The 1153433-nt window shown below is 39.8% G+C and overlaps 11 protein-coding genes, 1 long non-coding RNA gene, 1 other non-coding gene and 4 pseudogenes across 31 annotated transcripts; 8 read left to right on the top strand and 9 right to left on the bottom strand.

Annotated features, from left to right (window-relative positions):
- Window positions 1–87859: 87859 nt before the first annotated feature.
- Window positions 87860–226290, bottom strand: CD109 (CD109 molecule). The gene is made up of 33 exons (XM_045867091.3): window positions 225813–226290; window positions 224541–224713; window positions 203765–203793; window positions 197175–197405; window positions 190853–190978; window positions 160855–160894; window positions 158020–158104; window positions 154066–154162; window positions 153669–153810; window positions 152591–152700; window positions 149841–150065; window positions 148893–148994; window positions 148738–148800; window positions 147947–148123; window positions 144556–144708; window positions 139905–139979; window positions 139234–139294; window positions 136668–136809; window positions 135424–135541; window positions 132301–132414; window positions 131538–131756; window positions 130641–130785; window positions 127356–127532; window positions 113724–113805; window positions 111083–111311; window positions 107714–107879; window positions 105980–106170; window positions 105362–105517; window positions 104257–104322; window positions 100937–101079; window positions 96923–97070; window positions 94919–95021; window positions 87860–92684 (listed from the first exon to the last, which is right to left on the bottom strand). Exons 1-33 carry the CDS (start codon window positions 225884–225886, stop codon window positions 92509–92511), a joined length of 4338 nt encoding a protein of 1445 aa, XP_045723047.1. The 5' UTR covers window positions 225887–226290; the 3' UTR covers window positions 87860–92508.
- Window positions 226291–257595: 31305 nt separating this feature from the next.
- SLC17A5 (solute carrier family 17 member 5) lies at window positions 257596–305852 on the top strand. 4 transcript variants are annotated; one of them, XM_045867089.3, is made up of 11 exons: window positions 257597–257781; window positions 264987–265183; window positions 266934–267167; window positions 271011–271098; window positions 273790–273876; window positions 275874–275992; window positions 280484–280642; window positions 282790–282922; window positions 284340–284487; window positions 300866–300956; window positions 304440–305852. In XM_045867089.3, exons 1-11 carry the CDS (start codon window positions 257688–257690, stop codon window positions 304575–304577), a joined length of 1488 nt encoding a protein of 495 aa, XP_045723045.1. In that variant the 5' UTR covers window positions 257597–257687; the 3' UTR covers window positions 304578–305852. The 4 variants fall into 4 exon arrangements, with proteins under 4 accessions (XP_045723046.1, XP_045723044.1, XP_045723043.2 ...); XM_045867090.3 differs by lacking the exon at window positions 264987–265183 and having other exon boundaries at window positions 257596–257781; XM_045867088.3 differs by lacking the exons at window positions 300866–300956; window positions 304440–305852 and adding an exon at window positions 293021–294586 and having other exon boundaries at window positions 257596–257781.
- A 2202-nt stretch (window positions 305853–308054) lies between these two features.
- On the bottom strand, window positions 308055–309451 carry LOC135365489 (uncharacterized). Its single transcript, XR_010413426.1, has 2 exons — window positions 309355–309451; window positions 308055–308499 (listed from the first exon to the last, which is right to left on the bottom strand). It is a non-coding gene; the product is annotated as an uncharacterized LOC135365489 (long non-coding RNA).
- A 44347-nt stretch (window positions 309452–353798) lies between these two features.
- On the bottom strand, window positions 353799–359906 carry LOC123836443 (RNA transcription, translation and transport factor protein-like). The gene is given in 3 exon segments (XM_054505428.1): window positions 353799–354651; window positions 354654–354762; window positions 359823–359906. Coding segments are annotated over 3 exon segments (873 nt in total). The 3' UTR covers window positions 353799–353971.
- A 3333-nt stretch (window positions 359907–363239) lies between these two features.
- On the top strand, window positions 363240–366820 carry EEF1A1 (eukaryotic translation elongation factor 1 alpha 1). The gene is made up of 8 exons (XM_045867085.3): window positions 363240–363395; window positions 364402–364579; window positions 364855–365034; window positions 365150–365446; window positions 365548–365698; window positions 365790–366046; window positions 366133–366367; window positions 366458–366820. Exons 2-8 carry the CDS (start codon window positions 364436–364438, stop codon window positions 366580–366582), a joined length of 1389 nt encoding a protein of 462 aa, XP_045723041.1. The 5' UTR covers window positions 363240–363395; window positions 364402–364435; the 3' UTR covers window positions 366583–366820.
- Window positions 366821–381384: 14564 nt separating this feature from the next.
- Window positions 381385–428897, bottom strand: MTO1 (mitochondrial tRNA translation optimization 1). Of its 4 annotated transcripts, none has more exons than XM_064597771.1 (12): window positions 428876–428897; window positions 406914–407113; window positions 406713–406830; window positions 399306–399595; window positions 396863–396975; window positions 396585–396775; window positions 396224–396354; window positions 394836–395040; window positions 394583–394754; window positions 389101–389219; window positions 384911–385071; window positions 381385–383948 (listed from the first exon to the last, which is right to left on the bottom strand). In XM_064597771.1, exons 2-12 carry the CDS (start codon window positions 407106–407108, stop codon window positions 383787–383789), a joined length of 1857 nt encoding a protein of 618 aa, XP_064453841.1. In that variant the 5' UTR covers window positions 407109–407113; window positions 428876–428897; the 3' UTR covers window positions 381385–383786. The 4 variants fall into 4 exon arrangements, with proteins under 4 accessions (XP_064453841.1, XP_064453839.1, XP_064453840.1 ...); XM_064597769.1 differs by lacking the exon at window positions 428876–428897 and adding an exon at window positions 413254–413595; XM_064597770.1 differs by lacking the exon at window positions 428876–428897 and adding an exon at window positions 413206–413342.
- Window positions 395040–445777, top strand: CGAS (cyclic GMP-AMP synthase). Of its 2 annotated transcripts, XM_064597773.1 has the most exons (6): window positions 395040–395203; window positions 418726–419956; window positions 428481–428700; window positions 433991–434233; window positions 443993–444095; window positions 444899–445777. In XM_064597773.1, the coding sequence occupies exons 2-6, from the start codon at window positions 419306–419308 to the stop codon at window positions 445248–445250; spliced, it is 1569 nt and encodes a 522-aa protein (XP_064453843.1). In that variant the 5' UTR covers window positions 395040–395203; window positions 418726–419305; the 3' UTR covers window positions 445251–445777. The 2 variants fall into 2 exon arrangements, with proteins under 2 accessions (XP_064453843.1, XP_064453844.1); XM_064597774.1 differs by lacking the exon at window positions 433991–434233.
- On the bottom strand, window positions 428788–428889 carry LOC123838092 (small nucleolar RNA U13). Its single transcript, XR_006789426.1, has one exon. It is a non-coding gene; the product is annotated as a small nucleolar RNA U13 (small nucleolar RNA).
- A 2341-nt stretch (window positions 445778–448118) lies between the features above and the next one.
- LOC135365465 (sororin-like) lies at window positions 448119–454915 on the top strand (annotated as a pseudogene).
- A 4372-nt stretch (window positions 454916–459287) lies between these two features.
- Window positions 459288–479175, bottom strand: DDX43 (DEAD-box helicase 43). Of its 7 annotated transcripts, none has more exons than XM_064597763.1 (17): window positions 478636–479174; window positions 476557–476612; window positions 474796–474925; window positions 473502–473633; window positions 472307–472388; window positions 471204–471360; window positions 470635–470753; window positions 469891–470001; window positions 469381–469510; window positions 468479–468579; window positions 466717–466804; window positions 464723–464850; window positions 464412–464593; window positions 463781–463919; window positions 463189–463276; window positions 462441–462596; window positions 459289–459790 (listed from the first exon to the last, which is right to left on the bottom strand). In XM_064597763.1, the coding sequence occupies exons 1-16, from the start codon at window positions 478883–478885 to the stop codon at window positions 462480–462482; spliced, it is 2010 nt and encodes a 669-aa protein (XP_064453833.1). In that variant the 5' UTR covers window positions 478886–479174; the 3' UTR covers window positions 459289–459790; window positions 462441–462479. The 7 variants fall into 7 exon arrangements, with proteins under 7 accessions (XP_064453838.1, XP_064453833.1, XP_064453834.1 ...); XM_064597762.1 differs by having other exon boundaries at window positions 459290–459790; window positions 469369–469510; window positions 478636–479170; XM_045866029.2 differs by having other exon boundaries at window positions 459293–459790; window positions 464412–464521; window positions 469369–469510; window positions 478636–479162.
- Window positions 479176–485140: 5965 nt separating this feature from the next.
- OOEP (oocyte expressed protein) lies at window positions 485141–505779 on the top strand. Of its 2 annotated transcripts, none has more exons than XR_010413671.1 (3): window positions 485141–485537; window positions 486244–486294; window positions 504952–505463. XR_010413671.1 is itself a non-coding variant. In XM_045866028.3 (3 exons), exons 1-3 carry the CDS (start codon window positions 504540–504542, stop codon window positions 505566–505568), a joined length of 450 nt encoding a protein of 149 aa, XP_045721984.1. In that variant the 5' UTR covers window positions 503807–504539; the 3' UTR covers window positions 505569–505779. The 2 variants fall into 2 exon arrangements, 1 of the variants encoding a protein (XP_045721984.1); XM_045866028.3 differs by lacking the exons at window positions 485141–485537; window positions 486244–486294 and adding exons at window positions 503807–504729; window positions 505489–505779 and having other exon boundaries at window positions 504952–505131.
- An 11980-nt stretch (window positions 505780–517759) lies between these two features.
- On the bottom strand, window positions 517760–519430 carry KHDC3L (KH domain containing 3 like, subcortical maternal complex member). Its single transcript, XM_064596958.1, has 3 exons — window positions 519262–519430; window positions 518926–519105; window positions 517760–518667 (listed from the first exon to the last, which is right to left on the bottom strand). Exons 1-3 carry the CDS (start codon window positions 519428–519430, stop codon window positions 517760–517762), a joined length of 1257 nt encoding a protein of 418 aa, XP_064453028.1.
- LOC123836439 (myb/SANT-like DNA-binding domain-containing protein 4) lies at window positions 519429–527448 on the top strand (annotated as a pseudogene).
- A 4471-nt stretch (window positions 527449–531919) lies between these two features.
- On the top strand, window positions 531920–533309 carry DPPA5 (developmental pluripotency associated 5). Its single transcript, XM_045866027.2, has 3 exons — window positions 531920–532331; window positions 532423–532602; window positions 533068–533309. Exons 1-3 carry the CDS (start codon window positions 532220–532222, stop codon window positions 533124–533126), a joined length of 351 nt encoding a protein of 116 aa, XP_045721983.1. The 5' UTR covers window positions 531920–532219; the 3' UTR covers window positions 533127–533309.
- Window positions 533310–596627: 63318 nt separating this feature from the next.
- Window positions 596628–1105673, bottom strand: KCNQ5 (potassium voltage-gated channel subfamily Q member 5). 5 transcript variants are annotated; one of them, XM_045867079.3, is made up of 15 exons: window positions 1104875–1105673; window positions 766491–766581; window positions 731334–731460; window positions 701051–701226; window positions 700248–700373; window positions 688405–688515; window positions 682755–682850; window positions 672083–672177; window positions 667299–667325; window positions 662488–662544; window positions 658380–658600; window positions 625019–625127; window positions 605713–605844; window positions 603565–603691; window positions 596628–601893 (listed from the first exon to the last, which is right to left on the bottom strand). In XM_045867079.3, exons 1-15 carry the CDS (start codon window positions 1105276–1105278, stop codon window positions 600982–600984), a joined length of 2811 nt encoding a protein of 936 aa, XP_045723035.1. In that variant the 5' UTR covers window positions 1105279–1105673; the 3' UTR covers window positions 596628–600981. The 5 variants fall into 5 exon arrangements, with proteins under 5 accessions (XP_045723035.1, XP_045723038.1, XP_045723034.1 ...); XM_045867082.3 differs by lacking the exon at window positions 1104875–1105673 and adding an exon at window positions 837165–837566 and having other exon boundaries at window positions 596628–601944; XM_045867078.3 differs by having other exon boundaries at window positions 596629–601944; window positions 1104875–1105669.
- Window positions 891416–891928, top strand: LOC123837107 (large ribosomal subunit protein eL24-like; annotated as a pseudogene).
- Window positions 1017942–1018037, bottom strand: LOC123838066 (U6 spliceosomal RNA; annotated as a pseudogene).
- Window positions 1105674–1153433: the final 47760 nt, after the last annotated feature.

Raw genomic sequence — 1153433 nt, 5'->3', positions numbered from 1 at the left:
GATGTGCAGGAGAAGTAAGAGGGATATATTTTGCTTTGGGGAGCAATGGATATATTCGTTATCTTGACTGTGGTGACAGTCTCACAGGAGTATACATATGTCAAACCTTATCAAATTTTACACTTTAAATGTCCAGTTGTTGTATGTAAATTCTACCTCAGTAAAGCCATTAAAAATAAAAAGAAGAAAAAAATCAATCACCCAGAGTGCTGAGACTTTCTGATGAGCTGAAAAGAAAAGCCAGAAAGTCTTTTGTGAGATCATCACCTACATTGGAACTGATTATCTAAATGTTTTTACCCCTAAATATGAGCAGAAAGTGCAAGAATAAGCCAGGCCAAAAATGGGCTATTAAGTAAGGTGATCATACCTCCCAGTTTGCCAAGGACAGTTCCAAATTATACCTATTATCTGGCATAATTATTAAATAAGTGGCCTCGCATTCTCAAAAGTGTCCTTTTTTGGAAACAACCAATCACAGATATTCCCCCACGTTCTAAAATTCACATTACATCACTTTGCTCTTACGAAAGACCTACATTAGTACCTGTTTTCAGTAACCAAAACAAATCCTCAGAGGATTTTTGCTTTTGGGAAAAGTGAAAATAACATTCAGCGTTTGTTTGCAATGAGCCCTTAAGAGAACTAATGTGCACCACAAGCAGTGAGAGTGGCGCCCCCAAGAGCCTTCCCCGGGAACTACACTCAGAAGCTCAGCATCAAAGGGCCACAGCTCTGAACTGCGTCTGTGAGCCTCTGTGCTTTACCTCAATTTAGTTTATGCATCCATTAGCAAGATGTGTCCTAAGGTATAAGAAAAGCCTAAGGTTTGGGGGTCTGGAGGTGTTTAAAAATGTTTCCATGTAAATTAATGGTAATTGTTTCTTCACGTAACACCAGTTCCACTTATAAAAGTTGTCATAGGAACGTCTACTTCCAGATTAACAGGGAAGCTGTACCCAGTCACTGTACTCTTAGGCAACCTAGGAAGATGTGATCATCTTCTGGTATTTGAGGCAGAAAAGCCAATCTGAAAATCACCAAAGTGGCTATTTTAAAACGAATTTCAAATTAGGCTTCAGCCCATCCCGGAAGATTTAACTAAAATAGAATTTGGTTGCCAAAATACAAATAAAATAACGAAAGCAAGACATAATTGGACTTTAAATGAAAAAGCAGAATATGAACCAAAGGGTCAACAGCCATTCCCAGGATCAATAGCACGTTCATTTGTTTAGCACCCACAAAGTATTAAGACTGTGCTGAATGCCGGGAATACACATTTTGAATGAGTAGCATGAGCAAATAGGATGGTTGTAAAGCAATCTTTCAAAAACATGCACAGACTGGGCCAGCTAGTTCCTAATAGTAAGATTATTTCTAATGGTGTCAAAAAATCTTGAGGACAGGATAGGACTCTGCTGCAAGAATTCTGAGCTCATTACCTTCCATTTCTTTTGAGGAACTATTTTGTTTTGGCAATATTAGGCACTAAGTAAAGAACAAATTAGTTAATTTTCACTCAATGTATTTTCTTAGGCTAAATTAACAGCTTTTGCCAAAGGCAAGCGTTATCTTGCTGCCTGGAGAAAGCCTCCTTATTGGGTCTATGTACAAATATAGTAATAGTTGTAATCATACGTTTGTTTTATTCTCCTGGTTATCACATCATAGGGTTTGTGTGAAAATTAAAATAAATTATACATGGAAAAAATAGATATTAAATGCACAAAATATAACCAACTAGTGTTGGTTAATTTGTCAGAGAGGCAGGAGGAAGCCAAATCAATGATCCTGGGCTTTGATCTCTTCATACCAACCAAAAATCCTTCACAGCTGAGGATGGTAAGAGCAATAAATGGGTAAGGAATGCCTTCAACCCCAGGCACCACCTCTCATTTATTGCTCAACACTTTGCCAGGAAGAAATCTTGGATCACAGAGGTGTATGATGCATATGTTATTTCTGTCCTCATGACATTCAAATTTGTCTGAAGAGATGAGTTTAGTATTATGTCAAATTCTCTTAACTCTAAAATGTCAAAAGGCCTATTTACCCAGCCATTATTAGAGATGCTCATTTTCAGCTAATTAAACCAGGTATGGTTGTGAAAGATGATGACAACAAATATAAACCTTGTGATCAGGCCATATACAATAATATCTGTGCAGTAGCTTTTTAGATACAACATACATAAATGCTAAGGGATAACTCTGAATGTCAGAAATTAATTGGCGAATTAATTTACCTCAAGTCTCATCCACAGTGATGGGGAATTCCATGCCTCTAAAGAAGCTATGGGAGCACAGCTGAATTGGTCTCATTCATTCTGCTTAACTTAGAGGTACAAGTAGAGCTTTTCAGGTCTTCTCTGAATCTTATCAGCATCCCTAGAAGACTGAACACATACAAAAAATATAGAAAAAAAAAAAAAGAAAAAGAAAAATTACACACAAGTAGGGTGCAAGGAGCCTGGCCGGGCCAATCAAGAGGTACAAACACTAGCATACTTTTCTCATGACTTTGAGAGGTGAGCGAGCGCACCCGTGGAATTGCGCGTTTTCCAATGCAGTTCACGATCATCTCAAACATTCACAACAAACACCAGGTGAAAGCGCTGATAAACATGAGACACTGTCCCCCAACTTCTCTCAAAGAGCCCCTAGACACTGTAGATAAAAACTGTATTTCACCCCATTATTTTAAAAACTAATAATTCTTCAACTTTAAATGGCATATTTCAGTTAAGTAAGAATTTGTGCCATTTCTCCATCTCTCTGAATAATGCATTTCTTCTCACCATAATTTATTTTAATCCCCATGGTAGGTGAGGACACCGTTTATGGTTTAAGAACATCGGGGGGAATAAAAGGTCAATCTAGAGTTAGTTGTGGTAGTGAAAAAATATCTGGCCAGTATATTTCATGGAATGTTTTGCAATCGCTTTTAAAATCTCTGGAAAGCTAACACTGAAGAACTTTATAGAAATTAAGGAATTATTGGCAAGCCCTGTTGACTGAGACAGCTCAATGGAAATATACTAATCCCAAAAAATAATCAAATTCTTGTTCCCCTTTTTCTTTCTTTAGGAATCACCTGCCATCTAGTGGATATAATGCAATATAGTCATAAATTGCTTTCTTTAAAAACAAGCAGCAGTACTCACTGAATAATGTAATAATGTTTTTAAAATAAGAACCGGGGAAGAAGCTTCTACTACTACACCCCCCAAAAATAAACTCTATCTGGTAAGGACATAAAAGAGCCATGGTGGAGTCCTTTCTTACCAAAGCTTTCAAAAAACATAATTTTCATGCTTGACTAATCAAAAACCAATTCCCATTAAATCCAAGCAAAATCAAACTAAGTTTAAAAAAAAAAAAAGAAAAGGGGCGCCTGGGTGGCTCAGTCGTTAAGCGTCTGCCTTGGGCTCAGGTCATGATCCCGGGGTCCTGGGATCGAGTCCCAAATCGGGCTCCCTGCTCAGCGGGGGGTCTGCTTCCCCCTCTGCCCTCTTCCCTCTCGTGCTCTCTGTCTCTCATTCTCTCTCTCTCTCAAATAAATAAATAAAATCTTAAAAAAAAAAAAAGAATTGCTACTGGGGTGCCTGGGTAGCTCAGTTAAGCATGGACTCTTGATCTCAGCTCAGGTCTTGATCACAGGATCCTGGGATCAAGCCCCATCACCCCCCTTCCCAGCCCCTTGAAGAAGTCCTCCCTCAGTGGGGAGCCTGCTTTCAGGATTCCCTCTTTCTCTGCCCCTCCCCCACATGCACACACAAGGACTCTTTCTCCCTCTCTCAAATAAATAAATCTTTAAAAAAAAATGGGGGGCCTGGGTGGCTCAGTCATTAAGCGTCTGCCTTCAGCTCAGGTCACAATCCTGGGAACCTGGGATCGAGCCCCGCATCCGGCTCCCTGCTCAGCAGGGAGCCTGCTTCTCCCTCTCCCACTCCCCCTGCTTGTGTTCTCTCTCTCTCTCTCTCTCTCTGTCAAATAAATAAATAAAAATATTTAAAAAATAAAAAATAAAGAATTGCTATTTTCACACTTTTGTGTTATTTTTGTGCTTATTCAATAAATGAATTTACTTCACTTCAGTGTACTATAATTTTAACATTTATGCCAAAAATCATAAAATCAGTAATTATTTATTGAGCACCTCTAATGATGTATGCTATGGGAAATCCAAAAAAGTAAGAGATGTAAACCCAGCTTTTACATTTACAATCTCATCGAGGAGAAAAGAATAACCCAAATGGAGTAATTAGCTACCATGCTAACTTAGTTGGTCCAAAGGAAGGAGAGATCAGTGAGGACTGGAGTATTGGGGCGAGTATGATGGTGACACTTTAGGTGCCTTTTAAATATAAATTGGAGACAAATGATCAAATCCTTGGGCCTAGAGACAGTGACGATAATTTTTTATGGGAATGGGGAATTAATATCTTAATATAAGGGAAAGGAAAATGGATCTGTAATGATATAGACTCATGAGGGTGGCCATATACGAGAACCTGGGCCATACTGTGCACTGATCAGTTATCACCTGAGCAAGAGTTGCAACATCAGGAAGATATGTATGAAAAGAGTTACGTTACATGGCTACTACCATCTGAGTCATTAGACCCTTCCTTATTTGCTCTCAGTTGAGCAACTACTGGCTGATTGTAGATGGAATCAAATTTCTGTAATTAGACTCTAAGAATACTCTTGCAAGCCTTCCCATTCACCAGAGAGTCTCCTCATTGCCAGACTCTGAAAATGTCCGCAAAGGGAAATTGGAGTTCATAGAGCCCGAGCATTAGTGAACTCCCCACCCACCCCTCCAGGTGAGGTGTTCCCTCTGCCGAAGGTGGGGGGAGGGGAGCAGGCTGCCCTTTGGAGACTCAGGCTGCTCCCTGGAGGGCCAGAGCTGGAGCCCCTCACCCTAATCAAGGGCCACCATCCTCATCCCTGCCCCCAACACCACCAGTGGCTTTTGTTACTTTTAACTGCTGTTGATCTTACTTTAACATGAATTTATTGTGCTCTATATTTTAAAGAAATTCTTGATTCTAGAGTTAAATTTTTCTGTTCTTACCTACCTATTCTTTGACTTCGGGGCCCTCTTTATTTATAGGACCTATAAAGTAATAATTAAAATTACCATTTGTTGTCCACTGTACACCTCTCACTTATGTTCTTTTAATATTAACAAAAGTCCTAGAAGATTATTATTGTCTCACTTTTGTAGATAAGAAACTGATGTCCAGAGAGGTTATGTAACTTGCACATCACACAGAAAGAAACAAAATAGAGACTTGATTTTAGATCTTTCTGACTTCAAATCGTGTGTGTGTGTGTGTGTTGTTTATTTTATTGGACTCTACTGCTTTCTGCTAAAGAATATATTTTAAAAAACTATTTGATCTTCTTTTGATCTTTCTCTGCTGGTGGTATAATCTCCAGAAACATTTCCTCACAATCCACAAACCTTGATTTAATCAGATGAATTAGATTTGGAAAAAGACCTTTTAGGTCAGGGAGTACAGCTTCCTGCCAAGAATAGGATTTTCCCCCATAAAGCATTTATTGCTCAAACACATTTATAATAAATATCACATTTTTCTGTTGCATACGCCCAGGAAGCCATCCCGCCAATATCTAAGATTACTGTAAGTACTGTCAAATATTCACCATCTCCCATCTCAAGCCTCTTGCAGCTATAGTTTCCTACCCTCCAATGTCTCTACTTCCCAGATGGAAACATTCTGCCATTTCTACTCAAGAGAATCATTTCTTCAGTAGCTAAATTGTCACTTGACTCCAGTAGGATGAGGTTAACAGAAACAAGGTTTCTGTCACCAGCTAAAGACTTTCACAAAGAACAAAGTAACCTAAACTCACACCTGATGAGCAGCTAAGTATTCTCAGAAGCCCTGTTAGCTGTCACATTTCTGGCAAGCACTTGCTCCTAAAGTTCTTTAGGAAAGAAGGGTGGGGAAAGAGCCCATATGAGTTCACAGGCCCCGTGGAACTACTGGATATCCCATTGAAACAACATGAGCCAGTGAAGCGTTCTTTTTTTTTTTTTTTTAAGATTTTATTTCTTTATTTGAGAGAGAGAGAATGAGAGAGAGCACATGAGAGGGGTTAGGGTCAGAGGGAGAAGCAGACCCCTGCCGAGCAGGGAGCCCGATGCGGGACTCGATCCAGGGACTCCAGGACCATGACCTGAGCCGAAGGCAGTCGCTTAACCAACTGAGCCACCCAGGCGCCCCAGTGAAGGGTTCCTAAGGAGAAGAAAGTCCCGGTTCCCTATGAGCTAAAACCACCCAAATTACACTGTAAACAACTTCTACTGTGTCCCAAGCAACTTCTATCAAGATGAAAGTAGCTCAAGATTTTTCTAGGAAATGAACCCAAAGTCAAAGTAGCAGCTTCTACCACTGAATTCTCCTAATTAAGGAAGACATTGATAAAAAGGTATTGGAGATTTAGAAAACTTTTTTAAAACTTGCAATAATGTCAAATACACACTTTAACTCAATAAACTTGAAAGGGACACTAGGTCACCTTGGTGGGGGTTAATTACTTTGGCAATGCTGGTCTGGAAGGAGATGGCACAGATCATGGAAAGCAAAAGCCACAATTGAAGTACAGAGGGAAAGGCTGCTAGCTCTCCATCAGTGCAGCGGGAATATCCAGGAAAACCAAGTGTCCCCTTTACTGAAAATCTGTATTGCAATTAACAAAAGCTAAAAGATTTTTCTGAAGGATAACTGGGGCAGGGGCAGGAGATAAGATAGAGAGAACCCATACTTTGAAATCTGCCATACTTGAAGCAACTGAGATTCTGTAAAGAAAAAGCTAAAGGGTAACTAACAGCGCAGAGCCAGACAACTGTGGGTTCAAATCCTAACTCGGCTACTTACCACCTAGGAGAAGTAACTTGACCTTCCCCTACCTGAAAACTGGAATGTTGTGAGGATTAAATGACATAATGTCTAGAAGCACTTGGCACATGGCCTGGTATATCTACCTGCTCAATAAATGGAATTTACAGAAATAGAGGGGGCTATTAGTGCTATGGCCATCACTAATTGTCCATTGCCCAAAATGGGAACAATATCTAAAAATTTTAAGCTAGTAAAGAAGTCTTTCCTCATCTTTACCAACAAAATCACCCCCTCCAGATACTCCAGAGGGCTGCTTGACATCTCACTCACCTACCACCTCCAGAATCACATCAAATAGGCCATTTCAACACACTCATCCACAAAGTCAGCGTCAGATCTCTAAAAGGTACTGCAGATCCCAGCAGACGTCTTACTTATAAAAGTCTCTAAATCCTCATCAGGTAACAACCACCCGGGACACGCCTGTGTTCTGACAAAGTCAGAATTATTGACTGGATACAGCAAGGGAGGGTACTCCAGAGCAACCACAGAATGCCACTCAACAAAACGGAGGAGAGTAGTGTTTTATCTAAAGTCTGACTTCTGTGAAGGATTCTGGCCAGTTCTGTTTTGGTTGCTGTTTCTAGGGCAAGATTAGGAAAAATGGAGATTTAACAAGGGACTGGGTGCTGTCATGTGGTAAATACTGGATATTCCCAGTATTAAGTAGGTATAAAAAGCCCACTTGGGAGCATCATTCAGAAAAATGCATTTACTCAAAGAGTGGGTCATTACAGCATTTGGCAGTGGTTGCATGACCTTGGGAGAAATAATGTCTCCTGTTAGTTTGGCAACTAACTTATCTGGGTCCACAGGACGGCTGCTTTTTCCTTTTTCACTCTGAGTTGATTTTCACTCTCTCTGTCCTAGATAGATTTTTCCTCTACGTGGCCCCCTAGAAACTGGGTATAGGGTTGACTAGAACTCTGTGCTATCTCTGAGACTTTTCTGTAAGTCTAAAACCATTCTATTTTTTTTAGGTGGCCTCTACACAATCACTAACAGATGCTTATTCTATCTTCCTACAAGCACCACTTCATAGGAAAGTAACTCCATTTCATGTTTAACATCTAAAATTTTTTTTAAAGATTTTATTTATTTGACAGAGAGATAGGCACAAGTAGGCAGAGTGGCAGGCAGAGGGAGAGGGAGAAGCAGGCTCTCCGCTGAGCTGGGAGCCCGATGCGGGGCTCGATGCCAGGACCCTGGGATCCTGACCTGAGCCAAAGGCAGCTGTTTAACTGACTGAGCCACTCAGATGCCCCACACCTAAAATCTTAATTCTTCTTCATTTTCAGCCAAAATATGCTTTGTCCAAAGCTACCCTTCCAAGGTCCCAGATAGGTTTCTGCAAAGCTACATGGAATAAGTTTACTTCCTTTTCCAAAAAAATTTTTTTTCTCATTATTTTAGCCTTCAGATTCTTCTCCAAAATAAATCTCTGCCTCAACCCCCCACTTGCCCATCTCTGGTTTCACATCCAGATGCCAGTGGACCCTCTTTAAACTAGGCACCCTACTGGACAGAGCACTCTGGTGTGATCTGACCTTGTCAGTTTGGGGCATTACACTGTGGTGGTAAGGTCCATACCCACATCGCCCTTTTCAGCAATAGATTGTGTTGGCTCATGTTGCGCTTGTGGAAGTAAAATCCTCTACATCTTTCGCATATGAACTGGGGTCGAGCCAGCTTTCCTCTCCACATTTCTAACCAAGCTATACTCACACAGTTTATTTTTTTAAGCCAAGCATAGAACTTTACTGGTAGCGTTCATCTTGTGAGTTTCTCCCACCTGTCAGCGCTGAAACAGAATTGAAGAAGACTAGGAATCAGAAAGTCTGGGTGCAAATTCTACTTCTCTAACTACTTGCAAACTTTAAGCAAGTCATTCTACCCCCTGGGTCTCGATTCCTTGCCTTTGGACAATCTCTAAGATCTCTTCATTTCCCCTGCTACCCCTATCATACTAAGAGTCAGTCTATTGAACTATGTTTCATCTTCATTTCACTGATGAAAAAAATGATTCAGAGGGGTCAATTAATTTGCCCAACATTGTATAGTTCCAAGATTCTAGCAAGCACCGTCAGGGGCTAAAGCCTATGCTCTTTACCCCACTCAAAAGAGTTCTTTTACATCACTGATCTCTCCTCTGCTTCTGCACACAAAGCTATCAAGAACCTTCTTAGCCTGGGAAAAACTGTCTGCCCCCAGGTAACCTCCACTAGCTGCTCCATCCTATTCCCCCCTCTACCATACACCTGCTCAAGGGCCATCTGTACCCCCATTCGAATCTCACTGTTCACTTGTTTCTTTGTCCCCTGAAACTCAGGATTGTTTCCCTACACACCACTGAAACTGGTCTCTCAGCCAGTAGACCCAAGGGCCTTATCTCAGTCATTACCACCATTGATTTTTCTGAGCCCACTTTCTTCTCCTCAGAGCTTCCATAAGGTTTTTGTTTGAACTTTTCTCATTTCCAAAAAGCTTCAACTATCATCTCTACACAAACAGCTCCCAAATCTGCATTACCAGCTCTAACCTTCAGACATTTATGACAGGATCACTATTGTGATACTAACTTTGGATGGACTCTCCCAGTATTTTCCTTTTCTGCTATTCCAAACAGGTAGCTTGGCCCTTAGAGAATTTTGCTGTGTGGAAATGTGAAGGCCCTACTAGATAGAAATTCTGTCCAATGGCTGTAGGCAGGCTTGTGGTAGCCTTTGTCCAAAGCACTAATAACTCAAAAGCTATAAAGCAGGTAAAAATCCACAGTGATATTTAGCAGGAGGTCAGAGTGCTAACGGGCATTTTGCCAATCTCTCATAAAAGTACAAAAATATTCTCCTTTCAGCTAGAAGAAGAACAAGTGATAAAGCTTAAGAGGAGGTCTGGTTACCTACATGTGTAAATAAATATGGTTTGTTTTAGGGCCAAGAACATTTTTTAAAATCCTTGTCCATTTGCATGTCATGGAAACAGTCAAAACAATCCATATGACAACCTTTTAGTGCAAACAAGAATGTGCTATACACATTGCTGAAACAAAACAGAAACACACCAGGAAAAAGTGAGAGGCAAGCTCAACTGAGGATTCCCCATGTATAAAAAAAAAAGAGAGAGAAAAAGTCCTCTTCATTCAATGATGTACTTATGAACACTAATTAAATGTCCTTCAGGGGCACCTGGGTGGCTCAGTCGGTTGAGCGACTGCCTTCGGCTCAGGTCATGATCCCGGGTCTGGGATCGAGCCCCACATCGGGTGAGCGGGGAGCCTGCTTCTCCCTCTGACCCTCCCCCCTCTCATGCTGTTTCTCTCTCGCTCGCTCTTTAATAAATAAATAAATAAAATCTTTAAAAAAAAAATGTCCTTCAATGTTTTGTGAAACAGATGGGAATTTTATTTGGTGTGAAAATTTAGAGATAATATGAAATAGAAGAACAAAGCTTAGAAACCCAAAGACCCCACCACAACCACCCATTCCACCCCCAAAGTTGATAGTCAATAAAAAACTAAATTTAGACAGACGTTTTTAAGAGACTACAATTTAATTTTATAGTACAATAAAAACTAAAGATCAAAGATTAGAATATTTCTATAACTAATCTATAAATTCTCATATAAATCTTAGACTATTATATGAAGATTTTCTCATTTATATTTTCCAGAATATTCATGCCAGCATGAAGATAGGTCAGTTTAAAATCCATACAACATGTTGCAATGGAGTAGATTTTTTTCTTTTTTTAGTTAGATTATGTATGGATTATTTAAAGACAGTTTTATTTTTCATTTCTTTTGAATTCATTGTTTTCATTAAGAAAACATATTCATGGTAACAGTACCATATTAGTAAAGAATTTCCAACGTCACCCTGCTGGTTTGGAAATCTTAACTACCTGAGGTGGTAATTTTTCAGTTATGGGAGTACACAGACTTCAGGTTGGCAAATTGAGAGGAGTGTGTTATGTATATGAAAATATTTTTATTTTTTTTAAGATTTTTATTTATTTATTTGAGAGAGAGAGAGCATGAGAGGGGGAGGGTCAGAGGGAGAAGCAGACTCCCCGCTGAGCAGGGAGCCCGATGTGGGACTCGATCCCGGGACTCCAGGATCATGACCTGAGCTGAAGGCAGATGCTTAACCCACTGAGCCACCCAGGCGCCCCAATATGAAAATATTTTTAAACTAACCAAGTAACATCCCATTGTGAAAATTACAAATTATGGTTCTGACCATCCTGGGGAGAGAAAATAGGTTAATAGTGGTAAATTCAGGTTAGGAAAGTAAGAAATAATTTGTAATTGCCTTCAAGCAGAGAAACTAAGAAAGAGGGCAGGTGGGAACATTCAGAGAGTACAAGTTGTCCCTAATATCCATCTTTCCCCTTCTTTCAGAGTACTCTACTTTTTAGCTGTACACATGGCCACCGAGAATCAACACTAATTTTCAAGAAGCTAGAGGTGGCTATGCTGACTTTATGCTCTATCCAATGAGAATGAAGTAGAAGTTCCTGTGACAGCTTTCAGGAATCCTCCTTAAGAAACAATTGGTATTAGTACCATCCTGCTGTTGGAATGCAGATATAATGGTTTGATCTCCATTTCAAACTATGAGGACAAGGAGCACAACCTCCTCTGAAATGACAAAACAAAAGGCTAGAGTTGTGTGGGTCTTGAGGACTTTGTGGAGCAGAATTGCTATACTAGCCATAGACTGCTATATTCATTCCCTAGTGCTGCCCTAACAAACTACTACAAACTGGGTGGCTTAAAACAACAGAAATTTATTCTCTCCCAGTTCTGGAGGCCAGAAGTTGGAAATCAACATGTTAGCAAAGCATGCTCCTCTTGCTAGCTAGCTCTTCCTAGTTTCTGGTAGTCGCTCATATTGAGGAAATGTAATTTAAAACAAAATCTTCTCTCAATCCAGGAAACCTCTCCATAAAGGTAAAAGAGAAAGAAAGAATTGTATTATTGAATAAGCATCAAACCAGAATGTGATGCACATCACAAGCAATCCACTAAGAGATGGCAAAAACAGAAAGAAAGCTCACCCTTTAATATAGCCAAGCAGACACAACCTATTCCATACATGTTCTTGAAATAAACAATGACTAGTTCTCAAGAAGACTTGACAACTCCATTTGTCACACACAGATTCATCCTAGATCCACCTGGTAGCTGAGGTGGCCATCTGTGTTTGCAAACTGGCTTTATCCAAAGGAAAAATAAACTTCTCATATTTTTATGGCAGGAGGTGGTTTTGGAGGGAGGTGTCTACCCACCCAAGGAAATTGGGAAAAAGAGATGCTATCTTAATGATTGCATTTCAAAGAGATTGCACTCAAGTCCTTGAGAAAGACACTGCTGTGGGGCATAAAGCTGGCAAGAGATTTATTTAGCTTTTAAAGAGATTTACATACATTTCAAAGAGATAAAGAACTTACAATTAAAAGTTTTCTCAAGTAAATACTGTAAGAAAAGGGAGGAGGGGGGAGTCTCTTATTTTCAAATGAGGCCTCTTATTTTTAATTTATATCTGCCCTTACGTTGGCAATCTTTGGCATTCCTTCGCTTGTAGACACATCGTTCTAATCTCTGTCTCCAGCCTCACTTGGCATTTCTTTGCGTGTCTCTGTGTCCAAATTTTACTCTTCTTACAAGAACATCAGTCATTGGATTAGGGCACCCCCTAATCCAGTATGACCTCATCTTAACTTGGTCATATCCACAAAGACCCTATATCCAAGTAAGGTTACATTCACAGGTACCAGGGGTTAGGACTTCAATCTATCTTTTGGGGGGACACAACTTAACCCATAATGATGACCTTTTCACAGAATTATATGTTGGAGAAAAATTCTAACATGGTTAAGGCACCATTATTTGTGGTCTTTGTTACAGACAAATAGTTCTGAGTTCTGGAAGAATCTGGTGACAAAATAAGGTCTTGAAGAATCCTCCACTAAACCAGGTCAACTTCTATCCCTTGGGGTGCAGGGAACACTCTTGAAAAGATGCCCTGGGCCATCTCTTGTGTCACTTACCCTTTACCATCCCAACCCCCATCCTAGTTACCCTTAAAGCACCAAATCAGTTGCAATTGAGGTGTTGTCTACATTTTATCTCATCTAGCTGATACCTAAAATTGTTTAAGAAGAAAAATAAAACCTTTTAATTTCTTAATTAGCATGAAAGCCCTAACAGACAGATGCTACTTGTGGCAACATTTTATAGTGAATGAGTTCCAGTCAAAATGCAGTCAAGCTATCAATCAACAGATATCAATTACTGAAGTGAAAATCTTGGCTCTTTTTCTAGGGAGAAGCGAGTGTTGAGAGCAGGAAAGTTCTGTTTTCCAAAGGTCATATTCAGAATAATACAATCAAAGCAAAAGCAATTTTTAAAAGATAAAGTGGAAAATAGATTCAAACTCCTAAAATATTTAAATATTAAAAATTTATTACTAGACGACCTAGTGAAATCCTGAACATGCCATCACAACAAAACAAAAAGTCCCCTTGTTTTGGTCCTGTGGTAATTCCAAACGGCCTGAGGCAAACTTACTCTCCTTTGTTGCTGTAAGATTGTAGATTTTGCCAGGGCAGAAAAGTGAAGGACTTAGAATGAAGCCAGATCTGCAGAGATAAAATGTGTGTGTGCAGATTACCCAACAGGAGGTCGCCTACAACAAGCACCGAGAGATGGAGCATCTGAGCTGGACTCTCTATTGCTTAAAGAAAGTCTTTACAAAGGCCCAAATGTTCAAAGGAAAAGAATGTCAGAATTCTAGATTTACACCAGGTTAAGTATCACCTGTGTAAGGTCCAAAGCAGTACAAGCAATCCTGTAGAAATCATATATCCCAAATGCACAGGACTGTGATGGAGCAAGTAGGCTGGTCAACAAACCCATGAGCAATAACACACAACATGTGGCCGTGGCAGAGATGGCAAAATGAGAGGCACTCCAGGTAATTTTTTTTAAGTTTTTATTTAAATTCCAGTTGGTTAACATACCGTGTAATATTAGTTTCAAGTGTACAATATAGTGATTCCACCCTTCCATACAACACTGGGTGCTCATCCCAAGTGCCCTCATTAATCCCCATCACCTATTTCACCCATCCCCCACCCACCTCCCTTCCAGGTAATTTTAACCTCCCTATAACATTTTCTCTCTGAAGCCTCCTGATGTTTCCAGGGTCCCCACAACACAAAGCCATTTTCTAACCAACAATGTTAATAGGTATCTCCATTAGCATAATAGACATGGTACTGAAAAAAATGGCTTTGAATTCTACATTTTATTAAGCTGAATTCCATTTATTAAATTTGTTTGCTAATAAGAGAATAATATTCTAAGTCATTTTGGAATGCAAACAACACTACTGTAAAATACACGGTTACCTCCTACTTTCTTTTCTGTGTAGACCTGGACTGTCATATTTGCATTTTGCTCAGCAGACAAGAGACACATAAGAGCTTCTCTAAAAGAGGTATTTCACATGAAGAGATCAAAAACTCTTTGTGGCAAAAATAATGAGATTGTTACTAAACAACAGGAATTTTAGGATTCTGCAACCCTTGCATTTTACTTGGATTAAAGTCTCCAGGTGTTTTATTGTAGTGACCCGGTGGGCAGCCATTCTGAAGTACCCCGCTAAAATATCTCTGACTGCAGAAAGGATGGCAGATGGTTGGAATGACAGAAAGCACAAAAGGTCTTGTTTACTTAGGAGTGCAGTTATTCTCAACACATTAGATTAATTCAAGGAACCTGTTGGAAATGAGGGTTGGAAATGCTGGCTCTCACAGTTTCTGATTCACAAGGTGTGGAGTAAGGCCTGAGAATCTGCACTTTAACTAGCACCTCCAAGTCATCTGCTGCAGGTGATCAACAGACTATACTTAGAAAAATGATGCTTTAAACTTTAAAAATTAAAGGTTGTAGTTTATTTGTAACATGTAGGCCTCACTGTGTGTCCCAGCAGCCAGGCTACCTTTCATTTCCCACCACCACACACACCACACACACACACACACACACACACACACACACACACTGTGACTTTGAGTTCATCCAGTAGATTAAACTCCTTGCACTTGGGGCAATCTGCCATCAGGTGGTAGAGATAATCTGATTCTCTTCTCTGATAGACTCGCTGTTTAATAAATGTCCTTGAAATCCCATCCACTTATTGCAGTGGTTTTGCTTCAAAAATTGGTTTTAACCAATCAATTTAACCAATAATTTGGTGAAAGAAGTGTCCATGTATATGGCAGTTCAACCCACAGAAACTCTTTGGTAACAAAGAACATTAGCACTTAAGCTCCAAGAGCTTGAGGCCCACACAACTCTCTTTTAAAACCTTGAGCCTTGAGTTTGAACATTAATTGGAAATTAATAGTGAAATTATGGTAGATTTCTGATCAAAGGATCACCTTAGAAACCTGCAGGAGTTGGAACTGCATTCCCAAACTACCTTTGTAGTACCAAAATGTAAAGTAGAGATATTGGAGGAAATTGGTGAAAAGTTCCCTGGTCAGTTTGTTTTAAGTAAAACTTTTCTTACCTAATCAGTTATATTGAAAGAGGTTGAAAACAAAATCAAAATCAAAAATACTACCAACTAGAATAACTTTTGGCATCAGAATATGAGAAAACCAAAATGTGCTGGAATTCCACAAAGAAATAAGGTATACGCAGATGTTTCAATTCATGAAAAGCAGTCAGTAGCCAAAAAAAAAAAAAAAAACACCTTAACTGAGCTTTCAGGCTCTTAAGCCTATTAGTAGGATGAACAAAATTGGGTCCCTACAAATTTCTGTTGAGCAAACTACATAAGACCATTTTAACCATCTAATATGGAGTAGTAAAGTAATAAAATATCTAGATATTTAGTCTTTAAATCTATGTATATTTAGATTGCATTAATCATTATCAAACACATTACCCAAAATGTAGATTAAAAATCCTGCTCAGGGCGCCTGGGTGGCTCAGATGGTTAAGCGTCTGCCTTCGGCTCAGGTCATGATCCCAGGGTCCTGGGATCGAGTCCCGCATCGGGCTCTCTGCTCCTTGGGAGCCTGCTTCTCCCTCTGCCTCTCTCTCTCTCTCTGTCTCTCATGAATAAATAAATAAAAATCTTTAAAAAAAAAAAAAATCCTGCTCAGGGGCACCTGAGCATCTGACTCTTGATTTCAGCTCAGATCATGATCTCAGGGTCGTGAGATCAAGCCCCCCGAGTCTGGCTCTACACTGAGTGTGGAACCTGCTTAAGATTTTCTCTCCCCCTCCCCTCTGTCTCTCTTAAAAAAAAAAATGAAAAAAGAAAACAGAAGGATTGCTTGACAGTTACAGAACCCATGCTACTGAATGCATTGTGAATATTTTCCAAATATTTGACATTTAAGCAAATACTATAAAAGACAACAAAACAATAATATTTATATATGCCTATTAAAGCCTGGTGTTACTAATTCTTTTTTTTTAACATTTTATTTTTAAGTAATCTCTACACCCAACGTGGGGCTTGAACTCACAACCCCAAGATCAAGAGTCACACACTCTATCAACCGGTGGAGCCCCTAGTGTTACTAACTCTTTATAACTGGAATATCAATGAGATCCTCATAATAAAATAAGTAAAGAATGTCCTAGACCTGTTCAGATTCTCTTCTCACATCATCCATGTTACTACCATCCTTGAAGGATAGGTCACTGGAAACACATTTGCCAAAAAGCAAACTATCAAAAACTGGAAAAGAAGCCCAAGAAACTGCAAGCTAGAGGAACTAAGCCAAGGACAAACAAAATAGCAACAGGAGGTCAAGTGTAGGGGGAGTCAAAAGCTAGAGAAAGTAAGGTCAAGATTAGAGATGAAGACTAGTTGGTGGTAACTGTGTGAATGCCAATCGTGTGATTGGTATCTGTGGGTCAGCATGCAGTACTGGAATAAAGCTTGACTCTTCAAGGAGTTAAATATGCTCAGACACCATCTTTGCCCTCAGGCTTCCTACCACCATCCAAACTGCCATACAGACAACAGAAAGAGGCTGATGCCTTCCCAACTTCATTTTTTGTATAACTTTTTTTATAGTTATATAGTCCAGGGCTCATTTAAGTTCAGCCAGAGGCTCCCAGAGATGCTTCTTCAGTCTGCATCTCTGAGGGCCCACAAGCCCAGCTAGACTGGTTCTCTTCAAACTACTGCTCCCAGCCACTGCATTTCCTCTATCCCTGAGGAACTCCATGGCCAAAAGACCATTGCTGGCAGCTCCGATCCTGGCTTTTCCACCCTGATGACTGGGAGTGAATGGGAGATTGGGCAAGAATCTGCTGTTGGCCTGGCTAAAGGCAGTAGACTCATGAATAAGGAGGCTGAAGATCATAAGCTGTAAGAATGACTCCTTGTTCCATGGAACCAAGTACAAGAATTGTCCTCTCAATCACAAACTACTGGCGCATGGAGGTGTCACAAAGAAAAGACCCTAACCTGGCTCAACTCCCAATTACTGTCCTATGTTTCCAGATCTTGATGGCCAAGGCCGAATGGCAAAAATATTTCATGGAAATACGAATTTTTCATAGGCTAACCTACTTTACAGTCTTTCTTAATTATAAGTTTAGGTATAGCAGTTAATAATAATGACAATCACAATACTTGAACCAGGATCACAAGCCCCTTCTATAAGGAACGTCATGACTTCTGCACATTCTAAGCTTCACTTACTTTTTTACTCCTTTCTTGGGTGGACAAGGAATACCATTTGCTTTATCTCATATGCAAAATAAATGAGTTGGAAGAACATAAATTTTCCTATCACCTCTAGGTCATTTATTCATTCAACAAAGATTTATTGAGCACTAATAATGTTCCAGGCAAAGTGCTTGCACACTGGGGATTCAAGACATGAATAAGTCACAAACTTATGCTTTGCTTGGGCAATATCTGGGGAGCAGCTCGTTATTTTCTGGGCAACAAGCTAGGCTATATGGCATCCTGGTGGTCATTATCCTGAAGGCATTCAGCGCCTAGTGGGCCCTCCCAACCTCTCTTTTCCATCACCCTTCTTTTTTATAACTTTCATTTCCACACTTCCCTCCCCCTTTTGCCTCCCTTGACCACTGCCAGGCACTGCATCCTCACCTAGCCATACCCCAGCCCTGAGCTGTTACATTTCAGTGCTCTTCTCTCTTATCCACCTTGCTGTCACATTGCATTTTTCTGCTGAACCTATTCTTCAGTCTCACTGAGTCCTCCAATATGCTTCATTCCTCCACTTTCCATGTTTCTTCCCTATTTACTATAACCATCCCTTAAAACATTCCTTTACTAAAACCCTAAATCCCAGGATGCCTGGGTGGCTCAGTTGGTTAAGAGTCTGCCTTCGGCTCAGGTCATGATCCCAGGGTCCTGGGATCGAGGCCTGCATCAGGCACAGGGAGCCTGCTTCTCCCTCTGCTCCTCCCCCTGCTTGTGTTCTTTCTCTCTCTCTCTCTCTCTCTTTCAAATAAATAAAATAAAATAAAATAAAATAAACCCTAAGTCCCTTGCCATTTGCTATTCCTTTTTGACTTTCTAGAAATACTCCAACTCTGGACCAATCCACCTATTCATCTTCTTCCTTCCATATACAAGTTGCTAAGTACCATCAGATGAAAAGATTTCATAAATGAGCTGTGAGAGAATTTGGACACCTACATAATTATGACCTAGAACCCAGCTGGATTTTTAACACTAACAGACAATTTTCTGTCCTTGAGAGGCTTTTTCCATATTCTATCTTAAGGATATTCCAAGTCTTTATCAGCCTAAGCAAGTATTCAGTCCTGCTACTTCTCCTTTCCTTTCCCAGTTGATGGTCTTACCTACTGCTCAAAGAAAATAAAAGTCACTAACATTAGCTGCTGTCAGTGGGTTTTCTGATTCTATCCAAGTTGATGCCTATGCACAGGCAAGATAGATTGAAGGAATATGCTAGTCCATAACCTTGCTCTGCATGGCCAGTGTTTGGAGTGAGAAAATCTATCCTCCTACTTTTCCCCTTCATCTTTATACAACAGTTGTCTTTCATTCTGTTTGTAGTGAATCCCTCTGCTTTATTCTATATCCCGCTCTCCTCCTCTTCAAAAGCCCTATCACATCTAAACAATCTCATACTTCTTCCTCACCACTGCCTTTTCTTCTTAGCCTATACCCATGAGCAAGGCCATTCTATGTTTAAGACTCTCCCCTTGACCCCAAACCTCCTGCTAACTACAGTCTGTCTCTTCCTTTCCCTTCTTAGACAGTTTTTAAAAAGAGCAACCAGGAAAAAAAATTTATCATATTTTTATCCTAATAGTAAAAGTAATGTCTTCATTTTAGAAACTCTGAAAAACAAAGGAAATAAAAACCACTCTTAACCAACCATACAGAGAAAACCACATTTAATATTTTGAAGGAGTCATCATCAATCATTTACATCTCTACATTTCCAGCATCTAATCCAATGCCAGGTGACCAATGCATATTTGAAGAACAAATTAATAAATAAATGAATAAACAGATGAATCAATAAACTCCTCTTATTATTAAAAACAAGTAGAGTTTTTTATTGTTCAAAATTCACAACACATTCTCACTGCCAGCTGATTGTCATTCTGCCCAGTTGGAATAAATTTCTCTAACAGTCAGAGCAAAGACCACCCAGGGGCCTGTTGCTCTCAGAAAAAAGAAAAAAAAAATTCTTGTACCTCCCCTTTTCCTCAGACCCCAAAGATAGTGGAAGATGAAGAAATCTGGAGTATGAGAGCAGCTGGGGCCTCTTCAGGGTGATATAAATAGGGCTGTTTGGGGAGTAATACAGCTCATTTCCACAAAACTTCTAGAAGAGAGCCCTTTAGGTCCACTTGGTAGTTATATTCTTGTCCATGATGGCCCTCAAGAAGTAGAGAGTATGGGTCAGAGACTCAAGAGGGAGAATTTCATGAAACAAGACAGTGTCAGGAAACTTGATTGTCACAGAATGGCATTCACTCCAATAAGGAGAGTCACACATCTGAAATTTCTTGCCTTGCACTGCTCAGAGTGATTGAGCAATCACCTTTTGAAGATTAAGCATTACAAAATTCAAATTGAATAGGATACGTGAAGGATTGCTTTTAGCACACTAATCGTGGCACCTGAAATAGCATCTTCTACTTTCCTTCCCAACAATGGCCCTGCATAAGCTGCTGAGGGTAAAGATACTAGAATGTAAAATGTTGGTTTCATAGGACACAATGAGGGGTGTTAGGCAGGATAAGAGGTAGGAGAGGCAGGCAAACCCATCAAATGGGGCTTTCCCCCCTGCTGTTAGAGAAGGAGCTATAAAAACAGATGGGAGAGGAGGCAGGGAACTTTTAGAAGAGTGTCAGAAGTGTGAAGGGCTTGTCTCTGTTATCACTAATCATCTCCACTCCCCACTTCTGAAGCTGAGTGAAAGGTGGGGGATTCAGAGAAGAGATGTTAGGTACAAGTGTGTCTCCTATGAAGTTTGGGGTTCCACGAGACAGGGGGAGCTGTATTCTAAAATATCCCCCAAAAGTTTCTCCCAAAGTCACATTTGGTGTAGGGGGTCTGCATTTCTTGTGGGCCCAAATTTCACTGAGAATGAGCCAACAACACATCAGCAATCGACTCAGCAGAGTGGTAGGCAGCCTAGTTTTTAGGGTAGGGGGGATCAGGAATGCTACATCTATGAGAGTTAACCAAACCCATGTCAGAAAACCATGCAGGGGTCCCAGAGGAAACCCCCACATGGTGGAGGCTTCTGGCCACATGGTGGAGCCTATATGGAACACCACCATCCACTCAAGAGATCCTAGCATATGGTGACAAGCAGTGGACAACAGCAGAAAAGCAAACACAAACACCAAACAGAAATGACAAGTCTGTGAGACCAAAGAGATAAATCAAAACCTACCACGATGAGATTTCAAATCATGAAGTCACAACTCTCAAGTTTATATACTATAAATCTAAGTATATTAAACTGGATTAACAATTAGATTACTAAAGTTTTTTAAGCCAGTCATAAAAAAAGTGATCAAATTATAAGAAGAAAACATAAGGAAACAGAACTAGAAAATCAATTCACCTACTTATCCAGCACATTTATTGTGTTAGTTGACTGTACTGCTCATTGACAGGGATGGACAAGACAAAGCCCCCAAATTCCAGTAGGTTACTCTTTACCTTATACCGCAAGTATGCACGGAAATTGCAAGTAACAACACACTCTGCCAAAGTTAAGAATTATGTAAGAGATGCAGACAAGGGAGACATTAATCAGGTCTAATTAGCAAGACAAAACTTCATGAAGGACACAAGAACCAAGCTGAATCTTGAAAAAGTGGCTTAGGATAGTTCCGACACAGCCAACACACCACAGAAAAGAATTAAAATCAAGGATATCATCTCACTGCTTTTAACTTTATCATGTGTGGCAATTTTTATGTAAATAAGTGAAAAAATAGAACCGTACAGGATATATTTGACATTTTAGCTCCTACCACGGTTCTACAGATGTTGAAAAGAAAAAAACAAAGAAAGAGAGAAAAGCAGGATAGCTGCATGTAAGGCAGAAAAGCTCTAATTCCAAGAGCATTTATAGAAGGGAATTTATTCAATTTAAAGTCCTAGAATAAAATTCTTAAAATAGGAACCAAGTCAAAGTATTACTATGTGTATCTATTTATAAGTTTTTTGTGTAGAGATTAAGTATATCTTGGAAAAGAAGAGAATTTTCCTAAATGAAGTCTCTCACTCTGTATTATACCCCAAGGGACTATTATAAATGCTAGTGCTTGAAACATTGTAAATGAACCAAGATTATCACTGGCAAATGCATTGTGGGGACAGCTCTGGCACTAGGCAGAAGGATGAAACCAGATGATCTAATGGTGGGTCTTTTCCTGTCCAAAAATGATGAGTCTGCAAAGTGGGCAAATCATTTTTAAATAGGGGGAAAAAAAAAGCTGGAGAGAGAAGAATGAAAGTAGCTGTTTTACCATTAGAATGCAGCTGACTTCGAAATGTACACAAGGGATAATTATACTCCAATAAAAGGCAAGGGCCACAAGCGAGTTTTGTTTTTTTTTTTCATTTTGCCTGGGAAAGAAAAAATGGAAATATCCAAAAGCAGTCTGGTTTACATGCTGTCTGCTAACATTTCAGCTGGGATGGAGACAGGAAGGAGGCAGGTTTGGGGGAAGATTAAACCATGAAGAACATAGGAAACAAAAGAAATTCCAGGGATGTTTCTATTGTCAGTAACAGATAAGTGGATTTAACAGAAACGAAGTTGTAAGACTTGTTGTACAGATGAATACAGTACAAGAAATATAAGTTAACCTTTATGTATCTGAACATGGTCCGTATGAGTATTGTATGAGTATTCGTGGTTGAACTATTCTACAGAGAGCATTCTAGCAACAGAAGCAGTCCTAAAACAGAAGGGGACCAAGGCTCAGTGCATACTGCAGCACGATGTTGAAAATGCCCATAAGTTCAGGGATTTTGTTTGGTTTGGTTTTCCACCACTTGCCTCTTTCTTAGAAATAAGGTATGTGGTATGCACAGCAACATATTTAAAACCCAAGCATGTGTGGAGGTAATAAAGGCATAATTATGCTGAGGTGATAATCATAAGAACTGAGGACATCTTTTCATAACACAGTCCCTGAGTGTACAATGCCAACTAGGTCATGAGTTCTTCCTATTCTTCCTATTCCTGGCAGATAACTTTTCCACATTGCGTTTCTAATTGCAGATATATTAAGAAGAGGGAAATGCACATCTTAGGACTGTGGGAATTTGATATCAATATATATATTCTTAACCTAGATACAATCTATTACTGCATTATTCTGCAACTTCCTTTCTCTCTGGACAATAGAGGATAGTCATTTTTATATCAGTATACATAGATCTACACATTCTTTCTAGAAAGTTATTTTGTAAAATGGATACATCGGGGCACCTGGGTGGCTCAGTCAGTTAAGCGTCAGACTCTTGGTTTCGGCTCAGGTCATGATCTTGCGTTTGTGGGATCGAGCCCCATGTCAGGCTTCATGCTCAGGGTGGAGTCTGCTTCAGATTCTCCCTCTCCCTCTCTGCCTCTCCCCCAGTTCATGCTTGCCCTCTCTAAAATAAATAAGATCTTTTAAAAAAAATGGATATACCATATTTACTTAACAATATCCAAATATGAAAAGTTTCATTTATTGTTCTAATTACAGATAATGCCAAAATGAACATCCTTATACTAATATTGATCCTTGAAACCAGTAATTTCTGGTTTCAAGGATCTACATGTTTTTAATATAAATTGGTACTGCCAATTTGCCCTCCAAAGATGCTGTATTAATTTACTTTCCATCCAACAGTCTATGACAGTATATGTTTCTCCATATGCTCATCCTATATTATTAATCTTTCAAATGTTTACCAGTCTTTGAAATGGTTACAGTGAGGGGCACCTGGGTGGCTCAGTCGTTAAGCGTCTGCCTTTGGCTCAGGTCATGATCCCAGGGTTCTGGGATCAAGCCCTGCATCGGGCTCCCTGCTCAGCTGGAAGCCTGCTTCTCCCTCTCCCACTCCCCCTGCTTGTGTTCCCTTTCTCACTGTGTCTCTCTCTGTCAAATAAATAAATGAAATCTTTAAAAAAAAATTAAATAAATAAATAAAATAAAATGGTTACAATGAGGCAAAAGGTATTACCTCATTTTATTTTAATTTACATATTTTTTCAAGTTTTTTAGCCATTTATATTTCATATAAATTGTCTTTCACCATTTTGCTATTATACTGACAGCTTCTTCCTTTAAGTATGACATCTCTGTATTTTCTGCATATTATGTTACAAATATGCAATCTTGAATCTCTGTCAATTGCTTAACATTGATTATGGTGTCATTTGCCATATTAAAGTTTTAAATTTTATATAATTAAATCCATCAATATTTTTCTTTGTGGCTTTCAGTTATCTAGCTTTCATAAGTCTTCCTTATCCAAAAATTATAAAAATATTCATTTCCTACTAAATCCCTTTAAGACTGAAACATTTAATGCTATTTAGGCAATATCTTATAGACTTTTTGTGGTATTAAGTGGTCTAATTTTCATTTACTTCTAAAAGATAATTATTTTAATTTTTATAGAGCTCATTAGTACTCTTTAAAATATATTTAAAATATATTTTTTATTTCCAAATGTATAGGTTGTTTTTTAAAAATCTTTCTATGTTAGTTTTCATTTGCCTTTCCTGTGTTCAGAAAATGTAGTAAGTACTATTTTTACTTTATGGAAATCACTGAAATTTTTGTATGACTAACACACGGTCAAATCAAAATTACGTTCTGCTTGTTCTGAGTCAAGATTTTCAAAATACTTTTTGAATTTGTATTCAAAGATTTGGAAAGGATCACTCTTACAGTCTCCCTATATTCCCAATTTAATAATCAATGGCTGAAAGTCACATCAGCTATTTTGTTATGAGAAATCAGGTGAATCTGAAAAAAAATATTTTATCAAACCCTTTTTATCATTTATATTAATAAATTTTGTCAAATCATTTATAACTCTTCTTTGCCTATGCCTTAGCAGTTTTCCCTGGGACATGGGACAAGGTTAGTACAGTCAGGGGAACAGGGTTTCGTCTCTGGCTCACAAATATTACATGGTCTTCAGCAAATCGTTTCACCCCCTTGAAACTTGGTTTTCTTACCTGGTATGGGGAAAACACCCACATAGAATGTCTGTGGTGATGATCAATGAGAAATTATATTGTATTATTTAATGTACATTACATTCAGTAACAGTTAATCAGTGACTGATTAATACTAAATGGTTAATAATGAAGACCACCCACTAGACCACTAATCAAGATTCTTATTTAAGTGAACCCAGAGATGGCTCCTAGTTGATTTCTTCTGACTTTGTCAAAGTGACATCCTGTCACTCCCTTAATACACTATTTTACCAATTGATGATCAAGACAGATGAGGAATAAATCATGGGTAGCATTTTATATCATTCTGTTAGAGTAATTTTTATGTGGGCAAGGTGTCATCAAAATTACCACTCTACCGAAATATTGCTTTCTATACGGTGTTTGGTTCCTCAATGTGTCACTAACTCTGTGTAATGAGGGATCAACACACTTCAGATGATGAATTTCTTAAAATAGTTCTCCCCCAAAAAATATTCTAACTACAAACAATAAACTAGTTTCTTGCACTGTCTTCTTTTGAAATTTTTTTCAGTAGTCTGCATAAACTCTACTGATTCCAAACAAGCACATTAAATTCAGGAACCATGTCTCACTCATTTTGTATTTCCATCCCAAGGTAGAACACTCGGTACCTTGTACAATTCAGTGGGCTTGAGCAGCATGACAGCATTTCGCTTACACAAGTTTCAAGCATATGGTCTTAAGTAGAAAGAGAAGGATGAGGAGAGAATTAGCAACTAATAGTGGAGGGAGTTCTTTCCACCCATTCTAGCACATATCTATATCAATCTATCCATCAAGAGAAAGACAGTCAGAGAGAGAGATTGAGATTTCTAAGTGAGTATGGAATGGAAGGTGTGAGATTGTTTTTACCCCCATTTTGTTTCTGGCAACCTTTCTAGGTATGAGCATGTCACTGAGCTGGGTGATTTTAGCATTGAAATATTCATATTTTTTATAAAAGATGACTCCAGAGTAAAGCCAAATATGTCACGTATTTCTCAATCCCCCCCCCCCAAAAAAAAAGAACTATCTGTTCCAATACCAGAGGTAAAGCTGGCTGTGCTAAAACTTCATAAAAGATGTGAGCTCATCTCCAAAGTGGCATTTTCCTAAGGGCTTTTGATCTTCACAGCCTAGCTTTTCCTGTTAGTTTTTTTTTTTTTTTAAGATTTTATTTATTTATTTGAGAGAGAGAATGAAAGAGAGAGAGTACAAGAGCGGGGAGGGTCAGAGGGAGAAGCAGACTCCCTGCTGAGCAGGGAGCCAGATGCGGGACTGGATCCTGTGACTCCAGGATCATGACCTGAGCCGAAGGCAGTCGCTTAACCAACTGAGCCACCCAGGCGCCCTCCTGTTAGTTTTAAAATCAATGATAATTGGCTGCTTTTTTGCTCCCCTCTCGTGTCCATCCTACTCCCATCTTCAACTGTATTCTGTATTTTGGACAACTACAGCTCCCAGAGTCTCTTGCCCTCAGGCTTCCGGGTAGGTTTGGCCAATGGGAGGCCCTGGCAGAAGACTGGAATGCTAGAGTAGTGAAGCCAGAGTCTTTCTTTTTCTCTTTGCCTCTCTCTCTCTCTCTCTGTTTTCAATGGTGCCACTGACAATGGCTGTGCCTCCAGTGTGGTTCTAGCTCCCACAAGACCTTCCACCATGGTTCAGAGAACCCCAAATTTTAGGATATGGAAACACCATTTCTCCCCCTGTCCCTCTGGCAAGATGGGGGGAGGCGTGTGCTATTGTTGCTGTTCTCTGGATTGGCTCCCCATGCCCTGTTTGGCTGCTGAGTTCTTTCATCCCCTATGTGGCCAAAGCCTTCATTAAATTCCCTCTGCTGAAAAGTCGAGATTGTTTCCCAGCTGGATTCGGATTGATACAAAACCTAAGTCATGCACCAAAGAAGACTACCCTGCAAATTTTATTTGAAATTTTATTTCAAATTTTATAATTTGAATTGGACTGAAAAAGTACAATAAGCCTAACTTCCACTAAAAATTGCATGATTTTGGGGTGCCTGGGTGGCTCAGTTGGTTAAGCGACTGCCTTCGGCTCAGGTCATGATCCTGGAGTCCCAGGATCGAGTCCCACATCGGGCTCCCTGCTCAGCAGGGAGCCTGCTTCTCCCTCTGACCCTTCCCCCTCTCATGTGCTCTCTGTCTCTCTCATTCTCTCTGTCTCAAATAAATAAATAAAATCTTTAAAAAAAAATAAAAAAATAAAAAATAAAAATTGCATGATTTTACAATTAAAGTCATTCGGCTTCTCAGAGACTCGGTTTCCTCAACTCTGTAGGCTAGGAACATTAGGCTAGATCAGTGGTTCTTAAGTTTTGGGGGTATCAACTCATTTGAGAATCTGATGAAACGTATGAACTCTTTTCCCTGAAAAATGGACTGTCACCATATTTTGCATACCACTTCAGGGATTCTCAGACTCTTTGAATCTTATTTGTGGTTCTTCAAACGGCCCATGGACTGATGTTTTGAGCCTGTGGACTAGATCCTAGACATCTCCAAAGGTCCATTTAATCATTAAGTTTTGTTGAAACAGAAATTTATTGTCTTAATTCTGGATGCTAGAAGTCTGAAAGCAAGATGTTAATAGGGCCACGCACCCCCTGAAATCTGTAGGGGTAACTTCCACATGAATTTCCCTATATCAGGTCAGGAAGAGAAGACTGAAGAAAAAGGACTTGAGAAGACTGCCATGGTTAACTTCGATGTTTCCTAATAGACTGGGCTGACAAAGATTTTCCCAGTCCTAAGACTTTCCCAAGTGCCTGAGATGAGATCAGCTTCTTGGAGTTATCAACTTGCTGGCAGGCACACAGAGCATGAGTGCAGAGATGCAGGCTCACTGGGACTGACAATGGAGCAAGGCTGCTTGCCGTTGCCTCCCTAGTCTGTAAAAGGCAAGGATAAACCCCTAGGGGAAGTGCAGAATGTTAATATTTCCAAGTATCAGGACAGAAATGGAAACCGTAAATGAAGCTGGGGTTTGACTTAACTGTTCCTATAGCGTTCATTTAGAAAACTCTTTCTCTGTTCCCACTCCTCCTCTCAACTTACTCCCATCCATAGATCTCCTGGTCCCCAGCTCTTTCTGAATTGCCTTCTGCATGGACAAAGAATGCCAAAATCTAATGGCAACACTTCCCTTTCCTGAAAAGCAGGCATAGTTCTGATCAAAAAGAAAATGCTAACAATTCTAGAGAGTGTTATTCAGATAACAGAAAGAGCACTGGTTTTATATTTAAACTTGAAAAATTACAGGCTTAATTCCTTTGTTTTGGCACAATAAAAGTACATAACTTTAAAAGCTTTGTTTTTAAATGTAAATTGTACAAAACAGTTGACAGTAACTATGCTGGGCATCAGAAGACCTGAGCTTTAAGTTCAGGTCTGCCATTAATTATTTGTGTGACTTCAGATAACTAGAAGTCTCAAGATTGGGATAAATCATCTCTGAATTATATTCCAGCTCTAAAAAATCCTACCATTCATCTAGCATTTCTCTAAGTATGTTCTGGAGAACACTGGACCTCAGGATGTTTCCTCAAAATAAAAAGTGTGAGTATATAAATAACCTTGGGACACCCTATAAGTCTCTCCCCATCTCCATCCTATCCGTTAGAGATTACCTATACATGGGAATATATAAAGACTATCAGAAGTCCTATAAGGAAGAGAAACATGCTTAGCTTTGTCTATTTCACCATTTCCCAAATGTACTTGGCCTCAGAAGTCTTTCAGTAAATCATATCTTTTGACAGCTCATGGAACACACTTTCAGAAATAATGTTTATCATATAATCAAAATATTGGTGTTTGAAAATTATTCTCAAGAAAGTGGAGTTTTTAAACAGTGGAAGGAGGTAGAGGTTTTAGATAATGTGTAGGTAAATAGGAAAAGATCTAGCACCTTGTGACTCAAAGTCAATGCTAATCAAGATAAAGGGCTTTAAGTAAATCCCTTGATAAAGTATTAAACTTAATCAGGGTCAAACTTTCTTGAAACTGCAAGAACTTCCCAAAACTGGAAAGGGGAAGCACTTCCAAGAAATAACCCTGCTGTCTCCCAAGTTACAGTTAGCAGTTAACCAAATTCTGTTTAACTGACCCCCTGCACATAATCCCTTCAGACCACACAGAGCCCTTTGCAAGTGGGTGAGATTTTCTTACATCAGTAGAGGCCTAGCAGGGATAGTTTCTTAGGGCTAATGTAACAAAATACCACAGACTTGGTGGATTAAAACAACAGAAATTTATTGTGTCACAGTTCTGGATGCTAGAAGTCTGACATCAAGGCGCTAACAGGATCATGCTCCCTCTAAAACCTGTAGGGAAAGCTTCCATGCCACTACCTAGCATCTGGCGGTCTAATGGCAATCTTTGGGGTTTCGTGGCTTGTAAGTTCCATTACTCCAATCTTCTGTCTTCATATGGCATTCTCCTTGTGTCTGTCTTCACATAGCTGTCTTCCTATAAGTACATCAGTCATACTGGATTAGGGGACCCATTCTACTCAAGTATGTGCTCATCTTAACTAATTATATTCACAACAACTCTATTTCCAAATGAGTACACATTCTAAGGTACCAGAGGTTAGGATTTCAACATATCTTTTGCGGGGACATAATTCAATCTATAACGGCAAGATTCTAGGACTTGCTCATAAAGGCCTCAGATCTTCTTACAGAAGGCTTTTCCAAGATTTTTATTTGTGGTATTTATTGTCTTCTCGCCCTATTTGTATATAATTCCATTGTAAGTTATTGACTTTGGACTCTCACCTAGAATATTATATGCCTTAAATTCTACTGATTATGAGAACAACTAAGTTTATCATCTTTTTGTTCACTCAACACCTTAGATTTCTCACACGGACTTCCTCCACCTAGGAATCTTGAAGAGGCATGAGAGGGGCGGTAAGAATGGACATGGAATATTTTTCTTTTGCTATGCACCTAAACAACCATTGTCTCAATTATACTTAATTGGGAATGTTTGTGTGAGGGATGAAGTTTGTGCTGCAAAGCCTCAATAAGGATCCAAAGAGAACAGAAAACCCCAAACAGCTCTCTAAACCTGTGATTTAATGCATAGTTACAGAATGTAGACATCTAACCTATAATAGCCAACATTACTAAATGGAACCCTGTGAGCATAAACCACTAGGATAGGTGTCATTAAAACAGGGCACAGGCAGAACTGTCATTGTCCTTTTGCTCAGAATGCCCTTTTCCCATTTGTAGTAAGCAATGTATGAGCAATTCATCAATGTATGAACAATTTCCTATTGCTCATAACAAATTGCCACTAACTTAGTTGGCTTAAAACAACACAAATGTATTATCTCACAGCTTCTGCAGCTCAGGAATCTAGAAATGTCATAGCTCTATTCTTTGCTCAGGGTCTCACTAGGTTGAAATCAAGGTGTCCTCCAGGGCTACAGTTCTCACCTGGAGTACAGGAGCCTCTTCTAAGCTCATTAGTTATTGGCAGAATTCATTTCCTTATGGTTATACAACCAAGGACCCCAATTTCCTGATTGCTGTCAGCCAGGGTCCATTCCCAGCTCCCAGAGGCCACCTTCCGTTTCTCACCACATGGCCACCACAGGCAGTTCACAACATAGATGTTTATTTTCTTCCAAGCCATCTAGAACACATCTCTCTGACTTCTTCTTCTTTAGCAGTCCAAAAAACAAAACAAAAACAAAATCACTCTGCTCCTAAACGACTCACATGATTAGATCATGCCCACTCAGGATAATCATCCTAACAGCATAAAGTAATCAGGAGAGTGATATCTAGCTGTAGCCACAGCTTCTACTCACACTCAAAGGGGAAGGGATCATACAAGACTGAGGGTCATTAGGGGTCATCTTAGAACTCTGTCTTCCACATCATTCAAGGTTTCTCTTTCGCATATACTAGACACTTTCATGGCCTTGGTGGCAATATATTTTAGAAGTATGAACCATGTGAAAATGGCATCAAAAGCCACATATTCATCAGCAAGGAAGTGTTCAAAATGTTTCTATGAAGTAAGATGTTTCAGGGACACCTGAGTGGCTCAGTCGGTTAAGTGGCTGCCTTCAGCCCGGGTCATGATCCCAGGGTCCTGGGATCAAGTCCCACATCGTGCTCCTTGCTCAGCAGGGAGCCTGCTTCTCCCTCTCTCTCCCTCTGCTTGTGCTCTCTCTGTCAAATAAATAAAATCTAGAAGAAACAAAAAGTGCTCAACATCACTCAACATCAGGGAAATACAAATCAAAACCACAACGGAATACTACCTCACACCAGTCAGAATTACTAAAATTAAGAGTCAGGAAATGACAGATGTTGGCGAGGATGTGGAAAAAGGGGAACCCTCTTACACTGCTGGTGGGAATGCAAGCTGCTGCAGCCACTTGTATGGAGGTTCCTCAAAAAAGCTGAAAAGAGAGCTATCCTATGACCCAGCAATTGCACAACTAGGGATTTACCCCAAAGATACAAGTGTAGTGATCTGAAGGGAGACGGGCACCCCAATGTTTATAGCAGCAATGTCCACAATAGCCAAACTATGGAAAGAGCCAAGATGTCCATTGACAGATGAATGGATAAAGAAGATGTGGCATATATACACAATGGAATACTACTCAGCCATCAAGAAAAAATGAAATCCTGACGTTTGCAATGACATGGATGGAACTAGAGGGTATTATGCTAAGCAAAATAAGTCAATAAGAGAAAGACAATTATATGATCTCACTGATATGTGGAATTTAAGAAACAAAACAGAAGATCATAGGGAAAGAGAGGAAAAAATGAAACAAGACAAAATCAGAAAGGAAGACAAACCATAAGAAATTCTTTTTTTTTTTTAAGATTTTGTTTATTTATTTGACAGAGAGATAGAGCCAAAGAGCACAAGTGGAGGGAATGGCAGAGGGAGAGGGACAAGCAGGCTCCCCACCGAGCAGGGAGCCCGACGCGGGGCTCAATCCCAGGACCCTGGGATCATGACCCGAGCCGAAGGCAGACACCCAACCATTTGAGCCACCCAGGCACCCCAAGAGACTCTTAATCATAGGAAACAAACTGAGGGTTGCTGGAGGAGAGGGGGGGTGAGGGGATGGGTAACTGGGTGATGGACATTAAGGAGGGCAGGTGATGTAATAAGCACTGGGTGTTATAAAAGGCTGATGAATCACTTACCTCTACCTCTGAAATCAATAATACATTATATGTTAATTAACTGAATTTAAATTTATAACAATTTAGGAAAAAAACTTAAAAAAAGAGTCTTAAAAGAAGACAAAATATAAAAATGAAGGAATGAAGAAATACTGGAAAAAATAAATGGAGATAAATGTCTTAATATTAAAGAAAGGCGAAAGATCTCATATTGGAAGTGTCAATTCCGTGCCAAACAGAAGAAACAAGAAAACTACATGCTGATTAGTTAAAGTGAAATCAGAATATTAAAGACAGGCAAAACTTTTAAAGGTTCCAGAAAAAGCAGATCATGTACAAAGGAACAAGAATCATATTGATACTGGCCTCCTCACCAGCAGAATTAGATGAATAAAAAAAATAGTGACATTGTTTCCTAAAGTATTGAAGAAGCAAAGATCTGAACCTAGAATTTTATATCCAGTCAAAATGTCATTCAAAATATTTTAGTATCACTGTTCCTGTTTCAGCATCAGCATCATGATTATATTAGATGTCCTTCCTTTTTGTCCCTCTTTATCAACTAATTTTGTACCCATCCATGAACAACGGTATCCCTGGGGTAGTTGTGGGATTTGGCACCACACTCCTAGGAGTCGTGTCACCCACCTGTGCATGAGGTAATAGGCAGGCAGACCCCCGTTGAGGCTGCAGAACTAGCAGGAGTTTGTGAACTGGCCACAGTCCCTCTTGGCTGCAGTTGGGAAAAAGCAGCAAAGTGATGACTTGGGTAGACACCTACGGATGAGAGAGCCTTTGTAGAAATCCAGCCTTCCTGAGGAGAGATAACAGCATTCCAATGGAGAAAAAAAAAGTATGAGTTTGGATGCACTAGAGAGGGAAAAGGGAACTTTGCCAGCACTGCCCCTCTTCCAAGGCAGCACAGTGCAGGGCTGAACTAGCCAGAGACATCCTATTGACAGGGGAAAGGCAGAGTGGTGAGTGAATGCCCAGCTACCCAGCCCTGTGGGACACTGTTGGATAAACCTGTCTCTCTCCAGCACCCTGAGTATTGATGTGAGAACTCCATGATTGGGGGAAGGAAGATAAGGAAAGAGGAAGACAAGAATCTAAAGGACATTAACGGCACACAGTTCCTGAAAACTTTCAGGACTCCAGCAGGAAGCCTGCCCACAAGCCACTGGGATAACCTCACCTGAAGATCCCCACACTTGACCTGTGTGCACCCACAATGCCCTCAGAGTTAAACCCACACCTCCCCCCACTATTCAGCCAGCCCCTTGTGTGTGCTCCCAAGTAAACAAGAAGTCCCCTTAAAAAACAGGCCAGGGTCTGGGGGCAAGGGAGAATCCACAATCTTGAGCTTTAGTGCCACTTTCTGAAAAAAGAGAGAGAGCGAGCTTCCCACACCAGCCAGATGAGTTGTAAGAACCAGAGAAGATATACAAGCTTAAAAATTGTGCAAGAAGCGGGAGAAGTGTGAGTAGGTGTATCCATACAAGGTTGGAGAAAGTCCCAGATATAAACAGGACCAGTGAAAAATATCTCTCACCCAAAGACAAGTAAAGATTTCAGAAGGTGTCTGCTATTTTAAATGAGAAAACTCCAAAGAACATGAAGAAATAAAGATATCATCAGCAAAAGATAACAATAATCTTCCAGTAACTAAACTCAAAGACACAGAATTCTGCAATTAGCTGATGAGTCAAAATGGCTGTTTTGAGTAAACTCAAATTTTTCCTACGTTCTTTCCAGAAGTTGGTCAATCTTATTAATCTGTTCAAAGAAACAGCTTCTGGTTTTATTACTATTCTCATTCTTTAATATTTGTTCTCCATTTTATTGATTTTTCTCACTGTATTATTTCTTTCGTGGTTGCTCTTTTAAATTTACTCTGTGGCTCTTTCCACAACATCTTGAGTTGAATGATTCACTGATTTATTTTAACCTTTCTTCTTTCTTAATAAATGTACTTAAATTTCCCTTTAAGTACTGCTTTAGCTATACACCACAGATTTTGAAAAACAGGGTTTTCATTATCCATCAGTTCTAAACATTTCTTGACTTCCTATTCAACACAAGGATAATTTGGCAACATAAATTTTCAAACATACTTTTTAAACTGTTATTAATCTTTAACTTTATCATATTATGCTAGAAGATGCAGTATACAAAATATTGATACCACGAAATGTACTAGGGTTCAATTTAATACTTAATTTTTTAAATGTTTATAGTATGCTTATAAAGATTGAATATTCTCTGTTAAGCAAAAAGTTGTCTATGTATCTAATAGTTGAGGTTCATTTTTTATATTGTTTAGATCATAGATATTACTGTATATTTTTTCCCTGCTTGATACATCAGCTTCAAGGAAAGTACATTAAAATATACCATTAAAATTGTTGATTTATCTATTCTCCTTACAGTACACTCATTCATTGACATATTTCTCAGTTATTCTTGGGGTTTTTTTAAGTATCTTCCTCTTTGTCCACTATGATAGTTTTCATAATACATTTTAATTTTTTAGATACTATGCTTGTCATTCCATCTTTCTTATATTATACTTATCTGTATAACATTCTTATCCTTTTCCATTTTTCTGCATCTTATTTTTCATAAACTTTCATAAACTTTTCATATATTTCTTGACAAAACTATAATATTTTAAATATTTTAAATATTTTAAAAATTTTAAATAAAAAATTTTAAATAAAAATTTTAAATAAAAAATATTTAAATATTTTAAAAATTCAACCTAAAGGCCTGCCTTTTATTTGACAAGTTTAACCATTTGCATTTATTGTAATTACTGTTATAGGTCTTTTTTCTATTATCTTATTTCATATTTCCTTTAAAAATATGTTCTACTTCTGTTTCATAGAATTTTTTCTCCTTTTCGGTTGTCAATCAGATCAAGCCTTCTCTCCTAGTTTAAAAATTATGTATTTTATTTTTATTCTGATAGTGATTTTCCTTTAACATAAGATTTATCCATGTTTATTATTTTCTATTGGTTTCTTAAACTTATCACTATGTTTATCTTCCCCTATTACTTTACTTGTTAGTAATCATCCACTTAGGTTCATTTGATTTTCCAACTCTTTTCTTCTCCATCTTTCTCCAGATGTTAATATTTTCTAAAACTTTAGTTCCTTGTTTTACTTAATATATTTTCTTTTTCTTTTCTTGGTTTTAGATTTTTTTTTTTTTTTTTTTTAAAGATTTTATTTATTTATTTGAGACAGAGAGAATGAGAGAGACAGAGAGCACATGAGAGGGGGGAGGGTCAGAGGGAGAAGCAGGCTCCCTGCTGAGCAGGGAGCCCGATGCGGGACTCGATCCCGGGACTCCAGGATCATGACCTGAGCCGAAGGCAGCCACTTAACGACTGAGCCACCCAGGCGCCCCAGTTTTAGATTTTTTTTAAGATGATTCTTACTTCCCATATTTCTTACAGATCTCCCGCATTTTTCTTCTTTCATTTGAAAACTTCTAAAAAAGTTTGCAATAGGGATATTTGGTTAGCAAATTTTTTAGGCCTATATGTCAGAGAATATTTTTAGGATACAAAAATATTTTTTAAAATTGAGATATAATTGATATGCAACATTGTGTAAGTTAAAGATGTAAAATGTGATTTGATGCACTTATATATTGCAATATGATTACCACCATAGCATTAGCTAACACCTCTATCATGTCATGTAATTATCATTTTTTTGTGGTGAAAACAATCAAGATTTAGTCTTTTAGAAACTTTGAAGTTTATAAAACAGTATTGTTGACTATAATCACTGTGCTGTGCATTAGATCTCCAGAACATATTTCTCACTAGTTACAGGTTTGTACCTTTAAACAACATCTCCCCAATTCACCCAACTCCAGCCCCTGGCAACTACCATTCTACCTCAGTTTCCAAGAGCTCAGCCTTATTTACATATAGTGATACCATACGGTATTTGTCTCTCTCTGATGTATTTCACTGAGCATAATGCCCTCAAGATCCATCCATGTTGTCGCAAATGACAGGATTTGCTTCTTCCTTGTGGCTAATATCATTCATCCACTAATGGACACTTAGGTTGGTTTCATGTCTTGGCTATTGTGAATAATGCTGCAGTAAACATGGGAGAGCAGGTAATTTTTTTTAGATCCTGTTTCCATTTCCTTCAGATATATATCCAAAAATGGGATTGCTGGATCATATGGTAGTTTATTTTTAATTTTTTGAGTAAACTCCAACTCCTTTCCACAATAGTGGTACTAACGTACCTTCCCACCAATAGTGCACAAAGATTCTTTCTCCACATCCTTGCCAACACCTGGTATCTCTTGTCTTTTTGATGACAGCCATTCTAACAGGTGTGAGATGATATCTCATTATGATTTTGATTTGCATTTCCCTGATAATTAGTGATGTTAAACACCCTTTCATGGGCTGGTTGGTCATCTGTATATCTTCCTGGAAAAATGTCTATCCAGATTCTCTGCCCATTTATAATAGGTTTCGTTTTTTTTTTCTATTAAGCTATAGTTCTTTATATATTTTGTATATTACCTCTTATCAGACTTATAGTTTGCTAATATTTTCTCCCATTCCAGGTTTGCCTTCATTTTTCTTCTATTATTTCTTTTGCTGTGGAAGCATTTTGGATTGATGTAGTTCTATTTGTTTATTTTTACTTTTTTGCTTGTACTTCTGGTACATATCTAAAAAATCATTGCCAAGATCAAATTCAAGTAGCTTCTTCCCTATTTTTCTTCCAGGAGTTTTACAGTATCAGGTCTTATGTTTAAGTCTTTAATCCATTTTGAGTTAATTTTTGAGAGTGGTATAAGATAAGGGGTCCCATTTCATTTTTCTGTCTGTGGTTATCCATTTTTTCCAACCCCATTTATTGAAGAGACTATCATTTCCCCATTGAATATTCTTGGCTCCCTTGTCCAATACAAGTTGACTGTATATGCATTTGGTTTATTTCTGGGCTCCCTATTCTATTCCATTAGTTTATGTGTCTGTTTTATGCCAGTACCATACTGTTTTAATTACTATAGCTTTTTAGTACAGTTTAAAATCAGCCACAGGCTGTGCTCCATGTTGGAGAGTTGTTGGCAAGGCTCCCTAGTCAGGTGGGGCCTCCACCTACACCCCACAGTTGGATGAGGCTGGAGGCTATGCTACATCGTCTAGTAGGGTCACTTTCCAGACTCCCTGGTCAGGTAGGGCTGCAGGCTACTCTGGAATTAGCTGTTGTCACTGGCTGAGCTTCACTCCTGGGTGAGGCTACAGACTGGGTTCAGCAATTAGAGCAGTACCGTAGGCTTCATTCCAAGGCTGCCCCAGGTCACTGTTTCCCTGGTCAGGCAGGGTAGGAATTTATGTTCCACAGCTGAGCAGGGTTGCTGACTTGTTTTTTGGCCTCAGTGGGGCTGTAGAATGGGCTCTGCAGCTGCCCAGAATCTCTAACCAGCCTTTCTAGTCCACCAAGCTGGAGGGTACGCTCAGCAGTTGGGCAAAGCTGCCAACTTGTTTCCCGGCCCAAGTGGGGTCACAAAATGGGCTCCAAAGCCAGTTTAACCCATTGGCTGGGAACCTAAAACAGACAGAAGTGCTGACCCAGTTCCCTATCCAAATGGGCTCTGCAAATGGGTAAAGCCACCGACTAGGATCTCTGCTCGGGTACCACCACCCATAGCAATGTGGTCCACCAAGATCTATAAACTGCTGTAGCCCCTCCCTGCTTTTCCATCTCTGTCTGATCCCTGATGGGTCCAGCCCCTGGTGATCCCTGTAAGGGAAGATCCAAATGGGCTTTCTAGGAAGCATGCAGGAGAAACTGGATGTCCATCTTGGGCTTTCACCCCTGGAGAAACCACAGGCCCAGTGGGGCTTTATCGATGTGGAGTTCTGTCATCCTGGGGGAGGGAAAATGCAGTCAAAATGAAAACACTCTTATTGCCTTTCTAATACAGTCCTTCTTGGTCTCTGTGGTCCATGGGTGCTTTAGTCTCACCCTTAGGCTCTGAAATTTTCACAAAAGTGTCTTGTCTATAGATAGCTGCTAGCTGGTCTTTCTATAAGGAAGACGGTTGGGGACTGCCTATTCTGTCATTTTGCTAATGTTCTATACCTTGTTAATTTAAGGAGAATGTCAGCAAATTAATAAAAATGCCAACAGCCATTCATATCTGTAGGCAAATCACACAACTATATTGCTCTGATTTGATGGGTATTGAAATGACCTTATATAAGAAATATTTCCCCAGCAACTTTGAAATTCTAGGTAAGTGCAAAAACCAACAAGGTATTTTATTACACAAAAGGATAATATACAGATAACATGTACAAATGAAAAGATTGGTTTATTATATTTATTTCACTTATTCCAATACCATCCACGTTCCATAATATAAGATCCAAAGAAACAAACTATCAAAGGGCAACTGATAGGGGTAAGCTTTGTTCCTAGCAACACTGGATGCTGCAGCCAGGTCAGCAGGCATGTACTAGGTCCCTGGAGTAATAACCCTGCTGACTCTATGTAGACTGACCCTGTTTACATTCCAGAAATGTTAAAACACTAAAATATGTTCATCACCTCTACCAAAATGGCTGCTGGGGGCCAGGGAGTGCTTAAATGCCAGGACTAATTTTGTACTTTTCATCCTGTTCTGAGTAATTCTAATTTTTAAAAAGGAGAGAAAGCAGTTTTCTAAGAAGTTATTCCATAACAAAGAAGCATTGTAAGTCCCTTCTCTGTGTCCAGAAAAAAGTGAAGCATGTACTTAGACTAAATATCAGACCACATCCTGTGTCATGTGGAGTATGGAACAATGCCAGATCGCTGGCACCAAATGGTAACTCTTTGGAAATAAGTCTTATTCATTTGCCCTTTTTCAGGGGTAATTACTTTAAACTTTTAATGAAGCTAATTCTCCAAGAAAGAAGTCCAGACCAATCTATCCTGCCAGGCAGACAAAAATGAATTCTTCAATCTCCTTCTACCCTCCCTCTAAACACACACACACACACACACACACACACACACACACACACACCCCAAACCAGGGGCGCTGTATAATAGCATGCTCCTGGCACAACCCCAAGCCACACAGCACAGAGTACAGAAGGCACCAAGATTTGGGAATGCCAAACCACAAACTCAGGATTTCCTTAGTTTATTCTTGTTTCTTTCTGTATTTCAGGTGGAGGCCAAGGAAGAGCAATCTTTAGTTGAATGCTGTTTCTAACCAGGTGCACTGTTACCAGGGTAAATCAACTCTACCCCTCACCTAACTAGAAAAAATCTTTTTCCCTTCAAGTTTATAGGGAGTTAGTGTTCCCTTGTAAAAAGATGAGGCAAGAATTAGAAAATCCTAACTTAAAAAAAATGGCAATCTTAGGCCATTTAATATCAATTTAATTTTTATTTCCTCAAATTTGTTTTTACAAAGATCAATATAATTTTTACATAAATCTTAAAATCCACAGGATTGTATGACAGGAAAAATTCCAAATCAGGACATTTTATAAATAAGGAACCTGCAGAAAGACTCAAAAAGTTCCCTAGCTTTGAGGACACAGCCAGGACTTGAGCCCATATGTTCTGACCACCAGTCCAGAATTTTTTCCACTCTACAAGTTTCTTTTCTGATAATGATGCATATAAATATTTTTTAAAGATTTTTTATTTATTCATTTGAAAGACAGAGAGAGCGAGACTAGCAGGGAGAAGGGTCAGAGGAAGAGGGAGAAGCAGACTCCCCACTGAGCAGCAGGGTGCCTGATCCGGGATCATGACCTGGGCCAAAGGCAGATGCCTAACTGACTGATCCACCTAGGCACCTCACATATACATATTTTTGAAGATAAGTTTTTAAAGGAAATCTCATTAAAGTCATCATGTTTCAATTCACAAATAATTTTGCTGAACAATTAGAACACATGTGTGTCTCCCTATAAAACCATCAGTGGTATTTACAGCTTTATTCAAATAAACACAGCAGGAATAAATGACAATTAATCAGAATTCTTGCCTGGGATTTGTACTAAACAAACCAATTATTTTTTCATTTATTTGGAGAAAAATCACCTTAATGCTTATTAACATTCTTATTAACATAGAGACTTAAGAAAAATGAAAATTCATTTTCTTAAATGGTGAATGTAATATATTACAGAGAAAGTAGGAAGGATCTAGTATCTAATAAAAGTGAGTTACGGGCGCCTGAGTGGCTCAGTCGTTAAGCGTCTGCCTTCGGCTCAGGTCATGATCCCAGGGTCCTGGGATCGAGTCCCACATCGAGTCCCACATCGGGCTCCCTGCTCAGTGGGAAGCCTGCTTCTCCCTCTCCCACTCCCCCTGCTTGTGTTCCCTCTCTTGCTGTGTCCCTGTCTGTCAAATAAATAAAATCTTAAAAAAAAAAAAAAAAGTGAGTTACACCTGCCCAAAGACCCTCCACGTAAGTTAAACATGATATCACATCTTCATTTATCATGCTGCTGTCACAATCCACAATGATGCTACTGTAAGTGATTTCCCAACTACTCCATTCATTAAGCATTGCCATTATTTTGTTTATTCATTTGTGGTGGATTTATAAAGGCAGAGGGGTAAACTGCCAGCATCTATAAAGGAAGCATTGCCTTCTACTATCTTCTACTTCCAATTCTTCTGTTAACCTGCTTACCAAACCTAGTGTCAGTGCCAAGATTAGAATCAGATAAAACTAAAAGCAATGGCCTATGGCTAAAAAGGAGAGCAACAGCAATACATTCTTTGACTTAGAGGCAAGAGTTCTGATTAAAGCAAATGATTAAAAAAAATCTCCAAGTTTGGCTCCAAGAGGCTCAGTCTGCTTGGACTAGCCAACTTATGTCATCAACTAGGTCCTAAATTAAAGGAAAATTCCTGTATTGACTAGACAGCTATCTGTTCAACAATGAAAGCTGTTGGAAGTTGTTTCCTATCTCAAATTCCCTCTAAGCTCTTCCTATAAATGACTGAGCTATAATCATTTCATCAATTAACATGCCGCACAATGGCTTAAAAGGATGTCCTGTTTTTTTTCTAAAGATGTTTTAACATGTCTATTTATATGCACGCATTAAAGACTCTCTGCTCTTTATTTCCTCTTACATCAAGCTCACAGAATTTCAGAAGCCCCTTGAGACCATCCAAGTTATGCCACCTGACAGATGAGAAAACTGAGATAAAGAGACCCTTACACTGGCCCATTTTTTGTTCCCTGACATTATATTGCTTTTACCCATTCTCATTACTAACCATAAGAATTTCCAGTCATCTAGCAGTAACATAATAGGTACTATAATAAAAATAGCTCGTTTCATTATCCTCCATTAAAGTATACTTAGGTAGTTCCAATTCTTATCCAAATGGTCCAAATTTTTAAAGATTTATTTATTTGGGGTGGGGGGGAGAAGGCGAGCATAAGCAGGGGGAGGGGCAAAGGGAGAGGGAGAGAGAATCCTCAAGCAGACTCCCTGCTGAGTGCAGAGCCCAAGTCAGGGCTCTATCCCAAGGACCCCGAGATCATGACCTGAGCTGAAATCAAGAGATGGTCGCTTAACTGACTGAGCCACATAGGTGCTCCCAAATGGTCCGATTTTAAAGAAATATTTGACCATAAAATTTTAAATCAAAATATATGGATGTCTCCTTATAACTAATTGTGACTGCATGTAATTTATTTATTTATTCAACTACCACTTTTTGAATACCAGGCACTATTCTAGGAGTTACAAACAAAAGTTACTCATTGAGTTTTTTACAAAAGTAAATCACTGAGATGTGAGGTAAATTTATAAAAGAATTTGTATCATTTCAACTAATGACAAGGAATGCAGAGAAATAAATTAGCAATGCAACAGAAAATAATCACTTGAGCAATGTGGAAGATGGGATAACCTTCGATTGAGTGAACAGGGAAACCCTTTCAGAAAAATGACATTTGAGCCCAGACCTGAATGACAAGATGTAGACAGAAGGAGAATTCTAGTAGACACAGCAGGGTAAGGTTTTACCTATGAGATGGTACACATGTCCTTCTCTCAAAGTAGCTCTTCTTCAAACAGCAAGACGTGAAGCAAACTCTATCTCTTGGCCTGCTTCTGGGCATTGGATAAAGGCAAAATTTGTCCTGGGAGTCTGAAATCCTTCTACCCATCTTTTTGTTCCCAAAGCTTATATCATATGGCTCTGCATGTGCCTGATCTGTGCTATATGCTACAAGGCAGATATGGAAACTACAAATTATAGGTCAGGCTCTGGAGAAATGCAGAATCTGATTAGGCAGAATCAGTGCACAAGTAACCAATAGAGAAACATCAAGAGGTGCATTAACCATATGGTAGAGACTAAACACACAGTTAAGTTATATTAATATGAATTCTTAAAAAGGAAACATTGCCATGGATAGATAAAGGATGTATTAACCTAGGTACATTATTTTGACCCTCCATTTTTTTAGCCTTACCTCCCTTCCTCAAAGGTAAGAATCATATCTCATATTTCTGTATAACTCTAAGCCTCTCAGTGTTTTCAACATCCTGGAGGCTCTTATTTCTTATTAACTCAATAATTTTGAGTAATATTCTAACTTGCCATTATAACAAGTTATCCAAAAACTTCACCAGTTTCACATAAGAGCCATACTTGATCTTAAATAATGGGGAAGAAGGAATAACAACATTAGGACATAATATATTCACACTAGCATTTTTTTATAAAGTACTCACATACTATGATCTCATTAATCCTTAAAGAAACTCTTAGGTAGTCCTTAACCCATTTTACAGAGAGGTTAATTGAGGTTTCGAGAAATCCTGTGATTGCCCAAGAAAAAGGCATACTCAGGCCTTCTTGTTCTAAGTTTGTCCTATCCACTGAATTGAACCATGGCTTACTACAACTTATCTAAGTACAATATACATGGAGTTGGTATAACATCATATAACCTTAAAAAGCAGTTGCTAAGGGTGGATAGGAAAAAATGCATCGTAAGACCTAACCAAGAAGAATTAGGATTGAAACCTCAAAGGCACAGAGTCAGAGCCACAGGAACTGGCAACAGCACACACGGCTCAGAACACAGACTGTGAAAAGGCAGATTTTACAATTGTCCAAACTTACTTTAAGGTATCATTGACATTATCAACTGCATGAACTGAAAAGTTACCAAACATAGCTATGAAGAGTAGTGTGACCATGGGCAAGGCCCTCCCTTAACTGCTCCTAAAGAGTTTTATGATCAAATGAGTGAGGTGAGCTCACTGAATTCATTTTTAGCTCCATAATTTTATGATCAATCAATGTAGCACCACAGATTGTGAGAATGTTCCCTTTGAAAAAGGAGAGTGAAAAAAAGGTGGAAACTTTTTTAAATGCACTCAATGTACCAAAAGTCAATAAACCAATAAGTGAGTCATAAATACTTATGGATGCCGGGATTGTACATGATCTACTTTTCCTTCTCTCCTATTCTTTCTCTTCATCATTTTCTTTATATTCTGTACTCCAGTAATGTGCACTTATTACTTTTAAAATACAAAAAACACTATGCTAAGCGAAATAAGTCAATCAGAGAAAGACATGTATCATATGATCTCACTGATATGAGGAATTCTTAAACTCAGGAAACAAACTGAGGGTTGCTGGAATGGTGGGGGGTGGGAGGGATGGGGTGGCTGGGGTAATAGACATTGCGGAGGGTATGTGCTATGGTGAGCGCTGTGAATTGTGCAAGACTGTTGAATCTCAGATCTGTACCTCTGAAACAAATAATGCAATATATGTTAAAAAAAAAAAAAAAAGAAGAAGAAGAAGAAGATAGTAGGAAGGGAAAAATGAAGGGGGGGAAATCGGAGGGGGAGAAGAACCATGAGAGACTGTGGACTCTGAGAAACAAACTGAGGGTTCTAGAGGGGAGGGGGGGTGGGGGGATGCATTAGCCTGGTGATGGGTATTAAAGAGGGCATGTATTTATAATTGTTTGTATTTCTTTGTTGCTGGTTGTGATCTCTCCTCTTTCATTCATGATTTTATTTGAGTCATTTCTCTTTTCTTTTTCATAAGTCTGGCCAGGGGTTTATCAATCTTGTCAGTTCTTTGAAAGAACCAGCTCCTAGTTTCATTGATCTGTTCTACTGTTCTTTTAGTTTCTATTTCATTGATTTCTGCTCTGATCTTTATTATTTCTCTTCTCCTGCTGGGTTTAGACTTTATTTGCTGTTCTTTCTCCAGCTCCTTTAGGTGTAGGGTTGGGTTGTGTACTTGAGACCTTTCTTGTTTCGAGAAAGGCTTGTATTGCTATATACTTTCCTCGTAGGACTACCTTTGCTGCATCCCAAAGATTTTGAACAGTTGGGTTTTTATTTTCATTTGTTTCCATGAATTTTTTTTTTAAGTCTTCTTTAATTTCCTGGTTGACCCATTTATTCTTTAGTAGGATGCTCTTTAGCCTCCATGTATTTGAGTTCTTTCTGACTTTCCTCTGTGATTGAGTTCTAGTTTCAAAGCATTGTGGTCTGAAAATAGGCAGGGAATGATCCCAATCTTTTGGTACCGGTTGAGACCTGATTTGTGACCTAGGGTGTGATCTATTCTGGAGAATGTTCCATGGGCACTAGAGAAGAATGTGTATTCTGTTGCTTTGGGATGGAATGTTCTGAATATATCTGTGAAGCCCATTTCGTCCAGTTTGTCATTTAAAGTCTTTATTTCCTTATTGATCTTTTGCTTACATGATCTGTCCATTTCAGTGAGTGGGGTGTTAAAGTCCCCCACTATTAGTGCAGTGTTGTTGATGTGTTTCTTTGTTTTTGTTATTAATTGGCTTATATAAATGGCTGCTCCCATGTTAGGGGCATAGATATTTACAATTGTTATATCTTCTTGTTGGATAGACCCTTTAAGTAAGTCTGAAACTGTTCCAAAAAACAGAAATGGAAGGAAAACTACCAAACTCATTTTATGAGGCCACCATTACCTTGATCCCCAAACCAGACAAAGACCCCATCAAAAAGGAGAATTACAGACCAATATCCCTGATGAACATGGATGCAAAAATTCTCACCAAAATACTAGCCAATAGGATATAACAGTACATTAAAAGGATTATTCACCACGACCAAGTGGGATTTATTCCTGGGCTGCAAGGTTGATTCAACATCCGCAAATCAATCAATGTGATATAATACATTCATAAAAGAAAGAACAAGAGGGCGCCTGGGTGGCTCAGTAGGTTAAGCGACTGCCTTCGGCTCAGGTCATGATCCTGGAGTCCCTGGATCGAGTCCCGCATCAGACTCCCTGCTCAGCAGGCAGTCTGCTTCTCCCTCTGACCCTCCCCCCTCTCATGCTCTCTCTATCTCATTCTCTCTCTCAAATAAATAAATAAAATCTTTAAAAAAAAAAAAAAGAAAGAAAGAAAGAACAAGAACCATACGATCCTCTCAATAGATGCAGAAAAAGCATTTGACAAAGTACAGCATCCTTTCTTGATCAAAACTCTTCAGAGCATAGGGATAGAGGGTACATACCACAATATCATAAAAGCCATCTATGAAAAACCCACAGCAAATATCATTCTCAATGGGGAAATACTGAGAGCTTTCCCCCTAAAGTCAGGAACATGGCAGGGATGTCCACTATCAGCACTGCCATTCAACACAGTATTAGAAGTCCTAGCCACAGCAATCAGACAACAAAAAGAAATCAAAGGCATCCAAATCGGCAAGGAAAAGTCACTCTCTCACTCTTTGCAGATGATATGATACTTTATGTGGAAAACCCAAAAGACTCCACCCCAAAACTGCTAGAACTCATACAGGAATTCAGTAAAGTGGCAGGATATAAAATCAATGCACAGAAATCAGTGGCATTCCTATACACAAACAACAAGACAGAAGAAAGAGAAATTAAGGAGTTGGTCCCATTTACAATTGCACCCAAAACCATAAGATACCTAGGAATAAATCTAACCAAAGAGGCAAAGAATCTGTACTCAGAAAACTATAAAATACTCATGAAAGAAATTGAGGAAGACACAAAGAAATGGAAAAACGTTCCATGCTCATGGATTGGAAGAACAAATATTGTGAAGATATCAATGCTACCTAGAGCAATCTACACATTCAATGCAATCTCCATCAAAATACCATCCACTTTTTTCAAAGAAATTGAACAAATCATCCTAAAATTTGTATGGAACCAGAAAAGACCCCGCACAGCCAGAGGAATGTTGAAAAAGAAAAGCAAAGCTGGCAGCATCACAATTCCGGACTTCAAGCTCTATTACAAAGCTGTCATCATCAAGACAGCATGGTACTGGCACAAAAACAGACACATAGATCAATGGGACAGAATAGAGAGCCCAGAAATGGACCTTCAACTCTATGGTCAACTAATCTTTGACAAAGCAGAAAAGAATGTCCCATGGAAAAAAGTCTCTTCAACGAATGGTGTTGGGAAAATTGGACAGCCACATGTAGAAGAATGAAACTGGACCATTTCCTTACACCACACACAAAAATAGACTCAAAATGGTTGAAAGACCTCAATGTGAGACAGGAGTCCATCAAAATCCTAAAGGAGAACACAGGCAGCTACCTCTTCGACCTCAGCCACAGCAACTTGTTCTCAGAAACATCGCCAAAGGCAAGGGAAACAAGGGCAAAAATGAACTATTGGGACTTCATCAAGATAAAAAGCTTTTGCACAGCAAAGGAAACAGTCAACAAAACCAAAAGACAACCAACAGAATGGGGTAAGATATTTGCAAATGACATATCAGATAAAGGGCTAGTATCCAAAATCTATAAAGAACTTCTTAAACTCAACACCCAAAGAATAAATGATCCAATCAAGAAATGGGCAGAAGACATGAACAGACATTTTTCCAAAGAAGACATCCAAATGGCCAACAGACACATGAAGAAGTGTTCAACATCACTTGGCATCAGGGAAATCCAAATCAAAACCTGAGTGAGATACCACCTCACACCAGTCAGAATGGCTAAAATTAACAAGTCAGGAAATGACATGTTGGCGGGGATGCGGAGAAAGGGGAACCCTCCTACACTGTTGGTGGGAATGCAAGCTGGTGCAGCCACTCTGGAAAACAGTATGGAGGTTCCTCAAAAAGTCGAAAATAGAACTACCATACGATCCAGCAATTGCAGTACTGGGTATTTACCCTGAAGATACAAATGTAGGGATCCGAAGGGGTACATGCACCCCGATGTTTATAGCAGCAATGGCCACAATAGCCAAACTGTGGAAAGAGCCAAGATGTCCATCGACAGATGAACGGATAAAGAAAATGCAATACACACACACACACACACACACACAATGGAATATTATGCAGCCATCAAAAGGAATGAAATCTTGCCATTTGCAATGACGTGGATGGAACTGGAGGGTATTATGCTGAGCGAAGTAAGTCAGTCAGAGAAAGACATGTATCATATGACCTCACTGATATGAGGAATTCTTAATCTCAGGAAACAAACTGATGTTTGCTGGAGTGGGGGGCAGTGGGAGGGATGGGGTGGCTGGGTGATAGACATTGGGGAGGGTGTGTGCTATGGTGAGCACTGTGAATTGTGTAAGACTGCTGAATCACAGACCCGTACCTCTGAAACAAATAATACATTATATGTTAAAAAAAAAAAAAAAAAAAAAAAGCAGCAGCTAGCAGGAGCGGAAGAATGAAGGGGGGGAAATCAGAGGGGGAGACGAACCATGAGAGACTATGGACTCTGAGAAGTAAACTGAGGGTTCTAGAGGGGAGGGGCGTGGGAGGATGGGTTAACCTGGTGATGGGTATTAAAGAGGACACGTTCTGCATGGAGCACTGGGTGTTACACACAAACAATGAATCATGGAACACTACATCAAAAACTAATGATGTAATGTATGGTGATTAACATAACATAATAATAAAAAAAATAAGTAAATAAAAGAGGGCACGTATTGAATGGAGCACTGGGTGTTATATGCAAACAATGAATCATGGAACACTACATCAGAATAAATAAATAATAAACTAATTAATTAAATTAAATTAAATACAGAACACATTTTTAAAAATGAAGGGTTAAAAAAATAATAATAAAAGTAAAAATAAAAACAAAAATGAAGGGTTAGTTGATGAGTATGTACAGCAATAACGGTAAGACCCTCAAGATTAGCTGTTCTCTGTGCTTCATGAAAGCCCAGAATCACCAAGGTGTCCATTTCCACCAAGGCTGTTTGCCTCAAATTCATCTTCCACTCTCACATTTAAGGCAAGCTTGTTCCTTGGTCTTCACTGCTTTCTGGGAAGGAGAAGGCGAGAACTTCTCTGTCCTCACAAGGGCGGGCCATTCTGGCTCTGCCCCATCAGGACTGAGGCCTATACTCCATGGCTTGCTCTGAAGATCAAGTATCAGAGCCCCCCCCTCCACCTCTTTATTCTACTACAACTACTACTACTATTATCATCATCATTATTAACATTTTTGTAATAAAGTTTGTACTTGGGAGTTCAAAAAAATGCCTGCAGCATTTCTAAGCTATTTGAGGTATTTCTGCTAAAATAAATATATCGAAAAATGCAATAAGTAATAAACATGGTGATAAACTGTTTACACAAAGAGCATTAAGTGGAACCCTCACAAGAGGTTGGCTGAGGGGGCAGTTTAGGAAAAGAGGCTGACTGTGTAGTCTATTCCCCTTAGAAGAAGTCAAGGGCCCTGGATTCCAACTGCCCAAATGCAAACCTGCAAACCACGCACTCCAAGCAGAGCATTTAAACTTGTTTACAAGTGCCTGGTAAGGAACTGAACTTTGAAAGAGCCTTTGATGAAACTTGGCTTGGCTTTCTCAGGTCTATGAGATGGCATCTGGGGCTTGTTTACGCATAGTGGGATAAGGAGCTATTTACATTTCAAATACATATTTGCTTTTAAAAGAATCAACTTCAGATGGTTTGGAGGTTTTATTTGGAGACCCAGCCAAAGGAGGACTACCATCCTCCAGTTCTGATTGTCACAAGGCAGTGAGTGGTGTTTCCACAGGCATCCAGTGTTTGAAAGTCACCCACGGAGCCAAATAACATGCAGTCACACACAACCAAGAATTGTCCCACCCAAAATACCAGTCAAAAAAAGACAGACACTTATGACTCCACTTGTATGAGGTATCTAGAGTTGTTAAATTCATAGAGACAGAAAGAATGGTGATTGCCAGGAGGCGGGAATAGGGAAGAATAAGGAGTTATTATTTAATTATCCTTTAACTGAAACAGTTTCAGTTTTGCAAGATGAAGAGTTCTGAAGATGGACAGTAGTGATGGTCGTACAACAATGTGAATGTATTTAATACCATTGAACTATACCCTTAGAAACGGTTAACATGGTAAACTTATGTGTACTTTACCACAATTAAAAATAATGTTTAAAAATACAATGGCACCTCCAGTTGAGATACACTGACTCCCAGCCCAATCCTGAATCTGCCAAAGTGAACATAAGAGCCAAAGAACAGACTCTGTTCTCTTGATCACTTAGCACTAACCAGGGGAAGAGTTCTAGGAGTTAGCTGTCATACAAGGCCTAAAGGCAAACAGGCTAAAGTCCCGTGAAATATAAACAATAACGAATGAGTACAGTTCAAATCCCTGTGAGATACATGAAGAGACTTCATTCCATTTGGTCTAAGAACTCAGAGAACACCTCACTTGGTACCAGATGTGATTATGTGTATAAAAGGTCCTTTTAAATTGTAAAACAATATATAAATAACCTATCATACTTTTTATTCAATACAGATTCTCTATCCTGTTCCTTCAAATTAAAACATTCTACCACAAGCAGAACTGGAAGGGCTTTATCTGGCCTGAGTTTCTCAGAATGCAAGAGTTGACTCTATTAGGGAGAAAACACACATTAATTTTGCACTGTGGCATGCACTAACAAATTTGGTGTTTACACTCTTACAGATCAGTAAGGAAAATACGATACGCCTACAGGAAAATGGGAAGGAACTTGAACAAGCAATTTTCTAAAGATATACAAAGAAGGAGACAAAGTACGGGAAAGTACTCAGTTTCATTAATAATCCGCAAAGTGCTAATTAAATTGTTAAGATATTTAGACTGGTTGGCAAGATTGGAGATTATGTAACTGGACTGGTGGCCCTCCTCTTGCCTTCCTCCAGATGAAAACCGAGGAGAATAAACTCCTTTTTACTAAGAAAAACCCTCTCTAGAACTGTCATCTCACAGATTGCCTCTGTCTATGCAAAGACACAGAAAAGAGAATTAGATCCTTTCCTATTCCTGCAGCCCCTAAGGCGCATGATCTGAAAACAGGAATACAAAGAATACTATCCTGCACAGAAAGAGAGACACAGATTGCAAATGATAAAACAAAAAACCAACAACTTCTTTAGGAGTTTAGACTATCCAGTGCCTGAGAATGAAGCTCTACCTTGGGACATATTTGAGTACTTGCAGCGTTTCAACACGAGGAATAGTAAAAATAAGCCTGCAGCTCGCTCACCACCCACACAAAGGCCCCACAGGCTAGAGAAAGGGGCCCTCACTTACCCCGGACCCACTGAGAATCTTGTGCTCCACACCCTCTCGGGAAGAAGGGCGTGGCTTCTTTTTTAACTCCTCCTGACCAGACCAGAATAGGGAAGCGCTGGATATTTGCAGGAGGAACAAAAACCGAGGAACTGAGTGTGACACCTGACAGAAAGTCTGTGGCGATTAAACAAACCCGTGACACCTCTGAGGCTTCTCATGACCACGAGCAACCTGTAGCTGGCGCGCAAGTCCATGACACGCATGCGCACAAAGACCTAGTTAGCCTGAACTCAGAGTGCGCCTGCGCATAGTGGCTAACGTAAAGCGTGTGTAATGTTAAGCAGAGTTCCTAGAAATCCCCGCCTATTCCCCAGGGCGCTAGCCTGACTGCTTTACCCCTCAATTATAACCTCCGATGAAAATCAGGGTCTCACATCCACGGGGTGTGACTCAGATCCTCTTCTGGAGTACACCGCCACCCTGTCGCCCCACACTTGGAGAGTGTAGCCTTGCTTTGCAATAAAGTTTCTTCCAGTATGCTTTACTCTGGCCCTTGAATTTTTTCTCCGGGGAAAGTGAAGCACCTGGCACCAGCTGGCGGTTGACGTCACAGGTCCTGAGAATTCCCCCAGTCTCCAGTATCACTTACCTTTTGAGAAAATCTTCCTAAGTACACTATTTTACTTTCTTCTTCCTTTGTTTAAATTCCCTTTTATTTAAAAGATTGCCTGGGCCCTTAAATAAAGAAAATTGAAAACACGTGAACAAGTCTGGTGGTTTGGGGGAGACTGAGGCACAGGATTTACATGAAGAGTCTCCACCGAAGCTTGTGGGGTAAGGAAGGGGGTCAGCGATCTATCAAACAGATCATGTCCTAAAGGTCCAAACAGTAGCCGACAGTGGGAAGGCCTCACCTACACGGCAAATTTTCCACTGGGAGGGACTAATCTCCATTTTTGTATCTTGTTCAGCATTAGACCCAATGCCTTATCCATAAGGAATGCTCAATTCTTCCTAGATCCACTTTGATGGTAACTATCAAGTGGCATTTTCCTTTAAACAACACAAAAACTGACTTACTTTCTTCCAGACATTTCACTTCTAACCGGGGGTTTAATAAATCATTTTATTAATTAAAATATTTCAATGATGGGTTACAAATGGTCCTGAGGACAAGAGTAGGAAAGTCCCCTGAAACAAAAACATCCCATCCCCACTTCTTCTGGGGTGAATTGCATGGGGCCCAGTTTTGGTCAGGACACCTTACATCACTTACGGATTGTAAGGCTGTGTTTCATTAGGAGATGGCTGGGAATTTATGTCAATCTGGATTCTGGTCAGGTTCTGGAAGCCAAGTGCTGACAGTGGGTGAGACACTATATGCCCAGCTCTCCTGAAATGAAAGAAAACAGCTGTGTTTGTAGAAAACAGGTGGACATCATTAACATCTTGGCCAACTATTCATTGGATAAAAAGCGATTTCTCTCCCTTTACAGGAGGCAAAAAGATGAGTGTATCAGGGAATGCTCTTTAAATTGGGGCCTAGAAATTTGGAGAAACTCTCTTCATTACTACTACCTCCCTAGAGCCACAAGACTTTTAATAATGACACATCGAGTGGCTTCAGTGCCATTTAGTTTTGAGAAATAAGTGGAATTCCCTGATGTAATATTTTCCTTTATTTAAAATGTTAGCCATTTGTCAAGAGCATTGTCTTAGCACCAGATGTCTAAAACTATCTTCAGGATGGACGGGGCCTCAGGCGAGGAGGGCATCTTTCAAGTACTTGAGAGGGGAAAACAGACACACATTCCAATGCCGTACATCAGACTAACTCAAGGCATGCTAAGAATCTTCCATGACATCTGTTACAACCACTCCACTAATAAATATCGCCTAATAAATGTTTTCCCTTTGGCCCCTTAGGCGATGCACCCTTCCTTGTCAAGAGCCATAAAGGCAGAGAGAATGGAATGGGGAGTATTTGTGAGCCCACGGTCAGGACTGCTTTGCAGGATTTTGCATCCCACTGACCCTGTCACCTATTCATTTTAATTCTTGGAAATATCTCAAGAAATATGCCCTTTGTCCCTGGCACCTCCCTGGCCTAGATTACTGGAATAACCTCTGCAAAGCCCTACACCCATTCCAAATAGAGCCTTTTATCTACACCAAATCAGCCCACCTACCTCATTTGCCTTTATTTTTAAAGAAAAATTTACAACAGTTCATTTCAACACTCTCCAACTCAGTAACAATTAATTAATTAATTAACAACAATAAAAACATTGTAAAGTCCAAATGCATCACCACAACATCCAGATGAGCTACACTTCCTATCCTAAATGCCTGCCCACAGGATATTAGGGTTGGATCACTAGACGGAGCTCACCTCAATGGTGCTAAACACAAAGTTTGGTCTAACTGCCTCAAGGAAGATTGGATCTCTTTAGACACTGGTGGGCAATTGGGGCCTCAACAGAAGTAAGGTCTCCAAGACCACCCTTCAGTACAATGGAAGGGCAAATGAGGAGCAACATGAGTAGGCTGTGAACAGTCTGTCAAGGACTTGGGGCTTCAGATTTGAATCAAAGGGTAAGTAGTGAAATATAGGGATAAGCTGAGCCAAATGATAGGTGAACTCTCCCGGCAGCCTCGGGACACAGCTGCAGAGCTTCTCTTTGAACTTGTGCATCTGAGGGAAATGGCGGTGGGAAGAGGGGGTGGTGCCATAGGCGTCCCAACAGAAGCCATTGATCTCCTAAGGCAGGATGGGGTAAGGATTCAGTCATTGGTAGAATAGATTCTTGTCTGGTCCTTTAGCCTGTCGTGTTTCTCAGCCAAGTCTGCAAGGCAGCTGAGTCCCACCTGTGCTACTGAACACTCTCAAAGTTTTAGATTTAACTCTTTAGTGCTGGGATTAGGTAAGCAACACTAGACTGGCTGCACAAAATTTCATTTTGCATTTCCAAGGAGCAAGCTGTAGCATGACCAACCTCAGAGTTTGTCAATATGTCTACAGTCACCCACAGGCAAGATCTATCAAATAGGTTCCGAATTTAAGCACACATGAGAGAGGAGGTTTCCCCAAAAGGCAGATTTTACATGCCAAAGCAATTCCACACAAAGAAGTAGTGGAAACAGCTACCGGGTCACAGGAACAAAATGGCTGCACACGAGAGAGAGAGAGTGGTAGGGCTGCATACTGCAAATTTCTATAAACTTTGCAACAAGACAACAACATCTCAAATACCACTTTCTAAGAGTGGGGAAAAGATGGATTTTTCTCCCAAACAAAAGTGGTGAGAAATTTCTCCCAGCTGACTTAAACTCATTGTGATTTCTGAACAACAGGCATTAACTGGCATCCCCGAGAAACTAGAACCAAGTATTGTTAGTGTCATTTGTTTGTTTGTTTAGTTGGTTGGTTGGCTGGTTGGTTGCTATTGCTTTGTTTTGTCTACATTCTTTGCCTCAGATACTATTGGGTTTCTTTCATGACCTTTGGCAACACTACATGTTGGATTCTGGGAATATAATTTTGCATAGGTTATTTGCTAAAGTTGTCGGGTGTAGGATCAGTACTATGAGGCCCTATTGACTCATTGAACCCTTTTTTAAAGGAAGTTTGTCAGACAGTTGACATCAGAGTTTCTGAAACCCTGAACTGACTATACTCATTCATGCAAATGATACATAGATCTAGATGTCTACCCAGGGACCGAGTGCCACTTCCCTCTGTCAAAGCAAGCAAATGCAGTGACTTATGTGATTACCAAATGTGGGGAGTATGCCCAGTGCAGTCTTTTCCTTCTTTTCGGAGTAAGCTGCCTGTGGATATCATCCACTGTGCTATTCCTCCAGAAATCAAACAGCAGGGCTTTAGGCTCTCACACTGAACTAAAATCTCAGAGTTGGCCTTTACCTGAAATCAAGATGTAGATATTATGGTTTCTCATCTGCTACTCCTTTGTTTTATTTGCTTGTTCAACATGAGGGCGAGAAGGGGCGATACTATTTATTGACACTTCCACCCCTCTTCCAACATCACCTGCTAAAGCCATGCCTACTGGGGATTCTAAGCTTTCTATTAAGCAGTTCCACCTTCCTCAAAAGTATTTCCTTCTCACCTTCCAATTCTTCAAGACTCAACTACTCCACAAATCTTCTCAAACATTCCTACACCCAGTACCCAACCTAATTTCCACTCTAGCTTTCATATTAATGGCAGAGCCATTATACATGGTTTTATCTTCTCTTCCCAGAGGTCCAGTTCCTGAGCAATGGATACCTCACTTACATCGACTTGTGATGCCTCTTTCTTTGTGGCACCTAACATAGTATGTGCCTGTTGAAAGTACTCGATAAATGATTTTTTTTACTAAGTGAGTACTTACTCTGCATTTCTCTAACATTTAAAAAATGCCAAAAAATTTCCTTTCTACATAACAGAATAATGATAATTTCAGACATTTGAATGTTTGGGCCACAAAAGGCAAAATATATTGCTTTTGCCACATGTATAAATTGTGTGTGAGAAGTCAAAGGACTTATGTATTTCTACAAACTGAACCTCGGAAAATTTTTGCCATTTATTTCATATTTGTCTACTGAGCACCCACCATACACCTAGCCCCATTCTACTAAAGGGGATGCAAAGAAGGAAGTTAGAGCCTGGCTCCCAGGGAGACCACTCCTGAGATGAGTGAGATTTCAGAGTGTGGCCCAAAGACTATCTCATCAGAATCACCAGCCATTAAACATTCAGACGCTCAGGTCCCAGGACCTACTGAATCAGAATCTCTGGGAAAAGGCACGGTAATCTCTTATTAAATGCGCTCCCTGGGGCGCCTGGGTGGCTCAGTTGGTTAAGCGACTGCCTTCGGCTCAGGTCATGATCCTGGAGTCCCTGGATCGAGTCCCGCATCGGGCTCCTTGCTTGGCAGGGAGTCTGCTTCTCCCTCTGACCCTCCCCCCTCTCATGTGCTCTCTCTCTCTCATTCTCTCTCTCTCAAATAAATAAATAAAATCTTTAAAAAAAAAAAATGCGCTCCCTGGATGTTTTTAAGCATATTTAGAACCACTGCTGCAAAGCAAGATGGAGACCAGTAAAAGCTGTAATTGAGTTATGAACCCGATACTGAAGGAACACAAGGAGGATCTAGACTGCTTTTGTGGGGAAGCAGAGAATCTTCTGGAGGGAAGTGATGCCTGAGCAGAGGCTGGTGATGGATAAAGAGTTAACCAAATGACAAAAAGGAGAAAGTTGTAACAGCAAGCAACAAAGTTTTTATTTTCATTTTTTTACTTTAATCTGCAATGGTTCTTACTCAAAATAAATTCACCCAACAAGATGTTGTTTTGTGGTTGTGGTTAACACGTGCTGTCGGGATAATGCAGCGTTCCATTTAATTCTCACAGCAACCCTCTAAGACAAGCAGAGTTAATATTTTTAAATCTGATTTTATAGATAAAGAAACTAAGGTGAATAGTTTATCTGTCATACACCTGGCAAATGTCAAAGCCAGGACCAGAAGAACTGTGCCTTCTACTTCACCGTGACATGCCACCTCTTCAAGAATTTATACCAACTCTAAAATACATTCTGCCAACCAGTATCCCCTTTCCAATTAAGGATTCAAAAAGGATTTGTGCATGCTAGATTACCTTTGATGTCCACCCAAGCACTAAAATTCCACAGATCGGCGAAAAATTTTAAACCTTGTTAAAATGAGAGTTAAGATCACCACCAATAGACTCATTCATGAGACATTGCCCTCAGTTTCCAAGCACGTGTTTATTTCCAAGCAAAAGCCATGGTCAGATTGGGAAACACCAGCTGGTTTTTCAAAATTTTGAAATATCAAAAATTAATGTTATGATTCAAGTAAGAATGCAAAGATAAAAGTAAAAGGCCACCACGACTGAATATTGTGACATGACATGATGTCATATGAATATTATTCTAATACCAGTAAATTTTTAAGAGGAAAATGTTTAGCTACTTGTCGAGTTGGTTCTGATTTTGAAATCATTTATTGGACTTAAGACACGGCCTTTATTATTTTGACCTATTTCAATCTGATAAATGAATAGTGCAAAAGACATACCCGGGTCCGTCTTTCAAAGAGCATTGGTATTTGCTTCAGGTGTGAATATTTTTAATTTCTAATTTGTGCTAATTCTCAATAATTTAATTTGTTTCAGTAAAGTTATTTTTAAGATTGAAGGGTGGGAGGAAGAAAGCAGGATAAGGCAAATCATTTAATATGCTTTTAACTTAAGTAACTGAAAACTTTGCTTCAATTGATTCAATCAATGAGGAATTTATTATCTCACATAATAAGAAGCCAAAATACAGGACTGATTTATTTAGCAGCTCACTGGCATTATTAAGGATCAGTTTCTTTCCCCTTTTTTGTTTAGCTCTCTTGAGCAAATCACCTCATCCACAAGCAATTGGAAGCCACAGTTTGTAGACATCATATTTTTGTGAGAATGGTCAGACACAGACAATTAACTGTTCCTTCTCATTTTATCAATGTGTTAAAATTTTCCCAGAAGCACTCCAACAGACTTTCTCTTTCGTCCTATTGGCCAGAATTGTGTTAGATCCCCATGTCTACACCATAATCATTGGCAAGAAGAAAGGGCCTTTGTGGTTGCCCTAGATTGATGGTTCTCACATAGGACTACTACTATTCAAACCCTCAGCATGCCTTTTTACTCTTGCCTCCCATCCCTTGCTCACATGGAACATCTAGAAATGTTTTGGAGCATTTTTAGTTGTCACAGTAATGGAAGATGCTTTGGAATTTAAACAATGAAGATCAGGGATGTTAAATGTCCTGCAATGCATGAATTAGTCCAAAAAAAAACAAAGAATTAGCCTACCAAAAATGCCTAAGAATATGTTGCTTCCAACTTCGAAGATCACCAGCATTGGCCCCTGGGGCTGGATATGGAGCCTGCCTTCCCTGAAGAGAGAGAAGACATTTCTCTATGGTGCCAATGGGATAGGATCAGGATAAGTAGGCGATGATTTTCTAGCAGACAGAGTTTTCCAAGGATGGAATGATAAGCCTTCGGTAAGAATGAGGACGTAGGTTTGGTCATCTTTGTAAGAAAGAGTTAAAGAATTTTGGACTAGATGAAATTAAAGGCACCAGGGGCCTTCTATTCTAGCCCAGTGATTAAGTAGCCTAAATGAAAACTTGATTTGGGACACCAATTTCCACTCCCCATTGCCTGGTTCCCTATTCTACGGTGAATTTCATCAAATCTCTTCAATCAAAATCCAAAAGATAGTACTAATTTATATCACTTTAAAGACTAGTACATTGTAATAGAACTGAAAAGTTTAGCTACGTAGACAGAAAGGATGTGTTTAGAATGTTTTGCTCATATTTAACTGGTAAGTTCAAACAACTTTCACTATTACATGGTAAATACATAATCATATATAATATGTTAAGAAAATTTTTCACAAATCAAATCCAAATTTGTTCGAATATTCTGCCTAACACAGACTTTGGGAACCCATCCAAAACTCTAATGAACCACATATAGTTCCAAGGCATCCATCTTTTATGGCCTTCAGTGATTTTTTACTTCTCTGGTCAGTTATTAAAAGCATCACCTCATCATCTGCCTTCAGCTCAGGTCCTGATCCCAGGGTCCTGGGATGGAGCCCCATATCGGGCTCCCTGCTCAGCAGAGAGTCTGTTTCTCCCTTTCTCACTCCCTCTGCCTCTCCCCCTGTTCATGCTCTCTCTCTCTCTCTCTCTCTCTCAGATAAATAAAAATCTTTAAAAAAAAAAACATCAATTCACATATTTGAAACACTCCCTTAGAATGTTAGAGATTTCACATTTCAATATATCTGTCAGACCTACAGATAGATATGTATGACAGATATATTTCTTTAAAAGTGACTGACTTTTCGGTGTTCCAGCTAGAAAAATATAACATAAAATTCAAGCTTATCTGCGATAGTCTTACTACCTACTTATAAATTCATTTAGCCCTTTCCTATTTAATCTTCTTTTATTTATTTTTTTATTATGTTATGTTAGTCACCATACAGTACATCATTAGTTTTTGATGTAGTGTTCCATGATTCATTGTTTGCGTATAACACCCAGTGCTCATTACAACACGTGTCCTCCTTAATACCCATCACAAGGGGTAATATTCTCTTTTCCAAGTAATATTCTTAAGTAATATTCTCTTTTCCAAGTACTCATACAATTCCAGAAGAAAAAAATAATAAGCGTGTTCAGGAGAAGTAGATGCGATTCATACATTACCAAAACCAAGCATTTATTATGTAATGAAACTGACAAATATTTACATACCAAATACTTGGTCAGCACCCTTAACTATAAAAAGTATATCTGTAAGTTTCATTTATTTCTAAAATCGCATTTGTCAAAAAAGTTTTATCAACTTTAATAAATCCATGACATAATGCTTCAAAAATACTCTTACTGAATTCATGATTAAAAAAGAAATCTAGGGGGGCGGAGCAAGATGGCGGAGAAGTAGGAGACCTGGATTTCGTCTCCTCTCAGGAATTCAGCTGGAGAGGGATCAAACCATTCTGAACACCTACAAACCCAATAGGAGATCGAAGAAAGGAATAGCAACAACTCTCTGAACAGAAAAGTGACCGCTTTCTGGAAGGTAGGACGTGCGGAGAAGTGAATCCGAGGCGATATTCGGGAGGATAGATGGCGGGGGAGGGGCCTCCGTCGGCCGCTTCTGGCAAGTGTTAGAACCACGGAGCACAAAATCGGAACTTTTAAAAGTCTGCTCCGCTGAGGGACATCACTCTGGTGGCTAAGCGGGGGGTGGAACCCTCCGGGACAGTGTGGTCTCAGGACCCTCGGGGTCACAGAAAGACCAGGGGTGCCTGAGTCTGGCAGAGCTCCCAGGTAACGGAGCAGGGAAGCCAGCTGCAGAGGCAGAGCCCAGGCACGGGCTCTCAGCTCGGGGTGGCCATAAACTGTGATCCGTGGCACAGTCGGGCCACTGCTCCTCCAGCAGGGACCCAACAAGCAGCAGATCCAGGGAGACTCACCTTTTTCCCCGGGGAGGAGAGGTGCAGGAGTGCACTGCAGGAATCTGCTGGGTTTGGAGACTCCACATGGGGTCAGGTACCAGAGATAGAAAGGCGCGGTCACAGGCTGGGTGAGCACGGAGTGTGGCCGGAAACCGGGGAGACGGGAGTGACTGACAGCTTTTCTCTGGGGGCTCACTGAGGAGCAGGACCCAAGTTCTCGGCTCCTCCCAGGCGGAGATTGGGAGGCCGCCATTTTCACTCTCCGCCTCCAAAGCTGTACGGAAAGCTCGCAGGGAACAAAAGCCCCGGAGAGCAAATCCGAGCAGATCACTTAGCCCGGATTGGGCAAGGGCGGGGCAATTCCGCCTCCCGCAGAGACATTTGGAAACCACGGCAACAGGCCCCTCCCCAGAAGATCAGCGAGAACAGCCAGCCAAGACCAAGTTTACCGATCAATGAGAACGGCAGAACTCCAGTGCTAGGGGAATACTACACATAGAATTCATGGCTTTTTTACCATGATTCTTTAGTCTTTCAAAGTTAATTTTTTTTTAACTGTCTTTTTTTCTTTTTCTTTTTTTTTTAATTTTTCTTTTTCCCTTTTTCAACCAACATCTTATCAATCCCTTTTTTAAAAAACATTTTTATTTTTCATTTTTAGAGTCATATTCTATCCCTTTATAGTAGTTACCCGTATTTTTGGCATATATATATATAAGTTGTTCTCTCTTTAAAAATTTGAGATAGTTTCTTCTAACAGATCAAAATATACCCTAAATCTCTAGTATATGGTTTTTTTCCTACTCCCCTGCCTGATCACATTCTCTCCCTTTCTTTTCTTTTTTCTTTTTTTAAATCCTCTTCTTTCTTTTTTCAAACAACTTATCAATTCCTTTTATAAAATTTTTTATAATTTCCATCTTTACAGTCATATTCCATGCCTTCATCATATCAACCCTTATTTTTGTATATATATAAGTTTTTCTTTCTTTAAAATTTTGGAAGGCACTTTCTTCTAACAGACCAAAATACACCCAAAATCTAGTGTGTGGCACTGATCTATATGCCAGCCTGATCATATTTGATCACATTCTGGTTTTTTTGTTGTTGTTGTTTTCTTTTGTTCTGTTTTTGTTTTTATCTTTATTTTTTTCTTTTTCTTTTTTTTTTTCTTTTTCTTTTTTCTCTCTTTCCCTTTCTTTTCCCATCGCTTCAAGTCTTTTCGGATTTGTTTAGAATATATTTTCTGGGGATGTTGTTACTCTGCTAGCATTTTGTCCTCTCATTAATCTATTCTCCTCTGCACAAAATGACAAGACAGAAAAAATCACCTCAACAAAAAGAACAAGAGGTAGTACCAACTGCCAGGGACCTACTCAATACGGACATTAGTATGATGTCAGATCTAGAGTTCAGAATCATCACTTTAAAGATACTAGCTGGGCTTGAGAAAAGCATGGAAGTTATTAGAGAAACCCTTTCTGGAGAAGTAAAAGAACTAAAATCCAACCAAGTAGAAATCAAAAAAGCTATTAATGAGGTGCAATCAAATATGGGGGCACTAACTGCTAGGATAAATGAAGCAGAAGAGAGAATCAGTGATATAGAAGACCAAATGATGGAAAATAAAGAAGCTGAGAAAAAGAGAGATAAACAACTACTGGATCACGAGGGCAGAATTCGAGAGATAAGCGATACCATAAGACGAAACAACATTAGAATAATTGGGATCCCAGAAGAAGAAGAAAGAGAGAGAGGGGCAGAAGGTATAATGGAGCAAATTATAGCAGAGAACTTCCCTAATTTGGGGAAGGAAACAGGCATCAAAATCCAGGAGGCACAGAGAACCCCCCTCAAAATCAATAAAAATAGGTCAACACCCCGACATCTAATAGTAAAACTTACGAGTCTCATAGACAAAGAGAAAATCCTGAAAGCAGCTCGGGAGAAGAGATATGTAACCTACAAGGGTAGAAACATTAGATTGGCAAAAGACCTATCCACAGAGACCTGGCAGGCCAGAAAGGACTGGCAGGATATATTCAGAGCACTAAATGAGAAAAATATGCAGCCAAGAATACTATATCCAGCTAGGCTGTCATTGAAAATTGAAGGAGAGATAAAAAGCTTCCAGGACAAACAAAAACTAAAGGAATTTGCAAACACGAAAGCAGCCCTACAAGAAATCTTGAAAGGGGTCCTCTAAGCAAAGAGAGACCCTAAAAGCAACATAGACCAGAAAGGAACACAGACAATATACAGTAACAGTCACCTTACAGGCAATACAATGGCACTAAATTCCTATCTTTCAATAGTTACCCTGAATGTAAATGGGCTAAATGCCCCAATCAAAAGACACAGGCTATCAGATTGGATTAAAAACAAGACCCATCGATATGCTGTCTGCAAGAGACTCATTTTAGACCCAAAGACACCCCCAGATTGAAAGTGAGGGGGTGGAAAACCATTTACCATGCTAATGGACACCAAAAGAAAGCTGGGATGGCAATCCTTATATCAGACAAATTAGATTTTAAACCAAAGACTGTAATAAGAGATGAGGAAGGACACTATATCCTACTTAAAGGGTCTACCCAACAAGAAGATCTAACAATTGTAAATATCTATGCCCCTAACATGGGAGCAGCCAATTATATAAGCCAATTAATAACAAAAGCAAAGAAACACATTGACAACAATACAATAATAGTGGGGGACTTTAACACCCCCCTCACTGAAATGGACAGATCATCTAAGCAAAAGATTAACAAGGAAATAAAGACTTTAAATGACACACTGGACCAAATGGACTTCACAGACATATTCAGAACATTGCATCCCAAAGCAACGGAATACACATTCTTCTCTAGTGCCCATGGAACATTCTCCAGAATAGATCACATCCTAGGTCATAAATCAGGTCTCAACCAGTACCAAAAGATTGGGATCATTCCCTGCCTATTTTCAGACCACAATGCTTGGAAACTAGAACTCAATCACAAGAGGAAAGTCAGAAAGAACTCAAATACATGGAGGCTAAAGAGCATCCTACTGAAGAATGAATGGGTCAACCAGGAAATTAAAGAAGAATTTAAAAAATTCATGAAAACCAATGAAAATGAAAACACAACTATTCAAAATCTTTGGGATGCAGCAAAGGCAGTCCTAAGAGGAAAGTATATAGCAATACAAGCCTTTCTCAAGAAACAAGAAAGGTCTCAAGTACACAACCTAACCTTACACCTAAAGGAGCTGAAGAAAAACAGCAAATAAAGCCTAAACCCAGCAGGAGAAGAGAAATAATAAAGATCAGAGCAGAAATCAATGAAATAGAAACTAAAAGAACAGTAGAACAGATCAACGAAACTAGGAGCTGGTTCTTTGAAAGAATTAACAAGATTGATAAACCCCTGGCCAGACTTATCAAAAAGAAAAGAGAAATGACCCAAATCGACAAAATCATAAATGAAAGAGGAGAGATCACAACCAGCACCAAAGAAATACAAACAATTATAAGAACATATTATGAGCAACTTTATGCCAGCAAATTAGATAACCTGGAAGAAATGGATGCATTCCTAGAGATGTATCAACTACCAAAACTGAACCAGGAAGAAATAGAAAACCTGAACAGACCTATAACCACTAAGGAAATGGAAGCAGTCATCAAAAATCTCCCAAAAAACAAAAGCCCAGGGCCAGATGGCTTCCCAGGGGAATTCTACCAAACATTTCAAGAAGAATTAATACCTATTCTTCTGAAACTGTTCCAAAAAACAGAAATGGAAGGAAAACTTCCAACTCATTTTATGAGGCCAGCATTACCTTGATCCCAAAACTAGACAAAGACCCCATCAAAAAGGAGAATTACAGACCAATATCCCTGATGAACATGGATACAAAAATTTTCACCAAAATACTAGCCAATAGGATCCAACAGTACATTAAAAGGATTATTCACCACGACCAAGTGGGATTTACCCCTGGGCTGCAAGGTTGGTTCAACATCCGCAAATCAATCAACGTGATACAATACATTAACAAAAGAAAGAACAAGAATCATATGATCCTCTTAATAGATGCAGAAAAAGCTTTTGACAAAGTACAGCATCCTTTCTTGATCAAAACTCTTCAGAGTATAGGCATAGAGGGTACATACCTCAATATCATAAAAGCCATCTATGGAAAACCTACAGCGAATATCATTCTCAATGGGGAAAAACAGAGCTTTCCCCCTAAGGTCAGGAACGCGGCAGGGATGTCCACTATCCCACTGCTATTCAACATAGTATTGGAAGTCCTAGCCACAGCAATCAGATAACAAAAAGAAATAAAAGGCATCCAAATTGGCAAAGAAGAAGTCAAACTCTCACTCTTTGCAGATGATATGATACTTTATGTGGAAAACCCCAAAGACTCCACCCCAAAACTGCTAGAACTCATACAGGAATTCAGTAAAGTGGCAGGATAGAAAATCAATGCACAGAAATCAGTGGCATTCCTATACACCAACAACAAGACAGAAGAAAGAGAAATTAAGGAGTCGATTCCATTTACGACTGCACCCAAAACCATAAGATACCTAGGAATAAATCTAACCAAAGAGACAAAGGATCTGTACTCAGAAAACTATAGAATACTCATGAAAGAAATTGAGGAAGACACAAGGAAATGGAAAAACGTTCCATGCTCATGGATTGGAAGTACAAATATTGTGAAGATGTCAATGCTACCTAGAGCAATCTACACATTCAGTGCAATCCCCATCAAAATACCATCCACTTTTTTCAAAGAAATGGAACAAATAATCCTAAAATTTGTATGGAACCAGAAAAGACCCCACATAGCCAGAGGAATGTTGAAAAAGGAAAGCAAAGCTGGTGGCATCACAATTTCGGACTTCCAGCTGTATTACAATGCTGTCATCATCAAGACAGTATGGTACTGGCACAAAAACAGACATATAGATCAATGGAACAGAATAGAGAGCCCAGAAATGGACCCTCAACTCTATGGTCAACTAATCTTCGACAAAGCAGGAAAGAATGTCCAATGGAAAAAAGACAGTCTCTTCAACGAATGGTGTTGGGAAAATTGGATAGCCACATGCAGAAGAATGAAACTGGACCATTTCCTTACACCACACACAAAAATAGACTCAAAATGGGTGAAAGACCTCAATGTGAGACAGGAGTCCATCAAAATCCTAAAGGAGAACACATGTAGCAACCTCTTTGACCTCAGCCGAAGCAACTTCTTCCTAGAAACATCACCAAAGGCAAGGGAAATAAGGGCAAAAATGAACTATTGGGACTTCATCAAGATAAAAAGCTTTTGCAAAGCAAAGGAAGCAGTCAACAAAACCAAAAGACAACCGACAGAATGGGAGAAGATATTTGCAAATGACATATCAGATAAAGGGCTAGTATCCAAAATCTATAAAGAACTCATCAAACTCAACACCCAAAGAACAAAGAATCCAATCAAGAAATGGGCAGAAGACATGAACAGGCATTTTCCCAAAGAAGACATCCAAATGGCCAACAGACACATGAAAAAGTGCTCAATATCGCTCAGCATCAGGGAAATCCAAATCAAAACCTCAATGAGATACCACCTCACACCAGTCAGAATGGCTAAAATTAACAAGTCAGGAAATGACAGATGTTGACGAGGATGCGGACAAAGGGGAACCCTCCTACACTGTTGGTGGGAATGCAAGCTGGTGCAGCCACTCTGGAAAACAGTATGGAGGTTCCTCAAAAAGTTGAAAATAGAGCTACCCCATGATCCAGCAATTGCACTACTGGGTATTTACCCCCAAAGATACAAATGTAGGGATCTGAAAGGGTACGTGCACCCCGATGTTTATAGCAGCAATGTCCACAATAGCCAAACTGTGGAAAGAGCCAAGATGTCCATCAACAGATGAATGGATAAAGAAGTTGTGGTATATATATACAATGGTATATTATGCAGCCATCAAAAGGAATGAGATCTTGCCATTTGCAACGACGTGGATGGAACTGGAGGGTATTATGTGGAGCAAAATAAGTCAAACAGAGAAACACATGTATCATATGATCTCACTGATATGAGGAATTCTTAATCGCAGGAAACAAACTGAGGGTTGCTGGAGTGGGGGGTGGGGTGGGAGGGATGGGGTGACTGGGTGATAGACACTGGGGAGGGTATGTGTTCTGGTAAGCGCTGTGAATTGTGCAAGACTGTTGAATCTCAGATCTGTACCTCTGAAACAAATAATGCAATATATGTTAAAAAAAAAAAAAAGAAGAAGAAGAAGAAGAAGGTAGCAGGAGGGGAAGAATGAAGTGGGGGAAATAGGAGGGGTAGACGAACCATGAGAGACGATGGACTCTGAAAAACAAACTGAGGGTTCTAGAGGGGAGGGGGGTGGGAGGATGGGTTAGCCTGGTGATGGGTATTGAGGAGGGCACATTCTGCATGGAGCACTGGGTGTTATGCACAAACAATGAATCATGGAACACTACATCTAAAACTAATGATGTAATGTATGGGGATAATATAAGAATTAAAAAATTAAAAAAAAAAAAAGAAAGAAATCTAACGTGAAATCAGTCAGTCACAAAGAGAGAAACATATGATTTCCTGCCTATGAGGTACCTAGAGCAGTCATATTCATAGAGACAGAAAGCAGAATGGTGGTTGTCCCAGGCTGGGGGAATAGGGCAGTGGGAAATTGTTGTTTAATGGGTGTAGTTTTAGTTTTGCAAGATGAAAAGGGTTCTGGACAAAGTGAATGTACTTAACACTATTCAACTATACACTAAAAAATTACTAAAATCGTAAATTTTATGTGTATTTTACCACAATTAATAATTATTAAACTTTAAAAAAGAAAGAAATTGGGGTGTCTGGGTGGCTCAGCCGGTTAAGTGTCTGCCTTTGGCTCAGGTCATGATCCTGGGATGGATCCCCACATTGGGATCCCTGCTCAGTGGGGAGCCTGCTTCTCCCTCTCTCTGCTCCACACCACCTGCTCATGGTCTTGCTCTCTCTCCTCTCTTAAATAAATAAATTCTTGAGAGAAAGGAAGGAAGGAAGGAAGGAAGGAAGGAAGGAAGGAAGGAAGGAAGGAAGGAAGGGAGGAAAGAAAGAGAGAGAGAGAGAGAGAGAAAGAAGGAAGGAAGGAAAGAAAGAAAGAAAGAAAGAAGAAAGAAAGAAAGAAAGAAAGAAAGAAAGAAAGAAAGAAAGAAAGAAAGAAAGAAAGAAAGAAAGAAAGAAAGAAAGAAAGAAAGAGAAAAGAAACAAACCTATTTCTAATTCTGTCTGTTACAAGGGCCTGGAAGCAAAGACACCAAAGCAGTAGTGGACACATCTGACATCCAGTTCTTATTTCCTAAATCCCATTTCCAACTAAAAGGAGAGTGGCTGATCACCTAGAAAGTACGTGTGGAACCTGAAATATCTTATTGTGCCAGCCAGCAAGGTAGGGCTCAAAAACTGATGGGAACACAGCAAAAGGTCAGGAACCACTCTAATGGAGTTCCCACTGCCCAAACATGCAGCAATTTGAGCATCAAAATGAATCATGAAAGTCATGGATTATAGCACATTGAATAAAAATAACTGTGAGTTCATACTGATACCAAAACAAACAACAAATTAACTAAGGAAAAACATTTTTTTAAGTAAATAGCCAACTATTTAATGTACAGGGAATCATAGAGCTAGAAAATTACTATTTTACAATCATTATATTAACAATTGGTTCAAGTAAGAACCATCACTGGATGCTAAAATCATTGGATGCAAATTTGCGTGGAACAGATTATTTGCACAATCTTAAAATGTCCCCCGCACCAAGAATTTATTAATTACAAAGAGGGGAAATGATGCCTTCATGTGGAGAAATCTGGAAGATAGCACCCTAACCTAGGGATTAAAATTACCATCAATAATGGGACAAACTGCCATTAAGTACATCCTGGTATAATGCAGTGAGAAAGACACAGCACCACTTACATAGCAGTCCCTCTGCTGAAGATGCACATCCTGAGTAAAAATGCAAAACAGTCGGACAAATCCACAGTGAGGGATATTCTACAGAACAACTGCCTGTCTTCTCCCAAAACATCAATCATAAAAGACAAAAAGCACTGAGAAAACATTCCAAATTAAAGGAGAAAAGGTAGATACGGCATGTTATAAATCACAATATTGGCACAATTGGCAAATTTTGAACAAGGACTGTATTTATATAATATTGTATTGATTTTAAATTTCCTTAACTTAATCATTACACTTATTTTGGTAGGAACTATTGTTGACTTCTGAGTTAAGTTGATGTTTTGATTTTTGGATGCATTACAAAATAATTACCACAATCAAGCTAATTAACATATTCATCACCTCACTTAATTACCTTTTTTGTGTATATGATGAGAACACCTGAGGTCTACTCACTTGGTAAATTTCAAGTATACAATTTTGTTCTGAATTTTTTTTTAAATCAGGATATTTAACAGGAAAAAAATAACAAGAAAATAATAGAGAATTAACAAACACCTGGCCCCATGTCTCTCTCTCTCTCTCTCTCTTTCTTTCTTTTTTTGTTTTTGTTGTTGTTGTTTTATTTTTGGTCAATCAGTCCACATCATGTGTATTCCAACGGTGATTATGGTTACATAAGAGAATTCCTTGTTCTTAGGAGGCAAAGAAAGTAAGTAAACATAAAACATGTATACATATACATGTTAAGAACAGAGAGAAAGAAAATGGAGCAATATGTTAACAGTTGGTTAATTTAGTTGAAGGGCATACACTAATTTATCATTCTATCTTGTAAGATTTGAATTTTTTTCAAAATAAAAAGGTTAAAAGTCTTGAATCTGATAACAAAGTCACAGTCTTAATGCAGGATTCAAGATTCTTATTTCTAAAATGTGAATGATTTCAAAATCAAATACATCTTTAGATGGACATTCTAAGAACATCCTAAAAATATGATCACTTCTAATTGCTTTTTAAATTTTTAAAAATTTACCTTGAAAAAAATAACTGTAACATTATTGGCTAAAGCAAATATTATATAAACTTTAGGCTATCCTTCCATATAAAATTCAACCACTTCTAGTTCTAGTTTTGTGGCACCCCAGTAATACCTGTGACATGAGCTATTTAAGTAATGATCATTCACTACATTCATGTGTAAGAGCTGCTATTAATACCAAATGTTCTGAAAACTTAATTTCAAAGCACATTCTATGATGAAAAAAAAAAGCACATTCTATGAAATAACTACACCTGATGTAATGGGTGTCAAGAGAAAATACAAATAATTACCCAAGTCCTTCAAAGAAGACTGAGCACAGGGAAGTCACACACTTAGTTCATGCTCTGCCAAGAGTATGCCCTCAATATGTGCACACCAGGGTTTCTCCAACTCAGCACTACGGACATTTGGGGCCAGATAATTCTTTGTTGTAGATGACTGCTCCATGTATTGCAGGATGTTTAGCAGCATCCTTGGTCACCATCCACATGGCCGGTAACCAGTAGATGAAGTAGCACTTTTCCCAGTCACAAGAGGAGTTGCCAAAGAGAAGGCAAAAGAAACTCCCTTTTTAAGAACCAATTGTCTAGACTGACTGGAAAAAAAAAGAAAAGAAAAAGAAAGCGATTTGCTAATGCTCTACTTTTTTCTTGGTTTCACCCGTTAAATATCCTGATTTTTCTTAAAAATTTCAGAATATAATGTATCATACACTTGAAATTTGCCAAGAGAGTGTATCTCAAGTTGTCACGCCACCAAAAAAAAAGTAAACTATGTGAAGTAATGCATACTTTAGTTAGCTTGACTGAGGCAATCAGTTCACAATGTATATAAAAATATCACCTTAGATATAGACGATTGTACATCTTAAGTATATACACTTGTACACCTTAAATATGTACAACTTGTATGTGTCAATCACAGTTCCATAAAGCCGAGGGAAAATTTTCAGAACAAAAGTCAGATCTCAATAATTATTCAAAGTAGAATTTGTACACTGAAGTAAATGAAAACAATTGAAATCTTTATCAATCTTCCTAAGGCCCAGCCTTCATTTTGTATCTCCTCTACTCAAAAGTCAACAATAGTTCCTGCCAAAATAAGTTCAAATTCCTAGTCCTGCATTTGAGACTCAAGACAATTTCATACCAACCTTCCTTTCTAGGCTTATTCTGAAAAGCTCCTGCTTGGATCAAATCCCACTCAAAGGTACACACGGGTGCCATATTCCAATCCCAAATCCCCAAACAATAACTTTGCAGACTTAAAGGGTAATTCTTCTTCTCTTGGTTGTATCAGTAGCCTTACAACTCCAGCAAAGGACAAAGATAAGTATAGAGATGATGAAGAAATAAATCAATCACATCATAATTATTGGGGGTGGTGGATTAAATAGTGGTGTTCATAAGTTTTGTAATTATTATTTACTTTGTTTATATTTCATTTTTTAAAGAATTTTAAAAACGTTAAACATGAACTAATATACCAAGTGTATGAAGTTTATAAGCCTTATTCATAATATTTATAAGATACTTACAAGCCTACTGTAAGTGTATAAGAGAGATTAGGCATTTTAACTGTATATGTCACACAGAGGAGTGTAAAAGTAGTATGTTATGTAAAAGCACATGTGCTATAATATGCAAATAAAAGGAATTTTTTCATATTAAGCACTCAATAAATTTCTCTAATGATTACACAATACTTAACAGTATTATACTTAACAAGAGTATACTTAACAAGAGATTCATCTTGTTATGTTCACTTTTCCCTATATATCACAGCCCAGATTTTCAGTATTAATAGTTACACTACAAGCATTTAATTGAAAATGTCAGCTTTGAACTAGAAGCACATCTAATCGATCTAAAAAACTAGTGGGCAGGCATCATTTCCTAAAAATGTATCAAACCCATTTCATGAAATGCAGATGATTTGCATGAAGGAATCTGCCAGGTTTAACACTTAATCAGAATTCACAGTTTTTATTTTTGAACTAAGCTTAATTCTTTGATGTTATAGTTTGGCAGCGCTTGACTAAGTCAAGACTTCCTAACTTCTGAATCAGACTCCAAAATGGCCAAATTTAAATAATCAGGAACGAGCCCATCATTCTTGGATCGAATAGCTTGGAAAAAGTAACCTTTGAGCTTTTAAGTGTAAATTAAACCCCTGCCAACTCTAAGATTCTATGTTATGTGAGTGAAAAATATACAGATTCCATTTTTCCTTCAGAAGGAAGAGAATTTGTTTAGAATTAGGTTATATCTCAGCTTTAACATTTGAAAAATTGAACTAATCCTCTAGAATCTGGGTTCATCGTTAAACTGTTGTGGCATATGCTATTTAGAAATGGATATCTCATTTAGGAAGTGATCTAAATGACTCCCTTTCCTATATAAAAGAGATGGAAATATTAGCTCTAAAAGTAGAAGACATTCTCTAATTTTGGCTTATTTTACTACAGTTTCTCATAATTGAAATGTGTGTAGTCATTCTATTCTTTACTTTTTCCACATAAAAAGTAGAAAAACTTTACAAAGTAGATGAGTAATAAAATTAAAATTAATGTACTCCAGGCAAAAATTTTATTTTACTTGCGTGGAGCACTAATTTCATTTCCAAAGTTCCAAGTATTTGGAATAATTCATAATATTTCCCACTCTGATATCATTCACAAGCTCTGGGGACTAAAGAAGTCAAATATAAATTTGACAAAGAATCTTTCCTAGAACTTTGAAAACATATATTCAGTACAATAAAAAGAGACCTCGCTGGAAAAGAATGAGATCAATTTAAGAGATGTAGCATATGAGAGATTTCAGATAACCTTAAGATAATGTGACAACATATAGTTTCATTTAAGAAACATGTATATGATTTCTCCTTTAATTAATCTGATATAACTAATTTTGCTCATTTGAAAAGTACATAATGGCCAGTACCCTAAGCTACATAGAAAGTGACATGTATATTAAAGAAATTGCTCCTTATACAAATTTAAATAATTGAATATAGAATTTGGAACATACACACTTGATTATGTGTGCCTTGATAACAGCCTATATACCTTTATTCTCTCCTTAATATATGGGATTAGGAGGCACATTATTTTTCTCTAGATGAAACCTCCAGAAGCAATATGCTTTAACATAATTACTATGGAATTGTAACCATTTCTGAAGGGAACTTTAAAAGATAAGTATTCTATTTCTAGTACTTTAAAGGCTAATTTTATGATCTTGGTTGAATAGATTTTCTATATTTGATTGTAATATTAAGGAATCTACATGGCTTTAGATAGGGCCATCTCTATGGTATGAACTCACCAACCTCTTCAATCATCTGCCACATCTCACAATTTTATATAAGGCAAAATGAACACTTAAGGTAGATTTGAAGGGAAAAGTAATCACAAGGAAAAGCATAAGAGAAGGGTAGAGTTGGAAAAGGAAAGAAAATGTCCTACCCATTTTCTTGGAAAATGTTTAATGAACTATGTTATACCAACACCTGAAAGAATCCACTGCTTCAGTGAACCTCTGCAGGTGCCAACTATAAAGGAAACAAACCCTCATCCAAGCCTCTCTGTCACATCACCTCTCTTAGGATGTCACTCTTTGGCTGACCAAACACTATTGTTATCTAAGCATTTCTAATTTCACATGGAATACATACCTTTCTTTATTCATATCTGATTCCAACTTCTGGTCATATCCTGAATAAAAGATACAATTATAGACTTCTTATCTCCTCTTTATCATTTCAATTACAACAGCTTTAATGGAAACAAATTTTAAACTGTTCCCCTGTCACATTCACATCACTTTGAAAATCCAGAAATCCACCCAGTCCACTAAGCAGATACCTGTTGATTCATAGTAGATGGAAGGAAGAAAGGACAACAGGGTCAATGGACTACATAGTCCAAATAAAAGCCACAAGCAAGAATATGAAAAGCATTTGAGCCAGGAATTTAAAGGTGGAAACACCAAATGACAATACTAGATTCAAAAACAAAATCTGAGAAATACACATAAGCCTAAAGCGGAGATCTCCAGAGCACCCTAAGATTGATTATGAAGGGCAATGGCAGCTAATTCACATCAGTTCTGCATTCCATGTGTTGTCATTCATGCAGATCATGCAAGTGTCTTTACTTAGCTAGAATTCACCATAAAGGAATTGTTTGGTATTCTGATATTATCCATCCTCCTCACATTTCTTGCTCATGAAAGTCAACTTTCTATGATTGTTATTTCTACTAGCTAATGTTCTTGCCTCACAGATTCATTGTTGGAAACTATAAGGCTAGTCTCTTCTCCTTCAGGAAATAACCCAAAAACAACTAGGAGAATGAGAAACAGAAAGCTAAGCTCCACTTTTAATAAAATTCAGAGACTTTTATAATTTCAAAACATAACATGTGAAGATGGGCTGCCAAAAGCATTAAAGGTCAAACAGAGGCATGGGAAGACACCCAGAGAGGAAGTACATAGCTAACAATCTCAAACAAAACAAAGCTATCAGAACACAGGTCTCCAGGGCCAGGAGGACAACCTGAGAGGGTATATAGTCTGTATCAAGGAGGAACAAGAAAGGTAAGGAACCAGGAATCACTCATGCACTCCATATTTTTAGGAAGTTTAGAAAAGTAAGGGCAGAATGGAGTACATTATGGGCAGTGCTGTGGCTTCCAATCACAGGTGGCTGTCAAGAAATAAAAGCTAAAAGAATTTACCCACACAACCTTGTCTCATAAGGAATTTTACTTGTAATAAAAATTTTTCTGCAAGCTTGAAAAATTCTCTTCTTTCACATAACTCACATGTAATATATAGCACAGAAAGAACTCTACTCATGAAGAAAAATTTAAAAGGAATCATTAAACAAACTTTCCCAGGGGCGCCTGGGTGGCTCAGTCGGTTAAGCGTCTGCCTTCGGCTCAGGTCATGATCCCAGGGTCCTGGGATCGAGCCCCGCATCGGGCTCCCTGCTCCACGGGAAGCCTGCTTCTCCCTCTCCCACTCCCCCTACTTGTGTTCCCTCTCTCGCTGTGTCTCTCTCTGTCAAATAAATAAATAAAATCTTTAAAAAAAACAAACAAACAAACTTCCCCAAATTCCACCAAAAAGTGTGTGAGAGAGACAGAAAGAAAGAGAGAAAGAAAGGGAGGAGGCTGGAGGAAAAATGGCAAAAAATGATCACAAGAAAAATATTTTCATGGAGCAAATAAAAGCAAATTTTAAAAACTTAACATAACTACTCTGTAAAACAGGAACTCAAAGCAAAGATCCAAGAGTTCAAGCAAGACAGTCTTTATCAAAATCCCATGATTTTTTTTTTTTTCTTCGCAGAAATAGAAAAAACCATCCTAAAATTCATATGGACTCTCAAGGGGCCCTGAATAGCCAAAAACAATCTTAAAAAAGAACAAAATTAGAGGTCTCACACTTCCTAATTTCAAAATTTACTCAAAGCTATGGCACTAGAATAAGGACAAAGATATAGATAAATAGAATAGAATAGGGAGCCCAGAAATAAACCTTCACATATATGGTCAAATGATTTTCAATAAATGTGCCAAAATTGTGCAATAAGGAAAGGAGTCTTTGCAGCAAGTGGTGTTAGGGAAACTGGGTATCCACATGCAAAAGAATGAAGTTGGGCTCTTACACCATACACAAAAATTAACTCAAAATGGATCAAAGATTTCAATGTAAGGAGCTAAAACTCTCAGAAGAAAGCATAAGTGAAAAGCTTCACGACATTGTATTTAACAACGATGTCTTAGATATAACAGTAAAAGCACAGGCAACAAAAGCAAAGTAGAGAAGATGGACTACAGCAGCATTTTAAACTTATGTGCCTCAAATGACACTATGGACAGTGTGAAAAGGCAACACATAGAATGGGAGAAAATATTTGTAAACCATATATCTGATAAGGGATCCAGAATATATGAAGAACTCCTACAACTCAACAACACAACAAAAATCCAATTAAAATGTGGTTGCTTGAATAGACATTTCTCCAAAAAAAAAGACTTACAAATGGCCAATAAGTACATGAAAAGAGGCGCAATATCACTAGTCCTTAGGGAAATACAAATCAAAACCACAATGTGAAAAAACTTCACACCCATTTGGATGGCCATTATCAAAACAACAGAAAATAACAAGTGTTGTCAAGGACAGGGAGAAACTGGAAACTTTGGGCACTTTTAGTGGGAATGCAAAATGGTGAAGCCACTGTGGAAAATGATACGGCAATTTCTCAAAAATTTAAATCATTGAATTCTCATATGATCCAGCAATTCCACTTCTGGGTGTATACCAAAAAAATCAAAAGCGAGGACTCAAACAGATATTTGTATACCTATGTTCATGTTCATAGGAGCATTATTCACAATAGCCAAAATGTGGAAGCAATTCAAGTGTCCATTGATGGATGAATGGATAAACAAAATGCAGTATATGCATTTGATGAGATACTATTTAGCCTTAAAAGGGAAGGAAATCCTGACACATGCTACAACATGAATGAACCTTGAAGACATTAAGTGAAATTAGCCAGTCACAAAAGGACAAACATGATTCCACTCACATGAGGTACCTACAGTAGTCAAATTCACAGAGACAGAAAGTATATTTGTGGTTAAGGGAAGAGGAAAATGGGGAGTTACTATTTAACGGGTGCAGAGTTTCTGTTTAAAAAGATGAAAAAAGTCCCAGACATGGGTGGTGGCCATGATTGCCCAAAAGTGTGAATGTACTTAATGCCACTGAACTGCACACTTTAAAAATTACTGAAATGATAAATTTTATGTTTTATATACTTTGCTACAATAAAAATGTGCCTATTTACAAATGATCAGAAGCTCAATAATTGAGCAAAAAGGCAGAGGAGTCCATCAATGCCAAGGGCAGAGTTACAAAAATCCTAGGGAATGGATAAGGAAAGGTGGTGACTAGAACACTGGAGAGAACTAAAAATTTCTCCTTCTCATCTCTGCCACTCTCTAGCATCTGTCTCGTCATTCTCTCTCACTGAAGTCCTGGTTTATACTTCTTTTGTTTGGGAGAACATCCAACTGTCTAGAATCTCTTGGTCTCAGAGATTTGAGAAGGGACGTATCGGCCCACCTTTACGCAGTCAGCTGTGAAGGCAAATACATGTTGTGTGAATTTGGCTTCTCCCAGCATAATTACTTGAATGGGAAAGGAGGGGCAGGAAGCTGGGATAAGGGATGGAAGGTTACCAAAAAAGGGAAAATCACTGTGAGCTGAGAGGGCAATTGCATGAATGTCCATTACATGTCCACATACATATTTAGCCTTTCCCACTTTTTCAAATTCCACCCCCCCAACCCCTACTCCTACCACCACCCACTTTCTTCAAGGCTTTCCCACCCGTCAAGCTCACTGACCTACCCATTCGTACTTAAAGTAGTATGTCTGCACTGGAAATGAATTTACCTATCCCAGAACCCTTTCACCAAGTGTTCTGCCCCACTCTCTGTAACTTGAAGGAACTCATTTGGCTAATACAGCACTCTTAATACATGGTCATCCTGGGATGACCTTATCTGCATTTTCAGAGAACTTTCAGATATAATATTTTCTTTTTCTATGCCATTAACAAACATTTTAAGGCAGATACTTTTCTATGTCCTCAGATCATGCCATGTGGAAAAAGTGACACTGGCAAGTGAGTTTGGATCAGTTTTGTTTGACAAATCATTCACAAGGATAATTGTAGGGCCAAAAATTTATCAATTTAAAATTATATCCATTATATATCATTTTTCCTGAAAATATCCATCATAGTGCTATATAAATTCCATTTTTGTAGTGAAAAAATAAGACTTCAAAGTAGTAAAACATGTATTATTAAATTAACTACAAAAAATGGTTTCCATAGGAAAAGAAACTAAAACAATACAAATCTCATAGAGGAAAGAGTTTGAGCAAATCAGAGCCAGATGATGAAAGTTGAATACTAAAGAAAGAAAGAATGGTACACAGATGGTTCAAGAGCAGAATAGAATCAGCAAAACAAAATTCAGGAACAGAGAGACCAAAACTATGCTGTTCCCAGTTTTTCAGGAAAGCTAACTAATTGGAAAGATGTCTATCCTGAACTACAAAAGAACCAGGACACCAGTATAACTCAGTGGTTAAGAATGTGGGCTCTGGGGTCATAGTGTTGAGTTCAAATCTCACTTCTGCTTCTTTAAGAAGTTGTACAACACTGAGAAATTATTCAATAACCCTAAACTCATCTGTAAATGAGGGACAATAGTATTTACCCCATTTGGTCACTGGGTGGATTAAGAGGTACTAAATAATATTTCAATAAATATTAGTGGTGTCATTTGAAAATAATATTAATGAGTTGAATATAGGGAGTGACTTCCCAGGTCACATTATTCCTGAGTTGGTATTAGAATGATTTTATCATTAAACTCTAGTGTTTACTTTGGATTGCTCTCCCCAAACAACAGTAACTGTCATGTTGTCATGTATGTGATCACACCAGAACCTAAGGGATTGTGGATTAAAATCTCCAACATTTAATCTAGGTCCATAGGGTTTCATGGAAGTCAGGTGAATGCTACCAGGTGACAGGATGATGGTGTAGCAGTTAAGAGCACATGCTCTGGAACCAGAATGCTAGGATTTGAGTGCAGACTTTCTACCTACTATCATGATATATACTTCTCCTCGTTTTGTCAGCATCTCCATCTGGAATACTGCACCTACCTTATAGGGCCTTTGGAAGAATTATTTAACATAAAACATGTGAAGAACTTAGAACAATGCCAGGCACAGAGTAAATAAGCAATCAATCTGTTGTCACAAATGACACATGCTGGCCACAAAGAGCTGTCATAGAAGAGGAGGACAGATGTTATGGAAGAGCAACCGACAATCCCACACAAGGATTTTGTTTTTTCACAGGAACACAGGGGGTCAATAATATGTGTTACTAAGTAATTGTCATCAACATCTTGGTGTTCCTTTCTCACAAGATGAACTGCACTGAGGAGGAGAAAATGGAACACCCGGACGCTCCCGCTCAATGGCCCCTTGCTTGGAATTGAGATGGCTCAGTGCTTTCATGTCTAATTAACAATAGAAAGGACTTTACCCTTCAGTGTACTGGATGAAGAATGATGATTCCATGTCCCCTTGCCCAGTACTTCTTTTCCAAGGAGGCAATAAAAGGAGTCTCTCTCTCTCTCTCTCTCTCTCTCTCACACACACACACACACACACACACCTCTAAAGCATTCACGATGTGGCGACCTAGGAGAAACTTTTGCATCTGTCCCTTCAACCAATGAGCCACACAGCTCAAGATCCCAGAGTCCTTGGAAGCATTCCACTTTCAACACAAAGCTGAAGACCATGCAATTAATATCTAATATCGTTTAGCACTGCCTTGGGTGGAAAATAAAGAATTAGTAGAAACCTTTTTGGACTGGTCTCTGTCTCTTGGTACCCTGAAACTTCTGTCGGATTGCAGAGTAAGCCCTGGCCAAAAATGTGGACACATCCCTCTGTGGGGCAGTGTCAAAACAACTTGGACTCAGGAAACCTGGGTTTTAGCCCCTGCCCTGACTTTAACCCTATGACTTCAGGAATGTCACTTAAACTCTCAGAACCAGTTTTTTGTTCACTTACCTGAAAACGGTTGGGTAAAGGAGTCAATTCTGAGTTGATAATAAATATAGATAAATCACCTACTTGATATTTTCATCCCAGGAACTGATGGATTTGAAAGAACTCTGTCAAGGGAGAAGCTTAAGGGCAGCTCCCTGTAGCATTTTGTGTGGGAAGAAACGCCCGCACATGCCCTATTCTGGGCGTCTGAGAGGACTCCATCACCCTGCACGGTGGCAACGCACAGGGCTGTTGTGGAGGGGGGAGGACTGGGCTTAGTGACCCTGACAGTCAACTTCCTGCTTTCAATGTCTCTATTTATTGAAGCTATCACTTCCACATTGGCCTCACAGGAAGGCATGGTTCTCACCCTACAGTTTAAATTATTTTTTAAAGTCCCTTCAGTGCAACCAAAATAAGGCACTTAGAAATCATTAGCATCTAAAAGTTAACAAGAAGAGAATAAATGGGCAACTGGATAATCCAGTTTACGTTGTATAATTCACTCATCTTTGGCCTACTCCCTGTCTCCTAGTCTTCCTCTGTATAGTAGAGGCCATCTTAACCCCCTCCTATCTGGAAGCATCCTTAAGCATGTCTAAACACCCCCAAGTCCAGACCCAGGACAGCACTACCCAGAGAAAGGCAAGAATTCCCTCTCCCACTCCTATTAGCCATTTTCCTGAGGACCCACAACTTCTCCTGACGATGGCCCCTGGGAACAACTACCTCTTTCAGGGAGATGCAAACCACACCCTAGGATCTTCTCACCAGGAAAGTTGCATGACAAACAAGTATTCACTTTAGGGAAGGGAAGAAGAGAGTAGGTGGGCTCTGTGGAGTGGAGATCCCTTCAGTATAGTATCAAACCCAATAAAGCTCTTTCCTATTAGAAAATTTTTAGACAATTCTCTCAGATGAGAGGGGTTTCCTGGATTCTCATGAAACATTTTTATTCAGATAAGCTAGTTCACGATGAAAAAGAACATGTGGGAGTCTGGGGCTGTAAGTGAAGACAGGCTTTGAGAAGCTCACCAGGCAACCAAACCTCCACTAACAAGCTCATTTTGCTATCTTTTCAGTTGTATTTGTTCTTCTCCAGCTGTGATTATGAAAGAAGAAGCACTGGGAGGAGAGAAAATACTTCAAGCGCACAGCAAAGTCAGTGGAGAAAGATAGTAATAAATATATGCTAGAAGATTAATGGAGATTCTTTGATTGCACTAAGAGATTAAAATTCCACAAACTATGTCAAACTCACTTGCCATAACTTATTCCCTAACCAAAACAGACTAGAAGAATGATAGTAGAATATGGCAATAGCGTTTCTTTCTAAATTCCCAAAAGCTAATGATCTCTTGGGTTTTTTAAAATCAGGATTTGTTTTCATAAAACCAAACAGCAGCTCCCACTCTGGATATATTTTTTACTCTAAAAATAACAAATTATTATGCATAAATTACATGCCAAAGAACAAAATGCATCCCAAGACATATACGGTAGTAAGCAGAATATCTTAATAACTTTATTCTCTGTTTGCACAAAAAAAGAGAAAAAGGTCTCGGATCCCATTTCATTTTTAGTTCACAATAGGAATTTTAAATTAGGCAAGTTGGGGGTTTTCTTTATTCTAATCCTCTTCTGCCCCCTAGTGGCAGCATATTTTATGTAATTTTTTCCAGCTTCATTGAAGCATAATTGACAAAAATTGCATATATTTAAGATGTACGACATGATTTGATATATATATAGATAGATTGTGAAATGTTTACCACAATTAAGTTAATTAGCACATCTGTTCCTTCACACAGTGACCTTTTTTGTTTTTTGTTTTGTTTTGTTCTTTGGTGTGGGGAGAGCACTGAAGATTTACTCTCATAGCGATTTCAAGTATATAGTGCACTATTATTAACTATAGCCACCAGGCTATACGTTAGATCCCCAGAACTTATAACTGAAAAGTTGTCCTTTAACCAATATCTCCCCATTTCCCCCACCACCAGCCCCTGGTAATCACCATTCTGTTCTCTGGTTCTGTGAGGGGTTTTTTTGGTTTTTTTGGTTTTTGTTTTGTTGTTGTTGTTGTTGTTGTTGTTTTGCCATTAGGAATATTTGGTTGTTACATTTCTGCCATTAAAGTAACTTTGTCTTTTGTACCTATTATAAACCTTAAAATCAACTTCATAAACACATTTGACTGTGTGATAAAACTTTATGGTAAAACTTCATGATCATTTCGGAATTTAAGTATTGTGTATTAACTTACAACAGCTTTTCCCAAAATATTTTTCCTGGAAAACTCTCAGAAAGAAATATTCTGAGAAAGGGACATTCATGTGCTTGTCTGACGGTTTCAAAAGCACAGAATATCATATCCTTCTCTTAGAATTCAAAATATACATTACCATATTAAAGATAAATCCTACAACTATGACACTTTTTGTGACTGCCTAAACTTTGCCATTAAACACTTTTTCCACATTAGACGTGTTGTCATTCTGTAAATTACACCTTGGGAGGTGTTGGTATATAGGCATTGTTCCCAACCCCTCTGTTTTCTCCTGAGCATGGCTGAGAATTTCCTTCTTTGTGATTCTCCTGCCTTTGTCACACTTATTATTCCCTATTGTGTCAACTTGAATTCATTTGAATATTTTACATCAGGTTGGCAAGGCCATGCACACTCCATACCTAGAAGTCCCACAGGCTCTCAAAACCAAATCTCATGATACTACTCGGCAGTAAAGGGGAATGAACGTTGATACAAGGCAATGGCTTGGATAATCTTAAGGGCATGATGCTGAACAGGGAGAAAAACTCAAAAGGTTAGATACTATATGATTCCACTTATATAACATTCTCGAAATGAGACTTACAGAGAACAGATAAGTGATTGCCAGGGATTAAGGAAGGAGAGGAACGGTATGACTATAAAGCTGCAAGAGGGAGTTCCTCTGTGGTGATGAAATGGGTCTGTATTTTGGTTGTAATAGTAGTTATTCAAATTTATAAGTCTTAGTCCATCCAAGCTGCTCTAACAGAACACCGTAGATTGGGTAGCTTATAAACAACAAGCATTTATTCTTCACAGTTCTAGAGGCTGGAAAGTCTAAGATCAAGGTGCCAGCAGTTTTGGTGTCTGGGAAAGGCCTGCTTCCTGGTCCATGCATGGCTGTTTTTTCCTCCATAACCTCACATAGCTGACGAGAATAAGGGATCTCTCTGGTCTCTTTGATAAGGGCACTAGTCCCATTCAAAAGGCCTTGGCCCTCATTACCTAATCACTTCCCAAAGGTCCCACCTCCTAATAACATCACCTTGAGAGTTAGGTTTCAACATATGAATTTTAGGGAGACACATTCAGACCACAGCAGTATGAAATGTCCTAGAATCATACATAAAGACATATAAGAAAATAACTGCATGTAAAAAGGTCATGAAAATGGAGTAAGGTCTGTAGTCCAGCCAATTGTATTGTGTTGATCTACGTCCTCGCTTCGAGAGTGCACTATAGTTAAGATGGCACCATTGGGGAAGCTAGGTGAAGGGCATACAGGACCTCTGTGTAGGATTGTGCAACCTGTGAGTCTATAATTATCTCAAAATAAAAAAGTTTTTAAAAGTCAAATCCTATGGTTCATGCCAGCGAGTTTGCTATATGAATTATTTTGGATTTCTCTAAATTCCTCTAGATTACAAAAAAAAAAAAAAAATGGGAGTACGTTACCGTATAGGAATAATTCGGTAATATGGTGCTATTATGTTTAGCATTGGCAATATTAAAAGATAAATTGAGGCATATTTTTAAATTTTAAGAGTTTATTTGCACAAAAAAAGCAATTCAAACTGGGCAGCATCTAATCTGGCAGATAGAAAGAAGCTCAGAAGAGTTGTACAATATGAAAGAATTTTATAGCCAAGAGGGAGCAGGAACAAAGAAATCATAGTAGATTTAAAAAAAAACAAAGGTTGGTTATTGCAAGGTTATTTTTCTTTAGGATATGGAAGGGGTCTATCATGAAGATTACCTAACTAGTACTGACCAGGTAATTCCTGGCTGGTTTAAGAATTCATTTCTTGGAGAGTTGACACTGTAATTAAGGCTCACTTTGGTGACATGAGGCTTAGCACAAGCAACTCCATTTGGGGCCTGTTTTGTTTTTAACAGCAGATCACTAAGGGTCATAACTATATGTTGTTCTTCTTTGCTGGGAATGGAATGAGATATAATGACCCAAAGTGGAATCTTTGATAAACACACACACACACACACACGCGCTTTCCTTTCTCCAGTCTTTTTTTTTCATCTCAGTAAATACCTCCCCCCAGCCCCCATCACCTAGTTGCTAAGGCCAGACTTTTCTGACCCCTCTTTTCCTTACACTCCACATCCAAAGTTTTCCTGATAATACCTCCAAAATATCTCAAGTCTGAATTTTGAAAATATACAGAGGGAAATGAGAATTCAAAGGAGGCTAAGACAATGCATCTGACAGATGGGAGAAAAACCAGGAAAGTGTGCAGACATATAAGACAAAGGACAAAGATCCAGGAAGAAGGGTGGTCAACAGTGTTAGATGCTCCTAAGATGTCAAGAAGAGAAGGAAAGAAAATATTCATTAGATGCAGAGAAGAGAGCAGATCCATTTATTTAGAGTATCTTTTATAGAGTAGGACCAGGTTTCAGTAGTTTGAAGAATGGATACAAAATTACAAAGTGTAGATAATAAATATAGAGAATTATCTCAAGAAGGTTTGGCTGGGACAGAAGAGATAGAGTTGACAGGGACAGAGGTTTTAATATGTGAGAGCCTCAAGATTTTTAAAAATTCTTCTAATAAGGAGGCATGATTACTATTCTTTCATAGATCTTATTTTAATATATTCATTCTCACTTGTTTAGAAGAATCGAAAGCTTCTTCCTCCTGCACGCCTGCATGAGGACAGCCAGAAATTAGATAATGCAATAACACACAGAGCCACAGTTACTCATCACTTTATAAATTAAGGTTAACTTTTTACTCAGCACTTAAAACACATGACTTCAATGTTTACAGTACTTGGGAATCTGCCAAAACTCTCCAAATCCCCAAAACTGAAATTTAGTAAGTCAAATAATGGTTATACCTAGAACTATTCCTCATTTCTCCATCTCCTATATTTCTTTCTTTCTATTCTTTTCCCTCTTTACTTCCTCTATCTCTAGGCCTGTGTCTTTTATTTATTCATGTGGAAAAATCCTTAACTGGAGGTTCTTCAAATTCTATTATTCAGTTAAACATTTCTGAGTATCTACAGTATCAAAGGTAGTGTTAAATGCCGTGAGAGACAAAGCACGGGTGTGAAATAATACTGTTCCTTGTAACTCGTAGCTGGGATACTGTGATTTATAAGAAAAATAGATATTTTATCTTTGTCCACAGTTCCTGGCTCCTGGGCTCCCCAAACGCTTGGAAATTCTTAAGTGGTGAGAGTGAGAGAGGTGTCTTCTGTTATGTTAATAAGTGCCCTTTAGCGCACTGAGCAATGGGGCCTGGTTGGTTGCCCGTGGAATCAAGCACTGATTGGAGAACTTTCTGAAGGGAAAGCACTCATGGGAACTTTCATTCCCACTCCTACCCCCTACCTGCGGGAGGTGAGGAGGGGGCTGGAGATTGAGTTCAATCACACCAATGGTCAATGACTTAATCAATCATGCCTATGTAATAAAACCTCCATAAAAACCCAAAAGGCTGAGGTTCTGAGAGCTGCCAGGTTAGGGAACCCACATAGGTGCTGGGAGAGTGGGCAGGCCCGGGGAAGGCATGGCAGCTCCACGCCGTTTCCCCGTATCTGGCCCTATGCATCCCCTCCATCTGGCTTTCCTGAGTTTTATAATAAACCTTGTCTAATAAACCAGTGCTCTAGTAAGTAAACAGGTTTTCTGAGTTTGGCGAGCCTCTCTAACCAATTAATTGAACCCAAGAAGGGGGTTGTGGGAGCCTCCAATTTGTAGCCTGTCACAAATACAGGAAACAGCCAGGGCTTAGACCAGCCACTGGCATTTGAAGGACAGGGATAGTCTGGTGGGAATGAAGGAATGAAGCGGGAACCCATGCAGTCTGACGCTATTTCTGTCAGAATTGAATTGAGCTCTGGACACCCAGCGACTGTCCCAGAATTGCTTGGTGGTGTGGAGGAACTCCTGACACACATGTTGGAATTGGTGACCAGAACATTTGGTATCTAAGCAAATTCATGGAGGTTCTGGAGGAAATCAGGCAATGAATGGGCCCAAAAAATAAGTAATATTCTCTTCATTCCCCAAAAAAGTTAATTTTTTGTTATCTACCATATTGAGTCTGTACTATTTGCCAAACTGTATAAATGCTGACAATTAAAAACTAAGTAAGGCGTAATCCCTGCCCTTCAAGGAACCTGCTTCTCATTTCTTCTGATACATGGAGTAGAGAAAAGATGAGGGGGACATGAGAAGTGAGCACAGGACTTTCCGGAGGTACTGAGAAAAATGACACAGAACTGGTTTAAATTTCCCAAGAATGGAGGAAAAAATCCAGTATGCTTCTTTAATATAAATGAGAAAAATTAAAACCTTCAAACCATGAGCTTTTACTTGCCCAATTTACCAAATTATCTTCTTCAGTATCTGTTAACTAATTCCTAAGAAAACAAAATCTATAACTTGCAGAGAAAAAAGAAAAACTACTAAACCTGGAAAATCAAAGCCTTTAAGAAACAAATACATTGTCCATTCTCACTTGTTTAGAATGCCAGGACCTTTATTGTGTAACTTTATTATTGTATTTGTTTTTGTTTCTGTTCTATATAAATCTACAGTTCAGACCCTACAGAATGTACCAAGTACATCAGATAGCATTTATCTATAAATATGGCGATAGAGGTAGACGACAGACACATCAGATATACATAGACAGTCTACGGTATGGGGTAGAAAATTCTAAAAATTAAGGTTCAAAATGTAGTAAGTGAATCAAGACCAGTACCAATAAAAGCAATTAGTTCACAGTGCAGGACAATGTAATTAAATGCTACATTGTGCATTACAGTCCCTAAATCAGGAATGGCAAATTCCCAGCTCAAGTGCCACCACCTGGCCCTGCCTCCTCCATGTCGATATTCACAGCTAAATCTAGGTCTTGTTCCCATGGGGTTCAGAAGTGGCCTCAAAATCCCTGTAGAATCCCTGTGGGCAGTCATTTCCCAACCATGTCAGCTGATATTCAGGAGGCAATCTATTGCCCATGACTGCCATAAGGGTTCATAAAGAAGACCGCAAATTCACCTAGAATGGTTGGCAATTCCAGCCCTCCCACCTGTGAGTGAAGGCACGGAGGGAGGAATGCCAAGCGCAGAGGGTAAACGTTGGGGGCTTAGCCATCAGCACTGAACCCATGGGAAGGAAGCAGGAGCTAGGAAAGCCATCACCATAGTAGAATCCAAACTCAAAGCAGTGGGTTAATTCATGCCACAGTATTTATTTAGTGCCTGCTACTCGCTAGGTAGAAGTCCCAGTTTTGCTCTTGAAAAGTTGTGGAGGGGGAAAAAAGCTATAGAACATGGGTAAGGCACTTAACCCCCCTGGGTCTTAGTAATATGGGGGAGCCACATCAGTCTACAACTGCTGTAACAAAGCATCACAAACTGGATGGTTTAAAACAACAGAAATGTATTGTCTCACAGTTCTGGATGCTGGAAGTCTGAAATCCAGGTGTCCGCAGGGCCGTGCTCGCCGGAAATCCTTCCGTGCCCTTCCTAGCTTCTAATGGTTTGCTGGCAACCTTGGGCATTCATTGCCTTGTGGCTGCATAAATCCAATCTCTGCTTTTGTCGTCATATGGCATTCTCCCAGTGTGTCTGTCTTCCCCTGGCCATCTTATCTTGTAAGGACACCAGTCATACTAGTATAAGAGGCCTCCCTCCTCTAGTGTGATCTTATCTTACCTAATTACATCTGCTACAATCCTATTTCCAAATAAGGTCACATTAGGAGGTACTGAGGGTTAGGATTTCAACGTTCTTTTTTGGGGAACATAATTCAATCTATAACGAGAACTAAACTAGAAAACCTCTTGATTCTTAACCATTTTTAACACTCAGTACAAAAAAAGTAATGGATCCTATACCATTTTAGAATGTCCACCATTAGTGATCAGCATCTGCCAAAACCCCCGTAGGGACCATGCAGTCACTGTCTTCTGAAATAAGGAGGTTCTATTTAATTCCTCCCAACGTTGTGCCAGAATCTACCCACTTGCAACAATTCTGCAATGTGAGCTTGCAGGTGACAGCCTTTCAGATATTTAAATAAAGTGTTGAGTCCACATTCTTTCACCAGCTGAGCATCCCCACACCCTATGAGGTTTCATCCCGACACTGTTAGGGCCACTCCGCCCCATATGGACTACAGGTGGTCTTACCTTCTTAGACTGTGACCTCAGTACTGAGTACAACACCCTGAAACGTGCAGGCTACACCAGAACCAATACCTCCCTTATTGAGCAACTGGAGGCATTGGCTCTCTGGTCACGGACTCATACTTTGCTTAACGATCAAGTCGTGTTCGTGTATTCTGCCGTCTAATGTCTCCCTCATCCTGAATTCATGCAGTTGTCTGACCTTTTAGATCACCAGGGTAACACAAAAGAGAGTAAAAGCCAACTACCAATCAGAGTGGAGAATCATCCAAAGGGTTTTCATCACTCCTCCACTCTAGGGACCTGACCCAGCGGCAGAACAGACAGAGGACAGAAAGCTTTGGCTGGCTGCTCACACGACACCAAGAGAAAACTGAAGACAGGAGGGAAGCCTTAGTACTTGCAGACTTCTGAGAGGAGAACTGGAGAAGGTGGGAGCTTCAGGATGAAGAACAGAGATAAAAGTGGGGGGAGGGGAGAGGGCCGAGAGAAAGCTGCGGGAATCCACCCACTACTTCCTTGCTGACAGTGTCCCTAGTGAGGACGCTGCAAAAGTCTGGGGGCGATGTCTCACGTGGCTGTGCAGTGTGACTAGATCAAGGGGCACAATACCCCCATCTCTGAATCTGCTTAATCTGGAGTTATCACTAGTGACTCAAATAAATTGTTACTTGAACCTTCTTTAAGGTCCATTTGTAGATCACCTTAGCAGAAATGATGACCCAAGCTGTAGCAGGAAGAAGAGAATCCAAAAGCCGCCAAGCCAAGCACCACCTCTAGTCCATCGTGAGAATTAGAGATGACCTCAGACTCAAAGGGACCCACCCAGAGACAACAATCCACGCCCCCATTTTCCTGTGTACACGAACTGTGCGTTCTATGTAATTTCTACAAGTTGAGTGAGTGAGTCCTCACCTCCATTTTTTGCTCGTACGTCACTTACCTCTCCACAGACCCCACTCCGACCCAAAAAGCAAAGCATAAGGAGGGAGGTGAAGCAGGTTGGTGGTTGTTCCTTCCACCTCACTCATGTCAAACTCCTGTAACACAATAAACCCACTCTCCAACAATCCCATTTCTCACAATTAAATATGTGTAGGTAAAGGGGATGTGCTATAGATGTCACTGAAACTAAAATAAAAAGAACACGGATAATAATAGACGGGAGTTTTAATTTTTATTGATGAACCAGGATTTCCTACTGAATATATAACAGAATACAATTAACAATAACATAACATTCTAACATTTAAAATTTAAACTTTCAGAATCACTTTGATCAACATATAATGCTTTAATCTGGGGGAAAATAATACTTTATTTCAACAGTATTCTTCTCATATGCAGAAGAGATTCTTAAAATAGGGGATTCATGAATAAAATTTTATAAAGCTTCCTGTGTAGAAAATAAATTGACTCTACCAAATCAGCTGTACCCTACTAAAATCCAAAACGGAAAGCTAGGAAGGACCAAAATAGAGCCACATTCTACTGAAGCTATCAAAGATAAATCGTAAAGATCTACAAATGGAACATGTCACTACCCTCTACCACGAATTCAATGCACTGGGCAGAAGAGTGGTAAATCGTAGCCTCATGACAATGTGAGATAAAATTATTCTTAAATATGAAGCCACACGTCTATCAATCTCATTCATCCTTATTACAGAGATATGCACATACCAATGTGTAAGTGTCCTTTGAAGTGAAAATCTCAGAAATCATCTACAAACTATCTATTTTCCTGGGTGACAATAACTGAAATGAAAATGACATTTTATGGAATGATACAATGTGGCACTGTGTTTTGATGAGGCAGACGAAAATACACTGGCTAGAAATAGTTTTGAAACAAGCCTACTCTCACTAATGCATACTTCATTAAAAATGTATATTTACTGCTTAGTTTCTGGAAGAAAGTAGGATAACAGTCCTCTATTCAAAGCAGTGATAAAAATAATTGCACCTCAGATTACTCCCAATGTAACTTAAGATATTTCCTATTAACATAAATATCATTTGATAGATGATATGAAATTTTTAAGTTCTTAGAAGTGCTATGCTTTATTGGAGTCTGAAAACAAAGGAAAATAAGGAATATACTCTTCTGTCTAACAGAAGCCTCTACCAAGAGTAGAATAGGTTCTGAAGTTAACCCAAGAGCAAGTTCACTTACTATAAGTGTCTCAGACTTCTACTGTGCAAGAAAATGATGCCCCCAAGAATCTATAATGGCATCTGGACCCATGGTTTGCCACTCGGCAAACTCGAATAAGTACTGTCTTCACCTTAAGAAACCTTGTCAAGTAGGTATGTACAACGTATTTCTACAGAAATCAGTACTAAACTTCAATAGAGCAAATGAACAAAGAGTAAGGCTGTTACAAAAAACTCCAGATGATAGGCCAGCAGGTTAATAAACTACCTTGTTCTAAAAATGACAAAGAAAAATGATAGCTCTAATTTTCTTTAAATGTCATCGGACAGCCAGAAATGTTGAATTAAATAATTGAATTATATCAAAGATATTGGTATTATATTGCCAGACTATTTATAACTATATTTTACATAAAGAGAAATTAGGGCTAAATAATAAGTTTTTAAAAAAATAACTATACCCAGGCTCAAAAGGATGGGAGCAGGGAGAACTATGCTATCTACAATTCTGAAAATCCCCATGTGTAGAATATGATATTGCATATTTAAAGTAACAAGTTGTTAAGTAATAGATGTATATCTGGATTTCATATTAGCACAACACTCCTCAGATTATACTATACCCAAAATACTAAACCAAAGATACTACTGTTACAGTGTTTTGAAAAACATAAAGTACAATAGAGTAATACAATTAAAAAAAAAGCATTTCGTTCACCGGGCATGTTTTTTTCTGAACTCATAGATACAGCAAACAAATCGTTAGTTGCCTTCATATCTTTTTTAGAATTCTAACTGAATGTAGTAGGCGGGGAAACCAAATATAAAAGTGTTGTTCTGTCTTTGAATTGTTTGGCTACTAGTGATTCAGTCTCTGGAACCACTGGCCAGTCAAAACTGCAAGTGGTAGACGCTGGTGTCTTAATAAGGTTCCCACTCGGTGAAAGAAAAGGGTAGATTTCAAATTAGTTTATCTCAGGAAATGAAATGGATGGCATTCTAATGGAAGAATCTCAGCATGAGCAAACTTAAAGGTAAAATGAGGTTTTTTAATACTATTATTCATAGCATATGCAGAAAAGAAAATAGTCTCTACTATTATTACTACTACATGTCTTCCTTTTCCCTTCTGCCTGTGGCTTTTTAATCACTTTTAATGCAACCCCACTGCTGGTAACAAAGCCAGTTCTCCAAGAAAGATATGAAGGATATGCAGGAGGATGAAGACAAGGCATCCCCACAGCCCATGCCCCATGAAGCATAGCCGACTGACTTTCTCCTCCTCCTCCACCTCCTTCTTCTCCACTTTTAAGAAATGTATAATAAAAAGAGATGCATTACAAGAAGAGTTACAAGATGACTTGTTAATCTGAAAACCTAAAGTACTTCACAAAAAAGTATTAGAGTTCTAGTTTTTAAATGAGGAAATATGGCCTAAGAAAGATACAAGCTATCTTCCACTGACCTTTCCATTCTAGTGTTTCCCAATATACTCCACTAGCAGTTCAGTATATAAGTTATTTACTGAAGAATATAAGGTACCAATGGTCGGTATAAGGTTCCCTGGGCAAGGCAGGCGAGGAGGACACCCTTTGTCAACACCCTCCCCCAACTTCATCAGAAAATATTTTCCTAGAAAGAAGTCCTAGGATATAAAGGCCGAAAATACCATACCTGAAGGCCCAAACGTAACAAATGCTATTTTTCGATCAGACTGTTTCAAAGGTATAACAGAACTACAAACTTATACCCGCTTAAAAGTAAATAAAAAAGATTATTTATTTGATATTTAACTTCTCCCTCTCCATACCACTCTCTGAGGATCTATTTTCTACATCTAGGTTTCAAGCTTTATAACACCGAATGTTGGTAACTCCTCCCTTGGTATTCAAAATATCCAAAAGCAATATATGAACACCCACTCCACTATAATTTCTTAAAATTCACTAAGATAAGAAAAAAAAAGTTTTAAAATTTAACTTTAAAAGATATTATTTGCATCCCTTATTTTTGATGGATTTATTTTTTTAAACAGTTTAAATACTGTAATGCAGACTTTTTGGAGCTCATGGGAATTATTTTTTCCATGTTCACTTGAGAGAAGTGTAATGGAATTAAGGAGCAAAAATTAAACCATTTCTAGATTTAGTAAGAGATCTTTAGTTTATTTTTGATATATCTAAAATATTTCAATGTATTTAGAAGGAAAAGAAGAAAGGAAGAAGGAAGGGAAGAAAGAAAGAAAGAAAGAAAGAAAGGAAGAAGGAAGGGAAGAAAGAAAGAAAGAAAGAAAGAAAGAAAGAAAGAAAGAAAGAAAGAAAGAAAGAAAGAAAGAAAGAAAGAAAGAAAGAAAGAAAGAAAGAAAGAAAGAAAGAAAGAAAGAAAGAAAGAAAGAAAGAAAGAAAGAAAGAAAGAAAAAAGAAGAGAGAAAGGAGGAAAAGGAGGGAGGTGGAAGGAAAGGAATTTTTCTTTAAAATTTTCTTAAAAATTTCACCCAGATAAATGAATATTACCCTTCAGAATACAGGGTAACCATTTATCCAGGTGCTCAAAGTTCAGATATCTTAAAGATTCACACAAGCATTAGATGTCACCAGACAGCTGGCTCTCTGTACTCAGACACCTGAGTCTAGGAAAGCTTCTACAGGACCCCGGGCAACCCCCTACCATACTTGAGGTCAGCAGTCAGGTTTACCTCTCTCGGTCCCTGTCAAGCCCCAGCTTCTTTGCCAGACCACAGGGAGGTCAGCCTGCCACGTCCGGTCTTCGACAGGATCTTGTTGTGCCCTGGTTAATCGTCCCCCGTTACCAACAAAGCTGCATCTTCTGGCCTAGGATCTTCTAGTCTAAATCACCCAAGGCACATACTGCCATGCCCTCTGACTCGCATCCCTGAACCAGAGCCAATGTGTGGGGCTGAGGAAGTGAGAGGGAGGGCAGTGCACCCAGGACTCCTCCTTAGGGCAGTTTTCTGTACACTCCTCAAGCTCTGAATGACACATTCCCTCTCTCCTTCTCTCCAGAAGAAAAACAGGAAGGGTAAAGGTTGGGGGATGAGATTATAATTGGAGTGAAAAAAAAAAAAACACCACTTCACTTTAAAAAAAAAAAAATCACCCCGACTAAAAAGGAAGAAGTGCTATCCAATTAAGAAGGATATACTGAGACCACTGGGGGTGAGGCGGGGCAGAGGGCAGGGGTGGGTGGATGGGGGAAGGGAACAGAGCAAGCTCCTCCTTCTGGTTGCTTTCTCCCAGTTCCCAAACATCTGTCTTTAATGCTAAAGCCAACACTGGTGTATAGTAATGCTTAAGAACCTAGGTTCATTTCTTCTGGAAAATAAAAAGAATAATCTAAAATAACACATTTATTCTGGGGAAAACAACGCCTTCATGAAACACTCCTGAACGATTTTTAAGAGGGGGAGAATAAAGACGCACGACTGCAGAACTCTGATTTTCTGTTCTACACAGAAGTCAGGTGAAGACATCTGTGCACCTGTACGTCCTAGGACCTGTTTGTGCACCATCCCCCACAACCCCATAAAGAGAAAAAAAATCATTTTTCAAAAACAGAAGTGATACTTGAGCATGAAAACAAGACGTGTGACTTCTGGAAATGTCGATGTTACATGGAGTCCTGAAAAAAGGAATCACAGCCAGCCCTGCAAAGGGAACAGCAGTGTGACACCGAGCCCCAGCGTGACTGGAGCGGGGTAAAGGGAAGCTGTAGCTCCTCTCTCGCAAGGCCCACATCCGCGGACGTCCCCACAGAGGTCGCAAGAGGACAGCTTCACTTCCGAGTTGTAACTCCTCACCGCTTGTCTCCCTGTGCAGAGGCAGACATCAGTTTACACGGATCCCTTGTTGAGAAACATTTACTCCGCCAAACCTTAAGACCGCTTCAGTACATGTCTCAGAGTTTTCCATTCTTCACACAGTTTTATTTTTCTTTACAAGAAACAACTGAAATGCTCAGGAGGGGCCCACGCGGCTAACCAAATCCACGAGAAGAACAACGCCTTCCCCGCACTGTGGCCCCCGCCCGCAGCTGGCCATCGCTGCAACCCCAAGGAGGGGGGAGCAGGAAGCGGGGAGCAGACCGCAGCTGCTCACTGCAACCCCAAGCACACTCGACTCTCTTCCTGGAACAGGAAAGACTTGAAATGGAGGCTTGTTGAAGCTCCTTGATAGTTTATTTTCGAGTATCATTTTCTATGCATTCAAGCAAAGCCCATTAGAACTCCTGAAAAGAGATTTACTGTGGGCTTGATTAAAAACTACAAAAACACAAAGAGAAGCTTGCCTTTGTAATGTGTCTCAATGTTTTAAAATGTTGAGCATATAGCATCTAATTTTACTGTATAAGCTAATATTTGGGGGCAAATTTTATAGCATAAGCTAGTATTTTTTAAAAACTATATAAAGTACCTACAGCACTATAGTAAACCTACCATACAACAGAAAAGATTTTTATTTTTACAATTTTTAAAAACACGTTCTATTTTCAAATTTCTTCATGATTTTTTAACTTCATTTTATTTTTAAATATTGTTTATTATCATATATTCTTTAATCGTAGGATCTTCAAAACCGGGTTGGTAAGGTTTTTATTATTTCTGACCTCTCCCGTATTTTCATTTGAAAATGTCCCCCTCCTGGGGTGCCTGGGTGGCTCAGTTGGTTAAGCGACTGCCTTCGGCTCAGGTCATGATCCTGGAGTCCCGGGATCGAGTCCCACATGGGGCTCCCTGCTCAGCAGGGAGTCTGCTTCTCCCTCTGACCCTCCCCCTTCTCGTACTCGCTCTCTCTCATTCTCTCTCTCAAATAAATAAATAAAATCTTAAAAAAAAAAAAAAAGAAAATGTCCCCCTCCTAAATAAGTTGCTTGCCACAAAAAAATGTACATAGACTTAATCTTTGTTTCTTGAATGTTTAAAATATTCTCCATTTGCTGAAAAAACATCAATTGGAGAATTTCACAACTAGTTTCAATTCCAAAGTTGGATAACTGGGCGCTACCATTGAGTCTCCACCATGTATCCCATCCTTCCACAGAAAAGAAGGGCCACCCTCAGTGTTTCCCCCAAACCTCCCACAAGAACCTCGGCAAATGCTCTTCCCCAATTCCACCAGGAGGCAGATGAGAGGAACTGGCTTGTTGACTCAGGAGAAAGAACTGGTGTTCTTAACCTTCATCTTCAATGATACTCTATTGAACATTACTGACAACATGAACAAGTTCATTTTACTTTAGAGTGTAATTATCTCCAACTCCCAAACACATCAAAACGTTAACGATTCTCATGCATTCTGATGATTCTCAGCCATCAGGAGTATGCACTCAGAATAAGACTTATTACAATTATGGAGATCATACACTCACAGAACGTCACTCTGTGACTGAGTGTAGAGTAGTCCTAACTAACTTGGGTGATCTACAAACCAGATCTCTGCTTTCACATCCTAAATTTTTAATATTTTATCAAGTAAGAAGTGACAAGTAAAATCAAAGAAGCTCAAGTTATTTTCCAAACAGACTATATTTTTCTTGATCTGCTAAACAAAAAAACTGCTATAATGTATAAATTTTAGCAAGATAACAGACTCCGCTAAACCCATCCCAGTCTTTTACACTGCAAATGAGCCTCATGTTCTCTCCTGAAGAAATCCCATTTTAAAACAAAACAGATGGAAGGGATGGTTGGAACAGAAGCAAAACCTTGGATACTACACATAACTAGACTCACAGTTATGTCAGTTTTTCTTTGTAAATTTTGTAATTGTGAATTAAAAACCTAAAACATGAAGAAAAACCTAAAATTATTAGGAAAAACATAACTTTTTTGTATTCATCTGCTCAATGCTATCACGGGACTTTTTAAAATTATTGTCTTCATTTAAGTGGAAAGCTCATCTCCTACACCCCACTTCCTACACTCTCCCCAACAACCCTCCCCACACACAAGACAGGTGGCCACTGCAAATAAATGAATGAATGAATAAAATGAATGAAGGCTTGGCTTAACTTCTAAAGTGTTAAAAACTCTAGAACACACTTACTTGGTTCATAGTAATCCATGATGGACACCAAAGCATCTTGTGTATTGGAAACTTTAAAGTTTCTCACAGCAGGAATATCCACACAAATCTGGGTTTCGTTTACCTTGAAAAATACAAAAAACTCCTAAGGTGGGTGACAGACAATGTGTTCACGATAAAGCAAAAGACATTTCTTTTTCTTATCATTTTAGAAAACAGATAGAAACTAATATTTAGGGAGGATTTCTACATGCCCCATGTTATGGTAAGCACTTTATATAAATTATCTCATTTAACAGGTAAAACAATTCTTACAAGAAAGATACTGTTGTCGCTTCCATTTTACCAAAAGCAATACTGAGAATCAGAGGGGTTAAGTAAGCAGCAAGTCCAAGGATGCATGTTCCTGAGCCCTGGTGCTTCACTCAGTCCCCATTTCACACAAGGTGCCCACCTCGGTTGCTGCTGATAGCTCACGACAGCCCCCTTCTTTGAAGAACTCAAAGCTCACGGGAGCAACCTCACCTGGTAAGTGAGGTAACCCCAGGTGGGGGTTGCACCCCCAACCAAAAACTGATTTGGGGTACAAAAGGCCAGCTCCTTGCCTCCAGGAGGGGCCAATGTGGCAACCAATATTGTTAAAGTAATCTGAAATTGATAAATGCCTTCAAATATTCCATTACTTGCCAATAGTAGTAAATGAAAAGTCAAATTAATCAGTCAGAACATACTGAACACTCGAATTTAGATAACCATTAACAAGTACATCACATAAATAAATAAATAAATGTACATCATAGATACAGGACAAACTCCAAAACCCAATTGCATTATTAAATAAAAACCTTAAACTTGTTTTTCATGTTCCAAATCAAGCCCATGGTATTCAAGCGGTATGTCATAAATGAAAACTCTTGAACTGAAAAAGAAGCTAGAGACTTTGGATGAGTTTTAACAGGGTTTTGGCCAGAGGGTTTTTAAAGTCTTAAAACAAATGAGAACATCCAGGAACTAGTTTTCTTAAAGTATATATATATATTGCTAAGGCAATATATTTCTGATTCATACTTGGCAAAACTAGAATAAGAAACATAGGGAATTCCCTCAACATACTATGAAATCCTAAGAACACTTAGAACTCAATTCGATTCAATCTAAGAGTTTCATATAGATGTTAGAAAAAAAGAATAAATTATATGCCAACAGTTTTGGGACATAACAAGTACAGTCGAATTCTTCACTTACGTTTCTCTCACATATTTTATGCACCTTATTCTTGGATCAGTAATTTTCATAAAACAATGAGAAGATTATATGAAAATTATATAATAATCAAACCTCTGAGAATATTCTTCTATGATTTAAGCACCTAATATATTCATTGGAAAAATATTAACCCCTTTGGGATTTATTAAAAATTCCATGAAAGCATTTTAAAACTTGTAATTAAAGCTTTTATCATCAGCATTTAAAGAGATAATTTTAGGGATGCCTGGGTGGCTCAGTCGGTTAAGCATCTGCCTTCGGCTCAGGTCATGATCTCAGGGTCCTGGAATCGAGCCCCGCGTCGGGCTCCCTGCTCAGTGGGGAACCTGCTTCTCCCTCTGCCTGCAGCTCCCCCTGCCTGTGCTCTCTCTCTCTCAAACAAATAAATTTAAAAAAAAAAAAAAAGATAATTTTAGCAATTCCCTGAGGCAGAGCAGTTCTCAAACTGAGACCTGGACCAAATTTCTGAAATTACAATGTTACAGTTTCTACATAGTTTATACATCTGGCATGAAATACTGATTTAGTTATCAAGACTTTCATCAGGCTCATCATTAACAGTATTCTCTTTAAGTTGATTTTACAGTGATGTCTTTTTAGTGGGGATAAACATAAGGTTGCCCTGTTAGGGTCATTCGGGGACACAAAAAGCTGAAATAAAGACAAAGTAAATAGGCCCAGAGTAAGGCAGACTTTCCAAGACAATAAATGGCATTTTGTCACCAGTCACTTACGTGAAACTTACGTCTTACAACTTACAGAATCTAAATATAAGTTGACTTTTCCATGATCATGTTCTACTTTCCTCACAGTCTCGCTCAGAGGAATTGCATCGGAAGGCAAGGTGAAACCACTGAGGAGGTTCACTTCCATAAGGGCCATGCCGCTTCTAGCCGGGCCCAAAAACCTACAGCAAAGAGGAAAGGATGGAAGGAAGAACACCCTTTAGGAAAAACCTAAAGCTGTAGGCAAACTCTCTTCACAGGAAAATTAAAACTGCCAAGTGTTATTCTAAACACTTACTGCTTAGTTGAAGTAAACAGTCTCATAGGAAATTATTACAAAACGGGTAATCCTCTCCTTACAGGTATGAAATTCTTATAATTTCGACCATATGAGGAATAATGATTTAACAATGCATTCACTTGACATGAAACGCCTACAATGTGTCAGCCTTGTGCCCACAGATTTGTAACAAGTACAACCTGGATGCCCTTTCAGTGGGCAACGCTGTGTACTAGGGGTGGTTCCAAACTGAATCGCATTTTTCATTTTCTCAGAAGTTGACAGCCCTGAGCTTTCCAGCTGAAAGCCAGGAACTGAAAAAGAAACTGAAAACTTGACCACTTAAGCAGGAGACCACCGCCAAGTCTTTAGCAATCTTCTCTTCATCTGGTTTTAGAAAAAGAAGACCAGTAGGGAGAGTCCTTCCCTTTGTTCTCCAAAATGTACTCAGAGCACATTTTGTGTTTTCTGTGGCCACCTGGCGAGAATCCCAAGCCTTGGAAAATTCTGTGACACTACCTTGTTCACGCACCCTGTTGTGCACAACGTGAGCATCAAAGGATCTGCACACCAAGGGCATTTCATCTCCTTTAAAATAAACAGTTTTCTACAATGAAGAGGTGGCAAGAGCTTTTTGTTTGGAGCAGAAAGAGCCCAGTGTGGTTATGGAAAGAAGTCTGCCTACAACGTGAAAGGATCGGAGCACTGTTACGTGAGTTCCTGTTGTCCTTTCAGATGGCAAAAGCAAGAAGGGCTGGTAGAGAATCTCGCTTCTGAGAGCGGCAAACCAAAGGCTGCCAAACACGACTGACTAAAGAGCCACACAGTCCAACTGCCGACGACATCTGGCTCAGCAATCGCAAACAAGTGAAACCATCTGCAGAGTGATACACTCGGCCAAGAGAGATGTTGCTGAAAACTAATAAGTGCATTGCAGCTCGAGGTGTTTGTGTCAGGGCAAACATTAAAGAGGAGAAGAACAGCCAATCTGCTTCAATATGATGACTTTTGGGACACCATCCAAAGTGCCTTGGTTGACCTGGTCTTTCTACCAGCCCAGGGCAGAATTTGTTAAATGCCCACGCCACACACAGAAAACCTCGTCTGAGGTGAGTAAGGGCTTGGACCCTACAGATGGGAATAAAGCGCCTAAAATATCAATTTTTTCTTTTTATTAAGTGCCACTGAAAAATTTCACTGAAAATTTTACTTGTATTCATACCAGATTTTTCTCAGAAGACTAGTAGCAACATCCAAGTCCTTTTTACCAACCGCTACTCTCACATGAAAACACTTCCCTTCTCTAGTTTCTCCCCAAAGAAGGGAAAAAAGATATATATCCTCTATCTATCAAAGTCTATCACCCATCTGATTCCTGATGACAGGTTAAGATTTGGAATCCCGCATCCTTTCATGAGCCCGTGTAAGTAATAATACCCCATCCCGATCTGAATCCTGGTTTCACCTAATTTTCCTCATCTGTTTCTTCAACTGACCTCCCTAAGAGGTAAAATCCCTCTCATAGCTCCAAAGACTTTTCTTCTTTGCCGATTTCAAAACTAGAATTTTAGACTTATTTAGAAGACTTATTTTTATTAATTTCTCTCTGTCTCCCCTCCAAACAGTAAGTTCCATGAAGACAGGACCTGTATCTTTTTTAGATCACCGTTATATTCTAACATCTGACACTGTGGCTTGGCACATAATGGAGACTCAACTGATATTTACTGAATGAATGAATGAGAGCATGACAAAAGCAGGGATAATAATACCACCTACTTTATAGAGTTATTGTAACAATTAAATGAGATGCATGTGAAAGTGCCCAGCATATAAGTTTGTGATAAATGTAGCTTATTAACTTGCAATAATAATAACTTGATGCTGTTATTTTAGAAAAGAACCCAATTATAAGCTTCATAAAGAAGAGTGGGAGTCCTACTTTCTTCTCAGCTAAAAAGGAAGCCACTGAAGGAATCCTGCTATCCCCCTGCTGTGGGTCCAAAATGCCCAGGAAGGGAACAAATGGGACAAACACAGGTGACATTTTATATCAAAATCATGAACATGAAGGCCCAAAGATAGTACAGATGGTAACAGTAATGGAGGAGACTGGATTCAAGCGATGGCTAAAAAGGTTGGCCACCTGGAGAAACACCCAGCGATGACCCTGAGGAGCATCTGGCAGCTCAGGACCATGTCAGTGACTTCCAGCCCAACAAGCCCAGTTCAACCAGAACACTAGGGGGTATTTAAAAAGAACAGACAGCAGCTCCTCAGTATCAGTGTACCTTCACAGTAACTCCCAACTTCACAGCAAATCATGCAGAGGTAAGAGGACAGACTGACAAGGAAGAAACTATAAAGTCTCCTGGTTCAAGAACCTTCTAAAGGATTTGCTCTCAAACCTGTATGTGCATTAGAAAACCAAGAAAGCTGAAGAAGGCAGCTTCACAGACTCTGAATCTGTTAAGTCAGCAGGTCTGAGTTGGAACCCCTTTTCCTTTTGACTTAACAAGATCCTCAGATGCTTTGGATACAGACTAAATTTAAGAATCACCTTATTAAGGGGCGCCTGGGTGGCTCAGTTGGTTAAGCGACTGCCTTCAGCTCAGGTCATGATCCCAGGGTCCTGGGATCGAGTCCTGCATCGGGCTCCCTGCTCTGCAGGAAGCCAGCTTCTCCCTCTCCCACTCCCCCTGCTTGTGTTCCCTCTCTCGCTGTGTCTCTCTCTGTCAAATAAATAAATAAAATCTTAAAAAAAAAAAAAAAAAAAAGAATCACCTTATTAAGTACTCCCAGAAGCTAAAAGTGCCTATTTATCCAAGGTGAAGACCTTCTAAACTGAAATATTCTCACTGTGTCTAAAAACACTATTCTCTTCACTAAACTTGCACATTCTTATGAAGTCTTATGAACTTCTTATGAAGTTCTATGAAGTTAAAAGCATAACACTAAAGGTTAAATATAAACCTGGAATAATTATTTAACAGAAAATTACTAATCAAGGAATAACGAATTTTAGAGTATTAAACATGATTCGTTAATTTAAAGTTTTCATAAATTAAGACCTACATTTTATTAAATTTTTCTATTCAAAGTTACGATAAATACAAGAAAAACCTGTAAATAATTTTGAACACATTGAGAAATACTTTAATTAAGCAGTATTTCTAGTTTGTAATCTAAAGTGTATTAAATAACTGAAATCTTTGTTAAATGTAACTCCTTACATATTTTTTTAAAGATTTTATTTATTTATTTGACAGAGAGAGAGAGCACAAGTAGGGGAAGCAGCAGGGGCAGAGGGAGAGGGAGAAGCAGGCTCCCTGCTGAGCAAGGAGCCCGATGAGGGGCTCAGGACTCTGGGATCATGACCTGAGCCGAAGGCAGATGCTTAACCAACTGAGCCACCCAGGCGCCCCTGTAACTCCTTATATTGATATAAGTTGGATAACTACATATATATAAATTTCCAAATCTGGGGCACCTGGGTGGCTCAGTCGGTTAAGCGTCTGACTCTTGATTTCTGCTCAGGTCATGATCTCAGGGTGATGAGATCAAGCCTCGCCTCAGGCTCCAAGTTGGGCATGGAGCTTGCTTAGGGTTCTCTCTCTCCCTCTCCCACTGCCCCTCCCCCCATCACATGTGCTCTCTCTCTCCCCCCCACCACCTCTCATAAATAAATAAATAAATAAATAAGTAAATAAATAAATCTATCTTCAAATCTATTTTAAAAAGAGAGAAAGGACTTAAAGCAATACCAACCTTGTGCACACATTCAAATTCAAATGATTGGTATCATCTTTATTGTCTTTTACAGCAACATCTAAATCAAAAGCTTCTTGGTCTTGAATAGATCTTCGTCTTCTTGGGGAACCCAAATCTTTCACATTATAAATCACATTAAACTGCAACAAATAATAAATTAGCATAAATAATAAGCTAGTCATCAATTATTAGCAATAAAGTGCCATCATTACATATTCTAAATATTAGGTAAAGATTCTCTTCGGGATAAATGCAACTAGATTTGTAATCTTTGACCAAAAGAAAAAAAACTAGTTTTACTAGCTAACAAAGTATCATTATTTACAAATATTATAAAAGCTTATAAGCAATGATTTTTAAAATTGAGAAAATTGTTAGGTTAATACTCCAGAACAGGTATAGACCTTCATGATATTCATAGGTATTGTTGTTTTTTTTTTTCCAAAGAATGTAACATTCCCTTTAGGGAAAAAGTGCAACTACTGCCTATTTCTTTCTTGAGATCATCCACTAATTTCTAAGCTCTGCTGCCCAACTGGTATCATTTTTCACAAAATGGAACCTTAGAAACTCAGAAACTCAGTTAGCTAAATCAAAACTAAAACATTTAAGAGCCCTGGTTGAACAGAAACCTGTTTAATTGCTCAGCATTCTTTTTGGTTGTACAATACTTTTTTTTTTTTTTTAATATTTTATTTATTTGCGAGAGAGAGAATGAGAGACAGCATGAGAGGGGGGAGGGTCAGAGGGAGAAGCAGACTCCCCGCTGAGCAGGGAGCCTGATGTGGGGCTCGATCCCAGGACCCAGGGATCACGACCTGAGCCGAAGGCAGCCGCTTAACCGACTGAGCCACCCAGGTGCCCCTTCAGTTATTTTTGTATCTCATTTTCCTTATTCATCCTTGCATCAAACAGAGTGCTCAGCTGCAAACAATCTTCCTTTATTATCTTTTTTTTTTAAAGGTTTTATTTATTTATTTATTTGAGAGAGAGAGAATGAGAGAGAGCACACGAGAGGGGTTAGGGTCAGAGGGAGAAGTAGACTCCCTGCCGAGCAGTGAGCCCGATGCGGGACTCGATCCAGGGACTCCAGGATCATGACCTGAGGCGAAGACAGTCGCTTAACCAACTGAGCCACCCAGGCGCCCGGTTGTACAATACTTTTAAAAGATGATAATAAATGACAGATTTCAAGACAACTGGGCCTTTTTCAGCAAATACTCTGTGCCTACCCACCAGTGAAAGGTGCTGTGGGGACACTGGGCAAATGCGAGGATAAGTTGGTTTTTTTCCCAAAGGGTTCCTAAGATCAGAAGCTTGGGAATATACTCAAAATTTTGTACACCTGCCTCAGGCCAAGTTGAATTGGACTCTACTTCTTCCACCTTTTTTGATACCATGGTTCATAAGCTTTACTATTGCTATGTAATGTTGTATTTTCTTATATTTATTTTTTTTTTTAAGATTTTATTTATTTTTATTTGAGAGAGAGAGAATGAGAGAGAGGGAGTACATGAGAGGTGGGAGGGTCAGAGGGAGAAGCAGACTCCCTGCCGAGCAGGGAGCCCAATGCGGGACTGGATCCAGGGACTCCAGGATCATGACCTGAGCCGAAGGCAGTCGCTTAACCAACTGAGCCACCCAGGCACCCTATTTTCTTATATTTAAATCACACACACACACACCCCTCAGAACTAAACATCTAGTGCCCTTTGTAGATTTTCACACTTTAAAAAAAATCTCTTTCTGAGGCGCTTGGGTGGCTCAGTCAGTTAAGGGTCCGACTCTTGATTTTGGCTTAGGTCATGATCTCAGGGATGGGGGCTCAAGCCCCAATTCAGGCTCTGTACTCAGGGTGGAGTCTGCTTGTCCCTCTCCCTTTACCTGCTGCTCCCCCACCCACACACTCTCTATCTCTAAAATGAATAAATAAAATCTTTTTAAAAAATAAATAAAAATAAAAAATAAATCTTCTTTCTAAGCCTTCATCTTTCAAACCTAAGAGTTCCAACTTTTTATTCTGCTATACCTAGCTCGTATAATCCCCACGTCCCCTTGATCATTCTGGTTATCTCACTCTGGATATTCTCCAACTCTTTCTTTTTTTTCTTTTTTTTTTTTTTTAATTTTTATTCATTTCTTTGACAGAGAGAGACACAGTGAGAGAGGGAACACAAGCAGGGGGAATGGGAGAGGGAGAAGCAGGCCTCCCGCTGCTCAGGGAGCCCAATTCGGGGCTCGATCCCAGGACCCTGGGATCATGACCTGAGCCGAAGGCAGACGCTTAACGACTGAGCCACCCAGGCGCCCCTCCAACTCTTTCTTAAATGACAATTAAAATTTTAGAATATTCTTGGAGGAGGTGAAGAACAGTTTCATATAACTGGAGAGATGGTCTCTGTTATTTCCACCATCCCCTTCCCAGTGGCATACAATTGTCCTTTAGAGACCAACGTCATCAGGAAACAAACAAGAACTACTAGATTTGTCCTCTGGGTCATAATTAATACTTATCTATAACTAAGTATTGGGGTTAATGTTTGACCCACAAAAAGCTCAACTGCTCATTCAGCAAACTTTGAGACATCTTGCAATTTATGTTCAAGAGCTTAGCATTTCAGTACTTAAAATGGGGTTAACATTTACTGCAAACCTGAGAGGTTTCTTTCCTTTCTTTATCTAGAGCACTTACAAAAATAGCAACTAAAAGAATCTCAATACATATTCCCAGGTGTCCAACTTGTTAGCAATTTGTTTCTCCATCCTAAGAAGTGCCTATCGGTCCCTCCCTTTTGTTTTCTGCATGTTGATATAGGTTTGGAGTAGTGAGCATTCTGACCAGTACGTACCACATTCACTGCTGTGCCCTTCAAAGTTCAAGTAAAACTCATTTGGCTTCAGTAATTTATCTCCATTGGGTTTTTTTTTTTTTTAAAGATTTTATTTATTTATTTATTTATTTATTTATTTATTTATTTATTTGAGAGAGAGAGAGAGAATGAGAGACAGAGAGCATGAGAGGGAGGGGGGTCAGAGGGAGAAGCAGACTCCCTGCCGAGCAGGGAGCCCGATGCGGGACTCGATCCCGGGACTCCAGGATCATGACCTGAGCCGAAGGCAGTCGCTTAACCAACTGAGCCACCCAGGCGCCCCTCTAATACTTTTTATTAAAGAGAGTGATTTATCTTACCTAAGTCACAGATAGAAATCCTTAAGAATTTTACACATTATCTGTTACAGATTTAGCAGTACCCCAAATGAAAGAATTATTATAACAAGTCATATTGAACTCAACAAAAATGAACGTTGTTACATACCTGACAAATAGCAAATCCAAAACCACTTGCGGAAATATTAACTGCAGTTGGCTGTACCACAGCAAGCTGAATAAAGATGGGGAAAAAGTGAATGAGGCTAATCTTCCATATCCAGGTCCTTCTGGCTAGCACAAGAAATCAATGTTACCCCTCACTAGGAGTGTAAGCCATCTGTGAAAAGCTCTCAGAATGTCACACAGCCTCACATGTGAAAAGCTATAGGCCAACCAGGTAAGAGAGGTGAAGGCAGAGGAAGGGCTCACTCTCCACGCACCCTCATCTCTACCCTTTGAGAGAGGGGTAAGGCTGCCCTTCTAGAGGTGTGAAAGCAAGAGACACAAGAAACAAAAGTCCTCTCACTCCTCCCATCTCCCTTAGCGCCTAATCTGCTGGTACTCTTGTGAACACAGCAGCACATGATCACGGACTATGATTCACACTACTACTTCCTTCTCTTTTGCCACCACCCCTCTTCCTCAGTTTCCAGCCTTGAAGTTATCACTTTCATCCATCACTCTCAGCTTCCCACAAGGTTAACCACAGGAATAAAGTTAGGGTCTACGATAAGCCTTCATTCTATTTTAAAGTAAGAATCCTCCTACAGATTCTATCAATTCTCCTAAGAGGACACGTGGTGCAGCTGGAAAGAACATGGTCTGAAACATAAGTCCAAATCCTAGCTCTACTGTTACTAGCAACATGATCTTGAGCAAGTTACTTAAGCTCTCTCAGCCTCATTTTATCATGTGTATGGTGAGGATGAAAGTACATACTTTCTTAGTGTTGGTTTGAGAAGCAAATGCAATAGCACCTGTAAAGAAATCTGGCACACTGCCTGCAAAGAATAGGAACTCAGCAGGTTCCATTCCTTTCCCCCTATTTTCTCCTTTTCCAAATCTTTCCAAAGTCCCCATCCCCTCCTCTCCTCTCCTCTCTTCCCCAGCTCAGCAAACTCAACCAAAGGAGGGCATTCCTTCCCCCCAGTCTCTTTAGAGGGCTCTAGGAACAAGTCTTTGTTGAAGTCAATAGAATGGAAATAAAACAGCATTCCAGCAATAAGCGATCACCCACACATAATTTTAAATAACCACCCCCTCGTCCACACCTCTGCCATCTGGAGGAGAAAGCGATTCTGTGTGTCAATCCGAAACTTTACAGGACTTGGTGAACTGGTCCCCATCACAGTCACTTGGATGTTTGTCCTGTCTGTGTTCATTAGAGCTGCAAATTCAGATAGGGCCTTCAAGGCTACAATGGTGTCCTGTTGAGGAAAGAAAAACATGTGTGCATGTAAGTATATATCAAGGTCACCAAAGAGTCTTTAAAGTTAGTAATGTTTAGGACACCCACTATGTATTCATCCACCTTCCTTGGGAGTGGAGCTCTCCTTTATTCATTTTTGAATGTCCTTGACCTACAGTACAGGAGAGGCTTGGAAAGTACCTGCTGCCTGAAACTGAGTATCTACTCTACCATGCATGAAAGATGGCCAATATAGATGGGGAACTAATTTATTCCATATACATATCACATATGATGTTTATATCTGTGATGAGAAAAAGATTAAAATCAGTAACTTGGACCTTTGACCTAAGGGACTGAATTTTTAAATTGCCAATTTTATGAAGTCATGAAAAGAGCAGCCACCTACTTCTTTTAAAAAATTACATATATATATTCAAACTATATTTAGCTTAAAAAATGAAAAACTATCATCACTCACCTGGGTAGACGCAAAACCTCCCAAGCTATTTCTTTGCCTGCTGAGCCACCTCATAATCGGGATTCCCTCAGACACCTGATATTGCAGGAAGTGTGAGAGCAGTGCGTAAGCCGCAACTTCAATATCCAGGGAACGTGGCTGCCAGGATTCAGAAAGTTTAGACTCTGATGACACCCAGAATTGCATGCCTCCTGCAAAAGACAAGTAATAATAGTCTGACCAATTGAGCAAAAATTACATTTTACACCATTAAATATTCCTACACTGGTCCAAGTCCTACTTGACTAGCATAAATATATGGAGAGATATATTTCCAAATATGAATATATTTATGCCATACAATAATATGTATGCTCACACAGACATACATGTAAACATGTACTTATAGGTCACTTTCCAAACTACTACAACTTATAAATTTTCATCCTTTTCTTTATATTTGAGGATATTTTGATGAAAATAATTTCCCAAGGGAAATTCCACATTTGGCTTGAGACTAAACAGCTATAAAAAAAGAGAAACGTACTATACTCCAGAAGATAATGTACATAACTTCTCTGACCAGGCCATCCTAAAAATATTTTAGGACACATTAGAAAGAACCCTGTTCTGGGAATCTGCCATGAACCAGCTCTAATGTTCCCGGAAATCTCTCCTTTTTTTTCATTATCTGAAATTTGGTGTTATAAGTTCAAAATCCAAGCCCCCAAGGAAAAAAAATGAAGGACCCTGGCCAACTCAACAATCTTCCGAGAGATATTCCTGCTACCCCCAGAGGACCATCTTAGTTGGCGCCCCCTCCCACATCTAATATTACTCTTTGGATGATGATCACACTCAGGTGGAATGTGAAATAACTACCACTTAGACAAGCAGAGAAGAAATGTCAAGGCCTACAGTCTCCATGCAACAATTCAGTCCCCAGCACTGCAACGGGCAGTAAAGAGAATAAGAACTCGATCTAAACTACCGCTAACAATAATGCAATATTTTTTACAGTCTTAGGAATCTCTAAGCACATTCAACATTTATCCCTTCTTGAATTAACAAGGCTTCGAAATGGTGGACACTAACTAAAATTATTTCTGCCCACTCATCCCATCTCTATGTCTGTATGTCTGTCTGTCTCTCTCTCTCTCTCACACACACACACACACACACACACGCACACACACACATACCTGGATCTCTGACCATAGAGGCCATTTGGGAAGTAGCAACCCTTGTACTTTTTATCCTGTTGTAACCCATTAAAAAAAAAGTCCTCCAACTCACTAACAGCATTTTTTGGCATTTGCATTTCCACTAATCAGCATTTTAGTTCAAATTTTGAACATCTGCTAGGTGTTATTTCCATTTTATAGTTAGGAAAACTGAAGCTCATAAAAGCAAGTAGCAGCAACAAAACCCAAGTCTCTCCATACCCCATGTCCTAATGACCACTCAAGGCCACGAAACCAGAAACAGCATCAAAGAACTCAAAAGGTAACTAACACAGGGCAGAACATATCTAAAAGAAGGAAACACCCAAGCCCTGAAATTCCCTAGAAAACTCAGGGAGAGCAGAAACAGCCATGTCAGACTCATCTGATCTCATCTGCATTTCATTTATCATCCCATTCAGAAGAGGTAAATGTTATCAACTTCGTATCTGGCTTACAAAACTTTCTCACATAATTTGTATATTTCATAATGCATAGCAGTCTAACAATCTCAAATGACCCCATGCATTACCTTCTTGTTCTGCTCTCCAAGTCAGCATATTCAAAGCTTCCTTGGCTTTAGGGCTCCCCACGGATGACAGCGCATAAGTTATAAGAGCTAGAGTATAATTGTCTGAAATTCCTCTATTAAATTCAGACTCCAAAAAGTTGATAGACTCTTGCACATCTATATTAGGCTTGAAAAAAAAACATATTTTACTATTCAAAATAACCCATTACCACGCATTTAAACAAAAAGTATTTCCAAACATTCATTCAAAAAATAATTTCAGTGACTATTTAAGCACCTGATTTTGTCCTAGGCAATGGGAATCAATGATGATCATTGACATTTAAAGATTTGCTATTCATTTTCAAAATAATACTGCTTTTGAAAGAAAAATGAAGGAATCATATCTATTTATAATTGCACCAAAAATAAGATACCTAGGAATAAATCTAACCGAAGAGATGAAAGACCCATACTCTGAAAACTATAAAACACTGATGAAAAAAACAGAAGACAACACAAAGAACTTTCCACAAAGTGGAAAGACATTCCATGCTCACATGGAGTGGAAGAACAAACATTGTTAAAATGTCTATACTTCCCAAAGCAATTTACACATTTAGTGCAATCCTTATCAAAGTACCAACAGCATTTTTCACAGAGCTAACACAAACAATCATGAGATTTGAATGAAACCACAAAAGACCCCAAATAGCCAAAGCAATCTTGAAAAACAAAAGCAAAGCTGGAGGTATACAATTCCAGACTTCAAGTTATATTACAAAGCTATAGTAATCAAAACAGTATGGTACTGGCACAAAAATAGATACACAGATCAACAGAATACAAATCCCAGAAATGAACGAATAACTACATGTCAATTAATTTTCAACAAAGCAGGAAAGAATATCCAGTGGGAAAAAGACAGTCTCTTCAACAAATGCTGTTGGGAAAACTGGACAGCAACATGCAAAAGAATGAAAGTGGACCACTTTCTTACACCATACACAAAAACAAATTCAAAATGGACTAAAGACCTAAATGTGAGGCCTGAAACCATAAAAATCCTAGAAGAGAACACAGGCAGTAACCTCTTTGACATCGGCCATAGCAACTTCTTTCTAGATGTTTCCTGAGGCAAGGGAAACAAAAGCAAAAATAAACTATTGGGACTCCATCAGAATAAAAAGCTTCTGCATGCCAAGGAAACAATCAACAAAACTAAAAGACAACCTACAGAATGGGAGAAGATATTTGCAAATGACATATCTGATAAAGGACTAATATCCAAAATATATAAAGAACTGATTCAACTCAACACCCAAAAACCAAATAATCCCATTAAAAATGGGCAGAAGAGGGGCACCTAGCTGGCTTGGTCATGGAATGTGCACTCCTGATCTCAGGGTTGTGAGTTCAAGCCCCACACTGGGTGTAGAGATTACTTAAAAATAAAAAATTTTTAATTAAAAAAAATGGGAGGGGTGCCTGGAAGGCTCAGTTGGTTGAGCGTCCAGCTCTTGATTTCGGCCCAGATCCTGATCTTGGGGTCCTGGGATTGAGCCCTGCGTAGGGCTCTATGCTCAGCGGGGAGTCTGCTTGAGGATTCTCTCCCTCTCCCTATGTCGTTCCCCCTGCTCGCACGCTCTCTCTCTCAAGTAAATAAATAAATCTTTAAAAAAATGGGCAGAAGACATGAATAGACATTGTTCCAAAGAAGACATGCAGATGGCCAACAAACATATGAAAAGATGCTCAACATCACTGATCATCAAGGAAATACAAATCAAAACTACAATGAGATATTACCTCACACCTATCAGATGGCTAAAATCAACAACACAAGAAACAACTGGTATTGGTGAGGCTGTAGAGAAAGGGGAACTCTCATACACTGTTGGTGGGAAAAGAAACTGATACAACTACTCTGAAAAACAGTACGGAGGTTCCTCAGAATATTAAAAATAGAGCTACCCAATAATCCATCAATTGCACTAGGAATACAAAAATACTAAGTCAAAAGGATACATGCACCCCGATGTTTATAGCAGCATTGTCTACAATAGCCAAGACATGGAAGCAGCCCAAGTGTCCATCGACTGATGAATGGCTAAAGAAGATATGTGTGTGTGTGTGTGCATGTGTGTATACAATGGAATATTACTCATCCATGAAATAGAATGGAATCTTGCCATTTACAACGACATGAATGGAGCCCGAAAGTATTATGCTAAGTCAGTCAGTCAGAGAAAGACAAATACCATATGATTTCACTCATATGTGGAATTTAAGAAATAAAAGAAATGAATACAGGAGAAAAAAAGAGAGAGGCAAACCAAGAAACACACTCATAATTACAGAGAACAAACAGAAGGGAGGTGGGCAGGAGGATGGGTTAAACAGGTGATGTGGATTAAGGAGTACACTTGTGATTAAGCACTAGGTGTTGTATGGAAGTGTTGAATCACTATGTTGTACACCTGAAATTAATATAACACTGTATGTTAACTACCTGGAATTTAAATAAAAATAAAGAAAAGATTAAAAAAAAGAAAAAACCCTGCTTTTCAGTTTCTATGAGTAAATAGGCACCATTCCCTAGAAGGAATAAGAAATAAAAAGCAGAACTTTTGCCAGTGTTTCTACCATTGAATATCATGAACTCAGATGAGAGCACAAAACATAACTTGAGAAAAATATTATTCATATCTAACCTCAGGTGTTGAAGCTCTAAGTTTAGGGGAAACTTTATCTTCCACGTGCCTAGTACTGGACTAGGGAAATAGTAGGAGCTTACTATCAGGAATGGCTGTTTTCGATCATGTGAAATGCAGTTGCCATTAAAGCAGTAAAGGCATCAATCACTGAGACAGCTCTGGAGCAAAATTAAGTTCATTAGCATAACTTTTCACCCCTGCTCATTCTCATCCAGACATCCACGCCCATTTAACAGGATTTTTACAGTGTGGGTATATTTTGTACTAAATTAGCAGACATTATAATTGCTCCATGATACTTTAGAAATTAAAAAGAAAATCCTTCACAACCTAAATGTGCTAGAATGCATTCCCAAATTCTTAAGACTTTTCTGTCCCCTAAGAAATGAACCTTTCCAATGATAAAATACGTATTGATTTATCTTACCAATAGCAAGTACAACATTTATATAAGAAAGCATTCTTAGTTATTCTGAAAGAGTGGGTTCATATTTTAATTCTCAGATTGTAGAATATGGCCACAAACGCAAAGCAAAAAGGTACCCAAATTCAGACTTCAAATGTGATGTAAAATTGCAAAACTCTTTTGGTTTCCAGACACATTCTTGACTCATCAAGACCTACCTTCCTCGTGATTTCCCACCTATCATTTATTAAATTAAAGATTAAATACCTGATACTTTTTATATCTCAGGAGAGAAGTCACAATATAAGCTGTAAGCGTTACTGGACTTTTATTGCCACCTTGAAGCTCACTATGGATCACTCTTCCTGGCTCCCAAAATTCACCATTGGATTTCTGACGTCCTTTGAGCCACGTATATGTTCTGTGTAACACATTCTGATCAATATCTATGTAAGGATCAGCTTCAAGGAAACATCTTAGAACAAAAGCTGACAGCCTAGGTGAAAAAAGGAGAAAAATTACATAAAATACACTTTCTAAGTCTTTTAAATAACATTGAGCAAGAAAACACCAACAATAACAACATTTTTTCCCCACCACAAGATTCACAAAAGGATAATCACTGAAGAAGGAACAAAGGGAAAAAAGGCAACAAAGAGACAGCATGAACATCTCAGCCTAGCTGCTAGACACAGTTTCCACTTGATATGGCCAAGTAATTCCACATCAACTCCCAAAACACCAGATTTGGAAAGGAACTTAGAAATCATCTAATCCGCCCCCGTCCCGCCCCCACTATTTTATAGGTTGAGAATTTGACACTCCAGGAGAATTAAATTGTCCAAGGTTATCATCTTCGGACTGTTCTAGGTATTTACCAAGGAAGATCCCATTACACACTTGGCTCAACCCTAAAGCTATGGATGAAGTATATATAGTTCACAATCAAATGGTAGTACTTTTAACTAGAGAAAATGGATATTTTCTCTGCGATAGGACAGGAGTCAGAAAATTACAGCCTACAAACCAAATCTGTCCAGGCCAAATCTGGTCCTTGTGCCAAATCCAGCCCAGGGTCTGTTTACCTGTGTCTCCTTTCCAGCACACTCCACCTGAGAATGGTTTCTTTTTTTTTTTTTTTTAAAGATTTTATTTATTTATTTGAGAGAGAGAGAGAATGAGAGACAGAGAGCACGAGAGGGAAGAGGGCAGAGGGAGAAGCAGACCCCCCGCCGAGCAGGGAGCCCGATGCGGGACTCGATCCCGGGACTCCAGGATCATGACCTGAGCCGAAGGCAGTCGCTTAACCAACTGAGCCACCCAGGCGCCCCCTGAGAATGGTTTCTAAAGGGAGGAAGGAAGGAAGGGAGAAGGAAAGAGGAAACAACATGCAACAGAGACTCTATGTGGCCTGCGATGCCTAAAATATTTACTACCTGAGCCTTTACAGAAAAAGTTTGCCAATGCTTGCTACAGAACAGTACATATTTAGGTGAATAGATCATCAAGCAATAAAACACCGAAACTTTTCTATTTATGGACCTCTATCCTGACACGGCCAAAAGAAAATTGGAAGCAGTGATGTCTCATCCTATGAAATGTTTAGGTGTGATAAATATTACTAGTATTCAGTAATATCTGATCCTCTTCTACTTTGAGTATGCAGAGAAATTCACTTCTTCGCCCTTTTGAAGTTAAGCACGGCCATGCGACCAGCTGTCATAACGATAACGTGAGAGGAGATGATGCACCAAGGCTGAAGCACCTAATTACCAGTGTTGGATACTCCAGCCTTCTCTTTTCAGACTGAGACAAGTCTGGAGCCTCCTGGGGAGATAGTGGCTGCTGAGCAAAGACTACAGAGCCCCCTGCTGACCAACAGCGGAAATGCAGCACGAGCAAGACCAAAGCTCTTGTTAATAAGCTACTGAGATACTAGAGGGTTGTTACCGCAGCATGCCTTGTCTGACCTGACTGCTACAGTTAGTCAATCTTCTTCTGGGTGAAATGTAGAACTGACAATAGTGCAAGGAGAGAAAATAATCATCCAAAATCAGCCACACAGAGAGTCCATTCTGGAGGAAATCTGGATGCTTATTACTCAATTCCATCACTGTTTTTCACAAAAAAATAACCTTAAAGAAACTATGTTGACTGTTTTAATACAAAATTTGTATTGATCATGTATGATTAAGAAAAGAACTACGTCGGGGTGCCTGGGTGGCTCAGTCAAACGACTGACTCCCAATCTCAGGATCATGAGATCGGGCCCCATCTGAGCACACTGGGCGTAGAGCCTGCTTAAGATTCACTCTCCTCCCTCTCCCTCTGACCGTCCTCCCCTGCTCGAGTGCTCTCTCTAAAACAAACAAACAAACAAACAAAAACTATGTCACAATCACTCAGTATTTCTAACCAGTTTTTCTTGTCAACTGCACCATCATCATAAAGTATTCTTACTACTTTTCCCACAAAAAAGGATTTATAGCTTATCTTTTCTAAATAAAAACATTTTACTTATTAGTGTTTTAAAACCATATTTAAAAAGGAAAATGTCTTTTAAAGCCCGGCTATAGGAAAAGCAACCTACAAGCCTATATACATAGGGACACATCTGTCAGTTTCATGGCCATTTTGACTGAGTAAGAGCCCATTCATGACAGATTTGTTCTGTTAGTAAAAACACTTGCCAAGTGGGAGCCCTTGGGTGGCACAGTCGGATAAACGTCTGACTCTTGGTTTCAGCTCAGGTCATGATCTCAGGGTCTTGAGATCAAGCCCTGAGTCAGGCTCCAAGCTCAGTGAGGAGTCTGCTAAAGTTTCTCTCTCTTTCTCCCTCTGCCCTTCCCTGCACTCACACTCTCAAATAAATAAATCTTAAAAAAAAAAAAAAAAAAAACACACTTACCAAGTGCTCCCAGAAGGGTCATCATTCCCAAAAGCACTGAAAGAGCCATCTTCCCTCTGATAGAGAAGTTCTCTCTGATAACCTGAAGAACAAAAAAGTAGACAGATAATCAATGTAATTACAACTTGAAATGAATTAAAGTTTATAATCATGACTTCATAGTAAGGAAACATGAACAAAGAATGGGAGAGAAGATATCAAATCAGCAACTAATACTGAATACTTTCTATATTAAGTGCTGTGAGAGATTTAAAATATCAAGATTTTTCAAGCAGAACATGTAAAATAAGAACTGTGATAGCCCCAAATTAAATTCAGAAGAATACTATAACAGAGACAGCAGTTCTAGCCAGTTAAAAGGAAGCAAACTAGTATGACTCTTGATTTTGCCTCAGGCCACGATCTCAGGGTTGTGAGATCAAGCCCTGAGTGGGGCTCCACACTCAGTGCAGAGTCTGCTTAAGATTCTCTCTCCCTGCAGCAGCTCTTTCTGCCCATGGGTCCTGTCTCTGTGCTTTAGTAAAATCACCCTTTATGCACCAAAAAAAAAAAGGCAGGGGGAGTGCCTGGGTATCTCAGTCGGTTAAGCATCTGCCCTCAGCTCAGGCCATGATCCCAGAGTGCTGGGATCGAGTCCTGTATCAGGGCTCCCTGCTCAGCGGGGAATCTGCTTCTCCCTCTGACCCTCCCCCCATCCTGCTCGCTCACTCTCTCTCTCAAAAATAAAATCTTAAAAAAAATTCTCTCTCCCTATGCCCCTCCCCCAACTCATGCTCTAAATAATAAATAAATAGATAAATAAAATATTTAAAAGTAAGCAAACTAAAAGCCAAGTTTCATTTAAGTCTGTAATGTTGACTACAATAGTTTCCATGCTTAATCATCTAAAATTGTTTGCTACCTAAGAAAAATACTATCTACAGTATCATAATTAAAGTTTAGGGCTAAAATGAAAAGTAAAAATACTTCCTATTTTCAGGCCAGCAACAGAAGAGGAAAATTGCTAAATAATCTAAGACAACTGCTTTAAAATTTTTTGGTCATGGCCAACTGAGGTAAACCAAAGGAAGAACCAGTCTCTGCCCACCACAACAATTCTAAATTCTCACAAAAAAAAAAAAAAAAAAAAGGACAGCAGTGGTAATGAAGTCTCACTATAGAAGTAAATTGAGAATGGGGTTAAGGCTCATGTAGCTGCTTTACTAAGAGCAGATGTTTCATATTTGCAAATAAATGGCTGCAAATAAGTCAGGTGTTTCATACTTGCAAAGCAATGAATGCAGGTCTCAAAGACCAATGACTGAGAAATCATAGGCCAAATACTAAAAGATTCACCAAACAACCCACCACAAACTAAGCTGCTAAAAATGAAATTAAAATAGCAATAATTTGGGACGCCTGGGTGACTCAGTCAGTTAAGGGGCTGCCTTCGGCTCCAGTCATGATCCCAGGGTCCTGGGTCCTGCTCGGCGGGGAGCCTGCTTCTCCCTCTCCCACTGCCTGCCGCCCCCTGCTTGTGCTCTCTCTCTCTCTGACAAATAAATAAATAAAATCTTAAAAAATTGATAGTCTCTCACTTAAAAAAAAATAGCAACAATTTATCATTAGATAGCAAGCATAAGCAGGAGCCAAAAATGTTTCCAAATGAAGGCATTATCAATGATTCTCTGGGAACCAAGCACTCTTCCTGAAAATTAAAGGATTCTACTACAGACAGGGGACATCACACAGTATGAAATTTGTAGCACGGTTACATGGAGCCTGGAAACCATAAGCATTTATAAAATGTTGAATTCAATCCCTAGGAAACTCTAGTAACAAAAAAAGTTTACTTTATGAATACCACATTTTAGAAGCATCAATAACTATAAGTAATTATTCATATTTAACTAACAAAACATGAGCATTGATGGTTTAAAATTACAGTTAATCTGCTCTTGCCATGTCCCAAACTTTCCTCCTTGAGCCCTTCCCCAGAAGTCCCAGATCTGAGTATCTGATTTAAGCTACAATAAGACAAAGCATGTAAAAAAACAAGACACTGTTTCATGGTGAGCTTTAAGACCTATAGTAAAAGAAATACAAACAACATTTAGGTGATGCCAGAATTTTGCTTTAATTTAAAGAATGGTGTTATAATATTGATATTTAAAACTGAAATACTGGGGCGCCTGGGTGGCTCAGATGGTTAAGCGTCTGCCTTCGGCTCAGGTCATGATCCCAGGGTCCTGGGATCGAGTCCCACATCGGGCTCCCTGCTCCTTGGGAGCCTGCTTCTCCCTCTGCCTCTCTCTCTCTCTCTGTCTCTCATGAATAAATAAATAAAATCTTTAAAAAAAAAAAAAAGAGTTTAAAACTGAAATACTATGGCACAATAATTAAATATCCGATCTTGATCCAACACTGACTATGTGTCAGGAACTGTTCAAAGCCCTTTCAGGTATGAACTCAGGTAATTCTCACAACTCTAGGATGTAGATGCTATTTAGAGACAGCATCTTCAGAGATGAGGACACTGGAACTCAGAACACACCAAGTGCAAGGTCACTTGCAGCACCTTTACCTGGCAAGCCCTCAATAAACAAGAGGCATCACCCCATACCACAGGCATGGGAAAAGGCTTTCTAACACCCAGTTTTTAAGAAAATATGTAATAAATAGGGCCACAAAAAATTCTTTTAAACTTTTCCATGGCAAAACACATATTAGCAAAGTTAAAGGATGATGAATCAGAAGAAATATGTGCCACACACAGATAAATGGCTAATGTCCCTAATATTAACATACAAATTATACATACATTTATATATTATTAGTCATTATTATATATAAGTTTAGATAAAAAGAGTAAAATCCTACAAGAAAAAAAACGGACAAAAGACAAGAAGAATTTCACAAAACAAAGAGAAATGGACTTCAATATATGGAAAAATGTTCACTTCAATAAGTGAAATGAAAATTAAAACTACATTGAGATACCATTTCTCACCCATCCTGTTAGCCAAGATTCAAAAGTCTGACCACCCATTCTGTTGGGAAGGCTGTAAGGACACCAATACCTCGTTCAATGCTAGAAGGAACTCAGAACGATACAACTGCTGTGAAGGGAGTGTCTACACTTTTTTTTTTTTTAAAGATTTTATTTATTTATTTGAGACAGAGAGAATGAGAGAGAGCACATGAGAGGGAGGAGGGTCAGAGGGAGAAGCAGACTCCCTGCCGAGCAGGGAGCCCGATGCGGGACTCGATCCCGGGACTCCAGGATCATGACCTGAGCCGAAGGCAGTCGCTTAACCAACTGAGCCACCCAGGTGCCTGAGTGTCTACACTTTTTGATCCAATAATCCCACTTCTAAGATTCTACCCTGAAGATATACCTCCAACAATACAAAAAACATGTATGCAGAAGATAATAAGATTATTCACTGCAACATTATTTGTAATTGCAAAAATACCGGAACTACCTAAATGCCCCCAAATTGGAAATTGGTTGACGTAAACTGTAGTACGTACACACACTGGAGACCATGCAACTGTGAAAAAAAATGAGGAATATCTTTCTGAACTCAGAGTGATTTCCTGGATGCACTGTTAAGTGAAAAAGGCAGAGTCTAAAATAGTATGTATAGTATTCTACCTTTTGTGTAAGAAAAAGAGGAAATAAGAAAATACATATGCGTATGTTAATTTCTGCAGAGAGAGAGAGAGAGAAACTAGAAACTAATGAAGTTATCCACAAGGGGTTGGGAGAAGGGTTACAAGAGGGAGACATACCCCTTCACATATACCTTTTAGAGTAAGTTGGGCTTTTGGAAGCATATTAATGTTCTACATATTCAAAAAAGAAAACAAGAAGAGAAAAAAATAATAGGCATTATTAACACTAGTTCACTTCAACATGTTTCAGTTTTCATAAATCTTGGGAAAAAACACATACAATCTCTTCCTTTTTCAGAGGCAGTCAGGGTTCACAGAGAAGCAGAAAAACTTTCGAGTGTTTACAAAGGAAATTAGCAAAAGAGTCCAAGACATTCTTCTTCAATTTCCAATTCAGGACTAAATCCACCAGATAGCAGAGTTTAACTGTGAACTCAATCTGACAGGGGAGGGGAGGAGAAGGGAAGGCAGGAGAGAGAGGAGAGGAGGGGACAGGAAGAGAGGGGAGGGGAGGGGAGGAGAAGAGAAGAGTGGAGAGGAGGGGAAAGAAGGGGAGGGGGGAGGGGAGGAGGGAGAGAGAGGAGAGGAAGAGGAGAGGAGAGGAGAGGAGAGGAGAGGAGAGGGGAGGGGAGGGGAGGGGAGGGGAGGGGAGGGGAGGGGAGAGAGAAGAAAAGAAAGCTTTCAGGGAGGCGCCTGGGTGGCTCGGTCATTAAGCGTCTGCCTTCGGCTCAGGTCATGATCCCGGGGTCCTGGGATCGAGCCCCGTGTCAGGCTCCCTGCTCCATGGGAGGCCTGCTTCTCCCTCTCCCACACCCCCTGCTTGTGTTCCCTCTCTCGCTGTGTCTCTGTCACATAAATAAAGTCTTAAAAAAAAAAAAAGGAAAAGAAAGCAAGCAAGCAAGCTTTCAGGACCCACCATCACTACAGGACATGTCTCTGGGAAAAGAAGAACCAGCTTCTAAAGAGAGGACCATGTGCTCCAAGCCCCCAAATCACGTCAACAACTGCAGTTCCAAGTATGTTATTGTAAAACCAGAGATGAGATCATGCAGATGAGATCAGTGCTTATGGAAATTACCCCTCAGGTGGCTGACCTCCAACAGTCCCCATTAATATCAACAACTAGCACCATTCCTCTACCAGGGGCTGCCAGCCCAGAGGAGGGCGAGGACTCACAGACAAACTCCAGTTGTGGAGTACATTTCTTTCTTTTTTTTTTTTTTTAAAGATTTTATTTATTTATTTGAGAGAGAGAGCACGAGCAGGGGGAAGAGACAGAGGGAGAGGGAGAACAAACTCCCTGGTGAGCAGGGAGCCCGATGCAGGACTCGATCCCAAGACCCTGAGATCATGACCTGAGCCGAAGGCAGACGCTTAACCGACTGAGCCACCCAGGCGTCCCTGGAGTACAGTTCTTGAGCTGGCTTAGATGAAACTGAGATTCCACACCTCCAGCTCTGCTCCCATGGCAAAACAAAGGAGAGAATCAGAACCTAGAGAGAGGAACTTATATGATTCTCTCAGTAGGAACATCTTGTGAGGTTGCCTTCCTCACGTAAATCAGCCACGAATCGTTGGAGAACCATCAGTGCTTCTCCTGCAAATCAACTATTCCACAAGCAGTAAAGGACACCGTTGACTCAGCTGTGATGTTTACTATTAATACAACAATTCAACATTCAAGTATAGTCACTTCAGTTGGAGACTTTTCATAATAGGTGAAAAAGGTAAAAATATGATTTTCTCCAAAAGTTTATGAGGAAATAAGAGTATTGCCTGAAGGTCATAGTTTCATGAATAGCTCTGGAGTTAGAAAGCAACAGTACAATAGGAATTAACAGACACTTCTGAAAATTAAAATACAGAAGAAGTCAAGAGGCTGATAGGATAATGACCCATGAACTGTTGCTTATAAAGGGCCAGACAAGCTACACACTTCCTGGGTCATGAATTTTCTTTGGAATAGCCATGAATGTAAAATATTTACAATTTATCAAACTAAAGATGAAAATACTGTTCATAGAAAGACATGGAAAAAAATCCTGAACATAATTTGACTTGGTTTACCTCAAGTGTCAAAATTACATATAAGGAAAAGAAGTAAAATCAGCTCTTTGTGACTCTATCACTCACTTCCTCTGGTAAAAAGCTGATAAAAATAGTTTCTGTACTAAAAGAAAAGTAATCATCATCAACGTCCTTACTCTGTATGATATGGAATATGGAAAGCAAGAACTTACTTCCCCAGGTTTTGTAGTTTTTCAGTAATTTCACTACTGCCTCTAGCCATTCTTGTGATGACCAGAGAAGCATCAGAATTCTGAAACCTGGGGGTGCCTGGGTGGCTCAGTCACTTAAGCATCTGCCTTCAGCTCAGGTCATGATCCCAGGGTCCTGGGATCGAGCCCCAGGTTGGGCTCCCTGCTCAGCAGGGGAGTCTGCTTCTCCCTCTCCCTCTTCCCCTCCCCACCCCCCACTCGTGTACTCTCTCGCCCACTCTCTCAAATAAATAAATAAAATCTTGAAAAAAAAAAAAGAATTCTGAAACTTATTTTTCCTGTTTTTATTTCAACGGAAAAAAAATATAATGTGTTTTCAACTAGGCTTGGTCTGAGTCTCACTTGAAAAATGGAGCCACAGGTTCTATTTTTAAATATTCGAGGAAAACAAGTGGTTTAAACCTCTAATTGACAGGATTTCCAGTCCTTATCAAAAACAGTTTTTGTTTTATAGTTCTATTTTTCTTTCTGACAGCAAGAGACTTCATTCAATGATGTAGCTGTTGTTTTGACCAAAAAAACAATGGGTTAGGTTACAAGACTCCTGGGCCAAGCATGATTTAAGTAAAACAATGCGCTGTTCATAAACGACATTTAAATAATATAATCATGACTCATGCCAAAGCCACTTTAATTTCTTAAAAAATAAAAACAACTATAGTATATTTAGAGTTTGGGGCGCCTGGGTGGCTCAGTTGGTTGGGCGACTGCCTTCGGCTCAGGTCATGATGCTGGAGTCCCGGGATGGAGTCCCGCATCGGGCTCCCTGCTCGGCAGGGAGTCTGCTTCTCCCTCTGACCCTCCCCCCTCTCATGTGCTCTCTCTCATTCTCTCTCTCTCAAATAAATAAATAAAATCTTTAAAAAAAAAAAAATAGAGTTTGGCAAATGTGATGGCAAAAGAAAAAACAGAGTCTCTGAAAGGAGACACTGGGGCGCCTGGGTGGCTCAGTTGGTTAAGCGACTGCCTTCGGTTCAGGTCATGATCCTGGAGTCCCGGGATCGAGTACCGCATCGGGCTCCCTGCTCAGCGGGGAGTCTGCTTCTCCCTCTGACCCTCCCCCTCTCATGTGCTCTCTCTCATTCTCTCTCTCAAATAAATAAATAAAATCTTTAAAAAAAAACAAAAAAAAACAAAAAAAAAAAAAGGAGACACTGATTCATAATGAAAAGCATTATACCAAGAAGCTTTTTTTTTTTTTAAGATTTTATTTATTTGACAGAGAGAGAGAGAATGAGCACAAGCAGGGGGAGTGGCAGGCAGAGGCAGAGAGAGAAGCAGGCTCCCCACAGAGAAGGGGGAGCCCGATGTGGGGCTCGATCCCAGGACTCTGGGATCATGACCCGAGCCAAAGGCAGTCGCTTAACCAACTGAGCCACCCAGGCGCCCACCAAGAAGCTTTTGTCCACGACTTTGAAATACAGTTGAGTTGAACCAGTGAAATGATGTATTTGGGGGCTGCCACTGTGTCGACTTCCATCAGCCACTTTGCCCGCTCCGCTCAGAAGGTCAGCTGAAACCACTGGCCCCATTCCCCAGGTCCTAAGAAAATGCCAAGGCCAGGTAGAACCTTTAGTGTTTATAAACAATCCAGGAAGTGCTTGAGAGATGTTCTGGGCCCAACCCCCGCATTAGGATGATGACGCAGAGGCCCAAAGAAATGAGTATTGACAGTAATTCATTCATCCAGTCTTTGTTCATGGAGATGCTTATATTGCAATGCGATGGTGAAAAGATTAAACACAGCCCCGACTGCCACGGAGCTTACCTTCTAGTGCAGGAGACATACACAATAATAGGCAAACGAGGTAATTTTAAAGAATGTTAAGCGTGGTAGGGCGCCTGGGTGGCTCAGTCGGTTGAGCGACTGCCTTTGGCTCAGGTCATGATCCTGGAGTCCCAGGATCGAGTCCCGCATCGGGCTCCCTGCTCGGCGGGGAGGCTGCTTCTCCCTCTGACCCTCCCCCTTCTCATGTGCTCTCTCTCTCTCATTCTCTCTCTGTCAAATAATAAATAAAATCTTTAAAAAAAAAAAAATGTTAAGCGTGGTAAAGAAGATGAAATGAGGGGCGCCTGGGTGGCTCAGTCAGTTAAGTGTCTGCCTTCGGCTCAGGTCATGATCTCAGGGTCCTGGGATCGAGCCCCGCATTGGGCTCCCTGCTCGGCGGGAAGCCTGCTTCTCCCTCTGCCTGCCACTTCCCCTGCTTGTGCTCGCTCTCTCTGTGTCAAATAAATAAATAAAATATTTTTTTTAAAGATTTTATTTATTTATTCATGAGCGAGAGAGAGAGAGAGAGGCAGAGGGAGAAGCAGACCTCCCGCAGAGCAGAGAGCCCGATGCAGGACTCGATCCCAGGACTCCGGGATCATGACCTGAGCCGAAGGCAGACGCTTAACCATCTGAGCCACCCAGGCGCCCAATAAATAAAATTTTTTTTTTAAAAAATGAAAGAAAAAGAAAATGAAATGAGAGCTCCTTGGGGCACCTGGGTGGCTCGGTCACTAAGCGTCTGCCTTCGGCTCAGGTCATGATGCCAGAGTCCTGGGATCGAGCCCCGCATCGGGCTCCCTGCCTGGCAGGAAGCCTGCTTCTCCCTCTCCCACTCCCCCTGCTTGTGTACCCTCTCTCGCTGTGTCTCTGTCAAATAAATAAATAAAATCTTTAAAAAAAAAAAAAAGAAAATGAAATGAGAGCTCCTAAATGGGAAGGGAAGGCCACTCTGAGGGAAACACCACTTAAACGATGAGAAGGAGCCAGCCATGGGAGGATTCCAGGAGAAGGAAGTGCAGGTTTAAGTCCTGAAGCACCACGGAGCCGGGAGGGCTCCAGATGGAGCCAAGGGGGAGCCAAGACAGGGCAGCCTCAGTGAGGTGAGAGATGGAGGCCAAGGCCAGGTCACCCACTGCAGAACCCATTAGAGAATTTTAAGCAAGTAAGTGACCTGATTTTAACATTTTCAAAAGATCCCTTTTATTGGAATGCCTGGGTGGCTCAGTCAGTTAAGCGTCTGCCTTCGGCTCAGGTCATGATCTCAGGGTCCTGGGATCGAGCCCCGCATCGGGCTCCCTGCTCAGCGGGGAGCCTGCTTCTCCCTCTGCCTCTGCCTGCCGCTCCCCTTGCTTGTGCTCGAGCTCTCTCTCTGACAAATAAATAAAATCTTAAAAAACAAATGTCCCTTTTATTACATGTGGAGCCTGTATTGAAGGGGAGTGGACCGAGAAGCAGAGAGCTTTCTAAAAGGAAGCACTGGAGTTGTGCAGCTGAGCAGTGACGGTGTCCAAGTGGGATGGAAAGAGGGAAGAACCTCACATTTGTTTCTGAGGCAGATGGACAGGGTTTCCTTGCTAACTGTGAACCCTAAGTCCCCGGCCAGATGCAACTAACTGCATACACTACAGCTAACAGTTATTGGGCATTTACTGTGTTAAAGTACTAAAATATCTTATTTCATCTTCAAAACAGCCCCCACGAAGTGGGTACTTTATTACCCCTATCTTACAGGTGGGAAAACAGGCCCAGAGCAGGAGGTAGGACTCAGAGCCCGGGTGTGACCCCCTCCATAGCTGGTGCTGTAACCAGGGGGTTCTGTCCCCCAAGGTGGGGCTGGCCTACCTCACAGAAGTAGTGCTCTTCATGCCTATGGCAGCTTGCAAGACTATGTGGCCTTTAGAGAACCATGTTTTTTCTGCCCTCTGGCCCTCTGCACCTTCTAACAACCAGCACGTGTGAGGAAGGCTCCCAAGCATCAAGGAGATGCAGCCCCCCTCACCCCTCACCTCTCCACCCCCCTGCCGAGACCGGCTTTGAAATACTGCAGATTGGTGCTCAGCCTGGCTAAAAATACTGCAGATGGGCGCTCAGCCTGGCTAAGGGCTGGCCTGAGGGACCAGCACTCCTTTTGCGGGGAAAAAAAAAAAAAAAGATACCAAGGATTTGGAGCGTTCATTTTTTAGGAACCTCTGCTAACCCAGAGCAAAGTATCTAGAACACAACTCTACTTATCTTTAAGGGATGATTTTATCATTTTATCAGTCCTTAAATGGTTCAAACTAGAAAATTCATTCTGTCTTTTTTTTTATAGCACTGATATTTGACTAGCCAACATTACAATTCATGAAGCATATAAAATATGGAATTATGGGGGGTGCCTGGGTGGCTCAGTCGTTAAGCGTCTGCCTTCGGCTCAGGTCATGATCCCAGGGTCCTGGGATCAAGCCCCACATCGGGCTCCCTGCTCAGCGGGAAGCCTGCTTCTCCCTCTCCCACTCCCCCTGCTGTGTTCCCTCTCTCACTGTTTCTCTCTGTCAAATAAATTAAAAAAAAAAATCTTTTAATAATATAATAATATTGAGGCGCCTGGGTGGCTCAGTCGCGAAGCGTCTGCCTTCGGCTCAGGTCATGATCCCAGGGTCCTGGGATCAAGCCCCACATCGGGCTCCCTGCTCAGCGGGAAGCCTGCTTCTCCCTCTCCCACTCCCCCTGCTGTGTTCCCTCTCTCACTGTCTCTCTCTGTCAAATAAATTTAAAAAAAAAATCTTTTAATAATATAATAATATTGGGGCGCCTGGGTGGCTCAGTCGCGAAGCGTCTGCCTTCGGCTCAGGTCATGATCCCAGGCTCCTGGGATCGAGCCCAGCGTCGGGCTCCCTGCTCAGCGGGAAGCCTGCTTCTCCCTCTCCCACTCCCCCTGCTTGTGTTCCCTCTCTCACTGTGTCTCTCTGTCAAATAAATAAATAAAATCTTTAAAAAAAAAAAAATATGGAATTATGGGGCACTTTCTAAAATTTTTTACCTTATTTTATTAAATTAGCCCAAAGAATGTGTATCCAATTATAAAGCAACAGTATAGTTCCTACCTACTTTCTGCTTGAAGCCAGTCACACTGAATTTTGAATACAAGTCAGAACCTTGTTTTTAAAAGGTGCAGTTAAATTAAGACAATTCCAAATATTTTTCATCTCCTTAAGTATAACCATTATGGCAATGTGTAAAATCTCATTTTTCTTTTTAGCATGGCATACACTGTACCACCAAGAGCACTCGATACCACTTCTTAAACCTAATTACAAAAGAACTTGAAAAAAGCAGCTTTCGTATTTATATGTTTAAATATGACTGATCCACAAATATATGTATGAAGGAGGATAATCTTAAATAGCTCTGTATGGAAAGTACCAATTGGTAGATCTCTGAGAATTTCCTGAAGACCTAACCACATCCCAGTCATGCAGGGCCTGGCTCTAATCTGAGGGAAAATATACCACTCTCTCCCTCCCCACAGCAACACTCAGTTCACACTCAGCTCTGACTCCAATCCCTGGTCTCCCTCAGTTTGTCCTCTCCTGCAGCACATGGTTCCTGACTCACAACCCCCTTCCTCCCTCCCAGCTCTTATCTCTGCCAGCCTACCCTAGGGAGAGCTTTGGACCCCCACCAGCTCATCCTCTTGGATCCCACATCTTACAGCTCACCGTGGTCTAACCTGACACCAGATTCTAACCTTTGCTGTCTCCTTCCCTATAAGAGCCCATGCTCCCCCTTACTATTTTATCAGAAGCCCCACTGAGACCTCTTGCACACTGACCATGTTCAATCATCTTGGCCAATTACTGGACCTTTTCCATCCTAAGCTTATGGCTTTTAACAACCTAAAAACGTTGCAAAGTAAACATCCCATATCGATCTGAGGAAGAACATGAATTCCAGAACCAGATCACCTGGGGAGTAATCATGGGTAAGTTATATAACCTCCCTGTGCCTCAGTTTCCTCATCTGTAAAATGGAAATAATATCAGTACACCCATCTCCTAGGATTTTCGTAAGAATTAAGTGAAAACATAGGGCGCCTGGGTGGCACAGTCAGTTAAGCATCTGACTCTTGGTTTCAGCTCAGGTCATGACTCAGGGTCGTGAAATCCAGCCCTGCGTTGGGCTCCGTGCTAAGCACAGAGTCTGCTTAAGATTCTACCTCCCTCTCTCTCTGCCCCTCCACCCATCGAGCACACACTCATGCACACTCGCTCGTGTGCACTCTCTCTCTCTCTCAAATAAATAAATAAATAGGTAATCTTAAGAAAGGAAGAAAAGAACTAAATGAAAACATTTTCAAAGCCTTTAAACAGGGTTAGTTATTACCACTGTAACATAAAATTTAGTTTAGGATAAACAAGTCCTTACATAATGAGGGAACCTGGAAGAAAAGCTCACATCAAAATAGTGTCTTTAAGCTTTCTAATTCTTAACTGTGGAGAAGTTAGCAAAAACCACTAACAGCTTGCCTCGATTTGCATTCAACCCATTCCTTCCAAAAAAATACCAATAAATAAAACACTTAGGAGTTGGGAAGTGTTGACTTGATTTTTAGATTATACTGAACAAGGGGTAGTTTTTTTTTTAGCATTTTGCATAAACCATTCTAATCCTCATGAGTTTGAGGGGCAGCAGGTCTCCCAAACTGTGTAGACAGATAAACTCAGCCACAAAGAGATGTTGCTAGATGGGCACCTGGGTGGCTCAGTTGGTTAAGCGACTGCCTTCGGCTCAGGTCATGATCCTGGAGTCCCGGGATCGAGTCCCGCATCGGGCTCCCTGCTCAGCAGGGAGTCTGCTTCTCCCTCTGACCCTCCCCCCTCTCATGTGCTTGCTCTCTCTCATTCTCTCTCTCTCTCAAATAAATAAATAAATAAATAAATAAATCTTAAAAAAAAAAAAAAAAAAAAAAGAGATGTTGCTAGAAGTCCCCTAACATGGAAGCGCAAAACCGAGCCTGTAACTTTGGGTGGCTGGCTTCTGGAGTATTTGAGGAAATCAAACTTACACGTTATTATTATTAAAAATGTTGTTGTTTTTGTCTAAGTATGGACATTAAGCACATGAGCTCTGGGGTCAGGCAGTGAGTTCAAATCTCAGCTCTGCCACTCACTTGCTATGTGACCCCGGGCAAGTTAATTAACTTTTCTGTGTCTCGGTTTCCTCATCTGTAAAAACAGGAGGGCAATACTAACACTGCGAGCATTAAATGAGACATTAGGTATAAAGTGCTTAGAACACTGCCTGGCACATATAAGCGCTCAGCTAATGACAGCTGTTGTTATTTGCAAGGTGCAGACACAAAGCATCTGGTGTCTGTGAAGAGTATCAGCCTCTCTAGGAGTCAGGGGACAGTAACCACCAGTGTGGCATCTTCTGATGCCCTCCCACCTACCTGACACTTTAAATGCACTGAGAAGGTACCCACCCCATGACGCCCCAAGTGTGTCTGTACAAACTGTCTTCCCTGAACAGGGAATTCCTTGAGAAGGAACGCCCTGAGCTCCTCTGTTTCCTCAGCCGCAGAGCTGACACCAGCACCAACAGATACTCCATAAATGTGTGATGAATAAATGAACACTCAGTCCTCTAGATTTTTCGGGAGCTTTAAATGTCACGTCCCTTATTAAAATACAAACCCCTCTAGACGCTAACTCCTTAACATGTTGGCAACAATTAGTGACAATTAGCTGCAGGAAGAAGGGTGACAGCTTCCGGCGGCTTGTACTTGTAACGCATTTCAACACCATCTAGTCCTACAATCGCACAGCAAAGACAAATCGGTCTATACTGAAATACGGTCTAGAGTGGACTCTCCCTAAAAAAAAAAAAAAAAAGAAGAAGAAAAGAAATTTACAAATGAAAGTATATTTCTAAAATGCTTACCTTGCCTCATAAATGAAAGGGCTTTTTCTTTTAAGTTTTCTGTCAGTTGTCTCTTTTTAGTCAGGTAATCCAAAACATAAATATTGGGAGCAAAATTTATCATGTTCTGTTCACCACAGCCATAAGGCATCCGAATCAATGAGGCTAAGCCATTGATGGAAGAACCAAGGATATCTCCTGAAAACACAAGATATTCGATACAATCAGCAAATAGTCCTGGTGGCCAGGAGACTTCCGCGGAGTACAGAAGGTGGCTGACATTGAAGCGATGATTACTCCACTGCTTGGAACAGACGACAGACTTTTCGTCAAGCTTTTAGGAAGACTGGTCAAATAAATAGCTGACAGCACAGTGGCACCAAACTCATAGATGATGGGACAAATCAGACTTCTAGCTCAGGTAAAGATGCGGCATACGCTAGGCAAAAAAAATAAGCTTAAAAAACCATTCTTCAACAAAAATGGCAGGAATCGACCATTAGGAAACCATCATTTTTATATAGGAAAGAAATGTTTTATTAGTAGTGTTCTTCACATAACTAGAACTTCACTCTGATTTCTTACTAATACACTATAAACACTTGAGAAACGATTTTTTTTTAAGGGCAAGGATTGTAGTATTTTTTAATGTGTTCTCTTTAGCAAAAACACAGTAGAATTAACACATAGAAGTATTTCAATGAATCTCGGGATCAAAAAGGATTAGGAATATTCTTCAAAGTTAGTAATATACAATTAAACAAAATTCCTAAAAGACACTTCGGGGCGCCTGGGTGGCTCAGTAGTTAAGTGTCTGCCTTCGGCTCAGGTCATGGTCCCAGGGTCCTGGGATCGAGTTCCACACCGGGCTCCCTGCTCCGCGGGAAGCCTGCTTCTCCCTCTCCTACTCCCCCTGCTTGTGTTCCCTCTCTCACTGTGTCTCTCTCTGTCAAATAAATAAATAAAATCTTTTAAAAAATAAAAAATAATAAAAGACACCTCTAGGGGCACCTGGGTGGCTCAGGCGTTAAGCATCTGCCTTTGGCTCGGGTCATGATCCCAGGGTCCTGGGATCGAGCCCCACATCGGGCTCCCTGCTCTGCGGGAAGCCTGCTTCTCCCTCTCCCACTCCCCCTGCTTGTGTTCCCTCTCTTGCTGTGTCTCTGCAAAATAAATTAATAAAATCTTTAAAAAATAAATAAATAAATAAATAAAAAGAAGACACCTCTACCCACATTCTAACACTATGACTCAGGGAAATAAGTAAAACTTCAGAAATACAGAGGCTGAGTTCTAATTCTGACCCCACTGTGAGGGGTGCCTGGGTGGCTCAGTCAGTTAAGCGTCTGCCTCCAGCTCAGGTCATGATCCCGGGGTCCTGGGATCAAGTCCCACATCAGGCTCCCTGCTCAGCCAGGCATCTGCTTCTCCCTCTGCTGCTCCCCCTGCTTGTGCTCTCTCTCACACACACACAAATAAATAAAATCTTTAAAAAAAAAATCAACCCTCAAGAGTATTTCAATAACCAAAGATAGATTCATTCCAATGTAAGGAGTGGTGGAATACATTTGAAATTCAAGGCTTCTTCCGTGTGTGTGTGTGTGTGTGTGTACTGCATTCCCCCCCATGTGTATGCTGCACCTTCCAGCATCCCAACACTATGGGAGAATTCATTCCCCTGAGTAGAGAGCTTATTTAATTCTTGTTAAGAATTATAACTAAGGCTCCCAAAAAGTCCTCTATAGAGGGACTGGTTGGTTGAGTTATAATGGAGAGCATTACACCTATGAGTGTAATGAGGAGATTTAAAAGAATCTCTAAAAAAGTGCCTTAGGTCCTGACATCTTGAAAACCTAACAAACTATTTAGATTCATTAATCTTCATTAATCTAAATATTTCCTTCAGTTATTTGTGAAGCGCAGCTATATAAGCAAATCATTTGTGTGGAAGCTATGTTTAACAACTGACAAAAAAATAATTTTGGGGCGCCTGGGTGGCTCAGTCGTTAAGCGTCTGCCTTCGGCTCAGGTCATGATCCCGGGGTCCTGGGATCGAGTCCCACATCGGGTTCCCTCCTCAGCGGGAAGCCTGCTCTCCCTCTCCCACTCCCGCTTGCTTGTGTTCCTGCTCTCGCTATCTCTGTCTCTGTCAAATAAATAAATAAAATCTTTAAAAAAAAATAAAAAATAAAAAATAATTTTGGGTTGCCAGAAGGTGACTAGGAGAGGATGAACTCATTGGGTTTCTTCCTGCTGTAAAGGTTATCTGCCTCCCTCATAGAGAACTGCTCTAGGCAACAGTACTCAACCTTTGGTCATCAAAAGCACTTGTGAAACCTTTTCAAAATATACACACCCTAGCCATAGCTTAAGAAATTCTGATTGCGGGGCGCCTGGGTGGCTCAGTCGTTAACCGTCTGCTTTCGGCTCAGGTCATGATCTCAGGGTCCTGGGATCGAGTCCCACATCGGGCTCCCTGCTCAGCGGGAAGCCTGCTTCTCCCTCTCCCACTCCCCCTGCTTGTGTTCCCTCTCTTGCTGTGTCTCTCTCTGTCAAATAAATAAATAAATAATCTTTAAAAAAAAAAAAAGAAAAAGAAATTCTCATTGTGGGGGCGCGTGGGTGGCTCAGTCATTAGGCGTCTGCCTTCAGCCCAGGTCGTGATCCCAGAGTCCTGGGATCTGGCCCCAAGTTGGGCTCTTTGCTCAGCAGGAGGCCTGCTTCTCCCTCTCCCACTCCCCCTGCTTGTGTTCCCTCTCTTGCTGTGTCTCTCTCTGTGTCAAATAAATAAATAATCTAAAAAAAAAAAAAGAAAAGAAACTCGGATTATGTAGGTTGAAAGTGGAGCCTGTGTTTTTACAAAGCTCCACAGAAGATTCTGATTATGTACCCGAGGTCGAGAGCCACAGAGGACAGAAGCTCTGCTCTTAGAAATAACCCCTCCCTCCAGCCACATTATAGTGGGTCCTGCTACCCAAAGAGTGGTCTATCCACCGGAAGCATCAGCATCAACTGGGAGCTTGTTAGAAATACACAACCCAAGGCCCCACCCCAGGCCTACTACACCAGCATCTTCCTTTAAACAAGAACCCCACATGATTCAATGCACACTGCGATTAAGAACTGGTCTAGGACACATATCTGCTAGTCTTTCTATTGTGATCATCAGTTGGTACCAACTAAAAATTTTTGCAACCTCTTCTCATTAGGACTAAATAAGAAAATACATCCATAAATAGATTAAAAAATACATGTACAGTCATATACTAATAAACCAGTAGTGATGGTGATATACTGTATTCTTACCAATTGCAGTGATCTGAACTCGTTCACTACCACTCACTGTGTTGGGAGGAAATGAGAAACTCAAAGTTTTCAGGGGAGTTTGTAACTTGTTGTCAGTCAAGTCTAGCAAGATGGATTGTGAATACGATTTTTCTATTCCTTCAGCCTGTTGGAAAAAAAGGAACACGATTAACATCATCTCTACTCATCTGTTTACAGAGAACTTTATGCAAATAATAAGATAAACATCTTGCCTGTCGTGTCCGCAGTATGTGTACAATTAGATAAATACCTGTTTTTGATTCCTGCTTCAAATCTGTTAATAAATGTTTACTTTCTAGTTAAAGTAAACAAGACATTTCATGAAATGGCAATTGAAATGACAAAGGAGAAGATGCAAAGGTGATGAAAAAACCCTCTGAGGTAAATCATATTATTATCCAAAGAGAGATTAAATACCTTGTCCAAAGTCACACTTGACAGAGCTGGGATTTGAACCTAGGGCTGTCTCCCCCAGAAAAGTGTTTATCCACTAGACTGAGCTGTCTTTTTCCGCATAATACCTTCTCTAAAAAAAAAAATCTACAAAATCTCTTCTAACCGTATTGAGGAATTCCAAAATTCAAAATCTACATATCAACTTGGCATGATTTAACAGGACCCCAATGTAACAGTTGCTAAATGTAATTGACGGCAAAAGAGATTTGCTATATAGGCATACCATAAACTTAAAGAGGAAATTGGCAATTACTTCTAAAACATATATCTCTACATACAGATGAGAAAACAATTAGACAATACCAGGAGGATGGAGGAGATGACCTACTAGATCTTGCCAACAAATTTAACCAAGAGAAAAACCATCTTCTGTTTCAATTATGTATTTCTCTTCACTTATTCAAGACTTCAAATATTTACCTTTACTAAAATCCTCTGGGTGACAGCATCAGAAGCAGCAGGTGAAATGGCTGTGACTGGGATAGGAATTTCCCCCAGATGTGTGGGCTTGACCGGGAAAAGAACAGTTGCCCCATCCTCACTGGGGACCAGAATGGTCTGCTGGTGTCCTGTGGCATTTATTTCATTTGAAGCCATTAGAATATCAAATTTGTCACTTTTCTCAATGATTACTTTAACCTGGAAGGAAAATTATCAAAAGTTTTATATGATAAATGCTCCTCAGGAAAGTGTTGCTTTATTACCATGTTAAGTACTGTTAAATCTGTGAGGTGCAAGACTAGAGAAAGAGGAGAGAGATGCAGCCAAGGACAGGATGAGAGCGTTATCAGGGAAAACTTCATTTCTCTATGCTCTCCTCCTCCATTCCATGCCAACCGCAAGAAGCACAGAATGCCAATGAGAAGAAGCAACACCTTCTAGATGCAAGGAGGACTAGGAAAAAGTACAGGCAGGCAGGAAAGAGAAAGACCTGCCTCAGAGACAGCAAGGAAGTCATGCGCCTAAAGCAGAAAACCTGTGCTGGAAATGAAGAGAATATATAGACGCTAATACTATCCTTAGACATTAATAAGTAGAAGAAATCTATGTTTATTTTCAGTCTCTCAGAAATGTATAAAATGTTTAGATTCCCAGATACCCAAACATTAACAACCCAATCCCTGTGCATTTTCTCCATTCTTTCCTGAAGTGTGAATGATTAACAAAACCTTTAATATATTACCTCAGTGGCATCTTTCAAATAATTGAATATGGTTACTTCCAAAGCAAATTCTTCACCTCTGATAACAGAGTAGGGAAGATTCAAAAAAATGAAAAATGGTTGGAAGGCTTGTAGCTGGAAAGAACACAATGAATACATATTTTATTCAAGTCATAATGCTTCACATTTCATGTTAATTAAAAGCACATCTCACAAAACCTGTGAAGCTTCTAATTCCACATAGAAATGTCCACTTGCCTATCAAAGGAAAACAAACAGCCAACTTAGCCCAAGTCAATGATGATAAATTGATGTGTTTTATGTTATTTAACTACATTTCATTAAGTGCCTACTAGGATCCAGGGACTTGTTTTTTTATCATTTTATTTTATTTTCATCATGATACGTGTACTCTTTAATCCCCATCCCCTATTTACCCCATCCCCCCACCCATCTCCCCTTTGGTAACCATCTGTTTGTTCTATAGTTAAGAGACTGTTTCTGGGGCACCTGGGTGGCTCAGTCGTTAAGCGTCTGCCTTCGGCCCAGGTCATAATCCCAGGGTCCTGGGATCGAGCCCCACACCGGGTTCCCTGGTCTGTGGGAAGCCTGCTTCTCCCTCTCCCACTCCCCCTGCTTGTGTTCCTGCTCTCACTATCTCTCTCTCTGTCAAATAAATAAAGAAAGAAATCTGAAAAAAAAAAGAGAGAGACTGTTTCTTGGTTGTCTTTTTTTCCTTTGTTCATTTGTTTTGTCTCTTACATTCCACATATGAGTGAGATCATATGGTATTTGTCTTTTCTCTGACCAATTTATTTTGCTTTAGCATTATACTCTCTAGCTCTATCCATGTTTTTGCAATGGCAAGATATCATTCTTTTTATGGCTGAATAATATTCCACATTATTATTACGTATATACCACATCTCCTTTATCCATTCATCTATTGGTGGACACTTGGGCTGCTTCCATAGTTTGGCTATTGTTGATAATGCTACATGAGGGTGCATGTATCCCTTCGATTTAGTGTTTTTGTATTTTGGGGTAAATATCCAGTAATGTGATTCCTAGATCATAGGGTAGCTCTATTTTTAGTCTTTTGAGGAACCTCCATACTGTTTTCCACAGTGGCTACACCAATTTTCATTCCCACCAACAGCGCAAGAGGGTTCCTTTTTCTCCACATCCTCGCCAAGACTTGTTGTTTCTTGTGTTTTTTATTTTAGCCATTCTGACAGGTGTGAGGTGATATCTCATTGCGGTTTTGATTTGCATTTCCCTGATGATCTGTGATGTTGGGCATCTTTTCATGTGTCTGTTGGCTATCTGTATGTCTTCTTGGGAGAAATGTCTGTTCATGTCTTCTGCCCATTTTTTTAATTGGATTATTTGGTTTTGGGGTACAGAGTTTATCAGTTCTTTATAGATTTTGGATACTAAACCTTTATCGGATATTTTATTTGCAAATCTCTTCTCCCATTCAGTGGGTTGCCTTTTAGTTTTGTTGATTGTTTCCTTCACTGTGCAGAAACTTTTTACTTTGATGTAGTCCCAACAGTTTATAGGTACTTTACACAAATTATTTCATTTAATCCATACAACTCCTCTGAGGCAGGTTCTATGTTCATATTTTACAGAAAAGAAATCTGAAGTTCAGAGATCTCTGTAACTAGTACAAGGTCACATCACTAGTAAATGAAGGAACCAGAAAAGGACCCCAGCATGTCTGATGCCAAAGCCAACCTCCTCACCTACTACACTATTATGACTCCAGCCATCTGCTTTAAAAGCCACTGGCCAAATCCAACAGGCCCTGTTTGAGACTTAAGTCTAGATGGAAAGTCTAGATAATGTTCTGCTTACTACCTTCTAACATATATATGCGCATGTACTTTCTCATTGGTGACCCAATTCTGAGATTGTTGGCCAAATCCTACAGGGAAGCTGAACCGCTAACCGGCCTCTGAAAATAAATCTTTGTTAGTTTAGGCAAATGGTTGTCACTGGCAGCAATAATTCCCCCTAGAGGTTTACTTGGACATTTGTGGCAGTGTCTTAGATTGTCACAATGACTGAAGGGTAGTGAGTGAAAGTCTGTGATGCTCAGGACAGTCCCGGACAATGAAAAATTGTCCCACATCCCTCATGATTCTTGAATGTCTCTTCAGACATTCCCGTAAAGTACCTGCTTATAATGACCTGAACTAACAACCTAATTCCAACTTATATATAAACCCAAAGCATTTTTCAATACACAGTAAATTTTTCACAAATACAACTATTTTGTAAATCAACAGAAGACCGCACTTTGTTTTGTTTGTAACTTTACCAAAAGTCGTTCATGGCTTCAAAGACTGACATCACCACAGGCAGTACCGCTGAAGGTTTCTGAGTTGCTAAAACAATACATGTATATCGAACTTCACTTGCAGCTGTTACACACAGGGTGATTCTATGCATGGAGTAAATATTTAAAGATTTATGCCTTCTAGTGCAGCCATGTCCGACCACTTATATAGTGTAGTATATATTATTTTACTACACATTACTTTCCTTTTATTTCTCCTTAATATTTCACTTAAGGCATCATATTGATTTTTTAATTGAGTATATAGGTATACCGTATTTTCTATGACTTTCATTCCAGATGGTGAAGGGGAAAACAAAATATCTGTTATGAAAAGGGGGCTTCAGGTATGACAGAGGTGAGAGCTACTGGTCTAAGACCAAACATGCTCATTATATTCCTCTTGCCAGCGACTGGTTTAGGAAGTAACATGTGATGCAATTTGACCAGAAATGGAAAAGCATGTCTGCTAGGGTCCATTTTGAGAAGGTCTGCCCATCCCTTCCAGAGGGAATACTCAGAAACTCTCTCTCTCTCTTCTGGCCTTTGGAAATAGCTGGATTCAGTCAATAATAAAGTTTTTATCCAAATCTTAATATGGACGTAACACATTTAGGAGTTTAATATAGCTCACATTCTAAAGTATAAAACCTATGAAAAACAAAAAGGAAAAGCCAAGGAATCTCTAAACACTGATCAACATCATAAGCAAATCATTTTTTAAAAATCCATTGAAGAGTTCACACTTCTGTGCTTTGGGCACTTTAACATTTGCAAGCAGGTCTTTAATATACTACCTCCATTGGAGTACTTGTTAGTCCAAGACCTAAGTCTTCAGAGATCACGAAAGCAGTGGCTACCCAAGAAGTGATAGAATCAGGCACAGTAACTTCAAATTCTTGGTAAATCCTAGAACTGAAGTCAAGATAAAAATAAAAATCATAGCACCAAGGACTGACATATTTCAAAAAAGTCAACATAACCTAAACTATTTTTAGAAGTTTTCATTTTCCAAATTATTTACATATCTAAATTTTTTTAAGTAAGCATGAAACGGCAAACCCCAAATTCTCAAGGAATAGGTCACATAATAAGGCCAAAACACTGCATCCTGACCCATACTCCACTAAAAGCTTTCTACAATGTTTATACCTTTAGAATGATCATTATTATCATAAATGTTGTATATAGATAACAAATATCTACTTTCAAATTTAACTCGATTTATTTCTGTCAATTTGCATAAAAGTTTCCCTCTGTATCCCAGTCTATGCCTTTTTTTTTTTTTGAGGTTTGACTTGTGTCTTATTTCAAGTTTACACAAATGGCAGACTATAAAATATGTGAAGATTTCATGATTCATCTGCTCAGTCATCAGGCCAGAGAGCTCAGGGTTTGTCAACTAAGCCGAATCCTCCCACCACCTGCACTCCTTCTTCCTGTGGCTCATGGGGATGTCTGACAAGGAGCCACAAGGTAGAGAGAGTAAGTGCTTCCCACCCCAAGGCAATAAGCTTATTGTACTCTCAGCAATTTTCTCAAACAAGAACCATGAAACTTCAAGGAAGTTAAAAACACCCTTCATTAGAAGAAGGTCTATCGGGCGCCTGGGTGGCTCAGTTGGTTAAGCGACTGCCTTCGGCTCAGGTCATGGTCCCGGGGTCCTGGGATCGAGTCCCGCATCGGGCTCCCTGCTCTGCGGGAAGCCTGCTTCTCCCTCTCCCACTCCCCCTGCTTGTGTTCCCTCTCTCGCTGTGTCTCTCTCTGTCAAATAAATAAATAAAATCTTTAAAAAAAAAAAAAAGAAGAAGAAGGTCTATCTTCTCCTTAATGATACTCTCACTGCCCCAGTTTGCACATGGCTTTATTAAACACTACATATTTAAATACAATAAATACCATTCTAAAATAAAAACCTCTTGGTCTACTTCGTTGTTCATCACAATAGGTTTGTACCGAAACACTTCAAAGAACACAATACTTATTTAAAATGAACACTAAACAAAATAAGGTATGAGCAAAAAACATTATAAATCTTTACCCCATGTTGGTGTCTAGCCAAATCCAAGTCTCTGGAAAATGCTTTCTGATACGTGGGTTGCTAACCGAAGAGAAGTCATGAAAATGTACCAAGTATCCTTCTGTTTCCTCCGCAAATCTCTCAGCAAATTCTACACTGTCATCTAAAAATCAACATTGACAACTGTTAGGAAAAAAGTCACTGTAGAGGATGATTATAATCTTAGTTCGGAGAACCGCAACACCTCTCAGCTGAATGGGACTTTACAGTTCATCTTATTCAACCGTCTCATTTTACAGCTAAGACACCTGAGACCCCTTGAAGTCAAGTGACTTACCCAAGGCTCCGAGGCCAGTTACAGCAGCACCAAAACTAAAAAAAAAGTGTTCCCTGCTGGTACAACCAATACCTGAAAAACTACTTACAGTGCAGTTGCTAAAAAACAAGTAAATCACATTTTTAAAGTTCCCTCCAATTTTGCTATTCCCTTTTTAGTTCTCTAGTGATCATTACCATTGGCTACACCAGCCACAAGATGCTACAATCATCCAGTTTACTAGCTTATAAAAAAAAAGGTCACGTTGCCATACAGACTGACACATTTCCAAAAAAGTCAATATAACCTAAACCATTTTTGGAAGAGTTTTAATTTTCCAAATTATTTACATATCTAAATTTTTTTTAAGTAAGCCGAAACAGCAGATCCCAAATTCTTAAGGAACAGGTCATCTAATGAGGTCGTAACACTGCATCCTGACCCATATTCCACTAAAAGCTTTCTTTCTATTACTATCACCTACTTCTATTTTTTTTCCCAACTTTTCTGTAAGTCTAAAATTATTTCAAAATAAAATGCAAACAGGGGCGCCTGGGTGGCTCTGTCGGTTAAGCGTTGCCTTCGGCTCAGGTCGTGATCCCAGGGTCCTGGGACCGAGTCCCGCACCAGGCTCCCTGCTCAGCGGGGAGCCTGCTTCTCCCTCTGCCTCTGCCCCTTCCCCCAGCTCATGCTCTCTCTTTCTCTCTCTCTCTCAAATAAGTAAATAAAATCTTAAAAAAATAAAATAAAATGCAAAACATCTGATAAACTTAAGGGAGTGAAGGAATCTACAAGGTAGAAGGATAGGCATTTGAAATTTTAAAAGTAGAGCAGTGTTCCCGTGATAAAATGACCTTGGGTACCTACTGATGCCATCGTGGTGACTGCAAGATAGTACACATTAGATGGATCAACCACACTGACAGTCAAATCCCCAGGATGACAACAGGAGTAAGACTTTGAATCTTTTGTGAGAGTCACCAATGTATACAGAGATAAAGGGAAAGTAGGGGACCTAAAGGTTGATTGAAGGAACTATAATTGAAATTTTTGAGCTTCAAATGATAAACGGTTTTTAACTGAGGGTTGCTGAACAGTGATCTTGAAGTAGTCAAGATAACACTGAACACTATGGACTTAGGAATCCTGATCCAGAAGAGAAGCAGAAAAATAAATGTCAGTCACCTGAGAAGGTTTCTAAGGACACAGTATGCTAGTAAGAGCACCAAGTTTCTTCTGTTATAGGGGGGAAAAAGGTAGAAGAAAGTTCTCAGGAAAGGTAAAGGATACAATAAGTATTACTAGCAACAGAATGAGTATTACAGTGGAAATCAGGATTTGATCAGTAAAGATGAACAAAGATGGGTAAAAGCTGATACCGACAAAGAGAGAATGGAAAAAGACAGATTGCTTAGAAGATGTCTAGGATGGATTATTATATGAAGAAAATAACTGTATCATATTGTCTTTAATACATAGAGATCATAATGACTTCATAAAATTTTTAAGGCTATAAAATTATCTTTTTAGCTTCAGGATAGAGGCTCGGGTATCCAGTGGGCTTAGTGTGGGGCTTATACCTGACAGGAATAGGGAATTCAGGGATAGAAACTGTGACATTAGCATAAGGTTACCTGAAAGAAAAGAGAACAACTTCTAGAGTTAACCATTCTCATTTATACACTTCCTCCAGCCAAAACATTTTGACTTCTTCCTAAAAGCACACTTATTATTAGTTGGGTGGCAACTCTATTTAGCAATACAGGGAAATGTACAGATGTGACCCTTCCCAGGAAGAACTCAGACTGATGAGACACGTGCACGTGAGTGTGTGTGTGCATGTGTGTGCACGTGCACGCACCAGCATACTTTACGGCATTATATTCTAGGTGAGCATCAAAAAGCTGGAGAACAAAAATGTTTCAAAAATATGTTGCTCCTTTTATCTAATTCCAAAATAATAGCACAGTTTGCCATACAAATTGGAAGCGCAGGATCTTCCAATGTGTCCAAAAATATAACCATCTCAAAGAACTACAGAGAGCAAATGGAAAGCATTCATTTCAAAAATCTAGATAGAAGCCCAGACAAACATTCCATGTCATGGCTCAGATGTACATTAAATGCCAAGACTTTAGGATAAGAGAACAGAAAATGAAAATCATAATATCCACGTCCAACCAGAAAGTATTCATACCTATATAAGTAATTTTAAATACCTGAGATGAGAGATTTAAATACTTTAAAAGCACATTGCCAGGTTTTACTTACAAACACCATCAATGTAATCCTTCAAAAGGTTTGCATCTGTCAATACCCAGAGGCCACATTCCTAGAAAGAAAAATTTTAATTTTCTTTTTTTACATGCTTTTTTTTTATGTTATATCACCATACATTACATCATTAGTTTTTGATGTAGTGTTCCATGATTCATTGTTTGCATATAACACCCAGTGCTCCATGCAGAACGTGCCCTCTTTAATACCCATCACCAGGCTAATCCATCCTCCCACCCCCATCCCCTCTAGAACCCTCAGTTTGTTTTTCAGAGTCCATCATCTCTTATGGTTCAAGTTTAAATGCTCTGTAAAATGTCACAGCAGTTTCCGATACTCTTAACTCACTCTTGTTCATTTGTTTTTATGCAAATGTGAAAGTTTTTTTTACTCTATCTCATTTTTGAGAATTTACATATGTACATGAGCATTCTCTCTCCCTCTATACACAGAACACACACACACACACACGTTTTCTATTTGCTTTTAAAACTGGAAGGATGATTATCTTTCCATTTCAAATTACACTTATATAACACGCTGCACTTCACCAACATATTTAATAAAAGGTTAACATTTCATTATTCAGATAATTAATTCTGAAAGTGTTTGCAATAGTAAAAGATATTAATACCTTTTCAAATTATGTAACAAACTAAACATACCTGAAAAACTGCAAAAGAATTCATGAACATGCCTAAATAATATCCTGTGTTATAAAGTTCCAACTCATGGACCACCTAAGGAAAAGATAAAATATATGGAATGAATTGAATCGTATCAACCTATTCTGCCCTCTGCCATACTCCTTGTATGTTACTTAGGTAACACACAGCCCACAAGCTTATCTAATTTGAAAATGACACAAATGGAAGAATAAAGAATATTTGAATGCCTTGTTCATGATTCAATCAGCTAAAAATACATTTCTTCTTTTAACTTATTTTTACTCTGTTCAGTAATCGAGAGTTCCTAAGAAGTGTACGCTTGAGAGGCGCCTGGGTGGTTCAGTCGGTTAAGCAGCCGACTCCTGGTTTCAGCTCAGGTCATGATCTCAGGGTCCTGGCATCAAGCCCTGCGCCAATCTCCACATTCGGCAGGGAGTCTGCTTATGGATTCTCTTCTCCCTCTGCCCCTCCCCCTGCTTGCTCGCATGCGCATGCACTCTCTTTCTCTCTCTCGCTCTCTCTCTTTTTCTCTCTCTAAAATAAATAAATAAATAGGGGCACCTGGGTGGCTCAGTCGGTTAAGTGTCTGCCTTCGGCTCAGGTCCCAGCTCCCTGCTCAGTGGGGAGTCTGCTTCTCCCTCTCTCTCTGCCCCTCCCTCTCTTGTGTGTGCTCTCTCTCTCTCTCTCAAATAAATAAATTAAATCTTTTTAAAAACAAATAAATAAAATAAATAAATCTTTAAAAAAAAAGTGTATGCTTGAGTTTTGCCCAGAAAGAACTTAAATGTCACTGGTTGACTAAACCAACACATAGGGGTCAGCATTGAAAACAGCCCATACTTTTGGCAGATAAATGGGTTAAATCTGATGGTTAATATAAGTGCTGCAAATGTCAGTTAACTACATTTTTTTAAATAACAAAAAGAGGCAATTCACAAAAAAAGAAATGCAAATTATTCAACCTCATTGATAATCAAGATAATGCAAATTACATCAAGGAAAGTGTTTTCAATATTGAAATATTTACATGATCACATTAGCAATGCTATTTTTTTAAGAACAGCATTCCTTGCTAGCAAGAGTGAATAAAATAGGCTAAAAGAGTGAGTGAAGTTGGCAGCTCCTAAAAAAGCTAAACACAGATTAGAATATGACTTGGCGGGGCGCCTGGGTGGCTCGGTCAGTCGTTAAGCGTCTGCCTTCGGCTCAGGTCACAATCCCACGGTCCTGGGATCGAGCCCACATCGGGCTCCCTGCTCCGCGGGAAGCCTGCTTCTCCCTCTCACACTCCCCCTGCTTGTGTTCCCTCTCTCGCTGTGTCTCTGTCAAATAAATAAATAAAATCTTAAAAAAAAAAAAAAAAATGACCTGGCAGTTCCATTCCCATGTATATACTGAAAAGAACAGGGACTCAGAGATCCGTGCATGCCAAGGGTTCATTGCAGCATCAGTCACGTAAGCCAAAAGACAGAAACAACTTAAACGTCTATCAAGAGAAGAATGGATACACAAAATGTGGTAGATACATACAATTGTATATTATGCAGCCATAAAAAGAAAGAAAGTTCCAATAGGTGCTACAACATGGATGAACCCTGAAAACCTTAAGCTAAGTGGAAGAAGGTAGACACAGAAGGAAAAATTTTGTATGATTCCACTTACATGAAATATCTAGACTAGGCAAATTCACAAAGACAGAAGTAGATTAGAGGTTGCTGGGGTGTGGGGAAAGGGGGAAATGGAGGGTTACCACTTCATGGTTACAGAGTCTCTGCTTGGAGTGATGAAAAAGTTTCAGAAACAGATAGTAGTGATGGTTGTACAACATAATGAAAGTCATTAATGCCACTGAATTGTCTTTTTTAAATGGTTAAAATGGCAAATTTTATGTTATAGATATTTCACCACATTAAAAAAGTTAAGATATGATACCCTTTATGGTAACTATTCCAATGCATCTCCCTTATTAACATTAGCATTAACCAGACAAATTAAGAAGAAGGCAGGAATAAAAATCATGGAAGATTCTAAGCACAAGTTTAAAAAACACACCACGTTTATTGCTTCTTCTTTTCTTTTTTTTTATTATGTTATGTTAATCACCATACAACACACTAAAATTAAACACGTGCATACACTGTTTCCGCCATGCCAACCACCACCACTGCTACATCCGTGGTAAGCAAACATGGTGCCAGCATCCAGAAGAAAGCAATAGAACGAGAACACAGGATATTGTATCTCAGCAAGCTGGCAAATACAGTCAGCCCAACTACCGGCAATGGAGAGAGGCAGAGCCGGACATAACGGAGAGAAAAGGTTTTAGGCCCATGACTCACACTCTGCTACGGAACACAAATGCACGCAAGATCACCTTCTGCTGACACTCCCGTGTGAATCAATGGAATTATCCAGGAAGAAACATCTATCTCAAAAAGAAATTCTCCTTTTCTCAGTGGCTCAATAAAAAGGCATTGCCAAAGCTGCAGCAAAGGCTGGTGTCTGAAATTATTTCTGGAAGATCTAGCACACTTAAATTTTCCCAAGGTGTTCTCAGCACCACTTATAAATTTAACAAGAACAAAAGAAACCACAATGGTCTATCACTACGGGCTCCTGACACCCTCCCCCAGAGCCAGCTCTGGAGAAACAATAAAAGCAAGTAGGAAACTCAGATGAGTGGTGGGAGAAAACCCTGGGAAGAGTGAAGGATATCTTGAATTGGTGTGTTGGGAGGAAGTGGGTGGCAGAAAGTGCGAGAGGCAGACAGTCTGAGGAAAAGGTTTTTGAATTCTGCTCTTGCTTCTTTCCCGGGGGGAGCGTCAGGACCATCATGGCTTGCACTTGCACTGCCCAAATCGGCAGCTGCAGCAGCAGTCTGCACTACCTGTTGCAGAGTGTCAGGCAGGGAATACCAGTCAGCACCTCTGCCCTTCCGGTGGGACAAACTGAGGAAAACCTGGGCACAGACCCATGGCCCCAAGCATTCACTCTTCCTCTTGTCCTCCAAATTCGCAGGGCTGCTGCATCATAATCTTAAGAGACTGCCTCTTCTTGGTGATGCTTTTCCCTAAGAGCTTAAAAGTAAAACACTGAATAAAAGCCAACAGCACACAGGGAGGATCAAGAGTAGTTCTCTAGTCCCTGGAGCTTGACCCTTCCCTCTCTTTTTTTTTTTATTAAAGGTTCTTATTTTGGTTTTTTTTTTTAAGATTTTATTTATTTATTTGACAGAGAGAGACACAGCGAGAGAGAGAACAGAGGCAGGGGGAGTGGGAGAGGGAGAAGCAGGCTCTCCATTGAGCAGGGAGCCCGATGCGGGGCTCAATCCCAGGACCCTGGGATCATGACCTGAGCCAAAGGCAGAGGCTTAACAACTGAGCCACCCAGGCGCCCCTATTATTATGCATTTTAGAAATAAAGAAACTGGGGCTCAGAGAGTTGAATTTTCTCCAGGTCACCCAACTAGTGTGTGTGTGTGTGTGTGTGTGCGCGCACGCGTGCATACGTACACAGGGAAACAAAAATGAAATAATAGATTTAAGAATTTAGAAACCCATTAAATGAGAGATATTACTAAATTCAGTTAAATCAAATGCAAAATGCTATAGACTTTTTAGAATAATGTGAATTTTTAAAAAGTCAAGAGAAAAAAAATGACCAACCAGCTTTAAAGGAGTTTTTTTTTAAAAAGGGGGATTTAGAGGGGTGCCTGTGTGGCTCAGTCGTTAAGCGTCTGCCTTGGGCTCAGGTCACGATCCCAGGGTCCTGGGATCGAGCCCTGCATCGGGCTCCCTGCTCAGCGGGAAGCCTGCTTCTCCCTCTCCCACCCCCCTCCCCCGCTTGTGTTCCCTCTCTCGCTGTGTCTCTCTATCAAATAAATAAATAAAATCTTTAAAAAAGGGGGGGGCATTTAGAAAAATTAGCTTTATAGACTGAAAATTATATATAATATTTGTCAAGTGGATTAATTTACAACAAGATGACCAAATTAGCCTAAACATTTATATCTTTCCTCCTATATGTTGTTAATCACTATACTTAATCAATTAATAGACCTAGGTTATACAATCTAGATTTCAACTGACAATGGCACACAAGGATATATCAAGAGCTTACAAATAAAAATGAAATTATTAATGAATAGGGGATTAGCTTATGTAACACTAGATATTTATATATTTCTTGGTTTATAAGTTTTCTGCAGATTAACATGATTTCACTCCCTCAATATACTACAAATTCCTGATTCAATAAGACTGTAATTATATATAACCATTATGTATAACCAAAACAGAAACTACTTCAAAATTATCTAAAGCTATCTTCTCCAGTGTCATCCAAAATTATACAAGTCAATTTCCTAGTACTTTCTCGAGAGTCTTAAATTCAAATACAGCATGAAAATGAGGGAAAACTCTAGATGGCATCTCTCATCTAAGACAGCAAAGACACTTCACCACATGCAACCTCTTTCCAACATAACAACCAGAATGCAAATCCTTTTTATTTGGAAGCTTTACTGATGACTGACTTATACTTAAAAGGAACTAATGAAATTCCCTTTAGATATTTGAGGTAATGCAATAAGGTTTCCTTTTTGCTCTTTAAACATGTATTTTTGTAAGAAAAAAATAGCTAAACTCACATTTTCCATCGTAATATCATTTGAGACATTCATCAGATTCACGCTTTTGTCAACGGCTACAATCCCAACTGTCGAGTCTGGCTGTGTCACAGAGATCCTAAGAGAGACTTTCTCAGATGGTTCAGCATGAGCTTTACTCCAAAACAGCTTTATCTAAGAAAGGGATAAAACAGGACTGATTTATTTGACTTTTTAAAAAGCATTACTTACATGTCTTACCAACATCAGTTCAGTGTCTCAAAATCTAGCAAAGATTCTACATTTGCCTTGACGGAGGGATCATTCTAAAACCCTACATAAGCCTTCTACAGGGAAAAAATTTTTTTTAAAAAAATGTATTAACGGTGTTTACAAGTCATAGAACCTCCCACAGTGGCATAAATCTGATTTAGGCTTCATTTCTCTACCTCTCCTCTTCCCCTTCTCCATCCCACACCCCTCAGCCCCCAGCCAATGTTAAAGAGAAGGCAGCAGTGTTCTCTGGGACACCTGGGGAAGGCCAGGATCCTGGAGGAAGAACAGGGAAGAGGAAAGAAACCAGAGATGCTCACATGCTGGTCACCTGAACTTAGAAGTGAGTCAAGTGAGAGCTCCCCTGGGGACTCACAGAACTGCCTGGGCTGGGAGCAGGGGGATGTCTTTCCAAGGGAGGAGGTGAACAGACCAAACACAAGTTAGGCCCAATGCTCTATGTCTCCATGGCCACCTGAACATCCTCTGTTCATTACATTCATCAAAGCATGGTCCTAGCTAGTACTCCTTAAAGAGCCTCAATCATCTCAACAGGTTGAAACTGAATGGCTTTGTCATGAGGCTCCTTCCTACTAGGAATGTTCATCTTGTCTAGCTCTATTTCTTTTTTTTTTTTTTTAAGATTTTATTTATTTATTTGACAGAGAGAGACACAGCGAGAGAGGGAACACAAGCAGGGGGAGTGGGAGAGGGAGAAGCAGGCCTCCTGCTGAGCAGGGAGCCCGATGCGGGGCTCGATCCCAGGACCCTGGGATCATGACCTGAGCTGAAGGCAGACGCTTAATGACTGAGCCACCCAGGCGTCCCGTCTAGCTCTATTTCAATAGGCCACTGATGCAGTGACTGTATCTCCTGACCAAGATGGCCTTCATGTTCCCCTCGGCTTGACTAAACATCAGACAGGCTTCTTCCTGATTAGCCCCCGAAACTCCCTTTTCTTACAGCATTTACTTTAGAAAACTTGCAACTGTAAATTCTTTCTCTGCCCCTTTGAAATGTAAGTCTTCTCCCAGCCTCTTGACAGTTTTACAACCCAGGACTGTCTTTCTCAAGGACCTGAGAGTCAATCCTTTGAAATGTAGTCACCAAAAAAACAGAGTCCCTGATGGATCTTTCCGTCTCTGTGGTGGAAAGGAGCCTAACTTATACATTGCCAGTTAGCAAACACAGATGGCCTAATCACATTGACCAATCTCCCCTTGATGTCCTCCAGGACTTTTCCACAAGCTCATCCTCTGCTTAAAACTCTCCTGCCTTTTGTTTCAGTGAAGTTGAGCTCAATCTCTTTCCCCCTACTGCAATAGTCTTGAATAAAGACTTGCCTGTTCAACTTGTCCAGTGAAATATTTTATAAAACTATTATCTAGTTTACTTTTAGTTTAAGTTTCTCCACCTATACCCAAAAGGAAGGGGAGGAGAGCAACATGTTCCAAACTTGCACTTCTCACTCTTTAACTCTGTACCTCCGAGACCCCATGGCTTCAAGATATACTTGCGTATGGACGATTTCTAAACCTCCATCTTTTGTGCTTTCCACATCCTATCCATTTATTCCACAGTCATTACTGAACATCAAAAAGACTAAGACGAACCATGAGAGACGATGGACTCTGAAAAACAAACTGAGGGTTCTAGAGGGGAGGGGGTGGGAGGATGGGTTAGCCTGGTGGTGGGTATTGAGGAGGGCACATTCTGCATGGAGCACTGGGTGTTGTGCACAAACAATGAATCATGGAACACTTCATCTAAAACTAATGATGTAATGTATGGGGATTAACGTAAGAATAAAAAAAATAAAAAAAAAAAGATTCACTAATTTTCTCTTGCTTAAATATAACCTCTTTTCAAATTTTTAGTTTCTTTGTGAGTAATGTAATAAACATTATATAAAAAGTAAAGAAAGAGTGGTGCCTGGCTGGCTCAGTCAGTACAACATGTGACTCTTGATCTTGGGGTTATAAGTTTGAGCCCCACGTTGGGTGTAGAGATTACTTTAAAAGAAAAAAAAAGGCAGAGAAATATATTTTTGCAAATATAGCTGAAACTATATTTCTTATCTTTCATATCTAAGAAATTTCTTGGAATTATGCTACTTATACACTCCACTTCCTCAAAGCCAATAACCTCTTACACTAACTTTTTTAATACTTGGCCTCACTCTCAAAGATGTACGCCTCCTTATCTAAGCCTGACTCCTACTTTAAAATTCATCTCTGTCAATCCGTGCTCTAAAAATAACAGAAGATAGCACTGTCTTTGAAAAAATTCTTTATAAAATGAAAAATAGAGGTTTGTATTTTATCTTGATAACCAGAGTTAGTTAACCATCACTGACAAAATGTGAAGATGACTACTGCAACCTCTCAGAATTTTAACAAATTAAGCAAACAGGAATGCTATCAAAGGAATTGTACCCCACAATCAATACTTTTAAACAATGATTATTTTGTTTAAAATGAACTGAGAAGGCAGCAGCTTTCAGTGAGAACAATGGCTCATTTTATTATACGTGAGATGATTCAATTCCACCAGGCACTCTTGCAGCCAGCTTACTTTTCAAAGTTGGGGTTCAAGGGGGTTTCCTAAACAAGCTATATGCCCTAAGCTATACAAATCCCTGGTGCTTTTAGAGACCAAACTCCACACAGATCTCCACATGCCAGGTAGCCAAGCTTACTGTAAATCTGTCCGGGGTGAGTTTCCAGGCTGATAAAATGGATAAACCAAACCTGGGCTCTGCTTCCACATATCACTGCTGACGGCCTCCCTCCCTCCCACACCCTTCATTTCACTCTCACGCCAATATCAAAACCACACAAATTCTAGAATCGCCTCTGGAATTCCACGCTAGAGCAATATCGACTCCACCATTTGAGAAATCCTGAAATAGCCTCATGGAATTAAGTTAAAGTCTTAAAGCCAAGAATCATAACTTACAAATAAGACCCACACTGCCCGATAATTCCACATGTGAAAATACATATGTAGTAACAATATGAAGAGGTTTAACCATAGTTCTGGAAATGAACATAAATCTCTAACCAATTTTGTTTAGTGATACTTTTCTAAAGAAATACTAACATTTCTCAGACTTCACTAATGTGAAGTTTTCTTCTAACATCATTACCTTAAATCTTACCTTATTTTTAAAAACAAGCTGAACAGGAATTTTGAGAACATCATTTATAATTTCCCCATCATCTTCAATATAATACACAATAATACAGGCTTTTGGAGCCCAAGAATTTTCTGGTGTTAAAGAGAAGGTTGTTGAATTTTGCTTGCCTACAGCCACCAACTGTCCCCTGGATACTACCTGAAAAGAAGAGAAGAGTTCCATTTTATGCCAAAGCTAATAAGAATCTCAACTGCAGCTACAATCATAATAATTTCAACCATACACACAAATCGTTGACTTAAACCAACTTCAAGCCTTTCTGAATGCAAGGAAACTTCCCTGACCAACATGGAAAGGACAAGCTAGGAAACAGAAAAGGATAAGATAAAGAAATACTGATTGAGACAACAGTACCTTCACAGTCAAGAATCTATTTTTGAGCAGGAGAAATATAGAGCACCACTGGGGAGAGCCGGATGAGCAAAATTCAAGGCTATGGGTAGCAAGTTTGTTTTGTTTTGTTTTGTTTTGTTTTGTTTTTCTCATACTTTGTAATTTTCTACAATAAATTTAGATGGATTATCTGATAGAAATTTAAATTTTAAACAGATTGCAAGATTTAATTATCCATCTTAAGTTGGAAATGCAAATACAGGTGAAGGAAGAAAAAAGAAATTTTGATTGCAATATAAAAAGGGCAGGCTAAAGGATATAAGACTGAATTTTAAAAATTAGTGAGTACAGACATAAGGTAGATATCATTCTCGATGATCCTATAACAAATAATAAATTTAAATTCTGTAAGAGATTACCATATAGCTTAACTCCTTCAATTGCTTGTTGCCACTAACCACCAACTCAAAAGGTGATCCCACCTAGGGGGGGAAAAAAAAACTTATTTAATAAACACATATGAATGGCAAAAGAGTACAATTATACTGTAATTGTAAGTGATTGTAAGCATTACCTTTATATTTTCATCTCTTGTCTTTAGCTGGATGTATGTCTTACTGGGAGACTTAAACATACCATGAACTGCCATGCTACTCACACTATTAAGAAAAGAGGCCTATTAACAGAAGAAAAGGGAGCTATAAATTTTAATCTTCAGTAACACCCTGAGAAAGAATACTATATTTTGAACAATTCCTGAAAAGCAAATTCACTTCTACTTTTTTCTTGCAAAAAAAAAAAAAAATGTTCCCCAGACATTGGATCTTCACTTTATAGCTTATATTATAAAGAAAGTGACAGCTTTAAAACACAGAAGAGGGTCTTCATCACCATAATCTAAGAGGAAAAAGCATAGTCCTAACTTATTTCAGAAATAAAAGTACATTATCAAGAAACACTATGACAAGAGAGAACAAAATGAGAAAGAACTCCTTTCCCTCTCTCCACAACACAGAATTCATTTACAAGCAAGAAATCAGACCAACCCATGTATCTACCAGTAGTCAGAGTAACACTCAAAGGACCAAACCTGTGGCAATGAAAAGAAAGATAGCAGGAATGGTTGGGGTGTCTCAGATGAGCCACTCTGAGAAAGAGCTCAGCAAAGGAGTATAGGTTTAAAAAAATATTTTCCTCTTTCATTTCAGCTCCTGCCAAAATATACTTTCAAGTGATTGAAAACCAACCTAGGCTGGGAATCTGAGGAGCTTCTTCATCATATCTTCAGAGCGCTATATTTTACTGTGTTCTTCAAAATGAATCTACAAGGAAGCATTTGGTCCACCCCTCAGCCACTGTTACTAAACTGCTTATAATGCTTTCCTCCATTTTTTTAAATAGAAACATGTGTTTACTTCCTACTTCCTGTGCACTTTGACCTCTAATGGTTTGAGTGCCTACCATGAGATTACAATTTCAATGATCTTATTGTAGTAAGACAATGATGAGAAACAGATGGTACCTTCAACTGTAGCTCACTGGAATCATCCAGGATTGGGAATTCAATCTTAAAGATTCCATTTTGGGGGAGGGTAGAATTTATGATCTGGACAGCTTCTGTTTCCTGGTTTCTACTGTCCCATCTGCTCCAGTACTCAGAAGAATTTTTCTGTGTCACTGTTATAACTACATTATTTCTTCTTTCTTCAAAAGTCAGTCGATTGCCATCAGCACGGGTTACCTTTACCTAATTGTCAAAACACAACATTTTAAAAACAGGTAACAAGAAAAGCAAAGGTTTTAAGTTCAGTTGAATCCAGTCCCCATCTGTGCTATTCCAATGAAACTGAATTCTCAAAAACTGTTGGTAGCACCCTAACTTCCAGATGAAGTAGTCTCTCTCTAGAAGGCTTTCAACACCACTGACCATTCCCTTCTTGATAGTTTGGCTTCTCTTGCCTTCCATGGCTCCACAAGAACCTTCTTTATTTCAGAGCCCTCTTTCTGCATCCTCACAGTGTCTTTTTTGGGTTCCACCTTCCTCTCCCTAAACGTGGGAATTTGTCAAGGCTAAATTATCAGTTATCTGTGCTTCTCTTTTTCTCAAAGATCTCAGCACTCCTACTGCTTTCCTCACCTTGCTCTGGAGCTCATACTCAACACCTCCAATTTCCACTTGCAGGAAATTTCTACTTAAATATCCCTGTCAACTCAAATTCAGTGCATCTATAACTGAGCAACCATCTTGCCTCTCCTATTTTTGCTAACACCACAATTCTGCCAGACTTCACATTTCTCAGTTTCCCCTCCCTATACCCACCTCCCAAATCCAATCTATACCAAGTCTTGTACTTCTCTCTTGTGTCCTCTCCACTTGCACATCCCCGCCCCCCCTGGAGCTTCCTCGCCACCTCACACCTGGGCTGCAGCCATCCTCCTATACACAGCCCTCATCCATCTCCCTGGAATACCACTTTTGCCATACCCCTCCCACATTCATAAGGCTCCCAGGCTCTTCACTGCCTAGAGCATAAAGTTCAAAAACATGCATGTGTCATTTAGGATCCTTGACAACTCCCCACACGTTGCCTCCTCTTTTCTCTCTCACCACTCCCAGACACAAACTCCCTGCTACAATTGTACTGATCTAGGTGAATGCACCTGAACTTGCCAAGCAGGGCTCTTGCCTTGTCTCAGCTCATCTTGCTCCCCATCTCCCATCCCCACAACAAACATTTAAAATCCTACTGATTTTGGGCACCTGAGTGCCTCAGTTGGTTAAGCGTCCGACTCTTGGTTTCGGCTCAGGTCATGATTTCAGGGTCATGGGATCGAACCCTGAGTCACACTCACACTCAGCGTGGAGTCTGCTTGAGATTCTTTACCCTTCTTATTCCCTCCCCCTCTGCTCCTCCCCTGGCTCACACGCACATTCTCTCTCTCTCTCTCTCTCTAAAATAAATAAATGAATAAAATCTTTGAAAAAATAAAATAATATCCTACTGATCTTTTAACAAATAGCTTAAATTTGCCCTTCCATAAAGCATCCTTTAATGACCCTCGTCCCTATCCCAAAGCCAACTCTTCCTCCCAGACTCTCATTTCGAAGTTACCATTTGCAGCCTCAAGGGTCTTTTTCTTCCTTTTTCAAACTAAATTATATTTGAAATCAGAAACTATCTAAAATTTCTCTTGATCCATTCAATAAGAAGTCATACCCTCTTTCTTTAAACCAGAGGTCAGTGAACTAACTATGGCAGGCAGGAAAGCCGAATCCAGTCTTTTTGTAAATAAAAGTTTTACTGGAACACAGCCACCCTGACCTGGCTACAAAGTAGTAAAGACTTCTTTCATGCTACAATGGCAGAGTTGGGTAGATGTCACGGAGACCATATATCCCACAAAGCTAAAAATATTTACTATCTAGTCCTTTGTAGAAAAAGTTTGCCAACCCCTGCTTTAAATCACTACAGAAATGTATGCATGACAGTGACCTTATCCTGCTTTAAGTCATACTTGTGTGTATGACTTGTCACCATCACAAAACTGTGAATCCAGGGTAGAGACTGGGTTCTTCTTAGCTCTGTAAGCCCCACCCAGCACCCTGCCTTGCACATTGTCAAAATTCACTCAGTAAGTGTTAACTCAAGGGGAAAAAAAGAGAGAGAGAGAGATTTGTTGATAATTTTTAATGCAACATCTTTGTTAGAACTAAAATTAGTGATTATGAAAATCAAACTGAAATTGAAATTTTTTGACTAACACCTAATTCTTTCAAGATATTTATAAAAGCTTCAATGTAGCAATCCAAATCTAACTTAAATTCCTTATTAAATAAATTTTGAGGAAAATAACTTTTGTTGGAGACCACCTTTTTAAGAAAACTTAGACAAAGGTCATTTGGGAACAATTCTACATACTTCATATAACTAAGCGGGAAAAGTAATCTATCTACTTTGGGCTTAATTTTTTTTTTTTTTAAGATTTTATTTATTTGACAGAGAGAGACAGTGAGAGAGGGAACACCAGCAGGGAGGAGTGGGAGAGGGAGAAGCAGGCCTCCCACCGAGGTGGAGCAGGGAGCCTGATGCGGGGCTCGATCCCAGGACCCTGAGGTCATGACCTGAACCGAAGGCAGCGGCTTAACCAGCTGAGCCACCCAGGCGCCCCTTAATTTTTTTTTTTTTGAAAAGCGCTGAAAATATTATCTGCCATTCTGTTTCATTAAACTGAACTTGTTGCTTTAGATCATTAATAAACACGCCAACTTACAGTGGCTGTGAAGTTGAGAGATGGTTTCAAGACAGTAGCATAATCAAAAAATTCAATGATGTAATCATGTTGCTTGAAAAATACATTAGAGCTTGCATTTCTTGAGATACCTGTTTTGGAAATTGCACCATTTAGAAACCAAATGTTATACTTCACCAACAGCTTCTATCACCAAAGTTTTCTATCTATCTAAGCTACTTCCCCAAGGAGTTAATGGGGCACAGAAGCCTCATTCCCACAGTGGCTTGGTCATAAAGAGAACCATACAGTTCTCTTACAGCCTCCATGAACCCCTCTAAGCACCACCACCGCTATGCCCATCCATAACATGGACACTGCAGATTAAGGCCACCGACTGAATCATTTTTTGCTCTTTCGAGGTTTGGTGAAAGCTGTGGATAACAACAGAAAGATCCAAGCAATTAACCTTTATTTTATTCTTGAAAAAGAAAACTGTCCATGAGCAGACAAGAGCTCAGAAGATGTTAAATGATTTTTTTTTTTAAGATTTTATTTATTTATTTGAGAGAGAGAATGAGACAGAGAGAGAGAGCATGAGAGGGGCGGGAGGATCAGAGGGAGAAGCAGACCCCCGCCGAGCAGGGAGCCCGATGCGGGACTCGATCCCGGGACTCCAGCATCACGACCTGAGCCGAAGGCAGTCGCTTAACCAACTGAGCCACCCAGGCGCCCCGATGTTAAATGATTTAAAAAAAAAAAAAAAAAACAGAAGGTGGTTAGTTAGCTGAAAAGGTAGGACTTGCCATGTAGTTTCCAGGTTGAAAAGAAAGCAGAAATGGAGGAAATTACAAATACCTATTCCATGTGGTTGAAGCACAGACTGTGGTAGAAAAAGGTATTCCCCCCAAAATTTAAAATTAAAATTAAAAGAAAGAAAGAAAAGAAGTTTCCCCTTCATAATGAAAACACTCTGCAACTGACACTAATTAACAGTCATGACAATTTCAGAATTAAGTAGCGTCTTTAGAAAGGCTCCCAAATGAATGTGCTAGTTATAATAAGAAAGGAGAGAGAGTAGCACATAAATAGCTTTACCTTCACTTCAAAGTCTACAAACCTGTAAGTGATTCTGTCACTGTGGCTAAAATTTCTACCGGCCCAGGGGAAGACAGATACATGTGTTCAGAAAGCCCTTCTGAAAAATCCATTACTTTTTTCATCTCTTCATCATTAAAAGAGAAGTTTGCAGATCCATTTATCTGTTTTGTTCAAAATAATTCAATTTTATTCTTCACTTTAGCAATTCAAATTTTAGAAATAAAATTCAAACTAAGTCACAAAAATATGATGGCTCTGGAGTATAAATGAGTAGATTCTCATTTGTCCAATTCTAGAAAACTCTTGATTTTTCTTACACTCAATTCTTTGTTAATTCTGTATGAAATCTTATTTCTAGTAAAAGTATACTTACAGTGTTTCCCCATTAGAAGTTATAAGATCTCTGTAAAAGTTACCTTAAAATTTTTTGTAATATTTTTCTTCATGCCCCAAAAGGATAAAGGTAAAAATGTAAGTGTTACATCTCCTTTCACTGGCTTCCCATATGTATACCTGAAAAATGATATATTTTTTTACATTTTCAACTTGATATTATCAAAATAGCACATGAAAATATTACTTTCAAAAAAAAAAGAAAATACTACTTTCAATAGCATATACTGGCAATCCAACTTAAAAGAATTATATTTTTAAAAATACTCTCACTGCAAATTTTTAAAACTAATCACACCTAGGAATATCATTAATAAATGATGATCCTTGAAATTAAGTCTCCAAAATGAGAAGACTTTTAATTACAATACTTCAAAACAGTTCATAATACATATTTTACCTCTAACCATTTTAGACACTCCAGAGAAACTGCAAGTGCAGTTTCCTGTCCAAAGATTTTTTTTTAAGTTACAAAAATGTTTTATTCCTAGAAATCTAGACTGGTCATTTAACAGCATGCCCAGGACACTTCGCAGCTTTTGAACATTTTTAAATGGTAGTTGAAATTGCAATCACCAAGACCCACTGTTGCATGTTCCAATATTAACCAGAAGGGTTTATTAGACAATACACTGGGGCGCCAAGTGTGCTCATGGCTATCAAAACTTGGATTTGTGCAGAAAAATGTAAAAGAAGAGTAATTTTTTTATCCATAGTATCAAAATTATCTTTTTGAGTCAAATCTCCTCTCTGCTGCTTTACATTCTATGTATTAATTTTATCCTCTCTCCTGATGGGAAAATCTCTTCATGTGAAAAAGAGAGGCAATCTTTGGTAAACCATTTTACTGCCAAAAAGCCTTTTTTAAATGTATTTCCTGGGTTCCTTCCATTTCTATTGTGTAATAAATGCTCAGCCAAATGTGGAAGTCAATTTTGCTTTGCATTCTATAAATCTAACAGTAAACTCCTGCTTCCTGAATCCATTAGTTGAACACAGAAACATCCCCTCATCTGGATCAACTCAATTCAAAAGGCAATGATATAGTACATTCCAAATTAAGGAGAATAAAACAAATATATTTTCAAATGTATTGCCTTCCAAACAAAAATAGTAAAGTTAGTGGAAATCCTGGTCAGCAACTTCAGCACCAAATTCATTCATTCAAAAGAGAGTCCTCGAAATTTAACAGTTCTTGTATCTTGTTAAAGATTAAATAAATGCATAAGGATACCAGAACATTATATTTTAAGAGTTCTATCACATGATAGTACAGGGGGCTTGAAAATCCAGACATAATTTAATGTATTCTCAGATACAAATATTTTTTATTTTTGTTTAAATGTGAAGCAGATTTAGCTTTCTTTGCCTCAAGCTGATTATAATAATTATGAAACAAGGTTACTGACAATTATTGTCCTAAATAAATCTGGGAGCATGTGGAATAAACTAATGATTCAGAAAATAATAGTTTGACAAATTTTTTTTATTTTTCATTATGTTCAGTTAGCCAACATATAGTACATCATAAGTTTTTGTTGTAGTGGTCAACGATTCATTAGTTATGAATAACATTTTAAAAAGCAAATCAAGCATATTCTAGGGTAGTACCATTAACAAAACAAGAATTTTTTTAAATAGTCATAGCACAAAAGGTTTACAAAATGACACCTAAAAAACTGAACCTGCCAGTATAATTCATGTTTCTCCCACCTTTTTTTCCATGTCATTTCCAAGATACAAATGTCTCCTCAAATAATAAATATATTTAAATAAACCTTAGCCTAAAGAATATTTGTTTAGATTTTACTGTCTGCAGAATATATAGAAATAACTAGATGTGTGCTATGTTATTTTCTTTACAATCCTCTAGAACCCTCTGTGGTTAGTGGAAAAAGAGTCTATCATTTTAATGAGGTGGGAATAGTGAGCAGATGTTCACATCAAAGCCAATAAACAAATGCAGATTTTTATTCATCTCAGTTAAAGATTTCAAAACCAAAAAGAGACTGTTAACCTTCTTCTCTGGGAAATTTCCAGCAATGCTCTTCACCTTAACTATGCCTTGATGGGACAGATGGCTACTAGCAAAAGAAAAGCCCAAACCGTTTATTATCCACCCTTGGATCATCATCCTCATCAACATCTCCATCTTTTCTGGGACACAGTATTTATGGAATAGGTCTATGCCAATTTTTATAGACTGATAAAAGCCTCTGCTGGTCAAAAGATTTCCTTAATCTGTTACAAAGATGTAAAGTATATCCTCAATGTGAAGGTAAGCCAGCCCCCCACAATCATGTAAAAGCCAATTCCTTGCAACAACCTCTTAATATACATCTCCTACTGGCTTTACTTCTCCTGTGGGACCTTGACCGGCACAGGTCCTAAGGAAAATGATGCAAGTACAATGTGGTGAATGCTAAAGAAATACCAGGGGTCATCACAATGGTCATGTTGTTCTCAGCCATTAGTATTTCGAAGAGGCTCAACAAATGAGAATCCAGATGAAACTATGAGGGTTCTTTTTTTTTTTAATCTAACTGGCTTTATTAAGCAATTCGTGAATGGGCAGCATCCCATCTAGCAAGTAAAGAGATGCTCCTATAAGAGTTCTTACAGGGCTAGCAGGGAGGAGGGTACCAGGGGATCCACATCCCCCCAAAGTTGTATATAAAACTTTCTGAAGAGTTACCAGAGTTTAAGAATCACTGTTTTAACTGATTGTAGTGAATCCCTGGGACAGCCCTGAAAACCAAAAACCTGAAGCAAAGAAGGTATCCATACTCAACCCAATCCATGAGGACACTGATGGTTTGTGTGGATTTGCACTCACTGTTTTATAAACTCTAGTCAAAGAACTCAAAATAAAACCCAGACAGAATCCTTAGCCTTCAGCTCAGATCCAGGGCAGGATAATAATTATGTAAAATGCAGGCATTTATGTATTTTCTAAACCATAAATCCATCCACAGTACCCAAATTCATATTGGAAGCCACCTCTTAGTTGAACACAGGCAGAAAACTAAGTTGGTATATAAACTGTAGACACATTTTTGCCTTTGTGTTGCAGGGGTTTTACATGTTTTTTGTTTGTTTGCTTGTTTGTGGGTTTTTTTGCCAAATAAAATCTGAAGCAGGAGTCTTCACAATGTTTTGTCTATGGGCTGCTCCCATCAGGAGACTCACTGCCCATCACTTGCCTCACCAAGAGAGGGATATGGCAATGAGAAAGCAGTGAGAGGGAGTCCAGTGTTTATCAACTATTATAAATGAATTCTGAAACTAAATAAATTTCAGGAACCAAAGCACAGCTATTCACACATCAAAAATGAAAGCTACATAAGATCAGGCCTGGAATAACTCCAGCCTACACTTTGGGGAACTGGTAGTCTGGGACTCTGAGGATGCTTTTTGCCTCCACAAAATGAAACGCTATGCTGGTCAAGCCAGTGGATCAAAATCATGAGAGCCATGATACATCTATCATACACGTGGGCTGGAATCTCTCCGTATACATCCACTGAAATGACAAGGAGGGTGAACTCCTTACTTGTTTGCTAACTGCAATAAGATAACCAAAAGCCTCCCCCAAGATTCAACCTCCATTATGGACAGAAAAAAATTTAAGTTTGAAGAAGAGGTAAGTAGCCTCGATCCATGTCAGCTGAATGAGGGATAAAGATACAACTTTTTTTAAAAATCTGGAACAATCTATAATGTAAATCCCCTGACTAGTATCAGAAAGATACTCGTCTGTGGGAAATATTTCAGGATTGGATCAGCTTGGAAGCAGGCAGGTGGATACAAAGACCTGTACAGACATGTTCCATGCTTAATTATTTATTACAGATATTTGTTTCCTGTGCATTGCAGTATTTTAATAAGCAGAACATGCTGCTAATATTCTGGAGTATATAATGAGCTCTTTGTCAGTTTTATAACAGTAGATAGCCATAAAAAAAAATGATACTCACTTTGCTATGACAGTACCATTTAAGCTCCTAGAATTCAAAGAACAATATAATGGTGTCTGCAAAGTAACTTCAAATTTGGGCAATACTGGAAAAGAGAAGCAAGGGTAAATATCTTAAAGAATCTATTTTCCTATCATTTTTAGCTTATCAAAATAAAGACTACATTGTTCTAAAGAAGTCGACAATTGGTACTATTTGAACTTAGATTCCTTAGAATCCAAAGACACATTAACACACAGATGAAAAGCACTTCATTTCACCCAAAATGAGAAATCCTTACGAGGCTGATGACTAGACAGTGACAGTGGGGACCAGTTACTATGGACATGTGTGTCAACGGAAGCTTCTCATCGGTCGAACCTGTATTGTATCCAGAACCCTGAGCCAAGGCATCTGAATGGTGGGAGACCAGGCATCACCCATTCATTAATGCTCCCTTACTGCTTGTTAAAAATACTTCCACATCACGTGGTAAACAGTTGCTTCTAGAGCAGCCCTTTTCCTAGGACTACTCTCCAGCATGGTTACTAAAAACACACCCTAGGGCCCCAAGACTCTCCCTCTACATGGTACCATATATGTAGTCATACAGAATCCTTATTCTTCAAGACAATCAAAGGTGAATCTGGTGACAGTCAAATGGAATGGATTGCTATGAAGAGAAAGTTGTGTAGTAGGATTTCTGAGTTAATCACTAAGATACGGCTACAAAGTAATGATGCTTTTCTTGTGTGACAGTGATTCCTGAAGGCAATCCCAAAGTTAAAAACCCTTACTTTGGTCAGCTTTATATAATTAAGATGTGAAATACTTTATAAATATGAACACTATTTGATATAAAGCATACCACCAGAGTAAAAAAAAATTGTATCCTTCCGGTCTATAGACATTTTTTTCTCAAACTTCACTAGCTAAAGAAATAGATCAGTCTCATTACAAAGCATCTCACCATTCAAGTAACACAAGAGAAGTATCAAGAAGGCCAATGGGTCAACAATATAGATCAGACCTCCAGTTCCAAACCAGGCCAAAGGCCCTTTGTATGTCAAGATAGTCCTAGACAAATCTAGGACTGGAGGGCCAAAAAAGCCACATGATCCACTCAGAGGTGAAATTTCCTTAGAACAAAGAATTCAAATGTCCCCTCCTCAAACATCATAGGTTGGCAATCAATTCCCTACCTCCCCCATATCCAATTCAACAACATATAATCACCCAGCACCACCTCTATGTGAAATGAAAATAGCCTATAAAAACCTTGGCCACCTCTGATTTCTTCTTCTAGATCAGGGCTGTCCAAAAGCAATAAAATGTGAGCCACTTGTGTAATTTTAAATTTCTAGTAGCCACATTTAAAAAGTTAAAAGAAGCATGTGAAATTAAATTTTGTAATATTTTATTTGATGCCATATACCTAAAATATTATCATTTCAACATGTACTCAATATAAAAAATTACTATTAATGAGCTATTTTTCTTTCTTTTTTTAATTTTTTTATTTTACTAAGTCTTCAAAATCTGATTGTTTACCCACTTAGAGCACATCTCCATTTGGATTAGCCACACTTCAAGCACTCAATAGCTACATGTGGTAAGTGACCCCCAATTTGAACAACACGGTTCCAGATCAGGGGTTAGTAAATGATAACCAGCATGAGCTAAGCATAGTTTTTACATTTTTAATTTGTTGGGGGAAAAAAAATCAAAAGAAGAATATTTTATGACATGTGAAAATTATAGGAAACTTTCATTTCTGTGTCTATAAATAAAACTTCACTGGATCACAGCCACATTCACTTACATATTGTCGATGGCTGCTTCCTACTACAGTAGCAAAGCTGAGTAGTTATGACAGAGACATATGGCCCACAGAGCCTAAAATATTACTATCTGACCCTCTCGAGGAAAAAAATTTTGCTGATCCCTGTTCTAGTGGATCATGAGACTTAGAAGTGATGGTGCTGTATGAGATATGTGGACCCTGAGCCACTAAGACGTAAACAAACTACCTTCCAGAATTTCTGTTGCCTGAATGAGACACAGTGTCAAAAAGTGACACAAATCAAATGAAAAAGCTCATGCGTAACCTCAAAACAGCCATCCAAATCAAAACTAATAGTCAGACCCTATACTAATAGATGAGATCCTATTCTTAGCTTTCCTTCCTCTCCATCCACCAACAAAATATCGGGCCATGATGTTTTTATCTATGTATGTCTAACTGTTATATAAATGTGACACCTGCAAGAAGAGGATTTGCCCTAGTCAAACAGACTGTCTTTACCAAAGCCAACCAAATGAAAAATATGGGAAATAACTGTTATGTTTAAAAAAATTACAAAAATTAGGGCGCCTGAGTGGCTCAGTTGGTTAAGCGACTGCCTTCGGCTCAGGTCATGATCCCGGACTCCCGGGATCGAGTCCCGCATCAGGCTCCCTGCTCAGCGGCGAGTCTGCTTCTCCCTCTGACCCTCCCCTCTCTCATGCTCTCTGTCTCATTCTCTCTCTCAAATAAATAAATAAAATCTTAAAAAAAAAAAAATTACAAAAATTAAAATATGTTAAGATCACAACAAAGTAGAAAAACAAAAAAATTATGCATAAGAGAGTCCACATAATGGGACTCTAGGTGATCTGTTTCCTATATTTTTCTTTATAATGACCTTTATATCTTTTACAAAGGAAAAAATATATTTAGGTAGGCCTGTAAGAAACACCAGGAATGTACTTCACTAGCATTTTTACTTTAAATAACATATCTCTTCGAAATTTCTCTTATCTCTGTGGAAAGGAACAAATATTTTTTTCTTTCAAAATGAATTGAAGAACTCTTACCATATTCTGAAACCTGAAATGATTGATAATATGTCTGGTCCTATCAGGAGAAAGAAAAAAAAGACAAGAAAACATATGAGTTATTTAACTATTTTTGCTTGCTTACTTACCTACATAAAAAGATTTAGGGAATTATTTTTAATTGCATTTATAATGATTTAATGAGCAAAACAGTTAGTTTTAACTTGTGGAAGTTTATTTTTAGTCATCTGTGACATGAAGCCTGTGAGATTTCATGAGTTTTTCCTGTCAATTCACTAACATAAAAAGGTGACCTGTCTCTATATTTCACCGCATATCATGTGAACAAACTGCTTAATTCGACTTCACTATTTGTGAAATGAAAACTAGATTAAATTAGATAGTTCAGAAATTTATGAAGCAAGATAAAACGTGTCAAACCATGACTTCAAATTTGTTTTGAATATCACTCTCAAAAAAACCAATGGAGAAAATAAAGTTATACATAATTCAAGTATTTATACATAATCAAAAATACAAAATCATCTTGGACCAACATCTTCTCCCTTCCATTTTCTTGTGCAAACCTTAAAACAATACAATACATTCTACCTTATTTTAACAAATATTGTTAATTATTTCTTTTTCTAAGATCAATAAGAAAATATGTGGCCTATAATTATTTCATATTTTCTAATTCCCCATATTTCTGTCCACCCTAAATCCATAAGTAACATATTAAATAGAACTTCTTTGAAATCACTAAGTAGTTCCACTAATAAAATTTGTATTCTAAATCTGATTCCCTATGTTTATCAAAGCAAATACACAGATGCAACTACAAAATATTAGTTTTTTTAAAATCATTCTTTGTTGGGGCGCCTGAGTGGCTCAGTCGGTTAAGCAGCTGCCTTCGGCTCGGGTCATGATCCCAAGGTCCTGGGATAGAGCCCCGCATCGGGCTCCCTGCTCGGTGGAGAGCCTGCTTCTCCTTCTCCCTCTGTCTGCCGCTCTGCCTACTTGTGCTCTCTATCTCTGTTAAGCAAATAAATAAATAGAAATCTTTAAAAAAAAAAAAATCATCCTTTGTTGGGTTGCCTGGGTGGCTCAGTCGTTAAGCATCTGCCTTCGGCTCAGGTCATGATCCCAGGGTCCTGGGATCGAGCCCCGCATCGGGCTCCCTGATCAGCAGGAAGCCTGCTTCTCCCTCTCCTACTCCCCCTGCCTGTGTTCCTGCTCTCGCTATCTCTCTGTCAAATAAATAAATAAAATATTTTAAAAATAAATAAATAAATAAATAAAAATAAAATCATCCTTTGTTAATCTAAATCAACTGTACAAGTTATTTTTTAATCCTAAAAGGACAGAGTTCATTTCAAAGTATAAAACAAATGTAACCACTTACATGCCAACAAAATAATTGTCTAAAACTTGACCTCGATGATGTCATTTAAAGTAGATCCCAAAGAAATTGTGTTGATCAAAGTCTTAAGAATCTACACATTTGTGGCTTCTATCTTAAATTGTTTTCATGTCCTATATAGGAATGTTACAAATTACATGCTTTCAGTTCATTTATAAATTCTGATTTGTCATCCTCAAAAATCAAATCAAGAAGGTAATCGACCTGTATTCCTTATTTACTCATAAACATCAGAATTCTGGTCATTAAATTAGTTTTTGCTTTATTCCTGAAGCCAGCACAGGTGATGCTATAGAATAAGTAATTTCATGACAAAGATGATGTCTCCGTCAAGTTAAACTCATATTGCAAACACTCAGTGAGCACTACAGGCAAAACACCGTATGAGGCTCTATAAAGGTAAATTACAGTCTTCAGCATAGGAGGGTCAGTCAGGAGATAGAGACATAGTGAAGAGCAATAATGCATGACTGACAGTGTCCTGCAATTTCATGCACTGTGCTTTAGCTCCTATTCTCCCCCAAGCTTGACCTACACATACTTCCATCTCTACTCATCTCCCAAGACTTAGCTCAAACATTACTGCTTCCCTGAATCCCCAATCTAAAAGCAATCTCGGCACTCTAAGCCTCCATGCTCTTTAGTTTTTCCTTCTCTTTTCATCCTGTAAAAAGTGTATCATAAATATTTACGTATGTAGTTCATCTTGCTGCAAGTTCTTTGAGGGCTAGGTCCATGCTGGATTTTTTTTATCCCTCATAGTTCATCCCTTGAGGTGCCAACCTAAGAGTGTCTAATATCAAAAAAATGCTCAATAAATATGTTAGATTAAGTAAATAGTAGTAGCTTTGACAAATGTAAGAAATAAACTGATTTGTTTGGGCCTACTTTAAACAACAGCCTTGAAACCAAGTTTTAGGCAATTCTTCGTTTAACACATAAGTAGTTATATGAATTGTATTTGAAATGAATTCTCCTTTCCTACTTCCTATTTTCCTACATTCCTATATTACTCATCATCCCTGATAACTCCTGGATTTTCCATCTATTTACTGTCTCCTTCTCCTTCATTCAGTCTATAAACATTTTCAACTCTTCTGTTCTCTTGGTACTCCTAAGAATCTTTCTGATTCCTTCCTTGTTTCCTTAGTGGTCTTCTCTTTCTGCTCCTGAAATGTTGGCCCTACCCACCCTGAGCCTGATGTTCTTCCCATTCTTCGGACTCTTAAGTGAGCTCATCAGCATGCATGGTTTTACTTAACACAATATATTATAACTATCTGCTTAGTATCCATCTCTTGGAACAGACTATGAAATCATTGGGGGCCCAGCACCTAATTCAGCATGCCCTCAATGTTTGTTGAATGAATGTATGTATAAATGAATGGGCAAATGGATTCTTGTCCCCAAGCTAGTTCTTACAGGGCTCCTCAGCTTAGCCTCAATTATCATACAATATCTCCTCCCAGAAATTGAAATAACCTTCTCATGAGAAGAATCAGACAACCCTGAAGAGACACAGCCATTTGTCAAATGGCCCACAGAGTAACCCTAACTCTCTGCCCTGTATATGGAAGTAATATAAATGCCAAGGAGTAGAATACGCCAACTGCATGGACACTAAAAAAAAAAGCAGCAAAAAGTGCTTCTTTTCACTGTCATTTTCAATTGTTCCAATAAATCACGAAATCATTTTGTAACTGAGCGCTGACAGGGTGCTTTGTACCGGATGAGGTTTTCCCAGGGTGTTTATAAGTGGTGAAATGCAAAACAAGAAATAAATTGGGGGCGGAGCAAGATGGTGGAGGAGTAGGAGACCTGGATTTCGTCTCCTCTCAGGAATTCAGCTGGATAGGGATCAAACCATTCTGAACACCTACAAACCCAACAGGAGATCGAAGAAAAGAAGAGCAACAACTCTCTCATCAGAAAAGCGACCACTTTCTGGAAGGTAGGACGTGCGGAGAAGTGAATCCGAGGCGATATTCGGGAGGATAGACGGTGGGGGAGGGGCCTCCGTCGGCCGCTTCTGGCAAGTGATAGAGCCGCGGAGCACAAAATCGGAACTTTTAAAAGTCTGCTCCGCTGAGGGACGTCACTCTGGTGGCTAAGCGGGGGGTGGAACCCTCCGGGACAGTGTGGTCTCAGGACCCTCGGGGTCACAGAAAGACCGGGGGTGCCTGAGTGCGGCAGAGCTCCCAGGTATCGGAGCAGGGAAGCCGGCTGCAGAGGCGGAGCCCAGGCGCGGGCTCTCAGCTCGGGGTGGCCATAAACCGGGATCCGCGGCACAGTCGGGCCCCTGCTCCTCCAGCAGGGACCCAACAAGCGGCAGATCCGGGGAGACTCACCTTCCTTCCCTGGGAGGAACCGCACGGGAGTGTACCGCAGGGATCTGCTGGGTTTGGAGACTCCACCCGGGGTCGGGTGCCAGAGATAGAAATGCTCGGTCACAGGCCGGGTGAGCACGGAGTGCGGCCGGAGACCGGGGAGACAGGAGTGACTGATGGCTTTTCTCTGGGGCTCACTGAGGAGCGGGGCCGAGTACTCAGATCCTCCGGGGCGGAGATTGGGAGGCCGCCATTTTCACTCTCCGCCTCCAAAGCTGTAGGGAAAGCTCGCAGGGAACAAAAGCCCCGGAGAGCAAACCCGAGCAGATTACTTAGCCGGGAGGGGGCAAGGGCAGGGCAATTCCGCCTCCGGCAGAGACATTTGGAAACCACGGCAACAGGCCCCTCCCCAGAAGATCAGCGAGAACAGCCAGCCAAGACCAAGTTTACCGATCAATGAGAACGGCAGAACTCCAGCGCTAGGGGAATACTGCACATAGAATTCATGGCTTTTTTACCATGATTCTTTAGTCTTTCAAAGGTAATTTTTTTTTAACTGTCTTTTTTTTTTTTCCTTTTTGAATTTTTCTTTTTCCCTTTTTCAACCAACATCTTATCAATCCCTTTTTTTAAAAAAAATTTTTATTTTTCATTTTTAGAGTCATATTCTATCCCTTCATAGTAGTTACCCGTATTTTTGGCTTATATATATAAGTTGTTCTCTCTTTAAAATTTTGAGATAGTTTCTTCTAACAGATTAAAATATACCCTAAATCTCTAGTATATGGTGTTTTCTATTCCCCTGCCTGATCACATCCTCTCCCTTTTTTTTCTTTTTTCTTTTTTTTAAATCCTCTTCTTCCTTTTTTCAAACAACTTCTTATCAATTCCTTTTATAAAATTTTTTATAATTTCCATCATTACAGTCATATTCCATCCCTTCATCATATCAACCCTTATTTTTGGACATATATAAGTTTTTCTTTCTTTAAAATTTTGGGAGGCACTTTCTTCTAAAAGACCAAAATACACCCCAAATCTAGTGTGTGGCACTGATCTATATACCAGCCTGATCATATTTGATCACATTCTGTTTTTTTGTTGTGTTGTTGTTTTGTTTTGTTTTTGTTTTTATCTTTATCTTTTTCTTTTTCTTTTTTTTCTTTTTCTTTTTTCTCTCTTTCCCTTTCTTTTCCCACTGCTTCAGGTCTTTTCTGATTTGTTTAGAGTGTATTTTCTCGAGACGTTGTTACTCTGCTAGCATTTTGTTCTCTCATTAATCTATTCTCCTCTGCACAAAATGACAAGACAGAAAAAATCACCTCAACAAAAAGAACAAGAGGTAGTACCGACTGCCAGGGACCTACTCAATACGGACATTAGTATGATGTCAGATCTAGAGTTCAGAATCATCACTTTAAAGATACTAGCTGGGCATGAAAAAAGTGTGGAAGTTATTAGAGAAACCCTTTCTGGAGAAGTAAAAGAACTAAAATCCAACCAAGTAGAAATCAAAAAGGCTATTAATGAGGTGCAATCAAAAATGGGGGCGCTAACTGCTAGAATAAATGAAGCAGAAGAGAGAATCAGTAATATAGAAGATGAAATGATGGAAAATAAAGAAGATGAGAAAAAGAGAGATAAACAACTACTGGATCACGAGGGCAGAATTCGAGAGATAAGCGATACCATAAAACGAAACAACATTAGAATAATTGGGATCCCAGAAGAAGAAGAAAGAGAGAGAGGGGCAGAAGGTATAATGGAGCAAATTATAGCAGAGAACTTCCCTAATTTGGGGAAGGAAACAGGCATGAAAATCCAGGAAGCACAGAGAACCCCTCTCAAAATCAATAAAAATAGGTCAACACCCCGACATCTAATAGTAAAACTTACGAGTCTCATAGACAAAGAGAAAATCCTGAAAGCAGCTCAGGAGAAGAGATATGTAACCTACAAGGGTAGAAACATTAGATTGGCAACAGACCTATCCACAGAGACCTGGCAGGCCAGAAAGGACTGGCAGGATATATTCAGAGCACTAAATGAGAAAAATATGCAGCCAAGAATACTATATCCAGCTAGGCTGTCATTGAAAATTGAAGGAGAGATAAAAAGCTTCCAGGACAAACAAAAACTAAAGGAATTTGCAAACACAAAACCAGCCCTACAGGAAATCTTGAAAGGGGTCCTCTAAGCAAAGAGAGAGCCTAAAAGCAACATAGACCAGAAAGGAACACAGACAATATATGGTAACAGTCACCTTACAGGCAATACAATGGCACTAAATTCCTATCTTTCAATAGTTACCCTGAATGTAAATGGGCTAAATGCCCCAATCAAAAGACACAGGCTATCAGACTGGATTAAAAAACAAGACCCATCGATATGCTGTCTGCAAGAGACTCATTTTAGACCCAAAGACACCCCCAGATTGAAAGTGAGGGGGTGGAAAACCATTTACCATGCTAATGGACACCAAAAGAAAGCTGGGGTGGCAATCCTTATATCAGACAAATTAGATTTTAAACCAAAGACTGTAATAAGAGATGAGGAAGGACATTATATCCTACTTAAAGGATCTATCCAACAAGAAGATCTAACAATTGTAAATATCTATGCCCCTAACATGGGAGCAGCCAATTATATAAGGCAATTAATAACAAAAGCAAAGAAACACATCGACAACAATACAATAATAGTGGGGGACTTTAACACCCCCCTCACTGAAATGGACAGATCGTCTAAGCAAAAGATCAACAAGGAAATAAAGACTTTAAATGACACACTGGACCAAATGGACTTCACAGACATATTCAGAACATTGCATCCCAAAGCAACGGAATACACATTCTTCTCTAGTGCCCATGGAACATTCTCCAGAATAGATCACATCCTAGGTCATAAATCAGGTCTCAACCGGTACCAAAAGATTGGGATCATTCCCTGCCTATTTTCAGACCACAATGCTTGGAAACTAGAACTCAATCACAAGAGGAAAGTCAGAAAGAACTCAAATACATGGAGGCTAAAGAACATCCTACTGAAGAATGAATGGGTCAACCAGGAAATTAAAGAAGAATTAAAAAAATACATGGAAACCAATGAAAATGAAAACACAACTATTCAAAAGCTTTGGGATGCAGCAAAGGCAGTCCTAAGAGGAAAGTATATAGCAATACAAGCCTTTCTCAAGAAACAAGAAAGGTCTCAAGTACACAACCTAACCCTACACCTAAAGGAGCTGGAGAAAGAACAGCAAATAAAGCCTAAACCCAGCAGGAGAAGAGAAATAATAAAGATCAGAGCAGAAATCAATGAAATAGAAACCAAAAGAACAGTAGAACAGATCAACGAAACTAGGAGCTGGTTCTTTGAAAGAATTAACAAGATTGATAAACCCCTGGCCAGACTTATCAAAAAGAAAAGAGAAATGACCCAAATCGACAAAATCATGAATGAAAGAGGAGAGATCACAACCAACACCAAAGAAATACAAACAATTATAAGAACATATTATGAGCAACTCTATGCCAGCAAATTAGATAACCTGGAAGAAATGGATGCATTCCTAGAGATGTATCAACTACCAAAACTGAACCAGGATGAAATAGAAAACCTGAACAGACCTATAACCACTAAGGAAATTGAAGCAGTCATCAAAAATCTCCCAAAAAACAAAAGCCCAGGGCCAGATGGCTTCCCAGGGGAATTCTACCAAACATTTCAAGAAGAATTAATACCTATTCTTCTGAAACTGTTCCAAAAAATAGAAATGGAAGGAAAACTTCCAAACTCATTTTATGAAGCCAGCATTACCTTGATCCCAAAACCAGACAAAGACCCCATCAAAAAGGAGAATTACAGACCCATATCCCTGATGAACATGGATGCAAAAATTCTCACCAAAATACTAGCCAATAGGATCCAACAGTACATCAAAAGGATTATTCACCATGACCAAGTGGGATTTATCCCTGGGCTGCAAGGTTGGTTCAACATCCGCAAATCAATCAATGTGATACAATACATTAACAAAAGAAAGAACAAGAATCATATGATCCTCTCAACAGATGCAGAAAAAGCTTTTGACAAAGTACAGCATCCTTTCTTGATCAAAACTCTTCAGAGTATAGGCATAGAGGGTACATACCTCCATATCATAAAAGCCATCTATGAAAAACCTACAGCGAATATCATTCTCAATGGGGAAAAACTGAGAGCTTTCCCCCTAAGGTCAGGAACGCGGCAGGGATGTCCACTATCACCACTGCTATTCAACATAGTATTGGAAGTCCTAGCCACAGCAATCAGACAACAAAAAGAAATCAAAGGCATCCAAATTGGCAAAGAAGAAGTCAAACTCTCACTCTTTGCAGATGATATGATACTTTATGTGGAACACCCAAAAGACTCCACCCCAAAACTGCTAGAACTCATACAGGAATTCAGTAAAGTGGCAGGATATAAAATCAATGCACAGAAGTCAGTGGCATTCCTATACACCAACAACAAGACAGAAGAAAGAGAAATTAAGGAGTCGAGCCCATTTACAATTGCACCCAAAACCATAAGATACCTAGGAATAAATCTAACCAAAGAGACAAAGGATCTGTACTCAGAAAACTATAAAATACTCATGAAAGAAATTGAGGAAGACACAAAGAAATGGAAAAACGTTCCATGCTCATGGATTGGAAGAACAAATATTGTGAAGATGTCAATGCTTCCTAGAGCAATCTACACATTCAGTGCAATCCCCATCAAAATACCATCCACTTTTTTCAAAGAAATGGAACAAATCATCCTAAAATTTGTATGGAACCAGAAAAGACCCCGAATAGCCAGAGGAACGTGGAAAAAGAAAAGCAAAGCTGGCGGCATCACAATTCCGGACTTCCAGCTCTATTACAAAGCTGTAATCATCAAGACAGCATGGTACTGGCACAAAAACAGACACATAGATCAATGGTACAGAATAGAGAGCCCAGAAATGGACCCTCAACTCTATGGTCAACTCATCTTTGACAAAGCAGGAAAGAAGGTCCAATGGAACAAAGACAGTCTCTTCAACAAATGGTGTTGGGAAAATTGGATAGCCACATGCAGAAGAATGAAACTGGACCATTTCCTTACACCACACACAAAAATAGACTCCAAATGGTTGAAAGACCTCAATGTGAGACAGGAGTCCATCAAAATCCTAAAGGAGAACACAGGCAGCAACCTCTTTGACCTCAGCCGAAGCAACTTCTTCCTAGAAACATCGCCAAAGGCAAGGGAAACAAGGGCAAAAATGAACTATTGGGACTTCATCAAGATAAAAAGCTTTTGCAAAGCAAAGGAAACAGTCAACAAAACCAAAAGACAACCGACAGAATGGGAGAAGATATTTGCAAATGACATATCAGATAAAGGGCTAGTATCCAAAATCTATAAAGAACTCATCAAACTCAACACCCAAAGAACAAAGAATCCAATCAAGAAATGGGCAGAAGACATGAACAGACATTTTTCCAAAGAAGACATCCAAATGGCCAACAGACACATGAAAAAGTGCTCAATATTGCTCGGCATCAGGGAAATCCAAATCAAAACCTCAATGAGATACCACCTCACACCAGTCAGAATGGCTAAAATTAACAAGTCAGGAAACGACAGATGTTGGCGGGGATGCAGAGAAAGGGGAACCCTCCTACACTGTTGGTGGGAATGCAAGCTGGTGCAGCCACTCTGAAAAACTGTATGGAGGTTCCTCAAAAAGTTGAAAATAGAGCTACCCCATGATCCAGCAATTGCACTACTGGGTATTTACCCCAAAGATACAAAAGTAGGGATCCAAAGGGTATGTGCACCCCGATGTTTATAGCAGCAATGTCCACAATAGCCAAACTGTGGAAAGAGCCAAGATGTCCATCGACAGATGAATGGATAAAGAAGATGTGGTATATATCTACAATGGAATATTATGCAGCCATCAAACGGAATGAGATCTTGCCATTTGCAACGACGTGGATGGAACTGGAGGGTATTATGTTGAGTGAAATAAGTCAAACAGAGAAAGACATGTATCATATGATCTCACTGATATGAGGAATTCTTAATTGCAGGAAACAAACTGAGGGTTGCTGGAGTGGGGGGTGGGGTGGGAGGGATGGGGTGACTGGGTGATAGACACTGGGGAGGGTATGTGCTCTGGTAAGCGCTGTGAATTGTGCAAGACTGTTGAATCTCAGATCTGTACCTCTGAAACAAATAATGCAATATATGTTAAGAAAAAAAAAAAGAAGAAGAAGAAGGTAGCGGGAGGGGAAGAATGAAGGGAGGGAAATCGGAGGGGTAGACGAACCATGAGAGACGATGGACTCTGAAAAACAAACAGGGTTCTAGAGGGGAGGGGGGTGGGAGGATGGGTTAGCCTGGTGGTGGGTATTGAGGAGGGCACATTCTGCATGGAGCACTGGGTGTTATGAACAAACAATGAATCATGGAACACTTCATCTAAAACTAATGATGTAATGTATGGGGATTAACATAAGAATAAAAAATTAATTAATTAAAAAAAATTTTAAAAAGAATACAGTCAGAAAAAAAGCTGGAACAGTAAGAAGAAAATGGTAATAAATAACAAAAATTATAAATAAATAAATAAATAAATAAATAAATAAATAAATAAATAAATAATTTTACTTTCCAATGGGTTTGAAAAACAGAAATGAGTTTTGTAATTTTCAACATATTATCCAGTAGGCAATCAGGTCATACCAATTTCCACAATGAGTTCAGTAATTTTTATTAAATATTTTTACAAAACATACAATCAGGAATGGTAGAAGATATTGAAAGACTTGAAACTAATAATAATTCAGAGAATTAGTAGCAATTTATGTGATATATATAACCATAAAAATACCGATACTGAATACTTCCATAAGTCTTAGCAAGTACCTAAGGTTTTCTATAAAGGACCAGACAGTAAATATTTCAGGCTTTGCAAGCCCATATGGTCCCTGTTGCAACTATTCAACTCTGCACTGAGACAACTGGTAAATGAGACTGAGTGTGTTCCAGTAAAACTTTATTTACAAAAACAGATGTAGATGTTAGGCTGGATTGGGCCTTTAGGCTGTGGTTTGCTGAAACCTGATCTAAAAAATAAAATGTATTTCCAAATTGTTCTATGTTAACTCTAGCTGAACTAAATTGACTAACCTTAACTAAAACCATGGAGAAGAAAGAAAAAGAAAAAGAAAAAAAAACCACACACGGCGCTTTTGTAGGAAGCACAATTTCATTTGCTAAACAATTTTCCTTCAGTTACACAGAAACAACTGGCCTCAAAGTGAGTTTTCATGATTATTCTAGCTCATCAAATACAGTTTGTGCTCATTCACTCTGCCAGCAACTGAAGAGGAAGGCTGACCTGAAAGAGTCAATACTTGAGCAGCATGTCTTTTAAGCCAACATCTTTCCAGGTGCAAGAATACATGACTCATCAACATCTTCTGAGTTCTGCTTGTCCCAAGTGGTCACTCTTCCACGGGGAAAGCGCTCCCTTACAAAGCCTGCTCTTAGCACATACATTCCCTCTTCATTCGTGTGAGATGGAAGCCTGTCTCAATGAGACTTTCAAAACAAATTCTAAAGGAGAAATGGAAAAGACGAACCAGGAGGTATTCTCAGTAATCTCTGTAATTTCTTTATTCCCCTTATCCCTAAATCAACAGTTCATTGTGACGGTATATGTTACAAACATCGATCAAATGAAAGAGAAAAGAGAAAATACACTACTTTGACTAGTTCCTAAAAAATATGCTATGACTGGATGCAAATTAAAGACATGTGAATTGCTAAAAACATCTATTCCAGTTACAGAATTTCTCTTCGCTAACCACGAAGCCATCCAACTCTTGAGAGAATTTCTATTTTTAATAAACTTGAAGGACTATGGCACACTACATGACCACTTAAAATATATATATTGTAAAATGCAGGTCAGCTTCTTTTAACTCTTGCTTCTGGAGTAAAAAGAAATGCCAGAAACAGAACTAAGGTGCTGGGTAGATTTTTGCTTACACATTTATGTTCATTCATGATCGTTTCAATTTCCCAAAAGTCTGCTTCAGCACTTATCTCCAGTGTCTGGATTTAATTTGTATTTAAAGATTAAGAAAGGCACTGAACTTTTTAAATCCACACATAACAAATATGGAATTATTTCAGACTCCGTTTTGGCTCTGTCCCCCAAGACAGTAGATGCCAACTACATTCACATTCCCAAGCACACAGGACTTACAAAGAAGGTTTCCAAAAACCAGCTTTGCAACTCTTAACCAAAAAGGTCAAGATGGAAATAAACTAGAAAGGAATTTTAGGAGAAAGCTTTTGATGTGCTTTCACACATCAGTGACTTTAGGCAGGCACTTGACATGCCTGAACAATCTAAGAGCAAAATACTGGTATTGGCCAGGTGTCAGACAGCTAAGCTAAGACACAGTGCTGCACTGAGAGTGGTCTGTGCCCACTCAGTTGCAAGAAGCAAAGGAAGGATAAGTATTTTCCCTCAACTGTATATGCAAAAGAAGAGGGAGCCGGCATGGGGCTGTCTTCTATCCTGATCAAAAATAGCCTCGGGGCGCCTGGGTGGCTCAGTTGGTTAAGCGACTGCCTTCGGCTCAGGTCATGATCCTGGAGTCCCGGGATCGAGTCCCGCATCGGGCTCCCTGCTCAGCGGGGGGTCTGCTTCTCTCTCTCCCACTCCCCCCTCTTGTGCTCTTTCTCTCTCTCACTCTTTCTCTCAAATAAATAAATAAAATCTTTAAAAAAAAAAAAAAAATAGCCTCCAGAAGGGGAGCACGTCTGGAGGGGGAAGCTGGAGTTAACTGTAGATGCCCAGGTGCTGAAGACAAAGTTAAGAGCTGCCAGAGGAGGAGACAGATTCAAAAGCATCAAAGACACTGAATGTGAAGCCTCCTAGCAATGGTAGCAGTGCTCCAAAGAACCCACCGAAGAGCTTTATGAAGGAAAGCTGTTAGTTTTAAATGCCTGCCAAGCCCAGAGAGCTCTAATGCCAGATGACAACAGTATTACACTGAACCATATTTTTCTGCGATTTTTTATTTAAATTCTGGTAAGTTAACATACAGTGTAATAGTGGTCTCAGGAGTAGAATTCAGTGATTCATCACTTACATACAACACGCAGTACTCATCACAAGTGCCCTCTTTACTACGCATCACCCATCTCGCCCATCCCCCCACCACATCCCTCCATCCCACCCTCAGTTTGTTCTCTGTCATTAAGACTCTCTCATGGTTTGTTTTCCTCTCTCTTCCCCCACCTCTTCCCATATGTTCATCTGTTTTGTTCTTAAATTCAATCAGTCTCTTTCTCTGACTGACTTATCTCGCTTAGCATAATACGCTCTAGCTCCATCCACATCATTGCAAATCGTTAAGATTTCATTCTTTTTGATGGCTGAGTAATACACACACACACACATACATATATATGTATATAAATAACCACATCTTCTGTATCCATTCATTAGTAGATGGACATTTGGGGCTCTTTCCATAGTTTGCCTATTGTTGATAATGCTGCTCTAAACACTGGGGTGCATGTATCCTTTTGAATCTGTATTTTTGTATCTTTTGGGTAAATACCTCATAGTGCAATGCTGGATCAGAAGGTAGTTCTACTTTATTTTTAAGATTTTATTTACTTATTTGACAGAGAGAGAGAGCGAGAGAAGGAACACAAGCAGGGGGAGTGGGAGAGGGAGAAGCAGGCTTCTCACTGAGCAGGGAGCCCGATGTGGGGTTCGATTCCAGGACCCTGGGATCATGATTCAAGCCGAAGGCAGACACTTAACGACTGAGCCACCCAGGCACCCCGAGGTAGTTCTATTTTTAACTTTTTGAGGAACCTCCATACGGTTCTCCAGAGTGGCTGCACCAGTTTGCATTCCCACCAACAATGTAAGAGGGTTTCCCTTTATCCACATCCTCACCAGCATCTGTTGTTTCCTATGTTGTTAATTTTAGTCATTCTGACTGGTGTGAGGTGGTATCTTATAGTGGCTTTGATTTGTTATTTCCCTGATGATGAGAGATGTTGAGCATCTTTTCATTTGTCTGTTGGCCATCTGGATGTCTTCTTTGGGAAAACGTCTATTCATGTCTTCTGCCCATTTCTTGACTGGATTATTTGTTTTTCGGGTGTTGAGTTGGATAAATTCTTTATAGATTTTGGATACTAACCCTTTATCAGATATGTCATTTGCAAATATCTTCTCCCATTCTGTAGGCTCCTTATAGTTTTGTTGACTGTTTCCTTCTCTGTGAAGCTTTTTATCTTGATGAAGTCCCAACAGTTCATTTTTGCTTTTGTTTCCCTTGCCTCTGGTGACGTGTCTAGTAAGAGGTTGCTATGGCCAAGGTCACAGAGGTTTCTGCCTGTATTCTCCTCTAGGATTTTGATGGTTTTCTATCTCCTGTCTAGGTCTTTCATCCATTTTGAACTTATTTTTGTGTATGGTGTAAGAAAGTGGTCCAGTTTCATTCATCAGCATGTAGCTGTCCAGTTTTCCCAACACCATTTGTTGAAGAGACTGTCCTTTTACCACTGGATATTCTTTCCTGCTTTGTCTCAAACTAGTTGACCATATAGTGTGGGTCCATTTCCAGATTTTCTATTCTGATCTATTTCATCTACGTGTCTGTTTTTGTGCCAGCACCATACTGTCTTGATGACTACAGCTCTGTAATATAGCTTGAAGTCCAGAATTATGATACCTCCAGCTTTGTTTTTCTTTTTCAGGATTGCTCTAGTTATTCGGGGTCTTTTGTGGTTCCATACACATTTTAGGACTGTTTGTTCCAGCTCTGTGAAAAATGCTGGTGGTATTTTGATAGGGATTGCATTAAATGTGTAGATTGCTTTGGGCAGTATAGACATTTTAACAATGTTTGTTCTTCCGATCCATGAGCATGGAATGTCTTTCCATGTCTTTGTGTCCTCTTCGATTTCTTTCATAAGTGACGTTGAACCGTATTAAATTGCCATTTTTGTAGGACATATATTGGCAAATCGATATGACTTGTCCTTATACATCAAGTAGGATTTTTTTACCCCTTGCCTCTCTTCCCTCCACCCCATTCAATCCTGGAGTTGTCAAACACAGCTTGGTGAGCCAGAGAGAGGCAGTCAGACCAGAAAAGACCCAACCTAGAAGATAGCACTTGACTTTATTGGGCTGGACATATTAGCTATTGAACATAGACTCTTCTTTGTGTGTAAATATAACCAAAAATGACAGAACATTTATTACCAAAAAATAACCAGGAAGATAGTGGGATTTGCCCTACATTTCAACCAAGTAATAGGGAAGAACTGGTCCCAAAGAATAGGACTAAATGGCAAAAGAATAATGCTGTGGTTTTCGTATTGCACCTTTCAGTTATACGTGCTCAACCTCACAGTCCCACACAAATAACTGGGCACACCAAACTGACCAACTGTTCATGTTAAGAAAGGCTGGGGATGCAGAGGATATCGACAATTCTGACTCTTCTTTTCCCACTAGAACCGTAATGGTTAGATTTCTCGACTCTTCCACAAATGTCTACCTTTCCATAATATGAATGAAATCATATGGTATTTTTGCTGCTGTCCCCACAACATACTATGTTAATTCTCTCCTTAGAAACTAAAGTTTTAAAGGAGCTGTCTATACTCTTTATTGGCCCTGCACCTGGACTCTGCCTCTACCATGTCACTGGCCTGGAAGGGTGCTCAGTAAGTGGCTGCTTGCCTCTGCTAATTGCCCGTGGCCTCTCTCCTAGGCCTGGTTCTCCTGGAGTCCTCTGCAGCACCTAACACTGTGGCCACCCTCTCTAAATCCCTTCTCCTTTGCTCTGTGCCTGAACTCTCTTGGTTCTCTCATTCCAAACCTGGCTGTTCATTCTCTGTTGCTTTGGTTGGCTCCTCTGTTTAGCTGCTAAATGTACTGAGTTCCCTCTGATCAGCCTGCCCATCTCTCTCCCCTAAACCAAATTTCCGGCCCTGACTTCCCTTGTAATGGGTGATTCTCCCAGAGACCACACGTGAAATCCCAGAGTCACCTTGTCAAAAGGTAAGCTGAAGCACATTAAAAATTTTAAAGAGTTTATGTGAACAAAAATCAGTTGGCATTGGGCAGTCCTGAACTGCAAGGGGTCAGGCATGCTCTACCAACAGGAGCTCAGGGAGAAACTTTGATAGAGAAAAGGCAGAAAAAAGTAAGGAAATTATTGACTGGCTGTAACTTAAACCCTAGTTGGCTGTTCGTGACTGGTTATCCCTAGCATTTTGATTTTGTATCCTTGAGGGAGTTACAGACTTAGATTTTGGTTTGCTTAAGTAGTCCGCCATGGGAATAGAGCCACATCGGTCTAATGGCCTTCTTTCGTTAATTTAACACCTTTTACTCCTCTTTCTCCCTTTCACAATCATGATCCAATCAGTCCCTAAACCTGATGAATCTTCCTTTAAAGTGTCTCTAGAATTCACCCATTTCTCCTTAGTTTGTGCCGCTCCCCTAAAGCAACCCTCTATTACCTTCAGACTAGACTATTATAACCTAACACAGAAGGTAGGCTGTATTTGCGAAGCAATGATACTAACCCCTTGGCCATCTCCCTGACTTCAGTTCCTCTCCTTTTAATCACCCCATGTGCTATGATCTTCCTAAAATACTATTGCAATCATGTCATACTATAAAAATCAATAAGACAACAAGTATTGATGACATTTTTTTGTCCAGGGTTTTCTTGTAAGCATGTCCTTCTGTCTACTGAATAATGTTTTGGTGTTTTTACATTAAGCATGCATTACTTGTATAATCAGAGGAAAATAATAAAAGTGTAATTTTTATATCTTTTATAATGAGAGACTCATTCACATACAATTTTTGCTTTCTTTGTCCTCAGAAGTCTTATATGAAATTTATGACATTAACAACATTCAAAGAAAAATAAAGTTTTTAGAGCCCCCTCACTGTCCACAAAACGAAATCTAAAACATGAGCCTGATATCCAATATGTTCCACAGCTCGACCCACACACTCTTCCAACATTCTCTTTGACTATTACTCCCTGCAGGACCTACACTCCAGGCAAGTGCCTGCTCCCAACTCTACCACTTTCACCTAGCTCCAAACCTCATTCCACCTCTACCCCCAAGGTCCCCATCTGAGCCCTACAGTGCCCTCCACCTCCAGGTAGTTGAAGCATGGAATTTTAAAGGCATGAAGAGGCTTACAAGTCCTCTGCCCCAATCCCCTTATATTACAGCTCAGGAAACAGATCCAGAGCTGACACGACTTGTCAACAGTCCCTCGACTACAGCATAACGCCCCACGTCATGTAACTCCCAATCTAATGCTCTTTGCACTCATTCCATGAAGCCTTCCCTGACTGTAAGTTCCTTGAAAGTAGGGTCTGTGTCTTATCATCTTTAGATGTTTACTGACTGCTGTTTCTTCCCACCTAACATGCAGTAGGAAAATTCCCTATTTTTAGTTTTATTCAGATGCCTACTAATTTTCCTATGCTTAACCTTAATACCTACAGTACAGTAATTGTGTAATATCCCATCTTTTTTTTTTTTTTTTAAGATTTTATTTATTTATTTGACACACAGAGAGAAAGCACAAGTAGGCAGAGAGGCAGGCAGAGAGAGAGAGGCAGAAGCAGGCTCTCCACCGAGCAGGGAGCCCGATGCGGGACTCGATCCCGGGACTCCAGGATCATGACCCGAGCCGAAGGCAGTCGCTCAACCAACTGAGCCACCCAGGCGCCCTGTAATATCCCATCTTTTTCCCTCTTTCATCTTTACCATAAAATTGGCAAAGAACTTAAAAATTATCAAGAAATCACAATGAAAATACCATCCACAAGAGTGTCAGTGGATGTATATTGACCTACTTGGAGAAATGATAGATATGCAAAAGAACGGAAATGTTTGTTAACATTCACATTGTCCTTTCCTTTCCTGTTTAGAGTCTAAACATCTGTGGTCACAGGGCAGTTGCAACATATTTCTCTAGGGGTTGTTTCAGCCCAGACATCAGGATCAACTGTGGTAGATTCAATAAGCAGAGATGCCCAGTTCCCACTCCAGAGCTACTGAATCAGAAACAGAACGGCAGCCCAAACAGAACAAACGCATTCATTCATTCATCCTTCAACAGAGAAGTATCGCACCTAAGTGCACTTAGCATTGTGTTCATTGATGGAGATACACTTCCCCAGGATAGGGCTTTTAATCTAGTGGAAAGAAGACATTTATCAAATAATCACACACATGAATATATAATTATAGACAATGATAAAAGCTGTGAATTACATTTATAGGGAATTATGAATTGTGAAGATGAGGCTGGAAAAGTAGTCAAGAGCAGGGCCTTGTGTAGGCCATGGTGAAATATACGAATTTTATTCTGAGGGCAATGGAAAGCCTGTGGAGAGTTTTAAGCTGAGGAAGAACATGATCCAGTTTAATGTTTAGATTACTTTCGCTGCTGTGTAGGGAACTGATTGAAAGGGGAAAACAGCAAATTTAGGGACATGCATTAAGAGACATGGCAAATATCTAGGGAAAATATGAGGATGGCCTGGACAAAAAAGGTAGAGGTGGAAATAAAGAGAAGTAGAAGTAGATAGATTTGAAATATATTTAAGGATACAATCTATGGGAATTGGTGAAGGTCTGGGTGAGGGTGGTGAAAGAGCATGAGATGTCAAGAAAACGCCAAGGTTACCAGCTTGCACAACTGGATGGATGGTAGAGTAATTCAATAAGCTAGAGAATACTGGAGAATGCTGGAGATGTGGTGAGGGAAGATTATAAGAATGATATCAGACATGAAGAGTTCAGGAAGCCTTTAAAACATCCAAGTAGAGATGTCAAGTAGGCAGGTGATTATAAAGGTCTAGAACACAGAGGTCTGGATTCTCTCAGACAAATCTGAAAGTCATTAATGTATAGAAGGAAAATACAGGGTGCCTGGGTGGCTCAGATGGTTGAGCGTCTGCCTTCGGCTCAGGTCATGATCTCAGGGTCCTGGGATCGAGTCCCGCATCGGGCTTCCTGCTCCTTGGGAGCCTGCTTCTCCCTCTGCCTCTCTCTCTCTGTCTCTCATGAATAAATAAATAAAATCTAAAAAAAAAAAAAAAAAAAAAAAAAAAAGAAGGAAAATACAACCATATCTATGGATGACGTGGTCTAGAGTGAGAAATGAAAGAAACTTAAAGCCAAACCTTATGATATGCCCATATGTAAGAAAGAATAAATGACAAAACAAGATAAGGAGAAGAATCCAGACTAGCAAACCAGTAGAAAGAAACCTAAGTGCCAAACTGGAATGAGTTGAGGAGGTGGGAGGCACAGAGATTAGACAACCTTTTTTTAAAGGATTGGCTAGAATGGGAAAGACAAAGAAAATGAAGTTACTGGCAGAGAAACTAGGATCAGAGAGTTTAGTGACCCTTCCCAATCTCTCTCTCTCCCAATTTCTCTCTCTCTCTCTGTCTCTCTCTCTCTCCCCTCCCCTTATTCATGTGAGAGATTTGAACAGACTAGATTTTGTGGAAAGATCCAGGAGAGGGGGAGAGAGAGAGAAAGATCCAGGTTGAAGATTCAGGAGACAGAAGAGATCATTAATATTGTAAGATTTCTGAGAAAGTAGAAGGGAGAAGCCAGGAAAGAGGTTGAGGTTTTGGTCTTAGAGATGAAGAATTAAATCTTTTCTGGAAAGAGGATGACCCTGAGATGGGCGCACACACAGGTAGACATGTAGGTCTGGCAGAGGAATTTAAATAAATTCCTATCTGACAAATTCTGTTTTGCTTATGAAGTAGAAAGAAAGATTATCTACTGAGAGTTAGGAGGGAGGGGCCAGAATCTCCCCCATGAGACAGCATTTTCCTGAATCCCTTCTCTCATTAGAAAGAATGACAAATATTCTGGTACTCATAAAGACTGGAACTAAAGCAGAACTTAAGTTGTTCTATACCTGATAGTTACTCATAGTAATAGGACTTGGGGAAAATGGATCTAACCAATAACCAAGACACAGACCATATAAGACTCCAGTTAAAGGATGGTGGACCAGACACCCAATGCCACAAGCACATGTATACTCCTAAGACGTTTCTCCACTTGCAGTACAAATATTATGCTGTATTATACAACAGACAAACTGGTTTCCTTAGCAGGAAAGTGCTAACTAGAAGCACACTCTCTTTAAAACAAGCAAACAAACAAACAAAAATCATCCACTTAACCCTGTTTCTACAGAAAATAATAAAAAAAAGTTTTTAAAGATATGCCACATGACCCCCCTTTTGGGCACCTATCTCAAGCAAGAGGAAAAAGCAGAAGTGTAGCTACAACTTTGTATTGAATGGGAAAGTTACCCTTGAGGCAAAATAATTCCATTTCTTGCTCATTTCTCCTTTTCTCACTCCACCCAGGGACACAGTATTCATTGTAGTGACCCACCCTGGTACCAGAGCTGCCACTAGCAGAGTCCAGTGAGCTGTAATTTTCCAAAACTCCTTCTGTCATCGAAAACTAAGCATCTTACACAACTATACACACACATCCTATCAATGTAAAGTTACTGTTTTTGATGTTGAACTATAAGATACAACAATTTGGTACACTGCGTATTGGCACAAAAACAGACACATAGATCAATAAAACAGAAGAGAAATACACTCACAGCTAATCTTTGACAAAGCAGGAAAGAATATCCAATGGAAAAAAGACAGTCTCTTCAACAAATGGTGTTGGGAACACTGGACAGCTACATGCAAAAGAATGAAACTTGACCACTTTCTTACACCATACACAAAAACAAATTTGAAATGGATTAAAGACCTAAATATGAGACCTAAAGCATAAAAACCCTAGAAGAGAACATAGGCAGGGGCACCTGGGTGACTCAGGCGGTTAAGCGTCGGACTCTTGATTTCGGCTCAGGTCATGAGCTCAGGGTCGTGGGACCAAGGCCCACATAGGGCTTCCCGCGCAGTGGGGAGTTGTTGCTTGAGATTCTCTCTCTCCCTCTCCCTCTGCCCCTCAACCCCACGTGCTCTCTCACTCTCTCTTTTTCTCTCAAATAAATAAATAAATAAATCTTTAGAAGAGAACACTGGCAGTAACCTCTTTGACATCCATATCAACTTCTTTCTAGATATGTTTCCTGAGGCAAGGGAAACAAAAGCAAAAATAAACTATTGGAACTACATCAAAATAAAAGGCTTCTGCACAGTGAAGGAAAAGAATCAACAAAACTAAAAGGCAACCTACTGAATGGAAGAAGGGATTTGCAAATGACATATCTGATAAAAGGTTAGTATCCAAAATATATAAAGAACTTCAAACTCAACACTCAAAAAACAAGTAATCTGATTAAAAATGGGCAGAAGACATGAATAGACATTTCTCCCAAGAAGACATACAGATGGCCAACAGACACATGAAAAGATGTTCATCATCACTTACCATCAGGGAAATGCAAATAAAGACACAATGAGATATCACCTCACACCTGTCAGAATAGCTAAAATCAACAACACAAGAAACAGCAGGTATTGGCAAGGATGTGGAGAAAAACGAAAACTCGTGCACTGTCGGTGGGAATGCAAACTGGTACAGCCACTCTGGAGAACAGTATGGAGAGTCCTCAAAAAGTTAAAAAATAGAACTACCCTATGATCTAGCAATCACACTCCTGGGTATTTACCCAAAGGATACAAAAGTACTAATTCAAAGAAATACATGCACCCCAATGTTTATAGCGGTATTTTTACAATAGCCAAACTATGGAAGCAGCCTAAGTGTCCATCAACTGATGAATGGGTAAAGAAGATGTGGCAAATATATATATGGCATATATATACATACACACGTATATAGTGGAATATTATTCAGCCATAAAAAAAGATGAAATCTTGCCATTCCCAACAACATGGATGGAGCTAGAGAGTATAATGCTAAAGCAAAATAAATCGGCCAGAGAAAGACAAATACCATATGATTTCACTCACATGTGGAATTTAAGAAACAAAACAAATGAGCAAAGGAAAAAAGAGAGAGAGAGAGAGAGAAACCAAAAAACAGACTCTTAACTTTAGAGAACAAACTGATGGTTACCAGAGGGGAGGGGGATGGGGGATGGAGGAAATAGGGGATAGGGATTAAGGATGGCACTTGTGATGAGCACAGGGTGATGTATGGAAGTGTTGACTTGCCATATCGTACATCTGAAACTAGTATTACACTTTATGTTAACTAACTGAATTAAAATAAAAACTTAAAAAGCCAAAAAAAGAAAACAAGCCAATGTGTGAGGGAGTGATTGTATGGCACCCTTGAATCTTGTCACAGAGGTGAACATCTTCTCCACCAATGCATACAGCAAGCTCTGCTGACATCTAAAGTCAACCAAAAAGGTGACCATCTTTAAATAGCAATTGCTGCACATATTAAATAATTTAATGTTCTACAGCTGGAAGTGTCAGGAGATCTAGCTTCTAGCCCTGATGCTACCGTAACACCATGTAAACCTAACCAGGTCACATCAACTTCTCTCCAGTTCCTCCTCCATAAAATGAAGAGATGGGTCTGGGTAACCTTGCTACGTGCTGACAGTCTCCTGAGATCCTCCATTTCACTGATGCTAATGTCTGATCCCAGAGTTTCTGCCTGATGCCAAAAAGAGGTACCTGAAGAGAGCAGTAGGTAAGACACACTTGAAAGGAAGAGTACTCCTAGGGTAGCTTTTGGCGGGGAAGAACAAGACAAGGAACTCCTCGAAAAAATTAGGTTGGAGTCCAGCAATTAAAATGCATACCACTGGGCATCTGGGTGGCTCAGTCGGTTAAGCGCCTGCCGTTGGCTCAGGTCATGATCCCAGGGTCCCGGGATCAAGTCCCACTTCGGGCTCCCTGCTCAGCAGGGAGTCTGCTTCTCCCTTTCCCCCTGCCTCTGCTCATGCTTGTGCGCGCTCTCCCTTTCTCTCTCTCTCTTTCAAATAAATAAATAAAATCTTAAAAAAAAAAAAAAAGCAGCAAAGGATAATAACCAATGGCAATAGCCTAGGAGAAACCATTCATTCACTCATTCTTTCAGCCCACAAGCATGAACGAGTTCCCGCAACAGGTCAGATACTCTATTAGACAGAATAAACATGAAAATTAATAAAATAGAACTCCTATCTTCAAGGAACTCACAGTCTAATAAATAAGGCAGTCATATTTTTAAAAACTACCCTGATCACAGTTTGGAAAGATGAAACAAATTCTGGAAATTGGTGGTGGTGATGGATGTAAATGTACTTGATGCCACTGAACACTATACACTTAAAAATGGCTACAATGGTAAATTTTACGTTATTTACGTTTGGCCACAATACAAGGAAACAGCTACCCTGAGCAGTAAGTGCTGCAGTAGAGATGGTGTGTATCAGGGCCCATGGAAGAATGCAGAACGAAGTGCTCACCTCTGTCAGTTGCTGCTGTAAGAAATCAAAATCCTCAAACCAACTCCCCTCCTCCCTCCCCTTCTCCCTGCACACTTGAAGAACTTGAAGTGTTTCCCAAAAAAAAAAAGCAGTCTTCCTTCAAGCGGAGGCTAGTGACAGTATTCTGGAAGCTCCGTCCACATTCCAGAGGATGCCACTGTTTTCTGACCTCCATGCTTTCTGTTCAGCTGTCAGCACAAGCCAGGGGAGGGGTCACCAGATGCTACTTGCAGAGAACTTCAAGGACAGGAACTGTCCAAACAAAGATGTGCTCCTAGGACAAACGGCTCCAACCGAAGCAAACTGAGCCAGGCAGCCTCTAGTCAGCAGGGCTGGAAAGATAAGGAGCACCCTGCAAGGCTATGAAAAGCCGTGAGATGCTGCTAGCAACCCTTGCTAACCTTGCACAACAAGTAACTCAAAAGAATGGACGCAACTGCTATGAACAAAGGAGCGACTAAGGCAGACTGCTTCTGAATTCTGTAACAACTGGACACACGCACATGTATTAGACAGGGCTGCAGAAGACTGATTCCCAGCCTCGACTACTGAGCTCTCACCCTCTCCTTCTTGTCCCCACCCCAACACTGCCTCAGGGAGACACAAGGGCTGAGAAACTGCAGCTCAAAGAGACCACAAGATATGCCTCATTTGGTGGTTTCCCTGCTGGCTATGCATCTAAATCACCAGAGATACTGTTGTAAAAACACAGCTTTTCCCCAAAAATCTGTTATGGTTAAGCTAGGGTGCCAGCTCTAAGGGCTAGTTACCTAGAGTCAAAGTCAATAGCTCAGAGTCTCCCCACTAGGGAATTAAAGAATGGGTCGGGGGCCTGTCTCCCGTTCCGTGCCTTGTATACCACCTGACTCTGCCTCTCAGCAGATTGGATAGAAAGTAAGGCTGCCTGGCCAAGGACAGAAATCACCACTTCTCAAGATGTGGTCCAGAAGACAAATGGAATTTCCCAGAGTGCTTATTTAAAATGTAAATTCTTAGGTCCCAAGCCAGCAATACTGACTTGTGATCTGGGGGCGGGGCCCAAACTCGGCATCTCAAATAAGCTCCCCAGTCAGTTGGTTCTTAGGCACACGGCTGTTTAAGAACCACTGGTAGGCAGGCGCCTGGGTGGCTCAGTTGGTTAAGTGTCTGCTTTCAGCTCAGGTCATGATCTCAGGGTTTTGGGATCGAGCCCCACATCAGGCTCCCAGCTCCACCGGGGAGCCTGCTTCACCCTCTCCCTCGGCCCCTCTCCCAGCTCATTCTCTCTCAAATGAATAAATAAAAATCTAAAAAAAGAAAAAAAAGAGAACCACTGGTAGGTTCTAGCAAGTGCAGCCATAGGCGGTCAACTCAGCTGCACGAACTCCTCCGGAAGGGAAGACAGGCTTCCCTCTTCCATCGCCCGCTGCGGAAAAGGGCAAGGGCCCAATTATCAATGGAGCAGGATTCCCTCTGTGACTCGATCTCCCTTCAGGTTCTCAGAGGAACATGAGTGCCCATGCTTAGGTCACCCAGAGGCCTGGAACTCGGGGCTGTGGGCGCCCCCGGGGAGAGGGCTGGGATGGCCAGATCCCTCCCTGCTCTAGGAGCCTGGTGTTCACACACACCAATGTTAGAAGTTCTTTGAAAGAACCTCTAAGCCAGGAATACAATTTGTTTGTATTCTAGTAACTGGAATACAATTTTTAAATCAGAGATGCAAGGCCATTTGTAATGAATCCTGGTATATACATACAATAGAATATTTTTCAGCCTTAAAAAGGAGGGAAATTCTGACATGTGCGACCATCTGGATGAACCTTGAGGTTATTACGCTAAGTGAAATAAGCCAGTCACAAAAAGACAAATACTATATGACTCCACCCATATGAGGTGCTTAGAATAGTCAAACTCATAGAGGCAGAAAGGAGAGCTATGACTGCCCCCCGCTGGGGAAGAGGAGGACTGGGGAGTTAGTGTTTAGTTACAGAGTTTCAGTTCTGCCAGATGAAAAGAGTTCAGGAGATGGAGCCCCGTGACAGAGGCACAACAATGTGAATGTATTTCATACCCCTGGCCTGTACCCTCAAAAATAGTTAAGATAGTAAATTCCGCATATATTTTCCCACAATTTTAAAAAATGAAAAAAAATATGCAACTATTTGGGAAAGCCAAGGATACCAGTCAAGAGATAGATACCTAGAGAGATAAGGCACCTAGAGAAGCATTACAAAAAAAACGAAAATATAAGCAATGTCTAACTTTCACAGGTTATCTGCCCAAGGGATAGTTGTAAGATGATTATTAAAATGGAGCACATCTCCCCACTTGTTCTCTAATGTACCTGAAATATAGCAACTCTGTAATACACACTACTATGAAGAGGTATTACAGCTAAAATAAACTTCTTCCCTCTGAGGGGAGGTCACGGTGCCCCTGGAAGTTAAGGGAGAAAGGATGTTGGGGCAGGAGGCTGGAAGAGGTAGAAAGGATGGTGATTCTTCTCAAGAGAAGAAGCACAGTCCCCAACACAGCAAAGAACTATCCACATTCCAGGCAGGTATACAAATTCAGTACATGCATAAGTAGCACACATAAAAAATCAGTGCTTTTGGATGCCTGGGTGGCTCAGTCAGTTAAGCGTCTGCCTTCGGCTCAGGTCATGATCCCAGGGTCCTGGGATCGAGTCCCGCGTTGGGCTCCCTGATCAGCGGGGAGCCTGCGTCTCCCTCTGGCTGATGCTCCCCCAGCTTGGGCTCTCTCTCAAATAAATACCTAAAATCTTTTTAAAAAAATCAGTGCTCTTACTAAATTTTACTAATTTTAAAAGAGCTTAAGAGTTACCATCATCAAGAGTAGCTTTGCAATTTAATTAAATTAGCGTTGTAAAAAAAGCAGGTCTATGAATATATAAGGAACTTACTATGCTCTACCATTATATGCTACACAATAAAAAGATAAAAATAAGAACAAAAACTTAGAAATCTTACTAAATCAAAATAATTACTCATTATAAAAAAATCCTGAAAGTGAAAACCAATACTTGAAGGTCAAAAGCAATGTAAGTAATCCAGAAAGGTTAGCGTATAGTAAATGACTCATTCACATAAACGTATATTTTATAGTTGTAGAAATGCCAAGGAACCCACCAAGTTTGCTGTACCTAAAGAATCCTTTTCCTGACCTAGCAAAAAGGGTGATTTAAGAATGCCACGCTGATAATCTGCACAGTCACTACAAATCAAAGCTCTGATATGTGTAATACTAGGATCATTCCATATTTTTTCTAGAAACAAATGGAATTTCAAACATTCTTCTGAAATAAGTATTTTCTCCTCCCTGAGACTTATACTGAGAATGGTCAGTGCCTTAGAAAAACGAAAATATAGTTTACCGTGGTGGACTATTTAAATAATAAATACATTTCCACCATAGTCATTACTCACTGCTGGGGGAAAAAAAAGAGTTTAATAATAACCGATAAACAGTCTTTGAATGCTATGCAGGAGTCAAGGAAAGATAAAAACCAGAGACAAAGACTGAGTCTGGGTTTGCGTCCCATAACATTTCTTTGATTATACTGACCCCTGGAGGCCTTTAAAGGACTTTTTTTTTTTTTTTTTTTTTTTTAAATAAAAGTGCTTATTTTCCCTTAGTGTGTGCCTTTACATTATATCACCTGGAAGGAATCTTTTCATAACGTGTATGTATATCAAATAATCACATTGTACACTTAAAATATCCCATCATTTTATTTGTCAAATGTACCTCAATAAAACTGAGGGAAAAAAAATCACCAATAATAAGTACCTGATCAATATGCTTGTCTTCTAAAAGACGAAGATGCTTTACAGAATGTGGAAAAGGAGAAATTATATTTAGTTCAATACAAATGATTATCATAGAGCTTTAATACACTCATATAATAAATACTGACTAATATTCAAGCACAAAACATGTGCTAAGTCACTGAGATACAGATGCAAACAAGCCCCAAAAGACCACAGTCTATTAGGTACCACCAGTTAAAAGTGACATGAATAAACCAAGAGAAGCACAGAGTGCTCTGGGGATGTCTAGAGGGATCAGGCCATTTTAGATGATGCCCAAAGGGCAAAAGCAAGCCTCTAGAATTACAGCAGAAAAAGAGTGTTCCAGGCAGAGGGAACAGCATGGGGAAGGCTCAGAATCAGACAGAACTGTGAGTTTAAGAAACTTAAAGGACATAATATGTCTAAAGCATAGGGTTCAAGGATAAGGGTGGCATTTAACAAGGCTTTAGATGTGGGCAAAGGCCAAATCTTGTCAACGATTTGAATTTTGTAAGTACCTACATTTCCTTGTCTTTTTTTCCTGCCAAAGCAACATGACAGGTCGAGTCCACAAACCACAGCATGAGAAATCCTGTAAATCTTCCAACCTATGATCTCTTATCTTCCAAAGTCTTTCTCCACTATTCTATCGCCCTCTGTCTTCTGGTACATATTCTGTTCACCACTCACTGAACAAACTAACCTCTCGGAGGCTGCCACCCCACCTGGCCAGTGTGCAGAGGTGCCTCTGAATGGGCCAACAATGGACACCTGACCCAAAGGGAGCCCGTCCACAGCTTGCCAGCCACCGGTGAAGAGGCTGGCTTGTAGGGCTCTGAGATATTGGTTATTTAGCCACTGCAACCGGTTCGGATTTAAAGGTTGGCAGAAGAACGAGAGGAGAGTGACACAGGCCACAAGAGACGGAGGGAACCGTGTCCCCAAAAGCATCAGCGCTCGTCCTTAAAATAAACCCTCTTTATCCCACGCTAGTCCCAGTGAGACTGCAGCCTTAGAAGCACCCGCTGGACCTCACTGACTCAGCACTTTGCAGTTCCTCCGCTGCTGTGCTGCCTTGGGTTTTCTGTCACGCTCGTGTTAGTCAGCTTTTATCCTACTCTTCCTGTCAGCACACGATGATCTTCAAGAACAGAGAGGGGTGCTCGGGGGTTAGCGGGTGATGAGCCCTGAGATTCCACGTGTTTACTTCCTTGTATCCACCACTGCCCTATGAGCCCTCACCACATATTCAACAGAGGGACAGATGGAAAGATGGACAGACGGATGGATAAACAAACAACTGATCCTGGAGAGTTTACGGTGAAAGCAAAGGTGGGTACTGAGAATAAACCCTGAACTCCCTCAAACTCATGCATACGTCCTCATCTTCAACTCCCATCCTTCTCCACGCGTGCCAGGAGCACCAGACTTCTCCCACACCCCGAGACCTGTGAGGCTCTCTTGCATTTTCCCCGCCTCTACACACAGCTTTCTCTCTCTGAAGTCTCCCAAACATCCACTCTCCTCCTCCTCTGTAAGCACAAATGTCTGGTCCCCTCAGGGCTCATCACCCGCTAATCCCCGAGCACCCCTCTACATTTTCTTGTTGCCCACGTGTCTCCCTCCACAGCACCACCTCTCCACAGGCCGACGGCGCTCTTCATCTTTACGTGGGTGCTCAAAACACGTACTGGTGAGGAGGGACGAGTTCTGCTTTTAGGATGTCACCCCAAAATGTGTTAACTAAAGGGGAAAATTTTTTTTTAGTTTTTATGGATGAAGCACTTGGTACTTTTATCTCACTTAAGGTCGTATGCTAATGAATGATTATTCCCTCTAATAAAGTGGTTCTCAATGGTGGAGAGAGAGGGTATTTTCCCCTGGGGACACTGATGATGTCTGTAGACATGCGTGTTTGTCACATCGGAGGGAAGAGAAAGCTGCTCCTGGCATCTAGAGGGTTGAGGGCAAAGATACCGCTAAACATCCTCCCGTGCACCTGACAATGCCCACAGCAAAGAGCTGTCGTCCAAAATGTCAGCAGTGAGAAGCTACTTTAATAGAACTATTTTTAAAAGCTTTTATTCATACATTTATATATTTTTTAATAAATACCAAAGAAAATGGGAAAATATTCAATGAGTCTTTAACATCACACAGTGATATGCAGGAGAGAACCTAGGGCAGAGAGAGGAGGGCGTTGTGCACCTACCCTGTTAGGTCTCAGAGCTACAAAAGTTGGCAGTGAACAAAGGAAGCAGGTGGAGAAGTTGGAGAGAAAGAGGACTGGGGAACAGAAAATTAGTGTGGTTGTTTAAAATCACTGTGGTTTTTATTTTTAATTTTTTATGTAAATTCAATTTAGTTTACACATACTGTATTATTAGTTACAGGTGGAATTTACTGATTCATCAGCTGCATATAACACCCAGTGCTCATTATTTCAAGTGCCCTCCTTAATGCCCATCACCCAGTTACCCCACCCCCCCACCCACCTCCGAAAACCACTGTTTTTTAAAACAAAGATAAAGTAGGTTAGTCCAATCTCATCAGGAGTCATTATTCAGAGACATGAAATCTGCCAAATAATAACTATGTATTCATTGCTTAGTTTTAAAATACTCAACGTATGCACTAAATAAGTAAAATGAACATTATTTAATCAGTTTTACACTAAAAGGCAATGTTTTAACCTTCAAACATTGTATTACAGAAAAAAAGCAGTAATGACTAAAATTCTAATATGTTACAATGAAAGTTGACCCATTGATAAACACAGTAAATTAAAAATAAACCACTTAAATTGTCTAGATATTCAGATTAACATTTTTCTGTTCATTGAACAAATGACTTTGAAGATATTTCCCCACCTGACCTATTTAAATCATATTAGCATTCCCCCTAAAAATACATTTATACTCACATTCACTTGAACTTGAATGGACCAGTCACCAAGTATTGGATGGGATGACAATTGAAAAGTTTTGGAAACAACGCCAAGATCACTTTGTTCTGACAACCACTGTTGGATCAAATTTGACTTGGGGTCCTACAATGAAAACCATACATGTTAACTGTATAAAGACAGCTTTGTACATGTGTATCCTATCTAGTTATGAATGATGCCCTGCAGCACTCCCAGGCACATCCAAAATACGGCAACAGAGATAGTTTTTGGGAAATGTTGGCTATATATTACTAGACAGAAGACAATCAAAATTTCTTCCTTCCTCACATTCTCCATCTTTATTCTGCTCCACCTTTTAATTCTTGGTACCAGATTTCCTTCTACATGGAAGACAATGTACACCACCAAACTTGTGTTGTTATTGTTAACTGTAGAGATCACAGGCCTCGTGTATTCAAGGCCCACCACGTGTCAAGCACTCTGTCTTATCATTACAACTCACACATCACTCAATCATTATAATTCTGGGGCGCCTGGGTGGCTCAGTTGGTTGAACGTCTGTTTTCCACTCAGGTCCTGGGATCGAGCCCCAGATCGGGCTCTCTGCTCAATGGGGAGTCTCCCTCTCCCTTTCCCTCTGCCTGCCACTCTGCCTACTTGTGCTCACTCTCTGTCAAACAAATAAATAAAATCTTTAATAAAAATTTAAGAAAATCATTGTAATTCTCCCCCAGGAGAGGAATGTCCTCACATTATAGCAGAAAACTGATTCCTAGAGAGGTTAGGTAAGCACTCAACTGTCAGTACTATGTGAATTCAGGATTCAAATCCATGTGCCTTTTAATCCAACAAAATGTATCACAGAGATGCTCAGCCAAGGGGATGCATGAAAAACATTTCAGTCTTCCTAAACTCTCCCAGACAACAATCCCCTTATGCAGCATTCATCCAAGCCAATCCAGCAGCCATCCCGGATTCCTCGCACATTCCCAGCTCTGTCAACTCCGTCTCTTTAATCTCTCTCTAATTTATCCCCTTCTTTCCATCCTCACATCCAGCCACCACATCCCGTTTTCTAACCATTACCACTAATCTCCCTCCTCCAGTGTAGCCCCTCCAAGACATCTTCCCCACTGCCGACAGGGTTATCCACCTGAAACACAAACCTCAGACTGAGCCAAAGTGGTCAACATGCTTGGTCCAGTTCCAGACATACAACAGACAGTGAAGACACCCTGGCTGTGATCATTACGCTGGACCACTAGGTGATGCTGGCTTTTGTTTGCCTACAGAATGAGGTCTACACTCCTTTACATGGTGTACAGAACTTAGGAGTCTGACTCCATCTACATTTCTACGCTCATCTTCCTCCAAACATACAGATTTGCTTGCAATTCACCCTTGCATCTAGGCCTCTATAGTTGCTGCATGGAATGCCCTCCCTTCCTGCCAACTGGTACAATAAGTTCCAGTGTCTTGCCTCCTATCCACACCGCCAACAGACGAAATGGCCACTTCCTGGAGAGCCCCTAGTACACCTAGAGTCTACCCCTTTTAAGACGTATTACTGTGTAAGGTACTCATGGGTGATATATGGGGTTTTTTGTTCCCAACTAGACTGTGAACTCCTGAGAGCAGGGATCAAATATTTTCCCGTATTCTTATGCTCTATCCTTTGACTAGAGGCAGTGGGTTAGCCCAGTTACTAGAAGCCAGAAGAAACCTCTCTTCCCGAGTGGGGGAAAAGGTGAAAGTCAGAGGTAAGTACAATGCTGAGAATTAAGCAAAGCGTAGTCTAGTAAGCCAGAAACTAATTGTTAAAACCAAAGACCAAAAGCAAGTCAAGACTAGGCAGGTCACCATCCTTGGCAAACTCCTGGGACGGGCACTGTAATCAGCAGCCGGCTCTCCTGTGCCTGCCACAGCATGATGCATGGGAGACACACACACGAGCATTTAAACATGAGTTTAAGAAAAGGAAAAACTACAAATAGCTAATAAATATATGCTGCCTAATAATTAAGGGAATGCAAGTGAAAACAAACAAAAATACCATTTTCTTCTGTCCGTCTGACAAAAATAAAAAAATAACAATAATCCCCAGTGTTATATAAACTGTCAGAAAAGGAATGTTCGTACTCTGCTGGTACATTATTTTGGTGAGGGTGCACATTTCTCCCGGGTGGGCTACGGCCCTACAAGCAAAGGAAGTCCTAAATGGAGTCTTTGATGACTTTGTACCCCGAGGACCTGGAGGGTTGGGAGTGAATGAGATAATTCACTGGTTGCTCAAGCCTGTCTTAGACCTAGACCTAACTGTCACCAAAAACAGACAGAGTGGAGAAACACCAGTTTTCACATATCAGGATGTGCGCGGGCCATGCGTGGTGGTGTCACAGCAGAACCCAGCATCTCCTGCGAGGTCCCACACAGGACAGCAGGTACCATGTGAACCGTGTCCCTGGCACAGCCACTACAGCCACAAGCCGGAGGGGCTGCAAGCGTGGCTCCTTGTGCCCTCTGAGTCACCTTTAGATGGCTCTGGATCTCTGTCAGGTGCCTCAGCTCAGCGCAGTATCAGCTGCCTGGGCCAGACCGTCTCCAGCAATAAGCTCCCTGGCTGGAGAACGTGTCCCCAAGGAGAATTTCTGCCACTCGTTAAAGTCCTGGATTATGTACCCAGGGTCTGTCTAGCATGTAGAACTGGAGAAGTCAAATCACTTAAACAAGGTGGCCCCCTCACCTCACCAGGGATGACGCCCTGGTTTTGCCACAGCTCCTCCGGGCCACAATCACAAGACATCTCCCCAAGGCAACAACACCTCTCCCCAGGCAAGGTCATTCACCTGGACAAGGAGCAACACCTTCTTCAAGAAGGAGGTCAGGGCACAAGCCAGCTGAGCCAGCTGCCAGGCCACGGTCGAAGAAGCTTATTTCCATAGCGTTAGCCCAGGTTAGCTGGAGGAAGCCGGAATTAGGGCATGTTTTTACCACTGCCAAAGGGCTCTGAAGGCCCTTTCTTCCTGAGAAAGTCAGTTACTGAGGCAGGCAAAATGAGTAACACCCAATAACCAAAAAAAAATAAAAATAAAAAATAAGACCAAAAAAAACCCCACTGATCACCCCTGAATATGCTGTGACAATCAATATTTTAGCTACATCCTACAGCCGTTCTTTTTCTTTTACAACTTAGCAATCTGACAAGTTCACACCTTACGCTGCGTTCACCACAAGTATATCTACCATCTGTCCCGTTACATTGTTACATCTGTCCCGTTCCACCGTTATTGACAGTATCACTGAGGGTCTTGACTGGGCCAGAGGGTCCTGAGAAGTCAGCCTCCTAGCCATCAGATGCACTTCTCCACCAGAGCCTGCAGGTGGTGCTGTACTAGGAAGTACAAATGGATTCACGTCAGGGGCTCTTTTGCTAAGTTCTACTTTTTTCTGGGAAGTTTTGCCAAGAAACCAACTATTTCACACTCAAAAATGGAGAAAACATCACAGTCTGGCCCAAATGACTGTTTTCAGATGAAGGAGGACAGCAGTGTGGGCATCAAAACTCCGATCTGGCCGCAAGTTACAGGGAAGGAGGAGGCTGGACCTGAGTTCATACCCCAGCCTCATTGCCTAGATGCACAGAGCAGAGGATGGCTTCCCGCCCAGTCACCTGTGCCCAAACACTCTGGGTTCCAGGTGGATTTCTAACAAGTGTAAACTCCCCTCCCTTGGCCAAGAAGGCCACATCTTGGCCAGGCCACTAGGACCAGAGATTTCTCTGAGTGCTTCTGAGAAAGTCAAATGTGGCAAGCTAGGTTCAAAATTGGAGAGAAGAGCCCAAGAGTACAAATTGAAGGTTTCAAAGGCAGATCCTAAAGCAGCATAGAGAGGCAAAATAATAAAAATGCACAGACCAGCACAGTTCTAAATGCTTTACTTAAATTATCTCACCTAATCCTCACAAAAACTCCTGTAAGGAATTTGTCCAGCATCTGCAGGGTTATTTCTGGATTAATGCCTAAAGCAGGCAATTTATCCAGTGCTGACTTTTATTACCACAGGTAGAACGAGGCCGACTGGACAGAAACAGCCAGAAACAGGAAGATGATGATTTGAAAGATGGTATGAATGCAATCCATAAAACCCTGCTTAGAGAACTACTTGAATTTAGAAATGCTATTCAGTGGGATGCCTGGGTGGCTCAGTCTGTTAAGTGTCTGCCTTCGGCTCAGGTCATGATCTCAGGGTCCTGGGATCGAGCCCCATGTAGGGCTCTCTGCTCAGTGGGGAGCCTGCTTTTCCCTCTCCCTCTGCCTCTACCTGCTGCTCCACCTGTTTGTGCTCTCTTTCAAATAAATAAATAAAATGAAATAAAATCGCTAAAAAAAAAAAAGAAATGCTATTCACTATGTCAACCTCCTTTATAGACATTCCAATACATAGCAAAAGCGGAAATTCACAGAGCTGCAATTCTTGGAAATTCAAGAAATATGCATTGAGCACCATGCTGACCAATGTTGTATTTATTACAAACACAAATTGGCTTGAAGTTCGCTTGATTTTTGTTTGCTTTTTAGTTTAATTTATAACAAAGAAGTTAAAAAGAATAAGAAGATACTGAACTAAAAAAGCCTGAACTTGACTTCCATTCCATGGTATTCATCAGAATCCTTGGGGTAACCAAGAGGGTTCCCAGGACCAGTGACTTTCGGTCGTAATACCAAGAGAGTCCCAGGAAAACTGGGATGGGTTGTCACCACCCTATTTCTATGTAGGGATCAAATGTCTCATATTCTCCTTAGCATCAATGTAGAAAAGCAGGTCCAGCTGGATCTCAGTTGTCTTCAACTTGGTTCTCACAGGAAAGCATTCAGTCTAACTATGCGGCCTCCAGATCCTCAGTGTTGTTGGAGCTGAGGCCAAATGACTCCCTGCCGAAGGAGAGCCCCATAAACAGAAGAGCTAATGTTTAGTGAGCATGTACTATGTGGCAGGCATAATTCTACATGCTTTCCTTGGATTATCTCACAGAAACCTTTGTGAGACATTATTATTATTACGCATTTTATTTTTTTTACTTTTTTAAGATTTTATTTATTTCTTTGACAGAGAGAGACAGCGAGAGAGGGAACACAAGCAGGAGGAGTGGGAGAGGGAGACGCAGGCTTCCCGCTGAGCAGGGAGCCCGATGCGGGGCTCAATCCCAGGACCCCGGTATCATGACCTGAGCCGAAGGCAGACGCTTAACGACTGAGCCACTGAGGTGCCCATTTTAGAAATATTTTTTTAGAAATTTTAGAAATTATTATTTTATGCATTTTATTATGCATTTTAGAAATAAACTAGGGCTCAGAGAGATGAATTTTCTCCAGGTCACACAACTAGCATTTACTCTCCTTAGGGCAGATGGTGATCCTTTTATAAGTCAAATCACGTTATGCCTGTCCTCATAATTCACCAGTGAATTCCCATTCCACTCAGAGTAAAATCCAAGGTCCATATGATGATCAAGAAGACCCTGTATGACCCCTCCTCCAACCCACCTGTATCTTACCTCATCTCCTAATATTTGTCCCCTCACTCCCCGGGACACTATCAGCCTCTTTTTCTCCAGTGCACCTAACAAGTTCCCACCTCAGAACTTTACACAGCTGTTCCCTGTATATGGGCTCACTCCTTAAATTCCTTTAGGTCTCTGTTCAAATAGGACTAGCCTAACAATCCTAGGGAAAATAGCAAACATAAACACTTTCTTACACACACACACACACACACAATTCCTTTATATATATATATATATATATATATTTTTTTTTTTTTTTTTTTTTTTTTTTTTTTTAAGTAGGCTCCTTGCACAGAGCACAGCCCAGTGCAGGGCTGGAACTCACAACCATGAGATCAAGACCCAAGCTGAGATCAGAAGTTGGATGCTCAACCGACTGAGCCACCCAGGCCCCAGGCGCCCCCCTTCATAACACATATTTATGTGTTTATTTAGTGTCTGTCTCCACACTATTCACTGAAATATACGCTTGATGTGAGCAGGGGATTTAATCTGTTCTGTTCACTGCCCCGTCCCAGGGCTCTGAACACAGAAGTTCAATAAATCTTGAACAGATGAATCAATCAATGAAGAAGCAAGGACTGGAGCCCAAGCTGGCCAACTCCAGAGCCTAAGCTCTGAGCCCATTGCTCTACCGTATCCCCTCCAAGAGAGGGCATTCTCATGTTGGGAGGGACGGTTACCCATGGTGAATTCTAAAGTAACATGAGCAAGACTTCAAAGAGAGCTTTAGTAAGATGACTTGAACTTACTTTATTTCTGTCTGGCACTTACCTTAATTAGAATGTTTAAAGAAGTTTTATAAGGTTTAAAATCTGATAAGAGTGTAACAATACGAAACTTCACTTCCTGCTTTGGCTTGTATAGAGACTTGTCTGTTTGAATGAAGACAGTCATTCTCTTGGTCTCAAATGATAAGCGCGTACTATTAGAGAATAAAATCTCATCCTGGGCCCGTCCAGTTACATGCAGCTCATAAATCCCATCTGCACTGTTCAGAGGTAGCTGGAGAAAATAAAGAGATCAAACAAATGACATTCTCATTTTACCTCAAAAGTGTTTTTAATTATAAGTCAGACTAGAACATTTAAATCCGTAGTACTATTAAAAGTAATTGCCATGTTGAAAAACTCGCCCCTCCTAGGCACCAACATTAAATAATTTGTTTTCCCTCCTAACATCCTGTAGTTTTCTCTCCAGCTAAATTGCAGGGTTCTTGGAATGGAGGGCTCAGCAGCAGTCACCTTGTCATTTCCTATTCCAAGTGCAAGTTCTTCCTCGCGGTTGCTGTGGGTCGGAATATCTAGTATCTCTCAACATTTTTTCCATGTCTCCCTAGTTGAGGCAGTCAACTGATGAAAAGCACATTTGTGCAAGACTAATTTCCTTGCTGTACTCTCTGGAGCTCTTTCCTACCACGCACGCGCTTCCTGCACCCTGCACAGCACAGGTCATGGTCCGGGGAAGGATGGGAGCAAGGCTGCTCTCCTGAGGTGCTTACTAACAGAATTCCGACCTTCCAGCAGGAACAGACCCGAAGCCGTACTCAGCAGTTTACACGACTGTGTCATTTCACCTGACGACAATCCTTCAGGCGGGTGCTCTTACTAACACCGTTTTATAAACAAGGAAACTGGGGCTTGGACGAGTTTGGGAAGTCGCTCCAGGTCACAAGCAGCGATGCAAACCCACAATGAGCTATGCTACTCTAACAAAAGCCTCCGTGCGGTGGCTTTGAAACATGTCTGACCATTCTCCGACTCTCTGCCCTTCCAAAGGTAGAGCCACCTTCTGCCGACTTAGGGACTTGCTTCTCAAGAAGAGAATGAAGCTGTGTCATAGAAAGGGTAGCTTCTGCCTGCTTCTCTCTTTCTCTCTGGGATTCTTCTCTGTGGGGGAATCCAACTGCCATGATGAGAACACTCAAGAAGCCTGTGGAGAGGCCCACAAAGGGAGAAACTGAGGCCTCCTGCCAACACCCAGCACCAGCTTGATAGCCATGTGAATGAGCTACCTTACAGAGGAACCCCAGCCCTGGTAAAGCCTGCAGGTGACTGCAAGTTTGACATCTTGACTGTAGCCTTGCAATATCCCAAATCAGAACAGCCCAACTCTGCAGTTCCCATATTCCTGACCCACAGAAATTGTGAGAAGCAAGAGAAGTTTATTACTGTTCTATGCCAAAGCTTTGGGATGATCGGTCACACAATAGACGACTAGCATACCTGACTTTCAGTTGGTTTTCACCTTAATAAACCTGTGGTTCTAAAACTAAATTCTGACTCATTTTTGCAAATAAGTTTTGTCCACAGAAAGCTTGGAGATCTTCCAGTCATAGCAGCTACCTGAAAGCTAGCAAGATGGATAAGAACACAAAGGAAATGTAACAAAGCACCAATAAAATGGTCAGCAAAAAATATTTAGGGAGGGCACCTGGGTGGCTCAGGCATTAAGCGTCTGCCTTGGGCTCAGGTTATGATCCCAGGATCCTGGGATCGAGCCCCGCATTGGGCTCCCTGCTCCGCGGGAAGCCTGCTTCTCCCTCTCCCACACCCCTTGCTTGTGTCCCCTCTCTCACTGTGTGTCTCTCTCTGTCAAATAAATAAATAAAATAAAATATATATATATTTAGGGAGATAAGTACTGATGTCCACAATTTACTTGGAGATACATTTAAAAAATAAGATGAATTAATGGATGGAGAAACAGATAGATGGATAGACATGTGACAGAGCAAATATGGCAAAATGTTAATGGGAGATTCTGAGTGGTGGGTATAGAAGTGTTCACTGAGAAACTCCTTCAAGTTTTTGTATATTTGCAAATTTCTTAATAAAAAGTTAGAAAAAACAATCAGTAGCATCACAGTCAAATAACTTCCAGTGTCGATTTCTGCTTTTCTTCAATAAACATTTATTGAGCACCTTCTAGCTCCAGGTTGTTCTAAGTCCTTGGGAAAAAACATGAACCAAAGATGTGTGCCCTAGTAGGGCTGGGAGTCTAGCCTTGGAACCTGCATTCTTATATTCATTTTCTCAAATGATACCTCGGCTCTCAGATTCTTTTAAATAGATATTTTAATGCTAAAAGCAGGACACTATCTATGCCAGCATATCATATACTGGCATATGGCAAAGATTCATAAATACTTCGTGTTTAAAATATGATATTTGATAGGATTGCTTTTCATGGTTTGGATATAGTTTGATCATTTTTAGGCTCCAGAACAGAGAGTAGATTGAAGATTTACGGCCAATTAAAGATGCAGAGGCCCAAAACTAAAGAGGCCCATTAATCACAAGAACGCCAAGGAGTTAAAGGAGATGTAACACAAAATGTGTCCAAAAACATTCTCTCCATGCCCTACTCCATCCTCCTTCAGGGAGCCGGCACTGCCTCACGAGGAGAGAGCTATCTTTCTGCTCTGTTCAGCTACCCTGAGTAATTTGCTTTCTCAACTGCCCCATTAGAAACCTTGCCTCCCCCTCCTACATATGTAAGATTTACATAATTCAAGATGCTCAAAGCCTCAGTGTTAATCCCAGGGCTGGAAAGTCAGAGATGACAAGTGAACTTGGTGTATCTGTAGACCAGGGGTGACTCTAGAAGCCATGGGGCATCACTATATGCCTTGGGGTGTCCCCGCAGACTCCGCATGGTAGTACAGCTCCTGAGCTGTAGTAGATACCTTAGCCTTCCATTGTTAACAGTAGAGGGGCAGAATGAGGAGACTGAAGAAAACACCGTGGATTGTAAGCAATCTCTATGGAAGTTTCTCGCTGTACCAGACCTAGGATGGGTTGTAACCTGCTCCCCACAATGGAGAGGACCCCAGAAGTAAAAGCTCCTGAATCTCTGCTGATCAATTGCCTTCTGCCTTCTGGGGTCACAATTACTGAAAGAGTTCCCAGGATTGGTAATAAAGAGTTTCCCTCATCAAAGATTTCCAGATCTCTTACACAGAACCAGTTATTTACCCACAGAGATTTGGGATTCCTGTATGTTAAGCCGAGAGCAGATGGCTGGAGAAGGGGACAATTCCCACAGATGACACTATCTAGCAGAAGCCCAAGAGTCAGGGAGTGTGAAACATCACCCGGCTTTGATCAGCAAAGTATCGACCAGCATCTGAGTTGGGCATGCTCAGGGCATAAGATTCTCATTATGCAAAGTTTATTCTGTGTATTCATGTGTATACATAAATGCAAATTTTCTGAGGAAATGTTTGCTCTTTGCCCAGGGTACTGAAGGAAGGTATGCTCAAAAAGGTCCTTGAGGGGAGGGTGGGGCTCAGTCAGTGGAGCATGTGACTCTCGATCTCGGGGTTGTGAGTTCGAGCCTCACATTGGGCAGTTTACTTTAAAATAAAAATAAATAAAAATTTTAAAAAGATCCTTCATAGTCAAGGAACTAATCTGGGTTGACTAAAACCATTTTGCCTTCTCTAAAAGATCAGTTGTCAAGGAAACTGAGACAACACAACAGCATTTATCCTACTCTATTTCATTAATAATGCTAGTTACTAAGAGTAGTGGAGATTTCAAAAACTTTTAAAATACAGTTGAGGAATTTAAGATGAGAGTCTCTATTAAAAATATTTTTTTAAATATTAATTAGGCATAAAATAAACTTTAAAAACATTTCTAACTTTAAAAGCCACTCCCGCATTTTAAGTTGGACTTATTTACAGAGAGAATGAAAGAAATTTCTCCTAGCATATTTTGTGCAAAAAATAATCTTTGAATTAAGCATCAATTGTTTTTTTATTTACTTCTTATTAAAAGCTGCTTGTAGTGTATCAAAAGTAGAAACAATAGGCTAATCAGATATTAAAAACACATTTGTTTCAATACAGTAAAACATTCATATTTTACAGCAAAAATTCATGAGAACCTTAAAAAACAATTTAAAATATTACATTTACAAACACCAGAATACAAGGGCACACTCCAAAAGCTGGGTCTATTTTAACTGAAAACTCATAACAATACAGAACTTTATTTTTGCCAAGCATGATCACATTTTCCCAGATACTTTATGACTAAGCCTTTAAATTTCTGTTTTACTAGAAAAGGGATATAGTCCTAAATATAATCTCTAGTAAAGCTCTCAATAGGTAAGTGCTATATCTACAACAATAGAAATGGCATTAATATTAAAGACAAATACAGGATGCTGGAGTTCTTATTTCACATAGGTAAGACTTAAAAGAATCATAGCAGCCAAATTCCAGCTTAATGATAGTTTAGACGAGTACAGTTTATAATAAACTGATTACTGGAACAAGCCCAGGTGCCCTCGTCCCGCCTGATGCCCTCTCTGCTCAGCCTTTCTACACCTCCAACCCGTGCACCTGCAGGCTTCTCTGATGAAACCAGGCAGTTGTATTTTAAACTGTGGTTCCTGGGGGTGCCTGGGTGTCTCAGTCGGGTAAGTGTCTGCCTTGGCTCAGGTCATAATCTCAGGGTCCTGGGATGGAGCCCCACGCCTGGCTCCCTGCTCAGCAAGGAGTGTGCCTCTCCCTCTGCTCCTCCCCACCCTCGTGCTCTCTCGCTCTCTCTCAAATAAATTAATTATTTTTAAATCCCACCCCTTTCTGCTGTAGGACAATTGTATTACACAGGATTTATTTTAATCTTCTCATTGGAATATTCCTTCAACAGCACATGGCCAACATCTAATGTTTAAGCGTACATGAATGCAATGCAATGTTTTATTATCACTGAGATTGGGTTCCCCCCCTTTCCACCTGCTTTGCCTCTTTTTCCCTACTTTCTATTTAACAGTAGAAAAGCAGTTATATTTCTTAGTAAGAAAGGCACAAACATAATAGGTAAGAAACAATAGCTATGGGATATAAGTAATTTTTATAAACTACTGTTTGGGAGCACTATATTCTCTAGGAATGACCCACCCCCACCCCCTGGAAAAAGGAATGTGGTTTCTGAATACGTTTCATAAATAACCTTCAATAAGTAATGGAGGAAATGGGGAACCCTGGCTCATCAGGTAATGCTGATCCTACATTAAGTATGTAAAGTGTCAGGGCTAAAGTTGTTCAAAAGAAAACCACAGGCCCCAGGTGGACTAGTTCGCTCCCAGAAGAGGAAACCAAGACTTAATTGCAGTTTCAACCTCTCCAGGAGTTTACTTTTAGGCCAATCAATCTGGAACTTTCTGATAAGCACCAATGAGGTTATCTGTCACACGGACCCTCTCCATCCCCACCCCACCACCAAAGGAAGATGAGGTAATCTGCAGGATAAGACCCCATGCCCTTCCCCCTAAGGGAAGGTGACCTTGCCTGGAACAATTCTTTCTTTTCTTTTGCTAATAACTTCCTTGCCCCACCCTCCTTCCTACAAAAATCTTCCACATGGTACAACTAGAGCTCCCCTCTACTTGCTAGATGGGATCCTGTCCGACTGCTTAATAAAGCCAATTAGATCTTCAAATTTACTAGGCTGAGTTTTGTTTTTTTTAACAAAGTCATCAGTCATCTATTCTCAGAAAAGTGTACCAAATGGCATCTCTTGTTGGATGCGAGGTCACTGTTCTCTACTGTATATTCAAAGTGTGAAGCTCCAAAACAAAACACAGTAATAAAAGTACAAACTTCCAAATCAAAGCTATGACAAGTAGGGTCAGTTCACAAACAGCATGTAATCATCAGGTTTTATGACTTTCTCAACAAAATAATAACCCCTTTCCTCTTCTATAGCAAATTTTACAGCTCTTTCGCATCTTACTTCACCTCCGGGGTATCCCCTGTGAAACAGAGGCAGTTTCTTTATCCCCTTTTCTAGGGCTGGGACAAGGGTGAGGTGGGTGAGGCCCTGGCCTCAGGTGCAAAACTCAAGGAGGAGACAAAAAAATTCAGTAATCAAGATAAATAATATTTTAATATTTAAAATAGAAGTAATGCAAAAAATTAAATTATGAATCCAAAAAAAAAAAAGTTTAAACAAAGACACGATCAGTATCACCAATGCCTCAGCCTTCAATATGGCTCAGTGGGGCACTCCACTCTTCCGGGGTGGAGAAACTGAAGGACAGAGTGTTCATTACACCCTCTAAACTCTAAGGTTCTTTAAGGCAGATGCAGGTGTCTGTGGCAACAGTCCAGGCCAGTTTCCCTCAGTGAAGTTCCCTATTTCACAAAAGGAAAATCTCTGCTATGACTTTGAAGAGGCTGATAACCAATCTCCCTGAAGTAACAGTATTCTTAATCTAAAGGTGGAACTGAACTCAAGCCAAACTCACAAGGAATGCAAACTGATATAAAGGCCAACAAAATGTTAAATTGTTTCACTGATCAATGCAATGTATATTTCTGAAACCAAATTTTTTAAATGGATACTTACTGATGGAAGAATAAGTGTCTTGAAAGAGCCTAAAAGCAAAACAGGGAAGAAAATAGAGTCATAATTTGAATATGATGATATAATACACAACTCTGAAGACTCTCCTAATACTCTTTCAGATGTGGAAGGAATCATAAGCTTACAGAATCACAAACTTATTTGGTCAAAACAAAACAATTTTATTAAAGCCCAGAACACCTGAGAGATTACTACACAACCTCGTGCCAAAGAATTAAGGAAAGCTGAGCCAGACTTGAAAAGCCATCAGTGGGTGAATCCCCCCCCAAAAAAACCAGTTTAAGTTCTGCTGCTATTTTCCATTATCATTTTTGTTGTCACTGTTGCTGCTTTAAGGTTCTACACATTGGAGGGACACTTCAATCTGTGTTGAGAAAGAAGCTGAGGTTTATTTCTTATGTTCTCAGACCCTCATGATAAAGGAAGAAAAGGAAGGCTTAGTCACATCAGGGGTGAGCTGGGACTCCTAACTGACTCACTGGTATTCGAGTCATGCAGACTTCTTTTCATGTACAGTTTCTAAACATAGGACTGCTAACTTAACTCATGCCAATTTCTCATCCAATCTAATCACTTCAAGGGAAAAAATATTTCAAGTTAAAATTTAAAATAAAAAAATAAAATAAAATAAAAATAAAAGTACTTATCCAAAGTTCCCACTTAAGTGACATGAATTCAGAGGTGAGGAGGGACCCTCACAGTTCCTTCATTTAAGAAATACTTGCAAATATTTAAGAAGTATTTACCACAATGAGCTAGACAGACATGGTCCTGGTCCTCCTGGAAGCCACATGTGTCTATCCTATAGGAACAGACCGACACCAGAGCAGAGCACAATACAGAGCAGGGGGTAAGCAAGTGGCCTCTGGAATTAGACTCTCCACCAGTTCTATACTCAATCAACCATGTACTAGCCCCATCCTTGAAAAAGTTACTTGATTATCTGGGTTCGATTTTTTCATCCATAAAATGAGCATGTTAATAATAGTACCAATCTCATAAGGTGGTCGTGAAGAATAAGTATGTTGATACCTAGAAAGTGTACGTACAGAGCAGTGTCTGGCATGTAGGAAACACTTGATAAATGTAAATCATTGTAGCGCCAGAAAACTTGGAAGAGATACCCGCTGGGGATGTCTTGGATTGGATGACCCTCTACAGCAGGGTCTTCCAATTTTTATAATGGAGCACTCAGTCAATCAGAACACATCACCAATGTCACATTAGATTATAAAGTCATATACATGCACTTTTCTCAACCAAAATATTAAATATTAGAAACCCTTGGGGCTCCTGGGTGGCTCAGTCATTGAGCGTCTGCCTTCAGCTCAGGTCGTGATCCCAGGGTCCTGGGATCGAGCCCCGCATTGGGCTCCCTGCTCAGCGGGGAGCCTGCTTCTCCCTCTCCCACTCCCCCTGCTTGTGTTCCCTCTCTTGCTCTCTCTGTCAAATAAATAAATAAAATCTTTAAAAAAAAAACTTAATTTCTTAGTTTTGCTCAAGAAAATAATAGAAATAAAAGCTAGTACGTTTTCTGCCTACACCCTTACAAATGGTCTTGCACAATACCCAATGTGTGCACACCCACCTGAAGACCACTGCCCCAGTGGGCCTCAGTGAAATACAAATATGTTTTCAGCAGCAGATAAGCAATTCATCAAAATCTCTTATCACCTAGCACAGATCAGTTTATCCAATAACTGTCACCATAGGAAGCAAAGAGGAGGACTCTTAAATAATAGGACATTGGACAAAAAGTGTCTTGAAAAGGTGAAGAAAGAGAAACACCTGAACAAAAACAATGCAACATGGAAGGGCTGCAATAAGAATAGGGCAGAGCCCACCTCACAGGGATCAGGAGAAGGCCCCTAGAGAAAACGATGCCAGAAGTCTAGGATTATAGAATAAGGAAAAATTAGCCAGATGAAAAAGTAAGGGAAGAGTTTCTACGCAGAGCAGCAGGAAATGCAAAAGAGTGGAGCTCAGCATGAGTCTACAGAAGCAAAGAGCGGGCAGGAAGAGGACTGTAGAGATGAGGCTGGACCAGATCCTGAAAGGTCTTTTACACAGAGTGAGTCCTGGCCAGGATCATCCCAGGTTATGCTGCTATCCCAGCATCCTGATGTAGCATTTGTCCTGAATCTTTTTGGTTTAGTAAAATATTGATATGAGATAGGTTTAATTTGCACAAGATTTAACTTTGAAATATTGTAATCATGCTTTGGTAATATCTTAACTTGTGGGAAGAAACTGCTCCTCATTAAGTTCTTCTTTTTAATGGGGTAGGCATATTCTATACTGAACTGAAGTGAAATTTGAGAAGCCCTATGATATTGCAGCAACGAAAACTTGGTGAAACCTTCAAAAGAACCATAAATACTGACAATTTACATGACAAGTTCTGTGTTGTAAAAATATTTGTTGAAGGGAGTCATAGTCCTCTCCAGGCAAAAAGACAAACCCTGTAAAATATCTGGACTGAAACATTTAAATAGCTCAGTATGGGGGAGTAGATGAAAGAATTGAAAATATCCTCCATAGAGCAGCTCTATGATCTTAACACGTACCTCAACATATGTGAAGAGAGTGTGTTCTCAATTAAAAATATACCAACAATGAATATATGGAATTTAAAAAAACAATACCATTTACATTAGCATCCTCCCTCCCAAAAAAATACTTAGGTATAAATCTAATGAAATGTGTACAAGATCTATATGAAGAAACTACAAAACTCTGATAAATGAAATCAAGGAAGGATTAAATAAATGAAGAGATATTCAATGTTCATGGATAGAAAGACTCAATATTGTCAAGACATCAGTTCTTCCCAACTTGATCAATGCAATCCTAATAAAAATCCCAGAAAGTTATTTTATGAACATCAACAAACTGATTCTAAAGTTTATATGGAGAGGCAAAAGACCCAGAATAACCATCACAATACTGAAGGAGAACAAAGCTGGAAGACCGGTGCTACCAACTCCAAGACTTACTGCAAAGCTACAGTAATCAAGGCAATGTGGTACTGGCAAAAGAATAGACAAACTGATCAATGGAACAGAAGAGAGAGCCCAGAAATGGACCCTTACTAATATGGTCGAATGATAAAGCAATGCAATGGAACAAAGATAGTCTCTTCAACAAATAATGCTGGAACAATGGACATCCACATGCAAAAAAGTGAATCTAGACACAGACCTCACCCCCCTCAGAAACACTGACTCAAAATGGATCATAGACTTAAATATAAAATGCAAAACTATAAAACTCCTAGAATATAACATAGGAGAAAACCTAGATGACCTTGGTCTTTTTAAGATACAATCCATTAAAGAAATAATTCAGGGGCACCTAGGTGGCTCAGTCAGTTAAGCATCTGCCTTCAGCTCAGGACCTGGGATTAAGTCCCATGTCAGGCTCCCTGCTCAGTGGAGGGGAAGGTGGGGGTGTCCTGCTTCTTCCTTCCCCCCCCCCACTCATGCTCTCTCTCTCTCTCTCAAATAAATAAATAAAATCTTTTAAAAAAAGAATTCATAGCTGGACTTCGTCAAAATTAAAAACTTCTGCTATGCAAAAAACAATGTCAAGAGAATGAGAAGAAAAGCCACAAATTGGGAAAAAATATTTGCAAAAGACACATCTGATAGAGGACTATAGTCCAAAATCTACAAAGAACTCTTAAAACTCAACAACAAGAAAATAACTGACTAAAAAAATGGGCCAAAGTCATTAACAAACAACTCGGCAAAGAAGATACACAGATGGCAAATAAGCATAATAAAAGATGCTCCACATCATAGGGAAATGCAGATTAAACAATAAGATACCAAGACACTGGTATCAGCCACTGACAACATCAAATGCTGGCCAGGATGTGGAGCAATAAGAACTCTCACATACTGCTGGTATGCAATGCAAAATGGTACAGCCACTTGGGAAGACAGTTTAGCAATTTCTTAAAAACCTAAACATGATAACAATAAAAAATTAAAAAAAAAAAACTAAACATGATCTTACCATACAATCCATCAATTACACTTCTTGGTACTTACTCAAAAGAGCTGAAAATTTATGACCACACAAAAATCTGCACGCAGATATTTACAGCAGCTTTATTCATAATTGCCAAAGCTTGGAAGCAACCAAGTTTCCTTCAGTCAGTGAATGAATAAATAAACTGTGATACATCTAGACAATGGAATATTATTCAGCTCTAATGAGAAGAAACGAGCTATCAAGCCATGAAAAGACATACAGAGGAACCTTAAATGTATATTGCGAAGTGAAAGAAGCCAGTCTGAAAAGGCTACATACTGCATGATTCCAAATAAATGACATTCTGGAAAAAAAAGCGAAACTATGGATACAATAAAAAGATCAGGTTGCTGCAAGGTGGCATGGTGAGATGAATGGGCAGAGAACAGAGGGTTTTCAGGGTAGTGAAAATACTTTGTACGGTATTATAATAATGGTTATATGTCGTTATACATTTGCCAAAACCCATGGAATATACAACACCAAGAGTGAACCCTAGTGAAAACGATGGACCTTGGTTGATCATGATGTGTTCATTCTTGCTAAAAAGAAAAAAGGTACCATTCTGGTTAGTGATGTTGATAACAGGGGAGGCTGGACATGTATGAGGACAGGGATAATATGGGCAATTTGCAAAAAAAAAAAAAAAAAAGCCTTTATTTGAATGTTCAAATCGTCTGATCATTCCATTATATATGTTTATAATATATTTATATACATAATATATGATATAATATACATATTTATATATTATGTTATATATAAATAATATAAATAAAAGATTATGCTGCTCTATAATTAAACAGATGACTAAATGAGGGAGAGGAAAAAGTTCTTCTTTACCATAGAATTCCAACTAGTAAATATAGAAGGAATCATGGAATTAGGAAATTTCACAACTATCATGGTAATAACTGATTCAAGCAATAATCATTAATCTTGTGTGTACAAACTGGGTGAGTGAGACTTGTGAGAAATAATGAACTATTGTTGTTTTAAACCGCTAGGTTTGGGGGTGGTTCACCCACAGAAACGGATGACTAGAACACTTTTTTTTTTTTTAAAGATTTTATTTATTTATTTGAGACAGAGAATGAGAGAGAGAGAGAGCACATGAGAGGGGGGAGGGTCAGAAGGAGAAGCAGACTCCCCGCTGAGTAGGGAGCCCGATGTGGGACTCGATCCCGGGACTCCAGGATCATGACCTGAGCTGAAGGCAGCCACTCAACCAACTGAGCCACCCAGGCGCCCTAGAACACTCTTGAAATAAACAGATTAACTAGCAAACCTCTAAAGGTGCACAGTGCAGCACAATAACCTCTAGCCACAGCGGCTGTTGAAATGAGCAACTTGGGGTGCCTGGGTGGCTCAGTCGTTAAGCGTCTGCCTTCGGCTCAGGTCATGATCCCAAGGTCCTGGGATTGAGCCCTGCATCAGGCTCCCTGCTCGGCGGGAAGCCTGCTTCTCCCCCTCCCACTCCCCCACTGCTTGTGTTCCCTCTCTCGCTGTCTCTCACTCTGTCAAATAAATAAATAAAATCTTCTAAAAAAAAAAAAGAAATGAGCAACTGAAATGTGCTACAAATGCAAAATACACCCCATATTTCTAAGACTTAAAAAAGCAAAAAGAATGTGAACTATCTCAGCAATAATTTTATAGTGAGTACATGTTGAACTGGTAATATTTACGAATTATTGGATTAAATAAAGTATATTATTAAAATTAATTTTATCCAGATTTTCCTTACCTTTTTTGAAAGATTTTATTTTTAAGTAATCTCTACACCCAACATGGGGCTTAAACCCACAACCCCAAGATCAAGAGTCACATGATCCACTGACTGAGCCAGCCAGGCACCCCCATTTTTTTTTTCAAAGATTTTATTTATTTATGCCAGACAGAGAGAGAGAGAGAGAGCACTCAAGCAAGCGTGGGGCAGGGGTGGGGGGAGGTCTGCACAGGGAGAGGGACAAGCCGACTCCATGCTGAGCACAGAGCCCATCATGTGGCTCAATCTCGGGACCCTGAAATCATACTGACCTGAGCCAAAACCAAGAATCGATGCTTAACCAACTGAGTCACCCAGGTGCCCCTATTTTTTACTTTTTTATTTTGGTTACTGGAAAATGTCCTATTACATATGTGGACATATGTGGTAGAACCATACTTCCATTGGATAATGTTAGTCTAGAGGATAGAAGACTCACATTTCTGCTTAGAAGCAATAAAACAATCAACTAGATCTGATTGCCTACAATTTTTAAATTTGGCGAATAAAATAATAATAGATACTATTTATAGTGTTATAAAAGCATTACATATATTAACTGATCTAATCCACATACAATCCTATTAAGTATTACTTTCCTTATTTTACAAATGAGAACCCTGAGTCACAGAGACATTAAGTGACCTGCCCAAGGTCACACACAGAAAAGAAGTAACAGTAACAGAGCCAAGATTCTAACCCAGGCAGCCCGGCTCTTGGGTCTGAGCTGTAAACTGCCACTCCACGCTGCCTCTCAGCACAAGAACAGCAGCTGGACCTCTGCATGTTTCCCCTATATACCCTTGCTTATTGCATAAGTTCCCCAGTCTAGAGAGCCTCTTTGTGCATGTTATCACCACTCAGTCACAGAGGTTCACAACCTCTATTATCTCAGGATTCCTCTCCTCAGCTCTATGCTAGTCATCAGAGAACCTAGGGATTCTTCTTTATCCATGTTTCTCCCAACCAACCTTCAGAGTTCTGCTATAAGCGCTGCAATAGCAGAACTAATTTTAAAACAATTCGCCTTATACAAAAACTTCTGAAAAGGATACAAAACTCGAAAATTTCCCAATTCTCTTATCACTTCTTCATACTACAGTTTTGATACATTTAAAGTTAATTTCAAGATCTGAAAAATCCTTAAAAATAACCATATTATGTCTATAGCTGGGATGCCAGGGAAGCCAGGGGTTTTGTGGGGAGTGCTCCTGTGATCAGCACCTGGAGTAGGGAAGGGAAAGGAAGGAGACAGGCCTGGGGGGGGTGGCGGGGGCAGAGCTGCAAAGCAGGCTCCAGACGTGTCCATAAGAGACGCTCGAAGCAGCCAAGATCTTTGAGAACTGCTCTGAACCAGGGGGACGGGGCTGGACCTCCACCTAAGGAGGGGTGCCCCTCTGGCAAGGCGGTTCTCTTTAGCAGATGCAATCCCCAAAGGGGGCTGGCTGTGAGAGTGGTCTGCGAAGCACTCCCAGGAGCTGGAGGGAACCTGTCCTTCTTCTCTGAAGGGCTCTACCTGGGTGGTACAGCACAGCATCCACCACAATATCCCACACTAGGAGAAAATGGACAAAATTAAACTGCAGAAAGCGGAACCCCACCAAACCAGTACCCTCAATTACGGAGAGGTATTTATCTTTCATTACTTTAGGATAAATCATGGGGTTGACCCATTTTGTCAGCCCAGTGACTTGAAGGAAACAATGTGCTTCCTTTCCATCATGGCCTGACACATAGTCTACCTCCCATCACTGGCAAATTTACAAAGACTCTGTGTGTGTGTGTGTGTGTGTGTGTGGTCTGTGTGGTCTGTGTGGTGTGTGTGTGTGTGTGTTGGGGCAGGGGGGCTGGGGCGGGGGTATTTATTTTTATCTAAGAGACACTAAACAGGAGAAAGTTGAAAAAAAAAAAAAACCAGCTGTGAATCTACAATCCAAATAAATGCAGTAGGTTAATTAATCAGAGGGCAAGCATTTCAGCAATTCAAGACCAGCTACCCAGATCTGAACTGCAGGAAATCCCATTTCATAGAACTTTTTTTTTTAATGTAGCTCTTTTGGGTCAAACCTTCGAGGGGTTTTCTTGTTAGAGAAAAACTGGAAGAGGAGGTTGACCGCATGCCTGGCTCTCACTACTCTGACACATGACGGTGTCTGTTCACAGACCCAGGAAAAACAGAGCCAGAAACAGAAGCTGTTCCCAAAAGCGGGAGCGCTGGGGCAGAGATGTCCCACCCACCCATAATTCTTGCTAGATTCAGGGAGTGGCTTGAAGGATGTGTAGAGAAATCCAATTCAAAGCCCACTCACTGGTCTCATGTGTCGTTATTAAAAGGTCAACTTTACGTACTTGACATTTTTTTCAACTTGTGTTTTCTCCAAATTTACAAACGCAGCTTGGAATGTCTTAGGCACTTACTCAGCCTTATGTGAAAGTCCTAACATTCTAGCAATAATTTACACAGCCAAAACCTAAAACTGGGAGCAGAGTGGTGGGAATGTAGATGAGGAATAGTAATCTCTTTCTGTGCTGTTGCTATGCTGAAGATTAAATAGACAGCATTTGTGACCATTTCTGCTCCCTCTGAGCAAGGGTCCACTCAGACACGGGAAACAGGCACCACCTCTGGAAACACTCACTAACTGGCACTTCTTTAAATGACGGACTAAAGATTCGCTCTGCGACGAAAAGTCCTTCTCAACATTACTGTAGATAAGTCTGTAAAACTCAAGTCATTTTTGTGTGTAACCACAGAAAGTCAATCTTAGAACCCTTTCAGATGCTTTCTCCTTCCCAACGCTGCCGAAGCCACTCAAAAGAAACCTTGTTTTAAGGCTTCACACTTGGCACAAGCCGGAGAGCTGGCCGTTTGATTTACAAATAGAGTCAAGCTATTTTTAAGTTGCGTAATAAGCATACACAAAAACTAACCTTCCCTTAGCTTTTTAAACACTCTATAATGCCTTATGCTGCCTCCTCTAACATCTGTGCTCACAAAATAGCTCTGTGGAGAACTGCTGAGGGAAGGAGTGATGTGTGACTAGAAATCCAACAGATCCAGAAATATTCTCTATGGGAACAAAAAAAAAACAGCTTTTCCACTATATGCATATAAATATATATATATGTATATGCATGTATGTATATAAATATATATGCAAATATATATACACACAATTATATATTTATATCCCTGACTTAGTATTTACTGCTTAAGTATTTTTGGTAGCTCTCTGCTATTCAGTAATATAAACTTAAGTATATCACTTTCTTAGCTGAAAACTTGGACTTCCTTACCAAGTTATTAAATATTCTCTCATTATTCAGCATGTTCTTTGATCACAGAGAGACAAAGTGAGAATCTGTGGAAGACAAAACCTTAAAATATGTTTCTGCTTCACAGTGTAATGTCACTTTAAAGCTAAGTAACTCTCTAGTGCATTCAATCTATACAAAAAGACAAGCATTTTGAGTAAAACAAAGCAAAAATATCTCCTTTGGTCCCTTACACACTCCTTTAATTGTTTTTCTCTCCTGCCTCTCCTTATTTACAAACATCTCAATAAACAGGAGTTTCATAAATAACGTTTTGTTCCATTCAGACCACTGAGCATCAGCAGGTCAAAAAAAATCTACTAAAAGTAAAATAAATACAATGGTAGAGTATAAACTAAATGTTAGGTTCAATACATATGAAAAACCAAGAGTCAAACAAGGCCCTGGGCTACTGAATGTCCAAGCATTCATGATGGCAGGACTGGCAATTTACGGCCCACGGGCCAAAGAGGGCCCACACCTACTTTCCTACAGTTCGTGAACTAAAAATGGTTTTGCATTTTTATACAGCCGGGAAAAGAAAAAGAATAAATATTTCATGACACATGAAATATTATATGAATTCCAAATTCAGGGTCCATAAAGTTCCATGAGCACACTCATTTACTATGCACAACAAAACCATAAGGCAACAGACCTACCATGTTTACCATCTGGCCTTCTATAGGAAAATTTACTGTCCCCTATGGTATGGTGCTCTTTTTAGAGAGATCTCCTCCTTTCTCAAGGGATAAGGAATAAGGTTGAAGGCCTGCTTGAGTCACAGTCAAACTGCCATTAACAGAGACCTCGCCTGATGCCACAGCTGGTGCTCACAAGGGCGGCATCAATAATAACATGGGGGCGCCTGGGTGGCTCAGTCGTTAAGCGTCTGCCTTGGGCTCAGGTCATGATCCCAGGGTCCTGGGATCGAGTCCCGCATCGGGCTCCCTGCTCGGCGGGAAGCCTGCTTCTCCCTCTCCTACTCCCCCTGCTTGTGTTTCTGCTCTCACTATATCTCTCTCTGTCAAATAAATAAATAAAATCTTTAAAAAATAGTAATAATAATAACATGGAGTGCTAGGAGATGCTAGGTACGACACAGCTGACATTCTCCAGTGCTTACCAACGTGCTAGACATAATGATAAGTGTTCTAAAGCAGTGCACTAAAAAAAGAAAAGAAATGGATAAAATTAATTTTTTTTTTAAAGATTTTATTTATTTATTTGACAGAGAGATACACAGCAAGAGAGGGAACACAAGCAGGGGGAGTGGGAGAGGGAGAAGCAGGCTTCCCGCTGAGCAGGGAGCCTGATGCGGGGCTCGATCCCAGGACCCTGAGATCATGACCTGAGCTGAAGGCAGACGCTTAACAACTGAGCCACCCAGGCGCCCCTAAAATTAATTTTAATAACATATTTTATTGAACCCAATATACCCCAAATATTACCCTTGAAGATGTAATCAATATTAAAAATTTATCAGCTTAAAAAAGATTCAGTGTTGTTGCATTTTTTGGTATTAAGTATTCAAAATCCATTGTGTATTTTTTACTTGCAGCCCATCTCAATGTGTACAAGCCTCATATCAAGCACTCAAAACCCCCAGGTGTTGGGACGCCTGGGTGGCTCAGTCGGTTAAGCGTCTGCCTTCGGCTCAGGTCATGATCCCAGGGTCCTGGGATCGAGTCCCGCATCGGGCTCCCTGCTCCGCGGGGAGCCTGCTTCTCCCTCTGCCTCTGTCTCTCTCTCTGTCTCTCATGAATAAATAAATAAAATCTTTAAAAAAAAAAAAAAACCAGGTGGCTCATCGCTACCATATTACACAGCACAGCTCTGAAGTACTATCTCATTTAATACTCACAACAATGCCCTAAGATAGGTACTATCATTATTGCCATCATACAAAGGAAGAAACTGAGATTAGATGAAATGAAGTGACTTGCCCAAGGCCACTTAGGTAGTAAGAGGTAGTGCTAAGGGTTCAATTCCAATGTGGTTCTAGAGCCCCCAGTCTGACTCACTGTGCCTCCCAAAATGTACAGAACAGACCTGGCTATTACTTCCAAAATATTAGTCCAAACAAAATCTCATGTTCCCTCCCTGTCCCTCCTCTGTAGCTTAGTGCACTCTCATGGTAGTATCTGAACACACCCACTCTTCTACCTTTTCTCTCTCATCCATGTTGTGATTACCTCAAGCCCCATGGAGCCCTGTAGAAGTCCATCCCTCTTCAACCCAACAGCCTCCTTTACAGCATTCATACCACACTCCCCATTCCCATGCCCACGGCAGACACAGCTAATCCATCTACTCTCTATTCCGGTGAACCCAGACGTCCTTGACACGATCAACATGGCACTCCAAGCAGCCTCTACCATCAACTTGAGATGGCACATGAAATGAAACCTACTTTGCATCCCCGTGAGGAGCCAAACATTTATGCCACCCAATACTGTGCCATATACAATTTGATGCCTAATAAATATTTGGAATTCTCAAAATAGTCATGCCCTGTCTCAACTATATTTCTGAGATTTAACAAGATTTCAGCGAAATTTAAATTTATAATACTAAATCATTTCTGCCAGCTACATTTTCATAAATGTAAATTCCCAACATTGCCCTGCCAAAAGGAAGCTACCAAGTACTCCTAAGAGAATGTATTTCTAAGCTCTTTACCATTCTGGTTTTTAGATTAATTCATGAGTCATTTCTTCAAAACTAAAGACCCAAGGACCTGCCCACTACTCCCCACCCAACTCCTGACACCAAATTTTCTTTGGCCAATTTCACCCTCACCCTTGCGAGGGAAGAAAGTCAAGTTGTGGAATTTTCCTAAGAGAAATGAAGAATAGAACAGGCAGAGCAAGACCAGAACCCACTATAATTTCCTTCTCCTCAAGTTTTGTCATTGCACCATTGGTCTGATGATCACCTTAGCCCAGACCAAGAGATAATAAATTACAATTCCTCTTCTTACTCACACTGACAATCCCATGGCAATAATAAAATAACTACCCGATCCCTTCAAGCTTCAAGTGAAGCATACTACCACCATAAATACCCCTTTCTCTTCTCTATTCTCTTGTGTTCCTTCCCTTGATACCAATACAAGTATCCGCCCTTGCATTCCAACATCCCACAATCCAGCAGGGACCCATTTGGACACCACCAGGGAGTATCTCCAATTCTGTATTTCTCTCTCCAATGGGCCACTACTTGTAATGTATATCCCCACTCCCTATGAAGAGATATCAGATGTGTATAATTTAGAGGCAGGTAAATAACTATTGCAAAGTTTTCCTAAAACCGCATTCCAGTTTTATTCTCCATCTCAAGTTCATACCTCAAAATATTTCTTTCTTTTTTTTTTTAAAGATTTTATTTATTTGACAGAGAGAGACACAGTGAGAGAGGGAACACAAGCAGGGGGAGTGGGAGAGGGAGAAGCAGGCTTCCCGAGGAGCAGGGAGCCCGACGTGGGGCTCGATCCCAGGACCCTGGGATCATGACCCAAGTCGAAGGCAGACGCTCAACAACTGAGCCACCCGGGTGCCCCAAAATATTTCTTTCTTTATTCATTCTCTTCAATTTCTTTCTTGCATCAAAACAAAAGGTACAAGGTTTTTGTTTTTGTGTTTTTTAAGGATTAATCCACTTACCTGTGTTCCTAATCCTGATCCCACTACTTCTTATCCATGAATTATCCACCCCTCCTTTTTGCATCAACCACTTTTACCTCTCTACTAAGCATTTAAGAGAACATCTACCTCTCTCCTTTCAACTGTCAAACTTCAGTAAAGAGTAGTCTACACTCTTATATTTTCTCATTACCCATTTATTACTTAAAACTTGGCTTTTTTTTTTTTTAAGATTTTATTTATTTATTTGACAGAGAGAGAGCAGGAACACAAGCAGGGGTAGTGGGAGAGGGAGAAGCAGGCTTCCTGCTGAGCAGGGAGCCCGATGTGGGACTTGATCCCAGGACCCTGGGATCATGACCTGAGCCGAAGGCAGACGCGTAACGACTGAGCCACCCAGGCGCCCTTAAAACTTGGCTTTTGCTCCCAACATTCAACTTAAAACCATTCACTCAAGGATCACCAATGTCCTTTTCTCTGTCTTCGTCTTCTCTTCTCTGACCCTCTGGGACACTCAGTTCTATCAAACTTTCCTTCTTGTAACTTTCTTCCCTTGGCTTCTGAAACATCTCACCATCTTCAATCTATCCCTGTCTCTGGCTGCTCATCGTTCGTCCATTTCATTGATTTCTTTTCCTTTTTCCAAGCTTCTGTCATCAGTCTTGTTCCATAAGCTTTGTCTCTCTTGCACATCTCATGCATTTCCACCGACTTCAAGTATTGTCTGCCTCTATGAAAACAATGCCTTAAACTCTCTCCTTAGCTACAATTTCAAAACTACCTGCTGTACATCACCATCTGGATGTCTCCCCAAACTTACATCTCAAGCAGAATGTAGCATCTTTTCAGAAAACAGACACACAAACCTCTATCCCCCCATGGCTGCCACTCCCAGCCGTCAACTCTTTCCTCCAGCACCCCCTTCCCTCCCCTAGTATGTAAAATAACTGTTCCCACTAAATGCCAAATATGTCAGCAGGAGCGGAACATGTATGAATGGACATTTGTATAGCTCTGCATGTAAAAGGTAACAGCACCAGGCACAGGGTCACACACAAGAAGCGCTATTTACAAACCACACTGAATTTTTTATACAAACAAGAAATAAAAACTCTTCAGCCTTCTGCACTTTAAATATTATATGTTATCCTTCTGGAACCTCTGAACCTCTTCTAATCCTTCCTTCCTCTTATTCCCCACCCGCCCCCATTCATCCACAATCACATACAACAAATAATCAAGAAATAATAAATTAATGGGGGGAAATGTCATTGGGCAAACAACTAGTTTCAGCATTCTAAAGCCCTCTTAGCAACATAAAGGATCAAACAGTAACCCACCCCGAATTCTTACAGGATCTGATTTCTATTTCCACCACAACGCCTCAGTGAGTCACTGGGACAGTGACTCATTCCTTGTTAGAAAAGGAGCAGCACATGTTTAACTTGGTGTTTAAAGAATCAGTATGTTCACTTTCAGCTTCACTCAATCACTGATTCATAATCAAACCCCAAAATATGATTCTTCATCACTTAAAATGAACACCCATGCTTAGGGTTGGGGGCTGCTTGAAAGCAAATACAGAAGTCTGGGAGGGGACTTCTCTCAGCTACCATGAATCATCATGGACTTGCAAAGGCATGACTCTCACTCTCAGGCTTTCCAGCACTTTGTCAGGAGCCATTCGTGAGATACTAAAGAGTAGTCGTCCTCATTTTAATGTGGCTAAGAATCACTTGTGATGACTGCTTGAAATAAAATTTAGATTCCTAGACCTTACCCATGTTTTGAAGGGGTGGCCACAAGTCTGCCTTTTTTTTAAGATTTTACTTTTAGGTAATCTCTACACCCAATGTGGGGCTTGAACCCATAACCCCAAGATCAAGAGTCACGTGCTCCCCAACTGGAGCCAGCCAGGCACCCTGAGTCCATGCTTTTAATAAGCACAACTCACACAGTGAGAAACCCAGCAAAAGGATTTAGTGTTAGAAAGAACTATGAGGCTCCTAGCCCCGCCCCCGCCCCATGCAGAACCATTAGTCCATAAAGAGCAACTCCACCTTGAGCTGAAATAAGAAACTTGCACAAATATGCAGGTAAGCATTTTAAAACTCCTTAGTTAGCCTTATTTTCTTCCATATCAGAAAAATCAACATTTGCAAATATATCCTAGGTCTTACACACAGTTCTCCATATGTTAGGAAAGTTTCCTAGAGTATAACGGAAATAGCACTAGACTGCAAATTTGGGGACGTTTGAGGTTTTCAGCTCGGCTACCAATAAGTGACTTCATCTTGGGCAAATCGTCAAACACCAGGCCTCAGTCTCCTCGGCCATAAATTAGGTGACTGAATTGGCTTATCTCTGAGGTCCCATCCAGATCCAAAATTCTATAAAGCTCCAAGTAAATTGGGTGGAGAGCTAGCACTGCACTGTGATTCTTCAGATCCAGATCAGATTTCATGAGACCCAGGACGAAATCACTGCAAGCAAACGTGACAGTAATTTTAGAGGAAGATGACTGATACAACATTGCATCAATATCCCAAAGTAAGGCTAACAAAATATATGTCATGCTCTTCCAGCCAGTCTCAACCTTCAAATTCAGAACCAACAGAACCAACTTCAAATGCAGGCTTCACAATTTAGGTTGTTAACTCTGGGGAAAAAAATTTTTTTTTTCTCTCTTAGCCTCAGTTTCTTCATCTCTAAAATGAAGATAATAGTGCCTTCCTCACAAGGTTATTGAAGTATTGTACATTAAGGCCCTGGCACTATAAGGAACCTCAATCCCTTCCCAGCCCCTCCTAGTGATGTGCCCTTTATAGAGTTCCCAGTTCAAGATCACCCCAGCCGATGATTAATAATTGCCTCTGTCATGATTGTTACTATTCTTTTCTAATAACAGCTACCATTTTCTTGAAAAATTCCTATGTGTTAAGTGCTTTAAACATGTTACCTCACTTAATTCACACAATAGCCATGTAATCGCATAAGGCAGGAACCTCTATTCTCCAGATAATAAAACTGAAGCCTGGTGAGATCATGACTGCCCACAGCCACACAACCACTAATGGAAGGACAATCAGGTAGCCTGGCTTCAGAGCTCAACCACATCATGACTACATTGTGGTCCTTTATCTTCCGGCCTATATATATATACACATATATATCACGCACAATAGCAAAGACATGTGAATGAAGAGTCCACACCCTTTAAAAATAATTCTCACGTAACTACAAGTTCAGACTGAGTTCTACTGGCAAAGCTGCCTGTGAAAACCTGCCCTGGGAGATCTGCCCACACACTACACTAATTAATCTACTCTCATAAAAACCATGGGACTGATTTTGATCTACAAGCCATGAAATGTACATTCAGGAGCTTTGTTTCCACCAGAAAGCCATCCAAACTGAATTGGATGTTTTTTTAAGTTTGTCAGCTAATAGCTCAAACTTAAGAAACCTTGATTTCCCACCCTTTACCAGATCAAGATGGAAAATAAAATATCCCCTCATCAATGTGAGAAAGACAGTAAAGGACAAAGAAGGATTTTTAACTCTTAAAAAATAGAAAAGTAAACACCCCATTAACTCCCAAGATTTTAGAGCAAAAAGAAAAAGCAATTATTAAAGGATATAGACACACTCACTCATAGAGTACATCTCATGCCAACGCCTCAGTGGGAAGATGGAAGCAGGCATGGCACGATCAATAAATAAACAATGCATCCCAACCATCAGGCCCTCACCACAAGATGCCCCGCAGAGCACCCACAGCTTCTGCTGACATTTTGTTTAGGTTTTTTTCTTAAATCAGGTTTATGTGAACCAGCAACAATGAATTCATGAATGAGGGGAAAGGGTGCATTCATTATTATTTGAGGCAAATCTCACTCAAGAAACACTGAAAGTTTACACATGAACATTTCAAATTGTAGAAAGAGGAGGGGAATAAGGTAGAAATAATGATTTCAAGGATGTCAAAAATAATTCAACCATTCCATATGCCTTCACAGAGAAGATAGTTCTTATTTATGACCCCTGAATTCAAACATTCTTAAACTTTTTTTCTTGATCTGGCATGGAACTCCAGGGCAACATCTCACTAATGGAAAAGATAAAAACCAAGAAGGGAAGAAATAAGGGGACAGACTCACTCTCCACCCAACATGCAGTTTGATTTGATTTCAAATCTGATTTGATTTCAAAAGTGACTCCATCTTCTCTCCTCTGGTAATCACTACCTGCTGAACTTTTACCATGTTTTGTTAATTATGTCCACTTAACTATTTTATGCAACAGAAGACTATGAACCTAGCTCTATTCACTATAAAGGGGATGAGGGTGCTGGTGATGGTGGTGGTGGTGGTGATGAGGGTAGTGGTGATGGTAGTGGTGGGGTTGGTGGTGATGGTGGTGATGAGGGTGGTGATGATGGTGGTGGTGGGGTTGGTGGTGATGGTGGTGATGAGGGTGGTGATGATGGTGGTGGTGGGGTTGGTGGTGATGGTGGTGATGAGGGTGGTGGTGATGGTGGTGGTGGGGTTGGTGGTGATGGTGGTGATGAGGGTGGTGGTGATGGTAGTGGTGGGGTTGGTGGTGATGGTGGTGATCAGGGTGCTGGTGATGGTGATGGTGGTGGTGATGAGGGTGGTGGTGATGGTGGTGGTGGTGATGGTGGTGGTGGGGTTGGTGGTGATGGTGGTGATGAGGGTGCTGGTGATGGTGGTGGTGGTGATGGTGGTGGTGGGGTTGGTGGTGATGGTGGTGATGAGGGTGGTGATGGTGGTGGTGGTGGTGATGAGGGTGGTGGTGATGGTAGTGGTGGGGTTGGTGGTGATGATGGTGATGAGGGTGCTGGTGATGGTGGTGGTGGGGTTGGTGGTGATAGTGGTGATGAGGGTGGTGGTGATGGTAGTGGTGGGGTTGGTGGTGATAATGGCAAGTGCACTTCAGTGTCTCAATCTTACCACTGAAGAGGCATTAATATACCTTTAGAGAATGTCACAAAGTTTAGTAGAAACACTTTTTCTAAAGGGCTACTGTTCACCCAAAAAACCACGTAATTGATCCCCAATAAATGGAGAATTCATATATTTAAAAATGAATAAATTAACTATAATGTAATTTATCAGTGCTGCTGGCCTCAAGGATGGAAATGTAAATAAAATCTTCCCTGTATCTGTCAAACAAATAAATGAACTCTTCCTTGATGACAAGCCATACTTTTCTGCCTTTTTAATTTTTTTAATTTATTTATATTTTTTCCATTTTTTAATTTTAATTCCAGTGTAGTTAACATACAGTGTTATACTAGTTTCAGGTGTACAATATAGTGAGTCAGCATTTCCCTCTGTTACTCAGTCCTCATCAAGATAAGTGTACTCTTACTTAATCGCCTTCACCAATTTCACCCATCCCTTTTTTAAAGTATATTCTGCAATTTGAATCCTTTAGCTGTTACCATTTCTGACACAATTAAGCTACCAATGCATTCTGGTCATGGTGAAACATTGCTCTACCCCGGAACTTTCTAAAAAGACCCGGACTGTTAGAAACAGCCACTCAGAAATAATACCCCTCTTTACCCAGCCCTGCTGGAAGATGAATCTTTATTAGAACCAACCTTTTCTTGGAGGCCCTCATAAAAAAGTAATGAAATAATCAGACCTAAAATATATTTATTTGCTTGTGTTTATGTGGCAACGGAGAAAAAAATGAATCCTAGGAGGATCTCTGGATTTAGAAGATCCATCAATTTAAAATGCTCATTTGTCTACATATTGCTGCAACTGGAGAAGTCAGGTTAAAAAAAAAAAAAAAAAAGTCTTGGTCCTTAAGTCCTAACATTACAGGAAGCATCTGCTTTGAGAACAATGACTCACGGCCTCTGATAACAGAGTAACCTTCTCCTTTGAAAGAGAGAGAGTGCTCCCAGAAATGGCATTTTCAATGAAACTGTAGGTCAACAGAGTCAGAAAACAGCCACTAAAAATTGCATTTTCTCTCTCTCTTTTTCAAAGATTCATTCTGCTCTCAGGATAGTGTTGTCTGACCCAGTCTTGAGCACTTTAGCCTTCCCAGAGACATATGACCAACTCTCTTCCCAAAAGAAAAATCTAAGAAAAAAGTTTTAAAATGAGCCACAGTCCCCCCTTCCCCCATCTGCAGTGTTGGTACTATTTGCAGAAAAGAGAAAAGAGACTGATAAAGGAGATTGCAGAAAAGATAATGCAGTAGAAATTCTAAAATAAGAGTATACAAACATCTGAGGAAAGCCCAAATATTTATCAAAATCATCCATGTTATTCTGGACCTCTGCATTGCGGTAAAACTGCCACTCTAGTAGAGCCAAAATGATAATTCTTAGTGGATAAATAATGAATGTGGAACTACATTAAGTATTGTCTGCTCTGACTTAGTATTTCAATATTTTCTTTAGCCATTATCATAAGACCAGGATTCATTCATTTTCAGAAATAATATTTCAATAATGAAAGCAGAAGTCTACCCTCATATAAAAGGAAATAATGCATCCTGCATCTTCTTCTTCAGTATTACTACTGATAAATATTAACAGCTGGTGTTAAATTCCTCATAGGTGCTGGATACTAACTTTCACTTTATACCTGCTCTGGAAAGTAAGTTTCATTATCCCCATTTTACAGGTGAGGAAATTGAGGCTCAGTACAGTTAGGTAACTGCACAAGACCATACAACTGGTGCTAAGACAATCTCAGATCCTAAGCACTAATCTACATTTCCTCTCCAGCAAAACAAGGCCTCCCACTTTCCTGACATAACTCCCATGAAAGACAAAGTGGCTTGGCTCCCATACACATCACCTCTTCCTGACTTCTATCCCAAACTTACCCTCCTAGTCAGTCAACCTCCAGTGGAGAAAAAAAAAAACACAGATATAGATAAACTTTGATTTTTACCTTCTTTCATGATGGTGTTAATTTCTCTATGTTGGTAGAGGATCAACATTTATAAAATGAACTATTGTGGAATCCCATCCACCCTTCATCATGTGCCCTTAAATTAATTTTTTAAGATAATTCTTAACATTATAGGCATTTATGCCTCAATCTCTGTCCTCTGATGAAACATCTAAACATGCTTCTAGTTAACGGTGTTTATAGTTAGGTGGTAAGATTATGGGTGATCTTGGTTTATTTCCTTTACTTCCAGGATGTAAGCACCAAATATATACTACTCTTTCAATTAGAAAAAAAATACAATAAATGTTCATTTTAATGGGAAAAAAAAGCTTAAGTATTTACCCCCAAAATTATTTTTCCCTTCGTAATAAAAAGAAGACATTCATCGACCCAATTTAATCCTAAACCAGATTTGAATCCCAATTTAAGAGATGTGGGTTCTTTTACAAATGACTCCCACATTTATCATTTTTTCCTGTACCTTAAAAATTAAGAAATATTCCATAAAACTGAACTTTAACACTGTGTCGCTCTTTTCTTGTCCACAGGCCTACTTAATAAAATCCTTAGTACTCAATAAATATAAACATGGTTACATATGGTTTACATAAACTATATATAAATATATATCAGACTATTGACCTTGTCCATTTCCCTCTCTGGGCAGTCACTGGCCTACATTTCCCAGCCTCCTTTGCAGCTAAATGTGGCCACCAGAAGAGGAACAGAAGTGATATGAGCCCCTTCTAAGCCCATCCCATAAAAACCTCCCACATGAGAAACTCCATGCTCTTCCCCTGTAGACTTGGAAGACACATGTTGATGATGAGGGAGCCACAAAGTGGAAGGAACCTGGGTCTGTGAATCTCAGCTTGGGGGAGCATCCGGGAACACCATTTTGGACTCTACATGAGCAAAAATTAAAAGTGTACTACTTAGAACACTGCAACTCTGGGGTTTCTCTGTTACCCTACCTAACATGTGGCTTTATTAACACACTGCAGTTACTACTACAGAAGGGTAAGACTTCATGCTGTTTATCTTACCTTTTTCAAAGACTCCTTCTGCTTCCAGGACAGAGACAGTGAGGTTGGCTGCCATCTTGACCAACTCGGCCTTCACAGTGACCTGGGAAGGGCTGTGTTCTAGAAGCTCTACCCCAATAGTCACATTTCCTCCAGGCCTGACGATCCCTGGGGCTGTCACCAGAAACCTAGGCCTGAAGTTCCCAAGAAGAGGAAAAACACAGTTTCTTATCTTTACATCTCCATTCTTTTCCGATCCTCAAATCTCATAGATAGTGAGATCGACTCTCCATACTATGCCAATTGCAATTGTTCCAATTACTCCAATATTGCCCCACTGTTCCATTTAGCAACCGCACTGAAATGCTATTGAGAAAGGAATTCTCATAAATCAATCTTAATGCAATAATTCCTGCACCACTAGAGGAGAGCGTGTGTTATTATTTCCATTTTATAAACCACAAACAGCACAGGATGAGCCTCAGTGTAAATAGCTTACACTGGGGCATGCAGAAGTTACTGGCAACGTACAAGCCTCTCAACTTCTCCTTTACAGACAACCTCATGCCAGTGTGATTTTTTTCTTGGCTTAAACACACACACACACACATTTTGCGGTTTTTATTCAAACCTTCATTCATGGGCATCTGCCCCAGAAAACATCATCTAACACATACCACTGACTGAAATATACCATCGGAAATTAAACGACCAGTGGTAAAATGTCCAGGTGTAGCAGTGCATAAAAGTCCGCAAAAACAGCACTTTCTCTGCCCAAGCCAAGGGTAAAGGCTCAACTGCAAAAACCCGTAGGAGAGGGGCACTCCCCATTCAGGTGGGTGTCTCATTAGTTATCTTCCTACAGTGCCTGCACCCGAACCAATTCACCTCAGTCACACCTTGCCAATGCCGAAGCTGAGAGACCTGGTTTAGGAAAAAATACATCACACGCCTTTGAGAAAAGAAGGCACGCTGTTTGGGAGGGGGGGGAATGTTGAGGAAAAGGCAGAGGCAACATGTACTAGAACTAAAACGTGTCTCGAGAAAGTCGTTACGGTCAGAAAGACGCTTCAACAACTTCCACGGGTGGAGAAGGTGACTGTCCCACGGAGAACCCGGGGGCAGCGACAGACGGTCTACCCTGCAGGCCGGTGCCCGGCTGGGGAGTGCGGCCGCGGGGCCGGTTCCCACCCGCGGCCGCGCAGCCGCCGCCCCCTCCGCCCGCCCGGCCCCGCGCCCGGCCCCGCGCCCGGCCCCGCGCCCCGCGCCCCGCGCCCGCGCCCGCGCTCCTACCGGGGGGCCGCGGCCAGCACGGCGGTCCACACGCACACGAGGAGGGCGGCGGCCGGGAGCTCCCCGCCCCGCATCTCGGCCGCGTCTGCCTGGGCCACCGTCAGCTCCTGGGGAAATTCGCGGGCGCCGCGGGGTGTGGCTTTCCACCTCCTCCCCGCTTTTTTTTCCCCTGACTCCGGAGTTTAGCAGTCTGAAATGGGCGCGCCTAAAAGCGGAGTGAGAAGTCTAAATTGAGACAGGACTTGGTGGCTCCACCCCTCCCACCGGCATCACAATGGCGCTTCTCGCGGCTCCGGCCCGCATCGAAAATCCTGGTGGGGCGCGGGGTCCGAAAGCTGTCTCTGAATGCGGTCAAGCCCAACCTGGCCCCGGCGTCCCTGCTCCCCGCGAGAACACAGGGCGCCCACTTCCCGGGGCTGTTTACACTAGCGCTCTACCAGCGATGCCCGGAGTGAATAAACAGGCCCATCCTTGTGAGGAGAAATTCAGAGCAGCTAAGCGAAGTGGAAAAAAATCATTGTCCCCCAGACTATGAGTCATAATTTTAGAGAAATGGCAAACACACACATGCACACATGCACACACACAGACGCCAAACCAAGGTATTTTCTGGGGAGTTGTTTAACGTATATGAAAGGACAGGAGAAAAACTATTTTTACTTGAAACACAAATGAAGGCATTTCGTTTGCCTCTCCAGGAAAATGCTGTGGTTTCTCCGTTGGAAAAAAAAAAAAGAGCAAGAAAGGAATGCTGGCACACGCAAAAGTTAGGTGTTGCTACTTGGAACTGGGAGAAGCAATTATCCAGGGAGATGCTTTATATTTTTGGCTGTCTCCACACACATTTGCTACGGACAGCATTCATTAGAACTGCAAAGCTGGGAGCAATTTGTAGAAACACAGTTAGGATTGGGGTGGCTCTCCTGTCCCAGGAGGCCGGTAGCCGTGGTGCAGCAGTTACTGAGCTTCCCCAGCTCCTCACCACCCCGGCTTGTCAACAGCTCCTTCGCCAGTTCTTTGGCACTGGAACCATCTTCAGAGGACTCAGGGTTCACCATGACTACACCATAAAAGCAGAGAACTACCAGAAACTGTTGGAAAACAGGCACATTCAGTCCCTGACAACTTTTAAGTTTCTAATCCGTGGAGGAAAGTTTTACATGGTGACTTTTTCAGGCAGGGCAAAATGCACAAGGAAAAGAGGTCAGCAAAGGGATGTCACGTGACAAAGCTATGTGCTAAATAAGGGAGAAAGTAGCACCTAGACAAACTGTGGGTTTTGGAATCCAGGAACTTGCTTTCCTCCCTTTCCTGTTCCACCCTTTTTCACCCTGCTGAACGGCTTGCAGAGGTCCCTTATGTCCCTATGTCTCCTATAGGCAGCCTATCTTTAGTGGCCGGCTTCCTATGCAGGCAGGACTTGAGGATAGTGAAAAGTGTCTGAGTGGATCCTTGGGTAGAGATCCTATCCTTGACAGAGCTATCACTGCTGATCTAGTCTCCTCCCCTATGTTGTTCAGAGGAGAGGACCAAGGTCAAGTGTGAGCTAAGCCCAGAGATCTAAACCAGTGCTTCTCAAACTCTAGCATGTATGAGAATCACGTTGGAATGCAAACTCTATTTCTGGGATGGAGAATGAGATTCTACTTTACTTCAGTATACAGGGGGTCACAGAAGGTCTACAAATACAGGCAATTTGGGGGCACTTTGATTTAAAAGAGAAGTTGGGAACATGGAGAAAATTATTTTCAAGCTTCACAGAGATGGATCAATAAATTCAGGTTTATTCTAGAGGCAAGCAAATGCATTACAAGAAGACCTATAGAAAAGCTTAGAATGACCTAGTTATTTTATAAAATTAAATCTGTGCAGATCTTAAATTGATGTACCTCTCTGTTTATTTCTTCCTTTTCACAATACACACTTGTTGAAAAGCTTAACCATACAGAAATTTAGCCATGTAGATTTGCATAGAGATGAAGCTACTACATGCCTGGTACGCAGTACTCAATAAAAATTTGTTAAAAGAATTAGCAAAAAGGTTCATCTCAAAAGCTTTTTTTAAAGTTTTTTTTTTATTTACTTAAGTGATCTCTACACCCAACATGGGGCTCGAACTCACAACCCCAAGATTAAGAGTCAGATGTTCTACCAACTGAGCCAGCCAGGCGCCCCTCAGAGTCTTATTTTAATTAAGAAAAATTAAAAATAGTCTGAGATTAACAATAAGAGATAGGGTTAAATAAATTACGGTATATCCATGCAACAGAATACTTGAAGTAATTAAAAATTATGTTCTTGAATTGGAGACTAATTATCTAGAGGTAAGTATTCATGATACACTGTTGGGGGGTACAGAATCTGTTTCATAAAACAGAATTTAAATATGATTCCATTTTTATAAAAATAAAGTGTATTTATGTATACATACACATTGTAGATATATGCATTGAAGAAAGAGTTGAAGGATGCTCACCAAAATGTTGTATGTATCCTGGTGATTACCTCTGCCACCCCACACCCACAAAGTGAGCTAGCAGATCAGTTAACAATGAGGGCCAGTGGCTCACCTGCCTGGCACCTTGCACTAACCTTCAGAGAGTAAAAAATACGGCTTCTGCTTCACTGCTGGCTTTCAAGTTCACACAAAATGTCTCTTGTGGCCAACACCAACTCAGAACCATACAGGAAGGGAAATTCTGAGACACTGAGCTCCATCTTAGATGAGTTGCCATAGTACAAAGCTACCAAAGTTTGTGCCTCAACAACTTGACAGCTGTATATACCCTTTTTAACCATATTTAACTTAAAAAACAAACAAACAGAAACAGAAAAACTATGCTTTCACCTAGCATGATGCAACTTTCCCTCATACAACCAAACACAGCATAACCCTCTCTCCAAGAGGGGATATAAAGTTCCTTTAACTGTCTTTGGATTTTGTTCATGCCTCTTCTAGCTGAATCACATTCTCCCTTTGAGACCCTATAACTTCAATATCACAGTAAAAGGTAACTACTATTAACACATATGGTAGAAGAATGACAGGGAGGAGAAAAATATTGGTTAATAATGTATACAAATATATTTATATCAAAACAAGAAGGAAATGCAAATAACTAGTACAGTCCTTATTTCTGCTACTGGTCATATGGAGGTAGATGGTATTTATAACTACCTTCTTCCACTATCTATTTCTCTGCCTTCAGTTCTTTCCATGGTTCTTTTTATGGTGAGGTGACCCAGATCTTCATTTCTGAAGGATGTAGGCCATTAACAGTTCTCCCTGTATTGTATTATTGTTTTCTATTGACTTTAATCACAGAACCTGGGAAAAGAACTAAGAAATACCCTAGTACATCCTCTGCATTCCAGAAATACTTCTAATTTTCACTGTGTAGTAGCAAATCCTTGACAATCAGGATCATTCACTCACTTCTGCCAATAGAGTAACCTCTTCTTTGGCTATTGATTCACTGGCATGAGGAGCCCCAAGTGACCAGGTGGCAATCTCAACTGCCAGTTAAAGGGGAACATTGCAGTGTCCCCTACTGGGAGCATTGCTGTCTTGGAAACCAAGACCTCTGCACCAGCAGAGCCCAGTGCTGCTCTGGAATGGGAAGCAAAAATTTTAATAGTGGATCACTAGAGGTAATAGAGGAACCACTCTTATTCCACCCCTTTATTCTAGTAAAGCTGCCTTTGGGTGAAATATTAGTTGCTGATTTAGAACATAAACCACATCCTAGAGTCTATTGTTTGATTTTTTCACAAATTTGTAACTTTTCAGAAATATTATATAAGAAATTAGTGTCAACTTCTCTTCATCCTCTATTTGAGAACTATTTCAATAGACTCCTGCACAGAACACCAGAATATTCCCTGAGACTCTTTTTTAACCCAAGAGCAGAAGGAGAAAGTCCCTGTCCACTGGAAAACAAGGAATGATGTTGAAATTAACAAGGAATAATAATATTCCTTGGAATAATAATAATGAGACTTATCCTTAACTTTCTTTTTTTTTTTTTAAGATTTTATTTATTTATTTGACAGAGAGATAGCAAGAGCAAGAACACAAGTAGGGGGAGAGGGAGAAGCAGGCTTCCTGCCCAGCCAGGAGCCCGACGTGGGACTCGATCCCAGGACTCTGGGATCATGACCTGAGCCACAGGCAGACGCTTAACAACTGAGCCACCCAGGCGCCCTATCCTTAACTTTCTATATGACAGTCCAGAATTTAAAATTAGAGCTCTACGTCCAACCAAACTATCAAACAAGAGTGAACATTGAATAAAAATATTTTCAGAAATGGAATGGCTCAGGAACTTTGCCTTCCACAAATTCTTTTTAGGAAGTTACTTTAGGAGGACATATTTAGCAAACCAATGAAAAAAAAAAGCCAAGACAAAAGAAGATGTAAGAATCAGGAAAAAGTATATATAACCCCAGAGAGCAATGAAGAGAGAAGTTTCAACAGGAAGAAGAATTCCAAGAATAAGGCCTCAAGGGGGAAAAAGGGATCTTAATAGAATAGATAAACATGATGGAAAACTGGGGAGGGGTGGGGGAGGTTAGGGGTGAAGACTACAACAATGTAATGTAGTGCAATAAAAGGGAAGGGGAATTAGATACTTGAAGGGAAAGAATGCTGAATAAAAAAGGAAGTATAGGGGCGCCTGGGTGGCTCAGTCGTTTAGCGTCTGCCTTCGGCTCAGGTCATGATCCCAGGGTCCTGGGATCAAGCCCCCCATCGGGCTCCCTGCTTAGTGGGAAGCCTGCTTCTCTCTCTCCCACTCCTCCTGCTTGTGTTCCTTCTCTTGCTATATCTCTCTCTGTCAAATAAATAAATGAAATCTTTAAAAAAAAAAAGGAAGTATAGCCATAATTCATCAGTTGGCTCTGCAGTAAACAATAATTACCTAATTATGTTGATGTAGGAATGGTTTATTGGTTTGTAATTCAGAAAATCAAGCTCATTAAAGAGAAAGAATTAAGGGTTATTCTGCTTTTCCTGCATGAACTGTATCACTGGGTAACCAAAGAGTAGATATGAAGAAATTTCTCCTTATAAAAGTTTTCCAGCTAATAAATGTAAAATGAATGTTAGAATTAGAATAGCACCATATCACAGACAGCCCTTATTGAATCAATAGATCTAGACCAATGCTGCCCAAGAGAACTTTCTGTGCTGATAGAAATGCTTTATATCTGCCCTAAAGCCACAAGCAACATGAGGCTAGGAGCATTGTTGACATGTGGCTAGTGCAACTGAGAAACTGAATTTTTAATGTTGTTTAATTTGAATCTATTTAAATGTAAATAGCAACATGTGACTAATAGCAACCACAGTGGATCATGCAGACCTAAACAGTCATCATAAATGACTGCTAGTATCACAAAAGGAGCCCTGTCTCCCAGTAGAAGAACCCCTACCACCTAAGAAGTGGTCTTGCCAAAAAATTGAACGTGAATCAGATCAAGCTTCTAGATTCAACTACCAATCTGCAAAGAAATATAAGGGGACATATTAAGCACCACATGGATGTATTAACAAAATCCAGACCACAGGAAACTACCAAACAATCTAATTTCTTCAACAAATAAATTGCAAGGAAAATAAAAGAATGAAAGAAACTATGCATTTAAAGGGAAATAAAAGACAATTAATAGCCGGGCGCCTGGGTGGCTCAGTTGATTAAGCCTCTGCCTTTGGCTCAGGTCATGATCTCAGGGTCATGAGATAGAGCCCTGCGTTGGGCTCTGTGCTGGGTGTGGAGCCTGCTTAAGATTCTCTATCTCCCTCTGCCCCTCTCCTGCCTCTCTTTCTCAAATAGATAAATAAATCTTTTTTTTTAAATAAAGGATTTTTATTAATCATTTACATTGGAGTTCTATTTTCTGAAAGGGCTTCATCTTTTGGAAATACATACTGAAATATTTGTGGGTGAAATATTACATCTGGGTCTGATTTGCTTCAAAAATAATACAAGAACCAATTCAGACCTATTAGGATGGCTATTATAAAAACAAAACCTGGGGCTCCTGGGTGGCTCAGTCGTTAAGCGTCTGCCTTCGGCTCAGGTTGTGATCCCAGGGTCCTGGGATCGAGCCCCACATCGGGCTCCCTGCTCAGCAGGAAGCCTGCTTCTCCCTCTCCCACTCCCCCTGCTTGTGTTCCCTCTTTTGCTGTGTCTCTCTGTGTCAAATAAATAAATAAAATCTTTAAAAACAAAACAAAACCAAAACAAAACAGAAGATAACAAATATTAGAGAGGGGTGTAGAAACCTTTGTTGAAACCCTTGTGCATTGATGGTAGAAATGTTAAATTGTACAGCCACAGTGGAATACAGTATGGCAGTTCCTTAAAAAAAATAAACACAAGAATTACCATATGATCCAACAATCCATTTCTGAGTATATGCTCAAAAGAGTTGAAAGCAGGGACTCAAACAGGTACTTTTATACCCCTGTTCATAGAAGAGTTATTACTATAGCCAAAAGGTGAAAACAACCTAAGTGTCCATTGACGAATGGATGGAAAATTAAATGTGGTGTATCCTTACAATGGGATATTATTCAGCCTTAAAAAGGAAGGAAATTCGGGTGCCTGGGTGGCTCAATTGGTTAAGCAACTGCCTTTGGCTCAGGTCATGATCCTGGAGTCCCTGGATCGAGTCCCGCATCGGGCTCCCTGCTCGGCAGGGAATCTACTTCTCCCTCTCACCCTCCTCCCTCTCATGCTCTCTGTCTCTCATTCTCTGTCTCGCAAATAAATAAAATCTTAAAAAAAAAAAATGTATAAAAAAAAAAGGAAGGAAATTCATGCTACATGTTGGGACCTTGAACACATGCTAACTCAGGGAAATAAGCAAGTCATGAAAGGATAAATGTTGCATGATTCCATTTATATGAGGTACCTAGAGTAGTCAAGCTTTTAAAGATAGAAAATACATTCCACTGGTGGTTGCCAAGGGCTGAGGAGATGGGGGGAATGGAGAGTTATTGTTTAATGAGTAGGGAGATTCAGTGTGGGAAGATTAGAAAGTTCTAGAGTGGTGTTGGTTGTACAACAACATGAATGTACTTAATGACAAAGAATTTTACACTTAAAAATGGTTAAAATGGTAAGTTTTATGTTATGTGTGTTTTACTAAAAAAAATGATAATACAGAAAGGGCCAAGCAGGTGCGGCAAAGATGGAATTATATGGCTTGAGTTGATGACTGTTACAGCTGGATAATGGGAACATAAGGATTCATTATACTCTTCTCTCCACTTCTGTGTATGTTTGAAATTTTTCATAACGAAAATATTTTTTGTACCAAAACAATATTTATACCAAAAAAATTTAGAAGAATAAGTTTAGAAGAAAAAAACTAAAACAGAAAAATAGCTAATAAAACTCACCAGAAAAATGTTATCACAGGGAAAATGAAAATTATGACCAAAAATTGTGTCCCCAGTTACCACAACCTAAGGAAGATAAGTAAGTCTTCACTGTAGAAAGGAAGAGCCAATGGAAAGATGAAACTCGAGCTAGAAATGCAAAGGAAGAAAAATCTTGGTTTCAAGTTACTTCCTCTGGAAATAGACAATTGTAAGGGAAGAGGACTGCTGGTTTTTCTTTTGTTTTCTACTAAGTTTTGTAGAATTATTTGAACCTTTATTTTTTTTTAAAGATTTTATTTATTTATTTGACAGAGAGAGACACAGCGAGAGAAGGAACACAAGCAGGGGGAGGGGGAGAGGGAGAAGCAGGCTTCCCGCAGAGCAGGGAGCCCCATGCGGGGTTCCATCCCAGGACCCTGGGATCATGACCTGAGCTGAAGGCAGATGCTTAACGACTGAGCCACCCAGGCGCCCCTTATTTGAACCTTTAAACTATGTGCATAGGAAATTGTTGTTGTTTTTTTTTTTTTAAAGATTTTATTTATTTATTTGAGAGGAGAGAATGAGAGAGAGAGAACGCACGAGAGGGGATAGGGTCAGAGGGCAAAGCAGACTCCCTGCCGAGCAGGGCGCCCGATGCGGGACTCGATCCAGGGACTCCAGGATCATGACCTGAGCCGAAGGCAGTCGCTTAACCAACTGAGCCACCCAGGCGCCCCATAGGAAATTGTTTTAACACTGTGTCAGATTTTTAGACCTCGCCAACATTATATGCACACCAAAGGTTAATTGTCATACCGACCTAATACATCTGCTTTGTTCTGTTAACTTCTTGGCTTCTCTTTGCTTTTCATTTTCATTGTTCACTTTTGGTTTTTGGACACCTCCTGTGTAACCTTAGAATGAACACTGTAGACTGGCTACTAAAAAGGGATCCAGGGGAGCCTGGGTGACTCAGTCAGTTAAGTGTCTGCCTTAGGCTCAGGTCATGATCTTGGGGTCCTGGGATCAAGCCCCACATTGGGCTCCCTGCTCAGCAGGGAGTCTGCTTCTCCCTTTCCCTCTGCCCCTCTCTCTCCCCTCCCCTTTTATGCCCTGTGCTCTCTCTCTCAAATAAATAAAATCTTTTAAAAATATGTAAATAAATAGGGGCGCCTGGTGGCTCAGTCGTTAAGCGTCTGCCTTCGGCTCAGGTCATGATCCCAGGGTCCTGGGATTGAGCCCCACATCAGGCTCCCTGCTCCGCGGGAGGCCTGCTTCTCCCTCTCCCACTCCCCCTGCTTGTGTTCCCTCTCTCACTCTCTCTCTCTGTCAAATAAATAAATAAATAAATAAAATCTTTAAAAAAAAATAAAAAATAAAATAAAAATATGTAAATAAATAAACAAAAACAAAAAGTGACCCAATTGCCTCCCTCTGCCATATATTCCTTTGTCCAAGCAGCTGCAACACTAACATATGCCTTTCTAGGTTCAATTCAGCTAGATGTGGCCATGTGACATAATTCTGCACAATGATACATAAAAAGAAGACTGCAGAAAATGCATTCTCTCCCTGAATAAAAAAGCAATGCCTCAAGAGAACAGACCCTTGGCTCATCTGCTTCCATCCTGCCCAAAACACAGGCATTAGACCTTGCAACTCAGAGGATGAAGAAAGCAGAAGAAAAGAAAGGTAGAAGGTACCTGGATCTCGGAGTGCGCTAGTAAGCAATGGAGCAGCCCTGAACAGCTCCAAATGCCCACTTCCCCATCAGTTCATCTCCCTGTTGGAGGGAACTCTGAGTCAGTGCCAAGCTGTCAAGCCTTTCCCATCTGGGACTCTCCCCTTGGGTGAGTTTAGCAAGCTGTATGGCGAGCCTACTATTGCCTCAAAGCTCTCCACTCCCCCTTCCCTCTCATTGCCCTTCCAGAACACAAAAGATGATCTTCCGCATCTTGTCCTGCCCTCACAAAACCAACACACCCTTCACCAAGGTTAAGCCTTCTTAGAACAGAAGGCAAGTTCTCCACCCATTCTTCAATATTTTTTGAGTATGACAAACCCTTCCACTGTCATGTTTTAATCATAAGTTTCATCCAATCAAGCTTTAGGGGCTGTTATGAGTATATTTACCTCCACGTGCTAGGATGTGTCTGCTTGTTGACCTTCTATCAAATCACAGATTTTTGCAAAAAGGAATTGTATAACAGAAAGAGAAGAAAAACTATATAAATAGTACTACATAAATCTGTTTCTAATATATTTAGAATATAAACCAAGTATTCAGTGTACAAAAATAAAAATGACTTGAAATGGAAACAAACAAAATAGAAATGAATCATGAATCCACCCATATCCTTGGGTTTGTGGTGCCCAGCTTTACTCTCTTTGCTGACCTGCCTCCAGATCTTAGACTCAATTCATCCATCATGGCTTGATTTGCTTGCCTCCAGACTCACCCTGAGCCTGTGTGCATTCATGCGTTTTTAGCTCATTTAGGCTTCTGCTCCCCTCCCAGGGTCAGCTCGCCCCAGAGCCACACACAGTTGCTTTTCTCAGTCCCCTGCTTTCAAGGCACCAAATACACACTTTGACTTCTGTAGGGCCCACCACCTAACTAGTCTTGCATGTGGTCTCTCACAGAAAGGCGATGTTTTCATTTTCAATATGTTAAGAAATCAGATATTAAGGAGGACTTCGTTTCAGATGCATCTTTCAGTTACTGAAATAATTTATTATTGCATACTGCCTTTTTTTCCTCTTAATTTTTCCTTTTCTTTTAAAATAAGCTAGGCACAAGCCATGGATCAGGACCATCGGATACTTCGGATACACCAGATACTTGGGCTTTAGCTGGGAGAACAGCCTGCCAAGAGAAAGAAAACAAATTGACTCAGGTATCCTAAATGTCCCCAGGAGCCAGAGCTTAGCAGAAGCTTATTGAAGATGACAAGGAAAATGGCATGCTCTCCTTTTGCAAGATTAAGGAAGTCTTGCAAAAGGGGTCTTCCTCAAAAGTCAAGATAGGATTCCTGCATTTTCCTTCCTAGAGATATGGCAGCAAAGAGAACTAGAGCTACAGAATTTTGCACAAATAATGGGCCACCCTCCTTAGCCATGGACCAGGACCAAGACAAATGCAGGGAGGACTACTCTCTGTCATGTACACAGGGACTAATGGATAAGCAGACCTCAGTACATCCCATTCAAAAATAGGCAAATGAAGTTAAGAAAAACTCAACTGAGAGGGCTTTGTGATTCGGCTTTGTTCCTTTCTTCTTTTTTTAACTTAGAGGAATTATGTGACAACTCCTAACAAGTGCAATGCCTCTTTGTTCTCTCCTCCATCCTCTTCCTCTCCCTCTCTAGATATTTGATATTGTCTGTCCAGAAGCAACCATCTTTGCGATTTAGAATACATCCTTCCACTCAATACTTGTACTAGCAAGGTTGAGTACATTTTCACATATTAATTGCCATTCTATTTTCATCTTCTACAAATTGCCCCATGAGATCTTTTGTCCAGTTTGTATTAGGTTGTCCTTTTCTCACAGATTTGTGGGAAATTTATATGTTCCAGATTCTAAAATGTTATCCTAACACATAAGTTACAAATATCTTCCTCACTCTCTGGTTTTTGTTTATTCTCTCCTTTGTGGTACAGAAGTTTTTAATCATGGCATGGGCAAATTTGTCAGACCTTTATTTAATGGGTTGTGCTCTCTGTTAAAAAAAAATCATCTCTTCTGGGGCACCTGGGTGGCTCAGGCATTAAGCGTCTGCCTTCAGCTCTGGTCATGATCCCAGGATCCTGGGATCAAGCCCCGCATCGGACTCCCTGCTGGCAGGAGGCCTGCTTCTCCCTCTCCCACTTGTCCCTGCTTGTGTCCCCTCTCTTGCTCTCTCTCTCTCTCTGTCAAATAAATAAATTAAATATTTTTTAAAAAAATCATCTCTTCCTACTGCAAGGTCAAAAAGATGTTCTCCTATATTTTCTTCAAGTTGTCTTAAAGTTTTTTCACATTTAGATTTTTAATTCATGTAAATTTTTCTTTATGTACAGTGTGAGCAAGGTATCTGATTTTACTTTTCCAAATGACTCCACTGTCCCAATAAATGTGTTAAATAATGAATCTTTCTTCAACTTATTTGTATTGCTCCCTGAGCAGAATCTTCTAGTTCTTCAATATTTTTTCTCCATTGCCTTCTATAGTAACAAAAATTTTAACTGGAAACCTGGGCACTCAGAATTAACTACATTTCCCAGCCTTCTTTGCAACAGAATATGGCCTTGTTCTAGCTAAAGAGTTGTTAGAGGAAGTAGCGTATGCAACCTTCAGGAAATGTCCCCAAGGGGAGAAGACATACCTTTTTCCTTCCTAAACCTCTTTCCTTCTGGCAGAATACAGACAAGTTGGTTGGAGGTAGAGAAGCCATCCTGAGTCATTAGTGTAGTTTAGAAAAGTTGGCAATGAGCAATGGTATAAAAAGTTAGAAGGGGGCACCTTGGAGTCTCAGTCGGTTAAGCCTCCTTCTCTTGATGTGTGCTCAGGTCATGATCTCAGATCTTGAGATCAAGCCCTGCATGGGGCCCGGCACTGAGCATGGAGTCTGCTTGGGATTCTCTCTCTCCTGCTCCCTTTCCCTCTGCCCCTTCCCCAAGGGTGAGAGAGTGCTCACTCTCTCTCTAAAAAAAAAAAAAGTTAGAAAAAGTCTAGGTTCTTGACTGCTTTGCATTAGTAGGTGAGAAAGAAATACACATCTATTCTGTTTAAGCTATTTTGAGTGTTCTGTCACTCATAGAAAGAAATTCTAATATATGTATATCGTTTTGCCATAAATGCCTCAATCTATTTCTAAGCTCTCGTTTCTCTTATATTGATCTATTTATCTATCATTGGACCAGACACCACATGCTTTACTTAATATAATTTTATATTAAGTTTTGATGTCTAATAGGTAAATCGCCCGTCCTAGTTTCTTTTCAGAATTGCTTTGGCAGTTCTTTGACTATTACTCCTCCATATTAACTTTAGAATCTGTCTAGTTCCATAGGGGAAAGTGTGATGGCATTTTTATTTGAATTTCCTTTAACATATAGATAATTTTTTTTATTTTTTATTTTTTATTTTTTGCGAGAGAGAGAATGAGAGAGAGCATGAGAGGGAGAAGGGTCAGAGGGAGAAGTAGACCCCCCGCTGAGCAGGGAGCCCGATGCGGGACTCGATCCAGGGACTCCAGGATCATGACCTGAGCCGAAGGCAGTCGCTTAACCAACTGAGCCACCCAGGTGTCCCTAACATATAGATAATTTAAGGAGCATCAACACCTTTATGAAATTGAATGTTCCCATACATGGTCATAGTATAGCTCTAGATTTATGTTTTTATGTTTTACAATAACATTTTTCACTTTTTCTCGGTAAAGTTTTGTATATCCCTTGTCAGATTTATAGTCCTTGATGTTACTGTAAATGGTATTTTTTATTGCATTGCCTAATGGGTTACTGATAAAAGATACCATTAATTTTTGTATGTTGATCTTATATTCAGTAACCCTGCTGAACTCTTATTTGTCCTAAAAGTTTGTCTACAGAGTCTCCTGCATTTCCTTTAATTAGCTTCCATCAAGCAACCACAGGGACGTGGAAAAAGCAGAGTTGAATTGACTCAATGGTGACAGCATGAAGGGTCTTGAAATAGAAGAGTAGTACAGGCAGGAAGTTTGGGTGCTAACAGTAGAGACTAGCCAGTAACATGGTAACAGGACAAACAGGGCAGAGTTGGAATTCTGAAAAAGGGTACAAGCTAGCACACTTCAGGGGGATATGCTAACACTGGAGCCAGATGTAGGGCCATGAAACACCGGAGCTGAGGGAGAGGAGAGTAGGGTCTGGGAAGATAAGATTCAAGCATCAGAGACAGTCACTGAACCAAATAAAATCACTCCCATGGAGATCATTTAAGGCAGATCCATTTGGGCCAAAAATAGACTTTGTCCAATCTGAAGAAACTTGGGAGTAAAAGTTGCTTTGTTTTAGGTGAGACACTGCATACCACTACTGGAATAAATATCATTGCAATACACGAAGAAGTATGGTGAAAGAGAGAAGAACTGGATCCCAACCAGGGATGGACCACTGGAAGCCACCTTAGACTGAAATCTTTTGACTTCTCATAAACACTGAAAAGAAAGGTAATTTTGTCGGGGCTGCAGTGTCTCTCCAGGGATTGCAGTTAATAAACCCTTCCTTACAATTCTCATCACCACTTCTGAATTCTGTGGTGTTTTTACATTTTCATTACAGTGTTATATGAGTTTTAATACAAGGTTCAGAATGTTAGAACTGCGACCCGTCTGAGTTCTAGGTGTCTGTCCAAGGGACCCTGAAATCCCATTAAGATAGGAAATAGCTCTATTGTCTGGAATAAGACCCTTAAAGGTCTAAAAGCAGAAATCAGAAGGAATCATAGGTCCATAAAGTGACAGATGCCTGAATTCACTTGACTTGCATTCTGAATCTAGGAAAAGCCTGCTGCAAATGATCATCATCATCACGCCTGTGGCCAGGGAAGTAGCCAGACTTTTAACAATGTCCAGGTACCCAGGGTGCCGCCATTCTGCCTCAGCCTGCCACCTAGTGGTCATAGCAGTTGATGCAACATGTTCCTGGGGTCATCACACGATCCATATGTAGCTTCATCCTTTTCTGGGCCTCTGAGTCCATGCTTACTGGGTCAAACCAAGGGAGAGAGGTGAGTAGACACTCCTGTTACAATGTGACAAGATAATGCAGTTAGTGATAAAATTATTATGAAAAGATATTTCCAATAATAAAGAAATATAATTCTTACACTTGTTATATAATCTGGAGTTTCCCTAAAACAATTGTTTTAATGTCACTTGCTTAAACAGCAGTGAAATGGATCATCAATAACCTCAGCTTATGCCACAGTTAGATGATTGGATCAGCTATGTAGAATGCTAGGATGCATGAAAATAAGACCTCAGGGGTTTCATGATCACCACCCTGATCTTGAGTAGCCTTGTATTCATCACTGTAGACATCATGTGGACAAAAGAGTTTCAATTTCCCTCAATAAAAATTGAAGATAGGGTGCCTGGGTGGCTCAGTTGGTTAAGCGACTGCCTTCGGCTCAGGTCATGGTCCTGGAGTCCCGGGATCCAGTCCCGCATCGGGCTCCCTGCTCAGCAGGGAGCCTGCTTTGCCCTCTGACCCTCCCCCCTCTCATGTGCTCTCTCTCTCTCATTCTCTCTGTCTCAAATAAATAAAATCTTTAAAAAAAAAAATTGAAGATAATCTCAACTTAATGCCAAGCTCAATCTTAGGATAAATGCCATCCATCCTAAAACTACCTTTCACTTATACTTCTTGGAGAAGAGTTTCTCCAGAACCTGAAAGTAGGACTAGGTTGCTTATTCTAAAATATTTTCCGTTGTATTTAGACCTTTGCTGTGAAAAGAGGTTACTCTGAACCAACACAAAGACTCTCAGCGTAGGGGCGCCTGGGTGGCTCAGTTGGTTAAGCGACTGCCTTCGGCTCAGGTCATGATCCTGGAGTCCCGGGATCGAGCCCCGCATCGGGCTCCCTGCTCCGCGGGAAGCCTGCTTCTCCCTCTCCCACTCCCCCTGCTTGTGTTCCCTCTCTCGCTGTTTCTCTCTGTCAAATAAATAAAATCTTTAAAAAAAAAAAAAAAAGACTCAGCGTAGACTTGAATGATCTCCCAACTTGCGGTATCTCCAGAAGTAGCAGCTTTGGAGGACAGCAAGCCACCAGGCAGACTCTGGAGTAGAGCTGAGTAGCAATTTCAGGCCCAGGTCTACATTTGGAGCCCAGTTCATACAAAGTCATCTGTGGCAAGGACCATTCACAGCCCATGCATAGCTCTACCCCTAGTTTATATACATTCAAAAGGCATCATAACCCAAAACTCCATGATGATGCTAATCTCTAATTTGGAATTAATCAGTGCTACCCTCTCATATATTAGGGTTTTGTTTATTTTTACTTCTTTGTTTTGGTTTTATTTTTTTATTTTTATTTTTTATTTTTTTTTTAAGATTTTATTTATTTGACAGAGAGAGCACAAGCAGAGGGAGAGAGAGGGAGAAGCAGGTTCCCTGCTGAGCAAGGAGCCCGATGTGGGGCTCGATCCCAGGACCCTGGGATCATGACCTGGGCCGAAGGCAGCCGCTTAACCAACTGAGCCACCCAGGCGTCCCCTTTGTTTTGGTTTTAGACCATTAAAGTTCTTTACTTCTTGTTGACTCTAAATCATTTATTAAATAAGCCCACTTTAGGATAATGCTGAATAACAAACTGATCTTACACCTTTAAGTGCAAAAAGAGGAGGAAAGGAAAATGCACATAAAGAGGACATTCCTCCTCCCCATAATTTAGGGGGATAGGAAAGGAAACAAATCAGCATTCAAGGAACACTACCCTGCTCCAGATATTTCACCATCTTGTATATTACTTAAACCTTCAGACAAACTTAGGAACTTGAGAAGATGGTACCTCGGTTCAGATCCTTTCTCTACCGCTTGTCGTCTGTGTCCATGAGCAAATTGCTTACCATCTCTAAGCCTCAAGGTCCTTGTGTGTCAAATAGAGAGAATACCTTGGAAGAGCTATAAAAATTAAATGAGAACCTGGCACAGAACAACCACATAACAAACTGTAGTAGCCATTCAACTGAAGCCAGGTATTAATTCCATTTTATGGATAATAAAAAAAATATCACTTCTAAATTGTTTTAAACTCACTGCAACTTGAAGAAGAAGAAGAAGAAGAAGAAGAAGAAGAAGAAGAAGAAGAAGAAGAAGGAGGAGGAGGAGGAGGAGGAGGAGGAGGAGGAGGAGGAGGAGGAGGAGGAGAAGGAGGAGGAGGAGGAGGAGGAGGAGGAGGAGGAGGAGAAGAAGAAGAAGAAGAAGAAGAAGGGGCGCCTGGGTGGTTCAGTCGTTAAGCATCTGTCTTCGGCTTGGGTCATGATCCCGGCGTCCTGGGATCGAGCCCCGCATCAGCTTCCGGATCCACGAGAAGTCTGCTTCTCCCTCTCCCACTCCCCCTGCTTGTGTTCCCTCTCTCGCTGTGTCTCTCTCTGTCAAATAAATAAAATCTTTTAAAAAAAAGAAGAGAAGAAGAATATCAAAAATCTACAACTAGAGCCATTATCTAGAAACCATAACAGCTAACGTTCCATTGATTACTACAGAAAATAAAAAGAAGTGCTAGTGCATTTCTTTCTTTTTATATAGATTTATTTTTTTAAGTAATCTCTACACCCAAAGTGGGGTTTGAACTTACGACCCCAAGATCAAGAATCACATGCTCTTCCAACTGAGCCAGCATTTCTAAAATCTACTTTCAGGAGACTCAGGTTTGTTCATTTGTTTTACACATACTGGGTTTAGAATGAACTATCGGAAAGGAAAAGATTTATCTTCTCTCTATTTTTCCCCAGCTCCTATCAGAAAGTTTTAAAGATTCCTAAACTTTGAGGAAATAATTGCTAGTACAATTTTGTTTCCTGAAGATAGCTAAATTCTCTCTAAATATCTCCAGCAATTCCACTCATTCCCAAGGATCCAATTCCAGGAATTCAGGGTTTCCTTAAGCAAGGCTGAAGTCCCAAGTATATTTCTGTGAGATGCTCTGGTACTGCCTTTGTATCCCTTTTGAATTTCTACAAGGTCCAAATTATTACATTGCTAATAAATTAAGTAATATACATCAACCCTGGTCAGGACATAGCAGAATGAAGGAGTTCTATCATTTGCAATGGGGAAAAGAACTTAAGACCCCTCATGTGTAGGAATTGATCTGAGGGCACCAGCAAGTTTGCCTAGACTGAGGGACAGTTTCCATAGAAATACCAGGCATCTTGATAAAAATTTGTCAATCCCCAAAAATACATATGACATGGGAAGTTTGGTGATAAAAATAAACATTAGATTTTATGGTTTTCACCAAATGAAATCTTTTTTTTAAAGTAATTTGTTGCTTCCAATCAAATAAAATGTGTACTATTTAAAACAGAAAGTTTGCTTCTTGATAACTCCATTTTCGATCTATTATATGCATCAGTCCACAGATCACCAACAACACTGACAATTCTTTCCATATTGCCGTTTAAAACATAAGAATTAAAAGGGTAATAAGCCACAGAGGAGTAGTAGATTATTTTTATTTTTTTAAAAGATTTTATTTATTTATTTGACAGAGAAAGAGACAGCGAGAGAGCGAATACAAGCGGGAGGGGGGGTGGGAGAGGGAGAAGCAGGCTCCCCACGGAGTAGGGGGCCCGATGCGGGGCTCAATCCCAGGACCCTGGGACCATGACCTGAGCCGAAGGCAGACGCTTAACGACTGAGGCACCCAAACACCTCAATAGATACTTTATTTTTAAAAATTGCATTGATCAAGAGAAATTATTGCCTCAAAGGATAGAAGCATCATGGCCAGGACACAAACTATAAACCAATAAGTAAAACATTCTAAGAGAACATCCTTGAATCTATTCTTAATCAGATATTTCCCTTGAGTTCTCATTATTCCTGAAAAGAGCTGGAACATGGCTTCTTCAGAACATATACTTAGCCTAAAGCAATTTTAGAAAATTATATTTTCAAAATGTTTGTTGTTGTGCACTTTATAAAAGTTCTGGAAATGGGCGCCTGGGTGGCTCAGTTGGTTAAGCGACTGCCTTCGGCTCAGGTCATGATCCTGGAGTCCCTGGATCGCGTCCCGCATCGGGCTCCCTGCTAGGCGAGGAGCCTGCTTCTCCCTCTGACCCTCCCCCCTCTCATGTGCTCTCTCTCTCTCATTCTCTCTGTCTCAGATAAATAAATAAAATCTTTAAAAAAAAAAAAAAAGTCCTGGAAATGGACACCATTGAGTAGAATTGAAAAGCATTAACTCTGCATTGGCCAGGGAATTTATTAACATGTTTGAAGATTTTCATAACAAAAAAGGGTTTTTGGCATGTACTTTGAAATGTTTTTAAGGATTGTGCTGATCTGTTCCCATCATAACTAAAGGGCATGGGAGACTGGATTAGAACACAGTCTAGGTTTTCAAATAAGACCATCCGCTGCACAGCAATGAAGGGGGACAGGGTGGGGATGACTGAGTGGTAACTAGAATACCTACTGGAACTAGGTAGTTACTGGAATTCCTTTTCAAATTTCACGTTGTACTTGCAATCTCATCCAAACGTAGGGGAATTTCCTTAAACCTGAGTCATAGCATTCAAATTATACCTTCCCTTGCCGAAGTAATCAGAAAGAGGCCAACAATAAAAAAACACAGCTGAAGCTATCCTAAGAGTTCCTTCAAAGATTTACAGTTATGATAGTGTTAATTTCCTTAAACCTGCATCATAGCATTCAATTTATTCATTCCTGTGCCTTAAGTAATCAGAAAATGTCTACAATAAAAACAATGACTCTGAGATACAATTAAAGCTATCAGAAGTAATGAGGTCCGAGGACAGGCACCCTACCCCAGTCCAAACCTGCACCACTTTCGGACAGCCCTCTACATGTGAATTAAGACTGAGTTTTGTTTCCAAAAATGTCCTTGCCACTTGGTACTTTTTAGGAGAAAGTGTCTTCAAAAGTTCTTTTATCCTTGTTTTTTTCTTATTTGTATCTATCTGCCTTCTAATCCTCTGGGGTTCCCATTTCCAACCCTTGGACTTGATAGAATCTGGCCTCCTTAGTTCTAAGGCTGCGCCTTCTCTAGCATAACAATTAACCCCATCTTCAGACCTTTCCCACTGATGATGGGTTCAGATCCTGGGCCAACAAACGAACCAACACCTAAGCCAGGCAAATTTTAGCACCCTACAAATAAGAGTTACATAGATGATCCACTGGAAGACAGCATGGGATCTGGAGTAAGATGAACACATGTTCTAATCCTTGTGCTTAAGAAAGTTACCCTCTACTGAGCTCAGGTTTCCTTAGCTGTAAAATGGGAATATTGATACCAAGACCTACAAATGTCTTGATCAGTAAATAATATGTGTGTTACCATCGTGTCTGACACATAACAGGTACTAATATTTTATTTTAATTTATTAATTTCTTCTATTTCCTATTACACTGGTCCAATGTGGGGGGGGGGTATGTTTTTACCAACAAGTTCCAGCTTTGCAAGCACTGTTGGCACAGAGTTATTTCATTTTATTTTATTTTATTATTTTATTTTCAGAGTTGTTTTAAAAAACTAATAACCTTATGGGTATTAAAGAGGGCACGTTCTGCATGGAGCACTGGGTGTTATAGCAAACAATGAATCATGGATCACTACATCAAAAACTAATGATGTGATGTATGGGGATTAACATAACATAATAAAATTAAATTTTAAAAAAACCAGCAAGCCATTGAAGGGTATGGGCTCAATATTTAATGCTTGCTTAATTAAAATAAATCTATACATTGAAAACAAAAAACAAAAAACGAATAACCTTGGGGCGCCTGGCTGGCTCAGTCAGTAGAGCATGTGACTCTTGATCTCAGGGTCATGAGTTCAAGCCCCATGTTGGAGGTAGAGCTTACTTAAAAATAAAATTTAATTTAATTTAATTTAGCTTAATCTAAAAAGAAATTAATTACCTTAGTTTCTGGCTTTACTCTGATCATCTCTTCTCCTTCAGGGAAAAGTGCTCTCCACAGCCCCACCTTGTAATCTCCACGAAGGATAATTTTTTCCTTATCAATTCACTGGTGCCCTTCTCCATGAAAAGCGTTGTCTGGGGTCTGCCTCTGTTGACATCACTGTAGCTAAGCTGACAGCTTGGCTACATGACAGGGATTATGTGACAATAATGCAAGAGACTACTGGGATTCTTTATTTCAAATAAACACACACTAATGGAAAAAGAAAGGTAAACTTTTCACAGATTAAAAACTTTTCTTCCAGTTTTTCTATCCCTCAAAACACTTTGGGAACTTTTCCCTAAAACTATCTTAAAAGCCTATTAAATCTTTCTCCGGGGGCGCCTGGGTGGCTCAGTCGTTAAGCGTCTGCCTTCGGCTCAGGTCATGATCCCAGGGTCCTGGGATCGAGCCCCACATCGGGCTCCCTGCTCAGCGGGAGGCCTGCTTCTCCCTCTCCCACTCCCCCTGCTTGTGTTCCCTCTCTCATTGTGTCTCTCTCTGTCAAATAAATAAATAAAATCTTTTAAAAAATAAAAAATAATAAAAGACACCTCTAGGGGCACCTGGGTGGCTCAGGCGTTAAGCATCTGCCTTTGGCGTGGGTCATGATCCCAGGGTCCTGGGATTGAGCCCCACATCGGGCTCCCTGCTCAGCGGGAAGCCTGCTTCTCTCTCTCCCACTCCCCCTGCTTGTGTTCCCTCTCTCGCTGTGTCTCTCTCTGTCAAATAAATAAAATCTTTAAAAATAAATAAATAAATCTTTCTCTCACACAATCTCATTAGTTTATAGCCACAACTTGTAAGTTAAACTGAGACCTGGTTTAAGTGCTTTCTTTGATGTGTAAGGATGATATGACACAGCTCATTAATTATGTATCTTACTGTGGGCTTTTATTTGGGGCTGGGGGAGTAAATCAATCACATCCTGTAGATGAGCTTTTTGTCGTTGGATTTCTATTCTTTGTTGTTTGTTTGTTTGTTTCCACAAAAAGGGGACTACTGACGGAATTGGAATCACCTCACCAACATGAAGTAACCAGTTCTTTCAGAACTTTTTTAAATAGGAAGGATTGAATTTTAATATTCTGATTTATTAGCATTACAACTGATTTGCCCATTGCAATTTTTACTCCTGAAGAACTCAATTGGAAAGATAATCTAAACAAAACTGCTTCCTGCCCCCCCGCCTTAAATTTCTGGAAGAGAAAAACCAGTGTAAGCGTTCCCTATTAGTAGAGTACATAAAAAAATGAAAAGTCAGCTATCCCTCAACAAAAGGATTAATCATAGTTTCTCTAAAAATAGCAAATTCTCATGTGTCATCTTAAATATGGTTGACTTTGTATAAAACTTTAGAAACACATCCATTGGAAAAATACGGTATTGCTGTATTAATTAGCAGGTTATCACGATGCCCTAGCACTTTCTGCTATCAAGATTCCATTGATCTCAGATTTTCTTTTCTCTTATGAAACAAGTTATTTTCTAAGCCAGCATATCTTTCCTTAGTCAGAAAATATGAATGTATGTGTGGACAGAATTCTGACCAAAAGGGTTACCAGGAAGGGCTGACTCAACAGAGCTGTGGCTAGACATCTTAGTTAGAAGAATAGATTTGAACCTTAATCTTCTAATCTGCCTGAGTCATTCAATTTTAAGTTGCTTTGTATGCACTTTTAGCTTATTTCTGAAGGTCGTTCTGTTTCTTGTGCTTCTTGTGTGTTTAGCCAGCTGATTTATTATCTGCTTCACTGGTATTTCACAACATTTGCAAAATTTGGTCTAATTTCCCTGAAGTTAAAGAGACAAACTACAAGGGCGCCTGGGTGGCTCAGTTGGTTAAGCAACTGCCTTCGGCTCAGGTCATGATCCCAGGGTCCTGGGATCGAGTCCCACATTGGGCTCCCGGCTCAGCGGGAAGCCTGCTTCTCCCTCTCCCACTCCCCCTGCTTGTGTTCCCTCTCTCGCTGTATCTCTCTCTGTCAAATAAAATCTTTAAAAAAAAAAAAAAAAAAAAGAGACAAACTACGACATATCTTCTTTCCGTGTATTTAAATTTTATCTGTCTTTTCCAGGCTTTTCCACAGAGGCAACATTACTTATATATATATATATATATTTTTTTTTTTTTAATAAGGCTGCTTTTTCAGCTCCCCTACAGCAAGTAAATGAAAGATTGATAAAGAAAATGTCATATAATTTGTAATCAGCAGTTGACAACTTCACATATTATATACTTATCATTGAAATGGCTCCTATGGGGATGCCTGGGTGGCTCAGTCGGTTAAGCATCTGCCTTCAGCTCGGGTCACCTGGGATTGAGCCCCACGTCGGGCTCTTTGCTCAGTGGGAGTTGGCTTCTCCCTCTCCCTCTGTCGCTCCCCCTGCTTGTGCTCTCTGTGTCAAATAAATAAAATCTTTTTTTAAAAAAATGACTTTTAGAATTAAGTAAAACTGTACTCAAAGCTTTTTTTTTTTTTTTTAAGATTTTATTTATTTATTTAATTGACAGAGAGAGACAGCGCGAGAGAGAACACAAGCAGGGGGAGTGGGAGAGGGAGAAGCAGGCTTCCCGCGAAGCAGCTCATGACCTGAGCTGAAGGCAGACGCTTAACCGACTGAGCCCCTACAGGGGCACCTGGGGTGCTCAGGTCATGATCCCAGAGTTCTGGGATTGAGCCCCACATCAGGCTCCCTGCTCAACGGGAAGCCTGCTTCTCCCTCTCCCAGTCCCCCTGCTTGTGTTCCCTCTCTCACTGTCTCTCTCTCCGTCAAATAAATAAATAAAATCTTTAAAAAAAAAGTTTTAAGATGCAAAGTTAACATACAAAGTATAGAAAATTAGGGAAATTATGGAGATACAATATCCTAGGATTTGAATACCTGGAAAGGGAATAAACTGGAATTGTAACAGTGGCTCTCACTGATCTTAAACAAATCATTTCATTCGATTGCCATCCGCTAGTTCCCCTCTTTAAAAGTGGTTATAATAATACCCACGTCCTTGGGGCACCTGGGTGGCTCAGTCGGTTAAGCGGCTGCCTTCGGCTCAGGTCATGATCCCAGGCTCCTGGGACCGAGCCCCGCATCAGGCTCCCTGCTCAGCAGAGAGCCTGCTTCTCCCTTTCCCTCTGCCTGCCGCTCTGCCTACTTGTGCTGTCTCTCTGTTAAATAAATAAATTTAACAAAATCTTTAAAAATAAAAATAAATAACACCCACGTCCTTGTGGATATGTTCCAAGAATTACCCAATTATTAGGTTATAAAGCACTGAGGAAATTTTATCTCTGCTGTGAAAACAATTGAGTGCATACTAGCATATAAACATGACAGAAAGCTGCACATTTACCTATCTTGTTTTGTTTATGTCTTGATCACTATCCGAGGACATCTGATAGTACAGCTGCTTAAAGTTAACAGGATATGGGAAAGTATGTCCAGACTATCCATTTTTTAAATTCCTTCCTAAAAATATTATTGCTCTTCCCCTGGAACATATTAATCATATACCACTTGCTCTCTAGAAAATATAAATAAAAACTATGTCCTCTAACTTCCATAATTGTTAGAGAAATATTTATACTTGTCTTGGATGATAATTAAGAAATGTTTCCTTCAAGGTACATTTTACTCATAAACTCCTTGAAGGCAGAAACCATGTTTATACATCTTGTATACCCCCTTAGCAACCAGGACATAATATGAAGCTCCATAAATATTTTTTTCATAAATATTTCTTAGGCTGTTCTCTCTGCTAAGGGCTGGGAATGAAAAGTAAGTAAGTCAAGGTTGCTGTTCTCAAGGAATGACACACACTAGTAAACTTAGATAACTCTAGCACAATTTGCTTTAATAAAAAAATGGAAAAGGGAGAGATTGTCAAGAAATCTTTAAAGAAAAGATGACATTTTAGTCCAAGGACAAATAAGAACTCATTATACACAGAAGAAGCAAACAGGTAGAGGGAACAACACAAGGAAAACATTGTATGTATAAGGTTCTGTGAGTAGTCTGATGTGTAAAGCACAGAGCAGATGGCGAGAAGTGCTGGAAACTGAGACTGGAAATGGGGCCAGTTTGTAAAGGTCTCGTGTTCTATACCAAAGAATTTGGATTTTATCCTAGAGACAAATGGTCTCCAAAGTGGGGTGCACTCGCCCAAGAGCATATGCAAAATTATTCCAGGAAAAATCATAACATCTCTATTTACCTTTTCTCATCCTTTTATATTTTGAGTGTTTGATGAGTGTAGCGTGTGTGTGTGTGATTTATATAGAAAAATACAGGGGCTCCTGGGTGGCTCAGTCGGTTAAGCATCTGACTTTGGCTCAGGTCATCATCTCGGTGTCCTGGGATCAAGCCCTGTGTCAGGCTCCCTGCTCAGCAGGAAGTTGGCTTTTTCCTCTCTTTCTGCTCCCCCCAGCTCATGCTTTCTCTCTCTCTCTCTCTCAAATAAATAAAATCTTTTTTAAAAAAAGAAAATGAAAAATACACATGTTGGGTGCATATTCACAATTTTTATTGATGGAGTACACAATCAAAAAATGTGAAAGACCTAGGCAATAAGCTGTCATTGAAGAGGTTTTTTTTTTAAAGGTAATAGTATCAGATCTATATTTTAGAGAGATAACATTGAGGTACATACAGATGATACAGGGAAAAGGAGAAATTTTTTTCCGCTTCATTGAGATATTGACATATATGTAAGTTTAAGGTGTTTAATTTTGATGATTTGATACATGTATATGGTACAGTTAGTTAACAGTTCTACCCTCTCACATAATTACCTTTGTGTATGTGTGTAGTGATAACATTTAAGATCTACACTTAACTTTTAATTATATAAGACAGTATTGGGTTTTTTAAATATTTTTTACAGATTTTATTTATTGGGACTCCTGGGTGGCTCAGTCGTTGAGCGTCTGCCTTCGGCTCAGGTCATGATCCCAGGGTCCTGGGATCGAGCCCCACATTGGGCTCCCTGCTCCGCAGGAAGCCTACTTCTCCCTCTCCCACTCCCCCTGCTTGTGTTGCCTCTCTCGCTGTGTCTCTCTCTGTCAAATAAATAAATAAAATCTTTAAAAAAAACATTTTATTTATTTAAAGATTTTATTTATTTATTTGAGAGAGAGAAGGAGAGACAGTGAGAGATTACAAGCAGGGAGGAGAGGGAAAAGCAGCCTCCCTGCAGAGCAAGGAGCCCGATGTGGGGCTCAATCCCAGGACCCTGGGATCATGACCTGAGTTGAAGGCAGATGCTTAACCGACTGAGCCACCCCGGTGCCCCCACAGTATTGTTAATTATAGTCACCATGCTATACATTAGGTCCCCAGAACTTATTCATCTTATAACTGGGAGTCTGTACCCTTTGACTGACATCTCCTCTATTTTCCTTCCTACCCCCAGCCCCTGGCAACCAACATTCTACTATTTCTAGGAGTTCAACCTTTTTAAATCTTGAATATATGTGATACAGTATTTGTCTTTCTCTGCTTAACTTATTTCATTTAGCATAATGCCTTCAAGGTCTATCCATGTTGTCACAAAAGGCAGAATTCCCTTCTTTTTATGGCTAAAAATATTCCATATTCTTCCATATTCATATTCCATATTCATTTCCATATACCATTATATATACATGAGATAGATGATAGATAGATAGATAGATAGATAGATAGATAGATAGATAGATATCACATTTTCTTTATTCATTCATCTGTTGATAAACCCTTAGATTGTTTCTAGATCTTGGCTATTGTGAATAACACTGCAAAAAAAAAAAAAAGCTGCAATGAGCATAAGGGTGCAGATATCTCTTTGAGATAGTGTTTTCACTTTCTTCAGATATACACCCAGAAGTGAGATTTCTGGATCATATGGTAGCTTTGTTTTTAATTTTTTAAGGAATCTCCATACTGTTTTCCACAGTGGCTGTACCAGTTTGCATTCCCATCACCAATGGTGCATGAGGGTTCCTTTTATCTCCAATCCTCACCAACACTATCTCTTGTCTTCTTGGTGATAGCCATTCTGATCAATGTGAGGTGATATCTTATTGTGGTTTTGATTTATATTTCTTTGATGATCAGTGATGTTGAGCATCTTTTCATGTACCTGTTAGCAATTTACATGTCTTCTTTGATAAAATGTCTACTTAAGAACTTTGTCCATTTTTTTTTAAGATTTTATTTATTTATTTGACAGAGAGACACAGTGAGAGAGGGAACACAAGCAGGGGGAATGGGAGAGGGAGAAGCTGGCTTCCCGCGGAGCAGGGAGCCTGATGCGGGGCTCGATCCCAGGACCCCGGGATCATGACCTGAGCCAAAGGCAGACGCTTAACAAATGAGCCACCCAGGCACCCCCTTTGTCCGTTTTTTAATCCTATTGTTTGGTTTCAGTTTTGCTATTGAGTTATATAAGTTCCTTTTATATTTGGATATTCACCCTTTACCAGATAGTTGGTTTACAAATATTTTCTCCAGTTTCATAGGTTACCTTTTTATTTTTCTGATTGTTTCATTTGCTGTGCAGAGCTTTTCAGTTTGATATAGATCCACTTATTTAATTTTCTTGTTGCTTGTGCTTTGGGTGTCACATCCAAAAACCATTGCAATGACCGATGTCAGAGTTCTTCAAGGAATTTTACAGTTTCAGATCTCACATTTAAGTCTTTAATTCATCTCAAGTTAATTTTTACAAATAGTGTAAGATAGGGGTCCAATTTCATTCTTTTGTATGTAGTTATCCGCTTTTTCCAAAAACATTTATTAAACTATCCTTTTCCCACTGAGTATTCTTGGCTCCTTTGTCAAACAGTAGTTAACCATATACATAAGGGCTTATTTCTGGGCTCTCAATTCTTTTCTATTGGTCTATGTGTCTATTTTTAATGCCAGTACCATACTATTTTGATTACCATCACCTTGTAATAAAGTCTGAAATCAGGAATTTCAAAAAGATAATGAAAAAGAGAAGTATTTAAAAAAAATAAAAAGAGAAGTATTGAGAACAGAGTGGAAACCTTAGACTTAATGGAAATTATCTTTTAAAAATATTTTAACATTCCTCCTTAAATAATTACACTAAGTCATTGTTAATACTCCTGTATAAGTTACAAAGATGTTAAGAGAAAAAAAATGGTCAGTGGAATTTAACTCACATAACCATGAGGAAAAGATCTCCAGATGGAGAAGAGTCTCTTTACAAATAATGATGGGATACAATTTAAAGAAAATAATTATTAAATCCTAGAGATTCAAACCCATAAAATGACAAAGAATTTATAAATTAATCCACAGAAATCAATTCTCAGGTGATTAACTGTCAAGTTTGGCAAAAAAAAAAATGAATAAAATATCTCAATAACCATTATAGCTCAATAATCATTATAATTTCTGATTTTTTATTTTAGAGAAAAATCTAGGATAAAGAAAGGATGATTTTGTAGGATCACATTGTTCATCCAAAAATTCCGTTATTAGTTTTAATATTTCCAAATCTAGTGATTCAAATATTTGTCCTTCCATTCAAGTTTTTTTTTTTTTTTTTTTAAAGATTTTATTTATTTGAGAGCGAGAGAGAGAATGAGAACACGAGAGGGGGTAAGGTCAGAGGGAGAAGCAGACTCCCTGCTGAGCAGGGAGCCCGATGTGGGACTCCATCCTGGGACTCCAGGATCATGACCTGAGCCGAAGGCAGTCGCTTAACCAACTGAGCCACCCAGGCACCCTCCATTCAAGTTTTTACTCCCTATATATTACTGTCTATTTGAAATTCTCACCTTAGTAGTCTCACCAAGGCCAACATGATAAGACACTGTGAAACATGATAAGCACAGTGAAAGAACCAATGCTAGGAACTGCTCAGCCTGCAAAGATAAATAAGACTTGGTCCCAGGGCCTAGGAAACCCAAAGTCATAAAAGGGAACCAAGACAGTTACATAGCCAACTATTAACTACATAATTACAAGTAGAATGTGATATGTATTTTAAAAGAGGTATAATGAAAATCAAAAGGGAGTTCCTAACATGGGTAAGCTCATTTTGCAAAACAAACTTAACAATAAAAATTACAATAGCTGGGGCATCTGGGTGACTCAGTCGGTTAAGCATCTGCCTTCGGCTCAGGTCATGATCCCAGGGTCCTGGGATTGAGGCCCGCATCGGGCTCCTTGCTCAGTGGGGAGCCTGCTTCTCCCTCTGCTTGCTGCTCTCCCTGCTTGTGTGCTCTCTCTCTCTTGCTCACTCTCTCTCTCAAATAAATAAATAAAATCTTTTTTAAAAAATCCTCTTTAGCGGCACCTGGGTGGCTCAGTCATTAAGCATCTGCCTTTGGCTCAGGTCGTGATCCCAGGGTCCTGGGATCAAGCCCCGCATCGGGCTCCCTGCTCCGCGGGGAGCCTGCTTCTCCTCTCCCACTCCCCCTGCTTGTGTTCCCTCTCTGGCTGTCTCTCTCCGTCAAATAAATAAATAAAATCTTAAAAGAAAAAATCTTTAGGGGGTGCCTGGGTGGTGCAGTTGGTTGAGCATCTGACTCTGAATCTGACTCTTGATTTCAGCTCCAGTGGTGATTTCAGGGTCCTTGGATTGGGCCCCGTACTGGGTGTGGAGCCTGCTTGGGATGCTCTCTCTCTCCCTTTCCCTCTGCCCCTCCCCACTGCACTCACGGGTCTTGCTCATTCTCTCTCAAATAAATAAATAAATAAATATAAATAAATAAATCTTCTTTTTTAAAAAATCCTCTTGAGGCGCCTGGGTGGCTCAGTCGTTAAGCGTCTGCCTTCGGCTCAGGTCATGATACCAGGGTCCTGGGATCGAGCCCCGCATCAAGCTCCCTGCTCCGCGGGAAGGCTGCTTCTCCCTCTCCCACACCCTCTGCTTGTGTTCCCTCTCTCGCTGTGTCTCTCTCTGTCAAATAAATAAATAAAATCTTTTTAAAAATATAATAAAAATTAAAATTAAAAAAATTAAAAGATCCTCTTTGGAATATTATAAAACAAAACAAAACAAAGTACTTCCTCTGGGTTTAGAATCCATGACAATGCAGTAGCAAGAAATATATCCAGCACCATGTTGGTTTCTAACATCATACATTCTGGAGAAATGGCAGGAGCAGAGGCTATACAGGATGAGCCTAGAATATCTTATTATACCAGAAAGTAAGGTAGAGCTCAAAAAAACACAACAATGGAGGCATGTGAAAGGGACATAGGAACCAACTGAAAGATTTTCAAATCACCAAGCTGGAACAATTCAAACAACAAAATAACATAGTGTTGGATTATAACCCAAAGTACAAAATACTAACCATGGGCCCAAAATAATATAACCAAATACTTGAATGAATAAGTAAATAAGGGAGAATAGACAAATCACCCATACAAAGGAATTCTGCCCCTCAAAGACTTGGGAAAGTCTTTGCCGCTACCCCTTAAGTGTAAGCTGCACTACGGACTTGCTTCCAAAGAGAAAAGTATGGAAAGGGAGGGGAGAAAAAGGAGTTAACTTTACAGGGGGAAAATCTGAGAGATTATCTCAGGTATGTAACGGAACTTAACTTCACTAGTGATATCATTAGTGATAAGTTATATCGACAGCACTTTCCCTTCATATTATATGATGAGCATGGCGTTTACCTCTGCGCTCCTCCTCCCCAAAAACCATAACCCCAGTTCATTTATAAGAAGAACATTGAACCCACATTGAGAGACTTTCTACAAAACCTACCAGTACTCTACAAAATTGCCAAGGTCAGTAAAAACCAAGAAAGTCTGAGAAACTGTCAGTCTACAGGAGCCTCAGGAGACACAATGACTAAATGTAATGTTGTCATCCTGGATGGAAACCTAGGACAGAAAAAGAACATTAGGTAAAAACAAAGGAATCTAAAGTATGAACTTCAGTTAATAATAACCTATCAATATAGCTAATCAGTTGTGACCAATGTCTCATACTATTGTAAGATCTTAACAGGTCAAATCAGGTAAAGGGTAGGGAGCACTCACTGTACTATCTCTGCAACTTTCCTAATAAACCTAAAACTCTTAAAATAAAACGTGTGTTAAAAGAAAAAAAGGACCTCTTCTGGTTTGAAATCTTTCATTATCTGTTAGAATCTTTATTCCCTGGTCCAAGTCTTCTATAAAGTTGCTATTCATAATGTGGTCACCTGTGAGTTTCTTGGCAATACAGAATCTCAGGCCCATCCCAGATGCATTAGTCAGTGTTCTCCAGAGAAGCAGAACCAATAGAAAGAGAGAGAAAGACAGTGTGTGTGTGTGTGTGTGTGTGTGTGTGTGTGTGTGTAAAGTTACATAAGGAACTGGCTCATGCAATTATGATGGCTGGGAAGTCAAATCTGCAGTGTGAGCTTGCAGCCCAAAGACCCAGGAGAGCACGTGGTTGCAAATCAAGTCTAAAGGCAGTCACTGGACAACTCCCCCTTGGTCGGGGAGGGGGTCTTTTGTTCTATTCAGGCCTTAGATTGAATAAATTCAACCCACATTCTGGAAGAGTTCTGTTAACCTCGTCCAAAAACACCCTCCAGGTTGTCAATGCCAGACCTGATAAATCAGAATCTGCATTTTAAAAAGATCTGCTGGGTGATTTCACGCATATTCAAGTTTAAGTGGCATTGCTGCAGAAGACTCCTAAAGGGCCAGAATCCCTCCTTAAAGATCTTAAAATATACATGGTAATTTCACTAACTCAGGAACTAGGCTTGATTTGTTGCTGTTTTAACTTGATAACTCTCCTAGCATTTATTGATCCGGAAGTGAGGGATGCCTTCAGAAATCTCCACTCTCTGTGCTGGGTGAGGGTAACCCTCCCATTTGTTCCCACGTGGACCTCACCAAGCTTCTGACCCGGTTTTTTTTAAATTACTGTCCTGTGAGTCTTCCCAGCTACAGTGAGCTCCCCAAGGGCATCTACCACATCTTATTTTTCCTATCTCCAGGTCTCTATTACTCACGGTAACAGCCAAACTCAAGTCTGGCGTCAGGACTGCAGGCCCACATCTGTCCCATTCCCGCTGCCCCATCCCCCAACCCTCCCAAGAGAGACTGTACATTTTCCTCTTTCTCAGGCAGCATATGCCAGAAGTTACCATTCGAATTAGATCTGGGGAGACATTACACACAGATTACTCTGCAGGTTGAGGCATATGAAATTGACAATATTGGCTTTTTTGACCCACAAAATCAGCGATTTCCTAGGCCTGAACAGTATGTTTCCATTTAGTGTTTTTCCTTCGCAAAAACTACTTTAGGGACAATTTGCTGTCACGGGTAGATGGTACCAGGCTTGCTAATATTCGTGACAATTTACTACTGATAAATTAACGTCAAATACACACCATTCACTTCCCAACTTCGATCCCAGCCCTCCCCTTATGATGCGCGATTCAAGGCCTCGCAGCCGCCTCCAGGGTCCCACTCATCCCGCAGGGGCAGCCCCTGCGCTTTTCAAGGGCGCACAAGAGGGGAGAGCGTCGTTCCTCGGAACGACGGCGACCTGGCACGCCCAAAACCCAAGGGGCGCGATAACTCAACTCCCACCGCGCCCCACAGGCCACACCGCCCCGAATTCTGCCTTTGCCCGCCCAACCCCTCCACCGTTGCCCGAACCTAAGATGGCGGCGGGGGCGGAGTCGGTGCGGCCGCCTGTAGGCGGGACCGCGGTGACAGAGCGCGGCCGAGGGGCGGTGCCAGCGGCGCCACCCCGCCCCGCCAGCGCGGCCCGGGCCTTCGGCTGTCCGGGCCCGCTCTCCTTTCTGCCGGTGTCGCCGTCCTGCTTCTCGGAGGCGTCATGAGGTCCCCGACTGGGGGCCTGGCCTCGAGCGATGGCGAGGAGGGCTCAGATAGGACGCCGCTCCTGCCGAGCGCCCCGCGGGTTGAAGCCGGTGAGCAGCGGAGCTGTCCCAGGGCGGGGGTGGCCGGGATACCCGCGCCCTTGGCCGATGGGACCAGAGCTGCTTAGGCGTGAGGGGTCTTGAGGGAGGAAGCGAAGGCGCGAGGGAACTCGAGGAGGGGGAGTCCGTTCAGGGCCCCGCTTAGCCCCCGCCTGCCCCGGTGCCCAGAAGCCGCTCTGGGGTCTGGCGGGGACCGTGAGGCCGGGCCGGGCTGGAGGCTCGGGTGGGGCCGCGGCAGGTGCAGCTCCGCGGGGTCTGGGCAGGGGCAGCTGGGCGCCGCCCGCTCTGGACTCCTGGCAATTCTCGATAATATCGAGCGGGGAGCCCCATGTTAGAATGTATGGGAGGAGAACCTGTGAATCAATGGGCAAAGGGCCGAGCGGAAGACCCGGAGTCAGAGCAAACTGGGAGAAGACCCTGCAGATCGGTGGGCAAAGGGTTGGACGGAGCTGCTCGCTCTTTCTCTCTGTCACCGCCGGGTTTCCTCAACTGCCGCCCGCCGGCCTGTAATCTGGTAGCGCCTTGGGCGGGGAGCTGAGACCGAGGAGGACTGAGGTTAACATTTGTGTGTATGTGGAGGAAGACTATTGCAAAAGCCAGCGAATATCTTGAATTTTTTTTTCCGTATGGTAGTCTACGGTTACATCGTAGCAGGTCTGCGATTTAAGTTAGAAAACAGTTACCTTCAAGATAGAATATCTATGAAGTTCTAAGATAATTTGCCGAAGGTCTTGCAGCAAATAGAAAAGGAAGTACTTCACAACGTATCTTCCCTGAATTTGGAGAAATTAAAATATATTGCTATTTAATACTTTTATAAATGTAACTTCTTTAAAAGTAATTAAAACTAAAGAACAAGTCCGTTTGTACGCGTTCTATAGTTTCAAAGATGTGTGCATGAGAAACAGAGTTGAATTAGAAATTTGACTTTTCCTGACCAAGAACAGGATCGTCCTGTGGTATCTTTTTTGTTTTTAACATTACCAGATGGTGGCAGTAGATGTGGCAACCTAAGAGCTCCATCCGGCAGCTGGGAGCTTATTTTAGAGGAGGCTCAGTGTAAATACTGTACCAGTGACGTTAGACCTAGAAGTTGGACTTAGTTCCATGAACTGAGCTTTTTCTGTGGCATACACTGTTAGATTTCTAAAATCTTCTGTAAAATAATCTAGTATGGAAATACAGAAACAAATGCCATCAAGATATTCCCTAGAGACTATCATATTCTGTTGCAGTTGAGAAAATATATACAGCTGTACTTCATCCATGCCTACGTGTATAGTTTTGATTTTTCAGGAGAGAAAGGCCAACAAAATGTCAGTGGTAACATTTTACAGTAGTAAAAAGACCTTAGAAGCTAACCACCCTCTGGTGATGCATCATTTTATACATAGACAACCAAGGGCCACAGAGATTACATTCCCAAAGGTTGCAGCATGTAGCCACATTTGTGTTATATTTGAGAAATTCCTATTTGAAAAATGCTTAATCGTTTTTACTTGATCCATTACAAATTTGAGAGTTCCCCATCCATGGTGAATACGAGGACCTGGTTTTATGTTTCTTTACTAAGAGCTAAACTTAAGATATGTTTCTTTAGTGTTAAGAATTAATGCCTCTCAGGTTGATGTAATATGATGGAATTTTCAGTAACCCAACTATGGTTACCCCTCAAGCATTTGCTTTTACTCAGCGTGGTCGATTTCAGAAATGCACACCAAAATGATGGGAGAAGGCTGGTTCAACACTGATAAACAATAGGAAGTCTATAGATTTTTCTGCCTAATTTAGGTAGGAGGAGGGGAGGGAACTAAGCAAGGAAGAGCAAAGCTTTCCCTCCCACACATAAAAATTCTTCATTCCTCACACTTTATACCAGTTGAAGGTTTGCTTTTGAATGAAAGACATGTGTCTTGCATTTGATTAAGTGGATTTTCAAAATACTGTTGCACCAAAAATGTACTCATTTGTGTTAGGAAAAAAATCAACTGTAGGGCTTCTAAGACATTTCTTTGTGTTTAAAAACAGAGCATAGATTTGAAGCCAGAGTCCCTAACTGCCAAACCCAGCTCTACTAACTAGGTGTGTGAGCTTTAGCAATTACCTAAGCTCTCTGTACTTTCCTTATCAATAAATCAGGGAAAATAATATACCTAATTTACAGGGTTATTGTGAGGATTAAATGAGCTAATAGGAAGTGCTTAGAAGAGTTTGGCACATAGTAAATGTTAGTTACTATTACTATTATTATTATTATCATTATTTTCAACGAAAGCCATTTAGATTTTACATTCCTCAGAGAAGCTGGGCACGGCAAAATGAGGTCCCCATTCTTCATGGTCACACTGTATCAGAACTTGTGATTTCTAGCTTGTAATATAGGTCATTCTGTGCTTTGTTTTCATTGATGGGGTGTTTTGTTTGTTTGGGGTTTTGCCTCTACTACTCTGTTGGGGAGGTTACATTCAGGATTCAGTTACACAAGCATTGAGTTTCACAAATACACTTCTTGTATGAATATAGTCTTAAATGTAAGATTCGGAGTGCTGGTAGAGAGCAACCACATTACAGAACAAAGGCAAATGGCCTTGGATCATTGGATCATTTGGTCATATCACAATAGTAACTGAATCCATTTTAAGGGAATTTGGTGTTTTCACATAAACGGGTATTAATTTGGGAGCTAAGAATACATAAGGATCTATCAGGAATTAATTATCCATAAGACAGAGTAAGACTAGTTGAATATTACCCTTTCTTTTTAAAAAGATTTTTATTTTTTTTATTTATTTATTTGAGAGAGAGTGCGCACAAGAGGAGGTACGGTCAGAGGGAGAAGCAGACTCCCTGCTGAGCAGGGAGCCCGATGCGGGACTTGATCCCGGGCCAAAGGCAGTCACTTAACCAACTGAGCCACCCAGGGGCCCTGAATATTACCCTTTTTAAACACAAAACATATTGTATTCATGTTAGAAAAGAAATCTTTTTTCTTTTTTGGAAGATTTTTTTTTTAAGTAATCTCTATGCCCAACATGGGGCTCGAATTCACAACACAGAGATCAAGAGTCACATGCTATACCAACTGAGCCAGCCAGGCGCCCCAATAGGAAGTCTTTTTTAATGCAATTCCTGGGCCAAGGGGGCTCACTATGTCCAGTGCCCACCCTCCTCTAGGAAAAATCGTCATCTGTGTGGGTCAGTGCTCCTAACCATGGATTTTCCACCTCAGTCTCAGCCCCTCACTATTCAGTACTCCTTTCTCCTCCCCACTGCCAAACCCTTCCACAATGAATAAATACCCTGCATTCTAGGGTTTTCACCAGCCTTCCCTCCACCCACATCATTGCTTCAACAGAAACCTGGCCTTCTGGGCATATCATTCTCACTCCTCACTGCTGCCTCAAGGGGTGATTATTTTCTCTTGCCCTGTGCTAATTGATGAGAGTGACTCTTCCTTATTCCACATGGATGATGCTTCCAGACAATTACCCCTCTACTCTCAATGCCTGGTGACTTCCTACTCATTGATGAAGACTCTGTATAAATGTTCTTTCTCCAAGAGGCCTTCCCTGACCCCCACCCCACACATACACACACACAAGCAGCTTAATGTGACTCCTTTGCCCCTTGTTACATACATATATTGTAGTACTTTATCTTATTGGTATAAATTTCTCCAGGGTGAACAGGAAAGGAATTCATTTTTGCTGAGTGCTTATCATAACTGCCCTAGAGTATTTCATTTAATCTACACACAACCCAGTGAGGTGGTTATTGTTTGCCTCATTTTAGAGCCAAGAAACCTGAGAATGAAAACTATTTTTTTAAAGATTTTACTTACTTGTTTATTTGAAAGAGAAAGAGAGGACACGAGTAGGGGGAAGAGCAGAGGGAGAGGGATAAGCAGACTGTGTGCTGAGCAGGGAGCCCGATGAGGGGCTCGATCCCAGGACCCCGAAATCATGACCTGAGCCGAAACCAAGAGTCAGATGTACGCTCAACCCACCGGGCCACCCAGGTGCCCTGAGAATGAAAACTATTAAGTAATTTCCCCCAAAGACACATGGCCGGTGAGATTCAGGACGGAGATTCATTCCCAGGTCTGCTTCTCTCTAAATTAGCCTGTGTTCTTTCAACTACACCCACTCCACATTCCTAAATTTAAACCATATTTTAGAAGCTGATGTTTGTTTTGATGGGTGCTCTGTTCATTATGCAAGCATGATTTTGCTTTGAACTTGATTTCAGTGTGACGGATGCTTGATGGATGTTCTCTGTCTTCATAATGCAAGCATTCTTTTGTTGGACCAATTTCAAACATTATCCAGATTCCACATTTTGTCTTAACACCATGCTTTTTTGAAATAAAATTTTCCTGACTGATTCTTAAGCAACAGCCATTTTTATAAAGTAGTGACCATATATTTTTAATATCTCTTACGACCTCATAGCTATATACTTTGTGACATCTGTGTTGGCTTTTTATTTTCTGATTATCGACTGTGCCCCAAAAAGTTAAAATTGCCTGACCCATAACTTCTAGGTCAGTTTTTCAAGTAATATCAAGCTGCTTGCCCCACATCTTCATAGGATAAGGTATAATCACAGTCCAATGAAACATCTCATGGGGAGAAGCTGATGACAGTAAAATAAGGTAACTGCAAATAGGATAGAGAGAAGTAATAACATTACAGGTCAGAATGGCATAAAATAAAGTTGTCTAGACTAGTAAATTGAATTACTAGTAACTTCATCCCTCCCTTTCACTTACTCCCACATCTAATAGGTAGGCAAGGCCTGTCAGTTCTGTTTTTAAATTTATCTCAAATCTGCCCATTTCTGGGGTGCCTGGGTGGCTCAGTCAGTTAAGCATCTGACACTTGATTTCAGCTCAGGTCTTGATCTCATGGGTCCTGGTTTGAGCCCCCAGGCTCCTCCTTGCTCAGTGCTTCTCCCTCTCCTTCTGCCTCTCCCCTGCTCATGCTCTCTCTCTTTGTGTATCTGTCTCAAATGAATAAATAAAATCTTTAAAAAAAAAAAAAAGGATCTGCCCATTTCCCGGGAAAACAATAGTCCCATAAATGATCTTACAGAGTCTACATCTTCTACTACCATTCACATTCCTCCCCCTTTGTAATCTCCACACGGCAACCAGAGAAGCTCTTGAAACCATAAATGACCTACTGTCATTCCTCTGCTGCAAGAGATAATGAACTCTGTCAATAGTACCTTGGCAAAGCACACAGTACATGTATCTGGAGTTTTCTTGTTCCAAGTTACTCCAAGTAACACACTTTGGTTGTCCAAATTTGGCAAGATTATGAGTCCACCATCCAGACTTATGTGTATTGCTCTCCCACACAGAGCGATGATAAAGAAAACACGCCTCACACTATCCCAAAGTCTCTTAACCAGGCAGCAGCCCATATGGTTGGAGCAGAAAGCAAATGTATCTAGATTCAGTTAACAGACAGCACATATGGAGCCTCAGAAATACAGTTCTCACAGGTCAAGATCTCACTATGGCAGTGGTGCCATAATTCTAATAGCTGTACTCCTCCAAAAGGAGTCGAGAATGCCACATGACAAGCTCTCTGGTAAGTGATGTAAATCCTGCACAGAGGAAAAATTGATTGCAGTTGTTAAGTGTGTGAGGGCTTCTCGAAAAGTGAGGTGGATCATAATATGTTAATATATCCCTAAGTAGAGCTGTGCCATATTCACTAATGCTTCAGTCTGAATCAGTACTAAGACCTTTGTACTCTGAAAAACGTACTGTTGCTTGAGGTTGGGTCAATGAAAGCACCAGGATTCCTGAGCAGGGGAAACACACGCACATAGAGAGAGTTAGTAGGTCATTACCAAATAAAAGCATACCTATATTCATGCATATGTATTTAACTTTAGATTGTCATTACCAAGTAAAATAGACATTCGTGTCTTTCGACAGCTATTTATTAAACACTCAGTGTTTGCCAAATTTACAGGTGTAAAACCCTGGATTGGCCACTCTCTCTCTCTGTCACTAAGGGACCAATCAACCTTAACTTCCTAAATTCCTGTCCCCTCTCCGATTCTGCAACTCAGCAAAAGAAGAAAAAGACCAAATAATGTGCATACGCCTGTAATTAAAGTGAAAAATAGATCAAAATGCCTCCTCTTACATGATCTTTCATTGGTTCCTCCAACCAATTCCGCCTTCCCTTTTTTTTAATCCTTGTGTTACATTCACTTGCTTACTTTTTTTAAATGTGGGCCCTTTAAGCCTGTTCAACTGAGCAACTGTCACAGATGCTGCAACTGTCATAGATTCTGCAAGTTTGCTTCTGGATTCTTAAATACATTTAGTTTAGGTGGGCCTTAAGTATTAATCATGGCTTTTGATTCAAACCCAGCCTCCGAGGATACTTTTCAAGGTAAGAAATTTATCAAGAGGGGTTTCATACGCTAGCCTTGGCAGGAAACTTTTCGTGCCGTGCTACACTTACAGTGAGATGGCTACTAATCCAGAGTCCACAGTTTCGGTGCTTTGCTGTAGTCAGTACTCTAGTACTGATTGGCCATATTTTAGATAGTTTTTCAGAAATAATGTGCCATTAAACCCCTTAACTGTTTTTCTTGAATCTTTGTCAACTGACAGGGATTAGGGATTCAGTTTTGACTCTGTAATGGAGATTTTTCTTTTTTTTAGAGAGAGAGAGCAAGAACGCATGTGCACACAAGGGGGGGGGGGAGGGAGGGAGGTGGCCAGGGGAGGGGGAGGGGCAGAGAAAGGGGAAGAGAGAATCTCAGGCGGGCTCTGCGCCCAGTGCAGAGTCAACGTGGGGCTCAGTCTCACAATCCTGAGATCGTGACCTGAGCCAAAATCAAGAGTCAGATGCTTAACCGACTGAACCACCCAGGCGCCCCTGTAATGAAGATTTTTCTGAGCAAAGTTGATAAAGCTATTGCCTTCATGTTTTAAGAAACTGTCTTACAGTTCAGGCTCTCACGTGTTAAATGTTTATCAAAACTACAGCTACCGAAGACAAATTCTCTTTGATAAATGTTTTTAGATATGCTTAATCTGAAAATATTCTCAGAAAACTATTCATGATTCATTAATTTGTGTACTTCTAAAAAGTAACCTTTTCAGTAATTTAGACAATATCATCTAAGTCATTCTACTGAAACCTGTCTTCCAATATCTGTTTCAGCTCCAGCGTGCTGCTCTGCTCGCTACAACTTAGCAGTTTTGGCTTTTTTTGGTTTCTTCGTTCTCTATGCATTACGTGTGAATCTGAGTGTTGCGTTAGTGGATATGGTAGATTCAAATACAACTTCAGCAGATAACAGAACTTCTAAGGAGTGTGCAGAGCATTCTGCTCCCATAAAAGTTCTTCACAATCAAACGGTAAGTGCTACTTTTGGTAAGTGCTACTTTTTAAACAATCTTAATCCTTAAATACATCCAAGTAAAAATATTGAAAGGTCTTTCTTCATCCTACAGAAACCACAAACACTTTATGCATGGAGGCTCTGAATGTTTTTCTTTTGTGCTTTTTTCAGGAACTGGTTGAACAGTAAGGTAACTACAGCTACTGCTTCTTGGTGTAATACACTTTGATCTGTTTGAAAAGTAGTTTCTCAGTTTCCTCTATAAACATACCAACCATCCTTGAAGATAATTTGGAAAAACCTGTTTAGCATACCAGGAAATTTTATTGTTTTTGATGTTGCTGAATAGTTTTTATGGGACTATTCTGCAATAGCTATTTAAAAGGTTATGGTTGCAAGAGAGCTTAGGTCATCTGCAGGCTGAAGAATCAGGTCAATTTCTTAGGACGTTATTTTCCAAAGTTTATACATGCCTAACATAAGCTGCTTGAGTCACTTTGCCTGCTTCATGTTATAGTGGAATTGATAAGTATGTGTTCATCATTTGTTCATAATTGAGTTTTACATACATTAAATATTTTGTTTTGCTTATGACATGGGGAGATAGAGAAGGAGAAAAGGCTGGTGTCCTTTTTATGGTATATCTTCATCCATTTTCAGCGCTCACAAAGGAGCCAGATCACACTTGGGTTAGTCTCCTCTGCCGTTTATACACAAGAGCATCCAAGCTCAGAAGAGGGTTTCTGCCCAAACAACCAAACATACAAAATAATGACGTACCAAAATAGTTTTTTATTTGACTTTAATAACGTTGCTGAATACATATTTGAGTACACATCACCCACTTTCCCTACTTCAACCTGTGACTTATAACTGCTGGACGGTTCATGAGGTCCAAGAATTCTACAGATAAGCCACAAATTGGTACTTCAAATAAGGATAATTAGAGGGGTGCTTTGTATCTTTCCTTTTGGCAAATGCTTTTGTTGATCTAGCTAGTTATCTTCATCTGCCTTATATCAGCAGTAAAAAGAAATCCTGAGATGGTTCTTGACACATTGGCTCAGTGATACAACTATGTGAATTAAAGATGTCAGATATTCAGATGAGTCACTAAATCTTCATTATGACCTTACTATGTACTGCTACTAATTAAAAGACATCTCCTACTCACATGGAGTCTATGGCTTGGTTTAAATGCTTGCTCTTTTGTCTTGTTTAATATGCTTGTGCAAGTACTTGTTCTGAATCGGGGAGATATTAATGATCTATATTTGTGCATACTAATAACCAACATTAAGTGAGCACTTAAGTGTGTGTCAGGCCTTTTTCATTTAATCTTCCCAGACCGCAAATCCAGTAAGTAATAGAGCGAGGCTTGACCCCAGCCATGGCTCCAAAGCCTAGTTCAGCCACTACAATATTCTGTTTGGTAGAATTTCTGGATTAAGTCTGTGCCTCTTTTTTGAGCTTTCTTAGTTATGATCGTTACAAAGCCTCTACAACTCATCCTATAGTCTAGTTTCATAAAATAACAGGCCTTCTTGAAATTTATGGCTTTCAATTATTTTCCATTCACTTCTAGAAATTGCATGCCTATGCTGTGGTGACTCACCTACCTGATAGAACGTTTGCAAGTTCTTCCGTCTGAAACAGTGGTTCAAAATTACATTTATATGTACTAACCTGCCAATTAGACAAGGGAGCTATTTAGTCAAGGTCTTAAAATGTTGTTGTTATTGTTGTTTTCCTCCTACTCTTTATAGGGTAAAAGGTACCAGTGGGATGCAGAAACTCAAGGATGGATTCTCGGTTCCTTTTTTTATGGCTACATCATCACCCAGATTCCTGGAGGATATATTGCGAGCAAAGTGGGGGGGAAACTGCTGCTAGGATTTGGGATCCTTGGCACTGCTGTCTTCACCCTGTTCACTCCCATTGCTGCAGATTTTGGAGTTGCAGCCCTCATTGTACTCAGGGCACTAGAAGGACTGGGAGAGGTAATTTTTTTTCTCTCGTTTATTTTTCCTCTTACCCTGTATCACTTTCTTGTCTTCTTAAAGATATCATTCTTTGGTATGAATATAAACCAAAAATTGACATCGGAAGATAATAGGGCTTTATTTTTTAATTAGAAAGATAATTGGGGCGCCTGGGTGGCTCAGTCAGTTAAGCATCTGCCTTCAGCTCAGGTCATGATCTCAAGGTCCTGGGATGGAGTCCCGCATAGGGCTCCCTGCTTGGCTGGGAGTCTGCTTCTCCCCCTGCCTCTCCCCCTTGCCCCAACTCGTGCTCTCTCTCTCTCAAATAAATAAATAATATTCTTTTAAAAAAAAAGAAAAGAAAAGAAAAATGATTAACTAGAAAATAACCTGAGTAGATTGCATATCAGTGAGGTCAATGAGCTCTCGAATGGGAGCATGCAGAAAATGGAAGATTTGCTAAAAGATCAGAGAAAACATTTTCCAGGGGACACTTCACAGCCCCTCCTCCTACTCACTCCTACTTCAGGAGATAAGAAAATAAACCACTGTTAAAACGGTTAAGATGGACAGACCATCCTTACCTTTGGAACTTGGCCACAGTTTATCTCTGCCTTATCATTGATTGCCCAGATCTAAAACACATTTTACACAATGGATTGTCAGGTTGCCTTGTTTTACTTTAGATGTGTTGTTATTCATAGAGCTTCCTCTCTGTTCTTTTTTCTGGTTCCCTAGCTTAGAGACAAATAATTTATCATTTTATATAACTATCTTTCTTTACTTTTGTGATTCTTCTGACCTTTCTGCTGCTTTGGGAATTGTTATCAATTTTTATCTTTTTTTCCTCCCTCCTAAGATTTTTATCACTCGAAAATTTTAATTCCTTATCTTTCTTTTCCTTCCCACTTCTCTTTTGCATTTCATAATATGATTCCATTTATTTATTTATTTATTTATTTATTTATTATTTTAGAGAGGGAAAAAAGGAGAGACAGAGGGAGGGAGAGAGAGAGAGAGAATCTTAAGCAGGCTCCATGCCCAGCACAGAGCCCAACACGGGGCTTGATCCCATGACCCTGAGATCATGACCTGAGCCGGAATCAGGAGTTGGACGTTCAACCGACTGTGCCACCCAGGTGCTCCCAGTACCTCTATCTTTAAATAGTGATCTCTTTTTGTTTCTGACTTTGAGCTTCTACCTTTGAAACTGAGACATAGGTTAATTTTGCTCTTAACATTCCTGTAACCCAAGCGAATTGTTGTCCTCCGGGTTTGGTTTATAGCATTAAGCTTATGTTAGGTAGCAATGTATCATGCTGTGTTGGAAAAACACTGACTGGAGTCATAAGATCAGAGTTTGAGTAATAACTCCCCTGTATCTAATGGTGAAACCTTACATAAATCTCTAGACCTCAGTTCCTTAATTTTTAAAATTGGGACTAAAATACCTGCCCCATCCTCAGTCACAGCTCAGATGTGATAATGATTGCTAGAATACTTTGGAAATTGCCAAGTACTACTTTTTTTTTAAGCTTTGATCACTCATCCGAGCATTCTTATTTTGTTCTTATCAAATAGAGATGTACTAAATAAACTCTTTTGACTACAAAATAAAAATTACTCCCTTATTACCAGGTTCCTCTTCTGACATAAGTAAAATATACTTAATTGTAGTATATTTTCTCTGATCCAGATATTGAATCTCCTTGCTGAATGTATTCCCATATATTAGCTTCCTGTTTGTTTATGCCACTAATACAGCATTATAGTATATTATCTTACTACTGCTATCTCAAGTAACTATGTTACTTCTGAATAGAAGTTAAGTTGTGTTTATTCTTCTTTTATCTTTCTCTGTTCCTCCAGTATGTATCACATGTACATTGCCTCATCCATAAACTTAGGTCAGCATCTTTCATCTCTAGCATCTGATTCACCATAAATATATCTACATGATCCCTAGGGTTTTATAATAAATTTTTTCACAACATAACCTCTGTGCATATTTCCCAACACCTTAATCTTTATTCTGTAATGATTCATCCTGTGGATGCCCCATGATACAGATTCTTATCAACTTGCAATGCTGCCTAAATAATTTTTTTAAGATTTTATTTATTTAGGGGCGCCTGGGTAGCTCAGTTGGTTGAGCATCTGCCTTCGGCTCAGGTCATGATCCTGGGGTCCTGGGATTGAGCCCTGCATCAGGCTCTCTGCTCATTGGGGAGTCTGCTTCTCCCTCTCCCTCTGCCTCTATGCTCTCCCTCGCTCTCTCAAAAATAAATAAATAAAATCTTTAAAAAAAATTTTTATATATTTGGGAGAGTGAGAGAGAGCTCAGCAGGGGAGCAGAGGGAGAGAGAAAATCTCAAGTAGACTTCCCACCGAGTGTGGAGCCCAATGCAGGGCTCCATCTCACAACCCTGAGATCATTACCTGAGCCAAAATCAAGAGTTGGACCATGAACCAACTGAGCCACCCAGTTGCCCCTGCCTAAATCATTTTTGCCCTCCACTGGTATTTCTTTATTTCTTTCTTCTTCTTCTTCTTTTTTTTAAAGGAATCAGCAGAAAATACAAAGTGTCAAAGCATTTATTCTTGTCTCCATTAATAATAGCACTAGCTACCCTTTAGCTTTACAACAATCATGTGAGATAGGGAGTATTATCTTTGCTTTACAGATAAAAAAACTGAAGTTCAAGGAGGTTAACTAATCTTTGTTAGGCTGCACAGTTAGTGAGTAGCCAAACACAGCTGTGAGTCCACTGCTTTGAATCTACCAAAATCTATTCCCTCCCACCTCTTCTCTGGCATCTCCTCCTCTCCCAAGTCTCTGTGACCCTCCTGCCTCCACAGCTCTGTTGACTCTTCCTATCAGTAATTGACATTTACTAAGCTAGCTATCACCAAGAAAAGAAAAGAAAAAAAAAGACTATAAACACTCTAATTGAATTCATCAGGTTTTTGAAGGACAATTTTTCTTATTAAGGTCAATTTGAATTTTATTCCAGTATCCCAAAGTATTAGCTCAGCATTTTTTAAAGTTATATATTGGTAGTAATATTCCCATTTCATTCAGGCTATTAATAAAGTGAATGAGTAAAATTGACCTTGAGAGAGATTCCTTTATGTCATCATGCAGTGTATTCTTTTAGATTTATTGTAAATCCTTACCTTGTAGTCCTCAAACCAGCTGACAGAACCCACAAATCTTTGTTCAGATTTTGGAAGTACTTCACTATAAGGTACTTTTACTCAGCACTGTGCAAACATCTCACCTCATGGAACCCAATTCTAGTTTGGTTCTTATCCAGAAATTTCTCTTACAGGGACACCTGGGTGGCTCAGTCGGTTAAGCATCTGCCTTCAGCTCAGGTCATGATCCCAGGGTCCTGGGATCAAATCCCGCATTGGGCTCCTTGCTCAGCGGGGAGCCTGCTTCTCCCTCTGCCCCTTCCCCTGCTTGTGGGCTTGCTGTCTCTCTCTCTCTCTGACAAATAAATAAGCAAAATCTTAAAAAAAACAAAAACAAAAAAACCACCAAACTCTAAAAAAAACTTTTAAAAAACTTAAAAAAAAAATTTCTCTTACAACAAAAGACTCAACTGAATTAAAACATTAACAAAACTACCTTGGGGCGCCCTTGTGACTCAGTTGTTAAGCGTCTGCCCTTGGCTCAGGTCATGATCCCAGGGTCCTGGGGGCTCCCTGTTCCGCGGAAAGCCTGCTTCTCCTTCTCCCATTGCCCCCGCTTGTGTTCCCTCTCTAGCTGTGTCTCTCTCTGTCAAATAAATAAATAAAATCTTAAAAAAAAAACTACCTTATATTTCAGCAGAAATATCTTTTTCCCCTCCTCAGGGTGTTACATTTCCAGCTATGCATGCCATGTGGTCTTCTTGGGCTCCCCCTCTTGAAAGAAGCAAGCTTCTTAGCATTTCATATGCAGGTGAGACAACTATTCTTGTAAAAATTTTGCTACAATTTGTTATGTATATATCAGCCTCAGATTAAAAAAAAAAAAAAGACTTCACACCAGAATGATGTCAGATGCCTCCTTTGGGTGAAAATCAAGTTTTGGAGGTATAATTTTATTATTAAATTTTCTCTTCAGGGCGCCTGGGTGGCTCAGTTGGTTAAGCGACTGCCTTCGGCTCGGGTCATGATCCTGGAGTCCCGGGATCGAGTCCCACATCGGGCTCCCTGCTCGGCAGGGAGTCTGCTTCTCCCTCTGACCCTCCTCCCTCTCATGCTCTCTGTCTCTCATTGTCTCTCTCGCAAATAAATAAAAATCTTAAAAAAAAAAAAAAAAATTTTCTCTTCAGCTCAACAACATATAGCAATGTGGCTTAGTTGACTCATGTCATTTTCTCCACTGCCATCATTTATTTCTTTTTTTTTAAAGATTTTTTATTTATTTATTTATTTATTTATTAGAGAGAGAGAGAGAGCATGAGAGGGGGGAGGGTCAGAGGGAGAAGCAGACTCCCCGCCGAGCAGGGAGCCCAATGTGGGACTCGATCCCAGGACTCCAGGATCATGACCTGAGCCGAAGGCAGTCGCTTAACCAACTGAGCCACCCAGGCGCCCCGCCATCATTTATTTCAAAACATGTTGCTTGTTCAGATGTTCATATAAAGAATGCTATGGTTTGTTTCTTTTTAAGGTCCAATAGCTGAAAAATTGAACACTTTTGTCCTTAAATTGTGATTTCTAATCTGATTGTCTAATGAGCATATCATTAGACAATCATCTCTTCATACATCTTTTTTCTATGCATTTATTTGCCATCATTTTAATCAATAGGTGAGATAGCATGAGCTTTATATGTGAATTATAGTTTTACCAGATCACACACCGAATGAATACTTTTGGACCTGACTGCTGTTAAATACAGTGGTTGAGAAAGACCTCTCTGTGGTCACCTAAGCTAAAATCTACAGGATAAAAATGAACCAGTCATGCAAAGAGCAGAAGAAGGAGCATTCCAGCCAACCAGAACAGCATGTACAAGGGCTCTCAGGCAGGAAATAACATAAGAGTTCAAAGAAATGAAAAACCAGTGTGGGTGGCTAGAACTTAATGAATAAAGGGGAGAATGGCGTAAGATGAGGTTGGAGAAATAGACAAGAACCAGATTATATCAGGCCTTAGAGCCACAGGAAGAAATGTATTTGTTATTTTTTTTTTCCAAAATACAATGAGGAGACATCAGAGGTGTTTAATCAAGAGAGAGACACGATCCAATTTACATTTTAAGAAGATGCTTCTTACAGCTATGTAAAGGTCAACATGAGAAATCCGATATAAGTTCATGAGCAGGTACTAGCTATGGTTCCCCTTTACCTATTGAGTGAAGCCTAAGCTAGAACTGGGGTCAAGATTCTTTACAGTCTTCACCACTTCATTTCAGCTAGCCTAATCCCTAGCACATAGTGCCTGAAGTGGAGTAGATATTCAGTTACTATCCAACCTATTTTTCCAGCCTTTATCTTCTGTTCCTTTCCTTCACCCAGGCAAAGTTCCCAAACCCACTCTCTGCTTCCCAACTTCATTTCTTTACTTGTCCTATTACATCTACCTCTATGGGACAAAAATCTTACCCATCTTTCAAAGTCTATTGCTGCTTCTTATATCTTTTCCTGACCTCTGGGAGTCAGAGGTCATCTGTCCCATATTTGAACTTCCACATTGCTCTGTGACACTTAACACTTTCTAACACGTAATAATTATTTATTTTTACCTCCTCTAAAACTTGACACCAGAAGCAATATCTGATTATTTTAACTGCCACTCGACCTACTAAGTTGTCTTCTATTTGGTGATTAAAATGAATTTCATTATGGGGCACCTGAGTGGCTCAGTCAGTTAAGCGTCTGCCTTCGGCTCAGGTCATGATCTTGGGGTCCTGGGATCGAGTCCCGCATCGGGCTCCCTGCTCTGTGGGGAGCCTGCTTCTCCCTCTCCCTCTACTGCTCTCTCGCTCAAATAAATAAATAAAATCTTTTTAAAAAATGAATTACATTATTTATTTATCTGAAACAATCATTTGTAATATATTTTGGGCAAATTAGATTACTAAAAGCTTCATTCTTATCTCATCAATTGTACTGCAGTACGTTATGTTTATCAGCCTTAGATCTTTGAACCTTTCCCCAAACACCTGAATTTCTTTTTTTTTTTTTTTAAGATTTTATTTATTTATTTGAGAGAGAGAATGAGATAGAGCACGAGACGGGGGAGGGTCAGAGGGAGAAGCAGACTCCCCGCTGAGCAGGGAGCCCAATGCGGGACTCGATCCCGGGACTCCAGGATCATGACCTGAGCCGAAGGCAGTCGCTTAACCAACTGAGCCACCCAGGCGCCCCAACACCTGAATTTCTAACACATTTCTACTAATGTGGCATTTACTAGCTCATATTATAATGGGTCCTATACTGATTGATGCATTCTAATTCATCAATAGCTACATAGTTGTAACCAGTGTAATTACAAATTAATGTGTATGTTTTACATATTGTGGGTTTTCTAGCAAATGATTCCTTGAGAGAATCTGTTACCCATCTTCCTTAAGCAGTAGACCTATCCCCTCTTTGTTCATCTCTCTAGAAAGTTTACAAAGTCTTTATTGTTGTTCTAGGAGCACAGCTTGGGACAGTAATTTCTCTTCCTCTTTCTGGAATAATTTGTTTCTATATGGATTGGACTTATGTTTTCTACCTTTTTGGTAAGTTTTCTCAAAAATTTAACTTAAATCATAATGTAACAAATCCAAAATGTAATAGTAGTATAATACTTGGTTAAAAATATATATTCCTAATAACTGAAGTTGCCAACTCCTAAACCACAAAGTTCTAAAATACTTACTGATAATCTGTCTCTTAACTTTATATAGTTAAAATGATCTAGTTGAGTTATGATATGATGTTAATTTTGGAATATTTCTCAATAGAAACTGCTGTTGAATCCAAGACTTTAATGCCATACTCACTATCAAAAATTACAGTGTGGGTTATTATAAAAATTTATATTTTGAGAAGATTTTTTCTCAAGCAAAGTAGGATGCCCTCACTTGGTAACTTTAATCTTTTTCTCTTTTTATTCAGTCCCAGGACCTTTCATTTCTCAATCTCATTAGCAGGATGATACATGCTTTTATTTTTTTTATTTTTTTATTAACATATAATGTATTATTTGTTTCAGGGGTACAGGTCTGTGATTCATCAGTCTTACACAATTCACAGCACTCACCATAGCACATACCCTCCCCAATGTCCATCACCCAGCCACCCCATCCCTCCCATCCCGCTCCACTCCAACAACCCTCAGTTTGTTTCCTGAGATTAAGAGTCTCTTATGGTTTATCTCCCTCTCTGGTTTTGTCTTGTTTCATTTTTCCCTCCCTTCCCCTATGATCCTCTGTCTTGTTTCTCGAATTCCTCATATCAGTGAGATCATATGATATTTGTCTTTCTCTGATTGACTTATTTCACTTAGCATAATACCCTCTAGTTCCAACCACGTTGTTGCAAGTGGCAAGATTTCATTTTTTGATGGCTGCATAATATTCCAGTGTGTGTGTGTGTGTGTGTATACATCTTCTTTATCCATTCATCTGTTGATGGACATTTAGGCTCTTTCCATAGTTTGGCTATTGTGGACATTGCTGCTATAAAAATTGGGTTGCAGGTGCCCCTTCGGATCACTACATTTGTATCTTTGGGGTAAATACCCAGTAGTGCAATTGCTGGGTCATATGGTAGCTCTATTTTCAACTTTTTGAGGAACCTCCATACTGTTTTCCAGAGTGGCTGCACCAGCTTGCATTCCCACCAACAGTGTAGGAGGGTTCCCCTTTCTCCGAATCCTCACCAACATCTGTCGTCTACTTGTTAATTTTAGCCATTCTGACTGGTGTGAGGTGGTATCTCACTGAGGTTTTGATTTGGATTTCCCTGATGCCGAGTGATGTTGAGCACTTTTTCATGTGTCTGTTGGCCATTTGGATGTCTTCTTTGCAGAAATGTCTGTTCATGTCTTTTGCCCATTTCTTGATTGGATTAGTTGTTCTCTGGGTGTTGAGTTTGATAAGTTCTTTATAGATTTGGGGTACTAGCCCTTTATCTGATATGTCATTTGCAAATATCTTCTCCCATTTTGTCGGTTGTCTTTTGGTCTTGTTGACTGTTTCCTTTGCTGTGCAAAAGCTTTTTATCTTGATGAAGTCCCAATAGTTCATTTTTGCCCTTGCTTCCCTTGCCTTTGGCGATGTTTCTAGGAAGTTGCTGTGGCTGAAGTGGAAGAGGTTGCTGCTTGTGTTCTCCTCAAGGATTTTGATGGATTTGATACATGCTTTTAATAAATTAGATTGCCATGTAGACATTTCATGCAGAAAATACATCTGCAATCTAAACAAAAAACGAATCAATGAGTGAAAACAGATAATCTGTGGAAATAATAGATTGTGGAAATTTTTTTTTTAAATATTTGTCTGATAGACTCTGATAGGCAGAGTCATGTGGTTAAAGTTGTTTTATTCAAAACTGATAGGAAATAATGCAGATAGCAAGTATCCCGTTAGGAAATTATGAGTGGAACTTAAAATCAACACTAAGCTGAAACCAATTTTATGTTGATAATTAATAATTACATAACTTTTTCAAGACATGTAAAAGTTGTTGGTGGTGCATTCTAATTTTATTTAACTTATTTTCTTATTTTAAGGTATAGTTGGCATCATTTGGTTTATTTTATGGATCTTTTTAGTTAGTGAAACGCCAGAAACTCACAAGACAATCTCCCGCCATGAAAAAGAATATATTCTTTCATCATTAAAAAATCAGGTATGGGGGCGCCTGGGTGGCTCAGTCGTTAAGCGTCTGCCTTCGGCTCAGGTCGTGATCCCAGGGTCCTGGGATTGAGCCCCGCGTCAGGCTCCCTGCTCTGCAGGAAACCTGCTTCTCCCTCTCCCACTCCCCCTGCTTGTTTCCCTCTCTCGCTGTGTCTCTTTCTGTCAAATAAATAAATAAAATCTTAAAAAAAAAAAATCAGGTATGGACCTTGGCACATTTTTAAAACAACTTCAGGGGGCGCCTGGGTGATGGTTGAGTGTCTGCCTTTGGCTCAGGTCATGATCCCGGGGTCCTGGGATCGAGCCCCGCGTCAGGCTCCTGGCTCAGCGGGGAGCCTGCTTCTCCCTCTCCCTCTGCCTCTCCCTCTGCTCATGCTCTCTCTATGTCTGTGTCTCAAATGAATGAATAAATAAATAAATAAATAAATAAAAATTAAAAAAAATAAAACAGCTTCAGAACCTTTTTTCCTTCAGATTTGAGGTACCAATTTTTTAAAGAGATATTTCTATTATGCATGTTCTGGGCAAAGTAGAGTGCAGGCAAATGAAATAAATGAAGTATTGGTTTGTTTTATGTGAGAAATTCCAATTCTTTCAAGATTAAATTAATGGAAAAAGTTACTTTTATAAGTCACTTTAATTTTTATTTTTTTAAAGTAATCTCTACACCCAATGTGGGACTCAGACCCACAATCCTGAGATCAAGAGGTGCATGCTCTACCAACTGAGCCAGCCAGGTGCCCCTATAAGTTGCTCTAAACCTTCTAGAGTAATGGTTATCAGTAAGTCTTAAATTTGTCTTCTTAATTAATAGAAAATAAAATGTTAGTTGTTAGAAAACTAGTATTTTTATCTGCATTTTATTTATTTATTTTTCTCTTTTCTTTTTTCCCCTCCCCGAACCCCTTATCTGTATTTTAAATGAGTGTGATTTAATAAGGAAGACAGCACATTGTTATGATATATAATATGACATACACCTACCTATTTGCTCCTCTAGAGTAGATCCTTGGAAAAAAATTTATGTTATTAAAGCTAGATTTAGCATGCCAGAAATAAAAGTCTGTCATAATTTAATACAGTAAATCTTCCAAGTCATGGAAACAAAATATTTGTCTTTTGGAGGGAATAAAAGAAGAACATGAAAAGTCAGGAAAAATTAAAATATATACAGTCTTGTTTAGCATTTTAATGCCTTCATAATTACTTTATTAGTTTAAGAACAAAATATTTTATATAAAACTTTTCTTACCCATTAAGTTCTTATTGATATTTTCAGTTTTTATATATAGTATAACAAGGCAGCAATTAAATACTCATTCACCTTTCTTTTTAAGTTTTTAAATTTTGCTGCTCTATAAGCTGCTGAACTTTAAGAAATATGGCGCCTCTTGGTCTTAAGGTTGGCAAAAACTCAGAAGAAATCACAATATAATAAATAAAGTTACTTTGAGATCTTGGTGTCCTCTGAGATGTTAATCAAATGAGTCCCCTATTTTTTTCCCTAAGGAACAGATAAAAATAATTTAATGCATTGTGAGATCTTGCCAAATAAACCTTGATTCGTCTTGTCACATTTCCTCAGCATTGATGGTCAACAGCTTACTTATTTCAATACTTCATTTTTATCATTATTTTTATGGACTTATGAAACCTTTTAGTTTATTTAGATTTTTTTTAAAAGCTTTTTTTCTCTACCTTGATATGTGTCTAAAGCTGTCCTTTATCCAAACTTAAGGTTAATTTGTTTTTCCATATGCTTCAGAAAACAAAATATTCAGAAGCAAGAGGAGTTAGGAGGATTACGTTTCATAGAATTCCAAACCACATTCTTAAACCAGATGATGCTGTGGTTAAAGATGTCATAAAATAAAGGTGCCTGGCTGGCTCAGTTGGTAGAGCATGTGACTCTTGATCTCAGGGTTTTAAGTTTGAGCCCCATGTTGGGCAGAGAATTTACTTTAAAAAAAAGAAAAGAAATGTTATAAAATTACATGAAGCTCCACCTTTAAATCTTGCATCTAAGAAATGTGCAGTATCCGCTGTACTTCATTCATTCTTCAACCATTTTTTGAGAATTACCATGTCCTAGGTTCTTTGTCAGGTACTGAGGACTTAAAAATTAATACGAGAAAGAAAATGAACAAGACAGGGTTCCTGTGGTACCTGTGATCTCCAGAGGGAGACAGACATGGGTGTACATAATTTCAATATGATATATGCTACTATATAAAAATAAATGTTCCCTCTCCTTCTCTTCCCCCAAATCCCCTACATCTTTGATACAGAGTGGAGAACACAAGAGTATATCTACCGCGTCAGATAAAAAGTCCCTAGGAAAAGAAAGCCACAAGAAGGTTAATAATAGTTCTTCCCCTCTTTGAAATAACCGTGAACCTTGGAAGCAGAAACATAGATTGCTCTGTTAGCTTTTGAGAAAGAAACCGTAACGCCTCAGTGTATAGGAAATGTAATAATCTGATGCTCCAGGCTAGTGGATTCAGGCTTCTTAATCATGCATCAATAAAAAGGTGGGGACTAACACTCTGAATATATGTATATTTGTTCATGGCTATCTACATGTACTCCTGTACTTATATGTATTATAAAACATGTCTAAAAATAGATTTTTTTAAGAGTAAATAAAATGAAATAAACAGTATGTACATGAATTTGAAATTTTAATAGGAAAAACCTTTTTATCACTTAAAAATTAGTAATAATAATGTTTAATGGGAGCGGAGTTGAATATGTTGTATTTGATAAGCCTACCATGACTCTGCTTGGTGAGGTAGCTGACAAAGGACTGATGAGGAAAAGTGTCAGTTCCACTATTGTCTTAGTGTTCTTCTGTACCTGCCTTATTAGAATTCTCTTCCATGACTTTCTCTGTTAGAATCTTTTGAAGATACTGTCAATTTTATAGATTTGTTTTCACTAAAGCTGGCTAATAAAATCCATAGACCCACTTAAGAAGGTGGGTGTAAACTGTACTATGTTGTAGTCTTGTAGTGAGCAAGCCGACAAGTGAGGACGCCATTAACCCCTTCGAACTGGGGAGATGATACCATATGTGACTGTCCGACATACTCCAGGGCCAACCTAGTTATTAAATATTAATGGAGTTTAGTTTCTCTTTTTTATTTATTTTATTTTATTTTTTTTGTTACTAAAGATTTTATTTATTTATTCATGAGAGACAGAGAGAGAGAGAGAGGCAGAGGGAGAAGCAGGCTCCCAAGGAGCAGGGAGCCCGATGAGGGGCCTGATCCCAGGACCCTGGGATCGTGACCTGAGCCGAAGGCAGACACTTAACCATCTGAGCCACCCAGGCGCCCTAGTTTCTCTTTTTTAGAATAAAAGTGAGTGTAGATAGAAATTCTAAAATGGGGATGCCTTCGGCTCTGGTCCTGGGATCAAGTCCCGCATTGGGCTCCTTGCTCAGCGGGGAGCCTCCTTCTCCCTCTGCCTGCCGCTCCCCCTGCTCATGCTCCCTCTCCCTCTGACAAAGAAATAAAATCTTTAAAAAAAAAAAAAAGTTCTAAAATGTTCTTCCATACAGCAAGGGGTCATCTTACATCCCCCTTGGGTGCTTACACCTACTTTGAAGACCATTTTTCCAGATGCTGCATAAATAAACCTCTATTGCACCCTTCATATAAGTCATTGTAATTGAGTAAAGATTGGACAGTGAAATAGGAATTCTAATAGGACTTCCAGTCTCATTCCTTTGCCCTTACGTCAACCTCTGATTTTTATTATGAAACTATTCTCTATTTTATAGATGAAGAAATTAATACTGCAGGTGAATTCTGACATTCATAAGGAGTTATAAGATTACATTTCTGTTTTTTTCTTTCAACCTGAATCATGGACTCTCTATTGCTGGTTAATATTTTGAAAGAGTTGGTTTAAAACTCTGGAATTTACTGGGGCACTGGGTGACTCAGTCGGTGAAATGTGTAAGTCTTGATTTCAGCTCAGATCATGATCTTGGGGTCATGATCTCAAGGTTGTGAGATTGACCCCGCATTGGGCTTCACACTCAGTGGGACATCTGCTTCTCTCTCTTTCCCCCTTCCCCTGCTCGTGCTCTCTCTCTCTAAAATAAATAAATCTGGGGCGCCTGGGTGGCTCAGTTGGTTAAGCGTCTGCCTTCGGCCCAGGTCATGAACCCGGGGTCCTGGGATCGAGCCCCACATCGGGCCTCCTGCTCTGCAGGGAGCCTGCTTCTCCCTTTCCCACTCCCCCTGCTTGTGTTCCCTCTCTCGCTGTGCCTCTCTCTGTCAAATAAAAAAATCTTAAAAAAAAAAATTAAATAAAATAAATAAATTAAATTAAATAAATAAATCTTTACCCCCCCGGAAAAAAAACTTCTGGAATTTACTAATCAAGGCTGGTAATGTGTTCTAGATGGAAGTTTGGCTGATAAGGTACAGATATAAACGTAGCATATACTCATTGTGCCTGTTATTTTTTTTAGCTTTCTTCACAGAAGTCAGTGCCGTGGATACCCATGCTAAAATCACTGCCTCTTTGGGCTATTGTAGTTGCACATTTTTCTTACAACTGGACTTTTTATACTTTATTGACGTTATTGCCTACTTACATGAAGGAGATCCTAAGGTTCAATGTTCAAGAGGTAAGAAAAAATAATCATCTCCTTCTTATATAAAGAATACATTTTTAAACTACAGCCAGGATTTGTTTTTATCTATATAAAATTCAGTCATTTTGTATCTTTGATTTTACAGTCACCTACTGAATTCTAGAGACTGCTCTTTTTGCTTCACAGTTGTACCTTCTTTGTTCAGTGTGTGTTCTTGATTCAAGGCATCTTTTGGCTGGTATCCCCCTTAACCAGAAAGGTCTTAGTAGGCCCTAGTAATATGCCAGAATAGCAGATGACAAATTGAAGCGTACCTGTCAAAGGGCTGGTGGTGGGACTCTGCTGGCAGCTGAGAGGGAACTTGGGAGACATGAGGTTCCCGTGCAGAGGTTGCTCTGCAGCGTTATTCAGGCACTGGCCAGCTATAATTGCAAAGCTGTATGAGAAGGGCTTCCTGGGATGCCTGGGTGTTAAGCGTCTGCCTTCGGTTCAGGTCATGATCCCAGCAAGTGAGCATGAGCGGTGGGGAGGGGCAGAGGGAGAAGCAGACTCCCCACTGAGCAGGGAGCCCGATGTGGGACTCGATCCCAGGACGCTGGGATCATGACCTGAGCCGAAGGCAGACACTTAACGACTGAGCCACCCAGGTCCCCAATTTTGAAGATTCATAGTAGTTTGCAGAAGGTAGTTTTAGGTTGTTAGGAGAGTTTTTAACACTTGAACCTTAAGTGGAAAATTTCAGTAACTGATGAATTATCAGTCTTATCCCATCAGGGAACAAGACCAAGATCAGAAATTTCTCTTCTCTATTTGCTTCAGTTTATTCATGTGTAGGATTCTGCCACAAATAATGATAGACGTGATCCTGTTCTGCAGAAATCTAAACAGAATAAACTTTAAAGAAGAAATTACTCAGCTCAATACGAGAAAGAAACAAAAATCTTAGCTACAGAAGTAGAAATAGAAGCATACAGCATCTGAATATAGAGGACCACAAAACTATGATGAAAAAAACGGAATCTTTTCTTAAGCACACTTAAATTTAAAATATCAACAGGTTTTGTTGGTTTGTACCATTCATGATGGTTAATGGAATTATTACCAGATTTAAATACCACTGATAAAATATCATTCTACCTTTTTTGTAAAACACTACCTTAGTTGTAAAATACTAAAAGGTGTGCCCATCTTTCTCAGACTATAAAAACATTTGTTCTTATCAAAATTAGACCATTTAGTTTTGGCACCCTAGCTTTATGCTGGGGAAAAATGAATAGAAGAAAGAAATGTCTTCTTTTCTTTCCCCAAGTATGTGTTCTACATTTTACAGAATTTGTGATTTCCTAAAAAGCTGACCGTTGAATCATTTCCTACAAAACAAATAGCACATTTCCATGATAAATTGTTTCATATCTCCTGGTGCTTTTATTTTTTTAGGTGGCAACTTAAAGGAAAAGAAGAGGGAAACATAGAGGTCTATCACCTCACTACCTGTGTGCTCTGCTCAAAGCATGTGGTAGTGCACTGGGCACCTGACCTAGATGGTGTTCATTCTAGAATAGTTCGTTAAGCTATACATTGGATTTATGTGGTTTTCTGTATCTGCATGTTATTTTACTATAAAAATATTTGTATAAATACAAATATAAATATGTATAATTATATATACTATATAACAATTTTATATAATAATTTAGAAATATATTTTTAATATTTTCTATCTTTATATTTATATAAAATATAAATTGTTATATCATTTAAAATATAAATAATATAAATTTTAAAATATAAATGAAAGTATAATTGTTTATATATAAATATATTTACAGTAATTTTATATTTTTATAACAATTTTATATATAATAATTTAAATATAAATATATAATACATATATAATATATAAGGATTATATAAATATAAATAAATAAGTGAAAATGGACCAAAAACTAGACCATAGGGAGAATCTATAGCTAATAGACTTGTCCTCTCTTACTGAAGCTGCACCCCAAGTCCCAAAATAACATGTAAGATTACCTTGAGCAGACTGGACTGTGTAAATACCAACAATATATTGCTATGAATTTTCTTTTTGAGGAAATTTTGGATGTGTGGATGTGTATGTTGTCTTGATTCTTCTTCCCCACCCCATAATTAATTCTGTATCTTCTTATTCCTTCCAGAATGGGCTTCTATCCGCACTGCCTTATTTTGGCTGTTGGTTATGTATGATCCTGTCTGGTCAAGCTGCTGACAATTTAAGGGCAAAATGGAATTATTCAACAATATGTGTCCGAAGAGTTTTTAGCCTGATAGGTAAGTGAAGTGAGTCAGGGTTTGTTTTGGTTTACAATTATTTACTGTGTTTATAATGCAAGGCAAAATAAAGATGATATTAGTCATTTATTTTGTTCACATATTAAAACATGATTTTTTTTTCATGATTTTTAATGCATGTAGTGCATTTCTGTACAGGATGGTTGGTTCTTTCTGAACCATGCATGTTGAGGGTTAATATTGATCATATCCTATTATCTCTACCATAGTCTTATAACTATAAAAAATGGCTTGCTTTGCTGAATATCATTTCCAGAATTTTCTAAATCACTGTGTTTCAGCTCTAAGTTTGTAGTGAAAATAATATTTTTAAGTCTCCATCCCTTTTCTAAATGAATACATTTTCAACTGCAATCCAAAAACATTTACTAACATCATTACATTAAATGAGGAGCTATAAATCAAAGAACTCAAAGGAACCTTCAATAATCATAAGTTTCAGACTGTTTTCATAAAGGTAAATTTTAAAACTGTATAGGACAATTGCTTCATTTCTTTTTTTTTAAAGATCTTGAGTAAGTAGAGACCCTGGAAGTCTCTGATGGCTATAGTTCAGAAATTACATTGTAAAAGGACCCTATTCAGGATAATTCTACAAACACCTTCTGAGCGGCTACTGCTGGAAGATGCTGTCCTGTTGTATTGCTTGCTTATTTCAACTCTCAAGAAATTTTTCCACACCTGCAAATAAAATAGATCCCATTAGAGTCAATCCAATTTTCCCTTTTTTGGCTTCCTGTTCACCTGCTCTGTCCAATATGGTAGCCACTATCCATATATGGCTATTTACATTTAATTGAAATACAAATACAAATATGCAAATACAACATTTCCATCATCACAGAGAGTTATTGGATAGCACTGCTGTAGAACAGAGAAAAAATGGCAAACCTCTCATTAAGTCCCTTCCTGTTACTTGTATTTTGTGCTTAACTGCCTATAATAAAATACGTATATTGCTATGAATGCTAAAACCTAAATGGAGTGTTTTTCTAACTTTATTCAACAGAGTTTATTTAGTTTATCTTCTTTGGTTATATGAACTTTAAATCTCATTCTGTACCAACTATAGCTTCTCTCCAGAACTATATTTTTCAGTCATTCTCTTCTTGCTCTTTGTAGAACTTTAGCTGAGTCTTGGTCACAGGAAGATTTAATAATATTGCATAGTGATATTTTCCTTTTACTTTTACATTAGTTGCATTATGTCTATGTTTTTTCCGGCAGTTTTTGTTTTGTCATGAAAACTGTAATTTAAACTGAGTCTTTTATGCAGTACAGCGTTTCTACAGTAGGTGGCAGTGATATCAAATCTCAGATTTATACTATATTAAGGTAGTCCAAGCAAATATTAATACTGAGGCTTCTTTTTCTGTTTATAACTTTTTAACTCCAGGAATGATTGGACCTGCGGTATTCTTGGTAGCCGCTGGATTTATAGGTTGTGATTATTCATTGGCTGTTGCATTCTTAACCATATCAACAACACTGGGAGGCTTTTGCTCTTCTGGATTTAGCATCAACCATCTGGATATTGCTCCTTCGTGAGTACCAATATAAAGATTGGCTATGATTGACTTTAAATTCATTTTTTTTTAATTATGGTAAGATATATATAACATGAAATATACCATTTTAACCTTTTTTTTTTTTTAAGATTTTATTTATTTATTTGACAGAGAGAGACACAGTGGGAGAGGGAACACAAGCAGGGGAAGTGGGAGGAGAAGCAGGCTTCCCGCTGAGCAGGGAGCCCAATGCGGGGCTTGATCTCAGGACCTTGGGATCATGACCTGAGCCAAAGGCAGACACTTAATGACTGAGCAGGGAGGCATCCCCCATTTTAACCATTTTTAAGTGTACAGTTCTGTGGTATTAACTATTCAGGTGTGAAGATGATATGCAACCATCACCACCATCCAACTCTAGAACTTTGTCATCTTCCCAAGCTGAAACTGTTCCCATTAAACACTAACTCCCCATTCCTCACCTCCCCACAGTCCCTGGCAACCTCCATTCCTCTTTCTTTCTCTATAAATTTGACTATTCTAGGAATAACCTTAAATTCTTAAACAAGGGGCACCTGAGTGGCACAATCAGTTGAGCACCCAAATACTGGTATTGGCTCAGGTCATGAATGGGGGCAGGGGCCGCCATGGCATCAAGATCAAGCCCCACATGGCATAAGACTCACCCCCCCACTCCTGCTCAGTGAGGAGTCTGCTTTAAGACTCTCTCTCCCTCTCCCTCTGCACCTCTCCTCCCCCCGCAAATAAAAAAAAAAAAACTTAAAAAAAATAAATTCTTAAACAAGATTTCAGTTTACCTGATAGTTAACACATGAGATTGTTTTTATTTATTTATTTTTTAAGATTTTTACTTATTTATTTGACAGAGAGAGAGATAGCGAGAGCAGGAACACAAGCAGGGGGAGTGGGAGAGGGAGAAGCAGGCTTCCTGCCGGGCAGGGAGCCCGATGTGGGACTCGATCCCAGGACCCTGGGATCATGACCTGAGCCGAAGGCAGACGCTTAACGACGGAGCCACCCAGGCGCCCGATTGTTTTTAAATTTAAACTTTTAACTGTCATCACCTCTGTACACAGTTTCCCATAAAAACATTATGCATAACCCATGATAACTTGTGTCTGTCCACCCAGCTAGAGTAGGAACTCTGAAGGCAGACGCTGCATTACCATCCTCAAGGCTCACCATGGGGCTTGGCACATAGTGGGCATTTAGTTGGATGGATGAATGCCCAAGACTAGACCAAGTTATTTGTCCAGTTATTATCTTACCTATGTGCAAATATATTTGTCTAGCACTTGATAGCTTACAAATCACTTTCACAAACAGTACCTCATTTTATCTTTAAAGCATTCCTAAAGAGATAGATATTCTTAACCTATTTTATGACTAAAGAGACTCAGATTCAGAGAAGTTAAGTGATTTGTCTTATATCACACAGCTAATAAATGATAGAGCCCAGACTTGAACCTAAAATTCTTACCTTTAAGCCCAGAATTCTTTTTTTTTTAAGCCCAGAATTCTTTTTACAGCTACCTCTCTGGAAATATTCTCTGGGCCACATACTACTAGGATTCTTTTGGGCCAGTTGACAAGGTAGAGGAGGGGGCTGTGTAAATATTTTAACCCAGAAGATTTGGTGCACTTAATTTTTAATGGATATGGATTTATTTTTGGAGAAAAGATAGGTGGTCTTGTACCCTCTTTCCCCTATCCCAAATTCTTCACACCTGGACTGCCACAGAATTTTCTGATTCCTATTAATCCTCAGTCTGCCATCCCTTCAATAAGTACCTTAAGTAAGAAGTCCAAGAAGGTTCCATAGATCAGACTGTAAGTGTGCCCAGCTCCCTGCTGAGTCCTATCTGCCACTTTGCAGTGCCTTCTACTAAAGGTTCATTTTCGGCCCCTGTGGCAGTATTGTTTCCTCTCCACGGCTCTGCACCCTTCCCACTTCACACCCCAGTTCGTCATTAGGCCTTTCCAGACCATTAATGCCTATTTTTTCTCTTCCTCTTCTCAGTGCATTCCAGTTATAATTTTATGCTAGACGCATTTATATTCACTGCCTTACTTTGATTTGTAATTATTTTAAATGCAAGTCTTATCTTTCTTATCTCCCCAACTTGGATGTAAACTCATCAGACTGAGACATGCTCTATATCCATATCACAGCTTCTGCACAAGGAGAGGCACACCCTCCTTGAGTGGTTGATTTATATAATCATACCAAGAAAAGTAGGAACTGCAGTGCTACATATACCCTTAACAGTGGGGAACCAAGAAAGAAAACCAGCAACACTTAGGCATTGGACCAAGAAACCATTTGATATAAAAGGTAACCTAAGCAAAAGCTCTGGGAATATAAGCTCTGAGAGCACAGGGGCCAAGTCCATCTTATTGACCCCAGCCATACCAGAACTGGCCCTGTGCTGGGTCATGGTCAGTGCTCAATCAATGGCGTGAATGGAAGAAAGAAAATAGCCTTTCACATATTCTAAAAAAATATTTGGGTATTGATTTCATTGTATGTCAACACTTTGCTTTAAAGCTCTTTCTTTACTATTATATAATAAAATCAGTTTTTATATTCTCTATTAAATTTAAATACAGAATTCTCAGCCAACATGGAAAATCCCCCATATTATGGTCCCAATTTGTCTTTATAATTTTATTCCTCCCTTCCCTGCCTCATCTACTTTGTATTCTTTGCCCCAGGTGAACTAAACTACTCTTTATTTTCAAAAAATATCCCCCAAGACACACACACACACACACACATACACACACACATTCTTTTCCACCTTTGGCCCTATGCTCATGCTGGCCTATATACCTGGAATGCCCACACTCTGGATTTTTCTCATGTCTTGTAGTGATTAGATTCAGATACTGTGTCCCTGACCAGATTCACTGGCCTGTGACCTCAGGGAATCCTATCCAGAAGCCCCTAGTGATATTAATTTTGATCACCCAGTCAAGATGTTATAGTTTCTCTAATAACTACTTACTTTTTTCCCCCTTCAACTAATAAAGCATCTCTGGAAAGATGCTTTGAGATCATACAAACATCCTGCTCCTCATCAAACTCCCCTCACCACCACCAACTTAGATTTAGTGTCCATTGTTGAACGATGCCAAACCAGTTTTTACCATTAGGGCTTCAAAACAGTGGTATTTCCACCCTATCGCTCCCTCCACATTTATCAGTTGGCATTCTGTGGTAAGGAAGACCTTCCCTCCTCCTCCACTTGTTTCTCTCTCATCAGTGTGGACTCAGAGATTCCTAATCTATTTAATGAGTTATAATCCATTATTGTCCTTATCTGTTTTTATGCCCACATTATCTCAGATTTAGCCATAGGTGCCCCTTCAAGCTGGCTCTTGTAGCCTATCGACATCCCCCCACCCCCTCACCACCCCCCACCCTGCTTCTTCTTTGACCGCTTCTTTTTTGATGAAACAACTAGATGTTCCAGATTCATCTTGTATCTTCCCTGCCTTGAAATACCTTGGAATCTGTGATTTCTCCAAGGAACACTGGTTCCTTTTAGTGAAGAGTGGTGTTTAGAAACTAAGGGCCTGGCAAGAGATCATATGCTTTCATTACTAAGTTAGATTGCCTCTCCTAAGCAGAGGCTAGTTACTACTTAGAAATCACTTGAACCATTGACTGTTGTCAAAGGTTTATTTACAAAGAGAAACAAAAGTCTGCCATTTTATCAAATTATTTCTTTTACATCTTTGTATGCTGAATACCATGTACTAGACCTTGTTTTAAGCCTTTTTTAACTTTCTTATCTTTGGGATGTTGAAGTGATCCTTCAATCCTTCATAGAATTATAAAGGTACCAGCATAGACTTGTAAATCTTTTTAGAGTGAATTGTAGGGACGCCTTTCTCTACAAAGTAGCAAAAGATGACAGCTTTAAATGTATATTACTTTTATTATGATGTTATTATTTCCTAATTCTAGTAAATGAAACTTGTTTAGTTATCTCTTCATTTCTGTAATCATAACTGTTAATTAGAGAAATTGCTGGGTTAAAGCTGAGTTCACATATCAGCTACATTATATGTATTTAAATAGCTCTAAAAAGTATCTACAGGGGACCCTGGCTGGCTCAGTAGAGCATGTGACTCTTGATCTCAGGGTGCTGAGTTCAAGCCCCATGTTGGGCATAGAGCTTACTTAAAAAAATTAAAAAATAGGGGTACCTTGCTGGCTCAATCAGTAGAGCGTGCAATTCTTGTTCTTGGGGTCATGAATTCAAGTGCCTCATTGGGCATAGAGCTTACATTAAAAAAATAAATTAAAAAGAAAAGAAAAGAAATAAATAAAAATTAAAAGTCTCTGCATAGGGGCGCCTGGGTGTCATTAAGCGTCTGCCTTCGGCTTGGGTCATGATCCCAGGGTCCTGGGATCGAGCCCCGCATCGGGCTCCCTGCTCCGCGGGAAGCCTGCTTCTCCCTCTCCCACTCCCCCTGCTTGTGTTCCCTCTCTCGCTGTGTCTCTCTCTATCAAATAAATAAATAAATAAATCTTAAAAAAAAAATTTATAGGAACAATAATTGGTTATATACTGACTAAATAGTCACCCATTTTACAGAGAAAGTGGTACCTTCTTGAGTCATTTATCTTCATAGTATTTCATATCATTAAAATCAATTTAAACTTTCAGAACCAGAAATAGATGTGATTAATTATTAAACCCATTAGTTACAATCTTGGCAGTATTTAAATTCTGAAGTTCAAACATCTTTTGCATAGTTTCATATGATTTTTATCTTTAAACTAGAAGTTTACATTAATCCCACTTAAATATAAAACATTTTGTGTTTTTAATGTAATGCTGAATTACATTTTTAAAAGTATAAGGACCTGATAATCAGTATAGTAAAAATATTACACTGTATGTAAAAAGTCTATCGTGATCAAAAAAAAACTCCAAATATGTCTTATCCTATTTAGCAATGTAATCATGTTTTCACATCCCAAGATTGATCATGCATCAAAGTTTTATTACAGTGCCTGTCACATAGAGTGTGCTCAGTAAGCATTTGTTGAAGGAATAAATCTCTGGTTTTATCACAAGACCAAATGTCTAATGTTGAAGTTGTTTACAATATACCAGAGTCTTTTGTCAAAAAAAATCAAAACAGAGGGAAGAATTTTGTGAACCTTACAAGCTAGGAAATGCTTGTTGAGTATACTTATTGGTGAGTTAAGTAAAGAAGTTTAGGGGCGCCTGGGTGGCTTAGTCCGTTAGGCATCTGCCTTTGGCTCAGGTTATGATCCGAGGGTCCTGGGATGGAGCCCTGAAGGGCTTCCTGCTCAGAGGGGAATCTGTTTCTCCCTCTGCCCCTCCCCCTGCTCCTGCTCTTGATCTTTCTCTCTCACTCTCTCAAATAAATAAGTAAAATCTTAAAAAAAAAAAAAAAAAAGGAGTTTAACATAATGATGAAAGAAAGGAAGAATTTGAAAGGCAAATTCAAGAAAGCTTTGTTCAATTTAGTGATAATTTGAAAGATCTGATACAGGAGCGCCTGGGTGGCTCAGTCAGTTAAGCATCTGCCTTTGGCCTAGGTCATGATCCCAGGGTCCTGGGATCCCTGTGTAGGACTCCCTTGCTCAATGGGGAGCCTGCTTCTCCCTCTGCCCCTACCCCACTCGTGCTCATGTGCTCACTCTCTCTCAAATAAGTGGGTAAAATCTTTAAAAAAGAAAGAAAGAGAGAAAGAAAGAAAGATCTGATACAACACAATGGAAATAAGAACCCCTTGAAGCTGAAGGAATAAAGGCATGAGAAGTCATTTCTGAGGGACAGAGAATAGAAGAAGCCTAAGCAAATTGCTGCATAGTGACCTGAGGCATGTATTTGAGATTTACAAAGTAGGAATGAAGACTGATTACCCAAGAAAGGATTCAAAGAAATAGCAAATAATTACAGGACTAAAATATGTTCCTTTAGGCTACTGATTAGAGAAGGAATCTGGAAGGGATTTCTCTTGAAGTGAGTTAAACAAAATGACACTGTTTGTTATGTAGTTTATAGAATCATAGAAAGTGAGAACCAGGATGGATTTACAGTAACTCATCCCTTACTCAAAGTGTGGTCCACAGCCCAGGAGCATCAGCATCATGTGGGAGCTTATGAGAAATGCGGAATCTCAGGCCTCACCCCAGACTTGCTGAACTGGAATCTGTATGTTAAAGTCCTCAAGTGATTCTTGTGCATCTTCAAGTGGGAGGCCCTGGCCTAGTCAAGTCCTGTCACTCCTACAACAAACACGTCTGGAGGACCTACTATACATGGAGCACACTCTACATGACACTACAAAAAAATAACACCCAGCTCCTGCATGCAAGGAGATTAGTTTAGTTCAGGAAATAAGCAGCAAAAAAAAAAAATAAATAATTGTAATATATTATGATAATTCATTCTTTCGACAAATATTTATCAAATACCTGCCAATTACCAGCCATAAAAGACAGCCCTGGCCTGTGAAGCTTTTGGTCTAGGGTGGTAAAAACAAAAGGTTCACACAAATAAAAAACTTTTTGAAGAAAAAATGGGAGATTACAAATAGATATAATGTAGATCAAAGAGTAAGGGAGGGTCTCTCTGAGGAAATGACATTTAAGCTCAAGTCTGAGGAATGAGTAGGAAGTCAGCCAGGCGAAAAGGGAATAGGGTGTTCCTGAGAGAAGAATTTACATGAGTAGAAAAAGAAATCAGTGTGTGTCTTAGTCTACTTGGGCTGCCATAACAAAATACCATAGACTGGGTGGCTTAAACAACAGAATTTATTTTCTCACAGTTTGAAGTTCAAGATCAAGATGCCAGCATGGTTAGCTTCTTATCAGAACTCTCTTTCTGGTTTGCAGATGGGCTGCTTTTTGCTGGGTGCTCACATGGCCTTTCTCCAGTGTGTCTGCAGGCATGCATACATCTGTGCAGAGAGAGAAAGAGTTCCAGTGTCTCTCACTCTTCATATAAGGGCACCCATACAATAGATGGGACTTGACAATAGATTAGACCTGAAGAGTAAGGAGAGGTCAAGTGTGATGATTTCCAGACATTCTGCATCTGCAGCTGGATAGATGGATGTGCCACTTATTGGAATTGGGATACCTGAAGGAGGAAGAGTCTTGGGGGAAGATAAAAATTTCAGACATGTTAAATTTTAGATATTTGTGAAAACATCTAGAAAATTGTAGTTATAGGCAGTTGGATTTATGGATCTGGAACTCAGAAGAGCATTCTGATTGGAAATGAAAATTAGGCAATAGTAATCCACATTTTGAAGTATTGAAAGATAAGCATTGCCTTGGGAGAGAGTGACAAGTGATCCCAAGACTGGATCTTGGCAAACATTTAGCACCCAGAAAGAGGGGAAATAACCAGAAAAGGAAACTAAAAAGGAACAAGAGAGATAGAAGGAAAATCAAGAATGTGTTGTCAAGAAAGCCAAGATTATCCAGTCTTCAATTCAAGGAGGGGCTCTGGATAATAGATAAAAATTTAGGAGTCATCAACATATGAGTAGTAGATAAAGCCACAGCATTGGATAAAATTACTCAGGAAATAATGAAAACCTTGGGAATTCATCAAGAGAAAGAAGAACCTGATGCAAGAGTAATTGAAAGATGCAACAGGAAAAAGAGAAGGAAAATAAGCTGAGATTGGGATCCCCAAAGGGAGGGCTTGATCAACAGTGTCAGATGCCACAGAGAAGTCAAGTAAAGCAAGAATGAAAATATTCCTCTCCATATGGAGAAGTTCTTTAAACATCTTGGTGAAAATGTTTCCATAGAACAAGGAGAAGGAAGTTAGGTTGCAGTGACTTATGAAATGAATGGAACGATAAGGAAGTGAAGACCGCCAACATAAAGCAGTGATTTTGAAAATGGGATCCTTAGCCCATCCACATCAAAATCATCAGGAGTGCTTGTTAAAAATAAAGCAGAATAATTGATCACAGGGCTAGGGAAGGACTCTGCATTTTGTTGCTCCTCCAGGTGGTTTTCATGGACATTAAAATTTGAGAACCACTGCCAATAAACAACTATTTCAAAACTATAAACTATGAAGGGAAAGAGAAAAAGCTAAAGATGGACACATATCGATGGAAGATTGTTTGGGGGTTTTTTTAAGGCAAAAGAGACCCAGGTTGTACATATAGTGAGAAAAGAAGTCCAATAAACAATGAAAGGTTAAAGCTGAAAGAAAGAAGTGACAGTTACTGATTGGTAGAAGTCAGGAAGGGATGAGAATCAGAGCCCAAGTGGAGGGATTAGCTTTCAAATGAGAAGAAATGGAAGGTAGTAAAGTGGGTTCAGTTAAAGAAAAGTTTTGAGGTGAGTGAGATGAGAACTTGAGGATTGTAGTGATTCAAAATATGTCCACACATTCTTCAACACTTGGAGGGAACACTCCTTTGAGTGTGGGCTGGATTTAGTGACTTGTTTCTAATGATATGGTAAAAGTAGTGATATCTGACTAGGTCATAAAAGGCCTCACAGCAGCTTCCTTGCTCTCTGTCTCAGATGACTCATCTGCCACGTAAGGAGGACACTTAGGAGCCCTGTGGCAAGGCCCACATGGGGGGAACTGACGCCATCGCCTGCAGCCACATGAATGAGCTTAGAAGCGGATAATGCAGCCCCAGCCAACATGACCGAAACTTCATGAGAAATTCTTTTTTTTTTTTTTTTTAAGATTTTATTTATTTATTTGACAGAGAGAGAGATAGCAAGAGCAGTAACACAAGCAGGGGGAATGGGAGAGGGAGAAGCAGGCTTCTTGCCGAGCAGGGAGCCCGATGTGGGACTTGGTCCCAGGACCCTGGGATCATGACCTGAGCCGAAGGCAGACGCTTAACGACTGAGCCACCCAGGCGCCCTTCATGAGAAATTCTGAGCCGGAGCCACCCAGCTAAACCACTTCTATATTCCTGACCCAGAGACCCTGTGAGATGATAAATATTTGTTGTCCACAGCTGCAAGGCTTGAAGTAATTTATAGTGCAGCAGTAGATAACTAATTGAAAAGTCTTTAACTGTTAGTCTTTGATTTCTCTGTGACATGGGACTCAGGTTCATCGTTAAGACTAAGAAAGAAGATAGGTGTGGAGAAAAAGACTCGAGAATCATAAAAGTTCAAACTAGCTACCGGGGAAATTTGTCACTAAGAACTCATTAAAGGGGTTTCTGGCATTGACGAGGATCAGCTGCAATTGGAGATGAGTTTTGTACTTTCTCTATTTTACAGAGTTGTTCTTTCAGTGGTTTCAGCTGCCCAAGTGTAGGATTGAAAATGTGCTGTAGAATTGATTTAGGCTTGAGATTTTAACAAGCTAAGGGTTGATGAACACTCAAAGGGATATGGGAATTGAGAGTTTGGGCACAAAAGATATCCAGGCTGTGTTATCTCTCAGATGCTTTTAGTTGAAATAATAGAAATCCTAATTCAGGCTGGCTAAACAGCATAGTGTATTGATTCACTTTAGTGTAAAATCCAGTGACAGTTGGCTTCCGGCAGGAGTTGACATCAGCTGTCCACTAATATTACCAAAGATTCATTTCTTTTCCACTCTCTAGCTTTCATGATACTAGTTTTATCCTAAGACTGGGTGTGCTTGTTAAATCACACAATGAAATGATTGCCAGTAACTACCAGAATTGCATGCTTCTTTACTCACATCAGTCAAGGAAGAAAAGGATCCTTTTCTCTCTCAACCATGGAAGTAAGTCCTGGGCTTCATTTTGATTGAAACAAAGCAAGTCACATATCCACCCCTGAACCAACCCCTATGGCCAAGAGAATACTATTTTACTTTAGGACAATTAGCACCCCCCTAAAGTTAGAGGTAAAGGAGTCAGTATCCCCCAAACCTCATGGGAATGGATGCTGAGGAGGCCACTGGTAATATCCACTACAACACATGAAGGTGGGAACACAAAGAACTCATTTTGAAGAAGAAGAAACTCAGGTACAGAGGAATTATGTGGCTTCCAGAGTCACCCCTAGTAAATGGCAGACCTGAGATTTGAATCCAGGTCTCAGCAACATGATTCAGGGATCTTTCTGCTACATCAAGTTGTCTCTTGAAGATCTTAAAAATTGGTCATTGTCTAGTAGTTATTTTGAGAACTCAGGGTAAAGAACTCGTTGCCAAGAACAGATACATACTCCGGTTGCCTCAGTTTATGTGAGTTTATTTTAAAACTAAGTAAATAAATATGAGAAGTAAAAATTGTAAGGAACATAAAATTGACTGACTAACCAAGCTAGCCAGAAAGAAGGTAGTAAGACACCCACTCCATTTCATGGAGCTGAAATGTAATTCAGGATTCATCAGGTGCCTTCAGTCCTTCAGGAGCTCTGGAATCTGGCAAGAGCTTCTGGGAAGGTGAAAAAAAAAACCAAAACAAATATACATAGTACTTACCTTATAAGATTGTTGTGAGGATTAAATAGAACACATCTACACTCACATATACACTTAGCTCATAATGTAGTAAGTTCATTTGCACATAACACAATAAACTATTATTTTCTGGCAAACTGAGTTAGGTGCCATGACAGGGTCACAAATCAATCCAAGTAAAATATTAAAGGGCTGATTGGTGAGCTCTTAGAAAAGAAAATACTGATTACTGAGGAGTAACCGTTGGATCATTAACAGCCAAAATAGCAAAATGGTCTAATTTCTCAACATTTTTAGCCTCATACATAGAGGGAACACAGTATATATGGTACATCAGGATTTCAACTAGATCTCCCATGATAACCTTTTGGATAAGTTGGGAAAAGATGAATTGGATGTACAATGAGATGGATGTGTAATTACTAAATTTCAGTGTCATAGCGTGCTGATTAATGGATCTAGTTATTTAACAAACAGCGTGCCCAGGCACTCTACCAAATGTTGAAGACACAAACATGAAACTAACATGGCCCCTGTTTGCATCTGTAGAAGCTTCTGGTATCTTGAAGTGTGATAAGGTCACACGTCCTGAAGCATATACTGGATGATGGGCAGGCAGGATCCTGGAACTGGGCTTCAAGCATCAGCTGAGTGGTTGAACTTCATATCTTGAAGACTCTGTTCCAGCCCTGGCATTTTGTGAGTCATAAGTAAAAAAAAAAAATTATCTAGATATAGTATGAAACTGAACAGTTTAGTAACATAAATGATGCCAACAAGTAGTTGTCGAAGTTGGGAGAATGGTAAGTGCATGTATGCACCATGTGCTTACCACCAGATTTCTGGTTGTGATCAACATATATATATATATATATATATATATATATACACGGGGCGCCTGGGTGGCTCAGTCGGTTAAGCGACTGCCTTCGGCTCAGGTCATGATCCTGGAGTCCCGGGATCGAGTCCCGCATCAGGCTCCCTGCTCGGCGGGGAGTCTGCTTCTCCCTCTGCCCCTCCCCCCTCTCATGTGCTCTCTCTCATTCTCTCTGTCTCAAATAAATAAATAAAATCTTTAAAAAATATATATATATATATGTGAACAACATATGTAACTTTTAAAAATATATCGCTGTAACAAACAATGAATCATGGAACACTACATCTAAAACTAATGATGTAATGTATGGGGATTAACATAAGAATAAAAAATTTTAAAAAATATATATCACTGTACAAATGTAAGGTAATCACATCAAAGTTAAAATTATTTCCCTCCCTTCTATTTTGATTCAACCCTTTAGATGAGCTTGCAGTTTTTATTTTCCAACTACAATTTCTTGGTTTAAAGGATACTAGTTGTTTCTAGTTCTCCATGTCTTGGTTAACTAGGGGATTACATATCTTTTGACCATGTTGTTGCTTAGTTGCTTTTTCTTTGGTAAAAGCTGAGTGCCCACAGGGCGCCTGGGTGGCTGAGTCGTCTGCCTTCGGCTCGGGTCATGATCCCAGAGTCCTGGGATCGAGCCCCGCATCGGGCTCCCTGCTCCGCGGGAAGCCTGCTTCTCCCTCTCCCACCCCCCCTGCTTGTGTTCCCTCTCTTGCTGTGTCTCTCTCTGTCAAATAAATAAATAAAAATACTAAAATTAAAAAAAAAAAAGCTGAGTGCCCATGCACTGGATAACACTCTGATAGTTAGAACAAGAACATTCGAGGGCCACAGACCTTTAAGCATTCAGCACTGAAGCTTATGGTGAAAAATTAAGCTCCAGAAAACTGGTATTTCCTACAGAATGAATTCAGTGATGACTATGGCAGTTTTATTAACAAGGCAGCATTATAGATTATAACCTTATAATACTAAGTACTGATTTGGAGTCAGACAAATTGGGTAACATTTTACAGTCTTTCTTCATCTGTAGTATGGAGATAGTAATCCCTACCTCCTGGAGTGGATTTTACTATTAAAATGGGATATATATATAAACTTAGAGCCATGCCTGACATAAGGTTTTTGAACAAACAATCAGTAATCCTATTAACCTAAAGATGTGTTCGTGGTATTTTCCAAGCCTCTTTCTCTCTAGATTAAAATAGAGATTTTCTGTGGATAATTTTGTTGCCCAGATACAGGGGAATTGGAGAGATTTTTAACGATTAATCCCACAGCACTCCAGTACTCCACCAACACAGAATGCAGACTGGGTCTGGACAACATCTTTTTTCCCAGCAGTCATCCATCTCTCATGGCCCTTCCTGGCCAAGTGTAATATAAATACTTGAATGAGTTTCTTGGTGCTGACATTTAGGATTTCACAGCATTCATCTGCACTTAATATCTGTCACTGAAAAGGCCTGGCAACATTGCAGGTGGTTCCTCCTACTGCCAAGGTGTTAATGGTTTAAAAAAAAAAAAAAAGATTCTGCCAAGCTTGGTTAATTTAAGATACACTCCCTAAAGGGCATAAGCCAAAAAGACCTGTGTCGTGTGCTTTTGTTATTGTTTCCAGTACAAATGAGTTTTGAACATAAAAATTTGTGATGTTTGTAGATCATTGACTTAGGTTCAGCAGGATGTTTTATTTAGGCACTCGGGCTGCCATTCAGAATGCCATAGACTGGGTAGCTTTAAAAAGTAGTTTATTTTCTCACAGTTCTGGAAGCTGGAAGTCGGAGATCAGGGTGTCAGCATGGTCAGGTTCTGGTGAGAGCTCTTTTCTTTGCTTGCAGACGGCCTCCTTCTCCCTGTGTGCTCACATAGCCTTTCCTTGGTCAATACTCACAGAGATAGAGCGAATTCTCTCTCTTCCTCGTCTTTTTTTTTTTTTTTTAAAGGTTTTATTTATTTATTTGACAAAGAGAGAGACAGCGAGAGAGGGAACACAAGCAGGGGGAGTGGGAGAGGGAGAAGCAGGCTTCCTGCTGAGCAGGGAGCCCGACGTGGGACTCGATCCCAGGACCCTGGGATCATGATCTGAGCCGAAGGCAGACGCTTAACGACTGAGCCACCCAGGCGCCACCTACCTAGATGATTTTTTTTTTTTTTTTACCTAGATGATTTTTATGAAAAATAAATTATAGGGGCGCCTGGGTGGCTCAGTCATTAAGCGTCTGCCTTCGGCTCTGGTCATGATCCCAGGGTCCTGGGATCGAGCCCAGCATTGGGCTCCCTCCTCGGTGGATACACACAGCAACTTGGGAAGATGTTTAGCAACTCCCCTATGTAATCCAAAAGGTTGCATACTGTGTGGTTCCATTTCTATGAAATTCCTGATCGGGAATCAGCACCCTTTGGAGCCAGTACCCAAGAGAGGTATTTGTGTCTGTGGGACAAAGCTCCAGCAGCCAGCACAGCCACTGCCCCAGGGGTCTATGGACAGGACCTGGCACAACTGCGGGTCACATGCCATTTCTCTGGTCACATGTATTGAATGAGCATATATGTACTGGCCCTGGAAATAATGAAGGGGAATAAAACATGAGTTTGCAGTGAGACTGTGGAATCGGAAATAGCAAACTTGAATTATAGAACAATTACCTCTTAGAACCCATAGCACTAGCTTTAAGGACAATAAAGTTCTGGGAAGACAGAGCTCAATATGCGCTGAACTAGACAAAGAAAGCTTCGTGGAAGAGGTGCTAAGCAAGTCGTCCGGACAGAAAGAGTATGGATTTCAGATAGCGAGTAGGGTATGATGAGTACAGATAGCTAACAGGAATGAGCGTAGCAGACGTGATTGGCTGGAATGAGAGCTCTCTGAATCTGAAGTTCGTATTATGCAGCACTAAGACGAGGTACATGGACCAGGGCCAGGCCACTGCAAATCAGGCAAAAGATTACAATCTTCTTAGGGTAAGCATGAAACCATCCTTGTAAGTTTTTGAGTAGGGGTGACCTCACAAAATTATGATTATTCAAATTAAGGCTTATACAGTTTGAGAGACAGTTCAGCCATATGTAAAATGTCCTTAAAAATGTTTATTCCAGTAGATTCTGTTTCTTGATCGGGGGCTAATGACATGGTTCTGTTCACTTTATAGAAAATTCATCACGCTGTACACTTATGGTCTGTGTACATTTCCATATGTATGTTGTACTCGAAAATAATGTTTTAGTGTACTTGGTGGGTTGTGGGGGAACTCACATGGGACCAGCAGGTATGTTACATGTATACATGTATGAACCCATGAATGATAAGGGAAATAATCTATCACTAACTGGCCAAGGTCACATGGTAGAATTGGGAGTCACAGATCTTTAGGTCTCCTGATTAGCAGTCAATATGACTTCTTTATGGAAAATAAGCATTTCATTCAGCCTTCCTTAGTCTACATACATTCCTTATGTATTGGAGAAATCAACAGATCATTAGCACTTTCCAAATACAAGCAGGAATTCTTTCTTTAAAGATTCGCATCTAAACATAGCTAAGAATATTCCACTCCTCTAAGCTTTACCCTTAAAATAAATCAACTTTTCCTGAACTTATTAAAAATGCATTTTTTGTTATACACACACACAAACAATGTATACCAAACTTGTCTACTTCTGGGAAGTATGCAAGGACTTAGCTACAAGCATATACATATAGTAAGTGGAACATGTAAGTTGCAAAATTGTTATGTTCATTATTATCTCATTTCTATAATAATATATTAGAAATATAGGGGCACCTGGGTGGCTCAGGTCATGATCCTGGAGTCCCAGGATCGAGTCCCGCATCAGGCTTCCTGCTAGGTGGGGAGCCTGCTTCTCTCTCTGACCCTCCCCCCTCTCATGCTTTCTCTCTCTCATACTTTCTCTCTCAAATAAATGAATAAAATCTTTAAAAAAAAAAAAAGAAAGAAATATATACATATAAATAAAAATAATTAGGATATTTACCGAAGTGTTAATGTTGATTATCTCTATATGGAAGGACAAAGGTAATTTTTTTTTCAATTTTCAACAATGAAATAGATTTTGTAATCAGGAAATAAATTCTTTTTTTTTTTTAACTAAAGAACCTTAAGACACATCAAACTTCCTATCTAATATAGTCCTGTACCCTGTACGAAAATCAGTCTCAACACTTTTCTTTTTTTTTTTAAAGACTTTATTTTATTTATTTGACAGAGAGAGACACAGCGAGAGAGGGAACACAAGCAGGGGGAATGAGAGAGGGAGAAGCAGGCTTCCCGCTGAGCGGGGAGCCCGACGCGGGGCTCGATCCCAGGACCCCGGGATCATGACCCGAGCCAAAGGCAGATGCCCAACGACTGTCTCAACACTTTTCTAAATCACTATAAGAAAGATTTTCATTTGGGGCGCCTGGGTGGCTCAGTCGTTAAGCATCGGCCTTCGGCTTGGGTCATGATCCCAGGATTCTGGGATCGAACCCCTCATTGGGCTCCCTGCTCAGCGGGAAGCCTGCTTCTCCCTCTCCCACTCCCCTGCTTGTGTTCCCTCTCTCGCTGTCTCTCTCTCTCTCTCTCTCTCTGTCAAATAAATAATAATAAATACATAAAATCTTTTAAAAAGCTGATTCTTTAAAAAAAAAAAGGATTTTCATTTCAGTGACTGCGTTCCCCTGTGTAATATTAGAATGCTTATTAACTATTGAAATGCAGGTTTTTCACCAGTTAAATATATTCATTTAGACATGAAATTTCACAAGAATACAGAGTGTTCTGGAAGTAATACAGCTATCTGTTGAAAGAAGCCACTTAGGGACGCCTGGGTGGCTCAGTCCGTTAAGTGTCTGCCTTCAGCTCAGGTCATGATCCCAGGGTCCTGGGATCAAGTCTCACATCGGGGTCCTTGCTCGGCGGGGAGCCTGCTTCTCCCTCTGCCTGCCACTCCCCCTGCTTGTACTGTCACTCTCTCTCTCTCTCCAGCAAATAAACAAATAAAATCTTTTTTTTAAAAAAAGCCACTTAAATATGTAACATAATAATAAACCTCTATGAAAATGTTTCCGCAGGTATGCTGGTATCCTCCTGGGCATCACAAATACATTTGCCACTATTCCAGGAATGGTTGGGCCTGTCATTGCTAAAAGTCTGACCCCTGATGTAAGTAGATAATTTGCTTATAAACTGCAAAGGTCTCCACAGTTCACTTAAGCCTGCACATCTGTGTCAAAATTGAGCATATTTTAATTAAGAGTAAAATTCTGAATGTTTATTCTTATGCGGTTCTTTAGGTCAACAAAAAGCTAAATGCCATAATGGACAGGAAAGTATATTTTCAAAGAACACTCTTTGGTTTTTAGACGAAACAATAGAACTAAGTTCAGCGAAGATATTGTAGCTGACACCACGCAAGTACTTAAAAGTGGTGATATTATACAAGATAAATAACTTGTGTCTTTGGTTTGAACAAAGAAAAACTGGCAATGTAAATTCATTCAAGAAGTGGATCCACAGGTGCACCTGGATGGCTCAGTCGTTAAGCGTCTGCCTTCGGCTCAGGTCATGATCCCAGGGTCCTGGGATCGAGCCCCGCATCAGGCTCCCTGCTTCTCCCTCTCCCATTCCCCCTGCTCATGTTCTCTCTCTCTGTGTCTCTGTCAAATTAATTAATTAATTATGTTTTTAAAAAAAGTAGTGGATCCACAAAGGTGAGGTATCAGGAAGTCATGTGGGAATGAGTCAGGAACAGGGAAATGAACACCACTGAGAGGAGCAGAAGACTCGCGAAGACACGGTAGATGTCTTCACATAGTGAAGGATGACCACACGGAACATGGTGACTTATTCTTGGCAGTTCCACAAAGACAGATGAAGAGAAGTAATGAGGACACAATAGGAAAATTCTCTGCTCCAAGCTGTCTACTATACAGAATGGGCTGCCTTATGAGTTAGTGAGCCCTGAAACAGTCAAACACGGATCTACGGGCATTTCATGAGTGATTATTAATATGCTAGATACTGAGGATCCAAAGGCAAAATGACAAGCTTCTACACTTGTGAAACACATCATTTACAGATCGCACATAATCGAATAGTTAAAGTACAGTGACGAATGCTGCAGAAAAGAATGTGTGCAGAGTGCTGTGGGCACAGGGGAGAGAGCACGCAATTTGTGAGGAGGGAGCCCTGGAGGAGTGAGCTGGGTGTGGGAAGGGCACTGAGACTCCGAAACACCGTGGGCCCCGGGGTGGTCCCACCTCCAGCTGGAAGGCGGCGTGGTGCCTCATCAGTCAGCAGAGACTCAGCACTGTGCAAGTTGCCCACAATGTGTAAGAAATAAAAATAAAGGACCCCCAACTCCAATTTTCTACTGTTTAAAAAAATCTAAAGCCTGGTGGAATACAGTTTTCAAGAGGCTGACTTAAACCTCTAAGAGACTTAATTTTCTCTTTGTCTCTGTGATCAAATTAACACCATCTAATCCTTAGAATTTCAGAATATGCTTACAAACTTTCTCACTACCAAATATACTGATTTCGGCCGTATAGGTGTTTGCCACAGTGGGTGTTCCTGTTTCTTCTCTGCTCCCACCATTTCTTTCTTTTTTTTTTTTTAAGATTTATTTATTTAAGAGAGAGATCATGCGAACGGGGGGTGGGGGGCAGAAGGAGACAAGCAGACTCCCCACTGAGCAGGGAGCCTGATATGGGGCTTGATCCCAGGACCCTGAGGTCATGACCTGAGCTGAAATCAAGAGTCGGTCGCCTAACCAACTGAGCCACCCAGGCACCCCTGCTCCCACCATTTCTGATTCCTTACTTGAATGAATCCAAGCCTCCTTGTTACTATTTTCTCTCACTTAATAGAAAGGGACATTGGGAAAGTTTTGTTTTGGTTTTTTTTTCTAGAATTGTGTGTCTCAATATGGACACATCAGAAATGTTTAACCTTATCTTCATGGAGCACTGTGGCAACACAGGAACCTAAGTAAACCATGGGAACCTAAGTAAACCATGTATTAATTTCACTTACTATGGCTAATTATAGTATTTCTGCTAGAGATATCTGGATTCCTCAGTTAAAGTCTTGAAACGTTTGTAAAGTGGGAACCGAACTGGATTTTGGATATGGTATCATAGCATTTGTTTAATGTTATTAAAAGGATATTATTTTTTAAAAGGAAAACACAGGGGCGCCTGAGTGGTTGAATCGGTTGAGCATCAGACTCTTGATTTCAGCTCAAGTCATGATCTTGGGGTGATGGAATAGAGCCCTGCATCTGGCTCTGCACTCAGTGTGGGGTCTGCTTGGGATTCTCTCTCTCCCTCTACCTCTGCCCCTCCCCCTGCACGCATGCACTCACTCTCTCGCTCTAAATAAATAAAGAAAATCTTAAAAAAAAAAGAAAGGAAAAACACACATTTGCCTTTACAATTGTAATTGCTCACAATTAAAAATTACTGCACTGCCTCAAAAACTTTGCAGAATGAGCAGAGTACAAATAAGTAACACATTGTTAGCATATGAAAATGTTACTAAAATTACAATGGATTTCTAAGATTTTTTTTCACCGAAATACATGCATCTCAGATAAGCATAACTTAACAAGAGAGTGCTCTTTTTCTCCATGCTTTTCCTTTTTTCCTAAATGAATGACCTCATACTAGCTTCCTAGTGCCTTTCCTTTTTCTTCCTCGTTGCCAATTCCCCTGCTTGTTTTTTCTTTTCTACATGCTGTAGACGTAGCATTCTGGTTACGCTGACATTGCAAAATCCAAAAAATGGTGGTTTAAGTTAGTCACATGACCCAGAAATTCGCTAGCTGCCTGGTGTTTTTATACCACTGTGCTATACAGTAAACAATTGTGTTCTGTTGATCTCTTAACTGGCAAATCCCATCCGTGCCCTGTTTTGTGGGCCATTCAGGAGCTCTCTGTGCCAGGCCTCAAACTTGAAATTCAAAGTCCATCTTAACTCATCCTTACTTGATCTGCCCCTTGTATCTCCCACCTAAGAACTTGGAAGATGATGGGCAAGCATACTACTTTCCTGGTAACACATGATTGAAAGACATGCCACATGTTTTATTTTGAGTAAACCTGAGTAAACTTTGAATAAATGGTATTGTAAAAATACACAAATCCTAAGTATAGGGGTGGATGAATTTTCACAAAGTTAATCCACTCGTGTAACCAACACCCAGTCCAGAAACAGAACGTTACCTCTCTTGCAAAGCCTCTGGGTGCTCCTTGCTGCCATTCCCCTTTCATCCTGGTAAGAGGAGCCACTACTCCGACTTTTAACACTGTGGATTAGTTTTGTGTAATTTTGAGCTTTTACATAATGGAATTTTATATAATGCAGTCATTCAATACATACTCATTTGTGTCTGGCTTCTTCTGCATAACATTTCATTTGTGAGATGCATCTGTATTGTTTTAGCTCATTCATTTTAGTTGCTGTATAGTATTCCATGGAGCAAATATACCTCAGTTTCACTGTGGATGGACACTGGGTTGTTTTCAGCATGAGGCTTTTATGAATAATGCTACTGTTGCAACAGTCTTGTGACCCTACCTTTTCTATAAAGCGGACTATAAACAAAATTTTTTTTCATGTGCATGTTTTTCTTTCTCCCTATAGAACACTATTAGAGAATGGCAAACAGTTTTCTGTATCGCTGCTGCTATAAATGTGTTCGGTGCCATTTTCTTCTCGCTATTCGCCAAAGGTGAAGTGCAAAACTGGGCTCTCGATGATCGACATGGACACAGAAACTGAAGGAACCAATAAATAATCCTGTCTCTATTAACGTATTTTTGTTTATCATGTAACCTAAAAGTGCCTTTGATATTTTAAATGTGTATGCATTCTACATATAAGAAAAAAATTGGATGAAATTTTTAAGGCTTGTAATCATGAAATGTCACAAGTTGCCAGATTAGTAAAATTAGCTATTTTTAATCATTAATAACATGTATCCTGAAACTTAGACTTGAGGGTCACATATCCGGCTGTAAATCAGGCAATATAAAGTAGGGGAGTTCTATTTATTTTTAAGGGGCATCCTTGAAGGAATGAGCGGAAGTGGACCCTTCTATCCCTTTGCTTAATTACACTAGATAATAATTCTCAGGTCTTGGTCAACACCTGTTTTTGACCACTTTGCTCATACAAATTATGTCGGCCTGACATAGGTCTCAAATGACACTTAGGTCTCAAATCTCCATGGAGCTGCCAGCCAGGGTATAATTTGGCCTGGCAACCACAAGGAGGGAAGCATGCCCAGGAGGCTGCCAAGCATTCCCTCACTGGCTTCAGGGATGGTGCCCACCATTTATCAGAGGCAGCATCCAAGACCAGGGTCAGCGCCAAGTCTTCAGATGGCGTTCTTCCCCTGGGTGCTGTTAATGTGTCGAGAAAGCCGCAAGTAGGCCCGAGGAACAAAATCCACCGCCGCAGTCTCGATACAAATCCTCACACTTTTCCCTTCCCGGCACACTGGAATATTGATTGGCATGTAACCTGCAAGAGAACGGTGTGATGCCCAATTAACTACAAATAAAATCATCCTTGATTAAAACTACTTTCACGTGGATTAGAATATAAATTTCCAAGTCCCTGTGTTCTCTGGGCTTCACCAGAATAAGTAAAACAATTTTAAAACTCTCACATTTTTTTTCCTTTTGTCTACATGTAAGCTTCTGGTTGCAGTTGAAAGTTGAAGTGACTTTTATTTGGCCCCATCATCTACAACCAGTGGTGGAATAATCCTTACTTGTGGTTCCTAAAATCATGTTTTCCAGTTTTTCCCCAAACCAGCTTCCAGTGGCTTTTGAGCATGCTTGGAGGGCATTTATGTGATTTAGAACTTCATTTATGTTTTGTTATGTTTGTTCAACACTACCTGTAACATTTTGAGTAAAACTGATTCATGTAATATGGTGTGGATACATTTCTGTACATTTCTTTTTTAATCTGTAAATAGCTTTAAGTTACTATGGTGGTGTTTCTTTTATAAATCATCAAAATAAACATTTTTGGGTTGGTTTTGGATCTGACAGTCCTATGGTATTCTCTAGTGTCTCGAGTGGCTATTTGACATCTCTGTTGTCCTCCTCAAGCCACCAGCCTACCTCCACGGGCCCCTCCCTGAGCCACCACCAAGCCAAGGAGACTTAGGCCATCTAAGGGAGACAGCATGAGGAAACTTTTGCCATCAAACTGCCCTTCCTAGCTCTGCAGAGGGCCCGCTCTTCTCCTGGAAGCATATGCCTACACCACAAATTGTACCCTCTCCTGCCTCCTCTAAGATCTTCATTTAGTCATTCCCCTGTAATTTGGTTCTTCAGTCTCCACCTCTCTTCTCTTTCTTTTCCTTCTGTCTCAAGGACACTCAAGTCTTCTCTAGCCTTTAAAAACAAAAATACGAAATTCTGGGGCGCCTGGGTTGCTCAGTCGGTTAAGTGTCTGCCTTCGGCTCAGGTCATGATCCCAGAGTCCTGGGATCGAGCCCCGCATCGGGCTCCCTGCTCAGCGGGAAGCCTGCTTCTCCCTCTGCCTGTCGCTCCCCCTGCTTGTGTGTGTGCGCTCGCTCTCTCTGACAAATAGATGAAATCTTAAAAAAAAAAATTTTTTTTAATTTAAAAAAAATACGAAATTCTTCTGGGGACATAAAACCACAGATACATACAGAGTATCTTTACCATGATATTCAAGAAACCGGAAACAGTGGTTACCTCTGGAGAGAGAAAAATAGGCAACCAAGGGTGGGAAGGAGAATTAATTTTCACATTACCAAATGTGGCAATATAACTATTTAAATTAAAACATCGTTTAAAGAAAAAAACAAGGGTGCCTGGGTGGCTCAGTCGGTTAAGCATCTGCCTTCAGCTCAGGTCATGATCCCAGGGTCCTGGGATGGAGTCCCGTGTCGGGCTCCTTGCTCTGCAAGGAGTCTGCTTCTCCCTCCGCTGCTCCCCCCACTCATTTCCTCAATCTCTCTTTCTCTCTCTCTCGCTCTCTCTCTCAAATAAATAAAAATCTTAAAAGAAAGAAAGAAAAAGAAATTCTTTAAAAAAAATTAAAAACTAAAGAAAGAAACAAGAAACAAAACACCTGTTGCTCAAGCTACTGTGTAATCACCGCCATGCCCGCTGGACATCCCCAACTGGCTATCTTCTCTACACTTGGGACTTCTTTAAATCCAACCTCTCTCCCCCGCTCCCACCCCCACCCCCACACTAAAACCTGCTGTTCCCACCGCTTTCCTTAGGAGCTGTTCCCCAGTCACTTCGACTCATTTTTTATTCCGTCCTCCTCCGTTCTCCTCCACCCCACCCCCAACACAGTGGTTTTTTTTAATCCCTCTCCCATCTTCTAAATAAGATCTCTGTGACTTGTTTTCACCTGGAATAGAAAAGTTAAATGGTCTCACTGCCTGGAGTCTGATCTTCTGTCCACCTTCCCACCCGTGCTGGGTTATTGGTCCCAACACACCTCATCTGCCTGATCAGGATGCTCCCCAAAGCTGAAGCCCCTGGCTTCCCGTTGCCTACCTAGTAAACTACCCAGCAGCCCACCTTCCTTGCTCCTAGGCCCACCTCCTCTACCCTCATGCCCCACCACACTTGGTCGCAGCTACACCCAGCTACTTAACTCTCCCCCCCCCCCAATTGTCCCTCCCCTCCATGCCTGTACCAAATTCATTCCTTGGACCTGAAAAGTCACTCTTCATCCCCACCTCCTTCATGGCCCTTGACTTCCTCCAATCTGATCTAGATGCGGTCTCTTCCTCTGATCCACTGAAACATCGTATTATTTATTTTCAGTTTTTTCTTTATTTTAAACTCAAGGACTCAGCCTCAGGAAAAGATCTTCATTCATTCAACAGAGAGGAATATCTACTCTTTGCTAGGCAATAAGGATACAGATATGCATTTGACACAATCCTTTCCTTCCCTGCAGGCCTTTCTGGAGCTCAATCAGACTCCCTGGACCGCTTTCTTCTCCATGGCTTTTTCTTTATAATACCTATGTATTCGTTTGTGGCTAATCTCCCTATTAGATTCATCAAAAGCATCCTGAGAGCAAGGTACATTTGATTCATCTCAGCACAGTCTCCCTCATAAAAATATATACTTTGTCTCAATATTTTACTTGCTTAATAAATATTTAGTAAATCACCCTTTGGTTAAATGGACTATACATTGAATTTTTCATCTCCTGTGTTTTTTTCTCAAAAAAAAAAAAGTTAAATGAATGTGCCAACACCTTTTAATGAAGAAATGATATGCTAGCCTCAAAATAAGTATAAGTGGCAGTCATTGGTAAATGCTTTTGAAAGTATTTGAGAATTGTTTAGTTCTAGATAAGCAAAATACTTCTCCCAGTTAATACAACAAATATTTACTGAGCATTCATTTCAAGCCAAGCTTTGTTCTTTGCACCCAGGATACAGCAGTGAAGAAAAGCAAATCCCTTCTCTCACCGAGCTCACGTTCTAATTTATCAAACATTCTCCTTCATGGGTTCCAGCCTTTGCAACCTTCCGTATAAGAATATCATTATCCACCCAACAATCAAATCCAGTGGGAATGAGCGCGCCAGCCGACCTTGAGAATCAGAGCTCGGGAAGAAATGGAGACGAAGACGGAGGTCAGCAGGTCTGTATTAACCATCGTCCTGTCCCTCCTGCTGCAGCCTGTGTTTCATTTTCAAGAAATCAGAAATAGAGAGGTTTGAATTTAGACTCTGGTGCAAAGGAAAGAATCTCCTCGCTAAGGGCAGTTTATCGCTCTTCTAAATACAATTCCCTGAAGAGGAAAATATCGATAGAAGTATTGAGAAGGCAGGAAGAGCGCCAGAGGAAGTGGCCCGGTTCCGCTCTGCAAGAGCGCGGGTTCCTGCCTGGGATGAACAGACCTGGGTATATGTCGAATTTCAGGGAAAGAACGCATTATCTCTCTCATAGAAATGGAAATGGAGATGGATCACAAAGCCTTTTCAGGCGCCTCTGCCTTTTAGAGCAACCATAAGCAGGAGAGCGAAGTATAAAAGTTTGTGCTCTACGAGAGTGATTTCTAGAAGCTCCTGCTCTGGAAAGCTGTGAGGACACCCAATATTGAAAACAAATGACATGTAACAAATTCTCTGCCACCCTCTTTCATGTGCTCTGATGAGGAAAAACACTAGTAATTTTCCAAGCGCCTGTTCACTTTCACTTTATCTGGATGTTGGAGGAGGAGGAAACTCGGAAGCCCCACGTCACTGGCGGTCCTGCGCTGGGAAAGGGAGAAGCCATTGTTGCACAAGCCGGCTCCCCCTCCCGGGCCTCCAAGCCAGGAGAGGCCGCACTTCAGGCAGGGGGGCCCTACCCTCCCAAACACAGCTTTAGGTCTTTTCCGGAAGTGCTCGTTTTGGCAGAAGCAACTGAAATGCGCCAGCTTGTCAAAAAAGTCACGGCCTCCCAGCATCAAGTGTGCATATTGACCCCCGTCTTCCTGGGGAGCCCCACCAATAGCCCCGGCTGTAAGCGGTTTAACGACTTCACACTCACTCCACGGTCTGAAACTTGAGCTTGCCGCCGGAGTTGGGTTGAGATTGAAGGCGATGTGGATGGGACATGCAGTCTGGTCTTTTTCATGCTCAAGAACCGTTCTGGGTGAAGGATCGGGATGCAATGACAGGAAATTGCAGTGTGCATATTGGATCAATTACCTACACGGTATCTGTTCTAATGCACTTTTTTTTTCTTTAAACACCAAGGAGCTCCTTCAGATGTCTGCAGGGCTTTGAATCGTCCTATCATCCGTGGCAGGAAGTTGATCCCGGGACAGTCACCGGATTCTCTCTGTGCTCAGCACCAGCTACAGGGCAGCACAGAGAGACGAGAGCATTTGCACTGTCACATACCTCCCCTCACTTCGTACAACCACCTGGCAAAGGCAGGGACAGGACCTATTTAAAGCGGGGATCAGAGACACATTGTCTGTTAATGGAGAGGTCTTTGGCCCTTGCAGGGACTCAGCCTCCCAATGCCAGCTAAAACCAAATAAGTCCACTGGCTTTAATTATTACAGTAGGCCAAAGACAAATTCCTTAATATCTGTCTCTAGCACAGAATCAAATTATTATTTGAAGGACAACACTGTTTCTTTTCCTTTTTTTTTTTAAGAGAGAGCGAGCACAAGTGGAGAAGGGCAGAGGGAGAGAGAGAGCATCTCAAGCAGGCTCCACGCCCAGCACAGAGCCCGACGTGGGGCTCCATCTCACGACCCTGAGATCATGACCTGAATGGAAATCAAGAGTTGGGCGCCTAACCGACTGAGCCATCCAGGCACCCCCAAAATTGTTTCTTATTAATTGAAAAGATTCCTCTAAGAAGCCTTGGGCATAAGGGCACACTTAAGATTTTTACCTTCTCCTAGTTGTAAAATTAGCCCTGCCTCGGGCGCCTGGGTGGCTCAGTCGGTTAAGTGGCTGCCTTCGGCTCAGGTCATGATCCTGGAGTCCCGGGATCGAGTCCCGCATCGGGCTCCCTGCTCGGCAGGGAGTCTGCTTCTCCCTCTGACCCTCCTCCCTCTCATGCTCTCTGTCTCTCATTCTCTCTCTCAAATAAATAAATAAAATCTTATAAAATAAATAAATAAATTAGCCCTGCCTCAAAGTGACTCCAGTTGGGAACCTCTTGTATCATTATCTTCGCTCTATGTATGATATTAGGGAATATTTAATTATTCTATATTTGTTTATAGGACTATGAATTTTTTCAATGTTTCCTATAAACCTAAGCCTCCCAGGACACAATTCAGTTGCTTCTGTGAAAACACTGAACTCATGATTTCTACGGACATACTAGTTTGAAATTCGCAGTGACTAGAACACTGGTGTGGCACAACGGACCAACCCTCTGGCTCTGTGCTGTCACTGAAAAACAGATTCCCGCCAGAAGAGCTGTTGATATTCCAGTCTGGCTTCCATAGGCCTTGCTATTTCAAATTATGGGATGGGAAGCAAGAACTGGGGAGGACCTCAGTTCCCACTGGGAAGTGAAAGTTCAGAATGCAGGAGAGAAAAATAAGTCCGAAACCTCCCCTTGTGTTTTCTATACTTCCCCTCCCACACCTTCCTCACTTCCTGCCTCTGTGACAGGCTCCCCTCCCAGGGGAGCGCTCTAACCTTCAGCCATTTTTAGTCATTGCTGTTAGCAAGAACGGTAGCTGCAGAGCCATTGCCCATGCCCCGGGCCTCTGTTCTTTCTGAGAGGGTCTCTCAGACGCCAGACCTTCTTTCTGCCCTTGCATTTTAACCCACACAATAAAACAGAATTTAACGAGGCTGATGAGGAACAACGGTGATTTTCTCTCACCAGGTTTAGACTGGCCAGAGGAGTGGGCAGGCATGAGGTACACATTAGTAAATCTTCTGAGTCCCTTTTCTTCCACTGGAAGTCTGAGAAGATTGGAAAGAAGAAGAGGAGGGTGGGATGGATTGAACCAGGACTGAGACTGCCAACTCCATAAAAACTAAATTAGCTGAGGAAATAGTGAAGACCTGTTCAAAATTGAATATAGAAGCATCTAGTATCATAATATTATAAATAACAATATTTATAAATTTCCCAGAGTAGGGGCGCCTGGGTGGCTCAGTCATTAAGCATCTGACTCCGGCTCAGGTCATGATCCCAGGGTCCTGGGATGGGCCCTGAGTCGGGCTCCCTGCTCAGCGGGAAGCCTGTTTCTCCCTCTCCCACTCCCCCTGCTTGTGTTCCTTCTCTCGCTGTGTCTCTCTCTGTCAAATAAATAAATAAAATCTTTAAAAAATAAATGAAAAAGAAAAACCATATTTTAAAAAATAATAAAATAAATAAAATAAATAAATTTCCCATAGTAGAGAATTGGTGTCTGGTACTTTATGAGGGCTCTACATTTAACATTGATTGAATTCTCCCAGCCCTATCATATAGGTATCAAAACCACCATTTACAGATGAGGAAACTGAGAAAGTCACACAGCTAAGTGGCAGAGATAAGATTCACACCAGATTTCTCTGATGTTACAGCAGGCTCTTTTTCGTCCTATGCTATGCTGTCTCCATTAGAAATCTTGTTTGAACACTGTTGCTGGGCATAAAAAACATTACAATTTTTGACTTACAATTGACTTACAATTTTTGTAAAGTAATTTGTAAGTCAAAATTAAATAAATATATCATTGAACTGGCAATTCTACCTAGGGTAATCTAGCCTAAAAAATACTTGAACAAGCACTAAGCATTTTTTTTTTTAAAGATTTTTTTTTTTTAAGATTTTATTTATTTATTTGACAGAGACAGCGAGAGCAGGAACACAAGCAGGGGGAGTGGGAGAGGGAGAAGCAGGCTTCCCACTGAGCCGGGAGCCTGATGTGGGACTCGATCCCAGGACTCTGGGATCATAACCTGAGCCGAAGGCAGACGCCTAACGACTGAGCCACCCAGGCGCCCTAAGCATTTTTTTTTAATACTGTCAATTTTCCATCAATAAGGAACTTGTTAAATAAGTTATGGTACATTCACAGAAGAGAATACTATGCAGTCATTAAAAAGTGAGAAAGATCTGAATAGAATCCCCAGAAAGGGAAAGAAATACAGAAGAAAGTCCATACGTTTTGTTGGAGGATGAAAAAGAGTTACCTAACAATATACATTGTTTTATCCTATTTTTGTTACCAAACAAATTATGTATGTGTTGACAAATACATAGAAAAGGTTTGTTAAAAACTAATGATGTATGGTGACTAACATAACATTAAAAAAAATTTTTTTTAAAGGATAAAAATAGCAAAAAAAAAAAAAAGGTTTGTTAATAGTAACAATGTAAAATGAGGAGATAAATAGAAAAAAATTGGAAAATATCCTTAGAGACTAGAAATATGGGCAAAATTAGATGGATTTCACAATACTAAGTTAAGTACCTGTGTTCAGCAGAAGATACCAAAGTAAATGGATGACAGTCCAGAGGAGAGATTGCAACATCTTGTCAGTACAAGAGATTAATATCTAGAATATTCAAAGAGCTCCTGCAGGTCAACAAGAAAAAGTCAGAAAACCCAAGAGAAAAATGACCAAACAATGAACAGACGATTCACTTAACGGAGGACTAGATGTCAAACAAGTACATGGACAGATGATCAAACTCCCTAGTAATTATAGAAACAAACAGAAATGTAAACTAAAACTATAAGGAGTTATTATTTTAGATCCAGCAGATTGGCAAAAATTAGAAAGTCTGATGCTACCAGGTGTTAGCAAAGGATGTGGGGAGATGAAAATTCTTGTGCATAAGGAGAGCAGAGAGAATATAAACTGGCATATCTGTCCCAGAAAGGGAAATGTTTGTACTTGCATAAGAATATGTCCTTTGACCCTGTATAATGCCCCACACCTGGGTATATGTCAAAGAATGATTCTTGCTCATACTTAAGGGAGCATATACACCACACTGTTTATTGTGATGGAGTTGGAGGCAACTGAGGTGTCCCTCATTAGGGAAACCTAAGTTAAATGTGGCAGATGTCTACCATGAAATAATAGCACTCGGGAACACGCCAAGACCTCAACAAGTGTTGAGTAAGAAGACATAGCACAATACCACTTCCAAAAATCAAAAACCTTATACAAAAAAAGGTGGTATTTTGCAAGGATACTTGCATAATTAAGAACATACAATAAACACATTAGAGTGGGAAGGAGCATGAGAGTAGAGATGGGGGGAAGGGGAAAATTAAAAATAAAACAGGAAAGGGGTGCCTGGATGGCTCAGTCGTTAAGCGTCTGCCTTCGGCTCAGGTCATGGTCCCAGGGTCCTGGGATCGAGCCCCACATCGGGCTCCCTGCTCAGCAGGAAGCCTACTTCTCCCTCTCCCACTCCCCCTGCTTGTGTTCCCTCTCTCGCTGTGTCTCTCTCTGTCAAATAAATAAATAAAATCTTTTAAAAATAAACAAATAAACAAACAAACAAATAAAACAAGACAGTGGGCTTGCCCTGAACGTAAACATCTGTGAACAGAAGAGAATGAGATAAAAGTGATTTTTAAGCAATACTCTGAAAGTGTTGAAGTTGGGCAGAGGAGGAAATACTTCACTTTCTAATTGTCACTCTTCTGCATTATTCAATTTTTTTTTTTTTACAGTGACTGTGCATCCCTTTGGTAATTAAAAATAAAAATGTCAGGGGCACCTGGCTGGCTTGGTCCAAAGAGTATACAACTCTCGATCTCGGGGTTGTTAGTGTGAGCCCCACATTGGGTATAGAGATCACTTAAAAAAAAAATCACAGAAAGGCAGTTATTGGGAATATTAGAGAAATATCCATAATATATTACCAGGTACAGCACAATTACATTTTATGCTAATTTTTCATTACAACTTTATTGACATAAAATCCACCTTTTTAAAAGTTTACAATTCAGGGCCTCCTGGGTGACTCAGATGGTTAAGCGTCTGCCTTTGGCTCAGGTCAGGATCTCCAGGTCCTGGCATCAAGCCCAGCATCCCACTCCTTGCTCAGTGGGGAGTCTGCCTCTCCCTCTCTCTCTGCCCCTCCCCATCTCATGCTCTCTCTTACTCTCTCTCTCTCTCAAATTAATAAAATCTTTTAAAAAAAAAAAGTACAATTCAGTAGTTTTTAGTGTATTCACAGAGTTGTGCAATTGTCCCATATCCAATTCCAGAACATCTCGTCACCTCACAAAGAAACTCAGTATACATTAGCTGTCACTCCCCATTTCCCCCACCTTCCAGCCCCTGCCAACCACTAATCTACCTTCTGTCTCTATAAATATGCCTATTCTGGACATTGCATACAAATGGAATCACATAATATGTGGTCTGTGTGTCTGGCTTCTTTCTTAGCATAATGTTTTCAAAGTTCATCCCTGTCGTAGTGTGTATCAGCAATTTATTCTTTTTATTCCCAAATAATATTCCCTTAAATGGATATACCTCTTCTTGCTTATCCATTCATCAGTTGATGAACATATTTTGGATTACTTCCTTTTTTCGCAGTTAGGAATAATGCTACTATGAACATTCACATACAGGTGTTTTTGTGTGGGCATATGTTTTCAATTTTCCTGAATATAGTGATTCCATTTTTGTTTAAATAAAATATGCGTAGGAAGAAAAAAAAACTGAACACATACACCACAATGTTAACAGTAATTATTTCTGGAGAGTGGGATAATAGGCAACTTAAATTTCTTTTCTCTTTTGAGCTTTTTTATTTAAGTTTTTGAAAATAAAAGTCGATTTTTTTCAATCAGGAAAAAGAAAGCCACATTGTTTAGAAAGGAAGGAAGAAGGAAAAAAAGAAAAGGAAGAAAGAAAGAAAGAAAGAAAGAAAGAAAGAAAGAAAGAAAGAAAGAAAGAAAGAAAGAAAGAGAAAGAAGGAAGGAAGGAAGGAAGGAAGGAAGGAAGGAAGGAAGGAAGGAAGGAAGGAAGGAAGGAAGGAAGGAAGAAAGAACCAAACAATAAACCACTCAGGGGTCAAGCGGGAATTGCCTGTTCCCCTGGCTTTTCAACAGGAAACCCAGGGGCTCTGGCACCGGCTGGAGTACCCTGCCCCCAGCTTCCTCACCCTTCAAACTTCACACCTCAGCCTGGGCATAAAGTGATTTCTGTGGCCCACAAAGTGGCCCTTGTTGATATTCACGTCAGGCCACAGGCCATGCCAAATGACCCATATTTACTTGCCAAAAAACCAGACGCTGTGGACGATGCCGCTTAGTTCTGCTATGTTCTCCACTCCCTCACTCCAGGATAATGTCTACCATTTTCATCATGAGGATTTTATGTTTTTAAGAAATACTTGCTCAAAGAACTTGCTTAAAGTGCACATACACACGTTCATGCTCCTTCTTCAGAAGCGTGCAATGCGCTGCAGCCGCGCTCGGCGCACGGATCGTTCCACCGCGGCCGCCGGGGAAATGCTGCCGACGCGAGCCGCTCGGCGGCCAAACGCGAGCCGCGGGCACTTCCCCTCGGGGTGCAGCGGCTATTTATAGCGCTCCGGAAACTTGGGGTTTGACTCATATTTTAGCTGACTCGTGAATCAGAATTACCAAAGACTAGATTTCTTTTGTCCGAGGAAAGGAGATGACAATTAGCGCAACCATCTCCGCGCGCTCACGGAGAGAAAACACAAAGAGAAGAATTTACAATGACTCAGCCCCGGCCCCGCGGCGGGCGCGGGCCTCACGAACAATGGAAAGTCACAGCGGGGCCTCCCAGCCGCTCCCCAGGCCGCGTCTACACCCGCGGGGCTGTCCGGAGCTCGCGGCAGCGGGGACGATAAAAAATAAAAGAAAATAAAGAAAAGAAAAGTGATTCTTTCTTAACCCCCTTTCCTTGCTTTTTAGCCTAAAATGCAGAACTAGCTCTTAAGATTACAGTATAATGATGGTGATTTTTGTGAAATCCACAGAAGCTATATGGGACCTGAAAGCAAAGGCTTTCGGGCTTAATTTTCCAGGGCGAGGGTCACCGCAGTCGCAAACATAGACACTAGGAGACCCCCCCCCGAGTCAACTCGCCACCCCCCCCCACTCCCCCCTGACCCGTCCAGACAGGCGAGTGGGCAGAAACCTGCACATGTTTTCTTAACTCGTCTGAAAACTATCCTGAGGGCGCCTGGGTGGCTCAGCAGTTAAGCGTCTGCCTTCAGCTCGGGTCAGGATCCCAGCATCCTGGGATCGACTCCGGGGTTGGGCTCTCTGCTCAGCCGGGATCCGGCTTCTCCCTCTCCCTCTCCCTCTGCCTGCCGCTCTGCCTGCTTGTGTTCTCTGTCTCTCTTTCTTTCTCTCCCTCTCTCTGTGTGTCAAATAAATCAATAAATAAAATCTTAAAAAAAAAAAAAAAAACCTATCCTGAAAAAAGACACTAGGGTCCCGCATAGCAAAACTTTGCTTCCAGACCAGGGGAGAAGGGTTCGCTCAAGTTGGGGGAGGCCAGCGTGGATCTCACAGGACACGAATTTGCCCTTGCAGCGGGGAACAGGGTCTCCGGGATGAAGCTGGCCCGAGGCCTGTTGGTTAGATCATTTCTGGAAACTTCGGTCGTCTACTACAGGATGTGTTAGTTTGGGATTTCTTGTCCGGGACTCAGTTACTCTCGAGGAATATAGCAGCTCCAGCCAAGATTAGAAAATCAATAGAATGCTTTTAGTGCCCGGGTTTTGTCGGTGCGTGGGCTGTGAAGGGATGTGAACAGCTCCGCGAAGCCCCACCAGTACCCCAGGGCGAGCCAGAGCCAAGCCGCCCAGGGCGTTTCCAGCGCGCCCCGGGGCAGCCCACGCAGCTCCTGCGGGTTGTGCCAGCACCGAGTGTGGACTGGAGTGGCGCGAGGGCCCGGGGAGGACGTGCTGGAGGAGGGAGCCCTCGCCTCGGCGTCCAACCCGCGCTGGCCGGTGCCCTGGCCGCCCGTGTCCGGGCCACCCTGCGCCCTGCCCAGGAGAGATTCCTGGCAGCCTAGAGAAGCCCAGGATGCTCTCCAAACTCAAAAGTTACCCCTCTAAGCCTCCCTCTCCGCCCCTGAGTACACACTAACCCCCCTACACTCATACCCTCAAACCCAGATACGCTAATGATACATGCAGGTCCTCTTCTTTTCCTATAGATGAGAGGACCGTGCGGCTTACCATCCAAAGCAAGACTTTGGAGAGGGAAAGAGTGATTGCACCCAGACAACAGAAAAAAACAAAACCAAAACAAAACGTCTGAGGCAAACCAGGATACTAGTAGGCATACAGGGTCACCTTGGGGGATTTGAGCAATTTATCTAAATTTATCCAAATTCAGAAAACATTCTGCACCCCTTACACTCTCCTAGTGAAAGGGAAGGAGAGAGTGAAGCACGTGGAGGTGCCATTTTAAAAGAAAATAAAGCCCAATTCAGCACTGCATTTTGAAAAATACCCTATTTTGTTAAGAACACTCGGAACTCCTCAGTGTATTTTGCACTGCTTTTGTTAAATACTTGAAAATTTATTTGTAAACGTTGCAATAATGTCTGTGGGCATCGGCAAAGCAGACTTAGCAAATGTTGCAGGAGATGTGGAGCTAGCCTCATTGTGCCAGACTGCGCTGGTAATGCTGTTTCTTCCCACGGGGTTCTCTCTGTGCATTTCCTTTACGTACATGTATGTATCGTTTATATCTTTATATATACCTATATAGTTACAGTTATTACTCACATATATGCAGATTTTGAAAAGAGATTTTTTTTCTAGCAGTGGCATTCTTCTAGCTGCCTAGCTATGTGTAGTTAGCAATAGGCAACCAACTTTTTAACACACTTTCATAAATATTTTTTTTTTTTAAGATTTTATTTATTTATTTGACAGAGAGAGACACAGCGAGAGAGGGAACACAAGCAGGGGGAGTGGGAGAGGGAGAAGCAGGCTTCCCGTGGAGCAGGGAGCCTGATGCGGGGCTCGATTCCAGGACCCTGGGATCATGACCTGAGCCGAAGGCAGACGCTTAACGACTGAGCCACCCAGGCGCCCGCATAAATATTTTTTAAGGATTTTATTTATTTATCAGAGAGAAAGAGCACAAGCTGGGGGAGTGGCAGGCAGAGGGAGAAGCAGGCTCCCTGCTGAGCAAGGAGCCTGATGCAGGACTCGATCCCAGGATGCTGGGATCATGACCTGAGCTGAAGGCAGACGCTTAACCGACTGAGCCACCCAGGCATCCCTTTTTTTTTTTTTTTTATTCATGAGAGACAGAGAGAGAGAGGCAGAGGGAGAAGCAGGCTCCCAAGGAGCAGAGAGCCCGATGTGGGACTCGATCCCAGGACCCTGGGATCATGACCTGAGCCGAAGGCAGACGCTTAACCATCTGAGCCACCCAGGCGCCCAAGGCATCCCTTTTTTAACAAACTTTTAAAGCACATACTTTGTGCACGCACCATGTGGTCTAAGAACTTTCCATATGTTAACACATTTAATCCTCACAACAACCCTATGAAGTAAGTATATTGTTATCATTCCCATCTTACAGATAGAGAACCTGAGGCAGAAAGGTTAGTAAAACTGCCCAAAATGTCACCTCTAATAAATTGCACAGATGGGATTGGGACCCAGGATTAAAACCCAGGCCAGTGTCATCGCACCCAAGCACTACATTGTACTTGATCTGACCTGTGAAGGCTTCATAGGGGCACTAAGAGAGATGTGGCCTGGATTAATTCAGCTCATTTGCTAAGTGACTTAAGGATGTGTTTTACTGCTGCCCATACCTCTTTAATAAATGTTCGCATCAGGCATCCCAAAATAAAGCTGCTACTAGGATTCACCCCAGTAGTGTAAGACTTTTAGCAGTGTAACTCTGTCTTCTTTTTCCCTAACCTTAAGCTTCAGCTAAACTAAAAAACCCTAGTTTAAACTTTCCTGCCTCAGCATTTTCTCTGTGCTTTTCCCTTTACCTAGAATGCCTCCCGAGCCAATTCTCACCACTTGACTTCTCTTATTAACACCCTACCTACCTTCAAGGCCCAAATCAAACTGGCATTCCATTGTCCCACAAGACAGAAACTCTCTCTCCAAAGCCTGAAATCCTACAGCCTTTATTATCTGCACCACTCACATGCCTACATATCTTATCTCCCCTACTCAGTCAGCAATTTCTTTCCCCCACAACACTTAGCACAGCACATTTTCACATAAATAGTTCTCAGTGAATGTATAGCCCCACATTGTTTGCCCTTCATCCATCCTCTCTGTTAAATATCTGCAAAGAAAAATGATGTATTATTTCAAGAAGACTTCTTCCTTTTTTTTTTTTTTAAAGATTTTATTTATTTATTTGACAGAGACACAGCGAGAGAGGGAACACAAGCAGGGAGAGTGGAGAGGGAGAAGCAGGCTTCCCGCGGAGCAGGGAGCCCGATGCGGGGGCTCGATCCCAGGAGCCTGGGATCATGACCTGAGCCGAAGGTAGAGGCTTAATGACTGAGCCACCCAGGCGCCCCAAGACTTCTTCCTTCTAGTAGAACCATGATTTTATTCAGATATCTGTCCCTCTCTAGTTCTAGAAGTAGACCCTGACCTGTCTGAGCCAGTGCTACCCAATAGAAATAGAAGACAAGTGGCACATATCATTTCAAATTTTCTAGCAGCCACATTTAAAAAGTAAAAATAAACAGGTGGATATAGACCTGTTGAATCACTATATTGTACACCTGAAACTAATCTGACACTGTATGTTAAAGGTTTGACTGGAATTAAAATTTTTTAAAATTTACTCAATACGGTCCCACATTTAAATAAATAAATAAATAAATAAAGAGCAGGTGGAGTTAATTTTAATAAATTTCTTAACCAAGCATACCCAAAATGTTATCTCACTATGTAATCAATATAAAAAACACCGAAGAGGTATTTTACTCGTGAGAGAGAGAGACAGAGACAGAAGTGTTTGGAATCTCATGAATATTTTACACTTAGAGCACATCTTAATTCAAACCACACACATTTCAAGTGCCCAGTACCCGCATGTTGCCAGTAGCTCCCATACCAGACAAGGCAGGCTGGAGCCCATCAACATGTCATTCCCATGGCAATAATATCGGTCCAGGCGTGTAGGCTCGAGACCTGAGCTGGGCCCAGGAGCCTGAAGTGGAAGATTTACGGTCTGTTCTGGAGATTGTCTGCCTGCTGGTAGTGACCAGGGAAGACAGTAGCTCTGATTGCCTGGAAGCCTTAGTGGCAGTCGTGTTGGCACCATGAAGGGGAAGTGGCCGGACTGGCGTTAGGATGGCACCAACAGCGGGGATGGTAGGAGTGGGCAGACAGAAAAAACCCTGTGTCCTTAATGACATCAATGAGCCCCTGAGCGATCACGCAGGGCCTAGAGCTCAGCCTACTTCTGGTCATGAAAAATAACACATTTCCCTTTTGTGTAAGCCAGACCGGTCAGTTTTCTGTAGCAACCAAGAACACCCCAACATCAGAGCCAAGCCTTGAATCCGGGTCTGCAGGCCTCTCTAGGCCCAGGCTTTACTACCAAGATGCTCCTCAAGAAAGATTTTTAGCTAATTCTTTTGGATATCTCTTAGATCTTCCAGGCAACTGCCAGTGGATTCGAGGCAAAGATCTCCAGAGATGGTGGTGTTTGTGCAGGCCTCCCGCACCAGGTCGGTATTTGTCAGTTCAGCGGCAGGCCTCATCTGGGGCACAGAGGTCCTGTCCCTGGGCAGGTGCTACCGTCCTGAGCTCTCCAGCTGGCCAGTGTTCGCCCCATCTGCCAGGGCTGGCATTTGTCACAGCCCTTCATCACTTCTCCTGGACCCCGTAGACCCTGGGTCTGGCCCAAAGCTGGACAAGCAAGAGCCTTTTGCCAGGAGGCAGCTCGGGAAGCCACGCTCTCCACTGTGATCTGGCAGCTTTTCCTGGCAGGGTGCTCAAGATAGGATCGGGTCTCCTAGGGCAACTGCTGGTGCGAGGAATTTGGAGGAAGGGTCAGAAAGACTGACAGGAGCACTAACCACCACAGGGCCAGAAACCGAAGAGGAGCACCAACAAGGAAAATGGACGGAAAAATGCCACCCTGGAGATTAAAACGCTCATGAAATCTCAGATCATCATGTGCGGCTTGTACTCAGCAGCAGCGTGTGAATGAACCTGCTCTGGGGCCGACTTCACGGTTCACTCCCAGTGCACGGGTCCTATAGCCCCAGAACCAGAAGGGAAGGCAGAGCTACTCAGAACCAAGCCTCCTCCCATTGCCTTGGAGGATACACGCGGTGCACAGTGGGCGAAAAACTAGCAGCGCGGGGTGGTGAGGAGAATGGAGCTCCAGCACCAGAGATGGGCCACTCAGCGCTGCGCGCCAGGAGGCAGGCCACAAGGCCTCTGCGAGGCTCAGTTTCCTCTCTGAAATGAGCCTTCGCTATCCATCTCCCAGCTTCGTAAGCCTTACATTCTAAACCACACGTAAAACCCCTTGTAAGCTATTAAGTGCTGAAAATGCTCACTGTTAGGATTTCCCTTACAAAAGAAAAACTCCGATAATTTTTTAAAAAGGTTTTATCTATTTATTTGTCAGAGAGAGAGAGCACAAGCAGGGGGAGCTGCAGGCAGAGGGAGAAGCAGGCTCTCTGCTGAGCAGGGAGCCCAACGCGGGACTCGATCCCAGACCTGAGCTGAAGGCAGACGCTTAACCGCCTGGGCCACTCAGGCACCCCTGAAGGCAGATGCTTAACCGACTGAGCCACCCAGACATACCTATAGCACTTGTTCTTATCATTTACTTTCTCTCTGTGCCTCTGGTTCCTGATTTACAAAATGAGACCTCAAATACTTGTCCTGCACACTGCTAGGGACTGGAGTGAAGTCCAAATGAGGTTGCAGATCCAAAAGGCTTACTAAGATGTAAAGCTTATAGTCAGGGGTGTCACGCCCCCAGACATTTATAGCATCTAATTGCAAAGAGCTTGCCAGAGTGGAAGATCCAACTCCTGTTTCGTGAAACATTTCAAATATCGAAATTGCAGAAAATAAGCTGATACCCATATTACCATCTGTTAAATCTGGGTGATAGTCATATGTATGTCATTATTTTCTGTAGTTTTCAATGTTGGAAACATTTCATAAAACATTTATTTATTTATTTATTTATTTATTTATTTATTTATTTATTTATTAAGATTTTATTTATGGGGTGCCTAGGTGGCGTTAAGCATCTGCCTTTGGCTCAGATCATGATCCCAGGGTCCTGGGATCGAGCCCCGCATCGGGCCCCCTGCTCCGCGGGAAGCCTGCTTCTCCCTCTCCCACTCCCCCTGCTTGTGTTCCCTCTCTCGCTGTGTCTCTCTGTCAAATAAATAAATAAAATCTTTTTTTTAGATTCACCCATTTTTTTTTATTATTTTAATTTTTTTTAGATTTTATTTTGACAGAGAGAGACACAGCGAGAACCAGGCCCTTATCTGTGCCTCCTCATCAAGCCTCAGGCTTGGCTTATTGTGGGGCTTAATAAATGTTTCATAAATGTTAACTATTAAGTAAATTAATATGAACAGAAGAAGACTCTGGTTTCTCTCTAAGCCTTCACCAACTACCGGAACCTCCTCTCCACTCCAAGACTGGTTCTTGTCACTCTTTCTCTTTTGTGCTAGACATAACTTCCTCTGAATGTTGTAATTCTATGTGTGTAAGAAAAATCTGATAGCCACAGATCAGAGAAGAACTGTGCTTTGCTACATATTGCTATAGACCAAATAGTTGTGGTCCCCCCGAAATATAGCCAGTGTGATGACATTTAGAGGTGGGCCTATGAGAGGTTATTAGGCATGAAGGAAGAGCCCATGAATGGTATTAATGCCCTTATAAAAGAGATCCCAGAGAGCTCCTTTGCCCCTTCGGCCATGTGAAGACATAGCAACGTGACATGAACCAGGAAGAGGGCTCTTACCAGACATCAAATCTGCCAGCATCTTGATCTTGGACTTCTACGCCTCCAGAATTGTGAGAAATAAAGGTTTATAAGCCATCCAGCCTATGGTATTCCATTATCTATAGCAGCTCAAGTAGACGAAGACACATATACTAAAAATGCAAAAGAAAAGGCAAACAATTAGAATATCACTCTTTCTCTAGATATTCAAGACCATAAATACAAATTTTAAAAATATGAGAACTTTCCAATATTGATAATCCAACAAATCAGTCCCATGGCATGGTTCCTCTGCTGAGAGGACAAAGGTCTATAGACTCAGAAGATTTATACTGTTTGGTCCATGAAAACAAACTCCTTTTGTTAAGGTCCTTGTCCTTTTTTTTATTACGGTTATACTATCCAAACAGTATGACTGAAATAAGATAGTAGAGTCTGTCTCCCACCATCCTACAGAGTACTGAACTTTTTTGATCACTGAAACTGCCCTTCCTAATACACATTTAGCTGAATACTTATTCTCAGTTTCATTATAAACAAAGGCAATTGTCTTTAAGGTTAAAATTAAGATTAAAAACTCCACAATTAGTTCTCTCACACTTCCAGAAATTTCTCTACTTTTATTTAACCAATCTATTCCAAATTACATTATCTGGGACAAAAGCTGGTATATCTGGTTATGGGTGCAACTGTTTTATTCGATGTCCTCGCTTACCTTTCACGTCCCATTTGCTGCCTCTGCCTAGCCACACCCTGCAAGGCAGCCATGCTGAGTAAGTCATTCGCTTTCTGATCTTGCCTTTACATGTATTGTTCCTTTGGCCTAGATTAGAACATCTCCACTCATCCCCTGAGACTCAGGTCCATTGTCACCTCCTCTGGGGGATTTCTCTGAGCACTCCTTACTCCATTAGTCATTGAACATGCTTCCATTTCAATATTCACATCATTGGGGGCACCTGGGTGGCCCAGTTGGTTAAGTGTCTGACTCTTGATTTCAGCTCAGGTCCTGATCTCAGGGTTGTGAGATCAAGCTCCATGCCGGGCGTGGAGCCTGCTTAAGATTCTCTCCCTTCCTTTCCCTCTGCCCCTTCCCACCTTTCTCCCTTTCTAAAAAAACAAACAAAACAAAACCCTCACATCTTTGGAATTAGCTGCTTCCGTGTCTTGTCTCCTCTGGTACCCTGAAAGCCCCTAGCGGTCTAAAACTATAATGTACCCATTTTTGTTGTTCTAATGCTGGGTGCAGCACCTTGACACTGAATCAATGTTTAGCAGAGGAGTAGGTGAGACTGAACAAATGAATGTATATGATGCAACAAAGCTGTATTTTAAGTCATTGCTCATGTGACACTAGGAACTTACAGCCAAATGGTTAAGTAAAATGCGGACACCCAAAGAAGAAGAATTTAACCAAGTATCCATTAAGTTCAACAGGGAGACTGCTGGTTGTATCTGCCCAACAGAGGTGGGCCAATGCCCTGGAGCTCTTGGCCCTGCTGAGTCCCCAGCACCGTAATTTTTACAATGATGGAGGACTTAAGCTGCTTGCTCATCATGCCTTATTTGAATCCTGCTGTTCCATTCTCAAACTGCAATGTTTCCAGAAGCTTTCCAGATATTGAAAACCAGTGTGTATATTAAGTTGAGCAGAGGGGAAAACAGCAACACCCAGGGAACCAGAGAAAATGGTAGGTTACATAATGAGGAAGTATCCCAAGATTAGTTACACCTGGAATTCTACTGGAGCCCACAGGATTCAACCACCTGCTTTCAGACAGTAGTCCAATTAGGAGAACCGTCTAATATTCCACTTCATAAGTATGCATTCCTTGAAATTATCCTACAATCAATGTAGTGATATTCCTGGCTTCTAAAGACATTACTATATCTAAAAACATGCTTATTCAACTATTGCATTAAATATGCACATAAACTAACTGGGAGACATAATAGTGCAAATTAGACTAGGAAATAACTTCTTCTCAATGATTTTTTTAAACCTGGCACGATTCAGGGCAGGGAGAGGCTTGGGAGTATGTAGAACTGGCCCTGGAACATGCTTTGTGACTATTGGCAAGACTGACCATGCATTCTTAATAGTTGCATCTGATGATAATAAAACACTGTATGTTAACTACACTGGAATTAAAATTTTAGATATAGGGGCGCCTGAGTGGCTCCATTGGTTAAGCTCTGCCTTCGGCTCAGGTCATAATCCCAGGGTCCTGGGATCCAGCGCTACACTGGGCTCCCTGCTCAGGAGGGAGTCTGCTTCTCCCTCTCCTTCTGCTGCTCCCCCTGCTTGTGCCCATTAAAAAAAAAATTATATATATATAAAGATTTTATTTATGTATATTATATATATTTTATTTATATATTATATATAAGGATTTATTTATTTGAGAGAGTGAGAGAGCATGAATTTATATATATATAATGTATAAGGATGGGATATATAAGGATATGTAATGTATATATATATATATAAACTATCTTTTAAGTAAAAAGAAAATAGTTTCATCTGATGGATGCATGGAAGGGAAATGGGGGGGCTGAATTATTCTCCTGTTTCTTCTACTTTTGCATGTTCTAATTTTTCCATAATAAAAAGTTAAAAGTATAGGGACACCTGGGTGGCTCAGTCAGTTAAGTGTCTGCCTTCAGCTCAGGTCATGATCCCAGGGTCCTGGGATCAAGTCCAACTCCTTGCTCAATGGGGAGCCTGCTTCTCCCTCTGCTTGCTTCTCCCCCTGCTTGTGCTCTCCTTCTGTCAAATAAATAAATAAAATCTTAAAAAAAAATTAAAAGTATAGATAGATAGATGCTTTAAAATAAAAAAGTTTCTCAAATGAATTTTCTGTATCTTTCTCAGCATTTCCATTCAGCACATTCTCTGTGTTGGTCCAGAATGTTCTGTTATTTATTATTTGACATGCCTATCTTCCCTTGAGACTACCAACTTCTTGAATTCAAACACTATTGTTCTGTCTTATTTATCTATATATCTTGGGGTGTTGCACATTCCTCATTAGTTGAGCAAATGCAAAATTGTCCTTAAATATATAGTTTGTTAATTTCGAGAAGTAAATTGGGACTATAGTCTCAGAGAATGGAAATATTGTGATGGTGAATGGCATGTAATAACAGGGTATCGCTGTAAACTTCAGTGTCGTCTCAAATTAGAGAGCATTAAACTCTTCTTTGAATTTCATCATTAAAAAGCCAGTCAGAAAGCAGTCAGATACACTTTTCCCTGCAGAGTATGTTTGAGGGAAGATTGCAAGCTACACCAGCTTCTTCACTATTCTAGCATTTGCAAAAATGCTTTAGCAAAATATTTGAGCTACGAGCTCCTGAAACTTCCCTACAGCAATGCTTCAGGCCAATTTCTAGTGGAATGGGCACTCCTGCTTTTCAGAAAGCCCCTTTTCTGTCTGCAAATCACAAATGGAGACTGGAGATGGGAAGTTGGATGCTGGCTAATTCGATTATCCTCCTGATTGGCTTTCTTCAAAATGCCCTGGCAATACACACTTTAATTATAAGAAGTGGTGCAGGTTTGTATGTTAACTTGCATATGGTTTTCTCTTCTCCACAGATTTATATGCAGGAATCCCAAAGCCCTGGGGCAGGAATGTGTGGCTGCCTGTGCAGTTAAATGGCAAACATTCTTTAAATGTCTGTCGACCCTGTCCCTTTCCCCTCTGTCCCCTAATCTTAAACCACGCACTGTCTTAGTTGCTAGACTTGCCCTCCTCCAACCCTTCAGCAGAAACAGCACGCTCATATCACAATGCTTCTTATACTTGCATGTGCATCCAAATCATTTGAATCTGGCGAAAACACAGATTTGTATTCAGCAAGTTTGGGGTGGAGCCTGAGACTGCCCTTTTAACAGACTCCCAGATGATACTCCTCGCTCCTGGTCTAAAGACCGTAGTTGGAGCGGCAAAGCTCTACAGCAAGAGTCAGCAGATGTCCTGTCAAGAGCCAGATAGTAAAATTTTAGGCTCTGCGGGTGATTGAGTCTCTGCCCAACTACTTGGATCTGCTGCTGTAGCATGAACTCAGACGAACAACATGTAACTGCGTGGATGTGGCTATGTTCCAATAAAACTTTACTTAGGCCCTGAAATGTGAATTTCATAGAATATTTCATTTGTTAGGAAATGTTATTCTTTTGATTTTTTTCCCCTACCCTTTATTTTTTTTAAGATTTTATTTATTCATTTGACAGAGACAGCACCCAAGCAGGGGGAGCAGCAGAGGGAGAGGGAGAAGCAGACTCCCCACTGAGCAGGGGGCCTGCCGATGCGGGGCTCCATCCCAGGACCCTGGGATCGTGACCTGAGCCAAAGGCAGATGCTTAACGACTGAGCCACCCAGGTATCCCAGGATATTAAAAAAAACCTATTATGTGACAATTTTCAAAGCAGTTTCTTTGTTGAAAATCAAATAATTTAAAAAACTGATAGTTTTGGGGGCGCCTGAGTGACTCAGTCGTTAAGCGTCTGATCCCCGAGTCCTGGGATCGAGCCCCGCATCGGGCTCCCTGCCCTGCGGGAAGGCTGCTCTCCCTCTCCCACTCCCCCTGTTTGTGTTCCCTCTCTCGCTGTGTCTCTCTCTGTCAAATAAATAAATAAAATCTTAAAAAAAAAAAAAAAAAGAATTGGAACACCGGAGTGTTCACTTTGAGTTCTTTTAACTGGAAAAAGTCAACATACAAGTTACTATTGATCAGAGAATCTGGTCTCACATAGGTTTTTTCTTTCGCATAAATGTAGCAAACAGCAAGGTTTCCAATCTATCTACTTTTGGTTTATAAGTATACTGGGCAATTCAAGTTAAAATACTCTTATCAACCTAAAACCCAGATTAAAACTTATTTTCTGTGTCTTACTGAAATCTCTCCCACTAGCCTCTAATGTGAAAGAGTAATCCCAAATCAAAAGAAAGCTGAGGGCAAGCATGGTTAAAGTCTACCCTGAGTGGCTTGATGCGGGGGGGACTCTCTAAAGGGGTAACAACTATAATGTAAATGTACCCCACAGCCACGTATCAGAGTGAAAATGCCTAAAACGATTTTCCCATTTTTCTGAAGACTCAAGGGACTTCTGCTGTTAGTACTAGTTTAAAATATTTCAATGAGGTTTTCACACTTCTAAGAAAAGCCTCGACTTGAGATAGCTAAAATAATCCCCATATACCTAAAAATGAGCACTGCCTTTAGAGTTCACGTTAATTTCCCTACTAGAGAGAAAGGCCCAGCAAAGGCAGCTGCAGCGGTTTCGGTTCTGGGGTGTTCATTTTCTGCTCTCAAGAGCAGCTCAAGGGCAGCCGGGAGCCCTCTTGGCAACAGTCTTGGCAACCAGGCCCTGCTCAGCGGCGCCTTCTCCAGGGGCTGATTTAGCTTCTCGCTCTGCACTCAGTGGACAATTACAGCCCGGTTTCAAGTACTGACTGAAAAATTAACAGTCTCCAGAGTAATGAGGGAAATTATCAAGGCCACTTGGACCGGGGATTGAGAGCCTGGAGTGCCTGAGCCTGCAGGGGTTTTTCCCTCCGCCAGAGGTACCATGCTGTTCATGCTCTGGGGCTTTCTTTTTTCTTTTTTCTTTTCTTTTCTTTTTTTTAAGATTTTATTTATTTATTTGACAGACAGACACACAGGGAACACAAGCAGGGGGAGTGGGAGAGGGAGAAGCAGGCTTCCCGCTGAGGCTTCCCGCCGGATGCCGGGCTCGATCTCAAGACCCTGGGATCATGACCTGAGCCAAAGGCACGACTGAGCCCCCCAGGCGCCCCACTCTGGGGCTTTCTTCATTCAGACTTAGAGGATGAAGATGACAATAAGACCTTTCCCTCCAAACAAATTGATATACACCTGTTTTCCTGCTTTCCCCAAGCCTTTTTCATAACGAAGAGGTCTGGCTTCTTTAGGAGTGTAGAAAGAAATTATTATCTAAGACCACTTTCTAAACTGTCTGCAGATGATCTGTGTTATATGATCCAGGGGAAACCAGAGATTTAGGAAAACTTGGGATCGGCTCAAAGATACAGGGACTGGCTTTCTCCTTACCCTGTAGGGATGTTAAAAATAGCAGTGGAATTATAAAGAGGAATCTCAATCCTCCAGGAGAAAGAGGCTATACATAAATGCAGTGTGGTTTATACTTACAGAGCAAGACCAGACAGTGGGTCTTTCATTCCAGCGAGTATCATCCAGCTGCTTCCCTAACACAGAATTCACAGTTGGGGGGAGAAGACAGGACCAGCAAGAAAAAGAGAAAAATAGGGCAGGAGAAGAAGGGAAAAAAAAAAAAACTAACTAAAGAAACAGTTCTAATTTTTCTTTGCTATTTTCAAAAAATACACCTAACAGGTGAAGAAACACAAAGATATAAAGTAATTAGTCTTGCCCTGCTCTCTCTCCTTTTAAGTGAGCCAGTGGTTTGGGGATTCCTTCCATAGATATCTCCATTCTCATACACATGTGTTTTGTTTTGTTTTAAGATTTTAATTATCTGAAAGAGAGAGAGTGCCAGGGCCAGGAGGGGGGTGGGGAGAGCAGAGGGAGAGGGACAAACAACTCCATGCTGAGCTCTGAGCCCAACGTGGGTCTCAATCTTACAACCCTGATATCATGACCTGAGCCAAAACCAAGGGTCAGGTGCGCCTGGGTGGCTCAGTCGTTAAGCGTCTGCCTTCGGCTCAGGTCATGATCCCAGGGTCCTGGGATGGAGCCCCACATCGGGCTCCCTGCTCTGCGGGAGGCCTGCTTCTCCCTCTCCCACTCCCCCTGCTTGTGTTCCCTCTCTCGCTGTGTCTCTCTCTGTCAAATAAATAAATAAAATCTTTAAAAAAATTTTTTATTTTTGTTTTTTGTTTTTTTAACAAAACCAAGGGTCAGACGCTTAACCAACTGAGCCACTCAGGCACCCCATCATACACATTTTTAATTTACTGATTGACTTAACATTGACAAACCTGAATGTGGAAAGTAGGGGAAAAGAGAAAGAAAATCCCCTGTTCACAGCCCTATTAACTAGAGACAACCCATGTTAACATTTTAGTGTATCACTTTCTAGGACTTCTAAACTAGAGAGAAAAAGAGACCCGAAAGAGGAAGAAAAATGACGGCAGATGAAAGGGGAAGGAGAGATGGAAAACATTTATATTATAGATAGCATTGATGAGTGTTGAAAGTTTCTTGCCTGTCTAAGAAGGCCAAGTACATTCATCTATCCCGGAAGCCAACTGAAACAGGGTAAAAGTTAAGGAATTGTGTCGGTTTGCATTTAAGAGTGATCTGTAATTCCTAACTCCTGTGACTGATACTATTTGCATTTCTAAAATGGAAACTCTTGCTTCCCTAGCAACCTGGAGTTCAATGCTGCCCACAAAGTTCCACCAAAGTGAAGTGATCGATGGTGAAAGTTCTTGGCAACAGAGGCGGGAGAGCATGAGTTTAGAAGTGTGGATAGAGAATTGAAAAATACCAACCGTTTTTTCATGCCTAAATGTCTATAGAATTACTTGGAGATGCTAGTTAAATGGGCAGATTTCCAGACCCCTCCCCAGAGATTGTTATCCAGTGGATCTGAGGTTGGGCAGGGCCCTAAAATTTGCAATGTTAGCCTATATCCTGGGTAATATTAATGCATATCAGTCATGGACCTCACTTTGAGAAACACTGCATGGCACTAAAATTTAGCAATAACCTAAGTGGGAGGAAGATTTTTTTTTTTTTAAGTAAAACTGAGTTCAACAGATTTTTGACTACAGGACTTTTCAGAGCCTTTACTAATCTAATGTCCATGGCTAATATCCCAGTAGGGATAGTATGCCAAATTTCTCAAACTTATTTCACCAAGAAAGAGTTTTTTTCTCCCCCAAGGAACATCTTTGCATTAGTTTTCTGTGGGACATACTTAGCATTGCCAGTTTATTTGAGAATTACTTTCTTCCTGTTTTCAGTCTTGTGTAACTGCTGGGTTATTGTTGTTGTGTTTTTTCTTCTTGGATACTACGATAATATAATATAAGAAGAATCAAGAACTTTCTCTTTAGTTTGTTTCCATAAATACACCATTCTTTAACATCCAAAAATTGCAGCATGATACCAATATATGGGAATCCCAATGTAGACACTGTAGGAAGAATATATTTTAGGTAAGGGGGGGAGGGTGTTACGTTTCTTGCTAAACCTACTGGGGTGGTGGCAAAAGGCTTTGGAATCTGTCAGACTGGGGATCCAAACTTATTACTAGCTGCAGATCTATAAAAGGTTAATGTCCCTGAATCCTTGTTCCCTCACAGGAAACTGGAAAATAGCTATCACACTGTCAGGCCCTTTTGTGAAAATGAAATGAGACGGCATTTGTAAAACACTTGGGCCTCAGTAAATAAATGTTCATTTACCCTTAACAAAGGTTTATCTCTTTGTAAATCATTTACTGGAAAGAGGTGGATACTCTGGAAGGACTTCACTTTAGTGGTTCAGCTTTCATTTCTGTTAGGTTTGGATCTCAAAAGAAAAGTCAGATGAGAGGATATATTGGGTTTTACATATGTAAGTCATTAGAATGTGTCTGATATAACGTGTATCCCTTTCCTTGTTATCATAAGGCCTGAGTTGTTTAAAAATGTAAATAATGGAATTTTTAATAGTTTATGTTTTACAGATGAGCTAGAAAAAGTTTATTACACTAACAATGTAAATAAAATTAAAACTAAAATTCATTCCCAAGTGAGAACAGTTATTATTTATGTTTACACATAGGGTGGTTTACTTGTTGGGGTAATTTCCCAGTGGTTTTACTTCTAATGGTAAAAGACTGGTAGGGTTTCCTGGGCTTACAGAAACCATTGTTGGGGAAAGGAGTTACTTCCCACCTCCCAGTCAAAATGCCATTAAAAGATTTTTTTTAATGGCATTTTGGAATAAATTTAGATTCACAGAAAATTTGCCAGGATAGTACAGAGAATTTCCATGTCCTCTCACTCAGATTTATTTTATTTTTTAAAGCTTTTATTTATTTATTTGAGAGAGAGAGAGAGAGTGTGTGTGCGTGCACGCGCAAATTGGAGTGGACAGGGCAGGGGGAGGGCCAGAGGGAGAAGGAGGAGCAGACTCCCCACTGAGCAGGGAGCCAAGGTTGGAGGCCAAAGCAGGACTCCATCCCAGGACCCCAGCGATCATAATCTGAGCAGAAGCAGACGCTTAACCGACTGAACCACTCAGGTGCCCCCGAAGATCTATTTTAAAAAATAACCTAATGGAACACCTGGGAGGCTCAATCAGTTAAGCGTCTGCCTTTGGCTCAGGTCATGATCCCAGGGTCCTGGGATCGAGTCCCCGCGTTGGGCAACTTGCTCAGTGGGAGACTGCTTCTCCCTCTCCCTTGCTAGCTGCTCCCCCTGCTTGTGCACTCTCTCTCTCTCTCTCTCTCTCTGAAAAATAAGTAAATAAAATCTTTAAAATAAATAAATAACCTAAGTACAGGGGCACCTAGCTGGCTCAGTCAGAAGAGCATGCGACTCTAGATCTCAGGGTCATGAGTTCAAGCCCCATGTTGGGTGTAGAGATTACCAAAGTAAATAAATAAACTTAAAAGAAAAATAACCTAAGTACTTTGTTATGTGTGAATCACAACATTGTAGTAACATAATCTTAATGAGTTGGTTGTTTTGCTGGCCCCCCTAAGCTGGGTTCTCTTCTTCTTTGTCCTTTCTGTACCTAAGGCATTATTTCCTAACCTCATTATTTCTCTGGACAAAGCTCTTAGGGGATGGTCATCCTCTGAGGACCTTCATTCTAACTCCTAGGAGTTTGGGTATGTAGCATAGTCCTAAGCAGGCTGGTTGAATATCTTGGTGGCAGCTTGGCCTTGACCTACTATAGATAACACTATCAGTGCTGACCAGCATAGACCTCAATGAAAGGAGCCAACACTAAAAAAAATCTAAGTAGGAGACATTCTGGTTTCTTTCCATTCTCCCATAAACAAAACTTAGAGGCCTCTTGTCATGTTTTCTGGGGACTGACTTAAATGATCTCTGCAAACATGACAGGCATCAAATCACATGTCTACCTTCCTTCATGGATTCCAGCACTGTAGCTTTATTTTAAAATTGTAATTAAATTTAGATAAAAGTTTTGGGTTTTTTTAATATTTTATTTATTTATTTGACAGAGACACAGCGAGAGGGGGAACACAAATAGGGGGAGTGGGAGAGGGAGAAGCAGGCTCCCCGCTGAGCAGGAAGCCCAATGTGGGGCCCGATCCCAGGACCCTGGGATCATGACCTGAGCCGAAGGCAGACGCTTAACGACTGAGCCACCCAGGCACCCTAGATAAAAGTTGTTTTAAGTTTATTTATTTATTGAAGTAATTTCTACACCCAGTGTGGGGCTTGAACTCACAGTCCCGAGATCAAGAGTCACATACTCTTCCTACTGAGCCAACCAGCGAGGCACCACTAGGTAAAATGTTTTTAATTTTAATGTAAATATGTTTTCTTTACAGTGTTTAGGCCCATACAAAACACATTCTTGTAGGTCAGGTTGTCTGGTATGAACTTCTTACATCAGCATGGCCTTTTTGCCTAAGCACATTATTCTCACTAAACTGAATCTAGCAATAGCTATTATTCATAGGTCATTGAATTAGGAAATAAGTAAGTTATTTTTCCCATGTTAACTCTATTTCCTTAATGTAGGAGATTGGACTAGATCATCTGAGTGGTGAAAGGGCAAAAGAATTTGCTTTGGAGTCAAACAGTCACTTGTGAGTTGTCACTTTGAGTAATTTTTAAAAATTTCTCATTGCTGGGGCACCTGGGTGGCTCAGCCAGTTAAGCGGCTGGCTCCCCCGTCCCCCACCCAGGATCATGATCTCAGGGTTCTGGGATCTAGCCCCACATGGGGCTTCCTGCTCAGTGGGGAGCCTGCTTCTGCCCCTCCCCCTGCTTGTGCTCTCTCTAATAAATAAATAAAATCTTGTAAAAAATTTCTCATTGCCTCATGCCCTCACCTGTGAAATGGTTACCATATCTCATTTAATACTTGCAAGTGACAGGATTTAGAACATACTACCCCAAAATGTGGCACCTTAGCATATGGAATATTTCAAACTGAAGGAGTTCCAGAAGCAGCAGGTCTAGAACTTTCTGACCAACACCTTCTTCCCTGAAGCAGGTCATAAGACCCTCTAGTGAGAGGCACCCTCCCTGAACTTGAAGGAAAAGAATATCTTTATCTTCAAAGGCAGAGGAATGTGGAGAGGAATCCAAAAGAACAAGCCTTGCTACATTTCCCCCAGTTTACTACCCTTAGTTCATACTCTTTAGTCCTATGACATTTTCCCACAACTTTCCACTCTTCATCAAACCTAGTATAAAAAGGCTTAGTTTTGGGGCGCCTGGGTGGCTCAGTCGGTTAAGCGTCTGCCTTCGGCTCGGGTCATGATCCCAGGGTCCTGGGATCGAGCCCCGCATCAGGCTCCCTGCTCAGTGGAGAGCCTGCTTCTCCCTCCCCCACTCCCCCTGCTTGTGTTCCCTCTCTCGCTGTGTCTCTCGCTCTGTCAAATAAATAAATAAAAATATTAAAAAAAAAAAAGGCTTAGTTTTAATTGTTTCTTCAGGTCTTCATTTACTTATGAGGCTCCCATGTCACATACAAATGAAATTATATAAATCTGCATACTTTCCTCCTGTTAATCTGCCCTTTGTCAGTCTAATTTACAGGGCTCAAGCCTGAGCCTGAGGGTAGTAGGAAGAAGAAATTATCCCTCCTCTATCTTAGGACCAAATGACATAATATATAATGCAGTTACTTATAGCAAATGGGAGTTCTCAATGAATTAATAATGAATTCATTATGGTTTCTTGTACATTCATCTTATCTCTCCCACTGAACTGTAAGCTCCTCAAAGGTACGGTTCTTTTCTGTCTCCACTGAACCTAGCAAAGCACTCAACAGGGAATAAACTCCAATTGACTATATTATTGTATTCTCATTCTCCAAGTTACCAACTGGTTTGAATTTTAATGAAAGCTACTCATGAGGTGATATTGACTCACCAAACTCTCACAGTTGCAACATAAGCCACACAAATTGAGTCATGTTTCAGCTTAAAAAGAAAACACCGCCAACAAAAACCCTAGCTATTTAATGAGCTTATTACAAAACTACTTTTCCTGTACTGGAATAGTTCAACACTGATGATGATAAAGTTAAAAAGCGATTAAGTGGGTCAAAGTGTGAATGAATTTGGAGGGTATGGAGGATGAGATCATGCCTAATGGGGGACCCACGGTGTAACTTCAAAAAAGAGCTATTGGAAAAGAATGATTAGCAAGGCTATTCATTAAAGTGCAATTTATAGTCCTGTGTTAAAGAACAAGAACTTGAGTAAGATCTTGTTTTTTGATCAGTACTTTCACTGATCAAACATGAGTGGGACTTGACATCCTAAAGAAATGTTAGGATGTTTCATCAGCTGTGAAACTCAGTGGGTCTAAATAAGCTATCGAGACCTCAGTGCAAACACTATATTAGTAAAGATAAGAGGCGGGGAAACTACTGGAGCCCACAGGCCAAATCCAACTGCCCGTTTTGTTGGGCCTGAGAGCTAAGAACGGTTTTAGCATGCTTAAATAGTTGAAAATGAATCAAAAGAAGAATAACTTTTTGTGACATGAAAATTATATGAAGTTTTACTTTCAGTGTCCTTTGGGACACAGCCACGCTCATCATTCCTGTATGGCCTAGGGAGCTACAGAGACTTAGTAGTTTTAACAGGGGCCACGTGGCCAGCAAAGCCGAAAATACTCCCCAACTGGCCCTTTGCCAACACCTGGTAGAGGTTATAAAAGAAGTTTAAACTGAGCTCAATAAATGACTTTACGTAAAATATGTTATTCTTAATACATTATTAATACTTACTATTGAATTTCATGGAATCAGGTAAGATTCTGCATCCCGCACCTGAACGGCACCGAGGACGGTGGGGAGGGGGGCCCATCCCAGGGCCCTTGGAGGTGCAACAGGCCCTGTGAGTTTTGAAGATGTATGAAAGTTGTCATGATAAATGTTTTCTGAAAACTTCTCCTCGGGCATGGCTGTGAACAAAACCACTAGAAGCACGACAGCATAGCACAAGCATGCGAGTAGCTGCCGATGAACATCTACGCCCTCAGCTGTGGCGGTTAGACATTCTCATTGCCTTCAATGTGGTACACAACATGTTAGAGCAAAAATGAAGGACTGGCCAAGAAGATATGAATAGAAGCAGATGATGAAAATTAATATGTTATTTGGCCTTGAACAGCCCACAATAAATTATATAGAAAAAAAAGGATTCCATATAATATGTTGTTTGTCGTTTTCATGTTATTTGATGTCTGAGAACAAATTCCCATTTTCCTTCACTCTCACACTGCATTTTCTTCACTCTGACACCAGACGTGTGGGTTTTCCCGACGCCAGCTGAGCGCCCTACAATTCAATTCAGTTCAACTCAGACGCTATCTACCTGGAGTTAGCATCAGATCCCACAATTAAGTGCTCAGTCTCACAAGACTGCCTGCCCCCAACTTCAGACGCCAACCAGCCAGAAGGGTTCCCATAACCTCCTCCTTGGGTTTGATAATTTGTTAAAATGGTTCACAGGAATCAGGGGAACACTTACTGAAGTTTACTGGTTTATTTTTATTTATTTATTTATTTATTTATTTATTTATTTATTTATTTATTTTAGTGTGTGGTTTTTTTTATTCGAGAGAGAGAGAGATAGAGGAAAGAGAGTGAGAGAGAACACACAAGTGGGGGAGGAGGGGCAGAGGGAGACAGAGAAGCAGACTCCCCAGAGCAGGGTGCCAGACAAGAGGCTCAATCCCATGACCCTGAGATCATGACCTGAGCCAAAGGCAGACGCCCAACCGACCAAGCCACCCAGGCGCCCCAGTATACTGGTTTATTATAAAGGCTATGATAAAAAATACAGATGAACAGCCAGATAAAGAGATTCATAGAGCAAGGTCTGGAGAAAAGGGAGAGGAGCTTCCATATCCTCTCCAGATTGCCATCAACCCAGCACTTCCATGTGTTCAACAACCCAGAAGCTCTCCAAACCTTACTTCTTGGAGGCTTCATCACAACAATCAATGATCAATCATTAACTCAATCTCCAGTTCCTCTCCCCTTTCTAGATGGGGGTGGGGCTAAAAGTGCCACCTTCTAATCGTGCTTTGGGCTTTCTGGTGACCAGCCCCCATCCTCAAGCTATCCAGGAGCCCACCACGTGTTGCCTCATTAGGAGCAGAAAACAGTCCTATCACCAGGAAATCCCTAGAGATTTAGGAACTGTGTCAGGAACCAGGATTGAAGACCAAAGGCCGACTGTGATACGGATCTCATGCATAGCCACTTTGCCAGCTCTGACGTCAGAATACAGTGTATAAAAGACTTGGTAAGTGTCAGATTTATCCCTAAAGATAAGGTATATAAAAATGCTTTCCTGAACAGCTTTAAAACTTAAATTTTAAGAATCTAGTATTTAAGGAGTGCCTGGCTGGCTCAGTCAGAAGAGAATGTAATTCTTGACTTCAGGGTCATAAGTTCAAGCCCCACATTGGGTGTAGAGATTGCTAAAAATAATAAATAAACTTAATATTGTATTTAAAATGCTCTCTCAGGTAGAAAGAATAGAGGTTACCAGGGCCTAGGGAGAGAAGGAGGGGGGAGAACTGTTGTTTAACGGGTACAGAGTTTTTGTTGGGGGATGATAATAAAAAAACTTTTAAGTATAGATAGTGGATGGTTACCCAACATTGTGGATGTATTCAATGCCACTGAATTGTATACTTATGAATGGTTAAAATGAAAAATACCATGTTATATATATTTTACCACAATAAACCCTACTCTCCCCACCCCTAAAAAAGGTCTTTCTGGACCATTTCAAAAATTTAATTATTTTCTATGAGGAAAGTACCAGATCCTATGCTTTGTGTACAGCACAGAAGGGAGACAAGATATTTGACCTCTTCAAACTCATTCTTTGTGGCTATTTTTGTCCTATTTGAGGTAGTAATCAATTACTCTTAAATTCTCAAACTCAAACTTCATAACCACAAACTACAAAACAAATCAATTACAGGCCAAAAAAAATGAAACCAAAAAAGCACACAATAAATAAGTCAGGAACTTGGAGAAACAAAGTAGTGGTCAGAGCAATGTGAATGATACCCTCTTTTCTCTACTGGATTCTAAAAATTTCTTTTTTACTATTGTGTCATAGAAAGAGGTTATTTCAGCTTTGGGAACTCAAAACTGATCATGTGATTTCTAGCAACATAATCATGATTTAAAATGTCACTAAAAATGACTGGATGCCCGATGTGTAAATCAAATTAACTGCATATGTGAGATAATGTATATTTTGTGCACATATTGTCAAAGACGAACAAAGCTGGACACTAATTAAAATGGTAAGGACAGATTTTAATCAGTGATATACCATTGCAATCAGAAAGAGCTCAGTGTGAAAGAGCTCAATGTGAACTGAATTCAACTTGAACTTGTACAAAGGTGACTGAGCATTTTAAAGGGAGAATGAAGGAATAGGGAGGGGTGTGAGTGAAGATTCAGTAGAGTCAGAGAAATGAAAAATTACAAAATGTAGGAAAGGGGGTTGGTCTATGCGAAAGCCCTCTGGCTTTGTTAACTGACTCTTACGGAAGCTAGGCTCCTACCCATCCACAGAGGCCAGGAGACAAGGGACTGATCTTTAGGTGCTGGCTGGAACAAATAGTAAACTCTCTTAGCAGACTTGAGTTTTCTCAGTCAGGCACTTTAAGGGGAAGGTAAGGTCATCCTAAGGATGTGACCTTGAGCTGTTAGAAACATGTTAGTATTGGAGTGCCTAGTATTGTCAGTCAGTTGAGTGTGTGATTCTTGGTTACAGCTTGGGCCATGATCCTGGGGTCATGGGATGGAGCCCCACATGGGGCTCCATGCTCAATGCAGAGTCAGCTTGTCCCTCTCTGCTCCTCCACTCTTAAAAAAAAAAAATAGGAAAGAAGCATGTTAGTATTTTGTTCAAGCCTTCAACTTTTTAAAAAAAGATTTTATTTATTTGACAGAGAGAGCACAAGCACGGGGAGCAGAAGGCAGAGGGAGAGGGAGAAGCAGGCTCCCCACTGAGCAGGGAGCCGGACGTGGGGCTCCATCCCAGGACCCTGGGATCATGACCTGAGCCGAAGGCAACCGCTTAACCAACTGAGCCACCTAGGCGCCCCTCATTCATTCATCTTTCAAAAAATAATTGAGGGCCTACTATGCCTCATAGAATATGAAGCACAGAGGCTTCAGAAACAACTGTAAATAAGACTATGTGTGTGTAAAATACTGTCTACACAGATGGCCCCTACCTTTGTAGATTTTCTTTTTTTTTTTTTTTAAAGATTTTATTTATTTATTTGACAGAGAGAGACACAGCAAGAGAGGGAACACAAGCAGGGGGAGAGGGAGAGGGAGAAGCAGGCCTCCCGCCGACAGGGAGCCCGATGCGGGGCTCGATCCCAGGACCCTGGGACCATGACCTGAGCCGAAGGTAGACGCTTAACGACTGAGCCACCCAGGCGCCCCTGTAGATTTTCTAATGGGCCACAGGAAAGTAAACTATTTTGAGGCATAAGGTAACTGTTTATTAACATACAATTTAACAGGTTGTATAAATAGTATTCAAAATATGAAATTCAATAAGTTGTATTCGTCAGGTCAGGCTGCTGTAACCCCGTACCATAATTGGGCGGCTTGTAAATCAAAGAAATTTCTTACAGGTGGGGTGGCTGGCAGTGCAAGAGGAAAGGGCCAGCAGATCTGGTGTCTGGTGAGGACCCGCTCCCTGGCTCACAGATGGCCATCCTCACGTTGCATCCTCACATAGTGGAAGTGGTGAGGAATTTTTGGAGTCTATAATAATTGTCAAACAATTTCAGGCCTTCCTTGCTTTCCCTGCCATGCATTTATCAATCTGCAAGAAGAAACAAGTACGAATTCTATCACAAGGTGCTGAAAGTCATCCTTACTGCTACAGAGAAGCCATACCGTACATTCGCCTAACACTCTCAACACAGACCGTACCATTCCTCCACTCAAAATCCTCTCCTGTCTCTCTGCCTCATTTGGGATAAAAAGCAAAGTCCTTACGTTAGCCATCAAGCCCATATGATCTTCTTTTCCTCCCCTCCCTACCGCCATCCTAGCCACCCTGGCCCCCTTGCCATTTCTCAAAAACTCCAAGGGGCTCCCACTTTCTGTTGTCTACAAGGAATGCTCTGGCTCTTCCCCACATGGCTTGTTCCTTTGGGTCTCTGTGTATATGTCATAGTATCAGAGAAGACTTCCCTGGACATCCCATATGATCAACCCCAGGAGTTCTCAAAGTATGGTCCCTGGACCCACAGCATCAGCATCACCTGGGAACTTGTTAGAAATACAAATTTTCAAGCCCCCACCTGAGACCTACTGAATCAGAAACTCTGGGGTGGTGTACACCAATTTGTTTTTTTTGTTTGTTTGTTTTTAATTAGTTTGTATCTTTTTTTTTTTTTAAGATTTTTTTTATTTATTTGACAGAGAGAGACACAGCGAGAGAGGGAATACAAGCAGGGGGAGTGGGAGAGGGAGAAGCAGGCTTCCCGCGGAGCAGGGAGCCCGATGCGGGGCTCGATCCCAGGACCTGGAATCATGACCTGAGCCGAAGGCAGACGCTTAACGACTGAGCCACCCAGGCGCCCCTGTATCTTTTTTTTTTAAGATTTTATTTATTTGACAGAGAGGGGGAACACAAGCAGGGGAGTGGGAGAGGGAGAAGCAGGCTTCCCGCAGAGCAGGGAACCCGATGCGGGGCTCGATCCCAGGACCCTGGGATCACGACCTGAGCCGAAGGCAGACGCCCAACTACTGAGCCACCCAGGCACCCCAATTAGTTTGTATTTTAACAAGTGTCTTACTCCCAGGTGATTCTGATGTGAGTCACATCTGAGAACCCCCTCCCCCTGCCCCCATTGACCACACTCCCCTAGTCTCCTCTATAGGCTTCATCTCCATCTGCCAAGCTCTACCTTGACTTCTTTACTGTCCATCTCCCCTCTACCAGAAAGCAACCTCCAGGGGCGCTGGGGTGGCTCAGTCATTAAGTGGCTGTCTTTGGCTCGGGTCATGATTCCAAGGTCCTGGGATCCAGCCCCGCATCAGGCTCCCTGCTCAGCAGGAAGCCTGCTTCTCCCTCTCCCACTCCGCCTGCTTGTGTTCCCTCACTCCCTGTGTCTCTCTCTTTCTGTCAAATAAATAAATAAAATCTTAAAGAAAGAAAGAAAGAAAGTAATCTCCAGGAGGACAGGGACTTGGTTTGGTTCCCGGCTGCGTGCCTGGCACCTAGAACAGCCTACCCATGCACACGGTAAGTGCTTAATAATCCATTTGTCAAATGAATGAGTGAAGTAGTTAGTGGGAGAGTCTGGAATCACTGACTCCCAGGCCCCAGCTCTTTTCATTAGATTAAGATGTTTTATTTATAAAAACGTGACTCCTGACCCCAGCAAGAATGAGGATTCTGTCTTAGTCCTAATCAAGGCTTCAGACCTTGTTGAGGAGGGAGGTAGTGGTAGGAGAGAGATCAAAGAACGCATGTAAACTGCTAAGTGCCTAGATTGTCAGGAATGTGTGGGAAGTACTTTATCATTCCAAATTTGTTTTCTCAATTAATCAGCATCAGCCCTTCCTTTCAGGAAACAAAGACCTGCTGGAAAAGAACAGAAAATACAAAATCAATCTAGTTTAGCAGTTTGTTTTTGCTGTGTGTTACCCTGAACTTAGGGATTTTGCTCTCTGACCTACATATAACAAATATGAAATGACCCAAACACATTCTCTCTTCCTTTTTTTTTTTTTCTTCACATTCTCTCTTCCTGATAAGGAGTGAGTTACTTGGTGTTGACTCTGAGAAGAAGCCTGTTTTCTTTGGATGGGATGAAAAATATTTTTATTCTTCAGACCTCTAAATTGTGAAGGCTCCTATGAGAGACTCCTTCCCTTGCCACCTTTCAAAGTCCTGTAGTTCTTCCTGCCTGACTTGCTCATTCTGGTTTTCAGTCACATTTTGTTTGTCTGTTTTAAACTGTTTTTTATTTTGAGATTTTACTTATTTATTTATTTGAGACAGAGAGCTAGCACGAGCACAGGCAGGGGGAGGGGCAGAGGGAGAAGCAGACTCCCCGCTGAGCAAGGAGCCTAACTCGGGGCTAGATCCCAGGACCCCCGGGATCATGACCTGAGCCGAAGGCAGACGCTTAACCGACTGAGCCACCCAGGCGCCCCCAAATTTTGTATTTGTACTTTGTTTTCCCAGCTTAATCCAGTGTCAACCCTTCCTTTCTGGGAACATGCTGATCATTAAGAACATAAAACCTGCCTCTCGGCATCAAGCTAATAATCCAGCTTGTGTTTATTTAGGATGGTAACACTAGTTAGAAACCATGGTGCCAATCTCAAAAAGATTGAGCAAAACACATGGATCTTAGGGTTCATCTGGTCTAAAGCCCTCATTTTACAGACGAGAGGCAAGAGCTCCAGAAGTGTGAGACCTGCTTCCAGCCAGTCAGAGGACCTGGTAACCTAAATCCTCAGATGATGTTTTCTCTCCTGATGCTACCTACTTGCAGTGCTCCTGATAATCTGTGTGTCTATCATCCAGGAATTTATCTACACTCTTCTCAAATGCATTCACAGTTTCACATCTTGGCCATGCTGCATTATTAGGACGTATATTTACAACCATGGCAAAGAACTATCATTAGCCAGAATGGCATCAGTATAAACTCTGCTAGCTCTTTTGGTCTATGACCTGCATGAGTTTTTTTAAATTTTAAAATGGAAATAACTTTATATTCTTATATTCTTATATTTATTCTATATATTCTTATATTTTTATATGATAAAAAGTTGGTTACCAGGACGCCTGGGTGGCTCAGTCGGTTAAGCGTCTGCCTTCAGCTCAGGTCATGATCCCAGGCCCTCGGATCGAGTCCCACATCAGGCTCTCTGCTCCGTGGCGAGCCTGCTTCTCCCTCTGCCTCTGTCTCTCATGTATAAATAAATAAAATCTTTAAAAAAAAAAAGTTGGTTACCTTATGGCTATATTATTCCTGGAGATGCCTGGCTGACTCAGCTGGTAGAGCATGTGACTCTTAATCTCAGGGTCATGAGTTCAAGCCCCCACATTGGGCATAGAGCCTACTTTAAAAAAAATTAAAAAATAGGGGCGCCTGGGTGGCTCAGCTAGTTAAGCGACTGCCTTCGGCTCAGGTCATGATCCTGGAGTCCCTGGATCGAGTCCCGCATCGGGCTCCCTGCTCGGCAGGGAGTCTGCTTCTCCTTCTGACCTTCCCCCCGTCATGTGCTCTCTCTCATTCTCTCTCTCTCAAATAAATAAATAAAATCTTAAAAAAAAAAATTAAAAAATAATAAAACTTTAGGGGATACCTGGCTGGCTCAGTCAGTGGAACATGCATCCCTTGATCTCAGGGTTATAAGTTTGAGCCCCACATTGGCTATAGATAATACTTTGAAATAAAATATTTTAAAAAATCTTATTCCTACTAACCATTGTTAAAATATTAGGGTATATCCTTCCAGACATTTCGAAGTACAAAAGGAGACGCATATTCTTTCCCCCCAAATTCAAACATTACAAATATGTATAAAGCACAAAATGAAAATACTCCTCCTCTTACCTCCACCCCTGTGGAGAGCAAAATTCTTGATGGCCCCCAAGATTTCCTGTCTCCTTGGTGTGCATGTCCCTGAGGTGCAAGAACGGTGAATAGGAGGGATTTTACTCATGATAGTCAACCTCAGCATAGATTACCTAGTTGGACCTAATCACATGAGTCCTTTAAAATCAAAGTTTTCTCTGGCTGATGGCAGAAGAGGAAATGAGAAGTTTGCAAGATGAGAAGGATTAGGCACACCTGATGGTAGAGACCGCCTCACAAAGAATGCAGACAGCTTCTGGGAGCTAAGAGCAAGCAGCCCTCACTGACTGGCAGCAAAGAAATGGAACCTCAGTTTTAAAACTACAAGGAATGGAATTCTGCCAGTAATGAGTCTGGTAGCCAATTCCCATGGGGGTAGGGGGTGGGGTGTAGTTTCCCCACACCACCAAGCAATTCTCAGACACCAGCGGGAGATCTGTCCTGCAATTCAACTCAATTCTTTTCTTTTTTTTCTTAAGATTTTTTTTAAGTAATCTCTATACCCAACATGGGGCTTGAACACACAACCCCAATCGATCAGGCTCCCTGCTCAGCAGGAAGCCTGCTTCTCCCTCTCCCACTCCCCCTGCTTGTGTTCCCTCTCTCGCTGTCTCTCTCTGTCAAATAAATAAATAAAATCTTAAAAAAAAAAAAAAGAGTTACATGCTGTGGGGTGTGTGGGTGGCTCAGTTGGTTAAGCACCTGACTTTCGGTTTTGGCTCAGGTCATGATCTCCTGGTTGGGAGATGGAGCCCCATGTTGGGCTCTGTGCTCAGATTCTCTCTCCCTCTCCCTCTCACACTCTCCCTCTCTCTCAAATAAATAAATAAATAAAGAGTTGCGCGCTCCACTAACTCAGCCAGCCAGCCGCCCCACCCACTTTTTTTAAACTAAGCTCTACGCCCAATGTGGGGCTTGAACTCACAACCCTGAGATCAAGAGTCTTATGCTCCACAGACTGAGCCAGCCAGGCACCCCTCAACTCAATTCTGACACAATACATATATTGTGTATATACTATACCCTGAAGTAGCATCAGATCCCACAGGTTAGGGGCCCATTCCTACAAGACTATACCCCCCAACTTGAGATGCCAGTCCCAAGCCCAGGTTACCACCTCTGCTTCTGACCCATGGTTATAGATTGGAGGTTCCAACAACCCCCACCCCCTCTCTGGGTTCGATCAATTTGCTAGAGGGGCTCACAAAACTCAGAGAAACACATATTAAAAGGATTACCGTTTATTATAAAAGGATACAACTCAGGAAGATGGAAGAGATCCTAAGGACAAGGAATAGGGAAAGGATGCAGAGCTTCCACACTCTCTCCGGGTGCACCACTCTCCCCAAATTTACATGAACTGGGAAACTGAAACCTGTCCTTCCAGGTTTTTATGGAGGCCTCATTACACAGGCACAACTGATTAAATCCTCGGCCATTGGTGATTGATTCAACCTCCAGCCCCTCCCCCTTCTCTGAAGGTCAGGGCGGTGGGACTAAAATAAAAGTTCCAACCCTCTAAACACGTGGTTGGTTCTCTTGGCAACGAGCCCCCACCCAGAGGTGGGGTCCAAAATTACCTCATTAACATAACGAAAGACATCCTTACCACTCTCATCACTTAGGAAATTCCAAGGGTTTTAGGAGCTCTGTGATAGAAATGCAATGGAGATCAAATATGTATTTCTTACTGTAAGTCACAGTATTGCAGCCAGCTTGAATGAGCTTGGAAGTGGATTCCACATGAGAACTCCACCTGGGTGACAAGTTGATTTCAGCCTTGTGATTCTATGCACACAGAACCAAGGCACCCTGGGCCTGACTTCTAACCTATAGAAACCATAAAATAATGCAGTAGGTGTTAGTTTCTGTCCCTGAGTTTGGTAATTTGTTACAAAGTAATAGAAAACTAGTAAAACCCCAATCCCACTTCGCAGGAGGTAATCACTTAACACATTTTGGAGATAACCTTCCAGATAATTTTGGTTTTATACAAGTCTATATTTAAAGGGATCACTGCTATTATTGCAAATTGTTTTCTTCATTTAATATATTGTCAGCATCTTTCCATGTAGCACTTGTGTATTTTTTTATAGGACAAATCTGTAGAAACTTCATCGAAAGATACGCTACTGGGTGGCTCAGCAGTTAAATGTCTGCCTTTGGCTCAGGTCATGATCCCAGGCTCCCTGCTCCACGGGAAGCCTGCTTCTCCCTCTCCCACTCCCCCTGCTTGTGTTCCTGCTCTCGCTATCTCTCTTTCTGTCAAATAAATAAATAAAATCTTTAGAAAAAAATTTTTAGAAAAGTCTTCCAAATTGCCTTCAGAAAAAGACTGCATTGATTCTCAGTCCCACCAAAAGTATGAGTACCTACTTCCCCATATTCTCTCCCTTACCATATATTCTCACTCTTTTAATAACTTTCCTTGCCCATTGATATTTCTTTTTTTTTTTGTATTTCTTTTATATTCAACAAATTTAGAGTCAAGTAACAATCTGCCATTGTAGTCTCCCTTTGTTTATTAAGCATTATCGAAACAGTCTAGCAATGTAACTTAATACTGATCTTTGTACTTAAATGCACACAAACTAGGACAAAACTACTGAAATGTGGCCTACTTGCTGATTAAGCAAGTGTTGTTTCTAGATATAAATATCTATTTTGGAAGAGTCTGAGTTTGGCAGAATATCTTTTCAAATCCACTTGTATTAACTTTTATTTTTTACCTCAGAGACCCAAAATATATTTTTTTTAAATCTCTAATGTTGCTTCCTTGGATTACTTATTTTTTAGTCCAAAGAGCATCGTCCGCCAAAACTTGGAAGAAACTAAGATGTCCTTCAGATAGTGAATGGATAAATAAACTGTGGTACATCCAGACAATGAAATATAATTTCCCTAAAAAGAAATGAGCCATCAAGCCATGAAAGAACATGGAAAAACTTAAATTCACATTATTAAGTGAATGAAGCCAATCTGAAAAGGCTACATACTGTATGATTTTAACTATGACATTCTGGAAAAGGCAAACCTATAGAGGCCGTAAAAAAAAATCAGAGCTTGCCAGGGGTTGGGAGGAAGGAGGAATGAATAGGCAAAGTAGAGAGGATTTTTAGGGCGGGGAAACTACTCTGTAGGATACCATCATGGTAGATATATGTCATTATACATTTGTCCAAACCCATGGAATGTGTAACACCAAGAATGAACCCTAATTAAACTATGGTCTTTGGGTGATAATGATATGTCAATGTAGGTTCATCAATTGTAACAAATGTACCACTCTGGTGGGGGATGCTGATATTGGGGGAAGCTGTGCCTGGGAGGGGACATATATGGGAAATCTCTGTACCTTTTGCTCAATTTTACTGTGAACCTAAAACAACAATAACAACTGCTCCAAAAAAAAAGTCCTTAAAAAATAAGCATGGTCACATCACCAATCGAAGATGACACATATGTCATGATGAACTATGTGCAAACCTTAATGCAATCCAGTAGGGAGTCCAAATTTGCAAACCCTGTGTTGTAGGACATAGTCTTTCCTGGGCCTGTTTGTCAATGCTGGGTAAGAGAGTCAAGGACAGAAAGCATTAATAAAAAAGAAAATCCTTTTGTAACAGGAGAGCCTGACTCTAAAAATAGCCACCTATATAACTAATTTATGGTATGTGTAGAGTAAAAGAAACTCGGGTCCCTGAAGATAGTGTAAGGACTTACCCATTCCCTGGAGGCTCTACCTTCCCCAGTCTCTGTAGATGATCATCCTGTGTTGATCTGCTTCTAGCATTAAAGCAGCCTTCCATAAGAAAAGTATTGTTTCAGGTAAAAAAAAATTATTTCAATATGTGCAATGTCAAGTGCTTTCATTTGCTCTCACTGAAATCTTTAAACAGTATTCGGGGTCACTTATAAATCCCAAAAAGACAACATAGGAATAACCATAAGCCAGAACAAAGCAACCCATTTATGTTGAGATCAGTTATTTCATGCAGACATTTGCATTTCAGTAATCTGTGCTTTACATCGTATTGTGGTAAGACCATGTTCTGATTCTCCAACAATCAGCTGTGCGTTCTACCTGATGGAAATGTTTCCCCTTATTTCTAGTTGGGCAGTATAGAAGAAACTCTCTGTAGCTTTAAGAGTTTAACCTTGGACTTCAAAAATTTTTTTCAACAAATTAAGGCAAAAATTAGTGACTATAATTTAGTAGAGTTTTACAATTGCTAATCCTGTCCATTAGAACCTCTTAAGTGATGTGACCACATACTTTTGTATCTTGTTTGCAATTTTCAGCTTGACTTTGTGTACCTTTTCTACACTACTATATGTATATTTTGGTTGTTTTTCAATTCAGTAATCTATCTTTTTACTTCTTTTTTTTTTTTTTTAAGATTTTATTTATTTGTCAGAGAGAAAGAGAGAGAGCATGCATGAGCAAGAGGAGGGGAAGTGGGAGAAGCACGCTCCCCGCTGAGAAGGGAGCCCGATGCGGGACTCCATCCCCAGACCCTGGGATCATGACCTGAGCCAAAGGCAGAGGCTTCACCGACTGAGCCACCCCGGTGTCCCTATCTTTTTGCTTCTAAAAGGAGCCCCCTGCTCTTAACCTCAGAGGTCCAATTCCATGCTTGCTTAGATAACTGCAAAAAAATAATTTAAGAACAGCTAAATGTGCAACGACTTGTGGGAGTTTGGGGGGGTTATGTTTTTGCTTTTTTAGAGAGAGTGAGAGAGAGAAGACAGTCAAATTTAGCTAGAAGTGAGGGGTTCACCCAAGCCCTGTTGGGAGCAGAGAACATCCTCAGACACTGTTGCCCTGAGGAATTTATAATGTAAGGAAGAGATGGTCCTATCAAAAGTACTTTCAATGTGGCAAACGATATGCAAGCATTGCTAAAGGTGATGAAGCACAGAGAAGGGCACTTAGCCCAGGCTGGGGAATTCAGGAAAGACCGCTAGAGACTTTGTTACTTTCATTTCACAGGTATAATAAACACGGCTGCTAATGCACCCTGCCCAAGATCACAGAGCTCAGGAGGAATAGAGAGACCTGACTCAATCCCAAGTCTCTCCAGCCCAATGCCATGCTCTTCCCACTCCTCTGGCTTCCTCCCTGCAGCACAGCACTTGGCTCATTTCTCCTACTTAGCACTGACTCTGTCCTAACATGTATTATATGCAACACTTCCTCTAATTCTAGGACAGTATATGTAATCTTGCTTAAATACTGTTTCATCATGATGACATATGTCAAAAATTATTTAGAAAATTATCATCATTTTTGTCACATTATCTATGTGACTCTAAAAAGATTGTCAGCTCCTTCTCAAAGACCACTGAGCAATAATGCTTAAGAAATGGTTAGCAGTTTTCGTATTTATAAACTGGGTATTATAACAGTATGAACCCTTAGGGTAACCGTAATGATTAATTTAATTAAGATGCATAAAACATTTTTTTTTTAAGATTTTATTTATTTATTTGACAGAGAGAGACAGCGAGAGAGAGAACACAGGCAGGGGGGAGTGGGAGAGGGAGAAGCAGGCTTCCCGCGGAGCAGGGAGCCCGATGTGGGGCTCGATCCCAGGACCCTGGGATCATGACCTGAGCCGAAGGCGGACGCTTAACAACTGAGCCACCCAGGCGCCCCTGCATAAAACATTTAGAACAGTTCTGGTATAAGTCTGAGCTTAGTAAATGCTATGCTTGCTGAAAGAAGGGATGATCGATGAAGAGGTTGGGGGGATAGATGAAGAAATAGGGACATGTCTTTGTTCTCAACGAGCTCCCTCAGCCCTTACCACCTTCTACTTGTTTCTAAGCCAATCTCAGTTATGGGTGCAATCAACTCCTTTTTTTTTAGGTCACATGAAAATGTCATTCTCTATTTGCTAAGCAGATATCAGGACAGTGATGTCTAGGGATGTTCCTTGCCCTTACCAGGGCTGGGGTTGACCTGTCACTCATAGGCAAACCTAAAACAATTAAGCAAGAATGGCTCACCTGGCTGGCTCAATTGGTAGAGCATGTCACTCTTGATCTCAGGGGTGAGTTCAAGCCCCATGGTGGGTGTGGAGCTTACTAAAAAAAAAAAAAACCAAGCAAGAAAACATAGTGCAAGTCCAAACTCAAATAAGAAAAAGACCAGGGCACATTAGGAGGGCTACTGGAAAACATAAGACTTTTGGAATGATTTGTAATACTAAAGAAAGGTTTTTATGGCTGATTGGTTAATTCTCAAACTGGATATAGCATACATGTGTCAGTGGAATAAATTTACTTGAGGAGAAGCAGATTGCAGGCCCAGATTTTCTCTCCATTTATTCAACAAATGTTTATTGACCATCTATTATGTGTCAGACACCAGATACCATGGTTAAAAAAAATATATATCAGACAAGATTTTTGTTCTCATGAAATGTACATTCTAGTAGAGGAGACACTGCTGAAATAGTAGCCAAATGAATAAGATAATTATATGTTGCAATAAGCTTTAAGAAGGAAACAAAGAAGGGGCTATAACAGGGAACATTTTTAGACATGAGAGAGAGGACCCCTCTGGGAATGCAGCGTATGAGATGACACCTAAGCGAGGAGGTGAGCCAGCTGAGCTTGAGTCCTCTCCTCTGCTCATCTTATGAACTCCTGTGGCCATTTGTGCCATTCAAAATGTTGTGTGAGCAAAATATTCATGTACTATTGCTTCATTTTATGATTAACCAGGACAAAATGTATTTCTTCCAGTTTCAGGGAGTCCTGTCCTCTAATTCCAATTAAGCATTCTGACCCTGAAGGCTCCCAGGTTCCATTCTGTAGCTGCATGCTCTTTTATGTTCTTCCACAGTCCTGTCACACAGTGAACATGAGCACATCTAAAGAGGGTTTCTGCAGACAACTTTTGCTTCAGGTTAGGAATCTAATAATAGATTCCTTCTGCTGGCTGGCTCTCATTTGCTTCATTTGATTGCTGAAGTTTAGTGTCAGAATAAAATATTTTCAACCATAGGAACACTTTGAGGGAAGCTAACTTAATTTGGAGGCACCTGAGTGGCTCAGTCAGTTAAGCATCTGCCTTCAGCTCAGGTCATGATCCCAGGGTCCTGGGATCGAGTCCCGTTGGGTTCCCTGCTCAGCGGGGAGCCTGCTTCTCCCTCTCCTTCTGCTGCTCCCCCTGCTTGTGCTCTCTCTCTGTCAAATAAATAAATACAATCTTAAAAAAGAAAAAGAAAAAGAAAATGTTTACATTAAACATTGATGAGTTTGGGGCGCCTGGGTATCTCATTCAGTTAAGCATCTGCCTTCGGCTCAGGTCACGATCCCAGCGTCCTGGAATCGAGCCCCGCATCGGGCTCCCTGCTCAGTGAGGAGCCTGCTTCTCCCTCTCTCTCTGCCTGCCTCTCTGCCTACTTGTGCTCTCTATAAAATAAATAAAATCTTTTAAAAAAAAGAATTTTACTTTATCTGGGGCATCTGGGTGGCTCAGTCGTTAAGCGTCTGCCTTCGGCTCAGGTCATGATCCCAGGGTCCTGGGATCGAGTCCCTCATCGGACTCCCTGCTCAGCAGGAAGCCTGCTTCTCCCTCTCCCACTCCCCCTGCTTGTGTTCCCTCTCTCGCTGTGTCTCTCTGTCAAATAAATAAATAAAACCTTAAAAAAAAAAAGAATTTTACTTTATCTAATGGCTTTTTAGTACTATCTCTTTGCATTATGTTTTTCGTGTTTGCTCTAGGGGTTACAATAGACATAGTTAACTTTTCACAATCCACACAGAGTTACTATCAGTATACAGTGTAGAAGCTTTGCAACACCATAGGCCCATTCACCCCCAAACCTGTCTTTTAAGCTATAATTGCTACATGCGCTCAGTCTACATATGTTATGAACCCTGTAAGACAACATTAACATTTTTGCTTTAAGTAGTTCTATGTATTTTAAAGAAATTAGGAGGAAAGGCAGTCTTTTATATTAACCTATATTAACCATTTTATATTAAATGATATTTATCATTTCCATTTTATTTCTTTCTGAAGATTCGAGTTTCCATTTGGTATTATTTCTCTTCAGCCTGAAGAATATCCCATAGCATTTCTCATAGTGCAAATCTGCTGGCAACAAATTCTCTTAGTTTTTATATATATTAGGAGATATATATATACACACACACATATATATATATATACCCAAAAACTTATCTATATTGTTTTCATTCTTTTTTGTTTGTTGTTTTTTTCTCTATTTTTCTTTTTTTTAAAGATTTTATTTATTTGACAGAGAGAGACACAGCAAGAGAGGGAACACAAGCAGGGAGAGTGGGAGGGGGAGAAGCAGGCTTCCCAGCTGAGCAGGGAGCCCGATGTGGGGCTCGATCCCAGGACCCTGGGATCATGTCCTGAGCCGAAGGCAGACGCTTAATGAGTGAGCCACCCAGGCGCCCCTTTCTCTATTTTTCTAATTTGTCATTTGATTAATTGCATATAAAGTATACAATTTGATAAGTTTTCACATATGTATACACCCATGAAACCATCATCACAATCAAGAAAACAAATATATTCATCATCCCCAAAAGTTTCCTTGCACCTCTTTGTAATACCTCTTCTCTATCCTCCTTTGTCCCCCTCCCCATCCCCTAGCAACCATTAATATGCTTTCTGTTACTACGGATTAATTTGCATGTTCTAAAATTTTATGTCAATGAAGAATGATTCAGCATGTATTCTTTTTCGTATTACTTCTTCAATCAGCATAATCATTTTGAATGTCACTCATGGTGTTACATGTATCAATAGTTCATTCTTCTTTACTGCTGAGTAGTTTTCTATTGCATGGATATACCATGTTTGTTTATCAAAATTGTTGATGGACATTAGGCTTGTTTTCAGTTTTTGGTGATTACAAATAAAACTGCTATGAGTATTTGGCCCCACGTCTGTGTATGGACATGTGCTTTCATTTCTCTTGAGTAAATACCTAATAGTGGAAAGGATGGTCATATGAAAAATGCATGTTTAACTTTTTAAGCATTAAAAATAGTTGCCAAATTGTTTTTCTAAGAGAACATACCATTTCACAGGCTCACCAGCTGTGTGAGAGTCCCAAATGCCTGCCAAAAGTTGGTATTTTCAGTCTTTTAAATTTTAGCCATTTTGGTGGGTATGTAGGGAATTTCATTATGATTTTATCACCTTCATTCATAAAGGATATTTTCACTAGATATAGAATTCTGGGTTGACAGGTTTGATTATTTTTTTCTTTCAGAACTTTAAGATGATGTTCCTCTACCTCCTCGCCTCCATCCTTCTGATGAGGTGTCCACAATCATTTCAGTTGTTGCTCCCTTATATGTGTTCCCCTATCTTTCTCTGAGCACTTTCAGTTTGTTCGTTTGTTTGCTTTTTTTAAACAAGATTTATTTATTTATTTATTTATTTATTTATTTATTTATTTATTTATTTATTTATTTATGGGGGGGTTGGGGGAAGGGGCAGATGGAGAGACAGAATCTCTAGCAGACAACCCGCTGAGTGCAGAGCTCAACATGGGTCTCAATCTCACGACCCTGAGATCATGACCTGAGCCAGAATTAAGAGTCGGACGCTTAACCAACTGAGCCACCCAGGCACCCCTAAAAAAATGTTTTTAAAGCAACAACACCAACAACAAAAAGCAGATGGTACTAAAAAAACAGAGATAACATAGCAATAATTTAAAAGATACTATACTAATTTTTTTCCACTTTCCTGAACTTTATTAAAGAAAAAGCAATGATGGTAAATCTCAAGAACATGGTCAATTTTCTAGGATTCTTCCCTTGAAAATGTGACATTTGATTTCCAAACACATGCCAGAGTGTACATGGTTCCCAATTGTACTAAGTAGGTAAGAATCTGAAATCCTAAAATGTTCATCTTCCAACTCTCCCCAGTCTGTGGTCTGTCTTTGGATCAGCAATAATTGCCTGAACAGCTACTATGGCTTCATTAATTTTTGTCTGTAGCTCTCTGAGCTCTTCTATATGCAGCAATCTCAGAATTTGAGCAGCTTCATTAAGAACTGCATCTCCTGTGTCAAAACCAAGAATATGTTTGTCTAAAGCAACAGGCAAGCCCTCTTTCGTTTGATTTGTTTTAGCACCTGCATCCTGGGTCAGGCGCTCCTGGACCAAAATGCGAATTGCCTTAAGCATTACCAGGTAATCATCATGACGCTGAATCTGAAGAAGGGTAGCCAAAGCCATTACACCAGCCTTAAAATCAGGATTATTTACATCCAAGTTGATCAATGGCTCTGCATTTTTAGCTGCACTGTCAGCATTTTTTGTATTATCAGGTACCAAGTCCTTGTATTTATCAGCATTATCTCCATATTCAAGTCTAACAGCTAAACCAAGAAGCCAGTCAATTGCTTCTTGTTGCTCTTGAACCTTGAAAGGACAGTTAACATCTTTGAGATACTTTTCAAAGAACTTGGGCCAGTCACTGCTGTGGATGTTTCTTAAATTACCTCTGTCTTCAATCTTGTAGTGTCTGATTTTCTGGTCTTCAAGCCAAACAATACAGTTTCTAAATTCTGTTTCATCTTTGCGTTGAAGCCAGCCGGGTTGTGGTAGTCGAGGGCTGTCAGCTTGCGTCGGAATATGGTCCCCGTGTCTCGCTCTGGTCCCCCGGGCTTCGGCCAGGAGAGGACAGGCCTATACTAATTTTTTTTAAAGGATGCAGGACATTTAATCTTAGAAAACTACAAAGATGGGGCGCCTGGGTGGCTCAGTCGTTAAGCGTCTGCCTTCGGCTCAGGTCATGGTCCCAGGGTCCTGGGATCGCGCCCCCCATCGGGCTCCCTGCTCCGCGGGGAGCCTGCTTCTCCCTCTCCCACTCCCCCTGCTTGTGTTCCCTCTCTCGCTGTGTCTCTCTCTGTCAAATAAATAAATAAATAATCTTAAAAAAAAAAAAGTACAAAGATATGACAGGGCTTTAGAATTAGGGGTGATGATTTATGCTGCCTTTAATTTTAAGAAATCCTAGTTAAAGAAAAACTGTTTAACATTTCTAACTTCACAGTTATTCAAAACATGGCATCTTTAAGATTCCAGAAAAGGGCCTATGAGAAAAATTAATAAGCAAACCTAAAATGCAGGGACGTTAAACACAGAGCTGAAAACAAGGTAATTGTGGCATTTTCTTGGAAAAGAAACTTCAGTCTATGACAAGATTCCAGTTAACGAGGACTCTCAAATAAGAAAAAATAAAATAACATCACGTTCTGCATGGAGCACTGGGTGTTATACACAAACAATGAATCATGGAACACTACATCAAAAACTAATGATGTAATGTATGGTGATTAACATAATAAAAAAATTAAAAAAAAAGAAAAGAAAAAATAAAATAACAAGCAACAATTCAGATTTATTGAATGCTTACCAAGTGCTGAGGCACTGGGTTAAGTACTTTACATTGATTGACTTATTTAATCTTCACCACAATCCTCTGGGGCAGATATTATTTATTATTGTCCACACTTTATAGATAGGAAATCTGAAGCTTAAAGAGGTTAGATCACTTGCCAAATATCCCTATGCTAGCAGTGGGAGAGCCAACAGGGATTTGAGTGAAAGCTTTCTGACTTCAGAACTGCCTCCCTCCGAAAGTGCTATACATTATAGACAATGGGTAAAAACAAAAAAAACAAACAACTCCCTGACAATTACTGTTCTAACTTGGTGAAAAAAAAACATTTTCTTATCTAATTTTCATAGCAGTGGTAGGTATTATCATCTTCCTCTTTTAAATCTTTTTTAAAGATTTTATTTATTTATTTGAGAGAGAGAATGAGAGAATGATAGAGAGAGAGAGGGAGCATGAGAGGGGGGAGGGTCAGAGGGAGAAGGAGACTCCCTGCTGAGCAGGGAGCTTGATGTGGGACTTGATCCTGGGACTCCAGGATCATGACCTAAACCGAAGGTGGTCACTTAGCCAACTGAGCCACCCAGGTGCCCTATCATCTTCTTTTTTATAAATGAGAGAGCTGAAGCTTAAAGAAACCAAATACCTTGCCCAGAGCCACACATTCAGTAAGGGATAGATGCCAGACTGGGACCCACATCTGTCTCTGAAGCCCCAATATTCTACACAGGTTCCTCAGGGGCCTCAGTGAATACCAAACAGTTTTATCTCCATCTCTGCTCCTATCTGCGGAGGAGCAAACCCTTCCTCCCACCTTCTCTTCTAAGGCAGTCACCCAAAACACACCCTCCCCACCCCATGGCTTCCTTCACCGGCTGATTACCACAGCTCCTAACCAACCAAGGTGAAGCTTTCCCTGCCGCTGTCCTCTTCCCCTCCCCCAGTCTGAGTCCCTTGTGGGTGCTCACTCGTGGAAAGCACCTTAGGTTTCCTGGTTCCAGCATTCACGCTCCCCTGGAGTCAACACTGTTAGTGTCCCCTCTCTCTTCCTGCCCAGGGCTCTGCCGCACACACTATCCAACAGTGATTGTTTTCTTATCTCCTCAGTGTCTAGCTAAGTGCCTGGCACACAGTTCATGCTCCGTGAATGCGCGATGGATGGATGAATAAAAACTGACCTCTGAAGTCCTCTACAATTACCAACATATAATGAATGCCATAATTCAAAAGTCCCTGCCACTTACAGAACACACACAGTGTGTGTCATATGTATTGGTGAATCTATATAGTTCTTTTTTTTTTTTTGATTTTATTTATTTATTTGACAGAGAGAGAGACAGTGAGAAAGAGAGCACAAGCAGGGGGAGTGGGAGAGGGAGAAGCAGGCCTCCGCACGGAGCAGGGAGCCCAATGCAGGGCTCGATCCCAGGACTCTGGGATCATGACCTGAGCCGAAGGCAGACGCTTAACGACTGAGCCACCCAGGTGCCCCAAGAGTTAATGATTATTTACTAATTATAATGAGCATTTACATTTGTAAAAATAGTCTGCATCTTCAGATACATTATCTCATTTAATCCTTATGATCAGTTCTTTTTTTAAATATTTATTTGAGAGAGAGAGAGAGAGAGAGAGAGCACAAGCAGGAGTGGGGGAGGGGCAGAGGGAGCAGGAGAAGCAGACTCCCTACTGAGCAGGAAGCCCAGGACCCTGGGATCATGACCTGAGCCAAAGGTAACCGCTTAACCGCTGAGCCATCCAGGTGCCCCTCTTATGAACAGTTCTGTGAAATAGGTATTAGATATTGTATGATAGCATAATGAGCTCGAAGGTGATATATTCAAGGACATACAACTACTAAATAAAATTGCTAGGAATAGACTCCAGTTCTTTAGTCCAGTGTTCTTTTCACTATGTTACCTATGAAGACATAGACATACTGAAAGTAAATATTGCCTATAAAATGCAGATTCACAAAAAATAGTGAGGGAAGATTATCCTTTCTTTCTTTCTTTTTTAAAGATTTTATTTATTTATTTGACAGAGAGAGAGACAGCTAGAGAGGGAACACAAGCAGGGGGAGCAGGAGAGGGAGAAGCAGGCCTCTTGCCAAGCAGGGAGCCCGATGCGGGGCTTGATCCCAGGACCCTGGAATCACGACCTGAGCCGAAGGCAGGCGCCCAACAACTGAGCCACCCAGGCGCCCCTATCCTTTCTTTCATACTGAGAGAGCATTTATTCTGGTGGGCACTGGTCTTAGAATCATGAGAGCAGTCGTATAAATATCTTTAGTTAATTTTCCTGGCATAGTCTTCAGACTTTCTTTAAACTGATTATATAAAAAAAAAAAGAGTAACATTTCACTGTATAACATCTGTACAATGTTTCACCATGTACATGTATCAGCTATTGCAAAATTTTTACAAATAAAAAGATTCTAGTAAGTTTATATTCTTTACTGAGTCAAGTGAGTGTCATAACGCATACCAACTGAGGGCAGGTGTTCTCCAAAAAGCTTTTAGAAACACCATCTTTACTAGATAATTGAATGCCCCCATATATTTTCATGTCTTTGCATATTAGAATTGTGAGGTGCATATTAAATGTAAATAACGAACAGACTCATGTTACAAATGCACTGAGAAACCAAGAACTGCTGGCTACCACAAATCTGTAAGCAGCAGATCAAGGACTGAATCCCTGATTTTCTGACTCCAAAGCCACTGCTATTTTCCTTTTCTAGGCTGCCTAGACCTACCTGCTTGTGAAAGTTACAACTAGCTCTCTGGTCAGATTACTGGATTTCCAAGGTTGCTTTGCTGGGCCCTAAAGTACTCATAAGATCTGCAAGATGTATTAAGTGAAAGAAGCAATGTGATATATTTTATTTTATCATTTTGTGCCAAAAAGTGAAACTTTTTTTCAAGATTTTTAAAATTTTGTTTTAATTCCAGTGTAGTTTACATAGTACAATATAGTGATCTAACCGTTCCATACATCACCTGGTGCTCATCAAGATAAGTATACTTTTAATCCCCTTTCTCTATTTCTCCCACCCCCCCACCCACCTCGCCTCTGGTGACCATCTGTTCTCTATAGTTAAGAGTCTGCTTTTAGGGGCGCCTGGGTGGCTCAGTCGTTAAGCGTCTGCCTTCGGCTCCGGTCATGATCCCGGGGTCCTGGGATCGAGCCCCGCATCGGGCTCCCTGCTCCGCAGGAAGCCTGCTTCTCCCTCTCCTGCTCCCCCTGCTTGTGTTCCCTCTCTCACTGTGTCTTTCTCTGCCAAAGAAATAAATAAAATCTTTAAAAAAAAAAAGAGTCTGCTTTTGGGTTTGTCTTTTTCTTCCTTTGTTCCCTTGTTTTGTTTTGTTTTGTTTTAGTTTAATATTTTTTATTATGTTATGTTAATCACCAGACATTACATCATTAGTTTTTGATGTAGTGTTTAAAAAGAATATATGTTTGCATTTGCTTATTATGCATACATTATCCGTTGCCTACAGGTTCCCCATCTGTAAAATGTTGGTGATGGGATTTCATTAAATATTGCAAATATTAGAACAGTGCCTGGCACATGGAAATACCATTTTACTTGGATTCTCAATCCAAATAATTTCTTGGCTTAATCATATTCTAAAATACCCCTTTAAAGATTATTTTTTACTGGCACTGGCAAGATGAAAACGCGGCAAGCCACAGCAAAACGTAATTACTTAAAGCTGCTTTAAATTAGGCCCAATAGCAGAGTGATTAGCCAATACTGAAAGATGTTTGGTGAACCACAATTATAGATATCAAAGAACGATTGCAGTTCACCCTTTTACTAAGTTAATAACTAAAATCCTTTTTTCCCCCCTTAAAAGGGGTCATGCAGATGTTTACTACAATGTATTTTAACAGTTTACTACTCTAAATGGTATGAACAACTTTAAGGAAAATCTTAAACAAAATATGACCTTAGATTACAACCCCAAAATACATTTACAAGTCTCAACGTTACTGTTACCATTTTAAGTTAGTAAAAGGCACACCGTATCTGCTGTAAAGACGTGGGGAGACAAACTGCATTAGGATTTTGTTCAAAACACAGGGGCTAGGGAACAGGGCTTTTTAAAAACAGAGTATTTGCCTCAGTGGCCTCTAAAAAGAGGCCATGCCAAGGTGAGAAAACCGACCCCCACCCTGAGCCACGTGGGGTTTTCTGTCTCCTCCTGCGCGCTTTCTTCCGCAGTCAGAGGACCCAAGAAAGTGACCTCAAGGTGGGGGCGTGCCCGGGGGCGGGCCGGGGTGGCCTCGGTGCTGCGGAGACCCGAACCCGGGGGTCCCGGCCTGCCTATAGGTGTCCCAGCGCACCACTAGCGCGGGTCGCTCGGACCCAGGAGCGGGCGCCGGGGAGAGGCGGCCGAGCGTCCTCCTCGCCGCCTGGGACCGCGGCATACTGGCGGCGCCGCCCCGGTCCCCCTTGCTCTGAATCTGGGTGCGCCCGGAGCCGCGCGCGACTTCCCCGGGACTCGCGGTCTCGTTGCGCTCTGACCCCGACCAAGACCAGAGGGGGACCTCTGCCCGCTGAGAAAAGGCATGTGGCTAGTATCTAAATCTAATTCACAATATGGCTCGAGATACCCCCACCCCTCAAAAGTCTGGACCATTATCGAAACATGAATAAGAGCAACTAGTCGGTGGTGCCCAGGAGGTTACTTAGATATAAATCAGGGATATGTATAGTTTTGCTTTTCCTTAGGTTCTATTTTTAAAAAGGATTCTCTGTAAGGTATTATACTTTATATGCTCATCTGCAATCACAGGACCTTGGAGAAAACTTGCTTACAATCTGGGACGGCTTTGGAGTCCTACTTTAATTTTCCTTTCTCTTCTGGGCATAATAATGCAAGTCCGGCTGTCTTTATTTGCTCCTGGAACATTCTTGGACCATTTTGTTACTTTATTTGGAATACTGGGTTATTTTTTTTCACCATCCAAAAGAGCTGTAAGGAGGAAGTACTAGAAAAATTAAAAGGTGAGATTTGAATCAGAAGTTGTAGTTTTTATAAGTTCCTGCGGAAGTGTTTGTGTGCATCTATTAAAGAATTCCAGTGTCCAGCATAGTGTTGAATATACACACATATCTATAAAAATTACTGTTAGGGGCGCATTCAGCTCAGGTCGTGATCCCAGAGTTCTGGGATCCAGTCCCACATCAGGCTCCCAGCTCAGGGGCGAGTGTGCTTCTCCTTCCTTCTCCCTCTGCCCCTCTACCTGCTCCTTCTCTCTTTCTCTTGCTCACTCTCAAATAAATAAATAAAATCTTTTTAAAAAATTACTGTTAGAATATAGTAGGTCCCTATTTTCAAACAATAATTCAACTGAAAGTACACATATCTCCAATTATTATAATTTTAGGATTGTATAAAAGTACTTAAGTTTGCAACATCACATTTTAATGAATTGTGCAGATTTCACAGAGGTCACTTTTCTCACTTTTATTAAATGGAAATCATCTTTGATACTTTTCCCTCTTACCAACATCCACTTTCATTTTGACTTTTCTTTCTTAGATTAGATGTTAACTACAATTTTGGATTCCACGTAAAGCTTTCAAGTACTCAACTTTTAGTCTTCTTCAGTCTTTGCTTCCCTCCCTCATGTCACTTAACCATTTCTTTATGTTTTCAAAAATTTGCTATTCCTGTTAAAATATTTGTATGACCTAGTATTATCTCCAATAATGTTGAAACCTAAACCATTTGAGGCTTGCTCAAGAAGGCCTGGGAAATAATAAATCTAGTGTGGCATCCTAATCTTAATCTGACATAATACAGTGTGCGGTTCATATTACTATGATGTACAAATATGACTGATTGTGGGAATCTAGTTTCAAAGAGAATAGTCATTAATATTTCCAAGGAAGTAAACAAGAGCAGAGGTATTTGCATTATTCTATTGGTAGTGACTGATTTTAATTGGTATCTTACATTTTTATTATATTACAAACATTGACTAGCATATCAAGATGATTTTATTCCATATGTATATGACTGGGTAAGGGCACCAGGACAATGCAATGTGAAAAAAGAATTTATGAAAGGAAAGAAGCTAGAAATATAGACATAGAAAAGGCTTTTTTGCTGGAAAAAGATGTTATATGAATTTCTAAGGAAACTTAAATACAGCCTAATTTCTTTCATGAAAACTCAAAAAGAGAAGGCTAGAAACCTGCTAATGAAGAAATTTAAAAAAAAAACTTAATTTTAGATGTTTATATCTACAAAGAGTGGTAAAACAAAAAGATATAGGAAGGTTATTCTGAAAGACTTATTTCATTTACAAAGAAAAAAAAAGGATTTGGGTTGTGAGAAGTAACTGAAAGCTAGGACTAGAACTGTATTCCACAATGAAATAGAAAGTGAGTAAGCACCATACAAGTTTGCCTTTAACTGCTTCCCAGTTGTTTTATATATTAGTTTTCCTCTTCCAATTTGATTGTGGGTTCCTCTCCAAAAGGAAGTATTTCTTTTGTACATGCCACAGAACTTCACTTAGCCCTGGACACATAGTAGGTTTCAAGCATTTGTTAATAGATCGGCTGGAGGAGTTGCAGTGATGTTCCACACATGGAAGAGACATACTGACAGAGTAACTAGCTCATTAAAAATAAAAGTTCTTTCTTGAAAGGAGTATTTTTCAGTCTGCCCTGATTGTCAACCAAAAAGGCCTTATCTGGTTTCACCCCCGATTTATGCTAAAATTTAGTTAAAATCAATGGGACGACAGAAAATGGGCCACTTTTTGGAAGCAGTGATTTCACAGCAAGTGTTGAGGATAGGTAATTGGGTGGATAAGCTTGCTGATGCTGTAGATCTTAGTTTCTGCATGAGATCATGTGGAAAGACTGAATTTGAAAAATTCTTTTTAGGTTTCTCATCCTAGCAATCAAATGAGTGTACACTGGAAGGAAAATGTACCACGAGAGTAGACACACAGGGTCTTTTTATAGCGTAATAAAACTAGAGTTAAAAGGCAAACTGTGGGATTGAAATCTATTCTAAACTGAAAAACCAGACGTCTGGAGTACCATATGGGGTGAACGTGTGATACGGGCTTCGATAAAAGCAGCGGGCTTTGAATGGAACAAACCAAGAGGCCAGCCCAAGAGCACATTCGTCCTGGTCACGGCCACCAAGTTGAAGCCATTACGGATTGTAGCGCTGTGAAGGCCGGCCTTCGCGTCCTCCGACACCCCTCCGCCCTGAGTGCGGGGGCCCTGTACGCCTCTCCAGCCCGGAGGGGATCTGAGGGCAGAGACCGGGGAGGAGCCAGCCCGGGGCGGACCTGCGACGAGCGAAGGAAGCGGCTCAAAAGGGGCTGTCCCAGACCTTCGGGAGGACGAGACTAAGAACTGGAGGTATATGGCCGAGGGAAAGCATACTCCAACCTCCACACCACCTTTGCAGTTAAACCAGGAATCGCACATGGAAGACTCTGTACTTCCCCGCTGGGCCGCCTCCTCGCCGCCCGCCCCCGCCCCTCCCAGCTGGAGCTGAGAGTAATTCATACAAAGGAGGACTCGCCTCTGCCTTGGGGAATCCCAGGGACCGTCGTTAAACTCTCGCTAACCTAGAACCGAGGGATCGCTGGTCCCCGCCTCCTCACTCCCTCGCTCTCGTCGTCATCGGGGTCGAGAGGAGCATGCGCGAGGCGATGTGTGCTCTTCAGTGGGCTGAGCGTACATCGCCCACGGTCCCCGAGAAGTAGGGGGAGGGGACGGCGATTGAACGGGTGCCTGATGGAGTTGGCGCGGGGTAAACTGGGAAAGTGGTGTCGTGTGCTGGCTCCGCCCTCTTCCCCGAGGGTGGGGGAGGACCGTATATAAGTGCCGCAGCCGCCCTGAACGTTCTTTTTCGCAACGGGTTTGCCGCCAGAACACAGGTGAGTGCCGGGTGTGGCTTCCGCGGGCCTGGCCTCTTTGAGACGGCTGCGGCCCTCGCGTGCCTTTACAACCGCCGCGCCACCGAGCCACTTTACGATGTTCTTGACCCCGAATTTCGGGTTGTGAGTAGGTGGGAAGGTTCGAGGCCTTGCGCTTTTTTTAGGATCCCCTTCGCCTCGTGGTTGGTTTGCGGCCTGGCTTGGGTGCTGTGGCGGCCGCGTGCGAGTTCCGCCTCACCTTACTGCCTGCCCTGATAACAGTCGTTTAAGTCTCCAAACAACGGAACTACCCCAAAAAAAAAAAAAAGGCGCTATGGTTTCCTCCGTCGACATAGTTCAGCGAAGGTTGTTCAGGATTTCCACAGGGTGGGCTCTTCGGCGGTCGTCGGGTTCTTGGGATTGTGGGGCCGCTGCGAGGCGCGGAGGGCGGCGGCGAGGCCCACTCGTCCCGGCGCACATGTCCGACGAGCCGAGGGGGGCCCACGAGCCGTGGCCACCGAGTCGGACGCGGGGGAGTCCCGTGGACTGGGCCGGGCGGCTTTGGTGCCCAGCCTCGCGCCGCGAGATGCCATCCCATCCCGGGCGGCGAGGCCGGCCCCGCTCGGCACCAGTTGCGTGCGCGGAAAGATGGCCGCTCTCCGGCCCTGCTGCAGGGAGCTCAAAATGGAGGACGCGGCGGCCCGGGAGAGCGGGGCGGGTGAGTCACCCACACAAAGGAAAAGGGCCTTTCCCTCTCAGGCCGCTGCTTCCTGTGACCCCACGGTGTACCGGGCGCCGTCTTGGCACCTGCGTTTCTTCTCAACGCCTTGGAAGCAGGCCTTCCTCGGGGGAGGGGATTTCATGCGGTGGAGTTAACCCCACGCTTAGTGGGTGGAGACGAGAGTTGGGCCAGTTTGGCACTGGTTGTAATTCTCCTTGGAATTTGCCCTTTGCGAGTGCGGGTCGTGGCTTGTTCTCAAGCCTATGGGACAGTAGTTTAAAGGATTTTTTTTTTTCTTCACTTTAGGTGTCGTGAAAACCACCGCTCAACCTAAACCAAAATGGGAAAGGAAAAGACTCACATCAACATCGTCGTCATTGGACACGTAGATTCGGGCAAGTCTACCACTACTGGTCATCTGATCTACAAATGTGGTGGGATCGACAAAAGAACTATCGAAAAATTTGAGAAGGAGGCTGCTGAGGTAGGTCCAATAAAATAATGAGAAAGGTAGTTCAGGTAAGTCAGCAAGTGTTAACATCCGCAAAACTAGTCACTAGTTTGTATCAATGTCCTACATAAGGCGGAATAGACTAGTGCTTGCTGTTAATGTTATCTATGTAACTTTGGGACCTAAGTTAAAGCCACCTAACAGGTGTAAAGTGGAATTCAGCGTTTGTGCTTAAGTGGGAGTAAGGGATTTCAAGTTGAAGTTTGATCATGTTTCAGTTACCAAGTAACCATTTTTAATCCTTACAGATGGGAAAGGGCTCCTTCAAGTATGCCTGGGTCTTGGATAAACTGAAAGCTGAACGTGAACGTGGTATCACCATTGATATCTCCCTGTGGAAATTCGAGACCAGCAAGTATTATGTGACCATCATTGATGCCCCAGGACACAGAGACTTTATCAAAAACATGATTACAGGCACATCTCAGGTTTGTAGGATTAATAACTTGAAAATAACTGTAGGTTTGCATTCTGTGTCAGAAAAGAGGTGAGTTCATTCTTTTGAAGAACATTTAACAGGATAGGTCTTGTTGTCTTTTAAAGGCTGACTGTGCTGTCCTGATTGTTGCTGCTGGTGTCGGTGAATTTGAAGCCGGTATCTCCAAGAATGGGCAGACCCGTGAGCATGCCCTTCTGGCTTACACCCTGGGTGTAAAACAACTAATTGTTGGTGTTAACAAGATGGATTCCACTGAGCCACCCTACAGCCAGAAGAGATACGAGGAAATCGTTAAGGAAGTCAGCACCTACATTAAGAAAATTGGCTACAACCCCGACACAGTAGCATTTGTGCCAATTTCTGGTTGGAACGGTGACAACATGCTGGAGCCAAGTGCTAACGTAAGTGACTTCAAGACTTCTAGAGAAAGCGATGGAAGGGGGCAGATTTTGACACTAAATGACAACCGTTTGAGGAATGCTAATGGACAATCTTGTTTTAGATGCCTTGGTTCAAGGGATGGAAAGTCACCCGTAAAGATGGGAATGCCAGTGGAACCACACTGCTTGAAGCTCTGGATTGCATTCTGCCACCAACTCGTCCAACTGACAAGCCCTTGCGTCTGCCTCTCCAGGACGTCTACAAGATTGGTGGTAAGTTGAACGTTATTATCAGAATGTAATTAGTATGGGTTGCGGTACTTTCTTCACATAAGGTGTTTGACACCACTTGTAAATATTTTAGGTATTGGTACTGTCCCTGTGGGCCGAGTCGAGACTGGTGTTCTTAAACCTGGCATGGTGGTCACCTTTGCTCCAGTCAATGTTACAACTGAAGTAAAGTCCGTTGAAATGCACCATGAAGCTTTGAGTGAGGCTCTTCCTGGGGACAATGTGGGCTTCAATGTGAAGAACGTATCTGTCAAAGATGTTCGTCGTGGCAATGTGGCTGGTGACAGCAAAAATGACCCACCAATGGAAGCAGCTGGCTTCACAGCTCAGGTAACACTTTAAAGTGGCAGTGTTCTCAACTTAACTGCCAGAATCTTGCCTTTAGAGATTTATTAAATGCAAATCTTTCCTCCAAGGTGATTATCCTGAACCATCCAGGCCAAATCAGTGCTGGATATGCCCCTGTGCTGGATTGTCACACAGCTCACATTGCTTGCAAGTTTGCTGAGCTGAAGGAGAAGATAGATCGTCGTTCTGGAAAAAAGCTGGAAGATGGTCCCAAGTTCTTGAAATCTGGTGATGCTGCCATTGTTGATATGGTTCCTGGCAAGCCTATGTGTGTTGAGAGCTTCTCTGACTATCCTCCTCTGGGTAAGGATGACTGAGCGTATTAGGAAATTACAAGCTGGAAAATACTGCTTGTGTGGAGAGTTTCTGATGGTCTAAAATTTGTTTTAATAGGCCGTTTTGCTGTTCGTGACATGAGACAGACGGTTGCTGTGGGTGTCATCAAAGCAGTGGACAAGAAAGCAGCTGGAGCTGGCAAGGTCACCAAGTCTGCCCAGAAAGCTCAGAAGGCTAAATGAATATTATCCCCAATACCTGCCACCCCAGTCTTAATCAGTGGTGGAAGAACGGTCTCAGAACTGTTTGTGTCAATTGGCCATTTAAGTTTAATAGTAAAAGACTGGTTAATGATAACAATGCATCGTAAAACCTTCAGAAGGAAAGGAGAATGTTTTGTGGACCATTTGTTTTTTTGTGTGTGTGTGTGGCAGTTTTAAGTTATTAGTTTTTAAAATCAGTACTTTTTAATGGAAACAACTTGACCAAAAATCTGTCACAGAATTTTGAGACCCATTAAAACAAAAGTTTAATGAGAAACCTGTGTCTTCTTTTGGTCAACACTGTAACCTTGTATAGTACTATTCAGGTAAAAGTAAGTGTTGTGCAGACCCTGTTTCTAATGTTAAAATAACGCTGAAACTTAAGTTTGGGTTAACGTTTTTTTTCATGGGTGGAAACTTGAACATTTTTACCTTGTCTAAGGGGGGAAAGCTATGGGGAAAAGGGGTCTGTTGGTGCAACACAGAACAGATAAAGAGTAACACCACAAGATAGTTACAAAACAGGTTAAATTCTGTAATACCAAAGTCTGTTGCATATAAGACTTTTATTATATCCCATGGGGTAAACTTGATATATTGTCACACTTAAGTTTCCCAGTTACTGGAATGCTTTGTTACATAAATACGTAGTTTAAAGTACCCTAAAACAGGCATTCAATAATGTTTTACTTAATGGTAGAGTTAATTGTATCTAGGTTGTAGGAGAAGAAAGTCTACTGGAAGTTTACTGTCACTTAAGAACTAGAAATCCACTTCCCAATAGGAATTTTCATCTTTAAAGAGCAAGGTTGGGTGAAGAGTCATCATGCACTGGAGATTAACAACAAAGGTTTGAAGAGGTGCAATGGGAAATAATGAGAGGATCCATTTTGGAGTGGAGTGCAGGGTAAGCTTTGTTTTTAGTTTGGGAAGGTTTGGGAGGTCTTGATAAGTGTCACTCCAAAAACTAACAATAGGGAATATTGAAAGATGACAGTTGAACAGGATGAAAAGCGAGCTCTTTAAAAATTAATTTTAGAACTTAAAGAATTCCGTGTTTGGTAAATCAACAGTGTTTGGGCGTCAACCATCTAATTCTTGGCTTTGGATAGCTGGCAAATATCAAACACTGGTGCATTTGATAATCTTGACCGTTTAAACATAATTCCCTGAGTAGGCTTTTGCTTACGAAAGAAGTTTATCAGGCAAAAAGTAACAGAATGTGTCCTATTTTATAAGGTGAACAGTGCTAAGGGAAATATCCATAGGTGAGAAAGGACTGCAGTTGAAAAAATTTTCTCATTAAGTTCAAAGTTAGGTAAAATGGTCATTAACGGTACTACCAGGGGCACTGATGAGGTCTGTAAAACTAATAAAAGATTTTGTCCACAACTTCCAAGATTTTAAACTTATTTGAACAAATGTGCTTACTGTTTAGAGTTAGAGAAGATGATCTAGGTAAGGTTCTTAAAAATCAATAAATGGTAGCTGGCATAAAGTGTTTTGAACTGTAATGTTAACTGTAAGGGATTTGTTCCACCTCCTAGAACTCAGAACTGCAGAAAATTGCTCCCACTAAGGGGAAGGGTAGGAAGGAAAGTGGGATGGTGTCCAGAAAAGCTTCAGTTTGGCTAGTTGGGATGCTTAACTCCATAGAATCCAATAACGGATGTGCCATTGTCTGGTTTGAGCACCACCTGGTGTTCACTACAAATAAGTTTGAAACCTGAACTTAATAATAGCATTTGTACTTCCGCTCTGAGTTTTTTTTTTTTGAGAGCGTGCACGAGAGGGGGTAGGGTCAGAGGGAGAAGCAGACTCCCTACTGGGCAGGGAGCCTGATGTGGGACTCGATCCTGGGGCTCCAGGGTGATGACCTGAGCCAAAGGCAGTTGCTTGACTGACCCACCCAGGGGCCCCTCCGCTGAGTTTTATATACTAACTGCATTTTGTGTTTGAATTGAGTAAAGTTAGTGTTTTTATAAGACCCAAATGCTTCAAACTAGTGTTTGACCTTTATGTTTTAAATTGGCAAGCTGTTAAATTATCCATGTTTGTAAGGAATCTCAGGTGGGAGCTTGTTGAAATTTGTCCCAGGAATTCTGGTGTGATTACAGAATATGAAACAGGAAAGGCTTTCTGGTTTAGGAGTTAAAACAGATTGTCAGTAGGGCATATCTGATTTTTTTTTTTTAATTATTCTGGTTATTCATCCAATGCCCAGAATAGGCAGTCAAAAATAAGTTTTCAGCCAGATCAGAACTCAATTGTATACCTCTAACACTTGGTCATTTTACCTCCCAGGAGCATTCCGCCCAGTAATGGCTATTGGCTGTACAAATGGTGCAGAGTCCTTGATTTTAAGTAGAGTTTAGTTACATGGGGTGTAAAAACTCTGATGACTATTACAAAAACTTTTATGTGTATTTAAATGGATTTACCTTGTTAACCTTTTCTGCTGAGTTGAGCATGGAGCTCAACCCAAAACAAACTTTTTGTGGCCATAGTAGTCACAATACCTGAAATGGGCAACTCTAGAAAAAGGGTGACAACTAATTTCTTGTGTGTTAATGTGGCTTTACATATGCTTTAGATTGGTACTCAAATGTTTAGTTCATTTGTTACCACAAAATGCTGCAGAAATAGATTCAGTCAATTGAAAGTTAAGATACTATTCTGGAGTTAACCTGCAGCCTCCAGGGAGTGAACAGTGAGATCTAGGTCCTGCAAGGGAGGAGTGCATGATGTTTTGGATGAGAGGAGTAAGACCTGTTTCCCCCTTTCTTTTGTTTACCTTCCTGAAGCTTTCTTTCCTGATCTGTTTTATCATAATGTCTTTTTTTACTACCAACCCATAGGTTCTTTTTCATTTAGGTGGTATCAAAGTCGCCTCCATTATTTGCAAGTTTCTGGGAATTTCCTTGATTTCTTGAAACTGCTACATGTTTCCTGAAAGGTAGTTGACCCCCTGATCCAATGGAAATCTTTGAGAGGGACCATATGATTTTTGTCCTTTTGTTTTCTAAACAGATAGGACCTAAATGTGATGTCCATCAGTCACTAGCAAAAAGTGAAATAAGGAAAATGGCATTGACTTTGGACTGCCCTTAAAGGGGCCCATGGGTATCTTAAGAGAGTTTAGAGCTCTGGTTTCTGTGGGAGAGACCTCATGATAACAAAGATAATGCTAAGTTAATGTTACAGTTACTTCCCAAGTAAGCAAAAAATATTAGGAAGCTTTTACTAAGCAATTTAAAGGTTTTTCCTTACTTTCTTAATTAAGGTATTTACATACAGTTAAAATTCACCCATTTACACAATTTTGTAATTTTTTTTTAAGATTTTATTTGAGGGGCACCTGGGTGGCTCAGATCAGATGGTTAAGTGTCTGCCTTCAGCTCAGGTCATGATCCCAGGGTCCTGGGATGGAGCCCCACATTGGTTTCCCTACTCAGTGCGGAGTCTGCTTCTCCCAATACTGTTCTCCCTGCTTGTGCTCTCTCGCTCTCTGTCAAATAAACCTTAAAAAAATTTTTATTTTAGAGAGCAGGGGGAGGGGCAAAGGGACAAGCAGACTCCCCACTGAGCCCTGACCCAACCTGGAGCTTGATCCCAGGACCCTGAGATCATGATCTGAGCCAAAGGCAGATGGTTTAACCACCTGAGCCACCCAAGCACCCTTAATTTTAAGTTTTGACAGATGTATAGTTTACCACAATCAAGGTATAGAATAGTTCCACCATCTCCCCCACCCTCCCCCACCGAAATTACCCCGTGCCTCTTTGTAGTAAACCCACTCCTCTGTAAGTCTTGGTAACCACTGATCTATTTTCTGTCCCTATAATTTTGTTTTGGCAGCAATGTCATACATGAGTCATACAGTATATAGGCCTTTTTTTTTTCCACTCAGCATGATGAATTTGATTAATCTCTTTCACATGTATCTGTAATCTCTTCTTTTAGAAGATTCATTTGAGAGTGTGTGGGCATGAGCTGGGGGAGGGGGCAGAGGGAGAGGGAGAGAGAATCTCGTGCAGACTCAACTGCTGAGCACCAAGCCTCATGACCCGAGCTGAAGTCAAGAGTTGGGCACTTAACTGAGTCACCCAGGTGCCCCTGTAATCTGTTGCTTTTTAATGGGACAGTTTATCCATTCCCAGCTGGGGGACATTTAGTTTCCAGTTTTGGAAGATTATGAATTGAGCCACTTTAAACATTCACATGTAGGTTTGTGTATGACTATAGGTTTTCATCTTCTGTAAATACCTAGCAATGAGATCATTGGATTGTATGGCAAATGTATGCCTTTTATAGGAAACTGCTAAACCTTTCCAAAGTGACTAAACCATTAGTAATCAATTTCTTAAGTGAAGTTTTTAGTTTTATTTTGCTGTGGTTAATTTTTTTAAGGAAGAAAAGTGTTAGATTCTATAGATCAATGAAGGATTATTATTTTCTTTAATTGTGCCTACAAAGTCATATTATTCTAGGCACTGGGGATAGAGTTGTGAACAAAATGGACAGGTCTCCCCCTTTGAGTTTATAATCCAGTGGGGGAGGTAGAGATTAGCATAAAGTAATTCTGAGTTGTGATGATGTTATGAAGAAAAGGGATACCATGAGGGGTGTCTGGGTGGCTCAGTCGGTTAAGCATCTGCCTTCACCTCAGGTCATGATCCCAGGGTCCTGGGATCGAGCCCTGCATTGGGCTCCCTGCTCAGGGAAGCCTGCTTCTCCTTCTCCCACTCTCCCTGCTTGTGTTCTCTCTCTTGCTGTGTCTCTGTCAGATACATAAAATCTTTAAAAAAAAAAAGACACTTATGAAGGTGAAGAGTAAAAGGGACACAATTTGGATTGGCTAGAGAAGGTACTTGTCAGGAATAATGGAGATCTGAAGGACAAGTAGGAGTTATTGGAGCATATGAAAACATTACTTTTTTTTTTTTTTTTTTTTTTTTTTTTAAAGATTTTATTTATTCATTTGACAGAGGCACAGCAAGAGAGGGAACACAAGCAGGGGGAGTGAGAGAGGGAGAAGCAGGCCTCCCGCTGAGCAGGGAGCCCGATGTGGGGCTCTATCCCAGGACCCTGGGATCATGCTGAGCCGAAGGCAGGCGCTTAATGACTGAGCCACCCAGGCGCCCCTGAAAACATTACTTCTTAGACTTTTTTTTTTTTTAAGATTTTATTTACTTGACAGAGAGTGCAAGCCCAAGCAGGGGGAGCTGCGGGCAGAGGGAGCGGGAGAAGCAGGCTCCCTGATGCAGGGCTCAATCCCAGGACCCCGGGATCATGACCTGAGCCGAAGGCAGACACTTAACTGACTGAGCCACCCAGGCGCCCCTATTTCTTAGACATTTAAATGTCTATATTTTAGCCTCATAACCATTACATAGAATCAGAAAAAATCTAAAGAATCTAAAAGCCTTTTTTAATCTCAAGTCAACTTTGAAGTATATTCATTGAAATCTTCACTTGATTATGTCATCGCTGTGGATATCATGTATTGGAGGGCAGAGACCTCACAACACATTAGAGATGGCAGACAGGTATAGAGGGTGGCTCCTAAATCATCCTATTGCTGAGGATTTTTTTTTTCTTAATTCATTATATTTCCTTGATGGTAACTTTTAATATACTTAGGCTCTTATCTAGGATAATTGAACTATTTCATTCTATTTACAGGAACCACTAATTTAAGATGCCCTTTTTTAAAAAAAATTTTAAGTAATCTCTACACCCAATATGGGGCTCAAACATGACCCTGAGATCAAAAGTCACATGCTCCTCCAACTGAGCCAGCCAGGTGTCCCCAATTAATACCCTTCAGTCACTCTGAGCTAAACACTTAACAGCTGTTTCTTAACCTTAGGTCACATGGTTTCTAGATTCTTTCCATACCATTCTCCTTTCTAGTTTATAGCTTTTTTTTCCCCCCCGTTTATGGCTTTTAAAGTGGTGTGCGCCAAAATTAAATATGTTATAGCTGTGGATGCTTAAGTGGATGTAGATGTGATCTCTTAATGTAGAGTGTGCTTTTATTGACCCAAGAGATAAGTCACCTTATTTGGACTCTAGTTTCCTAAATTGATGCATTTGGACTAGATGATCAGAGTAGTTTAAGTGGGGAGAAGCTGTCCCTTTCATCATTTGTCTAATGGGCATAATACTGTCCCATTTCTTGGGATTGTTGTGAAGATGAAATGAGTTAGTGGATATAGACTCTGTACCCAGTACCTGGCCTATTGTAAACAGCCAATAATAAAAGGTAGCTTTTATTATAGCTGTTTGGAAGATCAGTTGCTGTAAAGCAACTCGGTGGTACTTCTGGATTAAGGTCAACAAATATCACCTGATTATTTATTTATTTTAAAACCCTCTTGGATTTTTTAAAAAAGATTTTATTATATTATATATATATATATATTATATTTTATTTGAGAGAGAGTGAGAGAAGGAGCAGGGGGAAGGGCAGAGAGAGGCAGACTCCCCAGTGAGCAGGGAACCCTGACCTGAGCCTAAAGGCAGATGCTTAGCCTACTGAGCCGCCCAGGCGCCCCATTACCTGATTTTTTAAATGTAAATTATACTTTAAATCTCCTTTAAACTATTTGCTTTGTGAAGCTTTTTTTTTAAGATTTTATTTATTTATTTGACAGAGACACAGCAAGAGAGGGAACACAAGCAGGGGGAGTGTGAAAGGTAGAAGCAGGCTTCCAGCAGAGCAGGGAGCCCAGTGCAGGGCTTGATCCCAGGACCCTGGGATCATGACCTGAGCCCGAAGGCAGACGCTTAACAACTGAGCCACTCAGGCGCCCCTGAAGTTTTTTGTTTTTTGTTTTTTTTTAATAACCTTTTATTTTTGGAGTAACTATCCTATTTTTGCAACTTTTCTATAAATCTAGAGTTCCTGTAGACACCCTCACCTAGTTTGTTTCCCCTAATGTTACCATCTTGTCCTACCATAGTACATTTGTCAAAACTAAGAAACCAACATTGATATGTTACTATTAATCTCCAGGCTTTATTCAGATTTCTTTTTTTTTTTTTTTTTTTTTAAAGATTTTATTTATTTATTCATGAGAGACAGAGAGAGAGAGAGGCAGAGGGAGAAGCAGGCTCCCAAGGAGCAGGGAGCCCGATGCGGGACTCGATCCCAGGACCCTGGGATCATGACCTGAGCTGAAGGCAGACGCTCAACCATCTGAGCCACCCAGGCGCCCTTTATTCAGATTTCATCAATTTTTTTTTAATGGCCTTTTTCTGTTTCAGGATCCAATCCAAGGCACCACTGTTTTGGTTACTTTTAAAAACTCAAATGTTGGGAGTTTATATTTATCTCCGCTGTATCTCGAGGTAATTTTGAATCTGGAACCTGCTATCTAGCATGTTAAGTAAAAATAGGGACTTTGTTATTTATACATCTGATATTTACAATGTATTTCTGTAAGTTTTACATAAATTATTGATAAATACTAAACAAACTAGCTCCAGAAACAGACCTGAGGTATTGCACTATAGAACTGTTCTTTGATTATGATGGTCCAGCCAATTGCAAATTCACCTAATATTTAATAATCCAGGTCATATTTCACCATTTTGATCACAAGATAATCATGATGAAAAATTTGGCAAATGCTTGGTAAAAGCAAGGTGAAATAGGTAATAGCTTTAAATTTCCTTTCCCTTTTTCAGCAGACAAAAATAATTGCTGTGCCACTTAAGGTCAGTCAAGGTGGAAATAAAATCTGTACTACGAATTTAAATTTCTTAACTAATCATGATTTACCTAAAAGAGTTCGAGTTGTTTTAGCTTTTGTCAGAATTTACATCCAGAAGTGATCAAAATAGCAACATATGCAGTCTGGATATTCCCTGTAACACAATCTCTTTTGAGACATTGTCTAAGATGTAGGTTATTGTTTTCATAAAGCAGATTAGATTTGAAAATAGACGTAAGGGGCGCCTGGGTGGCTCAGTTGTTAAGTGTCTGCCTTCAGCCCAGGTCATGATCCCAGGGTCCTGGGATCAAGCCCCACATCCAGCTCCCTGCTCAGGGGGAAGTCTGCTTCTCCCTCTTCCACTCCCCCTGCTTGTGTTCCCTTTCTCGCTGTGTCTCTCTCTGTCAAGTAAATAAATAATCTTTTAAAAAAAGAAAGAAAATAGACATAAGTCAAAAGTAGGTAGTTTCATTTTTAGAATATTCTAAAGAGGATAATTGGCAGCTAAGACGACAAGATTTTATGGTGTGATCCTGCAAATGTGGTTTCTAGATGTTAAAGGACTTGATTAAATTTTTAGTAAAATCTTGTGATTAGGGGAATATTCTAAGTTGGTGGTGTGATAAACTGTAGGGTTGCCACATAAGCAATTTGAGTTTTGAGTTCCTGGGCTGTCTGGAGCCACCCAAACTGAGGAAGTGGTTCTCTCAAACTTTTTTTCTTTTTTTTTTTTTTTAGAGATTTTATTTATTTGTCAGAGAGAGTGAGAGAGCAGCAGGCAGAGGGAGAAGCAGGCTCCCCGCTGAGCAAGGAGCCCAGTGCAGGACTCAATTCCAGGACCCTGGGATCATGACCTGAGCAAAGACAGCCGCTTAACCAACTGAGGCACCCAGGCCTCCCTCTCTCAGCTTTCTGATGAGAGCATCTGCAACATTTTCTGAGGCTTGGGCTGTAACCATTTTAGTATAAGGGGTGCAACTGGATCATTGCAACAAAGGAAGGGCGTGACCGAGACTTAAGCTGCAGCCCTTCTCTTTAGCTATTGTCAAAACTTAATTGACCCTTTGGACATGTCTCTTGAGCCTCTTCAAGATTCTGTGTAGAGCTGGCAACTCAGTAAATGTCTAACAAGAAATGAGGTGATTTTTATTCAGTTGGGTAGAGGGAACATTTTCTTATAGCTAAATCTTTTTTTTGTTTAAGATTTTATTTGAGGGAGAGAGACTGCGTGAGCCAGGGGAGGAGCAAAAGGAGAGGGAGATCATCTCCAGCAGACTCCCCACTTAGCCTGGAGGTCACGACCCAGAGAGATCATGACCTCAGCCAAAACCAAGAGTCAGACTCTTCCTTTTTTAAAGATTTTATTTATTCATGAGAGGCAGAGGCAGAGGAGAAGCAGGGAGCCCAATGCAGAACTCATCCCAGGAGCCTGGGATCATGACCTGAGCTGAAAGCAGACGCTTAACCAACTGAGCCACCCAGACGCCCCAAGAGTCGGACTCTTAACTGATTGAGCCACACAGGCACCCCTGTAGCTAAATCTTTATATTGAGGTTAGAGAATGCATCTCTTGGAACTCAGTTTCTCATATTTTATGTAACTGTTGGTGAATGTTTTTCTTCAAAGCTCTGATATGTCTCTGAAATTTGTTAAACTGCCCTCCCTCCCACCTTTAAGTTCTGTGTGAAGTTGGAAATACAGAAAATTCAGTAAGTTTCCTTTTCATTGCTTGAAACATGGCATGTGTGCTGGTGTTGTCTTACATACAGTCTAGAATGTTTCCTTTTAAGTTTAGATGGTCCTTTTTTTTTTAAGATTTTATTTGTTTATTTGACAGACAGAGACACAGCGAGAGAGGGAACACAAGCAGGGGCATGGGAGAGGGAGAAGCAGGCTTCCCGCAGCGCAGGGAGCCCGATGCGGGGCTCGATCCCAGGACCCCGGGATCATGACCAGAGCCGAAGGCAGACACTCAATGACTGAGCCACCCAGGCGCCCCTACACAGTCCATTTTTTATGTTTCTTAACATGTTTTAAATTTTGATTGTTGTGTTTTAAATAGTGTAGACCAACTCTGAAAGAGAATTCAAAGAGCAACCAACATAAAGACTAAATTTGAATTATGAGGCACTGGATTTGAAAAGTAGTTGTTTAGCCTAGCAAACACTAGAAGAGTATTATTGTCTTCAAGTACATGAAGAATATTGTAAATCTGCAGAGAATGCTGTTCAGAGTGAAAATCACATTCTAAATTCCCCTATAGCCTCTAAACTCTGAGGTAACACTTAGATTGAGTGCTGTCATGGTTCATTAAGCATGGCAACTCCATAAATGTTTAGCATGGAGATAGGCTACAAAGTGTGGGAGTGGGAGGGAATTGAAGGTTAAGCCCAGAGAAGGAGATTGGAGAGCTGGAGAAACTTCATCTAGTGGAAGACTTCTGGTCCTTAGGAGGAAAAAAAGTCACTGAAAGTGGCAGAAAGGTATTGTGAAGTCGGAATAGCTGAGGTCCATGCCCAACAGCAACTTGCAATTATACTTTAATCACATCACCTAGCCATGCTATAGCATAGGAGAGATCGATGTTTTTCCTACTTTGAGAAATACACACATGTTAAAGAATCCTAATATAGGGGTGCCTGGGTGGCTCAGATGGTTGAACGTCTGCCTTTCTCTCAGGTCATACTCTCCAGATCCTGGGAATGAGCCCCATGTTGGGCTCCCAGTTCAGCAGGGAGTCTGCTTCTCCCTCTCTACCTTTCCCCCTGCTTGTGCACACACGCTCTCTCGCTCTTTCTGCCTCCCTCCCTCAAATGAATAAATAAAATCTTAAAAAAAAAAATCCTAATATATTGGGGCTTTCCCAGTAGGGAATAGTGCTATTATTTAAACAGATTGGTCTTGGGGCACCTGGGTGGCTCAGTTGGTTACGCGACTGCCTTCGGCTCAGGTCATGATCCTGGAGTCCCAGGATCGAGTCCCGCATCGGGCTCCCTGCTCAGTGGGGAGTCTGCTTCTCCCTCTCCCGCTCTCCCCCCTCTTGTGCTCTGTCTCTAAAATAAATAAATAAAATCTTTAAAAAAAAAACAAAACAGATTGGTCTTTTTCAAACCTTTTTGACTAGGATCCATAGTAAGAAATATATTTTCTATTGCAACACAGTATAACACAGTATTTCATTGCATCTAAGATGTTTTCAGTTGGAAGTCACAAATGCTGCCAATTTTTTTTAAAGATTTTATTTATTAAAAAAAAGATTTTATTTATTTATTTGAGACAGAGAGACACAGTGAGAGAGGGAACACAAGCAGGGGGAGTGGGAGAGGGAGAAGCAGGCTTCCTGCCGAGCAGGGAGCCCGACGCGGGTCTCAATACCAGGACCCTGGGATCATGACCTGAGCCGAAGGCAGACGCTTAACCACTGAGCCACCCAGGCACCCCAAATGCTGCCAATTTTTAAGATTCTACTGACTATAGAACATACAATTTAGAGATGATAAAAGGAAAAAAATAAGTCCTAAAATTGGTGAAATATAATTTGTATGTGAAGTACTGAAACAAAAGTGTCAGAGAATAGTATTTTTATTACCTATGACAAAAATTTTCATAGCTTGCTAATGAATTGCAGCAAGCAGTTTGAGAATGGTGATTTAGAAGTCAGTGACTGTCAAAATGAGGTTCTAGATCAAAATAAATGCATCCTTTCCCTAGGGCATAAGAGCATAGGGTGTCAACCTATACTTGTCTAGAGAGGCATTCAAGCATGCCCAAAGCTTACTTTTTTTTTTTTTTTAAGATTTAATTTATTTATTTGAGAGAGAGCATGAGCCGGTGTGGGGGGGAGTGCAGAGAGAGAGAGAGAAAGAGAGAGAAGCAGACTCCCCACTGAGTAGGGAGACCGATGCAGGGCTCGATTTTGGGACCTCAAGATCATGACCTGAACTAAAGGCAGACGCCCAACTGACTGAGCCACCCAGGCGCCCATCCCTTAGATTTTAGTAATAGGAAAACATTTTTTCTTTTTTTTTTTTAAGATTTTATTTTTTATTTTATTTATTTGACAGAGAGATAGAGAGAACAAGTAGGCAGAGAGGCAGGCAGAAGGAGAGGGAGAAGCAGGCTCCCTGCCAAGCAGGGAGCCCGATGCGGGGCTAGATCCTGGGGACCCTGGGATCATGACCTGAGCCGAAGGCAGCCGCTTAACCAACTGAGCCACCCAGGTGCCCCTTTTCTTGGTCTCCTTGATGAGACAGAACTATACCATTGACAGGAAGCTCAGAGCTGGAATTTAACATTTAAGTGTGATCTGCCTTTTCCTCAGCTGATCCTTAATTTTCTTTGCTTTAAAATGTCTCAAGTATATTTTCAGAAATAAGTAGGGGGTAAATGATCAGTAAATAGGTTTTAGAGCTGAGATACATACACAAATCCATTTAGCTTTAAAAAAAATTGTAAAATATACACAACAAAAATTCACCATCTTAACCATTTTTAAGTGTATAGTGGCATTAAGTACATTCACAGTTGTGCAACTATTACCATCCTTCAGAAATTCCCATCTTGCAAAAACTGAAACTCTGTACCCATTAAACAATAACTCCATATTCCTCCCTCTTCCCCCACCCCACCCCACCAATCACCACTCTCCTTTGTCTTTAGGAGAATCTGACTACTCTAGGTACCACATAGAAGTGGAATCCTAGGGGTGCCTGGGTGGCTTAGTTGGTTAAGCGGCTGCCTTTGGCTCAGGTCATGATCCCTGGGTCCTGGGATTGAGTCCTGTGTCAGACTCCCTGCTCAGCTGAACAGGGAGTCTGTTTCTTCCTCTGCTGCTCCCCCTGCTTGTGCTTTCTCTGGTCCAATCTCTCTCAAATAAATAAATAAAATCTTAAAAAAAATAAGTGGAATCCTAGAATATTGTGTTTTTGACTGGGTTATTTCACTTAGCATAATGTCCTCTAGGTTCATCCATGTTGTAACGTGTCAGAATTTGCTTTCTTTTTAAGGCTGAAAAGTATTTCACTGTATTTATATACATTTTACTTATCCCATGCATCTGTTGATGGACACTTAGGTTGCTTCCACCTTTTAACTACTGTGAATAATGCTACTGTGAACATGACCCTTGAACAGGGTCTTTACGACCCTGCTTTCAATTCTTCTGGGTATATACCTAGGTGTGGAATTGCTGGATCATACAGTAGTTTTTTTAAATTTTGGTGGAGGTAGCTGTCATACTGTTTTCCATAGCAGCTGTACCAATTTACTTTTCTACCAACAGTGCATAAGGGTTCCAATTTCTCCAGTCTTGCCAACATTTGTTTTCTGTTTATCTAATAATAGCCATCCTAATAGGGGTGAGATGGCATCTCATTGTGGTCTTGATTTGCATTTTTTTGAGGACTAGTGATGCTGAGCATCTTTTCATGTGGTTATTGGTCATTTGTATATCTTATGCAAGAAATATCTAGTCAAGCTCTTTGCCCATTTTTTAATTGGGTTGTTTGGGGTTTTTTGTTGTTGCTGTTGTTGAGTTGTAGGAGTCTTTTATATATTCTGGGTATTAACCTGTTATTAGATACATGGTTTTTTCTTCCATTATGTGAATTGCCTTTTCATTCTCTTGATTGTTTCTTTCACCTGGTTCTTACCTTAGGAAATACAAAAATCTATTTCATAAATAAAATGAGTGTCATAAAAATAAGCTTCAATTTCATATTAGGAGCAGAAAAACAGAGATAGTACAGGAAGATAGGGAGGAAATGAAGGCGAAGACAATATGAAGATACAAGAGTTATGGAGACAAAGGCAATCACAAAAGTATATAGTTCTTAATATTTGTGTCAAATATTTTTATCCCATTTAATTATTCACTTAAGTTTTAGTTTTGTCATCTATTGCCTTTAGTAATATTCATTCATTCAGAAAGCATGCCCTGAGTCCCTACAACTATGACATTGCAAGCATTCAAGAGGTTTATATTTTGTTAAGAGATTAAGGTAAGACAGATATTAAAAATTAAGGTAGAATGAAAGAAGTGCAATAGTAAAAGTATTGTAAAGAGGGAGCCTAAGAAGAACAGGTTATTTTCACTGTGCGCTCTCCAGGATAAGCAGCTCTGCCAGCTCAGAATGATCTAGTCTCTGTTGGTGACTTCCTAGTATTTCACACAACTTCTGGACAGGGTATTCTTCTAGGAGTTGAAATTTCTGAAGTGAAAAAGCCATGGCTATTCTAATCTAGGTTGAAACTAAAAAATGACCAAATATTTTTAAAAATAATAAAATTCAAACTCTGGCTACAGGAGGTAACTTCACAATTCAAGGTTATAATGGCTTAATTTAGCAAAAGTTCCAATCTACAATCCTCCCTTCTCTCTCCCTGAACCGATGATTTTACAAATGCTTTGTGCTCCTTAGCTCTTTCCTCTTTTTTATTTTGGTGTTCCTGTTGAAATGAACTTTAGTGCCTAGTTTTTCTAACTACCAGGCAGTGTGGTCTGTGGTGGGTAGAGGAAATCACAAGTGTGGCCAACTTCTGTTGGAGGCTGACTATTGTCATTGTTGGGGGAGATTTTTTTTTAAGATTTTATTTCTTTGAGAGAGAGCACAAGCAGGGTTGGGGGGTAGGGACAGAGCGAGAGAGAGAAGCAGACTCCCTATTCAGCAGGGAGCCTGATGCAGGGCTCGATCCCAGAACCCTGAGATCAGGACCTGAGCTGAAGACAGACACTTAACCGACTGAGCCACCCAGGCACCCCATTGGGGGAGATGTCTATGAAGTACATTTTTAACTGATTTTTCCTTTTTCTTTTTTTTTTTTAAGATTTTATCTATTTGAGAGAGAGGATGAGAGGAGAGAGAGAGCACATGAGAGGGGGGAGGGTCAGAGGGAGAAGCAGACTCCCTGCCGAGCAGGGAGCCCGATGCGGGACTCGATCCCGGGACTCCAGGATCATGACCTGAGCCGAAGGCAGTCGCCCAACCAACTGAGCCACCCAGGCGCCCTTAACTGATTTTTCCCTAGAGCATGATGGTCTATAGCATTCTGGCCAGCAGAACAAGAAGGTAAGTAAGCTGTTTTGGAACACTTTTTAAGCAAGGTAATTTTGTAAAAGTTAACACATTTTAAATTATAGATTTAAAGATCCTAAACCAAAAGGCAGAACCTAAAACAAATGTTTTCCATCATTTTTCAGTGAGTCAGTTACTATTATACTGGAATCACATTATAAAACTTAAATTTCTTAATATGTGTACTGTCAACTAGGCCCAAATTACAGCCATCAAGAACCTTCCAAAGCATTTAAGAACTTTATATTTCCTCAAGATAAATTTCAATCATTAAGCACCCCAAAAGCACCACTGCTTTTACTCTTGTATTTAACCAGAAAAAGTTTTTTGTTGTTTTTTTTTTAAAGATTTTATTTATTCGTCAGAGAGAGAGAGCACAAGCAGGGGGAGTGGCAGGCAGAGGAGAAGCAGGCTCCCTGCTGAGCAAGAAGCCTGATGTGGGACTCGATCCCAGGATGCTGGGCAGATACTTAACCGACTGAGCCACCCAGGTGTCCCCTAACCAGAAAAAAAGTTTTAAAACAGTGATTTCCCTTCCGGTGCTAAACAGGTAGTGCAAAATGGCCTTTTTAAAATGTAATATAGTATTGTAATCAATATTGCCTCTGTAGTAAGAATTCTTTACCACTTTTTGAAATTACTAAATCAAGTATCAAAAAGAATTCATCATTGCTAAATGATCCAGCATTACAAATACTTTTTACTTGCTACTGATACTGACTACTTTAACGGAAAGACTAAAATTAGATGAAACAAATCCATGAAAACTGAGCTATATCCAAGTAGCCATATCTGATTATAGCAACAAGCTTTTTGGCTGCCTCTGACCCATAATCAGGCTTAACACATAGATCTGTTTCCAGAGTGACTTCAGGGCCCCTGGTATGGTCTTAAGTATCTGCTTTGGCCTGAAGCTGACATGGGAACTTCTCCTTAATGATACCAGAGATCCGAGTTGGCATTTCCAGGAACAAGGAAGGCTCTCTGACCCACTTGTCTGTATTCATCCTCTAGTCTATACAGAAAGGTTAAGGTGAACCAGCCAGCCAAAGGACCCAGGTGGTCATCCCACCCTAAACTTTGTGACAACATAGAATCGAAGTACTGAAGAGGAAGAGGAGAGCCAGCATCATTTCAATTTTTCTGTCACTTCTGACTTAAAACAGGGAAACACTAGTCACCAGTTACTATGGATTTGTCTTTATTGTTTAGAAATCATGGCCATAACAGTTTCGTAAGAAAATACTGTATGATATAAAATTTACCTTTATTCTCCCTTAACCAGGTTGCCAAAAAATTTTCTGTATTGTGGATCATAGGAAAGTATGATCATTTCCAACCTTTCTATTTTACAGGGTTTTCATTAATGTTCAAAGATAATTACTGGTGAGAAAAAAAAGATAATTACTGATGAGGATTTCCTGCAGAAGTATAGGAATCTCAAAAGTCAACTTTCACCCTACATACTATATTCCAATGCTGGAAATCAGCTGAATGATTCTAGGTGATTTTGTATAGTTTAAAATTTGTAGCCCTAAGAATTTGGGGGCTTTGAAATTGCCTCATTAACCAAGCAAAAGACTACTAACTTTCAAAACAGTTTTGAACATAAGACTTTCACTTTGGGGGTACCTGGGTGGCTCAGTCGTTAAGCGTCTGCCTTCGACTCGGGTCATGATCCTGGGGTCCTGGGATCAAGCCCCACATCGGGCTCCCTGCTTGACGGGAAGCCTGCTTCTCCCTCTCCCACACCCCCTGCTTGTGTTCCCTCTCTCGCTGTGTCTCTGTCAAATAAATCAAATCTTAAAAAAAAAAAAAAAAAAACAAAAAACTTTCACTTTGGTAACATTTAATGGACAAGGTCCTTATAAGTAGGTAAATCTGCAAGCTGAGATTTTTCTTCAGGTTTAGTTGTGGGTCCACTATTATCTCCCTGATGAACACTGCAGTTATATTAATAGGCTCACTGTATTAGAGCACCTAAGAGAAAGAGTATAAATGAAGACTTTATAACTTTTTTCAGATACATAAAAAAGCACAGTTATGGTACGCCTGGGTGGCTCAGTCATTAAGCGTCTGCCTTCGGCTCAGGTCATGATCCCAGCGTCCTGGGATCGAGCCCCGCATCGGGCTCCCTGCTCAGCAGGAAGCCTGCTTCTCCCTCTGCCACTCCCCCTGCTTGTGTTCTCTCTCGCTGTGTCTCTCTATCAAATAAATAAAATCTTAAAAAAAAAAAACCAGTATAATCTCTGCCCTCTTCATAAATTAGTGACAAATCCATAATAACCTAGTAAGTTTATTTTATTATTTTAATAGGTGCTAAATATAAATACTTCTTATACCCTATCTATACTCTTGTACTACTTAAAAGTCTTCTATAAATATAAAGCTATAACTGTCTCTCTTCAAGGCTTTCTGTATCACATAAGGACTGATTAGCTTTGGGCAATTCATTCATAGCCATCTGTCTTTGCTGAGTGGTCTTCACAAATCGAAGCAGATTGATGATGGCAGCAGGTGTCACTCCAGGTATACGACTAGCAGCTCCAATCTAAGAATTAAAACCATAAAACATAAGTGAGCTATATCAAATCAAATCTATTTTGCTCCTAATAATCTGTATATTATAGTTTATAAAATATTTTCGGAACTTAATGTATTTTCAAAATAACTATAAAGTAGATAAAGGGAATGTGATTATTATTAATACCTTCATTTTACAAATTAGGGAAAATGAGGCTCAAAGAAGTTAAAGCGACTTGTCAAAGGTCATGTTATCATTGACGGAATCACTCTTCCCTTTAAAAATAATTTTTTTCAAAAAATTTTACAGGTTATATTTTTGTTAAATGCCTTTTATTATATGAATCACCACTAAAAAAAGCCACTGTCCATTACTATGATACATCATCCATTTTTAAGATACAACTCAGTTGCAGAAATGTTAAATGGGCATCTCAGAATGGATAAATATAGCCTATTAGTCTTTAAATATTTGTTACTAGAAGTCCAATACTATATACCATATAATAAAATTTTTAATTTGTTTGCAGACATTTACAGACACACATACACACACAGTTAGACAGAAGCATGGGGTGAAGGACCTTTTTTTTTTTTTGCTCCCTTCTTCCTCCTAGTAGCTTCTAAGCCAACACTATGGAACTCCTAGGGAGGGAACCAAGCGGTGATTTGAAAACCACTCACATGTATTAACCTAATGTGCTTTCTTTTATGTCATGCATTATACTAGTTTGCACTGTGGTTTAGCACATAGTTGGGACTAGAGAATAATTTTAATCAACTCAATTCTTCTAGTTATTTATTTAGACTATGGTTTTTGGTCTCTGAAAACAAACCAACATCTGTCATACAAAGAGATATAATTATGAAAATAAGAGGTTAGATTTTTTATGATGAACTAAAACATTAATTATGTGACCGCTGTAAATCCAGGTTTAAAAAATTAAAGCACCAGCTCTTTATAACCTGCTCCACTGCCTGGTTTCTTACCGTTTCTGGGCGACTGAAATGTAGCTTCTCTCGAACTTCATAAGACAAAGACACATCTCTGAGGGTTAAATAATCTAGGTCTTTTGGCAGTTGGAGCGCTTCATCTTGCTGAACTTCGTTTATTTGTTGTTGCTGATGGAACAACACTGATTCATAAGTGGCTGGTGAACAGAATTAATTATGTTATGACACTCAGAGTATATTTACTTGTGTTTTTATAGCTTTTTACAATTTACAAAAAACTTTTGTATATATTATGTCATTCAACACTTTTCCTAACACCAGGAGATAAATGGGGTTAAGTGTTCCCTTTTGGGGCGCCTGGGTGGCTCAGTTGTTAAGTGTCTGCCTTCGGCTCAGGTTCCTGGGATCGAGTCCCACATTGGGCTCCCTGCTCGGTGGGAAGCCTGCTTCTCCCTCTCCCACTCCCCCTGCTTGTGTTCCTGCTCTCGCTATCTCTCTCTGTCAAATAAATAAATAAAATCTTAAAAAAAAAAAAAGTGTTCCCTTTTGTAGATGAGGAAGTTGAGGCTAAATGAGAGCGGGAGTATCTTGCATACCAATATAGCATTCTGTTTGATAGTTTACTGCATGTCCTTTTCATTTCAAAAATCTGGAAAATTGGGGCACCTGGGTGGTTCAGTTGGCTAAGTGTCTGCCTTTGGCTCAGGTCATGATCCCAGGGTTCTGGGATCGAGCTCCAAGTCAGGGTCCCTGCTCGGTGGGGAGCCTGCTTCTTCCTCTCCCCTGCCACTCCCCAGTGCTTATGCTCTCCCACTCTCCCCTCTCTGTCAAGTAAATAAAATCTTTAAGAAAAAAAATCTGGAAAATTAAGGGGCTCCTTCCTGGATCAGTCAGTACAGCACGTGATTCTTGATCTCAGGGTTGTGAGTTCAAGCTCCATGTTGGATGTAGAGATACTCAGAAATTTAAAAAATCTGGAAAATTAAGATACTGCTTTTCCTCTCAGTGCAAATTTTCCCTCTCAGTGCAAACCCTCAATAGGCTGTGGTTTGGAATGTTAGGCCCTAAAGATCAGCTGTTTCTTTAAGAAAATGGTTTTCAGATTATGTCCATATAAAGCTATAATTTTTATTCATTATTTAAAAAAAATTTTTTTTTTAAAGATTTGATTTATTTATTCATGAGAGACAGGAGAGAGAGAGAGAGAGAAGAAGGCTCCCAAGGAGCAGGGAGCCCGATGTGGGACTCGATCCCAGGACCCTGGGATCATGACCTGAGCCGAAGGCAGACGCTTAACCATCTGAGCCACCCAGGCGCCCCTAAAAAAATTTTTTTTAAAGATTTTATTTATTTATTTGACAGAGAGAGAGCGAGAGAGGGAACACAAGCAGGGGGAGTGCAAGAGGTCGAAGCAGGCTTCCTGCCAAGCAGGGAGCCTGATGCAGGGCTCAATCCCAGGACCCTGGGATCATGACCTGAGCCGAAGGCAGACGCCTAACGACTGAGCCACCCAGGCGCCCCTAAAGCTATAATTTTCAAAAGTAGAGATTTTTAGATGTAATACATAATTTAAGGTTTTATTCAGAAGTGAAGTTAGGATAATTTAGCAATTATTTTGTATAGCATTCTGTTCTTAGAAAATAAACTTAAAACCTGTTTTAAAATCTAAATTGAGGTGGTTACTGTATTCTGTTCAAGGAAGCCAGTCTTCCCTAAAGGTTTTGGTAACATTTGCTTCTGTTACTTGACTAGCAGAAAATCTCAGCTCGAAGCCTGGCCCTACCAATGAATTATCCTCTAACTATGGGCAGGTCATTATCATTCTGGGCCTTAGCTTCTTTTTACCTTTTTGTTGTTGTTTTTTTTTTGTAAGTAGGCTCCACACCCAGCGTGGAGCCCAGTGTGGGGCTTGAACTCACAACCCTGAGATCGAGACCTGAGCTGAAACCAAGAGAGGGACACTTGACTGCCTGAGCCATCCAGGTGCCCCATCTCTAGAAATTGTAAGGGCTGAGTCAGATGACTTCTGATGGTCTTTATGGCAACAAAAAGTTGTGAAGTGCACAGGCCTCACAGTTAGACAAGCTAGGTTCAAATTTCCAGCTCTGCCACTCACCAATTGTGTGATCTTGGGCAAGTTACCACTTAATGTAAAATTAAGACAATAATGTTAATACCTATCCTTCACAGAACAATTCTAAATACTAAACAAAATACTGCATGTAAAGGGCTTAATACAAATTATAATATGACAAAGTAGCACAAAAAACTGTAATATAATTGTATGACTCATAAATAGACCCCATAGAGGATCATGGAATATAAATGAGAGATAATATATATTTAAAGGTATATTTATTTAAACTTCCAAATATATATATAACAAAACCTGAGAGAGAATACAAAGAAGAATCTGAAGTTGATTTCTGCCATCAAGAAAGTTGCTATTTGGGGCGCCTGGGTGGCTCAGTCGTTAAGCGTCTGCCTTCGGCTCAGGTCATGATCCCAGGGTCCTGGGATTGAGCCCCGCATCGGGCTCCCTGCTCAGCGGAGAGCCTGCTTCTCCCTCTCCCACCCCGCCCTGCTTGTGTTCCCTCTCTCACTATGTCTCTGTCTGTCAAATAAATAAAATCTTTAAAAAAGAAAGAAACTTGCTATCTGGTGGCGGGGCGGGGGGGGGGGGGGGTCCATGTACTGATTTGAGAATCACTGATAACAGTCTGAATGTTTTACTGAATTTTTACTCAGTAGAGAAATTATGATGTTGAAATAAAAGGTCAACATTCTTTCTTTTTTTTTTTTTTAAGATTTTATTTGTCAGAGAGACAGAGAGCACAAGCAGGGGGAGCGGCAGGCAGAGGGAAAAGCAGGCTCCCTGCTGAGCAAGGAGCCCAATGAGGGACTCGATCCCAGGACCCTAGGATCATGACCTAAGCCAAAGGTAGACACTTAACTGACTGAACCACCCAGGCATCCCTGTCAACATTATTTCTCATACATTAGTATAAGTATAGTGTTTGGTCATTTGGAATAATGATTCTAGAGTTTTGTTGAGTTTCTCTTTGGTGCTAGACTTCTGTTAACTTGCATGGTGGGTGATAGGTAGCACTTGGGTCACCCTGTATGTATAGCCAAAGGATAGCAAAGTGATAGATCTCTCTGGAACTGAAAGAAAATGCCATTGCTAGAAGGAATGCAGCATTCTTACAACCTTGGCTGGTCTCTAAGGAATTTAAAGTCCTTTTCCATTTGAACAATACATCATTATCCAACTTTTCCTACCCTTCTCCCCAGCTCTTTCTGTTCCCTGCCTTTTTCTCCACATAATTTGCCACTCCAGGAAAAAAACATCTATCAAAATGCAGAAGCTGATATTATTTTTTATGTGTGAAATTTTTCATAATAAAAAACTTAAAAAAAATAGAGTACAACTACAAAGTCATCCATAGCATTGATGGTCAGTACACTGACCAAGAGTATAAGAACACGATATATGTTACAATGTACCAGGGGCAGGCTCAGATTTGCCTGATGCAAAATAAGTATTTTCATGGTAGAGTATTCCAGTATATTGTTGTTGTTGTTGTTGTTTTTAAGATTTTATTCATTTGAGAGGAGAGAGAGAGCTGGAGGGAGAGGAAGAGGGAGAAAGAATCTGAAGCAGACTCCACGCTGAGTTCAGAGCCTGACACGGGTCGATCTCACCACCCTGAGATCATGACCTGAGCTGAAAACAAGAGTCAGATGCTCAACCGACTGAGCCACCCAGGTGCCCGTATGCCGGTATACTGTGAAAGCCAAAGACAGTATTATTTTTCTCATCGTTAGAACACTAGATGAGGAAAATGTAAAAGAAAGTTTAAGGAAAAAAAGTTTTGTGTTTTTTTGGTTTTGGGGGGTTATTTTTGGTAAACCTTATAGCATTTCCCAAAACTTGAAATGTACTCACAAATTACCTAGAGATCTTGTTAAAATGAAGATGCTTATTCAATGGGTCTGAGGAAGACTGTGAAATTCTGTAATCCTAACAAGCCCCCATGTGTTGCAATGCTGTTACCCTGGGAACCCCACTCTGAATAGCACAGAGCCTAAGACTATGCTGGTTCTATGGTAATAATAGCTCCTCCTAACACAGAGTTCTTTCTCAATGAATCTGCTATCCATTCATAATTTGCACAAATGGAAAAGAGAATGTATAGGCATGTAAGTAAAAAATTATTTTCTACCTTCTATTTTCAGTCTTTCAGCTAGCTCTCTACATTTAATGTACTTCTTCAAGGGCTCTGGAATAGCCTTGGCTAACAACTTCATGTCAACTTCTTCGTACTTCAGAACATCTAGAGCTCTGCAAATATACAAAAGTTTCATTAGCATAGGGGTAAAAAAAAACAAACCCAAAACAAAACATAGGGGTCTATATCATATAAGCCAGATTAAGAAGAAGATTCCTTGGAAATAATGCCAAATCTCAGAATTAATACTAATATCAAAAGATATACTCCTAATTCTTTCCAAGCACAGTCAGCAAATGCAGTAGATTTGCAACACAGGAGAACCTCAATAATACTAGTTTGTAATTCTCCCCAACTCCTCTCCTTTATTATGAGAAATAAGTTGTTGGTAAAGGTTGCATTACTATAATCCTTTTGTCCTCCCTTTCTTGTAAGGACAAAATATCCTCTGATAACAAGGGTTTGAATTCCTTAAGAATTTACATCTAAATCATGTTAAGCCCCATGTCCTGTGAAGGAGTCATCCTCTTGCATGCTCAAAACCACCTGAAGAGCTCTTTCTTGCTTTTGCAGAACTCCCCAAATAAGAACAAGAGGCCCCTCCCTGTATGTTTTTTTTTTTTTTTAAGATTTTATTTATTTATTAGAGAGAGAGAGTTAGTGAGAGCAGGAACACAAGCGGGGGAGTGGGAGAGGGAGAAGCAGGCTTCCCGCCGAGCAGGGAGCCCGATGCGGGGCTCGATCCCAGGACCCTGGGATCATGACCTGAGCCGAAGGCAGACGCTTAACGACTGAGCCACCCAGGCGCCCCCCCTCCCTGTATGTTTTAAGGTTCTGCAAAACAAACTGATGAAAATGATGGTCAAGGGTTCCTATGTATTCTTCCAGTCAGTTATTTTCTAATTTAGTATAATCTCCATTTCAATTTTTACTGATTGGGAACTTCAAGGAGCTAATTCTCAGTTCTACTTCCACTACTCTGGTTAGGCTAAGGCCTCCTGAGCCAAAGCAAGGGAAGAGGAGAGCAATCAATACATGCAGCTAATAGAGACAATTGCTAAAATTCCCAGGCAACTTACATGGCTCACCAAAAGAACATGCCTCAGTATAAATGCTGACAGGTAGATCAGATGAGATTTGCAATAACTTGACTGACTCATTGACACCTGTTAAGATCCAACTAGAGAGAGAAACTTCAGGTATGTTTCATCTCCAGAAGTTCTGGTGCTCCTTTGGCCAGTTTAATCCCTTTCGTACTGATCTCAGATTCCTTCTTGTTCTCAGCCATCCCCATCCCCTAATCCTTCCCTAAGGTGAAGTGAACCACACCAGTTGTTGCTCTGTTAATTATTACTGACATCAGTTCATGTGACTTTTTTGGTTATAACTTATTTAAAAGGAGAACCCTCCTACACTGTTGGTGGGAATGCAAGCTGGTGCAGCCACTCTGGAAAACAGTATGGAGGTTCCTCAAAAAGTTGAGAAAATAGAGCTGCCCTATGACCCAGCAATTGCACTATTGGGCATTTACCCCAAAGATACAAATGTGGTGATCAGAAGGGGTACGTGCACCCCGATGTTTATAGCAGCAATGTCCACAATAGTCAAACTATGGAAAGAGTCAAGATGTCCATTGACAGATGAATGGATAAAGAAGATGTGGTATATATATACAATGGAATATTATGCAGCCATCAAAAGGAATGAAATCTTGCCATCTGCAGCGACGTGGATGGAAGTGGAGGGTATTATGCTGAGTGAAATAAGTCAATCAGAGAAAGACATGTATTATATGACCTCACTGATATGAGGAATTCTTAATCTCAGGAAATAACCTGAGGGTTGCTGGAGTGGTAGGGGGCAGGAGGGATGGTGTGCCTGGGTGATAGACATTGTGGAGGGTATGTGCTGTGGTGAGTGCTGTGAATTGTGTAAGACTGTTGAATCACAGACCTGTACCTCTGAAACAAATAATACATTATATGTTAAAAAAAAAAAAAAGATAGTAGGAAGGGTGAAATGAAGGGGGGGAAATCAGTGGGGGAGACGAACCATGAGAGACTATGGACTCTGAGAAACAAACTGAGGGTTCTAGAGGGGAGGGGGGTGGGGGGATGGGTTAGCCTGGTGATGGGTATTAAAGAGGGCACGTACTGAATGGAGCACTGGGTGTTATACATGAACAATGAATCATGGAACACTGCATCAAAAACTAATGATGTAATGTATGGTGATTAACATAACAATAAAAAAATTAATGGGGGGGAAAAAAGGATATTGCCAGGGTAACTAAAAGTGGTACATAATGAGTTCCACTGTTGTCAAGACCTTGGTTCTACTTAGTTGAACTATGGTACTGCCCTTGGCTCACCTCATTCCTGTGGTCCCAAGACTGGGAAATATCCTGCAGTTTCCTTCTCATTTTGTTTGGTTCTCACAAGACTCACTAATCTGTATAATTTCCCCATATTTACTGCCTCAATTCGTTTTACTTCTATTTACTAATTTTGATCTATCCCTCTAATAGATTATGTTTTTGATAAATTCTGTCCACCCAAAATCAATTAAATTAATTATCAAGTCAACAGAAATCCAGATCTGTCCATCCAGGGTTGCCAAGTCTTCCCAGACCTCCCAACCAACCTTCTTTACTGTTAATTACCAGTCATGCATTATCACCCTTTGAGGATGCTTGACTCATTTCTTCCTCAGACCACCTGCTCTATGAATGTCCAGAAATTCTGGGAAGTTCTGCTGTGATTCAAGAGACAAATTAGGTCATCTAATTAATTACAGAGGCCTCATCTCAAGCTATAATGAAACCTTCCTTAAGCGCCAAGAGAGAAATGGCTGGGTTGTCTTTTAAACTACAGAACAGGGTGCCTGGGTGGCTCAGTTAAGGTTAAGTGTCTGCCTTCAGCTTAGGTCATGATTCCAGAGTCCTGGGATCGAGTCTCATGTTGGGTTCCCTGCTCAGCAGGGGTTCTACTTCTCTGCCCCTCCCCTGGCTCATGTGTGTGTACTCTCTCTCTCTCTCTCAAATAAATAAAATCTTAAAAAGAAATAAACTATAGAACATACTGGAACACACCTAATGACTAACCAAAAAAAGCGTTATCTTGGAATCTAGCATGATGGTGACAACCTCAAAGAAAAGACCTTGACCATCCAACTTAAACATTTTTTAAAAATAATTTATTTACAAGCCTTGGAACTGTTCTCAGGTCCAAACTTCAAGACCTGCTTTGAATCAAGCCTAAATCTCAGAGGTCAGAGCTCTGGCACAGAGAGGACAAGTTAGCACACTTCAAAAGAACACAAGAGAAAATCTAACACATCAGTGTATTTCCCTATAATCCTGACAGGAAATGTGTATGCAGTTACTTATGTATCTCTTCCGTTAAAATGCCTGTTCAAAGTCTGGTTCAACTTCTGAGTGCTTAGCACAGAGCCTGACATGTACACAGTAAATGCAATAAATGTATTTTGACCAATTTTTTATCTTTCTAGCTTTACATATCTAGGCATTGATAAAGTGAATTCATTTAGGGAGTCTGAATGCTAGACTGTAACTATTCTGCTGAAATAAAATATGGCGACTGGGACCCTGGTTTCTCCCGAAGGGAAAGATAACCTGAATTTTTTAAAAAAGCATTTGGCTAAATTATTATTTTTTTAATCACCCTAATAAAATCACTCTTGGGATTAGTTTGATAAAAATGTAAAACTGCTAGCCTTTTCATTCATATTTTTATTCATCGATTAGCTTTTTAGACTGTGTTAAAAACAATCAATTACCCCACTGGCAATGTTACCTCATACACATTAGTTACATTTAATGCAAATTCTAGTTATATAAATTTGAAATACATAAATTCCTTGCACAGAGTCTGAAATAATGCGAGCCTTCCTAAATTTAAACAAACACCTGGAATACTGAGTAGATTATAAACTATATACTACTGCCATCTCCCAGTGCCACTTAGCTGGTAAATATATCCACTGTCCTCATTTGTCAATCAAGCTGTCACTCCTGTGAATAAGATTTCCTTGTTTGGGTGACTACTATGCAGGTTCTTTTTTTTTTTAAAGATTTTATTTATTTATTTGACAGACACAGCGAGAGAGGGAACACAAGCAGGGGGAGTGGGAGAGGGAGAAGCAGGCTTCCCGCGGAGCAGGGAGCCCGATGCGGGACTCAATCCCAGGACCCTGGGATCATGACCTGAGCTGAAGGCAGACGCTTAACGACTGAGCCACCCAGGCGCCTCTATGCAGGTTCTTTAACACTTACTATTACTGTAATTTAAAAAATCTGCTTAATATCCTCTAACAGTAGTGTCAGTGCTTTGGGAAATTCCTGTGAAAATGAAAACTTGGGGATAGAAGTTATAAATGATAAGACACCTTGATGAGAGGAAAGTCAAACAAGGACGCATTTTGCCAGGCTGTTAGTCAAGGAGAGAGCATTGGAAGATTAGAGATAATAAAAAGCAGCACTAAAATGGGTACACCTTTTAAGTCCACAAAATCCCGCACAAGGAAAACAGGTTTTTTTTTTAAAAAAAGGAAAAATATAAAAGAAAAATATATTGGAGACATAGCTGCAAAATCAATGCCACCATATTTGCTTCTAAGCTACAATGATTTTAAGATTTATGCCTTCTAGGCACCTCCCCACCTGAATTAGCTTACATTTTTTTAAATGGGAAAAATGAGTGGTGAGATATGCAGATTTTGAACTATGCAAGGTCCTTAGGAACGTATCTATGAAGCAAAGCTCTATATTTATGTCCTTTAGATTCAGAGTCCATTTAACCAGAATGATAAAAGCAAGGACAAAAAAACCCCTAATATGTAGCAAGGAACTCTGCCAGTAAGTCCACAGAATTTAAAATACTCTCTTTAATCAAAGCAGTTTTGGGGGCGCCTTGGTGGCTCAGTCGATTGGGTGGCTCAGTCGTTTAGGCTCAGGTCATGATCTCAGGATCGTGAAACTGAGCCCTGTGTCGGGCTCCACACTCAGTGCAGAATCTGCTTGAGATTCTCTCCCTTTGCCCCTCCCTACCCTCACATGCGCACACACTCTCTCTCTTTTTTTCTAAAATAAATAAATAAGTTAAAAAAAAAGAGGTTTCCAATTACTCCATACTTATAAAAGAAGGCGGATTAACAGTATTTCTTGGTTTGTATCCTCTAAATCTTAGGAAAGCCAGAAGAACTCAATGGGAGCCTCAGAAATATTATATAAAAAAATAATAATAATTTAGAATCATATATATTTTTAATCCTGAATAAAGAGTTGAGTTACATTTAAAGGATTTTGAAAAGAAACCAAAAGTAAGCTAAATTCATTTAAAATACGGAATCCAAAAAATAAAAAAGAAATTAAAAAGGGAACCCACAAGTAATGTCTCTCTGAAACAATCTCACTTTTCTGTAAAGAGTGAGAAAAGTCTATACTAAAAGTACATACCTGAGAGGCAGACTTTTACCAATACTTATAGAAGCCTCTGGAATTAATTTTTTCCATTTAGAACTTGAAAACTCAATGGATTTTAGCACAGAAATGCCTTCTTCCAAAGAAGACTTCATCCAAGAAGCTCTTTCATATCGTTGTTGGGACACACAGCCAACTTCCTTATACCCTAGAAGAGGGAGGGAAAGAATATAATAAGAGAGGTTTCAAGGAAGAGTAAACCTGGTGAAGTAAACCAGTGAAGAGTTACCTCGGAACGTGAGCCTGCTGTCGGCATTATCAGGGCGCAGTGACAGACGGAACTCTGCTCGGCTTGTAAACATGCGGTAGGGTTCGTTGGTGCCCAGTGTGGTGAGGTCATCAATCAAGACTCCTATGTAGCCTTCTGTTCGGCTGACGACAAAAGGAGGCTTCCGTTTGACCCGAAGACTTGCATTGATTCCAGCTATCACACCCTACGAGAGGACTGAAATGTTTAAAAGGCCATTATGAACTGAACAAAGAGCTACCTTAGAACACTACCTGGAAAAAACAGCGTCGGGTATTAAGAAAGCAGGCACTGCCCAGAAGAGAGAGAATAGAGAGAGAAAATGTGATACATACTCAAAAACAAGACAGGTAATGTGCTCCTTTAGAATGCTATGTTTCATTGTTTTCAAAAATATTTAACATTCCTGATAAGCTTTAGGTGGGCTAATATGTTTTTTAAAATCCACCCATAAAACTCTTCTAGCCTTTTCCCACTTACAAGTAAAAATAACATAACTTCTCACTTAAAAGGAATATGATAATTTGCAATAAAGTTATGTTGAAAGAACTAAATTTTCTTTTTCAAAACAATTCAGGGGTGCCTGGCTGGCTCAGTCAGTAGAGAATGCAACTCTCGATCTTGGGGTTATTAAGTGTGAGCCCCACTTTGGGTGTAGAGATTACTTAAAAATAAAATTTTTCAAAATAGGGATGCCTAGGTGGCTCAGCTGGTTGAGTGTCTTCCTTTGGCTCAGGTTATGATCCCAGGGTCCTGGGATCGAGTCCCACGTCTGGCTCCTTGCTTGGCAAGGAACCTGCTTCTCCTTCTACTTGCCTCTCACCCCTGCTTGTGCTCTTTTTCTCTGGCAAATAAAAAAAAAAAAATCTTTTAAAAAATTCCTAAATACAGTAAATCTAATCAAATATGATACCAGACCTAGGAGCTCAGAAAAGAGAATTAAAACCACAAGTGTTTAGCACAGCATAAGGAATACAGTCAATGATACTGTAGTAGGGATGCAACGGGACAGACAGGACAGACGGGACAGACGGATAGTAGCTACATTTGTGGTGAACACAGCAGAATGTATAAACTTGTCAAATCACTCAGCTGTACACTTGAAACTAATGTAACATTGTGGGCCAACTACATGCAAATAAAAACATTAAAAACAAAAACAAAACAAAACATAACCCACAGGTGTTTTTTTAAATTCTCTTGTATATAGTAGCCATCCCTGTATACCCTGAAATAGAAATAAGTCTTCCATTACAGTTTATGAGTTGTATCTAAGACCTATATAGTTATCACAACAGAAATTAAAAGGAGGAACACCAGTTCTTTTCCTGCCCTTTTCTGTTCATAGTAACATTTGAACAACCACTTACTTGAGCTGCAGCTTCCTCATAACCAGTAGTGCCATTTATCTGGCCAGCAAAGAACAGCCGTTGCACCAAATGAGTCTCAAGAGAAGGAGTGATCTGACGGGGGTCTAAGTAATCATACTGAACACCATAGCCTGACCAAAGAATAAATGATACAAAATAAGTAAAAACCGAGCTGGATTTGTCTCAAACTAGAGATGCAAAGATTATCATTAAATGCTCTTGAAAAACAAAGAATATTTTAAATGCACAGATGTTGGGCTTTGTCTTCTGAGGCTCTAGGCAGCTATAACTGTAGCTAAGACCTCCTCACTGCTAAAGCAATGCTGAGCTCATATGGAAGGGCAGCTGTGATTCTCTTTACCTGGCTGAATCATTTTAGCTTTCTCCAAGCCTTTAATGCATGTGATCATTTTCTCTTGTAATTCAGCTGGTAGTGTCACAGATAACCCTTGAGGGTAGATGAGGTCAGAATCCATTCCTTCAGGTTCCAGCCAAACCTGATGTAGACGGTTTGGAAAACGCAAAACCTTTGATTCAATGGACGGACAGTATCTAGAACAGGACAATGCAATTTAAAAATTTAATGAAGCAAACAAAAGAGGGTTGACAGCATTCCTTAAAGTAATGTTTTGTCCTTACCTGGGTCCTCTTGTAGTTTCCTTAATGTGACTATTAAGGTGAAGGTTCTCAAGGACAATCTCATCCACTCTAGGGTTGGTGTGAGTCAAGTAACATGGCAGCTGATCTTCTGGCTAAAATATAGGAACTACTTATAACAATCTTTGCTTCTTTACTAGTCTGTCTTTTACTCAAATAAATTACACACATGATAAGCACTTACTTTTATAGACATTAAACCTATGCATAATGCTGAGTACTACTAATGAAGTATTCTTGCCAAAAACCCAGAAGATGAACCTAATTTAAACAAGACTGTAGATCTACCAGTTTACAAAAAACATAGAAAATGGAAGAAAATATTTAAGGCACCAGACGGGAGAAATCTAGAATGTGGGAAATCCTAGAAATTCTAGAGAACAGATGACTCAGTTTCTTCCACATATAAATGTCAAAAAGGAAAAAAAAAAAAAAGGAGGGGAACTGCTGTTATAAGGCATATCATCCAACTCAATGTGTGGCCCTTATTTGGTCCTTATTTTCTGGGTGCGATAATGGTATTGTGGTTGGTTTTTTACAAAGTTCTCATCTGTTAAAGACATATACCAAAGTATTTATAAGTGAAATGATGTGATATTTGGGACTATGGCTTTAAAATTTCACAAGAAGTCGGGATGCCTGGGTGGCTCAGTCGGTTAAGTGTCTGCCTTCGGCTCAGGTCATGATCCCAGGATCCTGGGATCGAGTCCCATATTGGGCCCCCAGCTCAGTGAAGCGCCTGCTTCTCCCTCTGCCTGCCACTCCCCCTGCTTGTGCGCACTCTCTCTCTCTCTGACAAATAAATAAAATCTTAAAAAAAAAAGAAAAACTTCACAAGAAGAAAGTGTTAAGAAAAGATGAAACAGGAATGCCAGAAAATGTTACTTGTTGAAGCTGAGTGATGGACACAGAGATTCATTATGCTATTTTTTTCTTTTTCTTTTTTTTTTTTTTTAAAGATTTTATTTATTTATTTGACAGAGAGACACAGCGAGAGAGGGAACACAAGCAGGGGGAGTGAGAGGGGGAGTGAGAGAGGGAGAAGCAGGCCTCCCGCTGAGCAGGGAGCCCGATGCGGGACTCGATCCCAGGACCCTGGGATCATGACCTGAGCCGAAGGCAGGCGCTTAACTGACTGAGCCACCCAGGCGTCCCTCATTATGCTATTTTTTTCTGCTTTCTATAAACTTGAAATTTTATAATAAACAGTTTAAAAATATACACGCTAAGACAGTAGCATCACAATTTACATTTTACCAATAGAAAAATACAAGAGTGACTTGCTCAAGATCACAGAATATTTGGAGCCACTTATCACGGTAACACTCACTAGAAACGAGGACCAGCAATTATCAGTCCTCAATTCTAAACACACAGTATACCTTTTTTTCTTTATAATTCCAAAGGTAGGCAAAAGTAGACTGCACTCTTCAAAAGTGCCAGTATCGGGGCGCCTGGGTGGCTCAGTCATTAAGCGTCTGCCTTCGGCTCAGGTCATGATCCCAGGGTCCTGGGATCGAGCCCCGCATCGGGCTCCCTGCTCGGCAGGGAGCCTGCTTCTCCCTCTCCCTCTGCTGGTGCTCTTTCCCTCTCTCTTTCTCTCAAATAAATAGAAATAAAATCTTAAAAAAACAAAAAAACAAAAATACCAGTATCATGAAAGACTGAGGAACTGTTCCGTATCAAAGAGAAATGACAATTAAATACTATATTTTTTCCTGGATTGGAAAAAAAAAAAAAAGGTTGCTATAAAGAACAATATTGGAACAATCAGCAAAATCTGACTATGAACTATATATTAGATAACAGCACTATTATCAATGTTAAATTCCCCGAATTTCATTACTGCAATGAGGTAATATAAGAGCACGTCTCTGGGCTTAGTTGAAATCCATATTCAAATATTTAAAAGTAAAGGGTCATGGTCTCTACAACTTACTCTCAAATGTTCTGGAAAAAGAAAAGAATAAGGACAAATGTCTATATTACTGTCTTATAGATTAAATATATACATATATCTCTATATTTCTATATAGAGAGATAAATATAGTAAAATATTAACAGTGGGTGAATTTCAATGGTTTACAAGAGTTTGTTTTAATGGTCTTGCAGTATTTATATATGTCTGCAATTGTTTCAAAAAAGTTTAAATTGGCAAGATTACTGAAGTAACAAAACTTAAGAACTCATGGGGAAACACCCAATTAGCCAAATTAGCTAATCCTGTTAAATATCACTTTTTTGCACCCTAAGTAGTAGGAATGTAAGGTGAATTGTGAAGGAATGAAGGGAGGAAGGGCAGAAGAGAGAAAGAAGGAAGGAAAGAAGGAAGAGAGGAAGAGAGGGATGGAGGGAGAGTTAGGCTATATGCTGCTGTGAATAGCCACCATCAACTGTAAAGTTAAGTTTTCATAAATTATCTTACCTTAATCCACACTGTCTCATTGATAAAACTGAATGGTATGGATGGATTATCTGGTGTCTGCTTGTTTAGAATGCTGAAATTAACCGACTCTTTGGCAATTCGGGGTGGAGTCCCAGTCTTCAATCTTCCCACCACAAACCCCAACTTCTCCAGAGTCTGAGCCAACCCAATGGAAGGCTGATCCCCTAAACGCCCTGCCGGATGTGTCTCCAGTCCAATTACAATCACGCCTCTCAGGAACGTCCCAGTAGTCAGAACCACACTCTCTGCATGTACTGTGCTTCCATCCGCTAAAGGATAAGAAAGAGTAAAAATTGTGACCTGTTACCATGGATCTAATTGAAATGTGACCATTTTACATTAGAACTACAGAGAAAATTTGTCTTCAGAAACTTGAGAAAGAATTTTAAATAAGTTAGAAGACTGTATGTTATTAATACCAAGAATCCAAGACTGCTGGGAGAGAGAACACAGTAACATATAATAACTAATTCACATGTTCCTAAAATCATGTCAGTACTGAAAAGGTAGTCTCAGTTAATTTTTAAAATTAATTTTAGACTCCTGGTTAAATATGACAGACTACCTCACATGATCTCTTTTCTTTTTTAAAGATTTTATTTATTTAACAGAGAGAGACACACAGCAAGAGAAGGAACACCAGCAGGGGGAGTGGGAGAGGGAGAAGCAGGCTTCCCACTGAGCAGGAAGCCCGATATGGGGCTCGATCCCAGCACTCTGGTATCATGACCTGAGCTGAAGGTAGACGCTTAACGACTGAGCCACCCAGGCGCCCCCCTCACATGATTTCTTCTCCCTCCTAAAACTCCAAGAAGATGAAATAAAGGGGCAAAAAAAGGTATAAACCCAAAAGGACAAGTAATGGGAGAGAACTTGTCAAAAGATGAGGACTCTCAAAATATTTTCAGAAGACAGAAAGCAGATGGAAGAGCAATAACTGATCCAGCAGAGGGGAGAAGGATGTAACTCAAGAATATGAGGAGAACGTACCAATGAGAATGAAATAACTTGCCCTCAAAGCCTGCAAACTGGAGAACTGAGAATGAGAACTGAGGAATGTAGGAACAAAGGTTGGGCCTGAAAACGAGAGAAATAGTTAAGTCTATATATAAAGGTTTTGTGTGTAGACAGACCTATCTTATAGGAAAATGTTAGGCTTAATCTTTGGGTAATGGGGAGTTACTGTTTAGTGGGTAGAGTTTCAGTTTAGGATGATCAAGTAGTTCTGGAAATGGGTGGTGGTAACAGCTGCATAACATTGTGAATGTACCTAATGGTATTGAATTGTACACTTAAAAATGGCAAAAAAATTTTTTTTTAAGATTTTATTTATTTGACAGAGAGAGACACAGTGAGACAGGGAACAGAAGGAGGGGGAGTGGGAGAGGGAGAGGGAGAAGCAGACTTCCCGCGGAGCAGGGAGCCCGATGTGGGGCTCGATCCCAGGACCCTGGGATCATGACCCAAGCCAAAGGCAGTCACTTAACCAACTGAGCCACCCAGGTGCCCCCAAAAATAGCATTTAAAGTTATTAAATTAAGTAACAGAAGTATAAACAAATTAAAGGTATAAAGGTCTGCACTAAGAAAAACAATATAATCATTAAATCTGGAGAGGAAAGGAGGAAGGGGAGAGAAAAGGAAATGAAAATAAAACTAATTCAGTAACTATTCAGAGAGGAAAGCCAGTAAACACTGACAGAAGAAAGAGAAGATAAAGCACATTATATAAAATCAGTTACTAAACTAATCACCAGAACAAAAACACAAACTTAAGGGTGCCTGGGTGGCTCAGTCAGTTAAGCGTCTGCCTTCGGCTCAGGTCATGATCCCAGGGTCCTGGGATCGAGTCCCGCATCAGGCTCCCTGCTCGGCAGGAAGCCTGCTTCTCCCTCTCCCGCTCCCCCTGCTTGTGTTCCCTCTCTTGATGTCTCTCTCTCTGTCAAATAAATAAATAAAATCTTTTAAAAAAAAACAAAACTTATGGGGCGCCTGGGTGGCTCAGTCGTTAAGCATCTGCCTTTGGCTCAGGTCATGATCCCAGGGTCCTGGGATCGAGCCCCACATCAGGCTCCCTGCTCAGCGGGAAGCCTGCTTCTCCCTTTCCCACTCCCCCTGCTTGTGTTCCCTCTCTCACTGTCTCTTTCTCTGTCAAATAAATAAATAAAATCTTTAAAAAAAAAAAAAAACTTAAAAAAAGAAATAGCTCCCAAAAGCAAAGACACAGATTAAGTGGCTAAAAAAAAAACAACAGGGGGCGCCTGGGTGGCTCAGATGGTTAAGTGTCTGCCTTCGGCTCAGGTCATGATCCCAGGGTCCTGGGATCGAGTCCTGCATCGGGCTCCCCGCTCTGTGGGAAGCCTGCTTCTCCCTCTCCCACTCCCTCTGCTTGTGTTCCCTCTTTCGCTGTGTCTCTCTCTGTCAAATAAATAAATAAAATCTTTTTTTTTTTAAGATTTTATTTATTTATTTGAGACGGAGAGAATGAGAGAGACAGAGAGCACATGAGAGGGGGAAGGGTCAGAGGGAGAAGCAGGCTCCCTGCCGAGCAGGGAGCCCGATGCGGGACTCGATCCCGGGACTCCAGGATCATGACCTGAGCCGAAGGCAGTCGCTTAACCAACTGAGCCACCCAGGCGCCCAATAAATAAAATCTTTTAAAAAAAATTTTTTTTAAATAAAAAATAAAAAAACAACAACAGTACAGAACAGTGTGGGTAATATGCTATCGCTATGTGATAAAATACAAATATATCCGTATGCATGAAAATACGTATATATACAGATGGAGAGACTACACAAGAAACTAGAAATGTTCCTGAGGAAGAAAACTGATTGGCTGGGGGACAAGATGAGAAAGAGACCACTTTTCACTACAGATTCTTTTGTCCACTTTAAACTGTTTACCATGTGGGGCGCCTGAATGGCTCAGTTGTTAAATGTCTGCCTTTGGCTCAGGTCATGATCCCAGGGTCCTGGGATCGAGCCCCGCATCAGGCTCCCTGCTCAGCAGGAAGCCTGCTTCTCCCTCTCCCACTCCCTCTGCTTGTGTTTCCTCTCTCGCGTGCTCTCTGTCTCTCTCTGTGTCAAATAAATAAAATCTTAAAAATAAATAAATAAATAAAATGTTTACCATGTATATGTATTCCCCATTCAAAAAAATTAATAAATCTATAATATAAATTACTTTCAAAACAGGGGAATTAAGTCAAGAACTGTATTTTAAATGATGAGATTTTCTATCACAGTCCTCTTACCATTTTGTTCCCAGAATGCCAGCAGGCAGCCATATTAGCCCCCTTGGCAGAAGACTGATTCTTTTACTAAATCAGTCATTGATGTTTGGTAGCTCACCAACAAAAAGGCCAGTCCAACCCCTAATCACCAGATTATAGAGTAGGGCAAGAAATAAAATTTAACTGTGCACATGCAAATCTTCCAGTATTTTACTGTCTCATTTAAAAATCTGAGAGCCTAGGGGCTCCTGGGTGGTACAGTCGGTTAAGCATCTGACTCTTGGTTTCAGCTCAGGATGTGATCTAAGGGTCCCAAGATCAAGCCCCACGTCAGACTCTGTGTTCAGTGTTGAGTCTGCTTGAGAGTCTCTCTCCCTTTCCCTCTCCTGCTTCTGCTCGTTTTCTCTCTAAAATAAATAAATCTTTTAAAAAATAAATAACAATAAAAAGAAATAAAAATAAAAACCTGACAGCTGAAGTTCCCTAGACACTTGAGGAAGGCCATGTACATGAAAATAAGCAGCCAAATAAACAGAATAAAGAATCTGGAGAAAACACCACATAGATCAAAGGAAACTTCAAAAATCGATAATTAAAATCCTTATGTGGGGCGCCTGGGTGGCTCAGTCGTTAAGCGTCTGCCTTCGGCTCAGGTCATGATCCCAGGGTCCTGGGATCGAGTCCCACATCAGGCTCCCTGCTCCGCGGGAAGCCTGCTTCTCCCTCTCCCACTCCCCCTGCTTGTGTTCCTGCTCTCACTATGTCTCTCTCTGTCAAATAAATAAATAAAATCTTTAAAAATAAATAAATAAATAAATAAAATAAAATCCTTATGTGGATTAAAGAAGATATTAAATTCAGAAACAAAACAAGATGCTAAGAAACAATCAGAAAAAAGGACACTTTATAAATGAAAATACGGTCAAATTTAGAAAAATTCATTACAAGGATTTGGACAGTAAATTTAAGGAAGTCTTCTAAGAAAGTGTGTCAAAATGACAAAAAAATAAAAATAGAAGAAGCCCAGAAGACCAATCCAGAAAGGGACAGGAGTTACAGAAAGAAAGCATGGAGAAATAATAGAAGAAAATATGCAGATCAAGGACAGATTACCAGATTAAAAGAGAACAGTTAGTATCCCACCATAATGAATGAACAAAGAGCAGTCTAAACTACTTTCAAATTTCAGAACACCAAAGACAAACACAAGATCCCAGCTTTTAGAAAGGAAAAAACCTTTCATATACAAAAAAATGTAAATATGCATTGAGCTTTTTTTTATTGTTGGTTTTTGTTTGTTTTTTAGTAGGCTCCACACCCAGCATAGAGCCCAATGTGGGGCTTTGAACTCACAACCCTGAGATCAAGGCCTGAACTGAGATCAAGAGTCAGACACTTAACCAACTGAACCACCCAGGCACCCCAAGCTTTTTTTCTTTTTTAAAGATTTTATTTTTTCTACTCCATACTGATGTAAAAAAATTTTTATGTAAATTTTAGTTAGTTAACATACAATGCAATATTGGTTTCAGGAGTAGAATTCAGTGATTCATCACTTGCATACAACACCCAGTGCTCATCACAAGTGTCCTCTTTAATAGTCATCACCCATCTAGCCTATCCCCACCCACCTCCCTCCATCCAACCCTCAGTTTGTACTGTATGGTTAAGAGTCTCTTACGGTTTGTTTCTCTCTCTCCTTCCCCCACCACATATGTTCATCTGTTTTTTTTTTTTAATTTTATCTTATTTATTTTTTAAATTTTTTTTGTTTAAAGATTTTATTTATTTTTTAGTTTTTATTTATTTATTCGAAAGAGAGAGCAAGAGAGCCCAAGCAGAGGAAGCAGCAGAAGGAGAGGGAGAAGCAGGCTCCCTGCCGAGCTGGGAGCTCAATGCAGGTCTCGATCCCAGGAGCCCGGGACCATGACCCAAGCAGAAGGCAGACACTTAAACCATCTGAGCCACCCAGGTGCCCCTAAAGATTTTATTTTTAAACAATCTCTATACCCAATATAGGGCTCAAACTCACAACCCCAAGATCAAGAATCGCATGCTCTGACTGAGCCAGCCAGGTGGCCCAAATATACACTGAGCTTTTTAATAGCAAAACTGGAAGCTAAAAGATAATGGAACAAGACCGTCAAAATTCTCAGAAAAAAAATTTTAACTAAAATTTTATTCTCAGACAAATTAAGTGTCAAGTAAGGGGAGACATTTTGAGATATGCTTAAACACAAATAAACCGCCTTCCTTGCTTCTTTTCTTAGGAAGCTACTGGGAAGATATGCTCCAGCAAAATGAGGCAATAAGAAAGAACAAGACTGAAGTCTCAAGAAACATGGGATGATGTAACACAGCATAGTAGTAAAAGGAAGGCTCAAAATAACATCTGTGCAGAGGTCCTAGAGAGCAACTGTCCTGATTATAGCAGATTGCCTGCGGGGGCGGGGGGGGGATTGAGGAAGTTGATGTCTCTGGGAGGGAAGTATCAAAGAAAAAGCAGAATTTACAGATTACTTGACTATTGAGAAAATGGCAGGTTTTTTCCCCTTTGTTTTTTTTTAAGATTTTATTTATTTATCTGACAGAGAGAGACATAGCGAGAGAGGGAACACAAGCAGGGAGAGTGGGAGAGGGAGAAGCAGGCTTCCCGCCGAGCAGGGAGCCCCATGCTGGGTTTGATCCCAGGACCCTGGGATCATGACCTGAGCCGAAGGCAGATGCCTAACGACTGAGCCACCCAGGTGCCCCGACAGTTTTTTTTCCCTAATGAAAAAGCTGAACAAGTCCATAAGTAAAATTAGCAAATTAAAAATAAAGCAAATATTAACCAAAGGCAAAGAAAAGAGGTTTATGAAAGGAAACAAACATAGCACACTATTTGGATCTGTAGTGAACAATATTTAATCGTAATATATAACAATATAATCATAATAATATAAATACTATCAGTCAAAATTGATAGCATAATTACATTAGAAGGATAGAGAGAAGGGTGCCTGGGTGGCTCGGATGGTTGGGAGTCTGACTGTGGCTCAGGTCACAATCTCTAGGTCCCGGGATCAAGCCTCATGTCGGGCTCCCAGCTCAGCGGGAAGTCTGCTTCTCTCTCTCCTTCTGCCTTTTCCCTTGATTATGCTCTCTCTCTCAAATGAATAAATAAAATCTTAAAAAAAAAAAAAGGATAGAGAGAATGAAAGTACGGGATTAAAGAGAGCTACTATAAAAAATTAATAATGTCTAATACTGATAATTTAGGGAGTACAAATATAAGCATATTACTTAGAAATATGTAAGTACATATCAAAAGTGAAACTGAAGTGGTTAAGTCTATAAAGAGATAACTGTTTTTCATATGAACTTTTAAATTCTATTTGATTTTTGCAAAAGTTATGTGCATGTATTATTTTGATTAAAAAATTAATTCATGGGGCGCTTGGGTGGCTCAGTTGGTTGAGCGTCTGACTCTTGATTCCGGCTCAGGTCATGATCTCAGGGTCGTGAGATCAAGCCCCACGTGGGGCTCTGCACTGGGCATGGAGCCTGCTTAAGATTCTTTCTTCCGGGTGCCTGGGTGGCTCAGTTGGTTAAGCGACTGCCTTCGGCTCAGGTCATGATCCTGGAGTCCCGGGATCGAGTCCCGCATCGGGCTCCTTGCTCAGCAGGGAGTCTGCTTCTCCCATTGACCCTCCCCCCTCTCATGCTCTCTCTCTCAAATAAATAAAATCTTTAAAAAAAAAAAAAAAAGATTCTTTCTTCCTCTCCCGGTGCCCCTCCCCGTCTGTAAAAAAATTAATTCATAACTCCTTTAAATAAAAAATATATATATAACATTATATAATATAAATTTAAAAACTTAAAGTCAGGACTAGGAAAAATAAAAATTACCACAGAAGGACCAGGAGAAAAACACATTTATGTAGGTTATAAAGTACTACACTAAGATGGTATAAATGAGCCCAGAATTTGACTGAGCTTCATGAAGATCAAGATGAAAGGAGGAAAATAATTTTTTATGCAGTCTTCCTTTTCCATGAAGAGAAAACACAACCATTTCCTAGAATAAGCAAAACATCTCCATCCTGCTCTAAAATTAATTGTTCACATGGAGTCTGATACTGTTATTATCATCTATAACAAGTACACACCTAAAACCACACCACTGACACGGCATTTCCCGGTGTGCTCAGGCTCTGGTTCTGTAAGAACAAGGTCTTCTACAGCTCCCTCCTGAACAGTAAGCAGCGGTGTATTTAGGATTTCTTTCTGTCAAAGAGAACACAGGTTGAAACCTAACAGTTAAATAAATAATCACTACAGTCTCTCCTGTTTTCCTGCCCCATCCTTACCTGCATGTTCTGCTTATAGAGTTTCCTATCAATTTGAGCTCTCAGACCCCAAACAGCCGGTCCCTTACGCCGGTTTAATACTTTGTAATGTACACCAGATTGGTCACAGATTCGAGAACACAGGCCATCCAAGGCATCAACTTCCCTCATTAAATGCCCCTTGCCAATGCCACCAAAGGAAGGATTACAGGACATCTGACCTAAGGAGAACAGACATAAAATAAATATATGAGCACCCCGTACGTAGTGAGTGTTTAATAGGGAAATGTCTGTACAAGTGATTAGAATCATCTCATGTAATAAAATTGAAGCAATCACCGGAGAGAAAATTAGAAAATCCCAATGGGATGTAAGAGTCATTCAGGGCATCTTGGGAGGCAAACCACTGACTGTAGTTTCTTTTGAATCTTTTCCTTGACACATATTTTTACTGGTTCATTAGGTTGCCTTTTCCTTTAAAACCCTTCCCCAAATCAAGCATACTTTTAAGAAGTCCCTTGGCTGTGATTCACTGTTATCATCAATTGTCTCCCATAAATGTCATCTGCTGTTTTCTTTTTGCTTATTTTGTAAAAATAATTAAATTATAAGCTTCCTGAGAGTAGAAACCGTATTTTATACCTTCTCTTTAAATTCCCCTAGTCTTATTTGGAGGTCTAAACTCATGCGGTTGAGCGCCTGGGTGGCTCAGTCGGTTAAGCGACTGCCTTCGGCTCAGGTCATGATCCCAGGGTCCTGGGATTGAGTCCCGCATCGGGCTCCCTGCTCTGCGTGGAGCCTGCTTCTCCCTCTCCCACTCCCCCTGCTTGTGTTCCCTCTCTCGCTGTGTCTCTCTCTGTCAAATAAATAAATAAAATCTTAATAAAAATAAATAAATAAATAAACTCATGTGGTTATCTCAAAGGTTTTTATGGGAGGTGGAGGGATAGGAAAGCTATGTCAACATCTGTAGGTCCACCATAGCCACCACCAAGCCCTCTGCAAGTTTTTATAGTCTCCATAAGGAGGCTGAATCGTGCTGTGATTAGAAGTATGGGTCAGGAATGAGTGAAAAGAACCTGGCTCAATTCCTAGATCTACCACTTACAAGCTCTGTCATTTTGTCAAGTTATCTAATTTTCTCTACCTCAGTTTCCCTACTGTAAAAACAAGAATGATAGCTGCAGATTATTTCCCCCCTTCCTTTGATACAGAATCACAATTTTATTTAGGCAAACACTCCCCTAGGAGGCTTTGTGTTCTGGGAATGTGACTTGAACTCAGTAGGAATAAATCTTTATTGATCTAAGTAATCATGGTAATCCCGTTTCTACTTGCCACTGTCTGGGTTAGGGATGGGAAATAAGTCATGAGGGGTGACCTATTGGGGAAGGGGGGTCTCTAAAAATGGGTTGTTTTTCCTCTTCAAAGAGATACAAGGAGGGAAAAAAACCCTTCTTAGGTTGAAGTTGTCATATCTGGATGTGACACCTGGAACTATTATAGCCATTTTGTAATCGTAAGGATAGCTAGCTTGAAGACAATTCAAGAATGGCATAATGGAGATATTCAAGGAATGAGTCCTTAGACATTGTGGGCTGCTGAATTAACCAACCCTAAAACTGACCTACCTGCAAATGTCTTATTAAAAAATAAATTCTTGGGGCAGCTGGGTGGGCTCAATTGGTTAAGGGTCTGACTCTTGATTTGGCTCAGGTCATGATCTCAGGGTCGTTGAGATTGAGCCCCATATCAGGCTCTGTGCTCAGCAGGGAGTCTGCTTGAGAGTCTCTCTCCCTCTGTCCCTCCCCCCACTCACTTTCTCTCTCTCTCTCTCAAACAAATAAAGAAGTTTAAAAAAAATAAATTCTCGGGTGCCTGGGTGGCTCAGTTGGTTAAGCGACTGCCTTCAGCTCAGGTCATGATCCTGGAGTCCCAGGATCGAGTCCCGCATCGGGCTCCCTGCTCGGCAGGGAGTCTGCTTCTCTCTCTGAACCTCCTTCCTCTCATGCTCTCTATCTCATTCTCTCTCTCAAATAAATAAATAATTAAAAAAAAATCTTTAAAAAAAAATAAAAAAATAAATTCTCCTTTTTGTTTAAATTAATCGAATAATAAGGATTTGTTACTTGCAAATGGTAGAATGTACACAAAGCAATTAGCACAGTGTCTGACACAGAATAAGCAATAAATAACATTTACTAATAATTGTTTTATTTCCCAGTGTAAAACATTTCTCAGTGTAAAATACTCTCTGCTTCTGTTTTTCACTTCTTCAAAAATCACATAATTTCTTCGAATTGGCTTTAAAAAATTTTAATCATAAATAATTTTCCATTAGCAGCAACATTTAAAAACTTTTATATGACTTTCTCACATGTAAAATATTACTATTGACATAAGTATCCCTACATGAATATCTTAGAAAAGTGCTCCATAGGGCACCTGGGTGGCTCAGTTGGTTAAGCGACTGCCTTCAGCTCAGGTCATGATCCTGGAGTCCCTGGTTCGAGTCCCGCATCGGGCTCCCTGCTCGGCGGGGAGTCTGCTTCTCCCTCTGACCCTCCCCCCTCTCATGTGCTCTCTCTCATTCTCTCTCTCAAATAAATAAATAAAATCTTAAAAAAAAAAAGTGCTCCATACATTGCATAAAATTGATAAACACAGTGAATATCCTATCATTGAATTTATATGAAAGCAACCAACTTGCATTCCTGAGTTTCTAATTCAACATATTATTTCACATACAAATGTGAAGCTATTTCTTTCTTAAAGATTTATATATTTTTTAAAGCTTTTATTTATTTGTCAGGGAGAGAGAGTACAAGCAGGGGGAATGGCAGGCAGAGGGAGAAGCAGGCTCCCTGCTGAGTAGAGAGCCCAATGCGGGACTCGATCCCAGGACCCTGGGATCATGACCTGAGTCGAAAGCAGACGCTTAACCGACTAAGCCACCCAGGTGTCCCTAAAGATTTATTTATTTGAGAGACAGAGAGAGGAAGCATGAGTTGGGGGAGGGGCAGAGGGAGAGAATCTTCAAGTAGACTCCCTGGAGTGCAGAGTCCCATGTGGGGTTTATCCCACAACCCATGAGATCATTACCTGAGCTGAACCAAGAGTCAGATGCTTAACTGACAGAGCTACCCAGGTGACCCAATGTTAAGCTATTTTATTAAAGAGTAAGAAAGAATAGTATAATGAATTCCCAGGTATCGATTCAGGTCCAATCTTACATCTTTTATAGCTCTACACACTTCCTTCTTTTCCAGACATTGTATCAACTATAAATGTTTCAGACAAAGACTTTTTTTAGAGAAAAAAAAAAACCCACAATAACTTAATCACACTTGAAATATCTGAATTATTAATGAATAATCAAAACAGAAATTAGAAATGTGAAATATCACCAAGTATAATTTTTTTTCTATTACTCTGTATCACTCTTAAGTAATCCTCTTCCAATCTTTAGACAGGATACATTTCAGATACTTTCATTTATTTATTTTTTAGATTTTATTTATTTGACAGAGAGACACAGCGAGAGAGGGAACACAAGCAGGGGGAGTGGGAAAGGGAGAAGCAGGCTTCCCGCGGAGCTGGGAACCTGATGCAGAGCTCGATCCCAGACCCTGGGGCCATGATCTGAGCCAAAGGCAGATGCTCAACGACTGAGCCACCCAGGCGCCCCTCAGATACTTTTAGATCAGAGCTCGTAACTCAGTGATTTGCTGGTGATGTTTTGCTGGGTATACATGAAGCTTTTGTTAAAAACAAACAAAACAATGGATGAGGATATACTTTCCAGCTCACCACTGTTCCCATTATTCCATGTTGTTTTACTTACTTACTTATTTATTTATCAGAGAGAGAGAGCGTGAGCAAGCACAAGCGGGGGAGCAGCAGGTAGGAGAAGCAGGCTCCCTGCCAAGCAGGCCCTTTATTGAATTACTGTACATTATATACCTATTTGTAAAACTTACACTTGTGAAAGTTACATGCAAAGAAATCTTTGTCTTTTTAAACTGCTGAAAACCTTTTCTTAAATATATTTATCAATGTTGAGCCCCTCTCCTTACAGCCATAAAAGTTGAACATGCCACTTTTCTTTTGCTTAGCCCTCAAGATCTTTTCTACATAGAACTCCAGGAAACTATCCTTCATTCCCAATCACGTGGAGTTGGAACAAGAAAGTCTATTTGTCATCTGTGTTCTTAGGTAGACTACTAACATCCCAAGTGTGGTACTTGGGGTTGGCAATGGTAATAAAAATGTATAAATCAGTCCATTTTTCACTCTACTAAAAAATTTAAGTTGGCTATGTGGAAAAGCTTATGGTAAAAAAATAGTTTAACATCTGAACCACTTAATGGGTCAGGCACTGTTCCAGATTATTTGCATGTATTTTCTGATTTAAACTTTACAGCAAACTGAAGTTGGTACTGTTATTTCTATTTCATAGAGAAAGAAACTGAGGGTTAAATAAATTGTCCCTTGTCCAAGGTCACACAGCTAGAACTCAGTGAAGCCTGGACTGAAATTCAGAATGTCAAACAATCTCTTTAATGTTGAACATTTCCATGAAATGCATAGGTAATAAGACACAGAATAAACAGATGCACAAGGCTTTTCTCTTTCATTGTGAAATGCAAAAATAGTTGGCAAAAAAACATTATTTTCCAGGTTAGTAGAAAATAAAAGACTTTCCGCCTCTCATTTCATTATTGGTACATGATAATGACTAAATCACAACGGGACAATTCTTGCCTTTTGCATTCTTAGGTCCATTGAACCTTCTAAGTCAAAGCTATCTTTCTGAGGCCACGTAGAAATATTTAAGATACTCCACTATAGGGCGCCTGGGTGGCTCAGATGGTTAAGCGTCTGCCTTCGGCTCAGGTCATGATCCTAGAGTCCTGGGATTGAGTCCCGCATCAGGCTCCCGGCTCAGCGGGGAGCCTGCTTCTCCCTCTGACCCTCTCCTCTCTCATGCTGTTTCTCTCTCGCTCGCTCTCTAAAAAATAAATAAAATCTTAAAAAAAAAAAAAAAGATACTCCACTATATTAAATTACCACACAAAAGAGATTTTGATTCAAAACAAAATTGTCACTTACTAAGCTCATCTATAAGACTTATTATCTCTGAAATGCATTTATTTAAAAATAAAACGGATTGAACTGTGTTGGTAGAATAATATGAATATGGATTTTGATAAGTATCCCTTTATCCCTCACAGAACTACATTACTTATATTTAATGACCTTAGTTCAATAATACTTTTTTCATTAAATTTTTAAGTTATTATTGAAAAGTAGTATCCCGCCTTTTTTTTTTTTTATGTAAACAACACTGAAATGTATAATAAACAAAGTGTAATCTTTTGGGTAATCAAATCACCCCCAGGGTCGCCTAGGTGGCTCAGTCGTTAAGCGTCTGCCTTCAGCTCAGGTCATGATCCCAGGGCCAGAAGCCTGCTTCTCCCTCTCCCACTCCCCTTGCTTGTGTTCTCTCTCTCCCGCTGTGTCTCTGTCAAATAATAAATAAAACCTTAAAAAAAAAAAAAATCAAATCACCCCCCTCTAAAAGAATCACTGTTAACAGTGTATATTTCTCCACAGTTACAAGCTGAATGGTAATTCTTAAAAAAAGTATTTCAGTATCAAATATGTGATTTATTCACAATTTTTGCAAAACAGTTAATATTTCTACTGTTGACTCCTGAGCTAAATGCAGGAGGAAAAAAACATAGGTTTGCATGATTTACAAGATGATGTTTTAGCTAGCATCTATTATGGTGCTAGAGAGAGGTGTTGCTTTAAATTATAGCCATCCACCCATTGCCTATTAAGTGCGAAAAAAGCACTGCCAGTTCCTGAGTACAAAATTAGGAAACAAACACCAAGTAGAGATATAGAATGCAATAAAAAGTAGCATCGTTCTTCAAAAGGGCTTCACAAAATCTCGGAAAAATACAACAGTCGTTTAACAAGTAATTCCTAGTAAATGTTAATTCACTCCATTTCCAAAGCAACAAGCTAGTAAAGGGTAAATGACAACAACGAAGTAAGAAGCTATCAGCTTGTTTTCTTAGTTTCCCCCTTTCCCAAGGCACGGACCCCAACTCCCTCCACTACTTCTGTCAGCAGCAGCACAATACATGGTCCACGTAACAGCCTAATCCAGGGTTCTGGGCCAGGGCTACCTGATCTGTGAAACTCACGTTAGGATAAAACCACAGACACTAGGATTCTCACTAGCTTGCGGAGAGGAGAGGCTGCCCGTATCAGGCCACCGGGAAGGGGTGAAGGGGCTTACTGGCAGCTTGCGTCCTACGCCAAGCTCCACGCTACCCGAACTCCTCACCGATCGTGTCCACGCGGTGGGTGAGTAGCAGAGTCCGGGAGCCGCACCGAGCAGCAGCGGCGGCTGCCTCGGCCCCGGCATGTCCTCCGCCAATGACTACCACGTCAAAGTTCGCAGCCACGGGCGCCGCGCTGTCGCCGATGAACCGGGCCAACGGAAGGTGCTTTTTGCTGAGGGAAGCCGCGACACAGAGACCACAACCTCGGAGAGAAAACATAGCTGGAGAAAGGCAGAGTCTGACCCTGAACCTGACATGAACTAGGCGCAAAAACTTAGGATAGGAAGAAAAGGCTTCAGGGCGCAGCCATCTTGGCTCTGATGTCACAGCGTAGCAGTTTACGTCCAGCGTCAGCGCTGATTGGGGCTTTGGCGCGACTTCACTGGAGAAGCGAGACCGGGTAACTGTGCAGGTGGCCCAGATGGGGTGAACCTTGTTTCATGGTCCCGGGAGGCCTCTGATGACATATGGCTGTGAATCGATGGCTCCTGCTTGGACATTTTCTGTCCTTTTCGCGATTGGCAGCCCTAATCTCCAGTTGGTCACCTACAGACAATGATTTTAATCACTTTGCCTTATAAGATTCTTTGAATTTTCTGGTAAACTATCACCTGGACTTCTGTTTGTTTATAAAGACTAGCCTCTGAATAGGAGAAGCTTTGAAAGCAGTTAAAATGTATTTGTGGATGAAAGATTCATGATGGCCAATTAGGGGAATCAAATGGTTGAAGATTAAATGTCCAGCCTTTGGAAATTGACTTTTTTGGGGGGGGGGGCACATTTTTAAAGCCTTCCTTAGAGAGGAAACCTTTAACTGGTTAGTGAAACAACCCATGTGGTAGTTTTAGTCAAATGATTATTAAAATCTATCAAATAGAAATGGAAAACTTTGAGACTTAAAGAAGCTATAACTTCGTCAGCCCTCCTGATCCCCACCTCTGTAATTATTGTCAGCATTTTTTTGCTAATGTTTCCTAGGGTTTTTTTGTTTGTGTTTTTTTAAGGATTTTATTTATTTGTCAGAGAGAGAGAGAGCACAAACAGGGGATGGCAGGCAGAGGGAGAAGCGGCTAAGGGAAAAGCAGGCTACCTGTTGAGCAAGGAGCCCAATGCAGGACTGGATCCCAGGAGCCTGGGATCATGACCTGAGCTGAAGGCAAATGCTTAACGGATTGAGCCACGCAGGTATGCCGCCTCCTAGTTTTTTTTATACAACTACTCATGCTATTATTATTTTGCACATATAACACTGATTATATTATTTTTCAGTTTGCTTTTTTTTTTTTTTTTAAGATTTACTTATTTGAGAAAGAGAACATGCATGCATGGGGGGAGGGGCGGGGGGAGAGGGAGAAAATCCTCAAGCCGACTTCCTGCTGAGTGTGGAGCTGGATCTCACAACCCTGAGATCATGACCTGAGCTGAAACAAAGAGTCCCATGCTCAAACGACTGAGCCACCCAGGCACCCCAGTTTGCTCCTCTTTTTAACAATGTATTTTTTACTCTATGCCATATGTATATGAATCTATTACATTTTAGCTGTAATTTATTTAATCAACTCCCAATTACTGGGCATTTGGATTGTTTTTAATTTTTTTATATTATCATCATCCTTGTACATATATCTCTTTTTAAATTTATGGGACTCTTTCTATAAATGAAGATACTGGGTAAAAGGATTCCTCAGTGTTTATATTTTTGATAACGGCTGAATTAGCTTTCTGAAAGCTTTGTGTCAGGTTGCATTAACAGTGTAAGACTATTTCATTATACTGTAGCCAAGACTGGATTTTTAATTAAGTTTTAAGTATAAATGTCAAGAAGATGGACACTTTATATGTGAATGCTTTTTTCCCTTCACAGCCCTTTCTTGATATACTTTCTTTACCTGTCTTCCAAGACATCATCAAGCTATTCTGGTTTTCCTCCTATTTTTTCTGGCTACTCCTTCTCATTTTTCTGGTTCCTCCTCCTTGAGTGCTCAAGCCCAAGTGCACAACAAAACCAATTCCCAAATCCCGTCTTTAGGCCTCTATCTCCTGGGACCACTCTCAGTACTAACTCTGTAGCAGTCTGGGTCCAGTCAGAATATGGAATCACATAGTAGGACACCTGGGTGGCTCAGTTGGTTAAGCCTTTGCCTTCACCTCAGGTCATGATCCCAGAGTCCCAGGATCGAGTCCCACATAGGGCTCCCCACTCAGCGGGGAGTCTGCTTCTCCCTCTGACCTTCCCCCATCTCATGCTTTCTCTCTCTCACTCTCTGTCTCAATTAAATAAATAAAACCTTAAAAAGAAAAAAAGAATCATATTGTAGATATTTAATATAAGAATAATTAACTATTGGGGCGCCTGGGTGGCTCAGTCGTTAAGCGTCTGCCTTCGGCTCAGGTCATGGTCCCAGGGTCCTGGGATCGAGCCCCACATCAGGCTCCCTGCAGAAGCCTGCTTTTCCCTCTCCCACTCCCCCTGCTTGTGTTCCCTCTCTCGCTGTGTCTCGCTCTGTCAAATAAATAAATAAAATCTTAAAAAAAAAAAAGAATAATTAACTATATTGGGGTACCTGGCTGGCTCAGTTGGTAAGAGCATGCAACTCTTGATCTTGGGGTTGTGAGTTCAAGCCCCATGTTGGGGATAGAGGTTGCTTAAACAAACAAATACTTCACTCTAAAAAAAAAAAAATAATAACTATAATAAAAGAAATAACATATAAAGAAACTATATATGGTACCCTAGGGCTGAGGGAGAGTATCCAAGTAAGAATAAATTCAAAAGGGGTTCAGATCGCAAGTGCAGAAGGCCTTCAGAGAGTATGGGCTACATAACAGAGGGGGCTTACAAAGAGAGCAGTGGCTCTCTGTGGACCTCCTCAGCCACAGGCAGGCTGCACACAAGGCTTATAGAAGGATCAACTTCTTGGTGTGTGACCTTCTGGACCACAGGCCGGGCAGGAATTTGATTTCCCTGTCTAGTAAGTTGTAGATGGGTTATGGCTGGGCCAAGGTGGCAAGGTCCCAGAGGGATCACTTTCTGGGCCTACAGTTGGGGTAGGCCCTACTAGATGTTCTCACATCTACGAGTCTGACCTTTGCCGTGCAATCCCCTTCCACTCCTTCCACTGTGTTGGAAATTGCAGGAAACCTCTTCCTCCTACATAGTCCTTCTGCAACCTCTATTGACAAAGGTTAACATAGTGGGCACTTTGAAAGAACTGCTTAAAGGAATTCTGTTGTTTATCAGACAGCATATATTGAGGGGTGTATTAAGTCCTTGTCTGAGAAGCAATAAGTTTGTAACTGACACAACATCTCAAACTTCACAAGCTCCAGCCATACTTGCTGTTGTTTGAACAACTAGGCATAGTCTCCCCTTAGATCCTTTGTATAAACTTTTCCTTTGTATTTACTTTTCCCTGAAATTGGTTTGCTTGAGAACAAGCCTGACTACACAATAGTCCTCCTTCCATTTTACAACAACAAAAATAAATAAATACAGATTTCTCACATCACATTTCAAACTAGGGCTCATTGCCCTGGGGTGTTAAAAAAAAAAAAACAAAAAACTTTTGTATCAGAGGATGTATCAAAATATTGGTTTTAGGAAAACCTTTTTAAAAGAGTAATCAAGGCATTTTTGTCCATTGACAGATGAATGGCTATCAAAATGTGCTATATACTTTCAGTAGAAATATCGAGTCTTTTTTTTTTTTAAAGATTTTATTTATTTGACAGAGAGAGACACAGCGAGAGAGGGAACACAAGCAGGGGGAGTGGGAGAGGGAGAAGCAGGCTTCCTGCGGAGCAGGGAGCCCGATGTGGGGCTCGATCCCAGGACCCTGGGATCATGACCTGAGCCGAAGGCAGACGCCCAACGACTGAGCCACCCAGGCGCCCCGAAATATCGAGTTTTAAAAAGGAAGGCTGACAGGGGCACCTGGGTGGCTCAGTTGGTTGGGCGGCTGACTCTTGATTTCAGCTCAGGTTATGTATGACCTCAGGGTCTTGGGATCAATCCCCGAGACAGGCTTGGTACTCCGTGAGGAGTCAGCTTGAGGATTCTCTCTCTCTCTCTCCCTCTGCCCAACCCCCCCATGCTCGCTCATTCTCTCTCAAATAAATAAATAAATCTTAAAAAAAAAAAAGAAAAGAAAGAAAAGGAAGGCTGACATATGCTACAATATGGATAAACCCTGAGGACATTATCTTAAATGAAATAAGCAGTCACAAAAGGACAAATATATCATTCCACTTAGATGAGTTACCTAGAGTAGTCAAATTCATAGAGAAAGTAGAAGGGTGGTTGCCAAGGGAGAGGGAGGGAATGGGGAGTTATTGTTTAATGGGTAGAGTTTCAGTTTTACAAGATGAAGAGCTGGGGAGATGGATGGTGGTGATGGTTGCACAATATTAATTATTTAATGTCACTGGACTGTACACCTAAAAATGGTTAGGATGGTTTTTAAAAAAAAGTAATCAAGGCATCTAAACCCAGGGGTTTCCTATCTAATATGTATTTCTGTAAAGGGATTGGCTTTAGAAATAGATATTTGAAAGCCTATATGGAGAACTCTGGAATCACAAGGGCCCAAACAGCATGAATTATTTAAAATATAAGTGCCGGGCGCCTGGGTGGCTCAGTTGGTTAAGCGACTGCCTTCGGCTCAGGTCATGATCCTGGAGTCCCTGGATCGAGTCCCGCATCAGGCTCCCTGCTCGGCAGGGAGCCTGCTTCTGCCTCTGACCCTCCCCCCTCTCATGTGCTCTCTCTCTCTCATTCTCTCTGTCTCAAAAAAAAAAAAAAAAAAAAAAATTTAAAATATAAGTGCCATTTTTTGATGGGCTTTTGAGAACCAATGGATAAAACTCACAGATAGGAACTTCTACACAGGGACGCCTGGGTGGCTCAGTCAGTTAAGCAACTGCCTTTGGCTCAGGTCATGATTCCAAGGTCCCGGGATTGAGTCCCTGCATTGGGCTCCTTGCTCAGTGGGAGACTGCTTCTCCATCTCCCTCTGCTAGCTGCACCCCCTGCTTGTGCTCTTTCTGACAAATAAGTATATAATGTTTTTTAAGTCTTTAAAAAAAAAAAAACTTCTACACAATTTAAGACTGTATGTGCTTTTACAAAGTCAAATAAAATGAAATCTTTATTCCAATTGCAGTCAGTCCTCATTTCATTTCCACCTTGTAAAAGTTGGACATTTTCTATTTCTCGTTAATTTAAAAAGTACCCTTACTTAAACTTACACTTAAAAAATTTCTCTGTCAGGGCGCCTGGGTGGCTCAAGTCAGTTAAGCATGTGCCTTAGGCTCAGGTAATGGTCTCAGCCTGGGATTGAGCCCTGCATGGGGCTCCGTGCTCAGCAGGGAGTCTGCTTCTCTCTCTCTCCCTCTGCCCCTCCCCCTTCTCTCTCTCTCTCTCGCTCTCAAAGAAATAAGGTCTTTTTTAAAAAATATTTTTATTTATTTGACAGAGAGAGAGACACAGCGAGAGAAGAACACAAGCAGGGGGAGAGGGAGAGGGAGAAGCAGACTTCCCGCCGAGCAGGGAGCCCGATGCGGGGCTCTATCCCAGGACCCTGAGATCATGACCCCAGCGGAAGGCAGACGCTTAACGACTGAGCCACCCAAATAAAGTCTTAAAAAAAATTTTTTTTTCTCTGTCAACTTCAGTGTGGGAGAAGCTCCGTAGTTTCCCAAAATTCTTTTAGGCTGAATGCCCGCAAATCTGTTAAGCTTTCACAGCTCCTTTAGAGTGTTCCCCGCTGCCCTCTGGTTGAATTCAGCGTGCTTCCCCGCCCGGCGGCGTCACGTGCACCGAAGGGTGAGAAAGTTAGCATCTCTCGGGCACCACGGGCGGCCCGCCCCTTGGCGGCCGGGTCGTGGCTCCCCGTGACTTCCCAGCGTTCCGTCTGGGCGCGTGCTCCCCGGCCGCGGTCCCTGCGTTCCCGCCAGATATTTAAGTTTCATTTCCCGCTGCCACTGCCGGCTCCTCCTCCCGTGGCCTTCCCCCAAGCCAAGTCTTCCTTCTTTCGGGGAATAGAGAGCGCCAGCATGGATCCCCGGCGCGAAAATGCCACGCGGAGAGCTTCGAAGGCCGGAGCCGCCGCCCCCAAGGTTCTGGCGCAAGGAGAGAAGGGTCCCCGGGCGGAGCCCAGCGGACCCCCGGCCGCCCTTGGGGCCGCCGGGCCCAAAGCACAGAAGTGCGGCCCAGTCGGGGCATCTGGATCCCTGCGGAAGAAGAGTGCCCCGGGCTCCACGGAGAGACCACAGGTGCGCGCGCGGCGTGTCCGCGCCAAAAAGGCGCCTCTGGGCGCTGAAGACGTGGTGGAGGGGCTGGCGGTTCCGGCGCAGAAGCTGGCGTCTCCCGCGGCCTCGGGGCCGCACCTTCTCGGGACTGGATCTCGCCGCGAGAGGGACGCGCGCGCCGCTCAGGAGCAGAGAGACTTGCCAGAGCCCACGGAGGTCTCCGGCCTCGGCCCGCTGCTTCCAGCGTCGAGTCTGAGGCAGAAGGGGGCGGTGCCTGGCGCCTGGAAGCCCCGAGCGGTGCTGGAAAAGTTGAGGCTGAGGCGCCAGGAAATCTCAGTGGCGGCGGAGATTGTGAACAGGGTTGTGGACCACCTGCTGCGGAGATTGCAGAGCTGTGAGTCCGAGTTCAAAGGTGTCTCCCTGCTGCGCACCGGAAGTTACTACGAGCACGTGAAGGTGAGCTGCCCCGCGCCTCTCCTCCGCTGACTCCCTTGCCCCTGTCCCCAGCCTGCCCGATAGTCCCAACTCCCGCGGGTCGCGCGGTCCCTCACTTCCCTTCGGAAGAAACCCAGACTCTTGTTCTCTTGGCCTGTGACATAGTTCCAACCAAAAAGAGGATCCGTTGTTCGTTTATCCATCTATACATCCAACGAACGTACAGCTAACCAGTATCGGTTGCCAACTACTGTCAAGACACTACTCTTGGGGGGAATTCAAGTGTATCGATTCATTCATGCAAGCAGATTTGTATGGAGTTTCTGTAACAGTGCTATACTTGGTGTGCCCTAGTCAAGTTCTGACTTGGATAATTAAGTGCGAAAAATTCCACAAAATTAGTGTATCTAGGAACATTTTTCCTATGGGAAAAACTCTATAGGAAGAACATCTTCAGTCAGTACCCTCAGCCCCTGCGGACTTCCTCTTTCCCCAGTTTCTTATACAGATGTCTTGGGAACCTCACAGTGGGTGATTTTTTTTAAAACATTAAGAAAAAATCTCCTACAGATCCTAAAAAGTGTTCCTCCTAAATACACATACAGTGTAATTGTTTTAGGGTATGTATTCCACGGCTCCGTTTGTTTGTGTGTGGCTGAGTTATTAAAGTCTTCATTCCAGTATGAATTGAAGATTTAGGAGCAGGTTCCTGACTGAAGATTCTTTCCTGACCAGTGGTGGCCTTTTTTGTTGTTGTTGTTGTTGTTGTTGTTAAGATTTTATTTATTCCGGGCGCCTGGGTGGCTCAGATGGTTAAGCGTCTACCTTCGGCTCAGGTCATGATCCCGGGGTCCTGGGATCGAGTCCCGCATTGGGCTCCCTGGTAGGCGGGGAGCCTGCTTCTCTCCCTCTGCCTCTGCCTCTCTCTCTTTCATGAATAAATAAATTTTAAAAAAAAATTTAAAAAAAAGATTTTATTTATTCCGGGCGCCTGGGTGGCTCAGTCGTTAAGCGTCTGCCTTCGGCTCAGGTCATGATCCCGGGGTCCTGGGATCGAGCCCCGCATCGGGCTCCCTGCTCCGCGGGAAGCCTGCTTCTCCCTCTCCCACTCCCCCTGCTTGTGTTCCCTCTCTCGCTGTGTCTCTCTCTGTCAAATAAAAAAAATCTTAAAAAAAAAAGATTTTATTTATTCATGAGAGAGAGAGAGATCGAGCGCGCGCGCACAACCGGGGGTGGAGAGAGGGAAAGAGGCGGTGGGGGGAGAGGGAGAAGCCGACTTCCCGCTGAGCAGGGAGCCCGCCGGATCCCAGAGCCCTGAGAACATTATCTGAGCTGAAGACAGACGCTTAACCATCTGAGCTGCCCGGGCGCCCCCAGTGGCAGATTTCTTTAGTTGTGTTTTCACCTAATCTGTCAGTTTTTTTCAGGGCTGGGCTGTGCACCTCCAGTAGATCTGTAAAATCTTGGGTGTAGCATGAACAGAAATACAGGCTGATAGCATTTAGGTGATCGTAATTTATTTTATGTTACATATTGGCTTTATTCAATTAACTGCTCTCCAGAAGTAAATGATTGTTAAACTCTAGATTTAGGTTTTTAGAATTATAAACTCTTAAGATAGCAGGCCAAATATTATGCATCTTTGTATTTCTAAGCCTTAACACATAGCAAGTATTCAAATGAATGAATGTGCTCAAGAAGAAAGGATGAGTGGGACACCTGGGTGGCTCAGATACTTAAGCGTCTGCCTTCGGCTCAGGTCACGATCCCAGGGTCCTGGGATCGAGTCCCACATCGGGCTCCCTGCTAGGCAGGGAGCCTGCTTCTCCCTCTGCTGCTGCCTCTCTCTATCTCTCTCTCTGACTCTCATGAATAAATAAATAAAACAAACAAAAAAAGGAAGAAAGGATGAGTGATTTCTCTCAAGACCTCTGCTTTCTCAGGGTAGCAGATTCAGATTTCATTCCCATGATAAGCATTTAACCTGGTAGCTTTCAGTGGAAATTAAACCTTTCATATATATATATATTTTTTAATGTTTTATTTATTTATTCATGACAGAGAGAGAGAGAGGCAGAGGGAGAAGCAGGCTCCCCGCCTAGCAGGGAGCCCGATGCGGGACTTGATCCCAGGACTCTGGGATCATGACCTGAGCCGAAGACAGATGCTTAACCATCTGAGCCACCCAGGCGCCCATCTTTCATATATTTTTCTTTTGGCTTGCCACCTGGATTGTAAACTCTATTGTCACAGAATGTTTTACATAAATTGTAGCCTAAACAGCCCCCCATTTCATTGGTGTGGACTCAGTGATATTTATTTATTGCCAAAAAGACAGTGTATGTATCAGTCTTTGAATCTTAAACTTTTTTAGCACTGAAGACTATATAATTCCATCTAAAGTATTTTGAAAGCCAAGTGAGCAAAATTTTCATTAGATTGTCTGGCTTAAGTATGATTCTTATTACATAAATATTCAGTGCAGTCATTTGGAAGGAACAATAAGATGTTTAAAGAAGTTTCCAGCCAGAACCAGTCTCCTTTTTTTTTTTTTTTTTTTTTTTTAAGTAAGCTCCACATCCAACGTGGGGTTTGAACTCAGGACCCTGAGATAAAGAGTGGGGGCATACTCTATTGACTGAGCCAGGCCAGCTGCCCCAGAACCAGTCTTCTTTTTATTTTTATTTTTTACTTTTAAAAAAGTTTAACTGGGGCGCCTGGGTGGCTCAGTCCTTAAGAATCTGCCTTCGGCTCAGGTCATGATCTCAGGGTCCTGGGATGGAGCCCCGCATCGGGCTCCCTGCTCAGCGGGGAGCCTGCTTCTCCCTCTCCCACTCCCCCTGCTTGTGTTCCCTCTCTTGCTGTGTCTCTCTGTCAAATAAATAAATAAAATCTTTAAAAAAAAAAAAGTTTAACTTACATAAGTAGTCTCCACACCCAAAGTGGGGCTTGAATTACAACCCTGAGATAAAGAGTCATGTGCTCTTCTGACTGAGCCAGCCAGGTGCCCCTCTTTTTTAAAGATTTTATTTATTTATTTGAGACAGAGAGAATGAGAGACAGAGAGCATGAGAGGGAGGAGGGTCAGAGGGAGAAGCAGACTCCCCGCTGAGCAGGGAGCCCGATGCGGGACTCGATCCCGGGACTCCAGGATCATGACCTGAGCCGAAGGCAGTCGCCCAACCAACCGAGCCACCCAGGCGCCCCAGGTGCCCCTCTTTTTAAAAATCATACACTGATGGAAGAAATTGAACGAAATTTGTTTTACTTAAAACATATATTGATTTTTAAAACTGATACATTTTTATTGTAGAGTTGATTCACTGCCTGGCTCCAGCAGTGAATCTTCTAGCAGGCTCCCACAGCTACCCACCCCCCACCACTTTTCTCACCCTTTCCCATATTTGCCCCTTTTCCATGTTGATGTCCCTGGAAAGTTAGGAAAAGCATATAGAAGAGCAATATTATTCCTGGAAAAGAAAATGTTATTTATTCACTGTTATCATTTTGGTGTATTTTCTTCTGTTATGTATACACTTGGATTTCAAAATTAGATTCCAAACTCTTTGTAACTGATAAAAAGGATAGATACACCTCTCAATAATTTATTTACTTAGTTCCACATTGACACATTTTTATTCATGTATTTTATTGTAATATTATCAAGTTCTAGGTGAAAATTTGGACGATTTCTTACAGAAATTCTCTGTGTAATTGCCATTCCATAATGTTCTTTTTGTCTCTTTGCAATTTACCAATCATATAGTTTGGGCTAAGTGGAAGGTTATATAGAAATCAAGTAATTGTAGTGATTTTAGCCAGTAGTACATTAACCAGTAAAGAAAAGAAATAAACTACAGCCACATGCAACAATGTGAATGAATCTTATGATCATAATGTTGAACAAAAAAAGAGGAGGTAAAGGAATACACAGAGCCCATGTAACAAGGCAGGAAAAAGAAACAAAATGCGTAAGATCAGAAAAGGAATAATAAAACCTATTTATGCAGATGACTTGATTGAATTTTTATACAAACTATTAGAAATACAGTTGGCCTTTGAACAACACAGGGACTAGGGGCACCAACCCTTCCCCATCCATGCAGTCAAAAATCTGCATATAACTTTTTTTTAATTTTTAAAAGATTTTATTTATTTATTTGTCAGAGAAAGAGAGAGCACAAGCAGGGGGAGCAGTAGACAGAGCGAGAGGGAGAAGCAGGCTCCCTGCTGAGCAGGGTGCCCTACGTGGGGCTCAATCCCAGGACCCTGGGATCATGACCCCAGCCGAAGGCTTCACAGACTGAGCCATCCAGGCTTCCTGCATATAACTTTTGACTCCCCAAAACCTTAACTACTAAGAGCCTAGTGTTGACTGACTTTTTGATGAACAGTAACAGTAACACATACTTTGTCTGTTATATGTATTACATACTGTATTTTACAATAAAGTAAGAAGGAAAAGAAAATGTTATTAAGAAAATCATAAGGAAGTCACAATACATTTATAATACTGTACTGTAAAAAAAACACCATATATAAGTGGACCCACCCAATTCAAATCTGTGTTGTTCAACTGTTATCGGTGGATTTAGCAGGATTGCTGGATACATAGTCAGTAAACAAAAACCAAAGTACTTCAACATATTAAAAACAAAAAAGTGTAAATGAAATGTAAAAATGCCATTTACAATAGCATCAAGAACATCAAATATTTAGGAATAAATATTGCTAAAGATGATAAAAATTTCAAAACATTGCTGAGTAAATTTGAAAATGGACTAAATAAATGGAACTCTATATCATGTTCAGTTTTCCTCAAGTTGATCTATATAGATTCAGTGCAATTCAGTCAAAATCCCATCAATTTTTTGTTTAAATTGACAAGCTAATTATAAGATTTACATGAAAATGTAAAGGGGGGTTGCCTCAGTGGCTCAGTCGGTTAAGCATCTGACTCTTGATCTCAGCTCAGGTCTTGATCTCAGGGTCTTGGGTCCAAGCCCCATGTTGGGCTCCACGCTGGGCATGAATACTACTTAAAAAAATGAAAAGAAAAGAAATGAAAATGAAATGAAATGAAATGAAAGGGGCACCTGGGTGGCTCAGTTGGTTAAGGGACTGCCTTCGGCTCAGGTCATGATCTCAGGGTCCTGGGATCGAGTCCCATGCATGCTCCTCCCTCTCCCACTCCCCCTGCTTGTGTTCCCTCTCTCTCTGTCTCTCTCTCTATCAAATAAATAAATAAAATCTTAAAAAAAAAAAGAAAATGAAATGAAATGCAAAGAACCTAGAATAAAAGGCAATTCTAAAGGAGAAAATGTTGGAGGACTTACCCTATCAAAGAGCAAGACTTACTATAAAGCTACACTAATTAGGCAGTTATTACTGGTGCAATGATAGACAAATAAGCCAATTGTGTAGGAAGTCCAGAGACAGACCTGCATATATAATTCAATTCAGTACAAAATATATGCAATAGTGTAATTCAGTGGGAGAAAGATGGTTTTTTCAATATCGATACTGGATCAATTGGATATCTGTGACACCCACCTACCACACGTCATACACAAAAATTAATTCAAGATATAAAATAGACCTAAAGATGAAGGGTAAAACAACAAAGCTCCTAGAAGAAAGCATAGAAGAGTATCTTCATAACAATGGGATGTACAAATATTTCTTAAATAGGACACTAAGATTGCTAACCATAAAAATAGATAAATTGGACTTCATTAGAATTGAATTTCTTCTCACCATTGAGAGAATGAAAATGCAAGCCACAGCCTGGAAGAAGTTACTCTCAATATGTATATTTGACAAAGGACTAGTACAAATAAATAAGAAAAAGACAAACCAACTTAACATTGGGCAAAGACTTGAATAGATGCTTTAGTATATAATCCAATAACAATAAACGTGTTCAACATCATTAATCATCAGGAAAATGTAAATTAAAATCATGATGAGATTCTACCACACATCTATCCACTAGAATGGCTAAAATTTTAAAAGGCTTGACAATTCCATCTTAGGAGAAGATGTGGAGCAACTGAAACACCCTTACTTGATGAAGAGAGGATAGGTTGGTATAACCTCTTTAGAAAATTGACAGTTTCTTCTAAAGTTAAAGATATGCTTATTTTGTGGTCCAGCAGTTCTACTCCTAGGTACATACACAAAAGAAATGAGTGCTTATGTCCACCAAAAGGCATATATAAGAGTGCTCAGAACAGTTTTGACTGTTAACCCAAATACTCAATAACAAAATAAGTAAATGTATTCTGATATATTTCATCAATCCAGTAGAATACTGCATAAGATGAAAAAGAACAAACTACCAGTACACATAACAATATGCATGAATCTCACAAACGTAATGTTAAACAAAAGAAGTCAGATGTAATAGAATACATTTTATATGATTCAGTTTATATGGTGTTTCCAAACAGGTGAGCCTAATCTATGGTGTAAGAAGTCAGAATAGTAGCTACTCTCAGTGGAGGGTTTCTGAGAGGGAATGGGAATGAGAATCTTCTGTGCTCTGGGGATGAGAATAGGGCAGTGCCCACAAAGCTCACAGTTCCTGTTGGGATTCAGCCATTTTTCTGGAATAAGTCCTCCTTGGATTGTTGCAAGCTCTTGGTTAATATACAGATCAGAAGAAGTTGAATTGACTAATCTGGTCCATGTTCTTGTTGTTTATGTGGAAGAGTGAATTTTCAGAGACTCTTACTTCATTCCCACTGACGTCACTCCCAAGTGTTCGACTCTCATAGTATACCCGAGTCAGCTCAGGCTGCCATAACAAAAACACCATAAACTGGGTGGCTTAAACAACACAAATTTATTTCCTCAGAGTTCTGGAGGCTGAAAGTCCAAGGTCATAGTGCCAGCATGGTTAGGTTTGGATGAGGACTCTCTTCCTTGCTTGTAGACAGCTACCTTCTCCTTGTATCCTCACTTTATTCCTCAGTGCATGTGGGCAGAGAAAGGGATCTCCCTTCTTCTCCTTCTCTTCCTCTTCCTTCTCCTCCCACCAGTCCTATCAGATTAGCACCCTGCCCTCATGATCTCATTTAACCGTCTAAAAGCCCTGTCTCCAAATACAGTCACTTTTGGGGTTAGGGCTTCAATATATGAATTTTGGGAGGACACAATTCAATATACATATACAGCATGGTACATCTCAATTTGGACTAGCCACATTTCATATGGTCAGTAGACATATATAGCTACTAGGTACCCTGTTGAACAGTACAGTCCAATAGCTGTACTTGAAGCATGCTCCTGACTAATGAAAGATTTGTGCTATTTTTAATATTTATTTATTTATTTATTTTTAAAGATTTTATTTATTTGACAGAGAGAGAAAGAGAGCACAAGGAGGGGAAGTGGCAGGCAGAGGCAGAGGGAGAAGCAGGCTCCCCAGAGAGCAGGGGGAGCCCAATGTGGGACTCGATCCCAGGATCCCAGTATCATGACCTGAGCTGAAGGCAGTTGCTTAACCTACTGAGCCACCCAGGTGCCCTGTGCTATTTTTAATATAAGAAAAATAATCATTTTTGATTGCTGATTCATATATTATTATTGTGAGGATGAAAATGATTCTTTGAAGCTCCTAAAATGCTGTGGTTCAAAGACACTAATGTAGTTCATGACTTGGCACTCACAGTTACTTGGGTGACCAGCAGCTCTAACAAGGTGGCCTTTGCTCAACTAGCCAGCCATGACTACGCACATTTTTTTAGACCATTGTGACAGAAGGGTGGCTGCAGTATCTTGTGACAAAAAAGATAGCACCTTATTGGTTTTTAATTTTATTAAGTTTTTTTTTTTTAAGATTTTATCCATTTATTTGACAGAAGGCAGACGCTTAATGACTGAGCCACCCAGGCACCCTAATTTTATTAAGTTTTAAATTCAGAAAAAAGCTGGTGCAGATTTTAAAAGCTTGATGATATTTAAAATTGTTCTAAATTATAAAAATAATGCATACTCTTCGTTAAAAAAAAAGAGTGTGGAACCTACAAACCAAAACAATAATACTCTCCTAGTTCCACTAATCCCACTTCCAGAGGATATAAATCTTAGGAATCTTGCTTTTCTTTTTTAAGATTTTATCTATTTGTTTGACAGAGAGACACAGCAAGAGAGGGAACACAAGCAGGGGGAGTGGGAGACAGGGGAATGGGAGATGGGGGAGTGGGAGACAGGGGAGTGGAAGACAGGGGAGTGGGGGGGAGTGGGAGAGGGGCAGTGGAAGAGTGGTGTGGGAGAGGGGGAGAGGGTGTGGGGGAGGTGGTATGGGAGATGGGGAAGCAGGCTTCCAGCGGAGCAAGGAGCCCAATGCGCGCCTCAATCCCAGGACCCTGGGATCATGACCTGAGCCAAAGGCAGACACTTAATGACTGAGCCACCCAGGTACCCCAGGAATCTTGCTTTTCAAAGTAGGGTGTTAAGTGGACATTTCAAGAAAAAAATTTCAGTTGCTTGGAAAATATTCACAAACCAACATTTCAGTGCTATTTTTACTATTTCTTAGATTTCTGCTCCTAATGAATTTGATATAATGTTCAAACTGGAGGTCCCCAGAATTCAGCCAGAAGAATATGGCAGCAGTGGTGCTTATTACTTTGTGAAGTTCAAAAGAAATCCCAAAGGAAATCCTCTGAGTCAGTTTTTAGAAGACGAAATATTATCAGCTTCTAAGATGCTGTTCAAGTTTAGGAAGATCATTAAGGAAGAAATTAAAAACATTCAAGGTAAGAGTTTTGACTGTTGATTCTTAAAGTTCTAATCATCCCTATTAATTGCCAGTGTGCACTCCTCTCCTGATCTTTTTCTTTCCACATCAGACAGGTAAAGTGCCGAGGTCCTAACAGGGTTGAGGGAGGCGTATGTCACACAACAACGTGAATACCCGATCCTCACACTTACGAACTCAAAAGGATCCTCTTCTGATCTTTCTTGATCTCTCTGCAGCAGACTGTTGATCGCTACGTCCTAGAAACAACTCTTCACTCCTGATTTTAGTTTACTGGAATTTCTTGGCATTCTTCCTAAATGTTGATTAGTTCTATTTTGGCCTCCATTGAATATTCACTGGACAGCTGCCTTATGCCACTGGGTACAGGTGGTTGCATAAAATCACCGGGATCGCCTCTTGAAGCTTGTAAACACAAATTGCACTGCGTGCTCTGAAGGGAATGAACTGGGAGAAGTAGTAGCAATTGGGGTGGAGTAAGACCCCAAGGCGGAAAAGAGCTTGGCAAGCTCAAGGAACAAAAAGAGGCCTGTGTGGACAAGGGGAAGAGTGACATGAAATGAAGTTGAAGAGGTGGCCAGGGGCCAGACTGTGCAAGGACTTGTAGATCCTGGAAATGAATTCAGATTGATTTCATGTTCATTCATGTTTTAATTAAGGAATAATGATTGGCTTTGTATTTTTAGAAGTTTACTCTGGCTTCTCTGGAGAATATATTCTAAAAAAACAAATAAGGGAAAGGAAAGGAAAAGGAAAATATTGAAGTAATTCAGGTGAAAGATAGTGGTGGCTTACATGGAGGTGGGGATGGAGAGAAGCAGACATATCCAAGCTTGTAGCAGTGCTTACTTCTGGATTAACTGTAGGGGTGGAGAGAAAGGACTGAATTAAAGAAGGCCTCCAGTCTGCTAACTGAGCACCTCTGTGGATTGATTGTACCATTTTCTAAGATGGGAAAGACTGAAGAGGAATGTATTTTAAGGTATGAATTAGAGGAGTATGGCTTTGGATATTTTAAGTTAGAGATTCCTGTGATACACTGAAGTGAGTATGTCAAGTCTGTTATTGGATATGGGTTTGAAGTTCAGAGGATATGTTTGGGCTGTATGTAAACATATAAATGGCATTGACAATGGATGAGACCACGTAGGCAGAGAGGGTTGATTCATTTATTCATGAATCAGTATCCATCGATCATCTAATGTGCCAGATGTTCTAGGTGTTTGGGATACAGTAATGAATAAAGAGATGAGGACCTTCACCCTTCTGTACCTTATAGTTATATAAGGGCAGACATACAATTAATAACAAATGGAAACCATAATTATCTTATATACTAGAAAGTAGTAAGTTTTATGATAAAAAAGTATAGCAAAGTGAGAGGGATCAAGAGTGTTGGGGATAGGATGGGGGAGGGGGAGGGGGAGTTGTAGTGTTAAGTAGAGTGGTAAGAAGAGGATCCCATTAGGGGTTGGGAAGAAGAGAAGGAGCATAAGGAGACTAAGTGTTTTTCAGAATGAGCGGTCAGTGTATAGAGTGCTACTGATGTCCAGAAACTATTGGATTTGGTCTACAGTTTTGTGGGGTTTTTTGGTAACTTTGACTTAGCAGTTCCAGTGGGGTCCTGAGCACACAAGAGACAAAGGGCAGGGAAGCAGTAAAGACAGCATGTGTAGGCATATCTTTACAAAGTCTCCACTGTAAAGGACACAGAAAGATGGGTCAGTGTGGGGAAGAGGCAGGGTGGGGTCAAGAGAGAGGTATATTTTAGAATGAGAAATACTGGAACCCTTTGTATACAGATAGGAATGATCCAGTAGGGAGGGGGCAGCCACTGATGACCAGAGAGGGAACAATTGAAGAAACAAGCTGCTTAAGAAGGTGAGAAGGAAGGAATCCAGACACCATGTGCAGGGGTGGCCTTTGAAAGGTAGATGGACACTTCTTTTTTTTTTTTCCCCTAAAGATTTTATTTATTTGACAGAGAGAGACACAGTGAGAGAGGGAACACAAGCAGGGGGAGTGGGAGAGGGAGAAGCAGGCTTCCCACCGAGCAGGGAGCCCGATATGGGGCTCAATCCAAGGACCCCGGGATCATAACCGGAGCTGAAGGCAGACGCCTAACGACTGAGCCACCCAGGCACCCCTAGATGGACACTTCTTACTAGGAATAGGAGGGTAGAAGGATATCATGGGTAAGAAGTGGGTTTTGCCAATTTAGTAATAAGAAAATGAGGGCGTTCTCTAGGATTTTCTCCTTTGTCCCCTATCTTCTCTCTCACTGTGGTCCCTTCCAGAAGTCTTATCTGGGAGTGGTCTTTAGCTACTGCTTGTACACCTCCCAATACCAAAGCCAGTATCTCTCCTCTATACTCCTTTCCCAAATTTCTGGCCACCACAGCCACCTATCCTATGGCCATCTTCACTTGGGTATCTTCCACACACCTAGAGCTCAGTATGTCTAAAATGAAGTGCATCTCAGCCCAATCTTTCTTCCTTCTGATTATTCCATATTGAAGAATCAAATCAACATCAACCATTTCCCAGGTCAAAATCCTGGGATGGCATTTCAGACTTTTACCTTCTTTCTTACCTTACAGATTCAGTCCATCTACCAGTTTTGTTGATTTGGACCTCTTTAATTGTTCTCATTTCTGCTACTTGTGTCTTTTTAAAAAAAATAAAAACTGTACAGTTGTTCCTTGAACAACAGGGTAGTTAGGGGCACCAACCTCCCCACATAGTTGAAAATCTGTGTATTAACAAAACTTAACCATTAAGAGCCTCCTGTTGACTGGAAGCCCCACGGATAACATAAACAGTTGATTAACACAAATTTTGTATGTTCTATGTATTATATACTATATTCTTACAATAAAGTAAACTAGAGAAAAAATGTTAAAATCTAAGGAGTGACTACATCAAAATAAAAAGTTTCTGCACAGGGCGCCTGGGTGGCTCAGTTGGTTAAGCGACTGCCTTCGGCTCAGGTCATGATCCTGGAGTCCCTGGATCGAGTCCCGCATCGGGCTCCCTGCTCGGCGGGGAGTCTGCTTCTCCCTCTGGCCCTCCCCCCTCTCATGTGCTCTCTCTCATTCTCTCTCAAATAAATAAATAAAATCTTAAAAAAAAAAAAAGTTTCTGCACAGCAAAGGAAACAATCAACAGAACTAAAAGACAATCTACTGAATGGGAGAAGAGATTTGCAAATGACATATCCAATAAAGGTTAGTATCCAAGATCTATAAAGAACTTATTAAACTCAACACCAGAAAAGACAAATAATTCAATTAAAAAGTGGGCAGAAGACATGAACAATATTTCTCCAAAGAAGACATGCAGATGGCCAAGAGATACATGAAAAGATGTTTATCATGACAACATCAGAGAAATGCAAATCAAAACTACAGTAAGAGATCCCCTCACACCTGTCAAAATGGCTGAAATCAAAAACACAAGAAACAACAAGTGTTGGCAAGGATGTGGAGAAAAAGGAACCCTTGTGCACTGTTGGTGGGAATACAAACTGGTATGGCCACTCTGGAAAACAATATGGAGGTTCCTCAAAAAGTTAGAAATAGAACTACCCTATAATTCAGCAATCGCACTACTGGGTATTTACCCAAAGAATACAAGAACACTAATTCAAAGGGATGCATGCACCCCTATGTTTATAGAGGTATTATATACAGTAGCCAAGATATGGAAGCAGCCCAAGTGTCTATTGACTGATGAATGGATAAAGATGTGGTGCATGTATATATATATATATAATGTATATTATTATAAGTGTATATATATTTATTTATATATACAATGGGATATTATTTAGCCATAAAAAAGAATGAAATCTTGCCATTTGCAATCACATGGATTGAGCTAGAGAGTATAATGCTAAGGGAAATAAGTCCGTCAGAGAAAGACAAATATATGATCACACTCATGTGTGGAATTTAAGGAACAAAATAAGGAGCAAAGGGACAAAAAGAAACAGACTCTTAGCTACAGAGAACAAACTGATGGTTACCAGAAGAGAGGTGGGGGGAGGGATGGATTAAACAGGTGATGGGGATTAAGGAATGCACTTGTCATGATGAGCACAGGGTGTTGTATGGAAGTGTTGAATAACTATATTGTACACCTGAAACTAACATTACACTGCATGTTAACTAACTGGAATTTAAAAACTTAGAAAATCATAAGGAAGAGAAAATATGTTTACAGGACTGTACTATATGTACCAGAAAAATCTGCATTTAAGTGGACCTGCACATTTCAAACCCATCTTGTTCCAGGGTCAGCTGTATTTAAGGTGTACAACATGCTGTTCTGATATACATATACGTAGTGAAGTGATTACCACAGTAAGCAAATTAACATACCTTCTCACATAGTTGCCTTTTGTGTGTGTGGTAAGAGTACCAAAAATCTACTCTCTGAGCTCACTTCCAGTGTTCAGTGTAGTAGTATTAATGACAGTCATCATGCTATACATTAGATTTCTATACTTACTCATCCTACATAACTGTAACTCTGTGCCCTTTGACTAACATCCCCCCATTTCCCTCACCTCCCCACCCCCCGTAACTACCATCCTACCCTCTGCTCCTGTGTATTCTGCTTTTTTAGATTCCACATAAAAGTGAGGTCATGCAGTATTTGCCTTTCTGCATCTAGCTTATTTCACTTAGTATAATGTCCTCCAGATCCATCCATGTTGTCACAGATGGCCAGATATTCTGAGTTAAGGCTGAATGGTATTCCATTGTGTATGGTTACCATAGTTTCTGTATCCATTCATCCATGCATTGACACATAGGTTGTTGCATGTCTTGGCTGTTGTGAATAATGCCGCAGGGAACATGGCTTGCTCCCTCTGTCTTCATGCCCCCTGCCTCTGTGGTGCCGCACGCACACACCCTCTGGGTTGGACTGTTGCTGTGGTCTTCTCGATTGCCTGCCTCCTCCCCGCCACTCATCTGCTCTTTTCCCCAGGCTTCCCTCCATACATTTAAGTGAAAATTTAATCACAATACTCCCAAAGCTCAAAGTCTTCAGGGGCTCCTCATCATTTATACCAGACAGAATTTTGACAATGCTTCCCTATGGTAGGTATTGATAAATATTGGTTAAGTGGGGAAAAACACTTTGCTTTTGGGGTCAGTTTCTACTTTAGAACTCACTTCACCTTACACTTAGCACTTTATAGATCTCCAATGACGGATGTATTATTTTCACAGAAAATTGGATTGATAAATGCTGTCTTCCCTTTTTATGCGTTTAAACAGATACAGATGTCATTATGCAGAGGAAGAAGAGGGGGAGCCCTGCTGTAACACTTCTTATTAGAAAACCTAGAGAAATATCTGTGGATATAATCCTGGCTTTGGAGTCAAAAAGCAGCTGGCCTGCTAGCACCCAGGAAGGACTGCCCATCAGTCAGTGGCTTGGGACAAAAGTTAAAACCAATTTAAGACGACAGCCATTTTACCTGGTACCCAAGCATGCAAAGGAAGGAAATGGTTTTCAAGGTATCTTGAATGGGAAGGTTAACTTAAAGACATAAAAGAATGGTCTGCCCTTTTTTTTTTCTTTTTTCTTTTTAAAGTAAGTTCTATGGGGGCACCTGGGTGGCTCGGTCAGTTGAGTGTCTGCCTTCAGCTCGGGTCATGATCCCAGGGTCCTGGGATTAAGCCCCACATTGGGCTCCCCGCTCAGTGGAAAGTCTGCTTGTCCTTCTGCCCTTCCCCCTGCTCGTGCTCTTTCTCTCTTTCTCTCTCAAATAACTAATAAAATCTTAAAAAAAAATAAAAAGTAAGCTCTATGCCCAACATGGGGTTTGAACTCACTACCCCAAGATCAAGAGTCACAGGCTCTAACCACTGAGCCAGCCAGGCACCCCAAGGGTTGTTAATATTATATACTAAAACAGTAGCTAGTGCTATTGGCTTATCAAGAGCCATGAGGCTAAATAGACTCTAAGATGGGAGTTTGGTGAGGAATGGAATTGAAAAAGGCATAGTTGTAGTAGTAGTATCAAATACTCAGGTTTCAAATGTCTGCTGACCCCCATTTGAATGTTATTTTTTGCTTGTTTGTTTTCAATAGAGAAGGGCAGTACTGGCCATGGAGTCAGACTACCCTGGATCTGAATCCTGAGGCTTCTTCTTCTACTAGATGTGTGATCTTGGGCTAGTTAATCAAGCCTCTCTAAACCTGTTTGCTCATCTCTATACTGGTTTAATCAAAGCTACTTGAAAGTTTCTGGGGGTGGCTCAGTTGGTTAAGTGGCTGACTCCTGGTTTCAGCTCAGGTCATGATCTCAAGGTCCTGGGATCCAGCTCCGAGCTCAGTGGGGAGTCTGCTTGAGGAGTCTCTCTCTCCCTCTCCCTCTGTCCCTCCCCCGCGCTCTCGCTTTCTTTCTCTCTCAAATGAATAAATTAAAAAAAAAAAACAAAGAAAAGAGAAAAAGTTTCTGGGAAGATAAAAATGAGACGGTGTGTGTAGAATCTCCAGTTTAGTACAGGCAGTTATAATTAATGTTATCATCAGAGCCTAGATTCTCATTCCCAGCCATACTCTTCTTTCCTTCTTCCCCTTCCTCTGTGCCCCATGCAGCTAGCAGACCTTTGCAGCTTCAGCTGCAGTTGGTCTTCTCACCTGTGTACTCTGCCTGACTGCTGAGGACAGGTTTTCAAGTGGTGCTCTTAGGTAACATTCAAGTTCTGAGTTAGTCTACAGATACAACAGCTAAAATCAGTTTAGCTGATTATTTTATTTTTCTCTCATAAATTAAGGACTTTTGGCACCTACTACAGCTCGATTCCAGGGATATTGGAGGACACCATGAAATGTAGGAACCAAGTTACAAATTAGTATTGCTGAACAAATCCTGGAATTAGTCAATCATGCTTAGTTTGATGGCTTGTGTTTTGTAGACACATCATAACTTTTTATATTGCACATATATAGGAGCCATTTTCTGTTAAGAGAGAATTACAAATATCATTATTCATAATTTTAGAAAAGGAACATAGCTTTCTGCAAAGGGGTTGCCACCACTGAATAATTTCTAGAATGGCTATCCCAAGAAACCCTCACTGTATGTAATGCAGAAATCTTAACAGGACCCATACCACCAGCTTGTTAGTCTACCACCGACTGCCCTGGGCAAGACTGGGAGATAAATCAGATTAGGGATGAGAGAGTCCTTCAGAGGCCCTGTGGCCATACAGAGGCCAGTGTGATTGGGTAGTTCTTCACGTCCTTGCATTAAGATGAAAGTGGAGGCTGGTGATGGGTGCTCAGCCTATATTTGCTCTCTGTTACCTTTGGCTGTTCTCCTATCATTCTAGGTTATCTGTATTCAGGCAAGCCCCCCCCCATCCAAATGACTGAACAGAGGGGCATATTAGCAGTGAAAGTACTTATACTACATTGCAGGCATGTATAACACCTATTTTAGTTTTTCTCTTTCCAAACATTTTACTATAAATTTTCTGGTCTCACAAGCTATATTTTTAAAAATAGAAATCATTTGATTAATTAAAAATTTTAAAAATATTTCTACGTATTTCAAAATAATACCAGCATCATTATCAAGAGTATAATTAAAAAAAAAAAACGGTTTAAGATTTATCTGTAGTTCTTTTGTTCTGAAGATAAAAAGACAGTCAAAATATCAAGCTTAAATCCACTTGAAAAAATTTCTCCAGGTGGTTAAGCTACCCAACTCAAAATAGTTAGGTTTGTTTGTTTCATTATGGTTTTTCTTAAATAAAATTTTATTTATTTATTTGAGAGAGAGAGAGAGCAAGATCAGGGGAGCAGAGGGAGAGGGAGAAGCAGGCTTCCCGCTGAGCAGGGAGTCTGATGCGGAGCTTGATCCCAGGACCCTGGGATCATGACCTGAGCCGAAGGCAGACGCTTAACCCACTGAGCCACCCAGGCGCCCCTCATTATGGTTTTAAATTTTAGATGTTGGATTTTCTATTTTGATTTAATTTTGTCTCATAAATTTATAAGGCATTCACATGGTTCCAATGTCCAAGCTACAGAAAAAGGTATTCTTAGAGAAGCACAGCTGTCATTCATGCTCACTCTTCATTCTTCTCTCCTTCCCTGGTTGGAAACGCTCTTGTTTTTGATTTACCTTTCGTATAAGTAAATACATATATGCGTATATTTTAAGATAAAAAGTACACCTTCCTTTTATCACTTAGTAAGATATCTTGAATATAAAGCTGTGGCTCTGAATGGAGGTAGCACCCATTCCTTTTTTCAGTCTGTCTTCACAGCCAGTCGAGGAGTAAATCCATACGTAATTTTGCTAGACATTGCCAGAATCGCCTCCACAGGGATCACACAATTTGCATTCCCACACCAATGTACGAGAGGACCGATTGCACCCTCAGTCTTAGCAACAACCCTCGTTAAACTTTGAAATTTTTGCCAATAATACAAAAAGTGAGAAATGATAATATAGTTTTTTAAAATAAACTTTTAACTTTAAAATAGTTACAGATTTGCAGAAAAATTGAAAAGATCGTACGGAGTTCCCATATACCCCATACTTATTTCCTTACTATTAACACGTTACATTAATATGCTACGTTGTCAAAATTAATGAACAAATACTGATAATAGTATTATTAACTAAAGTCCATACTTTACTCAGATTTCCTTAGTTTTTACCTAATGTCCCTTTTCCCATCCCAGGATCTCATCCAGGACGCCACATTACATTTAGTCATTGCATCTCCTCAGACTCCTCTTCACTGTAACAGTTTCTCAGTGTGTTCTTATTTTTGATGCCCTTGATGGTTTGGAGGAGTACCAGTCAGGTCTTTTGTAGAATGTCCCTCATGTGATATGTGTCTGATGTTCTTCTTATAATTAAAGTGGAGTTCTGGGTTTTGGGGCGGAGGACCACAGTGGTAATGCCATTCTCATCATATCCTATCAAGGGTACATGCCATGAGCATGACTCAGCACTGCTGTCGTTGACCTTGGTCATCTGGCTGAGGTAGCATTTGTCAGGTTTCTCCACTGTTAATCCTTCTACCCTTTTTCAGACTGTTCTATTTGGAAGGAAGTCACTGTGCACAGTTCACACTTAAGGATTGGGGAGTTATGCTCCATCTTTTTAGAGCAGAATATTTACATAAATTATTTGGAATTCTTCTGCATGGGAGATTTTCTCTTCTCCCCCATTTATTTATTTACTCAATCAGTCATATCAGTAAGGACTCATGGATATTTGTTTTTTATGTTGAGCTGTAACCCAGTACTGCTTTATATTCTTGCTTAAATTGTTCTACCTTTTTTTTTTTTAAGATTTTATTTATTTACTTGAGAGAGAGAGAGAGAGAGGGAGAAGCAGACTCCCCGCTAAGCAGAGAGCCTGATGTGGAGCTTCATCCCTGGACCCCAAGGTCATGACCTGAGCTGAAGGCAGCCACTTAACCACCAGAGCCACCCAGACACCCCTAAATTGTTCTAGCTTTTGCCTTTGAGAGTTCTTTCAGTTGGCTCCTGTATCCCTTGACATACACCCCATAGTTGGGGGTGGAGGTTGATTTTGTTTTCAGCACTAACTTACTTTCTGGCACTACAAGATGCTCCAGACTCATCTTGTGTATTTCCAGCTTCAGTCTTAGAATCAGCCATTTATCCAAGAAGCCCTGGATCCTTTTATTGGGAAATGTACTAGAAACCAAGATCTGGGTGTTATGTGTGCTCTGCTACTAAGGTGTCATTGCTCTCAGCTAAAAGAGCGAGGAACTGTGTTTACATATTGTAACCCCAGTGTATGCACATGTCTATAAATATTTCTATGTAATCACCTGTATTTATTTATATATATTTTTTTTAAGTTTTTTTTTAAATTTATTTATTTGACAGAGAGATAGAGAGCATAAGTAGGCAGAGCGGCAGGCAGAGGGAAAGGGAGAAGCAGGCTCTCTGCTGAGCAGGGAGCCCGATGTGGGGCTCGATCCCAGGACCCTGGGATCACGACCTGAGCCGAAGGCAGCCACTTAACCGACTGAGCCACCCAGGCACCCCCTCATCTGTATTTATATTTTATATTAAGTTATACATGAGTACATACCGATGTCTCTAATTATAATCTATTACCACATGGATCATTCTAAACTTCTCTCCTTGCTATCTATCAGTCACTTCTCATTCCGACAGTGAAAAACCTGGCTCCCAGCATCTGTCACCTGTTTACTTAATTGTTCAGTTCCAGTATATAGTATATACGTGTAGTTGTTTCAGAAGGTAAACCGATTACATTCAGAATGAAACCCATTTTCCTGTGGGAAGCAAAACCAACTGGAGTACAGTGCTTATGTATAGTTTCTTTTGTTTTCAGTCTTAGAGAACACATTTCCAAAGTCACTTAGGTCAACACCTTTTGCTTCCACCACCACCCCTCCCCTTCAGGGAGGCTGTTTAAAAGAGTCCCTTTTGGGCGCCTGGGTGGCTCAGTTGGTTAAGCGACTGCCTTCGGCTCAGGTCATGATCCCGGGGTCCTGGGATCGAGCCCGGCATTGGGGAGCCTGCTTCTCCCTCTGTCTGCTGCTCCCCCTGCTTGTGCTCTCTCAGTCTCTGTCAAATAAATAAATAAAATCTTTAAAAAAAATAAAGTTTTCGTAAAAAAAAATAAAGTTTTCGTACCTTAAGCTTCACAGTGCTATAGAGTTCTGGTTTTGACAGATGCATTGTATCATTTATCTACCCTTAAATAATAGCTTCACTGCTTTAAAAAGCCCCCTGTGTTTAATTTTTCCAACCCTCCCCATCCCAAACCTCTGGAAACCACTAATCTCTATAGTTTTTCCTTTTCTAGAATAGAAATAGTATACAGTAGCCATGAGCACACCTAGCTCAGTGCTCTCATCTCCATATGTTCCTTGTCTATATATTGTGTAGCTATTACTACACTCTTTATTCTATCACATTAAAACCTTTGTCTCGGGGCGCCTGGGTGGCTCAGTTGGTTAAGCGACTGCCTTCGCCTCAGGTCATGATCCTGGAGTCCCGGGATGGAGTCCCGCATCGGGCTCCCTGCTCGGCAGGGAGTCTGCTTCTTCCTCTGACCCTCCTCCCTCTCATGCTCTCTGTCTCTCATTCTCTCTCTCAAATAAATAAATAAAATCTTTAAAAAAAAAAAAAAAACCTTTGTCTCTCCTTGTGCTATACCATATTGTCATACATAAGGTAGCTTTGTAAGTCTTGGTATCTGGTAGGGCAGGTTCTCCCACTTTGTCCTTCTTTAAGACTGTTTTAGATATTCTTTTTTTTTTTTTAAAGATTTTATTTATTTATTTGTCAGAGAGAGAAAGCACAAGCAGGGGGGTGGCAGGCAGAGGGAGAAGCAGGCTCCCCACTGAGCAGGGAGCCCGATGTGGGGCTCGATCCCAGGACCCTGGTATCATGACCTGAGCTGAAGGCAGCCGCTTAACCGACTGAGCCACCCAGGTGTCCCTGTTTTAGATATTCTCGAGCCTTTGTATTTTCATAAAAATTTTGGTATCCTGTTGTCAGGTTCCACAGAAATGTTTTTTTGGAATTTTGATTGAGAGTACGTTGAATCTATAGGTAAATTTGGGGAGACTTGATATATTTACAATAATGAGTCTTCCAATCCATATACAGGTGCACATCTCCATTTATTAAGATTTCCTCTAAAACTTCTCAGTGAAGTTTTAGAATCTTCCATAGAGGTTTTGTATGTATTTTGGGGACGCTTGGGTGGCTCAGTCTGTTAAGCGTCTGACTCTTGATTTCGGCTCAGGTCATGATCTCATGGGTCCCGAGATTGAGCCTGGTGTCAATCCCATGCTCAGTGGGAGTCTGCTTGAGGATTCTCTCCCTCTGTTCCTCCCCCAACTCTCTCTCTCTCAAATAAATAAGTAAATCTTTTAAAAAGTTATATATGTATTTTGTTAGATTTACTCATAGGCACTTGTAAATTTTTATTATGAAAAGGTTTTTTAAATTTTTTTTAAAGATTTTATTTATTTATTTGAGAGAGAGACAGAGATAGCAACAGAGATAGCGAGAGAGCATGAGTGGGCAGGGGAGGGAGAAGCAGGCTCCCCACTGAGCAGGGAGCCCAATGCGGGGCTCGATCCCAGGACCCCGGGATTATGACCCAAGCCAAAGGCCGACGCTTAACCGACTGAGCCACCCAGACTCCCTATTATGAAAAGTTTTAAACCAAAAGTAGATTGAAGAATATATTGAACTTACACTTACCTGACACCCAGCTTCTTTTGTATTTTCTACATACCCAATTATATCATCTATCAATAATAATAGCTTTGTTTCTCCCTTTCCAATGCTATGTCCCTGTTTTTTCTTCCCTCACTGTGCTTGTTAGCATAACCAGGCCATGTTGAATGGAAATGGGGATAACTAACACTCTGCCTTCCTAATTTCAAAGGAAAAACCTCAACTTTTTACCTTACATTATGTTGCTACTTTTTTTATTTTTATTTATTTTTTTAAAGATTTTATTTATTTATTTGACAGAGAGAGAGAGACAGGGAGAGCTGGAACACAAGCAGGGGGAGTGGGAGAGGGAGAAGCAGGCTCCCCACTGAGCAGGGAGCCCAATGCGGGGCTCGATCCCAGGACCCCGGGATTATGACCCAAGCCAAAGGCAGACGCTTAACCGACTGAGCCACCCAGACTCCCTATTATGAAAAGTTTTAAACCAAAAGTAGATTGAAGAAAATATTGAACTTACACTTACCTGACACCCAGCTTCTTTTGTATTTTCTACATACCCAATTATATCATCTATCAATAATAATAGCTTTGTTTCTCCCTTTCCAATGCTATGTCCCTGTTTTTTCTTCCCTCACTGTGCTTGTTAGCATAACCAGGCCATGTTGAATGGAAATGGGGATAACTAACACTCTGCCTTCCTAATTTCAAAGGAAAAACCTCAACTTTTTACCTTATATTATGTTGCTACTTTTTTTATTTTTATTTATTTTTTTAAAGATTTTATTTATTTATTTGACAGAGAGAGAGAGACAGGGAGAGCTGGAACACAAGCAGGGGGAATGGGAGAGGGAGAAGCAGGCTTCCCGCTGAGCAGGGAGCCCGGTGTGGGGCTCGATCCCAGGACCCTGGGATCATGACCTGAGCCAAAGGCAGATGCTTAACGACTGAGCCACCCAGGTGCCCCTATGTTGCTATGTTTTTTTAAATCTACATTTTGTTGGGGCGCCTGGGTGGCTCAGTCGTTGGGCGTCTGCCTTCGGCTCAGGTCGTGGTCCTGGGGTCCTGGGATCGAGCCCCACATCGGGCTCCCTGCACCATGGGAAGCCTGCTTCTCCCTCTCCCACTCCCCCTGCTTGTGTTCCCTCTCTTGCTGTGTCTCTCTCTGTCAAATAAATAAAAAATCTTTAAAAAAAAAAAAAAATCTACATTTTGTTATCAAGTTTCCATCCAGATTTAAATTACTGAGAGATGTTTTTTATTTAAATTATGAATGAATGTTAAGTTTTATTAGCTGCATTTCCTGCTTTGATTGAGATGATCATATGTTTCTCCTGTATTCTGTTAATGATACAGAGTATATTGATTGATTTTTAAATTATAAACCAATCATATACTTCTGGTATAAAACCAACTAGATAATAGAACAGTCAGAATGTCAAAGAGCTAGCCAGGGTAAACTTGGGGAGAAGGGTCAGAAATCATTTTATTCTTATATAAAATCTCCCAAGGAATAGAAAAAAAGGAAATGTTTCCTTGTTCATTTTACATGAATACCAAAACTTGCAAGGATGGTATAAAAACAATGAACAAAAAATTTGAATCAATTGATTTAAATTATTATTGAAACAAAATATTTAAAAAACTGAACTTAACAATATATAAAAGGTACTACATCTTATTATGGCTAACTATATTAATAGCTCCCTGCCGCTCCCCACCATTTTTTCCTATCTCAGCCCATTGTCTGCTTCAGATCACTTGTTTTATTTTATTTTTTTAAAGATTTATTTATTTATTTTAGAGAGAGAGTGGGGGGAGAGGCCGAAGGAGAGAGAGACTCTCAAGCAGACTCTCCACTGAGTGTGGAGCCCCGTGTGGGGCTTAATCCCACAGCCCAGGAGATCATGACCTGAGGCGAAATCGTTGAGTCAGACACTTAACAGACTAAACCACTGTTCTGCACAGAAGATTCACAACTGCTGTGTTTTGGTTCTGAAAAGGAAAGAAAACTTTATTATTATAAAACCTAATAGAGGGGCGCCTGGGTGGCTCAGTCGTTAAGCGTCTGCCTTCGGCTCAGGTCATGATCCCAGGGTCCTGGGATCGAGCCCTGCATCGGGCTCCCTGCTCCGCGGGGAGCCTGCTTCTCCCTCTCCCACTCGCCCTGCTTGTGTTCCCTCTCTCGCTGTGTCTCTCTGTCAAATAAATAAAATCTTATACAAAACAAAACAAAACCTAATAGAAACAGGAGAGGAAAGGAATGTACACATGGATGAAGGTAATAGTAGGCAATGAGTGAGAATAGGCAAAGTTACATCAAATTGGGTACTTACAACATCCAACCTCAACAGCAAGGGAACCCGATGGAAACAGTCAGGTTGGAGTCCCGATTGAGAGGCCTGGGCAGAACATCCTCCCCTCAGGTGAGACTTCCAACTGACCATCCCCATAAGGGCCATATTTACAGGGCAAATAACAGGGTTTGAAATGAAACATTTGTTCGCCTACATGGTTTGGAGTGAGCTGCATTTCCATGTGATCATGTTTCTGTATTTTCAAGGAGCCTGGGCTACGTGTATGTGCTTCCCTTCCCAGATTCCATTCTGGGGGGGCCAGCCCAGCCTGGAGCAGAAGGGGATGTGAGACAAGATTTGTAGGTCTTGGCGTCCAGAACAGAAGGGTCGGTTCTGATGTGGAGGCCAGATAATATAGTTTAAACAATTAGGCTCCCAAGGTTATTCACAGAGCATGAGTCTCACAAACAACATTCCTTAGCCTGCCTATGTTGATGCACATCCAGGTGGTCAGTTATGCGGGACAAATCACAAAAAACATGTATCCATACAGAACAGCTACCCAGGCGCCCTCAAGTCACTTGTTTCAATATGTAATTACATTATTTATCTATTCACTTCTTTTGGTCTGTCTCCCCCTAGAAATCTTCCAGAGTGATATTTTAATGAAGGAAATCACTTCAAGAGTATTGTGTTGTTTATATATGAATGTTTTTGGTAAAGTGCTTTTCTATTTTTCTTTTGGAAATTAAGAAGAAACATGGCGGCTGTCCTTCTCTCACATTGAAAAGGACCTTTTGAAAAGTCATGGACATTCTAAAACGTGCTGTGAAACTGATGGAGTAAAATGTTGCAGGTAACTTCCTTGTTTTGTTAAATGGTAGATTGTCTATGGAACATTTAATTCTTTTTTAAAAGATTTTATTTATTTGTTTGAGAGGGAGAGCACGAGCAGGGGGAGGAGCAGAAGGAGAGGGAGAAGCCGACTCCCCACTGAACAGGGAACCTGACACGGGGCTTGATCCCAGGACCCTGGGATCATGACCTGAGCCGAAGGCAGACGTTTAACCGACTGAGCCACCCAGGCGCCCCTGAACATTTAATTCTTTACTGATTTCATATCTCTAACCTGAAGATGATCATTGCTGAGTTGAGTCCTGGGGGCAGTGCGTGTCTGGATTGACCCTGGAGTATTATCTAGGGGATGAGCATGAAACCAGGGAAGCCAGATCCAAGAGCCCAAGGAAATAGCGTTGTTAGAAGGCAAGGCGAGAGCATATTCCTGACCTAGATCAGATAGTTGTAGAAAGTATGATAGGGTGAGAGGATATGAACACTCACCATGGCTAGCCACAACAATTGGATGTGTCTTCGTATTTGGGTGGCTTTTTTTTTTTTTTTTTTTAAGATTTTTATTTATTTGCGAGAGAGAGAATGAGAGACAGAGAGCATGAGAGGGAGGAGGGTCAGAGGGAGAAGCAGACTCCCTGACGAACAGGGAGCCCGATGCGGGACTCGATCCTGGGACTCCAGGATCATGACCTGAGCCGAAGGCAGTCGCTTAACCAACTGAGCCACCCAGGCGCCCTCGGGTGGCTTTTTATAATAATAAAATCTTTAAAAATAAATAATAAGTGGTTTTCTTTTTTTATTCAATAGGAAAGATTGCTTAAAACTAATGAAGTATCTCTTAGAACAATTGAAAATGAAGTTTGGACACCGAAAGGAACTTGATAAATTCTGCTCCTACCATGTGAAAACTGCCTTCTTTCATGTCTGTACCCAGGACCCGCAAGACAGTCAGTGGCACACCAGTAACCTAGAGCTCTGCTTTGATAACTGCGTGACGTACTTTCTTGAGTGCCTCAGGATTGAACAACTCAAGCATTATTTCATTCCTGGATTCAATCTGTTCTCTCGGGACCAAATTGACAAAATAAGTAAAGAATTTCTATCACAGCAAATTGAATATGAAAGAAACAATGGATTTCCAATTTTTCATGAATTTTGAAATTATATTTTTAAAAAGAATCAAGAATTTAGAGTGACTTTATAATAATTGGAATGTTTGAGGGGCGCCTGGGTGGCTCAGTCAGTTAAGCGGCTGCCTTCGGCTCAGGTCATGATCCTGGGGTCCCGGGATTGAGCCCCCTGTCTGGCTCTCTGCTCAGCGGAGAGCCCCTCATTCATTCATGTCAAAAAATAATTGAGGGCCTACTATGCCTCATAACACTTTTATATGTATTTCTGAAAAGGCAATACATGCATAGAACACTTAAAGGAACGGATGGAATTGCCCTTTCTCCTCTGCTCAGGCAGCATTCAACTTAGAGGCAGCTGCTGTTCGTTTACTTTTTCCTACTTGTGTATTTTATACATTTTATTATTGACTATTGTATTGTTTTCTCATTGTTTTGTAGAAGTTCTTCATATACTTTGGATATTTATGCTTTGTTGCTTGCCTACATAATGAATAACGTGTGGCATGTCTTTACCATTTTTGGTGTGTTTTAGTAAACCAGGGTGGTTTTTTTTTAAGATTTTATTTATTTATTTGACACAGAGAGACACAGCAAACGAGGGAACACAAGCAGGGGGAGTGGGAGAGGGAGAAGCAGGCTTCCCGCAGAGCAGGGAGCCCGATGCGGGACTCGATCCCAGGACCCTGGGATCATGACCTGAGCCGAAGGCAGACACTTAACAACTGAGCCGCCCAGGCGCCCCAGTAAACCAAGTTTTAAAATTTTAATGTAGTTGAATTTATCGGTCTTCTTCATAGTTTGTGCACTTTATACATCTTGTTTAACAACCTACTTAAACATACTAAGAGAACAGTTAGACATTTGGAGAAGAGTTTTGGGGACAGTGAATGCTAAATAATAGAAAACTAGACAAAAAACAAAAAAGTCCAAGCTTTTTAATTCCAGAGGGAAAATGAATGCGTGCAAGAAAAGTTCTGATTTGAGAATATTGCTCAGCTGTATTTATGTATGAAGTCAAAGTACTATAACCATTGACTCTTAGTCTTACCAGAATTACGATGAGTTCTTTGGGGAGGATAAGGGAACAGGCTGAGTGCTTGTATGGTGACAGTGGGGTATGGGGGTTGGATTCTATAGTTTGCTATTGCTGCGTAACAAGTTACCACAAACTTAGTGGTTTCAAACAACACACATTTATTTTCTCAGTGTGTCTGGGTCAAGATCCTGGGCATGGCTCTGCACAGGGTCTCACGAGGCTACCATCAAGGTGTCAGCTGGGGCTGCAGTCTCACCTGAGGCTTGACTGAGAACGATCCACCTTTGCTGGCAGTATTTAGGTCCACACGTTTGTAAGACCGAGGACTTCAGTTTCTTCCTGACTGGCAGCCAGAGGTTGTCCTTAGCTGCTAGGAACTGCCTTGGGTTCCTTGCCATGCCAGCCTCCCAGCACTGGCAGCCCACGCAACATGGCAGGTCACTTCAGAGCTCAAGGGAGGGAGAGACTCCAGCACGAGGCCGTGCTACGGTCTTATTTCACATAACTGCATGCCCATAATCGTGTACCCTCCATGTCCTTTACCATATTTAATTGGTTGGAAGCAAGTCACAGGTCCCACACATATTCCAGGGGAGGGAACTCACTCAGGAGTGTTGTGCCAGTTTAGCCAACTACACAGTTAGGGGAAAAACAACCCCCACAAGAGCAGCCTCACTTCTGACACCAATTGCAGTTTCAGGAGATTCCCACAAGCACTCTTAGGTTTGATAATTCGCTGGAAGGACTCAGAACTCGCTGAAACAGTTATACTCCTGGTTACTGGTTACAATTCATTACAGGGTAAAGATGCAGGTTAAAATCAGCCAAGGGAAGAGCACATAGAGCAGAGACCAAACAGCTTCTGTTCTCCCTTCCATATGGGGTCATGGATGCATTATTCTCTTGCGTCGACGTATAACAATACACGTGGCATATTGCCAACCAGGGAAGCTCATCTGAGTCTGTGTCCAGAATTTTTATTGGAGCTCAGTGGTTGACTGCCTACATGTCTAACCTCAGAGTCCAACCACTCTGGGCGTCATGACCCAAAGCCCCGCCATAAATCACTTTGTTAGACTTTCTGGCATGTTCCAAGGGCCTAGTGATTACCTGCCAGAAGCCAATGGCAAAGGCAAGACTTCTCTTTGAGTTAGGTTACTAACTTGAGTTACATGTTTGTGTTTTTATTACCTAGATACAAATCCCAGGAGGGTGAGAGTCATGGAACCACCCTAAGAGTATAACCATCACAAGTATGAATGAGCTGCATTCTCTCTCTTACAGTGGGAGATGAGTAGATAATAGCACATTTGAAAAACCAAGAAAATGCAATATAAGCATGTTATTTAGAAATGGCTAAGGGGCGCCTAGGTGGCTCAGTCAGTTAAGAAGTGTTGGACTCTTGATTTTGACTCGGGTTGTGGTCTCAGGGTCATGAGATCGGGCCCTGGGGCAGGCTCCACACTTAGCAGGGAGTCTGCTTAGAATTCTCTCCCTCTGCCCCTCCCCCTGCTCAGGCTTGCTCTCTCTCTCTCAAATAAATCTTTAAAAAAAGAAATGGCTAGGGGCGCCTGGGTGGCTCAGTCGTTAAGCGTCTGCCTTCGGCTCAGGTCATGATCCTGGGGTCCTGGGATCGAGCCCCACATTGGGCTCCCTGCTCGGCGGGAAGCCTGCTTCTCCCTCTCTCACTACCCCCTGCTTGTGTTCCCTCTCTCGCTGTGTCTCTCTCTGTCAAATAAATAAAATATTTTTTTTTAAAAAAAGAAAAGAAAAATAAAGGGGAAAAGAACTGGGGACTACTTTCTAAAAATAAGTCATGTAGGGTTTCCATCGGCCCTCTGGGTTGGTGTGAGCCCCAGCGATGGCCAAGACGGAGACCAAGGCTTACGTGTCTAAGAGGTGAATGTGGTCCAGAGGGGCTGCCCAGTGCTCCAGGGCCAGGGCCCCATTCCTACTCAGTCTCTGTGGAGGTCCCAGCAGAAATCAGGCCCTGATTGAGTACCCTTCCTGAAATCTGGCCAAGACACCCCATGTGGCTCTAGTTAGAAAGCCCATCGTTTTAAGGGGTGCCTGGCTGGCTCAGTCAGAAGAGCGTGTGGCTCTTGATCTTGGGGCTGTGAGTTCTAATCCCACGTTGGATGTAAAGATTACATAAATAAATAAAACTTAAAAAAAAAAACCAGATTGAAGATTGTGGTCCATACTGTCCACATGCCTCAAAGGAGTCCCAGGATTGCTTTTTTCTTGGAGAAGGAAACCAATCCTCCTAGCAAGGAGCCTGCTAGGGAGGATCTCTTCCAGACATGTAATATCCACGTCACCCCCACCACCACTCCTGTGCTGTACCCCCTGAATGTTGAGTCCGACTCCAGGGAAGAAGACCTGGGCGCCAGAGACTTGGAAATGTCCGTCTCTGTGCAGGCGGTCCTCCAGCCTGCTGGAGACCCTTGGCTGTGTCTCCACCTCCGCCCCAGGCTGCCGGTCTGTCTTGCTTTGGTTTCAAGGGGCTGCTGGGGTCTAAAGACTTGGCCAGAGTCTCACCTGTGGTGTGTTCAAAGTTGACCGAAGTCCCCAGGGTCCCTGGGAAGCCCTGGGCCCCAGATACAACTCCCAGGAATTCCCCCACCAGCCGTGAAAGAGAACCGAAAGAAGATGCCGGAGATCCTGAAATCAGAGCCAGATGAATGGGCTGCGTCCATGAATGCTGAGTTTGGAGCTGCTGAGTTTGATCTTTTGGTTAAATGAGATGGCAGGGGGTGTACCTAGCTATCCCCGCCCCCACCCTGTACATATCACTCCCTCCCTGTGGAGAAGACACTTGGGGTCCCCTCCCCCGGCCTTGTTACCTGTACACCTGCTGTTGCTACGGGAGGCCTGTCCTCCGAGGCCTTGTGCAGCCACAACAGCCAGCTCAGGAAATGGGTCTCGCCTGGCCTGGCCACACTGCTGTCCAGTGTCTAGTAAAGAGCCTTGGGTTCCCTCTTAGGTTCTGTAGATGGTCCAGGAGAGAATTCACGGACTGGGGAGAGTTCGATCTGTGAGGAAGAAGCTGGACACTTTTGAAGGAGGGAGGGAAGCCTTGGTTGGGTCTCAGACTATAAGCGTTTACTAGGAGAAACTGTGTTTTTAGAACTCGGTTCTGCTGTTGAGATGTTCCGTTCGGTGCCAGGCTGGTGGAGCACTGGCCACTTGGGGGCAAAGAGAGTACCCTGGACACCTGCATGGGGCAGGGAAGGAGGCTGTGGCAGGAGGTGCCTCACTTGTCGCTCACGTCTCTTTCTTACAAAATAAAGCGCACAGAGCCTACTCTGCTCTTGGGGGGAAAACAGGGTAGAGCAGTCCTAGTCCTAGTCCCGCTGGTGTTCTGCAGCTACACTTGTGACATGCTAGGAGGTGCTTTTCACCTGCCAGGAAGCGGCAAGAGTGGGTAGCAGTTTTAACTTTTAGCTTCCCTAGGGTCCGCTCACACGAGAACACTGCCTAACGATGTGCTAGGAGCAGACGTGGGCGGGGCGGGCCGAGAGGGGAAGGGGATGTTGTCTCATTGTCTCTGGGGGAACCCTACTCCCCCTCTTTTAGAATTTAAATTCAATTTAGTTAACATATAGTGTATTAGTAGTTCCAGGGGTAGAATTTAGTGATTCATCAGTTGCATATAACACGCATGCTCATTACATGAAGGGCCCTCCTTCATGCCCATCACCCAGTTACCCCATCCCCCCACTCCCCTCCCCTCCAGCACCCTTCAGTTTGTTCCCTATAGTTAAGAGTCTCTTATGGTTTGTCTCCCTCTCTGTTTTTTATCTCCTTTATTTTTCCTTCCCTTCCCCTATGTTCCTCTCTTTTGTTTTTTAAATTCCACATGAGTGAAATCGTATGGTGTTTGTCGTTCTCTGATGGACTTATTTCACTTAGCATAATACCCTCTAGTTCCATCCATGTCGTTGTAAATGGTAAGATTTCGGGTTTTTTGATGGCTGCATAATATTCCAATGTGTATATATATATTATATATATATACATATATATAATATATATATACCACATCTTCTTTAACCATTCATCTGTCGATGGACATCTGGGCTCTTTCCATAGTTTGGCCATTGTGGACATTGCTGCTATAAACACTGGGGTGCAGGTGCCCCTTCAGATCACTATGTTTGTCTCCTTTGGATAAATACTTAGTAGTGCAATTGCTGAGTCATAGGGTAGTTCTATTTTTAACTTTTTGAGGAAACTCCGTACTCTTTTCCAGAGTGGCTGCACCAGCTTCCATTCCCACCAACAGTGTAAGAGGGTTCCCCTTTCTCCGCATCCCCGCCAACATCTGTCCTTTCCTGACTTGTTAATTTTAGCCATTCTTACTGCTATGAGGTGGTATCTCACTGTGGTTTTGATTTGTATTTCCCTGATGATGAATGATGTTAAGCATCTTTTCATGTGTCTGTTGGTCATTTGTTTCCTGCTTCTTGAGGAAGGCCTGTATTGCTATATACTTCCTTTTAGGACCATCTTTGCTGCATCCCGAAGGTTTTGGACTATCATGTTTTCATTTTCTTTTGCTTCCATGTATTTTTTTAATTCTTCTTTAATTTCCTGGTTGACCCATTCATTCTTTAGTAGGCTGTTTTTTTGTTTTTTTTTTTTAATTTTTAAAAAAGATTTTATTTGAGAGAGTGAGAGAAAGAGCACAAGCAGGAGGAGGGGCAGAGGGAGAGGGAGAAGCAGGCTCCCCACTGAGCAGGAAGTCCAACATGGGGCTTGATCCCAGGACGCTGGGATCATGACCTGAGCTGAAGGCAGACACTTAATCAACTGAGCCATCCAGGCACCCCAGTAGGCTGTTCTTTAACCTCCATGATGTGTTTGTGGTCCTTCCAAATTTTTTCTTATGGTTGGCTTCACGTTTCATAGCATTGTGGTCTGAAAATATGTATGGTATGATCTCAGTCTTTTTGTACTGGTTGAGGCCTGATTTGTGATCCAGTATGTGATCTGTTCTAGAGAATGTTCCATGTGCACTCCAAGAATGTGTATTCTGCTTTAGGATGAAAAGCTCTGAATATATCTATTAAGTCCATCTAGTCCAATGTGTCATTCAAAGCCCTTACTTGCTTGTTGATCTTCTATTTAGATGATCTGTCCATTCCTGCTGAGTGGGGTGTTAAAGTCCCCTACTATTATTGTATTATTATCAATGAGTTTCTTTAGTTTTTTTATTAATTGATTTATATATTTTGCTCCTCCCAAGTTAGGGACATAAATATTTACAATTGTTAGATCTTCTTGTTGGATAGACCCCTTTATTATGATATAGTGTCCTTCTTCATTTCTTATTACGGTCTTGGTTTAAAATCTAGTTTGTCTGATATAAGGATTGCTATCGCAGCTTTTTTTTTGATGTCCATTGGCATGATAAATGGTTCTCCACGCCCTCATTTTCAATCTGGAGGTGTTTTTGGGTCTAAAATGAGTCTCTCTGCTAAAATGCAGCATATCAATAGGTCTTATTTTTTTTTATCCATTCTGATGCCCCATGTCTTTTGATTGGAGCATGTAATCCATTTACATTCAGAGTCATTATTGAAAGATATGCAGTTAGTGCCATTGTATTACCTGTAAAGTTGCTGTTCCTGTAGATTATCTCTGGTCCTTTCTAGTCTTTTTGACTTTTGGTCTTTCTTTCCACTCAAAGGGTCCCCTTTAATATTTCTTGCATGGCTGGTTTAGTGTTCACAAATTCATTTAGTTTTTGTTTTTTCTTGGAACCTCTTTATCTTTCCTTCTATTCTGAATGAGAGCCTTGCTGGATAAAGTATTCTTGGCTGCATACTTTTCCCATTTAGCACCTTGAATACATCATGCCAATCCTTTCTGGCCTGCTAGGTCTCTGTGGACAGGTCTGCTGCCAGCCTTATGCGTCTACCCTTGTAGGTTAAGGACCACTTGTCCCACGCTGCTTTCAGAATTTTCTCTTTCTCTTTGTAATTTGCAAGTTTCACTATAATATATCGTGGTGTTGACCTATTTTTGTTGATTTTGAGGGGAGTGCTCTGTGCCTCTTGGACTTGAATGCCTGTTTCCTTCCCCAGCTTAGGGAAGTTCTCAGCTATAATTTGTTCAAATAAACCTTCTGCCCCTATTTCCCGCTCTTCTTCTTCTGTGACTCCTGTTACCTGGATATTATTTTGCTTTATGGAATAGCTGAGTTCCCTAAGTCTACCTTTGTGATCTGATAGTTTTCTTTTCCTCTTCTTTTTAGCTTCATTATTTTCCATAATTTTATGTTCTATATCACTGATTCACTCTTCTACTTCATTTGTCCTTGTTTTTATGGCCTCACTTGGGACTGCATCTCAGTTATAGCCTTTTTAATTTCAGCCTGAATAGATTTTAGTTCTTTTATCTCAGTACTAAGGGATTCTCTAGTGTCTTCTATGCTTTTTCAAGCTCAGCTAGTATCTTTATAATCATTGTTTTAAATTCTAGTTCAGACATCTTACTTATATCCATATTGATTAAATCCCTGGCTGTGAGGGACGACTGCGTGGCTCAGTCATTAAGCATCTGCCTTGGCTCAGGTCATCATCCTAGGGTCCTGGGATCAAGCCCCACATCAGCTTCCTTGCTCAGTGGGGAGCCTGCTTCTCCCTCTGCCTGCCTCTCTCTTTCTTTCTCTCTCTGACAAATAAATAATGTCGTTATTTTTAAAAAAGACAAATTTAAAAATAAATAAGTAAAAAATAAAAATAAATATCAATCAATCAATCAATTAATCCCTGACTGTGAGTACTACTTCCTGTTCTTTCTTTTGGGTTCAATTTTTCCATCTTGTCATTTTGTCCAGAAAAGAAAAAAGAGGAAAACAAACAAACAAAACAAAACAAGGGGCGCCTGGGTGGCTCAGGTCGTTAAGCATCTGCCTTCGGCTCAGGTCATGATCCCAGGGTTCTGGGATCGAACCCCACATCGGGCTCCCTGCTCCACGGGAAGCCTGCTTCTCCCTCTCCCACTCCCCCTGCTTGTGTTCCTTCTCTCGCTTTGTCTCTCTCTGTCTAATAAATAAATAAAATCTTTAAAAAACAAAACAATAGCAACAACAAGAAAACAAAAAACCCTAAATCCCGGGTGTGTTTTGGTTTGCTTATTAAAATGAACTAGATCCCAAAATAAGAAAGAAAGAAAAATATATGTATATATAAAATAAAATACATTGAAAGAAAACAAAAAATTAAGAAAATATATATAAAGTATATATAAAAATTTTAAAAGAATAAAAAATTGAAAAAAATAAGGAAGTAACTGAAAAATAATAAAAAACTAAAGAATAAAAGTACAAAGATGCTAGATACTATTTTCCCCTATTGCTGAAGCTTTGCAGCCCTCTGTGACCAGTAAACTTGATGTGAGCGAGTTGTTTGTGCTGGTCTTCTGGGGGGAGGGGTCTCTTGCACTGATTCTCAGGTGGACTTGCCCTAGTGGAAATGCGCCTCCAGTGCACAGGGAGGCTGCGCTTGGTGTAAGCAGCGCCGGACTCCACTAGGTGGTGCTGTTTTGCTCCCTGAAGGCTTTTAGTACTGATGCACCGGATGAATATGGCAGCGCCCGGCTCTCTAGCCCCAGAGCGGAAAATTCGGGACCCCACTTTTCAATGAGCCCTCACAGAAGAGCAATCAATCACTCTTGTCTTCCCGGTTTCCGTCAGAACTCTTGTGCTCACCCTGCGTGCATCTGAGCTTTTTTATCTCAGGCCCGGGACTGAGTTAAAACCTCCAAATTTTAGGGACTCCGCTGTTCCTCCCGGAGGGGAGGGAGTCTCACCACGCTTCTACCTTTGGCTGGACCCATCCCAGGAGAGCGGTGGCAGGACCACACAGCTGTTGGCAGTTCATGGCAACACAGAACAGAAAGCCGGCACCTAGACTCGCTATTCTCAGCCAGCTTCCCCACGCTTATGCCTGGTAACTGCATTGCTTAGACACCACCCCTTCTTCTTGAGACCCAGGGGATCCTCAGATCAAGGTATTACACCTGGGATTCTGCCCTGCTTCACCACCTGAGGGCCTTTAAGCCAGGCACACCCTCACTGTAGTAGACTTCTAAAAGTTCTGACTTTGTGCTCCGCTGCTTATTAATCCTTTGTCATAGCTTCCTTAGGCAGGCTCCCTCCCCACTGCTGTATCCCCTCAGCTATATCACACCTGGTTCAAGTCTCTGCATCTCTTACCTTCCAAAAGGTGGTTGCTTTCCGACCTGTAGACTTGCAGTATTTGTTTTCTCAGACCTCCAATTGATTTCTCGGGTGTTCAGAACGATTTGATAACTATCTAGTTGCATTCCAGGGACAAGACAAACTTAGGGTCCCCCAACTCCTCCACCGTCTTAACTCCATCCCCCTCTGCTCTCTTTTATCAATACTCATTAATATGGTCTCAAAGGCTCTCCCACTACAACTTCTGCCATACCCCAGGCTGGTGCACCTTTTGACATTTATAGGGTCATGGAAGTAGGCTAAGAGGAGTATGGCAGGGCTAGTGGGTAGCAGAAAGTCAGGGAAGATGAGTGTGTGCTTGGTTAGGGTACTTGATGAACTGGCACAGGCCTGGTGGGCACTAATGAAAGCCTTTACGGGGCGCCTGGATGGCTCAGCCGTTAAGCGTCTGCCTTCAGCTCAGGTCATGATCCCAGGGTCCTGGGATCGAGCATCGCATCAGGCTCCCTGCTCAGCAGGAAGCCTGCTTCTCCCTCTCCCACTCCCCCTGCTTGTGTTCCCTCTCTCGCTGTGTCTCTCTCTGTCAAATAAATAAATAAAATTTTTTTTAAAGATTTTATTTATTTATTTGAGAGAGAGAATGAGATAGAGAGAGCACGAGAGGGGGGAGGGTCAGAGGGAGAAGCAGACCCCCCGCTGAGCAGGGAGCCCGATGCGGGACTCGATCCCGGGACTCCAGGATCATGACCTGAGCCGAAGGCAGTCGCTTAACCAACTGAGCCACCCAGGCGCCCAATAAATAAAATCTTTAAAAAAAAAAAAAAAGAAAGCCTTTACAAGGCTTGGGAATCCTGGGCTACCTGTGCAACACGTCATGCTTTGTCAGACCCTGCAAGCAAGCCCCCTTGCTGGGGCTCAGATGCTTCTGGAGCACAGCTGAAGAATTCTTGTCCTCACTGGCTAGTGAGGTAGAAATCCTCTTCGCCTTGTAGCGTCAGGAGCAGCCAAATGACATGGAGTTGATGTCATCACTACAAATTCTCTCTGTCCCTGAAAAACTAAGACTGTGGAGTTTAAGGAAAAATCGTGTTGTTTCTAATTTACAAAATCTGATTAAAGGGGTGCCTGGGTGGCTCAACTGGTTGAGCTGCACAGTCTGCTTGAGATTCTCTCTCTCCCTCTCCTTCTGCCCCTCCCCCTGCTAATGCGGGCACATGCACACACACTCTCTCTATATAAATAAAATCTTAAAAAAAAAAAAAAGATTACATCTAGAGCCTTCTTAGATCACCCAGGCGATATGAACTTAGTCTTCACGTCTGTGTAATCAGGGCTACAATTCTCAATGTCATTTTTTACTTTTCATTTTGACTCCTATTCTCCTAGTGCCAAGGCCATCTTGTTTGCAGAAAGCTGGAAGTGGATTTCCTTTTGGTTTACCTTAACTTAAGGTAATAGCCCTCTGGTGTCCTCATTTAATGTGAGGAGGGTCTTAAATTCTTCACCTCTAGTTGACCTTGGTCCTTGATTTTTTGTCACCAAAGTAAAAATTCAGTTTTTCAGTATGGGAATCTATGCCTGTGAAGTTTTTACTAGAGGTAAATGGACCTCAGACCCACCAAGGTGGATCTAGTCTCTTGCCCCTGAACTGTCACCTGGGAGTGCCAGTGATCCTAGCTCCAGGCTGGGCATATGGACTTCTGCAAGGGCTCTTCCCATGAACACCAAACAGTGCTTTGCTGGCAAGCTGAGACTCCTCACATATGCTCCTGAGCGAGTCTCATGCTAAGTAGGGTGGTTGGTGGTATTGAGTATGTACATTTAGTTTAGCCTAAGAAGTTGCCACTGAGCCTCCCTCCCCACTGATCTAGCAGAATAGGGTCATCAAACGTCATCAAATCCAAAAGGGGTTTGGAGTTGCCGGTGCTCTGCTTCACGCTCTTTTGAGTTCCTTACTATCCTACCAGCTTTTTGGCTTTTCACGAGACTTATAAAGTAAATTCCTTACTATCCTACTAGCTCTTCTGTTTTTAAGGAGACTTATAAAATAAGACCTCTATGGGCACCTGGGTGGCTCAGTGGGTTAAGTGTCTGACTCTTGACTTCAGCTCAGGTCATGATCTCATGGGCTGTGGGATTGAGGACCTTGTCAGGATCTGCACTCAGGACGGAGTCGGCTTGGGTTTCTCTCTGCCATCCTTCCCTCCTCCCCCCCACCCTGCCCCACACTCACTCACTCTCTCTTTCTCTAATAAATCTTTTTTTAAAATTTTGTGCTTTGCTTTTAAAAGCTCTTACATCTTTTTAAAATTTAAATTCAATTAATTAACATATAGTGTATTATTAGTTTTAGAGGTAGAGTTCAGTGCTCATTGCACTTTTTTTTTTTTTTTTTTAGAGAGAGAGAGAGAGAAACAGCATGAGAGGGGAGAGGGTCAGAGGGAGAAGCAGGCTCCCTGATGAGCTGGGAGCCCGATGTGGGACTCGATGTGGGACTCGATGTGGGACTCGATTCCAGGACTCCGGGATCATAACCTGAGCCAAAGGCAGTCGCTTAACCAACTGAGCCACCCAGGCACCCCTGCTCATTACATTCTAATAAATCTTTAAAAAAGAAAAAGAGGGGCACCTGGGTGGCTCAGTCGTTAAGCGTCTGCCTTCGGCTCAGGTCATGATCCTGGGATCCTGGGATCGAGCCCCACATCAGGCTCCCTGCTCAGCGGGAAGCCTGCTTCTCCCTCTCTCACTCCCCCTGCTTGTGTTCCCTCTCTCTCTGTCTCTCTGTCAAATAAATAAATAAAATCTTAAAAAAAAAATTATAAAAAAGAAAAAGATTCTTTCTTTCCCTTTCCCTCTGCTCCTCCCTCCCCACTCCCTAAAAAAAAAAATTTCTGCCCCTCACCTCCATTCCCACTCTGAAAAAAATAAAGAGCTCTTTTGAAATATAATTCACTAACATAAAATTCACCCGTTTAAGGTGTAATTCAGTGGTTATTAGTATATTCAAAAAGTGGTGTTAAACAATCACCTCTATGGGGACACCTGGGTGGCTCAGTCCTTAAGCGTCTACCTTTGGCTCGGGTCATGATCCCAGAGTCCTGAGATCGAGCTCTGCATCAGGCTCCTTGCTCAGCGGGAAGCCTGCTTCTCCCTCTACCTGCCGCTCCCCCACTTGTGCTCTCTGACAAAATCTTAAAAAACAAAAAAAACCCAATCACCTCTATGTAATTCCAGGATACTTTCATCACCTCGAAAAGAAACCCCATATTTAATTATATTTAATCCTGCATTTTGGTAAGGACAGTTTAGCTATTAGCCTAGGCCACCTTTGCTGAAAACCTGTCTATAATCCATATTAATGTTAGCCATTTTTTACTTATTTTAATGCTTGTTTATAATTTTTATTAAAAAATTAGTTCTTACACACTTTGATAGGTGTTTGCACTATTTGTTATGAACATATTTCATTACTATTCAGTTTTTTTCTGACAGGTGATACATGCAAATGCCAAAAACAACTCAAAAAGTACCTAAGAGCAATGAAAAGTATCAATTGTCCAATTACTCAGACATACATTTGCCTTCCCAGAGGCAATTACTAATACTTCTTACATATCCTTCTAAGAATATGCTTCTGTGCGTACATATAGTCTAAGAAAACATTTTTCACTTTGAGATCATTCTATCTGTATGCATAGAACTGCCTCATCCTTTCTAGCATGTACATTTTATTCCATTGCAGCATTCAGATTGCAGTTATTTTCTAGAGATTTATGCACAGCATTGAGAACGGCTTGAGATAACGCTATTTCTCAGTTTTGGTATCAGTTATGCTAGCTTTATAGAATGATTTGAAGACTCATCCTTTTTTTTTTTTAAAGATTTTATTTATCTGACAGAGAGACAGCAGGAGAGGGAACACAAGCAGGGGGAGTGGGAGAGGGAGAAGCAGGCTTCCTGCCAAGCAGGGAGCCTGATGCGGGACTCGATCCCAGGACTCTGGGATCATGACCTGAGCCGAAGGCAGACGCCTAACGACTGAGCCACCCAGGCGCCCCAAGACTCATCCTTTTTAATGTTCTGCACAAGATTTAACCCTCTTGAAGGCCCTTGATTACCATTCATGTTTGTCTAGTCAGCTTAACTACTTGGGTTATTTTTGGTGACTTAGGAAAATATAGTCAAGCTGGTGAATTTTTTGATATAGGGTTATACATGGCCTTTAAATTTTTATGCCTCTAGATCTCTAAAGAGCAGGAGAGCTGTTCTCTCCTCCCCACTCAGACTTACGAGAAACTTAATTCATCAGTCAGCTTTAAGAATCAGCTGTTGGTTTTCACTGAACTCCATTTTGATTCATTTCTACTTTTCCTTTTTCCTTTGTTATTAATCTTCCTATCCCTATGCCAGGAAGCTATTATGGTGTAAGATGAGGTGAAGCCCTAATCAATTATATACAAATAGCTATATAAATATTAAGTGTTAATACTTATCATGTATAGAACAGAAAACTACTCAAAACTGAAGTTGGAGAATGTGATTAGTCAAAGAAGCTTTCATGAAAATGAAATTATTTTCCTAGGATTTATTTTAGCCTATGGGCTGAAACTTAAGAGCTGTTGCCTATTTGTCTAATGAAATCCTTTTATTGTTTCATTTAGAAGTAGGTGAAGCGTAATCCCTTAAGAAAAGTACTCCCAAATAAAGTACTATTAACAAAATTAAAGGGCTAATCAAAAAGACAGTGATCATCTTATCTTTTTATCATAAAAAAACATTTATTTGTTAACGGTATCTTTCACTGCCATGACATCTGAACAGGCTTTCAACTCTTAAGACTGACCTTAATATAACAACATTACAGGAGATAAAATTTACATTCTTAAATAAGGATAGTAAAAAGTGAAAAAATGCTACATTCCTTAATATCCATGAAAAAAAATTTAACTCAAGTTTAAATACTTTTGATTTTATTAAAGTATAAAATACTGAATTCTACATTTTTTATTTATTTTTATTTTATTTATTTATTTATTTTTTTTAAAGATTTTATTTATTTATTTGAGACAGAGAGAATGAGAGACAGAGAGCATGAGAGGGAGGAGGGTCAGAGGGAGAAGCAGACTCCCTGCTGAGCAGGGAGCCCGATGCGGGACTCGATCCCGGGACTCCAGGATCATGACCTGAGCCGAAGGCAGTCGCTTAACCAACTGAGCCACCCAGGCGCCCTGAATTCTACATTTTTAAACACTATTATTTTAAGAATCACTTATTTCTTCATAGTGCCAGCATGTTTCCCATACTTCCATATATCTTGAGATCTGAAAAAGAAAAAAATGTAAATTGTTCCCAAGCCTTTGAATTTTAAACTGTGATAAAATTCACATAAAATTTGCCATCCTTCAAAAACTAATGATGTAATGTATGGTGATTAATAAAAAAAATTGCCATCCTGACCATTTAAATATAGTTTGGGTCCAGTATATTCATTGTTCCACAACCAACCTCCAGAAGTTTTTCATCTTCCAAAACTGAAAATCTATACCCATTAAATATCTCCCCATATTCCCCCTTTCACTGGCTCCTAAAAACCACCATTCTACTTCTGTGAATTGATTACTCTAGGTACCTCAGGTAAGTGGAATTACACAGTATTTGTCCTTGACGGGCTTATTTTACTCAGTATAGTGGCCTTAAGGTTCACCCATGTTGTACCTTGGGTCAGAATTCCCCTTGATAGGCCCATCTGTTTATCCATTCATTCATGCCTGGTGTGCCTTCACTTGTTGGCTATTATGAATAAAGCTGCCACGACCATGGATATACGAATATCTCTTAAGGACCCTGCTTTTAGTTCTTTTGGATTTATACTCAGATGTGGAGTGGCTGGATTATATTTAATTTTTTGAGCAACTGCTATATTTTGCATCGTAGATGCACCCTACATTCCCACCAACAGAGCAGAAGGGTTCCAATTTCTCCATATCCTTGCCAAAACCCATTGTTTCATAGTAGCTATTCTATAGGAGCCATCCTAATGTGTGTGAGGCAATCTCATTGCAGTTTTTTTTTTTTTTAAAGATTTATTTATTTGACAGAGACATAGCGAGAGAAGGAACACAAGCAGGAGTGAGGGAGGGAGAAGCAGGCTTCCCGCCGAGCAGGGAGCCCGATGTGGGGCTCGATCCCAGGACCCTGGGACCATGACCTGAGCCGAAGGCAGAGGCTTAACGACTGAGCCACCCAGGCGCCCCTGCAGTTGTTTTTTTTTTAAAGATTTACTTGACAGAGACACAGCGAGAGAGAGAGAGGGAACACAAGCAGGGGGATTGGGAGAGGGAGAAGCAGGCTTCCCATTGAGCAGAGAGCCCGATGCGGGGCTCAATCCCAGGACCCTGGGACCATGACCTGAGCCGAAGGCAGACACTTTACAACTGAGCCACCCAGGCGCCCCCTCATTGCAGTTTTGATTTGCATTTCCCCAGTGATTACTAGTGAGGCTGAGCATCTTTGTTGGCCATTTGTATATCTTTTGGAGAAATGTATATCCAAGTCCTTTGCCCATTTTTTAATCAGATTATTTTTATTGTTTTAGGAGTTCTCTGTATTATAGGTACTCGCCCCTTATCAGATATGACTTGCAAAAATATATCCTCCAAGCTAGAGTATTACACTAAGTGAAATTAAGTCAGAGAAAGACAAATATTGTATGACTTCACTCGTGGAATTTAAGAAACAAAAACAAAGGGGGGGGGGAGAGAGAAACCAAGAAATAGACTCTATAGAGAACAAACTGATAGTTACCTGAGGGGAGGTGGATGGGGGGATGGGGAAATAGGTGATGGGGATTAAGGAGGACACTTGTGTGAGCAGCACTGGGTGATGTATGGAAGTGTTAAAAAAAAAAACTCCTCCAGAATTTATTTATATGGTCCCCTACTGGACATTTAGGTTATAGTATTTTCCTACTACAAATATTGCTATAGTAAATCTTTACATATGCAGAATACGTATTTATAGAATACATCCCTAAAATAATTGCTGAAAAGGAATTATGTATTTATAATTGATACATTACCAAATTGCGCAGAGGTTCTACCAACTTAACACCTCTACCAACTCCATCACATGCTTAATGAGATTTCTGTACAACTTTTTATTTTCTCAACTCTTGAATACGTCTAACTCTAAAGAAGATATTAACTGGGGGCGCCTGGGTGGCTCAGTCGTTAAGCGGCTGCCTTCGGCTCAGGTCATGATCCCAGGGTCCTGGGATCAAGCCCCGCATTGGGCTCCCTGCTCAGCGGGAAGTCTGCTTCTCCCTTTCCCTCTGCCCCTCCCCACCTGCTTGCTCTTTCTGTCCCTGACAAATGGATAAATAAAATCTTTTAAAAAAAGATATTAGGGGCACCTGGGTGGCTCAGTCAGTTAAGCGTCTGCCTTCAGCTCAGGTCACGATCCCGAGTCCGGGATCGAGCCCCATGTCGGGCTCCCTGCTCAGCGGGGAGTTTGCTTCTGCCCCTCCCCATGCTCCTTCTCTCTCACTCTCTCTCTCAAATAAATAAAATCTTTTTTTAAAAAATTAAAAATTAAAAATTAAAATTAAAAAAAGATATTAACTGGAACTTAGGTAACAGGTAAAGAATTACCCTGAATAAATTATGTTAATGACTCTTAGAGAATACCGATTGCAATAAACACTAACAGTGTAGTTAAGGAAAACAGGCATTGGAAAGTCCAAAATTTGAATTTTTTTTTTTAAGATTTTATTTATCTGAGAGAAAGAATGAGAGAGAGAGAACACGAGAGGAGAGAGGTTCAGAGGCAGAAGCAGACTCCCCGCTGAGCGGGGAGCCCGATGCGGGACTTGATCCTGGGACTCCAGGATCATGACCTGAGCCGAAGGCAGTCACCCAACCAATTGAGCCACCCAGGCGCCCCGAAAGTCCAAAATTTGAAAGTGTTATTTACCTCCTCTCAGGAGGCTGGTACCACTTTTCAACAAGGGCATTAATAATAAAACTTCTGGGGTTTTCCTTGGGGTTTCCCCAATTTTTTCTCCATTTCTTTTTTCAGTTTATTCACCTCGTACCTCTTGGCCATTGCCACAAGATCCTCTGGGATACTCTGAAACATTAAATGTGTTATTAGGAATGAGATTTTTCTTTCAGAGTAACAGCTTTTCTATAATATGCTAAAATACCTCCAAATCTCAGTCACAGAACCTTCCCAATTCCATGACATCTTTCCAACAATGAAGTGTATCTCCTTGCGTGTTAAACTCTGAAATCTTCCAAGCTCGAAAACCAGACTGATCTTAAACTCCCCTGATGCTACCACTCCCTGCGCATATGTATGGCCCTTCAGTTGCTTCCCAGTGCTCTGCACATGCCTTAACTGGTGCCACGTTCTGCAGCATTCTGTCCCCAGGGCCTGAATGTGTTCCCCAGCTGGAACGTGCATCCCGTTCTTGTACAATTCTCCCAACCTCCACTCCACCGGCTTCTTCCACAGTACTATTTCCACTGATGCTTACCCCCATTAGATTGGGTTCCCCAATTCTGTATTACAGCTCCTTGTCTTTGCCACGCTATGGCCCTCATAACATGCTTAACATCTGTTTTCCCTGACACACAGTAAGCCCCGGTACTTGGAGTCAATGAAATTATTTGAACTTTAGAAAAGTGATACAAGGTAGAGTTCTGAGTTGTATAATCACCTGTCGCGCTCTTTCCAGAATATTAATTAACTCTCCAGCAACCCTCCAGTCATTTCTAGTGAGAAGAGTAATAGATATCCCAGTTCTCCTACAAAAGGGTGGGGTGGGGGGAACGAATTCATATGTTAATTTGATTTTTGATTTATACTCATGATTCATTAGCAAAACACTAAAAATAGCCAAACCTCAACTTTTAAGCCCAAATATGTATTAGAAGTTAGCATCACTCAAACAGCTATTTAGAATCTCAATAATCTGGAGCTGTTTAAACAGCGTTTTGCAGGGGATTTGATAGTAGTGCTCTCAATGAGGAGAAAGGCCCTCTTACGCGGGGACAATAGAGGAACCACTGGGTATAGCTCCGTGTGACTCTGCAGAGAGAAAGCAGAGCGGAGTAAGAAACAGCTGCAGCCAATCAGAGGGGTCTGGCTGAATCTGCAACAGGCCAATTAAGACAGGGATAAAGGAGCAAAGCGGGTGGCACAGACAATTCATGGGCAATAGGAAAAAAAAAACGTTTTCTAGCTAAGAACAGTCTGTGAAGGGAGTAATGATAGTTGGCTTCTTTCAGAGGTAGACTATGCTGACTTACCCTGCTCTTCCAGTGCGCCCTACTCTGTGCACGTATTCTTCGATGTTCCGGGGGAAATCATAATTATAGACGTGTGTGATATCAAGGACGTCAAGACCCCGAGATGCTAAGTCGGTGGCAATCAATATTCTTACTTTACCTAAAGAATAAAACCAAAAGAATATATTCTGGCATAAACCAACCCAAGACATAGCAGAAAAGTATAATTTCCCCCCACTATCTAGGTGAGCCATTATTACTTTTAGTATTAAAACACTTCAGAGAGTGAAAATGAGAAAGGGGCATTTCTAGCCTTTAAACTGCTGGTGGGTTACAACACAATATATACCCTGGCTCAGCAACCCATCCCTGAATCAGCTGAACCATGTCACAAAGATCTATGCCTCTCAGGTAAATTAAAGAAAATAACCCCATTGCAAATTGCCTTGATATCCAGGTCTAAATATTTGCTCTTTGAGTTTGGATAGTTCTGGAGATCTGATTAATATTCAGAGTTCTAACAAGCATAGTTTTGGGATCTGCAAGCTGAGGACAGATCTTACAAATAGGCTCCATGAAAAGGTGTTGTCACTCAGCCATGCCCAGGCCTTGTACCCTTTAACAGCAACCAATACTACCTGTATAAATGTACCTGTTTTAAAGTTTTCTAATGCCCTCTCTCGGTCACTCTGCTCCCTATTACCGTGAAGGGATTCCACTGATACATGTCGCAGAATCAGGTCGCTTGATAGGTGGTCAGCACTGAAGCAAAAGATGAAGTCAGTGATCTGAAGTGCTTCTTCTAATATCACTATCAATCCACTAGTTTTACTTCTATTAGCAAAAGACCGAATTAACATACTATAAGACATACATACCCCTTTTGAAATTAGTATGCAAATAGAGCAAATGCTAAACAAATCAATTTGATGATTTAAGGATGTAAAAGAAAAAAATACCTACACAGCTTTTCTGCTGACAAACACTATGACTTTGTCTTTGGGAGACATGCTTTCTAGAAAAGTTTGGATATGAGAGCGTTTCTCTTCTTCGGTGGTGACAATTATGTTTTGTTTCACGGTACTTACTGCCTAAAGGAATAAAGATCACAGTACATCAAAATTGAGAGGCAAACCCTATACACTGGCTCAGAATACATCTATTCCTATCCCTGGTTAAGTTTTAACAAACTGCTAACAAGAAAGAGGCAGGTCCTTGCAAAATGACCTCTACTCAAAGATTTGTAGCTCAGCCTTTCACTTCTTGCTCATTCACCGAAGCTGAGTTGGAAACGAATGCTTGGCAGTGTGTTAAAAGTAATTGGTTACTGGGGCGCCTGGGTGGCTCAGTTGGTTAAGCGACTGCCTTCGGCTCAGGTCATGATCCTGGAGTCCTGGGATCGAGTCCCGCATCGGGCTCCCTGCTCGGCGAGGAGCCTGCTTCTCCCTCTGACCCTCCCCCCTCTCATGCACTCTCTCTCATTCTTGCTCTCTCAAATAAATAAATAAATCTTTAAAAAAAAAAAAAAGTAATTGGTTACTATTGTTGGAAAAGAAAACTGAAGTAAGGCCAAAATTTCATCATGAATTTGGGTACAGTCCTTTCAATAAAGGAAGATGATTAGCTTAGGACACAAGAGTTCCCATTTATGATTTTGACAACTTAATGCAAATTTTCATAATATCGGGCGCCTGGGTGGCTCAGTTGGTTGAGCGACTGCCTTCGGCTCGGGTTATGATCCTGGAGTCCCGGGACCGAGTCCCATATCGGGCTCCCTGCTCAGCAGAGGGTCTGCTTCTCCCTCTGACTCTCTTCCCTCCCGTGCTCTCCGTCTGTCATTCTCTCTCTCAAATAAATAAGTAAAATCCTTAAAAATAAAAAAAAAAAGAGGGCGTCTGGGTGGCTCAGTTGGTTAAGCGACTGCCTTCGGCTCAGGTCATGATCCTGGAGTCCCGGAATAGAGTCCCGCATCGGGCTCCCTGCTCAGCGGGGGGTCTGCTTCTCCCTCTGCCCTCTTCCCTCTCGTGCTCTCTGTCTCTCATTCTCTCTCTCTCAAATAAATAAAATCTTTAAAAAAGAAAAAGAAAAAGATTCTCTCTAAAAAAAAATCTATATAAAAAAAATTTCATAATATCACTGATACAACTTTTTAACCCAGAGATAAAAGGTTTTAATAGCATTCAATGAAAGTAAAGAATGACATCTATCCTCACTTTTCATGAAATTTAATGAAATGAACTTAGGCAATGACCTATCACTATTACTGGTGATTAAGTAAAAGGTCATTTTTTTCAATAATGATTAATTGAAAGGTTGATTTCAATTAAGTGAAAGGCCAGATAACTTTGTAATGGAGGAGATATATAAGAGAGACCTTCATAAGTTGTATAATTACTGACATCTGGACCCAATGATCCATCATGACTTCACCAAAATTACATACATGCACCTATGTTGCCCTTTTAGAACCTGATTTTTTTTTTAAGATTTTATTTATTTGAAAGAAACACAGCAAGAGAGGGAACACAAGCAGGGGGAGTGGGAGAGGGAGGAGCAGGCTTCCCGCTGAGCAGGGAGCCCGATGCGGGGCTCGGCTCGATCCCAGGACCCCGGGATCATGACCTGAGCTGAAGGCAGATGCCCCAACAACTGAGCCACCCAGGCACCCGAAAGAACCTGATTTTAACAGGATTAAATAAAATGAGATATCAGGAAAATAGGAATAAGGAATGATATTTGATGGTATTAAGGGATTATTAAAATTTTAGATGTGAGATAACAGTACAGTAATTATGTTAAAGTTAGTCTTAATGTATACTGAAGTATTTATGAATAAAATCATATGTATCTAGGGTCTTCTCTAATTAATTAAGGAGGGGGCAGAGTAGCTATGCCAAAACAAAGTAATTAAAACTTTCATGAATATTTTTTATAATAGTAATAAAAAACAAGCTTACCACTAGATCCAAAGTACCAACATATACAATCATTGGCTCTTTCAAGTAAGTCTGTGCAAGTCGACGGACAGCATATGGCCATGTTGCACTGGAAATAAACATGATATAAAAGTTAAAATTTTATTATAAATCAAATATTACTAAGTTTCCCTAAGAATGCTATGAATCGGACTACCCATGAAAGACAAATTGAGTACTTTTAAATAAGGGAGACTTTACAGAAAATGTGTACTTCATAAAGAACTGCTCAACTATAGCAAAGCTACTACATGAAACCTTTAAGTTTAACAAACAGGTTTAGGGGTGCCTGGGTGGCTCAGTCATTAAGCGTCTGCCTTAGACTCAGGTTGTGATCCCGGGGTCCTGGGATCGAGCCCCGCATCGGGCTCCCTGCTCTGCAGGGAAGCCTGCTTCTCCCTCTCCCACTCCCCCTGCTTGTGTTCCCTCTCTCTCTGTGTCTCTCTCTGTCAAATAAATAAATAAAACCTTTTTAAATTAAAAAAAAAATTTTTTTTTTTAAGATTTTATTTATTTATTTGAGAGAGAGAGAATGAGAGAGAGCACATGAGAGGGGGGAGGGTCAGAGGGAGAAGCAGACTCCCTGCTGAGCAGGGAGCCCGATGCGGGACTCGATCCAGGGACTCCAGGTTCATGACCTGAGCCGAAGCAGTTGCTTAACCAACTGAGCCACCCAGGCACCCATAAATAAATAAAATCTTTAAAAATACAACAATAAAAACAAAACAGGTTTATAAACCAAAGGTGAAGGAGATCTATACCTTAAATTCTAACCTAAATTCTAATCTAAAATGAATTCAAGGGTTAGTTTTTTCTTGGCCTTCATAAAAGAAAAACCAAAAAAATCCCTAGTATTTTTGGTCAGCATTGTCAGCAGGCAAAAAATCAAATGCTTATGCGAAATAAAGGCATATTAAGTGTACTGATGAAAGTGTTTCTTCATCCATATATATTATGAAAGTAATCACCTACCTTTACACTTTCACAGTAATTACAATAATGGAAAGATTAGTAAAAAAACAAATGAGGGTGGTATTAAAAAGAAAACAAATGAGGAAATTTAATGTTATTTCCCCAATTATATACTACTCTTTTTTATATTAATGACATGTAGGATATATAAGCCCAGGAGATAATAGTCTATAGATCACTCTGCATTTAAATAACAATCATTGTTTCTCAGTTTTATCTTGGGCAAAAAGGTACTCAGTCATCAAAGGTTTATCTCTAAGGGCAGGTGATCATTCAAATGTGAGGCCACCACTACGAAACACAAACACAATCTCCCCTCGAGGGAGAGGTCCCCCTTAAGTTTGTATAGAAATCTCTGTGGGGTGCCTGGGTGGCTCAGTCAGTTAAGCGGTTAAGCCTTCAGCTCAGGGCATGATCCCAAGGTCTTGGGTTTGAGCCCCGCATCGGGCTCCCTGCTCAGCTGGAGCCTGCTTCTCCCTCTCCCTCTGCAGCTCCCCCTGCTTGTACTCTCTTGCTCACTCTCTCTCTGGCAAATAAATCTTTTTTAAAAAATCTGTTACAAAATAAAAAATCTCTATCTGTAACTTAGGAAACCCAATAATCAGTTACAATTACACCGAGTTGCTATACTAAGTGATGACATGTCTTTCACCTGAGGATCTCAAGATACCTTCAGGTAATGCTCTAAAATCCTCTGGGGAAATAAAAAAAAAAGGTGGAGTCCAATCCACTGATTTCTATTTTACAAACTAGCAGTTAGGCATACACCTACCTTGTCATAATAGTCTGCCTGTCTGGGCGCACATCTAATAAAATCTTCATTATCTGGGGTTCAAATCCCATATCTAGCATCTTGTCGGCTTCATCTAAAACCTGCATCAGAAATGATAGTGGCTACATTAGATATGGGAAGTACGCTCTTTATGAACCTAATACTATGGTAAGGTAACTTTTTTCTCATTTCCCCTATTTAAGCCACTATTTTCGTTTCTTCAGGACAAAGTGATCTAGAGTTGTAACAGAGTGACTTGATTTTTTAAGTTGGCTAACAGTTTCTAGATTGATCTAATGAAAAACTAAGTGTCTAAAATATCCACGTGGAGGGGTGCCTGGGTGGCTCAGTTGTGTGAGCATCTGACTCTTGATTTTGGCTCAGCTCATGATCTTGGAGCTGTGGGACTGAGCCCCATGATAGGCTCTAGGCTCAGTGTGGGAGTCTTCTTGAGATCGTCTCCCTTGGCCCCTCCCCTCCCCCTGCTTGCATGTGCTCTCTAAAGTAAATAAATCTTTAAGTAAAAAAAAAAAAAAACAAAAACAAACCACATGGATTTTAATCTTTTATACTTCTCTATATTCTCCAACATTTATAAAAAACATTAAAATAGAATTCTTAAAATCCTTATTTTAACATACTAGAGGGAATGCAAAATATCCCTAGGATTTGAAAACATTATAAAATGGACAACCATTCTAAAGGACTATTTTAATAAGAATTCAGTTCTGGAGTGCCCAGCTGGGCTCAGTCAGAGCATGTGACACTTGATCTCAGGGTTGTAAGTTTGAAAACCCACGTTGGGTGCAGAGATTACTTAAAAATAAAAAAGAACTTAGTAAGAGTTCAGTTCTTCCTCCTAGTATCCCAAACCCTTATTCCATGATTACCAAGTAGGTTACATTTCTGAGGTTAACAAAGTTATTCATTTGTAGATCATTCAGTCTTCCAGGAGTTGCAATAATAATATCTACTCCTTTCTTCAGATCTTGTATTTGTCCATTTCTATCTCCACCGCCATATATACACACACTTAAAAAAAAAGAGGTTCATGTTCAGGCAAGGAAATGTCCCATCACAACGCAAAATCCCAACCAACCAAAGTATTTTGGGTATAAAATAATAAGAGTACAAAGTATGTAAGAAAGTATCAGATACCTTCTGGGTAGTATTTGCTCCATTCTAAGAACTATCCACACCTGTCAACCCACAGTGATGTGTCCTATAAAGAGCCATATTTGCATCACTGTTACTTGACCTCACTGCCCTGGCTACCATTGATTTGGACTGGAGTAATGCCTGACCCATGCTAAGCCATTCAGATTCCCTACGTATGTGAAAAATAATGGGGAGAATGTATAAAACTGACTTATTAAATAGCTGCTGCAAGAATGGACAAAGAAATGACTTACCTTTTGAGGACTTTATATGAATACTTGGAACATTCAGCTTCCACTTGAAGTGCTAACTCGCGTGTAGGTGTGAGGACTAACATGCCAGGTCCACTCCTTTTTCCTCTAATTCTTTAGAGAGAAAATATTAAAGTACCTGACTCAGATACATAGTATATTCATTCAGTGCTTTCAGAATTTGTAGGAATGAATGTGAAAAGTCACACGCATTCACCACAAAACACAGAAAAATACTGAAGAGCGTTGCACACAAAAAAATCCCAAGGGCCGATACCAGCCTTTTCATTTAACACGGCCAACATTCTCTCACACAATTGTAATGGACGTGATAATTCAAACATTTCTAGTATTCACTATTAAGGCTATCTATTGTGGGGTGCTTGGGGGGCTGTCGGCTTAGCCTTTGGCTCAGGTCATGGTCCCAGGGTCCTGGGATCGAGCCCCACATCGGGCTCCCTGCTCCACGGGAAGCCTGCTTCTCCCTCTGCCACTCCCCCTGCTTGTGTTCTCTCTCACTGTGTCTCTCTCTGTCAAATAAATAAAATCTTTAAAAAAGACTACCTATTGCTTCCTAAAAATGCTTTGACAATTTATACTCTCACCAGCATGGTACAAGTGCATTTCCCTGAGGCTTGGCATTATTTTTTGACCAATGCAACAGACCCAAAAAAAAAGAAATTTGCATTTTTGGTATCCATATCTATTAACCCCCTATAAAGAGAACCCAGCTGTAGAAATTCTTACACAGGCTGTGAATCCAAGTGTATAAATCCGGGCATTAAGTACGACAGTGTTTTCCCGGTTCCAGTTTGGGCTACTCCTATAAGATCTACACCTTGTAAAACTATCGGCCATGACTGCGACTAAAAAAAGAAAAGATTAACATTAAAATTAAAAGCTGCATCTTTTAGTCAAACGCCCCCTCCTCTCCTAAGCCCAAACTTCTTTCAACAAACACATTTTGAGTGCTAGGCACTGGTGGAACGGGAGGGGGGGGGGGGGGCTCTAGGGGAGTGCTCACAAGGGAGAGTTCCTCCCTGGTGATTTAACTTCTAATAATCAGATCTTGTGGCGCCTGCATGGCTCAGTGAAGGGTCTGACTTGGGCTCGGGTCATGATCCTGGGGTCCTGGGATGCAGCCCCATGGTGGGCTTCCCGCTTCTCCCTCTGCCCTCCCCACCCCCAAACCCCCACACTTGTACTCTCTCAATAAAATCTTTTAAAAAAATCAGATACTGTTTGGGGAGAAAAACTGTCAGTAAAATATTGGAATTAAAGAAAAAAAAAAAAAGCAAGAAAGCAAACAAGCATACCTGGATTGGTGTTGGCTTTTGAAAGCCTGCCTTTTTAATGTTTTCCATAACCTCAGGATAACACTGAAAAGCATCCTCAAATTTACAAGTAGGATTGGGTATACGACGCTTCTCCCCTTCTTTCAAGTCATCACACATTATATTATAATTTTCTTTCCTTTAAGGAAAAATAGAACAAATCTTAGCGGCTTTGGTCACTTTATTCCCTAAGCCAGAAATTTTTGCCAGCATTAATTCATCATATCAAGAAATCCAACTACAACTGTAACTGTAAATCTACAGTAAAATGTAATAACAAAGAAATAGAAGTGAGCCCATCTTTTTTTTTTATCAGAATAGTTATCAGAAAGGGAAAAAGTTACATTGTATGAATGGGCCAATGAAATTTCATGGAAATGTAAAGAACGGAGCCTGAAAATCACACATTTCATGATTCAAATCAGACTTGGCTGACACAAAGCCCTACAATGTTCCACACATATTTTCTTAACTTATCCTCAACAATCCTGCCAAATGGGAATTATTCTCATATGACAGGTGATCATTAGTTGCTTATCCAAAATCTGAGCCCTACCCCAACCCTGGCATAACTGTTCTTTCTGCTATACCATACTTTTTTTTTTTTTTTTTTTTACCATACTTAGTTTTATAACTGACTTCAATAGAAAAAAAAATGTTGCTGTTAGGACCTTTAATTCCAGATAGTAAGCACTGAAGAATAAGAAATGCATCAAATCAACTTATGATTTTCAACAGTTGTAGAATTCTAAAAGTGCTGTCCAATACAGTAGGCACTAACCACATGAGTCTTAAAATTTTATTTTATTTTTTAAAATTTTAAATGGGAAACTTAGTTCCTCAATTATACTAGCCATATTTTGAGTATTCAATAGCTATATATAGATAGTGACTACTCTATTAGACACAAATATTGCCCTTTTTCCATCTTTGCAGAAAGGCCTATTGGATAGCAATGCTCTAAAATATCATGTAGGATGCAACCAAGTTCATGTGAATACCAGAGGTGTAGTCTTCAAATGCAATCACTTTGAATGTTTCCCTAATGAGTAACAACTATACAAATACTTAAATAAAATACCCACCTCCAAATGTCTACTTGCACTTGTGACATTGAACTTGTTGCCTCTGACTCCACGTAAAGGTTTTTCTTAATTGGTGGTAAATCTGGGACAAAGATGAAAATTAAAACTTTGATAAATTATCAGAATTTACATTTCATTGAAACTTATTCAAAGTAACAGAAATCAAACTAAAGTATTTATTAAATTCACCTTACAATTTTAGATAGTTGTTCTTTGCCAGTCAGGCTTATGCTAGTCTCTAAGAGATCTCCTGTTTTGGTTTGCCTTTTGAGTACATTTTTTACCCAAGAAAGAGACCCTTAATAATTTAAGTTTAATATAAAAGAAAAGTATGCTTTACAATCATCCCAACTGATGAATCTCTCAAACACGGTAGACTGATTTTTTCTTTTCTTTGAAGGTCCATCCCATTTCTGTTTAGGAATAGAATATTCCTTATTCCACTTTGTTTTCTTACATGCCTAGCATACTTCCTCCAAACTTAAATCCTTTTTCTGGCCCCCCATTCCAAATCTCCCCACTACATGTACTGTCAAGGTGGCACTGGTAACAACATGCAGATAGAATGACCACTGAATTAATCATTGTTAATATCTATCACTGTTTTAATAAATGTATTGCTGCCTCACTTTGATAGCCAGAATTAGCACCTGAATTTACCCTGAAAATTAGTCAATGTGACATGAAACATTACACTCCGCAATAATTCCAGGTGAGATTCTCATTTAAAATTAAAGCAAATGAAAAAACCCCGCTCTTCTCAACTACGTATTTCTTTCTTATTAAATGGTTTTCCCTTTTTATTTTGCCCCTATCAGCCAGGACACTCCAGGATCAATTTTTGCTCAACCATAGCCAATAATGTTAAACTACTTATGGTTGGCATGTTTATTGTCTTCGTTTTCCCCTTATGCTCGATTTTCTTTCAATTTTATTAAACTCCTGCTGTGAGTTACCTCAAATAAGACAAAATATAATATTTTAATTTCCTACTTATAGCATAGATTACAGCAGACAACATAGAAACAAATCTTGCCCTAGAGACTAACTGCAGCACATATTTTACTATCATTTTTCTAATTGATTTCATTACTAGAAATAAGAAACATTTTAAAGAATAAAAAACTCAAGAGGTTAAAAGACACCTCAAGAGGTACATCAATACCACATGTAAATGTTAGAATATAGCACTAACCTTCCCACTTTTTTTTCCCCCATTTCAAAGCATCTTCTCGAATTTGATCCCAATCAATCAATGGTTGATTCTCTGTAACATTACTATCTGTCTTTACATCTCTTCCAACAGAAGGTTGGAATGCAATAATATCTGTTAAAATATTTTTTCAGAATTAGTTTCAAAACAAATCCTAATTGTACAAATTTCCCCCAAACCACTTTATTCTTTTGTGTGTAAAAGAGACAATAATGCTTAAAATAGAAAATGTGGGTTTTAGTACTACAATGCTATGACAATACTAGTCATGGTTTGTCAGTTACCAGATTTAGGAGACGGAAAATACATTTATTGAAGAGAAGGAAAATAATGAGCCTAGTGTTTGCTAATAAATCACATGTTAACCTTTACAATAATCCTGTGAGGCAGATGTCACCCCAGGTTAACAGATGAAGAGTCTTAAAGGCTTCCTAGAGTTCCTTTCCCAAGAAACACTAAGAGGTAATGCTGCCATCTGAACCCACATGCTGCTTTTACTTCCACATTGCTTCTGGAAATGCCTCAATAATGGCTTTTTCTCTAGTCCAAGCAGGTCTGAGTTTTGGGTTTGTTGTTTTAATTAAAACTGAGATTTTTTTAAAGGGTAGGTTTATTTATTTTATTTTTTAAAGATTTTATTTATCTGACAGAGAGAGACACAGCGAGAGGAAACACAAGCAGGGGGAGTGGGAGAGGGAGAAGCAGGCTTCCCGCCGAGCAGGGAGCCCGATGCGGAACTCGATCCCAGGACCCTGGGATCATGACCTGAGCCGAAGGCAGATGCTTAACTGAGCCACGCAGGTGCCCCTAAATCTGAGATTTTTAAAAAGTAAACTATGCCCAGCCTGGGGCTTGAACTCATGACCTGGGGAAGATCAAGAATCTCATGCTCTGACTGAGCAAGCCAGGTACCCCAGAGATTATTTAAATACCAAATAATTAGACAGTTTTCAAAGTCAGTCACATTCCAGGGGAGAAGACCATAAAATCAGAAGGCCAGGACTAATCCTTCTATCATTAATAGTGAGTGTCTTAAAAGTTTTTTTTTTTTTCACCTATCTGTGGCTAAAAGTGAAACTGCTAGGCTTAATCACAGAAATTAAGCATTTTTAATTTGAGGAAACAGTATTTTGGGATTTCAAAGAAAAAAATCCCTAACAGACAAGACTTAATGATGGCAATCTGAAGCTCTGTTGTCAGGAAAAGCATCAACTATAATGCCTTATAACACTGAATGCAATTTTTCAAATTGCTGTAGTAAGCAAAAATTACTTACCAGTTCTGAGTTTTGAATTGTAATTTTCTTGTTTTTTAACAAGATTATCTATCACTGTTTTGGCCTTCGCCTGCATCACCTTGTTGCCAAAGATTCTGACCTCCGCTTCTTCTGAGTGACCTTTTATTATCTAGATGCAGGGGAAAAATAGGTGAGACTGAAGTCCCCTTACCATGCCCCCCCTCCAAAAATCACTCAACTTCAAACACTATAAAAATTTAAAGTAAATATAGTATTGCTATCATTCAGTGTCTTAAGTTCTAATTTTTGAGGGCATTCTACATCCAACAAATTTATCCTGAGATTCAGCCCCTGGTTGGATGAAAAGGAGCAGGACAATCTACATTTAAAAACTACCATGACAGGGGCGCCTGGGTGGCTCCGTCAGTTAAACGTCCCAACTCTCAGTTTCAGCTCAGGTCATGATGTCACCGTTGTGGGATTGAGCCCCACGCCAGGCTCTGTGCTCAGTGTGGAGTCGGCTCAGACTCTCCCTCACCCTTTCCCTCACTTTCTCAAAATCTTAAAAAAATTTAAAAAATAAAAATAAAAACTACCGTGACCACTAGGGAATAAATTCAGCAACTAGTTTTAGAAGATCAAGGCATTAATCTGACCTCTTAACTGTAAAACAGTACTTTGGCAAATCTTACACAACTGTAGAGCTTAATCTATGTGCTATATAAATAATGGCTGATTGCGCTGTCAGGTTACTTACATGAACTTTTAACTTGAGGGGATGCTCTACTTCCACCATGTATATGGTAATGGAAGCAACTTACAACAAGGCTGAGACGACATTTGGAGGACAGAATCTACAAGTCACATCTTTCAATGTACATAATCTCAGATACCCACATTGATTCAATAAAAACTAGAAACTGCTCACCACGTGCTGTCTTGGGCTGGTGATTCAAAGCTTGCCATTTGCACTGTTTACAGACAACTCTGTAAAAGTTCTTAAATGAGGCTGGAACGGATGCTGAGTATATGGAGAAGAGAGACCTACATAGAATGGGGATGCAGGAGGTCTTAGACCTCCCTTATGAACAGGAGTTCTATCAGCTAAAATAAGAGGGAGTGTGGCAGGAGTCCAGCTGCTGACATTCAAGAGGAGTTCGGGGAGGGAGTGAAGGAAAAGGAGCCAGATCAAGTGGACCATGCTAAGAAGTCTGAACTTCTTAAGAGCCTGAGATATTATGAAAGATTTTTATGCAGGAAAAGAAAACAAATTATGAACAAAATTTGTGTTTTAGAACTATTGCCCTGGTCATAATACAGAATGGTTAGAGGGGGTAAGACTGGAAGCAGAGTGGACAGTTAGGGGAGAACACTCCCAAATGATGTGATTCTCCTTAAGAATACAGGAAATAGAAAGGACTCAGTGACGGACTGGTTGCAGGAGAAGGAGAAGTAATCTGAGACTTCTGGCTTGGGTACTGGGTGAATGATGTTGCTGCTGAGACTTGGGAACACAGGAGCAGGTTAAGGTTTGAGGGATGAGAGTCGGGAAGCGCATGATGAATATTCCCCCAAAGATCTCATTTGTCAGTGGAGATTATCTCTATAAAGATTTTTACCTCCAGGAGTCACAAAACCTAGACCTGGAATGGACCACAGCATGTAACCATTCCTGGAAAATAGCAGTCTGAAGAGCTTTGGCGACTTCGCTAAATTACCACAGTATGTTAACAGCTAAACAGAAATTAGAGTTAGAAATGAACTATGCTCTTTGAGGATTTAAGTTCGCAGACCACTTACCTGTATTTTCGTGTTTGTTGTAATTTGGATGTCTTTTATTTTTGACCCTCCACGACCTATTTTTAAAAATAAAAATTTTTTAAAAGTTGTAATCAAAATCACAACTGGGTATTGCTTCATACTTAGTAGAATGGCTAAAATACAAAGAGGGGCGGGGCACCTGGGTGGCTCAGTCAGTTAAGTGCCTGCCTTCAGGCTTAGGTCATGATCTCAGGGTCCTGGGATCGAGCCCCCCTTTGTCTGGCTCCCTACTCAGTGGGGAGTCTGCTTCTCCCTCTGCCCCTCCCCCCCCATACACACTCTCTCACTCTGCTCTCACTCTCAAATAGATGAATAATCTTTTTTTTTTTTAAAAGATTTTATTTATTTATTTGAGAGAGAGAGAATGAGAGAGCGAGAGCACATGAGAGGGGGGAGGGTCAGAGGCAGAAGCAGGCTCCCTGCCGAGCAGGGAGCCCGATGCGGGACTCGATCCAGGGACTCCAGGATCATAACCTGAGCCGAAGGCAGCCGCTTAACCAACTGAGCCACCCAGGCGCCCTAGATGAATAATCTTAAAAAAATATATGAAATAAGTGTTGGTGAGAATGTGAAGAAAAGGGAAGCCTTGTGCACTCTTGGTGGGTATGTAAATTGGTGCAGGCACGGAGGTTCCCCAAAACACTAAAAATACAACTACCATATGATTTAGCAATTCCGTTTATGGATATATATCCAAAGGAAACAAAACCACTATCTCAAAGAGCCATCTATACTCCCACGTTCATTACAGCATTATTCACAATAGTCATGAGGTGGAACCAACCTAAATGTCTACCAACGGATGACTGGACCAAGACACATGGTATAAATATGCTAGAGAAGATTTCAGCCTTAAAAAGGAAATTCTATCATTTGCAACATGAATGAACCTTGAGGACGTTAGGCTAAATGAAATAAGCCACTCACAACAAGCAAATAGGGCATGACCTTCTTTGAGGGTCTAATGTAATCAAACATAGAAACAAAGTAGAATGCTATTTGCCAGGGATGGGGAAAGGGGGAAATGGGGAGTTGTTTAACGGGTAGTTTCAGTCATGCAAAATGAAAACATTCTAGAGATCTGTCACACAACATTGTTCTTATAGTTAACAGTACTGTACTCACACTGCACACCTAAAATTAATAATGCTTAAATTTTTATATATATTTTTTACCACACTAAGGAAGAAAAGTGGTTCCAGACCAACATTAAGTGGGTGCTCTCTAGCACAGGGCCTGCACTGTCACAGGTGCTGAATTAAGTGTTGAGAGTGTGGTTTTTAGAGCAAACCTAGTGGCTTTCACTTATGGAGAATCACTCTTCAGATCTTTGAGCCTGAGCCTTCTTGAGGGAACAGTGAATCTCTAGCTGGTCTAGCAATTAGTCTGCTAATGTTCTATTTAGTAGCTGCCTAAAAAAACGTGGTCATCGTTTTTCAAAATAGGTTTAAAAAAGGGTAAACAAAATTTTAGCTCCCATTCCTAATAGGTAAAATGTTGGAATTTATCCTCAGTTTAAATGGCCACAAATGGGGCAAATCTCTATTCCTATGGTTTCTAAATGTTTTCCAAAAATGAATTTGTAAGACTCAAGATGTACTAAGAAAAAGATCCTGTTTTTCAGCAGATAAAATTATATTCAATAAAAGAAACTAAGTGCTAGATATGGTCAATGCTCTGAACAACCCTATAAATATCCTACACCTTCTTTAAAGGCTCTAAATGGTGCTCAAAGACACAGATTGTACTCAGCACTGCTTTGTTGTTCATTTGGGGTAAGCTGTGAAAAGACCTGACCTTTCATCACAAAAATTTCCTAAATCGAAGTTTGTTCTCCCAAAATATCGTCTCCACGAAATAGCAAAAGGTGTGTTAAGTGACTAATTATGGCATCAGAAGGTATTACGAATATCACAGGTAAAGTCCTGAATCTCATTAGGTGGCAGCGGATTGGAGGCGAGGAGAGTGGGGCGCGGATGCCCTTGCCCAGGCCCCGCCCCTGGCCCCACCCACTCTCCGCCCCGACCCTGACCAGCACACCCATCCTCTTTCACTCACCGATCACAGCGCCGATCCACACGTTATTCAATCCAAAGCAAAGCGGCGGTTCTCGGAGGCCAGCGGCCACAGGTTGCTGGAGGCCGGAGGGGTTCCTCCAGCCGCCACCTCTGCTGCCCCTACCGGCCTCCTGACCTCTTCGATTCGGGTCCTCCGTCGGCCTCCTTTCCGGAGCACGGGACACCGCCGAGTTTCGCCGGGAAGCAACGACCCATGAGGAGGCGTTGGCGCCTCCTTCTTGCTTCGACATGGTTCCGTGAGGAAGATCCGGCGCGTCCGACGTCGCTCCCGTCTGGCTCCGCACCACCCCACGGTGCCGTCGTAAAATCTTCTACTAGGGCATCCACGCAGCCGCTACTTAAGGAGCCCGCGCGAGGCTCGTCCCGCCCCTTCCCCGCCCCGCCCCGCCCCGCCCTGGCCGCACATCCATTGGTGGATGAGGCGTTGTGGGCGGGACCCTTACGGTTTGACCAATCCACTCTCTTTATCGTGTGAGCGCTCCTTGAACGAGTTAATGCGCCGGCTTTAAGTTCTTTTTTAGGTGTTGGACTCCCCGGTCTCTTTGTGCTTTGCCCTACTGAACTCCCACCCCAAATACCCCCCATCTCAGTGACTCATAAACATCAGTCCCTTTTACAACATGACCCAGTACATACATAAAAAAATTTGAAACAGAAGGTTGGCAAAACTGCATTTACTATTGCAATTAGAGCAGCACTTGATATACTTAAACCGACATTCATTTTTTTTTTTAAGATTTTATTTATTTGAGGGCGCCTGGGTGGCTCAGTCGGTTGGGCGACTGCCTTCGGCTCAGGTCATGATCCTGGAGTCACTGAATCGAGGCCCGCATCGGGCTCCCTGCTCGGCGGGGAGTCCGCTTCTCCCTCTGACCCTCCCCCCTCTCATGTGCTCTCTCTCAAATAAATAAAATCTTTTTTTTTTAAGATTTTATTTATTTATTTGAGAGAGAGAATGAGAGAGAGCAGGGTCAGAGGGAGAAGCGGACTCCCCGCCGAGCAGGGAGCCCGATGCGGGCCTCGATTCAGTGACTCCAGGATCATGACCTGAGCCGAAGGCAGTCGCCCAACCGACTGAGCCACCCAGGCGCCCAAACCTACATTCATTTTTAAAAATATTGGTTGTAATCCACAAAATAAAATGACCCACAGCTGGAAAAATCCCTGGGCTGAAAAATGTTGCTTCAATGCTTCACACAACACTTGACCTGAATGTTTGCTGTAGTATTCGAGCTAATGAAATAAATTTAATAAATGCTTAAAGAACTCCCATCATTGCACGGTGGCTCTGTGGCTGGACATAATATTTCAGTGATGTAAGCCAGCTAGGAGTGCCCCTACTTTGATTAGGATCTCTGAATTGTCTAAACAAATCTCAGTTCACTCACCCATCAAACAAAGAAGTTACCTAGTATGTTGTGCTGAGGAATGAAAAAAAGGAAGAGAAAAAACGTAACTAAACCTGGTCCATACAGGTTGAATGGGTTAACTCACATGGGATTAACTGTAACTTTTAATGTAATCATCTCTGGAGAAATAGGATTACAGTGCTATTAAAGCACCCAGAATATAGATAAAAACATAAATGTGTCTCGTATTTAATATCCATTCTCTAATCCTTAATCTGAAATGGATAGTATTAATGATCTTTAGAGAGGAATTTTGTTGGATTAGATTTCTAATCCAATCTATTCTATTTTAGTCCAATCTAATCTAATCCTAATATTCTGTTGAGGATTTTTGCACCTAGGTCCATGAGAAAGAGGTCTGTAATTATGCAGTGTCTTTGGTTTTGGTATGGGGTTAATGAGTTAGGAAGTTTTCCTTTATCTTCTATTTTCTGGAAGAGATTGTAGAAAATTGGTATATCTTCTTTTTTTTGTTTGTTTGTTTACCCTATACTCTTATTGATTGTATAGTATTTCATAGTATTCCTAAACATAGATGTTATTCATTTTAGCTACTTTTATTGTGAAATATATTATATATACAGAAAGTACATAGAACGAAGATATAACTTAATAAATAACTATCCAGGGGCACCTGGGTGGCTCAGTCGTTAAGCGTCTGCCTTCAGCTCGGGTCATGATCCCAGGGTCCTGGTATGGAGCCCCACATCGGGCTCCCTGCTCTGTGGGAAGCCTGCCTCTCCCTCTCCCACTCCCCGTTTGTGGTCCCTCTCTCTGTGTGTCTCTCTCTGTCAAATAAATAAATAAATAATCTTAAAAAAAACAACAACTTTAAAATGGTAATTACAGGTACTTTTCTGTATTTTAAATTATTCCTAAATTAGAGCAAAATGCATCCCCTGTCCCCCAAAATCTGTGACATTAAGCCTTTTGCGATGGGAAAAAAAAAAGTGAAACCTTTTACTCTAGATCCCAACTAGAATTTAGAACATTCTCTAAGCAAGTAGAAAATCAAGATGGTGTGGGGCTTTCAGGTCCGGCCTACTATCTACTTTTCCCCTCCAGGCACGGATAAAGATAAAAAGGCGGAATTCAAGTGCGACTTTGACTGGAGGGCCCCTCGAGCTGGCGATTTCTTTCTTTAGACTGAAAGGTTTGCACTCGCTCCCACCTTTACCTCCGGGAGGGGTGTGCCTACCAGCTCTGGAGCAGAGAGGGGGGCTGCCCCCCGCTCTGGAGACGGAAGCTGAATCAGCCCCAGTCCGCAGCTCTATTTCCTCTGCACCCCGCCAGCCTCAGAACGCGATCCCGGACCTTTCCCCGCGGCCAGCGGTTGCGGGTGGGCGTCGAAGCTCCCGGGCCACAAGCGGGGAAGGCGCTCAGTGGCCCGCCCTCCCTTCGGCGCCGCTTCCCCGGCAGTGCGACCCAGTAGAGGCCTCCGCCCAGGTCCCCACCCGGCGGTGGCTCTTTTTGTTGTAACGACGGCGGGGGCACGGTGGGGGTGGGGTTAGAGGCCCCCTCGGTCATCTGAGGAACGTACCATGATCCCCATCCCACCAGGCAGGGAACCACCATCCCGCAAGAAGGCAGCAATCAGCTCCCTTGGCTCTGGAAGCAGCTGGTTGAGCAAATTCAACTTGAATTTAGGCACTTATCAAGGTGTGAATTCAGTGGGAACCCTAATTTTGGAAAATAGACCCTGTAGGGTTTGTCACCTGAGTCAGGGAGGGTGGCATTATCTTATGTAGAACCCCTACAACCAGCCAGGGTCGTCTTCTCATTGAATTTTTAGAAAACTCCTGTGAAGTGGTGTGGGTGTCCCCATTTCACAGAGGAAGAAACTGAGGTCAGGGAGCCACTGTGCTTGGGAACCCAGGTAGATGTGATGCCAAAGCCAGGGATATTCTGCTGCACCAGTTTGCCTCTCAAGGACCCATGGGCGCATTTCCAAGAGGAAGGGGATTTCAGGTTCCAACTGCAATCCCTACCAAGAAAAAAACTATTTCCCCATCAGTGAGTATAGTTAACTTCAGCTTCAAGATGATTATAAAATTAATATGTGTTCACGTGATTTCAAAAAAATGAAAATATAACCTAGATATAAATTTATTCCTTCCAATTTTTTTCCCAGGGAAAATTGTTTAAGATTTTATTTATTTGAGAGAGATAGCAAGCGGGGTGGGGGGGTGGGGGGCTGTGGAGGTGGGAGGGTGGGTGCAGGGAGAACAAGCAGGCAGAGCTGCAGGCAGAGGGAGAGGGAGAAGCAGGCTCCCCACCGAGCAAGGAGCCTGATGCTGGATTCAATCCCAGGACGCTGGGATCATTATCTGAGTCCAAGGCTGGCGCTTAACCATCTGAGCCACTCAGGCACCCCTACCATGTGTTGTTTTGTAGTCTGACTTTTACCCTTAAATTTTATAAAATAGGCACTTCCCTATGTTGTTAAACATATATTTCTTTATTATATACTGTATGTTCTTCTCTGTTTATAAGTTGTCTTTTTATTTCACATTGGTAGGGCAAGACATAGGGGAATTTTTTTTTTCCATCAAAAGAAGCTTTCATTCTAATTCAGCAAAAGCTATCATTGTTCCTGGTGACAGCATTCGGTGCTATGATCTGGTTCTATTTACCCTCAAATTATATAAACATTGATCTATATATTCTAACAGCACTGCCTTTTAAAAGATGCAAAATTGGGGGGGCACCTGGGTGGCTCAGTCAGTTAAGCTTCTGACTCTTGGTTGCAGCTCATGTCTTGATCTCATGGGTCTGAGTGAGGTTGGCTTCGTGCTCAGAAGGGAGTCTGCTTGAAGATTCTCTCCCTCAGGTGCCTGGGTGGCTCAGTCGTTAAGCGTCTGCCTTCAGCTCGGGTCATGATCCCAGGATCCTGGGATTAAGCCCCTAGTAGGGCTCCCTGCTTCTCCCTCTCCCATTTGTTCTCTCTCCAATAAATAAAATCTTAAAAAAAAAAAGGGATGCCTGGGTGGCTCAGTAGGTTAAGAGGCTACCTTCAGTCCTGGGATCGAGTCCCACATCGGACTCCCTGCTCGGCAGGAAGACTGCTTCTCCCTCTCTCTCCCTCTGCTTGTGCTCTCTCTGTCAAATAAATAAAATCTTAAAAAAAAAAAAAAAAGATTCTCTCCCTCTGGCCCTCCCCACACTTGTGCCCGTGTGCTCGCTCTCTCTCAAATAAACTTTTTTTTTAAAGATTTTATTTATTTATTTGACACAGAGAGACACAGCGAGAGCGAGAGAGAACACAAGCAGGGGGAGTGGGAGAGGGAGAAGCAGGCTTCCCGCCGAACAGGGAGCCCGATGCGGGGGCTTGATCCCAGGACCCTGGGACCATGACCTGAGCCAAAGGCAGACACTTAACAACTGAACCACCCAGGCGCCCCTAAATAAATCTTTTTTAAAAATGCAAATTTTTTATTCTCTTTCTGGAAATTTTTTATGTGCATGTCAGATAGCCATCCAAATTTATTTTCAAAATACCCAGTGCCCTGTCACTGTTTTGAAATAATAATTTTATTATATACCATACCATTTTGTATATATGTTTATGTTTGTTTTATTTCTGGACTTCCTCTTCGGTTCCACAAAGACAAGGAGACTGACATGAACTCAAATTTTCAAAAGACCACTCCGGCCCCTGTAAGGAAAATAAATGTTAAAGGGGAAATATTTTGATCTCATGGAAAAGTTATAACTTAAGCAGCTGTAAGACCATTTGGAAGCTATTATAGAGCAAGGGATAGTGATGGCTTGAACTACTAGTTTCTTAGCAGTGCAGGCCATAAAAAGTAGTTCTATTTCAGATATATTTTGAAGGTAGAGCTGACAGGATTTGTTTATAGGTGTAAAATGTGACACAAAGAGAAGAGTCAACCAGGTGAATGGTTGTGGCCTTTACTAAAAGGGAGAATACTAAGGAAGGGGAAATGTGGGGAGTAGGTTAAATGAGAGATACCTATTACAGTGCAGGTGTCAGGTGGGGAGTTGGATATAGTAAATATTTTTCTTCTCTATGATTCTTTGTAGTTTAATACAAATATAGTTGCAAAAGAAAAAAGCAATCTCTAAGGAGAATAAAAAGTTTGTGATCTTTGAACTAGGAATTCTACATCTGAGGTTTTTTTCCCTGAGGTTCTTTTTTTAATGGAAATATTTATAACGTGAAAACAAGTTTATGTATGCAGATAGTAACAGCTGATATTTATTATTGAGTGTTTTCTACTTCCTTGGCACAATTAAGGGCTTTATATGTATTAACTCATTTAAACATCACAGTTCTAGGATCAAGGTACTATTATTATCATCCCCATTGTACAGATGAAAAATGAGGAACTGAGAGGTTAGACATCTTGCCCAAGGTCACACACAGCTAGTTAGTGGTGGTGGAGGAGGGAGTGTAGAAAGGGAGAAAAGAAAGGGAATAAAGCAGGTTCCCGAATTCAGAGCAACTAGTTATTGTTGACGGCCTAATGTCGTGGACAGTCTAAACGTGCCAGTGCATCATGGTGTATAATGCTAATTGAATTAGGAAAATACTATGAGCCGGAAATTGTCCTGAGCTCCTTGCATGCATTCAATTAATTTAATCTCTCGAGCAATCCTACAAGTACTACTATTTTATTGGTTCACATTTTACAGATGAGGCAATCGAGGGACAAAGAAATTACGATAAGCAGCTCAGAGCCAGAAATCCAGTAAGTGGCAACGCTGGAGCTGAAATCCATAGTTCTCTATTCCTTCCATAAGCATTTTGTGCCAAGCGCAGTACTCTGTGCTAGGAATAGCTAGAGAAAGACTTGGTCCCCATTCTCAGTGAATTTGAGCAAACAAAAGCAGATCGAACCGTTCTTTCGATCACGTTGCCTTCGGAGGTCCCAACTGAGCCTGTGAGCCTTGCCTGTGTCACGCTCCTTTACGCTGAAGGTGCGGCGCCCCGCCGGCGCCTGTGGGCATAAGGGAACCCAGCGGTTGGAAAGCCGCCGCAGCCTTCCAGAGCACCAGATTGGGCCGCTCGGGCGGGTCCTCGCCGCCAGCGTCGGGGCCCCCAGGGCCGCCCCTGGCGGCGGGCGCGTGCGCTGAGCTGCCCTCTGGGAAGCCTCCCGGCAGCGCGCGACCCGAGGCAGCGGCGCGCGCTCGGCGAATCCTGGCCCCCTGGGCGCGCGGGGATCTCGCCTGCAGCCCCCCGCTGCGGGATTGGGCGGCCCCCCAGCACCGCCCTAGCCTACTGCGCCGAAACGCGCCCGGCCGCCCCCAGGGCTTCTCAGTTTCCCGCGGACTGTGGCTTACAACTTCCTCCGGGCTCTGACGGCGGCCTCGCCCCGGAGGACGGGGAGGATTTACCTGTAAGGCCCCGGACGCATCGATCTGCGCATTTTCCCCGACTGGTTTCAAGAGGAGCACCTGCAGCGCCGGTGGTGTTTGACCTACCCCTAGAGCAGGCGTCAGAAGATCTTTGGTGAGTACTTGGATGGGGTCGCCCCCACCAGGCCTCCTTAGGCGCTCTCCCTCTCCTCCGGCCACCTTTGGTATTATCGCTCAGCCAGCTCGGGCCTAGCCCCTCCGTGTCCCCAACTCGCCGCGCGCACAACCCTGGCACCAGATTCCACACTTCTAGCAATGGACCGAGCTCCTGCTGCAAGCGCAAATTCTGGACCCCAAGGTTACGGCTAGGATCTCCATCTTCCGACCGCCCTCAAGGAAAAGGTTTAAACCATTATGCTCTGCAGAAGAAGGCCAACTCCTCATCCTTGAGTCGCCTGAGGATAGGAGGGACCGCTGCGGGTCCCGGGCGGCTGGGCGAGACGGAGTACTAGGGCAGCGTGGGGATGGATCCAGGCACGGGCCTGGGTGGGGAGTGCAGTTTGCCATTCCGCAAGGCCTCGGGAGCTTTCTAGAGCCCGAGTCCCGCCCACTCTGTATGGAGAAATCGCAAGCCTTCGGGCCCTCAAGATTTTAGCGAGGTTAGATGGAGGGGGAGAAATCGGTGTCACCCTCTGCATCCCCTGTACCCGCCTAACCTCAAGGGGTTCCCAACACATGCCCAACTTAGCCCCAAGAAAAAAGAGCAGGGCAGGCTCCCTCTGGTTCCACTTAGGATGGTTCCAGGATTGTGGGCGGCCCTGTGAACTACTGAAAATCCAGTTGTATTTTTTTCCTTTCAGAGGCAGAGAAGAAGCTGATGGGATCTATGAGGATCACTATATTAGCTGCTGGTGAGAAAACTCTAGGATGTCGGGGCCTTTCCTTAATCTGAATGCTCACCTCAACACAAAGTGAGGGTGGGTGGGCCGTGTGGGTGCACAAGTGTGGGCACCAAGAGGCCTAGAATCATTTTGGAGTTCTGTCACAGAATGTGCCTGTCCTGCTTTGGTGGGGATAATTGGCCCTCTCCTCTTTCTGAGTTCTTGGCTGAGACCCCTGTAATAAAAGATTAACAAGAGAAAGCTATCCAGGGAAAAATAAGCAACACTCCCCCCCCCCCCCCTTAGGATTCAGGTTCAATGCCATTTTAATAGGGAAAGAGAAGGAATGTAAGCCTCTTAGGGGAGAGTTAAGTCATTTTTAGGGAAGATGAATGGGCACTTCGAAGAATAGATGGGAGGTACGATAATTTGTGACAGTTTGTCTGGGTGTCATGTCCATTTTTATCAATCTTACCTGGTTGAGGAGCCTTGAAAAGAGGGGATTTATGCCAGTTGAGTTCCAGGCAGAAAAGAGGAGTTCAGAGAAAGACTCTCCCTGCATTTGCTGTTTTTCAAGCACCTACAACTCAAAATATATCAAAGCAGCTTATTTGGGGATGGCACATACTGAGCTCCTGCAGTCATTTTGGGGTGTCATTCTGTTACCTTTCATTTGCTATTAATAGAAACTTGTTTTAAAGATCACAAATGTGGGAGGGGTGCTTGGGTGGCTCAGTCGGTTAAGTGTCTTCTGCCTTTGGCTCAGGTCATGATCCCAGAGTCTTGGGATCCAGCCCCACATGGGATTCCCTGCTCAGTGGGGAGAGTCTGCTTCTCTCTCTCCCTCTGCCGCTCCCCCTGCTTGTGCACGCTGGCACACGTACCGTCAAATAAATAACTAAATAAATAATTTAAAAAAAATCACAAAAATACAATTGCACTTCTTTAATACTGAGTGAGAAGATAACTCTTGTTTTGCCAACATACTTATTAGCACAGATATTTTGGACTGCAGTTCTTCATGAAATATATAATGTAATATAATTTTAGAACATTTCCATTACCATCAAAAGGAAACTTTCTGCCCATCTGCAGTCACTCCGAGCTCTACTCACAGGCAATTTTTCCATCTCCATAAAGATTTTATTTAAAAAAAATTTTTATATAAAAAAGATTTTATATATCATATAATACTTATCTTTCTGTGTCTGGCTTCTTTCATTTAGTGTAATGTTTTCAGGGTTCATCCCTGCTATGGCATTCAACAGTATCCTCCCTTTTAATTGCCAACCAGTGTTTCATTATATGGATATAGTACATTTTGCTTATACATTAACTAATTAATGGACATTTGGGTTGTTGTCATTTGGATGTCATGAGAAAATGCTATGAACATTTGCTTTTAAGATTTTGTTTTCATTTCTCTTGGATATCCGGGAATGGTCATGAAGAAACAGGCAAACGTTCCCAAGGTGGCTTTTGACATTCCCACCAGAAGTGTATGATGAGTGTTCTAGTTTCTCCACATCCTCAATACTTGTAATTGTCTTTTCTTTTTAAGATTTTATTTATTTATTTGAGAGAGAGCAAGAGTGCGGAGGAGAGGGAGAAGCAGGCTCCCCGCCAAGCAGAGAGCTCAAGGACATGGGGCTCCATCCCAAGACCCTAGAATCATGACCTGAGTGTAAGGCAGACATTTAACTGAGCCACCCAGGTGCCACTGTAATTGTCTTTTTGGTTATAGACTTTCTTGGTGCTGTAATGCTATTTTGTGCTTTTAATTTGCTTTTCCTTAATAACTAATGATATAGAGGATCTTTTTATGTGCTTATTGACCATTAATATGGTGAAAGATCTATTAATATCGTTTATCCATTTTTTTCTTTTATCCACTTCTAATTGGTTGTCTTAATGAGTTGTAAGATATATATATATACACATATACATATATATATGTATATATCCTTTGTAGAACATACAATTTGCAAATAATTTCTCCCAATGTGTGGCCTGTCTCTTCACTTTGTTGATGGTGTCTTTTTTTTTTTTTAAGATTTTATTTATTTATTTGAGACCGAGAGAATGAGAGAGAGAGAGCACATGAGAGGGGGGAGGGTCAGAGAGAGAAGCAGGCTCCCTGCCGAGCAGGGAGCCCGATGCGGGACTCGATCCAGGGACTCCAGGATCATGACCTGAGCCGAAGGCCGTTGCTTAACCAGCTGAGCCGCCCAGGCGCCCTTGATGGTGTCTTTTAAAGTACAGAGTTTAATTTTGATGAACTCCAACTTACCAACTTTTTATCACTTTTGCTTTTGGTATTATGTCTAAAAAAAATCTTTGCCTAGGGGTGCCTGACTGGTTCAGTTGGTAGAGCATGTGACTCTTGATCTCAGGGTTTTGAGTTTGAGCCCCATGTTGGGCTTAGAGCTTACTTAAAAAAAAAAATCTTTGCCTAAACGAATGTCATGAAAGTTTACTTTTATGTTTTCTAAGAGTTTTTATAGTTTTAGCTCTTACATTCAAGTCTGCAGGCTTTTTTCAAATTAATTTTTGTGTATATTTTAAGTTAAGGGTCTAAATTCATATTTTGAGTTTTCTAATCTATGCACGAAATACCTCATTTATTTAGATACTTAAATTTTTTTTAAGATTTTTTTGACAGAGAGAGAGAGAGAGCAAGTACAAGCAGGGGGAGCTGTAGAGGCAGAGGGAGAAGCAGGCTTCCCACCAAGCAGGGAGCCCAACATGGGGCTTGATCCCAGGACTCTGGGATCATGACCTGAGCCACCCAGGGCGCCCCTAGATATTTAATTTCTTTAAGCAATGTTTTGTAGTTTTCAGTATACAAGTCCTGCACTTACTAAATTTATTCCTAAGTATCTTTTAATGCTCTTATGACTGGAATTTTCTTAATTTCATTTTTAGGTTTGTTGCTAGTATATAGAAATATAATTGACTTTTGTCCATATCGATCATGCATCTGTAACCTTATTGAACTCATTTTTTATAGTAGTGTGTGTGTGTGTGTGTGTATTCCTTAGGATTTCCTACGATATAAAATCTTTTTGTTTGTGAGCAAAGACAGTCTTACTTTTCCGGTATGCATGCCTTTTCTTTCTTTTTGTTGCCTGATTGCACTGGCTAGAACTTTCAATACAATGTTAAATAAAAGTCAGAGCAGCCATCATTACCTTGTTCCCGATCTTTGGGGGGAAAAAAAATCAGTGTTTCACCATTACTTATGATATATGATGCTAGCTGTGGATTTTTTGATAATGGCTTTTATTAGGTTGAGGAAGTTCCTTTCTATTCCTAGTAGTAGTCTTATCATGAATGGATGTTGGATTTTGTCAAATACATTTTCTGCATCTGTTGAGATGATCATGTGTTCTTTATTAACATTGTATATTACATTAATTGACTTTTGAAAAATGTTTTTATTTATTTAAGTAATCTCTACTTCCAATGTGGGGCTTGAACTTAAGACCTGGAGATCAGGAGCTTCACGCTCCTCTGACTGAGTCAACCAATTGCCCCTACATTAATTGACTTTTGAGATAAATCTCACTTGTTCGTGGTGTATAATTTTTCAGTGTTGCTGGATTTATTTGATTTGCTGGTTTCCTGTTGAAGATGTTTGCATCTATATTCATGAAGTATATTGGTCTATAGTTTTCTTGTGAGATTTTTTTTTTTTTTAAGATTTTATTTATTTATTTGACAGACACAGTGAGAGAGGGAACACAAGCAGGGGGAGTGGGAGAGGGAGAAGCAGGCCTCCTGCGGAGCAGGGAGCCCGATGCAGGGCTCCATCTCAGGATCCTGGGATCATGACCTGAGCCCAAGGCAGATGCTTAACCGACTGAGCCACCCAGGCGCCCCTCTTGTGAGATTTTTGATTATGGTACCAGGGTAATGCTGACCTTGTAGAATGAGTTGGGAAGCATTCCTTCATCATCTTTTTTTTTTTTTTAAGAGTTTGCTTAAGCATCAGTTGGTATGGATTCTCTTTTAAATATTTGGTAGAATTCACTAGTAAAATAATCTGAACTTGGTCTTGTCTTTGTGTGAAGTTTATTTTTTTTCCATTACTAATTTGGTCTCTTGTTATAGGTTTATTCAGATTTCGGGGTGCCTGGGTGCCTCAGTTGGTCAGTTGAGCGTCTGCTTTCGGCTCAGGTCATGATCCCTTGAGTCCTGCATTGGGCTCCTTGCTCAGTGGGGAGCCTGCTTCTCCCCCTGGTTGTGTGCATTCTCTCTCTCTCTTTCTAACAAATAAATAAAATCTTTAAAAAAAACCCAAACAGATTTTGTTTATCCTGAGTCTGTATCAGCAGTTTGTATTTTATTTATTTTTAAGTAATCTCTGTGCCCAATGTGGGGCTCACACTCATGACCCTGAGATCGAGTCACATGCTCTACCAACGGAGCCAGCCAGGTGCCCCAGCAGTTTGTAGTTTTCTAGGACTTTTTCCATTTCATCCAGGTCACTTAATTTGTTGGCATATACTTGTTCATAGTATTTGCTTACAATTATTTTTATTTCTTTTTTTTTTTTTTAAAGATTTTATTTATTTATTTGAGAGAGAATGAGAGAAAGCACATGAGAGCGGGGAGGGTCAGAGGGAGAAGCAGACTCCCTGCTGAGCAGGGAGCCCGATGCGGGACTCGATCCTGGGACTCCAGGATCATGACCTGAGCCGAAGGCAGTCGCTTAACCAACTGAGCCACCCAGGCGCCCAATTATTTTTATTTCTGTAAGGTCAGTGATAACATCCCTTCTTTAATTTCTGATTTTAGTAATTTTTTTTAATATTTTTTTCTTTTCAAATTTTTATTTAAATTCCAGTTAACATACAGTGTAATTGGTTTCAGGGGTAGAATTCAGTGATCATCACTTACATACAACACCTAGTGCTCATCACAAGTGCTCTCCTTAATACCCATCACCCATCTAGCCCATCCCCTACCTGATTTTAGTAATTTAAATTTTATTCTTTGTCAATCTTGTTTTTCTTTGCAAAGGGACCCACTTTTTATTGACTTTTTCTGTTTTCTATTTCATAGTTTTTTCACTCTTAATCTTTATTACTTCCTTCCTTCAGCTTGTGTTACTTTTACTCCTCACTAATAAGATCATGCCCCTCCCCCCAGCTCATAGGTGATTTTACAAACTACTTGATCAAGAAAACAGAGGCAGTTGATACAATTCCCTTAACATTCCCACCCTTAAGAAATGTATTGGGCATATAGTTTCATATAGATGGTTTCTTTTACTTCACAATTACAGGTGTCCTTCCAGGTTTTCTTCAGCACTAATCGAGCCACCTGTTTCTGATCAACTTGACCCAAGTCTTTCCATTAATCTCTTGAGTGGTGGGCCAAAGAAAATCTTTCCCCTAAAAAAGTCAAAACCTTCCCTGGCCTCAGGTGCTATTTGCCCTGTCTCTTTCCTTGAACACCCAGGCTACCGAGAAGTCTGCAGTGTCAACCCCAAATTCCTCAGCCCATGCTCACCCTTAGCCTTCTTCGCAGTACATTCTGCTGTTTTACTGGACCACTGCACCCTTTGACAAAGTGAGAATTCACTTTCTCAACCTTGCCTCCCTCCCCTAAGATCCATTTTCTTTAATGATTTTCAATGGCCAGATTTGCCAACGTGTGTTTTTGGCCTTCAGCTCTTCCCACAGGCTATTTTTACCCTACATATCCAGAGTGAAGTAGTCCAATACCTGAAGGCAGAACTCAGACTCAGACTGAAATCCAGCAGACAGATTTCCAAATCTTGTTTGTAAACCTGGGTCTACTTTTCTCCTTTTTTTGATCACTGCTATCTCTTGTGTTCTAGGCACTTAACTGTGTTCTTTTTTTTTTAAAAAGATTTTATCTATTTATTTGAGAGAGAGAGAATGAGAGAGAGCAGGATCAGAGGGAGAAGCAGACTCCCTGCTGAGCAGGGAGGCCGATGCGGGACTCAATCCAGGGACTCCAGGATCATGACCTGAGCGGAAGGCAGTCGCTTAACCAACTGAGCCACCCAGGCGCCCTTAACTCTGTGTTCTGTGGCCTCTGTGCAATAAAGTTTTAACTGTGCAATAATGTTTCAACTTTATAGGTAAGTCAGAATTTATTGAGACTACATGCTAATTGTTTAAAATTTTTTTTTTTTAAGATTTTATTTATTTATTTGAGAGAGAGAATGAGAGAGAGAGAGCATGAAAGGGGCGAGGGTCAGAGGGAGAAGCAGAGTCCCTGCCGAGCAGGGAGCCTGATGTGGGACTCGATCCTGGGACTCGAGGATCATGACCTGAGCCAAAGGCAGTCGCTTAACCAACTGAGCCACCCAGGTGCCCTGTTTTAAATTTTTTAAAAAGATTTTATTTATTTATTTAACAGAGAGAGACAGCAAGAGAGGGAACACAAGCAGGGGGAGTGGGAGAGGGAGAAGCAGGCTTCCTGCTGAGCAAGGAGCCCGATGTGGGGCTTGATCCCAGGACCCTGGGATCATGACCTGAGCCAAAGGCAGATGCTTAACAACTGAGCCACCCAAGCACCCTGACTACATGCTAATTTTACTCGATCACTAGATCTTAAACTTTTTAAAAAATAACTTTAATTTACCTACTTACATGTATAAATCACGAGGCTGAAGCTCAATGAATTTTCAAAGTAGCACTGCTGTAAATACCATCCAGATCAAATGAAAGAATATTACCAGAGTCCTTTGGACCTTTCCTTCTCTTGCATGTTTTTGAACTTTATATAAATGGAATCATACAGTATTCTTTAACTTCCTCATGTTGTAGTAGACTTAGGAGTAAAGTTGTTGAATCACAGGATGCAGGTATGTTCATAAAATGAGCAGGCATGTGGTTTCCATAAAGAAACTGCTAATGTGTCAAAGAATTGCAATCAGTGTCACCACATCTAGCCTTTTTAGATGAAAGGGGTCACCTATATGCCATAATCTGCTTCTGAAGGATTGCTAAGAATTCCCAGTTTGAGGTCTCCAGCTGATTCGATCTTCCAGTGATTTGAGGATGGTAAATATATTTAAATTGAGAGACATGGATTCAAGGATCAACACTGGAGTTTTACTATTGTGGTAGTTGTTAATGGTGTGTGGTAAGGTCTTTGGATCTCTGATGTCTCTTTTAGAAGAGGATTTAAATTGTGAAGTGGCTGTTTGAGAGGATGTTGTAGAAATGCTTCTGATACCTATTGTCACAATGTGTACTTGTAATATTTAGTTATGTTAGCCTAAATACAGTAAACACTGAGATTAGGGGCAGTCTTTCCAGACACAAAGGAAAGCCTGGTTATCAGTTCATAGGGAGAAAATCAGTGAGCTCCTAAGGGAGTTGTCCTTATCATTAACAATTTATACCAAAGAAATTTAGAATTTTCTGAAAGTTTGCCTCGCTTAGGTTTGAAGGTTCTGTTTATCCTTTCTTTTTACTTGTATTTTTTTTTACTTTTATTTATTTATTTGACAGAGAGAGAGAGACACAGCGAGAGAGGGAACACAAGCAGGGGGAGTGGGAGATGGAGAAGCAGGCCTCCTGCCAAGCAGGGAGCCTGATACGGGGCTCGATCTCAGGACCCTGGGATCATGACCTGAGCCAAAGGTAGACGCTTAATGACTGAGCCACCCAGGCGCCCCTCTGTTTATCTTCTCTGTCATGCCTGAAGAGTGAAGGTGGGATGGACAGGGAGATCATGAGTAAAATGTAATATCTTACAAAGCCCCTTCATAATGATTCTAGTGTCTCTATCACTGGAGATAGAACTCAGGATTTCCTAGGCAGGAAACACAAAGTCAAGCATCTTCACACACACACACACACACACACACACACACACCCCTACTTTTTTTGGGAAAAGCTTTGATATGTCCTAAAAATAGACATGTAATGACTAAACAAACATTAAATCCTAGTGCTGTGGGAAGCATAGTAAAAACCATATGGAGATGTTTAAAGGGGTCTTGATGTTTTGGCTCCAGGTTCTGTTTCGTTTTTACTGGATTATGTTGTCAGCAAGGAGGACATCACTAGAAACTTCTTTGGATATGTCTTTAAAACGTCCCACCAGGGCTGGTTTAAGACTGTAGTTGATTGGGGCACCTGGGTGGCTCAGTCGGTTAAGTGTTTGCCTTTGGCTCAGGTCATGATCCCAGCGTCCTGGGATCCAGTCCATCCAGTCCATCCAGTCCCCATTGGGCTCCTTGCTCAGCTGGGAGTCTGTTCGTCCCTCTCCCTCTGCCCCTCCCCTGGCTTGTGTTCTCTCCTCTCTTGCTCACTCTCTCTCAAATAAATAAATAAAACCTTTAAAAAAAAAAAAAAAGACTAGTTGATTTATCTCTACCATGAGAATAAGGCTAAATACATCTGGAAAATGGCATTATGTTAATCAGCAATATCAGAATGGAAGAAACGGAATCATAATGGTAACACAATCCTATAAGATTGTAGTCAACATATTATGAACAGAAAGGATACTGACAAATCTCTAGGACCTTTTGATTTAGATTTATATCATAAAATATACTATGATTATTCCTGATGAACAAAGTACAAAAGATAATTGGGCTTTTTCAATGATAACTTCATATGTATCTGAAACTACTCTCTTCCTTTCTCTCCCTCTCTTTTCCTCTCGCTTGGAAAAATTTAAATTTGATCAGTTAGGAAAAAACTACATTGTCACTGCACTTACATGACCCTAAGATGACTGCCTCCTTAAATTCGGCATCCTAGGCACCTCACTTAGCTCATTTTAGTTCTGGTATGCCACCCCAACTGCTGGCCCGAGAAATCAGCATCCTTCTAGGAGGCAGAACACTGACAGAAGCTCTTTCCCAAACTAATTTCTCATGCACAGACAAGACTGAAGAAATATAGAGAGACAACATACAAAATGGTAGTAAAGCACATTGAAGGGAGATGAAGTTGAAAGCCATACTTCACCAGAGGATGCCCCAAATCTCACTAGATAAATTTGATACTGAAGTGCTAAATAGATAATCAAGAGTCCAGAATCAGGGAGAAACTACAAATACACAGTTGGGGAAAGAGAGTCCTCAGGAAGTGAAACATAAGGGCCTCGGTTTTGGAGTTATACGTTATTACGGAGTGGAGGGGAGGTTTCCTGTCTGTGGCAGTGAGGATCTCAGGCAAACCTCAGCAGACCCTCCAAGTTATCCTAGTCCAAATACTAGTCAGTATAAGGCCGTTGGGGACAAACCTGTAGTCTGACAAAGCCAGTTTTATTGACTCATTCCTGTGAGGAGCAGTGCATAACAGAAAACCATGGTGCATCTCACCAACAAAAAAACATTTTTTTTTTCTTTTTGTAGGATTTTGGGGAAGAATGAAGTGTAGCTGATCTTTAAATAAAACTGTTGCTTTGGAATGTGGGTGTAAGGTCAACATCAGATCTTAACTGTGGAGTCCTATTTCCTTGGAAACTACAAAATTGAGATACACCTAGAATGTTGTATCCAGTAACCCCTTAATTGAAACTGCAGCTGAGTTGTAAATCAAGGCTGCTTCTCTGTCAAAGTGAAGTAGTTTCTCCAGGCAAGAGTAGGATGTTCCATTGTTAACTTACCAGATTTCAAATGGCAAAGTTTCTGATAGTCTATAATCTCAGAAAACAAAGTTTCTTTTTTGTTTGTTTTTTTAAAGATTTTATTTATTTATGTCAGAGAGAGAGAGAGAGCACAAGCAGGGGGAGCTGCAGGCAGAGGGAGAAGCAGACTCCCCGGCTAAGCAGGGAGCCTGATGTGGGGCTCGATCCCAGGACCCTGAGATCATGACCTGAGCTGAAGGCAGACGCTTAAGCCTAAGTGACTGAGCCACCCAGGCGTCCCAAAAACAAAGTTTCTGATTTAGTAAGAATGCAGTAGTCATTCAAAGGAGGGAGGGGAGATCATTATGACAATTTATGAATTTATGTGTGCAGCATGTCTTTGGGAGAAACACTGTTGTTAACTTGGCAGCTCGCTTTATCAGTGCCTGTCCTCTTGGCCTGCTAATTGGCAGGGCAGACTTTCTTTCTCATACTAAGCTAACCTTCTCTTCTCCTTCCTCTTCCTCTTCCTCCTCCTCCTCTTCCTCCCCCTCCTTCTTCAAACGAAGCCTTGAAAAAGGCTGTTTTTTTCTGTAGAATCTCAGTCTGCCTCAGAAATGAGAGACACAAAGTACCTCTCAAAGTGAGGATGAGGGAGGAAGAATTAGTTGAAAGTCTGTATAAGGGGCAGAAGCATTGCCCTCCTTCTACCATTCTGTTCCCGACACTGATTGAAGGCCTATTTGAGATTGGTATAGATCCAGAAAGGTTCTGGACTCTAACAGATGCTAGAAGAGTAAAGAGGTGCAAAAGCAAATAAGGAGTTTAATACAACTCCTCTGTCCCTATTTGACTCACATAATCCTGGGACACAGGTTTGCATCTTCCAGGCAGAAAAGTGGGTAACTCCTCTCAGGTGAAATTGATTAGTTCAAAAAAACGCAAACACAAAACCCTGATACTGAGGAGGAAGGACTTGCCCACTGAGTTTCCTATGTGAGGAGCAAGCCTTAGGAACAACTACCCCAATCTGGAGATAAGGAGTTGGTGGTGGGGCAGTAATATGTGTTTTAACTTGCCCTCTAGGTGATTTTGTTGTAGTTAAAGTTTACAAACTATTGAGACAGCTTATTTTACAATGAAGCCCTTGAGTAAACCCCTGATCATAAAGCTGCCAGTCAGGTTTTTTAAACAGGAACAACCATACATAATGAGCAATGTTCCAAGAAAATCTCTAACATGAAAGAGAAAAAGATAAAAAGAAATCTGAAGGGGCGCCTGGTGGCTCAGTCATTAAGCGTCTGCCTTCGGCTCGGGTCATGGTCCCAGGGTCCTGGGATCGAGCCCCGCATCGGGCTCCCTTCTCCGCGGGAAGCCTGCTTCTCCCTCTCCTCCCCTTGCTTGTGTTCCCTCTCTAGCTGTGTCTCTCTCTGTCAAATAAATAAATAAAATCTTTAAAAAAAAAAAAATCTGAAAACAGAAACAATGTAGTAAACAGAAGAAAACTTGAAAAGGCATTAATATCTGAAAGATTAGAGAAGACATTAAATTCATGAAATAAGAACAGATTATAAAAAGAATATTCAAAGACTAAAAGAGGTTTGTCAAATAGGAAAGAAAGTGTAAGAAAAATATGGGAAGAGTCTAGAAGATCCATTATAAAATGTAGCAATCAATTAACAGGTTTCAGGAAATAATAGAGAAAATGCGAGGAGGAAATTGTCAAAGAAATAGTTCAAAAAGGGGCGCCTGGGTGGCTCAGTCGGTTAAGTGTCTGACTTTGGCTCAGGTCATGATCTCAGGGTAGTGGGACTTAGCCCCGCATTGGGCTCCCTGCTCAGCGGGGAGCCTGCTTCTCCCTCTCCCTCTGCGCCTCCCCTGCTCACGCTCTTTCTCTCTCTCAAGTAAATAAAATCTTAAAAAAAAAAAAGTTCAAAAAACTTCCCAGAACTGAAAGAGAAGGCACACTGAAGGCACACTGACTAATCAACACAATGGATAAAAGAAAATTATACAGAAAAAATTACACTTCATCAGGACACTAAAGGACAAAGAAAAGGTCCAAAACACCTATAGACAGAGACAGAAAAGAAAATGACATGCAAAAAGAATGGAACCTATTCTGTGTAATATTGTAATGGTGGATATCATACATTTGTTAAAACCCATAGGATGTACAAGAGTGAACACTAATGTAAACCATGGACTTTGGGTGATACGTCGTTGTAGGGTCACTGATGGTTAACAAATGTTAACAATGCAAGATGTTGCTCGTGGGGATGCTGTGTTGTGTGAAGGTGGAAGGTGGTATATGGGAACTCACAGCTCAATTTTGCTGTGGACCAAAACCTGCTCAAAAAGATAATCCTAAAAAAAGGAATGAAAACCAAAATGGCATCTCAGTTCTCTAGCAGTGTTAGAGGCCAGAAGACAGTGCAGAATTGCCTTAAAAATTGTAAAGGAAAATTATTTAAAATTCAGAATATAACTGAACCAAACTATGGACAGATGGAGAATGTTAAAACATTTTTGGGCATGCAGACTGTCAAGAAATTTACCTCCCAGGAAGAGGAGAATATATTCCACCAAAAGAAGTCAACTGATAAAAGATTCCTTTCTGAGAACGTGCAGCCAATGCATTGCAGTCTCTGCAGCGAGTTGCAGTCAAGGACTCGGGCCCTTCCAGACCCATCAAGCTCTTTTGAATATTTACATTCCTAGGTCTCTATCCAAGGTCTTGGTCAGAGATCTTTTTCAGTAGGAGTTGAAGGGGAAGTGAGAGGAAGGAGGAGGAAACAATGAAGAAATTTTTCCCCACTCTGACTCAGTAGCTAGTACTTTCCCACCCTGAGCCCTTCCTTCTTCCCCTCCTCCTCTGCCCCCACTACCTCGGGATCCATAAAACTGCCAGAGCTTTTTGTTTTCCCTCAACTGTGAGACACCTATGTCCGTGTTTATGTACTGACCACACTCCGGGAGAGAAAATGGAACAGAGGGAGGCAGCGCTTCCTCTGCTTCTAGCCTCTTGCTCATACAATTGCAGTAAGCGACTAAAGGTTTAACTCTTTCATTTTTGGCTTGTGGCTTTAATTGGCTACTCCGTCACCTGGCAGCTCAGTTCTCGCTCCCTGCTAAGCTGAGCTCCTGACAGCCTCCTTCCCTAGGTTATCACTAACTGCAAAAAGTCATTTCATGTAATTTTGCATGAGGGATCCGGACAAGCTCATGGTCTACAGGATCCATTCTCTTGGCCTGGGTAGGACAATTAGGATTCCTGATTCCAAAGTATTTCATAGGGATCACTAATTGTTCTTGTTTTTGTCATAATGGCCCTGCAGATATATTGCGTTTGTTAAAGGAGGCCACAGTTTAAATATACCTCTACATCAAACACTCATCGTCACGTCACCAAAACTTAAAACTATCCTGATTTCCCTGAAACAAAACCTAAGCTTTTTTTTCATGTCAGATAACCTGGTAGCTTCCTAGCTAATCGGGTACAAACAGGTAAGCTTATGTAGTACTACTATCCTAAAAGGAATATATGTTTCTAGTAGCCAATCATAACACAAAACAAGGTACTTCATTCATGCTTTATAAACCGAGTTTCAAGCTACTTTTGGTTTGGAAGTCTCCCTATTTTCCAACAGTTTGTTTCCCACTCAAAATATTTGTCCCATGTAAAGTTTTCTGAATTTTCTTTTGACACATTCTACCAGGGTCCTGTGCTTCTACACACTCTCTCACCAGATGATCTCCAAGATGATCCCTGAACAAAAAAGGCAACAAGATCTTGCAATACAGTTGATTATGAAGACAACGGAAGGCTTTCCAAACAGTGATCTCTAGTTTTCTCTGAACTGGTCAGCCCCTCAAAAATGAGAGAATGGGGTGCCTGGGTGGCTCAGTTGGTTAAGTGCCTTCGGCTCAGGTCATGATCCTGCATCGGGCTCCTTGCTCAGTGGGGAGTCTGCTTCTCCCTCTCCCTCTGATCCTCCCCCCACTCATGCTCTCTCAAAAAAAAAAAAAAAATCTTTACAAAAAATGAAAGGGGGCATCTGGGTGGCTCAGTCTAAGCGTCTGCCTTCGGCTCAGGTCATGATCCCAGGGTCCTGGGATCGAGTCCTACATCAGGCTCCCTGCTCCACGGGAAGCATGCTTCTCCTCTCCCACTCCCCCTGCTTGTGCTCCCTCTCTCGCTGTGTCTGTCAAATAAATAAATAAAATCTTAAAAAAAAAAAAAATGAAAGAATGGCCAAAAGTGGGAATTGAGAGACTGAATATATAAATGAACAATGGCCAGATATACGTTTGTATATGTTTAGAATTTTTTACAATACAAAATTTAAAATATTTTTAAAATGTCAGTGTCATTAAAGATTAAATTAAACAACAGAGAGTGATTCTAGATTAAGAGACTAGAGACATGATAAGTAAATGCAGTGCATGCTCCTTGATTGGACTGTAGATTTTTAAAAATTAGCTATAAAGTACATTATTGGAAAAATTGGGAACATTGAAATTGGACTGTATATTAGACAACAGTATTGAATCAATGTTATATTTCCTGGATTGAATAATTTTTATATGGTTATGTAGGAGAATGTCTTTGTTCTTAGGAGATAATGTTGAAATACTTGGGGTAGAGTGTCATGGTGTTTGCAATTTACAAATAGTTCATGAAAAACTGTATGAAGGTAGAGATAAGATAAATGAAAGAGGGGCACCTGGGTGGCTCAGTCGTTAAGCGTCTGCCTTCGGCTCAGGTCATGATCCCAGGGTCCTGGGATCGAGGCCTGCATCGGGCTCCCTGCTCGGCGGGAGGCCTGCTTCTCTCTCTCCCACTCCCCCTTGCTTGTGTTCCCTCTCTCACTGTGTCTCTCTGTCAAATAAATAAATAAAATCTAAAAAAAAAAGATAAATGAAAGAAAATGTTAGTGAAATTGAAAAGTATAGAATGTAAATTTAATATTCTTAAAATTTTCCCATAGGTTTCCCATACGTTTTTTCAAAGTAAAAAGTTGGTGGGAAAGGAGTACAATAAAATATATGTAATATTACAAAAAAATAAAAAGCAAAAATTCCCAGATACTTGTATCTACATTTGTTGCAATGGAAGGATAATCCAAAAAATGAATAATAGTTGTTGGGGGGGCGCCTGGGTGGCTCAGTCGTTAAGCGTCTGCCTTCGGCTCAGGTCATGATCCCAGGATCCTGGGATCGAGCCCCACATCGGGCTCCCTGCTCCGCGGGAAGCCTGCTTCTCCCTCTCCCACTCCCCCTGCTTGTGTTCCCGCTCTCGCTCTCTCTCTCTGTCAAATAAATAAATAAAATCTTAAAAAAAAAAAAAAGTTGTTGGGGAGAAGACAGGATTAACAAGAGGGGATTGAAAACTAGATTTTTCTGAATGTACATTTTCCATAATGTTTTTGAAATGTACTTTGTAAATTAGTCTTATATTCTAAATAGCCTATCAGTGATGATTTTCATTTCTTACTTTATTTGGATATTATTTAGTAGTGTGGTATAATGTCTCCTTATCCATCCATCCATCCATCCATCCATCCAAGGGAACTAGTGTATAATTACTGTTTGTAAATGCTCCTAAACATTAGAAAACTGTCCTATATTCAGAACTATTAGGCCTTTATTATATTCTTTTTCTGCATGATTGCTCCTTGTTTGTGATTTATTAAATATCTCTTTACTAGTTTATTTTCCTCATTTTAACCATTTTTCCTCTCTGTGACCTATATTTTGATGTTATTTGATGCAAAAAATCAGTGTTATGTTTTCATTAGGCTTTGTAATGTTTTTCATTGTACAGAGATTTCTTAAGATTGAAGATTACAAGAAGTGAAGTTACGAAGAGTGAAGTTTCTCAATGAGAATCAATTCACTCACATACTTTATTGTCTGAACCCAAAGCTCCTCAGACTGGTTCCTCCAGGGCTAAGCAAAGAAAGTAAAAGCATGTGGTCTGCTGACGTCTTCTGGGTAGTATTTTTTTACTTTATGGGGTGCAGAGAGCTTAAATAACTTGCACTCAGCCACAGAGCTAGAAAATATTGGAACAGTATTCAAATCATGCCCTGTCCCTGTCAAAGTTAAATTACCTTGAAGGTAATAGAGTGACTCATCTTGGCAGATTCGCTAAATTTCAAAAAATTCCGTTTGAAGCTGGCATGAGGTCAGCAAATAAAACTCAAGGCTTGCTAGATGTACGAAACTTAATATAGAGTTTCTGCATAAAGCTAAGACCCCTAATAGCTATACCTCCAAAATAAAACTAAATCAGAAATAAACTTTGCCATCTAGATGGGAATGGCAAAGGAACATGTCTAGATCTTGCCTTTCTCTTGATGTAATAATCACTACAAACCAGCCTTGTGGCTAACTCATGTTATATGTAGGAGTCTGAAAAATTTCAAGATCATTTGAAGTGGCCTTAGGTCGGATGCATCCTCAAGAGAATGGCTGAAGGAAAAAATTATCAATTTATGAAATGATGAAATTATATCCCTTATGCCAAAGTTTAAAAAATTAACCCCAGATGGTTCAAGGATTTACATACTTAGAAACTTCAGAATTCTTAGTAAAAAGTATAGGAGTGTCTTTAGGCCTCAGGGCAGAGAAGGATTTCTTTCTTTCTTTTTTTTAATATTTTATTTATTTATTTGACAGAGAGGGAGAGATAGAGCAGGAACACAAGCAGGGGGAGTGGGAGAGGGAGGAGCAGGCTTTCCACTGAGCAGGGAGCCCAACAAGGGGCTTGATCCCAGGACCCTGGGATCATGACCTGAGCCAAAGGCAGACGCTTAACGACTGAGCCACCCAGGCGCCCCCAGAGAAGGATTTCTAAAGCAAGACACAGAATGCACTTACTATAAAGACTTACAAGTCTTGACTATATTGAAATTAAAAATTTTATTTAACAAAAGACTCCTTAATGTGAAAAAAACCATTTAAACTAGAAGACATTCACAATACATACAATTGGGAAAAGATTACTGAGAGTGAGGGAGAATACTTGAAAGGGAGAACTTTCATATATTATTTTATATCCTTGAGAACCTCTGTTTTACAGTGTGCATATATTATGTTGATTTTTAAAATTAAATTGAAGAAATAAAAATATCCACTGAAGTTAGAGTCAATATCTCCTCTTGTAGAGATTATCTGATAACCTTCGAAGCCTAGATGACGTGGATGAGGGAATTCAGGATATTAATACTATCAGCCTTCTGTAAATGATCAAAATTTTCCATTAAAAAGATTTTTAAAACAAACACACCATAGCTAATTGTGAGAACAAAATAGTTTGCACCGCATATGCTATCTATTCTAGAACAACTACCAAACAAGATTTCTAGAAATGTACTAGAAAAAGTAGAAGAACATGCATGGGATAATACACACCAGCTTCAGGACAATGATTTCCTGTGGGGAAGGAAAGGAAAGATGCTTTAAGTGCTATCTATTTTATTTTATTATTTATTTTTATTTATTTGAGAGAGAGAATGAGAGAGAGAGAGAGCATGAGATGGGGGAGGGTCAGAGGGAGAAGCAGACTCCCTGCCGGCAGGGAGCCCGATGCGGGACTCGATCCCGGGACTCCAGGATCATGACCTGAGCCGAAGGCAGTCGCTTAACCAACTGAGCCACCCAGGCGCCCAATACAGAATGATTTTTTAAACATTTTTTTTTTTTTAAGATTTTATTTATTTATTTGAGAGAGACAATGAGATAGAGCATGAGAGGGGGGAGGGTCAGAGGGAGAAGCAGACTCCCTGCCGAGCAGGGAGCCCGATGCGGGACTCGATCCCGGGACTCCAGGATCATGACCCGAGCCGAAGGCAGTCGCTTAACCAACTGAGCCACCCAGGCGCCCCTAAGTGCTATCTATTTTAAAGAAGAGAGAAGCAAGGCAAATGTGGGAAAATGTTAACATCTCGTTAAATGGGGCGATAGTGGGGTTGTCACATAGGTCTTGGTTATATAACTTTTTGAATGTGTGAAATCTTTCCTAATTTACATTTTTAACTAAAATTAATAACATTGGGAAGAAATGTGCATCAACACTAGTTGTTTTAGGGTGTTGGAAATAAGCGGGATTTGTCTAGAGTCCCTACGTGTTCTGTAATGACCACCTCTGACGTTTATATTTTAAAACACGACACACTTGCTTGAAGGATTTTGAAGTACTAACCAAACGGAGAGTTGGGAGACAACAGGGAGCAGAAGGAAGAAAATGTAGACTCGACGAGCCTGCCCTCAGCCTGATCCACCTACCTCTGGAAGGTAGAGCAGAAACCTTAACCCAGGCACGGAAAGAGTCCGGGTCGACGAGGCCTCCAATCCAAACCACGCTGGCCATCAGCTGTGTGCTGGGGCAGGGACCTTTGAGGCTAACTGCCACCTGGCTCAGTGGAGACGATCGCGGAGAGCCTCTGAGAGCTGGCTGAAACTCAAATTAATGCTAGTTCAGGATCCGGGACGAAGCCCGAGTGGCTGGCTCCCCAGCGCCACCGGGGAAGGGCGCCCAGTGTCAGTTGGGTCGACTCACCCGGAACGGATGGCGAGGAGTCGCAGGAAGAGGCGGGGCTGGCCGGAAACCGTAAAAGGGGGCACAGGCTTCGCCCCTCGCTGGAGTTCCGCCGGCGCTCCCTGGACATTGCTCTGCCTGGGCTGCGGGACCTAGCATGGTCGACGACGTAGGTGCCGCTAAGGCGCAGGGGGACGAATGGACGCCCGCCCAGTCCCTGGGCAGGCTGCTCAGGTCACCGCTTCCACCACCGCGGATTCGCACCCGGCCGTGGTGGTTTCCTGTGCAGGAACTGAGAGACCCACTGGTGTTTTACCTGGAGGCATGGCTGGCTGACTCCATCTTCGGTGAGCCACCCCAGGGGTGCTGGTGGTATGACTCCCCTCCAGTCCAAGAGGAGAGAAACCCCGCAGAGCAACTCTCAACAGTCTCTGCCCGATTTGCAGGCCACCTTTGACGCCACGCTGCCCACCTTCCAGCTCTTCCCTTCTCCGGCCAAAATTCCCTTCAAATTTAGCTCCTACTCACCTTCGACCTTGCTTCCCCTCAGAGTCTCTTTTCCTGTTTAGGCCCAGACCGAGCCATAATTCCAGAAATGGAGTGGATGAGCCAAGTCCTGCTGACGGTGGACATAGTTAACTCTGGGGACTTGGTTGAAATCACCATCTTCGGACGGCCCCGTGTACAAAATCGGGTAAAGAGCGTGCTCCTGAGCCTGGCATCCTGGCACCAGAAACATCGTGCCCGAGGTGAGGGTCTCTAAAAACCTGCATGTGGAGGGAGCCACCAGTGAACCACCTGGCTGTACCGGGCTTTCTATCAGCCTTTATTACCTTACCAAAACTTTTTGCAGTTTTCTAACTGCAGTGTTCTGCATGCAGCCCCTGGGCAACCCTTTGTAAGAGGAGTCCCAAGTGGGACGTTGGGAAAGTAAACAGATCTAACACATTCACTGCCCGTGCAGCGTCAGCTTGGTTTCACCACTGTTTCCAGATCTCAGGTTCAGAGCCTCCACCTGAGAAGTGATGCTGCTAGCCCCTCCCCTCCTCCCTCACTCCCTTCAATGATGGAGTAGTTTGGAACAGAGAGCATTTTTCCTTATCCAGCTGAGAAGATGAAACAACTTGAGGAGTTCTTGAAGGCGGGTGCATCAGGTCCCCAGGCCCCCCAGCATCCTGTTGCATAAGTATTTTCAGGAGCATTGTGAGAAACAGTCCTGCTTCTACTACTAAAGTTGGAGAGAAGCAAGTATCCATAAATCTCTGCATTCTTTTTTTTCCTGTGTCTTGATGGGTAGTGCTTTGATTATTTTGATGCAAAAGTGAGTTTGTAGTGCCATTCTAGTAAATGAATTTCATTTTTGTCCAATGGCTATAAAGATCTTTGCTCACTTAAAATTAAGCAAATATATAAAAGATTGATTCTGTTCATTCATGCCTTGATGTGAGGGCTGGGTAAAAGGCTGATAGGTAGTGGTTTTATTTTTGTTTTTTCCTTTGCCTCTATCATTTTGAATCAACTAACCCTTTTATGATTTTATGGCCAGAGTCAGGCCCTCAAGCACAGGCCCATGAATTTGCATTTCTAATAAGCTCATAGGTAATGCCAGTGTTTCTCCTCTGAGGTTCTCACTTTGAAGTTGGTGGTTTGGCCTCTGGGTAGCACCTAGTGTGCATTTTCTTCTTGGAGTGGAGGCTTCCTCCCTGCACATGGGTGGGTGCTCCAACACGAAAGCTGAGGCAATCAGTTATTTATTCTGTTAGCATTGCGATTCAGCAGAGAGCAGCCAGGGTCCTTGGCAGCTTGGCTGTTGGAAGGCATCCTGCCACCAAGCCAGCTGTCTCATTTTCCTCTGAGGCCTGCACAGGTGCCCTGCATGAACTGGGCTGTTTTTCCATTACTCATTACCATGACCAATTTGTGCAAAACAGCCCCAACCTCTTGCCATCTCTACTTTCAGGAAGCAGGATTCTTGGGACAGAGGTTGTCAAGAGCTCTATGGCTTCAGCACAGAGTTGGAATTGATTTAACTCATGAAGTTTCTTCACCCCTACGCATAATGGATTCTGTCTGTTTGCAAGGGTTGTAAACACACATGAGCAAGTCTTTTAATTTTAAAGATTTTACTTATTTGTTTAGAGTGTGTGCACGGGTAGGCGGGTGCAGAGGGAGAGAGAATGAATCCCAAGGAGACTTGAGTTGCGCAGAGACAGAATTGGGGCTGGATCCCACTACCCTGAGATCACTACCCTGAGATCACGACCCGAAATCAAGAGTCGGAGGCTTAACCAACTAAGCCACCCAGGTGCCCTGTACAAGTCTTTTAAAATGTGCTGCTTTGATTACAGGTGATATTGAACATTTTCCTATTTTGCTTCACATTTTTTTTTATTAAAAGATTTTATTTATTTATTTATTTATTTGAGAGCGAGAGAGAGAGAGAGAGAGAAACAACATGAGAGGGGAGAGGGTCAGAGGGAGAAGCAGGCTCCCCGCTGAGCCGGGAGCCCGATGCGGGACTCGATCCCAGGACTCCAGGATCATGACCCGAGCCGAAGGCAGTCGCTTAACCAACTGAGCCACCCAGGCGCCCCTTTGCTTCACATTTTTATAAAATCCTTTTACATTTTTCTTTATTCGTTCCTATATTCTTTAAACTTTGAAGATACGGATTTTTATTATCTGTACAAGCTTTTGTAACAAATAATAGTCCACTATAACCGGTATTTTCTACCCCATTCCTTCTCAAATTTTTTGTATATGAGAAATTTTCATTTTATGTAGTTAAACTAATTATGTTTTCTGTGTCATTTCCCCCTCCTCCCAACCCCTTACTTTTAAGCTTAGGTACTCCTGCTTTTTCTCCTTCTGCAGAAATTTGACAAAATATTCCTACGGGTTATTTTAGTGGGAAATCTACAAAGCCATTGAACATTGTTTTACTGTTATTTGGAGGCAGAGGGTTATGCTTAAAACATTCTAATTTTCTAAAAATTATCCAGAATTAAATTACTAAATTATCCTGCATGTTTTTCATCCTTTATATGCACTAACATGTTGAAACCCTAACCCCTAGTACCTCAGAATGTGACTGTGTTTGGAGAGGCCTTTAAAGAGGTAATTAAAATGAAATAAGGTCCTATGGGTGGGCCCTTCTCAAATATGACTGGGGTCTTTATGGGAAGAGGAAATATGCACACAGATAGGTGGGTGCATGGAGAAGATCATGTGAGGAGACAGCAAGATGGCAGCCATCTGCCGGCGAAGGGGAGAGGCCTCAGAAGAAACCAACTCTGATGACATCTTGATTTTTGAATTTCCAGCCTCCAGATCTTTGAGAAAATAAATATCTGTTGTTTCAGCCTCCCAGTCTGTTACTTTGTTATGGCAGCCCTAGCAAATTAAAACAACATTTAGTATGGTTTTTCTGTTTTCCCTTTCACCATGTGCTGATACAGCATTTTTACTACCTTCATAACTTTTTTCTTTAAGATTTTATTTATTTGGGGGTGCCTGGGTGGCTCAGGTCATGATTCCAGAGTCCTGGGATCGAGTCCCACATTGGGCTCCTGGCTCATCGGGAAGTCTGCTTCTCCCTCTGACCATCTCCCCTGTCATGCTGTTTCTCTCTCTCTCTCTCTCTCTCAAATAAATAAGATCTTTTAAAAAAAAAAAAATTCTATTTATTTGTCAGAGAGAGAGAGCAAGCGCACAAGCAGGGGGAGTGGCAGGCAGAGGGAGAAGCAGGCTCCTAGCTGAGCAAGGAGCCCGATGTGGGACTCGATTTATATGAGAGAGAGAGAGAGAGAGAGCGCACAAGCAGGGGAGGGGTAGAGGCAGGAGAAGCAGGCTTACCCCCTGAGCAGGGAGCCCAATGCAGGATTCGATCCCAGGACCCTGTGATCATGACCTGAGCCAAAGGCAGACGCTTAACCAACTGAGCCACTCAGGTGTTCCCCCTTCATAACTTTTTAATAAAAAGAATAGCGCTGTCATTCTACTTTTCAGAATTTGGGGGTAATATTAGCTAGTTATTTGAATTTGTATTCCATACCAGGCCCTGTGCCAAATAGGACATGATTAGTTTGCTAAGGTCACAGAGCTAGGATGTGGGGATGGATGGGTGAGATTTGAACCAAAATATTGATTCCAAGATCCAAATCCTTTATACTTTCCCACTGGCTCTTTTTTTCCACACCCAAATTTAGACTCATTTCTCATAGTTCTTTTTTTTTTTTAATTTTATTTATTTATTTGACAGAGAGAGACGCAGTGAGAGAGGGAACACAAGCAGGGGGAGTGGGAGAGGGAGAAGCAGGCCTCCCGCTGAGCAGGGAGCCCCATGTGGGGCTCTGTCCCAGGATGCTGGGATCATGACTTGAGCCGAAGGCAGCCACTTAATGACTGAGCCACCCAGGCACCCCAAGTGTTTATTTCTTTTTAAGAGGAATTGGAATAAACCTCTTAACTGTAAAGAATGAACAGTATTTGTTCTTCTATTAAGGGATAAGACTTTTTTCTAACAAGTTGCTAGAATAGAGCTATTTATTGGTACCACATCCAAAATAAAAATAGCATTATTATTTTTTTTTAAGATTTTATTTATTTATTTGAGAGAGAGAGAATGGGAGAGAGAGCACATGAGAGGGGGGAGGGTCAGAGGGAGAAGCAGACTCCCTGCCAAGCAGGGAGCCCGATGCGGGACCCGATCCCGGGACTCCAGGATCATGACCTGAGCCGAAGGCAGTCGCTTAACCAACTGAGCCACCCAGGCGCCCCATAAAAATAGCATTATTGACTTTTCTTTTTTTAAATAACTTTTTTGCTCTATTCTGTTCACGTGTGACAGCTCCAAACCCACAACTTGGTTTTTCTCTTTTGACTTTGTTATTCTTTCATTATCTATGTCAACAGAAACTTTCTCCCACTAATATATGCAATTTGATCCTCATCCCATAGATCCTCAAAGATCATGGCTCTCCAGCACCAGCACCTGGGTCCTCCCCTTTGACTGTACCCATGTCTGTCTGTGCTGGGACTCTGCCCTGGTCCCATCACCCCTGAGGTGCCTTAGGCCAGAAATGCCAAGCAGGCTCGATCCAAACTGCACATAGGTGAACAAATGTTTCCTTTCAAACCCTGTTATTTGCCCTGTAAATATGGCCCTTATGGGGATGGTCAGTTGGAAGTCTCACCTGAGGGGAGGATGCTCTGCCCAGGCCTCTCAATCGGGACTCCAACCTGACCGTTTCCATCGGGTTCCCTTGCTGTTGAGGTTGGATGTTGTAAGTACCCAATTTGATGTAACTTTGCCTTATTCTCACTCATTGCCTACTATTACCTTCATCCATGTGTAGATTCCTTTCCTCTCCTGTTTCTGTTAGGTTTTATAATAATAATAAAGTTTTCTTTCCTTTTCAAAGTTGAAACACGGCTGTTGTGAATCTTTTGTTCAGAACACCATCTCAGCATTATTGACTTTTCTTTCTTTTTTTTTTAAGATTTTATTTATTTATTTGTCAAAAAGAGAGAGTACAAGCGGGGGGGGGGCGGGTAGCAGGCAGAGGGAGAAGCAGGCTCTCCACTGAGCAAGGAGCCCCATGCATGCATGTGGGACTCTATCCCAGGACTCTGGGATCATGACCTGAGCCGAAGGCAGATGTTTAACCATCTGAGCCACCCAGTAGTCCCATTATTGACTTTTCTGATGGTAAATGTACTTACATGCTCAATATTTTTAAAAAATAAGGCAATATATAAAGTATTAAAATAATTACTTAAAAATCTCACTGCCCATGTTACCTTCAAGTAGCTTTCCATTACTCCAAATATTTTTCTATTTTATTTTTTTCTATTATTTTATTTTATTTTATTTTTTTAAAGATTTTATTTATTTATTTGACAGAGAGAGACATAGTGAGAGCAGGAACACAAGCAGGGGGAGTGGGAGAGGGAGAAGCAGGCCTCCCGCGGAGCAGGGAGCCCGATGTGGGACTCGATCCCAGGACCCCGGGATCACGACCTGAGCCGAAGGCAGACGCTTAACGACTGAGCCACCCAGGCGCCCTCTATTATTTTAGTAAACATTTTATGGATACATAGCATTCATACAAAAACACACACATTCAAAGTGTGAAAAAATCCATCAGACGATATAAAGGGAACACATCCATTTAGCCAGCACCCAGAGAAGAAACTACCAGTTCTCCAGTAGCCTCCATTTGCACCCTCCCCAGGGATAACTACTATTTTGACTTAAATATAAATGGAATTACTGTAAGATTTATCCATGTTACGAGTGTTGTATGAGTAAACCATAATTTAGTTTTCTATTCTGTCTGTGTACATTTTGGTTGTTTCCTGTTTGGGCTTATAATGAAGAGTGCTACTCTGAAAGTTCTTATACATGACTTGGTGCATGCATATATGCATTTCTATTGAGTATATATCTAGGATTGGAATTGCTGGGTTATAGGATGTGCACAAGTTCAAATTGCCAAGGTGATTGAACCAATTTACATTCCTTCTAGCAATGTATGAGATTTTGAATTGCTCTACATCTTTCTCAACTGTCAGAATTTTCATTTTGGAGAATTTGGGTATTAGTGCTATTGCACTCAATTTAAAAAAAATTTAGTTGCTTAATTGGTTACAATTTACATACTATAAAATTTTGAATGGACAACTCAGTTTTCTTTAGTAAATTTGTGAGTTGTTCCACCATCACCACAGAGCAGTTTTTGAACATTTCCTTCACTCCAGAAAATTCCCTTGTGCCCCTTTGTAGTCAGTTATCACTGTCTCTAGCCTCAGACAAACAATCTAATTTCTGTCTCTGCAAAGTTGCCTTCTCTGAACATTTGGTATAAATAGAATAATATAAAATGTAGCCTTTTGAGTCTGGCTTCTCTAGTTGGAATACCTCTGAGTTTTGATTGGAGGATTTAGTCTACTTAAATTTAATATAATTATCAATATGATTGGATTTATGTCTGCCATTTTGGTATTTATTTCCTATGTCTTTGTTTTTTTCCTCCATCTTGTGTTATATAAATAAATTTTGATATGCCATTTAAATAACTTTTTAAAAAATTTTTATTGTTGCCTTAGGGGTTATAAAATCCCAATTTATTCTACTTCAGGTTAATGAAAATTTATTTCTGAGAAAATGAGAAACTTTATTCCTTTAACTGACATATCTATGACTAAACATAAAAAGGACAAAGCCTAAAATCAATGACGACACTTGGAGGAGAGGGAAGGAAGGAGGAAGGAATAACGACTGAATAAATAGAGATGCTACCTTCTCAGATAGCAAAATCCTAGTGTTGATAGATGTGGTCAGTTCTCAGATTAATCTGAAAATGCAGGGGCGGGCACCTGGGTGGCTCAGTCATTAAGCGTCTGCCTTCAGCTCAGGTCATGATCCCAGGGTCCTGGGATTGAGCCCTGCATCAGGCTCCCTGCTCCGTGGGAAGCCTGCTTCTCCCTCTCCCACTCCCCCTGCTTGTGTTCCCTCTCTTGCTGTGTCTCTCTCTGTCAAATAAATAAAATCTTTAAAAAAATAAAAAAAAAAGAAATGCAGGGGCGCTTGGGTGGCTCAGTCAGTTAAGTGTCTGCCTTCGGCTCAGTTCATGATCTCAGGGTCCTGGGATTGAGTCCTGCATTGGGCTCCCTGCTCAGTGGGGAGTCTGCTTCTCCCTCTCCCTCTGTCCCTACCCCCTGCTTGTGTGCACACGCTCTCTCTCATGCTCTCTCTCAAATAAATAAAAATCTTTTTAAAAATAAAAAACCTAATGCAGTTACAAATAGTCACAACCACTTTTTTGGGGGTGATACTGTAAGGTGAAAGTTCTTAAAGCCTGGTTATACAGGTGCTTCAGAAGGATCTGGGAAGGTTGTACATAAGGTTTTTCCTGCCTATCTAGTGAAAAATTCTGATGAGGTAAATAGTGAAGCTATATATTTACTAAGTTTAAATTACTAACAGAAGTACATTGGCAGATATAACAGAGATAGCCTGTTACATATGCTCCACAGCTAAATTCTCAAGGTTTTGCAGAGAATCCATAAACAACTGAAATTGTATTCTTTTATACCTTTAGTGAGTTCACTCAAAGACACTGTCCAGGCTAAACCACTTGCTGTCAACCAGTTTATCCTGCCCCCAAAATGTGTGAGCAGGATTCACTGTTCTCAGACAGTCTGCAGTTTTCTCTTTCTCTCGTTTATAAATCCTGCTTTTGTTTTTGATGTTTCCTCATGTGAGCTCTAGATTATGTATTTTTAGCAAAAATACTAGATATATCAGGAGGCACATGTTTTGTTTTGTTTGTCCCACTCTTAGTGATGTTTAAAAAAGCATTGTTTTGATCAAAAGTGTGAAATTGAGAGATTCTGATCAGTAGTGCCAACCTGGCTTAACTAAAGTTTAGCTGCAGGAAGATCTTGCGATAGGCTACCATGTGTGATCCACAGCTAACCTCAAAAGTTTTCTATGGATTCTATCAACAATGAACTTTTTTTCTTTGATGTCTCTAGTCAGCCTATTCAAAAACTGTATAGACTGATCTCTTTACTGGCCCTCAATAGGTTTACCTGCAAAAATGTACAAACAAATGTCACTGTTTCCAGACTTCTGTAGTTTTGCTTTTGTTCCTTGACAACCTTTTCACTGACTGCCTTGGGTCTCAGTTTCCAAACGATCTTCCCTTCTAATTCACCACCTAAAATATACGCTTATATGCAAATATAATGTGCATAGAGTTTAAAGAAAGAAATGAGCACTCCAGTGTACCTTAATAGAACAAACCCAGTATTTTGGAAGTATACGCCTTTTCCCTCAACCAGTTTTCTATGTTTTTTAGTAAGTTGCTTCATCTTCAGGAAAGAATATCCAATGGCAAAAAAACAGTCTCGTCAACAGATGGTGTAAGGAAAACTGGACAGCAACATGCAGATGAAACTGGACCACGTTCTTACACCATACACAAAAATAAATTTGAAACGAATGAAAGACCTAAATGTGAGACAGGAAACCATCAAAATCCCAGAGGAGAATACAGGGAGCAACTTCTTTGACCTTGGCCATAGCAACTTCTTACTAGACACGTCGCCCAAGGCAAGGGAGATAAAAGCAAAAATGAACTGTTGGAACTTCATCAAGATAAAAAGCTTCACAGAGAAGGAAACAGTCAACAAAACTAAAAGGCAGCCTACGGAATGGGAGAAGGTATTTGCAAATGACATTTCTGATAAAGGGTTTGTATCCAAAATCTGTCAAGAACTTCTCAAACTCAGTACCCCAAAAACAAATAATCCAGTCAAGAAATGGGCAGAAGACATGAACAGACATTTCTCCAAAGAAGACATACATACAAATGGCCAACAGACACATGAAAAGATGCTTAACATCACTCATCATCAGGAAAATGCAAATAAAATCTACAATGAGATATCACCTCACATGTGTCAGAATGGCTAAAATTAACAACACAAGAAACAACAGGTATTGGTGAGGATGCAGAAAAAGGGGAACCCTCTTGCACTGTTGGTGGGAATGCAAGCTGGTGCAGCCACTCTGGAAAACAGTATGGAGTTTCCTCAAAAAGTTAAAAATAGAACTACCTATGATCCTGCAATTGCACTACTAGGTATTTACCCAAAGGATACAAAAATACAGATTTGAAGGGCTACATGCACCCCAATGTTTATAGCAACATTATCAACAACAGCCAAACTATGGAGAGAGCCCAAATGTCCACTGACAGATAAATGGATAAAGATGTGGTATATATACAGAATGGACTATTACCCAGCCATCAGACTGAAATCTTGCCATTTGCAACAACATCGATGAAGCTAGAGTGTGTTATGCTAAACAGACTACGTCAGTCAGAGAAACACAAATACCATATGATCTCACTCACATGTGGAATTTAAGAAACAAAACTGATAAACATATGAGAAGGGGGGGAAGGAAAGAGAGGGAAACAAACCATAAGAGACTCTTAATGATAGAGAACAAACTGAGGGTTGAGGGTTGGGAGGGAGGTGGTGGGATGGGGGATGGGCTAGATGGGTGATGGGTATTAAGGAGGGCACTTGCTGGGATGAGCACTGGATGTTTTATGTAAGTAACGAATCACCGAATTCTGAAACCAACATTGCACTATATATTGACTAAAATTAAAAAATAAATAAGTTGCTTCATCTGAAAAACAAATGACCAAGACTGCAAATTGAACAATGAGAGTAAGCTTGTCCTTTCAAATATTAAAACATTCTATAAAGTTACATAGTTAAAACAGTGGGATAGGTATTGAAAAAAATAGAAAAGTGACACATGTGTACATAAAATAGATTGGTAACATTAAATTTCGGTAAATATAGTGAAAATAACTTCATAGCTTGTAGTGGGAAAATAAATCGGTACGGTCATTTTGTAGGGCAGTTTGGCAATATAACAATTTAATTTTATTTATAAATAAATAAGATCAAGATCAAGACCTGAGCTGAGATCAAGTGAATGATCTCAATTTTAAAGGTCCTCATTCTTTAACCCAGCAATTCTATTTCTACAAAGATTTCTGTAGGAATAGTCCAACGTAAGGGCGCCTAGGTGACTCAGTTGGTTAAGTGTCTGCCTTCATCCCAGGTCATGATCTCAGGGTACTGGGATCAAGCCTCACGTGGGGCCCGGAGTCTGCTTCTTCTCTCCTTCTGCCTCCACTCTCCCCCCACTCCCACTCGTGCTCTCACTCACTGTCTCTATCAAATAAATAAAATCTTAAAAAAATATTTCAACATAGCATGAAGACACAAGTAGAAAGTCAGTGCAGCAGTTTGTAACTGAGAAATTTGGGAAACTAATCAACCAGTAGCAAGGGAAGGGTTAAAGTGTACACTTACTGAGGAAAATCAAGTTGCTGAAAGAAAAAAAAAAGTATGTGCAGTTATGTAAAAGTACTAGTGAAACTGTTAAAAGTGTTTTCCTGTAAGAGAATAGGTTGAAAAGAGCAGATAGGGAGCTCTGGGAACCTTAAACTGGGTGAAAACTCAGGTGGCACTGCTTCATGCCCTGCTTTGAGAGGAGTCTAATAGGTTTCTTTCTTTCTTTTTTTTTTTTAAAGATTTTATTTATTTGACAAAGAGAGACACAGCGAGAGAGGGAACACAAGCAGGGGGAGTGGGAGAGAGAGAAGCAGGCTTCCCTGCAGAGCAGGGAGCCCAATGCGGGGCTGGATCCCAGGACCCTGGGATCATGACCTGAGCCGAAGGCAGACGCTTAACGACTGAGCCACCCAGGCGCCCCCTTCCTTTTTTTAATTGAACATTTGTTCTTTATTTACTCTGATATTGCCCTTCTGGATTAAATAATAGATTTTTTAAAAATCCAACACTTGATATGCAGAGAGAATTTTTTTTTTAAAGGTTTTATTTATTTGACAGAGACACAGCGAGAGAGGGAACACAAGGAGGGGGAGTGGGAGAGGGAGAAGCAGACTTCCCGCAGAGCAGGGAGCCCGATGTGGGGCTCCATCCCAGGACTCTGGGATCATGACCTGAGCCGAAGGCAGACATTTAACGAATGAGCCACCCAGGTGCCCTGATATGCATAGAGAATTTTACATAAGTGTCATCACACCTAAATGCTTTTATTTCAAGTTCAACCTCCCTTCTTTTCTTGGTTCTAATCTCCATCTTACCATTTTCTTCTTTCACAAAATCATCTCAGACAAGTCTCTGTGTATGTATAGGATATTTTTGTCTCAGTTTCAGAATAGTCAGACTCCTGTGGCTTGTATCTGCTGCCAGTAATCTTTCTTGTAAAGGAGAAAATCTGACGTTGTGGTCCTATGGGTACTACTTAGAGGGGGAAAGAGTCAACATCGAGTCTTCGTTCTACTCTGATGTGACTTCAACTGAAACTGAGTCTGCATTGTTTTTGAGTCTTAAATGTTTGAAGTTCACTCTACCTAGGCTTTTCTTTGGTTCTTCTAAAAAGTTAATAAACTTAGAAATAAAATGCAAAGCGGAATTTATAAGTGCTTATTTAAAATTGGATGGTCATCTATTAGTGGTGATTAAAGGGTTTATGATATACTCCATTCCCTTGATCTTTAGATTTCCTTGAATTTTTTTAAAAAGATTTTATTTATTTGAGAGAGAGAGAGCAAGAGGGGGGACAGAGGGAGAAGAAGCAGATCACCCCCACACCCCCTGCTAGGCAGGGAGCTGGAGGTGGGGGCTTGATCCAAGGACCTGGAGATCATGACCTCAGCCTAAGGCATACCTTTAACCAACTGAGCCACCCGGGTGCCCCAGTTTCCTTGAACTTTTTAAATGAAAATACTCATAACCAAAGATTGCTGCATGTTGGTTCTTTATCCTAGCACCCAGCTGTTAACAGTTTGCTTCCCTCTGCGAGCCTGGCACTGGAGTCCCAGCTGCCAGGAGTAGAGCAGGAAGCCAAAATGATAGAGGTGCTAATTATCACTACAAAGGCAATCATTATAATATGTAAATATATCAAATTAACATGTACAGCTTAAATTTACACAATGTTCTATGTCAAATATATTTCAGTTAAAAAGAAAAAAAGTGGCAAAGAGGACTAGCCATCATCCCGCGCCAGGACTCCCCGCTGCTGCGCTTACTGAGGGAAGAATTACCAGCGCTGCTGGTGTCTCACTTGCAGCAAACTTCGCTGAAGGCGGGATGACCCCCCAAGACTTGAGGACAACAGCAGGACAGTCCTGGCTCCTTCTCCCAATTTTCCCCTTCTTCGCCGTCAGGTGGACGAGCTGGGAAGTCGGGGGTTGCTTCCGGTGCCACGATATATCCAGCCACGTGGATCGGGTTGGAACAAAGTTTTCTCATCCCACATCAACTAGAGTAGAAACACCACACGCTTTAAGAAGTTTTCCATCGAGCACAGACTCGATGGGCTGGAGAAGCCTCTTAACCGGCAAAACCAGATTCTTGCGGTTAAAGAGCACGAGGGAAGCACCAGCCGGTGGCGGGGAAGAGTGCTGCCTCGGGCGGCTAGAAAACCAAGAGGTCTCACCTGCATCTAGGTAGAGAGCAGCCTAGGGCAGATACTGGCTGCTGGAGGAAAGGCCTCTCCCTCCCCTTTTACCTGCCAATTAGTAGACGCTAGAGAAATTCAATTATTTATTAGGGAACTTCGATTCTTTATTAGAACTCTTTAGATCAGTGTTTGCAAACATTTAACATGGGGGCGGGGACCAATAACTACCCACACCATTCTTTCCCCAGCTTCTGCATGAGGAAGCAGGACTTAGATGAATAGAGCAGCAGTAAGGCCTTCCACTTTATCCTTGCCTGGCTCCTGCTCCCGGGCCCCAAGTGCTTTTATGACCTGGTAACCGGGCCCTGGGTAGCGTCCGGGGACCGCTGAGTCGCCGCCTCCCGGGCAGCCTCGGGGGACCGCTGGGTCGCCGCCTCCCGGGCTGCGCCGGGGGACCGCTGGGTCGCCGCCTCCCGGGCAGCCTCGGGGGACCGCTGGGTCGCCGCCTCGCGGGCAGCCCCGGGGGACCGCTGGGTCGCCGCCTCGCGGGCTGCGCCGGGGGACCGCTGGGTCGCCGCCTCGCGGGCTGCGCCGGGGGACCGCTGAGTCGCCGCCTCGCGGACAGCCTTCGGGGACCGCTGGGTCGCCGCCTCCCGGGCAGCCTCGGGGGACCGCTGGGTCGCCGCCTCGCGGGCAGCCCCGGGGGACCGCTGGGTCGCCGCCTCGCGGGCAGCCCCGGGGGACCGCTGGGTCGCCGCCTCGCGGGCTGCGCCGGGGGACCGCTGGGTCGCCGCCTCGCGGGCTGCGCCGGGGGACCGCTGAGTCGCCGCCTCGCGGACAGCCTTCGGGGACCGCTGGGTCGCCGCCTCGCGGGCAGCCTTCGGGGAACTCTGGGTCGCCGCCTCGCGGGCAGCCTTCGGGGACCGCTGGGTCGCCGCCTCGCGGGCAGCCTTCGGGGACCGCTGGGTCGCCGCCTCGCGGGCAGCCTTCGGGGAACTCTGGGTCGCCGCCTCGCGGGCAGCCTTCGGGGAACTCTGGGTCGCCGCCTCCCGGGCAGTGTCGGGGAACTTCTGGGTCGCCGCCTCCCGGGCAGTGTCGGGGAACTTCTGGGTCGCCGCCTCCAGGGCAGTTTTCGGGGAGCTCTGGGTCGCCGTCTCCCGGTCAACGTCGGGGGACCGCTGGGTTGCGGCCTCTCGGGAAGCATCGGGGGACCGCTGGGTCGCTGCGTCCTGGGCAGGGACCTTCTCTGAGCCTGGAAGAACAGTGTGGAGACCTTACCTGTGTCCCCATACTCTTTCCACAAAAGGATTCATCCATTTGGGCTGGGGGGTTGGGGTCCGGGATTTGAGGTCAATTTGGCCTCCTAGATCCCCTTGCAAGAAGAAATCTCTCTCCTGGACGGACTGAGAGGATGAAACCGCTGCTCGGTTTCATCCAGAAAGCATCAATCAGGATCCCTCCCAAGGAACCCTGGCCTGCCCGGGGTGCCCCTATTTATCTGGTTCCGTACTTTGTGCCCGGAGTTGGCGGTGATAGTCAGCCAAATTCATGATCATCTTGGATACATCTTTCTGGTAATAAGGCCGACCAAATATCAAGATCTCAGCCTCGCCCTCGGGGTCCCACCGATTAACGTGAAGCAGAGTCTGCGACACACACTCGACGTGTGGGATGTGCTCTCCTCCCCGGCCTGCGCAGGAGCAAAGAGGCTGTGAGGGGTGGGATTTGGGAGGAGAAGGCGGCGGGAGGAGGCAGCGCTGGATTGCGGCTAGGGCCACTGGAGAGGCTTGCCCTGGGGAGAGGAGAGGGAAAGACCGCATTGGGCACCCCTCTCGGACCCACTCACCGAAGATCGCTTCCACCAGCCACGCCTCGAGGTGAACTGCCTTCGGACTCTTCAGGTACTCGGAGTGGAACCAGTAGGGCTGCTTGGTGAGGTTACCGAGCACCGTGAACAGCGTCCCTTCTCGCTGCTCCAGCTGCACGAGCGTCGGAAACCGCCTGGGAGTGACCATGCTGCAGCAGGCCTTGCTGGTAGCGGCTGTGCGGCTGCCAACCCGAAGGCCGAGGTTGGGAGCAGCTGCCGCAGTTGCGGCGGGGCCAGGGCTTCATTTCAAGGGCGTTTGGCAAGCCCCTCCCCATCCGCGCCCTTTTCATTGGATTCCAGCCCTCACCTCCCAAACTCCGCTGCTGGGGCTTCTTCCCGAGATCGCCCGAGTGCACGGAGTCGAGCACCTGGGCGCTCTAGGAGGGGCCGTTGCTCGGGACCCGCCCTTTTCCCAGGCTCTGGGAGCCAGAGGCGGAGCGCCCGCGTGGGAGCTCTGGAAAGCTGGCCTCTGGGAGGCGCGGGCAGCCGCAGAGAGGTAGGGAACATCCAGCGTCAGGACAATACCTTTAAGAGAAGCGAACTAGTCTGTGCGGAGACCCACGTGCTTTCCAGCGGTTCTAAGGGGACCAGCATTCCTGAGGGGTTGGAATGACTTTTTCGTGGAAAACCCAATGAAATATATGGAAAAAGTCAAAGCTTAAGGTATTCAAGGGCTAGCGGGGCACCCGGGTGGCTCAGCTGGTTAAGGTATTCAAGGGCTAAACTAAGTCCCACTTCCTCCTGAACCCTGACCACTGAGTTACCTCCCCAGAGGCCATCACATTTCCAGCTTCTTCCTTAACCTGTCAGAGACAGCTGAGCACACCCAGCAGTGTATGGTCTATATGGTTTGGGCGCCACAGGGGAATCCATTGAAACTTTTTTTAATTCTCTAAGTAATACAATATTTCTGTGTCTTGGTTTTTTTGTCCAGCTTAAAGCATTACCCATTGATTGCTACTCAGGAAGATAAAGCTGTATTGCTCTTGAATCAGTAGTTGGGGTGTCATGCCCAGACCCAGCAGTGAGAGATCCCCAGAACTCAGGCTCATCCTTGTATCCTCCATGGGAGTTCTGTAGGCCAAAGAAGTGAGTGAGAAATTTGTAGGTGTGTGACAACATCAAAAGTCTTGAGAACTAAGCAGAATATGAATTGAGAGCAAAAAAAGGGCAAAATCCATTCAAAGGATCACAGGATGGAGTTATAAACTTCTGTGGGTAGGCAGAATGATTGAGTGTGTGTATAACTGACACCCAGGGATCTGGGCTTCATAACTGTCCCCTCTGGAGGTTATGGACTCACTAACATAGCAACTGTAAATTGAATTTTAAGGTCCCATCACTGTTGCCAACAAGAATCCAGTCCAGGAGGTATTTCCATGACAATCTCTAGTCTGTAATCTCTTTGATGATATAGGATAATATATTGTTTCTTGGTTGGCATAAGAAAACACTTAGGGTTCTATGCATGTTATTGTCATTTATGTGTATGCGTGTGGAGTGCATGTGTAGAGATCTTTTACTTCACTGAAGTTTTAGAGTTGGGTATAGAAATACTTGAGAATTAAAACCATAGTGTAAATAATTTTGTTTAAAAGGAATCTCTCATTTATGTAGAACCCATGGTTTTTACTATAGATATCTTTCCTACTTTGTTTCTGATTAGCTTGCAGGAAGCTGAGGATGAGGTAGCTGAATTCCAGGAAAGAAGGAGAAAATTAGAGGCAGAGTTGTGGGCACAATTAGTTCAGGCCGAACGAAGAAATAGAGACTTGCAAGTTGGTAAGGAGACCGAAACATAAAGTGGAAGCATTGAAGACAATTGTGGCAGGAGATGCTGATGCCTAATGTGCTAGGTTTATTAAAATGAGAAATATATTTTTTCAGGTGGAACTTAAGAGCAGTAGTCCACAACAACAGAATAAGCTTCAAGTGAAATTTTGAAATAAAATGTGTTCTTTCATGGAACCAAGGGAAAGGTGGTTTAGAGTTTAGAAGTTCACTTAGAAACTTCATAGCTGTCAGTTTTCTAGCTATAATGTTCCTTTAATTTCAAAGGCTGATTGTTTTGACAGATAGATTGCCTCTTCTACAGGACTTTAAAATTACATATATAACATACAGTTATTTCATTATTATTCATTGTCCCTTCAGTTTTGGAGTCTCGTTTGGGTTAAAAAATTAGCTTTAAAAAGGCGTTTTCAGGGCGCCTGGGTGGCTCAGTTGGTTAAGGGACTGCTTTTGGCTCAGGTCATGATCCTGGAGTCCCGGGATCGAGTCCCGCATCAGGCTCCCTGCTCAGCAGGGAGTCTGCTTCTCCCTCTGACCCTCCCCCCTCTCATGTGCTCTCTCTCTCATTCTCTCTCTCTCAAATAAATAAATAAAATCTTTAAAAAATAATAAAAATAAAAATAAATAGAAAGGCGTTTTCAGTAGTAAAAAGATTAACCCTTTTCATTGCTCTTTACTACCTGCCTTAGACAAATGCTTGGGAGTGTTTCTGTGTCTGGGGAGTGAATGGGTTTGGGGAAGGTAGTGAGAGACTTCAGGTAACGGGTAAGGAATTTGGACTCTTGGTGGTACTTTACACTGGCCTTACCCTGGGCTGCATTCAGCCTGAGAACCCAGAGGTTCTCTCACCAAGTTCATGGTATTTGAGGCAATGGTTTCATTATTTTACTTCTCTTTCAGAGAGAGACTTCCTTTCATTTTGATAGAGCAAATCTATTGTTTCTGAGGAAGAATGAATATTTTGAGGCCTTGCATGTTGGAAAATATTTTTTCTTTTTTTAAAGATTTTATTTATTTATTTGACAGAGAGAGACAGAGAGAGAGGGAACACAAGCAGGGGGAGTGGGAGAGGGAGAAGCAGGCTTCCTGCAGAGCAGCGAGCCCAATGTGGGGCTCCATCCCAGGACCCTGGGATCATGACCTGAGCCAAAGGTAGACGTTTAACGACTGACCCACCCAGGCACCCCTGGAAAATATTTTTATTCCATCCACAAGTAGATTGAACATTTGGTCTTAGAATTCTTTTTTTTTTTTTTAAGATTTTATTTATTTATTTGACAGAGAGAGACACAGCGAGAGAGGGAACACAAGCAGGGGGAGAGGGAGAGGGAGAGGGAGAAGCAGGCTTCCTGCTGAGCAGGGAGCCCATGCGGGGCTCGATCCCAGGACCCTGGGACCATGACCTGAGCCAAAGGCAGACACCCAATGACTGAGCCACCCAGGCGCCCCTGGTCTTAGAATTCTTGATTGAAATAATTTTTCCCTCAAAATTTCATGCTTCAGTTAATTGTCTGCTAGCTTCCAGTGATGCTTTTGAGAAGTTTAGGCCATTCTGATCTTAATCTTTGGGAGATATTCTTCAATTATTTTATTAAACATTTTTTTCTTTGTGTTTCCTCTTACCTCTTTCTAGAACACCTATTATTTAAAAGTTGGCCTTCTGGGGCGCCTGGGTGGCTCAGTTGGTTAAGCGACTGCCTTTGGCTCAGGTCATGATCCTGGAGTCCTGGGATCGAGTCCGGCATCGGGCTCCCTGCTCAGCAGGGGGTCTGCTTCTCCCTCTGACCCTCTTCCCTCTCGTGCTCTCTGTCTCTCATTCTCTCTCTCAAATAAATAAATAAAATCTTAAAAAAAAAAAAAGTTGGCCTTCTGGACTGCTATTCTTTTTCTTTTCTTTTTCATCTGCCCTATGTTGTTTTTGTTTGTCTAGTAAAAAACTATTTGGAAGCTCTGAGCATGTATGTTTGTCTACATCCAACATTCACTGAGGGAGATATGAGTAGAACTTTTTCTTGAGAACCCTAGTGCAGTCTCATCCGCTTCCTCCCACCCCCCACAGGCCAACATATTCATGATCATTAACATGGCAGGCCCTCATAGCCAGTTCCTGGCACAGAGTGGGACAAGGGAGGGAATGGCTCCCACAGGTAGTGAAGTGAAGGGAGAGAGGGGCAGGAATTGACCCACTGCAGCCTGGATACCTCCCACCCCAGCCCTTGAGCTTGCACCACAAAGGGCCAAATTGGCCCGGCTAGGTTTTTGTGATAGACCCCAGATTCTGGGCAACTGCCCTGGATCCTACCCTCTACCCTGCATTAGGTGATTACTGTACACGTGGGAGGGAAATGGTGTGCCTTTCTCCTTTCCTTCTAGGTGCTACAGTAGGCCCTGTGGAAGAGGTGCTGCCAGAGCTCACTCTAACCCCAACCACATCCCCAAGTCTATATGGCCCCGTAGTTGGAGTTGAGCAGATCACAGACCAGGAGCAGGATCCCAAAGTCTTAGGTGGCCCCTGAGGTGGGGACACGGCTGGACTCATTTGGACCTAGCTTGCCTCATCTTAATGCTTCTGCCGCCAAGACTGTGGCCAGTGACTTTTCTTTCTGCCCCTCCATTTCTTTCCTTTTTTTTTTTAAGTTTTTTTTTGTTGTTGTTTTTGTTGTTTTTTAAAGATTTTATTTATTTATTTGTAAGAGAGAGAGAAAGAGCACAAGCAGGGAGAGCGACAGGCAGAGGGAGAAGCAGGCTCCCCGCTGAGCAAGGAGCCTGATGCGGGACTCGATCCCAGGACCCTGGGATCATGACCTAAGCCAAAGGTAGACGCCCAACCAACTGAGCCAACCAGGCATCCCAGTCCACCCCTCCATTTCTTTTCCCCAGTCTTTAGGCTCTATTATTTTTATTCTAATAGATTAGTTTCCCTTATTGTTTGAGATTGGAAGAAAACACTTCTTCGTTAAGTTTGTACTGCACGGGCAGGATGTGGGTTTTTTTCCCACTCTTAACAAAGGGCCAGCCTAGAGGGGGTGGAGACATCACAAAATCCAGCAGGTTTCCCTAGGAAAGAAGGAATTCTGTCACATCAGCTCCTGTCCTAGCCTTTCAGCCATTTGTAACATGTACAATTCAGTGGCATTAAATGTATTCACAATGTTCTGGAATTATCACCACTCAAAACTTTATCATCCCTGCCAGCCTGCCCTACAAATTTCAGACTGGCCAGCTACACAATCCCATAAGCCAGTTCCTTGAAATAAATCTCTTTGTGTGTGTGTGTCTGGTTCTGTTTTTTTTGGTGAACCTTGATTGATAAACTCCTTGAGGACTTGATGACTTTCTTTTGTTCTCTAACTATATCCTCATGCTTACCCCATCCTAATACTTGTGACACCATATTACAATTGCTTCTTTTGTTTTTCTTCTCCTTTTGGGGACGGAGATTGTCTTTCAGGAGTGTACCCAGCATCTTTCAAAATGTCTGTCATACTGTAGGCACTTACTCTTTGATGAGTGAATGAATAGCTTTAATTTCTTCTATATGGTTGGTGGTTTTTAGGCTGGAAGTGAGGACTTGGGCATGAGGGAAATTTAGGGAGAGCTAGGACTTTAGTCCTTACCAAGTACCCAGTTCTGTCAAAGGCTTGACTTCTCCTGAGAGAGGGATAGACAGACAGACACACACAGAAGGAATGTGTGTGTGTGTGTGTCTTTTATGTGAGTCTGTGGAAACTAGAGGATGATAATGAAGTTCCTGTGCAATTACCAGTGATGGTTCTAGAGAAGAAACTGCAATGACTAGGCATTTCCAGATGATACCTGGTATAGTGGAAAGAAGCAGAAAGTTCTAAGTGAGATAAACTTGAGCCTTCAAGTTTAAAAACACATTATAAAGCAATAGTTCTTTCTACAGTGGCCTCATATTTAGAATGCCAGAACCTTGAATTGTGTGGTGACTTTAGTGAAAAAAGAAAAAAAAAAAAAACAACCAACTAGAAATTGCCAGCTATGGGAAAGAGCAGAGAACTTATAAAAAGTTCAATTATATGCAAAAATGTACCCGTAAGTGATTAAGTAGACAGCATTAAACAGTAAGTTAGAAAATATTTAATAAATGGAACTAGGTGGTGACTAATTATGAAAAATAACATTTACATTGGTTTACATCTTAAAACATAAGCAAAACATTCTTGATCAATTCAAATAAATACAAGAAGAATGATCAAACTTATACAGCCTTTACTGAGTCCCTGCTCTTGTGGACAGTTGGGAAAAGGGATGGAAATGGGATGTCAAAGTCAGGTGTAGGGGTGCCTGGGTGGCTCAGTCGTTAAGCGTCTGCCTTCGGCTCAGGTCATCATCTCAGGGTCCTGGGATCGAGTCCCGCATCGGGCTCCCTGCTCGGCGGGAAGCCTGCTTCTCCCTCTCCCACTCCCCCTGCTTGTGTTCCCTTTCTCGCTGTGTCTCTCTCTGTCAAAGAAATAAATAAAAAATCTTTATAAAAAAAACAGTCAGGGTACCTGGGTGGCTCAGTTGGTTAAGTGACTGCCTTCAGCTCAGGTCATGATCCATCAAGTCCTGCATCAGGCTCCCTGCTCAGCAGGGAGTCTGCTTCTCCCTCTGATCCTCCCCCATCTCATGCTCTCTTTCTCTGTCTCATTCTCTCTGTCAAATAAATAAATAAAATCTTAAAAAAAAAAAAAGTCAGGTGTATACCCTCAGGAGTACACAGTAGGTGCTATAAAGGTGACTAAAGGATAAAAGGTAATTTCAGTTGGTGACTAAAGGATAAAAGGTAATTTCAGCAGGAACTTCATTCTCAAGTATTAGTCCTTGAAAAAAATTGCCCAGGTATAATATGCCATTGGTGCTATATCATCTTTACAAGGGTTACTCACAGTGTTGTGTATTGAACATACGACCTTTGGAGCAAGTGGGCTACCATCTCCCAGATCCTCATAGAGGCAGAGCAAATATTAGAGGAAGGAAAAAGCCAAGTTTTCACTTCAGTAATTCCTTGAAGTGTGCTGAAACATAGGAATGATCCAACCTGCCTGTGTTACTAGATGAGCGGAAAACTCGGATTTATTTTTTATTTTTTAAAAAAGATGTTATTTGTCAGAGAGAGAGCATAAGTAGGGGGAGCGGCAGGCAGAGGGAGAAACAGGCTCCCGCTGAGCAAGGAGCCTGTTTCAGGACTCGATCCCAGGACCCTGGGATCATGACCTGAGCTGACGGCAGACACTTAACTGACTGAGCCACCCAGGCATCCAAAAACTCTGATATAAACAAAGTCCCAACAAGGGATTGCCTTTGATTCTTGCTCTTTGTAGCATTTCTCACTTTTCACCTCTTTCCTTACTGTAAAAACTCTGCATTTAAGTTAGGAAAACGAAGCAGTTGAAAAAGAAAAGGAAAAGCAATTTTGATGTTCAAGAAACTCAGACTCTTTTGCAAGAAATTGCAAAAAGAAAAGAAGTAATTTTTTCCAAGCAGCTCAGTATAACAATTAACATGATGAAGTGGCTGGCTTGAGAGCAGATTGCGCAGGGTTTCAATGCTTTAGGAGAAGGAGAACAGAGGACAGGGAAGGAAGTGAAAATAAGGTACCTTGACCTTGACTGGCAGGCACCTATGAAGAGGAAGAGGATGAAGCGAACAAGAACATTAAGCTGGCTGGTTCAGGATGTCTCTTTCCCACATCTGATTTAGATGACTCTCTCACTGAAGAGATAGATGAAAAGATTGGATTCTGAAATGATACAAATTTTGATTGGTAAAATGTGGCAGATTTTAGGGATGCAGGTGGATCCTTAACTGAGGTTAAGGTGCAAGAGGAAGAGAGAGATCCCCAGAGCCCCGATTTTGAGATTGAGGAGGAAGAAGTGTTGTCATCAGTCATACCAGATTCCAGGAGGGAAAATGAACTTCCTAATTTCCCCCACATCGATGACTTTTTTACTCTGAACCATTTAGGTCTGCATATGATGACCCCCATTTACTGGTAAACAGAGAGAAACAGAAACTGGAGTTGGAAAAACGACGCCTGGATATTGAGGCTGAAAGGCTGCAGGTAGAAAAGAAACACCTAGAGATTGACAAGGAGTGGCCACAGAATGAAAGAGAGAAGTTGAGGCTACAGATTGTCAACTCTGACAACCCCTCTTTGGAAAATGAACTTGGCCAAGGACAAAAGTCCATACTTCAACCACAGGACATAGAAACAGAGAATTAAAACTTGAGAGAGAACGCTTACAACTGGAAAAAGATAGGTTACAGTTCTTGAAGTTTGAATCAGAGAAGCTGCAGATTGAAAAAGAACACTTACAAGTAGAGAAAAAGAGACTGCAAATTCAGAAGGAAGGACACTTGCAGTGATTTATTTTGGTCTCCATTTAGCAAATGTTTGTAAACCATAGGTTTTTCTCTATATTGGGTAATATAAAAATGGTTGCAAGATTAGCTCTTTTTTTTTCCTGTTTAATGTCAGTGTTTTCAATAGGAAAAAGATAGCTATGTGTGGGTAACTATATACTTAAATAGTACATTACATAAAAACTATGTGCCCTAGCATAAATAGTATAGCAAAAACTAATGTGCTGTACTCTTTGAATTAGTAAAATTGCACAGAATCTTGTATAATCTGTGCACTCAGTTTACAATTATGTCTATGTAAAATTCTAGCTTGGCAGTTTTTTTTTTTTTTTAAAGATTTTATTTATTTACTTGACAAAGAGAGACACAGAGAGAGAGGGAACACAAGCAGGGGGAGTGGGAGAGGGAGAAGCAGGCTTCCCGCTGAGCGGGGAGCCCAATGTGGGGCTCGATTCCAGGACCCTGGGACCATGACCTGAGCCGAAGGCAGACGCTTAACGACTGAGCCACCCAGGTGCCCCTAGCTTGGCGGTTCTTGATGGTTGGGGGAGGGGTAATTCTGACCCCCAAAAGACATTTGGCAACATCTGGAGACATTTTTGGTTCAAAATGGGGGAGTGGAAAAGGTTGCTTCTGGTATGTAGTGGGTAGAGGCCAGAGATGCCTACCTATATCCTACCATGCACAGGACAGCCCTCCACAAAAAAGAATTATCCAACACAAAATGTCAATTTTGCTGAGGTTGAGAAACGCTTTCCTAGCGTGTGTACCTCTATAGCTTAGGTTTATAGTTTCAGAATATTAAAGCCTCAGATATTTAAGATATTAAGGTAGTTACATAAATGGCCCAAAACTTTAACCATGTAACATTACTGTGTAGTATATTGAACACAGGAAGTGATGAAGATTATAGGTATTTTATTGCCATATTTCCATCTATAAATAACCTGAGATTGAGAAAATAATACAGGGAACATCAGAGATCGTCTAAAATGGGTCACTTTGAAAAGCAGTTCATTCATCTAGTTATTGATGTTTTAGAAGCAACACATACTTTTTAAGTTTTAGTTCCCTTTTTTCTTTGACTTCATCGTCTTAGTTTAGATAGAAAAATTGTCACTTCAACCATGTACTGAAATCTTAATATAAGTGAATGGTTGAAGCTAGTAAAAATGGTACCAATATAAAAATGGTACTAGTAGTCCATGAGCTTGAAATCAGAGTTATTTTTTATTTTTTTATTTTTATTTATTTATTATTTATTTATTTATTTTTAAAGATTTTATTTATTTATTTGACAGAGAGAGACACAGTGAGAGAGGGAACACAGCAGGAGGAGAGGGAGAGGGAGAAGCAGGTCTCCCGCTGAGCAGGGAGCCTGATGCGGGGCTCAATCCCAGGACCCTGGGATCATGACCTGAGCCGAAGGCAGACACTTAACGACTGAGCCACCCAGGCGCCCCTTATTTTTTTATCTTTAAAAAATATTTTATTTTTATATTAGAGAGAGAGACAGATATAACAAGAGAGAGCAAGAGTGGGGAGGAGAGGGAGAAGCAGGCTCCTCACCGAGCAGGGAACCCGACATGGGGCTCTATCCCAGGCCCCCGGGATCATGACTTGAGCCACTTAACCAGCTGAGCCACCCAGGTGCCCTTAGTGGTTATTTTTAAAATAAATATTAATAGCTATGTGGGAGTCAGAATGGGGGCTGGGGGAGGATGCCCTCTGTATAAGATAATGATGATGATGATGATGATGATAATGATGAAATAATGATAGTAGCTGATGAATGAGTTAGGGAAGCACTTACCACACACTGTTTGATTTAATCTGTAGAACAATTTCGAGAGTAGCATTATTTTCCTGAATCTGAGGCTCAGAGAAGTAACACAGTAAGTGAAAGCCTGATCTCATATCATGGTGTATTTTGTCTTTGCCCCTCTCTGAGGAACGGAGTTTGTATCTTCGGTCCCTTTGGTATTTATTCTGAGAGCAAGGGCTTGCTTAACCGGGTGATTTGCCTTCAGTCTCCTGAAGGTGCTTTTTCCACAATCCCGATGATTCTGATGCACAGTAAAGTTGAGAATCACTGCAAGGGATCACTTTGAATTTTCTGATTTCTAGGGCTGATAATGTAGCTTTAATACAACTCTTCTGTTGACAGATACTACTTGGATTCTGCATTTGTTCCTTGTTAATTTAAGAATGTCTTGAAACCATATGTGATATTTGAGTATGGACATATGAGAAAAAAATATATTTCTGCTTCATTACCTTGACTTTAAAATAGTGTTATTTTTCCATAACCAAAATAAATGCTACTGTAGAAATAAAATTTCCCTATACTAACAAAAAAACAACAACAAAAAAGTATTTCTAATTGCATCTTTAGTTCTATTTTAGGTCTTTCTATTCCTGCTTTCTATCTCCTCTTATGGTCGAGATTCAAAAACACCAAAGTCCACTGTAAAGAAAGCTTTTCTTCATCACCCACACATCCCACTTGAAATAATACAAGTAGTAATTGTCAATATGGATGCATCTGGCTCCAGTGTCCATATAGTATGTTATAGGTCTGAAAAGTAAATCATCAAAATTAATTATTTTTAAGGTAAAAGGAGCCACCAGCTGCTCTGGAATGCTACTACCAGGAAAACTCTGATTTCAGCTTTTTGGAAGATATCTGTCACCTTCCCATCCCCTGCATCACTCCCATCCCACCTTCTTTAGTCAAGAAAGTATTTACTTTTATAGCTAGTGACAAGTGTTGGGGGGTAGGAAATGTTTAGATGATGGAAAAGCCTAGCCTAATAACACACTCAGATGATTTAAAAGTTTTCAGCCAAAATTAAACCTGAGTGGATTAAAATATCCAATTATTTGCTACTTAATAGAGACACTCAATGCAAAAGGACATAATCATTCTCTAAGAAAAGAAAAGCAAATGAATTAAGACAATAAGAAAGAAACAAACTTGGAGTGACGGTGTTTAAATAATATCTAGTAGACTTTAATGTGAATGGCATTAAGCAGGAAAAGATCTTTATGTGAGAACATAATATAAATCATTTTGTACCACAATATTCTCTTTAAGTCTCTTAAATATCCAGCTTTCATTACCAACAGAACACAATGGTGTATGGCAGCTAGAAAGGGGTCCCAAGATGGCAACTGAAATTCAGACAGATTTTGAAATTTTTAAATTCTGACTTCATTTTTAAAATTAAACTTTTTTATTTTGGGATAATTATAGATTCACATACAGTTGTAGATTTTTTTTTTTTTTTTTTTTTAAAGTAGGCTCCACACTCATGGAACCCAATGCAGGGCTTGTGCTGACAACCCTGAGATCATGACCTGAGCTGAAATCAAGAGGTGGATGCTCAACTGACTGAGCCACCCAGTGCCCCAAGAATCCACAGTTCTTTGACTGAATGTGAAGAAGTCTGCCCTAAGAGATAGTCATAATAGTCAGCTGATGGGATTGGAGGTTATCAGAACATGGTCTTGGGAAAAGGCAGCTTTATTTCCATATCTGTGAAGCTATAAAACATTGAAATCACACTCTCATCGTCTGAATCTAGTGCATCACTTCAAGCAATGTTTTTTTTTTTTTAATGTTTTATTTATTTATTCATGAAAGTGAGAGAGAGAGAGAGAGGCAGAGGCAGAGGGAGAAGCAGGCTCCCCGCCTAGCAGGGAGCCCGATGCGGGACTCGATCCCAGGACCCTGGGATCATGACCTGAGCCGAAGGCAGACGCTTAACCATCTGAGCCACCCAGGCGCCCCTAAGCAATATGTTTTTTAAATGGATAAAACTGTTTAGAAGCAGAAACCTGGCCTATACAGGGGTGCCTGGGTAGCTCAATCAGTTAAGTGGCTGACTCTATTTCCGCTCAGGGGACGATCTCGGGGTCCTGGGGTGAGACCAGCATCAGGCTCCATGCTCCTCAGGGAGTCAGCTCGAGGATTCTTTCTCCCTCTGCCCCTACCCATGCTCGCTGGCTCTCTCTCAAATAAATAAATAAATCTTTAAAAAAAGTCTGGCCTATACAGCTTGGGCCCAAGTGTCCAGGTGGGGCACTCATGAGTTCTGAAATCGGAAGAGACTGAAAAGTTGCAGACTTTGGGGCTTCAACGAGGGCGAACAGTAAGGGCACTTTAGTGACCCCATCACGTGCCTTGCAGATCAGGAATTTCTGAATTTCCTTTTCTCCTTCGTTAAATGGCAGGAATTACTCCCGAGTCCCCGGAGGTTGTAGGGGTCTCCGTGAAGTGAAGCCTCGGGGTTTAGCTCCCTTAGGCCCAAGGGAAGTGAGACCCTCGTTTGGAATGTGGGAGGCAGTAACTTGATTTGGCAGCTCCCCGGCGGGCCGCACACCCTCAAGGCTTGGATTTTCGTCTTTCCGGGGTTCAGGCCCAATCACTTGTTCCCAGGGGAAGAGCTGACGTTGCCCTCGCCCCATGCACTCCAAGGCCAAGAGATTCCGGTGTGGAAGGAACGAGTCAATACAGGTGGAAACCCTTATAAACTCGGAAACGGCTGGGCCCACCGGCACCGGGGCGAGGGTAAGGAGACGGAGGTGGTCACGTGCAAGACCACGGCGCAGGCGGGCTAGCGGAGCGTTCTGAGTGGGAGACCGGACCGCCAGGCAGGGGGCGGGGCTTGTTGTGGGCGGGGCCCTCCCCGGTGCTCACGTCCCGGCGCGGTGGCCCGGGCGACTCAGGCCTAGCGTAGGTTGGAGCGTGGTTAGTTTTGAGGCAGTCCAGATGGGGACGCTACCAGAACGAAAAGATATTCCTTCGTGGGTGAAAGCTCCCGAAGACTTGAAAGATCCCGAGGTGTTGCAGGTCCAGACGCAGCTCTTGGAAGCTATGTTTGGTGAGTGAGCCCAATCCTGACCTGGGTGCCCTGGCTCGGGCGTCTTGGTCGCTCTCCGTGGGCCTAAGTGCTCATATTCTTCCCCAAACAGGCCCAGCTGGATCTCGAATCCCGTACATCGAGCAAGTGAGCAAAGTCATGCTCGAGCTAAAGGTTCTGGAATCCTCGGAGCTCACGGAGATCGTGGTTTATGGCTCTTACTTGTATAAGCTCAGGGCCAAGTGGATGCTCCAGTCCATGGCCGAATGGCACCGCCAGCGGCAGGAACGAGGTGAGAGGCTTGGGGACGAGGTGCTTTGGCCTGGGGACGCGTGGGTGGTTTTACTCCCTCTCCTGGAGCCTTTTTCTCCTCTCTCCCTCTCTTCTCCCCGCAACCAGCATCCGCACCTCAGCTTCACCAGGGGCGGCCCTCCATATCTGAGGGCCTCCCTGAGATGCTGTAATAGCGTCTGTTGGTTCTAGAGACCCTGGAGTGAGACCAGTGGGAGGCGGCCTGGCCTCATAGGGAAGCGTTACCTGAGACCTGATCCCAGTTCTTACCCTCCCTCCCAACACTCCCCCTAGCTTCTTGGGGGATATTGGAATGGGCTCAGCGGCCCCACCTTCTGACGTTCCCAAGAATCCCAGGTGCAGAATGCCAGGCTGGGAAGTCCCAGAAAGGAACCCTGAAAGAGGCTGAGAACTGTCCAGGCTCTTACCCTCTCCCCTCATGCACACTTGTTGCTTTCTGGTGCAGGGATGCTCAAACTTGAGGATGCCATGAAAGCCCTAGAGCTAGGTCCTTGGATGAAGTGAAGCCAGTTTGCAACCAACGTACCTGGATCAGGATTTAAAGAGTAAATTGTCTCCAGAGTTGGAATGGATGTGGTCAGGTTGAAATTCTGCTCCGGCCTGACAAGGAAAAACCAGCTGATTTTTGGGTCTCCACCTTTGTCTCTGAGTCCTAATGTGGCTCCCCCCTCCCCCCAGGTTTGCTAATTAAAATAAAATTTTAAATAAATAGCTCCTTGATGTTTGAAGTATTGGCGATAACATCACAGCCAAGGTGGCCCTTGAGCTTAACCCTTAAATAAAACCTTCAAAGCTAGAAAAAGGTCCAAGAGCACACATGGTTAGGGTTAAAAGGCATAGGAGGGGGTGTCTGGGTGGCTCAATCGTTAAGCGTCTGCCTTCGGCTCAGGTCATGATCCCAGGGTCCTGGGGTTGAGCCCTACATCGGGCTCCCTGCTCCGCGGGAAGCCTGCTTCTCCCTCTCCCACTCCCCCTGCTTGTGTTCCCTCTCTCTCCGTGTCTCTCTCTGTCAAATAAATTAAAAAAAAAAAAAAAAAAGGCATAGGAGTTTGGTTTTGAGATGCAGCTTTGATCAAAACCCAGTCAATTTTAGGGGAAATGTGATATTGTCTGGAACTGACCTTGATTCTTTTTTTTTTTTTTTTAAGATTTTATATATTTATTTGTCAGAGAGAGAACACAAGCAGGGGGGGTGGCAGGCAGAGGGAGAATCAGGCTCCCCCACTGAGCAAGGAGACCGATGAGGGGCTCGATCCCAGGACTCTGGGATCATGACTTGAGCCAAAGGCATACACTTAAAACCGACTGAGCCACTCAGGCACCCCTGACCTGGATTCTTTTTTAAAAATAACTCTATAATAGGTTGACATGTGTAAAATGAAAAGCAAGTATTTTCCAAAACATGGAAATGTCAGTACCTTCTCAGTGTAGTAGTTTTTGTTTTTTTAAGATTTTATTTATTTGACAGAGACAGAGGGTAGTAGTTTTATATGCTTGTAAGCTTAATAGAAGACCACGAGCTGATATGCAATATAATGAGACAGAACTATGGACTAAGTGGAGAGTACTTGTTGTTATATTGGAATAAACAGCATTTTCTTAAGTAACACTAATATTTACATTTACTTATAAATTTTTAATAGATACTACATTCATATGGATCAGAATACCAAAATGATAGAAAAGTTTCCTATCCATTATAGGATTATAAAAAAATTATCCTCATAATTATCCATTTATGCACATACTTCTACTTTCCAAAAATAAAAAGCTTTATTTTCTTGTGTACTCTTTCATTCCAGAGTTTTTTTAAAATACAGTTACAATCATAAATGTAGATTCTTTCCCTCCCTTATAGTTGGGCATGATTCCATTTTATTGGTTCCCTACCAAAGAATTTTTGGGTTGTTCCCAATCTTTGGCTTTCCATAGCTGTGGTGAATACCTTCAAGGTCATTGTTTTGCAAGTGTGCAAGTACTCTGTAGGCCTATAAATAGAGGGAAAATTGCTGGTCCAGAGAGGAAATCGTATACATAATTTTGCTTGCTATTACCAAACTGCCTTCCACAGGGGTTGAAATAATTTTGCACCCAGCAGCAGTATATGAGATTGCAAGTTTCTCCACAAGCTCACCCAGAGATGATTGGCAAACTCTTTTTTTTTTTTTTTGCTGATCGATTAGGTGCAGGCTTCCTGAGTTCCGTACTTCTTGCGTCTGCTTTATGGACCAGCGGCTGTGGCTCCCTCAAGTGGTCCTCAGCTAGTGCACCCTTCAATCAGTTGGCAGTGAATGTGTGTGAAAATGTAAACCGGAGAGTTGGGAATTCATAAACTCTGGGATGCGAATAAATACAAAACTTCCCTTGCCCTAAGGGCTAGAAGTTCTGCCCTAAGGGCAGTGCTTCCAAGTGTAGAAAACAGCTTTAGGTTAATCTGTCAAAGTAGCAAAATTTGGAAATTTAAGCATATGCCATAAATTCCATGCATGCCCTGGACTGAAGATTTTTCAGCCTTACAAAAGAAAACACAAAACTTTGAGAAAATTCATAGGAAAAGTTCTGGAATAACCCGAAGATTAAAAAAAAAAAAGTTGTTTTGGGGTGGCTGTCTTATTTTGTCCCCCTTGAGTTTTAAGCTTTTGGCCTGTTTTCCACCAAAGGTAAGTACAGGATTAAGAGCAAAACACCTTTCATTGTCATGGAAATGGGGGTCTGCCCTACAGAAGGGCAGACGTTAGCGCTGACCAGATTTAGAAGGGAGGTAAATTCAGGGCGTAGTCAAGGAGTTTTGCTTACAAAACAATTGATAAACAAAAGCAAAACCCAATCTAGTGAAATCCTCTGGCCAAAACGTGGTTAACAATAGCTGACGCTGAGAGCCTCAGGCATGCCAGGAACTCCACCAGGCTCTTGTATTTAGTGACTCACCTAATTCTTTCAATATTACCACTTTACAGATGAGGAAAACCAAGGCTCATCAATCACACCCCCTCACGATTCATATATTCACATTTAAATATGTATATAAAAATTTGAGGGTCACAAGAAACTCTTCATGGAGTGGGGAAGGGAGAGATTCCGAGCGGGTGTAGACGCTCCTGGCTGGTCCTGGCGCGGATTGCCCAGGCAGGGCTCCTTCCCACCGTGTGCTCCCGGGGAGGCGCGGCCAGGACACCCGGTACCCAGGGCGTCGTGCGGAATGGGACTCCCGGCTGCCAAGTGTTTGGAGGAGCTGGAGGGTGCTTGAGACTGGACCTGGGCACGGGTCAGGGAAGGTTCCCCAAGGAAGTCAATTCTGGGTGAGAGCCAAGTTAGCTGTCAGCAGTCAGCCGGCCAGGTGGAAAGGAAACGTCGGGAACCGGCACTAGGGCCGAGTGGCTGGGGCGGGAGGAAGGCGGAGCAGACCGGAGGCAAGGCCGGAAAGGGAGGAAGGCTGGTCCGCCCAGGGCCTCGCAGACCACGCTAAGAGCTGGGGAAGTCACCCGGGGTTTTAAGCCGGTGGTGAGTTTGTCTAAGAAGCTCTAGTCCCTCAGAACCACACAGAAATTGAGTTCCTATCTCCCCTCCTAGCTCCCCTCCTGATTCCTCTCTAATCCCTCTGCCTTGCCTTCCCACTGCTCCCATCAGTTCCTTTAAATCCAGAAACTTTTTATTGAGTGTCTACTTTGCCTCCTCCCAAAAACCTTGCTCTAGAGAGAAAACAAAAATGACGACGTGGCCAGGGACCATTTTCAGGATTTCAGGAAATCTTTTCAGAAAACCAAGTGTCTGGAATGTTATTTACCTGAACGAAATCTGAAACATTAAAGTGTATGGTTAATGAGGAATAAGAGGTTTTCTCTGTTTGGCACGTAGAATTTGGGAGAGTTTGTCCAGAGAGAGGCAGCTCTAGCAGGTCCTGTAGCCACGTTTTGGAATCTCTGCAGCAGTTTTGGAAGTGCCAGATTACCCTAAAAACTGGACCTAATTTCATGGGATTCCCCCCCCTAACTTTAATAGAAAGCATGGTTATTGTCATTGCATTGGGGATATTTAGGATTTAGCTTTATCAAATTGCCAAATTAAATAGTGATCAGTTGTGTTGCTGAAAAAGGAAAATGAGAGAATGTCTAACCTTCAAGGACTCCTAGCCTGAACTGCCACAGGCATGGGACTTTAAAGAGGGACGAGTACAACAAAGAAACTAGAGTGAATCAGGGCTTCGGGTCTGAAAAAAGGAACCAAAAGGGGGAACAGATGGATAATTCCTCTCTTTCTTTTTGAGGCATTTGGAAAGTTTGAGGGAGAGGGTCCCAGGCTCATCTGTGGTGAAGGGTAGGGGATAATCTAGTGCTGGTGCCCAGAGCCATCCTCTATGTTCAGGATGGTGGCTTTGTGGGTGGGATGGGCCCACGGAGCAGGGGACATGTGGGTGGTGAGAAGATACGAATTGCCTAGGATGGCTCCTTCTCATTCCCATAACCTGACTTTTCAAAATGATTACTCTGGATTAACTTTTTGGCTTTTTCACACTGGATGATATATTTTGTAACACTGGAGAAAACTTGTCTAGATTGATTTAATAAATCATTTTACTCCATTCAACAAGATTATAATACTTTGGAACACATGTAATGAAAAAGCACTTCCATATCTTGATTTTCATTAATCCATAGAACATCACTATTGCCCACTTTACCAATGAGAAAATCCAAGTGGAAGGAGGTCATTGGTCTGCAGTAGCAGCATCACCTGAGAACTTGTTAGAAACACATTTTTAGATCTACCTCAGGCCTACTAAGTCAGAAATTCTGGTGTGGGGCCTAGCAACCTGTGGTTTAAACAAGCCACTAAGCTTGAGAGCCATTGGCTTAAAATAAATTAATTTGCTTAATCTGATTCTACCTCCATTTCTAAATCAGTTGAGAGGCAATGAGGGTTCTCAATTCTTACTTATTTTGGGTTCCTGGACCCAATTCCAACAAGCGTATGTGTATGTTTTGGGGTGGAAGGGTCTCCCCCCGCCCCAAGCAATTCTCAAGACACCAATTTCCAGACTGTTAGGTCTATCAGCTTTCAGCACTCTTCCTACTCCTTCCATCATTCCCACCCCCACCATACACACGTCATTCTAAATTGGTACCTGTATTAAGCAGCCTTAAGGAATTTAAAATCTGTCATTCTAATATCAAGTACCTCTTCAAAAACTTCAGTAAGCATAAAGTCACATGGCATGCTTATTTAATGCAGATTTTCATACCTACCTTCAGAGCTTTTAATTTCATAGTTCTAGGTGAGGAATTTTTATCTTTCATTTTTGACATTTTGATTATTAAATGTTGTGGTGTGGACCTCTTTGGGTTTATCTTTTTTTTTTTTTTTTTTAAGATTTTATTTATTTATTTGACACAGAGAGAGAGAGAGACACAGTGAGAGAGGGAACACAAGCAGGGGGAGTGAAAGAGGGAGAAGCAGACTTTCCGCCGAGCAGGGAGCCTGATGCTGGGCTCCATCCCAGGACCCTGGGACCATGACCTGAGCCGAAGGCAGATGCTTAACCGACTGAGCCACCCAGGCGCCCCTAAAAAATTCTTTTTTCTTTTTGCTGTTCAGCTTGGTGCTTTCCATTACTCTGTCTTCTAGGTTACTAATCCTCTAATTTACTGTTGATTCCCTCTAGTGCATTTTTTATTTTAGTAACTATAGTCTTCAATGCTGATTGGTCCTTTTTTATACTTTCTCTTTGTTGAAGTTCTTACTGAGTTAATTCATTCCCTCTCTCCATTACTTTGAGCTCTTTATCAGGTAGAGTATCTGTGTTTCATTTAGTTTTGTTTTTTTTTTCCTCTGAGGTTTTGTCTGGAACATATTCCTCTGTCTCCTCATTTTGTTTGACTTTCTGTGTTTGTTTCTATGTATTCGGCAGAACAGCTACTTCTTTTTTTTTTTAAAGATTTTATTTATTTATTTGACAGAGACAGAGACAGCGAGAGCAGGAACACAAGCAGCGGGAGTGGGAGAGGGAGAAGAAGGCTTCCCCTTGAGGAGGGAGCCCGATGCGGGCTCGATCCCAGGACCCTGGGATCATGACCTGAGCCGAAGGCAGACGCTTAATGACTGAGCCACCCAGGCGCCCAGAACAGCTACTTCTAAACTTGAAGGAATGATCCTGTGCATGTCATCCCCCATGTAGACTGTGTGTACGTGGTGACTTTGACTGGCTGGCAGGGGCTAGGAGTCCTGGGGCACTCTGTTCTGGGGCTGCCTGGGTGGGATGGCTGGAGCTGAAGTGGGTGCAAGCTGGAGTGTCTCAGGGTGCTCCATGCAGGTGGCACCCTTGTGGGGCAGCTGGAGCTGAGGCAGGTGTGGGCTGGGTGCCTGGCTACTTTGCTCCTGGAGTGCCCTGGCAAGTTATCTGGAGGGAAGTGGTATGGCCCTGGAGTGTCCCAGGGCGCTGTGCACCTGTGTCAGCTTGTCAGAATGGCTGGAGCTGCAGTGAGCCCTGACTGGGTGTGTTCTGGTGTGCTCCGTGCTGGAGCTGCCTTGGTGGGATGGGTGGGACTGGTGCGGGTTAGGGGCCCGGGGCTTGCTGAGGTGAAAGGCCAGCTGTGGTGCCAGGACCCTGCTTCTGTCTGTACTATCGAGGTAATCCGGAGAGAGTCCCAGTAGCTCCCCAGACATTTGGCAGGGTTCTGGGGCTGGTTTCTTTATGTTATAGTTGCCGTTTTAAACTGCAGGCTTTTTTTTTTTTTTCCCCTGTGCCCCAGGGTGGAGAAATCTGCTCACAGTCCCTCAGTACTATCCCTCCCCGCTGTAGTTCTCAGTGCTGGGGAGGATGGGGGTTCCCTTTGTTACCATCTCTCTTGCCATTCTCAATGGGTCTGTCTTTGGTTGTGCAGAAGCTGTTTAATCAGCCCTTAGTTCTTCTTCAGGAGGAATTGCTTTATAAATTGGTATAGATTTGTTGCTTATCTGTGGAGGAGGTGAGGTCAGGGTCTTTCTAGGTCACCATTCTTGGACTGGAACTCAACATTGATTGATTTTTTTTTTTTTTATTCTCATGTTAATCCCCATACATTACATCATTAGTTTTAGATGAAGTGTTCCATGATTCATTGTTTGTGCATAACACCCAGTGCTCCATGCAGAATGTGCCCTCCTCAATACCCACCACCAGGCTAACCCATCCTCCCACCCCCCTCCCCTCTAGAACCCTCAGTTAGTTTTTCAGAGTCCATTGTCTCTCATGGTTCGTCTACCCCTCCGATTTCCCCCGCTTCATTCTTCCCCTCCCGCTACCTTCTTCTTCTTTTTTTTTTTTTCTTAACATATATTGCATTATTTGTTTCAGAGGTACAGATCTGAGATTCAACAGTCTTGCACAATTCACAGCGCTTACGAGAGCACATACCCTCCCCAGTGTCTATCACCCAGTCACCCCATCCCTCCCACCCCACCCCCCACTCCAGCAACCCTCAGTTTGTTTCCTGCAATTAAGAATTCCAGTGAACATTGATTGATTTTTGAATGTTGAACCTGCCTTGCCTTGCCGGGATTATCCTTCTTAGTTGTGATATTTTATTCCTTTTATAACTTGCTGGGTTTGATATGGTTATAGATATTTTGAGAATTTTTGCATCTATATTTAGGTACTATCATTTGGTTATAGTAATAGGGTAATACAGGCCTCTTAAAATGAGTTGGGAAATGTTCAAAATAGTTATACCAATTTGTAGTTCTCTAGGTAGTGTCTGAGAGTTTATGTTCGGCCACCATTTTGTCTTGTTAGACTTTTAATTTTTTCCACTATGGTAGATATGAAATGAAGTTTTATTGTGTTTTAGTTGCATTTCCTTGATTGCTAATAAAGTTGAGCATCTTTTTATATGTTTACGAGTTATTTGTCTTTTCTTTTCTTTGAAATGACTATGTCTTTTGCTCTTTTCTATTGCACTTTTTTATTGATTCATAGGGGATGAATTTGAATATATATTCAAATATATATATTCAGTTCTTTGAAATATTATATTATATTATTATTATTATTTTTAAAGATTTTATTTATTTATTTATTTGACAGAGAGAGACACAGCAAGAGAGGGAACACAAGCAGGGGGAGTGGGAGAGGGAGAAGCAGGCTTCCTGCCAAGCAGGGAGCCCGATGCAGGGCGCGATCCCAGGACTCTGGGATCGTGACCTGAGCCTAAGGCAGACGCTTAATGACTGAGCCACCCAGGCGCCTATTATATTATATTATATTATATTATATTATATTATATTATATTATATTATATTATATTATAGCTATCCATGCAGATCAGCCCTCCAGGACACAGGGTGGGGCAGAGAAGGGAGGAGAGTGGATACAAAGGTGCAAAATGATGATATCCAGCACAGAGCCAGAAGCTGATAGAAGAGGCTCAAAGAATGAAGTGGACTCAACATAGGTCCCTTTGGTTTTGTAAGAGGGTGGCAGAGTAGTATAAGGTAAATGAAGAGTGGGATAATAGAATGCTTTATTAGTAGAAAACTACACAAATAATCTGCAAAGTTCTATATTATCCCCTTTCTTTCCTTGCTACATGCTGTGAGTACTGCCCCCAATTTGGCCCTACAGGGCCAAGGTTCCTTTACCCTAATGTAATGTGCTTTAGGGTTAGTGACTGGTGCTAACATCACCCTTTGGAAGCTACGGTAGAAAAGCCATCTGTGACCTAGGCAGCAGCATTGAAGTTGAGGAGCAATGTCATAGAGCAAGTGAGGTTACAGGGAGCTGGCTGTGTGTCTCGTATAGGGGTATCTGGTAATATGCCTCGGTTTATAATCCATTATTAGTATTATTTATTTTGAAATTCCAGTTATCCCAGATTTGGCCAGGTGAGCCTTCTGATAATGATTACGTGTCTTTTAGCTTCATGCCCATCATTTTTTTCCCAAGTATTTGCTTACTTTCTGGCAAAACAAGATGTTTCAGACATATTTTGTACCTTCCCTGTTCTAGTCCTGGAATCAGTCAGTTCTCTAAGGATTCCTGTTTCCTTTTAGTTGGGAATACTATTGGGAATACTATTTAGAAACCAAAATCTGTGTTCTAGGTGTGCACTTGCTATTGCAGGGCAGGAAAACTTTTCCCTTCTTCCCTTCTAGGTTCTTTGGCTGGTCTACTAATTAAATTGACATAAGACAGATTAACAGGAGAGAAATATTTAATTTCATACATACAGGAGCTCATGAAATATGAGACTCAAAGAACTAACCAAAACTGGTAGGCTTTATATGTTTTATTTAGACAAAAAACCAATAAATTTGTGAAGAATTGATTAAGACAAAGAAGTTTGTGCTTGGTGTTGTAAATTAGTGAAAAAGTCACAGGGTTGGTTTATACAGTGTTCTTGCTCCTGAATTCCCTGTCTTTGGTGATAAGGGTGTGTCCTGGTACAGGGAGGGTAAGATTTGGGAGATGTATTTTCTGCTTTCAGGAGGACAAAGGAGGGTCAGAGTATCCTTCTTGCACTGGCTGTTTAAGTAGCTTTTTTTTTTTTTTTTTTTTAAAGATTTTATTTATTCATTTGAGACCCAGAGATGCAGAGAGAGAGAGAGCATGAGCAAGGGCTCAGGCAGAGGGAGAGGGAGAAGCAGGCTCCCCGCTGAGCCAGGAGCCCGACGTTGGGCCCCATCCCAGGACCCTGGAATCATGACCTGAGCTAAAGGCAGACACTTTACCATCTGAGCCACCCAGGTGCCCCTGTTTAAGTAGCTTTGATTGAAAATAATCAATATGCCAAAGTGGCATATTTTGGGTCTGCCTGCCCTGAACCCCATTGCTATCGATGTGTATAGGTGTGTGTGTATTCTTTTAAACATTTCTTTTTGGGGCGCCTGGGTGGCTCAGTTGGCTAAGCAACTGCCTTCGGCTCAGGTCATGATCCCGGGGGTCTTGGGATCGCGCCCCACATCGGGCTCCTTGCTCAGTGGGGAGCCTGCTTCTCCCTCTCCCTCTGCCTGCTGCTCCCCCTGCTTGTGCTCTCTTTCTTTCTCAAATAAATAAATAAAATCTTAAAAAAATTAAAAAAAATAAACATTTCTTTTTCCACTTAAAAGATTAACAGGAAGTTCTAGAAATCACTTTAATAAGTAAAGCTTCCTCATTTTTTGGATATAGTTGCATAATAGTCCATTGTGTGCCAATAACATAGTCTATTAAACCACTCCTATATTTGGGCATTTATGTAGTTTTCAATATTGTGCAATTATAAATTATAAATAATGCTGCAATAAATACCCATGTGCATATGTATATTTGTATTCCTGGATGTGATATCTTCAGAGTAAATTTCTAGAAGTGGGAATTGCTGAGTTAGAGAGTCAGTGCATATGTAGTTTTGTTAGATATTTGTCAAATTCTCTTCTGTAAACGTGGTGCCATTTTGTGTGTCTCCCCCACCCTCAGCAATATATGAGTGTGTTTCCCTAAAGCCTTAGGCTTTCTGAGTGTGTTATCATACTTTTGAATTTTGGGATAAGAAATCGCCTTTCATACGTACTGCATGGAGCACTGGGTGTGACACACAAACAATGAATCATGGAACACTACATCAAAAACTAATGATGGGGCGCCTGGGTGGCTCAGTTGGTTAAGCGACTGCCTTCGGCTCAGGTCATGATCCTGGAGTCCCTGGATCGAGTCCCGCATCAGGCTCCCTACTAGGCAGGGAGTCTGTTCCTCCCTCTGACCCTAACCCCTCTCATGTGCTCTCTCTCATTCTCTCTCTCTCAAATAAATAAAATCTTTAAAAAACCCCCAAAAACTAATGATATAATGTGTGGTGATTAACATAACTTAATAAAATAAAATAAAATAGAAGGTTAAAATTAAAAAAAAAAAAAAGAAATTGCCTTTCACATGCTCCTGGGGTGGCCAGGAAGGCCTGCCAGGTATTTGTGAGAATTCTCCCATTTTGATTTTACAGGGAAGATGCTAAAAGATAAATTCAAGGAATGTGGTGATGTGCTGTATGCCTACATCAAGATGGAGAATGGAAATCCAAGGGATGTGGTATGGTTATGTTTGAGTGGCCAGAGGTGGCTCAGAAAGCCTGCTGGGTGATGAATGGGATGAAGCTGGTTGGCCAAGAGATTGATGTTCAAATCAATAGAAATGCTTAAGCAGTTGCCTTTTAAAAACATTGATACCAAGGTGCCTGGGTGGCTCAGTCAGTTAAGCGTCTGCCTTCAGCTCAGGTCATGATCTCAGGGTCTTGGGATGAGTCCCACATCAGGCTCTCTGCTCAGTGGGTACTCTGCTTCTCCTTCTCATTCTCCCTCTGGGCTCTCCCCATCTCTGTCTCAAATAAATAAATAAATAAAATCTTTAAAAACAAAACAAAACAACAACAAAAGACACTGATACCAGACCACTGAATTTGTATTTTTGCTTGTTAACCATTTTAGTATGTTGGCTGGATGTATAAAGATGTTTAAAAAATTCACTTGCTTTTGGAATAATTTGAATTACTTTTTTAATGACTGGGGTTCCATTTGTTTGCATTGAGATTGCAGTGTGTGTAATTTTTTTGTAGTTGTGGCATCTTGTTGACATTGAATATGACTTTGATAATAAATACCGGTTCCTGAAAAAGAAAAAAGAAATGGCCTCTGAATGTATTTTTAGTTTGCATTTATTATGAGTAAAGTTGAACATCTTTTCATATGTTTAAAGTCTATTTAATTTGTTTTTTTTGTAAATTGTGCCTTTGCTCATTTTCTATCAGATTTTTGGTCCTTTTCCTTGAATTTTAAAAGTTCTTTATATATTAGGGATGTAAGCCCTTTGTGACATATATTGCAAATGTTTTTGCTGTTTTCTTTTGATGTTATAGTATTTTTTGATATTCAACTTTACTTATTTTTATGAAGTGAAAGTTATCAGTATTTTCTTTTACTGTATCTGAATTTTTAGTCTTGGCTATGAAGTTTTTCTCTACATACAACTTATAAAGGAATTCAGTCATGTTTTCCTCTAGGATTTATGTAGTTACATTTTTTTTTAAAGATTTTATTTACATATTTGCAAGAGAGAGAGCACACACAAGTGGGGAGAGGGACAGAGAGAGAGGGAGAGAATCTCAAGCAGACTACGTGCTGAGCACAGAGACCCATGTGGGGCTCAATCTCACGACCCTGAGATCACGACCTGAGCCAAAACCAAGAGTCTGTCACTTAACCAGCTGAGCCACCCAGGTGCCCCTATTGCTACCTTTTAAAAATTTTAGATCTTTTATCCATTTGCAGTTTATTCTTGTTTTGTAATTTGAATGGATCTAGTTTTTTCTCTTTGCAAATGGCTATCCACTTGTTCTAATATATGGATGGGAAAAGTCCATCTTTGTCCCAGTGATCTGATTTTATCACAGTCTAGATATCTATATGTTGTTGCATCTACTTCTGGATTGTCTATTCTGTTTTACTGGTCTGTCTATTCATGTTGTGATACCACACTTCTTTAAATTATGAAGTTATATAGTACATTTTAGTCTCTGGTGGGGCTTGTCCCCACTCATAATTCTTCCATTGCAGTATTTTCCTATTCTTTTTCTATTTTCCTAGCTATTCTTGCATATGAACTTCAGTTTCAATTTTTCTAGTTTTAGAAAAAAAGCATATTAGTATATTTTTTTCCTAAAATTTGAAGCCATTATCAAGAATTTCCTTCACTTTTCCCCTGAATTTTGTTTGCTTGTACTTAGGGAAGTTACTCTTTTGCATGCATTTCCTTCCTTTCTACCTTCTTTTCTTCCTTCCTACCTTCTTTTCTTCCGTTCCTCTCTTCTTTCCTCCTTCCTTGTGTGCTTATAGAGTTGTTGTTTACTTCCTTGCAAATGTGTAGGCAGCTTTGTCAGTTGTGTAATTTTTTCCCCTGAACCTCAACAGAAAATGTTGTGGCCATGATTCTTCTCAGTTGAGATACATGGGCACCATAGGTCCATATAAACCCTTCTCTTGTTTCATATATATGAATATTTTCCCCCTGATCCCCTATCTTCACATTGATTCCAGGTTCCTACTCAAATGTGCCTTGTATAAGACCTTATAAAAATATTGTATGGCTTTGTGTATGTATATGATTAAAATTTACACAAATGTTACTGTGCTATAGATTTAATTCTTGCTTATTTTAATTTTTTTTTAAAGATTTTATTTATTTGACAGAGAGAGAGACAGCGAGAGAGGGAACACAAGCAGGGGGAGTGGGAGAGGGAGAAGCAGGCTTCCCACCGAGCGGGGAACCCAATGCGGGGCTCGATCCCAGGACACTGGGATCATGACCTGAGCCGAAGGCAGACGCTGAATGACTGAGCCACCCAGGAGCCCCAAATTCTTGCTTACTTTAAAAATCCAATACCATGGGGCGCCTGGGTGGCTCAGTTGGTTAAGCGACTGCCTTCGGCTCAGGTCATGATCCTGGAGTCCCGGGATCGAGTCCCACATCGGGCTCCCTGCTCAGCAGGGAGTCTGCTTCTCCCTCTGACCCTCCTCCCTCTCGTGCTCTCTCATTCTCTCTCTCCCCCCCCCCTCGCAAAAAAAAAAAAAAAAAAATCCAATACCATGTCCTTAAGATCGTCTGGGCATATCTTTAGTTAATTGCTTTTGACTTCTGCTTGTCAGATGTCTGCTTGTCAGGTAAGATGATTTACCACTCATCTTTTACCCTAATGATGGACATTTAGATTGCTTTTAGTTCCTACTTCCACAAACAATGCTGTTATGAACATCTTTGTACATGCCCCCTTGTGGATATGTGGGGAAACTTCTCAGGCAATTAGCTAGTAGTAGTGTGCTTTCTGTGCTGTAGGTTATGTTCATACTTTTCACACTTCACTTCACTAAATACTGCTGGGTTGTACACCAGAATGGTCACACCAGGCTTAATTTCCACCAAAAGTGCATACGTGTTCCAGTTTCTTCACACTGTCACAAAATTTTGATATACTCAGGTTTTTTTGCTAGTCTGATACGAATAAAATCCTACTGTGTTTTCTGAAATAAATTCCTTTCTTGTTTTACCACCAACCCCCCCCCCCCCAAAACAAACGAATCTTATGTTTTGTTTTCTCTTTTTCTTGTCCTCATCTCCTAAATCTAGTCAGACTTAAAGCTTGGCCAGGTTTTGCCTCTTTCTCAGATTTTGCCTGAATTGCCTCTTCTTTTCCATGCTTACTTCCACTTTCTGAGGTCAGGCCCTTAGCACTCTCTTTGAGCTTGCAGTTGATATTGTGATTTACCTGGTCTGTCTGCCTCCATATTTGGTTCCATTATATCCAACCACATTGCCACCAAATCTGATCCACTTGTAACACCTTAAACCCTTCAATAGCAGGGGCATCGAGTCCCACAGTATAAAACCTAACCTTCCCAGCATTATATTATGTTGAAATTATTTGAATACTAATTTATCTTCTATTGGCTCAAAAGCACAAAGATGGAAACCCTGTCTAATCATTTTGGGGGCTGGCACATAATATGTCAACAGCACTTAATTTATGTCTCGAACTCAACTACTTTTCTTTTTTTCTTGCCTGTCTTGTGCTTCCACCACATTCACCCTGCTAGTTTGAGTCACTTTGCTGGTGTCTTCAAGACAGCTAAGGATGGTTCTGCTTCAAGAAACCTATAGGAAACAGGTACCTTTGCTGCTTTTTCTGTGGAAATGTAGCCCTTTTTTTCTGAAGACACTTCTTGCCCACAGGAGCTAGAGTAACCAGCCAGCGTCTTGCCTCAAGGTACCACTCCCTTCATCACCAAATTCTAAAGATTACAGGTCAGGCTCTCAGAGTGGTACTTTTGAGGTTTTCTCACTTATCTCTATCAAATCTCTGCCAGTGATCAAGCTTCCTTTTATAACCTCAAGGTGGGCAATGGGCTGAGTTGCCACACCTACCACCCCTTAAAAAAAAATAGTCTTTATTTTTTAGAGCAGTTTTAGGTTCACGGCGAAATTGAGAAGAAAGAACAGAGAATTCCCACAAATCCACTGCCGTGTGCATGCGTGTGTGTGCGCGCATGCGTGAGCACTCTCACACATACACAGAGTTTCCCTAACTATTAACATCCCTTACCAGGGAGGTGTATTTGTTATAACTGATGAACCTACACTGACACATTTTTATCATTGAGAAACTCCATAGTTTACATTAGGATTCACTCTTGGTGTTGTTTTGACAAAAGTATAATGACGTGTATCCGCCATTATAGTATCATACAGAATAGTTTTACTTCCCTAAAAATCTCTGTGTTCTGCCAGTTCACCCCTCTCCTCCCCTTACTCTGGGCAACCACTTATCTTTCTACTGCCTCAGAGTTTTGCCTTTAAGAGAACGTCGTATAATTGGAATCACACACTATGTAGCCTTTTCAGATTGGCTTATTAAGTGTAGTAATATGCATTTAAGTTTCCTCCATGTCTTTTCATGGCTTGATAGCTCATTTATTTTTAGCACTAATTGTTTGTTGTCTAGATATACCACAGTTTATCCATTTACCTACTGAAGGACATCCTGTTTGCTTTCAAATTTTGGCAATTATGAATACAGCTGCTATAAATATCTATGTGTAGGCTTTTGTGTGGACATACGTTTTCAACTTCTTTGGGTAGATACAAAGGAGCATGATTATTGGGTCATATGGTAAGAGTATGTTCCCTTTTGTAAGACACTTTCAAGTTGTCTTTCAAAGTGGCTGTACCACTTTACATTCCCATCGGCAATGAATGAAAGTTCCCATTGCTCTACATTCATGCTAACATTTGTTGTTTTCAGTGTTTTTGATTTTGGCCTTCATAGATGTGTAGTGGTATCTGGTTGTTTTAATTTTCAACTCCTTAATGACACTGATCTGAACCATCTTTTCACATGCTTATTTGCCATCTGTATATCTTCTTGGGTGAGGTGTCTGTTCAGATGTTTTGCCCTTTTTTTTTTTTTAAGATTTTATTTATTTATTTGACAGAGAGAGACACAGTGAGAGCAGGAACACAAGCAGGGGGAGTGGGAGAGGGAGAAGCAGGCTTCCCGCAGCGCAGGGAGCCCGATGCGGGGCTCGATCCCCGGACCCTGGGATCATGACCCGAGCCGAAGGCAGATGCTTAACGGCTGAGCCACCCAGCTGCCCCTGTTTTGCCCATTTTTAAATCAGGTTGCTAATTTTCTTATTGTTGAATTTTATGAGTTTTTATGTATTTTGGGTACAGCTCTTTATCAGATATGTCTTTGGCGAATATTTTCTTCTAGCGTCTTTCACAGAGCAGAAGTTTTAAATTATAATCATGTCCAGCTTATCAACTATTTCTTTCATGGATTGTACCTTTGATATTGCATCTAAAAAGTTACCAACAATATATACAATGGAATACTACTCAGCAATAAAAAGAATGAAATCTTGCCACTTGTGACAACATGGATGGACCTTGAGGGTATTATGCCGAGTGGAATAACTCAGAGAAAACAAATACTGTGGATTTCACTTGTATGTGGAATCTAAAAAACAAAACAAACAGAAACCAAACTCACAGATACAGAGAACAGATTGGTGGTCACCAAAGGTGAAGGGTAGGGGTGAGCAAAACGGGTGAAGGTATCAAAAGGTATCAAAACAAACTTCTAGTTATAAAATAAATAAGCCATGGGGATGTTATACATGGTATGGTGACTATAATTAATAATACTGTATTACATGTTTGAAAGTTAAGCAAGCTAATTAAGTAGATCTTAAAAGTTCTCATTACAAAAAAAATTTATTGTGCTATGTGTGGTAACAGATGTTAACTAGACTTATTGTGGTGATTATTTTTCAATGTATACAACATATTGAATCATGTTGTATACCTGAAACTAATATAATGTTATATGTCAATTATACCTCAATAAATATAAATAAATAAAAAGTCATCACAGATCCATGGTCATCTAAATTTTCTCCTATGTTCTAGGAGTTTTATGATTTTGCATTTTATTTAGCTATGTGATGCTTTTTTTTTTTTGTATGTGGTTATCCAGGTATTCCATAACTATTTGTTGAAAAACTATCTTTTCTCCATTGTGTTGCTTTTGCTTCTTTGTCAAAAATAAGTTGACTATACTTTGTGTGGATCTATTTCTGGACTCTATTCTGTTCTATTGATCTATTTGTTTTTTTTGAGCCAGTGCCACACCATCTTGATTACTGTAGCTTTATAGTAAGTCTTGAAGTTAGAGTCAGTCCTCTGACTTTTTCTCCATCTTACTGTTTTTTTGTTTGTTTGTTTTTAAGATTACTTGTTTATTTGAGAGAGAGAGCCCAAGCAGGGGGGAGCAGCAGAGGGAGAGGGAGAAGCAGGCTCTCCATTGAGCAGGGAGCCCAATGCAGGACTCAATTCCAGAACCCTGGGATGGTGACTGAGCCACCCAGACGCCCCTCAATCTTATTGTTTTAATATGCACTTCTCAACAATTCAGTAGATCGTCTCATATACTTGTAAGTCATTTATTTTCCTTTTCTGTGAATTGCCTAAATATGTTCTTTGTCCATTTTTTCTGTTGGGATCCCCATCCTGTTTTGCTTTATTTGCTTTTTTTTTTTTTAGTTTTCAAGTATCTTCTTCAAATCTATCAATTTAATAACATTGAATTATCACTTTAATTTTTAAAAAATTGAGATATAACAATATGAAATTGTTATATTGACATAACATAATAACTTCAGGTGTACAACATGTTGATATTTGTATATATTGCAAAATGATCACCATAATAAGTCTAGTTAACATCCATCACCACACATAGTTACAAAATTTTTCCTTGTAATGAGAACTTTTAGCCTCTACTCTCAACAATTTTCAAATATGCTATACACTATTTTTAGCTATAGTCACCATGCTATACATTACATCCTCAGTATTTATTTTTGTAAGATTTATTTATTTGAGAGAGAGAGAACATGATTGCAAGAGAGAGTGGGGGGAAGGGGAGAGGGAGAGGGAGAGAATCTCAAGTAGACTCCCTGCTGAATGTGGAGCCTGACATGGGGCTTGATCCCATGACCCTGAGATCATGACCTGAGCTGAAATCAAGAATCAGACGTTCAACCAACTGAGCCACCCAGGTGCCCCCTTATTTATTTTATAATTGGAGGTTTGTACCTTTTGACACCCTCATCCATTTCTTTCACCTCCTATCCCGCCCACGCCCCCCTCCCCACAACCTCTCATTTGTTGAAAAGAACTCCTTACGTTTTAGGTATTTGAAACATACTTATATAAAAAATTATTTGTTTATCTAAAATTAAAATAAAACTGGGCATCTTGTATTTTATCTGGCAATCCTGGCTATGAGGATTTTCTGCTATTCCAGACCCTCTTCTTTGCAAAGGTTTCCTGTAAAGGATTATTTCTGTCAATATACTTCTATATTGTAAATCGCCAATTCTCTCTTTATATTTAGTTGGGGACCAATTCTATAATACAGGGATAATCTGTCAACTCTTCTTGGCCATCTTTTAAGAGCATAGCTGAAAAACACAAACACTGCCATATTGAACATTTGGCCACTCCTGTTTTACCTACTGCCCTTTTAACCTAACTTACGGACATTCCCCCCTTTTTGTTAATGTTCACATCTTTGCGAATTTGGCAGTTTCTAGTTTCAGGAGTTAATCCCAATGTTGGCCACTAGGTAGAGCTAGAATATTATTTATGCTGATTCTTATGTACCCTATTTCTGGATGTCCCATTTAAGAGGTAAAGTGGCCTTTGCCTTACAATTTTTTTATTATTTTATTTTAATTTATTTTATTGTTTAACTTTTATTAAATTATTATTTTTTTAAGTAAATTCTACCCTCACCATGAGAGACGATGGACTCTGAAAAACAAACTGAGGGTTCTAGAGGGGAGGGGGTTGGGAGGATGGGTTAGCCTGGTGATGGGTATTGAGGAGGGCACATTCTGTATGGAGCACTGGGTGTTATGCACAAACAATGAATCATGGAACACTACATCTAAAACTAATGATGTAATGTATGGGGATTAACATAAGAATTAAAAAAAATTAATCTAAAAAAAAAAAGAAAAGTAAATTCTACCCTCAACGTAGAGCTCAAACTCACAACCCTGAGATCAAGACTTATGCTCTACTGACTTAGCGGGCCAGCCGCCCTGTCTTACAATTTTTAAGACACAGTCATAAAAGCAGTCTTCTTAAAATTCCCCACAGATCATCAAGTATATAAAGGATAAATAGGAAAGGGAAGAGTTTTCAAGTTCATCTACCAATCATGTTGCAGCAAAATAACTATCACTTCTCGTGGGCAAGTCTCACAACTGCGCTCAGAGTCTGGGAGTTCTGTGTTCAGTCAGCCTTCTCCTGCAATTGGTCTAAAATGGTTTAGGTAATTTTGTAGCCAAAGATCACTTCCTTTTCTTTACCAGGTCCTAAACTGATTATTCCTTTTAAAGATTTATTTATTTGCGGGAGAGAATGTGCGTGAGGCAGGGGGAGGGGCAGAGGGAGAGGAAGAGGAGAGAATCCCCAAGCGGACTCCCCACTGAGTGCAGAGCTCCACCCAGGACTTGATCCCAGGACCCTGAGGTCATGACCTGAGCCCAAACCAAGAGTTGGATCTCAACTGACTGAGCCACCCAGGTGCCCCTGATTGTTTCTTTTAAAATAGCAGTGGGTGTAAGATTGAGAACTTTATAGACAGATATTATTCAAAATTTGTTTTGGTGAAGATCCTTTTATTTGCTACTTAGGATATTATTTAGTAACAATTGGATGCCTACACCTGCTGAGTCTGGCTAGTTCAAGAGCTTCCTGGTACAATAGCTGCAGGGGCTCTGCGGGGGGGGGGGGGGGAGCAGTTACCACAGCATCTGCTGTAATTCCAGAAAACACAAATCAAGAAGAACAATATCAACGACCAACAACAAAAACACCCCAAACTCCTGGCCCTTTGATTATCTTGGGCAGCTTTATTCTCTATAAATGTACCTCTGTGGGGCTTTTTCAGTTATTAGAATGTCTTCCAAGATTTCATTACCACCTTCCTGGATCCCAATTTATGAAGCAATACACTAGGCTGGCAGGTAGGAAGATTTATTTTCCCTTTGCATCAAAAAATGATGTATTTTATCCAGATCAAAACCTCAATGAGATACCACCTCACACCAGTCAGAATGGCTAAAATTAACAAGTCAGGAAACGACAGATGTTGGCGGGGGTGCGGAGAAAGGGGAACCCTCCTACACTGTTGGTGGGAATGCAAGCTGGTGCAGCCACTCTGGAAAACAGTATGGAGGTTCCTCAAAAAGTTGAAAATAGAGCTACCCTATGACCCAGCAATTGCACTACTGGGTATTTACCCCAAAGATACAAATGTAGTGATCTGAAGGGAGACGGGCACCCCAATGTTTATAGCAGCAATGTCCACAATAGCCAAACTATGGAAAGAGCCAAGATGTCCATCGACAGATAAATGGATAAAGATGTGGTATATATATACACAATGGAATATTATGCAGCCATCAAAAGGAATGAGATCTTGCCATTTGCAACAACGTGGATAGAACTAGAGGGTATTATGCTAACCGAAATAAGTCAGTCAGAGAAAGACGTATCATATGACCTCACTGATATGAGGAATTCTTAATCTCAGGAAACAAACTGAGGGTTGCTAGAGTGGTGGGGGGTGGGAGGGATGGGGTGCCTGGGGTAATAGACATTGCAGAGGGTATGTGCTATGGTGAGCGCTGTGAATTGTGTAAGACTGTTGAATCACAGACCTGTAGCTCTGAAACAATACAGTATATGTTAAAAAAAAAAAAAGAGGAAGATAGTAGGAAGGGAAAAATGAAAGGGGGGAATCGGAGGGGGAGATGAACCATGAGAACTGTGGACTCTGAGAAACAAACTGAGGGTTCTAGAGGGGAGGGGGGTGGGGGATGGGTTACCCTGGTGATGGGTATTAAGGAGGGCACGTATTGAATGGAGCACTGGGTGTTATATGCAAACAATGAATCATGGAACACTACATCAAAGACCGATGATGTAATGTATGGTGATTAACATAACATAATAAAATAAAATTTTAAAAATGATGTATTTTATTTAAAACAAAACTTTTTCTGAAACAAGATGTAATTGGGTGTTTTGTTTTTTTTTAAATTCAGTGAGTCTGTATTACACACTATTCCAGGCATGTACTAGGTAAACCAGCTGGACTGCTAAAACACTCGTAGGAAATTCATGGGATTTATAGTCTGCTCATTACAAGGAAGCCTGTTATTCTGTGTAAAAGATTTAAAAAGATACCTTGAGATTGGAGAATCAACTAAAAATGTAATTGTTGTCATTTGAGTGGACTTTTCTTCTTCTGCAGGAAGTGTGCCAAATTATCCGATTAATGTTGTATTTTTAAACACCTAAGTACAAACATAAACAGTACAGAAGGATATAAGATGATAAGTAAATTCCTTTTCCTAACGCACTCTTCTTCATAACCTACTCTCAGACTTTTTTTTTTTTCTTTCCCATATCTGGGCATATAGATTTAAGTCATTCTTTTTTCTTAAGCTTTCTATTATGAAAAATTTAAACATAAACGGAGGTAGAGGGAATAGTGTAATGAACCCAATCTATTATCCAGCTTCAACAATTATCAATAATCTTGTTTTACCATCTTCCCTATCTCTATAGATTTTGAGGCAAGTTCTAAATATATTTCATTTATAAATATTTCCTATTTAATTTTTATTACTAGATTTTATTTTATTTATCTTATTTTATTTTTTTAAGATTTTATTTATTTATTTGACAGAGACAGTGAGAGCAGGAACACAAGCAGGGGGAGTGGGAGAGGGAGAAGCAGGCTGCCCACGGAGCAGGGAGCCCGATACGGGGCTCGATCCCAGGACCCTGGGATCATGACCTGAGCTGAAGGCAGACACTTAATGACTGAGCCACCCAGGCGCCCCTAGCTTTTATTTTTTATAAGTCTTAGCTATATAGAAAACTTGAGCAGATGGTAGAGTTCCATACTATATACCCCCCAGTTTCTGCTATTATTAATATTTCCTACTATTAAGTGTATCATATATATTGTTAATAAATTGTATTTGTTAAATTGATGAACCAATAGTGACACATTTAATATTATTAAAGTACCTACTTTATTCAGATTAAAAATTTTTTTTTTTTACCTACTACTACACCTTTTCTGTTCCAGGATCCCATCCAGAATACGTTATATTTAATTATCATTGTCTCCTTAGGCTCCTCTTGACTGTGACATTTTTGCATACCTTTATTGGTTTTGATGACCTTGACAGTTTTGAGGAATACTAGTCAGGTGTATTTTAGGCTGCCCCTAAACTGGAATTTGTGTGATGTTTTTCTCACAATTAGACTGGAGTTATAGGTTTTCGGAGGAAGATCACAAAGGTCAAGTGCCCTTTTCATCACATCATGTCAAAGGTATATACTATCAATATGATTTATGACTGTTGATGTTGACCTTGATCGCCTGGCTCAAGCAGTGTTTGTCAGGATTCTCTACTGTAGACATATTCTTCTCCGCTGTGCCCGCCCCCTCTCCCCTTCCATACTGTACTCTTAGGAAGGAAGTGAGCAAGCCCAGCCCACACTTAAGGAGTGAGGAGTTATGTTTAGGGTAGAGTATCTACATAATTTATTTGATATTCTTCTGCATAGACTTGTCTGTTCTGCATTTATTATTTTATGCAATCATTTATTTATATCTGTATAGATTCATGGGTATTTATTTTATACTTTGGGTTATAATCCAATATTTATTTATTTATTTTGTTCAAATTATTCTAGCTTAGGCCATTGAGAACTCTTTCAATTGGCTCCTGTGTTCCTTCAATGAACATCTATCTATCTACCTACCTATCTAAAACTTCTTTATTTTCTGGCACTTCAAGATATTCCAGGCTTACTTTGTATATTTCCTGCCCAGTCCTAGAATCAGCCAATTTTCTAGTGAGCCCTTTTAATGAATGGAGAATGGTATTAAAACCCAAAACCTGGGTGCTAGATGTGTTCATTGCTACAAGCATATTGTTTCTTTTAGGCCATCTCAGTTGATGGAGCAAAGAAATATATAAATGTTTACTAATGAGTATATATCTACAAATATTTCTATATTAACCATCTGTATCTATTAAATTACACATGAGTTCTTACTGATGTCTCCATTACTATATAGATCATTCTATGTGGTATAGATCATTACTTACTTGTAAATTCCTTCTCCAACAACGAGAAACCTGATTCCCATCATCCACCAATTTATTTTATTTTATTTTTTAAAAATTCAGAATATATATATATGCATATATATATATTAAAATTTTTATTTATTTGTCAGAGAGAGAGAGAGCACAAGCAGGGAGAGTGGCAGGCAGAGGGAGAAGCAGGCTCCCTGCTGAGCAAGGAGCCCGATGTGGGACTCGATCCCAGGACCCTGGGATCATGACCTGAGCCGAAGGCAGATGCTTAACCCACTGAGCCACCCAGGTGTCCCACCATCCACCAATTTAATTGTTCCAGTCCAGTATGTATGTATAGCAGTATCAGAACTGTTAATCTGGACCTCCATGGGAAACAACCTTATCAACTAGAGTACACTGCTTATGTGCAGTTTCTTTTGCTTTTAGTGTTACAGATTTCATTCATTTTCAAAGTTACTTCTGTCAGCACCTTTCCCTCCCTTCCCCTTTTAACGACTTGTTTCATACATTTGCAATACAGTTGGATTCTCTTGTCACAGTCTGATTTCTGGGATTCCCCCAACCTCCTAAATTATTTCTTCTTCTTCTTTTTGAGAGAGTTCGCACAAGTGGGGGGTAGGGCAGATGGAGAGAGAGAATCAAGAAAATCTTAAGCAGGGTCCATACCCAGCTCTGAGGCCGAAGCAGGGCTCCATCTCACGATCCTGAGATCATGGCCTGAGCTGAAACCAAGAATTGGATGCTTAACTGACTGAGCCTCCCAGGCGCCCCAGTGGTTTCTTTTTCATTTGCATAAAGTTCCATTCTTTGCATTGTAAAGTTCTATGGCTTGACAATGAATAATGTCATGTACTACCTTTATCCTATCATACAGAATAGTTTCAGTACCCTAATAATACCCTGTACTTCATCTATTTATCTCTTCCCCAGACCCCTTGCAACCACTGATTTTTTTTTTTTTTTTTTAAGATTTTATTTATTTGACAGAGACACAGTGAGAGAGGGAACACAAGCAGGGGGAGTGAGAGAGGGAGAAGCAGGCTTCCCGCGGAGCAGGGAGCCCGATGCGGGGCTCGATCCCAGGACCCTGGGACCATGACCTGAGCTGAAGGTAGACGCTTAACGACTGAGCCACCCAGGCGCCCCTGATTTTTTTTTTTTTTTTTTTTAAGATTTTATTTATTTGACAGAGGGAGACACAGCGAGAGAGGAAACACAAGCAGGGGGAGTGAGAGAGAGAGAAGCAGGCTTCCCGTGGAGCAGGGAGCCCGATGCGAGGCTTGATCCCAGGACCCTGAGATCGTGACCTGAGCGGAAGGCAGACGCTTAACGGCTGAGCTACCCCAGGTGCCCCTACTGATTTTTTTTTTTTTTTTTACTGTCCCATAGATTTGCCTTTTCCGGAATGTTATATAGTAAGAATCATACAGGGTGTCACGTTTTCAGACTGGTTTCTTTCACTTAGCAAAATGCATTTAAGGTTCCTCCATAGCCTTCTGTGGCTTGACAGCTCATTTCTTTTCATTGCTGAATAATAGTCCATTGTACGGAGGTACCACAGATTTCGTTCCTTTCTAATACATTGTATAACTCTATTCACTCATTTTCTATGATAGACATGTAGGCTGTTTTCTTTATTTCTTCCTTGGTGCCCCTTTCTGAGGGAGGAGTATATATACTTCCTACTCTATTCATGTCACATGGCAAAGCCTGACATCTTTTGGCCAATGAAATATGAAGATTTTTTTTTAATAAATTCCATTTATACTTTTTGTGTTCTTTTTTTTTTAAAAGATTTTATTTATTTATTTGACAGAGAGAGACACAGTGAGAGAGGGAACACAAGCAGGGGGAGTGGGAGAGGGAGAAGCAGGCTTCCCGTGGAGCAGGGAGCCCGATGCGGGGCTCGATCCCAGGACCTGGGATCATGACCTGAGCCGAAGGCAGACGCTCAATGGCTGAGCCACCCAGGCGCCCCTGAAGATGTTTTAAGAGCTGTCACATGTATCTGTCTTCTTATCTGCCATATGACTGGCATGTCTTACATGGAGTCTGTCCTGTTAGCTAGATCCAAGAGTGAAGACAACTTACAGATAAATAAGAGAAAGAAACCTTTGTGGTTTTAAGTCACTGAGAGTTTTTGGTTCTTTGTTACATGTATAACAAAAGGAAAAGCTGACAAACACATCTCCAACTTTGCTTTTCTATTCTAATGTCCTCTCCCCTCATCTTAGATTTTGTTATTCTTTTGCAAAGCTGTGTCTGTAATTCATGCAGTAGGGGGAAACATTGAAAGGATTTCTGTTTCAATTTAATATGTTGTTATTTAATTTTGGATTATTACATGTTTATGAAAAATTTTCCTAAATTCTAAATCTATGCTTATTAATTTTTTGGGAGGGGGTGGGTCATGAATTGCTTAGAGTTGCACTAATATAGTAGCTACTAGTCACATGTGACAATTTAAATTAGATTAAATTAAAAACTCAATTCCTGGGGAACCTGGGTGGCTCAGTTGGTTAAGCATCCAACTCTTGATTTTGGCTCAGGTCATGATCTCAGGGTTGTGGGATCGAGCCCCGAGTTGGGCTCTGCACTCAACGGAGAGTCTGCTTGGGATTCTCTCTCTCCCTCTGACTCTCTCCTGCCCCTCCCTCAAATAAATAAATCTTAAAAAAAAAAAATCTCAATTCCTTATAGCAATAGCCATATTTCAAGTGCTCAATAGCCGTATGTGGCTAGTGGCTACCGTATTGGACAACACAAATATATTTCCATCATTGCAAAAAGGAATGGTGTCTTGGACAGTGCCGCCTTAGAGAATCTGTTGAGATTTATGTATGCAAATTTGAGATCTGCCAGATTCCATGACTCTAGTGTGGATCTCAAGTAAATCCCTTGCTGTAGTTAGCATGCCCTACCTTATATTTGGGATCAGTGTCTGACCTTGAAATAACTGAAAAATTATGAGTCTATAAAACTCTGTCATTGCCTGAATTTTGGCCTTGGGTCCTAGACCCATTAATCCATGTACTGTCAAGCAGCAACGACAGGAGAGAAGCTAGTCTTTAAAAATATGCTTTAGTGCCTTTGGCTCAGTAATGCTGTATCTTAAAAGTAGCTATTATAAATGCAAGGCAGGAAGACAGGTACATTAGAAGAGGCTGCCTCTATCCTTTCTTATTCACCAATGGAGGAATGGATTTTGGGGGCTGGGTAGGAAGGCAGGCATTTTTCTATGAAACATTGACATGTAAAAATAATACCAGCAATAGTTTATGCCTAGTAGTCCTCAAATACTTGAAATTTTTTTCTTTCTAATTCTTGCAAGGAAAAGATGACTATTTTCTCTTTTAGGCTGGAAAACCCAATCTCATATAAGGAAATTGCCCAAGATCAAACAATTTGTAAATGACCAAATTAGGACTTTTTTTTTTTTAAAGATTTATTTATTTATTTATTTATTTATTTATTTGTCAGAGAGAGAGAGAGACAGAACACAAGCAGGGGGAGAGGCAGGCAGAGGGAGAAGCAGGCTCCCCGCCGAGCAAGGAGCCCGATGTGGGACTCGATCCCAGGACCCGGGATCATGACCTGAGCCGAAGGCAGTCGCTTAACCAACCAAGCCACCCAGGCGTCCCCAAATTAGGACTTTTAAGGTCAGCCTACTGCTATCCCATCTACTACCTTCCCAATTTGTTCTTACCTCCCTGCTCTTTAGTAGGTTTGTGGTGAACTGTGAAGGTTGTTTGGGCACTTCTAGTAGTCCTGCTCATGTGCCAGGAGCCATCCAAACCCAGACTTGCAAATAAGGGGCTGCAGTGTCTACTAAGAGCTGTAGCTCAGGCTCTTGGACCACAACATAAATGATCATACACAGACCTGAAAATTACAGCCTGGTTGCAGATAAGAGAAAAGGTAAGGTGAAGGCTCAAAGAAAGGCGTGAAAAAGTGTGCTGGTGATTGAAGGAGAGGTACTCTGTCTAAGGTGAGGAGGCCTTTTGCCTTGCAAGGCAGAGGGGTAAACCCAGAAATAGTTTTGTTTGAATGTAATAGGAAAAATAATCTGTGCTAAGGGGAGTAGAAGACCAGGTGTTTGATAAAGGCAAGATCCGGGAAATTATTACAGACCCTGCAAAAAACTCCAACACTTAACCCGACCCACCGAAATAGTGCCACTTACGTGGGAATTGCAGCAGTTACACAATGACAACACAAACACCGCATATGTGTGTTTCACAAAGCTGATGGGAGGTTTATTATGAAAGATTTATTTATATAAGGGAGGAGGGGCAGAGGGAGAGAATCTCAAGCAGACTCCCCGCTGAGCCCGAACCCGTGGGGCTCCATCCCATGCCCCAAGAGATCAGGACCTGAGCCGAAACCAAGAGTCGGTGGCTTAACCGACTGAGCCACCCAGGCGCTCGGATCCGCGGTTTAAACGCAGATGAAAAATTTTACCCAAATCCTCCAGGCTGGTGAACCTGGCGCAACCTAACGCTGAGATGGTTCCAAAGAGCCAGGGATTGAGGCTCAGACCCGCTGCCCTCGGTCTTCATCCTGCTCTGAGTCGGACGGTACCCATGATCACCAGTGATTACCCGGCGCGGGGGGTCGAAGAAGCGAGGGAGATCGAACCTTGCTGGGCACCGTAAATGTTGGGAGCTGCCCAGGTGCAGAGCACGGGAGGGGCGCCTCCAGGGGCGCCCCCTGGTGGGGGGAGGTCTGGACCAGGAAAGCGGCGCCCAGGGCCGGGCTCACCCGCCTTGAAGGTTCCAGCGGACCTACTTTGTCCCGGCGCCTGCTTTCTGGGTGGAAGTTTGAGTCTGTAAAACAGAACACCCAGGTAGGGGAATCTGGTATCTTACGGACAGCTCAGATCTTCCAGCCACAGGGCCTTGGATCCAAGTGCAAATTACCCCCTTTCCAAACTAGTTTCAGTCTCTGGAACTTCAGTTTGCTCTTAGGTGGTCATGATTTCAAAGATTTTATTTATTTTTGACAGCGAGAGAGAGTGTGTACAAGCAGGGGAAGAAGCAGGCTTCCCGCCGAGCAGGGAGCCCGATGTGGGGCTCCATCCCAGGACGCTGGGATCATGACCCGACCCGAAGGCAGACGCTTAACCATCTGAGCCACCCAGGCGCCCCAGGGGGTCATAATTTCAGCCGACAGCCCGCTGAGGGCACTCAGTCAACGCTGCTCTAAGTCCCACCGCCAGGATCTGAGCCCGGTTGCAAGTTCTCCCCGGAGGGCGGTGTGCTTCCTGTGGCTGCGGGGTAATGCGGACCCGGAAAGAAGAGCCTTCTCGAAGGCGTAGAGGCTTTGAAGATTGTGGCATTCTTAATTTTTTTTTTAAAGATTTTATTTATTTATTTATTTGAGAGAGAGAAACAGCATGAGAGGGGAGAGGGTCAGAGGGAGAAGCAGGCTCCCCGCCGAGCCGGGAGCCCGATGCGGGACTCGATCCCAGGACTCCGGGATCATGACCTGAGCCGAAGGCAGTCGCTTAACCAACGGAGCCACCAGGCGCCCGAAGATGGTGGCATTCTAAGAGGCGTTGTGGATTCCATTCTTAAGCCTTCTCTCCCTATCCCCTTTTCCAGGTTCCCTCTGCTTGACACCCTAGCTAGCTGGTCCCTCGGTGCCCGAGGCACTTCCCGCCCCCGGTTCCCCCATCCCAGCCGTGCCAGCCGCCCGTGCCCGCACCGCAGGCCAGAGACCCTCGCAAACTCTGAGCTTGGCCGGACTGGGGGACTATTCCAGGACCCCTAGACGGCAGGGTGGGCAACCGAGTGGCACAGGCGGTGACTGAGAGCGGGAAATGCCCGTTCCGAGGGTAGAAGAAAGGGCGGGCGGGCCAGTCGGCGGCCACGATTGTACGTTCTGGTGCGGGTCGGAGGCGCGGCCGCGGAAGGGGCGGGGACCGGCGCGCAGTACGGGGACCCCGCTGCTCTCCGTATCCCGGCCCGGGCGGCATGTGACTCGCAGTTCCCCGCCGGCTCGCGAAGCTGCGACGCGCCCAAAGTCTGAGGCCGTCCTTAGAGGACAGTCAGTACCCAGAGATCGTTTACGTCGAGTCATGGGTGTTACCGACGTTGTTTGGTGAGTGCGCACGGAGCTCCTGCCCTTCCAAGTCCAGCCAATCGCAACTTCTCCGGTGCCTGCCTACGTGACTCCCTTCACGGGGTGGGGGCCTTCATCCAGTGGCCCTCGAAATTTCCTGGAACTCTGAACTATACATTGATACAGTCTGGGTGGATTCGGACCCTGAATGCTCCTCTCCTTCGTAACCTAAACCTCAGAACTGGTCCTTTCCTGCCGGCTGGCCTTGTGGTACCCGGGGCGGCCCGTGCTGGTGGCTTAGCGCCCCCTTTCCTTCACAGGCCAGGATGGCGAGCTGCTGACGGTATTCCATAGGTGGTTCGGGGTCTTAATCGTGGTGAATGCCCTCCCGGGATGCAGAGTGCTGATCTTCTGATTGGATGGCCCTTTTACCAGTACCTTGCGATGCTCCTGATTTCGACCATGGCTTTTCAGCTTCGGATCCTCCAAAATCGGAGTAGGGGGCTCTGGTACGGAACGCTTCATTTGCCCAGGGATCTGGGCAGGTGGGGGTTTCGCTTACCGCATCTTTCTGGCTCACTTAGTTCTTTAGTGCGAGGGTATGGGACAGTTCCGAAAACAATCACTAAATCTAAAAATCCCTGGGTGCGGGTCCTGGTGTCTGAGTAGGAAGAATGAGATGCGGTTGGGAAGGAGTCTGGCTAGACCGAAATGTGGAAAATCTACGATTTCTGTGCACTCCAGGGTTAGGAGTCCCCTATGTGTTCTCAGGGCAGCTCCTTTAGGGGACCATCTTTTGCCAAATCTCTTTTGTGGGCCTGTCCACCAAAGATATACTAGGACATTGGATTTCAGAACGTAGTCCACCAACTGGCACAGTCAGCGTCACCTGGAACTTCTTACAAATGTGAACTCTGACGCCCACCCCATACGCAGAATCAGGAACTCTGGAGGTAGGGCTCAGTAACTTGTGTTTTAACAAGCCCTCCAGGTGATTCTGATGCATGCCAGAGTTTGAAAACCACTGCTCTAGGGTCATCTCCACAAAACGTGCTGGAGACCAGGTGCCTTTTTTTTTTTTTTTTAGCCACAGCTCGGACCAGATGGCTAAGTTCTGCGCGGATCAGTTTAAGGCTGGGGCCGGCCCAGGATCCCTTAACCAGACGACGTGCTTTTGGCTGCCCTCAGGACAGGAATGACATTGCTTACAGGAGTGCTGGCCTGGAGATAGGAGGCCAAGGCTCCATCCAGTTTTGTTTTTGTGCCGTGAAAACTGGGGATGGGGATGGGTGTGGGGCAACTGTTTTTGCCACCTTCGAGTTTTTGTAAGCTCAAATTTTTAAGAGACATTTCAGTGGTTTTATAATAAATAATTTTCATTGGTTTTGTGTTGATCCGTGTTCCTTCCAGATTGTGATGGGGAAAGACAAAAATGTTTTCAAAAAGTGGTTTTAGGGGCGCCTGGGTGGCTCAGTTGGTTAAGCGACTGCCTTCGGCTCAGGTCATGATCCTGGAGTCCCGGGATCGAGTCCCGCATCGGGCTCCCTGCTCGGCAGGGAGTCTGTTTCTCCCTCTGACCCTCCTCCCTCTCATGCTGTCTCTCATTCTCTCTCTCTCAAAAAAAAAAAAAAAAAAGTGGTTTTAGCTTCTCACAGTTTGGGGGACTGTGTGAAATTTTTTGGAGTATTTCCTCAATCCCCCCTGCTCTAGGATCAATCTGTCCATTCTTGCCTGGGTTCCCACCAGTAAGTGTGGAGAGTTAAAGGAGGGACTTGTCTGTTGGGGATACTGCCCAGCAGTCCAGTCAGATGAGGGCAAAGAATTGCTCCTTGGTTTGTGTACATAGGGCTCTCTCCTAGCTTTTGTAGAACAGTTCAGTTGCTGCTGTGAGGTTCTTAGAAACTAGGTTGGAATGGGTTGAAGAACTTAAATGGAGATGCACGTGAAATATGTCTAGTGGACTTTTTTGGTAAGCAGAACTGATGAAGCTCCTGGGTAGTAAAACCTGGATACTTTTTTTTTAATTAAGATTTTTATTTATTTATTTATTTGAGAGAGCATGAGGGGAGGGGCAAAGGGAGAGGGACAAGCACACTCCCTGCTGAGCAGGGAGCCCAATGCGGGACTTGATCCCAGGACCCCGGGATCATGACCTGAGTGGAGGGCAGACGCTTAACTGACTGAGCCACTCTGGAGCCCCCAAACGTGGATACTTTGTGTTGAGATGGGGAACAAAGAAATAGTTGGCAATGGACAGTTAGCTTATTGTTAGCTGTGGAAAAGGGCAGAATGTTGGGTGGGGCAGGGATGACAGTTTAGAGGCAGATGGGGATAATTGAGGCCTTCAGGCTCTCGTGAAAGCAACAGGGATGTAACCCAGAGCCCTGGTGAAGGGACCAGCTCCTGGGAAGTGGAGGACCGTGTGTAACAGGAGGCCAGAAGGGTGAGGATTCAGGCGGCTTTGTGGAGAGATTCATTCTACTCTTATATATACCTGTTTGATATCTGATTACTTATTCTATGACTATTAACATTTCTCTAATAAAACTACTTATATACTACTTCATAACTAACAAGCCAAAATGTATGTATTTACAAATGTTATCTGCTCAAATTTTAAAATATTTTGAATGAAACTTCTAGAATTTGATTAAGTCACAAATCTAGTATTTTAGATTCTCTTAAATGCTAAAAACTTTAAAACTATTTATTTTTTTTTAAGATTTATTTATTTGAGAGAGAGCACGAGCAGGGGGAAGAGACAGAGGGAGAGGGAGAAACAGACTCCCTGGTGAGCAGGGAGCCCGATGCGGGACTCGATCCCAAGACCCTGAGATCATGACCTGAGCCGCAGGCAGACGCTTAACCGACTGAGCCACCCAGGCATCCCAAAACTTTTTTTTTTTTTTTAAGATTTTATTTATTCATTTGAGACACAGAGATAGAGAGAGAGCATGAGCAGGGGGAGAGGCAGAGGCAGAGGGAGAGGGAGAAGCAGGCTCCCCGCTGAGCCAGGAGCCCAATGCGGGGCTCAATCCCAGGAACCTGAGCTGAAGGCAGACGCTTAACCATCTGAGCCATCCAGGCGCCCCAATGCTAAAAACTTTAAAAAGGAGCCAAAAGGTTTTCAAAATACATTGGCTAGCATTTTAGAGTTTAAGTGCTAGGTACGTTCTGTTTTAGATGTGTCATCTTAATCAGTATTCAAAACAACCCCATAAGATGGGTCCTCTGATCGATCATTCTCTTGAAACTTAGAAACTAAGCAACTTGGAGGCGCCTGGGTGGCTCAGTCGTTAAGCACCTGCCTTCGGCTCAGGTCATGATCCCAGGGTCCTGGGATCGAGCCCCACATCGGGCTCCCTGCTCCATGGGAAGCCTGCTTCTCCCTCTTCCACTCCCCCTACTTGTGTTCCCTCTCTCGCTGTGTCTCTCTCTGTCAAATAAATAAAGAATTTAAAAATTAAAAAAAAAAAAAAGAAACTAAGCAACTTGCCCATGGTCATACAGCCAGTGAGTGGCAGAGTTGGAATTGGATCTAGGCTCTTACGTTGTCTTGCCCTTTAATTACAGTAAGTACAAAATAGATTATAATAGTTTCATTAAAACCAGTTAGAGAAATGTTAGTATCAAGACTTTAGTTTCTTCATTATCTCTATACTTATTTTAATACCTGAGTGGGGCACAATTTATTTATATGTGTGTGTGTGTGTATATGTATATTTCCCAGAGTTGTAATAATATTACCAGGAAATATGTTTATGCTTTCTTTAGGTTTCAGTAAATTTTTAAGATCCCAAAAGGAAAATAAAACCATCCCAGATCAGACATATTGGTAACTGATGGATTCTGGAAGGAAACTGGACCTTGTTTCACAGGGTAGTTCTATGAAACCTGAACCCATCATTAGGCTCAGTGCCTTTTTATAGTCAAATCTAGCAACCACTCATTATGTCTTTGACCTCACAAAGATTTTACTTAAAATTTTAGTTTCAAGGAGTGCCTGGCCAGCTTAGTTGGTAGAGAATGTGGCTCTTGATCGCGGGGTGGTGAGTTTGAGTCCCATGTTGGGTGTACAGTGTACTTAAAAAGAATTTAGCTTCAAAAACATGTAATACGTGTAACATGGTACAAAATTCAGAAGATACAAAAGGGTATGTAGAGAAAGGTAAGCCTCCCATTTCTTGTCCCTCTGTCATCCAGTCTGTTCTTAATGGTATCATTTGAAAGCATTCTTAAATTTTAATGCCCTTTGGGCGCCTGGGTGGCTCAGTTGGTTAAGCGACTGCCTTCGGCTCAGGTCATGATCCTGGAGTCCCAGGATCGAGTCCCGCATCGGGCTCCCTGCTCAGCGGGGGGTCTGCTTCTCCCTCTGACCCTCCTCCCTCTCATGCTCTCTGTCTCTCATTCCCTCTCTCTCAAATAAATAAATAAAATCTTAAAGAAAAAAAAAATTTTTTTTAATGCCCTTTATCTTTTTTTTTTCCTTTATGGTTGGTGCTTTTTGTGTCCTGTTTAGTAAATTTTTCCTGTCCTTGGGCCTAAGGCCCCATTTATCGTATAGAAATGTATTGTTTTGCCTTTTGCATTTAACCTATAATTTATCTAGAATTTATATTTTAATTGAAAAATTTGAGATAATTGTAGATTCACATGCAGTTTTAAGGAGTAATACAGAAAGATTCTTTGTATACTCTACAATTTTCCACAATGGTAATATTTTGAAAAACTAGTAAAATATCAGAACCAGGATATTGATGTTGATAGATCTCTTCCCTTTTTATTTGTACTTATTTATAGGTGTATATGTATATACAGTTTTGTCACCTATAGGCTTGTGTATCCACCACTATAGTCCTGGTACGGAACAGTTCCAATACCATAAGGATCCCTTGTGTTGCCCTTTTCATAACCACAACCATCTCCTTTCCCTTTCCTCCAAATTGTTCTGTGTATAGTTTGAGGTAGGATCACATTTCTTCTTTTCATTTATTTCTTTATAAGTTGTATTTATTTAAGTAATCTCTACACCCCACATGGGGCTCAAACTCACAACCCCAAGAACGAGAGTCACATGCTTTTCCAACGGAGCCAGCCGGGTGCCCCTTTTCATTTCCTTTTTAAATGATATGTTCAGTTGCCCTAGCACCATTTATGTAAAAGCCTATCCTTTCCCCACTTCTCTGAAGGGCCTTTTCTGGTGTAAATCAAGTCTCCATATATGCAGAAGTCTATTTTTTAGGGTTCTTTGCTTTGTTTCATTGGTGTATTTGTCTATTCTCACACCAAAACCCACTGTCTTAATTATTGCAGTTCTTAAAATGTGTAAAAGGGTCTAGATATGTAGTAGAAAAGCTCTACCTTCTTATTTTTGTTCTATAGGAGTGTCTTGCTATTCTTAGCCCTTTTTATTTCTAAATACTTTTAGAATCAGCTTGTTGGGGCGCCTGGATGGCTCAGTTGGTTAAGCATCTGCCTTCAGATCAGGTCATGATCTCAGGGTCCTGGGATCAAGTCCTGCGTTGGGCTCCCTGCTCAGTGGGAAGACTCCTTCTCCTTCTCCCTCTGCCTGCCACTCTGCCTACTCGTGCTCTCTGTCAAATAAATAAATAGTATCTTAAAAAAAAAAATCAACTTGTCATTTTCCACAGAAGGACCTACTGGGTTTTTGAATGGTATTGCAAGATCATCTATCTCAAATGGCACTCCCAGTTGGCCTGGATTTTTCTGGTACCCTCTATTCTCCTCAGAACTAGTTTTCACCTCTTTTCCGTTTAATGCTCAGCCAATGTCCTTGCCTCATCCTCCTCAGAACAGAAGTCCTCAACCTGCATTTCTCTTATCCTCCTTCCATCAACTCTTTTGTCAGTTAGGTAAAGTCTTAAGATTAATGATCCCTCATTCTATAAGGAATATAGTGAATTCACACCTAAATTATTTTTTCTAGCTCTATCACAAAAAGTGGCTCAAGAGCAGCAGCTGCAGTTTGTTCCCCATCAGCACTCTTATGAACACCTACCCTCCCACCCCCCGACCCCAGGTTTTGCTCTCTAATACTCTTCTGGAAGGGGCCAGGACACAAGGGGAGTGGCTGCTTCCAAACCTTTGACTCTGTTACATCCTGCCATGAAGTGAGTGAAAAAGCCTGGCAGACAATGTCAAGTTTTGACTTTTTTACCCCCTATTTTTGACTGGAATTGTGTGACACCAACTTGGTAACTAGTTACCTGACAGATCTGAAGCTGTGAGTGGCTGTTAATGAGAGCGTCGAGAGGCCTGGGCAGTCCTGCCTCCCCATGAGCTGCAGTTTGGGTTCCTGGGAAGCAGGGTCTGTAATGCACATCCATGTGCAGGGTGCTGATTGGGGATCAACATCTGGGAGGGGAGGGAAAGGAAGGCGGATTGGGCAGAGGGTATGCTCCATACTGGGCAGCAGATGCGGGATGCCTTGGGAAGGCATCCGTCCGTGAGGCAGCTCTCCTCACTGGAGGCTGGACCCACACTGCTGACAGCCGAGGGCTTTCTGCCTCAAGCTCTTCAGCCTGGGTTCACTCTTGAGAGATGATTGCGTTGACACAATCCAGAGCTCACCAGACTGAAGTTTCTTCCTTCATTATGAACAAAGAGTGTCTTGATAAAATGACACTAATTGAACTTAGAAAAGCAAGATTTACACTGGACAATTCATGAGAGATTAGACAAGTTTTATCAAGCAGGAGGAGGAATGTGGGAAGGTGAAAGCACCATATGGTTCTTCAAAATATTTATATACTGCTTTTTGTCATGAGAAGTTCTGCATGCTCATCTTTATAGTATTTCTTTAGAGAATAGAAGAGACAGGACTCTGGGTACCTTAGCAGATAAATAAAAAGTTGATCTTGTGAGTGACCATCATTTCAAGAATAAATGAGGGAAGAAGTTCATAGTTCTTCACAGTTCTGAACTTTTATATAGTTCAAGATGAGAAATCCTCAAGAGCAGAGAGTGAGAAGTCAGTGTGGGTAATATCTAATTATTGTCATTATCATCTTATGTAAACTGTATAAGGGACTGTTTTGGATGTCCCCTTTGATATATTTCTGTCTGAGTTCTAAATTTTTCCTTCACTGCTTAAACAAACAACAGCAAAAGGCAAAACTAAACTAAACTAAGCAAGGAACAGGGTCTCTTATTCCCTGTGACATTCTGGTATCATCTGGCTGCAGGTAAGTCTGAGGGTAGGTACAAATTTCTCAATGGCTACTCAAATGGGCTGTAAGTCTTGCCTTCTTGAGGAGGAGGTTTTGCTGAGTCATGTAACTAGATATGCTTAATAGTTTTTCCCTTTCTCTTTTTAAATATGGTTATCTACAGGAAATTTTTAAAAAATTGGACCGCTTTGGAAACAGCCTAAAATCTCGGAGGCAAAAAATCTCTTTCATTTACCTTTAAAGAACTAGCCAGGAATGTAATTAAGAAAAGACTGTATTCCCTCTGGTGGTGATTCCAACTTTGGGATCAGGTCTGGGAACTAGGAATTGACCAAACTTGGAAATGTCATAATTCTTTTAAAAACAATAACTGAATAACAACAGGAAAAATTTGTAATAAGCATGCAAAAGGGCATGGAGGCCATACCATTAGGGTCCATGTACAGCCTTTGCCAGGGCTTGTGGGGTTCTTGCCAAGACTTTAAAAAGAAGATCAGTAACATGTAACTAGTTGTCTTTCTATGGCAAAACGAGCCCATGGAAATTTAGAGTGGGATATTTACAATGCCAATGCACATCCTTCATAGGCAGTCTTTGAAAACAGGAAGGTCTCTAGTGGTGGAGGAACTTGATACCCCGAAAAAGGGCGGCCAAGAGCAGACCTGAGTCTGACATTTAAGCCTTGTGGAAGAGGCTGCTGCCAGCCAGCAGTGGTTCCAGAGCTCGAAAGAGAGAGAGCGCTCGAGAGAGAGAGAGCGAGAGAGAGAAAGAGAAAGAGAGAGAGAGTGAGATCCTTGAGTGGATGGAGGAGGGGTTGGGGGAAGGGGGGAGTTGTAGATCCCTCCCCGGACTGCAGTTATCGGAAAGAATGGAAACAAAGGAGGTAAACATTCAGTTCCAAAAATTGGAGAAAAACAGAATAATCTTAAGGAAACAAAGCAAATAAAATGGTTAAAGCAGAAACCAATGGAATATGAAACACAAACAAAATAGGAATAACAAAACCAAAAGCTGGTTTTTAAAACAGATTAGTAAGATGTGAATCCATAACTGATGCAAGTAAATGACTGAATAAATAAATGAGGGAGAAGAGACAAATCTATGCAGAACTCCAAATAGCTTATATAGATAATGTGTGCCCTTGAGGAGGTCAAGCACAACAACTCCTTGCTCTCTAAGTGTGGACTGCTCATAGTGACTTCCTTCCAAGAGTACAGTATGGGAAGGGGGTTGTGTGTGCAGTGGAGAAGCCTGTCGAGAAGACTACCTTAGCTAGGTGATCAAGGTCAATGTCGAAAGTGAAGACATTTGATGGTATGTACCTTTGATATGATCTGAGTAAATGGCAGGTTACCTCTGTGGTCTTCCCCTGTAACTCCAGTCTAATCTTGAGGGGAAAAAAATCATAAAATTAAAATAAAGAGGCATCTAATAATATACCTGACCAGTACTCAAAGTTGTCAAGGTAATTAAAAGCAAGGAAAGTCTGGGGTGCCTGGGTGGCTCAGATGGTTAAGCATCTGCCTTCGGCTCAGGTCATGATCCCAGGGTCCTGGGATCGAGTCCCGCATCAGGCTCCCAGCTCAGCGGGGAGCCTGCTTCTCCCTCTGCCTCTCTCTCTCTATCTCTTATGAATAAATAAATAAAATCTTAAAAAAAAAAAAAGCAAGGAAAGTCTGAAAAACTTTAACAGCCAAGAGGAGCCTAAGGTTAAATGATAACTAAATGTAATGTGGGATCCTGGAACACAAAAAGGACATCTGGTAAAAACTAAGAAGATCAGAATGAAGTATGGACTTCAGTTAATAATAACGTATCAATATTGGTTCATCAATTGTGTTAAAAAATAAACTGAAGCAAAAAAAAAAACAAAACCTCATCAAGGATGCCCACTCTCACCACTATTGTTCAACATAGTACTAGAAGTCCTAGCAACAGCAATCAGACAACAAAAAGAAATAAAAGGTATTCAAATTGGCAAAGAAGAAGTCAAACTCTCTCTTTTCGCAGATGACATGATACTTTATGTGGAAAACCCGAAAGACTCCACCCCCAAATTACTAGAACTCATACAGCAATTCAGTAATGTGGCAGGATACAAAATCAATGCACAGAAATCAGTTGCTTTCTTATACACTAACAACGCAACTGTAGAAAGAGAAATTAGAGAAACGATTCCATTTACAATAGCACCAAAAACCATAAGATACCTCGGAATAAACCTAACCAAAGAGGTAAAGGATCTATACTCTAGGAACTAGAGAACACTCATGAAAGAAATTGAAGAAGACACAAAAAGATGGAAAAATATTCCATGCTCATGGATCGGAAGAATAAACATTGTTAAAATGTCTGTGCTACCCAGAGCAATCTATACCTTCAATGCCATCCCGATCAAAATTCCAATGACATTTTTCAAAGTGTTGGAACAAACAATCCTAAAATTTGTATGGAATCAGAAAAGACCCTGAATCACCAAGGAAATGTCGAAAAAGAAAAACAAAGCTGGGGGCATCACGTTGCCCGATTTCAAGCTATATTACAAAGCTGTGATCACCAAGACAGCATGGTCCTGGCACAAATACAGACATATAGACCAATGGAACAGAATAGAGAACCCAGATATGGACCCTCAACTCTATGGTCAACTAATCTTGGACAAAGCAGGAAAAAACATGCAATGGAAAAAAGACAGTCTCTTCAATAAATGGTGCTGGGAAAATTGGACAGCCACATGCAGAAGAATGAAACTCGACCATTCTCTAACACTATTCACAAAGATAAACTCAAAGTGGATGAAAGACCTCAATGTGAGAGGAATCCATCAAAATCCTAGAAGAGAACATAGGCAGTAACCTCTTTGACATCACCCACAGCAACTTCTTTCAAGATACATCTCCAAAAGCTAGTGAAACAAAAGCAAAAATGAACTTTTGGGACTTCATCAACATAAAAAGCCTCTGCACAGCAAAGGAAACAGTCAACAAAACAAAGAGGCAACCCAAAGAATGGGAGAAAATATTTGCAAATGACACTACAGATAAAGGGCTGGTATCCAAGATCTATAAAGAACTTCTCAAACTCAACACCCCAAAAAATAATCAAGTCAAAAAGTGGGCAGAAGATATGAAAAGACACTTCTCTGAAGAAGACATACAAATGGCTAACAGACACATGAAAAAATGTTCATCATCATTAGCCATCAGGGAAATTCAAATCAAAACCACATTGAGGTACCACCTTACACCAGTTAGAATGGCAAAAATGGACAGGGAAAGAAAGAACAAATGTTGGAGAGGTTGTGGAGAAAGGGGAACTCTCTTACACTGTTGGTGGGAATGCAAGTTGGTACAGCCACTTTGGAAAACACTGTGGAGCTTCCTCAAAAATTTAAAAATAGAGCTACCCTATGACCCAGCAATTGCACTCCTGGGTATTTACCCCAAAGACACAGATGTAGTGAAAAGAAGGGCCATATGCACCCCAATGTTCATAGCAGCAATGTCTGCAATAGACAAACTGTGGAAAGAGCCGAGATGCCCTTCAACACCATGAATGGATAAAGAAGATGTGGTCCATATATACAATGGAATATTACTCAGCCATCAGAAAGGAACATTGTGGAACAGGTTTTATTTGTGGAACATAAGGAATAACATGGAGGACATTAGGAGAAGGAAGGGAAAAATGGCGGGGGGGAATTGGAGGGAGAGATGAACCATGAGAGACTATGGACTCTGAGAAACAAACAGGGTTTTAGAGGGGAGGGGGGTGGGAGGATGGGTTAGCCGGGTGATGGGTATTAAGGAGGGCACGTACTGCATGGAGCACTGGGTGTTATACGAAAACAATGGATCGTGGATCATCACATCAAAAACCAATGATGTATGGTGACTAACATAACATAATAAAATTAAAAAAAATAAAATAAAAAAACAAAAAAATGAAGCATATTGAAATTTTAATAGTTTGAGTAAAATTTGATTCGAATCAGGCAGCATCTAATCTAGCAGACAGAAAGGAACTCCATGGAGCTGAACCAAATGAAAGACTTTTATAGGGCAGAAGGAAAGAGGAACAAGGAAGTTACACTAGGCAAAAAAGCAAGTTGGTTATTAGAGTTAATCCTTTAAGGCATGGCAGAGGGACTATGAGGCAGATAATTTAACTGGGTGCCACCAGGCAATTATTGATTGGTTTAAGATTCCATTTCTGGAAAAGCTGAAACTGTAATTAAGTCTTAGGGGTGCCTGGGTGGCTCAGTTGGTTAAGCATCTGCCTTCTGCTCAGGTCATGATCCCAGGGCCCACATGGGCTCCCTGCTCATTGCAGAGTCTTCTTGTCCCTCTGCCCCTCCCCCTGCTCGTGCGGGGCTCATGTGCGAGTGCTCTCTCTCAAATAAAATCTTTTGGCATAAGCAACTTCATTTTGGGCCTGTTGTCTTGTTGTTGTTGTTGTTTTTTTTAAAGATTTTATTTATTTATTTGAGAGAGAGAGAATGAGAGAGAGAGAACACATGAGAGGGGATAGGGTCAGAGGACGAAGCAGACTCCCTGCCGAGCAGGGAGCCTGATGCGGGACTCGATCCCGGGACTCCAGGATCATGACCCGAGCCGAAGGCAGACGCTTAACCGACTGAGCCACCCAGGCGCCCTTTTTTCTTTTTTTTTAAAGATTTTATTTGACAGAGAGAGCTACAGCGAGAGAGGGAACACAAGCAGGGGGAGTGTGAGAGGGAGAAGCAGGCTTCCTGCGGAGCAGGGAGCCCGATGCGGGGCTCGATCGCCGGACGCTGGGATCATGACCTGAGCCGAAGGCAGACGCTTAACGACTGAGCCACCCAGGCGCCCCTGTTGTCTTGTTTTTAACAATTGCAATAAACATATACTAACAGATGTTGAGAATAGGGGAAACTAGGTGTGGGATAAATGGATATTCTCTATATTATCTTCACAATTTGTAAATCTAAAGCCATTCTAAAAAATTAAGTTTATTTAAAAAAAATTAGAAAAATTCTGGCAAGCCTTACCAAGAAACAAAGAGCAGATACAGATAAAATCTATTATAAAGAGGGATGCCTAGGTGGCTCAGTCAGTAAAGCATCTGCCTTCTACTCAGGTCATGGTGTCTGGGCCCTGGGATCGAGTACCAAATCGAATCATGTCCTATCGGGTTCCTTGCTCAGTGGGGGAGCCTGCTTCTCCCTCTGCCTGCCACTCCCCCTGCTTGTGCGCACTCTCTCTGACAAATAAAATCTTAAGAAAAAAAGATTAGTGTAAAAAGAAATCTAGTATAAAGAGGGGTACATATTGATAAGCACGACAGAGATTAAAAAAAATTAGACCACCTTGCCAGGCAGCATGGGACTCTGTGCTACCCGATGGCTGCCACGGGCAACAAGGGACACGCGGTGACTGATAGTGTGAGCTGGCCGAGGCAGCGCTGCCACGGACACCAGCATGTCAAGTTTCTTGGGACAAGATCTGGGAGGTGTGCAGCTTGGCCACGAACGACTGGCTTGTCATGGAGCTAAGGATAAGTGGGCCCAGGGGCTCATCAAGACAAGGGTTGGGGGACGCCTGGGTGGCTCAGTCGTTAAGCTTCTGCCTTCGGCTTAGGTCATGATCCCAGGGGCCTGGGATCGAGCCCCGCATCGGGCTCCCTGCTTGGCGGGAAGCCTGCTTCTCCCTCTCCCACTCCCCCTGCCTGTGTTCTCTCTCTCGCTGTGTCTCTGTCAAATAAATAAATAAAATCTTAAAAAAAAAAAAAAAAAAGACAAGAATGGAGACATGCATCTGCCAAGAGGAAGAGAGGGGAGCTGGGCACTGTCCTGGCTGTATGAGGAAAGCAGCTGCTGAGGGCTGAGCCCTCTCTCACCTCTGTGCATAATAAAACCTTTTCAGGAGAAAAACAATTAGGCCAAGCAGAAATCTTAATTAGCAGTGGCAGCCAGACCCCCTAAGATCTTTAAATGGCTAAGAGAGAATAGTCAGCTGAAGATTGTTTACCTAGCAAAACTCTCCTTTTAAGAACACGGGTGGGGGCGCCCAGGTGGCTCAGTTGGTTAAGCGACTGCCTTCGGCTCAGGTCATGATCCTGGAGTCCCGGGATCCAGTCCTGCATGGGGCTCCCTGCTCTGCAGGGAGTCTTCTTCTCCCTCTGACCCTCCTCCCTCTCATGCTCTCTGTCTCTCATTCTCTCTGTCTCAAATAAATAAATAAAATCTTAAAAAAAAATAAAATAAAGGGGCGTCTGGGTGGCTCAGATGGTTGAGTGTCTGCCTTCGGCTCAGTTATGATCCCAGGGTCCTGGAATCGAGCCCCGCATCGGGCTCCCTGCTCAGCGGGGAGCCTGCTTCTCCCTCTGCCTCTTATGAATAAATAAAATCTTTAAAATAAATAAATAAATAAATAAATAAAAATAAGAACATGGGTGGAACGAAGGTTTTTTCCCCGGGGAAAAATAAGAGTTTGCCATCTAATAAACCCTCATGAATGGAACTTTTATTATTATTATTATTTTAGGCTGAAGACAACTGAGGCCCAGCAGACTCAGGAAGAGCTTTTTACCTCCCCTTAACTGCCTAAAAGAATTTCAATAGATGCCCATACCAGGAAGACAGCTATTACTACGGATAACTTTTTATATCAGAAAGACTTATCTACAAGGCTTGAGGCTCAGCAAACATTTGTTTACCAAACATTTGCTCTTCTTGTTCTTGTTTTCCTGTGAATTGTCTTTTCCCCTTTGAAGCCTGAGACCCCAACCCCTTTCTCCTTAGCTTAGGATGGCATATAAGCTTCCACTGCTTGAATGTCTTTGGGTCTCGTGTCTTCAGGGCTCTTGTACATATGAAATTTGTTTTTCTCCTGTTAATCTGTCTTATGTCACTTTAATTATTAGACCAAAGAAACTAGAAGAAGGGAAAAGTTTTCTGCCCTTATAGTCTCCCACTCTCAGTCATGACCTAAGTGATAAGTTAATGTACAAATTTAAAGATAATTGTGATTCACAAATAAGAAACATAAATGGGTATGTTTAACCTTCATTTGTTGGTAGGAAGGTAAATATCTGGGTATTATTTCTTCCATCAAGTATAGATATAGCTATCAAATATAATATGCACATTTTCTCTATGTAGGTAGAGAAGGATGGATTTAGTAAACTGAATAGGAAAAAAAGGAATATGGAAAAAGCTGGAACTATACCAGGAACAAGAAGGATGAGCAACAATGATGACCAGGCACAAAAGAACAAAATGGAAAGATGGTCCAACGGTACCTCACAATAATAATGGATTATTCATATGTCCTAAGAAAACAGCTACCATGCAAATTTGATACAGAAATTTTTAAATATTAATAGGCCAGGTCAGTACATAGAATGACAAAGACAGTATGACAAAAACTATTATCAAGCAAAGCCTGAATCATTTAAGGAGAGAAAACGAAAAACTTGGAAGTCCCAAGGCTGTAGCAAGTGACTATTGACTATAAAAAGGGGCCCAGGCAGCTCTAGCTGGAAGCTTTCTCTGCCACACCTCCAGGTACTCCCAGGAGTGACACAGAGGGTGAGGGTAGAACCTTGAAGTGGGTCAGTTATTTATTTACTCTGAGGTTATCTACAGAGATGACATGGCAGAGCAGAAAGAACACTCCTGTGGCAGGGGGCCAGTCTTAGACCCCAGGTTCCAGATGACTGAGGCCCCAAAGCACCTGAATGAATGCTGCCCTAGACTGAGACTACCTCAAATCCTAATTCCTACGAGTCTGTCTGATCGTGGCCAAGCTGAATGACATAGAAGACTGTAAAGAAACTTTCCACATTTATGCCTGGGTAGGTCTTCAAGGCCTTACCCTTCCAAGTGGTAGGCCATTGCTGAGGCCCAAGGTGAAGCCTGGCTTTTCTCTCCTAGGGTTATGTGACATGACCTAGAGCCAGAGGAGCTTCCCTGGAACGTTTTGTTTACGGACCCTAAGCCTGTGAGCCTAGTGAGTAAGAGTGCCCCCCCCCCCGCCCCGCCCAGCAGGGCTGCTTGGGTGGGCCCCAAGCACCTACTGCCAGAGGCATTTTTAAACCCAGCCAGTTGCGTCCTCAGTTCTTTAGTACCATGTTCTCTGGAGTACCATGTTATTGCTACGGGAAATGGGGAAAAAACAATTCAGTAAATTATCCTGATTATATTAATATGAAACTGCAGGGAGTCATATATGGCCAAATGGCCATGTGGCAGACCTGGTTTTTATTCATGAACAGCATTATTTGCATTAACTAGGGCCGACTGGTTTGTAAATAAGACAATGACTGTAACAGTCAATAACCCAGTGTTTAACTATGTGCCTAGGGCCTCAGGGGTAAAAGAAAACTGAAACACCATCCCTAATGCCATAAGGAGTTTACAGTGTAGTGTGAACATGTATCAACATGAAAAGTGACAAAGAGGCAGGATATCCATTATTTGATGTTCCTACCCTGCCCTTTCCTCATCTGTCAAATGGGCATAATCACATCTATTTTCATAGATTATGATTTCATAGGATTATTATGAAGATCAAGTCAAATAATGTATGTAAAGTACTTAACAAAACCTGGTCTAGGGGCGCCTGGGTGGCTCAGTTGGTTAAGCGACTGCCTTCGGCTCACGTCATGATCCTGGAGTCCCGGGATCGAGTCCCGCATCAGGCTCCCTGCTCAGCAGGGAGTCTGCTTCTCCCTCTCCCGCTCCCCCCTCTTGTGCTCTTTCTCTCTCTCTCTCAAATAAATAAATAAAATCTTTAAAAAAAAAAAATTAAAAAAAAAAAAAAACAAAAAACCTTGTCTATACCAAATGCTCAATAAATGGTATTCTTGGGATCAGACCCAGAAGTAATTGGTCAGTAAACCCAGGATATGCAAACACAGTTGGGCTGAGATGGAATCCTTTTTCTTTTATTGACAGTAATACTCTGAGAAAGTAAAGTAACTAATAAAATTATTTAAATCAGGAAAGCTATTCTAAGGGCACCTGGGTGGCTCAGTCATTAGGCGTCTTCCTTTGGCTCAGGTCATGATCTCGGGGTCCTGGGATTGAGCCCCGCATCAGGCTCCCTGCTCTGCGTGGAGCCTGCTTCTCCCTCTCCCACTGCTTGTGTTTCCTCTCTCGCTGTGTCTCTCTCTGTCAAATGAATAGGTAAAATCTTTAAAAAAAAAAAAAAAAAAAAAAAAGGAAAGCTATTCTATTTGGAATTATAGGAATAATGAAGAACCACATACAGATGCTTTTGTTCTAGTCATAATAAATTTGGTACTCACTAATGTGTTTTGCCATTTAAGCTATTAAAAAAAGACGACAAAGAAACATAACAGACTTCTTTTTAACTAAATACCAAAGAGAATGGAATCAGCTTGTCATCAATGTTTCAACGCTTAACAATTGGGTTTATAAAGCTTGTTTAATATCAATGTAACATTTTTTTTTTCAAAATTAGCATTAATGAAAGAATAAACAGTAAAGTTCTTCCTTATCTACAAAAGCTCCCTGGAACATTAAAGATCCTAGCTATACCCATCTAATACAAAACACTATGAAAAAGGAGAACCAACCATTTGTTAATTCTTAGCTCTTTCCCTTCTTGGAGCATGCAAAGCAAGATTGCCTTTCCTGACGATACTAATCTCTATCTATATATGTTTTTTAAAGTTTATTTTTTATTATAACTCACGTTTGAATCTTTAAACAACTGTCTATTTGTTTAGGAAGGAAAAAGGTGTGTAGACCACTAACAATACTTATTTCCCCTTAGCCACAGGAACAAAGGCAGAGTACAGAATGGGCCTCTAAGGGTAAGGCTCCTGACCCAGACTGAACCCCTTGCACTGAGATCCTAATCACAGAAATCACACTGTTTTGGTAACAGGTTCCTGGACAGTCTCCTGACTTATTTCCAGTGACTGCATGGCTTCATCCAGGCTGCTCATCACTATGGTGGAGAGGAAAGCACTGGAATGAACATTCTCTTTTTCAAGAGACTTCATGGTTTCCAGGCTGAGCATCATTGTGCCTGGAAGGAAAGCATGGAATGAGCAAGTATACTGCCCAGGAGAACACACAGGACACACAGGGAAAGCGACTCCACAGAAAACACTGCTGAGTCTACCTTACTGGTCACCTATTTTATTGGGTGTTCTGGGTGATTCTGATGTAGGTGGTATGCTCCTACCACCTACATCAGAATCACCCAGAACACCCAATAAAATAATGACAGCTCATATTTATCAAGTATTTTCTAGGTATTCTAAGTGCTTTATTATATTCACTCATTTAGTCCTTGGGAAAAAACCTCTATGTAGGCTACTATGACTAGACCTATTTTATAGGTGAGGAGACTGAGGAACAGAAGTTTTAGTTTGCCAATATGCCTAACTCCTGGGTGGGGTTGGAGGGAAGTCGTGGTGAGCAATCTGCATTTTTACAGTGCTCTTGCGTTCAGTCTAAGTCATCACTGAGTACAGGACCTCCCAGGCTCTAGTTTTATCTCACAAAGTGGGGTCCAGATGGCTTCCCTCCCAGCTTCTGAAGAGGGAGATCAGGCAGGCACATAGGTGGGAAGGGCCTGGGGTAGGAGGTTCCTTACAGCTCTTCCTTCCTTGGAAGGAAGCCAGCTGCCTCCCACAGTGCTGTATTCCAGGGTTTCTGTGACTCCCTTGGAAACTCAGGAATCCTAGCATCCCCAGATATGAGGGAGTCCCAGGCTTGCGGGAGAGGAGTGGTGGAAGGGAAAGTTCCCTTAGCACAGTCTAGGTCTGCAGCGTATGACGCTCCTTACCTTCGCACGGCTTCCTTTGCGGCTTCACCGCCAAAAAGCGAATCAGCCGTTTGGCACGCTTGCGGTACCGGTGTCTCCCCATGATGAAGATTTCAACCTTGCCCTTGGAGTCGCGCTCTCTCATCTGGAGCAGGACTTTGAACTCCCGTTCGAAGCCCGGAAGGAGGGCTCTGCTTGGACCTGTGGAGAATGGAAGATTCCCGAGGGGTTAGGCGGGTGGGGGTGGCGGAATGGGCCAAGACTTGGAGCTCGCGGGGACAGGCGAAGGAGGTCACTGGGACACTGGCTTGCAGGACACTAGGCACTGCCTTAGGTCTGCAGTGGGTGGCTCAGGTAGTCACCGGAGACCAAGGCAGGGCCGAGTGGTAAAGATTTGAGCGTACTCACCGAAAATCTTTTCCAGCAGACGTGCCTCCAGGTGAAGCACTGATGGCTTCAGAAAGTGCTTAAACTTACACCAGTGCTGCTGAGTGTGCATAAGGAGCCAATTCCTGGAAAGGGAACACTTCTTGCTGGCTCCTGGGCTGTGGGATCCGGGCTGGGTCTTCATCCTGAAGGGCGCCATTGCTCGTACCCAGGGCCGGATCTGCAGGAAGAGAGAGCCCCACGTGGCCGGGAGGCGGGACGAGACTGCTCGCCGTCTGAGCACAGGCCTGGTTGGTCCCTTCGCAGGCCCCGCCCCCTCGAGGAGCGCTTGGCGATTGGCTCCCTCCAATCCGGGCCGACCAACGGAGTCCCAGCAGTGCCTAGCGCCAACCTCCCGCCAGGCCGTTTGGTGGTGTCATGGCTAAGGATGGAGGAACCTGGAATGCACACAGGCCTTCTTTGAGTTCCATCGTTTCCCCGATAATAAATGCAGCAAAACTGTGGGATTGTGAAAGCCACATTGCTCACCAGCATCAGGTATAGTTCAGAGAGATTCATGTTCCCCAGCACTGGATGTACCCGTATGAGGATCACTTCAGTAGTGCCAACCAGCTAGTATAACTTAAATTGTGGTCTAAGTACTTTATAACAACCCTGTGAGGAAGATGCAGTTATTTCCATTTTTATAGATTAGGAAGTGGAAGTGGTGGGACTGGGACAAAAACGTATACATTATATAGTGACCATAGATTCCCAAACGCAGAATTTAGGCTCCTTTATCCTTCATCAGATTGCTAATCCTTGAGGAAAGGGCAACTTAAAAATCATGGTTCTGACTGAACAGGGTCCATCTCCCCCCCAGGTACTTTAAGAGAATTCTATGTCTTATTCAGAAGTTATTTGCGTGGCTGAATTTTTTTTTTTAACAATACAAATATCTAATTATTATGTCATACACCTGAAACTAATATGTTAAATGTCAATTATATCTCAATAAAAAATGACATTTCCAGGGGAGCCTGGGTGGCTCTCAGTTAAGCGTCAGCCTTCGGCTCAGGTCATGATCCTGGAGTCCCTGGATCGAGCCCCACTTCAGGCTCTGCACTCTGCAGGAAGCCTGCTTCTCCCTCTGCCCCTCTCCACTCATGCTCTCTCTCTCTCTCTCCCTCTCTCAAATAAATAATTAAAATCTTAAAAAAAAAAAAAGACATTTCCAGATGCTTTTCAAGGTTATCCGCTGGAGTGTAAGGTCCTTCAATTGCAGGAACTATCCATAGGTTCCAATGTTCTGCAAAGTGCCCTTACTTTGGAATCAATAAATATCTATTGAATAATATACAAAATCAGGGGCGTCTGGGTGGCTCAGTCGTTAGGTGTCTGCCTTCGGCTCAGGTCATGATCCCAGGGTCCTGGGATCGAGCCCTGCATCAGGCTCCCTGCTCCGCGGGAAGCCTGCTTCTCCCTCTCCCACTCCCCCTGCTTGTGTTCCTTCTCTCCTGCCTCTTTCTCTCTGTCAAATGAATAAATAAAATCTTTAAAAAAAACCATACAAAATCAAATCATACAGTTAAATATATGCAAAATATTGAATCAATAAATATCTATTGAATAACAAAAAAATAAAATCCTACAGTTAAATACATGCAACTTTTATTCGTCAGTCATACTTCAATAAAACTGGTGGGAAACCACATATGTAAATTCAAATGGGAAACTGCCAATAACAGTAAGTCCAGGGATAGCAGGTCAGGGCTCAGATTCAGTTTCTGTGTATTCCTCCCCTCCCACTTCATACTGGCGTTGGCTTCATCTTCAGGCTGGTAGCAAGATGCTTGTAGCTCTTTCCCGAATCATGTCCAGTCCCAACCAAGAGAAGAGGAGGGACAAAGTCTTTTTTGTGTCTCTTTTCAGAAGTGGGAAAACCTATCCTGGAAGCCTCTTCGGCTTTACCTCATTTCAAAATTAGGACTTGTGCCATATTCTAAGTGGATCACTGGCAAGGGAAATGAGATTATTATGATTAGTCTACTCATCTGGAGTTCAACTGATATTAGGAGCTACTCACATCATTACTACAGGATTCTTTTTCTATATTTTGAAGTCATCTAGGAGTTGAAAATGTTTCTATTGTCAGCCAGAGATTGGCAGAGCGCTAGAGATACTGAATAAGAAATGGACTTCCCTGAATGATCTGGGAACCTGAGAAGTCATATTAGATGAAACCCATAAATTTGAAGCTGTTTCTCATAGATTGTCTATTTGTCCATGATAAGGAACCTCCGGAAGGGGATGTGGTAGAAACCATATTTCTTTTGAATGCATGTTTGTTAAACATATTTTCCTGTTTTTAAAAAACTGTGCAATCAGAAAATTGACACTTCTGGCTTCAGCCGTGCCTATCTTGCTGTGAGTCCACATCTATTAGGAGACAGGCAAACCCAAGAGCATTAGGTATCCTGTCCTTCTCCTTAGGCACACTCACATGACTATATTAAATAAAAGTGATAATTTCAGGTTATATTTGCAACTTTTACCTTTTTTTTATTGCTCTAAAATGAGATAATGAAGATTGTGCATTATTGGCATTGGATAATCAACTGCACAGTTATCTGACTCCTGTTTCTGGTCCTATCCTGGTACCTAGGATAATATTATTTGTGTAATTTTGCATGAAAAAATTGATTTTTTTCAAAATAATTTTTCTACATTGAATCTGATCTTTTTTTTTCCTCACCGCAAAAGCGAAACAGTTGCTTTACTCACCAAAGGGCTGATATTTGAGAAGGTGAATATCAACATGTGTACAAAGCTAACTAGAAGGTTAACTTTCTCAAAGTAGAAATTGAAGCCTCCTGATAATACCTACAAATGTTTTGAAAAATCTTTTGCCGACCCCTCCCCCCAAATAAAGGCCATACCAGGGAACCTCGGGAAAGTAATAATCTATTTTTAAAGAAACCCCTCAAAAGTTCAGGAACGAACACATCATTAACACCGACGTGCAACATCAAATAGGCTCACAGGACAGAAGGAAACAGGAAAAGTCAGATGGTTGCACTTAAAAGCAAAAGCAATTAAGCACTTGAAGGTGGTCTGGACTGTTGGATAATTTTGTCCCATTTGAAGGAATTAAGCGAGAGTTGAAGTCTCTTGCAAGGAGATCACGTGAAACTTGAGGCTTCCCCTCCGCCGGCGACGGCGAGCAGGTTGACGCTTATTCAATGTAGCTGCTGTACTTACGCTAATTTCCGCGGAGGGTGTGTTCTAGCCTTCTCCTTTCTTCACCCCACCCCTTTGCTCTGAGGAAAGGCAATCCTCTCCAGGAGGAGAACGAAACCCTGTGCGTGCTTAAGATGGGAGGAAGGTGCGGGGGACAGAGGTGTGAGAGGGGAGAGATTGTGATCGGGCACGGGGGACGGAGGAGAGGAGGCAAGAAGGAACGAGAAGACGGGGACACTGCGGACTTCGTCTCCGGCGCTGTGTCCGGCGCTTTTGCCGGAGATTCACAACAGGCTCCCGGGGCTCCCTCCCCCGGCTTCAGTCTCCTCCCACCTGAGAAAATAAATACAGGAAACCTCTTTTGGAATGGAGGGGGAAGACAACGCGGGAGCTCACACCCAGGTACCACCCCTTGCAGCCTACAGAACCCGCAGCAAGTAGGAGGATAATAACTGGCTCTTTTATTTTATTTTTTTTTAATTTTTTTTTAAAGATTTTATTTATTTATTTGACAGAGAGAGAGATAGCGAGAGCAGGAACACAGCAGGGGGAGTAGAGAGGGAGAAGCAGGCTTCCCGCTGAGCAGGGAGCCCGACGCGGGGCTCGATCCCAGGACCCTGGGATGATGACCCGAGCCGAAGGCAGACGCTTAACCACTGAGCCACCCAGGCGCCCCTGGCTCTTTTATTTTTAAGGCTGGCACACCACAACCCAAGTGTATCAAGAAGAAAATCTGGGGGGCGGATTCAAGTAAGTAGGCACAGCAAAGATAACCCCGCCACCAGTCTGTCCGTCTTAGGTGGAGGGAGGCCCAGGAGGTGGTGCGGGTCTGTCTCCAGGACTTTCTCTGCGCGGCCCGCCTCGGCTCTTGGACTTGAAGCCGGCGGCGCAAGCAGGGGGTGGGGGTGGGGGTGGGGGTGTATGGGAGGTTTTCCAGGGCCCCCAGCTGGTCGTAGCTGGCCGTCTCCACCCTACACACATCCCTTCAGGGTGCTGAGCCCCCCTCTAGGCTGAGGGGGTGTGCGGGGGGCGGGGCGGGGGCAGACTCACTTTGCAGCTGCTGCAGGAGTGGAAAAACAGGAGGGCAGTGCTCAGTCTCAAAAAAAAATTTTTTTTTTTAGCCACTTGCCTAAAATCATAAAGTTAGAAAATCCTGCTGGCTCTATCTTCAAAATACACCTCAAATCCATACATTTCCTACTATTTCAACCACTAGCACTCTTGTTTAAGTAACTTCTTTTTTTTTTCCCCTAAAATTCAGGCCCCAAATCCAAAATAATCAAACTTCTAAGATACCTTTTCTTTTCTTTTTGCTCTTTTGGTTTATAAAGGAAAGAACATTATATATATATATATATATATATATATTTAAAGATTTTATTTATTTCCTTGAGACAGAGAGAGCACGAGGAAGGGCACAGGGAGAAGCAGACTCCCTGCTGAGCAGGGAGCCAGATGAGGGGCCTGATCCCAGGACCCTGAGATCATGACCTGAGCTGAAGGCGGATGGTTAACTGACTGAGCCACCCAGGCACCCAGAAAGAACAGAAATATTCAGGTTTGCTTGACATTCTTAAATTTTTAGTAACTCAGACATGAATCTTTTTGGTTACCAAATTAGAATATAAAAAGTGACAAATCAAAATAAAAGCTGAGTTTTTCTAGCTTAATTATAATAAAATGATTAAGTACTTCTAAAGTGAAAAAAAACCCAACCCTTGTTCATTATATAGATTGACACAATAACTGTCAACACATTGATTTTAAAAAAGAAAATTCTGCAGACTGGTGACTCTTTTAGAGTTCCTGGACCCAATTCCAATCTCTGTGTGGGGGTGGGTTCCCCCACATACAACACAATTCTTGGACACCAGCAGGGTGTCCAATCAACTCAGTTCTGATGTATCCACCAGGAGATAGCATCAGATCCCACAGGTTAAGGACTCAGTCTCACCAGACTGTCCCTGATTCCCACCCCCTTCAGATGCCAGTAGCAAGCCCCAGGCTGTTACCTGTGCTTCTGACAGGCCTCCTACAGACTGGAGGTTCCAAAGACATCCTCCTTAGGTTTGATTAATTTGCTAGAGTGGCTCACAGAACTCAGGGAAACACTTACTACATTTACCAGTTTATTAAAGGATATGATAAAGAGTACAAATCAACAGCCAGATGAAGAGATACATAGGGTGAGATCCTTAACCAAGGAGATTCTGTTCTCATGGAACTTAAGGCCTGGCTCAGTAGCATGTGGGAACTTTCTGGCTCCCCAAGTGTGGAGGCTGTCAGGGAAAAAAAAGGACCAAAAAGCTGTCCCCTTGGGTTTTTATGGAGGCGTCATCACATAGTCATAATTGGCTAAATCGCTGACATTGGCTGATTTAACCTTTAGCCCCTTTTCCCTTCCCAGAGGGTCCAGATGGAGGGGGTGTGATTGAAAGTTCCAACTCTTTCAATCACATGGTTGGTCTTCCTGGCAACTAGAACCTGCCCTTGGATGGGGTCCAAAAGTCACCTTCATTAATAACAAGACACCCATTTCATTTTTACGGTTCTGAAGCATTTTTAGGAACTGTGGATGAAGACCAAATATATCTGAGAAATATATATTTGGCCATCTGAAGAAGGCTACTTCAAGGTGTGATGACCCAGAATTCCAAGGAAATACCTTAGCTTACCCCTATGCTAAACAAGCATTGACCAAAACAGTTGGCCCTAGTGATGGTGTATGTGCTGGCAATTATTTATTGTCAGGATGGATAGCCAAAGTTCTGATGGTAAATTGCTTGATTGTTATTCTGGATCTAAGGAAATGTAACTAATTTCTTTGGTGATGTGGGGTACACATTTCACTGTGGTTGTTACTAAAGAGCAGCTGCAAAATGTCCTTTATGAAAAGACCGTACCAGGAACCTCAGGAAAGTCGTAATCTAATAATTTATGACTGCAAGCTCACAATTCTAAATATTACAAAAGATTCATTTGCTGTGCCCAGCTTTATCATCAGTAAGTATAAACAGTCTTCCCCAAATATCCACCCAAACAGCCTCTGCATGATTGGAAACTTGGAGATTTAGTGTTGTTTTTTTTTTTTTTTTTTAAAGATTTTATTTATTTATTTGAGACAGAGAGAATGAGAAAGAGAGAGCACATGAGAGGGGGGAGGGCCAGAGGGAGCAGACTCCCCGCCAGGCAGGGAGCCCGATGCGGGACTCGATCCAGGGACTCCAGGATCATGACCTGAGCCGAAGGCAGTCGCTTAACCAACTGAGCCACCCAGGCGCCCAGAGATTTAGTGTTTTGAAAGAGACTAAACTTGCAAAAATCGAAACCTTACCTGTGGCCTCAACTGAAAGGATTTCACTGGGAAATCATAAAGGATTCTTACATATCCTCCAGGAATAACTGATCTTTGGAGGAAGACTACCAAACCAAGAACTTCAGATCAAGCCAATGATGATGTGGAGAGCTTCAACCCAAGGCAATAGGATGTGAGGGCGATGTGGCTGCGACATCTGTCACCCCATTGATCGCCAGGGTTGATTCGGCTGATCTGGCTGGCTAGGCGGGTGTCCCCTTCCTCCCTCACCGCTCCATGTGCGTCCCTCCCGAAGCTGCGCGCTCGGTCGAAGAGGACGACCTTCCCCGATAGAGGAGGACCGTTCTTCGGTCAAGGGTATACGAGTAGCTGCGCTCCCCTGCTAGAACCTCCAAACAAGCTCTCTCAACCCAAGGCAATAAAACAAGATACATTTTTTTATCTCTCTGCTCTCCTTTTTTCATTTTGCTCTACTGATCATTGTACTTTGGTGCCCCCTAGAGGTGAGCCAAAAAATTTCTTAATTCTTTAACAAAGCTCCCTTTTTTTTTTTTTTTAAAGTAGGAGCCACACCCGGCAAGGAGCCCAACACAGGGCTTGAAGTCAGGACCCTGAAATCAAGACCTGAGCTGAGATCAAGAGTCGGATGCTTAACTGACTGAGCCACCCAGGCACCCCCACATATCTACATTTTTAATCTTAATCCTCTAATATTTCTCTGCCACTTGAGGAAAGGCAAAACTCTCTTGTGTATGTGTGTGTGTTTTCAGACTATAGCTATTGTTCTAAATCTAACTGATTAATGCATTTGTCATTCTCTACCTGATCTGACTAACAAAATTTAATAGCTGTTCCTTTAACACTTCAAAAGATAGATTTTCTGGGGCGCCTGGGTGGCTCAGTCGTTAAGCGTCTGCCTTCAGCTCAGGTCATGATCCCAGGGTCCTGGGATCGAGCCCCACATCGAGCCCCATATTGGGCTCCCTGCTCAGCGGGGGGTGTGCTTCTCCCTGTCCCACTCCCCTTGCTTGTGTTCCCTCTCTTGCTGTCTCTGTCTGTCAAATAAATAAATAAAATCTTAAAAAAAAAAAAAAAAAAGAGTCTGCCTTCGACTCAGGTCATGATCCCAGGGTCCTGGGATAGAGCCCCGCACCGGGCTCCCTGCTCCGCGGGAAGCCTGCTTCTCCCTCCCCCACCCCCCCGCTTGGTTCCCCTCTCGCTGTCTCTCTCTCTGTCAAAAAATAAATAAAATCTTAAAAAAAAAAAAAAAGGATAGATTTTCTTCTGCACGTCTCTTCTGGAATTTGAATCTTCCTCACAGTATTAAATCCTAACCTTCAGTTCTATCAAAATTGGACACTGAACCCAAAATACTTATGCTTATTACAAAATACTTATGCTGACTCAAGAAGCAAGCTTACAGGAATAGACACAAATATTGAGGCTGTCTTTGCTGTATTAGTCTGTTATCTTCAGTGATTCCCCAGCCTCTACTCAAGGAATCTTTACATATCAGGGGACTAATGATTTTCCTGCTTTCATTGGGATCAATGATACTTGTACTCCCCATTCAATTTGTGTGACAGTGAACTACTATGTTTTATGTGCACCTTATTACATAAACCTGTCTTGTGTACAGGGAGTAACTTTAAGAGAATCTGCAATATTTATAACATCTTCTCCTATAGGAAACTGTTTCTCTGAGAAAGATACTCAGAGACCTAAAACAAGGGAAGCATGGGCTATTCAGGAGAGCTCTCAGGAGAGAGAACTGACCCCCTCTTCATCTATGCTCAGGGTGCTCGAATTCCAATAGTAGGAATAATACAGCAAGAAAAGCTGGTACACAATTTGTCTTTGACCCTAGCAGAAGTCGCAAATGACACTACCTCTGCTCTGGAGGCCCAACAAACTAGTTAAAATTTAAATTAAATGGTGGTTGTGGATGATTAAATAGCCTTTGGTTTCTTGGCTAGGTAAGAACTCTGTTTCATAGCAAACACTGCTTGCAGCACCTACCTAAAACACTCCTGGTTAGGCAGAACCGTTTGTAGTTAAGTGAAAAGAATGACTATCTGGCTCTGTAGAACAGATTCAGGTGGATTTGGGGACCTGATTTCATGGCCCGGTTTTGGCTCTTTCCTTGGCAACCTATTAATAGGACTAATGATCGGGGCGCCTGGGTGGCTCAGTTGGTTAAGCGACTGCCTTCGGCTCAGGTCATGATCCTGGAGTCCCTGGATCGAGTCCCGCATCGGGCTCCCTGCTCGGCAGGGAGTCTGCTTCTCCCTCTCCCACTCCCCGTTTGTGTTCCCTCTTTCGCTGTGTCTTTCTCTGTCAAATAAATAAATAAAATCTTAAAAAAAAATAGGACTAATGATCACTTTGTTTCCAGTAATTACGTATTCTAGTTGACCCACGTATCCTAAATGCAACTGTGCAGTCATTCTGTTTTTAAACGGTTCAGATTCTCATTTTGCAACAAAAGGCTCATGTGAGACTAACTGCAGTGCAAATGTGGACAGTGTTCTCCAAATAGCCTGTGATCAATGGATTCTGATGATTGTGTGGATCTGAACCATGCAGATGAATGTCCTCAGGGCTGGCCAATGTCCTTTGGCCAAAAGGGGAGATTGAAAAGTAAAAAAACAAAAACAAAAACAAAAAACAGACCTAGGAACTTGCAGCTGGAAGTTGGCAGGTAAACTCTAATGTTCCCAGGCGCCTGGGTGGCTCAGTTGGTTAAGTGACTGCCTTCAGCTCAGGTCATGATCCTGGAGTCCCTGGATCGAGTCCCACATTGGGCTCCCTGCTCGGCGGGGAGTCTGCTTCTCCCTCTGACCCTCCCCCCTCTCATGTGCTCTCTCTCATTCTCTCTCTCTCAAATGAATAAATAAAATCTTAAAAAAAAAAAAAAAACAAAACTCTAATATTCCCTACCACACACAAACAACTCTTGCAGAATACTTTACTTTGCAGTGAAGACCACTCAGCAATTGTGATGCAACAAGATGTAGAAAGGCCATTAAGACCATTTACTCTGTAACTACGTTTAAAGCCAGAGACAAAGACACTCTTCAGTCAGGACCACACTAATCTCCCTGCCTCCTACATAAAAACTGCCAAGATAACCACCAAATTGCCCCCTTCTTGCAAAACTGGCTTCTGCTCCCCTAAACAGTCCTTAGAATCACCCAGCCAAATCCTGTAATAGGCTCCCCACAACTCTTCCCTTAAAGAGGCTTCATGTCCCTGGCTTATTGCCTCTCCTGAAGGAGCACATCAAAGAAGCTCAACTTTGACTACGCGTGTGTCGTCATTGGCTGCCTGGTAGTAACTGCTATGGTTTGAATGTTTGCATGCCCCCCCAATTCACATATTGAATTCCTAACCCCCAAGGTGATGGTATCAGGAGGTGAGGCTTTGGGAGGGTTCCTCCTCATTAACGTGATTAGTGTCCTTGTAAAAGAGGCTCAGAAAGCTTAGCGCCCCTTCAGACATGCAGCCTTGTAAGGACACAGCAAGAAGGAGGTTCTCTGCCAACCAGGAGGACCTCACCACATACCAAATCTGCTAGTGCCATGATCTTGGCCTTCCCAGCCTCCAGAACTGCGAGAAATAAGTGCTTCTTATTTATTTATTTGAAGATTTTTTGTTCATTTGAGAGAGAGAGCACAGAGGGAGAGTGAGAGGGAGAAGCAGACTCCCCACTGAGCAGGGAGCCCGATGAAGGGCTCAATCCCAGGACCCTGAGATCATGACCCAAGCTGGAGGCAGATGCTCACCCCGACTGAGCCACCCAGGTGCCCCAAGTGCTCTTGTTTTTAAAGCACCCTGGTCGATAACATTTTGTGGTGTGAACAAACTAAAACAGTGCCTGTCCAAATCTAGGGAGGCCATTTTGGAACCTGCCTGTTCCACTACTTTCCGTCCCTCAATCCCTGCCTTGGCTCATGCCCACTAGGTCTGCTCCAAAAATCTTTTGAAATTAGAAATGAAGATAATTTTGGATTCTTGGGCATCAGAGAGGCAAGCACTGATGAGATGATTCAATTTGGCATGAAAGGATTAAGTTCAGATTAGACAATTACTTGGAATGGATTTTATTGAAAGGATCTGTAGGCAGAGGCCACCCCTCTAAGATGTGGGGTTGTTCAGATGCCAATATTTAGCACAGATCCCGGGCCTACCCTGACTTCTTCCGAGTTCTTTTTATTTTTTATTTTTTATTTTTATTTTTATTTTTTTTAAAGATTTTATTTATTCATTTGAGACACAGAGATACAGAGAGAGAGAGAGCATGAGCAGTGGGAGAGGCAGAGGGAGAGGGAGAAGCAGACTCCCGGCCGAGCCAGGAGCTCGATGCGGGGCTCGATCCCAGGACCCCGGGATCATAACCTGAGCCGAAGGCAGACGCTTAACCATCTGAGCCACCCAGGCGCCCCCCGAGTTCTTTTTTGACGGTGTTTGAGCTTGCCTCTATTCTGAATCAGGTAGGAGCGATTCAGGACATGGAAAGGAGGCCTTGCAGCGAGAAACCGTGGTGCACTGTATCAGAGAACTTTTACCTTCCACTGGTATTTTACATGGAAGTGGACCAGGAGGAGCGCATCTTTGGTACGTGGCCGTTGCCCACACGTTCTCCCCGGTTTCCAACTTTCCCACCCCCATCTGTCACAGAGCAGCCCCTGCCAGCACCCCCTCCCCCCAGGGGTGGAGGTTCATGAGTCCCTCCTCTGGTGGCAGGCCACCTTGACACAGACCTTCACTGCTTCGAGGTGCACAGCCACACCCTGATTCAGCTGGAAAGTTGGTTCACAGCCACAGGCCACACCCGGGTCCCTGTAGTTGGACCGCCTAAGGCAAGGCGGTGGCTGTTCGGTTTGATCTAGAGCTTCGGGAGCTGGGACTCTGACCAGCAGGCCCAAGGTAGGTGCCCTTGGCTGAACTGTGGAGCTGCGTGGCATCTTGGTTTCTTCAGGAATCGCTGGGGTGGCTGGAAATCCAACCTCTTCAAGGGTGCCTTCCCAGCCATCTTTGTGGTCTGCTGTCAGTTACAGGAAGGGGCAGGGAGGTGTGTGGATGGGGCAGCCAGGGAAGGCCTGGGTTGGGGTAACACCCCTTGATGTCTCTTTGGGAGTCCTGGCCTGCCCCGGGGGTCCCAGTTGTGAGCCCTGCCTCACCAGGGCACTGTCTTCATAGGCCTCAAGATGCTGCAGCTAGTCGAGAGCCGGCCCCTGACCAAGCACGACCTGGCCGCCTCCCCCAGCACACAGCTGTTTGCCAGGTCCAAGTCTGCCTGCCAGGGCGAGCGGGACCCTCTCTGAGGCTTTCCCAGGCTTCCCATTCCAAATGGGAGCTTATGCTAGATTCCCTTAGATCTCGCTCTATTAGTAATAAAGGACTGATACCCTCCCTGGGCAATTAGCAAGCGAGGGCAAGTTTTGGCTTTGGTGAGAAATGGCATTGGGAGAAGTTTGGATTTGTGACCCAGTCTTGTTCCTCTCAGACCTTCTGAGGCATATGTCTGAGACATGTCTTCCAAATGTAAGAAAGTGTTCAACAGGTGAAGATGTCCAATAAAATAAGTGACCCAGTGTGTAAAGCCTCTGTGCTCTCTTCATTCCTTTGGATAAGCTTATCTGGCCCAGGAGGGGCTTTGAGCTAGCCCCACATTGTGATCTGCGGAACTGCCATGAGCGGCCACTTGTGCGGGCTCCCAGAGATGCTGCCCAGCTCTGGAGTGTGAAACAGAAAAGACAGCTCTTCCACAAGCTGCTGCTCTCACACCTGGAGCCTGGCCAGGCTGGTCTGGGTTGAAGGAAGACAAGGGTTTCTAGAAAAGAAGGGACCTTCCCCAGCCTTCCCCTGGATCTTAAAAGGCAGACGAATGAGAGAAGAAATGTGTGTGTGTGGAGGGGAGGGTCTAGATGGAGACAGAAACTGGTTCCACTCCAACTGCCTGGTGAAGTAGGCACCTAGGCAGCCCAGGTCTGAACCTTAGGTCCCCAGGTCATTGTCCCTGATTGCTAGAAGTTTGGGGATGGTGACAGGGTGTTCTGGGAGCAAAAGATCCTGAAGTCCCCTAAGGTATGAATAAATCGATAGTAAGATTTCCAGAACTTTCCTGGATGCCAAATTCACATTTGGATCTCTCTAGCCAAGATTAATGCAAGCTAAACATGTCCTCACTTGAATTCTTCCTGTTAGAGCTTCTCCAGCAAACTGTGTCTCACGATGAAGCTATTGTAGGTGAGAGAAGACAGTGCCCTGGACTCCAGGGGCACTGGTGAAAGTGCTAGGTGGAAGTGCTAGGAAGTGGTTGAACTTGGAATATATTTTAAAACCAACAAAATTTGTTAATTTCATGGTTTTTGGCCAGTTATAAACAAATGGTAAGATCAGGATCATGGTAGAAAAACACTCATGAGTCTGGCTGGAAGAAAACCAATCATACTATTCTCAAAGGGAATATTATGCTTACTTCCTAATTGATAATTGGAAGATTAATGGCTCAAAAAGTAGAGGGAAACTTTTTTTTTTTTAAGACAATTGCACAAAGACTGTTTTCTCCCTCAACTGAGTTTCATACTAAGAGTTATCAAATTAACATTCTGCCTTCTTGGGACTGTGATTCTGATCTCTAAATCTATTTCACCAGAGATTTCTGTATGGGCACAACTCACATATTAATAATGTAGAAGTTAGTATCTCAAATACTGGAGTGAGACTACATGTATTTACATCCTAGCTCTACCACTAAATGGCTCTATGATCTTCAGCAAGTTCCTAATCTCTCAGTGCATTAGTTTTCTCATCTAATCCTAACTACCTATAACTATATAGAAGTTAGGTGTGTATATATATATATATATATATACATATATATGTTTGTTTGTTTTTTTTGCCTACATTTCACTGTTTTTCTTCCAATAGAACTATGTTTTTGTGGGTCCCTCCTCCCTAGTTTCAAAAAGGGAGTTCTGATTGGCCAGAAGGACAGATACTTAGTGACTACTCCAGGCTCAGGAATGATCATGCGACCTAATCAAATGTCAGGAAAGGATTTATATTCCATACTTGAGTGGAGAGCTCCCCACCTCCTCCCCTCTCCGGTTAGATGTGATCAAGGAGGTTTTGCGGCAGCGCTTGCCTCTGGCAGCCCTCTTGTGGACAATGAGAGGAACCATCAATAGTATCCTGCTGACAGGGAGGACAGCTGGAACCTTGATGATGTCATTGAGCAAAATGTCCTCTGCCACCCTACCTTTGGATTTCAATTGTTAGATAATACAATTAATGAAGGATAGTTGGAAGAAAAGCAGGCAGGGACAGGGCCCCCTCACCCCACTTGGAGGAAACCACCATTAAAAGGATTTTACACAACGCTGGAAGGAGCCCTCCACCCTTTCCCACGTGATAGATGACAAAAACCTGATTGGATGACAGGCAACCCCTAGACTTAGAAACTCCGGTGGCATCCCTGTTGTGTCCCCTCTTTTGTTGGGAGCTTTGTACTATAGTTCAATAAACTGCTTTGCTGCCCACCACTCTTTGCCTGGTCTACCTCTTCATTCTTCAGAGTGGCGTGACCAGGAACCACGGGCACTGAAGGAAAAGAAATCTTGTAACAAAATGTTCTTATATTTAAGGTTGTTCCAGCCAGGGTTTTCTTATGCTTGAAGCTAAATACATCCTGATATAGTGCCTGTGGTAATGTGAGGATTAAAGGGCAAAATACCTGGGAAGCATTTATGGACACAATGCTGGGCAGTCACTAAACATGGGTTGTTATTCTAAAGGATGGGATCCAAAAAATCTGTAGGGTGGCTCTGGCTATGGGCCTGGCCTTGGTAGGATGTAAAGAGATGTGGAGAGTAAGAATGTGCTCAGGGACAGGGGAAGGGAGACTAGACCCCCTGTTTTCTTTGGCCTACAGTAATGTTTGAGAGAAGTCAATCTTCCTGGTGAATGGAGAAAGTCTGGGAAGGGGTGTCAACTATGGGGTCTGAGCCAATTATGATTGAGGGACGGAGAAGGGATAGGCCAAGGATGCTGAGGCCTGGGATGGGAGGATGAGGGAGGGGTTGCTTCTCCCAGTTCTGTAGAAATACAGATTACTCATTATTTGGCATTAATTAATTTCTTCCCAGACTCCTCTGGAAAAGTACTTTGGGAGAAGTAACAGATTGAATCTGCTTAATTCACTGTGTGGATGAGGCTTGATGATCCTTCTCTTCTTGACTTGAAAGACCTCCGAAGTTAGGGGTTATAAGTTGCTGAAAGCTGAATAAAGGGTCAGAGACCAAGACACTTTCATTAATTCAACATTATTGGGTGCCTGCTGCACGGCATCATGTGAGAAGCCTGAGGTGTCGTGGGGGTGAGATGTCCCTGTTCTCAAGTAGTTCCGGTTCAGTCTGGGGCATCTGAAGTGACCTTGGGTGATGCTTGGGAGGGAAATCTGGGTGGAGATACGTGACTGGGTGGGATCATCCAGTAGTTGAGGTCAGAAATGAGACAACTTGGGGCAGAGTGTGAAAGGGAGATGAGAAAAAGGAAGAAGCTGATGATGGAATTTGTGGAAACACCAACAGTTAAGGGACTAAAAGCAATAGGGAGCTTGGAAAAGTGAATAATGATTGGTTCAGAGAGGTAGGAGACAAACTAGGAAGCAGTTTTAGAGAGAGTGGCTGTGGTGTCACCTACCTCAGAAAAGCCAAGGGGGATGCTGATGAATGTATCCATTGAATCAGCTTTCTAGAAGGTCATGGGTGAACTCATGAGTGGTTTTTCGGTGGTGTTGAATGGGCTGATTTGTCTGATTTGTCTGATTGTCATGTGTTGGTTAGTGGATGGATGCTGTGGGAATGGAAATGCCTTATTTTGTAAGTAGTTTGGTTCTAAAGGGAGAGTGAGATGTTGGGTAAAATAAAGAGGAAAGTAAGTTCTCAAGCGTTGCTGGTAGCATGGAAGCCTACTCATGTTTATGAGGAGAAAGAGCGAGAGTGAGATGCAGCAGATATGGGGAAAGAGGGGTATGGGAATGACCCCACCCAATCGTGGGGACAATCAGCAGCTTCTTCTTCCCTCGGACCGACCGAGAGAACAAGAATTAGTCTTCCCATCATGGAGTGGCAGAGGCCTCTCTACCACCAAGTCCAGCGGTACGATCTCTGGTAACAGAGTGGTACTGGATCATTGCCCAGAGGGCTCAGGTAAGGAGTTTCAGAGATACTCAAAAGCATTTATGATTGGGGGTGTGTGTGGTGTGATGTCCTCAGGGTTCATATGAGGCGAGTGGCATCCTGAGCTGCAGCAAGGGGAAGCACGAGTACCTTGGGATCACAGGGATGGGCAGGGACGGGCAATCCAGGAAGGAAGTCACACTAATGCAGGCAAAGAAAAAGAGAAGGAAGAAGAAACAAGTAAGGGAGAGATGAGCATCATTAAACTTAAGAAAAAAACCAGAGAGTTGAAAAAGGAGGTGTAGGTCTTGTGGCAGTGTGCGGGAGCCCCAGGAGAGCAGACGGGACTTAAAACAGTCACCAAAATTATGATAGACATAAAGTGAATCATGTGAACAGGTAAAGAGAAGTAAGTCATACAGATGTACCTTTGGATTTTCTACTTATTTATTGGAGCAAAAACATTTTGCCGTTTACCAGTTTTGTGGTGCTGTAATTTCCAGGGCCGTGCATAAATCCATAGTTTATACACAATGCATCTGATAAATTTCTGCTTTGAAATGGAGTAAAATCTTCAATAATTTGCAATCAGGTAGGCTAGAAGGTGACATCTTGTTGTAATGAAAATTTAATAAAAAAAAAGCTACAATTCTTACTCGCACCACATTTTTGAAGCAATTAAAGCCAGGCTAATGACAGTTGCTGCTTCCAGGTATGGGAACTATTTTTATCAATGGTCAAGGTAGAATAGTTGTCATAAGTAAATTTTGTTTTTAAATGGTGGGGTGAGAGATTGTGCTATAAACTAGTTCAAAAGTGTTTGGAAGTGATTTACACTTGTAAGCTGGTCAAGCAGGCATGTTCCATAAACCATTTTATCTTCACTCATCTCTAGGCACATACCTGTTTGGTCTCAATAGAGCGATAGTGCGAAGTCCCCTCACCTTATCCTCCAGGATAACCCTCCCTCACTTCTTCCTTCTGTCCCAAGTGCCTCTGTTAGGGCTTTGTTACTTAGTATTCCAGAGTCCTTCTAACATTCCACTTGAATTAATCATGGATACTTAGAGCAAAATTACTAGGAAAACAGAAGGAACGGGCTATCTTAGGGAAGAAGGAAAAGATCCCGTTTGGAGAAGTCCTCCCCTGGTAAGGCAGGGCTGGCTAGGTGCTAAACATGGTAGTTCTGAGTAGCCAGGGGCTGCAGGTTGGCGCGCGTGCCTGGTCCCCCAGTGATTTCCTATTACTTGTTTAGCACACCCTTTTATTATAGTTAATACAAAGCTCACATGTGCTGCTTTCTGAGTTTTGATTAACATCAAATTAATTTTTCTTATGATACACTCTCAAAAACATTTGCAAATCTCCCCCTCCCCAAATTACCAATGATTTCTTCACTGACACTGCAGGAAGATAACTTTTGTGTTTCAGCCCCAAATCTGTACACAGCCAGTTCGGCTGACTGGGACCAGTCAGTTCAGAACCAACCAGTTAGTTCCAGATAAAAATAGTCACACTGTTTATAGACATCTTTTTAATGTTTTACTTTAAAACAAATGAGCCCAGTAAAAGAGAGCAAAGGAGATTACACTTCAATGATAGCTTGAGATGGGTGTGATATTCCTGATTGATTTGTTCTCAGGAACAGACAACTGTATTGTCATACTCGACTTTTAGAACTGCTCACTTCAAATGCACATAATTTTATTAAGTTTCTCTTACAAAAACACAACCATGTCATTTAAGGCAAAAAATATCAGCTTCTGGGGAGATAAGTTAACGTTTCTGACATTTTCTCAGTCTGGTTGGATGAAGTGATCCATTAATTTAGTTGCTCAGGTTTCATCCTTTCTTGTAGTTTTGCTTTGCCAATGGGCATGAGAATTAGTCACTGTGCCTGATTTCCTCCTCTCTATTAGACTTGTTTCACCTGCAAATTATGAACTTTCAGAATCACTGAGTCAGTGGGAGGTGAGAAAGGCACCTTTGAACAGGAGATAAAGACTTAAAAACTCAATAAAGTGTCTCTTACTTAAAACAACTTGCAACCTACAGATATTAATTTAATTGAACAAAATGCAAACATTTAGACCAGACACAGCAATATTTTTAGTCAACCTCATATGAGGGATGTTTGCTAGTTTTAGCTTGATCCACCCTACATATTGAAGAAGGCAGGCAAACTTGAACTGAGAAAGCATGTGGCTGCTCAGTGCTCAGCTAAATTGTGCTTTAAGACACCATTTGGCATCGACCAATGGGACTTTGCTAAGAGTAAATGGGAGACCCCCTCAACTCCGTAGAGAGTAACGCAACAGACAAAACCCTACAGCTTTCATACAACTACCTTGGAACATCCAAGAGTGTTTGTGCTAGAGTAAGATATAGACACTAATGGTCATGGCTTCAATGTATAAAAGTTTTTCACATCATGGTTTATCACATTTTGCTCTGATTAAGACCTCAGTGATGCATTTAGGGCTTGTTTCGGAATCTTCAGTCTTCAGCAACGCTGGATGAACTGTACTGTGTCGGAGGCCTAGAGAGGTCTAAGGAGGGGTCCCCGATACATTCAGAATTCCTGCTGCCAGTGGGGTTCGACCCAGGACAGGGTGTGTCCAGGAATCAGTGCCACCTGAAAGCTGCTGCCTCCCTCCTCTTCCTTGACTGATAATTGGAGAGAGCCTGCCAAGTGCATGGCGGGTGTCTGGCTTTAGGTCAGTGGAATGATGTGTGTGTGTGTGTGTGGTGTGTGTGTGCGTGTGTGTGTACCACCTCCTTGGGAGGGCGTATCACAAGTTCAATTTGAGTGGAGACAGAGTAGGTGAAAAATTGCATTTCATAATTTACTAAAATTCTATGCTTCAAAAATGAAAACCGTTGCTTTAAAAGCTTGGTAAAATCTTTTTTTGACCGGAGTGTAAAATTTAGACCCTAACTTCTGCTCTCCAGCAGCCAAGAAGATGCCGAATGATACACTCCAGGGAGTGTGTTAGAATCCAGGTGGGTTGAGAAGAGGAGGCGTTTAGAATTTCAGTGTTTATCAAAAAGGACAAGGATTTCCAAAGGTTGAGAAGCCTATCTGAGGAAGAGCAGAGAAGTGGTTTACTTGGGGATGGAGACCGGGTAAAGCCTGGCGAAGTTCAGGAGCAAAACAGTGGCAGGGAACTGAGAAGTTAATGGAGAAGAAAGGTAGGAGGAGAGTCAGGGATTGGAGACGGCCTGCTGGGGGAGACAGTTGGGCAGGATGGTGGATTTCAGGGCCTCCTCCTGCCTTTGGACAGCCAGTTGCTATCCCTGCCTTGTCTTCCTGGCTGCTGAAAGTTTTTTTGGAGGAGCACTATCTGCCAAGGAAAAAACTCTTCCTTCCGTAAGTCCTGTGGCTGGAGTGGAACTGAACCGAAGTGCTCTCTGGCTCCCCCTTGCCTTTTGAATGCTGTTACCTTGGCTGAAGTTCTGAGACTGCTAGACAGGCTTCCAACAAGCAGTTGGCGTGGCTTGCTTTCTGGTAAATGCATCTCTCATTTTGTTTCCCTTGGGTCCTTGCTGCTGTGCTATATGATTTAAGTGTTTTAATTTGCAGACCCTGCTGGGGGTACCTGGCTTCTAACTGTGAATGTGTACACCAGGAAACGGAACCCTTAATTAGAGGTTTGGGGCAACATTCTTGGGGGAGCATAGAAAACGTTCGCTACAGTATAAAAAGTAAAGGAAGTTGAGTTATAGCCTTCCATATGCAAAACGTACTAGGTTAATAGCAAAAAACATTCAGGGCGTAGTAAAAAATAAATACCTTGCAAAATTCTCCGTTTATATATAAGAATAAGGGATGTTTAGGTAGTTGAATTCCCTAGCAATATTCATCTTCTAAAAAGATCAAGTTCTTCTATTTTGGTTTGTTTTTCTCCCTCTCATTGCCTTCTGAGGGCAAAGCTATTTTTGTTAACTTCACCTACTTCCTGGTGTTGTGTCTGGATTCTTTTCAAGCCTTTCTCATCTCAGTCTCACCCAAATGTCTAATTCCCCGGGATCCTGCCTGTATTATCAGTTCAGCGGGAATGGTTTCTCACACTTGATATGGTTTCTCACACTGGGGCAGCCCTGGCAAGCCAGGGGGGCGCACTGCAGAGAGATCAGTCCCAGCGCACCGGCCCTTCTACTCAGGAGTACTGTATTCGCGCGTGTAGAAGTTGACCACGTATAAAGTTGATTCAGCCATCAGGGACTATGTTCCCGTGAAATCACTTGTGTCGGATAGTCTATTTGCCCCACTGGCCCTGAATTTCATTATTTGCACGCTTTCTAATTGAAGAACATTCTTGTCATAAAGAACAACATGAAAATGATGTGCAAAATTGCTTGCCACAGCGTTGAATCACCAAAAGCACACAGACTGACATTCAAATTACATTAATAATAAAATGACTGAATAGGAATGGGTTGGCAAATATATCTTGAAGGAAGCAGCCATTTCTATTATTCCCAAGTTCTGCTTTACTCGATACCTTGTTAGCAGCGGTTGATGGTAGCCATTGTGTTTACATATACATTATGGCCTAATTTTGAAAATGTATTTTGTATTTAATCACAAAGCAGAAATGCCTGAAATTTGAAGTTGTTTACTCCCGTAATTTCAAAACACAGAGTCAAATCTTCTAAGTGACCTAATCTTGACATTTTCACACACCCCATAGCATTAGCAGTGTTTGGTTTCTCAGGATTTTTAACACAAGGTACGTTACTAAATGAGTGGGTTAAAGTTGATGTACCTTGGAATTTCAGCCATCCCTAAACATGCATTTTCATGCAATTAAAAGATAACGGGCTTATAAACTGCCTTTCATGTTCTTCCTGATTCTTGCAATTTCAACTTTTTAGAAGGGCTTTCAAAATAGTTCATGCAATGATATGTATGGCTAAAGGAACTGCTATGCTAGAAGGAAAATGGAGACCTTATTTCAGTTTGACATGAGGCAAGCTGAGGGCTTCTGTACTTTCTCCTGCCTTACAAATGCTCCGAGATGATCGAGATCTTTCAGTCCTTAGAGAGTCCGACGCAAAAGCAGTTTCCCCGGCAAGCTGCGGCATGGCATCAAACGTGTCTGTCTCAGTCTCTTCGGGACCCACCTCTTCATCAGTTATAAACAATTTGGATTCCCTCCATTTGGGGTAAAAATCTTGGCTGCCTCTGGAGCCACCTGACTCACTCCCAGAAAGCTGTAGATTCAGTTCCTCTGTCGACCTGATCAGGTTTTGTACCGACAGAGATTTGCCCAAGTCCTTGGGCACCACGGGGTGGACAGATAACAGAGTCTCTCCCCCCATGTCAAAGCTTTTCCTTAGAGCGCGGTCCTTGGTCAGATTTGACTGTGCAACCTGAACATTTTCCTTGGAGGCAACAAGGCAGGTGGTGACATCAGAAATGCTTTCCTGTAAGCCTGCGGGGCTCGGGTGCAGGGTCTCCGGCCTGGGCAGATGCTTGATGGCTGGGAGAGGAGGCGGGATCTGTAAAGTTGTTGGGGCTGCTGGCTTAGGTGCCACACTTATTTGGTTTGCAATGTTGCTGGCGGCCGCTGCTGCGGAGCTGTCACTTTGACCCATTGGCACCTGTGTTGCTTGACTGTGCATAGTAGGGCTAAGCGCGTAGAAAGTCTGCGCGCTGAACTCATTTGGCGTCAGAATGAACTGCAGGCCTCGAGAGATGTTGGCGCTCGCTGATCTGGATAAGCAGCCACTGTTCTGTGCAGAACTGGACAGGTCTTTGCTATCCACGGGGCTTTGATAGTCAGAGGTCTGTTCACATTCAAAAGGTGGGATCTGGAATGAGGCCAAAGTGAGGGCGGAGGCAGAGCCTTTCCGGAGGACCTGTTGATATATATCGAGTAGGCAGTCCAGCTTGGACTCGATGGACTGTACCTAAGAGTGGGGAAATTGGTCACATATGAATATAACCTGTTGTAAGAATAAGCTTCATTTCTAGAATTAAAACAATGCAGTCAGAGTGTGTCAATACAGTTAAATATTGAGTACAAAGTCTAATGTAGCGGTGAACTTTAGTACAACCTCAGAATGTACGTTCGTCTATCAGTGGTGCAGCCAAGGGATGATTTGGGAGGAGAGGTTCGCTTTGGCCTCTACATAATCTCCCCCCAATACCCCTCCCCTGTAACTCCTTATTGTATTTTATTTTTTTTCATAATTGAAGTATTTTTATTTTATGTACAATGAATTGGCCTTAAAGTAGGTATCTTGGATATCTGCAGTTAAGGTAGATTATCTTGGATGACCAATTCAAGGAAGTTCACTTAATCCAATTTAATGAAGCCTATATCCTTCGCGTACTGACGGAAACACTGGCGGCACATATTGAGGCCAGATTTCTGGATCAGACCGTGCCTGTTTGAGCAGATGCAGCAAGAATGAGAACCCTGGCCAAATTTCCTCGGATGGCCCCAGGACAGCTGCTCCCCCTAACTCTTTAAAATGGACAATTGATGTTCTCAAAAAACGTATAAGCAGTATACGAAAGCAACTGCAAGATTGCCAGCCCAATCACGTTGCCCTTGCTCAGCCTCCCCCAAGAAATCATTCTGGGACTCTACTGCGGTCTAGTCAGGAACTCCTCTATTTAAATCAAGACCTTAAATATCAATGTAGGTGATTCTGAATTTAAAAATAAAGGTACAAAATGCTTCCGAATTAATACTTGAGATATTTTTGGTTAGATTGGGGAAGCAATTTGATTTCTGGACAACTGTCGTCTTTTTTTAATTAAGTTTTAATTTTAATTCCAGTCTAGTTAACATACGGTATTATATGAGTTTCAGATGTACCTTATAGTGACTCTGCAATTCTAAAACGTACTCAGTCCTCATATGATAAGTGTACTCTTTCATCCCCTTCACCTATTTAACAACCCCCCCCCCCCGCCCCCATCCTCCCCTCTGGTAACCATCAGGCTGTTCTCTATAGTCAAGACTCTGTTTCTTGGTTTGGACAATTATCTTTGTACGAGAAGATACAGCTTCAGGGTTAACAACTGAGGTTTTGTTTTGTTTTTTAAAAAAGAGTGAAAAGGAGAGACAGTGACAATCACCAAAACACATATGAAAAATAGATCCCTGTTATTTTACTGTGGAAAATCTATAGTTGCTTCCAGTTCAAGTATTCACAGATGAGATGGAATTGTTTATTCCTTATATGGAAATCCAAGTGTTTTAGAGAACACTGTCTATGCACAAAAAATGTAGTTTCATTCGCCCTTTCTTGATTTTCTTCCTTTAAAATATATTAATCACTGGGAAGCCTGGGTGGCTCAGTCGGTTAAGCATCTGCCTTCAGCTCAGGTCATGATCCCAGGGTCCCGGGATCAAGTTCCACGTCAGGCTCCCTGCTCAGCGGGGAGTCTGCTTCTCTCTCTCAAATAAATAAATAAAATCCTAAAAAATTTATTAATCACTAAAATACATCAAATGACCTACATTTTTGATTAAAAAAGTTCGGACGGAAAAGTTAGCCCCTACAGTTGGATCGTACCTGCTTCTCCACCTTGACCACCCGGCCGAGCATGCTGAGGTCATCGGGGCTCTCGTGTTCTGCTGTGATTTTCTCTCGGCTCTTCTTATCCGATGTGATTTGCCCTTTTCCAAGAATTTGGTCAACACTATCAGAGAAAGAGGAGATCTGATTATAAATGCTGAAGACGGAGATTGCCCCAGGACAGAATGAAGTGTTTTGAAAAGAAAAATGAAAGACAATTATCTTTAATTTATGTAAGATGACATAAAAATGAACTTGTTCCAGTTGATGTGCTTATTTTCTTAACATGAGAATTACACATGAGATTAATTTTCTCATTATTCTGGTCCATGACGAAGTCACTTATGGGCAATCTTCTGGAGGTGAAATCGTCCTAAACTACAAAGTAATTTGTCTGTTTCCATCTCCAACCAGCCATTTCCTGAATTTAACTGCTGAAAATATGACAAAATCATCATTATGATTATTTCATGTTAATAGAACAGATTCTTCAGTGAACATTTACTATGGACCCGATATGTGGGAGCTAAGCAGACAGAAAGTGATCCGTCTCCGCTTTTTGGAATTCTAGTTGGAGGATAGACACCCCATGAGCTGGAAACTTAAGATTAGTTCTACAACTTCCGTAGCAGTTCAACTTTATACAAACCCTTGTTTTATAATAGTTCTATTAAAGGACTTGGAAGACCATGGCCACGTGGGCAGAGATTGTAACACGACCACAGGATGAGTTACAACCATTTCCAAGGAGACTTGATCCACTGAAATGGGTATTTCTTTCTTTTGTGTGTGTGTTGGAGCTGAATTATCAGGAGTACGGACTCAACGTTCCAGTTTACAGGCAGCGCCTACCTCCTGTCATGACATCTTATCTGTTATACTGCAAACTCCACAAGGACTAAGTCATTATTTTATTAATCTCTGAACGTCCATAGTGCCTGGCACACATTAAGGGCTCAATAATTGTCTGCTGGATAAATGAATGAATGAACGAACAAACTGTGATTTCTAGAATTGATCACCAGGTGATTTACTAAGGGCCCAGTATATGCCTCCCGCTGGGCTAAGTGTGCTGTGGGCATATAAACAAATGTTTAAGACTCTCTCCTTGTGTTTTAAAAACTCTTCAAACACAAACACCGGTAATTTGTGCCCGAGAACGAAGCAAGACTCTTAAAACACTGAGATGACTGAGCATTCTGGCTTCAAGGTAACACAATCAAACGTGGCTGCAGTAACATATCGAGCTCATTTCTTAAGATGCTCACCAGAGAGACAGTGGGTATCTGGCGCGGTACAGAACACTAAGGAAGGCAAAGGCCCAGCCTGAGTCACGAGCAGGGGGAATAAACTTGCACCCGGGACACAACACAAGAGCCAACCACTCGTTTTTGAGTCTGATTCTCGGGCACAGTGGTACCAGGATTATGAGTGTCTCTGTGCTCTGTGGTAGCTCTCAGTGCTGTAGGAGGTCAGAGAAGGGGAAGGTCTTTTTTTGTGGGCCAGACAGTCGGGAAAAGTTTAACGGGGGAGAAAGACGGCTTCTTTTTGAAGGACAGTCGGGATTCGGAGAACAACCCAACAACAGCCGCAGCAATCATTCCAGTGACATCAGCGACAACCATTAACAGTTACGGGGCACCCGGTTAGCAGGTAGTAACTCATTCAGTCCTGGTGACAACCCTATGAAGCAAACACTAACATTATCCCCACTTTTACAGATGAGGAAACTGAGATACCGCATGCTGTAGATGGAGGCTTTTAATGTCTGATTTATATCCTTAAATAAAAATCTACACTAACAGCAAAAGTCCAGTTATCCATGAAAAATGAATTAGAGCTATGAGAGTCCCGAGTTTTCTCTACAACAGAGAAGTTACTCTCAGATAATTTTTTTTTTTTAAAGATTTTTTATTTATTTATCTGAGAGAGAGAATGGGAGACAGAGAGCATGAGAGGGGGGAGGGTCAGAGGGAGAAGCAGACTCCCCGCTGAGCAGGGAGCCCGATGCGGGACTCGATCCTGGGACTCCAGGATCATGACCTGAGCCGAAGGCAGTTGCTTAACCAACTGAGCCACCCAGGCGCCCTCTCAGATAGTTTTTATGCCCATCCCTTCACAACAAATCACGTTTCTATTGCTTACCGTGTTTGGAGACTTTTAATTCTACACAACATGTCTAGATGACCAGCAGAATATTGTTCTATGACATCTTTTACATCATATGGGCGTAATGTTTCCTTAAACTTCCGTTTTGCAACATGAAATTTCATAATCCTGTAAGAGCAACATATTCCATATTAATCTCCACAACTTTGCTAAAAGAAGTTACCCAAATAGCTTGCTAGTAAATATGAGAACTCTGGGGGAAAAAAGAAGTCATGCATCAAATTATTTTAGGTTCCTCCAGAAATGCAACATAAAAGCCCAAGATTATAGTGGGCAATTTAAGAACATCTCATGGGAGGCACACACTGAGAGTAGAAAAACACACAAAAGAGACTTAATACTAAGTGTTATACCTTTTTACTGTTCACTGAAACCCTGAATTAAAATCAAAGTCAAAATGCAGTTCTGCCTTTTCGATGTGACCCTCAGAAGTTTAAGAAATAACACCTAGTGACTGCATCCCTTAAAAAATATAAAAATTGTTAAAACAGTCTTTTATGTAACTATGAAATTTCAGATGCAGATGTGTCTGCAAAACTCTCTTAGTCTCTCTAGAAAAATGTACATTTGTATAGAAATTTATGAAAATTCTGTTTCATAAATTACTTTTGCAGGATACTGCTCGATTAGGTAGCCACGTTCCTTTTGTTTCAAATGTAACACACTCATTCACTAGGCTTGGATATCTAAGATTTCAGAACCAGAGATCTCTTTTATTACAATGCTTCCCCCGACATGGACCTCATGCTTTTTTTTTTTTTAAGATTTTATTTATTTGAGAGAAAGAGAGAGCGAGAGAGATTGAGTTTGAGCATAAGCAGGGGGGAGGGGCTGAGGGAGAGGGAGAAGCAGGCTCCCTGCTCAGCAGGGAGCCCTGATACCCCTGATACCCGATGCCCAGAGCTCCATTCTAGGACCCTGGGACCTGAGCCAAAGGCAGATGCTTAACCGACTGAACCACCCAGGCACCCTGGATCTCATGTTTTAAAAGAATATTTCATCAATAAATCCCATGATGCCATAAATAGCTAAGTTGCCTAAGATAAACAGTTACTGTAATAACCTGATATTATTCCCGAAGAAAGCAAAGAAGCATAACATTTTAATGAGTCTGTGCAGTCTTAGTGCAGGTAAATGTTAAGCCTGACAGTGTTTTTTCAACTCTTAAACGGCTCATAGATCCCCGTTATCATACTCATGGATCCCAGGCTGGGATTCAGTCAATTAGGTTCTGCAAACCACAATTTGGTGTCCCTTGGTGGAAAGTGGGAAGATGAGGTATAAATGTAGAAAATACTCACTACCTATCCTGATAGCTGATTGCAAGGAATCCAAATTGTCTTATTGGTTAAGAAGCCCCAAACTCTATCTTGTAATTGTATTATTAACTTCAAATTAACTGTATCCTAATTATTTTGGAATCATTTATCTATAACATTCTTACTCCCTCTCTCTACCATATTTTCTCCACCAATCTCTTCTTTGTTCAGGATAAATTTTTTTGGTCTGTTTTATTGTTTGTTTTTGTTTGCAGAAAAACTGAAGCATTATTCAGAGGAAAGTAGAGGAAATCTGTTTTATTTTAGCCTCTTAGTATTTAGCTTTAGTTCCAAATTTGTTTATCAAATTTGTTTAGGGCTCAGTCTCCTATATTAAAAAAAAACAACTGCGAAAACTAGTGAAATAGCTACCCTGTGAAATTTTTGGCCCCGAGTAATTATTATTATTATTTTTTAAAGATTCTTTCTTTATTTATTTTTTATTAGAGAGAGAAAGAGTACAAGCAGGGGTAGCGGCAGGCAGAGGGAGAGGGAGAAGCAGACTTCCCGCTGAGCAGAGAGCCTGATGCGGGGCTCGATCCCAGGACCCTGGGATCACGACCTGAGCCGAAGGCAGACGCTTAACTGTCTGAGCCACCCAGGCACCCTAGTAATTATTATTATTATTTTAAAAAAGATTTTATTTATTTATTTGGCAGAGAGAAACAGCGAGAGAGGGAACACAAGCAGGGGGAGTGGGAGAGGGAGAAGCAGGCTTCCCGCAGAGCAGGGAGCCCGATGCGGGGCTCGATCCCAGGACCCTGGGATCATGACCTGAGCCGAAGGCAGATGCTTAATGACTGAGCCACGAAGGTGCCCCCCCAGCAATTATTTTTTAAATCTCTGTTTCCCCACACTAAATTGTCAGCTACATGAAAGCAGGGTGGGCCTCTTTTATTCAACAGGCGGTGCTTAATAAATGTTAGCTCTTGTTACTACTGCTACTTCTACCCGGTTACTATCACCATTCTTCTTCAACACTGAGTACTCAGAGCTGAGCACACTTCCCGATACGCAGTGGAAAGAAACATTTGTTGAATAAGAGAAGGCAGGAAAGAAAAAGAAAAGATCCGCTCATCTAGGTAATATTAAGAATAAAACCAGAAGAAAAGCTAATCCACAGCCTAGGCCCTCTTTACTTAACCTTCAGAGTAGCTAATGGTGCCTGGGTGGGTGGGGGAAAAAGGAAAAAAAATCATCTTTATACTTCCCTAGGTGGTTTTTACTTGTTGTTGTTTGTGTTTCCAATAATATTACCATTTGTTATGTGAAGTACCTTCTTTTTTTGTTTTAAAGATTTTTATTTATTTATTTGAGAGAGAGAGAGCAAGAGAGACAGCGTGAGTAGGTGGAGGGGCAGAGGGAGAAGCAGGCTTCCTGTGGAGCAGGGAGCCCGATGCGGGGCTCGATCCCAGGACCCTAGGACCATGCCCTGAGCCGAAGGCAGATGCTTAACCGACTGAGCCACCCAAATGCCCCGTTATGTGAAGTACTTTAGATGTCTTATCTTCAACAGCACTTAAGACAGTCTTATTTCCCTTTCATATTTGGGGAAACTGAGATTCAAAGAACCTATGTGACTTGCCCCCACACAAGCAACCAGTGCGACGCAAAGCCAGGATCCCACCCAGATCTGTCTGGTTCTCACTCTCACATCACCTCCTGGTTTCCCATGGCATCAATTCTTCAGATGTTGAAAAGATTGGTTGGGATCTTCGGCAGTTTTTTTTTCCTTGGCTATGGTGGTAGAAAACACGCTACATGCAGCGGGACGAGCTTTGGCATGAGTTAGTGTATTCCCATTGGCTGTAGCTCAGGCATTTGTGGTCTGTGGCATGGCTGCCCAGCGGTGGACCCACATACCTCCAAACTGAATGACCTGTTTTGTCCTCATGGGGGCCTGCCCTTGTTTCTTGCAGGGAGTTGTGTGAATTCTCTATGGCAATTTGTCTCAAGAGTTGCATGTTGCTTTTCTCTTTTTCCTTTCACCAGTACTTTAACAGAAAAACAATTTGAAGGCATTCAATAGACAGTATTATACTCTGGTCCATACTCAGTCATATTTTAAGCAGACCATAGCTGATTTCATTTTTTTTTTTTAAAGATTTTATTTATTTATTTGACAGAGAGAGACACAGCGAGAGAGGGAACACAAGCAGGGGGAGCGGGAGAGGGAGAAGCAGGCTTCCTGCTGAGCAGGGAGCCTGATGCGGGACTCAATCCTAGGACCCTGGGACCATGACCTGAGCCGAAGGCGACGCTTAACGACTGAGCCACCCAGGCGCCCCCATAGATAATTTCATTTTATTTGCATAGTTTACCATTTATGAACTAGGCAAATTAAAGGAAAATCCATTTTTTAGAATTTTGATCAATATTTATAATTTTGATTTGTACTGTTTGCCAATTTCCATGGTACAAATACTCCTACCATACTTCATATTTCAAGCTATCAATGTGACATCACTGAGCAAGAAGTTGGGAAGAGATGTGCAATATTATATCATTAGGTAGTATACCATACAGATACAATAGATGTGTACAACTCAAGAATATAGAGAGTAATATGTAGTAAAGTGATTAGGAAGTAGTGAGTGTTGAATATGTATTGCCTTTGTTTTTAATATAACTCATTTTATTGTGAGTTTATACAATTTAATTTTTAATAATGGCTGTATTTAACAAGCAGCAAAATTCCCAAAAATGTAACATTCAGCTCCTGAGAGTCAGTACAAGCTGGCTCCAGCCCATCCCTGCATATACTCCTCTTTTTCAAATAACTAAAATGGTATTATTAATCCAATTTTTAATTGATTTCCTACCATGAAAGTAGGAAAGTCTATAAGTAAAGCAATGGAGGGAAAGCAATACCCCCACGGGGTGATACAATGTGTAGGAATAAATGGTAAGCCTATTAAGAACTTTAATATTGATTCAGCCTTGCATACCTATCATCATGTGGCCATACCCAAACACCATAGAAGACAATCAGTTTCCCACTGAGGACTGCTAGTTGCTAAGCATTTAGCGGGACATTACTGAGTGTAAAAAAAACCATTTTTCCTATTAAGGATTAAGTTTTCTAAGGACAACAAATATGTTTTCTTTTTTAAAAAATATTTTATTTTATTTTAGTTTTTTAAGTAACCTCTACACTCAACATGGGGCTTGCACCCACAACCCCAAGATCAGGAGTGGCAGGCTCCACTGGCGCCCCCGGACAACAAATAGATTTGCCTTAACTGTCTTTGTTGTAGGTTGAAAATGGAAACATTGAAGAGGTCGGAGGTGAGATAAGAAAATTCTAAATCGGGCAATATGTTTTATAAATCTAGAGGGAATGTTTAATAACAAAAGTATTTTTGAAACCAGTAATTTATATAAAGGATGACGACAGTCATTTTGCCTTTGCCAAGGACAGACCAAGCATGTACTAAGAGCGCTCAAGCTGTCCCCTCCTTTCTATTTGCAATACTATAGCCTTAGAAAGAATTAATCTTCCAAAGTGAAAGTGAGACCACATTGCCCCCCTTCCTAAGATCCTTCATTGGTTTTCCATGGCCCCTCAAGTAAACATCAAATTCCTTAGTATATCGTATAAGGCTGTTTATGGACTGGCCTCTACCTCTCTCACTTTCCAGTCTGTGTTTGGAACTTGAGGTTCCAGCAACAACAACAAAGTATTTGCAGGTCCACAAAACACCATTCAGTAAATCATGTACTTCAATTATTTGCATATTCTATTTCCTCTTCCCGAAATCCTATGATATCTTTAAGACTCAGCTCTAAAGTCACTTCTTTTATGGAAATTTCTGTGATTCTTCCAAAGTAGTTAGTCACTTGCATATCAACCTCTATCTTAGTACTTAGCATACCACACTGTAATTATTTGCTTATATATCCGCCTCCTTCTCCAGACTGTATGAGGTCCTTGAATGCAGGGCTATGTCCTCGCCCCTTGATAATCCAACACTTGGTGCAGAGTTTAATGAACACGAGAGGTTTGTCTAGAAGCGCTACCAAGGAGACTGGGTGGGCAACCTGAGGGAAGAGGGTAATGGATGGGGACTTCCCACCTTCTCTTTCCAGATGCTCATCTCTATTCATTCCTCTGCATGCAGCCTGCACTCCAGCCGTCCTGGATTTTTTTTGTCACCAAAGTGCTCATTTCTCAGGATTCTGTCTTCACACTCTACCTAAAATGCCAGCAGTTCTGTATTCAGGCCAAGCGTTGACTTCTCTAGGAACTCTTTCCTGATCACCTTCACAGGGGTAGATGGTCTTGCTTTGTGCCCTCCAGTGCACTGTCATGTAGGTAAATTTGAGGCACTGTACCTCACCCGCTGGACTTTAGCAATGTCCAGGGCTGTGGTTTTTACCCTAGCATCGTGCACAATCTTGGGCAAGTATTAGAAGTTCAATAAATGCCTGCTGAGGAATTGAATGGGGATTAGTTACTCTCCAGTCACTTCAAGTTGTTTATGTTCTTTTGTGGCAAGGCAAGCTAGTATAGAGGTCTTCTTAAAAGAGTGCCTTAGAATAGGTTGGAGTTCTTCATTTCACAGAGCATAAATCCAGAATGATTCAAAGTGTAGACAAGGGGCAGACAGTTTTTTGTGTAAAGGGCCAGATAGTAAGTATTTTATGCTTCATGGCTTGTCTGGTTTCTCTTGAAACCATTCAACTTTGCATTGTAGCACGAGAGCCCCCCCAGACTCTGCATAAACAAGTAAGTGTAGGTGTGTTCTAATAAAACTTTATTTACAAAACCAAGTATTGGGTTGGATTTGGGCCCCCCGCTATAGTTTGCTGCCCCATGGTCTAGATAAGAGTGATGAGGAAATGCCTTCAGGCCAGGAGTAAACAACGGCTCATGAACTGGCTTGGGGAAAGGAAGCAAAAGCCTTTGGTGGCCTTCTACATACTTCTAAATAAGTTTAATATGATCTATATATTGCCTGGTAGAAAGGAGTGTTTAAGCAAGTCATTTTAGAGTAAAATTAGGACCTTCAAGAAACATTTAACAATTGGGGCGCCTGAATGGCTCAGTTGATTAAGCATCCAACTCTTTGGTTTTGGCTCAGGTCATGATGATCTCAGGGTCTTGAGATCAAGCCCCAAGTTATCAGGCTCTGCGCTCAGCAGGGAGTCTGCTTGGGATTCCTCTCCCTCTCCCTCTGCCCTTCCCCCACTCTCGCTTTCTTTCTAAAATAAATAATTAATAAATAAATAAATAATTAAATAAATAAATTTTAAAACGACTTAAAAAAAGAAACAGTTAACAATTAAGATGATAATGCCAAGTAGTACTTTATAGTATCACCCTATGAGAGGGGTAGTACTGTCATCCCCATGTTGTAGATAAGGAAACTGAGGCATAGAGAGGTTAAATACCTAGCCTGAGGTTAGATAGTTAGTAAATGTGGAATTGGGACTTGAACCAGTTTGGCTCTAGTGTTGAGCTCTTAATCACAATATTGTACTATTGTCTTAATATTGAGATCTTATATATATAGTTTTAAGATTTTATTTATTTATTGGAGAGAGAGAAAGAGAGCGAGCATGAGCACGAGTTGGGGGGGAGGGGCAAGGGAGAGGGAGAAGCCGACTCCCCACCTGGGCAGGGAGCCGGACACCCAGATCCATCCCAGGACCCTGAGATCATGACCTGAGCGGAAGGCAGATGCTTAACTGAGACTGAGCCACCCAGGCGTCCAGATCTTATATATATATATATATATTTTTTTTTGAAGATTTTATTTATTTTTGACAGAGAGAGAGAGCACAAGCAGGGGAAGCAGCAGGCAGAAGGAGAGGGAGAAGCAGGCTCCCTGCTCAGCAGGGAGCCCGAGTCGGCGATCGATCCCAGGACCCTGGGATCATGCCCCAGCGGAAGGCAGACGCTTAACCATCTGAGCCACCCAGGCGACCCCCAGATCTTTTATTTTAACACAAAATAACAACAAAAAAGATACTTTGATATACCACAAGCTCAAAAAATAATTTTCACTCACATATGTTTGGCACACAGGTTCTCAATAAAGCTGCCAAGTGAATGGCCTGTTCTTACTGGTGTCGTTGGGTGGTCCTTTGGAGGACCAAAAAAAGGCTGAGGAGTAAGTTCCGCTCTCACTGGCTTCTTTTTTCCATGAGCGTAAACTGCACCACCGGAACCAAGACAGCAGCGAAGAGCGAAAGCTCTTAAAGTTCGCTTCCTCCGATGCTGTGGAGAACCAAGAGGCGAGCTGGGAGTCTAAGAGAAGGAAACCTCTTGCACAAAGCTGACATGCCCCGCAGTACCACTAGAGGGGGGAAAAGATTCATCAACAAACCCAATCAACTGGCACCTCCTGTTGAAACCGAAGGAAGTCTACTCATAGAATTTTCTAAGCACGAAGAAATAACTAAAGCAAAGTTAAACTCCGGGTAGAATATATCTATATATACACACAAACACATGTGCACTTATAAGGAAATGTAGGTGCATTTGTTGTGCTGCCATGAGTTATAAAATCTTGCAAAAGTCTTGTTCCAGCCGTCTAAATCAGGGTAACGACATTGCATATGAATATGCAGAGATACAAGAACGATTAGAAGACGAGCGGCAGCGACTGCGGCCGCCTCGGAACAGATGGACGAGCCCGGCCCGCAGCCAAAGCGCGGGCCGGGCGGACAGGGCTCAGCCGACTGTGAACTGCAGAGGCAGCTTGACTGGCTGGGACAGCAGTACTTCCCAAGCTTGGCTGCTCCCGGGAACCGCACAAGATGCCGATGCCTCGGTGCCCCGTCCGTCTTCGCTGATCCGGGGTGTGGTCCCAGAGATTTTGTTAAACCCTTCAGGTCATTCCACGGAGTAGCCCAGGTTGAGAACTTCTGAAACGGAGGTGGGAAGGGAGAGGGGGCAGAATGATCTCCAAGCTCCCCGCCGCCATGCAAAGAGGTGACGGTGGGTTGTGCTAAGTCTTCGTCACCCATGTCATACCCACAAGGCAGAGTGCCAGTGTGCTTTGGTGGCAGGCCTCCAATCCGAACCTGAGTGTTTCCCGACCCCCTTCCCTGAGTGACTCGGAAGTTTCATGCAAGGAGGAGTTAGTAAGTTTCGTTCGTTTTTTAAAGGACTTCCTCCGAAGGGAAAGGGAGTGCGGGGTGACGGATTCATTTTCTTTCAGTAAGTATTCATCGAGTGCCTACCAGGCTGTTGTGCTGGGTTCTGTGCTAGGCGCTGGGGAGCACTGACTCCGCTGAAAGGGAGCCGGCAGCGGTGAAGGAGCCTCTAGTGATTACTTGTCTCCAGTTTCTTCCTCTCTCCAGTCCTCGTGGAAGGCAGCAGTCACTGGGGCCAGGAGCTCCGACAGGATCCAAGAGCCTCATTTGCTCTTTAGATGAGCTCCGTATGGCCGCTTCCCTAAGCGATGCCACAGGCGAGTCTGACGCGTGGGACTCAAGAACTCGCTCCTGGATTCTTTCGCTCACCTATCAGAAGTTTATTGAGTGCCCACCACATGCCAGGCTCTGTGCCTGAGGCCAGGGATCCGGCCATGAAGAAATAAACCCTGTTGCTTGAGCCCTTCTCGTCTGGTAGGGCAGAAGGTGTGTGAGTGGAAGGGGTGGGAAGCTCAGGCCAGTGGGAGTGCGGAAGAGAAGCGTTTAACCCAGATTGGTATGAATGATAGGAAACAATATCTGGAGAGGACAGTCCTTTACCCTCTGCACCCCCACCTCTGGGGATTATATCACCAAATTTGTCCAGGCTGCAGAAATGGTCCCTTATGTTCCCAGATCATGTTTTTGGTGTGGATGTGTGTTTCTCCCTCTGACCCCTTTTCTTCCATTTGTTGGCCAGTTGGGTTGATTTACTCTCCTGACATGCGTTCCATAACCTCCTCCTTCCCAGGATGGAAAATTCTACCTCCTGACTTCTGACTCTCTGCAAGAAACACAACATCTATCTGCCTTAAAAGCAAGAGCCCTCGGGCTCATTCTTGAAGTGATCCAGGGCATTTGGATTACCAAAACTTCCCCAAGGCAGCCCTCTTTTGCCTTTTTCAGAGATTGGTCAGGGGATGGTGCTGATCATGGAGCAAACTTGTCAGACAACTAAGACTGTGGAACTTGATATTTGGGGTCACCATTAAAGGCATATGTGTTACTTGTTTGGATGATTTATTAATGTTACTTCTCTGTTAAGACATAAACAGGACTCAGTAATGCAGATTTGCATTTGTGTATACAGTATTTAAACTCTGAAAACCCTTCAAAACTAGTTATAGAATTATACATCCAAGACTCCTTTGCCTTTCTTGCATCTTACATTGGGCTACTAGCCAGTGACTAAGGAGACCCCGGAGTTCCTGGATGCACTGACCAATCTCATTTTCTGCCTTTCAGTTCTTGCTGGAGATGTGTAAATTAGCACCCCTTGTACACAGTCCATTAGATGCCTTATGGTAGTAAGCTCCCACCTGGCTGACTTAGGGAACAGGACCAGTTCTCTGGCCACAACTGTTGGCACATGGATGTTGTTCTTCTAATACATGTTATTATTGTGTTTTGTATTCAGGAGTTGGTAAGCTCTCCTACGCTTTTTTTTTTTTTTTTTTTTTAAGGGAATAAGAATAGTAGAACCCAAGCAAGAACTTCTGGATTCAAGCAAGTCTGCAAATGGTTAACTCTCCTCTTAGGATTTTGTGAGCATTGATCCAGTAACTAAATTTGGGGATTTTGTTTTCCTAGAAGTATAAAATTCTGCATAAGCTTTTAAAGTATGAAATGAAGAAGTAAATAAATAAAGTGCCCATACCTATTGATTGCTCTTGAATATTTTTAGTCATAGCAATGAATAGGAGTTTCAGTTTAAATTATAACCAAATAAACGGTTAGAAATTAGATGCTGCGAAGTGTGTCTTCCGTGAAAACACTAGTTTAATGCAGCCTCAGAGCAAAATGTGGCCACAAACAATTATCTTCAAAACAGAAACAAGCAAAAAAGAATATTCCTTTAAAAATATGTGTTAAATGATCCATAAAATGTTCTTCTAGCAGCATCCTTTACTGTAACATGCCAGAGACTTGGCTGTCAAGAATGTCTTAACAGTGACTTGCAAACAAAGACTCATCACCTCTGCTAAAATAGCAGAGACGCTATCAGCAAAATTAAGAACGGGTGATGATTAAACAGCTTGTAGGTTTAACAAAAACCCACAACGGCAAACATGTGCCTCTGCTTCTCTGTTTGCGGAGTATTCTTGTCTCAAGTATGGAGTGAGATTTAAGAAGGATTCAGAGTTGAGAATGCATTTTAGGGGACTGTCCAGGCAATGGTCCCGCATGTGCCCTTCAGAATAGGAAGAACACAAGGGCCAGAAGACTGGAAATTCTTGTCGCCCAAAGCAGGGTTACAGCAAGGGCTGATTTGCATACCCGCCTGAGAAACTCTGACAAGTCATCATGGTTCTTCTTTTTGCTGATCAGATCTGAGCAATTTTAGAAGAGTTGATGAGCCTTTGCTAGTTGCAAAGACATTCTTGACATTTTATCTATGTTCTTAGTAGAGTGAAAGATTCTGATAATTTAGAAGAATGTTCTGTTTACCATCTGGCTTCAAACCCTTTTGCCTCTATTGAGTTTTTCTCCAAAGTCACTGACGACCCCCTAGTTGCCAATGCCAAAGGACCTTCTCACACTTTACCTTCTTGACCTCTTAGCAGCCCTGAACACAGGGGAGCGCGCCTCGGGCTCAGAGCGCTGTCTGCTGGCCCCTCCTCCGCCACGCCCCGCGGTTTTCCGTTGGTCTGGAAGGGGCGTTAGTCTCCAGAGCTTTCTTCCTTTTGCAGCTCCCTACAGGACTGTGAGCCTCAAATCCTGCAGTGACCGTCTTCTGTCTTCACTCCCACACCCCGCCTTGGGGTGATGCTTCTGCAAAGCATCTATGTCTGTGCGGATGACTACCAAGTTAGTCCCCATTCCAGATTTTTCTCCTGGGCTTCTGAAGCAGGGCCCCACCTGCCTGCTGGGCCCCACACTGTGGCCCCACAAACTCACCAGCTGCAACAACGCACCCACTTCCCACAAGCCAGCCTCTGCGTGACCAGCTCCCCCCAGAGGTCCCATCCTGATTCCTCCTGCTCGTTCACTCTGTCTTCTCTGACCTGCAAATACCCAAATCCTAGCACTTTCTCATGTCTGAAGAGCTCCAAAATCTGTCCTTCGGGACTCTTCATCACCACTGGCTGGCCCCCGGCAGAGCCAGGTATGGTAAGAACAACGGTTCCCTCTTTCCAATCCATTCCTTTAAGTTAGTCATTGTCCTAAGTATTAGAATAAAGCACCAGTCTGACAGATTTACTTCTTACTTAGCCTCCACGCCTTCCTGCTTGTTGTGAAGGTTCTTGCTCCTCCCTTGAGTCTGACCTCTCCTCCCCATGTTCTCTACCCCCAGCAGCACAGATACTTTCTGATACGGTCTTCAGATCTGGTTCTCAGCAACTGCAGTTCCCTCTGCCTAAACTCACACCCCTTTCAGTAACCTGGCTGGTACCTACAAAGCCACCAGATCTCTGCTAGGATGCCCCTTCTTCCAGAAAGCCTTCCTGTATGCCATCTCCCACATTAAGTGCCGACTTTCTATCTGCTATCTCTGCTAGGATGCCCCTTCTTCCAGAAAGCCTTCCCGTATGCCATCTCCCACATTAAGTGCTGACTTTCTATCTGCTATCTCTGCTAGGATGCCCCTTCTTCCAGAAAGCCTTCCTGTATGCCATCTCCCACATTAGGTGCCGACTTTCTATCTGCTCAAATAGCCCGGACTTCTATTATTGTAGTGATCTGTTGCTCTGCCTCATAATTGACCCTGTTTTTTTCTGGCAGCCCTTCAAGATTCTAAGCAGGGATCCATCTTTCTTGTTAATGTCTACTCTGGTGTCTGGTGCAGAGTAGAAGTTCTATATTTTTTGTTTTTGGTTTTTTCGTTTGTTTGTTTGTTTTTAGAGTGCACGAACTGATTCTTTGGGAGGAACCAAAGAGTTTATAGCCAGGCCTCTGTGTGGGTTGGTGGCGGGGAGCGGAGAGGAGAGGTAACTTCTCCCTTTCATAGTCCTTTCCTTGGGAGGATACCTGGGAAGACAGCAAGCTCAGCCCGAGGAGGAAGGGGGAGAAATCTTCCCGGGACATTGCCTTGTGGTTGGGTGGAAAAATTGCTCTTCCTGCCCTGAGTGGTGCTGCTCTGAGTGATTCCTCAGCACAGGTGGTGAGGACATGACTTCAAGGGGTAATAGCAAGTGCTTCCTTGGGGAGGGGGTGCAGTCAGGCAAGGCCACAAACTTTTGGAAGTTGGGAGCACCCCTCAGAAGAGAGAAAGAAGCGCTCCTCTCCCATGAGATACCACGGGAGTCAGTGGGGCTCAGAAAGGAGAGGGTCTGGCCTGAGCAGAGGAAGGGCAGGGTAGGCAGCATGCTGGGAAGGCAGTAAGGAGCCCAGAGACCTGGAGGTTATAAGAGCTAGCATTTATGTAGTGCTTAGCACGTGCTCAGCACTGTTCTAAGATCTCTGCAAAAGTTAATTCAATCAATCCTCACCAGAGCCCTACAAAGTCAATCCCATTCCTCTCCTCACTTCACCAATAAAGAATCGAGGCACGGAGAGGTGACATGGGTTGCCCAAGGTTGCCCAGAGGCTGTCATTTCTTGGATCACTTCTCTGAGCAGCTCTCAGGAGTGTGGCAGCTGGGGGTAGAGTTAGCTAATGGTGCCAAGATAAAGGCTGCAGCTTCACCTAAAGAATTCTTTATTCATTTGATTTTCTAGAAGGCTGGTTTGGCCTGGGAAATAAAAGGTTGTGTAGCAGTGAAACATAGCAGGCATGGTGATTACGGCATCGATATGTTACGAGAAGTTAAGACCATGATACAATCAACTTCTCGGTCATTTCTGTTCAGAATGATGAGTAATCTCCATTGGGTTGTTTTGGTTATCTTTACAAGAAGAATAGGCTGGATGGTATTCTGATTCATTTCTTGACAACTGACAGAAATAGTTGTATAAAACAAGTTGACAAGAGAACAGTTGTTGTTGAGGATCTCATTAAGAATGGCCGTGATCTTAGATAGAGTAATTCTATGAAAAACTGCAGGTAGGAGGCAGGTGAGCTTTGCACTGCATCATTTTAACAGACAGAGCTCATTCTCCAATTGTGTAATAAATCCTTCACATGACACTTCTATGATGCCTTGGTATGCATATCTCAGAATTTATCTAGCCAGTTCAGTATAGGAAAACAAATACAAACATTTTTTATTTTTAAAAATTATTATTCTGAGAGCTAAAATAACGATAAGAAATAACAAGTGTTGGTGAGGGTGTGGACAGAAAGGAATTCTCATGCACTGTTGGTGGGCATGTAAATTGGTGCAGTGACTGTGAAAGACAGTATGGAGGCTTCTCAAAAAATTAAAAATAGAACTACCATATGATCCAGTAATTTTACTACTGGGTATTTACCCAAAGAAAATGAAACACTAATTTGAAGAGATACATGTACCCCTATGTTTATTGCAGCATTATTCACAATAGCCAAAATATGGAAGCAACCCACGTGCCCATCCATAGACAAATGGATAAAGAAGATGTGGGGTGTGTGTGTATATATATATATATACACACACATATACATACACACATATATACACATACATATATATATATATACACACATACATATATATATATCTTTGTATGGAATATTATGCAGCCACAAAAGGGATGATATCTTGCTATTTGTGACAGTATTAATGAATCTAGAGGGTATAGTGTTAAGTGAAATAAGTCAGACTGAGAAAGGCAAATACCTTACGATTTCACTCATATATGGAATCTAAAAAACAAAACAAATGAATAAACAAACAAGAAGCAGAATCAGACCTATAAATACAGAGCACAAATTGATGGTTGCCAGAGGTAAGTAGAGTTGGAGGCTGGGCTAAAAGAGTGAAGAGGAATGGGAGGTACAGCCTTCCAATTATGGAATGAATAAGTCACATGAATAAAATGCATAGGATGGGGAATATAGTTAATCAGACTGTAATAGTGTTGTATGGTGACAGACGGTAGCTACAGTTGGGGTGAGTGCAGCATAACATAGAGAGAAGTTGAATCACTATATTGTACACCTAAAAATAATGTAGTGTTGTGTGTCAACTATACTCAAATAAAAAAATTATTATAAAAAACATTATTCTGAAACTCTTTTATAAATATAGACTTGTATTGAGTATAACTTTAAACATCATTATTTATTTATTATGTATTACTTATTTATATTACTATTTTGAATTAATGAGCGTATATTAATTTTTGTGAGAAATATTGTGCAAGATTCTCACTTACGTAGTATTTACACAGTGCCAAGTACAAGCTTGAAAGGTAACAGTCAACGTTTTATATTGTGAGGGATCATATTTAAGGTAATTGATGGGTTTATTTTTAATCTGAAAATTTTGATATTGTGCCTGAGAAAGTATTTGTTAAACAGTGATAGGAAAACTGGTATCTTGCCAGGTGTTATCTGAATTGTTATTTCACATGTTAAAGCCCTAGCCCCTAGTACCTCAGAATGTAACTGTATTTGGAGACAGGGCTTTAAAAGAAGTGATTCAGTTGAAATAAGACCCTTAGAGTAGGGCCTAATCCAACCTGACTGGTGTTATTATAAGAAGAGGAGATGTAGACCCATATCTGTGGACACACGGAGGGAACACCACACGAGGACACAGAGAGAAGGTGGCCATCTGCAAGCTAAAGAGAGAGGCCTCAGAAGAAACAACACTGCTGACATCTTGACCTTGGACTTGTAGCCTCCAGGACTGGAGAAAGTAAATTTCTGTTGTTGAAACACCCAGTCTGTGGTATTTTGTTGTGGTGGCCCTAACAAATGAATATGCCATGATAAAATGAAAAGTGAGTGTGTAGAATGTTCAAGAGTTTATCAATTTGCTTGTCAATCTGTTTACTTCCCTGCTAATGTCATCTTTCTATTTATTTATTCATAAAAGATTTTATTTATTTATTTATTTGAGAGAGCATGCGGGCAGGAGGAGGGGAGGGGGAGGGGCAGAGGGAGAAGCAGACTCTGCATGCTCAATCCCAGGACCTGAGCCGAAGGCAGACGCTTAACCCACCGACCCACCCAGGTGCCCCTCATCTTTCTATTTAGAAACTAATTTGTATGAGTGAATGAAAAGAAAATTAACATTGTATTAAATCATTAACAAGATACAGAACTTTTGTTAAAAATAAGTGTACAATTTTCACTCCCAGTAATGAGTTTAAATCACATTTCCAGCAACTTTGTGCACTCCCACTAAATAATATTTTGAGAATAATCTGTGATAATCCTGGAGGAATTATACAATACTAAGTATTCTTCTGATTTTTAAGACATATTTTGGAAATGTCTAAGAATAGCCATTGTTCGTCACTATAAAAAGTGACGTCAGTCATTGAAAAAAAAGTCTCAAAGTGCATTTGGATAATATAATCCAGACAAGTTCAGACAGTGGCTTTAGTCATCCCAGAGAATCTTTACTCCCCAAAATAACTAGAAATTAGAAAATGGCAGATGCTTAGTAAATATTAATAGCCAAAGTAAGAGCTCCTATTTTGCTCTTTGGGGATGCAGTGGTTTTGTTTTCCATATTGTCATCCTTGCAGTGGAATACATATTTTCTGTTACACATCTTAATTTTAATTTGGCTCTTAGGAAAAACTATTGTTATTCTAAGAGCTACGGGAGGACAAAAGGCATATTCAACTATTCATATTAAGTAGTCAGAAGACCAAAAAATAACAAGGAAAATGCCAAAACAAAGTTGCTATTTTAGAGGTGAATGATAGATGGTTCACACTTGCAATCAGGAACGTAATATATATAAAATACCACTTCAGGTGAGCTGTAAGAAATGAGTATGTTCTGGCCAAAGACATTCCTGTCAACTGCTATGCAGTTTATTTATTTAATGGAACTCAAGAAAAGGACACTTTTGCATAAGATTTAGGGATTTACATCAGTAAACTCCTTTTCAGAACTGCCAATTGTACTGGTGGGTCTTTTAATCATGTATTTTTAGAAAGTAAGTAGTATCACGAGTCAAAGATTTCCAATGAAGTTATTAACTATTGAGTGTAACTACTGAATTTTTAGAGAATCCACGAATTTTAAGGGGAACTCAGAATCAGGATATGGGGGAGAAAAACATCGCCCTCGAGTGTCACAGAGGAGCAAGCCGAAAGCTTCAGAAATTCACAAAAAGGAGATACATGTAAATAATAAAGTCCTGTTAAAAATAAGAACCAAGAAAGAATTCTGAAAAGCAAGGGAATTCTGCAAAGGACTTTACAAAAATCAGGCAAGTTTCAAAAGGATGGTATAAAAGTAAATCTTAAGCTGCCGCTAAAGTGCTTAGCTAGCAGAATAAACCTATTTCGGTTTCTTTCTTGCAGCTCACAATTCTTTTTATAGGTTGTGAGGCAAAAGCAGAAAGCTTCCGAAGGTCTTGGGAAATGAACAAATTGGGTTAAGTACGACTTTTAGGAAACCTAATCTGTTTCCATTAGATAAGATTTTATGGTACTTGTTGCAAGTCAGACTAATCTGCGGATGAATTGTCCCACCTTCACTTTAGGGTCTTTGAGGGATATAATGAATGAATGTAAAGAATTTCAAGGTGACTTCTCCCCCAGCAATGTCCAATAGAACTTTCTGCAATGATGCAAAGGCACTGTGGCTTCTGTGCCCAGGATAGTAGACACTTGTGGCTACTGAGCACTTTAAATGTGGGTAGTGCCGCTGATGAACTGAATTTTAAGTTAAATTTAATTTAAATTAATTCAAATTTAACTAGCCTCATGTGGCCACTGGTCACCATATTAGACAATGCAGTTCTAGATCCTTTCTGTCCCTTTTAACTGAAGGCTTCAAGCATCATTTTACTACATACCCTTGGGTTTTCTGGGCTTAAATATTACCTAAGGCTTCTAGGCTCCCCAGGGGCGGGGTGATCATATAATTGTCCAAACTGGGATATTTTGAGAAAGACAGGGAGTATCAACAATGAACAATTATGATGAGACAAGAAGCATAATCTAGGATGGTCCAAGCCACATAAGAAGGTATGTTTCTCCACCCATAGGGTTTGTTGCTCAAGGGTTCTGTTGAGAAGTAACTGGGTTTTACTTCACTTCTTTTTAGGGTGCCATTACAGACAAGGTTTAAGTATCTTCTCGGGTACACATTTTCATCAACCATGATTTTCTTTGCCTTAACAAACATTTATCAAAATCTTTATAACTCATTTCTGCTTTCCCAGTGATTCCCAAACATCAAGTAAAGCAATGTCTAATGATACAAAATGACCAACTAAAAATAGAAGCAAATAATCAGTCAAGCTGATCTCTGAAATTAGACTAAGTATCTGGATAGCTAAGTTGGGTTGGATATTTTAAGTTTTCTTCTGGCTTTTTGGTAAGAGGCAGAGAGGGCCAAAAAGATCAGAGGTACTTCTTTGCAACAAAGTCACTCAGGGTTCATGGACAGATTAAAATTCTCCCAAAGGGATTAAACTAGGCAGGCTGAGTTTGCAGCAGTTTATTTAGTCCAGATCCTAAATTTTGGAGGGAGTGGATCCTGGAAACATAAAGGTAAGTTGCTTTGGGTACTCTTTTAGATTCTATTGGAAGAGGAAGCACATTAACATCAACTTTTAAATTGAGTATCTATTTAAAGCGTATTTCGAGCCCCAAGTCCCCTCCTTGCCTTATCTTGGTGGATGGCTGCCAATTGTATTTTCACCCCAGCAGAAGTCTGGGGTTTTGTTTTCTGGAGAGATCTCTGAAATGCAGGATGCTGGGCACATAACCTAACCCTAATCTTAACCCAAATCCTAATCCTAACCCTACTCCTAAACTCTAAATAACCCTCTGGAGAGGTCTCTGAAATGCAGGACACCAGGCACATACCCTAAGCCTAATCCTAACCCTAACCCAAGATCTGAGAAAAAAACCAAGATGTCGTATATATACACAATAGAATATTACTCAGCCGTAAAAAGAATGAAACCTTGCCGTTTGCAACAACATGAACATGGTTGGAGCTAGAGAGTATAAAGCTAGTTGAAATAAGTCAGTCAGAGAAAGACAAATACCATATGATTTCATTCATATGTAGAACTTAAGAAACAAAACAAACGATCATAGGGGAACAAGAGAAACAAACCAAGAAACAGACTCTTAACTGTAGAGAACAAACTGATGGTTACCAGGGGGGAAGTGGGTGGGGGGATGGGTGAAATAGGTGATGGGGATTAAGGAAGGCACTTGTGATGAGCACTGGTGTTATATAGAGGTTTTGAATCACTATATTGCACACCTGAAACTAATACTACATTGTATGGTAACTGACTGGAATTTAAATAAAAACTTAAAAAAACAAAAGATCAGTGCTTAGCATTACATTCAGCCAGAGAGGACCAAGTCACTGCAGAGGACTTTAGGTTTCCCCTTTTTAGAATTCAACCTGTTTTGAAATAACCTAGTGGGATTTTTCTTTGATGTAAGATACAGAACATGGATCAGAGCATCAAGTCATAAAAATAATTTTAAAAATCCAATTGCATCCATACACAAAATGTCCTCAAAGCCCACAGATTCTCATGACAAGCCACTTCGCGTGGAATCTCTCTGGCACGGCCTGGCATTTCGAATCCTGCCTCCTTTTATAACACACTTTGTGCCGAACAAGGTAGAGTTTTGTATTAAGAAAATATATTTCAGAATTTAATAGGCATGTGAATGAACAGGAGCAGAGAAACTATTATTTCAGGAGGCTTACCTGTAGGAAAAAGAACTTAGCAATGTAGTAATTCAAATAATCAGAGGTAGTTCTCTGGCTCATTTTGTCAAAGGTTTTCCACCAACCTGATAGCTCGAATGACAGTTTTAAGCGGTGGGGTGAGGTCTTCGACTGATACATCACACTGGCAACCCTTCTCATCATATACATCATCAGTGCCAAGCGCTGTGTCAGCTGGAAGAGAAAATTGTCAGTTACAGAACACCACCACCAGCAACTGGAAACATGTTTGTTGAATTGGTCTCACATAGCAACAGGGGGGATCTCAGAGACTAAGCTTGTAAATCAAGAGATGTGTAAGGTTAGCCAATTGTTTCCCCAATATTATTCCTTCTCCTTTTTTCTACAGCCTTATTAATTGTATGTGATTTGACGGATACCTTTCTGAGCTGTCTTCCACAGGGAAGATGGAGCTGTTAACACGCTGCCTTTCCAGTATTGGTGATGGATTTGTGTTGACCCACCCATGCTCTTTTGCCCAGTTCTTTTGAAACTAACTGCCAGCATTTAAATAACAGCTGTTTCCAGTTAGGCAAACAGTCTTTGGATACTTAACTAACTGGCCTTTGAACATAGAGCCTGAAGCCCATGACATTGACCCCATTAGCCCCATGCCCCAAACAAGAGTGGAGGCAGCCATGTCCAAGAGTACTTACTGCTTAACATTTACTGGACACAGGCAGCTCAGAAGAGAGCTTGCTTAAGATAGTATGGCCAAAGCTGAGCAGATTTTCAGATTGGACAATAAAATCGGTTCCTAATAAACCAAGGAAATTAATTTTTGGGTTAATTGCAAAGTTTGGAGAAGGGGGAAGGGTGATAATAAATACCAAATTAATAAAGATTTATAAAATTAATAAGGAATAAACTCATATCATTGCAGCTTTGTTTTTGGCAACAAGATATTGAAAACAAGTTAAAATTTCTGGAACGGGGGATGGATTAAATAAATACTGGTATGTTTATATAATGGAATATTAGGAAGCTATTAAAATGAGTTGAAGGCCAATGACTGAGAAACGTCACAATTTATTATTTTTTTTAAAAATCTATCTATCTGGGATAGATGTCTATCTGGGATTAGCAATAATTTTATTCTTTTTGCTTGGCTGTATGTTCTAAAATTCCTACAATGAATATGAATTACCTTGGTAATCAAGTAAATACAGTAATAAAAACACACTCATGAGAGATGAGGTATGTAGAGCCTCCAAATAGTGTTTGAGCCTCTTTCAATGTGGAGATATACTAAAGCACTAGCACTGCTTTTTGTTGTCTTTGCTTGGCCCAGTGTTCCTTGGCTAAGCCATGAAAAGAAGAGAATGTGTCATGAGTTGTCTTGGTTGGGTTCAAAATCCTGAAAGGCTATTAGAAGTCCATTCACTGAAGCCGTGCTTATATTTGGACTGCAGCTGGGGCGTCATTTAGTGAAGCTATTTACTGTGTGGTTGTTCAGTCTACTGTGTGCCAAGAGCGGAAGGAGTGGGATGGGAAGAGACGTAGATGGGTCTTCACAGCTCTGCTGCATGGTCCTTTGGGCCTTCTTACCCTCAAGCCTCGTAAGAGGGAGAGACGGGGCCACCACCTCACAGTGATGAAAATAACAGCAACCACTCACTGAAATTTATGCCAGGAAGGCATTTAAGGGGAGCTTCTGCCGATGTTAGTTTTCTTACTTAGAGCCACTCTACAAGTTAGTGGTGATATTATGCCTGGTTTTTAGAAGCCAAAACTGAGGCTCAGAGAAGGTAAGTATCTTACCTGAGGCCACACAGGTGGTCAGTGGAGCGAGTGAGTTGCAGAGCGTGTTACTAAAATCCAGTTCCCCGAGGCTCTTACATTGCATCACCCAGGGTCAGAATGCCTTCAGGGTTCAGCAGTGGCATGCAACGTGTCAGGAGAGAGCAGGGGAAAGGGCTGGCCGCGGGCGCTGCCTAGCCCTGCTGGGTATGTCCAGCTTCTCTCCAGAGAAGTCTGCCACCGTTTAAAGGAGAGTACACATGTTGACTCTGGCTGACACTTGGTTCTGACTCAGTGATGCGCTTGAGGGCAGCTGGCCCATTTCGCTTGATCACCTACACAACAGAGCCCTTTTAGTGCACAACATGCCGAAGGTTAGACGACATTCTTCCAGGAGCTGTTGGCAATTTCTTCCTCTGATTTGATCCTAACCTGGGCTTTCAGTTGGTGGAGTAGGAGGACTAGTATTGCCCTCAAATTCATGTCCACTTGGAACATCTGAATATGACCTTATTTGGAATAAGGGTCTTTGCAGATGTAATTAAGGTAAGGCTCAAGATGAGACCATACTGGATTAGGGTGGGGGCCCTCAATCCAATGCAAGTGTCCTTCTAAGATAGAAAAGGAGAAGGTATAGGAAACAAAGAGAAGATGGAAGTGGAGACTGGACTGATGCATCTACAAGGCAAGAACACCAAGAATTTTGGGCAACCACCAGAAGCTGAGAGAAGCATGGGATGCTTTCTCCCTCAGAGACTCCAGAAGGAGCCAATCCTGGTGACACCTGAAGACACCCTGATTTCTTGAACTGGGAGAGAATAAATTTCTGTTGTTTCAAGCCACCCAGTGGGTGGTCATCTGTTATGGCATTCCTAGGAAACGAACACAATTGGGAAAACTTCTCTCCATCATTTCCAAATCTTTACTCAAGGACAATAATGATGACGACAATAATAGTAATGAGTGCTTTCTGGGGAAATCTAATTATGTGCCAGGAACTTTAATTGCTTCAAGCCCCACAAGAGATATGTATTATCACCCCCTATTTTACAGATTATGAAAGTGAGGCACAGAAAGCTAAGAAACTTGCTCAAGGACAAATGAAGAGTAAGTGACAGAACCAGAATTTAAATCTAGGCCGTTGCTTTGGAGCTGCACTATTAAATTCTGCCGGACTCTGAGTCTCCCTTCTGCCTCCTTGCAGATTTGTCTTTCTTCTCCCTGTTGCCATTTGGATTCGCTTCTCTTGCATTACATTTGCATCCAGGTGGCTGTGCAGCTGCCTTCAGGGTCTCTGGTGAAGTGACCCCAAACACTGAGATAGAATCATATTCGGGGGGCGCCTGGGTGGCTCAGTCGGTTGGGCGTCTGCCTTCGGCTCAGGTCATGATCCCAAGGTCCTGGGATCGAGCCCCACATCGGGCTCCTGGCTCGGCGGGAGGCCTACTTCTCCCTCTCCATCTGCCTCTCTCCCTGCTCATGCACTCTCTCTCTCTCTCTTTATCTCTGTGTCTCAAATGAATGAATAAAATCTTAAAAAAAAAAAAAATCGTATTCGGGGGGAATGTGGTCACCATGGCCATGTGCTAAGCCAGTGCATACCCTAAAGGAGACCTGGAAATACACATACCCTGGAGTTGCGAGGGGTGTGTGTGTGGGGTGAGAGATGCAGGGGGCTCAAGTATAGGCTGGATGATCACCAGGTGCCATTATGGAACCCTCTGAGATACCCAGATGTTAGCTCCCTACAGGAAATATCAAATAATGCACTTATCAGGACTCCTGGTACAGAATTCACAAAAGTAATTTTTTAAAAAGATTTATTTGTTTATTTTAGAGAGCGAGAGAGCGAGAGCACAAAGGGGAAAGGCAGAAGAAGAGAGAATCTGAAGCAGACTCCACACTGAGTGCATGCCCGACATGGGGCTTGATCTCATGACCCTGAGATCATGACCTGAGCCAAAATCAAGAGTCAGATGCTTAACTGACTATGCCACCCAGGTCTCTGGTGCTGCCCTTCGGAAAAGAGGCATGTGACTACTTTCCCTCATCTGAATTCTAGTGAAAGGAACTTCAACTACAGTCCTATTTTTTTTTTTTTATCTCAGAAAACTGGGGAACACTGGAGAGTTTACAGGGAAGGCTTATCTACTTGAAAGTACCATATAAGCAACCGTAACACTATGATGTGTGTCCAAAACAATTGAATAGCATAAAATACAGGGTCCTTTAATTATGAAGTTAATGGAAAACTTTATCAGCAGGTGTGTACTGTCACAATAAGCACAAATGTAAAGATAGTGAAACCATAATGTTCACACTGACTGTCAGTGAAACTGGGAACATTCCAAATGATTATCAGACAGTTTCTTTCCAGCCTAGGGCTACTCTGCCTCACCCCTGTCCTTCCTGTACCCCAATAAGAGCTTCAGCCTAGCCATTCTGTTTAGGAACAGGCTGGACAGGAGATTGGAGTTAGTTACCAACTGTATTATATCCAAGTGCACCTTATTGTGGAATATTATTATACCATTAATAACTTGATTGTTGAAGGCATAAATTAAGTTCTCAGTCTTTAAAAAATATTTTTTGTGTGTTTGGTCAGAACAAATGAATAGGAAATACATCTTTGCTGGCACATATTGGAGCAAGGGCTGAGTTAGGAAATTTTTCTCCTTATTTCAAAGCCACAAAAATGGGGAAAATGCTGTCTTTCTCCTCCATAACTATCTTGAGATGTCCTTTTTCTTTCCAGGGAGGTTAATAACACATTAAATGTCTTTCACATGATTCCTAGAGGCTTAAAACCCTTAGTGAATTTTAAGACACCTGGGTGGGGCTACATTTTCAGCCAAGGGTGGCTCTCTGCCCTTGCATTTTGGGAGATGTGGGTTATGGGTATATAAGCTCATGTGAACATCGGTCTGCACAAAAGCTAATCACGAAAAGCAAGATGCCAACAGGGTGAGATGCTCCCCAAAGTCCTGCTCCCTGTGGACAATCCTGCCAGGTGTGGTGAGCCTGCCCCAGTGCAAGATCTGTGCCTGGAGAAAAAAGAAGCTTAAAATACAACCTTTACCTCTCCCAACCCTCTCCTGTTTCCTATTAATTAGCAGTATTCAAAACTTGCTTTCAAATACTTTGTTCTCCCACATTTTGGAAAATCTATTTCAGTGTTTGGAAAAGACCATGTGAACCTTAGATGATGAAGAGAGAGGAAGTAAAGAACATTCTGGAAACTTCTGCTATGTCCAAAGACCGTTTTTCTGTTCCTACTATGAAATTCTTTTTTTTTTTTTTTTAAAGATTTTATTTATTTATTTGACAGAGAGAGAGAGAGCGAGAGCAGGAACACAAGCAGGGGGAGTGGGAGAGGGAGAAGCAGGCTTCCTGCCGAGCAGGGAGCCCGATGTGGGAGTTGATCCCAGGACGCTGGGATCATGACCTGAGCCAAAGGCAGACGCTGAACGACTGAGCCACCCAGGCGCCCCCTACTATGAAATTCTGCCATCAAGATGCAGGTAGTTATGAAAAAATAAGTGGTTTCTAGTTCTTTCTCTTGATCATCTCTTACGGATTAGATTTCTTTCTATATTTCTTGATGAAATGATTACAATGGTTTTCTACCTTGCCTGCATGTTAGAATCAGTGGGGGAGTGTTAAAAAAAAACCCTCAATACAAAGAACAGCTTCAGGATCAGTAACATGAAGAAACAGGGCTGGGACCCAGGCCAAAAAATGACATTGCATGGTTTCTCTCAGCCAGAGCTGAGAAGTATGTCTGACTAATCTGCCATTGGATGTGGACTAATTCTCCATGTTTCCCCCTACACCACTAGTGCATGGGAACAATTTAGACAATACAGGCGCTTCACAAGGCAAGAGGAAATGATTGCATCATTAAAAAAAAACAAAGACAGAGAAAGAGTTTAAAAATACCCGTTGCCGGGCGCCTGGGTGGCTCAGTTGGTTAAGCGACTGCCTTCGGCTCAGGTCATGATCCTGGAGTTTCGGGATCGAGTCCCGCATCGGGCTCCCTCTCGGCAGGGAGTCTGCTCCTCCCTCTGACCCTCCTCCCTCTCCTGCTCTCTCTCTCATTCTCTCTCTCAAATAAATAAATAAAATCTTAAAAAAAAAAAAAACCCGTTGCCAAATCTGTGATATGGGAGCAAGATTTCATCTTTTTACTCAGCTTTCAGAATCCCAGTTCTTGTTTTATTCCTCAGCTATCTGAACCCCCCTCTTTTTAAAAAGATTTTATTTATTTATTAAAGATTTTATTTATTTATTTGACAGAGAGAGACACAGCGAGAGAGGGAACATAAGCAGGGGGAGTGGGAGAGGCAGAAGCAGGCTTCCCAGGGAGCAGGGAGCCTGATGCAGGGCTCGATCCCAGGACCCTGGGACCATGACCTGAGCCGAATGCAGACGCTTAACAACTGAGCCACCCAGGCGCCCCAAAGATTTTATTTATTTATTTGAGAGAGAGAGCAAGGAGCAAGGGCAGAGGAGAGGCAGAGAATCTCAAGCAGACTCCCTGCTGAGCACCAAGCCCCAAGTGGGGCTCAATCTCACAACCCTGAGATCATGACCTCAGCCAAATCTAAGAGTCAGTCGCTTAACTGACTGAGCCACCCAGGTGTCCCTGAAACCCCACTCTTTACAGGCCTTGGCACTGTTCTCTTTGAAAGGAGTCACTACTGTTTTTATGCACAAGAAGCTTACATGTTCATAGATCAAAATAAAATCAAATTGTCAAAACGTAGCAGAAAACATTTGTTCCGTCTGTAGAGGAATGATAATGTCCTGATGTTTGGGTCAGTAGAAGAAACTATAAAGGAGACAGCTGACAGTTCGATCATGAATACAGAGAATGTTACTACCTAAAATAACTAAATTACAATGCAAAGAAAAATGCTTGATTGGGAAGAAAATGGAAAGATAGAAAGAGGCTTAATATTTATAATGAGTAAGGAGCCTATTTGAATGGATCACAATCCAAAATATAAATGTATAAATAAGTCTATCAGAAGAGACTGCTAGTTATCAAAAAACGGCAGGAAACTATTCAACCTAAGTAGAAATAAAAAAATATAAATTAGAGTTATGTGTAAGTATGGACTTATACCAATTTAATTAACAAAAGAATAATAGCTAATACTAACAAAATTAACTAACTAATAATAGCTAAAACTAACAAAATCAGAGGTGAATCTGATATACTTTAGCATTGCTAGTGACGATGTAAATTGGACAAAATTTTATAATCAGTGATCTTATAATTTTACACCAGAGAAGTTTTCTTTGGAAAATAATTTCAAAAAGGAAATAAAGGTAGCTTAATGCAATAATGTTAACTGCATTATTGCCCATTACAGAGAAATAGTTGTAGAAATTTCAATGTCCCAAAGGAGGAAACTATAAATTACAGTAAATTATATTATTTGACCATGATGGTGTACTACATAGCTACGAAAAAGATAATTATGAGTAGTATATAATAATATGAAAGTATGTGTTTTTAAATGTTCAGTAAAATTAAAATATGAAATGAAATATTCATGTTGATTGTAACTGTGTACAATGATATATAAAAAGAAAACTAGCCAGAACAGAATATATAAAAATAAAATTAGCTGTACTGGGTATGAAATTATAAATGATTTGTATCACTTTTAAAATTCCATAGGGAATTTAAAGATGCTTTTCTATCACAAAAATATTATATACATTTTGAAATAGAGTATTTGAAAAATAGAAAAACAATGAGAGTGAAGGAAAAAATCTTCCCAAGTTCCGGAACTTAAAGGAAACCATTATTATAATGTAATTCTTACAGTAAAAGTGTAAAAGGGCTAGAAGTTCATAATACATTTTTATTTTGGGAATTTAAACAAAGCACATTATGATTCTATTCCATTATGCTATAGAGAACACACATTAAAATGACCACTATTAATGGTGATGATAACTTATTTATTACATTCTGTTATGAATTATAATTTATTTTCCAAGGGTTTCTTCCTTCTGTGGCTGGTTGTATTTCAATTACCCTTCACCATGATCATTTCCCAACACCTTAAATATCATCCTAAAATTAGAGATTCCATTTTAGCCATGTGCTAGTCCAAAGGCAATTCCTTTAATCCAACTAGAGTTTAGAATAACTGCTTGGGCCCTGCTGGAGTAGCGTGATTTCATTTCACCATGTCCTTGGCTACAGCCTTTTTTACTGTTCTATGTTAGATGCTGCTAAGTCATCAACAAGATGTACTGGGTTCTCAAGGTACTAATAAGGAACCCAGAAAAATACTCCAGATAATATATATTTTGTTCTAGATGTTTTTTTCAAATGCTTTTTTAAACTTTGTTTTTCTCTTATTACAATAGTAATATATACTCACTATAGAAACTTCAAATTTTAAATTAAATCATAAAGAATGAGAATAATTTGTTTATAGTTTTAACATTCTGAGGGAAATCCTATTAAATGTTGGCCTATTCCCTTCTACTCTTTTCCTCTGCATTACCTGATATTTAATGTCAAGTCAATTTCTCAACCCAGATGGCAAGTAGGACATCTCTGGTTGCCCTGTGAGGGAACTTTATTCAGATAGCTCAGAGGTCCTCATTCAACCTCACCTCATTATAGCCTTTCCATCCCATGCTCCAGCTGTACCAGACTACCAACAGTTTCTCGAGGTGCTACTTAGGCATCATTAGCTTTGGATACTCTTTCCAAGGGAACTGTCTATACACCTCCATCCACTCTCCTCTCCTTTTTTTTGGTTGGCTGTCTGCTGAATTTGCAGTTGATACATTAGATTATGTGTAGGGCACCACAAAAGCAGGTGCCCTCTTCCCCATGTGGAGAACATCAGAATATTCAGAACAAACCATTTACATTTCAGCACGCATATAAGTTTTGTGCCATTTTGAAAACTAGAATTTTATTTTGAAGTTTAGCAATTACCGATATTTTGAGTTACCCAAAGCAAAGAGGATGAGCTATAGAGGGAAGCATGACAAAGCTTAGAATCTCAGATCCAGCTCTGCAATTACAAGCCCTTCAAGAGTTTACCACTTCCATGAAATGCAGCCTGATCCCCAACACTGACTCAGCCCTGTCTTCCCCTACTGTGAATACATATCTCTATGACTATTATTTTTTTAAAAAGATTTTATTTTTATTTATTTGAGAGAGAGAGAGAGCATGAGCAGGGTGGAGGGAGAGGGAGGGAGAGAAACAGGTTCCCCGCTGAGCAAGGAGCCAGACGCAGGGCTCCATCCCAGGACCCGGGGATCATGACCTGAGCCTAAGGCAGACGCTTAACCGACTGAGCCACCCAGATGCCCCTCTATGACTGTTATTACATAGTATTATACTTGGTTGTTTACAAGCTCCTGTCCTTGCTAGACAGTAAACTCTCTGAGGGCAGGGACCATGTCTTTTCATTTATGTATCTGTCTACCATGTATCTTCTCATCCATGTACCTCCTGCCCCTAAAACACTTCCTGGTGCAGAGAAGACACTCAATGAATGTTTGCTTCACGAAGTCTTTTCCTCAGGCCCCATGACAGTAGTCCTTGTTCAATAATGTCTGGATTTAGGATTTTTTTTTTTTAAAGATTTTATTTATTTATTTGACAGAGAGAGATAGACACAGCTAGAGAGGGAACACAAACAGGGGAAGCAGGAGAGGGAGAAGCAGGCTTCCCGCGGAGCAGGGAGCCCGATGCGGGGCTCGATCCCAGGACCCCGGGACCATGACCTGAGCCGAAGGCAGACGCTTAACGACTGAACCACCCAGGCGCCCCTGGATTTAGGATTTTAAAACTTTGTGGTTGGTTAGATGGCACTTCACTGTGTTCTTGTTTACTTGGTGAATCATCTTCCTAAGTTGAGAGACAAATGTCTTCACTGAAGAAGTTGTCAGCTGAGAGGTCGTGATGGCCCCAGTCTCTCAACTTTGTGTTCAGAGATGGATGAATTCAGGGCCTTTGCCTTGAGCACTTTTGTGGCCTGGAGGCATGGGCCCTTTATTTTATTAATAATAGCTGTAATTCATTCAATCCCTGATGCGAAGTGGTTTACAAATACAAACTGTAACTTAAAATAGAATGCTGCCAGTTTGGAAATGTTATGCTCATTTCACAGATGAAGAAACTGTAGCTCAGCAAGGTTAAATCACCTGCCTAAGATACAGGATTATTAAGGGCAGAGCAATCCTTTGAAAATTGAGACCATGTCTTTCTATGTGCAAGTCTCCAATGGCTCCCCATTTTTTCCAGGGTAAAAGCCCAAGTCTTTACTAGGGCTACAAGGCCCTGTATGTCTGTCCTTCCCCCACTTCCTGTCCGTCCTCATTTCCCATCATTTTTCCCATGGCTCTTTTCCCTCCAGGCTTCCCTTCTCTGTGCCAGCCCTCCCAGTTGCTCCTTAAAGAAGCCAGGACCCCTCCTTAGGGCTATCTTTGAGGAATCCTCTCTGGAAAGCCTGGAGGCTCTGTAGCTGCCTTGGGTTTCTGCTCAGTACTGGTTCTTTAGAACTACCCGGACCACCACCGTATGCAAGGTTACTTACATCCCTACTTCACCAATTTGTGCCTCCTCACCTTTCTCTCCTTTTTCCACAGCACTCACCCTCTAATATACAAACAATTTACTTGTTGGTGTTTATTATTTGTTTTCCCTACTAGAATGTAAAATCTACAAAGACCAGGATCTTGTTCTCTGATGTATCTCAAATACCTAAAGGAGCAAGGTGCTAATATTTAATAAGAGAACCATCAAGGTAAGAGAGGTCCCCCTTCTACTCCAGCTATGGATCTTACTGATAGTATAGTAAGTATAACTTACTAACTAACCTCTGGATTTTGGCCTCCTTGTTTTCTTTTATACGGTAGTTTTTTCCCTTTTTGTGTGTGATTTTTCATGACTAGGTATACTTTGAGATCTTACTATTAAAAAAAATCCAATATTTCCTCGTAATGTTTAATTTTTACAGGATTTTAAAATAGTTTTTTTTTTTTTTTTTAAGATAAGGAACAAGGGGCGCCTGGGTGGCTCAGTCGTTAAGCGTCTGCCTTCAGCTCAGGGTCCCAGGGTCCTGGGATCGAGCCCCGCATCGGGCTCCCTGCTTGGCGGGAAGCCTGCTTCTCCCTCTCCCACTCCCCCTGCTCGCGTTCCCTCTCTCGCTGTGTCCAATAAATAAATAAAACCTTTAAAAAAAATTCTCAAGATAAGGAACAAGATGAGGGTGTCCACTCTTAACCACTTTTATTCAACATAGCACTGGAAGTCCTAGGCCCAGCATTCAGACAAAAAAAAAGTTGCTCCAAAAATAATAAAATACTTAGGAATAAACTTAACCAAGGAGGTGAAAGATCTGTCCTCTGAAAACGATAAAATTGATGAAAGAAATTGAAGATGACACAAACAAATGGAAAGACATTAAATGCTCATGTATTGGAAGAACAAATATTGTTAAAATGTTACAAATATTGTTAAAATGTTCACACTACCCAAAGCAATCTACAGATTTAATGCAATCCCTATCAAAATACCAACAGGAAGGGCGCCCGGGTGGCTCAGATGGTTGAGCGTCTGCCTTCGGCTCAGGTCATGATCTCGGGGTCCTGGGATCGAGTCCCGCATCAGGCTCTCTGCTCCTTGGGAGCCTGCTTCTCCCTCTGCCTCTCTCTCTGTCTCTAATGAATAAATAAATAAAATCTTAAAAAAAAAAAAAACAAACCAACAGGAAGCACTATGTTGTACACCTGAAACTAATGTAACATTGTGCGTCAACTATAGTTTTTATTTTTTTTAAAGATTTATTTATTTATCTGAGAGAGAAAGAGCATAAGCAGGAGGGGCAGAGAGACAGGGAGAGAGAATCTCAAGCAGACTCCATGCTGAGTGTGGAGCCCAATGCGGGGCTTGATCTTAAAACCCTGAGATCATGACCTGACCCTACACTGAGTCGAATGCTTAACAGACTGTGCGACCCAGACAACCCAACTATACTTTAAAAAATAAAATAAAACAGAATTTTCTCTCAGGGATCCATGAAAATATTTAAGAGGCAAAATAAGTTTCAAGTAAAAGAAGGAATAACTTCTAGAGTAGAACTCAGAGAATATTTGTTGAGTGAATATCACACACTGCACTTTTATTTTTAGGCGGAATGCAGCATGTATGTCCACTTTAAATTCCGGGGTCTAATTCTGCAATTAGTTTTTACTAATTTACTAATTCTGTAATTAGTAAATAATGGAAAAACTTTTAACATCAGTACAATAAGCAAGAGGGATCGCTCTCTAGCTATCTGAATCATCCATACTAATATAATAAAGAAGGCAATCCAGACTTATTTTTCTCTTCAGGAACAATGTAACATTAGTGGAAATGTAACTATATTACAGTGAGACATAGTGTACCTTCATATGTCACTTTTGGATATTCACTCCTTCGTGCTTCTCCCAGTATCTTATATTGCTAATATTGTAGGGATGGATTGTGAAATTTCAGTCATGTGACCAGTGTTTACTCAATTCTGAATTTTAGGAGATTTGGAGTAAATAACTTAAAAATGAGTTTTTATTAAGGATTCAGAAACCATCTCACTGAATTCCCATAGAAATAAAAAATAATGTTACAAGGAAATTTTTCATGCATCTGCGAATATACTCCCATTATTTTTTTTCTAGGCTGTTGAATTAAAATGCTATAGTATTTGAAAAAAGTTCTGAAAACCCCCAAATTTCTTTTTATTGAAAAAAAGTCCAAGTATACACATCTGCAGCATACATTGATTTCAAAATAAAATATCCTCTTGAATTTTTAAGGCAATGTTCTAGTTAAAGATCTAACTTTAATATTTTGAACAAGCAATTGCATTTTCCTGTGTATTTTTTTAACCAGAGTAGATGCAATTTATATAGCAAATCTTGCTAGCACAATGGAAGATTACATAATTTAGCTGTGCTTTCTGTGTATTTTATTTTATTTTGGTATTATGACATTCTTTTTTTTTTTTTAAAGATTTTTTATTTATTTATTTGAGAGAGAGAGAATGAGAGACAGAGAGCATGAGCAGGAAGAGGGTCAGAGGGAGAAGCAGACCCCCCGCTGAGCAGGGAGCCCGATGCGGGACTCGATCCTGGGACTCCAGGATCATGACCTGAGCCGAAGGCAGTCACTTAACCAACTGAGCCACCCAGGCACCCGGTATTATGACATTCTTGACATGAAACAGAAAATTTGGGACCCAGAATAGTTCTAGTACCCATAACAGAAATGAAGAGGTACATTCAAATACACTAACAGAGGAAGTGCAGCTTGTCTCCCTGCCCCCCCCCCCCCCCCGCCACTGCCGCCTCCTAAAGAGAGTTATATCTAGAGTATCCTGTGAGTATCACATTCTGAAAACATGGCCCTATATGCCTTTAAAACTCCCTTAGCTCCATGGAAGATTTTCATAATATAGAGAAAATACAGTTAACCTTTGACTGGACTTGACCACTTTGTTGTTGGCATTGCCTAGCAGTGGTTTCCAATTTTTTTATTTCTAACCACAATAAGCAATACACTTAAGGGGTGCCTGGGTGGCTCAGTCGGTTGAGCATCTGCTTTCGGCTCAGGTCATGATCCCAGGGTCCTGGGATTGCGTCCCGCATCGGGCTCCCTGCTCAGCGGGAAGCTTGCTTCTCCCTCTGCCTGCCGCTCCCCCTGCTTCTGCTTTCTCTCTGACAAATAAATAAACAAAATCTTTAAAAAAAAGAGAAATTTACTTAATGTTGTGATCGAGCATATGCATGTACATGCACACACACGCACACACACGCACATGCACATACACACACAATTAAGACAGACATTCCCATTCCCTTCAGGGTTAAGATGGTAGATTGAACATACAAGTTTAATCTTGATCCCTCAAAAACCCACTAAAGCTATAGTGATGAGATTATTTTTAAAAAGACATAAGCCCATAAAAGGAACAGAAGAGGAGGCAGCAACAACATAATTTTGGAAGTGGGAAAGCAGATGGACAAGTTAGGTAACTGACTAGCTGATACCAGAGAGAAAATCCTATGCCAACACTGGGAAAAGCTGAGAAATAACAAAATTTACACTTCAGAAAACTCAAAAGGCTCAGGAATTGGCAGCACTAGGTATCTCTGGGAATAACTAAGATAAGGAAGGTTGTGTGCAATCTGCCCCATACCCTCGGGCATATGCTCTTCTCCTTTTCCAGCGGGAGCCTGATTGGAAGCCTTTGGACAAGGGCTCATCAGGCACAGTTGAAGAAGGGGTACTATACCCCAAACCCGGCTATCAAGTGACCATATACAGCCTGAACTTTGAAAACCCACTGGCAGCAGGACCTTTATCCTCCAGATGGCAGTTTGGATAGGTATTCTTGGCAGAACGAGATCAGCCCAAGAAAAGAGCTAAAGGTACTGACACTAGATATTCCCCAAGAAATGGCAAACCCAGGTCAACCCATGGTGAAGATCAAAGGGGATCAGCCCCAATCAGATGCTTAGAAATTCCAGTTACACTCGTCATCTTCCACACGTCATTACGAAGAGACATGCACGATTTACTAAATATCTGAAGAAATTTTCCCAAAGATAAAGACCAGAAATCAACTAGAAGGAAACAAACTAAGAAAAAAAATTTCCAAACACTGTCATTAATATCTTTACAGACATAAGGTAAGAGACTATGAAACAAAAGTAGGAAGCTAGGATAAAGAGATACAGTGAACAACAAGAGCAACAAAGAACCTTAGCAGCGACAGCAGAAATAAAAATCTCACTAAGAGGCTGGACCATGAACTCCTAGAGTTGCCCCTCCTGCTTATGCTCTCTCTCTCTCAGCAAAAAGATAAAGAGATGGAAAATGAGAGAGGAAAGAAGATCATCAGAAGGCCAGTCCACAGGCACAGCTTATGGATTTCCGTAACAGACAACAGAGAAAATGAAGGGAGAAGATCATTAAAAACAAACAAATATTCTAGAACAGAAGATCATGAATCATCAGTTTGAAATGACCCCTTGAGAATCTACTATAGTGGCTAAAAATATACCCATACCAAAAAAATATCATTATGAAAATTCAGAACACTGGGGACAAAAAGTGGATTCTACCAGCTAGTGAAGATAAAAAACCACATACCACTGGTCACATACAAAAATCAGAATGGCTTTAGGCTTAACAATGCTGAAAAGAAGCACAAAGGGGTGCATAGTTTTCAAAATTCTGAAGGGACCTTATTTCCAGCCTAAAATTCTATACCAAGCAAACTATCAAACAGTATGGGGATGGGAAAAAAAAAAAAAAAAAAAAGCCATTTTCAGACATGAAAAGTCAAACCATTTTTTTTTCTTTCCTTGCTTTCTTTCTCAAGAATGTACTGTTTGGTGTACCTCATCAAAATAGGAAAGTAAACCAAGAGCAGGAGTCACAGGATGATGGTGAAGGAAAATTCCCGTGTGATCACAGTGCGCCGGGTGACAGTCATCCATCCAGGTAGGACAAGGGACAGGAATGCTGACAGCTGTCAGCATCATGCCTTCCGTCATCATACCCTCTTTTTACCTGAAAAACTATTAGAGTTTTATTATCTGAAATGAGAGTAAATTCAGAAAGACATGAACATGAGACCCCATAAACTGGGAATTTGATCTAGAAAAAAAATCAAAAGAAATTCAAAAGATAATGGCTGTGCAGCAGGCTTGAGAACCGTCAGCATAGCAAGAAGGAGAATGGAGGATTCCAGGATGAATTCTCCAAGAAAAGTCACAGTGGAATTGATCATTTATCTGATGAAATTGATCCTGTGGAAAATTTTATTGAGAGATTACTGGAAGATGTGGGAAGAACATTTACTTACTACAGGGAAAGCAAAAAGTAAGAAACAACTGTAGTACAATATAACAGATACACATCATGTAGATGCTGAATTTTGACTTACCGAAAAATTAAAAACCAAAACATAAAAAGATAAAAATGAAAACAAAAAAAAAAAGACAAAACCTAGACTGGAAGGATGGGAGGATCTGCAGAAGAGAAATAGAGAAAAAAAAAAAAGAGCTAAATCTTCATTTACTAGAATTGGGAGTAAACAGAGAATGTTCAAAACTGATTAATCAGAAGTTAGTTATATACACCTACTATCAAACATATGGAAATTTATAAACCTCAGAAGAAATAGCCAAAAAATAGAAAGAGTTGCTTCTGGAACAGAGGCGTGTGGGTAGAGTTGGAAACGCTGAGCAGGGAGCCATCATATTCTTTCATAAAGGGCTGAGATTATTTGACCATAGTTACTATTTTTAACTTCCAACTTTATAAATTGTAATCACAAGTTTAAATTTGTAATTGTAGATTTATATGCAGTTGTAGGAAATAGTACAGAGTTCCTGTGTACCTTTTTTTCAGATTCCCCCCATGGTAATATCTTGCAAAGCTATAGTACAATATTGCAACTGTGATATTAACATTGACATAGTCAAGATAGGGAACCTTTCCATCACTGCAGAGTCCTCACATTGTCCTTTTCCACCACACCCCCTTCCCTCCCACTCTGTAGTCATGACCCCTGGCAACCACTGATCTGATCTCCATTAATTTTATCATTTCAGGGGGCGCCTGGGTGGCTCAGTCGTTAAGCGTCTGCCTTCCGCTCAGGTCATGATCCCGGGGTCCTGGGATCGAGCCCCGCATCGAGCCCCGCATCGAGCCCCGCATCGAGTCCCGCATCGGGCTCCCTGCTCGGCGGGAAGCCTGCTTCTCCCTCCCCCACTCCCCCTGCTTGTGTTCCCTCTCTCGCTGTGTCTCTCTCTGTCAAATAAATAAATAAAATCTTTAAAAAAAAATTTATCATTTCAGGAATGTTATAGAAATCATATAGTCTGTGATCTTTTGGGATTTTTGTTTTATTTTACTCAGCGTAATTCCTTCAAGATTCATCCAAGTTGTTGTGTATACCAATAGTTTGTTCACCTTCGTTTCTGAATAGTATTCTATAGTTTGTTGAAGAATATCTAGGTTGTTTTCAGTTTTGGGTTATTATGAATAAAGCTGCAACGAACATTCGCTGGAGGTTTTATATGAACATAAGTTTTCAGTTTTTTGGGAAAAATGCCAGGTGTACAGTTACTTGGTCATATAGTAGCTGCATGTTTAGTTTCATAAGAAACAACCAAATTGTTTTCCAGAGCGACTGTATATTCTACATTCCCATCAGCAACATACGAGTGAGCCAGCAGCCAGCATCCCAAATCCTTCCCAGAGGTTGGTGCTGTTACTGTTCTTTATTGTAGCCATTCTGATAGGTATCTGGCGATATCTCCTACAGTTTTAGTGGGCATTTCCCTAGGGGCTAATGACATTAAATATCTTCCCATGAGTTTATCTGCCATCTGTATACCTCTTTGGTTCATGTCTTTCATCAACTTTCTAATTCAATTATTTTCTCTAACTATTGGGTTTTGAGAGTTCTTTCTATATTCTAGACACTAGTCTTTTGTAGACATGTGGTTTGCAAATATTTCCTCTCATTCTGCAACTTGTCTTTCATCCTCTTAACAAGGTAGTTCTCAGAGCAAAAGTTTTCAATTTTGATGAAGTTCACTTTATCAATTTTCCTTTCATGAATAATGATTTTGGTGTCAAATCTAAGAACTTTTTGCTTCGTTCCAAATCCTAAAGATCGTCTATTACGTTTTTTTTAAAAAAAAGTTGTATAGTTTTATGCTTTACATTAATTAAGCCCATGATTCCTTTTGTGTTAATCTTTATTATTTCACTGTTAAAAGTAGGTATATGTATGACTATGGCAACATAGATATTCTTTGAAAAAAATATGAAAAGACTCTTGAAACAACACTCCTTGTGACACATTCTAATTCCTGTTCTGTCCTACCCTCTCCAGCCCATCTAACCCCATTCCTTCCCATCTCACCTTGTTTCATTTCATTAGAAAAATGCTAATCATGACTCATTAATTTGATTTCATGGCTCTCTACCATGGAGTGGAAGGTACTCTAGACACAGTCTTTCCTGCATGGTGCACATCCTCATTTTTTATTCTTGTTCAGTATTTCTTTTTTTTAACATTTCCATCACTTCTAATTCAGATGTTAAAAAAAAATCACCCACTGTTCCTTAACATGAAGATAAAAACCTCTTTTTCGTCCTGAGGTTTCTTACCTGCATCCTTTTCATATGCTTCCTTATGAAGCGGCACCCAGTAATGCACACGGTCTGCCACCCACCTCCCATGAGTCCTAGAGTATAAGAGGAGAGCACTGGCAAGTTCAGGGCCAGCTCAAACATCTAAAGGCTGGCAAAATGAGAGTCACTCTTGTTTCTTTCTCTTTAAAGTTCTGTATCTTTCTACAATCACCTCAGAACTAGAACACCATCTCCTTATTCTTCACAAAACTACATTCTCAGGAACTTCCTAAAATATTATTTATCTCAACGTTCAGTACCAACTCGTAGCACGTAGTTGATTATTCCAAGGCAGGTAAAACACTCCAGGAAACTCCATTACTGGGGGATTCAATCAAAATACTAATGTAACCATGCTTTACCATCTATACTCACCAGCACTCTTGTGATTTGGCGAATTTGGTTTTTATTTTGTTTGTTTTGAGGTTTGTTAATTAGTAACATCCAGAATTACTAATTCACACTAATGAGGGATCTATTATGTAAGATACTACTGCACTGAGCATTTTCTCTTTAAGATCAAAGATCCCACTTACACTGATTGAGTAGATAACTCATGCATTATCAGCATCTTAAATTAGGTTAATTATGATATGAAATTCTCTAAGATTCTCTATTAAGGATTGCCAATTAACCTTACTTACTGGCTAACAGAAATGCTGACAAAATCTCATGGAATAGTTCCTGACACTTAATTAAAAGGAATCTTTCTGTTTTGAGTGATGATATGAAGCACCAGAGAGTTTTCAAAAACAATTAATATGGTCTCTACTGCCAAAATTGCTGATCGCACTATAATAGTGGCTTAGTAACTGCCCATAAAGTAAAAAGGAAAAATATAGAAATGCTTTTCTTCTTTTTACTTGAATATGTTACTATATTGATTGTCTTTATTCAAAATGGGAACACTGGAGTATATGTTTTTTTTTAAATTATTGCAACTATAAAGCAACCCAGGAATTTCATTATCCTCTTAAAAATCACTCAATACCTCCTTTATTGAATACCTCAGCACTTAGGGATTCAGCAATAAACACTTTTAATAATATCACACTCTAGGCTTCAGTAATGCATCTCATTTGTATGGTGGCTTTTTATAATCCCAAAGCAATTTTTATCAATGAGATTTAATGAGTTGACTCCTGAATAACTAAATATGAAATCATTTATTTGTTCATTATCTGTTCACTATCATTCACTCACTAATAAATATTTTCTAAGCAACTAATATGTGCCACACACTGCATTGTCATATAGTAAACCAATGCCTCTCTTTCTGAACAAATGAACTATTTCTGTCATCTTTAATAGAGGCAATGACCCCTGGATAAATAGTAATAAATCGCGTGAGGTATAATAAAGATAACTTCGTCTTTCTGCGATTATATAAATTATTCAGCAGGAGGACTCCTAAAATTCAGTCTGAAGAATAAAGGAGTAAAGTTTGTATGAACATAGAACTTTAAAATTTCCATTGACCATCACTAGGAATTGCCACCAAGCACTGGATGAAGGGAAGATGAAAACATGCAAATTAATCAAGCCTAGGACTTCAACCAATTAAAATTAATGCAGAAATTGGTATTAATGAAATAATAAATAATAACATTCCATTCAATTTATTGAGTGCCTACTCTGTGGTGGGCATTGTACAAGGATTTTACACCTGTTATAGCTCATTATTATACACACTCTATTATAAAGTAGGTATTATTTCTGCTACTTGATGAGGGGGGTAGGGGGTGGGGGAGAGGGAGTAGGGGAGGGAGATGGAGAGAGACAATAAACTAAAGCTCAGTGAGGTTAAATCACTTGCCTCATCTCATCCAACCTAGTGAGGAAATTAGGATTTGAAATAAGTCCCATCTTATTCCAAAACTGGTTTTTATTCCAAAAGTGGTTTTTCTAATTACTGTTGGATTAATTCAATTTTCATAAAAAAATCCCTCGAGGACTCACCATACTCAAAGCACTGTGGGTTTTTCCAATTGAAAATAAGGATGTAAACTGGCTTTGTGAAAACATTTTTTTTTTAAATTCATACACACACAAATCTACTTCTGTAGACTTTTGTATTTCCACTAGAAAATCATCTAAGTGTTTGTAATCAAAGCAAAGTAAATCAAGTCTAGCAGGACTGCCTTTATTGGGACAAATGTTTGGAAAATCCTAGCAAAGCCAAGTGATAAGAGCAAAGCAAAAAAAAAAAAAAAAAAAAAAAAAAGCAGCAAAGCAAAGGTCAACCACACACAGATAACTAGAATAGGCAATGGGATGCGCCTGACAGCATCATCCCCAACAGCCTCCTCATTCAGGAAAATAACTGAACCAGGTCAAATTACAAGAGATTGAGACTTAGACAGACGGTACTTTCGGTACTTTACGGTAGGGAGGAACATTCTGAATCAATGACAAAGTGACTTAAAAGAATATATTTAATCCTATCTCCAAAAAGATGAGATCTGTCCTCTTTGAGTCATATTCAGGGACACCTGACCTCAATCAAGGCAGTCATGGTTGACAATGGGCCGACAAACTGCAGAACGACACATTTGCATTATTCATTAATCCAGTCTGTTGGGGAATTCAAAATAGATCTGGTAATTTTTTTTCTCAACTTTCAATTCTTATTAGGTTAGCAGTGATAATGTCAGGAAATGCCAAGGTGTAAATCTTTTGGATGCCAGTTGGACTAGGCTGGCCAGAGAGAGCGATGTTTGAGTGTTGCTTTGAAAAAAAAAAAAAAGAGGGAATTCCTGGTGCATTACCTTAACTGACATTTGAAGGGACGAGGGGAGTATATGCAGTGTGTGCAGTGACAAAGGGTCATGGTTTGAGAAGATTTTCCATATTAACTGAAACAGAGGACAAAAAATCATTTGACTAATACTAAATTATAGCTGATTTATACCGTGTTTTATTTATTTATTTATTTATTTATTTATTTATTTTTAAGATTTTATTTATTTATTTGACAGAGAGAGACACAGCGAGAGAGGGAACACAAGCAGGGGGAGTGGGAGAGGGAGAAGCAGGCCTCCCGCTGAGCAGGGAGCCCGATGCGGGGCTTGATCCCGAGACCCTGGGATCACGACCTGAGCAGAAGGCAGATGCTTAATGACTGAGCCACGAGGGCGCCCCTCATTCATTCATTTATTGGTGATGTGACTTATGTGAAGGAAAACATGCTGAGCAGCATGGTAGAACATATGAAGAGCTATGGGATGATATCTAAATGCAATTTCGAATCCCAACTTTAGCATTTAGACTGACCTACACAGGCAAGTTATTTACATTTTCTAGGTCTTGATTTCCTTATCTGCAAAATGCCTGACACTCCATAGGCCTTGTGGGTTGGTCTTGCACTGCTCTCAGGAGCTCACCACCCCTCTGAACCAGCCCAACCTGCTGGAGGCTGAGAGACCACATGGAGCAGAGATGAGTCAGCCCAGCTGAGGCCTCCTCGGGCCAGTCAGCCCCACAGGCAACCCAGTAACTGATCACAGATGTACCAGTGAGTCCAGCCAAGAACAGAAGTACTGGCCGGCAGAACTTTGGCCTAAATAAATGGTTGCTGTTTTGAGCCACTAAATCTGGGGGGAGGGAATAGTTTTGCTGTAACAGATAACTGATACAAATGTAAAAAGACATGAGGTCATGACATTTTTCAGCCAAAACACAAAATCATGGGAACACAGGTTCAAAACAATTTGTGAAAGATTAGTCACCAACTCCAACAGAATGATGTGGTACAGCAGTTGCTACTGCATTAGATTAATGAAAAATGCAAATTTCTCACCAGAGGGAATTAAGGGTTTCATGTGCAAATGAATCTTTGTAACTGGAGGTACAGGCAATATTCTTTCCCCAGGCAATATTCTTGTGAGCTTTCTGTATTTTTGGAGTCCAGGAACTGTTGTTATGCATTGTACATGGCAACAGAGGAAAAAGATGGCAAGAGAAGAAAAGCTGGGGAAAATTAGACATTGAAAATAAAATGAAAGGAATTTGGAACAATATAGTGAGTTTCACACTGCTGACAACAGAAAGGAAGCCTGGCTAGCTCGTCTCGTTCCTGTGTTAGCAGTCCATTGCAAAGAAAGGATCCTGGCCTTCCTCTAACCTTTTATTTTCTTTACCAACTGAAGCACCCCATGAAAGAGATTAAATATAATTTTAAAATTGTGTCATATAGGTTTCTCTTTGTGGAGCAGACAACTAAGTGTGCCTTTGAAGGAAATAATTTGAGATATACGAATGAAAAATCACCATGCAGCTGAAAAGCGCTTCTCTTAAATATGGGCCTAAATCCTGTGATTTGTGTAATGGCTAACTTTGTGCTTATTTCGTGCGAATTTCAGAGGTCACCCACAGGTTATTTCTGAAAAGTGTGAAGTTGGCAAAGTGAGAAGGATGCCTTTTGTGGCCCCCAGGTGCCAGTCAATACTGTAAGGGGTGGGGTTGGGCAGTAAAACTTACAGGCAGATGGCAAGTTCTTTGAGGTGGCACTCATCATGTCTACTCATTTTGCTCCTTTGGTGCCCAGGAAAATGTTAGCCCTGAGCAGCGGCTCCCCCCAAATACCTATTGACCTGAATTGAAATCTGCCAGTTGAAGGCATATCCAAATTCTGTGAATGATCCACTGTGGAGCACCTCCTAAGGATAGGTGGGGCACACGTGACATGCTTCTCAGGATATGAAGGGACCAAGGGAAGTCAAGGAGTGGGACTGGTGAGAGGGAAGAAGCCATGGGAAGCCCTTTGCATCCAGAAATATGAGACCAGGGTCAGGACAGAAAATGAGTCCCTGGTGTTCCTCAGCTAATCTATCTCCCCCGCCACCCCCATCCCCGCCCCAATCTTCCACTTTTCAGTTTGGAATTGCCAGGGAAGATGAAAGGTAATGGTTAAGGGAAGAGCCAGAACAGCAGCTATAGAAACCCGGGTTTGGAAGAAAATCTCTTTGGGGTTGCCTGGCTCGATCTTCTGAGGAACCTAGAAATCCCTGAATGTTGATCATCCAAGTTCGGTCTGAAGGTTTCCAGTGATGGACTCCATTCCATCAGTGTGAGGTCTCTAATTGCTAGCCTGTCATGATATTGAGGGAAAAATTGGTATTGCACACTTGGTTCTGGTTCTGCTCTTTGAAGTGACCAAGAATATCTCTCCAGCCTCTTGAAGCTGCTGATGATGCCCGCACATTCTAAAAGAACATGTGCTGGAATAGACGTTAGAACATGTGGTTTTGCTAATGACTAGCTGATTTCCTGCTCCCTCGTTTTCTTTTATTTTTTTGTCACACTAATCGGAATGCTCAATATTTTGTTAATATCACTTTTTGAAAGGTTGCACTAAGAATGGAATAGAATAGTCTAGTTGTAATGGGATCAAGGTTGAGGGTCAGGACATGATTGGTTGTGTGTGTGTGTGTGCGTGTGTGTGTGTGTTTGAAATATAATACATAGGACACTGGACATGAAATGTTTAGTCTAGAGGTCACAAACCCAAATACCTTTAGAGGCAGGAAGGTAATGGAAACATGTAAAAGAGATGGGGAGTTGGTGGTTGGAATTCCTAGAAAGACAAGAGGGAGTGGTGGGTTCTGTGACTTGAAAGACATATCCAATGTAAAGACATTTACGGTAGCTGGCCACTAAGAGAGTTGCCAATGACCCTCCCTCCCTTTGTGTTGTCCCCTTCTGCACTGCACCAGGGTTGGTCTGTATGACCACTAGCATATGGAAGAAGTGATGGTACGTCACTTCTGAGGTTAGGTAGAAAAGACTTCAGCTTCTGTCTTGGGTACTCTCTCCCTCTCTTGAGCATGTACTCTGTTGAATTACTAGCTTTGGGGGAAGCCAGAGGACATTCAGGCAGCTTATGGAGTGGCCGATGTGAGGAAATGAGGCCCATCGGCAAATGCTCGATTGAGCCTGGAAACAGATTCTCTCCTAGTTGAGCCTTAGGATGACTTCTGTGGCCAAGAAAGGCTTGACTGCAACCCCCTGAGAGGCTGAGCCAGAGTCACCCATCCAAGTTGCTGCGGGATTCCTGACTGCAGAAACTGAGATTATGGGTCTCTTGCCACGTTTAGGGCAAATTGTTATGTATCAGTAGATAATTAATACAGCATTCCAATTCACTTTAAAGCACCAATGTACACATGCGCACACTTTGACGTGCTGGTGAAACAAAATTTAGAACTCTGGTTTACAACCCTGAGCTTCTCAGTTAAGACCCGCATCTGTGGAAGTCCAAGAAAATATGGTTTAAGGTTGTACTCAGGTCATTTGGCAGCTTAGTTTCTGCTGGAAGGAAGGAGTTGGGATTCATTCAAAGCCTATATCTTAAGAAGGAAGCTATTTTCCTCACCAGTAGGAACCAGATATGATTTTCCCTATCACTATGGGGTGACAACAAACATTGGGGCAGAACCTAGGGAAATCTGCACAGATATTCTGTTCTATAATACAAAGCGTACTTGGATTAAAATAGAAAGCCAAGGGGAACTCCAGTCCATTCAGAACAGAAACACCTTTCTTCAGTGATTAAAAACCAGGAACAGGCGTCTCACAAAAAGTATTGGAAAAAGCAACCCTTACCAGAAATATGATAAATATAGGCATATTTGCTTTATTGTGCATCACAGATATTGCTTTTTTTTTTTTTTTTTTTTTTTTTACTAATTGAAGGTTCAAGACTTCCATGGAGGAAGTAGCTGCAGATGTGGTGGAAATAGCAAGAGAACTAGAATTAGAAGTGGAGCCTGAAAATGTGACTGAATTGCTGCAATCTCGTGATCAAACTTGAATAGAAAAGGAGTTGCTTCTTATGGATGCACAAAGAGAGTGGTTTTGAGAAGGAGTCTCCTCCAGGTGGAGATGCTGTGAAGATTGTTGAAATGACTACAAAGGATTTAGAACATGGCATAAACAGAGTTGATAAGAGCAGCAGAGTTTGAGAGGATTGACTTCAATTTTGAAAAAAAGTTCTGCTGTGGGTAAAATGCCATCAAACAGCATCTCATGCCATAGAAAAATCATCTGTGAAAGAGTCAATTGATGCGGCAAACTTCATTGTTGTCTTAGTTAAGTATTTGCCCCAGCCACCCCCACCATCAGTAACCACCACCCTGATCAGTCAGCAGTTATCAACATTGAGCAAGATCCTCCACAAGCAAGATTATAATTCGCTGAAAGATCAGATGATGGTTCACATTTTTTAGCAATGAAGTATTTTTAATTAAGGTATGCATACTATTTTTTTTAGACATAATACTTTTGAACAGTTAATAGACTGCAGTATAGTGTAAATATAACTTTTATATGTACTGGGAAACCAAAAATTTCCTTTGACTCTCTTTATGGTGATATTTGCTTTATGGGGGTGGTCCCGAACCCAACCTACAATATCTCTGTGCTGTGCCTGGACTTCGTCACAGAGTCTATAACTAGAGATTGAGAGGTCTCCCCCTGGCCTCCATCCCCCCCAAAACTAATAGGAACATTGGAATAAAGAAGCAGATCTTAGGGGGACAGGAACAGTATAGGACACACAGGAGAGGACTAAGATGTGTCTCTGAATCAAGAATAATGGACCGAATGGATAATGAACCTGGACAACTAAAGGAAAAAGAAACCTACGGACCAGAATTGAGAAACTTTCTTCAGGTAATGGTTTTCACCAACTCCTTAGTGAAGAAGAACCAAAAGTGTGTTTCAGAATCCTACTGACTACCCTCGGTTGGCTTTTGCATAGAAGGATGCTAACAATGAAATTGGGCATACAGTGAGCTATGTTCTATCGTGAAAGAAACCCCTCAGGTTTTGTTAGAGATAGAGCTCATAGGAGTGGGCATGCTTTTCAGTCAGGGATACCCTGTCAGGGATGTGGACAAACAGGTTAAGCTGCAGCCCCAATAGAACCCCCCCCTTGACAAGAATTGTTTCTGTCAACACAATGGACAGTCATTATCAGGTAATTTCAGAACATGCCAGGAAGCATCATATTTTGCGGAAAATTATAATCAAAGTCTGGCTGAAGCTGGGCCATCAATATAGAAAAATCAGAAAAAATGTTAAGTGCCATGCAGTGCTTGGCATTTTGTGGAAACACCAAAAATGTCAACTGGGGAGACTGAGAAAAACACGAGGGAAGATGCCATTGGAAAATAAGTGTAAAAGAAGATTAGTAGAAAATGAAAGGTCCGTGTGCATGGATTAGTCAAACATGAAATCTTGATAGCTCGTAATTTATGCTGCTTGGAAAAAAATATCCCATTGTTGGTACAGAAGTCCGTTAGTTCAGGGTATTGTCCAAATCATTGTACTAAAATACTTCTTTTTTTGTCAGTATTCTTGTTGATCTTATACTGATAATCTCCAGCAAGTTTTTGGAGACTAGTGGGCCTGGGACCTGGAAGACAGAGGTTAAAGGAGAGAGGAAGGGGAGGGATGGACCTTACTGACTTTAAGAGGAGTTGAGGCTTCTGTCACCTAATGCTTTGCAATTCGGCTCTTTTGCTATCTTTAGGTGAGACCCCATTAGTTATTATGAGGCAGAAAGGGAAGAAGGAGTCTCCAAGGAAGCCACTTGAGGAGGTGAGGAAGGCAACTGCTCCCTGTTTTCCTCAGTGGAGGTGGTGATTGGAAATGTACTGGCTGATTGTGTGTGGGGAGGGATTAAATGATCTAAATGGGAATTCATTTATTTTTTCCTAGATTTTCCTTTACCATTTTGTCCTTCTTTTGAAATTTAAAGAGTGAGGCCAGTGTGTGTTCACTGCCTCATGGAAATTATGTGATAAAAGAAAGGAGGAAAAAAAAAGATTTCTAAATCTGGCTTGTATGTTTAAAAAGCATAGACACTTAGGGGAGCAGAAATGACATGTAGACAGAATGTTTGCGAGAAAACATGCTTAAGAGCATGCTTTCTCTTCACCCTCACAAAGTAGAAAAGATTGCTTGGCTGTATCAGACACTGCTAGAGGTTGCTGTCCCAACAGCCAATTCGAGAACATAAGTCCTCAAATCTATCCAGTTACAATCTCCCTTTCCCCTGCTTGATCCAAGGGCTTCAGGGGAGTCTGGCCCCAGATCCAGGTGCTGGATGCTGACCCTTGACTGCCAATGCTCATTCTCCTTGCCAAGGTTCATTTCAGGCACGAGACCCACTTCCACAAACTAAGATGTGAATGGACAGTCTTCCTTACTTTAGCAAGCCATAGCAACACAAGATGGTTCCCTTTCTGCCTCTCAAAGTGTTGTGCCTCCTAAGATGCTTGGAACTGCAGCAGCCATCTTGCTCTCAGCCCGAGGAGGAGGTAGGCACACAGTTGGGCAGAGTCAAAAGATCCAAGAGAAGCATAGAGAAGTCAAGTCAGGATCCCAATATTTTTTTTTGTTTTTGCTTTTAAAGATTTTATTTATTTATTTGACAGAGAGAGACAAAGCGAGAGAGGGAACACAAGCAGGGGGAGTGGGAGAGGGAGAAGCAGGCTGCTCGCTGCGCTCGATCCCAGGACTCTGGGATCATGACCTGAGCCGAAGGCAGACGCTTAATGACTGAGCCACCCAGGTGCCCCAGGATCCCAATGTTTTGTTGTCAGGAGTTGTCCTACCTCTGAATTTCTTTTTAGGTGGTAAGATATACTTATTGTTGAAGGTATCTGAATCTGCTTGTTTTGTGTCCTGCAGCCAAATGCATTCTAACTGGTACACTGGCTGAGGGAAGAAAGGAACATGGAAGAGAGTGAAGGGAGAGAAGAGATATTAGCAGTATCTGGAACAAGGGAATTTGTCACCAGCCCCCCCCCCCCATTGCGAATTATTCCATATCTTCAGTCCACCCAGCCTCTGCTCAGGTAGACCCCATACAACTCCTGCACCCAGGGTCATGCTAGTCTTTCTCATAAATATTTGGTGAGGATGTGCCTCCCACAGCAACCAACATGAGCCCTGAGGATTGTTCAGCAGAATCGATATGCTCCCCTGAAGCAGAAGCAATGTCAAACATGTTAAAACATGCAGCTTATACAGCTTTGTGGGACACTTATCTGTCAAGATTATTGTACTCCTTGAGTGTGGTTCTGAAAAGCATTCCCAAGGACAGCTGGGTCCAGCAAGTATAGCCCTCCTCAACTGCAAACTGGTCACCAGAAATCTGGACTCTCCCCTGTCTCTACTGTAGTTTCATTCCTGTGGATTTTGGCTGCTTGGTATTCCTCTAACTTGCAGTCTGCCACTTTCCATTTGCTTGTCTGTTGTTGACAGCTGTCCATCTCCTGACACTCCCTTTTGTGTCTTGAAACCAGCCTCAGACGACCTCACCATTTGCCTCCCTCCACGGGTAAACAGACACAGATCAGCACGGCTATTATCCTGAGACTCTCCCCAGATACGTGATCAAAACATAGAGGGTCATCTAAAGGCCATTTCCTCAATTTGCCTAATCTTCCACCTCTGGTAGTCTTTGAAGATGATATAGTTCAGAGGTTTGGCCGCGGGGCTGGGAGAAAGACAGGATGGGATAATGGCAAGGTCAAATGGTTTCTATGGGAAGGAGATCTGACCAACTGAACATGGAAGAGTGAAAGTGGGTGGGGGGAGGATGGCAGGGAAAAAGAAGAAATGGAAGAGGCCTAAAGGGGGACTGATATGACATTAGGGAGCACTGCTATGAATGTGTGTGAAGGCAAGGCTGTGAAATTAGGTTGCCTGGGTGTGTTCTGTGGCTTCCTTACTTATATCTGTTAGTCTTGGGTAAGTTATTCAGCTTCAAGTCTCAGTTTCCTCATCCATAAAATGGGGATAATAATGAACCTACTTCACAGGGGTACTGGAAAAATTGAATGAAATAAGAGAATTGCCTGCCACAGAGAAGGATCCAGTAAATGTTACTTTTATCATTATTTTTTTTATATGTTGAGAGAAAAATATCACTTCCATCCTACCTAATTTTTAAAAATTTTATTTTAAAAATAAAAATTGCAGGGCACCTGGGTGACTCAGTCAGTTAAGTGTCTGCTTTCGGCTTAGGTCATGATCCTGGGGTCTTGGGATCAAGCCCTGCATCGGGCTCCCTGATCAGGGCGGGAGCCTGCTTCTCCCTCTGCCCCTTCCCCCACTTGTGCTCACTCTCTCTCTCAAATAAATAAATAAAATCTAAAAAAAAAAAAAAATTGCATATGTTTAAAGTGTACAACATGATGACTTGATATACATATACACAGTGAAATGAAATTGTGGTATAATTATATAATGGAATATTATTCATCCTTAAAAAAGAGCAACATCCCATTTGCAACAAAATGGATAAACCTGGAGGACATTATGCTAAGAGAAATAAGCCAGACACAGAAAGAAAAAACGGCATGATTGCACTTATATGTGGAATCTGAAAAAGTCATATCCTACCTACTTTAAAAAATTATATGAAGAAGCTTAAATACTATTGGTTGACCAATGGAAAACTTCTCTCTCTTATTATTGGATTTATAAACTAAAAATACAATTCATACCGTATCAGTCAAAAGAAATTTGCTACGCCAATACCACGGCAGTTCCTTATAGTTTACTTTCTTCCTTTTGCTGTTTGTTCATTTCTGGCTTCAACATCTGCCTATTACTTTCCACTTCTCCATATACACAAATGTAGAATATTGGAAGACAATTATGCCCCTTTTAAGTGTTACAGATGTGAATTTCACAAAAAATTATAGCAAAAAAGCCCAACATGCGATATTTAATGGCTTTTGTAAGAGTCATTAAATTATAAAAATAATACCGTCTGTAGTAAAGTGTATCAGATTTGGCAGGGATTATTAAAGCCTATGGATTAAGCCTAAATTTCCTTTGTTTTTCTATGATAGTATCTTTTAGTTACAGGCCCATTATTTTCCAAATGTAACTTAGTTATTAACTTAAAGGCCAATTAGACTTTTCATTATTCTTTCTGCTATTCATCCACTCTCTTTGAGCTGTTCATGGGCAATGAAATGCCTAAAATTATCTACAGAAAAGAGAGAAGTAGAAGAAAAGAGCCCCAGAAGTGAATGAGCAAATAGATCTGGAATAATTGGGAGCTGGCTGTGGGGTTATATATTATTTTCTATGGGTAGTAAGTGGTTTTTAGACATACTTAAAACCGGGAGAGGCAGTATAAATAAAAATGTATAATTGAAGTCTACATTTATCTGATAGCTATTTCAGTTGTTTTTTTCCCTATAAAAAGAAACTTCCATTTCCCCAAGCCCATCGTTGAGTTAAATCAGAGGTAAAGAATCTGGACTATTGGATAAAATGAGGAGTCAGGAGTCATGATCTTCTGCAGGTGGGCAGCCGACGGAGCCACCTCCGCAGAACAGCAAGCAGGCCTCCTGTCACTCGAGGAACTCAGAACCAATTGAGATGGGCATCAACCAGGGAAAAGCAATTCCTTTTGAACCAAACAGAACTTGATGAAATGGGGTAGAAAATGGATGGCAGGAGACCTTTCCAACCTGTTATGTGTTAAAGAATAGGATTTCTGTTTCTGTCTGACCTCCGAGACGTCTTTGCAGTAACTGAAATACTGTGATGGATAGTGCCGACGCTAGAAGTCTTTGAAAAATGCTCTCCCTCTGGCCAAACATACAGGTAGAATTCATTTTCCATATTCAAAATTCAGATCCTATTGATTTTTTTATTTAGATGTGCTCAGCCAGCCATAAGGACCTCACAGCACAAAGTCGAATATTTTTTGAAGGCCCTGTTGGAAGAGTATGGACCCACCGCGGGTCATGTGTACATTTCTAGCACAGTGTGAATCCAGGGTTAGGTCTGAAGATATGGGCACACCCTGGCTTGCCCAGGGATGGTATGATGTGTGTGAGCAGGAGCTCTGTTATGGGCCGAATTGTGTCCCACCAAAATTCATATGTTGAAGTCCTAACCCCGAGTACCTCGGAATGTGACTCTATTTGGAGATGGGGTCTTTAAAGATACATTAAGTTAAAATGAGCTCATTAGGGTGTGCTGTAATCCAATATCACTGCTGTCCTTATAAGAAGAAGCAATCTGGGGCACGTGGGTGGCTCAGTCAGTTAAGCGTCTGCCTTCTGCTCAGGTCATGATCCCAGGGTCCTGGGATCAAGTCCCGTGTCTGGCTCCCTGCTCAGCGGGGACTCTGTTTTTCCCTCGCTCTGTCTCTTCCCAGGCTTGTGCACACTCTCACTCTCTCTCTCAAATAAATAAATAAATAGATAAAATCTTTAAAAAAAAGAAGAAATCTGGACACAGCTGTGCATGGAGGGAAGATGAAGTGAAGACACAGGGAGAAGGTAACCATTAAGCCAAGGAGATTCTTGGACTTCTAGCCTCCAGAACTGTGAGAAAATAAATCTGTGTTGTTTACGCTACCCTGGCTGTGCTCCTTTGTTATGGCAACCCTAGAGCCTAATATGGCTCTATTTGCAGTACATTGAACTTCATTAGACAATCCATGTCTACACTCAATAGAGGCTGGTCCCCAGCACTGAGACAAGGTGGCCCTTCTACCTCTTGGCAGAGGGGTGTGTGTGGGGGGAATCAGCCTAAGGAGAGGGGTGTTAGACCAAGGGCCCCTAGAATCGGGGAAGGGGAGAGGGTATTGTGTGAAAAGAAGGTCCAATTTTTTAACAGAAAATCATCCTTTGTTTTCTTTTGCGAAAGCTTTACATGTTCATTGTAGAAATAATAGGAAATACAGACAAGTAAAATGAAGAAAGAAAGTGTAACTATGACCTCATCACTTGGAGGTAATTGTTCATACATTGCTATAAATATTTCCAGATTTTTTCCGATAAGTACATGAATTTACACACACACACACACACACACAGACACACACAGCAAAAGGGAATAATGTGTTTTTTATGATCATCTTTTCATGTCAGTAATTTTTTATTTGGGTCACTGTTTCTAATGTCTGATATTATTTCATTATATTGATTATATCCTAGAAACGGAATTGGTGGGTGGGATGTGTCCAAGCTTAGGCATATGTCCTGGCTTTTGATATATGTTGCCAAATTGCCTTCCAGAAATGATGCATCCATTTATATTCAGAAAGTCTATTTTGAGCGCAACATAAAGCCCTGTCACGGGTAACTCTTGACTCAGCTGTTCAAGGGCTTTCAGCCAAATTCCTAGGGAGGAGAGTGTAGAAACCAGAGGACACTGAAAATCTGGGCAGTGACTCAGGACACTCAGAGGCTCGATGCGGGAGCATCCAGTGCTGGTGGAGGGGGCATTTCCTCCTTTAGCAGAGTGACAGGTGGAGGGAAGCTTGGCAGGATCAGCACGTCCCACCACCGAGACAGGAGCTGCAAGCTCCACCGGGAGGGGCCGCATCGGGTCAGCAGCTAGGCGTCTACTTGGAGAGCACGGCATCCACGAAGTTGTGGAGCATGAAGAGGTGTGAAGAGGGGACTCACGTTGCTCACTGAAGAGTGGGAGTAATATCCCTGGTGATCTCTGAATGAGCTGGGAGGAACCGTGGGCTGAGGTTCCAGGGACTTCACTGCAGGGAGCCTGAGGTCACGGAGATTATGACCCCTGGTTGTTAATTTTATCCCTCATGATTTCATAGCCTGGGAAAATACAGGTTATACTAGGGAATGAGAACAGAAGGGCCGATAGCCTTTGCAGTTTTTATGCATTCATGGAAGATGCTATTTGACTTTGGTTCTCTGCCCAGTAGAAGAGATCCCAGGGGGGGCATACTTAAAAAGAAAACCAAGCTAATCTTAAATGAAAAAGAAACTGTTTTATAAACATGAAAATTATGGGGCACTCAATAAAAGGTGTTGGCAAGTAAACTTCTGACACATTGTATGATAAAGTAGGTTAGCTCCTCTTGGGAGAAGAACTTGAATTCTACTTATCATTAGATCAGAACTTCAACAGGAATCTCGCTAAGGAAGATAAGCGGTGGTCTCTGATTTACTGGTGGATAGAGCATAGTAGAAAAGGGAATAGCACCTTCATTGTTGTCCAGAAAAGTATTGTCACCCTTCTTACTGCGTTTCAAGACATTCACAGAGCACCTGATCATCTTTGGGCCATGGACCTTTGCTGGTCAGACATAACCTATACGTGAGAAGGACAGTCACGTTGATCTTGATAGGGACTTTGCCTGAGAAATAATAATGTGTTGTAGATAAAAAGCGAAGAAGTAACATTTTGTTTGACTTCTCTGAAATGTAGATTTAGCTGCCAAAGTTGCTCCCAAAAGTAAACTTATGTTCTGTACATTTGCCCAAGGCAATGAATAAATTTCCAATAAAACAAACAAACAATTCCTTCCTTGGGGTTGTTTTCTTCTATCTTCAAGTGGTACCATGGAGAATTAATTACTTCATAATCTTGCTCACGATTGCCTATCCAATTAAACACAGTTATGGAAAAACAGGGCTTACCGTCTATCACTGGTTTTGGCTGAGAACTTTTGAGGCGCAGCGAGGGCCGGAAGCGGGTTCGGTCGTTGAAGCTCCAGCTCTTCTGTACTTTGGTGGGGCTGCCCTCGGCGGTGATGTCGGTGCTCGGGGACCTCCTGTCACCTACTGAGGCTTGTCTGCTCTTAATACTCTGGCCCCTGGGGCTAGCCATGCGTACTCGTTCCTTAAAACTTAGCTTCTGACTGTGGACAACAGAGGCATGATTATTCCATTTCAAGCAATTTCTTCCACTCCACTTGGGTCAATACTGAGATGAAACTGTATATTATATTTCAACAGACAAACGTTTTCAGCAAGTAGGAGCATAGCAATGTATTCTTCCCTTATTGAAAACTGGAGCTTTATTTAATCTGTTTGCATTCGTTTGAACTCAACCTCACTGTACAGGTAGGCACACCCTTCCTGGATTCATCACAGAAAGGACTGACGTTGGGTATGGTAGTTTGTACACAATTACACTGGAAATAACCAAGAACTGGTTCGGTGTTTGCTTTAGAAATAGATTTTAGCTTTCACCTCAACTTTTGAGATTTAAAGAAAGTAATTTTTTTTTATTTGGGAGCATATCTCTTTGTAATTTCTAAGCATTTCTACAGGGATGACAGTTACATATACATATATATCTACATTCTGCATGCATTTCATATTCCAGGCAAAGATTATGATATCCATAAATTCATGCAATCTCATAGCAGTTGGTAGTACTGCATACATAATACTAAACATACAACATTTAACACCCATTTTTTTTATGCTTGCATTCATTCTTGTGAGACAAAAACCACACAATGTAGAACAGCCCCAGCATATAATGAATGTGATGACTGATTAACGGAATGAGATGGTATGTTCACTAACACAATTTCCTGCTATCAAACAGGTTATTGATTTGCTGTGGCAGCTACTGGTAAATTATATTTGTTTAGACATTCAGTTCTCAGATGCCAGCGAGGACTGAAATGCTGTGGGTTGATAAAGGAAGCATCAGCAACAACAACAAAACCCGAAGTGTATCTCCATGCTTTCCTAATCAAAAGATGTGGTGTGATGTGGTGGGAAGGGCAGGTTGGAATCAAAGAGACTTGGGGTTTGGAGTCCTCATCTCGAACATAAAGACGAAAATAGCAACATAGCTAAGGGATTTTTGTGGGAACCAAGTGAACTGTAGGAGGTGCTCTGTCCCCATTTTGTTTGTGTTCTTGTTTCATTTATAAAGTGCTGTGTTATTCCTCAGGAAATGACACTGGTAGCCAGCGAGAGCCCCAGGACTCTTCAGGGTCTGCCGAAATGAAGGGTGAAGGGTCTGAGGGCAGTAAGTTGGAGCAGCTACTCTGAGAGGCTCAGACCCGCAGTCATGCTGCAGCCTTTCTGGGGCATGAAGGAGGCAGTGTTCTCATGGACACGGATTATCCGAGACGAAGTGGAGCCCTTGTTTTTTCCACTTACCGCAATGTCCACTGTCCCCAGCTGCAGCATGCCAACAGCAAATGTGTTTAGTGGTTATGTGTTTTGTAGCTAACAAGAAACAGTAACATTTATTTTTCCATGCCTAGTTGCTTAACAAATGATATTCTAAAAAGACACCACATTTTATGTGTTTACATGAAAACAAATCAAATAATGAACTATGGTGATCAGAAAGTCCTGGTAACAATAAACAAGTCGACCATGCAACTGACTGCTCCCCTCTGAAATGCAGATGGAGCTAAGTTCAGCATGACTAGCTGAAGGCACATGCAAAGAACAGGCTGGCAGTTTTGTGATGGGGTCAGGTGGGTTCAAGGGTTCTTTAAAACAATCCCGTCAGTCAAAGGCTTTCTCTGCACTTGACAAATGCATGATTAAATGGTAGATCACATCAAACAACAGCAACGATAACATATAAAACTGCATCTGTTTATGCTGAGGCTAGGTTCTCCATGTCATCCCAAACCTTCAAATCATTTAAACAGATCCTCAAAGGGATAGGACCCAAAATGTCTACTCTTCTCAAACTTTGTTGTTGTTTTTTTTTAAATAGTAAAAATTTCACATGTCTTTTCAGTTTTAGCACATCTGTTCCATCATTTAAATTTGTGATGATCGGGTTCAGGAACATATGCTCAACTCTGCACCTTTATTTAGATGAACGAATGGCTTAAATTTACATAGCGATCACTGCAAATGTTCTCACTGTACTTTATCTAGTTATTACCTTTTCTGGAACTCATAGATGCTAATTACTGCAGAAGGTTGAGTTTCGTTAATATCAAATTATTTTCTCAAACTTTAAAGATATATCTCTTTCTTATACCGACTAAATGAAGAAGAAACTGATGAAAACATCATAAAACCACTTAATATAAAATTTAGTTTTTCCCTTTTAAGAATTTCAATTACTGAAAAAGTAAAAAAAATCTGAAATAAGTATCAGCATCAAACCCTCCATGGCTAATTTACAATAATGAAATATTTAAAAACAATTGCTCCTGTGAAAATATTTTTAAAAAGTTGCCTCTATGAAACATTTTGATAGCATCTCTTTCATGGAAAGTGGAAATAATATTTTTCTCTGAATCTTAGTACTATTTAAAGCACTTAAAGTTGATATAAATGAGTTCTAGGTACCATGTCCCTTTTTGTCCTTCTTTTTTTTTTAAAGATTTTATTTATTTATTTAACACAGAGAGAGAGAGAGAGAGAGAGAGAGAGAGAGAGACAGCGAGAGAGGGAACACAAGCAGGGGGAGTGGAAGAGGGAGAAGCAGGCTTCCCATGAGCAGGGAGCCTGATGCGGGGCTTGATCCCAGGACTCCGGGATCATGACCTGAGCCGAAGGCAGACGCTTAACCAACTAAGCCGCCCAGGTGCCCCGCTTTTTGTCCTTCTTAACTGCATGAATATTTGCCAATGTCTAATATTAAAAGAATTACCAAAATCATTTTAAAGCGAGTCCAACATATTACATATGAAATTAGAAAAAAAAAGATTAACGTTTTCAGTTTCTCTTTTGACATAATTGTATGAAATTTAAGAATAAAATCTTAAGCCAGAACTTTTTAACCAGACAAAATTTTGTTCTCCAAAGCAAAGACCTGTTCTTAAAAAAAGCTCACTTCTATTAGTTTTTCTACTTCTTTTCCCCTTTGGAAATCAACAGAGCATCTTGATTAGATGACTATTAAACTGATTAGATGGCTGATTACTGAAAACGCACATTGATTAAAAATATAGACTCTTCACTGGTCCATTCAAGTTTTCGTTATTTTCCTACTTTCTGGTCACATCTATAAACACGCTTTTTTTTAAAGTAGGTTCCATGCCCAACGTGGGGCTTGAACCCATGACCCTGAGATTGAGTCACATGTTCCGCCAGCCAGGAGCCCCTATAAATGTGACTTCTGAGGAAGATCTATGTAACAGTGTTTTTAGGAAGATTGTCAAAGATTATTCCTAGGAGACCAATAAGAAGGTCTTTCTCTGGAGAAAATAAGCCAAAGGACATTGTGGTCATTGATTGTGGCATCCATCAGCTGGGGACTCTAGGAGGGGGCGCCTGCACAACTATGGGGAACCGTGTAGGGAATTCTTCCCCCTCTAGGAACCAGATGTACAAATAACTCAAATGGCCCAGCATGCAGGCTACTACTGGATGTCCCCTGCCAGGGAACTGTGTGGCATTATTGTAACCCCACAGTAATCCTCTTGGACTTAGAATGCTGTAGTCCTTGTTATACTTAATTAGGGTTTTAGCCCTTCAGAGGATAAGCATTCTACAAATTCTCGCCTCGGGCACAGTACGGCGACTGAGCCGTGAACAATCCAGTGCGTGCAGCAGCTCAGCAGCTGTCCCACCACAAGGAGGCGCCAGGGCTGTGCGAGACCCTGCGGATTTGGCCCTGGCGTAGAGTATCAAAGCAGGCAACAGGCAACAAGGAAAATTACAAGCGGGTTGAAAACCTCATTCAAGAAGTCCTTAGGAAGAGTGAGTCTCTGAGCAGGGCTCAGGTAGGATGGCGGTGGAACCTGGTCATGCACCTGAGGTTAGTTGGCATTCTCAAGTTTCATGTCATAGCCGGGATGCTGGGTACCTCTGCTTCCGTGAGGTGCACGTTCTGAAGAGCTTCTGCTTATTACTACAGAACTTACTAGGAGTGAGGGAAATAGAGCAGCACATTACTAAGCATTTCACCACCACGAAAGTGCTTAGGGATTTCTTTTTCTTTTTAGAACAACAAAGCCATTTGGCTTTATTGTTTTTCAGATATAATATACATACTATTTAAGCAGTAAGTACTGACTGCGTAGTTTAATTGTGCTGCTTGGAATATAATCAGTGCTCTTAATGGTGAGGTTGAAACGACTGGATGTGAAACACGCATTACAAATGATGGTAGCCTGTGTGTTAGCATCGGATTCATATGAAAATAAGAACATAAATATTTTAAAATACAGCAACCCTTGTAATAAACAGCAATGCAACACAGTATAAACGAGGAACAAAATATTTCAGAACCTTAAATATTTATAGGAATCAATGAAGTTGATAACATTAATTGCTTTGAAATATTAAAAAAGGTTCTTGATTTGTATACAATACCTGCAGTTATAGTTAATATCAATAATTGTCAGGATACATGCTCCAAAAAGTCAGAAGAAAAGATTCTAGGTCACTAGCTTGTTAAAAAAAGAGTTTCTTGTTGTAAGTCTTTTGATATGTTTTTAAAAGACTAAATCCTTTCCCTCTATTAATAAATGCGAACAGAAGGAGAAACCATTTTCAAAAGATTGTTTTTGAAACAATCTAACATTTTGCCCATAAGGACACAAGTTGATTATGCTAGGGGGGAAAAAAAGTCTAGCCTTACTTAGTTTAACAACACATGCAGATCATTCATTGCACACAGAAGAAAGAAAATGTAAACAATGGAAAACAAACGCCCAAGAAATACAAGAATGCACAGTCTTTTTCTAGCATTCTCTCCTAAGAAACACACATCTCAGAACCTAATAAAGCCAACCACGTAGGAGCAATTTGGACAAAGCACTCAGTGGATCACAGCAGAAGATGATAACGTAATAAAAGAATATCATTTTGCTTTAACTTTGAAGACATGCATCTTTGTAACAGTCTCACAAGAACCTGTTAAAGCAACTTTAGATAGTCTAATAAGAAGTCTGACAGGGCTCTATTTAAAGCCTATAGACTGTGATCAAGGCAGCTTAACTATGAAGCACGCACATAGCCAACAATTGTTGATTAAGGAGACAGGGTAGGCAGAAGTAGCAAGATTTATAGATAATTCCCAAACTTCCGTTGGCATGACCTATTCTAGTAGCAATAAAAACCTAATAGGAAGAAGAGCCTTTTTGTGGCAGGGTGTACCAGATGGTCAACTGACCCCCTTATCAAGGAGGAAGGGAGGAGGACATAAAATCTCAAGGTGAGAATCCTGGCTTAATTTGGTTAGATGGGTTTATAGGTAAATTCTATTTTCTGAAAGTGACAATTAGTACCAAAACAGAGAAAAACTATCCAGTTTAAAAAAATGAGTTAGAAAAATTACTTAATGGGATGATTAATTATAATAAAATCAATAAACATATTCACCACATATGGGATTAGAACTGTTTTAATGGGAAGACAGAGGAAAACAAATGAATCTTTAAATGGTGCTAAAGAAGTTGCATTTGTGGTCTAAGTAGAGGAAAAACAGAGCAGGCTCAATTGAGACTAATAGTAATTTGTACCTGACCCCGTACCAAAGACATTATTTTAATGTCTCAAAGAGACACTATTTCAACTGTTGCTCGGTTGAGAGCCTCTTGAGACTGATGGTTTGTATATTTAAAGAAAAATTTTGGACCTGTTGCAAACAATGCAAAAGCATCACAGAACTGGATGTCTTTCCCTAGCCCAAATTTGTTTAAACATACCCTAACCTCAGTGTAGAAAGACAAAAATCTCTCTAACCAGAATATTCCAAAGCAGGGAACCTCATTAGCTATGGGGGTATACGAATGTGTGTGATGTTTCACTACATTCTGCAGCGAGCAAAGCCTCTCCGTGTCTGGCCCGGTCATTCAGAGGGAGACCGGGTCAGATGCACCAAGAGAGAGTTACTGGCTACTGTACTAAACCCAGCCATGCTTGAATTACTCCTAGTTCTTAACACAATGAAAAACCAGGAGGAAAGATTTAGGAGACTTCAGGCTCTGAGATACCTGGAAGATCACAGAGTTGGCTGAAGTTTCTCTCTTCTGCTTATCTGAATCACCATCAGTAACCCAATGGCCCCAAACACAGTAAAGGGCTTTGCATTTGGCTGGTGTTAATCAATCCATTTGAAATTGGGTCAAGGATTATTCAGCAATAGTCTGGAGCCAAATCTGCTCTCTTCTAAGAAACCATACGCATTATAAATGCATTTTCCTTTGTGCACATTTTGCTTGAGTAAGGGCAAATTTGTTTTTCTTAAGATGGTACTGTTGCTATTGTTAATACAATAGTCTTTTTGCATTCATTCTGCAGTATTATAAATTCCATTGCCCATGGAACACAACAAAGTGAAAGCTAAAGTGATGTTTTAAAATGGGAGCTTCAGCTTGTTTCCTTCAGATTATTGAAATGTTTTTACTTTTTCATTGTCTCTCTCTTTGTATATTTCCTCTTTCCCATTTTTGTTGGTGTTTTCTCTTTCTACATGAACTACTGGAGGTCAGGGACATTTTATTACTCTAAGAATTGTTTATTGAGCACATTCTCTGTCATAACTTTGCACAGGGTGATGCGATACATAATCGGGGGACAGAAGACCTAAGTGTATGAAGTATGAAACATCAAGTAAGGCATGTATACTAAATAAATGGTAATATAGGACATGTTTCATGGTGGTTTTGCCAAATGTCCAGTGACCATAGAGAAGTAAGAAATCTGTGTGTAACATACCTCGGTGTTTCTGTATATGTTCAAAACTACAGGTGAGTCATTTTTGACACCCTTCTTCACAAGCATGTAGAATAAATTTTGATATTTTAGGTATATGTGAACATCATGAAATTAAAAAAAAATTGGTCGGTAGTCTTTTTGAATCGTGACAGCTGATTGGGAGGTTCATTTCTGGAGTGAAGAATAAAAAAGCTCCATAGTTACACTTTAATTTTGTCTTTGCTTCCTGCCTTGGTAACATTTGGAAAAAGTGCAATATCGTGTGAGCCCTTACTCAGGACTGCCATACCACGTCACACTTTTGTGAGCACCTCCACATGATTCACAGACTTCCCCTCTAGGTGTCAATAGGTCTGGTTTGGAGGATGAAACCAAGACAGGTGACCTATGGAGTTTGTGCCAAAGATAGTCTCTGCCTTTAGGGTTTGGAGACAGATTACCCTTTGACATAATTTGTAAATGGATAGCTCCTGAAACAAGGAGAGCTTTTCAAATATCACCAAATAGACTAAATGGCTTATAATGGCTATGATTTATTTTGTGTAACTCTTTTCAAGTAAAATTGCCACAACAGAAGGACGGTGGGGTTTGCTGGGAGTCTAGACAAAAGAGGACTAAATGGTCAGAATTGGTGAGACTGCCTGTTCTAGAGTCTATGCCAAGAATGTTCTGAGTCTAATCACCAGAACCTCTCTTTGGGCAGAAATATCTCTAAAGTAGAGAAGACCAAATCTTCAGGCTACTAAAACTTTCTGGAAATATCACCCAGGAATATCTAATGACCTTGGCCCTAACTCTTTGACTACCAAGTAAGAGAAGAGTCTTTAATGCCATCCCTGTGTAGGCTTACCTTCCTCAAAGGAGTGTTGTGCATCCTGCCACATCTATCTCTCATCATGGATGCATTTGTGTTCTGGCTCGTGAATCTTTTTAAGTGTTGATATAATGCAGAAACGGATGACCCAGAACCTCATCATCCCAAGTGAACTTTCAAAACTAGTTTCAGTACTATATAAGTATATTATAATTAGTGTCATTAGTATGACAGTACAGAACTTAAGGAACAATCCCTGGGCTCCCATTGGTCCCCACCCAGGGGCCAACTCTGCAGGTGGAATGCCTGTTGTTTCTTCATTACTGAAACAAGTAGCAATGCTAGGACAACAATTTTTCTTCTTCCCTTCCAGGCACCTGGGATTCTCCTGCTGGTTCTGCCTCTCTACTCCTCACTCCAACGGTGTTGAGATCCACCTGGCTCTGTCCTTCGGGGCTTTGCTCCCAAATCCAGACTCTTTCTGGCACTCACTAACACAGAATAAAATGTTCTCTTTCACCTCCCATTCCTCCTAGGTCTAACTCTCTGCTCTTTAATCTGATAAAGCATTTCCTTGAAAGGCATAAAAGAATGGCCATAAATTATTTGGTGAAGTTTCTTCTTCCTGAAGAATGGGGCGGTGGTGGCGGGGGGAGGCTCTTCTTCTGAATCATGTTACTCAAGTAAACCAATGCTTAATGAGCTGGAGATGTCACAGAGGGATTGTTTTTACCTTCTGTACACAGTGTTCCTTTTGCCCAAAAAAACCATTTTCTTACTCTAAAAGGACCCTGATGAAGGGGAATATATCTTACATTGCTTCCCAGAATTTGAATACTTCGGTAAGACTTCCATCTGAGAAAATGGTACCAAGGAATAACCAAAGGCCATAATTATTATTTTTCCCCAAGGATGTTCCATGCCCTGCCGATTATAAAAAGCAGTGAGTTAGGGAGACACTGATGCTTCCAAGGGGGAAAAAAATCAATGAAGCAGCAACCTTTGCAGGCAATCTTGTGAAAGGTCACTTTTAATCATCTTGTATTTCTTGATCAATTTTACTCACATGAGATACATTTCAAATATCGGTTAGGTATCAGATTTATAAACAAACATGGAGCAGAAGAGAAATCACAAACCTGCTGGATGTTTCCCCTTGTTCTTTCCTTCAGGTGCGTGCAGGCAGAAGAGAAATGATGACAAACTGGTGAATACATTTATAGCACTTGATAATGGAGGATGGGGAATAAAGTACCCTAAGTAATTCTTTTTAAGTAAGATCCACAGAAGCAGTATTCCTTGTAAGAACTGTACCCAACTTTTCAACATATATTCTTTGTGGCACGACCTGAACTGGCATGTTTACTTAGCAAGACCAACAGTGCCCACATGTAACCTAAAACTGTAGACTCCACGTTAGCTAAAGTTATCCATGGTTAAGAAAGTAGTTCTGATCTAACTGGCATCAACAAGGACTCTTAGAATGGTGCTGGTTACACTGTAGCTTCAATCACTTGTTGAGAAAGATTTTGTTTTCATACTGTATACAGTACGAATTCTCTTGAAGTAAATTAGGTGCATGGGAAATTGATCACAACCGTCCTGGACTAGTGTTGGATGGTATTTTTAACAACCCATTTTAGCGAATTCAGGTCTGTGCAACATGGTGTGGGGTCCCTACTCTTTACAAATGACTGTGTGTCCTTGGGCAAGCACCTCACTTTCTTGTAGGTCTTGATTTTCTTATGAAAAAATTGAAGGCACTGGATTAGAGAATGTCTACATTCTGACTTTTTACATTATCACACGGCATTCTTGGAGCTTGACAATTCCCCACAGCTTCATAAAATATCAGACTCACTCCCTAAAAGAGCACATTTACCTGTGTCATACACTTTGCCCAGCCTTCATTTTCTCTGAGAAGAAAATCAAGAAAAATATGTTCCCTCTGTAAATCCTTCTGTTATTAAAACAAAACTTTGAAATAGCAACTGCTAAGACCTCGAAAGCCTATGTGAGACCAGCCAGACCAGAAAGGAGTCAGAAACTGTGGGATATATGCCCGGCAGGACTGAGCGGGTATGGCTTGCCCTCTCACCCTACCCTGTCTCCCCTGCACACCTGTCACACCTCTCTTCCATCCTACTCCCTGGAATGAGGTTGAGGAGTCAAAGCATCTCACTGTATCTCTAAAATTCCTGGGAACAAGAGCATGAGTTCATGTTTTTTAATGACAGCGATATCATTGATGATGATGCTATTGATAATATGATCTCTTCCCTGACCACCTCTTTAAAATTGTAATCCCTAATGTCCCACAAATTCCTTCCCTACTTTATACTGTTCTCCTTAGCACTACTCTGTTACATATTTTATTTATTCATTTATTTTCTCTTCCCAATGTCTCTTGAATATACATTCCCCAAAGCCTGAGATTCTAAACTATTTGTTTTTTTTTTCTTTCACTACTACACTTCTAATGCCTGGAAATTGCAAAATAATAGGTGCTGAATGAATAGTTATTTAACGAATGCACAAATGAATGAATGAATCATCTCTTCAGACGTTCTTAAACTCTGAATGTTACAGGAAATACACTATATAAATAAAAAGAAGTTTCGGTCTGTTTCTTATTACATCACTCTGCACTCAGTAAGCCAGTTAATTATAAATGAAAAAATATCCCCCTCAGTCATTGTAAATTATTCTCTTCACAGATCTACAAACTTGATTAAAGCAGGTTTGCTTTCTAAAGCAAAGGTTCTGAACTTGGCTTCAGGGAGTCTGTGAATACACTAAAATTGTAGGCAAAATTCTGATTTTTTTTTGCATTGAATTTTTTTTTTTGGTGGGAAAGAGTCCATAATTATTATCATGTTCTCCATGGTTTAACAAAAATAACAACAATAATAAAGATTAAGAACCACACAATTTGGAACAATAACATGTCGCTGGAGGGAGAGATGTTAGGATATTCAGGTTCCCTGAACTTTGCCAGGGACGGCTGTGTCATTCAGGACAAGTACCTGTTATTCAGTAAATGGGGCCGAGACTCAGAGGTAAATGAGGGGTACAGGGAAAGGACAACCAGAGTGGAACAGCATGGATATAGGTGTTTGCATAAATTCTCCTCTCCCTTCCCTCCCCTCCCCCCATTTAAAATGGAAAATTTCAGAGGAAGAAAGAGAAATTATGTAAAATCATAGTTTATGCACTGGGAGAATTTGACTTATTATTCAAAAATTTTTTCCAGGCTTCAGAATGACTTTAATCCAAAAACTTCGGGAAGTGGAAAGCCAAATTAACACATGATAATAGATCACTCTCTTCTGTCACTTGAGAACCTTCTTTTGTTTCTTCTACTAGTCTTCCTCTTACATTTATACCTAGAAACCTTCCGGAGTACAAGAAACGCAATTTCTATACAATTCCCATTTCTGACTTAATACCTCTAAGGAATAGATGTTTCGTTTTTATCACCACAACTTTGAAAGAGTCTCGTCCTCAATAAAGCAAAGTCAACTCAATTTTAAGATTTACATGGAAAGAGACTTCTCATGCATGCATTCATTCGACAGCGCATCCGTGCTTCTTTCCTTGCTAAGGTTCCATCCCTTCTGAAGACCTGGGGTTCTAGGAATATCTCTATCACAGGTTTTGATCCCAGCTTTTAGGAGACATGTCTTATCAGAGCTGAGAAGTTATCTTGCTCACCTCTCGTCCTTCACTTTGTGGATGGAGCCCGGGGAGGATCAGGGAAGCAACATAACAGACCCTGACAGTTAGTTACAGACGTACGGCTTCCTAACAGCGTGTGTTCTGAAGCAGCACAAACCTCCTCTGAGACTGAAATTCCAGGCAGTAAGTCATGAAGGGTTCCCCAGCTGATTGCTCTTCCACAGCAAGGAAGAAAGAGGTTTCTCTGATTGAATCACAGTACTTGGATGCCTTGAATCCCGTGAAGCCACTGGGATTAAGGTTTTGTTGGACTACGAAGGGGAACAGCAGGTGCTCCAAAGTACTAAGTAAATAAGCATTTTGGTAACTTTTGAACAACCTGAGGAACTGACTATTGCAATCAAGCTGGGTGACACACAGAAAGCCTTTCCCTTGGCTTATGTGCTTTGGTTGTTTCAACGAGGACTTCTTTAATGAAGATGGTGATTTTGATTAAGTATATTCGGATAGTTGAACTGGAGTCCAAGACTCCAGGACTAAGGATTTTTTTTTAATTAAAGATCATTGTGGTAACCATCAGGGCTGTTCATGTTCTGGTTCTCTTCTCTTTCCAGGCACATGGGAGGACTGCACTTTCCCATCCCCTTTGAGTTGAGGCCTGGCCAGGTGATTTGTTTGGGCCAATGAAATGTGGATAGAAGCCATATTACTTTCCAATTTTGAATGCTAATTTCAAATTTTAATCTGATTGGTCCCATTGCTTCACTGTATGCAGTAATCCTATTAGGACTCCAGCTCTTCTTTTGCTACTGACACTAGCTTGATCAGCAAGTGAAAGCTCCAGGACCATCCTTTAAGACGATCCAGATGAGAAATGACTTTGAGGGACTTTATGCAAAGATACATTGCTCTCAAAGTGCTCCCTGCTTGGGGTCAGGTGATGGACGGAGTTTAAACCATCATTGTTTTTCAAGAACCATGGTGGTTACTTTTAGAATTTCAGTGGGCTTTATGAAATGATTTATTAGAAAATAAGCATGAAATAGTAGCAATAAATCTCTATGCAAGAGATTTGAATTCCTTTAATCTTTAAGCTTAGTCTGTGAATGGTGAGGAACGATACTGAGTCCATTTAGTTTTGTGCCTGAGTTGCTACTGAACAGGTTTGAATCTCTCGAAGGGCAACAGAGAATAAGACAAGCCAAATACCAACACCTGTGTGTGTGTGTGTGTGTGTGTGTGTGTGTGTGTGGTTTGCGCTGGGACCGTGAGGGGGCTTGACGGGAGCACCAGCTGTCACAGTGATGCCTACTTGGGAGGGCTGCAGGTGTGTGTGTGCATGTGTGGTGTGTGTGTGTGTGGTTTGCTTCGGGACCGTGAGGAGGCTTGACGGGAGCACCAGCTGTCACAGTGATGCCTACTTGGTAGGGCTGCAAGGGTGTGTGTGTGTGTGTGTGTGTGTGTGTGTGGTTTGCTTCGGGACCGTGAGGAGGCTTGACGGGAGCACCAGCTGTCACAGTGATGCCTACTTGGGAGGGCTGCAGGGGTGTGTGTGCATGTGTGGTTTGTGTTGGGACCGTGAGGAGGCTTGACGGGAGCACCAGCTGTCACAGTGATGCCTACTTGGGAGGGCTGCAGGTGTGTGTGTGCATGTGGTGTGTGTGTGTGTGTGTGTGGTTTGCTTCGGGACCGTGAGGAGGCTTGACGGGAGCACCAGCTGTCACAGTGATGCCTACTTGGGAGGGCTGCAGGGGTGTGTGTGTGTGTGTGTGTGTGTGTGTGTGTGTGTGTGGTTTGCTTCGGGACCGTGAGGAGGCTTGACGGGAGCACCAGCTGTCACAGTGATGCCTACTTGGGAGGGCTGCAGGGGTGTGTGTGCATGTGTGGTTTGTGTTGGGACCGTGAGGGGGCTTGACGGGAGCACCAGCTGTCACAGTGATGCCTACTTGGGAGGGCTGCAGGGGTGTGTGTGCATGTGTGGTTTGTGTTGGGACCGTGAGGGGGCTTGACGGGAGCACCAGCTGTCACAGTGATGCCTACTTGGGAGGGCTGCAGGTGTGTTTGTGTGTGTGTGTGTGTGTGTGTGTGTGGTTTGCTTCGGGACCGTGAGGAGGCTTGACGGGAGCACCAGCTGTCACAGTGATGCCTACTTGGGAGGGCTGCAGGGGTGTGTGTGCATGTGTGGTTTGTGTTGGGACCGTGAGGAGGCTTGACGGGTGGCACCAGCTGTCACAGTGATACCTACTTGGTAGGGCTGCAGGTGTGCAAGGCCTTCAAGTGTGGCTTCCAGGTTGCAATGGAAACGGATTTCTCATCAGCTGCGTAACTACGCCAAACGCACTGCAGGTGGCATATGTGGGGACATAAAAAAGAAAAACAAAAGAGAGGAGAAAATAGGATAAAATGAAAAGGGAGATTATTAAGTTAATATATATTAAGAATCTTTTCCTTGTTGTCCTTGGCCCCGATTCAGTGCCCAGAGGGTGAAGAAGGCGACTTTGGCATTTTCAGCCTGCTGTTAAGCACATTCTGCCACATCAGTGGAATTGGTTTTCAAAACAACTCACACCGGACAATAAAAGTAGCAAAAAGTATAACATAAAGCAATCTGTGAATTGGCTAGGAAAAGAGAGGACATTATCCGAGGTAAACTATCTGAGCAAGAGCATGCATTCCGGGAACCCACTGCACATCTGTAGTCACTATTTGATAAGATAGTGGCAAAGGACTACTGACAACCCACAATGCAACTAGTAAACTAACAGTAAACCAGCTAGTAAACTAACGAAAGGGTCATTAACGAACGTGAATTAGTGTAATTCCCTGACATTGGACTGTGTAATACCACTAATGCTAAAAATGGGGACAGTGATAACAAAAAGCAGGGCTAAAACAAGACAGGGAAAATGTACTCTCTAGGAGTATAATTGGAAAGTTAAAAATTTAATGTCATGGTCTAAGAATATGTTAGGGCTTTTTGATATAAAACATAAACTCTCTCTACTTTATATAATTACAACTGACATATATAATATAATGTATCTTCACGTAGTCCTTACACTGGAAGGGTGGATTCAGACTCTTATTTTGTAGAAGAGAAAAATAAAGGCTCAGATAAATTAAGGGGTTTACACAAGGTTGGTAGAGTTGAGACATTATCTCAGACTGCCTGGTTCTTGGTCTTAGAATCCCTCTGTTGTCCTTTGCTTACTACCTGATGGCTATTGCTGGAAAAGCTTCCCTCCAAACTGTCCATCTGAGAGATTGCCCGAACTTACTTTCTATATAGATGCTAGTGAATTTTTTTCCTTTGTAATAAGTCTGCAAACATTTCTAATGACCAAGTGTTTACTCCAATATCCCGAGAGAAAATTTTTTTACTATAATTAATAAATCAAAGCATTCTACTTTATGTGGCAGATTCATTTAAACGGGTCATTCATGATTTTGAAACTTACAATGAAAAAAACAGTGATCTAATAATAGGCCTTTTCTTGAGAATATCATTAAATAAAAACGCCCTGAACAAAAAGAGTTAAAAGTTGACCCAACAACTTTGGGAAACTGTTTGGCAGTATCTATTAAAGCTGAATATATATACATACCCTATGATACTGCTACACATTCCTACATACATACTCAATAGACGTGTTTATATATATTCATCAAAAGATATGGAGTATCATGTTCAAAACTGTAGTGCTCTTAATAAACTGAAGCTGGAAATGCTCAAAAACCTACCAACAGAAGAACAAATAGGAAAGGTGTGGTACATTAACATAGTGGAATAGTCCACAGTAATAGCACACTAGAACTATGCTCAGTGATGGATGAACTTTATATGAATCACGTTGAGTGAAAGAGACGAGACACAAAAGAGGACATGCTGTGTGATTCCATTTTATTTATGCTGTTTGAAGACAGCACAGTGGTTACCCTTGGGGGACAGTGATTGAGAAAGGATACATAGAGGGTACTGGTCATGTTCTGTTTCTTTATCTGGGTGCTGGTTACACAGGAGTGCTCAGTTCTCTTTGGGTATGTGCTCTATTCTGTATGCATATTACACTTCAGTAAAATGTTCAAGAAGTGATATAAAAAACTAGGAAAATATATAGTAAGACCTGAGGGTATTTAAAAAAAATATTATTAAGGAAGGTTTAAATAATTGAAGCAGGGTTCCTTGCCTGGACCTTTGCTTACATGGCCCATTGTTGATTTATCCTACAATCTGTGAAAACTTATGCTGAGCATCTTGGCATCCTAAAGAGAGTAAAACAATTATCACATCATCTTGAAATGTTAGTTTTTGCAAATAATGTTTAAACGCAGTTTATAGAATGACCTAGAGTAATCAATGAAAACACACGGGTTTCTATTTATTTATTTATTTATTTATTTATTTATTTATTTATTTGAGACAGAGAGAATGAGAGACAGAGAGCACGAGAGGGAGGAGGGGCAGAGGGAGAAGCAGACTCCCCGCCGAGCAGGGAGCCCGATGCGGGACTCGATCCAGGGACTCCAGGATCATGACCTGAGCCAAAGGCAGTCGCTTAACCAACTGAGCCACCCAGGCGCCCCTATTATAACCACTTTTAAAGAGGGGAACTAGCGGATGGCAATCGAATGAAATGATTTGTTTAAGATCAGTGAGAGCCACTGTTACAATTCCAGTTTATTCCCTTTTCAGGTATTCAAATCCTAGGATATTGTTATCTCCATAATTTCCCTAATTTTCTATACTTTGTATGTTAACTTTGCATCTTAAAACTTTTTTTTTTAAGATTTTATTTATTTATTTGAGAGAGAGAGAGAATGAGAGACAGAGAGCATGAGAGGGAGGAGGGTCAGAGGGAGAAGCAGACTCCCCGCCGAGCAGGGAGCCGGACTCGGGACTCGATCCCGGGACTCCAGGATCACGACCCGAGCCGAAGGCAGTCGCCCAACCGACTGAGCCACCCAGGCGCCCAAAACACATGGGTTTCTTATTGTAGTTTCTTATATAGTGAGGCCCAGGGAACCTCCAATGCTCTCACAGCACAGATGGGTACTTTAATTAAACAATTTTCACAGAAGGCGTCATATAGATGTGAACTCAGATGCTTTGAAAGCAAGACCTGTGTAGAACTAGAAGCACCCAGCAAGCCTGTGCATTATTAGATACCAGTGAAAAAAATCCCAAACCACACAACAAAGAATGGGACCAAGACATTACCTGCCCATGTTACAAAGAACTAGGGATGAACGAGGCCTCTTTTAGAAAATTGAAGATTTTCTTAAAAATGAGACCTGATTTCTTGCTCTTTTTCTATTAAGTTGATCTCAGGAGCTAAGCTCTTATGCCCTTCATTACTCTTCTCCTAAAAATGTCTTGGAAATGGGAGATACAGTAGGAGCAGTGGCATCTGAATTGGAGCGGATATTAGTTAACAGTAAAGATGGAAATAGAAAGTGTAACTTCATTAGTCTTACAATCTTAACAACTTTGTCCCATCCTTAGCTTGCTCACTCAACTAACTGCTTCAAGTACCTGAACCTCAAGGCCACCACCATATGATCAAGTAGCTGATCTTCCTACATTTAAAGCCAAAATCACATCGTGGTTGGCAAGAGAAAAATAATGCCCTAGAGGGATTTAATTGACATAGCAAACGTACTCCAAAGGATAGGGCACCAAGAAACAAAATGAAAGCCAAATTTACTATTTATCGGGTGACCCTGGTGCTCTAGGCAGCCAAACAAATTCAAACTTTGGTCTATAATTATAAGTACGATACCAGTATAATTAAGTCTTTAAAGGGAGTATTTAGTTTGTATTGTCTAGAGTATTACAGCTACGGCACATTTGACCCTTTCTGGAAATTTTAGTTTCAGGTCACCTTCCAAAGTATAATTAACATGGAACTGATTATTTTCAAGGTACAGGATTTAAGAAGTTGGAGTACAAAAAGATTTAGGGTGAAAACCAGCAATCCCTTTCCCCACCTTGCTTCTCATTAATTTCTGTTCCTTAGAGGTAAACCCCCGTCACCTCTTACAGCTGTTGCTTCTATTTTTAAGAATTCTTATTTTTAAGGATTGTTCTCATACTTATGTTTCTTGATATTTCAATTTTAGGCATTACCAATTAGCTTCCAGCCATGAAAAGTAACGGCAGCTCACTCACACATCTTCTTTCTTTCCTTTTATCCAAACAACAACTTTTAGTTCAGTTGCTATTTACCATTTGCACTATTATGACCATGTAACTACTGTTCCTAATTCAGCAATGTGGTGTACCAGGACTACTTTTACTTCCCTATATATAGAGTTTTGTTTTGTCTTAGAGTAATTATTGCCCTATTTCAATTTCTCGGTTTGCTTTTGTGTACCTCTTGCAAATACATTTCCCAACTAACAGAACTCTAAAATTCTACTTGTCAAATACATCATGGAATCTGTCAGTTTCATTTTTTATTTCCTTGGAGATCTATTTCCTGGAGCTCTGCAGCCTCCTGCTTCCTCTGCTCTTGAGGGCTGCTTGAGCTTTTGTTCTGGGACTTCTCTTCCTATCATCCTGGGGATTCCCTCGGCTCTTTCTTGGGTGGGATCTCTTCTTTCCTGGATCCCGTGTCTCTTCTTGGTTTATCTTCTTGTTTTAGAAGAATAATTCTATCCAAGTAGCCTTTTTTTTTTTAATTCAGTTTTATTTAGGTATGACTGACATAAAACTGTAAGACAAGTGAAGTGTATATCATGGTGATTTGTTAGATGTATATATTACCCCCATGTCTTAATTTTCTTCTTCTTCTTCTTGTCTTTATTTTCTCCTTCTTCTTCTTCTTCTTCTTCTTTTCTTCTTCATGTCTTTATTTTCTTCTTCTTTATCTTTCTCTTCTTCTTCATGTCTTTATTTTCTTCTTCATCTTTATTTTCTTCTTTTTTCTGTGAAAACAGCTAAGCTCTACTCTGTTAGCAGATTTCAATGATAGAATACAGTGTTATCAACTATAGTCCCTATGTTGTACATTAGATCCTCAGACCTTATTCATCTTATAGCTGAAAGTTTTTACCTTTTACTCTATTTACCCAACACTCCAGCTCCTGGCAACCACTTTTTACTCTGTTTCTAGGAGTTTGACTTTAAAAAAGTTTAGATGCCATATATAAGTGAGACCATGCAGTATTTGTCTCCTTCTGTCTGGCTATTTCACTTAGACTAATGCCTTCAAAGTCCATCCATGTTGTCACCAATTGAGGAATTTTCATGCTTCTCATGGTTGAAATAATGTTCCTTTGTATACATATACCACTATGGAAAACAGGACGGCAATTCCTCAAAAAATAAGAAGTAGAACTACCATTATGATCCAGCAACCCCACTTCTGGGCTTATAGTCAAAGGAAATGAAAACTGGATATCAAAGAGCTATCTGCACTCCTGTGTTCACTGCCACACTATCCATAACACCCCAAATGTGGAAATAATCTAAGTGTCCTATTAATGGATGAATGGACAGAGAAGATGTGATATGAAAGCTAATGCCATCTTAATTCTTTACCCTTTGGATACATCCTGCCCAGAAGGCATGTAAGGTCCTTTTTGCAAGTGTTCTTTTGTTTGCAGTTCTGGACACTTGGTAGGCCCAGGGTGGACCCTGAGTGACCACTCAGTTCTGGAGAATCATAATATAAAATTTCTTTGCTAAAATCCTCCCTTAATTTCCCTGTACTCTTTTTGAGGTATTAGTTGGATATTTGATCTCCTGGTAGCATCATCCAACTTTCCTTCTTTTTTTTTGGTCTTATTTTCTATCTCTGTCTTTTTCTTCTAATTTCTGGGAGGTTTTCACAGCTTTAGCTCTGTTCCATTTTCTTTTCTTTTTTTTTTTTTTTCTGCCATCATGTTTCACACATCTAGGAAACTTTTTCTCAGGCTGTTCTTATTTATGAATAAAGCACTAAAAAAGATTATATAAGCTCTGTATAAGGCTTGAGCATATTGACTGGTGGCCTTACTTCAGGGTAACTGGGTGAAGATTCAGGTGGAAGCCGAAGTCTCAATATATAATTATTTTTTCTTTTGGGCCGCATAGTTTCCCCATAGCAGTATCTTCTAATCTCTTCCCTTCAGGAGAATAAGCCTGTTGGTCAGCATCCCCTTCACAAACTTTCACTTATTTCTCCTGTTTCTGTTTCCAGCAAGCATCTTGGCTCCACCCTGAGCTGGTCCAATCTTTCTCAAAATAAACCCCCTAATGTGGCATTTTTGAAGTATCCTTTAAATGCTAGCCCCAAGACTTCAGAGATCCATAAATGAGGATGCAACTGCTACTATTTGAAAGGAGTAATGCATTATGATTCAGACCCCAGGGAATGAGTCCTAGCTCTTCCTAGGCTTGGCCTGGAGATCAAGTGACATCATGTATTAGAAACACCCTGCAAACTGAAAAATACTTTGCACGTCTTGGGCATTATTAATAAAAGTTGTGACATTTGGGCAGGTATTCAAGCTATTTTCTTTTCCCAGACTGCCCCACTTGAAATGAAAAGTTAATTTAAACAAATCATGAAAAGATATTGACACAGCTAAATTTGCTGAAAGCTGCTGGGGTTTTCAACTTTCCTCTAAAACCCAGAAAGGCTGGTTAATTTAATTGTCTCACCAACCAAATGACAAAGCAATTTGGGCCTCTCAGTGCCTTTTTATTTTTTTTATTTATGTTAATTTTTTATTGAAGTATAATTGACATATAACATTAGTTGCAGGTGTACAGCATAATGATTTGATATTTGTATATTATGTGAAATGATCACCATAATTATTCCAGTCTCCTTCAGTGCCCTTTGAGAAAGACAGTGGCTCTGGCTTAAAACAAATGACATTACTCTTGGTCTTGATGCTTTGTGTGTTCAGCAAATCAAGGCAGGTTTATTGGGTGAGAAAATAAATGGATCAGCAAGTGAGGATTGCTTTTCAATCTACTGCATCCTTAAAAATAAATTTCTGCAATATATAATCAAAGCTTAAAGCTCTGAATTCTGGCTAAGGATTACAGCAAGGAAGAACAACGAAAACATTTAATAATTATATTATTATTCCTATGTCTAGTAAAAAATCAATTGCATTTGGATGGGGGGAGAACAGTTGCCTTTTAAATTTGTCGATTCTACTTTGATTAATGAAATTGTGATTAGATTTTAAAGGTATTCTTGAGCATTTTAAGCCTTTCATTTTATACTATTTTTTTGTTCAGCATAACACATAAGCTGGAGTTTTAAGTAAAAGAAAATTAATAATTTCACAAATATTACCTACGTCTGCATGAGTTTAATTATTATTTTTTATTGAAGCATTGACGACACACACTGTTACATTAGTTTCAGGTGTACAGCATAGTGATTTGACAATTCTATATGTTATTGTTGTGCTCACCACAAGTGCAGCTTCCATCTGTCACCATATAATGCTATTACAATACCATTGACTATATTCCCCATGCTGTACCTTTCATCCCCATGACTTATTCATTCCATAACTGGAAGCCTGTACCTCTCACTCCCCTTTACCCATTTTACCCAGTTTCTTATGCCCCTCCCCTACGGCAATCATCAGTTTGTTCTCTTATGGGTCTGTTCCTGTTTTTTGTTTATTTGTTTTATTTTTTAGATTCTACATATAAGTGAAATCATATGGTATTGTCTTTGTCTGACTTATTTCACTTAGCATAATACCTTCTAGGTCCATCCTTGTTGTCACAAACAGCAAGATCTCACTCTTTTTTTTATGGGTGAGTAATATTCCATTGTATAAGTATACCACATATTCTTCATCCATTCATCTATTGATGGACACTTGGGTTGCTTTCATATCTTGGCTATTGTAAATAATGCTGCAGTAAACAGAGGGATGCATATATCTTTTCAAATTAGTGTTTTTATTTTCTTTGGGTAAATACTCAGTAGTGGAATTACTGGATCACATGTTATTCCCATTTTTAAATTTTTGAGGAAACTCCATACTGTCTTCCACAATGGCTGCACCACTTTACATGCCCATCAACAGTGCACAAGGGTTTCTTTTTCTCCACATTCTCGCCAACACTTGTTATTTCTTGTCTTTTTGATTTTAGCCATCCTGACAGGTGTGAGGGGATATCTCATCGTGGTTTTGGTTTGCATTCCAATGATGATGAGTGATGTTGAGCATCTTTTCATGTGTCTGTTGGCCATCTGTGTGTCTTCTTTGGAAAACCGTCTATTCAGGTCCTCTGCTGATTTTTAAAGAGGACTGTTTGGGTTTTTTTTGGTGTTGAGTTGTGTAAGTTCTTTATATATTTTGGATATTACGTCCTTATTGGATATATCATTTGTAAATATCTTCTCTCATTTTAAGTACGCTGCTTTTTCATTTTGTTGATGGTTTCCTTTGCTGTGTAAAAGCTTCTTACTTGCACAAGTTTAATTATTGATCACAGTATATGTTACATAATCCAGTTCCATAAAATGAAATTCTAGATCTCTAAGCACAACAGTTTGGTCAGCCTCTCACTCTTTATGGGTTATCTGAAAGGAAGGCCTTGTCTGGCTTGAGCTGTGGACTTATAAATACCTCTGCTCCAGTGATTTGCTACAAGAGTTGCAGTCTGTTTTCAAGTTCAATTGGAAATTGTTTTTGCACAATTTAGTGGTTGATAAGTTAGATCAGGGAAGTTCCTCCAATATTCTGTATATCCGTCTTGTACAATATGGTAGCCAGTATCCACCACATTGCTACTGACCTCTTGAGATATGGCTAGTGCCATTGAGGAATTGAATTTATAAGCTTAAATAGCCACATGTAGCTATTGGCAACTGTACTGGGCAGCAGAATTCCATATCATCACAAGGGATATGTGCATGAGAAATGCCTCAAAGGGCTCACTTTCTAACAGAACAGTTGATATTCTAAAAATTTTTTTTTATATAGAGCCCCCTTTTAATATCCAGAAGTATCAAGGATCTGTACCTAAAAGTGGTTATATTTTGAGTATGTGTTGATTGAGAAAATATAAATAGAAAAGCTAAGAAATAATTTAATAAGGATTTTAAATACATTTGAACTTTATTTGTGATAACAATATCTCCATTCTCCTGAGAGCGAGGAGTCCCGACATGGGTAAGATACATGATGGTTCCATATATAGACAGGGCTTGGTGCCCCGGACAGATGTAAGGAACCCATAGAATAGCTTCTGCACTCGCCAAGTTGGAAAACACTGTTCTAGAATTAAAAGATGAGAAGGAGAGATATTAAAAGATAAAAATAGTAAGATGAAAAATTCATTGAAAGTGTGGCAACACTTCATAAGGGTTAAGAAGCACCAAAGGAGGAAAGGTTAACAGCTCTGGGCCTCAGGTGTTTTGTGTGCATACTAAAGTGGGTGACACCTCTTTCCATTATGGGGATTATCATTTGGCTTCAAATCTTCAGCTTCTACTACTTAGGAATCTTTTTGTTTTAGAGAACAACATTTCTCTTTAATGCTCTTTTAAAACCTAAGCATTAAAAAAATAGAGATGGTTTGCATTAGAAGTCATGCCCAATGGTCTGTCAGTAGTTGTAGAGTAGTTTGATTTAAAAATTAATACTTGTTTAGTCATTAGATACAAAACGATGTCCTTCATGATATAACTGAACTGCCCTCACCTGCTTCTTTCCCCTGATCCATTTCTGTTGGAGGTCCTGCATATTACAGCTGCAGACAAAGGCTAAAGGTAGGGTTGTGCAGTGGTTGCCCCTCGCCAATGCACCCACTTAAACCTACAATCTAAATTAAAACAGTGTGCTTGTAACTACATCATGAAGATAAATCTCCTAGCATCTCAGATCGCCACTCCAAACCCCAACAGTTTAGAAGGTCTGCGTCCCCCACTGTTTGGCAGGAAGGGAAGAAATCTCAGATTGTATAATCATTGTCTCCATAATTAAATACCAGCTTCACGGCATGGATTTAGAGAAGAATATACTTTGTGATTCTTAAGCACCCCGGTTTTAGGATGGTTCTATTCTCAAAAGATATAGATGGCAATAGGAGAAGCATTCCTTTCTAATGCTGAAGCAAACCCAGAGTTATTGAAAAGAAAATGAAACATTAAACAGCCTTACATTATGAGGTAAGTTTCAAATAATATGCTTATTATTTCATATTCTCAAACGTTGACATATTCCACAATCCCACCAGCTCTTAAAATAGGATGAACTATTTCAAGTTATTGCTCTAGGTGGCATTAAAAGCAATCCCATGGGCAGTAAACCTTGACATCCTAAACAAATATGCTGTTCTTCAGAGCAGTGGCATACATCTGCCTGGAGAAAGTAATCACAATGCAGGGAACAATGCCATGTTCTGCTCCATCACTTAATGATCAATTATGTTTCATCAAGTCATCCGTAAGATACATTAGGTCATTCCAGGACCGACACAACTGCTAACCTCCGCATGTTCTTGCTGGCATGGTTAATAAATCTGAGCAACGCATGGGCCATTTATTGAAAATACATATTTTTCTTTTTGTGGGGAGGAGGGATCGTCTACCCAAATCCAAGACTGTACATTAAGTTCCAATTTCATTTTTTTTTAAGATTTTATTTATTTATTTGCGAGAGAGAATGAGAGACAGAGAGCACGAGAGGGAGGAGGGTCAGAGGGAGAAGCAGACCCCACTGAGCAGGGAGTCCGATGCGGGACTCGATCCCGGGACTCCAGGATCATGACCTGAGCCGAAGGCAGTCGCTTTACTAACTGAGCCACCCAGGCGCCCTCCAATTTCATTTTTACGAACAAAACAAATCAGTAGCTCTCCCAGGCAGCGAAGCACAAAGACTGGAAAATGACCCAGCAAGCACTCACAGAGAGACAGATGTTGCCATCAACCTATTACATTGACATTTACCTGAATGAGGTTGGCAGCTGGGTTCCTTCTTTTCTCGAAGTGTTTCTGGCGGTGCTGTTCTTGTACTTTTAATGCAAAACCTGAGCCAAGAATGCCCTGGAACAAAATACAAAAATTGTACTTAAAATTTTTTTCAAAAAGACTATTAAGTAAGACAACTATTAAAAAAACCCCTCTAAAATGAGTCTGAGAGAAGACAAACACTGTGCAACCTGCTGGCAAACATATTACTTATTAAAACAAATACTATTTACGTCTGTTATAACACCACTGGCAATGGCAAGTTCTGAGGCAAGCCTGTCAAGAAAGGTAACAACTTTTGTTCTTGAGTAAATCAGCCAGACAATGCCATTTATGATTTTTTATAGTGTGGTAAGAGGCCCCACAATTATAAATAAAAATCGCAATTTTGAAAAATGGTGTTTTTTTTGTGTGTGGCCTTCTCCGCGACACTTCTTTATGTTTGAGTTAGAGTAAATGGTTGTATCCTTTTGGAATTAGGGGGCATGATGGAATTTAGAGGATAGGAATTCTCGTTTGGACAGAGTTGGGTTTAAAATTTGGGACAGTTAACATCTTGCTACTGTGGACATGGGAGTTTTCCTAGCACTTTGATGATACTCTGAAATTTTATATTTTCCGTTCTTGAAATGGTGGGGGCAGCTTAATGCTCCATGATGCTATATTTCTACACCTACCAAAGTAAAGTGAAAAGGGTGGGGGGAGACAGCTATCCAGACACTCAATTTTGAAGATAGAAAGTTTTCCATTTTACCTGTTTATATAATAAAGACAAGAGCATGGGTTATTGCAAAGCACATTCCTACTTCCCTGAGTTTTAATCTCATACTTTTAGCATTCCTTACCTTTTTGGTTTTAGCTCACCTATTGAGATTTTGGGCTTAGTAAAACGAGCTGTCTCTCCTTTGTTTATTTTAGTACTTTGGCTGGTTTGCTTCCTTCTGCTTATCATTTTGATCTGCCAAAATCCTGGCTCTTTGAAATGCCTCCTTCTTTTCAGTTTGTTTTGGTCTTATAGCCGTGGAATCAAGATACTCTGTTTCAGCCTTAGGTTGGCTTTTGGAGCTTGCTGCATTCAGTCTCTGGGCTTTGTCCATAAGTCTCCACTTTATTGGCACAGGACATGGAGCTCCCCTGCTTTCAAGTCTGTGGATTTTACTTGCTAGCTATAAATTATTACCTTTTTATTAAACGTCAAGGAGTCTAACCCTTAGGCTAGAGATGGATGTTTCATAAGCACTGAGTCAGTATTTGCTATAGATAGGGAATGACTGTTTCTCTTTTTTTTTAATGTTTTTACAGTAGCTCAAAGATGGTCTAGGCTACTGTGGCAGGTGGTGGGGTTCTCACATAGGAGGTGTGAAGTCTCGGCTGGATGACAACTTGGGGAAGATACTTTTGGACTCTAGGTCACCTTTAACCTTCCTTCTTATCTTAGATGTCACAATTCTGAGCATATCCATGACAATAACCAGATAATCAGTAATGCAATTATGTTTAAAATACAGTTATATGATAATACTGTTTGCTATTAATGAGCAAAATCGACTCCATATTAATTAGGATGAATGACTGTACTGTGAAATTAGAAATTACGTCATAGGTTCTGTTTTCCATCTGTCTTTTTCTGTCATTGTCTCATGCCGTCTGAGATCTTCATTAGGTTGCGGCTACATCAACCAAACTTCGTGCAAACATAGAAACCCGGTCTGTATGATCTTGTTTGTCGATTTAAACAACACTTCCCTCCAACTAGAGGTTATAAAAATAGTTTTCCAACTCCAGTCATTTATAACTCCTAATTTTTTTCCTGCTATTTGAAAGCAGGGAAGATTTATTTTCCTTTTAATGTTATTTTTCATGAAGTATAAACATGTAAAAGAATATAAAACATTAGAGTTTATATGACATATTTGTTGTATGTATTGTGTGTATGTACATTACATGCATAGTGTATGTAATCTACTCATGGAGCATAATTCAGATTTTGTAGACATTAAATTAACAGCAATAGCTACCATTTTAGGGCACTTATTATGTGAAAATGAGGTTTAGAGTTAGATCCCTTTTGGAAAATAAAGACAGGCCCTACATAGCATGAACTCAGTATTTGCCAAACAAACTAAAATGTGCTAAAAATCACACTGGCATTACTTAGAAACATATATTAGTAGTTGGCAAATGTTTACTACATATCTCTTGCGCCAGACTGTACATTACAAAAGTTATTAAACCAGCTCTGCTCATTGTCTCAGTATGGCTCCATTCCAATTTTCTTCTACCTCTTAAGTACACAGCTCAGTGAACCTAATGAGAAGTCTGCTAAAATAAAGTCCATCATGTTTTATATATTTAACTTATGAGAGATATATATGATACAGATGTATATAATCCATGTGCGGTCCCTTCAAATATCAACATCAATATGATGAAAATTCTCAGAAATTGAGTTTTGTTTTAATTCATCATCTAAGATCAAGTGACTTAAATCTTTAGGTTTTACGTTTTAGTGCTATGTTGAGAAGTGCTACATAAACAGTAAGTGCAGAGAAAATATGTTTTGGTAAATATTTTAAATATTTATCCCTTTTTACCTCCTAGATTTAAGGACCCACTGTGCATCTCACACAGGCAGACAGGCTCGACTGAATGATGCTCTTAGAAGGAAGGAAGGGAGCATCCGAGAGAGGAGAGAGGCCTGTGCCTGAGGACGATGCTGAGGAGCAGAGTACCTCTGCCTGCTCATTAGTTCTGGGATATTGTGGGCCTCAAGGAAAGTGACCTCCCCGTGGAGTTTGGGAAGGGTGGCCTGCGTGCCTCTGTGATGTTCAGGAGAGTCCTTCTGCTTTGAAGAAAGGTGAGGAAAGGTTCTTCTCTTTCTTGGTCCTTGGGTTTCCTGGGTGGGAGGAACCCCAAGCCAGGGATGACTCACGACTCACCTCTAACTTCCCCAGCAGAATGTGCTCTCCTAAATCTTAGTCACACAACGCTGTCGCAGGCGGGTACATAAGACATAATGGCATCTCCAGCCACCTTGCTTTTTCTTTCTGGTATGGTATATATGGACCATTTAGTCTTTCATTCAATAAATAAGAACTCAGCACCTAATGTGAGGTTGCAGTAAGACACTGTGGTAAAGTCAACTTCTCTTGCCGTTGTTAGGGAATGTTCTGTTCTGTGCAAGCAAGTTTTTCACATTTCCCACACATATTAATTTAATTTGCATATATGAAAATTGTAATCGCTTTATTGGAAAACGTTTCCAAGCATGACTGCTTTGTCTCTGACCTTTAACTTAATGGAATGACACAATTTAACCTTCCTGTGAAAGTCCAGAGGATCATCATGGGGACTGGTATTTGGCTGTGCTGGACGCAGCCCGCTTCCGGAGGTGGGTCGACCCTAACACTAACTGGCCCCGGGTCCTTCCACATTTGGAACACTTGTGTTGGCTTGCCCCTTACAGGCTTTTCCCCTCCTTTGTTGATAGTCTTCCACCATCTCTTCTTGTTACAATATTTGTTCAATCAGCCTACCTCTCTGCCTTTGCTGTTTATAATCTTCAGAGAGTTGTGAAATATGTAGCTCAGCTGATCAGAATTTTCTCTAAATTAAGAACAGGTTATGAATTAGGTCTTAAGAGGCTCTCCCATGAGGACAGCACACACATGGCTGTCGATTTTAATAGCCCAGAGGTTGCCTCCAACCCGGTTTGTAGCTTTTCACTGGATCACAGAGGTTGTTTTATATGTGGTCTCAGGATAAGCATTAACACAAAAACAGCAGGTATTTTGGTTAAAAAAAAAAAAAGCCCAAGAATGTATCTTATTGTTTCTAAAAGTATTTTTATGTAGGGAATTTGATTATTGAAAGACTCTCTGCTCTGTTCTGGATTGTTGAGCTTGCCAAATAAGTTGATTGTGGATAAGTGAGATGTTTTTTTTGACTCTCCTTGATTTTGTCACTTCACAACAGGAAACAATATATCTAGATTCATACAGAAAATGGAAGAAGCACTTCATGAAAGTTTTCTTCATGACAAGCACTTGACTTATATTACCACACTGGCCTTCACAAAATTTCTCTGGGTGCCGTAATTCTTCCTCTTTCATGCAGATGAGGAAATGTACCCAAGGTTACTGTTATTGGCTGAACTGCATCCCTCTGGAATTCATATGTTGGAGTCCTAATTCCCAGTACCTTAGAATGTGACCTCACTTGGAGATCAGGTCTTTACAGAAGTAATCAAGTTACAAGGAGGTCATTAGGATGGGCCCTAATATAATATGCCCAGTGTCCTTATGAAAGGAGATTTGGACATAGACAGGCACAGAGGGAAGACAGTGGGAAGATACAGGGCGAAGACTGTCACCCACGAGCCAAGGAAAGAAGTCTGTAAGAGTACCTTCTCGCATGGCCCTCAGAAGGAACCAGCCCTGCCCTCCCCTCGATTTTGGACTTCTCAACTCCAGAACTGTGAGATAACAGGTTTCTGTTGTTAAAGCCACCCAGTCTGTGATACCTTTACAGCAGCCCCAGCAAACGAACACAGTCACGTTGGTAGTGCGTGACAAAACCACGCAGCACGTGGCTTTACACTCAAGCTAAGATCGAATGCTCAAGCGAATGCATAATCTTTTCCATGTCTTGTCTGTGGTCTTGTATGGTCTGGGGCCAAAGCAGCTGGTCAATCCAGAGTTGAGCTCCGAGTACGGGAACGACATGAGTATCCTCGGCGCTCAGTCCCGGGCAGAGCAGGAGCCCCGTGAGCTAAAGGCCAGGGTGCTGAAAATCCCTAGTCCCTTGGCTTCCTTTGGAGGGTGCTCTGGGGTCTCTGCTCAGCAGAGGCTGTGACGCAACTGAGCATCTGTCCGGAGCAAGAGTGAGGCTATTGTCCCTTAAGCATGACTGCTGCCATGACTGTCATGCTCCTTTTTGTTGGCTCTTTTCCCCTACAAGAGGTGGAGTGGACAAAAGTGAGAGTTTGGGGATGGAGGCAAACTGTAATATTTTGACCAACCTAACTGCCTTTGAAGAAACAAGAAGATAAAATGATCAGAAAGCAAACTTCATCTGTTGGGAAAATAATCAGAAGCTTGGGAGAAGATAAATGTGCTCTTCATTCTGATAAGATGCAGAAGCTGTTCATGAGGAAAAATCAATGACGATGACAGAAAGAATAAATCATCTGACACACAGAAAGCCTTTAAGGTCATATGCTTTTCACTCAAATGGAGAGGTAAATATTCCACTTGTCACATCCATCTCTTCAGCAGCACACGTTATAAGCCAAAATGGAGAGGTCGGTTTAGAAAGAAGATATCTTTAAATCTTTACACATATTTTAAATGCATTAGTAGCACGTTGACTGAGAGGTGATGCCATCTGAATTATTTTTTGGTCATAAAGACCTAGCAGGGATAAAACTCCCAGGTTGAGCATCTCCAAGGGAAGACCAAATTTGGTAAGTTTTCCAATGAGACGTATATAGAAAGGTCAACATTATATCAATACAATTATATTTGGAAGTGATATAGATATGTTCCCGGGCATTCCAATTTGTGAAAGCTGATGCTAATAAACCTCTAAGATCTAATTTAAATGGCTTTATTTTTGCAAAGATACTCACGGCAGGAAGTGCAAAGAAAGAAATGCCAAGAAGCGCAAAGCCTGCAGAAAGCAATCTTCCCAGCCAAGTTAGGGGGGTTTTGTCTCCATAGCCAATCGTTGTCAATGTAATCTAAAAACAAAATAAATAGAACATGCAGCTTAAGTACTTGAGAGGAAAGTTAGGACCTATGAACAGGAGGCAAGGCCATGTTTCCACTAAATCATTATTCAACAAGCCTCGTTGGCACATTTTATTACTGTGCTTTAATTTTCCGTGACGCATAACAGAGCTTTTCTTTGTTTAAGGAAGGGAATAACCTACATACTTGTTTCTTCCTTATAACACAATTTTCCATCTTTTCTAAGTGTATTCAAAGAAAGATTATTTTAAAAAGTGGATAACCATCAGTGATACAGAAATGATAGCATCATGGATTTAGGACTGGATCAGTACCCAAAACAATAATTTATGTTAATTGAGGCTATCTATTTATTACCTTGGCAGGCATTTCCTGGAGGTCTAGTGTGTGCAAGGTACGTGTTATGATTTGTAGTGGAACAAAAATGAGAGGTACATAGTTCTTGTCCTAAGATATTTACGGCGTAAGAGGGGAGACACGTCACACACAAATCATTAAAACACAGAATAGGGCAAGACAAGCATTATGATGGATGCAAAAATAATCTGCTATGGGGATTCAAAGAACAGATTGATCATCACCCTCTTGGGGGAGCCAAGGAGGCTTTATCAGGGAGATGTCAGCATCCCTAGGCTTTGAAGGAGAAGCAATATTTTGAGAGGCAGAAATGAAGAAGAGGGTGATCTAGGGAGGGAAAAGAGGTGACCAGCCGCACAGCAGTGAGGACAAATAGGGTAGGTTCTAGAAAGTATAAGTTGTTCAGTTGGGTTGGAGCATGGTGGGTCTGAAGAGGATTAGTGGAACAGGAGATTAGCTAGATATGCTATAGCTAGATCAGGGAGTGTCTTTGAAAACGATATTTGGATCATGTCTCTGCCATGATCACACTGCTCTGGGATCTTCCCATGTGTCTTAGAACAAAGTCCCAGCTCCTCTCCAGGGCCCACAAGGTTCTGCATGACCTAGCACAATGATGGGGCAAGTGAACTGGGACTGTATGGGAGTGCAAAGTAAAGAGGTGTGTTAGGAAGTGCAATAGAAATGCATTTGTTAATTGTCTGGGATGAAAAGGGAGACTAAGTCAACAAGAACTTAAACATTTCAAGGGGAAGATGGTTGTGCCATAAATAGAAATACGATAATGGGAAATGGAAGATTTTGGAGCAAAGACAGAGAGTTTGGTTTTGCAAATAAGTGCTTTTTAAATGTTAGCACGACTCTGATCTAGAAACATTGAGCAGGAAATTGAGATAGAGAGCTCAAGTCTTGAAAGAGAAATTGGGTTCAGCATGAGATTTGGGTTTTGGAATCAGGCACAGGATGATTGTTGAGGCTCCATGAATAAATGAGACTGAAAAGCCTGCAAAGAAGGGGTCCAAGGACACCTTGGGTAACAGACACTGAAGGGATGGGAGGGAAAGGAAAGTCAGAGAAGAATAAATGTTTTAAAAAGTAACGGAACTAGAAATGGGTTATGTAAATGGAAACTCAACAGAGAAGGGAGTTTCATAAAGGACCAGGTGATCCCTAGTCTCACAGTCTCATAGAAAACAAGGACAGTGAGGACTGAGAAAAGATACTGGATATGGAGATCGATGGCCACTGATTTCTAAGAAAGTGGCTGCTTTGGTTTTATCCTTCGACCTGGCCTTGGACAGCGGGGTTACATTTGAGAGGCAGAAACAATAGGAGACGATGCTCCATGATGCCAGACCTTTCAGAAACTTTCAACTCAGCTGCTGAGCCCTCCCCAGCTTTCTTCTCTCCTCACTTGCATGGTTTTTCTCTTGGTATCTTTTGTGGCTCCTCTTGTGTAGCACCTCCTATGCTAGTCATCCTTCGACTGTTGGATTCTTAAGGTTTGGTTCTGAGTTCTCTCTTTTTAAAAATTTTATTCTTCTCTCACTTTCTTTCCTCTTCCATCCCCTCTTTCCTTTTTCCAGGTGATTTTTTTTAAAGGTTTTATTATGTTTATTTGAGAGAGAGAGTGAGAGAGAACATGAGCGGGGGAGGAGGGGCAGAGGGAGAAGCAGACTCCCCACTGAGCAGGGAGCCCAACATGGGACTCGATCCCAGGACCCTGGGATCATGACCCGAGCTGAAGGCAGATGCTCAACCGACTGAACCAGCCAGGCGCCCCCTTCCCAGGTGATCTTAAGTGTTCTCCTGGATTTAAATACCATTTTTATGGTGCACACCAAATTCACACCTCCAGGCCAGATTCTTCTGAGCTCCAGATTCACATATGTGCAGTTGATATTTCTATCTGGATGGCGCACAGCCATTTAGACTTAACATGTTTAAAACAGAAAACTTATTCTCTCCAAACCTGTCACTCCCCCAAATGCATCCCCTCGCTTCCTAATCAAGGGCACGACCGTCCACCCAGTTGCTCATGTCAGAAGCCTCAGTCATCCTCATCTCTTCTTTCCCTCACTCCCTCCCTGAATCAATCAAGTCCCATGTGTTCTAACTCCCAAAGATACTGCCAGATCATCCCCTGCTTGCTGTCTTCCCTGCCATGGTGTCAGGCCAGGCTGCTGGAGCAATTTCTCAATTGCTTTCTCTGATTTGGCTCTTGATTCCCTCTAGTTCCTTCCCCCTGCACCTGTGAGGGAAATTATTTTGTTACTTCCCTTTAAAAATCCTCCAACAGCTATTCATTGAATTGAGAATAAACTCTAAGATCCTAACTGTGGCCTACCTGACCTGGTGTCCACCTACCTCTCCAAGATCATCCTGATTTCACCCTTGCTCACTGTACTTTGACCACAATGTCCTTTCAGCTCTTCAAATAGGCCAGACTATTTCTGCCACAGGGCCTTTGCATATCCTGTTTCTTCAGCCAGAACTGCTCTTCTCCCTACCCTTCCCAGAGTTCCTTCTCATTCTTCAAGTCTTATCCAAAATACTCCATCATCAAAGTGGCCTTCCCTACCCACTCTGTCTACAATAGGACCCCTAGTTACTTTCTATTTCAGCCCCTTGTTTCTTAATAGAACTTACCATAAGTGGTAGATTTCTGTATGTTTCTTTGCGGAGGGGGTCCTATTTCCTTTACCAGAAGGGAAACCGTGTCTTTGTTATCTCTCTAACATCTTGCATGATACTTTCCACAAAGTAGGAGGAACTCAATATATATTTAGTAAATAAATGAAGAGTCCTTTCAAGAACATTGGCAACAAATGGAGTGAGAAAAATAGGGCCAGAGCTCCCAGAAATCTCTGACTTGAAGGCGGGTTTTCTAGGATGTATTTGTGCACGTCTGCAGAGAGAGTGAGACTGAGGTGGGGAGGAAGAGTGGCAGCTTTATTACAGGGTAAGGCAACCATGGAGGAAGGCAAATAGGATCAAGGGTACAGTTGGAAGGGTTAGCCTTGGCAGTTTGGAAGGATGTGTCTTCTACCATGGGGGAAAGATGTGGACACAGTATGAGTGAAGGGCAGCGCTGGGAATGCCTGAGTTGGCTCTCTTCAATTCCAGTAAAGGAGAGAGTGCGGTCAGCTGTGGGGAGTGAAAGGCTTAGAGCTTGGGGCAGTGACAGTGTGAGAAGGTGTCAGGGACAAACCAACAAGAGGTCTACAGAACAGGGGAGGCTCATCCAAGGTTGGAGAAAGGGAATTTGCAGTAGAACTTAGTAGCCAACTTAATCACACATCACTAGCAGTATGAGGGGTAGGCTCTCCAAGGAATTCCTTGAGATTGCAGAAAAAATATTCCTGGTTCAATTTTTTTTTTTAAAGATTTTATTTATTTATTTATTTGAGAGAGAGAGAGAGAGAAACAGCATGAGAGGGGATAGGGTCAGAGGGAGAAGCAGGCTCCCCGCCGAGCCGGGAGCCCGATGCGGGACTCGATCCCAGGACTCCGGGATCATGACCTGAGCCGAAGGCAGTCGCTTAACCAACTGAGCCACCCAGGCGCCCCTTGGTTCAATTTTATTATAGATTCCTAATTCTTAAATATGTGGGAAATATTTTAATTTATAATTTTTCTGCAAAATAGCTTAGTCCTTTTACAGCAGTTTAATCATAATAAATGGAAGGAGATATTTCATGGTCGATCACAGCAATAATGGTACATTTCATGGTAAACTTTACATTCTAATAATACAGTAGTCCCCCCTTATCCATGAGGGATATATTCCAAGACCCCCCAATGGATGCTTGAAGCTACAGATAGTACTGAATCCTATATATACTATGTTTTTTTTTCCCTATACACACATACCTATGATAAAGTTTAATACATAAATTAAGTACAGTAAGAGATCAATGACAATAACTAATAATAAGAATAATTATAACAATATGCTGTAAGAAAAGTTCTGTGAATGTGGTCTCTCTTGAAATATGATACTGCACTCACCCTTCTTGTGATGATAAAATGCCTAGCGATGAAGTGAGATGAATGAGGTAGGCACGGTGATGTCGTGTTTAGGCTACTATTGACCTTCTGACTAAACGTCAGGAGGAGGACCATCTGCTTCCCGAGTGCAGATTGACCGCAGGTAACGGAAGCAGTGGAAAGAAAAACCAGGGATAAGGGGGGAACTACTGTGCATTTGAGTTATTCTCCTTGGCTCATGGCTCTGAGAGTGGTTTTTTTTTTTTTTTTTTTAAACCACTGGTTTTAAGTCCAAAGAATGAGACACAGCAAAGTGATGATGTGCCCAGTGTTTTCATTCTGAGTAGAGAAGAATGCCTGCTCTCTCTCATTCTGAATTTAGAGTTGCCTTCCCTCTTACAGGTGTGCTTTATCAGGGAGAAAAGAACCCCGTGAACTCTGAGAGCGGCCCCCTGGAGCCCCTCGGGGGACGGCAAAGACCCTGCCCACCTTCTCTCTGGGCTGGGTTCCGGCTGGGAGATGACCCCGTGTCCGAGGCTGCAGGGGGCTGGAATGGTTGGCAGCCTCGCTCAGGTGCAACCATTTCCTCCACTCCGATTTTAAAGTCTCTCAGGATGTTGCTTGGTTGGAAGCATAGAGGCCCTTTGTTGCGGGGCTGGGCTTGAGAAGGATCTGGCAACCGGGCAGCAGTTTTGTCTCAGTCCATGCCGGGGAGCGGGACTTTTATTTCATCCCCGCTGGGAGCAGGTCACTTTTTGTAGCTGCAAGGGGGGGCAACTGGGCTCCCTGATGGGGACAGACGGGTTGTATCAGGGACGAAACTGACACTTCTAAGATGCACTTACAATAAAACGATGTGAGCCTTCTTTACGAATTCACACTGACCCATCAGCTTGATCCGGCCGCTGACTTTCTAAGCAATGACCGGTTGCCTGCGATGAAACCATCCTCAGGTGAGGTCTGCATAGATGTTCATTGGTTTTTCTGGACTTTTAGGCCAAGCTGTCCTTGAAATACCGGTGTGTCTCCTGGAACAGTGCAACTACATTATGTTTCTTTTTTTCTTTTCCTAACCCCTGGAACGCCCTGCTAACGATTATCAACAGGTCCTTTGTACCTGAGCTGAGTGCAGAAGCCCTCGGGGGGTTTATTCTCCCACACTTGTGCCACACTTTGGGCTCACACAGAAGCCCAAAGACACCAGCTCTTGGGGAGCTCCTGGAACAGCAGCTTGTTTCAGAGAAACTTGAGAGGCTGCCTGTGTGATCTTCGGAGGCTGGAGGAGATCTGCCATATTGGACATAATTCCATTTTGGACCTACTTCCAGAGCTTAAAAGAGATATGCTGGTTAACATGGGTTGAACAGATTAAATCTTTAAAATGTATTTATGTATTTACTCATGTACTTACATATTGGTTATTGATCCTTACTTACTGATTTTCGACTATGGTGTTTACAAGATCCTTGGAAAGTCTGTGAGGTTTTGAATTTACTTATAAACTAAAAGATGTATGACAAAAATGTCAAATATCTCTTCCAGTGCAGTTGTAAGGGAGATGACTGGTTTCATTGACTGAGAGGATGCCATTCGTCGCCTCGCCTTGTGACCAGAGGCGGAAACTGGCAGATGCATCGTCAGGTGGTAGCCGGACAAGACGGATCGGGATCTGAGAGGGAACGGCCCACCTCAGCCTGCAGCTCCACCTCGGTCGACCTCAGGAACGCTGGTAGTTTGAGCTGTCTCTCCCATTGGGCCATTTCCTTGAAGCTGATCTGGCAGATGGGAACAGTTCAGGTACATTTTTGCCCTCATAGTGCATGTACTCAGTTGCAGCCACGCAGGCGAGAAAAGACATTTTCTGAAAAATCTGGGTTGCAAATGTTGGTATAAACGTGTGATTGTGGTAGCAAAGGTGGACTGTGGGCCCTTACTGTGTTTAGTCACTGAGAAGTCTTCCTCAGGAATAATCCTGCAAAACAAATGCAAATTCTGGCCCAAGCTTTCTTGATTTTTCTTTCCTCTTCCTTTCTTTTCTTTTTTTGGGGGATGGCAGATGCTATGGTCAGATTGTAGTTTTTTTTTTTTTTCCTTCAATAACAGAATTAATTCCAGACCAGTAGATATAAACCCATCCTTCTTCCCTTCAAGTAACAAATCAATAAACGTTTATTGGCCTAATTTTGAGAATACAATTATGACTACTAGTTTATAGCTAATTCATTCATGTGAACAAGTTAAGAACATACTATTTATAGATTTCCAAAGCACAGTATAATTTCCCCATAAGACGGTCCTTCAAAGGAGGATGATTCACATGAGCAGTTTGTCAATAATCTCTTCCCCTACACACTCCTCTCCTCCCCTCTTCTTCTCTTCTCCTCTCCTCTCCTCTCTTCTCCTCTCCTCCTCTTCTCTTCTCCTCTCCTCCTCTTCTCTTCTCCTCTCCTCCTCTTCTCTTCTCTTCTCTTCTCTTCTCTTCTCTTCTCTTCTCTTCTCTTCTCTTCTCTTCTCTTCTCTCCTCTCCTCTCCTCTCCTCTCCTCTCCTCTCCTCTTCTCTCCTCTTCTCTTCTCTTTTCTCTTCTCTTCATCTTCTTTCTCTTCTCTTATCTCTGGGCTACTTCCTGAACACCTAGTTTCAGAGTGGGTAGTCTAGACCCTGTGCAGAAATTTGTTCACCATAAACTAGGAGATGAGAAAGGTTTTGGGTGTGCAGATAGCAGACTCTCTTGTGGTGGTGGCATCACATAATGTGGGTGCTGCTGTGGCAGGCAGCTCAGGGCAATAGCATTCTCTGTTGTTCTTCCAGGCTCGTTGTCACATACATAACAACAGTAGTGACTTATATTTATCCAGTGCCCGATAAAGGCCCTACATATCCTATTCTCGTTTACTACACATAGCAACTTTGTGTTTGGGTAATGCTATTTTCTCTATTTTATAGAGATAGTAAATGATTGCTGAATACCACACCTCTGCTAAATCATAACGACAGGGCTGGAAGCCAAGTTCCCTGACTGTCATTCTTCTGTTCTTTTCCATGCAGTATGTGCTCAATGTTTATGGACTAAAACTGAGCAAAAGTATTCAGAGCCATGTGTGAGAGGACATTCTAATGGAACAGACTTCTTAGGAGAGGCTTCCCCAAAGAGGCTTATGACTGATATATTTCATACATCCGTGCCATCCAGGTTGGCACAGGACTTGTAAATGCTCATAGCGGCTAAGATGTTTCAGTGGGTAGCAGCTTGGGTATGTGTGTCTCAGTTTTTGCTTGGTGTTTAATAATGGGCTGTACAACCTGCTGAGTGCACTGTATACTACACCATCCATAGAGCCTTCTCAATTATTTGCTTTGAATTCTAGGACTAACTGGCTAATACAAAATTCTTCTACCTGCCTGAAGTAATCATGTCAAGCACATGGTCCCAGGTGAGGGCTGTACTCAGACGCTGACTCAAGAATACTGTTTGCTGCTGTATGCCTCTTAATAAAAAAGCCACCCCATCACACTGTCTCCATCACAGAAATAGCAGGAAGTAGAGAACAACCTGGCCTTCAAGAGCAGATCATTATCAGGCAATATTACTTCGGGAAGACCTGATCTCAAGTTATTTCAGAATAGATCTAAAGCAAATCAAAAGGAGAAAAACAGTAACAGGAAAGAAGGAGGTAATAATAGGAAATAACTCCAGGAAGACTTGTTCTTAAATTATTTCAGAATAAATCTAAAGCAACCAAAAAGGAGGAAAATAGTAATGGGAAATAACATCCAATGGAGCTCTGCCTAACAATCAGAAGATCCTCTTTGCCTGTAGCTGCCAGTGCCTCAGCCACGAGTTACTTCCCCTTGACCCTCTTCTACTTCCGCTGTCACAAACGTCCCTTCAGAACCCAGAACATCTTTTCATTGTAACCCCCAATTCCCAAGCCCCTTCTGTGCTTAAGCTGTGAGTCTGCCATGAGGTATATAGCTTTTTGTTCCTTTTGTCTTAAAGGTGCTTCCGTCTAACATCCATAACGAAATGTTTTTGCCAACAGTAGCCACCATCTTTGATTGGGCACTGGCTGTGGTCTTGGTACCAGGCCCTTTATATTGATTATTACACTTACTTAACAAGCTAGGTGTTGTTATTCGATAGTATGGAATTGTTTTCCGGGATCAGAGTTCTTTGAATTGTTATTGGCTTTGAGTAGTGCTGATCATACCCTGAATCCCTCCAAAAGTTGGTCTTGGGGATAGCCCTTGTTATTTTCTTAAAGAAAGGAAGTTAGTACTTAGTATTCAGAATTCACTGAAATATTGTACCCATAAACCACAAATTGCATTTTGATACTTAATGTCAATAATTTGGGCTTTTTTAATGAAGAGAACTTCCTATTTTTTAACTGAAGTCTAACACTTAGAAACACTCCAATTCAGGGCACTTTCATTCCTCTATTTATTCTGGATAATTCCGTAGTTAGCAAGGTGTCCATTATGTGCAACATGGACAATTTTAACTAGAAAGTATCCAGCCACATTTTATTAAGGTCTTGAACAATATATAATAAAAGGTATAGTGTTCTAAATTTATTTTATTTCACACTGGAGACCCAGTATATGTTCTTCTTATAAGGAATAGAAATAGGGGTGCTTGGGTGGTTCAGTCAGTTAAGCGTCTGCCTTTGGCTCAGGTCATGATCCCAGGGTCCTGGGATGGAGCCCCACGTCCAGCTCCCTGCTCAGCGGGGAGCCTGCTTCTCTCTCTCCCTCTGCCTGCCACTCCCCCTGCTTGTGTTCTCTCTCCGACAAATAAATAAATAAAATCTTTAAAAAAAAGAATAGAAATAATAAGCACTCTTGTTTGCTTTTTTGTATATTTTTAGGCATCAATTTCATTAATGACTCAGTTAATATCAACAAACCCACTGTGGACCAACAAGGCCTTTTCGTAGAAGCTTGACATCTTAGAAGATTTTTACTTGGATATTCAAGACCAGATTTGTTGTTGTTTTTTTTTTTTTAATGGAGACATAATTAGGCCATTCAAAGAACCTGTTAAGTACAGGTTAAGCTTCAGTCAAAATAGCACTACTGAAATGGAAATCAATGAAAATATGTTGCTTCCCCTATGAAAGTCACAGATACGACCTTTGAAAACTTGCTCATGTGGGTTATTCTGGCAAAAGAAATAAGCTAGTGACTAAGTGAGAAGCATATTAAGAGTTTCCCACACACTATTTAACATACAATACAGCAATTCTGATTAGTAATAAGGAGAAAAGGAAGACTATTGGAAAGAAGGATAAAGAACTGCCAGGCTGAACTCATCAATGACTGCATTTCCAAGGGACAGGTGCACCTGAATGTCTCAAGAATTTAAGTATGTTAGAATTATCAAAGAAAAACAAAAACTATTCAAATTGTTGCTTAATAATAATAATAATAATAAATTAATAAATAATAAATAATAAACTGTCTTCCCCTTGCTGGCTAGAAGAGCCTCCTGTTTTCTCAGTTTACACAGTTTATCACACAATGAGTCATAGATCTTCACTTGCATTCTACATATAAAAGGTATTTTAAGAATGTCACATGACTGCTCTCTTTCAGGTTTTCCACCTTCCTCCTTTCAAAATGTCAATTAATGCGTGTGGGGTAGGAGGGAGGGGCTGGGAACCAAATCATTACACCACCAGATTGCTTTGTTATCAATGACTCTGATAATTTAAGAAAAAAATCCTACCTTCAGGTGAAGCTATTTCTGATTCTTATTCATTTTACTACTGCTGTGTGGCCAACAAATATCCCGAATTCTGTTCAATACAAGCCCTGACAAATTTTCTTTGTCCTTGACAAGAGTTCTAGCTCTCACTGATGCGCTTTGGGTGAGTAGCAGCACAATGCAACAATTGATAACTTAAATTTATATTCCACAAAACAATCAACTTATAAATATATATATTTATTTTTTTAAGTAGGCTCCATGCCCAGCATTGAGCCCAATGCGGGGCTTGATCAGATCGGAGCTGAAATCAAGAGTTGGACACTTAACCTACTGAGCCACCCGGGTGGCTTATAAGTTATAAATTATAAACTTAAAAATATTTAACTTATAAATATTTTGACCACAGTTTAAGAAAAGGATGTATTTTAATTTTGGTGACAATCTAGCACTCAAGAAATATTACTGATGATTTTTTAGAGAACTTAACTTTGTTGGACCAAAGAGATGGGAAGCCATTTAGACAATTATAAATGCTGTATATTTTCACAAAACACCCTTTTGGAATGTCTTAAGGAAGAAAATAAAAAGAATATAGTTTATATATTGCAGAAAGCACTCCCCTATCCTGTGACATTCTTATTAGGGCCCATGTTTCAATGACTGTCTTATAAATTCTTTACAATGCAGACAAGATTTTTGCTTTAATGGAAAACTACGCCTTGCTTAGAGCACACATTTCCAGGTTATCGACTTCTGACTTTATGGGGCTCTGCATTTTTCATGGCTGTTGAGCTATTTTGCAACTCTGTAAGTTGTAGATAACTGGTAGCATTGCAAAATAATTCTTGTCTATAGACATGTAAATAAATTCTGTCTAGAGGAGGTTTAATTGACTTCACACTCACACTGTGGAAGAAACCAGCTTTACCTCTACTTGAATTCATTTCAATATTCTTGATCTTTATACGTTTCTGTTTTTTGGATAGTCCTTTAAGCCAGATATAACATTGTACTGGTTCCCTCATTAACGACAAATTTTAAAAAAGGAGTTAAAATCTTTAGCACGGGTCTGTATGAGGTCATGATTTTTTTTTATTTGTTTGGCAAACTATCTTTTAATAACAATTTAAATGAAAAGTAGGTTTTTGAGTGGAAAATTTTGAAATTAGGTGTCTATGATCTCTGACCTCACAGATGGTTTCCAGTTTTCTCTTTTTCACTTCTTGTGCCATAATTTTACTATAACTTCCATTCAGCTACTATTCCTTTTTTTTAAACCTCAGATAAACTTTTTGATGAGTGGTAAACCGATGCAAAATTGGTCAAATTGGTCATTTAAAATCTGTGCTCCACAGAGTTAAGACGAACAAACAACCCTATCAAGATTTTAATCACAGTTAAAAAAAATAATGTATCCTTATTTTGGCAACAATCTAGCACTCAAGAAACACTTCTGATGATTTATAAGAGAACTTAATTTTGTTGAGCCATAGAGATGGGAAAAGTCTTTAGACAATTTTAGTGCTGTATATTTTCACATAACTCTTCTGGAAGTTAATGTTTTTATTGAGACCTTTCATAAATGATTCATAGAAATCATTATACTGTATTCAAAGGAAACATTTCACAACATCCAAAAAATAAAAACAGATTTTTATACTTACTGTGCCCCACCAGAGAGCATCTGCATATGTAGAAAACTCTTTATTGGCATCTTTTTCCACAAGATAGACAAGGAAAGATGAAAAAATAAGAACCAAAAATCCTATGTACCAAGCTGTGATTAATTCCTAGATATAAAAGGAATGAAAGACTGTTAGAGGTAAAAAAAATCTGTGAAAAAGGAAAAAAAATCTATGTATTCATTTTACTACTTTTTGGATATTTATGATTGTGTGTGTGTGTGTGTGCATGTATATATATATTTATGGAATTTACTTTTTTATTCGGAGGATGTCCCAGTGAACAGAAAAACTTCCTTGGTCTTTTTGGATTGGTGCACAGTATTCTAAAGACATGGGTTTACTATAATTTATTTGGGGCATGAGGACTTGAAAAACATTATTTTTTGTTTGGTAACGTTGACACACAATGTTACATTAGTTTCAGGTGTACAACATCGGATTCCACATCTCTGCACATTATGCTGTGCTCACCACAAGCCGTTTGTCACCACACAACGCTGTTACAGTATCACTGAGTATCCCTGTGCAGAGCCTTTTAGTCCTGTGACTTAGTCATTCCACAACTGCAACCCCATCTCTCCCTCTCCCTTTCACCGATTTGCCTCTTCTCCCCTCCCCTTCCCTCTGGCAACCGTATGATGACTTTTAAATAATCCATTATACGTTGTGTTTTAACCAACCTCTGAAATGACTGTTTGCTTGATGGGTTCATTAAATATTCCACAGCAATCAGTGAAAAAGTTTCAGAAGTCTTGTGCTATAATTTAGAAAGCAAAGCTTACCTTGCTGTGAGCATAAACCACTGAACCTAGTAATTTCCAAGTGCCTCCCCTTCGGTCCATGCGCACCATGCGGAGGATCTGTAGGAAACGGAGACTTCTGAGTGCAGACGTGGCAAAAATATTACCCTGAGTTTTTGCAGAAACAACTGCTATTGAAGCGATAAGAACAATGGTATCTGAAAGAAACAGGTTGAAGTAGCCATAAGTAGCAGGACGTGGAAGTTTTACTGCTCAAAATAGTGTTTCAGAAAGGTTCGCTTTGACCTCTTTGAGGCACAGATAAACAGATCTTGAACCCCAGCCTGGAGGGGTGCTACTGGGGCTCTGTGATAACTGAAGAGCGAAAATGCAGAGGACAGGATCTCCTTATTGCCTTGGTTCTGACCCTTTGGCTATTCTATGCTTTATCTATGCAGTTCTGAACCATTTGCTACGTAACCCTGGAAGAACTGGATGGACAATGGCCTTTGGAAAGTTCAGTGTTCCAGGGAGCACTAGGGCTGTTTTGGCTCCGGTTTCATTGGCATTCCCGTCCTCAGCCCTAACACGGCGGATTCCTGCTTGATGCCACAGAGCATCATAGTTTGCGCGGTTATGAAAGTGTTGCTTGGTATCATCACGTCTCTTGTTTTCTTGCCAAAGAAGCTTGTAGCTCTTTTCTGCAAAAAATTTCCTTGTGTTGTGGAGTCTGAGACTTCACATACTCTCTAACAAAGGCCTCAGCTGAGTTGGATACTCTAAGCTCTCTGCATAGAGTATCTTTATACCTGGCCGGTCAATTATGTGTAAGTTTGGTATACAGATTAAGTAATAGTACATTTGTTACAATAGAGTATTAATTATATTCACTGTGTATTGCATGGGAATGGATATTTGATGTTTGACATATTGACATTTGACTTCAAAAATATCTGCCCTTTTGTAAGCTAAGAAAGAGAAACAGAGCAGTTAATGAAAGCATAGAAAAGATAAAAGGGGACTTAATTGCTCCAAGGGCAAATATCTGAGTGACGGGAAGTAGGCTTTGAAGTGGGAGAAGTGAAGTGGGGATGAATGGCCTCCTATGGCAATTTTAAAATAAGTTAACTTGACCTTAACATCCTCAAATAAAATTTCTTTCCTGCTCCAAGTGGGCCGTGCATGACTGGGCATCCACACTGCAGAGAGGAGTTCCACTTCAAGGGCATTGGATTTATAATGTTTCTGTGATCATCAGGATTAACTGCTGTATGAATGTGTATTCATCATCCAGCGCGGCCTTTCTCCCTGCACTGAGAGAAGTCTGGTCTCCGGGAGTGGACAGGGCAGATCTTTTGAATGACTCTCCTGGTGCCCCTTCTGGGTCAGGACTTGAAGTGGTTGACTGTACAAGGATCAGCTGAAGGGCTTTTTCCAATCAGATCTAACCACTATAGGACTTTGTGGGTAGAGAGCCACAAGCACGTCCTTGAGTTACAGCTCTCTGCAGCTGTTGGAAATGAGAAGGAATTAAATGTGTTGACACAGACACCAAAGACTTATTTTAAGTGAATAAAAAGACAGTTGCAAAGCTGTATGTGCAATGTAATCTTATTTTAATAAAAAATAAATGAACAGGAAAATCATGTGAGAATATATACAGATTATTACCATTAAGTCTCTCCAAAGGTAGAGAGAGTGGGGTGAGTATGTGGGTAAAGGGACTTTTTACTTTCTAAGTTATTAATTTCTGTAATATGGAATTTTATAACAATGACAATGTCTTCTGAAATCAGAAAAAAACTTTAGAAAAGAGTTAAGTGTGAAAACGTCTCTTGGTTTGCATCATTTCAGGGATTTACTCCTGAGACAAGTGGTTTACAGACAAAGAGACATTTCTTATATGGCCCTGCTAGATATGTATTTGTTGTTTTTTTTTAAATTTTATTTTATTATGTATTTGTTTTTATTTCTCATTGTAATCCTGCTTCTTCCAAGTATACAAAGGAAAGAAAAAGGAACAATACCTCATTTACTATGTTAAAATATTTGAGATAGTAGAAATAAGTAAATGACTGGTAAGGATGCAGAAAATACAGCACTTAAAACTTACTGTGTGCCTGGCACCTTCTTTAGTTCTGTGTTTTCTTTACAAATGTTAATTATTTCATCCTTATAACAACTGTGTTGGTTAGGTCTTCTACAGATCCCATTTTACAGATGAGAAAAGTGAGGCACAAAAAGCACATACTGTATTAGTTTAAAAGAATCAGGTATCGAGCCGTTAGACTACAGCACAAAATGTATGAAGCTATGAAGTTCGTTCATTAGAGAAAACCTAGAAAAAGTAAAAGCAACACTGCTGGTTTGAAACGATTCAAAAAATTATGCACACAGTGAATCATAATCTAATTGTTTGAAGTCACAAAATATGCAAAGGTAACTACAGATGTGATTTAACACCCTCATTGTAATTCAGATCAGATGAGAAAGTTGGAGTTCAGTAAAATGAAACCACAGATGAGCGACCAAATGGCAAACGATGAATGCAGTCATAAAAATGTTTCTGGTTGGATTACAGTCCTCCGCTGAATTTTGCTGTCAGTACCACCTAGAATATTTCCCAGGCTAATATTTTAGAAGTTATGACTACTCTTTATTTTTATATATGTATTTATTATTTTTGTAGTCCATTATAGAACTTGTATCCCGAGTACCTAGAACAGTGCCTGAAACATGGAAAGCACTCAATAAATATTTATAGAATGGACTTAGATTAAACACTCAAAGTAGCTTGAACTTTGTTCTCTTACTATATCAGTGTTTTAATAACTAGAATAAGAATCTGAAATACTCTTAAGTTAATCAAAGGATCACTTCAATATTCCATCTTGAATTCTACTGCAACATAATAATTCATAGCTATCATCCATTAAAGTTTATCAATCTCACTAAGATTTCTTTTTTATAAAATTAGGTAGGGGCAGTTTTCAAAGACAGTGTCATAGGAGGCTCCTGAACTTGCTTCTTCCCATCGATGCGCCAAATAAACACTTGCACATGGAATAATTCCCTGTGAAGGAAATCCAGAGACTAGCTGAGGCACTCCTAAACATCTGGCAAATAAGAAAATACCCACATTGAAATGGGTAGGAAAGGCTGGGACATAATTTTGCCTTAAACCTCACTCTTAGCACAGTGCCATACAAATGGGAGGTAACTCCCACATCCCAGTTTCTCCCTGAGAAGCTAAGGGTTTGGACCCCACATTTAGCCTCCTAACTTTAAGGCTGCCACTTGAGGGACAGGCCTTCCAAACAACTTGCTTTGAAAGCCAATGGGGATTGCAGCCACAAGATCCACAAGACTATAGCAAACAAAGAAGCAGTTTTTAATGGGTGTGAGCACCACTGTGGCTACTACCCCAGGACTCAGTGCAGAAGGAACAGGCAGAAATGCCCATCTTAGTCTTTCTCTAAAAGGATTATATTTGCATACTTTAAAAAAGTTTTTATTTAAATTCCAGTTAGTTAATATCCAGTGTAATATTAGTTTCAGGTGTACAATGTAGTGATTCAACAATTACCTATATCACCCTGTGATCGTCACAAGTGCCCTCCTTAATCCCCATCACCTATTTTACCATATATGACAACCCCATAGCTAACATCATAGTCAATAATAAAAAAAATAAAAGCTTTCTCTCTAAAATAAGGAACAAGATAAGGATGCCCACTCTTGCCACTTTTATTCAACATAGTATCTAAAGTCCCAGCCAGAGCAATTAGGCAAGAAAAAGAAATAAAGGCATCCAAATTGGAAAGGAAGAAGTAAAACCATCACTATTTGCAGATGACATATACAGAAAACTCTAAAGATTCCACCAAGACATTATTGGAACTAATAAATTAATTAAGTAAAGTTGCAGCACACAAAATCAATATACAAAAATAAATTGTGTTTCTATACACTAACAATGATTTCTGAAAAAGACAAATAAGAAAATCCTCTTTACTATAGCATCAAAAAGAATAAAATACTTAGGAATAAATTTAACCAAGGAGGTGAAAGATCTGTTTGGTGACAACTATAAGACACTTATGAAAGAAACTGAAAGAGACACAAGTAAATGAAAAGACATTCCATGCTCATGGATTGGAAGAATATTGTTAAAATGTCCACACTACTCAAAGCAATCTATAGAGTTAATGCAATCTCTATCAAAATTCCAATGGCATTTTCTACAGAAATAGAACAATTCTAAAATTCCTATAGAATCACAAAAGACACCGAATAGCCAAAGCAATCTTGAGAAAAAAAAGAACAAGCTGGAGGCATTATGCTCCCTGATTTCAAACTATATTACAAAGCTATAATAATCAAACCTGCATGGTATCAGCATAAAATAGACACATAGGTCAATGGAACAGAATAGAGAGCCCAGAAATAAACCCATGCATACATGATCAATTAACTAATGACAAAGGAGCCAGAAATATACAATGGGGAAAGGATAATCTCATCAATAAATGGTGTTGGGAAAACTGGATGACCACATACAAATGAATGAAACTGGACTGCTATCTTATACCATACACAAAAATCAACTAAAGATGTATTAAAGATGTAAGTGTAACACATGACTCCATAAGAGTCCTAGAAGGAAACATAGAGTAGGCTCCTTGACATTGATCTTGACAATGATTTTCTGGATTTGTCACCAAAAACAAAGGCAACAAAAGCACAAATAAACAAGTGGGACCACATCAAACCAAAAAGCTTCTGCACAGAAAAGGAAAGCAGCAACAAAATGAAAAGGCAATGTACCATAGGAGAAAATATTTGCAAATCACTTACCTGATAAGGAGTTAATATTCAAAATATATAAATTACTCATACAGCTCAATAGTAAAATAACAAATAATCCAATTTAAAAAATGGGCAGAGGAAATGAAGACATGTTATTCCAAACAAGACACACAAATGGCCAACAGGTATATGAAAAGGTGCTCAACATCACTAATTATGAGATAATGCAAATCAAAACCATAGTGAGATATTACTTCACCCCTGTTAGAATGACTATTATAAAAAAGACAAGAGATAACAAATGCTGGTGAGGATGTGAAGGAAAGGGAACCCTGGGGCATTGTTGGTGGGAATGTAAATTGTTATGTTCATTATGGAAAACAGTATGGAGGTTCCTCAAAAAATTAAAAATAGTGGAATATTTTTCAGCCATGAGAAAGAAGAAAATCATAATGTTTGCAACAACATGGATGAACCTTGAGGGTATCATGTTAACTGAAATGAGCCAGACAGAGAAAGACAAATACTGTACATCACTTATGTGTGGAATCTAAAAAAGTTGAACTCATAGAAACAGAGACTAGAATTATGATTACCAGGAGCTGGGGGTGGGAGAAATGGGGAGATGCTGGTCAAAGATTATAAACTTCCAGTTGTCAGATGAATAAGTTCTGGGGATCTAATATACAGGATGGTGATTATAATTAATGATACTGTTATTACATACTTGAAAGTTGCCCAGAGAGTATATCTTAAATGTTTTCACCACAAAAAAGAAATGGTAATTGTGTGATGTGATGGAGGTGTTAGCTACCAATCAGTTTGCAATATATAAGTGTATCAAATCAATAGGGTGTACACCTTAAACTTACACATTGTTATATGTCAGCTGTATCCCAATAAGGCTGGAGAAAAACTGGGCAGAGTAGCTTAAGCTGTGCAATTAGTTAATCATCTAAAATGTTTTTTTCAAAGAGAGGAGGCTTGTCTTAAGTGAATATACCACATTTTAGTATAAGGTAGAAACTATAGACAGCCCTCAAAGCTCATTGGCTTCATATTCGTTTGTTTATCCATTCATGCATTAAGCAGTTAATTGAATGTCAGATATGATATTCAATGTTCGCATTAGAAATGAATATTCATTAATCCACTAGATCATCAATCTATCACGAATATGTATTAAATCCCTACGATGTACCAGGCATGGTGCTTAATACTTTACATTACATCAGTGTTGTCAATGGGGATGATTTTTACCTCCCAGGGGACATCTAGCAATGTCTGGAGACTTACTTGGTTGTCTTAATTGGGAAGGGGATTACTACTGGCATCTAGTGGTAAAGGGGATTACCACTGGCATAGATGTAAAGGTTGCTGCAAAACATCCTACAATGCCCAGATTAGTCCCCAGAAAAAAGAATTACCTAGTCCAAGTGCCAATAGTGCCAAGTTGGGAAACCCTGATGTGCATGACTCTATTTAGTACTCCTATGAGCTAGATAATATTAGGACCATCTGCTTCTTGCAAACGAAGAACTAAGACTTGCAGTGATCAACTAGCCAAGGCCCAATATCCTAAGTGGCTGAGCTGGCCATTCCTTGACTCCAAAGTTGTGCCCTTAAAAGTTATGGTATACCATTCTGTGGATAAAGAAAATCCAGGGTGACATGGGTAGGGTCGGATGGGGAGAAGAGGGTGGGGATTATCCGGAGAGCAACTGGATAATAAAGTTGGAATAAATTATTATGACATGAAGCATTCAGGAGAGAGCAGAATGCAGAAAGAAAATGATACTAAAAACAGATGGTACTTTTATGGATACATCAAGAGAAAATGGGGCTAGAGGAAGAAATAGAACTGTTAATAAACAATAGGGAGCTCCAAATTGCATGGAAAAAAGGAAGTAATCCTGAGTTCTTAAAATCTACTTCTCCCAAAGGAAAGAGATGTGAACAAGTGGGGAAGTAGTGAAGATAGTTATTGATTACTAGCAGCCCATTAGAAATGTGAAATATAGGCTTATAGGTTCTAGGAAGTAGGTTCACATACTTACTGAATCACTCAGAATGATTTATGGATGAATTCTTGAGATTTGAGGAGACTGCAAAGATTTGCGCAAAGTAAATACTGTAATGATATTTAAGACACGTAGGGGTTGTAGAAGAGCGTATTATTAGACTCCACTGGAACTTTGCTCCAGTGTTATTTAGTCAGCACAATGGATATAAATTGATCACCTTGGACTTTGTGTAAAAGGGATTAGTCACCGAAATACTGAAAATCCCTCATTATAAGGTGGATTCATATCGAAGGCTACCCTAACATGGACCAAAGATTGGGTTAAAGCAAGATCAACTGCATGGATGGAGCTAGAGAGTATGATGCTAAGCGAAATAAGTCAGTCAGAGAAAGACAAATACCATATGATTTCACTCCACTCATGGAATTTAAGAAGTGAAACAAATGAGCAAAGGGCAGAAGAGAGAGAGAGACAGACAAACCAGGAAACAGACTCTTAACTATAGAGAACAAACTGATGGTTACCAGAGGGTGGGGGCATAGGGGAAATAGGTGATGGGGATTAAGGAGGGCCCTTGTGTGAGGAACACTGGGTAATGTATGGAATTGTTGAATCACTATATTATGCACTTGAAACTAATGTAACACCCTATATTAATTAACTGGAATTAAAAGAAAAACTTGAAAAAAAACCAAGATGAACTGCATACTCGAACTTGGTGGGATGTATTTTGTTGCTACAATTACATGACATAATACATCTATTATGAAAGCCTATTTTACCATACATGGCTTAATTTCAAATCATAATGGGGAGAACTAAATCATATGGATTAAGCAAATCATGGTTGAACACTTTTAAACTAGTAATTGTAAGGACAGACAGATTCTGTAGAGGTAAACCACAAAGGGCGTACCTTTTGATTCCTGGAAACTGTCTGGAGACTTTAGGCTTTTAAAATTTTTGTAAATTATGTTAGAGTCTCAGAAAGTTTCCCCTGATAGCTAACATAAATTTCCCTCTTGCACTTTAAACTCATTTCATCTTGTTATCTCTGGGAAAAACAGAAATACAACAAATAAAATATTCTTCCACCACCTTTTTTGTTCTAAATCCTAGTGGCCTCACTATAAGCTAACCTTTGGATGATTTAAATAAAATAAATATGTTTTAAAATTATAAAATAGTAGCTGCTATAAAATATCAACACACTAGACATATGTAGTATAAGGTAGGAAGGAAATTTATTTAATTAGCCAATTATTATTAATGAATTTCAGATTACTTGAATTTTTGCTCTTAAAATGATGCTGAAATGCACAGTTTAGTACACATATTTTTGTAGGTTAAGGATAAATTCCTAGAGATTGGATTGCTGGGTTGAATGTTGACAAGTTTTGAGTTTTGAGCCCTCCAAAGGATGGTATCAGTTGTTACTAACAATGTATGAAAGTAATTATTTTGGGGCGCCTGGGTGGCTCAGTCGTTAAGTGTCTGCCTTCGGCTCGGGTCATGATCCCAGGGTCCTGGGATCGAGCCCAGCATCGGGCTCCCTGCTCGGCGGGAAGCCTGCTTCTCCCTCTCCCACTCCCCCTGCTTGTGTTCCCTCTCTCACTGTCTCTCTCTGTCAAATAAATAAATAAAATCTTTAAAAAAAAAAAGGTAATTATTTTTCTGCCTCCTTGCTAATAAAAGTAATGCTAATAAAAATAACAATAGTAATGGTAACAGCTAACACAGCAACAGTTTACTGTGTGATAGATATTGTCCTAAGCATTCTCAGGTATTACATGGAATATTATAAATTTGTAATCTTTGCTAACATGATAGGCAAAAAGGTCACTTATTTTTCTTTACTCATTCTGTATTTCGTGTTATTTAGAAGTCAAGGAACTCAAGTCATCTAGAAAGACTCTGCCCAAGATTATAAAAGTATTTTCCTAGATTTTTTTTTGGTGTATTTAGATGCTCATTGTAAGGACAGATAGATTCTGTAGAGGTAAACCACAAAGGGGGTACCCTTGTGGTTTACGTATTTACGTTCACTGTTCAGGATAGTCTTCATGGCAAAGTTACCTAGCTGTCCGCACAGATGCATGCTTCTCTTCTGAAGTGTAGAATTATCCCTGGGAAGAGGCAGCCCACCCAGGGACACCATATGCCAGGTCTGCTTGCCTCTGGGTGGGATGATGTGACTAGGTCTAGCTAAGGGAAGGTGAATTGAAATAATGTGTGCCACTTCCAGGCTGAGGGGACACAGAGAGCCTATGCCTTCCGTCTTTTCCTTTCTGCCACCTGTGGCCGGTACTAAGCATATCTTTAGGAACCACATGCTTAAGATGGCAGGGCCTTTGTCACCCTGGGTTCCTGAGTGACTGCACTGAGCAGAGTCTTTACCACATACCCCACACCCAGCAAGGACTACCTTCATTGGACTATTACCCAAGTAAGAAGTAAACTTTTTTATTTTGAGATGTTACTGAAATTTGAGGATTTGTGTAACAACTAGCATTGCTCTAACTTCTATAATCTTTAACTTCTATGGAATTTGTCTGTCTCTGTGGTGAAGTAGAGAACTAACGTTACTTTGTGTCCTACGTGACAGTCAATTTTTCCACTATTACTTAAATAAAAATCTATCCTTTTCCACATGCTTCCACATACTCACGGAGAGGTCTGTCTATTTTGGGTTCTACCTTCTTTTATTGCCTATTCCTGTATCAGTGTGACACTAGACATTAGTGTAAGATCCCCTCAATGTTATTCCTTTTTTAAGAAAAATTATCAATTATTCTAAACCTACCTATTTTCCCAGGTAAGTTTCAGAATAAACTTATCAATTGAAAAGAACGCCAAGTTCTGATACAGATTGTGTATTAAATTTATAGATTCACATCTTCTTCTTTATTGTCGCCCCCATCTCATAGCCACTGAGTGGTTCAGCTCCGTCGATTCTGCCTCCAGACTGTGTCTCACCTGTACCTTCCTCTTTCCATTTATCCTGTCTCCTCCCTAGTTCAGTCCTATGCTACCTCTCTCCTGGCCATCCCTGCCGTCACTGACCTGGTCTTTGCTCTGTCTTTCCTTTCTCAAAACTATTTTGTATTTTTTTTTTTTTTTAAGATTTAATTATTTATTTTAGAGAGAGAGGGAGAGAAAGAGAGCACGAGCGGGAGAGGCAGAGGGAGAGGGAGAGAGAGAATCCCATGCAGACTCCCCACTGAGTGTGCAGGCCCACGTGGGGCTCGATCCTGTGACCTTGAGATGAAGACCCAAGGAAAAAACCAAGAGATGGATACCCAACTGACTGTGCCACCCAGGTGCCCCTAAGCTATTTTGTATTCTAATGCAAGATTAAAGTGTTAAAGTGACTATATTCCTTCTCTGATCAAAACCGTTTTTTTCAATACCTAGAACAAAGATCAATTGCTGATGCCTGGCATTCAAAGTGCTTTAGAAAATGCTCCTGCTCTGCCTGGAAAAGCCCCTCCTGAAGGCTGCTTTCTACTACTAGTACCCAGAGCTCTGACGTGTACTACCACGAGCCCTTCCTACCCCGTCATAGCAGTGGTCTGTTTATATGCTAGTCTTTTCCAGGAACTGTAAGAAACTGAAAGTATGAAAAAGCACTTATTTGTCCTTGTAACCTCAGCACCTAGCTCGGGACCCACCACAGCGTAGGTATTTAATACTTATTTGATGGATGATTATTTGATGGTTTATTTGCTTATAGTAAGCAAAGAAATAGAATAACATTTTATTATTTCAAGAGCCTTCGAAATAATACAGTTAAATAACCCATATTTGCAGTTGTGAAGCCGAGGTATGAATATATGAAAGTTAAAAATTCCATATGTTAAAAAAAGCCCCACATAGATTGAAATGCAAAAAACAAACCTGGAAAAGATATTCCTTAAAATATAAAAATAAACGAGTAAGAAAACATCCTGGTAGAAAATTGGACAGAAGGCACAAATACAAATTTACCTTAGGAAGAAGTAAAAATGGCCAATACATATATGAAAGGAAGTTCTTTATAATTTCTCACTTTGAAATTTAAAATGGTAGCAGGTACCAGTTTAATCTATCAAACTGACAAAGTTTATAAAATGAATAGTCAATATTGGCAAGGAGAAAGAGGAAAAGCATTTTCATAGACATTTTGTCTTAGAATAAAATGGTATAACTCTTTGGGGGGAGAATTTTGGCATTATTTGCCCAAAGTATTAACTACTCAAAACCTGTTATTTTCAGTAATTTTACTTCTAGGAATGTAATCTAATGAAAAAGTTGTGGTTGCCAACACAGGTTTGCACAAGAATGCTTCTTATACTATTATTAATAATGTAAAAATTAGATATAATCCAGATTTCTAATAAAAATGGATTTATCAAAAATGATATTGGTCTATCTATTCAGAGCAAGCCCTATGCTGCTCATCTGCCTGAGCTCCAGTCCCGGCTCTGCCTCTAATCAGCTGGGTTACCCAGGTGAAGTTCCTGAACTCTCTGCCTCCATTTCTTTATCTACAAAATGAGAATCATAAAATTACCTATTTCAGAGTTGTTGTGAGAACTAAAGAAGTCGATGCATTTGAAAGATCTTAGTATAGTGCTAACACATAATAAATTTTACCTAATTTATTATTATTAGTAGTAGTATTACCATGGATAACTATATAACCACAAGACATCATGTTTTAGAAGAATATTTATTGGATAAGAAAATGTCCCCTCCAATATATCATTATGAAAAGAAGTGATTACATAGCAGGATACATAGATGATTCCAATTTTGCCTTCAAACGATTTTGTGCTCTTACAGTATATATAAAAATAAATACCTATACCTGCATGTTAATAGGAATTATCTTTGGGTGGTATGATGATGTGTAAAATTTAGTTTCTTTATACATATCTCTTTTTTCCAAATAATCTATAATAAGCATGCATTGTTTTTGTAATGAGAAAAAGGAGAACTATTTATTTAAAAGAAGAAGCTATGGCCCAGGAAGTTTAGCACATTGACCAGGTAATTTATCAGTGGCAGGAAAGAGAGGGAAAAGGGCAACATTTACTGACTCATGGGGCTATGTGCAGTGCGTAGTACACAGACTATTTCAACCCTTCTCTATAACGGCCCTCCAAGGAGGCACAGAGATTGTAAGTGTGAACTTTATGTGAGAGAGCCCAGGTATTCCTACTTCTGTCCTTTCCTAGCTGTGTAACCTTGAGCCTATTAATCTTGCTGAATCTTGGAGTCTTCACTTGTAAATAAGGGCTAGAACCGTTTTCCTCACATGTCTGTTATGAGGATTAAATGAGATAATATACATAAAACTCTTAGTCTGCCTTAATGTGCCTGACATCACGTCAGCTCCTTACTTTAAAATAAAAGTATTTTAGGGCGTCTGGGATGCTCAGTCGGTTAAGCGTCTGCCTTCAGCTCAGGTCTTGATCCCAGAGTCCTGGGATCGAGCCCCGCATCGGGCTTCCTGCTCAGCGGGGAGCCTGCTTCTCCCCCTGTCACTCCCCTTGCTCGTACTTTCTCTCTCTTTCTCTCAAATAAATAAATAAAATCTTTAAAAAAACTAAAAAAAAGTATTTATACATGCATACATACTTTAATAGATCATAAATTGTTACTAAGAAAGTTAAAGAATCTTATCCAAGATCATTTAGCTAGTAAATGGAGGCAAAAATCAAATCCATGTATGTCTTATTACAAACTCCTTATATTTTATTCTATGTTACTCTTTTGATAACTTTTCTCTAGTAAGAAACCAGTAAACAGCGATGTAGGCAGTCAACCAAGGCCTACATGTGAAACTCCAAGAAGTAAAGTGTTATTAAGAATAGGGAATATGGGGGCGCCTGGGTGGCTCAGTTGTTAAGTGTCTGCCTTCGGCTCAGGTCATGATCCCAGGGTCCTGGGATCGAGCCCCACATTGGGCTCCCTGCTCCACAGGAAGCCTGCTTCTCCCTCTCCCACTCCCCCTGCTTGTGTTCCCTCTCTCGCTGTGTCTCTCTCTGTCAAATAAATAAATAAAATCTTAAAAAAAAAAAAGAATAGGGAATATAACGACTTGCAAAGAGCTGGCATTCAGATAAATTTAGCACAAATCCTATAATGAACAACTTTGTACATTGTAGCTTGTCCCAACCAGATAGCAGAATATAACAGAACGGTCAGCCTGTCCTGTCGATGTGGGACCATTTCTGCATGAATTTGTAATTTCTTAGTGCCTTATGTATATCATATGCCAGATGCTTTATTGCCAATAGAGCAGCAAGTCAAGGAGGAATTAAAATATGTGGTTCCATTATATTTGACTATGTATACAACATTCTAAGCTCTCAAAAGGAACAGAGACGCGTGGAACAAAGTGTGAAAGCATAAAGAACACTGAACTATCCCTAGTTCAACCATCAGTCCTGCCATTAACCAGTTTTGTCACCACTTATCTCTTGGGGCTGGTTTCCATATCTTCAAAATGAGATGCACTGAAGTGGAAAGTGGCAAGGGAACTTCGTAACTCCAAGTTCCTATAATTCTAAGTGGTACATTCTTTGTTGGGACATTAAATGGTTGGATGATGATGCAGCAGTAGGACTATTTTGGAAATGATTTTTCTCATAGTAACTGTTAAGGCAATTATTTCATCCATGCACTAGTTTATTCAACAAATAATTTTTATTGCATGACTGCTAATAAGCCATGCTCTGGAGATAGCGCAGTGAATAAAACAGAAGACTCTTCTGCCCTCAAGGAGCTTATGTTCTACTGGGGTAGACTGACATTGGGCAAGTAAATAAGTACAGAATACAAAGCCAGGTAGTAACAAAGTGTCTAGAGAAATAAAGAAGCAGAGCAGGGGGTGGAGTCATAGAAGAGAGGGAGTGCTATCTCAGATGGGATGGCTAGGGAAGACTTCTCTGAGGAGATGACATTCGAGCCCTGATCTGAAGAAGTGAAGGGCTGATAATGACCTTATCTAGGAGGAAGTATTCTGGGGAGAAAATAAAGACCTTGAGGCAGAAGCATGGTCTGTGCATTCAAGGGGAGGGAAAAAGGTCAACCTAGTCTGAACGGAGTGAGGAAGGGAGTGGGCCCTGGCCAGATCATGGTGGCTTTGGCAAGAGCTTTTGACATCCTTAAAGTTGTGATGGGTTTGGGGCAGAAGAGGGCAGGATCGCATTTGTATTCTACAAGATGGTTTCGGCTGCCTTTGGGAAACAGAACAAAATGGGGCTGGAAGCAAGAGGCCAGTTAATAAGCCATATGATAGTCTGGACAAGAGGAGGGCAGTTTTAGAAGAGCAAGGTTAAATAAGGAAGAGCTGAGAAGGAGTTGGATTTGGGATATGTTGTTAGGACAGGAATGTCAAGACTTGCTGAAGGATTGATGGTGGGGTGTGACACAAAGAAGGGAGGCTGAGGGTGACTTTTGGGTTTTTGGCCTGAGCAACTGGGTGAATGAAGTGCTATTTGCTGAGATGGGGAAATACTGCGGGTGGGTGGGAAAGCAGAAAGGAGGGTCATTTGAGGGGTAAAATGGATAGTTCAGTTTTGGCCTTGTTAATTTTGAGATGCCCTCTAGACATCTGGTAGACAGTGGGTGAGGCTGGAGTTCAGGGAGAGGTCAAGGCTGCAGAGTCAGGAAGTAGATGTGTGTGTGTGTGTGTGTGCACATGCACATGGTTTTATGCCATAGGACTAATCTCCAATATTAGTAATATACTGAAACTACTGCTTCAGAGCATGACTACAAATATTTAATTTCAGATATGGGGTACAGATTGGAGGATGTAAGGAAGCTGTGTTTCTGTATTTATAAAACAGGGAAGAAATATTTGTCCTCTGAGAACCACTGTAATGAGTAGGAGGAAAACACATCCTATTTAAGGCACACCACAGTATCTTGAGTAAATTACCTAGGTGTAATCCCATCAGTTCTCAATAAATGAAAAGATGAAGAGTCACGTGTATTTCTGAATATTCAGAACATGTTTTAGGGCAATGACATGATGGCTTTATATTACGTTCCTTGATACAGAAAGTACAAGAAAGGATTTTAGAAGCAGTTTCCCGAGTTGATATCCTCAAATGTTTAAAATGTTCTCCTAGTACCTATTTTCATGCATACCAAATGCCAAACCTGCAGTCAGTTTCAACTCAACAGAGCCTCATACCAGTATTTGACTACAAGTCTAAAAAAAGATTTGGATCCCCACCAGTGAATGATCAAAGCTGAAACTGATACTGGAAACCCCCTAACATCCTATGATGAAAGGGAGGCTGAGGGTAGTAGTTCGTTCAGTGTCATAACCTGAATGTTTATTACATCAGTCAAACAATACCATTGCAGGTTTAAATTGACAGAGTGAAAACAAAATTCCTAATCTTCTATACTCCCTTTTTGCACTTACTCTAAGCAGTTGAATGATACGGGCTCTCTGAATCTTGGCAGCCAGTTATGATTAGTATTGGGATTTGTAATCTTTTCTTGAGAAACTTGATACCTATTCCAGATGACATGCAGGTTTGATTAACCATCACCTACTACTAAAGTTTTTGAAAGAATATCTTCAGGAAGTTCTTTGAATAGACTGTGCTATTTGGATTTTGCAGATGGAGATGCCATTTCATTTAAAATGTCACTAAGCAAAGGACACCTATGGATGGCAATTCATTCTAAGTATTATCTGGGGAAATTGAGAATTACCTGGTACACCTGGCTCTCTTAATCTTTTTCAATGCACAATCTCTTATTTTTAGAAATAAGAAATGGATAAAGTTTAGGCTTCTGGGTAATCCTTAGGGATAAACACTGGGGTGTGAAAATGGACTTTTCCTTCTGTGAAGAATGAAAAGATAGTGCTTTAAAGGAGTGAATTTGAGTAACTACATGCCACAAGTAGGCACCTGCTACTCATTATAATTTTGAAAATCCTATGTGGTGCCATGTACAGATCTATTATATCCACCTATCTGTATTTGTAGGGGGATTATTAACCGAATAGATCTTGTTTAATTGCACATTGAAGTTCCATCTTTAATTATAAAATCCTTGCCAAATTTGCCCTCATTGGCACCAGATAAAGAGCAGTTTTAAGAACTTCAAAATGCCACATTTGCTTTTTTTGTGTTACTGGTTATGAACCTTACAAAGTATATTGCAGTTCTTATCTGTGCTTAAAAGGAAAGAAACAGCTTCCCAGAGAGGCTCATATAAGATAATACAATGTTACTTACAGAGACAGCGTTAGAATTCTGGGCGACCACCTCTGGAAGCCCTGGTTCAGACTGCAGAACATACTGCCTCCTAACAAATCCTAACACTGTGAGGAAAAATCTGACCTTGGACTCACCTTCTTTTCACTATCAATTCCTTCCCTACCGTCATGAGCTTTGTGAATAAGACATGCTCTGTTTAAAGGAGAACAAAAAACAGGGTTTATTGAAAACATGTGATGATATAACCTAGGAATCCTTTAAAAAGAGGCTGGAGAGGATTTGACCGGGTTCGATACCATTCGGGAGCAGGATATTTTCCCACAAACTAACTACGGAGAAGTATCAAGAAAATGTAAGTCAAAAATAGTTTCAGATGTGCACATTTTAACATTATGACTGGTAAATACTCCAGAAAACCACAGAAACTTGATAAGAGATGGATTCTTAAGTCACACGATGGCAAATGTCCTGGGGATTAGCTACAGCACTTTGATCTCCAAATTCCAGACACAGATTTGGAGTCTGTGGTAGGGGCTAAAATCAAATATTTAAAATGTTTTGCAAAAGGCAGGAGTAAAAATATTGAGAAAAAAGGCAGCATGGGACTAGAAGAGTCTTCTGTAAAGGAGCCTACAATTACAAGCAGGCAAAATACGCACTTTATTAAAAAATGTCAGCACATTCACATGACCAAATTAAAGTAGGCAACTGAAGCAATTAGACAAAAAAATTGCAGGCAAAAATTATTCTTCTGAAACCTCCTGATAACCGAGGCAAAGGTGCTATTTTCTAGCTTTCATTATTTTGATAAATGCCACCCATTTTTTCTTTATTTCCTCATATTGTTTTCACATTGTGTGTGCAGAGGGTCCGATGGGGTTTGAGGTTCTACATATGAATGCCTACTAGCTGGCAATGTTTTGAATTTTTTACTCATTCAATACACATTTATTGTGGCCAGAAACTGCTAGGACCTGGGTATATAGTAGTAAAGGGTATGGATGGGGCATGGGTGGAGGTGGTCAAGGCAGATACCTTTAGCCCACACAGAGGTAAAAAGTTGACATAGAAGACGTTGAATGGCGTGGCTGCAATCTCTGGTGATGGATGCTATGACAGGAGAAATATAAGGAGCAGAGTGCAGAGTCAGTTAACCTAAGGGGCCAGGAAAGTACTCCTGGGGGGTAACACAGGTTAAGCCACAATTGATAAATCAGTCAAAAACAAAGCTACAAAACCCCCTCTTGTGACCCCAACATCCTTGTGGTACCGTAACACAACCATTTTTTGCAATGATCAGACCTAAAGAGCCCTAGACTCAAAAAGTTCCTGATGTTCTGGGTGCCTGGGTGGCTCAGTTGGTTAAGCGACTGCCTTCAGCTCAGGTCATGATCCTGGAGTCCCTGGATCGAGTCCCACATCGGGCTCCCTGCTCGGCAGGGAGTCTGCTTCTCCCTCTGACCCTCCCCCCTCTCATGTGTTCTCTCTCATTCTCTCTCTCTCAAATAAATAAATAAAATCTTTAAAAAAAAAAGTTCCTGGTGTTCCTTCTCTTCCTCTTTTAAAATAAAATTTATTCTTGTTTAAGATACATAGACTCTCAGGACACCTGGGTGGCTCAGATGGTTAAGCATCTGCCTTCGGCTTGGGTCATGATGCCAGGGTCCCGGGATTGAGCCCTGCATCGGGCTCCCTGCTCAGCGGGGAGCCTGCTTCTCTCTTTCCTTCTCCTGCTCCCCCTGCTTGTGCTCTCTCACTCTCTCTGTCAAATAAATAAATAAAATCTTAAAAAAAAAAAAGATACGTAGACTCTCAAATTCTAAAAATTTACTATTGAGGAAGATAATTTGAGAAAAAAACAATCAACAAAAACATACAAAAAGGTCTTACTGAATTGATAATTTTTTTCTGATTATATTTATCAATTCTAGGATTGATGAGAATACACTGACTCCATTACTATTATAATTCAGTTTACTATCACTAACAGTTGAGTGTGTATTACATGCCAGGCCCTAAGCTAAGTACTTTGCATGTATTACCTCACTTAATCTTCCTGGGCAATCTTTGAGAAGATACAACTGAAATTCCAAGTTTAAAATGAAAGAAATATATGGAAAGCAAGTTAAGGCAAATCGTAGATCACCTTTTAGAACAGGGCTTTGTTAAGAGAGTTAGAAATGCTATTGAAATAGAAATTGGAATAGTTAGAATGCTAAATGTTATTTCAGCTTAGGATTGTGGACATTCATGTGAAAATCCTATGGTAGGTTATCTTTGGCATTGTCCTTCTTTGCAATGACAAAAATGCCTTGAGTGAGTGAGATTTTGTACTACTGTACATTATATGAACAAATTGACCCAAATATTGATATGCAATGATAATAATAATAAACATTTACACTGTGCTTACTATGTGCAAGCAACAGTACTTTTTAAGTTTTGAATAGTTAATATATTTATATGGTTTAAGTGTCAAAATGATATAAAGAAGTAAAAAGAGAGGAAAGCCGAGAAACAGAGTCTTATCTATATAGAACAAACGGATGGTTACCAGAGGGGAGGTTGGTGGGGGTATGGAGGACATAGCTGATGGGGATTAAGGATGCTCTTGTTGTGATGAGCACTGGGTGTTTTGTGGATGTGTGAAATGACTATATTATATACCTGAAAATAATATTACACTGTATGTTAAGTAACTGGAATTTAAATTAAAACTTATAAAACAAAAAAGAAGTAAATGATGAGAAATCTAGTTCCTCTCAACTGTCCCCATTCACTTTGTCCCTACCCATTCTTCCAATGTTGCTTTATACAAATAAAAGCAATATGAATATATACTCTTAGTTTTTTTTTATACTCTTAGTTTTTTACACAAAAAGTAAACACACTCTATATGCTATATTACAATATTTTTTTCTTTTACCTACTATATTTTGGAACCTTCTATAGCTATACAGAAAGATCTTTATTGCATTCTTAGTTTATTCAGCTATACTGAATACTACACATTGTTGGAACTTTTAGGAAGTAGAATTCCTGGGTCAAAGAGTAAATGCTATGTAATTTTAGTAGATATTGACACTTTTTCATAACAGTGATACCACTTTGCATTCCTATGGAGTATCAGTGCCTGTTTACTTATAGTCTAACTAAAAAAGATTGTGGCCAGATTTTGGATTTTTCGTCACCTGATAGGTGAGAAAATGTTATCATTTGTATTTCTTTTTTTTATTTAATATTTTATTTATTTGTCAGAGAGAGACAGAGAGACGAGAGACAGAGTGACAGAGCATAAGCAGGGGGAGCGGCAGGCAGAGGGAGAGGGAGAAGCAGGCTCCCTGCTAAGCAAGGAGCCCGATGCAGGACTCGATCCCAGGACCCTGGGATCATGACCTGAGCTGAAGGCAGATGCTTAACCAACTGAGCCACCCAGGCGTCCCCATTTGTATTTCTTTTTTTATGAGTAAGATTGAGTATGTTTCTGTGAACTGTCTGTTCATGTTCATTTCCTATCTTTTATTTTCCACTGGTTTGTTGGGCTTTTCTTCTGGATTTCAGTAGTATCTTTATAGTTTAGGATGATTAACTATCTCTGATAGAAGTTGTAAATATTTTCCCACATTTGTCTTTTGATTCTGTTTGTTGTTTGTTTTCTTTTATTTTATTATGCAGTGTTCTTTGATCTTATATAGCCCAATTTTATCAATTTGTAATTATTATGTAGCCTAAATTTATCAACATTTTCTTCTATGGCTTCTTTATTTTTAGTTATAGTTAGAAAGCCTTCTTGGTTCCAAGGTTAGAAGAGAATTTACCCATTTCTGCATCCAGTATTTTTTGGGTCTTACTTAATTTAAATCATTGATTTATTTGTAGTTTATCTTGGGATATGATGAGGTAAATATAGATCCAACCTGATCTTCCCAATGAGTAATTAGTTGTTCCAACATTGCTTATGACCAGAGTGAGGATGAAGTTGAAATTCATGAATCTGGCCACATGGGGTTGTTACTAGCTTTTGACTTTTCTCTTAGTTATGATGGAAGATCCACTGGGAGACATTAAGCAGAGTTTTGGAAGAAAAGTAGGGTCTTAGAGATAAGAATAGGGGGATTTTTGAAAGGTTTGGGATTAGGAAGGACAAATGACCTCTTTTTTAGATCACATTAGGACCATGAATATGGGGTCCAACTTGCTACAAAGCACTTTTGGGCCTTGGTGGGAATTTTAAACATTTTATTCTGCGGGAATCATCCTTTGAGGTTGCAATGTGATTATATGTATCCTTTAGCAGGCAAGGGATAACTAGTATTGGTCTCAGTAAAGTTTACTTGGATAAGGACTTTCTACAAAGTAAAGTTAGCTTTAAATAATGGTGTTTCAGGAATTTGTACAGTATTGGCTTTTTATATTAATTGCTCTCTCAACACTTCATCTACATAAACATCAAATTTACATTCATTTGTTAGAGCATGAAGAACTCCTCCTCAATGCACTATATTTTCATTTGTTTCTTGACCAGGTGGTTAAATATGAATTTCAGAAACTTCTGCTTATTAAAATAATTTTCATAGAAAAATAGAGAAAGCAGAAACATATATTTTCTATGAAAATAAAAAATGCCACTTAAGTCAGCATAGATGTGATTTACTGTCATGAAATAATCTAGGCATTTCGATATTTTAAAAGGAATGGTCATCCTCTGGAAAACAATTTGGAAGTTTCTGATAAAGTTAAACATACACTTACCATATAACCCTGTAATCCTACTCCTGGGTGTTTACCCTAGAGAAATAAAAACTTATGTTCATACAAAAACTTCTACATGAACATTCATAGCAGCTTTATTTATAATAGCCAAAATCTACAAACAATCCAAATGACCTTTAACAGGTAAATGGACAAACTGTGGTACTTGCATATCATGGAATACCAGTCAACAAGAAAAAGAAATGAACTATTGATACACACAGTGATTTGGATAGATCTCAAGAGCACTATGCTGAGCACACACACACAAAAAAGAGCCAATTTCAAAGGACTGATTGTATGATTCCATTTAGATAACATCCTAAAAATGACAAAGTTATAGTGATGGAGAACAGATTAGTGTTTAGGATTGGGGGAAGGAATGACTTTCAAGGGATAACACCCCAAATTTCTACAGGAGGATAGGAAAGTCTGTATCTTGATTGTGGAGGTGGTTAAATTAATTTATACATGTGATAAAGTTTCATTTCAGTATATATAAAAAATTGAATGGATGCAAAAATTGGTAAATAAGAATAAGGCCTGTAGTTTAGTTAATAATATATATCACTATCAACTTCCTGGTTTTGATAACTGCACTATATTATGTAAGATGTTATCATTGGGGGAAGCTGGGTGAAGGGTACATGGGTACATGAGAACTCTGTGTTATTTTTGCAATTTCTAAGTCTAAAGCTATTTCAAAATAAAAAGTTGAAAAAAAGGCCAGATCTTAGGAAGATGACCATTGAGAGAAGGAACTGCACCTTTTATGATCGAACATCTCTTTTCTTTTAGACTTCATATTAGTTAATGTCTCCTGTGGGGTGTGGGGAGATTTGGGGGTAGGAATCAGACCTCACCATATGGTTTATTTATTTGTTCCTATGCCACATGGGGATTGTGCAGGGAGATAATGTGGTGTCATAGAAAGAAGTCTGAACTTGATGTGAGCAAATCTTCCTTCCTTCCTTCCTCTTTTTTGATTCTCTTGTTTATATGCTGTGGGACCCTTGATAAGGCCCTTATTCTAAGTTTCAGTTTTTTGATATATAAAGTGGGGATCATAATTTCTTCCAGTGTCAGTAAGATTATTATGAGTTATGTGAGATAGTCCATAAGCACGATTTACAAATTAAACCATGAAATTTTATTCCTGTTCATGCAACACCAGGTACTCCAACTCCTAATTTCCTGCTATTTTTAGCTTCAAAGGAAGATTTCTTATCTAAATACAGCTCTTAAACCATTGTCTCTTTTCTAATGTGCACGCAGGAAATAGACAATGGATGGACTGGAATGGACACAGCCGCAGTGAATTAGTGGGGAAATTATCAAAAGCAAAAAATGAAGCGAAGTCTCACTCATCACTCCCTTTTGTTTCAAGGGAGGCTGTAAGTTGTGCGTTTAACTCAATGTGGTTCTTGCTTTTAACCCAGAAGGAGCGTAGAGGGGAATTATGCACGATTTTTCTCTCTTTTTATTTAAAAAAAAATCCTTACATTTTATTTCTGACAAAAAAGATGGTTCTGCAGCATTTTCAAGTGGAATCCTTACTTATGTTTCAAAGTAAGAGAAATCAAGGAGTCCTTTGTTAACTGTGGCCAGTAGAACGAGGCTCATCTTTCCTGGTATCAGACACCAACCAGAATATGCTGAAAATATGGATCCTGAAAAGAAAGTTGCTCATCTATATAACATGGTCTCTCACCAACCTGTTAATGAATTCATTTTTTCCTGCTCCTTCATTATCCTTCCACGTGTAGATTAAACGGATTATAGTGTAATTAAATTTGACTCTTGCAAGAGGCAGTGTTTTAGAGCAGTGAGCCGTGGGGAAGCTGGCGTTCTATTCCTAGCTTCACAGCTAACTTAAGGGCTGAGCACAAAGCACCCCCACTTCCCGGAGCCTCAGTTTTTTCTGTCTGTGGAGGGAGATAAACAATGTCTCAGAGGAACACGGTGCTGCTTTATGAGTTCTATATTCTAATTGAGCTCCAAATTCCTTTATAGAAAGGTACTCTTTGAAGAATTAAAGATGCATTTATATTGTTGTGACTCTTAATAGGAATAAAGCTTTAAAATCTAAATTTAAAAGCCTCCTACTGCACAGTACATTATCCACGTTCTTAAATACTGCAATCAGCTGTGCACTGAGTTGCTCTGTGGTATTTATTAAAAGAAAAAAAAAAGCAGCAGCACCACGAAGACGTACTGTAGGACATTTTCAAAGCCATATGCAGTGGTTTTAACTGCAGGACTTCCTCTGAAGTTAATGGGACTCATACTGGCAAATTCCAAGCACCACTTTGAAAATTTACCCCATAGTGAGAGTTTAATGCTTCTTATTGATCATACGTCTTCAGATAACATCTCAAGGCAAAAAGGGACAATGTCTCAAAGGAAATGAATAATCTTTAATGACATAAATCTGCATCGCAACCATCATAACTAAGAGTATGCCGCAGAGTCCTTTGGTAAGCAGGCCCTTTGGGAACTGCTCATTGGTGATGGTCACCAGTGGGGCTGTAAATGACTTTCCATGACACGCTCCTAATTCCAGGTGCTCACAGAAGATAACACATTTTCTTTTAATTTTGAAATTTCATGTTTCTAAGGGTAGATATGTATCGATGCATGGAAAAGTCAGAGGGAATAGATTTATATTCTTCTGAATAAGTAATAATTTAGGAAGGAATGATAGGAAGAAACCTGATTTAGTTGACATAATAAGGCTGATATATAAGGTCGATACTGCAATTAATATTTTGTAAAGTCTGGCTTCTCATTCAAAGGTCTTGGATTACTAATGATGAACATGAAAGTATCAGATTCTTTGTAAGTTTGTTAAGTTTCAATTAAATTTAATTTTAAAATACAAATAAACAATAAGGGCAATCTTCTTACAGTTGGGTAGTATGGTACAATGGGAAACAGTAACCTGGTCATTGTCCTGGGTTTCTGGCACACAGTTCCTAAAACCCTTGAATCCCTGGAGTGGTAAGTGGTAAGTGGTAATCTTTTTATGCTAATGAGATGACTGGCACCTGGGGGTCCCTAGACAACTTCAGGGTGATATCTGGTTACCAGAAAGACCAAGGCATGATTAGAGAGTTGGAACTTTCAGCCCTACCCCCAGACACTGGGGAAGGGAACAGGGCCTAGAGACTGAATTCAATGACTAATAGCCAATGATTTAATTAATTTTGTCTATGTAATGGAATCTCCATGAAAATCTCTAAACCATGGGGATCAGAGATCTTCCAGATTGGTGAACATGCCAAGGTGTTGGGAGGGTGGCATGCACTGAGAGGTTATGAAAGCTCCATGTTAGCCCTTCCTTTACCTCAAGTACCTTACCCTTATGCATCTCTTCCACTTGGCTGTTCTTGAGTTGTATCTTTTATAATAAATTGGTAATAGTAAGCAAAACACTTTCCTGAATTCTGGGAGTCATTCTAGTGAATTATTGAACCTGAGGTGGGGCAGGGTTATGGGAACCCCTAGATGTGTAGTCAGCCTGGCAGAAGTGTGTGTAGCCTGGCCTCTGAAGTCAGGGGTTGGGAGAGTGTCTTGTGGGACTGTCCTTCACCTTTGGGGGTGTGTGCTAATTCCAGGTAGTTAGCATCAGAATTCTATTGAATGGTTGAACACAAAGTTAGGTGAATCTTGGTTCTTTAACCTACTATATTTCTTTTTTTTCTTAAAATTTTATTTATTTATTTGAGAGAGTGAGAGAGAGAGTGAGCAAGAGAGCACAAGCAGAGGGAGCAGCAGGAGGAGAGGGAGAAGCAGGCTCCTCGTTGAGCAGGGAGCCTGACGCAGGACTCAATCCTAGGAAGCTTGATCCCAGGACCCTGGGATCAAGACCTCAGCTGAAGGCAGATGCTTAACTAACTGAACCACTCAGGTGCCCCTCACTTACTATATTTTTAACATTGAACAAGTTTCTTTTTTTTTTTTTAAGATTTTATTTATTTATTTGACAGAGAGAGAGACAGTGAGAGAGGGAACACAAGCAGGGGGAGTGGGAGAGGGAGAAGCAGGCTCCCCGCCGAGCAGGGAGCCCAATGGGGCTCAATCCCAGGACCTTGGGATCATGACCTGAGCTGAAGGCAGACACTTAATGACTGAGCCACCCAGGAGCCCCCATTGAACAACTTTCTTAAGCCCAGTCTTACTTCATCATTTATGAAATAGGATATTATAATACCTATGTAGGATTAAATAAGGCAATATTTATAGAGTGCTTACAGCAGCACCTAGCATATAGCAAGTCTCAATATCAGCTATTAACTAGAAGGACTGAAGTGACTTTAGTGTTCTGTGATCCATTAATCCAACGGGGTTCAATTATTCTCAGATAGTCCAACCAATCACATGGAAGGAATCTATAAGTACTGAAGAAGTCTGAATGCTTAGAAGTAAAGAGTGGTAGCAGAAGAGTAAATGAAAATCATCTGAGAGAAAAGAATTTCTACTAAACGAGAGGAGAGATTGGAAGATAAGGAAAATGATGTGATTCAAGAGCATGTCTCGGGGCGCCTGGGTGGCTCGGTTGATTAAGCAACTGCCTTCGGCTCAGGTCATGATCCTGGAGTCCTGGGATCGAGTCCCACATCGGGCTCCCTGCTCAGTGGGGAGTCTGCTTCTCCCTCCGACCCTCTTCCCTCTCCTGCTCTCTGTCTCTCATTCTCTCTCTCTCAAATAAATAAATAAAATCTTAAAAAAAAAAAAAGACCATGTCTCTTAGAACAAAAGATGGGGAAGGCAGAGAAATGGAAACATGATGTTTCAAATCTTCAGTTTAGAAGCCAGTGGCAGTTCAGGGAATCTCTGATATAATTTCTGAACACATTAGCGGCTTAACTGCCTTTTAATAAGATGAACTTACAGATATATTAGAGTGGCCTTGGCTGGGTGGTTGGTTTTAGTAAGGGCTTCGATTTGGTTTTAGCCAAAGCAGAAGTTGGTTATTTTTTTCTCATTAAAAAAATACACTCGTTGGCATTTTCCTGAGTGACTATTATCTCATGTCAAAAGCATATATGCTCAACTCATGGGGGAAACATCTATGCTGCGCTTTGCCTCTTTTGTCCTCTTATGGAAAGATTATACTGAAGGAAAACCGTTAAAATGGGAAGAAGAAATCAACTTATATTTAGCATCAAATACAGATCCAAGATTAATACCAGGCTGATTTTTTCTGCTTCCCTGAGACACACACTGCAAGACCGAGAAATATGGTTCTGTTATATCTATCTTTAGAAAGAGTCACCAGGGAATCCAAAAAAGCCACTGTTAGAAGTAATTTGTTGGCTTCCTGACACATCGGGCTCATTATCGTGATCTATGTACCAGCCTTTGGTACTATTTGCAATTTTCAGGGAGGTCATTAATGAAAGCTAAGAAAAAGAATGACTACGAAATCAGTCTTGGAGTTTATTTCACACATTCTCGATGCTGAGGTTATTCAGTGAGTGGTGTTGGAATGTAGAGAAATCATAAAGCAGCCAGTCCAGATAAGTGAAGGGCAGCTTGGGTCGTCAACCCCAAAATATACTTGACTCTCCAAATTGCTAATGCAGTGATTATTGCCCATGGCTGTAGACATGTTACTTCAAAAGAGCCTTCAAGGAGAGATGTAAATTGAACTCACAGGTAATAAGGAAGAATCTGTAATTCAAGATAAAGTTTTACCAGTTTTCAAAGCGAATTCCCAAAACCAAGCAGAGATAAATCAATATAGTAATGAAAGAAAGCACCTAATTAAAAAAAAAAAACTGAATAAATTTTTTCCCCTTAAGTTAAAGTTGTTTAAAATATGCTGTCCAAACACAAGTATATGATGATTTTGTAATTTAAAATGCTCCTTGTTCTGGCTAGAATGCAGGGCTAGAGAGGGTAAGTAGTTCAGGAGCGGGGAGTTCTAGTCTTGGGGACTTAGCCCGTGGGGCCTCTAGCGGCTTGTGTCCACAAAGGAGGACTCCAATCCTATATGAGGCTCACTACCTGACCAGTGCAGTAGCTTTGATCTGTTTCCAGCTGGAAAGAACAACATGGATGTGTCCACAGAAAGCATTTCCCACGTCAAAGAACAAGCTAGGCTACCACTGTCTTTTCTGTATCCTTTTCCTGAATGCTCAGAATTGCTGAAAACATTTGGGTGTGTATTTGGCATGTGCAGAGTAATCAGATCTTACAAATACAGGGAGCCTTGAGAGATCAGCTACATTTGCAAACTCGGAACAGTCTTCACAGATAGATGAGAGACACGCTATTTCCCTTTTTTTTCATTTTGCCACAATTAGGTTGAAGAAGGGAATTACAGGGTTCACTTTACATTGCACTCTATCATTGTATCACTGGCATCAATCATTTTTATGGACCTATGAAACAGGCCTAGAATGGGTTACCACAGTCACCTGCTACAGCCTGCTGCCTTCAGGCAGATGACATTTGGTTCCTCGGTGTAGCTTAAATTTTACTGACTTCATAGTGAGAGCCCCATCTGAACATGCTCCACCATTACATCAATTCAGCTGGACCGTGATAGGTCCAAAGGGGATGAAGATTACAGATATTCTAACATCATTTTTGGAACCATATATTCTACCAGGACCACAAGGATCTGAGACAGGAAGAGAACAATTAAGGGACTAAGGTGTGCTGGAGGTATCCATAGCTGAAAACTGCTATCAAAAGGCAGCAGGCTTCCGGGAAAGAATTTTCTTTTTAGCTCAGAGGCCAGAAATACGTTGGCATTGCCACTGGAATTGGAACAAAGCCAATTTTTATTTTTTATTTAAAAAAAAATTTTTTTTAAAGATTTTATTTATTTATTTATGAGAGAGAGAGAGAGAGGCAGAGGCAGAGGGAGAAACAGGCTCCCCGCAGAGCAGGGAGCCCGATGCGGGACTCGATCCCAGGACCCTGGGATCATGACCTGAGCTGAAGGCAGACGCTTAACCGACTGAGCCACCCAGGCATCCCCAAAGCCAATTTTTAATTGGTTCTAAAATCTCAAATGGAACATTCCTGCAGTCATCCATGAACCGACCTCATCCTGTAGAGGCTGAGTAAATCTTTTTTTAATTTTTTTATTTTTAAAGATTTTATTTATTCACTTGACAGAGAGAGACACAGCGAGAGAGGGAACACAAGCAGGGGGAGCGGGAGAGAGAGAAGCAGGCTTCCCACTGAGCAGGGAGCCCGATGCAGAGCTCGATCCCAGGACCCTGGGATCATGACCTGAGCCGAAGGCAGACGCTTAACCGACTGAGCCACCCAGGTGCCCCGAAGCTGAGTGAATCTTGGCCAACCATCTGCCTTGTGAATTGTTCTGTTTGGGACCCTTATAGGACAGAAAGTACTTGTGCAATAGTTTCACATGAGGTTAAAGTCCTTCAGGGTGTCTCTGGAGCAGAGAATTCAAAAAGAGAAAACGGTCTCCAGAGAGAAAAATCAAATGCCCTCACTGATATGCCTTGGGGCTGGGTGAACCTGCAAGGCTGGGAGTTAACTACCTTCTCTCCTCCTAGCACAGTGGTTTCCAAAAAGGACTAAAACCTATTCTTACAGAAGACAGGCAGCTGGACAAACAGACTGCATTAGTACTTCAAGATAGGCTTAACTCAGAATTTTACTAGATTCACCATTGTAGCTCCAGGGCTTCACACACAGCCACATCTCCATAAGGTTTGGTTGAATGAACGATGACCCTTTCGAAACGTGCCTACACTGAAATTAACTCAGCGGCAGAGAGTGTGTGGGGAGCCCACCTTTTCTCCCATCCCCAGGAGAGTGCTCCACCCTACACAGCAAGGATGGAATGAAGGATTCTTCTCAACAGTGCCCAGGGATGAGCACTTTCTCCAAGTCCTTCTTAAGTCCACCCTGTGATTATTACAGGGCACAGGGGGAAAGGAGGAAACGAAGAAGACTAATCGGCAATTCCTGACACTGCAAATGAAATGGAAAACCGGCTGTTGATGAAGATAGTCTAGACAAGCTCATAAATAAAAACATACTTCCTCAGATGAGAAGCAGTTGAAATAAGTAAGCCTCACCAAGAACTTTCAACATTTGGATTTGAATGACTGCCAAAGAAATGGGAAAAAAAATGAGCAAGAAAACCAAATGTAACATTTATAAAACAACAACAACAACAACAACAACAGCTTTATATCTAGGTTTTTTTTTTTTTTCACCAAAAGAAGAACATTCTATTTTTAAAAGATAGGCTATATTCTTTAAAAATGTTAATGTCCTACAAGACAAAGAAAGCCTGAGGAGCGGTTCTAGATGGGAGGACACCAGAGTGACAGGACAGCTCAGCGGCTGTGAAGGACAGTATTAGGTCAACTGATACAAATGGAATACAATCAGCGCATTAGGTGAAGTACCGTATGAATGTTCAGCTTAGGGAAGGTCATGTAAAAGAATAGCCTTATTCTTAGGAAATCCCCACTGAAATATTTAGGGGTAAAGGGCTATGAGGTACGTAATTTCCTTAAAAAAATAATTAATTAATTTGAAAATTGAGATAGAATTGGGTCGGTTTTCAATTTTACGGTAGACTTTTAAATATATTACTGGGAGATGCCAGGTCTTAAGTCCAGAATGCTATATGGCATCGTCATTAAATGTATAATTTCAGGCTGGTCCCCAGGGGATGGAATCCCTCCAAAGCTGCAGCAGCCAGAGAGCCGCAGGGAAGTGGTATTCACTCGGGGGCCGCCTACAGGTACCCATGCAGAAAGAAAGCCACACTTGTAATCATTCTTTTTTTTTTTTTTTTTTTAAGATTTTATTTATTTATCTGACAGAGAGAACGAGAGAGCACAAGCAGGGAGAGCAGGAGAGGGAGAGGGAGAAGCAGGCTCCCGGCCAAGCAGGGATCCTGATGCGGGGCTTGATCCCAGGACCCTGAGATCATGACCTGAGCCGAAGGCTTAACCATCTGAGCTACCCAGGCGCCCCACTTGTAATCATTCTTGAGGCATGATGACTGGTATGCTTTATCAGGGCTAATACACTGCTGTACACTCCAGTTGATCGAGAGCTTAAAAGGACTATCGCTCATATTATCGAGCCAAAAGGGGCTTTTATACTTATCGAAATCAATGCTTCCCTAATTCAGGACACTGGCAAGCCATACATTTCTGTATAACTTAATTTGATACAAGTGGATATTCTAGAGCCAAACCGTCTGGCTTAAACTCCCAGCTCCACCACTTTCTACATGTATGACTTTCAGAAACTTACTTCATGGCTCTTTGCCTCAGTTTCCTCATTTGTAAAGTGGGGATTAAAAAAAAATACTTACCTCATAGTATTATGGTGAGGATTAAATGAGTCAACACTTTTAAAACACAAAAGTGCCTGGACCCTGGTAAATATTCCAGGAATGTTATCTTTTAATATTGATTAAATATTCCAATAGAGGAGACAAGAAAAAAAGACGTAGTGCCATAAATCCACATCTAGGACTTCGATATTCACCTATAACACAGAAGGGCTTTCGCGCAAATCTCAGTCTTCCTTGCCATCCTCTATACCGACAACAGCAACCTGCAGACCAGATTCGAATGATGAACTCCAAACCAAAGACGACAATCATCACGAACTCCTAAAATATGAAATAACACATGTTAGAGAGAGGCATTACGGAGCAAACCACAGTGAGAGGCTCCTGGGCATTTCTGGACACTTAGGCACTTCACCTAAAATACAGTTGTTAGTGCCCCGAGTTAACATCCCCTCTTCTTCAAAGCAAACTAACCCTGGGGGCACACGTGAACCTCACATTGTCTGCATTTCCCATCACGGAATGCTATTCCTATTCAAGTCCCTAACACTGTACTAATTTAGGAGTCAGTTTTAATACTAAATGTGCAGGCTGAATTACAGCTCTGCCTTGTTTGGAATATACAGTGTAACTGACTTCAGCTACCCGGTAAAACATGTGAAATATTTGAAACGAAGGAGGGGACCCTGAAAACACAGCTTTCACTTTTACAAAAAAACAGACTTTCATTTTGCTGCAAGAAGGGATATAATCCTTATGTCCTTAAGAGTTGTTCTTAGAGAAAAAGAAGTAAACATGTGGAAGTCTACTGAGTTCTTTTGTTATGGTGTCAAAATCTTGTAAGACAGAAAGTTTCAAAAGAATTATTGTGTGTGTGACACATAGATTCTTTGCCTGAAATGAGATCCTGAATCTTCCAGATCTGAAGCTTGTTAATTCTTATGCTGTCTTTTGGTGAGAGATACCCAGAATATAACACTTGCTCCAGCAAAATGACTGAGATTATTTAGGAATAGTGGTGAATGAACCCTGGGGGAAGGTCACCTCACATGGCTCACTAAGTAGCAGGTCACAGAATGAGAAACCAAATGGAATTTGTAAGAATAAAGCATCTCTGGGGCAAGTGTGTCATAGTCACCTTGTTGTCCCTTTAGAGGGACAGACACTGAGTTTATTGAAATTTATTTTACTTTAAAAAATAATTCCCTTTCTGGTCTTTAAACAAGGGTCAACTTAGCATTTATAACGCATAACAATGTGTGTTCATTGATTTTTATCATAATTAATTAATTATAAAAGGGATACATGGTCTTTATCAAAACATTCAAACATCACAGAAATATAGAGCATAGAAAGTAAAGATCCTAATCTCCCACCCCACAGCCCAAGATAAAAACTGTTATCAAATTTAGAGAAATGGCATTTTTGTTGCAAGTTTCAGGCAAATGTCTCTCTCTTCAGTTAGCACATGTGATAATATGTTGCACTTTTGCAGAGCCCAATAGAGATAGATCATTCTATCCTGTTATTTTGCACTAAGTAACCCACAAATATTTCTCATGATGAAAAATAAATCTCCAATGTCATCGCTGCTTACTTACAGAGACTTAAAACTACCTATGGAATAAATCCCCAAAGATGACTTTATGGCCAGATAACCAAAACTACGGTCAACATAAACTCATTAATGATGCAAGGGTTTCGTTTTATTTTGGCTTTGCTTTGCTTTTGAGTCTCTATCTAGGTAGTTGAGTCTATTCATTCATTAAGGTGGCCAAAGTTGCCAGACCACCTGTATTCAATCCAGCATGCCTTTCCACACAAAGAAAACATGGCCTAAGATGCCCATGTAGCTGCCTGTGTCCAATCTAGTTTCATGGCAGGTCCACTTTTTTATCCCTGCCTCTAACTCCTACTTGTGCCAAGAAGTTCAGCACGCCACTGGTGAGAGGTCTTATTCTAAGGGACACCCAAGAGCTTGAGCAACTAGGCACATCATACAATGGTTTTTCTTCTTCATAGGAACAGATGACACCAATAGATGCATGGCCATTATTCTGAAGTAAGGCAGGCCACCACTGTACCATTTCTATGTTGCACTGAGGCAGGATAGATTACACCTACAAATTCTTTATTCAGGGCCCCTTGTTCAGGAATATTGCTTGCTGCCTTTTTTTTTTTTTTCCCTTAAGTGTTAGGGGGAAATATCCTTCATTTCCAAATAAAGCAAGAGGAAGTTGTAATTGGATTTTACCACAGGGTCACAATTTCTGCCTTGGGGAAAGTATACTAGGGTCAGAATTCTCTCCTTACTAGACCATTACTTGGTGTTCTCTACAAGGGCTAAAACTATTTCTTAAAGATTTATTTATTTATTTGAGAGAGAGACAGTGTGCACGCACAAGCAGGGGGAGGAACAGGGGGAACAGGAGAGAATCTCAAGCGGATTCTGCTGAGTGTGGAGCCTGCTGCAGAATTGGTCTCACCACCTTGAGATCACGACCCTGAGATCATGACCTCAGCAGAAACCAAGAGTTGGACACTTAACCAACTGAGCCACCCAGGCGTGCCTAAGGGATAAAATTTCTTGGGTAAGCAGCAATGGAGATGAGAACTCAGCAGATGACTATGGGACATTTCTTTCAGGCCTTGAGCTGCAGGCTGTGGGGGATGTGATAGGGAACAAAGGTATGAAAACCACTTTGACCAAATTCTGTCTATCGGTTCCTAAAATATTCACTTTATTTCAGTTATAAGGAACAAAATGCTATTGAGTCAGAGAAGGGAGAGCATCCCAAATCTGACAGGTAGGGAATAGATTCGTCACCATGCTGTGTATTAGATCTCTAGAACTTATTCATCTTGCATGACTAAAACTTTGTATCCTTTGACCAACATCTCCCCTTTTCCCTTATCCCTCCAGTTCCTGGCAATCACCTGCTTTTATGAGTTTGACTTCCTTAGATTCCACATATAAGTGAGATGATGCAGTATTTGTCTTTCTGTGTGTGATTTACTTTACTTAGCATGATATCCTCCAAGTTCATCCATGTTATTGCAAGAGGTAGGGTTTCTTTTTTTTTAAAGGCTGAATAATATTCCATCGTATATGTATATACATTTCCTTTATCCATCTGTGCACTAATGGACACTTAGGTTGTTTCCATATCATGGCTATTGTGAATAATGCTGCAATTAATATGGGAATGCAGGTATCTCTTCAAGATCCTGACTTCATTTCCTCTGAATATATATATATATGCCCAGAAGTGGGCTTGCTGGATCATATGGTAGTTCTATTTTTAATTTTTGGAGGAACCTCCATACTGTTTTCCATAGTGGCTGCACCAATTTACATTCCCACCAACAAGGTATAGGGCTCCATTTTCTCCACATCTTTGCCAATACTTGCTATCTTTTGTCTATTTGATAATAGCTGTTCTTACAGGTGTTAAGTAATAGCTCATTGTGGTTTTAATCATCAGCATTTCCCAGACAATTAGTGATGTTGAATGCCTTTTCATATACCTGTTGGCCATTTTCATGTTTTCTTTTGAGAAATATCTATTCAGGTCCTTTGCCCATTTTTTTAGATCAGGTTATTTGGGTTTTTGGGTGTTTTGTTTTTGTTTTTGTTTTTTCCTATCCAGTTATGGAAGTTCCTTACATATTTGGATATTAACTCCTTATCAGATGTTTGGTGTGCAAATGTTTCCTCCCATTCTGGAGGCTGTCTCTGCCCTCTATTGATGATTTCCTTTGCTATACAAAAGCTTTTTAGTTTGATGCAATCCTACCTGTCTATTTTTGCTTTTGTTGTCTGTGATTTGAGGGTAGTGTCCGAAAAGTCATTGCACAGACCAATGTCAAGAAGCTCTTTTTCTATATTTTCTTCTAGCCATTTTATAGTGTCAGGCCTTACATTTAAGTCTTTCATTAATTTTGAGTTGATTTTTATGTATGGTGTGAAAAAAGGGTCCAATTTCATTCCTCTGCATGTGAATATCCAGTTTTCCCACTCATGGTAAAAACTCTCAGCAAGTTAGGAATAGAGGTTTATTATCTCAATTTGATAAAGAGCATCTACAAAAAAACCTACAGCTAATGTCATACTTAATGGTGGAAGACTGAATGCTTTCCCCTAAAATCAAGAACAAGGCAAGATGTTAGTTTCATCTCTCTTATTCAACATAGTTAAATAATACAGTCACTGCAGTAAGGTAAGTAAAAGAAATAAAAGAAATAAAAGACAGACATAAAACAGTCTCTATTTGCAGATGACATGATTGTCTCCAGAGAAAATTGCAAGGCATCGTCAAAAAAAAAAAAAAAAAGCTTAGAACTAATAAGTGAGTTCAGTGAGGTTGCAAGATTTAAGATCAACATACAAAAATCAATCACATTTCTGTATACTAACAATGAGGATGTGGAAACCAAAATTAAAAGCACAATATTATTTATAACCATTCCAAAGAAAATAAAATGTTTAGCTATACACTTAATAAAACATGTAGAGGATATGCATGCTGGAAATTACAAACTTTTGATGACAGAAATCCGAAAAGACCTAAATAAATGGAAATACCATGTTCAGGAATTGGAAGACTCAACATAATAAAGAGATCCACTTTGTATAAGTTGATCTATAGGTTAATGAAATTTTTATCAAAATCCCAGCAAGCTTAATTGCTGGCTTCCTTGCTTTATTTATTTATTTTAGAGAAAGAGAGTGTGTGTGTGCATGCGAGTGGGGGGAGACACAGACAGGGAGGGACAAGGAGAGAGAATCTGAAGCAGACTCCCTGCAGAGCGCAGATCCCCATGTGGGGCTCTATCTCAGGACCCTGAGATCATGACCTGAGCTGATGAATATGCATGTGAAAAGATATTCAACATCATTAGTCATATGGGAAATGCAAATTAAACCCACATTAGATAACACTACACACCTATCAGAATGGCAAAAATAAAAAACTGTATCCACACAAAATGGTGGGGAGAATGCAGAGAAACTGGATCACTCATGCATTACTGGTACAGTACAAATTGTTTCTAGAAGAAAACAATTTGATAGTTTCCTGTAAAATTAAACATGTAGTTACTATAAGACTCAGCAACTGTACTCTTGGGCATTCATGCCAGAGAAATAAAAAACTTATGTTTATACAAAAACTGGTACAGGAATGTTCACAGTGGATTTATTTGTAATGACCCAAACCTGAAAACAGTTCAGATGTCCACACCATGTGAATGGTTAATCAAGCTGTGGTACATCCACACCATGGACTACAACTCAACAAGAAAGATAAATGAACTATGATACACATAGCAACTTGGATGAATCTCTAGGGAATTACGCTGAGTACATAACGTTTTTGAAATGAAAAAAATTTAGAAATGCAGAGAAGATTACTGGTTGCGAGAAGTCAGGGATGGGGGGAGAGGTGGAAAGGAGGATGTGAGTATAGTTATTCGAGGGCAACTTGACACGTCCTTGTGGTGATGGAGTTGTTTGATGTCTTGAATTTTGTCTTGACATGACCCTCTACATACATGTGATAAAATTATAGAACTGAATACCCACATACAAATACATACATACCCACATACAAATACCCCAAGGAAAACTGGGAAAATCTGAATAAGATCTGTGGATTGTATCAATATTATTATCCTGCTTGTGATACTATAGTTTTCCAAAATTTTATCATTTGGGGAAACTAGGTAAAGTGTATGTAGGACATCTCTGTCTTATTTCTTACAACTGAATGTGAATCAACAATTATTTAAAAAAAAAATTTTCAATGAAAAAAAAAAGCCATCACCCATCATCTAACCAATGGATAGACTCAGAAGAGGAAATGTGTTTCTCTTCAAATTGAGATACTAGATACGATCTTACTGTGTTTTGGTTTAATGGTACTCTCTAAATGACCCTTTGGATGGAGTCTCATTCTATTTTCAAATGACTTAAAAATACAAACATCTGTTATGCTCAGTAGAAATGATTTAGATTAGGGATGGGTCTTCTGATCTTTGTTGGACCAGCCATGCAACAGGTTCTGGTGCCTTTGCCACTATACCTCAGGATAAAACAGTTCATTTTCTCTCACTTGTTTTTTTTTTTTTTTTTTTAAGATTTTATTTATTTATTTGAGACAGAGAGAATGAGAGACAGAGAGCATGAGAGGGAGGAGGGTCAGAGGGAGAAGCAGACTCCCCGCCGAGCAGGGAGCCCGACGCGGGACTCGATCCCGGGACTCCAGGATCATGACCTGAGCCGAAGGCAGTCGCTTAACCAACTGAGCCACCCAGGCGCCCCATTTTCTCTCACTTGTTTTTAACTGCAATAAAATGTCCATTATTTACTCAAATGGTTGCTGAAGACATTAGCGAATAATTATTGGAGTACTTGACCTAGTTGGAGGGAAGCTGTTATGTAAAGCTGGTGTTATTAACAATGGTTCTGTCCTTCTTTACTGAAGCTTCTAAAAGCTTGGCTTTGACAGCTCTCTATAGAACAAAAGGCAATGTTTATGATTTTTATCAATTGTCTTGAAGAAGTTATAGTATTTCCTCATTTTTACTCACAGAATTTTGGTAAAACACAGAATACCTTTCCTATTCTTCTTAAAGACTAAGAAAATGCATATAGAAATTAAGAAACCCAACAGGCTGTGGTAGAGCTAGTCCTAGGTTCTATCTAGAATATTTATTGAGAACATTAACCTAGCACTAACTCTCTTTTCTAGATAGTAAGGAAGAATCTTTATATCTCCCACCAGAGAATTGTGATGGTATTTCATTAATATAGATGACTTTGCTATACAATTCAAGATTTAAATTCTGTTCCTGCAGCTACTTTATTTTTGAGTTACTCAAAATGGTTTTGGGTACAGACTGATTGATTTTTTTTTTTTACAAACTCACAATGCCTAACAGCTCATGTTCTAATTGTTTTCTCATTAATTAATAGCACTGTTCATTAAAACACTGTGACCTTTGTCTAATCTACAAGCTGTCTGCTGTGACCATTAGTTTTTTCTGGTTTTATGCCATCAAATGGCATTTCTGTGAAGATGAAATGCCAACATTATAAACCCCATGACATTTGCACCAATTCTTGAAGAGCTGTGGCTAATTACACACACAAAATTGGAAATACTGTCTTTATTAAGAATATCAACATAATCAATTTCTAGCTATTTTTGCTCCTTTGTGTGTGTGTGTGTATACTTCAAGTAACATAGGGCTAGCAGGCCAGCGTGCCTCCTCGCATAATCCCTGGAGGGAAAGGATCTGTGACATAAACTGAGTCATAAATTTTAAAGAAAGGCATCAGTCAGAAGGGCTGCAGTTATAATTCTTTGTAATTTGGAAAATTCCATTAGCATAGTACATATTAAGGGAATGAAATTAAGATCTAGAGATCGTTCCACATTTAAATCAGAATGTGGAAATAAATACACAAAAGCAAGCCATCTTTTGGATATTTGTCTCTTCCTAGAACAGAAAAGACTCTAAACACAAGCTTACTGACTATTACTTAGCGGCCATTACATGCGTCTGTCGTCAATCTAACTTTCTTTCACATTTCTTCTTACTTTTTAGGGTGGCACATTAACTATTAGTGTATTTTGGAAGAGAATTGGAGAGAATGAATGTATCTTCCAATGGGACTGATTTGACTTGGAGTTGAAGACATGTCAATACCTTCAGGATTACACTTGCATCTAGGGAGGGGAGTGATGAGAATATGACAGAACTTTACTAAGTTGCTTAGTAGATACTGAGTGGGGGTGTGCAGAGAAAGTGGACATTGCACTAGAAGTAGAGTAGGGATGGGGAGATCAGAATAAGGTGTGAAGGGGCATCGATGCTTCCTGTCTTTGGCAACAGTGATTGAGATGGTTTTGAAAGCCAGTATCTGGGGCTGGCCTTTTTGCCTGGGAGGCTTAGGAAGATACTAATAGATGAATCTTTTTCAGGAGCACCAGGAAAACTCAGTGCCTCCTAAGGTCTTCCCTTTTCTGGTTGGTTGATTCCTGAAACTTGTCTAGCAATAATTTATCTTTTCAAGTTTTTCATACTTGTTGAAATGCAAATCTCCCTCTGAAAAGTAATTCATTAACCATATTTATATGCAATGTTCACTTTTTAAAAAGATTTTATTTATTTATTTATTTATTTATTTATTTATTTATTTATTTATTTATTTATTTATAGATTTTATTTATTTATTTGACAGAGAGAGACACAGCGAGAGAGGGAACACATGCAGGGGGAATGGGAGAGGGAGAAGCAGGTCTCCCGCTGAGCGGGGAGCCCGATGTGGGGCTCGATCCCAGGATCCTGGGATCATGACCTGAGTGGAAGGCAGACGCTTAACGACTGAGCCACCCAGGTGCCCCTGGATTTTATTTTTTTTTTAAGTAATCTCTGCACCCAACATGGGGCTTAAATTGAGGACCCTGAAATCAAGAGTCACATGCTCCACCGACTGAGCCAACTGGGCGCCCCTTCAATGTTCATTTGTCCCAGAGGATTTTCAATAGGGCTTACAGAAGGGAGTAGTTTGGAATTGTCTCATCCCAAATGACTGATTTATACTTTATTACCAAAGAAGACCAGGGGCAGGTTTGTATCAGGTGTTGAGGTCATAGGTTGAGAACATATAGGCCAGGGATAGGAAGTGGGTGCCCCCTGGTTGGGGAGAAGAGCAGAGGAAGAGAGGACAAGAGTGAGGAACAGAGGACATTCCTCATTTCTCCCCAGTTCAGCCTCGCAATGGTCCTATGCACCCTAGTTGCTAGGTGAGATGCCATGATGAGGATGTCTGCTCTCTTGTAGCGACTTCAGACACTTCGGTATATGTTGGTTGCTGTCAAGTACTAGAATGCCTGCCTGGTATGAGGGAGCCATCCAGGTGACCCCTTCTGTGTTCGTGTTTTGTGCTCTTAAAGTCACATCCACATCAGGGCAAAGCAGGGATTAGGCATTCCGCTCCACCTGCCACATTGTGGGTTGGGGAATTCTGTCCTTGGTACAGAGCCCATAGTGGTGCTCTCTGCTAAGGTGCCTAAGTTGGCAGTAGGGCTTCCCTCACATTCTCCCCTTCTCTCCCTTGGGAACAGAAAGCAGGCTCACTGAGTTCTTTTTTGGTTCCCTACCCCAAACCAAATTAAACCTTACTGGGTTTGAGATTTATATATGGGTGTGTCTACATACAGCCACATGTATATGTAGCCTGGATCAGAACTAAACCTCTGAATCATGCAAGCTAGAAAAATTGAAAACAGTTTGCTGCACCTTGAACTGAACCCAGATAATCATTCTGCTATGGTTTTCCAAAAAAAAAAAAAAAAAAAAAAAAAATCACAAATGAACCTGTTAAAATTGGAACTGAAGCTAAAAGCTCTGAATCTGATCAAAACAGGAACACCAAGAGAGTCTCCAAAATGAATGAAATCAAACCAAGTTTTCATTTGATTTGAATTGCTGATTTGTCAATTTCCCATTATCTTATAGGCTTTTCTTTCTCTTGGGAACTGTATGAGCTTGCCCCCAAACAGTAAGTAACAATATATTCCCTGCACCCTCCCCCTGCCTAAGTAGCAATTTAAAATTAACATTGCTACCAGAAATAAAATTAGCCCATTCTATTGGTTTTATAATATGAAAATATGCAAAGGCAATGGGGTTTTTCTTATAAAAATTTAAATCACTTATAAAAATTTAAATAAAATTCCCTAAAACAAACAAGTAATATATTTCAGTAAGAAGATATCCCTGGCCTTAAGAAATTGGTACATATCAGCCAAGTTGATCATAGAGCAAATCTTATCTTTTCCTGTTGGTGAAATTAGTCTTGCAGGTTGTGGTGAACACCTGTGACAAGACAAGTGTTAGGATAGTTGTAATGGACTGAATGTTTGCTTCAAAATTCAGATGCTGAAGCCTCAGCCCCCAATGTGATGGTATTTGGAGATAGGCCCTTGGGAAGTAATTAGGTTTAGATTAAGTCATGAAGGTGGTGCTCTGTGATGGGGATTAGTGTCCTTATAAGAAAAGGAAGAAAGACAGAGCTGCTCACAGGCTCCCGCACTCCTCCCCCCACCCCATTATGGGGACACAGAGAGAAGGCAGTTGTCTGCAAGCCAGGAAGAGGGCCCTCATTGGGGAGTAAAATCAATCATCACCTTGATCTTGGACTTGTAGCTTCCAGAACTGTGAGACAGAAACATTTGTTGCTTAAGCCTCCCAGTCTACGTATTTTGTTGTAACAGCCCAAGCAGACTGAGACAAATGGCTTTTGTGCTACCAAGAGGCTGAGAGTCAGGTCAGGACTGGGCGTGTTCTTGGAGAACCTTCAGAACTTTTCACTTTTCTTACTTGGGAGTTATATTTCTGCCCTTACAGCTACCCTTGTTCGGACCAAAGAAAGTGCTCTGGTACTGAGAAGTCCCTTGATTTTCAGAAAATCTGCACCTTCCTTCTTCTTTTAGGATATTTTCTTAGTTTAGTATAACTAACGGTTCTGCAATATTTTTTTTTAAGATTTATTTATTTATTTATTTGACAGAGAGAGAGACAGCAAGAGAGGGAACACAAGCAGGGGGAGTAGGAGAGGGGGGAGTAGGAGAGGGAGAAGCAGGCTACCCGCGGAGCAGGTAGCCCGATGCAGGGTTCTATCCCAGGACCCCGGGATCATGACCTGAGCTGAAGGCAGACGCTTAACGACTGAGCCACCCAGGCGCCCCTGTTCTGCAGTATTTCTTTCATTTATAGGTTTTCTGCTTTTCATGAATTCCCTTTACAAATGTATACTGAATACCATAACCATGCAGGATATAGAGACTGGCAATGTGTCTCTCACCCTTGAGTTTATAATCTGTTTGGGACGATGAGACATGCACACTAGAGAACTCACAAACTGATGTGCAGTAAGTGCTCTCTGAGTGGCGGTCCCTTGAGAAAGTCCTCACTCATTGTGGCAAGTTCTCTATGTAAGCAGGCCCTCACTAAATGTTTGTTGAAGCTTCCTTCAGTTCAAAACTTCAGGTTCAGGGTCCTGGGATCGAGCCCCGCATCGGGCTCCCTGCTCGGTAGGAGGCCCGCTTCTCCCTCTCCAGCTCCCCCTGCTTGTGTTCCTGCTCTCGCTAACTCTCTCTCTGTCAAATAAATAAATAAAATCTTGGGCGCCTGGGTGGCTCAGATGGTTAAGCATCTGCCTTCGGCTCAGGTCATGATCCCAGGGTCCTGGGATCGAGTCCCGCATCGGGCTCTCTGCTCCTTGGGAGTCTGCTTCTCCCTCTGCCTCTCTCTCTCTCTCTCTCTGTCTCTCATGAATAAATAAATAAAATCTTTAAAATAAATAAATAAATAAAAAAAATCTTAAAAAAAAAAAAGAAAACAAAAAAAACCCACTTCAGGTTCAGCAAAAACTAATTAGTATGCTGCTTTATCAATTCATTAAGATCAACATTCTGCAAAAGGGCTAGCTAGAAGTAGAAAAATTAGAATAAATTAATTGGCCTATGATTTTTTTTCTAACCTGCCTATTCAGCACTATTACACTAATTGCAATTGGAGAGTGAATGGTTTCTCACTGCAAGACGTCTTGGTGTCAGTGTGTGCCTATTTTGATTAATCGAAGCTACAGAAGAGTAACAGTAATTACCTTATTTCACTCCTACGATTTATAACACTGAACAATTTTGTTTTCATTTGGGGTCACCTGATGATATCTCTTTCTTTTTACTATCTTACTACAATGATAGGATTTTTTGACATTGGTTAATTAAGAAAGGTTCTTTTTTTAAAAAAATATTTTTATTATCATCAAGAACAAAATAGACCAGAAGTAACCATATGTATTCCAAAGTTTTTAAGCAGGTTTTGCTTATAGAATATCAGTATCACTCTACATAGCAGATATTCTGACTAAAGTAAGGACTACGAGGGCCATTATGAACTCAAATGCCATCTTAGCCACTTGGTCCAGCCAAGCACTCTAGGATTTTATTAAATTCCTGACAAAGGGTATCATTGATCTTATTAAGACAGGATTACATCATGAATTGGCAGTGACTAAAACTTAAGCATACATAAGAAAATAGCTGCCATTGTAACCCAGATTCCTGTTAAGAACACTAACATACCTTAGGAAGGACAGAACAATGCACTTTTATGACAATGACTTCAAGTAAGGAGTTTGTACCAAACTTTCTCAAAAATCCTTCGACAGTTTTTTGAAACCAATTCTAACTACCCTATGCCTGGTGAACTGAAGTTGACCAGACTATCTCTGGTCAATAAAGATAAGAAAGGTTCTCAAGACAGGCTGGGAAAAGACAAAGGCAGTGAGGGACAGTTTGTTCCCTTTACCTGAGTATATTTCAGGTGGAATCCTCAGACATTTTGGGTTTTGGAGAAAGTGGAACGTGAGGAAGGAGCCAAAGGGGCTCCTGAAACAGCCAGTGTTTTATTTACTCCGTAACGAGGAAGGCAGAGGCTGTGGGGATGGAGGGTGGAGCTCTGAGGACCTCAACTGTTGAGGTATCCAGTGGGAAAAACACTGCTTGTGGGTAGACTGGGAAAACAGTAGGGATGATCTGGAAGAAACAGAAACCTTTGGGACCATGGCTTTCAGAGGAGGAAGGTAACGGTCAGGGTGGTGGTAGAGTCACACAATCAAAAATCAGTTACTATCTTGTTTTCTTTCCATGTCACCAAGCTATTAAGCTGCACTGCAGACCTCCATATGCTGCTGGGAGAAATCCCCACGCTCTCTTGGGTTATCTAACCCACCTTTCTTCTAGGCCTCCTGATAGAACAGGAGTTTTTTAAATTTAATTTTTATTTTTTAGAGAGAGAGAGAAAGTGTGAGCAGTGGTGGGTGAGGGGCAGAGGGAGAAAGAGAGAGGGAATCTTAAGCAGATTCCACACCCAGCACGGAGCCTGACGCAGGGCTCGATCTCACAACCCTGAGATCATGACCTGAGCAGAAATCAAGAGTCGGATGCTTAACCGACCGAGCCCCTGAACAGGAGGTATTTTGATTTAAAACAGTCTTGGTTTCCTCCTCCCCTACACATAATTATTTTCTCTTATAAGCATCACAATGCATTTTGTTACCTAACATGCACATCTTCCCCATTACCACAGTATGTGTTATCGGTGTTAGCGTACTCTGTGGTAACAAGAACGGTATCCTTTGGCGAGTATTAAGAGGTAGGAAAACACACACCTCACTCTGTGCATACTGCACACCCACTACACACACACACTTGTATGTACACGTGCACAAAAGCTTTCAGAGTTGATATTGGGATTCAGTCAACCAAGCTCATGTACAAGAAAAAGAGAGACAAAAATCTAAGAATGAAAATCTATAGGAAACCCTAATAACAAGACAACCCACCACAAATAGAAAATGCGTATCAGGTCTCAGTGCAATCTCTGATAAATGTAAAATGTTAACTATGCCCAAAGTATGTAAATCAGTGGCACTGTAACAATATTCTATTAATAACACTTCTGAATTGGAGGAAAATTTGAAGTTTTCTGACCTTTCTAACACTTAGATCTTAAAGAAGAATCAAATATATGCAAGATCACTTATTTTAATAGCTTCAATTCTATTAGCCATGGGAATCTTCATGGGAATCTTTCATCCTTTATGAAATCTGTCATGATTCGGGGATATTTATTTGTGTCTCTACTTGTTTCTAGTTATCCATCAAGATCATTCAAGACTAGTCATGCTATAAACCAAGTGTACTCTTAAATTGAGTAAGATGAAGGGCTTATTCACTGATAAACTTGAACAAATTTAATGAGCTCTGCTGCCTGTTGTTCATTTGAACCATTAAACAAGAGATTGAGTATGTCTTCTACACCTACTGGCTTAAGAAAAAACTGAGATGAGGATAAAACAAGAAAGCTATTTGGGAAATTCCAAGTATTTTAGAACACCAATTTTTAGGATCCCTAAGCATAAGACATAGCACATGGCAAATATTTATCAATTTGATTTAATGGTGAGTTATCCTGACAGCTAAATCCAAGGAGTATTGGAGGTATCCCTTGTTTCTTTCATAACCTATTTCTGTTTTGTGTTATTCACCATGCCATGTCCTGATCTTAATTTTTCTTTTTTCTTTTTTTTAAGATTTTATTTATTTGTCAGAGAAAGAGAGAGGGAGAGAGAGCACAAGCAGGGGAGCTGCAGGCAGAGGGAGAAGCAGACTCCCTGTTGAGCAAGGAGTCCAGTGTGGGACTCGATCCCAGGACCCAGGAATCATGACCTGCGCCGAAGGCAGATGCTTAACCAACAGAGCCACTCAGGCGCCCCTAATTTGTTTTTCTGAAGTTTCTCTCCTGGAGAGAAAATGATTTCTCTTGCTACATCTAGCCTTTATCTCTGAGATGGTTCCTATTGTCCATAAACCATTACTCTTATTTGCCTGTAACAGTATTCGGAATGTAATTTCTGCCAACTGTGTCTGCTCACCTCATCAACATATCTTAATTATCACCGACTTCTTGTCACCCATTATGCACACCTGCCCAACAACCTCTGATCGGCGATGGCCTCCTTCTGAGGGATGAATAGACATCACTTGGACTGATTTGGAAAATTACTTAGTGGAGGAGGGAACTGATCTGTCACAGTCATTTGAAACCCTCCTCTGCTCTCCTGCTCTTTTATTTGGTTGTAGACTTATTCTTACCTGGCAACACGACACTGGATTTGGAGACCACGGTAGTAGCATAATGATATATGAGAGGACTGATTCACAATTTTAGCTAATAAAGCATCCCGCACACAATTTGTGACCAAAGTGGTGGAGATACAGACCCATACATTGACTTTACAGGACATTAACAACGAGTGGGCGCTGAGCAAAGATAACTGTCTATTCAGAAGGAAAGAACGCGTTGGAGAAAGTGCGCTCCTCACCATTTCCGAAGCAGCATGGAATGCCTGAATAGATGGAAAGTGATACAGCCGTGTCAGGTTGACCTTTTGTAGAATCCAGACAAAAGAAGTCATGGAGCAAGGTGTGCTGAGAGTAAATTTGCTCAGAGTGAAGGGTGTGGGGAGGCGTTGGGCTGAAGGGAAGAGGAAAAAGCAACCCGCGGAGGTGGATGCTCCTGTGGAAGCAAGGAGGGCTCTGGGATATTTTCTCGGCTGAAAGGGAAACGACTCTCTCCTCTCTCTTGTCTGTATCTTCCTTTATCATCCTTGCTTGCCTTCCAGGCTGGTCCATGAAGCCTCCTCAGAGGAAATACTGTCAGGCCCACCTCAAGGTAGCCTGACTGCAGAGCTGTGCGCATCTTGTCGGGGCAGAAGCCCGAACAGTCGCTCTGCAGGTGTGCTTGTGGGGGAGACTTCCTTGCTGTTCCCCTACCTCTCAGCCCCATATCTTGACAGGAAGGGAATAGAACTGTTTTAAGGCAAGGATTTCAAACCCCGCCCGCCCCCCCACCCCGGCCCCACCACCAATTAAGGGTATCTAAAAGTCACCGAACGTAGTTTTCAAAGACTAGCTTTTTACATCTAAAATTAGCTATCTTATCAGAGAGTATAAATGGTTTATACTCCTGAAAGTTCCCATTTTTACAACTTCTTCCATTATTTTACCCTGCATGTCTGCATAGTAAATGCAGGCTCAGTGGAATCTTATCTTTTTAAAGAGCACAAATACAATTCATTCCTTCCATTTAGACTTCCCTAATTCAGAATTTGTGATAATTCCACTGGAGTTTGGGTAACACTTATTTTTGTGCGATTTATTAAAAGAGGCAAATTAAGGGGTGCCTGGGTGGCTCAGTTGGTTGAGCGTCTGCCTTTGGCTCAGGTCATGATCCCAGGGTCCTGGGATCGAGCCCCATATCGGGCTCCCTGCTCGGTGGGAGGCCTGCTTCTTCCTCTCCCTCTTCCTGCCACTCTGCCTGCTTGTGCTCGCTCTCTCTGTCAAATAGATGAATAAAATCTTTAAAGAAAAAAAAAAGAGGCAAATTAAGAACAGAAATGAGAGGACAAGAGGGAAGGTTTAACATACTTAAGAGGACACAGTTTTCAAGATCCTTAATAATACTTACTTGCATTGAAACAATTAATGGAATAATTACAACCAAGCCATCTCATTAATTAAAGAAAACCCAGCAGGATCTTTATTTGGCAACAGTTTGATTCCCTAAGTAACGACTCAATGGAAAATTGGTAAGAAATATGCCTCCTCCCAAATTCTAATTACCCCCTTTCAATAATCTTAAATGTTTCCCAAACATTGAGGTAAACATTCCAATAAGCGATAGCCAGCTGCAGAAATTAGTGTACAGACATGCGTCAGTCTGGGCCGTGGGTACCTCGGGGACCCTGCGATCACTGACAGCAGCCTCAGCCTCGTAGAAGCACGACAAGGTGGATCAGAAGGAAGCGTCTATAGCTTATCTAACGGGCTTGTGTGTTCTGTTCTGATCCTTTTTGTATCTCTCTTGTGACCCGACCTGGTGGATAGGTCTACTTGCCTCCCCCTCCCTGAAACGAGCCTCCTAGATACTCAGTAACCTGCAAGTTCCCCTTCCGAGGAAGCAGAGGGCCAGCACGGTGCCGTGATTTGGTCACTCTCAAACACTGCGGTCATTAATTTGGTCATAGTAGGACACTTAGGACAGTGCGGAAAATGGGAGATGCCACCGTGTTTCATTAATTCACAGCAGAGAGCAGGGGTTCAGAGGGCAGAGGGGCTCTGCCACTTGCGAGTTGTGCGGCTTTGGGCAATTTAACTTAACCTCACTGTGCCTCAGTTTTCTTTTCTATAAAATGGGGATTAAAAACTCCTTTATAGGGTTGTTACCAAGGTTTAAATGACCTAGTATTTGTATAGTGCTTATAACAGTACCTGACAAGTAGAAATCACTTTGTAAGTGCTAAGGAACATGAATTCGTTCATCCAATATTTATTAAGTGCTTACTACATGCCAGGTCCATTTCTAGATGCTGAAGACACAGAAGCAGACAAAGAGTCAGAAATTCCTGTACTCTTGGTAAAGATGGGAGATCTTTCTGACAGGAGCTGGGCATCCGCCGACCATGCAAGAAGCAGGGCGTGGAAACTGGGATCGGACCCCTATGTCTGTCTGTCCTAGACAAGAGGACAGGAGTGAGGCTCTAAGCTGAGAATAAGGCTTTCCCTGACATGTGCTGAAGGAGAAACCTGAGGCTGTAAATATATTATATCATATCCTCATTAGATGATTTCCATAATTATCAGAACCTTCAAGTAGATGCTCTATCTGCTCACTGTCAAGAGCCAACCCACTTCCTAGTCTTCAGTGTGCCCCTGAACTGACAAGCTTCCAAGAGCTTCCACTCTGAGGACATGAGAAACAATGTTAGATTTGATATGATTTATTGGCAGTAAAGGAAAAGAACAGCAAATACAGAAGGAATCATTTTATATTTAATTTGTATGTATTTTCCAAGATAAACTGAAATGGAAAGTCAGAACACTGGAAATTTTATTTGTAAGTTTGTAGGCTATAAAGCCCTACAATGCTTTCTAATCCTGTTCTTCTGCTTAAATTCTTGCTGGGAATCTAGATTATCAGTACTGTCACGACAGTTTTGGTAAAATTGCCGCTTTTTTCTTCAGATTTGATAAATGTCTAGCTCAGAAGACTCTGAGATAAGATGAAGATAGTTGAGAATCAGATCACTCTTTACATTTCTGACAGCTAAGCCAAAGTTGGGGAGAAGAGACTTCAAATTTCCCTTATTTTTTGACTTCAGGGCTACCTGTAAAGGAGTGACCTTAAAGTGAAAATATTATTAAAGAGCCTGGGGACAAAAGTACTATCTTCCCCCGTCTCTCACCCAAATAATCAGTGTTCAAGATATTAAGGAAAACATATGACTTGCAACTGATACTATTACATAAATGTTGAAATCTTTTTTTTTAAATTTTATTTATTTATTTGACAGAGTATAAGCAGGGGTAGCAGCAGTGGGAGGGGGAGCAGCAGGCTTCCCGCGGAGCAGGGAGCCCGATGCGGGGCTCGATCCCAGGACCCTGGGACCATGATCTGAGCAGAAGGCAGACGCTTAACTGACTGAGCCACCCAGGCACCCCAAATGTTGAAATCTTTGAGTGCTGAGGGGACTGTTTTCAGCAGTGCTGCGCTGTGGGTGCCTACTGGGCACACGGAGTGCTCTTAGCATCTCAGCATCCTCAGGCTGGGACATGATTCACAGAAGTTGAGTGTGGTTATTTGCTTTGGTGATTTTTTGTTTGTTTTTTGGAAAGAGAACCTACTTGAATAATGTTTTTCTTCATCTGAAATGTGAGTCTTATAAAAAGTGACTAGTCACCATAGTGGTTAGAAATTTCCATCTTATAATTAAAAAGAAAAAGTTGTTGGCTGTCAACAGAAACATAAAAATGAATTCTGGCTCTGGCCAGAGTCAAATTAGGTTGAGACTTTATTTCATCCCTCTATATTTCTGAATGTTACTGAGTCAAGAGAAAGAGTAATCCCTCATTTCAGATGGGTTTTTCTTGGAGATTTTCCCAAGCAATCAATTCCCCTCCTCTTTGGCTTTCCCACTTTCATCTCCTGAAAACCTCAAACTTTGATTTTTTAAATCTCCACCTATCATTTGAAGACACATCAAGGGAAGCATACATATGTAGGTAGCCTAAAGTTGTTTTTTTTAAAATAATTGTTTTCCTTTGCAATCGTTCTGTTCTAATGATGCAGATGCTTGTGCCAGTGATTGAACTTTGCTACTGATAACCTGTTGCTCAGGTGATTTGATCATGATTATTTATGATAGAGGTTTAAGGCTAGGGGCTGACTTTTTACTGTTCACAACCGCTTAGGGAGTGGTTCTCAAGAGGGCAAGACATCACCTATGATGTGTTGGGAGGTAATTTTGATTTATCCAATGATTGTTGGAAAGAGAACTGATATTGGGGAAGATGCTAGATTCCTGCAAAGCACTGATCCCACACAACCTTCGATATTTATGGAGAGGAAAGGAAGTAGGCTTTCCAAGATGCTTCATGGCTTGGAGAACTCCATCCCTCTGTCCCCTTGGAAAATGAACAGCATCAGGTGATTGCAATCACCCTAAAACTGCATGGCTTTTTATTTTACTTTTAGGTTTAAGAATAGTTCTTATTGAGCCCTTTTAAATTTTATTAATTTAAAAATTAGTTATTTTCCCTGGGTCTTCCGTGCAATGCTGATCTATATGTCCTTCAAAGGAAGAAGGCTCTAGCCACAATTTTGCTTCCATCACTCAGGACCGCCAAGACTTTGGATGAAGACCACTGTAAACTAATACTCTAGTTAAATGCTGGAGTTGAAGAGGATGCAGGTGGTAAGCCATGTCCTGGGAAGGCATCTAATAAAATGCCTCAAGCCTAAATTTTAACAGGAGGAGTGCTTGGCATGAAGATTTCTAGGGGCAGGACACGAAAAAGAGTGGTAATATCAGGTCTGACCTCAGAGTGGTTTACTCATCATAAAGGTGGTTATTGTTTCCTTGTATAATTTTCTCACTTTCCAGCTCTCAGGGTTCTTATAGTTCCCCTACATGCCCATGATCTCCAAATCTAGACTGCCATAGCTCCAGGACCATAGATAAATATTTCTAGTACTTCCCCCATGGTCCCCAAATGAATGAAATGTAATATATTTAAAACCAGCCTATCTTTCTTCTGAACCTATCGAATGCTCTGTGTTCTCGGCCTTGGGTAACGACATCATTATCTAACCACAGCCCAAAGTCAGAGAGTGCAGGCATCCTCACCCCCAGTCTCTCACCTCAAACACCACCCCTTGTTGGCTCAGCCTCAGAAACATCCCCTGAATTTCAGCCTTTCCATTCCTTCTGCTTCTGTTTTAGTTTAGATGTTCATTGTATGGCTCAGGGCAATATAGCGGCCTCCATTCTCTCCCATCCCCTGCTGGTCCTTCTCTATTTCAGTTATCCTCCAAGGTGTAGTCAGAATTATCTTTCTCAAACCAAATTTGATCGGGTCATTGTGCTACTTATCAAAGGAAGATTTTCTTTTGATTCCCATCACTTACAGCATAAAATCCAAACGACTTGACTAGAAAACTAGGTTCTTTTCAGTCTGGTTCCAACCTTCCTCTGAGCCTCTGTTCATGCACCTGACCCCCTGAAATCTAGCCAAACTGACCCAGACCTTTGTGATTCCAGGCCCAGATCAAATGTCCCCACCTAGAGAAGCCTTCCCCAACTGGCCGTGGAGAATCCACTGCTTCCTCTGCTGTAACCAGTTGTTCATTTTACACATTTCCATTATGCCATCATGTTTATGGGTCACCTAATCTCTAATTCTACTTACTTTTGGTTCTCTCACTCACTTTTGCTTCCTTCTCTCAAGGTAAGCAACTGGATCTTTTAATTCAGAAAATGGCTTGGAATTTCACTTTCCATTAAAAACAGGAGAAGATAGGATAATCTAAATGAGGCTAGAGAGGAGGCTAGGGCATAAAGCCTAGAACATAACAGGTACTAAAGAAACGCTTGTTTAATGCATGGTTTAGCGCAAAACACATGTCGAAAGTGAAACATGAGTAACATTATTACAGAAGGTCTGAGGAGGGAGTGATAACTACGTCTTAGTTTGATTAGGACCAGCTGATCTAAAATGCCATCATAGGAAGCTGTTTGGGGACATCAGTCCCTATTCCTTTTGCCTCTAGACATCATTAGTGAATGACTTAGTCATTACTAATTGACTTTTTAATTAAAATGTTAGTGTTGAATAACTGACTAAGTCATTGCAGTAACTCTCTCTTGTTATATGATCCTATTCATTTTTAATGTTGGCTACGGACTCATTTTATACTATTATTCTGTAATGATCAGCCTGCTTTGATATTAGGTAAAAGTACTTGCTTTAATAACATAAATCCTTGATTATCCCAGATTCAAAAGGGTAATTGAAACTCAGCAGAAAATGAGAATGAGTGGAAAAAAAAAAAAAGAAGCAGAAGTTCGCACATAATCATTGTATTTTAGATTTTGAAACTTGGGTTCTACAGTACTTAATTATATTTGCCTTTACAAATCTTCCAAAGGAGTGAAAAATTGTTTTTGGAATTTCATACTGCTAAAACTAAAAGATTAATTGAAATCACAGTATTTTAATGTCTCCATGGAGACACTGATCTTATCCACTAATTATTAAAAAGCTTTGTACCAGTAGAAGAGAGTAAAATCTGGATCTAGTCATTCATTTAGCACAGTTAATAGTTTTATTTTGCACCTCTTTTCTTCCGGATATTGAGTACCTCTTTTGTCTCAGTCACTGGTGAGAAAGTGGTGAACAAAACAAGGGCCACTCTTAACGGAGCTTGTATTCTGGTGACAAAACCCAATAATGAATAACAGTGACAAATAAGCAAGAAAAATATCAAATAACGGGGTGCCTGGGTGGGTCAGATGGTTGAATGTCTGACTCTTGGATTTTTCCTCAGGTCACGATCTCAGGGTCGTGAGATAACGCCCGGCATGGGGCTCCCACTCAGTGCAGAGTCTGCTTGAGATTCTTCTCCCTTCCCTCGCCCTCCCACTCTGCTCCTCCCCCGGCTCGTGGTCTCTCTCTCTCTCTAAAATAAATAAATTAAAAAAAAATCTTTAAAAAAAGAAAAAATATATCAAATAATGGTAGATACTATAGAGTCAAAACCCCCCCCCCCCCAAAAAACAGGGATACACGTGGAGAATTACTGCCAGCTTCTTTAGATTGGATGGCCAGGACATTTAGTTTTCACACATTTATTGAACATCTCCTGCATGCTAGGCACTGTGGTACATATTAGGAAATACAATGACTACTAACGTAGCGTCCCTCTTCTAATGTAGTTTTCAGTCTGGCAGAAATAAAATCTATTTTTGGAAATCAATGATCCTAGTGGAGCACGATGAACGCTGTTAAAGACCATTGGCTGCTATAGACCCTTCTCTCTGAGTTGTGCCGGACCCTGGAACACAGAGGAAGGGGACAAAACAACTCCCGGAGAGTCTGGGAAACTTCCAGAAAGAGGGGATATGAGTGGAGACTTGGAAATAAATAGGAATTACCAAGGTGGTAATAAGAAATGGGAGAACTGGGCTCTTCAAATGGAAGGAATACTATTTATATAAAGGTGCTGAGGCAGTATGCGTGGGCACTAGGAATGGCTGAGTCCGGCTGGAGTATGGGGTGCGCACACAGATGCGCACACGCACCGCTACCCGGTGGGCGCCCTCACCCGAAACCGCTGCAGGAAGAAGCCTAGACACGAAAGAAAGATCAGAGAAGCCCGTGTGTGTGTGGCAAGGTAAAGAACTGGGCCTTTTAATTCCAAAAATTATTCGGAACTTTAGTTTTATTATTAAAAAATTTTTTTTAAATTTACTTTTTAATTTTTTAAAGTAGGCTCTATACCTGATGTGGGGCTTTAAGTCACGACCCTGAGATCAAGGGTCGGGTGCTCTACCCACTGAGCCAGCCGGGTGCCCCTTTGTTTTAGTTTTAAAACAGGAAAGAGAGAATAATCCGAATATTACAGGTTTCGCATACTGAGAAGGCATTAACATACTTAGAGTTCAATAAAGTGAAAAATGAAGTTTACAACTGTTACATTTTATCTAAGATACAAATGTATCTTACATTTTAAATAAAATATTCTCAATTTGCTCTATTGTAACAGTGCTAAAATTTGTTTCTGTCTGCAGCACTGTTATTTCTCTATCTAAACTCCATAAATGTTTCCTTTATTAAAATTTAGGCTAATTTTAAAAATTCATACTTATGATGAATAGGTTTGTAAAGCTTAAAGAATCCTTTAACAGAGCTTACTAAAGGGGAAAGTAGAAAAGTTTGGATGAAGAGTACTTCAAGCCATCATCTGATACAGATTTTTATCCTTTTGATTTATTTGACCTAAAGATGACACCTCCCAACCCCGTGCCACTGATGACTTTCACTTGAAAAGCCCGTATTAGGGGCGCCTGGGTGGCTCAGTCAGTTAAGCGTCTGCCTTCGGCTCAGGTCATGGTCCCAGGGTCCTGGGATCGAGCCCCACATTGAGCCCCGCATCGAGCCCCTCATGGAGCCCCGCATCGAGCCCCGCATCGGGCTCCCTGCTCCGCGGGAAGCCTGCTTCTCCCTCTCCCACTCCCCCTGCTTGTGTTCCCTCTCTCGCGTCTCTCTGCCTCTCTCTGTCAAATAAATAAATAAAATCTTAAAAAAAAAAAAAAGAAAAAAGAAAGAAAAGCCCATATTATCATGTAGAATGCAACCTATGTTTCCGAGCAGGCAGCGTGGATAAACTCATACTCACTTACGTCCTCGCTTTCCTGCCACAGTGCAATCAATGCATCGCCGAAAAGCCAGGTTTTGGGTAAGATTGCTCACTGAAAAGAACAGGGCTTATGATAAAGAATCAGGGCAAGCCAGTTTAAACCTATGGAACTTTGAAAAAGAGATCTAGCAAAAGCATCAATCCTAAGAAGACATTAGTGTCGTTAAAAAGATTCATCAAATTCTAACAAGGAGATGCTGCAGTCATCCTGGCCTTCACCCATACCAGTGTGGAGCTAGCTGGACAGAAGGGGACGTCTGGAAGGGCACACGTTATGGAGACAAGGGCCCCACATCACATGTCATAGGTAGAGAGGGTGGCAGAGGCTTTGCATAAAATGTGGTGATGCTAAAGATGGATAATTTCCTTTATCACCTTACATGTGTGTCTTTTGTATAGATTGGGGAAAACTGACATATAGGTGCTTCCAAGGGAGAGCAAGTGTCCAAATAAGTGTCCCAAATAAGGAGGATATGGGCAATATTGTACTTCTTCAGCATGGCTGCGTTTAGCTAGGCTGGTACGCTTTATGCTCAGCTGCTGTTATTTGGGAAAAATCATCTTTAACTTCCATGTTACATTGACATCATTACCCTATTTACAATTGCATATGAGGTGATTTGCATTATGGAAACGTGAGGAAAGAGAATAGACTGCATATGCATAATACTCAAAATTCTCCACCTGATTTATTTATTTATTTTAAAAAAGATTTTATTTATTTATTTGACAGAGAGAGACAGCGAGAGCAGGAACACAAGCAGGGGGAGTGGGAGAGGGAGAAGCAGGCTTCCCGTGGAGCAGGGAGCCCGATGCGGGGCTCGATCCCAGGACCCCGGGATCATGACCTGAGCCGAAGGCAGACGCTTAACGACTGAGCCACCCAGGCGACCCCATAAATATTTTTTAAGGATTTTACTTATTTATCAGAGAGAAAGAGCACAAGCTGGGGGAGTGGCAGGCAGAGGGAGAAGCAGGCTCCCTGCTGAGCAAGGAACCTGATGCAGGACTCGATCCCAGGATGCTGGGATCATGACCCGAGCCGAAGGCAGACGCTTAACGACTGAGCCACCCAGGCGCCCTCTCCACCTGATGTAACTAGAAAAATAATCTTAAAGAACCACTACAGACAAGGATGGGGGCTGTGTGAGTATCTCGGCGTACAGCTGGTGTGGTAGGTGCTTGGTAAATATGTGATGAGTGAATAAATGAATGAATGAATCAAGAAGCAGCTCGAGATAAAAAAAAGAAAAAACAAATCCTTCCATCTGCAGAGCGGACTCAAGGCTCAATGTTTGTCCTCACAGCCTCCAGCCTCTGACCTCGCTGGATGTTTCTCATTTCTGAACCCCAGCCTAGAGCTCTCCAAATCTACAAACAGACAAGCTTCACATGGTCCACTTGCCTCCGCCAGTCCCTGCCTGGCTACAGTGACCCTGAGCATGCAATTCTCTACTGCTGTGGATCACAGGACAGAACCAGAAGGTGACTCAAGAAGGAGCTTGCTGGGGGGCGCCTGGGTGGCTCAGTTGGTTAAGCGACTGCCTTCGGCTCAGGTCATGATCCTGGAGTCCCGGGATCGAGTCCCGCATCGGGCTCCCTGCTCAGCGGGGAGTCTGCTTCTCCCTCTGACCCTCCCCCTTCTCATGCTCTCTCTATCTCATTCTCTCTCTCAAATAAATAAATAAATCTTAAAAAAAAAAAAGAAGGAGCTTGCTAGGGAGAAGAAGATGGGTCAGCCGATTGGGACAGAAAACCATCCAGATTCACGGATGTGTAAGCAATTCACAAGCTCTCCAGTCATTATTAGCATGAAGTCAGAGAGGCAGGGATGCTTGCCACCCCTTCACTTCTGCATAACGCCCTCGAATTCTGTTGGAGATTTCTCTTTCTTGTAAGATGGCATTTGATGTTGAGTTGTTCTTGATTTCATCTGATTTAAAAAATAACATTGAGGAGAGTCGGTGGTGGGGAGTGAGAGAGAGAGAGGGAGTCCCTTCTGGCATCTGCATTCCCAGGGGTGGCTCCCTCACTTTCCTCACTGCTGGCCTCGCCCAAAGGTGGTTTGGGTCTGGGGTTTGCATTTCCTTGGGAAGGCTATTCTGCTGTGTTCTTCCAGGAGGAGAGCTTCCCAGATATTCCCACGGCGCTGCGATCTCATGGCACTGAATCTCCCTGACGAGCGTGCAGCAAGCGGAGCCGCGGCCGGAGGGCCTGTCACACTCGCAGCCTCTTCCCTGTTCTCCATTTTCCAGGAACGTCTTGTGGATTCATTGTGATTTATAGCCCCTGAGGAAGCCAGGTCTGCAGCATTTTCATTGAATCCAGCCTGTAATGGTGTCTGTCAAGCTGCCATTTACAGCTTGGAAATTTCTTCTCTAATCTTTGCAGAAGCATGATTGTTTCTAACCTTAATTGTGGTCCCTGATGTTTGCCTGTGTGGGAAAGGGGACCCGCCCCACGGCTTCCAGATTTTGCCTTTGCACATCACCAACCCAATGTTCAAGATAGGGGTGCCATTCGTAGTAACCTATATTGGAAATAGTTTTTGATAATATTTGTGACTTCCATGAGAAATAGATGAGAGAGGTCTACTCTCTCGTATGCATAGATCTTAAAGTGGGAATTTAAAAAAAATGACATATTAACCCATTTCTATTTCATCTCCTAATTTCACCATTTATTCTCTGTAAACTCATGGTTTCAAGGCTTTTAATTTTTTTCTAGACTCAGTCAGAGGTCATAGACAAGAATATTCTTTAGGATATGCTTCTAGGGCAGGACGAAGTCTTGTTCATATTTGAGGCTCCAGTGTCTGGCACCGAGGCCAGAATGTAGAAAACATTTAATGTATATCTGAGTTAAAACTGCAGTGAATGAAGGGCCTGGGCCTGGAGAAATTAAGAGAGGGGGCAATCAGGATTCAGGGAAATATCTGGAAATCTATGGAGAGCAGACAGGATCTGAAATGAGGCAGGAGGCATACAATTTGGAGCTATGTAGCATTCGAGGGGCAGAATCTCTCAGTTCTGAGAAGAGCCCTCCCCAGAATTTCTGTGAGGCACCGACCAATTTATTCGGGATTTACAGTTTTGACAGAACCTCTAAACTATATCTCCTCTCCTAGGTTCACACTGTCTCTGTATTTTTAGGGCTCCATCGTGTTTCATATGAATGACTTCATTTGCTTTCTAAATGGCTCCAATCCCATGACTCCCCTACTCCAGCGCTTTCAAAGGTCAGGTATTGCATCTTGTTTTAATGTTGGTGCCATAACCACGATCCTGTGAAATTTCAATATTAATGTCCAATTAAACAATTGGCCTTCTTCTCTCATAAAATGCTTATTGATAATTTGCACCAGGTACCATTATATTAAATGATGCTGAATTGGCTTTGGATCCTCTCTCTTTCTTTTTTTAAAGACTTTATTTATCTGAGAGAGAGGGAGTCAGCAAGAGAGCACAAGCAAGGGGAGGAGCGAAGGACGGGGGGCGGGGAGGAGCAGGCTTCCCACTGAGCAGAGAGCCAGAGGTTGTGGGGGGCGGCGATCCCAGGACCCTGGGATCATGACCTGAGCCCAAGGCAGGCACTTAACTGGCTGAGCCACCCAGGCACCCCTGGATCCTCTTTCAAAGAAATTTATAGTCCCACCAGTGCCTCAGTTTCCCTCACTCGCCCCCCCCCCCCCCGGCTTAGTCTCCTTCAGCTGTTGCTGGTCTTCTTGTCCTTCCTTGGCTCAGTAGGTGCACTCCTGCCCAGGGCTCTTATCCTTGAAGCTCCATCTGCCTGGAATGTTCTTTCCCCAAATCTCTGCATGGCTTGTTGCTTCACTTCTCTGAAGTCTCTGCTACAATGCTACCCTTTCCAGTGGACTTCTCTAACCATACTATCTATTCCTCTTTTCTACTTTACTTTTATTTATAACACTTAATATATTGATTTGCCGAATTGTTTACTATCTTCCCCATAAAAATGTGAGTTCCACGAGGACAGAGATTTTGCCTGTTTTGTTCATTGCTATCTCCTCAGGGCCCAATAGAATGCCTTGCTCGTATTGGGTGCTGCATAATTATTGTTAAATAAATAAATGAGGGAGGAGATACAATGTCAGGTAGCCTGTACTCAGGGAAATTAGAGGGAAGAAACAGTTTATTGGACTCAGCTTTGACCCAGGTTTCAAATGGTGGACATTATTTAAGCCTGGAAGGGCAGTAAGGGTAGAGCATTCTTTTTATTGCCAATCATCGTGGGCTCTGTTGTTTTCCAGCAACCCTCTGATGTTTATTATATCACCTTGTTTCTCTCTTTCTCTCTCAGTTGAATATACTTTTGTGGCGCTCAGAAGGACACAGGAGATCAGCATCAGCATGAACCTGATGGAGTGTGGTTCACTCAGAGCACTAAGGATGTCTGCGGCACTTCTTCTCAAGTCTGGAAACAAAATTGCACAGGGCAGCTCTCTGATAGACCGGTCACTTGGCCAGACACGAGGACTCGCACCAGAAACATGTAAAGTTCTTTCCTTCCTGATTATAGATGGAGGCGTGGTCTTTTTCAGGCACAATTTCATTACCTTTAACTCAAACAAGTCTTTCCCCTGATATGTGAAACACTTTTCACAGGATAACTTACTATATTATTATCCCTCTGTTAAGATTCAGCGTAGGTGTTAAACTACTCCTGCTTTTTCTTTTCAGTCATCAGCAGATTGATGAGGATTGTTAGTCTCCATGAATCATTTTAAAGTTTATTTGCATTTTCCTTGATGAAAGACAAGCAAAGGAAAATAATTGCAGTTTTCAATATTCATTGGGGTATTCTGAGAGCTTTCTGCAGTAAATTACAGGGATGTGATAAACATAAAGAAGCATCACTCATTCCTCATATCTCATTGCTTAATATCTCATACTCTGTCACTTCCATTACAAACATAAAATTTAATATCCTCAAATGGATTCTTATCTTTATACTCTGCTATCCTCTCTTACAATGTTTAATGCCAGAACTTTAAATGTAAAGACTTAATGTAATCTTCTACATCAAACCCATTTAATTTTATGCACAAACCCTTCTACTTTTCAGGGACAGGCAGATATGTTTGTGGCTGGTTACCCCCCCCCCCTTTACTAATACTGACAGGTGGGAAATGGCCACATCTCTGATTCTTCAATACCATGTGAGATAATGGATGCTCATATAGCAATGAAAAAAAACCCCCACATACACCTATATTAGAGAAAGAAAACAAACATGTAACACAGATTAATTATGTAGTTATTAGCTTTTCAAGGGGACTCTTCACTTTACAAAAGGATTCACTACAGATTTTCTTTAAATAGCAAGCTCCATTAGTGCATTTAAGATATAATTAGATCCGTCTAAATTGGAATCGTACAATTTCAGGAACTGATTCATTGTGCAAAGAAACAGCAATCCCATGTTTGCTTCGCTACATGAAGCAAAACCAGCAAAACTAGCAAAACTAGCAAATATGCATATGCTCTGTTGAGAAGGTGCCAAACACCCAGATGTTTGGGAAAACCTGAATATTTGACCATGTGTTTGAGTATTCAACCAGATGCTTAGCACAATCCATTTGTGGTTTGGAGTCTTTTCTAACACAGCAGGAGGGTAGAGAAGCAAAAATACGGAAACATTCTCTATCTTGCTAAAATGATAATGGCATTCCTTTTATTGCTTCTGGGTGGGCAATTTTAGAAATAACCACCTTTGATGTAAATGTGGCATATAACATATGTCACTTCCATTAATGGAGAGGTCATCTATTTTCAATGGGTTGAACAATCTACATTTTAAGACCTAAAATGAATACTTTAAAACTAATGGGGAAGGCCAGATTATTCAATGGAGAGGAAATGCATTCTAAACAGCATTGTTCTTAAGAAGGTGGGACATGAAATGCTAAAACATACGACCTCAGGCTAATGAAATCAAAACAAACCAAAACAAAACTTTCCACAATAGTTTAACCTGGAAATAAAAGAGTTTCCTTTAACGTTGCTCACCTGAGCAATGGAAGCTGGGACTAGAAGGCACAACTTTATGCTTGACTATTTACCCCAAAGATCAGGATTTTGATTGTTTATAAAATAGTATTTAGAATTCTTGATACAAAGAACTTATAGTGGTCCCAACTGATACACCCATTTGTGGTAAATTAGTAAGTACACTTTGTATGAAAGAAAGAAACTTATTCTAAGTAAAAGGATTGTAGGCATCACTGGGCATATATGGAGCCCAAAGAGACCTTGAACCTTTGTGACTGCTTCATTGAGCAGTGGCAAATGCACTTTGGTAGGACTTGTTAGTCTCAACGAACAGGCAGGAGAATTTGGGTTGCTGGATGCCGTGAAGATAGCCCAGGCTTTTCATCAGCCAGGCCTAGGCTGGAATCTTAGCTCGGTCTCATACCCAGTGCACGATCTTGCACAACTTAATTAGCCATTTGGTAAACGAGAGGACTAATACTTGAACTGAACATCTCTTATGGTTTGTCTTCATAAGAAATCAATGAGTCTGATAAATGAAAGGTACTTAAATAATGCTAGCGCCCTTTCAGTTTTGAAGAATTTACAAAACATAGGAAATGAACACCAGCTTTTAATTGTCCTCGGTATTTGGGTACACGTCTTCATACTATATTCTGGAGTTCATAAATTTTATCCCCAGAGTGAGGGCAGAGCAAGCCGTCCTGTCAGACCTAGTTTTCCCTGCCCAGGGCTCCGCCCAGCAGATGTCAGCACTGGGAGAAGTACTTGGAAAGCCATGAGCGTTTTCCTCAGATGCATTTACCAAAGAACTACGACAATAAGAATCTGTTCATTAGTCACCAAAAATAAGTGGTTATTATGAACACATACCTCTCTCTGAATGTGTGCCATTGAGTCACTTTCAGTTAGATGAACATGTTTGTATAGAAAGCTGCCATAAAAAAAAGAGAGCTGCCATAATTAGCAGTGTTTGTGGTGAGAAAATTCTAGCAAAGATACTTGTTTTCTATTAGAAAAGTGTGATATTTTCTCAGATGGAGCATTTTCAAATATTCTCCTGTTCACTGTCCTTATTAGGCTTCATTACATATGGAAGAACCAGTGATTATAATATTTGCCAACTTTCCCTGTGCTGAGCCCTGTTCGAAGCACTTGAACTTAGCTAATCCTCACAATTTTATGAAGTAGGCTGTGTTATTCTCCACTTTTAACAGATGAGAAAACGAAGACAGAAGAGTGGTTTCCCAAAGGCACACATATAAAAAAGTGGTAGAAGTGGAATTTGAACTCATCGTACCCAGCTCTAGAGTCTAGATCACGTTCTCAAGTCTGTGCCCCACTGTTTCTGTGGAGAGAAACAAGGGAACACCTGGTGTATAGTATGAAATCCCAGGTCGCACAACTGAGAAGAATAAAACAGCAAATTCCCACAGAATTTGTGTGTATCTGATGAGGGAGCCCAAGGCAAGCTGAAGGCAGGCTGGGGACAAAGCAGGAGCTGACACCTCACAATGCCCCCCGCACCCCCCCATGGGATATGTGTGACATTCCTCAGGCACTCCTGGTGCCCTGAAGCTAAGGAAAGGAAAAACAAATGGTTAATTTATAGAGATCACAGTACGCAGGGCATGAGTCTTCCTCAGTTTACAAAAGTCTTAGCAATTTACAAGAACAAAAGCATTTCTATCAATAACCTATCTTCCAGAAGGAAACGTAGTACAATTAAATTGTCCTTATAACCTGCAGCCCATTGACAGATACATGAAGCTGGCAGAGTTACGTTTCTCCAGGAAAGCTCCCAACTATCTTCATGTTAATGTCTTGCTAGAAGGAAAAACAACCTTAACTTGACAAAGGCAAGGCCTCTGGTATCTTAGGAGGCTTCTTTAGCATATGAAAGTTCTTTCGAAACCTCCCTTTTCCTTACCTCCCCCAACTCCTAAGTATATAATTAGCCACCCCTCACAACCCCGCAGCAGCAGCTCTTTCTGCCCACGGGTCCTGTCCCTGTGCTTTAAAAATCACCATTTTGCACCAAAGACGTCTCCAGAATTCTTCCTTGGTTGTGGGCTCCAGACTCTACCCCACCGAACCTCACCTATATTCCAAAACCCCAACATATCCATTTGGCTTGTAACCAAGGCAAGTAATTTACAAGTATCTAAGTAGCCCTGGGAGTGTGATTCTAGATGAGAATGACAAGGTCTCTTCCCTTGGGGTGAGGAAGGAGAGCTGAAGACTCCATGGGAACTCCAGGAGGTGGGCAAGACCAAGTCCGAAACAATGGCCTGCCCCTAGTATGCTGGAAGGTATGAGTGTCACAGGGGGCCTGGAAAGTTTGTCTAGGAGCCAGTTTGCCTGTTGTGTGCTCCCTGTCAGTGTGGGCGCCCGCTATTTGCACAGAAATGGAATTACAGTTAGAATATAGGGACATCTTTTAAAATGTAAAAAAAAAAAAACAAAAACACATGGGACAGAGCTATGAAAAAATACATAATCTTGACGTATCATTTATATACAGTTCCTCTAAATTTATTTCTCTGGTGTTTTGTTTGTGGCCAAAAGTGTACAAAAGTGACATTATTATAAATTTTTGCAAACATTTTAAAAGCCATTCATATTACTATTTGGATGGCAATTCTTTAGATATGCTTCATAAAATGTTCACTAAAAACATTGCTTGTCAGAATTGTGTTCTATGAATTCTGTTTGATTAGATATTCAGAAGACGGACTTTGAAATCAGATTAACTGTCTCAAACATACACATTAAAAGAATAACTAAGATTCCCTAAACCATTAAGATATCTCTTGTTTTTTTCCCAATATTCTACAGCTGACTGAACTTTTATGATACGCTAATTATGAAAAAGAATTAAAATATGCATGCTTTTCCAATTTATTAACTGCTAAATAAGAAAATAAAAGCAAAGCCTAGACTTGAATTTTTTTTTTTTTTGTCTACATAAAGCATAATTTTTTTTTTCTTAGCATTTGCCTGGCTAGCTCAGTCAGGAGAGCATGAGACTTTTAAATAAAACATCCTTTTTGGCGAAACACTGATTAAGAAGAATAACATCAGGGAAATCTTAGACCTGCAACACAGCCTGCATATTTCTAGGTAGGTTTTAAGAATACACTTTGGTTTAAAACATACACCTTGACCATTTATCCCCATAGCACAACAACAGGAGGATAAGCAAGAGCTCTTCTTATGGAAGCATAGCAACCTTTCTGAGAACGTGTATCTGCAGTAATCACTGTATTGCTCAAAACAAGGGCCTCATTTGCATAATGGGACTGGTTTCTACTTTGCTAAATCCAAAGGCATTCAAGACTAAGAGAGGAAAGAAGAGACACCAATGGCCAACAGGTACAGGAAAAGGTGCTTAGCATCACTGATCGCTGGCGAAATGCAAATCAAACCCACAGTGAGGTATCACCTCACACCTGTTAGAATGGCTAGTATAAAAAAGACAAGAGGTAACAAATGCTGGGGAGGTTGGGGAGAAAAGGGAACCACTGCGTACTGTTGATGGGAAAGCAAACTGGTACAGCCACTGTGGAAAACAGTATGGAGGTTCCTGAAAAAAATTAAAAATAGAACTACCCTATGATCCAGCAATCTCACTTGTGGGTATGTATCTGAAGGAAGTAGAATCACCGTATACATACACACAATGGAATATTATTCAGCCATAAAAAGAAGGAAATCTTGCCATTTGTGACAACATGGATGGACCTTGAGGGCCTTAGGCTTAGTGAGATAAGTCAGACAGAGAAAGACAAATACTGCATGGTCTCATATGTAAAATCTAAAAAACAAAAAACCCTGAACTCATAGAAACAGAGTAGACTGATGGTTGCAGGGAGGGCGTGGGGTGGGGGTGGGGTAAGGGTGAAGGTGGTCAGAGGATGCAAGCTCGAAGTTATAAGACAAACCAGTTCCGAGGATCTAACATACAGCATTGTGACTATAGTTAGAGATAGTGTAGTGTATACTTGAAAACTACTAAGAGAGAATGTCTTAGAAATTCTTACCACACACACACAAAATGGTAACTATGTGAGACAATCAATCATTTTGCATATATACATATATAACATCATCAAATGATACACCTTAAATTTACACAATGTTATATGTCAATTATATCTCAATAAAGTTGGCAAACAACAAAAAAATCCAGCTGAGGGATATGTGACAACATCTACATTATCTACTCAAATGTACCCTAGTTACTAAACTGTAATGAACTGTTCACTGCTCAAAAAGTTTTAAAAATCAAGATATGAATCAACCTTGGGCTTTTTAATAACATATTTAGAAACTCATTAGTAATGTCTATTTAGACTATTTAGAAACTCGTTAGCAATGGAGGAATTTATATTTCAGAGATTTGAAGTATGTAAACCTAACATTTTGAATTCTTGACCTGGTCATGAAAAATTCCTTTTTATGGGATTCTTAATGCTTGATTCATTCATAATAGATATCACTGGTCTTGCAGTAGATCCAGTTTCTCATGTTTCCGAGTCTAGAAGTCAGATTTACTTTTTCAATCAAAAATTCCCAGTTGTAATTCTGTGTATGAACCCAAAAGCCAGCTGTGCCTTAGACCCTGGGCTCAAGGTCATTTGTTGTTACCAAAGGGGTACATGAGGCTAAAAGCCCACTTGCTACCCAAATGGAAACCTCATAAGTGAAACAAATTCCCAGTGTGCTTTTTGGTCTGTTTTCTACGCTGGGTTTCAAAATAGTAACCTTAACATTAACAGTATACCGCTGAGCACAATTTGTATGGAAACAAATTGGGATAGATTTGTTCCAGGCTCAGAAGTGATTTCTCCCTGATGTAGGACAGAGACTTGATGAAGTCTTAGTAACTTCAAGCACAAACTAGCCATCTGAAAGCATAGGTAGGAAGAACAGCTGCTCTCAGCTCAGGTTACATGAGTTGAGATCTTTCAGTTTCACCTTCAAGGTAAGAATACTTTTCTTATATTAAATGCTTATTGCTGTACATAACCAACATCTCTTTATTAGGGCACAGAAGCCAGCTTCCCCCCATACCCTTTCTCTCTCCTCCTCTGTAGTCCACCAGGTTTTACAGAAGCGAATCGTTTCAACTTATAGTACATTCAGACAGTTCTGAGACTGTCAAGTCTGATGTTTTTGCACTAAGTGAGTGGATCAAAAATGGATATAAATGAACCAAACTTTCAATCAGATGGGATCTGAGTATACAGTGATATAGTTTAGTTGTAATAGAAAGTAAAAGAGCTTAAAAGGCCCAGAATAATTCAGACTAAAATATCTTGGGGTCTTTTTCCATTTTGAAATGAATTGAGCAATTCTGTGTGGTTGAGGATTGACAGCATAATGGAAGCAGAGCTAACTGCAGAATTTCTTACCAGGCAGGTAACTGCATTAGCAGCAAAACTCATAAAATAGTCTGTTGGTTGAAAAGAGCATGAAGGAGCCTTCTGTTTTCTTATGAGGTGCTATATTCTTGTAGTTCTGGGCTAATTACACTGACCTACTGCCAAATTGCAGTTATTGGAAAATGCTCTCTATTCTGTGACTTTGAGCAATATTATGAGAGACCTCATGGATATTGATTCTTATAATTTGTTTATTACCATAGATAAACATAAGTAAAACTGCTTCCAAGTCCTGCCTTCTATTTTTGATGTAACTATAACATAAGATATTGCTATGTAATAGTAACACTGAATATCTGTATATATTTCTGAGGACTGACTAAATGTTAAAATGGCAGGCCAATATTTCAGTGATCTTTGAGAGTTTTATACTTCACAGCAACTCTCTTCTTTTCTAGATAGAACTTTTTGTGGGATACAATGCATAGCATAAATGTTATAGACAGTTCTTATACAAACTTTATGTACATTTTTGCTCATATGTATCACTTACCAGAATCAAGAGGCAACTTGAGGCCAATTTTGTGTGCTCAGGGATGGTGGAAAACACTGACAAAATCAAGCAACCAAAGACAAGGAGAAAACTGTAAAACAACAACAAAAAAGAGAAATCTGATAAGAACCTTGCCTTATCATGACAGACTTCATTTCTTGTTTCTATAGTTTAAAGCACCAGACCCATTTGAATTGGCACTGATTAAATCATAAAAGCCTCGTAAGGGACTAGCCATTTTGAATATCAAAATATAATATGGGGGCGTCTGGGTAGCTCAGTCGGTTAATCATCCGACTCTTGATTTCAGCTCAGGTCTTGATCTCAGGGTCCTGAGATTGAGCCCTGTGTTGGGCTCTGCCCTGGGCCCAGAGCCCGCTTAAAATTCTCTCTCTCCCTCTCCCTCTGCCCACCCCCCCTTCCTCTCTCTCTCTCTCTCTCTATGTGTAAATACAATGTATTGTGCACATGGAGTTCCTTTACAACTTCATCGATGAAGAGAATGTTGCGTCTGTGTTGCTTGCCATATTTAAGCGTCTGCATTTGAGAATGTGTGAACTTTCCATAAATCCTCTCATAAGAGGGGAGAAAGGCCCCGAAAGTGTGTTCTTGCTTTCCTACCCTGGGAGCACATGCCACAGCTGTTCTCTTATCAAAGAAGCAGAATCTACCTCACATTCGGCAGTGCTGGTGACCCATCAAATGTTCTAAGTGGCTGTTACTAAGCCACTGGCTCATTTTCACAGTCTAATTTTGCTCATGGATACTTGCTTGTCATTCCTTTATAATATTAATAAGAACAGAAAAGGAAGGGAACGATTTCTTCTGCTCCCCATGTACTTTCCATTTCCCAGCAAACTGCTAAAAGAGATGACCCCTCAGCTCTGTCTATTCATACTACAGTGCTAGGGAGCAGAAGTGAGGGGCAGAATTTTCTACCAATCTACAGACATTTTTATTCCCCAAATTATGGTACTCTCAGGATCTGGGAGTGCGGAGCTGAGTTCCCAAGGAAAATGTCTAATAAAAAGAGAAGGCTGTGTTTTAGGTTGAAGTTACTTATCCTAAAATGCAAGATTAAAAAACAAACAAACAGTGGCACCTGGGTGGCTCAGTTGGTTAAGCGACGGACTATTGGTATTGGCTCAGGTAGTGATCTCAGGATCTTAGGGTCATGGGATTGAGCCCCACATCGGGCTCCGTTCTCAGCACAGAGTCTGTTTGTTCCTCTCCCTCTGCTCCTCCCCCAACCCCCCACTCATGCACTCTCACTCTTTCAAATAAATAAATAAAACCTTAAAAAAAACAACCAATACCTGAGCTCTAGGACATACTTTTTACTTTTACGTATTTCCAGGAAGCTCATACAGTAATCTCCCCTAAAACATCAGTTTCCACATTCATTTGTATGGCGCTGGAGTTAATCTCTGCCTCCTTAGGCTTGCCCTGACACGTCATCCAAGTCTTTCTACCACACTTGACTGGGAGCTCCCAAGGACCTATAGCCAGGGATTGGTAAATTATGGCCTAGGGAAAAAACCTGGCCCCTAAAGCCTGTTTTTGTAAATAAAGTTTTATTGTCACATAGCTACACCCATTTGCTTACATCTTGTCTATGGCCGCTTTCATGCTACAGCTGCAGAACTAAATAGTCGTGGCAGAACAATATGGTACACAAGACTAAAATATGTACTCACTGACCCTTTTAGAGGAGAAGTTTGTGGACCCTTAACCAATACCATGTACTCCTTATTTCTTTATATCTATTCCAACACAGAACCAAGTGGAAGTTCATAACTGCTTATGTTCTATATGTTGATAATAATTACTAACATGGACATGGTGCTAAGCACTTTCATATGCATTATCCATGTTATCCTCACAAATTTATGGAGTAGAAATATGATTATTCCCATTTTACAGATATGAAAACTGAGAATTAAGACCATTTTATAACTCATCCAAGGCTGTGTAGCAGAAAGAGGGTTTAGCACTGTTTGCCCTTGAGCTGCTGCCCAGTGTTGCTGAATGAACTGAATAGATGAGAATGGCAGTAACATTGTTGATTCTGCAAGACCTTTGGGGATACTTCTCTATCTCTTCAAACTGAGAGGGAAGTAATTATCATTTCAAATAGACGAAGTCTCCAAGGAAAAGGAGTCTACAAATGAAAAAAATCTAGAATACGTCGTTAATAACTGCTCACTATACTTTTGACTCATGCATCTAACAATTCAGGATACTTTGGATTATACTTTGAGTTGGCCTTAATGGAATGGAAATTGTAAGCCGGAAATGGCATTCCAGTGCACCTACAAAGCCCCAAACTACTAATGAGAAAATGAAATTCAGGGATCACTCAGATAGTTAGGAGGAGGATGTGGCATCAGGTAAAGACGGCCATAGACGTTTCCCCTCTTTGTGAGTAGCTGTTATCTAGGTATGCTCTCCTTTTCCAGGCTTACCAGAAACCATTAGGAAAAGCAAGCAGGGCATTACTTAATGACTAAGACATCTTCTTCCTCCAAGAGCATCCCAGTGGTATGTTCATGATCTCTATGTTTGTGTTTAAAACAGGACTATAATAATCATGAGTCCTTTTGCTAGTTCCTTCTTCACTAATATTTGGGTGTTGCTTAAATTTTTTCCTTCATGTCACTACTTTGCCCCTTTTCTTTCTTGAAATTTTACACTGTTTACTAACAAGAGTAGTTTCTGTACTAGAATTCTGTTACGTCTATACGGGGCCATCTGAAGACAGCAAGCCAAAGGCCTCCATTGTTCAGGCTGCCCAAAGGGCTATGCATAGACAAATACATTCATTAATTCACTAATTCCTCCTTTCCTCAACCACTCATCCATTTAGCCAATCAGCAAATACTGATTAAGTATATAATACAGGGCTGAGTCATTTTTTTTGCCTTGACAGCGTTTAGGGTCTATTGAGGTATACAGAGTAGTAAACAGAAAATTAAATAAATATGAAATTTATTAAATTATTTTAATTTATATTAATTCAGTTTAAATAAAATAATATTAAGTAAATAAACATTGAACAAGAGTAAACAGAAAATTAAGATTCTGAGTGATGATTGCAAAGATTGGGAAAATACAGGGGATGACAGGAGTATATAGGAGAGAAGGGGTTAGGCAGGACTGCTCACTCCCTTTGAGGAGTCGAGTGCAAAGTAAAAATGCGGGCCCTTGTTGAAAAACTGTGAAGAGGCACCTGGGTGGCTCAATTGGTTAAGCATCTGACACACTGGTTTCGGCTCAGGTCATGATCTCAGGGTTGTGAGAGCAAATCCTGCATTGGGCTCTGCCCTCAGTGTGGATCTGCCTGGAATTCTCTCCCTCTGCTTCCCCCGTGCTCCTCCCCTTGCTCATGCATGCTCTCTCTCAAATGAAAAAAATCTTAAAAAAAAAACTATTAAGAATTTTAAGATGGTGACAGCAAAGCATGGCACCAATTGTGGCACCCTTGTAGGTGTTGGGCTTTGTGGGAGCGCACAGGTTGCACGCCTGTGAAGCCAGACTTGGGGTTAGGAAGACTTCCTGGAGAAAGTGATGGTCAGACTGAGCCCTGAAGGCCCAGCAGGAGTTAGCGCGATGGTTTGAATGGCTGGGGAGAAGGAGCGTTCTGGTCCGTGAGACCATGTGGGTGAAGGTCAGAAGCAAGCACAGCATCACTAAAATTACCAATTAATAAATTAGCGTTAGTGAACACCTGCTTATCCTTCAGCAGTACATGAAAAGTGTAAGGCAGGTCATCTCGGTAAATTCATTATTTTGCGTAGGAATCATTTCAGTTCAATTGAAAACATGTACTGAGTACCCATTGTGAAAAAACAGTGTACCAAACACTACTGAGGTACAAGGGATACATTAAAGCGTCTGTATTTTTAAGGAATAAAAAAATCTAATACAGCTGGAGTTTAAATAAAAACGAAGAAATCTAACGTGGTTGGTAAGATGAACACACACTAGTCCCCCCTTAGCTGTGGTTTTGCTTTTTGTGGTTTCAGTTACCAGTGGTCAGCCATAGTACAGAAGCAGATGAGCCTACTTCTGACAGGTCAGTAGGACCCTGGGGCTACATCGCAATGCCTATGTCATTCACCTCACTTTACCTCATCATGTAGTCATTTTATCATCTTACGTCATCACAAGAAGGAGAAGGGTGAGTACAGTACAATAAGGTATTTTGAGAGAGGGAAAGACCACATTCACATAACTTCTATTACAGAATATTGTTACAACTGTTCTATTTTATTATTATTTATTGTAGTTAATCTCTTACTGTGCCTAATTTATACCTTAATCTTTATCATGGGTATGTATGCATAGGAAAAAAACAGTGTATATAGGGTTTGGTACTATCCATGGTTTCAGGCATCCACAGTGGGTCTTAGAACATGTCCCCTGCAGATAAGGGGGGACTACTGTACTGGATCATAATGAAGGGTAGAGGCTGATAAATGCTAAGAAAAATGTTATAGAGGCTGAAAGTGGGAGGGGGCTCTTCTATTTAGTTGGGAATGGTGGAAGCACATCAGGAAAGTCCTCATAAATTGGTGATGCTTGAGATTGTTTTTGAAGGAAGGGTAGGCTTGCAACAAGATAACTTTCTGGAGAAACACATTCTAGAAGGAGAGTATATGAGAAAGGTAATAAGGCAAAAAAATAAATGAAGTAAAATATCTGTTCCTTGTTTCATGAACAGAAAGTTATCAAGTTTGTAGCACAGTGTGAGACAGGTGCTGAATTGGGAGTCTGGGCCATGATGTGGAGAGGCTTGTATGGCAGGACCTGTCTTAAGTTCCCTAGATAATGGGGAGCCATTGAAGATTTTTTTTTTTAAAGATTTTATTTATTTATTTGACAGAGAGAGAGAGCACAAGCAGGGGGAGTGGGAGAGTGAGAAGCAGGCTCCCCGCCGAGCAGGGAGCCCGATGCAGGACTCGATCCCGGGACTCCAGGATCATGACCTGAGCTGAAGGCAGTCGCTTAACCAACTGAGCCACCCAGGCACTCCCCACTGAAGATTTTTGAACAGGGAACTATCATCAGAGTTGCACTCCGGGAAAATCAAATTGGCAGCAGTGTGTGTTAGTTGAGAAGCAGGGGCAAGAGTAATGGTGATGCAGGTTAGGTTGTAAACTAACTGGTGGAAATGAGAACGGAATAGAGAGGGATACTCGAGGGAAGCTGTAAACACAGGAGCTCTCTGACTTGGAGAGTTAAGAAATTGGGCAGCAGAGTTTAGGAAGGGGTGTGGGGGCTGAAAGGTCTGAGGTTTCCATGCATAGTTACTGCGATGCTCCTCAGAAGTCAGGAGGAGAAAAGTCAGGAACGTCAGGAGAAAAAATTAATTTTGAGAAGATGATAAATCCAATTTTAGACATCCCCATGGAATTCTGGGTCCAAATCTTGGGCACAAAGTCTGTTTAAAGAGATGGAAGTACTTTTTTCCTAGAGGAAGTGAATGTACAGAACATGTCATTCTGAGGAAAGTGCAGACCAAGCATATAAGGTTTAGGTAAATAAGCATAAAGGATATTTGGGGGACATTTCCTGATCTTGGAGAATGACATCATGGGGAACAATGAATACATTCTGCTATGAATTGGCTTTCAGTAGCATTGCCAGAGAAAGGCTCCCTGGCTGGAGAAAGCCCTGAACTGACAGAATGGCGCCTCTGAGGTGACAGTGTTGAGACATTGGGCTCATTGGCAGTGACATGCTACACCACCAGGGCTGAGTGTGGGTTCTGCTGATGTCACTGCTTTTGAGGTTCCCACACACATGTATCCTGGCAGCTGACCACTACCCACTCCACTGCTCTACTGATTGAATAAAAGTGGGAGCAGTGGCAAGAAACACTTGATATGGGGCACCTGGGTGACTCAGTCGTTAAGCGTCTGCCTTTGGCTCAGGTCATGATCCCAGGGTCCTGGGATCGAGCCCCGCATTGGGCTCCCTGCTCAGCGGGAAGCCTGCTTCTCCCTCTCCCACTCCCCCTGCTTGTGTTCCCTTTCTCGCTGTGTCTCTCTCTGTCAAAGAAATAAATAAAAAATCTTTATAAAAAAAAAAGTCAGGGCGCCTGGGTGGCTCAGTTGGTTAAGCGACTGCCTTCGGCTCAGGTCATGATCCATCGAATCCTGCATCGGGCTCCCTGCTCAGCAGAGAGTGTGCGTCTCCCTCCCCTTCCCCTGCTCCTTCTCTCTCTCTCTCACTCACTCTCTCTCTCAAATAAATAAATCAAAAAGAGTCATTAGATACAGAGTGTCTTAATCTAGGGTCCATTGACCTCCAAGGGGTCTACGGACAGAATTTAGGGGGGCTGTGAGCATGGATGGGAAAAAAATGACCTCTTTGTCCATGTCCTCATTTAATACCATGATGGTATTAGCAGTACTTGTGACTTTGTTACTCAAAGAAATCACAGATATTGTCATATCCCATTTTACTGTTGTAGATGAAACCATAATTGTTTCGTCTTGCATACTTATTTTGCTCATCACTATTTCATGATTATTTATGGTAGTTACTAGTCCCACTTCTGGGTTTTTTAAAAAAAAGTATTAATAAAGAAGCATAGGTATTACTGTATCAGAAACTTGTTCAAAATTTTAATAACAGCATCACCATATAATTTTTTTCTTTTGTAACCACATGTATTTTATACATTTAAAAACATTATTCTGAGGAATGGCTCACAGGCTTCACCAGACTGCTGAAGGGTCCATGGCACAAATGAAAAATTAGGTGCCTGTGGTGGGGATGGGGAGATTAGGAAGGTAGGGGCTGGGAGCTGGAAAATGGCCCATTTTGACATGAGTCACCAACTTAGGGAAGTTTTAAGATCAGTTCCAAAAAATACGGACATTTTTCTTTTATATATTAATCCTGAAATATCGTAAGATCCATATCCCTTCAAAATTATTTTGCAATCATAATTGGCCTTTATTTTGCCTAAAGCAATCATTTATATTTTGTTTCTGAGGAAATTATCTTTGATGAAGACCTCTGTCTAAAACTTCTCTAGGAGGCAAAGATTATTGCATGAGGAGGACATTTATGATACAAAAATATTACCAGGTCAAAGACCTCTATGTTCATTCAAGGAAATTACCATCAACTTTTCTTGCGGGTTAATGAAGAATCAATTTGTCAGATTTAATTTGGTAAAAAAAAAAAAAAAAGCTTTACTTGGAAATACCATGGGTGCTTGTGGAACAGATGATGTCTAGCTTCCAAAGCTCGTGCTTCAAGCATGGGTTTGTTTAGCAAGAATTAAAACGATGTGAAAATAAGGCATTCAGAAAAGCTCTGCTGAGGCTTTGCCAAAGGAACCATGGCAAGTTACACAATGTCATTCACCCAAACACACAACTCCAGCCACTCACAAGCAGTTATGAATAATGCAACGAAGACAGGAGAAACGGAACTGCTGTTTAAAGTAGACATCTCAATGAATTTAGCTCAACGAGGAGGCCAATTAGCAACATGGGCTTTGCAGATTGAAACAACCACACATTTCTACCTAGAAGGTGTTCTCTGCAAGTATTTTGGCAGACTATAAGCTTTCCATAGTATAACTGTCCATTTGAGTCAACTATGAAGAAAGCATTGGGGGAGGGGAGATCTGAAATGCTTGAAATGGAATGGAATCGTGGGATTAAAATAAAGAATGCTAACAGGAAGTAGACATAGAGAGGTTCAAGAAAACAATTCTTCAGAAATATCTTCTGAAGGAAATTCGGTCCAGCCTCTGACTTTTCATAAATTTTTAAGTATTGCTTTGATAAAGTGTATGTTTCAGTATGTTTGATGGAAGGCTTCATGAGTGCATCATGAATTGGGATGACTGGAGTTTGCATACTGGCATTAGTGACCAAAGATGACCCACTGGCTGACATGGCCTTTGCCTGGAGGACATGCTGCCTAGTGAAATCAGAGTCTCGTTATCAGAGGAATGGCTGGAGCCCACTTTTTTCTTCTAGCCTCCTAAATTTACCCTTCTTTCTAAACTTGGCATTTTGCAAAATGTCCTTTCTGCATAATTTTTCCATTAAAGAAGGGCATTTTGCTCATGAACTCCATCCACAGCACACCCAGCTTCCATCGCAATGCAATAAAAATTAAATACGACATTTTTCGTGTCTTTACAGGTGATTTGGAATATTTGATTAAAAACACTGCATGTAAAAACTGGAAACTAAAACAAACAAACAAACAAAAAACCAAAAAACCCCCCATGCTTCATGATTCTGCTTTTTAAGTGCAATGAGCTCTAAATATTAATAAAGACCTTAATCAATAAACACTATCACTGTAATCTCTGTGAAGTTGCAAAAATAGGGTCATCAGCTAGCAGTTCTCAAAAATGAACTGTGGGCATTTTGCATGTGTGGTGTTAGGAGGAAACCAGCGGGGATGGGAAATAGCTGTTTCTGCTGGCATAGTGTGTTCCTGTAGAGGACTGTGGCTAATGTAAATGAACTAAAACAAGGCAAGAGAACCCATCAGCAGTTCAAGAGCCTCCCCTCAGAGCAGCCCCTGGAACTGACAACACAGACACAGGGCATGCTCAGCCTGATTCTCGCCCCAGGATCAGGGAATCCGGGTGGCTTGAAGGATTTCTTTTTTTTTTTTTTTTTAAAGATTTTATTTATTTATTTGAGACAGAGAGAATGAGAGACAGAGAGCATGAGAGGGAGGAGGGTCAGAGGGAGAAGCAGACTCCCTGCCGAGCAGGGAGCCCGATGCGGGACTCGATCCTGGGACTCCAGGATCATGACCTGAGCCGAAGGCAGTCGCTTAACCAACTGAGCCACCCAGGCGCCCCTCTTGAAGGATTTCTGACTGAGAGCCCTCCCAAGACAGGGATTATTTTTACATCCCTGATAGACAATTGTGTGGCTCTTCTTTGAACCCCTTCAGAATTCTCCCAGCCCTAAGACAGCACAGTCCTGTTACAGACCACTCTCCTACAGGAACACTGCTTTCCCCTCTGAGTCAAGTCTCTTTATTCATGCCCTTTACTTCTGGGTCCTCGCTCAGGCTCTGACCACAAGGACCTGTGCTCCCTCCTCCCTGTATTCTTTTTGCAGATATTTGAGGTTGGTTTTTATCATCATGACTTTCCTGTCAGTATTCAGATTACACTCAGCCCAGTTCTTTGTCTACTCAGTATATGAAACAATGTCCACATTTGTCACTCTCCCTGTCATTGTTCTTTAAACGTACCCAGTGTGGTCCTACATCTCTCTAAGTTTGATGCAGATCCATTGTTATGCCCCGGTCTAAGCAAAAGATTTAACATTTAGTTGTCAACATAAAGTATCTGCACCGTTACTTCTTGCCAGGGAATCTAAATTCAAACTCTTCATGTCCGGTTGTTAGCAAAAGTTTGGTTTCAAAAAGGACTGTCTTGAAGATATGTATTTGCTTGTTTTCCTGTATCTTTCCTACCACAGGTCTGGAGCAAACGTGACCATTGACAACCTGTGTATTGGGCCTAATTACCTTCATCAGTCATGGAATTCCTTTCACTAAACTGTGTTTGACTTTTTGCTATTTTCTTGAAGAGCAAAAAGCATTCAACCAATTTACTCTATTGTCAGAGTTTCTCTCTCTCTTTTTTTTTTTTAAAGATTGTATTTATTTGACAGAGAGATAGAGAGCACAAGTAGGCAGAGAGGCAGGCAGAGGGAGAGGGAGAAGCAGGCTCCCCACCAAGCAGGGAGCCTGATGCGGGATTCAATCCCAGGACCCTGGGATTATGACCTGAGCCGAAGGCAGCCACTTAACCGACTGAGCCACCCAGGCGCCCTGTAAGAGTTTCTCCTCACATTGTATTTCCTCAATGAGGTATCATGTGAAAATCTTTTTTCCAGGGGATTTTTCTTGCAACAAGGTGAGTAAATTTGGCTACTTTTAATGAGTTTCTGTTGCTGGATTTATTATGTTAGAAGCCTTCAAAGGATTTGTGGATGAAACTGAAGAACTTTTACTAATAAACTTGAATATATCTTGAAAAATGCAATAGAAGCCAAATGACCAGAGAGAGGAAAATATTCTGAGTGTCAAAAAAAAAAAAAGAGTAAAGTAGGGGCCTTGGATTTTGTGTATTGATAGGCTCAATTTTAACTTCTAGAAATACTTCAGATAGAATATTAAGCAAATGACTTCTAATAAATTCAAATGAACAACTATGATTACTAAAAAGAAACACAAGTTCACCAAGAGCAAGAAACATGAAACTATGCTTATTTCCTATTTTGATAGGTTTGCCAGCTTGCTTTATCAGGGGAATAGAGTAGATGAAATGTCTCCATTTCAGCAAAGCACTGGGCAGTGTTTTATAACATCCTTGAAGAAAAGAAGGAGAAATTCAGGTGGGTTGATAAGACTCTTGGGAGGATTTGTACCTGGTGTGAGAAGCCTCCAGAGATGAGCCAGTTTTTTTGTAAGAAAACTCTGAAGACAAGTCTAGGACACTTGGAGATTTCCTGGAGTAGGAAGTTGGTAGTTCATGCTGGAGTAAATGAATCAAGATTAACATAATAAAATGTGAAAATAACAAATGTAAAAAACTTTTCAGTAATCCAAGTGAGAAATCAAATCTCTTAAGTTTGGTTTATATTAAGTTAAATTTGAGCCAACATTGTCATTTGCTTCATTAAACATACTGTAACTTTAGGCTGCATTAATATTCCCATTTCAAGGAAAAAGTAGTGATAGACAAAACCACATCTTTATCACTTTTGAAGTTAGTCAAGTATATCCCAAATACCCTGTATCATTTAGAAAGGACTTGAGACTGCTAACAAAATACATAGGGTATAAGTGGATTAAAAATAAGCCAAGGTAAGGTCTGTTTTCCCACTAAACTGAAACCCCTGTTAGGCACAGACCCATCCCTGAGTTCAAAGTGCCTGTAAATATTTGTGACTGAAATAATACAGTGAAGGTAAGGTAATGATGGGATGATACAAAGAGGTCAGGAATGAAGTTTATCCATGGGTAGGTATACCAGAAGGATCTGTGTCATTTTTAACATGGGTCACAAATCTACCTCTGAGCTTCCTAGCAGCCAAGACAAGGAGACAAATATGTTCAAAAATCACTGTCTCCATAAAGTAAAATCCCATCATTTTTTCCAGAAGCAACAGATGATGCATTGACTTGATGGATTACGGGATTTCACTTGCCTTCATCTCTGGAGACTTCTCACACCAGGTACAAATCCTCCCAAGAGTCATATCAACCCACCTGAATAGGGTTCATTTGAATTTATTAGAAGTCATTTGCTTAATATTCTATCTGAAGTATTTCTAGAAGTTGTAATTGAGCTTATCAATATACAAAATCCAAGGCCCCTACTTTACTCTTTTTTTTTGACACTCAGAATATTTTCCTCTCTCTGGTCATTTGGCTTCTATTGCATTTTTCAAGATATATTCAAGTTTATTAGTAAAAGTTCTTCAGTTTCATCCACAAATCCTTTGATGGCTTCTAACATAATAAATCTGGACCCAGCAACAGAAACTCTTTAAAAGTGGCCAGTACTTTGCCCATCATATATTTTCATTTTCTCTGAATCACATTTAAAAAATCGCTTTTAGTTTAAAGATCATTTTTTTATGGCAATGAAGGAGTAAGTTAGGATTTGAATAACTCTGCTTTCTCTGTGTTATTGTAACAGTATTGGTCCTCAACAGTAGGACTGTATCTTTTCCTATTTCTTTTTTGTTTGTTATTTTCAAGAAAAAAAAAAAAGACGTGTGTGTGTGTGTGTGTGTGTGGCATGTTCTGGTTTATCTGGCTTTTAGCCTACCTGAAATTATTCTTACAGACTGTGATTCTTTAAAAAAATGTGTTCTGGGGCGCCTGGGTGGCTCAGTCATTAAGCGTCTGCCTTCGGCTCAGGTCATGATCCCAGGGTCCTGGGATCGAGCCCCACATTGGGCTCCCTGCTCAGCGGGAAGCCTGCTTCTCCCTCTCCCAGTCCCCCTGCTTGTGTTCCCTCTCTCGCTGTCTCTCTCTCTGTCAAAAAATAAATTTAAAAAATTAAAAAAAAATGTGTTCTTAGTTACATGCCTTCCATTTTCTCTATCTTTAAAAATACAGAGTAAGTACCTGAGTTCTTTGAAGAACTTCTGGGTAGACAAGATTGGTTTCTTTCGATGCTCCTTCTTTTAGCTCCTCTAATAGGTCTGTGTCCAGGGTTTCAAATCTCTTGTTTTTACTGTTATTAAGTAGTGTTTTCCTAACTTCTAACCATGTTTCCTTATCTAGAGTCTGTCTGCTTTAGTCTGTTTCTTAAAAGGGTCACAACCTTCTTCAGAAGTGGCCTTGAGATGGGGAAGGTTCAGAGTCTCCTCAATTGCTGCCCCATCTCTGGGTACCCATCACAAGTTTGACTTCTGTGAAGACACTCACTCGATCTGGAATGAATTGAATGGATTGTGGCTTATCAAAATTAAATAAAAAATCTCAATTTTCGATAGCAGTAAAAAAGCATATTTTTCATTCTAATAGACCGTGTAGGCAGCTGATGGATGAACAGAATGACTGGGAATGGTGGTGCTGAATAGAAAGAACAAGGCAACAGAACATTATTTCTTAAAGGGCCTGAGGTGGGCAATTCAGAAACCCATTAGTTAGGTTCTTGCTGCTGCAAGCTCTGTTTCTGTGTCCGTTTCAGGAAACATAGCTGAGACTAGACATCACTGGATATTGTTCAGAGACAGTGAATTTAAAATAAAAAATAAAAAATAAAAAACAAAACCAGTCTTTCCTACTGTCACATAATCAGTGCATGCAATAGGGGAGCAGTCTACTTAACAGTTCGTATTTTTTATAAAATTCAATTTATTTACCTAGAGCGAGCATGAGCACATCAATGGGGGGAGGGGCAGCAGGTGTGGGGGAGAGAATTTCCAGCCGACTGAGCTGAGTGCGGAGCCAACCTGGGGCTTGATCCCCTGACCCTGAGATCATGACCTGAGTCGAAACTAAGAGTCCCACGCTTATGCTTAACCGACTGAACCACCCAGGTGCCCTTTAACATTTTGTATTCTTATTATGCTGTTATATTTTCCTCTGAGCACAGTACCATCTGGAATTCTTATTTATTTTGTCTCCTCTTCTAGAATGTAAGCTCTCTGAGGGCAGGAACCTTGTCTCTCTTATTTGCCCCTTAATTACCAGTAACCAGGAATCAGGCCTGGTACAGGTATGGGTTTCCTGTTATAGGAGAGTAGAGTGTTACTATGAAAACTTTCATAAGCCCAAATGGCATAAAGCGGAGTATTCCCTGCTTTGAGAGGACGCGGTGCACCACTTTGCTTTCAGGAAAGACCTACGTTAGTACGGTAACGGTTTTTCTTGTAAAAGTGAAAATCCTCTTCAGATTTCTTTCAGTTAGCAAAAAAAGGCACTGCTGTAGGTCTTTCATAAAAGGGAAGTGGTGTCATGCCACCTTTTGGAATGCGGGGATACGTGGACCAATCAATTCATTTATTCATGCAGCATGTATTCCTCGGGGCTTGCCATGCGGAAGGCAGTGTTCTGGGCAGGGAAGGCACCGTCATGAATGAAACAGACAAAATTCCCTGCTCTTAGAGGACTTACATTTTAGTGGGAGAGCTGGGTCATGAACAATGTCAATAAATAAAATACATACAGTGTCAGAGAGTGATGATAACTACCAAGGAGGAAAAAACTTCACACGCAGCAGACATTGGGACTGCCAGGGCAGGTCTTACCAAAAAGGTGACATTTATTGAATTCCAACAGTAAATCCCCTGCCCTGCCAAGCCGAAGCTACAGTGTATTTGGAATTCAGCAAGGCCTTCCAGCGCCTAGTCCCTAAAGGACTGCTTTTATCATGCTGATACCTTGTTTTAAACCCTACGGTTCCTCTCTCTTGCTGTCATATCCAAACTCCTTTGTCTGGATTTTAAGGTCCCCACCAGAACACGAATTCCCCCATTCTTCCAGAGAGGCCGCGTGGGCAGGCCCGCCTCCTTCCTATTTTCCGCACAGTCTCAGGCTGTAATGTGAGACTGGGATGGGGTAGGGAACGTCATCCTCCGTGTGCACCTTGCATGCCTGCAGCTGGTGAACCCCAAGCTCATGCCTCTTCCCCTTCAGCCTCCTTTCCACATACGTCCTTGCCTTTCCCCCAGAGCTGTTTTAAGGATTAAATGAGATAGTGTCAAATTCAGAATTTGTGTTTTAACACACAAAAAATGTACAGAAATAACCAAATCGAGTTAAAATGCCAATTGAACATCACACTGACATGTAACTGTTGTATAATTTGTACAAGTTTTTATTAACCCGATAACAACTACGACAAAGAATTAAAGTGATTTATTATCTAAAATCTCTGCTTACAAAGCCAGACATTTGAAAATGGAACACAGGAAACTGCACAGCAAGGTCTGAGGTGCTCAAGTAATGTGTGTGTCTGAGCAAACCCACGTGAATGACGACGTAATAGTTGGGTTTGAACCTGTGTGACAATATTCTCAAGGTTGACTCGCCATGGTATTTTCTTGACATAAAGCAGCTTAGGTGAGTTGGACCTCTGTGTCCTCTTCCTCATTACTTTAGTTTCTGGGAAAGCACATGAGGTTGCCCTAAATAAATGGGTCGTAGCATTGTGAAGCTGCTGGGCTACGGTTATACATGGAATGAGCCTCGGCTGAATTGACCACTTAGAGATTAATCATAAAAATGATCACTAATGGGGCGCCTGGGTGGCTCAGTTGGTTTAGCATCTGCCTTCGGCTCAGGTCACGATCATGGGGTCAGGGATCAAGCCCTGTGTCATGCTCTCTGCTCAATGGGGAGTTGGCTTCTACCTCTCCCTTGCCCCTCCCCCCCACTTGTGCTCTCTCTCTCTCTCTTCAATACATAAAATCTCTAAAAAAAGAAAAATTAAAAAAAAAAGATCACTAATGACTGCTGACCAAAGCCACCATGCTAAGGAACAGGGAATCTTTGTGTGCTGACTGAGAAAGGGGCTGCATCAGAATGTGTTAATTATAGCCATGAATGAAATAAAAGTTACCTGTAAAGGGTGAGGGAGAAAAAACATTTGTAAAATCTATGTGAATGTTCCTTTTAAAGTCATATTTTCAAGAGACAATTTTGGTGCTGACACCATGGAAAATAATCCAGTCTAATAGTTTTGATAATATGAGCCCATGTGGATTAAATTTTCCGTGCTTTGTTTCAAAAGGTCTGTTTTTGCAAGAAGCTATGGCAAAGGTTGAAAACATACGTTAAAAGATGTTTGACAATAGTTGTCTGACCTGAATCATTTTTTTCCACAAAAAAGGTTGTAAATTTATTAGGCAAATAATGACTTAATCACTGTAATTTTACATAAATAGATGATAAAAACCATTACATTATCTGAAAATGAAAAACAGCAATTCTGAAGTACATGTATTTAAATATTATTATTGAGAACAAAAGTAAGAGGGGATAAAACTGGGCTGGAAGTTATTTTTCCCTGCCAACAAAAGCTATTTTACAGTACTATGTTTGATAATAAAAAATCAATTATGAATTTTGTTCCTTTCAACTGATTATACCCATGTGATCCACTTGCTTTCAAAGCAAATTTTCCTTGAAAGGTTTTCTGAGAGCATTCACACTTCATGGGAAATCTCAGTGTAACTTTGTTACACATACACACAAGGAGACCCATCACTTCTTAGGCAATGAGAGTTTTAAAACTCTGACAAAATAAAAACTTGAAACCAAATGGAGCCAGGTTAAGCTATGGGGCTCTGGAGTGGGGAATTGCTACTGATTTTCTCTACTCCATTTGGCCTACAGAAAGAAAGTGGTCAAGTGACTAAAACAACAGAAAACAAAATCTTCCCGAGTAGTTAAAGGACTCTTGGCAGTAGGACTTTATGATGTGGTACAACATTAGGAAAAAATAAACCCAGCAGACAGATGTCTCCAGAGAGTAATAACCATAAACTCTGAACCTATATGTAAGTACCAGCCCTAGAGATACGGAGGATACATGTTTCTCTCGGGATGGGTCTACAATGGTACTTGTTGCTCTTGGTGACTAGAGCTGAAAGGAAGCTGAAAGCCAGGACCACACTCTGTGGAGTCACTTGAAGTATTTTATGGACCAACAAAGTTGGCAAGCGGGCGAACACACACTAGACAGCACGTACTTCCTGCCTCCAAAAATATATTTGAAGTCAGCTTTAAAGACTGTAAAGACTCCTCCGGGGCCTGGTTAAGTAAGTAGAAGGGTCTGTGTTCTCTCGCCACTGCTGTCTAGATAGTCATCACCATTTTGTTTGTTTGTTTGCTTGTTTTGTGACCAAAACATTAAAGTTGATGATTTCATGTGGATATAAACACAACGGGAAAAAAAAAGGGAGACAAAATGTGGCTGTATCTAATGTAATATTATAACCTACACTGAAAATTCTAGAAATGTTAACTTGAATTTTGTTGTTACTGTTGCAGGTGCAGAGTTGAAACTAAAAGTAAGTGGTGATGGAAGATGTAAAAGTCAAAAGTGGTTAATGGTATGGATGTTTTGCCCTAAATCCTCAGGTTTCATGGGCACCCATCCTTCACAGGAACTTCCTTGGACCTTTGAGGTCTCAGGTCTGAGAATTTGCCAACCAAGAAATGGATTAGCATATCAAGACTGCTGCAAATAATCACCATGAACGGTAACGTTTAGGAGAGAACAAGAGAGAGAATAAAATGACACAACTGGAGGCCAGAAGAGTAGAATTTTGATCCAAATTGGGAAGGTGACTGGAATCAAAATACCATCCCAACACAAGTGGCAAACTGTCTACTCAAGTGAGGAGAGACCACTCAGTAGCGAGCTATTGCCATTATCAGATGTCAGAAACAATCGAATTTCAGCCGTTTTACATGGTCCGACCTTACCTGTTATCCCTGTGTTATGCTTATACTTTGCTGCACATATATGTGTATTCATTTATTTATATGCTTAACATGAAATTTCATATGCAATTTTTTCCTAGATTCAGAAAATGCCCTTAACAATAATATGTTAGGGAGAGGAAGGAAAAAAATGGCTTTTCAAGCTGACAACAGTATTTATAAAATACTTCTTCTGTCTGGAGGGTTTTGAGTTTAGTTACCTTTAAACTTGGTTATACTTCCAGATCAAAAACATATCTTGTGCCTTAGGCATAAGTGGCTTATTAAATATTAAACAACTGAATTTGCCATTTTTTAAAAATAAAATATACTTAAAAAACGGATACACTGAAATTGACGACCACCAAGAAGTTCCTACAGAGGCCAAACTATAGTTAGGCAACACAAGTTGACTATTTTCAGCTTAGCCCCCAGCTCACTAGTTTCAGGTATAAATTAATCACATAGTGGTTGGATGACTAACCAAAAGGGAAATTTAGTAAGAGACCACATTGTTCATTCTTATCCCTGAAGTCAGCCACACTTGAGAAGTAAATAAACAACAGGTGCTGCCCACATTTGCAACACAGGTTGACCTTGGTGTTTCAACTTGTTTTTGATGAAGATATTATATATGCGCACCTGTTTGTAAATATTGTGTGTGTGCACGTGCACACACACACACAGACAAATTATGAGGAAAGATCTATACATATTCTTTGTTAATCTGATAGGTAAACCTTAGTGAGTTTTAGGGAAATATCATCTGATTATAAGAACAGGCTAGTGTGTTACAGAATAACCATTGTAAAAACAAGCACATAAATAATACAGAAAGGTATAACGTAGAAAATAGAAGTTCCTAGTAATCATTGCCTGCACCTTTGCCCGCTCCCCCCCATCCCCCAAATAATCAGTCTCACCATTTGGCGAGTTATGACGTGAGTTTCCCTTTCTTCACCTCAGTGTTCTGCTTTTTTTTCAATTACACTTTTCTTTTAAAGTCCAACATTCTCCAAGATTTTTTTCTTCACCAAACTATATCATAATGATCTATGTCTTCTCTACAGTTTCAGGGCTTTGAGTCTGCACTCAAACATTAATAATAAAATGTTTTGTGAGGCTCTTTAATCCATAATTTCCTAAACTGTTTCCATAGAACACCAGTATCCCAAGGGATTTTGATAGGTCTGACTCAAAAAAAAAAAAAAAGTTTCTCTGTCAAATACATCCTAGAGAATGCTGGGTTCAATGGCAGTAACCAGGTTTCCTTACACAAGACTTCTGAAACACCTTTAGCATCTAATGTGAATGGTGAAGTTGTAGGGGAAGTTTGAGGTATACTATGTTTCTGAAACTTGGATCAAGGAACACCATTCTTACCCATTCTCTTATGGATATCTTAAGTGACACTTATATTTCTTAGAACCTGGTGTGGTAAACATTACATTCTTTTTTTTTTTTTTTTTTAAGATTTTATTTAAATAGAGTGAGAGAGAGCACAAGCAGGGCAGAAGAGCAGAGGGAGAGGGAGAAACAGACTCCCCGCCGAGCAGGAGCCCCATGTGGGACTCAAGAGTCCCAGGACCCTGGGATCATGACGTGAGCCGAAGGCAGACGCTTAACTGACTGAGCCACCGAGGCATCCCTAAACATTACATTCTTGAAAGCAAGGAAATGTTCTTTATTCTTTTGAGATCCTTGCAGTGTGTAGCATCGTTCTGAAAACATCAAAGTATTCAATATTATTTGTCGATTGCTTCATATGGATGAGGAAAATAAGAAGAAAGGAATGAAAAATACAGTGGAAGATGTGCCAAAGATTTTACCATACATTTGTTTCATTACCTTTAACTAAATAAACTCAGACACATGAAAAGATGCTCAACATCACTCATCATCAGGAAAACGCAAATCAAAACCACAATGAGATAACACCTTACATTTGTCAGAAAGGCTATAATCAAAAAGACATGAAATAACAAGTGTTGGCGAGGATGCCGAGGAAACGGAACCCTCATATACTGTTTGTTGGTGGGAATGCAAACTGGTGCAGCCACTGTGGAAAACAGTTTGGAGGTTCCTCAAAAAATTAAAAATAGAACTACCATATGACCCACTAATTCCACTACTGGGTATTTACCCAAACTAAACAAAAACACTTAATTTGAAAAGATATATGCACCCTTATGCTTATTGCAGCATTATTTACAGTAGCCAAGATATGGCAGCAACGCAAGTGTCCATCCATAGACGGATAGATAAAGCACATGTGGTATACATATATATATTGGAGTATTACCCAGCCATTAAAAAAATGAGATCTTGCCATTTGCAACAATATGGATGGACCTAGAAGGTATAATGCTAAGTGAAATAGATCAAAGACAACTACCAAATAATTTCACTCATATGTGGAAATTTAAGAAACAAAACAAATGAACAAACAGAAAAAAAGAGACAAACAAACGAACAACCAGACACTTAAGTACAGTGAACAAACTAGTGGTTATCAGAGCGGAGGTGGGTGGGAGGATGGGTGAAATAGATACAGGGGATTAAGAGTACACTTACAGTGATGAGCACTGAGTAATGCATAGAATTGTTGGATCATTATATTGTACACTTGAAACTAATAGAACACTGCATATTAGCTATACTTCAGTAAAAATAAAAAATAATTATTACATTCAATAAATAAACAAAGGGATGTCTTTTGTTTTAGATATGTTAAAATGATGTCATGCCATTATCTTTCCCTATTCTGACCAAAAGTCATCACAGAGGAGGGCTGCAGGACCTGGTTATTAAATCATTGAGAGAACTTGAAAAGTTTATGGACTAAAATTTTCACAGGGCAAGAAATGTGGTTCTATCCCAAAGACGGTTATAAAAAGGAGGAAATAAAACCCTACAATTAATACCATTAGGCTTTTGGCATTTCATTTTCTATGTGTGAATAGAATCTAATGGAAAACTTCGTAACTGTGGACCTTCTCCTTTGTCGCTGCTGAAGGGAGCCAGTGCTGAAATGTTGCTCCATATAATAAAATATACAGTCGAAGAAAAATGTAGTACCTTAAATCTATCTCTCTGTCCTTGTATCTCTTCCTCTGACCACTACAAGATATAAAACAAAACCGTTCTCATTCATTAATTTCTCCAGCTCCTTCCAAAAACAGTAAGTCTTCACAGCATAACTGAGTGGGTTTTATTGAACTCAGCTATTGGTAGAATCTGTCTATCACCTAGGTGTGCCAGTGGTTGAGTCATAGAGGAAGTGCTGGGCTCCCCAAAAGTAGTCTGTATGGAGTAAACTCTTCTCAAAGCATTTCTTTTGCAACATTCCCCTGTCCACAGTGCCTCCCACCTTGACCTGCTCAAGATCCAGTCAGGAGTTTCAAACTGAACACCGTGATGTTTCTCTTTCCTAATAAAAGTTCAGCTTTAATAAAATATTGGAGTGTCATCACAAATTAATAGAAGGCTACCTTTCAAAAGACTGCTTTCCTTTTTCAAATGAACATACAAAAATTCAGATTCGAAGTTAACTGGGAATATTTGACTTCTGTTCATAAATAAACTAATGAGGAAGAAAAGTAATACCTTTATGAGATAACAACAAGAAATTCCTGTTGGGCTTGGGATGACTTCTCAAAGTAGCAAAAACTATTCTATCCTCTGCAGTTGGCATCAGGACTTCACAGGAAGGCTGATGTGATGGAGGGATGCACTCCGGGGCTGGAAGGCAGCGCCTCCCCAGCTCTGGCCCAGCAGGTGGCCTTGGCAGGCACCTTAACCTCTCTGGGCCTGGCATTTCCCTTCTGCAAAACCAAGAGGTTGATCTGCATAAGCTCAAACATCTTTTCCAGCTAAATCCAAATCGACGACACTATTCCACATAAAAGCATGCTCTAGACCCTTTCGACACAGACGGAGCAAGTTACTCTTTACACAAGGCACTTGGTTAGGTGTTGCTACCTCTAAAGCAACAGGATTCCATCCACTTATCCCAGTTATGAGCCTTGCCTAAAAATTTAAATGATGATGTCTAAACCTAGTAAGTCCAACTTTAATAGCAGCCTGATTGTGGAAGTTTGGGTTTAAAAACAGGAGCATCCAGGGGTTAACAATTCTGGAGACTGGGGTGCCTGGGTGGCTTAGTCATTAAGTGTCTGCCTTCGGCTCAGGTCATGATCCCAGGGTCCTGGGATAGAGCCTTGCATCGGGCTCCCTGCTCAGTGGAGAGCCTGCTTCTCCCTCTCCCACTCCCCCTGCTTGTGTTCCCTCTCTCGCTGTCTCTCTCTCTAATAAATAAATAAATAAAATCTTTAAAAAACAAAAACAAAAACAAAACAAAAACAAAAACAAAAACAATCCTGGAGACTACTGAGCCACTTTTCTCCTGCAAATTGTTTGATGCTGTGGGTCAATGGATAGTACAACAAAAGTGGGCATAACGTCTGTTGACTGCTCAGATGACACATTTCACATTCACAACCAGGCCATAATGGCTCATGATGAAATATTGGGAAAATGGCTTCTAGGAAAGAAAAAAATAGATGATATAGTTGATTCTCATTATTTGTGGTAGTTACATGTTCTGTAAAGTTGCTCTGAACACTGAATTCTCCACTACTGAGCCACTGTTCCTAGGGAAATACAGAAGTAGTTTCCTGTAAGCGTCTGGTCACAACAGGTTTTTCAATCATTTAAAGACATCTCATTTAGGGCGCCTGGGTGGCTCAGTCGTTAAGCATCTGCCTTGGGCTCAGGTCATGATCCCAGGGTCCTGGGATCGAGTCCCACATCGAGTCCCACATCGGGCTCCCTGCTCAGAGGGAAGCCTGCTTCTTCCTCTCCCACTCCCCCTGCTTGTGTTCCCTCTCTCGCTGTGTCTCTCTCTGTCAAATAAATAAATAAAATCTTTAAAAAATAAAATAAAGACATCTCATTTAATATATATTGTTGATTCATTAACATTGAACTCCTGGTTGGTAGTACTATACCTGATGCCTGACGGAAGCTTATCTAACACATGTATTTTCTCTAGAAGGCACATCACAGGTCTGTTTATTGGTTTGTTTGTTTTAAAAGAACAGCAGGCAGCACTTTAGCACTAATGCTTGGGGACCATTTTAAAATAGTGAAATCATCAACAGAAAGCACAAAACTGCAAAAAATGTGGCAGTAAGTAGATAGTGAAAAGGACGGACACCTGCTTACAGTATGGGAACCAAAAGAAGAAGGTAGGGATGACCTTGTCCAACCCCAGCTGGAACCGTGCATGTCGGGAGACTGAAACTTTTCACTGCTCTACCGATGACCAAAAAAGTGGCCTGAGTATTGATTTTCAGCTCACAAAAAAATTTTTAGTGAACCAGCAAATTTGTAAATATGGAATCCATAAATAACAAGGATTGGCTGTATGTCTAAATTGCATAGAAATTCAAACCTACATATAAGTGTATTTAACAAGAATGCTATTACTAATATCGATTCATGTAAAATATGAGCTTAAAAGAATACTTTCTTATAAATATGGAGTATATGAAATCAATAAAATATTTATAGTTTGCATAAAAATAAGATCTTTCTGTACCATAACACGTATTTTCACTGTGGTTTTAGAATCAACAAATAAACAGGAGTTACCACATAAAAAACCATGGCCGGCTGCAAATACTCTCAGGAGCTGGACAGTAATGAGTCTTACGCCTTCTATCAATGAACACAAATCATTTGGTCATGTCCTTACAATAATCCGCACATAACTATGAGGGTCATAGAGAAAAGTAAAGTGCGTGCAACTTAGACAATGCGATCCTTCTTAATGTTTCACAGCTTACACTTAAAAAGTCTATCAGGGCACAATTACAATTACTGAGTCCATTGACCGAGGAAGTACAAAGCTGCCAGGGCACTCACTCACTCTGTGACTTGAGAACTGATGGAAAGGTGGCCAAGACAGCACCATTGTAATCTGTTTAAGTAGATATCCATTCTTTCTAATTTTCTCAAACAATGGATAATTGTGGGAACTCAAACAAGGCACTGAGACTCATTATGACCGACTTGACAAGAAATATAAGCTTGCCATCTTAACATCTAAGAGCAGTGATTAACAGCCTTAGCAATCTAATTGAAGGTTTCAAACTCAGTCTTTAACATCAGTGTTTTCTACTCTCATTTAAGTAATGTATATTTGCCAAACAATACTTCTAAATTTTAGGCATTTTATGCTATTAAAAATGCAGAGGTCAGCTCTTTTTCTCTGGCGTTTAGGAAAAGAAGAATCATCTATTAAAATAAATAATAAATTAAATTCCAGTAAGGGTAAGGTTTGTTCCGTGAAAAACAGAAGTCAAAATACATTACTTAAATCATATTTTCACTCAAGCTTTTTTTTTTTTTTTAAAGATTTTATCCATTCATTTTGAGATAGAGTGAGAGAGAGAGAGAGAGATCACAAGCAGAGGGGAAGGGTAGAGGGAGAAGCAGCCTCCCCAGTGAGCAGGGAACCCGATGCGGGACTCGATCCCAGGGTCCTGGGATCATGACCTGAGCCGAAGGCAGACTCTTAACGACTGAGCCACCCAGTTGCCCTTCACTCAAGCTTTAAGGAGATTATTCACAAATATGAATTCCACATATGCGGTCCATGTATTGCCTCATAGTTAAACGTTTTTTTACCCCCCCATTTCCATTGGATAACTTTCTGCTTTTTCATAAACAAATGTAAGGAGCTCTTCTAAAATATTTTACTTTAGATCTGCAATTTAAACCAATATCACTGTTTCCAAAAGAAACTGACTCCAAAATGTCTGAAAATAACTCATCATGTAAGCTCAACCAACTACAGAACGTTTTTTCTTTTGTAAGTAAGGCAACCTTTTTTTTTTTTTAAATAGGTATCATGTTTTAGCTTGTAAATATTAAAATTTGGATGAGACTCTGTGTTTTCCTCAGGAAAGTGTATACGATATTAATCTCATCACTGTAGAGGAAAAAAAGAATTAATGATATCTACAATGAGTCTAAACCCTCAGGTAAAAACATTTGTAAACGCAAGATAGTTGTAGTTGGCATCTCAGAATGACAAGCTTAAAGGCCCTTACAGAGGGACTTGTGTGGCCCCAGGAAGCAATAAAATTGACTCCCTCTAGTCCAGGCTTCAAAAGTCTCACACCTGGATGCTGCCATTAGCTTATTAGTCTCTCTGGCACCACTTTTTCTCTGTTGCCATAGAGTCTACAAACTGCTCCTAAATTCTCCTTTTATCAGTTTGCTTTCCCCTTCCAACAACCTTCAGTGGCTCCCTATGGTCTCTTGAACTGAACAAGGTTCTGCCTGCCTTCCAAAGGCATCATGAACAGATCTGGTCTTTCTGTTCTCCATCAACCACTGTTCTGCACATGCACAAATCTCTGGGTGGGTCTCTTAATTTTCATGCTCATTTGGCATCTTGTCTCCAGTTCACACCTGAAATACTTTATCTTGTCATGTCAGCTCATCCAAAATTCCACCAACCCCACCTTGTCCAGTGTTCTGCCCTCCACTTTTTCCTATAATACCTCCTATTATCTCCTTTCTCCTATTGTATCTCCTATAGTGCCTATTGTCTTGCAGAGTTTGACATACGATTAGATGCTGTTGTGTGCTGTTCTCTAACTCCTCATTTAAATCATTCTTGTCCACAGTATATGATGAAGGCCAGCGTCATATTTTACCCTTTTTCACTTTACAGAACTGTATCAGTTTTAGAAGTGAATGGGTTAAACCATTAATTTAATTAATTAATAAGGATAGTCACTTTTATGTTCCAAATGATAATATTTCTGTATCAAAATAACACAGCTGGGGGTGTCAAACAGAATATTGTGGGGAGACATTGAAATATTTATTAAAAAGGTAAGAAAATAAAGGAATAGAGAACTCTTTTTAATAAATATTTTAATCAATTGATGTTGGGTGGTTTAAAGGTTGTGTTAATGGGCTACTGTTCGATCTTGGTCACTTTGCCCTGATAGTTAGGCTGAATGTCTGTAGGTCCATTTGGGTCCTCCATCCCACCCTTCCCCCCAGTTCTGAGTCCTATGCTGGTAATTCGAATTATGTGACAGCTCAGATGTCACAATGCTTGTGGAAGGACTGTGTTGTCAAGCTTCTTTCATTGTGATCCCAGTCTACTGCAGATGAAAACTCAGCACACACAAAATAACATGCATCAAAGCATTCCTTTTCACCCTCGCCCATGGCTGGCAGGTTTTCAAAAATTCTTAGCAGTGCAAAATCACTCTATATTATGTTTATTTGTTTTAGAGTGTTAGATGAAAAGAGCTATTGCTGAAAGTTTAGTTAAAAAATTAAACACACTCAAGACACTTGCCATACTTTTGTGTTCTGGAATGTCATTCCTGTAATTAGATTTGAATTGTATTGTGATTCTCCGAGATCCTTAAGTTTATAAATAAACTTTTATTCACCAGCAATTTTAGTCTGAGTTTTCCCCAAAGCAATTTTTTTAAAAAGATGAAACTATCATTTTGAATTATAAACTCTGAAATGAGAAAGTATGATTTATTTATTCCCCCCATTTTTTGGGGGGGGGGAAGTTCTTGTTTTCCTTAACATTTCTGAATCTCAGGGCTGCCCAACACGTTATATAACCAAAATAATATTGGTTGCTGCTCTTTAGATTCAGATATACTGTACTAAACCATGTCTCTTTAAAATATTCATGGCATCCTTAATTGATAGCATAATTCTAGAATTAAGGATGTGTGCTGAATGTCTTTATAGATAATCCACATATATGCATGTTTTCTAAAAATACGGAAACCTGAACCTTGTTTAGAAGCTCTGTTCCTTGTAGAGTTTCTTGGGAGTTCCTGAACTCCAGCAACTTGTAAGCATCTTTCTTTTCTTGCCCAAATATGAGTTAGTGTTAATTTGATGCATATAAATGAAATAGCAAATATGAAACAGCAAAAATGACAGCCAAAAAGGCTCTGGGCAGGATTCCCAGGCAGAGTGCATCTAGCATCCCAGCTCTGATTTGCAGGATCATCATTGGCCAGACCTACCCTGAAAGCTAAATGTGTTTTATTCTGCTTATCGATGTAGGCTCTGCCTCATACCAAGACCACAGATTACTAAACTCATTTTCTCCTGCAAAAAACCAAAAAAAAAAAACCCCCAAAACAAAACTTGATTTAAAGTTAACATTTTCAAAAGGGAAAGCAAAGAATACTGGCTGACTGGTAACATCCTAAGTATTAAAATATAACTCAGAAGTATAGGAGAAAATAAAAGGATAAACGCTTCTGAAACTCCCCTTTTCACTTTTACTGTAGTAAACAGGGAGCATATATACAGGCTTCCGTGGAGAGTTTTGTATTCGTTGCTGTTATTAGTAAAACGGATCATAGCTGTGATATAGGAGCATTAATAGCTACCTACTGTGGTACTAATCGATGGCCACCCCATGTCTTCCTGTTTTCAGAGGATGTATTGTACTTTGAAAATGTACAAAACCATGTTCCTACAGTGCCGATTAGAGCAATTCTTCCATTAATGTCAGTAGAATTGTTACCTGATTCTTGACCTTAGCGTTAACGTCTGTTCGTCAGCTGAACATATATTTATTGTGTATCTCATGTGTGAGGCCTCACATGGTCTTCGTATTTTGTTATACCTTACTATATCAACAGAAAATACCTAAATTCCTCTACTGTACTGTTCAATACAGAGGCAATGTTTGACTTTCATAGCCTACAGACAGACACTTAATTTAAAGTGAGATTCTAGAAAGGGAGCATGTTTTTGATAGAGGAGAATGCTTTGTTTGTGCCTATGGTTATGTTGGGAGGGAGTGTAGAATTGATTTCTGGGGCCAAAAGGGCAGAATATTATACCTGAACTCCAGCAACTTGTAACTGTTGTTGTGTTCAGTTTATGAATACTGTTTCATAACACTATTATGAAGCACAACATACACTGTGTTTCATCTGTATGAAGCAGTGTTCATAAATGGAACACAACAACAGTTTTGTGCTTCTACTGACTAATTATGAATAGGTTATTTGAGACAATCTCTAACCTCAACACTATAATTCTATCAAATCGACTACTGGTAAACTTGGGATAGGGGTGAGGGGGCTATAATACTGAGTGTCTCAACTGCCCATTTGTTTCATAGCATGATCAAACTGTTTTCTTCCAGGGGGGTAGTTAGAGGCTTCATGAGGGAACCATATCCATAGGATGCTATTCAGCTTTTGAGATTCTGTTGGCTAAATCGGATGCCCTTCATTTGTTAGGGGAAAAAAATGGAGCACCCATTATGTACCAGGTACTTACTGTATTAAGCATTGGGTACGCATCCATTCATAAGACACACGAAGCCCTAAGGAATCTAGTAAAATAACGTAGTCATTCTCAAAGAGGGCTCAGAATTTTTCTTTTTCATAATTTGTGAGACTTAGCATTCAAGAATGACTGATGAATGATGAAAACACGGAAATGACTTGGAAAAGGAAGATGAGAGAATCAGATCTCTTCCTGGGGAACCCTGAAGCTATCAGCCTTTTCCTCAGGCTTTCTGTGGAAATGCCAATCAGGTGATTTACTCTTGGGCCCATGAGAAATATGGATAGTAGGAGAGAGAATGTATAAAAATGTATAAAAATGAACCTTGAGCTCCTGATGCTGTGCACCGGGGTAGAGAAGATATTTAAGAATGTCCTCATTAGCATTTCAATGACAACAATCAGTTTAGAAATGAAAGGACACAAGGAGATAATCTAGACCAGTGGTTCTCCATTCTGGCTGCACATTAGAATCATCTGAGGAGCACCTAAGAAGTATTCCTGTTCAGGCTTCATCCAAAGACGTAAACAAATCGGATTCCTTGGGGGTGGCACTTAGGTACTGGAAATTTAAAAAAGCATCCTACATATGTACAGCCAGCGTTGAGATCTACTGTTCTAGGTCAACCCTCTTTCATTTCAAAGCTTAAAAGACCCAGATCCACCAGGTTAAGTTATGCACTCAAGATCATACTGTGAAGTGGGAGCAGAGCTGAGCCTGCACACTAGGTTCTGGACGCTGTAATGAAATGGGTCTGAATACCAACTGCTCCAAACATTGGCGTTTACCTGTGTTGACTTTTGAGGAACATTTGGACCATCTACCAACAGTAACTCTTAAACGTTCAGAATGGCTGACATCACTTAAAGCTTTGAGATGTCAAAAGTTCATTTTGGTGGGGGGAGGGGGGCGGGGAAGCCAGAATTTTAGGAATTTAGCCTGCCCTGTCCCTCCCCTCCTCAGATACTCAGAGTATCTCAGTTTTTATCTGTTTAAAATGCAGGTTTTCCCTTAAGATTTCATGTCAAGAAAAAAGCGAAAAAGAAGCTTTAACATATACCCATTAAAGTCTTCTCCCCACCCTCAAGGAAAATAATGACCTGAGTTCTTATTTAGATATTGTTTAAGTTGTATCTCTAATCCTTGAAAGAGTATCTATGCATGAAGGAGTGTTAGACATTAAAGGGAAGATAATTATGAGATTGCTAAATGATTTGGTCCTGGTTTGGATCTTTTCTCTGATAATTGACTTGCTGTGTGTGGCTTTGAACAATCTCTTTGAGTCTTGCTGTGTTTCGTATGTAAAATACAGATATCGTCACTGTGTGGTGGCCAAGTATTACACAAAATGATTAATGCAGTAGAGGATTCAGCACACAAAAAGGAATGTAAAGCCCTGAGTGTAGCATCCAACATGAAGGCGTGTGTTCCAAGTTTATTAGTTTCATTCCCACTTTTCTCTTTTAGTTGACAGCAAAGGAAAAGTTTCTATTAAATGCTGGCAGGATTTATAGGCTAAAGAATTTAGCACTTAAAATATTTTATGGTTGGCCTTATTTTGAGAATTATTGTTTTTGCATAGTACCTTTAGAAAATATAACTTTGGAAGACCCATTTTTATGGGACTTTGGTGCATCACAGTGCTTCCAAAGTACAAAAGGCAAAATACTTCAGTTTCAAAATCGTTAATATCTGAGACACTTTTCAAGAACCAGGTCTTAATTCCTTCTATATCAACCTGCACCACTCCCCAAGTAACCCAACCAATATGTGGTGGATTAAATCACCTACAATATACATCTTCTTTTTTTTGGAGGTACAAAGTTCCTACTGGTAGTTACAATAGATTAGAGTTAGCATGCATTCTGGCAACACTCAAAGCAATTAAAAATGATTTAAAAGGCAAAAGGACAAATTTACCAGTGATGAAATATATTAAAGTAATCCAGTTGTTCAATTTCTTATTTAATCAAAGGCCTCAATTTGACTTTCTGCATTAACTTTAAAGAAGTGTAAACTGGACAATTCAGAAGGTCTCTGGATGATTTATTCATGTTCTGCCATAATGTTTATGTGTCCAATTTAAATTTAAATTTTACCATTACTCAGACTACACAATGATAAGAATGGACAAGTGAGTTCACTTTGGGAATGATGGTTGTGAGTGATTATGCTAACTGCTAAAATAAAGAGATGAAAAATCATGGAACAATTGTCTGTTAAAATAAGCTAAACTAATGTTTAGATCTGTCCTAGTCCTAAACTCAATGCCAAATTTCCATGATGCTACTGACTTAACTGCCTTTGAAGAACTCTGCCAAGAGACTTCTCCTATCTGTAGGAAGAAAACAAAGGAGACCTTTTCCATGAGCTAAGAACAAATCTCAAGTTAACAGGATCCTGATAAAAAGGTAGTAACAGCTGACAAGACTGGGAGAGTGTGTGAGCTGGTGCTCAGTCTCTCTCACATGCGCGTGCATGCACACACACATGCACACACACACACACGCAGTGCTCGGCTCCCAGACTCCCTCACATTCAATAGCAAGGTCTGCCCTTCTTTTCAAGCATCATGGGCTCATTAAACAGATGTCAAACACAATTTTACCACACATATGAAACCAACCATTTAAACCAACTTACTGTGCTAAATCTATCTGGGGGAAAGGGCTGGATATCTAGAAAAGCATATTTTGTCACCATATCACCCTTTCAACTTAAATTCCTGTCACTCTTTACTATACAGTGGCATCTTCTATAACCTATGGGATAGATTAACAAGAAATAGCTTATTCTAAGTTTACTAGAAGTGAGAGTTTTATCAACAGCACCCCCCCCCCCACGGAAGAGTCTTGAAAATTCATCTTTTGAGAATACAATTATACTCTAAGTTAATTCCTTCTCCATGAAAGTATAATTGCATTAATAACCCCTCCTTAAGTAGATACACTGAAATGCTGTCTTCGTTATCTCAAATCGTTTTTCTGCAACATTATTTTGTACTTATTTTTGACTTATTCTTTACCGTCTCCATCCCCACCAAGCTTCTTATTACCCCCTTTTTCTCCTTTCCCCTCCTTCCACTTTCCTCTTTTTTTTTTTTTTAAAGATTTTATTTATTTATTTGACAGAGAGAGACACAGCGAGAGAGGGAACACAAGCAGGGGGAGTGGGAGAGGGAGAAGCAGGCTTCCCGCAGAGCAGGAAGCCCGATGCGGGGCTCGATCCCAGGACCCTGGGATCATGACCTGAGCTGAAGGCAGACTGAGCCACCCAGGCGCCCCTCCACTTTCCTCCTTAACACATCATGGAAGTCAGGTAGATCTGGACATGACACACTTGATTTTTCACGTTAGCCTTTCTAATACAGGCCCATAGTTGGAACCAGAAGCTTGGCATGCTCTTTATGATTCTTGTACTGTGTCACAGATAAGAAAGCTGGATAAAGCACCTGGAGATGAACCCAGAGACATTCTTACTTAGTTGTGCTGAGGTCTGCCAAAGAAAAACTTTGAAAGGTTGCCAAGGAATTTGAACTTCAGGGCTAAGGCCTTTTGTTAACCCAGTTTTGCTACTGTTCTTTGTTGGTGGATGGTCATTATGATGGAAGTCTCATAAATCACCGCAGGGAAACATCCGGCGTCAGAAAGATGATATAAAGAGTAATGATTATGGAGAAAATATTGGCTCTGTTGCCTCCTCCAGCCATTTGCTTTTTCTCACCATACTGCCTCTATTTTCCTAACATTCTTTTTCTTTTAAATTTTTGTTTGCTTTTGTTTTGAATAGATAATACATTCTCATGTTTTAAAAGTAAAAACTCTGTAACATCTGTAAATTGAGGAAGTCTCATGCCACTCCTGACTCTTTCTACCCTGCTCCCACCTCCACAGATAACTGCAAAAAATGAGAGTCCTCTTTTGAAGCAGGTATAAACAGACCAAGATTTCTTAGTGACAAAGAAGGGATAGACACAGAAGGATATTAAGGGGGTAGAGGAAACAAAATATGTCACCTCAAAATATGCACTTTGGCATAAAGATTATTTTGAACTGATTATTTTGAGAAGCAGGAGACCTAGGAGAAGCTCGGGGAAACAGAGTAGAGTTGCCTTTTTGTGAGGAAATCTCCATTTGCAAGGGTATCTCCCTCTCAGTACCAAGAAAAGAAGGACTCTAAATCACAAGAGACTCTTATCAATGGAGAAGGGTCCCACTTAAATCTGTAAGATAAACTTTGCTCTTGTTAATAGTCCTTTTCCTGGTCACCTTCCCATAACTTGCCTCCCTCACACCCTCCTTTGTTTTAGCTAAAGATGACCTTTAAGCCCAGGTTCTAAGCCACATATTTGAGTTTACTCATCTCTGGGTTTCTCCCATGTATATATGAATATACATATTAATAAGCTATTTTTCTTCTGTTAATCTGTCCTTTGTTACAGGGGCCTCAAATGAGAATTTAGAAGGGCACAAGGAAAAGGGTTTTTTCCTCCCCTATCAGGGGCAGCAGGGATAGAGCGGGAGAGGGGAAGAGCTGTCCTAAGAGGACTCTTGCTTGGTGGGGAGGAAGAGGAGACAGAGAGGACAGGTTAGTAGAATTCACCGGATTTGAATGTGGATTCAAGTGTAATGGTTGTTTCAGTGGTATTAGATGTTTTACAATTTGTTGATGTCATTTCCTACAATATGAGAAAGATATTCTGTAACCCAAACACATACGAGTCCAATACCAATGGCCTTGGTAACACTGAGTTAATAATCTCCCCTATTAGAACCAAAGAATGAATTACCAGCTCTTATTCTGAGGCCTGGAAGGGTCTTGTGATTCACACTTTGCCAAGGGAAATTGTTATAGAAGAAATCTTGGTTTATAGCTAGCTGGGTGCAAGTCAGGCTGAAGTCCACTTGGGAAAATGTTAATTAATCAAACTTTTTATACAAATATATGTGTTTGAATAAGTTGTGTGTCAGGAGAAGTTCTCATTTTGTATGCTTCATCATTGGACTGTAAGATCTGTGAGAGTGGGGACGAAATCTGATTCACTCATCTGGTGTATCTAGAGCCCAGTACTATGCCTGGCACACACTAGGTACTCAACAAATAATCGCTGAATGAATGAATCATAGAATCATATGGAACCAGCCTATTTGAAAGTTGATAGCAAGCATTTATTACATTCAGGAGCGCATTACTGGGTCCTCAGAAGAAAAAGAAAAAGCAGGAAAGCAAACAGATGACTGTTTCTTACAAACTAGATGTAGCGTACAAATTCATGACCTTTGACTTAAAAGAACAAAATTGGGCTATTTAAAGACAAAAAGCTTCAGCTAAGGAATGACTTTGGCAAGATGATAGAAGAGGGGATGAATGGTAGAGAAGATTCCTGATGAAGGTCTTCAAGGGCTTTACCAATTAGGTAATTACTAAGGAAGAAAGCGGTTACTATCAAAGTAGAAAAGGTAATTTCAAAGGTTGGAATCTGATATTTTGACTTTGAGTTTCACAATGTCTAAACTCAGTTCAAGCTGGAAAATAATTTATAAAATAGACTTAGGTTTAGAATTCAGCATTGGTGTAGGAGGCTGAAGGGAGCAGAACTGTCACCTCCGAAATATGCCACTTTGGCATAAGGATTATTTTAGGCTGATTATTTTTAAGAAACAGCAGACATAAGAAAAGTTCCAAAACCCAGTGGAAGTTACCTTTTTGTAAAGGAAATGTACATTTATAAGGGAAATCTCTATTTGTAAGGGTGTCTCCATCTCTGTACCAGGAAGAAAAGGATGCCTCTAACTGTCTAGAAACTATTGTCAAAGGCAAAGTCATTAAATCTGCATAACAACCACACCCTTGTTTACTGTGCTTTTCCTGGTGACCTCCCATGACTGGCCTACTCCTCTCCCACAACATTTTTTTTTGTCTTGAACTGGAAATGGTATTTAAAGTGGTGGCTTGAGCCACTTCAGGGAGTCACTCAGTTTCCCTGGGTATCTGCTGTGTATATGGGAGGTATGCATGTTATTGAACTTCTATTTATTTTTCTCCTGTTAAACTGTCTTTTATTACAGGGGGTGTCTTAGCCAAGAATCAAGATGCGTAGAGGGAAAATTATTTTTCCTCCCTTACAAGGCTAAAATATTTTTGTCAAGTTTCCAATTTCATTAAGGTTATTTCACACCACTATAAAACTATTTTTTCTAAAATTTTGTAGTGTTTCTTGAAACAGTTTCAAGACAAATTCTAGAGGACTGTGGTCTACAAGGAGAAGTTTTGAGCTATGCATGTTAACCAAGTGTTCAATACAAGGTCCTACACTGAAACTAGCGTCAATAAACTTTCTTTTCAATGTTGCAAGTGATGAGGCAGCTCAATAAAAAAAGAAAACCCTAGGCCAAGTAAATAGTAAAGTTGCTGGCACAGGGCGAGGGGCGTACTGGGCATCTGTGTTTGCTCTGTGGGTATATGCATATGTACCCCTGTGTGTCTTCCTGCAAAGTTTACTTTGACATTGAAATTTGAAGTCGATTCCTTTATGTGATACATCAGTGTCTCATTCAAAAATAATAATGTCACTGAATCTTTCCTCTTTGCTTCCATTTAACTACCCACCCTTCTAACTTACTTCAGCTTGGCAAACTTACAATGGCCATTTTTTTTTCCCCCACATGGACAAATTGTTCTTAAGTAATGACTTCAGTTGTCAGGCACAAACATTATCCTTTCATATCTAACCACAGTTATAAGCCAAACTATTTAATTTCAGAGACATCACCCCCATTTTATTTGGTGAAATGTTAACTACTTTTCCACTCAGTTCCTTCAATCTCTTTTTTGATTTAATGGATTTGGATAGAATATGAAGTTCTAAAAGTACATTTCTCTACACTCTTCAGGAATGAGATCAGCTTTGTCATGTATTAAGAACTAAACTTTGCCCTTTGTTCTAGGTGCATAATCCTCATCCCTAAAAGGTATTTGTTCTCTGGGATGGATGTTCTATGGGAAATGGTTGTGAATTAGGATAAAATAAAAACACCATCACCAAATAAACAGTGAGCAGAGAGATCTACTATCATAGTTACTGACAAGTTACATATCTTAGAGGAGGATATCAGTTTCTATACTAGGAGTATAACCAAGGAGTAAAACTAAGGAAGAATAATTTTTGGGAAAACAGGATCTGGGAAGAAGAGAGTTGAAAATTCAGATCATGGGGAGAATATCCCCACTCTTGCTCCATGTTCAAATGCTTCTTCTGCATGTGAAAATATTTAAATTCTTAACATTGGTTTTTCAGGATTTGGGGAGCAGCAGAGGGAACTGGAAATCAGGCTCAAGGTTCTCAGAAAAACAATTTACATTCTCAGATCTAAAAAGCAGCAGGCAGAAAAGGCTAGAGGAGATTGTTTTAAGGTCCTGGGATCGGATAGCTAATCTAATCATTAATAGAAACCTGATTTCACATGATCTTTTGTAGAGCACAGAAACTTTTACACTTGGCCGGTTAATCCTTGTGACATCATCATACGCAAAAAGAGTCAATATTTGGGTTTCCCCCTTTCATGATATGGCCTTTCTCCAAGTCATGAAAACATATCCTTAGAATTCAAGACGGACCATGCCAGACTGGGGCTTGTTCTACTGTCCCAGCCCTTGGAATTTACCCCTCCCCCAGTTGCCTCTCACACATGCGCAGCTGAGAACCAACTGCCCTCACTGGTGTGGCCATTGTTGCCACAGTGTCTTAACCAGCACTGTCACCCGGTGAATGCAGGGCACGAGGCAGTGAGGCTGCTGAGAGCCACTCTCCGGTGCAGCGTGTGGTCCCTGTGACCAGGAATGCAGACCATGCGTACAGTTCGTTTTACTGACCAGCTGCTGGGCTTTTCTTTCATGGATCACAGTTGGCAATTATCAGTGAGGATTTTCTGCCTGATTTTTGGACAACAATTTTAGTTTTCTTTTTTGTGAAGCAATAGCCTCATCAGCCCCATTCAGTGACACCCGACTGTTGTCTGACTCCGAGCAAGTGAATCCGTGTAGAGGATGATGAAATTCTGGGTGGCAGATAATCTTCTAATCAGTTTGTTTACCAAAACTGGCCGCTAAGGGCTGTCATGAAAAAGTGGATATTGGATACTCTACTTGCTTTTTTTTTTTTTTAAATACAAACGACTATCAAGACAGACCTTTAAAAAGAGCAATAAGGGATCAAATTTTTAGTCGTTCTTGAGAGCACAATTTTGTTTTCTTAGCTATTCTTGAGTTTTACTGATCTGTGTTACCAGGATAGTTGTTGAAAAAGATATTCAAGAGACATTTCTGTGATATTCTTATACTACTTCTGTTCCTAAAAGAACAAAAGCAAATTTCTTGCATCTCCTTTGGGAATATTAAAAAGGTAGAAAGTTTTGAATAAAAAGATTATGCAAGACAGTTTTTTAAAAATGCAAGACAGTTTTGAGTAAAAATTAATTTGAGAGGGTAGAGCATTTTGAAAAAAAAAAGTCTTGTTCTTCCTTCATGGTTAAATATAGCATTAGGTTGATAACCATTTTTCTAAATAAATTTAGTTTATTGGGGTAGGGGAAAGGGCAAAGCAAACATTATTCTTGCTTCCCAGGTTAACTTTGGTGAGACTAGCAGTTAGACTTATTCCTATTATGATTTATGAAATACAATGGCAAGAATGACTTCTTAATCATTGCAGAAAAGACCAGTCATAGTCCATTGAGCAAAACTGATGAAATTGAATGTGATAAAATATTTATTTTTGAAGTATATGTGAAAATTAGTTCAGTAAGAATACCTTTTTTTTTTTAAAAGATTATTTATTTATTTATTTATTTGAGAGAGAGAGAATGAGATGAGAACACATGAGAGGGGATAGGGTCAGAGGGCAAAGCAGACTCCCTGCCGAGCAGGGAGCCTGATGCGGGACTCAATCCAGGGACTCCAGGATCATGACCTGAGCCGAAGGCAGTCGCTTAACCAACTGAGCCACCCAGGCGCCCAGTAAGAATACTTTTAAAGCTATACCAGTGTAGTTAAAAATTTTCAGTACAGTTTGTAATGTTGATATTAATAATAAGCATGTAGCATATAAACTCAGAAGAGTCTCACACTGACTAATGTTGATGTTTTATAATCAATTTTAAAAAAATAGGCGAGACATAAAAGTACAAGGGTATTTACAGCTGTCCTTGCTCATCACTACTCAAGGAGGCTCCGTTCCAACATGGTGAATCCAAGTGTCCTGTTCCACTTTACATGGTTGGAAATGCTATTTGCCACATGTAATTCTATTCTGCGCCCTTGGACTCCAGACCATGAAAATATCACAATATCTCCAAGAGAGGAAACAATACTTCCACTATTCATATTTCCTGTGGGACAGCATAGGCAGACGATTTATACAATGTTGTAGAGAAATAATATTCAATGCAAACCAGGGCTCAACTTTCCAACCTGGAGTGTCCATTTGAGAGGGCCAAGATTTTGTGTCACTGTTTTACTTTAATTTTAATGAACTGAAAATTAAATCCTTTCTGCTTTTTCCTGAATCAATGTAAGTAAATACAAACACTGCCAATCAAAGAACAATTTTGATCTAATAACAATACTAACCAGAAGAGAGTGAAAAAAAAAATAGTAAAAAAAAAAATGTGGTGAGGGGAGTAGAGTCTAACAAGATTGTATACTTGCACTTGTTTGCTGTTTAAAACTTCCATTGGTTCACATATCTGCTATTATCCTCTCCTATGGAATTTCAAAAAGATACTGTTGTTTACATTGATTATTAAAGTAATCACATAAAATCTTCATCTTCTCTTGATAAAAGTCAAGCTCTTCAGGCCTTCCTATCTGAATCTGTTTAAGGAAAACTAAAATGAACTGTTGGCATGTGTTAATCTGTTAGTATGACAAGTAATCTAAACACTGAAATACAATAACTTAAGGGAATATTTTTTGTAAAACATAAAAACATACATTACTTAGGGTTGGGTTCAACCTTAAGATAACTGGCAACTTCAGTAACTGGCAAGGGTATAAGGATAACATAAAATCAATACCCATTTTCTTTTTTCTCCTAATACATACTTTGAGGGGAAAAAATGGAACTGACTAGAAACCCATGAAGAAGAATTATCCATTCCATGTGAGAAAGGAAGCCAAACCTAATAAAACAGTGTTTATATGTTAATCATAGAGGATGTTTGATGCTTGCTGTGCATGGGCACTTGGCCAGAAGAGTCAGAACAAGTTGTTCTCATGATTCTTAACTGTGAAGTATGGTAACAACAGGTCAGTTGAATTTGTAAGCCAGCTGGTTTTAGAAAGGTCTCGGCTGTTTGTGAAGTCAATCTATTTTTTTTTTTTTTAATTTCATAAGAATGACCTCAAGGAACCGTAACGTATTTCCTTGAAGTTTGTGGTACTGTTTTTTGTTTTTGTTTGTTTGTTTGTTTGTTTTAAAGATTTTATTTATTATTTATTTGACAGAGAGAGAGAGAGAGAGAAACACAGCGAGAAAGGGAGCACAAGCAGGGGAGAGTGTGAGAGGGAGAAGCAGGCTTCCCATGGAGCAGGGAGCCCCATGTGGGGCTGGATCCTAGGACCCTGGGAACATGACCTGAGCCGAAGGCAGACGCTTAACTGACTGAGCCACCCAGGAGCCCCTCAATCCAACAATTATTTTAAATCAAGTGTCTGACCACCATGAAATCTGACCCGGAGATGATGGTAAAAGCTGATTTCTTTTTAAACTGATGTGGTGCTACATTAATTGATTTTTTTTTTCCGGTGTTCTGGAAAAACCCTAGCATTTGGTATATCTTCATAACATTGTACAATCGGACCCCTAGGACTTATATGAAGCTTTTTTTAAACGGTTGTTTATAGTTTTACTGTATCTAAATTGTACAGAAGCCCAAGTCCTAGTTAAAGTATTATCTTGTAAAACAAAATTAACTATGAACAATCTCTATGTAACTTATCTGTATAACTTTCCAAGTAGATCTGTCCTCTGTGGCTGTACTACTAAGTCTCATTATTTAATATTTGACAGAATAAATGTGGTCATTATAGATAGACTGATAGATAGTGACATTTGTCATAGGGGCCCCTTTATGAGATATATCACATTTTTTGCTTTTTGAAATACAGAAGGGTAAACAGATAATGTTTCTGGGTGCGGCACAATGATATCTATTAGGATTTTATACTAAACTAAGAAACCTTTAACAAGTGTTTTGTTAGAGAAGCTACACTGACCTTTAGATATCCCAAGTCAGTACACAAGAAGCTCATGACCTATTAAGCACACAGGAAGTCTTATATTTCAGCTACATTTAATAGTCCAAGCCTTGCCCTTCTTCTGTGTAATAAATATTATTTGATGATGATGATGATGATTTTAGATGCTCCAAACCTTCCCTCCTGATTTAGAGTCAAAGAGTAAATAAAAACTGCCCAAAAGATTTGCAGCATGAAACAATGCTTATTTCATGTTCAGAGCTCAGGAGAAACAACCTGTCAAGGGCAGTGTATTTATTAGTTTCAATGTTAGAACAAAAATTTACCTTTTTCTCTTTGAACCTCGTTATTATTAATTATGATCCATGACAGCCTACGTACAAGGCCCTGGAAGCTCACTAACACAGTCGAAGTTAACATAGAGATTTAAAGGCTTTGTGAGTGTTAGTCATCTAGGGATATGGTTAAAATAATCACTGATGGAAGACTAGCTGCATAACCTAGGAATAGGAAGAGTTGTGAAACTCTATCCAGCTGGAGGCCATCACACTCAAAGTCTAGGGACTGGGTACAGTGACACACCTCGTAGTGACCCTGCATGTCACCTTGTCCTGCTTCATTTTCACGTGGAGAAAATAAGAGAAAGGAATTTTCCTCCCCACATGTTGCATGTGAGACAAATATTTTAAATACTTAAAAATTTCCATATGCAAGTTTTTCTCTAGTCAAAATGTAATTAACAGCAAGATCAAGCACTTTACCAAAGTCCGTATTTATTTCTTTTTCTCTTTGCTTTTCCAATTAGATTTAATAGATGTTTAAGTAAGAAAGAAACAAATGGATTTGGTTTCCTGGAAGAAACAGTTTAATTCAAAGGCTCACAAAATATATGTAGGCTTTTGATTTGTTTCCACTCTTTCTACAAATGGATACAAAAATACTCCAAATCAGTACATAACATTTCTATTGTAGTTAAAAATGGCTCATGAACTGTTAAATAAGCAATAAATCTTGCTTTGTCTGTATCTTAGTTACGCAGTCCAAACCCTGCTCTTCTAGGAATTGCAGTGTGTAGTTTTATTTGATGACAATGATGAGTTTAAAAGATATAGCATAAAATGAATGGGAAAGGTGCTAATCTCATCTATGCCAATTACCATATTTTTATTCCTTTTAATGGGTCATCAAGTAATTTGTTAAAAAATATAGCACTTCATCTGGGAAGTATAATTGATTTACAGTTATTGCAGATGGCTATTAATTCAATGGTTTTTTTGATAAATTACACGGAAGCATTTAAAGAGGGTTCTTCATGCTAATGTTAATGTGATATATGTAACAATTGAGTCTATAAAGGACTCTTTTCTCTTTTGAACAGCAGTGATCTCATAATCACCTGCATGATCTCTGTTCCAGTTAAATACTATTCAATGAAAAGTACATGTCCAGGAACTTTGGACACAACTGGTCTAGTCCTGGCTCTGCTACCTTCAGGAACTTGGGCCAGATACATGGCTTCCTGGAATCTCTATTTTCATGTGGTTAAATGAGGGTTAAATGTACTTGTTTCCAGAGTTGTAAGAATTACATGAGATGATGTATATTAAATTTGTGAGTGGCCAATATATATATTTCCTTTGTCTTCCTTTGTCTCTTAAGAATAGATCACCAGAATTGCAGAATAAAGAAACAAATGTTCTCTCCCCTTAAATTTTTAGGGGATTAAATTTTCTATAAACCCAATAATTTCCTCTCAAATAATAAGATGACTAAAAAAGTATCCTGAAAAAAAAAAGTATCTTGAATAATATTGTTATAATAATGAGTTGTTTTTCTTTGCATAGTCAAAGGATATAATCTGATGTGAAAACCCTTCACTAATATAATTATTTCACATGATATCGATAGTGGAAGAATATGAGAAAAATCTTTAAAAAGGATTAAATGCAAAAGAAGACAACATAAGAAAATAAGATAAACAGATTCCTCTTTGAGGAGTCTGAAATCCTCAGCTTCTATTTTGGAACGCTGATGGCTTTTCTCCATGCAGTTATGAGGAGGATGGGTTAACTTCTGAGACATCCACTCATATGCCAGAGGAGAAAAACATGGCCAGCGCATTCTTTCCCAATGGGCTTCACTTATGATTACAGCTCTCAGAGATCCTGGAATGACTTCTCTTAAATGCATGGGGGAAAAGCCAGTGACATAGAGTACTGTGGCCTGTGTAATGCATCACCCTCCTAATGTCCCAAGTGTTTAATGATGGAAGATTTCAATTTTAGTTGTGGCACTGTTTCCCAGGATTAAAGGCTCAAGTTGGAATTGAGTCATGACAAAATGATTTACTAGGAGGTAAGCTCTGTGACAGCCAGGACTTGTCTGTCTTGTTCTCTGCTGAATGCCCTAGAATAGGTTCTGGAATAATGCCAGGCATGTAGTAGGTGCCTTATTCTGCAAATAACTATTTGTAGAAAAAAAATGAATGAATGATTTAAAAAGAATTGACCTTGATTGTTTCTACACTCTGCTGTATGAAGTTATAGAAGTAAAAAATGCGTGATGTCTTCTGCACATGTTGACCCCAAAATAACCTTACCAAATTCTACAAAACACAGCTAAAGATGGTGTAAAAAAGAGAAAATTTTAGTGGAATGTTAAATATTTAATGCAATGAAAGAGACAACATATAGCACAATATGACATAACTTTCATAAACCAGTAATAGTAATTAATGCTCACTGAATATTTACTATAAACAGGCAATGGTCCACGTGGTTTATGTATATAATCTCATTAATGGGCACATCAGGCATTGTAGGAGGTTGAGGATAGACTTTGGGAAAGCCAGACAGCCTGGTTCTCAATTCAGACTCTGGCACTTAGCTGCCTCTGGGAAAATTGTTTCACTTCTTGGTTTCTTGGTTTCCTTATCTGTGAGAAGGGAAAATAATAGTGCCAACCCCATATGGTTGTTGTGAAGATTAAAGATATAGTTGATCCTAGAATTGTACCAGGCATATAATATCTATTATCTCTCTGTCTCTCACTCTAAAAACAGTGCCCAATGAAAAAATAGGAGCTACGTGAATGTTAGCAACTATTGTGTATTATTATTATTTCTTTTTTTTAAAGATTTTTATTTGAGAGCGAGAGAGAGAGCACACGCACAAGCAGGCAGAGGGGCAGAGGAAGAGGGAGAAACAGACTCACCGCTGAGCAGGGAGCCCGATGTGGGGCTCGATCCCAGGACCCTGGAATCATGACCTGAGCCAAAGGCAGACGCCCAACCAACTGAGCCACCCAGGTACCCCTATGTGTATTACTATTATTATTATTTTTATCATCCCCATTTTACAGATGAAGGAACTGAGGCACAGAGAAGTAATTTGCTTAGGATAATACAACTGGTAGGTATTAAAACTAAGGTTGGAATCAAGGTAGTTTAACCCTAGAGCTTGTGCTCTTAACCTCTGTGCCCCCTATCTCCCTAAATGAATGCATTGAAAATGTAGTTAATTCACTCAGTAATAAACTGCCCCTAGAATTTATTCAATAATTTTCAAATGATAATTTGACACTCTTTGACTAGCATATCATTTTGAAGACATCGGATGAATAAGTACAGGTGTTTCTGTACTTCTGTTATTAAGAAAAATATGCTATTATTGGGCGCCTGGGTGGCTCAGATGGTTAAGCGTCTGCCTTCGGCTCAGGTCATGATCCCAGGGTCCTGGGATCGAGTCCCAGATCGGGCTCCCGGCTCAGTGGGGAGCCTGCTTCTCCCTCTGACCCTCTCCCCTCTCATGCTGTTTCCCTCTCGCTCGCTCTCTGAAAAATAAATAAAATCTTTAAAAAAAATTTAAAAAAAAAGAAAAATATGCTATTATTAACCCAGTTGCCTGATTAATTTTGAGAGCCAATGCACTAGAAAATTATTGCTATTTTCTGTAATTTAGTCTTCAAAAACTGTTAGTAACTAAAAATAAACCTCATCTCAGTGAGACCAGCTTTGCATTCATTTGACACTAAGAAATTCCCACTGTTCAGTTCCCATGTGAGGGGACAGAGCCTCAGCGATAGCGGCCCCTCAGGAAGCCTCCATGCAGATTTCATGCCACATGAAGAAGGGCAAGATTATCTTTCAGTGACTGTCTAAGAGGTTGGTGCATTTGAAGAACAGCTGAGCCGCACATTTAATTAAAAAAAAAATAATGTGGTACAATGACATGTATTACTAACAGTGCAGACTATATTTAAATAGTAAATGAGAAGAAATTGTTTGTTTAAATGTCAAACAGACTCTTTAGGGGCTTCAGTGGTAGGATCATGGAAGGATAAAAAAGAAATCTTAACTTCCAAATCTCCCCTCAAATTATTTTAACTTCAAAAGTTTAAACAGCCTATGAAACTTGGCAAAGTATGTCAAATACACTATTTATAAAGTGAATTACTGAAACTTCAGAAAGGTTATTTTCCATTAAAAATGACAACCATTTTCTTTCCTGAAATCAGTCAAATAGGTTTATACACATAAATCCTGGCCAAGGCTGGAGTGATTAACTTCTTGACTAATTTAATTTGTCATTTTAGCTCTAGACACTGTCTCTACTGAGCCATTCCATGTCACCTTAGAGTCCCTACAGTACCACAGTGAACATTTGAAAAAAATAATTCAAAGAAACCTATATTGCTACTTTGGAAAACTCAGTTACACTTTGAAAGCCTCAACTTTCTCCCAATAACATTCAAAATTTCCCCCAAATAATCTGAAAAGTTAGAAGGCAATTAGTGTATTGAAAGCAGAACCTCTCTGCAACTGAAGTTATGATTTTTTACTCTTTTATCTGTCAATCTCTTTAATTTTTTATCTGTAAAATATATTTCTGAGCCTACTCTGGATGCCTACCTGACAGCTACAGAGCTGAGGTGTCAAGAATGACTCCACTTCTTGATTTTTATACGGTAATCATAAAATCCTTGATGAACATTTGGTTACATATGGGGTAATTATTGATAATTATGTTAACACAAACTTATGAACCAGAGAAATAGGTTTAATCTTAATACTCCAGGTCAATCAAGGAGTAACTATATATTTCTAAAATGCATGATTCTGTAAATGAAAAAGAAACTCTTCTTCGGGAATAAGTCACAAGCTACTAAACAGTAGGTTATCTGTAAGACAGAGTGACTTTTTGTTAGGTATTGCCACACTTCCCTCCAGTCTCTCCAGCGCATCTCTCTTCTGCCTTGGCACACTGTCGTCTCGCTCCTGGAGCTCCCGTCCCATTCTAGAAATGGCCACCGGGCCACAGGTTTCTGTATGAGCTACAGCTTCCACAGAGAATGCGTTCCCCTCTCGTGGGCCTGGCGAAGTCCTCACAACCTTCAGATCTAGGGAACGCTCCCATCATTCTCTTACAGATCCAGTGCTTCTGACACATGCCCTTACAAAAGAGTGTTCTGTTGGCTCAGGACACTTATCTAAAGTTTGGAGTCAGGCCTTCATTAGTGAGGTAATCTGAGGAAAACCTTTCTCCTTCATTAGACTATAAGAGAGTCAGAACCATGTGGCTCATTCCCCAATTTCATCCCCAGAGTCCCCAGACTGCCCAGTTTGGAGGAGAAAACCAGTGATCATTAGTTGAAAGAGAAAGAAAGAAAGGCAGGGAGGATGGGGAAGAAGGAGGAGGAGGAGGAAGGGAAGAAGAGGAGGAGAAGGAGGAAAGGGGAGGAGAAAGAAAGAAAGAAGGAAGAGATAGAGGAAGAGACATAAAGAAGGGCAAATAAATACAGAAAAGAAAGTAAAAGAAATCAAATTAAAAACATTGGGCAGGGGAAGGGAATAATTATTGAGACCTACATCTTACTGTAGGTACTCATAATCATCTCATGTTGGCCTCATGACAATCTTACACAACAGAGATTTTTGAATCCGTGTTCCGGAAGACCCCACACAACACCAGTGCCCTTCATGTTATACCACATTTACCTTGCCCATCTAAATGTTCTTTTCTTTGTGGCTTAATTTTAATTTTTTCCACCTGGAGGTATAATATACAGATAACTAACACAGAGTGTTTATCATATGCCAAGGACTTTTCTAAATACTTTACATATACTACCTTATATAATTCTTAAAATAGCCCTATTATTATTATTCCCATTTTACCAATAGGGAACACCAAGGCTACAAGTCACAGAGCTGACATGTGCCAAACCCATGATCGAAACCCAGGTAGTCCAGATTCAGAGCCCATGTGCTTGATCACTATCTTATACTGCCTCTTTGTGTAGAATGAACAGATTGTGGAACACACAAATGATCTGTCTAAGTAGGCTTTATTTTTCTGGCCAGAATGGTTTACCTGGATATACACACTAATGCCATCTCTGCTCCTATCTGGGGAGTGATGACCGGCAGTGGGTAGCATCACAGAGTCTGGTCACATCTGGCTTGTCTTCCCACTGGCCCAAGGACGCCACCAGTGGTTGGACATGAACACTGCAGTTCTAGCAGTGTGAGGAGAGAGGAGGGTACACTGCCTGAGTCAGACAAGATTCAGGCCAGATTAGGTGATATCCATCCTGTACACGGGAAGAAACAGAGCTGAGCAGGAAGGTTCTTCCTGCTGAAACTTTAATAATTTGAAATGATAACCACTTCACTAATAATGTATAAATAATTCAGCTTGATAAAATGTTTCCCCTGACAGACATGCTCAAGTTATTAAGCTTTGTTTTGGGGAATAGTCAGTCCCACTTGGTTCTTTGTAAACCTGCACTTCTTGCTCTGAAGCTTCGGGCTGAATTTGCCGTATTAAAGAATTTTTAAGCTTAAAGAGTCCTTGGGGGTCATGAATCCAACCCCCTTATTTTATAATAGAAAAAATTAAGATCCAGAGAGATAGTTTAAGAGGAATGAATATTTCTTTCAAACCTTAAAATGGCTCAGAGAGAAAGACACCATAGAGAAAAACATTTTTCATACACTGCCCTTATGTTTAGTTACAAAATTGAGAAAACCAGTAAATAATCATTGTTGCTATTAATCTTTTTACTCATTTTCATATTTTATTCATCTTCCACAGAAGAGAATAGAAAGCAGTGCTGACCTCTCTCTGCTAAGAGAATACATGCCTATGAGGTTGTCATGGGCCAAATACAGGGTCTCAGTTAGGCAATGTCCATGTAGGTTCTGTGGTTTGGTACCAGAGACATTACCCGATTTTATAGGCTTGGATAACTTTTAAATAGATAATAGATAATTAGGCCTGATAAATATTTGTCAAGCGAATGAAAGAACACACGAACTAATCAGTAAGCATATGTGGGGCTCCTTCTCATCTGAGGTGTACAGATCAAGCTGGAAGAAAATAATATCCAGAACCCATTCAGGGAGGCAGACAGTTTGTGGAGAGACGTCTCTCCAAGGAGGACGTGTCTGTAAGTTAAAAAGGAGTCTGGGGTGTAGGATTTAAACTAGGACAATTGCTGGAAATACAAGAAAACATAGAAGAGTTGATCCAATTTCAAACCCAGAGAAAGGGAGTCCTTTATATTTTCCTAAAGCAGAAAAGTGTCTCTGGAAATAGAAAGCATGGACTGGAATCACAGACTCATTCCTTCCAAATGGAAACAGAGCTCCCAGCTGAGGAGGGTCTGAGGTCGCAGCTCTACCCACCCCCTTCCATTCTGCTTGTTCAGTGATGATCTGGGAGCCTTGCCAGGCAGCATCCCCGAGGGGCTGGGTTCAAGCAAATGAGTGTGCCAGGGCTCAGCTGTTCCTCCTCAGCCTGGCCTCCACCAGCTCTCCAAACCACACTACGGGGTCTGTTATGCTCAATGAACGTCAAATTGACAACATTGGCAACATTTCCAGACATGTCAAGGCCTTGTTTCTTAAACTAAGATCTCACGCATGCCAAGTTCAGTACAAGGGTTAATGAGTTTTTCCAAATTTTAGACATCGTATGTCTCTCAATAAATCATAAAATCTGTTCTGGGTTTGAACTAGTATTTCCAATGCTAAGAGTATGATAAAACTTATTTATTTATTTTTTAAAATTTTATTTATTTATTTATTAGAGAGCGAGCGAGAGAGAAACAGCATGAGAGGGGAGAGGGTCAGTGGGAGAAATACAAGAAGACATGCTGAGCCGGGAGCCCAATGTGAGACTCGATCCCGGGGCTCCAGGATCATGACCTGAGCTGAAGGCAGTCACTTAACCAACTGAGCCACCCAGGCGCCCAAAACTTATTTTTTAATACTAAATCATTTGGAGTTTCAATTTTATACAACTGTAGGCCAACAGCATCCATGTCTCTTCAGCATATTATAGTACTTTTTTGTTTATATGTAAGGTTTTCTCATTTGACTATAAGCTTCTTGAGGGTAGGGACTATGCCTTATTTATTTTTTTTAAAGCTTTACTGAGGTTTAATATATATACCATAAAATTCACCTGTTTTAAATGTATAATTCTGTGATGATATGTTATACCATCCCTTTGGGCAGATACTTTCTGGTTCAAGCAAAGGATGACACAGGTCCTTGCCTGAAGTGACTTGGGCTTCAGCCGGTAGCTGAATTTGTCCTGGGCTTACAGAATATCACACAGGACCTTCAAGTCCTGTTGCCCTTGAATATCCAAATTTACAGAATTGCACAACCATCACCACATCTTATTTTAGATCATCTTTATCACTCCAAATAGAAATCTCATGCCCATTTGTCTTCATCCCTCCCCCACCGCTGTTCTAGGCAACTACTAGCCTTCTTTCTGCTCTATTCATTTTTGAAGCCCTGGTGGCTCAGGACAGGCTGGGCACCTAGTAGGCACGCAATAAAAGTTTGTTCGTAATGTCTTAATTAATTGGGTACTAGAGACACAGCACTTTCTGCTAACAAAATCCAACCTTTCCTTTGTATGGCATGTACTTTAATGTGGAATCACTGTTCATCTGAGCAAATTGTGAGGTGGTCAGGGCAAGACGATGCTTTCTGAAAACGATAAAACAGATCTAGAGAGGATAAATGATGTGCTCAAGTCACCCAACAGCAAGTGACAGAGCTATGCCTTTTGACTACATCGCCAGAATTCCCTCTGCCATGGTCAAATAGAGGCGATAGAAAATTGAGAAAACTTGTGGTCTACATAAGTATATCTGGAACTTTACATAGAATCTAATATCTCTCATTATCTTTAACCCTGAAATCATTTGAGTAGTATGACAAAAACCATAGTTTTACAAATATTTTACAAATGCAAAATAAATGAGAACTGAAAAAATTATTTATAGTTTCTAAAAACATATATTAATCCTACTATTAGGCTAATACAAGAGCATGCAGCCTTCAGAGGACCCCTTTGTGTGGCTGGTTGCTCAATCTTGCCCTTGGTTTTGGGTGAGGAGGTATGATTTACCTGCTTTAATATAACCAAAGTGATAAAGGAAAGAATTATTAAGAGGTGTACAAAAGAAAAGGAAACTACTTTTTTAGATTAACATATACTTCAACTTGATCACAATGATCTTTTTTTTTTATCACAATTATCTTAATTTTCCTTGTGCTATATTTTACAGATATATGATTCTGTGGTGGAAGCATAAATTTCCTTTAAAAGTGGTAGTGGCTTGTGCATGCCCTAGGAAATTTGTTATCCCATCCTTTTGGGCAGATTCTTGCTGATTCAAGCAAAGGATGACACAGGTCCTTGCCTGAAGTGACTTGGGCTTCAGCTGAATTTGTCCTGGGCTTACAGAATATCACACAGGATCTTCAAGTCCGGTTGCCCTTGAATATCCAAAAAGTGGGGGAATGTAAGCTTCTCTGGGCAACTAAAGCTGCAATTCCTTTTTATAGAGCATTATTGTAAATTACTACAATAAAGTTTTCCTTTACTTCTTTACAATCCCAGCTTACATGTGTCGTTTATTAATATGGATAATTTTTATGAGTTAGTTTTGTTTATACTCCCAACCCCTTGGGGACTCTTATAGCCCCAGTTACTGTTACAGCTATGGTTCCGTCCTAATTATGAAAAAGGCACAATTGTGGGGTAATTACAGAGACATGCAAACACATGAACACATTTGTAGGATGTAATATTAAGATGGGGTCAGAGAATTTGAAAGCTGGAAGTCACCAAGTCCAAGGATGAGAAAACTAAGGTCTGGAGAGATTAAACAATGTGTGGGAATTTAAGCTGAAGAGAGAGGCAAAAAAGAGGTTTGGCAAATGCCAAGAATTTGCTATAGAATTTAGATTTTAATAAGTTAAGTAAATGTATTAACTTATAAAACATATTAATTTAATATGCATATAAATTTTGGACTGAACTATAAAAATATATTTTATATTATATTTTGTTAAAATATAATAAAAATATTTGCCATGGCTGAAATTTCAGTTGTAGGAGGTTGGAAAAATGGTAACTTTATCAGTTCAGACCTTTGCATGTGACTCATTTTAATAGAACATGTAATTCTATGCTACTTTCCCTCATTGTAGGGAAACCCTTCATGTAGATTGAGTTAAATTTAAGGTTAAAGTTGAAATGTCTAAGTTTTCATTCATTCATTCATTCATTCATTTTACATATCTACTGAATGTCTGCTCTGAACCAGGTATTGTTCTGGTGCTCTTGGACTAAAGCCAGAATAAGTCAGATGAGCTCCCTGCCCTCATGGAGTTCATATTCTAGAAGGCATATATACACAAGAAAATCAATAAATGAGTAATAATTTTCTTCCTTCCTTCTTTCCTTCCTTCCTTCCTTCTCTTTCTCTCTCTCTCTCTCCTTCCCTCCCTCCCTCCCTTCCTTCCTCCCTTCCTCTTTCTTTCTTCCTTTTTTTTTTTTAAAGATTATTTATTTGAGAGAGCGAGAATGAGAGAGAGAGAGAGAGTACATGAGAGGGGGGAGAGTCAGAGGGAGAAGCAGGCTCCTCGCTGAGCAGGGAGCCCGATGCGGGACTCAATCCTGGGACTCCGGGATCATGACCTGAGCCGAAGGCAGTCGCTTAACCAACTGAGCCACCCAGGCGCCCTCTTTCTTCCTTTTTTTCTTTCTTTCTTTCTAGCTTTTAATTTTTTGTCAGCATTATTGAAATGTAATTGACAAATAAGGTTGTAGATATTCAAGTACAACATGATGATTGTATACACTGTGAAAAAATTTCCCCCATCAAGTTATTAACACATCCATCACCTGCATATTGACTTTTTCTTTTTTTTTTTTTTTTGGTAAGGACATTTAAAGTTCTATTCTTTTAGTAATTTTCAATTATACATTACAGTATTATCAACTACAGTTACCATGTTATACATTAGATCTCCTGACTTTATTCATCTTATAACTAGGAGTAAGCATTTCTGAGAGTGACATGTATAATGAAAAAAATAAAAAAGTGCAGTAGGATAGTGAGTGACTGGAGAGGGTATTTTAGGAAAGGGTGGTCAGGGAAATCTTTTGTATGGAGGGGACATCTGAGTTGAGACCTGAGTGTAGAAGACTGTTCTAAGAAAAGCAAGGCTTTGGAGGTGGGTGAGATGCGTGAAGGGGTCAAAAGGTACAAATTTCCAGTTTAAATTAAGTAAGTCTGAGAGATGTAATGGACAGCACGGTAGCTATAGTTAATAATACAATACTGTAGCTTTGAAAGTTGCTAAGAGAGTAGAACTTAAAAGTACTCATCACAAGAAAAAAATTGTAATTATGTATGGTGATGGATGTTAACTAGACTTATTTTAGTGATCATTTTGCAGCATATACAAATATCAAGTCATTATGTTGTATACCTGAAATTAATGCAATATTATGTCATTTATATCTTAATATTAAAAAAAGAATGTTATATAAGCAAGAAAAAAAGGGCAAGGTGTGAAAGGTCTTCCATGTGGAATGATCCTCAAGTACAAAGACCCTGAGGCAGAAACAAGCTTAATGTGTTTGAGGAATGAAAAGATCTGGAAATGAGTGAGGGAGGGGGAAAGTGTAGACGCATATGAAGAAATAGTCAGGGACCAGATCATGCATTTTCTTGCAGGCCATGATAAGGAGTTGGTATTTTATTTTAAGGGTAAAAGAAAGTCAAGAGGATTTCATGTAAATCAGAGTCATAATCTGATTTGTACTTATACAGGTTATCTTGGCTGCTGTTTGGATTATAGGAGGCAACAGTGGAAGGAGGGGAGTAGTTGGTATGCTATTACGATAACCCAGGCAAAAAAGATGGGAGCTTGTAATGGCAGCAGGAGAGGGGACAAGAAAAGAGTTAGAGACATGGACAGATTTTAGACATAGAACTGATAAGACTCGCTGTACAGCAAAGAAAAGGGAAGAATCAATAATTTTTTTTAGTCACTATAAACAACCAAGTAGAAGGTGCCAGTTATTGAGAGGTGGATCACTAGAAGAGGAATAATATTTTGTGTGTGTGACATTAAGAGTTCTTTTTTTGGCTGTGCTAAGTTTAAGATGACTCTCAGACAAATAAATGGAAATGTCCAGGAGACTTCTAGTTGTATGAACCTGGAGTTCAGAAGAGAGATTAAGACAGCAAAGAAAAGAGGGGCATTATCAGCATAAAGATGAGATTTGAAGACACAGCATCAGAGGAAATTTTCAGAATAAAGAAGGCCCACTACTGAGTCCTGGGACAATCTCAAGTGTTGAGGTAGGTTAGAGAAGAGAAGCCATTAAAGAGGTGGAGAAGGGTTCTTCTGGGAGAAAGGAGAAAACCAGAGGAGCATAGAGTCTCAGAATGCAAGAGAGAAAAGTTTGTAGAAGGAGGCTGGTCATATTCATGAAATGCTGCTGTAAGGTAGAGTGAGAGGACAGAGATGATGCCATTGAATTTGGCATTGTGATGATTTTGAATTTGGTAAAAGCAAAGATGGAAGCCCAATGGGAATGAATTAGAGTGACCAGGAAGCTAAGGAAATGGCCGTGAAGAGGAACAGAGTAGGCAAAAGCTGGATGGGAATCTGAGATCTGAGTTGTTTGCTTTTTTTTTCTTTTTCTTGTTTTAAATGAGATATTAAATCATGTTTAACAGCTGCTAAGAATGATGGACGAGAAAGGAAAAAAAACCAATAATGCAAAGGAGAGAAGGTTTGATGCATCTGTCCCTGAGTGTTGAGAAGTATACTTAGCAAGGGTGTGAGGACCCATTTGAGACAAATGGTCAAGAATTTGAGGGAGATCAGTCAGCATGGTGTGTGATTTTCTCCGATGAGGACAGGAGGAGGCCAGTACTTGGGTTTAGTCAAGGCTGGAGTTTTGTTGAGAGAGGGGATTGCAAGAAAGTGTCATAGTGAAGATACAGGGGATCTACACTAGTGAAAAGAAGGAAGCAGGCACATATGGGTGGTGATGGGTAGTGCAAAGTGTTAGGGTCACTAGATGGGATGTTCCTATCGGCTGAAGATTTAGTGGCACTGGTGACAGTCAAGTTAAGTGTTGCAAGGGTAGGAAGTGAGATGCCTGAAATCAAGTTTTCAAAGCTGGTGACATTGTTGATGGGTAGAGTAAAATAACAAAGCTGAGCTATGCAGGTCACAAGAACCCAGACAAAAGGAGATCAGCTTGTTATCAAGTTGGGAGTCCAGGGTCCTTCCACATAGGATAAACTCCTGTAGTGTGGGAAGTGCTTAAGGAGTCTTGAAGTTAGGGGATTCCTGTAAAGACAAGCCTATTCTCTAAGAGCACCTCTGATATAACAGCCAAAAGACCAAAGGTTAGGTCACCTTTTAAATCCCACCATTAGTAAATATTTTGGTTTGGGGGCTGTACCGTTTACTATGATGTGACCGTGGGCAGTCTATTTAGTCTTGGAGCTTCATTTGTAAAAGAAATGAATTACCACCACCACCATTGTCATCACTATCGCCATCATCCTTAGCCTCATCCTCATCATGATCATTACCATCATCACTATCTTGTTGTCATCACCACCACCACCACCGCCTCCGCCTCCGCCTCCGCCACCGCCATATATGGGTGGCTATAATTTATTTAGGGCCTTTCTACTGGCTCTCCGTGGAACACTCTATCCCCAGATCTTCGCTCAGAAGGTGTTCTGTCTTCGTTTCAAATGCCACCTCTTACTTGAATAGATATTTTTCCAAAGAAGACATACAGATGGCCAAGAGACATATTAAAAATATGCTTAACATCATTAATCATCAGGGAAATGCAAATCAAAAGCACAATGAGGTATCATCTTACAGCTGTCAGAATGGCTGGAGTCAAAAAGACAAGAAATAACAAGTGTTGGCAAGGATGTGGAGAAAAGGGAACCCTGTGCACTCTTGGTAGGAATGTAAATTGGTGCAGCCACTCTGGAAAACAGGGTGGAGTTTCCTTAAAAAATTAAAAATAGAAATACCATACAATCCACTAATTCCACCACTGGGTATTTACCCAAAGAAAATGAAAACACTAATTTGAAAAGATATACGCACCCTTATGCTTATTGCAGCATTATTTACAATAACCAAGATATGGAAGCAACTCAGGTCTCTGATGATAGAAGAATGAATAAAGAAGATTTGGTATATATACACAATGGAATATTACTCAGTCATAAATAAGAATACAGTCTTGCCATTTGCAGCAACATGTATAGACCTAGAGGATATAATGCTAAGTGAAATAAATTAGACAGAGAAAGACAAATACTGTATGATTTCAATTATATGTGGAATCTAAAAAAACAACAACAAATGAACATGTGAACAAACAAAAAAAGCACAGAAACAGAATCATAAATATGGAGAGCAAACTGGTGGTTGCCAGAGAGGAGAGGGTTGGGGGCATGGGCAAAATAGATGAAGGGGATTAAGAGGTACAAACTTCCAATTATAAAATAAATAAGTCATGGGGCGGCTGTGTGGCTCAGTCAGGTAAGCGTCTGACTCTTAATTCTGGCTCAGGTCATGATCTCAGGGTTGTGAGATCAAGCGCCAGGTCGGGCTCCATGCTGTGTGTGGAGCCTGCTTAGGATTCTCTCTCTCTCTCTCTGCCTCTGCCCCTCTCCCCACCCCATGAGCACACTCATGTGCTCTCTCTCTCTCTGTCTCTCAAAAAAATTTAAAAAATTAAAAAATAAAATAAAATAAATAAGTCACAGAACAGAAAATATCGCATAGAGAATATAGTCAATACTATAGTAATAACAGTGTATGGTAACTACTAATATAACATATGAAGTATATGATAATATACAATACAATGTAATATAATATATGAATAATACATGAGATGTCAACTATACCTCAATAAAAAAAGAAAAATAAAAAAGCATTCTCTATTCCTAAAACATCCAGTTTTATTCCTTATTGCACTATGACTATCTGGAATCATCTTTTTAATGAGAGATGTTATACATTTATTTACTTGTTTACTTATATTTATTTGCATACTTTATTGTTTGTATTGCCTCTTTCAAGAAAAAATTCTATGAGATAGGGACCTTGTTTAAAGATTAGAACAAGGAGTAGCTTATAGTAATGATGAATGAAAAGGGAAACTGTAAAATTCTCTACGGTTACTGTTACTATGGGAGGAGATTTGTGACTTCAATCAGTTTAAATAGAGAATGTAGCAGTTTGTAATTTGAAGAGAATATACTTAATTTATATGTTGTATTTTTGAAGCATGATTGTTATTTATTTTTAAAAGCTCTCTAGCCAGGCTTATGGAGTGGAAGACAAGTACTGGTCAATTCACTAAAGCTGATTTGAAATAATCAGGTAGAATTAATTACCTGTGACAGATGACAGAAGATCATGAGTTGGTACTCACAGCAGAGACTGAGCTAATACAATGTGGTCAGAGGCAAGGTGCAAATCCCACACACAAACTGGGTGGGATGCTCTTCCTGTAAGAATTACGGATGGGATTTGACTAGAAGCACAGGCATCGTCCTTCCACAAGTGATAGAAACTAGCCTGGTACGGAAAGGTGAAACATTCAGCCAGGAAAGAATAGTTTCATAGCTCCATTTGACACTCATTTACAGTTTTCATAATACCTCTTAAGGAAAACCTTAATCTAATGAAGACTTTTAACTTAAATTTTTAAAATTCTTAACATAATACCTTCTGCTCAGAATTCTGTCCAATCTGAGCACCTAATGGTGATTTTCATTTAACATACTCTAAAACATGTTGGCCTTTAAAAATTTAGATTTTTTCCCTTCTTGCTGCTTTATTGAGAATAAATGACACTCAGAAATCATGACTGCTTTTGTTTTTTCAAGCTTAAACCTGTTTTAGAGCAATATAATTAATTTGTGTTTCATATAAACCTTAGTGAATTGACAGACTTATATTCTTAGTTACCAGAAACGTTATACATTCGTTCATGAGAATTTTCAAGAAACGTCTTCCAGACATTTTTAGAACACTTTTAGTGTAAAATAAAGTACAGAAAGGCTGGTGATGCTAACAAATAAACCATAAAGGAAATGGATTCCTTAAAGCAATAATAATATAAAAAGCAAAATTTAAAAATCCTATTAAATTTTATACCACATGTAACTTATATTTAATGCAGGATATAGACGTGTTTTAAACTCTTTGATATGATGTAGGATGGGGCATCCAAACACGGTAATTCCTAAGTCTATGTAGGTCTTAAGATGCCAATCCTGAGGCATACATGAAAATAAGTTATAAAAGTCAAACAGGGAAATTGGTAAAGAAAGAATAGCAGCTTTCTTTTACTCTCTTTAAAATTTGTTTTTAAATGAGAACTATGTAAGCATCTATTATAGTTTTAAATTTAGTTTTTATTTTTATCAAAGCGATATGTGCATATAATTGAGAGAGTCACACAGTTACTTCCTCCCAAGCCAACTGCTTTCAGATCTAACTGAATTAAAACAAATCTAAATAAGATGTCTATCTGCTGCCTCTTGGTTATTCAGGCATTATCTATTGACTTCCTCTTAGGAAGATAAAGATAAGGCTTTCTTTCTCCTCATCTCCCTGCCACCCTCACCACACACACACACTTTTTTCTGTGCCCAAGCTCTCACTCTCCCAAGAGAGTTGGTACATATTTTTGGTAGGATCCATGTTCAGTGTTTCTATTATTAAGACCATACAATCCCTATCCTCAGCTGATCTCAGTGAGGAGAGTAAAAACTGACTGAGAGTTCTGTTGAGCTGGGTGGGCTTTAGCATTGGATGATCCAGCTGGGTCTTTTCATCAGGAACTATCCCCCTCCTGTCCCCCTCATTTCTATGGAGTGGGGGTTTTTGTTCCTGGCTATAGAAATTCCTCAGAGAACAGCTCTTCTAGGGCTTGGGGGGTGTAATCCTCTTTGTCATTGTTTTGCGTGTCAGCTGGGAGAAAGCTACCCATAATATGTTACCTTTCATTTTACCTGCCTGTTCTCCGTATAGTATTCCCCCCTCAACTGTGCGGGGACCACAGTCTGGAAGATCTCTGTTGCAGTCTCTCTAAAGAATACACCTCCCATTTTTGCCAGAGTTTGGGAGGGTCAATTCCCTGGTTATGTGGAGTCTGGGAGGCGCTCTGGGGTCTAACTGCCTCTTTGACAAACCTACAAGGAAAGAAGCCTTTGTTTTAGCCCCCATTTCACTTCCACTGCCAGGCGTGCCTAGTGTTGAGAGTCCTGAGCCTTTTGGTTGTAGTTTAAGTCAGGCTTCCCCAGCTGCTAACTTAGAATTTAACTTTCTAGGTTCTGCTAAGTCAATTACCGCTTGTCCATATGATTTCCAGGGTTGTTGTCTGTGTTCTCGATTTGGTTTCCGGTGTTCTAATGAGGTATGACCTTTAAAAAAACTTATAGTCATTTTATTGGGATTTCAGAAAGGAATCTGTGGCAAAAGCATGCTTCAATTCACCATCTCTATCCAGAGATTCTGAAGCTTGACTCTTTTTTTTTTTTTTTTAAGATTTTATTTATTTGACAGAGAGAGACACAGCGAGAGAGGGAACACAAGCAGGGGGAGTGGGAGAGGGAGAAGCAGGCTTCCTGCTGAGCAGGGAGCCCGACGTGGGACTCGATCCCAGGACCCTGGGATCATGATCTGAGCCGAAGGCAGACGCTTAACGACTGAGCCACTCAGGTGCCCCTGAAGTTTGCCTCTTAACAAAAGTGATTTAAATAGTATTTAAGAAAAATAATTTTTTTTTTTTTTTTTAAATGAGATAGTGTAGTAGTAGCTCATTCTCACATTACATTCTCCAACGTGGTATAGATTCAGGGAAACAAACTGCTAAAATTAAAAAAGGTAAACTTTTGTCTTAATAAAAGATGCATTAGGGGCGCCTGGGTGGCTCAGTCACTAAGCGTCTGCCTTCGGCTCAGGTCATGATCCCGGGGTCCTGGGATTGAGCCCCGCATCGGGCTCCCTGCTCCGCGGGAAGCCTGCTTCTCCCTCTCCCACTCCCCCTGCTTGTGTTCCCTCTCTCGCTGTGTCTCTCTCTGTCAAATAAATAAATAAAATCTTAAAAAATAATAAAAGATGTATTATATTATTTAAAAAGTGCTATTTGTCTGTAAGAATGATCTCTCTAAACACAAACATTAGTATCCAGCTAAAAGTGGCCATAAAGGACATCAGGCATGACATAGTCTGTGTATTTCCGTATAAGGACCAGGTATATGTCTGATCGTATGAAAGTACACATTCTGTCACAATAAAAGTAAAGCACAGTCAATAATGATCCAATTAACAACACAGAGCAGAAAATGGAAACAAACATAAAGGTTCACGACTCTATTACTTAACTAAGGATAACTAAAGAGTGATTAAAATTGGAATTACAAGATCATCACTCCCCAAGTGTCTTTTCTAATGTATTAAGACACAGGACAGCTTGAGACAGCAAATTTAATTTAAACAAGTAAACCAATGTTTTTTTTGTTTATTGCCTTCAATCACTTCCACAGCTGGTGTGAACATTTGTTAAGTTTCAAATGAACAGAAGACAAAGTGTGTTGCAGTAATTAACTTATAAAAGCAATTAATGTAAGCAACATATGTAGGAACATTATTACATAGTAGTGCATATGGTTAATTAAAGTTTAGCATAAATTAGATCTATTTAACCTTATTTCAAGGATCGTTGGCACAGGTTTTTTGCAAAATGCCCATATGTCTTAACTAAAGTGATTAACTGCATTATATTAATGACCTCAAAAAATTAGCTGAAGCCTTGTGATTTATTACTTAGTTAACAACAAACATGGCTCAAACGCTCTGTTTATTTTCAAAATGATTTAGAAAGCCAAGACTGGCTAAAATACACTAAAGCCAAATCATATATCAGTCTTCTGGAAATAACTGATACATTCCAAATTTTAAAAAAACTTTCCTTTGTAAATTTTAAGGTTATAAAACATACCATAGTTGCTCTTCTCAGATGAACTTGAGTTGCCTTGAACAAACTGAGGTCTTTTTCTCTTTATTTACTTCATTTATGAAAGACTCAATGAATTTATGCAGCAAATGTGTGTTCAGCTGCTACTTTACATAAGGAACTCTGTTCAAATCTGTGACACCAAGGAAAATTTTTTTCTTATTATATATCACCTCTTTGTAAAGATGACTTGAGATAGCTTATCAAAATTGTCATTTGTCTAAGTAGATCAACAGAGAATAACAAAATCAAATAAAAGACCAGGAGGAGAGCCCAAGTAGTTACCAGTTACTATAAATATGCATCAAATCTACACCAAATTTTCTAAGATTTGTGGGAAGAAAACCCAAAACAAGTTAAATGATACAGGCTTCATCTAGATAAAAATGAGTAAAATGTAGTCCCTGCTCTTGGTATTTCCTGTCACGAGGCTGTGTCTAATATTAACAACTACCAAATGATTTTCTTGATGTTCCATATTAATTTTATTAACATTTACACTTAACAAATTGTACAGACTTCAAATTAACCTGGATGAACGAACAGTTTTAATGTTCTGGATTGTGAATATTCTTATCCTGGGCCATTTTCCTCTACCCTATTAAATATCTGTTCCAATCTATTACATATTTTTTTCAATCTATCATATTCTATACATTCCATTCAGTACAACCAAAGGTTTGTAAATGGGCAGCTTTGCAGTTTAAAATCTCATGAAACACATGGAGTTGATTTTGTAATTCCAAAAGATAAGATTCTTAATTAATATATTTTAGATATCAATAAATAAGAGACTATGCCACAGATTTCCTTGCGCCCAGATAAGTGAGAGTGAATTTTCTGGCACTTTATGTGCCTGTGGGAGGCTTAGGAGGAGTGGGTAGTTCACACTGCCCATTTGGTCTTACTCCACTAAACTTTATATTCTCTTTCCTTTGGTTAATGGACACAAGCTTTCAGCCCTCTGCTCCTCATCCACATCAATGAGGCATTTGATTAATGATCACTCTCATCTCAATTTTATAAATGCAGAAGAAAACTTAGTCTCAGCACTGTATTTTATAATTCAAATACATCAGTTCTTTGGGAGGTTAACGGACTTGTTTATGGCTTTACAACTAGTTAATTATTCTCAGTTATGAGTAAGCATTTATGAGGCTAGGGTTTTAAAATATCACTTGCATAACTGATTAATTATATAATCATAATGATCCTCCTAAATTCATACACGTGATCCTCCTACACTCCCATATACATGATTCAGGATTGGGAGCTGGCCTTAGGATGTTTTGTGAGTCTTGGAATGCAACGACCAAGCCTTATTGATCTTTATGTTTCCAACACATAGCGAAGTGTTGGGCACAGAATGTTTAATAAATACGGGTTGATAGAATGAAGAAATTAATGAATGTAAAATCAAAAGCATATTAGCATCTGCAGAGTAGAGAAATGCGTTGGGGAAATTAGCAGTTTATTTTAATGTCTAATTTCCATACAGTTAGAATTATTTTTCTTCATAGATACATATGTAGACATACACTGAAGAATACTCTATATCTGTAACTATATTACCTACCCATGGATTTCTTTTTTTTAAATTGAGGCTTATTTGAAAATAAAATGAAGATTTTTCATGCCACCACAGATCTGAAAAATATGGGGCCCTTTGTTTACTTTCTCTTATTAAAATTAAGTGAATTTTTTTTCTTTTTTTTTTTTTTAAGATTTTATTTATTTATTCATGATAGAGAGAGAGAGAAACAGAGGGAGAAGCAGGCTCCCAAGGAGCAGGGAGCCCGATGTGGGACTCGATCCCAGGACCCTGGGATCATGACCTGAGCCGAAGGCAGACGCTTAACCATCTGAGCCACCCAGGCGCCCAAGTGAATTTTTTTTCATAAATTTATGGAGTGAGGTGGTTAAAAGCTAATAGAAAATTAATTAATATTAAAATTTTTCCTTTGTAGAAAGGATATGGATATAAATATAGCCCATAGAGCAATTATGAAGGATACTATGTGGAATCTCTAAGATTTCTCAGAGTTTTTTGGAATGGGTTCTTTCAGTTGCATATGGTTCTCACACCATTAGGTGTTCAGGCATATTTTGGAACATCCTCTTTCCTAAGTTCTATGAAGCATCCAATAAAATATTTGCCCAGTGTAACATTCTAAAAAAGCAAAGTTGTATTTCTTATTTAGCCAGTTAAATAAGAATATCACAAACTAAGAACTCTGCAACCTTTTGTATACCTAAGGATTTGACACATGTTTAAGAGATTAACAGGAAGGATTTGGTTTCTTCTTAGGTAACTTTACCTGTCTGTATTTAATAGAAACAAAAATTTTGTTGCTTAACGAATCCTAAATGGTACACATTTTTTTTTAACAGGTAATTTTTCTATCCTTCCTTCTATTCATATACTTATTCCCTGGACTACGTTTTTCAAAGGTCATATTTTTTTTTTCCTCCAGTGCTGGAATGGGAATGAATATTTGTTGAATACGTGTTGTGGCCAGGAACAGTTTCTAGAGATTTGTAAGTCCAGAATTACCATTTGCAAAAATAAGTAGGAAAAAAAAACACTTGCAACGGTCACTTATAAATGACTAAATAAATGTCAATATACTTAATTAAAACAATACAAACTGATAAATGCAAAGCAATCCTAGGTAGAAAATTCAGTTTATGATAGCAATAAAGTATGCCACGTTAAAGAAAAGCACAGAATATGACTAAGTCGGCATTCATGCTATTTACACCATCATCTTTAAATATTTTCTTCCCCAATAGGAAGAAATTACCCAGATTATCCTCTCTCTCTCCCCATTGTTTTTCACTTCTGAATACTGAAATGATTGTACACATTTTGAGGCACTGAATTTATTTGAAATTCTTATTGTGCTAGTTTCATTGTCACCTACATCGGGCTTAAAATCATTGTAGAACTGTCTAGGCTCTCCAGAGTCATAGGAGACACATGAAAAAATAAGTTATAAAATACGAGATGACTTGCTTCTGATTTGTACTATAAACAAATTAAACAGTTTTCCAAAATGAGATATGAACAAGTCATATTTTCTGAAAAAAGATTTAAGCTTGTCATAGCTGAAATATTTGAGAAGCTCAGTGGGACTTAGGCCAGGGATATTTGCCACATACTAAAACTACAGAATTCTAGGTTGTAAAAGTTTTAGCATTTCCACATGGCTAATAAAGAACCACTAAGTACTACTGAAACTACTATAAAATTTCCTGCTGTGAGACCAAAGTTAGCCAGTTTTGTAGAATTTAATTCCTTGTGTCAATGTTTTGTGAGGCTTCAATTTTTATTTTTTAAATGAAGCCTCGGAGTCTGGACTCCTATCTAAACATTTACCAAGTAGTTAAAATGATTTGTTGAACTTAAAAGATAAGAAGTTGCTATGGTAATGAGAAACTTGTTGGAGCATATCATTTGTCCCCTACATGTTTTTAATAAAAATACAAGCCTTATTTTTCCCTTAAAAATGTTACATGAAGAGGACTCTGAATTTTCACAGTTAGAGGCATTCCTCCCCACTTCCCAAATAATTAAATTGAAAATTCCAAGGAAGCTTAGGGTTGTTGGCACCTCTTAGATATTGCTTATTGCCTTTTAATATAATTTGAGGCTTAGGGAGTCATTAGGTACCACTGCTTACATAACTAGCTACGTGATCAGAAGTAATAATTATAGTTAAAAATAAACGGACTTTCAGAAACCAGAATATAATGCCAGAGAGAAGAGAGGAAAGTGGAAAGAAATGATGCCTCAGCAAACACTATGAACAGATGTTTCCCATAAACAAAGTAAGCATGTTAGTTTTTAACACAGTGCAACTTTTCATGAGCTGATAATTTCTTGCAGCAGTAATATTAATTAATCTTTCTCTATCCAGTTCTGTTTCCCAAACCAATAAAATTCCATGAGGCGGAGCTGTTTATCATCTTCCCTGGCAGTGAATGGAATGAATGAATGCGGCTCCCTGAAGGCAAAAGAGCGAGCAAGCAAACACCCCATCTCTGCTTTCAGTCTCCACCTCCTGCCTGCAGAGGACCACTCCTGGTTCCACCATATTGCGGAGATGCAGCCTCTTTGGGCTCCCTGCTACTTCTCTTGCCTTTCCATATCTGTTTTCACCACGGTAATGGAGTAATCTTGTTACAATATCCACTGGACCACACATCTAAGTGTAAAACCCTTAGATGGCATCTCATTACATTTCACATAAAATGCAAAGCCTTTGCCCTAGCTTACGAGGTTCTAGGCAATCAGTGACTATCCTTCAGCAGTATCTCCCCTTTCCTGGCAAGGCTCCAGGTTCCTTGAACTACTAAGAGAGCGCCTCCCTCACACAAATTGTTCTCTCTCCCCAGAATTCTCCTTCACCCTTGCCTGGATGATGGCAACTTTCAGATTTCAAAAAGGTTACCTTGTTCTTTCTCCCTTCTGTTGTAACCATTTATTTTTCCTCCAAAGCCCATAGCATGAGTTTTAATGATATACCTATTGGATTTTTTTTTTTTTTGATTCTATACCCTCAGTGTATTATGTTCTCCATGAGGCCGCACACTGAGACTTGCCTGGATCATGTCTAGAAGAGCAACTGGCACAGAGCAGGTGCTCAATTTGAAAATGGTTAGACATACGTATAAATGAATGATTATTTGCAGATCCATTCTGATGATCTTGGTCTCTTAGGGATAAAACTACAAGATACAAAAGAACTAGCTGTGTCATAAAGCATTTAATTAATTGATTTAGATGCTAGACTGCTGTTTTGACTGATTTTTATACCCATCTTTACTGAGTTGACAGATTTGGATTTAAGATCTCCATTTAGGAACTCATCTAGATTTCCAAAGCTCCACATACATTGATATTTTGCTACTTTCCCATTCTCCCTTATTCACAGTTAGCTACATGAGAACATCCTTATTCAGAATGTCGGACATACTTATTTATACACCTTTCTGAAAGAAAATCATTACAAGTATTGTTCTTTTTATTAAGGGTTGTTAACATTTTACTGAAAGACAATTTTCAATGGCAGATTCTGCCACATATTAGCAAATAAAAACAAACATTTTCATGGTTTATAAAATGGATTCAGAGGATCATGCTTTAAAATGATAAATTATGAGAAGAAACAATGGAATAAAAGCACCCTCTCTTCCTTTTTCAAATACTCCAGGGAACAAAAATAATTAAAACTTGGCTCAGATCATGAGCACAGGTTTGTGAGATTTGAAAGCAAGAAAAAAAGAAAAAAAGAAGAAACATGAAGGACTGCCAGGGACTTCTTACTACCTCTTCTCTTATCACTCTTCACCTGTGGTACCAGCTGTCCTGGTTTTAGAACGGAAAATACCACATCCCAAGAGACTAGTTGTCGGCAAACCGGGACAGCAATTGCTCACCCTACGAGAGAGGTCAGAGGGTGAAGGTGTGTGTCACAGGGTGGAGAAGCGAGGGTGAGAGAAGAGAAGAATCCTGCATAGCTCTGGGATGGGAAGGGAGGGATCTGCTACTTGAGGGAAAGCTTTGAGCTTGATTTCAAAATAACACACTGAGCTCAACACAGAGCTGGTCATGTGTTGTGGGGGACAATCAGATGGGGGGAGTTTGGAAGGACAAGATGGAATCCATAACCAAAGTGGGAATGGGATTGATGGGATACAAGACACACTATCTTCAAAATATGGCACCTTGGCATGCTGAATATTTTAAGCTGAAGGAATTTGAGAAAAAGGCAGAAGCAGGGAGGTCACTCTGACCTTCCCATCCCTTCTTCCCTGCAATATGTTATAAAACCCTCATGTAAGAGGTGCCCTCCTTATACCTGGAAGAAAGGAGTATCCTTATCTCTAAAGATGAAGGGAACTGAAAGAATCCTAACAAACAGGCCTTGCTAAGTTTCCCTCCATTTACTACAATTACCCATAAAAGTATACAGGTCTAACTGTATCTTTGGGTCTTCATTTCCTAATGAAGGATCCCATGTCACATAAAACTTACATTAAATAAATTAGTATGTTTTTCTCCTGTTTATCTGTCTTTGTCAGTTTGTGTTTCAGACACAGCCAGGGACTCTGAGAGTGTCAGTGAAAACTTTTTCCTTCCCACAGGACCCAGCCAAGAAGGCAATTTTACCTCACGTTGAAGACCTCTAAGAGGGATTTTAGTGACTCTCCTTTTGACATTTAAAAACATTTTTTTATCTATTCATTTATTTGAGAGAATGAGAGAGGAAAGGGATAGGGAGAGGGAGAGAAAGTCTCAAGCAGATTCTGTGATGAGCCCAACCCAGGGCTCATCTCAGGACCCTGAGATCATCACCTGAGCTGAAACCAAGAGTCCGATGCTTAACTGACTGAGTCACCCAGGCACCCCTTGACTTTTATATAGAACAGTAATTCTATCACTTGATAGTTCCAATATTAATTAATTAATTTCTGTTCAGAAGAGAATTGCTCTTTCTGCTGTATAGTTTCAGAAAAATGTCATGAGTTCACCTCTCAGCTACACTGGAAGTTATTTTGAAAATGGTAAATTGCAGATAAGCATGTTATGGCATATAATGATTAGAAGGTGAACTGTAAGAAAACTTTTCACATTATTGAATTTTATTGATGTTACCCATGAAATATCAAGAAATGTTCTAGTTTAGTAAACTTTGACCGCATTATTTTAATACCTTTTTCCAAACTCATCTTGACCTGCAAAGGAAACCACTGTGTTTAAAATCATCCCTGAAGACAAAAACTGTGTTTATAATTCTCTTTCATTTAAAGTAATTAAAGCACAGGCACAAAAGTTGTATGCTCTTCTATTAAATAATCCACTAGTATTGACTGAACATTTGCTATATGCTTGTTAGGAAGTTTATACATACAACATGACCACAAACATGAAGCCAGTCTTAATACAGGTCTGGGACTGGTACCTCTGATATCTTTTGAGTGAACTGCTAGTTATGCACCCTTGTCATCGAGTAAGTTGTAAGTAAATGCATTTTTCTGGCATTGTTTCCTGGCAAACCTCCCTTCCCCACTTTTGGAGTGACACCCTTTGACAGTACCAAGAATTTCAAGCTGAGGGAGCCATATGTCCTAAATTTTTCTTTACGTCCTTACCTGACAGAGTTACTAAGGTTTGGGTTCAGTGATTCAAGGAATTATGATTTATTGATACCCAGTTTTGATTTGGTGCATTGGAAAATTTACTGTCAAAATGTTCATTTCAAGTCTCTCTAGGATAAAAGATTGGCTAACACATTTTGAGTTTTATTATGAGTTCTTACTAGTGAATATTTATTGAGTATTTATTAAGAATTTAATATGATTTAGATCATGTAATTCTTACTATAACCTAGTGAAATAGATCCTCTTATTTTCCCCATTTTACAGAGGAAGAAACTGAAGCTCAAAGAGATTCTTATGTGCAAGCAAGGTCATACAGTTAGTAAGTGGTAGAGCCAGGACTCAAACTCTGATATTCCTGGCTCCACTATCTTGCCCTTTGCCACGTACTACACACCCAGGTTTTCGAAAAGTGTCCTTGGTCAATTATTTTTGGCTCATCTTCCACTCTTCCCCCACACCTAATGTGAACCTTCACACCATTCTCTGAACTTGCCATGCCCATTCGCATTTCCACATCTTTGCTCATATATTTGACCATTGGTTAAAGAAGATGGCTGATCGATCCAAATCTTAGTGTGTAGCGAAACCACTATATTAAAAAAAAAAATCAGACTAAATATAAACATAAAAAGGACTGGCTAAGGTTTGGTTGGGCAAATATTTCTTTTTTTTTAATCTCTTTAATAACTTTTATTTTGATTACATGTTGAAATAATATTTTGGATGTACTGAGTTACAATGTATTACTAAAATTAATCTCAACTGTTTCTACTTTTTTTTAATGAGTACTTAAAAATTTAACATTTTGTATGCACTTCACATTATATATCTAGTGGACAGAACTGCCTTATAACCTTATGGTCTAATGATACAAAAAGTGACTTTAAATGTGTATATTTTGTTGCCCAGAAGTATAATGAGATATCAATACAAGACTCTCAAGTATAAAAGTCAACAATAAAATAAAAAATCTTTGTTATTGGCTTATCAGGATTCATATTACCTGACAGATTTTTTTTTTCCAAATATGGTAGCTTTGTTCAAAATTATCTGCTAGTATGTAGCTGGAAAAAAAAATACACTGATTTCTTAGCTAAAACTTCCATTCGACATACTGTCCTGGTTTTTTTCAGATTTTCAAAGTCTGCAAGCTCAATCTTACACTTCTTCTCATACACTTTAAAAGTTTTTTGTAATATATGGGTGTTTAAAAGCTGTCAATTACTGGGGCGCCTGGGTGGCTCAGTCATTAAGCGTCTGCCTTTGGCTCAGGTCATGATCCCAGGGTCCTGGGACCGAGCCCCGCGTCGGGCTCCCTGCTCTGCGGGAAGCCTGCTTCTTCCTCTCCCACTCCCCCTGCTTGTGTTCCCTCTCTCGCTGTGTCTCTCTTTGTCAAATAAATAAATAAAATCTTTTAAAAAAATAAAAAGCTGTCAATTACTGAAAGAAAAGCACACTACCTGGATAAGCACACTGCAGCAGAACTATCGATTTGCCTCCAGGAGCAGAACACAGATCCAGAACCTTCTCCCTATCCCTTAATTCTAGAGCCAATACTGGGAGAAGAGAGGCAGCATTCAGGAGATAGTATTTTTTTAGAGTTCCAATTTGGTGTCTTTCTGAAGGCATTCTATCTGGAGTTCTGCTAAGGTAACACTTCATTGATTCAGGATAGTAGGGTAAAGATCCTTGAAAGAGTGTGTTGTGTGATAGCCCTTTAAATGTAAATCTTTTTCCAGTTCAAAGGAATAATTGAATCTGTTAAGAAAGATAGCATATTGCCAGCATGATGGAGATATTAGTATATCCCTTACTGTATTCCAGGTATCTCCAAGTTCTTTGGAATACTGTTTTTCAAAATGATCCAATACAACTTTGCAAATCTGTTTTGCAAGTTTCCTCTCTGATTTTGCTTTCAGCCGGGTCAACAAGATCCCGCCGCGAGATGCCAAACAAGAGGTCTACACCACCCAGCATCTAAAACCTCCAGGAAATCAAAAGCACAGCCTCACATCCAAGGTTTACCTGCATTCACTTCTACCCCTCACTTTTCCGGTTCCTGTTGGGCAAATATTTCTAAAACATAGACTGGAATTGGGCAAAGGCCCGGAACTATTAACATTATTCTGAGCAAAAATGTAGAACATAGAAAAAGAAAAGAGAAATGAGCTTTTTCTTCACTGAAATTAATGTCAGGAAAATGTTAAAGGCTAGAGTTTCCTGATTCTGAAATAACATCTGAGTGGCAGAAGTCTTCAGGAAGTAGCTCTAATGGCTACCCTATTAATAATAGAATTTCGGGGGAGTAGAAGTGATCTGCATAAGGTCACAGATTTTCTTAGGTGTGGATTCCCACCCACACCCTGGTTCAGAATGCTTCCTTACATTTAAAGGGATCACACTATTATTCTGATGAGCCAATGAAGAAGCAAGACACATATCATGACACAGGCAGACGGGCAGGCTGGAAGGTGAGGGGGGAGCCAAGTTTCCCTCTCTCAGAGACCTGGAGGTAGTGTTGTTGCAAGACTGCTCCGTGAGCAGCCGGGACTCAGCCAGGATTGTGGAGAACAGTCCCTGGGCTGTGGACTTTTGGGGTGCAAGCAATAGGCACACTCTAAACGCTGGAAATTACTAGTGAGCTCATAGAGAACACATCTATCTTGGGCATGGAAATTCTGACACAAACTACATGATTGATCTATAACCACAGGCAGGTTTCCTTTAATACTGGCTGATGCTTTTTCTGAAACACCTGTCCACCCCAGACAGTTTGCTGAAATCTAGGCATCCCATTGCCTAAAGTTCTATTTTTTTCCCTGATTTTTAAAAAAGATTTATTTATTTATTTTAGAGAGAGAAAGAGAGAGAGAGGGTGCAAGCAGTGGGAGGGGCAGAGGAAGAGAGAGAATCTCAGGCAGACTCCGAGCTGAGCAGGGAGCAGGACCTGGGGCTTGATCTCATGACCCTGAGATCAGGACCTGAGCTGAAACCAAGAGTCGGACACTTAACCACCCAGGCGCCCCTCTTTCTGATTTTTTTTTTCCCCAGAGGGGGAGTTCAGCAGGGTAACGGAGAGCATTGACTGAACCAGATGCCTAGGTTTGAATCTAGGTTCCATTATTTATCAGCTGCCTGATGTGGGGAACTTAACTTCTCGGGTTCTGTGTTTCCTCAACTGTAAAATGGGAAAAATAATTTTATCTATGTCATAGGTTTGTTATGAGAAAACATGAGTGAACCACTGAAAAACATTTAGAAAAGCACCTGACATACATACAGTTAGCACTTAACTGCTCAACAAATGCTAGTTGTTATTATTATTATTATGGTTTCTGTCAGCACGTTGTTGTAAACTAAATACAACAGTGTGTTGGAACAGCTGTGTTTGGGGTTTTTGCCTCATCCATAACCTCTTCCCTTAAGAACTGCCTTGGCCCTTACGGTCTGCTGAACGGGCAGGTCTGGGCGACCCTATAAATAATTTGTGCCTACGCCCTCTTCCTTTGGCTGCAGGTTACCAGACCAGAAGCAAACACCTGATCCAGGGCTAACTAGTCCATTGGATGGCCATGGACACTCAAGTCATTTGTGAAAAGGTCATATAGAACCAGAGCCAAAGTCAGCCTCAGGACAATATAAAGTCACGTGCCAAGTGAAGTTTTGAGGACCAGGACAGTGAGAAAGCAGAAGCCTGTCCATGGAGAGGAGGTTGGAACAGAAGAGAAGAAAAGCTATGAAGAGAGTGAGAGTGAGAGTGAGAAAGGAAGACAAAGCGAGTAGGACAGGACTCGAGAGAGCTATCAGGCGCCTGAAGTGTTCCCAGTTCCTAGCTGTAGTCTCTATGAATCCTTTCTGGAATTCGTGCAACTTTTCAATTTGTTGTTTACTTGAGCCACTTGCTCACTTGTCATTTGTTCACTTGAGTTTAATTGCGTGAATTTGTGTTCTTTCATTATAATATATTACAATATCATAGGCATATGTAACTTTCACTGGATAGTTATTTAGAGGTCCTGGCAGAGAGCAGGTACTGTTGCTTATCTTCCTCTCATGTTAATTTGGTTTTGTCTGATATTCTGGAGGGGAAGGGGATGGCAGGCAGTCAGCAGGCAGTTTCCTTTGCAGTTCTGAGCAGGACCTTTGCTGTCAGCTCCATCTCTGTCTCTCCTCTGTTGCTCTGACTCTCCCCCAAGTTTTCAAGGTTCTGGGAAAAACAAAATGTGTCTCTTCCTCATAAAAAGACCTCTCTCTCATGACCTTGAAACACGTTCACAAAAAATGGTTATGTTCATGTTCCCAGATTTTTGATCACATGAAGCATCAAAATAATAAGATAAATTCTTCACTGCATGAGGCTCTGTCAGTCAAAGCCCATCCAAAGTGTATTTCAAGGACAAAGCATCACAAAATACTGATAGATGTTAGTGGAAAATAGGGATACTGTGTTTAAATATATTTGGCTTTGGTTTAAACAAAGTTAGGCTGGACTTCTGAGAGATTTTAAAATGCTAATGTGCAGGAGGAATTTTTTTTTTTTTTAAAGATTTTATTTATTTATTTGAGAGAGAGAGAATGAGAGAGAGCACATGACAGGGGGGAGGGTCAGAGGGAGAAGCAGACTCCCTGCCGAGCAGGGAGCCCGATGCGGGACTCGAACCAGGGACTCCAGGATCATGACCTGAGCCGAAGGCAGTCGCTTAACCAACTGAGCCACCCAGGCGCCCTGCAGGAGGAATTTTTAAGAGGAGACGGCCTGTACCAGTTCTTGAGGTACCACTTTGTCATGGAGCGTGGTGAAATAGAGAACCCAGTTTGGTATGCTTACTCTGGATCCATGGTTCTCAATCAGAGATAGTTCTGTCTCTCCCCCTTCCTCAACCTTCCCTGGGAACGCTTGGCAATGTCGGAGACATTTCTGGTTGTCACAACTCGGGAGAGTGGGGAGTTGCTACTGCATCCAGTGGGCAGAGGCCAAGGGTGTTGTTCAGCATCCTACGATGCACGGCACAGCTGTCTACACAGACTGTTACCTGGCCCCGAATGTCTACAGTGCTGAGGTTGAGAAATCCCTAGTAACTTGATCTAGTAATATTAACAGTAACTTGAGGCATAGGGTGAGAAGGGCGGGGGGAGGCGGCAGGCTTCCTGGGCACAGCCTTCCTTCTCAGGGCAAAACGCCTTGTGAAAATCTCTTAAATCTCCCAGAATCTGTCCCAGAGTCAGTTCTCTGCAGGCCCCTGATGTTACTAGTTCAACAAAAAGCCTTTTTTTCTCCCCCCCAACATTTCTCGGTCCTATTATATTCATTCTTTTAAGAATATTTCAAATTTACAACATAAAAGGGAAAGTAAGGGTGAAATAAGTATTGGAATTTTTTTTTCTAGCCTCATGCTTTCTCAAGATTTACTCAGGCTAATTTATTTCTACCACATGCCGTGGGAGATAAGCAGCAGCAGAGGTGTCCGTGGTTACGACAGCAAGGCAATTTTGAGGTCTGTTGCCTCCTTACCTTCTTTCTGTCTCAGCTCTTCCTTCAGTGCCCTGACTCTCTTCTCAAACGGAGAACTCACTCCTGTGAGTGTACAAGAACATTAACGCCGTATTCCTCCAGGGCCACGGCGGAAGTTCGTGTGCAGGAAGGGAACAAGGAAATGCAAATTCACAAGAAGGTATTAGGCATCTGTTCTTCAGTGTAGGGTCTGCCTAGCACCTCTCAACTCTGTCCTGTAGGTGACTGTGGAAGTGGAAACTTCTGACTGAGGATGCATCTCCGAGGCATTATTCATCAGTAGGAAATGACATTGCCAAAGGTAGAAATGGCCCAGAAAGCACAGGGGTGTGGATTCTTTCCTTGTCCCCGGTGAGGCATATTCAGACACTCCTTCTTGCCCCCTCCTCTAGATCACTAGTCTTCCCAGCCTCCAGGGAGGTTCCCCAGTTTGTACCCCAGGAATGGTAACAATCCCTGAAAACACTCCCTGGCCCCCGCCCAATGTAACACTGCTGCCCGTCGCTCCCAGCCTTGTACAGCCACTGGTTGGCCACTAGAACTGGCCAGCTGTATACAGAAAAGCTGTGTCCCCACAGATCAGACACCGAGAAGTCAGATGTACCAAGTATTGAAGGGTTAGATTCTTTTTTTCTGTTTTTTTCAAGCTTAAATGAACTAAAGCTAGAACACTCTTTCAATCTCCTCCTTAATATGTCACTGTTCACAAATTAAGATTAGTCACTTTTTTGTTTGTAAATAAAAGCCAAATTACGGTATCAAATTTTGCAGAAGACTGTAGCTGTGTAAGACACCTGTAGATTCACTTAGGAGTTAGGTATGGAGGGGAAGAATTCACTTCCACCTCAGTGGAACTGACAACAGGGAAAATGTTTTCCCTTTCAGATCTGAGAAGGTTTACTGCTAAGACCTAGAGCTGGAAGAATCAAGCAGAACAAAGCATGCTGTTGTCCCCCATTGCTCAGGAACAGCGGTCTCTACACAACCGCTCCTAAGGGGGGAGCGCCCTGACTGTGGTCACTGGCTCCCGTCACAGGAATCCTCTTCCTCCTCGTCATCAGTACAGTCCCTATATTTTATTCCCCTTCGCCTCACTTAGATTTTCTCCTGATCTATTTCCCCTGAAAGGTCTAAGAGAGCATGCTACTACCAGTTTCATATTAAATATTTCCAGGCAGGCACAATATCTGGAAATGATTGGGTTATGGCCAGGTTTAATGCTGAGGGTGAAACATGAATTGTTTTTACTTTGTGTTAGGAATTAATACCCATTACTAATCCTGTGTAGTAATAAAGCAGCTGCAAAGAAGACATAAAATGAGAAATTGCTGCCATAGAAACTGCTGATGATTCTGCTCTGTCACCGTAGGTTTTGGAGTTGTGTAAAAGAGCTCAATTTTAATAATTTAATATTAAAAACAAATTACTTTTCCTCAAAAGATTGATTTTATAGCTATGGCTCAATTCCCCAGGATTATCTATCAGGGATAAAACCGAAGCCACTTAGTATCCATAGTCTAGGGAAGGATTCAATAAGCAAATTCATGTGTGAGGCTCTGTTTGCACTTGAATTTCTGTGCAAATTCTGATTTAGGTGAGCACCTTTATATTTATCATGATTTCTAGTAGTGTCTATGCATTTCAAATGTCTTCCATTTCAAGCCTGATTTGCTTTTGTGTGTTAATATTCAAGAAGCATCCCACGTAAATAATTACATAAGGTTAGATGTGTAAACAGAAGTACAATGAATAAATTTGTCATTTTTCTAATGGTTGAAGATTTTTGACAGCACTTAAAATTTAGTCACTGCCCGTGTGTGATTATGAGTTACGTGTATGTGTGCATCACAAGTGAAGCTCATCACACAGGAAAAGGTCTATTATCGTAAAAACTTTTCAAGCCCTTAGTATAGACACATACACGTCTTATTTTAAAGAGACAATGTTTTCCAAAAACTTAACTACTTAAGATAGAATCTTCTATTTTCAGGGAGATTTAAGGAATGAATATTTGTTTGGGGTGAATTAAAAAAATTACTTAGCATGGAAGCCATTTGATTAATTTTTTTCTGATTCTTTGGGGTCATTTTTTCAGACAAGCAAAAGCAAAAAAATGTGAACCTTTTTATTTGGGAGCAAAGAACCAACAGTTATTTAACCTTTTAAAAATAAGAGGCAAAATATCTTTGAAGCCGGACTACATCATAAGCAGCAGAACGATATTCCCCTTTTCATTGGAGTGGACATCCTTATAACCTAGAAGTCCTTCCTCATGTCTAGGCTAAATATGCCTTGCTGCCACCTCTGGCTTCTTATTTTGCCTCAGTGGTTAAAAAAACAACAACAAGATTTACATTTTCACTGCAACATATTTGTTTTTACTAAAAGCCATTATTAAGTCTTTCCTTCGGCATCTCCTCTCTTAACTAAATAGCCCCAACCCCTTGACCTTTTTTAATTAATAGGTTCTATTTTCTGGTATTTCTTGTATTATTCTTTCTAATTTCTGTATCTTACCACAGGGGCTAGTTTGAGAGTTTCCCAAGCTTGCTTAGTATCAACAATACCACTGATCTAACTTTTTTCCCCACATCTTTTTTGAAAATGCAGAGCCATAGAAAAAGCAACATTCTCTGTTGAGTGGAGAGAGCAAGCCAGAGACAGCGGAGTGTATTTATTTGGTCTAGGTTTTGCATGTTTCCTTTGACCAGGAGACATGCTGAGTTTGCATTCTTCTGAAGGCTCTCTGCCACCACCCTCCAACACGGTATATAAATACACAACTGCTCAAGTCCCTGGCTTGAGGCTTGAGTGTAGGGATTTAGCTGATGGCTCTGCTACGGCCACCAATGGCTGCAAAGCCGCCCCTCCCCCTAACCCCCCTTGCGCCCCCCCCCCCCCCCGCAACTTCTTATCTTCATAGAATGCTCTTTTTGGTAAAGAAGCCAAGATTTATTCCCTTAGCTCTTTAGGATCTCGGTGGTTCTTTTATCAGAGCAACATAAGTCTTCCTGTTTTATTTTACTTTTTTTAAAACCTGCTTTTACTGGGCTTTATATTTATATTTTCACACTTAAAATGGGGGGAAGAGAGAGACCCTGTGCAATGGCAGATGTATCAGTGGGAAGCTGGGCCTCAAAATGTGTGACCAGCTCCCTCCCCTTCCCCCTCTTATCAGCACAGAAGAGGCTGAGCTCACAAGGGCAACCTGGTCCTGAAAGAGCCTCTCTGCTGACTTGATAACCCCACCCCTGAAGGACCTACATTTGGTAATAAAACAAATTAATACATTTGCAGGCTAAAAATTATCTTGCTTCCCTTTCCCTCATCAATAAACAAGCGCATGCACCCTTTCTAGCTTTTCTGTAGCACCTTTATTATTTTATTTTATTAAGTTCCTCATGACATTATTTCCCAGCTTGGACTGTTAGTAACCTCTCCAAATGCCATCTGGACATGCCATAATTTCTCTGTTCTAAGTTTCTATACTCCAAGTCCTTGACCTTCAAGCACAAGAACTCTCTTTAAAATGTCCAAAGGTTGCACATGAGAGCAGGTGTACTTTATGCAACTATTAGTTGAGAAAGCACATAATGAAACACTACTCAAACTCAGTGATGCCTTTGAATGAATTTTTCCAATCCCAGTAACATCTGTACACTTTTGAAGAACAGCTGTACACATACGTGGGATATGTAATACTGACTTTCTGTAGACAACGCTTAGCGGACCCATGGATTCGCACACCTCTTGCCACAACTCAACCTCCCAGTGGTCCTCAGGATACACAATGGGACCCACTGCTCAAGAGGATATAGGCTGACACAGTGCCACTTATTACTCTGAAATCTCATGATGATCTGGTAGCTTCCAAAATCAAATTTATTTCTATAAAATAAAATTGAATTTCTATAATCTTACCACAGGGGCTAACTTGAGAGTTTCCCAAGCTTGTTTAGCATCAACAATACCAGTGATTAAAATCTGACTGACATCTACTGGTGATGAGAAAAGAGAAAGTGGAAAACACACCTGATTGCAGCTAATACTCGAAACACTTCAAGTTAGTATCTTTACCTAAATTAAATTAAGCTTAATGTCTGTATTATGAAAGAAGAATGCAGAGTGCATGCCATTTTTAAAGAATTTAATGAAATCTTCTGAGTAGAAGTATAGAGTTCAAATAACACCAGTCTGCTTACCTTTGAGTTTCTATTTAAAACTATTTTTAGCCCATCTAATGTTTTAAATATGACAAAGATATCTTTGCAGAACTTTTTTTTATTATGTAGAATGGTCTTAAAGGCATATATTATATAACTTTTATTAACTTCCTTTTATATGCTTGGCATTGTGGTAGACTTTCTAACATAATCTAGGGCAAAGACTCAGAAAAGTTTGACAATTTACACATGGTTGCCAAGCTGAAGTGTCCCAAGACCTAAATCAATATGATGACGAAGTCTGAGCATTTTGCATTATATGAGGCTACGAACTCTGATTATTTCTGCAGGAAGGAAAACGGTTGTTGCCAGTTCTGGGAAATCACAGATGGCTCTGAAACTAAGCAAAAAGGACCCTGGATTAACAAGGAGATGGAAAGCTTTATTGTCTAGTGAAAATATCCAGAAGTTTAGTAAACAGATCTAATGAATTCATTAATGCTCATTATAAAAAAGTTACAGATTAATAAACCCAGTAAGTCTTTTTCATTTGCCTTCTATGTGCACAATCCTGTGTTGCCAGCAACACGTGATCCCCCACAAGTAATTAACTGTTTTCGGTGATGGTGAGTATTTTGAATACTACCCAAGATCGATCTGTCAACATTTGGAATGATAATGCCACCAATTGATAGAGATTCTCTACAATAACTCATTAGGCCTACATCTGCTTACTCTCAAATGTTTGTTCTCCAATCTCTTCCTCTCCTAGATGTTAATAATTAGAAAGCTTATGTATTTGAACCTTGCTGTGAAGAATGAGAGAAGAAATGTGCACTGCCAAATGAGAAAGAAGAAAATGTACGGGCAAGCCTTCCAAAGCACGGAAGTCATCAGCAAAATTGTCAGCTCAGAAGTAATGCAACTTAGTGGTAAAAGACAACATCTTTAAGGAAAGGAAACTGCTAAAAAGGAAATGCTATCTTGTCTAACAAAATTGAGAACTTTTTCTTTGGATCTGGCACACAACATAAATACATATAAGATGTTCTTAGCTTTGCAGATTTGTATTGGACACTTAACCCTAATGCACATTTGACGACAAGCTACTATGCTGACCCAGTAAACCTTTCTTCTGCCTGGATTTCTGCAACAGCATCATAATTGGTCTCTCTGCTATCACATGCACTCACCTATTGTTTATCACTCCCTCTTATTTGCCAGGCACCATTCTAAGCATCTGTCTGTCTCACCATTCACCCCTCTGACCACTCTTTCTCCATTCTTCACATTAAAGCCAGAAGGAGATTCCTAAAACAAATCTGATCATGTTATCTTCCTGGTATAAACTCTTTTTTTTTTTTTAAAGATTTTATTTATTTATTTGACAGAGAGAGAGAGATAGCGAGAGTAGGAACACAAGCAGGGGGAGCGGGAGAGGGAGAAGCAGGCTCCCCGCAGAGCAGGGAGCCCGATGTAGGACTCGATCCCAGGACCCTGGGATCATGACCTGAGCTGAAGGCAGACGCTTAACGACTGAGCCACCCAGGTGCCCCCGGTATAAATTCTTTATGGGCTTTCTATTGCTCTCGGGATAAAGTCTGAAGCTCTTTCATACAGCTAACAAAGCTGTTCACAACACGATTTTGGCCCCAGCTGGAGTCATGGGCACAGGCCTCGTGTGTGACCTTCCTTAGGTCCTTCTCACCCATTCCCCCTTGCAAATATCTAAGAAAATGTGTGTTTTCCATCTATGGCTGCCTGAGGTGATCAGCTGATGTAAAATTGATGAATCTCTATACTTGCTTCGGTGTGGTTCATACAGTGAGTACTAAGTCACATTCATGTTTGCCACTTTATATATATGTATTGTTACTCGTGTTCATTCTTTTAAATAAGAAATTGACATTTGTTTAAATAATCCTGAGGCTGCCCGTTAGGCTCTACAGTCAGCAGGGAGTCTGCTTGAAGATTTTCTCCCTCTGCCCTCCCCCCACTTGCATGTATGCTCTCTTTCTCTCAACTAAATAAATCTTTTTAAAAAATAAAATAAATAATCCTGGAAGACATAAATTTGGGGCTGAACTGTCTTATTTATTTATTTAGAGAGGGGGGAGAGAGAGAGAGGTAAAGTGAGAGACAGAATCCCAAGCAGGCTCCACGTCCAGTGTGGAGCCCCACACGGGGCTTGATCTCACAACCCTGAGATCATGACCTGAATTGAAATCAAGAACTAGACGCTTAACCGACTTAGCTACCCAGGCGCCCCAGGTCCTTTTTTACTTTTACATTTTTCAAATTGAGGTATAGTCGGCACACAATGTTGTATTAGTTTCAGGTGTACAACATAGTGATTTGACAGCTGATTACATTATGCTGTACTCACCACAAGTATAGCTACCTTCTGTCCACATACAATGCTGTTATAATGAATTCATGTTCACTTTTATTCTCTTTCAGCTTCTCACTTACAAAGTAGTTCAGAGACTTAGAGCAACCAAATTTAGAGTCCAAGGGTATCTGAGTAAGAAGAGTAGGAGATCCTGGCAAGGGGTGAAGAAGTATATGTGGAAGAATGGTATGCAGGGGACTTATCAGCCTCAACACACAAAAAGTCCCTTCCATTCTGTAAGAATGATTATAAATGAAAAGGTTTAAATTTATGAGTGGCTACACATTAATCAGCTAATCAGGGGAAGAATGATAGCTAAGAGAATGCTTCACAGCTGATAGTAATAAAAATATAATTCTTATACTCTTCGATATAAGCATTTATATGCACTGGTAGATGGTTCCTTTCTATCTCTATCACTAATTGTATAACAACAGATTTAACCTTAACGGTTTTAAAAGAAATGAACTTTAAGGTCATGTCCAGCCCTAGATTTAATAACTTTATTGGCATTTTCTTAGAAATGTGTTAGCAATAAAAACATAATGAATCCTATATGCTAATCCCAGATTAGCAGTATGGTAAATTCTGCAATTTAGGTGTATCACCATTAGGTGGTAGTAATGTGCATGTATCACACGATTCAAGTAAAAAACTGAGTTGTATTTGATAAAGGATTTCATCTATTTTCTTACATTTTGTTGTGGAAGCTACAACTCTGCATTAAAGAAGTGCAGTAACATTTAACAGTAAGGAAAATTCTGGGATTGTGTTCACTGATAATCACCTTTTACTTCATGCACTGAACATGAGTTTAATGTCTGGAGTTCTGATGGGATGTTCTAGACCTTTGATCTTACTTAATGTAAAATTGTCCATGATTGAATATCACTTTGGAACTTTTTCTTTTCTGCATTAGCCACAGTCAGTCTATTTAGAAACTCCTAGCTATTTTTTTTTTTAGATATCTCTGCTTGAAATTGCCTGTATTCTATATTGTGGACGCAAGTAAACTCCAAAAAGAGGCATGGTGATCTCCAAATAGGAGCACTGGCCCTCATCATGGCCCTATCTTCATTGCTAAGGCGCTAGCCCCGGACTCGAGCCATGGTGTATGCTGGTTGTTTTCCCACTTAAGGTGCCACAATCATCACTTTTTCCTTAGCTCCCATTCATAGAAACAATCTGATGCTGACAAAGGTCATCATTCTCACTTTGGGAAAATTTATTCTTAATGCCTTAATGTTCTATCAGATTGACCAAGGAGAAAGTGTTGGGATCCCTTATATACTATTCTCTGATTTAATCTTCTCTTTAATTCTTGTTCTTTTTCTACTATTACTGTTTGTTTTCTTTATTTCTAAAACCTCACTCTGTATCACACCTCATTTCTCTTCTGTCTTCCCCAAAGCTATTTTCTCTAGAGAACGCTATCGATTTTTGTCTGATATTTCTCACAACTATTAAATCTTATTACCTGTAACTTTTTCCCTTACACTTACATTTTTCTTTCAAGTGATTTAAGATCTGACTATGCCTCTATAGCTTTATCTTTTATTTGAAAACTTTCCCATTGAAATGTTATTGTTCCACTTTTGAAATATCTGAAAATTTAAAACATCACAAGGATGCTAATATAGAAAGGTCTATTGGGGATTTTTCTTTCTTATAGATTTAATTTCATAAGAATATTAAACCATGTGTATATATTTTTCATTGCAGAGAATGAGGAACATTTGTGAAATTAAATGCATTTTTCTCAATTTATATAAAGAAACTGTTGAACATTGGAGTAAAGCAGAGGTGGCATATTCAAATTAGCAGACATCTTTAATTAAAAAAAAGAAAGATTTATAAAAATTTCTTCAATTCATTTGATTCTCTTCCATGCCACTAAATTAAACAATCCTGAATATCATTATATATTAATTTACAGAGTTTTGGTTCTATAGCACAAAATAGTTTTCTCTATTCCTTTGATCTCCTGTTTTTGAATAATTCACTACAGCTTGTTGTATCCAACACTATTCAAAAGTCTCTTAAAGTTCCAAAAAGGTTTTCTTAATTTTAGAAAGTCCATATGTTTAGCTTCTGTTGATAAATGCTCTCTGGAGCCATAGTTAAATGGATATGGAAAATCTGCCTGTGGATAAAGCATATTCTTTCACATATTTTTAAATGTCTAGAGGAAAATAAAGATAAAACATCTGAATTCTTGATGATAGAAATGTTGAACAAATGTACATAGTAGGCAAGGGCACTTGAGGAAGAAAATGTCTTTGCTTGTCAACACATTTCTATTAATATTACTGGTTCAGACTGGGCTATGTTGTATGTTTGTTTTCTAATACAAGAAAATATACATATCTTTCCTGGATGAGAATGAACTATACTCTGACTCTGAATCAGCGAGGCATGGGAAGATATGAAAGTGGTGAGGGCGAGGTAGAAAGAGTAATAAAACAGTGTTCAGGAGGTGTGGACACAAGCTCTAGCTTAGTCAGTACTGGCTTTGTACATTTGAGCCCATCTCTCCTAGGGTTCTTCTCTGTGAAGATGGAGGTGGTAGAGCAGAGGACCTCATCCCACAGCAGTAAGATAAAATGCTGGCACTCAGACAGGTTTAGAATTAATTTGAAGGCTAAGGATTTTCAGGCTATGTTATTAAAAAGATTAAGTAGAAAACATTTTAGGACATCTGTTTAAAAATAACACTGTGGCGATGTTCCTATATGAAATTTCAAGGGTCATGATAATTACTTGTCATGGTTCATTATGTGTACTGATCACTTAGGAAAAGAAAAAGCCTACATCTCCTTTGGTGTCACAGTGTGAAAGGTGGTTAGAAATAATTAACAGAAAATGATACTACTAATCTTTTATTCTCTTAATAATGTGGGTTTGGAACATTCCATCTTTTAAGTGACCTCCTGCTCTTGAAAAAAAATACCTAAAACTCACTTTTTATGAAAAGTCTTTACTTGATTACTTTGAATCCTGAACTAACCTATTTCACACATGAAGATTGAAGCTCAGAATTTCTAGTCCAGATGAAGTAAAATTACTCTGATTTGCTATAAAGTGTTTTGATAGTTTTTTATCAAAAATATAAAGTATAATAGTTAAGATGGTTTGCAATATCATAAGAATAGACATATCAGGGTGCCTGGGTGGCTCAGATGGTTAAGCATCTGCCTTCGGTTCAGGTCATGATCCCAGGGTCCTGGGATTGAGTCCCGCATCGGGCTCCCTGCTCAGCGGGGAGCCTGCCTCTCTCTCTCTCTCTCTCTCTGTCTCTTATGAATAAATAAATAAAATCTTAAAAAAAAAATAGACATATCAAAGAAGTAAAAGAGATAGCCTAGAATGAAGTATACACAAAGTTCACTTTACTTATAATGAAAGAAAAGTCACAGTTAGTGGAGAAGGAAAGGATTAATAAATTGTTGTAAGACAAGTGTCTGGCTATTTATGAAAAAAAAATTGGAGTCTTTTTTTATACCACTCATGAACAAGAAGAAATTCCATATGTATTGGGGATAGCTGTAAATAATAAATCCCAAAATAAATTTATTCTAAATAAAAATATAAATAATTATAGAAAATCAATATATGGGTGTACTTTTAAAAGCATGTACAAAATAACATGGTAAAAGTAATAAAAAATTTAAATGTCTATGTGATCAAAAAGAATACACTGAAATCGTTAAAATGTAGATCACAATCTGGTTGGGGAAAAAATATAATATGATCAACAATATGATGACAGCCATAGAATAAAAAATTCTTCAAAATCTTTAAGAAAAACATTATGATCGCAATAAATAAATAAGCAGTAGTACAAATAGAAAACTTACAACAAAGGAAAATTTATGGGTACAGCCACTTTGGAAAACAGTGTGGAGGTGCCTCAAAAAATTAAAAATAGAGCTACCCTATGACCCAGCAACTGCACTCCTGGATATTTACCCCAAAGACACAGACCCCCAATGCACACATTGCAATAGCAGCAACGTCCGCAATAGCCAAACTGTAGAAAGAGCCGAGATGCCCTTCAACAGATGAATGGATAAACGGAATATACTCAGGGGCGCCTGGGTGGCTCAGTTGGTTAAGCGACTGCCTTCGGCTCAGGTCATGATCCTGGAGTCCCTGGATCGAGTCCCGCATCGGGCTCCCTGCTCGGCAGGGAGTCTGCTTCTCCCTCTGGCCCTCCCCCCTCTCATGTGCTCTCTCTCTCTCATTCTCTCTCTCTCAAATAAATAAATAAGATCTTAAAAAAAAAAAAAAAACAAAAAAAAAAAAACCCGGAATATACTCAGAATATATACAACGGAATATACTCAGCCATCAGAAAGGATGAATACCCAACTTTTACATCAATGTGGATGGGACTGGAGGAGATTATGCTAAGTGAAATAAGCCAAGCACAGAAAGTCAATTATCATATGGTTTCACTTATTTGTGGAACATAAGGAATAGCATGGAGGACATTAGGAGGAGGAAGGGAAAAATGAAGGGAGGGAAATTAGAGGGAGAGATGAACCATGAGAGACTATGGACTCTGAGAAACAAACAGGGTTTTAGAGGGGAAGGGGGTGGGGGGATGGGTTAGCCTGGTGATGGGTATTAAGGAGGGCACGTACTGCATGGAGCACTGGGTGTTATACAAAAACAATGAATCGTGGATCACTACATCAAAAACTAATGGTGTATTGTATGGTGATTAACATAACATAATAAAATAAAATTAAAAAAAATTTATGGGTAAATAGGTTTGACTCAACTAGCAATCAAAGTGATGTAAATTAAGAAAAATAATTTATAATCAAAATAATAAAACTTGATAAATTTAACATACTGCAGAATATGTATAGAGTACCACTCTATTTTCAAAGTAATTTGGAAATATGTATCATATGTCTCAAAAATACTCATAGTGCTTGACCCAATAATTTTACTGTTATGAATGTATCCTCAGCAAATAATAGGAGATAAGGAAAAACATTATGCCTAGAGAGATTCATTTCAATATTATATGTACAAGACAAAGGGTCTTTTTTTAAAAAAGATTTCATTTATTTGAGAGAGAAAGAGTACACAAGCAGGGAGGAGGGAAGAGTGACGGGGTGGCGTGTGGAGACTATCCGCTGAGCAGGGAGCCCCATGTGGGGCTCCATCCCAGAACCCTGAGATCATGACCCCAGCTGAAGGCAGACTTTTAACCAACTGAGCCATCCAGGTGCTCCAAGAAAAAGAAACTTTAAAAAAGGATAATGGTTGCTGAGAAATTCTGGTACAAGTTGGAATAGCATATGGTTATTAAAAATGACTTTTGAGAAGAACATGTAATATCAGGAGAAAATGCTTTTGTTAAAATGTTTACTGAAAAATTGGGACATGAAATTATTTGCTTGATAATATATACATAGACAGACATTTTCCCTCATGTGTCATTCATTACTCATTAGAAATGCTTTGCACACATATGAAGCTAAGTTGCAAATTGTTAGTACTTTTAAAGTTATCACTGATGATAAACAAAATATTCAAGGAAAATATTCCTTGGTCTATACTGGTGGTATGGATAGGAGAGATAGGTTTTTGGTAGACAGGAAAGACACAGCCTTGTTTTTTTATAAAGGCCTTGTCAATTGTCAGGTAAAACTATTTCCTAGAAAGTTCTTTAATCTTAAAAATTAGTTTTAGAAAAGTTTCCATTCCATTCCCCTCCATCCCACCAACAAAGCCATGAATTTTAGTCTGTGGTCCTCTACTTCCTCACACTTCCAGGATGTCCTGATGTAGCCCTGGCTTGCTCTCAACCATTTCGTATTTCCTCTCTTTCTTTTTTTCCCCTTTTCTTTCTCTATCTATTCCCTTGGTTCTATTTTTGTTGAAGCCCCAGTGACCCTGATAATGGTTCATAGCCTTTACTGTTTACCAAGTATTTTCATATGTACCAAGAAAAAAGAAACAGTTTCAGCTCATTGGCCCTCTTTTTTTTTTTTTTTTAAGATTTATTTATTTATTTGAGAGAGAGAGAGAGAGAACAAGCAGGAGAGGCAGAGAGAGATAGAGAGAGAATCCCAAGCAGACTCATTGCTGGGCATGGAGCCCATCACCGGGCTGGATCTCACGACCTGAGCAGAAACCAAGAGTTGGCCGCTTAACTGACTGTGCCACACAGGTGCCCCTTGGCCCTCATTTTCTTATAAAAGAAATCTTCAATAATTCTCATCACAGATAGAGTGAAACTCCCCATTATTTTGAGCCCCAAAGTGGGCCAGTCTACAGTTCCACTGTCTTCTATTCCTGGAGTATTCTGTTCTCACCATTACCCAAATATGCTCTGCTTTCTACATATTTATGTTTGTTTTTTTATTCTTGTTTTCCATTTTACATAGAATAACTATAATACTAGGATGTGGAAGTTAAGAACTTACTAGAAAGAAAAGGTTTCTGAGGATTCCCCAGCAAGAGAATACCTACGGAGACTTCCTTTGGAGTAGCTTCTACAGTACTTCAGTTGTCTGTGAATTTTTAAGAGATGGCTCAGTGAGCATCACGCAGCTGAAGGCACCAGTGACTATGGTGGGCGGGGGTTGTCTAGGAATTCTAGGAGCATACTTTTTACCACTTCGGAGACTTTGGGAAATATCAGGCCCTCTAAACTTCAGCTGACCATAATTTATCATTCAAATGAGTACACTGAGAATAGAAGTGGGTGTTATTAAAAATTATACCAGGACAACGAGTGAAAAGCAAAACAGTTATGGACAAACTTTTACAGCATTTTACCTTGTATTTGTTAAAAATATAGACTCCTAGATTTCTGACCTTCTGAATATGAATTTCTGCAATTCGAGCCTAAATCTGTATTTTATATAGGCTCCTTAGTTGCTTATTAATTGAAGTTTGAGAACTATTACTCTAAATGTTTTTTAAACATCTAGGTATATGTGACTTTCTTCTATAATCTTCCCCTAACATATAATGGAGACCATCATCAATACATTTTATTGAGTAAACAATTATAGAGGGTGCCTTCAGGGCACAGTACAGATACAAAGTTAAAATTTGCTTTCTGTATGACATTTACAATGATGCATTTATACCCACTATAGAAATCAGTTTAAAGACTTGATTTAAATACTGTAATTATAGAAGTACTGTTTTCTACTATTTTTCAGGGCAATTATATAACATTTCAATTACAATGTGACCTCCTTTACAAACTCTTATTGGGCATTTTATTGTAACTTACAAATAATCTCATTATAATTTAATAGACTTGCTAAGAAATGAACTTTTGGAACTCAAGTCATGTTTATATTGATACTATTAAGTTTTGTGACTCAAGCACATTGTTTTAAAATGAAAGAAAATTTACTGCAATGTCCAACTTCTGGAATTTAGAATTTGTCTAGTTAACCTAGTAAGGATCTCACTGAATTTTCTAGTAAATAATTATATTCTCTGGAGTGGATACAAAAACCTTCTGAGCTGTACCCCTTCATAAATCTTTGGGAATTAATATCGGATATTTTTAATGTCAGAAAAAAGCTTCTAAGGTCCTTTTTCCATTCTTTAAAAAGTTTCAATATATATCTAATTAAACATTAAATCAATATTTAGGCCTATTACAGGTAGGTTATGGATATATCATCAGTGGTTGAATAATATGTAAACTGACCACATTATACTGTACATGGTAATGAATAATTCAAAGTATCAGTTAATGTTCCTTCTAACCCTGATTCTCTTTGGTCCTGTATTCTCTTAAAGAATCCTTTAAAACTGCATGCATTTTTTTCTCTTCAAAAGGTCTTATTCCAAAAAAAAAAAAAAAAAAAAATCACACTCCCAATGGCATGCTTCTGAATTGTTCATCATATGTATGGCCAGCAATCTTGTCCTTTGGCACCTCAGCTGAAATTAAAGTAGCTTAGTGTGGTGGCTATCAACCGGGGATGAGCATCTACATCATTGTGGAGCTTTTTAAAAATACAAACTCCCAGACCCCACCTTGAACTTGTATAAGAATGTATGGACCTGAGGCATAAGTGTGTGTGTTCTCATGGACATCCCCTAGTGACAGCCAGTGCATGTCTTTCATTAGGAAGGAAACCACTGATGGCTAAGAGTCTGTGTCCAGGGCTTTAGTTTCCAGGGGGAGGATCTAATTAAAATCCTTGTCTGACTACATGATAGTTGTGTGACCATGTTATTTACTTTCTCTGAGATTAATTGCTCCTCTGAAGTTATCATACCAAATTAAAAATGCTATTTTTGATAGTTAAAATAAGACAACCAATGTAAAGGACCTGAATTTCCATCTATGTAAGACAAATTTTCTTCTTTAGCCTCGAAATGAAATGATTTTATGTGAATAATGTTCTTTATACAATCTCCTTCTGCTAGTTTTCACTTGATCAGACAGCTCTGACAGTCTTCATGAGGAATCATAAAAATAATCAACCTTATCCCAAAGAATTGTCAACTGAGACAAAACTGGAGGGAAATTCATTTTCACCATCTCTTAATATTTGATTTACAAAGAAATTTGTTTTTTTAGCCTTTCTTGCTTTCAGAATAAGAACTTGCAGCATAATCTTCTGGAACAATTTATATATCATTTCTAACAAAGATGTTATGACCATCTATCAAAGCTCAATGCCACTCAAGTTGCTATACAAAAGCCAAATTATTACAAAGGTAACAGTGAGAGCTGTTGGGTTGAATGCCAGAAAAGAAAAAGAAAAACTTCAAGGTACTGGGTAATTCTGTGTATTCATGGCTGTTTCTAAATCACTTCCTCTTTAAATGTAATGTTCTGATCCCATGGGAGAGGTAGGGATGTATATAAGGGAGCATCAAAGGTAATATTTCAAGTGTCAGAATAATTGCTTTAACTCATTTGAGTCAATAGATATGACAAATGTTAAAGGGACCCTGCTTCTGCCTGGAACATTCTTCCTTCAGCTGTTCCCACAGCTTACTTCCTCACCACCTTCGAGTCTCAGTTCAGATATTTCCTTCTTAGCAAGGTCTCCCTGTGAGCACTTACTTAAAATTAGAATCCCTTGTTTGCTCAAGCAGTGTCTCCCTACCCTCTTTTACTTTTCCATAATACTTATCACTTTCTAATGCCCCTTATAATTTACTTATATATTATATTTATCATCTCTATCTTCCTACACATACACACAGATACTCAGGGTGTGGGCTCCATGAAGGCAGGGATTTTTTTCCTTCTGCTTGCTGCTCTATCCTTAATGCCTAGGAAAGGGTACTTTGCAGTAGTAATTTGGTCAAAAAATACTGAATGAATAAATGAATAAATAGGTGGGTGAATGAAGGACTATCCAGTAATGCAATGTGGCAGGAAAGTTGGACATCCCTACATATGGCCAAATGATGGATATTCACCAAGGCTAGGTGAAGCAGGAAACTCATCATCTGAGCACTCCAGAGAGAAGTGAAGACCCACAAAATGTGGACTGACATGCTTGGTTTTGGAGTTGCTGTCACTACTGCATCATCCCCTGACCCTGAGACCAGAACATGATTCCTCACAGACCCAGTCTGGACTCCATCTAAACCACTCTGCCCAACACCACCCGAATTCTTGATCTTAAGTCAAAATTCGATCATAACTTTCCTCTGCTTAACAGTCTTCACTGACTCTCCACTTCTTCAAGATAAAGTCTAACAAAATGTACAAAACTCCTACTTGTAGTTCTTCATTTTTTCCTCATTATTGACTGCCCTCTGTACACCAAGTCATATCAAAGTACTTGCAGTTTTCCAGAAGTGCTATGTTCTCTGTGTCCGTGCACTTGTTTTCCTTTAGCAGTTCTATATTTATCTGGCCAACACCTGGGATCCTCTGAGTCTCAACACAAGTATCATCTTCCTCCCCCAAAGCCTACCCTGGATTGCCAAGGATGTACTGTTACCCGCTACCTCTCAGCATACTGGATCTGTCCATTCTTCTTGAAGTTCTGCCAATTTTTAATGTTTTATTTAATGTATCAGCCCTCTTTATCTCTCATAATTTTTTTGTTTTAACATTTATTTTTCTGCTTTTAATATAGCTATACCGACTTCCTTCTGGTTAGTTTTCTTGGTACATATTTTCTCACGATTTCATTTGTAGTATTTTTGTGTTGTATTTTTAAGTGGGCTTTTTATAATCACAATATAGTTTTTTTAAAAAAAACTCTCAATCTTTGTCCTTTAGAGTATTTAGTTTATTTTCACTTATTAGGTTAGCAGTGTATTTAAGCTTTTTCTAATTTTTTTTTCCTTTTAGCCTTTTTGAATTAATTGGTTTATTTTTCTTAGTTTTCCTGTTTACTAGTTTTGGAATTATACTCTTGAATTCTATTATTTTAGTGCATACTCTAATTTCTATTATGCATATTTAACTTAAAGTTTACATTTAATCAATATATTTACCCTCCTTTGGAATAATACAAGGGCCTTCAAACATTTTAACCCTGATTACTACCACCACCACCTATATGCTGTTGCCTAGGTTTTTAGTTTTTGTGTTTATTGTGAAAATTAAATACTATTTTTCAATCACTTATTGTCAGTGTTTATTTAGATTTATCTACGTGTTTATTCTTTTCTTTGCCCACCATTCTCTCTTGCAGCTCAGATTTTCCTTTGAGGAAAATTTTCCTTCTTTCTTAGAACACTTTTATTCTAATAATCTCTTCCAAATTTATTTGCTATTGTTTTTCAGTTTTTTTAAACACTATGACAATTAGTTTTTAAAATTTATTTGCTTATATTTATATAATTATGCTCACCATTCTTTCTTATCTTTCAGACAAGATATCCTTTCTGGGATAATTTGATTTTTTATTTAAATACATCTTTTAGAAAAATACGTGTGTGAGGGTTTCTTGGTAATAAATTTTTTAGTTTTAGGTTTTTATATTTATTTCTTTAAATGACTAAAAATAAGTGTTTTGTCTTTGTTCTTGAAAGACATACAATTATGCTTACCAATAATTTATCTCTTGGAACTTTATAAATCATCCCACTAACATCTTTATTCCATTGTTGCTGTTGAGAAATCAGTTGTCATCATAATTGCCACCCCTTCTTAGGTAATTTACTTTTCCCTTTGGCTTCTTGTAGGAATCTTCTGTGTTCTACGGTTTGTATATGATATGTACGGATTTCTTTGCATTAATCCACTTAAGATAAATTTGGCTGCTTGACTGATAATTGGCATTTTCTTCAATTCTAGAAATTTCTTAACAGTTATGTTCTGGAATATTGCCTCTTCCCCATATTCTTTATTCTCTCTGGATTCTGATTAAATGTACCTCTTTCAAAAATGTTCATATTTTTCTTCTTTATATTGCATTCTTAAGGTAATTTCTTCACGTTTATATTCTACTTCACAAATTCTCTTTTCAGCTGTATCTACAATGCTTCTCACATTTATTACACACATACACACACATCCCATATATATCTAGAAGTTTTGTTCATTCTTTTTTCAACTATGGTGCCTAGTTATCTCTAATGTTCCTGTGTTCCTTAGTCACACTTGTGGGATCCTTTTTTTTTCTTTAAACAGATTTAACATGTCTATTTTATATTCTGAAATGGCAAAAAACAGTATGTGCAATCTTTGAGGGTCTGATCCTGGCATTTGTTTCTTTTGCTGACCCTTACTCATGTTAGCTCATGGGTATATAATGTGAGAATTCTTAAGGCCCTGGGTTAAGGTGTATTCCTCCAGAGAGGATTTTCTTTTATTTATGTCTGGTGTAAACTTAGATTTTGGGAGAACACACAAGTCATTTAAACTCAAGTACACACTTAATGTAAGAGTTGGTTTGTAATTCTCAGTGGAGACCTTTTTCCTTCCTCCAGCAAGAGCTACTATTTTTTTTTTTTAAGATTTTATTTATTTATTTGACACAGAGAGACACAGCGAGAGAGGGAACACAAGCAGGGGGAGTAGGAGAGGGAGAAGCAGGCTTCCCAATGAACAGGGAGCCCAATGCGGGGCTCGATCCCAGCACCCTAGGATCATGACCTGAGCTGAAGGCAGACACTTAGCAACTGAGCCACCCAGGTGCCCCAAGAGCTACTATTGAGACAAATTAATTTCATTAATTTCTTGCCTTGCAGAGTAGTTTTCCTACCCTATTTTACTATTTCTCTGTGGTAGTTAACCTTAAACAGTTTTTGCTTTACTTGAGACACTTCTGCAGCACCCCCTAGGCTTTTCCTCCTTTCCCCTGTGTTTCTGTGATCAAGCACTAGGGTCACTAGGTGTTGGCAGAAGAACATGATAGATGCCAACTGCCTTCTTTTTGGATTCATGATTTCTTCTTAATTTTGGCCTTTGAGGAGCTACCTTACTTTCCTGCCAATTCAGCTGCGCATTTTTTTAGGTGATGTTTTAAGACGAATTTTCAGGATATCTGTCCCATCATACAGTTAGAAAGATAAGTCCTTCTTTCAGTATTCTGAATTAACCATTTAATAGCATTTAATGCATTCTTTTGTAATTGTCAATTAGGTTTTCTATTTTTCCCAGTTGATTGTGTTCATCATGGGGGCAGGAACTATTTCTTAATGTGTACTAATTTAAGAATATTAAAAAATATTTGTTCAAGAAATATTCAGTTTCTATTACTTACTATGCACTGATACACTGAGTTAGTTGTATATACAAAGGTGGTCTAAATTGAAATGGTCTCTGAACTTAACATGTTGACAATTAAAAATAATAAAAGCTTACATTTGTTGAGTCATTTCTAGTTACTAAATGGCCAGCTGTTCTGATAATGCTTCATATTTATTGTCCTATATTAATTTTCACAATTCCCCTATGAGTTTGTCATTGTTATTATTTCATTTTAAAGATGACGAGACAGAGGCTGGGAGAAGTGACTTATATGTGACAAGAGAAGAGTGTGATAATTATTATGGTAAGCTAGTCATGACCTAATTTAAAAAAATATAATCTCTTTCTATTGAATTTTCTTTATGTTGCCTATTGCTATAGGCTCAACATTATACATAGTTTCAGAGATACACTTGAACATATATAAAGGAAAGCAGGGCAATATCCCTAAGAATGGACCCAGTCATAGGCTCCAGGTTATATCCAGGATCAAAGAGTATCTTCAGGCAAGAATACTATTCGAATGACAGCATGAAACCTTTTGCTAAAAGAATTCAAACCTTGGTTATTTTACATGTATCAGAATTTTTAACTGAGTCATATCTTTGAACACCTACTTGATGTGGCAGAGATTTAACTCATCATGTAAATTCTAAGCAAACGAAGAAGACATATTATATATGCCCTTAAAGTTATGGATTCTTAAAATGTATCAAGCTATGACAATAGTCATTTGCTATGTAATATATAGTTGCATTTTATTTCATTAATGACATCCTTTCCATGGCAGCTTGTACTTTATTCAGCCTCACTTGTACTTGTCATTTGAAGTCCACTCTTCACCCCCCCAACCCCCCTCCACCCTGTCATTTTAATCTGCCTTATTGTAGGTTCTAGTCTCTTGCATTCTTTGTTCTCTCCATTTCCCTATCTTCTGTGGCAGCTCAGGCAGCTGCCTGATCTCCTCTTACTCTCACTCATCGCCTGCTGTGTGATGAGTTGTAGCATGAGATTTTTCTGCAGGTAGCAATGGGAAGTTTTCTGTTCAGTTTTCCTGTACCCATGGCCTCTATGAATACACAATGCTCTCTTTTTGATGTTATCTCTCACCCTTGTTTGCAAATGTTCTATTCTGATGGCTTTTTTTTTTTTTTTTCCCTGAGTCAGCTCCATCCCAAGTGTGTTTGTTTCATATTGGATTCTTCCTTCTTTTTTCTTTTTCTAAATCCTTTAAAAGGTTTTGGCTCTGAATTTTCAAAAGGAGTCTATAAAATCCAAAAATGGGTGCTTCAGGTATTTTTAATAGAGCATGAGATCAGCAGGAAAAGAAGTCTTATCAGAATTTTTCACGTTATAATTTCACACTTTGTTTTACAAAGACAGTATACCCAGAAAAAAACACATTGTTCATTTGAGTATGGGAAGCATCAACTGTTCTAGGAGGAATGGTGGCATAAATAAATTGATGAAAACATTGTCAGAGGGAAAAATCATCTGTTTAACATTTTGAAAAGTGCAGAGAGCATAGATGTTGTTCTTATTTTTAGCAACTCTAATCAGACAATGATTACCTGGTACACCTTAAGGCTAGAGAAGGTAAATTGGTGAGTCTGAGACTCAAGTGCTAGAAATCTCACAGAAGTGTGGGTTTTTGATGGATCTTAGGCCTGTGATTAATTACAGACCAACAACTGCATGAGTCATAACTTGTTAGTCACATTAAAACTCTACCTAAATCAAGTTGAAAATAAAATATAGATCTATTTTTCCTACATAAAAAAAGTGGCTCCCAACCTTAAAGACCATAAAGCTCCTACAATGATGCATACACTGTTGTCAAACTTCCCTCAAGTCTTCAGAAAAACATCTCACAATCAACACAAACCCAACAGAATGCAGATAAATTAGTTAAACCATCCCTAGAATGTTTGTGAAGTGTGCTGATAAGGAGAGAAAAATAATAGTAAAATACCCGATATTCGTAATTACTCCAAAATTCTCAATAGTAAATTTAAAAAGTAATGATTTTTAGAAAAATGAATTTCTGAAAGTTAAAGACAAGCCAAGTAAAAGTATCAACATTTTTGATGTTCTCTGGTTCTCTTAACAACTTTATACAATGTCAGTTCCGTCTGCTTTTCCTAAAGACATTACTGACGGATTCTTTCATTTCACTCCACACATTTGGTGGCATTTTTCTTTATTTTTACGACATCTTATGTATTTAGAAGTTTACCAAGATTTGCTTGTGCAAATTCAGGCTTTTTAAAAAAGAGTATTTCCCAGTTGATGCCTGTACCCTGTTCTGCATTACTAACAATTATGCAAATGAATCTTAGAACCACCCACGTCCACTTGTAACATGAAGCTCCCTCTGTACAGTAGGACTAAAATTCAGAGATTAAATATATCTGTAATAGTGTTGAACTTTTAAAATTTAAACTGGGATGTTTTGGCTTTTGAAGTGGCAATCATATATTTTATAAAATTTTTACTTAGTGGGATGGCATATTAGTTTTTCTTTTTCTCTATTCTGTTCATTAAAATACTCTTGTGCATGAACAAGGCTCCATAGAAATCCACCTATCTCTATCCCTTTATATCTTTTATTGCTGAGTGAACAATCAAAAAGCTGAAAAATAGACTGAATTTCAGAATTACCAGTTGGGAAGAGTCTCAAAGGTAATCTAATCTGTTCCTTGGCTTTTATCCCAAGTAGCATTTTGCTTATACTTTACTTATAACATTTCTTCTATTCTGCCTGAAATTATCGTTGGTTATATCTTCATTTGTCTGCTTTAGTACACTGAAATCTCTTTAAAGACATTTTAGCTACCTTTCAATATATCATCATGCTTATCACATAATAAGTGTTCAATAATAGTTTAAGTGGAACCTAAGACACATGAGTTTTTATCTTGTTTTTAAAAACCTCCAGAGAAAATAATCAGAGATATATTTCAGAAAAAAGTGAACATGAGCTTAAAATGATTCATGCTGGAGTTAAAGTTCACTACTTTTATTTCTGTCCTTCACAGAACTAAAGAAATTAGCTAATGGTCTAATGTTGAGGGTTCTAAGGGAGATTGCCTGGATTTGTGTCCTGTATTCATCAATCCTCAGCTGTATGACCATGAGCAAGTCACTAAACTTCTCTAGGACTCATTTTCTCATTCCTAAAATAGTGATAGTAACAGTTTAACAGATGGTTTTCCTAAAGATTAAATATGATACAAACATAAAATATTTAGTGTAATTTCTGATATGTAGTAACACTCACTCATTAAATGTTGGCTATCATCATTACCATTATCAACATCATCTAGCTGGATTACCATAGTCAATAGTTTAAAATGTAATCTTTAATTCCTTAATTCCTTTCTAGTCCATAAACTTTGAAAAAATCCAACTGTCCATTTTTTTTTTTTTGCTCTTGCCATTTGCCCTTTGAATGTTACCAGTCCTACTATTTTTTAAAAAGATTTTATTTATTTCTTTAATTAGAGAGAGGGAGAGAGAGTGGGGGGGAGAGGGAGAGAGAATCTGAAGCAGACTCCATGCTGAGTGCAGAACCCAATGTGGGGCTCCATCTCATAGGCACAAGATCATGACCTGAGCCAAAACCAAGAGTCAGACGCTTAATCAACTGAACTACCCAAACCCCCTCAGTCCTACTATTTAATATTGCACTAGAGAGGCTAGCCAAAGCAGTAAGATGAAAAACTGAGTTGGGAAGGTAGAAAGAACAGTCATAATTGATGGACTTGATAATCTACATACAAAATCTGATATAATAAAAAAATATCTATTAAAACTAGTTAGGCAATTCAGCAAGGTAGAAAGATATAAGACTAACCAGTATTGTTTCTATACAACAGCAAGAGCAAAACAGAAAATGAAATAGACAAAAATACTATTCATATTGGTGACAACACCTTTAAGGTTCCTAGGCACAAATATAACAAAGACGTGTATGTTTCTGTGATGTTTATTGTTATTCACAGAAGACCAGAATGAATTGCAAGCTAGGACAAATGAATGCATAGGAAGACATAGTATTATTCAGATATCATTTCTTTCAAAATTTTTGGTAAATTCTGTGAACTTCCAAGCAAACCCTAAGGGGGTGTTTTTGGGAGAGGACAAACTTGTAACAAAGTGATTTTATTATCATATGGAAGACTAAATGTCCAAAACTGGACAAGACAACTAGAAAAAAGAAAATAAGGAGGGAAAGATGCCCTACCAGATGTTTTAAATATATCATAACTAAGAATATTGATGGGCACAGAGACAGACAAAAAGTAGATCCATGCAAAAAAAAATCAAGAGCTCATAGCTTATTTAAGTATACATGGATCTTGGTGTGTCATGAGGAGGCATTACAAATCAGCAGAGAAAATAGGAAAATGGACTAATGGTGATATTGGGACAATTGCCTTTGGAAATGAAAACGAAATGAAATTAGGTCTGCTTTTTTATACCATATATAAAAATGAACTCCAAATGATTTAAAGGCCCAAATGTGAAAAAAGAACTTAAAAAAAAAATCTTAAAATATCCTTATTACAACAGGGCAAGAAAAAATTTATTATATAGCACACAAGATGATAAAAAAAATTGATAAATTCAATACATCAAAATACAAAACTTCTCTACAGTGAAAGACACCATAATGCTAAAAAGTAAAATGCCTGAAAGATATATATGTTAACATATAAAACAACTGGTAAGTAATTAGAATATATAATATCATTTAGAAAAAGACATAAGAGAGAAATGGGCAAGGAAGAGGCTAGGAAATTCACTAAATAGGAATCCCAAATGGCAAATAAATGTATGAAAAGATACTCACTCTCATTTGTAATCAAGGCAGTGAAAAGTAAAACAACAAAGAGAAGCCATTCCATGTTATCAGAAGTAGCAAAATTGTCTGACAATGTCAAGTATTGGTAAGAATTAGGAGAAATTGGAAGTCTTATATGCTCCTGGTGGAAATGAAAATTGTCAACCCAGTTTGAAGCACAATTTGTCAATATTTAGTAAAGTTAAAAGTGAACAGAACCTATAATCCAACAATTACACTTCTAAATATACACCCCAAAGACACTCTCATACCTGGTGACAGATATATTTAAGGATATTTGTTCATAGCATGTTTTTAATAGTCAATAAGTTATAAACCCTCTAAATCTCATGGATCAATAATGGTATAGTCATGAGGGACTATACACATAAACATGGAAAGATCTTGAAAACATAATATATATCTAAAAATATATGTAAAATGATGATCTACATGAAGAGAATACTCAGTTGCATCTGAAGTGAATATAGGATCTAAGTAAACCGCATCTAATTACATAAGGTTAGGCATTCTCATAATTTAACATATAATTTGATATGATAATTTATTACACGGCATATTTAGACTGGTGAAAAAATGATAGTCTGAAAAAGTGACATGAAAACATTTATATTAGAACAACATTTTTTAGCAGAACTTAATAAAATTGAATTTAAAGATATAATAAACTTCATGAAGTTCACATAAATTTCAAAAAATGTCTCTCCTAGTTCTGTTATTAAGTAGTCTTGGAAAATGCCACCATGTCTATCTTCCATTCTCAAAAGTCACAATGTGACATGCACCCCTGGTACCTAGATTTTGGTCTCTTTGTTCCATAAAAGGAGTCAGGACTCCCTGAAAAGTAGTTGATTCCCTCTTACAGAGTAGGGAAAATAAAGTTGTACTTGAAATGCGTAGAGAGAAATGCTTTCAAAGCCCTGAAAGTTAGAATGCTTTCAAAGATGTCTGAGGGCAATTTCTATAGGAAAAACATGCCTCCAGGGGTTGTGACAATCAGAGCACCATAAAAGAAAATAACAATCCTGTCAAAAGCCATGAGTTTATAATATTACTTAAAATAGGTAAATCATATGACTATCAAGAAGCAACAGCATCTATTGATTTCCAGTACTGTCTATAGAAAGTACATATATCAACTGAACTATGTAAGTGTACCATATTTTATTTTCCTCAGTCCCATTAGGAAAATTCAGAAGGCAAAAATTTAAGGAGGAAGCTATGCTAAAAAGTTATGTATGAGATGCTAAAAGGAAAATGGGTAAGGGAGACAATTAAGGGATGCCCACAGGACAGGATGTGAGAAACCATTTCTCAGCAATAGACCAATTGACATCTAGTAGCAGGTATATTATAACAAGAATCCCATCCCAATGATCACTGGCTCTGTGGGACCATATAAGAAAGCACACCAAGGCCCTATGTTTTGGTCTCAAATCTCTGGCTAATAATCTATATCTATAAACATATCCAAGTCCAAATGCTACCATATGTAAACTTGATCTCTAATTACACAGTCATCTTGAGATGGTTATTTTATTTCCATGACAAATATTTTTGACATGGGATGGTATGACAAATCATGGAACTGGTGGAGAAACATACCACCTTCTTAGTATTAATACTTTTGTGTTAAGTGCAAGTATAGTAATGATTTGTAATTACTTTGCTAATTTGTATTTGTGCTATCTGCTTTTTAAAGAAAAGCGTTCAAAGAAATCTGACATAAAGAACTTGAGATTCTAATAGAAATACTGAGAAAGATTTAACTTAACTTTATGGTCAATGTTTAGATGCTCAAGGCAATCTGATTTCTTAGAACCATACATTTAGATTTATTGAATGTATAAGCAATGTTTGGATGCTTAGTAAGATTTTTTTTTTCTTGCATTTGAAAGTTTGCCTTCCTGGATGTTTGAAGTGCTTGAAAGAATCAGACATATCAAATTTGTTGTTTTATTTAAAAATGTTTAAGACAGTGTGCTTAACTTTTCTTTAAATATTTTTAAGTATTTGGAGTATTTTAATCTACCAAATGCACAAATGAATTGAATATTAATTCAAGGACAAATACAAATTAATATTTTAATGTATTCACAAAATTGCTGTTTTAGAAAATAAGATTTGGGGCTCCTGGGTGGCTCACTCTGTTAAGCGTCCAACTCTTGATTTCGGCTCAGGTCATGATCTCAGGGTCATTAGACAGAGCCCTGTGTTGGGCTCTGCACCGGGCATGGAGCCTGCTTAGGATTCTCTCTCTCTCCCTCTCCCTCTGCCTGTCCCCCACCCCCTTTCTCATGCTCATGCTCTCTTAAAAAAAAAAATAAGATTTACAAATTTACTTTGAAATCTTATGAAACGAGCTTTAAAATTAAATCTCTATCAAAAACAACACAAACAACTCCATATATTGTAGATGGACTATCATGTAGATAGCAATAAAAATATAAAAATGCGAACTGAGAGGGCACTAGAGCAGACATCAAATTTTATATGGAATATTTAATTTGCCAATAAATCTGAAATAATCATAACAAAATATTTGTTTATTGGTGGCAGGTATATTGTCTATTATTATATTATCTATTGTATTTTCAATTTTTCTCAAGATATCTGTAATGTGAAGACTCAAATAATAATACAGGAAGAACCCAAGGGACCAGTAAAAATGGTGAACTGGACATAGACTTAGGCTGTTTAAATGGATTAAATGTGAGGATAATAGCTGAGTAATTAAAATTATATAACAAAACATTTTCATTTAAAACAAAACAACTTAAGAATGAAGGAAAACTGGAAGATAAAAAAAGAATGAAAGAAGATGTCAAGATGTCTCACACATTATGACTGATGAACCAACAAGTGACAATCTGAGATTTGCTGTGTTCTCTCAAGTGGACAAAATAATGTTTATTTGAGGGACGCCTGGGTGGCTCAGTAGGTTAAGCATCTGCCTTCGGCTCAGGTCATGATCCCAGGGTCCTGGGATCGAGTCCCGCATCGGGCTCCCTGCTCCACGGGGAGCCTGCTTCTCCCTCTGCCTTTGCCTCTCTCTCTCTCTATCTCTCATGAATAAATAAATAAAATCTTTAAAAAAAATAATGTGTATTTGAGGAACATAGTCACTGGTGATGAAATATGTTCTTTCCAGTAAAACCTGGAAATAAATCATAAAAGTCTTCAATGGATACTCCAACATGGAGAAAAGTTTATTTGCTAAAATCTAAGTGAAATAAAGGATGATTTAGTTCTGTGATATCACAATGACACTATTCACTGAAAATTCATATTACTGGGTAAAATACTCAAATTTATTGTGATGAAGAAGTCATGATGCATTTGGGAAATTCCACATAAAACAAAGCCAAGAAATTGAGGAGCCATGGGTGATGTCACTAGGATGATGATGTCACAATGAACTTGCTGTCAAAGAGTTTTTGAGCAGATACTGTATTAATTGCCTTAAACACCCACCTAATGCATAAAACAAGGTTCTAAATACTTTTAGGCTGCTTCTAAAAACAAAATCATCTCTAATGGGCAAAAATTTTCCATTGGCGAAGACAGTCAAAGGGAATGTGCTGCAAGGTTTGCAGGCAATTCCAAAACTGCTATGCTTTTGTGAGGAATTTGTCTCTTTTGTACAAATTGATTTTATGTTTTTTTGTGAACTTTTAAAGACAAGTGTTTCAGGGGAGCATATAATTTAATGAAGTACATGGGCTATAGATTCAGCTAAGGATTGAATCCATGTCTTGCCTGTAAGTAGTATAGGAGACTAGAGTTTCTTTATCTATAAAATGGGGATGAGAGGGCTTCAGTGGGCTGGGAGGCAGGACATGATATGAAGTGCCTAGCATAGTGTTCATGCCAGATACTCAACAACAGGTAGCTATTGTGATTATGACTGTTATTTTTTAATGATATTATTATTCATTTGACAAAAGGCATGTGAACCTTTTTTCTTCTCATTAAATTACTCCCTTGGACTTGAGAAATAAAGTGTTTCCGTTTTGGTTTTAGTTATTTCAGTGACTGAAGTGAAAAGAAATATCAGTGAAAAATCTCATCGTACAATTTTTGAATCATTTGTAATAAATGATTACATTGACAGACCAGTTAGGTCTCAGAGCTGTATTTCCCACCACTTCTATAACTTTTCCACCTTATTTACTCTAAGATATTCAGTATGATGATTATATTTATCTCTTCCAGGTTCCACTTTAAAAAGTTTTTTCCTAAAAACAACTATCACCAAGCCTGTATTTAACTTACCTAACTAAGTTGATAAAATTATTGATAGGGTGTTTTCCAGAAAACGAAAACTAAGATATTCCTTTATTTTTCCACTTTCAATATAGCAAGGATGAATTATGTTTTATATAATTAAAATATCTGTCCTTTTAGGTTGGGAGAAGTATTCTCATTTGGGTTAAATAACTGATTTACAATGCTTAAATGATATCATAATGAAGACATTAAATATAATACCAGCTAGATTTAGCTTTACTCACATGTAAAATGAGAAGCTTTAATCCAAAGATACATTTTCAGAGTCTATATATTACTGAGTGCCATGGTTTATACAGTCTTTTCTGAAATCGTACTATCAATATACTTGCTGACTGTCATTAAAGTTTTGTAAAGGATATATACATAGGTATATTGGTAAAACACTTCAAAATATACATGTGTGCTTATTAAAACAACTACCTTTAGGGATGGGGTGGCTGGGTGGTAGACATTGGGGAGGGTGTGTGCTTTGGTGAGCGCTGTGAATTGTGTGAGACTGTTGAATCACAGACCTGTACCTCTGAAACAAATAATACATTATATGTTAAAAAAAAAAAACAACAAGAAGATAGTAGGAAGGGAAAAATGAAGGGGGGGGAATCAGAGGGGGAGACAAGCCATGAGAGACTATGGACTCTGAGAAATAAATTGAGGGTTCTAGAGGGGAGGGGAGTGGGGGGATGGGTTAGCCTGGTGATGGGTATTGAGGAGGGCACGTATTGAATGGAGCACTGGGTGTTATACGCAAACAATGAATCATGGAACACTACATCAAAAACTAATGATGTAATGTATGGTGATTTACATAACATAATTAATAAAAAACAAAACAAAACAAAACAAAAAAACGACTACCTTAGAATGTTCCTGGTCGATGAACCTTAGCTCATCTCAGCCTAGCAAGTAAAACTGGCGTTTTTCTGGATTATTTTTAATGTAGTACACAATACTGCTATTGCGAGGCTTTGGAAATATAATTAAATACTAAGATGGCTACTAATATCATTAAGGAGAAAGTACAGCTAGGATTTTCTAAGCCAGATGAAGCCGTTGTTCTATAGCTGCCGCACTCAGTAATAAATTACATCTGGTATCTGGAAGCAGAAATACCATGTAAGCATGTTTTTTTTTTTTTTTTTTTTTTACCTTTTCCTGTCCATAAAAGTTTGGAGGATTGTATTAGAATAGGATTTCTCATAGGGTCAAATGAAGTCTCACTCAGACTGCAAGTACCTGTTGAACTGCTTTCTTAGTGGGGTTTGAAGTTGTTCTGCAAAATCAGTGGTGTACTTCAAGAAGAGCATTATAATGTCTGCAGTGGATATAATACAGAACCATAAACTTCCATGATTGTTCTTAAATTACCCAAACTGAGCATATCTAACAAATTCCGTCCTTACAACCTCCCTCCATAAATATGAATATTACCTTCAATTGGTACATTTTATTTTAGCTTTAGTAATATTAATGCCAGAGAGAAAAGATGGATAGGAAAATTACCTAAATTCAAACAATCTATAGAGAATGAAAATCTGGTCTCATTGATTGAAAATAAATTGAAAGCTATATTAATTCTAGAAGAGTTTAGATTGAAAGGAAAGGAGATCCTTTCTTGAAGCATGTAAGGGTCTCTAAGAAAAACATGAGTACTCTCATTTCTGGATAATTTTAGAGCAGAAAAATTATGCATATCTTTTGGAATGGTTCTAGCAGAAAAGCTATTTGTTAAGTCTACAAAGATTATACAGGTTCTCCAATACCGGTATAAAATGATTCTATATAAAAATAATTGTAAAATATAAACACCAATTTCAAGATTTTTTTGAGAAAACAATAAAATAGAGTGAAAATTCACATAAATTTCTATTCCTCCAGCCATGAATTGCTTTAAAAAAATACTATAACAGATTATGTAGTCAAATATCCAATAAATTTGAGCCAAAGAACTGTCTTGTGAGTTATGGCTATTACACATTTTCACACATGACACCTCTGAAGACTCAGCACTATTTAAATTTCTCTCAAGATTCTTTTTTCCAATATTAGTCATCAGATACACAATTTGAATACTGCTCACAGATGGCAATAATAAAGAGTATTTCATCAGGGCAGCGTTGAATGTAGGACCCCCGCCCCCAACGTTTGTACAAACTGGAAAAAGAAAAATGTCCCTTTGTAAAGCAGCAAAACAAAGGGTTTGGTGCTAAACAGCCTGGGTTCAAATCCTGAATCTATCATTTACTAATTGTGTGACTTTGGCCTAGTAACTTAACCACACTAGGCTGAAAAACGGGATAACGATAACTACCTAAAAGCATTCTTGAGAGTATTAAGTGAAAGAATATATGTGAAGCTCTTGGAAAAATGGCTGGCACATAGAAATTGGTTATTAAATATCAGCGATTATTACTATTTCAGAGCAATAGTCCCCAACATTTTGTTTTTGCTGAGACTCACGAGACGGAAAATGTCCAAAGGGGCAATATATCCCGTTGGTACATCTTCTACAGAGCAGCCTTCTATACTCATTCACGACAAATACATTGGAATGCAAATAAGCAAGAGTGACATCATTGTGAAGATAACTCTGAGTCTGTTCTAACTTAAAATAAGAAATAATTAAAAACCTCAGTACTTAATTTTAGTAGCAGGTTGATAACACATGTCACAGTATATTATGACATAGTCGTGCTGAGAACAGTTCTTTTAGGAAGTAAAGGGAAGGGAGAGAGATACATGGTGAAAGAGAGGTGAAAGTTTTGGATAAGGCTATTAAATTAAAATCAGTTCCTTTCCATTCATCATCCATCCATCTGTCTGTTCATCAGACCATCCACTGATCTATCTAACCACCTTTCTATCCATCAAATACTTACAGAAAGTCTATTTATGGTTGGCAATACTGAAATACTTCCCTGGAGTGCCAGGTTTGTTTGTTTTGCTATTGTTGTCTATTTTGGGCTTTGATTTTTGTTATTTAGGGGAACTTCTCATCCTAGCAGAAGGGAGAAGAGAGTAAAATTTCTCTTAATACTCTCAGAATGAGCATTCATCTCTTCAATGCTGTTTGAGAAAAAATATGAGGTTGCAGATGAATGCCTGCCCAATCCCAGATTCTGCTAGATGGAAAATATCCTTGGACCAATATCCAGAGAAGTGGGAGAAAGAGGGAGACACATCTTTAAGTACAGAATCAGAGTATGTTTCATGGAACCTGGGGAAGTGTCTTTGATTTTTCTCTGGCTTGTATGATTCTGTATTTAGTGAATCAGCAAGGTGGCTTCTAGATTAAATTTTGGTTAAATATTGTTCTTCTTGGGTTAATATGGCAAGTATAACTTAGAATATTTTTGTTTAATTTTGCTTGTTCCTGCTATAGGGGAGTTACTATACTCAAAGTAAAATAAACCTTTAATTTTAATGATTTTAGCACACATTTGTTTATTTCGCAGATTAAATGATGAAGGAGTTGGCAGCCATCATAGTATTTACTATATAAATATGTAAATCTATTACATAAGTGAGATATAACACAAAATGGAAAAGCTAGCAATCTACTTCTATTTGTTTCCCAGAATTTCCTGCTAGGTTTTACATAATCAGTAACAGTATGTTACATGGTCAAATAAAAAATTAAAAGTCGGGGCGCCTGGGTGGCTCAGTCATTGGGTGTCTGCCTTCGGCTCAGGTCATGATCCCAGAGTCCTGAGATCGAGCCCCGCATCGGGCTCCCTGCTCCACGGGGAGCCTGCTTCTCCCTCTCCCACTCCCCCTGCTTGTGTTCCCTCTCTTGCTGTGTCTCTCTCTGTCAAATAAATAAATAAAATCTTAAAAAAAATTAAAAGTCAAACTATAGAAGTAATATATATTTAAATTACTTCTTGTTCCAAATTAAAAAATAATTTAATTAAGAAGTCCTCTTTTTGGTGCTGTAGTTTTCTTTTAAATGAGGATGTTAGTTCTTTTCTCAAAAATGTACATTGATAATTAAGCATACAATTAGTAGAGTAATTAGGACTCTGCAGTTAGTACAGGGGATACTCACCAACAGTGCCTACTACTATATGTAAAGCATTAGTCAGACCAACCCTGGACCAATGTATGCGAATCCTCTGTGCATCTACTTGGAAGCTACTAAACCTGTTCTTTTCAAGAGTATTGCTCTCAAATAGGTAAAACATCAAAGGAAAAATTAACAAGAGAAAACTGAAGGAGCAGAAAAATAGCGACCATCTTCTGAGTATTTGACTTAAAAATCTACATATTATACATAGAATAAATTATAGTCATATGATGATATACAGAAGAAATCTGCATCACTGGATTATTATTTTTAAAATATTTATTTATTTATCTGAGAAAGAGGGAGAGTGAGCCAGCAGGGGGAGAGGCAGAGAGAGAGGAAAAGGGAGAGAATCCCAAGCAGACGCCCCTCTGAGTGTGGAGCCAGATGCGGGGCTGGATCCCACAACCCTGAGATCATGACCCGAGCCAAAATCAAGAGTCTGACGCTCAAACGACTGAGTCACCCAGGCTCCACTGCATCGCTGGATTATTTGTACATTGTATAACTTTTTTCCTGTAAAATTTCTACCTGGTTACATGTTAGGTAACTTTAACGTGAGTTAAATGAGTGATGTCTTTAAATATTTGGATGTATTACAACAAAGATGAGGAATTAATTGTATTTTTTGTCAAGCTTATAAGGCGTATCAGCATGGAATATTAAGAGTCATAAAACATGTCAGTAGCATGAGTATCCTGATATCACTGTAATCACAGCAAAAAAACCAGTTATCTGCTTCCTAAATGTAATAATTATACCATGATTCCAAATTTTAATATTTAAAAAAAAGTAGTCAAATAATATTATAATCAGAATGCCAGCAACTGAGAAATAGTTGTACTTTACGGTATGAGCGCAAGCAGGTGGAATTTTGATATGGCCATTTTGATCCTGTGGACTTTTCCAATGCAGAAATTTTGGCAAAAGGAATATTTTGGTAATGACTTAAAGAGCAAACCATTAAATTTTTAACTTATTAAAATGCCAAGTTCTTTGCACAAAAACCATCCACATCTTCTCCTGGACATTCACCACACCCTGTGCGTGAAAGGTCCTGGAGTCACGCTGGAACCCATGTCTGGCCTTGACTTGATGCTGGGATTCACTTTGTGGAGAATATCATGAAGGATGGCGTGGAATGGGGAACATCTCTTAAGCTCATTACTTGAAAACACCATCCCCATCGATATACTTAAAAAAAATTTTACATCTTGAAGTGACTGAACTTCAACAAGTCTGTGTCAAAATGTTCTGTTCTTTACAAGTACTATGCTTGTAAAAGACGAGCAAGGAAACCTACAGACGAAAAGGCATTTACCTCAAGTACATGTAAAAATGGAAAAACTAAGTGCAAAGAAGTCCATATATTATTACAGGACCAGAGTGTTTAAGGCCTGGAAAATACCTAAAAGAGCCTGTAGTCTAAACACGGACCAGACACTCGAATTACCTGCACATTGCCTGGTGCTGTGCTCTTGCTAGGACGCTCTCCAGACAACTCACTTGACCCTCCCCTGCCATGTCGATCTGCCCGGAGCCGAGCTTCCCAGATGGTGGTGAGGATAAAAGGAATCCTGGCTCAACACTCAAGAAGACTTGGCTTCATCACAAATCCTGCTCTAGAGGTGAGCACTACTTTGAACTGGGTATTTTTCTTATATCTGAGACCAGTCTTGACCAGATTCTGGCTCTTCAAACTGTTTCTTGTGCATGCATCTCTGTTTTCATGATCCTCCTTAGGAAATGGGGGCTACCTCACTCTCCTCAGGTCCTTCAGAACACCACCTTTTTCAAAAAAGTATTTTTATTTTAAATTAATTTTTCTATTTTATTTATTTAATTAACACATTCTTTGTCTGACATAATTAATATTTTGTTGTTGTTATGGTGACTTACTCTCTCAGCAACTTCCAAATACACCATATGGTATCATTAACCATAGTCACAGTGCTACACATTAGATCCCAGAACTTATTCCGCTCATAACTGGAAGTTTGCGCCATTTGACCAACATTGTCCCAATTTCCCCAAACCCTAGCCCCTGGTGACCACTGTTCTACTCGGCCTTTATGAACTCAGTTTTTTTCAGATTCCAAATATAAGTGATATTATACAGTATTTGTCTTTGTCTGACTTACTTCACTTAGGATAATGCCCTCAAGGTTTGTCCACGTTGTTTCAAATGGCAGGTATGATATATATACCTTCTTTATCCATTCATCTGTCAATGGACACTTAGTTTGTTTCCATTTCTTGGTTATTGTGAATAATGTTGCAATGAACATGGGAGTTTAGATACTGCTCAAGATCCTGACTTCATTTCCTTTGGATATATGCCCAGAAGTGGGATTGCTGGATCATATGGTTGCTCTATTTTTAATTTCTTGAGGAAACTCTATTACATTACCGCCAACAGTACACAGGGTTTCCTTTCTCCACATCTTTGCCAGCATCAGAATATCCCTTTTTCATGGCAGCTCTGTTCTTCCAGATGTTATCTTTCTGATGTAGACTACCATCCATTTGGCTGTGTCTCTAGGCTTTCCTGGTTCCAGTCTTTCTTATGACCGTGCTCCAGCTGTCTTGTTACTTTTTGCTAATCCTTTCTTAAAAAATTTTATTTTATTATGTTATGTTAGTCACCATACAATGCTGATCCTTCTCGATACTAGCTGCAACTGCAGCCTGTTTCAATACTCACTGAATGCAACGTGCCACCTGCCTGAATCCATTTTCTCCAGTTCCCACTCTCTCCAAAAACCTTTGCCAGTGTTGGAGTAGACGCTCAGGTCCTCCTTCCCAGACTACCTCTGGTTAATATGCCTCTCTCTATCATGATTAGGATGCAATTTCTATTAAGTGGTCATCCAATTGCTTGAGCCTTAGAGGTCCAAGGATCCACTAGTTTCTGAGGAAGTCCATTTTATCAATGAAAACTAGTGGCTAATAGAAATATTTTTATTATACGAATTTGACATCGGGGCCTACATAACACACGGTGATCTTATGCCTGGCTCTGCTCTACTGAGTCTCAAAAAACAGGTCAAAATGGCTCTTTCACAAAAGAATTCTCCAATTACTTGGTAACAGCTACTCTAATCCCTCTGCAGTTTCTTTTCTTTGGGTTAAACATCCAGGTTCCTTCAATTATTCCTCTTCACAAATGTTTTCAAATCCCTTATCCTCCTTAGTGACTGTCTGGAACATGCTTCCATTTCTTTATATTTTTCCTTCAGCACACTCTAAACCAAAGCCAACAATACTCCAGGTTGGTTTTACCAAGGTGGAGTGGAGTGGGTTCTAATTCCCCTTGTTCCACAACATTCTGTGCTTCTTTTAAATTAATCTAAGACTGAAAAGAGTTGGAACAGGCTGTCAGGAGAGACTGAGCTTTAAATAGCAAGTATTCTAAGTTAAATGACTATCAAACAGAACAAAACCAAAGCTATATTTTCTTAAGATCATTTTTTGAAGAGGACTATGGAGAAAGTTGTGTTACTTTGAGAAGGCAAAAGCTAAGCTGATTTTGTGCAATAAATCTAATTAGATTAAGGTTCAATAACTTATTTTCTTCCATAAAGCAGACACTGATTTACATGCATATTTTCAAACTCTCTTCCTTCAAGTCTATGTACACACATATATTTATCATTCAATTATTAAAATAATATGCAATCTGTGCCTTGTATCAGTTATAGCAGTGTCAGAGCTTAATAGGTTAGAATAATTTCATAAAGGCTAGACAGAAAAACATTCAAATATATTTTGGGCACAGATAATTTGAGCTCATGCAGACAAAGGAGAGATGGTAAAAATGAAGAGGCTTATGCAGTTTTCCATATTAAGGAAGAATCTTCTAATTATGCTTTGGGTGGTATTGAAAATGTTGATGATAGAGGTCATGAACTTCAAGGTCCTTAGGCAGGGTGGTTAGATCGTGGCACAGACTGAATTCTGAAAAATTGTTTCTGTGCTTTTAAATTAATCAACTGTTTGATGGTGTAGATGCATGGCAAGTACTGAATTGAACTGAGTCTGACTAAAATGTGGTTTGGAGACAAACTTATGTGTCTATTAACACATATCAGTATCATCTTTTTTGGCGTTTTTTTTTTGTAGATCAGACTAAGATCCTCATAGAGGAGAACCAAGGAGGGGATGGCTGAAATTAAGAGGGAGGGAACAAGAATCAGCATGATGATTGGAGGTGGCATAATAAAGTGGTAAGCACGGAGACTCCAGACAGACATGGTTTCAGTCTTGATTCTGTCATTTTATACTATGTGACATCTGGCCAAATTATCCAATTTATCTGACTCCTAGTATTCCTACATGTGAAATGGGGTTGATAACAGCTATTTTGAAGTACTGTCGGAAGAGTTAAGATCATATTATGTAAAGCTCTCTGGATATATACAGTATGTGTTCAATAAAATATTTGTTATTATCTATCAGTAAAGTTGACACAGGCAATATGGTACCAAGGGTGACTAAAGCAGTAGGTAGCTGGGTTTAAAACTTTAATTTGTAATTTTTATTTGGTTCCAACGCTGGTTAGAAACATCAGTTTGCATTCTTTCACTTTTAATGGATGTTCTTTGCAGTCTCCACTAATACAGAGTAGCTGTGTACGCCAGCCTCATCTGCAGAAAAACAGTATTTCTCTTCCCATTGTCCCATATTAAAGATTCTGGGGACGTAAAAGCTCCCCATAGTCAGAGGGTTAAATGACTGCAACACATTGATATGATGACTTAGAATGCTCGTGGATGAGGGCACATATGCATAGAAGACATTATTAATAATCTCCAGTTGTTAGTTGCAAAGTATGTAGCCAGGAACTAAGTAAATGATATGTCCTAATTTCAACACACTATTGGCTTTGGAAATAGGGCCAAGTTTTCCTTACATTTCTCCAGCTGGCATCCCAGTAGTGCTGGTTTTCTGGATGGCAAAACATCCTGTTCAGGATCTCTTATGATCAAAAGAACTCAGCATGGGATTATCCTGTCAAAGAGGTAATGCACTGAATCTTACAGAGAGCAGGTTTGTGACATGACCCTGAGTCAGGTTCAGTATCTTGTAGTGAGTTCACTAATTCCACTTAGTTCCTTTAATTATGGTGGATGAAGCAGATTATATCTATGAGACAGTTTGTCTATTAATTTTTGTATTTTGACCAAGACTGTCTTTCAGTATACATTTTCATAATGACTTTCAGACACATCCACAGTTGAATGACAACAGAGTCTGTATGAAGAACATCGAAAAGGAGAATGGCATCACAATGGTATGAAAAGAACTTGAGATTCAGTTCTAGAAGATTTGGGATTCAAGTCTCGGTTTTCACATTACAACATTTAAGTATTGTGGCAAAGTCACTCCACTACCTTAGATTTCAGGTCCTCATCTACAAAGTAAGAATTACGATGTCTGCCTCCAAAGATGCTGTAAGGATTAAGTGAAGGAATATAAGTAATGTAATGTAGATTCTAAAGGTAGAGGGTTCTCAATAAGTGTTTCCTAGATCAAAGACATGAACTATTGCTCATGGGGTGGTTTTCCAAATAGAAACTTTATTAGCTGCTAATTAAAACCATGTTAAAATATCAACTCAGATGTGAAAAGTTCTGCATAATTCTTAGGACTCTAGCTTTTCCATTTCCATAAGTACGTATTAGTCCTTCTGAATGAAGGTGTCAAACATCTAAAACAAACAAACAAAAAAATCAAAACTAAAATTTTATTATTTGAAATTTAAAAAATAAGTAAATGAGAAAGAAATCTAATTAAACTTTCAAATGATGTTTTCTGTAAGTTTGCAGGATTGTAGCATTTATATTTCTGAGTTAGTTAAGCCTAAAACTTCACTAAGACTTTTGGGACTCTGTGTGTGTGTGTGTGTGTGTGTGTGTGTGTGTGTGTGTGAAAAACCATATTATGTATTCATGCCAGGACTGATAGAAACTAGCATTTTCAAATAATTCCACATGGCTCCATAATGTCAAATTCATTCAGGCTTTGGCTACTGCTAACATTTTAATGTTTAATAAATATTACCTTATGAGAATATCAGGTTATTTTGCAAATGACCAGACTAATATTGCAGGAAAAAAACTGAGATAAAGAAAAGACAAGCAGCTTAACTAAGGTCAGGTACTGACCCAGATTTTCTCAGTGAACAAACATTGCTTCTGGGGAAAGAGTTTGGTATCCTGGAATTGGCATTAGGTGAGTAAGGCTACTAAGATAATACTTAGTAATTTATTACATATGTGTACTAAGTAGCCTTGTGTCCTGAATAGTACTGACGGTCCATTAATACTTTATTGATTATAAACAGAAAAGCAGCAGCACAGAGGGTCAGGAAGCATTGGAAGTAGAATCCATGGGACACAGATGAGGCCAGCATGTGTGCTGCATTTCTGAGGCAGGTATAGGGTGCAGGGAAAGGGCATAGGACTAGGGTAGGTAAAAGTAAAGCATATAGGAGAATGACACATTGAGATTTAACATTTATGACGTGGACTGCAAGGTCTAGACATAATTTTGATATTTTGGGGTACTGAGCTTATGGGGAATTGTGATCCCTCTGCAATGCTCGTTCTAGGTAGCTTCACCATAAGCATCTTTGCTGCCAGCATTTTTGCCACCAACATCTTTGCCTCATAACTAATTGGCAGTAAGGTGATTTTGCCATAAAAGATAAAATCACAAAAAGAGAGGGACATTCATTTAGAAAGACATAATGAAAAACGAATAACAAAATTAAAAAGACTTATTGCAGGGTGCCTGGGTGGCTCAGTTGGTTGGGCGACTGCCTTGTTATTTGATCCTGGAGTCCCTAGATGGAGTCCCGCATCGGGCTCCCTGCTCGGCAGGGAGTCTGCTTCTCCCTCTGACCCTCCCCCCTCTCATGTGCTCTCTCTCTCTCTCATTCTCGCTCTCTCAAATAAATAAATAAAATCTTTAAAAAAAAAGACTTATTGCAAAACACAAAATATTTGAATACTTTTAAAATGTGTGCAGATTCGGACAGGGAAGGAAAGATGGCGGAGGAGTAGGGGACCCTATTTCAACGGGTCCCCGGAATTGAGCTGGATATCTACTAGATCACTCTGAGCACCCATGAAACCAGCCTGAGATGTAAGAAGATCTGGATTTCTACAAGCAGAATATTCACAGGCGGTTGAAAGGTACGAAATTTTGAGGTAGGAAGTGGGGAGCCCTGATTCTGACGGCAGATATTGGAGGATAAACGGCAGTGGGAGGGTGCCTGGTGGTGGGGATCCTACATGGCAGGTGAGCGACAGCCTCGCGCACGGGGGGCGGGGCACAGACTCGCAGACCGGTAGCAGCGGGGAAAGGACTTTAGGGCAGCCCCTGGGGCGGAAACCCAGAGCAGCGGGGTCGCGTATGTGAACTGGGAGCGGCCGGCGGTTTTAGAAGCACAAAGGGCAGAGACGTGCCCCAACCTGGAGGCAGGACTGGGGGCACTGCGGAGGGGCGCACAACCCAGGACGCTGCAGTTTATAGCAGCATGGACAGAAATGGAGACAGTGTGGCCTGGAGAGCTCACTGAAGAACAGACTGCGATCTCTCTGCTCTGAGACAGAGGGTTGGAAACGGTCTCTTCTGCTCTGACTCGCGGAAGAGATGTGGAAAACTGCCAGGGAAAGCCGCCACAGAACAAAAGCCCCCAAAACTGATTCCCGTTGAGCCCATCCCCCGCCACAGGGGGCAGGGCAACTCCGCCCAAACAGGGTTGCCTGAGTAACAGCACTGCAGCCTCCTCCCGCAGAAGACAGGCTGGGAAAACAAGAGGCCAGCAACCCTAAGGTCCCAAGAAAACAGGTGCATCTTGCTTGGGTTCTGGTCAATAATTTGGACTCTATACATTCCCTCAAACACCAATCAACAGAATGACTAGGAGGAGGAGCCCCCAAAATAGAAAAGAGTCAGAGATTATGACTTATGCTGCAGATTTAAAAATGGATGCAGATATAAACAAGATGTCGGAGATGGAATTCAGGCTAGCAGTTGTGAAGACAATGGCTAGAATGGAGAAATCAATTAATGGCAACATAGAGTCTCTAAGGGCAGAAATGAAATGTGAATTGGCAGAACTTAAAAATGCTATCAATGAGATCCAATCCAATCTAGATAATCTAACAGCTAGGGTAACTGAGAGAAGAATGAATAGCGACCTGGAAGACAATATAATATATAAAAAGGGAAAAGAGGAGGCCAGGGAAAAACAACTCAGAATCCATGAAAATAGAATCAGAGAAATAAGTGACACCATGAAGTGTTCCAATGTCAGAATAATGGGAATCCCAGAGGGAGTGGAGACAGAGGACTAGAAGATGTATTTGAGCAAATTGTAGCTGAGAACTTCCCTAATCTGGGGAAGGAAACAAACATTCGCATCCTAGAGGCAGAGAGGACCCCTCCCAAGATCAAGAAAAACAGGCCAACACCCCGACATGTAATAGTAAAACTTGCAAATCTTGGAACCAAGGAAACCATCTTAAGGGCAGTTAGGGGGAAGAGATTCCTTACGTACAGAGGGAGGAACATCAGAATAATGTCAGACCTATCCACAGAGACCTGGCAAGCCAGAAAGGCCTGGCAAGACATATTCAGGGTACTAAATGAGAAGAACATGCAGCCAAGAATACTTTATCCGGCAAGGCTTTCCTTTAGAATGGATGGAGAGATGCAGAGCTTCCATGACCAGCAGAAACTGAAAGAATATGTGACCACTAAGCTGGTCCTGCAAGAAATATTAAGGGGGGGTTCTATAAAAGGAGAAAGCCCCCAAGAGTGATCTACAACAGAAATTTACAGGGACAATCTATAAAAACAACGTCTTCACAGGCAACATGATGACAATTAATTCATATCTTTCAATAATCACTCTCAACGTGAATGGCCTAAATGCTCCCGTAAAATGGCACAGGGTTGCAGATTGGATAAAAAGACAGGACCCATCCATATGCTGTCTACAAGAGACTATTTTTGAACCTAAAGATACATTCAGACTGAAAGTGAAGGGATGGAGATCCATCTTCCATGCCAGTGGACCTCAAAAGAAAGCTGGGGTAACAATTCTTATATTAGACAAATTAGATTTTAAACTAAAGACTGTAGTTAGAGACACAGAAGGACACTATATCATTCTTAAAGGGTCTATCCAACAAGAAGATCTAACAATTGTCGATATCTATGCCTCCAACATGGGAGCAGCCATCTACATAAGCCAACTGTTAACCAAAATAAAGAGTCATATTGATAACAATACGTTAATTGTAGGAGACCTCAATACTCCACTCTCAGCAATGGACAGATCATCTAAGCAGAAAATCAACAAGGAAACAAGAGCTTTGAATGATACATTGGACCAGATGGACCTCATAGATATTTACAGAACATTCCACCCTAAAACAACAGAATACTCATTGTTCTCGAGCGCACATGGAACTTTCTCCAGAATAGACCACATACTGGGTCACAAATCAGGTCTCAACCGATACCAAAAGATTGAGATTATTCCCTGCATATTCTCAGACCACAATGCTTTAAAACTAGAACTCAATCACAAGAAAAAATTTGGCAGAAATTCAAACACTTGGAAGCCAAAGACCACTCTGCTCAAGAATGTTTGGGTCAACCAGGAAATCAAAGAACTTAACTCGTGGAAATCAATAAGAACGAAAACACATCAGTCCAAAACCTATGGGATACTGCAAAGGCGGTCCTAAGGGGGAAATACATAGCCATCCAAGCCTCACTCAAAAAAATAGAAAATCCCAAATTCACCAACTAACTCTACACCTTAAAGAACTAGAGAAAAAGCAACAAACAATGCCTAAGCCACGCAGTAGAAGAGAAATACTTAAAATTAAAGCAGAGATCAATGAATTAGAAACCAGAAACACAGTAGATCAGATCAACGAAACTAGAAGTTGGTTCTTTGAAAGAATTAATAAGATCGATAAACCACTGGCCAGACTTATCCAAAAGAAAAGAGAAAGGACCCAAATTAATAAAATTATGAATGAAAGGGGAGAGATCACGACTAACACCAAGGAAATAGAAACAATTATTAGAAATTATTATCAACAACTATATGCCAATAAACTGAGCAATCTGGATGAAATGGAGGCCTTCCTGGAAACCTATAAGCTGCCAAGACTGAAACAGGAAGAAATGGACAACCTGAATAGGCCAATAACCAGTAACGAGATTGAAGCAGTGATCAAAAACCTCCCAAAAAACAAGAGTCCAGGGCCTGATGGATTCCCTGGGGAATTCTACCAGACATTCAAAGAAGAAATAATACCTATTCTACTGAAGCTGTTTCAAAAAATAGAAACAGAAGGAAAACTTCCAAACTCATTCTATGAGGCCAGCATTACCTTAATCCCCAAACCAGGCAAAGACCCCATAAAAAAGGAGAATTTCAGAACGATATCCCTGATGAATATGGATTCCAAAATCCTCAACAAAATCCTAGCTAATAGGATCCAACAATACATTAAAAGGATCATCCACCACGACCAAGTGGGATTTATCCCCAGGATGCAAGGGTGGTTCAACATTCGCAAATCAATCAGTGTGATAGAACACATTAATAAGAGGAGGGAGAAGAACCATATGGTCCTCTCAATTGATGCAGAAAAAGCATTCAACAAAATACAACATCCTTTCCTGATTAAAACTCTTCAGAGTATAGGGATAGAGGGAACATTCCTCAAGTTCATAAAATCCATCTCTGAAAAACCCACAGTGAATATCATCCTCAGTGGGGAAAAGCTGAGAGCCTTTCCCTTAAGATCAGGAATACGTCAAGGATGCCCACTCTTGCCACTATCATTCAGCATAGTACTAGAAGTCCTAGCAACAGCAATCAGACAACAAAAAGAAATAAAAGGTATTCAAATTGGCAAAGAAGAAGTCAAACTCTCTCTTTTCTCAGACGACATGATACTTTATGTGGAAAACCCAAAAGACTCCACTCCCAAATTACTAGAACTCATACAGCAATTCAGTAATGTGGCAGGATACAAAATCAATGCACAGAAATCAGTTGCTTTCTTATACACTAACAATGCAACTGTAGAAAGAGAAATTAGAGAAATGATTCTATTTACAATAGCACCAAAAACCATAAGATACCTCGGAATAAACCTAACCAAAGAAGTAAAGGATCTATACTCTAGGAACTACAAAGCACTCATGAAAGAAATTGAAGAAGACACAAAAAGATGGAAAAATATTCCATGCTCATGGATCGGAAGAATAAACATTGTTAAAAATGTCTATGCTACCCAGAGCAATCTATACCTTCAATGCCATTCCAATGACATTTTTCAAAGTGCTGGAACAAACAATCCTAAAATTTGTATGGAATCAGAAAAGACCCTGAATCACCAAGGAAATGTCGAAAAAGAAAAACAAAGCTGGGGGCATCACGTTGCCCGATTTCAAGCTATATTACAAAGCTGTGATCACCAAGACAGCATGGTCCTGGCACAAAAACAGACATATAGACCAATGGAACAGAATAGAATAGAGAGCCCAGATATGGACCCTCAACTCTGTGGTCAAATAATCTTTGACAAAGCAGGAAAAAACATGCAATGGAAAAAAGACAGTCTCTTCTATAAATGGTGTTGGGAAAATTGGACAGCCACATGAAGAAGAATGAAACTCGACCATTCTCTAACACCATTCACAAGGATAAACTCAAAGTGGATGAAAGACTTCAATGTGAGACAGGAATCCATCCAAATCCTAGAGGAGAACATAGGCAGTAACCTCTTTGACATCGCCCACAGCAACTTCTTTCAAGATACATCTCCAAAAGCTAGTGAAACAAAAGCAAAAATGAACTTTTGGGACCTCATCAACATAAAAAGCTTCTGCACAGCAAAGGGAACAGTCAACAAAACAAAGAGGCAACCCACAGAATGGGAGAAGATATTTGCAAATGACACTACAGATAAAAGGTTGGTATCCAAGATCTATAAAGAACGTCTCAAACTCAACACCCAAAAAACAAATAATCAAGTTAAAAGTGGGCAGAAGATATGAAAAGACACTTCTCTGAAGAAGACATACAAATGGCTAACAGACACATGAAAAAATGTTCATCATCATTAGCCATCAGGGAAATCCAAATCAAAACCACATTGAGATACCACCTTACACTAGTTAGAATGGCAAAAATGGACAGGGAAAGAAACAACAAATGCTGGGGAGGTTGTGGAGAAAGGGGAACTCTCTTACACTGTTGGTGGGAATGCAAGTTGGTACAGCCACTTTGGAAAACAGTGTGGAGGTTCCTCAAAAATTTAAAAATAGAGCTACCCTATGACCCAGCAATTGCACTCCTGGGTATTTACCCCAAAGACACAGATGTAGTGAAAAGAAGGGCCATATGCACCCCAATGTTCCTAGCAGCAATGTCCGCAATAGCCAAACTGTGGAAAGAGCTGAGATGCCCTTCAACAGATGAATGGATAAAGAAGATGTGGTCCATATATGCAATGGAGTATTACTCAGCCATCAGAAAGGATGAATACCCAACTTTTACATCAACATGGATGGGACTGGAGGAGATTATGCTAAGTGAAATAAGCCAAGCACAGAAAGTCAATTATCATATGGTTTCACTTATTTGTGGAACATAAGGAATAGCATGGAGGACACTAGGAGAAGGAAGGGAAAAATGAGGGGGGCCGGAATTAGAGGGAGAGATGAACCATGAGAGGCTATGGTCTCTGAGAAACAAACAGGGTTTTAGAGGGGAGGGGAGAGGGGGGATTGGTTAGCCCGGTGATGGGTATTAAGGAGGGCACGTACTGCATGGAGCACTGGGTGTTATACGAAAACAATGGATCATGGATCACCACATCAAAAACTAATGATGTATTGTATGGTGACTAACATAACATAATAAAAATTAAAAAAAAATGTGTGCAGATTCATGGCAATGCTTCATAAATAACTGTTACTACTTTGTGGACTGTACCTCAGCCTTGTCTTCAAGTCTTTTGTTCTTAGTATTATACATTTTTTAATACATTTTTTTGATTTTTTATTGTTATGTTAATCACCATACATTACATCATTAGTTTTTGATGTAGTGTTCCATGATTCATTATTTGCGTATAACACCCAGTGCTCCATGCAGAACATGCCCTCTTTAATACCCATCACCAGGCTAACGCATCCTCCCACCCCCCTCCCCTCTAGAACCCTCAGTTTGTTTTTCAGAGTCCTGCTTGTTCATTCATCAAGTTGTTTGGCATCACGCTTGTTCTTTTTTCACCAAAATTTCGTCCCTATTAAGAGAGTTAGGAGTCTTTCATATACTAGGCAGCATATTTGTAATTGAGCTTTGTATTGTGTTGTGAAAGCCTTCTACCTTGTTGTTTGTTTTTGGCGTGTTGTCACATTGGAATGTTGACAAACATTCCAAAGTTCTATGGGAAATGTGGGTTCCAAACTCCAAGCCACTGTATAGACCATTATGACGGCTAGATAAAATACTCAGCCATAAAGACTCCCATAAAAATGGGAGTATTGCATCAGTGGAGAAATGACAACACACTGTCAACCAGCTGATGAAACCAACAACCTTCCAAACCAAGCTGTCAACCATTTACTTTTTAATCTTTTGCAACAAAACTGCCTTACAGCCAGTTAGTTATATGGTGAAAATGCTTGTGGCAAAGATTGCCTACGGCAAAGATGCTCACAGTAAAGGCACGGGGCACCTGCGATGCCATCAGAAGGAGATTAATATGGCCTGAAACACAGACTTCTCTGGCTGGGCGGTGTCACCCTCCTGAGAGGAGAAAGTGGTGGTCAAAGAAAGTTCCTATTGCCATCGTTTACTCACAACACACAACACTTAAAATTATTTGTGCAATACAAAGTGAAATATTTTGTATTTTCAGCTGTAATTTTTTATGCTACCCATATCCAACTGTAGTTTTAAAGAAATTCATTTTTTTTAAGATTTTATTTATTTGAGAGAGAGACTGAGAGAGAGAGAGCATGAGAGGGGGGAGGGTCGGGAGGGTCAGAGGGAGAAGCAGACTCCCTGCCAAGCAGGGAGCCCAATGTGGGACTCGATCCCGGGACTCCAGGATCATGACCTGAGCCGAAGGCAGTCGCTTAACCAACTGAGCCACCCAGGTGCCCCAAGCCCTCTAGACTCTTTTCAATAAAACACATTGGGTTTAAATGAGAAAAGTTTTGTGCAATTATATGCAAAACAGGAATCTAAACATGTAAATTTTAGGAATTCATTAAGAGAAAAGATAGTTGGAACAAAGCAATACTTATTTCTAGAGTGGGTATGATTGATCTATCTGTTGAATGATATATCTTGCCTCCTGAGAACAGACTTGTCTGGGCCTGTTTGTGTTGAGGTGTCTAGTAACTTGCTCATAAGAATTAACCATATAGGGGCGCCTAGCTGGCTCAGTCATTAAGCATCTGCCTTCAGCTAGGGTCATGATCCCGGGGTCCTGGGATCGAGTCCCACATCGGGCTCCCTGTTCAGCGGGAAGCCTGCTTCTCCCTCTCTCACTCCCCCTGCTTGTGTTCCCTCTCTCGCTGTCTCTCTCTCTAAAAAAAAAGAATTAACATATAAGGGAGGGCCTGGAAAAATGGTGGTCTCTGCGGCCATATAGTATATGGGCATACAAACAAGATCAGAAAAAGGCTGATTTTCCTAGGAGTTGGGGATCAATCAGCCTTTTCTGTATTCCCATCTAACCCAAGAAATACTGGCTTGCAAAGAAATGTATCCTGTGCATATCATAGAGTACGTTTATACACACAAAATCAATTGAGTCAATTAGTCAGCCATAAGCCATTTCCAGGTTCTTAGCCTATGTTGTCCAGAAGATAACACCATTTCTCTTCTTTGGCTCTGTTCCTATGAATAACAGTGCACAAGTATACAGCTTAGAGAAAAACAAACAAGTATTACTATCTTTAGATATAAAAAAGACATTGGTTAGGTTTCTTTCCTCACCTAACAGAGTCACTGGCCGGGTGCTAGAACACTAGACTAAGCTTATGAGGTATTCTGGAAATTAGTAAAAATCTTTTTTGAAAGCTATTTGCATAGAGATTTGAAAATCCTAAAAAAAATATAAAAAGAAAGACTGAAGGAAGAGAGAGATTTCCAAGCACTATGTGAATCACAGTGAGAAAGCAAGCCATTTGCTATCGCCCTTCCTTGTTCAGTTATTAGTATATCTTAAGCAGATTAAAAACACTGAGTCAACTTCCTTTTTAAATACGGTAGACATGACATTCATGCCAACCCACTCACTCCTCCTTAGAGATTTTGACTTCCTACTCCCCAAAAAACAGTTCTCCTAGCTCAGGACAGAGCCTTCCCCAACTAGCCCAGTCTCAGCTGATTGCATCGAGGCGATCACTGACCTGAGCTGGAGAAGTGGGCACCCTCTCTGAGGAATTCAGAATCGGAGCTTAAGGACAGGAGTCAGTTCCTTGCCTGCAGGGGTTTGGTTTGAAAGTTCATGTAGCGTCAGAGCCAAACTTAGCACCACTGCCAGCCAGAACTACACCCAAGCCCAGAGACCTCGTAGGGCCGGGAAGTCAGGGCAGCAAAACTGTTTTGCAGAGGGGAGGAAAGGGGAGTAGACAGAGTGAGAGGAGCCGAAACAAGATAGAAAGACTCCATGAAAGAGGAGTTCCTTGAGTTGGTTTAAGCAAGTTTTTATACCTGACAACAAGGGGTGGATCCACATTTTGTGGGGCCATTTAGGGAGTCTTCTTTCGGAAGATTTCATAATTACAGTTGAGAATTCGGTTATAGGGGCCCATGAAGCTTCAGTGAGAAGCCCTGAAGCTTCAGCTCAATTACTTTACCTTCATCTCTGCTCACAATCAGGTGATTTCTGAGGAAGATATCCAAAACCACATTAAGGGGGATTTTCTGCAAAAGGTCAGAAGGAATCAGGACTGATTTTTAAGGGAATCTTTCTAGAGACCCCTAATTAGGGACCCCTAATTCTGGCAAATCCTTTCTTCTGGCCATTCCATCTTAGGAAGTGTATATGCTGCTGGGATTCTGAGGGCAACACCCATTAATTCATTCTCTAACTCCCCACACATCTCACTGATACTTCTACTATTTCAGTTTTGCTGTTGGCCCTCTGGGAATTTACTTGTGTTTTAAATTATCCTTTAAAGGGATCTGAGATGCTCATTTTCTGTATTTGGAATTTTGCTGGTTGGTCTGCATAGTTAAAACCATCTGCTGTCTTCTTGAGTCATTATTAATAAAAAGAAAATTCATGAGGCACATGCTGTTTCCCTGTTTGGCTGGACTTCATTCTAGTCACATCCTAGAAGGATTTCAGATGGATTCACAGCCACTCTTGTAATCCTACAAGCCTGAGAATACTTTAAGAGACTGGGTAGAAATACTCATGTTGCTATCTGAAAATGTGAGCTCTCAACCCCAATCTACATAGGGCACTTTTGCTAAACTTCTAACCCTTTATATGTCAATATTAACATCCATGAAATGGATTAAAAAAATACAATCACAGGGAAACTATTCAGAGTTGAAGGTGACCTCTTTTCTCTACCTCTTTCCCCCAAAACACACACACACACACACACACACACAGATTAGAGAGCCACAAAGAGCAGCAGTGAGCCAAAAATACATTAACACTAAGACCAAAAAAAAAAAAAAAAAAAAAAATCACAGGAATTAAATTCATACCCCAATGTATGAAATACAATGATGTTTTTGAAGGAAGAAATCTACCTGGAATGAATGGATTTTTTTTCCAGGGAAAGTAGATATTGCTTGATTAACATTCTGACAGTAGAAAATGAATAAACTGATTCTCTAAATTTCATTGATCCTGAAAATTTTTTTAAAAAAACAAAAAATAATATACACAAGGATGCGCTAATTTTTTTGGTACCATACTAAGTGCTTTCCACGAATTGTTCCATATAATCCTCAGAACAGCTCTGCACTATTGTCCCCATTATTTAACAGATGAGGACATTGAAGCTTAGAAAAGGTGAAGTAAGCCAAACTCACACTCTGGGTAAAGGTGGAGCCAAGGCTCACATCACGGCTTTTTAAAAACATTTCTCCCCAAGGAAGACCGAGCACTTTGTAAAAAGTTCCTGCTGAAATGATTAGATTGGACTACAGTTTAAACAGGATTGGGGTGCAGGTGTTTGTTACGTTCAGCTACCTTTGCAGGTGAAACTGCAGAGGAAGACAAGCTTGGTTAGAGTAAATGTGGGGGTAGAGCCGAGGAAGTGTCACCACACATGTGACACTTACCATTATGAACCTCCTCTCATTTGTATTTGAGTGCTTGTCTTTCTTATCTCCCCACAGGACCTTGGCTTTTCAGAAAAGGGCACTGTCTTCCCTTCGGTGCTGTCCAGCATCTTAGACAGAGAAGATCAATAGTTGAGTGCAGAGATAGCAAAAGGAAAATGAGATTTTTTGATCAATAAGATTACAAAATTATAAAGAAATAATAGAAGAGAAGGACAAATAAGTATTTAAAAATCAGGAGTAAGTGATGGAGGTAGGCACAAAGATACAAAAAGAACCCCCCAAAACAAAACAAAAACAAAAAAACAAACAAATAGTACAGAGCTTAAATATTTTAGGAGAAACAAAGATAAAATTGTATTGGAAGATGTGATTTATAATGCAGTCAGTTTGAAAGAAAAACTGAAAAAATGTGGGAAGAACAATTACAAATGATTTGTCAGCCATTTCTACACACCGGATTAGAGTTAATCAAACAAATGTTGTTATCCGTGTTAAAAAAAAAAAAAAGTATTATTTTTATCACCGGATTTTTAAAATGCCATTGATGAATATTTTTTCTTACAGCACTATGTAATAGGAGGGCATACGTAGTTAAAAGGAAAACTTATTATTATTATAGACTCTATTACAATAAAACTTTATTATCATAGGAGAGAACCTTGGAATTTTTTAATGAGAGAGTTTATACACTCTTTGAGTATATAAACCTTTTAAATTTATGTGGCATAAACATGCACAATCTGAAGAAAGATGGGAATGAGAGAACACCTTAAGTTTTTTTGAAGTCAGTATAGACTTACAGAAGTTGCAAAAATAGTATTAAGAGGTCCTATGTACACTTCACCAAGCTTCTTCCAATGGTATCATCTTAAATAACTGTAATACCTTATCAAAACCAAGAAATTGGTCTTGGCACAATACAATTAACTAAACTACAGACCTTACTCATGTTTTTATGCTCATTTGAACGTGTATGTATAATTTTATGAAATTTTATTGTATGTATAGATTTGTGCTACCACCAACACAATCAAGATACAGAACCTTTTAAAACGAGAGATCCTGATAATAGAGAGATGCCATATATAAGAAAGCTATTTTAAGAAAGACAAATAAATGTGGTATAAGGTCAGAAAATTTAGAAGAAAAATTTAGAAGAATTAAATATAAAGGAAGGAAATATAATGAACTGAAAATATAAATACAAAGGTTGAGGAGAATGATGTAAAAATCACATTTTGAAGGTTACTACCTTAAGAAGACTTGGGAAGTATAAATATATATGTGACATGTTGCACAATGAGAGAATGGTCAGCCCCCCCTCGCCAAAATGTACATGTGTCAGGAAAACAGAAACAGCCTTTCTTCCTGAAAAACGGGTATGAAGTGATAGAAACAGAAACATCTGATCTCATTGTAAAAATGCAAAAGAATTTTTGAAATAAATTTCTGTGGAAATAGAGCTATAGATATTAAGAAAAAATGATAAAATCAAGAGCATTACTTATATCAAAACAAATGGGGGATACAAAAGCCTTGTGGAATGCTACATTTTCATAGCTGGGGAAAATGTTTAAGCCAATGCTGCAAACAGTATCCATTTTTCCACGCTTCTTTCTTTCCAACAGAGCCCATCTCCTGCCACAGAAGTTGAATTTGCTTTCTCAACTTCCTTTGCAGTAGGGATACGGATATACCATCCAACTCTGGCTGATGGAAGTTGGAGGAAAGTGTGTTACAAAGCATTCCGGGAATTTCTTCATGGATTAAAAAAGGAGAGTGAGAAAGACTGAGGAAGAGGAAAAAGAGATCCTTTCCTGCTATTGATGTTCTGTGAGGACAAGGTGCTTGGATTTGCTGGAGCCATCTTGCAACCAGGAGGTGAAGACAAGAGTCACAGAGGAGCTGAACCACAGTGTCCACTGAACTAATTTTGGATATACCCTGTGACCAGACTTCTTGTTATGTGATCAAATAAAATCTTATTGTTTTAGTCAAGTGTGTCCAGATTCTGTTACTTGAGGCCAAACCAAGTGACTGAGTCAGCTAAAAATCACGCACTAATGCGGCAGTCACTTACTAAGTACCTACCAGGTGCCAAGCAGGACACTAAGCCCTTTACCTATCTCTTCCAATGAATTATCTATGAATATATGTAATAGAAATGACCAAAAGCCAGGAATGGGCCAAAAAATGACAGTTTTATCTTGGAGATGGAAAAGAATCCATAAGGACCTTTTTTTAAATTTTCTTGTACACCAAGGAATTTATGAATTTGGGGGTGTTTTTGTTGAAGGCAGGTATGAAAAGGAACTGGAGTAATAAAGAAGAAAAGTGTAAATGTACATTTTAGGACTACTCCTTTATAAATATATTCAATAGCTAAATATATTTTGTATCTTCAAAACCTGGGAATCTTAGAGATTAGCTCTTTTTTTGGCAAGAAAAAGACCATTTTCTGGCTTTATGATTATGAATGATTCAGTCTGCATGCCACATATATATCTATATACATACATACATATTATGTGGGTCTGCAATGTTTTCTTTCCCCTGAAAGGAGAAAAAGAAGATGTGAAATTCTGTTAATACAAGATAATCACTAAGTTTGGATGAACAATGTCTGTTCTCTCCAGGAATACTATTCTCTCAGTTTTACCAAAAGTTTGCACTTGTCTAGAGAAAGAAGTTGAGTGCTTATATTGAGACAGGATGGTTTAAGGCCATTAACTTTAGATTATGGCCTTTGAAGGAGAAGAACTTAATGAACAGAAATCACTTCGCTCAATGGCTGTCATGAATTTAATAAGCAGAAAGAACTTCCCTTGCAATGGTGCCCTGTGTATATTTAAGTGGAGACATAGAAATGATTTTAAAGCATAGGTCAGTATCTGAAAACTAATTCTCCATAGTTATAATTTTTTTCAAAACAAAAGAGAATTTTAAAGCTAAATGCCACGAACAAGTTTTTGAATAATTTTATTCTTTTTTTTTTTTTTTTAAGATTTTATTTATTTGCGAGAGAGAGAATGAGAGACAGAGAGCATGAGAGGGAGGAGGGTCAGAGGGAGAAGCAGACTCCCCGCCGAGCAGGGAGCCCGACGCGGGACTCGATCCTGTGACTCCAGGATCATGACCTGAGCCAAAGGCAGTTGCTTAACCAACTGAGCCACCCAGGCGCCCCTTGAATAATTTTATTCTAATGTATACTCCATATACAGCTCTACTGGTTATGACTCAGCTAAAATTCCACTTTTCCAATGTCTTACCCCTTACTACTTGTTCCCCTCTTTGATCAATATAATTTCTCACTAAATTATACTTCCCTTACTTATTGCTGTGAAATAAGCATGCAAATTCTCTGAGGCAGAGTTCTTTGTGCATTTTGTCCTCTTATGTAATTCCAAGAGATTGCCTGGTTCCTGGCACGTGGTAGCCATTCAAATGTTTACTGAAAAATTAACGAATATGTTTTTATTCTCTAATTAAATTGCAAACTCTTTGAGAGTGGGGTCTATGCCATGTAATTCTGTATCCTCTCCTATATACATAGTGGGCTATTAGTAAACAATTGTTAAAGAATAGTTTGGATAATGTAATGCACACTGAGAGAATTCCTATTCTTTCAAGTCACAAGTCAGTGTCCTGGGTCAATAAGCTCACTAGTTTTCTCTCCCTTGACTTGTAAATATTCAATAAACACAAATTATTTCACTGGGCAAATGCTCATTTATACTCTAAAGTCATTTAGAGCCAGAGTTACACAGTAGGAGTGTGCTAGGCCCATAAAGTCATTTAGTTTTATGCTTATCCGAAAGGCAGAATATGAAGGTCAATATGCAGACAACTGCAAAGGGTTCATCTAGCAAACTTGCTTGGTACTTAAAACGGTTCTTCCTGTAGAATATGCCGACATCAGAAGTATACAGGCAGTCTTTGCTTTGCATAGTAGTGCGGGACTGTAAAAATGACTGCAAACTGAGACCATGCAAAGTGATCTTAATAAGCAATGGAAAACTTAAAATTGATCTTAAAATTTTTGTCAAAACATTAAAGTCTCTCATTTTCAGTTATAAAGGTATAGGAAAATGGAAGGGGATAAAATACTTTTTTGTAAGTATACTGTAACTTAAAACCTTAGAAGCACTGTGGATTAAAGTGTTTTCCTTCTTTGTAAAAAAACACTGATAGTTCGGAATAGCACTCTTTCTTCTTGTCATGCAATTTACCATTGGGAAAGGCAGTCATGCGCAGCGTCTTCCCCCATGCAGGGTCTCATGAGTGGCCTTGGTAATGAACACATCCATCACCTCACATAGTTAACATGGGCAGCTTTTCCGGCGTGTATGTGATGAGAATGTGTAAGATCTACTCAATAAAGTTAAAAAAGTCATTTAAGAAAAGGGTGGCCTTCCCGGGTGCCGCCGCTATGAAGGTCGAACTCTGCAGTTTCAGTGGGTACAAGATTTACCCCAGACGTGGCAGGCGCTACGCCGGGACTGACGGGAAGGTTTTCCAGTTTCTTAATGCAAAATGCTAGTCGGCATTCCTTTCCAAGAGAAATCCTCGGCAGGTAAACTGGACTGTCCTCTACAGAAGAATGCACAAAAAGGGACAGTTGGAAGAAATTCAAAAGAAAAGAACCCGCCGTGCAGCTAAATTCCAGAGGGCCATCACTGGTGCATCTCTTGCTGATACAATGGCCAAGAGGAATCAGAAACCTGAAGTTAGGAAGGCACAATGAGAACAGGCCATCAAGGCTGCCAGGGAAGCAAAAAAGGCTAAGCAAGCATCTAAAAACACAGCAATGGCTGCTGCTAAGGCTCCCATGAAGGCAGCACCTAAGCAAAAGATTGTGAAGCCTGTGAAGGTTTCTGGACCCCGAGTTGGTGAAAACGCTAAGTTGGTGGATCGGATTTTTAAATAAATATCTGACTATAAAAAAAAAAAAGAAAAAAGAAAAGGGTGGCCTTGGGCCCCCATTTTTTTTTTTTTTTAATGGGGAGATAAAGAGTCCTCACGCTTGTACTGGGCTTATCATCTGCAGAGGGAGTATCTTTCTCTATTCTGAGCCTGATGTAGACTTTTTTATTCTTTTTAAACCATGTGCATCAGTGACCCTCAAGCACACCCCCAGCTTTCTATATTTCAGACCCAGGGGAGGGGTCAGGGTCCTTCTACTCGAGCACTAAGTGTGTAGCTCCACTGCCCGAGTTGGCTGTGGAGTGGATCTGCTGTCTGCGGAGGACTGACGTGTTGTAAGGGGCTGGATCCTGGGCACTTTCTCTTTTCTCCTGCTGCAAGAAATGCTGTACCACTTTTTCCTGGTGTGTGTACTGTTTGTTCTCAGCGACCTTAAATCACATACTGGTCTTTTATGCTGGGTTGCACTTATCTGCCTTTTAACCATGGCCGCAGAGCCTGGCTACCCAGTGAAGAGTGCAACGCTTATGATTTGGGAAAAACATCTTTTCTATGGCTTGGAAAAGTGTCATAATCCTTTCTAGGTTTGGATTAGCTTCCGATATTTTGTCCTTTGCACTTTCATGACATGAAATATCTGAGAATTCCCTTAATGTGTGTGTGTCTGGCATCACCTTCCTCTGGGACTTCTTAACCTTGTCATCGCCACCACTTTCTTCATGTCTACCAATAGGTTCGCCTTCACGATGTTCCTTTGGCAGCACATCCTGAGTCTGTTGAATGGGGGCAGGGCCAGCATTCCCAGTCAGCTATTATTTCCATAACTCCATTTACGTTTGATTTGAATTTCACTTCCAACATTATTACTTTTTGTTTCTTTGCTGCATTTCATTTTTGTTAGCATTTTATTTTCACTGTTCATTTTTGTGTATGTATATATTATACATACATATACATTATTATATATTGCTATCAAGGATTTGATAAAATTACAATTGACCTACTTCTATTATTAAATTCTTCTTAAATCATACATTTTCCAACTATGTAAAAACTCTTATCTAAGAGACTATAATTTACATAGGGAATCTTTGAGCCATTTAAGAGAAGAGGCTTTCTCCAGATGATGTTATTATCAACCACAAGCATTATTGTAATAAAAAATAATTCCCAAGTAAATACATGTCAGGCGGGCTCTGATCCAAACCAAAGTTTCATGTGTATTGACTTCTCAGAAGACCTCTTTTTAGAATGCTTGATGAAGTTGAGGAAAACAGTCAATGACAGAAATGACATAATTTCTAACAGAACATAGCCAAAATAGAAACACCATTTGTATGTAGCTGTGTCTAATAAACATGTTTTTAAATGTTCATTCAAAATGTAAATAGTAAAAGTGCATACTTTCCTCAGTTCATAAGGAATAAAACCCCCCATTTTAGTGTATTTTTTAGAGAGGTATGAATATGAATTACAATGATTTTATACAGGATCCCATATTCAACTTCTTGGTTAATTAAATCTCCAGGTAAACTCAGATATACTGACAAATTCAAGCCAACATTTTTAGTTTAGATTATCAGAAGATAGGCCCTTAGCTATATTTAATTTAAAATCTCATCTGTGCCAGACGGTGAAATTTGCATGTCGAATTTTATATCTCGGCTGATAGCACTCATTAATTCTATATAGCCTAATATATTCCTGACTCATAAACCACTTACTTCCAAGACTTTGGTTTCCATAACAGTGTTTTTTTCTCCCAGGATAAGAGCCAAAATTTTACCAGAGTGTCTTTCCAAACTACATTAAGTCATATGAGTATCATTCCTTGGTGTCTTGTCAGAAAACTGAAAATACTTACCTAAACTGAATGAGATATTTGTATTCTAGCCTGCCTACCAATATAATGGACAGTGGTATACAAAATTAAGACCTTTTGCTGAAATTACTTTTTGTGTGTGTATGTGTGCATACTCACACAATCAGAAGCAAAGTTTGCCTTTCTTTATTTGAATTGCTATTTGTTTTAATAATTGCTTTTTAAAAACCCAGCCTTTTAGTAAAATAATGCATTTAATGTAACTAAGGCTTGATGAGCATTTTTCTAGTTTCTAGTTAATTTTTATCAGCAAGCTCATGTTCCTTAAAAATAAACTTTCAAATTTCAAATAGTTTTAATTTATCTTATTTAAAATGCTAGACCTGATAAAAAATATTTTGGTCTACCATCGTATAGTTTCTTATCTTCCTATCAAAAGCACGAACTTAATTTGAATGTTCAATATTGGTGAGGTTTAGTGAGAACATAATAATTTGCACTGGGTGAGGCTTGATGCTGTTTCTTTTCTAATGTGTGATAATTGATGATAAAACAATGGCCATTGATGAGTGGGTGCTTATATAGCACTTCTTGTTCCTCTGAATGAAGGAAGAGTATCATTATCCATGGTACAAAATGTCAATATCAAGAGCTGTTTGCTCAGTGAGGCCAGGGACACTGAAAATGATAATTATGTCTTTTCTTCCACAAGGCCATGTAATTACAATAGGAAAATTGTGAATCCATAAATGACACTTTTCATCTGGCATGATAAAATTAATATACTTGCTCTGATCACCCATGAACATGGCTCTGTATGTGTATGTGTGTATGTATCTATAGAGATCTATACACACATACAAAACCATGTTACGGGGTGATCAGAGAAAGTATATTAATATCTATAGTTACTATAGATCTCTATAGATACACATACATTTTTTCTTTTTTTAAAGATTTTATTTATTTATTTGACAGAGACACAGCGAGAGAGGGAACACAAGCAGGGGGTGTGGGAGAGGGAGAAGCAGGCTTCCCACTGAGCAGGGAGCCCGATGCGGGGCTCGATCCCAGGACTCTGGGATCATGACCTGAGCTGAAGGCAGACTCTTAACGACTGAGCCACCCAGGCGCCCCACATACATTTTTTTCTGTTACTAACTTTTTAGCAAGTCATTTAGATATGATTTATTCATGCTTTGACATCATAAAAAAGTTGAATAGAAACTACAACCACTACTCAGAGAAGTGAAGTGTGACAAAATAATCCTTTAACTTTTATTCGCATGATTATTTGTTCTTTTAAGAATTAATGACAGACATTATAAACTTTTTTTGGATTACTTAAAAAAACTATGATAAAGTTTTAGAATAATATTGGATGTTTTTATGTACATACATCTATATATAAAATAAAAAAAATTTCCGTCAATTAAAGCTACATAATCTCTTAACAATTTTGCCACCATGGATAATATTCTGATCCTCCCATATTTAGTGTTGTCTCGGTAAAGTGCGATTATAAGTGTTTATATGTAACATCAGTTAGTTAATTTGAAATTTAAATGCAGCCAGATTGTAAAGAGATGATTTGTTGACATTCATATACCTTTTCCCCCCTCTTCTTCTAACTTTACTAATTGGGAAAAGCATGTTTTTCCACTAAGTAGTGAAGATCTGTATTATACGGCTTAGGAGGAGGACTCATTTAAGAATCCAATTTAAATTCTGAATGTAAGGCTGCATGCAGATTTTTAAAAGTGTTCTCACTGTATTTCCATTTATTAGGTCATTGTAACCTCACTGTGTAGCCACTTCACTACAGGGTGGGAACTGGTGTGATCTGATCTGTTGTAATACCACTTAGAAATGGTGTATGCCAAAAGACAAACTGACTCCATTCAGAAACTGTACAGCAAGGCATAAAATTTTACTTTAAGGTTTCCGTGTAGATATTAGTATCACAATTACCCATTTCTCTAAACATCTGTAAGAAATATAATAATATATTATACAATGAAAATGAATGGAAACTGAATTGTCAGGGCTTGGGCCTTGTTGAAAAGGGTACCACTGATGTAATACATTCGTGAGATTCATTTAGACTGAGACTCCTTCCCTTGGCCTAAGGTCACTCTTTTCAGTGAATGTTACCTGAGCTTCATTCCTGCTAGTGGACGCAAGGGCAAGTGGAAAACCTGGCTGCACATCAGCTAGGGCTGCCCTAGACAAGTGCAAAAATTATTTGCCAATCTCCACTTGAAGTGCATTTTCCAATGTTGTCTAAGATCACACCTGATTTTCAAGTTTAGAAAAGGCTTAGAATAATAAAATTTTTTTATATGTGTATAAAATCTTAAAGCACTTTTTACAGATGGGAATATACAATATTATCCTTTCCTCATTTTCACTAAAGTCTACCTGAAGAAGGATAAATTGATATAAAGAATTGATAGATTTAGATATTTATGCAATAATTTAGTTAGTATAGGTCAGTAGTATGCCAGTAAATGTTTTAACAGCCAACTCTCTAGCGAAAAAACCTTCTCATTGGTAGGATTTGCTGATTTCTGAGTGTAAATACTCCCAATATGGCCAATATCAAGCTACTGATGTGATGTCACTGAATGAGAGGTTGGAAAGAGATGCCCAGTAGCTCATTATTACACAATATTTCTTCATACAGATATAGTAAATAACTTCAAGAGCATAGATTAAAAAACTAGGGATTCATGAATTTTGAGTATTTATTAATTTTGCTTTAAGTGTACTTTATAAGTTTATATAATCAAAAATTTAATAATGTGGAGGGCTTGGGTGGCTCACTTAGTAAAGCACCAGACTCTTGATTTTGGCTCTGGTTATGATCACAGGGTCCTGAGATTGAGCCCTGCATCAGGCTCCACACTCAGCGGGGAGTCTGCTTGAGATTCTTTCCCTCTGCCCCTCCCCCTGCTTGCACAAGGGCTTTCTCTTTCTTTCTCTCTCAAATAAATAGTCTTAAAAAGATTTAATAGTGTGTATTTAACAACTGGCTCACAAAAGGCCCGAAAATTTAACATTCGGCTCTCACAAGCTGGTGTAAGCCAGTTCCAGCACACTGCTGTGCTGGGTAGACTTATGTTTCTACAAATACAGGGAAGTATATTCTACTTATGCTTAAATTATAGCTTATGTTTTCTTTAATATTGTTAAAGGAGTTCATTTTAAATATTATTAGAAACGCCACAGAGGAACTTGTTGTTTAACAATTAATTTTTTCTGGAAGAAAAATGAGAAATGAAAATGATAGTTTATTATACATTAATACTATATACATGCATATTTATATAGGTAGTGAAACATCCCCATCTCTCTATATCTATATTTATAATCTTCCATCTATCTAGGTATATAGATTAATATGGTAAAATCTACCTATATTGATCTACATATGATACAAAGCATGTTCTGGAAAAAGCATCTCAATTATTTCCAAGAAAAGTAACTCTACAAAGTATAATTTTACAAAACTAATCATAACTATTCTTAACTTTGTTAACTTGTATAGATCATTTTTAAAAGTTTATTTTCCCTTACACTGTTTACAGAATAATTTAGATTTTATGCAAACAACTGTAGTGGGCCTCAAATTCATTGAATATGTATCAAAAATCTAAACAACCTGTAATCCTCCTTATGTAAGATTTTGTATTTTGCCATTTACATGCCAATTTCTTCACAAAGCAACGTTCTCAGTAAACTGCAAGCAGTGACAATAATAGTGTAGGTAATAAAAAAACAAATGGAAATAAAGCTTTCCCCCCCAAAGCATGACATATTATGAACTGAAGGACCAGTAGCCAGACTTGTTTAGATCACAGGAGCCTTCGTTGAGTTGGTCCCAGATTAACAGCTGGAAATGAGCTCAGTTCCTGACTGCTGAGTGCTAATTAATGCCGCTAACTGTCGACACACATTATAAGAGGCACAAAATTGTATTTTTCAAAAAGTGTCATTGAACTAATAATTTCAGATGTATGTTGACAACTTTATGTAGTAGAGGTTTTTGGCAACTTACAAAATAAATCTGCAAAATGTTCAGCAAGTCTACTAACAAACTTGCATATGAATAGCTTTCTAATGTTTGAACTACTTGAAAAGGTGATAACAATATGATCTTTAATGTGATAATACATCATTTTAATGTGATAACTTAAATTGCTTTGGAATTCAATAGGACTTAAAAAATACTCCCTTTGAGGAGGCAAGAATATACAGTAGGGAAAAGACAGTCTCTTCAACAAATGGTGCTGGGAAAACTGGACAGCTACATGCAAAAGAATGAAACTGGACCACTTTCTTACACCATCCATGAAAATAAACTCAAAATTAAAGACCTAAATATGAGAGCTGAAACCATAAAACTCCTAGAAGGAAACATAGACAGCAATTTCTTTGACATTGCCATAAAAACGTTTTTCTAGGTATGTCTCCTCAGGGAAGGGCAATGAAGGCAAAATTAAACTATTGGAACTACACCAAAATAAAAAGCTTTTGCATAGCAAAGGAACCCATAAACAAATCAACAAAGGCAACCTACTGAATAGAAGAAAATATTTGCAAATGCTATACCCAAGAAGGGGTTAATATCTAAAATACACAAAGAACTTATAAAACTCAACACCAAAAAACCCTTAGTAATCCAATTAAAAACGGGAAGAAGACCTGAATAGATATTTTTCCAAAGAAGACATACAGAAAGGCCAACAGACACATGAAAAGCTACTCAACATCACTCATCATCAGGGAAATGCAAATCAAAACACAATGAGATATCACCCTACACCTGTCAGAATGGCTAAAATGAAGAAGATAAGAAATAACATGTGTTGGCGAGGATGTGGAAGAAAGGAAACCCTTGAGCACTGTTTGATGGGAATGGGAAGGGGTGCAGTCACTGTGCAACATAGTACGGAGGTTCCTCCAAAAATTAAAAACAGAAATACCATATGATCCAGTAATTCTCCTACTGGGTATTTACCCAAAGAAAACAAAACACCAATTCAAAAAGGTATATGCACCTCTAGGTTTACTGCAACATTGTTTACAATAGCCACATAATGGAGGCAACCCAAGGGACCATCAATAAATGAATGGATAAAGATGTGTGCATGTATTATATATATAATAGCCACAAAAAAAAAAATGAGATCTTTGCCACAACACGGATAAACCTAGAGGGTATACTGCTAAGTTAAATAAGTCAGTCAGAGAAAGACAAATACCATATGATTTCACTCATATGTGGAATTTAAGAAATAAACAAATGAGCAAAGAGACAAAAAACCAGACTCTTAAATACAGAGAACAAACTGGTGGTTGTCAGAGGGGAGATGGGTGGGGAGACAGGTGAAATAGATAAAGGGGACTAAGAGGTACAAACTTCCAAGTTACAAAATAAATAATTCACAGTGATGAAAAGCACACATTGAGAATATTGTCAATACGATGGTAACAATGTTTGGTGACAGATGGTGATCACTTATTGTGGTGAGCACAGAGTAATGTACAGAATTACTGAATCATTATTTTGTACACCTGAAACTAATATTACACTAGACGATAATTATACCTCAATAAAAAAAGAATCCAACTACTATCTCAAAGAACAACAAGAAATTCACTTTGATTATATATGAACCAATTTTTTTTTTTTAAGATTTTTTATTTATTTGACAGAGACGCAGTGAGAGAGGGAACACAAGCAGGGGGAGTGGGAGAGGGAGAAGCAGGCTTCCCGCTGAGCAGGGAGCCCGATGCGGAGCTCGATCCCAGGACCCTGGGATCATGACCTGAGCCGAAGGCAGACGCTTAATGACTGAGCCACCCAGGCGCCTCTATATGAACCAATTTCTAAGCAATTGATTAGTTTTGGGTTTTGAATATCTTTGAAGAATCTTTCTGAACACAAGGAATATTTGTTAGTTAAGAAGCAAGATTTTTTTCCTTTCTTCCCCTTGCCCCCTTTTTCTTTTTATGTACAATGAGCCATGAAGATTTGAAGCAATCTACTCAAAAGAAATGAAAGAGATTAGCAGACATTCAGTCCATGTAACATATAATTTGATCTTTATATCTCTATCCTCTACTGGGCCATGGATCATGGACACATATTAATAAAGGCACATCAGTTATTTCAGAATACCATAGCCCCAGGCAAGTAGCATCCAACCAGGAAAACCTGGTTTGTTAAAGAATCTCTAGACACAGGCTGTGGCCTGGCAAGGCGGCGTTCTTCCATGTTTACATAACACGTTCATCTGAGGATTTCACATACTTCACAAACATTCACTTGTCAATTTTCACAGCATCTCCAGGAACCAGATAGTGTGAAAGATTATTATTCTCACAGGGGAGTTGGGGTAAGCGTCCTACAAGAGGTGTGTTTTCCTGGATTGATAGAGTGCTTCTGCTGTGCATATAGTAGGCTCTCAAAAAATACCATCGAATGGAGCTGAATCAGAGCCTAAGTAGCCATAGCTCTGCTTCTCTGTCCTTCCTTTCTCTCCTTTCCTCCCTCTCTTCTTTCCTTCTTATTTTCATACCACCATAGCTAATTTTATTTGTTCAAGGGCTCATATTGAAAGAATTAAACCAAAACTGAGCTTTGATTCTGTGAGCCCAGATTCACATATTTAGAAAGATACTGCAATATGTGTACATGGATGAAAACTGAAGGCTCATGGTTAATCACATTGTAGTTTTTAAATGTCCACAACCTAGAACTCAGAAGTCACAGATCTTTTAGGTCCTTCTGGATGTCCCACAGAGCAACTGCATTGAGTTAAACAACCTTATTATCCTTTAGCTTTCTGGTTAATAAGTCCTTTACAATGGAAAGACCTTGAGCAATTCTGAAGTAAGTATCACTGTAGGTCATGCCAATTGTGCTGATCATCTCAGATAAGTTAACTTTTAGATCCAAAGTAAAGGCCACTGCACTGGATAGTGACTCTGTCCTCTCTATTAATGGCTGATACAAGACTGAGCCAGCTTTCTATCTCTTACCTGATATAAACCTCACTAGAAAGCAGAACTATTTCTAAATGAATATTTTCTTCCTTGAGAAAACAAAAACCTGATGTTACAAAATTTCTTGTCCTTAAAAATATCATGAATTGATTATGTTTATAAGGAAAGCAGCAAAAATGTGTATCTTTAAGAAACATAGTCAGTAGACCAATATAGTAGATAAGGAATATATTTGATGCAGAAAAATGTTTTTAAACATTCGAGTATTTAAGATTTATTTCTGAGGGCTTATTCTAAATTCTAGGGCTATTTCTGGATTACTGGAAATGAATCTACAATGGAGTGAGGATGAGGAGCATTCATGACTAGGAGTGAAGATAGGATAGGATCAGTGGTTCATGGACTCTCCCATTATTGATGCAACACTCTTGAAGAAGACCCCTCTCTCTGTAATCATGAAGGGCCAAGGAAAAAGAAGCATAGCCACACTGTTTTCATTTTAAATTGCTGGAATCTTTCAGTCCTCTCTCCTTGCCTCCTTTTCTCAGAATCTGTTTGGTGGGCATTCAGGTTAGCTCCTGCCTCATCATTGATTTCTCACAGTCAATATGGAGCCTCATAGTAGTAGCTTATGACTCACCTGTAATTCTCACAGACCTGCTTAAAACCAGTGCCTCTGGAGGAATTCAGAAGTATCTGCTTCATCTTCTTATGCATTTTGACAGCACTGATCCTGGTACACTGCTTTGGTCCTCCTCCATTTACTTGAATATTTAATGACTGCTCGGGAACACTTAGATTTAATAATTCAAATGACAAATTCTGTTGGATATCTGACTAGTTAAATTGTCCTACTCTTCTTTTTTCTTTCAACTGATACACAGTTGGCTGTCTTACAGTGAAGCAGATTTAGATAAATATGTTTAACCTCATCTATCAGCTATCTGAAAGCTGGAATGATGTTTTTGTAAGTTTTTATAAGATGATGTTTTATATATGATGTTTTTATAAGAAAGAATGGGAGAGAGCACAAGCCGGGCGGGGGCGGGCAGAGGGAGAGGGAGGAGCGGGCTCCCTGCTCAGGGAGCCCGATGAGGGAGGGACTCGATTCCAGGACCTTGGGATCATGACCTGAACCGAAGGCAGATGCTGAGCCAATTGAGCCACCCAGGCACCCCCAGAATACCCCTTTCTTCATTCCAAATCCTATAAGAAAATTTTAATTTTAATCTTGTTAACTAAGTACAGTTGTTATTAGTGGATCAGCGTTGAATGCTATTAATACCTTGTGATATTAATATTATAATCTTGTGAATAGTAAACCTTATCAATACTAAAAGGCTATCTGGAGAATTTTCATAAAGATATAACATGAAGAGGCCACTACTGGCCCTTTAAGTGCCCAGCAAATATCACAGCTCTAGTATCCTTGCCTTCTCTAGTACATGGGCTGGATTAGTTTCAGATATCTCTTCTGAAACTGGATGGTTTTCATTGGGGGTTTTCTGTCCTAGCTTTTCCAGATAGAAATACAATGCCAGAAATTCAAGCTTCTCTTCAGATATTCACCGCTTGTGTTATATTATTCTGATTATACAAGCAAGTTAAGCTATTTGAAGGGGCTGACATTCTTTCCAAGGGGTTTGCAAGTCTCCATCGATTCACTCTCTGGTAAAGAGAAATGGGTGCAGGGGCACCTGGGTGGCTCAGATGGTTAAGCATCTGCCTTCTGCTCAGGTCATGATCTCCAGGTCCTGGGATCGAGCCCCACGTCAGACCCTCAGCTCAGCCAGGAGTCCACTTCTCCCTCTCCCTCTGCCTCTCCCCTTGCTTGTGCTTTCTCTGTCTCTCTCCCTCTCAAATGAATAAATAAAATCTTTAAAAAAAAGAGAGAGAGAGAAATGGGTGCAGAAGATAGAGGCATTCCTCTGTGATAGAGTTAGACTGCTTTTTCCTTCCTTAAAAGTTTCTTTGCAAATATTAGTGGTTGGGCACATAGCAAACTGCCAGTAGCTAGTACCTTGCTGACATCCAGCATTAGGACAAGAATTGAGATGCTGGGGGGTGGGGAGGAAGAGAGGATTGGAGGGTGTAGTCTCATTGGCAAAGGAAAGAGAGGCTAGGGGAAGGATGTGAATAGGGGTTCAAAACACAAAGTCTCTACTTCTAAACTTTGCCTAAGACCAATTCCCAACTGCTACTAAAAATCCTTTCCTCTTCTACTTGTAGGAAATCATTGTTAACTACCATCACCATTCTATCATCGTCATCACAATTAAAAGACTCAGGTAGATGGCAAGGAATTTTTCCCAGGGACCTCAGTCTTACAACATTCTGGGGGACAATCAGTAGATAATCCTCCCTATTCTCTACTCCATCCCTTATTTTCTAGTAGGGAACATAGAGCAAGGCTGAGGTTCTCACATTTGGATTTTTAAAGAACTGGCCTAGTTTTGGGTCTTTTGAATAATTCATTTAATCCAGATGAATAGGTTTTCCACCAGAGCTTCCAACTTAGTGGACTATACCTTTATAACAATGGCTTTATTACTCAAAACAATTTGGAACTGATTAAAATAAATTGTGACAGATCTCTTTGAATAGTTTGACACTTGGCACATTTTCACCCTTTGAGGGTGGATTTGAGTCTCTTAACAGCCAAGGGTCATTCAGAGCCAACTCTGGTGAGGAATGTGCATAATCATGCAGGATAATCCTCTTTGGTTAAAAAAATGGGGAGACTACAAAGCCATTAGTTTAAGTTGTGTACATTTGTTTATTATAAATTGGCTTTAAAGTCAATTCCCAAGGATAGCTTCAGGAGTGTTTTGAGAAATGGTGGGGCCGTTAGCGTAATAAGGTGACAATGTCCCAAGGGGCATACTCTGAAACTATCTACACAAGAAACCAGTACGATGTATTTGTTTGAAAACAAGCTTCATTATTTTACCATCATATTCTTTTATAGTCTGATGTCTTTCTCTAAGCTGGAGTATCATTCGTTTATTCATTTGCTCAATTTAACAGGGATTTGCCCATCAACTGAACGTCATATTAAAAGAAGGACCCTGAGCCATACCGCTGGGTTCAAATCCAACTATGACCCTGTCCTGTGTCACCTTGAACATGGTTACCTAACTTTTTTCTCAGTCTCCTCATCTGAGTAACTGGGTATCACATTAGTGTGGTTGGGAGATTCGGTGAGTAAATGCACGAACTGTTTGATGCTCGTAGTAAGTTCTTCACAAATGTCAGCTGTTACCAAAGTTTGACCTATAGCCCATTTTGTGCCACTCACTGTGCTGCCAAAATTCTTGGTTTGGGATTAAAATGAATCATCGTAATAGTTAATAACTTAAATAAATTCAAATAAAAATAATAATTAAATAACATCGCTTTCACTATTTATTTAAAATTGCAAGGATTAAAATCTTCTAAAAATATCCACAGAAGACTTATCTAGGTAATTGCACGTGACCAAAACATGACTTGTTATGACAATAGTAGATAGATGACAGTTATTTTAAATTTACATATGCTAATGGCCCTGAAAAATCCTCATTAAAAGCAGCTGATATTTTAATCTGAAACCTCTTAGCATTTAAACTATAAAAAGCATATTACCTTCATATTTGAAATATGAGCTACATAGAAATATTTTGCATAAAACTCCATACCTATTCTTTTGTAAATGCTGCACATTTACAAAGATTAAATCATTTTTGGATCAAAATATAAGTGAGATGATGCTCTACTAAGACCTCTTCTGGTGATTCTGATGGGTAAACTTCCACAGCCAGAATCCACAGTTGACCCCATGGATATGTGATGCTCTGCTTTAGAGTTCAGTAAGACAAGACTCAGGAAGCTTTCTTTTCTAGTCACAAAAGGCTGATGTTTACATTCATTTTTTCACTCCTATGTGCTCACACATTTACTGCATATAAATAATGCACCTGAATTTCTCATAAAGTGGGCAGTATTAGAAGTAAGACAATGTTGAAGAATAATAAAGCCTTTCCATAAGGTTTTCCAAACAATAGTTTTAGTTTAAGATTGATCCCACCGAAGGTATGATTTCCCAGTTATTTTGGCAGTTGCAATTATAGTTTCTTGGGCTTAAATGTTTAATTAGGATCCTTTGGAAAGTTTCATGTCAAGCTAAAAATATTTCTAATGTACACTCTCTGCTTACTCAAAGCTGCGTGGAGCTGTAATTTACAAAGGAAACTTGTTTCCTTAATTGTTGTGTCAGTCAGCAAAAGCACAGGGAGCAGGCACAGAATAATCTGTTTATATTTAGCTGTGCCAGTGGCCATGAAATGTCACAACCTTCATGCAATTTAGGGAAAGGTTAGGGATGTTATTGCTATAGAACCGATTGCTTTACAATGTGTTTTATTTATTTATTTTTTTGAATTGTGTACTTTGCAGGATTTTTATATAGGACCTTTACTTCTATCATTATAATTTTGCTTTTATACAATACTTTAACGTGAAGGCTTGAGTAAGGTTTATTAGGTTGATTCCTGTATTTCTGTACTACAACTAGTTGTTACAAGAAATTAGAATGATAGAAAATATAGACTAACATGTATAGTTTGAGTTAGAGGGGTTTATTTGATCTGAATTCTATTATTTTTACACTGTCTTCAGTTTTTGAAGAGTATGTTTCATTATGGAATAGATTTAGAGATGAATAAATTGAAGAAAAGCACACATTTTCAGGATGACTCATCTATTTACCAAGTGTGATGAGAGAAAAGGGTAAAAACAAAGAAAAATGAGCAAACAAGAAGAAACAATGCCTTGCATCTCTACAGCACTCTTTGGCTTTCAAAGCATTTTCACATCTATGATTGCAACCTTTCCAGAGAGAGCTTACAAGGTGTGTTCTTATTAGCTCTTTCCCTGTGTCATGTAGTGGTTACAAGTTCAGGCTTCAGAGTTAGATAGATGTGGGTTATGATCCCCTTTCCACTGTTTCCATCAGTGCGACCCTGGATAAACTAAACAATGTCTCTGAGTGTCAGGTTCCTCCTCTGAAATAGGGGGGTTATAGTAACTGCTTTACGGACTATCCACACAAATGGTTTTTGCACATGGTACTCACTCAGTGAATCGAAGTCATTAATGCTTGTTATCATTGCGACTGCTATCTAGACCTACAGGCAGAATAAATACTTTCCAGTTACCGCTTAAAGACAGAGCCAAAGTGGAACGGACATCGGAGGCTTGACAATGGACTTAGCAAGAGAGAAAGGTGTTTCATCTCTTTCTGGAAATCATTTCAACAAATGATGTCAACATACTGGCATGTTTATTTCCACATCCCATTATCTTCCAAAAGTTATTTCTTAGAGTTGACCCTCTCCCACCAGAAAACTTTTTGGCCTGATCTCTAATGCTTTATGATGTGTGGGAATCTCTAGTTAATGGGATCTTATGATAAGTTCTTATTTATTCTTTTCTTCGGCTAGTTTTGACTGAAGTTATTTTTGTATTTTATGTGCATAAATCAAAAGTCAATATGAATATAGAAAATATGGAGTCCCTGAGATCCAAAACCAACCTTCTAAAAGTTACTTGACTTCATCATTTTTTAGTACATTTGTTTGATACTATATTCAACTTGAATATCAATATTCCTCAAGTATTTCATAATAATTACAGTAATTTATAGAGTTAACCTGTTATTGATACAAGTAGACATATGAGTTCTATATCTTTTAAGAAATAAATACTGGGATTCAATGTTTAATGAGCATTACGTATCTAAATGAAAGAAGGAGCATATGGTTCCTAAGGAATAATCAGGTGTGATACTGGCAGAGAAAGAGCTAAGGGTTTATGGTGAATAAAAACAGCATGTCAGAAATATGGCACTAAAGTCTTTAACAGTGACAGTTCTGGGGGGTAATAAAAATAAGAAAGAATGTAGAAATCTAGAAGTATTTCTTTTTTTTTTTTAAAGATTTTTTTTTTTTTAAATTTGACTGAGAGACAGCAAGAGAGGGAACACAAGCAGGGGGAGTGGGAGAGGGAGAAGCAGGCTTCCCACCGAGCAGGGAGCCCGATGTGGGGTTCGATCCCAGGACCCCGGGATCATGACCTGAGCCGGAGTCAGATGCTTAATGACTGAGCCACCTGGGCGCCCCTAGAAGTATTTCTTTCAATATCCTAAGCATTTTGTAACAAAGGTTTGGATAAGGAATGACTTGGCATATCCATGACAGGATACGGATGGGGGCACGTTCATCATCTTGTAGAAAAGAAAGTTGAAAGAATTGATAAATTCAGTTTAAGAAGTTCTTTTCAAGCTCGAAAGAAGTTTTTACTCAATTTAAGTAATAAGTACTGGGCTGGTCTTCATCATCAGAAGTTTACAATCAAAACAGCGTTTTTACAAAACTAATGGGAATTGTGATAGCTTTAAAAAAAACAACAACCAGTGAACAACACCCAGTATGACCCGAAATGGGGAATGTGAAGAGGTGTGGAATCTAACTTGCAAGTTGTGGCAGCGACAGAGGCAGCAGGCTAGATTTAAGTGGGATTTTCTTGGCAATCCTGTATCAAGTATTACAATACATTACTCGGAAACTAATGGAAAAATTCTCTCTAGTTATTTGAGAGCGGGATTGAATCTCAGCAGTCTGGGTGCTTTAGGTGAATGTTTCAGTGAAGGTGAGGACAAAGGTAAACTTTTAGAAGGTTGGTTTTGGATCTCAGGGACTCCATATTTTCTATATTCATATTGACTTTTGATTTATGCACATAAAATACAAAGGGACAAAGGTAAAACATGGCCTTAGATTTTATGTGAAACAGTCACCCATAGTTTTCCTGATGACTGTATCCAAATAACCATGGGCTTGCAACATAATATGCATAATGTGCATACAACTCTCAGGGCTGCGGCAAACGCACAGAGGGTTGTAAACTGCCTAACCCTCAAGGGAGCCATTTAGATCACAGACTTCATAAACTTATATGTATTGCAATGTGGTTTTGGCAAATGATACTAAAATGTTTTGTTCTATAAAATCAATAGAGGAGTTTCCATTTCTGGGGTGGAAAACAAGCTCCTCACCGAACCTCTTGCAAATTACTACAGGTTTCGGTCAAAATACAAGAAGACTCTGGAGAGTGAGCAAAAGTAGGAAAACCTTGACCAGGAGGAAAAATGTGCAGGAAGCACCTAGCAGAAGCTGAGTTTCAGATTTTTGCAGTTTTACCCTGAGTTTAGCTGGGGAAACCAAAGGAAGGAGCCACCAGGAAGTGAGGGGGACATTTCAGGAAGGAGAGGGTCTCGGAAGGGGAGCTCCAAGGTTTGTGTATAAATTCTACCCAAGTCCCTTACTGGCCCTTGAAGCATGCTCACGTGCAGGACACATTCAACGCCATCTGAACGGTGATCTAAGCTGCCCACTACCGTAGGTGAGATGGTTCACAGTGGAGTCTAACCAGGACAACCGCCTGCTAAAACAAACACATCCGTGCCCGTTAGAGTAACATAATAGAATCCAGAGTCTCCACAACATAACATTCACAATGTCCAGGATATAACTCCAAATTATTTGACAGAAAGTAAGGAAAACACGACCCATTTTCAAGGGAACAACAACCAACAGATGGCAACCCCAAGATGACCCAAATGTTGCAATTATAAGACAAGGATTTTAAAGCAGCTGTTATATAATAAGTTCAAGTTGACAAAACAAAATGTGCCTCTAGAGAAGAAAATGATATAGGACCTCGATAAAGAAAATCTAAAAATAATCCAGTATATTACAACAATTTCTAAGCCAATGGAAAAAGTATCTGGAAAAAGGGTGTCTTTTCCCGATTTGTACAAAGGCACTATTTGGACCATCAGTCAAATACATTATCCTGGAAAATACCTAAAGCCTATTGCACTTAAAAGTCCATACAATAGTTAAAATTAACCCATGAAAAATTACTTTTAAATACTTGGAATCAGTCCCATATAAAAATTGAGCTAAAACATAATTTAGCAATGCTATGTGGGAAGTAAAATATGTAAATTTCCACTAAATTCCATATTCTAACAGACCTCCAGGAAATACAATACATAAGAATATTTATAAAGGGAATACCAACCATATATATACAAAGTGGTACAAAGTTAAGCCCTTACAAGTTTTTGGTCTGTAATGATTCTTTCTTTCTTTCTTTTTTGTGATTATTCTTTTTAAAATGCTGGTGTTTCTTTTAGGTATGATACAAAATATGTAAAAAACATAATTCATGAAAAATGAAAGTGATATAATTTGTGAGCAATGTTATTTTAAGTTAAGTTATGGTTTGTATATATTAATCAGAGCAAAGATGATAGAGGATATTTGTGAATGATTACTGAATTTCATTTACTGATTTCCTCTTACAAAGTAATATTTGTTTATTTCTTCAAGGAATATAGAGGTCTATTTTGTAAACTACTTTGATGAGAATTTTCTAGGATACCGCATAAGAAGCATAAAAAGCAAAGGAATTAATCAATTAGTGTTGTGTAGAGGAAGAGAGTTACTGAGGTACTGGATGGTGACACCTTATTCAGAGAGTTGTTGTTTGAAGAAACTGCAAGAGTCTTCAAAAAAGTCGGTGTCCATGAGATATATTACCAGGTTTCTATTTAGCCACATTAATTCAACCTGTAGTGTATTCTCCAAATATTATGGGTAGCAACATACGTGTATGATGACTTCTCAAATTTACTTTGTCAGGATTGATAATATGAAGGTTTTAGACTGGCAAAAGGAGACTGTAGGACTGTAGAGTAATGAAAATACAGTATTACAAACTGAGAGGCAAGCTCTTTATTTCTGCCTTTTATATTTGGTGTTTGCATGTGTGTGTATGTGGCTCAATGGATATAAATTGATCTTTTTTATGCAACCATTCCCATGTGTCTTTTTTCCAATTAGGTTGAGAGTTCTTCAATATTCATAACTATGTTACGTTCCTCTGACATTCTGCATAGCATTTAGCACAGGTGTTAAATTTAGAAGCTCAGAATTAGGAGACACTTACCTAGGATAAGATCTGGACAAGTAACTTGAACTCTCCAAACAATAATTTCCTCGTCTTTCAAATGGGAATAATGACAGCTACCTCATAAAGTTATTGCATGTTTTGTATAAGATAGAACAAGTAAAGTGCATATATATATTAGAACCTTGCACACAGGAAGTACTAAAGAAGTACTTAGTGTGCTTATATTATTATTGTACTTGGTAAAAAAAAATCACTGAATGAATGAACAAATGAATGAGTAATGACATAACTTTATTAACTTGAAATTTTTACTCATACTGCTCTCCAAAGAGGTGCTAAATGGCTCACTGAAGGTTCATATAAAAGTGAACTAAAACACTATTTGGCAAGGTGAGAACAGAAATATGCATTTTCCACTCAGTTCCAAATTCTAACAGACTTCCAGGAAATACAATATATAGCCACATTTATCAAGAGAATACTGGCCATGAGTCCTATGACCAGATGAATTCTACAGTTATTTATCAGCACCTACAAACTGTAACACGTTGTCCAAAGACAAAGGGTAGAATGAAGAATGGAAATATAAAGATTAGAAAGACATGGCCCTGTTTTCAAAAACTCACAACTTTTGTTTAGAAATTGAAACAACAGATTGTCTGGTATGGACAGTGGCTCTAGACACTGCAGGTAGCTGGAGATTATAAAATAAATCATCATGCTCATATAAAAATGGGTATGTATAAACTACAATATTTGCAGATCTCCTCTAGCTTTCCTCTAACAAATACAATCTAAATTTCAGATACTTATCTGAGGGTCACATAGTCATTAGTTTATGCCTAGAAGCACAATTTTCTACTTTCTTATTTGTCATCTTATAAATATTCCTATTCTTAAAATTCAGGCCTGTGTTGTTAATAACCTACAGCTTGACTAGACAATCTAATGAGGCTCATCATTCTCCTCACTCTCTGATGAGACACATTCACCAAAATCTCAACTCACCCCAAACTATGTTAGTAGTGAGGAATCCGATGCAGGCAAAAGCAACTATGAAAATAACAAATAAACAAAAACAAGAACACCACCATCAATATAGTCAGAGGTGTGCTGGTGTATATTTAACAACTGTCTCTCAAACAAACAAAACAAAGCCCTGATTTGTACCATTTGCCAATTTATGCCGATGGCATAAGTTCTCCATCTGTGGCTGATTTCAAGTCACCCGTGTGAAGCCACTGAATGTAGACTTGGGAAGACACGTGCAGTCATACACTATTTTATAGTCCTCCCACCCTAAAGGCGCAATGGATGCAGATAACCTCAAGCGTTAAAATAGTAAGATGTAGTAAATAATTAGGAAGTGATGGACTTCGAATATTTATTACCTTTGTTTTTAATGTACTTTAAAGTTTTTATAATTTAAATTTTAATAATGGCCACGTTTAACAACCAGCTTGTAAAATTCCTAAAAATTCAACAGTTGGCTGTTGTGAGCCTGCGTGAGCAGGCTCCAGCACACAAAGTGTAGTCTAATGGTTAAACGGCATGGCACATGGATTTGAAACTGAATGCAGCCACTTTCAGTTGTAATCTACTACCAGGAACTAAAACGGGAAAAATGTTCTCAACCAATAGGATTGAAGCAATGTTATTACTAGTCAAATGATCTACTTTCTCGATACCTCAGTGTTCTCATCTGTATAATTACAGTCCCTAACTCACAGAGTTGTTGCAAAGATAAAATGAAGAAATATTTGTATGACACTTAGCACAGTCTCTGAAACATAGTAATAATTTACTCAATGTATTATTATAAATTGTTACCACCACAATACATTGTTGATAAAATTACTCTAGGTTCCTGCTGGGAAAAAAATGAGTGAAATTTTATTGATGAAAAAATATATTTGTTTTGGGATCTACAAAGAGAAAGTCAATTTTGCTACCTACAGAGCAGATGGTAATCTACTACCAGGAACTAAAACGGGAAAAATGTTCTCAACCAATAGGACTGAAGCAATGTTTTATTAGCTGGATTGTAGCAGAAAACCATTCCATACATTGTGGATTACATCTACAGTAAAAGGTCTCACTTCAGGTATTAATTGTGATTAACTGAGCATCAGACTGAAGTTGAATGCTGAGAAGGATTCTGAGGCTGCTTCTAGGCTTGGCAGGAAAGAGCACTTTAATATGTAAGCAATAATCACTTTGGATAATAATGGGGATGAAAGAAACCACGAGATGCATCTAACATCCCTGACATAGGTCTATGCCTACAATGTTTGTAGATAATTTATGTTGTAGCCTCCTTGCAAAGAAAGGGAAAAAAAATACTACTCAACATGTTCCTGAGTTTGGGGTGTATTGCACATTTGAAATGGAGGTGGACTAAAATATTGTGGTGACCTTATAAAAAATTTACATAATTTATGGTCAGAGTTAAAACAAAAAAACAAAAGTGGGTCAGTTCAGCAGTTTTTTTGGGGGGAGGGACAGCCAGGAAATGATATAAAGCAAATGGGACTTGGCATCAAAAGAAAAATCAACACTCCTGGCTCTTTTTCCTTATTCCATTTGAGAGCCATACAACAAAAATAGTGGGGCTAGAATATTATTTAGGATATGTGCTAATGGAAGTTACACATGCATTTTAAGAGAAGATTACAGGCCTTGCTTCAGCTTTCCACGCTGTATAACAATCCTATTTCCACATAAAAGAAGCAAGGCCAGCAGGGTTTTGCAGCAGAAGGCCAATTCTAAAGTTTCCTTAAGTGAATAGCATTGAATTTAATTGTCTTGGCCTTTTTATCAAGAGGCAGCTTATGTTCTGTGGGATGATTTTGTGTAAGACCCTTGACAGGTATTACACAATCTGGAATCAGGTTTCTTAAATTATAAAAATCAATTCCTATATTCTTCAAGCCCCTTCTAGGGTATTCTCCTCAGAGTCTTTACTCAAAAAACAAAATCTTTCTTATTTAGGTACATACTTCAGAGTCAGATGAATAGCCATAATATTCAATACTAAACCTCTTACAAGAATGGAAATAGGTATTACTTCTTTTGAGCAGTATAGTTCTTGGTAAATTATCCTAATTTAGGGGTAGTTACTTTGCAGTCAGTTCAATACTATTTTTCTACACTCAAGCTCCATTTAATGAAATACTTTTATCCTTCTTTTTTAAAGCTTAAAAGAATACAGCAAAGTATAGAGAATAATACAACAAACATCCATATATCCAACCCCTAAATTTACAAATGTTCATATTTTGTCATTTTGCTTCGTCTATGTTCACTTGGTTTTATATAAGAACTACAAAACTTTTCGTCAAGTCGAGGTCTCTTTTCTTCCTAGCCTATTCCCCTTCTTCCCTCACTAGATATAATGACTATAGCAATTAAGTATGTATCTTTCCAGTCTATATTTTTATACCTTTACTACACCCAATAATCCATAATCCATTTACAAGTTTCCCCAGCTGTCCAAAATAGAGCTTTCCTATGAAATTTCATAAGCCAAAATGGTATAAAGTGAAGAAGCAATTATATGGAAAAACCATACGGAAAATTTTTGAGCATTCCCAGGACCCCCAAATACACTCTCTTAGGCTTTTCTGTTACCTTAGGACACATCTTGCTAATGGATGCACTAAATAATTTGAGATAAAGCACAGATGCTCAGAGACATAGTTCAAAGCTATAGGCTGCTCGATGCTGAGCTGCTGAGCGTAGCTTCCTTCCCAGGGAAGGAGCTTGGTGGCACCACTCCGTGCTCTGGGGGTGCTGCCTCTGTAAAGGCTTGGCGCGAAACAAACACTGAAAGCTATGTTCGCTTTTCATCTTTTTTTTGTAAAAGTGAAAATTCTCTTTAGATTTCTTTTGGTTAGCAAAAACAGGTACTAATGTAGATTCATAAATGTGAAGTGGCCTAATGTGAACTCCCAAAAAGCAAGGGATACCTGTATAGCATTATTTAACGTTTCTTATTAAATTTACACAAGTAATATAATTTTACATACTACTTTGTAATTTGCTTCTTTCATTCATTCAACCCCATGTTTTTGAGATCTTTGGATGTTGACAAATATGGATGTAGAGCATTCTTTTTAATTGCTATATAGTTATTCCATCATATAAATATTCCACAATTTATTTTATATTTTCCTATGGATGGATAGACACTTAGGTTTTTCTAAAAGCAATCCTAAAAAAAAAAAAAAAAATAACCCATGTAATTTGTTATCTTCAGAAATTTTGTTTTCCAATTTCTGATTTAATTCCAATGCAGACCATGTAGAAGCCAACCAAGGGAAAACCAAACAGAATTTCTGCCAGTCCATAACCTAGAAGTTAAATGACTATTAATACTTTATTAATATTTTCCGTATGGGGGTCTCCAAAGATACACACACATTTACCAAAAATGACATCCATTTATACAGGCTACTTGTCAAGGAGCTCATGAATATTTTGACTCACATATACTTTTTGTTCTAGTTGAATCACAATGAATTAAGCAGGCATCTACTGAGGAGATCTTATTTCCGAGCGCAGAAACACTAGGAACCCGGGCGATGCAGTGCAAGCACAGCACAACCCTTGTGCATTACTGCTGCCCTTGGCCGGCAGGCACGAAGGCTCAAGGGCAGGCTGAGGCTGCTCAAGGACACAAACACAGTCTTTACTTACCATGTGCATCTGTGAACACACTGGACGAGTATGACCAAGTGTGAACTTGTTCCTGGTGTCCCTCCCAGCGGTTTTACCATATATGTGTTAAGTTGGAATTACGTGAAAAAGATGAGTGTGGGCTTGCTTTTGTGTAAAGAATTTGGTCCAAGGCTGGTATTCTTAGGTTGAGTATTCAATTTTTCTTTTATGGGGAAACATGGGGAAGAGTTGGAGAGCCTTGTAGACAAGCTTATTTGCTTCTGAAAGGATTTCTGTTTTTTAAATTCTTGTAGGAGATGAAAGCATTTGGGAGACAATGTTCATCTGACTGAACAAGACGTTGAAGGGATTTTCTTTTGGCAAATACAGAGCAGGGTTTCTTAACCTCCGTGCTATTGACATTTTGGACCAAGTAACTCTTTGCTGTGGGGCTGTCCTGAGCATTGTGTGATGTTTACCGGCTTCCCTCACCTCTACCCCTGGGATGCCAGGGCATCACAACCTTCTCCTCCTGCACTTTTAACAAAATCCACCCCCAGTTGAGAACTGCTAGTGTAGAGTCACCTAAAATAGGGAGAACAGGAAAAGCTAGGGCTGATCATTAAAATTACCTTTGCTCTCATTCTTTTAAATATCCCATCCGTTGCCAATCTCATCAGTTCTAATCTCTATGGAGTGACTCCCAAATATGCACCTTCAGCGCACTCTCTCAAATCCTGACCCTATCTTTCCTGCTGTCTACTGGATATTTCTCTATGGATGACCCATTAACCCTGTAGGAAATTGAGAATGCCCTCTTCTTGATTCTCTAATTCCATTAAAGGCCTCACTGGGATCCACTCCTGGGTTACCATAGGCTTCTCCTCTGTTACCCCACATTCCTCCCTCACGATCACATAGGCTTTGCCTGCCCTGAAAGTCTCCCTGAAATCAGGCCCACATCACCTCACAATAGCCCCACTCCAATCTTCTCTGCACACCAGTTTAACCCTACTGAAGGAGCTCTCTGATCACGTCACATCCTCAGAGACATTCTTAATGGCTCTCCTTGTCAATCAATCCACAAATCTAAAGTCCTGAAGCCCACCCTTGGGATTATCCACAATCTGCCCACCGCAAATCGTTCCAGTCCCATTCTCCCCCCAACTGTCTTCGAGAAACCTGGTTTATGTAAACTTGAAAACCTGCCTTGTCTCAAACATCTACTCATTCTCCCCTGTACATGCTTTTTATTCTGTCTTCCCTTATCCTGGAACTCCTCTGTCTTCTCCTCCACTTACTGGGCTTTTACTTACATTTAATAATTCCTTCTTAGTTCAGATCCTTTGGGCCTGAGCATTCTTCCTCCTGGAACCCTTATCCTGTCTGCAGAAGTGTCTAAACTATTCACCTGGGAAATTCACACTGTAGCATTTTGGGTATGTGTCTCATGAGTCTAAAGCCTCCTCACAGTTTCTAGCACTGTCCCTTAGGCATAGAATGTATTCAGTAAATATGTGTCGAATGAATGGATGGAGGAGGTGAGAGAGAGAGAGAGGCCTTTAATACTGTTGTAAAGTCAGTGGCAAGCAGATCCAAGAGGGCCCCTTTATGGGTTGTGTGCTATGAAAACGCTTTGGGCCAAAATATCTCTCATCTATCTAACTGCTGCATGAAATCCTATTTTACATAATATATTCCTTTGTTGTCCTGGTTTTTCAGATTTTTAGGAATGTACTAAAATGAGCAGTAGCTAGTTGATAAGGGCCCCCATAAGAGATCCTGTGGCAGAATGGGATACCTGTTGGGTCCTGGGGAGGGGGGTATATGAGAGCATCTCTGGAGAGCCAGGGTACACTGGGAAAGAAATGAACAAACAACAAGCCGAATCAGGCCACACGCCAATAAGTTGAACTGATTTACCATGAATATATCATACAAATATATTCACAGACACATATACATATGTGTGTACACATATTTATAAGTTTATTTTGTGGGTTGTATTCAAAATAGAAGTACTTTAAAAAAATTTTAAGATCACAGCAGGAACATTAGGAGATAAGATTAAACATAACTATGTATATTTAAGCAGTCAGACATTCAAGACTGCTGAAATAATAGCCTTTTTTTTTCAATTAGAAGCACAACATACCTCTTTTTATTCATTATTTCCTATAATGTTCTTATAGCTTCTGAAGTGAAAAGACTGATAGAGAGACACTGACTTTCACTATTTCTAATCCACAAAAAAAAAAATGACTGTTGTTTCTAAATTTAGCTCATTATAATTATCTGGTTTTTCCCAAGGCATTAACGAGGCTAATCAGGGGGTTTAACGACTAATCTCAGAGGAAGAATGACTGGTTGACTGAAGTATTCCTAATGTCATATATGAGTATATGTATCTTTTGATGATTAGAGCAGATTAAAGTGGTGTCTTTACCTTGTAAGCTCATAGTTTTGCATTTACACCTTGAACTGGTATGTGTAAATTACAGTCTCCAGAGCTGAAGCTTTTGCTATGGATCTATGGCAGGGAAGTGGTGGGAAAAAGTCGCCAGAATCAAAGTGGCTATCAGCCAGGGAAGGGCCATTGCTTGCTGGCACAATACCCAAAGTTGACCCCATGAAGGTAGATGTAATTGGACAATTGAGTTGGCTTCCCTGACCCCAAATATCCCTCATTTGTTGACTTTTGTCCAATTGAGGCTTTCTCTCTACAATTAAGAATAAAGCATTCCGCAACATTGATTTACTTTAATATATAATGATGTGTTTCGGGCGCCTGGGTGGCTCAGTCGTTAAGCGTCTGCCTTCGGCTCAGGTCATGATCCCGGGGTCCTGGGATCGAGTCCCACATCCGGCTCCCTGCTCGGCGGGAAGCCTGCTTCTCCCTCTCCCACTCCCCCTGCTTGTGTTCCTGCTCTAGCTATCTCTCTCTCTGTCAAATAAATAAATAAAATCTTTAAAAAAAAAAAAAAAAAAAAAAAAGAAAAAAAAAAAAAATGATGTGTTTCATTTATTTATCATTCACTTATTCATCCATTCATTCATTTGATAAATGCAGAGCTTCCTATGTGCCAATGTGGGTACACAAACAAGAGTGACCCTAACAGTTACTTCCAGGTTGCTTAGGAATGAGGTACCTGGACTGAGGGACTCACCTCCCCTAAGCAGGAGGACCTGTTCCCAAACGCAACTTATCATGGGCCCTTAAGGTTTCAACTGTTAGACAATGCCCCCCCTCCCAAGCTTCTGTAAAGGGTTGAGTCCTAAGGCCAGATTGTTTGTTACTTTAATTAAACTGTATTTGCTTACAGGCCTGTTCTCAGCCTTGCATATAGGACTGAAGACCATTTGAAGACGATTTCTACTGCCTAATTACTTCTAAAATAGTAGGTAGGGAGCTATTTGTCCCTGAAAAGGTGAGAACTCCCCCAGTGGAGCACCAGCTGAACATTCTGGCCCTTAGTTCCAGTCTGCACCCAGTGACTCCTGTTGTCATTTGACCATGCCCTTTGCCAGCACTACCCCAGTTGCTGGGAGAGATGTACAGAAGAGACAAAAGTCCTTACCTTCAAGAATCTTACATTCCAGTGGGAAGCCAAACAAGTACACTGAGTCAACAAGTGAAATACATAAGACGTCCAGAGGTAGTCAGTGTGATGGGAAAAACAGGAAGTAGGAAAGGGGAACAGAGAGCATCAGGACTGTGGCAGGTGTCACGTTCTGTTTGCAGAGTGGTTTTGGAGGGGTGATAAGGAAAAAGACAGCCTAACAGCATGGCCCACTTGAAGGCGGGGGTGAACATTATACTAGGGGAAATAGAGAAAAAGGTGTCAGGGAACATGAGAGGCGCACCAGGCCAACATGTGTTTTTGCTTTTTGTTTCTCTCCAGGTTGCTCTTACCATGAAGTTCACCTGGCTGTTACAGACGACAGCATTGCCCAGGGCCCCCCAGAGATGCTGAGGCTTGAAGAAGTCTCTTCCTGTGTCCAAATGGGAATATTACTGTCTCTCTTGCCCACCTCTCAGGGTTGTTGTGAGGATCAAAGCAGAGAATGCTAGAAAGTTGCTTTGAAAACAGTGAAAGCTCTCCACACTGGCCAGGCATTATTGCGGGATTGTCTTAGAAAGAGTGGGGTGACTGTTGCTGTAACCAAATATTATTAATTGTAGCATAAAGATGAAAGAGAGAATGGGAGGGGGGAGATATTAAGAGAGAGGGAGAGAGAAGATAAGATTTAATATGGGCTTGGCTTGTCAACATATCTATCAAGCTGTTAGCGGACTATTTTATCCAGGTGAGGTGACACCCTTCCTCACCTGCAAGTTACACCTGCTGTTGGCTGGCAGCTTTAGGGCTGCTTCCGCCACACCGCTGAGTGCTGTCCTTACCGTTAGACTGCAAAGCACAAGCTCAATGCTGGGCTAAAAATACTGGCTTTACCCTAATAAGTAAATGTGTAAATTGAGAGGCAGGCTAATTTTGCAGTGTCTTAAATTACTCAGGCAAAAGAAAATAAAAATAATTGCCAAGTGGAGAAGGAGGAACAATGATGAGAGAAATATGTCTTTTAAGAACACACAACAAATGTCAAAATTAATGAATATCTTGATACAAGAAATAAAATTAACGATTTCTTAACTTAGTTATCATGTTTGTTCTTGTTAAGACTCAAATTTTTTCATCTTCATTATGTCACAAACCCTACCCCCCTAAATTTACTGGTGATCAAGGACTGAAGACCACTTGCACACCATTTCTATTGCTTAATTACTTCTAAAATAGGAGGTAGGGAGCTTGTAATTGGTTTATGATTCACAATCTTCAAATATTAGTAATTATTTAAAAAGGAAATGAATTTTCTGAAACATGGGAGCCTAACCTCCCCTGTTTAATTTTTGTCTCACTGGAATTCAGTGATCCTGTTTTAAGCACAAATTATAGGAAAGAACATTCAAAATGGTACCTATTGATAGAAATGATTGGGAAAAATTAAAGTGAATCTAATAAAAACACATGAAAGTATTCTACATATTGTGTACTAGGAAGGAAAAGTAATCAAAGACAAAAGTGGTGGGTAAAGTAGATCAAACTAATGATTTGAAGCTAGCCAGACTTCACCCTAGGAAATGTATTTGAGTGTGTTGTCATCACAATCCACAATCTACCCATGTATGTTTTACAAAGTTAATTAGAAGTTGTTGTTGTTTTTTTTTTTCCCACTTCAATGTTCATCTTTGAATCTGCAAGCTAGCATATGGTTTGGCCCACAAAAAAGCAACCTTAGTGGTGTGGCAGGAGCAGGACGTGAGGGAACTGGGAAGCATCTGGCAGGCTCAGAACATGCTGGGGTCAGGGACTGACGGGAGCCCTAGCGCCTGCCAACAACATGCAGGGTTTCCTTCTGCAGCTGTCATTGGCTCAAAGGTTGTTATAGGGGAAAGTGTTTGTGTCCAAAACAAATGCAGAAAAAAAAACACAACAACCTCAGGCAGGGTAAGGAAAAGTGTCAGTGGGAGAATTTTTCAGAAATGTGACATGTTCTTACATTTGAAAATTCTAGAAGATTCCTATAATGCATGTACTTGTATTGAATAGAGGTCTGGCATTTTTTAGGTCTTGTTCATTTTCTTTCTTTCTTTCTTTCCTTCTTTTTTTTTTGAGAGAGAGAGAGTAAGAGCATGAGCAGGGGGTGGGGCAGAGGGAGAGGGAGAGAGAAAATCTCAAGCAGGCTCCAGCCCCAGCGCGGAGCCTAATGCTGGGCTCTATCTCACAACCCAGAGATCATGACCTGAGCCGAAATCAAGAATTGGACACTTAATCGACTGAACCACCCAGGCGCCCCATAGTCCTGATCAGTTTCAATGCTACATCTATGAATATACATGTATTGTATAAATGTATCAATGATATATAACCACCATGGTGTATCAAGAATATGTGACAAATATTCTTCCATTAAAAAAAGAAGCTCAATATAATGTACCCCCTCACTGTAATCTTAAAAAACAACTTTGCTCTCTTCCTTTGAATAGTAATACATTTATTTTCAATTTAGTATGTGAAAAGTATTATATACAAGTTCAAACTGACAACTAAATAGAGTGGGGGAGGTAGGGCATTATTCTATCAAAGATCTTCATATGCTAATCTCTAGAATTCATGGATATGTTATCTTTCATGGCAGAGGGACTTTGGAGATGATTAAGTTAAGGATGCGATTAAGTTAAGGATGGGTAATTATCCTGAATTATCAGAGTGGGCCCAATGTGATTACAAGGGTCCTTATAAGACTGGTGGATCAGAGTCAGAGAAGTGGCAATGGAAGTGGAGGTCTGAGTGATATGGGGTCATGAGTCAAGGAATGCATGCAGCCCCGAAATCTGAAAAAGGGAAGGAAATGGATTCTTTCCTAGAGCCTCTAGAAGGAATGCAGCTCTGCCTACATCTTGATTTTAGTCCTGACCCATTTTGGACTTCTGATCTCCAAAATTGTCAAGTAATACATTTGTGGTGTTTCAAGCCATTGAGTTGTGGTAATTTATTTCAGCAGCAATTGGAAATAAATGTATCGAGTTTATAAATTGATTTGTCCTCCTATTCTCCAATAGATGCTAAAAGCTCAGTAAAAATAGAAAATAAACTTATTTAAGGAAATACCCCAAAGAAATAGAAGTAATTACCGAGATGCGTAGCTTAAGAAGCACGCTTTAGGGAGGCATCTGTGGGCATCTCTCCAATTGCCACACTTCGTAATTTAACTCCTGGTCCCCATGGTGCAGACTATCATTATGAACAAAGCTCAGCAGACACTACATAAGGAAAGGTGAATGGAGAAAGTTCTGAGGAAAACATGGTCACTCTATGAAGCAGTAAATCCCTAAGTGTTTCTTACAAACATCCTTTGTGGCTAGTGGAGAGTTTGCAAAAATGTTGTCACACAAATCACCATACACACAAGCAGAAACTGACTGGCTATTATGTACGGAATGTGTGTGTCTTCACAAATTCATCTGCTGAAGCCCTAACTTCAAATGGGATGTTATTTGGAAGTGGAGTCTGTGGGTGGTAATTGGGTTTAGATGAGATGATGAGAATGAGACCCCCATGCTGGGATTAGTGTCCTTGTAAGAAGAAGAAACCCGAGCTCTGTCTCTTTGCCAAGTGAAGATACAGTGAAAAGGCAGCATCTGCAAGCCAGGAAGAGAGCTCTCATCAGGAACTGAACCTGCTGGGACCTCAATCTTGGACTTCCCAGCCTGCAGAACTGTGAAAAATAAATAGCTGTTGCTTAAAGCCCCCAGTCTATGGCATTTTGTTACAGCAGCCTGAGCTGATTAAGACACTGGGCAATAACATTGTTTTCTCTGAGGACAGTTCAAGTTGACCTTGTAGAGCAGGGAGGCTGCATCTTTACTCATTTGAGGAATTTGACAGTCTCTCGAAGTTGGTCAGGGAAGGGTGCATGCAAAAGATAGATTTTCCAAGATTCCTTGAGGGAAAAATGAGGGTGGTGTGGAGCATGCTGTGAGCCTAGGTTCTCAGGGGTAAGACTGATAAGGAAACTAATAACTTTTCTGAGTAGCAGACAGGAGGCATAAGGGCTGCAATGGGGCAGTTCAGGGGTGTGATGACAGCCTGAGTGCAGAGACCGAGTCCCTTGATCCTGGTTAATTAGGAAATAAGAAGCATTGCAAGGGGCTTGCAGAGAAAAACTACAGATCATTAAACAAAGTTCTGTGAGGGCAGTTTTGGTAGCAACACTAAGGCACTTCAGTGAGTGGGCACTGGGTTCCTGGACCCCTAGAAACAAAATAAAAGAGAATTATAATAGTCTAGATAGGAAATAACTGGTTTTTGTTTTAGATTTTATTTATTTGAGAGAGAGAGAATGAGAAAGAGAGAGAGCACATGAGGGGGGGAGGGTCAGAGGGAGAAGCAGACTGCCTGCTGAGCAGAGAGCCCGATGCAGGACTTGATCCCGGGACTCCAGGATCATGACCTGAGCCGAAGGCAGTTGCTTAACCAACTGAGCCCCCCAGGCGCCTGGGAAATAACTGGTTTTTAATAAAAGTAGAAGCAAAGGAGATGGAGAGATGATTTAAGAGAAGAGTAATGTCAGAAATTACCAGCTGACTAGAGATGTGGAGAAAACTGTAATATATTTTTTTAAAATCCCTTGAAACTTCACGAGTGGCCATTCTGCAACAAACATTATTTGGAAGGAGAGATAAATGACTGTGGCATTTCAGCTGTGATAGAATATTTAGCTCCAAATGTCTTCCACACTGACAGGACATAATATATGGAACTCAATGAAAGGCAATTTGGGAGGAAGACAAGTAAATTTGTCTCTCATTTATATGCATGCTACAGTTGAGCTCAAGGAAAAGGATATGTCTATACATGTCCAAATGTTAGAGAGAAGAGAATTAGAACCCAAGACTAATCTTTGGCATTCCTTCCTTGGAGTGGTTCTTTTTTTTTTCTTTTCCGTTTTGGAGTGACTCTTCACTGGGGGTGGGGTGGCTGGGAGGGTGTGTGGAACAGATTTTGAATGACTTAGAACACAAATATTAGGTAACTGTGTGGAATATTCCACCACTTTTTACAGAATACAGTTGCAACTCCTGCCGCATCTATAACATCGGTCCCATGGCCTTATCAGTCTCTTTATCTCAACATCCCCACATTATCTTCACTGTTCCAACAGTTTTCAAAGCCACACTGTCACTGTGTGGTACCTGTCACTTTTCTTTCTCTTTCCATTATTGTTACAACATACATATTTATTATGTATAGAGCAGCTTCTCTTCCCTGCAAGTCCAGCTAGAAGACCAATGGGGTCATTTAATGCAGCTTCTCCACATTTATAAATGTAGTCATAAAGTAGTCCAGCAATCAGAAGAGGAACACATGCAACCCTACCCTCTCATGTGCAGAGCTCGAAGCCTCCTCTGGTGCTCAGAGGCAGATCCTCATGCCAGAAGGCAGTGACACATTTCATTGCTATCTCCAGGGTTGCCTATGCGTTTTTTTCTAAGTCTGTCTTTGACTTGATGCCAGAGAGAGCAAAAAATTGCCATTTTTCTGAAGTCTTCCCCCAGGCCTACTCTGTTGTTCTGTTTTTAATGCATTTTATTCTCCCTACTACAGGAAAATGAGATATTTAAATACATTCCTTATTAAAGAACACACCTACTTTTTGGAATTTATACATAAATTCACAACCTCTTAAACCTACTTACAAAAAAAGTAAAATAAGGGCTTGCTGGTGACTTGTAATAGGCTAGTAGATTTGTTAGTAGAGTAGTCTCCCCAGTATTTGACCCCTCCCACTGACCCTCATATTGCCTAGGTAAATGTTTAAGAACATACACTCAGGCATTCCAACTCTCTGGGTTGGAATCCCAGCTATAATTCTCACCACCTGGGTGGTCTGTCCAAGTGACTTAGCCTCTCTGTGCATTGATTCTCCCATCTATCCAGCTTGCAATGGTAGTATTTTAGCTCTCAAATGGGAAGCTTGAGGTCCTCTATTTGGTCAACCTGAACTTCCATGCAGTACGATAAGAGGAGTTGATAGAAAGATTTCAGTTGTATTTCAAAGAAAAATACAAACCAAAACACAATGACTGTGGCAGAGAGTGGAAGTACCTGAGCCTAATGGGCTCACATTGGTATAAGGGAGATGGGCTCTAAGGCTCTAGATGGGGAGAGTGAGGAAAGTAGAGAGGCTGGAGGAGCCACTAGGCAGAGGAATTAAGGGAGCAGAGATCAGAAAGGAAACAGAGAAAGGGTCCAAGAGAGAAACCAAGTGTGGGGCTATCTTCTCAAGTCAAGCTGCCCAGGAAGTGGAAATCAGGTGCTATTCCAACAAGCAGACAAACAGGAAACTTAGATCACCTTCAGAGAAGCTCAAGAGGCAGTAGGCCAAAGCTGAGCTGGCAAAACATGAGAGGTGAGAAGTTACTCCACAGGGTGAGATGTGGCAACTTGCACTGATGGCTCATCCCAGCTGAGTAACCAGAGTCCCCGGGGGAACTGGACTAGAAGGTGGGCGATGAGGAGAGCTGTCTTTCCTGGAACGAAACGACCCACCTACAAGGCCCTAGAAGTTTTACTGAGTATTCATCCTGTGTATTCAACTTGGGTTGCTTTTGGATTATTAGATAATTCTTATTTTTGAATACTTTTGGAAGAAACCCTGAACAGCTTTGATTTTAGTAGTGATTTTGTAAAAGAGAACTTCAAATTATGAAGAAATGTGATTCAAGTTATGTGATGTCATCATTTCATTTTAAATTCTTGGTATTCTTATTCATAGATTTACTTTTTCTTTTTTAGTAGCTTTATTGCTGGGTGAATATTGATTCCCTGTTATCTATTATACATGATACTAACTTTTCAAGTTTTCAGACCATGAAAAAAAGGACACCAATAGCAGTAAGAGCTTCCTATTCCATAATGAATGAATGAACAGACATTAAGTCCTCCTTCAGAGTGTTTATGTCTAACAAACCATATGCATGTATCTGAGATATTACTGTGAAACTGGAAACTATTCAAGTCAACCAATTCTGTTATTAAAAACTCTAAAATGTCTCTAAAATAATTCTCGACACATAAGAGTCAAGAGAATTACACACATGATGTAACATTTATACTTTTGTAAAATACAAGTCAAATACGACATATCCATTTTAAGTTAAATATATTTTAGTTAAATATTAATGGCAATGTTTATGTAAATTTCAAATGAGCTGATCTTAGCTTTCATAAAAGCAATAATTAAAATAGTCACAGAGGCACTAGGAATATAACGAAAATGTATAGCACTAAGAAAAATACCCTTCCTAGCTGTTTTCTCCTGCAATATGCTTACTTTATGTAATAAACAAATGCCGATTCTTAAAATTATAAAAATCTCTTAACAGTATCTGCAACAATGCAGTCTGTATTAATTAGTGTCCATAAAATTATTGAATTTGGAGATTTATGGTTTTAATAAACAGAGAAAGCAGGTTAATTTTTTAAAACTATGCTGAAAGTAACATGAATTCTCAATGGAATTTTTTACTAATCAGCCTTTCTTCGCACTCAATACAAGTTTAAATAAGTATATGTGTGAGTGCTTATTTACAGATTTTTCTAACTCATGATATAAAAGGTCTAATTCTTGTAGGTTTAAAAGCTTCATTCAGACTAAGCTTAGAGGGATGCCTGCCTGGGTGGCTCAGTCGATTAAGCATCTGCCTTCGGCTCAGGTCATGATCCTGGGGTCCTGGGATTGAGCTCCACATTGGGCTCCCTGCTCAGCGGGGAGTCTGCTTCTCCCTCTGCCCCTCCTTTTGACCCCCCACCCCCCGCTCATGTTCTCGCTCTCTCAAATAAATAAATAAAATCTTTTAAAAAAATTATTCAAACAAACAAACAAACAAAAAAAACCCAGCTTAGATATTTTAAAAAATAAACTGATGAATATATACAATCTGTCATAGTTTAATGTGCCTTACTGATTTACTGAAGGGGTTTTGCTTGATTTATCTGAGTATTCATTTAATGAGCCTCTTGGATACCAGGGGCCTCAACTTACTCAGTTCTAAAACCAGGAGGCTGCCAGAGGAACCTGCCAGGTCCCACACAGCTTTAATCCTGGTTTTATCACTGCACTGAGTGGTACTTCCTTAACTTTGTGCTCAATCTTAATGCATTTTCTTTTTCTGGAATATTATCCCTACTTTTATACTGTATTATTAGTGGCCTTTGCACCCTTGTGCTGTAGCAACATGTTTGTTTCATATTTTGAATCTAATTTTGAATAATGTATGCCAAAATCAGTATTGGAATTTGGGGGTTTTGGGTATTTACAATGAACATGCTATGATCATTTTTTCTCATATAAATTGAATCACTGTTAAACCAGGATAAATTGCACCTTATTCTCCCCATTTCTCAACTAGATATATAGTAGCAAGTGGGAAGATCTATTTTCATCATTTCTATTAGTGCTGATAATAATATTAGTAATAGTAATCACATTAATTGTAGTATTTAAACTTATTTTACTCCGAAACAATTTCTACTCAGCATTGACAGTTAAGTGCATCCCAGCAGTTCCTGGACAATACCCCAAATATCTTTCCATATTTCTTAGGCCAGTAAAATCCTTGTATTGATCCTGTCTTTCATATGCAGTGCAGGTTTTAGGAGGACTGTTTCTCCCTACTCCTCCTGAGTGCACTATTGAGAGTCTGATTTCCTTTTCCATCTTGAGGAACTCTCTTGTGGAGAGATTACTCAGTCTATTTTTCAGATATTACAATGGTATATGACAATGGTAATGGAAGGGCAATGGTTTGTTTCTCTTCTAGGGGAAGGCAGGCCACATCTGTAGGCAACTACATGGCTGGATCACAAAATCGCTCGTCCATCACTGGGATTCTCCTCTCGGTGGGAGCTGTCTGAGATACCACATTAATTGTTACAATAACCTATATGCTTCATGTTACAATAACTCATATGCATAATGGATTTCATAAAATTGGAACATATTAACTATGTTCTTGGTCCCATATGTTACCACTTTCTTTGAGATCTTGCACACCCACTATTAGCTTTCAAAGTTACTCCCTTATGGTGTACGGGGGTGGGGGTGGTGGGGGTGGGAGGGTGGGCTTCCTTTCAGTTTATAGCCGGTTACCTTAAATTGCCAAGTGAAGTTGGTGACTTTTAAGAGAGTAGCAGAATTAAGATAATTATACGATCTTCTTCCTTTTACTACCAAACATCCTGAAAAAAGTCTTCTCTGCCCATTGCTTCCACTTTTCTCACCACACGCTTTTACACAGTGGTCCTCACTACTTGTTGACTCTCACGAGAGCTCACGAGTTTTCTGTTAGTCATCAAATTCAGCCTCTCTTCTCGGGTTCCATATTTATTTGCAACACTAAAATTCTTGTCTGTCCTTTCCTTTCTGACACTTTGTCCCTCTGTGACTTCCTGGACACACCAACGTGTTTACCACATTTTCTTTTGCCATTCCCTCCTGGTGTGTGCCTTCTCTGTCGATGGGAGTATTCCTTACAGATCTTTCCTTGGTCTTCTGTCCTCAGGCCTTTCTCACTTTGCAATTAATTCCACGACTTCAATTATCTTCTGTATGTGAGTGATCTTTTCATTGAAAATCTGTCTCATGAGTGCCGGTGTTGAATGTCCTGCCAGCAGCTTCAACTTAATAATGCGTCCCTAGTTAAACTCATCCTCTCCCTGTCAAGTCAGCTCTTCCTTCTGGGCTGCCCAGCTCTGCTAATGACACCATCATCTGTCACTAGGAGGCTCAAAAGGAGTCTTATCAATTTAAACTTTTTCTTCTTCTTCTTCTGTTTTTGGATCTATTTCAACTTCCAAGTGCCTCTTGCACTGGTCTCACCCTTTCTATGCTCATTGCCAGATGGTTCAGTACTCCTTCCCAATTGTATTCATCATGGGAAATGATCAATGAAATGATTCGTCCTCCTAAAGCCTAAAGCTCAACTCTGATCATGCTACTATCCTGCTCTAAAGTCTTCCATGGGTCCTCACTGCCTATAGAATCAAGTCCAAATTCCAAGCCTACTGGAATTGGTCTGGAGCCAATCTACTTTGCAAGCTCACTTCTCACCACTTCCCTTTAGTCAAACTAAACTACTCATAATCACTCCCACGTCTCCTGAATCTCCTACCCTTACTACCTTTGCTCATGTCCTCTCTGCCCACCAAGCCACATATCCTGCACATCAGGAGACCCGGCTCAAGTGCTTACCCTTCACATCTTCCCCTACATCTCTCTTAGTGCACTTATAAAAACCTGCTTTAACCTTTTACTCTATTTTCTCTTGTTGCTATATTCTGAGGATAAAAAGTGAGCAATTCATAGTTCCCATGTGCCAGGTCTGCGTTAGGTTGTGGGGATATAAAGTTCCCGTGTACACGTTGTATGTCACCTACCTGACTCTGCAAGCTCCTTGAGAATAACAAATATGTCTGGTTCTTTTTTGCATCTTCTAAAACAGCAAGCAGGGAACTCCACCCATACATACATAATTTAAGATGGAAGATCTGCATCCCACACTTCCTGACTGTGGTCCACTCCTCCGCAAGAGGTCCACTCCCTTCCCATGCTCTCTTCCGCTTGATATTTGCTCTCTTTTTCTGAATTCAGTTGACAAGATTCTATGTGAAAATCCATGCAAAATTATGAATATTACACCAAATTGTTTCCTACTTAACACTCTAAACAAGTGTTCCTTTCTGTTCAATTGTTTCCTACTTAAAACTCTAAACAAGGGCTCTATTCTGCTGTAAAAGAAATGCATACAAAAGCAGCCAAGGAGAAGTAACTCTTCTTACTGTTACTGTGGCCTGGATTGATAGCATCCCCAGTACCTTTGTCAATTAACAAGATGAAAAAGGAAAAACTGGAACTATACCTCCATGCGTAGGTGCTCCATATGAGTAAACCTCAATGTGGGTTTAATGTAAAACTCAATGTACTGCAAAGGATTTGATAAGGAAACAAAAACTCTTGCAAGTACTACTGGTGGCAGAAAGCCATACAGAAAAGAAAGAGTTCCGAAGCATGCTCTTGGAATTGCAACACACCATACAGTACAAAAATACTTAATTCCTTGTGTTGCTCTTTATAAGAATGAGCCAGAGTATTTTATATTATCTAAGTAATCTTCCTGGGAATCTTCAAGGTTGGTAATAATTTTATAACCTCTATTTTACAGATGAAGAAACAGGGGCAAGGAGAGTTTGAGTCATCTCCCTAAGGTGGCATAATTAGTAAGTAGCAGAGTGACGATCTGAAGCCAGGCAGCCTGAATGCAGGCTGAGGAGTGAACTGTTATGGTACACTGCAGCCGAGGGGTACAATGGAAGGTAGCTAATTCATCCTACACTCAGAGGGTCCACATTCCCCACAGGTGCATTCTTTCTAGGGGACATGATGGCTCTGCCCCTCTCCATTGGGAATCTGGCCCTTCTCTACTCCTTTTGCTGTACCATTCTTTGTCTGTGTTCCCTGAAATTTCCTCCCACTCTGTTCCTCACCCCTAAGTGTTGTGTATTAGTGACCTTGGGACTGGCATTGTGCTGGGCCATGCTCTTGTTCTGGTAGCAATCCTGCCTGCCCTCTTTCTTGCTCTCGCCCTGCCTGGCGCCAAAAGCTCTGGGTTATGGTGGCATGGACCCAGGGCTCAACAGAGTCAGCAAGCCCAGGAATACCCACTGATAGCCCAGCAACTGCTACTGAATATCTGGCCTAAGGAATTCAGTAAGGGAATTTAAATGAAAGCCTTCACTTGAAAAGGTGGTACAACGAAGTGGGTGTGAGATAAAGTAATATTAATTATGGGAAGTAGAGGAAGAGGCTCATTTGGGTAAAAAGCTATTTCTCTATTCCTAGGTATGTGTCACATGCTAATAAACCACCAAAAAACCTTGTAAACTCATATTACCATTACCCAGCAATCGGCTATGCCTAAGTAGGTTTAAAAAATAACTGTTTCCCCAGCTGGCCTAACATATTCTCAGGGTGAGACCTTCATGCTGGGAGAATCCTGGAAACAAGCTTTTGAAAAGAAGGCTATTTTAAAAGTTTTGTTAGGTTTAAATATATATTTCTCAGACTGTTCACGTTAATAATAGGTAGCTGATAAAAACAAATACAGTGAATTGCAAATATCAAGTAGATGAAACACCACAGTTCCTTACAGGTGAATAAATAGCATCTCTAGATAAAGAATACAAAAGAAAAGGAAAAAAAAAAGAATGTTCAGTTTCACCAGGACAGCAATCACATTTAGAATATTTCCCAAATAGTGTACACTATCCTGTAATACTATCTTACAAGTAAATTCTCGATAGATTATAAATGACGTAGGGAAATTTGTATTTTAGTCCATTAAAAAAATGTTTCCAATTAAAAATGTCCCTCCCTTGATTCAGTAATTCCTAAGACAGTAGGTATCAGGTAAACCTTGGCTTGCTGCTTGTTTTTTAAAATTGTTCTCAGTTGTTCCTAAACCTTTGCAATGTTCCCTTACAGTTAGAAATGAAGCTTGGAGGGCCCCTGCGTGGCTCAGTCGGTTTAGCACCGGACTCTTGGTTTCGGCTCAGATCATGATCTCATGGGTGGTGAGATCAAGCCCCAGTTCAGGCTCTGTACTCAGCTGGGGAGTCTGCTCGAGATTCTCTCTCTCTCTCCCTCTGCCCCTCCCACGTCTCGCACATGCATGTGCGCACGCGCAACTCTCTAACCAAAAAAAGAAAAAGAAAGAAAGAGAAAGAAAGAAAGAGAAAGAAAGAAAGAAAGAAAGAGAAAGAAAGAAAGAAAGAAAGAAAGAAAGAAAGAAAGAAAGAAAGAAAGAAAGAAAGAAAGAAAGAAATGAAGCTTGGGTGCACTTAACATGCTGCTCACTGACTATGGCTTCTCAGTAGATCTCGATTTTGAAGTCAGTCCAATCATCTTAGCTCCCCTAGAAGAGTTAATAAGCCTCCTCCTTCCATTCTGTCCAGGAATATTCCTCATATAAAGTGGCTCTTTGGCCCTTTCTCCCTGATTTTTATCATGATGGTTCCAAGAGACCCTGTGTACACAGTTTTAGCACTAAGTCCATGACAGAAGTACAGAGAGGTTTTGCCATTAAATTAATTCTGATACCAAATGCTTTTCGGCATTGTATAAATGGTATTCCCCGTGGGTTCCTGTTCAATATGATTTCACTCAGTAAACAAGATTGCAACCCCTACTACAGACAAAGCACTGGTCTATGCATTGTATGAGTGGGCCTTGGAACTTCGCACCCACAGGCTCACAATCCAGCGAGGCAGAACTAATTCTAATACGTGCTGACGGTGAGCCGTGCCGTTACCCCTGCAGAGCTGGGGGAGTACAGAAGATTAATTCTGAGAGGAACCTGTCTTAAGAAAAGTGCTGGTGGAATAGAGCGTTCTTTTTTTAGTAGGAAAGAGATGCTTACTTGTATCATTTATCCTCCATCCACAAATATGGGAAAAATAAATTCTGATCTTTTACTGAGAGGTTGCACAGAACCCAACCAGCTGATGATATTCAAATGAGCCTTTCTGACGTTCTCTAGAATTCGGAATTTATTAGACTTCCTTGGATTCGGGAAGCATAGTAAAGGATTCTTCTGGGAAGAGGAGTAAAAGAAAAAAAAATGTCCTCCCACGATTCTTCCTTTCTACCGAAAGTATGCTTTTCGGAACTGACCGTCAACAGAATTTTCCTCTGCCTCAAACTTAGCACAGGGAATATTATTGTGGCAGTTCGATGCCAACGGTGGCAGCCTGTTTTGCACACAGGCTCTGACCCTGGCAGCTCTCGGCTCGCCCTGGGTTTGAAGCCATCTGGCGAGGTCTGTGCTTGAGCAATGCCACGTGCCGTGATGCCATGCCTACGCTTTAGGCAAGAAGACATTTTCTTGCCCTTGTGTAAACACATGGAAGTCAACTTCACCATTTTAGAAAAAGTGAATACTCTGTACCAAGGACGGCCAGACGCACGATATTCTTAGCACCTCCAGGTTAGCCAGCATAAAAATATTACCACATTGTTTTAGAAAATAGGTGAAAAGATACTAACCCTTCATCGTTGTAGCTGCGGAAAATAATGTTAACTCTATATGTCAGAATGAAAACCACATGTTTGTTTCAGATTTTTTCCCCTGTCTTCATTCTTAACCCAGAAGTAATGACGAAGCATGCCCAAAGAGGCACTTTATTTTTATAGCCATACTTAACAGAAAGCCAAAATGGCACCTGAATGACTTTTCCCCTCTAATTGCTTGCGGTCATAATTTCTAGCACTCACATTATATAGTATCTGAGACTGTTTTCAATAGCAAGCACTTCCTTTTTCATTTTCATACACAGCAAAAGAAATGTTTCCTGCAGAGCTCGAGGGTGAGAAAGTTAGATACTCTATTTCTACGATGGGAAAGGAAAATAGATTTCTACTCTGGTCAGACCAGAAATCCTGGTTCTCCAATTCCCAGAGGAAAGCACCCCCCAGCATATGAGAATACCATAGGACATGCATTTTGTGCCATAAAATGTCATGTCAACTCTAGGGTTTAGATCTCTGTGCTGTGCCTTTCACTCCCAGTTCTTCTTTGAAAAGGATTCCTTTACTCCACAGGTCAGAGAGTATTAGTGGAAACAGGGATAGTGAGTGGCAAAGTTAGCCAAAGAATTCAGAAAGCTGAACTATTTCCCTGAGGAAGCATGCATAAATGATATGACATCATTGTTAAGAAACATTTAGCTGTAAGAATCCAAAAGGAATTATTTGCTATTTCAGACACAGAGAAATGACAAACATGTTCGAGGGAGTAACAGCTATGCACTGGGAGCTTATTTAATAGGAACACGGTTTAATGACATGTTAGTTTGAGCTCAAAGTGTAGTAAACATTTACTGCCCATAGTATATAATGAAGCAGTGGGGTAATGCCTTTTATCAGAGGCTGTTTCTTAATCATTCAGGGCCCCTTAACAGTCACAACAGAGGCAAACAGAAACTGTGACATGTGCCTCTAAAAATACTGCTTATTGGCAACTGCTCTCTGGAAGAGGTATTTTGTGTTCATTGGAACCATTAGTGTGTGAGTGAAATTTTCCAGCAGTTCACAAAAATACTCAGACCACATCAAGAGCACATCTGTGAACTTTAGAAAAAAGTGAAAGTAGAAAGCAGCATATCTCTGTTATCAGAGCAGATTGGCTGTCACTAAAGACTCCTTTGTCTTGACATTATGAGGATCAAACTGTAGGGAAGTGCTCTATGTGCAAATTTCCACGGAACGTGGTCAGTATCTAGCCCACATGGATTATTACTTTTACATGTGTTCTTCTGTGTGCAAGGTTTTGCCTTGTCAACATGGATAGGACTCAAAAAATGTGGTGTCACTTTCTTAGTCATTTTCATTCACCACCTGGCTTGGGAAAGGCTCCTCTGTCGGTTCCAAGGTACAAGACATAAAAATAACAAATAAAATGGGCCTTTCATTTTTTTAGCTCTAAATCAATTTATTTTAAATAGATACAGTGGATCATCTGGATGGCTAACACAAGGAGTAGAAGTAAAGTTATGGCTGATCTCAAAGTAACACGACTTTGGTAAGGTTACACCTCACCCCCAGAAATGGAGACTTAACTAAATATTCCAGACCGGACCAAAAAAGGAGTAACTCAGCCGATGCTTTTTTATGTTGCATCCCACTGCTTTCCCACCCCCATGGTGGACGCTCTTTCTGTTTCCGGTCTACACCGGGCATTTAGTCATTTGAAGTTGAAAATTCAAATTCGACAGCTTCTTCCCTAGCTATGCCTAATCATTGCTCAAATCAGCCCATTTCCCTCCATTTCCTTTGCCACCACCCTGGATAAGGCCACCATTGACTCTCTTCTCCGATTTCTGTCCCCAGTCAACTCTCCACACTGCTGCCAGAAGGATTTTTTTTTGTAAAGCAAGCATTTGATCACACCTGTCTCCTGCTAACTCTTCTGTGGCACTTATTGCCCTTAGGATAAAGTCCAAGTTATTAACACTACCTCTTTCCTACTTCCCCTTCTACACAACAGCCTTATTAAACTTCTTCCAGTTCCCCTCAGAGAACATGTTCTCTTGTTCTGCAGGCCTCTGAACTTTCAGCTCCCTCTGCCTGGAAAACCTTCCTGCATCCTGTCCCAGCCTCCTGCATAGAACAAATCCTTCCTATTCTTCAAATCCTACCTCACATGCCACTTCTTCTGGAGGCTGGTTTTGGTGGGGGCCAAAGAAGAGAGATGTTGGATGCATACCTCACTAACCCATGTAGGAGTGTTAAACAAAAATGATTTATCTCCGTGGTTTGTAAGCTCCAGTGAGCCTCACGGTGGCCTGAGCCCCACTATGCAATAGATTTGGGTGCATCCTGAACATCTATTTGTGAAGCTCCCCCAAAGCTTTGAGAACCAGTGATTCAGCTCAAAATTAATCAGGATAGAAGATAAGCAGAGAAATAATTTCCAAGTACAAAAGATGTTGATCTTTGATGATAATTTATAATTTAATAGATTTAATCTCCCACTGAGAGAAAAGATGACTATTGTATAAATCAGTTATACCTTTGAAACATCTATGCTATTGCTACACACATAATAAATACTAAATAAACATGATGAGGTGAAAATAAGAATTAATTGATACTTACTATGAACCTAGTCCTATGGTATGAATATTGGATGTATTAGCAAGAGGTGGCTCGGTATCTTGAACCGAGATATTACGATACCAAACCTGCACTGTTTCAGTACTACTCTGTTGTCTGATTTAAATAACCCAACTATAGGATTTTCTGACATCAAAAATAAACAAATAGACAAATAAATAAATAATTGGAATAAAGCACTTAACCACACAGATTGAAGGAATTCTCATTAATAAATCTCCAAGATACATACTGTAATAAATGAGAGACAAAGGCTGCTTATACTACTGAATGTTCATTATGTATAGAAAAGAGATTTTCAAGTTGTAAAACCATCTATATATTTTACCATACAGTGAAAAAATAAGACTGAAAATTAACATATACAATGAAAAGGAAGAAAATGATTAATCCTCAGAAAGATTAGGGAGGGCAGTAGAGTCAGTTCAGCAACAGCCTTAAGAACCAAAACTGGAAAGAAAAAAAAATAGCAGCAGATAAAGTCAGGTAGAAAGAACAGACTAATAATGCTTAGGCAACTATAAGAGGTCATTTTAAGATGGCCTATATGAGGAATAGAACTTTGTCTGAAAATTCTAAGACTCCAAGATGTTTGGCCAGTGTAGCTATAACTAGGGAATTAAATGTCCGTCCTACATTCCCCATCCTATCAATTTGGCCTGTAAGTTTATTAATGGGCTCCCACTCCTACTTCCTTAAGCCAGTCCCACTTCCGCTCTTGCCCTATAAACCACTGCACTGGAGTTCACGAAGTCTTTCCCCTAGTCCATTTGAAGCATTTAACGGGCAAGAGCAGCATGTGAAAAATGATTAATAGCGAGGATGGACATAAAAAGAGAAAAAAAGACACATACTCTGGTTCTTTTCTTTAAGACTCTTAGAAAAGCCATATAACCATAAAGAGGAACAAACAAACGACAACCAACAGGATAAAAGAGGACTGTTTTTCAGTAGACTGTACTAAATTCTTTTAGATTCCGAGTGCTTATATCCATGAATATAATGATGTAATTCATTAATGATAATCAGTGGTACCAGGCAATTAAGTGTTTTAATATTAACATTTCCATATTTAATGTTATGTCACTCTGAAATAGCACACCAGGTAAGTTTCACGTTACCAAAGAGCTCTCATGTAAGATTTTCTGGTTTTCAAAATTCACATTTACATTAGTACTTGAAAAACCCACCCCTACCCTGCTGCATAGATAGGTTTTGTAATAAACACTTCCATAAAAGGGGTGGTGAAAGTGTAAACTATAAGTTGCTACAACCCTTTGACAAATCAGTTTTTTTTTGCATTTTAAAAATTTTATTATGTTTATCACCATACATTACATCATTAGTTTTTGATGTAGTGTTCCACAATTCATTGTTCGGATATAACACCCAGTGCTCCATTCAATATGTGCCCTCTTTAATACCCATTACCGGGCTAACCCATCCCCCCACCTGACAAATCAGTTTTATATGTATGCCAATAGCCTTCTGAACCAGTATTCCACTTATCAAGATCCATCCCACAGAAATAATCACACACACACACACACACACACACACAGTTTTAGTGCAAAGGTGTTCCCTATTTGAATTAGTGAAAAATTGGAAATACACAAAATGTTAATCACTTGGGAAATTCCACATGATGGATTATTACCAAGCCATTACAATAAGTTTTGTGAAGAATTCTCAAGAACACAGATCAATGATGATATCGCAAAGTTAAATGAACATAAGTAGAATATATTTTATGACAAAAATGGTTGAAACACGTATTCTAAAAGGATTAGAGGGAAATACAACAACATATTAAAAGTACTGGTACTCAAATAGTGGGATTATTAGTAAAGTTTGTTCTTTTCATTTTTCTTAGTTTTCTAATTTTACCCAGTAAATGTATATGATTTTTTTTAAAGATTTTATTTATTTATTTGAGAGAGAGAGAGAATGAGAGAGAGCACATGAGAGGGGGGAGGGTCAGAGGGAGAAGCAGACTCCCCGCCGAGCAGGGAGCCCGATGCGGGACTCGATCCAGGGACTCCAGGATCATGACCTGAGCCAAAGGCAGTTGCTTAACCAACTGAGCCACCCAGGCGCCCCAATGTATATGATTTTTACAACCAGGAATATAAGTTAAGGGGGCAAACATATATATATATTTTAAAGATTTTATTTATTTATTCATGAGAGACAGAGAGAGAGGCAGAGGGAGAAGCAGGCTCCCAAGGAGCAGGGAGCCCGATGCGGGACTCGATCCCAGGACGCTGGGATCATGACCTGAGCCAAAGGCAGACGCTTAACCATCTGAGCCACCCAGGCGCCCAGAGGCAAACATATTTTTAAGGGCATTTCTTAGATGGTGACTAACCCTTTCCTTATGGTGTGCAGGTTTTGTTATCTTTTGCATTTTTGCCTATCTTATTTCTTGTGTCAATGAACTCTACCAGTGTTGTTGGGAATGATGCCTCCATCCCCTCTTATGGTTATAAACACACTTAGGAAATTAGCACTACTTGGCGAGGATCTTAATCCATGTCAAGTAAAAGAGAAAACAAAGAGAAAACACTCTTGCAAGCTGTAGTTTCTGTCTAGGTGCATGGAGCTTGTTCAGCATCATGAGAGTCAATAAAAGACAACTGTGGCAGACCATCAAAGAAAGATATGTCCAAGTCCAAGATATTTCTGGGCTCCACTTCCTCCTTGCCTTTTTCTTAAGGTCTCTCTCACCACTGGCCTCTCAGTAGAGTTTAGCCACCAGGATGAAGTAATGTAGACTATGAAGCACCTCTCAAAAATCCAGAACAGTAATATGTAAGGTCCTATAAATGTGAGTTATAAATGCTTTTGCTTATATTCAAGACTCTAAGTGTTATAATATGTTATGCTTTATTCTTCCCCTAAAATGCATCTATTTGTAGCTACTAAAGGGAAGATTATTGGACTTGTATTTCTTACAAACAAAACTATTATTTCTAAGAATAAAGAAGATTGTTTCTTAAGGGATCTCTGAAAAAAGACTCCAGGAAAATAAAAAGGATGAGAAAGACTCTGGAATTAAGCATTTAGTCAAAGAATCAATTAAGTAAAAAGTATCTGATGACAAGTAGGACCCATACTTCCCAATGACTACAGTGTGTGAACATACTAGGAATATCTTTCCTTTTTTTAGCAAGTATATAAAGCATTTAAAGCATTAGCACAATGCAGCCAAAGCTCTGGAATTTGGGGGGGGGGAATCTAATACGTCACTAATTTATAGGGCAGATCTAATGTTTGTAGGGATATTCTAGTGTGGACACATTGAGCAGACTTGGCATAGACAGCAAGCTCTACTTTTGGAAACTGAAACCATTAAGCATAAACTCTTGGAAAAGCCTATGAGAGGTAAGCAAGGAGGCAGTGTGGTAACTTTTTCTCCACTAAGTGTCTGTTCCTTGTCCAGATTTTATCTTGAGTCATTATGTAGATTTGTATGTACAAAAATAAAAATGAGAATGAACCTATATGATGATATTCCACACACCCTCCATTCCTGAAATTAAGTTTCTTTTGAAAGAAGGGGGACCAGTGGGAGTATAATGATAGGAATAAAGATTATGTCCAAGACAAATATTGAGTGTGGTTGGCCTGAGATGGAACTCTGCGGTTGCCTGGAGAATAAGGTCAGGTACTGCTCTTAGAGACTGGAACAATGGTCCAGGTGCAATCTCTTAAAATAGTTCCCTTATTGTCTCTGGAAGCAACACTGGTGCAGACTGGGGATGGACAGGGCTGTGGAAGAATCACAAGAAAATGGCATCATTTGCTATAATACAGTGATCATGTTATAATTCCTGAAGTTCAACACAGAGAGGCATGTTTATGTGAGGAAAGAGTTTACAAGGAGAAAGCGGTTTTATGAGGCTGAGCTCTCAATAAGAGCAGAATGCAGTGTAATTGGCTGCAGTTGGGGCAGGGGGTGAAGGGTTTGGCCTCTGCTCTCTCTTTAACTAGCCATAGGACATGAGCTCTGGGACCTTAAGAGGATTACTCTGTAGGGACTCTGAGGCTCTTTCCAAGCCAAACGCTTTGATTCAGAAATATACAAAAAGCCCAACTTTTAAAATATCTTACATTGATCTTTGTGATGAAATGAGACTATCAGCTAACACAAATAGAATTTTTTCTAAGTTAAAACAATGATTTGGGGTCGAGGTTTGGTTTTCTACATGGGGGACCAGAACTGAGTCAGTGGTTAATTTTATTAATGGAATATGTAAAAAGATTTTTTTATTTTGTTGGAGAAAATGTTTGAGTAATCTAAAGTTGCTCCCGCTATTTTGGTGCATAAGGTTTGAGAGGTTAAGTAAGACTTAAAAAGTATGTGGCTTTACTTGTTGAAACTCAAACTGTAACTTGGGGAGTGTGGCATGGTGGTGGGAATGAAGGTTGGCTTTCCTTCATACAGGTATCCCTTGCATTCGGAATGTTCAGGTTATACCACTTTGCTTTTATGAAAGACCTACATTAGTACCTGTTTTTGCTAACCAAAAAAAATATGAAGGGAATTTTCATTTTTACAAAAAAAAAAAAAAGCGAAAAGTGAAAATAGCATTTGGCTTTTGTTTTGCAGAGGGCCTTTATAGAGGCAGCGTGCATCCTCAGCAGTGACTGTGACCCCACCAAGCTCTGTTCCCAGGAACCACACTTAGCACCTCATCATCAACGCACTACAGCTTTGAATAGTGTCTGTGAGCATCTGTGCTTTATCTTGATTTATTTTGTGCGTCCGTTAGCAAGATGTGTCCTAAGGTATCAGAAAAGCCTACGAGAGGTTATTTTTGGATCTGGGAATGCTCAAAAATTTTCCATATAAATTAATGGTGATTGCTTCTTTACTTTATGCCATTCAGGCTTATAGAAGGTTCACTCTACTTTCAGATAACAGGGGAAACCTGTAATTATTTATTAGTCTGGCTATTAAGATTATGTGACTTAAAGCACTTAATTGTAATGGCTACTAATCAAAATAAATTATTTTCCCCTCACTGCTTTAATCTGAATTATTCTGAATGCCCCTAAAATGCTATAATTAGGAAATTTTGATACAACAAGGATGATTAAATAAAATTAGAAATGTATTTTTTTTTCAAAGTAGATTTGATACTTATTCAGCATCACCTAGAGGGACAAATTAAGTCTGTGTTATGCTATTTGGAAGAGTTTTAAGAGGTCGCTATGAGGAGTGGATGAACGGCATGAAAATTTCTGGGCCCAGAATCTGGCACCTGGGATGTGCTCAAGGAAGGTTAGCCTCATTATCATTCTCATTCAAGAACAGGACACTGGGCCAGTCCTAGAGTTAAGAGCTATTATGCCAATAACCAGTCTCAGTGCCTTCCTCATATCCATTTTACATTCTGATTCTGGAGCCTGCATGTTTGATCTCAAGGAGTATGTTACTAGACTGGGCTGTGGAGAATACATACTGTTTTCTTCATGAGTTGAAATGGGGTGTACGACTCAGTTAAATTTACAAGTGTATTCCCTTTGTTGAAGCTATGAGTATAATTTTTAGGCTAATAAAGTTACTTGCTGGGGGTGAGGGAGATGTTCTGGAGCAGAATAGGACACTAGAAGCCATGTGTGACGGCTAGTTTTAGATGTCAACTTGGTTAAGCAATACTAATCAGTTATCAATCAAACACAAACCTAGGTGTTGCTGGGAGGGTATTTTGTTGATGTGTTTTAACATCTATAAGCAGTTGATTTTAAGTGACAGAGATTACCTTGATAATGTGGGTGGGCCTCATCCAATCAGTTGAAGAAATTCTGCCTCAACTCAAGACTGCAGCACCAGCTCTTGCCTAAGAGTCTCTGGCCTATCAGCCTGCCCTTCAGATTTTAGACTTGCCAGTCCCCACAACTGCATAAGTCAGTTCAATGAAACGAATTTCTCTCTCAATATTCTATTGGTTCTGTTTCTCTGGAGAATTCTAAGAATACACCATGCCTTCCCATTTATGTAAATAACTGTTTGCAAATTTAAAAACATATCCCACACATTATTACATGTTGTGTGTGGATGTGCGTGTACATACATATATATGTGTATATACACACACGTATATATATGGGGGAGAGAGAGGAAGTTCTTATATTAAATATACACAAATAGGTACCTACGTGGGAAAATGGGACTGAAAATAAGAAATGCAGTGGATAACAATTTTAAACATTAAATATTATATAGGGCGCCTGGGTGACTCAGTTCGTTAAGCAACTGCCTTCAGCTCAGGTCGTGATCCTGGAGTCCCAGGATCGAGTCCCACATCGGGCTCCCCACTGAGTGGGGAGTGTGCTTCTCCCTCTGACCCTCTCCCCTCTCATGCTCTCTCTCACTCTCTCTCTCAAATAAATAAATAAAATCTTTAAAAAAATAAATATTATATAAAAAGGAAGGCAATCTTTGGATTAACAATGTCAATGTGCCACAAACTGAGGGCTTGCTCAATTCCAATCTGTGCCCCCACCTGAAAATATTCATACTTATAAATTATATGAGGTATATTATAACATGTCTTATGAAACCTCATTCTTGAAACTGAAATATCAGCTTAAAATATATTTTCAAAAATGTAGATTAACTACATCTAAGGAAATACCGGGATAAAAGGTATCTGGACATACTTGTGAACTTTCAATTACATTCCACTAATATGAACTACAGGCATCTCTCAAGACCTGGCTCAATTCCCATAATAGCTTTGCTCTGTTTTTGAATTATTAGAGCATTCACTCTCCAAATCATTCACTGGGTATCACAGAGTGCTTTATATATGGTTAATTGTTATTTCAAGTATTTTATGTCTTGCATCCCATGTAGGCTATAAATTCCTAGAGATCAACAATTTTTATATTTATTTATTTCCCCATAGAGACTGGTTTAATGTCTTACCTATGGTGACATTCTTATTTTAGGTACTCAAGAATTGATTAACAGTAACTAGTAATGAAGAGAGAAGGTATCATTCCAATAAAGAATTAATGAGTCTTAAAATTGTAAATAGAATCTTTATAACTTGATATTGATTTTTTTCTGCCATAAATACTAGCCAAAATTTATTTTTTAGTTTATTATTTATTCATACCCTAAATCTATGTTAGAGCTAATGAAATAAGTCACTCTACTATAAAAGCCCAATATAATTTCTTAATATGTACTGTATCCTATTCACACAATTAAAATCTCAGTTGAACTAAATAATATCACTACAATAGCTATTAAATATATCATTAACTTACTTGGCTGAGCTCTTGTAGCATATTGGGGATATAAATTGCCAATGTAACTATAACAAAGAGGACTTATGCTTAAAATTTTAATAAGTAAAGAAATTGACATAGTTCAGAGTCATTATGAGTTTTTATTTGATATGCTGTTCTAACATGAATAGTTTATACATAGTTGATATAGGTAAATTTAGGATTAAATACAAACTTAGTTACTTCTGTGAAGCCTTGCTGAGATACTATAATAAATGTTTCTGTTTTCCAAAAAGAAATCAGGACTAAGGTATATTAACAAAGCACAAAAATGTAGTGAGTTTACAGAAGTTGCAATATTACATGTCTGTTCCGTACAGCTCATTTTCTTGTTTAAGCTAAGGACTCATCTGCCTCAGAATAATCTCATTACATTCAATGAACAGATTCACCAATAGCTCTTCTTGTCTTTTAATCCTATTACAGTATCTATTTGTATTTCAATTTGGACCTTCGGAAATTTTAAAATCAGTATTTCCTACAAAATTTAATATCACTATCTTTAATATGACAAAGACATCTAATTATGTTGAAACTTTAAACTTTCACGGTCAGCAAAAAAAAATCAGTTTAATACCTTCTCTATCATCTTATAATTCCCATTTATGACGTAAATGACTCTGAAGAGTCTGCACAGGACAACATGCTACGCAGATGTGCTCGCAGGGCAGGGGAATGTTCCCCATTACTTTATCCATACCCTTTAAGTTTTATTCCCTTTAATGACAATGGCAGTGCTATGGTCTGTGGCTTCATATCCGGGTGCTTCAGGCACCCGAGAGATCAGATCCCTGACCTTGGCCTTCTTATCACCAGCTCTAATGAACTGAGGTAACAAGATGCAGACACAAAGGAGTTCCTTTGGCTCCCTGTGGTCCTGACTTGCTTTGAAATATGACACCTGACTTGCTTTGAAATATGACACCTGGGGTTCATTTTGCATTCCTTTTGAAAGTATATGTTTTCTGAAATGAACACATACACATTTATGGAATGATTATTTTCTGCTAGCCAATGTGAGCATACCAATTGTGCTTACCTATAATAATTAGGAGAAATAGTGATCAGAGGAACCAAAAATATAAGGAATTTAAAAATCAGAATTTCTTTTCAAAAAACACCATAGACTGAGTAACAAGTTACAGTTATAATAAAATCTTTAAAAGATAGCATAGCTGGGTAGGGAAAAAAGATGGGATTGTAAAAATTTTTATGTAAGCTTTTGGTAATAAGCTCTCTGTTAAGTCCACTTTAAGAGTCATTCCTAAAATATCTTTGGGATATACAATGAATGCCTTTGACAAAATTCTAATTCATATTTTATAATACTTTTTTTTTAAAGATTTTATTTATTTATTTGACAGAGACAGAGACAGTGAGAGCAGGAACACAGGCAGGGGGAGTGGGAGAGGGAGAAGCAGGCTTCCCGCCAAGCCGGGAGCCCGATGTGGGACTCGATCCCAGGACCCTGGGATCATGACCTGAGCCGAAGGCAGTCGCTTAACGAACTGAGCCACCCAGGCGCCCCATATTTTATAATACTCTTAAGTATTTTGTACTGCTGTAAGATAACCAGCTCTTGCAATTAGTGAGACTCAATTTAAAGATGAGTGAATTCTTGAAAATTACTTAAATTGATGGCTTTCAATTACATAATTTACAAAGTCTCTTTCCGTTCTAAAATTCTGTCAATCCCTAACTATGCATTCTTACATTTCAAGAAGAAGATGAACAAAATTAGGATTTGTGTAACTGTAATATAAGTAAAGTAGATTTTCTCAATACCTGGCTATTCCCTCTGGGTTGGGCCACCAGCAGTTGGAGGATATACAATCTCATTTCCTCCAATCTCAGTGCATTTGGTTCAGGTTCTGATGGAGCTGACATGCCTCCCCCTATAAGGCACATGACCTTGGCTTGGCCAGTTGGCATCACTCATCCATTCCTTAGCCCACAGTATTTGCTTCATGGGCATGTGACCCAGATTGGTTCAATAAAACACATCCCAAAAGAAGACATACAAATGGACAATGGACACATGAAAAGATGCTCAACATCACTCATCATCAGGGAAATGCAAATCAAAATCGCAATGAAATTTCACTTCACACCTGTCAGAATGGCTAAAATCAAAAACACAAGAAACAACAAGTTTTGGTGAAGATGTGGAGAAAAAGGAAACCTCATACACTGTTGGTGGGAATGCAAACTGGTGCAGCCACTGTAGGAGACAGTATGGAGACTCCTCAAAAAATTAAAAATAAGAATAGCATATGATTCAATGGTTCCACTAGTTGGTATTTACCTAAAGGAAATGAAAACACTAATACAAAAAGATACATTATGGAAGTAACCCAAGTGTCTATTGATAGATGAATGGATAAAGAAGGTGTGATATATATGTATAAACACACACACACACACACAATGGAATATCACTCAGCCATAAAAAAGGATGCAATCTTGCCATTTGCAATAACATGGATGCATCTAGAGGGTATAATGCTAAGTGAAATAAGTCAGAGAAAGACAAATACCATATGATTTCATTCATATGTGGAATTTAAGAAGCAAAACAAAGAAAAAAAGACACAAATGAGAAAACAGACCCTTAAATATAGAGAACAACCAGAGGGGACGGGACGTGGGTGTGGGGGATGGATGAAACAGGCAAAGGGGGATTAAGAGTATACTTAATTGTGATGAGCACTGAGAATGTGTAGAATTGTTGAATCATTATATTGTACACTGGAAACTAATATCACAGTCTGTTAATTACACTGGAATTTAAAAAAAAAGGCACAACACAGGACCTTTGTGTGTGTGTGTGTGTGTGTGTGTGTCTGTGTATTTGTATATGTCTTTTTTTTTTTGTAGTTTTTGGAAAAACTAAGTTTCACTCTGCTTGAATAAGGATAATTTAGGCATGGTGATTCTGTCAACTAACATGTTGAGAAAGAATCTACTTCAGGTGAAGTCAACCCAGAGGAAGCACAGCAGAGTCAAGAAATGGGAAAAAAGCAAGGCAGACACTAATCTAATAACATCATTTGAGTTCTTGTGTCTACCTATGCCTGAAGCAAGTATCTCTTGGACTTTCCAGTTAAGAGAGCTAGCACATTCTCTTTTTTATTTAAGCCAGTTTTATTACCAATTTTATTTATCTACAACTTGCAACCAAAGGAAACCTAAGAAAAGGAACTTAAAAAGATTGATTCTGGTCATCTTCAATTTTAGTACAGTGGCTGCAACACACCCACCTTTTCAGGATAGATACCCTCTCTCCTGAACTTGGCCCCTCCAACATTGTTTTATTCTTTCTTAAGGTAATACTCTGGTCAGTAAAAAATGAGATAGACAAACACTCCTCATTAAACACTAACCTCTAGCCTTACCTGGGCATTTTAAAAAGAAAGCAATCTCTCACTTACTCAAAATGATAGCATGTTTAAATTGACAACTCTAAAGTGTTACACAGTAAAATGATTGTCAGTGCTTTGAAAAGCCTAGACAATATCTATGTATCAGAAAGGTCCTCTTTTGTCAGTCTTTAAAAACTATCATCAACCAACAAAGAAGGTTTAGTACTGAATTCTGATAAGATTTAATTTTCCTACAGTACTTTTTAAAAATAATTTTGTGTCAGATTTATGACTGCCATATCTCTCAGTCTCTGTTTTTCCTTATTTTTACTTTTTGGTTCATTTTAGAAATTTAAAATTTTTTGTACTTTCTAAATGCCTGGGATTTGGCTCAGTGGAGCTACCACTTTTGAAAGAACTCCATAGCTAAAAGTGGATATAAACATATGTGTAGCATTTCAATGTTCATTTATCACTTGCGGATGTGTCCCGAAAGCTATAAATAGGGAGCACGAGCACAGCAACGTGCAGTGACATTCATATGCATATGAATTCGTGTGTGTATCTACTATGATTTTTTTTTTCAAACTTCATGATAATACTTCTTTGTGAAAATTTCATTAGCTACCATAAATCAGGCTCTGAGACTGTCACTTATTTAATAGAACTTTTAAATAATTTTAACATTCCAGCAACGTCAAGACTATATTCATCTACTCATTTCCTCTCACTCTCGGCTCTCCAAATGTCAAGCAGACAGCTCCGAATGTGGCACTCTGGGGCCAGGAGACTCAAAGCACACATGGCGTTTCTCAGTACCATGCACAAAAAATGAGATCATGCATTTGAAAGGCTGAGCACGGGGCCTGACACAGTAGGAGCTGAAATCAAGGCCAATTCCCTCATCCCCCTTTCCTGCCTTTTCTTTCTTTGCACTAAAGTACACACGTACAGCCTCCCCCTTTCTCTTTGGAGGAGAGACACATTTTAGAAGAATCATTTTTAAACTTATCTCAACTAACTCTCCTTTAGAAACATAATTTATTTTATAATGCCCCTCTAATACCCTGAAATGAAATTCACAAATAAAATAATTTGTCTAAACACATATAATTCCCCCCAAATCTGTAATATAAAGGAAACATATAAGGAAAGAAATTCATAATAAAACTATATTTCAAAAGGTAAATGTCTGGGCATGATACGCTTGATGAGAAGATATAATTAATTTGTTGGAGGGTGTCATCTAAACACAGAATCCCTGTGACGGTAACTGCTGCAAACGTATAATACAGGCGCGCTTTACTGGCAACTCAAATACCACAAGCTGTGCTGCTGTCAATGGCACAATTTGTTTTTGAAATGATAACCAAGTCTTTGTAAAGTTCCAAAGAAAACTAACTACAGTCGTCTATTGATTTACATAGTAGTTGCATTCCTGCAAAATTCATTGAGTATTAAAATTGCACAAAGTTGCCCTATGGTTATTTGCAAATTGGAGGTAGGCTTAAGTTCAGATGACTATAAATAGGCTTTTTGCAATTCTAAACGTCCAGCAAGATTTCAAAGTGCAACTGCCCCATGCATTGCAAGACATTTAGCATTTCTGACCTCTGCATAGATACTGTGACAACCTGAAAACATCTCAGCCATTTAAAAAGCCCTCCCTAAGGGGGTGATTCTATCTCCAATGAGACTTTTAGAGTGACACGTTTTATTTCAAACCACATCTTTTGTTACAATAAAATATTTGCAATATGTGATAAAGTATTCCATATTCTTCCCCAGATTCTTCTGGCATTGCTGTCCTCTGCAATGAAGACATCACCAGTGTTTCTATGCATCTCTAAATATGTATGGATAGTCTCTGGGTTTTGAATTTGCTGAAATGGCCTTGAAATAGAGACATTAATTACATGCTTAGTTGGAGACAATGTAATAAGGTTCCTTTGCCAGAGTAATTGGCACCCTGCAGTTATGCTCTCCCAGTCATTATACAGTAGCAACATGTTTTAAGGCACCTAAAACACTAAAGGCAGGTTGAATTGTAACAGCATCTCACAGTCAATTGAAAAAATTCTAAATTAAGATTAAAAAAAAAAAAAAAAGCCATGACCTGTCATTGAAATGCTCTGATTCATGAGCTTGTGATTACCAGAATATAGCCATCTTAAGAGCCATATTTACTTAAACATCTATTTCATCCAAGAGCTGATTTACTTGTAAAACATCTAGAAAAACATTGATTCCAAAATACTGGTACGAGAGGATATCTCTAATGTTTGTTTTATAGTGCTTTGAAAGAACAACATAGCAAGATCTTCCTTACTCCAACCAAAGCAGAAACAACAGCAAAAAGAAGCTTCAGTTTAAAATGAGATTTTGCAAAAGTTTTGTGAATAGTAACTTTGAGAAATAAATGGATGTGGTAAAGGAAAAAGACTATAAGATGAGACATTAAAAAAAGAACAGAAGAAACAAATATTTAAAGATTTTTAGAATATAATACACTAGCTTTCTCCAGAGTCACAAATGTATTCAACAACTTGACTTACCAGCATGAATAAGAAATGAAGGTCAAAACAAGGTTTTATATTCATGGTACCCAAAGAAGTTTATTCTCTGGGAGTCTCAATTTAGACAGTGTATTATATTAGTCTCCTTTCCATGAAAATAGAGGAGCCTTCTTTTGCTGCACACCAGCATTTAGAAACTAATGGTTTCCTAATAGTTGAATTTACAAAAACCACCCAAGCACAGGCAGGAGTCACTGGCTATGACATTCTGAACTAGAGATAAGGTGCACACTTCGGGAAGTCAATATTTTAAATCTTTTCCCATACATGTGTATGTTTGAGATGGGGGAAAGGCATGGGGGGTAGGATAGAAGGGAGTCAGGACACCTTAAAATATGAATCAAGGGAATTCTCCCGTTCTGATTTCTGGATAATAGTTTAGCTAATGTTGAGCTGTCATCATTCTGTGTGTGTGTGTGTGTGTGTGTACGTGCACGTTGGTGTATCAGTGCATGCAGGCACACATACACACACACACAGACACAGACATAAACACGTACATTAATATGTACTCTGGCCTCCTTTTTATCTCTTTCATATGCAAAGCAGCTATCTCGAACATTTGCATAAATCAGTCTCTTTGCCTAACAAGTGCTTCCCCTAACTTGTCCTGTGGATGGCTCTTTCTTCGCCTTCAGATCTCACCTCAAAAGTCACCTCTTCAGACAAGCCCTTCCTGACTCTCCATGGAAGGTGGTGTTCTCACCCACCAGTCAGTTTCCAAGACCACACTCTATTCATTTCCTCTAGAGCATTTAAAAAGCTTAAATGATCTTATTTGTTGACTGTTTACTGATGATTTTCCTCCACCAGAAGGCAAGCTGTTGGAGGGCAAGGTCCTTGTCTGTCTTGCTTGCCATACTTACTTCCAGACCCAGAACAATTTCTGGCACATAGACGATACACACATAGGAAAAAAAATCTGTGTTGAATCAGCAAATATGGAATATAATTCTTTGGACTTAAAAATTCTTTTCTTTATCTACATATTTAATATTTTGTGCTTTATTCTTCTAATTTCCTTAACTTTCAAAACTACTTTAGTATTCCCAAATAGCTTTTGACCCTCACAGAAAGAAACAATCATACAAGTTCTTTTTCTGTATTTCAGATTGATGTTAAATTGCATTAGCCACTAAATCTACCTTTACTGCTTTCCATTTTATGAGATACCGGCTGTGGCTTCCCTGGGCTTCACTAATCCTTTCTTTTTCTTTCTTTTTTCTACATGTATACAGTTTATTTGCTTTTACTTGAAAAAGATTATGATTGACCCTTTCATTTACACAGAGGAACTCTCACTATCTTGGGAGCCTTTCTTGTGATTACTCTCAATCTATGGAGAGTAAAGGATCTAGACCTAAAGGAAAAATAAAGAAAAACTTGGTAGTATAAATTTCTAAGTACTAAAGGTACTGCTTTAAGAAACTTAATATTTAAATCAACATTTTAATGAGTTCTGTAGAGACAAGTTATGTCAACCATTTATCTTGACAAGTTGAGTCTAGTTTTGAGTCTATTTGGCCACCTCAGGATCCCCTCATCTCAATACTATTCTTCTATTCTTTTGAACTGGGACCCATCCAAGTTCATTATAAAATGGCTCTTTGTGAAACATAAGTACATTCTGCTCACCACTCCTATCCAGTGGGTCTTTTCCACCTAGCCCAAAAAACAAAACCAAACAAAATGATATCCCCCACACTAAATGTATGAGAATTAGCCCTCTAAAATCTTACTGAGATGTCTTAGATGATTTTTAATTATTGGGCACAACCTGTAAAACTTACAAGTTCACCTTTTCATGTATCTTTGTCTGGTTTTCTAAATAAAGAGAATTTTGCCAGAGTTCATTAAATTATTGGCCAAATCAATTGAGATAACAATGTCTGCAGGAAAAAAGAAAACAAAAGATGAAGAATTGTACAAATGTAAGATTCTATTTTTAGAGAGGGAAAAGAAAGTCAGGATTGTGTCCTATGATTTGGATTCATTTCATGACTTGGCCACTCACTAGCCGTGTGACCAAATACAAGTCTATTGATCTCTTTGTGTATCAATTTCCTCATTTTATTTTATTTTATTTTATTTCTAAAGATGTATTTATTTATTTTTAGGCAGAGGGGAAGAGAGAGAATCTCAAGCAGACTCCCCACTGAGTGCCAAGTGTGACACGGGGCTCAATCCCATGACCCTGAGATCACGACCTTAGCAGAAACCAAAAGTCAGACACTTAACTGATTGAACCACCCAGGCGCCCCTCAATATCCTCGTTTTAAAAATGAGAACAGTAATATTTACCCCACAAAACAGACCTAATGATGAAAGTCACCATACCTAACATATAAGATGTGCTTAACTGAATTTTAAAGAATGAATTAAACATATACACTTTAATTCTTCTACCACTGATATTCTCTTTATATCCCATTTAAATTAAGCAATAGTTTCTACAGTGAGGTTTTTGTATGCATCAAGAAAACTGTGTATCCTAAAATTCTAGGTATAGGATTAACTTGGAACGTTGGTCTTGAGGTGGAAAAACTGGGTTTCAGTTCCAGTTCAGCTGAGGGTGGGGGGTCCGTCATTTAATCTCTGGGCTTCATTTCTCCTCATACGTTAAACAGAGGGTGGGATGATAGATTAGTGGCTTCCAATCTTCACTATACATCGGTATCATCTGGAAGACTGAAAACAGATGATGCCCGGGCTCACCCTTAGAGATTCTGGTCTGGAGTGAAGCTAAGCATTGGAATTTTAAAAGTATCTCCTCAGGTGATTATTGCATGAAGCCAGGGTCAAGAACTTTTGATTCTTCATTATCTTATGACTATTTTGGAACCAACAAATAGGAAAGGACAATATTATAAAAGACAGACCACGTTTTCCCTAAATATATAAACTATGAGTTCACATGAAGTAATTTCCCACCTCAAAACTTAAGAAGCTTTTGAAAAAAAGTAAAATTTAATGTTATATAAAAAGACACAGGGCCTACAAAGTAAATAGGTTTATGTGATGCTTATATCATGGAAAAAATCTTATATTAGAGCCATGGTATGGAACTATAAAGTCAATTATAAAATTTTGTTATCTAGAATTATTTGAAAATTTGTATTATAAAATATATGTTCAAATAATAAAAGAACTTTGTATCAGTGTTAAAAGTTGCATAATTTAATAAATAAGACTGCAAACTACTCAGGACATTTTCATACAGAAGGATGCCTTAGCCATGCAGGGGAAGGACGAGGAAACTTTTTATTAAGAAGCTATTATGCACCAGGGATTATACTAAGAACTACCATATTTGGTAAGTCATCCTCACACAACTCTGTGAAGTAGGTGTTACTCTCTCCTTCTTACAGTATCCAAAGTCTTGTTCTCAGACATGTGAAGTGATTCTCCCATGGGGCTCTCCAGGTAAAGTAGCAGAACCAGGATTTGAACGTGGACACTTTGATTTTAAACTCACATTTAGGGGCGCCTGGGTGGCTCAGTCAGTTAGGCAGCTGCCTTTGGCTCAGATCATGATCCCAGGGTCCTGGGATCGAGTCCCGCATTGGGCTCCCTGCTCGGCGGGGAGCCTGCTTCTCCCTCTCCCTCTGCCTGCCTCTCTGCCTACTTGTGCTCTCTATCTCTCTGTCAAGTAAATAAATAAAATCTTTAAAAAAGAATATTTAAACTCACATTTATACCCACAAAACACAGCTTGCAAAATTCCTGTGTATTTTTTCTGTCCTTCCATTCTAACTTTTTTTTTTTTAAAAGATTTTATTATTTATTTGACAGAGAGCGAGAGACAGCGAGAGAGGGAATACAAGTAGGCTTAATGACTGAGCCACCCAGGCGCCCCCAATTCTAACTTTTCATTCATTCATTCCTTCATTCGCTCGAAGTCATCCACTAAATACTTAAGAGACATATCAGGCTGGAGATTCAAAGATACCCAAGAAAAGCAACAACTGGAATATAAGTTGCCAAAGACACAGGCATTGAGGCAACCAAGAAATAATCTGGGGGGGTGGGAAATATCTGTCCTCAGAAAGATAGAAAAGCAGCACACACACAGTGAATCCGAACAGACAAACAAAATCATGTTAAAGAGACAGAATGGCCCCAGGCTGATAAGGCTGGATTAACTGGTGAATGCGCAGGAAGAATGTGTCAATCAGCAGGAGCTGGTTAAGTTTGGAAGCGAAGGAACGTCATGGTCACGGAAGTGAATACTGGCGGGTCTGGATGAGCACGGAGTTTAAAGAATGTGCCTTGGCACACTGACTCAAGTGGTCTGTATGCTGACAGGCCTGGATTGACTGAAGATGGATACTCAAGCTCTTTCCTGACTTGAGTCCATGTTCTCCACACAACCTCCTGGTTATTTTGGCTTCCTGTAGAGATTGGCTATAGTATTAGAATAAAATTTTTCTTTTAATACCAATGCTTAGTCCTCACCAGAAGCTAATTCAATCAGAGTTACTTGGGGTGGGTCCTAGGTATTTGTACTTGGTTAACGCTCCTCAAGTAGTTCACATACACAACACAGGGTGAGAGCCACTGGTCTACGGCAGAAGGTGGCAAACGTTTTCTGTAATAAGTCAGATAGTAAATATTTTAGGCTTTGCGGGCCATATGGTCTCTGTTGCAACTACAAAACTCTGCTATTGTAGCATGAAAGCAGTCATAGATAATACTTAACTGAACGTGTGGTTGTGTTCCAGTAAAACATTTATGGACACGGATACTTGAATTTCATGCAGTTTTCATGTATTACACAATTTTATTCTTCTTTTGGTTTCCTATCGACTTTAAAAGTACACAAACAATTCTTAGCTAATGGCTCTACAAAAACAGGTGGGGGGGGGCTGGATTTGGCACCTGCCAGGACATGCCAAATCCAGGTGCGTGGAGATGACACAAGTGCACACCCCCTCCTGGCACATTTCATTGCAAATGGGCTTGGATTCTCTATTTTCATACACTAGTCCCAGGATCTTGTCACTTAGAGGAGCCAGGATTCTGAAGTAAATCAACTGTAGGACTTCAAATAGATCAAGTCTTCCTAAATCTATGAGGCTGAGATCTAGACTCTGGGCAATGGTAAAGGCGTTAAGATAAATGCCTACTTTTGGGGAGCCGACAAAAAGAGCAGCTGGCTTTCTTCACATGAGACTGCTTCCCTTAACACCACATGCCATGAACCCTGTGTATATCAGACATTTACTAGACCTAATGAACAAGTTTTACAATAAATCATTATTTTAGGTCTGTAAGCTCTAGAGCAGTGCAGCCGAACATGGTAGCCACTTGCCACGTGTGGCTACCGACCACTTGAAACGTGGCTCGTCTGAATTGAGATGTGCTGTAAGGATCAAATACACACTGGATTTTGAAGATTTAATATGAAAAAGTAAAATATCTCACCCATAATTTTTATGTGTAATAATAACAGTCATATCAAATAATGTGATTTTGGTATTATTTTGATATAATATCGATACTCTAAAATTTAATAAATATTATTTAAACCATATTTTGGGTATATTAGTTTAAATAAAATGTATTTTAAATTAGAATCACCCATTTGTTTTTACCCCCCTTTTTTTGTGGATAATAGACTTAAAATTACCTGCGTGGCTTGCATTGTATTTCCGGTGGGTGGTGCTGTTCTGCATGGCAGGGGCTGAACAGCTCTAAACCCAGAGTTTTGGGCAGAGTGTGGAACATGGTGGGCTCTAAGTAGTTTTTTGCCGAGGGAAAGAATGTTACTCTGATAAAGGCACACAGCAGGCAAGCAGACTCCAAGGAAGGGGTGGGTTAAGCGTGGACTTGAAGGTTACATTAATCAGGAGCCAAAGAGGAAGAGGGATGAGAAAAATATAAAAATTCTGCCCTGCTCCTGTTTCTTTACTAACTCCCTAGCCTGTCATGTTTTTGAGTCACTGTCTCAGCTCCCTGGCATCTTGAGCCTTCGCTGCTGCGATTTTTGACCCAGAGCAAAGGAGCACCCAGTGCAGGGAGACTCCCAGGGGGCATGTGTCCCTCCAAAACCTGGGAGAGAAAACCACCTATGTAAGTCATAAAATATTGTTGTCCTATTTTTTCTTCAACAGAGAACAAATAGGAGAATAGAAACATTTCACAAGATAGAAAAGTAAAGCAATAAAAGTCTAAAGCACTTTAGTGTTTGTTGGTCAGTGACCTCTGATTGTCATTGATTGTGTGTGGTTCTACCTGCACGAACTTTAGTCATCATAGCTCTTGCTTGGCTTCGCATATTTTGGCACTTCGATATATATATATATCGAATATATATACACCCTTTTCCTTTGATTATTTGATATATATACACCCTTTTCCTTTGATTATTTGATAATTTGGCCTTGATCTATTGCGGTTCATTCAAAATCCATAGCCATCCCTTTTTCTCTCAGTGCGGTGCTCCCCACAGAAGCTGGAACCGTAAATTCCCAAGATCTCAGTCTCTCTCACAGGCAAGGGTTCCCATGGGACTCATTTCTGGACAAACGGACATGGGCAGAAATCTCTGGAAAAGGATCTTTACTCATGAAAAGGCAAAACCTTGCCAGGAGCTTCTGGGTCCCTTTGCCTCTTGACTGGAATGCAAGTGTGAGGTTGGGGGTGGAGCAGCCATTTGAGACCATGACAGGACGAACACGGCAAGGACAAACTGAGGAGGAAAGGGCAGACAGAGCCCCAGTCCTTAACGACCCTGAGGAGGCTTGGCTCCCTTCAGATTCCTTGTTGTGTGAGAAAAATAAATCCTAAACTTGTTAAGTGACTGTTAGTCTGTTTTCTATAACCTGCAGTGAATATAATCTTAACCAATATGGTAACTATTATATATAACAATATCATAATGAAAGTCTTTTTTTTTTTCCTTCCTGGAAATCTCTCAATGACTGTGTCTCTCCTACACCCACCTTCTAGTTGTCTTGCCCCTCGCTCTCTTCCTTCTCTCCTCCCTATCAGGTCTTGCCTCGTCAGATTCGGAATTCCTAGGGAAGGTTACATAAAGGAGAAGCACAGCGCCTGAACAGCAGTGGTGGTTTAGAACCACGGTCAGTAATAAATACAGCCCCAGTGCCCTTGGCCTCGGCCCTCCCCCTGACATCTTGGTCGTGTTCTCCCCGAGCAAAGAAGAATCCATCAGAGCACATTTCCGAATGTGTACCCAGAGCCTTGGCCACACAGGTCTGGGATCAGAGGGAGACTGAAATTGCAACCAGAGGTACAGAGGCAGGAGAGGTGGTGGTGGCCGCTCCCCACGTTGGCGTGTTCCTCTTACTTCCCCATTTGGTGAGCTCTCGGGCACTAAAGGACATGTTTCAGTTCTTTACGGGGGGCACAGGCTTTTGTGTTCTGTGGTAAACCTTGCCATTCCAGCAAAGTCACTGGCTCTAGTTAGAAAAGCATTCCTCCCCACAGATAAGAAAAAGAAGCCTCCAATCCAAAAACAGTCAAGTCAACAAAGGAAAATTGAAAAGACGCCCAGACAACAGCACAGAAACCTGTCTTTTTCCCCTTGAGCTGTTTATTCAGAACTTTTTAATGTAACTAGGTGACACTGGGTAATGTTGATATAGCTACAGTTCTCCCTCTTCTTTCAGCACAGCGATAGCTCCTTCTCTCTTTCTATAATTTCTTCATCTGACAATACATACCTAGGATATTTTGGGTGACATTAGCTTCTCTTGTTTCCTATATAAAGCCATGTGAGATCAGACGTAGAGAGAGCAAGCAAAGGCACATCCTAGAGCTAGGCAACTTTACCTGAATATTTGCTTGAGTGTATTTTGCATATTTTAACTTAGTTATTGCATTTCAAAGTCTAAACTGTTTTTCCAGCATGTTATTTCACGGCATACCACTGCTATATTATAATGCCATTACCCATGGAGTGTACACATAAACACAGGATTTCAAAATGCATATTTTTGTTGTAAAGCCCTGGAAATGATACTTATGAATTCATTAATTTCCTTTTTAGAGAGTCTGAGTTGTCACATTTTATAGGCAAGCTTTAGAAATACTCAGCTTACATATCCCCCATAACCTCTCTCTACACCTGTCCAAAGGACGTAACTTTAAGAATTAATTACACTTTCATCCCTGCCCCATATCTGCTTTGTGCTCATCCTTGAGATGCTTCCCTCCTTTATCTTTGCAGATTGTGAAACCAGCCCTTTTTCAACATTACCCAAGATTTTGCCTCAGTTTCCCACTAGAGTCCATGCTTCTGTTCTGCTAAAGAATCTGTGTCTTCAATGACCTTCACTTCTGTAATGGCTTCTTTCTCTCATTCCTCACTCCATTATGGATCCTGAGATATCTACTCTGCATGCATTGCTTCCTTCATTGAATAAACATTTGATTAGCAACAGGTGCAGTTCTAGACTCTATAGGGAATGCAGTGAGTAAGGAAAGTAAGTGTCTGCTATTCTGGACAGATAGACAGACAGAAAATAGATCAACCAATAAATTAATAAACAAGAAAACTCAGGTAAGTGTTTTGATTAAAAAAATCGGAGATCCCTGTAGAGGAGATAAATGTCAAGAATCTCCTCATCACTGACCCTAAAACCTGCATCCTGTCTCCTAATATGATTAATTCATCTAAACAACAACCACAAAAACCCTGCAGGAGTGAATTTTAAAAGGAAAGTTGTAGCTGCTTTGTTATAGTATGTTTGTGTTTCTGGAAAAGAGGGTAGACATTTACTTATGTGCTAACTACTAGAATACTCTTGCTCACTGGAAAGAATGAAATGATTTGCATTGTCTGGGATAAGGGTAGCAGGTGTGGAGAAAATGCTCTGAGCAGAACTGCTCTAGTCACCAAGTCTCCCTTTTTTCATCAGGTTGCACCTCAAGCTCTTGTGGGAGTGTGTGTGTGTGTGTGTGTGTGTGTGTAGGTGTCTCTGTGACTGATGAGTCTGAGCAGGCAGCCCCAGAAAACCTCAGATACATTTGTATCCAGTTTTTCTTTTTTTTTTTCTGAAAAATAAATGGTAAACAGAGCATTTGTAAGATAGGTAACAAATAAAAGTGACATGTCAGTAAGAATATGGTTTGCAGAGAAAAGAATAAATGATATAGGTTTAAAATTAAGTCAATGCCACTGTGTTGGTAGAAATTAAAATGTTTTTAATTCCTTTGTTACAAAGGAGTTACATGTCAATTCCATCTGAATAGCTCTAAAATTCTACAATTCTATCTTGTGGAAACTCAGAGTTTCCAATAAGATGTGAAAAGACTCCCTTTGTGCTTGATTGCTTATGTTGCCTATCATACACTTTGCAAACAGCTCCTGATATTTCCCGTCTTAAATGAGAGCAGACTCTGTCAACTCCTGGGTCAGTGCAAAAGCCAAGCCTGAACCTTTTTCAAACATAGAGGTTGGTGTTTTGTTTATAAAATAAGTCTTACCTTCAAGGTACTTCCAGGCTAGGGTACAAAGAGAATTCTGTTTTTGCAACTCAATATATTTAAAGTGTGGATAATAACATGAAGGTGAAAGCAAGACTAACCTCCGGGAATCCAAATGAGGTTAGTCTATTGGGCAAACAGCAGTGAAATGCAATAAAGATGGCAGGCTTATGAGATCATCAACTGTGAATGATTTTTCCTTCAAAAACCATACACTTATTTGTATGCAATTATAAATATATGAGAATATAACCCTACATGGAAATTTAACTTGAATAAAGAAGGGTGTTGTATTAGTATCCTAGGGCTTCTGTAATACATTAGCACTAACTTTTGGGCTTAAAACAATAGCAATGTAGTGTCTCGCAGTCTGGAGACCAGAAATCTGAAATCAATGTGCCAGCAGGGCTATGCTCACACTGAAGGTTCTAGGAATGGATTCTTCCTCGCTTCTTCCTAGCTTCTAGCAGGTCCTGGCAATCCGTGGCTTTCCCTGGTTTATTGCTCTATCGTTCCAATCTGTCTCTGTCTTCACATCCTTCTCTGTGTATCCTCTCCTTTTCTTACAAGGACACCTGTCATTGGACTTAGGGCCCAATCTAATCTAGTATGACCTCATCTTAACAACTAGTTATATCTGCAAAGGCCCCATTTCCAAATAAGATCACATTCTAAGATTCTCGACAGATGTGAATTTTTTTTTGGGGGGGGGAGTGGGACACCAAACCCACTACAGGTGTCATCAGATCTGTGTTTAGATACAAATAGAAAAACTACAAAAAATAAGAAAACAATGGCAAGAACATTGGCCTTAGATCTAGGAACCTGTGGCTGTTTCTTTCTACTCTAGCTCCACTGCTATTGCCTGAGGCCTGATCCTCAGCATCTTTTACCCACAGCCATTGCAGTAGGCTCCCAATCAAGAACCTTGCCTTAGCCAGGCTGCCTCTGTTCAGATTCTGCCTCTGCCACTTTTTAGCTTTGAGATCCTGGGCAAGTAATTTAGCCCATCACTACCTTGGTTTCCTCACCTGTGAAATGGGAATGACTACACTTTCTTCACAGGGTTTCTATGATAATTAAGTCACTGAATCTGTGTAAATCACTTACATAGTGTTTGATTCAGAGGATATAACAGTGTATAGTTTTTATAATTATTAATCTCCCTTTTGTATAATCCATCCTGCTTGTCATGGGCAGGGTCATATTTGTAAAACTAAAATCTGATATCATTGTCTTCTAGATATTTGCAAATGATATACCCTACAAGGGGTTAATACCCAAAATATAAAGAACTTATACAACTCAACACCAAAAAGCAAACAATCCTATTGAAAAATCAGCAGAGGACCTAAATAGACATTCTTCCAAAGAAGACATAGAGATGGCCAACAGACACATGAAAAGATGCTCAATATCACTCATCATCAAATCAAGACCACAACGAGATACCACTTCACATATCAAAAAGACAAGAAATAATAAGTGCCGGTGAGGATGTAAAGAAAGGGAAACCATTGTGCACTGTTGGTGGGAATGTAAGTTGGTGCGACCACTGTGGAAAGCAGTGTGGAGGCTCCTCAAAAAATAAAAACAGAAATACCATATGATCCAGTAATTCCACTACTGGGTATTTACCCCCGCAAAATGAAAACACTAACTTGAAAAGACATATGTCTCCTTATATTTATTGTTGCATTATTTACAATCACCAAGATAGGGAAGTAATCCAAGTGTCCACTGCTAGATGAATGGATAAAGAAGATGTGATACACACACACACACACACACACACAGGAATATTACTAAGTCATAAAAAACAATGAAATCTTGCCATCAGCAACAACATGGACGAACCTAGAGGGTATACTGCTAATAAGTGAAGTAAGTCAGACAGAGAAAGATAAATACCGTATGATTTCACTCATATACATGTGGAATATAAAAAACAAGACAAAACAAACAAAAAACCAAACAGACTCTTAAATACAGAGAACAAGCTGGTGGTTGCCAGAGAGGAGGGGGGTGGGGAGATGGGCAAAACAGATGAAGGGGATTAAGAGGTACAAACTTCCAGTTATAAAATAAGTAAGTCACAGAGATAACTACAGCATAGGGAATATAGCCAATACTATTGTAATAACATTGTATGATGACAGATGGTGACTATTCTTACTGTATGAGCACTGAGTAACACACAGAATTATCCAATCAATTGTACACCTGAAAATAATGTAACATTGTATGTCAATTATATTTCAATAATAAAAAAATCCGATGTCATTCTCTTCTTTAAAATCTTCCATGTCAGCCAGCTGATTACCAAAGTAAACTCTCAGTAGGTACGATGCCCTTAATATCTGCCCATATCTCGCCCATCTCTCCTACCCCTCACCCAAGAGTCACTCTATGTTCCAGGTGCATTGAGCAAAAATGTGATGGCTTCTCATGCCTCCTTGCTTTTGCACACACAGTCCCTAGGTCTGGAATGCCCCGACTCCCTGTTCACCTGGTGAATACTGACACAGATCAGCTCAGTGCTCAGGTGTTGGCTCCCTGAGAAGACTTCCTTAAAGCTCAGAGCAATGGGCTCCTCTTCTCTGCTGTCTGAGCATATCAAACCTTCATATTTGCTTGTGATTATTTATTGTCCTAACTTCTTTTGTGGATTAGGAGTTCCCTGAAGCTAGGCAAAATGTTGTATCAATTCTTAAAGCTCCAACTCTTTGGGAGAAAATACAGCATGTTGGCCAACAACATGTGGTTTGGAGTTGGACAGACTTGTTCTCTGCCTTTTTACTAGCTGTGCAACCTTGGGGATGTTACTTAACTTGTAAATTGGGGTAATAAACATACTCATCTACTGGGGTTGAGGTAATGCTAGCAATACACAATGCCAAGAATATATTAAGGGATATTTAATAAATGCCTTTTAAAAAAATTCTGTTAGTTGAACATAACTGAAAAAATCAACAAGCTTACAGATTGTTGCTGTCAAACATTAAGAGTCTCCCACTCTTAGCCTCAGTTTAATCTTTTTATTTTTATCCTTAGTAATTCCCTTGCCTACACTCCTTAAAATTCATCCAAACCCTTGCTGCTCTCCTAGGACTAAACTTCTTCATTCTCAGCAGATGAATCTACCTCCTACTAGAAAAAATAAATATGAATAAATAAGTAACAAAGTCTTCAAGCACGATCTTTATCTCTCTACTGCCCCACTACCCTCTCTGGGACAGACAGGCAGACAGACAGACAGACAGACAGACAGACACACACACACACACACACACACACACACTCCTACAAACTTGATTATATGTTAATTTATGCTGGCTTCCTTCCCTATAGAGAAGGAAATCCTCCTTCAACTGTTGGATGGCAGTTCCTCCTACTGTATGTCTTTTACCCCAGTCTCCCCTGCCTTCTCCCTACCCTCTCTCAACAACACCTGCCTTGCTAGTGGGCATCTTCCTTGTAGCCTACAAATATGCTAAACATCTCATCCCAAATAAAGTAACAAAAGAGTCTCCACTTTTCTAGAGTGGGTCTGCCTCTAGATGTTTTCTTGTCTTTCTCCTCTCACGTTCATCCAAACCTCCAAGGAATAGTATAGAAAAGCAGTCTCCACTTTTTCATCACCCACATACTCATTAACCCACCTAACTGCAATTAAGAACAATCACTCCACTGAAAGAACTCTCACTGAAGTCATCAAATTTAATGGATTTTTTTTAGGTATGGCTTTTGGTGGCTCTTCTCTATTCAATACCACTGATATCTCCTGAAAACTATCACACTCCTATGCTGTTGGGATACGACAGTCTTTAGGTTTCCTGGTAGAGTTTTGACTATTTTGTTGAACCTTTTACTGAAGACTTCACTTCTATTCCAAATGTTGGTGACCTTGCATCTTTGGGCTGCTATCCTTCCCACTGTTCTTATCCCTGAGAAATGGCATCCACTTTCATGATTTTTGTTCGTATTATAACCTTTGATTCTCAGATTGTTATGTCTTCCCCAGGTTTCAGGGTAGATTATCCTTACTGCCTTTTTAATTTCTCTAACTGGATATTCCACACGCATTTTAAATTTAGCTTGTTTATTTTTTTTAAAGATTTTTTAATTTATTCATTTGAGACACAGAGATACAGAGAGAAAGAGACAGCATGAGCAGGGGGAGTGGCAGAGGGAGGGGGAGAAGCAGGTTCCCTGCTGAGCGGGGAGCCCGATGCAGGGCTTGATCCCAGGACCCCGGGACCATAACCTGAGCTGAAGGCAGATGCCTAACCATCTGAGCCACCCAGGCGCCCCTAAATTTAGCTTGTCTAAAGCTGAACTCATTATCTTTTGTCCTGATTTTCTTCCCATAATCTCTCTTTAGAGTCAGCTCAATCATCCAGTCACCAAAGCCTAACATGGGATGCATGAGGGCAGGAATTCAAGTTGTGCCCTTTTGGGGGTATACTTAAAATTTAGGGTGAGCTCTCTGTGGCGTAGGAGGGAAGACAAAAACCTTGGAAGCAAATCCTCTTTGCTCTGCAAAGAATCACCTCAGGGGTCTCTCTTGATTATGTGAATATAGGGCAAGAAGGTGCCTTTTGTCCTAGGATGAGTTTTATTGTTGTTTGCTTTCTTTTCAATGTTTATCAAAAACTGCTTCACTTGTGGGTATTCTGAGCTATTTCCTGGGGTGGAGGACAAATGGATAAATACAGCCCAGGGCTTACGTGTACTCCTTGAGATCTGAAATTCCAAAGACCTGTGGTGTAGACTAGGGTTGGTCAGCACCTCCATCCCCCCACTCCACTCGCCTCAACCCATCCAATTAATCGTCCATCATTTTTTAAGCCTTTCTTGAGTACACCTCCTTTTCATATTAACCAGCACCTTCTTAAACCAGCCGACCCACCTCTGTCATCTCTCAAGTAGTGCAGTAACCTCTCTGACAGAGTTCCCAGGACTTAGTCTTGTCCTCAGATCTGTCCTCCACAAAACCATCTGAGTAACCTAACTAACATTCAGAATCTTTCAGTAACTTCCCCTCTCTTACAAGACGTGGCTCATTAAATGGCGCAAAACCTTCTCCAGGGTCTAGCATTTTCAGTTTAACCGTTGCTGCTCTTTGCCTGCACTATTCTGCAGTAACAGCAGACAGCATAGTTTCCTACACAACACATTTTTTCACCTTTTCTGCCTTGGGCTCAGGTGATCAGCTTTGCTTGGAATATCAGGTCTCAGCCTCCTCATCTGTATAAACCCGGCCTATCTTTGAAAGGCTCAAGTGACACCTAGCTGTGTCAGGTGATCTGCTCCTTTATTTTCATGGCACCCTGTACTATGTCTAGTAGCTCACTTCCACATTGTACTGTATTCATCCACTCATTTCCTCGCCTCTCCCCACCCCCACCTCCTCCTCCAGAAAGATAGTCTTACCATTTTTATATTTCTAGCACCTATCACAGTGCTTGAAATATAATAAATAATCAGTAAATGCTGGTTCAACTGAATAAGTGAATTCCAGCTCTCCCACCAATTTATTATGACCTTGGGCAAGTCCCAGACTCTCTGGCACTCAGTTATTTCATATAAAGTTAAGGAGCTGAATTAATCTCTTAAATGTCCCTTTCAGTTCCAACTTTCTATGATGCTTCTATTATATTTGATGAAAGAGTGTAATGGAGTGAAAATTTATTTTTAATAGTCTGTAATTACTAACAAAAACATTCTCTATTTCATCACTCAGCTACTCTGCTTGAAGTTTAATATAAAGAGTTTAACTTAAAATATCCGAGTAAGTTATAGTGCATAAAGCTCCCACCTTAATGTGTTGAAGTAAACAAAAGTAATTCACGTTCATAAAGTTTAAGCACTAGGAATACATTCAAACGTGTCGAGAAGGCATAGAATAGTTACTGCATCATAACTGGCTATTGGATTATGAAACCAGTCATTGTTTCCTACTCTTTTATTTTCTTATTGTTAATAACTTGATTCTGTAGTTTAAGTTTAACCTAGTGTTTATTATGTGGATTATATTTTTTAAATAAAACTTTTACCTTGAAATAATTTTAGATTTACAGAAAAGTTGCAAAGATAATACAGAGTTCCAGTACACCTGCACTGTTTCCCCTGTTGTTAACATCTTACATTACTAGAGTAAATTTGTTGTAATTAATGAACCAATATGGGCATATTATTATTAAAGTCCATGTTACATGCAGATTTCCTTAATTTTTACCTAATATCCTTTTTTCTTTTCCATGATCCCATCCAAGACACAACATTATATTTAGATGTTGTATCTCCTTAGGCTCTTCTGGGCTCTGACTGTTCTCAGACTTGCCTTGTTTTTGATGGCCTTGACAGTTTTGAGGAGTACGGTCAGGTATTTTGTGGAATGTCCCTCAATTTGAGCTTGTCTGATATTTTTTTCTATGATTAGAGCACGGTTATAGGTTTTTGGAGGAAAACCACAGAGGTAAAGTATCATTCTTATCACATCATACTGAGGGTACATACTATCAATATAACCTATCAGTGATGATGTTGACCCTGAATACCTGGCTAAGATAGTGTTTGTCAGATTTCTATACTGTAAAGTTATTCTCTTCCTTCCTTTCCATACTGTACTCTTTGGAAGGAAGCCACTATGCCTAGCCTTACCCTTGAGGGGCAGGGGCATAGTCCACCTCCTTGAGGGTGAAGTACCTACATAAATTACTTGAATTCTTTTGCATGGGAGATTTGTCTTCTCTCTCCCATTTATTAACTTATTCAATCACTTATTTTTACCAGTATGGGCTTACGGAATATGGGTTAGTTTTGCAAATCAAATATTACATTAAGTAGAAGTTAAAGGAGAACAAAATAAACATGAAGTAGAGAAGGGAACAGGGAGCCAGAATGCATCATGTTTATCTATCCTGATGCTAATCTAATCCTCTTCAAATGATTTAAGCCCCTGTGCAGTAAACTACAGTGGAGTTAAATGTACATATAACAGTGTGCTTAAAAGTAAGGTTATTATTTTCACAAGCTGCACAAATCTATGAAACCTGTACCTAGTTCAAGAATCAATACTAGCCCTCCAGGAACCTTCCCTTCCACTTGCTATGTCCTCCCACCCTGGTAACCATGATCTTCAATTCTAACAGGTAACTTTTGCCTGTTTTTGAACTTCACACAAACGGAATCATATGTGTATTCTATTTGTGTCTGGCTTCTTTCACTTAATATTTTTTGGAGGGTCGAGCTGGGGAGAGATTCATCCATGTTGTTGCATGTAGTTGTAGATTATTCTTGTTGTTATATAGTGTGAAAATATATTATGTGAATATACAACGTATTTCCTCGTGTGTAATTGCCGATCTTTCTTAATGCGATTCACAGTTATCACGCGTGTATTTGTTTTTCTGTCGATGTGGATTGGGAAGTTTCCAGTTTGTGACAATTATGGATGATGCCACTACAGACATTCAGGTGCATGCCTTTTAGTGAACATATGGACACATTCATGTTGATTTTATACCAAAGAATGTAATTGTTGGATCATAGGATATACTCATGATTACCTCAAATAGACAATTCAATTTTCCAAAGGTGTTATACCCATTTACACTCTTGCTACCAGGATAGGAAATTTCCATTTGTTCTACATCCTCGACAGCACTCATTGCCCATCTTTTTCATTTGTGTGTACATATTAGGATGTCATTGAAGACTTATTTTTTTTATCCTCCTGGTAACTAATGAGGCTGAGAACAGTTCATATCTTTTTGGCCATCTGGATTTTCTCTTTTGTCGAGTTTCTTTTGTAAAACTTTTATTCAAGAATTTCTTGCCCTTTGTTCTATTGGTTTGGCTCTGTTTAAAAAAATCTGTAGGATGTGTGTGTTTATATATTTTGGGTATAAATCCTTTGTTGACTATATTTTGAATGTTTTCTTCTGCTCTGTGGTACTGTTTTAAAAATCTTAACAGTGTCATTTGATGAACAGATTTAAGAATTTTAGGGGCGCCTGGGTGGCTCAGATGGTTAAGTGTCTGCCTTCGGCTCAGGTTATGATCCCAGGGTCCTGGGATCGAGCCCCACATCGGGCTCCCTGCTCCGCAGGAAGCCTGCTTCTCCCTCTCCCACTCCCCCTGCTTGTGTTCCCTCTCTTGCTGTGTCTCTCTCTGTCAGATAAATAAATAATATCTTTTAAAAAAAGACTTAAGAATTTTAATGTAGTCTAATTTATCAAATTTTTATTTTTTGTTACTACCTTTTGTGTTCAGTTTAAGAAATGTTTGCTTACTGCAAGGTCAGAGAGATGTTCTAGAATAGAGTTTAGAAAACTATGGCCTGCAAGCTAAATCCATACTGCCATCTGTTTTTGCAAATAAACTCTTTTTGGGAACACAGGCTCATTCACTTACATGTTGTCTATGACTGCTTTCATATGACAATGGCAGAGGAGAATAGTTGCAAAAAAGACCATATGATCTGCAAGGCCTAGAATATTTACTATCTGGCCCTTTAAGAAAAGTTTGCCAAACCTATTCTAGAAGTTTTTTTTTATTTTTTAAACTTTTACCCTTAGGGTTGCAGTTTATCTAGAACCGATTTTTGTGTATGTTGTGATAAGGGTGTGTGTGTGTGTGTCAAGATTTGTTTTTTCCATAAGACTATCCAATTGACCTTGCAGATTTCATTGGAAAAAAAAAATCCTTTTCCTGCTGCACCACAGTGTTATCTTTGTCATAAATTAGGGGACCTGTATGTGTGGGTCTGTATCTGGACACTATTCTGTTCCATTGATTTCTTGCTGCCCGTCCTTACACCAATACTGTACTATCTTAAATGTTACGATTTTATAATTGTTCTTATGTTTTTGTAATGTAAACCCACTAGATGATGTTACTTTTGGTCCTCTGCATTTCCATATGCTTTTAAAAGAAAGTTTGATGTTGATTTTGCCAAATATTTTGATTGTTAGGGAAGTAGAAAAAAAACCTTTCCCTTTAAAATATATATATTTTGGGCACCTGGGTGGCTCAGTCGTTAAGCGTCTGCCTTCGGCTCAGGTCATGATCCCAGGGTCCTGGGATCGAACCCCGCATCGGGCTCCCTGCTCGGCGGGAAGCCTGCTTCTCCCTCTCCCACTCCCCCTGCTTGTGTTCCTTCTCTCGCTGTCTCTCTCTGTCAAATAAATAAAATCTTAAAAAAAAAAAAAAAAATATATATATATATTTCTCACCTATGGGGTGTCTGGGTGGCTCAGTCCCTTAAGCATCTGCCTTCGGCTCAGGTCCTGGGATCTAGCCCCGTGTCAGGCTCCCTGCTCAGTAGGGGAGTCTGCTTCTCCCTCTCCCTCTGCCCCTGCTCGTGCTTTCTCTCTTCCAAATAAATAAAATCTTTAAGAAAAAGAATATATAATTCTCAGCTATAAAAGAAAGCTTCCAACAGAATCTTAATTTGAAATTAAAATTTTTTTTTAAAGATTTTATTTATTTATTTGAGAGAGAGGGGGGAGGGTCAGAGGGAGAAACAGACTCCCTGCCGAGCAGGGAGCCCGATGCGGGACTCGATCCAGGGACTCCAGGATCATGACCTGAGCCGAAGGCAGTCGCTTAACCAACTGAGCCACCCAGGCGCCCTGAAATTTAAAATTACTGAGACTAGTTAATACTTTCTATATATCATTACTTTTGTTTATTGATATTTCAATATTGTGTTTTATAAAGTACAACACTGATATGCTAAAATCTAGATTATCTGTGACACTAAATAAAAGATACTTTGGCAATTTAGTTCTGTTTTAAAATTTTGATACTTGTAAAGTAACTTATCGTAATTCAGATGAGTGCCAATGTTATATTTTCAGTAAAGACAACTTTCTGGGTAGCTTCAGAGTTCCTAGGAAAAAGCTCTACCTGAACATTTCTCAGTGGTGTTTCTTTGGGGGATGGGGCAGGGAGCACATTGTTGTTATTTTTTCTGAATATTGTAGTTCAGTGAAGTCTGTTTTAAAAGTAATATTGTCTTTGGGGCACCTGGGTGGCTCAGTCGGATCAGGGCCCCACTCTTTATTTCGGCTCAGATCGTGATCTCAGGATGGTGTAATTGAGCCCTGTGTCAGGCTCTGCACTCAGCGGGTAGTCTGCTTGGGGTTCTCTCTCTCCTTCTCCCTCTGCCCCTCCCCTGCTCATGCTCACTCTCTCTTTGCAACACTATCTTCTCACCCCACAAGCAACAATTAATATGTTAAAAATTTTCACTTCTACAAAGCCCATTTATTTTACTAAGATAAACAAGGACTTTCATTACTTAGTATGTAGAATCACTTAACAATTTACAACAAACAATGCACAAATGTTATAGACTGGTGTCCACTTTCTAAAATTTGTAAATTATTACCTTTTTCAACAATTAGCCTTAAGGCTTTCCTCATTGCACTTTGTAGTAAAGTAGGCTACTGTAATGGCCAGTTATAAATTAAGGCCTACATTGTAATTTTGTGTATAATCTTTGTAATAATGTATTTTTTGCAGTAAGTATTCTAAAATATATACACTATTTTTAAAAATTTAAGTGTTTATCGAAGATAAGCTATCTCAAGATATATAATTCACTAATTTATAGGGCCAAATTTCACAAAGCAGTATTTTTCATAAACTCAGAATAATAAGAATACTGAATTGACCATAAGTCTGTATCAGAAGATATATAAAATAATTTCTTATTTTAAAGCAAAAGATCTTAATTGTTTTGGAGCTATGAATCATTTTAGAATTTGTTGAAAAGTAGAGACTACTTCCCCAGAAAAAAATATGCTCACACACACACACACACACACACACATGTGTGCGTACACGCATTTTGCATACAAATAGTTCAGGGATTCTCAAAGTCCTTGTTCCATATCCATAAATTCACGGTCCATAGATCCTATCCTCTACTCCCTTGTACCTGCCTCCCCAGCTTCTCAGATCACAGGAACTATTAAATAAAACAGTTATCAAAATCCCAGAACCCTGTTTTAATGAAGTCTGATAAAAAAAAGTCCTTATGTATAAATCATATTGCCATCAGCAGCCATTTTTAAAACTAAAAACTACTTAAGTTTCCAAATGGGTTAAACATCCCATTTTTCAAGCCCTTTATTCAAAAAGAGTAAGTTTAATTCAAGTGAAAGTATATTAATTGTTTTTTTTTTTTTTTTTGAGTTAGAATAAATGAATACATGTCCATCTTGTCTGAGCCTTGAATCCTACTTACCTTTTGAGATCTGCTCCTGTCACAGTGCCCCCAATAATCCCTCCTTCCTGGCCACACACAAACCTGCATTCATGCAGTAAAGCCTTTTTTTTTTTCACTTTTTTTCAATCTCTCATTTCCCACTCACCTTTCCAGAAAGGCTGCCCACTCTTTTATCTACTCCTATTCTAGAAGTGCAAGAACTTCTTTCAGTGCATCTGATTTCTTGTCTATCTTTGATATAACCGCCCTCCCACATCCCACTTCTAGACTCAGGTTGCTTTGAAAGCTAAGAGGATTTCATATTTATTTATATGCTGAATGCCTGATACACTGTTTGGCACATTAGTAAACAATAAAAGTTTGTGGATGAATAGATGAATACAGGAATCTTTTCTGTAGTTGCACATTTATTTAAAAACTATTTTAGTGTAGTAAGAACACTTAACATGAGATCTACTCTCTCAATAAATTTTTACACTACAAAACAGTATTGTTAACTATAATAGCAAAGCTCCTTTAGGGGCTAATATTACTAATTTATGATTGCATGCACAAATAGTTCTAAGGTACCTATTTTTAGTTTTTGAGTTTATCCTACGATATTCACATGGAAGTACTAAATGAATCTCAATGACAGACAAGGAGTTGTAGTACCTAAGTTCACATGCAGTAAGAGCACCTTAGAAGTATAAGAAAATGGAACTGACCCACATGTATGAATAATGGTTCCTTTCTACTTGAAATAATTATTGATTTCACACTAAATGTTCTTGGTTTAAAAATAATTCAGGTCGTCTTCGTTTTTAAAAACAAATCCAACTGTTCTGCATTTTATATTTAGTGTCATATACTATTCCTTTCAAAGATTATAATACTTAGTTTCATTATATTTCATTCCTTTCAAACCCCTGAAGTAAATCTACTTCTTCTTCATTCTTCTTCCTCAGACATCATAGAAACATTTCACAGTCATCTACTGATGCTTTAATGTCTTTAATACAAAAGCAGAAGAGTAGGTGAGAAGTCTCTGGATGTCTTCTGTGGTAATACTTTCCAGTCATCTGGAGAAGAGAACTACTCATCCTTCTGCCTCTTTCTATGTTCCCATTGCTTCTATTTTTAGACTAGTGATAACAGAATGATTTCACCTAATATAACTGCCAACGTTTCCTAGAATTTGTTTCTCTTGAAAAGAAATTTCAGTCAAATGGGCCATTAAAATCCATTTTTAAACCATCCCTCCCATTTAACCTTTCTCAAGCTCTTCCTTGAGATTGTATTGAGACGGCTTTCATGCTATTGGCTCTGTTTATAGATTTACAGGATTCTGTTTCTTTTATTGAACATGGTTTTAAATTTTTTGTCTACTCTAGGCAAGCTCTCTGCAGGAGGGTGTGATAGAAGGTATCACCTATCAGCACAGTGCCTAAAAATAGTTCTTCAATAGTCCGCTGAATTCCCACTTCAATCGAATTAACAGCTGTTGAGTCTTTTGCATTGCCTAAGTCTTTGAACTTTTTATTCTATATCCCCATCTTGAGAAAAATCAAGAAAAAATCGTCATTTTTGCTTCTAGTCCTTTATACAAACTGTTTTTAGACCAAGCTATGAAGTAAAAAGTTTCTAAAGGTGTAGAATTGCATTTTAGTGGATTTTTTTCCTTCTATATGTCAGTAGTAGGCAGTTCGCAATGACCAGAACAGGAGTTTATGATACAGTTCTTTTTTTTCATGATACAGTTCTCTGCATTTTTACAAGACATTCTCGATGATCAGACTAATGGTTCTCGACTGCACATGGAATATCTAGGAAGTTTTAAAAATGGATGCTTAGATCCCTTTCCAGAGATTCTGATTTAATGATCTGAGGTGAAGCTTACGCATTTTATTTAAAAGCTCCCCACATGATTCTAAGACCTGAAAAATACTGAGAGGTTTGTATATTTTGTGATTATATACATGATTTTGCATTTGATCATGCTTAGATTAATTTCCTACTTTATAATTCTATCAAACAACCCCCAGTGTTGCCTTCAAGGCTGTATTTTTATTATGTACATAGCATTAAACATTATGTCATTGATACATATATTTATTTTCCCATCTTACTTTCAAAACTCCAAAATCACTTTTGAAGAGATGAACAAAATTGAGAATATATGCAGTTGATATCTATCCATGAGTTAGCAAGCCATAGTATCTCTGTTCTACTTTAAAATTATTTTATTCTCTTCTGCTCTTCTTCTGGTAGTTCATCCTTTTCTGATCACTGAACAAAATTGAGAATATATGCATTTGATCTCTATCCATGAGTTAGCATGCCATAGTATTTCTGTTCTACTTTAAAATTATTTTACTCTCTTCTGCTCTTCTACTGGTAGTTGATCCTTTTCTGATGACTACATAAGTAGAAATAGGCAAAGAAAAGCATTTGGGCAAAGAGGAGTATTTGGGGGAGTTCCTGGCTGGGGCCAAAGATAGGGAGAATGGCTATTTGGGAAGTGATTCTTTTCATCATCCATTCCATGATGAAATGCTTTCCTCTCCTCCACTGCAAGGATTTTTGGTTGAAACCCAACACATTGCTCCAGCAGTGAAGCAGACAGTGAAATATTTATAAATGTAAATCATGTGGGATGGTCCCATACTGGGACATGACGAAAAGGAACAAAAAGTTGGCTTTTATAATTGAAAGAAATTACACACACATGCATACACACACACACACACCTTTTTAAAAAATAAGGCGGCTACAAAGAAGCCCACAGATTTCATGAACTAGACTGTGATATGATGACTGAGGCACTCATTTGTACCCACTCTATCTTGCCTGCCTTCTAATTATTTTGGATGAAGAGTTCCACCTCCTTTCCAAGGTTCACCTCTTTTCCACTTAGGCCACAGATCCCATCTTCTCTAAGAGACTTTGCTCTAGTAATTATCCTCTGTCTCCTGTACATCAACTTCTCCCTCTGTACTAGAACCATCACATCAGAAAACAAAGCTTCTCTACCACAAAACAAAACAAAAAACAAATAAAAAACCAAAAATGACTACCTGAATCCGGCTCCTGTCCCCCACCTCGCTTTTGAAGCAAAATTTCTTCTCCTTCTCAAAGGAGCTATCAGCAGTTATTTTCCCTTCTTCACCCCTTTTCTCTTTTCCATCCATTCCAGTTGGCGTCCACCAAGAAGGCTCTTCCCCAGCTGCTGCCATGTGGCCAAATTCAAAAGTCAATTCTCTGGTCTCTTTGTATTCAACCTCTTTGCAGCATTCAACCCAGATGTCTTTCTCTGACTGACTTATTTTGCTTAGCATAATACATTCTACCTCCATCCATGTCATTGCAAATGGCAAGATTTCATTCTTTTTGATGGCTGAGTAATATCCCATTGTGTGTGTGCACACACACACACACATACACACGCCACATCTTTATCCACTCATCAGTCGATAGACATTTAGGCTCCTTCCATAATTTGGCTATTGTTGATAATGCTGCTATAAACATGTGGGTGCATGTGTCCCCTCAAATCAGTATTTTTGTATCCTTTGTGTAAATACCTAGTAGTGCAATTGGATTTTCATAAAATCTAGAACAAAATCCAAAGTCTTTACCATGTCTAGCCAACCCTGCATGATCTTGGCTTAGCTAGCCTCCAGCCCCAACTCTCGCCACATGCCTCCTACCCGATTGTGTTGCAGCCATACTGCTGTTGTTGCAATTCTCCAAGCACATTCCCATTCTAGGTTTTTCTTGCTACCCTCTACCTGAGTCCTCCTTCCTCCAGACAACTGCAATGCTTGCTCCCTCACTTCATTTATGACTGATCAGAAGTCTTCATTGACCAAACTATCGAAAGTAGTCTCACCACCCATCATTCTCCTTGATTGTCTATATTCATCACTGAATATAAGCTACATAAAGGAGGGAAGATTCTTTGCTTTTGATTTTTGCTGCAAGCCTGATGCCTAGAAGAGGATTTGGCATGTAAAGGCCATTGAATGAACGAATGAATAAAAATGATTTTATTACTAGTTAATATACTAGTTTAAGCCACTGTGGTCTCTATCTCTTTTTTAAAGATTTTTATTTATTTATTTATTTAGAGTGAGCAGGGGAAGGGACAGAGAGAGAGGGAGAGAGAGAATCCCAAGCAGACTCTGCTGAGCATGGAGGCTGCTGCAGGGCTTCATCTCACGACTCCGAGATCATGTCCTGAGCCGAAATCAAGAGTCAGACGCTCAACCGACTGAGCCGCCCAGGTGCCCCAAGCCACTGTGGTTTCTTACTGACAGTTCAGTAATCTCCTAATGGGTCTTGTGGCTTCTATTTTTGCCTCTTATAGTCTACTATCCATACAGTATATGTTTTTTATATGCTAATCATATCAAGTCATTCTCTTGCCTAAAACTCTCCATATAGTACAATCCAAATACAACACAATGCATACAATATAATCATATAATACAACCCAAACCCCTTACAAGTGGTACAGGAAGGTAGATATGAGCTGTCTTCTACCTCTCAGTATCTTAGCCCACACTTCCACCTTGACCAGTACCTCTCAGCTACACTGACCCTCAAGCACATCTAGCTCACTCCAATTTTAGGGCCTTTTTTTATACTAACTGGTCCTTCTTCATGGAACACTCATACTCAAGTCTTCACAGGGCTGGCTTATTTTTGGTCATTGAGACTTCAGCTTAAATATCCCCTGATCAGAAGGGACTTTCCTAATCACCTAGTGGAAAGGAGATAGCAGACGTTCTCACTTATAGCTCTGTTTTTAGTTTTCTCCACAGCCCTTATCTTGACTTGATATTCTTCTTACTTATTGATGATTGCGTGCATCTCCCCACCCCCCCCAACTAGAATATAAACTCCAAGAGATGAGAAATTGTGCTTGTCTGGCTCACCACAGTATCCTTAGCAACTAGTATAGTAGTTGGCACATACTAGATGCTTAAGATGTATTTATCACATCAAATGGTTTATATTTTTTTCATCTTACTTGATACCAAACACCAATTTCTAGTTAGAGGAATATATCCTAATAAAGTCTCATACAGTGTTTTGTCCGTTTTTATTTTTGTTTTTGTCATTCCAAATGAATGCAATTTTTAATTCATACAAATTTTCCAATTACACTAGCAAGGTGTTTCTTCATAATTAGATGTCACAGATTCACAACATTTGCTTAGTGCTCTGAGTATGACCTTGGCAAATACAGCCTTTCTAGTGACTTGGCTTACTTAGATTTTCTATTCTTCTAGTTAGACATCATCAAAATAATGATCATTAGACCTTATATTTCTATAGTAACTTAGAGTTTACAGAGTCATTTTACAAAAACAAGCTTTTGATCTGCCCCTCAACCCTATATTGATTAGTGCTGTATACTGAGATGGAGATTAAAGTGCAAAGAGAGAAATTACTTTCCCAAGGACACAGGACAAGAAAATGGTGGAGCCAGAACTCAGTTCAGGTTTCTTTTTTGTCCTCCAAATGTCTTGTTCTTGCCACAATAGCACATGATTACCCCTCAAGGGACTACTTAGAAACATGAAGCATTAAAAATGTTCCTCCATGCATCTCCCTCTTCTTTAGGCTTTCTCCCTCTTTACTTGCCAAACCTTAACCAGAATATCATAGAATTCAGAGATAGCACAAGCTGGAGTCTTCCCTTTATGACAGAAATTACAATAGAGGTCTCAGACCTGAAATGAACACCTTTCCTCTGATAACATAATTTGCTCTGTACTAAAGCATTAGAATTGTAAGAATTTATGTGATAAGCATTCAGATATGAAGAATCTTTACACAAGACAATAAAGGGCACCAAGCATGACTTAAAACTGACATTTTATGCATTTATTTAAGGGAAGGGTTTATTAAGAAACACTGGAAATTTGCAAACTTTTAGGAAAGAATATGACAGGAAATGAGTATATGTGTGGGAGAAAGATGAAAAATAGGTTCTTGAACCTGTAATTTTAACTCCCACGCTGTTTCTTCAAATGTCTACACAGATAGTGTTTATGATAACTCATCCCTTTAAGGCCAACACATCCTGCCTGTGGGGCTATTACTTCTGTTTAAAAAATAATTAATGTATGGTTTGTTAATGTTGTTCAATGTGTTGTGAAGTGACACACCAAGGGTCCTGGGCACTAGCACTTTTTCAGAAAAATATATAAGAAGATATATCTTTACATGAAAGAGAACTTTTATGTTTGCAATAAATAAGTGATGTATGTATTATGTTACTTACAGTTAACAGATAACTAAAATCTACCATTTATTATTGTTATATAAAAATGAATCTGATTCTAGATAATAGCTTAATATAATTGTGTAGGGCTTTTTTGTGCGTTTACTATAAGCACTACTAAAATGTTTATATCTTGGGAAGATAAGATTAAATGCTTAAATCAGATTCAGATGACAATGATAGGTCAATTTAGCAGAAAGCTTAAAAAGAAAATTTAACTGAAATGGATGGATGTAACACATTTTCACTTAATTCTTGAGACACAGCAGTAAATGTAACTTGTTCAAACAGTAGCAAACAATGTGTAGTATTACTTACTCATTTAATCACAACACAGTGCTGTCTTTGTATTATTTAGACAATAGGTTGTGTTTATTCTAGTACCTAGGAAAAGCTGTCCAACTTTGGATATTAATCTAAATAAAATTTCTCATAGATTCCAATAGTATCACATTTTTGGCCATACTACACTGCCTTTGTTCCTGATGTTTACAAAATCTTTCAATGTCAATGGCCATTTGACTATTGTGAAAGCTAATGTCTGATTAAAATGATAAATGATCTGATATCACACCATTAAATGTGTCATCTTTTCAGTCAAAAGATGTGGAGGGTCCAAATTAAAAACATATTTAAAAAAATAACATTCTAAGATCACCCACCCAGCTATTTAATGACAAAGCTGTGGGTTTATGGTTTTTACATTGTGCTTTCCCTCCTCACCTCTTACTGCATTCTTACAAAATTAAACCATGCACTAATATTTTTAAATCTGTAAAGTTACACACACACACACACACAAACACACACACACCAGCATTCTTTGCTGACTGTGATATCCTATTCTTTATTCCCCCCCCAACATTTGATGTGATTTTATGAATTCTCCATATATAGAATGCCAACAGATATTTTTGATTGACTGGACCCCTCTAGTGGGGTTCTCTCTGGCTAATAGTGAATATCTCCTGCAGGTGGGGCTGGGAATAATGAAAATATTTTCTGGACATGCCCCAAGCCCATTCTAGTGATGAAGAGGGTATGTGTGGAACCCACAGATTCCTCTGCACCGGCCTCCCAGCCACTGTGATCAGGGGAGGAAAGCCAGGCCTTTTCAGCACCTGGCCTTGGGCACTTCCAGATACTATTTAGAAATCTCAGTGACTCCTGCTTATCAAAGGTCTGTTTCCAACTGCCACTACTGTTATTGGGGCTAAGAATATCCTAAAATGAAATTTCACCGAATATTTAGGGATATTGACCTGTAATATTTTAGATTATTGTATCCTTTTCCCAACCTTTATTTAAAGATATAAATACTAAGCAAGAAAATATGCATATTGCAGTTATTGAAAAGATGTCTTTTAAAGGGACACCTGGGTGGCTCTGTCGGTTAAGTGTCTGCCTTTGGCTCAGGTCATGATCCCAGGGTCCTGGGATTGAGTCCCGCATTGGGCCCCCTGCTCAGTGGGGAGCCTGTTTCTCCCTCTGCCCTGCTGCTTCCCCTGCTTGTGCTCTCTCTCTCTAACAAATAAATAAGATCTTTAAAAAAAATTAACCACATAAAGAAATGAAATGACATGATGAATATGTATGTTATTTAATAATTCTGGAAGAACTATGAAAAATTATGACCTTTTAACCTTTTATGTTTATATTTGTGGTGATTAAATCTGATTTATATGGATGTATTTTGGATATTAAGAACTAATGTACATCCATTAATTATTTTTTTATAATGTGGCTTAGAAAATACACCCTATTAGGCTAAAGAGGAAAAGATAAAAGAATGAAGTTGTAGAATTTTTTTAAATGACTGCCAATTAGTCATTAAATTAGTCATAATTTTTATCTATTAAGGCTATGTGGAAAATACCTTCATAATTTTACTATACTCCTGTTTTTTGTAATCTTTAAAATATTTAAGTTCTTTCGATCTCAGTATCCGTAAATGATAGCGATTATACCTGTTTACTTTGTTAAATTTCTTTTCCCAAAGGTGCTACAATTCTAAGAGAAAAGAGACAAATAAGTTGATCATTCCCGGCTCTTAGTATTTTCTTAAATTTTTACCTTCTGTCTGAAAGTGAAGAAAAGAAGACTGCCCAAGGGCTAACTTCACATCTATCCTTTACCTTCTATCCTTTCATTCTTCTTAGTTTCTCAGAATTAACAAATATATCCAGAAATGGGACCCCCCCCATGAGAAAAATGTAAAGGAGGGTGGCCATTATCACAGATAAATATATGGGACAAATAATATAATAAAATCTGGCCATGACCATGGACTCAAAATAGGAATTAGAAACTAGTTGTGAAAACTAATAGCATAAGCACAGAATGTGAACAAGGTGACACGTGGTTTGGTTTTTCTTTTTTTCTTTTCCGGTTTAGCTTTTCCATCAAGTATAGTCCCTGCTGTACTTTTTTGCCCTCATTAGATGAGTAGACCAGGAAAAGTGGGTACCTTTAGGGTTTGGTTCATCAGTTTTGACAACAGATATGGTCCTACGTTATGAAGAAGAGTGATGTGTTAATGGACAGATGTATTCAACCAATAACTGGTGAAAAAATAATACCCCACTCCTTCTAGCCCAGAGGGTTTCCATGGGAATCCTGTCTATATTAGCTTTGGCAGAGACATCAGGCTATTTTTAGAGGTTTTGAAAGCAGCTAAGAATGCCTTTCACTTTTATTCCAAAGCTGATCTGATATCTATGATTATGAACCCTCTCACCTCATTCACATAACCACCTCCCCCCCACCCCCCAACACACTCACTCCTGAAAAAACAATTGTATTCAGCTTTAACTTGGGTGCAGCTCAAAATCAAAAGCCAAGTCACTGGCTCTTTTTTTTCCACATTGTTCAGGTGCTGACAAGCCTGTCTTTTTAATTAGCTCTAACTGCTCTTAAAACTTTACCCAAGAGACTTTGCTACATTGTGTATTAGACCCAAATCTGGAGGCTAACACTGCTCTTCCAACAAGAGCCTTTCTTGGTACAGCATAAATTACTGGACATGGTTTATTAATAAAAAATTACCAAGTATAGACAAAGTCCAACAGAAGCACACCCTCATTGTGAAGAGAAAGTCTGTCATCTGGAAAACGGCCCCCTTGCCTTTCTCATGAAATTATTTGCTGAGGGTTCTGTGTCATTCTGGGACAGGAATGCTGAGTGTTTCTGTCGGCTCTGTTCAGTAAGATCTATCTTCTCCTTGCTCCTTCACCCTTTTTTGTAATGGTTGTCTCATTTGCACATCTTATCTATTTCCTTCCCTTTTTGTCACACTGCATTTTTAAGTCCCATAGGCACTTCAGGTTGAAAAAACATTGGAGCATATAGGTGTGAAGCTTTATCTTTTTACTTACATCATGCTTTTTTTGCATTACTTCATTTAATGTGATTTAAAAATGTATAATGTTTACTTTTCAGCAGTACTTAATACTATCTGTGGGTATATTTAGCTAGTAGTTTCCCCTGTAGGGAGGAGCTATCTCTTGAGGAGTGGCTCATTAGCAGGGTGACTTGTGGCTTTATATTTTCACCCAACTACATTTTGAGAATGAAAGGGGTATAAGCTGGGATTATACCAGGTAAACTGGGAAGACATAAGGAGGCAGTCTTCCGTTTATGTGTAGGTAAAACTTGGGCAAAGCTTCTACTAGAAATAATTATTTCAAAATACTCAGTTGCATAATCATCATTCTATTGAGGAACTAAATAAAAATGTAAGAGGCAGACTATTATTATATAAAGCTGAACTTTGATATGCTCCTCCTCTAACCTTTGCCATGGTCAGCTTGAACTGATCATTCTGTCTTCTGCCATGATTATGTTTTGCTTATAACTGGAGTGAGAGAGACTGATAGCCTTGGACCAAAGGAAATTTGTTTGCTAAGATTTATGCCTTTTGACCTCAGACTTACAGCTCCAAAATTTATGGATTGGTTTTGGGTTTAGACCCCATCTTTTCACATTCCCAGAGAGGAATCTTAATGAAGAGATCATTTATCTCCAAAGGATTTTATGCAGTTCTGATTGCTGTTAGTAGTGGTTGTGTGCTGGACAGCCAGGCTTATCTGAGATGAGAAGCACCATGTAGTGCCTCTGACTTTTTAGAAGGCTCTTGAAAGCCAAAGATACCCCAATACCCCTTCCCCACTTACTAAACCTCTAGTTTCAATGGATTCTCTCTCATAATTATTCATGTTGAAATTTCTGGCCATTCTGGATGATGTGTATTTTTTAAAGTTTTTATTTGAGTATAGTTGACACATAATGTTACATCGGTTTTAGGTGTATAACATAGCAATTTAACTTCTCTATACATTACGCTCTGTTCACCACAAGTGTAGCTACCCTGTGTCACCATACAATGCTATTAAAATTGGGTGATGTATTTAGTAAACTCTTATTCCTAACATAATTTCATTCCTTCGCTTATATCTTTAGGTCAACCAAGTTAGTAAGAACTCTGGACAGAGCTCAGTTCTGACATGTCTCCTCCTTATGGATGCATAACTTACTAATTTTTTTTTTATAATGGTAAACTAATGAAGATAATAAAATATAAATAAATATGCAACAAAACCTAAATAAGTGAGTCCATTCAAGGCACTAAATAAATATGTCACAATTGCCTTGAATTACATTTTTATTCCTTTACTTGTTTTTGTACTTCTCACACTTTTCCTAATTGGCAGCTGGTAATGTCAAAGGCTTCTTGCTATATCCTGGCTCTGAGCTCAGGCTTCAGCTCTCTACTGTGTCTTGAATTCTGTTGTGACCTAAGCTATTTATTGTTAGGTTAACTGTTGAAACCAAAAAACAGAAAAGTAGAAAAAGGAAGTTCTTTAGACAGAATGCTTAAGATACCAAATGGAATCTGGAGTTATACAAATAAATAAATAGCACTGGAAATGGAAAAAAAATAAAGGTACATATAAAAGATTTTTTTCTCACTTTTAATCTCTTATATAGATTATATAGCTTCCTAAAGCAAAACTAGTAACAATGTGTTATGAGGTTATCTACAGAAGTAAAATGGATGATAATAATAGCATAATAAATGGGAAGGAGTAAATATAGTATGTGTTGTGAGGTTCTTACACTATAGATGTAAGATTGAACCCTCCCCTGGAATATCTGTGGCTACAGATTTAATAAAGTTATGGCTTTTCACAAAATTACTAAAATCTTAAAGTTCTGAAAAATAATATAAAACAAATACACAGAAAAACAAAATAATAATAGTTCTAAAATACCATGGTTTTAAAGGATATTCAGGGGCGCCTGGGTGGCTCAGTCATTAAGCATCTGCCTTTGGCTCAGGTCATGATCCCAGGGTCCTGGGATAGAGCCCCACATCGAGCTCCCTGCTCAGCGGGAAGCCTGCTTCTCCCTCTCCCACTCCCCCTGCTTGTGTTCCTGCTCTCGCTCTCTCTGTCAAATAAATAAAAAATCTTAAAAAAAAAAAAATAAAGCGTATTCATTTGAGCAACAAAATAGAGAGGTAATTACTAATGGGAGAAATGAGAGCTGGAGAGATATAAGTGAATCACACATGGAATTCCATGTTCTTAAAGAGAACAGGAAAAGCTCAGTTTTGAGGCCCTAATCTTGTAAAGAGTATCATGGGACTGAGAAGAGTGGATTCTTTTATTTTCTTCCTTCACTGATCTCCATATTCCTGTTCTCCTTCCTTTGGCCGCATGGGAGACCTTTGGGCATTCTAAATGCTTGTGCACGCCTCTTTCAGCTCTTATACTAGTAGCTTTGTTTTATTGCATTTGTGCTGAATTTACTCCATCCCCTTACCAGACTGGAAGTCACTTGAGAGCAGAGACTATCTATTGCAGCCGATGAAGTACCTGATCTGTCCCTGGCAAATAAATATTTCTCGAATTACTCTGACCCAAATGCTAAACTCCTCAAACTCCAAAGAGAGCTCATTGATATGGCTTGTAACTTCATAATTAACTTTGTTTATTTTCTTCTATTCTTGGAAATGGATTTTTTAATTTTTTTTTAGCGATTTTATTTATTTATTTTAGAGGGTGGGAGGGGCTGAGGGAGAGGGTGAGGATCTCAAGCAGACTCCCTGCTGAGTGTAGAACCCGACATGGTACTCAATCTCACAACCCTGAGATCATGACCTGAGACGAAATCAAGAGTCAAACACTTAACTGACTGAGCCACCCAGGTATCCCAGAAATGGATTAAATCAAATGTTAATTTCCTAATTATATCAATTTTTTCATGGTGGAAAATTCTGAAAAGTAAAATAATAAATACCTGTCTGCCCACAAAGAATGTATATATTTTCTTTAAAAGATGGCTTAAATGCACACTGATTAGGTAGTGCTACATGAATAGCATTTCCATGGGGTGCCTAACTTGGTAAACTACACTGCATCACTCAGAGTTGCTAGGATTCAATATGATTCACATTTTTTTAAGGGCTAACATATGAGCACACTACATGAAAAACTCAGTTTGAATGCTCTATCACATCCCAGTTTCTTTTTACATTAATCCATATACAATATTAAATTTCTTCACAACCTTTCATCCTAGCATAAATGAAGATGACATTATTTTGTGGGCATTAACAGTATGCTTTATATTTGAATTGCTATATTACATTCCATACATCTGGAAGGCAGCTTTCATTATACAAAAGCTGACTTTAATTCTGATATAGTAATATATAGGTATTTTAAAAGAATCCTGAAATTTTGGTTTTTGTATGTAGTCTGGATTTGAAGGAATTAAAAATAACTATTGTTCTTTTAATGGATTTAAATTACTTTAACCAAGTATGTGTATTTAAATTACTTGAGTACATATGAACAGGGAGTGATAAATTTGTTCCACAGATCAGTTGGCTATTAATCCGATGTACAAAGTTTATACAGATTAAAATATGCTATATTTTAGTACATAGTACCGTATTAAAATATAATGTAATGGATAGGAATTTAGGCAAATCACAAGGTTAATCTCATCCCATGCCATCACCTCCAAACACCTCCTAATCTTGAGCCATGGAATTTATAGCACTTTCACAATCACTGCTTTTTGGGAAATGATTCTAGAAATAAAATCTTATGTAGAAATAGACCCTTTCGGGTCTTGCTAAATAATCTCTAAAAATCCAAAACTCCAAGGACACATTTCCTTCTGAATAATAAGCAACTAAGATAACAGAAGATACTACAAGGCAATATTGGCTCAGTCCTAAAATACACATAAAGTGGAGTTCCAAAATGCTTTGAGCCATTTCAAATCCAAAACTAGTTACCACCTTTATTTATTTAAGAGGTGAAAAAAGGAGGTCCATTTCAACAGAGGAAGAAGAGGATGTAGAAAACCACAAGACTGTTGCTCTCCTCTACCAATAAACAAATGCCAGATAATTTACAAAATCGCAACTTTCCTTGATGCAGGATTCTTTTCCTTAATCACTTTCCTTGATGCAAGGCAACAAAGTAAACTGCGTTTCAAAGAGTGACAAGTTCATCTAAGAGGGACAAACAAGTATTTTATCTTGGGCAAAGCATGGCAGAAAGAAGGGGCCTTAGTACAAAGGAGTAAGAAGAAATGAGCTAAAATTCTAATGAATTTTTAAAGGACAAGCATGAACTAATAGAAATCCAGACACAGGGGAGTCCACATTTGCTCATAAACTCTTGTCCATGGGCCTCCATCAGGTGCTCCTGGGAAAGACTGGGAGCAGAAACTAGAGAAAGGTCCCTGCTGTGGCAGAAGCATGCAGGAGGTGACCGGGTGCTGGGGGACAGCTCTGAAGCTGACAAACCTATGGCACAAGAAAAGTGAAAGGAAGTTCTTTAGACAGAATGCTTAAGATACCAAATGGAATTTGGAGTTACACAAATAAACAGCACTGGAAATGGAAAAATAAAGGTACATATAAAAGATTTTTTTCTCACTTTTAATCACTTATATAGATTATATAGCTTCCTAAAGCAAAACTAATAACAATGTGTTATGAGGTTATCTACAGAAGTAAAACGGATGATAACAATAACATAATAAATGGGAAGGAGTAAATATAGTATGTGTTTTAAGGTTCTTACACTATAGGTGAAATGGTATAAAAATACTTGAAGGTAGACTGATAAATTAAAAATGTAAATTGTAAAACTCAGAACAACTACTAAAAAATTTAAAAGAGGAACAACAATAATAGACCAATAATAGAGATAAAATAGAATCATAAAATTTTTTTAATTAATCCAAAGATAGGAGAAGAAGAAAAAGAAGTAAAGAACACATGGGATCAATAGAAAACAACTAGTGATATGGTAGATTTAAATCTACCATAACAATAATCACATTAAAGGTAATGCTCTAAACACATTAATTAAGAGACAGAAATTGTCAATATGAATTAAAGAAAGTCCCAACTGCACACTTTAAATACAGAGACACAGATAGGTTAAAATTAAAATTTAAAGGATGAAAAAATACACCACAGAAACACCAATCAACAGAAAGCTGGAATAACTGTATTAATATAAAAAGAATAGACTTTACAATAGGAAATATTACAAGGAATAAGAGTGATATCATGTATGATAAAGAGGTCCATTTTTCAAGAATTTATAAAAACCTGAATATACTTAACTACATAGTTTCATAATAAATGAGGCAAAAATTGATAGAACTGAAAGAAGTAAAAACTTAATAGTTACAGCTGGAGATGGCCACACTCTTCTCTCAGCAATCTACAAAACAAGTAGATAAAAATTCAGTAGGATTATAGGAGATTGGAACAACACCAAAGTTACCTAATTGACAGGTATACAATAGTCTCCCTAATCAAAGAGAAGGCACTTTTTTTATGTGCACATTGAACATTCACCAAGATAGTCATATTCTAGGCCATAAAACAAATGTGAGAAAATTGAAAAGATTTTAAATCCTATAAAGCAGAATTTCTCAAACTTGCCACTATTGACATTTGGAGCCAAATAATTTCTTTTGTTGTGAGGAAGATTTCCTGTGCAATTTAGCAGCATCCCTAGCCTCTACCCACTAGATGCCAGTAGCAAATCCTCCCTGTACTCCTAGCTGTAGCAACAAACATGTCTTTAGACATTGCCAAATGTCTCCTGGGGAACAAAAGTGTCCCCACTGATATAAAATATGTTCTCAAATTATACAGAATTCTAGCAAATAAAATTCAGTGGTATAGTAAAAAGATAGTATCTTAGGACAAAGTGAGTTTATCCCCAAAATGCAAGACTGATTCAATATTCAGCAGACTAACAACAATACTAACAAAAATATAATCATCTCAATAGATATGGAAACAGTTAACAAAATTCAGAATCCATTCATAATAAAAATCCTCAGTTAACTAGGTATAGAAAGAAACTTCTTCAACTTGATAAAGGACACTCACAACAAACTACAATTAACAACACACTTAATGGTGAAAGAATAAATGTTTTCACCTAAGGTCAAGGACGTGGTAAGACTGTCTCCTCTCACTATTACAATGCCAAGAGGAGTAGTGAGGGCATCATGGTAGTGGTCCAAGCCAGTGCAATAAAATATAAAAATGAATTAAAACGTATAGAGATTAGAAAGGAATAAGTAAAACAATTTTTTATTTTCAGACCATATGATTGCCTATGTAGGAAAGCTCAAAGAATCAGCAAAATCAGAAAAGACACTGCTAAGAAAATGATTAGACAAGTCATAGATTTGGAGAAAATATTTGCAAAACACACATCTAATAAAAAAGTCTCTTGTTCTGAATTTATAAAGAACTACTAAAAACAGGGGCGCCTGGGCGGCTCAGTCGGTTAAGTGTCTGCCTTCGGCTCAGGTCATGATCTCAGGGGCCTGGGATCGAGCCCCACACTGGGCTCCCTGCTTAGTGGGGAGCCTGCTTCTCCCTCTCCCTCTGCCTCCTACTCCCCCTGTTTGTACTCTCTCTCTCTGTGTCAAATAAATAAATAAATAATCTTTTAAAAGAACTACTAAAAACAAAGAACCTAATTTTTTTAAGTGGGCAAGTATGGGTGGTAAGTAACATATGCAAAAATGTTCACCATCATTAGGTTAATGCATCATTAGAGAAATGCAAATTAAAACTACAATTAGATACCATTATGTAACAATTAGAATGGCTAAAATTTTTTAAACTGTTGCTACCAGGTGCTGGTTTAGATTCTGAGCAACTGAAACTCTCATACATTGCTAGCTGGAATACAAAATGATACAGTTACTTTAGAAAAGTAGTTGGCAGTTTCTTACCATAGAACCCAGGATTGCTCTCCTACATATTTATCCAAGGAAAATACTCCACAAAGACCTATATGAGAATGCTTAATACAGTTTTATTCGTATCACCAAAACCTGGAAATACATTAGCATCTGACACAGTGTTTTGTAGGACATTCAGAGACCCCTAAATGAAGCTACCTGCATATAGACATGCGAAAATATGAACTCTGCTCTATTCATGAATTCAACACCATAAAAAAGAAAGATCAAAAAGCAACCAAAAAATAGGTTTCTATCACTATTTCTTCCCCCAAATCTCAAAGTTTTCTCCTATTATCCTACATATTTTAATGTTTGACATCTTTTGTTATACTAACAAAAAATTAGAACCTTTCTTAAAGCAATTTTTCTGTCTTCCTAGCAAGTAAGAAACTGCGGTAAATTCTAATTATAAATTTATAAATAACATTCAAACATTCACAATGGGTACATAGTTTTCCTCTCTTCAGAAAGTATTCTAGAATCTAGAAGAATCTAGATCAATTGAGTCTTTGTTTCCTGCCCTTTGTCACTGCATGTGTTTGTTATGCCATGTTTCTAACAAAGCCACATTTTCAAATGAGAGCAGTATAAAAACTAATAATATTATAGATCATTGGGACAGAAATAGCTTCAGATTAGCCTAAGCTAGCTTCCTATTTTACATGTATTGGCTGTCCCAGTTTGTCAGTTTAAACCATGTGCACCTTAGGATGCATCAATTCAGGAAGGTGTGGAGATTCTATACCTGTAATGGACTGTGGTCGCGAATGTGCAAGATGTAACCTGGAGACTCAGAAATAAGTGGGGTTCATTTTGAGGATAAGTGTCCACATTAATGGGTGAGGCAGAGCCAGAGTGAAACTAATATGTTCTTTAACACCTTAGTTTTTACTTCCAAGCAAATTTGCCTTGAGATATAGCTAATAAAAAAAGGGAAAAAAAAGAGAAAGCTGTTTTCTTTGCCCCAAATCCTCTTAGCTCTTTTACCTGTTAGCTCTTTTTCATCTTTAGGTCTTAGTTTAACCTGAGGCCATTAGTCCTGCCCTGCGATCAAGTTCTTCCTCTTATGGACTTTCTACTAACCCAGTACTGTCTTGTAGCAAAGCTTGATTTTAGTGAAACAACTGAAGCAATTAGTTTGTAATTAGTGTTTTTTTTTAAATCTATCTCCCAACTCAAATATAAGTTCAAATCACAATCTAAACAAACTAAAAGCAAAAAGATGTACCTTTGAATTCCAACACTATCATTTACTTAATGATTAATGATTTGGGGAAATTTATATGAATGTTCTGGCCATAATTTATCCTGAAAATGAGTCTAGTAACAACTAATGACTAGAGATATATAATATGCTTCACAATGTGCTTAGGTGGTCAAAAATTGTAAAATCAATCCATTGTTTTTTGCACTAAATCATAGTGATGCTTCTCTCAATCTTAGTTATGTTACATTTTAAGACCCTCTTTTCATAAAACAAGTCAAGGATGAATTTACCAAGGTGAACTATATGACATTTGACAGTCATTGGCTTTCAAATGGCAATTTTAAGCGATTCAAACTCTTTGATGATTTTGTGTCCTAAATATGTATATTTTCTTTACATTTGTCTTTTTTATAATCAATGTGAATGTGCCTAGATGACAGAAAAACTCACCAAACTCACCAAACATTCTTTCTTGGTCCCTCATTACCTGTAAGAATAGTCTTAACTCTAGCTGTCATTCAAGCCTTCTTATCTGGCTTCAACCAACATTTTCATTTATATTTTCTAATCCCTTTTTCCACTCTGAGCCCAAATCATATCAGATGATTCATTGCCTAAAAGCACCCTGTACTTTCCTGAGTCCATGCCTTGGCTCACAGTGTACCCTGTCCTTTGGAATTACCTTCCAACATTTCTATTAAAAGCATTGTCTATCCCTTAAGACCTAGTTCAAATGTGTTTTCTTGGTCTGCCTCTATGCCTTTCCCTCCCCACTACGACTTTGGATAACCCTTCTTGTATTAACACTAATTTTGGACAGGCTTTTCTATTGAGCTAGCTGTATGCTTCTTAATGGTAAAAACTACATGTTAGCTTTTTTTTTTTTTTTTTTTTTTTTGCATCTCACCACTAGCTCTATCCAAGCAAACATCTAAAATATCTTGGTCAACTGGAATACTCTGAAGATACATACTTTTGAGTAACACAAGCTGATGAAACCCACTAAATACATGTTGAAGGGTTAGAAATGGAAGAATTGAACAGTAAAAAATTCTTTTGTAGGATGCTATTAATCAGGTAAAAGGATTTATCCAGGGCAAGTTACAACTTTTTAGATCATTGTAGCTTTGCTTATAAGATGCAAAATCAGGGGTGCCTGGGTGGTTCAGTCGGTTGAGTGTCTGCCTTTGGCTCAGGTCAATCCCAGGGTCCTGGGATGGAGCCCTGTGTCCTCTGTCCAGCTCCCTGCTGGACAGGGAGCTGTTTCCCCCCCCTCCCTCTGCCCCTCTCCCCCACTCATGCTCTCTCTCTCTCAAATAAATAAATAAAATCTTTTTAAAAACAGATACAAAATTAGTGTGTGACCAATGGATCAGGTATTTTTATTATATAACTTTTTAATTCAAAGCATCTTAACTTCAATTTCATGATTTTAATGTATTAGATAGAAGGATATTTGATCATACTGCCTAACATTGCATTCTGAAATGTTCATGTTTTTTTTTAATCAAATGGACTTAAGATGTATCATACTGTGGCAACATGAAAAATCACTTCAATTTCAAAAAAAGGTCATCCCTTTTCTATAGCTCAATCTATGACCAAAATCTACTATCATCTGATTTTATTGCTTATAAAATTAATAAATCCCAAAGTACGTTGATAATTCATTGAGGGTTGTCAGACCTGAGCAAACTCTAAGTAATGCAATATTTCCAGCCCTCCTGTATCGAAATAGGATATTTTCTTTTCTTCTTTTTTTCAAAGGTTTTATTTATTTATTTGACAGAGAGAAACACAGCTAGAGAGGAAACACAAGCAGGGGGAATGGGAGAGACAGAAGCAGTCTCCCCGCAGAGCAGGGAGCCTGATGTGTGGCTCAATCCCAGGACCCTGGGATCATGACCTGAGCCGAAGGCAGACGCTTAACCGACTAAGCCACCCAGGCGTCCCCTGAAATAGGATATTTTCTGAAAATTGAAAATGGCATTAAACTTGATTTCTAGTAAATCTTTATTACTAATTAATATCTAATCATATCAGACTTCATAAATTATTTATTTCCAGGGCATTCTTTCACTCTAGATAGAGGTTGTGCATTTGAACTCACAAAACACTCTAATGAAATGCATTTGATAGTCCTTTTCAAAGTTTGTGAATGACTCACATTGCGTTCAGGTTATTTGCTTTTTTGTCACTTATGTTTCTCCATTTATAAAAAAGTACATAAAATTTACCATTTGCTATTTTGGATAGTATTTTGATAGCAAGATATACAGACCAAGATTTTATGGAATTTAAATCCATGTTCTTTGCATTTCAATTTTAAAATTATAAACAACGAGGTAATTACAGGTTTCAAAAAAAGGTTTTGCTTTTTTGGGAAGTGTTGTTAATTGTAATTTGACTATGAATGGTGAGTACTTCTTTGACAGCCCACATTAATTTATATGTTTGCTTTTAATTAGATAATGCTTTCTGAAATAAATAAAAAATATTCTGTGAAAAGGAAAACCAAATACCTCGATGGTATGTCAAAAACAACCCTAAATAGATTATGTAAATGGAAATAAAAATATTTAAAAAATATTGTCACTGTTCCCTATGTGGGCTTTTTTGTATCTTGTATTTTTCCATTCACCTACCTATGTTTGGACCGTTTCTCTGCCGATTTTATGTTGAATGGAAAGCAGAGTATGGCAGGAGAAATAAAATGTAATAAAGTTCAAATCCTTTCTTTTGGCTACTTGTGAGCAATTGGAGCAAGTGGTTTAGGGTAAGTTTTAATAGCAGGTACTAAGGTTTACAGAATATTAATAATTTTAATTTGCCACATTATTCCATGAATGGGGTAGCTGAGAATTAGGTGATTGACCAATGGCATCTACAGTGTATTTCTGAATGAGAATAATTCCTGCCCTCAACTAAAAAACTAGCAGTAAGTAAAAACAACCCATAACCAGATGGCTTTAAATTATAAACAAAAATCACTCTTTCTAATTGGCTGGATAAGTTGGTATTCTGTTTGAACTTTTAATAGAACCTCAATCTAAATATCAGAACAAGGACTTGCCTTTAAATGAAAATGCTTTAGAATGTTGAAAATTCTTTTTGTAGTTTATTCAAATGTCTCTGAATTGTAAGGTTCTGTCATGGCAATGAGCAGTGAAGAGAAATATGAGGAGGAAGAAAATAAATATGCAATTTAGAATTTGTTCAAGATCCAAGAGTTAACTCCCTTTATTCAAGAAAGTTGAGTCATGGGGAAACCACAGGTGGTCAGGGAGTGGGTGAACCATGACACATCTGTTTCTCATAAAACCAGACTGTGCCACTCTAGAGCCTTTACTTTTTCTGAATGAAATACATTCATGTGTGAACATGTCAGACCTGGTGCGGGAAAAACATTAATTTTCCCTGGCACACCATGCACTTATGATTTGCCTAAATGCAATACTTGGGCCTTCTTGCTCCCTCTAAACATATTTACCACTTACATTCACTGAGCTCTCTTGGCAAGTTTGTGGTCTCAACAGGGGCTGGTTTTTCTAATACACTGTACTCTCCATTATGAAAATCTGTTTACAAGCTCTTCAGGAACATTTGCCTGACTTAATGAGATTTTCACCCAAACTAATTATTAAATGCATTTTTATTAATATGGGTCTCATCTCTCCTGGTGAAGACACAAACAACAGCTAAAAACTCAAACCTTGAAAGAGTGAGGTGTAGGAATTTAATATTCTCTGTTATTATAGTTGAACTTAAAGTCATCACTGCTTCTCAAAATTTAATGTACATTCAAACCACTCACGGATCTCACGAAAATGAAGATTCTGATTCAGTAGGTGTCGGGTTGGGGCTCAAGATTCTCATTTATAACAGGCTGCCAAGTAATGCTCAAACAAGCTGTTGGTCTATAAAAACAACTCTTGAGTAAAAAGAACTCTAGGGATAGTTTCTTTACAGGAAGGTTACAATCAACCGGGTGATATGGAAGGCAGGCTGGGCTTATCTCAGCTCGCCTCTATCTTTTTTCCTAGTTTTTGTGAGTATTTGCACTTAGAAAAAAGTTGAAATGAAAACAACTGCACATTAATTGTATCAAAGTTCATAGACAGCAACTACTTTCCCAACCCCAAAATCATTCCCCTTCTTCCTCTTTGTTCTTTCTGAGGTCCTCAAGCCCATTTTATTTCTAATAAGCTAATTTATACTTTTTTTTTTCTAAATGTATCTTTTTAAAATACTTTATTTATTCATTGGAGACAAAGACACACAGCGAGAGAGAGAGAGAGAGACAGACAGAGAGAGAACATGAGCAGGGAGAAAGGCAGAGGGAGAGGGAGAAGCAAGCTCCCTGCTGAGCCAGGAGCCTGATGTGGGGCTTGATCCCAGGACTCTGGGATCATGACCTGGGCCGAAGGCAGACGCTTAACCATCTGAGCCACCCAGGCGTCCCAACTAATTTATACTTTTAAGAAATGTGTAGACTAGACACTAGAAAAGACAGGATTTTCTAATGTAGGATTTTTCTAAGGAAACAGTGATGTGCAATGATAGTCCTTCTGAACTACAGTTTGGAAGAGTTGACCCTTTTCTTACCTCATCTCTCTCTGCTTTAAGGGAAAGTCACTTCTTTCCTTATAAACTGGTCTGATCTTACTCTACCAGTTTAACAACCCTGTTGATGGTGTTTAACCAATTCGTATTATATAGGACAGCATTTGGAAAACATTTTTAAAAGCCTTATATGTTATTATTTTAAGATATACAAACAATGGCAATTCATGTGCTATGTAGCTAACTGGATTATGATATCACTGAGAATAGGAATTATATTATACTTCCATTTTTATAACCTTGTACCTTAAGTCATGTAGTCCAATGTTATGTATCATAATATTCTAAAAAAATTCAGATGATGAATAAATTAGTTGACTGAAAAAGAAATGAAGTTGCACTATTTAATGCTGACATTTGAGCCTGCTGTTTAACCTGTTATGGTGAAATAGAAGGTACTAAAACTAGCACAGAGGTTCTGTTTTTGTGTCATAGGCCATTTTGGCAGTCCATGAACCTGAAGAACCATTTTTAAAATGTAGAAAATAAAGATATTACAATGAAAAATAATTACATAAAAACAGTTAACAAAACATTAAAATCATTTTTTTTAAAGATTTTATTTATTTATTTCACAGAGAGAGAGCTAGCGAGAGCAGGAACACAAGCAGGGGGAGTGGGAGAGGGAGAAGCAGGCTCCCTGCTGAGCAGGGAGCCCGATGTGGGGCTCAATCCCAGGACCCTAGGATCATGACCTGAGCCGAAGGCAGACGCCTAACTGACTGAGCCACCCAGGCACCCCTAAAATCATTCTTTATTAAAGCACTAAATAAAAAGGTCTAGTATCATGTCTCGTAGCTAACATAATTTTGAAGTAGTGATGAGTACAAATGATGAGATATTTAAAAAAATTCTATGGGGGTGCCTGGGTGGTTCAGTCAGTTAAACGTCCGACTCGATCTCTACTCAGGTCTTGATCTCAGGGTCATGAGTTCAAGCCCTGCTAGGTGTGGAGTCTACTTAAAAAAATAAATAAAATGAAATAAAAAAATAATCTATGATTTCTATTTGTGGCCAATGATACAATGGTTTGTTGCTTACATTCATAATTAAGAATGTATCAAATATCATAGTTAGTGAAAATAAAGATGTATCTTTTTCTATCCAACTTCTGGACCTTAGGTTATAAACCTTTGAACTAGGGACAGGTAAATATTAGAATTACAAAATCATATAATCCTTAAGAGACCTCAAAATCCATACCCTTTTCTTCTTCTAGACAAGGGTTACAATACAACATATCATCTTTTGTTACTATAATTAAAAGGATTTGCAGTTCTGTTAGGTAGAATCAAGTCATTTTATCACTTTGGGCAACTACTATAGGTCTATGTAACATGGTATGTATTAGTTTGATATAGTGTAATATAAAAGGGTGTTGCATTGGATCTCAATTTATTACCCGAAATGGAAATTTCTAACGTTTTTTCCTTACTCTTGTACTCAAAATTACATTAATATTACTTTGAAAAAAAAGATGGTGATCCAAGATTCTGCTTAGATTTTTAAAAAGCATTTAGCTAAATGTGTCCGAGGTAGTTGTTGAAGAGCAAGGAGAAACAATTCTAAGTGTCTTTGTTAAAAGCAGTGCAAACCTTGTTTTCTTTTACCGTTGCTTCATATTTAGTTCAATGACAGCTACCATTAGTATCTGTCAACAGATCCCTGACAGAAGGGGGAAACAGTGACTCACCCTTGATCACTGGCATGTCTACTCTGGTTCATCTGAACTGCCTCCCAATGCTTTTAGAAATAAGGTAGATGTTTGACAAGTCCCACTGAGAAAATCAAGAGAAAGAGAAGAGCTGATACCAAGGAGCCAGGTCTTAGGGCAAGTAAACAATAACGCAGACTTTTAAATAAAGTGGCTATCAGAAGCAAAGGGAATGATTTGGTGAAATTAGTATATGTCATATATTTTGGGGCGAAGAGGGGAGGTATTCCACAGAATTCTGCCACAGATTTACAGAAAAGTTTCATTAATATCACTATTGTAGGTTGAATTGTGTCCCCTCCCCAAAGATATGTTGATATCCTAACTTACTGTACCTGTGAATGTGACCTTATTTGGAAATAGTCTTTACATATGTAATATAGTTAAGATGAGGTCACACTGGATTATAGTTGGGCTCTGAATCTAATGAATGGTGTCCTTATAAAGAGAGAAACAACTGGAGCCAGGAACACAGGGGTACACAGGGGAGATGGGGGAAACAGCCATGTGATGACAGAGGCAGATTGCAGTGATGCACTTGTAAACCAAAGAATGCCCAAGATTGCTGGGAACCACAGGAAGCTAGGTAGAGGCAAGGAAGGATTCTTCCTTGGAGCTGTCAGAGGAAATATGACCTTCTGACATTTTGATTTCAGACTTCTGGCCTCCAGAACTGTGAAGGAATAAATTTCTGTTGTTTTAAACCACCCAGTTTGTGGTAATTGTTACGGCAGTCCTAGAAGATGAATATAACCACCTCCTTTAAAAAGAGTTGGAAATTCACGACGATTGGCATCAGGTGACACCTAATTTCTGTCTCAAAAAGTTGCTTTAATTCCGAAGTAAAAAAACTCAGTTTAAAGACAGCATGGCTGTGGGCGCCTGGGTGACTCAGTTGGTTAAGCAACTGCCTTCGGCTCAGGTCATGATCCTGGAGTCCCTGGATAGAGTCCCGCATCGGGCTCCCTGCTATGCAGGGAATCTGCTTCTCCCTCTGACCTTCCCCCCTCTCATGTGCACTCTCTCTCTCAATCTCTCTCTCTCAAATAAATAAAAATCTTAAAAAAAAATAAAGACAGCATGGCTGCAATATTCTAATATAAGGCTAAAATTTAGGAAAATGAAGTTACAAGTATCCTAGCCTTGACCACTGCCATGATTGAATGACAATGTTGAACACTGGCAGTGGCTCCCAGAAATTGCAGTGAGTGTGAAAGTTACATACATATAATTACTTAATATAATCATGTAATCTTGTATTGATCCGATACTATAATGAATTGCTAAGTCTGGAGAGCACAACTGAAGCAATTAAGTGATTACAGGTGACAAAAGAAGTATGGAATACCCAATGATTTCCTAACTGATCTTTTCAGTTTTAAAGAGTGATTGAGCACATAGAAATGCACATAGTTTCCAAAATTTCTCTCATTGCTAGACTTTTAAATGGCAAAGCAATAAGACAAAGTGCGAGAGAAACAGACACAGAAAAGCTGAGTCATTAGATTAAAAGGTCTTGATATTTTCACAAAAACAATATAAATGTACTCATTAAGAACAGCCCCCAAATCAGAATTTCTGTGACGAATTTTTTTCTCTGTATTTCAGTTCATCACTTCCTCTCCATAAATCCATGACCCTCCCATTTTTCAATAGCCTATTCTTAACTCATGTTCTTCCAAAAATCTTCCCCAGTGTAGCTGTAGGATTCCTCAGCAGGGATGGTGTCCCTCTGTCTTTCTTCCTACTTTTTATTACAGAGATACAGATATAGACATAGATATAAATATAGATATAGATGTAGATATAGATATTTGTATTTCCTCTCTCATCTGACTCTGAAGTTCGGTATGGCAATGTGACTTGCTCTGGCCAATGAAATGTGAGCATAATTGGCTGTCATTTCTGGGAGAAAGTTTTAAGTGCCAGTGAGTGATCCATCTGCATCTTTCTCCTTACCTAGTGATTGTGGAAGCACATATTAGCATGGAGCATGCCTTAGCCTGAGTCTCACGGGGATTACAATGAGCCCAACTCCTGTGGATGTGAAGCATGAGAGGGAAATAAGCTTCCATGATTCAAGTCACTGAGATTTAGGACTTTGTTTTTCTTTTGTTACTGCAGCAAAACCTAGCCTATCATGAGAGATACAATAACAAAAATTCACATTGCATCCAATACTTTATTTTCATCTCAGTTAATACTTCTCCATAAAATAGGCAAGGTTTAGATTAGAATTACTAGTTCACCAAATGGAAAGCTAAGGCTTAGTGCTACAGATCTGGTAAGAATACAAACTAGAGAGTTGAATCCAGTCCAGCACTCTTTCCTTTATAAGTTGTTTGTAATAGATACAATGTGAATATAATCATTGTCCTAATAGTAAGGACAGGATCTGGATTTTGAGAGGGCGTATGTTTATTGCAGCATAATATTGGTATGGTTACCAATAGAGATGTTAATAAATTGAATTTGTGAAATTACCATTATGTTCTGTTTTCATCCATTATATTGTATAATGAAAAATAAAAATAAAATGGGTTTGTATTTACTACAAATTTATTTAAAAATTCAAATTCTGAAGCTGCATGGTAATGTTAGATTAAATTCCATTAAAATTCTATTAACATAATTAAATTATATTTTAATGACTAAAATAATGAAAAATTGCTTAATAAAATGCATTATTTATATTATTAAAGATTTCATTAATTGGATTTAATAATATTTGGACTTATAACCAGTAGAGAAAAACTATAGCTTACTTAATAATGCTTTTATGTATACAATTACACTTCTTCCCATACTTTGGTCTTCAAATCTTTTTTTAAGATTTTATTTATTTGACACAGAGAGAAAGAGCACAAGAAGGGTGGGAGGAGCAGAGGGAGAGGGAGAATCAGGCTCCCCACTGAGGAACCAGACACAGGGCTCGATCCTAGGACCCTGGGATCATGACCTGAGCCGAAGGCAGACGCTTAACCAGCTGAGCCACCCAGGCGCACTGGTCTTTAAATCTTCTAATGACTGCTGCAACATTACCTAAAAGTCAAGAGTGCATTCAGGTCAAAATACGACTAAAATGGTTAAAATGAACAAATGCTTTTGAAGAATTTTGTGCAGAAGCCTTTAACATGGACAATTTCAAGATAAAAACATTATTGGTTGGTCTCACCCTAAAAAGAGTTTTATATTCCAGCTTTTGTTGACTGATTTTTTTTTTCAAAGAAACAGGAATATTTCAGGTTTCTTTTAGTTACAGTGTAAGGGGCATGGAAATAAGCAGACGCTTATACTCCTTAAGTCTGAAAGATATCCTCAGACTTGGGGCAAATCAGACAGCTGCATTCTACTGAGTATGTTATGTTCATTTCTGCATTTGGATTTCATTTGAAGTCTCTCATGAAAATTCCATCTCAAGGGCATGGCCTAAAAAGACCACCACTGCTACTTGTTTCTAAATGTCCCTGCAGTGTCCAAACTCAGCTTACCTGCTCATTGGGAAGAGTAGCTTTTTAATAAGATCATTGAGTTCAGGTATAACGGTTACTGCATTTAAATGAAAAGTATTTTATATTAGTAACAAAAGCATATCACCACCAAATCATAAATATAAATAACCAGATATCAGTCCATGAACTACCTGGAAATCTTGAGCAGATCGTACTTAGAGAACTGTGGTTATTTATATCAGATACTGCAAAGAAAGCTGATCTGTAGGACAGCTGATATAAATAGCAGTAGAAAGAGGAGCAGGGAAAGTCACATTTGTATATGTGAACAGATCAAGTAGAACTTTTGCAACCCTATGAACTTGAAAACTACTTCCAAGATTGCATTACAACAACATCTATTATACAAGGGAGGTTTTACTGCACTGAGTTTTAAGAGAAATACAAATTCTCTGGTGATCCTTGAACTGTGTTGCATTAAATATTCAAATAGCCTATTACAATGAAGGATACTGAAGCTATCTGCTAATCAGCCTTGCACCATTACTCTACCCCTAGGGAGATTTCATTACTCACCCTGCACCCCAACCCAGATCACTCTAGATTATTTGACAACCAAGTCTAAAATTCACTCACAGGCCAGGAACCTTCAGTTCTTCCTTACTGTATAAAAGTAGTTGAGAGCCACGGGCAGTTATGGGCTGAATGGCAGGGCATGAGAGAGTGGGGTGGGAGAAGGGTGGGGTGTGAGGGTGTGGCACAGTTCTTTAACCAGATGGTATTAAGTTGCCCCTAAAACTAAAACAGAAGATCATATCCTTCAGAGTTAGAGGATAACGGAGTTAGGTTTGTCTGCTTCTCTAGCAACTGCCACATTTCCCATTCTTTCCTGAGGCACCCTTTAAAGATTTGCTTCAGCAAATGTATCTGCTTGGGTTTTGTTTTTTTCTCACATCTGTAAGTCTTCCTAAAGAGTTCTTTAATTCCTACTTCAGCTGCATGGGATAAACTAAGTTTAATTTTGTGGCTTTATAATGTATGAAGACCATAAAGACCATAATCTTCATACGTACAGTCTCCCCCACTATTAACATCAGAAAGGTCACAGGAAAGGAAATATTATGTGATCTCATGTGACTTTTGAGACCTTAACAATGGAGCTCCCTTTGAGAACACATTACTGGACAATCTTACATCCAACTTCAAGCCAGGCAAGGTTCACCTGATTGCCAACTCAATTTTCCTGAACATCCGGATTCTATCTCCCACTCTCAGAGAAAAGACAAGTAGATCACTGACTCCACCCAAACTCCCATCAGATACTCTCTTCCCTAACTTACAGGTGACCAATGTCATCCTCATATTTTTAAGTCCTTCCAAAGAGAAAGCCCTTTAGTGTTACTTCAGCTACAAGTTTCATTATACTGTAAGCCCTGGACCATGACCTCCATCATCACCAAAAATCTTGGAACAATTCCTAGGTTTCCATTCTGAGAGATACTCAATTCCAGCATCAATCACAATTAGAGGAGAGGGGAAAGAACTGGACAAGAACACAAGAGCTGACAGAAGTTAGCAGCTAAAATCTCTGGGGTTCTACCTAGAGTTCAAGGTATAAGATGGCACCAGTAGCTTGCTGAAGCTTTCAGCATATTCTTCTACCTCCTACACTCCTTCCATTTGCAAAACTGTGTTTGGAAAAGTCTTCACCTGCCCTCTGATCCTCTCTCAGAATTTTATCTCCTTACGTGCTGGGTGAACATGGCTGTATCTTCCAACTACAAACACTGTCATAAAACCGTTGCTTATACTTGGTTGAGAATCTCATTTTGGCCATGAAGTCCGTAACAGGCTTTATGAACTCAGATGACCTCTGCAGACTGATTCATAGACTCTACTTCACAGACTACAACAGCTGCCCATGACAAATTTATCATTTGCAGAGAATTTCCAGTTACTCACTAGTTGTAGGATCAAGACAATTGATCTTGGCGGTTACTCTGAGTTTCTTTCCTCTTCTCAAAATGATTCAGGCTTGGTCTCCCTTAACATCCTTCCCCAATCTGCTTCACTACTAGATCATTCATTTCCTAAGATAAGGTCCTCTTATTCATCTAGTATTTCTAGTGCCTTGAAGTGCGAATAAGAGGTACTCAGTAAATATTTCTTATTTATTTATTTATTTATTTATTTATTTAGAGAGCAAGTGAGAGAGAGCATGAGCCGGGGGGAGGGAGAGGGAGAAGCAGACTCTCCTGCTAAGCAGGGAACTGATGTAGGGCTTGATCCCAGGACACTAGGAGCCACCCAGGTGCCCCTCAATAAATATTTCTTAACTGAAGATAATTGGAATGAAAAAACTAGGGTGGCCTTCTACAGATGCTATTATATCCAGCGAAGACACTGAAACTTACTGAGGAGGCTATGGGACTACTGTAATAAAAATTTAGAAAAACTATTTCTCTGGTAAGTACTTCAGTATTTTGGTGGCCCACACCTTGATTTCAATCACGTGAGACCCAGAGCAGAGAACCCAAATAAGCTGTGCCTACCATCTGACCCACACAAACTGTGAGATAATAAGTTTATGTTGTTTTGAGCCACTACGTTTGTGGTAATTTGTTACATTGTAATAGATTACTAATACAATCGATTACTAATACAATAGCTTAGGCTTATAGTGCTGTAAATATTCTTAAAATACAAGAGTTAATTTTATTTTTCTCATTTTAAAGATTTATTGTGTATGAAGCAGACTCTGAATGACATCAATTCCGGGGACCATAAAGTCGTTAGTAGAAGAGCTGCTGTGAGAATTAATAGCTTCTCAGGCCTAAGTTCTCGGCTCACTGAACATACCATCTGTAGCTCTGTTGCCTTCTCTGATAGAGAAACAAATTATTTAGGGGGCTGTGAGTTTCTTTAAATGTTGTGTTTGTAAGAGTGGTGTCTATATTATCATTCCTAAGAAAGAGTAAGTTTAAAAATAAAATTTTGTAAAGCAGCAAAGACTCAGAGTTTCCGTTATGAAATGAAAGAAGTTCAGAAGCAGCAGAGACTAAGCAGAGTAAAACCGAAGTGAGCAGTGGCAAGGCCACTGATAGAACAGGATGTGGTAAAGTTTACATGTTTTCTCTTGTGTCTTATTTATTGGTCCCATATAACACATCACAAATGGTGGCTTCAGTCCCTCAGATGTACCACCTAGTGTCAGGCTTTTTCAGCAGAGTTACTCCATGGAATTATCCAATGGAGAACTGCTTTCAGTAATTCCCCACAATTATACACTCTTGCAGTTCTTATATTAATCCCAATTTCTTTTTAAAATGTTTTAAATAGACTTTATTTTTTTAGAACAGCTGTAGGTCTACAGCAATATTGAGCAGAAAGCAGAGATTTCCTATTATAGGCTTTGCTCATACGTACAGCCTCCCCCACTATTAACATCACCCCCCAGAGTGATACATTTGTTACAATCGATGAACCTACACTGACACATCATTATCCCCAGAAGTCCACAGTTTACATTAAAGTTCACTCTTGGTGTTATACATTCAGTAGGTTTTGATAAATGTATAATGTCATGTATCCATCATGACAGTAACATACAGAAGTTTCACTGCCCTAAAAATCCTCTGCTCTGCCTATTTATCCTTCCCTCCCTGCAACCCCTAGCAACCATTGATCTTTTTAGTGTCTGTATAGTTTTGCCTTTCCAAAATGTCATATAATTGGAATCATACAGTATGTAGCCTTTTCACATTGGAAATTTCACCTAGTAATATGCACTTAACTTTCCTCCGTGCCTTTTTATGGCTTGATAGCTCGTTTCTTTTTAACAGTGAATAATATTCTGGTGTCAGCATGTACTACAGTTAACTGAAGGATACCTTGGCTACCTACTGATAGACATCTTGGTTGCCCTAATTCCTTTTAAAAATATTTTTTTTCCATGCGACCACACAAGTTCTTATAGTTTACCATGGGAAGTAACATAATAAATCCAATACAAGAGCAAAAAGAAAAAAAAAGTGAAGAAAAATAAGATATTCTAAGAAATATGTGAATTGAAAGTCTTACCACTTATTTGTATACTGTTTTGGATATATTGAAAAATCTTAAATGGCTACAATTGAGAACCTAAAATTTAATGTAACATTTTGGTATATTTATAGTCATTTAAAGAATAAAATTATATTACACACAAAAATATCTGCTTTTTATAACAGAATGAAGCCTCTGAGAATTGAAAGCAGCCCCAGAACTTCTCCTTCAGGTGAGTGAGGCTTCAGGTGCCAGAGGCTGTTTTGGATCCGAAGGACTTGGAGGGTCAGTGTCCTCAGTCCTCTTGCATCGACAGATTATTTTTGCCCTCTAAGCTATGTTTCAAACTTTTTCACCCAGATTGTAAGTAATACATTTTATGTTCTCCATCTCCCTTCCAGCACCCCACCTCTCTTACAGCCCTACTACAAGACCCACAGGATAAGAAACACCCTCCCACACCTACCCACACTTTCCCTCAGGCCCCCTCAGAAAGCTGCTTCTAACTCCCCGATCAGTCTAGTGGCTTCCAAAAAGAAAAAAATGCCATCTATATTTTCTGGAAGCCCTCTGAATCCAAAGGCAGAGACCATGTTTTAATCATCTTTGTGAGCCCTGTACAAACTGTGTCCTTTGTGGATTATATTTTAACTCCTTACTGAGGTTCCTCAAGTCTAAAGAAGAAAAAGAGAACATGTGACCCAATTCCTCTTGAAAACATTTCAGAGCTGAAAAACTAAAGGGCCAAAGCAGCGATTTCCAGTTCAGAGTTTGCTGAACACTGGGTTGTTTTAAATGATCCTAAAATGTAAAAAATAATCAAACTGCACTCACTTTTTTCACTTTCCTATTTTTCCTCTTGGGATTTTCCTTCTCCTTTCTCACTGCACTTTGAGGAGAAAATGCAAAAATGTTCTTGTTGTGGCAGGGACTGGAAGTTGCTTTCCTGAAAGCCATTTTCCCCTTCTTCTTAGTAACAGACTCTCTATATTCTTGAGGGCAGACCCTTGTACAGATAAGGAGGGGAAAGTGAGAGAAGTGAGGTTTTAAAAGAGGGTTGGCTTAGCTTGGTGGCTCACTTTTTGCCCTGCTCCTCCTTCTTTGTCCTCATGCCTGAAATGTGCAGTTTGGCAAAAGCTTCTTTAGCCATCTTGAACTGAGAGGCAAACTTGAAGATAGAAACCACACACTAAAGATAGAAGCAGAAAAAGAAATAAGGAGACTGGATCACTGATGTTTATGAAATGACTACACTGGGGCTGGAGTGCCAACACCCAGAACTCATGTATAGGAGATAAAAACAAACATCTATCTAAGTTTAAAGTCACTGTTATTTGGGATAGCTATTACATGCAGCTAAGTCTAATTGATAAAAATTCTTAGATCCACTTCTAAATGACAACTGTTCTACCTTCTGCGGCCCTTCTACGTACATTGTGCTTTTCCCATGCTGTGTGTGCCAGACAAATCTGGTGGCTTCATTGGATAGGATGACAGAAGCTAGTTAGCACCAGGTATGCTACACTTTCCCACCTGTCCCCTCATTTGCACTTAAAACTTTCATATGCTTTTTTACTACATTATCTGTTTCTTCTAGTTCCACAGGAATCTGGATGTAGAGCTAGGATTGAAACAGCTAGCAAGTCCTTCCTTCTCAGCATCACATATGCTAAGCCATACAAAGAATCAGAAAGAAAAGCACTTAATCAGAAATTTATGAGGACCACATGGAGAAGGCTTTAAAAATGCTTCTAAAGGACAAAAAAGACAACATGAACAAATAGAAACACATACCATATTCTTGGATAGGAACCACACCATAAAGACATTCATCTTCTGAAAGCTAATTTGTAAATGCAATGGCATCCCAAAAGAAATCAATATTTATTTTCCAGAATGAAATACAATTATTCTAAGGCTTATATAGAAAAATAAATAAACAAGAACATCCAGGAAAATTCTGGAAACAAGAAAGAGGAATGAGTAACTCTACCACATAAAACACCATGAAGCCTCAGTAATGAAACTAATATGGAACTATTACAAGAACAGAGATGTGACTTTAAGGAAAAAATAAGCTTCAGAAATAGACTCTAAAAAACCAGAATTTTGGTATATGATAAAAGTGGCATTTCATATTCAGGGAGAAAAGATGGACTATACAGTAAGTGGTATTGAGAAAACCAGGTAACCATAAGGATAAAAAGTTAGATCTCTATCTTACACATACACCAAAAATTTTTTTGAAAGGATCAGATTAAATGTAATAAAACAAAATAGTAAAAGCACAAGAAAGGATATGAGAATTCTTTTTATAACCTTAAAGTAGAGAAAGGCTTTTCTGTTATACAAAATCTAGAAACCATAAAAGAAAAATTGATAAATTAGGCCATATGATAAAAACAAATAAAATTCTAAATAGTTTTTAAACAACTATAAAGAAAGTCAGTACATATGAAAAATATTTACAATTAAAGTAACCTTTTAAAAAGGACTAATTTCCTTGGTATACATGCAGCTCCTACAAAATACTCATTTACCCACTATCTATTTAAGGCAATAAGACAAAATCTAGCAACCCAATGAAACTTGGTCACAGTCTAAGAACAGTTAATGTAAATTCTAAAAAATACAAATAGCTCCTAAATACATGAAATAAGTTCTTCCTCATAATAAAAGAAATGCAACTTCATTTTTCACTTAGGAAATTGGCCAAATTCCAAGAGTTTGCTAACATACTATTGACAGGGCCATAGAAAAAGAAGCCCTCTCCATATTGCTGGTGGGAGTAATATTGTTAGAAATTCCATCAAAGACAATTTGGTAGTTTCTTTCAAAATTACATACTCATAAACCCTTTGACTCAACATTTCCACTTTTGGGTTTTTTTCCTCCAAATATACTAATGAAGCAGGCATACAAGATTATTTATTGCAACATTAGCTGTAATAGCCAAACATCTGGACTGCTGTAACTGTCCTTTGATGGAAAACTAATTAAAAACCATGGTATATCCATTAAATGAAATAATACACAGCTCTAAAAAGTCATGAGAGAGTTCTTTCTGTACTGATGTGGGAAAATCTGTAAGATACATTAAGTGAAAAAAGGAACACTGCATAATACTTATAGTGTATTACAATTCTGTGTGAAAAAAAGAAGAAAAATGGGAACATACTGGGAGGTAGATGGTTCACTCTATACCTTTTGTACACTTTTTGATGTTTGGGTCATTAAAATATATTACCTCGTCAAAAAATAAAATAATTTTTCATAAAGTAAAGAATATGTATACATATCATTGAGACCTTTATGAATCTAGAGACATCTGTAATTATGTCATAGAAGATTAAAGAAGAAAAAAAAGTCAAAAATAAATTAAAAAGGAAAGTTTTTTCTTTCCTTGTCTTAAAAATCTTGATGCTTCCGAATACATTCACCAAAAGAAGAGTTGATACAACCTCGTTCCCTATTTAGCTAATTCCCAGAGAGCAGAATCAGTACCTGATCAAAGGATATTCCCTTTCTCCAGGATAGGGAGACCTGGCAACGTTCATGCCTTGGGGTTTCAGAATTACTATGGACCAGTGACTGCAATGTGCCTCTCATTGTCACCTTTTTTTTAAATGAAGTGTTCACTGTGGCTACCATGTCCCTATTTCACAATTGTGTGTTGGGAGATTGTTTGTCATGGGGGAGGATTAGACAACTTGTCTCTTAAATTCACAAGGTTTCAGATCAGGAGAGGCTGCATCTAGAACTGACATAAATCAAAAAATCCTGGACTTTGAAACTGACTCCATAAATTAATGACAATTTTAGGATGCCTGGGAAAAGGAGATTATTAGAATTAAGGTATTTTGTGCGGCACCTGGGTGGCTCCATCGTTAAGCATCTGCCTTTGGCTCGGGTCATGATCCCAGGGTCCTGGGATGGAGCCCCACATCGGGCTCCCTGTTCCATGGGAAGCCTGCTTCTCCCTCTTCCACTCCCCCTACTTGTGGTCCCTCTCTCGCTGTGTCTCTCTCCGTCAAATAAATAAATAAAAATAATAAAAAAAAGAATTAAGGTACTTTGTGTGTGGAAGGTATGTAATTGTGATCTAGAAGGTGAAGCATGACAGACTGCATAATTGTTCCCAGTTCCCCACTTTTTTCCACAGCTACGCCATATTCCACGTTGACTGTGCAGAACCTCCCACTAGAATCAAAGAATATATATATTTTTCCTCATTGATGTTAGGCTTGCCCATGTGATTTGCTCTGACCAGTAGAATGTTCACAGAAGTACATAAGCAGATGGTTAAAATGTTCTTGCCTGGTTGGACTTTGGCACATTTACTCTGCCTTTTACCATGAGAAGACAATGCCTCACGTAGCTTCTGGTCCAAGCAAGATGAAAGAAAGGTACAGCCCACTTAGATCAAATATGCAACTTAAAGCCACACCTTGCTGAGGACAGCCTAGATCACCAAAATTTCAACTGGCCCTAACCCATGTGTGAAGAAGAAATACATGTTTCCTGAATGCTCCTGGGGATTAGGTAATCTATTATCCAGTATTATTGTGGTAACAGCTAAGAGCTAATTAATACCAATTCAGGAATCTGAAGAATTATTGAGGGAATAACAGTTGCTAGAAATTGTTTCCAACTTATTTCAGGGGCAATTGTTGGGAAGTCATTGCTATTCAGAACATGCCTACAAATGTCCAAAAAGATCCAGAAAAACTGTGAAACCAACTGACTGCTTCACAGAAAATGATAGGGATATTCTCTGGAAGGGAGGGGACACTAAGTACATAAATGCTATCATTAATTTTACATGTGAAAATATTTTATTTAATATTAAGAACAATGTTTGGATGCTATGAAATGAAAATCTTGAACAAAAACTATAAATTATTACCTCAGGGATGGGCTTGACATTTCCTGCACTTATTTCCCCATAAATCTTGATCAAGATAAAAAGTAGAAATCTCCAGTCCATGAGTTAAAAGTGACTCTATGTGAGATGTTACTGCTCAGAACAGCTCATGGCTCATCACTCCTGCCCCCATCGCAGGTCATACTGAGACCCTGCTGTGCTATGTACAGAACATGATCCATCACAGTTCAACTCTGATGGTTACATTAGCCCTATTTCAAGAAAGCTTTTCCATGTGTAAGGACTGAATTGTTATAGTAGCTAACCAGCTGATCACTTTTTGAAAAGAAACAACTTTTCCTGCGTGCCACGAATAAGTGTGATCTGAACAGCTTACCTTTAATCAACATTCCACAGAACTTAAGGCCCTCATTCTGTCTTTACTCTTTTTTTTTTAAGGTTTTATTTATTTATTTGAGAGACAGCAAGAGGAGTGGGGAATGGCAGAGGGAGAGGGAGAAGTAGACTCCCCGCTAAGCAGGGAGCCCAACATGGGGTACAATCCCAGGACCCTGAGATCACGACCTCTCTTTTTATATCCTCTTTATCTCTATCTTAGCTAGGGCTGCTATAACAAATTATCATAGACTGGATAGCTTACATAACAGACATTTATTTCTCATAGCGTTGGAGGCTGGAAGTCCAAGATCAAGGTGCTGGAACATCCAGAGGGCCTGGTTCATAGATGGCCATATTCTCACTGTATCCTCATATAGTGGCAGAGAGCCAGAGTGAACTCTCATGTCTCTTTTCCTCAGTGTACTGATTCCATTGAAGAGTGCTCCACCTAGCTGACCTGATTACCTCTCAAAGGCCCCACCTCCTAATATCACAACATTGCCGGTTAGGATTTCAACACCCATACTTCGGGAGAAATATTCAGTCTATAGCATTCTCTTAATTTTATTCCTCCCCGGTTTTTCTTTCCTTTAATCACAAAATAGAATTAAAGAGAGTAATATATATCTATATCTATATATAATAGCATTTCATAATCTATTCTCCATTGCTTTCTAATCACCCTTTCACCTCCTGTTATTTGCAACCCTTGCATTGGCCAGTCACCTTTGACAAGAATTTTAAAAGGTGCCCTGTTTATTTTTAACAATGAAATTTATGAAAAGAAGTCATTTGTTGTGAGTAAGTGACAATATTAAAAAACAGATTTTATCCATAGTTTGTAAATACCTCTTCTCGGATAAATTTAAGGGATCATGTAAAAAAGTAAAAAATTTGTTAACCAAATTTCATTATTTTTTTAGATTATGTGAGATGAAAGCTTTTATATACAATAGATCCATGCATTCTGCATACAAATTACTTTGGAAAGGGCATTTTTGGAAACTGTTTTAAGAGATGACAATGATGTATTTGACAAAGGGCATTTTTGTTACATAATAAACTATCTGATAAATTATATCTGATTTTATAAATTATTTTCACTGTAAAATTAAAATATTTTAATTTAAAATGGGGTCCTTGCTAAGAATAAAAATAACTAGGTTATAGTGTCTTTGGTAATTAAAAATGATTCTTATAGAAATTATTTTCTCCCACTACACTTATTAAAGAAAAGTCAAGCCCACCATATATACTACTTTTAAATCAATCAATGAAATTCCCCCCCCAAACCAGCAATCAACATGATCAATTCATTTTTGGGAGACATCGGAAAAATGACTGCTACTTGAACTTCATTAAATATATTAAGAGTTTATACATTTTTGGAATATATATGTATATATTGAGAGTTGATTATAATTCAGTGTTATTTTGCCACTAGATTACAATATAATTTGATATTGCATTAAAAAGACTGTTTGAGAAGATATCATGGTTCCTCTATTAGATGATTTTTTTTTTAAAGATTTATTTATTTATTTGAGAGAGAGAGATCATGTCCGGGGTCGGGAGAGCAAGGGGAAGGAACAGAATCCCAAGCAGACTGCGCCGAGCATGGAGCTGGATGTGGGGCTCCATCCCACCACCCCGAGATCATGACAGTAGCAGAAACCAAGAGTTGGAAGCTTAACCGACTCAGCCACTCAGGAATCCCTCTGTTAGATGATTTTTTAAAACAAATTATGTCTAGGGGAAAAGTAGGGAAATTTTTTTAAGTAAAAATTCATCCTTGTTTTAGTATTTAAGAAACCAATTTTAACATATTCTTTAAGATAAGTTGTTAATTTCATAATGGATGAACTAATACATTAGGATTATATTGTTTAAATTTGTTAAATGGAATCATGTTATAAGGTGAAACAAAACTCGTATTTCTCCTCTGAAATCTATGGTAAATTGAACAATATATTTTCTATTTGGCTTCTAATGCCTCTTTTTAATGAGAGAGAGCCACAATGAGAGGGCACAGATGGACATTTTGCACAAGCATGAGCTGTTGCTTATTCATGAGTAAAATTACTCTCACCAAGTCTGTAAAGTAGTATGGTTTTTGTTCAGCACTGCCTCTCACTTCTCAGTGAAGGCACTCAAGCATTGTGGCCAAGGAGAACACGGGGCCATAAATCTCTCAACAGGGCAAACATTTTCTGTTTTGTCAGATGAAGTCTCCATTTCTCATTTTAAATTCACTTGGGTGTGTGTGTGTGTGTGTATGTGTGTGTGTGTGTGTAAGTCTAGAGTCAGAATGTCTTCTTAGGGCAAAATGAACAATTTTCCAAGGCACTGGGTCACTAAGAAAGGTTTCCAGGGAGAGCCTGTAACCACTGTGATGCCGTGTAGTCTAGGAAGTCTAAGAAGAATACACGAAGAATAGACTATCCCACGGGTCATGAGGGAAATTCCCAGTTGCCTTTTAAATCTTTGAATAAAAGTGGCCAAAAGAGTAAGAAGAGGAGGTAATCTTTCCTTGCTTTAAAAATAATAAATGACAAAGCATGAGTTCTGAGGCATCTATTTAGGACATTTAAATATACTTACTCTTTTTCATTATGCAAATTGGTTTCATTTTCTCTTCTTGCTTTTAATGACAAAAACATTTACTACCAAATTTTCCTAGCATTCTTGTATTCATATTTTCTTGGTGATATACAGCTATTTTATATGGCTTAAATAAAAAAGAGTAATTCCAAGTCTCTCTAAGATAATTAGATGGCAACCAGGGAGAAAATATCGATATAAAATATATAAACATGTATAGATAAAAGACTTGCAAATAAGCCAGAGTTTCTAAATAAGAAATCATGTCAAAAGAAATCCAATTACTTAAAAATCATATTATAATATTAGCAGACAAAGGAAGTGCAGAAAATGTAATAGACCTTAATTTTAGCATAGTCACTTATGAACTCTCATGTGAAAAATCAATTCAAATTAGCTGGGATAGGAGAGCTCTCATCTGCACTAAAATAGCATGAAGGGTTGTAAAGGGAAGTAATGATGAATGGCAATGTATTGAATCACAGATTTTTTTTTCAAAAATAGTTCCAAAATCTAATGTATTCAAAGTACTTAAAATACCAAACTATTCATACAGTCACCTGAGATGAAAGAGAGGAAAGAAGGAAGAAAGGAAGAAAGGGAGAGAGGGAGAGAGGGAGGGAGGGAGGAAAGCAACCAAGTTTTATGTATTTCCTGCACACATTTGAGCATTAATCCAAGAGCAAGCCCTAAAAGCCTGTGGGACTTACAGTCTATAATACATCTGATAGCAAAGCACAATATATTAGACATATACCCAATTTTCTTCCCCTTATTTCTCATATTATTGCCATATATAAAGTAATAGGAATATCAAGATTAATTACAGAATAAAGACAAGTAAAAAGAAAATTAAATACTGGTTGCCTTTAACAATGGTTAACATGTACTCAACTCTCACCATGTTCTAGGTGCTAAGATTTGAACTGATCATTTTACTTAATCCTGAAATCAATTTTAAGAGGCAAATACCGTTATTATTCCCATTCTACAGATGAAGAAACTCAATTTCTTTTCTTTTAAGACAGCCAGTAAATTGTGAAGCTAGAACTGAAACAATATCTTCCAAAATGAAGACATTTTCCTTTCATTTTATCATTTAGCTATTATTGTTATTTGTTGTTATAATTATCATCATGCTTACTTTCACGGAGTTAACAGACAGGGAAACAAAAACACAAACGTATTAAAATGTAAACAATATGGCTGAATAGCTCTTTAAGATAATAATCAGAGATAGGCTGAACGACAAGTCAGATAATCACCAACACATATAGAGTCCTTATTCTGATTGAGCGACAATGCCAATTCACTATTATGTGAAGCATCTCTAGACTTCATGATCCTAGGAGGTTGATAGAAATGAAGACACTGAGACTTGGAGGGTTTGAGAAACCTCTATGGCGGTTGTGGGAGAATCAGGATTTAAACCTAGGAGTTCTGATTTGAGAGATTTTGTGCTTACCCATTCCCTGATGGAGATTTTCATAACTAGATGCACAATAAATTGCACAGGTCCTGATTGCCTTAGAACTTCAGAAAAGGGAAAATCACTCCTGCCTGACAGACAGAAGGAGAACAACAACAACAAAAAGAGCATGCCTGGTAGGTGGAAAGTGAGCCCAGCTCAGAGATGAGAAAGCACAAGACAAGGTTCAGGGAGAGTGCAAGAACCAGGGAGAAAGGAGCCAAGGACCAGAAAAGATGAGTGGTTGGAGAAAAACCAAGGTACTACTTTGCTCTTGCTGCTGCAACAAATTGCCACAAGAATATTGGATCGAAACAGCACAAATCTAGTATCTTATGGCTCTAGAGATCAGAAGTCCAAAATCACTCTCACTGGGCTGAAGTCAAGGTGTCAGCAGGGCTGGTTCCTTTTGGAGGCCGTGAGGGGAGAATCTGTTTCCTTTCCCCTCTCAGCTGCCAGAAGTTACTTGCATTCCTTGGCTCAGGACCCCTTCCTGCCATCACTCCAATCTCTTGCTTCTATCTTCACATACTATCTGATCCTCCTGCCTCTCTTATACAGACCACTGTGATTACACAGGCTCACCTCGATAGCCAGGATAATGTCCGTCACGCGATCCTTAATTTAAGCACATCTGCAAAGTTCCTTTGCAATATTCTAAGGTACCCTATTTCCAGATTCTGGATATGGACATGGGTATCTTTTGGGAGACATTTTCCAGCCTATCACAAGACTAAATAGGCAAATTCACACAACCTGATAGTGGATGACCCTCCTTGCCAAACTGGAGATTAGTGAGAACTACTAAAGATTATTTGAACAAGGACGTAGAATAAGGAAAATAATATTTTAGGTTGAGTAATCTGGCATTTAGAATAATTCATCTAGGGACACCTGGGTGGCTCAGTCAGTTGGGCACTGGACTCTTGGTTTCAGCTTAGGTTATGATCTTAGGGTGGTGGGATTAAGCCCCAAGTTGGGCTCCATGCCCAAGGTGGAGTCTGCTTGGGAATCTATCCCTCTCCCTCTACCCCTCCCCCTGCCCGCACACACGTTCTCTCTTTCAAATAATCTTAAAAAAAAAAAAAAAAAAAAAAAAAAAAAATTCATCCATAGCAGTGGTTCTCAACAATTAAAATGTATGAAAATCATACTTTGAGTTTATCATAAAATAGAGATTCCTGGGCCCTTTCATCATTAGAGATTTGCATTCATCAGGTCTATTGTAGAGCCTGGGAATCTTCCCACCCCTTTAAGTGATTCTTACGTAAGTGATCTAAGATCAGACTTTGAGAAATGTTGGTCTGTGACACTTAAATGCCTTTGTAAATATACACTCACTTCTTTGCAACTCCAGGCAGAGAATCAGATCTGGATTAAGAAAACAATCCATGAAAATCAAATGCACACATTAAACCTATTTATAAACTTACTTGTTTGCAGAACTTATCAAAAACCTAAAATAATAGCCATATAACAAAAATTTTAAGCATAAAGGGAATAAAGGTTTTAGATAAAGGAGAAAAAGACATCTGATAATTGTACATCTTTCTTACTGGACACCTTCTATGGGCCAGGCACTGTTCTCAGCTCTATATAGTAATGAATTCACTTAACTCTCACTCCATGGTTGTTATTATAATCTCCATTTTGCAGATGAGAAATCTAAAATTTAGAGAGATTAAATAGCTTGTCCAATACTATGGTCAGCAAATGACATAATTGGTATTTGATCATCGTCTATCTGGTTTCTAAATTTATACACTTCCTACTTTGCTGATTCTCTGCAAGATGCTAACCCATAGGATAGTAACTATTATACTCATAAATTTAAATATGAAATCTACAATCATTTAATAGATATACCTGATTCTAAGAAGAAATAGGAGTGGAAAGAGAAAGAAGAAATGAACTAAGAACCAGAGGTTGGGGTTTTATCCTGGCTCTAGGCCCACCATCTCTGGGACCTTGCACATAGCCCTTCATCTTCACGGCCTACTACGATTTCCTGATCTGAAAATAAAAGGACCAAACAAAATAACCTCTAAGATTCTCACTGTTTCACACTTCCAGGAGTTTTATTATAGCAATTAATGAATCACATCAAACATCACAGATCACTCCGCACTGATTTGATCATGCTTTCCTCAAAAAAGGATTTCTACGTATTAGCAGAAATCTCTTTGGCTGAAAAATGGCTAAATAAGAAAGAAACTGAAGAAAATTACATGCTCATACCTTGCCTAGATTCTGTGGGGACAAAGGGAAGAGAAAATATCCTTTACCACTTATTCCAAGGATACAGCAACACAAATAATATGATATAGCTGAGTCAAGGAGGAAGCAAAATAATTTCTTGGAACAGGCAACAATTTTGATAGATTCAGAAACCTAGGTGAATGCACAGGAGTCCTTCCCTAGGAGTCTTGTCATCTCTCATTTTAGATAAAATGTGAAAAAGCATCCATTCCACAACAGATTAAAAGCAGCAAACCTAGCAGAAGGTTAAGTGAGCTGTGCACTCACTTGTATAGCAGTAAAAGGCAATGGAGAAGATAGTAAAACTATAAAAAGCTGACACAATGACTCAAAAGCACAGGTTCTGAAGCTCCCTCATATGGGACAAAGGACACTCCAGAGGCCAAATGGCAGAATGAAAGTGAGCACTGCCTTGGGTACCAGACAAATAGATGGCTTTGGATCACGTCTCTAACACTGACTCAACACTGACTGAGTCACCATTAAATTTTGGTTATATACCAGGCATAGGAAGGATGGGAATTATGAAGACCATGAGATTCTTGCCACATCCTTCAGCACTCTGGGACAATGGTGATAGATTCTGGTTGTGTGCCGTAAAGCCAGGAGGGCCTAAGTCGAGGGTGTCCGTCCTTGAGGAAGTGCCTTGGGAGGGGCCTAGGGAATGGCTGCCAGCACTAGAGGGTTCTTTCTGGAGATGATGCTGGCAGAATAACACCATGCTGTCCAATCCCTGAGGAATTGTTCAAGGAAGCAAGGGAGTAACCAGACAGACAAGAGAGGAACCTATGAGAACTACCTAAAAGGGGCCCACAGGGCCATTACTGCCAAGAAAAGATGCCACCTTCAGAGAAGGACCTCTAAGCAGGATGCCACAAAGTTATAACATTAAAAGTGTGTATGGCTTTGGAGTCACACAGACCTGGTTTTGAATCCTGACTTGGCTTGAGTGTTCAGTACCCAGATTTTTCACCAGTAAAATATCTGCCTCGTCTCATTGGGGTGAGAACTGAATGAAATGGTGCTGGTAGGTAACCAGTCTTCAGTCATGTAAAAATTTTTTTTATTCTTTTGTTTTTTCATTACTTAAGAAGTGTGGGCTGTACTCAGAGGAACCTATGAGAGGAAGGGTTTCTGAGCAGGGTTATTTCTGGAAGCAGCAGGTAGAGTGGAACAGCAAGGGATGCCTAATGTCTAGAGAGATCTCTGCCTACGTCTTCCACCTCAATGTCATTCATCTTTGGAGAGGGGAGACTGCATTAGTCTTTCAAAATACTTCTCCAAGGGAAGAAAGAATAACACTTTTCCATCAGAAAACCTAGCGTAGTAGGGGTCCAAAAATCTGGGTGGAGTTCAGATACCTGCTGGTATAGGGCAAAATTCCATTTTTTCCACTTAGATTGCAGTTTTAAGGGAGTACAATTATGTTTTGTTCATCTTTGCATGCCCCACAGATCCAAACAAATAGTAGAAGCTCAACAGTTTTTGAATGAATGAATGAATGAATGAATGAATGAATACCCTTTCCCCTGATCCTAGTAGTATCTCTTTTTTTTTCAACTCACTGTATTTTACATCCATGTTTGAACTACTTCTTAGAAGCTATTTTTAGAAAACAAAGCTAGAATATTTTTACATTTCAATACAAAAAGAACAACTGATGAAACACTAGCAATTACAAAAGCAGGCCTAAAATGGGACTTATATTGGGGAGTGGGAGAAACTGTCATTTTTGTTGTCCTTCCTTGTCTGGGTACCCCCCTCCCCAAACATGTGAAAGGATTTCAAATAAGACCGTAAGAAGGAGCAGAAGGGAACAATCTCAAGACCTGGCTTAGCTCCCAAATCTTCAAGTGAAAAGCAAGATAAAGATAAGGCAGCTGCTACTGAATGCCACCAACTGCTGATGGAAAAGTGGCAAGCAGAGTAGGCAGACCAGCAAAGGATGAAGCCCACGTTCGCAACATAACGATTCAAACTCTCTTAGAGATCAGTTCAGAGGAACTCTTTTATAAGATCATGGCTATCAAAAGGAATTTAGAAAAAAAAAGCAAATGTAGGCTGCCAGGGCAACCTCAGTTTCTCAGGAAAGCTACTCAAGGGAAATTTTTAGCAATGTAGAGCAAGGAAGAGGGCTCTTCACAGCTCTTAGCCAAAGCCAATTAGTAAAAACATACAGGTACTCTATGCATGAGGAGCTCTGTATGTTTTGGGGTGGCTGTAGGGGTTGGAAGGGGTACACGTATGAAACATAGTCTTTGCCCTCTAGAAATTTATGGGTAGTGATTGGCAGTGTGATATTTTCGAGAAAGAGAGTCATGCGAGGTCATGCTAGGGACGACTCCAGGGCAGGATTCTAGCTACTGTTGGTACTACTGTCCTGTAAAAGCTAAGTGAGTATCTACAAAACAAATGGCCTTCAAAAACTTTTTCAAACACCTTCTTAGTGCTAGGAGTATTTTTCATGTTTTTAGAGAAACTCATTCATGAATGCATGAACACAAATATTCACCCAGCTTTTATTTCTGTGGTTTAAATGCACATTAAAATATCTAGAGGCAGCCTCATGGAAATGGATTCTAAGTTAAGGATTCAGGTGATGCTGTGTCCATCATACTTAAATATGTGGCTAATGCTAAGATAAAAAGCCCAAAGTCTGTAGTCTTTATTAAAGATTGTACCAAAATTAAGTGTTCCTATACTAACATTTCACAGGTGTTATTTTCTAAAAGCATATGTCATCCAAGAATGAATTCCCAATGAAGACATTATTTCTCCTGGTAACTCCTGGGAAGTTCAAGGTGGTCAACCATTCATCTTAAGCAAACCATTACAACATTGGTGAGACAACATTAGGTGTCAGGCATCTGAATTTTCTATATTTGCCCAAACTGGGTTAGCAGCACTCTTTTTTGTGATACAGTTTATGAAGCTCACCAAATTATACCACTGAGACTTCACTACATTGGGATCATTATTCACATTTTGTCAATAATCAGAAACAATGCTTACAAATACATTACAATATCTTCAAGAATCACCATTTGTCCCCACTAAAATGCAAACTCCATGGGAACTCTGTTTTGTTTATAGTTATTTTCCCAGTCCCTAGAACACTCTTCGGCTTATAGTAGGTGTCTAATAAACACTGTGTTGATAAAATGCAGAAATGAATTTAAATTGCTGCTTTGAGATGGCACTGGGGAAACAGTGGCTAAAGTAGAACAGAGGTTTATATGTTTTATGAATAAGCATCCCTGCAATCTCTTCTCTAAAGATTGCTTTTGTTAAGATACGCTTTTCTCTTGTCTCACCAAAGTTGAACATGTTTTTCAAATAACATTTTTAGGAGACCTAAAAATGACAAGTTGTGTGTCTGACATCTGACATTCACTCAGCAGACAGTAATTGAACTCCTATTACATATGGATATTATGACAGCCATATACCAGCAAACCAAACAGGTATGGTCTCCTTTATGTGATAAAAATGTGAAAATAGATTTAATCTTGTGGCTATAGACCCAGCCTTTACCAAATGTGGTGCCCAGAACTGATTTGCAAAGAGTAAAGCTTCTATTAGGATTAACAATTAAAGACCATGGAGAAGCCTCTAAAGCAGGGTTTCACCTATTGCTTTTGGTACTGCAAAAAAGCCAAATGAATATTCAACTAAGCAAAACAACAACAACAACAACAAAAACAACCCAAAAAACCAACTTAAAACAAAGGGAAACATTTTAAATGCCTCCTTGATGCTAAGAATAGTTTTTCATAATATTATGGTAGTTCAATCATAAGTAAATGAATGAATAAAAACATAATGATTGCACACACATACCATAGCTTATACATCCAAATAATCAATTTCCTTTATAAAACAGTTACTCTGTGAGGTTATACATTTATTCTCATGAGCAGTCTTTTAAGTATTTCAAAACTGCTTTTTAATTTCCTTCGGAATTGTGTCCCATTCTTTAAAATATACTCAAAGAATGAATTTTATTTTGGGAGGCTGTAAAAGGACATTTGGAGTCCCTTATGATAAACAATATAAATAAGGTGGGCAATGGCATTTGGGTTAAGAAAAAGATGCAACTGTAACATATTAGAAATTTTTTTATGTGGTTCATAACTTGGTTATAAAGGCAACTCCAAAAGAAGAGCTCTAAAATAATTTTGAACAATAGCAATATCATTTGAGTAACTAGAAAATTTATTATGGTACCTATTGTTAAGATCAACTCACAGTGTTATTGAAATGTATGTATTTTTGAATCTCAATATCTTATCCTTTAAAGATACATTCCTAAAAGAATAATTTTATTTCATCACATTATTATTATATTATTTTTTCTCTAAAGAATTCAGACAAAGGACATTGCTGCAAACCTTTCAAAATTACATATTTAGAAGTGAAACATTATTTTAATAACAGAGCTAAAATAATCCACAAGCCAATAAAATGTATTAAAATTTAAAATATAATAGGAACTATGTCCCCTAGACAGTCTATAAGAAAGGAAGAATTAACCTGTGTTCAATCTGATCTAGTTCTTTAAATTCAACTTAGAATTTTTTCCCACAACCAATTCTTTACATCACTTCCTTTAATTTTTAGGTCTTTCCTACATATAGACATATGTAGTTTGTTATCTATTTGTTTATGACAAACCCCCAATAATAAGGCTTCTTCATATTTAAATATCATTTAAGAGTTCTTTAGAATAGAGGTTTCATTTATTAGGTGATATTCATAAAATTGTCATAAGTTATTATAAATATGCTAATATACTTTCTTTAAATATGTGTACATACATTATAAAAATGTTTGCATTAAATAAAAGATCAGGAAAGATACGGAAAGTTTAAGACTGCAAAAGTTTTAAATTTGAGCACTATTGTGTGAGATCAAAATGAATTTATCAGCTATCTTTTAATGTATTATAAATCATATGACATACTTCTTATGTGAAAATTTTCTATTTTTCAAAACTTAAAAAAACCCATAAAATCCACTGCATTATTTTTTCTATGATACACAGAATGTTTCTGGATGTGGACTCTAATGTTACAAGACAAATGTTCTCACTGCATTTCAGCCTTAAACTGTACAAGAGTTCTTATTGACATAAAATAGGTGTTCAACTGCAATCTCAAATATATTTTCATGATTCTACATGTAACAATATAAAAGTAACTATACCACAAACATCAATTGTGAACTTCTGAATTTTGATATATGCTGTAGAGGGAAATTATTTTTAGATATAAGATTTCTCAAGAATCAAAAAATTTCGACACTATGAGGATATTCAGGTACTGTGAAACAATTATTCTTTTTAAGACCTCAGTATGAGATATCATTAGAATTTCATAGTATTAGATTATCTAATTGTCATTAAAATATGATCTTATAAAACCAAATATTACTTTTAAAATATTTTATAAATGTCCTCTTATAATTGATTTCCCTTTTTTAATTTGGATGTGTCTATATTTCAAAGTAAGCAGTTCTGTAGGATGAATAAGTACTAGAGATCTAATGTACAGTATATGGTGCCTATAATTAACAACACAGCATTGTATACTGGAAATTTGTTGAGAGTAAGTCTTAGGTGCTCTCATCACAAACATAGAAAAGGTAACTATGTGAGGAGATGGATATGTTAATTATCTTGACTATTTTCACTATGTATATATGTATATCAAAACATCATGTTATATACCTTAAATATATACTTTTTGATCTAAAAACAGGGAATTTATTTAGCAATACTGTATTTTATGTGGATTATTTGAGAGGAATAAGTTAGGCACTGTACTCTGAAATTATTTGGTTCAACTTCACAAAATCTGATTCACAAGATCTTAAGGAAAGGAACTCTTGAACACCTATTGTTCATGAGATCTCTTTTTTAAATTGAAGTGTAGTTGACATATCGTATAATACTAGTTTCAGGTGTACAACATAGTGACTCAACATTTACATACATTACAAAATGACGACCAGGATAAATCTAGCTACCATCTGTCACCATACAAAGTTGTTACATATTATTAACTATATTTCCTATAAAACTATGGAATGCTTCACGAATTTGCATGTCAACCTTGTGCATGCTAACTTTTCTATAGCATTCTAATTTTAGTATATATGCTGAAGTGAGTATAAATGTATACAATTTTTATTAAAAAAAAGCCCAAAGAGTAAATTACATATGCTATTAAGCCAGTATATGGCCTCAGCCAGGAAGAGGGTCTATCCTCTCTACATTTTAGTGAGGTACCAAAGAGGCTCCCTACCATGTGAGGGCAGGAGTTGATCTCAGCAAAATTTACAATCGGATTCTTCTACTCATCACCCATTTCATCCTATGCTTCAGGTTCTTACCTGAACCTTTCTACCAAGAAAGCCTTTGTAATAATCAAAGGGCAAACATTTATTGAAAGCCTGCAGTGTACAAGATTGTAACTGTGATTAACAGCCAAAATCTGCAAGGTGAACACCAGAGCCTCAAGGGATTTAGCCTGGGGATTTGGGACAGGTTGGGGGAACCTGGTCATACTGTGAACACATCCAGACACCGGCCAGTTTGTGTGCTACCAGCACCACATGTGTTCTTTAATGATCTCACTGGTAGGTGCAGAGATGGGAGTGAATCTTCACACCCACCCTGCAGTGACCTGCCTGAAACTGGCCACCATAGGGGGGAATCACACTCTCACTTACCTCAGTCCAATTAAAGAAATAGTCACTGGTAAATAATTTGGCAAACACTTCTTTGTCATAAAACATATTTAAACATCAATTTTTGCCCCAATAGAAAGACAACTATTCAATGATAGGAACAAATACTACGTTATTTAGCTAAATTGTATAATTTTAAAACTCTTGCCTACATTTAAAAAGTTCCATCTAATTTACAAAAGCAATTAATCTGCTCACAGAGATTGTATTTTTCCTCTTTGTAACATTTATTTGTGTTTGCCCATTTCCTTTATTATCTCCTGTTAGAAAACTGTTTCTAGCATTAATTTGTTTATTCTAAATATGATGGCAAAAAATCCATCAGATTTATTGCCCAGACTCCCTGGTGCCCATGAATATGATTTTCAGGATATTAAGGGGAAATCAAGTTTTTGCTATTTTTGAACTGCCTTGACATTAACAGTTATCATCTAGAAACCGACGGAAATTAGCCAGTATATGGCGTTCTGACATATCAGTTGACAATTAAGCTCTGAATCTGATGGTCATTAGTGAAATCACAGTAGCTACCAAATAGTACCCAAGGTTAACACTATCCCTACTTATGAGAAGAAGAGATTTTTATGTAACCATACAATATCAGGCATAAAGTACACAAGCAACAGCTTCTGAGCTATGTCAGAGAAAAAAGGGAAAGCAAAGTATTCAACTATATTGCATAGGATGTTCTATGAGGGTCCTGTTCAGTTCAGTTCCATTCTGAACTCTGAAGGTGGTGTAAACCTTCCTACCAAATGGGCTCTGAAAAGCTCCTCATGCTACAGCTCAAGGACCGAGAACTTTAGAGAAACTGAGTACAGCAGTTATTGTAGCATTGCACAATTGTGGCTAGCACTTTCTAGAACATACTGGAGAGAATCTAGGAACTCCTTAGAAATACACTATTTGATATGAACTTGAAATCTCAGATAGATAAATTAAGGCTTAGTAGTAAGAGGCCTTAAAAAAAAAAGGACTCACCAGGAGCATATATATTCTTTAAGGTGCTCAGAACCTACTCTACAGCAGATATAAGTGCACTTATAGAGGAATAAATGAAGTCTGTGAGCAAACAGAAAAGATTTAATTCTTCCTGTGGTAATGGACAAGGGCTCACAGGTGAGCAGACATTTGAGTTAGGCGTCTAAGAACGAACAGGACTTTATCACATGTGTAAGGGGAAAGAGGAACTCATTCCAGTTAGAGCGATGAGATGAAGAAAGACAGAACTCAGGATGGAAGTGCATACCCCTTCTGGAAACAACACAGAAGGTACATAGAATGCTTGTGTTTAGGGTCATCGGAAGGATGTGAGATAAAACTAGAAAGGCAAGAGAGTTTGGGAGTATCATTCTAAGGGATTAAGTTTTACTCACTGTAAACAGGAAGTCTGAACATTTTTGAGAAGGACAGTGACATGGGCTTATCTAGTCTTTACACCTTTCTGTAAGACAAAGAGCCCCATTTGGCCTTAGACTATTCCTTGAACCTAGAATGGACACACAAAAAAACTTAATTAATTTTTATTGATTAATTAATATTCACATTACTTAGGTGTGGAATATATGGAATAATGTAATACTGACCGGACAAAAAGGAGACTAGAGGCACCAGGAGACCTTAGAAGGGATTGCAATTGTCAGGAAAAGGAGTTATCCAATGAACCAGGACAGGGGTCAAGTGGTTTGGAAGGTGGATATAAAAAACATTATAAAGGCAGAATTCATAGAATTCGGTGATTGGTTGGATAGCTGAAGGAGAGAGAGGTGTTTTATAACTCAAAGGAACAGGTAGAGGTGATAAGGAAGGCCTTGAGGAGAGGGAGGTATGAGGTTGTGGTGGGGGCAGAAAACAAAAAAGAAGGGTGTTTGGGACACTGTGAGTTCAAAGCACCTTTGGATCTTCATGTGGAAACATCTAATGCAGGGCTGACACTTAGGAGAAGACAGTTAAAGATGTTAACAAGCAAAAATGTTTGCCTGGATTTCAAATGTGTGACTTGGTACTAGGAATTGCATTTCATACTAAATTGCAAACTCAACCAGCATTTTATATCTACCTCCACCATCAGGCTTTAAGCATCTATTTATTTATTCATTCTGTAAATATTACTGAGCTCCTACAATATGTCAGGCATAGTTTTGAGTGTGAGGATGCAGCAAACATGAGAGAGACATTGTATCTTGTATCTTCCAAGGGAAGATAATCCAAGACCAAATAAAGTAATAAACATATAATAAATATAATAAAATTTCAAGTAGGATAAGTGTACTGAAGAAAAATAAAGCAGGGAGAAAGAAGGAGAAGTATTCCTTAAACTAAATATTTACAGCCTACAGTTGAGATCTAAACCAAGGACAGTTAATGACTTTTTTCCTTATTTTTTCCATTGCAAATAATAACATATAAAAGTCAAGTGGGTTATCTATCTCAAGGTAGAGGCCATTCGGATGAAATGGAGAGACAGGATTTTCTGCTGAATATTATTGATCTCTAAATTGAGGTCTGTGACCCCAATTTAGCTATAAGAAAACTGTGCTCATGAGTATTAGAAATGTCCCCAGAGGGTTCCATATAGCTCTTCTGCAAGGCAGAGAATCTATATGAGAATAGCTAGGATTAGACAAATTATACTCACGACCTTGGAAATTAATTAATTAATCAGTCTATCTTTTTTTGTGGATGGTACACAGGTGGTGAAATAAAATTATTTTGATCATTTATTCAAATCTTAATTATGACTCATCATGTGATTATGCATGAAGCTAGTAAAGTTTTTGTTATGCAGAGAGTAGGGAAGCACAGAGTGAACTAAAAAGAGGGAGGGAAGGAGATAGTACGGCAAAAAGTGGTTGAGCTTTCATCCAGACAGAAGACTTCAAGTGAACTTGTCAAGAAAAGCTATTGGTGTTGTTACTTGAATACATTATTTGCAAGTGTCGTTAAGATCATAACTTAATGCAAAGAATGATGATGTAATTATATACACACCCATGCTGGGAATGTGTTGGAGATGTGGTTCTAAGAGACTGTTATTATCTGAGGTAAGTCTTGCACATAAGCAATCAAATCGTCTTTGATTCAAAGATTGACAATGGTGATAAATAAATTCAAGTATTTTAAGGCCCTTCTTGCCGTTAGGATTCAGAAGTGCTCATTCATAGGCTAGACTTGCTGCTGCATGCCATTCGCTCCAGAGGATAAACTCACTTTCTTTTTGAAACACTCTTTTCCCCTGGCTTCATGTACCTCAGACTTGATTGATTTTCCTGTCTCTGAGTGTTCCTTTGTTGTTCCTCTGTAAGTTCTACCCCTCCTATGAAGTTGCCATTCTTCAAGGTTTCATTCTAGACCTGTTTCTCTCTTCATATGAAATGCTCTCCCTAGATCATTCATTCATTCATTCATTCATTCATTCATTCATTCATTCAACAAATATGTATTGAGTGCCTCCTATATGTCAGCATTTTTCCATGCACCTGGGATACATCAATGAACAAAACAAATAAAATCCCTGTCTCTAGAGAAATGAAACTATAGCAGGTTTCAATTACTGTATATATGCTGGTGAACCCCAAGCTTGTATCTCCAGCTTCCATCTGTTCTCTGAGCTCCAGATTTATCCACTTACTCATTCTCCACTTGGATATTTTAGAAGCATCTCAAATTCAACATGTCCAAAATGGAACTGATTAGGTTTGGAGATAAAATTATGAATTCAGTGTTCCCCATCTCAAGAGTGGTATCAATTTCCATTTGCAAGACCCAGAGATGTAGGAGGAATCCTTGCCCTATCAACTTTATCTGCAAGTATCAGTTCACTTCTCTCCATCTTTGTTGCCTCCTTTCCAGTCCAGTCTACTTCATCTCTCTGGGACCTTTGGAGTGGTTCTCTCCACACTCATTCTTTCCCTATTCCATTCAATTTTCCACAGCCAAGTGATATTTAAAAATGCCAATTTTTTAAAATCACATCAGCCCCTTTAAGATAAGGGCCCAAGTCCTTCAAAGAGCCTACCAGACTTTGTATGATTTGGCTTCCCTCAACCTTTTTCATCTCTCCATGTACCGTTCTTATCTTTGCTCTCGGAGCTTCAGCCAATGGGCCTTCAGAATCTCAAACACACTATGTGCTTTTCAAATGTAGGGTCCTTGCACGGACTGTTGTTTTATGCTACTTCGTGGTTAACTCCTATACATCCTTCAGTTTTCAGCTCAAAGGTCACCTACTCAGAGAAATTGTATCAGTCTGCTACTGCTTCCATAACAAAACATTACAGACTGAGTGGCTTAAATAATATAAATTTACTTTCCCACAGTTCTGGAGGCTGATGTCCAAGTCAAGGTGTTGGCAGGTTTTGTTTTTTCCTGAGGCATCTCTCCTTGGCTTGCAAATGGCCAACCACATTCTCACTAAATCCCAACACCTGGCCTTTTGTCTGTGTGCATGGATCCCTGGTATCTCTTCCTTTTTTTTTTTTTTTCCTGGTATTTCTTCCTATTCTCTCATACCTCTTCTTATTCCTGTTAGATTAGGATCTCACCCTTCCACTTCATTTACCACCTAATTACCTCTTTCAAGGCCTTATCTTCAATTACAGTCACACTGGGGGTTAAGGCTTCAACATATGAATTTGGGGGGACACAATTCAGTCCCCAACAGAAGCCTCCTCTAATTCCCCAGGTTAGGTTAGGCTCCCAGATATCTGTTCTTTTAATACTTGTGTTTGTTACAAAGCACTTTGCATAGTTTGTAGTAACCAAAGCTGTTTGCCATTTAAAAGATCTGGCCCCTTCCTATCTCTCTGACCTCATCTTCTACCACTCTCTCATTACCACATTTCCCTTGCTGACTCCCTAATATGTCAGGTACTTCCTGCCTGGAATTTTCTTCTCATGACTCATTCCTTCTCTTCATTCAGGTCTCTGTTAAAATATTTCCTGACTTCAGGGCACCTGGGTGGCTCAGTGGATTAAGTGCCTGCCTTTGGCTCAGGTCATGATCCCAGGGTCCTGGGATGGAGCCCCGCATTGGGCTTCCTGTGCAGCAGGGAATCTGCTTCTCTGCCTCCTTCCTGCTTGTGTGCTCTCTCTCACTATCTCTGTCTCTCTCAAATAAATAAAATATTAAAAAGAAATATTTCCTGACCACTATGCCTATAAACATATTACCCCAACTCCCAGAATCTTCTCTGTCCTTATATAACTTAATTTTTGTCGTAGTACCACCTGCCATGATAATATCTATCGATCTATCTACTTTTATTTGCTTGCTGTCTTTTTGCCTGCCAGAATGTAACCTTCCTAGATTTTGGCACTGTATCCTCCCAGCCTAGAATAGGTCCAGAACCCTGGAGGCACTCAATACATGTTTTTTCAAAAGAAGAAAAAATGTTTATTTGTATGATTATTTGATTTTTGTCTACTGTAAGACTGGAATCACTGTCAAACAGGAAGAATGTGTGCTATGCTCATCAGTGATTGAGGACTTAAGACTAGTGGCTGGTACATGGTATGTTCTTAGTAAATATTTGCTGAATGAATGAGTAAAAATATAAAAGCAAAAGTAGTGCAAGTTTATAGAAAACATCTTGAAACAATTTGCAGAACATGAAGAGAAGCTGTGGCATTTCTAGCTATTTCACAATTCATTCTGATTTAGCAGGGGTGCACCCTCAGTTTAAACATGATTTTCTGGGCCAAATCTCTGTTAGTGGCCATAAAACTGCCATCAGAGTGCTATGAAAATTACAGGAAAAAGAGAAGAACAGTATTTTTATTTCTAGAAATATTTCCTTTCCAATGACCAAGCGTAATCCCAGATTATTATTTATTTGGATGGTCTTTTAGTTTGCCAATGAATGGGATTCCAGGACTAAATTATTTGGATGTTTTGTATGGATTGAAGTAAAGGTCTTAAAAACAAGGCAATAAAAGCACACATTTAGAATGACTTCTACTCCAAACCAAGTAATTTTCTCTATGCATGTTTTATTTTTGGAGAATTTTAAAAGGGAGGAAAACTGATCAATACTATATTTACATAATATATCATTTTGGAATGTGTCAAAAATAGGTGCAACAATAAAAACTATATATGCAATAATTGCAATTCCTTAGACAACTGCATCCTTCTTCTTCCAAAATATCCTGGTAGGAACCCAATTACTTATGGAAAAGTACATGAGTCAAAAGAGGAACTATACTTTTGCTATTATGATTTGTCCCTCCATCTAGAAGAAAGTTTGGGAAAGAAGTATTTGTTTAATAAATTCAAATCTAACTTTTTTCTCTCTCTGTGATAGGGTAAAATTCTAAATAATTTCATGTCTTTAAGACATGAAATCTAAAAGAATTTTCATTTTTATATTTCAAAATTTTTTCTCAATTTTTTCTACCATCACTCCCTTCAATTTCATATCTTAATACATATGAAATATGTGTTAATATACGCAAAATATAAAATTTATAAATACTTCCAGGGCGCCTGGGTGGCTCAGTCGTTAAGCATCTGCCTTCAGCTCAGGTCATGATCCCAGGGTCCTGGGATCGAGCCCCGCATCAGGCTCCCTGCTCCGCGGGAAGCCTGCTTCTCCCTCTCCCGCTCCCCCTGCTTGTGTTCCCTCTCTCGCTGTGTCTCTCTCTGTCGAATAAATAAATACATAAATTTATAAATATTTCTCCACTTAGTTGTAATTAAAATTTAAACATCAAAACATACGTTGACAAAAACAACTTTATTACAAAAGGTAATATGAATAAGAGGGTAAGAACTGCTGAGGAGCACAGATCAGAGAAAATTTAGGAAGAAGAAAGTTTTTTTTTTTTTTTTTTAAGATTTTATTTATTTATTTGAGAGAGACAGAATGAGAGAGAGCACATGAGAGTGGAGAGTGGGGAGGGCCAGAGGGAGAAGCAGACTCCCTGCTGAGCAGGGAGCCCGATGCGGGACTCGATCCAGGGACTCCAGGATCATGACCTGAGCCGAAGGCAGTCGCTTAACCAACTGAGCCACCCAGGTGCCCCGGAAGAAGAAAGTTCTTATCAAAGGATCAAGGTAGCCCCTATCCATGTTTTGATAAATACAGTGTAGACTCAGTTTATGTTTGATTTTATTGTGTGGTAGCGATGTGAGGATTTAGAGAACTAAGTTTTTAAATGACCTCTGGATATCCCTGAAGCATTTATTTGATCTTCTTTTAAAAGCAGGAAGAAAGAGAAGAAATGCATATAATAGCATTCCATGGATTAATCCCTAAAGGTTCTTCCTTTGGAGGAAATATATAAGATTGTAGATTATTTACTATGAAATGTAACATCTATTTAGGCAGGATTTCTTAACTTCAGCACTCCTGATATCTGGGGGGTGTTGTGTTCCCCTGCACTGTTAGAATGTTTGTCAGAATCCCTGGTTTCTGCTCATTAGATGCCAGTAGGACCTCCCTCCCAATTGTAACAACTAAACAATGTCTTCAGACATCGCCAAATGTCCCAAAGTGCCCCTGGTTGAAAACTATTGCCTTAAAGTTTCATAATGACCTTTGTAATCTACTCAATAAGTGAGTCTTTCTTGAGTACCTGATATATCGTTTTGTGTTCTAATGGGGATTAAAAGAAGAGTAAGACATGGTTCCTTCTCTCTCTCTCTCTTTTCTAAAGATTTTATTTATTTACTTGACAGAGAGAGAGAGAGAGCTCAAGCGGAGGGGGCAGCAGGCTCCCCAATGAGCAAGGAGCCTTGCAGGGCTGGATCCCAGCACCCCGGGACCACAACCTGAGCTGAAGGCAGACGCTTAACCGACTGAGCCACCCAGGTGCCCCATGGTTCCTTCTCTTAAAAAGCTAAGTAAGTCCATGTTACAGACATAATAGCACTAGAGTACAACAGAAAACATTTATCACTAGTTCTACATGCCCTGCATGCTAATAAATATTTCAGATTTAGGGATTATCTAGAGGGGGGCCCATGGGGGAAATTTCTGGAAGGCATGACATGGCATGGGCTCCAAAGACTGGATAAGGTTTAGAAAGATAAAATTAAGAGGAAAATACATTTTATGTGTTATGGAGAACATATTCACAAAGATCCAACGTAAAATCGGGGTGAAAAGAGTATGAGAAAAACCAAAGAAATAAATAAACGGTGAAGAGAATTCTTTAAGAGCTTACAGAAGGCAGTTACTTTGGAAATATGACAGGATGTCAATGGAGGGAAAATAGAAGGTGTGGCTAAGCAGGAGGTGGATTTCTTAAAAATTGTGGCTGGAATCTGAAGAGATGTTACTTCCTTAAAAGCAGCCAAAAGTTCAGGATGAGCAGTTTAACAGCAGATGATGAGACTCACCATGGGTACGGACAGCAGCTTTAGGACATAAAAGAGAAATGGAAGGGATGGTCTGGATCTGAAACCAAGAAGAACTACAGTTTTGGAGCTGACTTTGGGTAAAAGGTCAGAGTCAGACTTTTGACTGTACTAGCTGATTGAGTAAATGCCATGTCAGTCATGGAGCCTGAACCCTTGTCCACCTGTACTGGAGTGCTAGTAGGAAAAAATTTTTTTGATTCAGATTTTATTAAGAAGTTTTACAGTTGGGGCGCCTGGGTGGCTCAGTTGGTTGGGCGACTGCCTTCGGCTCAGGTCATGATCCTGGAGACCCGGGATCGAGTCCCACATCGGGCTCCCTGCTCGGCGGGGAGTCTGCTTCTCCCTCTGACCCTCCCCACTCTCATGCTCTCTCTCTCATTCTCTCTCTCTCAAATAAATAAATAAAATCTTAAAAAAAAAAAGAAGTTTTACAGTTGCTGGACAATTAAAGATATACATATAAAAATTTTAATTGGTATCTAGTTTCTATTCTGTCCTTGATTAACTATTTTCAGGTTAATGTATAATTTAAATTCCAGAAGATTCAAGAATCATGGAATAAACTGGGCATTCTTAAGCATTTTATCTTAGCTATAATTTATCTCAAGGGCGATTTCTGGATGTTTTTCAATAATATTCATTTCAATAGCTAAATATAAAATTTATTTCATTTCCTACTGTATCCAGATATATAGTATAATGATGTCATTTTTAAAAATTCTGAAATAAACACACACACACACATACACACAATCAAAAGCTGGATAATGCCTGCAGGTGGAGGAAGAATGATCATATACAGAATAGTTTTATTACTGATACAAATTGATACTGATGTATATTAATTTAATTAGGCTTTGTACCTTGATATTTTTTAAAAAATGTATCAAAACTGGTTCTCTGGGCGCCTGGGTGGCTCAGATGGTTAGGCGTCTGCCTTCGGCTCAGGTCATGATCCCACGGTCCTGGGATCGAGTCCCGCATCGGGCTCCCTGCTCCTTGGGAGCCTGCTTCTCTCTCTGCCTCTCTCTGTCTCTCTGTCTCTAATGAATAAATAAATAAAATCTTTAAAAAAAACAAAAACAAAAACAAACAAACCAAAAAAAACTGGTTCTCCAGTGGAATAAGCAACATTTGTGAGACTCAAAATTTCACATTTAATAATGGAAATAGCAATACTTTAAAAAGAAACAGGTGGTTTTGTGAATATACGTACAAATCTAAAAACCACTTATGAAGTTGAATTGCCACTCCCATTTGGAAACCCTAGGTGGTTCACATGTCTAACCGGGTATACACACATGCATACACACTCACAGTTTATATGACCATGTTAAATAGACATCTCTGTCCCTGATATGGACACCAAGAAACAATTAAGTTAATATATATTCCCTAAAATATCTTAAGTATAATACAGGCAGTATGATTATGTTGGTGTGGGTGTCTTCATGTTTATGAACATGAATGTGCATAGAAGATTATTACATGTGGTTCTGAGTATTATTCTTTTGACAAGAAAGGAACATATAAAGATGATACTTCGCAATCACTAATAATGTGGATTACTATAAAAAAAACTGTTCTGTACTTTTCTTGGTTACATGCTCCTTTTTGGTTAAATTATGCCTTGGTTTTAATTTAGATATTTTTGGAAGGTACTTTGATACTTTCAAGGCCATCATGAACCAGTTTAGTGTGCCAAATTAGGAATTTACTAAAAAAAAGAATTTATTGCTTAATGGGAGTTGATGCACTTTCTCATTTGCTTAGTATAATATCAAGAAGTGATTTGGCCATGGGAAAGATATGAAACAAACCATTATGGCCTGATATTCATAAACTGATTGAAAATATGAATATGTACATATATACACATTAACATTTGTTCTTAGATTTTTGCAATTATAAAAATACACACATATATGAATATATTATAGCATATGTAATATGTACTTTAGAACCCATTACAAGGTCGTGGGCAAGTAGGATCACTATCTTTGTGCTTCCACTATACTCCATACACACATCTACATAACATTTATTATTTCTGCTGGATTTATTTGGTTACAGATTTATTTACACTCCTTGTATTGTAAATCTCTAAGGAATGATAGTTATAATTTATCTCTCCATCCTGAGTGTCTACCATATGTCCAGCAAAGAGAAAGAACCAGTACATGTCTAATGGATGAGTGAATAAATCTTTTTTTGATTCTTTAAACAGATATCTTTTAAATTTCAGTTACAACAAGATATTTTATAAAATATTAACTTTATGAGAATCTCTCAAACAGAAAACATCTTTTCCATTTCACATTTTATACTCAGAATATCTTTTTTAAAAAAAGATTTTATTTATTTATTTGACAGAGAGAGACACAGCAAGAGAGGGAACACAAGCAGGGGGGAGTGGGAGAGGGAGAAGCAGGCTTCCTGTGGAGCAGGGAGCCCAATGCAGGGCTCCATCCCAGGGCCCTGGTATCATGACCTGAGCCAAAGGCAGACGCTTAATGACTGAGCCACCCAGGCGCCCCTATACTCAGAATATCTTAATGCTCCTGCTTTAATAAAAGGAAAGACAATAACAGGCAGATTTACAGGGGCCAATAAGGTCCTCCTTTTCTGAAGCACTCAATAATTCATTCTAAAAAGAAAAAATAGAACTACACTATCAGTGGCACTTTAACCAATTTTAATTTTATAATGTTTGTTATTTCTGATTTCTGCTGCTTTATTTCACCAAAATTTCAAAGTAAATTAACCAAGCTCTTTATGCAGTAAACATTTATCAAATACTTTTTGCAAAATAATTTATGCAAATGTAATACTCATTTTAATAGTTCGCTATTTTTCTCTTATTTAACTTTTCACACACAAAAATTCTCTTTTTTTTGAGTAAAACAACAGTATCAAAAAAAATAACGTTTTTTTACCTTATACTAGACTTTTTCCTTTGATCATTTATTTCAGGGAATTTGAGGCTGTCAACATTGTAATAATGTAACAAATTAGCTCTCAAATGGAAGTAACCAAAGTAAAAAATCTGACAGCTCTTTTTGTGTCAAAAATTAGGACTGATAATTGCTTTGAAAATCTCCCCCTGCCCTCCACCTCACTTTTTAAAGGGACACAAACTCCTATAGGAGGGGAAATTAAGCTTTACAAATTTTCATTTATCTTACTGGCTGTGCTTTATTTTTAAAATACTTTGACAGTAAAAACGAAACAAACTGAGGGTTCTAGAGGGGAGGGGAGTGGGGGGATGGGTTAGCCCGGTGATGGGTATTAAAGAGGGCACGTTCTGCATGGAGCACTGGGTGTTATATACAACAATGAATCAGGGAACACTACATCAAAAACTAATAATGTAATGTATGGTGATTAACATAACATAATAAAATAAAATTAAAAGAAAAAACGACAACAAAAAAACCAGCTAGGTATATTTTTAAGAATAGTTGCACAATTAAATGCACTTCAACATTGCAACTTAAATTTTCTTACTCATAAAATACAAAGTCTCCACGGAGAAGCAGCTAGTATTTCTTTTAATCTATGGAGGCAATTCTACCATCTATATCTTGGCAAAGTATGACTTTCCTTTTCATACTTACCAAACACTGACAAAAGGAGTAAATGGATTCAATATGAAGACAAACTCTAGCTTTAGCTTCTGCTGTTTAACCTTCCTGACAATTGATAGGCATGCAGTGAATTCTACTGACCCAGGATGTCTGTCCTCACAACTCAGTCATCTAAATCAAAGGGAATAAGTAGTTATTTAGGACACCCAGGATGCAAGTATCAAGAAAGTCACCATGTGTGTGGTGAAGGGAACTGGTGTGAATGGGATTTGGGCTCAAATACAGAGGAAATCACATCAGGTGGAAGAAATAGATTGAGCAAAGGCAGATACGCAGAAAAGAACAGAAGTTATTGGAGAAACACTGACTAACTCAGTTTATTTGAAGCAAAAACACCAAGAAGGAGTCAAGTCAGAAATAACTTCAAGGCTGGGCGAGGCTATTGTGAGGGCCCTGGAGTGCCTCTCTTTGTTTCTGAACTGAGGGGATATAATAAAATCTTCAACTGTAACATCTTTTTTGTAAATAATGTTTATATTTAATGCGATAGCATGGTAATCATCTTTTAAATGCAATAAACTTAATGGAGCAGAAGAAGAAAAAGGGAAAGAAATAGCATGTTTTATACAGTATCACCAATCAAGAGATAGGTAATAAAATAGAGCCAGAAGTCAGAGATACAAAAAGATCAAATAATAGCATTCCATGTTTAAAAAGACTCCTAATTACAGAAATGGTCATTCTAAGCAAAGAGGAAACTTTACATTTTATATGAATGGAAATAACTTTTCACCACATGCAATAATTATTTTCCGGAAGAACCAAGACTACCTTTTTAAAAAAGCAAGAACAAGACATATGGAAAATTTAAGCTCATATTTATGTTCCCTTCTTATTAGGAAGGAATCCCTTAAATAATGAAGTTGATATTGGCATACATCATTCTATGTGATTTTTATGTTTTGGAAAAATACTAAGTATATCATATGAAGCAAAGAAAGTCATTATTGCAGTTGCCTAAAAGAATTTATTTATTTATTTTTTATTTATTCGACAGAGAGAGACAAAGCGAGAGCAGGAACACAAGCAGGGGGAGTGGGAGAGGGAGATGCAGGCTTCCTGCGCAGCAGGGAGCCCGATGCGGGGCTCGATCCCAGGACCCCGGGATCATGATGACCTGAGCCGAAGGCAGACGCTTACCGACTGAGCCACCCAGGCGCCCCACCTAAAAGAATTTATTAAGCACCTCTTGCAGACATCCCTAAAAGGTTCTCACTGGGTAATCTCTGACAAATGAGAAGCAGGGCAATTTACAAAGACATAAAAAGAACATGCATGTTGTTAATGTATTTAAAGTCTTAAATAATGACTTACAAATATTTCAGTTTGGTCCTTATGGATATTAAAAAAACAATCTTTTTGGTAAATTTAACATGATTTCACTATTGTTCCATAAATATAAGGAGAAATATTTTTTCTAAAGATTTCTGTTGCGTACATTTAAAAAAGGAAGAAAATAGGAGATGATCTTCCCCCAAATCTAATTATGATAATGAAAACATCTAAAAATGTGAAGCTTGGGCTAGAATAGAAGCTATTAATAAAATTTAAAATCACAACACCTTATGTGCAGTTATCAGTGTTCAGAGGGAAGTAAGGTAAGATTCAGTTTTATTTTTATAGAAAAGTCTGGCTTGGCCATATTTTTTAAGGCACACAAAAATGGAGTACAAAATATTGGTATTTAAAAGCAGCCACAAGTGAACATTTATTGAATTTACCCTAGCTTAAAACCTTATTTTAAGAGAAAATCTCTTTGAATGAGTAGTTTTACAAGTTTCACAAGAACAGCAAATATATCAAATGTCCTCATCCTGGGTAATTACTTCCTTTGCAGCGCCATGTACATTCTTGCAATGTAGCTGAAAATTAAAACACATACTACAAACAGAACTGGATAAATAGATAAATGCTTTAAAAAAATCAGACCAAATGAAGGAATATTTAAAAATGCTGACATATATCTAAACTGCCTGAACTTGGTAGTTTATAGACTGAACTGGCTTCTTTGCAAATGCTTCTTTGCAAGAATTTAAGTCTGTGTACCTTGGTTCTGGCCAAATAAAATATTTTTTAAGAAATGATTTAGCTAGACATTTTCAGCCCTTCTGGTTTTGTTGGCTTGTTATGACATTGTTCTTACCCCCGACAAGTTAATTTACTGGGGGAAGCAGACAGCAAACAAATAATCACAAAGCAATATGGGGAAGTGCAGCAAAGGGGACAGGCCCAGGCCATGGGCTCAAAAACAAAGGCCACCCAACCCACATCTGGAGGAAGTGACTTAGGAGTGGAGTCTAAAGGAGAAAGTAGAGTAAAGGAAAGAGGACGGGCATTAAGGGGCAGCATGGGCAAAGGCAGAGGATGCAAAGGGTAAGACACTGGAGGTAGTTCAGGATTGCTGGAGTAGAGTTCAAAGTTTTCGGGGAGAGTAGATGGAGAGATGGCTGCTTCCTCGCAGAGGGTGTGCTCTGCCCTGATTGAGCTTGTCCTCTGTCTGCTGGGCTGCGGAGCCACTGCGGGGCTCTAGCAAAGGGGCGATGGCAGCAGATCTGCATCCTAACAGACTACTCCTGTGGCTGTGTGTAGATGGTGGTAGATGGTATAGAATAGTCCAGTTAGGAGACTATTTAAATGGGACAGTTAATAGGCTTGGGGCAGGTCAGGGATGACAGGGATGGAGAGCAGGAGAAAGATTAGTCAAGTATTTTTAAAAGGAATCTAAGACCGATTCTAAAGAGATAATAAGGCAGAACACTTGGAAAAAATAGTAAATATAAATAATATTTTTTTCACTTGGATCTGCCAAAAGTATAGCTTGATGAAATGGAATTTCATTGTAAAGTCACCATTTTTTTTTGCAATTGCAACGAAGTGTAGGGTAATGTATACTCCTTGACAATGAGAATCTGTTTGTCTGTCAGTGTTCTGCATGAATGAGTCACGTGCTGAGGACATGGGGGAACAACAGCCAAACTTATCTGATTGCTGTACACAGACCTGGGGCTGAGTCTTAAAGTATTTCCACAGAGAGTGAAAGAAAACAAAGGGAGTTTTTGTTCCTTGAAATTCAAAAACAGATCCTTCTCTACGAGAACCTTAGCTATTTATTGCAACATTCCAAGAACTTAATACTTTTTTATCACTTGCAAAACACCGGTTCCTAAACCTTTTTATGTACTCATAAAAAAAAAAAAAGAAATCTGTATTTCCTTGAGCTTGACCAATAATTCAGGAATGTCCACCTTTATTTCCGTTGAGCTGCATGGAATTGGTGACTGCATTTGGCTCCTATCCTTTTACCTAAGAAGCATGTCACATTGCTACACAGATTTTAGTATTTTATCCTTGATTGGCCTCACTTTCACCCTCATAATGCATCTCATTGAAAAGGCATTAGTTTGTGAATACCGGCTTTCCTCTGAAAGAACAGTCTAGGACAATACATACAAATTAAGAAGAGCAGCCAAGAAAATAATATTGCATTTATTATGAATTATTTTATAATTTTAATGCTTTAAATTATTCTAGAATTTCTAATGTGGGAAGAATTTAACAACTCAGTTGAACATTCTCCTAATAGTGATGTATAGTGATGTAATACAGAGTTTATTGACTACATCAAAAAACACCTGACTGGGTGGCTCAGTCGGTTAAGTGTCTGTCTTTGGCTCAGGTTGTGATCCCGGAGTCTCAGGTTAGAGTCCCACATCCAGCTCCCTGCTCAGCGGGGAGTCTGCTTCTCCCTCTGCCCTTCACACTGCTAGTGCTCTTTTGCACTCTCTCACTCTCTCTCAAATAAATAAAAAATCTTAAAACAAAAAACAGTCCACATTACTCTTTTTTTCCCTCCATATGCATGAAACACAAAATAATTCTTAGCTATAGAATTTATAATACTGCCTACTTATAAAACTTTGAAATTTGTGACTAATTCTTGAACAGTATTTTATTTGAAAAGTTGGTATCACAATTTTTGGTACCTGCTTTTCAAAAGTTTAAAAAAAAAAAGGCCTAAAACAGCATTTTTTTTTTTTTTTTAGGTTAAACCAAGTGAAATTTGTTTCAGAGGCTCTGAAGTTGGGATAAAAAGCCTTAAATATTATGTGAGTTTTGGTTAACCCTTGTACAAAAATATAAAAAATTTGGCTGATTTTCTGGATTGCTTGTTAAATTTTCATGAATATGGAGCTTTCATTAAACATCCTTTTACCTTGAGCCTTTTACAAAGTGCACATATACAATTTATCAATTTTCTCAGACAGTTATTTTAGTTAACTCAGCTACTAATATTTTCCCCTATAGTTTTGGTATTAAAATCCCACCTGGAAGTGGGGTTCCATGGTATAATGGTTGGGGCGCCTGGGTGGCTCAGTTGGCTGCCTTCTACTCAGGTCATGATTCCAGGGTCCTGGGATTGAGCCCCACATCGGGCTCCCTGCTCAGCAGGGGAGTCTGCCTCTCCCTCTCCCTCTGCCCCTGCTCTCTCTCTCTCTCTTGCTCAAATAAATAAATAAAATTAAAAAAAATTAAAAAAAAAATAAATAAAATCCCACCTGGAACTTTTTGTTGTTGTTGATGTTGTACTTCTAAAATGAGCTGACACCATGAATGAACCTGGTAATAAGCAGCAATGAAGTCAAATGATAGAAGAGCTAAAATGTCATTTGATCCCAAACATACAGGGTATCTGATGATTCTAGGTATATCAATACTTTTTCCTCCCCTGGTCAGTTAAGTTGGGAAGAGAACCTCTATGGAAGCTTAGCTGAAGGGTGGTCTGCTCAGCCATTCTCCATCTTTCAACCCAGCAATTGTAATGGATGATGGCAAGGAAGACCCTCTTGCAGTTGTGTGTGGATTATAGGTCTGCAGTTTATTTAGATTCCCAGGAGACTGTTTTCCCTCTCAAGAAACAGGTAAGTTTGTAATGGAGTCAATGGGATGTTGTTTTAGGGATAATCTTGTATCTGCTGTAATTTATGTTTAAAGAGTCATTTGTAAATGTTAGTTCTTTATTGTACTGTTCTACTGCTTTGAATTAAACTACCTGTGACACACCCACCACCAACTGGCACTGTGGTTGAGGATCTCAGAATCGGATATTGCGTTCTAAAAGGAGAAACTCAAACTAAACCTGATAAATCTTCTTTAAAGCAAACAAAACCCCAGAAAAACAAAACAAAACAAAACAAAAGCAATCTGAATAAGAGAGAATGGGCCTGGATAGAACTAGGATAGTGATGACAGGGATGGAGTTCTTTATGTCAGGGTTTGTTTGAAGAGTTTGTAATATGTTAAAGTAAAAAAAAAAACTAATTGCTATTTAGTTCTTTGAATGAGGTAACGGACTGGACTTTAAAACCAAACATAACTGGGATTTTTTGCATCTCAGTGTTGCCCGTTGCTAGCTGTGTGAGCTACCTGTATATTAAGAATGGGAATAATAATGCCTATCTCTTATGACTGTTTTGATTATCAAAATAGCTGATTTTAATATCTTACATTTATTGTTTACTGCTCAAAGTGCTTTATAAATGATCTCATTTAATTCTCAAGCAAGACTTTGAGATGGGTCTAGTTATTGTCTTTATTTTACAGATACAGAAGTAGAAATAAGGAATAATTATGTATGAAAAGTGAGGCGTGATGCATGGAAAGTCTGATGCCTCAAACACGGTTAATATTCAAAAAATGTTAACTATTTTGCTCACAGAAGTTTAAGTTTTTGAAGATTTATTTATTTATTTTAGAGAGAGTGAGCAAGAATGCATTGGTGGGGGGGCAGAGGGAGAGGGAGCAAGAATCTTGAGCAGACTCCCCACTGAGCACAGAGCCTGATGGGGGGCTTGATCTCACAACCCTGAGATCATGACTTCTGCGGAAATCAAGAGTTGGACACTTAGCCGACTGAGGCACCCAGGCCCAGGAGCCCCCACAGAAGTTTAATTTAACAGTGTAATAAGAGGCACTTCAATATGAGAGAATTTAAGCTTAATCTATATTATGTTAAACTTTCAAATTAAGCAAAGTTCAAATTAGTCATTTCATCTCAACATCAACCAAACTAAGTGGCTAAGAATGAAAATTATGTGGTTAAAGGATTCTTATATCAAATAAAACTTCATCTCATAAAAATATAAATTCTTGAGAGTAATAGAGCCATTGTTTGTTCTTCAATTGTAGTATTTATGTAGCTCACAATGAAGTTGGAGGTTTGGCATTCTTCTAATGTACCTGAAGATATAATCAGCCAAGTAGGATAATTTAACTCTTATAGTAAAAAAACAAAAACAAACAAAAAAAAAACCTAAATCATTAATTTTAAAGGTCAAGAGAAGAGCTAAGCAAGGTCTTAATCAGCTGGCATGAATAAAGGAATTGTTTAAATCCCTTTTTGGCTGGTGGAACAATTTGCCGAATCTCTAAATGGCAGGTCTGTCAGCATTTAGCCACTGATCTCATCTTGACTCACTGTTAGTTTGAACCTGACACAGTCATCTGATCAATAATATTTCATACCAGAAAGAAGACTAGAGCAAAACTTTCCCACTTCCTCATTTCTTCTAAATTTTCCAATTCCGAAATTCATCTTGGATTACAGTTTGTTTTGCTACCCTCACCTGCTTTCTTTGCATATAGTTGAGAGAAAAATGTTCTTCCAGGAATAAACCTAGAATTTGTATCCCAAATTTCAGCAGAAGAAGCCGCTGAAATAAACACAGCTGTGACCCATCATGAGTTACTTGATTCTATAACTATTCTACATGGCCCTTCCTTCCTCCTCCTGCATCCCACTTGCTCCCTCCTCATTTCAGATGGTGCCCAGAAATGCATAATTGGCAGGATCTAGGATATACGTGAATAGTCTGAATGACTGGTAAAAACCATCCTAACAGAGCAGCAGAATCAATATTCTCTGAAAAACTGTTTCACAGTGAAAAGGTCACTCAATGATTCTTGAATAGAATGAAATCACAAAACTAAACCCTGTTAGACTTTAATGATCACCTGATTTATAACATATTAGTTTTACAGAATGAGCTAAAAGAACATCCTGTCAGCATCACAGTGATGAACATGGCAAGATATGCAAATAAAGGAAGATACTGTGATTGACTGCAACTATGAGACTTTAGAAGGGTGAGTAGCAATAATCTGGTTATCCTCATCTTCAGTATAGTTTATCATAGTTAATAATATGTGATACTTACCTGTCAATCATTGTTTAATGCTAAAATTACTACCTTTCAAATTATGGATGTACCTTTCCTCCTTATGCAATGGATGTATTCCTGAAGCACTAAAAAAATAAATTTGGTATATTGAGTCATATTTAGGATATTTTGAGTGTCCTTATCCAAAAGAATTTGTATTCCTCTCTTTTAGGAATTCCCCAATTTACTATATATGGTTTTTTTTTTTTAAGATTTTATTTATTTATTTGACAGAGAGATAGAGAGAGAGAACAAGTAGGCAGAGAGGCAGGCAGAGGGAGAGGGAGAAGCAGGCTCCCCGCCGAGCAGGGAGCCCGATGCGGGGCTCGATCCCAGGACCCTGGGATCACGACCCGAGCCGAAGGCAGCCGCTCAACCAACTGAGCCACCCAGGCGCCCCTTACTATATATGTTTAAGCCCATGTTTTAATATGCCAGATTTTCTTAAAGCAGAGGACCCCTAAATAACACTAATTTCAAGGACTTCTTTGATTGTGATTTACTGAGATGGTATAAGCAGTTGCTATCCAGCATTGCATAAAAACATTGAAATAAAATTGCAAAGTAGATCTTGCCTATTTACTGACCTGCATCTCTTTTGGAGATGTCTTATTTTTCTCCTGTAGTTAGCTCATTCAATCCCAATACACTAATGATGTACTATATGTTGGCTACCTGAACTAACTAAATATCCAATCCCAATACACTGGTTCTGAGCAAAAATAGATTATATAAAAAATTATAGTGAGTGAGGTATAAGAGAATATATTTTGCTTTATAAGGTTTCAAATTAAGTAATTTTTCACACATAGATTTTCTCAAGTATTATTTGTATACTTACATGTTTTTAATAGTTTGATCATTTTTCTAAAATTACCATACACTGCTTTATTAAAATGCTATTTTAGCTGTTATATAGTATTGTACCATTTGTCCATTTCACTAGTTAGATTACTTCCATGTTTTCATTATTAAAATCACTGCTATCAAAAACCTTATTCACATTTTTTGCATATGTGTGATAGTTTCTAAAGATTGTGTATAAAATGAAATTTCTGGGTCATAGGATATATATTCTCTGAAATTTACTCAGTATTTCCAAATTGCTCTACTAAATATTTGTCCAGATTTACCCTCTTACCAGTAATGTAAGAATTCATATTTTCTTTTCAAGTTAAATGAACTAAAACTATATGTGTAACATGGATGAATCTCCCAAAACATTATTTTTTTTTTTAAGATTTTATTTATTTATTTGAGACAGAGAGAATGAGAGACAGAGAGCATGAGAGGGAGGGGGGTCAGAGGGAGAAGCAGACTCCCCGCCGAGCAGGGAGCCCGACGCGGGACTCGATCCCGGGACTCCAGGATCATGACCTGAGCCGAAGACAGTCGCTTAACCAACTGAGCCACCCAGGCGCCCCAAAACATTATTTTTGAATGAAATAATTTGTGTACAAGTTTAAATCCTCCAAAACATATATCCTCCAGTATATGTATATGTGTGCATTTATCATATATATACACATATATAAAACAAATATTATAATTATATATATTATGGAAAAACTGAAGTGTAGTAAAAGGACAAAGACATGCATGCATGGGACTGATAGATGCCAACTTAAAGATAATAGTAACATTCATAGAAGGGAAGAAACAGATGGGAAGGTGGGGCTTCAGCAGTATCTGTAAACTTCATTTGTTTGCAAGAAAATCTGAAGGAAATGATGCAAAATGGTCTGACCATTTTAGCTATGAGGAAGGTACAAGAATAGCTATGATTTTCTGTACTTTACTGTAAGCTTAAAAATTCATAAAAATGAGAAATGAAAACATTATTGAGCTCAGGTTGAAATTAATGTCCTTTTGAAATGGAACTGAGTCATGAAATACAGACACGTGGAGCTTTGTTTTACAACAATGATCATTTATGTGTACAAATATCTAGATGGTACTTGTCCTCTAACAGAAAATGGTGTAGGTCCAATGTATCAACAACAGCATACTTCTTCAGGTCATTTCTCCAGGTAGTCTCTCCCTGGATCCTCACAGCCATTCTGTGAGGTCCTCAGGGTACATTATTGCATTTATTTTAGAGATGAGGAAATTCAGACTCAGCAAGCTGCACTGACTTGTCCATAGAGAGTTACAAAGTTAATATGGGCCCAAGTCAGAACTAAAGTCCAGTACTCCATCTTTCTGCGCCAATGCATATTCTCCTAACTCTGCCACATGACCCTTCTGCATCTCTCAATCCATGAGAATAAAGGACAGACATAAAGAAAGGATGTGTCTGTTACCATGTCAAGCATTCAGACCCAAATGACAGAAACCTTCAGTCATCCAGCTAGTTTATCTGCAAACCAAGTTCTCCTCCCGGCCACAGGGGCACACCCCACGCAAGGCCTCTCAGAGGGTCACAGATGTTGCGTATTTCCTGTGTACTATTTCTCATGAAAAGGATATCTTGTGAAATATCGAAGAAGAGGGCAATTACCAGAAAAAAACAACTGTCCATATTTCACACAGTCAAAAATGTACAATTTCTCACTACCCTCCCTGAGCTTGCTGCTTACAACAGGGTGGGTTAGAATGGGACTATCCTAGTTTTTGCTGGGCAGAAGGTAGCCGGCATTCACATATAAGGGCCCAAAGAAAGAAATTAAATCTGAAAATGTAAGCTAATCAAGGTTCTCCAAAAACCAGTGAAAAGAATAAAGAGAAGATAAACATGATGTTCTGACACTTTCAGGAACTAAAACATCTGAAGCCGTTTTTTTTTTTTTTTATTATAGCGGTTCTACTTTAAAATTGAGAACCAATTATGAAATAACTATGGTTTTGAGAAAGGTTGGAAGAAAAGTCTTAGAAACAGCTAATATAAATGTCTCTCTCCAAATTAAATCAGTGGGGTGCTAGTTTTAATATGTCTGCTTATTACCTCAAAATTTGGATTCAGTATAAGCAATTAAGATATTCACCTCTCTGAAACAGTTTAGGTAGAGTCTTGGCCTATGGTGGCACTATATAAACAAGCAGTAATAGTCTCATAATTCTACGATTAGGACTTCCTTTAGTGCCATAAGACTAGGTTCATTTTCCTGTAATCCCAACTTTTTTCCCTCCAAAGAAAAACTTTTACTCCATTAGATTTCCTCTCTTGCCCCCCAGAAACTTTCTTACCCCAGTACTAACAGATTTTTCTTTAACAAAGAAGACCTTATGAAGTGAACCCAAATAGCACTAAGGTTCAAATGACCTTCTGATTGCCAAGTCCACTAGTACTTTTTCAATTTTCATCCTACTTGCCTCCTGGGAGCATTTGGCACGCCTATCAACTCCTCTATCTTAAAATGCGCTCCTTGGTTGGCTCCTAAACACACTTTCCTGGTTCTCTTCTTTCTAATCACTCCTTCACAGTCCTGTCTGCTTGTTTTTCCTTCATTTATCTCCAATCACATATACTGCTAAAGATTCCTTCCTTCTTTCCTGCTTATCTTCTTATGTTCCTTGCTTTCCTTGGTCCCTCCTATCCATGGCTTTAATTACGATGTATAAGTTAACAACTCATAAATTTATACTTCCAAGCTTAATCTCTTTCCTGAAAACCTAAACCCAATATATTCTACATCTTCATATTAGAATTATTATCTTTTGAAAAAATGATCACCAGTCTTCTCTTGTTGAAAAATTTGATGGCTTCTCTGCCTGGAGCACAAAGTCCAAACTTCTTAGTATTGCATACAAAACCTTCTTTAGTATGTCTTTATAGGCCTAGTTTCTACTGTCAATTCTTATTGCTCCTTATCACGAACTTTGCACCACAGTGCAGCAGTGTCTCATAGGTCCTCCTTCGTTCCTGTGCATTTTTGCTACATTTACCATATTTCCCAAATCAAGTGCATCAGGACATAAAATCTGATAAAGGGGATCTTACCAGGGCAGGAGGACTCATTTGAAGTTAGGACTGTCTTGGGAAACAAGAGGAAACAGAGGTTGTTCAAGCTGTGTCTCTAGAGTTCTTTTCCTCTTTGTCTGACATCTTAGAAAAGGTCAAGGAAAAATAAAATAAGATGAAAACAGAGAGGGAGGCAAACCATAAGAGACTCTTAACTACAGGAAACAAACTGAGGGTTGCTGGAGGGGAAGTGGGTAAGGGGATGGGGTAATTGGGTGATGGGCATTAAGGAGGGCACTTGGAAGTAATGAGCACTGGGTGTTGTATGCAACTGATGAATCACTAAATTCTACCTCGGAAACTAATAATACAGTATATGTTAATTAAATTGAACTTAAATAAAAAATTAAAAAAATAAAGAAAAAGAAAACGTCAAAAACATTCATGCTCACGTAGGATGGGTAGAGGAACCCATATCCCAGCCTCTCTACTCTGGGAAGAAGAATCTTCTCTAGCTGAGTTATCTTCTTTTTTTAAAGATTTTTATTTATTTATTTAACAGAGATAGAGAGAGAGCACAAGTAGGCAGAGCAGCAGACAGAGGGAGAAGGAGAAGCAGGCTCTCCGCCGAGCAGGGAGCCCGATGCGGGGCTCGATCCCAGGACCCTGGGATCATGACCCGAGCTGAAGGCAGCCGCTTAACCGACTGAGCCACTCAGGCGCCCCCCCCCCCCTTTTTTTTTTAAAGATTTTTATTTATCTAGCTGAGTTATCTTCTTTAATCAACAATTTCAGAAGTTGAGAGGAAGGAAAGAGAAATGCAAAGAAACAAACAGACCAGTTGGATGAACCTTGATAATCAAGGAAGTGACTTTGCTGCAGGCAGATGTTTCTCACACACATCCATTCACAGCTAAATCTGAGAGTCAGTGAACATAGTTCTTCCTCTGTGTTCCCATAACATCTAGTTTATGCCTTGATTATAGCTCACAGTATATTAATCTGAATTACTTGATTTTATGTCCATTTTCCCAATCAGTCTGTGATTCCTGGCACGGAGCAGATGCCAATAAAAGAGTAATGAACTCACCCTTCAAGAACAGCAATGCCTAGGATACAATTTAAGACTTTTGCAATCATAGCAAAGGCTATATTAAAATAGCACAATTTGGTCAAAGTAATTATGCATGCTGCTATAAACACTTTCTATTGACTAGGAAAACCAACATGTTCAAAAAACAATCTATTATCTCAACTGCAGTTAGAGATAACTGCCCCTATCTGCTACAAATTTTCCAAACAGCATAAAGCAATTGTGATGGCAAAACTATCTGGGCTTTGAAGGTACAAGACAAAAAGTTGACAAATACCTTAGTATGCAATTCCATCAGAATCTCACTTGCATTTTTTTCAAAATCCACTAAGAACTAATTAAATATTTGTGCTACAAAAGAAAGGCTTGTGCCAGCAAACGTTGCTAATTTTCTAGCTATGATGGGTGGAAATGCAGAGTACCCAGGTGATTAGGATAGCTATCCAAAGTATCAGGCAGTTACCAAAAAACTGCTGATAGTAATTCTCTTTTTGATTTTCACATCTCTAATATTGCTGTTTCTATTCCTTTCTTGATATTTCACATTTATATGACTTCTTTCTCTGCAATTTAGCTCTTTATTTAGCTCACAAAGTAGGCATTATACTAAGGAGGTAGAGTATTCATCTTTTGGCGTCAGTAGCAGTTGCCCTTAGCAACCACCACTTGAAGGGAAACCTTATTTTCATCTGGTAACTCAAAATAGGACTAAAGGGTCAAATGCAGAGCAATTGTAAAAGGCAGGTCTCAAACTGGCAAATTGCTCAATACAAGACCCTCTTTCATCTGCAGCATTCCAAAGACATTAGGAGTTTTGTTCACAAATATTTCATAAATCACAGGGTTTATAAATTGGTTTCTAAACAATACTTGTAAAAATAGCACTATACATTCCAACTTGAAATCTCTTTATTATTGAGGCTATAGGGAGGAACCATATAATTGACATGAGTCTAATGCAAACAGAGAGGTAAAAGAAATAAATATTCATTTCAAATATATTATGTCAAGTACTCTGCAACCTTTTGAATTTACTGATCTTTAACTGGAGTTCAAGCTTTCAAGAACCTATACTAAGAAAAAAAGCCAATTTAAGCTAATAAATTCAATGACTAATCAGTTAATGATTCTGGATATTTCTGAATCATTATCTGATACATAACAATTGCTAATCTATTATTAAGGAAAAAAACAAGGGATGCGTGTAATTTTCATTCTTTTTTATACTCTCTGAAGCCTACTTATATATAGCTCATGCATAGTACTCTTCGTGATATTTAGTATATGTTATACATTAGCATCCTCCTTAGGAGTCAATGAATGGAAAAAACTGGGAGAAATACACTTCCACTATTGTGGCTTAAGAAATCTAAACTATTGGGCTGTTAGACTTTTCTGGACACAGATTCTAGAAGTCATGTACGTGTTACCCCATATTAGCATTCTAAGTGTGCCTGGGGCAACGGAGATGTTGACATCAGCACTGGCAGCAGCAATGTTCGATTGCAATCATAGCAAAGAACACACAGGTTTTGTTCCTTCCATTATAAGTCTTGTAGGAAGATACCTAGTCATTGTTAACATCGGTGTTTTACATTGTTTAAGTCAATTCAATTCAACAACATATGACAAGAAATTTTTTTTTTTTAAAGATTTTATTTATTTATTTGACAGACAGAGACACAGCGAGAGAGGGAACACAAGCAGGGGGAGTGGGAGAGGGAGAAGCAGGCTCCCCACTGAGCAGGGAGCCCGATGCGGGGCTCGATCCCAGGAGCCTGGGATCATGACCCGAGGCGAAGGCAGACACTTAACCAACTGAGCCACCCAGGCGCCCTATGACAAGAAATTTTACTAGTGCTCTCTCCCCACAACTCTAAATAGGACACAAGCCTTGTTTTCATGAAACACAATAAAATGAAGGAGATAAGGCAAAGAGGGGTGGGAACCAAAACACAGAGAATTGGAAACAGGTCAAAATTTTAGGAAGAGTAATGTGAAAATATGATGATGATGATGATGAACATGAAATTATTAATAAGCATGGGAGTGTGACCGTGTATGAATGCATGGCAAAAGGATCCTGTGGAAACAGCATGTTTTCATGCTTTTGCAAGCTATTCCAGCTAAGTTTTGAAATTCACATGTTACAAATGTAATCTTGTACTCTTTAACTCTTAAATGACTCTTGAAATAGAAGATAAATCATTACTGAATCAGACACTGTCAACTTCCTATGGAATTTTGTTGTATTTTTCATTTTTCCTTCAGCATTGGGGCTGCATCAAAAATTGTTGTTTTCAACTAAAGAAACTATAACTAAATTACTTTAAAACTTCATGTAATATCATCAAATTGTACTTCGTTTCATATATGTAAATTTTACCTCAATAATAACAGTAACAAAAGACTTAATATCATGAACACAGATAAACCACGGTTTGCTTAATACTTTGTAAGCATGAGTACATATGGTCTTTAAATTTTTATTTGATCACAACTTCTCAGGTACTACAAAATCTGCCACCTCTGAAATTTATCTTTTCAAAGGGACTGAAATCTTCTGGTGTCCATCAATCACAAATGCGTTTTGTTCTGTGCACAGGGATGCTGCTCCAGCCCCTCCCCACCCCAGATGCTCCCCGTGTTTTGAAAGTGATGCTCAGGGCTCTCCTACCTAGTGTACCTTGTAACAAATGTTTATGTTTGGGAGGGGCCTGGATGAGCTGGAGGATGCTGCCTGAGACTGAAGAACATCTCTTTTTGCTGGAGGTTTTGCTTTTCATGTGTGGAGGCTAATGCCATCCACAGAGGAAGTAGACTCATGACTTTCTGGCCACTAGTCACTGCATCTCTGTCACAGCTCTCACTCATTTTGTTCTGACTTGTGATGGGAGAGATCTCCACACACTGGAGTACAGCTGCACTCTATTTGTATTCTAACCAGAGGACTCCAGAAGGCTGTCTCCATGAAGTTTATTTTAAACTTCAAAATTAACTTTAGATGGGACCATCAGTAAATTAAGTTCCCAAATTTGAGAACTTGGAGTGAACAAAAAAATGTTTAATGACTTCATGTGACATTTTTAAGAGTCAAAACTCTGCAGGGGTAGTTCAATATTCACAAATCAATCAACATGATACACTGGATTAGTAAAAGAAAGGATAGGATCCTATCCTTGACAGGATCATATGATCCTGTCAAGAGATGCAGAAAAAGCATTCGACAAAATACAGCATCCCTTCCTGATAAAAACCCTCAATGAAGTAGGGATAGAGGGAATATACCTTAACATCATAAAGGCCATAAATGAAAGACCCACAGCTAATACCATCCTCAAACTGAGAGGCTTTCCTCCATAGTTAGGAACAAGACAAGGATGCCCACCTCACCATCACCATTTAACATAGTACTGAAGTCTTAGCCTCAGCAATCAGACAACAAAAAGAAATAACAGGCATCCAAATTGGCAAGGAAGAAGTCAAACTTTAACTATTTGCAGACAAGATGATACTCTATGTAGAAAACCTGAAAGACTCCACCAAAAAAATTGCTAGAACTCATACATGAATTCAGCAAAATCGCAGGATATAAAATCAATGTGCAGAAATCTGTTGCATTTCTATACATCAATAACGAAGCAACAGAAAAAGAAATCGAGGAATTGATCCCCAAAATAATAAGATACCTAGGAATAAACCTAACTAAAGAAGTAAAAGATCTATACTCTGAAAACTATAGAACGCTGATGAAAGAAACTGAAGTGGAGGGGCGCCTGGGTGGGCTCAGTCGAGTAAGCATCTGCCTTTGGCTCAGGTCATGATCCCAGGGTCCTGGGATCGAGCCCCACGTCAGGCTCCCTGCCCTGCTTCTCACTCTCTCCCCGCTCTTGCTCTCTGTCGCTATCTCTGTCTTTCTCTCTCAAATAAATAAGTAAATAAGTAAATAAATAAAATCTTAAAAAAAAAAAGAAGAAGCTGAAGTGGACACAAAGAAATGGAAAAGCATTGCATGCTCACCAGTTGGAAGAACAAACATTGTTAAAATGTCTATACTACCCAAAGCAATCTACATATATAATGTAATCCCTATCAAAATACCACCAGCATTTTTCACAGAGCTAGCATAAAAAAATCCTAAAATTTGTATGGAACCACAAAAGACCACAAATACCAAAGCAATCTTGAAAAAGAAAAACAGAACTGGAGGCATCATGATTCCAGATTTCAAGCTGTATTACAAAGCTGTAGTGATCAAGACAGTATGGTACTGGCACAAAAACAGACTCATAGATCAATGGAACAGTATAGAAAACCCAGAAATGGACCCACAACTATATGGTCAACTAATCTTTGACAAAGTAGGAAAGAATATCCAATGGAAAAAAGACAGTCTCCTCAACAAATGAGTTTGGGAAAACTGGACCACTTTCTAACATACACAAAAATAAGTACAAATGGATGAAAGACCTAAATGTGAGAGAGGAAACCATCAAAATCCTAGAGGAAACACAGGCAGCAACCTCTTTGGCCGAAGCAACTTCTTACTAGACATGTCACCACAGGCAAGGGAAACAAAAGCAAAAATGAACTACTGGGACTTCATCAAGATAAAAAGCTCCCGCACAGCAAAGGAAACAATCGACAAAACTAAAAGGCAGTGTACGGAATGGGAGAAGATATTTGCAAATGACATATCAGATAAAGGGCTAGTATCCAAAATCTATAAAGAACTTACAAAACTCAACACCCAAAAAACAAATAACCCAGTTAAGAAATGGGTAGAAGACACGAATAGACACTTTTCCAAAGAAAACATCCAGACACATGAAAAGATGCTCAACATCACTCATCATCAGGGAAATACAATTGAAAACCATGATGAGATACCACCTCATACCTGTCAGAATGGCTAAAATTAACAACACAAGAAAAATTCTTTAGTTATTTATATAGCTATAATGTTTCTCTCACTCTAAAGAATTGTTTTTACTTTACATGTACTTTTATTTTGACATGAAATATTTCTGAAGGTGATGGGTATTTACTGAGCTTATGTTTTTTAGTAACGGGTACAATGAGAAAACAACACACTAAACTAAAATTTTCAAAAACACATTTTTACAACTGTAGAGATTTTACATTATTATACACCATTAAAACAAGTTAAATGGAAAAATATAATAAAAAGTATTTTCTACAGATAAATAGGGCACAATTTTAATAATGGGTATCAAGAATGACATTAAATATTTTCTGGAAAACTTCTATATTTTATTTTTTATGCCTGACCAAATCTCACCTATCCCCAGAAAACCCCTCAACTGTTTCGAACTTTGTCGAAAAATTAGTAATAACTTTAAAAGATGTGATGGCAGTCAGAATGACTGCACAATTTCTAGCACTATACAGTGCATACATTTATTTATAGCAGGAGCATCACAGGGATCCTGGAACTTTTTTTTAGGTATAATTCTGACTAGCCTCTTCTTCTGCTTCCCAAACTACACAAGATAAGAAACAGCAAATGAAAAGAGGTAGAGATAAAGAAATGCTCAAAGTAAACACTTGGTCCCCATCTAAATTTAGACAAGGAAGGAGAGAGAAAAGCTCTTAAAAGAGTGAACTTTAAGAACCTTGTCACCCCCGAGGTCCTGAATAGCCCCTGAAAGGTGTGTACTGTACAAAAGATGTACTTGATGGTATTTCTGAAACCCTTTTTTACTGCCCTGTGTTTTTTTTTTCCTTCTGTGTGTTTCTTTGTGCTTATTTGTTTTTGACTTGATGTATAAACAGAAGAGGGGAGGGACAATGTTGTATGCCAAGAACGCAGCCCATAAGGAAATGTTTTTGAGGCATCATGTGGAGGAGGAATACAGCAATGCCTGGGGCCTGATAGTAATGTCTGGTCACAGGGGCACGTCTGCCCAAAGAGACAGTGATACAAGTTTTTAAAAAGCTTTTACTGCCTGTCAGAGTGGACAGAGTTTTCTAGACAAAATAGCTAAGTAACACCTTGGGAAGAAACTCAAATACTTTGTCCTTACAACTCTCACCTATTATGTGGATATGCCCTAAAGTGGGCAGGTGGCTAGGGTCTTATCTGTCGGTGACCTCAGGTGTCAGGGGAGTGTGGGATGTGGTCTCCACTAGTGCAAAACAAGAGCACCTGGATCTGACTGAGGAATGACCTTGAATGCCAGGAGTGGGATTACCCTCACCCAGACTGAGGTGGGGGGGAGCTGGGAGAACCACGGTGGGCCTATTCAATTTACTTGTCTAGTTTCTGCTTTGTAGAAGCCAGGTATCATACCATGTGCATAACAGGTGATGAGGCCATACATATATGAGAAGGGTTTACTTATGGGAGTTGAAATCAGAAGACTCATGTGTTGACACTGACTGCAGGTCAGTATAAACTCTCAAAGTCTCCTTTTCATTACTGATAAAATGAAGGCACTAAAAGCTATCTCACAGGTAAGATTCTTCTGTGAGGGCAGGCAATGATGATTTATGAGGGTGTGCAAAAGGAAAGCTACTTGTTGACAATTATAAAACTAAGCTCCAGGCCATGTAAAAGGGACAGCTACACCAAGTACAGCTAAGATGATCTGTGCGAGACAAAAGGTATGTGTGCCTCACAAGAACTTGCTTTGAGATCCCTCTGAAGACCAGAGTCCAGCAGTGGGTGGGAATGTGTGTGCAGACTTCTCCCTCCTCTGACACGGGTATCTGGAGATGGGGAATTCCAAGAAGTTAATAACTTAATAAAGTCAGGAGGCAAAGCCTTGGCTTTGGGGTTCAGGCACACTTTAGTTTGAGGACCAGTTTCAGCACTTACTATCTGTGTGACCTTGAATTAATTATACTTAATTTCTCTACTTACAAAGCTGTGATAAAGACACCCTACAGAACTGGTTGTAGAATTAAAAGCAAAGCAAATCAAGCATGTGTAGAATCAAGCATGGCATTTTTCAGCCACTGCATGGAGGCTAAGAGACACTAAGGTCCCAAGTCAGATATAGTTGGGGCCAGAGCAGTCCTTAGAGAGGGTGCATCCCGCAGGGAGGAAGGAAGTGGGACATCTAGATGTGGGGTAGCAACCAGTTCTCCTGTTAACACCGAAAGAAGAACGTCCTGGAAGCTGGGTGCCCATAGCCTCTCCCTTCCCCTCCATTCTTTGAGCGGTGTTAAAAATAAGAATTCTCCTTCCACAGTCCCTTCACCCTCACCACCCTGGCAATCCACCAACTAAAGAATCACTGGAGTTCATAAGTTCTTCCTCATTCCACCCCACCCCCTTCCTAACAGTAAAGTAAGAAATACTTGGCATTATTCATTCTCAGTGTGAATCAGTTTAAACAGCGTATTCTCATGGTTCCTCATAGTGATAGACAATTTAGCAAAAAGAATAAAGCAGGGGCATATAAGCAGTGCTTTGGACACTGGGGCATTGAAGGGGGCAAGGTACAAGTGGGGCACTGTAGCCAAGAATGTGGACAGCCAAGAATGGCTAGAAGAACTGGATGTCTGGGCACTGAAGGAAAGTGGGGTAAAGGAAAGCAAGGAGGGTCCGAGTGTGGGACAAAGGAAAAGGAACCCAAGTCCTATTTTATAAACTGGAAATAATCGGAGAATCAGAGAACAGTAGAGCTAGAAGTTTAAAAGATTCTCTCTTCTGGGGGCTTCAGAAACAAATGGCTTCAGGGTCAGGCAGAGAATATTAACTAGGGAAGCAGGATGGACGTGGTCTTAACAGATAGCAGAGGGGGCTGTGGAGAACATAAGCAAGTGTGTCTTTCCCAAAGACAATGTCTGTGCTGTGCTGGCCAAAAGAACTTGACTGTGGGAGGAATTTGTTCAGTCCTTTCAATGTTATAAATGGGATTCCTAGGCATTAAAATACATAACAGAATATTTCATGATGTGACCTTATACAGAAATAGCTCAGGCAGGCTCTTTTCTCCAAGGACTTGAAAGTTGGGTCAGATTTGAAGATCTTACAAGAAATGGGTTAGCTCTTGACACTCCAAGAAATCCTCAAATCCTAGAGAACTGCAGGAGGTTCTAAGTTCCTCAGATAAGAAGGACTCCTTTGATTCTCCAAGGCAACCCAGGAGTTGAGACCAGGGTACATCTAGAGACTTTTCAAAAAAAAAATTTAAATATTCTAGGATGCTTCCAAATTTTGTAAGTCAGCAATGGGTACTGAAGGTATTAAAAGGGGATGGTTCCCTTGTTGATTCCATTAAAACTCTATCCTATCTTCTGAGTAGCTTAAGATCACAGCATGGGGGAAGAGGGCAAGCCACGGGAATAAGCTGAAAGAGGTAGCTATGAAGTCACAAGATCCAGAACAAAAGCAGGCACAACAGATTTACTTGAGGCAGGCATGCCGCATCTCACCTTTTGGGCCACATAAACCATATTATCATCAATATTATGGGTGTGTGACAATACAGTTTGCATGTCAAACATTAACTGCTTCTCTTTGACTAGTTCAGAGAGGGACTTTGGATGTGGTCAAGCCTGTATTTGAATTCCAGCTCCGCTAACTCATTAGCTGTGCAACGCAGGGAGAACCACTTCACTCTTCAGTGCCATACTTTCTCATCAGCAAAACAGTGACAATACGACTTATCTTGAAGGGTTGTGAAGTCAGAGGTAAAATATAGAGGCAATGTGCCCTGCAGATTTAGTTAAGTATTTGATGAATAACAGCTATTAGCTCTTGTAATCTTTGTTTTTGTTATCATCGTAGTAGGAAGAGACAAGGGCATCCCACAGCATGCCCTCATGCCTGCCTCTCACGCCCTGATGGGATTTCCCAAACCCGCAGGGTCTGCGTGCTCCCTAGGAGATCTATGATGCCCACACAGGTCACTCAACGGGCATCATGGCTTACAGAAGCAAGTAATGGGATGAACAAAACTTCATGACCCGTCTACTCCTTCTTACTCAAGCCCTTTGGTACACACTTAGTAAGCAGTATTTCTAGCAGCTTGTGATTTGCAGTAAGTAATTGCAGACTAGTGCTCTTTCTTCTATCACTACTTGCTAAACACCCACATAAAGTATCCGATCACAAAATTCACTATAAATTGAAATATATGTTTCTCTTTGGGTTATCTGGGAATAATCCAACAAAGACGATGAGGAAAACACAACCCTAATTTTGACTCTTCATTTCACAACACTACATTGATTATTTTTAGACTTAATTTAGTGTACAATAATAAAAAGAGGTATTTCTTATATCTCTGTTAATGTGGATTTTTTTTGGGTTCCAGCCAATGAATTTATACTACCAAATGTCAGGCAAAGTAAAGAAAAACAAAATTAACTTGCTGAGGCGTTTAAGTGAGAAAAAACATTCTCATGGTTCTCTAATTACCTGAATAACGGAAGTCAGGGTTTTCTTTCTAATGGTATCTTCTTTTCATAGACTTATGTTGTTAATATGAGAGAGAGGCAAGAGTGTTAATTATTGTTCTCCAGTTAGAAACTAGCATGGGCCAGGGGTGCCCGGGTGGCTCCGATGGTTAAGTGTCTGCCTTCAGCTCAGGTCATGATCTCAGGGTCCTGGGATGGAGCCCCACGTCAGGCTCCCAGCAGGGAGTCTGTCTCCTTCTCCCTCTGCCTCTCCCCCTGCTTGTGCTCTCTCTGTCTCTCTCTCTCTCTCTCACACACACATGAATAAATAAAAAATCTTAAAGAAAAAAAAAAGAAACTAGCATGGGCTGTATTCATGCTCCTACTCTTCAGATTTTAGTATGAAAGAAATACATGACCCAAACATCCATCAACTGATTAATAAAATGTGGCCTATCCACACAGTGGAATATTATTTAGCAACATAAAGGAATGAAGTACTGAAACTTGCTACACCATGGATGATTGAAAACATTATGTTAAGTAAAAGAAGCCAGGCACAAAAGACCATATGATGTGTAACTCCACTTATATTAAATGTCCAAAACAGGCAGATCCATAGGGACAGAAAGTGGATTGGGGACTGCCTGGGGCTGAGGTGGTGGTGGTAGGAGTGGGGAGTGACTGCTAATATGGATGAGGTTTCTTTTTGGAATGATAAAAATGTTTTGGAATTACATAGTGATAATGGTTGTACAACTCTGAGTATACTAAAAACCACTGAATTTTATATTTAAAAGGGTGAATTGTACAGTATGTGAATTATATCTCAATATTCAATGTAGGAAATTCTTGCCTGTCATCATCATATTCCAAAACAAACATTCACTGAAAGCTTACCTTGTGAGGTTCAGTGAGTTCTTGAGTGACACTGCATTAGCAAAACAAGTTTTGAAATCCTTGTATGTAAATCTCAAGTTGGTTTCCATAGTTTTCTAAACAAAATTCCCTGCCAATTTTAAATTAAAAAAAAAAAAAAGTGCCTTGGGTGATTCTTTCCTTTTATTGGCTTTTCTCATAGGATAAAATAAGTGTTTCACATTTCTTTTTTTGTTTGTTTTTGTTTTTGGAATGAAGTAAAGTCAAAATGGAATTAAGTAAAAATTACATTGTATGTAATCAGAAGATCACAGAAGATCAAATATGGAACATAGACAAAGTGGGAAAATAATTTACTTAATCGAGCACATTAATAAAAACAAGCTCGCAAATTAAATGTTGTTTCAAAGCATCTTAAACACTTACTGGAGCATCACACACGTATTTTTTTTTTTTAATTTATTTATTTATTTGAGACAGAGAGAATGAGAGACAGAGAGCATGAGAGGGAGGAGGGTCAGAGGGAGAAGCAGACTCCCTGCCGAGCAGGGAGCCCGATGCGGGACTCGATCCAGGGACTCCAGGATCATGACCTGAGCCGAAGGCAGTCGCTTAACCAACTGAGCCACCCAGGCGCCCTAGGTTTTTTATTTTTTATTTGACAGAGAGAGAGAGAGAGTACAAGCAGGGGGAGCGGCAGGCAGAGGGAGAGGGAGAAGCAAGCCCCCCGCTCAGTAGGGAGCCCGATGTGGGGCTCGATCCCAGGACCCCGGGATCATGACCCGAGCGGAAGGCAGACACTTAACCGTCTGAGCCACCCAGGTGCCCCAACATAATTTTTATTAAAAATGTACACATAACATATGACCAGTGTTATTTTTTCTTTATTATCTTTAAAAATTTTTTTTTAAAGATTTCTTTTATTTATTCATTTGAGACACAGAGATACAGACAGAAAGAGCATGAGCAGAGGGAGAAGCAGAGGGAGAGGGAGAAGCAGAAGCAGGCTCCCCGCTGAGCCAGGAGCCAGTCGTGGGGCTCTATCTCAGAACCCTGGGATCATGACCCAAGCCGAAGGCAGATGCTTAACCACCTGAGCCACCCTGGCGCACCCCCCCCAATTTTTTTTTTGAGAGAGAGACACAGAGAGAGCGTGCACTCACGCAGGGGAGGGGCAGAAGGAGAGGGAGAGAAAGAACCCTAAGCAGGCTCCACACTCAGCATGGAGCCCAATTCGGGGCTCAATCTCACCACCCCGAGCTCACGACCTGAGTTGAAATCAAGTAAAAACTAATGATGTAATGTATGGTGATTAACATAACATAAAAAAAAAAAAAAGGAAAAAAAAGAGTCAGATGCTCAACTGACTGAGCCACCCAGAAACCCCTCTTTATTTTTTTTTAATCTAATGCATTTGGAAGTGCCATTAATGCAAGGTTTTATTTAATAATGTGTAACGATGCGGCATTAGGAGCATAAGCCCTGGAGTCAGATAGGAATCCTGATTCCCCTATTAATGCCCTTGAGAAAGTTTCTTAATCTCTCTAGGTCTCAATTTCAACATCTATGAAACGATAATAACATAGGGTTGTGAGAATTCAATGATGACACATTTAAAGTGCCCAGTGATGCTGGGCATGTGGTCAGCTGATACTACTTTTATCATCATCTTCTTAGCATTACTTAATGCCTTTTTATGGGATCATGTCTTATTCCAGTGACACTTCTGATAGAATCCACAGACTTCAGCTAGAGAAGCAATGACGTAAGCCAATTTCAGTCCGACAGAGAGACACTTTCCTCTGTTTCTCTAAAACGTTCAAATTGTAATTCCAAGAAACCACACATCCTTCTTGCTAACAACCCTCTAACCACAATTTCATAAAATGCCTTTTTTTTTCCATAAAGAAAGCCAAACATAATATCTTGTTCATCTGATTATAAGCAGAATAGCTGCTATCTGAGCCCTGCCATATCACAGACAATAATGGCTGTAATTACTAACCACCTGGAAAAAAAATTACCTAAGAAAGGCATGTGGTATCCATCAATGTAATGAAAAATGAAAAGAAGGAAACAATGCTGCTCGTTCAACCTTACATGTTGATATTTGATTTACAGTTCAGTAGCGTTACATGTAGTCTGTAAGTAATTCCTAGGTCCTCAACTGTGTTTTGAACATGGTAGGTGCACAGAAGAAATTTCTCATTCAACTGAATTCCCTAGTATTATGCTAGGTGACACAGATACACTCTAAAGTTAAAACGTGCTCTCTTACCTAAACTTTAAAACCTTATTCTGAAACATGTTGTATTTGAAACAGAAAAATAAGCAAGTTTGTCAATTACAAGATAAGGTTTAGTAAAGGCAAGACAAACATCAGTAAAATGTTCATGCTGGATACATTCATTCTCTGTGACATTAGACAGATCACATTACAAGATAAATTTAAGTAGTTTAGAAAAAGCTCATGGTATGGTAAACAGTGACAGTAATCTTTACAAGATTCCTCCCTCCCCAAAAAATTATTTTATGTCATCCCAATATAAACATTCCCATTCCTGAGGTTCCCAGATTGTCTGGGAACTATCCCATCTGCATCTCCATTCCTGGAGACAATCTCATCAGGTGATCTTTTTTTTTTTTTTAAAGATTTATTTATTTATTTATTTGAGAGAGCACATGAGAGGGGGGAGGGTCAGAGGGAGAAGCAGACTCCCTGCTGAGCAGGGAGCCCGATGTGGGACTCGATCCCGGGACTCCAGGATCATGACCTGAGCCAAAGGCAGTCGCTTAACCAACTGAGCCACCCAGGCGCCCTTTCATCAGGTGATCTTAAACATAAAGGCCGGTACTGGTGTTTCCAGAGGGCAGAACCTAAAAGGCCCAAGTGCTCACCAGTTACTTTGGGTCTGGTGTGAGTAAGCCCCAGATGGCCTGTCACAGCTGTGGAGCAGGGCTTCAGAGGCTAGTGTGGCATGGTGTGCATCTGATCTTATGAACCAGGTTTTAGCTGACCTGTTTTTGGTAAGACGAAATGAACTGAGACCACAATTACTGAAGTAATATGATTTGGTAGCTCAAGGAGGTCAGCCTTACACATTTCAAAGCTTGTTATAGAACACTGGGTTATAGGTAAGTGATGAATCACTAAATTCTACTCCTGAAACCAATATTACATTGTATGATAACTAACTAGAATATAAATAAAAATTGGAAACAAAAAAAGAAACACAGACACATATAGATACATACATATACAAATGCCAGGTCAAAACAAAAACAAAACAAAACAAACACCAAAAAACAAAAGAAGCTGAAGAGACAAATACTGACCAAACCTAAACGCTCACTGTTACCCAAAAACACTGTTTGGATTTTGGCCAGCAAAGACCTCCTAAAATTTGGTCCTGTTATTCTACATCAGGCTTTTGAAGAAAAACAAAGTGAAAGGCCTAGACACATCAATTTCATCTCCACATAAAGAGGTTTTAAAAATCAGCATTTTATAAGAGATTAGGATAGAATTATTCTAACAAAGATTTCACCCAGTTTTTTTAAAATGTCAAATTTACAGGAAGAAGCAAAAATAAGATACTAACAAAAAGATAAGTGATAGCATTTAAAAAATTGCTAGTGTGTTGGTCAATCAACCCCACAACTGCAATATAAAGAAATTAATAGTAAATTTCCTGTCATTTCCACACAGAAATCTTTATATTCTTTTTTAATCTAGGAAAGTTTGAGGTGTTTACTCCAGAAATTCACTTTGAAAACCAAGGACATAGATACTAACCTGCTGTCCCTCCTATATCATCCCTGAGTGTGCTCTGACTCAGTATAATTGAGTTTATAATAAAGTAAAATACTTTATAAGGGGGCTTTTATTCTATTACTTCATGAGAGAGAAAAACAATATTTAAACAATCCAGGAAAAAAACAGAGAAAATTTTCCATTCTTTTAGATGTACTGCATTCCCACACACTTCTCCTATTTGTAGCTCACATGCTAGGAGGTGTCTTTGTGTTCAAGAGAAGAGTAGAGAATAACTAGTCCTTTTCATGGAGTGCTAAATGGGATGTACGGTAGTTCAAGGCAGATTAGTCAGCTCCCTGTTGGTAATCTCAAAAGTTAGAAGGTCTTTCTAAGAGTTAATGGAATTAGATCCCATAATAGCCTCTCCAAAGACACAATGCTCTGCATTTATTTAAACAGTTACATAAGGAATAATACACAGTATTAAAATCAATAAGAGGCTCAGATTGGATATATTTTTAAAACAAAGGAAAGACTGTCCTAGTAAACTAGGTTAAAATGTCCAGCAATTCACTCCCTCAATTCTAAAGTGGATGGATACTTCTAAGACATTGCTCCCGTCTCATAAAACCACCACCCTACAAATGAATAGTGTAAGGCTCCAGCTACGTAAAACCCTAAGGCTTAGTTTAAAAGAATCTATAGTGAAATAAGGGAGATGAATTCCCTAAAGGCAGAGTTTCACCAGGGGTTATTCTGGAAAACTGTGACACATATCTTTAGGAAGCATGCCAGGGAAGTTCACACTGATTATCTCACTGGCAGTTCTCACTATGGTCCAGTCATTCAATCTCAACCACTGAGGTTAATCTTAGGGGGTTGTTGTCTGTGTAAGAGGCAAGTCTGTAAGGCAAAGTGGCAGCAGACACTAGGGCCAGAAGGGAAAACTGAAATCGGTGGCCCAGAGACAAAGACTGGCTTTCCACAACGGAATTCAAAAACACAATGTTGTAACTTAAATACTACTTCAATTCCAAGACAAATTAATACAGTTTAGATCTCTTTCTCTAATTCTCCCTGGGAATTGAACTTTTAAACTTTTATTTGCAACAGATGACAATTTTATAATTTCTTGGAAAGCCCTTGGATAGAAAGTAAAATTAACTTGGTAATTTAACAAATAAGTTCATGATTAAACCTTATGTGTCCTTAAGACAGTTTTGGATATTCAATTTAAAAAAAATCAGGTGGTACCCTGATACCAACATATAATGTCTTTAGGGAAATATAAACAGAGAAGAAGGTTTCTTTGTGTTTTTGTCTCAGAAAGACCTGAACAAAGCAAAAAAATACTACTGGATTGTTTAAAAGAAGGAACTATAGTGCCTTACGTAATGAAAACGTTAAGTGCAACTTAGCAAAAAACTTCCTACAAAAGTCTTTATATAATAATTATATTACTTAAAATAAGAGATCTAGTAGCATCCATGCAGTTATGCTCACACATATTTACTAACTGAATAAAACAGTTATTCTATGAAGCAGAGTATCAAAACTAGTTGATAGCAAAGCCTTACTTAGATTGTCGAAAGACAATTTGTCACACCTACTGCAAACCTTTTCTTAAGGACCTCCATTTAGCATCTATTGATTCTGTCCTCCAACACATCAAGTTAAGAAATTTAACTCTAATTATTATCAAGGTTTTAGGAGATGAAAAATAATTTCTCCTAAAAAAAAAAAGCACTGGAGATGACAGATTAACAGACAGAAATATTTTCTTTCCTCTGTTTCCAAAAAAGATCTGGAGTAAAGATCTGGATTATTCGTTGCATAATTTCAGTCTTCAAATCTTAAAAGTTAGTTTATGAGGTAATGTTTTACTAGAATAAAATAAGTAATTTGTTCATGTTTGGAATGTAACATATTGCACTGAGACTGATTGAAATTCTAGAAATAAAAAGCTGAGTCATGTTAACCTCGTCATATAGCTGAAGGGGAGAACTTTTGATTTGTGAACACTTGGTTTGCTTTCATCCAAATGAAACTGCTTTGTCACTGCTACTGCAGTCTAGGAAACAAGTTTCCACTGTCCACTCTTGTGGCCCCCTCAAGTTATTGCACCAAAGTAAAGAAATCAGAAGGTTGAAAACCTGGACGAAGTAATTAACCAGCTAAATGACTTTCAGAGGCAGGAGAAAAATGATAACGATGCTGATTTCCACAGTCTAAATGAACAGTAGGGTGTGCCCTTTACTAAATCTAAATATCTTCATTTCACATCCTCCTGTGTCCACCCTCCACCACTCTTCTTCAATGTACAACCCTTACTGTCTGTCTGAATCCCTCCCCTTCCATGGCCTTTCCTTCCTCCTCCACCTCCTGCTCCACTCCCTTTTCCTGCCTTCTCCCCCAACTTAGTCACTTTTAATGAATATAACTTTGGAAAGAAGAATGTTTTAGTATTTACTATACTCATTAAATAAATTTCTTTCCAATATTTAAAATAAAAATTAAACATTTTCTTTTTCAAGGAGGGAAATACACTTGATGCATTGTGTACTCAGTGTGTGACTTTCCATTGTTTATTTTTCTGTGGATAAACAATCGTTACCAGGAAAGTAAGAGGTTCCCTTACTATCACAGCATCCTAGATTCATACGGAAGCACAGAGCACAAAGCTCAGATAGAGGAGCCCTGGGTGTCTAGAGTTCAAGTCCCTGACCCCAAGGCAAGGATGGAGGCCAGTCGTCCCCAGCCCATAGGACACTTCCCACAACCTCCCCAGAAGCCAATTCTGCTTTGCAGTGATTCTCACTATTGCAAAGTTATTTTGTTTAATTAACTTAAGTAACTCAGGCTAAACTTTCCCATTCTGCTCATCATTATTCACTCTCCAGAATAGTTTCCTCGTGCTTGAAGACAATTACTGGATTATCTACTGGTCTTGTCTTCCTCATGTATAATCTCTACCTTTAATCATTTAACCTTTTCACAAGGGTTTTTTCTTACTTCTGTCATTTTTTTTAACTGTGATACTGATTTCTCCAGAGTTTCACTATCACCTTTAATTATGAAATGTGAAAGTGATGAGTATTAGAAAATAATCACTATTGTAGTAATGCAAAACATGAATAAAGTAAACATAAAACACTTTACAAAGTCCTTTCTTGGGTATGATGTCTTCTGATTCTGACAAATCTGTAAGGTAGGTGTGGCAGGGAATAGAGCATCCATTTTCCTCAGATGAGGAAAGTGAAGCCCCAAAAGGTTGTCACTTTCCAAAGAATGTACAGCCATATAGTGAGTGCCAAGGACTAAACTAGAACTTGGGATTTTTGACACCAAAACTTTCATACTTTGTATTTCTAAAAATACTAGGCTGCCTACTCATACCAAAGCATATGATACATTCTTAGTGAATCGTTCTTTCTTCTGTTAAAAAAAAAACCCTGAACATATATATTAACAATTTTTATAATATACATACCTATCTATATCTATATATCACCACAAACAAATATTTCCTGCTAAGAATCTACATGCCCATACTGTTGTAAAGAAGGGTGTTGTTGTAGTTAGTTTGATAATCCGAATATACTTTGTTATGTATAAATGTGAAATTACTATATATTGTATAAAATGGATGCTATTTCTTCAATAAATAATATTAGAAAATTTAAACTCCAGAGGCAAAGTAATTTTAAAGTGATGAATAAAATGGGTTTGTCCCTCTAGAAAACAAAACCCAAGAACACAAAGGTACATGGTTTGGCGATGAGGTTCAAGACAACCCGAGTAACTTTACTGAGACTTTATCTAAATGCTGATGACAAAACTATGAGAAACCTTCTGGCTACTCTGATAATAAACAAATCTAAGCCTTCAACACAGTCCTGTAAGCTCTCACTACAGATTCCCTTTGAAACTCAACAATATTCCTACTTCTTTCTCTCTCAGAAAGTGATTCACTCAGCTTTCTCAAAGTCAAGATTGTCCACTGTTATGGACTGAATGTTGTGTCTCCCCAAATTCATATGTTGAAGCCTCAGCCCCCAATGTGACTTTATTTAGAGATAGTGTCTATGAGGAGGGAATTAAGGTTTAAGATGGATTTGGGGACCCAGAAGTGGGGTGCTACTGTAAGAAACACCTAAATATGTGGAAGTGGCTTTGGAGCTGTGTAATAGGTAGAGAATGGAAGAGTTCTGAGGTACACGCTAGAGTCAAGACTGAGTCAAGTCGTTTACCAGGAACAGACTGTTGGTACAACTCTGCCTATTAAAGGCAATTCTGGTGAGAGCTCAGAAAGAAGAGAAGACCTGGAAAGAAAGCTTCCTCCATCTGAGAGAATACATAAGTAATCATGAACAGAATGCTGGTAGAAACATGGATATTAATGGCCATTCTGGTGAGGCCTCAGACAAAAACGAGGAACATGTTATTGGAAACTAGAGAAAAGGCAATCTTTGTTATAAAGTGGCATATAACATGGCTGAGTTGTGGTCCAGAGTTTGTGGAAGGCAGAATTTATGATCAGTGAAACCGTGTATTTAATTTAGCAAAAGAGATTTCTAAGCAAAGTACTGAAGGTGTGACTAACTGCTTATAAGAGAAGAGAGAGATGAATTGAGGAGGGAATTGTTAAGCAAAAAGGAACCACAAGCTGGAGATTTGGAAAATTCTCAGCTTATCCCCATTGCAAAAAAAAAAAAAAGAATGCTTGCTCTAAAAGTGTGGCTGAACAACAATCATTTGATAAAAAATCATGGGTTGGACTAATGGATTTTTTTTTAAGATTTTTATTTATTTATTTGACAGAGAGAGACACAGCGAGAGAGGAAACACAAGCAGGGGGAGTGGGAGAAGAAGAAGCAGGCCCCCTGCTGAGCAGGGAGCCCGACTCGGGGCTCGATCCCAGGACCCTGGGATCATGACCTGAGCCGAAGGCAGATGCTTACCGACCAAGCCACCCATGCCCCCCTGGACTAATGGATTTAATCAGCCATCTCAGCAGGCACCAGGAATAGTGACGGGATTATATCAGCAGAGACATTGCCAGTTTGAGCTAAAAAGGACAGAGAAAGCAGGACAGAATGAAGAAGGCTATCAGACTTTGTGGATTTTATAGGACCAGACAAAGGAACTACTGGGCATTGAACATGGGCTATTCTTCAAGGAAAGGGAAGAATGACCCGTCAGGCAATTCAGAGATCATTAGGGCTGCCACTACAAGCCCAAGGGCAGGCTGTTTCCTTACAGGTTTCAGAGGGCTGGGCACCTGCATAGAGACAAGGGGACAAGGTCACTAACCCCAGCTGAAGGGGTGGGCCCACTCTACCTAGCCATAGGGCTAACACTAATGGGCCTGGCAGGTGTGACATCCAGCCAAACAGGATTATTCTCAAGACTTAAAATTTTATGGAATTTGCCTTGCTAGGTTTTGGACTTGCTTAGCATCTGTCATCTCTTCCTTCTTTCCAATTTCTCTTTTTGAAAAGAATGTCTATCCTTTGCCTGTTCCACCATCATATTTCAGAAGAATGTAACTTGTCTGGATTCACAGGTTTGTGGTTGGAGAAGAATTTTGCCTCAGGATAAACCATACTTTGAATCTTACCCATATGTGACTTTATCAAAACCCAGAAATTAACATTGCATTACTATAAACTAAACTGTAGGGGTTTTCTTCTTTAGTTTTACCAGTTTTTCCACTAATGTCTTTATTCTTTTTCAAGATCCAGAACAAGATCCCACATTGCATTTACCTGTCACATCTCCTTAGTGTCCTCCAATCTGTGACAATTTTTCCTTGAAACTTTTGGAGTTTACTCAGTTATTTTGTAGAATATTCCTCAAGTTGTTTTTTTATGATAGTTTCTCTATTTTTTAAAGATTTATTTATATATCTGAGAGAGAGAGAGAGAACATGTGTGCAGTAGGGGAGGGCAGAGGGAGAGGGGGAGAGAGAATCTCAAGCAGACTCCCCGCTGAGCGGGTAGAGCATTGTGGGGCTCCATCTCACGACCCTGGGATCATGACCCCAGCCAAAGTCAAGAGCCAGACACTTAGCTGACAGAACCACTCAGGCATCCTTATGATAGTTTCTTATTATTAGATTGAGATGATGCATTATTAACATGTATACCAGCATATAGATATATGTATTTTAATATGTCCTATTATCATCATATTGAGATACATCACATAGATATATCTTATTACTCGTGGTGTTAACCTTGATCATTTGGTTAAAGTGGTGTCTTCCAGGTTTCTCCACTGTAAAGTGACTTCTTCCTTATAATTAATAAATATCTTGGGGTGGGGGTATTCTGAGACTACGCAAATATCCTATTTTTCCTCCAACTTTCATCTATTCATTCTAGCATCCCTTGGCAGATCTTGTTAGAAACAATCATTTTTGTGGTGTTTATTTACCTAGTGGTGATTCCAAATTTTCCTTATTCTTTTGAACTGCCAATTTTCTTTTCTTCTCTTTTTTTTAAAAGATTTTATTTATTTGACAGAGAGAAAGACAGCGAGAGAGGGAAGACAAGCAGGGGGAGTGGGAGAGGGAGAAGCAGACTCCCCATGGAGCAGGGAGCCCGATGTGGGGCTCGATCCCAGGACCCTGGGATCATGACCTGAGCCAAAGGCAGATGCTTAATGACTGAGCCACCCAGGCACCCCTGAATTGCCAGTTTTCAAAACAAACTGATCCACTGCAGTTTTCTGTGGAAGAACAAAAGGCAAAGGCCTGGATTTATCTGCATATTGAGTAGGGTGGAGTCCAAATAAGAGCCTAAAGGATCAATACAATAGGAAGCTCATGGGCACTCACATCCAGAGCAGGGACACATTTCAGGCATATGTAGCTCCAGTGGCTACTTTCATTTGATGTATGAAGCCCATCACACTCATTTTCTCTTCCTTTTATGGAGGGACCCAGTTTTTGAGCTGAGTTGACAATTGAAATAGATGTGGGGAGGAGGAGGGAAGGGACAGCAATAGGCATTAGACATTTATCAGAAGCTATTTCTCACATCTTCTTTGAAAAAAATTTCATAATGAATATTTGCTAATGTTATAGTAGTATCTTTTAAAAATTTTATTAATTCATTTATTTGGTGATTGATCTTGGTCAATATTTTCAGAATGTTTATTGTAATATATCTATAAACAATGGAGCATATAATTGTGGAAGATGGAAACAATAACCTACAAGTTGTACATTTAGTTGGAACCATAACAGTTACCCATTCTATTATAGCTAAATCTAACAATTTTCTTATTGTACTTTCTGCTATATTTCACTGTAATTTTTACAATAAAGTATTCTAAAAGTTTTTAAGTACACACGTTCATAAAAATAATTATGAGGAAGTATTTATAATTATTAAAATATTTCTCATGTTTGCATGTTAACATTTAATAAATCTGTATTTCAGACCACTTTCTAGTATATTTTGTGTTTTCAATCTTTTTATAGGCACACGTATAATTTCAATACTTCAAGTCATTCACGGAGGACCACAGGAGAAGGGAGGGAAAACTGAAGAGGAAGAAATCAGAGAGGGAGACAAACCATGAGAGACTCTGGACTTCGGGAACCAAACTGAGGGTTGCACAGGGGAGGGGAGTGGGGGAATGGGATAATCCAGTGATGGGTATTAAGGAGGGCCTGTGTGGTGATGAGCACTGGGTGTTATACACAATTAATGAATCGTTGCACACTACATCAAAAACTAATGATGTATTACATGTTGGCTAATTGAACATTATTAAAAAAATAATTTTTTTAAAAGACATAATTAAGATTCAAACTTACAGATCTAAATTGATTCCAAATAGGAGTAAATCACTTATCAGTGTATTAAATTTGGTAAAAAATATTAATCTTCCTTCATTTTTAAATGATTGTTTTATAGGAGCACCTGAGTGGCTCAGTTGGTTAAGCGTCCACCGTCAGCTCAGGTCATGATCTCAGGGTCCTGGGATCGAGCCCCATGTCAGGCTCCCTGCTCAGAGGGGAGCCTGCTTCTCCCTCTCCACCCCACTTGTATTCTCTGTCACTATCTCTGTCTCTCTCTCAAATAAATAAATAAAATCTTAAAAAAAATGATTCTGTTTTATGACATTGATACTAGTGATTTGATAATATCAAGAATTTGAGATAAGGCTTGGCTTCCTCACAAATCAATATGTAAATTTATTTCATTTTTTATTATTTCATTTGTTATATATTTATACGTGGCTAAAATGAATACATGTTTACAGTTGGAATTTTTTTATAATGACATTAAAGGCCTTTATAATATCATGTTACATGGCTCTATTTCTTTTTTCTTTACTGTTATTAACTTCTGGAAAATAAATAATATTTCATTTTATTTTTTAAAGCGTGGAAATAACATCATCAAATCCTTGAATATACAAGTCTTCTACTCTCATGGATAAGGTGCAATCATACAGAGAAGCTGTAAAATTATTCCTGTTGTATTCCATAGCTGAATCCATTTACGGAACTAATAGTTCGGAATTATTTCCTTTTACTTTGATTATGGAAACAAAGATGGAGTCAGTAGAAGTCAAGAGCAGTGAGGATGGTGAGTGACAGGTTTGGGGTTTTATTCATGACCAGAAGGTAAATAATAACTGAACCTCTAATGTGATTCATTAAGTGACTGAAGACAATTCCGACCAGATTGAGAAACAGGTCCCTTTGTAATGTATGGCCTTTTGGGAATATTACGTCAGGGACAACAGGGTGTGGGCTACATAACCTCTGGCATACTGTAACCACCTTCACACAGGCAGCTCTTGATTTATACCAATGAGGTAAACAAGTGGAAATTTGAAAAGGTGGACTATCCATGAAAAATAGAGTTACATGGAAAGGAAGTAGCTTGACTGCTTTGGGCAGAGTTACCATGCTTCTAATGGCTGATTCTGAAAGTGGTTTCTTATGTAATGGCCAATCTACAGTGTGAATAATCCACACTGAGCTAATTGGAGCTTTACAAGGATGCTACTGATTCTCTTGCCAGAAATTCATGGCAATTCTTGGGTAGCTCTAAATGATGACAATAAGCTTTAGACTCTGGAAATTTTTAAACATTACACAAATGGATTTTGTCCCAAATTACAGTCTTAGAGTTGAATTTTTTTAAGAATTGAAAAACTTTTTTAAAGATTTATTTATTTATTTGTGAGAGAGAGAGAGAGAGCACAAGCAGGAGGGCAGGCAGAAGGAGAAGCAGGCTCCCCGCCGAGCAAGGAGCCCGATGCGGGGCTCAATCCCAGGACACTGGGTTCATGACCTGAGCCGAAGGCAGATGCTTAACTGACTAAGCCACCCAGGCACCCCAAGAATTGAAATTTTTAATTGTTGTAACAGGTAATGTACGAATACTAACTTGTGAAAAGTGGAACATTTTTATTTATAAGCAAGACTTAGTTGTATATTTAAAAAGGCTATGTTCTACTTTCAAAAACAATGCTTTTTTTTTTCTAAGATTTTATTTATTTATTTGAGAGAGAGAGAGAGAATGAGAGACAGAGAGCATGAGAGGGAGGAGGGTCAGAGGGAGAAGCAGACTCCCTGCCGAGCAGGGAGCCCGATGCGGGACTCGATCCTGGGACTCCAGGATCATGACCTAAGCTGAAGGCAGTCGCTTAACCAACTGAGCCACTGAGGCGCCCCCAAAACAATGCTTTTATCCTAAAAGATATTTGTACATAGTAAGCCACAGTCTGCTTATCTGATATGTCACTATTCACTTCATGTTTTTAGGAATTCAGGGCAGATTAATGACAGAGATTTAATAGTAATAGTGACAATAACAAGCCTTATTCAAGCTTTTGAATAACAAGCTTTATCTTTTTTTAATGTATTTAATTCACATTATTGCAATAAAGTTCTTTTAAGTCATGGCCTTAAATCAAGCATTTGATCAGATGATTTTCTCAACCTGTCACTTCATGAGTTCAATTTATTCTCCTTGCCTCTCATGTAGCGTTCCAGATATTTACTAAAATTGTATTTCATTAATATGAACTGTATTTTTATAGGATACATCTTGTACTTTACTCCCCAAAATTTGTGAAAGATGTGCCTTTGAAAGAAAATCTTATGTTAGAACTGAAGTATGCATTTTAAAAGCAACTCTTTCGTGAGAAAGTCCTAGACTTAGGTTACTTCTCAAAACCTTAATTTCTTCATTTGGGAATTTATATTTATCTTTTTGACATGCTATGCCAATTTCAGATTTATTCCTGGCTTACATCCTCATAACTAAAATCGGAACATTACTGTAAGAAAATTTCATTTAATTTTAGAGAAGTGTGACATCCTAAGAACTTAACATTGGGCAGCACCTAAGGAAAGAGGGGTGTATTTTCAGAGTACTCATTCCTAGGCACCCTAGTTAGTCTTAGTCAGCATTGTAGGTGGCCAAAGATACTGGAGCAGGGAGTCAGAGGGTTCAATTTCCTAGGAAGTATCTCTGAAGCAACACTGATTTAGGTAACCCCAGGCCTCATCAAATTTCAGTACAATGATTATGAATGTTGTAGATGAAATTATATTATTCAGCAAATTATAGGGATTATTTCTTAAAGTTCCTTCACATTAGACTAGGGTTACATTAAAGCTAGGTAGAATTTTTCACAGCACCATAAGGTTGATCTCTCTAAGGAAGAAAAATGCAAAACTACAAATATGAAATTGGGAAATTAAAACCCAAGCCTTGGAAGGAGCTGTGCCAGTGAAGGGATAAGGAAACTGAAGGTTCACTGGCTTTGTGGAAAATTTGCCTCTACATATCCCTGGAAAATGTAGGTGTTTTGTCACTTTTTTCCCACCTCAGAAATGGTCTTCCATGAATCCTGGAGTGTCAGGTACCAGACTAAAATATGTTGGATTCTCTTATGCCAGCTACATATAGCATAATATAAGGACAAGTTTAAAATTAATTGCTATGTGCTCTGAAGGCTTCCTCTTCCAGGCTTCACATTACACCTCTAAGGAGCAGTGCTACCTGAACGGGAGGTCTCACTGCTCTCTGCAACCAGAGCGATATATTCCATAGGACCTTTCCTTATTAGATCAGTCTCTTACTTGCCCTTCTTACATTATGTCAGGGGTGGTGGTAACTCTTGAGGCTTCTTTTTATTCCAGTTTTGGGGTGTGATGAAAATAAGGTAAGGCAGACCTCTGATGGAGTTGCTCTTGGTTTTATGAAACCAGAGGAGAAGTATCCAAAGACTGAATTCTAGATCTGTTGTGAGATTCCTTAGTGAAACGACACCATTTTTTTGGTCAGAATTTAGGGGCCCTCTAATGACCTGATTGTGAATACTCCTTGGGGAGGCCAGAGCAATCCTGAAGAGAAGTGGAAGGGGTAAGTGGAGCTTGAACTAAAGTTAGCAATGCTGTCTTGTCCTAAAGGTGCCATGGGCTTGCCCTACTAAGACTATCCTCACTTTTCTGTCCTCTACTTTCTGTGTGGTGGTCAAAGTCACCTCCATGCTTGCAGCAGCCACAGGAGGTAGATCAGAAACCATGGAATGGGGAACAAGAACAGAGGAATGGGGAGACGCATCAGGGAGACAGACCTCAGCACAGCTCTGTGTCCTCATTTATATGCAGAAGATAAAATATGTTGAAACCACTGACCAAAAAGGATATCCCTCAAGAAGTGAATTATGCTAAATACCAAGTATGATTATAATTACAGTATGTTATGCTTCACATCCTTGACAAATCTTAATGAAATGAAACTTTAGGCCTCCTTGGAAACACGGCTATTTTAATGATCGGGCAACTACTACTGTACCATGCATAAGTTTTCCGGAAGACCTTTAAAACATTTCATCTTGGCAGGTTTTTAAAAGAGCAACACAAAACTCACCAATATTACTCCCTCTGCCTTTATAAGTTCAGAGAAAGTTTGGCAATTATTCTAGAGCATCATATTTATAGATTTTAGCTGTCAAAAATAGCCTTTTTAATTTTTCTTTTACCAATAATTAGGGTGGTTTAAACAAAACAAGGCAATGAAAACAAAAAAGCAATCTCCTAAAAAGGATGAAGAGTGGCTCCATTCTTAAGTTGCCCAAAACATTGTATTTTTGCTAAATGATACCATGAACCTTTGCTAGGGGGTAAAAAAATATATATCTCCTTAGGTATATAAAAAATGTTCTTTCCCAGGAAGTAACCCAAGTTTTTGATCACTTACTTGTTTCAGTTTAATTATTTGTGAACATTATTTAATTTTTAATTTCTTTTTTGTCTCTCATGGGCATAGTGTAATGTTATCTATCTAGTAGCTGCTCACACCTGCTTTTCAACAAATAAAAATATTCCAGACAAAAGTTATTTATGTCACCACATCCTCATCACACTTCCTGGGTGGCTAAAAAGAATAAAATAGGAACTAACTACAGATACATGACTATACAGGGAAAGGACAAAATTTTATTTATTTTATCTTATTCCTAGAATATAGATATGTATTTTTCATGTGTAATACTTTTAATCATTAAAAAATGTTAAACAGTAATTGTGACTGAGGCAAATGTGCATATATGTTTATATACTTTATTCTTAGCTGCACCATAAGGTTCAGGATGTAGATGTAGTGGAAGGAAAAGAAGTAATAGTAAATATCGCTTTCAAAATAGGTGAACAATATGTATCAGATGAGGGAAGAAAGATGAGGAAGAAAGACCATGCCAAATAGAGGTTTAGGAGAGGGAAGAAAATATTAAACAAACATTGAATGGAAAAAGATCAAATATGTGGGCAAGCACAAAATATGGTACCTCCTATTCCATGTGCTCATTTTGATGTGGTCCTCTCTTAGAGATTAGTGCTATCTTGGAAAAAATAAATAAACAACTTAAAATAAGCTTCACCTCATGAAGCTTATTTTAGCCCATGATGAGATTCTATAAATCCAGAAAAATAGCTGATTACATGCCACGCAGTATGCTAAATGCTGTACACATAATGAACCCACAAAGAACATGGTTAGGAAGGGTAAATAAGTTGACCAAATAACAATGCCAACAAAACTAGTTAAATAAGAGCTCAGCCTTTAAGCACAAGTCTTTACATCTCTAAAGCTCATTTAATCACTACACTCCAGTGATCCACAATGGTGCATGTATCACTGGAAATACAGGACAATATTAAAAACATTTCCAAGTCTAAATCAATACAAAAAAGTAAAGCCAGTCGGTTAAGCATCTGTTTTCAGCTGAGGTCATGATCCCAGGGTCCTGGGATCTAGCCCCGCACCAGGCTCCCTGCTCCATGGGAAGCCTGCTTCTCCCTCTCCCACTCCCCCTGCCTGTGCTCTCTCTCTTTCTGTCAAATAAATATATTAAAAAAAGGAAAAGGAAAGCCAAATAAATGGAAAACATATACAAAGAAATGGACTCCTTTGGAAAAAAAATCATCTATGTGCTTATGTGCTTTAACTATGTTAGAGTAACTCGATTATATATGGATGGTGGGCTAACTTGTATTTTCCCCAAGAATAACTCTCAATTTAACAAAAGCATCCTGAAGCAGGCATTTACTTTTTTATTATTCTGATTATATAATTATACAATAGTGATCATGCTAAATAAGTTGATAAACTTGCAAGGTAAGACTAAAGAAAAATTAATCAAGTTTTAAAAGTACTTTAAGATGTAAAATCATGTCGATTTTATGTTGTACTTCATTCAGTACATTTACAATGTGTGACTACTATAATTTAAATAGAATAATCAATTATGTAGAATTTTACATTTCCAAAACAATAAAGAATACAGAATACACTAGTGACTTAATTCTTGGCAAGAGGATTACATTTTACTTTGCATATTGGGTTTCCTTTGGACAGTTATTTAGATGTGAATATCTTAAACATTGGAAAGAAGAAACATATTAGAACTGGGTTTTATTATATAAAATATATAAATTTACACTTGTTTAAACTTCTTTGAAAAATTAACGTGATTTTAAAAATTTTGCCACCCACAACAAGAAGTCTTCCATACATTTTTAGCACTGTTTTTTATTATATGGCGATATTTAGGTTATAATGATTTGGGTTCCAGTCATCATTATTAGTCTGATAGAATACAGTTACGTTAACACTTCCCAACTGCACTAAAATTCTTCTTTATCTACAATTACATTCCTTTTAGTTCATGCTAGTTCTCATGAAGAATAGAACTTAATGCATTTTTCTGGGAACAACACATCACTTATACTTACTTAACACCTTAATGAACAGTGATTTTAAGAATACAGTGATGGTGAAAAATAAGACATCAATAGCAGGATTTCAGCGAGGACTAAAGTGCAAGATAAACAGTAAAACTTAGCAATGGTAGTTCCAGCAGGACTAAAACACTACTGGGGCCATCGGTGTTAAGAGAAGTATATGGTGGTTACTCAGTATGGAAGAAGGCGCTAACTACTTCTTACACAAACAGGATGCTAAGAAACTTTATCACAAAGTTACCCTTCAAAATGTATTACCTGTTATTGTTGCCTTTTTTTTCATTGATAAAAATGGATTATCAGATAGATCTCGTTTATAACAATATGCTACCTGAAGAGGTTAAAACAGTTACCAAGAAAGGAAAGAAAACTGAACTTAGCTTTTGGTGTCCCTGCTCTGGACTCTGACTGCTTAAGTTTGAAGCATAGCTCTACCACCTCACTATCTGAGTGATTTTCAGAGAGTTGTTTAATCTTGCTTTAGCTCAGTTTTCCCATATGTCAGATAGCAATGATAAAAAGAGATCGTGGAGAGGATGAAATGAGAACATAGGCTTCAACACAGGCTCTGCTACACAGTAAGTGATCAACACAAATTAGCTTAAGTTATCATTCGTAATGTTCATAACATTTCAATGATATCATGAAAGGATTTTCAACAGAGAAAATATATGATCTAACTTAGGTTTTTAAAAGTTCACACAAGCTTCAGTATGGAGAACAGGCTAGAGGGGACAAGAACAGAAGCAGGGGAAGTATGTAAACAGCCACGGTACTACCAACTTGAGAGGGGAGGGAGTACTGCAGAGTGGGAAAATTACAGGGATATCATGAAAGACTGTTACTTTATCGACTGGACACAGGGCTTGAGAGAAAGAAGAGTCAATACACAATAATTTGTGTATATGGGTGGAAGGGGTTGATTATTTGCTTGTTTTTGGGGGAGGGGTGACTAAGTGACTAGAAGATGGAGTTTGAAGTGGAAGGATCCCTAGATTGGGATGATAATACAGGCGTAGGTTTGGGATAAGGAGATGAGGACAACCAGGAAGTTGGTTTTGTATGTTCAGGAAGAGATGCCCCTCAGACATCCATGTGGAAATGTCAAGGAAGCATTCAGATAAACAAGAGGAGAGGTCTGGGCTGAAGATTTAGAAGTTAAAATTTAAAAGGTTAAATTATATTGTAAGGAATGATACTTAAATGTGCATAGCAAGTTGAAAGAAGGCAATCCTATGTGGACAGTTAACTGTAAGGTAAACTAATTTTTCTCTCAATAGGGATTACTTTAAAACCCTTAAATTATCTGAATAATTGCTGAGCTGTATGCCTGGCACATTTTGGCATTACCTAAATATTGTTAAACATGGTTGGAATCGCACACTCTTTAAAGTCATAGATCACTATAAAAAAATTCACAATTCTAAGAAATGTCTATCATGAAATGTGTGTATCTCAGTAAGAATACAGGAAGTGGCCAATACTCAGGAAGGAGAAAAGTTTGGTCAGCAGATCTCAACTGTCGATCCAAGGAACACTAGTCATTGTTTAGTTGCAAGAGTCAAACATTAAACTAACTTTCTACAGTTCAACTTGGCAGTAGGCTGCAGTCTCTAATAAGTTAGCATTTATTCATCCAGTCACTAGCATAAAGATAAAAAGTCAAAGCCAGAGAGTAGAGAAGCCCAGTAAGGGATACACATTTCTTGAGGGAGAAATTCCCATGCATTCCACTAAAGGATCTGAAGGTGCTGAGAACTACAGGTTTGGAGTCAGTCACTGAATCCATGGAGTATCAGGACAGACTTTTAAGAGGAGCTGATTTTTTAAAAGGCTCTAAAGTAAGCTAGGAACTTGCAAAGATTGAGATTATGGAATGGAAGAAGCATGCTAGAAGAGGGAGTGCAAAATGAAGTACACTTCTCCAAGGGCCTTACTTTGTTCTCTGTAGCTGTTCCATTCTTAATTTTTAAATTGAACTATCTTCACATCACCAAAAATTAAGTAATTGGCTTTATAAGTCAACAAAAATAAATGTAACTGATTCACAAAACAAATCCCCTTTATTTTCAAAGGGTACTTGAGCATCTATTCTTTCAATATAGACATACGGAATATAGACTGACTCTTCATTGATGGTCTAAGCACAGAAGGTAAGGATTTCAAATGTTCCAAGAAAACTTCTTGGACTGCCCATAATCCTAGAGATGCTCCAAATACCATAAATGGCTATGACTCATTTGAATCTAAGGAGTGGAGTAAAATGCAAACACTATGACAAGTTTGATCATATTTACATCTTAATGTCACTCAAATATCAGATTCTGAAGACCTTCTCGAAAAAAAGTGATGTTGGAGAAGTTGCAAGGTAAGACTAACAATTGAGAATGGGTGGATTTGGGAATATCAAAGATAAACTAATGTTGCTTATAGGCTGCATTAAATTCTCCTATAAAATCATAACAATTATAAAAGGTTGACAAATAGAAACACTGTGACTACATCACAACATCATTTGCAAATAAGTAATGAATTTCTATCTATACAGGCCTTTATTTATTTGAGGGAAGAGATTCAATGTCTTGGCACATTCTGCAACTCTGAATAAATTTATTAAGCACCTCCTAGGAACCACTGTAGGTGAACAAGACCCTGTTTCTTCCCTTAAGCTCTAACAATCCATGAGGTAAACTCCCAAAAGTTTTAAAAGTAAAATAATCTCTTTTGCTCTAAGAAAGTATATTATAATACTTAAATCTATTTCATTGAAAAAGCCCCAGTTATCAATTGGGTGAGTTAATTAAGAGAGAGATTTTGAAAGAGGATGAGAAAAAATTATAAGTGACTCTTTTAAACATGGAAAATCATACCACATTTCTAAGACTTCTCTCAATTCAAAAATATGACTTGATTACTTGCTATACCTGAGCGGAAGCTAAAAAATATTTGTGGAGTGAATTTTTAAAAGCAGGGTCTTGTGTGTGTGTGTTTTTTTAAATCCATCATTTTATTAGGCTTTAAACTGTACCTTGATTCATACGATTTTGGTTAAAAAATTTGTTTTATTATGTGGTGTAATAATGTCCTAAAGCACCCAATGACAGAGCCAAATGCATCCCAGATGCACCTGTCACTGCAAGTGATTAGGTCCAGGCCAAAAGTGTCAGAGCCAGAGATAAGGGGCGTACGGTGGACATACATGTATGTGGCGACAAAACCTTCATGGGGCATAAATATCAGGAATTTGAGTCTATGATGTTTATTTGATTCATAAATGAAGAAAACTAAATTTACCTTTCATTAGGTGAAAGGGAGATAAATGCAAGGCCAAGAATGATGAATTGATCTTTGATTCTTCTCTTACAGTTACCTGTGTTAGAAGTTTTATTATAATTAAATGCATTTTATCATTACAAAGATGTAATAGATGAATAAATAATATGGTATCACTATCTTAAATGACCTTGGCTCTGATATTATTCTCTTTACTGAGATTCATGAAAAATAAATAAAGCAATAAATTTTCAAAGCATACCAATTGCTTATGATGGCATACCAGGGAGAGATGCATTTGAGAACTAAACCCACAGGGCAAACATCCCATGTCCAAGTTAGAGGGGGTGAGAAGAGCGGTTAGTTGTCTTTGTAAAGTAATTAAGAAGTGTCTCTAAAACTTCTGGGTCAATCAGTTTATAACACCATACTGTTTTATATGGTCCTGCATCCCCAGTGAGATCTGGTTGTGTGACTGTCCAAGATGAGCAGACTAGAAGCAGCAACTGACTTTGCTTATATATCTGCTTTTGAGGTCCTAAGAAGGTAAGAAGATCCCATTATCCCACAACAAAAGTGGTCCTCTATAGCTGAGATTCACCTGTACAAAATCAGAGCACAGTTCAGTCTGTGCCAAATATCTGAGGGCACAGTGGAAAATTAAAACAACTATCCAGACGTGCTCTATGGAATTCCACATGAAATGTTTCCAAATATTTGCATTTTGGAAGACCCATATATAGAGTTTTTCCTTTTTGTTTCAGGCTGATTCACACTTTCATTAACAGTGGGCTATGACAATAGCTTCCCAGCCGGTTTCCCCATCTGTCTCCCCTGCAGACCATACTATGTGCTGCTATCATACCAGTCTTTTAAATTGCTGCTCGAGTAATATCATTACCCTACTCAAAATGCATTAATGGCTCTTCCTTGCCTAAACATGGACCAGCATTTCCTCACATGAACATTCACAGTATGCCCTCACACCTTCTCTCTACCCAAATCTCCTACTACTCCCCCACTTTCATGTTCCTTTTCCTCTGGACTATCATCCCCCAGGAACACCATGCACCAAGCCTGTTCATGTTGATCTTGCTGTTGGGAACATAGCATCACTCTCCATTCCTACTCCTCATTTCTCTCTAATTCTACCTTTCCACAAACCTCTCCTTGCCTTTTCTCAACCAGATGACCTCCTTGACCTTAGAATCTTCATAGTCCTTTAGAAATGTCTCACAGTGATCAACACTCTCCTTTGAGTCATGGAGACTTATATAACTGTCTCCTTACATTTGAAGATTGTGAGCATGAGGTCTGCAGGACCTAAAACATTGCTCGAAAATGGGCAGTCAGTATATATTTGTTAATCTGAACTGAATCTAACACTATTTGATGTCTCTGGTGGTGGGTGGTTGGGTTATAAACATTATAGGTCCATCATTGTTGATTATTTTTTTTAATTTTATTTTATTATGTTATGTTAATCACCATACATTACATCATTAGTTTTTGATGTAGTGTTCCATGATTCATTGTTTGCGTGTAACACCCAGTGCTCCGTTCAATATGTGCCCTCTTTAATACCCATCACCAGGCTAGCCCATCCCCCTACCCCCCTCCCCTCTAGAACCCTCAGTTTGTTTCTCAGAGTCCATAGTCTCTCATGGTTCATCTCCCCCTCCGATTTCCCCCCTTCATTTTTCCCTTACTACTTTTTTTTTTTTTAACATATATCACTATTGATTCTGAAGGCCTTTTCCCCACTTCTTCCCTTTTGTTTGCACACAGCCACTGAGATAAAACATCAATGGTTTTCTTCTTAAAATCCTTACTACTAAACAGAACAAAAGAAGGTTAACACTATTTATGATAAATCTGTCTGGTTTACTACAAATTATGCAGAAAATTGCAGTACTAAGCATTTTCAAACATTTGGGCAATGCACATTTGGGATTTAGGCAAAAGCACATTTTCCATTGAATAACTATTTCAATACCTTTACTCTTATGAAAACAACGATTTCATATTAGAATAAGTAGATATGTGTAATCATTTTCATATGTAAATATGGTAGATATAGGCCAAGAATAATCTACCTTTATCTTCATTTTCTATCACTGTAATTTATGAGAATAATCCTAAACTCAAAAAAAAAAAAAAACATTCAATGCCTTTAAAAGTGATTCTTTTCAACATTTATAATTTTTTTCTTTTGTAAACTTTTTTCTTTTTTTATTATTATGTTATGTTAATCACCATACATTACATCATTAGTTTTTGATGTAGTGTTCCATGATTCATTGTTTGTGTATAACACCCAGTGCTCTATGCAGAACGTGCCCTCTTTAATACCCATCACCAGGCTAACCCATCCTCCCACCCCCTCCCCTCTAGAACCCTCAGTTTTTTTCTGAGTCCATAGTCTCTCATGGTTCATCTCCCCCTCCGATTTCCCCCCTTCATTCTTCCTCTCCTGCTATCTTCTTTTTTTTTTTTTAACATATAATGTATTATTTGTTTCAGAGGTAGAGATCTGTGATTCAACAGTCTTGCACAATTCACAGCGCTCACCATAGCACATACCCTCCCCAATGTCTATCATCCGGCCACCCCATCCCTCCCACCCCCCACCACTCCAGCAACCCTCACTTTGTTTCCTGAGATTAAGAATTCCTCATATCAGTGAGGTCATATGATACGTGTCTTTCTTTCTCTGATTGACTTATTTCGCTCAGCATAACACTCTCCAGTTCTATCCACGTCGTTGCAAATCAACAGCCATAATTTTTTGAAGCTCTCTTCTCCCACAGTACAGCACTCTCTTGATATGCCACCAGCCTCTTGTGTTGGTTCCTTAGAGATTTCCTCCTTTTCTCTCCTCTCCTATTTGTAATCATTGACCAACTCTTCATGCCAAACACATCGTTTTTCACTCCTAGCTTTCCCTCAGAAAACTGACTCACAAATGTACATATTTCCATTCTAGATTTTTCAGCTAAGCACAGCATCTAGTACACAGTTGGCCCAAAATAATTATCTCTTGAAAAAAATAAGTAAACAACAACATAAAATTTCTAGTGCAATCCATGAGATGGCTACAGTACATCTTCACTACATGACCTTCTATCACTCTAAATTCAGTGTATCCCAAACACAACTCAGTATTTCCCCTCTTCTCCAAACTCCCAAACACTCCCAATCCCCTACCTCTGAGTTCCAATTTCCTTCTATTCCTATTCTTACATTACATGGAAGTCATTTCTGTTTATTTCCTTTCTGTCTTCCCCTATCTAAATGTTAATTATTCCTATAGTTATGTCCTTAAGGTCTTACTTTGGGCTATGTTTATAGCATGAATTTAATCATAATATCTAGCACTGACTAAGTCCTTCACAAATGCATTTTATTATTACAAAGATGTATTTTTATTAATTTTCAAAGTAACTCAATGAGAAGATGCTATTATTCCTATTTTATAGATGAGAAACAGTCTTTAAAATATTTATTGAGGATATGTAATTATATGTGAAACTGTCTGATAGCCAGATGTGTATAAGTTTCCAACACATAGTCAAATATGTAATATCTGTAATTTAAATTTTTCTAGAACATTTTCTCTAGTAAACATTTAGGAATAGTTTTCTTGAAAAAATATTAAAATCACTTTACTCGTATAATTATATTTAGTAAGAGAATTAACTCTTTATATTCACATTTAATAACAGGAACTTTTTTTTTTTTTAGATTTTATTTATTTATTTATTTGAGAGAGAGAGAAAGAGAGGGAGAGCATGGGGGAGGAGCAGAGGGAGAGGAACAAGCTGAGTTTGCACTGAGCACAGAGCCTGGCACAGACTGGGCTCAATCCCACAACCTTGAGATCATGACCTGAGCTGAAATCAAGAATCGGACACTTAACCGAGCCATCCAGGCGCCTCAACAGGAATTGTTATTTAGAACCTATCTGCACTGGCAAAATAAAATGCTACATTTGCAAATACTAATCGGAGAATGACATTAATGTACTAATTCCAATAACTATGTATAATGACAATTATAAAATAATGTAGCTGATAAAAATCACCAAAATACAGTAAAAATACAAAAAAAGACATGTTTTTAGTTTTTCTTTTGGGTACCACCCATTATGTTTTCCTCTAGTATTGAAAGAAAATAACATCTACGAAACAAATTTCACAATTAGAGTTGGAGATAAAATTACATTAATAGACACTGATAAAAAAATGTATTCAAACCAAAAGGGATCCTTAAAGCAAACATTGAAGCACAAGGGGGAGACTCGTTGAGTTTATCTAAGATATGCAGTAAATGGCGTTCTCCACTGATTCCGAAAGCCTGCAGGCTGGTTACTAAACATCGATACAAAGGCTTCGAGACTGGAAGAGTCAGAAAATGTGGCAGCTGAAAACTGTTGTAATAAAAACCCAAGGGAGATGGCTCTCTTAAAATAAAACCACTCTTGTGGAATAAACAAACTACAGTAAGCAATTGTTATTATGATTCTTATAATCTGCAAATACCTGTGATTATCTATGAGCAAATGGTGCTGACTGAAATGGGGAGCAAGTCCAGGATGCTGTGAATAACAGCATGGAGGAAGGAAAGAGGTACTAGGCCCCAGTTGGGTGCATGGTTTTTTACTTATTTCGTAAGGATTACATGACACTTTAGAGGTACTTCTAATCATTCTCATTTTATAGATGAGGAAACAGGAACCTGGAGGTTTCCTCATTTAAGATCACACTCAGAGTAATTTGTGAAGCTGAATTGAATTTTGTCTTCTGACCATGATTGAGCGTTCTTTTTGGCTTGTATAGAGCCTCTTTTCGGGGTTAAAACAGAAAACAGCAATTTTCTTTTTTTATGGGCCAAGACTTCATTTATTTATTTTTTGTTAGATCGGTCATGTGACCTCAAGGAAAATATGGGTTTATTAACAGATATCATTATTCTAAGCACGGGATCAGAAAAATGATTGAATACAGCAATTCTGAAATTAGTAAATGTTCCTTCCTCCTTTCCAAAGGTCTCTGAGCAGTTCCTGTGACAAAGGTGAGGGGAGAGGTAGACTGTGATATGGATTAGAAAATGCCTAAAGGATCCAAGGATATATAGGTCTTCCTGTCCCTCAGCGCACGTGGGACAAGGTAGGGAACAGGAGGAAGTGAGAATTATTCCCAGTTCCATTCTGCTCAATTACAGAGAATCACCACCAAGCTCTTTGGGCTTTTTGTGGGAGGAGGGAGATGAGAGAAAGGAAAAGGCAAAGCTGGGGGAAAAAAGAAGAGAGAGAGAAAAATGAGAGTGGGACTCTAAGTTGGAGAGAATGATTCAGAGGAGTTAATATCCCACTCTGCTAGGGAAGCACATAATTAAAACTTCTTCATCTTCTGAAACATCTAACTAAAAAAGACACAAGACTATAAAGCCTTTTCCTCTTTTTTTGCTTCTGTCTCAAGCACTTTTAAAGTTGCCTACACATTACAGAATGTTTTATGTTTGATTTCCTTTTAATGTCCTAGGGAATATTTGGAGTGTTTCTTAATTTATATATGGTGTGCTGTGGTTTACACATAGGTCCCATGAAAAAGAAAAAGAAGAAGATGTGTATGAGTGTGTGCACTAAGACAGGAGGAGGAGGTAACTAAAGGAGATGGAAGAAGCTTATAAAAACTTGTTTGGTACTTACCCTTTCCACCCCCAACACCAAGAAAAAAAAAAAAAACAAAACAAAACCAAAAAACCATAATTCATGAAAAAAATATAATCTGAGTTTTACATCAGCATTATGAAGATTCTTATTGAGCATAAGTTTTTTTAAGTGCTATTATGTTATAAAATTTAATGGAAAAATTTTCTTTCCCTTAAAAATAAACCCAAATACCACAGACATTTCCCAAAAATTCCAGCTGTCTGCTTGCTCTCCTTGTGTCTCCAGAGCTATTTTATTTTTCCTCCATTGGTAGTTTAAAGGTGTACTCTCTGATATGTAATACCATTTTAAAGAGTTTAACAGAATTAAGATTTTTTTCCTACATACTAAGTTCATTTTCACATAATTCAGGTACACATTGCAAAATTAGAGTGTTTTAATTGGAAGGCTTTCTTTTCTAGTTAAAAACTGTCATCTCAATGAAAAAAATATACTTCTAAATCAAAGGACAGTTTAGTCCAACAATTTAACAAGTATACTAGTATATGCATGAGTGTGAAATTTTGCAAGAGCCAGGCATAGGAGGAAATAATTTCTAATTTGTAATAAAGTCCAAGAGCATTTCTAGTAAAAATATTTTTACATACTACCACACCCAATGTATTGCATTTTTTTCTTCTATGTTGTTTTTCCACTGAAGCAATCATAGACCAAGTACATTTCTTTCTAAATTCAGAGTATCCATCCATCCATCCATCTATCTTTTCATTCATTCAGTCCAAATAAAAGAGCATTCATTTCATACCTACCAGGTACCTGGCCCTATGCTAGGCACTGGGAAACAGAAATGAATAAAATTCTGTTCTCACTCTTGAGGACTTTGCAGAGCAGATTAAAGGGTAATTGGGTGAGGTGCCTGGGTGGCTCAGTAAGTTGGCTCAGTCGGTTAAGCCTCAGACTCTAGGTTTCAGCTCAGGTCATGATCTCAGGGTCCTGAGATAGCCCCACGTGGAGTCTGCTTGTCTCTCTCCCTCTGCTCCTTTCTCTGCTCCTCCTCTGCTCTCTCTTTCATTCTCTCTCTCTTTCATAAATAAATAAAATCTTTAAGGGTAATCAGGTAATTACAATATAATGAAGGGGCAATTACATTAACTATCTGGACAAATGGTAGGAGAACAAGGCTCTAAGAAGGCAGAAATCTCACCTCTTACCTCACCTTCACACAGGCACAATCTACCGTTCACAAAATATTCTCTCCTGCATTTGGCCTCTGTTCCTGCTCCTTCCTACATGTCCCCTCAAACAGGCTGACCTTTTGCATCTTTCATCCACCAAGTAAGCGTCACCTCCCCTGGCTATCCTCTCTGCTGGGCCCCACGGGGTTATCACTTACTCCATTCTCATAGCACACTGTGTCGCTTCTTCAAGTTTCTCCCTTAAAACTGGAAGTACTTGAAGGCAGGGACCTTCTCTTTCATCTTTATATCAACAGTGCTTATCTTGTAAATGTGTGAAGAATGAAAAATGAATAATTACAAGACTCTATATAAATACATCTCACTGTGCCCTCCCGTACACATATATTCCCCTCCCCACCCAAAACTACTAAGAACTCTTTTTTTTCTTCCATCAAGGTAAGAATTTAAAATATTTTCTCTTTTAAATTCATTTTTCCCCAGAGGGCAAACCATTCATTTACTTCCCTGGCAGAGAAAAATAGTAAAGTGTCAAAATGTCTAAGCCAGTTTGAAAATATTCTGGAATTTCTGGTTTCTTTTCCTTGCTTTTTATACAGCTATATAAATGTAGACCTGTTGTGAAAGTCAGCTTGAAACACACATTTCAAGGTGGCTGCAGTACTTTTTTTTTTCCTTTTGCATTTCATTTGGCTGGACAGTTGTTTAAAATGTGGTATAACCAGACTGCACCTATTTATATTGGTTATTTCAAAATAGATGTCCATGAGTCACTGTTTTTATATACTTTAGCAAGTCAGCCAGTTCTGAGGGGGGAAAAATGGTTAGGGTAAATTATTAGAACAACAATTACTAACAATTACTAGATGAATGATCTAATACAGATTAAATTAAAAGAAAGAAGACAAGAAAAAGAAAGTTTATATCTCACATAAGTGCATTTTAATTATCTGATCAAACCAATAATGATGTAAATGTCATTACAGAAGAACAGAAAATGGAGTTTCATATTATAAAAGGGCTACTAAGTATTTAAATCATAAATAAAAATGCATAACTGTCAGAAAAAAACCCGTAACACTTGCAATGAGAAAGTGTCTGTATTAAGTATATTTGGATATGTCACTCATTGCAATATTTATTCAATGAACCAAAGCTTCTGGGATTTCATTTCTACTTGCCACCTGGTGAAAAAAAATGTGTTAAGTTCATGTTGTCTCTGACCTTTTACTAAAAATTTCATTCCTTAGTCATATTCTGCATTGGTGGTCGGAGTTTGATGCCAAGAATTTGCTTGTCATCTGAATTTCCTTCACATGTAATCCTTAAACTGGATTACACCATCCTAGTGATTGCACTTGAAGTGAGAGGACTAGCTAAAGAATTTTCTATGCCCAGGAGCTTTCTTCTTTAAAGAACCATTCAAGAATCATTATAAAACAATTAAAGCAAGGGCAGATTCTATATATTTTGGTCATTTGTGCTCCAGAAATTGATGGTAGTCAACAGGGTATCTAAGTCAATGCACCTATGAAGTCTCATTGAGTGGCACAAACTCTTTACTGAGTCTGTAGCTTTGTCTCCAGGGTCTTGTAAATAGTCACAGAAACTGCACCATTGGTTGCCTTCACTGGAGGATTTGGCCAAATTTATCTAAGGTGGTATGTCTATACATTAGGTCCTTAAGAGTCTCAGATCCCATGGTCTACGAATTTCTAGAAATGTATGCAGTCACATGTGTATGCACACACACGTGCATGTTTGTTTAAAGATGTGGTTTATAATTTTTTCATATTCTGAAAGGAGCTGTGGCCCAAAAACGTTTGGAACCTTAGCCTTTGTAGCGAAGTGTTGGCCAAGGATTCCTGGCATTATTTGCCAGTCAGTTTTCAGAACCCCTCTGCTGCTGTCCACATATGCAGAGCTGCACACCTGTGGGCAGGAAGGAGAAACACCACTTTCTCCAGGCTCCATTTATTAGTTTGACCACATAAAGTGGTGCCTTGACTCTACCACAAAGCAAATTTCACTTGGTTGACTAATCGGATTAAACACACAATAAAACTGAGAAGCTCAGAGCTCAAACTGGGCCATAATCCATATCATCTGGCCTGGGAAATTGAGTGTAACCAACCACATTTCCTTTCTTTGGTATGTGTCCTCATATAAACACACTTAGGCTTTTCTTTCTTTTTTTTTTTTTCTGTTCAATTTCAAACAGAAAAGCTCTGAGAGTAATATAATGAATGTCCATGTACCATCACCCATTTTTCTGTATTTCTTTCAATGTTAGGTCTTTAAAAAAAAAAGATTTAAAATATTCAGGTACATTTGAAACCCAGCATACCCTCCTCAATCTCATTTTTCTCCTTCTCTCTTCAGATTTTAAAGTAATCCTTTTATCTGTCACTTCTAAGCAACTAAAAATATATTTATACCACATATGTTTATTAGTCTAAGAAATACAGAAGTATTGGTTTCCATGTTTTAAAATATTATATACTTCATTTCATAGTGTAAGAATATTTTCACACCTTACTTTTGGCTCAGTGTTAGGTTTGAGATTTATCAATATTGATTCATGTAGCTCTAGTTCATTTCTTTCAATTACTGGATGGTATTTTATTATATGATGGCCCTGACAGTTATTTATCCACTATTCTTCTTATGGATATATTAATATATATTCCTACTGCCAATAATGCTGTAGTGGGCATTCTAGTTATATCTCATGTGCCCATCTGCCCTTCCTGTGGCAGGAAGCAATTCTCCCTTCTCCTTGTGAATAGCACTACTGTTCTTCCAAAGTCATAGGCTCAGCCTCATCCATATTGGTATCCATGGTGCCTGGCATTATATATATATATATATAATGAGTCTGCTATAAATATTTACTAAATTTAATTACTGCTGGTTTCTCTGTATGGTGATTGTTGGTGTATTTGGCTCAACTTTCTTACAAGATTGCTTATGTTCCCTGGGAGTAGGTCTTGTTATCTACATGTTCTCACCTATCATACTCTCTTGTACAGGTTCTTTGTATTTAGAAGGTCTTCAATATTTACTGAATGACTGAACAAATGAAAGAAAAGAGGAAACGTAAATTTTATTAAGTGTGAGATATCTTCACATTGCGGTCAACATTAAAGTTTTCTATCAACATGGCCCTTGTCCACTACATCAAGTGACTTTTCTACCCAAGTTAGTTTATTAGTGTTTATTGTCAATACTGAGATCGAAAACGGCAACTATTTCTATAGGAACTTAGAAATTCCCATAAAGAACTAAATTTGTCCCATCATGGCCAAACATATAATGGTTTCTTTTAGTCCCTTTCTTTTAATTGCAAGGAGAAGAACTCCTCGCCTTATATGAACAATAGAAGGTTTATATACATATACCTGTAGATTGGACAGCTGTCAGGAACCCTGGGGGCTTGAAGAACAAGCTAATCTCTGTCTGAGGACTATATGGTTTTTTTCTCTCTCATTTTAGGGCATCTATGCTTTTCTCCTGCTCTGTTCTGGTCCCTTGGATCTCCTGACCAGGTTCCTCTGCCTAACTCATGATTTCTGCTCCCTCTTAACTTCACCTTGCACTCTCCCTCACTGGCCATGACCTGAACTCCAACTAATAGCATCCTTTAGATTTTAACTCTACTGACAATTGACTCACCATGTTTATGTTTTCATCCCATGTCTCCTTAAGTCACCTGCCAACAGAGTAAGGACACAGTGTAGAAAACAGAGTTTTCTAGCCTATGCCAGATAGTAAACATTTTCAGCTTTGTGGGCCATAAGGTCAAATCTATTGTGTAGTATGAAACCAGTGAGGGACAATACATAAATGAATATGGATGATGATGGTTCAATAAAACTTTATTTATAAAAACAGTAGCAGGCTGAATATGGCCTGTGGGCCTCAGTGTGCTGACCCCTGGCCTAGGCAATGGCGACCTCAGAAGGGAGAGTTAATGGGAGGCAATCTACTGATATCCCTCATATAGAATCGAAATGGGAATGGGCAATGGACCCCAGATCTACAAGACTTGACCAGAATCTGATTTTTCTGTGCTTTTATTTATCAAGGCACCTTCTGATGATGATTTGGTTTTACACATGGCTTTGTCTACAGGAAGATAATTGGATAGATATGTGCATTTGAGGATTCTAACTCATTAAAATTTTACAAGGGCAAAAAGAACTTCAAATGTGGCTGACATGTACAAAGTAATGGTGACTCACATCTCAGGGTTCACAGACATGGCTCAATGGTGATTTGTAATTGGGACAATGCACCTAGACCATGCACTTGCCCATAGGCAGCAGTATCGCTTTACAATGTACAGTCATGGAACAAATGACACTAAGGCAATCACAGAGAACTTGATGCCAACTAGTTACCAGCCAGAGGCATCCTCAACAACTCAAGAAAGCACACTCCCTACACACCACTTCTGATCTGAAAAGGTCCCTTTTAGTTTCACTGAAGGCGGCTGTATACAGATGCAACCGTAAACCATGAAGACCAATAGATATCCATATGCTTCTTCCTGAAATCCTTGTGGTTTTGCAGGATTGGCAATAACTACAATCTGTTCCACTTGTGGATAACTGTCATATTTGGTAAGGAAAATAAACGTTTGAGAAATCTTACTATTTTTATTTTTAGAGGTCCATACATTTATGAAGTTTATTCTTAAAATAAACTCACCATTTGTTGCTAAAGTTATTCTTTACAAGCCTGTTATTTTTTTTTTCAAATGAAGGAGTGTTTTCACACATTTTGATTATATATGTGTAAATGCATACAAACATATTTAAAAGACAATATTCTCAATGTTTGAGAAGAGATATAGTGATGGATGGAATACTGCTGGCAGAAATCCAATTAGACAGAAATTTGAATTATTTTAGATTACAAACTAACAGTGGGCACAGGGTGACAGTCCATGGGAAGCCATTAATACCAATGAATTCCAGCTATAATTAGATATGAACATGCCTTATATATCCTTTTTTCTTTTTTTTAACCCGTTGTCAGCTTAGCTTCAGCTTGCTTTTAGCCAAGACTACAGTAGAACATAGGAAGTACCTGGCAGAAGTGAAAATCTCTAGATTAATTAGGAAGAAAGCCTTTCAGGGAGTTACTTGCTAGTTACGCTTTTCATAGGTGGCAAAAAAAAAAAGACTGCCATGACATACACAAGTAAGGAAACAGACAAAATTAAAACTTTTCCCTCTTTTTCTAAAGGTACAAGTTATGAATGGCAAGACTACCAAGTAACCCAAGAAATCAAGCATACGAGCTGAGGACAAAATCAGAAATGGAGGCTCTTGAGTTCTGGATGTCCTACAGAAAGGCAGATTTGAGAACTCTGAGCCCAACATGAAGCCAGGGGACCAAACCTAGGGACTTACCACCTCCTCTGTTCCACAAGGGAGGTGAGGGGAGACCAGAAACTGAAATTCTACCTGAAGAAAATTTCCACACAAAATTTCAGATACCAACTTGATAGCTGCCATTATATCATTAATATTATTTAAGTTGTTTTCTACTTATTAAGCCTCCATTCTGACGTCCTGTGCTAAGAATTTAAGCAAGAGTATTTGGCAGACTTAAAGTGCCCTGAAGTCCAGGGCTTCTCAGGGTGCTGGAAGACAGGGTAATATTCTGTAACACAAATTACCCGGAGAACTCATGTTCTGAGTGTCATACTTCACACTGTAAGACACTCTTCATTTGCAAAATTATATTGGCCAACTTTGCCAAGAGCCTGATTCAGTGGATATTCACTATGATAAATTTAGCTTAAATAAAATCTCATCCCTAGAGCTCCTCAGAAAATGCATATAGCTTATTGAAGAATAAAGATGGTGGTGGTGGTGGGGGGGGAATGAGAGAGGACAGAGAAGAAGGTATATGTTATGTACACAGAAAAAAAAAAAAGCCACATGGGACAGAGAGAGTTACAATAAAAGGTGTACCTTGTCTCATTTCTGCTCTACAGTCCTATTCTCCATCACTTCCATCAAGCAGTTTCTTCTAGTCCTTTCAGAAACTTTCCATTTGCACACATGCATAAATGGGTGTGTGTGTATATACGTATGAGCATACATTTATTGTGATCCTTGTTCCCTGTAGATTCCATCTTTGCAAATTTTCCTACTCCTAAAATTTATTTGTGACCCCGAAATCAGTGCTTGCTGGGCACTCATGGTCATTTGTGGACATGAAAAAGGTGGCCCCACATCTGTCTCCTGATGCCACATTCCCAATTGACATGGAAGAAGATAATTCTTTGCCTTCTTATTTCAGCTCTCATTGTAAACAAGTATCCTTTTCAAGGTCTATTTAATGCCATGTTTTTCACATTTTCGTGTGGCTTTTTTTTTGGTGGGGAGGGGGGTGATTTCACTGTTTAAAAAGGCCCCTGTATAGTGCTGAAGCGCTTTCTAGTGTTTTTAAGTACAAGAAAGCTATGGTGTGCCTTCCAGGGAAAATACATGTAAGGTAAGCTTCATTCAGATATACTATGAGTTCAATATTAATGAACTAATTATATATTAAATAATGTATCTTTAAACAGAAACACACACATAAAGTAAGGTTACTGATCAGTTGATGAAAATGTGACCAAAGGCTCCAAGGAACCTAACCTTCTATTTCTGCTAGGAGCAATGATTCATTGCTCACTAACTCAGTATTTACAGTGACTTTATAGACTATAACTACCATGAATAATGAGAATCTGCTACATATGTGCATTTTTTAATTTACAAAAGTGAATACTTGTGTATACTATATACACTTTTATAACTTGATTTTTTCACTACTAATTCATTTTAGAAACCATGACATACCATGTCATGCATATTTTCTTCCTTCTTTTCAAAGAATGCAGTTTTCCCTTGGACAATTTTGCCACTGTTGATTTAACTAGTTGATAATGACAGCGTTCTACGTTGTTTCTGTACTTTTTTAATGATAAAACAATGCTTCAGGAAACATTCCTATACTTACACCTTTGCAAACTACACAGATCTCTGAATGAAAGAAAATTCTGGCTTCTGTAACAAATACGTAACAGCTGCGGCTGTCTTAGGAGCCATCAAACATTTTTAATAGGTTGGTATTATTACATGGAGTGTGGATTTGGCCTGTGAGTTTGATGTGGCTGAGCAGCAGCTACTACACCGAGGACGTTTAACAAATGTCACCTAATCAGACCTTCTTCCATAGGTAAGGTATAGTTTAAGAACTACAGGATTCCTTTACCTGAGGGCCAGCATAAGTGCTCTGCATTTGTGTACAGATCTGCTCCATGACCAAAAGGAGGCCTTTGTAAAGTACTCTTTATCTTGTGGCACCAAACCAACCCTCTTCTCAAGGAAAAATGCAAGAGCCATGTGGCAAAGAAAATCAAGACTCTCCTTCTTTATCTGCCCCCGACTCCCACCCGTGTTTGGGTAATGAATGAAGCTCTGAGGAGTGAACGAAATAGCTCTGAATCAGGACCACAGTGAGGGGATTATGATGACTGAGAAAAAGTACTGTAGGTATTAAAAACCACCGGAATAACTTAGGGCACAAAGAATGGTTGATAAAAATAAATGAGAGCTGTTCATTTTCTCAAAGTCATTTCTCTGCTTCAAATTGTTCCTAGCCTATGAAGAAGAGCACATACAGTACACATCAACCTCTCAATGTACATATACAAGATTCATGCAAAAAATGGCCATTTATAGGCCAACAATTTTAAACAACCACCCAAATTCCTTTGTTCTCATAATTCATTAATGAAACCATCAATTTTCTAATGATAATATTAACCACAAAAAGTGTATTAGATATAGACAGAGAAATACCAGGAGGGTAGAAATTAAGTTTAAGTTAATTTTAGGCATTCACATTTAAAAAAAAATACTGTACTTGTAAAGCTAGACAGATGCCTCATCTCTCTTGAAGTAAGGCAAGGAGTTTTCAGAAGATAGGGTCATCTCATCCTGCTGCTCCTGCCTGTCTCACTGTCATGGCTCAGGCTCTCTTGGGCATATAAGAAGAGTGCTAGGCCTGTTTAACATGGCACATTTAAATATAGGCCTTTAGGCTCATTTGAATTTATGGATGAACACATTTGCTTTCCCTTAATGAATTCACCTAGTCAGATTGCTTGTGTGTGTGTGTGTGTGTGTGTGTGTGTGTGAGAGAGAGGGGCGGGGGGAGGGAGGATTTTGGAATAATGTTTGTATGTGCTCTTTCCCACTCCCACTTGCTCAAATTCTGGAGCTTTTTCTCCCCAAATTTTGATATCTGAAAGAAACCACAGTGCTGCAACCAAAAGTACTAAGTATTAATTAGTTTCTGACTTGAACTATTCATTTATTAGAGCCTTTTTTTTTTAAGATTTTATTTATTTATTTGTCAGAGAGAGAGGGGGAGAAAGCACAAGCAGGGAGAGCTGCAGGCAGAGGGAGAGGGAGAAGCAGGCTCCCCACTGAGGAAAGAGCGCCTGATGCAGGACTTGATCCCAAGCTGAAGGCAGATGCTTAACCAACTGAGCCACCCAGGCGTCCCTTATTGGAGCCTTTAAAGAACAAACCAATATATATTTAATCCCCATAGAGCCCCCTTCTTTAGAAGTCAACTTCTTTAGAAGAAAGGTCATAAAAATACCTTTTTCTGGCATTGAGAGATGTATAAAAGAGAAATATTTTTTTGTTAATATACATAGTGAAAGAGTGAAAATGCTTTTTAAAGATTTTATCTTTGGGGCGCCTGGGTGGCGCAGTCGTTAAGCGTCTGCCTTCGGCTCAGGTCATGATCCCAGAGTCCTGGGATCGAGCCCCGCATCGGGCTCCCTGCTCAGCAGGAAGCCTGCTTCTCCCTCTCCCGCTTCCCCTGTTTGTGTTCCCTCTCTCTCTGTCAAATAAATAAAATCTTTAAAAAAAAATTTTTATCTTTTTATTTTTTTATATAATCTCTACCCCCAATATGGGTCTTGAACTCACAATCCCGAGATTAAGCATTGTGTGCTCCATCGACTGAGTCAGCCAGGTGCCGCTGAAAGTGCTTTTTAAAAGAATAGTTTTCATGTAATATTTGGACGAACAATAGTATCTGTAATTAAGTCTGTTCAGTTCTTTAAGAACCATAGAGAACCCTCATGAAAGGAAGGTTAGGGCAGATCACAAGACCTAAAATTGGAGTCATTTCTGTAAGGGCAACAGGAAAGCTTGGCCACCGGTGTTGCCTCTCATTGTAAGTGTTTGATCTTGTGCAAGTGACAACATTTTTGCAGGCTCAGTTTTCCCATCTAAAAAAAGGACAGTGTTAACAGTCACCCAAGGTCCTTCCAGCTCTGTAATCTTATTAACTTAAATGTGTCAAATCAGTAGTCCCTGACAGTGTTTTCTTTTTTTTTTTTTAAAGATTTATTTATTTATTTGAGAGAGCGAGAATGAGAGAGAGAGAGAGAGTACATGAGAGGGGGGAGGGTTAGAGGGAGAAGCAGGCTCCTCGCTGAGCAGGGAGCCCAATGCGGGACTTGATTCAGTGACTCCAAGATCATGACCCGAGCCGAAGGCAGTCGCTTAACCAACTGAACCACCCAGACGCCCCCTGACAGTGTTTTCAAATGTACATTTCAAGAACATGCTTTTATCCATGTATTCAAAAACAAAGAAGTTATAAAATATTTCTAATATTTCTTGATGTCTGAGAAAAGTCCTTTTGTTCAAGCTAAGAGAGCTTGTACAGACAACGGGAAACTTCTGGCCGTCTAATCTTGGCACTAACCACAATGCTGTTGTAAAATAAGTAATATATTATGGTAATTCATTTATTCACTCATTTATTCATTAAACACATGTTTTACATGTACTTATTATTGCAGTATCTCCTCCTCTGAAGAGGCTAAAAGACTATCTTTGGTTAAGAAGTATAAAAACTGGGACGCCTGGGTGGCTCAGTCGTTAAGCGTCTGCCTTCGGCTCAGGTCGTGATCCCGGGGTCCTGGGATCGAGCCCCGCATCGGGCTCCTTGCTCGGTGGGAAGCCTGCTTCTCCCTCTCCCACTCCCCTTGCTTGTGTTCAAATAAACAGAGAGAGACACAGCGAGAGAGGGACCACAAACGGGGAGTGGGAGAGGGAGAAGCAGGCTTCCCACCGAGCAAGGAGCCCGATGCGGGGCTCGATCCCAGGACCCCGGGATCACGACCTGAGCCGAAGGCAGACGCTTAACGACTGAGCCACCCAGGCGCCCCAATAAATAAAATATTAAAAAAAAAAAAAGTATAAAAACTACCATTGTGTGTGTGTGCCTGCGTGAGCACGTGCCAGCAATTTTAAGGAACTTTCCATAACTTGCACATTTCCACATTTATCATTTCCACATTTTTCAGACAGTCGATGCTTAGACAGGTTAGTGATTTGCCCAGGGTCACAAGCCTGCGGTGTGTGTGACTCCAAGAGCATTTCTCATTCCCTGGACACAGTTGCCAGCTCTGGGTTATGGCTCCATCTGCTTTTTAAATTTCCTCTGCACACCACTGTTAGAGAGATTCTCAGAATCACACACACTGAGTCTTCCACCTGGTCATGCCAAACTCCATCACAGCCTTGCTGTTGTCAAGAAATCCTGTTACTCACCTCTGGTTGCTGCCTTGTCACAACCCAAAGCTGCCATCCCAAACTTTCATTTACCATAAACCCCTATCTCTCTTCTTCTAGGATCTGTTCCTCTCAATTATGCTAATCTTTCCTCTTCTTGGGGGGGGCCTTTCCTTAGGTTTTTATATTTGTGCTGACCTCCAGCTGCTTGGGGAAATAAAGAAAGGTTTAGTTTTACTCTGTTGCTCCCTAATTTACCATTCTCCCTCTCTCTTTACCCATTTAATTGTCAATTATGCAGCCTAATCTGTCTCCTCCTTTTCCCCTCCAAGCACTGTTTGGTGCCCTATCTCAAACTCTTTAGAACTGCTTTGCACTTATCAGCATCTCTCTCAGGGACTGCAAGATTGCTTTCAAACCAGATTTCCCTGCTTTTGCAGGAGGCTCTCTGAATACCACCCTCTCTCCTGGAGTCCCCGTTTCATACCTTCAGGGACACCCTTCACCCTGTGGATGCCTTTTGAGATGCTGATTGCTGTGCCTGCACCCTAACTGGTTGTTGAGTTATTCTGGCCCTATTTCCAGGATATGATTTCTTCCCCCCTGTGATACTGGATGTCCTCCTAGCACATAGTGCTGCAAATGCCGTTCACTCCTACCTAGATCACTGACTTTTCTTCTAGGTTTTGATCCCTCCCACTTTATTCTGGCTTTCCATATTACTGTCTCTTTTTACATGGACATTTTCATTTCTCTTCTTTATAATCCTTTCAAACTCAACTGCAATCCTTCTTTGAGCCTTGGTTCTCCTATGGATGCTATATTGCACTAATCTTCCTCTTCTCTGCCCCTTTCACAAACCCCTCTTTCTCCTCTTTTCTCCCCACATGCCAGTATTCCCTAAACCTCTCTCTCGCTACATTCTTCTCCCAACACCTTTATTATTTCTTCATCCATCACCTCCACATTGGTAACTAATGACCCTCAGTCCTTCTCTCCAAAAGCCCAAACAAGTTACATGTCCACTCATGCATCCTGTCTCTCCCTAAAACAGAATTAAGCAACTTCTGCTTGGTCATAGTCACATTTGCTTGAAACCTTGAAACCTTTGATTCTTTCATCTCTTTTGCCTACCAAAAACTAATCAAGGACTGAGAACTCCAGTTCTCCCCTTGAATTCTATTCTCCCCTCCTTCACACTCTCAGAGGGAACACTCCAGGCCAGGCCCTTGTCCTGCTACGTATGTTGTCGTTCCACACCCCGACACTTATTCTGGAGTAACCACTAGCTTTAGGAGTGGTGCTTGAGGCAAAACAAAAACAAAACACATAAAAGATTTACTGTGAATAAGTCTTTTAAATGTATTATCATGTACTTTGCAAATCTATATTAAGACCTCAATGTGAAAAGGGACTTTGGACCAATAACTAAGAACAGCAACAAAAAAAAAATCAGGTAATTGCCTTTAACCTTTTTTGGAGGAAAAACATATGATCTCTCACCAATAACACTTGTGAATTATGATACCTACTTCTGAATGAGAGGAATATTATGTTTTCTCCAGTACAATGTGATAGTTTCTTGACTATTCTTGTTTAAGGTTGTCTAGGCTACCTCACTTAGGGCCATCTATAAACTTATTTTTATTATCTACTTTTTGCCCCAAAGCCTGGAATAAAACTCCATATCCGTGAGCTTTGGAAAATAGCTCTCCACAGCATGATCCAACTAGTTTGGGAAGAGCAATTTGTAAAGTAACTCTCATCAAGTCCAACACTGGAAGCGAAAGCTCTGGAGCCATGTAAGGGAATCTTTCCCGCTAAAGGTAAGTTTCACTTTCTGTGATGACTACTATCCCCTTCTACTGAGAAAAGAGAATAATGGGCCACTGAAGCATGACAGCAAACCAAACTAGTAGCCTGAATAGTCTAGAAGTCAACATGATTGGCGCAAATATGATGACTGGATACTTTTTTCTTTCTGTTTGTGTCTCCTGTCCTAACTTTGGAAGGTCTGCAGGACCATGTCAGTTTAAGATTAAAGTAAGACAGCATAATTAGGGTAGCTCGTTTCTTTGGGTTGATTCTGAAACATCACATTGTGTTTGTTTATCCCTTGGTGGATGTGAACCTAAAGGGATTTATCTGCCTTTCTTCTAAAGGAAAAAACAAAAACAAAAACATGATGCTAATTTGATTGTGTAAGCTTGGTAAAGTGTTGCCCCTAAACAAAGTGACTGTCATTTCTTTTAGTTGTCAAGGACCAGAAGAGTAAGAGTAGACGCTCCTTGGGCTCAAGATCCTATCTTAAAGGTTATAAATGGGTTCCCTCAAAGTCTTATGTATTGCCATTCAGTTTCTCTACCTATTTCATTTGATGAAGCAAAACAGAACTATTGGATTTTGTCATCTGGCACGGTAAATTTAAAACTAATTTAATCTTGCCTTGTAATTCCTTAACCTGACTGCCTAGCTAGTTCAGAAGTGTCAGTTGTAGTCTTAAGGAGATGAGTAAAGAGCACCTTAGGTCACAATGAACACACAGTCTTCCACTTACTAATTTTACTTTCACTCTGAAGTGCTACTCTCTAAATTGAAGAAAAGCGCCATTTCGCCTGGAAAAAGTCGGTAAAATGGGAAGCAGTATTTCCAAAGTGTCCCAAGGACATGATATACGGTGGGCACCCAAATACTGAATGAACGAATGAATGAATGAATGAATGAATTTCAGGCTCCATGGAAAACTGGGTATAATATTTTCCTTCCATGTACCAGAATAATGAAGTTAACAATATTAGAAACTTCAGAGTATATACTGAAGATAGGTATTTCATTTGATTTTTGTATTTAACAGATTTTTGATTTACATTATTGTTCTTCAGCCATTTTGGGGAGAAAAAAATAACATTCCTAAACAAAGTGTTATGAAGCAGCATTGATTTCTTTTCTATTTTAAAAAATACTTTGGAGCAAATTAAACATATTCAGAATGTTTTATTAACTAGAACATTTAGTTTAACTAGTTTAATTACTACTCTTTGAAAATTACTATGATCAGTGGGAACTCCTGTGTTTGGTCTTTGTGCGGGAATGCCCTGAGCAGAACGCCCACCTACACAGGCAACTAAACACCCAGCTCCAAGGTTTTCCAAGAGGTCAAGAGAACTGGCAATCAGCAGTTCTCTACATGGTGATCCTGGAGTTTACCTTGTAAATCCCTTCAATAGCAGCAATAGCTAAAAGCCCTGGAAAAGGGCCAACCTTTGCTTTTATCCTAAGTCAAGTCAGAGAAATGATTTTTGTAGCTTAGTAAATAGTAAACTAATGTCCTTATGGAGCAAAAACTCCTTGAGAGAACAGGCTGAGTTTTATTTTCGTTTAGCCCTCATAGTTCCTACTCAGGTCCATACACATAGCATGAGGTCAGGTTATTGGACAAACACTGAAGAATTATGTCCTAACTTTACAAATCAGAAAGGTGAGAAATGTATCCACCAACTCAAAACTGAGGAGAAGAATCCAAATTCTCAATTCCATCCAATCCTAGATTCACTCAGGTGTGAGAGAAAACAGGTTTAGAGAAATGGGACCCCTAAAAGGTTCGCATTCTATAAAAGGTTGCAGAAATAGCTTTCACATGGTCTATGCTTTGGAAAAATTTCCAAGTAGGAAAAAATACAGGTGGGTTTTCCATCTCATATATATACTCCTATGACACTTGCATTTTGAATCCATGCTTTAATCTCCCAATTAAAGAGGAAAACTACAGCTCTCTGTTGCCAAATTATAGATCTATTTCTTGGCTCAATGAGTAAGGAAACCCCTAATGACTTTAACAGTCTATGTGTTAAATAATTTTAGGTTAACTACTATTCAACTATATGTTATAAACAGATTTAGACTTCTTTAATGTACCCTTTTCTGTAATAATTCCATCTGGAATAAAAATAATTTTCAATTTATTTCTCAACTGTATACCGTGGTCAATTTCCAAAATGGAAAATATGATTTAAAAAAAACCTATTTATTGCATATCTGAATATATCCAGATTTCAGAAATAATAAGTAGGTATTAGAAAACCACAGGGCAATTTTAAGACTTCACTCCCTTATTTTCTAAGAAATCTAAGCTTAACTAAAACTCCAAGAAAAGCAGAGTTCTCTAACCCTCACATCATTCTGGAGGCTTGTTAATTACCGCAGAACAATGTGTAAATTCGGTAGCCCAGTCTACTTATGCAGTGCACTCCTGGAGCTTGTAAGCAGTTACAGGGTCAATGCATCACCTGATTAAGAGCAGACAGGTTTAAGAGGAAGAGAATTAAATTATACAACATGGCATAAAGATATGTGCAAAAACACCATTCCAAAAAGATAGATGCATGGAGAGGAAGGAAAAAACAAACAAACAAAAACTACGGGGGAGAGGGATAACAATGGGACAAGTGGGAGAGAGAAAAGAAGAAATATCCAGAAAAAAAAAATGTATATATAAGAGGAGAGAGAGGGGGAAGCATGGAGGAGAAATGAAATGTATTTATACCGGTGTGAAGAAAACAAGTGTATTTTATTTGTTAGTTTAAAGAAAGAAAATTTTATAAAATCTGTTTGGAGCAAATGGTTCTGTGTTCAGCCATTATGAAACTTAAAAGAAGCAATTTCTGTTATTTTAAAATGAATCTTAGATATTCTGCAGTGACAGTATAAATTAGAAATTCAATGTTCATAGGAAATGGTACTAAGAAGTTATAACAGCAATTTGGGTCTTCAATACAAGTTGCTGTACAATTTAAACTAGGAGAACTTAAAATTTTTGTTTGCAAAAAAAAATAGATTATAAGATTCAAGTAGTCCTATTGGTAGCAATAGGCAGGGAGAATTTCAATTAAAAATAAAGAATGAAAATCTAGGAGATACAAAAGAAGGTACTTTGGTTTCGTTAGACGGAAATTATTTGTGAAGAATTTGATAAATGATCCAATTTGAAGACAATGCAAAAATGTAATTAAAGGCTAAAGTAAATGGTCCACATAATAAAAGCTATGGGAGCTTAATAAAGGTAAGGAAATAAGCCAGAACTATCAAGAAAAACTTTATGGAAAAATTACAACTCGAGTTGGTTAGAATCTGAAGACAGAGAAACAATCATTCCTACTACTGCTAAATTATATGTAATTCTCTGATACTAGATCATAAGGGATTTTAACTATTGTTCATTTTCTTCAACAAATATTTACTGTGCATGTACTGTATCGCTAAGAGCGATCTATATGAGACCCAAAAGCAGTTTTTGTAATTATGCTATCTGACAGGAGGAGCCTTGGGCCCACAGGCATCATCACAATCAAGATATAGTGGCTAAGAACATGGACTCTCGGCCATTCTGCCTTGGTACAAAGCCCTATTCTGACATTAATTCAGTGGCTGACCTCAGACAGATCACTGAGCCTCTCCCTACCTCAGTATTCTAATCTGTTAAAGGGAGATGGTTAATACTAATAGTATCTTTTAGAGCTATTCTGAGGATTAAAAGAGAAGATGTGCATAAAGCACTTAGAACAATATCCAGCACACAATCAATAATTAAAATGACAATTGGTGGTGGTATACAATCTTCTTTCCTATATCCTCTCTTGCTTTCCTCCTTAGTCTTGTATTTCCTTCTAGCTAGTGTTCCCATCTCTCCTTATATTCTTGCTAAACTAACTGACTATATGGCTTACACTTGCTTTTTTCTCTCTTCATTTCTGATTCATTTCTCAGTTAAGAGCATTCTGACTTCTGCCCCGCCACCTCACTGAAAGTGAACAATTGGTGAGTTTACAAAATCACTGAGGGCTTCTATGTTGCCAGATCTAATGGTAACTCCACGGTCCTTTATCTTACTAAATCACTGCCTACATTTCATAGTTGACTCTTTTTTGGAATATATCCTTGGTTTCCATGACCACCTGACCATCTTTTTGTCTAGTGTTTCCTTACACCTTGCTGTCTATCCTATTTAATGCCCCCTATTTCCTCCGCTTACCCTTTATATGTTGGTATTCCTCAGGTTTCCATCCTTTAGCTACCGTCCTGTCTCTTTACATGCATTCGTTGTATTTTTAACTCTTGTCTATGCTTTTATGTCTTTTAAATCTTTATTCACAGCTGCTGGAGATGTATAGTTGGAAATCCCAGCCACAAAAAGCTCAACATCTCCAAAGCTAAATTCATTTTATCACCCCCTAACATTCCACTCACCCTGTTGTTCCATCTGTTTTTGTGATCTCAGTTAATGGCCCCCTCTATCTAGTAGCCAACCACCCAAACCAGGAATCCAGAAATAATAAATCTCTCTTCTTCATTTTCCATAATTCACTACATCATTAATATATTTCAACTCCATCATCATGTTTTTTCTCCATCTTTACTACCATTGCCCCAATCCAAGTCCAAATTATCTCTTGCCTAAGTTGAAACGACAGTTTCAAAAGATCTCCTACCTTGTTTGTTCCTTTCAAGCCAGTATTAATAATAGAGCTGATAGAGTGATCAATCTAAAATGGAAATTCAATATCATTATTACCTGCGCAAACCCCACCTACCTCAAAGACTGCCTATTACCTACAGGATAAAATCCTGGGGCTCTAACATAGCAATATAGCCCCCCACTACGTTATTTCTATTTTTCTCTCTAGTTTCAATGCCACCATGCCAAGTGTGGTTATATGCATATATAATATATATGATGTTGTAATACCTTGATGGAATATTATTATGTCTATTTTACAGATTAAGTAGAGAGTATTGGCAGTAACTTGTTCATAGTCAGCAAATCAGTAACACTCATAACTGAATCCAAATGTAATCATATTCCCTAATGGAATTTCCTTGAGGTCAAGGGCCACATCATTCCCTTTTTTGAACCACTAACATACAGCACATTAACTGATTCACATAATGGCTATTAATTTAGTATTATACTGAATTGACTTAAAAAAAGAGAGAAATAATAACATGATTGTAAAAGGTCATCCTACCACTGACTGAAGGAGTAGATACTCTAGAATTACTCGTAAATGGAAGCAATGAAGACTATGACAATTTGTAAAAAGTGTTCATATACATTGAAATAGCTTTCAAATTATGATACAATCTCCATATTACCAAGAGTAACTTTAAGATTCTTTTTATTTTTAAACTGCATTTTATTCAAGTGTCTTATTTACTTTTAGAGGAGCAAAAATAAATGTAAATAGTTACATTAACAAGTTCTCTGCTAAATGATATCCTGTGTGTATATACATACTATGTATGTATTTGTACATGTGGAATATATGTGTGCATATATATACATATATAAAAGTTCAAACTATGTTTAAATTTAGAATTAGATGACTTCAATAACATTTAGGAAACTCGTTCTTTGGACAAACTGATAACAAAGGATCAAAAGAATAAGCCAAAACTCTGAAACCCATCAAAGAATTTTAGTAGTTATGGAAAAATGCAGTTGTATGGCCAATCTGTCTCCCAGGTTGCAACAAAATAAAACTTCAAATGGCATGCTTGTAAATAGCTGAAGAAAAGGAAATTAAAATGGAAACATCTACAAATCATTAAACATAACTATGAACTGTGGCTATTCAACAATTGGACTTTAAGTAGTTTCACATCACTGGGATAGGATAAAACATGCTCTGCTGGCATTTTCATCTGCCAAAATAGCCATTTGCAATTAAAAATTAAAACTGGCACCATTTCTTTGCAAGCAATTATCAAAAGGCTGCTGGCGTCTTCCTTGTTTATAGTGTTTCTTATATCAAGACTTCATTCCATTTGGAAATATTCTTTTCTTAGATTTTATTTCTTTTATGCCACAATATTCCCAATACTCATATTTTAACACTTTCAACATTTCTAATTGTAATATGATCCTCAAATACTGCAGCATTGTTTAAATTTCTGAAAACAGACTGATGTGAAGAATATATGCAGCATTTTATGTTACCATACTAGCAAGGTATAAAGCAGTATAACTTGTATAAGCCCTCTCTACAGATAAGGGAAGTGATTTTTAAGGAATGCAGAAGTAAAAATAAAATGCAAGCATCAATTTCTATGGACAGAGACTTAATTCCGAATAGAATATATATGTAAATAATAAGGTCATTCATTGGGTCTAATTGAGTCCCGACACGGGGATTATCAACAGTGTAAAATCTTATTTTCCACCTGAAAACCAGTGGTATGTTTTGGAGATTGGGGGTAACAGTAAGTGGATCAATCTGTATGTATGAGCATCTTCTATGTGGCAGAACTGTTCTAGGTGCTGGTGATATGGCAGAGGACAAGATGGAAAGAGTCCCTGCCTTTAAGGAATTGGGTAGAGACAGGCAACAAACTATTACTCCTCCAAGCCTAGGAGGGATGTGTTCTGTTAACTCTTCAGAAAGATCACTTTGGTTACTATGTGGCACACAGGCCTCGGCCAGGAGTTAGGAGTAAAGTTAAAGTGACCATTTAGGAGGTGGTCCTGCAACTCAAAAATGAGGAAGGGAAATGCTAAAAAAAAGACCAGATCCCTTCTCATTACAAATACACCTTCCCTTTATGATAGAATATTAGACAATTTGTAGTATCCTCCACCAACTTGGCTGGATCACAGACACTGGACACTGATGTGCCCATTTCACAGATAAAGATTTGGAGACCCCAAAGAGTAAAATGGCTTATTCCAAGTCACAAAGCTAATTAGTGGGAAAGTTGGAAGCAAAGTAATGGTCTCCTACTTCTAGCCCCCATACCCTCCTCCTCAAAATGAATCATCAGTATCTTCTAAGAAAATCCAAAAGATTTAGTAGTTCCATCAGCTTTAGTTCACTCTGAAACTCCTCTATGAAAGGCTTCTAAGAAAATTTTACTTACTCATTAAACAAGCATTTATTGAGGGTCTACGAGGTACAAGGCATCTTGCTAGGTGCTTGGAATTCAGAGATAAGTAGGAGATTTTCTGTGTGGGAAGTTTGCCCTCCTGTGGGAGAGCCAGACCAAGTAGCTCACAGTGAAAACAGTGGGACAAGCACCATTACAACGACATCCTGAAGTGCCATGGAACCTAAGACAGGGGGCACCTAAGTTATTCTGGCAGTGGGGAGATGTGCCTAAGAGGAAGCGATCCTTAAATTGTGTTTTGAAGAAACAGTGGGACTTAGCCAGACTGCACAGAATTAAAGGAAACAGCATGAGCAAAGGCCCAGCAGTGTGACACAGGATGGAGTAACTGAGTAAGGCTGGAGCCCAGGGTGTACGTTAGAGGTGAAGAAAGAAAGATGGACAGAGGCCATGTCATAAAGTGTCTTGTGTATTGTTCCAAGGAATTTGGTTAACTTACATTATTGTCTCCACTTTCCCAATTCTTAACTTTCCTCAATCCACTTAATTCACATTTATGACCCTCACCACAAAGATTATAGGTAAGGGGATGATATGACAAGATTTACATTTTAGGGAAAACACTATGGTGCCGGGGTGGAAAGCTGGAAGGCTGAGAACAGAAACTGGATGATTAAGTAGGAGAATATTACAAATAATCCAATGGAGGTACACAAAGAAACAGAGAGGGATAGTAGCAACAGCAAAAGAGAGAGGGAATAGATACGAAAAATATTTATAAAGTGAATACACAGAATTTAATGGTCATTTGGATGGCCAGCAGGAGCAAGTATGACAAAAATAAAGGCGTCAAGGATGACTTGCAAGTTCTTAGCTTGGGTGACTGGACTATTTCTTCTAGTTTAAAATATCTATAAGTTCTGATCCATGGCATTATACCAGGCAAAGATATACTGGACAAAGTGAGGAGCTACATATATCTGCCACCCTATTTCCTACGCCAGAGCCACATTTGTTGCATCAATGCAGATTTATATATGAAGACCATCAGGTGTTCTGCTACCACCATTATTCTTCTAAACTTTTCCTAAAAAGAAGTTGAATTTAAAATGGACAACCAACCTTCAAAGAAATATACCACCTCATATTTGAATAGCTCATCTATTAAACTGAAGAACAGCTGAAGACAGGAAATGAGGAATCACAGCTGTCTGGTAAATCCTAAAGAATAGTAAGGGAACAGACTCTCCTAATCCCCTGTAATTTATAAAGACTGGAAGAACGTATTTGAAGTAGGTCATCTCTTGTTCTTGCCAGACATCTCATCAGTAGATTCGGATATTTACACTTGAAAATACATTTTATACCATTAAAATACCATTATAATAATGATTTTTCCATATTTAACAAAAACTTTTCTTTACCTGAAACATAACTTTAAACATATTTTTCTTGCTTCTTGGCAGTGAAAACACTGGTCGACCATGTAAATCCATCCCTGAAGTACCTCATTAATCACACTGCACTTGCTCTTGGCAAGAACCTTAATGTGCTACAAAAACTGTTATTAAAGTAAGATTTGGGGATTCCCACGCTGGCAGGGAATTAGTTAGTTACACTGCTTTAGAAATTGTTTTCATATAATTTCCTTTATTATTAATGGTCTTGTTAGACTTACAGCTCAAAATAACTTTCCTTTATTCATTTAATGTGTAAAGCCTAGCTTTCTAAATAAACTATAAGCAGCAATTGCAAAGATGGCTTGTCCCTCAAGGTGGGCTATAGTTGTACAGAATCCTCCCAGAAGACGATGCTATCTATTCCCTCTTCCTGCTAATGTGGATCTAGCACCCCTATCTAATTGCTCAAGCATTACAGTTTCAGACTCTAGAAATGTATAAAGCAAAGCTTCCTACCAGCACATGGTATTGACAAGCACATAATTTATTTCATATCTCCCACTAAACCCATGGATAGGCTGATAAAGTCTGGTGAGCAGAGAACTATCTAAACTTGAGTCTCTTAAAAAATCACTTGTTAAAAATTTTAAATTCTGTAAGGGCACAAAAATCTGTTAAACATTAACATATTGAAGAGAAAATGTTGTATTACAGTAAGTCCTCATTCATGTTCAAGGGCAAAACTTAGGAGATGCAAAGCATGAGCATCAGCCACAGTTGTCTCTCTCTCCAATATACAGTGTATAATTTACGAAAAATTAAAACTCACGAACGGCATCATATCGTAAATTCAAATATACAAATATTCTGAGCGTACTCTTGTAAAAAAAAAAAGTCATTTTCCATATAGTATATATTTTGCTGCCAAATTGAGCATAGATCGTTATTGCTAAATGTTTTAGTAGATCCTGACAGGTTAAAATAATTTATCAGGTTCAATAGGTAACAGGATTAATTATATGTATCAACTCAGAAAGGGCAAACATGAAAAGAATCTGTAGTATTTCTCTATGTCTATCATTTATTACAGTAACAACATCTAAATCAATGTGAATCTTATATTAAGTGAATAGTAAAAGTTATACCGTTTGATGTAATAATGATGCTATACAACGTTCTCCTTGTGTACACTGTAAGATGGAAAGTTGGCTGGAATAGTCTACCTAATGCTACATATTCACATCAATCTGAGACTGTAAAATTTTCCAGACACCAGAGCCCCACAGATTGTAGACTCCACCAATTTCCTGACTCCTACGTGGTCAAATTCCAGGTTCACCTATTTACAAAACCAGCCCCTTCTTCCATTTTATTTCAAAAAGTGCTTCTGGTGTTGACGCCAATCCTCCATCCCAGGTGAGAGCTATGTTTGGATGACATGCCTCATTTCTAAAAGAAACCTAGTTCATGTGTTCAAAACCTATTTTACTAGGAAACAAGGAAAGGAACAGTGAGAGCCTGCAACTTTTCTCTACAGGTCTCCTAAGGCTGATGTCTTTATATTTCATTTTAACATAAAGAAGCAGGGAAAAAAATAAAAAAACTAGAAAGAGATGAAAAAAAATAAGAAAAAAAGAAATAATTAAGACAGAATATAACGGCATAAAAACTACCTTAAAACATCCAGATAAACCTAACTCTAACAGGAGATTGAATGAATGGACCTTGTGGGAAAAACAGTAGTAAACTTTAAAGCCACTGAAAGGTTTTAAATGCCTAAGGGAAAAATAAACATTTGCTTCCAATCATTTTCTCATTAAGCATTCTCTGCTAGATGGTGAAGGCTTACTTACACACACACACATTTTGACTCAGCGGCACAAACACCTACTTAACCCACGGCCTGATCCCTGTCCCAGGTGGCCCCTTTGCGCGTTTGCTATTGCACTTTGACCAGGGCTCCTGAGCCCAAGGCTCGCCACCGGCCTCTGCCACCGCGCGGGAGCATCACCTCGCCCCGCCCAGCTCGCCTTTTCTAGACCTTGGCCACCTCTGTGGCAGGAAGGGCTACACGCACTGACAGATTTTCCGTTAGTGGTGGAGGTGGCGGCGAGGCGTGTTTCCGGGCGCACTTAAAACCTAGCTGCTCTCCCCACCAAGTAGCAGCTTCCCCAGCTCCGCCCCAGGGCTGAGGACTCAGCCCTCCGTTTCTCCTCTCACCACCCCGTCCAACCCTGCCATAACCTCCTAACCTCTCCAATACACTCTCACAAGCCTCACACCGGCGCACGTCCTCCCTTTGCCTTTCCCAGCTCCTGCGCGCCCCTCGCGGTTGAAATTTACGTATCTCGGGACCTAATCGCTCCCAGTTATCCGCGCAGCCTAAGTCCCAGGTCTGCCTGGTTCTCTCCTTCCGTGCCTAAAACTGCGGGGCAGCTCATTGGGTGTGTTGGGGGAGACGGTTGAATCTGTAGAGGTAGAGGAGGTGGGGCTCAGGGAGGTGGAAAGCTCTAGGAGGAAGACCATAAACACGTGCAAAGAAATAAAAGCTACCACGTGTGCGCGCGCGAGTGTGTGAGAGTGTGTGTGTGTGTGTGTGTGTGCACGCGCGCGCCGGGCCAGGGCGTGGGCGCGGAGCGTGTCCCAGGGGGCCAGGCATACAGACCCCCTGGAGCGGGCGTGACGGGGGGCGCGCGGGGGCCGCGGGTACTCACACGAACGCGTGGTAGATGAACGCCCAGCCGCGGGGTCTCTCCAGCACGTTGTACAGATAGTTCTGCACCCGCCGGTACTTGACGTTGCGCCGGCAGCTCTGGCTACTGGTGTACGAGAGCGGCTTCCCCAGTAGGCTCATCCGGGCCCCCTGCTTGCCCCGGCGGCTCTCCCTCAGGCCGCCGCCGCTGCCGCCGCCGCCGCCGAGCGCGGCCGCGCGGGTGCCCAGCAGCAGCAGGCCGTCGCCCCTGGCGGCGGCTGAGTTCAGCAGCACCCTGCCCCGGCCCGACTCCACATCCTTCATGCCGCTGCCCAGGCGCCCCCCGCCCGCCGCCGCCGCCGCGCCGCTCTTCACCCAGAGCCCGGCGGCGCCGCCCTCCTCTCCTCCCGCGTGGTGGCGGGGCATGGCATCACCACGGGCACCGCGAGGGGGGCGCCAGTGCCTGTGGCGGGGGCAGCGGCCTCATGCGCGCGGGCGGGTTTCGAGGAGGAAGCCGCGGCCGACGGAGCGCCCGCCGGCCCGCGACCTCCGAGATAGGGGCGGGGAAGCACGCAGCCAGCACACCGCCGGGGCTTCGGGGTGGGGGCGGAGAGGGGTGTGCGAAGGAGGCCCAATTTCTAGCAGTCTTTAGCTCCAAATTCGAAATCAGGACCTGTTTGGGGGCGTCACTTTGAGAGGGTTTCTCTTGCTCCCTCTTATTCCCGCAGCTATCACTCCCTCCTTCCCAAGTGCCCCCAGGGCTGGTCCCGCGGAGTGCGGGGCGCTCGGAGGCGCGCTCCCACGCGCGCACACCCAGCCCCAGGCTCCCCCTTTCTTCTCGCACTCGATTCCCCACGCCCAGACTGCGTCTGCCCCCTCCCCCAGAGGGGACGGGGCTCGGAAGCCCCGCTCCTAGGCGCGACTTTGTTTAGTTCTCTTGGGGGCTTGGGAGCTGTCCGTAAGGTAAGTCGGCCTCGTGCCCTTCGGAGAAACTGGAGATGCAGGTCTCGGCTCACTCCGGCCGCTACGATGCAGCGCCAGGTCCCGCCATCCTTGCGCAAGGGGTGTGAGCGGGAACGGCCCTGCCCTGCCCTGCCCTGCAGGTACGAGCCGGTCCCCCGGCGCGTGGGGCGACGCTCCCGGCAGTGGCGGTCGGGTTCCCGCACAGCTGGAGGGTTCCTGCCAGATCAGTGTGCAGACCCGCAGGACACGACTCCCAAGCCGGAGAGGCGGGGAGCGGGCATCTCCCCGCGGCTCACTCCAGCTTTCGGGCTGTGACTTTCCATCCCAGCATCAGGTAGCAAGCCCTCGAGTAACTGGACATCCTTCCTAGCCCGGGGGGTGGAGTGTGGGGAGGGCATAAAAACTACAAAGTGGCTCCTCCGCGGTTAACGAGTTGCCCCGGGGCTCCGCCTGACAGCGGCGCGAAGCATGGGAGAGCGAACTGGGTTTCCTTAGTCAAGAAATTTCCATTTAAGTCCGAAAAAGTCATAAAACTGTTAAGTCTCGGCAGTGGCAGCGGCGGGCCCAGCGTCTGGGAGAAAAATCCCGGAGGGCAGGGAGCCCAAGACACCAGCTTCTCGGGGTCCTCACCCCACCCCTTGTAGGCTGTACCTTACACGGTGAGAGACGTGTGGCGAGTTAGGACTGGCTGAGTCTCCCACCACCTCTGACACTCTGGCGACCCAAAGCGGGGTCGGGGAGGGAGGCCACGGTGCCACTGGATTCGGCCTCTGGCCTTCAGCAACACTGCGTTATAAAGCACAAGCAGTTAAACCTCAGTCAGTGTGGGGAAACTGAAAGGAAGCCGGGCTAGGGAACTTCTTCCAACAGCGTGGATTCTCCCCCCACCCCCACAGCCCACCAAAATACGAAAAAAAACAACCAAGTTAAACTGAAGGAAGAACTAAGGGTCCACCACAAAGCCAGAGCAGGTAGAGATTTCCTTCTAGAATACTAAAGCAAAAGTCTTATTTCAGCTGTCTCCGCCCCTCAGAGATACTCTCTCGACTCCCTCCAGTACACACACCCACGCCCGCGGCAGCTCCTTTCCGCCTCTGGCAGTAGCTCCATTTAAATGCTTTACTTTTACTTTCTTTTACTTTGTACTGTTCGCTCTCATTTGTGTGAAGCCCTCTCGCCGGCCCCTGGTCACCCGCAGGACCCTGCTTCCCTCCCTCCTCTTCCCCAAGCCTCTCCGCGGCGGGCACTAGCTGGGAGCCGCTCGATGCAGCGGGCAGCCGTGCCACGTGACTGACTGTGCACCAAACACCAATACCCAGAGTCACTCTCTTTTTCTCCTAATACACTTCACACCCACGCACTGTGGAGGTGCGAGAGATTGCTCCGTGCCCTGCTATTCGAGGCAGATGCAGAGAGCGCCTTGGAGCGAGCTCTCCAATCCTAGAACAGCACGAGACCCCAGCTGAGGGTGGGGGGAGTTTGCTGTTGCTATATTTAGACTCCCCGCGGAGTTTCTGTGCAGGGACTTTCAGGGTGAAAGATCTGGAGACTAAAAATGACTCGCGTGCACGCTTTAAACTTGAATATCTTGGCTATTCTGCAGGCAAGAAATGAAAACCATTTCCTCTTAACCAAGTGCTTTTCCTTCTTGCACTCTTTGACCACCACCACTGAGTAGGTCAGGGTCACTTCCACCTCACTGGTGAGGCTGGGCCCAGCGTGCAGGCAGGAAGTTTTGGGAAGGTGGAACACGGACAGGGTTCTCTTGAAGAGAACCTGCTGCTTAATTTCCTAGTGATATTTTCCTGGAGGTGCAGCAATAATATCAGTGAACCCGTGATGTTGATTAAGCAAATGACATGAAACTTAAAAAAAAAAAAAATCAGATCTAGTAATCAGTAGCTGTTTAGAGCTGGTTTCTTAATGGTTTACACCTTTGGGATCTTCTAGGGTAACCTCCAGTTAGAGAGCTAGTCCTGGGAAGGAGACCTGCCCAAGAGTTCACAGCAGGTTAGTATGAGGATTGCTGAGAATTCAGAAATCTCACCTCCCAGTTCAGAATCCCATCAAGGGGTCAGTCTTCAACTCCAACTGAGTTATGTACATAAGAGCACATGGTTTTATTTCAATATGTCTATCAACTACTATTCAGAAAGAGGCATTTAGCTGCAAGCCCTAACCTTCCTGGCCTTGAATACTCTGGAAGGGAAAGCCAAGTGAGGCTGCATGGCCTCTTCTACCAGATTCTCTCTGTGTGTACATTGCTTCCTTTACTACCTGCTAATTTCCTCCAAAAGGCAGGAATTAACTGTGGGGAAAAAAAGTATTGTCATCAAGCTTTTTCTGTTGTTGTACCTTTGAATACAAATGTTGCTAGGAAACTGCCTTTTATTTTGCTGAAATATTAAAAACCAGATAGAAGAGAGGATGGCATATTGTGCAAAGTAAAACAATATAGGGTATATTCTGTGCGTAACAATTACATTAGAGCATTATAAAGAGATATAAAAGGCAAAAGACAACCACTTTTTCCTAAGGTAAATGTTTATTCCTAGTGTAAAGTGTGAATTGATTAGCCTTCCCTATCCTTTGGAAATGGGTTTGCTTTTAACCATTCATTCTCTACACATTGTAAGATGCCTGCCTGAAATTTATGACCTTGGAAACTCGTGTTCTCTGAAGTCTACATGGAGATGGTTTCAACTGAAAGTAGTTACCAGAAATATTTTATTTCAGTGTGTTTTCTAGCCCATTGTATTTTTCTTCTGAAGGGTACTCTAAAATAACAGTATTGAAAATTCCATACAAGAGCTAGGAGATAGATGCCCAGGAAAGACTTTTCAGGTAGAACAACTAGATCTGAACTGTTTTCACAAAATGTCAGTGATCCCATTACTCTCCCCCTCTTTCCTTTTTCTCTGTGACTTTCCATCTTCCCATTTGCCTCAGCCCTATCCCCTCAACATACCTTCCCATCAAGTCATGTTCATGGTTCATCTCAACTAGTGAGTGATACAAATGCCACTTTTGAGTGATGTGGGTACACTTTGATCCAGTGTGAGATTCCTGGGTCAACCATGGTAGTAATGATAAGTAGAATCCTCAAACCTTAGAGCCAAAAGGAAATTTACTGAGGAAGAAATGGAAATCCATTTTTTGGCTGCTGTTCAGTGACTTGCTCAAGGCTTAGCTATTTGTCTTAGAGGCCTAGAGGTACAAGTGAAGTCTCCTAACTCTTGAATAGAATGCCCTTTCAGCTATACCATCATTTTCCTTAGCTTTTATTTCCCTCCCATCAAATCATAATCAAACCAATAAGCATAACAACTATAGCTGCATTTGTTATGGTTACCTCCTCTTATTATTATTATTATTTTTAAAGATTTTATTTATTTATTTGAGAGAGAGAATGAGAGAGAGAGAGCAGGAGAGGGGGGAGGGTCAGAGGGAGAAGCAGGCTCCCCGCTGAGCAGGGAGCCCGATACGGGACTCGATCCCGGGACTCCAGGATCATGACCTGAGCCGAAGGCAGTCGCTTAACCAACTGAGCCACCCAGGCGCCCGTCCTCCTCTTATTATTTTTAATGTATTCATATTGTGTACCACAGCACCATATTTAGTCAATCAAGAATTCTTATCTGTAAGAGATTTGACGTTAAGCTTCTCAAAATGTTTCTCCAACAAGCAGAAATAAATCAGAGAACCCAAGGCAACATCAGAAATCATCTGGACCAGGCCAGAACACATGAAGATTCTAACACAGTAGGAATCCCAGCTCTGCCCTACACAATGGACGGAAGCATGGCTTTTTCAGAAAGACTCTGCCCCTGGGATGCAGAAAGGGTGTAGGTGGAGTGAATGTGGGTGTGAAGAGAGGCCGGTAGGGGAGCAGACAAAGAATGGGGGAAAGACTGAAAAGGGTCCATCCATTTTCATCATAGCAACTAATCAAAATTTATTTTCCTAGGAATTACTAAAATAATGTGCTAAAAACCACTGTCAAAGAAAAATAATATTTAGCATGTGATACTATTCACAATGATTTGCAAGAATTATTTTATTTGATTCTGACAGCCTCACAAGTAGGCACTGCAATCATATCCAATTTATAGGGGAAGAAACTGAGGTGTGGACAAATTAATAATTTTTCAAAACTAATAGTAGTTGAGCCAGGACCCAAGCTTACAGGTATTTAATACAAAAACAAAATAAAACCCACTGAAACAAAGACAAAAAGCTAGATTTTTTAACTACTAAACTATATCAACTTTTGAAATAAAAAGCTTAGCCTATTAATGTGTGTTAATAATTTTGACAGTTTCTCTTTCCAAAAGAAAAGTATTGGGAAATTTCTATTAGTTGTTTTAAAACAGGATTTGGGGTTTTATTCTAAACATAGAAATAGCCTCAATATTCCTCTTCACTATACCTGCAGTAGGAAAGGCTTCCTTTCATAGATACTTTTTTCTATTGAAAATTTTAAAACAGTCCCAAATCTTGTAGTATCAATTCCTTGAAATTGTATTTACATTGATTTCTTTTTCCTAATACTACCTTCACTTTTATTCATAAAACTCTGTTTGTTGTATCTGTCTGAGTGATACAAGTGCCTGATTTCATTTTCTTCTGACATGTTAGTATGGCAGCAATACTCTGTTTCTTTCAGCCAACTACTTAAGCTCTTCTTTCTGAAAGTAATTTGAATCAGCTATTTGATCTTTTAAAGATCCATATATTTAGAAACTGTGTTAAGAGATTGATACAGAAGGAAAACATCTTTGAGCTAGTGTACTGGAAAATTCTGTTATAATTCTGTGCCCCCTAGTGGCACTCACATTTTACCAAAACTTTTTCAAAGAGGAATCAAGAAGGCATGCTTTATGAATCTCCCAAAACTTATTCATTTTTTTCAACAAGCAATCATTAATTTCAGGTGCTGTGCTAGCTGGAATGGGTACAGAGATGAAAAACAGTCCCGAATCTTATGACATTCATGGTCTAGTCAGGGAGATGGGCAAGTAACTATAACATGGTGATGAGTTCACAGAGGTTTGCAAAGGATGTTATAGGAAGGTACAGAAGGTATCCTGAAGAATGCAATAGCTGAGCTAAGTCTTGAGGAGTACCTGCACTTTGGTGAAGACATGAAAGCAGGGAATTCAAAGAGAAAACATTTGAGAAAATGTGAAGTCTAGAGAGCTGACTGTGCTTTGAGAATGACAAGAAGTTGGATTCTACTGTAGCCCAGGGTGCTTTCGAAGGTGTGACTGGAAGGAGGAGGGTGGAGAAGTAAGGCACTATATATATATATATATATAACATTACATATATATATGTAATAGATCAAAGTTATATGTTGGGATTGGATTACCTGGGAAAACATAGATTGGCTCTAAAGGAAGAGGCCTGACCAAAGCTGATGAGCGTGATTATTTAGGGCAGTTAGGGTATGGAAAAAGGAAGAAGAGAGAAGAAGATAGAAACAGAGAAAGCAAAGTGACTGCAGAGAATCAATGCCACCATAGCCAAAAAGGAAGCTTCAAGAGAGAAATGTTGGAAAGAGATCAAATGAGACAAGGATTTTGGATTTGGCAACAAGAAAATCATTTGAAGAACTACTTGTTTCTGTCTTTGTTTCCTTGTGGAACTGTAGAAATAGGAATTGGGTCAGAGTGGGCAGAGAAAGAATTCAGAGATAAGGGAGTGGAGATAATGATTCTGAAGGGTAAGAAAGAGGCAGCAGCAAACAGGTGATTTGGGTTTGAGGAAGGTTCTAAACAAAACACAATGTCGACTCATGTGAGACTTGAGTGGCCATCAGGCCACTCCCACAGATCCTGTGGCTGATTCTGAACAGCCATTTGGATGGGACAACTGAGCTACAATTTTGACTGACAATATTATCTATCTATCTACCTAGTTACAATTATAGTTATATAGTTATATATATTTAAAAGGCTGATATTGCTTAAATATTCAACACAGTTTTCAATCAGTGCTGCTCGGAGTTATAGGGGAACACCTGGAGTCTTTCAGACAGGTTAGGAATTGGTAGGAGTGGGGCATCCAAGTTCCTGGTGTTTTAACTAAGGATTTGTTTCTCTCTACTATTATGAGGCTTTTGAATATAATTATATTAAAAAGGCTGTTAAAATTATCTTTGAAAACCAATGACTTAAAGACTAGTCCTGTTTGACAATTTTCCAAAGAAGACATCCAAATGGCCAACAGACACATGAAAAAGTGCTCAACATCACTTGGCATCAGGGTAATCCAAATCAAAACCTCAATGAGATACCACCTTACACCAGTCAGAATGGCTAAAATTAACAAGTCAGGAAACAACAGATGTTGGCAAGGATGCGGAGAAAGGGGAACCCTCCTACACTGTTGTTGGGAATGCAAGCTGGTACAGCCACTCTGGAAAACAGTATGGAGCTTCCTCAAAAAGTTGAAAATAGAGCTACCCTACGACCCAGCAATTACACTACTGGGTATTTACCCCAAAGATACAAATGTAGTGATCCGAAGGGGTACGAGCACCCCAATGTTTATAGCAGCAATGTCCACAATAGCCAAACTATGGAAAGAGCCAAGGTGTCCATCAACAGATGAATGGATAAAAACACACACAATGGAATATATGCAGCCATAAAAAAACAACAACAACAACGAAATCTTGTGATTTACAACGACGTGGTTGGAACTAGAGGGTATCTGCTAAGCGAAATAAGTCAATCAGAGAAAGACAAGTATCATATGATCTCACTGATATGAGGAATTCTTAATCTCAGGAAACAAACTGAGGATTGCTGGAGTGGTGGGGGGTGGGAGGGATGGGGTGGCTGGGTGATGGATATTGGGGAAGGTATGTGCTGTGGTGAGCATTGTGAATTGTATAAGACTGATGAATCACAGACCTGTACCTCTGAAACAAATAATACATTATATGTCTAAAAAAAAAAAAAAGAAGAAGATAGTAAGAAGGGAAAAATGAACGGGGGGAAATCGGAGGGGGAAACGAACCATGAGAGACTATGGACTCTGACAAACAAACTGAGGGTTTTAGAGGAGAAGGGGGTGGGGGGATGGGTTAGCCCAGTGATGGGTATTAAAGAGGGCATATATTGAATGGAGCACTGGGTGTTATATGCAAACAATGAATCATGGAACACTACATCAAAAACTAATGATGTTGACTAACATAACAATGAACTAAAATTTAAAAAAAAAAAAGACTAGTCCTGTTTACTGGACTATTGAGTGTAACACTTCCTGCTTTTTGAGTCATGGATACAAAATGGTAAGACTCATGGTCCACTTGGGGCAAAAGGAGAAGGCCAATGAAAGCCAGAGCTCATAGGCCCGAGTTTATAGTCTTCCTGAAATCTGTAGCTCTGTGGCTAGGATGCTCTGGATCATGGAAAGGGTTAGGATCAAAATGGTATAAAGAAACACTGGACCTTGTATAGAAATCTTCAAAGTAAAGAGTTTGTGTGAGAGGCAGGTGTCCTGAAAAACAGAGGGAAAGTGGGATTGCAACCAAATTGCTTTGTTTTTTCATTTTTTGCTGCTATGGTGTAAATTTTTGATGAGATATGATATAAGGTCAATAAAACTTGTTTGTTTTCAAAGTTGTTGCTTTTGTTTTTGCATGTTATTTTTTATATAAGACTGAAGCATATTGAAAAAAAGACGTACAGAGTTGAAAATTGTTTTAAGAAAGAAGATAGACCATGATGTGAATAGGAAGATTAAAAATAAGGAAGAAACGAGGGGACAGTAAGACCCAATATCATTTTGGATGATGAGAATCAAACATGGAACAATAATTACTAATAAATTGCTTTTAAACTGCTCAGGACTTAGTTTTGTTTTTTTTTTTTTTTTGACGAGTGAGATAGTGTGAGCAGGGCAGGGCGGGGCAGAGAGAGAGGGAGAGAAAGAATCCTAGGCAGGCTCCATGCTCAGCATGGAGCCCAACGTGGGGCTTGATCTCATGACTCTGAGATCATGACCTGAGCCGAAATCAAGAGTAGGATGCTTAACTGACTGAGCCACCCAGGCATCCCAGGAAAAATTTCTAAGTTGTGGAATCCTGGCTCCCACTGAGTTACTGAATTTCTCTGTCTTCATTTCTTTCATGTTTAAAGTAGAGATAATAATATCTGTATCAGAAGGCTTTTGTGACAATTAAATGAAATAGTTTATGTAAAGGCCTTAGCATAGTTAGTAGTCAATAAATACTAATTACTATTACTACTAACATTCATGCACATCAAGATTTACCTTAGGTTCAATTTTTGATTTAGGCTGCAATTTGAAAATAATAGCTGATTAATTTTCTGAAATACTATCTTCTATAAATTTTTAACATTTAACTGAAATTTAGCAGATAGATATATGAACTTGTGATGTTCAAGGCAACCCTCATAAGATTTTTAGCTGATTTTTCAGCAGAAGCTATGCAGGCCAGAAGGGAGTGGCATGATATATTCAAAGTGCTAAAAGAAAAAAATTCCAACCAAGAGTATTCTACAAGGTAAAATTATCATTCAGAATTGAAGAAGAGATAAAGAGTTTTCCTGACAAGCAAAAACTAAAGGAGTTCATCACCAATAAATTAGTCTTACAAGAAATGTTAAAGGGACTCCTTTAAGCTGAAAAGAAAGTGTGCTAATTAATAACAAGAAAACATATGAAATAATAAATCTCAGTGGAAAGATAAATATATAGTAAAGTTATTGGATTACTCAATTATAAAGCTACTATGAAGGTTAAAAGATAAAAGTATTAGAAGTAACTATGATTAAAATAATTAGTTAAGGGATACACAAGATAAAAAGATGTAAAATGTGGTATCAAAACCATAAAACATGAGGGGTGGAAAGTAAAAAATGTTTAGAATAAGATCAAACTTAAGTGGTTATCAACTTAAAGTAGGTTATTATAAATATTAGTTTTTATATGTAAGCCTTACAGTAACCACAAAGCAAAAACCTATAGTAAAACCACAAAGGATAAACAGAAAAGATTATAAGTATACCACTAAAGAAAGTCATCAAACCAGAAAGGAAGAGCACAAAATAAGAAAAGAATAGAGAGGAATGACAAAAATAGTTAACAAAATGGCAGTAAGTATATTTAAATGTAAAGGGACTAAATTCTCCAATTCAAAGACACAGAATGGCTGAATGGGATATATCTTATCCCACAAGACCCAACTATATGCTGCCTACAACAGACTCACTTTAGATGTAAGGGCACATACAGACTGAAAGTGAAGGGATGAAAAAAGATATTCCATGCAAAAGGAAACAACCTAACTTCACACCTCAAAGATCTAGAAAAAGAAGAACAAACACAGCCCAAAGTTACTAGAAGGAAGGAAATAACAAAGAGCAAGGCAGAAATAAATGAAATAGAGACTAAAAAGACAATAGAGAAACTAGGAGCTGGTTCTTTGAAAGGATAAAGTTGACAAGCTTTAACTAGGCTCACCAAGAAAAAAAGAAAGAGGACTCAAATAAATAAAATCAGAAATGAAAGGGGAGATGTTATAACTGACACCACAGAAACACAAAGGATTATAATAGACTACTATGAATAAATATATGCCAACAAATTGGACAACCCAGAAAAAAATGAATAAATTCCTAGAAACATATAATCTATCAAGACTGAATCATGAAGAAGTAGAAAATCGGAACAGACTGATTACTAATCAGGAGAGTGAATCAGTAATCAAAAACATCCCCAATAAACAAAAGTCCAGGACCGGATTTATCATTGGTGAATTCTAAAAATTCAAAGAAGAATTAATACCAATCCTTCTCAAACTCTTCCAAAAAATATAAAAGAAGGGAACTCTTCCAAACTCATTTTATAAGGCCAGCATTACCCTGATAACAAAACTAGACAAGGATGCCACAAGGAAAGAAAATTACAGGCCAATATCCCTGATGAACATAGATGAGAAAAATTCTCATACAAAATATTAGCAAGCCAAATTCAACAATACATTAAAAGGATCACATACCAGGGCGGAGCAAGATGGCGGAGGAGTAGGAGACCTGGATTTCGTCTCCTCTCAGGAATTCAGCTGGATGGGGATCAAACCATTCTGAACACCTACAAACCCAACAGGAGATCGAAGAAAAGAAGAGCAACAACTCTCTCATCAGAAAAGCGACCACTTTCTGGAAGGTAGGACGTGTGGAGAAGTGAATCCGCGGCGATAATCGGGAGGATAGACGGCGGGGGAGGGGCCTCCGTTGGCCGCTTCTGGCAAGTGATAGAACCACGGAGCACAAAATCGGAACTTTTAAAAGTCTGCTCCGCTGAGGGACGTCACTCTGGTGGCTAAGCGGGGGGTGGAACCCTCCGGGACAGTGTGGTCTCAGGACCCTCGGGGTCACAGAAAGACCGGGGGTGCCTGAGTGCGGCAGAGCTCCCAGGTATCGGAGCGGGGAAGCCGGCTGCAGAGGCGGAGCCCAGGCGCGGGCTCTCAGCTCGGGGTGGCCATAAACCGGGATCCGCGGCACAGTCGGGCCCCTGCTCCTCCAGCAGGGACCCAACAAGCGGCAGATCCGGGGAGACTCACCTTCCTCCCCCGGGAGGAACCGCACGGGAGTGCACCGCAGGGATCTGCTGGGTTTGGAGACTCCACACGGGGTCCGGTGCCAGAGATAGAAACGCGCGGTCACAGGCCGGGTGAGCATGGAGTGCGGCCGGAGACCGGGGAAACGGGAGTGACCGACGGCTTTTCTCTGGGGGCTCACTGAGGAGCGGGGCCCCGAGTTCTCGGCTCCTCCAGGGCGGAGATTGGGAGGCCGCCATTTTCACTCTCCGCCTCCAAAGCTGTACGGAAAGCTCGCAGGGAACAAAAGCCCCGGAGAGCAAACCCGAGCAGATCACTTAGCCGGGAGGGGGCAAGGGCAGGGCAATTCCGCCTCCAGCAGAGACATTTGGAAACCACGGCAACAGGCCCCTCCCCAGAAGATCAGCGAGAACAGCCAGCCAAGACCAAGTTTACCGATCAATGAGAACGGCAGAACTCCAGCGCTAGGGGAATACTGCACATAGAATTCATGGCTTTTTAACCATGATTCTTTAGTCTTTCAAAGTTAATTTTTTTTTAACTGTCTTTTTGTCTTTTTATTTCTTTTTGAATTTTTCTTTTTCCCCTTTTCAACCAACATCTTATCAATCCCTTTTTTTTAAAAAAACATTTTTATTTTTCATTTTAAGAGTCATATTCTATCCCTTCATAGTAGTTACCCATATTATTGGCATATATATATATATATAAGTTGTTCTCTCTTTAAAATTTTGAGATAGTTTCTTCTAACAGATTAAAATATACCCTAAATCTCTAGTATATGGTGTTTTCTATTCCCCTGCCTGATCACATCCTCTCCCTTTTTTTTTCTTTTTTTAAATCCTCTTATTTCTTTTTTCAAACAACTTCTTATCAATTCCTTTTATAAAATTTTTTATAATTTCCATCTTTACAGTCATATTCCATCCCTTCATCATATCAGCCCTTATTTTTGTACATATATAAGTTTTTCTTTCTTTAAAATTTTGGGAGGCACTTTCTTCTAAAAGACCAAAATACACCCCAAATCTAGTGTGTGGCACTGATCTATATACCAGCCTGATCATATTTGATCACATTCTGGTTTTTTTTTGTTGTTGTTGTTTTGTTTTATTTGTTTTTGTTTTTATCTTTATCTTTTTCTTTTTCTTTTTTTTTCTTTTTCTTTTTTCTCTCTTTCCCTTTCTTATCCCACTGCTTCAGGTCTTTTCTGATTTGTTTAGAGTATATTTTCTGGGGACGTGGTTACTCTGCTAGCATTTTGTTCTCTCATTAATCTATTCTCCTCTGCACAAAATGACAAGACGGAAAAAATGACCTCAACAAAAAGAACAAGAGGAAGTACCGACTGCCAGGGACCTACTCAATACAGACATTAGTATGATGTCAGATCTACAGTTCAGAATCATCACTTTAAAGATACTAGCTGGCTGGGGCACCTGGGTGGCTCAGTTGGTTAAGCGACTGCCTTCGGCTCAGGTCATGATCCTGGAGCCCCAGGATCGAGTCCCGCATCGGGCTCCCTGCTCGGCGGGGAGTCTGCTTCTCCCTCTGACCCTCCTCCCTCTCATGCTCTCTGTCTCTCATTGTCTCTCTCACAAATAAATAAATAAAATCTTAAAAAAAATAAAATAAAAATAAAGATACTAGCTGGGCTTGAAAAAAATATGGAAGTTATTAGAGAAACCCTTTCTGGAGAAGTAAAAGAGCTAAAATCCAAACAAATAGAAATCAAAAAGGCTATTAATGAGGTGCAATAAAAAATGGGGGCGCTAAGTGCTAGAATAAATGAGGCAGAAGACAGAATCAGTAATATAGAAGATGAAATGATGGAAAATAAAGAAGCTGAGAAAAAGAGAGATAAACAACTACTGGATCACGAGGGCAGAATTCGAGAGATAAGCGATACCATAAGACGAAACAACATTAGAATAATTGGGATCCCAGAAGAAGAAGAAAGAGAGAGAGGGGCAGAAGGTATAATGGAGCAAATTATAGCAGAGAACTTCCCTAATTTGGGGAAAGAAACAGGCATGAAAATCCAGGAAGCACAGAGAACCCCTCTCAAAATCAATAAAAATAAGTCAACACCCTGACATCTAATAGTAAAACTTACGAGTCTCATAGACAAAGAGAAAATCCTGAAAGCAGCTCGGGAGAAGAGATATGTAACCTACAATGGTAGAAACATTAGATTGGCGACAGACCTATCCACAGTGACCTGGCAGGCCAGAAAGGACTGGCAGGATATATTCAGAGCACTAAATGAGAAAAATATGCAGCCAAGAATACTCTATCCAGCTAGGCTGTCATTGAAAATTGAAGGAGAGATAAAAAGCTTCCAGGACAAACAAACTAAAGGAATTTGCAAACACAAAACCAGCCCTACAGGAAATCTTGAAAGAGGTCCTCTAAGCAAAGAGAGAGCCTAAAAGCAACATAGACCAGAAAGGAACACAGACAATATACAGTAACAGTCACCTTATAGGCAATACAATGGCACTAAATTCCTATCTTTCAATAGTTACCCTGAATGTAAATGGGCTAAATGCCCCAATCAAAAGACACAGGCTAACAGACTGGATTAAAAAACAAGACCCATCGATATGCTGTCTCCAAGAGACTCATTTTAGAACCAAAGACACCCCCAGATTGAAAGTGAGGGGGTGGAAAACCATTTACCATGCTAATGGACACCAAAAGAAAGCTGGGGTGGCAATCCTTATATCAGACAAATTAGATTTTAAAGCAAAGACTGTAATAAGAGATGAGGAAGGACACTATATCCTACTTAAAGGATCTATCCAACAAGAAGATCTAATAATTGTAAATATCTATGCCCCTAACATGGGAGCAGCCAATTATATAAGGCAATTAATAACAAAAGCAAAGAAACACATCGACAACAATACAATAATAGCGGGGGACTTTAACATCCCCCTCACTGAAATGGACAGATCGTCTAAGCAAAAGATCAACAAGGAAATAAAGACTTTAAATGACACACTGGACCAAATGGACTTCACAGACATATTCAGAACATTCCACCCCAAAGCAACGGAATACACATTCTTCTCTAGTGCCCATGGAACATTCTCCAGAATAGATCACATCCTAGGTCATAAATCAGGTCTCAACCGGTACCAAAAGATTGGGATCATTCCCTGCCTATTTTCAGACCACAATGCTTTGAAACTAGAACTCAATCACAACAGGAAAGTCGGAAAGAACTCAAACACATGGAGGCTAAAGAGCATCCTACTGAAGAATGAATGGGTCAACCAGGAAATTAAAGAAGAATTTAAAAAATACATGGAAACCAATGAAAATGAAAACACAACTGTTCAAAATCTTTGGGATGCAGCAAAGGCAGTCCTAAGAGGAAAGTATATAGCAATAGAAGCCTTTCTCAAGAAACAATAAAGGTCTCAAGTACACAACCTAACCCTACACCTAAAGGAGCTGGAGCAAGAACAGCAAATAAAGCCTAAACCCAGCAGGAGAAGAGAAATAATAAAGATCAGAGCAGAAATCAATGAAATAGAAACTAAAAGAACAGTAGAACAGATCAACGAAACTAGGAGCTGGTTCTTTGAAAGAATTAACAAGATTGATAAACCCCTGGCCAGACTTATCCAAAAGAGAAGAGAAATGACCCAAATCAACAAAATCATGAATGAAAGAGGAGAGATCACAACCAACACCAAAGAAATACAAACAATTATAAGAACATATTATGAGCAACTCTATGCCAGCAAATTAGATAACCTGGAAGAAATGGAGGCATTCCTAGAGATGTATCAACTACCAAAACTGAACCAGGAAGAAATAGAAAACCTGAACAGACCTATAACCACTAAGGAAATTGAAGCACTCATCAAAAATCTCCCAAAACACAAAAGCCCAGGGTCAGATGGCTTCCCAGGGGAATTCTACCAAACATTTAAAGAAGAATTAATACCTATTCTTCTGAAACTGTTCCAAAAAATAGAAATGGAAGGAAAACTTCCAAACTCATTTTATGAGGCCACCATTACCTTGATCCCCAAACCAGACAAAGACCCCATCAAAAAGGGGAACTACAGACCAATATCCCTGATGAACATGGATGCAAAAATTCTCACCAAAATACTAGCCAATAGGATCCAACAGTACATTAAAAGGATTATTCACCACGACCAAGTGGGATTTATCCCTGGGCTGAAAGGTTGGTTCAACATCTGCAAATCAATCAACGTGATACAATACATTAACAAAAGAAAGAACAAGAATCATATGATCCTCTCAATAGATGCAGAAAAAGCTTTTGACAAAGTACAGCATCCTTTCTTGATCAAAACTCTTCAGAGTATAGGGATCGAGGGTACATACCTCAATATCATAAAAGCCATCTATGAAAAACCCACAGCGAATATCATTCTCAATGGGGAAAAACTGAGAGCTTTCCCCCTAAGGTCAGGAACGCGGCAGGGATGTCCACTATCACCACTGCTATTCAACATAGTATTGGAAGTCCTAGCCACAGCAATCAGACAACAAAAAGAAATCAAAGGCATCCAAATCGGCAAAGAAGAAGTCAAACTCTCACTCTTTGCAGATGATATGATACTTTATGTGGAAAACCCCAAAGACTCCATCCCAAAACTGCTAGAACTCATACAGGAATTCAGTAAAGTGGCAGGATATAAAATCAATGCACAGAAGTCAGTGGCATTCCTTTATACCAAAAACAAGACAGAAGAAAGAGAAATTAAGGAGTCGATCCCATTTACAATTGCACCCAAAACCATAAGATACCTAGGAATAAATCTAACCAAAGAGACAAAGGATCTGTACTCAGAAAACTATAAAATACTCATGAAAGAAATTGAGGAAGACACAAAGAAATGGAAAAATGTTCCATGCTCATGGATTGGAAGAACAAATATTGTGAAGATATCAATGCTACCTAGAGCAATCTACACATTCAGTGCAGTCCCCATCAAAATACCATCCACTTTTTTCAAAGAAATGGAGCAAATAATCCTAAAATTTGTATGGAACCAGAAAAGACCCCGCATAGCCAGAGGAATGTTGAAAAAGAAAAGCAAAGCCGTCGGCATCACAATTCCGGACTTCCAGCTCTATTACAAAGCTGTCATCATCAAGACAGTATGGTACTGGCACAAAAACAGACACATAGATCAATGGAACAGAATAGAGAGCCCAGAAATGGACCCTCAACTCTATGGTCAACTGATCTTCGACAAAGCAGGAAAGACTGTCCAATGGGACAAAGACAGTCTCTTCAACAAATGGTGTTGGGAAAATTGGATAGCCACATGCAGAAGAATGAAACTGGACCATTTCCTTACACCACACACAAAAATAGACTCCAAATGGTTGAAAGACCTAAATGTGAGACAGGAGTCCATCAAAATCCTAAAGGAGAACACAGGCAGCAACCTCTTCGACCTCAGCCGAAGCAACTTCTTCCTAGAAACATCACCAAAGGCAAGGGAAGCAAGGGCAAAAATGAACTATTGGGACTTCATCAAGATAAAAAGCTTTTGCAAAGCAAAGGAAACAGTCAACAAAACCAAAGACAACCGACAGAATGGGACATATCAGATAAAGGGCTAGTATCCAAAATCTATAAAGAACTCATCAAACTCAACACCCAAAGAACAAAGAATCCAATCAAGAAATGGGCAGAAGACATGAACAGACCTTTTTCCAAAGAAGACATCCAAATGGCCAACAGACACATGAAAAAGTGCTCAATATCGCTCGGCATCAGGGAAATCCAAATCAAAACCTCAATGAGATACCACCTCACACCAGTCAGAATGGCTAAAATTAACAAGTCAGGATACGACAGATGTTGGCGGGGATGCGGAGAAAGGGGAACCCTCCTCCACTGTTGGTGGGAATGCAAGCTGGTGCAGCCACTCTGGAAAACTGTATGGAGGCTCCTCAAAAAGTTGAAAATAGAGCTACCATATGATCCAGCAATTACACTACTGGGTATTTACCCCAAAGATACAAAAGTAGGGATCCAAAGGGGTACGTGCACCCCGATGTTTATAGCAGCAATGTCCACAATAGCCAAACTGTGGAAAGAGCCAAGATGTCCATCGACAGATGAATGGATAAAGAAGATGTGGTATATATATACAATGGAATATTATGCAGCCATCAAAAGGAATGAGGTCTTGCCATTTGCAACGACGTGGATGGAACTGGAGGGTATTATGTTGAGCGAAATAAGTCAAACAGAGAAAGACATGTATCATATGATCTCACTGATATGAGGAATTCTTAATCGCAGGAAACAAACTGAGTGTTGTTGGAGTGGGGGGTGGGGTGGGAGGGATGGGGTGACTGGGTGATAGACACTGGGGAGGGTATGTGCTCTGGTAAGCGCTGTGAATTGTGCAAGACTGTTGAATCTCAGATCTGTACCTCTGAAACAAATAATGCAATATATGTTAAGAAAAAAAAGAAGAAGAAGAAGAAGGTAGCGGGAGGGGAAGAATGAAGCGGGGGAAATCGGAGGGGTAGACGAACCATGAGAGATGATGGACTCTGAAAAACAAACAGGGTTCTAGAGGGGAGGGGGGTGGGAGGATGGGTTAGCCTGGTGGTGGGTATTGCGGAGGGCACATTCTGCATGGAGCACTGGGTGTTATGCACAAACAATGAATCATGGAACACTTCATCTAAAACTAATGATGTAATGTATGGGGATTAACATAAGAATAAAAAAAAAAAAAGGATCACATACCACAATCAAGTGGTGTTTATTCCAGGGATGCAAGGATGGTTCTACATTGGCAAATCCATCAGTGTGATACACCACACTAACAAAATGAAGGACAAAAGGACTCAATAGATGCAGAAAAATCATTTGATGAAATTTAATATCCATTTATGATAAAAACTCTCAACAAAGTGGGTAAAGAGGAAATGTTCCTCAACATAATAAAGGCCATATATAACAAGCCCACAGCTTACCCCATACTCAACTGTGAAAAGCTGAAAGCCTTTCTTATAAGATCAGGAACAAGACAAGGATGCCCATTCTAACCACTTTTATTCAACATAGTATTGATTTGGCAAGAAAAATAAATAAAAAGCATCCAGACTGAAACGGAATAAGTAAAACTCTATTTGCAGGTGACATGATATTAGAAAATCCTAAAGATTCCATCAAAAACTGTTAGAACTAATAAACAAATTAAGTTAAATTGCAGGATACAAAATCAATACACAAAAATATGTTGTGTTTCTATACACCAATAAACTATCAGAAAGAACAATAAAGAAAACAATCCCATTTATAATTAAAAATAATAAAATAGCTAAAAATAAATTTAACCAAGGTGGTAAAAGACCTGTATATTGAAAGCAATAGGACATTAATGAAAGAAATTGAAAAAGACACAAATAAGTGGAAAAATATTCTATGCTCGTGGATTGAAGAATCAACATTGTTAAAATGCCCACCTACCCTAAACAATCTACAGGTCCAATGTAATCCCCATCAAAATTCCAATGGCATTTTTCAAAGAAATAGAATAAATAATCCTAAAATTTGTATGGAACTGTAGAAAACTCTGAATAGCCAAAGCAATCTTGAGAATGCTAGAGCATCACACTCCTTGATTTCAAACTATATTATAAAGCTATAGTAATTTCAACAGTATTGTTTTGGCATAAAAACAGACAACACAATTCAATAAAACAGGATAGAGAGCCAAGAAATAAACCCACACATATATGGCCAATCAATTGACAACAAAGAAGCCAAGAATATACAACAAGGAAAGGACACTCTTTTCAACAAATGGTGTTAGGAAAACTGGCAGCAACATGCAGAGAATGAAACCCACTTCATTAAAAAAAACAAAACAAAAAAATCAAACTCAACTACTAACTTACACCATCCACAAAAGTTAACTCAAAATGAATTGAAAATTTGAACATAAAATCTGAAACCATAAAACTTCTAGAAGAAAACATAGGTGGTAACCTTCTTGACATAGGTCTTGATGATAATTTTTTGAATCTGACCCCAAAAGCAAAAGCAACAAAAGCAAAAATGAGATGACATCCTACTAAAAAGCTTCTGCATAGACAGAATATATAAATGGGATATTATTCAGCCATAAAAAAATAAAATTGTGTCATTTGTGACAACATGGATGGATGAACTTTATGAGCATTATGCTAATTGAAATATCTCAGATAGAGAAAGACAAATACCACATTATTTTCCTACATGTGGAATCTAAAAAAAGAAAACAAATTTATAGATGCAGAGAACAGATTGCTGGTTGCCAGAAGCATAGGCATTGGGGGGTAGGAGAAATGGATGAAGAGGGTCAAAAGGTAAAAAAAAAAAAAAAAAAAGGAGAGAAAAGAAAAAAAAAACAATGAAGTTGTCTTCCTGATTTAAAGAAATACATATTTGTTCTACTGTCTGAGGTCAAATTTTTAAAATTTTTTTAAAAAAGAAATATGAGGGACGCCTGGGTGGCTCAGTCGGTTAAGAGGCTACCTTTGGCTCAGGTCATGATCCCGGGGTCCTGGGATCGAGCCCCGCATTGGGCTCCCTGCTCAGCAGAGAGCCTGCTTCTCCCTCTCCCTCTGTCTGCCTCTTTGCCTACTTGTGCTCTCTATCTCTCTGTCAAATAAATAAATAAAATCTTGAAAAAAAAAGAAATATGAACTTGTAAAAAAATAAAATATATGGTTTTTAATGGGTAAACCCTGAGACAACCCAGAAGTGACACTTCAAGAAATTTTGCAGATGATAGCTTTCAGGTGAACTATTTGTGAACAAATGAAAGCAACCATATCTGATCATATATTGTGTTATGCATTCATTTGTTATTTAATAATACTTTATTACAGGTTAGTAGACATAATTAAATAAAAGAAACCTTAACATACATATTTTCAATATTTTTCTATTTCTAACAGCAATATTCAAGTGCTAATGGGTTTTTAATTTTTTGACTCTAAAATATATGTGGTATTTTAGATGTCTGATGATAGGTGTTGAATTCATCACCCTAGAATACCTGTGAATTTATCATTTTGAAATTTGCCTGGATGACAGAGGTTTGAGAATTTGGTTAAAGTCTTAGAAAAATTCTGAAAAGTATACCCATAATTTTGCATACAACTTCTAGGGTTCATAGACACTCTGAAACAATTTATAAAACTTGAAGTTCATGGATCCCAGATTTGTGAGTCCTTTGTGGACTGAATTCTTAAAGGAATGAATTTTACAAGGATTCTCTGGAATGTATTAGACATTCTCTGGAATATTTGGAGTAGCAGAAACTTCCTTGATCTCCCTGGAATGGCCCATGCTATTTCTCAAGCTGAAGTTAGGAATACCCTGATAACATTTATCAAGACAGGAAGGCCTATGGTCACCATAAAGCCCTTGAATTGGCAAAACTGAGATTTGCACAACCAGAGATGCTGCTAAATATCCTACAATGCACAGATAGTTCCAACAGGGTTATCCTACCCAAAATTCCAAGGTTGAGAAAACCTGCTTTAGACATTATTTTAAAACCAGTCTTCGAAGATATTGAGGTAGGGAGTTTTGCCATCTTTTGGTAATACACATTGGTCTATATCCATTTGCTTCTATATTTAGAATATTAGGCTTTAGTATGCCTGGAGAAGTGATACTAGTTCTTCCTAAGAAAAATATTTTCCCGTTTAAAATAAAATCTTTCAATGTATGCAATAACAGGGAATGTCAACAAGTAAGTATGGCTATCTCAGCAATATTCTAAAAGGTTAAAGCAATATCAAAACTATTTATACCTAAAAATTAACATATCTTCCTGCTTCTACCACAGGACCTACATGAGAGAGGTAGTAAAAGAGTCAGGGAATAAATGAATCGCCAATTGGTTCAGATTTGAGGGCCCTTGTGACATTCCCTCTTGACTGCATTAGAAATATAAACACTTTACATAACAATATAAGTTTATTCAAGCTTTATCTAATTCCATATAAGTTTATACAAGAGCTCCAAACACAAATTTCTTACCTCATTTGGGACACTGAAATGCTTGCTTGTATCTATCATTTTATAGAAACATAAATTGCAAGCAAATGTTATTTCAAAGATAAACAAAACATACAACAAACAAAAAGAAAGATTTAACAGGGAGTTTGATGACATCATTTGTTCTTTGTCTTCTGAGAGAGGTTACAAGAAAATGAATTTTATTTCATCTCCTTTCCAGAAGGAGGAAAACTCACTACATCGTGCTGTTAGGGGTCACAGACTCTATGTAGAACAAATTCCTCAGGGGTTCCCATGGATTCAAATGCAAGTTAAACTGAAACAACACAAATCGACAATGTAGGTGATCAAAAATGTTAGTTAAAGAAACACAAGAATTTTAATGTTATCTTCAGACATAGGCATTCTATGTAATTTTTCAATTAACAGTAGAAAGCAGATATTTTTACACACACACAACCTGAAGTAATAAAGGAACACAGTACTGGTATTCTGTTTCTGGCATTGTGGATCCAGCTTCCCTTACAAGGCAAAAACTAATGAAAATGAAAATTCGGACAGATAATTGGAGCTACCATCCTAAAAATATTTGCCAAATTCAAGTGAACTTGAAATTCAATTTTCACAGGTGTTGAAGACGCAAGTTGAAGACAGATACTGGCAGGAGGCAAAACCACTCAAGGTAGGAGGTTTATTTATTTATTTATGTTTAAGATTTTATTTATCCATCAAAGAGAGAGCACAACCGGGGGAGTGGCACACAGAGGGAGAAGCAGGCTCCCCACTGAGCAAGGAGCCCATTGCAGGGCTCCATCCCAGGACCCTGAGATCATGACCTGAGCCAAAGGCAGGCAGATGCTTAACTGACTAAGCCACCCAGGCATCCCTCATGGTGGGAGGTTTAATAGATGATTCTCCCAGCATAGAATCTCAATGGACTAAATCCCCAATTAAAGGACTAACTGGAAGAAGACAAGAAGAAAAATTACCTGTCTTAAAACTTGGCAATGGGTTTATGGGAAAGGAGGTTTTCCCAGTAATTTTAACAAATCAGTTCAGAAGCATTTGCAAACTAAAGTCATATCATCTAGGTAGTTCAAAAAGGCTATTAGTAGTACTTTCATTTAAAGATGTCCCAAGTTAATTTCTTCAGGAACTTGGAAGACACAAATGCAAAAATGCTATCCACTAGCAAGTGAGGTTTCAATGAATACTACAGATGACATTCCAAAAATGGGAGCTCACTGTCAAAATCACAAATACAGGAGGAAACAGTACAATATGAATGAACACCAGAGTAAAAAAGAGACAGGAAAAACAGAGTGCAAAAATCTGATACAATTCAAATAATTGGAGTTCTAGGGATAGAAGAGAAAGAATGAGGTAGAGGCAATATTTGAAGAGAAAAAGAATGAGAAATTTTCTAATCTGATGAAAAATATCAATTACAGATTCATAAATGCAAGGCAGAATAAATATAAAATAAAAACACCTAGATTATCTAGCTCAAAGTACAGGATGCCACAGACTACCAGAAAAATCTTAAAAACTACCAGAAGGAAAGGAAATATAATTAGGCTGACAATTGGTTTCTCAGGAACAACAATGGAAGCCAGAAAACAGTGGGATATTTCAGTGTGGTGAGAGAATATGTCTATCAATCTAGAATTAAACACTTAGCAAAAATAACTTTGAAGAATGAAAAAAAGAAAAAAAATATTGTCAGATGAGGAAAAGTGAAAGAGTCTGTGTCAAAAGATACTCTTCTAAAACAATTCAACAGATGTACTCCAGGCATAAAGGAAACCAATTCCACGTGGAAGATGCAAAACGGATTAAAGAAAAAAGAAAGTGGTAAATATGTGGGTAAATATAAACAACATTGAGTGCACAAAACAATACTTTTTGGGGGTTTAAAACAGGGTAGAACACTGATATCCAATAAAAATTACATGTATGTCAGGAAGGTCATGATCAGATTTAAAGGTTTAATAAGATCATTGTTTAAAAGGAGTGAAATTGTAATTTAAGATTTTGATAAGTAGGCACCTGGAAATGTTAAAGTAACCAATAAAAGATATAGAATACTTAACTTTCAAATCTGTAGAGAAAAATGAGTGAAGAAAAAACATCCAATCAATACTTTAAAAAGGTAAACAAGAAATAGATAAGGTGGGACAAATAGAAAACACACAAAGAGAATAGTAGAAATTATTCTAAATAGAGATATTCTTTCACGTCTGAGCTCTCAAATTTAGATATTTGCAATAATGATGTACATATGTTTTATAGAAAAATTATTATCTGAAGTCAATTATGATATATCCACATTATGTACCAGCAAAAATGTTAAGTTCTGGGTATGTTCAGGAAAGAGATTTTACAGTTCTTGCAGAAGCATCTTAGCTGTTTTCCTGATAATATCTTATCTCTTGCTAATGCTATTTTCCTGAGGGTTTAGCTTCTGTGTTTGACTCTGCCAGACACTTAGGGGCACTAACACCTAGATCCAATTTATGTAGTATCTATGCCATATTTTAAGAAATGATTTCTTTGTTTAGTTATATAACAGTACATATTTGATATCAAACATACAAGACAATTTGCATTCAATACTGCATAGAATACATAGTACATACAATATACTAAAAAATATCCATTAAGCACTAAATACTTTGATAAGCTGGGTTTGAAATATTCTATATAATGCAGAAATCTTAATCTTTGTTGCTTTGTCACATACGAGTTTTAGAGTGTTTTAGTGTTGTTTGGGGAAACTGACTTCAGTTTCTGCATTATTATTGTTTGCAAATTTTATTTGCAGGGATATAAAAGAAAAAATACAAATAAAGATCCATTTAAAAGACAAGGATTTTTAGTCTTTATTAAAAAATAAAAGACCCACCAAAAAAACCCTCAGGATACAGTTTGAAAATGGAAGTTTGGAATAAAGATACACTGGACAAATGATAGTTAAAAGAGGAATGCTATAACTATGAAAAAATTGGACAAAATATATTTCAGGACAACATTAATAGAGATAAAAAGGATAATTATGAAGTGGAGAAAAGTTTCAATTTAAAAGCAAATTTTAATTTAATTTTAATTTGGGGCACCTGGGTGGCTCAGTCAGTTAAGTGTCTGCCTTTGGCTCAGGTCATGATCTCAGGGTCCTGGGAGCAAGTCCCATGTTGGGCTCCCTGCTCAGCAGACAGCCTGCTTCTTCTTCTCCCTCTGCCCCTCCTCCCTGCTCATGCTCGCTCTCTCTCTCTCTAATAAATAAAAATCTTTTAAAAAAAGAATTTTAATTTGTATAGATCTACTTAATAATATAATCTTTGTATATAGATGCATGAAATGAAAAGGTTGAAAAGACACACCATCAAGTTGAAATATTTTAACAAATTTTCTCATGACACAGAGATCAGGCACATCAAATCTGTGAGAATATAGATCTGAATTTACACAAGTAACAAGCCTAACCCAGTGGATCAATTGTGCAATGTTCATTCTGTTGAAGGGTACTTAAAACTTTTACAAATTTAACTACATATTGTTGCCATAGAACAAGGTTCACCAAACTTTAAATAACTAGTGTCATGTGTAACATGTGCTCTGACCAAAATGATATTAAGTTAGAAATAATTAATAAAAAGATAAGACAAAACTCATACTTCTGGAAATTAAACATTTCCAAAAAACATGGAGGTCAAAGAAGAAATCATAATGAAAATTAGAAAGGCCTGAGAAGTGAATGACAATGAAAATGTCCATATTAAACTTAGGTGATAAAGCTAATGTGGTTCTTAGGAAAAAAAAAAAAAGAGAGAGAGAGAGAGAGCTTTAAGGCAATATGTTAGAAAATAAAAATCTCAAAGTGAATAAGTTTAAGAAATTAGACAAACAAAAATCTGAATTCACCCCCCAAAAACAGAAAGGCAGGAAATAATAGAAAACCAATGGAAAGAAAGCAGACATACAAGAGAGATAATCCACAGAGTTAAAAATGGATTGTTTGAAATGAATAGCAAAACAGACAAACTCTGGTAAGAGGTGAAAAATAATATGAGTAATGAAAGGAAGGCAAAACTAGACATTATCTGTAGTTTATTTTTATTTCACTTATTTAGGGGTTTCTGGGTGGCTCAGTCGGTTAGGCATCTGCCTTCAGCTCAGGTCATGATCTCAGGCTCCCTGCTCAGTGGGGAGCCTGCTTCTCCCTCTCCCTCTGCTGCTCCCCCTGCTTGTGCTCTCTCTGTCAAATAAATAAATAAAAGAGAGACAGAGAATCTCAAGCAGACTCTGTGCTGAGTGCAGAGCCCAATGTGGGGCTCAATCTCAAGACCCATGAGATCATGACCTGAGCTGAAACCAAAGGTAGGATGCTTACCAGACTGTCACCCAGGTGCCCTGGCATTAGGTGTAGTTTAAATGATAAAAAGGGAATATTCAAATATTATGCAAAAATTTTAAATGTTAGATAAAATGACCAAATTCTTAGAAAAATATAAATTTAACTAACTTAAGGAAAAACAGGGAGAAAATAATACAATTTTCACTGTTAAGAAATGGAGTGGGGCGCCTGGGTGGCTCAGTCGTTAAGCGTCTGCCTTCGGCTCAGGTCATGATCCCAGGGTCCTGGGATCGAGCCCCGGATCAGGCTCCCTGCTCAGCGGGAAGCCTGCTTCTCCTTTTTCCACTCCCCCTGCTTGTGTTCCCTCTCTTGCTGTATCTCTCTCTGTCAAATAAATAAATAAAATCTTAAAAAAAAAAAAAGAAATGGAACCAGTAGTTTAAAATCTCTCCAATGTATGTTCCCCCAAAGGCTCAATACCTTACTCCTATTTTCCAGCAAACATTTAATAGATGAATTAATTTCAGTCCTACACAAACTCTTCTTAAGTATGGAAATGAAATAATCCCAGTTAATTTTATGTGGCTCTCCTACCTTGATTTCAAACTCTGAAAGGACAGTATAAGAAAACTATGGGCCAAACTAACCTGTGAACATAGATGTTTAAAATCTTAACACCTGACAAATGTATGTTTATTCAGGAATATAAGGTGGCTTAAAAGAAAATGAATTTCAATAATATACCATATTTACAAATTAAGGAGAAATAGACAATCATCTGAATGGATGCAGATAAAGGATTTGATAAAATTAAATTTCTCTTCGTGTTAAAATGCTTATCAAACTAAGAACTGAAAGCAAAAAGTTTTCCTAATTGAAGAAGATACTGTTAAAAGCCTGAGAACAATGATACCTAATGATAAAACTTTGGAAGTTTTCAAGGTAAGAGAGAGACAAGGGTTCCTGCTATCACCATAGTTGCCTTTTAGCTAGGCAGCAAGGGAAGAAAAGAAAAGGTATGAAGTTTAAAAAGGAAAAATGAGTTTCTTATTTCTTACAGATGGTATAGTTTTTTTTAATGAAAAAATCTTTGGAGAATCATTTAGTAAATGGAATCAAACAAATAACACTTACATGAAATTTTAAAAATTAAGACCTAAGAATAAATTATTAAGGAATTTGCAAGACAGGGTGTTGTATGGAGGTGTTGAATCGCTATATTGTGCACTTGAAACTGATTGTGCACTGTATGTTAAGTAACTGGAATTAAAAAAAACTTAAAAAATTAACAAAAAATATTCAAGACATTCACGGGGAAAATTATAAAACTTAACTGAATGGCATTAAGGCCTAAATAAATGGAGAGAAATGCCATATTTATAAGTTGGAAGATATAATTTAAAAAACATCAGCTTTCCCTTTAGTTAATCTGTATACTCAATGCAATTCTAATAAAAATTCTGATGAAACTTGTTTTTTGTTTGTGTGCTTTTTATTTTGTTATGGGACCTAACAAACCAACTTATTCTAAAATTTATACTGAAGAGCAAAGGGTCCAAAAATAGCTAAGGCATTCCTGAAAAGAATAAACTTGCCTTACTGAAATAAATTGTAAAGAATAATTATAAAACTATAATAATCAAGACAGTCAACAAAACAAAAGAGAGCCCAGAAATAGAATGAAACATATAAACTTGACTGATGATGTGTTGGCATTTCTTATTAAAGGTGATAAAGGGACTTTTAAATAAAAGGCATTGGGATAACTATGAGGAAATATGAAATTGGGCCTAAACACAAACACAAAAATAATTTCCAATTGATGTAATGATGGAGAATATCTTTATGCCCACAGCATAGAGATAGCTTTCTAAAACACGACCCAAAGTATATACTAATGGGACACTGAAAAAAAGGACTTCTGCTCAGAATACCCACAACTTAAATAAAAAGACAAACCAAATTTGGAAGAAATTTGCAATATATGTAACTGACAAAGAATTAAGAGTTCAGGATATATAAAGAAATCACACAAACCAACAGGAAAAAGACAATCCAATAAAATGGGCCAAAAGGAAAAAGAAATAGTGTAGAGTCATTTCACTTGAGAAAAACAGAAAATCAGAAAATATATAAGATGTTCAATCTCATTAAAAATCAGAGGAATGGCTAAGCCCATTATGAGAAGTTAATTCATACCCACTACATTGGCAAAAAATTTTAAATATGAGAACATGGTATTTTTTTTTTAAAGATTTTATTTATTTATTTGAAAGAGAGAGAGAGAGCACATGAGAGGGGGAGGGCCAGAGGGAGAAGCAGACTCCCCGCTGAGCAGGGAGCCCGATGCGGAACTCGATCCTGGGACTCCAGGATCATGACCTGAGCCGAAGGCAGTCGCTTAACCAACTGAGCCACCCAGGCGCCCGAGAACATGGTATTTTTGCCTAATGCATGGAGCCACAGACCACTGTGTACTTTTGGTGGAAGTGTAAATGGGAACACACTTCAAAAATATTTGACATTTTCCAATTGAATTGAAGATACACCAATCCTATGACCTACAAATTCCACCCTTGTCTATATTCCTTAAAACTACATGCACATGGATACCAGGAAATATTTGTAAGAATGTTATTAGAAGCATTGTTTGTTAACAGCAAAAAACTGAAAACAACCTACTAGCAGGCTGAAAAAATAAATTGCAGGGTATTCGTACAAGGGAACAATAAACAACTGGAAAATGAGTGAACTACAACCACATAAAACATGGGTGAATCTCAGGAGAAAAAAGGCAAATTCAAGAAGTGATAGTAAAGATGGGTTTCTGTAACCAGGGGGTAGGTAAGTGTTGAAGTATTGCACTGCTAGTTTTTGTACTTTATACATATTTTATTTGTATTTTTGTATTTACATAATTTTTAAAAAAACTATTTTCAGTAAGTGCTGTGTTCATAATGTGATCACCCGAGAAACTTTTTTTTTAAGATTGATTTATTTATCTTAGAGAGAGATAGAGAGAGAGAGCATGAGTAGGAGGGCTAAAGGAGAGGGAGAGAGAATCTGAGGTAGACTGTGCTTTAGAGCACGGAGCCCTATGCAGGGTTCACTCCTAGGACCTGGAGATCACAACCTGAGCCAAAACCAAGAGTCAGATGCTTAAATGACTGCACCATCCAGGCATCCCAATCTGGAAAACTTCTAATAGTTCATTTTGTGTGAGACATTAGTGTTAACCCGAGAACATCCCAGAGTAGATCTGATTCTAAATAAGTCAATCCTGATACAACTTCTTAAGTATCTTTTTTTTTCAGTGTAGAGCCCCTCTGACATTACTAAACCATTTTTGGTAGGAAAAACAGATGAAGAGGAGGATAATGATAGCTCACAGATCTTTACTATTCTTGACCTTCTTAAGATTGTTCTAGGTAGAGAGACAAAAATATCTTGAGGTAAAGGACAGCCTGATCTTTGAGTGAATTTGTTGTCTGAGGATACTTTAACTAAGGTTAAGTAGGATGCACTTAAAGACAATGTTAAATGGGATTTATTTATAGATATTCCACATGATCTTTTGTCTTAATTTAAATTATAGTTCTTTTATGTGAAAATATCTTACTGTTTTCAGTCAACATTACGAAGTACCAACTATTGCTACTTTATTTTACAGGATTTTAAATAGGAACATCTATGCCAAGTATATACTCTTCAGGTTTTTCCCCTCAATTTTATGTGGGTCTTTATATCTCTCCTCATTAGTGTTATCTGAATAGTTCCCCACTTCAAGGAGTTTATAATCTGTAACTCTTTGCTTAAGGCATAACTGCTGACCAAGGAGCCAATGTGTAGAAGCACTTAGTTATTGCTTTTTGTAGTTGCTGAGAGATGTGCCTTCAATTAATTAGAGATTAAGGCATGAGCTTTCTTGTGCAGGATTTCCTCTCTTACTCTCTTATCTTCATAGACTCATTTAGTGACTTTTCCCAAACCTCCAAGGCTACTGAAGACAAACTGAATGTAACAGTACCAGTTATCATCTTTCTTTTTAGCTAATTTAGCTTTTTTTTTTTAAAGATTTTTTATTTATTTATTTGAGACAGAGAGAATGAGAGAGAGAGAGCACATGAGAGGGGGGAGGGGCAGAGGGAGAAGCAGACTCCCTGCCGAGCAGGGAGCCCGATGCGGGACTCGATCCTGGGACTCCAGGATCATGACCTGAGCCGAAGGCAGTCGCTTAACCAACTGAGCCACCCAGGCGCCCAATTTAGCTTTTAAAACTAAAAAATGAAAGCCAAACAAAATCCCAACTGATACATTATTTTAAATTCAACTGCCTTAAAAACTTTCACTAGTAAACGAACTTATGTGATTAATATGGAAAATAAGTCTACTCTCCTTTACCCCCACGCTTCATTCTGTGTTTTAGTTGTATTTGTGCCAAGGAGTTTTGGCAATCTGTACATCTTTTTTTAAAACCTCAAAAGTAAATAACAAAACACAGACTCCCTGGTTGTGCAGCTGATTTTACAGAGTATTATGGCATGGATAGCTGTGATAAAATTCTCCCAAGTTTTCTTACTCCCACAAGTGCATCTTTGGAATCCTTCTATAATATGTGTTTGTGTGTGTGTGTGTGTGTGTGTAATTTCTAAGTTGATACTACATTGACATGATTCAAACTTTCAAAAAGTGTAGAATGATATTTAGTGGGTCCTCAACACCCTGAAATAACTAAAAAAGCCAGATAAAAGGTTTCAAAAATTTCTAAAAGCATTTAGGAGTTAATAAAATAGTGAAGAGTTACCTGGCCAAAATCAGGGATAAACTGAAAATTCAGACTAAGCCCAACACTAAAAGCTACTTTTGCCTAGAGGGTATTTGTCTATTCAAAGAAATAGCTGTGGAACTGAGCTGTGGTTTTGGCAACCTCCTGGGGCTAAAGGACAGACTTCAAAAATCATTTCCTACCCACTGCAGAGTCTGAAAAGAGCTATACTCTCAGAGAAAGGATGAGAGAGAAGCAAAGAAGCCCTTACTTGAACATGTAGCTTCAGCTGATTACACTTTTGTAGTGCCCCTCCCACCCCAGCAAAAGCAAATAAAAATTCTCTTTTGAGGCCTCAAATTATTTCTGCAACTAATTGTTTTCAACTACAATGATTAGAAAAGAAAATACCATAAATTAGAACCAGCAGAAAAAAGTAGATGGTAGAAAGACATCATAAAGCATTCAAATATTTAAATTAAAAGACACATACTAAAAGACAACTTATATTTAAAAGCTAAAAAAATAAAAAATAACAGGCTTAAGGCACATAAAATTATTTTTAAAATTATACTGATTTAAGAAAAATCAAATCAATCTTCTCATCCTAAAACTCTAACTAAAATTAAGAACCCAGTGGAAAGATTTATCAACTGACTAGAAATAGCTGAAAAGAAAATGAGTGAGCTAGAGGATAGGTTAGAACAAATTTTCCACAATCCAGCCTGAAGGGACAAAAAGATGGAAAATGGAAATGATGCACTAAGAGACATAGAACATAGATTGCAAAGATTTAAAATAACACAGGTAGGAATTGGTTTTTCTAGTTTGTCCCTCCAGACCCAAGAGGCTGCAGAGGGAGATGGGTGTGGTTATAAAAAGTCAACAAGAAGGATCCTTGTGGTATTGGGACTATTTTTTATCTCGACTGGGGTAAGGGACACACAAACTAGCATAGGATATAAAATTGTATAAAACTAAACACACACACACACACACAAGTACAAGTAAAACTGGAGAGATCTGAATAAGATCAGAGAACTGTTCAAGTGTTAATCTCCTGGTTTTGATATATATTACAGTTTCATAAAATTTTAACATTGGGGAGAACTAGGGAAAGCATACATGAGATTTCTGTATTATTTCTTACAACTGCATGTGACTCTACAATTATTTCAACAAAATTTGAATTAGAAAAAGAAACACACATCTTGACACATAATAATGAAAATGTAGAATACCTAAGGCAAGGAGAAAATGTGAAACACAAGAGGAGAAAGCAATGGAAAATTACTTCCAAAGGAACAGCAGCTTGACTGGCAGCTTGCCCCTTAACAGCAACCAAAGATGCTAGGAGTCAGTAGAATAATATCTCCAGGGTTTTAAGATAGCCAGAGAAGTTATCCTGTAAAATGAAGGTAAAATAAAGATACCTTCAGTTTAAAAAAAATTGAGTGTTCCACACCTATAAAACTATATTAAAATAAATCCTAAAGGATGGGTTTAATAAGAATAAAAATGACTCCAGATGAGAGATTTAAGATGCATAAAGGAATAAGAAGCAAACAGAGTGGTAGATATGTTAGTGTGTGAAACATGACAAGTTATCAGATATCTCAACCAGATTATTAAGACCTAGTAACAGTGTGGAATAGTTAAGAGAGTTCAATGGGGCAGAAGAGAGACTCTACAAGCAGAATCATGCATGTACAGACATTGGATTAAGCAGTGGAGAGCAGTGGGAAAGGATGCCTTTAAACAACACAGTGATAATTAAGTATCTATGTGGAAAAAAATTAATGTGGATCTCTATCTTACACTGTTCACAGGTGGATGAGGCACCCAATGGGACAGGCACAATGCTAAAGCTACTGGAACTAAGTTTGCATAATATATTCATGACATCTGGGAAGGGAAATGTTTCTCAAATAAGACAGAAAAAGCACAAACCATAAAGGAAAAGATCAGTATGACTATGTTAGAATTATGAATCTTGTTCATCAAAAGGTACTATAAATAATGATTAAAAGACAAGCCAGAGAAAAGATGTTTGCTAACAGATAAAGGACTCATATCCATAAGCATACAATGAGCTCATATAAATCAATAAGAAGCAAGAAAATCCAATACAAAAGAGTGGGCAAAATAGGTAAATAGGAACTTCCCCCCAAAAAGGAGTCTGAAAGGCCAATAAACCTTTTTAAAAGTTCTTGACTTCGTTTTTAACCAAGGAAATGCCAGTTAAAATCATTATGAGATAAAAATACTACCCCTCATTGCCCACCATTCAACTGGCAAAATTTGAATTCTCAAAACACAGTAATACAAAAAACAACTCAATTTTAATATCAGCAGAATCTTTTAGAAGACACTTCACCAAAGATAATCTGACAGCAAATAAGCACATGCAAAGGTGTTTACCCTCACTAGTCATTAGGTAAATACAAATTAAGATCACAACAAAATATAACCACACACCTGTTCAAATGGTTAAAATTAAAAAGATTGACCATACCATGTGTTGATGAAAATGCGGAAGAAATAGAACTCTCATACGCTGCTGGTAATAATGTAAAAAAACAAAACAAAACATTTTTTCTTTTCCAGCCTTACATGTATTGAGTCAGGAATATATCTGTCTTCCAGTTTCACTAAAAATGTAGATTTTAGGTTTTTATTGCTTTTCTATGTTTCCCAATAGGAGAAGGAGGTTAATGCTGACTTCCATAGCCATGTTCATCTGGAAACATTCCTTATATTTTTTAGGCATATTAATTAGGAATTTTAAAAAGCTGATTACAGTCACCTTTTTAATACTAAACTTTCAGTGGTTATATTGGCTTGTATAGTTGACCCTTGAACAATATAGGTTTGAGCTGTGCAGGTCCACTTATATGTGGATTTTTAAATATTCTTTTTATATTTTTATAGTGGAGTACTACAAATGTATTTTCTCTTATGATTTTCTTAATAACATTTTATTTTCTTTAGCTTACTTTATTGTAAGAATACAGTATGTAATTCATAGAACATATAAAATATACTGCTTACGTTATTGTAAGGCTTCTGGTCAACAGAGGGCTATTAGTAGTTAAGTTTCTGGGAGTCATGTTATACTTCTAATCCCTCTGTACTGTTCAAGGGTCAACTCTATAGTGTTATCAGGTAACAAATCGAAAAGAATATTTTCCTACACTATACCATTTCTTATACCATGGAAATTAATCTGGTCCAATTTATTCAGCAAAATAGAGAATGAATATTACAATCAGAAAAATGAATGGTAAAGGGAATCAAAGTCAATTATAGCATCCTAAAGTAATATTCAGTACAATAAATAAATTTTAAAAAATATGCAGGTGGTCACATGACTGTTTAAACGTCTTTCAGTGGGCAGAGAATGTTTACCCCACTACAGAGTCACAGAGGAATTTGAGATTACCCACTTGTCTCCTCAGGGCTAGCCTCATTCCTGCAAATCTCCAGGGGAGAGCTGAGTGTATGCTCTTGTTAGGGGATAGAACTGAAGTTTAATGTTTAGGCTTTGAACAAAGCATGAATCTGAGAGGGCCTTAGGAGTGCCTTTTCACATTTCTACTGAAAGATACTGAACATTTTATGCTTGATAAAACCCTAAAAAAGGCTGTCTCAGAAGCAAACTGATTCTAAACTTTCAAGTGTTGGTTTTCAAGAGGCTTTTTGTTTTGTTGAGCCACTATTACCTAGAAATGGCCTGTTCCATTCTTCCAGCACAGTAAATCCCCAATTTTTATCTGTCTTATTATTCCAAGCTATTCCTGCAAATTTTCTCTTATATTCGCCTCATTTGTTTTGCTAAATTAATTTCCAGACCTTTTCTGTCTTCTCTGGAATGTTTCGAGAAATCCCTCTCCTAAAAGGTAGAAAAGAGAGAAGTTGGTGTAGTGGAGAATGTGTGTTAATCCAAAAGGGAAGGCAAATGGGGAAGGAGCAGGCAAGAGAGACTGAACTAAGTGTGAAAACCGGGCCTAGAGAGGGATAACAGAAGATATTTTTAGGTAACATACTCCATGAGTTAGACTAAATGTTAAACATGTCAGGTGACTGAGTTAAGGGGTATCTTTAAAGAACTAAGTCAAACTACAGGTGGAAAAATAAGACTAAATGTTGGATTTTTATTCTCGACCAAGTCTCTGAACAGCATAGGCTAGATCTCTGGCAAAAACCCATGAGATGTCCTGAGTCTAACTCTGCTTTTTATATAGCTCTTTTGGTATTTGTTGGTGTAGTTCTCTGAAAAAGAAACATATCTTGGAGCCCAGTGGACTTAGGCTCAAACGCCAGTTTTACTACTACTTTCTTTTGAGAAATTATGGGTTAAATAATGTCAAATGAAAAGACTTGAATACATAGGGTGCAGTACACACTTTCCAACCATAACAGGTAAGCAAAACTGGCCCATCATAGCTATAGCTATGGTAAGGGTTACTCTGACATGCAGGTGTTTTGAAGGTACTACCCTGCCTATATGGTTGTTTCTTATGGATGTATAATCTCCCATGTCACCATAGTGTGGAGAGAATGGGCTTTATCAGATTACTTGGACCTAGGAGAAGGGGCATCAGGAGAGCATAAAAACTTGGGTACTGGAGAGAACATGAAAAGGGAGACTGAGGACAGATAGAATACAGTAGCTATCTCATGGCTTTATTTACTAACCCCAAATAGGGTGTCTTAGAAAGAAATAAAGCAGATATTCTAGGCATTCTTGGCAAATAAGTACTCTTTTCCCACCTTAGGGTGTATGTGACAAAAATTCCTAAGGAGTACACCGAAGCTTGCATTAAACACTATGAATTTCTGCCTCTTTGTATACAAAACAACATTTATTTTAGTGACTAAAAAAGAAAATCTAAATATTATTTTCACTGTGATCAGGAAAGATTTTGATCAACTCCAGTTAATTGGCTTTCAGAAAATAATAACTGACATTTTCTTTCAAGAGTCCTGACAATCTAAGTATTTTTGCAGTATGTTTGTTATTACCTTGCAGGGCCTCTGATCATATTTGTCCATGCAGTCTTTCACTCTAATACTTCTAATTTCTTCATCATTTTGCAACTGTGATTTGTTTTATACATAATTAACATGTTTTGCATTATTACAGAGTCTGCTTCATTTCCAATATTGAGATAATGGCTTGTGTACTTTTTAGGAGGCTAACATCTTAAAACACTATAGGGAATAGGATTCTTGACTTAATTATCTGCCAGATGAGGATGGTCTGTAGAGAGGGTGCAAGAAAGGTTTGATTCTTTGGAACAAAAGAAAAAATCTGCCCAAGGGATTGCTAAGAGTAACTGTTGCAGGTAGATAGTTTAAAAGATAAGGACTGGCCATCCTCTTTGGGTATTTTATATCCATATATTTTAGGTAATAAATTCAACCTTTAAGGATTAAACTATGTAATTATCTTAACGGAGCATGTTGCACAGCGAGTGTGAAATAATAATAATAATAATAATAATAATAATAATAATAATAATAATAATAATAGTCACTCTAGGCAGAATACTTCTTTGAACCTTAAGGACATTCAGGACCTTCAGAATTAGAACAAGAGGACAAATCAGAACCAGAATAGACTCAAGAGCTTGGTCTTCACTGGTAGCCACCTTAACACACACCAGATCTTACATTTTAAGGAATTCTATTCCAGAAAAAGACAATCTAAGTCAGGAAATAAAATATGAAAGGGATATGGTTATATGATATGCATCAGTCTTCAGAAGAGTTACAGACTACATTTCCAAATGGCATTGTTGGTTAAGGAATCATAGGGTTGCATACCTGGATACTTACCTATTCCACAAAATGACATAATCACAAGCAGATTTTTCTCTACACTTAGGTAGTAGTTAGCTATCAACATGTATCTTTGTAAATGCTTTTCAGAATAATGAGATCATCTATTTTTTTTAAATGCCTTTCTATATCTCCCTATTTATTTTTTAGCTCAAAAATAAGCCCTTTAATAGAAAAAATACACCCAGTAAACTTTATTAGTGCCATCAGATTGTTTTTGGTGCTTCCGAATACAATAGATTCATTCCTTTTTTTTTAAAAAGATTTTATTTATTTTTTAGAGAGTGAGCGAGAGAGAAACAGTATGAGAGGGGAGAAGCAGGCTCCCCGCTGAGCGGGGAGCCCGATGTGGGACTCAATCCCAGGACCCTGGGATCATGACCTGAGCCGAAGGCAGATGCTTAACCATCTGAGCCACTCAGGAGCCCAATTCATTCCTTTTCTAAGGAGCAAGCTGAAAGATATTAATAGCTTCACTTTAGAAGAGCTGAAGCTGATGTTACTGATAGGTATCAGGTGAAATTATTACACAAAGACTTTTTAAAGAGAGGAAATAGAGTACATTAGATAAATATTTAGTGTAAGAATCACAAAGCGAATTATTGTTAACTATTTCTAAGATAGTTTCAAAAGAGTTTTCTATATGAGAATGCTACTCCAGTGTGTTTTCTTTCCACACATGGACTGCAAATTGATAAATATGACGTCAGCTCTTTCTAAGATTCATAAACTCCTACTAACTATAGTAGTTTCCCCCTACAGTAGCCGGAAGCATGCAGCAGATGGCACTAAGAACATTTAGCAAAGCAGCCAGGAAGAGGTCTTTCTTAATTGCTCCTCAGGGTCAGAAAATTGCTTGAAAAATGAGATATAGCAACTAACCGAACAGGCTTCTCAAGATAAGTTACACAGAAGAAACTTCAAGTTCTATACATTATCCTCTCCATTCAGAGGAAGAATTTACAATATTCAAAAATAAACAGAGCGATAATACCATGTCGAGCCTCTCCAAAAATTAGAATTATCTGAAACTTTCTGAAATGTGAGCTATCACAGCCACTACCTTTTCATTCTCAGATTAAAGCACATTCATTTGTTTTAGTTTTGGAAACATACAATATGTGTAGTTTTTATATTTCAAAAAAAAGTATGATTCATACAATAGATGGCACAGCAAATATCTGATTGTTTCCACAGTATGTTGTTCATGCTTTCACTTTGTTACTTCTTTCTCTATATTTCCACTGACGTGGTGCTGTAGAATTTTTTGTCACAGTTATGCTCTTATTCTCTATCTTGTGCTTTTCTTTAGTACACTGGTATTTGTTGAAGGATTGTATTGTTAAGTTAATGATATTTTTAGATATCCAATAATGTATGATTAAACCATAGAAAGAAACTGAACTAAGCTTATGTCTGCAATGGAAAATAAAAATCAAGGAAATTTCTGAGTCAGTGTTCCACTTCAAAAAGAACCTCTATTAGATTATTTTCTTTTGTATCCACAGTGCAAATTTACATTTTTTTGTCCACAGATAAATTTTTTAAAAGATTTTATTTATTTATTTGAGAGAGAGAGAGTGTATGTGTTCACAAGCTGGGGGAGGGGCAGAGGGAGAGGGACAAGCGGACTCCCGGCAGAGCTGGACATGGGGCTCCATCCCAGGACCCTGAGATCATGATCTGAGCAAAAGTCAGAGTGCTTAACCAACTGAGCCACCCAGGCGCCCTTGTCCACAGGCATTTTTTATACAAATTTTTATTGTATCAATAGCACCATGTTTATATACCAAAGCCGCAACATTGAAATACACAATGAGAAAATAGCTTTTTAGTCCTTTTCTCAGTAACTGAACCTCTATTAAAAGAAAATCAATGCATTAGAGGACATGGATATACAAAGCCTGGATTATGGTGAATGTGCATCACTCAATGACATTCTGTCTCCATGAATGATCTGTGGTCACAATACTTTGTTATTCCACTTGGTCTCTGGCATCTAACACTGACAATTATGAAAATGTTTTATGCTTTTTGCATTAATTGAACATTTAAATCAAATTAATTCTATCAGTGATGTCATATGATACATGTCTTTCTCTGGAATTCTTAATGTCAGGAAACAAACTGCGGGTTGCTGGAGTGGGAGGTGGGGTGGGAGGGATGGGGTGGCTGACTGATAGACATTGGGGAGGGTATGTGCTATGGTGAGCGCTGTGAATTGTGCAAGACTGTACCTCTGAAACAAATAATGCAATATATGTTAAGAAAAAAAAAGAAGAAGATAGCAGGAGGGGAAGAATGAAGCGGGGGAAATCGGAGGGGTAGACGAACCATGAGAGACGATGGACTCTGAAAAACAAACTGAGGGTTCTAGAGGGGAGGGGGTGGGAGGATGGGTTAGCCTGGTGATGCGTATTAAAGAGGGCATGTTCTGCATGGAGCACTGGGTGTTATGCACAAACATTGAATCATGGAACACTACATCAAAAACTAATGATGTAATCTATGGTGATTAACATAACAATAAAAAATTCTCAAAAAAATCCAATAAAAAAATCAAATTAATTCTACATACATACAGATGAAAATAAATATGATACCCGCTGTAGAGATATGAAGTAGTTCTTTTCTCATTTCTTTATGTAGGAAATATACCCTCCAGGATGGTTGTATAAAGAGAGGAAGGAAATCACTAATAGATCAGGTTAGAGATCCTGAGAGTCCTATATATCAAACTAAACCATAAATGGAATACTGGCTTATGAATTTAATATTTATCATTTCTTGAAGAGGCTATCCCATTTTCAAGAAGGTTTTTAATCATTTCTGCCAGCCCTAACATACTCAGCATACATATGTACATCAAGAGACCACGAGCTTTTGAAGGAATATAATATGTCCCGTTTCCAGCAGCATCTCTTAAGAGAAGAAATGACACTATAGCTCAGCAAATTCACTGTTAGGATTCTCATCAGTGTTTGCCAGGATGGAAGAAAATACTGCTTGTTCACCTGGGGTCTTCCAACAGAACATTCCTCCTTCATTCTGAAGAGAGTTCATCACCTAGTGCAGAATTTTCCAAACCCTGCTCTATAGAACATGAGTGTTTCAAGATGTTAGTAAGTGTTCTATGCAAAAATACTGACAATTCCTTTCCTTCCAGATGTATCTTTTTAATGTAAGAAAAAGTTTAAGATACGTATATATTTGTTTTTATTCTTATGCTAGAATCTAACTTTAAGAAAAATTCTCAAGAGTATTAGGAAGTTAAAAAAAGAGCACATGATATATGCCATTTGATCAGTATGCTAAAGCATCCACAGCATTCACCAACCTGGGTGCTGGAAGACTGAGGTTGACCATCTGCTCATTTGCACTGTCTAGTTTTGTACTTTTAGCACACAATGGTGATATTTTTAATGTTTAAGGCATATGAAACACTTGTAGATTAATGAGTTCCTGTTGGGGTTCTGTCAATACATCACAATTTAAAAACTTTTGGGATCAAATAAGTTTAAGACATGCGACTCTGGAGGGCAATTTTAAGGTTGTCAATGGCCCATGAATAACAAAGTCTTTACACTAATTAGAACAATGGAGAGATGAATAAAAATTTTTCACATCTTATATGGTAAGTAGTAGTTTTGTATACATGTACTGACATCATTATTTTCAATTTTGCTGCAGTTGATTTGATAACATTTCCAATTCTTGAGTACTAGTCTATAGAAAATAAAAGGCATTCTTGTGTAACCTTTTTTAAAATTAACAGATATTATTTTTAGATAAGTTTTAGAGTCCTAACAAAGTAAGCAGAAAGTACTAAGAGCTCCCATGTACCCTCTGCCCCCATACATGCAGAACCTCCTCCACAACCGACACCCAACCACAGTGATACACTTGTTGTAATTGATGAATACACTTGACACCTTATTATCAAAGTTCATAGTATACATGAGATTCACTCTTGGTGTTGTGAATTCTATGGGTTCTGACAAATATATAATGACATGCTGGGGTGCCTGGGTGGCTCAGTCATTAAGCGTCTGCCTTCGGCTCAGGTCATGGTCCCAGGGTCCTGGGATCGAGTCCCGCATTGGGCTCCCTGCTCGGCGGGAAGCCTGCTACTCCCTCTCCCACACCCCCTGCTTGTGTTCCCTCTCTTGCTGTGTCTCTCTGTCAAATAAATAAATAAAATCTTAAAAAATATATATATATATAATGACATGTATCAACCATTGTAGTATCATACAGAATTGTTTAACTGCCCTGAAAATCCTCTGTGTTCTACCTATCCATTCCTCTCTCCTTCATAACACCTGACAATTACTAATGATACTCTCTCACAGTTTCGCCTTTTCCAGAAGGTCATATAGTTGGAATCATACAGTAGTAACTTTTTCAGACTGGCTTCTTTCACTTGGTAATTTGCATTTAAGTTTCCTCCATGTCTTTTCATGAATTGATAACTCATTTCTTTTTAGAGCTAAATAATATTGCATTGTCTGGATGTACCAGAGTTTATTTATCTAGTCACCTATTGAAGGACATCTTCGTTTTTATTTGGTTTGAATTTTAATGAAGTAGAACTTAATCAGGTTTTTTTTTTTATTGTTCTGCATTTTACATTTAGGTCTGTGATCCATTTTTTAGTTAATTTTTTTAATAGATTTTTATTTTTTTATTTGAGAGAGAGAATGAGAGAGAGCATGAGAAGGGGGAGGGTCAGAGGGAGGAGCAGACTCCCTGCTGAGCAGGGAGCCCGATGTGGGACTCAATCCTGGGACTCCAGGATCACTACCTGAGCCAAAGGCAGTCGCTTAACCAACTGAGCCACCCAGGCGCCCTTGAGTTAATTTTTGTGAAAGGTTTAAGGTCTGTGTCTACATTTTTCTTTCTTGTTTTTTGCATGTGAATGTCTAGCTGTTCCAGCACCATTTGTTGAAAAGACTACCTTTGCTTCATTGTACTGTCTTTGCTCCTTTGTCAAAGATCAGTTGGCTATATTTATGGGCATGTATTTCTGGGCTCTCTATTCTGTTCCATTAATCTATTTGTCTCTTCTTTTGCCAATACCACATTGTCTTCATTATTATAGCTTTATAGTAAGTGTGTAAGTTGAGTAGTGTTAGTCCTTTCACTTTGTTCTTCTCCTTCAACATTGAGTTGACTATTATGTGTCTTGCCTCTCCATATGAACTTTAGAATCAGTTTGTCAGTATCCACAAAATAACTTGTTGGGATTTTGATTGGAATTGTGATGAATCTACAGATCAAGCTGAGAATAACTGACATCTTGAAAATATTTAATCTTTCTCTCCATGAACATGATTATCCATTTATTTAGTTCTTCCTTGAAATCTTTCATACAAGCTTTGCAGTTTTCCTCATATAGATTTTGTACATACTTTGTTAGAAATAAACGTAGGTTATTTTTTTGGGGTGTTAATGTAAATGGTAATATGTTTTTAATTTCAAATTCTACTTGTTCATTGGTGGTATATAGGAAAGTGACTGACTTTTATATATTAACTTTGTATCCTACAACCTTGCTATAACGGCATTAGTTCCAGGATTTTTTCTCATTGATTCTTTCAGATTTTCTACATAGATGACCCTGTCATCTGTGAATAGTTTTATTTCTTCCTTCCCAATCTATATAACTCTTTTTTCATTTTCTTATATGCCTACATTAGTTAAGATTTCCAGTACAATGTTGAAAAGCAGTTGAAAGAGGAAACATCCTTGCCTTATTCCTGATCTTAGTGGGAAGTTTTTGAGTTTCTCACCATTAAAGTACAATGTTAGCTATGGGGTTTTTGTACATCTACTTTATCAAGTTGTAGAAGTTCCTCTCTATTCCTAATTTGCTGAAAGTTTTTCTCAGGAGTGGGTGTTAAATTTTGTCAAATGTTTTTCTGTATCCATTAATATGATCATGTAATTTTTCTTATTTAGCCTGTTCATGTAATGAATTACATTAATTGATTTTTGATTGAATCAACCTTATATACCTGAGATAAATCCCACTTGATTATGGTGCATAATCCTTTTTAAATATTGTTAAACTTGATTTTCTAATATTTTGTTGAAGATTTTTACATATATGTTAACGAGAGAGATTCATCTATAGTTTTCTTTTCTTATAATGTTTTTGTCTGGTTTTGGTATTAGGGTAATGCAGGCCTTATGGAATGAATTAGGAAGTATTCTGTTTCCATCTTCTGGAAGAGACTATAGAAAACTGTACAATTTCTTCCTGCAATGTTTGGTAGAACTCACCAGTGAACCCATTTGGGACTGGTGCTTTCTGTTTTGAAAGGTCATTAATTATTAATTCTATTTCTTTAAATAGGTATGGGCATATTCAGATTTTCTAGTTCTTCTTGTGTGTTTTGTGTCATTTGAGGAACTGACTCATTTCAGCTAGGTTATCAAATTTGTGAGCATAGAGCTGTTCATCATGTTCCTTTATTATCTTTTTAAAGTCCATGGGATCTGTACTGATGTCCCCTTTCACTTGTGATATCAGCAACTTATGCTTTCTTTTTTTCTTAGATAGTATGGCTAGAGGCATATCAATTTTATTCATCTTTCCAAAGAACTAGCTTTTGTTTTGGTGATTTTTGGTACTGATTTCTTATTTTCAATTTTATTGATTTCTGCTCTAATTTTTATTATTTAATTTCTTCTGCTTATTTTCAATTTATTTTTTTTAGGTTTTTATTTAAATTCCAGTTAGTTAACATACAGTGTAATATTAGTTTCAGGTGTATAATATAGTGATTAAACACTTCCATAAACACCCAGTACTCACCAGAAGTGCCCTCCTTAATCTCCATCACCTATTTCACCCATCCCCTCACTCTCAGGTAACCATCAGTTTGTTCTCTATAGTTAAGAGTCTGTTTCTTGGTTTGTCTCTTTTTATTTTTTTCCTTTGCTCATTTGGTTTCTTTCTTAAGTTCCACATACAAGTGAACTCATATGGTATTTGTTGTTCTCTGACTTATTTTGCTTAGCATTATACTCTCTAGCCCCATCCATGTCATTACAAATGGCAAGATTTCAATTACTTTTTATGGCTAAATAATATTCTATTGTGTATATACCACATCTTCTTTATCCATTCACCTATCCACGGACACTTGGGCTGCTTCCATAATTTGGCTATAGTAAATAATGCTGCTATAAAATAAAGGTGTATTTATCTCTTTGAATTAGTGTTTTTGTATTTTGGGGGAAAATATCCAGTAGTGTGATTAATGGATCATAGGGTAGTTCTATTTTTAACTTTTTTGAGGAACTTCTATACTGTTTTCCAAAGTGGCTGCACCAGTTTGCATTCCCACCAACAGTGCAAGAGGGTTCCTTTTTCTCCACATCCTACCCAATACTTGTTTTTTGTGTTTTTGATTTTAGCCATTCTGACTGGTATGAGGTAATATCTCATTGTAGTTTTGATTTGTATTTCCCTGATGAAAAGTGATGTTGAGCATCTTTTCATGTGTCTGTTGGCCACCTGTATTTGTTCTTTGGAAAAATGTCTGTCTATTCATGTCTTCTGCCCATTTTTTAATTGGATTATTTGTTTCTTGGGTGTTGAGTTGTATCAGTTCTTTATAGATTTTGGATACCAACCCTTTATCAGATATGTCACTTGCAAATATCTTCTCCCATTCACTAGGTTGCCTTTTAGTTTGTGGATTGTTTCCTTGGCCTTTATTTTGATCAAGCCCCAATACTTTATTTTTGCTTTTATTTCCCTTGCCTCAGGAGACATATCTAGAAAGAAGTAGCTATGGCTGATGTCAAAGAGTTTATTGCCTGTTCTCTCCTCTAGGATACTTATGGTTTCAGGTTTCACATTTAGGTCTTTAATTCATTTTGAATATATTTTTGTCTATGGGATAAGAAAGTGGTCCAGTTTCATTCTTTTGCATGTTGCTGTCCAGTTTTCCCAGCACCATTTGTTGAAGAGACTTTTTCCCATTGGATATTCTTTTCCGCTTTGTTGAAGATTAATTGACCACATAGTTGTGGGTTCATTTCTGGATTTTCTATTCTGTTCCATTGATCTATGTGTCTATTTTTGTGTCAGTATCATACTGTTCCGAGCACTACGGCTTTGTAATATAACTTGGAAGTCCGGAATTGTGATGCCTCCAACTTTGCTTTTCTTTTTCAAAGTTAGTTTGGCTTCCGTGGTCTTTTGAGGTTCCATACAAATTTTAGGATTGTTTGTTCTGGTTCTTTGAAAAATGCTGTTGGTATTTTGATAGGGATTGCATTTAATGAGTAGATTATTTTGGTAGTATAGACATTTTAACAGTTTCTTCCAACCATGAGCATGGAAGGAGTTTCCATTTCTTTGTGTCATCTTCAATTTCTTTCATCACTGTTTTTTACCTCTTTGGCTAAGTTTATTCCTAGGTATCTTATTGTTTTTGGTGCAATTATAATGGGATTAATTCCTTGATTTCTCTTTCTGCTGCTTCATTATTGGTGTATAGAAATGCAACAGATTTCTGTATTTTGATTTTGTATCCTGCAACTTTACTGAATTTTTTTTTTATCAGTTCTAGCAGTTTTTTGGTGGAGTCCTTAGGGTTTCCTGTATAGAGTATTGTGTCATCTGCAAATAGAGAAAGTTTTACTTCTTCCTTGCTAATTTAGATGCCTTTTCTTTTTGTTGTCTGATTGCTGTGGCTAGGACTTCCAATAGTACGTTAAATAAGTGGTGAGAGTGGACATCCCTGTCTTACTCCTATTGTAGATGAAAAGCTCTGTTTTTCCCCACTGAGGATAATATTAGCTGTGGGTTTGTCATAGATGGCCTTTATTGTGTTGAGGTACCTTTCCTCTAACCCTTTGTTGAGGGTTTTTATCATGAATGGATGTTATACTTTGTCAAGTGCTTTTTCTGCATCTTTTGAAATGATAATATGGTTCTTATCCTTTCTTTTATTAATGTGGTGCATCATGTTGATTGATTTGCAAATACTGAACCACCCTTGCAAACCAGGAATAAATCCCACTTGATCATGGTGAATAATTCTTTTAATGTATTGTTGGGTTCGGTTTACTAGTATTTTATTGAGAGTTTTTGTATCCATGTTCAGCAGGGATATTTGCCCAAATTCTCTTGTTTAGTGGAGTCTTTATCTGGTTTTGTATTAGGGTGGCTTCACAGAATGAATTTGGAAGTTTTCCTTCTTTTCCTATTTTTTTGGAATAGTTTTAGAAGAATAGGTATGAACTGTTCTTTAAATGTTTGGTAGAATTTGCCTGTGAAGCCATCTGGCCCTGGACTTTTGTTTGTTGGGAAATTTTTGATTACTGATTCAATTTCTTTGCTGGTTATCAGTCTGTTCAAGTTTTCTATTTCTTCCTATTTCAATTTTGGTAGTTTTATGTTTCTAGGAATTTATCCATTTCTTCCAGGTTGTCCAATATGTTGGCATACAGGTTTTCATAATATATTCTTATAATTGTTTGTATTTCTGTAGTGTTGGTTATTTCTCCTGTCTTGTTTTTCATTTTATTTATTTGGGTCCTTTTTCTTTTCTTTTTGATAAGTCTGGCTAGGGGTTCATCAATTTTATTAATTTTTTCAAAGAACCAGCTCCTGGTTTTCATTGATCTGTTCAGTTATTTATTTAGTTTTTGTATCATTTATTTCTGCTCTAATCTTTATTATTTATTCCTTCTGCTGACTCTAGGCTTCATTTGATCTTTTTCTAGCTCCTTTAGGTATAAGGTTAGGTTGTTTATTTGAGACTTTTTTTGTTTCTTAAGGTAGGCCTGTATTGCTATATACTTCTTTCTTAGGACTACTTTGGCTGCAACACAAAGATTTTGGACCATTGTGTTTTCATTTTCATTTGTTTCCATTTTTTTTTTTATTTCTTCTTTGATTTCCTGGTTTACCCATTTATTGTTCAGTAGCATGTTGTTTAACCTCCATGTATTCGTGGTCTTTCCAAATTTTTTCTTGTGGTTGACTTCTAGTTTCATAGTGTTGTGGTCAGAAAAAGTGCATGGTATGATTTCAGCCTTTTTGTATTTGTTGAGGCCTGATTTGTGACCTAATATGTGATCTTTTCTACAGAATGTCCCCTGTGCACTTGAACATATATTCTGCTGTTTTAGGATGGAATGTTCTGAATATATCTGTTAAGTCCATCTGGCTCACTGTGTCATTCGAAGTCATTTTTTCCTTGTTTATTTTCTGTTTAGATGATCCGTCCACTGATATAAGTGGGGTATTAAAGTCCCCTACTATTATTATATTATCATCAGTTATTTTATGTTTGTTATTGTTTTATATATTTGGGTGCTCCCATGTTGGGGGCATAAATATTTACAATTGTTATATCTTCTTGTTGGATTGTCCTTTTATTATGATATAGTGCACTTCTTTGTCTCTTGTTACAGTCTTTGTTTTAAAGCCTAGTTTATCTGATATAAGTATTGCTACTCTGACTTTCCTTTGCTATCCAGCTGCATAGTAAATTTTTCTCCATCCCCTCACTTTCAATCTGCAGGTGTCTTTAGGTCTAAAATGAGTCTGTTGTAGGCAGCATATAGATGGGTCTTGTTTTTTTTTTTAATCCATTCTGACACCCTATGTCTTTTGATTGGAGCATTTAGTCCATTTATATTCAAAGTAATTATTGATGGACATGTATTTAGTGCCATTTTGTTACCTGTTTTCTCATTGTTTCTGGAGATTTTCTCTGATCCTCTCTTGTCTTTGTCACTTTTGATTTCTCTTTTGCATTCAAAGAGTCCCCTTTAATGTTTCTTGCAAGGTTGGTTTACTGGTCACAAACTCCTTTAGTGGTTATTTGTCTGGGAAAGTCTTTATCTGTTTCTATTCTGAATGATAGCCTTGCTGGATAGAGTATTCTTGGCTGCAGATTTTTCCCATTCAGCACTTTGAATATATCATGCCACTGCCTTCTGGCTTGTCAAGTTTCCGCTGAGAAATCTCCAGCCAGGCTTATGGGTCTTCCTTTTAAGTTAAAGACTTCTTTTGTCTTACTGTTTTTAAGATTTTTTTCTTTATCACTATATTTTGCAAATTTAATTACAATATGTCTTGATGTTGGCCTACTTTTGTTGATTTTGATGGGTGTTCTCTGTGCCTCCTGGATTTGGATGTCTGTTTCCAACCCCAGATTTGGGAAGTAGTCAGTTATTATTTCTTCAAATAAATTTTCTGCCCCCTTTTCTCTCTCTTCTCCTTCTGGGACTCCTATAATACAAATATTATTACATTTGACGGAGTCACTGAATTCCCTAAGTCTATTCTTATGATGCAAAATTCTGTCTCTCTTTTGTTCAGCTTCATTATTTTCTATTATTTTGTCTTCTAAGTCACTAATTCATTCCTCTGCTTCTTGCAGCTTGCTGTTCATTGCATCAAACCTGTTTCCAATCTTGTTTATTGTATTCCTCATCTGTGATTGATTCTTTTTTAACTCTTTTATCTATGTGGTAAGGGTCTCACTGATGTCTTCTTTTCTCAAGCCCAGTGAGTATCCTTATGATTGTTTCTTTTTTTTTTTTTTTTAAGATTTTATTTATTTATTTGAGACAGAGAGAATGAGAAAGAGAGCACATGAGAGGGGGGAGGGTCCGAGGGAGAAGCAGACTCCCTGCCGAGCAGGGAGCCCGATGCGGGACTCGATCCCGGGACTCCAGGATCATGACCTGAGCCGAAGGCAGTCGCTTAACCAACTGAGCCACCCAGGCGCCCCTGATTGTTTCTTTAAATTCTTTAAAATCATGCATGTTACTGGTATCTGTTTCAGTTAGCCCTCTGGCCATGGCCTTATCTTGTTCTTTCATTTGGAATAAATTCCTCTGTCTTGGCATTTTGTCTAAGTCTCTGCCTTCTTTTGTGTGTTAGAAAAACCAGTTAGGTCTCCTGCTCCTGAAAGTAATGGCCTTATGAAGAAGAGCTTATGCAGTGCCCAGGGCCTGGTGCTTCAGGGAGTGTCTTCAA

Source organism: Mirounga angustirostris, unplaced genomic scaffold (genome assembly GCF_029215605.1).
Source record: "Mirounga angustirostris isolate CCGP_5_RB_7025 unplaced genomic scaffold, mMirAng1.0.hap1 SCAF_8, whole genome shotgun sequence".
In the NCBI taxonomy this organism is placed as follows: domain Eukaryota; kingdom Metazoa; phylum Chordata; class Mammalia; order Carnivora; family Phocidae; genus Mirounga; species Mirounga angustirostris.
This window is presented reverse-complemented; position numbering and strand designations above follow the sequence as displayed.

What these genes read in the sequence shown, in the direction of transcription:
- CD109 (XM_045867091.3), bottom strand. Translation starts at nt 225,886, where the DNA reads ATGCGGGGCGGGGAGCTCCCGGCCGCCGCCCTCCTCGTGTGCGTGTGG. An exon ending in AGTTCAGATCACTGCAATTG is followed by an intron (nt 127,533 to 130,640) that starts GTAAGAATACAG and finishes TTGTGTTTTCAG; the next exon opens with GAGATATCCTTGGTTCTTCC. An exon ending in TTGGATTTGCTATTTGTCAG is followed by an intron (nt 101,080 to 104,256) that starts GTATGTAACAAC and finishes TATTTGTTGCAG; the next exon opens with TTTAATGTGATTTATAATGT.
- SLC17A5 (XM_045867089.3), top strand. Translation starts at nt 257,688, where the DNA reads ATGAGGTCCCCGACTGGGGGCCTGGCCTCGAGCGATGGCGAGGAGGGC. An exon ending in AAGTTCTTCACAATCAAACG is followed by an intron (nt 265,184 to 266,933) that starts GTAAGTGCTACT and finishes TACTCTTTATAG; the next exon opens with GGTAAAAGGTACCAGTGGGA. An exon ending in AAGAGTTTTTAGCCTGATAG is followed by an intron (nt 282,923 to 284,339) that starts GTAAGTGAAGTG and finishes TTTTAACTCCAG; the next exon opens with GAATGATTGGACCTGCGGTA.
- EEF1A1 (XM_045867085.3), top strand. Translation starts at nt 364,436, where the DNA reads ATGGGAAAGGAAAAGACTCACATCAACATCGTCGTCATTGGACACGTA. An exon ending in GGACGTCTACAAGATTGGTG is followed by an intron (nt 365,699 to 365,789) that starts GTAAGTTGAACG and finishes TAAATATTTTAG; the next exon opens with GTATTGGTACTGTCCCTGTG. An exon ending in CTCTGACTATCCTCCTCTGG is followed by an intron (nt 366,368 to 366,457) that starts GTAAGGATGACT and finishes TTGTTTTAATAG; the next exon opens with GCCGTTTTGCTGTTCGTGAC.
- MTO1 (XM_064597769.1), bottom strand. Translation starts at nt 413,470, where the DNA reads ATGTTTTCTCTCCGAGGTTGTGGTCTCTGTGTCGCGGCTTCCCTCAGC. An exon ending in GAAACTACAAGAGGACCCAG is followed by an intron (nt 396,776 to 396,862) that starts GTAAGGACAAAA and finishes GTCCTGTTCTAG; the next exon opens with ATACTGTCCGTCCATTGAAT. An exon ending in ATGAGGAAGCTGCAGCTCAA is followed by an intron (nt 395,041 to 396,223) that starts GTAAGTGGTTGT and finishes GTCCTCTCGTAG; the next exon opens with GGTGTGATAGCTGGAATCAA.
- CGAS (XM_064597773.1), top strand. Translation starts at nt 419,306, where the DNA reads ATGGATCCCCGGCGCGAAAATGCCACGCGGAGAGCTTCGAAGGCCGGA. An exon ending in GGAAGGAAATGGTTTTCAAG is followed by an intron (nt 434,234 to 443,992) that starts GTATCTTGAATG and finishes TTGGAAATTAAG; the next exon opens with AAGAAACATGGCGGCTGTCC. An exon ending in GATGGAGTAAAATGTTGCAG is followed by an intron (nt 444,096 to 444,898) that starts GTAACTTCCTTG and finishes TTTATTCAATAG; the next exon opens with GAAAGATTGCTTAAAACTAA.
- DDX43 (XM_064597762.1), bottom strand. Translation starts at nt 478,885, where the DNA reads ATGTCGAAGCAAGAAGGAGGCGCCAACGCCTCCTCATGGGTCGTTGCT. An exon ending in CAACAAACACGAAAATACAG is followed by an intron (nt 474,926 to 476,556) that starts GTAAGTGGTCTG and finishes CCCTGCATCTAG; the next exon opens with ATAATAAAAGGTCACTCAGA. An exon ending in CAATTCAAAACTCAGAACTG is followed by an intron (nt 473,634 to 474,795) that starts GTAAGTAATTTT and finishes ATATTTTAACAG; the next exon opens with ATATTATTGCATTCCAACCT.
- OOEP (XM_045866028.3), top strand. Translation starts at nt 504,540, where the DNA reads ATGGTCGACGACGTAGGTGCCGCTAAGGCGCAGGGGGACGAATGGACG. An exon ending in GCTGGCTGACTCCATCTTCG is followed by an intron (nt 504,730 to 504,951) that starts GTGAGCCACCCC and finishes TTTCCTGTTTAG; the next exon opens with GCCCAGACCGAGCCATAATT. An exon ending in CCAGAAACATCGTGCCCGAG is followed by an intron (nt 505,132 to 505,488) that starts GTGAGGGTCTCT and finishes TTCCTTATCCAG; the next exon opens with CTGAGAAGATGAAACAACTT.
- KHDC3L (XM_064596958.1), bottom strand. Translation starts at nt 519,430, where the DNA reads ATGGTCACTCCCAGGCGGTTTCCGACGCTCGTGCAGCTGGAGCAGCGA. An exon ending in GCTGGTGGAAGCGATCTTCG is followed by an intron (nt 519,106 to 519,261) that starts GTGAGTGGGTCC and finishes GCTCCTGCGCAG; the next exon opens with GCCGGGGAGGAGAGCACATC. An exon ending in CCGCCAACTCCGGGCACAAA is followed by an intron (nt 518,668 to 518,925) that starts GTACGGAACCAG and finishes CTGTTCTTCCAG; the next exon opens with GCTCAGAGAAGGTCCCTGCC.
- DPPA5 (XM_045866027.2), top strand. Translation starts at nt 532,220, where the DNA reads ATGGGGACGCTACCAGAACGAAAAGATATTCCTTCGTGGGTGAAAGCT. An exon ending in GCTCTTGGAAGCTATGTTTG is followed by an intron (nt 532,332 to 532,422) that starts GTGAGTGAGCCC and finishes TTCCCCAAACAG; the next exon opens with GCCCAGCTGGATCTCGAATC. An exon ending in CCGCCAGCGGCAGGAACGAG is followed by an intron (nt 532,603 to 533,067) that starts GTGAGAGGCTTG and finishes TTTCTGGTGCAG; the next exon opens with GGATGCTCAAACTTGAGGAT.
- KCNQ5 (XM_045867078.3), bottom strand. Translation starts at nt 1,105,278, where the DNA reads ATGCCCCGCCACCACGCGGGAGGAGAGGAGGGCGGCGCCGCCGGGCTC. An exon ending in TTCATCTACCACGCGTTCGT is followed by an intron (nt 766,582 to 1,104,874) that starts GTGAGTACCCGC and finishes GTTGTTTTACAG; the next exon opens with TTTTCTCCTTGTCTTTGGTT. An exon ending in ATGCTCTCTGGTGGGGCACA is followed by an intron (nt 688,516 to 700,247) that starts GTAAGTATAAAA and finishes TTTTGTTTTTAG; the next exon opens with ATTACATTGACAACGATTGG.